Source organism: Pseudopipra pipra, chromosome 20, assembly GCF_036250125.1.
Source record: "Pseudopipra pipra isolate bDixPip1 chromosome 20, bDixPip1.hap1, whole genome shotgun sequence".
Lineage (NCBI taxonomy): Eukaryota > Metazoa > Chordata > Aves > Passeriformes > Pipridae > Pseudopipra > Pseudopipra pipra.
In genome coordinates this window covers 865725-1840804 of record NC_087568.1, presented here as the reverse complement: position 1 = coordinate 1840804, position 975080 = coordinate 865725, and the positions used below count along the sequence as shown (strand labels likewise).

General features: G+C 48.2%; 31 protein-coding genes, 6 long non-coding RNA genes and 1 other non-coding gene across 106 annotated transcripts; 17 read left to right on the top strand and 21 right to left on the bottom strand.

Annotated features, from left to right (window-relative positions):
• Nucleotides 1-3840: 3840 nt before the first annotated feature.
• LOC135424932 (carboxyl-terminal PDZ ligand of neuronal nitric oxide synthase protein-like) lies at nt 3841-33283 on the top strand. 2 transcript variants are annotated; one of them, XM_064676641.1, is made up of 11 exons: nt 3844-4165; nt 8020-8091; nt 25434-25526; nt 26212-26270; nt 27673-27781; nt 28158-28299; nt 28685-28845; nt 29864-30031; nt 30699-30876; nt 31116-31473; nt 31577-33283. In XM_064676641.1, exons 1-11 carry the CDS (start codon nt 4061-4063, stop codon nt 32049-32051), a joined length of 1920 nt encoding a protein of 639 aa, XP_064532711.1. In that variant the 5' UTR covers nt 3844-4060; the 3' UTR covers nt 32052-33283. The 2 variants fall into 2 exon arrangements, with proteins under 2 accessions (XP_064532712.1, XP_064532711.1); XM_064676642.1 differs by lacking the exon at nt 29864-30031 and having other exon boundaries at nt 3841-4165.
• A 13338-nt stretch (nt 33284-46621) lies between these two features.
• On the bottom strand, nt 46622-49154 carry NDUFA8 (NADH:ubiquinone oxidoreductase subunit A8). Its single transcript, XM_064676611.1, has 4 exons — nt 49023-49154; nt 48783-48946; nt 47332-47497; nt 46622-46861 (listed from the first exon to the last, which is right to left on the bottom strand). The coding sequence occupies exons 1-4, from the start codon at nt 49071-49073 to the stop codon at nt 46724-46726; spliced, it is 519 nt and encodes a 172-aa protein (XP_064532681.1). The 5' UTR covers nt 49074-49154; the 3' UTR covers nt 46622-46723.
• Nucleotides 49155-49167: 13 nt separating this feature from the next.
• MORN5 (MORN repeat containing 5) lies at nt 49168-63926 on the top strand. Of its 2 annotated transcripts, none has more exons than XM_064676612.1 (6): nt 49168-49269; nt 49754-49901; nt 50173-50284; nt 51163-51294; nt 62477-62594; nt 63819-63926. In XM_064676612.1, the coding sequence occupies exons 1-5, from the start codon at nt 49223-49225 to the stop codon at nt 62554-62556; spliced, it is 519 nt and encodes a 172-aa protein (XP_064532682.1). In that variant the 5' UTR covers nt 49168-49222; the 3' UTR covers nt 62557-62594; nt 63819-63926. The 2 variants fall into 2 exon arrangements, with proteins under 2 accessions (XP_064532682.1, XP_064532684.1); XM_064676614.1 differs by having other exon boundaries at nt 49208-49242.
• LHX6 (LIM homeobox 6) lies at nt 63190-80713 on the bottom strand. 6 transcript variants are annotated; one of them, XR_010435429.1, is made up of 11 exons: nt 80623-80713; nt 80004-80144; nt 79518-79700; nt 79320-79441; nt 73620-73840; nt 71200-71300; nt 71023-71118; nt 69253-69427; nt 68497-68592; nt 66167-66848; nt 63190-65912 (listed from the first exon to the last, which is right to left on the bottom strand). XR_010435429.1 is itself a non-coding variant. In XM_064676606.1 (10 exons), exons 1-10 carry the CDS (start codon nt 80695-80697, stop codon nt 66828-66830), a joined length of 1239 nt encoding a protein of 412 aa, XP_064532676.1. In that variant the 5' UTR covers nt 80698-80713; the 3' UTR covers nt 63190-66827. The 6 variants fall into 6 exon arrangements, 5 of the variants coding, with proteins under 5 accessions (XP_064532676.1, XP_064532675.1, XP_064532677.1 ...); XM_064676606.1 differs by having other exon boundaries at nt 63190-66848; nt 68489-68592; XM_064676605.1 differs by having other exon boundaries at nt 63190-66848.
• Nucleotides 80714-84097: 3384 nt separating this feature from the next.
• RBM18 (RNA binding motif protein 18) lies at nt 84098-95132 on the bottom strand. Of its 2 annotated transcripts, none has more exons than XM_064676603.1 (5): nt 95020-95132; nt 89140-89266; nt 87915-88001; nt 86070-86155; nt 84098-84711 (listed from the first exon to the last, which is right to left on the bottom strand). In XM_064676603.1, the coding sequence occupies exons 1-5, from the start codon at nt 95130-95132 to the stop codon at nt 84552-84554; spliced, it is 573 nt and encodes a 190-aa protein (XP_064532673.1). In that variant the 3' UTR covers nt 84098-84551. The 2 variants fall into 2 exon arrangements, with proteins under 2 accessions (XP_064532673.1, XP_064532674.1); XM_064676604.1 differs by lacking the exon at nt 95020-95132 and adding an exon at nt 92729-92850.
• Nucleotides 95133-95225: 93 nt separating this feature from the next.
• MRRF (mitochondrial ribosome recycling factor) lies at nt 95226-108313 on the top strand. The gene is made up of 7 exons (XM_064676602.1): nt 95226-95303; nt 96078-96276; nt 96507-96662; nt 97898-98016; nt 100770-100861; nt 106417-106576; nt 107806-108313. The coding sequence occupies exons 1-7, from the start codon at nt 95247-95249 to the stop codon at nt 107881-107883; spliced, it is 861 nt and encodes a 286-aa protein (XP_064532672.1). The 5' UTR covers nt 95226-95246; the 3' UTR covers nt 107884-108313.
• An 8963-nt stretch (nt 108314-117276) lies between these two features.
• Nucleotides 117277-128639, top strand: PTGS1 (prostaglandin-endoperoxide synthase 1). Its single transcript, XM_064676601.1, has 11 exons — nt 117277-117422; nt 122729-122845; nt 123003-123143; nt 123886-124029; nt 124338-124519; nt 124600-124683; nt 124994-125240; nt 125807-126093; nt 126806-126953; nt 127230-127605; nt 127683-128639. The coding sequence occupies exons 1-10, from the start codon at nt 117317-117319 to the stop codon at nt 127583-127585; spliced, it is 1812 nt and encodes a 603-aa protein (XP_064532671.1). The 5' UTR covers nt 117277-117316; the 3' UTR covers nt 127586-127605; nt 127683-128639.
• A 2651-nt stretch (nt 128640-131290) lies between these two features.
• PDCL (phosducin like) lies at nt 131291-135835 on the bottom strand. The gene is made up of 5 exons (XM_064676600.1): nt 135728-135835; nt 135337-135380; nt 134699-134885; nt 133896-134077; nt 131291-133024 (listed from the first exon to the last, which is right to left on the bottom strand). The coding sequence occupies exons 3-5, from the start codon at nt 134877-134879 to the stop codon at nt 132473-132475; spliced, it is 915 nt and encodes a 304-aa protein (XP_064532670.1). The 5' UTR covers nt 134880-134885; nt 135337-135380; nt 135728-135835; the 3' UTR covers nt 131291-132472.
• A 265-nt stretch (nt 135836-136100) lies between these two features.
• Nucleotides 136101-161527, bottom strand: RC3H2 (ring finger and CCCH-type domains 2). 3 transcript variants are annotated; one of them, XM_064676567.1, is made up of 21 exons: nt 161393-161527; nt 154802-155098; nt 153297-153414; nt 152608-152841; nt 151815-151990; nt 151433-151633; nt 150927-151059; nt 150560-150678; nt 150160-150272; nt 149293-149601; nt 148360-148574; nt 146999-147426; nt 146390-146560; nt 145110-145265; nt 144633-144846; nt 144384-144468; nt 143792-143873; nt 143258-143392; nt 142603-142710; nt 142062-142210; nt 136101-141449 (listed from the first exon to the last, which is right to left on the bottom strand). In XM_064676567.1, the coding sequence occupies exons 2-21, from the start codon at nt 155030-155032 to the stop codon at nt 141251-141253; spliced, it is 3576 nt and encodes a 1191-aa protein (XP_064532637.1). In that variant the 5' UTR covers nt 155033-155098; nt 161393-161527; the 3' UTR covers nt 136101-141250. The 3 variants fall into 3 exon arrangements, with proteins under 3 accessions (XP_064532637.1, XP_064532639.1, XP_064532638.1); XM_064676569.1 differs by having other exon boundaries at nt 142081-142210; XM_064676568.1 differs by lacking the exon at nt 161393-161527 and having other exon boundaries at nt 154802-155306.
• On the bottom strand, nt 151148-151263 carry LOC135425246 (small nucleolar RNA SNORD90). Its single transcript, XR_010435528.1, has one exon. It is a non-coding gene; the product is annotated as a small nucleolar RNA SNORD90 (small nucleolar RNA).
• A 328-nt stretch (nt 161528-161855) lies between the features above and the next one.
• RABGAP1 (RAB GTPase activating protein 1) lies at nt 161856-236495 on the top strand. Of its 4 annotated transcripts, XM_064676573.1 has the most exons (27): nt 161856-162226; nt 162769-162896; nt 179546-179747; nt 184959-185193; nt 185751-185955; nt 186570-186744; nt 187062-187219; nt 188484-188594; nt 189022-189088; nt 190047-190149; nt 191343-191512; nt 193689-193863; nt 194504-194597; nt 197703-197853; nt 219343-219456; nt 220023-220097; nt 222329-222454; nt 222813-222956; nt 224498-224539; nt 224879-225007; nt 227857-227949; nt 228933-229043; nt 231758-231862; nt 232337-232420; nt 233209-233280; nt 233771-233968; nt 234781-236495. In XM_064676573.1, exons 3-27 carry the CDS (start codon nt 179598-179600, stop codon nt 234901-234903), a joined length of 3210 nt encoding a protein of 1069 aa, XP_064532643.1. In that variant the 5' UTR covers nt 161856-162226; nt 162769-162896; nt 179546-179597; the 3' UTR covers nt 234904-236495. The 4 variants fall into 4 exon arrangements, with proteins under 4 accessions (XP_064532643.1, XP_064532641.1, XP_064532644.1 ...); XM_064676571.1 differs by lacking the exons at nt 161856-162226; nt 162769-162896 and adding an exon at nt 172794-172886; XM_064676572.1 differs by lacking the exons at nt 161856-162226; nt 162769-162896 and adding an exon at nt 176908-177011.
• Nucleotides 162271-165467, bottom strand: ZBTB6 (zinc finger and BTB domain containing 6). The gene has a single exon (XM_064676596.1). It carries the CDS (start codon nt 165316-165318, stop codon nt 164035-164037), a length of 1284 nt encoding a protein of 427 aa, XP_064532666.1. The 5' UTR covers nt 165319-165467; the 3' UTR covers nt 162271-164034.
• Nucleotides 165589-172813, bottom strand: ZBTB26 (zinc finger and BTB domain containing 26). The gene is made up of 3 exons (XM_064676587.1): nt 172726-172813; nt 172446-172508; nt 165589-171034 (listed from the first exon to the last, which is right to left on the bottom strand). The coding sequence occupies exon 3, from the start codon at nt 171022-171024 to the stop codon at nt 169708-169710; it is 1317 nt and encodes a 438-aa protein (XP_064532657.1). The 5' UTR covers nt 171025-171034; nt 172446-172508; nt 172726-172813; the 3' UTR covers nt 165589-169707.
• On the top strand, nt 202263-215496 carry GPR21 (G protein-coupled receptor 21). 2 transcript variants are annotated; one of them, XM_064676598.1, is made up of 2 exons: nt 202263-204338; nt 204741-215496. In XM_064676598.1, exon 2 carries the CDS (start codon nt 205053-205055, stop codon nt 206097-206099), a length of 1047 nt encoding a protein of 348 aa, XP_064532668.1. In that variant the 5' UTR covers nt 202263-204338; nt 204741-205052; the 3' UTR covers nt 206100-215496. The 2 variants fall into 2 exon arrangements, with proteins under 2 accessions (XP_064532668.1, XP_064532667.1); XM_064676597.1 differs by having other exon boundaries at nt 204685-215496.
• A 1950-nt stretch (nt 236496-238445) lies between the features above and the next one.
• Nucleotides 238446-304028, bottom strand: STRBP (spermatid perinuclear RNA binding protein). 13 transcript variants are annotated; one of them, XR_010435419.1, is made up of 20 exons: nt 303559-303671; nt 281434-281609; nt 279001-279218; nt 278096-278261; nt 276227-276371; nt 270760-270854; nt 270241-270336; nt 269425-269536; nt 268758-268855; nt 268218-268329; nt 267416-267508; nt 266328-266527; nt 264207-264365; nt 263303-263437; nt 262727-262867; nt 262066-262189; nt 260198-260242; nt 254016-254080; nt 248034-253738; nt 244717-247428 (listed from the first exon to the last, which is right to left on the bottom strand). XR_010435419.1 is itself a non-coding variant. In XM_064676583.1 (19 exons), exons 2-18 carry the CDS (start codon nt 281434-281436, stop codon nt 254058-254060), a joined length of 1965 nt encoding a protein of 654 aa, XP_064532653.1. In that variant the 5' UTR covers nt 281437-281609; nt 303559-303671; the 3' UTR covers nt 244717-253738; nt 254016-254057. The 13 variants fall into 13 exon arrangements, 11 of the variants coding, with proteins under 11 accessions (XP_064532645.1, XP_064532646.1, XP_064532647.1 ...); XR_010435420.1 differs by lacking the exon at nt 248034-253738 and having other exon boundaries at nt 244856-244982; nt 247375-247428; XM_064676583.1 differs by having other exon boundaries at nt 244717-253738.
• LOC135424919 (uncharacterized) lies at nt 239085-302728 on the top strand. 7 transcript variants are annotated; one of them, XR_010435427.1, is made up of 10 exons: nt 239089-239190; nt 248086-248195; nt 256926-257015; nt 269656-269807; nt 272639-272751; nt 280015-280175; nt 289933-290048; nt 290410-290641; nt 292701-299734; nt 301708-302728. It is a non-coding gene; the product is annotated as an uncharacterized LOC135424919 (long non-coding RNA). The 7 variants fall into 7 exon arrangements; XR_010435424.1 differs by having other exon boundaries at nt 239097-239190; nt 292701-292830; nt 293068-302728; XR_010435426.1 differs by having other exon boundaries at nt 239098-239190; nt 292701-292830; nt 299583-302728.
• Nucleotides 303851-359846, top strand: CRB2 (crumbs cell polarity complex component 2). Of its 8 annotated transcripts, none has more exons than XM_064676559.1 (15): nt 303851-303957; nt 304505-304648; nt 311193-311256; nt 335037-335735; nt 337840-338035; nt 338406-338545; nt 338832-339014; nt 339900-340013; nt 348776-349723; nt 350500-351056; nt 351335-351500; nt 351984-352845; nt 353801-353917; nt 354369-354495; nt 356380-357158. In XM_064676559.1, exons 4-15 carry the CDS (start codon nt 335216-335218, stop codon nt 356605-356607), a joined length of 4158 nt encoding a protein of 1385 aa, XP_064532629.1. In that variant the 5' UTR covers nt 303851-303957; nt 304505-304648; nt 311193-311256; nt 335037-335215; the 3' UTR covers nt 356608-357158. The 8 variants fall into 8 exon arrangements, with proteins under 8 accessions (XP_064532629.1, XP_064532627.1, XP_064532626.1 ...); XM_064676557.1 differs by lacking the exon at nt 303851-303957 and adding an exon at nt 303994-304082; XM_064676556.1 differs by lacking the exon at nt 303851-303957 and adding an exon at nt 304274-304415.
• A 337-nt stretch (nt 359847-360183) lies between these two features.
• Nucleotides 360184-513178, bottom strand: DENND1A (DENN domain containing 1A). Of its 6 annotated transcripts, XM_064676561.1 has the most exons (24): nt 513022-513178; nt 507013-507083; nt 483817-483860; nt 467700-467749; nt 464836-464955; nt 445389-445458; nt 444828-444908; nt 443505-443558; nt 439918-440028; nt 434306-434406; nt 429002-429047; nt 420405-420506; nt 414628-414753; nt 393488-393589; nt 392770-392857; nt 392197-392237; nt 390695-390766; nt 389604-389660; nt 384495-384626; nt 373620-373676; nt 370282-370370; nt 365901-366029; nt 363703-363964; nt 360184-363539 (listed from the first exon to the last, which is right to left on the bottom strand). In XM_064676561.1, the coding sequence occupies exons 1-24, from the start codon at nt 513036-513038 to the stop codon at nt 362253-362255; spliced, it is 3309 nt and encodes a 1102-aa protein (XP_064532631.1). In that variant the 5' UTR covers nt 513039-513178; the 3' UTR covers nt 360184-362252. The 6 variants fall into 6 exon arrangements, with proteins under 6 accessions (XP_064532631.1, XP_064532633.1, XP_064532632.1 ...); XM_064676563.1 differs by lacking the exon at nt 365901-366029; XM_064676562.1 differs by lacking the exon at nt 373620-373676.
• Nucleotides 513179-513557: 379 nt separating this feature from the next.
• On the top strand, nt 513558-561645 carry LHX2 (LIM homeobox 2). Of its 7 annotated transcripts, none has more exons than XM_064676591.1 (5): nt 513558-514115; nt 544504-544706; nt 545277-545659; nt 554014-554219; nt 560845-561645. In XM_064676591.1, exons 1-5 carry the CDS (start codon nt 514029-514031, stop codon nt 561130-561132), a joined length of 1167 nt encoding a protein of 388 aa, XP_064532661.1. In that variant the 5' UTR covers nt 513558-514028; the 3' UTR covers nt 561133-561645. The 7 variants fall into 7 exon arrangements, with proteins under 7 accessions (XP_064532661.1, XP_064532660.1, XP_064532664.1 ...); XM_064676590.1 differs by having other exon boundaries at nt 544501-544706; XM_064676594.1 differs by lacking the exon at nt 513558-514115 and adding an exon at nt 530153-530409.
• Nucleotides 536410-538842, bottom strand: LOC135424920 (uncharacterized). Its single transcript, XR_010435428.1, has 2 exons — nt 538520-538842; nt 536410-538000 (listed from the first exon to the last, which is right to left on the bottom strand). It is a non-coding gene; the product is annotated as an uncharacterized LOC135424920 (long non-coding RNA).
• Nucleotides 561646-597405: 35760 nt separating the features above from the next.
• Nucleotides 597406-599170, bottom strand: LOC135424890 (uncharacterized). The gene is made up of 2 exons (XR_010435416.1): nt 599044-599170; nt 597406-598588 (listed from the first exon to the last, which is right to left on the bottom strand). It is a non-coding gene; the product is annotated as an uncharacterized LOC135424890 (long non-coding RNA).
• Nucleotides 599171-627979: 28809 nt separating this feature from the next.
• LOC135424852 (uncharacterized) lies at nt 627980-629325 on the bottom strand. Its single transcript, XR_010435386.1, has 2 exons — nt 628849-629325; nt 627980-628170 (listed from the first exon to the last, which is right to left on the bottom strand). It is a non-coding gene; the product is annotated as an uncharacterized LOC135424852 (long non-coding RNA).
• Nucleotides 629326-652362: 23037 nt separating this feature from the next.
• On the bottom strand, nt 652363-656358 carry LOC135424908 (uncharacterized). Its single transcript, XR_010435418.1, has 2 exons — nt 656110-656358; nt 652363-654498 (listed from the first exon to the last, which is right to left on the bottom strand). It is a non-coding gene; the product is annotated as an uncharacterized LOC135424908 (long non-coding RNA).
• Nucleotides 655318-700860, top strand: NEK6 (NIMA related kinase 6). 2 transcript variants are annotated; one of them, XM_064676550.1, is made up of 10 exons: nt 655318-655502; nt 670782-670906; nt 679165-679305; nt 680255-680317; nt 680876-680986; nt 684256-684364; nt 685602-685709; nt 691978-692072; nt 695969-696082; nt 698824-700860. In XM_064676550.1, exons 2-10 carry the CDS (start codon nt 670814-670816, stop codon nt 698932-698934), a joined length of 945 nt encoding a protein of 314 aa, XP_064532620.1. In that variant the 5' UTR covers nt 655318-655502; nt 670782-670813; the 3' UTR covers nt 698935-700860. The 2 variants fall into 2 exon arrangements, with proteins under 2 accessions (XP_064532620.1, XP_064532619.1); XM_064676549.1 differs by having other exon boundaries at nt 655336-655502; nt 670785-670906.
• Nucleotides 700861-701734: 874 nt separating this feature from the next.
• On the bottom strand, nt 701735-721784 carry PSMB7 (proteasome 20S subunit beta 7). Its single transcript, XM_064676548.1, has 8 exons — nt 721660-721784; nt 721388-721481; nt 721172-721269; nt 720687-720827; nt 720038-720153; nt 713593-713651; nt 702514-702665; nt 701735-701894 (listed from the first exon to the last, which is right to left on the bottom strand). Exons 1-8 carry the CDS (start codon nt 721719-721721, stop codon nt 701783-701785), a joined length of 834 nt encoding a protein of 277 aa, XP_064532618.1. The 5' UTR covers nt 721722-721784; the 3' UTR covers nt 701735-701782.
• An 8985-nt stretch (nt 721785-730769) lies between these two features.
• ADGRD2 (adhesion G protein-coupled receptor D2) lies at nt 730770-755440 on the top strand. 2 transcript variants are annotated; one of them, XM_064676520.1, is made up of 25 exons: nt 730770-731856; nt 731943-732003; nt 732668-732898; nt 733050-733703; nt 734331-734429; nt 734919-735004; nt 735383-735664; nt 735966-736077; nt 736412-736546; nt 736829-736940; nt 737523-737628; nt 738134-738189; nt 739286-739412; nt 739524-739627; nt 740079-740181; nt 740467-740620; nt 741392-741525; nt 742145-742260; nt 743148-743268; nt 747314-747355; nt 747555-747608; nt 747933-748074; nt 748499-748557; nt 750538-750568; nt 753691-755440. In XM_064676520.1, the coding sequence occupies exons 1-25, from the start codon at nt 731800-731802 to the stop codon at nt 753696-753698; spliced, it is 3186 nt and encodes a 1061-aa protein (XP_064532590.1). In that variant the 5' UTR covers nt 730770-731799; the 3' UTR covers nt 753699-755440. The 2 variants fall into 2 exon arrangements, with proteins under 2 accessions (XP_064532590.1, XP_064532589.1); XM_064676519.1 differs by lacking the exons at nt 750538-750568; nt 753691-755440 and having other exon boundaries at nt 748499-748759.
• Nucleotides 755239-776095, bottom strand: NR5A1 (nuclear receptor subfamily 5 group A member 1). 2 transcript variants are annotated; one of them, XM_064676540.1, is made up of 7 exons: nt 775650-776095; nt 773553-773671; nt 772986-773127; nt 768528-769168; nt 761453-761572; nt 760665-760812; nt 755239-757161 (listed from the first exon to the last, which is right to left on the bottom strand). In XM_064676540.1, exons 2-7 carry the CDS (start codon nt 773652-773654, stop codon nt 756914-756916), a joined length of 1401 nt encoding a protein of 466 aa, XP_064532610.1. In that variant the 5' UTR covers nt 773655-773671; nt 775650-776095; the 3' UTR covers nt 755239-756913. The 2 variants fall into 2 exon arrangements, with proteins under 2 accessions (XP_064532610.1, XP_064532612.1); XM_064676542.1 differs by having other exon boundaries at nt 773553-773668.
• Nucleotides 776096-780707: 4612 nt separating this feature from the next.
• NR6A1 (nuclear receptor subfamily 6 group A member 1) lies at nt 780708-857640 on the bottom strand. Of its 5 annotated transcripts, XM_064676537.1 has the most exons (10): nt 857555-857640; nt 844755-844814; nt 800012-800242; nt 796848-796903; nt 794800-794957; nt 793733-793960; nt 793043-793297; nt 789624-789745; nt 787720-787872; nt 780708-786751 (listed from the first exon to the last, which is right to left on the bottom strand). In XM_064676537.1, the coding sequence occupies exons 1-10, from the start codon at nt 857619-857621 to the stop codon at nt 786663-786665; spliced, it is 1419 nt and encodes a 472-aa protein (XP_064532607.1). In that variant the 5' UTR covers nt 857622-857640; the 3' UTR covers nt 780708-786662. The 5 variants fall into 5 exon arrangements, with proteins under 5 accessions (XP_064532607.1, XP_064532606.1, XP_064532605.1 ...); XM_064676536.1 differs by lacking the exons at nt 844755-844814; nt 857555-857640 and adding an exon at nt 824345-824886 and having other exon boundaries at nt 793733-793957; XM_064676535.1 differs by lacking the exons at nt 844755-844814; nt 857555-857640 and adding an exon at nt 824345-824881.
• On the top strand, nt 807253-810317 carry LOC135424905 (uncharacterized). Its single transcript, XR_010435417.1, has 2 exons — nt 807253-808758; nt 809941-810317. It is a non-coding gene; the product is annotated as an uncharacterized LOC135424905 (long non-coding RNA).
• On the top strand, nt 830398-912619 carry SCAI (suppressor of cancer cell invasion). 6 transcript variants are annotated; one of them, XM_064676527.1, is made up of 18 exons: nt 873836-873914; nt 882463-882561; nt 884200-884331; nt 891172-891267; nt 891879-891965; nt 892515-892613; nt 892987-893083; nt 893833-893931; nt 894555-894707; nt 895521-895622; nt 896167-896268; nt 897315-897393; nt 899444-899543; nt 899985-900066; nt 904761-904833; nt 905382-905555; nt 905644-905744; nt 906841-912619. In XM_064676527.1, the coding sequence occupies exons 3-18, from the start codon at nt 884225-884227 to the stop codon at nt 906988-906990; spliced, it is 1701 nt and encodes a 566-aa protein (XP_064532597.1). In that variant the 5' UTR covers nt 873836-873914; nt 882463-882561; nt 884200-884224; the 3' UTR covers nt 906991-912619. The 6 variants fall into 6 exon arrangements, with proteins under 6 accessions (XP_064532595.1, XP_064532597.1, XP_064532593.1 ...); XM_064676522.1 differs by lacking the exon at nt 873836-873914 and adding an exon at nt 874346-874427; XM_064676528.1 differs by lacking the exon at nt 873836-873914 and adding an exon at nt 874535-874620.
• OLFML2A (olfactomedin like 2A) lies at nt 858410-865888 on the top strand. Its single transcript, XM_064676534.1, has 8 exons — nt 858410-858534; nt 862250-862513; nt 862663-862770; nt 862865-863050; nt 863253-863514; nt 863625-863855; nt 864017-864202; nt 864446-865888. The coding sequence occupies exons 1-8, from the start codon at nt 858469-858471 to the stop codon at nt 865045-865047; spliced, it is 1905 nt and encodes a 634-aa protein (XP_064532604.1). The 5' UTR covers nt 858410-858468; the 3' UTR covers nt 865048-865888.
• Nucleotides 872008-873734, bottom strand: RPL35 (ribosomal protein L35). The gene is made up of 4 exons (XM_064676547.1): nt 873603-873734; nt 873196-873332; nt 872848-872929; nt 872008-872196 (listed from the first exon to the last, which is right to left on the bottom strand). The coding sequence occupies exons 1-4, from the start codon at nt 873603-873605 to the stop codon at nt 872047-872049; spliced, it is 372 nt and encodes a 123-aa protein (XP_064532617.1). The 5' UTR covers nt 873606-873734; the 3' UTR covers nt 872008-872046.
• A 240-nt stretch (nt 912620-912859) lies between the features above and the next one.
• GOLGA1 (golgin A1) lies at nt 912860-930733 on the top strand. Of its 3 annotated transcripts, none has more exons than XM_064676529.1 (23): nt 912860-912964; nt 913332-913638; nt 915292-915382; nt 916718-916792; nt 917282-917379; nt 917855-917887; nt 918611-918739; nt 919011-919180; nt 919590-919701; nt 919824-919919; nt 920145-920270; nt 921422-921517; nt 921964-922059; nt 922309-922461; nt 922679-922774; nt 923485-923574; nt 924181-924283; nt 925118-925275; nt 925710-925871; nt 926354-926413; nt 926936-927106; nt 928018-928104; nt 928281-930733. In XM_064676529.1, the coding sequence occupies exons 2-23, from the start codon at nt 913504-913506 to the stop codon at nt 928359-928361; spliced, it is 2418 nt and encodes an 805-aa protein (XP_064532599.1). In that variant the 5' UTR covers nt 912860-912964; nt 913332-913503; the 3' UTR covers nt 928362-930733. The 3 variants fall into 3 exon arrangements, with proteins under 3 accessions (XP_064532599.1, XP_064532600.1, XP_064532601.1); XM_064676530.1 differs by lacking the exon at nt 912860-912964 and adding an exon at nt 912974-912990; XM_064676531.1 differs by lacking the exon at nt 912860-912964 and having other exon boundaries at nt 913163-913638; nt 925118-925236.
• A 681-nt stretch (nt 930734-931414) lies between these two features.
• Nucleotides 931415-934583, bottom strand: ARPC5L (actin related protein 2/3 complex subunit 5 like). The gene is made up of 4 exons (XM_064676546.1): nt 934378-934583; nt 934127-934199; nt 933665-933841; nt 931415-931971 (listed from the first exon to the last, which is right to left on the bottom strand). Exons 1-4 carry the CDS (start codon nt 934578-934580, stop codon nt 931909-931911), a joined length of 516 nt encoding a protein of 171 aa, XP_064532616.1. The 5' UTR covers nt 934581-934583; the 3' UTR covers nt 931415-931908.
• A 115-nt stretch (nt 934584-934698) lies between these two features.
• Nucleotides 934699-937753, bottom strand: PPP6C (protein phosphatase 6 catalytic subunit). Its single transcript, XM_064676545.1, has 7 exons — nt 937609-937753; nt 937401-937496; nt 937259-937324; nt 936861-937002; nt 936408-936487; nt 936075-936284; nt 934699-935474 (listed from the first exon to the last, which is right to left on the bottom strand). The coding sequence occupies exons 1-7, from the start codon at nt 937681-937683 to the stop codon at nt 935226-935228; spliced, it is 918 nt and encodes a 305-aa protein (XP_064532615.1). The 5' UTR covers nt 937684-937753; the 3' UTR covers nt 934699-935225.
• On the top strand, nt 937753-940160 carry RABEPK (Rab9 effector protein with kelch motifs). 2 transcript variants are annotated; one of them, XM_064676544.1, is made up of 7 exons: nt 937753-937858; nt 938057-938193; nt 938274-938426; nt 938514-938669; nt 938872-939021; nt 939184-939333; nt 939504-940160. In XM_064676544.1, exons 1-7 carry the CDS (start codon nt 937800-937802, stop codon nt 939782-939784), a joined length of 1086 nt encoding a protein of 361 aa, XP_064532614.1. In that variant the 5' UTR covers nt 937753-937799; the 3' UTR covers nt 939785-940160. The 2 variants fall into 2 exon arrangements, with proteins under 2 accessions (XP_064532614.1, XP_064532613.1); XM_064676543.1 differs by having other exon boundaries at nt 938508-938669.
• Nucleotides 940161-940612: 452 nt separating this feature from the next.
• On the bottom strand, nt 940613-944606 carry HSPA5 (heat shock protein family A (Hsp70) member 5). Its single transcript, XM_064676533.1, has 9 exons — nt 944475-944606; nt 944170-944307; nt 943785-944016; nt 943387-943524; nt 943015-943127; nt 942546-942936; nt 942020-942257; nt 941654-941821; nt 940613-941484 (listed from the first exon to the last, which is right to left on the bottom strand). The coding sequence occupies exons 1-9, from the start codon at nt 944582-944584 to the stop codon at nt 940925-940927; spliced, it is 2088 nt and encodes a 695-aa protein (XP_064532603.1). The 5' UTR covers nt 944585-944606; the 3' UTR covers nt 940613-940924.
• Nucleotides 944607-944843: 237 nt separating this feature from the next.
• Nucleotides 944844-974753, top strand: GAPVD1 (GTPase activating protein and VPS9 domains 1). Of its 4 annotated transcripts, XM_064676515.1 has the most exons (28): nt 944844-944860; nt 945372-945420; nt 950581-950795; nt 951157-952000; nt 953194-953280; nt 954486-954620; nt 954728-954917; nt 955828-955908; nt 956729-956889; nt 957659-957785; nt 958521-958646; nt 959453-959626; nt 959901-960041; nt 960641-960775; nt 961313-961432; nt 961887-961964; nt 962094-962467; nt 962978-963065; nt 963443-963523; nt 964174-964296; nt 964780-964909; nt 965303-965412; nt 966053-966212; nt 966675-966862; nt 968221-968434; nt 969005-969077; nt 970182-970379; nt 971072-974753. In XM_064676515.1, the coding sequence occupies exons 3-28, from the start codon at nt 950611-950613 to the stop codon at nt 971210-971212; spliced, it is 4464 nt and encodes a 1487-aa protein (XP_064532585.1). In that variant the 5' UTR covers nt 944844-944860; nt 945372-945420; nt 950581-950610; the 3' UTR covers nt 971213-974753. The 4 variants fall into 4 exon arrangements, with proteins under 4 accessions (XP_064532585.1, XP_064532586.1, XP_064532588.1 ...); XM_064676516.1 differs by lacking the exon at nt 944844-944860 and having other exon boundaries at nt 945235-945420; nt 959979-960041; XM_064676518.1 differs by lacking the exons at nt 944844-944860; nt 959901-960041 and having other exon boundaries at nt 945235-945420.
• Nucleotides 974754-975080: the final 327 nt, after the last annotated feature.

Sequence of the window (975080 nt, the reverse complement as noted above, 5' to 3'; positions counted from 1 at the left end):
TACATATGCAAACAAAACATTTGCTGCATATTTGGGGTGGGGGGGATTTGCATGATAGAAGATGATGAAAATATGCATAATTGTAGATGACATTTCTCATTCCCCAGTCCTGCTGCACAGCCCTTTGGAGCTGGCCATGCATGAAAGAGGCTGCAGTCCTGACGGGCAGATTGCCTGTGCCGAACCGCCGAGACATTAAGCTTCTGTTTGTTCTTGAGCAACACAAATCTGGTATAATCATCTCACCAAGCAGCCCCTCTGCTCGCAGAGGGCACGGACGATGCTAGCTGAGGGGGCTGAAACCACGAGTTCCACATGTCACTGCTGAGCTCACGTCACGTGATGGCTTCAGAGACTCAAGTAAAAATTTTGTTAGTGAGTTTTCTTGGTCTTCCTCAAATCCCCAATGCAGAGGGTAACAACACACAATTTCAGTCAACAGTAGCTAATTTATCTATTCTTGCCTTCACATTTCATCCCACGGCAGCATTTCTAGGAAGTCTGCTGGCGGGTTAGTACACCAGAGACTTTGCTCTAAAAACTGCACCAGCACAAGTAAGTATTAATAATGTTGATGAAGTTGCATGACAAACCCAGATCTCCTAGGATGGTAAAGCATGCACAGATCTCTCAGCTCTCACAAGGATGATATGGAAGTGCTTTCCTGTAACAGAGGTTTTGTCTGCCATTACTGGATGTCTGTCTGGTTGTTCTTGCTATGTCACATCTTATTTATCATTTAAAATCTTCGCAGCGCTGCTGTGCAGAAATAAGCGCTTAAAATGGTTAGAAGAAGGGAGGAAAATTCCTTGGCATCAAGACCAGGTCTCCTTTGGAAAGCTGAAAGCATACAGTGGATCTGCAGCAACTTTATCTGAGTTGTGAAGGTGGATTTGGAAAAATATGACATGATCTGACAGGAACAACAGCTCCCTTCCCTGTAAATCACCTGAGCAACTGATAAAGAACACCCTGCAGGACCACAGTTGAGGTCTCTTCAAAAAACAAAGAAGAGGGATTTACATGCAGAGTAAATGGCAGTGCAGGCAGAAGTGTGCACCCATGTGAGAGAAAGAGGAGGAAAGAAATCTTGGTAGCTGGTGCCTGAGAAAGAAAGCTGATCCAAACCTGTTCCCTGCAAAAACACTTGCAGCTCTGAGCCAAGAAGCTGTCTTGGTGCTTCACTCCTACTGTGTTCAGAGAAATGGGACTTTCTGTGAGTGCTTTGCACATCAAAGGAATAACTCCTCAGTACCTCCATGTGATGCAAACACCCACCATGGGGTTTGGCCAACTGCTCGGTCAAGAAGGGGTAATGCTACTCAGGGTTTGTTTATACTAAATCCGTGACGATGTCCTGTGTAACTGTTTCATTCCACATACTTGCCAGTTTTATTGTCCAGAAGAAAAGGCGTACAGATTTCTTACTTCCAGTGGAGTCAAAGAATTTTCTTTGACCAACAAACAAATTAAAAAGTTAACAGCTTTTTAAGTCTAGCAACCTTCAAACTCAATTCTCAAACACAGATCCAAACCATTAACCTTGGGAGAGTTCAGACCTATGAAAAGTTCACAGAAGTTCATGAACAGGGAATATTAAACACCTCCATTCAATTGTGATCTAACAGAGACTGGCATTTCAAGCTTTTTTAAATCACAGTTGCCTTCTTTTTCTCAGGATTCCCATGAGATGTTTCTTTCCTCCTACCCAAAGGATTTTGTAATCTGCGGGATACTGGAGAGCCCCAGGATGGGAATTAAAAGACCATTCTTGTTATTTCACCCTGTACTTTCTATCAGATTTTAAAATATAACTATCCCGAGCAAAGTCCATATGCTCCCACGTCTATAGGAATGCTCTTGTGGCAATGGGAGGGTAATGAGGAGAAACTCTGAGCAGCTCAGCACGATGGCAGGTTCATGCACGCCTCAGCTGAAATGAGTATTGCAGAATCAATGCAGAGACTCACCAGTAGTGGCTGTGTTAGGTTTTTCCCCTTATGAGTTGAGCTTTGCTGGCGTTAGCATCAAAGGCAGCATGAGCATAGGCTGACTGGGTGGCATCTCCTCCTCCTTGGGCTTAGGAGAACCAAAGACCTGAATCTTGCTCAATCAGTCCAAGGGCATTTGCACACAAAATCTAGGTTATTCATTCAGGTCAACAGATATTTTTTTAATCAAGAGATATGCAAGACAAGAAAAGCGCCATGAAACGTTCGAAGTATGCACTAAACATCAGCACAAAGACCACACAAAAAAATCACCAACAAAAAACTAAACCCATGCATCTGCAGGCGAGATGTGTATCTAGAGGAGCATCTTGGACAGAAACCAACTGATGTATTAACATACCTGAGACAAACCCCATATTGAGTTATGCTGCATAAAAGAGGGATTGGCATAAACATGTGAATATTTAAATGGCAATATAATGCAACATTTTAACTTGGAAGAAAAAAAGCCTGTCTGGAAACAGAAAACCTTAGCAAAGACAGAAGGCTGACCACAGAACTTTCACCAGCACCAGTGCCAGGAGGAGTTGCTAATACCACAAAATACTTGAACATGTAGGGTCACAGTCTGTGAACCAATATTAATTCTTGGAGCTTTTTCTCCCTCTCCTAATTATAAGTTTCTGGATTTTTGGCTCTTGCCCATCTCCCACTGACTTACAAGTACTCAGAAATGCCAAGAAGCTCAGGGTGATTACGCTCCTGAGATGGAGACAGGGACTTGTGCCGTGTCTGCCTGTGGCCAGAATTTTCTCTCTTGCTAATGTGAAAGCCACATAAAAGGCGATGTCCAACAACGTTCAAACCACCAGCTGGGGAGTTATATGACAAAAAGTTACAACTGATCACTCAAAAATTAATCTCGGGAAACCCAGATGAGATCCACTGGAGCCCATGCAACCCTCCACCCTTTGGATTCTACACAGTTCACATTTCTGATCATTTCTGTAAATGGAGTGTGGCTGTAATAACAGCCAGAAGACAAAACTTGGGTCCTGCCGTCACAGCTCTGCACATCCCTTCCCCATGCTGGTGCCCACTGAGAGGAATGTCACGCTCAGGCGTGTCAGTGGCCCAGAGTGGCATCTGTGAGGGCTCACCTGTGCCTGGCAGTGCCTTGCCACCGAGACAAAGCTGGAAGGAAAGAACACCCTGAGCACACAGGGTGCCACAGATCCTCAGAGTATATTGAGTCACGCAGCAGACATGGACATGACTGTGCGTCAGGCTTCGGAGAGAGGGCACGTGCTAATTACTAACAGGGCTGTAAGTCACATTAACACTGGACACACATAATGGGTTTAGGTGACCACTCACACAGGAGTGCTGTGATCCCAGATCGATGTGTATCTGCCTGTTTAGAGTTTCTAACATGGAAAATGTACATTTACAGCATGGGTTTGGCATTCTGTGCCCTCCGAGGGTCTGACATGGCATTGCTTCTCTGGTTCAAAGGGCACTGCCTGGCCAGGACATCCTGGACGTGTGGAGACAAACCCTCCATGACCAAACTTCAACCAGGTGCCTCAGGTGTGTTCAAACCCTTGTGAGGCCAGACCTCCCTTCCCGATTCGCAGGGCTCTGCTCCCTCCAGAGTGCCCGGGCAGCGCTCGGGGTGCCCCGCACCGACCGGAGCGACGGAGAGGGGTCTGGAGCATCGCTCTGAGGAGGGAGACTGCGGGAGCCGGGCCTGGTTAGCCTGGAGAAGAGAAGGCTGAGAGGGGGACACCACCGGAAAGAGCCTGGCACCATCCTCGTTACCTGCCTTCTGCAGCCGGTGCCTCGCGGAGCCCCGCGGCGGGGCCGGGGCGGGGCGGCCGGGCAGGGCCGGGCGGCTCCCGCCGCCCCCCGCATCACATGAGGGAACTTCGGGCCAATGGCGCCGCGGCGGGGCCGGGGCCCCGCTCGCTCCCGCGGACGCTCATTCAAAACGCGGCCGGGCTCGGGTGCCCGCAGCCCCGCACGGCGCCCCGGGCTCGGCGGGGCGGGCGCTGCCGGCCGCGATGCCCGGCGCGGCCGCGGGCTGAGGCGGCCGCCCGCCCGCCGCCATGCCGGTGAAGAACCGGTACAACCTGGTGGACGATGGCTGCGACTCCCGCGTCCCGCTGCACAACGAGGAGGCCTTCCAGCACGGCATCCACTTCCAGGCCAAGGTGAGCCCCAGGCGCGCTCCCCTCCCCAGCCCCCGGGGCGGGGGGCGCAGCGGGTCCCCCCGCCTGTCACAGCCCCGCGTCCCCCCGCGCTCGGGGGCTTTGGCAGCGGCCCCCCGGGCTCTCCTTTCTTTGCCTCTGGCAGCCAGCCCCGGGCTGGGGGTCCCCGCGGGCTGGGGGTCCCCGCGGGCTGGGGGTCCCCGCGGGCTGGGGGTCCCCGCGGGCTGGGGGTCCCCGCGGGCTGGGGGTCCGATGCTGTCCAGCACCCACCGGGGTGGCATCCACTGGCCACGGGCCCTTGGCCCCATGGCTCGAGGCCAGGCTCGCCGAGCCCCCCCAGCCCTGCCACGAGCTGTCTCTTCAGCTCTGGAAGTGCCCCTGGGCCAGGCAACCGTGGGCCAGGTCTAAGGGAGTCTAAAGAAAACAGCCATCAGCTTTGAAAGCCTTACACATTTAATTAGCACAATCAAACAGGTTCTTGCGCTTTTCCCAGTATTTTGTGAGCTGTGCAATCCTTAGGCACTGCCTCGTGCACCTCGTTTGGGAGCTGGTCTGGGATGACCCCTCCTGACAGCACCGTGGACACTGTGCCAGGTGCACGTCCCTGCCCGATCGGGTGCCTGTCCTGTCCCCCATCGGGCAGAACCCTCCTCCTGTCACAGTGGGGCAACAGCTCCCTATTCCCTTAGAAACCAGCAGACTGCTGTGTGCTGCTTAAATAATAGTGCCTTGCTCCATTTGACCCCTTCACTGCACAAAAAGCAGGGCGGGCAAGGTCTGCATCCTTCAGGCATCAGAAAGAAATACTGATATCCTCAGAAATTTCATATTGATTATGAGAAACAGCCTGGCAGCACAGCAGCACTCTCAGAGAGTGGCTCCATTGGAATTGGCATTCTGTAGACAGCACAGGGAACGGGTTTATAATTCAGCTGACAAGAAGAATTGCATTTTGCTGGAGCAACTCACAGGCTCCCTTCCCCTCTTTGCAGGTGGCCTAACACAGATTAGAAATGGAATTCACGCCTGCTGTCTCCTGAGCTGGAAAGAAGGGGCATATACATTCCAATAAAGCTTTGAAATACAGATTTTTGTGCCTTTTGGTTTTCCTACTAAAAGAGCTGTAAGATTTAAGCAGGATATGGGATGAATCTGAATAGACAGCTAATCACGTATTTTTTAAAAATTTCTCTTCCTCGGGGGGAGAAAAACAAATAATCTGTGATTTCTTGAGTTAAATTAACATTTGCTGGGCTGCACACTGTGCCAAGGAGAAAAAAAAAATCCTTATTTTGATTTTTAAAAGATGGGAAGCAACTGTACCTTTAACTGAGTGAAACTGGCTTCTTCAGATTGACAGCTGCAGGCATCCAGAGCTGGAGTGGATAACAGGCTGTTAGGATGTGTGGGTCTGGGATGGGGTTTGCACTGCCGTAGTAACTGAGCTTGCTTGGTTCTGCTCTATAGTCTGTCTCTTCCAATTAGGCTGCTCATTGTGGCCACATCAGTCAGCTGGGACGCTGACAATGACAAGGCTGCAGCTGGCTGCAGGTGTCCCTCACCAGGCAATCCTACTGACCACACTCACTCTCTAATCTCCACATTCCAAACTGCCTTACTTCCCCTGTAATCTTCAGGAGGTCAGTACTGGGAGCTGCTTCTGGAAAGGCGGCTGTTTGGGCAGAGCTTCACGTGCTGTTTCATGAGCTTCGTGGCTCTGTGTGGGAGCACAGGTACCCAAACTCTGCAGCAAGGCCAGAGCAGGGAGTTTGGGACAATCTCCTCTGGCTCAGCAGTCACCAGCTCTCCTCTTGCCCCAATAAATTTAGCAATTTAGCCTGCTCCCCACTGCAGCTCTGTTGTGGCAGACAAAAGGCCAGCTGGCTGCATGGAATTCCTCTGGATTACCTGTGACTGCACTGACAGCCATGGCAGAGCGGGGAAGGAGATCTGCACACCAAAGAGGCCACAGATCTGGAGCAATACAGCCCTGCTCTCCCCACCAGCCCAGAGGAAAGCCCTGGCTCTGATGCTCCCCTCCCTGCTGCCCTCAAGCTCTTGTGGTCTGAGTTTGGCTCTCCTGTGGTTTACCAAAGGCTATAGCTGAACTTAACTGCTCTTAAAAATGCCATTTTACAAAGGCATTTACAGAAGCAGCAGCAAAGCCAGATGACCTTTCAGATTGCTTGCAGTGTTTATTTCAAGGCAGGAGAAAGAGCAGTAAAGACTGAGCCAGGAGAGCTCATCTCTGAAAGCCCTTTTAAGTACACATTTTACAGGATAAAACCCATTGCAAGCTGCAAGTGTTACGGTGGAGAAATAAAACCAGAACTGTGTCAGTAACAGTGATAGCTATGGGGCTGCTCTTGGGGTATTATTTTGTCTCTGTTCATATGTATATTATCACCCTGAATGTTTGCAGGAGCCTCCTGATTAGCTGCTCCTCCTTCTCCTTTCCTCTCCGCAAGGAAACAACTTCCAAAAAAAAAACCCCTCAACTAAACCACACACTAAAAACCCGATGCAGCTCATAACCAAATGCTCCTGGGAGGCTCACTAAGCTTTGGGAACTGCCCTCTGCCCCCCCCCAACAGCAGAGATGGGCCTCACTGGGATCCTGCCAGTGCCAAGTCTAGCATCTGCCCCCGACTGCCAGGGCCACACCTGGCACACACTGGCATTAGTCATCGGGCCCTCATCCTCTCACTCAGATGACATTCTTCCTGTCCTCACCAGCGTGCCCCTGACATGCAGTGAACCAGACCACCTTACAGCCTGAGTGGCCTTTGCCTTTGCTCCCCACACATTGTGACTGCCCAGGATGCCACATATTTTCCTCACTCTCCAGCCTGAGCTGGCAGCTTTGTGCCTTCTCCACCTGGCAGCACAGGCAGCACTCCTGTGCCTCCGTGCCACATGTGCTGTCACCAGTCCCCCTGCGCAGCAGCAGCTGCCTCCTGCCAACAGGTGCACGAGCAGGTTCTGCTCTGGCACACAAGCATTACAACCCAGCACGAGGGCAGAGTACAGGCAGCACAGGAGCAGCGGGGAGCTGCCTGCAGGTCTTCCCTGACAACCCCTGGAGCATCTGCATCATAACTGCCATTCCACACAGGAGAACAGGCAACCAACTCACAGGAGGCTCTGAGTGTTCTGGTAGAGGTGGAGGTGCTGGGAACCCACCCACCATCTGCCACATCTCAGACCCCAGTAAGGGGCCGAGTTAGAACTGGAGCCTACACTGAGATGCTGACACTCAACACCAAGGGCAGCCCAGCCTTACCACTGGTTAGGACTGCAGCTCTTCTAAGCAGAGTTATAAACAGGGGTGTAGGACACAGATTTGGGCTTACCAAGATTCTGCAGGCAGCTGAACTGGTCCCACCAAGCAGGGACAGTGGTGTCCAGGGAGACACCTTCAGTCTGATGGTCCAGACTGAAAACTTAGGCCAGAATCACAAGCCTTTTCCAGGAAAGCTGTTTGCAACCTTCCAACTCTTACATGCCTTTAGGTCTGAGCCTTTTGAAAGCAGATGTAGCAGGGAAGAACAAAGGATGGACAGTCCCATTTTCAGACCCACAGGATTGTAACTCAATTAGCAGCAGACATTGCTCTGCAAAGCACTGGTAAAGGCACATCCAGAATCCAAATGAGGTCAGAGCCTCACACCCGACCTTAGAAATCCATGAACTCACTGACTTTGATAACATTATCCACAACACATATTCCTATCGTCTGCTGGGTCAAGAGACTCTAGCCAAGGAGGGACTAAATAAATGAGAGATGCTGTTTGTTTTGAAGAAACACCACTGACCTGTGCATTGCTGAACAGACATCTCACTGCTCTGTCTTTCAGTACATCGGCAGCTTGGACGTCCCCCGGCCCAACAGCCGTGTGGAGATTGTGGCAGCCATGAGGAGGATCCGGGTAAGTTCAAAAGAGCTGAGCCCATGTGGAATAAAGGGTTACATTCCATGGAGGGACTTGGTCACAGTGCATTCCCCCCAGCCCTTCTTATCTGCAGCTCAAATCTCAGCACAGTTTGTAACAAGCTTCTCCTGAAATTCCCAAGGCATCTTAAGATAGATCCATCCTCTACTTTGCAAAGGGATCAGTTAGCAAAACTCAAACATAAACCCCTCTTCTGTGCTGAGGAGGTATGGGGCTTCTCCTTGACCCTAAGAGATTTATTTATCCTGTATGGAGCTTTGTGTGTGTGAAAAATAAGCTGAACACAATCTGCTCCACAAAAGCACTTAAATTCATTGACAGTTCCAAATATACTGTGTTATTATATATTGACACATCGGTGGCCTGACAGATGTGATGGATGTAAATCCCATCTGACTAGACTTTGTGGATTCTGCTGCTCATGGAATAATTTGCTGCTCTTCCCATCCTCCAGTACAGTTTTACAGTTCTTGTTTCTCATCACCAAGCCTGTGCTCTTCCTCCTCTACCCCTTTGTTCTGCAGAGCAGGCTGTGAATGGTCACCAGATTTAGCTGTGATTAGCAGGGTGGGTAGCTCACATCTGCTTCGTGTATAACCAGTTCAAGTGCATCTCCCCCAAAAGGCAGTGCAGCTGCTGTGTCTGGCTGAAGTTTTGCAGGGGTCTTAATTCTGAGGCTGTTCATATGTCGCACATCAGCTGAAGCAGGTTTGAGACTCTTCCATTTAAAGCTTTGAAGGGATTATCCTATTTTCTCCCCTCCCCCCCCAGTGTTTAACCATCTAATTTTCCTTCAGAATAGTGCTTTTTAAACTTAGCCTGTAACTGGCTGGGGAGCTGATGTATTCATCTCCAGCCAAGCTCAGAAATGACATTCCCCTCCCTTTGCCTGCTCAGACTATTAGCACAGCTCTTGCTCAGAACACAGTGCAGCAGCAGTCTAAATTGCCTGGTTATTTATGGAACAGGTGAACATCTATAGGAAGCAAAGGCAGTAGGTGAAGACCACCAGGGCATTTTAGGTGCTGGCATAACTACTGACAGTTTTTCATCTGAATCAGTATTTATCATCAGATTTGACACTGCACTTCTGCTGATCTTTGACTGGATAACACCCTTGACAGAAAACCTTGAAAAAGCAAATCATATTTTAATATCACTTAAAAGAAAGTGTTGCATTCCATTTTCACACCTGCTGTTGCCACAATGGTACGTGGTTCAGAGCCTTGGGAGTGCAACAGCATGCTTGAGTGCTACGAGAGATACAAAACCCCACTCTGCATTCCTGGATGGCATCAGTTAATCTTATCACACAATATTTTTAAAGTAGGCATCCTGTATTCTGTTGTGGGTTTTTAATCTTGGAAGCCTGTTCCAAAAAGGGAGGGCCTTCCCTTTTCATGTGCACATTGTACAGCAGGATCTTATTCAGACACTTCCTGGCTGCTGAGCGGAAGATGCTCCTCTATTGAAGATAGTTAATTGGCACTGATCCTTAATTAGAGCATAAAGAATGAACTGGGAGGTCTTTGAAGAGAATTCTAGTGCACAGAGTACCCAACCTAGGAACTGAGGGAAGATGGGGTTTATTTATGTAGCGTTCATTTGCATGCAGAGGCCTTGCCTGTACTGGAGTTTTTTCCCATGGACTCTCAGCAGCACCAGTTGCAACTGGGAGGAAACGGTGGAAGAAGCTGTTGAGGGAAGTGAGTATTCTGCTGCCACGTTATTGTGAGTGGTGGTGCCTGTTTGCACTGCAAGCGTGAGTAAGGTCCCGCAGCCCTGCCAAGCGTTGGCAGGGGCACGTCGTGCTGGAGCTTTCATCCTTTGTGCACTCCAGTGTTCCACTGGAATTCTCTACTGGAGCGGAAGGGAAAAGTCGCACGGTACAAGCCCCAGCACAACATTCCCTGTGCTGCTCCCTGTGCCCTGTGACATGGGAGAGGCGGGAGCCAGCCCACAGCACAGCCAGGCTGTTACTCACCGCTGCTGCCACGCCGGGAGGGCCACAGGGAGGAGGATGAGGAGTCACAGCTCCCTTTTCCAGGCTGTGACAGAGCTGGTTACTCTAGTTACTCATCAGTAAATTGATACAAGCTCCAAAACTGCCTTCCCACTACAATGTCTCATTGCTGTGATGAAAAGCGCTTTTCCCAGGGAAAAGCCTCCAGCTACTGAGCACTCCAAGTGCCCTGAGAGGGCCATAAGGGGAGTAGCAACTCCAAATGCTAAAAGCCTTGTCCTGTGTTTTGTGCTGGGCTCTTCTACCAGTTGCACATGAATTATGCCAGGGAACTGGGGAGCAGTTCAGTGGGATTCTCCATGCATTAGAAAGCACTCTGCTTACAGAGTTCAGGACATTGCTCTCAGGGAGCCTCAAACAACACGTTTTAGCATTAGCCTGCTGAAATTGTGACCTGCTCTTTGGCAGTAGGTATTTAAGATGCACTCTCCTAGTAAAGCTTAAATCCATCTTCCAGGCTGAATGGATGCTTGTAGAATTGCTAGCAATACTCCATTAGTCACACATTAGATTCCCATTTCATAACAGACTGGAAAACCTTGTCTCATCATGTTCTATGTTTCCACTGGAGGGATGCAAATGCAATAGGTAGAACAGGGAAGCTGCTGTTCTTAGCTTCCCATTATGCAGAGCTAGACAACTTTAAGTTTGCTAATCCTCCCAATGGATTATTAGCTGCATACAGCTGCCATGTTGTTATTATACGATCAGAGTTCAAACTAATCCTTCTACCTCTTGCCCTGGCAGGGGAGGTGATGAAATGAGTTTGCTGCTTGGATAAGTACACTGTAGTCTGACAGGCATGTCAAGTGTCTGTTTAGCAGAGTCCAGTTCATCCTGCAGCTCCAAGCACCCAGGCAGGAATTCCTCCACCTCCCAGGGAGCAGCATCTGCTGCCTCCGGCTGCCCGAGGCCATCCAGGTCTGGGTGTCTGACAGCTCCTGCTCCTGTGCTCTGTCAGCGTCCTGGTGGAGCTGGCTTTCTGCTGGAGTGGATTCATCTGCAGGTATTTGAGCCTTCTCAGCACTCCAGGGAGCTTATGCACAAGGTTTTTCCTCCTGCACAAGTCAAGTGGTAGCTAATGCGAAGATGGGTTTCGTAAAACACAAAATGTTTCCTTGAAGCTCCTGAGGTTGCTCAAAAAAAATCTTAGTCTGGGAGACCAGGCTTTAAGTGCAAGGTTAATATCACCACATTATCCTGCATCCATTCCCCAGAGCCAGCACTGACCAGAGCAGAAAGTCAGCTGTTCCCTCCTAGGGCAACACTCCTCTCAGTCCAGCACTTCAGAGCCAGCCGAGCAGCCCCAGTGAAGTGCTGCTATTTTGAGTGGTGAGTTGTACAAGGACAGAGTGGGAGTAAGTGTCAAAGCCTGTCATCCCCACAGACAGCCTGCTGCAGCAATTCCCCAAGACACTCCATTTAAATACCTCTAAGGCACAGAATCAGTTTCCTTGGCATTTGCACTTACATATCTCTGAAGCCTAGAAATTTCAGTTCTGTTTGGAAGGTCTAGCTTGGACCTAAGCAGGTATTGACACTGAGAAAGGAGCCAGATGTTGGATTATTTAATCATTCCATAAGGGAACAGCCAACTGGTGCAGTGCCCATCCAAACACCAGGATGAACAAACAGGAGGCAGGCATCCAGACTACTGTTTCTTCTGTTACCTCCACATTTCTTGCACTTAATTTAATCAATAAGCCTTTTTCCCCAGAGGCCAGTGTGCCAGAGAAACAAACATTTATAATTCTCAACACAGGATATATCAGAAGTGCCTGAGTTCTCCTCGGTGTGAGAACTGGGTTCTCACTTCAGCCTCCCTCTTACCCTGATCACTCTTACTGCATCCATGCTTTAAGCAGAGCCTCAACACTCTGCAGTTTCTCCACATGGTATTTGAGTGAGGAAGTGCAATCTTGCCACACTGCAAGTCAGAGTGACTGCCAAATATCAACTGGTAGTGCTGAAGTGCGACATGACAGCAATTTAAATCAGGATGAGTAAGTTACAATCCTACAGTGCAAACTTGTGAAGCAGAGGCAGCAGAGACAGCCACACAGAACCTGCCTCTGCACTCCAGCAGCTCCCAGTCTGAGAGATGGGTTGGCTCACACAGCAGCTCACACTCAGAGCCCTGCCAGGCTGTAAATTGCAATGGTTCAGGAGCAAATGTGGATGTGATTTATCTGCTCTTGCTACAGAAGGAAAGGAAGCAGGTGGACAGCTGGCAGAGGGCAGGGCGACCGCCTTCAGCCCTCTCAGCTTAATTTATCACCGTGATAGAGATGTTTCACAGACCCATTAGTGAGATTGTTCTAGAACAGTTCCCTTAGCTTTCCCAGGCAGACAGCCTTCTCACTACACATATATAACTTGGTCCAAGACATCCTTGCCATACAGCCCTTCTCTTCTCCAGGCACCTGGTGCCCTGAGCAGGGGTGTGTCCCATTATCCAGCCCACCCACAAGACTGCTCAGCTCCAGGCACTGTGGTCTCAAAAATACCAGTTACTCCCAGCATCCCATCCACAACAGGCATCTGAGCCAGTTTAAGGTTTCTACCACACAAGATTAAGCTAATTGGGTTTACCTTTCCAGGCCCTGGCAAAATACAGCAAGTGTTTTCAGGGTGGTAATTAAGTGTTAATTGCAGCTAAGTTTAGCCCTAATGCCTCATTAGTTTGTTTTCCTCTATTTGTTACAGCTATAGCAGAGTCTCCTGCTCAAGGATGGGGATCAGGATGGGCTTCCCAGGAGGCAGGATTCCCACTGTGTGCTCTGAAGGTCCTACCTGAGCCTTGCCAGGCAGCCTCTTACCTGCTCCCATCCAAGAGCAGGGGATTGGGTGTGGAGCCAGAGACCCCTAGACCTCTAATTAGGCTCTCATTAGAATCTAGGCAGCAGCCCTGCAGAATATCTAGTGTGCCCACGCACACATTAGCCCATTTCCATGATCCAGCAGATTTTGCACCCATTCCTATTACACCTTCACTGGAGCCTTCCCCAGCCCAGCCCCCCTGGCAGGTTCTTTGCCCTCTCCCATGCCCGAGGGCTGGTTAGTGGGTTTAACTGGGACAGGGAGCCCTGGAACTGCCACATTCAGTGCACTGCTCTACTGGAAAGCTTGTTACTCTTCCACGCTGCAAACAGCCCCGAGTTTGGTTCCCACAGCCTGTTTGCTGGTCTTTAGGAAGATAAGGGACCTGACAGGGCTGCCACCCTACATTAAGTGATAAGAGACACATTTCAGGCCTTACCTTTGTGCAGCACAGGATGTTGCAGGAGGTGAGCCCTCTGGCAGAAGGTGTGGCAAGAATCCATTTCTCCAGGCAAAACAAGTGGCCTCAGCTTGAGCACCTCTCAGACCCTGCTCCTCACCCTGCTCCCATCCTGCTTGCAGGAAGGGATTCCTGCCCTGCCGCTGAGGTTTATAGCCACTCCCCTTTCCCAGTCTGCCCTGCAGCCCTAATTAGCCAAAACACCAGGCGGGACTCATCTCTCTGATGTCCCATGCCATGAAGGCCCAAGGTTGAGTTTGGAAGGGTGGGTGATGCAGGTGCAGCTCTTTAGGCCTCTCTACACGTGTCACCCAGTCCGTGGTCACCTTGGCAGGCTCAGGTGTGCTCTGTGCACATGTTGCTTTCCTGGCCTTACAGAAAGTGTCATTTCATAAACTGAAGAAATGGCTTTCAAAATGTAGAAGCTGCTTTTCTAGAAGAATCAAGTCTGCCCTGTTTCCGACTAACCCAATCTTGTTTTACCCATTATCTGCTGTTCCTATTATTGTAACACAAAGGGAAGAAGCTCTTAATGAGCTGGTTTTGCAGTGGCACCATGCACAGCGTTTCTAGGCAGCGTTGTGTGACTGCGGTGGAGAACTGACTGTGCTCTGCTTGTACATCTTGAGTGGGAGGACAGGAAAAAACACCTCAGATTACACAAGAATCCAGCCTTCTGCTCACTACCTGGGGGTCTTACTGTGTCATAGAGCTGCTCCACTGACTTACAAACTCCTGCAGATGTCCACCCTGCTCATCTCCAACCCTAAATCACCCCTGGACTTCTTGCCACAGAATAATTAGTCACCTTCTGTCACTTGTGAACTGAAACAAGTGGGGACTGGTCAAGCTGTGAATACAGGCCACTGTGACAAAAGACAGCTTAGGGCTTTTTCACTAGCCACATGCTATGACCCAGTTTTTGAGGAGTGGCCAGTGACTAGAGATGCTTCAGTTCTTCCAGCCTGTTCAGTGTATGATGGATAACAGATGGGTGGAGGGATCAGTCAGTGAAATGTGTCATCTCCAGGCAACGGCGACCTTTAGTGCCTTCCTCAGAGTGCTCAGAACTCCATGGCTTCTCCAGCGAGGGGGTGGAACAGGGAGGCACATTAATACTGTTTTGCATGAGAGTCATGGTGGATTGGAGTTCAGTTGAAGGCTAATAAAAGCAGCAGTTAAATAGATAAAAGCTAAATTAAAATGTTAGTGCTAAATAGAACAAGACAGATTTTTTGTCTAAGGCTGAATCTTGGCAATGGAGCAGGTACCTTTTAATTGTAAAATAAAGTGCCTTTACCAGAATTATCATTATATTACTGAAGCATTTAATTTCACTAGCTAAAATATCAGAGTATGAGATCTCTGCAAAGCTTTTATCTAGTTTGAAACAGAGAGGCTTTTTCACCAATTATGTTCCTGGTTGTAGAGTATTACAGAGATGAAATACAATGGCTTTCAAATTACATTGTGGTGGAGAACACTCAGCCACGACTCAAAGCTGCTGCTTTGTTGGTGTCTGAAAAAATGTAATTGAGATGGTAACCAGAGGGTAGCAAGGATATTGGATTGGCTTGGTAACGAGGAGGTGCCTCAGTCCGAGTGACAACTGCAGGGGCACAGAAGCTGGGGTTGCCTGTGGGGTGGAGCAGAGACCCTCCTTGCACAGCTAATACAAGTGCACAGGGGGATTTCCAGCAGAGCAGCGGGATGTGTTTCAGGAACACAACAGGATGGCCCATGAAGATGCAAACACTTAAACCTGTCCCATGGATAAATCCATCTACATGCAGGGAAAAATAAAAAAGAAATCAGCCTTTGGCTATGGTGTAACCTCATGCCTTGACTGAGCCTTTCTGGTCCTTAGGTTGAGTCTGTGCTGGACACAGCAGGAAGGCCAGACCCAGTGCCACAGCAATGGGTGCTCTTGTAGATGTTGTCTTGATTTTGTCCTTATGGATCAGTGTTCTGAGGAGATGGGACCCTGAGGGACCATGACCACAAAGCCAAATGCAGCCTATTAAAATAAGATTTGCTAACAATAGCTTGGTCCTACATTTGCTTTCTTGCTTCTGCTTTTGTTCTGTACTAAATGAGGCCTGAAGGCAAACAGAATCAGTGCCACTTAACATAATACTTTGACAAGCTACTTCATGTTTTGACCAAATTACTGTATGTTAAACCTGCAGAATGAAAGTCTTGAATGGGTCCCTGGAAGGAAGGATGCTTTGATGAGAGAGCAGGGATTTTTCAAAGGCATTATGGGATGGTTTTCCTTCTTTCTTGCAGCAGTGATTAAACATTCTTTAGATGTCCTTTCCCTGGGCCAGATGGGTTATTTGGACTAATTGGCAGCAGCCTGACAGTTTTCAGGACACCTGAGTCACTTCCCGCTTCCTCCATCCTTCTGTCACTGCTGCTGCAGAGATCCTGCCGTGAGTGGGTCTGCTGGGGGGGAGGATGTGGCCCTGTGCATTCCAGGGAGCATCACAGCCCAGGGCCCTGGATCACCTGCTCCCTGCACAGCCAGGTCCAGCGTACCCCCAGGAATCCTACCAAACCCTCTGAGCTCCAGGAGTTTCTTTCTAAAAATCAAATCCTTTTTGTCACATGAAGAAGAGCAGCAGGATGTGTTAAGATCAGAGGCAGTGTGATGGAGGACAGGGCAGTCACAGCTGCTCCAGGAGGGTATAAGGCACACAGGCACTCTTCAGGCACGTGGGAGAATTGGCCCAAATGCTGGTGTTTGCCACCTGTCGAGTACCCTGTGCCTACCACAGAGCCACATGCAGCACATGGAGCACTAAGGTTCAGTGATCCCAAACCATCATGGACCAGTTCAGTCCTGCTGCAGCCTGTGCTCCTGCTGCTAATGATTTGCAGGGCATCAACTTCCATCCCAGGCACACTTTCCTGTTTCCATGTTGCTGCCCCCCAGGGCAGTGCTGGTCTCCTGCTTGTCTCGCTTCCTTGCACCCAAGCTGGTGGCAGGAGCAGCTGTGAGCTGGGGCAGGGAGCACTCTTTGGAGTTAATCACTGACCTGTATGTGAGCAGTGCAGGTGCATTGATGTCCACAGCTTCACACCTTGCTGCTGACAGCACTGCTAGCCCATGGACACTGGAAATGGCACTGGGAACAGAGCAGGGGTCAGGAAAGTGGAACAAGCATCCGCCCCGAGGGTGGTTACTGCCAAGCAGGGGGACATCAGCGTTTCATAGCTGTATTTTCAGTGAGAAAAGGTGCATTCAGGTGGGTTCCCACTCTGTGTGTCTGCTTTTACAGCTGTCTGTAATGAGTTCTTCGTCTTTCTTTACCTGTCTGTGAAGTAGTTGCACACCCAGGTACTGGCCCCATCTGCTTGCCTCTGCCTGTGCCCCTGGCTGTGATGCTCTGGTACAGTTTTGATGATAAGACCTCTATAACAACAAGTACTGATACTGTAAAACCCTCTTTTTCCATAATTCCTGCTATCTAAACCCAAGCTCTTCTCTCATCACGATTCAGTAATCTCAGTAGCTCCCCTGAGGCTAATGGTGTCCTTGAACTGCTTAATATTCTGGAGTTTTGGAAATGACACAATTAGCATTGAATTTCCTTTCTCTTACAGTAGCAGTCTCGTTTCCAAGTTTGAGCAGGGCTTCATGGACAATTTGAGGAGAACCCAGAGACCTTCCTTTAGCAATTGCAGTTTTATTGGCACTCAATAATCTCTAACCAAGGCCCAATTGGTGAGAAGCAGCATGTCATCCATGCAGTGCTTGAATCTGCTCAGGGGTACACACCTGGGTAGTGCCAGCTGGGACTGCCAGGGGCAGCCTGGCAGGAGAAGGGTGAGCTCCCTTCTGTTTGTCTTCACTTTGCTGTATTCAGAAATGCACATGATACAAGAGCTCTTGGGCAGATTCCAAAAGCCATTTGTGCCCTGTGTGTTGTTCAGAACAACCAAGACTCTTTCTGAAGTCAATGGGAATTAAGAATTGTCTGCTTTAGAAAATCCCTCTTAATAGTTGCATCTGAGCCCTGGACCTGACTCTGCTGATTTTCCTAAGGAGGCAGGATCTTAGAGCACTGCTTGCCAAGTCTTCACTAACAGACCTTCCCCACACAGTCCCTGTGGCCTTACAGGGACCGACCCCCTCCGAGCTCAATGGCCTGTTCCTGGCTGGAATTGCTGTGCTGTTGCTGCTCTCACATGCAAACACATGCTTTCAGTGCAATGCTTGGAGGTCGACTGTAAGTCACTGGGCTTTCTGTAAGAAATGTTTTCTCAAGTGGAACTGTTGGAGATCGATAGTATTAACAGCTACACAGGAAAAGTCTCCTTGCCTGGGAATAAAGCAGATTATTTTGGTCCTTGACTGTCTCAGACCAGCACATAGCAAAGCTGTTCATGGAAGTTGCTGGCATTGAGGAGTGGAAAGGTTCAGCTGCACCCAGGGCTTGAACTAACAAAGAACTCTTTGCCATGAAGGAGAACAAAGCCTGATTGCACCTAGCAAAGGACTCATGGAGCCTGGCCTGCACAGAGCTCAGCATCCCCCATTTTCATTCTGGTCTAGTTTGTAATCGAGTGCTGGTTCTGAATGCAAATGGAGATCAAGTCTTCATTCTAGCTTGGATTTTGCTTGCTCAAAGATAAAGGTGCCAAGTCCAGCTTCCTGACTCTGCTGTGGATATGCAAAGAAAATGCTAATTTCCCTAGTAGGTGGCTAGGAGAAACCACAAGGCACAGAGCTGGTGGACAGCACACAAGATACAGATGGGGTGTAATAGCAGGTTTGGAAGCCAGGAGATGTTCCCTCCCTGCAGCACTTACCCAGAGCAGGTGTTAGTCATGCAGATGTAGCTTCTCCAGATTCTCAACAGCAAGCTGGATTCCTTCTTCTCCTTTGGATAAGTATCCACGCTGGGAGGACATGCTCAGCATCATCTCCTTCACATCCCAAGGTCTGGAGGCTTTAAGGAGGAGGCTGCAGAGCAGCACCAGGTGCTGGGAGTGGGGAACCACTGTAGGTCACACCTGGCCCTCCTGGGAGCAGGGGCTGGGTTGACTTGATTTTTGAGTTGAACATGTGGGACCTTCTCTCCTCAGACTTCTCCATCTTTACCTCACCTGCCTGCTCTGGGCCTCGGGAGCACCGACATTCCCTCTCCATCCCTGCACTCAGGTGGCTCCCAGCCTGCCTCTGCTGCCTCCGCTGTGCCGTCCTCCTTCACTTGGGCACCTGCACTAAAATAGCATCCTTACATAAACACAGTGTGTTGCATTATTTAGAGGCCTGAAACCCTGGCACCTGCCTTTGTCAGAGCCTCAGCATGGCCGTGGGATTAGGGTTTCTCCCTGTCTCTGTGCTGTGCCAGTGTGAGCCCCTACCAGGACCCCCATTAAGCCCCCACCCCACGCACTGCAGCCCCCGCAGCCTCACCGTGGTGGGTCCTGCCTGTCTCCCATGGCCATGGACTGCTCGTGGGCTGAACAGTGCTCTGCTTCCTCGAAGAACACCATCACAAACACACCTGTGGAGAGCCACAGAAGAAGAAAATTTGCTTTCAGTTTTCATTCTCTCTCCAAGCAAGCAATAAACACCAACTCCCAGAGACAGAGCAAAGCAGCCCTTTTAATCACCTGTCCCATCTCTCCCTCCTGCTTCTCTGAGAGCACCAGCTGCTCTTTTTCCTCTCTGGACAGCTTAGCCAAAATACCTGAAGTGATCCAGGACCATCTCCCCTGCTGTGGCCTGTCAGGCTCAGGGGGAGGGGTGGGTAGGAAGCGAATATACTACAGGGATTTTGGAGCAAGCAGCAGAAATCCTCAGTTCCCTCCTGCTCATGTCTTTGTAGGAGCAGTATCTGGTGGCCTGGCCTGGCCCTGCCAGCAAGGTGCTGAGTAGCTGTCACTTGGCAGAGAGTGGCTATAACCAGAACAACTGAATGAATGAAATAGAAAATTAACATTCTTGCTTTGTGAGTGAGAATCAGACACACAAAATGCTCCGGTACCTTCCCACAGCCATACAGGGGGTCTGGGGCTTTTCCATGAAGCTCTGAGCTTGCTGCAGAGTCCTGGCTCCTGCTCTTTAGAGCTTTGTTGTTTGAACATTGATGAGCAAGGTTTAAAGCAATCCAGTCTCCTACCTTGCTTCTTGGCCTACATATCAGTCTGGAGGACAACTAGGATATGAAACGTACTAAACGAGGACTTTCTCTTCAGGGCCTCATGACACCAGTGTTTATAGGGAAACAGAGAATTACTTGAAGGTATCACAGTGTATAACTGCAGTTTCACTTCTCAGGGTTATTTCAGGTGATTCTGACCTGCTTCTAATGAAATTAGCACTTTTTATCTGCAATAACCTAGCAGCTCCTTCAGGTAGGGACCATTTTCATGCTCATGTGCACTCTGCCTGGTACATGGACTCCATTGGGGTGGGGTCCCAAGACACTACTTCATTACTGAACCTAATTAATCATCCAAGACACTGCAGAGGGAAAAGGTAATTTGTTTTCTCCTGCAAAGTGAATAGAGGTAGGGAAGAAAATAAGCTTCCCTATGAGCTGGGGTTGGCCTGCCCTGGCCAAACAAGGACTGAAGGGCCATGTGTGGGAAAGCTCCCTATTAAACCTGGGGACAGCAGGGAGCTCCTGGAAGTGACAGTCACACAATGGTGCTTTTGTCAGAGAGGCACCAAAGGCCAGATGATGTCACCTTGTGCTGGGCTGTGAGGCTGCTTGTGCCTCTCAGGATGGAGCTCAGCAGCATTGCACTATCTCTTTAATAGGGAGGAGGCAATGAAAAGGCTGCTTTTATCCCACCCTTTTTTAAAGCAGACGGAGTAGCTTTGTTCTAGAACAGTCTACGGGTTTTCAGGGGTGGAAAAGACTAATTGCAGAGCCTCTGCTAGCCCTGGTCTCCCCACCAGCTCCCATCACCTGCAGGAGCCCTGCTCACCCCCATAAGTGTAACTCTGATCACTGTCTGCTCCACATCCTTTGGACTGGCTCAGAGGAATATCTGAACTCCAGCCACGTCCTTTGCCATCTCACTTTAGATGGAAAGATCAAGTTATCCTTAAAGGCTCTATGAGGCCTTAAAGGCAGTCTGAGACCTCCCAAGGGTAAGATCTATTGAAGATGAGGAGAAAGGAGATGAAGAGGAAGGCCTGTATTAACATATCCATCTGAATGCTGTGAAGCAGAATTCCTCAGATGGCAAAGGAGACCTGGATAAAAAACAGCTCTTTCCCCTCCTTCTCTTTACCTGACCAGCCAGGGCAGCATCCTCACAGCCCCTGCCCGAGCTCAGCCAGCACCACTGGCCACCCAGGGATCCTCTGTGATGGGCTGGGGTCACATTTCCTTGCTGCCCTTCCAGGGACTCCCAGAAACCCAGGAGGGCTGTGATAGCTCCTCAGCCCTCTCAGCTCGCTGCGTGGGCAGCAGTGTGCAGCATCTACAGAGGGTTTGCTGGATGGTGGAAGGAACTAATTTAAATGAGAAAAAGAGACTTTGGGTATGTTGCCAGCATTCTTCTTGCCTATTGTACTCCCCCTTCGGTTTCTGCTTTCCACTGAACAGTTTTATGTTTCCAAGGATCATAAATTCTCATTTTTCCACTGGGCAGGAGGTGCTCTCCTGGTCTGCAGCGCTTCCTGCGTCGCTTTTGTGTCCGTGTTGCCCAGTTACTGCAGCACAGCCCCAGACTATGCCTGGCCACATTCACAGCGGCCACGGCCCCAGGAGCGTGTGCTCCGACGGGCACGGGGAGTTCAGAGGATTCAGACAGGCATGGGGAGTTCAGAGGATTCAGACAGGCACATGCTTCCCCAGAGGGACAAAGGAAGGGCCATAACCCAGCGGTGTCCAGACGGAGCCGCGGGGAGGGCAGCGCTGACCGGTGACCGCAGCGGCTGTCCCGGGAAGGTGGGATGTGATGCTGAAGGAGGGATCAGAGGCTGGACCACAGCCTGCTGTCCAAATGGTGTGGGAACTGACACTGCTCCTTGTCAGCTCTGAGGCGACACACAGAGCTCAGCTAAGCTGTGCTGGCTGGGAGAAGAACTCTGGGGTTTTCTGTAGCATCAGTTCCACGGGCAGCACTCCCAGCACCCGCCGTTCAACCAGCAACTGAGCTAATGCCCTGTCCTCACCATCCTCACAGTGTCAGTCACTTTGAAATTAATCACATTCCTGAGCTTGAAATACTTGGATTTATCATTTTAGTTCCTAAGGTGGCCCTGTTATAGTCCTGGAGGTCGCACACCACAGTGGAGGGAAGGATGCCAGGCTGGGAGCAGGGACGGGGGTCCTGCCAGGGGGATGCTGTCGGGGGGCAGAGCCGAGCTCATTGCCACCTCCTCATTGCCATGCTCCCTGTGTCCGTCTGGCAGGCTGGGCTTGGGAAGGGGCCGGGACTGGTTATTGTTGAGGGGTTGTTTATGGACACATAGATCCTGCACCCTGCCAGGCCCGGCCGGGGCGAGGGGAGGCCGAGGGCAGGGCAGCAGGCTGAGGGCTGGCTGCAGAATTTATGGCTGCAGGAAGAAGTCGTCCATTTCCAAGCCTGTGGCATCTTCCTTTGGGCATGCAAATAAGTCAGTACCCAGCTGTGATTGGGAGCATTGACACACTTCTGTTTAAAAACCTGGAGAGCCTCTGCCTTGATTTCCCTTAATACAAGTTAAAACACCATTTGAACCATGGCCAGGAGCATGTTCTGGCCCTGCTGCTCCTTGTTAATGAGGAAGATGCATTTTTTGGAAGCAGAGTCTGCCCCCAAGACCTGCAAACTCTCTATTTTATGACAGTTTTCATTTGCATAATGAAGGCCCTGATACCTTCGGTAATTAATCACATTAAGAATTGCTTCCTTGAATAACTGTATTCATGCAGGTTGTTCCTAGTGCTGGAAACTGCACATGATTTCCAATGTGCATTAGCCCAACTTTCATCAGCAGATGGGAGCTGGTAACTGCATGTGTAATTTATATCTGCTTGGGTGGAATTATCCAATGAAATATGCATCACACGGCGCCATTAACATTTCTAGTCATACAGTCTTTAGCTCGTGGGTAAGTTAATATTACATGCCAACAGTGTCTGGGACCATATGAAAGGCAAGGACTTGAACATGGGGATTTAAAAGCAGAAATGGAAAGTATTCCAGGTCAGACATAGAAGATATAGAATTAATGACGCTGCTAAAATAAATGAGATTAATTGCCCTTTTTTGACCTGCATTTTTTTTTTATAAAGTCTCCCATCTTGCCTCCCTAGTTAAGAAAGCTGCCAGGCTGCTGAATTGCTGCCTGCAAGGGCAACTGCAGATCCTTTAGCATCCACAAAGCTTTCCCCCATAGGACAGCACGAGCAGCAGGGGAATAGCGATTGAATTGTGGAAGGCAGCAGAGATAAATGCTGCTGTGTGGGTTTGGATTGTCGGTAACCTTGACAAATCCGGGGGAAAAAAATCACGTCAATTCAATAGCAAGAAAAAAATCAGTGGCTACACTTCGCTTTGGTGACAGTGCCAGGTCAGCCAGGAGCCTCGTGCCGGGATGGAGGTTGGTTTGTGCATGACCATTTTATAGGAGAAAGTCTGCAGCCTTTGGGTGCGTTTTTCCATGTGCTTTTTTGTCCTTACATAAATCAGGGTTCATTAAAATACTGATTCCTGCTTGATAGGAAACAATTAAATGAGTGACGCTGTATCCCATCTGCCTCTTCTGTGGAGAGGTGGGGAGAGAGTCCAGCCCCAGCTCATGTGGGGCTCTGCCCATCCCTGCTCTGGGAGCACAGTGCTCTCACCCAGCTGGTGTTCCTGCTGCCTGTGCTGGGACATCCTACAGCTCCTGCTGCCTGAGGGGTTTCACCCTTCAGAAAGGATTTTGGGGCCCACTGAGTTTTAACTGTTTTGGGGCTGAGCTAATTCCGACCACAGCTGGGTCCCAAGCCCTCCTGTGCCCTGACCAGGTGCTCCCAGGAGGATTCAGCAGTGGCCACGAGCTGCGTGGAGTGAGAAGAACCAACAAACTCCTTCCTCACTGAGGATGCTGTGGCAAAGGGCCACAACCAGCTCACAGTGCTGTACAGCTCTGGCTGGAGCTGAACCCTGTACCTGTCCTGAAGCCAGGCTGGGGAGGTGCTGTGTGGGAGCTGGCTGGAGTTCCCTGGGATTAGAGCCTTGCCATCCCTCCTGGCAGCACCCGCAGATGCGCTGCCGCTGCTCCCAATTGTTCCTTTCTGTCCGAGAGAGAAAGAAAAAGCATCTCTGCAAAATCCAGGCTTGGACTTTGCTTAAAGCCTTTGAGTAAAGAGCCTTGTTTGAATGTAATTGCACCCCTGTTGCTACAATGGGAAAATACACTGTATTGCTCTTTCTTGGAAAGCTCAGCTAGTATTTTCCCAGCCATTTGTGTATAAAGAAAGATAAACAGCTCTCTAGCGGGCAGAACAGTCTATCCCGGGTTTATTGACATTCACGGAAGCAGGCAAGGAGAAACAGTTTGGTGAGTGCAGGGGAGGGGGAGCAGCTGGGCTGGGGGCACTGGGCACAAGGGGCTGTGTGGGTGGAGGGTGGGAGAAGCCCTCTCAGGTGCTGGCCATGGTGGGCCCATCTGCCTGGCCTCAGACCCGCGCACAGCACATCCCTGTGGGCCCCCCTGGCAGTCTGCAGGATGCCCTCACCACCTCACCCTTCCTCTCACTCCTCCCCATAAATAAAAAACGTGTATAGCAAATTTAGTTCCAGCTTCACACGCAATAGCGCTATAGATAGATTTTTAAAGAGCTTGTCTGAAAGTAATAATTCATGGGGAGATCAAAAGGCTGTGGTTTAATCCAGAGTCTGTCTGATACCATAAACCTTGCAGAGTGCTAACAATTCAATGAGCAGCATCAAAGGCCTGATACACATGAAAGCCACCCAATTTTCTGTCTGTAAGGCTTACAATGGGTGCTGAGGAGCTGGGAAGATCTGTGTCTTCCCTGCAGAGCTTGGGTGACAGAGCCACACACAGTCCTTCAACTTCAGCCTCCCAAAAGAGGTGCCTGGACTCTGTTAACACCTCAAGTGCTCCCTGCACCTCCACTGACTGTATAAAGAGATCAGAGTTCTAATTAGGTGTCTAATTACATGGCCTAGGTAGACTTCAGACTGCACTTGCTGCTTGGCGTCACCTTGTGCTCCACACCCAAAAATCACACGGGCTGTGTTAGTTCTCCAAAGTGACGTGACAAAGCAGTGGATTTCAGATAGGGAATGCAAAAAATATGGGGTATCAAAATGCTGTATTTGGAACTGAAAATAGTGCCTAAAATGGGGGCAGGAAGGATGAGTGCTGTAAACACCGGTCCCCAGAGTGGAAGGGCTCTGCCATGCTTCTGGCTGTCAGTTAAAGCAACATTTAAAAGCCAGTGTTTAATTTTTAACACAAATGGAGGTGAGCTCAGGCTGCAGACACCTGCAGGTGAGGAGCTGGGTTTTTCTCCAGAGATCCTGATCCCACAGAGGTTAATGTGATTATGCAAATGGCTGAGCTATAATTGCGTTACTGCCGCCCATCTGGCCCTCCCTGCAGCTCCTGAGCGATTTTATATTCCCCATGCACCGCAGCACTGACACACAAGGGATGCCATAAATCACTGCTTGGTGTTTGCTGGAAGTGCCACCTCCCCATCAGACCTCGGGAGCAGAATCCTGCTGGACCAGGCATGGCCAAAACACATCAGGAAAGTTCTTCCCAGATCCAAATTAAATGTAGTCCAGAGGATTGAGCTCTACTAGTCCTCTCCTAAGGGATGCTCCCGACAAAGCCAGGATCCTGCCCCACATTCCAGCTACAGCAGCATGTCCTTCCTGACATGGTTTTTCTTGGTAGAATAAAACAAATTCCCACCTCCCTCAGCAGCTGAAGTTAAACTAAACCCTGACATTTTCACCTAAGACACTGGCTACCACACACTGTCCCAGGTACCCCCCAATACTCTTTTAAACTTGGATTTTTCTTCTCACCAGTATGAATTCAAAGCCAAGAACATTAAGAAGAAGAAGGTGAGCATCATCGTGTCCGTGGACGGGGTGAAGGTGATCCTGCGCAAGAAGCAGAAGGTGAGGCTTCTCCAGCCCAGCCAGGGCCCTTGGGGCCAGGGCACCTGGGATGTTGGCTATGGCCACGTCTGAGTGTTACTGCTGCTCAGGGTAGTCACACTTCTAACCAAAACTGGCCTTCTCTTATAAACCACACAGAATTTTCACAAGAAAACACTACCGTTTCCATCCAACTAATAACAAAACCTTGCTGAAAAAAAGAGAGTGAAAATTACACCATGGGAAGAGGATTGGGTTTTTTCTATTAAAAAAAAATGCCAAGCTCTAAAGAAATACAGTTTCTTTTTGTTGCTAATACCAGTAAGCTTTTTCCATGATGCCTGGTCTGAGCACCCCTCAGCTCTTTGCCCAACTGAGCTTCCCACCGAGCAGCTGGATCCAGATCTCCTAAGCCCCAGCTCAGGGCCTTCTTCCCCAAAACATGGAACTCTTCTGCATATTTGATGCTATAAATTAATCTTAGGGACCATTTTCAGCCCTGAAGGCTGTGATCAGATATGATAAATGATCCAAAAAAATCCATTTCCATCCAAGATACTGTTAAAACAGCCACTGCTCATCTAGTCACGCTATAGCTTGGATTTTGGCTGGGGTCAAACACACCATTCCCCAGGTTTCCTACAGCATGGTGGAGTTTCACCTTTACCTGATTTACTGTAATTTTCTTTCTGCCCTCTTCTAACAGAGAAAGGAGTGGACCTGGGACGAGAGTAAGATGGTGGTGATGCACGACCCCGTGTACAGGTACGTGGCGGGGGATTCACACCAGGGAGGCCCAGTCAGCCCTGGGTGATGTGTGCCATCCTCCCACCTGCTGAGATACCTCCACCACGGCTTTCCAAAGGACCATCTAAAATTAACGAGGGTACAGAGTTACTGCCGATGGGGAATCCTTTTCATACAGTTTTGAGAGCGAGATGGACTGATCTCGCTTTGAAGCTGGCTCTGCTTTGAACAGGGTCACCCAGGTGACCCCCAGAGGTGCCTCAACCCGGATTACTCTCTGATTCTGCCTCTGAAGACAGGCCTCCCACAGTTTTCCTTCAGAGCATGGTTCTCTGTGTGCTCCTGAAGAAGGGCCTTACTCTCAGGTGTAAGTGCTTGCAGGGAATTAACCCTTATGGACGTGGTAAGAGAGCATTACTTTCCATAGTGCCTGCCATAGGTTCCTGAGGAATTTCAGAGACCACAAGCCCCATCTGGTGCCTCAGGAGCCCTCGGGGATGTGAAGGCAACCCCAGTGATGGAGTGTGGCCTGAGGACACAGTTAAGAGCACAGAGTGCTCCAGGCTGTTAGATCTGCCAATAAATAATTGTATCACAAGCACAGAACCCACAGGACTGGGATCCCCAACACTGGTTTTAGGGGTCAGAGCCCTTGGCAAGGAGATAAGGAGCAGAGGACATGCTGATGCATTATCCATGCCCACTTCTCACCTCTGACTTTCGTTAAAGATTATTACAGGATCTACAACAACTGCTCCAATTGCAAGTTCAACACCCAAAAAATTCCAGTGACAGAAAAGAGTAGAAGAAAAAGAACATTTCAAGAATCCCTTTGGTTTCTTCTCTGTTCAGAGCTGAACTCACTTGTCACGTTTTTACCCAATTAAATCAAACATATAAAAAAGTCTTCAAAAATGGTTTTGCAGCTCAGGGAAGAGTGTCAGCCTGAATATCAGAGAGAGAAATCCTCCGAGTGCACTCAGCATCCCTGGGACAGGCTTTTGTGCTGTGCCACCTGCCTGCTGCCCAGGGGGAACCTGTCAGGTCCCCAGGCTGGCTGCCCTGAGGGGCAGGACACTCATACAGGCGGTTCTGCCACGCTGCAGCCTGGGCAGGGGTTAATTGCTGGGGCTAAAAATAGCCACACGCTTTCCAAGACTATAGATTTTTTCACTTTCCCACAGCATCTTTAAAAAGCTTTTGCCTGCCTCAGAAACCAGAAGGTTTTCCATCAAGCCTGAAACACTCTCTAAATCCATCGCCTCCTGCCTTCAAAATTGCAGGAGGGGCTGTGCAGCAGCACCGCCTCGTTCCTCCAACCCTGGAGCCCACCCATCCTAGGTACCCACAGGAGATGAGGTGGTCTGGAGGGCAGAAAATCCCCTGGCTGTTTAATTCCCTTTGTCTCTCTCCTACCTAGAATCTTCTATGTCTCTCATGACTCGCAAGACCTGAAAATTTTCAGCTACATCGCGAGGGACGGCGCCAACAACTCCTTCAGGTGCAACGTCTTCAAATCCAAGAAGAAGGTAGGACACTCCCAGGGCTGCACCCAGGCCATCCCTGGGAAAGAGGTCTATGAGGGGCCTCACTCCTTCCCGTGCAGGAACCTAAATAGCTGCTGGGTTAGAGGGTGCAGATCCCTGGGGAGACACCAAGGCAGCGCCAGTGCTGGATGCCCCCAAAACAATGTGCCTGGTGCTCGTCCCCTCCTGCCCAGCCCGGGCAGCGGCGCAGTCCACACAGGGATAGGAACACCGAGATCCAGAGTGGGGAACTGGGAGCCCCCAGCACAGGAGGAGGCCCGGCAGCGTGGGGCAGGTTCCCGGGTGCCCCATGGGTGGCGGGGTGGTGGCGGTGGCAGCACGGCCACCCTGGGCTGAGCAGTGTGGGGTTGCTCCGCAGAGCCAGGCGATGCGCGTGGTGCGCACGGTGGGACAGGCCTTCGAGGTGTGCCACAAGCTGAGCCTGCAGCACGCCCTGCACAACGCCGACGGGCAGGCGGACGGGGCCAGCGACAAGTCAGCCGAGGAGCAGCCGCTGGAAGGTGACTCGTGGCTCCCCTGGGGCACGGGCAGACCCCCCACCCCTCAGCAGTGGGTGTGGGGGTGCTCTGGGGTGGGCAACTTCAGGGTCGCATGTCCCTCATGTGCTTCAGACCCCTTCAGGTAGGGGGCATGGGGAATCTGCCCTGCCTGCCCACTGGGCACTGGGGAGGTGGAGCCCCCTCATCCAGCAAGCTCAGGGTCTGCAGCCCCTCGGCTGCCCTGCTCCCTCCCTCCGGCCCCTTCACCGCATGCCAAGACTTGGAGCAATCCTGGCTGTTGTCCCTGAGCTTCCCTGAGCTCCCAGCCCTGCACGGGGCCCCAGCTCTTCCTGCGCTCCTGCACGGGCAAGGGGGGCTCGGGTTCATGTGTCCGTCTCGTTTGAAGTCCACCAGATAAAGGGCTCCAAGATCACGGATATGGACGAGGTTGGCATCGACACTGAGGGCATCTGTATGTCTGAGAGGGGACCCAGAGAGCTACCAGGTGCCAGGGGGGACCTTGGCATGCTGAAACCTGGGCAAGCCTCAAAGGATAAGAACGGCCAGGTAATGGGGGGGAGGGCTGGGGGACAGTCCTTGTGCTCTGCTGCTGCTGGGGTTCCTCCGCTCAGGGTCATTGTATCATGGCTTGATTTGGAGGCACTTTCATGGAGACCCCATTGCAGACCCCCTCTGGCTCCCTGCTCAGGACAGGCTGTTTAGCTCCCAGTTTTCCCACAGCAGGGCTGTGTCTCAGTGCTGGGGCAGGGCTTGAGGCGAAAGGCAGGAGTGGGGCCGCGGCGCATGGCTGAGCAGGCTTCAGACACAGCCCAGGGTGGATTTCTGTGCCCCCAGAGCTGCTCTGCAGCAGTTGCTTGTCCAACTCCCTCAGCAGCAATCCCCAGCTCCCCTCACCACCCAAGCCCAGGTTTCCCAACATCCCAAGGGGGCCCAACCCTGACAGCAAAGGTACCCAGGGCACATTCAGCACGAGCCTTAATGAGTGGCTGCTCCACAGAGCTCTGGGAGCACTTCCCAGGGGCCTGAATGGCATCGCTTCAGCTCACACAATCGTATGGCTCGCAGGGCCTGGCTGAAAACAGCTGCACTGACATGCACTCCATGGGATTCATTTGCGTGCCTGGAAAGGCCGGGATTTCCTGTGCATTCCTTCTGGCTCTGCCCAGGCAGGAGAGGGCAGGGGCAGGAAGGGCTGCAGGCACTGGCAAATGCTCCAGGCACCAGGGTACCGCCCAGCCTGGGCAGCCACATCACGGAAAGGTGGTGGGGTGTTTGGGTCACTTCCTGCTGTCTCCTCCCAAGGGGACCTGCCCTCCCCAGACATAGCCAATGCAGCCCTGCCAGCTCTCTGGGAGCAGGAGCCACTCCAAAACACACTGTCCTGGGGATCACACAGACATGCAGAGCCTGACACCGAGCCCAGGGCTGCCCCCTCAACATCCCCCTGAGTGCCAGGGGTGCAGGGGCCCCTCTGCTGCACTGGGGTCAGAGCTGTGGGGAACCACAATCCAAATCCCAGCCTGAGCTGGTCGATCCGCTCACCTGCCCATTTCTTTGTGCCCAGGATGCCGAGAACTGCTCCCTACACCTGGCCAGCTCCCAGCAGCTGCTCAGCCCGAGCAGCCCCTGCTCCTCAGCCTCCATCACCCCGCTGGCCTCCCAGCACTGCCTCCAGCTGCTCCAGCAGCAGCTCCTCCAGCAGCAGCAGCAGACACAGGTGGCTGTGGCCCAGGTACGCGCCCTGCCCTCCCCTCAGGGGGCACCAACACTTCTCTCCCTGCTCCAGCCTGGCCAGGCTGGGCTGACAGTAGGGCAGGTGGGAGCAGGCTGGGGCCCTGGCAGCACTGCTGGCAGCATTCCTTGTGGCACAGCTCACAGCAGGGTTTGCAGCTCCCCTCGCAGCATCGCTTGCAGTGCAACCCGCAGCCTTGCTTGTGGCATCCCGTGCAGCACCGCTTGCAGCACGGCTGAGCTCCCCCAGGCCCGGGGCTGGCTGCACGCACGACCTCACACCACTCCGAGAGCGTGGCAGGGCCCGGCAGAGCCCCCAGCTCCCATTTCACCCTGTTTCATCCCATTTTTGGATGGAAATCATCCCCCCTCGGTGACTCTTCCCCCAAACCAGCATCAGAGCGGGGAGCCCCGCGGCTGGGCACCTCCCCTGCTCGTTTCTCGTTAGCGGAGGGACAACAGACCCCACACACACACCCGGGGGTGCCGCTGGACCAGCTCGGGGGGGTCACCGGGGGTGGCGCGGCGGGGCCGGCAGGGGGCGCTGTGGCGCCGCCGCTCCGCCGGTCCCGGGGATGCTCCGGGGATGCTCCCGGGGATGCTCCGCCCGGCCCGGCCCGGCCCGCATCATCCCTTCCCTCCCCGCATCGCCCCGGCCCGGCCCGCAGGTGCAGCTGCTGAAGGACCAACTGGCGGCCGAGACGGCGGCGCGGATCGAGGCGCAGGCCCGGGTGCGGCAGCTCCTGCTGACCAACCGCGACCTGCTGCAGCACGTCTCGCTGCTGGTGCGGCAGCTCACGGTGCTGGAGGCCCGCGAGGAGCAGCGGGACGAGCACCGGCAGCCGGGTGAGCTCAGTGACCCCCCACACACACACTAAGGTTGTTTGGGTGCTGGGGTGCCCCCAGTTCTATCCCTCTGGACCATCTGCACACCCCTTGTGGTCACAGGGAGCAATTGGGGTCGTCCCAGTACCATCCCAGCAGGCTCTGGGTGGCTTTGGGGCATTTCTGCACCCCTCAGTCTAGGGGAGCAGCTGGGTTGGAGATCCCCAGTTTTCATGTGTCCCTTTGTCCATCTCTCACAGTTGACCGCTCCTTGCAAAACCTGTCCCTGGCCCAATCCCTCTCCCTGAACCTGAAGAACCACTACAGCCTGGACGTCCACCTGCCGTCCACCTCCACCCCCGCCAGCATCCTGGGCAGCCCCGTGGCCCCCGGCTCGCTGCCCACCCTGGGCCCCAGGGACTCCTACCTCAACCTCGTCAGCCTGGACAGGGGCAGCCACCGCTACAGCAGCAAGGAGGGGGACGAGTGCCTGGCGGTGCTGGAGGGGCAGGATGGGCTCAGCCGGCGCGTGGAGGGCTCCGAGGTCAGTGACTTCACTCTGCTCAACGGGAGCAGCCGGCAGAAGGTGGATGACGCAGACAGAGGGGACGAGGACAGGTAGGATGTGCCACCTCTGCGTCCCGCCAGCTGGCCTGGGAACACCCTGAGTGGTGCAGGTAAGTACTTGCCCATCACCTCCTCTCTCTCTTCACCTTCCCAGGCGCCAGCCGCCCATTCCCAAGCTCAACCCGCCACCGCCCATCCTACGCAAAAGGTCAAGCAAGACCTCCCCGAGCCTGGAGGTGGAGGTGAAGCCTGAGAGCACTGCCAGCCTGAGCCTGCCCAGTGCCAGCATCTCCAGCCTCACCAGCATCACTGCCAGCTCCCTCACCCTCTTGGACTCTGAGGCGAGGACTCCCGCCCGGAGCGCTGCCTCCAGCACGGAGCCCGGCCCTGCTGGGACGTGCCAACGCAGCCTGGGCAAGGACAGGACGGGAGAGAGCAGGCCAATGTCCCCCTTGGCCAGCATCCGTGACCCAGCAGCCAGCGAGGCCCTGGCCAAGGAGTTGGCAGCCCTGGGCAGCCCCACGGACAGCTCCCTGCCCTTCTCCCCTGTGGACGACACCTGCTTGCACATCAGCTTCTCCGAGGATGAGCTGGACACTGCCGTGGGGCCCAGCAGGGTCCTCTCTTAGTGGGACTGCAGTGGGTGGCAGCTGGTGGCAGCAGCCCCGGCAGCTCCGTCCACAACCCTATGCTGGGGTTGGGGGTCCCTGTGCCCAGGCTGCGAGGCAGGTCCCCTTGCTGTCCCCATCCCACACAACAGCTCCCCCCACCACCTATGGGGCCACCGCACAGGATGGGACCTGACCAGCCCTGCCCAGGTCTGCACCAGCTCGCACTGCCATCCACTGTCCTGTCCCTGCTCACACAGCCAGGGATGCTCCACGGCAGAAAATCCCTGGGAACTGAAGGGTGGAAGCCCTGGGCAGGGCACGGCACAGGGCTGGGAACACCCGCACACGAGGCTGTTCTGGTTCACCAGTTGCTGCCCTTGGTAGCCTGAGCAAGGCCATGTGGCACAGCCACAGTGTCACTCCCCTGCCCAGCTCCCCAAGGCGGGTCCCAGGCTGCCACCCCACTGCCACCATGCTGGTTCTCTCCAGAGCAGCCTGTGTCTACCAGTGCCACGCTGTGCCCAGCCCAGCTTTGGGGACAGCAGCCCCACCACTGTGCCCCCACACGGCGAAGCCACCACTGCCTCCCTCCACAGGTGCCTTTTCCCACTCTCCAGCACCCACTGCCCACATAGGCTGGGACCACCCCCTGAGGCCACAGATGGGTGCAGGGCTGGCCCTGGGAGCCTGTGGCAGTGGGGGGTGACCCCCAAGGAAGGGAAAGGGTGCATCCCATGTCTTGGGCTCTCGCTGGTGGCTGCAGGCAGGAGGCTGCTCCTTGCACTGGTTTAGGGTGTTACAGTGTGGTTTGGGTTTGTTCTGGGAAGTGTGACTGTCCTGGAAGGATTTAAGGTCTAAGGAAGAGTGTTGGGTGAAGGGCAGGTTTTGGGGAGGGAACAAGGGGATCCTTATCCACCTTGGCTGGTTGTGAGAGGGTGTTGGGAAAGTGTTGGAGAGTCGAGTTGGGAAGTGTCAAGCAGAAATGGAGACTTGGGGCAGCCACGCTGCCTGTCCCTGACACTGCTGCTCCCACAGGGAGATAGGGGTGACAGGACATGCACCCCAGAACCAGCCATGGCAGTGACAGGGCTGGGAGGGGGCTGGTGACGGGGCTGGGGGCTGTAAAGCTGGGCTGGGCTGTCCCGTAGTGCGGTAGTGACAGCCCGGCCCATCCGTAGGATGATGTGTCCGTTCACTGCGGTTCCGTAACAGACTTTTAAAGGAAAAAATAAAGGTGTCGGATTTGCAGAGCCAGTGCTGTGTCTCTGCCCCATGGGGCCCACGCAGAGGGAGTCCTGAGCCTGTGAGGTCAGACTCTGGACTGTACAGGTATTCCCAAAGAGGGAAGATCCCTGCTGGGAATGACGGTTGAGCCCCTGAGCTGCCAGCCAAGTCCCTACACCCTCCCCATCCTGCAACCCCAGTGCAGGTCCCAGCAGCCCCCTCTGCTCCCCCTGGCAGGGCCAGTGACAATGGGAGGTCCTGTGTCCCCACACATGCTACCACAGGGCAGAGGGATTCCATAGTCAGGGATGGGCCCATCTCCAGTGAACCCCTCCTGTCCCAGGCCCATCAGCACCCCCACGGGCTGCATGGCACCGACCACCACCTGCCACAGCTTCCATCAGGATGCCCTTTCTAGGCCCCATTTCTGCTCCCAAAATAAATCCTGGGCCCAGCACACAGGGTGAGTACAAGACGAGAGTAGGCAAATGGCAGGCAGGTGGAAAACTTGATGCAGGATGGGATGGGACCAGTGGCATACCAGGGTTCTGGGACACCCCAGAACCCTGTAGCCAGGACAGGCAAGAGAGCCCCTGCCCTCCTCAACATCCTCACCCTGCAGTGCGGGGAAGGGAACCCATGTGCGATTCAGCACTGAGGCTCTAGGACAGACCCTGAGATCCTCCCCCTGTGCAGGAGGGGGGACTCAACTGGAGGCACCCAGGACCTCTGGGGTCCCAGGGCTACTCTCCATCCCTCCACAGAGTGGGTACAGTCTCCAGCAGGACAGAGTGGGGAACAGGGAGCCCTTTCCCTGGGCCCACCGCAGACATCTGCCGGGGGGGCTGCCTGTGTGGGGAGGGGGCACTTCCAGCCCAGAGCCTTATTATGCTTCCTTCATGGGAAGAAACTTTTTCCTTTGCTGTCTGCTAAGCTGCTAGCAATCATCAGGCAGGCAGGTGGTAAAGATTCATATCCATCAAACAATGCCATTTAGTTTGTAACCTGTGACTAAATCTGGTGTTAGCTTTAATTTCAGAGTCTGCTTTAGGGCTCGCTTGTTAATCTCTATGCAAAGCAGATGAAATGAATATGCAGCATTTTGGATGTAATTGTACGGCTTCAATTCAGCACTATAATTTTCCAAACAGGATCTTGCAATCAAGCTTCTATTCATTAGTGTATAAACAATTTAGTTTCTCAGCTCTCCAGTATGCCAATCATCTCAATGGAGTGAGCATCTCCGACAGAAAGAGGAGGAAAGTTTCCTTTGTGTAACAGAGGTAAAAGTTGCTCCATACTTCAGACAATTCCTGCCCGGCAGATCCAGGCCATTCCCACAGAAGGGGGCAGTTCCTGGTGTCCCCACAACACTGACCAGCTGCAAACAGCACCCCAGGGAGTGATGTCCCAGTGATCTCCCAGCTCATGTAGCCCCAGGCCCCTCAGGAATTCTGCATGTGAGACCCCAGGATAAGGCTGCCTGGAAAGGTGAGACCATGCAGCAACACAGCACGTCCCAGTGATCCCTGGGGCTCCTTGAGTGCCCCACGACTCCAGAGACAGTCACCCCAGGCAAAGTCCCTTCCACATTCCCATCTCCCCACGCAGCGCCACAGGACAGGGCACAGGGGACACCCCACACCTGGGGCCAGTGGCAGCTCCTCCATGCAGGACAGGGCCAGGATCACACAGGGCTGGGAGTGGGGCAGGTTTTGATCTCAGGGGGGGCTCAGCACCCCCATGGCTGGTGCTTCCCTCAGTGGGGACCCGAGTGTCCCACACACACACCAGCACATCCAACACCCGCCGCATCCCCGTCCCTCCGCTGCCGCTGCCGCTCCCCGGAGGTGAGGAGGGACCAGCCCGGAGCCTCCACAAAGGGAAGCGCCGTCAGCGGAGCCGCTCAGCGCGGTCCCCGTTTCCAAATGAATATCGACAGCGCTAATTACAGGCCGCCATGCAGACAGCTTATTAGCTTGTCACAAAAAGACGGTATTGAACTCGGAGCCCGCGGTATTCACGGAGCGCAGCAAGACGCTCCCCAGACAGCACAGCGAACCAGGCAGGCGAACAACCTCCAGCAAAACTAATTACTTCCTGATTGTCTATGGCCACCCACTGGGTATAATAGTATAGACTAAATTTGGCATATACATAACTAAGCACTCGGCACCAATTTGGCGTACAATAATCATCCTCTGTGTTGCATAATTAAAATCTGATCACTTAGAATAATTATTTCATATTCCCAGTATCGGGTGAGGATTGCATAATGTGGCAGGAGCGTGTGCCGGGGAGTGGAACGATCCACTTCCACAGGAGTGAGCCCCCCAGGAAGGACTTTATGGCTCCAGGCAGGGCAAGAGACCCGACAGATCCGCTCGGCTCCGGCCGCCTCTGACAGTGCCAATGACCCTGTGATGGCCCAGCGCTGTCGGTCAGCACCAGCTGTGGAGGAGCTGGAGTCACCTAAACTAGCACTGAGCACAGCCCCAGTGGGGCAGGACTGTACCCGCCAGGACAGGCTGTCCCCGTGTCCCCACGCAAGCACTCTCCACATTGACCTTTCCAGGCTGGCCGCTGCCCCGCTGCCCGCCCGGCCGGGATGCTCATCGCCCGACCCCATTGTGCTCGCGCATCTGCTAAAGGCATTTGGAGAGACACGGCAATAAAAAATAAAAATCAAGTGGAACGTGTGTGTCTAATCCATTAACTTCCTCCGGCGGCTCCCCGGGGACCCGGCGAGGAGCAGAAAGAATACGTGGATATTGCACGCGCCCTGGCACCTTGTCCCCGGGCCAGCCCCGCCGCTGGCCACTGCCACGGGCTCATAAATCACCGCGGGCGACAGCGTTTCACAGCTCGCTTCCCAGCCAGGATATGGCCATTCCTGCTGATTACGCCGCCGGGCGCGCGGGGGAAGCTGCATCTCCCACTTCCAGGAAGGGAGGATCCGCAAGGAAAACGCATTGATAAAAAGAAGAACGAAATCAGCTTTGTTCACGTTGCGAATCTCCCATTGTTCCTGCTGCGGCCGTCAGCCCTCGCTGGAGAAAGTATTTCCTCAGCGATAAATCTCCTGGGCTCCTCACAGCCCTCGCCTTGGCACTGGATTCTCCTCAGCTTGTTTTGAAACAAAAAGCAGTTTTGGCCGCGGGCCCCCCGTGGGGTGCACTGGGCCATTCATGGTGTGACTTTGGGGAGTGAGGGACATCCCTGGGGCAAGGGACAGGGTCTGGTGCCCATCCCAGAGGTCTCTGACCTGTGTCCCCAGACAAGGGGACCTTCCCTGCCACTCCCAAAAGCTCCACTCCCATCCCGCAGAGCCCGTGTCCTCCCTGCCGGCACGGCACGAGCCGGGGAAAGTGAGTCTGACCGGGGCCACACTAATCCCAGTGCTGAAACGTGGAGCTGGCAGTGGCCAAGCACTTGGAATACAGGAGTCAGGCTGACAGTCATACAAGAAAAATAGATCAAGTTTCCAAGAAAATAGAGCTGAGCTGATCTGATTTTCATCAGCATCTTCAGCCGCCTTTCGGGAAGCCCCAGCCCACTCCTCATTCCTGCTCTCTGCTTTACAAACCACTTAATTCCTTGTTGCTTTGGAAACCCTCACAAAGACCCTCTGCATCCCCCAAAATAACGAGCAACAGATGCTGCTTTGACCTCAGCGACTTCCTGGAAACATACATTTGTCAAAATAAAAATAAAAAGATTAATGTGAGGAAGGCTTTTAAATTATAAGGAAACAGCAGACAGAGCTCGGCCGCGCACGCCGAGCCCTGGGACTGCAGAGAGAGCCCAGGATGGCCAGGGAGGGGCTGTGGGACCAGGGGTCCCTGTGCCCAGGGGGTTGGGGACTCAGAAGGACTGGGTCTGACAACACTGCCCACAGCCAGGTGACACCAGGAGCCAGCTCAGAATCTCCTCCTTCCCTCGTTTCTCAGTTTATAGGAGCAACCAGTCTCTTCTACAGAGCTTTAAACCCTCTCTGCCCGTCTTGTAGGGGAGGAGATGTGCAAACAACAGGTCACCAGGAACTTTAGGGTTACAAGCACTTGGGGCACCAGCAAGTTCCAACCTCCCTCTGGCTGCAGCTGCCTGGCACATCCCAGGGACAGAGCTCATGCACAGGCACTTGCCAACAGCACCTGTGATGCCCACAAAGGGACAAGGGCTCCTGCCAGGACTCATGACAGCCACACTGGTGTGTGACACAGCCAGACGCGAGGCACAACCCACCCCACCACAACCCTGCACCCACAGCACTCACCAGAACCACAGGCAGGGAGGCTCCGCAGGCTCCAAGAAAGGGAAGCCCCTTTTCCCTCACAGCTTTATAGAATCAGCCAAAAACGAGCTGCTGGGAAGGGCCTCCTTCTCCTTGGCCTGGTGGGAGGTGGGCTGGGTCATCCTGGGGGTTTGTGCACCTGGGGCAGGTGTGTCAGGGGCATGTTGGGCATCCCCATCCTCATCCTCATCTGACTCCTGGTTGCACCCAGGTTGCTGCTGTTGCACCACAAAGCCTGACAGTGGGACCCGAGGGACACCCCTCCCAGGAGGGTGTTCTCTCCCTGGGCACCCTGTCACCAGGATGGGGGTGCACCCACCTTGGTGAGGGGCTGCAGTGCCCAGGCTGCTGCTGCAGGATGGTGAGCAGTGGATGGTGCTGGGGCACTGTCCCCCTGCCCACGCTCTGGAGGTGACAGTGGCACAGGGGTCGGTACAGTCAGGCTGCCCCCGTGCCAGCACCCTGGGGTGTGTGGGGTCCTGCTGCACCGGGAATGCAAATCCTGACCCGGGCTGGGCCAGGGGCTCTGCCTCCCCCGGGATTCCTGTGGTAGCCATGACAACGCCCATATACATTTACATATCTATCCCGGGGACATCCAGAGCAATTGTTTCATGGGGGTTGTTTCCATCCCGCCACAAGACATGCCAGTGTTCCCACCTCACACCCATGGCCACTCCTGCACGTGGAACAAATCCTCTGTGCTGCCCCTTCCCTGGAGCCCCTGGTGCAGGGGCAACCCCTTCTCACCCGAGTCTGGGGAGAGAACCAAAAAAATTACTTTCCATCATGTCAATGAGAGCCAAGGAAGGGCCAGCGAGCTCAGTGGTGCAGGCAGGTGCGTGTGGGCACTGCCAGCCCCAGATGGCAGTGAAGCATGGGCACAGCCAGTCCTGCTGGCTTCCATGGCAGCAGCACATGCCGAGGACACTGGATGAGCCCTGGCCTCGGCCTCCTTCTGCCTCCTACACTGCTCACCCAGAGGTTCTGCCTCGCAGCTCCCAGCTGGCAGCACCTCAGCACTGCCAGGAGCCCGGGGTTAGTCACAAGCCAGGAAAGGCAGCTCGTGTGCTGAGTTACAGGGAGGAGAAGAGACACTAGAGGGGTGCACACAAAATAATTGCTGCCTTGCACAGAGCACCACATGGAGCTGTGCCCACAGCCCTGACACGGCCAGGAGCAGAGCAGCTCTGGCAGCCAGGAGTGAGGAGCCAAGCAATGTGCAGCTCCCCACTGCTGCTGGCTGCCTCTCTCCTGGCTCCTGGGTGCTCCAGGGGCACTGCAGCACGATGCCTGGCATCCCCTGAGAGCCTGGCATCCCCTGAGAGCCTGGCATCACCTGAGAGCCTGGCATCACCTGAGAGCCTGGCATCACCTGCAGCATGGCCACAGCTCCCAAAGGAATGGACAAGCACCACAGCTCCCCGTGCAGGCAGCAGAGCAGGTCCCACCTACACACACTGTCCGTGGGGCCGTGACCCACCGTGCTCACACCGTGGTCACCCCGGGTCTGCCGTGCTCTGCTCAGGCCCGTTGGGCTCCCCCTGCACTCCTGTGCCACAGCAGGACTTGTGTCACCTCTGGGAGCCCCTCAGGGGCACTCGGTGGCTGCTGCCCTCGCCCCACCTCCCAGCCCCAGGCACAAGTGCCATGTGTGTGGGGCTGATGGAGGGCTCAGAGCAGCCCTGTCCCAGCCCTGTCCCACCAGGATTCCAGACCCACCAGTTTCCTCTGCCCTTTCCACTGAACCAGCCCACAGAAAGTTTTATAAACTTGAGGAAACGCGAGTCAAAGCAGAAGGAGCCCAAAGCTGAGCCGCAGCGTGACCTCAGCAACCTCCCCCTTTGTCCAGCCCGGGACCTCACTATCATGTGTCAGCATTTGCTGAGTCCCCTCCTTCGGGGACACACCAGGCCCTTCCGCAGGAGCGGGGCCTCCCCTCAGCCCCCCTCCTCTAATGACTCTGTTATCTCTGGCACTCCCAGCCCCACTTCCCTCCACCACTGCAGGGGTGATGTCCTCCCAGGGCTGGCAGTCCTGGGGGAGCAGCATCCCAGCCCACACCTCCCAAACCCCTCATGGATGGATTCATCCCGCTGGGCTGGGCTTGGGATGGCACTCTCATCATGCTCAGTGGGGTTGGGATGAGGGTTTGATGGAGTAGCTGCAGGTCACAGCTGAAAGTAAAGTTCAGCTCTGCTAACAAACGCCCTCCTATGGATGCTACTCCCATCCCATCCCATCCCATCCCTGCTCCAGGCCTGATGGAAGAGAGGCAGAGCCTGGCAGAACAGGGCCCGAGGGAAGATGGAGCACAGTTTGCCGTCTGAAGCATGAACCTGCCCGGCTGATGTGAGGGCACTGACAGGCAGAGAGGGTTTGGTGCAAAGGAAGGAAATGGAAGAATTAAATCCACAGAACTTCCCTGCTTTTGTTCTCCCTCCCGCCCCCGCTCTTCTCCTTGGCCGCTTGCACTTCTTGCTGGATGTGTATGGCTTGATACTACCCAAGCAAGCTGGAAACAGGGTATATCAGCTGAAAGCAATTTACTTTGAAATCCAGCTGCCAGATTTTCCTTCATTTGTTTACTTTTAAATGCTTTTTTAAAAGCCAAAGTACACAAGGCAGCCAAATTGCTGACATGTGTGCCGGGCCGGTACCCCGCAAATGCTGCATTCTTTCATGTCCTCCTGGGCTCAAATCCACTCATGTTTATTTAAAATATGTAGAACACTTCAGCACTATTAAGGACCATGTTTTATAGTAAATGGAAAAAGATTTCCTCGCAGGCCGAAGGGAGAGGAAAAGAATCACTTCAATTCAGTTTTGTTCCGACAGCACTTTGCCTGCCCGCCGGGGCCCAGCCACCCACATCCCACCGACGGGCTCGGCCCAGCGCCAGGGCCTGGGAGCTGCTGGTGCTCTGGAAATGTTGGAGACAGGTGGACACGGGGCTCCAGCAGCACTGGTGGGGCTCAGCCTTTCTCCCCTCCCAGATCCACGGGGCAGTGGGCCTGCAATGAAAACAAAAACAAACACCAGGAGGGGGGGGCTTGGAGTCATCGAGGCTCTCCACAGCTCCAGGGTCTTGATTTAAAACAGGATTTCACCTGAAAACATGGATGCTAAAGCTACAGGTGAGAGACCAACCTGTGTGACCCCCAGCTGCAAACCCCAGGGAAAAGCAGGAGAGGAGGTGGCAGGAACAGGTTGGCAGGAACACCAGGATGGAGCAGATCCATCCACAGCAGAATGAGGCACTACAGGCCTATTCCAGATGACATGGAATGACACATCCTCTCAAAAGTAGGATGCAGATGGGAATGGATAGCAATACATATTTTCAGGTCAATAACAGCTAAAAGGGAAGTAGATGTTCAAATTCAGGATTTTTAAGTGCATTGTTAATGTGGGGGTTTTGGGAGGGAACAAAGTGGAAGAGGCATTTCCAGCTAATGCTGCCTTTCCTCAAACCACCCCTCTGTGGCTGACACAAGCTGAATTCTGTGGGGTAAGGTAAGGATGCACATCAGAAAGGGAAAATGTCAATAAACAGCAAATAAATCCTGCAGGCCCTTGTTGCTGTTCAAGCTGAAACAAACACAGAAGGGCAACACACAGAGAAAGGAGCAAGGAAGTGACATATTTTTAATCACATTATCTGCTATCAGCAACAGAGATGGACAGTGGCTCTATGAACATATTAGTGTGCCTCTCACAGACCTTCCTGAAGGAAAACACCACTGATGCAGCCAGAATCACTCTGTTTCCTAACAAAGAACACAAGAAAGCAGGGACACCTCTCATCTTCCATCCCTCAGCAAGGTCTCCAGGTGCCTCCCCAGTCAGAGAGCTGCCCACCAGCACACCCACAAAGGACAAGCTGGGCAGAATCTGCAGAGGAACATCCTTCAAACGTGCTGGGCTGAGTGGCAAGGGCAGGTGATGGCCATCCCCGTGTGTGGCTCCTGCTGCTCGCTCTGGGGAGGGAGAGCAGCGCTGGGCCTTAGGGCTGTGCCTGCCCTGGCCAGGCAGAGCTTCCCCCAAGACTCCTCTAAGGCCCTTCCCAAGGACAAAGACAGTAAACAAGCAGAGATCTGTGTTGGGTGGAACCATCCCATGGCAGAGGAGCCAGGGCAGAGAGGGAAGTGACAATGCCCCAAGGCCACACAATGAGATAGTGACAGGCAGGAAAGGGAAGCCGGGTTGCCTGTCCCCCGGGCAGGGCTGTACCCTCCAGTCCCCCTGCTCCTGCTCTGCCCCGCTCTGTCCCCTCTGCAACACGCTGGTGTTAAGAGACAGAAAACAAACACACGACAGCCTGTAAAAATAAAGAGCCCTGCAACTGGTAGTAAAGACTCCAGCAGCTGTAGGGAGCCAAAGGCTTCTTGGAGGGGGTTGGATGGAAGTCGAGTTTCCCTCCCTGCCGGTATTGTATTTCTTTCCTCTGCCAAAATGTGCTTCCTGAGCCTTGGGCAGAGCTCTCCGTGGCTGACCCTCACCTTCCTCTGTTTAGCCTGGAGCTCAGGCTGGCCACGAGCGCCTGGGGCCGCGCCTGGGGCCGGGCAGAGCCTCCCGCTGCGTGCACATGGCCCGGGTCAGCCCCACTGTCAGCGCCTTCCTGAGAGCCAGAGCCAAGTCGGGCCACACCTGAGCCCCGTCCCGCAGGAGCGGCCGGGCAGAGCCGGGACACAGAGCCCAGAGAGAGCCACGGGTGAGACAGGAGGGGTGGCAGGGGCAGAGGGTTGTGCTGGTGGGATCCATCCAGCCCTTTTCTCCCGGGCAAAGATGTGTCAGGTTCCCTCTCGGCACAGCGGCACCCGGGAGGCAGCGACAACAAAGCAGAGGTCAGACAGTGCTCTAACCAAGGGGGTAATTCTGGCTCCATTAAAATCCTCACTCCTGTTTGCCTGGAAGCAGAAGGCTGTGCTACTGCTTAAAAAGAGCTGAACCACCCTCAGGGTGACTCATAGCCCTTCACAGAGCTGCCATGCTGATTTTACAAATATTAGAGCAATGCCTCAGAGTCAGGGTTTTTGTATGGTTTAACATATCAACTTAGGAGCAGACCCATTGCTCTTTTATGGAGCTCCCCTTCCCTGTATTTTATTTCCTTTCTTGGTGCCAGAATTGTAGCCAAAGCTGAGCTTAACAAAGCAACAGGCATGGCCATTCTTCCCAGCCCTCATTTACCCTGGTGAGAAGGGAGAAATTAATTTAAACCCTATCAAAACTGCAGAAGCTGTTTTGGCATTTTGTGCTGCAGAGCACAGCGTGAACCAAACGCTCCCCTGCACCACCTGCACTCACCAAGCCCAGCCAAGAGCACAGGAACTCGCAGGTTGGAATCCTTTTGTTCAGGCATCTGCAACAGACAAACGTGATCTCAGGTGTTTCTCAGAAAACCACGAACAGAAGCACAGGGTTATGTTATTAAGACCATTCAGTGTGGTCATGTCTGATCCTAACAAAGAGAAATAATGTGCTTTTGGTAAGCACAGGTAAATACTGCAATTAAGCAGCTCCCCATCCTTGCCTGCCCCACACTGCCTACACTGCCCCCCCCAGCTCAGAACCACTGTTCTCTGCAGCACCAGCCCCATCTCTTTTCTGGATTCAGAGAAGCAAATACAATGTACACTGGGATTTTCCAACCACCTCCATCTACTTCAAGTCCACCTTAGCTTCCTCAAATCACATCAAATGTGATTGAGCTGATCAGAACGTTTTCAAACCATTTTTCTTCCTCTTCTCACTTCATACTCGAGAGTTTTTGTATGTAGGAAAAATCAATTTGCCACAATGTTCAAGTGAATTTTGTAGCAAAGACAAAAGATCTAATCAAGCTTCTATATTGAAGTAGCCTTTGGATTTTCACGATGGCAAAAATCTTCCCACAGATGCCCAAAATCAGCTCAGTGCAGCCACAAGAGGGAGTCTGAAATCTCCTGTTAATGCCCAGATGGATCCTGGCTTCTGAACTCTTCCAGTATAAGAGCACGCAACAAGCTTTGAAAGGATTGTACCATCCTGAGCTCCACATTTCTTCTCTAGCTTTACAGGAGTTTCCTTGCTCTGAAGGAAAAGGTTCTTTAAAATCATGAATCTTTGGTATAAAGATGCAGGTTTTTCTTTTCATATGAATGGGGTGGGGAAACACCTCTAGAACCAAACTGCAATCAAAGGCAGGGGACAAGGAGTGCACGAGTGGGTTTTGCCCTCACCAGTCTCAGTTTATAAATACTTCAAAGGCTTGTCCCACCCAAAGTGACACCTAGAAGTGTATTTTACAGCAGGGGTGATAACATGCATAATTTGATATGCAACAGAATTGTGGAACTTGCAGGGGAACTAAACAAACCCTGCACTTGCTCAGACCTATGGCTGTGAGCAGAGTGGGAGCTGCTGTGGGACTCACAGGTTTTCTTTGCTGGCAGTACCTTCTCCAGGGGTTTTTCCTTGAGATACGAGCAGAGTTGTTTGAGGTCAGGGCATGTCAAACTTCCAGATGTCTCGGAGGGACACTTTCTCCTCAGAAATGTGCTGTTGTGCTACTGCTGCACTAGAAAACACACACTCCCACCTTACTGAGATTAGAAATTACACTTGGTTTTCACTCCTCCCACCCATAATCTGAAAAAAAGGAGCGTGGTGGGGGCACTCTACCACGACCTTGGCTTCACGTTTTGTTAATTTGACACGTGATTAGAAGCTTTGGCAGAGCTGAGAGCCCTCAGCAAAACAAGTAACACTTCTCACAGCACCAGTGAAACATTTGTGTTGAATCTGTAGCGTCTGCTCTCCATCTGCCAAAAAATTGTCAAGACACATTCCTCAAAAATACTTTTATGGTCTTTACTCCATCTTGACATCCACTTGTTCTAGTTTCCAAGAAAACATTACTGCTCCAAAGGGGCATCTATGTTTGGGGATTTTGAGCAGAAATAGCTCCATACAGGCTGCATCGAAAGCACCACTAAAAACCTCTGGCAACACTTTCCTTTTGTAGAGATTTAGCCAAGAGATAAAGACTAGAAGCCATTATCTCAGCGAGGTTAATGAAGGAAGTGCTCACAGTGCAGCTGAATTCTACTTGACTTCATGACTTCATTGTCCTCCTCTGCTCATCTCTTTTGTACTTTCACCTGCCCAGTCCTGCTTCAAGCTGAAGAGGGGCTTTAGGCCAGCAGACAGTTAATTCTGACATTTAAGTCAGTGCATCAGTGCTGGATCCCCCACCTCTGACCCAGGAGGCTGTAGATTCAGCTGTCATGAAACAGATGAACAATCTAAAACCTTTGAGGCTGCAGCATAAATCACTACTATATTTTTTTTTTGCTTACAGTATTAGCCAACTTAAGGGTGGGGTTCCTAACAGGCTGTCTAAAAAGCTTGCCCCCCTATTTATGCACACCCTTCTTTTCAGAAGCAATTTAATGGGGAAAAAATACTCTTTAATTATGATTAGAGGCTGACTACTGGAATGCCCACACCTGTTTATTCAAAAGAAAATGTTTAGCAGTGCAAGGTTCATACATTTTGTTGACAATAGTATATTATTAGTGAAACATGGTAAGTAATATCTAAAACCTCTTTCTGTGAGGCTGCCTAACTGTTGGAGTGGGTCAGCAACCAAAGATCTGATGGGATACGTGTTAACATCCCGGAACAATTTATCCTCTGCTCTGCCAAACCTCATTTCACTCACTCAGCTGAATGTAATTAGACCCCAAGCTTGTCCTGAGTTCAGTCTCTGCAGAGAGGGGTTATCTTTCTTCAGCAAGACGCGGCTGCTCTGAGACGCTGGCAGTGACCTGAGAGGAGAAACTGCAAAGGGGCAACACCATCGAGCAGATTTAGACAAGGAGCTGCTAAGACAGCCTGATATGTACATTAAAATGCAAACATGTATACACTTGGAGCACCTGCTTTGAGTTTCAGTCAACGCACCCCAGCAGAGAGTAGCAAGAACCCACGAGCCACACAGTGCAGGAGCTATTTTTAGATAAATGTTATACAATTTTCCCTCCAGCTCCATGGATCAGAAACATATGCTGCAGCTACAGACCCATTACAGTTTAATCCTACCTCAAACAAGGAGATGTTAAATCTCCAGATCCCAATAACACCAGGCTACTCAAGGAGCAGGGCACTGTTCCGCTCTTTGCCGTGGCTCAGGTGACACAACCTGACCCAGAGCAAGTTAAACTGCACGTGGCTTTGGGAAAACAAGTTCACTGGATTTTTTCTGACCTTGTAATAATGTTTTTGCTATTGGGTAGAGGTGAATGAGAGACTAGATCCAATTCCTACGAAACATATCACTTTCAGATATCGCAGAAAAGATGTATTTTAAAAAGCTGATTGACTCCTCTATCAAAAAGAACATCATAATGGAACAACAGGAAGGATCTGCCCCAAACCCCTCAAGTCAGAGCCTTCAGTCAAGACAGAATACAAGCCACTTTCTTACAGGGAATCTGTGTCTGCTTCGTGGGACACAAGATCCTTTAGAAGGAAATTTTTCCTTCAAGGTGCTGAAAACAGAGAGTGTGATTTTTACAGTGTAGCAGCCTGGGTTGCCCCAGTAAAAAATAAAAGGTATGGAAGCCACTGACCTTGCTGCATGAGGAACGAGCAGCTGGCAAGTACAACAGGGATCTCTACGTCAGAAACAGCACTGACCTCATCCGACTAAACACGTGCTCCAAGACTGATTTCAGGTCAAATCCCTGCAGGAGTCCCTTGGCAAAATGCACAATTATCAGGTGCAGGACTAAAGGAAGACATTAACGACTTGTTTGTTCCCAGAGTTTCCTTGATGCAAGTGGCAATGTTCTCAGTAGGTAAATGAAGTCTCACACCAGTTTGTGATTGATGGGGACAGCAGTCAAAGACCTGGGCTACATCTGCACCCGTCATGGACAAACCTGTGTCACCACCAGCCCGCTGGCGTGACTGGTGCTCAGAGGGTCCCAGGGGCTGTGTGACTGCAGAGCCCTGTGCAAACAGGGAAATGCATTGTTCTCGTTGCTGTGAGGGTGAGTTTAAAGAACTCTGCTCAGCCATGTGATGGTTTGGGGCTCTTTAATCATTACTTATACCCAACGCACACCGGACAATTTACACGCGCAGCAACACATCTCTGCACCTGAGTCACAGCCTGCCCACTTCACCAGGACCAGAAAAAGAACCTGCTGCCAAAGCGAGAAGGCTTCAGCTCCCCTTCAACGGGTGGGTTTGGCTCTGGTCTGGGTCTAGAGTGATAGGGATTCTCAGGCAAAGGACGGTCTGTCTTCACCTTCGTAACCTGCAAAGGAAAGCAAAGGAATGAGACAACTTCCCACAGCATTTACCAGAAAAGTCACACTGAGTCAGAACTTAAAGAAGAACTACCAAGAAGTACCAAACAACACTAAGGACACATTGTTCAGCTGATTAGAGCTCCTGAGCACTTTTAAAAAAAGTGAGGGGAGGGGCACTTCACTCAAAATTACGGAGCAGCTCCACATGAGTGTGAGCTTCACTCCTGAAGGAAGAGTCTCCACACCAGGAAAAGCAAAAAGCAAGAGTGTCACTGTCTAAAAAAAGCACAAATCTTCTAGGAAAGCAACCCAGAAAAATGCTGACAGAGTCTGGACTCCATTAGGCCACAAACTTCCAGTGTTGAGTTCAGGAATCACCATCTGGCCAGGAGACGTTGGAGACCTGGTCTGGACAAGATGTCCATACGGAGGGAGAGAAGGATCTGACTATGAGACCAAAGAGGTATGAAGTTACCTTGGAGAGCTCTCCCAGATCAGGTCTCACCCAGCCCAGCTTGTCCAGCACACAGTTGTCAAAGGCTGCCTGTTGCTTCCTGCACCGCCGCAGCTCCAGCAGGTTGGTGTAGTCGATGCACGTCCAGTACTCGGTGAAGGGCTCTGCACAGTGGGCCTTGATCTTCCTGTGAGGGGCCACACACAGAAAACCCTCAGCACCTGTCACAGTTTTAATGCTCTTCTCTCTTACTCGCTCAAACCTCAACTTGTGGTAAAGTGTTTCTTGCAGTTCTGAGTTCTCGGGAACATTTAAATCTTCAGAGAAGTCAGTACTTGAAGCATTTAACAGAACTTGACACAAACACCTGTAAAATTCCTATCACTGTAGCTACAGCTAGTGGTAGCAATAACTTTAATGATATGTGGAGGGTATTCTGGCCGGGCAGATGTTCACAGCTCCTCCACAGGAGATCCTTGTTTTGCCAAACAACTCACTCACATGATACAATGCTCTAATGCTTCCAAATTATTTTGATATCTCAAGCTCAAGAAGCCATGCTTAGAACAGAGGTTTCTGATTACCAGCTGTTAGACTCGAGGTGGACACGCTTTGAGCTAATTAAATGTGGTCCTTTACTAGCAATACTGGCCCTGGATCTATATTTTTGGTCCATCTCCTTAAGATTTCACAGTAGTTCACCTGTGGAACAGGGAGGATAAACAACACAAGGCTCAGGTTGGATTCCTGGCTTTCATAACACGGCTGCAAGGTGCAGCAGCAGCAACCTCCCACCACTGCCCTGGGATCCCAACAAAAACCCAGACCACCTGCTCTGGAACAGAAGCCACAGGGCTTCACGTGAAAGGATAAAGTCATGTATAAATAGCAAGACAAAACAAGTGGCCTCTATCCCCTGGAGCTAAAGTTTAAGAAGCAAAAATAAAGGCTTTGAAGGCTGTGATAGTGCTGGCACTTTTAATTAGAATCACAGAATGGTTTGGGTTGGAAGGGACCTTAGAGACCATCCAGTCCCACCCCTGCCATGGGCAGGGACACCTTCCACTAGCCCAGGCTGCTCCAAGCCCCGTCCAACCTGGCCTGGGACACTTCCAGGGATGGGGCAGCAACAGCTTCTCTGGGCAACCCGTGCCAGGGCCTCCCCACCCTCACAGGGAGGAATTCCTTCCCAATATCCCATCTAACCCTGCCTTCTGGCAGTGGGAAGCCACTCCCCCTTGTCCTGTCACTAGCACCCCTTGTCACAAGTACCCCTCCAGCTCTCCTGGAGCCCCTTCAGGCAGCGAAACGCTGCACTAGGGTCACCCTAGAGCCCTCTCTTCTCCAGGTGAACACCCCCAGCTCTCCCAGCCTGTCTCAGAGCAGAAGGGCTCCAATACCGCAGCCGGACCAGGCAGGTCCCGCGGCCCCGGCCCCGCCAGGCCCGTGTGCCCCGGCGCGTCCCCGCTCACCTGAAGAAGTCGAGGGCGCACTGGTTGACCTGCCGTCCCTCCTTGAGGCACCTGCGCGGGTCCTTCTCCTCCCAGCGGCACAGCATGAACTCCTTGTTGGGCCGGTCGCACTGCGAGCCGTAGTGGTGCGCCGCGGCCTTCAGCACGGCCGAGCTCACCGCCACCTGCGGTGGGGGCAGAGCGGCCGTGAGGGGGGGGTGAAGCAAAGGGAGAGCAGGGCGGGGAAGGGACCGCACTCACCTCCTGCACATCGAGCTCCTCCAGCGAGGGCACCTGGACGGCCCCGGGCATGGCGGCTCTCCTTGAGCGCCCTCAGCGCCCGCCCGCACCGCGCATGCGCCGCGCGGGGCGGGGCCTCGAGAGGGCGGGGCCTCGCAGGGAGGCGGGGCCTTGGCGGCGGGGCCGTTGCCGTGGTGACGGGACGCGCCGCCGGGGCCGCCATGGAGCTGGTGGGGGATCGGTACCTGGGAGGGGTCGTGAGGGGCAGGTGGGAACGGGGAACAGGGACACGGGGGGACACGGGGGGACACGGGGGGAGCTGGAGGGGGTGGAGGGATCGGGGAAATGGGGGACAGGGAGGACGGGGGGGAGCTGAGGGGGGCAGGGGGAATCGGGGGACACGGGGGGTCCAGGGAGGATCGGGTGGACCGGGGAGCACGGGAGGACCGGGTGGGGACAGGGATCCCCGGGAAGAGGCGCAGGGGGATGCTGGGTCATGGGGACACGGGGGACCTGGCGGGGGCGCGTGGGACCGGGGAGGGGGTAGGTTGTGTCGGGGGGATCGGGAAGGGGCACGGGGAATATTGGGGACAGGTAGGACCGGAGGGACCAGAAAGGGGCAAGAGGGGGGTCAGGAGGGCCGGCCAGGGGCACGGGGACACAGAGGGCACGACGGGGGGCGCAGGGGGCAGGTGGGATCGGGGGGATCGGAAGGGAACAGCCCCCCTCCCCACCCGCCCCGTCTGTTCCAGGATGGAGGGATACGGCTTCTACAAGCTGCCGACGGGCACCGAGTACCGGGGAGCGCTGTGGGACGGGATGTTCCACGGCGAGGGAGAGCTGTTCTTCCCCAACGGCATCAGATACCGGGCGCTCTGGGACCGCGGGATCCCCACGCAGGTACCCCGGGCTGGGGGGGCTTCACCCCGAGGGGCCCCCGCTGTCGGGAGCGGCCCCGCTGCGGGGGAGATTTGGAGGTGAAATACGTGGATTTTCGAGCCAAGCCGATTTTTGGCTCCCTCGAGGTGTGAGGAGGCTGCTGGGCATCCCTCAGATACAGTTCCCAGCACTCCAAACCCAGGCTGAGCTGTGCTGGCCCTGCTGGGGCTCTACCGAGGAACCTGGCCCTGCTGTTCCCTCCATCCATCATATTTATTAACATGTTTTGCAGGGGAAATTCGTTTTTGCAGATGGTCTCGAATATGAAGAAAAAAACTGGCATTACTGCGATGGCTACGACAGAAGATTTTATACAGAAATCTGTTCTGGTTTCAAACCACCAGGTACTAAATTGCACTTTGCGATCCTGAGAGTCTGGAAGGAATTAAAGTAACAACTTTGCCTAAGAAAGATTAATTCGGCTACATGAGTAACATGGAGCAGAAAGGCTCTGGCTAATTTCATAGGAGGCTGCCAGAAGAATGTGGACACCACCTTCCACCAGCACAGCCCGGGATGCAGCATTGCATCCACAGCAGAGCTCTTGGAGTGATGACCAACAGGACAGGGCTTTATTTACAGCTTTTGATACCCTGATTAACCCTTGGACACATTTCACCCTCACTGCATAAGCAGTGTGCTTTTAATAACAGGAAAGTTGAGCAGAAGCAATTAGAATCCAGGATATCAAATAAAGTTTCAGTCATCTGCCCCTCGTAGCTTTTTAGTACATGCCAAGGCAGACATTTGTGTCCCGTCTATATTTTTGCTTTTATAATGTTATTTGTCTGTAGTCAAAAGGTGGAAAGATTTATAAGGAAACAAGTGGGTAAAATCTGTAACATAATACACACAATACTCTATACATAGAATATTTTAGTGATGACATGTAGTTCTGTGAGGCCAGCAAGTCTCTCCTGGCCCCAGTTTGGATTTTAGGGTTGTATTTGTAATGTCAGCTCAGTGGGGCTGAATCACAGGACTGTGAGTGAGGGAATCAAAGTGGCAGCTTCTTATCACACACTTTTTGGGTGTGCATTTTTCCATTTTTGTTTTCTCCGTCTGCAAAACTGTAAAAATGTTTTACAAAATTATTGTAAAATAACGGCATTGTTTTTATAGCAAAAGCCACGGAGATGTATTTGTTAGTTATCTTGATCAAAGGCTCAAATTTAAAAAACAACCCAAAAAACCAAAATCAACCCTTTTTTTTTTCCTTCAGGCATTCCTCAGCTTACAAATCTGGATCCTCCCAAAACAATCCCAGAAGGTTGTTACGACTGTGGTGATGGATTCTACAATCCTGAAACCAGAGTTGTTGTTGACTACAAATTCACATTTCTGAGAAATGCAGGTATGATTAACTTCTTTTACAAGGTAAAGTAAGATGATTTTATTTGTCCTATCTCCTAGGACTAAAGCTAAAACATAAACAACTCCATGATTTGGTTCTCTTATTACCGAGCTAAAATATCTTCTACTTATTTATTTTATCAGTGATTTATGCATCCCCAGAGTTGTATAAATCATATTTTGCAAAATTACAGTGAAGTATTCCCAAGCAGATACAAATAAATGTATTGTATTACCATTTGGTATGTTAATCTCAGAAAAATCTTCAGTCTCTTCTGTTATGATCTCAAGCAAGGGAGTGGTTGTGAGGGGCACACCATTGATCCTGAAAGCTAAAAAGCTCCATGCTGTGAACCAGCAAAGTGCTCAAGCATGTGCTTATCTCTACAAGTCCAATTTATTAAAATCAGTCTTAGTCTTACCTTCCTGAACAGGACACTTTCACTTTGGAGAGCTATGTTCTGAGCAGAGTCTGGCAAATACTGGGTCCCGTGGGTAAGTCCCCAAACTGAAAAGCCTTGGGGAAAATTCATTCTCATCAAGCCAAAAGAGAAACTTTTCAAATTAAAAAAAACACAGAAGATCCTCGAGCAGCTGACAATGGGATATCTCAAGAAACATAATCTGACCTGAAAAAAAACCACTTTGTGTTCTGGCTATTTAACCTTTGTATTTATCACCTTTTTAATGTAGAGGATTTTTAAATGAAAATGATTTCTGAAAGCAACCACCCACCTCGCTTTCCCCCCCAAAATGCCCAAATTGCAAAACCTGTTTTTTCAAAACCAGAACATTTCATTTTCAGCATGCCACAGTTTAACAGTTTTGTTGCTTGGAAACTCCATTTTTCAGCAAATTTACTATTTGTTGAGAAAAAAAAAAAATTCTGCCCTGCTCTACTTTCAAGAGCTTTTGTAAGTGTGCACTGTGATATTGGAGGAGGGAAGTGAGGGGGGGTTAAATGAATTGGAGATACCATCTGCTATAAAATATACCCTATGATACATGGCCTGTTTTATAAACGTTGAATAAAAACTGATCCAGATTATTACAAATGGCATTGATCCAAAATACTGGAATGCAGTGGGCCTACTGATGAGGAAGATAAGCAACATGCTTTCCAAAAACACAGGAACCTACACAGATTAGTACAGGGGGGAACGCCTTGGAATTCAATTTATTGTTTTTTAATCTGTTCTTTGAACTCATTGTCCTTTATGACATTTATCTCAAACCCTACAAATTATATCAATCAATATTGGCTCGGCAGCCCAGCACAGCGTGAGGCCTGACAGTCGTGGAGATGGGCTTTGTGTGGCCCTTCCAGCGAGAGCCTGTGCACAAAGTTAAAGTTGTTGATGTGAGTGTGAAGAAGGAATGTGTCATGTAGGCCAGACCCTTCCTCTCAAGAACATGAACACAATTGAAACACCCGGCACTTGTTCAACATCAGAGGAACTCTTCCCGCCCCAGGAGAGATGATTCAGGGCACAAGGCCACTGAAGTAAAGAGGAAAAAAAAAAAAATTAAAAAAAAAAAACAACCAGCTGTAAGCAGAAGAAACTGAGGAAGAGGCTGAGATGACAGGGAACAGATCCAGAACTACTCCATTATAGGTTGGGCAGGAAGGAGCAGGAAAACCTCCAGGCTTCCAGCCAAGTCTTGAAAGCATCAAAAGCAGATGGTAGGAAGCATTCAGGAAGTTCTTACAACAGCTTGACAGGTTTACCAAAATGACAGTATCTCCCTCAGCCCTGGCAGCGGGTTTGCAGAACACTCCAGGCCTCACCTTTCACCCCTATTATGAAGCAATTTCTAATTGTTTCTCGGCTGTTTGTGGAAGAGGCGAGGAACCCTTGGCACTGCCTCGCCTGCAGCCTGGCAGCATCCCGGTACCGCTCCGGAGGAGAAGAAAACAGGCGCCATTTGAAACTCCTGAGTTTGGTTCCAGCCCTTCTCTGTGGAGATGAGAGGATGTCGAGCACCGCAGAGCCCCCGATAAGTTTGGCAGGCCCTGCCTTTCCCCTACATGGAGGTCTGATCCTCATTTCCTCCAAGGGCTCTCACTGCTGCAGCAGAGCAAAGGCCCATCGTGAAAACATGATCAGCCCAGGGAACGAAATGACAGCAAGAGTTTTGTTGTACGTTTTTATCTAGCAAAGTCTTCCAAATTCTCATTACAGCCCTGCAGTTATTGCTCCGTCCCTAAACCTCTGTTTCCTCGGGGGTGCTCAGATTTCTCTTCGTTCTCCATGTGTTCTTCAAGCTTTTCTTTTTTTTCCAGCACTGCGAAGTAAGTTAGCAAAACTGAGCACATAAATAAGAATGGGAGTGCTCATTTGTAAGGAGATACCTTGTTTATTTTGAATAGATACTGGGGCCAGACTCCTGTTTCACTAGGAGTATTCCTTTTGCCTTTTTCCCCCCAGAAATAGGACTCCTGGCACCTTTATAAGGATTGGTCAATAGAAAGATGGGACGATTTCCCAATTTTTCAGCGAAAAGTAGAAACTACAAGATGTTGCTTTTAATGCAAAGCAGGGAGGTACAAGAAGAGCTGTGACAGTCAGGTTTTAGGACCCTCAATTATCAGAGAAGCCCAGAGCTTTCGAAGAGAAAATACCATCAAAAATAGGATTTTTTTTACACCGAGATGGAAAAGATCTCAGGAGATTGCCTGGGTCACCTCTCTTGATGAAAAGCAAAGATATTTCTGATGAAAATTGCCTTGCTTCTCCTGTGGCTCTCCCAAGGACAGGTTAAATAACATAAAACATGTTTTTTCCTCTTTCTAATATGAGAATATTTGTGCTACTACTTTCATATTCCATCTTCAGGTTTAATTCGTATGTGTTGGGTGCAGTCAATATTACCTGAAATATATTTGCATCTCTTCATATAAAATCAAGAGTAGAAATACACAAAATCTGCTTTTGCACTCAGTGCTCAGTCAGGGAACTGAATTAAGAGCAGGATTAGGCCCAGAAAAGCAGGACAAGTGTCTTAGTAAGAGGAGGGGGTTTGGTGTTGCTGCAGACCCCAACCAGTCAGCAATCAGCATTTCTACAAGCCTGAAAGTCTTGTGAAAAGCAACAGGAAAAATCCTTGAGAGAAATCTCCCACATTTAGATTTCTTTTTTTTTTTGTCCTGCAGCTCAGATCTGCCTTGCACCAAGTGCTTTTTGGGAAACGCAGACTTTGACTTCTCTGAAAAATGTAGTTGAGAAAGAGCCATAACCGCTCAATAATTGCTCAGGGTAATATTTCTGTACCTACCCTCCTGTACCCCAAACACATGCAGATGTTTGCGTGCTCTTTCTCATAAACTACTGGAGAATTGGGTGTGGGATGAGGACCTGGCAATTTTTCAGGCCTGGAGTATTTCTGGAAAAAAAGACAGCAAGTTTAAAACTTCAAGTCGACTGTGGTGCAGGAGAGAAGGTTTGACTGCACTGGGGGCTCACCCTCGGGGCTTTACCCCCTGTTCCTCTCTGGAACTGCCCCTTGTGCTGCTGCAGGGACAGGCTGAGCCCAGGCTGGGCCATTGCCTAAGAATGTACCAGTTCTTTAGGCAGATGCCCTGAGCAATGGAGGGGGAAGCCCCAGCAACACACACTCAGAGAGAATATAGTATTTTTGCTCGAATGAATTTAGCTTCCCATAGATTTAAATGTCTACTTATAACGCAGGGCCATTTAATCTTTTGTACATTTGTTTCTTTTTTATTTGACTTAAGATACTGAATTTAGATGAGGTTTAGTTCCTACATATTGAAACTCTTAAAAGCTCTTCAAATAATTGTTCTTTGGATACTTGTTAAGCTAAAGAAATCAGTTTTGATCGGCAGTAAAAGTTCATGCTATTTTAAGTGCAATGCTATAGCTATTTTCTGTTGTATATTTAATCATTTTGAATTATATGTCATGTAAAAGATTTTAGCTCTGGGGCATTTGCCAGATGGCTGATTCTGCATTTCACACAACAAAAGAAATAATGTTTGTGTAAAGCTCTTAAAAATAGTTGGTAATCAGTATATTCTACAACGAATAGGATCCAGACCTGTTTGGAAAAAAACCCCAGCTTTTGCAGAAATTAATTTAGAGGATTTGGTCTCTACCTCTGGGCTCTGAACAAAACAAATCGTGTCTATTGTTTGCTGATTTTGTAACATTTAACAAGTTAACTGGATTGTAAATTTTACTCATTTTTATGTTAAATGCCGTTTATTGCAATCCATTGATCTTTTTCTCTTTACTTTGACTGACAAACTTATTTCTGAAAGCAGGCTTTGTAAAGCAGAGAGCCAATACTGCTCTCCATTTACACAAGTAAAGCATCTGAAAGCGAGTAGCCCTTTGCTTTTCTTACAACAGCTGGAACGCTTGTCCTTTTTGCTGCTAATTCCTCTTTCTGGCCTCTTTGCTTCCTATTCCTGAAAAATACCACTGCAAAAAATATCTTCCCTCTCTGCCATGGCACTCAGCTTCTTCTCTGTGCCCACAAGGCTCTACACAATTCCCTACAAATTCGCCTTCTGATTTTGTCTCCTCCACCTCCCACGCACTTTTTCCTCTTGCATTCAGTCCCAGGACATAGTTTTTCGGCCACATTCACACAGTTCCAGTTTTTGGGTACTTGCTCTCCAGACTCGCTGCTTCCATGACAGAAAACTTGAGAAGGTCAGGGATTGTATTATAACTCTTTGATCTGATCTCCAAGTGTCACTTATCCACCTCTTTATATTTTTTTAGTGAGATAGGTTTTGTCCCAGTGTGAGAGCTCTGAACCTAAATAATCTCCAATTCTTACATAAATTAGTTTAAGAGCCAAATCTTAGAAGGAGGAGAGGCCAAACCCTAGCAAGCATCAAACAGGGACTGCTGAGGGGCAAGGCAAATGAATGAGCAGTGAAGATGGCAGAGGCATTTGAGTCTACCCCATTTAAAATGAAGATCCCAAACTCCTACAGGAAGTTGTGGATTTCTCTTTTTTTTTTCTTACTCTACCCTAAACACTTTTTTGAAATGTTGGACCAATTCTCCTACCCATCATATGCTCCTTTCACGTCTTTATTTATAGAAATGTGTTGGGATCAGGCATATTTTGAATGCAAAATTCATACTTCTTATGCCTTTCTCGATGTCAGAGTCTGCTCAGGTGACAGACAGAGATCCTTGGAGACTTCTCATCCGAGCAACCAAGAATATTTTTAGATTAAATTTGGCTTACATGTTTTAGTCTAAAACATCCTCCATTCAGCAAAATAGATTATGAACCAACGTGATTTATATTCAAGACTGGAGCCAGCAGTGATAATATTAACATATGCATCATGATGTAAGTTACTACGGCAATTTCAGTAGCTAGAGCTTTTGCAGATATATTGTTCCTTGTGGTTTCCTGCTCTTATCTTTTTGAAAACTGTGGAAGTTTCAGTTCCAAAGAGTGGCATGCCAAGAATAACACCTTTGTTTGGGTGCTAACTGTCCTATTGTGAATCCACTAAATAGCTTACACACAAGTCTTATAGGCACTTACATTCCACTATACAGTCCATGTGAAAACAAGTTTTACAAGAGATGGAAAGTTCATTTGGGGGCCATTTTGGAATGACAGTAATTAAAAGTAAATGGAAGGATGAGAATTTGTGGGTGGAAGCAAAGGTTAATTGAAAAACGCATTTTCCATTTTCTTGCCAGCCTTGCTGTTGGTGGGGTCAGGTGCAGTAAGGAAAGGGGTGGTAGGGACCCGGAGGGGGCAGTGGAAATGGAAGGGGTGTGCCAGGCAGAATCCATGGCTGAGATCCTATCACATGGGATTGGAATTGTGCAGTGGAAGAACACGATAAACTGCACCGCGGGTGATGGGAGGAGTCAGGGATGTGAAAGAATTCAGTGATATTGTTGTTTACAATGGGCTGCGTGTGCTTGGCCCTCTGCAAACAGAGGGGAAGCTCAGCTCCTGTTCGAGGATGGCCTGTTGTAAACACAGCCTGACAATCCATGGGCATGGAAAGCTGCTCTTCCCACAGGGCTGGTCCCCGGGATGCACTCCCTGCCCTGGGGGAGGCACAGACCAGGGAACGACTTCCCTCCTTGCTCACAGGGACTTTACCAGAAGCAAGAGAACAAAGGGACAATGCCCATCACGGCCCTTGGGCAGGGCAGGGAGCCAGGGATCTGAATTTTGGGGAGCACTGGGGAGTGCATCAGGCCTCCTGTGTAGGGTCAGCCTTTAAGACACCAGGATCACACACAGCTACAAAGACCTAACATAGACAGGGTTTTTAAGGTGTAGTTTTTTCCCTATGTAAGCCACTAAATGTTCTAATTCCAATACATCTTCTAGGTGGTTTCCTGGGAACACATTAAAGAGGACAAATCTAGAAGTTTACATGACAATACTGTCCTTGCTGACAGTCTCTGCTCTGCACCATGGCAGACACCTAAACATGCAGAGTCCTCAGAAGTCTCTCACAGCTGAGCTTTCCATAAGCAACACAGAAACACGATAGCTAGAAGCGAATAATTCTAAACTTTGCAATATGCATTTAATATAGCAAGATTAAACGCACCTAAATTACAGCGTGTTTGCAAGTCATCCCTTGGAAGCACCCTGAAGCAAGGCCACCCTGAATTTTCAGCTGTTTCTAATCCCAGCTGAGAGATAAATCTGGAGCGTGGTAGCTGGGGAAGTCTCTTCTGCCACTACTTTTAGACTGATCATTGAAAATTAGGCAAGTGGTTTCATTTTGGAGAGATGCTGAGCAGAAATCCACTGATCTGGGTGAGCTGCAGTTTGAGCTCACTGTGGAACACACCTAACAGGGGTTTTGACAGACCTGTTTGGACTTGGCTGGCATTTGGAGCTTTCCCTAAAGCCACCCGAAACAAGGCAGAAACTTGCCAGGTGAAGAAGAAATTTTGGAACAGGCTACTTATAGGAGCACGTTACAAACAACAGCTTTAGCTGGGTCTTATTTGCCTAAAGAGACCCTCTCCAAACTGACCTGTTGACTGTGTAGACAGTGTCCAACAGGAGATCAGGAGGACTTGCACCCCTGGTGAATCATCTACTGTGGGAGATGCTGTTTCTGGAGATCAGGTTCCTGCAAGGGTTGGCTCCATATGCCTCTGCCTGCTTAATGAAAACAGCCTGAATTAATCACAAAAATAAAAGAGAAGCTGTCCCAGTGTGGGCTGGCTGAGGATCTCACCCACGATATTCAAAATATATTCAGGGGGTGCTAGAAACTGATCTTATTTGTGGATGAGACACAAGGAAATAATTCAAGGGAATCAGTCAGTACTTACATATATTCCAACAGCTCATCCATTACAATCTCTCTCTGTCTCTCTTAGTTTCAAGATTTCAATAATATGCCAGGATAATAATAATTATATTTCATTGACTTTGGAAGAAAACATTGGTTAATGTTTACTAACTGCACAGGGATACACCAGATTGCAATGAAATGCTCAGACAAAGCTTTTTTCCTTTACCTTCAAACATCAACATGGTCCTGTTTCAGCAAAGTCTGTTCCATCAGTGTTTATTCTACTGAGGAAAATCTAAAAAAATGGATAAACTTTTTAAAGATAAATATGCAGACCCAAAATTCAACACACCGCATGAAGAACCCCATACTACCTAATTGTGCACAGGGTGATAATTTACCACTGATTAAAGAGTTTGTTTTTTTTTTCAAATCTTTTTTAAAAGGAAAATTACTTCTGAAGGTGAAGATGTGCTTAGACAATCATATTAACATATTCAAACAATTGCAATTTGCAAAATAGTAATTACAACTCACTATCCGGTAGCATTAATCAAACTTCAAGGTTTAATTCCATTTTAAATATTGATGAAATGTGATTCTCCAATCTAACCCTGGTGTTGCAGGGTTATGGAAGCAGCCAGTGACAGAAAAAGAGGAACGTGTAGTTAACAAGCAGCTGCCACAAAGAAGGATCGGCATCTGTGATTTAAATTGTTAGCTGCACAGTCAGGTAGAGTGTAAAAAGGGTAGTCAAGAGGCTGTTAAGTCCATTGCTGCCAATTACTAACAATCAGGGAGGAGCTTTAAGACTTGTTCAGTACAATAAACCCAGTTTGTCTTGTTTCAGGGGTTACTACTGAAGAGGTTGCAGCTGCACTGATTCAAATAGCCCTAAAACTACAGTAATTATCAACCAGTCTTCTTTAGTGTAGCAAAAGTATGTTTTACCATAGCTTAACTCTTTACATTCTAATATTTCCCTGCCTCCTCTCCCATAGCCAGCCCTGGAGCCATTCTCATCTCTGGGGCTGTGGTTCTTCTTGCTATGCTGGATCAATCCTTTCATTTCCCCTTACCTAGACCAAGGAGCAGTTGTACAGAACGCTGGGTTGGGTGGCAGTTCTAGGGATTTACTTCATATTGAGTCATTTTCATACACAAAGTTTCAATTCACTTCTTCCTTCAGTTTTACATCTGAATAAACTATATGCAAGTTAAGCAGGGCTATGAACACGGGTTTAATTTGCATGGGATCAGATCACTGCATGAACTGAGACATTTTGGGATAGTCCTGGAGAGGGTAAAATCCTTGGAGCTACTTGCCTTGCATGCTTTGCTCGGAGACCAGGAAAACCCAGAATGCAGAAGGAAACAACCTGGGCAAACCAAGGATAGGCTGGAAACCTGTGAGATGAAGCCAAGTTACATCTGCCTGCCTTTGTGCTTATCCCTGGGTGCTCAGCTGAGTGGGAGCTATTGATGGCTCCAGCAAAAGTCAGGCTGGTTACTTCTAGTGCTCAGGTGAGGCACATACACCCAGATACCACTGCTGATGAACAGCTTGGGTAACTTCTGCTTATTCCTTCACCAGGGCAGAAAAAGTTTAATTTTTCCTGCCATTATTACAAGCTCAGAAAAACTATTTTTATTTTTTTTTTCCAGCTAAAATCACAGAGCCACCCAGGCTGGACAATCTCTGCTTGCAGCCGGGGCTCACGTGACACTCGTTACTGTCTGGAACACCTAGTGCATAGAACAAAAGCCAGCACACTGATTATGGCTTGGGTGTTGTTTTTAAGAAAGCTTAAGGACCGCATTTGCACTCCTGTTGCAGCCCTCAGTGGAATCTGCCTCTCAGGACTGCGTAGTCTTTAAGCAAGATTCAGTGCTCATCTTTTTAATTCCCTTTTTAGCATATTTTTCCCCCTCTGTTTTCCCCTAGTTTATACCATTAACAGGGCATTTTATTATGGACCTAGGGATTTCTAGGTATAAAGAATAAAAAAGAGATCAGCGAAACACAGAGAGAGCTGAACTTGGCCATTCTACCCAAATTGTGACCATTTTCCAGTCATTAAAGCGCCCTGTGGCTGATCTGTGGGAACAATGACAGCCCCGGTGTGTCCTCAGCCCACTCATGGTCACTGGGGTGCTGCTCAAAGGTGGGCACTCCCCACCAAAGCCGAGCTTTGCAGGCCGGTGACCCTGAGTGGGAACCCAGGAGAGGGTCAGCAGGACACCAGCACTTTGTCTGGCCCCTGTGACTGTGAGCACAGAGCAAACTGGAGAGCAGGCTCCGAGGGAAACCTCCCTCCAGCCAGTGGCCCTTCGATCCGTGCTTGTCAGGGGTGGCACAGGAGCTTGGCACGTGCTTCCCTGCTTGTGCCAGGATGCCAAGGGAGCAGCCTGTGAGCAGCACCCGACAGGCAGCGAAGGAGGCGAGGCGTGTGCCCGCCTCACTCGGCCAGGAGTGAGAAAAAGGGGAGGGCAGCCTGAAAAAAAAAGGGAAGGAAAAAAAGGGAAGACAAAGCTGACTTGATTCAAACCCCTCCACAATCAATAAGATTAACCCCCAAGCTTGATGACTTGTGCAACGGACTGAATCTGTCACATACTTTACTTCTTAGATTAACACAACTGATTATTCAGTCAGTTCATTCCCGGGACCTTCCTACCTTTTGCATTTCAAATGCTCCTCTGTCACTTTAATGTAAAGGTACAACTCCACAATCAAAAGATCTCCCTGAAAATTCGACTCCTTACAGGGAACATGCTTTTTCTCCATCTCTTCTGACCTACCCGAGCAGGGTGCTCAGTGTGTGATTAAATGGGACTGTGCCTGACTGTGCCAAAGGATGGTCACAGCACAAGGTCACAGCTCCATCCTCCTCCCAGTCATCTATTCTTTCTTAAAATCTAGTCTGAGGCAGGTTAGAAACACACATCACAAGCACCTAGTATGGGTTTGTTAAGACAGTGGTAAACACAAGAAGCAGCTCGAATACATTTCACTTATATAAAAATAAATACAGATATTGTTTTAAGTAGTACTTTGATTTTTTTCCAAAGCTCTTTGAAGTTTGGTTTTCCTGGTTTACTACATAGATCTCCTTTCCCCTACACCAACACAAAAGAAATGGCTGCAGAACAGTTTCTGGAGACAAGACTGTTTAAATCCCTGGAATTAAGAAGCCACAACTTAACATTCACCAGGCTATTTTTTTGTAATCATACACAAAATTTCTATTCAAACTTTGCTGGGCAGTTATTTTTTTCCTACATTGTCTTTGCTTTTATTTTCTTTCCACACTGTCATTATGCTCTCAAAATAAATACGACAGACATGAATACTAACAAGGGACACAGAAGATGGTCTAAAATGTGTCTCTCAGCCACTACATCAGTTTATGGATACCTGCCACAACGTACATCTCAAAAACAGCATGGAAAGAGAAGCTGGAAGACAAGAACCTGGGGTTTTACTATAGATTTTTCTTTACCTTCATTTTTCATAAACTGACAAGCCACACAGGCACAGTATTTTAAAAAAAGGTCTATATTAACTTCTGATAGTTTCAACGCTTCTCCTGCATATTTTGCCCAAAACACAAAATATAAAATCTATACATGCAAATCTTATAGTTCACCCAAGCTAAGCTTTTCAAACATACAAATAATCAGTCCTTGCCACAGATCCAGTACCTCCTGCCTTGACAAATTTCCACACAACTGCACGCGATCTTTTAAACAAACAACAACAACAAAAAAGTGTTCTAAGAGACGACAACGGCTAAAAACGGATTTGCTTTTCAAAGGAAAAATTGCTTGTTTGAGCTGGACCCCAGCGCTGCAGAGAGCAGCTCTGACACGGGGATGTTTAGCGCTCTCTTTATCTCCCTTTCAGACGATGATGAGCATGAATGGATCACTCGGACCTGCCGGAAAGCTGGGGGTGGAAGAGCTGAGCACAAACCGAAACCATAAACCAGACCTTGCTAGACAATAAAATTCCAGCAAAGCAGGTAATCTGAGTCACAATAAATGCAATTTGTCCTCGTGGATTTGTCTCACCCTTTCCCTCGACAGGAATATAATCTTTCTGTCATCTCTGTCAGCACAAACAAAAATGGAAATAATCATTTAATCAGTCATGCTGAGCAAAAGCCATGGAAAAAAAGCCGACTGTACTCACAATAATATTCCTGAGAGGTGTGCAGTGTAGTATGTATAAACATTATTAAGCCTGAAAACAATTTGTTAAAAGGAGTGCCTCAGATTCGGTGTTGAAGTCATTCAAATCCATCTTAATCAACATTATTTTCCCAGATTTTAGTTAGCTGTCCTGGTGAATTCCTTTCCTCTCTTTTTGCTCAGTACTTTGATATTGATTGATCATTGTAATAATGTACACCAGAGGTATTCTTTAATGACTGGTTTGCTAACTAGGAAATTATATCCATTTACTACGAACGTTTGTTGAACTCTCCTGAAGCCAGAGTTTAACAAAATAATAAAAGAGGAAAACTGGGTGGGTTGCTGCTTGATTAGTAAGCCAGAAAGTATTTAAAAATAAAATAAAATGGAATTACATCATTTTCTGGATGTAAGTGCCAGCACTTCTACTTGCATTAACTTTATTTATTACACAAATAAGACATTTACAAAGCACAACATTAAAAGTATGTAACAAAACAGACATTGGTTTTACAAAAAAGTGCTTACAATTTAGTTTTACTTTTTTAAAATAAATATTAGTCTTGACTGTCCACTCATTCAGAGAAAAAATTTTTTAACCATTGTAGCCAAGACATGCAGAATTGCAACATGCTACAACAAAATGATTGGCAGATGAAATAAAACTGGTGTTTAGTTGGCATCCTACAGATAAATCACTGATAGTAGTGCAGGATTGGTTCCCACTCCCATCCCAACGAGTGAGTTGTGTAAGCACCTTTAGCTCAGGCATTGGGGTTAACCAGCATGAGCCAAAAAAAAATCACTGGTGATAAAACCTTAAACCATTCCACCTTCAGAGCCGAGCCGTATTAGTTACCTTATTAAACTGGAGTGAAGAGCCTTTCACTGGCTGTCCTCAGTGGGTTCTGTCTGCAAAAGGCTTTGTAAATAGCAACTGGAAAAGTTTAGTGCGTGGAGTCTGCATTGCTGCACCAGAACCCATCTGGCAATTACTGAATAAACTAAGAAAATGAGAATGACTTTAATTTTATTTTTTTTTTAATCCACAGACAGGAGATGAATGCAAATGACCTGAGATAAGGTTTGGTTCAGTGGCAACAGTCAGTGTGAAATATGTTGTGAAACAATGTATTGAATAAATTAGAAGATTTCTTACATTCTTGGTACAGTTGAGTATTTTCCATACACATAATTAGCTCTAAAACTGCACAAGCTGAATTGCTTCCAGTTTTTGCAAACAATTTGGGCTTAATATAAACAGAGCCTGATTTCTGAATTAGCAAAGCTGCTCCTGGCTACTTATGGGGGGAAGTGCCCCGAGCACAGTCTGTAGTGAGCCCACGTCCCTGGAGAGAAACACCTACACCCCCTCAACCCCTGCCTTGCGCTCCGGCCCTGCCGTGGGATCGGTGACAAACCCTGGGTTATACAGTACATTTCACAAGTGGGGTTTCTTTTGATCAAGTTGGTATTTAGCAGATACATATTTCATAGTTTTCCTTTCATTGCACCACCGAGACAGAAGAGAAACACATTGAATCCTTTTCTCCCTCCACGAAACAGTTGTGGAAATCTCAAGGACTGTGGGATGTCAGGGCAAGTTACAGCCTGAAGTCTCTCCTTCAGTCTTAAATGAAATAATGGCACTAATTCCACAACTAAATGGTCATTAGGATGCGTGAGCACAAATGGAGAACAAAGTTGGCCCCGATGACCCCCCCGACCCCCACCAGCATCTCAAGGCTGTTGCACATGAACCCAGCAACCACCTTAACCTGTGATCACAAACACTCACCAAGAGCCAACGAAGGGAACACCAGTCCTTCACTCATTGCTACGGGCAAGGACAAAAATTGCTGTGACTGGTGACTGTCCCCTCCCCGAGGGGACACCTCTGCAGTGCTGCTTCCAGTCAGGGCAGGCATGTGGCAGTGCCTTGTCACTGGGGATGTCACACGCTGGGAATGGTCGCTCGCACATCAGGAGGTGACAATAATATTTGCTAGACTTAATTCCCTCTCTGCTTTCAAAACTTGGGGATAGAGCTGCTGGCTGCAACTAGACAGATACTGGCCTAACTGTCCGAGGTAGTACCATCACTCTCTCTCAATACACACACACACAGAGCAGAGTGTGTGTGTACATATGCATGTGCTCCAACCAATATCAACGTGTGCTCGTACTCAGCTACTTCTCAAACCCAGAGACCTTGGTGGCCACCTCAGCAGACATCCACATCTCCACAGGCCATTCCCAGCCAGCCGGAGCCGCGTGCTTGGCCGCTGGTGTCACACGGAGTTCAGGGACATGGTCAGGAGAAGCCTTGCCATGTGTGCAACAGGGGCTGGCCGGAGCAGTGGGATGGACAGCTGCCCTCCGGCCGATGCTGGAGATGGATCCAGGATCTCCCAGAGAGGAAAACACGTGTATGCACAGTTCAACTTAAAAACAAGTTATGTAAGGGATGGGTTCCCGTCTCCTGCTCCTGGGGCACGGATGGGTCATTCCCCTCGCTGGCTGTGGCTTGTGGTGGGCTTTCACATTCTTGGACGCGCAGCCTCACGGACACTTAGCAGCAGGACAGGCCCGTGTGCTTGCGTGGAGACAGGTTTTGTTACAGACCTGCTCTTGGCTCGGTGCAAACTGAGAAGGGCTGGCAGAGGTCACTTGTTTACTTTTTGTTATTACCGTCAATGAAGGATCATTTTGGAGCCTTTTTCCTGATTCGGGGCCAGACTGCTGAGCATTTCCTTTGCTGTTGCCGTGAGCCCACCAGCAGCAGTTCTCCCGGGCTGCACCTTCATCCCAGGGCCTGGCAGGACCAGGAGCTGCACTCCAGCAAGGGAGAACAGGAGGGCAGAGGGAATCAGCGACGCTGCCAGATAGAGGAACACGCCACCACCTCGCTGTCCACTCGGCCAGTGACCGTTCCTGCTGGCCTTACTGTGGTCTTCACCTTTTTAACTGGTCTCCAGTTTCTACCTGGCTGTTTCCACTGATTGAACTTGGGTCCCCAGCAGGGCAGAACATTTCTACACCTTTGTGGTCACCTTCCATTGAACATTTCCCAGTCCCAGAGTATGGAGAGTCTGAGAGTTTTGTGTAGGTACACTCTGAAATCACCCATTTGTGATCCGATATGACTCCAAGGAAATAAAGTAGTTTGTTAATAAAGAACAAGAGTAAAAAACTTTAAAAAAAAATTTTAAAAAATGAAGATTTGGCAGATGGCTGTGAGAGGAGAGAAATATTCAGTGTTCTAAGAACAAGTCAGCAATCAAAAACTTCAGGGTGCTAAACCTGGCTCTGCCACCAACCCCCACAGTTCCTCTCCGTTTAGGACATCTCTGTTTCCCCTCCTATAAAATGGGGGGGAAAAACACTAAGATTTACTTACCTTTGAGTGATCAAAGGACATGTGATTCTAAAGCACTTTGAGGAGGAGGAAAAACTGCCTATTTCCAGCTGGCATCATGTTTTCCACTTAGTGGAGTCTCGGCTACCTGCGAGTTTGGCTCAGGAAGGTCTGTCTATGTATCGAGTTGCTGAGCCAAAAAGCCCATTTCAGATTTCACACATGCAAGTGGAAATAAGGAGGGATGTCCGGGAACCGCTTCACTGGTGCAAAAAGAGAATCAGGCCAAACCACGTAAATTCCTCCTTCCTTTATGTTCAGAGGTGATCACCGACCCCCCTGAGACTCAGCGTGTTCTGGGTTGTTCGTATTCCCATGGGTTTGGGAGCAAGATTTGCAAGCACAGTAGAGTCACTAGTTTTGACTGTGTCTGGCACTGCCTTGGAGAGACTCACGGTCATTCTACAAGTCCACAAGAAACAAGTGTCAAATGTAACTCTGCACTCAACACACACATACACAGAGTGTCGCTGGAGAAATCGGAGTGGGCGTGAGGTGCTGGTCAATGGGAAGAACTGGGAGTGCTGGATCTGAGCTTCTCCTCTGGGACTGATGCCGGTTGCCGTGGGCTGGACGCCGTGTCAGCGGCTGAGGGGCAGTGGTGCTGGTAGGGCCACGGGCAGGTGAGGAAGAGTCCGGGCAGTCAGTACTGAAAGAGGATGACCTGGGGACAGAAACGGGAGGGGAGCGTTAACTGCTTTTGGAGGCAGACAGCACTCACGGTGGCAATGTGCTTTCAGGGAGAACAGGACAGACATGGGCTCTGCTGTAGAAGCCACTTCCCCCCAGGAAAACCCCCTCTGGAAGCACTGTCTGCCCAGGAGCTGCCAGGGATGCAGGCACTGCACTGAGGAGCCCAGGCAGGAGGTAACGGGACTGTGGCAGCACAGCCTGCAGGAAAGGTGCCCCTCTGGGCACACCTTCAGCTGTGAAACCATACAAAACTGGGCAGCACACCAAAACCAGGATTTAACCAGTTTGTCCTGTGATACAGCAGCTACCAAGAAAGACAAAGACCATTACCAGTGGTCCTGACTCTATCCCCCTCCCTCGATAACCATCATAGGCTCCCCTCAAACCACTTCACCTCACTGCTCTGCAAATACAACCCCTGCCCTTGCCATTGGGCAAGGGAAGCAGCCACTGAGCTGGTCACAACTCAGATCTCACCAGCCACTGCACTGGGCACCCCGAGGGGAGGGTGGGGGGTGCCCCATGGGAGAAGGGAAACAGAGACTTAGCGTTTACAAGTGTTTTCCCAGGATCTCAGCTATCACTGCTTTTAAAAAATTTTGGATGTGGAAAAAAAAGCTGTTTCAGTTTTCAGCTCCATGTCCTGAGAACCCCATTCTGCAACAGCTGCAAGCAAGTAATTGCATTTAAATCAGGAGCTGCTTGCTGCAGTGGAGCTTCTCTGAATGACAGCACTGGGACTGTATAATATTTTCTGAAAACTCTCCAGCTCACTGTGCAAGTATCATGAAAAAATGGTAGCATTTAGACTGAAAAAGTAACTTTCCTGTTCCCCTGCTTGTGCTTGCTGAAACAGAGCTCAATAAGCTGCCACTGCTGCACTGAGTAGAGAGAGATCTGAAAAGAGAGATGCTGAGAACTTCTAACAGTAAAGACAAAAGCTAAAACCACTAAGAGTTGCCAAAGGCTCAGTGTTTCCTCAAAGGAAAGTCACTGAAACTGGAACTCTGAATAAAATCTTACAAGCCTAAGCATGTTTGAGAAGTCTTGCCCCCAATAAGCTGTGTATTGGATACTGGAAGCACTGCACAGAAAAATATCAACATGCAATATTGTTCCCTGGCCAGACATTGTGAAATAACATTCCTGCTTCAGATATTGTAACAGCCAGTTGTTTGGTTGGGTTTTTTTTAAGCAATACTTGCAATCCACAAGAAATGAATTTTTTTTGTTAACTCATGGAAAACTGGGAAGTTAGCACATGCTGACAGTCCCCCCTGCTCTGTTATCAACAGAGGAACGGAGCAGGACGGAGCTCAGGGCACACAGGAAGGGGAGAAACCAGAGAGAGGAGTCAGCAGGAGGACATGAGAATCCTTCAGGGAATGCAGCACTTCACAACAAGGAGGGGTGTTTAGTGAAGAACAAAGTGATGCCATTCTGACCAACAGTGGGTACATCAACTGAGGGCCACCAAGACTAAGGACAGACACATGGGAGGTCATGGAGAAGCAGTGGTGCTGACAGGAGACAGCAGTGGCAATGATGTTACACAAATCTTTGCTAAAATGGAGGGTTGGCCCCAGAGCCTGGAGCAGGGACTACAATTACCTTCTCACCCCTATTAGATAGTGGTCCTTCCATGTCTGCTTTGAGGTGCACTGGTGGAGCAGTGTAGGGAAGTCTACAGTGCACTTGTCCACACTGTACCTGACCTGTGGATGAGAAGAGGCTTCAGCCTCTGTTACTACAAACAACACAGGCCCTCCAGCTGGCACGGCCAGGGCTCCACCGGGAGCAGCTCGGGACACACATGGAGCAAGAGGTGCCCCATGGATCAGGCAGAGGCACAGCAGGAGCCCATAGGAGGGGAGAAGCCTCACAAGAGCCACGGAGCCAAAGCCTCCATCCTGGCATGACCAAAGCTGCCCACCACTCACAAATCATTCACCAGCACTTGGAATTGTTAAGGAAAGCAACTCTGCTGCTTGGAGAAGGAAGGAGAGCACTGAGCACCGAGCTCAACAGGGCACACTCACAGCTCTCCTCCATGACACAGAGAACTCATGGAGGGCCAAGGATCAGCCAGGTAAAACCCAGGCAGTGGCTCTTCTGAGGATGAGGTATGGAGGGGAAGAGCAGCAGCCCTCTCTCCCCTCCCTCTCTCATCTCAGCCTCCCACATTAACAGCCCTTCAGAAAACTCCAAAGGCAGAGTTCACCAAGCACAAGGAGGAGGAGTAGCAGCACAGGAGTGTTTCTGGCAGTGCTGTGCCGTGGTGCCACCGCCTGCTCCGGGGGAGCTCCCCCTGCCCTTCCCCGAGCCCTCCCGAGCCCCCCCAGTGCCGCAGCCCCGCCGGCCACTTCCACTCTTACTTTCTATGTATCCGTGCAGCGTCACCATCCGGGCCCGCTCGGGGCTGCTGAAGGGCGAGTAGTGGATGTCGTCGGAGAGCGAGGAGGGGATGCGGGACGGGGGCGCTCCCGAGGGCGGCACCGTGTGCTGGGGGGTGTGTTTTTTATGGCGGGCTCTGCAGTTTTGAAACCAAACCTGAAACAAAAGCAGCAAATGTTGCGTCAGCTCAGAGACAACTGGATTGAAGTGTGGTCCTTCACCGCAACCCCAGGGTGGGTGTCTGCTCCAAGCATTTAAAAAAAAAAAAGAAATAAAACTGAGAAATCTGCCCCTCACCAGCGTTTCACTGGTTTCCACAGCTTTATTTTACACCCACTAGAGCACAAGCTTTGTCCCTGCTCAACTCCCCTGCAAAGGATGGGAGCACCTTTCAAGGTCTTAAATCTTAGGCTGCAGCCCCAGCTCACCTGGGCTAAAAGCACAGCTGAGATCAGTTGGAGAAGAACAAGGGGAAACAAGACCAAGCAGAAGGTTAGATTAGGAGATGTTGTGACTTTAAGGATGATGAAAACAATATTGTTTTAATACACTTGTACCATATTCAAAAACCACATCAACAGAATATTAAAGCTGAGAAAGGAGGGTACTGTGGTGGGACAAAGCCCTAGTCCGTGTGAGCAGCAGGTATGAGCCCTCTGACCATATCTCAGTGCTTCTAATTAAAGGAATAGTTAGGGAATTACATCCTAGAGATAAAACATGCATGGAAGGGTTTTTTTATGCTGAGGAGGTGATTTGTTTCTTATGCTTTAATTTTTGAAAGATAGCTGGGAGTAAAAACCTTCTCCAAGGCTGAGTGAAGATCAGCTCTCTGAGGCTGAGCACACTGGACCACAGAGAAGGAAACAGTCATAAGCATTTGACAAATTGTTTCCTGTTTAAAGCGCCTTTGAAAAATATCCACATAAAAAAATCACCTGGTGTGCAGCCTGCTTGATCTTTAGCTAAATGAAGAATCTCAGTAATGGAGGCTCGAGCCAGATTTTCACACACAAAATTTAAATGTGTCATTGACAAAACAATTCCCGATGAAAGCTCCAAATTTATTTTCATCATTTGTGTTTTTTATTGTATGCAGAAAGTATGTCAGCAGAACATTAAAGTGATGAGTATAAATGTCACCGAGAGGCAAAGCTGGGCTGTCTGCAGGGATGATGAGCTGGGATTTGCATAGGGGACATTTCTCAGTCCCTACAGCATCACTTTCCCTCCCCTCCCGGCACAGGCGTGGGGACTTCCCTGCCACCACGTCCCCTGGGGCTGCAAAACCCCTTTTTCTTTAAACTTCTCAATCCCAAAGCCTCCTGAAGCTTGAGAACTTTGCCTGCTCATGGCAGGGACTGCTACTGACTGCCAGGGGAGCTCTGGTGCTGCCCGAGCCGGGGCAGAGCACAGAGCTCCGGGACACTGTGCTAATGGGCAGCTTTCCCACCTGGTGATTTATTGGGGCTGCACGGGGGTTTGTTTCATTGCATCCTAGGAGGGAAAAACAAATAGAAAACCCACGAGAGAGACAGAGGGAGGATGGTGCTGGCATTGCTACAGGAGCCAGTGATCCGACACGCTGGGGAGGCAGCACGAAGCTGCTGGATGCTGCATGTCGTGGGGTTGATGTGCAGGAGTGAGGGGCCACGGGGCTGTGAGCCCTGTCTAGTGCCAGCCTTTAGGTGCACCCTCCCTGCCCTGCTTGGGGCTGCTCGGCCAACAGTGCCCACCCAGCTGCCCCTCACCTGAATGACCCTCCGACTCAGCCCCGTCATGTCCGCCAGCTTCTGCAGCGTCTGTGCGTCGGGGTTGTTGTCCTGAGCAAACTGTGCCTGCATGACCTGTGGGAGAGAGGAGAGAGGGGCTCAGGATGAGGCTGGGGAGGCACAGCCCCTCCAGCCCCCCCGGCCCAGCCCCCCTACCTGCAGCTGCTCGGCGGTGAAGGAGGTGCGGGCTCTCTTGGCTGGCTTGGGCTGGCTGTCCTGCTCCGAGGGCACAGCCCCCTCCAGCGTGATCCCATTGCCTGCAGGAGGGAAGCCCATGAGCCACAGGTCAGAAACTCCCCTGCCCACCTGGCACCCCCACATGCAGCAGCTGCTCAACTGGGGGACAGCATGGCCAGTGGCATCACAGTGTGTGGCACCCACGGCATCCCCTCAACCAAGGGACAGCATGCCTGGCAGGGTGGGGCACCCACAGCATCCTTTGCTGCAAGTGGGATCAGAAAGAGCAGAGCCAGCACTACCCCTTGGGAGCTGCCCTGGACTACTGAGCCCCTCAGCACACTGGGAAGGAGACACCACCTCCCCTGAAGTGTTTACTGTTGAATTAAGAAAAATGCAGCAAGTGGTGGAAGCCACAGGGAATAAGGGACAGGAAGACAGCAGCAGGAAGAGGGATGTCAAGGTGGTGTGCGAGGGCAAGCAGTGATGTCCCACTGGCCCTGACTCGTGGTCACTACTTGGCCACATCCTCCAGGGAGCGGCTTGGAAGGGACCCTGTCTCTGCTGGGCTCACGGACATCCATCACTCCTGCCCTGTGCTGCTCCCTGTGACCCCATTTTCCTCCACCGGTGCTGCCTCCATGAGTCATTTCATTTGCTCAGAGAGTTTCAATGGGCTCTTTGCTCCTTTCTGCAGCTCCAAACCCTCCCAGCACCCTGATCTCCTCTTCCTCCTGGGTCCCTGAGCAGCAGAAGGAGTGACACTGTCCCCACAGCCTTGGGGTGCCCATGCCCTGAGCAGCAGCCACACTAAGGGGGACACACCAGGGGGACACTGACCTCCCACTTGCCAAGCACAGTGTCGGGGTGAGCCCACAGGGAGGGTGGCCAGAGCTGGGGTCCCTCGTTCCTCACTGGGGTCCCCCCTGCAACCCAGGCCATGCCTGTCTGCTCTCAGCAGTGTAGGTGAAGCACCAAGGAGGGATGGAGGAGGGAGGAAGGCTGAGCAGGGCTGGCGCTCACCCCACTCCCAGGATGCGCCTGCACAGCCCAGCGCTCGCTCCACAAGCTGGACCAGGCTGTGATTGTCTTGGCTTGAGTTGAAGGACTTTCTCATATAGTTTGACTTGTTCTTTTCGGATGATGAATGGGACTCTGACTTCAGCAACATCTGTTTATTTTTCTTGTATGTAAAACCTCATGTGCAGAAGAAATTGCTGGGTAATTGCTAGAGGGGGGAGCATGGCCCTCCAACTTCACAGCAACTGCAGCTCTCCAAAGTGATTCCACCCCTTTCTCAAAAGCAGGGGACACTTGGACAGAGGTACCCATACAGGGCACTCATCAGGTGCCTCAATGCTGCCCAACACCGTGGTGCTCAGCCCACACCAGCAGGCCCTTCCGAGCAGCAGAAAACCCACCATCCCAGCCCTCAGCTGGGGTAACAGCTCTGCGAGGCTCCCTAGTGCCAGATCCTGCTGTCCTCGCACCAAACTGCTCCTCCAGGCCACGTGGCATCTCCCTCTCCATCCCTGTTCCCACCGCCTCCCTCAAGCCTCCGCAGCAGCTGACCATATGGACCAACATGCCGTGAGCCACGTCCTGAGCCGGGACCCTCCCAGCCTGTCTGGGCACTCTGTTTTCATTCTCTTACTCAAACACAGTAAACAGAAACATGTTATTTTCACGTCAGGTTGTTAATGGTTTCCACATGCTGCATGGGCCGGGGCATGGCGTGTCACTGCCTGTGCCCACCATGCACTGAGGTACTTTCCAACACAGGACATGCCGCGGCACTGCCCGGCTTCTCTGTGCACTACACTGGACTAACCCCACAGATTTGTTCCTCCAAGCATCTCTGGCCATTGCCATGCAGGAGGATGGGGCTGGGCTCAAGGGGATGGGAGCTGTGGTGCCGTGTGACCTCAGTGTCACTGACCCGACTGGGACACTGGAGGCTGGCCGGCCATGGCGCGGCACAGCACCATCCAGCTGGGAGCAGCACGGCCCAGGATGGGCAGGGCGGGTGGAAAATGATGGGAAGGTTTTGTCGAATCGCCAATCCCACCTTCTAGATTTATGACTCACAGCCTCCAAGTCCCAGCAGCTTCCTCACACGCTGCACGCCGGGCTGTGTGGGACCAGGCACTCGTCCCCGGTACCACCCACGGCACGCAGGTCTGCCATGAGCCGCAGGTGCTGCCAGCACGTTGGCCACCCCCGTGAGCACTCTGCCAGCCCAGGGCCTTGTGCTCAAGCCACCCCATGGCCACCCATCACCCCTTTCTGGCAACAACACGACCAACCCCAATGCCCCGAGATGAGGGTCAGGGGAGGGGACAGTGACACCCTCATGGTCCCCGGGGCGAGGCCGTGACCGCAGTGCTGGGGGTCCGTACCGTTCTCTGCTGCTCTCTTGAGGTTCTCTATCATGGTGTCGTAGTGGATCCGGCACAGCACCTTCTCCTCCACCAGGCCGAACTCCTCGCCGGTGGAGAGCTGCCGCTTGCAGGAGAAGCAGGCGAAGCAGGCGAGGTGGTAGGCATTGCCCCGCGCTCGCCGCACCCAGTCGCTGGCGTAGATCTGCCTGCCACAGCGGGCACACTTCGTACCGAACCGGCTGCAGGGGGGAGAAGAGGCAGGTGAGGGCAGGCAGGGTGAAGGCAGGCAGGGTGAGGACAGGCAGGGTGATGCTGGGGCGCAGGCGCTGCTGCCGACCCCATCGCTCACCTTGAACCAGCCCGAATCCCACAGCATGGAGAGATACAACAAAACTGTCCCACGGGTGCCATTCCCCAGGGAGTGGTGTGGGCAGTGGTGTGGGCAGTGCTGTGGACAGCGGTGTGGGCAGCAGTGGGGTGTGACTCGCCACAGCCCTGCAGCACCAGACGCAGCCGAGGGGCTGAGGTGACGCAGCACCGTGAATCAGCTTCCAAGCCCGTGGGATTTTTCATTCTGATAACAGCTAGTGTGAGACTCGGATGGAAACTGTGTCAGAGCTGGTTCTCTCCCACTGCCATAAATCAAACCATGTGTGTTCTCCTCACACATACAGGCGCACGCATCTGGTTTTTCCTCCATCGAGGAGGTCTCATCGCTGCGAGAGGATGATGACTGTGCTGGAGTGAGCTATGCTGGAAGGTAGCTCAGCACAATGAAGAGACAACAAGACAGCCAGGATCCCTGCACCGTGTGATCGTGCGCTCCTGAAAACCTCCATTCCTGCCAGCATGCCAACGGCCAAGGGCGGGCAATTCACGGGGAGCAGCAGATGTGGCCCCCACGGCCCTGAACCCCCAGGCCAGTGCCTGCCAGGAGGAGCCAGGCACAGCCTTGGTTTGATTTCTGCATTTCAGTATTGCTGCTGCTTAAAAAAATAAATGCAATGAGCAGCAGCAAGAGCATCAGGGGAGAAAGGAGCCTGTCCTCTGCCACTGCAGAGCTGGTGCTGGCTCTGACACAGCCCCGACTGCAGCCACCGCGCTTCCCAGCACAGCCCCAGCACTGCCACTGCCACCTCAGGCTCCCCAGGGGCTCTCACCAGCCCCCACCACAGTAGGGAGTAGAGCCACTGCCAGCCCTGCCCGAGCAGCTCCTGAATCTCTCAGCACAGGCACAAAACACCAAGAAGAAACAACCACATCGAGCAACAGGAGAGACCCCGCACCACAAACCCCTCAATTCACTGTCCAGTGCGGCCCCAGGTGCTGTGGACGGGCAGTGACAGAGCCCAGGTCAGGCCACCACAACCAACACACTGCCTGTGCCCGACCCCACACTGCAGAGCTGCCGCCCACCGTGGGCTCAACAAGATGTAGAAAGACCGTCCTGTGCTGGAATTACTAATTGCAAAACTATTTGGGAGGAAACGAAGGGTCTAAATTTTTCAGCCTGACCATAGCTGACCAAAAAAGAAAAAAAAAAAGAAAGAGGACATTTCTGTGCTGAAATTATACAGAGACTTAGCTAAGAGACTTCACTAATTTACTTCAGATGGGAACATTGTAAACTGACTTCGTGCCAGCTCGTTTATATAAACGCACAAACAAAAGAACCATATTAATTTTTTATTTAGAAGTAAAGATCATTCCTGTAAATTGAATTACTTTGAACAATGTGCTATGTAAACAGTCGTACTTGCTGAGCAGTATCAAGCGAGGGGCAGTGCACCCAGCTAATGGCACGTGGTGATGGCTGCTCCCTGCTCGGATCCCAGCCTGTGCAGGGGGAGCACAGCACGGGGATGGGGAAAACTGGGCACTGCACAGGAAAGGTCACACACCCCCATCAGACACCAGCTGGGGTCTGGGGGAGATGCTCAGGAGGCCCCAGACCCACAGGATGGAGTCCCTGCTGGGGCCAGGCAGGACCCTTGGGTTGGTGGTGGTGCCCAGGGAGCGGAACAGGGGCTGCCAAAGGCGCAGGAGCTCGTGGGAACAAGGCAGCCAGTACAGTCAGGGACTGATGCCACTGTCTCCTACAGAGCCACAGCCCAACAGCACCCAGAGAGAGGCTGAGGCTCAGCAGCAACTGGGCATGGGGCTGCACAGGCTGCGGCACCGGCAACCGCTGATGCTGCGCCTGCAGCTCTTGGCCAACCCCCGTCTGCAGCACCACTGCAGCAGTTGGGCTGTACAGAAACCAGGGTGAGCTGGGGCCAGGCACAGCACCCACTGTCATCCCACACTGCCACCGCAGGGACCATCACCGTGGGACCGCTGCCGCCAGCACCACAGGAACGGGGAGGGAAATGCCTGAGAACACTGCCCCGACCCGTCACCGCCACAAATGAAGAGCTTCACCAGAACACCGGCATTAGTGCCCTGAGCTCACAGGGCAGCGAGAGCCCAAAGAATGAAGCACCAGGAAAGGGGCTCCGCATGGCCCCTGCCACCTGCCTGGCTGGGACAGGGACAGGGATGGTGGCAGGGCTGCACTGCAGCAAGAGACACAGAGCCAGAGGTTTTATCCAAGCCCAGCACTGTGGCACAGGCAGGAGCATCACCAACCCCTCCCAGACCATCGGCTCACACCCCGCGCGCGTGGTTTGTGGTCGGGTGAGCAGATGCTGATGGCTCTCCACAAAGGTTAACCCTGGGAGATGAGAGCTGACAACAACGTTTCCAGGAAAGACTCATCCCAGAGAGACTCATCCCAGAGAGACTCATCCCACCTCCCCCAGGGGCGGCCGCATCATCTGGGGAGTGGGAAGAGCAGAGGCGGGAGGACGCTCTGGTGTGTCCTGGCTCTCACACATCACTTGTCCCCAGGTGCCACAGCTCCCTGAGCCCTGCTGTCCATCCCTGCCTGTGGGGACAGGGCAAGGGACACCCAGCCCCAGGGCCGCTCACAGCTCCAAATATCTCCTGGTTCCACTCTGTAGGAAGCCCCAGACACAGCCCTCAGAGGCAGCTGCAGCTTCCAAACATCACCCCAATCTCCCAGCAGAGCAGCGGGTGCCTCAGCGAGCATCTTCATGCTGTGACACGGCAGTGCTCAAGCTGGAGCATTGATTGAGGTGATGGAGCCCACCCGAGCCACAGCCAGGCCAGTGACTCCATGCTCACACACCTGTGGGCTGCCCATCGAGATCACAGAGGGGGACAGCAGGAATCACACCGGGATCATGCCAGGCCTCGGGGTGACCGGAGCTGTGGGAGCTTGGCTATGAGCAGCCCCTGCATCACCCAGGAACACAATGTTCTGCTCAATGAGATCCAATTTTAATTTGGTTCTCCTCGAAGCACTAGAGCCTTGGACACCAAACGTAATTATTTGACAAGACACAGGAAACAGCAGCATTTGCTTAAAAATGCACGAGGCCACGGAGCCACAGCAGTGCCAGCACCTCTACACAGCCCCTCACGGGGACAGGGAAGCGAGGACAGAGCAGGCCTAAACATGCTCCCCGTGGGCAGTGGGGCTGTGACATGACAGCCCTGTGCCTGTCAGCCTCCATCCTCAGCGTCCCCCAACAGCACCAGTGTCAAAGCCAGCACCGGAGTGATAGAACATCCGTGTGCTCGTGCAGAGCATCCCTCTGCCCCTTCCATCTGCCTTGGCTCCAAACCACACGCATTAGGCTGGGGTTTCTGCTTTGCTTTAAAAAAAAACCCACACATTTCATCTACAGCAAACAATAAATACAATTTTTAAAATCCATCCCAAGGGTCGAGTTTGTTTCGCGCCAAGCGCTGAGTCCCACTGGCCGGAATCAACAAGATGCCGACCGGCATGTTCCCAGGGCCGGGCGGGTGCAGGAGGGAGCGGCCAACGAGCCGAGCTGGCCGAGGACAGCCGGGGAGATTTGCCCCGGCCCCTGCCCTGGTGAGCAGCCACGCACCGGCACCGACGGCGGCGGCTCAGCCCGGCGGGCTCCGCCGCGGGAGCGACCCCCGCCCGCTGCCCCCGACCACCGCATCGGGGCCGGCCCGGGGCTCGGCCGGGGGTCGCAGCCATCCCCGCGGGGCTGGGGCGAGCGAGGCAGATCCGCACCCGCCGGGCTCTGAGCGCCGCCGCTCAGATTCTCCAAAAAAAAAAAAAAAAAAAAAGAATCTCCCCAAATCCCCACTTTTTAGTGCAAAAGGCAAGTTGCGGAGCGCGGGCTGGGAGCCCCCGCGCCCCTCGAACGGTTGCCGCAGGAACCGGGAGCGTCCTGCGGCGGCTTCCGCGATTTTCGTTTTGTTTCCCTTTGGCCCGTCGATACCGACGCGCACAGCCCGGCTGCTCCCACCGAACGAGGGAATCGGGGCTGCTCAGACGGGGGGCTCGCGAAACAGATTAATTTTAACGCTGTTATTTGCCACATTTGCTCGAAGGTCATTTCGAGATCCCGGCGCTACTTTAAAACCGCCTTTGGAAAGATTCGCTTTCAAAAATAAACCAAAAATAAACCACACATCAACGGCACCAGAACGGTGATACATGAATGAAAACGCTTAAAGTGCCCCAAAACATCACCGTGGCCACGAGACCCCCTGAGCCTTTCTATGTGGAGTGGGGGACATTTCGGTGAAATCACCGAAAATTGCAGTTTAAAAATAATAACAATAACTAATAATAATAATAACAACAACAACCACCATCGGACAGGACGCGGAGCTCCGTGACTCCGGGACCGACCCGGCTCTCCGAGCCCCGCACCCCCGGTGGCACCGCACCAAGCCCGGCGGGGGCAGGGGTTGAGCTGCGGAAAATCGGGTATTTGCAGACCCTTTAATAAAAAGCACCGGAGGAATTTCCGAGGTGCCCCCCGAACTCTCCTGCCCGCTGCCGCCGGGGCAGCCCCGAGCTCCGCCGCGGCCGGAGGATGCTCCGAGCCCCCTGCGCCCCGCCGGGGTCATTCCCATTTCCTGCCCGCCATTCCCCTTCCTCTCGGGTCAAACAGCATTCCCTCATCCTGGTAGGATGGGGAAAGTCAGAGCGGGGGTTCCGATGTTTAGTTAAACCCTGGCGAGGAGCTCAAGAGACTCAATCCCCTCGTTCCACTCAAATTAGGGGAAAATTCGTGGGTTAAGGTTTAGAACAGAAAGACTGACGCAGACAAAACATCCTCCCTGCGGGACAGGCTGCTCCGGGGGTGCGGGTCCGGCCCGAGCCCCGGGACCGCAGCCGCCGCCCGTCGTTCGTTTCGGTTCCGTAACGCGCTCCCGCTGCGGACGCTCCGGCGATTGCGGGGCCGCAGCTCGGACAGGAGCTCCCCAAAGGCGCTGGGCACCGCAGGCCGGCAGCGCCAATTTACCCTCCGGCAAGAGCCGGGACGAGGCCATTCCATCCCATCCCCGTTTCCCCGCCGCGGGGACCATCCCCGCCACGCCGCACCCACGGAGCCGGGCGCTCCCGCCGCCGAGACGGGGAGCTCGGGGCGGCCCGCACAGCCACGGCCGGGGGGGCAGGAACCCCTCCGGAGGGTGGGCAACTGCACCCCAACCTCCCTTTCTGCCTCTCTTCCCGTGCCCCAAGGGTCGTCTCCCGCCCGGCTGCTCCGGGGAGCCCGGTGGCTTTTCCAAACCTTCCCCTCAGCAATGCCGGAGCGGCCCCGGCCCCGCGGCACCCGGCGGCGGCTGAGCCCCTCGGAGCGGCCCCGGCCCGGTCCCTACCTGAAGTAGTCCATCTTGCAGAAGATCTCCTTGTTCTTGATGTAGCAGCTGTGCTGCTGGCGCAGCGAGGTGCGGCACACGGAGCACTCCAGGCACCGGACGTGCCAGATGAGGTTGTTCACCTGCGGCAGAGAAGAGGCTGAGACCCAGGGCCACCCGCCGCCCCCCGCCGCCCCCGCCGCCCCCCGCCCCGCTCACCTTCAGCAGGTACCGGTCGAGGATCTCCAGCCCGCAGCTGGAACAGACGTTTTTGCCGGCCGACGGCGTGGAGGAGGAAGAGGATGGCGGGGAGCAGACGGACGGCGTGGACGGAGTGCTGGGCGCTGAGCGGGCGTCCTCCTTCTCCAGGGCGCCGGGCAGCGGCTCCCCGTCGGGCTGAGACTGCGGGCAGAGCCGCCGCGGGGCCGTCAGCCGGGGCCCCGCCGTTCCCCGCAGCCCCGAGCCGGAGCGTTCCGGCGGGTCCCCGAAGCTCTCGGCATCCCCGGCCCGGCGGGCACCCACAAACCCCTGACAACACTGGCCTGGAGGGTCCCGGCGGGAACCCCGTAATTCCCGACCCGACGCGTTCCCGCAGCCCCCGGCCCGGCGGATTCCCACCGCTCCCGGCATCCCCGGCCCAGTGCGACCCCGCATCCCCGGCCCGGCGGGTCCCGGCGAGTCGCCGCAGCCCCCGGCCCCGCTTACCATGGCGCGGGAGTGCGGATCGAGACAGCGGGCGCTCCCCTTGGGCAGCGGCTCCGGCGGCATCACCTTGATGGAGAGAGCGGGAGAGGGAGGCTGCGGCTCCATGCGCCGGGCGAGCGCGGGGCACCCTATATAAACCGCCTCAAAACAATAAATAAGAACTTTCTAGTGGCCATTTAAATCCTTTGCAACAAAAGCTGCGTCTCTTTAATGAAGCAATTTGAATGTGGATTGAATTCTCCCCCTGCCTGCACTTAACCCGGGCCTCTTGAAGTAATCGCTCGGTTCCCATGCGAGCCAAGGCGCTGAAAAACCCCCCAAACTACCTGCAATTAGAAATTGCCGTAAATGCCCGAGATAAGAGGTACCAGAGTGTCAATTCCGGCTGTCAATCAGGGAATCCATCAGGCCACCCAAAGAATTGCAAATTTGATTTTTTTAATGGTAGTAATTAAAAATCGAAATTCTTCCCCCTCTCCCTCCGCCGAGCACAAAACGCCCCAGAAAACGCCGGGATGGAAAAATCCACCCCTCCGGCGCGGGAGGCAGCGAGCGGCCCCAGCCCCGGCCCGGCCCCGGCCCCGCTCCCGGCCCCGACGGCAGCGGCGGCAGCGCTCACCTTGCCCGCCTGGGCGCCGGCCGGGGCGCGGCGGCCCGGGCCCCGGGGCTGCCCGCCCCCATGGCTCCGGTGCATGGGGCGGGCGCGCCCCGCTCCGCCCGCCGCCGCCGCGCTCCGTGCCCGCGGGCGGCGCGTCCCGCGGCCGCGGCAGGAAGGGCGGGGAGCCGGGCGGGGAACCGCGCCGGCCCCGCTCCCCCGCCGGGGGCGGCCGCGGGCCGGGCAGGAAGCGGCGCCCCCCCCGCCGCGCCCCGGGGGCCGCCCGCCCCGCCGGGCCCCGCTACCTGCGGCGGCGGCACCGCCCGCGGGCGCGGCGAGGAGGGCAGGGCAGGGAAGGGAAGGGCAGGGGGGACCCCCGGTCCGGCTCGTCCCGGTGCTGCCCCGCCGCTGCCCGCCCCGACGGGGCGCACGGCCCGGGACGGCCCCGCAGCCCCCCGCGGGTCGCGGCGGCGGGGATCGCGCCCACCGCCGCGGCGTCTGGCCGCCCGCCGCTGCCCGGGCTTCATTAGTAACCTGATAATTCCCCAGCAAAGCCCCGGCAGCGGTGCCACCGCCGGGTAATTGCAGGACGGTAACGTGAGCTGATGGCGGCCGGGGATGGATCCTCGCCGTTATTGATTGTGACAGCTAAATTGTTAACCGAGAAGGAAATCAGATGAAAGCCATTTTAGAATAAATACAAGGCATTAGGTTTAAACATCGAGGTTGCAGAAAAGCCTGAGAAACCCCCAGGAAACAGAGCCCAAGGCCCACCAGCTCGTCCTCCCATCTGTCCCCAGCTCCGCAGAGGCCGAGCATGGGGGGAACATGGACAAGTGCAGAGGCGGGATGCTGAGAAAGAACAATTTAAACCCCTCGTTCTCGCTGGCAGGGTCTCAATTAGCTCTGGCTGCTCCAGAAGAAACACGTAGGAGTTTTCATGGACACAGCCACGAAAGCTGTCTGTCCCCCTACGCAGAGCCGGTCGAGGCAGGGCCATGCAGGGTTTGTTTGCATTGCAGAGCAAGGTCGGGCTGTGATGGCCATGGCTCAGCACCACGGCCCAGCACCACCCAGCCCCACTCACACTTGTGCTGCTCATTAAAGACCAGGCTCTCTGGGCCCCACAGAGTCAGAAGAGGCTCAGGAACAGGGTGACTCCAGCCCAGCCTCGGCCATTCCCCAGCCTTGGGATCATCTCCTGGCCTCTGCAGGCAGCAGGTCTCCTGCCCTCACTGCTGAGACCGGGTAGATCTCCAATGTGCCCCTTGCACCAGGAGCAGGGCCTGGGCAGTGCCTGGGGAATGCAAAGCAGTGGATACAGGGTATCAGCACCAACTCCATCCCCACTCTTACCCCCATGTGCTCCCTCCACCAGTGCTGGAGCTCCTACAAAGCAGCAACGAGGTGGCAGTGTGTCAAACAGTAGCTCATACAGAATCCTAAAATTCGGGGTTGGGAATGTTCTGTGTTCCCACAGTGAAGGCATGATTCCATACCCATCCCGAGTGAGGGACTGTCACCACATGCACAAGAATAGCAGAAATACTGAGGAAAAGCCCATATTGTGAATATTGCCCTCGGTACCCCACCTTGCTCCCAGGGACCTGCTGGATACAGGGGAAGCAAGGACCCCCTCAGAGGACAGGACTATGTGCTGCAAGCAAGAAACAGCCCAATTCCTCTTCAGGGAAGCCGGGCACCAAGCCCCACTTTCCTGCCCACCACCAGCTGCCAACCTCCCTCCTTACAGCTCCAGATCCGGCTGCAGTGATGCCGCGCTCCCCGCTGCCCTTCAAACCTGTTTTATGATGGTTTCATGCCAACTCCCAGGTCTGATGCTCATGAAAACATGTTTCTGAGCATCTACCTCCTCTCAGCTCCAGGGTTAGGAACTCTCTGGATTTGCTGCAGGGCCGTGGGAAGCGCAGCATTCCCGGGAAGCGCCGGCAGCACCAGCGCCTGCCGGGCCGGCGGCAGCAGCAACGACCAACACAAACACTGACCTGCAATAAGGCTCCCCCAGGTCTGAGTCTGGCCGAGCTGCAGACAAGGCACTTCTGTTAGTGACAGTGGCAGTGCAAAAAAACAATTAAAATAAAAAAGACTGATGCCATTGTACCCGGGTTCTATCCGTGGACTTCGGCTGATGCCAAGCATTTACCACCCTCACTCACTTCCTGCTTGTGCCACCCTCGCTTTCCTGGAGGAAAACATGCATTTAAAATGTTTATTTAGGGCCGTGAGAATTTCAACAAATTGTATTTCAATACAAATAAATATCAAAGTATGTTTCTGATGGGAGCACAACTACACACCTGCTTTGAATCCAGGTATTTTCTAAATTCCTACTGGGAACAGACTTGAGAGCTGTTCTAAACAATATAGATACAGACCCAGAGAGCTACAAATGTTGGAGCACACAGGAACAAACACAGGCTGTTCACAGAGGAATGTAAACCGGTGTTCCTGACACTCAGAGGGGTACAAACTCCCAGGGATATGACTTTTCCCTTTAGTCAGGTACCCAAAAACTAGGAAGCAAACATTATCAGCATGAGACCTACTTCTGAACAATTAATCTTTCAACAGTCACTCCACCAGACACACACGGCTCCGCTCCAGGTGCTGGGTTGGGAAGCAGGAAGCGTGCTCTGCCTGGAGGGAGGTGTGCTGCTGAGGGAATACAAACCTCCCTGGGCTCTGCAGCTCCTCCCTGAGCAGCTCCTGCGTGCACAAACCGGGGCTCCTTAAAAACTGTCTCCCCCTTCTTGTTTGAGACCACCATTAACCAGACTGGGGAAGCAACTCCAGAGTGACTGACGAGGTCTGATGGGAGCAGGGAGAGCACACACTGGAAAATGAGATCAGTGTCACCTGGACCCCAGCACGTGTTCTCAGACATCCCCCTGGCACACGCACTCACAGCACTGTGTGCACAAAGGAAAATGTTTTTTTTTTCCTCAGACTTCTATTTTGCAGATATTTAGGGAGAATATGGGCAGCAGATCAGATCCAGAGCCATCCCTCAGACCTGTGGATTCAGCCCCTGGGGCAGGTAATCCCAGCTAACAGCAGAACCAGTTCACCACAAACACACCAAGAGGCAGCTGACCACCTTTACCAGCCAGTGGAAACCAAAGCTGGGCTGGATGGGGGGCAAACACTGAGGTCACAGGCTTGGCAGGTGTCTCAGAGGCTGCAGTTACTCTCATGTTGTCACATCTGGCTCAGGAGGAGCTACCACTGATGGGGATCACTGAACACAAACTCTGAAGCTCAGGGCACAGCACACCAGTGGTGTGTAAATACACCAATTCCTACACAGAGGCACACACCTACAGCCTAAATGACACTGAAAATACCAGTGCTGTGTCATTAGCCTAAGGGTATCACATCCTAAAGTTAACATTGTGAAGTCTGCAAATCAAAATGCGAAATCAACTGGCTCTGGTGCATATAAAATATTGCATGCACAGTCACTAGAAGTGTTGCAAAATCTATTTAAAATGAGTTTTATTGAGATGAAAAAGTTTTCCATGGTAACTACAGCACGTTAATCAAAACCAAGTGCTTCCCCTCCATTAAAACATGAACCGGAATACTTTTTGTTCAAAAATACTTAAAAAGTAATCAGTTAAATGGAGTATTTTTGGATGTGCTTTGCTCCGTACGCTGGTTACTGTTTCTAATCTGGCTAATGAATGCACGCTAACGAGAGGTTGTCTGCGTGTTCATCAGAGGCTTTGAGGGGAACCTACTTCTCTGAACAGCCTTCAGCTGTGAGCTGCTCTGGCAGGGGCTGCGGCCCCTCGGGTGGGCCAGGCTGTGGCTGGCCAGCCGTGCCCTGCTCAGGTGGCAGTGTCCTTCCCACCCTACAAAGTACAAAAGCACTGGAGCACTCCACGTATACAAAGCAGTGTTTCTTGCTACCATCACTCCCTCCTAAAGCATCATCTTCTGGATTTCCAGGCAGCTCTGGAGTAAGGAGTAGTCCTTTTCTTATCGGGTGGTTTGAAGTAAGAATAAACGGGTGCTGCGGGATATTCTGCGTCGGGGTTCTCTGCCATCATTTTCAGCTTGGCTTCAATGGCCTTTATTTTTGCACTGACACTGGAAAGAGAAAAAGCAGAAGAGAGATTGAGCTTGATTTTAGCATGAAATCAGACTACAGCAATCTAGAGATTTTGCTGACACACAAATACTCATCACACAAGGAGGGGCCAGGCAGCCCCACTGCTGCATCTCCAGCGAGGCAGGAACGCACTGCTCAGAGCCCACACTGCTGCACTTCAACACTCAGCACGGATTTGCTCCTCCAAGATACATCACAGCACCACAAAGTAACGGCCCCTGCACCTACTCAGCACTTTCTCGAGGACGCTGAGGCAAGAACACAACAAGGCTTCCTACTCCATGTGAAATGATGTCACTTCAGGAGCTCTGAGCATGTGCAGCAGAGCACAGCCCCGAGCAGGCTGCTGGGAACAGCACAGAAATGAAAGCCAGACTTCCTCCCAGCTACAGCCTGCTCGGGATGGGAAAACCCCAGACTCTAATTAGGTCAGGAAGAAACATTATTTCAGCGTTAGCAGGGTTTATCCCAAAGGGAGAAGCTATCCTAGGTTACACCCCAAATTCCTAGGACTTTTGTTATTCAGTATCCTCTGTTGGATATGGACCGAGCAATGTTCCCTTCCCCGCTGTGGCTTCTTGCACCATCCATCCTCACTAGAACAACCCCTTTGTGCCACTGATGCAGCTAGCAATCTGCATGACTCAAATCCCTCTGCTCCTTGCTTCCTAGCCTGTTACTTCTTAATTCCAAGCTCATTTTATCTGAAGGCTAATGCATTAATCTGGTCCTGGTTCCTTATAGGGTTCCACTGACACAACACAGAGGAAAACCACACACCCTCTCAGCCATACTGAGAATTAGCAAAGCAGCACTATGTGCTTTAGGTAAATGCAAGGGTTGGAATTTATCACATCCCACAGACAAAGACTTACAGCCCTAATACCAGCAAAAAGAAATAAGTTTTATGTTAAATACTACTTGTGACTTTGTTTTAATCTTCTGCCACTACAGTAGAAATTTCTGCTCATAAGCATTTTGCTGAAACAAATCAGTCCAGCACAAACCCCCTCACTGAAATCCACATGAAGTCCAAAGCATATTCTGGCCAAAGGAGCTGGAATGCTACACATTCCCAATACCTCTCCTCATCTCTTTTCCTTCCCACTGCCCAAGTAGCTTTGCATGTTGGAAAATAAACTTCCAGTCTAAAATGTCCCACATTAAATGAGTTACCTCACAGCAGCTGCCCTTCCAAAAAACAGCTCTTCTGCCACATTAGAATTTTAGCACAAACAACGCCAACAGCTCTAAATCTAAATCTTACTGAAATGGAAGAAGCTGGTTCCCTGCCAGCCCCACAGCTGGGTCACCTCTCACCCACCCCACCTCCTACCTTAGGTTGGACTGGGGCGGCTCCGTGCTGGACGACGGCTCCAGACTGATTGGAAGGATCTTCTCGTTTTTGTTGTGATCATATCTCTGCAAGGAAGAGAGCAGGGACTGAGCCAGCTGGAATCAGGAACAAAGAAACATTTCCCCACAGGTACACTTTAAAGCTGGGTTAACATCACCTCAGGGTTTGTAAAGCTTTGGCTAGGAAGGATTTGAGTGGCCAAGCACAGAAACAAAGCCCAACCACAATATTTGGTTTGTACCAGCAGGGAAGGTAGACTCTGACACCAGTTATGTGCGTTGTACTATGGATCCTTAAACCTTATCCTGTCACTTCTTGTTCCCCTCTACATAAGGCAGGAAGCAAAGATGGTAAATCTTAAGGTAACTACTGTTCTGCTTGCTCTGCTCTTCGTGTGCAGAGCCAGAAGGTGACCCAAGCACACGAGTGCATGGAATCAGGAGGGGCTGGGAGGAAAAAATAAAAAAGACCAGTTAGGAACCACCGCCTTTCTGGGGAAAGCAGCTTGTGAGTCTGTCATCTCTGTGGGCAACGGGCCTCCTGAACTATTTGCAGTGTTCTGCTTCCTTATTTCGCTTGGCACTGAGTCAGGTTTGGTTTTCAGCAGAGCTGCTCAAACCGACAGTGTCTGGTGAGCCTTGGCCACTCATCTCAAAACTCCCTGTCTTGTGCTGATCTTGTCTAAAACAAACACTTGTTACAATAAGCCCAAGTTTTGTGCTGTTAAATCTTTCCACGGAGGGATTAGAAAATGCCATGTGCACCAAAGTGATTATTTAGGCATGTTCCTCCCCAGACTCAGGCCAGCCAGGCCCAGAGCTGCCCAGCTCAGCTCCAGCTGAGCAGACACTCACTCCTCAAACTCCTTTTATGGCCTGATCATTCCCCAGGCATCCGGAAGCACGTGGCACTCCAGGAGCTACAGAAAATGGAGACAGGATTTGCACCAGCTTGGATGTGCTGACAAGAGCCCTTGAAGTCAATAATTAAAACAACATGGTTTCCTCCCATGAAGATACCTGGTTTGGTTTTTTAGCACCAAAACAGATGCACCAATACATTTGATAGGAGAGAGTAGAAAGCTGCTTGTAGGACAATCAACATGTGCTAAAAGGAAACTACCCAAAGGAACAGAGCAACAAACAGCTTCCCTCTGCCTCCCCCAAAATTGGTTTATCTGCAAAGAAATTTATTAAAAATGAACTGCTTTATCAAATATGAGATAGTAAATAACTGTAGGAGAAACAAGAATTAAAAAAAATTAAAACAAGGGTGTTCCAGAAGGTACTAAGTTAAAAACTTGATTGTTTATGTGACAGAGTGAGCAATAAAAGGATATTTAGCTTAGATGTGAAATGTTACTTTAAAGTCAAAACTAATTAAAGCTCCTGCCACGTAAGTGCTTTCAGAAGTGAAACAAAGTAACACAGTTACCGGTAATTGGGAATTTCCACACCTCTGCTATCCCAAAAGGGAGCTAAACCACAATGGGAAGGATTCAAACTTCCAGCCAATTACTCACGAAGTTTGGGAAGAGTGAAACATGGACATTTATAGAAGTAATGTGTTCACACTGCTCTGATCAGAAATCCCCTCACAAAGAACAGCAGGCTAAAGGGCCTGTCCTCACCCACAGCTAATCCAGCACAGTTTGGGTACAGAAGAGAAGCTGTACATTGTCAACATCAACTCCACAAGTTATTTCCTAGAACAGACTGAAATTGCCTTGCCAGTCCCATACACCTCTGATAAGAATTGTTCCTTAACGTTCAGTTTTTCAGTTTTGCACAGCAGAAGCAGTTCTTGCCTGCAGGAGCCGCTCACCTTGACCTGAGCGTGTGCCCACCGCACCACCAGCTTCTTGGAAAGGGCCAGCTTCCCATTGAGACACTGGATCGCCTTCTCTGCTTCCTGCACAGGAAGACAGCTCCATAAACAAACCAAGCCTGCAGTCAAAACCGACTCACGTGCACAGAGACTTTTTTCTTCGTTAACCAGCCCACTGTAAGTGCCTCTCACTGAGGGCAAAGAGAGTCTACCCCGTTGTGTCCCAGCCCAGGATACCTTTGGAAGACTCCAACATCTGAGTAAAGAGACTTAGCAGCATTACTGCTTTATCCTTCCACTCGTTTGGGGGGAGGAAATGGGGGAAATACAGCATTCAGAGGGAGGTTTATGCTACAGGAGAAAATACTGTGGCTCTTTACAGTGATTACATGTGTCTCATTAACACCTATCTATGCTCATTCCAGATCCTGCTCGTGGGCACTGGGGACATGATCCACTCAGTCCTGTTCTCAGCAGCTTTGGGACACTCCCATAAAACCTGACTCACAGCAGCTGAAGATTTATGTTGCAATGCTGCTCCACCTTGCTATGAATAATTTTCTAGAGGTAATCCAGAGTGTCAGGGGTCTTCTGACATCCTTGTCAGCAACTGAGGTCATACAGGACAAGCAACCTCCAAACATGCTCTTTTTCCTAACTTTTGGACAATTCCAGCAGAATTATGACAAAACAACTACAACTCTGATGTTGCTGGGGAGCATGACTTGAAATTTTGATTTGTAGTAAGAGTTAAAAGCCCAAATGAAGAGCTAAGGGCAGCTCACTCCAGGATGCTGCAGATGTGTCACGTTGTATAAGCTGGGGTTTGTGCTTTCATGAAGCCAAAATTAAAACCAGGAGGACTCCAGAGCAGTTCTGGATTTCAGGTGGTCTGGCAGGCTGGTTCAAGGTGTGGATCGTGTCCACAGTGCAACTCCATGAGCTCACTGCAAAAGTGGGCCAAAGAACTGCCCCTTTCTGAGAAGCATTAGAAAGCAGGAGTCAGGGAAGGACCACAGAGGAGAAAGGAAATCAGTATTTGTTACTTCCAAGAGCAGTCACAAAGTGGCTGTGACAGAGTGGAGCTGTCAGAGTCCATGGGTTTGGGCAGACAAGGTATTGAATTTATCCCTTCCTGCTGTAGCTCTAAATTAATATTTAAAAAAAAAAAAAAAAAAGGAGGGGAAAGAAACCATCAGAACTTTAGATAAAAGCAACTTACCTGTTTGGTTTCAAAGTTCACAAAACAGTAACCCCTTGGCTGTCCTTCCAGAGCACCAGACTTGTGAAAGAGAAAGTCAAATTGCTTTACTTTACCAAACTTCTGAAGGAGTTTCAGAAGGTGGTATCTGAAAGGGAGAGAAGACAGTCATGACACCTTTTATCACACTGAAAGTGAGGAGATCAAGAGGAATCCCCCAACACACACAGTTCACACTCGGTCACAGAAGCTGTTCAGCTGTGTCATACACATATTCCCAAATCCCTGCAGAGGGGGGTGCCCTGCACAGCACCCCTCCAGCATCCAGAGCTCTGAGTGGTGTTATCAGTGACTCTCCAAAACCCCAAGGCACAAAGCTGCCTCCCAGCAGAGCCAGCTGAAGGGCACACAGAACATCTATTAATAGCTGGCTTTTGGGCAATTATGCAATGGCTCCTGAGGGTCTGGGAGGGTTTTGCCTTCTGCCTCTCTAAATCACACCTACTTTGAAGCATAACCACCACGCCTCCCCCCCCAGCCCTGATGTAACCACCTGAAGCTCCATCCCCTGAATTCCTGTCGCAGCACAAGCATTCCAAGCCCACAGTCCACAGCACCTGAGTCCCTCAGGATCCTGCTATTCCTGCTGCCCTCCCACTCCCTGTACAAGCAGTGCCAGTCCCATCCCTTCCCTGTGCCAAGGAGTACCAGTGCACTGACAAGGACATGGCCAGGGCACACAGACAGGCAGCCACACTCGCCTGGCAGAGCTGGGGAAGCAGGAAGACAGAAGAATAAACAGAACAAACCAGGAATTGCCAGTACATCTCAAAAAAAAAAAAAAAAGGGTACCAGACAGCCCTCACTATCATCCAGGCTAAATCTGCCAGTGCTTCTGGCTCAGACAGCTTTTCAGTGACAGGCTCATGGAAGTCAGACACTTTTTTAGCCAATTATCTTCCTGCCATCCAGTGGGGATTGTGTGCTGTTTCCAATAAAACTGGGGAAAGCCAGGGTAAATCTGTCTGCTTAGTATCTAGTGCATGGAGCAACTTAAAACAAGGAGCACATTTGTTGTTTCGGCCACATCTGATCCTGAAAGTTCTTTGCAGCTTTTTTGGTTCCTTGGGACTGAAGTGTTTAACAACACTGGCTGACCTGGGAGGAAAGTTGCTACTTCACTGTCTGACCCCATCCCTGGCATTTAAGAGTTATTTAATTGTTTATTAAGGGTGTCTTAGTCAGGACTCACCTCCCAAGAGCTGTACAGAGTTTGTTAGACAGCCAAGTAGTCTAAGTCAAATTTTCAGTGTTTAAGGTAACACTCAGTGCTCTGAAAGCCTACCAGGATAACACCAAGTGCCCGTGGAGCACAGGCACTGGATGAAACCTCCCATGTCCAGACACGAATGCTCAGTAGTGGCCCAAGCCAGCCAAGTGCACCAGGCAACTCCAGGGACAGTCCAGATGGGAAGGGCAGACAGCATTTTTCCTAATAAAGCCTGATAGGATGTCTGAAAAGGGCTTTAGCCCTTTGTTAAGCTTCAGGAGCCAGGCAAGAAAGTTCCAGGAATGTGAGTCATCCCACAGGATGGGTCTCGGTGGACATTCAGGATGTGCACTTTTAAAGAGGTGAAGGTGCAGCGTGTGCACAGACGAGCAGCGCGGGAGGGCCGGGCTGTCTCCCAGGGGAGCACACACATTGGAACTGCTTATGGGAGGCTTCCTACATCCTTCGGAATACACATGAAGTGCATGGTCTTCCAAGAAGCCTAGGAACCCTCAGTCTGTGCTCAGAAGGCAAGGGGGACAGAAAAGAGCAGGAAAAAAAAAGGAGATGGTTACACAGCAGCCGAGTTTCGCTGCTCCACCTCAGGCTTCCAACACGCGGTTACAGATGGACACGTGAAAAAACCAACTTTAGAGATGTGATGTATAAAAAAACCCCCACATGTTGAACTTCCAGAGCCTCCAAAATATGGAAACACACCTCAGGTTCGCTTCTGTAAAAATACTGCTGAAAAAAGCCCTTGGAATTTCAGCGGGATGGAAATAAAGTCCCTATCACCAGAATGCTGTTCCCCTTCTGGCCATTACAGAGGCAGGGGAAGGGCAAGGAGGATTCTCCCTGTGTTCTGTTTAGCACCAACAAAACCCTGCAGCTGTCCTGCCAAAAGGGTTTTGTTTGTGGTTTGTTTTCTTCTGAGAATCTCTGCATTCAAATAACACTTTCTTAGCAGTGAGGTGGTAGTTGCTCCTTGAAAACAAACTTCATTAAGAGTCTAGAAGCAACTTATGTCATCTATTTTATTTAGATTGAAGAGGATGCAAATGCAATTTGCAATTGCAATTCTACAACTGCAGGTCACCTACTCTCCACGGAACAGCTCAGAGGTCTTGTACAACTAAATGTTTCAGGCTGTGACTATGATTTGCATTGCTAAAATATTGAGGGCATTAACAGTAACTTGACAAGCAGTTCTCCAGGACTTCAGTACTGAAGGAAGACCAGCCACGGAAAACCTGAAGCCTTAATAAAAAAAGAAGTGAGACCATGCAAAAAGCTTTGCTATGGCAACCCCGTGGGCTGTGCAGAGCCGGGGGGTGCTGGCACAGCCGTGGCCCCCCGCGGATCCCGCGGCCACCCTCCATCCCCACTTCCTGTCATCTGATATGGATGCGACACAAACCAGCAGCTCCCCCATTTCCCTTTCCTCCTCTCTTCCTCCTGGCACCCCCAGCGCTATTCAGACGCAGGCAAGGCTTCCTCCGAACAATGCTGTCCCGAGGAGCCCGCGCGGGGACCGGGCCACATGCGAAAGCCATTATTGCGAGGAATTCTGCCCCACTGGGACCCGGCGGGGGGCTGCAACAACAACTTGTGCACACATTGTTTTCTAGGTGAGACTCATCAAGATGGGATCCTCGACAAGCAGCACAGCGGCCCGAGGAAGTCGAACACCCGCTTATTTCACCCCCCGTGGCAAATGAATGGTCATTCAAAGGCTACGGGAAACCAGATAATAGGTGTGTGTGACCGGAGAGCTGAAAACGAAATCCCTGCCTGTCCCAAACGCTGTGAAGTCTCAGAGGGCTTTGCAAACAGGAATGGGCAGAGGAGGCACTTCTGCCCCACTTGCCACACAGAGACGTAACTAAACTATGTGTTTTGCCCCATGGGATGGGAGCATTAAGGGGTAATGGGATCAAAGAGCTGAGCCCCAGCACATCCCCTGCCCTGCTGTGCAGCTGGGGGACAAACACTGCACCAGGCAGTGCCCCCAGCGATGGTGAGGGGGATCTATGGTTTCCTTCCTCAGGACACCCAACCAGAACCAACCACCTGCTGCTCTTCTTGTGCACTGCCCTGGCAGATCCCACAGCAGGGATCACTCTGCCCTGGCAGATCCCACAGCAGGGATCACTCTGCCCTGGCAGATCCCACAGCAGGGATCACTCTGCCCTGGCAGATCCCACAGCAGGGATCACTCTGCCCTGGCAGATCCCACAGCAGGGATCACTCTGCCCTGGCAGACCCCACAGGGATTATTATTCAGCACCAGAAGTCCTATGTCACAAACAGCTGTGAGGTCCCCTGGTGCCAGCTGACCTCCTTCCAGCTGCTAAGAACACTCCCAGGAGACTCCTAATACCATCTCCTTCCACAGGCAGGCAGTCCTTTAAGGATGCTGGATAAAAGAAGTCACCCACAAACATCACCAGCAAGGAGCAATGCCCACCAGGAGACCCACCCTAACCCAGTGCACAGGGTATGTCAGCACTCCCAGCTGAGTCACAGTCGTCCAATAACCCCCCAAATAACCCCCCAAAACCCATCAGGTCCCAGGCTGTAATTTGTGGGCAGCCCTACATCTATAAATTCCTGTTCCTGCAGCTTGTGCTCCAACGTGTACCTTACCTTTTAACTCCCCAGCACTTGACTGCAGCTACAGTTTGCTCTTTAAATGGGAGCCTTGGATTGGTTCAAGACTTTCTGAACTCATTTCTGCTTGAGAGTGTCAAAACCACTTATTAAACTCTGCCAACAACTCAACCAACCTTACTCAGTCCTAAACAAACCCAGCACAGAAATAAAAAAGGCTACTCTCTTAAAAAACAGATAAAAGCAGCAAACGAAGAAACAGCCATTTATTTTTCAGGGGTGTGATTCAGTCATGTGAGCAGTAACCTCAACAAGGGTAACTGAGATGAGCAGCTATGAGCAGAGATGCAAACCCTCAGCATAAAGGGCAAGATGACTTACAGAAACTTACTGACCTCATATAGGACCACACAGTTTCTCTCTACACTGACAACGTGTTAAAAGGAACCTCCTCCTCTTTTATTCACAAGGAAATGGAGATATAATACATTTTTCAGGACAGAAGAGCCGTTTTTAAAGCAAAACCAAAAGCAGGGTCATAAAGCCTGAAATAAGCAACAAGCACTGTCACTCATCACCAGGCAAACTTGAAACATTTAGGAGCCTGGAAGCACTCAAGGTTTGAGGACCCTGGGGAATCAAACCACCAAACTCACTTCAGCCAGGTGATGAAAACAGTGAATTTTGCCATATAAAACTATCACTTGTCTGGCTGAAATTCAGAGGAACAACCTGGATCACCCTGGGAAGTGGAGGGCCCAATGCACTTACACCCACTGCTCCTACCCTCACACCAAACCAGCTCCTGAATCCTTGAGGACCCAGCAAACAACACCCTCAGGAATTCCTGTATCTAATTTTACATGGTCAGTGAATGTGGACAAACCAGAGTAATGGAGCTGGGAGTGGGATAAAAATGGTAATTAATGCAGAAACCTCCCAGAGCTGAATGGCTGAACAGCACAATGCATTAATGATCCCATTTAGGGGCTATTAGGGAACTGCTCTGCTCAGATGAACCACACTCAGAATAAAACCCCAGCACCTGCACACACACAAAAAGGACCAGGAAGGAAAAGTATTCCATGACAGACACACACAATAGTTAATCAAAAATGCTTGTTTCTCAGGAGTGTGTAAACCCCAAATTGTTTTGGTTTGTGTCTTTTTTTTCTTTTTAATACAACCTACTGATTTCTCAGCACACCATCCAAATATTGGACAGCACATTACATTCCCTTGGCAATTTAGCTGTTCAAATGTTGTGTTTGCTCAGGAGATAATTATCTGTAGCCTGGGGAAAACAAACTGCAGAGACACGTGTTTGGTTTGTGCAGTTACCCAGCACAGCAGCCACACCACTCCCACTCAGAAACGCTCCTCTGCTCAGCCCACATCCAACAAAACAAAACCAGGCCCCTGTGTGATCCAGGGCATATGAGATCTCCTCTGCCCACCCTCATTTCCCAACAAACCCCAACCACTCCAGGTTATGATTTCCAGGGCTGTGTCCTGTTTTACCATTGTTTGGCCACTGTCACCCTGAAAGTCTCTAACGTGATATTCCACCACTTCCCCAGTTTAGAGAACAAGGATATTTTCATCCCCTGGGCTCCCAGCCCGAGCAGTGCTCTGCTGTTTGCAGGGGTTAAGGACCTGCCTCTGAGCCCCTCTGGAGACACTTCAGACACATCCCCCCCACACGGGCTGCTCCTCAGTGCCGGGGGACTCGAGGACCGCTCCAGTGGGTGGCTGTCACCCCTTACAGGGGGCAGGGGCAGGAGCTGGGGGTGCTGTACCAGCCTGTGCTGCCTCCCGGGGCACCCAAACCGGGGGGGACGAGCCCCACGCCCCGCAGAGCCGCTGGCACCGGGGGCACGGCACTGCTGGGGCTGAGCCCCGGGGGCTGCAGGGCTGGGCAGGGCAGGGCCAGGCAGCGCACAGGTGGCCCGGGGCGCTGCGCTGCTGGCGGGGGGACACGGTCCCGTCCCTGGGGGCACCGGGGGGCGGTGACTCACTCGGTGATCTTGGGGTCGAGGTTGCCGATCCAGAGGCGGTGCCCGTCCTGCAGCGCGCCCTCGGACAGGATGGAGGCGTTCTCGAGGGGCAGCGCCTGGCGGCCCGGCTCCATGGCCGCGGGGGTCTGTCCGGGGTCTGTCCGGGGTCGGTCCGAGCGCCAGGCCCGTCCCGCTCTCGCCGCCGCCGCGGGGCCGCGCAGGCCTCACCCCGCCCTTGGCGCCGCTCTATGACGTCACGCGCGCACGCCGATGACGTCGGCCGGGACGCGCAGGGCCGCGCGACGGTGAGCGAGGCGGCGGCGCCCGCCCTCCTTCTCCCCTCCGCCGCCCCCGGTTGCCCATCGGCCCCCGGTTGATCCCCGCTCCCCCATCGATCCTCGGTTCCCAGCCCAGCCTTCCGCAGGGCCCCGGGGGCGGCCGGGCCGGGCCGGGTCGGGCCGGCGCGTCCCAAGGAGCGGGACAGACGTGGGCGGGGCCAGGCGCGGGGCGGGGCGCGTCCCCAGGGGCGGGGTCATGTGGAGGGGCGGGGTCCCGAGGGGGCGTGTCCTGCGCGCACGTGCAGGGAGCGGGAGCGGGGTCGGCATTCCCGGGACCCCCGCGCCGGGATCGGGGGGAGCAGGGTCCAGGGAGCCGGAGCGCACCGAGGGCCGGTCCCTCCGGTGGCCGCCACCGCCCCCGCGGGCACCGAGCCCCATCGGTGTTGGCGCGGCTGCAGGAACGCCCCGCAGCCCCGGGCAGCCGGAATAAATAAACCCCGTGAGTGCGGGGGAGCCGCGGGGTGTCAGACCTCGTGTGGCAGAAGTTTCAGCCCACACCCGGTACTGTACGAGCTGCTCCACCTCGGCAGCCGCGGGGTTTGTGCCAGAGGCCCGTGCCTGTCTGCACAGATGTGCAGAGCCCACACCATACCTGGCAGCCACCGAGCCCTTTCCACTGCAGATGCCCGGACCCAGTGCCCACGTCGCTGAGCTGTCACCTTGTGCCCATGAGTACCGCTAAGCCCTAAATCAGGTTGTTTTTAGCAGGCCCAGTAGTCCCCCTGCCTTTCTCTCTTCCAGGTGGGTCAGAGAGGAGCTGGGATGATGGCTCTGGCACTGAGGTGGCTCCGTCCTCTCCCGTCTCTGCTGCACCGTTCTTCCTTCCTGCTGACCAGGGGGCTGCCAGGGGCTCCTGTGGGCTGCCCTGCCCTGCTCCTGGAGGGCTGCAGGCAGTGTGGCCATCAGGTGCTGCTGAGCAGACAGCTGGCTACCAAAAAGGGTAAAAACAGCAGCTTTTTCCTGGTTTTGCAACCCCTCTCTCTATATATAATATATATGTATATATTTTGGCACATGTGCTCAAGTACTGGGCTTTTTAATCATTAAAAAGTACAGTTACTTTGGATTATCTTAGGCTCAGTTCTGAATTGAGTCTACTTTCTAATGCAGCAACTAACTGTTGCTGTCACAAATAGAAATTAATTTTTTTTCTTTTTGTGCAATCTGCAGCTAAAGGTAAAGGGCAGAGCCAAGCCAAAGTGAATATCAGTGCTGCCCTAGTTGAGGATATTATCAATTTGGAGGAGACCAATGAGGACATGCAGGCAGTCATAGAAGCTCTGAAAGAAGATTTCAGCAGGAACATCAGTGTTAGAACCTCACCAGGTTGGTAACTTCTTTGTGTGATGCTCTGTGGCCCGTAAATAAGGTTACAAATCCCAGTAATGGAGAACTCTGATTTTTTCAAAGTTGATTTTCTTTTTCTGGAGTTATTCACGGGGCACCCAGTTGCTGCAGCCTTGACATCCCAGCTAAAGGCTTTCTTCACCCTGAGCTTGACCAGGAAGAATCCATTTTGGCTAATAGCTTCCTGGAAATAGCTTTTGTAAGTGGGAGATGTCAAAAGTCTCTAACTGAACTGTTTGCAGATGTGATGGAGAAGCAGGTTGTCAGCTAATGGTGCAGTAGGGCAGGAAAAATCCAATTGCCATCAAATTAGCCTTTTGGAAATTGCCATCAGGCTGGTGTCTGGCATATACAAACTTTTTTTTGCTGTGCGTCTTTGTGGGCAGTGACCTGTACAAGCCTCGTTCACTTAGTGGATTTTGTGCTTTAGGAAGAAATGTGAATATATTTGACTAAGCCACAGTTACTCTATCGCTCTGAACCCACGCATTTGTGAGTGTATCAAGTTTCAGGGATAAAATTTAACATTAAACAATGACCAAATTTGAATCATTCACCACCCCAGCTCTGGCAGGGGCACTTCTGTCTTTAATGGAGTTGGAAAGCGTAGCTTGGTCTCTTAACTATTTATTTTAACCATAGGTATTTTTTTTAATTCCACTGATAAAGTACCTCCTGTCCCATGTGCCTTTTGGCCTGTTAACATTTTGCAGCAGAAACTAGAGAGCAGATTAAGAGTAGCTCAGGGAGAAACTGAATACCTTAAATTAGGCAGTGTACAACACCCCTCTGGGGACCTGGGGGAAAAAAAAGAGGGGTTTAAGAGAGCACTGCTAAGTTAAAGACAATATTTTTCTTGATTTTTACAGCCACGTTTTTATTTTCTTTAAATACTAAGGTTTAAAAAATAATTATTTCCTTTTCATTCTTAACAATCCTGCTTAGTTTTCCTATTCTAGTAGCAAAAACAAACACGAGTTTTGTTTTCATGTTTTTGTGCTTTAGAGCAGCTTTGAAATATTTAGCTTGTGAATACACAGGGGATGCCTGAACACAAACAGCACCTGAAGTCTGAATAAACACGTTTTTTTTCCTTTGTAACATCTATATTTTGCAAAGCAGGAGGGAAGTGGGACACTGCAGACGCATTTTTCTTCAGCACTGCTGCAAACTGCTGTATCATACTGAAAGTGCCTGTGTTTGGTTCTTTTGAGGGGCCCTGGATCACATAACTGTGGTGACCAAAGATGGGAAGTTTCCACTGAACCAGCTGGGGCAGATCTCACAGAAATCACCACAGCTCATGATAGTGAACATGACCAGTTTTCCAGAGGTAAGGAAGGACACGTGACTGAAGGCAGTGGGGATAATTACCAGGGGAACAAACAGGTTGATGCTGAGCAAAGGAACACTTAGACAAAATCAGTCAAACGTGGCAGGGCTGGGAGCTCTGGCTGGGCTGTGTCACTTTGTGCTGACACAGAACAGAAGGGGTATTTTGCTGCTGACAGTGATTCCCCAGCCCTGCCTGGCTCACAGAGCAGCTCACCTGCAGCTGTGAGGGGTCACAGGAGAGTTCCATGCTGGGATTGCTCTCAGGGCTGTATCCAGTGAGTGCCACACTGCAAGGGGTTTGCTCTGGGGGCTGCTTTCCTGTCAGGTGGATCTGCAGAGCAACACTAAGTCACAGGCAAGATTCCCTGTGCCCTGCCAGCCCTCCCCCTTTGCCATGTATTTATGGCACCCAGCAGTCCTGAGCCCACACACACACTCACCTGAGTGACAGACATGTCTCTGACACTGAGCCTGCCCTTTTGTGTTAATTCAGTTCCTTGTGAAGACGTGGCCAGGCACAGAACCAGCCGTGTAGCTGGAATTTGTGCTGGACACACCATCACCATCATCTGGAACTTGCTTACTTACCACCAGGGCTGGGGACACCTCTGACAGCTCGTGGGAGAAGCTGCTGATGGAGCTTGTGAGCTTCTGAGGAGCCTCCCTGGTGGGACTGAGCTGTGCTCAGTGTCACAGAGCTCGAGCTGGGCACTGCTGAGGTTGGTGAGCTCCTCCTTAGGCAGCGTCTGCTGGTCAGGACACAAATGAGGTGCTTTAAGTTATCTTCTGTGAGAAACAAGTTCCCTTAATTTTCTGCAGGAGCCTTAGACTTGCCCCTAAATGAGGCAGCAGTGCAAATCCCACCTGGGGATCAAGCCCTTGGGGTGCCCTGCAGCTCCCACAGGCAGAGCCAGGCAATGGGACCAGGAGCCAGCGCAGGGTCAGCGATTCATCTCACCCCACGTCTGGAGGTTTGCCAGGGCTTATCTCTATTTATTTTGCAAAGGCTTTCCCCTATTAATTAAGTCAGCAAAGTCTCAGAGGAGGTTAGTGTAAGGCACTTGATGCCTAAGTGTTTCTTAAAGTGTACAAAGGCTCTGGAGAACAGAGGCCCCTCATCAGCGAGTGCGCCGAGGTCCCGCAGAGCCGGCGCTGAGAGGGCCAGGGAAGGCACTCCATGACTTACCCCGTGTCAAACAGGACCTCAGGCTGAGAAATGGGCATGTGAGAAATTAAATATCCTCTGTATAGCATTGCCTGCATTTGCTTTCTGAGCCAAAGGACCACTTGTCACTTGGTCTAGAACTATTTCTCTCAGTACAGTTGCTTTATACCATAACTGTTCTGTGATAGACTGAACTCTTTAAAACCATTACAGACACAATTACTTGATGTCATCATTTACAGCATGTCGTCAGTACTTCATGACATTGAGAAGAAAATAAAAGTGCCTGAAGAGTGAGAAATAAAACAATCATAGAAAAGGGCTTGCAGGGCCAAAGTCTGTTTGCCCAAGATTTATAAAACTGAACAAGATGCTGGGTTTTTAGGTATTTTTTTTTTCATAGGCTGCAAGAGCAATATTACGATATTTCCCCTCCTTCCATCTCCTCCAATATCTGTGTTAAACAACACAGTTTTTACTGAGTGTTTCTTTCCACCGTCCCTTTTTATTCCTAACGTGCTGAGATCATTTTGGTTGCGTTTTCTCTGCCCTTGTAGTTTCAGAGGACAGCAGTTGTCTCTTACAGAACACCAGCAGAGCATTCATTAGGTTCAGTGATGTCACGTGTCAGGGACCTGAACAAATCTGCAGAGCTTTAGTTTGTGCCTCAGATGACAAAAGCTGAGCTTCACAAATACGGTTTGAATGACATAAACACTGCAGCAGCCTGGAGCTGAAGTTAATGATGGCAAAGAGGATCAGAAATAGCATCGTGCCTGGTAAGAAACACCACACAAGTGCCACAGGAACACAAACTCCTTGGGCTTGGCAATGTCAAGAAGAAAACGACCTGGCAGAGCCTCACAGGAGCTCTGGGCCAAACTCTGCTTTAACTCTGCCTGGCACTCTCTAGAGGCACAACCCGTGCCCTGGGATGGAGGTGAAGCCTTTTAATCACCTTGCAGTCACCAGGAAAACCTGCCACCCCACCTTTTAAGCAGAGCAGAGCATCAGCCAGTGGCAGGGGAGTTTTGAGAAGTTAATCCTCAGTAACGAGCTGTAAAATAAACACGGAGCTGGGCACGGGCGCTGTGTCTCAACCATCTGCTGCCACCCCGATGTCCTGTGGTCAGGTTGTAGTGCTGAAGTGGTTAAGTTTGTTAACGTTTCAGAGTTGGCACTGGCTGATTTCTAGTGGGAAACATTCAGCTGGAATTTTTAAATGCTCAGAATCTTTCATCTCCTTCGCCACAGTCAGGCTCTGCCTTGGGAATTTATTGCGGTTTCACTCTGCGTTGCCTCAAACCATTCGAATAGTTTCAAAGAAACAAAACAGTTTTCTTTTGTTGTTGCCTGCCTGCCTTCCCCTCTCCCCCCCGGTGCCCCCCTACCCCGATACGAGCGGCCGTAGTTTCCCATTCGGTTTGATCAAAGCTCTCTGCACCAATGTAACTTCCTGATCTTACTGGTAACAGAAGTAAATGTTTCCATGTTCCATGGAGATGGATTGCCAACTATTGACAGAGTTCTGGCATATGGGAATGATTATTTCCTAATTCCCTTTTACCTTTTGATCTGCTTTACAGAGCACAGCTGCAGCTATGAAGGCTATAAGGGAGAGTGGCATGAACCTGAACCCCGAGGTGGACGGGACGATGATTCGGGTGCCAGTTCCTAAGTGAGTATCACTGCCCGAGCTCATCACCACACGAGACAACACAGTAGGTTGCAGTGAGTGCCCTTCAGAGGGTAAACGTGCACGACTGCTGAATATCCTGATGCAGCTGCTTTCCAAATAGCTGTAAGTTCAGGTCTGGAAAAAAATCTGAGCCTCTGAAAGTGTCTGGTGGAACCTCTTCCAAGTGCCTGAGCTCTAAGTCATCACATCTTGGCATCTGGTGGTTGGTTTTGTTCTTCATCCTCCCCATGCAGAGAAATCTTGGTCCTTGCTGGCTGCAGCACTTTGCAGGAGAGCCAGAGGCTTTTGAACCTGTATTGCTTTAACTCAGGAGCTGATCCTTTAGTGCCCTGCTCTAAATTCCCAGAATTACACCAGCAAAGAGCAGCAGTAAGGCAGGAGTGAATTTAGTGAACCAGTAGTATTAGGGATGAGTAGCACCTTGGTGCAGAGAGCACTAAAAGGAAGTGCTGAAAGGGAGAGGCAGGAAATTTATAGCTTTGACTGAAAAATCTGCTCCCTCTTCTCATCTAATACACATTGTGTAACTGATGGCTGCATGGAAGTTTTGGTGTGGGGCTGATGGAAAAGCAGGCTGCCCCTGGCCAAGGCATGAGCATTGCTTCCCTCACCCATCACAGGTGTCTCCCAGCCCTTGGACAAGGCAGGAGGTGCCACTGCATCCATGCTTGAGTTTGTGATCAGGAGAAGCCATCCTGATGATCCCTTAGTGTGCTTTGGACTGCAGCATGCTGGGCTCTGCCTGGGAATGGGGGTCCTTTCAGGTGAAATTAGGGCTCCCAGCAGCTCCACTCGCTGGCACAGACAGCGCCTGTCACATGGGCACCAGGGTTGGGTGGCACAAGCAAAGCTCACAGGTTCCTGTGGGTGCTCAGACCTTATGGAACATCCAAATACTCTGGGCAGGTGTGGATGTAGATGAACTCACACCCTGGGGTAAAGACAAACAGCTCTCACTCAGGGAGTGCACAAACCCCTTGCACAAGCAGGTGACTTCTTGGTAAAGATGAACCAGGTATTTCTTATGCTTTAGATCTCCTTTAAAAAAATTCTATGGAATTTTACCCAGCATTTTCATCAGAGAAGTCTAATTGCAGCTTTCCGTTGCAGTCGGTGAGAGGCAATGACATTATCATTCTATTTGCTGATTTTCTTTCCCCGTGCTCCCTGCCCTTCCCCCATTCCTCAGGAGAGGAGGCAGAGGAGGAGGAGGGCACCATTATCTTCATAATTGCTGAGGCTCCCGGGTTGCTGCACAGTGGTTTGATTGTTAATGGGCACTTGGGTCATCCTTGAATACGAATTGCAGGGGAGGAAACTCCAAAACTGCAGATCCGGAGCTTTAACAAAATACTGTGTTTTTAAACAAATGTGTATGGTCTGTCACCATCTTCTGTGGAGCTGCAGAGCGAAAACAAGTCTTCTCTTCCCAGGGAAGCTCTGCCTGGTGTACTCCAGTGTTCCTCTGGTGTATCAGGGTTGCAGCTCCTGGTCACTTCCTGGCTGCTTGGGAGTTAAGGTTTTTTGGGAGCTGTGCCCTGTGGGTCTGCCCTCACTGGCACCTCTAGTCCCTTTTGGTCTCCAGTTACATGACTGGGTCTTTGGGAGTTTCATCCACTTACTGAAAAGACAAGCAGACAGTTCCAGCCTTTTAAAACCCCCTGTTGCAAAGAGGGGGCCAGAAACAATCAAATTCTGCAAGAGGCCTCTCTTTAATACTATATCCCTGAATTGCTTTTTAAAATTTTCTAGGTTTTTCATTATTTCCAACAGTTTATGAGAGGATATATGACAGACAGATGCAATAAAATTGCCAAAATTACGTCTGATATGGAAACTGAGCAAACACATCCAAAATTAAGAGATATTAATATTATTTCTGCAGAAATTGGTTCTTCCATGAAAAGAAGTCGCACTAAAAATAAAACCAAACCCAAAATGTCCTTACCTGTCATTAAAACCACTTCTCACTCTGACCTGTCAGCTGGACACACGTGTGTCGTATTTTGCCTTGTGCAGGTCCAGCTGTGCTCCAGAGTGTTTCAGCTGAGCATTTAAAAGTGGAGTTTGCTTCTCAGTATTTATTCTGTTAGTTTAGGTTTTGCACTGCCGTTTCAGCAGAAAAAATACACTCGTGTGGTTGGTGTTTACTTCTGCTGCCTGCCAGGATCCCTCTGCTCCCCGAGGCATTCGCCTGTTTCTGTGGCTAACGCTGCATAGGCAATATTTATTTGTATAAAAAGTAGCCTCCAGGGGTTTAAAAATAAAAATAAAAAAAGGAACCAGCCATGGGAACGTTTGTATTGGTTGATCTCTTGGCCGAATTTGACCTGACCTTGTGTCTTTTATGGTATTGCCTCATTTTTAGATTCATCTTTTTTGGACCCATTGTGTTACACTGGATATTGTTTGTAAATCAGTAATATTTTTACACATGTTTTACTGAAAGCCAGATGACTCATTTGAAAGTTTAATGACTCATTGTGAGCTTTTTTTTCCCTTTACCCTTTAAGAAATATGCAAAGATACCTATTATGGGGAGAAAGGACACAAAAAATCTCACTTGAAAACACACCAAGGCTGCTCCGAGCTGCACTCGCTCATCGTCAGGAGTCTGTCACTCGCTTTTTATTGAGCAATAAATGCTGCACCCTGTGTTTATCTGCAATTATGAATGCAGAGTGTTTAGTTAAGCCTGCTTTGCTTTAACTGATCCCTCTCCTTCACAGGAAATTCCTCATGTTTGAGATACAGAAATTGCTCTTACCCAGATAAACGTCTTGCGTTGAGACGAGCCCTGTCGAGCTCGCTGTGGGTCTGCTCTGCCGAGGGCTGCAGGGCTTGAACCACTGGAGCTGGGGGAGGCAGAAAAAAAAGATGTTACTCGTGGGATGGTGTGTGTTGTGACCCCCCCTGACATGTCATTCACCAGGCTTTGTCCTGGTCCCTGGGGGAACAGCAGGAATTGAGCCCGCTGCTCTGTGAGCTGCAGGAAGGGCATCAGAGGTGACAGATGGGGACCTTGTCCTCATTTCCCACTCTGGCACCCCTTCCCCAAGTTCACTTCACACTTTTTTTTAGCTTTTAGTGGGGTTAGGGATTACTAGTGGGGATTGGCTTATAGACAGAAAAGAAAACATACCTAAGAGCAGCTTAAAAGTCCCACATCTAGGGGCAGGATTAAACAACTGTCCTTAGAAACCATGGGCCTGGCTCGTGTTGATGGATTCCTTAACCAGAAACAGCATCTGCTTGGAAAAGCGTCCACTTCTGGCATTGTTGGTAGCATTGCTGAGAATTTACACACAGTCTGGCTGGAACATAAAACCCACTGAGAAACTCCCCGGCACTGCACGGTGATAAAAAGAAATTGGTGTTAATAAAGACAGACAAGGAGGCATGAAAGCTGTGACCCCGTGCCAAGAAGCAGAGGAAATCTGGCAGCGCTGCATAAACAAAAACATTTCCTTCAAGGCTCGGCAGCCCCGGGCAGGCGAGTGATACCCTCAGCTCAGCTCAGCTCAGCTCGTGAAAGCCGCGCTCGGCTCCCAGCGCTGAGCGGCTCCCCCGCCACCCAGCAGGAGATGGGAGAGATTTCCAGCTCCCCCCTCCAAGCTGAGCAGCCAGGATTGACTCCCCCCAAAAGCTGCCTGAGAATCTGACCTCCCGGGGACCTCTGCCTGTGAGCCAGCTTTGGTGGTTCCAAATGTGCTGCGGGAGCTCTGGCCGGGGAGGTCGAACACGAGAAGCGCTGGAGGCACTGATGGGATGTTGGGATGCAGGGAAACCACGAGGATCACAAGGATCCCTGCTCGCTCCTCAGCCTGTGCTGACCGGGAGCCTCCTGCCACATGTGATGAGTTAGGTCGGATCTCAGGGAAAGGTTCTTCCCCCAGAGGGTGGTTGGGCACTGACCAGGCTCCCCAGGGCAGTGGGCACAGCACCAGGGCTGCCAGAGCACAAGGAGTGTTTAGACAATGCTCTCAAGGGCAGGAGGGATTGTTGGGTTGTCCTGGGCAGGGTCAGGGGTTGAACTGATGGTCCTTGTGGGTCCCTTCCAACTCAGGATATTCTTTGATTCTGTGTGACATTCCCTGGCCATCTCCCAGGGAGGGGACAGGCATCAGGGTGCCCTGGGTGCCAGGGCTGGGATGCTGCTCTCTGGGTCTGTCAGCTTTCCTAGCCATCCCAAATTCCTGTAATTTCTTACTGATTCTGGGAAGCCTGTTCCCTCTGGCACCATGAAATAGAGATGGCTGGCAAGAGGCCAGTGCCTCTGCAGACATCTGCTGGAAGAGACCTGCCTGCAGGGAAGGGACCTGCTGGCCCAAGGGTCCCACTGTGCCCCCACAGCCTGCCCATAACACACACCCACTGTGGGGCAGAGCCCAGGCACCCCCACCCCACATTTCCTGAGCTCTCTGCAGGAAAAGTCTTAGCCCCAGTGTTTTGGTGACCCAGGCTGCTACAGCCAATTTCTAAATACTCCTGTGAAATGTTTATTTTGCAATATCTCCCTTGAGCTAGCAAGTCTCAGCAAGAGCACTGGGGTTTTTCTCTCTCCAGGCAGCCTGGAAACTCCAATAGCTGTGAAAATTATTAAAATATTATTGTTAAGCACTAGCAGTTGACAGCGATCAGCTGTAGGTGCTGGGGCATTACCAGAGCTGAGGGGACACCCCAGCCATTCCTGAGACTTCTTGATGGTCAGACCCTCTCACCACCTGCAGTTTTCAGTTTGGAATGGAAAATTCAGGCTTTTCTTGTGGCACCACAGCAATAACTGGCCCCATGTCAGGGGGAAGGTGGAGCTGAAGGTGGGCCAAGTTACCTGTGGCTGACCATGTCCAGCAGCATCCTCTTGTCCAACCAGGTGTTCACATCATCTTGGTGGGAAATCCTGGTCATGGTGAGCTGGAATAAAGTTGAGTGAAAGATAAACTCTGTAGCTTCCCAGTCCAGGCTTTTCAGTTGCAGAAAGACAAATCTGAGTTTCAGGAACTAAGGTTTTCTCCCAGCTTTGCAGGATTATGCTTTTCAGGATGACACTTTTCAGTTCCATCTTTCAAGTCTGGAGCTGGATTTTTCCTCTTTCCCACAGATGCTTTGGCAGCAGGAAATAAGGAAAGTCTGAACATTTCAGCATGACTTTCAGTCGCTGCAGCAACAACTATAAACCAAGTAAGATTCAGTCCAAGTTCCCCAGCTTAGGGCCAGGTTGGAAATTTTTCATTCTAGGCTCAAGACTTGCTGCCCTGGGGATGCTGTGCAGAGGTGGCTGTTTTTTCCAGGTGGACCAAAGCAGAATAAAAACGTGCCCTGAGCTGTTCAGTCCCTCTGCCCTGTGACACACAGGGCCTCCAAACAGAGCAAGGTCTGTCTAACACCAGCAGCTTTTGGGTGTCCCTGGCCAGGGCCTCACCATTCAGAGAGGATCACTCATTTACCCATAGTCCATCACAGAAAATAAATCTGGCTTTACCACACATGACACTGTTTTTCTTTTGGTGTTTTTCCTCTCCCTGTGTTTTTAGGGTCACCAGGGAGCACAGGGAGAACCTGGCCAAGCTGGCCAAGCAGGCCACCAACAAGTCCAAAGAGGCCCTGAGAAAGGTGCGAAGCAAAAGCATCAGCCAGGTAAAGAAGTCCAAGAGCAAAGTGTCAGAAGATACCATCTATCTGCTAGAAAAGCAGGTAATTTTCTTCCCTTCTGCCATATCTTGGTGTCTCAGAGCTCAATGGTGTGTTTGTCCCAGCCCTTGCTGACAAATCCCCATCACTGAGAACCCAGCGGGGGAATGGGCTGGTTTTGGAGTTGGTCAATGGCTGTTGTGTTTGCTTTTACTTTGTGAGATTGGGGACTTCAATCTCAAAGCCAAATTTATGATATGAACCATGGTAAGCTGACACAGGGGAAAAAACATTCCCCAAAAGCTTTTGCACTATGAGGGATTGTTGCACAAACCAGCTGAATTTGGGGAGCAAAACAATCCACGTCCATGCCTGTACCACCACTCACCCAGTGCCACTGCACACAGCGGGTGTTAATGAGGATTGTTTCAGTTGTTATTAATGAAAAAGCTAGCAAGATTATCTCTGTCCAGAGTTTTTGGCTCCAATTCAGGAAAATACTTAAGCACATGCCTAATTCCCTAAGAGCAGATGTCACTAAAGTCAATTACTTGGGCATAAACTCAGGCACAAGCCTAAGTGTTCTGCTGAATTGATGCCTCTGAAGGCAGGCCATTACTTCTTAGCTGTTTGTTTATTAACAGCTAAAGTTAGATACATTGCAAATGCTCTGGGACAGTTCTCTCTGTGCTCACAAAAATAAACATCGATATCCAGAGTGTTTGTGCAAGCAGGAAAAATGGCCATGCCATTGTAACCAAATCCTGTTGGGAAGCAGCTCTCCCAGAGCAGACAGATGGTTTTCTGCATTGGTAGAGGTAACATCTCCAGTGGAATTTTTTCTTGTACCCAAATTTTTCCTCATGAGGAAAGGTCATCATTAGACCTTGGGAGCAAGCAGAACCTAAACCTGTGAAACCAGTGCATACCCCCCATTGTGCTCCAGCCTTTACCTGCTCTTACTCAAGGGCCTGCAAATTTTGATCCCTTTTACATTCTTATTGTGTCCATCCCATGTTACCAGGAGAGCTGATCCCTGGGCAGGGCCTGGACAACCACCATTTTATTTCTTTTTACAAGAAACAAACAGATGGTTACTGGGTGTGTGTATTCCTGGCATGTACTAAGGCTCCTGCTGTTACCTGTGTGTTCTGATAGTGCTGCAGGAGGGAACAGCCCTCTCTTCTCTGGTGCCAGCACCAGCAGGTCTCTGCCCTGCCCTGAAGTCACTCCTTTCCCTCTAAACTCTAGCATCCCCTCACACAGGTCTGACTTGTATTGTCTTGCCACAGATCCAGCAAATGGCAGATGAGGCTGTCGCTGAGATGGACAAGCTGCTGGCAGCAAAGACCAAGGAGCTGCTTGGATAAACACCATCCCAATGGACACACTGCCCCTTGGGCAGGAATGGACTGCCACGTGCCCCAGCACTCATCCCTGCCTGGAGGCAGCAGCCTCAGGGATGAGCAGCTCTGTGCCTTGGCAGCTCCCATTGCCCATCTGGGCAGTGCTGGAGGGAGGGGGGAACTCTGCTCGCTGTTCATCCAGGTGGGAACAGAATTGGGTGAAATGAGAAATAAAACATCTGGAAGGAGGACTGGAGGCTGCTGGAAGGGCTCCCAGGGCAGCTGAGGAGGAAGGACTGCCCTGCTCACCTCACACCCCATTTTGTGCTCCTACACCACCAGCCCAGCAGGAGCCAGGAACACATGCAGGGGGAACCTGCTGCAAACCTCAGCACTTATTTTTTCTTGAAATAAAGTCAAAATGAGATGTGGAGGAGCAGCCTTGCAACAGCCAGGTCCTGGTTGGTGTGTTCTCTTGGGTTCCCGTGTCCCAGAGGAAGCATTTGCTCCACTGGGAAGGGGTGAGGGAGCTCAGCACTGGCTGTGCAGGGTGGGCAGGGGCTCTGTGGTACCCAAGGCAGAGAATTGAAACCAGTACTGTCAGCACAGCTGCTTTAGCCAGGACCGAGAAGACCAAAAGCCAACACAGGAACTTCCCAAAACCGGTATCTGCCCCCTCTGACCAGTTACAGAGGACCTGTGCGAGCCACTAGCACCACATCTGTGGGGTTGGAGGAGGTAGAAGCAGGACAAGGTCCTGAGCACATCACACAGCTCAGCTCCTCGCTGCCAGCAGGTATTTCCTGATGGCAGCAGACGGCCTTGGTGATGGCAGGAGCAGGAAGGTGGTGGCAGCCCCCCAGCCCTGCTCCCAAGGCATTCGGGTTCAAAGAGCGCCGAGTGCTCTGCACTCCTTAAATAAACAACTCCCAAAAAGTGAGTTTGTGTGCCGCAGGGAGGGGGAGGAGGATGAAGGATTTGCTCTGCTAGGGCCCCACATGTCAACAATTTCTCTGCTTTGTGTATTTTGGCCGAAGCCCTTACCATGATAAATGAATAAAGGAAGATGGCGAGCCCAGGGCGGTTCCTCGGCTCGGGAAATTGCTTTCAGCCGATTACTGGATTTCTTTTGACATTTATCAACTGGGCTTCTTTTGCCATTGTTGCAGCCTCAGCATCCCCGCAGCAGCCTGGCCCTGAAAGGTTTTCCTGATACCTGCCTGGGAGCAGCAGCTGCTGAGCTGGGAGCTCCACAAAGCCAGGGCAGGTGGAGAATTGCTCCTGCCCACGGGTGTTTCTCCAGCCTCTTCCCATTCTCCAGGCCCTTGAAGGGTGGTGATGGGCTGATGGAGGCAGGCACTGGAGCTTCAGGGGATCACTGTACAGAGGAATTTCCCAAATATTTACTGCTCTTCCTCACCCTGTAGCATCTCACTGCACCTCACAGGAAATAAAACCTGTGGTAAAACTGCTTTAGCACTGGGCTGGGGATGGAGCTGCCTGGATGGCTGGGGAGCCCACTTATTTGCATCCCCACCTCAGCCCTGTGCTCTGCATCAGCAAGGAGCAGCCACAGCACCCACAGATGCTGCTCTTAGCCCTGGTACCACCAAAGCAGGGCAAGCAACACTTGAGCCCAGGGAGCTGTGCCCCCCCAGCCCATCCTTGCTCCCCACAGAACCTTGCATTGCAGGACAAGCAGAAAAAAGCACCAGCCACAGCCCCAGCACCTTCCAACCACGCAGGACCACAGCAGCACCACCCAGGAGAAGAGAGGATGGGCACTCACCACCAGCTCGCTCACAGGGAAGCTCTGGACAGGTCCCACTTTCCCTTCACAGTGTAAATCACCTGCTGCTCCAAACACCAGGAGCTGCAGCACAAGGTCTGCCTGCTCCAAACACTCCTCCAGCAGCACCAGCAGGAACCTCTCACTTGGTTCCAGCCTAGATTGCACCCAGAGCTGATAAGGAGCTGCAGCTGATGCTGTTGGCGGTTGGGAAGGAGCTTCAGCTGTGCCAAATAACCCAGGAGGGGTAGGGACATGGGCCAGAAAGCAGCTGGGCTGGTGTAATGTGGGTCTGTGTCAGTGATGCCACACCGGCCACCACATGGTTTAGCCTCGGCCACAAATGCCGTGGGTGGTGCAGGACAGGGGGTGAGGGAAGGCCATGGCCAGGCCCCTCACTCTGCCCTGGGCTGTCCACACCTCTCTGTCCTCACCAGGAGCCCTCTCCCAACAGCATCTGTTGACATGAGGCACTGTTGTGTTCCCACCTGGCGGGTGCTGCCATGGCCTGGAAGGGTGGGGGTCCCTGGGGGGTCACACTCCCAGCACAAGGGGTACATTCCTGTGCACATCCCTGCTCAGGAGACACTGCACCCTCCCCAGGCTGCCACAGCCACACTCGGCACCACCAGGATGTTCCAGTCTGCTCCGAGCTGCTGGACAGGGACCAGGGCAGGCACCAGCCTCCCGCCAGCTCCTGGACTGGGCGGCCGCGGGGACACTCAAAACGCAGGCAAAGAGAAGGAAAAACTCCAAGGAAGCTGGAAGCTCTCGACATAGTTAAAAAACAACATTGCTCTTCAAAATAGATGTGATTGCGCTCCTTGTGAGTCATCGAGCAGAGACACCAAGATTGCTTTGTGCCAGGGACGAGCCGGGCGCTGATTGTGCCGCCCGGATTTGTATCCAACAGACCCTGGATGGCATGTCAGAGTTTACAGCGCGCATACATTTTCAACAGTGAGCTTTGCAAAATGTATCAATGTAATCTCTGCCTCCTATATTCCGTGTTGATTAGACACGATTTCTGGCTGGATTTTCAGAAAGCTCAAGTGCTTTTTTAATCACTACAGAAGCTCATTATTGCTTTCCAGTGACTCTTATGTCCTTCACTTCTCCTTTCAGATTAGAGTCTATAGTCAGATGAATATTGGATGATTTCATTACATACAAATGCAATCAACAGTTTTGCATAAATTTCTCCTCTTTTCTTGAGTTTCAATTGACCTCAGCACCCGTGGAGGCAGGCGCAATACACATGTAAATGAGCTGGCGTTGCTGCAAAGACACGGATGCGAGAAACAAGATAAACTGTCAGATAATATTCAGGATTTTTAAGAGATCAAAAAATACTTCCTCGTTCAGCCCAGCCGTAAAAATGGCACCTTCAGCTGCCGGGGAATTTGCTTTTGTTTTGCTGTGAGTCTGGCTGTGGACAAAGCCCAGGGGCAGCCCCGGCCGCTGAGCCGAGCAGAGCCGGGCTGGCCGGCAGCAGCATCGTGGGGATGGGAGCGGGGTGTCCGCGGGGTGCAAGTGGTGCTGGCATGGGACTTATGCCACAGGGAAGCTGCTGGAGAGGCCTTGGCTCCTCACCACACCAGGGAGGTGCCCACCCAGCCCAGCGCCCGCTGCAGAGCCGGGTTTGGTGGGTGAGCCCCGGCCAGTGGTGATACCAATGTTGGCACTGCCATCCCTGCTCCTGCTCTGCTGTGACCATCTCAACCGTGGGATGCTGAATTTGGACTCCCCCAGACTCCCATCTACTCCTGAGCAGTCCTGAGCACCAGCCCAGAGTGGGGGCATCTGCCAGGGCACAGGGCTGAGCCGGGGGCTGCCCTCCTCTCACTGCACTGCCACACACAGGGGAACCACGCGTTCCAAATATATTTAAGCTAACACTCCACATGAACAATCAGGCCCAATTTAAACAAACTATAATTAAAGATAAAGGACCTCTTGGTAGGGAAGTCAGGGGAAACTGTCAGCGGTTACTTTGGATTCGAAGCCCTTACCTTTAAAAGAATAATTTTTGTGCTAATGTGAGCAATCCAGCACTCCCACACTCGCCTTTGAGGGCTGGTGGGGAAAGAAACTCGTGGGTTTCTTTTGATGCCTTTACTTGCTAATCTTCTTAACAGATTTTTAATTAATGGGAACAGAGCACTTTGCAGCCGTGAAATCTATTGGTGTAATTGCCTGGTGGATTAGTCCCATTAACCACACAAATTACCTGTCTCCAGGTCGCCAGCCCCATCGGGGAGCTCCCCATGCTGGACACACTGAGCAGCCCCATTCTGAAGCAATTTTGATAAAATAAACTCTCTAATCAGGTAAATAATTCCATAAGGGAAATTGCTGCCTTCCCGCAGCCCCCCTCCAGCGGGACCTGGCTACTTTCAGGGGAATGCAACACGCCTCCAATTACAGACAAATCTCCAGCTCAGAGGCCGTTTGGGAGAAGCCCACGGCACACGGGACCCCCTCGAACCACAGCGGCCAAGGAATTAAGGCATTTAAGCTGTCAGCTGGAATCTGGCCCGGCCCCTGATTACCTGGGGGGACGTGCAGTGTATTTAGGTTCGTGTCCGTTGCAATTTCCTGGCCCCCAGCGTTGATCCCGAATGACTTGTGTCCGTGTCAGGTTCCTGCCCGGGGTCACTCCGACACGTGGCCCCAGGCCTGGGGACAGCAACCTTTGGGCAATTAAGGATGTCCAGGCCAGGCTGAGCCCCGAGGACTGGGGACGTGCAGCTGTCCCCAAGAGTTGCAGGGCGAGGGGGGCATCAGTGAGGCCACATGGCTGTGCTGGCTGCCATCACCCCTCGGGATGGAGGCCTGGATCTTGGGAGCCCTTCCCAGCCCTGTCTGTGGGTTTCCATGGCCCAGTGTAATTTTGGACCTGAACCTGATGGTCACTCCCACAGCTGCCCTTTGCTCAGCCCCTGAGATGAGGACGTGCTGCCCCAGGGATATCCGGACCCACACACGGTGGGCACAGCAGTGTGCAGGGCACCCACGTGCTGTCATATGGTGATGCACAGCCCCAACACCCTTCCCATTGCTTGGTGAAGGGCTGCCTAGTGCCCGGGGCTCTGCCAGACCCTCAGCCAGGATGGCTCCAAACCTGCTGCACCAGCCAGGGCATCTGCTCACCCTCTGCCTCGCACTGGGGAGCAGGGAGGAGAGTCCCTGCCACACCACGCTGTGAGCACGTGTGCTGGGGACAGCCTGGGAGGAAGTGACAGCAGTGACACGCTGGTGCCCAGTGCTGGTGGGGACAGCCACGTGGAGGGGTGGCCTTCAAGCATGCCCTGAAATGCTCAGGTGATCAGTCCCTGAGCCAGTCCCCTATCCCGGGATGGAGGAGCCCAAAGCTCGGTGGCACAGGGATACTCTTCCTGCTGCAAAGGGAGACCAAAACTCTCCCCCGTGTCTGCCCCCATGGCTTCTGGCAGAGGGTGATCCATGGGGCCACCCCAAACTGGAGGGGACGTGTAGGTGGCCGAGCAGCCCGTGGCCGGGGCAGCCCCGGCCGGGAGGGCCGGAGCGCAGGAGCCGCGGTGCTGGCGAGCACGGCCGGGGAACCCTACACCGCGGGTAATTGGCATCAGATGCTCCCTGACCTGCCGCATCCACCGGGAAGCTGGAAGCATTTATTTGTCTGAGCCGGCGGCTCTATCTGCGTGCGGGAGGCGTTGGCGGTGGCGGGGCCGGGCTCCGCGAGCCTAATGAGCCCGAGCTGAAGATGATGAATATGATTGCTGAAAGCGCTTTCCTGAGTCCTCCTTTCCTGGGGCTCAGGTTACGAGTTCCCAGACAGCCTGTCCAGCCCCGACTTTTCAGCTCTGATTTGTAGCCCCCCAAACTGTCTGTCAGCTCCCCGGGCCGGAGGAAGTGCTGGGTCCTCCGCCGCTGTGCCCGGCGGAGCTGGGGAAGGGGCCGCCTGCCCTGCTCGGCCACTGGGGACAGTTTCGCTCCCCAGGCTGCCTCCGCTGCTGCCCTGCTTGGCCCCGCGCCCCCACAGACCCTCTGAGCCCAGGGATGCCTCGTGCAGGGTCTCCAGCCACCAGCATCTGCTCTGCTCTTGTTCTGGACTAAGTTCCTGTGGCTGTCAGGGACCTTCCCCACAGGGACTTGTCACCTCTTAACCTTACAGCAGAAAAATGTGGGGTTCAGCTTCTGTGTTCTCTGCCCATCCCCTGCAGTCTATGGTCAGGGTTCCCCCACTGAGCCGCATCCCACCGAGGGGCTGCTCAGGGATGGACAAGGATGGGGTCATCAGCCCGGGGATGCTCCACGGTAATGCAGATCCCCTGGGATCAGGGGGACACACTATGGCCAGGCATGGCCACCCCCAGAGCACTGGACTGGGGGGTTGTGGGGTGCCCCTGCTTGGCTGTCCCCCACACATGAGGCTCAGGGTGGGTGGACTGCCTGAGCTGTTACTTTGCCCCCGTCTCACGGCTTTGGGACCACGGCACCAGGTGTTTCCACAGCACTGGGTGTTCCTATGGGATATCTCCATGACACCAGGTGTCTCCATGGCTCCAGAGCCCCTGGGAAAATGGGGGAAAGGATTTGGGGTATCGACCCACTCAGTCACTTATGTCCCTCTGTCCTGCTCCAGTGGCTTTGCAGATTCCGGAGGCAGCATCACTCCAAACCCAGTGGATGGGGGTCTCAGGGGTCCCGAGGGGAGATGGAGGACTGCCCAAGGAAGAGCAGCTCGGGAGCAGCGGCGCTTCGCGCCTCCCAGTGCCTCCCAGCGCCTCCCAGTGCCTCCCTGCGCCCGCCGCCGCGCTGCCATCGGCGGTGTTCTGCTGCCTCCCTTCGGGAGGACGCGCCGGCAGCACCGGCCGCTCCGCCGCGCCGTCCCTGCCTGGACCTGCACGTGGGGCCGTGGCAGGACAGGTCACGGAGGGCTTGGGTGCATCCCAGCACGGCTCCGAAATCGCCTTCCCCATCCTACCCTACACTGGAGCCGAAGCGCTGTGGCCATTCCCGCACCCATCCCGCATCTCTGACGCTGGCACATCCCCAGGGCAGCACCAAGAGCCCTGAAATGGCCAGAGCCAGAGTGGGGTCACGGTCACATCCCTGCACTGGGGAGAGAAAAAGGAAGCAGAACTCCAGCTGTGCCTCCGGAAGGAGGAGGGAAGCCGCGGGAGGAAAAGGGGCAAAGCCGCAGCCCTGGAGCCCGCAGCTGCTGCTGTGAAAAGCAGAAGAGCAGCGTGGGACTGGCACAGGCACAGCTGGGAGTGTGGCATGACAGGGGAAAACCTCTGGGCATCAGGAACTTCTCCAGCCACCACTAAAGAAGGTTTGGGGTTCTCAGGGTTGAAACCCTCCAGCTAGAACCCGACCACCCCAGGCTGCCACTGCCACAGGCCCATCTATCCTGTGCCACATTCCATCGGCAGCTGGTCAGCAAGGAGTGCTCCCAGGAGCCATGGCAAGGCCACACCCCAGAGGTATCCCTCAGCCCTGCATCCACCCAGTCCCAGGGAGGCCCGTGCTCTTCCCAAAGCCACTGCCAGTACCACTGCCTCACAAGAGCCTCCCTCACCCTTCTGAGGGGGTTCATCAGGTCGATGTCTGGTTGTCTGGTTTCTCCCACCTTTGCCCAGGACGTGGTGGTGAGGCACACGTGGGGCTTGGCAGCACCACACTGGAGCTCTCCTCACTACTCCAGCGTGGTGTCAGAGTGTTTGCTGGCCAGATCCAGTGCCCAGGTTGCTGAGCCAGTGGTCCCAGACGTGCCTCCATGTCCCAAGTGGCTCCAGCCTCACAAGATGTTTGTGAGACCACAGTCTCACAAAATGCCCAGGCAGCAGCACCACCCATCCTTGCACTGGCTGGGAACAGCAATTCATGTGGGGACCCAGGACTGGCTCCCAGTCTGGGACATGTGGTCAGACATCCTGGGCTGCGGCTCAGACAGAGTTGCAGGAGGTCTGTTGGCAGCTGGGGCTGGCACTGGGGAGTTCGGTAGCTGCTGGGTTAGAGCTGAGCAGCCCAGTGTGGCACTGAGTGCTGGAGTGAGGGGTCTGGGCACGGGGTGAGACACGAGGAGTGGTAGGGGTCTGCAGGACACCCTGCAGCTGGCAGCAGCCCCCTCCCTTGCCCAGCAGCGCGGGGACAGCCCCTCCACGGCAGCCCCTCGGCGGCCCCAGCGAGACAGCCGGCCCGGGCTGTTGCAACTGTTTCCCGTATTGTGCAAGAGAGTGATTATTAAAACCTGATGAGAGGGAACGGCAGTGAGCACGGGAGCGCTGCTGGAGAGGGACATCCCCAAGGGCTGCTGGGCTGGCCCGTGGGTGAGAGGGGTCAGGCCCTGCCAGGTCACACCTGCTGCGGTCAGACAGCATCGGGTGTTGGTGTGGGACAGGAGGAGGACACGCCAGAGCTGAGGCTGGTGGTGCCGCCTGAGGGGATGGAGGAGAAGCAGGCACGCCCACGGGAGGGAACCACTCTGCTCTCGGTGGGGCTGTGACACCATGGGCAGCCTGGCAGAGGGCAGGAGCAGCCCTGGCCCCAGCACACACCGACTGCACCAACTGCACACACACAGCAAAACCTGCCTTGCATTTCCAGCCATGTTCCTCAGTGGAAGGCAGGAGGTGTCCCCACCCTGTGTGAGCGCATCGAGAGCCCACTGAGATCATGTTTATGTCATGGCTGATGCTGGATCTGAGGCCCTTGTTCATTTTTGGACACCTGCAAAGGCTGCTTGCCTGTGGGGACACTCCCTCTCTGCTGCTGGAACCCCGTGCAGGAACCACGCAGGATCCACGGAGGAGCCGTGCGGGAACCGCGCACACCAGCCTGCCGGGGCTTCCTGCCGCTCTGCAAGGAGGGACAGCACAACCCGAGATAACCCCCACACACAGCCGGGCCTGTGCCGGGGTCTCTGCTGCTTCCGCAGTGCAGCACGAGAGAGGGTCAGCAGCCACAGGCCCTGAGCCCTGGGGGCCACCAGCTTGGGAACATCCCAGCAAGGTCTGCAGCCCACCATGCTCACACCACCCCAGCCCCATGCAGAACCTCTTCCAGCCCCACAGAACTCTTGTGGGGTGTCTTGTGCCTGCCTGGGCTCGACTGGCTGGATCCTGTCCCTGCTGCCAGGGGCTGGCGCTGGGAACAAAGCATCCAGGCAGGAAACACCCGGCGATGGTTTCACCGATAAACTCAGCTTTTCTGGCCACCGGCGGCTGAGGGCAGCCTGGCTCCTGGCACGACCGGGCGGCGCTGCCAGGGCAGCCTCTTGTGGCCACTCGGAGGAGTTGAGCCGGGCCCGGGGGATCAGGGGATGGGCATGGGGTCCCGGGGGACCTAGGGATCAGGGTTTGGTAATGGGGACGCAGGGGGACGTGGGAACAAGGGCGTGGGAATGCAGGGGCATGTGTGTACCAGAAGCTGGGTATGGAGATGCTCAGGGAGGGCAATGGGGGGACTTGGGGCTCCTGGGGGACCTCGGGGCACGGTTGGGGGGGGCACGGGTGGCCGCCGCAACCGGGGGGCGGGCGGTTGGGGCAGCCCCCCGGCGGGCCAGGCTGTCGGAGGCGGCCCCGTCCCGTCCCGTCGGGGGCGGGAGGCGGCGCGGCGGGGGCGGGGGCGGCGGGGCCGGGCCGGGCGCGACGGCGGGACGCGGCGGAGCTGCCTCTCGCCATGGGCGGTGGGTGCCGGGCCCCCCCGGCCGCGGGGCTGCGGCTGCTGCTCGCCCACGCCGTGCTGCTGCTCTGCGCCGCCGGGAGCGCCGCCGGCACCGGCTCCGGTACGCGGGGCGGCACCGCACCGGGAGGGAGGGAGGGAGGCGCGGGGAAGTCCGTACCGGTGGAGCTGCGACATCCCGCACCGGGGGGGATCCGGCCCCGGGGGATGCGGGGGGATCTAGTCCCGCAGGATCCAGTACTGGGGGTCCCGGGGACGCGGGGCGGGCGCTGCGGGACGGGGCCGCGCTCCGGCGGGTCCCGGGAGAGATCGCACCCGTAGCCCAGGGCTGGTCCTCGCCCGCCGGTGCCCGCGGGGCTGCGAGCAGGAGCCCCGAGCGGAGGGCAGGTAGGGTGGGCAGGGGCGGCTGGCGGGACCCCCCGCCCGGCTCAGGGTGCCCGCAGCGCCCGGAGCTGCAGGATTTGGCCCGTCACGCGTGGCTGGGAGCAAAACCGCCCGGGTAGAACAAACTTCCCCTCCACCTCCCGCAGCGGCCGCGCAGAGACCACACGCAGGGCCCGGAGGAGACATCGCTGGCCCGGGGCAGCCGGGGACGCACGACAGGGCTGGACCCTGGCCAAGACCGTGGCCACCCCGGGGCAGGCCCGCCACCGGGCTGAGGGACAGCAGCCGGCGGGTCCCTGCAGCCCTCCAGCCGGGACGGGGCTTCTCGAAAGAAAGGGGGACAATATCCATGCATGCTGGCAGTCAGGGCCTTTCCTGCTGTCCCCAAACGCACACCAGGTGAAACTGCAGCTGGGGGTGAGGATGCAGGGCTGGGAGCAGCAGGGATGGCTCCGGTGCCCCGAGCCATCCTTTGGTTCCCATGCCCATGTGCTGCAGAAGTTCACCATGTGCTGGCATGGCCACACTGGGCTCAGGTTGCCCACCTCAGGTGCACTCAGGGATGTCCAGGAGTAATGCTGCTTGTGGCAGGCACCCACGGAGCATGCTGTTAAACAAAACCCTTTCTTGAATCCCATTAGCTCCATCCCCAGCCCCTACAGTGCAGATTCCCCCAGGTCCTTAGCAGGGGTATTGACTCCAGTTCCTCTTCTGTGAAAAGATCTTCCTCCCTGGAGAAAAACGCCATCCCAGTGTGGAGCTTGAGGCACTGCTCAGATTTTACAGTTCCTTGCTAAAGGAAAGTTCTCAGCAAAACCAGCCCAGGCCCATGGGCTGCATCTCTCGAGGGACTCTGGTCGCCTGTGTTCAAATGGTGCTGATGGTGACCCTGTGTCCAGCACCCTGCCAGGGTCTACCCTCTGTGCTGGAGCAGCTGGTCCTGTGCAAAAGCAGTGATCCAGAGGGGCAGACTTCCCTGTTTTGGCAGCAAATGTGTCCAAAAGCGGAACATGACCCGGAGCTGCAGTGCTTAGAGGCCCTATGGCCATGGCCATGCAGAGGGGAGGCCGTGTCAGCTCTGCAGGAGACTCCAGGAGTCCACCCAGCAGGAGGTGGCAGGTCCAGCTGCTGGGGACAGCAGGGCTGGGTGATGCCAGTGTGGCCAAGCCACCCTGCAAAACCTCTGGCTTCTCAACCTCAGGCACAGGGGCAGAGCAGGAGCTGCAGGAGCCAGTGCTGGAGGAGGGGGCCGGTGCTGGGGAGGTGGCAGTCACCCCACTGAGGGGCACATTGGGCACATCTGTTGAAAGGAGTAACCCCATGGGATGGACCCGCCTGTCATCTGCTGAGCTGGACCGCAGGGACAGGCAAGGGACAGCCTCTGTGTGGCTCTTCCTCTCGCTTGGCCATCCCTCTGCATGGCTCTCATCTTCCCAAGAAGCCCCTCTGGGGATTGAGGACATCTGGGACCAGCACCTGTGTTTTCTGCTTGGCACAGGACAATGGCCTAGGGACACACTGGAGACCCACGTGCCTGAAGCAGCTGGGACAGATGCAGGCTGGAATGATGCAGCCCTGGAGCTGACTGCTGCACACCAGGATCAAAGCAAGTTTGACTACTTGGAGGAAAAAAAATACCTGGGATACATGAAAGGATGTCTCTCTTCCAAGCCTTAATTAGGGAGGGAGATATCTGATTGAGAAATTAGGGGAACTGCACCGTGCCCTGAGGTGCTGTCCGTAGAGTGTCTGGGCTCTGCTCCTCCCCAGCCTTGTGCCAGGAGGACCACAGCCCTAATCTAGCCCTTGGATCTGCTCTCCAAGACCAAATAACAGGATGTTGGGCTGAGGCTGGGATCTCCTGCTCACTTGGTGTTTGCTGCTCAGAGCTCTCCTCTTGACTTCTTGCTGGCTGCACCTTGGCTCTGAGCCACAGTGTTTGTTCTCTGTAGACTTTTCCTCTGGCTGAGTGGAGCCAGGCTGCTCCCATGGTGTTTTTCAGTTTTCCCTGCAGATATTGCCCTTGGCAGCTGGCTTGCCTTCAGGGGTGAAGTTTTGTACAAGTGTTTTTGCAAAGTAAACCTGACTGTCCTCTCCACAGCCATTCCACAGTTCAGCTGCGTCACTGCTGCCAAAGAGGAGCTGGGGCAGCACCCCAACATCAGCATCTACCTGAGCCCCAACCACAGGCCAGGTCTGGCATGGACCCTCCTGTCTGAGGGCAGTTGGGGATCTCTGGCAGAGCCTCTCTGGATTCATGCCTGTTTGCATAGCCCGTGGTCTGCGCCTCCTCCCAGCACATCCCCTCTGCAGCCGGGCTCCTGGAGCGTCACCCCGGGCTGCAGAGGGGAGGCAGCTGCCACACCGAGAGCCCTGGGGCTGCCACCCCTCCAGCCTGCCCCAGCCCATCCTCAGGGCCAACAGCCCTGCTCAGGTGCAGGGGGAGGATGGCTGAGCCCACGTGGTGCACAGCTGCGGCCCTGGCACGCTGTTCCTGCTGCTAACGGTGCTGCCAGAAGTGGATGCAGATGACGATCTGGCTGTGGTGCGTGTGCTGTGAGCGGTTCGTGGGCCTGAGAAAAACCTTGCTGGATGAGGAAAAACAAGTGCGTGAGCCTTTCATCATCCCCCGAGCCTGTGGCCGCGGGGCCATGTCCCATCGAGCAAGCCTGGCTCCATCCCGGCCATGATTCACCCCAAGTTGCTTTGGCTGCGGTTTGCAGAGCGGATGTTGTCCCCGAAATCTGGCATTTTTCAGCGGTGATGGAGCGTGTTCACCAGCTCTGCCGTCACGGAGGGGCCGTGCTCCACACAGAGACTGGCAGCAGCTTTCCCCATACCTGGAGCCTCCTGGCAGGGCCGGCGCAGGATTCCTGGCCGGGGTGGGGAGAGGCGGGAGCTGCTGCGGGAGGGAGGCTCCAGAAGGACGTGAGGGGGTTGCTGTCGCGGGCCAGGACACGCTCCATCCATCCCCTTCCCACCCTTCTGGCTGGAACATGCTGTTCCCACCCCACCTCCGGGACCCCGCGGCACTGACACTGCGCTGAACCGTGGGAGGAGGCGGCTCGGCCAAGCCCGGCATGCGGCCAAACCCACCTCGGAGGAGGGCTCGGCACGACCTGCCATCGAGCCCCGCACCGGGGAGATCCCCGGCAGGATGAACTTCTCCTGACTCCCCATATCAGCTGGAGAGACAGGGCACAACACGACCTGCTCCGCCAGAGCCTGCGGCCTGGAGCATCCTCCCAGCCCTGTGGCCTGGAGCATCCTCCCAGCCCTGCGGCCGCGGCACCTGTGGCAGCCCTGCAGCCCTGCAGGTTGCACGGGGCACGTCGAGGTTGCTCCTTGGGATGTTTGCAGGGTCTGCAGCAGAGCCATGTGCGAGGTACCAGCATGGGAATATCCTGAAGGATGCTGCAGATGCACTGCAACACCTCCCCCTTTCCAAAAATTCCCATCTTGCAAAAATCTGAACGGGTGGTCTGACCTTAATTTGTCTGAGATAAATAAGATCCTGCCTGCTGCCTCCCGTCTGGAGACATGAAAAGATCCAAGATGAAAGGGAGCCTGATGGAAGTGCTGGGAGCTGAGCACGTCTTTGCAAGCCGGCCCCTGTGCTGTGAGGGATTTGGGGCCACAGGGCTGAGCACAGCCCAGCAGAGCTGCTGGCTGAGCCCTGGGCTCCCAGGCAGCCCCTGCCCTGCCCCGAGCGTGTGGCTGCTGGAAGATTGAGCAATGTCACAAAATTAGCTTTATTTTTTAAAGATGTTAATTTTTAGCTTCAATTTCCTATGGAAAAAATGAGGTTTCTGTTCTGCATGCCCATACCTCCACCCCCTCCACCCCAGTGCTGGAACCTGTTCCCAAACTCCCAAAGAGTCTGAACCAGGTCTGGCAGGGGCCTGGTGAGCTCATGGACTATGCAGAGCAGCTGATGGACCCAGGAGACCTTCCTTCATCATCCAGGACACGATGGGCACACTGGGAGTGGCTCTTGGTCTTTTGTGGCACTCAGGGCGTGCTGCCCATCCTCCCCATTCCCCCAGCCAGTGGCTCTGGAGCTGCACACTGTGTTGGTGACACTCGTGTCCCCGAGTGCTGTGTATCCTGGTGGGGCTGGTGACCTCTGATGTGCTACAACACACTCAGCCACTTGGCTCTATGCACTTCTATCCTCCTGGCACAAAGGCTCCATCCTGGGTCTGTGGGAACCAACCCACCTCAGTGAGGCTGAGGATGCCACCAGTGAGGCTTTCAGGAGGCAGCTGTGGCAGAGGACATCCCAATTTCCACAGCATACCCTGGGCTGATGGAAGGCAGAGGGGTCTCCAGCCACCCCAGATTGTGTTGCTCTTTCTCCCCTGAGTTTTGCTGCTCTTGAAGGAGCTGTGGATGGTGGAGTTACAAGGACCTGCCTGCTCCAGGATGGATCAGAGGAGCTTGGCATGGATAGTGCCGAGCGCTGCCCCAGCGCAGGAGCTGCTCTGTGCCGGGGGGATCTCCCTGTCCCACGGGATCCTGCCGCCCTGGGACGGGCGGGAAGGGGCCCTTATCTCGTGTCTGCAGGCCGGGCACGAAGGTGGTGGAGGAAGGGCCGGGCGGGAGCCGGGAGTGAGGCCGGCGAGGCCCCTTCCATCCGCTCGGGGCGGAGGGGCCGCCTGCCAAAGCAAACCCTGCCCTGACAATGGTCGCTGTGGTGAACAGGGGTGTGTTTGCACGGCTTTATCCCTGCTGGGGCTCTAGGGGCACTGCAGCCCCCCAGGCACGAAGGTACAGCCCCGGGTGTGCAGGAGACTCCCGTGACAGGCAGCGCTGGGCTCCTGCAGCACGTTGTTGACACCAGAGCTGGGGGCTGGGCTCATGGAGGTGGCTGCACTAAAGCACCTCGTCTCCTGAGCTGCACCCAGCCCGGCTGGGTCCGAGGCGGTGTCTCTCTGTGAGGAGCAGGGAGCCACTGGATGCTGTGACAGGGTGGCTGGATGGTGATCTCTGTCTCTCTGTCTCTCTCTCTCTCTCTCCCTGCAGTGAATCCCTGTTGCTATTTCCCCTGCCTGCACCAAGGGGTGTGTGTGAGGGTCGGTCTGGCAGAATACGAGTGTGACTGCACCAGGACGGGATACTATGGGGTCAACTGCACCTCCCGTAAGTCCCCGTGGCCCAGATCTGGCACTGCTGGATCCCAGGGCAGCTCACTGTGCCCACAGCACTGCTCTCACCAACAGCAATGGTGTGGGTGGACCGGGGCTGTTAGTGGGCTTCATTAGTGGGGTGAGTGATTTGCCTGGTCTGTCTCCACCAGCTGAGTTCTGGACGCGCCTCCACAACCTGCTGAAGCCCAGTCCTGCCTTCTACCACTTCATCCTGACCCACTTCAAGTGGTTTTGGGACATTATCAACAGAACCTTCATCAGGGACACGCTCATGAGGCTCGTGCTGACAGGTGAGGGGTTGGAGAGGGTCTGGGGGTTCATCAGGACTCGAGGATGCCCCAGCACGGGCAGAGGTGTGGGTGGGGATGGCACGGCTGCAGTGATGCTGAGCAGCTCCTGTGGGCACGGTGGGCATCAGGCTGGAGTCACCTCACCAGGAGAGCCAGGGCATTGTCACCCTGTCACTCCATCATGCTGTCACACTGTCACTCAGCCCAGGGGGGCTGCCTGGACAGGCAGTGCTGGGGCTCAGGGGGTCCCCAGCCCTGTGCTGGGCTGCCAGCCAGCTGGAAAACACGAGCAGCTCTTGGCATGCTGCACTCCCCAGGCCAAGGGGCTCTCGTGCAGCTGCATGGAAAGCAGCCTGTGCAAATATGGCCTTTGTTACTCATGTCCCCACATTCATCACTTTGCATAAATATTTAGGTTCCAGCTCTTGGAGCCGTAGGGACACACTCGCAAGGCTCTGGCTGTTGGTTTCACCATTTCTATGGGTTTGTCATCTCATTCATCATCCAAAAATCCACTTAAAGCATTAGCACGGGCCCTCCTTTTCCCTGGGGAATTGCAGCCTTTAAAAGGCTCGGAGCAAATCCCAGGACGCCCTCGTGCCTCCGCTGCTGGTACCTTCCTGGTTTTTGGGGTGTCAGGGGAGGGCATCTGGCAGCACAGAGCGGGTGGGCAGGGGCCAGGGCAGAGGCTGTGGGGTGCTGCCCCACACCCCACAGTGGTGATCCCCCTCTCTCCTTTCAGTTCGTGCCAATCTCATCCCCAGCCCCCCCACTTTCAACTCCGACTACGGCTACATCAGCTGGGAGGCCTATGCCAACGTCAGCTACTACACCCGCGTCCTCCCGCCCGTGCCCGACGACTGCCCCACGCCCATGGGCACCAAAGGTATGCGCTGGCCTGGGGAACTGGCACCCTGAGGGTTTCCTACCCACCCATGGCCGAGCTTTCACTGCCGTGGACACATCTGCAAGGCACCACTGGCAGTGCCACGTCCTATCACTGTCCTGCCCAGGCTGGCCCTGTGGCAGGAGGAGCTTGATGGCATCTGAAACGTTGCTGGGACAGCTCAGGGCATGTCACAGCCTGTGTGAGAGGGCTGTGTCTCTGCAGACACCACCAGCAGCCCTGCAGACAGCACTGGTACCCAGCCAGGCCAACACTGGGCATCTGCCCTCAACCTCCATCCTTCACAGGGAAGCAGCAGCTCCCCGATCCCCAGCTCCTGGCAGAGAGGTTCCTGCTGCGGCAGAAGTTCGAGGCTGATCCCCGAGGCACCAACATGATGTTTGCCTTCTTCGCCCAGCACTTCACCCACCAGTTCTTCAAGACGTCTGGGAAGATGGGCCGTGGCTTCACCAAGGCGCTGGGGCACGGGGTGAGGGGATGTGGGAGGGAGGAGGGTGACGGGGCACAGGTGCCTCTCGGAGCAGCCTTGATGCCCTGCTCCCTCCTCAGGTGGACCTGGGACATCTCTACGGGGACAACCTGCAGCGGCAGCACCAGCTGCGACTCTTCAGGGACGGGAAACTGAAATTCCAGGTACCACCCAGCATGGCTGAAACGTGACCCAGGGCTGTGACCCAGGGCTGTTTGAAGCCCATGTCCCTCTGGCAGCTCCTGGGAGACCCCAGCCCTGACGCCCCATGTGGCTGCTGGCTGGGGGACAAACTTTGGGGTGTTACAGGTGTTCTGCAGTTGGGACTGTATGAGGAGCTGTTCCCATCCCACTCACTTCTTGCAGGGGAGCAGACATGGTGCCCTTAGGGAGGCAGCTCCTGGCTGGGCAAGCTTTCACCGGAGTGTTTTTCTCCCCTCTGCCCTTTCTCCCACCTCGTTCTTGTGTCCCCAGGTGGTGGATGGGGAGGTGTACCCCCCCGTGGTCACCGACGCTCCCGTTCACATGGTGTACCCGTCTGCCGTGCCCAAGGAGCAGCAGCTGGCCATGGGGCAGGAGGTGTTCGGGCTGCTGCCGGGGCTGTGCATGTATGGGACGCTCTGGCTGCGCGAGCACAACCGCGTGTGCGACGTGCTCAGGCGGGAACACCCCACCTGGGACGACGAGCAGCTCTTCCAGACGGCGCGGCTCATCCTCATCGGTGAGGGACGGCACTGCCACGGGCACGGGCACCACGGAGCTCTGTGTCCCACCTCCCTGGGCAAGCCCCAAGGCCCCAGTTTTGGCCAGTCTCTGAGGGTGGTGGCCAGGCTGCCTTGAGAAGTTCCTCCGGCATCCTTCTGGAGATCATTGACTTTGGCCCATTTAGCAAAAAGTTGGGTTTGGTCCATCAAAAATACTGATTTTTAAAAATTTTGTCATAATTTTGAATGATTTCTTTTAAACTTCCATTATAAATTTGCTTTTCATGTGTCATGAAAAGTCACTGCTGATCAAAATCCATAAAAAAGCCATGTCGCCACAGTATCTTTTAAAAATATATCCAGGTCAGCTCCCTCAGGAACCTTTCAGTTTTGTTAGACTGACCTTTGCTACTGAAGAACTAATTCACTGAAATATTCCCAACCAGCTCAACGAGCCCATAGTCAGAAGGGTCCCAGGAGGTGCTGGGTGCTGGGACGTGCTGCCATAGCACATGGGTAACATCTCAGGGTACAGAGCTGGTGGCTCCTGCTGCCACCAGCTGCTTCTTTTGTTCCTGCCCAGGGGAGACCATCAAGATCGTTGTTGAAGACTATGTCCAGCACCTCAGTGGGTACTACCTGAGCCTCAAGTTCGACCCTGAGCTGCTGTTTGGGTCACAGTTCCAGTACCGGAATCGCATCGCGGTGGAGTTCAACCAGCTCTACCACTGGCACGGGCTGATGCCCGACTCCTTCGTCATCCAGGGGGAAGAGTACAGCTACCAGCAGTTCCTCTACAACACCTCCATGCTCATGGACTACGGCGTGGAGGCACTGGTGGAGTCCTTCTCCAAGCAGGTAGCAGGAAGGGTAAGGACCTGCTCTCCCCTCCCTGGCAGTGCTGGGCTGTGACACCCCACAGGGACACTCGTGGTGCCCTGGAGGCGGTGCGACCGTCCCCGTTTGGCAGTGGGACACACACAGAGTCTGCCCAGGGCAGCACCTGATGAGCACATCAGGAGTCCTCCCCACGAGCACCGAGGCAAGGCTGGCCCTGGCAGCGCCGGTTGCTGCTCTTGGTGCTCTGTAGTAAACATCCCGGTGATGGACAGCCCGGAGCCTGAGGAAGGGGCGATCTCCCGGCCCGGAGCAACTGGGAGTGGAGCAGCTTGTCTGGCACTGTTCTTTGCTGCCATCGCATGGATGTTTTCTTCCAAGCCGCTGTGTCTCCATTCCTGACCCTCTTTTCTTGTGCAAAGCAGCGGGGCTGAGGCTGAGGCTCTGTCGGTGTCCCGATTCTCCCTGCAACTCCAGCCCTCTGTAACCTCTCTCCTCTTCCCAGGTCACTGGGTCCATCCAGGGCTTCTCCCACAGCATTCCCTGCCCTGGGAACAGGGCTGACTTACCCAAGCTGCTCTATAGCTGTTTTTTGCACTGTCCAGTGGTTCCCCCTCTTCTTCCTGCTGCAATGATGTGCTGCTCTCCATGACACATGGATAGTTTAGTGGGTGGCTCTCCTGGAGCGGATGCTGGTGCTGCCTTGTGCCTCACATGTGCTCCCCCTTGTGTTCTTGCCCTCCAGATCGGTGGGGGACAGACCATCAATGCCAATGTCTTGCATGTGGCCATTGGGGTCATCAAGGAATCCCGGCAGCTGAGGCTACAGCCCTTCAACGAGTATCGGAAGAGGTTTGGCATGAAGCCCTACAAGTCCTTCCAGGAGCTGACAGGTAGGGCTGAAGTGCTGCCTGGGGCTTTGCTGGGGCAGGGCAGGTGCCCTGTGCCCACAGGTGGGTACGAGACCACGAGCTGTCCCACTGCCACCGGGCTTTCCCTGCAGAGCAGCCGCTCCTGCCCATCCCAGCCTTGCCTGGGCGTGGCCCTCGCAGTGGGGCAGACTGGGCTGATGCCCAGTTTGCAGGGGTCCTTCCTCCTGTGGGCTGGATGACTGGTCCTTGCCAGGCTTGATTCCCTTGCTAAAGCACTCTGACGTTCCCTTGGGGCAGGAGAGGAAGAGAAGGCTGCGGAGCTGGAAGAGCTGTACGGAGACATTGATGCTCTGGAGTTTTATCCAGGCTTGCTGCTCGAGAAACCTCAACCCAATGGCATTTTTGGGGAAAGCATGGTGGAGATTGGAGCTCCATTTTCCCTGAAGGGGCTTTTTGGAAATCCCATCTGCTCCCCAGAGTACTGGAAACCCAGTACATTTGGTGGAGCCACTGGCTTTGAGATAGTGAAGACGGCGTCGCTCAAGAAGCTCGTGTGCCTCAACGTGAAGAGGTGCCCGTACGTGGCATTCCACGTGCCAGATGCTGTGGAACACGGCAGCCCTCGGGCTGGGGGACCATCTACAGAGCTCTAGCACCAGGATGACCCGCCCAGGTAGGGACTGTCCTTGCCCAGGCACCAGCTGAGCTGAGCTCCCGGCCTGGCGCTGAGTATCCCGTTCCTTCCTGCAGGGAACGGTGGGGACACAGGGACCTGCCCAGCCCTGTGCCGAGCAGGAGCAGGACAGGAGATGGTCCCATCCTGGATGTCCTCCACGCCAGCCATCGAGGAGAGGCTGCTCCCAGCTCTCTGAAAAGCTGGAGTGCCTCGGGAGTGTGGCTGCCCTGCTGTCCTCAGCAGACTCACATCTCTTGCCAGTGAATACCCTGCACAAAGCCAGCTTTGGGGTTCCCCAGGGGATGCTCTGGACTCCCCTGTGCTTCATCACCCTCCATCCCTGCTGCCTCCCAGCACCAGGCCACCAGCAGCCACTCTTCCACAGGGCCTCCCCACTCAGGACAGAGGAGTGCAGAGCCCTCACACTCCTCCCTCCTCTGCTGCACCTGGTTACGTGATGAGCTCCCTGATGGACAGGAAGGACACGGTGTAGGTGTTCCTGCTGCCCCAGCAGTGGCTGAGCTTGCAGTAGGAACCTGCCCTACTCTGCTTCTCCTGCATCCTCTGGACCGTCCACCCCAGCCTGTCCAGCACAGGGGCACAGCCGGGACACAGCCGGGAGAAGAAACCAAAGCAGTGTCTCTCCTGGAGGAGACCAGGGGAGAAGCATCAGATCGGACCTCCCAGACCTCCTGTGCCTCCAACACGCTGGCTTGGACCCTGGCACGTGCTGCTGGCTGCCCACCCGGGGCTGCTCGGAGCGAGATGCTGCCTCTGTGCACACCCAGCGATGGAGTCCCTTCCATCCCACCGTCATCCCACTTCCCTGCACTAACAGCCCAGCAAACACATCCTCACAGCACACAGAGCCTGCTGCTGTCCTGCTCCCTGCACGCAGACATCAGCCCTCGCCCAGCCCAGCCACGTGTTGCTGGCAGCCACTGTCACTGGCCTTGATCCCCATCAGATCCCAGGTCACCTCCAGGAAAACGGACATTTAAAGTAATAAATGATTTTAAAAACTCCTCTCACTTCTGGCTGTGCCAGGTCATTGCCGACTGCACATGAGGAATAAACGGAGTGAGCACCCTCCTTAGGAGATGCTTCTGTGGGGGTCTCTGAGCCCAAGTGTCCCCCACAGGTTTGAGCCACACTGCCCTCCAGCCACCCCCAGCCCTGCGCTGTCCTGATGCCACAGTTCAGGGTGTTTGGGTGATGGTCTCAGGCACGTGGTGGGATTGCTGGGATTGTCCCGTGCAGGGCCAGCAGTTGGACTTTGATGATCTCTGTGGGTCCCTTCCAAGTCAGGGTGTTCTGTGATTCTGTGGTGACACAGCACAAGGGCTTCTCGCTTCTTGCTCTCTTTAACCTTTCAGAAATGAGATAGTTTTACCAGGATACCATCTGAATTTTAGTTTCCTGACAGGACATGGGGAGGCAGAGAGGCTGACACAACCCACGAGGGCACAGTGGGCAGGTTCACCTGCTGTGTGCTCACCTGGGCTGGCCCTGCCCTGCCTGTGCCCTGCCCAGTCCTGGCACACAGAGACCCCAGTCCTGCTGCTTCCTCTCTGTCGTACAGGAGTGCTGAGCACCAAGCCAAGAGGAGGACACAGCCCCTTCCCACCCACACTGGATCCACCAGACGTGTGTGTGACCACCCTTCCCGAGCTGCTCCAGCCCCCAGCATCCCTCCCCGGCTGGAGACAGGCACGAGCTGGGCTGGTGTCAGTTAGACCACAAACATCCTGGGTTTGTTTGTGGCTATCACTGGCTGCCAGTGCTGCTTTGGGACCAACTGATAAGTGAGGAGAGCCCCTCAGGCACATGGGGAGCCTGGATGCTCTGCCACTAAGGAGGAACATTTCATGGGAACTCAGCTGAGCCAACACTGGCAAACCTGACACCTCTTCCAGCTGTGCCCCCAGTCCAGGACAGTGAAGCATCTCCCTCCTGCTGGCAGGGAAAGCTTTGAAATTGTTTCTTTGTAGGACCAACATGTACCATTCTCAGGCACAGCATCCAATACACTATTGAAATCTTCTCCAGGAGCCCAGGGACCCACAGCCCTGCACAGAGCTTCCCCCAGCCCAGCACTGCTGAGCCCTTGTGTTTTCTTCACTGCTTTTCCAGCCATGGCAGCTTGCAGAAATCACTCACATCCTCACCAGCTTGTCCATCACAACGTGCAGCCACATCCAAGGCAGGAGCCAGTGGTTTGTATCCATGGTGTTGTCTGTCAGCATCACTCAACCCCGGCAAGGGCTCCCTGTGCCCCCACATCCTCCTGTGTGCTCTGGGGTCTGCCACACATACCCTCTGTGTGAGCTCTGGGTAAACACAGCTCTTAGGACATCCTCTGAATTTTTAAACAAGTCTTCAGCAGCTTGCCAGCACCTGGAAGGATGTGGACAGAAGGATGGGGCTGCCTGGGTTTGTGCAGCAACAATGAAAACATCCATCTGGGGCTGTGTGGCCTCCAAGGCGATGATTCACTGAGCAGGGGGTGAACGGTCCAAAGGCTGAATGGAAAAGCTTTTTATCCCCTTGGAGGGAGTCGCTGGACTCCCCCAGTCTGCCCCAGCAGGCCTCTCTGTGCTGTGAGCCAGGTCAGTGACTGCATGGGAAACCTTGTGTGGACTTTCAGCAAGGGTGTATTTTGAACATTTTACAAAGATGAGAGGCCAAAAAAGATCAGTAAAAGCTTTTCTTTGCTAAATCTTGCACCCAGGCTGGCACCACGATCGAATGCCACGTTAAGCTCATCCCGGGGTTTCGTTCCTGCCCTTGCCAAGCAGCTGTCCATGATTCCTTGTGCACTCACACTCTGTGCCCAAATTCTGTTTGTGCTGGAACACAATTACCCGTGAGCAGCCCCAGGTGATCCCACGCTCCCCTCCCACAGTTACAGCTGCCTGTGAAACCCGTCATTCCCCGCGGCCTCCCTGCCATGAGCTGCTTTTTCCAAAACAGAACATCTCCCAGAGGCAACACAACCTACCTGGCAAGTGTTTTTTCCAACTCCTATTTATAGAACTTCTTGAAGATTTAGCTTCAAGAACAGGCAAAAGCAGCAGCAGCTTTTTTTCTCAGCTCAGCCCCCTCACTGCCATGTGACGTGCTCACAAATGAGCAGCAGGATTGTAGCACAGCTTCTCTCCCCTATATTCTTCCAGATCAAAGAGCAGTTGGATTCAGACCATTTTTCTTCTCCTTTTTGCTATCAGCACTGCAAACCACCTCTCCCATACCTGAGCACAGGAGGCTCCTCACCAGGAGTCACCTTGCTCCAGGCCCTGGGACACGGAGCAGCAGGAGAGGGTCTGATCCTGTCACAGTTTTGCTGCCATAGGGGTAAAAAAAAATAATCACTTTATAAAAATAGAACTTCAAAGCAACTCAAGCAGTCAGCTCTCCCCTGACCCCCTCTCCAAGCCAGGTTTTATGATGATGCTGAAATGCACAACAGACTTCACTGAATCTCATCCTGGATATAAGTTACAGCTACTCTGACTTTTTCCTGAAGTGTGCTGATACCCACACTCAGTGATTTAATTTCATATAACTTACATGGGGATTTTTTTCTGCAATTCTGAGATGAAAAGAAATAATCTCTCAGCACACTTAAAAACCTGGATTTCTGCCAGTTTCCTTAAAACAGCTACAATTTGTGCCAATTCAGTCATTTTTAATTACAGATTATTTATTTTTCTGCTCGTATTACTTTTAAAAACACAGTTCAAATAGACACAGTTACAAATTCTCCTTTTTCTAGCCCAAGAGCCATTCTTATTAAGATCCTACAATGATCCACAGACACATTTGCATTTCTTCCTGGTGTTCCAAAGTGCTTTACATAAAAATTGCAAGTAAATTTCATCATTAAACACAGCATTACACTGGGTCCTATATTTAAGTAATGACAGTCTACTTTTTACTACTGAAGGCAGACAGAAATGAACTTTAGCACTGATTTAGTAATTTTAGGGAGAGATGAAATTCTGAGGTTATTTAAGTCCTAATTCTGCATTTTGCCAACAAAATTCTTGCTGCTGCTCAGCACACACGTTGGAGCTCTTTGTAACAGTCTCTCTGAAGAGCCAGAGCTCATTTTCTGATGGAGTGACTACTGTGAACTCTAAGGACGAGTATTTTAAAACCCAAGAACATATTAAAAGCTGTAATTGCAAGATTTTCTCATTTAAGTCTCAGGGAAGGTTAAAGAAAGAAGAACTCTCTCCATCTGAAAAGCAATTTTCAGGATGAAGTCAGGGGATGTCGTTATTTTTAAGTGAGAAAGGAACAAATATTTGAGGCCAAGTGTTAGAACAAGGTACTTCCAAGAAGGAGACTGCAAATTGGCAGATGGGACCTTGCACTGTTAACTGGTAGCAGTTCAGCACCAGGTTATTAAGTCTTGAATTTTAAAAACTCCTCTATTTGCAGTCTCAGTTCTTGTCTTAGGGAGTTGGTGACCACATCTTGATCCAACTGGTATTTATATTACACTGGTTCAGGAAACCTGTAGGGACACTGACCACACACTGCTGATCTGAGAACAAAACGTTTAAAATAGATTTGGAGAAGGGAGATGACAACACACAACTTCCTAAACTTACTGAATCATGTTAAAACTTCATGGTAAGTAAAACACATTTGAATTGCATAGAAATGAGACTGTTTCAGCTGTACTTTACTGAATTAAGAAAATGAGAAAATGCTAGGAATTCCTTATGTTATTTTTAACAAGTCAAAGTGCAGGAGGGGGAGGAACACAAACCCACGCTATGGAAGGGAGAGAACAATCCCTAGCACAGAACATCCCACAGCACAGCTACACCTACGGGCCCTCGGCGTCAGCGCCTCAGTCTATTTCCAGATCACTGTCCTCACTGGAACATGCAGAAGGGTTATGTATAGAAGTCAGGAGCAGCAGGTCTTTTTCTGGCAGCAAACCACATTCCTGCAGAAAAGCCTCCAGGTCTACAGCAAAGAAATCTTCCCCGAGCTGGTCGGTGATGCGCACGAAGTTGCCGATGAGCTCCCCGGCCTTGTAGACCAGCAGGGCTGGCAGGGCATTGTTGGTGAAGCGGGTGCTGGCCCCGATGAGGGAACTCTTCACTCTGCAAAACTTCACCGTGGGGTACTCGGCAGCCAGGCAGATCATGCAGCCGTTCAGGGACTCGGCGCCAGGGATATCATCTTCATAAATATGGATCATGATCAGGGTGCTCTTGTGCTCTTTGTCCACCGTGTCCAAAAATGCTTCTCCGCTGGTGATCTCAAAGACCTGCTTGAACTGCTGCCCACTGTACAGCTGCTGCCTCATCTCCTCCATCCTCTGCTTCCTGTAGCGCTGCAGGAACTCCTCGTCGTCCTCGTCGTTGTGGATCATGTTGTACTCCTGTAAAGTCATCTAAGAACACACACAGAGATACGTGAAAACGATCTGCACCACGATGTGGGTCACTTATGTAATGAGAATGTAAATCAAGAGGATTAATGTGGGTCACTCATCTGTAATAACAGCAAAGTGCAACCCATGCAAGGCTCAAGCACCCTCTGTATTACACTCCATTCTGAGCTAATTAGAAACCATGTCCAGTGGGAACAGTGATTTCAGCCCTGGGCATTCCAGTTTCCACAAGCTGCACTAATAGCACAAGTGGCTGCTCTGTGCTCCCACTTTAATCCAGGTTAATGGTGCTTTCACCAAGCTGGGAGCGCTCATTTGGAAACTGTCCCTGACCTAAGAGGAGCTTCTTCCTCATTTAGCTCTCCAGTTAACATGTGGTGGCACCATCCTGTCTTTAGAACTGCAATGAACAGGATTTTATGCATTTCAGTCTGTTCATCTGCATCACTCAAGGTACAGGAGAGCAAAGCCAATCTGCATCACCTGACAGCAGAAACACTGTCTGCTAACTACTAACTTCTCTGACTAACACTCAGGGTTACTTCACAGCCCAGCTGATTAAAACCACTCTCTACCTCCAATGCCTTCGATCCTTGGAGCTCAAAGTTAAATTCCCAACATCCACTTACTAGATATGGAATCAACGAGGGCTCCTAAGCTCTTGCTTCAGGCAGGGGAGGCAGCATTCATAGGTTTGCTGTACCACTCTCCATGCTAATGAAGTTGACTTATTTGATCAACAGACCAGGGAAATCTGGGAAAAGGGTTTGGACTTCTTTGGTACTGCAGCTAAACCACTTATTTGTCAACACAGTCAAACGAGAATGTTAAACATTTTAAGTGGCACTTTAATTCCTTTGTGCCATGCTACCTTTCCATTGATTTTTTCCTGAAGCTCCTTCTGCTTCTGCTTATCAGCCTCATCATCTAAGTGAGACCTGCAGGTCATGGACAACTTCTTGATGAGCCGCTCCATCTCCCGGCGCTGCTCCTGCCGCTGCTCCGTCTCCAGCTGCTTAAACCTCCTCCAGTCATTGATGACTCCCTTGGGACCTGAGATTAAATGCGTGGGCATTTTGTATAAAAGGGTAACACACTTATATTTATCATCATTTAAAATCAAGTAATAATTTATAAATCAGCAGTAAAACAGTGCTCCTGTTGTAAACTTTTCGTAACCATGCAGAACACTGAAATGGAAGAAGTGATTTGCTATTTGCATGTCCTTGAGTTTGTATCTATTTTTTTTTAGTAAGAAGACTAAAGTTTATCTAACTAGGCTATTCTCATAATTGTTCCACAGATTAGTATCTGTGCCCTTGAAATAGAACCACGAGCCCTCAAGGCTTCCCCTATTGTTAACATGGCTTTCATCAGAACAAAAATAATGATTTATTATCAACCAAATTGTACAAATCAGCCTTGTATCAGCTTTCTATCCAAAGCCTGACTGCTTCAGATAAAATACTGAGGTATCTCAGAGGAGAAATCAAACATTACAATCAAGAACCAGCTATTAAAAATAAGGTTAGACAACAGCCAGGAAACGATCGCTCTCTGACCCAGATATGCAGAACACCAGGAGCTTCATTTCAAAAAATGAATTTTAGAATAACACATGAAATTTCCAACAAACAAAGCATTTACAGAACAAGTCCACTGATAGGATCATACCTGTGTTGACAGTGCTGACATCGGTGCTAACATCGCTGCTGAGCTCCACCTCTCCCACACTTTCAGGAATGTTGCTCTCCCCTTCTTTATCTTCCTTCTCACTGTCCTCATCCTCACCCTCACTACTGCTGTAATAGTACTGGAGCTTCTCACCAAGCAGTTTATCATCTGCAGTAGTCATTATGTCCTAAAAAATAAATTAACAAACCAGAGGATGCAGCTCTGATCAAACACGTGGCGTGAGATACCACCTTAAATGCATCATGATGATCCTTCACTTCCTCAGGGCAGTTTTTAGCCCCAGAACAGTTCACAGGCCACCATCCAACAGCCTTTGGTGGAGTCAGTCCCTTGGGTTAATTCTTAAGTCACAATTTCAAACTCACTTAAATTAAAACCTTTACAAACAGAACTGCTCTGAAGCTCACTAGTGAAAACACCTGACGTGTGTTCTCACTCATGGAGAATTAATTTTCTAACCGAGATTCAGGAGCCTTGTGAGCCTCCCTGGACAGCTCCACCAGCCTGATTCCCAGCTACTGACATTTAAATGCCCACTATTATTTGCATTATTTTAACAATTATTTACATGAGCTGAAAAACTACCAATTTAATTAAGCAAATTAAAACGTCCTGACCTGTATTCCTTTGCAGTCCTTCAGAGAGAAGCTTCTATCAAGACCTGGAAGGAGGAATATTAGCCAGATCAGCTGATTTGGGCTCACACTTCTCTGCAGGGCTCTCCTGCTCGCAGAAGCCAGCCCTGGGCGTGTGTGTGGCACAGACTCCGCTCAGCCCATGGACACAGCAGAGCTCCCGGGAGTTAAACCCAGCTCCAGCCGATCAGAGGGGGCAGATGGCCCGGGATTACCGGGATTACCCAGAGGGGCCGGGCCAGGGGCCGGTGACACCGCGGGCCCCGAGCGAAGCAGCCCCACAGCCCCGCCCGTCCCGGCCGCCCCTCGGACCCAAACCCGGCCGAGCCCCCCCGCTCTCCCCGGGCCCGGCCCGGCCCCGCCATCGCCTCACCCGCTCCCGCCGCCTTCCGGGGCCGCCGCGCGGGGCACGGCGGGAAAGGGGCGGGGACGGGAACGGGAACGGCCCCGGGAACCGCCCCGGGCACGGGAACGGCCCCGGGAACCGCCCCTGGCACGGGAACCGCCCCGGGAACCGCCCCTGGCACGGGAACGGCCCCGGGAACCGCCCCTGGCACGGGAACGGCCCCGGGAACCGCCCCGGCAATGGGCGGACCCAGCCCGGTACCGGGAACGCCCCCGGCCCCAGCCGGACCCTCTCGGTACCGCTCCCCCCGCCCGGGGAAAGGCCGGACCCCCCCCCACCCCAGCGGGACCAGACCCCCCGCTCGTCCCTCCCCGGCCCCGGCTGAAGACAAACAGCCCGGTTAAGGTGGACAAATAATTTTTATTCGTGCATGCAAATACATGTCAATACTGCAAACTTCTTCCATCGAGTCTCTCAAACACCGAACCGGGATGCTCTATCCGTGCCCAGCCAAAGCTACAACCTCTGCACGTCAGTGCTACAGCGACACACGGGCCCCGCCGGGGCCCCCCTACTCTAACACGAAGGGAAACATTACCAGTGGGAATCAAAACCGAAATAAACGGAATAGAATTTACTCCCCCATATATCCCCATTTCATTTTACAGATTTTTTTTTTCTTTAAATTATAGTTTTAAATAGAAGCTGAGAATGCGCCATAAAAATGAGCATTAAATCCATCGTAGCGATGGTGCCTGCTTTATACATGATGGGTGTACACCATCTTTTATTTCATTTACATTTCAATCGAACAATAGATTTGCAAAGAAAATGTCTAATACAGACGTAAAAATATTCACACTAGAGCTTCACAATCGGTTGTACAATTGACAAACAGGCCTCTTTTCCCAAACTTTCCAGCTAAGCAAATTTATAAAATGTAATCAATGCAACAAGAAAAAAAAATTTTCTTTAAAACTTCCAGGGAAAAGAATACGCAGTAAACAGTATCAATGCGACAGCAGATGCTGCAAGCTAACCACAATACTCTGGAGTGGCTGTACAGTGGGTATGTGCAGTACAAATCAAAGCCACGTGTGTTGTATCACAACTACTGTATAATGTACTTGTTTGCCCAGCTAAGAAAACGCATGCATTCCCATGCCTTGGGTAACGGAGATCTACTCTGGAGAAATCCAGGGGCTATGTGCAAATGACCTTGGCTTTTGGCAGTAAGAAACGCAGCCAGGCTCTGCTTTAGTTCAGCTTTTACAGCAAAGTCTCGAGTGATTAAAAGCTTCCACAAGCATCCGTAAATAACGGGGTGTAGGATTATGTTTGGGCATTGGGCACTTTGATTATTCAGATTTGTTTCATCTCATCGCTGACAGTTTTGGGGTTTTTTTTCCCCTTGTCCTGCTCCCCTGCCAGCAAAGAGATGCACGGGGATGACTACTGCCAAAGTCAGCTGTTCATTTATACTGGGAAATTGGGTCATTTAAAAAAGCACATTTATTGGGTTCTGCTTGCAGAAGAGGTCCCTCAATGAGAGGGAAATTCCTAATAGAGGGATTAAACTACAACATAAAAATGGACTTTTATATCCTATAGATCATCTGATCATTTCTCATTTTGTTACACTCTCAAATTCAACACCTTCCTTTAATAACAGTCTAATAATGAATGAAAAGTCTGTTCACAAATATGATCAAGGAGCTGCTGGCATACAGTGTTTATGTACAGCAACAGGTACAACTTGACAACTTGTGCTTTAAAAAAGCAAACAAAACCAATGTTTGGAACTATTCTGAGTTTAGATTTGAGTTATTTGAAGTGTTCTTTCCTCAGCTGTTTCTGACCACTGTGCATTATTTTGTACCTCATCCAGCCTAGTACACTATTATACAAGAACAGCATTCAGCTCTTGAGTACAGGAGAAATTAAAATTTCAATTGAGTTATCAAAGCACTAAAACCTTCCAAATTAGACTTCTACAGAGAGCTTAATAAAGAGCTTATTTAACATAATCAGCTGTGTACAACTTTTTTTTCCTAAATCAAATGCCAAACTTCAGTGTCCCTGTACTAGACTACCAAGAACCAACGCCAGTTTGCTTTGCAAAGAGTCTAACCTTGCCTTTGAAGGGTCTAGTATACATTCTACAATGCAAAATCTGCATAAACACTAAGATTCATTTCTTGTCACCTGTTTACAGGAACAAAATATCAGTAGCAGGGCAATCACTCTGCTCTAAGTATATGTTAAGAATGTACAGATAATTACTTTCTCACACAAGCATTCTCCCAGCACAAGCATTAGTCTCTGTTAAGACCTATGTGGGAAATGAGGCAAACCAAGGAATGAATCCAGGTAGTGAGGCAACACAATTAACTTAGATACTAATAATTCCTGTCTCTCTTGCATGTGAAATCCCTGCTGTACCCCTAATGGGGAAAAAAAAAATTAAACCAAACCAAAACAACCCAAAATGCTTGTCCAAGCAAAGCAAAAGAGCCAATCTCTCTCCCCGATCTGCTACGGGCCTTCTTTTCTGACAGCACAGGTAAGTCAGGCCAAAACCTAAATGGGCATCACTGCTATTAACACACACAGGGAAGTCACTCTATCTCAGTGTCAGAAAATAAGCCCTTCCACAGCCCAAAGGCACCTGATTTACAACTAACAACATGAATACATACTTGTTTGTAAAGGGTCAAGGGCTGAAACTTCAATAGAGAAGAAAGCCACAGCCAGGTGTTCCCACCTGCAGCTTCTTCTCCCTGTCAGGGCACTGGAGGGCATTAGTTTCATGGCAAAAACCACACAGTCACTGTTAAAACAGTAAGACAAAGCTGGCATGCTGTTAAACCCCCAAATAATTCTTTTGCCTGTCCTTCTACAGGTTAAAAAAATCAACTAAAAAACCCTGGCCTCAGTTCAGAACCAGCTTTCCACTTGAAGTGTATGGTCACCCTAGAGAACTGCTCTATCACGGGACCTCCTGCTGCAGACAAAAGTCTAGAGATACATTTGTTCTTAACTATGCCAAGAAGTTGGCAGGAATATGTCAGGCTTATGTCATTTCACTGGACAAACAGGCAAATGTGTGTAAGCAGCTTATCCCAACCCCCTCCAGCAGAGCACAACCAAGTTTTTAAAACTGCAATTTTAAAATTAAAAAGTTAAAGGTAAATACACAATCAATTTATGTAGTATATATTCACCCTCAGATCATGCTGAAGATGTTCTGTGGAGTTCTGGTGCACAGAGGGCTCTTTCCCTGAGGGCAAATAAGGACTTCTCAAACCTTTATATTTTCTCTATTTTTGTAACAAAATAGCAATTTAAAATTTAAAAATCTTTTAAAAAAATTACATCACCTTCAACATGGAAGATCTCACTGTTTAAATATCCATGAAAGAGACATACTTGTTTGCATATCTGTTTTGGAATTACATTGTACAGCAAATAATAGTATCTCAGAAGCATTTCAAAAGTAATATAAATTCGTATTTACAGAATGGTCTTGGTATAAAATATACAACAATCATATTTATGTCTAACATTCTAAGTTAAAGTTAACATCGATAGGAAATAAGTTAAGGTGGCAAAGGTGGTCTGGTTCTTGTATCCATTCACTTCACGTTGCGAGTGGAACGAAGCGTCAGTCTAACCCTACGATGAGGTGGCACTGGCTGGAGAAGGTACAGCAACAGCCAAAGGAAACTAAGAAAAGACTACTGGACTGCTTTTCTACATACATTCCTTGACACTGGAGTATTAAATAGATGTGTAAGATCTTCCATACTGACACCAGAATATCAAAACTAACCCTTGGATTTGCAGGTATATTTACAACATAATCATTTCATGGACAGGTTTGTTAGGAGAGATATCAAACACCAATATTTACTTAGTCTAATCAGTAACCCTCAGGGAAATGCCAACCCCCACCCCCCAGAAGCGTGCACAAAACAGTTATCAAAATCTTACCCGACCACATAGCTGTGATTTTGTAAAATAACAACTCAGACGACCAGTAACATGATCCTCTTTAAGCATTTTGCTAGCAGGAAAAGCCCTTACATGCAGTACACCTGGTGAAAGATCAGCTTGGCTTAAAATATTCCAGTACAATTTTCAGAGTAAACAACTTCACAGAAGTTAATAAAAACATAAAAAAATGTAAAACTTGTCACAAAGAAAAGTAAGAGGACAAACGAGAAGACAGTAACCATCAGGAGGGAGAGTCCTGCTTTAAAAAAAAAAAAAATTGGATTTTTAAGCTTCTCAAAAAAATATGCCCAGGGCTCTAGTTCATGTGTATTTATGAAATCCAATTTTCAGTTGACATGTCTAACATGATTCTCAGTCACCTCCTAACAGGGCATAAATTCATAGTTTTCAGTACTCTGAAGGTCAGATAATGCTATCTTATTGTATTTTCAAGGTCTTTGAAAATAAGTTGTCACTGAATAAGCAAAAATTAAACCTGAATACAAAATTATGATTAACAACATTTAACAAAGGTAATTACAACCGCCTTAAATTCCCAATATTTAGTTTAAATTAAAAACAAAACAGTACAAAAAACAGCAATACCATCTTGTTAGTCAGTGCAAACACTAGATACAGGGTTTTCAAAGGAAAGCCAAGAGCACCTGATACTTTTTGCCAAGTCATCTGGATCCTATAATCTCCAAGTTGAGAACTATTAATGAAAAAAAGAAAAAATATGAAAAAACCCAAAATCGCTGTTACATTAGTGCATAACCTCTCAAAATCGTTGCAAATTGTTTCACGTATAGCTTGGGGAAATCAATACCTACTACACTAGCTGGAGGACTTAGGCACTTGGTTTACTTCTGATAGCTTTACTTGGACAAGTAGCCTGTGTACGTGTATCTACAGCACTAGAGCAGAAATTGGGGGGAGGAATGGAAACCAAAACCTGCAGCAAAGCACTGCATCACAGACCTGCAAATAACAGTGCAAAGCTAATGGTGTGTTAACCCTGTAAAAGCCTCAAGTCCAAATCTCCACCTCTCAGCCTTCAAACAATGCTCCATGCAAAGTTCCACAACTAAGGAAAAAGCAGCTGCAACAAGACACAAGTTCTTCTCTCGTGAAACAAAACAGAGACAAATAAGTTAGTCTTCCTTTCACTAGATGTATCATCGTAGGATCCTGCTAGTTTAAATAACTGAGTTGTTAGTTTTCTACAGAAGCCATTTTCAACAAGAATGGCTCAGATACCGCACCGGATTGCTACAAACTCATAAAAAGCTGCTTTAAGCTTAAGTAAAACAATGTCCAAATTCCATTCATTTGTGGAAAGTGAACGCCTTACCCTAGTAAAGTAAGTTCTTTTTTTTCTTCAGAATGCTAATGCGAGAGGGGCTTGAAGTATCAAAGAGTCCACAGGAAATGCATGACCCCAATATTATTTTTTTTAAAAAAAATATACATTATATAATATATATTATATATATAAAAAGCTAGTGTAAATGCTTCCATGGTGTGGTCACAAGCTGGAAAGATGAATGCCTTTCAGCTGTTAACCATCCTGCCATTTGCAACAGGCTTTAAAAAGTCATTTTTATCCTCAGACATAATGTGAGCAGTTTTCAAAATGAGGCTGCCAACACTGACTGATGTGCTGATGGGCAGGCAGCTTGCATTGCTAACAGATGTTGTGATCGGCTGACTGAAGCAAGAAGTTACGGGCAGGATTGTTTTCTGCTCCTCCCTGAGGAGAAAAATAAGTTACACAAATATTAAACAAGTACATGCACAAGTATCCGGAACTGAATTGTGTGCATTAAATAAATACTGACATCGACTCATTTTTAGCAACAGGCTAAAGATCTTACTATGGAACGGTACGCTCGAGGTGTTAATGTAGTCTGCCTCAGTTTCAAAGGCTGCTTTACCCATTAAAGACTACAGAACATAGAAACCTAAAATAGTGTGTTTTAAAATCTACCTCTCCATGGAGATTTGTGCAAACAGTCCGACATTTAACCTTTTTGAAGTTTTTCTTAATTTCTGTTAACTATAAAAATATTTTGCATTTTTTGCTTACTGAATGTGAAAGGTATTTTGAACAGCTGTGACACGTTTCAGTGTGTACAATTACAACGATGCATACAAACAATAGTACCAGCCTGTGACTTTCAGGTTTGTGACCTAATTCTATTTCTGAACAGGTTCTTCTCACTTCACCAAGCATACACAATGCAGATGTCTAATCCGAGTCTGAGCAGGTATGTAGTTCATCCTTAAACAATCATGCTTCCACTATTCTGATGCTGCTGTTTGTCTAATACTGGCAGACACTGCTGTTTTGTCTAACACTCACAGAATCACAAGGTCTTCACCTAAACTTTGTCTCTTCTGTTCCATAGATTCTTTCTGGTGCTGCTTGAGCAGATGCCCGTTCTCTACAGTTGTTCCGTTGAGCAGCTGATCATCTTGGGAGCTAATCCCCAGCTGTATGTCCAGAATCTCCTACAAGAGAAAAGGAGGAATGCCCATCAATTCTGTCCCCATCAGCTTTACATTTTCCTATTATGTTCCACTACATTAAGCTGATGGAAATGGGAGTCTGGTCATAAAACTCCTTATTTTTATGTCATACTATTGGAATGCCTACCACATTTTACTGAAGGAAAAGCCAATTATTCCAAGATGGCTGTGAATGACAGGAGTAGTACAAACTGTGAGCTCATTTTAAATTCAGTAATATTAACTACCAGGTATTTGAGTGAGAAGTACAAGACCCCGAGTGTTAAAAATAAGGCAAATGTTTCATGTCACTGCAAGGACTAAAACCAAAAGGCTTTGCTTTCAACAGAAAGACTAATGAAAGGACCCAGCGACACACAGATTTTTGTACTCACTTCTATTTGTTCCCCTTGCCCATCAGGTTCGTCTGTATCAAGGGCTGACAGCTCCAATTCAATGTCTCGATCTGGCTTTGTGTCTGCACAGTCTTCAGTATAATCAGACTAAAACAAGAATTAATACATTCTGTAAATATCAAGTTGGGTTTTCACCTGCTTCACACAACACTGGAGTATTACAGTGAAAAAAGAAGATGCATTTCTAGGACACAACATTTGTACAATACAAACAAGCTAGTTAGACACAAGAGAGCTTCAGGCACAGACAACACAGGATACAAGGCTAAATGTAATCACAATAAAGTACCAGAACAGAGAGATAAAATGAACACTGAAGTAGAAATTTCAGTAGAGTCCATTGGCAAAATGTTTAGATCTATAACACACACAAATAGAAAAAAACCTAATTATTGCATGACAATTATTGTCTTATTCTTCCCACTTTGTAAATGGAAGCAGAAGCACAGCAGGTGCACCTGCCCAATCTCAGGGAAATACCTGAGTGCAACAACAGTGACTTAACTTGCACAGAACATGCTATAAACATTTGGGAGTGTTAAAACTAAGTTTTAACTCTTAGTTAAAATTCAGGCACTTCTGTATATACACAACCCCTCAAAGATTTGTTCATCCCAATTACCCCTTTCTTTACCTCACCATTCCTCAAATCAATTTCCTTGCTTAAAAGATTTAAGGTAAGACGACTGCCTTCATCGAGAGAATTCCACTTCTGTTGCATGGCCAGGGCATTGGCCTCTCTCTGAAGTAATAAGGAATTGCTTTTGGCCTGTGGAAAGAAAGGGATCAGTTACCAGCCACTACACTGAAACCACGGGTTGTCAAATGGCAAAACAAACCAGCTGACACAAGCACAGTTCCCCTGCTAGATGGGTAACGTGTGCCCTCAATGCACTGCATTTATTTTGTTCTGCATTTGCAGACATGCATCAGGCCCACCACCTTCTCCCCAGAATGGCCTTACTGATGTCAGTGGAACAGCTCACGTTAGCAGTCCTAAAGCAGCACACTAAGCATTGCAGGACTAGCTTCTAGTTTAACCCTAACTGATAATTTTGTCATTTGTACTATTTTCTATAGGCTACACTAAGAAAACTTATTTAAAACCACTTTACTAAACAATTTTATTTTAAATTAAAAACCATCATGGTATATCATCTTGTCTTACCTGCTGCAATTCAATACTCAGTAGATCTCCAGTGCTGGAATGCTTTCTGTGACCAGACAAATCTGTAACTATGAACCTGTCCCTTTAAGAGAAAGAAGGCAAAACTAGGAATTAAAAACAAGTCCTCTAAATCAAGGCCCCATAAACTTCATTAGTCTATCACTGTTAGATTTTTGGGCAGAAACTGTGTGACTAAGACAATGTGCTCTTCATCTTCACTGGGGCTCCCAATACCTCAAGGCATTGTATGAAGCAAACATCCTTATTTTATATACGGGTAAGATGTGGCAAGAAAACTACTCAAGATTTTGACATGACAGCTTGGCAGCACCTGACTCCAATACTTTTATTAGGCCTCTCAAGGGATAATAAAGCACAATTACTAGCAATGTAACTGCATTAAGTATTGAAGACTACACAACTTTTAACCTAGTTTTTCCAAGGCTTTATGCTGGTTAGGTAAAAGTTCTTTTACTTTAAAATTAAGAATGCCTATTAATAGACATTCCAGATTCCCCACACACACAGTGAGGATTTTGAAGAACTGCAAGCTACAGAAAATGCTTTTAAGAGAACAGAGAGGAGTTTGTACCGTTCTGCATAACGTGCTGATGAAGCAGAATCTGAGCCATAGGCACTCCATCTTGAGTCAACAGCATTGACATAAGGGACATAATCTGTAAAAAAATCAGGATACCATTCACTATTTTCTCTGTTCTGAAGTGGGGTATACAGGTATTTTAGTTCTCTGCATCTTCATAGCTGCAGTAAGCACGAGGAGGATGAAATGCTCACGATGTACACGAACAATGAATTGTTGTCACAAAGCCTGCACTTGTACCTGACACACTGATGGGCTTAGTAGCACTTCCTTGGGAAGCAGTGGCCTGGATGGGATCTGTGGTGTGGTAACCTGTGCGGGATGACCTGGAGATCGCACCCCACTTGGAGATGATGGGTCCGTCGCTGAACGGGATGATCGGATCCTCCTCCTTCGCCCTTCTCTGCGTCTCAAACAAGTGCACTCTCCTTTTAACATCCCCACTGTCCAAATCCTACACATTCAGGACACAGGAGAAACATGGACTCATTGAGGTTGTTCGGGTTCTTCAGTCAGCCGATAACTTTCCAATTATTGTTGCCTATCTACAAAACTGGGAAAACATATTCCAAACGGGCAAAAACTACTTTAAAATACTAATAATGGAAGCTACCAACTTAAAAACAAAACAAAAAAAAGGCTGGTTTAACCAAAGAGAAGACACTTCAGCATGTAAGGATCATCACACTAAGGAGAGAACATGCAGAAAACCCCTACCATCAGCACAGCATTGGAATTGGCAATCACATCCTTGGGCTCTGAGTCGATAGCATTTATACAAGAGCCAATAGTGCCACAAGACCACGGTGAATAGTGAGAGAGATGGTCTTCCTCAAATTTAGTTCCACTCAAATCACTGACACTCTCTGAGAACTACAGAAAAGGGAACAAATAAGCAATGAATAATAGAAACAGGGAATTCAGTTTTAAAATGAGAAGAGACATTTACTGCTATTTAATTAAATTATCTCAAAAGTCAATCAAGGAGTTCTAGCTGTATTCAAGACATGATTTGGGGACAACATAAGCTGTTTTGTCAAATTTTAAACCAGTGCCTCTGGCAGCTGTCAGAGGGCAAGCTTTGCCACACAAATAACTGCCAGGCCTGCCAAGATGAGAGACTGAAATCAGTGCCACTGTGTTACTGGCAGGTTTCTTTAGGCAAATACCCACACTAATTTAATTGAGAGGAAGCCATGCATTTTCCTTTCATGTGTTAGCAACTGGCAGATAGAAATATGACTGGGAACCCTCCAACCTGAATGAAAAGGACTAAACCCTGATGCATCTTGAATGCACCCATAAGGGACTTCAGGTACCCCTACCTTACATGGTATTTTCTGAATAATCAGTCTTAATACCTCAAATCTCATCAATGAAACTGGCAAACCACAGCTAAGACTGCTTGGCACAGTGGTTCTCAAACTAGTTTCTTGGATGCATCTAATTTACACAGATAGAAAAAATATCACAAGTTTGCTTTTTTCCCTTCAAAAGCACACTACTGCTATTTCTTGAGTTCCCATTCTTCTTTTCAGGACTTATCCCATAAGTACACAATGTTCTACCAATGCCTTTTGCCACTTGTAAGGGATATGCACTTTCTGGGACTTGACAAGCACTTACAGCTTGATTCAGGCTACTGATCAAGTCACAAAGCCATTTGGAGTATGAAAGGGAATGTTCTTTTTAATGGAAAGCAACTGTTGTTCCCTACACAAAAACCTGGAGGTTCACAAAGCTAGCTCAATAAAATTACATTTCCTTTAGTGAGGCTGAATTGAGTCACTTTACTTCTTGACCTTTTTACTGTAGTCATGTTTAGCGTCACCTTAATATCTAATAATGACCCATTCAATTTGATATTATTTTCCTTTTGCTAGAAGATCAATTTCATTTTAGGAACAGAGAGCAGGTGGAAAATCTTTTACTAGAAATATTAAATGGCACCTCTCAGAAACAGGAAGGGAAAATAAAGAAGGTCTTTGGCTTCCCACCTCTGTGCTGAAATCTACACTGAAGAGAGGAGAAGGTGGTGTTGGAGATGGTGTTGCCATGGGAAGGGTTGATGACACCAGAGGGGTTTTCTGTGTGTGGTACTGTGCCCACTGCTCCGGCTTCCGCCTCAGCTGCTCATCATAACCAGTCTTCAAGTGACCACAAGGCTCCTGGTAAGAACAAACATGGGACTGTATGTCCTACCACACTCTAAGGAGAAGACAAATACTTGCAAGGGACACACTCGGCCCCCCAGATTTCCTTGGGTCTGTGACCCTCCACTGGCATCACTTGGAGAATTTCACAAGAATCCGCAGGAGAGCCCAGCCCATGTGTGGCAACTCAAATCTTCAATATGCAATTAATTCAGGCAACATGCATGGGAATTAAAGAGGCAGAGGAGCTTTGGTCCTAATGCAGATTAGAGTGGTCAGTTTTACAAGCCCATTTTATTAAGGTTAAAAACAAAACAAGAACTTTGTCCGGGTCACATGTCTTGATCACTGTAACCCCAAATAAACGGGTCTATGCTAATTATTTACCAACCTCTCAGTAACGACCTTCAGAACCAAAACAATACACACCCTTCCTTCCTGGCTCTCACTTACCCTTGGTAAAGGCACAGTCCTCTGCTCGTTTGGAGGTTGACAAGCCACAGAGTAATACCCATCCAGAGAGTTGTACCTCTCCCGTAATGATGTCTGATAGACAGACGAGTGCATCACATCCATGGGAGGTAAGGAATTGCTCCTAATTATATCATCTCGTGGGTACATCTGTGGGCGCCAGATGCGCCTGCTGTCATAAACTGGAGCATACATTCCAGAGGGGACAGGAGGAACTGGTCCATACGGCTGCGGAGGAGGAGGTTGGTAAGGAGAATTCAGTCGATCTCGAGGGGGAAATGTACTGTAATGATCGGCATATGGCACGGAAGCAGGTGGGAGGGAGGACTCTGGAACGTTATTGGACCTCACAAAGCGAGGAACACAGGGAGCCACACCAGCTGGTACTGTTGGAGGTGGTGGATAATACCCTTAAAAATTGGAAAAAGGCATATTTAATGCAACCACGAACGACCCAAAGTTTTACACCTTCTAAAACTGTAAACAGTGTTGATGAGCACCTTTAGAGAACGAGGAGTCTCACTTTGCAAACCTGTTACTGACCCTACCACGCTTCTGTGAAACACAATTTCATGTATGACAACCACATTTGCAGATGCCCCTTCACCACCTGGACCCAGTTTGGAAGGTGGAGTTTATCTGCCATTATATACTGTCACTGAAAAGACAGGATCTTAAACACCTCTTTATATAGGGAGTTAAAATAGTTCTCTCTAAAATAAAAAGCTATATTGCTAAAAAAACCCATTTCCAAATTCCAAATGTAAAGAACCATTTCACACTTGAGTTTCTTCTTCCTTTTGAGAGGACTGAACATCTCTGCCTCTTGAGAGCTTGTGAATGACTTGATGCTGTAACACTTCATTGTTTGCTTAAATACAAACATGCACACTGTAATCTAAAAATGTAACTGGAATCTTTCAAATACATTTGAGCAAGCACAAAGTAGAAGCAATCTATGCCTCTGGCTTTGAATCGTGCCTGTGGATGCCCTCATGGATAGACCATGAGGTGAGCAAATCTAAATAAAAGCAGTTAAACACTAACAAAGGAAAAAGCAGATGAAACACTTTGAGGTTCAAGTTGTTCTGGATGCTGAGGTACAAGTTGCATAACATACAGTACACAAACCACCAACAACACTGGGAGCAAACTGCAGGTCCCTCACATACCCAACAATGAACAAGATTAACATTCCATTAGGTGAAGATTCAGATATTTAATAAACCAAAATAAAATGAAAAATAAATTGACAAAACCAAGGTAAAAGTTATTTCTCAGCATTCAGGCTTTTCCACAGAAAAATTCAGAGCTAATTTTGACTCAGTGCTCATCTCACTCACCTGTCTGTGGGTACTGTGGAACTTCATATGACAGCTGAGTCCTGGGATCTTGGAAATATTGAACATTGTCAGAATGTGGAGGGTAGACGGGAACTCTGGGAACAAACGGGCTGGATTTTGGAGGCACAGAATTCACTTCTGTTCCAATATTAGGAGGACCAGCTGAGGTAGCTGCTGCCTGGCTTACAGGAGTCTTGGGTGGAGAACCGATTTTACTGAAAAGGATTACCAAGAAATCATTAAGCAGATCTTCACTTATTTCTGTCAGCCACCTCTTCATGCACACTCCTATTTAACATGCAAATTTGGGCCCTGTTACTTCCTCTGGAAATTTGTTTTTCATACCCCAAACTGATGGTGCATCTTAGACTTTCTCCTAAGAAAACTCAGCAGTGGATGTAAAAGTTTTGGTGTGTACCCAGAAGTTTACATACCCTTTCTAAGTGTATTCTGGTAAAGACAAAGGCTTTGAAAAGCTGTTTAGAGACTAAGTCCTTCCTCCAGATGTATCTGACCGGTTTCAAGTGAAACCTCCAAAACTAGAAGGTTTCCAGGAACACAGTGCACCCTTCTTGGTGTCAGGAAATGTCCAATTTTAAGTGCTTTATTTCTACGTAATAACCCAGTAGTAACTAGGGATACCATGCTGAGAACAACTTAATAAGAGATAAAGGGAGAGATTTGCCATTTTGTCCATATTGCACAGGAGTACTCAATAACTGAAACAAGTGATGCTGGCTGTGACCACCTGAACCCACAGAATACCTGCACTGCAGTGCAAGATCTTACACAACTCTGCAGCCAGAGAGCACCAGCAAGGACTGCAAGCCAGGACCAGAATTCAGAATCTGCTGTTTGCCATCCACAGACTCCATGATAATCTGAATGCAAAGTGTTGTGTTTAATCATCTCGATGAAAAAAAAGTCACCTACTTTTCAGGGAGTGATTCTGTAGGAGACCCAGAAGCATTCTGGCCATTGGCTCCAGTCTTCCCTCCCTTCTTGGTGTTCTCCAGAGCCCTCAGGGAGGTGTCTGCACAGCGAGGGATCAGCTGGGGAACCCCACTTTCCAGATTAGCTATTCCATTAGTACTTGGCACCATCTTCCCTGTTGCTTCTGGGCTTCCTATGACAGAAATGACGTTCCCCGTTGAGGTTGAGACGGTGCTATTGACGCCAACTTTGTTGAGAAGGGGGAATGTTCTCACTGTTGCACTGATTTTTTTGTTCCTCAAGCGGTATCTGCAAACAAACACGTGTGCAAACACACAGCAGAGGTGAGTTAAAGTGCTCATTGTGAACTGTAACATATTTGTAAAACTAGCAAGAGGAAGGGACTGAGAAGAAAACGATACCAGAAAAATTACAGACTTATTTTCAACAATTGTAACCCAAAATCATCTCTCCCCTCAAAAGATCCATTCTGCTGTTCTTTGAAAATGCATTTGGGTGAAGACAGCTCTAAGAATGCAGATGTTGCATACTGTTCAATAACTAGTTCATGCCTTAATCAATTAAAATGTAATTAACACTCTCTCTCATAGGTGATATAGCCAATCCATGAGAGACACTCAGCCTAGACTCAATTTCAGGAAAGGAAATTTTACTTTACATGGGGTAAAATAAAAAATAAAACTGGAATTAGTTTCTATTCCTAATTTCATACAAAGAATTGTCACGTTAGGGATTCACAAATCCTTCCAAATGAATGAATGTATAGAAGAGACTGTTTTCAAATTCTATGGAGATTGCTTGGATTTGAATTAAAAAAAGAAAAAGGAAAAAGTTTCCCACACTCACTTTTCAAGCTCTTCCTGAGAATGAGCAAATGTACAGTTTGTTCCTCTTGGACACCCCCCTTGCTGTCGAAGGTCTCGGCACATACTTGTTTTGTATTTGCTATTTGGTTGTGGCTTTAAAGAAAAAATTCAAACCATAAGACACTCTTCTTACAATCTATCAGACATTCACATAAAAATAGGCTTAAAATACAGAAAATCTATCTCACTACAGCCAGCTCTGCTGCATTCCATACTCACAAATGTTAGGTTCTCAAAATCCCAAAGCAGTAAATAACAGGATCATCAATTATGCCACAGAAAAGGTCATAAATATTTCAAATCAACAGTAATTTTTCTAAAGTTGCATCTTTCAGTAAATGTGCTTTAAAACATATAATGCAATGATCCAATATAGTTACCTGTGGAGTTTCATGGCCTTTTCTGCTGTAATTCTGAATGAAATCCACCAGCCCATGGACCACGGTCTTGACAGCGACCATTGCATTTTCCAGCTGCTCCCATGTTGGAGAGGCTGCATCTGAAATTATTAAAAGGAGGGTTGTCACTCTGTCAATAACTCCAGTAGTATCACAAATAAGAGGCAACTCTCCTACTGCTTCACAGCACCAAGTCCTAGGACAGAACTCAGAGAGCCCTGAAGAAGAGTTTGTTACGGTAATTAATGGGAATTTTGAAACCAGGAATGGAGGTTATCGTCTTAATACTTTATTTTGCTAGATAATGAAAAATACCACAAGGAGAGTTTAAGAAGCTGAATTTGCATACCTGGATTTGGATCTATGTTTGCCAGGAGCTCTAAATGAGGCCTCAGCCTGTTTAAGTTTGCAGGATCCCCTGTGCGCTGCAAGACAATTGTCAATTCTTGTACACTCTTTGCAAAAGATTCTGGAGATTGGAGCTGAAAATAAAGGGAGCATTAGTGTGCTGCATCTTACAGCTGTGAACTACTAATCTTGAAAAGAAATTCACAACTCTGGTTCCTAACTGCAATATATAGTGTCTTCAGATGGCATATAGAGAGGATCAGTGGAGAGAAATTTTATTTCTCAACTCAGAATCTGCCCTATGCAGTTTCATCATAAGACACCAGAAAGGGAATTAAAGGACTTCATAGGAAGAATATGCTACAGTAGGGAAAACTTCAATCCAGTTTTAATTAATATCTGATATGACTAAGGACAAAAAGTTAATTCAAGGAATTGATTTTTATTATAACATTTAATAGTCAAATCTAATCCTACAAAGGCACTAAAATCGCCCCTTTGACAAACCTTGTCAATAATGGATTGCATGTGTGATTTATGTGCCAAGTCTCCATAAAGAAGGGAAGACCATTGTTCTGGTGATATCCGAAGTCCTGCTTCCATGGCAATGTGAACGATCTGGGCGTCGTGTTCCCTCCTCAGCGCCTCGTAACTCCGGAACTCCTCTTTCAGCTGCATCAGAGAAGAATCTTCATCCCTTTTAGTGACCTAATAAGTAGTAATAGTTAAAAGATCCCTCCTTTAACAATTGACTTTTCACTCTGCACTATTTTAATGTGCAGAAAGCGAATTTACAGAACATTTTACAGGTGACAGACACTAATCCTAGGCTGGGTTCTCTGGAGCTGCACTAGTTCACAGTAACAAACTCCAAATCCTGGTGTTTTACCTTAAAGCATGATGCTCTATACAGTAGCTGCACAACATGACCAATGCTCGTTTTGGAGGCCTGAGGAAATCTTGGTTCCAGCCTTTGCACAACAAAAAGGACCAGAACTTTTCTTGAGAGTGCAGAGCCATCTTCCAGTGCCAGTAAGACAAGTTTCAGTGCCTCCTCTTGCATAGCTTTAACACACAAAAAGGAGAGAAAGTTAAATATATTCCAGAAAACAGCAACACTATCATATATGAACAGATTAGCAGGAGCAACTGAATCATCTTGAACGGAATCCTTTATTACTTTTTATTTCACTAATCATAAGAAAAAAAGCTTTGGAAACTTTTAAAGAACATTGCTAGTTTAGAAGTAGTATTTAGAAGCACTCTAAGCACAGCAACTTAAGAGCTAAGACTAATTTTCAGTAATGAACACATCAGTAATGTAGCTTTTACACTTTTCTCCACTGTGCAGTCTTGCAGCCTTTTCCACTCATCAGTGCTACACCACGAAATTGTATAAACTAAATATGGGAACAGTACTGGAATGCTATCATCAGTTACTGGAATCAAGAGAGGACAACTTCCAGGTTAAAGAAAATTTCATTCTTGTTTCTATGCTTGCTTCAGTAGTGTTTTTAACTATGAATTTGCACTTTCTATCAGAGATATGTGATAATTAGAAATTTTAAGAGTATGCTGCAACTAAGATTGTACATCTTCAGCTGAAGAAATTTCAAAAAAAAATTTTTGTTAAGTAAAGGGACAGCTAAGTACAGTCTGCTGCAGATCTACAGGTACCTTACCTGGTCCTAGAAACTGGCACCCTCGTGCCCTGACAGCAGCCCAGAGATTGGCAGAAAGCTGCTGAGGATTTTGGTGCTGCAGGATGAGTTCTGTGACAGTTCTCTCCCCCAGGGACCGAGCTGCCCTCATGGCTCTGACCCGACCCTCCTCCTCCACCAGCTGACAGTTCACCAGTGTCACAAGTTTCCTCTGCATTGGACGGCTCAGTGCACTCTGGTTCAAGCTTGCAACACCTTCAGGAAAAGGGAGAAAAGGCCAACTATTGCTTCTGATCAAACTCATCTCAATAACACAAACAAAAATGTCTGACAGTGGATTTCTTTCTCTAGGACTTGGATACTAGTCACAGGCACCTTCCCTTCTCTTGGGCAACTCTGTGTAACTCATTATCAAAAAGAATTTTAATTAAAATCTTAAACTGACATCAAAGCCACCCTTTGGGGAAAGTTCAGCTTTAGTACAAAGTTAGCCCCAAGGCAATATTATTAAATAAAATAGAGTATTTTGTAAACTTAAAATAAAAAAACCACAAACAAGTGTCACAAGTGTGAATGAGCTTTCAAAGTCATAAGGGAAATTTTATTACGAAAATAAGAGGATTATCTCACTGACACTTACAATCAGTGTTGAAAACACAATGCTATTAAAAGTAAGGTACATCAAAATTCCACTGTCAGGAGAGACTCACCTTTTCCTCCACTTAATGGCTTCAAGTAGAGTGCCAAATCCTCAACACATTTCTTTGCTACTTCATAATGTTTGTTCTCTCCTACATTGCTCAACTTTACTGTCTGATGATCAGGTACCTAAAAAATATGCAAGGGGGAGGAGGGGGAGAAGAATGACATGCACCTGGGTGAGCTGTGTGATGTGCCTGCGAAGGTGCCACACTAATTACATAACACTGCAGGTGAGCACTGCCCCGAGCAGGGACACAGCTCCCAGCCCAGGCACCCACCCTGGCAGGAGCAGCAACTAAAAACACTCAGCACGAGGATGGGGGGGATCAAAGACGTGTTTTGTTAGTGCTCAACACGTTAGAAACAGAAATAGGAGAGAAAACAATAAGGTCTAATGAAAAGGCACTCAAAAGATGAACAACACAAGGTCTGAGAGGATGATCAGTGCACCAGATCAGCATGATTTGCTACAGACACACGAGGGAAGTCACAAGACAAAAATCAACTGGCGTGAAAATAATAAAGCAAAGTTAAAAAAAACCAATTTAAGCATCATTTGGGCACGCTGAAATCTTCTGAAAGAAGAACCAGGAAGCCTAACTTGGTGGAAAAAACTCAACCTAGAGTAACAAGGTCAGATAAGGAAAACAGAGGGAGTATTAGTCATAATACATTAATTGTCTGGAAGGCATTGCAAGAAGTTAGGAGACCAAGAAAATAAATATTGTAAGATCAAGGCAGTGATCTGACACAAAAAAAATGAAAGGAACACGTGAACTTGAGAAACAAACCCACTTTGACACAGTGTTATTACCAATAGCTGTGTCAAGGCATGTGATAGGGCATTAAAAAGCAAAGTAAAAAGCATCTTCTTACTGCATCACCGAGGTGCTGGAGTGAAAGCAACATGAAAAAGCACATGAATCAGCACAAGGGGAACAGACTTATTTAGTCTCCATAAAGCGCAGTACTGATTATATAATCACTGTTTTGCCACCGCTACGAGACAGCACAGGGAACATTCCTGGCCTGATTAGCCAGTGTCTGCAAACGCCACTCAAAAGCCCCATCATCAGGCATATTTTAAAAAAAATTACAAACACACACTGCTGGAACCTGGTTAAACAGCCACTTTCCAACATGTGACATGTAGAAAGGACATTTCCTGCAGGACTACGATGACCGAGTGCAATCTGCAGGTTCACTCTTCTTATGACAAGTGGGACACAAAACTGTCTGTTTCCCAATGGGGATTCTCCTCCAGCCACAGTTCAAGAGCCCTTTTAAATCAGAATTCAGGTTACAACTAGAACCTGTTTTCATTTTATGAGAAGATTGCCCTGAAAACGGTGTGGTTGCTTTTAGAGCACGTATGGCCTTCTAAATATTGCCAAGCTAAGTCTTACCGATTTTTGGGCTAAAACGAGGGGGAACAGATGACAACACGTATTGCAGCTGGCACACGAATGCTAACAACACAAAGTGGCACCACAAAGAGCTGCTTAACCCCTACCTGGGCTCCAACCAGCTGGAGGAGTGCAAAGTTGACAGGAAGCACGTCGATGTCGGTGTTGATGGCGGTCTGGTCGAAAGGACATGCCTTGCGATGGAGCTTGTTCAGGCAGGTCTTACACACGGTGTGAGAGCAGCCTAAGCTGATGGGTTTGTGCACATTCTCATCAAACTCGTTGTAGCAGATTGGGCAGGACAGAAATTCTGTCCACTGAGCTGCCTGCACAGGCATTGTGGAAGCTGGACACTTGTTTAGCAGGCTAGCAGACCATTATTTCACTGTACTATGTTTTGGCAGCTGTAAGTGAATAACAGAGTATTTAAAACATGCTTTCTGGCAATTTAGAATGATTTTTAATTAAAAAAAATAGCCCACAATTTCAGTGTTACACAGAATAAAACCAAATCCTTATGCTGAAGTACTCAAAAACCCCAACTCTGCGTTAGTTTAACAACTGTACCAAAAAAGGCTCATGAACTAAATTAATGCAGACTACCACAAAATGAACCTATTCACAATAAATGGCATTAAAGTTTGGTTTTGGGGGTTTTTTTTGGTGGAGTTAAAATCTTATTTTCATTTGAAGTAGAATGACATCTTCCTTCTGCAGATCTTATCCAGACTTAAAGAGACATCAAACTAAAACCAGCTTTGCTTTTTCTAAAACACATCTTCTCTTTCTGCAACAGACAAATAAATTAAAAATCATAAGGAAACTCTAAAAGAACAAGAGATTAATTTTTAGTTTTACGATTGAAAAATCTCTCTGTGCAATTGTGCCAAACAAATTCTTTATGTATTTCAAAGAAGATATGGATTTATAGAGATTGCTCTGAGACATGCCATCTTATATAACCCGTGTTCTTGGAAAAGGTGCCAGGCCTAAGGAGTTCATCGAAACCCAGAGCTCCACCTTGGTGTGGCACAGCCCCACCCTGGGCCACGATGTGCCACCGTGGTGACTCTCTGGGCAACCCACAGACCAGTTAGGTCACTTCAAGGCTAGGAACAAGCTTGTCCCAGCAGCTTGTTACAAATGCAAATAGAGAAATGTTTTAATTACGTGTTTAGCATTCTATTTTTTTCCTCTGATGACAGAAAAAAGGTAATTGTTCTGAGGAAGCCAAGATCTCCCCTCCGTGTTTGAATTCGGGAACTCCTTATTGCAATTCCATTGTTGGCTGTGCTATGGTTTAATTAATGCTAAAGTATCAGACCATTGAAATAATTACTAGAACATTAAATAGACTCTTATCTGTGGATGTATTTTATGTTAATTATGACCATCTGTTTAGAAATCCTATTTAGTACTATGAACATTCAGTGCCCTTTAAGTAACAGGATCCTTGTACAAGATGTCCTTATCTCAGCGAGCTTTGCAATATAATGCAGCGATTTTCCCCCCAGATGAATTCCCATAGTAAGTGTAAAACACACCAAACTGAAAGTTGAACCTGTCCCTTCAAAACCAAACTGCTGAGGTTAAACTTTCAACACAAGCCAGAATATTCACATGTATTGGACAAATCAGATTTTCATCCAGCTCCTAGGAAAGCACAACCAAAGCTCTCGCAGGGATGAACAAACACAGTCATCTTTAGCATGCTATTGCTACATGTCTTTTAACCAAGGAAATTCAAAAGCAAAACAAGTAAAAGCAAAACCAAAGAGTGAGCCAACATGCCTAGAGAGATTTTTTGATTCCTCTATAAAGAATCCCACCATTTCCTTTAGCACATCTGCTTCCCCATCAAAACAGCAAGACTAGAGAGGCACTGAACTGCAAAAACACTTTCCTCAAAGCTCTGTGCAGCGTTACCAGAAACATTAAGACACCAACACTGCTGCTGACCTAGGACTGATATTGCTGTTTCTTCGCCCATCTGACTGCAGGACACAGGTAACAGCACAAACCAGAGCACTCTGGGAAGTGTGTGACTGTCATGACTCATGGGGAAAAGTTTAGGAAGAGGCTGGCACAGGGAGAGCTCAACTGCTAGTATGTCACTAACGAGCTGCTAATAAACAGGCTCTATGTCTACACTGCTCATTAATTATCTCAAATGCAGGGATCTCTCTCTCTCCTACAGTACCCACGCTCTGTTTCCACAGGTACTTCAGAGACTCAGCACCTCTCTGTTTACAAGCATTTAAAATACACTTGTTTTCCTGACCAGCATAGAAATGAACACAACAGATTCTCCAAGCGTGCACCACCAGGTTTTAAAGACCTATCTCTGGGTGTTTAATCATCCCAAATGACAGATTCTACTAAGTATGTGTTGACCTTCAGATTTCTTGACAGGAAAAAAATCTAATTAAATCAGCAAACAGCTGGGAAAAGCTCTTGACTCCCCAAACTTCAGAAAGCAGCCATAGAGGGAGGAATCTCCATATTCTGTTGAGCTGCCAGCTCTCCTGCCATTCTTGCACCCCAGCGTGTTAGGAAAACAATCTCACATCTCCTAATTACTATGTCAACTTCTGCAAAAAGCATAAGCCAAATGTTTAATAGACTCTTGCTCCTTGTCAGAAACAATGTATTTCAGGGATGTCCTCTTGAAGAACAAATTGCTCCAGCCCTCTAAACTGAGCAAACACAAGGAGAGCAAGAAGAAGGTAAACTAGAAACCCCGTGGATTTTGTTTTTAACAGGCAGTACACTCTGTTAAAACAATTAACCTTGGTCTGTTCGCTCTGGCAGAAGTGCTCTCTATCTCTACACATACACAGGGCTTCTCTTCCCTGTCAAAGTAGAAGCACCCTGCAAAAAAAATGCCAAAGAAATGGCTGATACAGAATCTGGTCAAACACGCAAGGCAAACAGCCTGAAAAGACATGGCAGTTGCTACTTCAAAGATCATTACACAGTGAAGTTACAGTAAGTTTTACAGTATTACTATCAGAAGCAATGCTTCAGATGACAGAGAAATGGACAAGCCTAAGTTCAGACATTATGTAATGGTAAAAACCAGTACAGCCGAGTAATTCTGTGTTTCTAATGCAGTAGTATTTTCCCATTGCAGTAATGACTGCAATGGAGCAGAGTAACCATGATTTTCTCATTTTAGAACAGAATATGTGATGAAATTGGAAGGTGGGGTGGAAGGGAAGATAGGTGAAACCTCAAAACCTTCCTCAAACAACTGTACCACTTACAGATGATGGAAGTTGTAAGATTATTTTACAGTAACTTTCAGCCACTTAACCCCAAGACATTCTCTACAACTAATCTAAGTCACTGTGCTTACTCAACCCCCCTTTGGACATGATAAACAGAGTTTAATTCTGATTTCCTGAAGATACCAAGCCTAGGTGATCAGGGTGTTCTGTCAGTCTGTTCCTCTCCCACACTGCTCAGTCAGGGCATTTGCCAAAATGCGAGACAGGCAAGTTCCATCCCCTGTCAGAGGAAGGGCTGGAGGCTCAGCTGCCTTCCCACAGCTCTGCTCTGCTCTGGGCCCCTGTGGGCCACGGGCAAAGGGAACAGGAACAAGCAGAGCTTGGATACAAATGAGACATGGAATAACTCTGTCAGTGCTGAGCAAAGGGAAGTCTTCTCACAGATGAAGGAAGATCTCAGAAAACTTGTGAAATTATATGGCATTTTCACAACCAAGGTTCAATTGCAATCTCACTGTGGATTTAAGCCTAAATCTTAGAATTCAATTGATTTTTAATCACTGAATTTATTAAAGAGTCCTTGATATTGGCTTGCTCTTAATGCTAGAGATCACGGCATTTCCTTTTCTTTTTTAAAGTGATCTCCATTAGAGTTTTTCATTTATGCAGATTAATGGTCTGTTTGCACTGCAAAGAGGCAGCCTTTTCAAGTTTTCCTAAGTTTTGTATTTCTGAAAGCATTCTGACTGGATCAAAAACTTAAATGTCCATGTAATCAAATTATCAGTGTGAAAGTATTGGCTGGAAGGGCTAGAATATTTTATTAATGTCTAAAAAGTAGCTTCATTAAAGGCTTAAGAAAGGGCCATCCCCGTAACAGCTCTGCATCGTTCAGCTATGATGGCCTGAAATCAAAATAAATCCTCTTTAAAGAGCAGACTTGCTTATTTCCACACTCCATAATATCTGTCACATGTAAATCTCTTTGTATCAAGTGCAAATTCTATATATAACATCTTTAATGACCATTAAATACAGTATTTCAACGTGATGTTTTCACTGCACATTAATGCTACTGGGAGTATCCACAGCCCAATTCAAATCTCAGGAAAGTTACCAAGAGAAATTTTGGGGACATACTACAATTATAGAGTATCTCGAGCTGGAAGGGACACATAAGGATCATCAGGTCTAACTCTGCTTCTCTCAGGAGTACTTGACACTGAACCACATGACCAAGAGCATCATCCAGATGCCCCTTGAGCTCTGGCAGCCTTGGGGCTGTGCCCACTGCCCTGGGGAGCCTGGTCAGTGCCCAACCACCCTCTGGGGGAAGAACCTTTTCCTGAGATCCAACCTGAACTTCCCTGACAGAGCTTCAATCCTGTTGCTTGTGTCCTAAATATACATCTGAATATATACGTGTATCCAGACCACGTTTTGCCAAAATGCCTATGGGATGCTTCACTTGCTATCTGCGTTAAAAATCCGAGCTTAGATGCCCTCTGACTCCTTAAAATACGTGGCTGAAGAATAATTCCTGTGAACAGGGGTACAGTTGACTAATATAAATTTAAGCTCGTGGCTGCTCAGTGACTGCCAAAGTTCACTCAGTTCAGAGGTAACTCCCTCCAAACCAACCCCAAAGTCAGTGCATCCTCAGCACTTCACACCTGCTCCTCCCTGCTCAAGCCACCAGAAATCCTGTTAACAGACTTGAAAAGTTTCCTAAATACTTCTGTAATGCCACTGAAAGGTGTCACTGAAAGGGGAGTCTGTCCTTGCCACCAGCCCGACACCAATTCAGCTCCTGTAACAGTATTGACTTTTCAGGACTAACTGAAGGGCAAATAAATGAAAAATTTTCTTTGCCACCAAAATCAGCTGAACTCCCTCTGAATGCAGAGAAAGGGAATTTATTTCTAAGCAGATCTATTTTGACACAGTTACTTCACGAAGAGACATGCTGCAGAATTCCTGACTCTCCAGTTAATATTTTCACAGAATAAGGACTCCCATGTATGGTTCAGTTCCCCAAGCTTTTTGTTTTTTTAAAAACACGACCTCCATCCTTAAACTATATATCTTACAAGAGAGAAATTCTGTATTCTAACATTTTCCCAATAATTGTAATGAAATGCTAATTCCATTCTGAGATGTAGACAAGAAAACACAGGGCTCCATAGGAGCTGGGAAGCCTCTTTAAAGGTTGTACAGAATGGCTTAATATGCCCATGGATGTAATTTTTTTCCTTTCCTTATGGTTGTCCAGCCAGCAAGGAGACCCCTTCCAATTATCCCATTAAAGGTTTACAAAATATTACCAAATGAAATATATTACACTCCTAACAAATGCTACTCTTACCCTCTGAATATTTTAAGTATCTTATCTACTGTAAATCAACAAAGCCTTAAATAAATGAGATCAACACCTGAGACCAGGAGTTCACTTTGGGATATCTCAAGCACTGACACTAAAATCTGCTGGAATTTAATATTTTTGAGAGAAATGGCCACAACCTCGCACAAGACAGGAACACGAGTTAATAAGAAACCTTTTCTTGGGGAAAGCTACAGGAATTACAATTAAACCCAAACAACATGCAAAGTTTGCACCGAAGTGAACCAGGCCTGGATCAGAAATCATCCTGGTTGCCTGCCTAAACTTTGTCATTATTTTCTCTCATTCCAGCTCCACGGCATTCCCCTCTGAACCCTGAACTGAGCACTCATCACTCTCCCACCACACTCTGCCCTTGCTGTGCTTTGTGCTGACTTCTGCACTGAACTGGACACCTCGAGCATCAGCACAACCTACACACGCTTCTCCTGCTCAGTTGTTTGTTTTTTTTAAAACACTTGAAACGCGACTCGGTGCCTGCAGCCCTCGGGCCTGTCCTCCCCTACGACTGCCTTCCACCATTACCGCAAAGCTCAGCTCCGGGGGTACTGCACCTCGGAACACAGCCGGCACCGCTCGGCTCTCCCCGTGCCACGGACGGCTCAGCGCGGGCCGCCGGGGCTGCGGCCCCGAGGGGCTGGGGGGAGGCACCGGGAGCTGCCCCCCTGCCCGTCGGTGCCGTGAGTGCTCCCGCAGCCCCGGTGCCCCCGCAGGCCGCTGCCAGCAGCGCCCGGCCCCGATCCAGGCCCCGCTCCCGCACCGGGCCGGGCCCCCGCCGTCATTTCGGGGCCGCCACCAAATGGCTGCCGGTGTCCCCGGGCCGGCCCCGCGGCCTGCCGGGCCCCGCCGCCCGCCGACACCCCCGCGCTCCGCGGCGGGCGGGCCCGGCCCGGCCGCGCTCCCGCAGCGCCGGGAGGAGGCGGAGGAAGCACCGGGAGCGCGGCGGGAGGGAAGGGGGGGCGCGGGCGGGGCCCCGGCGGGTCAGCGCGTCCCCCGCGGCGGCCGCCGCCGCCCAGCCCAACCCAGCCCAGCCCAGCCCGGCCCGGCCGCTGCCGTGCCGTCCGTACCTGTTCGGCGGGGCGGGCGCGGGGCCGGCGGGCGCGGGGTCGGGGTCGGGGCCGGGCGGGGCCGCCTCAGGCGCCATGGGGCGCGCGCGCGGCCCGGCGGAGGCAGCGGCGCGAGCCCCGGCGGCGCCGCCTCATCGCGCTGACAGCGCCGCGCCGCCACGCCCCGCGCGCCGCTCTCGCGAGAGCCCGCGCGCGCACGTGACCGCGCCCGGCCAGGGAGGAACGGGGAGTTACCACAGAGACGGCGGCGCAGACGCGCCCCGTAGCGGAAGGGCCCCGCCGCCAGGGGGGAAGCGGCGGACATAGAGAGGGCGTGGCAAGAGCGCCGCCCGGCGCCGCCAGCGCCGCCTAGCGGCGCGCCTCCGTCAGCGTCGCCTCAGCCGCTCCGCGGCCGCTAGCGCCGGTTATTTGTTGTCCTATTTAATTTTTAATTAATAACTTTGCTATCGCTGGCGCTCAGGAGGATGAGAGGAGTGCAGGCGGGCTCTGGCGCACGTTGTTTGTCCTCGCCGAGGAGGCGGAGGCCGGGGCCGCTCCGGCCGGCGGGCCCAGGGCCGTGTGGGGAGCACCGGGGCTCTGGCTCCATCCCAGCACCCCCCGAAGCAACGTGAATGCACCTTCCTCCTTTGGGCACTGAGAGATCAACACTTTCTTAACCAAAGCGACAGTGCAGAGCTGCCATTCCAGAGGGGGAAGAGTTCATGGCACAAGTGGGTCACACAGACCCCTCTGAAGGGCAGAGAAACGTGTTACTAAATGACTCTCACTGGAACACCGTGTTCTGTTCACATCTTGTTTACTCACCATAGCAAAGCCAAAAGACTAAGTGTTAAGGTATGCACAGAATTGTTAACTTGGTTCAGAAGAAAGGAGATGTATTTCTGAAGCAATGCCTTGTTTGCATTTCATTTATTGTGTTATGACAGGACACATTACATGTACAGACAGGGGAGAGGAAACACCTTGAATGTGAATGTGTGCACAAGACCAGGGTTTGTTCACAAAGGTCACTGAGACACTGCAGCCACTGAACAGAACATGCTGGTGGCCTGTCACACAACACAACTCCCTCTCATGGTTACATGCACGACCAAAATAACTCGCAATCTGCTCCCACAGAAGATGCACCTCAAAAGATCAGCATCTGCTTCCCCTTTGGCACACAGGGAAGTGCCCACGAGGGAAATACCCACACGAACACCTGACCATGCCTGTAACAGGCAGTAACAGAAGAGTGCATGGCAGACATTGGACACACCCAGTCCCTCATGCAGCTGATCAGTAAAACCCCAAACAGTGGCTGGTGCACTCACAGACACAGAGGAGGAAAGTGAAACCTGTGAACTGACATTAAAAACTATTATCTTGGATTTTAGAACCAGCCAGATTCTGGAGTACTCAGGCCATATGTCTGGACTCAGAGCAAGAACTTGTAACAGCACTTCTGAAACTTGAAGGAAAGTGTGATACAGACAGGAGTAAGAACTACTGCTTTTTGCTAATTGTAAGTACCATTATCTCATATTAACAATTGAATTAACTCTTTATTTATATCACATTAAGTGGAAGAAACATGTACCAGTCAAAGACACATTCAGGATACAGACTCTGCATCACAGGGCTCTCAATGATCATAATGAAACCAAAATGAGCTTTGACAAAGCACAAACACACCTATGCAAACACACATCTTTACTGTGTTACCGTGTCACAGAATCAGAGTATGAGACCCCTATGTCTAAGCTGTTGCTAATTTTCAAAATTAATGTTAAAACTGTGGTTACGCAACAGCACACTGCTGAATTTCACATGAGTGTATGTATCTAACACCTGTAAAAAATGAGGGCAAATGTTACAACTCAGTAAACAGGACTAAACTTAATTGAAATTACTCAAATACAGGTGCAAAACACTGGTATGACAGAAAAAAAGCACTATTATAAGAAAGTTTATAAAAATTCAAAACTTAAACTAAAAGCAAGTCCTTCTCACGGGACTATCCAGTTACAAATGAACTGCAAGGCAATACTGTTTGTTTACTTCTCTTTTACCAATTCTCTATTTGCAAGAGGTGATTTGAAAGCTTCCTTGTAAGGAAGTTTTTGTTGTGTATCCTTTCTTAAACATCACAGACTTGGGCATGAAAACACACCTTCTTTCTGTTGAAAGATCTAGCAAAGTTTGGGCAAGGAAGGAGATGATTTCACCATAAATGATCCATGAACTGGATGGGACTGAATAAACACAAACATCCCCTTCCCTCAGCTGTTGTCACCAACACCATGGCTCAGGCTTCAGCTTATTGCAGTATCAGTAATAGTTTGACAGTCAGTGGTGCCTGCCCTTGAAACCAGGAATGTAAAACATCATTGGGGGGGGATCAGAATAATAGAAGAGAAGCATGAAATAATTTCCCATCATTTGCAGTTTACTTTCAATTAGGAAACACCTTTTTTTTTTTCACTGACAGCAACAGCAACCTTAAGTGAACAGCCAAGTTTGCTACCCCAAGGCCTGTCTTGGATCACCAGTCACCCGTTTGTGCTTCTCTCTATTACATGGGGATCTGGAGCTGGAATTGCATCTAGAATTTCACTAGCCAGGAGCTTTCTGTGGAGCCTGACTCCACAGCCACCCAGCTGTCAATCATAGTCTATTTTAACCTTTGTAATATTGTTCAGGTTTGGTTTTTCGCTGCTGCTCCTCCCATGAACAGAAGTCAAATGCTTTTTGAGAGCAGATTTGTGTTTGAAGTCCATGTCGCAGCAGTGGCACTTGTAGGGCCTGTCCCCGCTGTGGATGTTGAGGTGGTCCTGGAGTGTGCTCTTGGCAGTGAAAGTCTTCAGGCACACCATGCACTGGAAGGGCCGGATCCCCATGTGCCCCCGGATGTGTCTGTTGAGATTCTTCTTCTGCGTAAACGTTTTGCCGCACTGCAAACACAGGAAAAGTTTGTGCATTTTGAGATGTCTGAGATAGTTCTCGAGGTGCAGGAACCCCCTCGGACACTTGGGACACTGGTGCCGCCACGAGCTGCCAGAATCCTCCAGGCTCTGGAACCCATTTACCCCGCTAGAAGTTCCTTCTGGGTTGTCACTGACAAAAGCCTGGAAGTGATTTCCTGACATTTCTGTATTTCTGCTTTCAACTGTAGAGTTTATCAAAGAGTGCTGGGTTTCTGGGAAATACAAATTTGTTTTAGAGGAAGTGCAAGGCTGAGGAAAACGATCATTTTCTACATTCGCTACACTCACAGAATCCATTCTGAAGATACAGATTTCATCATCCTTATACCCGATTTCTACTGTTGATATTTCTGGGGATTTTGTGTCCTTCCTTTCTGACACCAAGCTCTGTGCCATGGGCCGTGGGCCATCCCCCTCCTCCTGCTTCACCGGGTATTCTTCATTCTCTGGGCTGTCTTCAGAGATCTCAATTATTTCACAGTCTTTATCTAAAGCCTCATCCCCATTCCTCAGTTCAGCATCTGAGGAGTGGCACCCCTCTGCAGCCTGGGCACAGCTCTCCATGGAAGCATCGATCTCCAAGTACTTGGACAAAGCCTCGGTGCACTTCTCCACGATGTGAACCATCTGCAGGTAACTCGCGGCCGTCAGGTACTTCAGCAGCTCCTTCTTCTTGACTTCCAGCGCGCCCGTGTAGCAGGACAGCAGCAGCTTCCTGCCCACCTCTGCGCTCTGCAGGATGGTGATCCGCACCTGCCGGGACTGGTTGAGCAGGAACTGGTCCCGCATGAAGGTGGAGCAAGCTGCGAAGATCACCTTGTGCCCCTGGAACTCCGTGTCGTTGATGTAGATGGACACGTCGCAGAAGAGGTTCTGCTGCCGCAGGAGGTTCATCTTCTGCAGCACGGCATCGCCCTGCTGCTCGAACTGGAAGTGCAGCACCTCCGAGTCCGCCGCCATGGCGGGACCCGCGGCCGCCGCCGGAGCGTCTCCCCGGGCCCTGCCCACCCGCGCCCGCTGTCCGGGGCTGAGGACCCGCTGTCCGGGGCTCAGGGCCCGCTGTCCGGGGCTCCCGGCCCGCCCGCCGCGCCCCGCTCACCGGCCGGTCCCCGCACCCCGCGCGATCCCCGCCGGTGCCGCAGCGCCCCGGAACCGCTTCCCCGCCCGCCCCTTCCGCCCGCCCGCCCCCGGCGCGCCGTGCCCGCGCTGGAAAGGAGAGGCGGCGGCACACAGAGTTAGCAGCACGTTTATTAGAAGACTTGGCACTGCTACAGCGGCTGCCGCCGGGGGACACCGCACCGGCACCGGGGCGCGCCTCGCCCCGCGGCCGGGAGAGGTAGCGACGCGTCGGCCCCCGTAAGGCATCCCGGGGGCGGCGGCCGGGGCTCCTCCTCGCCACCAGCCGGGACGTGCCGGGAGAACGGAGAACCGCCGCCCGGACGAGCTGCTGGCTGCTCCCCGGCCACGGGACACCGCCCGGCAGCCGCCGACCCGCCTGCTTTGGTTATCACACGTAGTGTAAGACTTTTGCCCAGTCACTGAAGAGGTAGCTAATGCTCAGTCCATCGATTATACAATCTCAAAGGAAAAACGTCCTTCCGTCCTGCCTTCTCACCCCTTGCCAAGTCAGGAGGCACCACTGTTTCCCCCTCTTTTTAAAAATCGACATTTAGCGTGACTTTAGAATTCTCTCAACAGTTTCGGTTTGTATCACATTTTGATTCTCCCTCCTCACTTTTACTCCTCCCAACGACTCCAGAACCAAAATCAGCCCCACAAAATTAATTTTTCAGTTATTTCAACAACAGTTCAGCGGCAGCTAAGTTTTGCCAAAAAGCCAGAGGAGAAAAAGACTGACACCTCAATTTTATCAGTAACTAACTTGCAAAACCTGTGTTCTAAAAGAAAAATAAATTAAGGAAACACTCGTCCCTGATCTATGCAGGAGGCTGTGCAGCTGCAGCGGGTGCTGCAGGAACACGTGCTACACAAGCTACAACCACTCAGAGAAGTGGTGAGCCCAAACCTCTGGCAAACCTAAGAGTTCTAAAAATTCCTTCTTCTATATAAAATAAATAAATAAAATGCCAACATAAAAAAAATCCTAATATATTGAGGAGTTATTAAAATATTTTTGTAATAGACTTCAGTTATTTTTAGGATATGCAGGAAGCTGTACAGCACATTAACTTGTGAGACTATCCACTTACCAGCAAATAGTATTCTACACAGTAACACACAGATTATGATAACTGCCATAGTCCTCATCTGAATATGCAGCATCAGTAGCAACAACCAATGGATCTAGTCTTTCACTACTCGGGACATTGCAATGAAGACAACATTTTACATACATGGACAATTAAGTTCATCTTCTATAACCGAGCTGCCTCTGCGTATTCCATTTATAGTAATTCTCACTCCATTTGAATCTGTAATTCAGAGAAGAAGCATTAGCCACATTTTTCTTTTCTAGTACCTCTTCTATACTTTTCACTTGTCTTTCCATATAGGGGCAAATCTTAGATGAACTCTACCACCAGTGCCCTTAGATCTCCAGTGTTTCTGGAGTCATGCAGCCATCTACTGCATAAATCTTTTGGTCTGCACCCTTTTGCCAGGCTGAAAGCACAGACCTTAGTAGAAGTCACTTTTCATCCAACAGATGTGTCCATTTTCATTGACCAACGTCTTCTGCACTTCTGCTTTTTCCAAATGACCACAGCAGCCTTTAACTGAACCACCAGCAGTCTTGGCCTTCTCAGACATTCAAATTGCCACAGCACAGGTGGATTAAAAACCTACATATCTTGCCCAAAAAATTTTTTGTTGTTTCTTAGGAAACCCCTTGTTTCTTCATATCAGCTTCAGATCACCCACAGCTACTTCAACAAGCTGTATTTTCCTTACAGTAATATAACAGCTTCATAAATCCACAAAAAACCAATACTTCCCAGATAGACAAAACTTTCAATACTGTCCATTTTGCTGCCACTTTCTAGCATTTGTACAGTTTTATTCCTTTCTCTGGCAGAAGACCATTTTCTTTTTCACGTCCATATTCGTACTGGGTTGGATTGTTCACTAGTACCTTCCAGGACATTGACCTGGCTCTGCAAGCTCCTGTTCTCCATGTCTATCTTCATTTTGACATTAGTGCTGTAACTTTTTCCATACAGTGAATAAGATTATCCAAATGTTTGAACAATACAGAAGATTCTGCCTGAAGGCAGAATGCAAGTGTCAGATGCAACTGTCACGGTCAAATTTAGCTCAAAACAATTCTGAAAGCAGGTGGCTTTAAGAGGAAAAACAGTTCTTCCCATGCAAACCTATTTTCTGCCCCAGGAACCTGAACAATAATTTTAAAAAGTTTCATATAGTTAGACTTTAGGCCTGAATATATTTGCTACAACTTGAAAGATGAATGCCCTGATGCCATTTCCATTGCTTACTTCATAGCTGTCCATGTAAGAGTTCATGTAACAGTCAAGTACAGTAGTTCAAGAACTCAATTGCAAAAACCGATTCACAGAATCACCTTCCTTTTCTACTTCAAAGTATGTGGATTTCTGAAAACTTTCTGCAACATCAACACGTTTTATCGTCCATCAGTGAACTGTCTGTGTAAGGAAATCCTGGCTTCTACACACACAGAACTGAAGAGCAAGACCAGCTTCTGATAATGACATACAAGATACGCTTTTTGCTCCAACACACCTTTGGTCATACCTGTTTAGCATTTTTAACCACACAATAGCAGCCTTTCACCCCCACCCCTCATTCAAACACACCGACAGTGCTACGTTTAGGTAGGAAGCATAATCTCAGCCTCGTGGCAAACCCTGTGGAAAAGAGCTGCATTGGAAGAAACAGTTATTCCAAACACAAACAGCAGTTCTCTGCCGAGGATCAGCCATTTGATAATTAGTCTATGCTACACTTCAGTGTCCTAAGAGTGCTGTTCTACTGGGAATGGTGTGCCTCAGATACATTAAGCTGCTTTCAGCCCGACTGGGATGCGGATAATTCCACGGCACTTTTGAGAAGCAATACAGTGTAATCCCAGAGTCCCAATGAACATGCCATTCCCGCTACATTGGATGTTTAAGGCGGTAATACAAGAGGTATTGCTGAGTACAGTCAATAGCTGATATATTAACCTACAGAAATTGTGCTACCTATACCTCATCCCAGGCTCTGTAAAACACTAATGGTTGTGAACTATGCAGGTCACTTCAAAAAATGTCAACAAAATCAAAAAACTTTATGTTGCTTAAGTTCTTATAGCAGGTATTTTTGTTTCAAGTTAACTGACATGTGGCCCTTATTAGACATCAAAGAGAGACATACAAGAACTAAGAGGGGGGGAAAAAAGGCAAAAAAAAAAAAGCATGGAGTTGTTATACACTGCAGCTTTAAAAACAGATTCTTTTCACAGTGTCAAAAAGCAGTATTTCTCCACTCCAGCTTTACTTTAAACCCAACAGCTGTTGTGGTTTGTGCTGCAAAACGTATGGAAGATGGATGATTTTTAGCTTTGAAGTGTTTAGCTTGTCTCAGTACATGCACTGGTGAGTGCCCTTTAAAAATCCCAGGTATGCCAGCATAAGAAATGGGTCATACTTGCACTCCAGGCACCAGCCTCTCACATTCCAGAGCTGCAGTTTATCCTCAGTTTGAACAGCTCTATGCAATGATCAGCTAACCCTGCCAAATCATTTAGGGTTTCATCTTTTCATAATGCATGTTGAGGTTAAAAACCCTGAGAGCTATTAAGAGAGCATTGATTGGCAGCAGAAGTTTCTTGAAATAAGTTTAGAAAGGGCAAAAAAGTGACACAAAAATACTTCATTTTAACTGTAGGAGTCTAGGGATAAGATCAGAGAAAGGTAATTTTAAGAGGTAAGTTTAAATTTAAGTATATGGAGTGTTTTCAGTTATCCAGTGCTTTCTTAAAAAAAAAAATCGGCTTCTCTCAGACTTGTCCTCCTTGCTCTTTCCTCCATCTGCCCAGACACAGAGAGGCCTCTAACTGTACAGCAGATGGTTTACTTGCAGCCCACAGCAACAGTCTTTCAAAAGGTGTTAGTCTTGAGTCTCCTAATCAGAGAGAAATGAAATAATTAACCCCATAATCCACAGTAGAGACACAGACAGAAACCTGAAGGAGGATTGCTATTCACAGAAAATATCAAGTAAGACTAAGGACGATGGATGAAGACCTGCCAGGTTTTGCAATCCAACCATCCCTAGCCTTTCGGGGCACACTACTAGTTTGGGAAAGAACCCAAACCAATGGTTTGCTCCTCTCAGTCATGATCCCTGCGCAGGGCAGGTTTTAATTGCTTAATTGACGCAGGTACTATCGTTTCTTAAACTGAGCACAGCCTGAGGCAGCTTCCCTGCATCCAGTACCTGGCTGGCATCAGCCTGCTGACAGACCTTACTGTCTGTAGCAGCGCTACACGTGAACGAATCGAAGTCCACCGTTATGTCTTGCACGTTCCTCTCATTGGCATTGTCAAAGCTATTTTTACCATGCAGCTGTTTAAGGTGTTTCCTCAAAACGGGTTTATGGGCGAAAACCATGTCACAGTAGTTACACTTATGGGGCTTGTCCCCACTGTGCAGGTTGAGGTGGTCCTGTAAGGAACATTTCTGAGAGAACGTTTTCCCACAGATCTTACATTGGAATGGTTTGATGCCTGCGTGCACTCTCATGTGCCGGTGGAGGTTGCCCTTCTGAGTGAATGTCTTGCCACAGAGCAGACACATAAATAGTTTATGCATCTTTAAGTGATTAGCATAGTTTTCCAGATGCCGAAATACTCTCGTGCACTTTGGACACTGGTGGTGCCACTGGAGGCCTTTGTCTATCCCTCGGTTGTTGGGCCCAAACATATCTTTAGAGGCCAGAACGATGTTATCGCTGCCGGCGTAGGAAAGGGCATAGTTGTGGAGGTGGTTTTGCTCTATTTCACTTGCTCTGTTTTCAACGGTGGAGTTGATAACAAAGTGTTGAGGCTCTGAGGAATGCAGGGCAGTTTGTTCGGAAGAAATAAACTGGTTCTGATCCTTCTTGTTCCTAACTTCTGTCACCTCCCCGATGGACTCCACCTTGATGATCTGAATATCGCTATCCTCCATGTCCATGCTGTCTTCTGAGGGCTGGATACAAGGCGAGTCTTGCTGCAGAGAGTCGTCATCTCCCTGATGTTCCTTCAGCTCCGAGGAGTCACTTTGCTGTTCGCACTCTTTGCTCTCCAGTGGCTGCTTCGGTTTGATGAACTTCCAGAGGGCCTGGGTACACCGCTCCACGATGTGGCTCATCTGCAGGAAGCTCGCAGCAGTCAGGTAGTTCACCAGCTCCATCTCGGGGAACTCCAGGATGCCACTGTAGCAGGAGAGAAGCAGCTGCCTCCCCACTTCCGAACTCTGCAGGATAGAGATTTTCACATCTCTGGAGTCGTTCAGCAAGAACTGATCTCTTAAAAAGGGAGAGCCAGCAGCAAAGACAATTTTATGCCCGTGAACTTCAACATCATCTATATGGACCACAACATCACAAAATTTGTTTTCTTCCCTCAGTTTGTTCATTTTCTGTAACATCGAATCTCCATAGTTGTCAAACTTGAAGTGAAGAATATCCGATCTTTCTGACATTTTGGCACACCTAAGGAAAAGTAGCAAGAAAAAAACAATAAGAACTTTTTAGTTTTCTAAAAGGCAGGTTAGAAAGATTTAAAGTAATAACATAAAGTGGGTGTTTCTCAGATGTTGTTTCCTAAATACACACTGAAGTCCGTTACAAGTAAAAAAAAAAAATCAAGTTTATATCTTGCCTTACAATAATTTTTACCTGTTTTTAATTTAATGAAGCCTGAATAAAAAGTAGAGGTGCTATGACAGAAATTCTCCTGAAGCAGTATCCTAAAGACTTGAGATGTTTACCACACTACTTGTCTGGAATTTAAAGGGAAGCCATGTATTTTTAGCAAGATTTTTAATACCCACAGCACCCATCAGTTTAGATTGTCTTCTGAGGTTTTCTGTAGGGGTTGGTTTGGGTTTTTTGAAGATCACAGGAAAAAATCTTCAGTATGACCCCTTCTAGGCTCCCTGTTTTCAATACCTGGGGAATAAGGGAGGTCTTATTTCTTGTCTTCTTCTTTGGAAGATCACTTCCCTAGGAAGTTTGTTCTTCTTTGATAGTACTGGGAATGAAGAACAGTCGATCTCCCATAAAACAAGTATCACTATTTTGTCTTTCAACAGTCCTTTTAAGAATTTATAAGACTACACTGATTCTTGATGAAACACTGTTAACACAACCCTGCCAGAGCACTGAGATTGCAGGAGGTGAAGAAATCAGAGGAGACTAAATGATGCAAGATTTGGCGAGATAAAATTACAAAACAAAGCAAAACTTACACCTCCCAACTATTACAAACACCACATAAAGCTCGAAAGGAAGCTTTGAAGTTTACAGATAAAAGCAGATACTGCTCTCTTAGGGCATGAAGTATCAGATGGGTGTGCACACAGGAATGGCATTGTGCCCAGTGAAATGCATGTATACACAAGACAAGGGTTCAAAGAAGAACCCAAAAAAGAACGTTTTTAGAAGCATCTTTCATTAATCAGAGTTGTTTCGGTTTGCAGCTGGTAACCAGACACAGCTATTGCAGCCACTCAGCCTGTCCCCAGACTGCAAGAGTCACATCGTGAGAAACTGAAGACTAAGAGGTTGTGACTTGTGCCTTGGCACACGTTCAGTTTCCACTACTACTGATCTCCAAGAGCATCCAACGAACCCCAAAGCCCCTTCCTCCTCGGGATGGTGGCAGCCCAAGGTTCGCTCCCGGCCGGGCGGGCAGGGCTCCCCGCTGGAAGCACGTGCTTCCTCGGCCTTCACCGACTGCGGCGGCACCGGCTGCTCACACGCACTTCCCGGTGACCGGGAAAGGGGTGTCCCAGCCCCGCTCGGCCGGGAGCCCGCGCAGCTTTCCCAAGCAATACCCAACCGCGATGCCCGCGCCGGGCCCGGCCCCGCGCAGGGAGGGAGAGACAGAAGGGGCAGGTACCTGTAGCGCCGGGCCGCGTCCCCGCGCTGGCACCCGCGGCCGCTCCGACCTCCGCCTACGGACCTAGAGAGGGGAGGAGACCCGCCGTGAGCCGCCGCCCCAGCGCCGGGCCGGGCCCGGCCGCCCGCCGCGCCCCCCGGGCGGCCCCGCGCCCCGCCGCGCCCCCGGCCGGGCCGGGCCGCCCTCCGAGCGCGGCCCGCGGGGGCAGCGGGGGCAGCGGGCCGCTCCGAGCCGCGCTCCGCGGCCGCCGCCCTCGCCCCGCCGGCCCGCCGGGACCTACAGGCGCCGCCGCAGCCCAGCACCGCGACTCGGAACCGCATTGTCCGCCCGCCGGAAGAGCCGCGCCCGGAAGCCCCGGCGGGGCCGCCCCTCCGCGCGGTCACGTGGGGCGGCGGCGGCCCAGGCCCGGCTCCGGCAGCGGCGGCGGCGGCGTTGGCCGGGGTAGGTGCGGTCGCGCTGCCGCGGGGCTCGCCCTGCCCGTGCCCCCGCCCGGCCCGCTCCGCTCCGCTCCCCCCCGCGGCGCTGCCGGCCGTGCGGGAGCTGGGACCCCTCCTGCGCCCCGGTACCGCCGGACCCTTCCTCGCCCCCCCCGGGCCGTGTCTCCCTCCAGGCGCGGTGTCTCCCCGTCCCCTCCGCCCGGCCGGGGCGGTGGCGGCGGGAGCGGGGCCGTGCGGCCGCCCCGGGTCCCGCAGGGCCTGGCCGAGCCCCGGGGCAGGCGGGGGGCGCCGGGCCCGGCCCGTGCTCTCCGACTCCCCGGCTGCGGGTGGGGCACAGGGGAGACCCGCCGCGACCCCTGTCAGCGCCCTCGGGACCCCGCCGAGCGCGTCCCCGGGCCGCCGGCTTCCCCCCGCGTCCGGTCCCGGGCTCCGCGGGGCTGACGCGGATGGACCGGCCGGGCTCCCGCATCCCCTCCCCGCGTCCCTGCTGGGTCGGTTGTTGCCTGTTGCTTCCAGGTGGATCCCAACATATGGCGTTTTATTGCGTGCAGGCATCTTTATTTGGTTCATGTACTGTAACCTCGGTGTTTCTCTCGGATTTTTTTTTTCCTTCCTGTTGTCAAGGACTTGTTTGTTTTGGTTAAAACATCCCCGGAAGATAATTTTTAAGGGCTGATTGTGTCAGTTAGGGGTGAAAATGAAATATGAAATATGTGCTAAGTTGGGTTAAAAACACTCATAAGCAAAAATGAAGTGGAAATCGAACTGCTGGAAGTAAACTTTGTGGTTTATGTCTGTGTAGTTTCGCCTGATAGAGGCATTTCGAGGGAGGGGGAGAAGGAGCAAAAGTACTCAGGGGAGGTTTGGAAAGAGGGAAAAGATCTTGTGAGAGATTTGGGGAGGGAAAAGATTGAATACAAGCTGTAGAATGAGTAGTGCATGCCTGTTATTCTTATAACATATGTGCATACACATATTGTTGTACAGATATGGCTTGAGCTCTGTTCCCTGTTTTGTGGTACTTAGAGGTTTTGTTAAAGCACAACTTGATGTTATTTCTGAGTCTTTTGGCTGCTTAGAAGACGTGTACCTGCAGGGACTGCCCACTGCTGATTGACTTGTGGAAACACTGGATTCTTTTTAAAGACCTCTACTTAACATTAAAAGGTCAAGGACCTGAGCAAACTTATTTTTGTGTACACAGTAAACAAATTAACAAATGGAGCTTGGCATAGGGATTTCCTTTCGTTTTCCAGCCCTAAGTGCAGGCAGTGTTTGTAGCACACACCGAATGTAGCTCCTTTTTTCTCAGCTCTTTCACAGCATATTTTAAAGCTCTCTGGTTGTCTGGTGAGCGTAACTCCCTGTTTGTGTTTGAATCCTAATGAGAGAGCAACTCCAGAAGCACATAGAGCATCATCCCTGGAGTTTGTGTAGCCTCTGGCTGCACTGCCTTTATCCCTGCCTTTATCCTGGCCTTCAGCCCGGGCTGTGTCCTGCCTGTCCCAGCTCCACAGGGCAGAGATGTGCCTGATGCTGGGGGAGCGTCAGCTGCAGTGTGAGGATGAACCAACTGTTCGTAGTCAATTCATTCCAGTGACATTCCTGTGCTGGGCCAGCTAAGGCAGTGTCAGCATTTCTTTTATAAACTGTGGTTTCCCAGGACCAGCCACACGTTTTTGGGATGGGGAATTTGCTTATTACAAGAGCCTAAAATTGCAGTTTTGTCCCCTGAGCAGATAGTTCAAATTAAGATTGAAAGCAAAATGTTGCTGGCAATAACTATGAACCTGTTAAGGATTGTTAACAAAGATTGCATTAGCTTAACTCTTGTGTCTTGTCTGGTGCCTGGTTTTGCATACAGTTCTCATGATTCATTCAGCTTCCTGAGATCTGTGAGGAGAGGGGTGAAACTGGACACAGTATTATCTCCAAATAACAGTATCTTTTTCTGGCTCTTGAAATTAGTGGGAACATCTCTGGCTTGTCAGCGTGTTGTAAAATGAGCAGAAAAGATAGAATTGTAGTTGTTATTTTTTGTTAATTACTCTTTAGTCATCCTAACTCCATATTTTCACATGCAGTATCCCTCTGGCTTTCCTGCTTCATTTTGAGTGCCAGGTAGTTCTTGTTGCATTTGGGAGTGTGTGCTGCACAGGGGAGGTGGGTAAAGATCAAACACGATTAAGCAGGCAAACCATGTGATAAGTGAGAAGAAAAAGGTCGCTAGTGATTGATCTTTCTCATGTGCTGGGTTTTTTCCCTGTGATAAAACACAGGTGGGGGGGGTGTGTGTGTGTGCAGGAAAAGTGCAGCCTCAGCTCCTTCCCCACGTGTGTGTCAGCGTGATGTCACTTCTGCTCTTACCTTTCTGCTGCTCAGACTGACACACCTGGCACGACCACCTGTAACCACAGCACTGTCCTGCAGCATTTTCCAGGCTTTTTCCAGGACTCACTGTGTATTTGTAAAACAAGTGTGCACTAGGTGAGTTGTGCAGGTAAAAAAAAAAATCAAAGGCTGTAAGGGCTCCAGGTCCTCCAGAATGCTGGATTCTTTGTCACAGCCCAGCTCTGCAAAGTGCACTGTGAAGCTTCTGAGCTCTGCCACAAATTCCACTGTTCACCCACACCAAGATGCTAATGATGAACACTTGGAAAGCAGATCTTTGTATGTTTAAATTGAACCATACTGGATTTATTGTTAGGCTGTGCATAAAGCCAGAGGAATAAAACAGAAAATACATTATATTTAGGTATTTCAGTCACCTCATGTCTTTGCTGCATGCCACCTCCTTGTTTTCCATGTTTTTTAATGTTTTATCGTGTTCTAATATTTTGGGGGCTAGAGAATATAAGTTTATTTTGCATACCAAGCTTTCTGACTTTGCTTCTCAAGGCAGCTTCTTGAATTATACTGTTCTTCAGTACTTTAGTTAATATTGCTGCATTGTTCTATATCTGGTGCATTCTTCATCAGATATACTGGAACTTTGTGAAGTCACTTCAGGAGCTGCAGCTGAAGTACAAAAGCTGAGAAATGGGGGGAAAAAAATCTCATTTCCTCCCTAGTTCGCATACCTGTTCTCATGTTTATTCTCTTTTCTGCCCTGGAAACCCAGAACTTAAGTATATTTTATGTTGTATTTCGCTGTAAATTCAGTGCTAAGGGTGCTACATGTGCTGTTGACTCAAAGGTCCAAGAAGTTCACGGGCAAAGCATTGATTTTTCCAGTCACCCTCTGGATTTTGCGTGGCTGTGGATGTTCTAAAGAGCAGAAAATGGGTGTCCTTTAGAAATGGAGTGAGAGCAGCCATAGTTAGGAGTGCCTTGCTTCACTTGGCACTCGTGTCTCAAGGTGGCATTAAAGCCTCAGTCTCTTACAGTAATGTTAAATGGAAGGTTTTCTTTGTTTTTATATATATTCTGTTTGCTTTAGGCTCTTTTAAATTCATTCTGGCAGTACTTACAAGGAAAGCTTTGGTCACAGGTTCCAGGTCAGGTGCCAAATATTTGGGAAAGGGTAGGAAAATAAAGGATAACTATTTTATAAATCTGTGTAACTAATTGAACTTTGATAGGCTTGTTTTCCAGTTGTTTGAGGTTTTAGCATGTGAATGAGGTCTTTGCTGTTCCTTCCTTGAACAGAGAGAGTGAGGGATTGTATAACAACAGTGGCGAAGGGGAATTGCACTGAGAATTAGAATTTTAAATCCAATTGAAAGCAGTGACCCAAGAGCCAGCTGTGTTGACTTTCTCGTTTGCAGATTTTCTAATAGCCTGTTGTGTGAGGAGAGGCCACAACACCCATTTAATTACACAGGTGAGCAACGAAAGAGGTTGGTAAAAATTCACCTCTTCGTGTGCATGTTACCCAGACACTCTGTCTCCCATGGAAGTGTACAGACACCTTCAGGCAAATACTGCATTATTGTGGTGTAGTTTTGTGTCAGGAGCTAAACTGTGCTGAATTGAAAAGCTCATATTTTATTTGTGTTGAAGCAAACTGAAGTGTTTCCTTGTAGGGGATAAGACTTTGGCTCCTTCTGAGGAATGTTAAAACTCGAGCTCTGTGCTTGGCTGGGGCCTTTCCTCTGCCTCTCTGAGAACAGAAAGCTTTGGTGCTGAGGTGAGTTGCTGTTACGACCTGCCCCAGAAAAAGGGAGGGGGATAACCCAGGTTTTTATCAATGGTTCCCTTGGGGTGGATTAGAGTGAAACTACACTGAATAATCGGTGTTTGAAAACATATACTGACAAGGTTTATTTTAACAATTCTGTATCAACAAGCATGCTAGCAGTTTGGGTGTTGTCATAAAACAATGCAACACAGGCCTGTATTTTAACGAGCCAGCCTAGGCTGGCCCATATTTTAACGAGCTCATAGGCTTTCTGGTGGGGATCCTGCCACTGATTCAGGTAAAATGATCCATGTGGTAATAATCTGTATGGAACAAAGTGATAGCAGGGAATGGAGGAAATAAAACCCATGCAAAGCAAAGTGTGGGGATATAGAAATTTTGGTTTACTTCAGGCAGAATTTTAAAACTGCTTTTGCATCTTGCCTATTTGAGCATTAATCCAGTGAACCTCTGTGGCTGATTCCAGCCCAGTCTGGTAATTGAGCTTTGCTTGCTGCTACACCACTAACAAACAAAAGCTTTGTACAGCTGTCTGCCCCATTGTCCCCTTTCCTGGGCTCTCCCACCTTATGTAATTTCAGTGAGACTTCTGCTCACTGTAAGGATGGCAAAGCTGGGCTCGTCGGGACCTTGTGCTGTTGCAATTCCATGTTGTGACACTGCTGAGGGTTAGGCTGGGCCAGCTGTGCCCGGGATCCTCGTGGGGTTTGTTTACCAGGCAGAACAAGGAGCCTGGGAAAGCACAGGGTGCTTGTTACTGAATTGAAGGCCATGGTGGTGAAAGGTGTCAGATTGAAAGACTTGGGAAATAGGTGAAATTAGCACTTCAAGACAGACACTGTGCCAAAATAAAGTGGTAAGTTGATGGCCTGGATGATATTTACTGCTGCTTGAGATCAAAGCCTGCTCTTCTACTCCTGCTGTCAGTGTGGCAGATGAGTTTGCTCTGTTTGAATGAAAACAGTAAAGCCAAAGGGGTATTTAGTGTTTGAAGCTTATTTTTAGTCTATGTTTCAAGATACTTGGCTCAGGTATTTTCAGAGATCTGTGTATTATATAGATGGAGCAATAGGGGGCTTCTATAGAAATGTTTTAATAGGAATTCTTTAAACAAAAGCATCTTTAAAAATAAGAACTCTGCCCTACCTTTAAGATACGTGTGAGTAATACCACATAGACATCTATCGCGAGTAAAACTTTTCAAAATGTCTAAACTTCTCAGCCAGTAATTCCCATCTTAAAATGTTTTTGCAAAGGATATATAAATACCTTAGATGCTTTTGAAAATGAAACCAAATAATCACAAGTGTGTTGTCATTCATGGACAAACCAGATTCATTCTTCCTCTTACTCTCTGCTTTGGCTGTCCAGTAAACATCTTTCAGGACCATGAAGTGGCTCAATTGGTAATCAGTTAAAAATAACCAGAGAGGGGAAAAAAATCATCCTTCTGGCAGACTTCATGTTGTATTAGTGTCTGGGGGAGAAGGGCATGGAGAGAAATGGAAGCAGGCTTTGCTATTCCTGGTGCATTGTTCCTGGTTCAGCCAGGAATGTGAGGAGCTGTGCCTGTGGCTCTGCCAGGGCTCTCCCTGGTTTGGCTGTGCTGTTGGAAGCCAGGTTGGATGGTGCTTCCAGGTTGGAAGGCAGAACTTGAGGCTGAAAAAGCACTTGAGCTTGGCCATGCTTAGGAGTTTCTAAAGACCCGAGCATTGTGATAAGGGTATATTTGGGTTTCTGGGAAATTTAATCGCCCATTTTTATCACAGCAGTCTGTTTTGAGCCATGGATTCTGGGAATCTGTGCTGTAGAGTTCAAGGTGTGCAGCTGAACTTCACCTTTTGTTCCTTTCTTCAAATGCCTCTCAGTGCCAGTTCCAGCTTTTTAAAATCCTCTGTTGGCTCTGCTTCTCAGTACTGATCCAGCCTACGCTGTTCTTCCTGCTTCTTGGAAGTCTTTGCTTTTATTGCTCCTTACAGTACAGAAGATTCAGCATAGATTCATAAAATGCTGTATGTCCCAAGGTTTTAGAGCATCCTTACCACAAAACATCAAGAGTTAGGTCAAACTGTCTTTTGGGGGAAAAGTGTGTGAGTGCAGCACACAGTGAGCTCTGATAGATAAAAAGTAGTTTTTGCGTGAACACGGGTGAAGGCAGATATTACCTGAAGAAAGTAAATGGATTTTATAGTCCTGGCCTTAATTGTCAGCAAGTGTAGTGTATGTTCCAAGGGCCTGGTTTGTGTGATGTGTAGAAAGCGGTGCCTGACATAACCGTGAAATACTGCACAAAGATTTATTAACTTCCTTGTGTGAGCTGTGGAAACCAGGGCTGTAGTAGCATGTGCTGCTCAGCAAAATGAAGGCAGGACTGGGAGTGCACACTGACAGAGGAGCTGGAACTTGGTCGTGCTGTCAGATGAGCTACTCTTTATAAATAGCCAGCAGATTTCTGAAAAGAAGCGTTTGAGCGTTTTAGGATGAAGTTTTATATAAGTATTTTTATGATTTTTGTTTTTCAGGAGTTTATAACATATTTAATCTCATTCATGAATCGAACTTCCTTTTTAAGTCATGGATGACAAGGCTTCTGTTGGAAAAATCAGTGTCTCTTCAGACTCGGTATCCACTCTTAACAGTGAAGATTTTGTCTTGGTTTCCAGGCAAGGGGATGAAACACCATCTACAAATAATGGTAGTGATGATGAAAAAACAGGACTGAAGGTAAGAATCAATAACCTGAGTTTGTTCCCTATTCTTCTAAATCAAACTAACCATAGAGAGCTTAAAGAGGGACTTCTTTATTGTGGAAAACTTGACAGAAGGGAGAACTTATTCCAGAATCAGTTTGGCCAGAGTCAGTTTCTGCATTGCTGATGTCAGAGGTGGTAATTAGGTTTTGAGTAAGAACTCTTTCCATCACTACCTGTGGGTTTTTCCCACTTTGCAGAATCCTGCATGAAGTGCTTAGGATGAAACACACTGACTGGCAAGAACTTGGAGCTGTGATTTTGTCACAGCTTTCAGGTAGAAAGCAGTATTAGCATACATTGATTTGAGCATATCTGTTAATTCAAAGTTTTCCCCAATGTGAAATGTTCTCTTTAAGACATGTAGAAGTGTAGTTATAACTAACAACTTGGCATGAATCAGAGAACACAAGCCTGTGTGGAAGGCTTGTGAGAACTGGAAGGGCACTGACATCTTCTCACTTGTAAAAGTGCTGTTCTGAGAAGAGACCCTTGTCACTCTCTACTTTTCTTGGTTTTGGTTTTTTTTTTGCTACTTAAAGGCGCTTTCCTCCCAATTTGCATTTCAGCAGTCTTTAAGCACAAGCAAGGTAATCACTCCAAATTCCATCATTTTAACATGTTGAAAACTGGATCCTTTCTAGAGTGAGTCAAGTTAGTGGGTTCTTTATGGGAGATGGACTGAGATATTCCACCATCACAAGAGACTGACATCTACAGCTGCATCTCGGTCTTTAAAGATGATCAGAAATCCCGTGTTCTGCCTGTTGGGCTGGGTGCTCCTCTTTTCCGTAGCAGCAGTTGTAACAGAGACTTTATTGAACATTTCTTGATACTTTTGTTCATCTTGCTTTTACCTCCCAGTGCTTTGTTTGTTTTCCTTACATTCCTTTGAGTCCTGGACAAGACATGCCACCATAGTGGCTCCTTTACATAGGACTCCAAGCTAATTCTGTTAGTTAGAGTCTCAAGACTGATCTTTTGCTTAATCAGGCAAAGATGTTCACTTATATTTTATGGTTATTGTAGAAGATGCCACTTCACATCATAGGATAGTCTAAAAAATTTGAGAATTTCTTAAACCATGAGCCTGGTGGTTTATGAAGCCCACTGAAAGGCTGTAGCCTTACACTTGTCTTTCTTGATGCTGCAAATACCAGCAGCACCAATATCAGTATCAGCATCACTACTTAAGAATTCAGATCAGTCTCATAGTGGTGCTTACCTTGAGAATGCTTCTGTGCATGTAATTACCCCCCAGAGCATCATCTGAGACCCCAGGAGACACACCCTGTCAGCCAGAGTCTCCAGCCTGTTATCCCCAAAGAAAATCTGGAAACATGAAATGCTGTAGTCTGCAACACTTCTTGCTCCACATGGGAACTATTGATATCACTGTGTGCCTCAGAGTGGTTTCTAAGTGCTGGCTGCAGGTGTGCTGTTTCTCTTGATGAGGAGAGAAGAACAGGAGCGCTGCTGCCTCCTGATCATCAACAATTGTAAAGTAAAGTTATGATGTTCCTGATTTGGCACCGAATTTCACAGAGCTTTGCAGGTCTTAAAGATAAGCTTCTTTATGAATTTGGTGCCAAGACTGAGCACAACCCTTGAACAAAGTGATTCACCTGGAGCCTTTCAGTATTGTGGTGTTGAGAGCTTGTGCTGTTGGGGATTGGCTGCAATCTGAGTGATTAATGGGAATTTCACACCTTAAACAAGCACTCAGTGCACAGTCTAAATTCTCCCACATGGGGACCTTCCTGTTAACCTCCTTCCTTCTGGTTAAGGAGCTGAAAACTTCTAGCAGAGGAAACAGGAAGACGTTTTAGCTGTTTTTCAGGACAGAAATTTTGGTGTTTTGGTGGTGTTCTACAAAAAAAAAAGATGTTCTGCCATAACAATGACTTTGGTTTTGGTATATTTTTTTTCTCAGCTTGCAAACAGTCACTTAGTAGCCAGTAAGTGGAGTAGGGAAGCTTGTCAGAGGTATGTTAAAAGTACTCTTACTGCAATATCTAAAAGTGTTTCAGTAGTATATGAAAAATTAATGTTAACAGTACAACACGAGAACTGAGGTTATGTATTTCATAGGAACAAATGAGATATTTTTTTTTTTCAGGCAGAAGCAATTGCTTTGGTACCTATAACTAAGTTAATTTGTATATGTCAAACCCATTTTCTTTGATGTGCCCTCTAAGAAAAGCAGGAAATGAGTTCAGGTTCCTCTTAGAGCAGGTGTCTCTTTTTGGTGTTCTGTTTCCTTAGAAGAGCAGTTTGAGGATGTTTCATTTGCTAATGAGCACAGTCTGAGGATGGTGCTGGAAGCTCAGGCTTATGTTTGCTGAGTGTGACAGGCTGTGCCATTTGTATATTAAGCCTAAGGCTTTCATTTCAAATTTTCTGATATGCTGTAGTTTTAAGTAATAATGCTGTGAAGTAACGTAAATTTTTGTTTGTTTTCTTTTTTCTTCCTCGAGTCCAGACAGAGAAATATTTCTTCTGATAACAGTCAGGGACCATATTTTTCTTCAGTTGGTCTTAATTTATAAATGTGTTTCTGCTTTTTGTCAGCGCTGAAATACTTGGTTCAGTTTAAAAAGGGGTTGTCAGTGATGGTTTTCCAGAAATACAATTTGCTAGCTGTCTCTGCTTTCCAGTATTGTTTCTGTGTCTGCTTTTGCCCCCTGGCAGTGGGACTGGACTGGGTTCAGGAAAGCTTTGCTTCTGCAGCACAGAGTAGAGCAGACGTTCTTGAACTACCCAGTGCAGCCAGACCTCTCCCAGCAGAGGCCCAGCACATGAGTCAGGAGAAGGGAATAAATTACAGCTCTGATAAATCCCCTGTTGTTCTAGAGGAAGTTTCCTACCTCCCAGTTAAAGGTTAAGTAAAATTAGTTTTAAATTTAGTGAGAAGTGGAGGCAGCTATGGTGGGGTCAATGGTTTCTTTGCTCTATCTCAAAAGAACTACGTGAAGCATTTCTTGGGGGCCCCTTGTTTATTCCCTTGTGCCCTCGGTTCTGCTGCCCCCTCTGTGCTGCCTCTGGGTTGCAGCAAGGTTTCAGACATGTTTACATCTTCCTGTGCCCTGCTCCCATGATAGAGTGAATTTTTATGGCTGCATAAGAGACTTCAGCTGACATGAAGTTGGTCTTAGTTTGTGTTTTAGGCCTTATTTTGCAGGCAGCGGGTTTGTTGCACTTGATTTTTGGGGCTGTGAGACCAGCAGGGCTCCTAAAGTCCAAAAGTGTACTTTCTGTGTATTCTAGAATTCTTTTTGAGGGTAGTCTGGGGTGACAAGGAAGACTTTCTTGGACAGATTATTTTAAATTGCTTTTTAAATGAAGGTTTTGATGATGAGGTTTTAGAATATCTATGAGATGGATTTTTTTCTTTTTACAGGCCATTTTCTGTCACACCATAAACAACTTGGATTTGTGTTTTACCTGTCACTACTATTTCTGAGAAATTTTATTTTCAAGATCATGTTTTATAGGGCAGTGTCTAGATATCCATACTGATTCATACTGTTCAAAATAATTCATACTGATTATTTTACCAAATACAGTAGATCACTCTTAATGGAACAGAACACTTTTCCTGTGCGTTTTATGTTAATACCATTACAACATTTAATTCTCACTGGGTATGAATTTTTCACCTTCCTTTCCCAAACCAAAGTCTGTTTAATGAGTGTGAGCAAAAATCAGATAAAGAGTTGTGCCAGAACGAATTTTAACTTCAGGTTTCACGGAGAACAAGTGCTGTAAACTAGAAGTTACAGTTTTTTAATATATAGGCTTTAAAGGGGCTGACAGGACATTATAATTCATTCATTATATTTTGTTGCAAAACACACGAACTTCATACATTAAAGTAACATGAGGCATCTTCCATCATCATCGTCTGTCTGATGAATGCTTGCAAAGACCTGAATAATAAACTTGATACTTAAAAGCTTTATGCCTTTGATGGCCCCATGCTTGTGCAAGGTTCTTCATTGTTTCCACAGTGAATCATGTAAATGAATATTAAAATTATTTGGATGAAAATGGAAATCTGTGGATTCCTGTAACTAGTTACAGGTCACAAACACTCCTGTGGGTGTACAGCTGAGTAAGGCAGTTCCTCTGTCCTGCTCCTGGCAGAGGGTCCCAGAGAGCACAGGAGTGTATTTTAATCCATACAAAAAAATGGACCAAGGGTTTCAAGAGTGTAAATGTCTTTGATTTGTTGTTGTTGTTGTTTAGGTTCTGCAGCAAAACAGTCACTAAGTTGTTACTTTTTGGGGTAATTTAGATTTTATTAGCTTGTGTGTAGCATCTTAGGTCAGTGATCTGACGGAGAGGTAAGGACATGGAAATGCTCTTAGGCTTGAGTTCTGGTGCCAACAGTAATAACCAGCAGCAGCTGAAGTGTTGGCATCAAGTACCTTTCACTGCTGGCATCTGGTGAAATGCTCTGTAAACTCCATTTCCATGCTTGACTTCTAAACTCTGTAGAGCACTGGTCACTTCCCTGTTAATTGCAGAGGAATGGACAAAGAGTTTCCTTAGATACAATATGTGAGAGTTTCCTGAAGTGAACGTTTTCATTCTCTTTCTACCCTAGGACCTGATTTCACACTGTTTAAGTTGCTTCCTGCTTTCATATTGCCTTCAATGAATGCAGTCAGGCTGCAGATGAGTGTTGGGAAGTAAACCAGTGCTGTTACTTCTCCTCAGCATGATGGCATAATCTTGTTCCAGGTTCTTCTCTTCCCATGAAACCTTGCTATCTTACCATGAGCCACACAATGTACTTAACTCTATTTGTCTCCTTCTGGTACTAATCTGAGAATTATTATAGCCCATACTGTGGGCATCTCTGAGTTTCTCTGTCATGAGCTGGTCTTTGTAGTTGGTGATTAAAGACTAGTTTGAAAGTAATCTCCTCACTTTTCCCAGTACTAGAAAATTCCTGCTTTGAGCTTGTTGATTTGCTAAAGCAGGGAGGATGCAATCCATGCTGGTGAGCACTTGCACACTGCAGTTTGTGTGTACGGCTGGAACTGGGTTATATTTGTTAACTGCTGCTTTGGTTGGTAGAAAAAAAAGCCATATAAATGACCCTGTGCCAGAAGGGGTGGTTTTTGTTGTTTGAACAGTCTTTTTTTTTTCGTGTCCCAACTCTGTGTGTGGCTCTCAGATCGTGGGGAATGGAAGCGAGCAGCAGCTGCGGCGGGAGCTCGAAGACGTGCTGATGGATCCACCCATGGAAGATCAGTCAAGTGACAGGGACCATGGAGAAGAAGTTAGAACTGATGGAGATGGGGAAGAACCTGTTGTCCTTGAAGCTTCAGCATCCTCCACCATTAACCCAGTGTCAGTGGCAGGACTCCAGAAACCAGAAATGAATTTGCCAGTGAAACCATCCCAAGGAGGTTAGAAAACAAAGGAATTGGCAGTGCCTGGTGTTATCTTATGAGCTTGTTTTCTTGTGAGGAAAGGGAGGAGAATTTAGGTACAGGTGTGTCCACCAACCATTGCCTGTCTGCCATTATAATCACCTAGTGCAGTAAATGCCTGGGTGTCTAAGGCAAGAGTTAACATATGTTGAACTGTCCTGTCTTCTGAAAACACCTGCTACACCAGCCTGAGAGGTGTGCAGAAATATTAAGCTTACTTGCCTGGCTGTATAAGATATTAGTCTGTTTAGCTCCTCTCTGCATCTTATTGCTTTAATGAAAATCAGTGCATTCTTGTGTATATTTATATTTAAATGGAGCCCTCTGAGGAGCTGGCTGTAGGCAACGGAGTTGCTCTCTGCCATCACTAGCTCACTTTCAGGCAGGCTTTTCCTGTGGTATTTTGTTCTGACCTGACTTCCCCGTGTTCCCTGGTCTCTTCTGTCATGGAGTTGGTGCTGAGTCGATCTCTGATACTTCACTTACGGGTGCCTCGTCTTGGTTCTCACTCTGAGCTTTGTGTCCCGCCCTAGACTGTGAGGACTTGAGCCCTTTCACCCCAGTGACAGATGAGGACAGCGTGGTGTTCAGCAAGCTCACCTACCTGGGCTGTGCCTCGGTGAACGCCCCGCGCAGCGAGGTGGAGGCCCTGCGGATGATGTCCATCCTCCGCAGCCAGTGCCAGATCTCCCTGGACGTGACGCTGTCCGTGCCCAACGTCTCGGAGGGCACAGTCAGGTACGGGGCTCACCCGGGGCTGGGCACTTCAGCTCAGTTCCTCTGGAGAGCAAACAAGCTGCTGGTTCACCTGGCAGGAGACATGAGCAACTCGGGGTTTCGGTTAGTGGGGAAAGTGGGTTTAAAGGAGATCTGGGAACAAGTGATGCTTTACATTGGTTTACTGAAGATGTTTGATGTCCAAGGCTCAGTATGAAATACTGGGCTGATCCAAGCTGTCCCCAAAGCCATAGAGGGAGTGGTTATTGAGAACAATTTGGAAGTAGCCTGGAAAGTAGTTTGTAGGAATGGAAAATGTCTGATACACAAGGCTTAACAGGGATGAGTCTATCCACTGCTGAATATTAGTGTAACATTTTGAAGACTAATCCCTGAAAACCATGGGGAAATTATTGGTGGAATTGTCTGTTGCATTGTACTTTTTTATGCTGTTCATTTTAAATATCATTATTGTGTTCAAGCTTTGCAGTAAATGACAACCAGGAGATAGTTTTTATGATGTACTTTCTGTAGTAGGTATGAAATTGTTAAAGCTTTCCAGTTAATATGTGGCTGAAATAATTCTTACAAAGGTGCAAGCTTGCCTTTTATTTCCCCTCTCTTTATTTTAACAGACTTTTAGATCCTCAGACAAACACAGAAATAGCAAACTATCCAATCTATAAAATCCTTTTCTGTGTACGAGGGCACGATGGGACCCCTGAAAGTGATTGCTTTGCTTTCACTGAAAGCCACTACAATGCAGAACTCTTCAGGATTCATGTCTTCCGATGTGAAATCCAAGAGGCTGTAAGTTCAAGTTCTTTGTCAAATGGTAATTATGTACATGTAAACTTTATTACTGAAATCAAATTGAAGCATTTCGGGCACTTTAGAAGTAATGTAATTCATCACTTTGGGCTTTCTTCTACCCAATTTAAGTTGATTATGATAGCCTCAGATATGAAATATGAGTGCGTGGGTTATAGTTTACCCTTCTATGAAGCGCAGAGAAACAGTTAATTAGATGGTAAAACTGAATTATTTTGGTACAATTTCCTCCCATTCTGTTCTCCAGTGGAGGCTCAGGTGGGTTTCAGCTGCTCCCTGTGCTGTGTTCCCTGCAGGTGAGCCGAATCCTGTACAGCTTTGCCACTGCCTTCCGGCGCTCTGCCAAACAGACCCCGCTCTCGGCCACTGCCACCCCCCAGACCCCCGACAGCGACATCTTCACCTTCTCCGTGTCCCTGGAAATCAAAGAAGACGATGGGAAGGGTTACTTCAGGTATGGATTCCTCATTTGTACAACATGTGGTTCTGTCGACAGTGAGTGAATGAAGAGTGTGAGCCTGAGGTGGTCCCTAAACTCCCTTTTCTGAAAGTTTCCTCTTCTAGTTTAAATGAATCCCAGACACAGGCAATTTTAGGAAGTAAAACAGTGATAACTCTCTGGACTGTTTAATCTTGGCCATTGAACTGAACCTGGTGCTACCTGCAACATGCTTTTTCTGTTTTGCTTTTTTCTGTGAAATCCTCTTCTATGCAATATCTTTCTAAGATGTGTTCAGCTGAATTGCTGCTGAAGCTGCAAATGCATCGTTGTGACTGAGCTCTCCCATCCAGAGTTGGGCACGTTTTCAGCCAGGTTTTCAAAGGTGCAGAGGCTGTGGGAATGCTGCAGGAGGCATAAGGGTGCATATTTTTAATAAAGTCTCATGAAAGAAGGCTATATGCTACCCTTATGTGTTTTATGTACCCATTTACAGTGTGCTGTAATTGCTGAAGTGTCTTTATTTCAGCACAGCCTGTCTGCCAAACACTCTGACTTGTTGAGCACGTTGGCTCCCAGCCACAGCTCCAGAGTTCCTTCTCTCCTTAGATTTACATCCAGCTCAAGATGTATTTATTAAATAAACAAATCACATTTAATAATCCAGTATTTATTCAGCACTCCAAAAGGCTGCTCAAGTGTTGAAACTGAAAAATTATTTAGCTCAGGGGCCAAAAAAGGTGCTGATGGTTCTTGGGCTTTTCTGAAAGGTGCTGATGGTTCAGTTCAAATAACAAATCCCATCAGTTTGACACTAATCCTTGGGTGACCCTTCCTGTGCAGACTCAAACTCACCTGGAAGTTGAGGGAATACTTCTCTCTAATGAAAAAGAAAGGGAAGTAAAGATTGGTGCACTCTTGGCTTGTCATGTGCCCCAGCAGTCACCTCCCTTGAGAGCAAGCAGTATAACAGATAATGCTGTTATATTATTACTTGGGGAATCAATATTTAGAAACTTGGTTCAAATGCTGCTGGAAGTCTCACAACACTGACCCCCACTATATAAAATCACAGTTTTTATTCTGAAAACTGAGTGTCCTCGGTTTTCACATCATTATATTGCCATTGCTTTCACATTACCTGTTGCAGTGTGCGAGGAAGGAAAGTGTTGGATGAGTGCTTTGGTGTAAGAAGTTGTCTTTACCAGTGTCTGATGCTTTGGTACATGCAAGGAATACAGATAAATGGGGTTTTTTTGACTTTCCTGGTGAATAACAGTGCAGTTCCCAAAGACAAGGACAGGCAATGCTTCAAACTGCGCCAGGGGATTGATAAGAAGATAGTGATTTACGTCCAACAGACAACTAATAAAGAGCTTGCTATTGAGAGGTAATTTCATCAGTTTTTAAACAATTCTTTATCTGTTTGATGTTTGTGTTCTTTCCTCTGAGGCAGTTGTTCTTTGGAGTCTCCATTTGTGTGATTTAATGCCACACCTCTCAAGTGTGGCAAACCAGAGGATGGAGTGGGATATACCTGTGTGGGCCAAAAGTCCTTGTGAAATGAAACTATGAAAGACAGGGCCTTGCACTTCATCTGATTCTAGTCTGTACTGCAGGGTAAATTCTGTGCAGAAAAAAAACCCACCCAAACCAAAGGAAGGGCAAGAGACGTGCTTGATGGTTTGTTGACATTTGTCAGTGGATTCATGGGCTGTTTGTGACGTGTCACAGTGATTATGCAGATAAGAAATGTTAATGGGTTGTTTATGAGTAAGTCTAGTTTTTAGTTTATTTTTTTTTGCCTGGCTTTGCAGATGTTTTGGCCTCCTCCTCAGCCGTGGGAAAGACGTCCGGAGTGGTGACATGCACCTCTTGGATTTGGTAAGGATCTCTTCTTAATAAAGTTCAGCAATCATTTTGGCTATGATTGTAATAGACAGAAATGATTTAGACACCTCTGCACACTTGTTGATGGGGATTGGTGCTGTGGGTCATGGTATTGAGGGTGAGGCTCTGGGCAGCTGGGTTGAGCCTCTGAAGAGTTAGAACATGACCTGATGCTTGGCCAAGGGAGTTGCCCAATTTTATAGTCAGTCATGACTGTTCTCAGTTAATGGCCTGAAAAAAGAAACATGGAGCCTTATTTTAGATGTGCTGAATATTAAAGAGCTGTGCTTTGAACATGAAAAGTTTTATAGCATACTTATCACTATAAAAATCGAGGCCTGAGAGGCTTCAAATGGAACACTGAGAATTAGTGGGTGCTTTGTTCTTATGACTCACTTTTCTATCTATAAAATAATGATAGAGATCATCTGACTTCACAAGTGTGAAGTGACAACAACCTTACCAGTATTTTGCAGTACATGCTTGTTACAATAGTGAGTACTCAAAAAGGTTCAATACTACATGAATAATTTTGCTTTTTACCAGGCTTTGGATTGCCCAGAAAAAAAGGTTCTTGGGAAGACAGACAAGCTGAACATTAGATAAAACACTGACTTGGTTCTGAATGGCTGAATAATGTGTTACTGGCTGTGATCTCACCTGCACCTGTGAGCTCTGTGGCCACCTCCCAAAGGAGCTATTGGTCTGCACATCTCTCTAGACAGATGTTCATACACGTACCTATAGAATAATTAGTACTAATTGGCCTTTTTGTTATCAGCAAGGAGACCAAGGGTTGCATGGGAAGCCTGTTCTTCAGAGATGATCTGTTGCAGACTCTGTCACAGGGACTTGTCCTTCCCTTGCCAGTGCAGTGGCTCTTTTATGGGGCTGAGACTTCATGATGTAGAGATAATTTCAGTAAAGATACATACACTTACCTTGTTTCCAGGAGTCCATGGGGAAGAGCTCTGATGGGAAATCCTACGTGATCACTGGGAGCTGGAATCAGAAATCTCCACACTTTCAGTTTGTAAATGAAGAAACACCAAAAGGTATGAACGTTGCCAGGGTTATCCCTAGGCAGGGAAATGACTTCCATAGTGGGCATGGGAGCAGTTCTCTTTTCCCTTAAGATGAATCCCACAAAAAGACTTTCACAGTGTGGGATGTATTCTTAGAAAGTAGGATGCCAAATGCCACATAAAAATCTAAAAAAAAAAAGACAACTAAACCCAGTGTTCAGTCATACCTTGTAAGCACTGTGTCCTAGCAGGAGGCTGTGCAGCTGTGGGCACAGGATGCAGGTGCTTTGTGCACCATGGGAGCTTTTTAAGAATCCCGTTGGGAATTGCACTAAACGACTCCTACAGATTTCTGCTTTGCTCAGTTCCCTGTGGTCAGTTCAGATTTTTCCAAACCCAGGTTTTTAATTAAAACAGAAGGATCCCTGTACCTGTGAAAATGAAAGTAAACCACTCCCAACTGTCATCCAAAAATAGCTGATGCTCCATTGCTCTCTCCAGTCCTGAAACAGATCTGTCATTGCTTCTTTTAAGATGTCAGCTGAATTATCATCTTTTCAATCTGTTGTCACAGTTTCATGCCAAGGGTTGGGGAAATTAATGGGAATTGACTGGGCAAAGTCATAAAAGTCAGCTGCTGGGCACAATCTGCTGCTGGATTGAATGTCATCCTGCCTGAAGGACACGATTTAGCAGTTCAGTACCAGAAGAGATCTCATAGGTCACTGAGCCTCCTTCTGGAGCATCAAACTGTGCAGTCAATTTTCAGAATGTCACAGCTGAGATGGTCTCAAATGCCTTTAATATCGTGGTACTTAACACTCAAGTAACTTCTAAAACCGAAAAAGAACTGAAGTGTCATTAGGCTGGATGGCAGGAGACCTGCACTGTGCAGTTGAGTGCAGAGACATGCACTTAAAATGTTTAATGAATGTTTTGGATACACTTCAGTGGGATTTGAAAAAGCAGAATTTTTATTCTCTTTAACAAGATCATTTTCTTGGCTTGAAGACTTCAGTTTCCTTATTCTCTAGTGGGTAGTGCATAGTCATCTGATTTCCCTGTTTTGAAACTTCTAAGGTTTTGAGATGTTTAAATTAGGGCAAAAATGAATTCTAAAAAAGAAAGTTTCCTTTGTTCTTTCATGTTACCAGGAAAGAGGCTATGGAATATTTTATTTGAAATATTTTTTTTAGCACTCTCACTTAATTTTCTCTCTCCAGATAAAGTGCTGTTCATGACCACAGCAGTGGATTTGGTGATAACTGAGGTGCAGGAACCCGTTCGGTTCATCCTGGAGACGAAAGTCAGGGTTTGTTCCCCTAATGAGAGGCTGTTCTGGCCCTTCAGCAAGAGGAGCTCCACTGAAAATTTTTTCTTAAAATTGAAACAGGTAATGCTTTAAAAAATAAAGAAACAGAATTGACAGTTAATGGGCTGTTTCTCCCTGTGGTTGGTAAAACCTTTACGAATGCAATGTTCATAATACCACATTTTGCTCCTGAATAAATGCTCTTCAATTTTAGAGCAGCTCTCCTTTCTCATGCTGATTGTTGCTGGCTATCTGCAGTTCCCATAAAGAGCTGGAAATAGCTTTTTTGATAGCTTTGATGAGGCTGCAAAGTTCCATAGAGGCTTATGGATTTTCCAGCCAAACCACAGAAATCAAAGGACCAGAGGATTTATCTGGGGCTGTGCTGAGAGGTGCTGACACAAGGGTAGAGTGGGGTGATTGTGTACAATTGAGGTGAAGAGAAAAGAAGTCTCTACTCTAATCCTTGTGACATCTGATACATCACTAAACTTATCATACAAATTGAGCATTTCTTTTTAGATTCTTTTTAGATGAGCAAACATCCATCTGAAATTCCAAAAGAAATTATTTTTGGTGAAAGTCTGTTTTCCCCTTCCACGTGGTTGGAAGCAGAGATTTCACACATACCCCAATTTTGCCCTGGGGGAAAAAAATCCAAGCAACTGCAAAACATTCCTAGAACTTGTTAAAAAAATTTACTGTTTTTTTCCAACTTACTTTTTTATGCTGTCTACTAAAAAGGGAAAGATTATTCCTGTCCAGGATATTCATAATAACAAGGCAGTAATTTAAAATAAGGCTGGTAAGCTGAAGGTCCAAGTCACTCAAGAGATGATACATTTGGAGTAGCTGCTGTTCTCCTCTTTTAGAAATTATTGTTCTGAAATTAAAGTCCTGTTTAAAGAAATGGAAATGTACAAAAGCAAATAACAATGAGGATGTACGTGCTCTCTCAAGGTTTAGTAATTTTGGGTGCAGCCCAAAAAAAAGCAATGTTGGAGTCTTGATTACTAGATAAGTGTTCTCTTTTAAAGAGGTTTTCAATTAAACAAGAGGCTTTTCTTCATTCTTTTTGCACTTGTCTTTGAGTGCTAGCAACGAATGGCATCTGGGTGGTAACAAAGATGAGGTTCACCAGGGATTCTGTTTTGTTTATGTCCTACTTTTTATGTAAAATATCAACACGCATTTTCAGACACTTTCCTTCAAAATTTAAGGTGGAAAAATTCTTCATGGATAAGCTCAGCCTATTTTTTAGAATATTTTGGAGGTGGAGCATGGAGATGTTGAGCATTTGAGGCTGTTGGGCTATAAATATTCTACAGCCTCCAAAAGGTGCCTTTTCTGTTTGGCAGTTTAAAGGAAGCTTATCTTGCTGAGCTAATTCTGTATCTTTTGTCTTACCAAATTCACAGGCATTGTGACTTATCTTAGCCAATCCTCTTTTTCCACAGGCACTGTCAGGTTATCCAACTTCCAGTGTTTACTAATGGAAGATTATCAAAATTCATAGTGGAAGCAACAAATATAGAATGTACTGCCTGATAAGCCTGGAAGGGAAACCTGTTTCTGTGGAGTCATGATTAGCCTATTAAAAATACAGCTGTGTAGAATTGGCTTATCTTACTTTGGCAGTGTTTCTTTATTCGGAAATGGTGAAAGCAGAGGGATTTTATTTGCTCAGATTACATGTAGTGATTTAGTCATTTTTAGTTTTGATGCATTTCTTTTCATTTTTAATGTTCCAAAGGATAAAATTGAGCACTGGGAGCTTAGTGTAGAGTGTAATTATAAATCTTATTTCCCTCTCTTCTTCACCTTCCCTTTTCTACTATCTATTTTTATTCATTTAGGGAAAAAAAAAGTTCTAAGTCCTTAAACTGCATTAAAATTTTAGAACCACTTGACAAAGAAAAGTCCTCCTTTAAAGGAAAGGAAGGTATGAAAGCATTGAAAATTGAGGAGAAACGGGGGTGGAGTTGCTTCATATGAAGGAACCTTCCTCTCTTGGAGCACAGATGCATTTATAGCTTTAAAAGTCTGTGCATTTGTGAGCAGTTCCTTTATGGCAGGACCACTGCCGGGCCTGCACCGTGCATTAAGTGTGGTGCACTCCCCTGTGTCAGCATTCCTCACTGCAGAATGGGATGGGAGTTGTTCCTCAGCTCTCCGTTCCAGACAGAGAAGGCAGAGCCTTAGGAAGTGATGTGGCACTTGTGTAGCTTTTCTCAGTGCAATGGAACTTGTTTCCCAGATCAAGCAGAAGGACAGGAAGAATAACTCGGACACGCTGTATGAAGTCGTGTGCCTGGAGAGCGAGTCCGAGAGGGAGAGGAGGAAAACCACGGCCAGCCCCTCCCTGCGCCTGCCCCAGTCGGGCTCCCAGGGCTCCATGATCCCTTCTCCCCCTGAGGACGATGAAGAGGAAGGTAAGAAGCAGACTGTGTGCTCTGTGGACTGGGAGAGAAAGGGCACATGGTAAATAACACAGTTATAAAACACGTCGAATCATTTCCAGTCAGAATCTGGCCTCCCGATGGGTTTTTATTTGCTTGAGTGCTCTGAGCAGTCAATAACCAGTACCCCAACATTCCTGGGGCAGCCTCTCCCTCCTCTGACACTTCTCTGTCTGTGCTTTTCCCAGCCCAGGCCCCAGTGTGATGATATATTTGGGACAATGTGAAAAGAGGCAGCTAAAAACTGGGGATTATCCTATAGCTTCTGCCCCTCCCTGAGCAGCTGTGAACAGATTTGAGAGTAAAAATGAGAAGTTGATATTATTTGGAAGTCTCAGCAGGCAGCATGTTTAGTGAAGAGGAGAGTTGGACAACTGTGATAGATAAAACTGTACCAGGACCTGCCCAGCTTGGAACTTAATGCATTTTCAAGACCTTTCCTCTGCTTTAGAAAAATTCTTTTAAACCAAAACGTGGACTAGTTCTGAGTATATAAACATGTGGCCCTACAGCTCCGAGCTGAGATGGGGATGACTTGGGTTTCTGCTTTTTCACTTTTCTGCCGGCCTTCCATGTGGCCTTGGCTGAAGTGTCCCCTCTGTTCTGTTGGCAGACAATGATGAACCACTCTTAAGTGGTTCTGGAGATGTTTCCAAAGAGTGCGCAGAAAAAATTCTTGAGACGTGGGGAGAGCTGCTGTCCAAGTGGTAAGTGGCAAAATCACATTCTGCAAGTTACAGTTCTGAATATTCTCGTTCTGTTTGCTCCTTCTTCTCGGAGTTTTTGTTGTTTCCAGAGGCCAGTTGAGACAAGACTAGGATGGATTTAGTCCTTTGTTCACCCTCACAACACCCCTTATTCTCTGGCTTCTTGTTTTCTGATTTCTTCACGGGATGTTTAAAGTATTTGAATTTTTGAGTGCATGCTTAATGTATAGAAATTCACTTATGCTGTGTCCTTAGGTGCTTCTGTCTTAAAATGAGTATTCTGCTTATCTGTGAGTTCCCTGGGATTTTGTCAAAGAAAAACCTAAACTAAGCAGTATAAAGAAAGTGTAGCTCTTCCTTTGTCTTTATTTTGCATAGTCACTCCCATTCCTCTTTGTAATTCCAGTGTAGTTCACAGCCAGTTTTTCTTGCAGCTGTCACATCTTAGTGACTGTAGCTTAAGAAAATGGGAGATCTGGACTTGGATAGCGAAGATGTTTTTCTTCCTTATCTAAAGGAAGGCTCCAGAGCCTGCCAAGAAGGAAGTACATGAGCTCTGCTGGTTTTTTCCCTGGAAAATGCCAGTGTACAAGAGGAGAGTTTCTTGACAGTCCAATTGCTAATGCAACACCGTCCTCCTTTGATGAGCGATCTTTTATTCATCTTGAAGTAGCCTGAGCTGTTCTGAAATGATGCTGATTGTTGCAAAATTCAGGTTTTTTGTTAGGTTTTATTTTTTTCCCCAGAACGGGGGATGACAGGGAACACGAGACTGAGCTCAAACAGGCTTCATTTTGACTCTGGCTTTACTTGTTGCCTTTTGCTTCCTAATGTTGGTGAGGAGCAGGGCAAAGGGAGTACAGCAAATAAAGGTCGAATGTGGTATTAGATTTATGAGTAGGACAGCAGGGATTAGATTTAAGGAGTAGGATGGTAGGGTCGTGCAGCTTGGATGAGGGAAAGTATCCATGTGACCACTTAGCAAGGAATCTCTTTAAATTAAAATTATAACAACTTTATTTTTTGCAATTACTACTTATTTGAATAAACACTTTTCCTTCCAGTTTGGTTTTGCACTAATTTGGTAAGAAAGTGGACATAGAAATGGACACATTTGTAAGGAGGGGAAAGCTGTGGTAAAATGATCCATGAGCCCTTTTCCCTCTCCTAGGCTTGGAGAAACATCTTTACCAGATGAGCTCTGTGCATCTGCTGCTGTGAGAAAGTTTCTTTCTACTTGAATTTTTTGTAATTCTTCCAAGGGCTCAAAGATAATTAAGCCACCTGACTCCCATTGGAAATGTTTTGGCAGCTCTAAGAGGATATGAAATGCTTCTGTGCTAATGCTGGCAACAACTTTAATATGTGTTAAAGGGCTTTCCTTCTTAACTAAAAATGTGTATTTGGAAGCAATGATCCCCCAGCTTTTAACATAAGAGGATTGAAAATCATAAAAATCAGAGTTTAGGAAGTTTCATGCTAGTTTTTTTAGAATTCTGTAATTAGATTTGTATAACAATTAAATATGCATTGTTATTTTGTGATTTCTAAAAAGTATTTGGCTGATATTTCATAACTGCTGAGTCACACAATTTTCTCATTTCAAAATAGTTTGGAAGGCTCCAGTAGTGTGTGGCTTTTAGTCTACAGCCTTCATGACTGTATTCATTGGAACTATTGTTGTGCTTACTTTGATCTGAGATTAGGGCAAAGCCATTTTAGAGGCCTCTACAAAAATGTTGATTATTTTGTATGTAACAATTATTTGATATAAATATATATTACAAAGGTATAATAAATGCTCTGTGAATGTATGTCTGTAGGTATGACTGTATATGGATATAACTACTATATTATTATTATTTTTGCAATGGTTGATTTCTTTTAGAGAAAGCAAAGTGAAGGAGGACATGATTGTCCTGGGCTCTGTGCAGTAAATGCTGATTTAAATGTCCACGTAGTTAGTCTCTAGATTACTGGGTCAGAACACTGTAGGCTGAAGAAAGGCAGCAAAGAGTCCCAGTCTGTGTCAAATTGTCATCCACAGACTGTTAGACTGTTACAAACATTATCCAATGACAGCTTTTTAGGAACATAATGCAATTGATGTGACACGAGTTCAGTTTTTTGCCTGGCTTTGTCTGTCAGTTCTCTTGATCATTTTACCCAGAAATTTGTTTTTTAGTAACTGCAGAAAAATGTTAATTTCTTTGATTTAAGGCCTGTGTCTTTTGGGAATTTTATGTATAAGCCACAAATGAGCTGTTCAGCTTAACTTGCTGTAAGTGCATAAATTATATGTAGGTTTAGTTTTTACAACTTTCAGAGCTGTAATTTATGAGCTGTCAGCGGTCTCGCTGGAAAGAGCTGTTTAGTTGGGACTGGCTTGTGCAGTGGAAGCTGCTCTAATGCAGGGATGTAGTTAGATAACTGTGTTAGGTGGTTTTTATAGCTCTGTCTGTCTTCTGTCCCTCCCTCACCTCAAAGGTTACCTGCCTGCTGGGGTGTGGGGTGTCGAGCAGTGGAGGCCTCTGCAAGCTACTGATCATTTTGGGGTAATTTGGAGTTGGAATTTACACTTTATGACCTCTGTCCTCCAGTTCTAGTATTTGATGGAGAGTTTTGGTTTGCTGAATGTATTATTATATATGTGTGGTGGTTTGAGACCCCCAGAAATCCAATTTCCAAGTTCAAGCCCCCCTCCCACAATTTTCCCCAGCGTGAGAAGGTTTTCAGGCAAAACACAACTACTCAGCATTGGGGGAAGGGGAAAATACTTACAAAGGTTTATTTACATACATATATATATAGGTAACAACTTAGCTATCTCTTCTACAATTAAATAATATATTTACATTAGATTAAATTTCTCTTTTTCTTCTTGAACTCTTGTTATATATGTGTATTACATTTAAATTTAATGGGAATCAAGAAAAGAGCTCGTGAAGTACTTCTCTGAGTACACGTTTATTTTTCCATAACTTGAATTTCACTTACTCTGGCAGCATCTGGGCTGCCACTTTGCCACTTGAACTTGCTGTCACTTGCCACGTGTGGTGTTTGCTCCTGGGTGGGTGGCAGTGACATCCTCCCCCCCTTCCCCAGGCACCTGAACCTGAGCGTGCGGCCCAAGACGCTGTCGGCGCTGGTGCGGAGCGGGGTCCCCGAGGCCCTGCGGGGAGAGGTGTGGCAGCTGCTGGCTGGGTGTCACAACAACGACCACCTCGTGGAGAAGTACCGCATCCTCATCACCAAGGTAGGAGGCTGCCAGCAGCTTTGGGCAGCTTGTTTTTTCCCCCCATATCTTAAAGAATGGCCAGACGGAGGTTTGGGGAGTGTGTGCCTTCCTAAGGGTTCCTGAGTGTGTCTGATAATAGGGGTTCAACAACAAAAACCCCAACAGGCAGAGCTGCTTGTGGCATTAGGCTGCTTTCATTTTAATAGGCCTACTTCTGTTTCCCTCGGACGAGTTCTGAGTTAGTTTGTAAAAAATAAGTGTCCTATTGATTGCTCTCATAATTGACAGAGGTTCATTTCCTTTGTTTGGCTTTTCTGAATGAAAGCTGAATTTTGCTGTATTGTCTTAATATTTATGCTAAAAGTCTGACATTAGTTGAAAATGCACCCTTTTTTGATAGAAGAAAAACCAGAATTTGGACATTTTTGCCCTAGACAGCAGTTTAATTCCTCATCTTGAATGCTGACCTCAGTAAGGTAGGAAAAGAAAGTAAGAATTGTATGTACAGACATAATCCAGTGTTTCTCAAAGTTCTAGAGTAACAAATGGGTCACAAAGTGAAATGTCACTGACTCGTTATCCAGAACACTGATGTGTTACTTTGGATTTGACCATTATTTGTATAACTACATTGGATTTTACTGCTTTCATCAAACATGCAAGTCTGGAAGGACTGTATTAGAAATTATTAATGATGCAGCTTTAGTACAAATATAACAGAAATTAATTATTCACCACTTAAAAAGCAAAACAACTGAATCAGCCTTTGTATATCTATATTCTGATGGCACAGATTCACAAGGAGCAATTAAAGACCTTAATTCTGAGGGCAGGAGGGCGTCTGAAATTAAACTTGGTTTCTGCTGGATTCATGCAGGAAGGATCCTACGTGATGTGAATGCATCAGATTAGCTAAAAATGTTCTGCCATAAGTACTTTCACATACTTAGTGAATACAGAAGAAACTTGATCTGAATCCCTTAATATTGGTGTATGCATTGTAGAGCTGTAACTTGGGTTTTATGGTGAATAAATCATATAAATAATGTGGAGGTTGAGTGCTGTGGCAAGGAGTGATCACAGTTACCCTGTTGTGTTATTTTAATTGCCTGGTGTGTGGTTGACAGCATCACTTGTTTCTCTGTTTCAGTGTTTTGGTATCAGAATGGAAAGGATGATGTCTTTGTGGCACAGTTGGTGACATGTACTGCTACTATCTTTGTCAGCTAGAAAGGAATAGTGTAACATTTCATTTTTAAACCTGTGAAACCTTTCCACTCATTTTCATTTGGCTGAGACAAAAAAAATAGCCTGGATTTCATGTGTTGGAAGCATCTCTAGAGTCCAAGTAAAAGGGAGAGTAGGCTGGTCCATTACTGTGTTCTGCAGCAAAAGGACTGGCTGTACCTGCAGTGGTCCTTCAGCATGGAAACTAATGAAGAAATTAAAGCAAATGGGTACTGACTGACCATTTTCAGGCCCTGCTGTAGTCACATGAGGTCTGTGGTGTATCACCAGCGTGCTGCCACAGTCAGCTCAAGGAAATGAAAATGAAGTTGCCTTCATCTGGAAGTGCCATATTAGCCCAGTGCCGTGGCTGTTGGTCTTGTTGTGACAACTGACAAATATGAAACAGTGACTTAAATATGGAAACAGGCTGGGACTGTTTCTGTAGAAGGCACAAAGGTTGGTGTCTGAGAGCACAAGTGTCTGTTTGGTTCCCAGTGGCACTGGGGTTTCTTCACTCTGCAGGCAGTGGAAGAAGGGTGAGGTTTCAAGTCACTGTGTGGAGGTGCTAAAGAGGAGAATAGGCAGGGAATGACAAGACTGTTTGTGAGGCTGATGAGAGCATGAATTCAGGATCCAGCAATATAACATTGCAGACCCTTTGGATATAGTATATGCCAACAGTATAAATTAATGCTGGACTGCACTTTGGCCTTAAATTTTTATTTTCATGCCTTTCTTGATATTTCATGCCTGTCGTGAAATTTGATAATTTTGGAGTTCTAATGTGACTAATTCTTACTGCTCTTAAAATAGCAGCTCAGTTACAGTCAATATGCAGCAATACTTAGGAGTAAATGTGTCTGGGAAAAAAATTGTTAATTTTGTGAAGACAAAGGTCCCTTATGTTACATTGCTTCACCATCCTCATAGTGCCTTGCATGTCCCTAATACCAGTTCCTCTCTGTCAAGCATGCAATTATTTGCATTACCATGCACTGAAGGTGGTTTATCTGAGAATAACTGCTGTGGGGTGGTGCAGGAGCACAACGAGCCGATGTGAAACCTCTGCCCTTTGGTGCAAGCAGGAGATGCAGAAAGCCTGTGTGAGTGCTCCTAATCCAGTGCCCCTTCCCTCTTAATGTTGACCTCTATTCCAGTAGCTGCACTTGATTTCTGCCAGGCTTTTCGTGACCCCACGCAGCAGCACAGTCCCAAATTAATAAGGATCTGTGTTGACAGCTGCTTCAGAACCTTCTGGCCTCTGCCAGGGATTTTTTTTCCCTTTGTGTGCAGGATGTTGGATGCAGCACCCCAGGATTCCTTCTGCTGGTTGCTTTCCTGTGCAGGCTCGGGGAATCTCTGGGTTTTTGCTTTCTTTTGCAAATTAACTGCTGCAAGGACAGTTGTTTGTGTACTGTTGAGATGTGGCCACTGAAGGAGTGGAAAGGAAATGTCTCCTGTTGTGTTCTACCAGTGGAGGCTGTGTCTGGGTCTCCTCTTGAATATGACTTAGAAATGGCATTGAACCCGTGCATCAAGGTGTGCTCCTTGCATTCAGTCATCATGGCAGCATTAATTAATGATTTGCTCTTTATTTCTTTGCCAAACACTGGCTGGGGTTTTGTTCTCTGCGCTTTTGTTATTGCGGTAATGGCGAAGTTTCACCGTTGCGGTGCTTCCACGAATCACTTTTGAGAATTTGCACACCATCTGTGTGCAATAATAAAGCTTTTAGCAACTCCAGATTGCTGTGCTCGTGGTGGGGAGTGTGGATGGAAGCCAGCCCAGTGAATTAAGGTCATGTCCCTACTGGGGACAGAAAGCAAGCTCTAGGTAAAACGATCTAGACAATCCCTGGGAGAGGCATCTGTTCCTGGTAGGACTTTGGCAATCGTGGTTATGGCTGTTAATCTTCAGGCTTCCAGCCACTGCAGGGTAGGAGAAGAGATGTGGAGACTCACTCCAGGCATTTATGGACACCTGCAGGAAAAATACTCCATGTTCTTGACAGTCATAGGTGGATGGAAAGTATTGTTGAGTAGAAAATGTGTAAAATGAGCCATGTGGGTTAAAAAAAGATAAGTAAACATGGTACAAAGCAAAAGAGACAACAGACACTTTTCAGACAAGGTTTTTTAAAAGGATTAGTACAAATACTGAATCTCTCAGTGGAGAAGTTCTTCATAATACCAACATTTTAAGAACCTGACATTTACAATATTGAGGAGAAAGTAAAAAGCTCTTGGATATAGGTCTGTGTGGGAGGAAATGTCGAAAGGAAAAAACCATGAACTGTTGTACCAGATAAATACACTATATTAAGAAATTACAACGTGAGAGGGACATCTTGTGGCACAAATAAAATAAAAAATAATAGTCCAGTGGCAGGAGGAGTATCCTGGAATGTTACCCCGGGGTCACCATTTCTGGTAGAAATTCCAGGCCTGGCAAGAGATTAATTTGTTCCAGTCTTTCTTACAGCAGGAGTCTTGCTACACACTTTCTCATCTTCCCACTTTTTTGTCTCCATGAGCAGAGGATTACAGAACACAGACGTTCTACCAAATATACTTGTCTGTCTTGGTGCAAATGATACTAGTTTTTAATGAAGAAATAGATTAAAATGTCACTACCATTATTTGACTGAATGTGTTGTCATCAGTAGCATAAAATGTGACAGAACTTTAGCTGTGGGTGGTTAACACTTATTTTCCTCTTGTATCACAATCTTATTTCCATATGTTCGTATAAATTAAAAAGAATAAATTTAATTTGCAGGAGTACAAAGGGCCACGATTGTGTACAATCAACCGAAATTAATCCTACCACGTGTCTGTGGATCTCGGTGTAGCCTTGTCAGTGTGTCTGAACCTCAAGATCCCGTGTTTGATTAGTTTTGATCACGTGGTGATAAAAGTTTAATTATCTTTTTCAAGCAGTAGTTTTCCCCAGAGTTGTCGCTGTAACTTTGACTGATTCCTTGAGTACCTGTTCACTGCCTTAGATGAGGCTGTGCTGTACCTCGGTGTAGAGTGGGAGAAGTCTCTCCAGTGCAGCAGTTTTCAGTCCCAGCAGACCTCAGCCAGTGCTTTCTGGAAGTGGTTCCTCTCAGTGGGCTGGTTGTGCCCCGGAGCAGAGCTGGGGTGGCAGGTGCTGACCCCCAGCCCAGTTACCTTCCAGTTGCACCTTACCCCCTTGGCCACTTTGGGCTGCTGGTGAGGGGTGATCAAGAGGAGGAACTTGAGGTGTTGCTGGTTTGGGTGTTTTAAACAAGCTGGAGTAAGTTGGCAACAGCACTGAACAGAGTTATTGCTCTCGGCTTCGGGGAAACAATGGAACGGCAGTTAAAGGGAAAACCAGACAGAAATACCTCTCAGCTGGGTGGGTGTTGAGCATGTACTTCTCATAAAAACCTGAACATCGGGCAGGTTTTGATTTCATGGTGCATCTTCTGTTTAAAAATTCCTGCAACCAGATGTTGTTTTGGTCAGGCTCACAATTTCCATTGCTACCTTGTTTTTATACATCTGAGATAGAAGGTTCAATGTATGTTGTTTTCCTGGGGATGTTTATGATGTGTCTATTCATGCCTAAGGATCCAGAAATACTATTTGAATCAATCGGTATGTAAATCATTCTCTGCTTTGGAAAGATAGGAGATCATTTCTCCAGCAGTAATTCAATCATAGCTTGTTTTTTGTAAAACCACAATGCCCTTGCCTAAATTTAATTCAAAGTTTATGTTTCCTAGCTACAGTTCTAGTACTTCAGTTGCCATGAGTAGAAACACCATAAATTGTGACAAAAATGAAGGACAAGAGTAAAGGGATCTTTTTGGAGTAAGGATGGGGTGGAAGCCCCAAGTTTTTGTTTTCAGGCTTTTGCACAAGATGAACTAAAAATCTGCCAAGTCATGCTGTTGTCCAGCACAGATTTTTGAACCAACACAAGTGTTTCATAAAATGGAGGGGTTTTTTGCTACTTACAGGTCAGGTACAATCCTGAGCATTGCAGCGTGGTTGCTTTGGCCACAATTAATTATTCATTAGGAATTGCACAGAATGACCAGTATTAGGCTTAGGTTAACCAAAACCTTGGGTTTGTTGGCATTGGTTGAATTCAGTGTGTGGACTTAGGCCTGTCAGGATGCCAGCTGCACACTTTGATGTGTGCCTAAATGATCTGGATTGCCAAAGAGCCTCACTCCAGTCTCTTACTGGTTTGATCTGATGGAAGATCAATTCCCACAGTGATGGGCCTGTCCTAAGCTGTGCCAGTGGGGCAGTTTGGTATCAGGGCAGAGAATGAGCTTCCAAATACCAAGGGAATGTGTTTTCCATCATGTCACCTGCATAAAACACTCTTGACAAACAACAAACAATACCCATCTCTTGTTATGCCTCTCTGCCTTCAAAGAGGTTTTCCTGGTTAAATAGTGTGATGGTGTTAGCTCATGGTGTGAACACAAGTTTAAGAGCTGTGCTGTGAATCTCTCACGTGTTTGCTGGCTGGAATGTCGTTGCTTTCTGGTTTGGTGTGGGGCGTCCTGGGGACTGTCAGGGACAGCAAGTCCTTTTGCGTTGTGTATGTGTGTGGAGGGAGGTGCCTGCCTACCTGGAGCTACATCTGGATTAACGGTGGGACACCATTCTCAGCTTTGCCCTTGGTGTCAGGTGTCTCCTAAACAACACACACCACGCCTAGCAAAGGCACGTTTATTCCAGAATAAGTATTTCCCCAAAAGGGCTGGGATGGAAAAGCCTTAAGTGACGACGAACCGCGTGAATTCACGCCCGTGGTGGGCGGTTGTCGCTGGCCGTGCAGAGGTGCCGGGAGGAGGAGCAGGGAGCATCCTCGGGTGTGTTGGTGCGTGTCCCTGCAGCGCCGGGGTGCGGGTGTGTGTGTGTGTGTGTGCCTGCAGTACTGGGGTGCGCGGGCAGGGCCGGGACCCGCGTGTTCTCCGGGCGCGGCGGGGTCGCTCCGGGTGATGCTCCCACCGCCATCCGCCGCTCGTGGGCCGGGCCCTCCGGGCGCCCCGTGAGCGGCCCCCGCCGTGCCGGGGCTGCGGCCGGCGCTGCCCCGCTCCCCTGGACGAGGGGCGGAGGGGCTGCGGCCCCGCTCCCCGCCGGGTCCCCGCCGCGCCGCGCCCTCCCCCGGCTCCCGCCGCCTCCCTCCCCTTCCTCCCGCCTCCCCGCCCCCGGCTCCGCATCGCCGCGGCCGGAGCACACGCCGCCCGCCCGAGGATGCTCCGCGCTTTTGTTCGCCCGCCGCAGGTAGGGCCGGGGCGGCGGGGCCGGGCCGGGCGGGGGGCGGCGGGGGCGGCGGGGCCGGGGCGGCGGCGGGGCCGGCAGAGGCGGCGAACAAAAGCGCCGTGCAAAATGGAGCCAGCGGAGAAGGGCTGGACCCCCGCCCTCCCCGCCGCGCATCCCCCCGCCCGCCTGCCGGGGCTCCGCGGGGGCGGCATCGCCTCCCGCTGCCGCCGGCGGGGCCCGGGCCCGGCGTGGGGAGGGGACCGGGGCTGGAGCGGGGCCGGCGGCGAGCGCTGGGCAGGGCGTGGGGAAGGAGCGGGGTGGCGGGGAGAGGCGGTTCTGTAAAACACTTTCCCCTTCTCTCTGTCAGCCTTTGGGAGGACTCTCGTCCTGACTCGCTGAAGGTTCCTCTCCCTCTTCCCCCAGCCCCTCGTCCCTGCTCGGCGCGGCAGCCCACCCGGGCGGGCACCAATATCAGCCCTCTCCCGTGCGCCGGGGAAGTTGCTGACATGCCTGCCGCCGGGTCCCGGTGCACCGGCAGCGGCGGGGAGCCGGATTTAAAGGGGAGTTGTGCTGCAGACAATGCACAGCAGCAGCATCTGGAGCAGCCCTGGGGACCGGAGCTCCGGTTTTGACATTGCTGCACGCACAGCACCAGCCGCAATGACAGCAGCTGCCTGGAGTGGCTGCAGGCAGCAGGCAGGAGCATGAAGTAGAGCGATCACTGCAGTGCTCAAGATGAACTCCTCTTTGGTTGGCAACCAGAGTGGCCGGCCCTTCTGTCTCCTGGCCATTAGCTATTTGGAGACCATCAATTTTTGCCTCCTGGAAGTGGTTATTATTGTGTTCCTCATGGTGCTGATTATTTCGGGCAACATTATTGTGATATTTGTCTTTCACTGTGCACCTCTGCTGAACCACCACACCACCAGCTACTTCATCCAGACTATGGCGTATGCTGACCTCCTGGTGGGCGTGAGCTGTCTGGTGCCTTCTTTGTCTCTGCTGCACTATCCTATTGTTTTGAGTGAGTCTTTGGTTTGCCAAATCTTTGGTTATGTGGTGTCAGTGCTGAAGAGCGTCTCCATGGCCTCCTTGGCCTGCATTAGCATTGACAGATACATCGCCATCACAAAGCCGCTGACCTACAACACGCTGGTTACCCCGTGGAGGCTGCGAATCTGCATCCTGACCATTTGGCTCTACTCCTGCCTGGTCTTCTTACCCTCCTTTCACTGGGGAAAGCCTGGATACCACGGGGACGTGTTCCAGTGGTGCGCCAATTCCTGGAACACCGACCCCTATTTCACCCTGTTCATTGTGGTGATGCTCTACGCCCCGGCCGCCTTCATCGTCTGCTTCACCTACTTCAACATCTTCCGCATCTGCCAGCAGCACACCAAGGAGATCAACGAGAGGCGGGTGCGCTTCAGCTCCCAGGATGGGGAGGCTGGGGAGGCACAGCCCTGCCCGGACAAGCGCTATGCCATGGTCCTGTTCCGCATCACCAGTGTCTTCTACATCCTGTGGTTGCCCTACATCATCTATTTCCTGCTGGAGAGCTCCAATGTCTATAGTAACCGCGTCGCGTCCTTCTTGACCACTTGGCTTGCCATTAGCAACAGTTTCTGCAACTGTGTCATTTACAGTCTCTCCAACAGTGTCTTTCAGAAGGGGCTGAAGCGCCTCTCGGGGGCCATCTGTGCCTCGTGCGCTAGACAGAGGGTAGCTAAGGACTCCTCTACCTCTAGGAGCAAAAGATCTTCCAATGGATGTCATGTCTAGGACGCCTGTCAGCTGGACTGGGAAGTGCAGGGACGATTCCGCAAGTTGCGAAATAAGTTAGATACGATTTTAAGATGTCCAGATTTGCAAAAAGGTTTCTGAGAAATGCTGCTGACATAGAAGAATCAGGAGCACATATCGTTGTGGTTTCACTTTAAAAAATGATTGCTGTGGAGGAGGCTGCGGAGTTTCACCTCCATATTCATTTTAAAGAATAAAGCTGTATCTTGACACTTACCTCTCCAGCTGGTGTGACTGAATGGAGTGGGTGTCTGAGAGCTTCGGCAAAATGTAGTCTTTCTTACAGCTTTACTGGGTTCTTTGGAAATTCGTGCTTCACATGTAAATGATAGAGCTGAAGTGGAAATGTCACAGTCTATGGTATATTACAGGGATTTTTTTAATATATGCCAAAGTATATTGACACAACGTTCCAGCGTCAGAACAGAAGGGGCCAAACAATTTGTTTTTCAGTGCTACCTAGACAGGACTTGTAGAACAGGAGTGAACAATGTGAACATTTCAGTGTGAACTCAGTTTTAATGAGCCGTGAGTGCAGCGATGTGATCTGAGCAGTCGTAGGCTTGGGGCTGATCTGGGTCCGTGCCCTGTTTCCCTGGTAGGATGCATGTTTGGATCAGAGTATGGCATCTGCGTTTTCCTGTTTGTTGTGAAGTAAGAAGAAAAACTTGGATCAGACCAAATTTAGCAGTTAAATAAAATGTGTTTTGATAAGCTATGAGAAAATACGTGTTGCTTTATGATACCAGAGTTGTGGCAGCCACTCAAAGATGATGCCAACATGTGAAAATTATTCTCAAACCAGTGGAGAAATGCCACGAGTTTGTATGTGGAAATTTTCTCAAGAACAACTTTAAAAATAACATGTCCCTTTTTTTTTTTTAATCTAAATTCTTCTGATATTTTACATACTAGAACTTAAGGGGAAAGGAAAGAAAACAATTGTCTTCTAAACAGCTAAGGGAACTATGTTGTAAATTTAACTGTAGTATTTGAGTTATTCATAAGTGCACAGAGCTAAATCAGAGACATTTTTCTTTAGCCTTCATGGGATTAAAGATGGTTCAAATATAGCAGGAGCTAAATCCTGTTGGCAAACGCATATCTAACTGGTCAGACAAAGGCAATATCTGAGAAACCAAATGTCATTGACCACATTGTTCGAGCTAGCCTAGATTAAATGTTTGGAGTACTGGAAAGCTGTTAAGAAGGCAGTGTGGCAGAATTGTTGAGTTTTTCTTAAAGAATATCCTTTTTACTGATGCCATTTTGGAAAATGCAAGTGAACCGAGTGTTCCTGTAATAGTGGGTTACAGTTGTATTGTCCTGTGTCTGCCTGTCCCTCCACCACACCTGCTCTGAGGGCAGGTTGTGCATCCCCTGTTTATCCCTCCGTGGTGCTGCGGGCTCAGGGAATTCCCTGAGCTGCTCTGGTACAGCTGGTGTGTGCTGTTAGTCACAGTGGGAACGAAGAAGGGTTAGGGAAAAGGAATTGGATCATTTTAGAATTGGGGTAATTCTCTTGGCCAGAGGGAAGACTGTGTTTTTTTTAAATGGTGTCAAGTTGTCTGTTGTTGCAGATCAAGATCATCTTTTCAGTGCTCTGCCCTGTCCCTCCAGCAAACACCCCCCTCTTCTCTGCTCTGCTGGGAGCCCTTTGCCCTGGAGGATCCCAGCCCACGTCTCTGCCCGTCACGTGCCAGGATTGCTGCAGTCCCTCTGCCCATCCACATTTGCACCAGAACAGTCTCGTGGGGCTGCCAGTGAGGAAACAGGGAAGAGCAGAGAGAGCAGGATGAAGCACTCCTGGCACAGCCTGTGCTTGTGAGCACTCAGTGCTGATGTACTTGGTTCCTCTCGGGGTGTGTACCTGTTCTGGGGAGGATGGGGCAGAACCACTGCTGCTGCTGCCCCGTTCCCTTGGGGACCCAGTGGCAAAGCATTTAACTTGTATCTTGATCTGCTCCCAACATGTTCCATCCCCAATCCAAACCTCTCCAGATAAACTTCCTCCTCAGTTCATCTGAAATGTGAAGAACACAGGTTGTGTAAACCCTGATGCCTTCCCATGGACATCTCCTGTTCTCCTCTGTAGTGAGGCAGAGTCTGGAGCACGGCTCGTGCCGGGTCCTCCAGACGTGGCAGAGGTGATTTGTTCTGCAGAGCCCTCGCAGTCTGAATGTTGGTTAGACACAGACAGCCGTGGGGGGAGTGCAGGGGTGTAGTGACTCATTTCTGAGTGGTATAATAAGCTCCCAGCACATCAGCTGGTAATTGTTCTCCAGCGGTTTGTGGGTATTATGGCACAGGTGGGCTTTGGGGAACAATTTAAGGGCTTTAGTCACTAATATCAAAGTGTGTGTGTGTGGTATTTTTGGAACAGCCTCTCAGGTAAACTCCCAATAGCTTTTCTCTGCTCTTCACCTTATCTAACATTTCCGAGTCTTTGAAGTGATGCAATGTATCATTGAAATAGCATTTGATTAAAACTTAATGGAAGAGAAGACTCTGCTGGGGCCTAAAACCCCAGAAATGGCAGTTTCAGGTTTAAGTGGAAGCAAAGATTTGCTTTTGGTTTTTTCCACGAATAGAGGGTTTAAATAGTATCATTGTGTGCTAGTTATGGAGAATTTGGAAAATGTTTAAAACGGGTAAGGGGTCTAAATCATGGCATAGAGGTTTAGCTGGAGCTGAAGCTCTGAGCCTGGAATTGTGCTTGGAGCACAGTGGCTGTTCCAGATGCAGATCCATGCCTGCAGCTGTTGCTGCTTTGCAGCTAAGGCTCAGTTCTACATTCCTGACAGCCAGGCTGTTTTCAGTTGCCTTACTCATCTCCAAGTCTTCCTCAGCTCAGATAATCTCTGGGAGAGGTGAAAATCAGAATCTGGAAGTCTCCAAGAGATGAGGATGGAGAGGAGTTGCAGCCAATTGGTGCATTCAAGTTTCATCCAGTGTTTGTACAGACACTTTTAATGTTGCCTCAGTAGCTTAGTTTTAGGTTCAAGTATTTCTCTTTTTGTCTGTGTTAATTTATTGATTTTTTTTATATATATAATTTAAATTACGAGGGTTTTTTTTTCCTCTAAGTTAATTTAATGTTGATGTAGGTTTGTTTGTGATTAGGTGTTTTAAGTATTCATAACATTAGAGTCTGTTGTCTTCATGGAATTGCAGGGGGTGACTCCTGTTCACTGTGCCAACTGGAAGAAATAATTTTGCCACACATTACCTTGTTTGCTCAGCAGCCCGTTGAACACCCTTTGTCATGCAGCTCACACGAGGCACAGGGGGGGATCCTTTTCCTCACGGTCTGTGCTAGGAATTGTCAGGCAGCAAACTTTGCATTTGGCTGGTTTTCCTCGTTGTACACATGAAACTAATCCTTCCCTGGCTCCCTTTGTGCCCGAGTGTGCCGGTGCTCGAGAGCACTGCACAGATAAATGCCACTCTGAGGAGAGTACAGAAATCAAATTACAGCCTCATGAAAATTGTGTTGTGATGTGATTAAATGAACTAATTTTGAAGTTCCATCTCAGACTATAAACTGATTTTTTTATTAGGGTTATCTGCCTCGCTCTCAAATTAAGCTGCTGGAAGGTTCAATTTGCAGGATGCAGTTCAGTAGCTTTTTTTAGTGCCATGGGAAGGATTTCAATACTCACAACTTCTCAGAAGGTGATAATTTGCTTCATCTAGAACACTTTATTTTTATTCTTTTTAAGGATTACTGGAAGTTTAAGTTGTGATTATTTTGTCATTTTCCAAATAGACTGGGAGAATATCTGTGAAATATTATTTTTTTATGATCTCAATCAAGTGACAGTATTTTTAAACTCAACACATATGTTTTGTGTGAAACAACAGTTTTGCTGTTATGCTACTGCTAGTTTTTTTTTTAATTAAATGTTACCAGTTTCTGCAGTCTTGATTTGTTGTTGGGGGTTTTGTACTTGTTTTTAAGCTTCTTATCGCTCAGAGTGTTTCTTCTGGTTGGAATTCTGACATGACTTAGAGTGCCAAGGGGGGCAATCTTGGATATTTGTCACAAGTCTTTAACAGGAAGAAAGTGGTACAAAGTACTAAGGCACGGAGAATTGCAGGAGAACGAGAATTCCCAAGCTGCACCCCTGTGGCATTGTCCCTGCCCTCTCATAGAAAGCTTTTAGGTGTAAGAATCCTAAATTTCAGCAGTTTGTTCGGAAAAAGGCACTTCCAAGGCCTGGGTGTGATGTGAGATGGAAACATTCAGTGTGCAAATTTAATGTGCAGATTTTTTTGCTGTTTATTGTGGTATTCCCAACTGCTGCAATGATCAAGGATGTAACTCCATGAGTCGGGAAGTCAGAAATATTTCAGTCTCATCTTACTTCACATCAGGGTTGGAAGTTGGCAGAACTTTTCCTAATTCAGGTCGATGCTTTAAAAAATATTTCTTAGGAACCAACCAGTGTGTGAGTGCAGGAATCTGCCTCGAGACATTACAAGCAGAAGACCCATTTAACATTTTTCTGATTACGTGATTCATCCATTGTGGGTAATTTTAGTTTAATAAGAGGAGGTGGTGGTTTTGGAGGGCTTTTGTTGTCGTTCTAACACATTTTTGGTTCTGAGTACTTGAAGCACCTGCTGAAACATTGGCCTGATTTGGCCCTTATTTTGTTTGGTTTAGAAATGTTTTTCTTCCCTTCTGTGACTTTGCAGAATACAATGACACATCCTTCCCGTGGTGTCATTCAAGATAACCTTGGATTTTAATCCACGTTTATCCAAACTTTAATATTCTTTGATATTCCTTACAAAATGAATACTGGAGTGTGTATGGGGCTGTGGTCAGGTCAGAGCATTGGGCCATCAGGTTTTACAGACTGTCTCCATGAAGGCAAGCAGCCCTTCTTTTAGGATGATGAAAACAACCCATTTTTCACTAGAGGTGTCCTCCTGGCTTGTAGAGGTCAATGTCTCAATTCCAGTTGTTTTTTCCCTTCCTGTCCGTGCATTGCAGAGATACCACTTCAAAAGACATTTCTGCAGTTAAATAAAGGCATTTAATACTAAAGTTATGTATGTAAAATGCCTCTGGAAGAGGACAGCACTTCAGAATTAAAATCCAATAAGTTTAGGACCAGGTGCAGTTGTATTTAGAGACAGAAACTGAAAGTTGTCGCCAGGGGAAACAAAGAAAGGAAACCCACTGGAGTTTGGTCAGAACAATGGGGTATTTAATTGGGGTCATTTTCTTTACAATGCACATTTCTTTAAAATGTGGAGTTTAACCTTCTTGCTTTTGCTTTGCTGCTCTCTGGAGGCAGCTCCTCTGAGCCTTGGGGCTGCTGCACCCACCACAACGGGATTCCCTGCAGGCCTGGGGTGGTGGATCAGCCCATCATTTGAGTTCAGGGAAAGTGGGGTAACGTCAGGCTCTGTCATCATTGTCTATCTGAGGTGTTCCAGCCCCAGGGAAAAAATCTGAATGGTATAGTTTGTTTACTTGGCTTTTCAGGGTTTTTTTTCCTGTGACATCATTTTCTAGACAAATGAAATGTTTGCTTACGGAGGCAGCTTTGCTGCTGGTTCTCCACGCAGTACTGAGCTCTGTCACCTCTCAGCTCTTACTCCCATTGCAGAGTTGAAAACAAGCCACAGGCTGTGTCTGCTCTACAGGCCTGTGGTGGTGGCTGCAGATGGAAGTGGTTGTGGCTCTCGCCCATATCCCATTTGCATCTCTTGAGCTTTAGCAGTTAATGAAAACGTTACCAGAAGTGATGTTCCTGTATCCTGATCCAGCTTTAATTACAGCCTCAGGTGTTCTCCAGCAATCTGTGCAGGCAGAACTGACCCTCTAGCTGGTGACTTTGTAGTTATTTCAACTGAGAAACAGAAGTTGTTATTAAGGAGTCATCTTTGTTTTGTCCTGAAGCTGTTTTGGAGGAGTGTCACAATCCCTGGGCTGATCAAAGGCTGTGCAGGCTCCGCTCCAGGAGAGACCAGGAGGCATCAGGTCACTGTGGGACTGACACCTGTGCACGGCTTGATAACCAGGAGCTTTATTTGCTGAGAAGTTTTTAGAAATGCTGAGTGGATGCACATTGCATTGGACTATATTTAGAATGTGGGTCGAGGTAGACAAACATGTTTTGAAGTTGGTGATCACGGGGAGGGCTCCACCTGGGCAGTACCTGTGTGAGGCACCTGAGGTGGAGCACAGGGTTGAAAGGGGGCAGGGAGTCCAAACTGCCTGTTCTGACTTCTTTCTAATTAGCAATTTGTAAGATGAGGATAGCAATTCTGTAATTCAAAGCTTTGGCTTCTCTCTGATGGTCATTACTGGAGATCCTGTCGTTAAAAGGTGAAATGAATTCAAGTGACTCCTCGGAAAGATGAACTCCAGTCTTGCTGTGCATGTGCCAGTCATTCTCAGCGTTACAGAGACCACGTGAGTCGAGCAATCAAATGCTTAATAAACCAAGTCATTACTTTTATGGTAAATTGAAAAAAGTTCTTCTGGGATTTCAGCTGTAAATGAATCCTTGAAAATCAATAATTAGATTAGTAAAGGATGACATTTTAATATGCTGGCAGGAATATAGAGGGATTTGTCAGGGGAAGCAAAACCAGACTTTGCACTAAAGTGGCTTAGGTATATTTATAGTGCTAGTGATTCTGTGTGTGTGTGTGGAATCTTTGGACTATTTTAATATAACGTAAGGCTTTGAGCTTTAGCTGACTCAAGTTGCTCGTTTTATGAAGTTACATTAGTACCACACTGTGAAGTATTTTTAAATATTAGCATTATTGAGTATTAAAAGTATTTCATAAAAACATTTTTTAAAACGTTTTCTGTAGATGCTGTCAAATGAATTGATGTTTAGTGTACAAAGAAGTAAAACCTGAGGGCTGTAAGGTACCTGTATGTTTCTGATCACCTCAGTTTTTGAGGGGTTGGGTATTTCTTGAGGTTGAATTGTCACTAAAACCTACTAAAAATAATGGTGCAGTTAATCCTTTCAGAGGACAGGAAGCAGCATTACCTCCAGCCATGCTTTTGAACTGTCTGAAAGGATTTGCAATCATGTGTATTGTCTTGACAGACCTGTGTCTTTAGAAATGCTGTACAGCACAGTCTTTTGCAGGTTCCTATGCTGATACATTTCTCTCCATATGTAACCTTTGAAATCCAGTTTCTATTGTAAGTCTAGCATGTAAACACTAGATTCAATTTTGTATTCCTCTAATGAATGCAACAGGATGGAAACGAGTTTGCAACTGCTAATGATGAGCTTTTTTACTGTTCTTAATACTCGTGGGTATGTCTTTTCTTCAGGGATTTCGAACTTGTATTCGTACCTTTTTTAATTGTTTTTTCACCGGCTGTTTACAGTTCCAGGCGAGCATGGGAGGCTGTGCGTGCATGTGCTTTTAGGTTGCTTTGCTGAACGAAACACAGTGGAGTGATCTCACTTTAAAACCTCTCTGTTGCCCAGAGAGGTTGTAGGTGCCCCGTCCCTGGAAGTGTCCCAGGCCAGGTTGGACGGGGCTGGGAGCAACCTGGGGTAGTGGAAGGTGTCCCTGCCCGTGGCAGGGGGTTGGAATGCGATGGGATTTAAGGTCCCTTCCAACCCAAACCGTTCCATGATTCTGTGATGCTCATTTTTCCTTGTGTCCCACCCGTCTCCTTGCGCCTTCCCAGTCCCTGGTACAGCAGAAGCCACCAGTTGTTTGGTGCATTCTGTGGAGATCTGACCTTTGTCAGAGGGTTGTTACAGGAGTTTTGGGAGACAGTCCAGCTCCTTCCACCAGTAGTGTTCCAACTGCTAGTTTTTCCCTGAGTGTCAGTGAGAGGGCCAAGAATAGATAAAATCACAGGTAAGAATGTGTATGTGTGTGTTTGTAAGAACCTTGTGCACCTTTTAATGCTGGAAATTGTTTTGTATTAGAAGATGAGAAAGAGCTGTGAGTGTGAAACCCCTGCTAGGAGGAACCACGGGAAAACATCCACCAAAGCAGATTAGAAAAGCAAACAGGTGAATTAGAGCCTGTCCAACCCTTAAGAGTCTCTAATGCTGGTTCAGTTCTGACACCGTGGGGACCATGGGGGTGTTGGGGGGCTCCTCCATGGTCCCTCCTCTCACTGGGTCTGCTCTGGTTTGTACCTGCACAGGAAGGGGGATGGTGAAGATGGGTGTTTTCATACAAGGCAGCTGAGGAAGAGTTATTGTTGTGGCTCCAGAATTGCCTATTTTGTGCCAACTCAGAACTGTTGTTAAAATACAGGGCAGAGGGGTTCTTCCACCCCGTCCTTTTAATAGACATTTCTGTAGCTGATTTTTCAACGAAGACTAATAATAAGAAAAACTACAGTTGAGCCAAAAATGACAAATGTTACTGATTTAAAATAATACTTGCTTATTTTTAATTATTAAATGGAACTAGATAAATCGGAAGCATGTAAATATCTGATTCTAAATCTTTGCATAACTATTTCCAAGAGGTAATTTTGCTATGAGCTATTAAAACTCAAAGAAATGTATTATTCCCTTTGAGGTGGTCTGTACCCCAGCTGTGTCATACATCTGTTGGCTTGTTCCCTTTTTGCTGTAGATGTACATATATATATATTTGTGTACTGTGCAGCTGTACAGTCACTGCCACATTGAATTGATTGTTTTAAACTAGGTATATATGTGTATTTTACATATGTGTGTACATGTCCCTCCAAACAAGCAATTGAACACGGCAGTAGCTGTACAGTCACAGAGTTTAGGGCTTTGTACAATATGTAATTTTAAGGATGTCAATGTGGTTCTTAGCGGATTTTATAAACACTTTTCTGAATCTGTTATCAGCACTTCCCATCCTAAGAGAAACTGCACATTTTTCAGTGATTGTTCCACTGGTTACATTTTTGTCTGCCATTTGTTCTGGATTGATGTAATCTTGATACTACTACAATTTCAAGGGCTGTTGACGCATTTCACATAGCCTAGGATTGCCTGTTCTCCAAATATATGGATCATGCATCAACAGTACTAAGTAGCCTTACTGTTTGCCTAAAAGCCTAGCTAATTTATTTAATATTCTCTCTTTAAAGAGAGGTCTCTGGAAGGGGTGGCATATTTTAGGATGCTCCTTCTCTTTAAAGGGAAACTCCGAATTGACTAGCAGTACTTGTTGATCAGTGATATTATTGTAGCCAAAGGATGCATGGGTGGTTTAATAGGAAGTTTTTGCTTCAAGTTCCTTGATGAAATGTAGTGTTCTACAGAGCTGTGTGAAGAGTGTAGTTTTTTATTCTGAAATGCACTTGTACACTTTATTTGAAAGGTCTGAATGGATCATAAATACATTTAAGAAATAAATGATACGTCACATGTTTTCACGTCTTGTCCCGGATGCCTTCTGTGTGTGTGTGCTGGTAAAGGTGTGTTCCTGGGGACTGGGGGGGGCTTTTCCCTCTTCTCTTGGTAGCTCTAAATAGCCTGGCCCGTGTGTAGGTGGCAGGAGCAGGCAGAGTTTGCAGCCTGCCTGTGTCTGTGCTGTGTCCATAGTGCTGGAGGGCACTGTGGGCAAACGCCGCGCTCGGATTTTCCTGTGGGAAACTGGAGCCCTAAAAGGAAACGAACGGAGCGAAAGGGCTGGATATCACAAGGGATTCACTTTTATTTTTAGAATTGCACTATATTGCCATATTTGGCCTGAAAGTATGCTGTATCAATGCACTATTGTGTCCAGTTGCAGTTGTCTAACCATTCCAAATTTGTCTAAATTATTCAGGTTTTTTTCCACAAATGCTGTTTATCTGTAAATGTTCTCAGTAAGTGCTGACTCCAGGTAACTCTTCCATTCTGTGGGCAGCATTCCTCGTGGGAAGTTAACAAGTACATTACTCTGAAAGTGGGGTTTGTGATACTTCCTTAAGGTCTCAGTAACAGGTGTAATTCCTCTTACCAAAACCACCTCCAGTGATCTGGGCGAACACAAATGCAGGAAATGCACTTTGTGTAAAAGTCAGTGTAAATATTGCCTAATGAAAGTAGTTTTGGGAATGCCATCAACCCACAAAATAGACCAGGTGACACAGTGTCCTGCCAACACTGAAAATAGCTATCAAAAGACCTTTTAATATTTTTGAATGTGCTTAAAACGTACAGATCTGCTCCAAATAACCGATCCCCATCGTGTAACATTACCCTTGCTGCTGCCCAGGAAATTTGCAGGGATTTGGCTCTTTCTGCTTGTTGGATGTGCTGGAAGCTGCCCCTGGTTTGGTGGCTCTGGGATGGCCTGGCCGTGCCTTGCAGCAACACACCACGTGCTGATCTGACCCTGGGCAAAGCAAGGAAAATTCCACTGATGGATCCAGTCTCCAGACCCTTCCCACAGTAATCTCTGCCCGTGTGACAGAATTCTTGCAAAGTCAGGGGAACCTTCCTAAGGAATAATTGCAATGTGGAAATGGATCCCATTGTGGCAAGAGTGAGAGTCAGGCACAGCTTGGGTTTGTGCTGGGTGTGTCAGATAACTCACCCAGTGAGCAGAATTCCACATTTGGAATCGTGCTGGGGGTTGGGGCAGGAGGAATCTAAAGTTTGGACCTCACCATTTTCCCCTTTTTATGCTGTTTTTGAAGCCATCCTGTGTCTAGGTGAAGGTTTTATACCCCATCCCATTTCTCCAGGAGCCTGGTGCACCAGGAGTTGATCTGTGGATGATGAGCCATTTCCAGCAGGCAACTCCCTCTGTTCTTTGGAGATCTCTTATTCCATTTTCTATCACCACAGATCTTGTCCCTTCAGCAATTCTTTGCTGCTGCTTCTTCATCCTCTTGGGTTTATGTGGGGGATTAGGAGGAATAAACCTGAGCTGCTGAAAACTGCAAGTAGATCAGCCCCGGGAAGAGGTTCTGGGAACTCCAGCTCTTCCATGGCTCTAATTGTGCCTTAAGCTACAGAAAAAGCTTCCAAAGTAACACAGTCTCACTGTGAAGATGTTGATCAAGTCTGTAACTGCATGATATGGTTTGCACATCCTGGGATGCTCCCAGGAAGATGGCAAAAATACAAGGAAAACATCTTTTAAGTGTGACAAGTTTAGGAGGTGGGAACTAATGTGCTTTTCTATACAGACTGACAGAATAGATGGGCTTTTCCCTGCTGGACTGTGTCCTGGTTTCCATAATTACTCACATAGTTTCTGTTTAAATCAGCTGGAGAGGAAGGTTTTGGTATAACTGCCCTAATACTTTACAGTGCAGCAAAGAGGGGGAGGAAAGGTATGTTCTGAGTCTGAGCATCTGCATTTTCCTGCTTTCCTTCAGAGCAGCAAACTGTCATGAGAATTTTAATCTTCACTACACTCGCCTGAGTTCTCATGGCTGGTTTCCATTCTGTTTTCTTTACTACTTTCTTTTTCTTCCTGTCATTCTTAGCTTTCTATTTTTCAATCCCAGTTTGTGAAGGGTGTGGGTTCAGAAGGGTTTCCTTCAGTTCCCAGTCCCCTGAAAGCATGAGAAATTGCCCATTGAGCCAATTCTCACAGCAAGGTATAAAAATAGGAGTAAAGAAAAGGTTACACAATGCTTGGATTGCAGCAGTTTGTACCAATGGGGAGATTTCAAAGCCACGGTTTTTGGAAAACATTTTTTAAACCTTATCATTTCCGTTGATTTTTCTCTCCCCAAGCTGTGCTTCAGCTGCAGGAACTTGAGTTACAGATTGCTGGAGGAATTGTGCTGAAACACAGGAGTCAAGTGCTGACCAAGTCACGCAAAGCCAGAGAGGCCACTAATTAGTTCTCTTTAGCCATAATGAGTGATTTGTTTGAGAAGCCTCTCTTAAGAGTTTCCAACCAGATGCTCTGGTCTCTGCTGTTAAATAAGTGGATTAAAAGGCAAGTGGATTTGAGGTTATTTTGCCATTGCAGCAGAACAGGTGACACTCGGGAAACCCCCTTGTGTGGTACCAGAGCTGCTGGCAGTGAGCAGCACCTGAGCTCCTGCAGAGAATTCACTGCAAGTCAGCCTTGCAAACTCTTCAGAAACTGAAAGTTACCACTAAGACTGTATTCACATGTTTAAAGTTTTCAGGATTGTTTCTGAGCATTGTCTTTTTCTCCTTGCAAAACATGCTGAAGCCAACAGCCAGCCATTAGTGTACTTGTCTTTGACTTAAAAGATAGATGTTTATGTGAAATTTATTGAGCACTGGATTTTGTTTGTTTCTGATTTCCTTTTAATGAGACAGACTCTTCAGCACGTTAATTATTATCAAATTGGAATGCTGAACAGTACTTTTGATATAATTTCCCAAACAATCTGGTAACTTGATTCTAATAGCAGCGTAATGCTCTCCTAATGAAATGTCTGTATTAAGCCCCAGAGAGGAGCATTAACCTTGGATTAAAATCAGAAGAGAAAATGAAGCACACTGTGGTAATTTTGTTGTTTGCAAAATCCTTTTGTGAGGAAAAAGAACTACAAGCTCTGTTGAATGATCTTCACACTGATTACATTGTGTACTTTTTTCCACTATCTTTTACTTCTAATCTTTTTCCATTTGCTACAGAAACGTGGGTTATTTGGGTAGAGTAAAACTTTTTCTGTTACTGTTCAGCTTTCCAAGTGTCCAAGGCATCTGAAACTGCTGGTGTCAGAGTGGTGTGGAGAACGAAGTTCCACCTTCCTCATGCTGAAATCCCTGCTCATGATTGTGTTTCACTGAGCAATACTTTCTGGGGCTCATGCTCAGATTTCTGTTTTCTGTAGTTAAATTCTGAGGAGGGGATGCAGAGTGGTTTCTGAGCTGAACCTCAGGGACAGGCTTTGTGGATAGCAGCTGCTTACAGTTGACTGTGACTCCCTGCAGTGGGGAGATAAAAGGAACGTGCCTGGGCAGCACTGGGGATCAGGAGTCTCCAGGGAAGGCTCTGCATTGCAGTGGCCTGGAACACGTGTGTGTGTGCGTGTGTGTGTGCGTGTGTGTGTGTGTGTGTGTGTCTGTGTGTGACCTGCCCCTCCCTGCCCCTTCCCAGATGTGTTTAGGTAACCAAGTCTATCCAGACTGTCATGTGGAGCTGCCAGCCTGCTCTGGTGGAGTAGGCTGTGTTTTGTTAAATTTAGAACAGTGCACAGAACCCAGTGCCAATCTTCCAACTCTCCGTCCTAGCATTTGTAATTTATATTCCTTTGATGTGTTTTAATTTACATATTGTGTTCTTTTTCTAACAGGAGTCTCCACAAGACAGTGCCATCACCCGAGACATCAATCGAACGTTCCCTGCTCATGATTATTTTAAAGATACTGGGGGGGATGGCCAGGACTCCCTGTACAAAATATGCAAGGTATTCTTTAAATTCTTCTGGGCTGGTTTTGGTAACTTGCATTCAACAGATGTGACTGGTAGCTGAAAAGAATGTGGATGTGTTACCATTGCCTGTCATGGAGACAGACTGGCCCTGGCTCACTCTGGTTTCTCACCATAGCTGGTGATGGTGCCACTCAGACAGGAGACATAAAGCCCTTCTGGATTCCTGAACACTGAAGTGTTTGGTGCAGAGACTTTCCATGATTCCAGACCTGTCAGCCTGGATCAAGCTGGACAAATTATGTAACTGGAGATAACTATGTACCTCCCATAAATGTTATAAAGCCACAGACATGCACTGAGGCTGCTTATTAACAGGAGGAGCTCGGCAGGAATGGACAGCTCACTGCATTCAGTTGGCTGGAGTTGTTTAGGCTTCCAGCACTCTTTTATATTCCTGGTCTTCTTCCTCTTCCTAATGTCCCTGTGGCACCTGTTTAGAGGTGAAAGTTTATGGAGCTGTGTTCAATGCAGTGTTTGTTCTGTTTTCTTTGTGTTTGTAGCCTGAGACAGATAGAAGTAAAGCCTTGATTCTTTTTTCAGGCCTACTCTGTCTACGATGAAGAGATTGGCTACTGCCAAGGCCAGTCGTTTCTTGCTGCTGTGCTGCTGTTACATGTAAGTGCTGGGGTTGCCCTCATTTGTTTCAAACTGAAGAATAATTATTGCTCCACTGTGCCTGGAACAAACTCCTGAACTAGTGGAGTTGCAGGACTCATATCCACTTGTGTGTTGGTCAGTAATAACGTGATTTTAGACAGCGAAGAGTGCATGGTTTAAAGCCTCCTGTGGTGTTTGTGAGGACTCTGGTCTGCAGTCAGTGTTCATTCCCTGAGTTCCTGTTCCAGGACCCCTTCCTTCAGGGCTGTACTCACGAGCACCAGTAGACATGGAATTTGTGTTTAAGACAGCGCTGTAAATGTTTTTGTTACAGGGTTTCAAGGTCAGATTTAAGCTTTTTAGAAGGTATTTTTACTGGAATCAGTCAGAAATATGGATGGTGATTGCCATGTCCTGTATACATGTATATATATACATATATATATGAGTGTAGGGCATTGAGGGGATGTCAGTCATAAGGTCTCAGTGCAGACTGTGCTGCCTGTGGGCTGTTTCCTGTAGGTCTTTGTGCTCCTTGGTTTCAGAGGTTAGGGAAGGATACAATAATATTTTAATATTTTTAAAAGAAACTATATTATGCTTTTTTAAACTTAATTGCTGTTGATAGAAGTGATCTCATCAGTGTAATAGCCTTTAATTGCTGGTGTGTTCAGAAGCTGGAGGGAGATTGATGGTTCCTGTGTGTCAGGAGCAAAAGTTTTAGATTCACTCACGCTTGGGAAATAGAGGATTAGAAATCTGTTCAAATTATTTATAGACTGCTCTGGTTTAAAGTAACGTCTGCTTTTTGTCAGTGTTTCTACTGCAAGGGGGAGCTGGAACTGCAGAGCTCCTAAGCCCAGTTGTGCTCTGAGGTTCCTTTTCCCAGCTGCTCTTCAGTGCCTGTTCTGCCACAGAGGGCTGAGCTGGGAGAGTTCTCTGCAGTTTGGTGGAAGGGGAGGTCTGGTCTTCAGGGGAGGACTTTCCATAGTGTTGTAAAGTCAGAGGAGGATATAGAAGAGATTGTAAACTCCATTCTTGTGAAACAAAAGCCAAGTGTTCAATGATAACAACCTTTTAGTTCTTCATAACTGTGATCTGCAATATTTACTTGACGAGCAATTAACTCTTAATTTCCTCGCTGAATCATCGAGAAGGGCAGCACTTCCTGATATGAGAATTGAACACTTTTATTGAAATAGATGTACTTTCTTTCAGCTTTTTCATTGTCATATGTCCATTTTTTTTAATATCCATTGCATTAGAGAGACTCACTGTCATGAGTGAACCATGTGTTATTCCAGAGTTCTCCCTTTAACAACAGTTGTGGCTTCTGGGATTCATATATGCATTTAAAAAAGCTAAATTTCAAATAAATTTCTTTTTCTTTGATTGTCTTTGAAGTCAGCCTTTGGAGTGTGGCTGTTGGGGAAAATAAATAATAAAAACAAATGTTGCAGAAAAGGAAATTAAGTTTCTGCGGGTCCTTCACTCCCAGTTTGGAATGTTTCAGCAAAGTTTTCAGTTTTAACAAACTCCATCTGCAGATTAATAATAGAATACTTGAAATGGATGTTCTGTCCTTTACAAGATCCAGGAACTGACCCAAAGTCAGACTTGTCTATGGAAATATGAAAACTGAATTTTGAGGGCAGGGAAAAATGTCAAAACACTGATGAGCTTTGAGTGTTTCTTTGGTTTTTGGCAGGAAAGGGACATTGAACCTTCCCAAACCAATGCTGAGTTGGGATAGGTGGAATTTCTATTGGCACTTACTGATCTCTCTTATTTGGGCCATCTAATAAATAAACACCAAATAAATAATGTCACTGAAAAAGGTAAATATAAAATTAAGAATAAGGAAAAGATCCTGTTTAACATCCTCTAGTAATACTGCTTCTGTCTTATTTATGTAGCTGACAGAGGGTTAGGTTGGTCAAAATCTGTAACATTCAGACCTGACATGATTTGGAACAAAGACACCAGGAAACTGCTTTGGTCTTGATGTCTGGAAGATGTATTTTTAGTGGAGTGATTGAGAGGTGGTTTATTCCACAGAATAAGACTGCAATGCCCTTGGCAACACTGAATGTCATTTTGTGTGTTAATATTCTTGTTTACCCTCAAACCGGATTAAAAAGTGGTGACAATTTATCCTTTCAGCAAGAGGGAGGAGAAGGGAGGTGCAGCCCAGGGAGCTGATAGGAGAGGTTTGAATGCTCTGTGCTAAATGATTTCCTCTCTCCCAGATGCCTGAGGAGCAAGCATTCAGTGTTCTGGTCAAAATCATGTTCGATTATGGACTCAGGGAACTTTTCAAACAGAACTTTGAAGATTTGCACTGCAAGTTCTATCAGCTGGAGCGCCTCATGCAGGTGGGGCTGGGGCCTGGGGGTGGGTGCTCAGAGCCTGCAAACCCCTGGGGCTTGTCTCAGACTGCAACAGTGCTGGTCACCTCACAGCAAGGGTGGAGAGGTGGCTCTGCTGGGTCAGCCAGCACTGGCTGGGTCTGCTGAGCCAAGTTACGATGTCCTGGTGGGCATCCACACCTGGACAAGCCTTTGGCATCCTTAGGAAGCCCCTTGGCATGTCAGGAATGGTGGGTGCAGAGCCCTGCCTTGCTGCACTGATTGTCACTCTCCCCGACTTTCCTCTGTAATTTGGGATTTCAGCTGCAGCTCTGAATAGTCTAAATTAACTGACTCTGTGTGTGTGTGTGTGTTTTATTCCCAGGAATACATTCCTGACCTGTATAACCACTTCCTGGACATCAGCCTGGAAGCACACATGTATGCTTCCCAGTGGTTCCTGACCCTCTTCACTGCAAAATTCCCTCTCTACATGGTCTTCCATATTATTGACTTGCTCCTGTGTGAGGTGTGTGTTATAACTGGAGACTTGCACAGCTCCCAGCTCCTGACAGTTTGTCACTATGTTCATGTCCTTGTTACTATCTGTTCTGTCAGAGCAAGGCAGGTGATATTTTTATGTAAAGTGTTATATTTCTGCAATGAAAGAAGTCCTCAACATTTCAAAGATTCAAATTAGGAGTCACTATCTATTTAAAATATTATAATCTCCTATTTCCTATAGCATTGCTGAATCTATGTGAGATGACTCTAAACAGTGCTCGTGGGATGAGAGTTAATTTAAAAATATGTGGATTCTTCTCTTGTTACAGTGTATTATACACAATGAGAACTTATTTTTTTCCTAGAATATTATTGCATGGAGGCCATTGGGTATAAAATTGCCCAGCTAACTTTCATGCTGGGCAACAAGCTTGGAGCTCTTTTTCCTGGGAAACTTGAAGTGTCTCTCTGTTTCACAGGATATATTTAGAGAGCAAAGTTCTTTACATGGAGATTTTGTCTGCAGTCATGTTTAGAACAGTGTATTTGGTGCTGTGCTGGTAAGCAGTGTAATTAGAGTCAGTGCTTATTAACATCAGTGAACAAATCCCATCTTGCACTGAAGCATCCTTGAGTTATTTAATGATTTGCTGGGTGACATTAAACATCCATTCTTCCTTGGATCTGCAGTTGTTCCTGTGAAGTGGCTTTTCCTTCACTGAAGGGTTCCAGCATTCATAAACCTCCTGGTCAGTGTTCCTGCCCTTTCTCTGTGTCTGCTGCTTGCTTTGTCCATGTGCCAGTGGAATAGGAAGCAGCAGATGGTATGGAGAAAATGAGTTCTGTTTGTTTAGAAACACATTTTCAGTTCATAAATAGTAAATGTGCTCATAGGGAAGTTTTAAGGGTTTTTTTAATCGTTGTAAAGTAATAGTGAAAGAATAATTAGGTGGGAAGAAGAAAGACAATCCTGAAATAAGATGAGCAAAGTGTCACAATTATCAAAGGGACCCCTGGAGAAGGTGTGTGCTGACTATGGGAACTGTTGGTGTTTAATTGGACTATGTCAATAAAGCACTGTAAGGAGTAGTGGCAAAGTAGATGCCGTGGGACTCGTCCTGGAGTGAGTCACTTTGTTTTTCATGACACAAATTGTCCCAGGTTTGGAAGATGAGAACTTGATGTGTTGGTGTATATATTGTTGCATTTGAATTGGTGTTTGCAGAAGTTGCTATATGAAAATTAAATTATCTTGAGCTGGCCAACTAGTCATTAAAAATAAATAAAGAGCACAACAGTGCCTTCATGGTTTCAGACTAATGAGGAGATAGTAAAACTGTGTTAATTGTTTTGCTCTCTGTAATGGCTCTCCAGTAAAGACACTTTCCCAGTTGTTTGCAAAGTCATTCTCTGGGCCTTTGATTTAAAAGAGCATCTGGTTACATGTGTATCCTGGTTTTCCTTTTCACAGAAACTAGACAAGCAACAAAACCCACCAAATAAATTCATACCCAGGCTTGTAAACACTGAGAAATTAATTTGTTTTGTCTTCCTTTTTTTTTCCAGGGAATAAGTGTTATCTTTAACGTTGCACTGGGATTATTAAAAGTGAGTATACAATGTTACTCTGTGGTTTATGAATCATCATGAAAACATTAAGAATATAAAAAATTAAGATGCTGTTTACAAAAATATGATGCTGTCTTTTAAGAAGCCAGCAACTCCCTGTGTTACACGTGCTGTGGTCTGGCACATCCTGTGCAGGACAGTGCTTTTTGGGGGGGGTGAATAGAAGGTTGCAGAAATAGAAACAAGCACTCTTTGCAGAAGGTTAAGAAGCAGTGATGTTTTGAGAGCTTTCCAAAACTCTTGCTGCTTTATTGTCTCTGGGAAATTCAGCAGTTGTACAGAACGGGCTTTTTCTGGTGTTTGTCTCCCTGTGTGCAGACCACCAAGGATGATTTGTTACTGACTGACTTCGAGGGGGCCCTCAAGTTCTTCCGGGTGCAGCTGCCCAAGCGGTACCGCTCCGAGGAGAACGCCAAGAAGCTGATGGAGCTGGCCTGCAACATGAAGGTGAGGGGTGCTGGCACTGCAGGCTCCTCTCTGGGGACACCTCCTGTGTCCAGCTGTAACCCAGCAGGTTAATTGGATATGGTTGCAGAGATTAGTTTTGAGTTGGATACACTGGTGTGGTTCAAAGTATCCCTTCTCCTTCAGATTCACCAGAGGAAATCTCTGCAGCATCAGCGTGGAATTACACAACTTCCACAGCATGTTAACATCCAAGGCAGCCTGGGATCCTGATCCTGGTGTAGTAGCAGTCTGGATACCAGTATTCTGCACAGAGTTCAAGCATATCTTTTATGAAACTACTGTAGAAATTACAGAATAGTCAAGACTAAAGCTGTTTTATCTCCTGACTCTAATTTAGCATTAGCCACAGATTAAATGTTGCACATGCATCTGGTTCAGATCCCTCAGGCACACGGTGTGACTCCTGGGGGTGGTCCTGTGCAGGGTTAAGAGCTGGACTCGATGATCCCTGTGGGCCTGTTCTGTCCAGCATATTCTCTCATTCTGTGATAATAAGTACATTTATCATTTATGTTCCCAAATAACAACTTGTTCCTCTTCCCACTCTGCCAAAATTCCCTGCATTCCCAGTGCTGTGTGAAGTGGCACAAGCAAACAGTCTCTGAGTGGACATGGCAAGGTTGTCCACAGCTTGTGGAGTGCTGTGAGGGTTGGGGGGATTAAAGGGGAGGTTATGGAGAAAGCACAGACAGCACTGCTGGGCTCAGCACAGGTGCTGGACACTTCTGTATCACATCTGATGGAAGTGCTGCACATATTGCTTTCCTTGACCTAATACATAAGTCCTTTGCTGTCAGTAGAAATCTCCAACTCTGTATCTGCAAGTGTTTTTTTGAGCAGAAAAGGGCCTGATGTCAAAATAAATAATTTATAGGAAGGGAGAAGTAGCCTGGCTAAGGCATTGTGATTAGAACAGCATTCTGCTGAAAGGAGGTCAGCAAAGGATCAGCTGGAGACAACACTAGATTCTTAAAGTCACTCATCATTGTTGCCATCAAATCATGGAATCACAGAGTGGTTTGGGTTGGAAGGGACCTTAAAACTCATGTCATTCCACCCCTGCCATGGGCAGGGACACCTTCCACTAGCCCAGGTTGCTCCAAGCCCCGTCCAACCTGGCCTTAGACACTTCCAGGGATGGGGCAGCTGCAGCTTCTCTGGGCAACAAATGTTAGCAGAGTTATATTAGCTGCCTCCTGTGCCCCTGAAAAACTGTGATGGGACTGCAGTGTCCATTTCTGCTTCCTCTGACTGTGCAAACCAAGAATCCTTCCCAGGGCAGGGATCCCTCCAGGCCTCCAGTGCCTGGAATTGGTGACAGTGGCAAATCTTCCCAGGTTCACCTGAAAAAGGCAAACACTCTTAATGCCCTTGGAAAAGAAGATGAAAATACAGTGGTGTGTCTGCCTTCCTGCTCTTGCATGGCTGGATGCCTGACTTGTCAAGATGTAACCTTTACACAGCTGGAGATTTGGGGTATGAAACCCAAAGACTTGGGCAGTGTTAGAGCAGAGGCAGAGCAGGGAGATAATCCACTCAAGGTTCTGCCTTCACTGTCAAGGAAGGGTTAATACTCTGGGTGGGTGTCTGGGGTGCTTAGTAAGAATAACTTCTGCAGTTGTGATGTGGTTGGAGCTGCTCCAGGCAAAGGGGGTGGCATCTCCAAAAGGGCCATCCTCGTCCCAAGGGCCGGGAGGTGCTTCTGGTCAGCCCTCACTAGAGGGAGCCTGGCCACCAGGTTTCTGCAGCTCCTCTCCAGGAAGGCTGTTAATGATAAAACCAGAGAGAAGAGAAGAGAAACCAAACACGTTTTCCATTCTCCCTGTCGTTTATGCATGTAAAATTGAGCCTGTTTCTCAGACAAGGGTTTTTTCAAGAGGAAACCATAGCCATTTATTTGGGTTACTGAAATAATACTAAAGGTTTAGTAGCAACTTTTAATGCCAGAGATTTCATTTAGATGCCCAGTGAGTGGGATGTGAAATGCTCACAGTGCTCTGGGCATGGTCCCTGTTCTGAACCATCGCAGCACATGGCCCAGGTGACACCAGGAAGGGTGCTGGGCAGGATCTGTTACAGCCTCCCTTGTGTTCCCTGGCCCTGTAGGACTTGAGCACTGGGCACAAAAAAATATTGAATTCAACATCACCTTTCTGTCCCTTCTCACAGAAGGGGAAACTGGGGCCCAAGAGAGTCCCTTTGCTGGTGTTGGTGTCCATGGGAGCCCAGGGCAGCATTCCAGCTGCCCAAACCCCAGAGCAGCACAGGACAGGGCTCACATGCCTCAGAGCTGTTGCTTGTGTAGACACCTCAGCAACCCAGGGCCTGGGCTGTTTTCTGCTGAGCTTGAGTGACACCAGCAGAGATGTCAGCTGAGCCTGCACTTGCCCTTTCAGCACTTGCAGTCTCATGTTAAAGTAAACCAAATACCTCTGTGTGATGGTAAATGTTACAGCTGAAAAAGCCTCTGCATCAGGCCAGTTCAGAAATTAAACCTGGCTCGTGGGGTTCTGTTCTGCTGAGCCACTGCAGTGTGTGGAGCAGCAGAGAGCTGGGCAGCACCAAGGGAGAGCTGGGGCAGGATGCTCTGGGTGCCTCTGGAAACCTTCCCTGTATTCCACAAAAGGATGAGAGGCAGAGATGCTGCTGTCATTGTGCTGAGTGGAATCGAGGTTCTGACCTGAGGGTTTGACACTCAGAGCTGGGGGAAGCCATGAGCTGTGTTTTGTAGAAGGCAACAGTTGCCTAAAGCTGGTATCATAACCCTGTGTGAATTGTGTTCTTTTACTGATGTTCTGGGCAGGAACTAATGGGCTGCTTTAATTTAGATTAGCCAGAAGAAGCTGAAGAAATATGAAAAGGAATATCATACCATGAGAGAGCAGCAAGCTCAACAGGAGGATCCTATAGAAAGATTTGAGGTAACATTTACCTTCTCCAGTCTGATTTAACAAACAGGAAATTCCTATTTTGCCTCCATTTTTTTTTTGAGCTCTTTTTGTTTGGTGACCAATTTGGATGCAACAGGGGAATTGGCTCCATGAAGGGAATCTTTCTCTGTACTGGCAGCATTAATCAGGATGGGGTTATTGTGAGCCTAGCTTTGTGCAAAAAAAGAATAGTATGAATTTATATTTGGGGTTGCAGAAGTGTTTCAGTAGAGCCTGTTTCTAGCACTTGTGTAACATGCCAACTGCACCAAAACCCATGAACAGAAAGGAAATGCCTAATTAATTCTAGCTCTGCCTTCCATGATTGCAATCCTGCCTTTACTCTTCTCCCTAGTTTCAAATGAGGTATGTTACAGTAAGTATATAATTTTATGAGTAGTTTACTTATCAAATAAATATAGGAAGAAATTACACATATAAAGTTATGTTTGTGTACACATACTACAATAACACACACAGACATATAAATTTATGTATTTTAATCAGAAAAGTTTTATGTAAACTATTTAGTATTTGTCTCTATGCTGGGAGTTGTAACAGGAGGGAGAAAATAGTGTTTTTCCCAGGATCCTCTTCTCTCACCTGTTTCCAGCATGCAAATTCTATTTTGAGCCAGGAAAAGCAGCACTTGCAGGAAGCGCCTGGCAAGGTATCGATGGCAGAATGATACCCCTCCCATTGCAGCCTTCAGAAACATTTCTGTAGCTCAACAAGTCATAGCTGAGCAGAGTTATTTATACCTGGTTTCTTCTCAAGGCTAATACTGTATTTATTTTATATGTATAGTATGATTAGCTAGTTCTGTCCTCAGGGAATGTCATGCAGGTAGAGTTGTCTTTGCATACTTCAGGATACCAGGCTGGCTTTTGTGTGTAAGCACAGTAGGCTTGGTGTTCTAGACACAAACATCTGGGAAGGCCTTTTTGTGGATCCCTGTTGTCTCTGTCCCCCAGAGGGAGAACCGGCGCCTGCAGGAGGCAAACATGAGGCTGGAGCAGGAGAACGACGACCTGGCACACGAGCTGGTGACCAGCAAGATCGCGCTGAGGAAGGACCTGGACAACGTAAGATGTGTCTGTGTGCTGTCTAGTGCAGACAAGGGCTAATTCCTTCTTGCTGCTCTCACTGGAGAGGAGATACATGGAGTAGTTTTTATTTGGGTGGGCCAGGATTCCTTCCTCCACATCCTTGTTGCACACTGATGATCAGGCCTGTGACACAGGACTGGTGGCTGAAATGCTGATGAGTGTGAAAAGCATTCTGAGTAATCTGAGGGAGAGGAGAGCTTCTGAGCCCGGACGTGGGTAGTTGCCTTCTTCTCTCTGTATGTTCAAAGAAAGTCTAGCAAGAGCTATGCCAAGTCTTTGAATTGTCACAGAGACAGTAACATGGATGCTGGATTCTCTTTTCCTGGGATTTTTATGAATATGATTTCACAGCAGACAGGCTTTGCAAAGTGCCTGATAAACTTGAAAGGCTGAGTCTGTCTGGCTTGGCATGGCTCAGGCTCTCAGGTACCTCAGGCAACTCTGAGAACACTGTTGTGGTTCCCATTTGGCTGGTTGGAATCCGCCCATGTGAACTCCCCCTCCTGGGCTCTTTCCACGTCAGGAGAGCTCTGAGGAGGAAACATCAGGTTCACTTTGGGTTACAGGAATTTTTTTTCAGCTTCCTGTCCCATTCCCTTCTCTACACATTCACGTTTGGGAGATTTTATTATTTTATTATTTTGGGAGATATGCTTATTCTCTTTTGACAGGACATGCAGAGGCAGAAAGGTGCTGGCATTTCTAGCACATGGCAGGCTGGAGCACATTTCGTGTGTCTGCTGGGGGAGGTGAGGGGAAGGGTTCAAGTGCTCGTGTTTTGCCATTCTTGTTCTGTACCAAGATAAGTGCATTTCTGAAATCTCAAAGGAAAATGACTTCTGAAAGTCATACAGTGCAGGAGTTGACAGGCTTTCAAATGTTCCTGTGTATCTGCCTCAGAGAATTTAAGGTTTCCCACGGCCTCCTGGAAACTTGCTGTTGGAATAATGTTCCTGTCCTAAATGTTGATGCCAGTGGGTGAATGTTGCTCTTGCTGAGATTTGGTTTATGACTGTCAGGTTTATTACAATTACTGCTCTTTGGTGTTAAGGTGTGTGAATCAGGAAGCAGCTTTTCACCACGCTTTGGTGTGTTCACCTCCTCCTGCCTGGGCTTTTCCCCTTCATTAGTGAGGCTTCCAGAAGGCTCTACAGGCTGCCCAGCACTGGCACTCAGGGAGTGGACTCCAGCAAAAAATGTCCTGAAGGAGCTTTTTCTACCAGTTTTTAACTGTTGTTTGTGGCTGCTTGAGCCTGTACGAGACACAGTTACACTTTTACATTGTTTTGTTTAAATGGAGAACTGGGAGGGGAACAAAATCAGACAAAACCTTTGATATGCTTCACTGGATATATGATAGTCTTGTCTTCAAAGATGGTAAATGATGTTTGGCAGCATTTGGGTTATCCCCAGGGAGGACATAGGTAGGTTTGATCCTACTTTAGGACCCTGATTAATTCTTTTAATTGGATCCTGAAATAAGTTTCTTTCTGCCAGCCCAATGTCCTGAAAGGGAAGTACCGAAGGACATTGTTTAACACACCTTTTCTAATGCCTTCATGGCATGTCTGAAATCTGCAACCTAAAAGATCAAAGCAAAGCATTTGAAAATACAAGAATTTCCTTAATATCCTTTCACTAGACCAGAAAATAGGCTTCATATTTCTGCTGTGGTTGGGCTCCCACATCCCAGTTTGCTTTAACTTTAAAACAGCTTAAAATCCATCTATAATGAAAAGATGTTCTCTTTGCCTTTGCCATCTGTTTTAAAGGATCAGCAGGACTTTTAAGGGACTAAAATTCACTTTTTGATTTTCTTCCTTTGAAGGGAATCGGTACAGCTACTTTCTGAAGATTTTATATATCAGTTGAGTTATTGATCTATTTTTATGTAGAATCCATACACCTATTGGGAAGTGCTGTGTTGTGTGTGTGAGACAGGAAGAGGTGTCTTAACTTTGCAGAGTTTTTAGTGGTTTATAAAGAGCCTGAAATTTTTCAATAACATATCTTTGTTCTTAAAAAACTGCAGTAGAAAGGGATTGTTGGTTTCTGGTGGGACATTTCTTTAAGGAGGCAGGAGAGAGGGGCCTGGCTCTTATGTTTGCCTTGGTAGCTCAGCTTTTTCATGCAGTATTTTCTGGGTGACATAAGAGATGTATGACATCCCTTGGTAGGTGCCATAGAATTCTGGGGGCTTTTTAAACCTTCTAGAGGCCTTTTTCATTAATTCTGTTTTCATTGCAAGGTTGAATGTTTGCAAATTGAACTTAGGTCTGAGCTGGTTGTTAGTCTTTTATCGATCTTGCACATTGTGAGCTGTGCTGTGCCCTTGGTTGTCTTCAAAATGTATTGGTCAACTTCCAGTCTGGATACAAAGAAAACACAACTTAATTCTGTTATTGGATTTCTTTGGAGCAATCCCTACTCCAGTTTTGCTAAAACTAATCACTGAATTCAAGAAGTGTTGGGGTGATGAAATGTAAGTGCTGTTCACTAATTTTGATTTGTTGATGCTTTGCCATTGCAATGGCAAACTTTTAGAAAAATAACTTTCAGAATAAAGTTGTACTGTTTTTAATAACAGTGAGCCAAACCTTAACAAGACTGACAGGGCTGCACTCTTGGCTCTGTGCTGGTGGAGGCACAGCAGGGAAGCCCCTCAGTGCTGCCTCCACTCTGTGTTCCAGGCAGAGGAGAAGGCAGATGCCCTGAATAAGGAACTGCTGATGACCAAACAGAAGCTGATTGATGCAGAGGAAGAAAAGAGGCGCCTGGAGGAAGAATCCGCTCAGGTTGGGGGCATTTCTGCCATTTCCACTGTTCTGTACAGTGCAGAAATGATAAAAATAACAAGTGACAAGTGTGGGAAGGGCTTAATGTTCCAAGTCATGTTTGTCCCTCTTCTGCGGTGTGAAGGACGTCAGCAGAGCAGGATTTGGCACTTCCCTGCCAGGTGCTTTGCAGGGTGGGAATTGTTCCCTCGGAATCACAAAGTCACAGGCTGTGCCAGGGATGCTGCACAGAGAGGCAGTGCAGGACTTCAGCTGGCAGCACTGTTCTAGTGCTTCCTTCCCTTCACCAGTCCACTGTTCTGTCAGTGATGGCCACCAAAGCCCAGCTTTCCCTTGCCTCTGTGGAGCTGAGCTGGGCCATTGCTCCCTGGTGTAGAGCAGAGCAGGGAGGTTAAGGAGGAGGAGGAAATACCACCTGGGTATTTTTCAGACTATAGCCATATAAACCCTTTATTTTCTTTTTCTTTCCTGCAGCTGAAGGAAATGTGTCGTAGGGAACTAGATAAGGCAGAGTCAGAGATCAAAAAGAACAGCTCTATTATTGGTGACTACAAACAGGTGAGTACAACCTCAGGGGGATGTGGTTTGCTATCAAAGTGCAAGACCTCCCCAGGTACTTTAGGAGATTTTGGGAAATCAGTGTGATCTGTGCCATGCATTTGAGGAGACATGGGAAGCCTGGGGTTGGTTGTGCCTTTTCTTTTGCTGAGGTGCTGGTGCTGGTGGTCAGTCCTGTCTGCCCCTGGTGTGGGTGTTTGTACTTGATCAGTCACCACAGCCTGACCTTGTTCAGATGGGCTCCTGTGGATCAAAGGTTCACCTCATCCACAAAAACTTCTCTCCCAGCTTTCCTTTTTCAATCAAATGGTAATAGCACCTAAGAAATAAAAAGAAGATGCCATTTTCCTTTCAAAGATTTCCTTTGGTTTTCAAGCTCCCCATCACAAGGTATCAAGGGAGCACATTCATGTATCTTTTTAGTGGGCCCATAACAGGTTTCAGGGAATGAATTAGGTTTATTACTACTCTGTCTTGATGGTTCTTTTATCCCAAAGGCAACAAAAAGAGCCATGTTATTCTTAACCTTTTCTGGTTCCTTTAGCAAGGCCAAACTGCTAATAACTTACATTGAAACTGCACCTTTTCCTGTGGGAATGGAAGAATAGGTAGAGAATGGGAATACGAACAATGGGACAACTTAATGCAGCATCCCAATTTTCCTGGCTTTCTAAGAGTCCTCAGACTATCCATGTTAATATTGCAGTAGCATTTATTTGTACTTTAGCATTCATTTGGGAGGAAATTTACATTTATAAATGGTCTGGTAACATAATTTTGCTTGTCAGATTTGTTCCCAGCTGAGTGAGCGACTGGAAAAGCAACAAACAGCAAATAAAGCTGAAATTGAGAAAATACGGGTAAGAGACCAGAGAGATGCACAGTCTCCAATGTTTCAGTCCCTTAGCAAAATCCTGCCAGCAAGCACACAATTTATTGCATTATTAAAATGGTGGCTGCAAGACAGTTCCTGTAGATAAAAGAGAAGATTACAAGGGGGAGGTCTGGGAGAAAGGATGAGTAGGTGTCATCCCTGTCCTGCTGTAGTGGTTACAGGATAATGTTGATGCTGGGCAATAATAACTGTCAATTTTTCTGAGGGGTCTTTTTTTTCTGGAAGAGATTCTCTGACTGTCTTTTACCTTAAAGTAACCTGGGGGTGGGACAAAGCCCGTTATTGTAGCCAAGTAACTCAGCAGTGTTTGCAGAGCCCACGAGGTGGGGGTGGCAGGAGTTCCTGCGTGGCTGTGCCTGCCCACAGGTTCCCATGAGCGATCCCTCTGGAGCAGAGGCAGGAAGAGGCTTTGATCACATGCCCAGCCCTTGGTTCACACCCAGGTGTTTGTTTAGCAAAAGGTGGATGACTGCGAGCACTGCCGGGAGTTCTTCAACAAGGAGGGCCGGGTGAAGGTGGCCAGCACTGCCAAGGACGGGTCAGACGAGGACACGGACGAGGAGAAGGAAACGCTGAAGAACCAGCTGAGGGAGATGGAGCTTGAGCTGGCCCAGACCAAACTGCAGCTTGTGGAGGCGGAATGTAAAATACAGGTAATGCTCTGGAGGTTCATTCTGTTGTCTGTACAGTGCGTCTGCATTCCTAGAAAAATGTGTGTGGGAATTGTGGAGGGATTGGAACAGAGCCTGTTGGTTGAAACTGTAACCTGCTATTTCCTGCCTGTGCTATTTAACCAAACACTGGGGCTGAAACTCGGTGTGTGCAGACAACATAATTGAAGTTGCACGAACTGTATTTACCAGCTCCTCCAACTTGCAGACATCTGCCTGTCTGCAGTGCAGCACTGACTGCCTGATCCTCTGCAACTGCTTGGAAGGGATCCAAGCTGTGACAGAGCACTGAATCACACACTCCTTTATCTCGCAATCAGTGTTAAATGAAGAGCTAACATGTGACAAATGTTAGACATGTTTCTTAAAACACGATTGGAAAGCACTCCAGGTACTTGAAGTATTTGTGTAAAACATGACAACGTTGTTCTTTTAGCCTAAAACTGGTGTGTCAGTGCTGCTTGTTCACAGAAAGGTAAAAATTAGTTTGTAGAAAGTCCACTTCCTGTGGGAGTAGCTCCTCCTCAGATGGGAGAGAATTAAAGGGTTTGGATGTACTGAAGAAAGGGGAATGTTTCACTAAGGGCAAGGACACAAGTCTTGTTTTGCTTTTCAAAGCTTTTTTTTTCCTCTCTTCATTGGCTTGTTGTGCTGCTTTTAACTTCTGTAAGACTGGTTTAACTTCTAAAAGTGGCCAAGAGGTTGTAGATGTCCTAGAGCCTTCTAAGTTTGACTCCTATAACTTTGTACTGTGAATGCATAACAAATTAATGAAATTACTCCTGTGTTTGCAGGACTTGGAGCACCATTTGGGTCTGGCCCTGAATGAAGTACAAGCTGCAAAGAAAACGTGGTTCAACAGAACAATAAGCTCTATAAAAACAGTGACTGGAGTCCAAGGAAAAGAGACTTGTTGAAAAGCAGTTCTGTCAAACACACCTTTTAACACAACACCTTTTGTTGCCTTCCTTGGCCAGATGTTTAATTCTGTGACATGAGAGGACCAGAATGTAAATAAAATAGAAACACAGCATGTCAGGATTTCAATAGGTCAGTGATAAAGAGGATGGAAACACAGGAGAGGTTTTATTGCTAGACATGGGATGTTCATACTACTGATATTTAACAGGTGATGTAGCTAGATTGAAGCTCTTCAGAGAAACACTCCATTCTGCGTCTGGCTGGAGGCTTTTCACAGACTAGGTACGAGAACTTACCAAACCCTAATTGTTAAGTTTACATATGATAGGTTTTTTTACAGTTATAACCTTTTTTAATATTTTATTTGAAAGGAAAAGTGTCACTAACGAAGTAAAAAAAAAAAAAAAAAGAAAAAAAAGGAAAAAAGGAAAAAATGCAACAAAAAAAGACAACTTTATCAAGAACTACATCAGTGCCAGAAAGCAGTCCCCAGAGGTAGGAAATGGAGAGTAGGAGGTGACATGTTTTGCTTTATGAATGGGGATGATTTCAGCATTCCTGTCGAGCAACCCCACTTTGTTTTAGTAGATGTAGCATCCATCTCTCTGTGTTTGGCATTTCTTTCTGTTACTAATCAATTCTATGCAACTCTGGGCTTTTTTGGCATGGGCAGCCAAACCAATCCCCCACCGCAGGCTGGGAGACTCGTGGAAGTGCTAGACAAGAATAATGCGAGTTCTTGGCGAATTTCCGTTCCACTCGTGTCGTGTTGTTCATCCACATATCAGCAGCGTTCCCCCACCCCACCAGGACTGCTAAGAGTGCTAATGATGTGGATGGGCTGACATGGAACCGAGTCTGTCTGGGGTTTGTCCGGTTTCTGTTCTGTTCCTGTTTGTTTGTTTTTACCCGGCTGTAGCAGGGCCTTCTGCGGAGCTCCCCCGGAGCCCCCAGGTTTTAGTTTTGCACATAGGTATGAATGGGACAAAGAAACAATAAACTGAGATATATATGAGGCAGAAATCACAGCGTGGGTGTAGCTGCGAGCATCTCTAGCTGTCACCTCTCTTCCCTGGCAGTTCCGAGGGGGGGTAGGTCGTTCTTCACGCTCGATGCAGTTGCACTAATAGGTGCTAAACGTGCTTGGAGTCCTTATTCCTTGGATTGTATTGAGTTCTCACCAGAAAGCTGTAGAATGGAGTTTTGCACCTTGTAATTTTTTAATTTATAATGGTTTGTGTTATGCTGAAGTATCTATTGCATCAGTGGATAAATTTTGTGTGCAGTGTGAGTATAAGCTGGTAACAATAAGAGGCACTGGTTTGTATATAAAGATATTTGGTTTATTTTGTATTTCTACCTTTTTCTTGTTTACTGTACTAATGCTAGCTAATGTACTCTGTAACTACGGGATAGAACATGCTATGTCCAAGCTTTTTTCCTTAACTGCATACATTATCCCTATTGTTTAATACCAAAAAAAAATACTGTAACTCCATCAATATTAGATGCGTGGACATTGTGGTAGCATAGTTGCAGTGTGTATACTTTACGAATTGAAATATAAACTAGTAAAATTGTATAACTATTCTGTTGTTTCATTTCATTTGAACAGGAAGTTAATTAAATATTTTGCAATATAAAACTAATTCTCTTCTTAAAGTAGAAGCAGTAGCATCTGCAGGCTTCTCCAAGACTGAAACTATAGTCATGCTGCAAAGGGCTTTGCTAAAAAAGACTGCATGTTCTGAGTGCTGCCAACACTGGTTTATATAATAAAATCTAGGGTTTGCTTTGAAAAAAGAAACTGCAAAATGACCTTGTGCAGCTTGAGACTTGTGACTCAGTATTTCTCAAACATGCCCAATTTAGAACATTTTTTTTTCCCATGGCCCTCCAAATTCTGCTTGAATCTGCAAAATAGATGTAGGCAAGCTCTGCTTATCTCCATCAGCACCACATTCCGTGGGGTCATGTGTGGTTCCCGTCATCCTCCCCAGGACTTTTAGCTGCACGACTGGAGGGTGCACTAATTGGGTCACGGGGCAGCTCAGCTCCCCAGCTCCGTGTTCTGCAGAGAGAACAAGGAGTAAAAATGCATTTTTGTCACCAAAACGACTAAAGGTGACTGGGGAAGCAGCCCTGCTCTAGGAGGCTGTTGTGGTGTCACCTTTCCAGCCCTACTTTTGCTTTAAGAGAATGGTTTCACGTGGCTGTGCGTGGTCTCTGCTGCTTTGTCTTTCCCAGAGGGGCATCCCTTGGTAAGGTCAGCTCTGCAATTTCTCTGTAATTACAACTTTTAATTAAAGTTTAAAGGTAAGTAGGGAGAGGAAGAGACAACCCAGAGCACTTCATTCACTTGTCTTCCTCAAAGGGACTGGGAAATAGTGTAAGGGTGTACTTTCCTCCAGAACTGAGGTACTTAGAGGGAGGGGAAAGCTGCTTTATTGTTCAGATTTCTTCCACTCTTTAAGTAAACATTACCTCCAAATTGCAGGCAGATATACTCCCCATTTTAATATGGATGTGGGACATACATAACTGCTTCCCAGCATTTCATCCGAAATATTTCACAGGCAGCTTCCAGCCATTGTGGATTATTTTGCATGCCTACCTGAAGGTTTTTGATGCACAGAATTACCAAGGTGTTTCACTCCATCTAAAATATCCACAACTAATCAAGAAAAATGGATCCTGTGCTGAGATGTGCATCTTTTGAAGCACAATTACATGGAATTACACAAGGAAGCAGGTCAGTTTTAAGATGAGGAAATTTGCAGATGTTCAAAACTATGAATAGGCAAGGTAAAAAACCAGGGCCATTGAGTCAGAGCTGCTGTGAAGCACAAGTGTTTTACAGCCCTGTAAGTGAAAAGAAATGAGTGTGTTTGGCAGGATTTTTGGCATTAATAAGATGGTTACTTGCTGGTAGTCAGTCACCCTTGAGCTCACATGTGCCTCTAAGCTGGGTTTGAGCACTGAACTGGGTTTAATCCCCTGTGCCCCCGGCTCCAGGCTCCAAATGCTTTGTGTGTTTGTGCTGTATCACTCAGTTCCGATGGGCTCAGTGTGGGAGATCCAGTGTTACAATCTCATTTGTGTTGCAGAACTTCTTGGCTGCTCAGGGTCCGCAGCTGGAAGTGGATATTCAGGATCTGTCAGAAAGTTTTACCTTTAAGCATTGCTGGTAAGCCGTCTGGAAATTTATATAACTACCTCCCTGACTTTTTTTTAGCTGCCCTTCTTATCCGTGGCAGTGATATAAAGTTCCTGTTATCAAGAGGAGGATTTCACTCCATCTGTTCAACAGCTTGGCTCGCATTCATCCAGCCTAACTTTAGACACTTTGGAGATGCCGAACGTTAAGAGCTTAATCCAGGGAGGTTTTCCAGCCCCGGGTGGGAGCAGGGACAACACTGCGGGTGGATCACCAGGGCTTGTGCCGGTGCCCTGATGGATCAGGGAACCTCGTGTGAGCCAGCAAACTCAACCGAGGGTCCTTCTAAACTAAATAAAGGAGCCACCACTGGACACACTAGGGATTGCTTTCTATTTTATTTTTTCCTCCTTTTTCCTCCTTTTTTTTTATTGTGTGGTATTTTTCCTTCTGTATTACCGAAGACAATCAAGGTCTCTGCGTACAAAAGCCTTCAGGGCTTTGCTAGACTTTACTGCTGCATGTCCTAATGACTTTGAGGAATGAGGGTTTGTTTTGCTGCGTTTTCAGCATGCTAATGAAGAGGGCAGTGGAATCCGGGGCTGAGGGCATTTTCTTAGGATACTGTGTCCACAGAGTTGCAGGGAGTACAGGGATGGCAGGACAAAGGGGCGAGCACGAGGGCCCTGCTCAGGAGCAAGGTTTTATGGCTGTAGCATTGAAGTCAAGTGTTCCCTCATGGTGCTCTAAGTTCTTCCTGAAGGGGGGTGAGTGGAACAGCGCTGACATTGAAGTGCGACATGCGTGTGACTGTCTCAGGCCGGTGTAGCCCGAAGAAACCACCCCAACCCCGGGCCTTCGCGAACCCCCGCCCGGCTCAGGGCGGCCGCCGCCTCAGCGCCCTCACGGCTCCGCCTCCCGCCCGGGGGCGGGGCGCGCGAGCCCTCGGCGAGGTCTGATAGGCTGGCGCGGTGATTGGCAGCAGGAACGGCCAATGGGAGCCGGTGGCACGGGAGCGGCACCCTTTGTTCGCTGTGAGGGCCGTGGGAGTCGAGGTGCGGCGCCATTTTGTTTGCTGTGAGGGCCGCGGAAAGGGCGCAGGCATGGGCTGACCGGCGGGAAGGAGGTGCGGAGCGGGGCACACTGCTGTCGGGCTGGAGGAGAGCAGAGGCTTTTGGGCGGGGCGGTGCCTCGTGAGGGGATCGCGGGGATCCTTACAAAGCTCTTCCAGAGTCTGTGGGTGTCAGGAAAGCGCCAGGGCCCTTGTGGAGAAGATGTGAAATTTTCCCTGGATTTGCACGGGATTTAAATTGCTTTGTCTGGTTTTCCCCCCTTGCAGACGCCCTCAGGCCCCTCAGGCTGAGGACGCTGGTGGGTTGTGCCCGTGCAGCAGCACCATTTCAGCAGGAGGTGGGTGATGTTCATGTCACCCTGTCACGGGTGCAGGTCTGTGCTGAGAGCTGAGCTGAGGACCCCCGAGCTGGAAAGCTTTGAAATGGGCTGTGAGGGCTAATAAAGTGGAGCTGTTTGATCTGTAATGTGGTGAGTGGCTGCCGTGGGCTGTTCCCCCCGTGGAGACCCTGCTTGATGAGAAGCCAGTCACACCACTGGCTGCTGGTTAAGGGAATTCACGGGCTCCTGCCTGGTACAGGCTCTGCTGAGTGCTGGTTGTGTTGCAATGCTGGGAGTACCGAAAGCTCAAATAAGGAAAAATAAACCCACTTCGGTAAATCTTAGAATCACTGAGGTCGTGCTTGGGCAGATGTGTAAAGGGATGCTATTTCTGTGCAGTAATTAGTGAGTGTAGAAAAAAATACAACTATAGTTTATAGGTTTACACACATAATGCATACAAATACAGAGGGTAAACACTGTTTTAAATAGAACTTTTTTGTTCTTGAAGTAACAGGAGAAGAATGTGGTTTATCTGATCTCCTCCTGAGGACTGCAGAAGCAGTTTGCTCACTAATTTTGTGAAATATCTTGTATTTTTAATTGAGTAATTGTTCTACTTGGTTTGGCCCAAATTGGCATAGATGAAATTGCCGCAGATGGCACTGTAAAAGTCCTGCACCCTGCAAGACTTCTAAAGAGCAGTGTTAAATAGCAGAAATAATCTTCATTGAACAAACTCTTAATGTGAAATTAAATGTTCTCTATACTTTTAGGGAGCTAAAATCTATTCCAATAACATTCAGCAGTTAGTTGATTCAAGTAATGAACTAACAAAGAATCTGTCAGGATGCCAAGTAGCATCCAGCCAGAAATGCCCAGCACTTGCAAAAACCTGTGTGTGTGAACCATCATTTCCTTTTAGCAAATCCAGAGTCTACAATCTGAGCGATTCCTGAAGTAATTACAAAACGAGAACGTTCCATTCTGTGAATCTGATCTGAAAGTTATGTCCTTGTGCAAAAACGATCTGCTGAGAGGAAGTGTAGTAAAATTGAAATGTGTTGGCAGTAAATATATGGGATGTGTTTCTAATACATGTTGAACTTGGCTTAAAGTACTGGTAAGTTTCTTATCCTCTCTTGGTTTACTAACATCGGTTGAGATATGAGGTGTGGCAAACTTCATAGCGAAAGTTTATCACATAATGGAAGTTTTTCAGAATACAGAAGTCTTATAGTGCATGTTGATTAAAATGTTAGCGCAAAAGTATTTTTTAATCAGCTTTAATGGCTTGAGTTACAGCTGGAGGTGATGTGACCTTAGTTGTTCTCTTGCTCTCTCATGATCTCACCTTAAAGGCCCTTGGTGTGTGGTTTAAGTGTGGCCATGGCGGTCACTGGAGGTGATGAGGATTCCAAGTGCAGGTTGTTTTATGGAGGGCAGCAGGCTGGGTCAGTTGTGGTGTCACAGAGGTCCACCTTCATCAACAGCTTGTGTGGCAGAAGCTGTGATTTTCAGGAAGGTGCTGCTGTGCTTCAGATGGAATGGCAGCCACTGTGGGCTCTGAGGCTCCAGAAGGTGCAGAAGTGATGAGAGACTTGCAGGCTGCCAGCTCTGAGCAGGAGCCCTCCCCATGCCGAGCACAGTTAGCGTGTGCCATGAAAACATCCAAGCTGTGTGTTTAAACTCCCTGCTGTGAGCGTCTGTTCATGCAGGGAGCTGTCACATCCAGGGGAAAGGGGAGCCCTGGAGCCACAGTCAGAAAAGCTGCGAGGGAGGGGACACTGGAATAACTCTTGATATGGGGTTTACTAATCTAGCTGGTCAGTTTATGCCCCGCAGGGAAAAGAAAACTGCTGTGCAGATTTTATTCGGTTACTGTGTCTGAGAAAAGGTAGAGAAGGACCCTCTGAGATGGGACAGTGCTGTGCCACTGTCAGCTGTCACAGTGTAAGCGAGGGGGGTGTACCGGTTCTTTGAAGAACACCCCAGCAAACCAACCTGGTTTTGGCACAGTTCTTGGCTGACAAGAAAAAAGGGAAGCAGCTTAATGCCTTCTGTGTCCTGAATGTTTATGCTCATTTAAAGAAGTGGTTTTACAGTAATTTAATACACACCAGAGAGAATGGGTGGGAAAGAGGAGGAGGATGAAGGCTGGTGACTTACAGAGCAATGTGTATCTGAGCTCTCTGCTTACCCAGGACATGGTAGGACTGCTGCATAATCCCCCAGGGAATCACTCGTGGAACAAGATCTTGTCTAGCATGGAGGGGGAAGGATGGTGTTTCTGTGTGATGACAACTGTGCATCTCCCTGAGGTGATTTTAGTGTGGTACAGTGCAAACCCACAGCCAGAGGGGCTGTGGGAGCCTGTGCAGACTGCTGTGAATTATGGATGCCGTGGCTGCTGCTGCAGACACGAACAGCAAACTAGAGCTGGGTGCCCCCAGCCTCAGAACTGCAGGAATAGCCTGGTTTCAGGGGCCACCACTTCCTCAGCAGCCTGGACTCTGAATGTCTTTAGAATTTACAGGTGCTGGTCATTTCTGTGGTTAGGACAGAGTGAGGAGGCCACTAATTAGTATAACTGACAAGTTCTAAATTCTATTCAAGTCATCATTCATTTGATCTCAGTGAGAACAGTTTAACGTACAGACAGAAGAAGTTGCACGTTTTCAACATGTAACAGCATCTTTCTCAAAATGACATTGTTCATTAAACCCAGGGTAAGTGACCTGTGCAGCTCAGACCCCTGTCCACGTGTCTGCTTTGTGCTGGATGCAGGAATCCTGTGGCTACCTCAAGACCTGCTGTATTGGCAGTATAGGAGTTTGTGTGGAACTGCTTTGCAGGGCAACATAATTGGATTTACTGAGCTGTAGTTTGTCATCTTGCCCTGGTTTAGCCTTCCCTCTTCTACTGTAATCCAAAGTTACACAGATTTTAAAAAAAAAAAAAAAACTCTTTGAATAAATCATAACCAGCAGAGAGCTGAGCCTGCCTTTACTGTGAGCAGGAAATGCCACCTTTGGTGTGTGCCACCAAGGGGATGAGGAAAGTGTTATTTGTGCAGGGTATGTGATCCTTTTTTTGAGATCCAGAGGCCTTTTTAGGTTTTTGCCCCATGTTGGTGCCTGGAGCAGAAAGGGCCTTTTGTTGTAACTGTAACAAGAATACACTCAGGCCTTTTACAGCTTTGCAAATAACTGTGCTGGAACATATAGCCCAAACTGAAGATGAATTTAGGGCCCTGAAAGCAGTGGCAGCTCCAGTTACTTTCAGTTGATTGTACCAAGGATTGGGGTCACAAAAGAGAAGGATAATTTACAGCTTAGCAAATGGGAAAGAAAAGAACTCTTTCTAGCTGACTTGCTGGAACTCAATCCTGCAGCAAACCCCCAAAGTCAGCACAATGTCGTGAGCGATTAAGTGAGGTGTCACTTCTGGCAGAAAGAGGGGTGCTGTTTTGGGCAGGTTTATAGATGCAGCAGTTGGAAGTTACAAGCTGGCTTGTTACTTAGACATCAGTCAATATATATTTTTTTCCTGCTTCCTGTGTAATCACTTTTCCAAGGTGATGTTGGTTGCAGCAAGGTAAACTGGGCATCCTGCTTGTTAAGCAGATGATTCCTTCTGCATGGATCCCTTCAGTGCCGTGCCAGCAAGGGATGGGGTTGGAGTGGTCAAGCAGTGTTGGGGAGGGCCTGAAAATGCTGCAGGAGCTTTCTGCTGCAGATTTCACTGTGTGCATTCATGTGCAGATTCCTAGTGAGAGGCACTGCAGGTTACCCAGAGAAAGTAGATGGATGTGGGTATATGTTGGTTTGGAGGGGTGAGGGGAGGTCAAGGGGCCACAGCTCACAGTTTCCCTGTTCTCCCAAGCAAGACACCCTGTCACTGCCTGGGCAAACTGAGCTTAGCTACAGCAGGGCAGGAGTAAAGCTGTGGGAGATGTCAGGCATTTTCACAGTGAACAAAGAAGGATGTGCCAACCTCCTTTATCAGTCCAGCCCCAGTATTGTGTGACTCCTGGGCATCACTCCCTTGTCAGCCCCTCTTCCATTCCTGCCAGGCCACAGAATGCCCGCCAGCTCCTGGAGTGGGCCCAGCTCGTTCCACTGACCAGCAGTTGCCAGGCTGCTGCTGAAGAGCTGTTGGCCTTCTCAGCACCTCCGAGATGATAATCCCAAGGGAGCTTTCGGAATGGCCTCTTGGTAAACCTGCTGACAGTAGGCATGTGCATAGGTTGGCATTATGCTGATACAGAAGGTAAAACTTCAGTTTCAGCCAAGTGTTAATGATGTTTTCTTAACTGCCTGTTCAATTCTTTGTGGATCTTACTTGCTAAATATTTGATACAGCTCTGAATTTTAAGAGGTGTGTTGGTCTCTCAGTTCTCTGTGCATAACTGACTTGTTTGCAGCACACCAGCAGACCGGGCTGGCTGCACACTGTCCTGTCGAGGGAGAGTCTCACACCAAGTCCTGGGCCAGTCATCTCTATGCTGAGCTGTGGGATTTCAGACATCTCATTTTATTAAAAGCATTCTCTGTTATAGTCATCTTACAACACTTTTTAATCCTTAAGTTTGATCTCTTCTAAATTTTATTAATGACCTCTGCACTCAGACTTTAATTCAGCATTTCAAGACTGGAAAATACACTTCTAAGAACAGTAAGAGTATATGTTAAATGTCTTTTCTAGCTTCCCTTCAAGAGTAAAACTGGGTTCTGTAACTCTAGACACTTGGACATACTTTGTATATTCCAGGATAAGAAAAAAGTTTGAGAGAACCTTACTTGTTCTTTGTACAGGGAGTTCATCTTTTTAGAAAATAGACATCCGGTGTTTCTAATTAGCTAAATACTAGGAATTGCCCAGGGTTTTTCCCTTCCTGGCTAATCTCATCACAGCCTTCTCTGGGCTTTTCTGTAACTGCTTCCAAGGCAAAGCCCAGAGGTAGTTGTGTGCAGCAGCCCTTGCACAGTTGCAGTCCTGTGTGCTCTGTTCACTCTCACCTCTGTGAAGGAATGCATTCTGCTTGGTCCAGCATAAATGTGTCTTCTGTTTACATCTCCATCTCTTCTAACACTGCAGCTTTCAGAAGCCTGTCTCCCCTTTCTGCTGAGCCTGTTACCTGACTCAGACTCAGGTTCATGGACCTCTGTGGTTTGGCTTCCCAGGCTTCAGAAATCCCTGAAAGCCAGTTCCCTCTCTGTAACCAAACCCCAACCCAATCATTAGGCCGTGATTCCTGTTTGCAGAGATAAGCCTTTATTGGAGCTATTGGAAGCAATGGGACATGGTTCTGGTTTCTATACAGAGAAGTCTGTAGCACTGGGTTACAATCAGTGGCAAATGACCCGAGGTTACAGTGCAGATCTGTTGTGTACAGTAGGAACAGTGGTGGCGTACAAACCACGGCACAGAAGCCAAATGAAGCCGAGTGGACGGTACAGCAGCACGGGAGGAAGCAGCTGAATGTACAGAGAGCATTCCCTTGACATTTGCAGGCTTTTTTGGCTAGTGAGTAGAGACAGCTCAATTTAAAATTCAGTGTGCAGTTATTTTTCTTCCCACTCAACTGCTTCCAAATTAAGAAGATTTGGATGTTCAGATCACATTTTTAATGCTATAAATAGCTACGGTTGTTGCCAAATTACTTTATTTGAAATTTCTTTATTTAGATCATAGTCAGGAATAGTTCAGTCATCATTGTTCTTTACTGATTACAAATTGGGAGAAAACTGAAGGATTTTCAAAGTGGTCTGTAATTAGACCACAAGGATCTCTTGTACTTCATTTGGAAGTTTAATTCTGGGTAACTTCTTTTGATAGAGATTTATTGGGAAGAAAGATTGAATTGTCTACCATATTACTCATTTGTGGAATTCATTCATAGTACTTAAGGTTTAGATAGTTTAAAGGTCATACTTCTTTGTATTCAATCCATATCCAATCTTAGTGTAAAAATAAACACTCCATCCTCTATGGATAAATAAATCCATCTGTTGGCTGCAGGTCAGACCTTTATTGGTGAAAGAGATTTAGAAAAATAGATCTTTTCTTTAACGTTTACTATGCTGACCCACAAAGGAAAAGTGAAATTCATTCAAGTCTAGAAACAGAAATACAGTACAAGTGATTTATAGAATTGCATTCCCTCTCTCTACAAACTTGCTGAGCATGAAACACTGCCCCAAAGCACTGCCTCTGTCTTTTCCTTGTCTTGGAGAAGGAATTGTCATCAGAGAAGTCACATCATACTGCACTGCCAGATTTCCTGTCAGAAGGGCTCTGCCTCCTGAGGAGTCTTTGCTTAGGAATTATTTAGATGGATGGATGGTGGTGGTTTGGGTTATACAAAGGTGATGATATTTTAACCCAAAGTAGCAGCAATTTTAATTGATTTGATTGATGGTGATTTTTGGTGGGTGAAAGCTCAACCATTAAAAAAAAAAAGCCTATGACTGGATTTGGAAAACGACAGCCTTTCCTCAAAATCTCCACTTCCAAGCCTGCTTCCCATCGATGTCCTCCTCAGCAAGGGGCTGGTACATTTGGCAGCACAGGTTTCATGCTCAACTTTGTCACTGAGAGCTAGACAGGACTTTAAAAAGCACACAGCCCACTGGGACTTGCTCTGCTGTAGTACTTCAGTGCTTTTGAGAGCCCCCACCCCAGCAGTGTTGCTCTCTGAGAAGTGCAAGTGTCCCAGCCTGGCTCTGGGGCAGCTGGAGGACGGTGACATTCCGCAGTGGAAGCAGTAGTTAAGCACCAGTTACTGGCCCCTGCAGAGGCTCAAGAGAACAGAATTGCTTCGCAGAGAGATGGTTGGCCTAAAAAGCTTAGTCAGTTGGATCAATAAATATTGACTTAGGGTTAGGATTAGAAATAAGACACTGCACCTTGGAACTGGAAGACAGAGTCAACTTCCTCCCTTTTCTGTCCAAGAGGAGACTGGCTCCAAAATGTTTGTCCTTAAGGACCTTTGTGATGCCTGACACGTAACTCACTAAGCGCGTGTGAATGTACCTGTCCCTTTGGCAGGGAACACTGAATGTATGACTGGACAAAGCTTTGAGGCTTTTTTCTGTGATTTTTTTTTTGTTTTAACCATCTGCTCTGTGTCATGTTGTCCCTGAAGGCGTGTTTACCCACTCCTAAATTATGCAGCATTGCCCAGAGAATGGCTCTGTAGTTGAACATGCTCTCTGCAGTACAGCCTCCCTTTTCCTCCAGTGGATGTGGATTTCCATGCGATAGATGTTATTAGAAAACTACACTTGTCTTTATCCTGTTATTTTTGAGCAGGGAAGCAGTGATATGAATTTGAAAACACAGGAAATAATCTGTACAGCAAATCAGAATTTTCATAATTAAATTCATATGATCACTAACTCTTCAAAAGCTGTACTGCTCTGAATGCTGTTCTCCAGCCCACCATTACTCTCCTTTGAGCAGTATCACTTTCCATCTGCTCAGAAACAGTTCTTTGTGGAAATAATGAAAGAAGAATAAATACTGCCTCTCCTACACTGACTCTGTGAGTTTACAGGACGCCCTTACAGAACTCCCTCAGTTCTGTTGGGAGTGCAGCAATACACACATTTTGGTATGCATAGATCAGTAAATTGTAGCAGTGCCAGCGTAAAACAAAACTCGCCAAGATGTCCTGTTCCTCTTAATTAAGCTTGATTTATATGTGCCTGTTGACTTAAGATGTGGTTAGTGTCCACTGCTGGGATGATGCAGTACCCTGAGTAACTTTGTATTGATTATGCTTACACAAGCTTGTGCTTTTCCAAGAACACAGAAATGGAGCACAAAGAAAATAAAGAAGTGTATCAGGTTGTTTCCATGGAACACTGTTAATCTATTCATAGCAGCTTTGAAGTATGAAGTTAAAACTTACCTTCTGCTCTACTCCCTTCGAAACAGATGAGTGCTATGATTAACTCCCCTTTAGCTTAAAAAATAGAAGTGGATAGAATGTCAAAATACGTTTTGCTGGTAAGATGAACCTACTTTGTCATAACTAGTTACACCAATATTGGTGACCTGGTACATTACAACAGGTAGTTGTGGGAGCAGTGCCTGCTCTCCCTTGTTGCCTTGCTCCTTTTTGTAAAGGCAGCTTGTCTAGAATACTCTGGGCACTCTAGAAATAACTAACTAGTATTCCTTTAGGGGGAAATTACTATTATTCCTTTCCCTCCCAAAATTCAGTTGGATGCTCTATACACTGCCTGCAGCTGCCTCCTTATTTTGGGTAGGGTTACATCAGGAAAAAGAATTTGATAATTGGATTTCTCGTGTTCCTCCTCTGGAAAACCTGCAATCCTGGACTCATTTCTGAACAGAAAAAAAAAAAATCACTATCAGCTTTTAGCTGTATGGATAGCTTAAACCTCTTATTTCTTACTAACTATTGAAAAAGCAATACCGTCTGCCCCTGCTTTTAGAACACTAAAGCTGCTGGTTTTCCACAGCAGACATAAACCACAGACTCTCTTAATGGACTTGGAAAAGGCAGTGCAACTTTCCCTCCAGCTTCCTATCTGTGATCTCTACCTGAGACTGGAGAAAGACGTTCTACTTCATGTTTCTCTCTCTCTCGCCGCAGTCTGTTCTGCCAGGACCAGCAGGGTTCAGAAATGGTGTGTTCGAGCAGGAGCTGCACCACACCTCCTGGACTGCAGAGCAGCATAAGGCAGCTGGAGCTTCTACATCCAGGTAAGAGGCAGGAATGAGGCTGAAGTTTAATCAGTTAAAAATGAATTGCGACTCTTACTCATTCCAGCTCCCCTGTACTAATGAGTGAAGGACAGCCAGTTACATTCAATTAATGCCTTTTAAAATTAAGTGTTATTTGTTCTAGTAGAGATAACAGTCCAGAGGTTTTCACAACATGCACTTCAGGCTGGTGAGAAAACATTTTGATGTTGTTTACTTACACAGCATAGAAGAGACTGTAGCTTTAATTATCTTATTGCCCCAAACCTTTAAAGTTAGAAATCAGATAAATTCAGTCTCTGTGGTTAAAATTTTTATATGCTCTTACATTCTTACAACTCTAATTTATCGGTAGATTATTAATTAAACATGGAAGAGTACTCTCCCCCTGAGAAGGCTTCAGTCTGTGCAAGAGTTTCTATAGACTAGGCTTGATGGGTTCTTTTCAAGTATTACTACTAAACTACCTGTGGTATAGTATATATGACCTTAAATTGTACAGAGTTAAGGCACCAAATACAAGATAAAACAACATCTAAATTCAGAGATCTGCTTTAGAACTGCACATCCCCACACACCACTTTTGGACATTCAGCTCCTCTTAAAAATCAAGGTAAAACACGTGGTCTGAATGTTTCATGCAGTCACAGGAATTGGAGAAAAACCTCACTTTATTTAAATCTTACTGTGCAATGACCTTTTCTCTTACCTAAGTCCTACCACTCACAGTGGAGCACTGCCTTGCCTGCACAGCATCAGACAGGCCTGGCAGAAAGAGCACCCTTTCTCCTAAGAGACCCTGGAGAGAGGAACAGGCAGATGTGTCCTACTTGTGCTTTTATGTTATCTCACACAGCAGTTACAAACCAACAAGTGAATCAGTCCCATTATTGTGAGCAGGATGGGAAGAAGGAAGATGTGTCAGGAGCTGTAGGATACCTGGACACAAATAAGTGTGGATTTAGATGACACAAATAAAGCTCAGGAGACATAACTCTGGAGTTAAGTAATGAAACAGCTTCATGGTAACAATTCTTTTAATGCCAAATACTTCACTAGTGGCTTATGTGGTTTGTGTTGCAAAGAAAGGGCAGGGGAACCTGCTGCCATGGTCCATAGGGCCAGGACTGCTGTGCCCAGTTTCTCCCATGAATTGCTCTACAATGACTTGAGCAGAATTTCCTCTGAGAGTGGAATGAACCCAATGAGCCCTTAGACAAGCTGTCTCCTGTTGTATAGACAGCAGATTCAACTACACTGTCCCTTTGCTTTGCTTTAAACAAGTCAATAAAGTGTCTCATTTTTCACTAGATTATTCAGCAGGAAGCCCGAGAGGGTCTGTGTGCTGAACACTGGAGCCGAGTTACTGTTTTTTGAGACAGAGCAGTCCTTCCTAACAGAGCTCCTCAGAGAGCCCAGCACAGAGCTCATTTTCATTCTTTTGATGCCAGAGAGGAGAGGTCTTAGGCAGCTTCACGACTGAGAACAACAGTCTGAACTTCATGTTTACACATCCCATCATGTATCCAAAGGAATCTGCAGCCACAGAGTTCTTGTGCTGTTTCCCAGAGCCACCGGAAATAGGAGCTGTTTTTGTAAGCTGCTTCTGTGACTTGGAACTCAGGGAAGCTGGGACATAGTTTTCCCTTGATTAAGTAACAGGCAGCTGTCTACTGAGAATTTAGCTAAAGGCGAGAAGTTCTAATACCGAGTGAGCATATCTTGGCACACCAAGCACAAGAGGAGAGGGAAACCTGCCATTTTGTCTGAGTAAAGACTGAAGTACTGTCTTGTCTGCCTGCTCTTCATCTGTACAGATCTGGAGAGATGTTCAGGAATCCCACCTCTAGACTGGCTCTCAGAAGTGCAGATGCAGAATTACAAATGAAGCGAGGGACACTTCATTTCAGGGAATTGGTGACTGAAAAGACAGGGACTGCCAGGCTCACTCTCCTGGGGCATTACTGGGACTGGATCAGGGATGGCACGTTAAAGCTGCTCACATTTATTGCTGTTGTGGAGATTAAGAAATGACAAGAGTTTGATGTTCCATAGCTGAACAGCCAACAAATAGGAGATTTTTTTTTCCTAGACTAGCTGAAAAATCTCCATGCACCTCCTCCTGCATTTTCTACTTCCTAATAATCCGAGGAACTTGTTGTCAGGGAAATTATTCTCAGTAGCTCAATGAAAGCAAAAAGCTTCAATTTTAGATTTGTGCACTTTTTCCCAATTAAGTTCTTTCAGGGGCTTGAGGGCACAGTCTTCTGTTGAGTATGACACACTTTAAATCTTTTTTTCCTACTAGAAGGCAAGTGTTCTCAAAGAAAGAATCCTTGTCTCCAGAGATCAGAGATCCTGGACTAGTTTTCAGATCTTTGTAAATGAGTAGAAATAGTCCCCTGGCACATGAATAAGTTGAAATATTTGTAGCAAAACTAGTTTCTTTGAAGTGCTTCATAGTCTGGTTAAAAGTTTTTAAGAATCTAGACACTCCTGTGTAACAGTTGCATCATTTGAGAGAATCAGCTATTTACTGGGATACCAGAAGGTGATCAGGAAGGGCAGGGCAGGAGGACAGAGTACAGAAGCAAAGGTATTTAACAGCAGAGAAAGTTGTGGCAGCATTTACAGCACATTAAATGGGAGCCATGACAATTGCTGAATCATCTAATTAGCTCACACTGGCTACATGACAGCAAATTAGACAGATTAGGAACCACCTACCCAGGCACTAAATTGCCTTTGTGAGGGTTGGATTGGGCACTGTGTCCAACAGAAATTGCTTGGGCAACCGAGGCCGCGTGTTCCACATTCCCTTCATGAGCATGGGCTGGCCTCCCTCCATCCACCTGGCACCACGCCCAGGAATAAGGTCACCATGTTCCAAGTCCTGAATATGTGCTTGGGGAAGACAGCAAGCACTGGCAGAGAGAGGACACGATGGCAGGAAGCATCACAGCCCATGCTTTGAGCCAGCCAAGCCCTCCAAACCAGTCTGGTTACTCCAAAACCTCCTCTAGTTAGAACGTGGCTGGAGGAATCTCCTGTGGCTGGCAAAGTAGGACTGAAGCAGACCCCTAAAGCTCACAGATGTTACTCCAAAGTCAATAGCAGTGCCATTCACCTCCAGCACAGATAACAGATCAAACAGGTCAGTTCCTTATTGTAAATCTCCAGCTTCTTTTAATCCTTTAAGTGCCAGACACCATCTCCCAAAATACACACGATCATCTGGTTAGCTAAAACTAGCGTTGAGGTGGGTAGTGTACAGGCACAGACTTTCCCTGCTCTCCTATTTATAGATGTACTAATTGAAAGGAACTTCTTCAGAATTCTTTTCCATGAACCAGAAATTCAAACTGTGAAATAACATTTGTGCTTCCCTGGGAAGGTGCTGGGGAATGGGCAGCGATCCTGGCAGCCGCACAGAGCACATGGACCCGGGGGCACGTGTTTGGCTGCTGGGCACACACAGAAGTACAAAGGAGCCCCAATGCAGACCTCCGACCTCACAGCAGAGGCACTTCAAACCACGCTGCTGTGAGGAGGCTTTTCAGAGGAAACCCACAAGCATTGTGCAAAAAAGAGTTTCTAGGTCTGCCTTGGCAAAACATGCTTGTTGCAACACTGATGAAGCAGATGTTACCCAAATTACTCATCAGATAATAGCCTGATACTTCAGTTAGGTTAAAACCTACTGATAGAATTTGGCTGCTCTCTCAAATGCCAGAGCATTAGGAGGCACTTACAAGCCTACTCTGTGACCCTTCAATACATGGGGCTGTTTTGCTCAGTGAGAGGGGTTCCCAGGCAATCCTGCACTCTTGGGTCTGATCTCTGATTCCAAGTGGCTGCAGAACCCAGGATTCAGGAGTCTTAAGTACCCTGTTTCACATGTCAGGAAAAGGTTCTCTCTGACTGCGAAGGGAGGCAGCACAGGCAAGGGGACATTTCAGACATAAGTACTGCATTACAAACAACACTGTTTTAGAGAAATTTAGAGAAAAAAGATCTAACAAAGAATTAAAAAAAACCAGCAGGAGAGTGGAATACTTAGGATTGCAAGAGTTAAAAGGATGATGGCAGAAAAACAGGGAAATTCAGTCAGAGCAATTCTGATGGAAAGAAACACAGATGGATTAAGCTGCCAAGCACAGTCCATGAAGAAGCAGATCAAATGAGAGTCGGCAAGATGTTTATTATCAGTCCTTGAACTGGACAGTGCTTGTCAGGCTGACAGCAGTTAGGAAAGGAATACTCAGGAGAAGTTCATTATAATGCACCTTAATGCATCTAAACTCCTGTCTGAAGGAGGCCCAGCAGCTGCTGCTCTGGGATCAGCTGCTGCTCTGGGATCAGCTGCTGCTCTGGGATCAGCACTGCCGGGCCGGGCGGGATGAAAAACGAGCCCAGTTTTAAGGGAGTGTCAGACCCAGCCCCGAGTTTGTACCTGGAAGATAACAGATGGAAACCTGCACCCCTGAGCGGGAAGGACGTTCTGATGGCTCATCAGCTGTCCTGCAAGTGTCAGTGAAGGGGGTTGTGCTGCCAGGGCCAGCCCCTGCAACAGCTCCTCAAGTTCAGTTCCCCAGGTGCCACCTGCGAGCTCAGGTTCCTGCCCACAGGAGCAGCAGCTCTTTATCAGCCTGTGAATTCTGTGCACATGTCCTGAGCTATGGATAACCTACACACACAGTCATTTAGTGAATCTGATGGCTCAGTATTAAAATCAAGCACAGTTTATATTTGCTCTTTAATTTTGATGCAGATAGTCTGTACCAAGTCTGCTTGATACTGTTATAAACTGTGATCAGTCACAGGGTTTTTTATGTTTTAATCACTGAATTGAGACCCTAAAATGCTGCTACATCGTCATCAACTTGCTCCCTTTTGCTTTTTTATTTTTTAAGCATTTTTATATAAAAAGAGTTGTTTCCAGCAACTTCAAGTTCTGCAAGTACTGCACTTCTGCAGTTCTGTACTATGCAACTTTGCATAACGCAAGGTTTAAAAGGCAAATAAAAAAAATAGTGTTTTAAAACTACACATATCATGTGCACCAATGGGTCATAATCCAAACCCATTTTAATCCAAGTAAAATGTGTTAAAACATTTACTACAGAACTGAAAACAATTATTTATGGATGGCTGTATCCTGATTTCCAGCTGTAGAAAACCACAGCTAAGCAAATGATTCCCGCAGAGATAAATCCCTGCCTGCCTGCCCTCCTCCCCTCCTCTGCACCCGCGGGAGGGAAGCAAACTTGCCTGCTTCCTGAATTAATTTGGCCTAATGTAATTTGATCTCTGCAGATTTTAACTGTAATATCATCAAAGTCCTTCCTTCTTAATTTGGAGTTTAGCTTGAATAGTTTAGGGAAATAATTTCTCTCGTTACCAGTTCGTTAGTGTCACCCATCCCACACCCCCAGAACCAAGGGGTGGCCTTCAGAGCCTGGCTTTGGTACCTACCCAGAGGTATCCCCAGGGATGCAGGGAATGCAGTGCCTGACAGAGCAGTATCAATACAGCTTTCTATGCTACACAAGAGAAAAATATTTGAAGGAGAACAGTCTGTTGATAAATCCAAACAATTTCTTAAAAGTGTTAGGTAATATTTTCTTTCTTAACTGGGGGTATTTAAATTGGGCTTGAGAAATACAAAGTTGGGATTCAGACCTATGTATTACCTCTTTAAACACCAAGTTAAACAAGACATAATAAAAACGCGCCATATACAAGATTGTCACAGATATATGAGATTCTTAGAAAAAAAGCAATAAAAATAGTCTTTAAGCTGAAAATAAAATCTCTTACCTTTTATATCAGGATCTCAGCTTACAGTCACTACATTTCTGCTTATTTTATACAAGTGCATATGGCTATGAAGGTCCGGAGAGAATGAGAATAAAGTGGAATTAACCTGCTGAAAACTGCTTAGAAGTCTTAAGCTGCAACATATAGATGTTCCAATACCATTTAAAAAAACATTCACCTTTCAATTATTGCTGATTGACAATCTCAAAGTATCAACATACAAATATTCAAGAGGAAAAAAACCTCAGTAAATTTAGAGCAGCAAAGTTTTTTGAACTGGATGTTTCCCAAATACTGTGTTTTCCTATCATTTGGTGATGGTTTTTAAGAGACACAAAAGCAATCCACTTGACTTTCCAGTTTAGGCCTACCCTTTTTGTGCCTCATATCAATGATGTGGGGAAGAGAGAGAGAGAAGATATCATTTAGTTACATTTTGGAAAAAAATATATATTCTGTTTTTTTCTTCTACCTTTTTGCTACATTTCATGTCTGCTGACATGCACAATGGTACAAAGCACTGCTGCTTCAGGAGGGACCATTGCACGGCTCTGTAGCAACTTGGATAGGAGACATGCAAATACAGCAGAGTATTAAAATTCAGAGGGTGGAAGCCCAGGCAGATGTCACTGCTTGAAGCAGCACTCGGCCCGGATTGTGCCTTGGTTTGGTGGTTGGTTTCCCCCCCCCGACACACCAGTCTTTCCCTTTCAGTGTAAAGAAATAACCAGAAGTATATACACATCTATTGCTATGTACCCAAAGAGAGGACTGTGGCTTGGACTAAGTATTGCTTTTTGTTACATGGAGCAAAGTTCAAGAAGTGAGAAAAACACTTTAAAAAAAAAAAAAAAAAAGAAAAAAAGGAAAAAAGCTCAGATTCCATGTCTGAAGTTGAGAAACCTCAAAAGGAGCCACGTTTTTTCTTGCTTTTAAGACATGTACAAAATGCCATTTGGAGCCACACAACCTGATGGTTCTAGAAGTCAGAGAAGAAATCTTGAGGGCCCAAGTGAATAATAAAAGGTGCGATGCTGAGAGGCTGGCAATAGGGACTGTCAATGAAAAAACCACCTACAGTGGGAGAAGAGCAGAGAAGCAAAAACCTCACGTTAATTGCTGAGACTGGCTGAGGCTAAAGCTCCATTTAAATTTCTCTGCTCTTTCAGCTGCAAGTGGAATTTTCATTGTAAAATGGGCACTTTGAATTCTTTGAAGGTATTGAAACATCTAACACTTCCAAGGTTACCACTTTCTAAACAAAGAACTGACAGCTCATTCATATTTTCAGTAAAGCAGAGAAATGTAAAATATGCAGCAAGGGGGCAAGTTTACAATGTGGTTAGTAACTCCCAACAAATGACAAAAAGTAAAAAATGACTTCTATAAATCGTCTGAAATGACTGCCATCATGTTGGAAAAGAGCATAGCGCCCTTCTTGTCTTTGAAATAAGAACAAGTTTTTGGCTTATGAATGTTCATGGTATAGAATTGGTTCGCAGAATATTTTGTTTGAAATTTTACAAAGCTGGGGATTCAGGAAAAAAAAAAAAAAGAAACTACAAACAGTTGCCAATTAGGGGAACTCCAAAAGGAGGGGGGGGGGGGAAGTGTGTGGAGGAAAGATTCCTTTAATGAATATTTGATTAACAAAAATGGGCTCTGATCAGCCATGCTTTTTCTGCTCCGTGATGGCTTCCTTTCATCCATAGGCCAGCAAACCAGATCAGTGATTTCTGAGCACCTCAATTTGGGTCCATCCCCAGGCCCTGCTCTGCTCCCCCTGCCGCGGGGGGACACGCCAGGCTCACCCCTCCTGGCCAGGAATCTACGTCTTATTAAAGTACCACCAGCACCAAGGGCGGGAGAGCTCCGGCAGAAGGAAACCCAGTGAAATGGAAACACATTCCTAAGCACAAATACTTAGCTTAAGAATAACAGCTGCAGTTAATTCCAAGGAAAGCAGCTTGTTCTGTAAGACACCCCTTATTCAGCTTTTCTAATATTTCTTTCCCTCTAAAGGGGGTGTGGGGGAGGAGGAACTTTACGTTGCTTTAAGCACTGGTTTTACACCCTTGTCACATACAAAGCTCCCCCTGCCTCAGCAGCAGAGTCTGTTAGAGAACAGGGGATAAAGGCAAATCTTTGGAAGAGCAGGAACTAAAGCCAGCCTATGGAAAAGCAACGGGTGAGGGCTGAGGAGAGAGTGCAACCAACAACGCTGCTGATTCGTGGGGTGATACCTTAATAAAGACCACTGGAATCCCTCATCAGAGCCCACAGCAGTCCACAATCCATGGAGACTCCAACCGTGGAGCTGGGGCCTGTCCTGGAATTTCAGACAGGTGCACACACTCCTCATGGAAAGGAGGATTCTTTGGGTTTGAGCACCGACTCTTAGAAAGTACTGGCCTATGGCTGAAGTGTGTCACTTTTCACAGCAGCACTCAACAAGAACTGGGACAATTAAATAGCAAGTTTTCATGGGGACCTTGTTGCTGCTTTAGATTCTTATAAATGTAAGGGGGAAAAGGAGAACCTTTGGTTTAATACACAATTGACAACTAAAATGCTTTCTGTAGAAATGGTGGATGGAAAATCAAGGGTGGGCAGACAATCTCAAAAGTGAAGAAGGCCACAAGAACAAGTGTGATTTTTTTTTTCTTTTTTTTCCTCTTTTTTTTGGTAAAAACAGAAAAGAAAGGAAAAGAAGCAGCTTTTGAGCTCTGAAGAACCTGATTGTAACATTAGTGTGTCCTTTCTCTGGGCAATACGGGCGTAACGTGTGTCCCTGGAATTGCATAACAAATCCTTCTGTGGGAACTTCCTTTGTTAATACTTGTTTCACAGAATGCAGCCTTATACAGAGACAGCCTAAGATTAATTCCCTTTGTTTTGTTTGTTTTTCAGCATTTTGTGTACGAGTGAAAAGTCTTCTTGGATAATTAAGACTGTGTCTAAAGTCACAGTTACAGTATGCTGATCTATAAGGAAACTCAGGTACTGATGCTTAACTATAAAAAATAAGATAAAACAATATTTTAACCCAGATTTTACTAAGTTTATTACACACCATAATATTTACAAAGTTAAATGTTAACTGTAAAGTTTCTATCATGTGGGTTTGTTTTTTTTTTTTTTTTTTAAATTTTTATTTTTGTTTTTTAAAGAACTATGCCCTGCATTTAATAACCCTACAGCAAGTACAGGTCATTAACTGAGTCTGTGTGACTGCATTAGGAAACAGGCAGTACTCTTGTGTTACAACAAAACAGTTTATTTGTGATCAGTGTTTTATATTCTATACATCCTTCACAAATTTAATTTTACATAATCGGATACTTCATTTAAAACGTAAGATTTAAGCTTCTAGTTCTTCCCTATAACAGAAGGCTGGTATAAGTTATTTGAAAATGAGGTAACATTTCACAGAACATTTTTTTCAAGTTTTAGAGAACTAAATTTGCATTTTGTTAAAATCAAAAAGTAGGAAAAAGATGTTTCTTTACAAATGACTTTGCTCAAGTATGTGTTCAAAGAAAACAGGATAAAAAGGCTTTTTTTTCTTCTAACATTCTGTACTGTACTGTGTTGTTCAATCAATAGGAATTAGCTTCTGCCATTTGCTAAAAGAATGAGTAGTGGGGAACGGGGTAAGTTGGGAATTTCATAACTGGTAACAGAACCATTCTCTTGGGTAAACCTACAGAGAGAAGAAAGGGAGAGGACTCCAAATAAGTTCAGCAATCCAAGAAAGTCAGATAAGAGCTTACAGTAGTGTTCTCATTAACCTTTTCCAGATCAGTCAGTCAATGGGATTTCAGGGTGCAGAGTCCCGTGAACAGTAACACTTCACCACTTTGCACTATTTCAGACAGATGGTTGGCTTAAAGTCTGCTTTTATTTTTGTCCTGGTGTTTGGTAAAATTAAAGGAAGTGATATTCTCAAGAGCAGAGTGTGTATTTGGACTTGAAGCTCTACTTCATGGTCTTTATGGTAATTAATCTCTACTAGCTCGTTCTGAGTTCATTTCACAGGCCAGTTGCAACTGCAGATATTCTAGACAGGCACTGCTGTGCATAAAATACAACTCACAGGGAAACTGTTCAGCAGTTTTGATCAGCTTCCAGATAGGTCAGCCAAAAATCAAGCACCTACAGTAAATTCTGCATCTGCTTCCTTATTCTGCATTCCCTCTCCTGTATTGAAGTGGCAAATCTGGAAAGATTAACATCTGCCTGATTTCATGATTATTTTAGAGTTCTTGTGGCCTCACAAACTTCTGCACAATTAAACGTTTGTTTGGTGTTTTAATCTTGCCTATTTAAATTCTAGTATTTAACCTATGTATCCATTTAGAAATCACAAAGCAGCAACAGCAGGTATTCCAGAGCACCAGATGATCAAAGTGAAGTTTCCCAACATGCAACAGCTTACAAAGGCAAAGAGACATGTTTACCTTACAGCCAAAAAGCATTATCCCAGAACTTTGCATCACAATCATAAGACATTAAGAACAGAAACTCTTTATGTGAAAAATGGGGGCATCCAATTCCACAACGCTTTGAAGTCAGTGGTATGTCACATATACACAGCTAAGTGCTTAAAATCCAGCTCCCAAAATAGGCAAAAAGAGGAAAAATCCCACAAAACAGAAGGAATGAATGAAAAAAGCAAGAAAAGCTGCAAGGAAATTTGGTAACAGTTGCATTCCTGTCTGCAGCAGGGAAAGGATTCCACATGTCACAGTGTGTCACTGCTTGTAAAAATACAGACATGCAGATGCCACTCATCCTGGTTATCCTCTGAGACTGTTGCTTGGAAAGAACCAAGGGGATTTTTTAAAAATCCATACCCTAAACTAAATTTCCTTTCATTTTTCCCTGAGGAAACATGTAGCTGTTCCTTGTGTGATGCACCACAAAGGACAACACTCCACGGGACAGCCCTGCTGCCAGCTGCCCTTCTGTCAGAGCACGTGGCCAGTCAGCAGGTCTAAAACTGGAGAGGTTTGCTCCAGTTTTGAGAGGAGAATTCCACACTGAGTGCAGCCCGTGGGCCCATCCTCCATCCCCTTTCAGTACAGAATTGGACCAGCTGGTCCCAGTCAGGCAAAACAAACACTTTCCATAAAGCAGCAGCATTCTTCCCTTCTTAGAGCTTGTACTGCTGTAAAAGTCATGAAACCAACATTTCAAAATATTCTGAACTTTTATAATAGTATCAGGGGAGTTGGCATTGCCCAAGTGACACAGATTTGGGAGGAATAAGCACTGCAAATGCTAAAAAGCCAAAGTGCAGGCCTTGAAAAGTGCTGGCCATTTGAGCAGCAGGCTGTGAGCAGTCCCTGCCATGGGACAGGCTGCTGGGACTGGTGCTGGGGGGCTCAGTTGTGTGTGCCAGGACATATCACTGACTCCAAACTGCTCTGCTCCCATTGCCACATAAACCTCATTCAAAGTAACCAAAAGGGCCGGTTAGAGGAATGCATTGTTAGTCCAGCGTCAAACAAGCCAGTGGGGAGGGAGAAGCCAAGTTAAGAAAAACCCTTCCATCACAGCTCTCTGGTCATCAGCTCATTTTACAATCTCCATGAAACCAGTGCTTTGCCAGCCTAATATCACACGTTTCATAGTAAAAAGCATTGTGGCAAATGACCATGTCCTGGCTGCCTTCAGTCTGATCACTAACAGTCCAAGCAACCCAAACCCATCCTGTTGTCCCAAGCAGTGGTGGTTTAGCCTGTGGGGGTGTATTTGCCCATAGCCTTCACAGAGTTGACAGCATTAAGGGAGATTTGTCCACAAGCCACTTACACTTGGGGACAAACATTTCACCAATGTTACTGTAATGCCACTTAGCTAAATGTGGGTCAGAGGTGCTGAAATAGGCCCTTCGGTAGTCTTTGAATGGAGCACGGGTTGGCTGTAAAAAGTAAGGGAACTACTTCCACTGGGTTCCAGTATAAAGGGAACAGGCAATTAGAACAAGCAGTCCTTCCACAGACCAGGCAAAGCAGAGGCAAAAAGCTACTCCAACCAAAAAAGAACCACAAGGTTATGGCATAAGAGTGTTTTGTCATGGTTTAAGAGCTTTAATCTCTCTGAGTTTCTCCTGGCCCTGGCCCCCGTGGACGGCCCCCCCCGTTGTGCCCGGGGTGTTACTGCCAGTGTGTACCTACCGTAGGCTGGCGCCGCTGTGCTGTACCCATACGGTGCTCCATAGCCTGCAGGGAAACACAGACAGGGGTCAGGCACACCTGCACCCTGCAGGGCACTGCAGCAAAGACAGACACCAACACCTGGAAGTGCTGTGGAAAGAACCAACATCCTGTGCAGTGGCCTGAAGAACAAGCTACTCTGGGACTTCCTCAAGCCTCAGCATCAGAGTTAAATTCCCTATTTCCTTTCCTCAGCATTTTCTTTTCAGCTGAATCCCTCAAGTCTGCACTGTCAGAGCACAGAGTTGGCATGACCCAGACGTCCCGTATTTGCTTATGTGCTTCCTAAAACACAAGTGCAGTCTATGCACAGAACAGTCATTTTCCTAAATTTTCATTATAAAGAGGGGAGTGCTGGATGCCTGTGACAAATGCCACATCCCCATTGGTAAAGCTCCTGTGAATTTTGCTTTCTCTGCCATTTCACGCAGACAAAGTTCCCCAGAGGACACCTGAACACCTCCACATAAACAGAGCAGGATCGTTTTCCCCCAGAGAGCAAAGTGTGACTCTGGAGCGGGACAAAAAGCAGCAGAGATAACACCAACATTGGTCACTACATCTCAGTGGTTCGTGGAGGCTCTACAGGGGTTTTTTCTGTTGAGATTGCTTGTGTCATCACAAAAAGCAAGAGATTTCTGACAAGAATAGAGGATGGAGAGAAATAATCTGTGAAGGCCAAGGCCAATAAAAGCTTAACTGCAGCAACTGGGAAATTAAACTTATTTCTGGAGTAATTCCACACTGGCAAGAAGCATGCCCCTGGCAGGTTAAAGTGTCTCATAAATGACTCCTCAGGCAGACAGACAGTTCCAAAAACAATGTTAACAGCCATTAAAAATGAATTACTGGTTTTTAATATTTAAAATGACATGACCATACAGGAACAATGAAGACGGCAGGCTGCTGACTGTGCCAGGAAGGAAGGCTCCCAAACAACAGGGCTGTGCTGTTGGCACACTGAGCTGCTGGAGGGTGTAATTAGTGCTCATGCTGTAATCTGAAAACCTGAGCATGAGGAATGTAAGTGTTATTTTCTGGAAGCTACTGGATTTGCTTTGACTAAGGCATCTTCAGCATCTCATTCTTACAAATCTGTGGTCCTTAAAACAAGTGAAAATAATGTCTGGATTCCCCTCCCTGTCATCTGCAAACCTTAGGCATGTTGTAGAGTCACAGAGAAAATGCACTTTGAAAAGTAAGGGGAAGGAGAAAGTGTCCGTTTTGTTAACTTTTTCTTGGTTGAATGTGAAATGGGAACGAGAAGCCTTTGGACTTCCAAAGCAGTTTCTTCTATCAGAACAATGCATGACTCCACATCAGCCAGAGTATGAACAGAAATTCCTTTATTTTTGGCCACCACAGAAGCTACTGATAGATGCTTCCAGGTGCAGTTCATTTAGAAAGTTTCTGGGAGCTCAGGGACTCTGGAGCCTCCCGACTTCATGTCCACAAGGGTTTCTTGGGAAGGCCACTCCTAATGCTAAACAGCACATGATCCAGGAGGTTCTTAGGTAGGAAGAGAGTTTTGGGAATTGTGCCATGGCAGTGAACTATGAAGAAGACAAATCATAAAATAATAAAGCCAGGAAAGGCATTATGCCCATAACTGTGCTCTGTGCACACCAAGCTTCAAGTTGTACACTCATTTTAAAGGACACGCACTGCCAGCTTTCCATCTCTTTGATTTATTTAGAGCCCCATGAATTCTGCCTTCTGCTTCATCTCAGATGATTAAAGAAATCACTTACACAGGTGACTGACACACATGAAAAAGAATGTCCTGGCAGACAAAAATCAAAGTATCAGCTCTGAGTGTGGTGCCTTACCTGGTGTTATGTATCCAGTAGCAGCAGCTGCCCCGACAAATGCCCCTCGTGTTAAAGCACCTCGTCCTCTGCCTCGAACAGCCTGGACTGCTGCAGAAACAGCTGTATTGACAACCCCTTTAGTCTGCCCAGAGTGACAAAAAATAGCAGTTCAGAGAGTGAAAGTGTTGCTGGAATACAAGGCCACCTGCATTAAATGACCCCTTTCAGAGAGCTCTTTAACATGCCAGATGTGCCAGGCTGGCTGGGCGCGGGCTGGAGCAGTCTGTGCTGGAGGCTGTGACTGACAGGAACACGGCAGGCCCCTTGCCCGGGCACTGACTGCAGAGCCCAGCAGTTCCCTCACCCACACCCCGTTATTTACCTCACATTTGGTCAGCACTGAACACCACTGGCTTCTGACCCTCTCTCTGCTGCTCCTCCCTGCTCTTTTCCCACCTCCTTACAAGCTTCCTCTCCTCAACCTACAGCACTGTCTTGGCTTCTGTCTTACCCTCCTGAACCCACTGCAGCAGGCCAGGATTTCACCCCAAAGACAAACAACCACCTCACAACAACACCAGCCTGTGTTAACCTTACTTTACTAGAATGTTGCCTCCTGTATCAAAAAACAATCCAGAGCTGGGATATCAGAGTCCAAAAAGCAAGTAACAATTCTTACCTGAGGAAGAATCTTCTTCTTCTTGTTGTTTGCTGCATTAGGCCCAGAAAACAGTTTTTCAAGTGCTGCTAATGCAGCACTTGCTTTTGCTACCTTCTTGTTTGGGCCTGCACCTCTGAACTTCTGCCCATCTACTTCTACCTGAAAATTGAGACATGAGTTTATGCCTAGTATTGATCTCTGGGAATACCATACTGCACCCACTGGGCTGAGGTGCCACCCACAGAGAACCTGAGGAGGAAAAAATCCTCTTGTGTTTTATGTGACAAATTTCCATTCATTCTAGATATGAAGCTGGTAAAGGATACCAGGGTTATCCTGGGAACTAGTGTATCCCATATATACTGGGAATCTGGAAACCACAAGTGCAATTCAGAGAGGAGCAGTATCTATTGGATACTGGATTTAGCCCATCCCCTGGAGCTTTCCTTGACAGGAATCCCGTGAGGCTCCCCTTGATTTCATCAATGCCTTACAGACCAACATCCTTGCCTGCACTATACCCTGAACTGCAGCAGCAAGGGGCTCTGACCCATGGTAATGAACCCCCCCCAACTGCAGCTCTGCTGCACTCACCTCCATCACAAAGCGCTTGTCGTGGCTCCCCCCGGTCTCAGAGATGAGCTCGTACTTGAGACCTCTTCTCTTTTCATTGAGCTCCATCACCGGGTTTTTGCCACTTGCTGTGAGTATGGGACCCTGAGTTCTTACCTAGAGAGACATTCAGGGTGTTACTTTAGAGCCTTTATCTCTTCAAAAGGCGGCCAAAGCTGCGCAGACCTGTATCCCAGGTAACACTGCCTGGCTGCAGCAAGACGTGCTGTGCTGGCAGAGCACGTGGGAAGTCTCTGAAGAAGGGCAGGAGGACAGACAATGGTGTCAAAGAAGTCACAGCTGTTTGTTGGCGAGGGCAGTGTCCTCATGGCCTGGTCTGGTGCCTGCACAACCTGAACTTGGAACTGCAACCCTGAGAGAATGCAGAGCTAAAGGTGGGGCCGGGGTGTCAAGTTCCTTGAAAGGGAAGGCTTTATCACCAGAGGACAGACTGGCCTTCCCAACCCTGCACACGTCTCTGCTCTGTCTAATTACGGCCTGGCACTGCCCAGCTCTGACTGAAGGAGTCTCATACCCCGAGTCACGTGTGTCAGCAGAAATATCTGTTACTGTCTGGAGAGCAAGGAAGGTAAAGCTGAGATCTCAGCACACCAGCGGATCAGCCTGCAATGGAATGCTCTCAGCCTCGGTTACAAACAGGGCAGTTGGGTTTAAAACACTCCCTTTCCCTGGAAATTTCTCAGTGGACTAAACATGTATGTGATTTGAGTTATCCATGATAACACACCCTCTGGAAATTAAGTGTCTCCCAAGTTAAAAAATTCACGTTTTAATATCTTGACAAGAACAGGAAAAAAACCCAGTAAAAAGCAAAAACCCAAAGCCCACATCTCTCTGTCACTTGTACCTTCCAGGCAATCCTCACCTCTAGGGTAGCAGAGGTGTCCGCTGTGGAATTTCCAGTATTATTGCTTGAGATTGAAGACGTAGTTTCATTTTTACCTTCAGTATCTGATTTTTCATCAGAACTCACACACTCCGCATCTGCATCAAAACCAGTGGGATACCCCATGGCTTGTAAAACCTACAACAGAGCCCCGGGAAATGAACTGTGACAGAGGCAGCGGACAGGAACAAATACAAAGCTGATCACAACACCAAAAAACATCCACCATACACTTAATACAAGCAGATTGCTTAGAATGGTAGTTTTCTCCTGTTTGAAATGGAGATAACCATTTCAATGGATATCAGTGGGGAATACAGTATCAATGGGGAAAATAATTCCAGGTTTCCAAAAGTGGAATCAACACAAACAAGAATTTTAGTCTCAAAGATAGCAATTACTCATGAGCATCATAAGTATCTCGAGAATTCCTTGTAAAATAAGAGATTAAAGACACTGTTTAAAAGCCCAGTCACACATGATGTTTCCCCTCTCTGTGTCTATGGACAGATCAGGAGATGGACTGTGGGGCAGACAAGGCAAACAGTCTTGTGAGTATTAAAACCTTGTACAAGATGGTACTTCTGGAGCTCAGTTCCTTCAAAAACATGCTCCACTAGCAAGGCCAGCCTCTCCCTTCACCAGCTTCCTGACCCAGCTGTGCAGAGCTACCAGACTAAAGGAATCTGAGAGGAACCTGAAGCTCTGCTGAGAATTTAGTCCCAAGAACAAAGTCTGCAAAAATCACTTTGTTCCAACCCTCAGCTGAGAACTGCACAGGTAACCCCAGGCTCAGCTCCCATGCCATCGGGGAACATCTGGCTGCATTTTCAGGGCTTCTACATTTTAAAGAGGTCAGATTAGAAAGTGAAATGGTCACATTATTCCCTCTTATAAGAGTGGGAAGGCAGGGCCTGGATCTGCTAGGAAAGGAAAGACAGAAAAACAGCAAGTCTCTACCACACCACCCATTTCCTCTTGGCTTGAATCGTGGATGTTTTGATGTGTAAATTTAGAGAAAATGGAGCTGGGTCGGCACCAGCACAGATCTGGCTGATGCAGAGAGGTTCAAGGGCAGAGCAGTCACAGATTTTCAGGGCAAGTGGGTTTTTTGGGCCTTTTTTTAACAATTGCAGGGAGGGAGGCAAAATAAAAAGAATAAGGCAGAAGGTCTGGAAGGACACACATGCAGAGAGCTACTTTTCCTGGAGGAACAACACATGCCCTCAGATACTTCTGGACACTTTGAACTTGAAAGCACATAGGACAATGGGATTTTGAAAACTGAAGTCAAAGGAAAGCAGAAAGTTGCCAGATGAAGCTTCTGAAAAGGAAATTCTTGTTCAAAACAAAACAAAGCACAGAACACAGATGGGCCTGTTCCTGTCAGAGCTGCAGTTCTGTTAACAGAGGTTTTTTCACAGAACCACTTAGGTTAGAAAAGACCTGTAAGATCATCGAATCCAACCATTGGTTACCCCAGCCCTGCCAAGCCCCCACTGAACCACGTCCCCAAGCACCACATGTGCGGGATGCTCACACTGGGTGTTCCAGTCTGCCACTGCTGTCATGTAGAGCACCCCCAAGAAGAACAGCAGGTTGACTTGTCCCAGAATGAGACCACAGTCCTAGTGGAAATTTGACTGGAGACCCATCATTTACATCCACTGCTCCTCCCAGTACACAAAGGTACTTTCAGACACTGAGGCCAGGAAACAACTCCATCTTTCCAGGTACTCACAAGCCAGGAATGGACAGAAGGAAGGGGAGAAAGAGGGAGCCACCAGCATGCTGTTTCCAAACCAACATAGGAAGGAATAGAACAGAACTCAACTGAATCCCCCCCATCCAGGACTTGACCACCACATTCAGTCCATTGCAACATGAGCTGACCTGCAGAGCCCTGGGAAGTTCTGCCCCCCGACAGCACAAAACCAGTGATGCTCTTTGAACCATGCCCAGCCATGTTTAAAGCACACAGGAAGCAGCTCAGCTTCATCCAATGTTTTTTAATTTTGAGGTTTCATATTACTAGTTCTATTCACATTTCATACTCTGTCCCAAGATCTGGGGTTAGCAGATTACTTGAGGCTGCCTTACCTTCACTGCCACATGGAGCTTGGCTGTTTTCTTAGAAGGTCCTGATGCTTCATAAGTCGTACCATCAACATCTACAGACATTGTGAAGACTGGGGCATGGACTGGACCAGACTGTGACAGCAGCTTATACTGAAGCCCTGGCCTGATTTGGTTCAGCCTCATCAGAGCATTCATGAGATCTATTGCTTTACTATCTAGTACTAGTACAAGATAGTAGAAAGGGTGGGGGAAGGAGGGGGAAGGAAAATGAACAAAACAAGATGAACAGAAAAATGAAACAGTTTGCATTTCAGTGCCTTCTGTTTGTATCAAGGAGCAAAACCACCCCTTGGCCTCTCAGAGGTTGAGGAGAGCCATAATGCTGTTAAGGCTTTAATAAGATTATTTATATCATTTAATATAAACTATAATATTTAATATAAACTATATTATTTAATAAGTCTAATTTGGGGTAGCAACTATAATTACCCGGTTTTTATATTAACACAACTCTTTTGCAGCTAGCTGTACTCTTCCTGGCTGCTGTAAAAGGAGTAACAAGTTTTATAGGTAGTGGGGAACAAGGTCCAGAGCTGGCACCCAGGTAGCACAATGCAAATGGCCCCCAGAAGGACTGGATCCCAGCAATGCCAAGAGACTTCCAGTCTGTGCCTATATGCAACATTAACGTTTTGTAGATCAAACATTTTATTTTTTTTTTGTGGGAGGTCTTGGGAGACCAGGAAGGGTAATAATGCAGAGTCCAATCTTCACTCAGCAAAGTCAGTGCAGTACTTTGAAAAACCCACAGTATTGGGACATTATCAATAAAAACCCTCAGCTGCTTGGACAACTTCAATTCTAGTGTAACTTGATGGGTAATCCCAGTTAAAAATGCAAATCATTCAGTTAGTAAAACATGTCAGGGGAAATTCAGATGCACAGTAAGAGATGTGTTTGACATTCCAAATGCAGGGTGATAGAGACAACATCTTTTTGTTCCAAAGACTTTTTCACATGCTCTACCACACCAACACAGAGAAGCTTTTAAAGCAGCTCCCCCTGTACAATAGATCTTTGAAAACAGAATGGAGAAGTGCTGCACTTACTTTTCCTCAGATTACGCTTCATCTTTTTATTTGGATCCTTGTCATCCCCGACACTGTCTTCAAAGGGTCTCTTCAGAGCAGACGAGCCTGTACCTGGGGTATAAAGTTCCTTGTAATATGGATATGCCATTAGAAAAACAACATTCCACAGCAGGAGTCTGATTAGTCCCACACGGTTCCTTGCTTGTTTATAGTGACAAGAGCTCATCCATCAGTCACAGCTCTCTTATTGCTGCACAGAAGCCAATATTGGTTTACTGCTCAGTGCACCAGGCCAGGCAGGATGTCTGTGGCCAATACCAGGTGGGAGACAAGCCCTGCAAACCTGCAGGGCTGTTTTCCACAGTTACTCTTAAGGCAAGAACTCCACCAGTATTGTTTTTACAAAAAATACAAGTGGAAATTTATTCTTATTAGATGTATATTGTTTTCTAGGAAGAATCCTTGGGTAATTCTTATTATGGACACTCATTATATGCTTCTGACAGTTTACAGTCTTTACTTCCAGCATAAGAATCAAACACTACTTCTGCTCTTTGGATGCCAAAGGCCTTCCTGGTTAAAGAAATTCATCAGCTATATTGTAGCAGTACCCCTACTCCTCTCTTGGTATTTATAGAGAACAGAAATTCCAGATTTTCTCCTAACTATGAAATATTTTTTAAAAAAAATCACCCCACATATAACACCAAGAAAAGCCTCTACTTCACATTCACAGCACATAACTCAGGAACTTCACCCATTCTAAATTAACCCCTAGTTTACTGCCCAATCAGTGATTTTTGGAACAAATGATACCTACCTTCTTTGTCAGTTACTGACCAGGAATATTTCTGAAATGACTTATTGGATGGGAGGGGATCCATTTCCAACACCTTATAGATCTGCCCAAAGGCTGATAGTCTGAGGGCATGCTGCAGGGGGAGAGGAGAAACAGGGGTTACATCCCAGCAGGACTGCACATCAGCTGGCCAAGTTTGTAGATAAGTCTCTAGACACAAACCCCCTCCTCTGAGGAGGCAGCTTCTCCAGCTGGGGAGAATGGCACTGTCCAAAAACGTGCAACTGGTTAATTCCTGGCACACAGGGTGCAGGGGCTCCTCCCTGAGGGGAGCCCACCCAGGGCTCTGTGCCACGGGCACCGAGGTGGGATGTGAGCAGGGCACAGGCATCTCACTGCCTGAGGGGACTCACACACTGAACTCCTGCACTCCTGAACTGGGGTTAACCTGGCCAGGGTAGCACCCCACAGGAACTGCCAGGACTGCCATGGAATAAGTTCCCCTGGCAGAGGAGAACTGAGCTGCTCTCCCTGCTGCAGTCCATCTGCAGGGTGTCCTACCTGGGCACTGTGTGTAATGGCTTCTTTTTGCTGCACTGTCATGTCAGACAAAGCGTCCGTGGGCTCGCGCTCGCAGGGGTCGTGCAGACCCGGCCCTCCTGGCGGGGAGAGAGAGGCAGAGGGATTACTGGGAGGAAAGAGAAGCAATATGGAAACAGGGGCTGACAGGGAATGCTGAAGGCTGGCACTGGCTGCTGCAGAGTGGGGAGCACACCTTCTCCAGCAGGGAGTCAGACCTCGTACAGAGCAAGCTGACCCTGAGGTTTTAATCCTTGCAGTACTGGCCAGAGAACTTAGCAGGGTAACGCTGCACGTGTGTGATAACATGAACTGAAAGCAGTAGGTTTAAAAATAAAAAAATCCAAATAATTTGGACAGCTACATAGTCTATTTATTTGTAACCTCTTAATGAGATCGGGGTTAATTTACACACGTTCCTTTCGTCCCCCATTAACCTCTCCTGCAGTGGCAGTACTCGTTCACACAGTGACCACCATGCAACCTCCTTTTTTTTTTTATTTTAATTTTACACAAGAAACCATTAGTTTCACTCCACAGCAGATTCAGAGTTCAAGGCAGGCATTTCTCATCTAATCCTACAGCAAGAGCTAAATTTAAAGCTGGCTGATCAACCCCTTGTGTTCCTGGAGTTCATTTGGCCCCTTACCGGGAAGCAGAATTCCAGATGCCAAACACTCCATGACTCGTCGCAACGCTTCCCCAGCGCCCAAAGGTCTATTACAAGTACCTATAGATTTTTCACATATAAGCTCGAGTGGCTAGAAGACATTAAATTACGATTAGTATGGACACAAGGGTAACTGTGACTGCAGTTAAATATGGAGGGGCAGAGGGGAAGAACATTCACATCAGGTGACTCATTTTTAATCCACTACAGGTCTAATGGACAGGCCCATCCCAGAGGAGGCCACATCCTCGTTCGTGGCACACGTCTTTGTCCCCTGCTCTGAGCTGCCTTCAGAGGACACCAACTGCTCTCTGCTGTCTGCCCAGGAAGTGGAAAAGGAGGAGCCTCTCGGGCCAGATCAGGTGAGTGTTCTCTGCCTCTCAGAGGGTTTTCAGAGAGAAACACCATCACCACTGACCTACAGAGTGTTCCTCTCTGGGCACGAGAGCAAACCTGCCCCTCTGGAAGGGTAAGAGCTGCTGGCAGGAGGGGCACTGTCATGGGAGCAGGGTTCTTTTGGAAAGCTAAGCAAGAGGGACTGAAGGCAATGAGTGGATTCTCTTGCAAATGCTCAGGGCTGCGTGAGGCCCACAGCAGTGTGTGTCCTTCCATGGCATCAGTACACGTGACAGACTGAAGGAATACTCTCCTTCGTTTCCCTACACAGGGAGAAAAGGGTAAGGGGTTTAAGGAGGAGTCTCATAGAGGACACTGCTCTCTCCAGTCCAGACATTGCTACAAGTCTCAGGAGATCTGAGACCTGACCTCGTGGCCTTCAGCTCTTTCTGTACTTACCCAGCCTTTCAGTGGTGCCCATGTGGGGACTCTGTTGCACAAATCCCGCAGAATACGAAGGACAATTACACATGATTTTAGTCCATTTGCCCTGGCCTAAAACAAACAAAATGATTCCAATACACCTGCAAAAGCCTGGCCTTCAATTTTGCTTTTCTTTTTAAATGCACAGAGTCCTGGGATAGATTTTTTTTTTTTAAAATTATTATTACTTAATGCTTAATCAGCTTCATGCAAAATAAAAACACTTCTATAAAAGTACAAGACTTGAATTTAGAGAGACATATAAAAAAAGGAAGCGAAATGTCAAGATTGCTTTTGTAGCCTCATGACAACTCTGGACCAGCTGGCTGTCTCCCTGCCACGTTCGCCCTCGCACGGTACAGCACTGGGGTCGGAATTCTAGACCTTTGCTCTAGGAGGGACTAGTCAGAAATTAAAGAGGCATTAAAATTAAAAGTGTCTCAAATTAAACCTCGTAAGGCTACAATAACAACAAGGTAAGAACAAATAGCCAACCTGAAACCATTTGGCGTGCCGCAGAGACGCCAAGGCCTCCAGGCATTTCTGCCTGTCCAATAAGTCCGGAGGATCTTTCATCGCAACATTATCTACTGGTAAAAATGGGATAAAAAGAGACAGATACAATTTGACCAAGGGGTTTCTGTCACAATACAAAAAGAGCGGCAGCATCTCAATGAGATAATAAGACTCCCAGAATTTTAAGTGCACTGTGTTATTTAATTTAAACAAGCCATTAAAAGGTAGTAAATGTGCACGTGTGCAACAGAAGCAAAGGCATTCACTCCTTGTAAAATAATAGTAATAATAAAGGTGGCCACTGCTACAGACAATCTGGGATCTTATTAAAAATGTAGAACACATTTCAGGGCAGAAAATAGCTATATAGCACTTTTTTTTTTTTTCTGTTGGGATGTATTGGGCTTTTTTTCTTCTTCTTTTCCTTCTTTGTGACTTTTATTCCACAAAGGTGGCACAGAATTTCAAAGCTCCTTTGGACAAGAGGAAGATATTCTCAGGGGGGTATAAAAAAAATTGTAATAGAAAGTGAAGTTACATCCATGCAATTGTTGAGAATTCCAGAGAAAAACATTGAATATATTTGAAATAGGATTGCATGGACAGTACTAGCCAGTATAATTCAGCAAAAGAAATACATGGGAAATGCTAGTACAATATTGTAGTTTGATTAGTCTTTCATATAACCAGAGCATATGAAAGAGTGAGAGAGTTTGGTAACTTCCACATCATGAATGGATTCGACAGGAAGTGCCCTCTTGTAAAAATCTGCCCAACAGCAACTGAAATCAACAGAGGAGATTCAAAGATGCATTTGAGAGACAAGACACTGGTATTTTCTGTGCAGGTTTACACTTTTTTCCCCCTTTTTTTCCCCTTTTTTTCTTTTTTTTATCCAGCTTGCAACAAACTGCCTTTAGCAGTCACATTTGAGTCTGTGTTAAGGGACATTATGCATCAGTCCCTTCTTCCCCATTTATTTATTTTAATCCTGAGGAGTTCATAGCATTCAGATTCTCTGGAAACTGTATAATTGACAGATTTTGTACATCTCTGAAATCAGATTACAAAGGTACTAGTTTTAGCTGACATGAGAACACCACACTGGAAGAACTAAATGAACCCATGACTCAACTAAAACCTTGAATATGTTATTTTTCTCTGAATACACCATTACTGTTGACTTAAAAATAAATATACTCTTTTTATTAGTCATAATGGTCTTTAGACACCCTTGCAGAACTGAATGAAATACAAAATCCATTTCAAATGGAAGACTCTGCTAGATAAGCCAAGTCCAGAAGACATTTAAAATACCAGGACAAGGTAGGAGAAAAAAGTACCATCAGTTTGTAGTTGAATTTATTAGTGACATCTTATTGGTGACATCTCCAAGTGCATTTTCAGGGGTTACTTTGAACAGTATTGGCTGCACGAGCAGTTGCACCTTTAATGTTAAAGCTGCCTCCCCTCCCATGCCCTTCCCTGGGAAGGTTGCTCTGGTAAAAGCACTTTATGTTATGATGGAAAAAAGAGCCCAGAGCCAAAAAAACCCCCACGAGTGTAAAACTGAACAGAACCAGTATCTTGTCTGACAGGTGATGGCTGCAGTTCACAGCTGCTGGCTCAAGTGCTATAAGCTTATTTTCTAACCCCTGTGAACTTCGCAGCAGATATTTGCATTGTTTGTTATTGCCCTCATCAACAGCATTCCAGGATTGGGATTAATCACTCCTCTTGTCTCTTTTCCAAATGAAGGCTGCAAAGTCTCAAAGCACTGGATTTCTTTGAGCACAAAAGGTCACTTTGGAACGCAAGATTTGTTTTTAAATTTCCTTTGCAATTTCGTTCTTTCCAGGAGTGACGTTTTGTGGCACGTGATTACTGAACATCCATCTGTGTATTTCTGTGAGGAAACTTCACTGGGACAATATAAACATCTGCTTAAAGCTCAAGTATTGTATCAAACAGGTACTGTCAATGAATGATCAGAATCTTATTTTAAAACGTTAGAAATGGCAAAGGTGACTGACTGCAAAATGATTAATTTTTTGCAATGAACTGGGACTCTAAGTGTTGTACCAGGCTTTGCTAAAGTGTGTTGCAGCCATTGACAAAGTAATTTAATTTTTCCTTTAACTTAAAAACAAATAGAGTAAGTGTCATCTGTCATTCAGGTGAACCAAAAACCTCCTAAGATTTGCTTCAACAAGTTAGAATCATACTTCTCTCTACAGGATTAAGGGTGTTTAGCAAGGTCTAATTTACAAATATCTTGGAGGATTTTGCCAATTGCCAGTTCAGTCCCAGTGTCCTGATGTTGCAGTCAGCCAACTTTTGGGTGCAAGATTCTATTAAACAGAAAGATGAAGAGAACAGGCAGTGAAGAGGGCGAGCGGCTTGCAGCGGGCTCCCTTCGGACCCCTCGGGAGAATGGCATGTTTCTTCATGCTCTGCCAGTCAGGAAAGTGAGACCCAATCGAAATTTCAAATGGGATTGCAAAGCTTTCCTTTTTCTCTTGTAGTTTTAACAATGGCAATGATCCAAGGAGTTTAATAAAGAGTAAGTTGTAAGGCCCTGACGTTAGCTCCCACTGTTTAGCGCAGAACCAATCCCTCGGGAATTCTCTCCCCACTGCTGGACACATTCTCTTCACACAGGAGCTGCCATCTCCAGTCCTTTGCAGCTGTACAAGGAGCCTCATCTTCTCTGGAGAGGGAAGGTCAAGCTCTGGGGCTTGTTGCCCCTCCAGAGGCATTGGCCCCGTGGGAGCCCCACTGGCCACGTGTGCCCGGCCAAGGGTGGCAGAGGCAGACGGGCCGGGCAGTCCTGCTCCAGGAGCAACAGGATCTCAGCCCCACTTTGGGAAACCAATTGTTTGTGATTACATCATTTTGTTGGTACTGTTGGTACGCTCAGTAACAACAACTGATTTGCAAGCTACAAGGTTCTGGTTTGGAAAGCCCAATTTATATTTGATGCTGTGACTAAAAACTCAGTTCCTTAAGGGGTTTAAAATTTAAACTGATGCAAAATGCAGGAATTTTAGGTGCTTGGCTTCTCAAGTCAACATGAGAAAGCAGAGCTTTATGGGTAGCTGTTTGTGAGAAACACTGAAATGCACACACACACTGGGCCACTATTTATTTTTGCTAACAAGCAGCAAAAACAAATAGGACAAACACCACATCTTAAACATGAACACTTCTCCAAAGAGGTGGGGACTGAAGAGAAATCCAGGAATGTTTTTCGATACATTCTGACATCAGGGCATGAAGGCACACACAGCATTCCTACAGAACAGATGGGAGCACTGGGACCGAGGGCCGTTGGCCTGACCTTGCCGTTGGTTAGAGGACAGATTAGTGCTAATCCCACCGACCGAAACCTTGGTCAGTGCCCCGCAGGCTCCGCGCCCGGAGCCGGCTCCATCTTACAGGGAAGATGAAAGGCAAGCTGAGCTGCATTTCGAGCTCCTTCATTCGAAAGAATGCAGGGGGGAAACTAAAAAGTTTGTAAAACTGCATAGGAAGTGTATTTACATTTGGCTGCCGTTGTTCAGGGGTACTGGAAAAACATGGCACTGCTTTGGAGATCAAGGTGTTTTCACCAGTTCCTCCAGTTATTTTCCCTTGATATTAGACATGAAACTTTTTTGGTCTGAATCTAAGTGAAAGTCACCTAAATGTGGTTGGAAGCATTATGAAAAAAAGTATCCCCTCCATTTTGGTTTACTCAGTGACATCTGCACAATGCTTCACACACCTTGAAAAGGAATATAAGTGTTCCCTTGTGATGAATCAGTGTCAAGGAACCTGGGCTTTAAAACAAGATCCATGACCCTGTTCCCTCTCTCATCAGCTGTACAGAATGACACACAGAACCACTCCAAGAGAAGTGATAAAACCAATTTAAGTTTAACAAAAAAATAGTAGAGAACTTTAAAAAATATTTTAGTATACTGAAAACAAAATAGAACACCTACATATTAAGTATGAGAAAGCATAAAAATTCCAATCCCCCTTCAGTCTGAGTTCAGAAGACCCTGGATGTCACTGCTGCAACAGCATCACTTTTTGCAAGAAAATACTTGGGCAGAAGCCTTTGTGCAAAATTGTATCCCCTTGTGGGAACCTCACAAAACCTTCCCCATCAGAATTCATTCTGCACTTTGTGCTCTCCCATCAACATGGATCAGCTGCAGCAGCTCCAGGGCTGATCTCAGCATCTTGTGGGAAGTTGAACAACTAAAGCAATATGCAGTTTATTTTTAATGGCCTTGTAAAGAGCGTGGTTACTAATTTGAGAATAAACAGCCAGTGCAATTAGGGGATCTTTGCCATTCATCTGTTCTGTAAGATTTTCTGCATTCAGCTGCTGCCAAAGTGTTCCATGTCTTTGGAAGGGGATCCTTCCTGCCATCGCCTCCAGCAGAGTGAGGAGCAACTGACCAACATTTCCCGGCCCGTCGGTAGTTCAGGTGGGAGAGGGAGGAAGCAAAGGACTCGTGGCAAGTCTAGAAATGGGAAGAGAGCGACAGGGAGTTCCCTAAGCCCACACGGGCCCAGCTGCCTCAGTTGTCATGACAGAGAGTGGCCAGTTGGTCAAAGGTCTGACATCATCCAGTGGCAAAGTTTCTAGGGATAGGTTTGGGAAGCGGAAGCAGAAATTACTGACAAGATTTAAAAAATACAACAGAGTATGGCTACGTTTGCTCTTCTCTACTGCTCTGGGTTTGTTTCCAACCTCTCTGGTCCTACCAGTGAACATTCCTGTCATGGAATTCCTGTCCAACACGGGCACGGAGTTGTGTCGGACATCACGCCGTAGGGGAGAAGGAATGGAAAGGACTAAGTGACAGTTTTCTAGATCTATTTTGCTCTAAGGACATGAGGTACAATGTTCAATTCAGAAGCAAAAGTGCTGTATCACAGCACCGTAACTTCAATTGTATCCCAGTTAGGAAAATTCCTAAAGCCAGAAACATACACATCATCAACCAATAAAAACTGAGGGCCAGGACGACACACTGGCGAGCTTTGCAGGAGAGGGTTTTTACATAAAAAGAGAAACATTTTTATGAGTTTTTCAAGAAACTACGAACCAATCCCACTTGACTGACTTAGTTTGCAAACAAGACTGTGCAGCACCAGGTGCTCAAGAATTAAATCGCAAGTGTAAAGAAAGGAGAACTGAGATCTGATTGTATGTCAAAGTTAACACTGTAGGAATATTGCTGGCCAATGAAAATTAGGCGTATTTACATGAAGATTAAGTGACTGGTGTCTTTTGAAGGCACAGGTAATGTGATCTATGGTGGCGATAGCCAGTCTAGTCAGTATGTGATGCACAGCTAAAAGCCTGCTTCCCAATTTAACCCTGTGCTGCACAGTCAGGGCATTTAGCTAGAACAGTCTGAAACCCAAGTTAAAACGCTCTGTGTACCTCCTTCCTTCTTCTCTGCTTCATCTCGGATGAGAGGGGACGTGAGTATCACCTTCAAAGTGAGCTTGGGCTCCTTTGTGTTACGGATAACAATAGCTGCCTCATTTACATGCTCCTCCACCAGATACTTCTCTTCTGTAAGTTTCTGAAAGTCACCAACAAAGATTTCAAGAATCTCCCAATCAGCTGGAAGACTGCAGAATCTCTGTGTGTCTCAGCTAGTGAGAAGCCCACAAGACACTGCAATAACAAATAAGGCCTTGCCTTCCTCATTAAAAACCATTTCAAACATTTCTTTTCTAGCCCATACTACAGCTGCCTTACCTTTCGCTCCATTAACATGCATTGTATCCGAGTTCTCTGCAGTGATCTCTGCAGGTCTCTGAGCAGTCCTTTGGGACTCTCTCAACCTCCAGAAGCACAGCGAGAGCCCCAGATGGCTCAGAGTCCTGCAGCCATCCCTTCTGCGTGCGAGTCTGGCTCACAGACCATACGGGCAGAACATGTATCTAATGTCTGTTCCGACTCCTTCCCCTGCTGCATCTGCTCTCCCGCAGCTCCTTTATTGTTGGGAGGAGAATGGCTGAGCATCTGCTCAGGATGAGCCTTCAAAGCAGCAAAGCAGAAGCTGCTGATGTCTCTGTACTGCACTTGCTCCTTTTGTCCACTAATGGGCCTAAACCCTCCTTCCCCCCCAGCACCTGATCCCTGTGCAGAACCTCTCCTGTCCTCCATGCCCAGACAGTTGTAGCGTTTCATGAGTCACAGCCTCATCTTTGCTGTAATCCCCACCATAATTCCCTCCAGGATCTTACCTGCCTGTCCCTTGAATTTATTCAGTCTTCACATCTTTTAATTACATCTACTCTCCTGTTTCATCTCACTGTTTTTGAAGCACACACTAACTTTTGTTCTCACTTTCAACCCTCCTCATTTCATGCCTCACTACAAACAAAATTTACTCTTTAATACTGAATACATCCCTATCATTTTCAAACAAGTAAAATGAACTCTTTACTTCTCAAAAGATCCTTTGCATTTTCAGCTATGGATAGGGCTCATCTGCAGGTACAACATTAGCTCATTAAAACAAGCCCTTTATGTGAGCAAATAAATGGTGAGAACAGCTGTCAAGAATGGTAAAACACAGGGAGAAAAGCAGATCAGGAGAAAAGCAGATCGAGTTTGGTTGTGGTTTGGAGAGGGGCACTTGCAGTGGAATACTTGGGCAGCTCCTTGGCACCAGTGTTTGTCAGTCTGGAAGCTGAACTGATTCCTCAGCCTCAAACTCGGTCACAAAGGCAGTCTCCCTAAACAAGCTGTAAGTGCTGCCTGCTGCATGCCAACAGCAGAATTAAATAGCCATAAGTAAAATGAATAGGAGCTCGTGATTAACAGGAGCCAAAGCGAGTGACCACCTGCAGTGCCATGTTCTCACCCCAGCAGCACAGAGGGGCTTCTGGGGGAACAGCCCCAGCCAAGCAGCTCCAGGGGGAACTGCAGGTTCAGGCAGGAGACAAGACAAGAGAAGGGACTGAGTGACCCACTGGAGCAGGGGAGGTTCTGGGGCTGCAGTTCAGTCACACTGAGCCCAGAGAGCCCGAATGTGCTGGGTTAGTCACACACACGAGGGTCACTGCCCTCAGGGCACTGACAGCACAGACAGGAGGAGGCAACAGCAGCAGGAAGATGTTCTGTTTTGTGAGCAAGTACTTCATGGCACCACATTAAACATGTCACACGCCCCAGATTTCGTCCTAGATTCAAACTATATTCCTTTATATCACTTGTCTGTCTTCCTGGAACAAATTGCAGCCTTTCCCCAGATACCCTTGGCAGTGCTACCAGGACTGCCCCAGATTAACTCACCTGAATTTGAGCTGGGAGATTGTCTTTAACAATACATAACAAGGTCTTTGTGGGTTTTTCTTTGCACATAAGAACCAGCTCCAGATCCATATCATCTTTTATCAGCAAGCCCTTTGCAACCAAGCCAATTCTCATCACACCACATAACGTCCGACCACCTTGATCCCTGGAAATGAAACAATTTGGGCTAATTAAAATGGCATTTTACTCTCCAGATGCAGTTTAGGAGAACCTTTAAGAGCCACAGTAAAGAACTTCCAAAGCAATGTAAAGACACTTTAGTTTTGAGTACTGAAAGACTGCAAAAAAAACCAGTTTTGCAGATTGGAATTGCTTAAAAACATGAAGAGAAATACAAGAAATGTTTCTCTGATAGGTCATCACCAGGCTCTTGTCTCATCCAGTTGTCTCCAAAGCATTTACTGCAGGCTTGGATTACTTTTTTTAAAACAAAAATCAGTGTTGGTGTGGGGCTGAGCTGCTGACTGGGATTAAACCACAACAGCACTGAGAGGTAATGGAGCCTTAGCAAAGTTAGACTCCTGGATTATAAAAACTTTTTTTGTGTATTAAACTGCATGAGCCCCCAAGCACGTGGCTGTGGATTTGCACTGCTGTGTTACAGGGACATATATTTGCTTAAAACTGCTGAAAGGTTTGTGTGCTAAATGCAACTTCCCAACACCACAGTAAAACAAACAAAGAAATGGAGAGCAACTGCTGCCCACACTGGGCTCATTGCCATTCCCTGCTCCCACCACAGAAAGTCCAAATATATCCCCTTCCTTCTATGAACCTTCACATGCAGCAGAACCAAGGAACACTGGGACTCTTATTTGGGAGGAAAGGAAGCGCTGAGAGCAGCACAGGGACACGCTGGGAGGGGAGGGGAGGGTGAGGCTCACTTGGCATTGCCTTCCACAGCTTCCTCCTTGGCTTCCACATCACCCTCACACTTGATAGACTTGTTCTTTTCATCCATCCAGTCAGAGACATGCTTAAGGGCACATTCTACTGTTGATACCATGTTCTGGACAGCTTCAAGTTCCTCTGGAGATGGATAAATGGTTGAGTGTTTCACCATTACGTGGCGGTCATCGTTAGCAAACGATCGGATCGATCTCTGTGGAGGAGTGGGAAACAGGAGGAAAAGAGAGCAATGTTGCTGGATTATCAATAGGACGCTGCCTGAATGGGAATCCCCCCTGGCAGGGGTAGTAATGTCTCTTAGGATAACCATGCAGAAGCAATTTCTTTATTTAAATAAACTCTAAAAAGAAAAAAGCAAACACCAGTGCAAAAAAAAATCAGCATTAAAGCAGTAAAACTTACTTTCATTGTTTTTCTCACTTTTCCCTGCCCTCCCCCACTAAGATTCTCTTGGAGAAGAGGGCATGGTCTGGCTGGCTGAGAGTATAACAGAATGCTGAAGCAGGAGAACACAAAACCCCTGGCTGCATTCCCTTTGACTTGCTTGGTTATTTACATTAACCTTTCAAAGTCAGTGAGAAATCACTTGGACTCTGATCTTGCTGAAGGACCTACATCTCATGGAGATACAGACTGTGAGCAACAGCACTGAGAGAAAGGGGGGCTGCCCTACCCTGGGATACTTGCAGGAGTTCAGGTGTTCTGAATTCCAGCAATCTCTGTTAGGCTGTGCCAGCCTTCAGCAGCTGGATAGCTCAGAGCAAAGGGGAGAGCCAGGGTCCTGATCCCAACCAGGAACCTCACACCAAGGCAGGGAATTTGGAACGTGAGCATCCCAGGGTGGGAGCAGACTGGGCAAAGCATGTGGAAAGGAGGGCAGGCAAGGAGAGAAGATTCCTATTTTGTAGAAGGTGTTAGTACTTTCCAAATAAAGTTTTTGCCTATTCTGGATGTGCTGAGTGCAGCCACCTCTCCTCTCTTTTTGCCAGGGACAACAGCAACACACCTTGGAACGGGCAGTCAGAGAGCCAGTCCCTCACGTGTGCTGCTGCTGCAGATGGAGTCACAGCAATACAGGGGCTGCAAGAGGCTCAGCAGCTGCACAGGGATTTACAAAGCCAGGAATGAAGATGAGCATAGAGAGAAACTGGTAAGGAGACTGAAATAATTTTTTTTTTTTAAATTTCAAATTAATACAGAGATGAGAGTGCTAATTAAAATTAAGTCTTGAGTGATACTGCTGAGGAAGGTGGACTTCAGTGGTTGGGTAGCCCGTGCTAGGAAGCTTTTGGTTTGTCACACACTCTCCAGGTGAGACTTCTTTGATCTAAGTAGTGCCCCAGACCAGCTGTGATCACAGCACACACCTCTGGCAAGAGCAGCAGTAAGTCTTGGTCTCTACAGACACATCAATCGCTGCTGAAAGCCTCCCAGACCTGGGAGTCACCAACCAAGAACCTCTGTTCCTCCTACACATTAAGCACCTTAATTAGGTTTGATTTTCACCCCAACTCCATGGGTTTGTAGCTGTACCCATTCCTAATAACACAAAGGGCCTTTAAAGGACCTCAGAGGCCTCTGGGCTGGATCCTCGTTAAGGAACTGTCCACATTTTCCTGGTTTATTCCACTCACTGAGTCCCTTCCATTGAAGGTCAGTGTGATGCCATTCCCTTCCTCACTCCTGTGCTCCCACCCAGATGGATAATTTGGGCAGTAACAGCAGTACATCCATCAGGGGCTGGTATTATCCCCTGTTCTTTGGAAGACTGCAAAACACTTCCAGGAGGTCCCTCTTGTGGTTATCCATAACATGGATACAGCAGGAGCTGCAGTTTAACAACTCATCCCACCATGTCTTATCTTACCATCCAGTACTCCACACTGGCACATCTTTACAAATTCACATCTCAGCCATTCCCAATGTGGAGCCAATCCCAGGCAGATGAGAGGTGACTCCTCACTTAACCAACATACACCAGGTATATCTGGCTAAACACATTTCATCTGCACAGAGCCACGTTCAGTCACACACAGGTATGAATAATAATGCTTTTGTGAGAAGAGGTGGAAGGGGATTGTCAGCATTTGGTGATGCAGTCTGCCAGTTCAAGGTCACTGATGCTGTTCGCTACAGCCTGCTAATGCCAGTTTTATTAGAAAACCTTATGAGCATCCCCTTGGTTTGTATTTAATAATTCATGTACTGCAGGCTCACAAGACAACTCTCTGGTTTTAAGAGGCTGACAATACATCAAACCTCACTTGCTTTGCTCCAAGCACGCAGCACCATCCCTCAGTTAGTGCAAGGTCAGAAAATCCCCTTCCTCGGGTTTGATCAGGCCCCATGCAAGACTGGCAGCAGAGAACACTTTTAATGCAGCCCTGTGAAAGACAACAAATACCTACCATGGTTTGTTAGTGTTTCAGCTCTCTCTCCCTCCCTTTCTCCTTTTCCCTCCTCCTCGGTGTCTTTGCTAAGCACTGTTTTGCCTGACAGAACCTCTTCATAAGCCTCTCAGTCCCTTGACAGCTCAAGAGTTCATACAGCCAAGATGCTCTGGGAGTCACTTTGTCTAATTCACCTGCAAAAAAGAGAGAAACAGCTTGAAAGCAGCAGCAAGGGCATGAGGATTCCAGAAGTGCTCGATGCAGCACATGGAGTCCAGCACTGCTCAGAGCACACAGGCTTTGAGATGGGAGCAGTCTGTGAGCCAGTTACTCCCCAGGCAGCAGCAGTCACTGGGGAAAGCAGCTCCCTGGGCTGTGCCCACACATGGAACGACTGTCCCATGCCAGAGCTGATCTCAGAGAGCTCTGTCAGCCACCTGACAATCCCAGTTCCTGGGATGAGGGCAGGAAATCCAGCACTGCAAACATGCTCCTTGTGATACCAGCTCAAGAAGTCTCTATTTTTATGTCACATGCATGTTAGCAATCAAACACACCATATTTAATTATCAAAAAGTAATTATCTTTTGAAATCCCCAGTGCAGCCCTCGATCCTGTGTCAGATGCTGCACAACAAGAACCAAGGCTTCAGGTGGCAATAACTGCAAGTTGTTATTTAAAGAAGGACAAGCACATTCTCCCAAACTGCAGACGTCAGACCTGCGAGCAGCTCAGCTGAAATCACCCACACCGCCTGTGCTGCCCGTACACTGCCTTTCCCAGCACTCAGCACGGAAAAGATCCTGTGAGAGCAGCCTTCTTGTACTAAACTGGGAAACAACCTCCAGCACTGGCAGCAGAAAGCTGCAAATAAATGCTCTGTGAGAGAGAAGAGCAGAAAAACAGAGCAGGTAATGTGAGAGAGGAAAGCATAAGCTCGCCGCACAGCAAGACACTCCAGTCCTTGCAGAAAATTCCTGTTTTCCTTTCACTGCACATACTGTTGCATCAGCTCTCCAGCAACGTTTTGAAGCAATTGCAAACCCAGTCAGTAAATCTGTGCAGCCTGACACACGCACTCAAACGTTTTCCTTTTCTCCCGTATGCCGACCCCCCTTCACCTGCAATATGTTGCATATTGTGTGTCAGAGAATCCTGACATTGTTAGAGATTAAAAGCATGCTTGGCAACAGCAGAGGGGTAGGTGAGATGACTTGAAAGCTGAGGAGATGCTTAGACTGTGGTGTGACGGAATAATTAAAATGTTGCATCCTGTAGAGATTTGAACTTAACAGGAGAAAAGGCAACAACAAATCCTACTTCCCTATTTGCCTAGTTTGGAAGGAATTAAGCAGGTTTACAGGACCAGCAGGTGCCTGGTAGTTGTTTGTATTGCACAGCCCTGAATTTCGGGTGCAGAATTGGGTACAACAAAAACCAGCCAGACAAGAACACTGTGCAGAGCCCTGCCTGCTCCAGCAGCTGCAGCTGCCAAGGAAGAAACCCCAGGAGAGTTAAGCGCAGTCATACTAAAAATACTTGGGAAAAGCAAGCTAATGAAAACCCCGACTGCCCCCACTGCTCATCACGGAGCTCTGTACCCACCAAGGTGTATTAACACTCCACCAAATTGCTTCCCAGAAGCAATCAGAGAAGGGGGTGTTCTTTCACAGAACCAGCCTCTTCTCTTAAGAGATCCTGAAAGCCAGGCAGGGGCAGCTGGGAGGGAAAATGAGCAAAGATCAGTGCTTTGGCACTATTTGTTCAGTGAGCTAGTCAAGCTTCTCCACACTCCACAGCCTTTCACCACCTCCACAACCAACCAGACTCTTTGCAAGGTCTTTTTGTTTTGCTAACAATAATAACAATAACAATAATAGTTTGAGTCAGCAGATAGAATACTAGAGAGACTTCTATGAGACATGTTTCTAGATCATCTATTTCAAATTATTCTCTCTCCACACTCAATTCCAGCTGTCTTCACCTACTCTTCTTCCCTGCCACTCCCACACTTCACCTTTTCTGTTGTTATCCTCTCTGGCAGCTGTAATTTGGCCATTCCAGGCAGAGAGAAGGGCACTGGAACGTGTTGCTGAGTTCAGCACATGCCCAGTGCAGTGTCTCTGAGGGAGCAGCACCAGCCTGGCCTCCCTCCCCAGCCTGCTGCAAGCTGTTGCTTATCAGCTCACACAGGGCTCTGGAAGCAGATGGGCAGAGAGAGCTGGCTGGGCAGATCCTGGTGCTCAGTAAGTGCTGAGCAGGCTCTTGTCCAGAGGGCAAGTCTGCAAGAGACACCACGAGCTCTGCACACAGACACTCCTCAGGGGGCAGTTCGGGATGTGCCCAGTGCTTTTCAGTGTTTGAAAATCCAGAACAGACCAAAAATAAGTGTTTCACAGCTATGATGGGGGTTAAGCTGCTGCTGGACTGATGAAGCACAAACACCCCCACCTCTCCATACCCTGCCTTAAGCAGGCAATAACCTGTTCTCTTGTTTTCAAGACAGGTTCAGTTTTCAGTGACAAGTAAAAGTTGTTGGATGAAGGTATTTATGAGTTTGGTTTCACCTGCCCTGGTTCTCAGCAGGGCATGGCTGAGGTCAGGGCACAGACAGCTGAACTACAAAGGGATCTTTATTATCAAATTCAGAAAGCTGGGAAAAAACCCTCTGAAAGTTGAGTTGAAGCTGATATATGATGTTTTCCCAGTCATTAACATCCTACAAATATTTCAGAAACGCACAGGAGTGAAACCCTACCCTAATTTAGTTCAGACTTTGAGAGAACATTTTCAACAAAAGCACTAAACAGGAGGGAGTTTACTATAAAAGTGTAGACACAATATACAGAACAAAGTACATCTGACAGCATGCAGAATTAAATTAAGGAAAACCAAAATCAAATCTGCTCCAACCATATGGACTAAGGCAGCACAACATAGCTCAGCACCAAATACATCAGAAAGCATTATGTGAAGTGAGCAGCAATTCCATAAATCCAACAGCCTCATTCCACTACCAGGCTAGAGCAGGTTATTTGTTCCTGCATCCTCAGGGAAGTTACAGCTGATGCCCAGCCTAAAAAGCACAGTGTTAAAACATGTGGCTGTCTTACCCAGAGGCTGCCACCCACACTTGCAAGGAAACTTCTACCCAAAGCTCCTTGCACCAACCCAGACCTTGGTGACCTTGAAAAAGTCCCTTTTCCTCTGCATCATGTGGCCCTGAAGTGTGAAACAAGAGTAAACAGTGGCTGTCTCCAAACCAGGTCACGGTGGAGCCGAGCGGAGTCTGCAGCGTGGTTTAAAATCACTGGGGATTTGACACGTTAGAAATGTTATTAAAACACCATGACAGTGTAGCAACAGTTCCATTAAACATGCCATCCTTCACAGAGGAAGTTTATGCTTTGGCACAAGACAAACGAAAAGAATTTCAGATGAGGCTTTTGTAGTAGGAGATATTCCTGCATCTGCAGCTGCATTCCCGAGGGACAGGCAGTTAAACAGCCAGGGGTGATGAATATGCTCAGCTGCCTTGGAGTGCCTGTGAACAGAGTGAAAAGGCAGCAGAAACAGGTACGTGCACTCCACGGGGACTGAAATACCAGAATCAGGGAGCCACGAGCTGCTGGAAAGGAGACATGAACTGTGTTTGGCATCCCAGTATCCCCCTGGAGCAGCACCTTGCACGGAAGGGTTACTGGTGCAACAGAGAAGAGGGAATTGGGGTCACTCCACACCAGTGCTCCAAACCCTCACTTCAGTCAGCTGCTGTTCAGGCTCCTGGCCAGGCCAAGTAGAACACCATGAAAATTGGTTTTTAATGCTCCATCAAGAAGGCACACGCTAACAATGTTCAACTGAAGCATTAAAAACACCCTCCACCCTCCTAATCTAGCCTGACACCAGTATCTGCCCAGTGTGCAGTGTGCACCACCCCACGAGCAGGCAGAGCTTGTATTAACAGAGCAGCAAGGTTGCTAATAACAAACCAATGAGTATCTAACAGAGCCTGAGGTGTATCAAACACAGTAATAGAAAAAACTGAAATTTATATCCTTTTTTATGACCTTCAAAAGTCAGAATGAGAGGCTCGCAACTTCAAATTGGAAGTTTATTTTAGCCTCTGCTTTGCATTCAGGAGACAGGTAATTTTTCGTCACACCACACAAAGTGCTGCTGAAAATATGTTGTGTTTTTTCTGCAGTATAATTTTATTGCTGGCCTTCTGCCAAGAGTCTTTCTGGCAGCATCTCCCACAGTTGGAAACTGTGTATCTGGGTCAGAAAAGACAAGCGGCTTTTCAGAACAGCTCAATACATTTGGCAGAGATGCTGATATTGTAATTGAACTCTTTCAGCAACTCTCTTTATGATGTACCCAGACACCAAACAAAACAAGATCTGCAGTGTTGATTAATGTCAAAATAACTGACAGAGAAATATCAAAATAGTTTTCCCTCATGTTAAAAGTATCAACAAACCGAGGGGAACAGATAAGAAATACAATTCACGAGGATTCAGAGAGGAGCACAGGGCAGAGAAATCTGCAAAGCAGGGCTGACCTGCTCCCTGTGCAGATATTCCCCAGTTAAAATCCCAGCTCCCTGTGCACTGCACAGAACTTCTCCTTCCCCACCACAGGAAGAGAAATCCTGGCCACTCTCAGCCCCAGCAGCACTCTGGAAAGCAGTGCTGCCCCAACACTGGGATACATATTTAATAAGGCTCAGACTGCTTCCAACAATATGCTCGGCATCCAATTTCACCTGGAGACTGTGTATTCATAGGAGTTTCATTATTTTCCATGTAATGCATTTCCTGGCAAAGTTGTGTCTGGGTTAGCCTTTAGAAGGCTGGAATTTTCCAGCCAAATGAATAATTACAAAGCAACACTACAGTTAAAAGCTGGAAAGGTACTTCCTCTGGCGAACTCTTACACTTCATACAACAAATACTTGAGTCTGGGGTTTCTCCTGCCTGTTCAGTTCTCACAACATCTCAAGGAAAGGCTCCTGTGCTCAGAGATCTCTTGGGAGCAGTCTCTGCCAGGCAGCCCCAACAGCCAGGTTTAAGTGCCAAAGACAGGGCAGGCACACACTTGATAAACAGATCTGGAACCTGGAACCATCAGAACTGAGGAACCAAAGTCACCTTCCAGGACCCAGAGCTCTGACAACTCTGACAGCACCGGGAGAGCAAAGCAGGTGCCCATTGTCAGTGTGGAGGAAGGGACTGGGAGAGCTCCTGGAGAGAATCCAGCTGTGCCAAGGCACAGATGGAGAACTGGGGGACCCTCAGGCCACAGATGCAACTGAAAAGGGGTGAACACGTGGACTCCCCTCCAACTGGGGAGTCAGGACTAGAAAACCAGCCAGAATAAATCACACTGGCACAGTAATTAAAGAAGCTGAAGAATCAAAGCCAAGCAATTGCTTAATCTAGATTAATGTATTAAGGTAAAAAGAAACAAGGATGTCAGGGTGTAGCTTGTATTTTTAGCTCCTGGAAAGAGGGTGAAGAAAAGATGGTCTAAGGGGAAATCATTACCAGCCTAACAGGAAGGTTAAAAAAGGAACAACAGAGGCACTGTGTGAGCACATACACAATCATCTGAAGAAGAAAATGCTCTATTTTAGATAGAATCACACCAGCCAGTCTCAGAAAGAAATACCATTAGTAGAAATAACTGCAGCTATTGAATTGTATAAGAAAGAATATAGTTTTAGAAAGAATATAAATCCTTCTCCCTTGGGATTTAACCTGCTGCAGACCACTGAGGACAGGAGGACACACCACCACGCTCACAGGGTGGTCTTCAGAGCACCAGAGGTATTTTTTACATAAATCTCCCTCCAGATTTTTATCTGCCTCTCAGTCCCTGACACCTGCACCAACCCCCAGCACTGCCAGGCTACAGAGGGTCTCCAAGGAAATCATTCTGAAGGTGCCTTCACCTCTTGGTGTGGGTGTCAGGATGCAAGGCTGACTAGAGACAGACCAAGTGCAGAAAGATTTAAGAACTGTCTGTTGACACTTAAATAACAAATTGACACATGAACAGTTTAATGTTTTTCCTGTTCAACCAGTCAGAAATATCCAAAACTGAATTGCCTGTAAATCTGAGCAGTACAGAAAACAAAACATCTTAAAGGGTGCATTCCTTGGCAGGTGTCTTGAAAAAAACAAAAAGTCACAGATTGGATAATAGATAAATAATGAATAGCAAAATATTCACGTGAGACAAGGCAGAAACCACCACTGGATTCTCAATATCTGTGAAATGCTAAACTCACTTCTGGCTTGTGACACCCTAACAAAGGCATTCCTGCTCTCCTGGCTAAATTGGACAATGGCAACCTGAAGCTACTTTGCAGTCATAATCTGACATCCACACTCAAAATCATTTGAAATTCCTAACCCAGGCTACATTCACTTACAGTTGAAGAATTAACTAAATTAATAACAGGATTACATTACACTGAAATGACACTCACCATCTGCAATGTCATTTTTCCAGAGAAAGAGCTGGTTTAAGCAAAATTCTGGATCTATGCCTGAAATGACATCACATTCTCCAAAAGAGAATCACAGTTCTACCTCCTCCACCACACAGTGCAGTCAGTGCCATGCTGGGCTCCTCACCATCCCAGCACTAAAGCTCTGCAGATCCCAGACTCCCAGAGACTCCCCACATCCCTGGCACTGGTGTCCACTGCCTTACCTGCCAGGCTCCCGCTGCTCCACAACCACCATGGGAAGCAGCCACAGTGTCCAAGAGACCAAGAACAGGGACATTCCTTCCCCAGCACCCTTTGGCTCCACCAAAATAGCTGCAGTGCCCCAGTTTCCTTGCTGCTGTGATTCATATCCCATAGAATATGGGATACTGCAGGTGGACCTGAGCTGCAGCCCAGCAGGGCTGGGTGAGGGAACAGCCAGCGAGGGGCCACTGCCACCAACAGGGGCTCCTACAGCTCCATGAGGCCATGGGCACACACGTGGGACAGGCTGGGAGTCAGGGCAGCCCCCAGGGTGGCAATAAGCAAAATGTAAAGAAGGAGACTGGAGAAGACACTGTCCTGCAGGAGCACTGGCCCTGCTTGTTTTGGTGGCTGCACTTTTCCTCAGTCCATGAGGCAGAGCCAAGCACGTTGGCTCTCCCAGCTGTTCCCTGCTCTGCAGCTCAGGCTAATGCACAGCCCAGGAATTAGGGAGATGGCAGAGAAAGGCAACATGGATCCTAAGCCTCTGCTTGTAAATAAAACAAATTGAGTAATTCTTACGAATGACACAATGCAAATAGGTCTTTGAGAGTCACATGTCCCCAGTGTTTACATGAGGTTTCAGTTTCAAAGCATTAAGACCTTTTTGAGAACAAATGCTCTGACTAAAATTTCAGCAGCCCTCGACAGTGAAATTTAAACAAGTTTCTCCCCAAGATTTCTTCCCCAACATCAATATATACAGACACTGTTTTCAGTACTGCAAACCCACACTGGCTGCTGTGCCCGGCTGCCTTCAGCCACTTTAAACATTCATGACTCTCCACTGAAATGCATTTTCTAGTATGTCTGTCTTGCTGCCTCAGTGACTTCTTTTTTTTTTTAATTAAAGAGAGAGGATTTAAAAGGATTTGGAAGGGAAGACCACTAGACTCTGTGAGTACTGTGCAAAAAGCTCTTGTGCTCCCAGGCAGTACGCATTCTCCATCAGACTTTTCCCATGTTTTGGTTCCACTGTGACTCCCAAACAAGTTCAGGGTAATTTTTCACTTCCTGACTAATTGGCTGTTTTGTCAACGAACACGTTTTCAAAGGTTCAGGGTTACTAAAAGCTGAAGGTTTTAAGTGGTTTTTCTTGCCATCTCTTGCCCATCCAACCATGTTTTTTGAAGTTTGATTCAATGTCACAACATGTAATGGCACAGAAAGGTCTGAAACAGAATCTGTAACTACGATCTGGGGCTGCTTGGGGAACAGAAGTGGCTCTTTTGAAACCTTCTCCAAACACAGCACAAGCCCCACGATGGCAGAGAAGGGGGGTCTCTCTAGGGAAGGGCACCCTGCCTGCCATCCATTTTCAGCCTCACAACACAATTATTTACTTCAAATGCACGATAACCCTACCAAAAGATTTGAATTAGGTTATTTAGGCATGAAAGGTAGCAACAATATCCATCAAAGCAAAACACAGCACACACCAGCGTGTGAGATGGCAGAGGAGGAACTGTCAGCCTCACATTTGTGACCCAGGTTATTTGTCTTGGACAAGACTTTGTAGTGGGAAGTCCTGGCTTGGGCAAGACGAAGAAAAAGAGCCACAGACATATTTAGAGATTTACAAAATTCATAACTAAAAACAAAAGTCCTATTGCCCTGGAAAACTATTGAGTCTAAAAATATTTTAAATGGGCTCAGTCCAGCATCCTCTTGCCTCAGCAGATCTCCAGTGCACGCCTGTGCTGTCAGATCTGCCAACTTCACTTGAAAAACTCATCTATTATTCCTCTCTCCAGTTCACACGGCACAGGACGGGGTTGGGAACGGAGAAAAAGGAACTTCAGCAGGGACCATCAGTGGTGGAAATGCTCAGTTTGAAGACCACAAGCCAGGCTGCAAAATTAATTTCTCGGTATAAGTTATATCTGTCATTCTTACCCTTAGGAACATCCCGAGTAATGACTTTTTTTGCTTGCTTATTTTTAATAGGATATTGAAATTTAAAAATTTAGCAAAATTGGGTGTCTGTAGCACTGTATTCTCCAGTATCTTTGGAGAACACAACTGTGCCAAGTAAGTGTTCCTGAACTTGAAAAGTTACACTTAATCTTTTCTTATCTTTCAAATTTCAAATAAAATCTGGGGGGGAGGGGGAAGAATAAATGTGCCAATCCCAGCTGGATGGCATTTTGAAGATCATGGACATAGCTTTGCTGCTTTGGCCTCTTCACATTTCCTGTAGAGCTGTGAATTAGTTTAATTTCTCTTTATAGATAATGTCATCTCCAGTGTGTCACCTGGAACAGCAGCAAAGACACTTCCAGCTCTTCCTTTGTTAAAGAAGCTCCCTCAGCCTTTGCATTCCCCACCATCTCCTTGGGATCGAGTCCCCAGCATCAGACCTTGCCCTCCTGTCAACATCGAGCAACAAATCTCTGAGCAGCAGCAGAAGATCCACATGAGCATCCTGGAGGCAGCACATGAGCCACAGGCCCCTGCTGCTCCGTGAGTGTGGGGAGGGGAAAACACCCCCGGGGTGGGAGGGGGTGCACAGCCCCCAGGAACGGGGGCAGACCCCAGGGAGCAAACAGCCTGACAGTCAGAGCAGCATTCAGCTCTCAGCTTGGCAGGGAGATCAATTCACAACAGCACAACTCTCTCCCCAAAGCTCCCTTCATACACTGGAGTCGCTAAAAGTAACACTTGAAATTACTGTCAGGGGAAAGGCTGGAGAAAAACAATCCAGGTTGGTTTATTTTGGGCCATTAACTGCAGTTTGTGTCTGGCCACTTCAGTTCCCCTGATAACGGGAAAGCTGCTGTTCCTCACAGCAGCACTGATGGGGTTATTTTACTTCTCTGAAGAAGTTGAACCTGGGAAGCCACAACCTGTCAGGGTGGGAGAGCACACGGTCCCAATGCAGAGGGCAGGACCAAACCCAGGATCAGAAACCAGCTGCCACAGACTGAGGGTGTTCTCGGGTGGGCAGGGGGAGAGAAACCCTTTCATCCCTCAGGGAGAAGTTATGAGGAACTGAGATTAGAGTGTAAATCCTTTTATTGCCTGTTTAGCCGCCTATGGAAATCTGTGTCCATGTCAACACCATCACCACCAACACGATCACTGAACTCTCTTGTCAGTGCAAAGAACCTGCCTGGTTTTCAGTCTAAAACTATACTTTTAGTAGCCTAAGAATGTCAGGTTATAATGCCACTAATATAGCTTATTCCACAGTTCAACCAAAATTCAACTCTATAACCTGAAAATTTTGTGTTAATGAGAAAAATTCTTCTTTAAAAAAATCCATAAATGCTTTGTGCACTGAAAGAGCACTTGGTTCTGCTGGTTTATGAGTTCTTCTCTTTGCACAGCTCCTCTGTTGTGGAAACAAAACTCTCTGTATTGGGCCTTCCCAGTGACATTTGCAGACTCCTACACTTGCTCCAACAGGAGGTTCAGAAAAGGTTCTTACTGGCCTCTAAAAGTTAGCTCATCATTAACTGACTGCAGAAATACACTAAAGAAAGCAACAACATAAAAGAACATTCTGGAAAAGGCTTGTTGCTTGTTTTTAGGGAAACAAAAAGTAATTAAACCTAGCTAAGACTTTTTCATTGAGCATTTTGCTCTAAAGCATTGAGAACTCACAGAACAGCAGAACCACCAGTGCAGAACTGTCAACACAGGCAAAGGCTGTCCCTGAAATTCAGTGGACAAATACTACCAGGCACTTTCATGCTTCACAGAGACAAAATCCAGAAGTTAAATTTAGAATGATGATTTCTGCAGGCACTCAGATGTTTCTGCTCTAAATTTTCGAGAAATTGCAAATTACAACTTGGCAGACTTTAAACTGACCCAGCATGTGTCTTGTGCAATCCAATCATGATCTGTCCTGTTACTCTGCAAAGCTTAGGGAAAAAACATCATGCCTTTGAACACATGATTTCAGACAACTGACAGAGACATTCCATCAGTCTCTTCCATTTTGATTACAGTAGCAAGTCCCAACATGCTTTTATTGGCAAAACAACCAAAATCAGCCCTTAGGTACACACACAAGAATTCCACACCACTTCAAACATCACTCTGCAATTGCTGTGATAGGTGTAAATGTTACACTCTTTGCATTTAGCAGAGACCCCAAGTGACTGTCCCCATGCCCCAGTAAAGCAGTGGCAGGACTTGGAAGAGCAGTTTGTCATTTACTACATACACCAAGCATCCTCTCCCCCCTTTTCAGCTTTCCACCCTTTCCTCAGGCTTCATTAGTTTCATTTGAGCAGACACTGCATTCCTGGCTGCTTTTGCTATTCCCCCTCTGTTGCAGGACACAGCCCTTCCCACAGGTCAGCCTGGCAAACTGTCACAGGGAACCTTCACACCAATTACCTGTGCATTCATGAGATTCAAATTAGCAATTCAATATCTGAATATGGGCTGGTTAAACTCTGGAATCTAATTCACAGTGTGTCCTCTTTTCAGGCATCACATTTTTTGAGCACTCTGCTCTTTTGAAAGTCAAACTGATGTGGGCTCAGGAACCTTGGTTTTTTTTTTCCAGAGAGGACAATGGAGCCCCTCTTCTGTCAGGCAGCAGAACACACACAGTCTGTTCTCGGGAAGAACAGGAGCCAGGAAGGACAAGAAGAACATTGCAGGACACCAGCAAGGGACCCGAGCCTTTCTGCAAGGTAAGGGGAAGCTTTGCAGCCCTGCTCAGTAAAGCAGCTCCTCAGCACTGAGCATCTCACTCTGCACACCAAATTCCACCATATGGTTTGGCTTTGAAGGAAAAAAACCACAGGCAGCTGCCTTTGCCACTTGGTTTTTCTAGAGCTTTAAGAGACATAGGAACAGGCTGTGGAGGATAAGGGAGTTCATTCTTCTCTCTCTCTCTCTCTCTCTTAACAAACAAACAAATTAACCAGTCAACCTCCCCAGCCTTCCCACTACATACTACATGGCCACCTAAACCACCCAAAACCAAATGGGAAGGATAGAGGGTCTGAGAGCATCTTTCTTACAAATCAGAAGAGACACTGGGAACTCCCAGATGACCAGGAGTGCACGTGCCTGAACCCCAATGACACCCCTCAAACAAGGTCTCTTCAGTCTGCTCCACACTAAGCTCCAGCCATCCAACAGCAGTTTATAAGTCCTGGGAGTTCATTCAGGATGGCTGCTTTGATCCTAGATCTTTTCAGGAGATTTTTCAAAGTTTGCTAGAGTATTTTCAGCTGGAAAGGACCCACAACAATCACCAACTGCAACACAAGAGGAGCACAAATAATGAAAGCAGAGCAGGGAAAAGGAAAGAGGGGAAGTACAGTAAATCCTGTACTCCTCAGCTCTCTGCCAGAATTCAGTTTTCTATAGGCTGTGCATGAGACTTGCTACTGTGCTGTGTGATGAGGGCAAAGGGAGCTCATTGAGCCAAGGTGCACCTGCTAAAACTGGCACTAAAACTACTGCAAGTGACTGGTGCCCAGCACAAACAGAAAGCCAGTCCTTGTTCCTCTGGCACAAGAGGACTCCTTCCTGCGAGTGCCACGTACAGCTCAGACATTTATAAGCAAAAGCAAAGACACTGGCCAAGGGATTTGTATTAAAATACAGATTACAGCTCACAGGGTGAGGGAAATGGCAAAGGGAGCAGTGAGTCCATGGCCAGCCAGGCTCTCCCCAAGCAGCCCTTCCTCTGAAGGAGCTGCAAGGAGACAGCCTGAGCCAACAGTTTCTACAGCAACTGCAGAAGCAGCAGTTCAGTGATACTCTGAGCCTGCAGTAACTGCAGAAGCGTCAGGAAATGGATACTCCAGAAGGAACCTGCCACAGTTTCACCTGGACTGCCTCCACCTCCCTGGGCAGTCCATTGATCCCAGCCAGCTGAGCTCCACTCTCTACTTGCCCATTCCTCTGCAAACACTTCTGAATCCTCTTTACCCTTGATGTCCTTTCAGTACACTTGCTCCTCTTCAGAATTTCATGGAATTTGACACAGGCATGAGAGAGAGTTTTGTAGACACGGTGCTGGAAGGATGAGTGTCCTCATCCCTCCGTGTGTGGGGCTGCTGCAACTCCTCAGGGAGGGTGGAATGCTGTTATGACAATGGCCCTGTGCTCGTGCTGCACCACTAAAAGCACCCTTGGAAGCATCTCAACAGGAACCAAAACAGAGGCTGGTTACCACCCAACTGCACAGAAAGAGCAGAGCCATTTGTAACAGGGTGACTTCAACACTGATGTGCAGAGGCCATATTAAGGAGCAAAATACTGCACCTATGCACTTGGTAAGTGTCTCAACTAAGAACTGTCACTCACTGAAGGATGTTTGGGGCAGGACATCTCTCATTACCCTTTTAAGAATCTGCTGTAGATTCTCAACAGTTCCACGTAAACTTCATCAGTTCCACACAAACACCCTTTTGCACGAGTTTTTCCTTAACTCTGCAGTTTTACTTTGTTTCACACAAACTTGGCACGAAGCTCAGACTCCTGACCCTCAGCAAGAAGTTAAACAACACTGCTCGTTTGTTTTTAGAAGGGTCAGGAAGTTTCCAGTTTCAGGCTCATCAGTGTTCCGGGTGGAGGGGAGCAACATGTACAGTCCCAGCTCAGGGACATTCAGTATTCAACCCCTCTGCAAAGAGCAGAGACCTGGCAAAGATGCACTTCCTAAACTGCTCTTTTTATTGGTTTATTACATGAGGCCACATCCACAAAACCAGATTTTTGGTCAAGAGTTCACTACTTATATAATACTGACTCCCAGCTACCTGCTTCAAACAATATCCTCTATCTCCTGGGCTAACAAAAGGAAAATGACTGAATTCCCTCAAAAGATAAAGCAGACTGCATGAAAATAGTGGAAAAGAATCTCATTCCCACACTAATGGTAGTAGAGAAGAAACATAAAGGCAAACATATTTTGTTTTTATCTTTGTGCCTTTTATCATGATTGTTTCAGATAGCACCATCACTATTGTGACAGTTATTTCTAAAACGTGAAGTACTATGAAATCTAAAGTGGAAAAGTGTCTTATAAGTTGTTAAAGCATCAGCATGCAAAGATGACTTCTGGATCAAATTTACTCCTTAGCAGGCTGGTTTTGAAGGAATAAACAGTACAGTTCCAGACAACCATCTTTTAGTACAAATTAATATTAAAAAGTCACTTATTTAGCAACTATGCACAGTGTCAGGTTCCACATAATCTGCTAAGACTAAAAAGTCAACCAAAATGTTTAAATTGTTGAAAATACCCCGGTTACAGGAGGTTCTTAAGCGGCTCCAAGGTGGGAGTCATGATTCTTTTCTCTTACACAAATTTAGACAACTGTGTTCTCTCTCCAGCCTCCTGGCCATCTGTAGAGATGAGGAGGTGTGTACAGATGTGGGCTCAGAGCAGAACAAGCTCCTTCTCTGAGCTCATATTTTTGGCAGTCACCAATTTCACCCTCACCCACCAGAAGCAGAGAAGTTATCAGTTTTGTCTCCCCCCCTTTCCCAGTATTTGCCTTTCTTCCTGGCTTTTCTAGAACACTTGTCACCATATTTACTGGAGTACAGTTATCACTGGTTTTAAAATAACAGTTTTTCTAAGACGGAGAAATATTTCAGGTCTTTATAGGGGAACTTCAGACACAAAGAAATTAAATTGTGCAGTAAATCAGCGGCAGAACCTGAAAAGGGGCCAAATGCTCCCCTAATCAATACTTGCAGGTTAATCACAGAGTTGCTCAGTGCCTGGTGTTGAAGGGGTTTACCCACTGGGCTTTTTAGCAGTTTCCAGTTTTGGAAGGAATGCTCCCAGTTCTCCTGGACACCCCATCCCCGTTACCCCTGTAGGCAGCACCGCATTTCAAGGCTGGTGCTGCTCTTTAAGGTCACCCAAATGGCACAGCTGATCACTTTAAAGGAACAGATTAAGTCTCTGTATGACTGAGGACTTGGAGAGCATGACTGGGTAACCAAAGAAGCCCTAATCTGTTTGCCAAGTCCAATTATCCAGACATGGAATCAAGAGATCATGAAGCATTAGGACACTGAATAACTGCTCACCAAACAGCTTCAGCTCTCTGGAAAGATGACAATCATAAGAGTCTCTGACATGGAAAAGAGGTCCTTCAAAGCAGAGGTGGGGAGAAATCAGGCCTTGAGCATTTATGTTTTCCTCTCATTTCATGCTGAGCTAAACCAGCTAAAGAGCAAAGGGGAAGAGACTGGGATTGGAAGTAGAAGAGTAGAAATCCAAATGTTCTGAATCTGTATATCTGTGCATTTACAAATTCCAGCAGATACCTGAGATTACATCTGGGATCTCGTTTCTCAGTTTAGCAAAGGTCTTTGAAGCAAATAAGATGAGCCCAAGCTCCTTCACTCCAGTGAGAGTCCAGGCAGCAGCTCCAATAGCTTCTCAGGTAGGATTTCAGCCTGGTTTACTTAAGGGAAAAAAAAATCTCCAGTTCTCACTGCACTTATTGTTCAGCAAAGCAACTGCAGAAGCCAAGAACTGAGGCCATACAAATTCTTCTTTTTCTTTGTTTCAGGGTGAGGAGTTACATAATAAGTAACATTCATCTAAAGTGTTGCCCATTAGCAGAAGACCCCACCTAAGCACATCTTTCCTGTCTTTATATACAAAGAAAAATTAGCCAGTCAGGTTTCTGGAATCCAGTGTAAAGTACAGCCCAACCTGAAATGTCTCTTTCTAATTTACTCTAAATCAGTCCAGGTGTGGCCCTGGGGTGCACAACTGCCACAATATATGGGGCTAAACACTTCCCACATTTTCATGGGTACCTTCTGTTCCTCAGTTTTCTCTACAAGCACGTTATAGTCTTCCATACTGTGCTTTATGGATTCCTTGCAACCCCTTCAAATGGCCTGCTTGGAGATCCATGTTCTCTCCTTGTCCTGTCACACCACAGCTTTCCAGTGGCTGTGTGTATTCTCTGGTACTTCACTCCCTGAAGTCACAGGCTGTGCACCTACAGCTGCCCTTTCTATTCCAGAGTCCTTTCCATATCCCCAAATTGTCACATTAGACATACAGCAATCAGGCAGAGCAGAGAAGGAAAAGTAGAAAGGCACTAAGTGCATGGAGGGTCAGGGAGCAAACCACAGGCCCCAGATGCAGAGAAAAAGAGCAAGTTGCCATATGCAAAGAGCTGCCCCTTCAGCACAAATTTATCAAAAACCAGGAATAAATGACTGATTTTTCTACTTGTCTTCAAACTGGAAAATGGATGTCTTCACCCAGACTGAGCATCAGTCACACACCTACCAGAACATCACAGAGCCTCCTCAGCTGGAAAAACCAGCCACGCAGGTTGGGCCACTGCCACCTCTCCCCACGTGGCCAGAGAATTAACACATAAACAGCTGTTCTGTGCATTCAACTTCAAAACTGATCAGATGTTAACACACAGTTACTCAGCAGATCCACTGATAACGTGTCAGTTGTTGTGCTTAATGAAAACCTGCACAGCCCAGTCCATGGATCCAACCCACACCAGGTGATCCCGCTGCTGCTCTGTCAGAAACACAGCACCAGCTGACACTGAGAGCCATGGGGCAGGCACCTCAAATGCTCCTGATTTTCTTTTTTAATATGAGCTGTAATTGGTTTTTTGAATGGGCCTATTTGTACTGTCCTAACCATAGGCTTTCACCCAGTCTCCAGGTGATGTGTTTGGTCCCTGTCTTGCTAAGCAGGCTGTAAAAAGACCTTTTAAATCAAACACCTCCTTTAGTCAGGCATATGCCAGCTGGCAAGCTTAAAACATCCCCTACATAATATTAGGCAATGAAATTCAGTGGAGTGCAGCATGGTGGCTCATTTCCTTGATGACTTTGGTACACTCTCCTTATGGAGAGAGATCATGTTTATGGAAAGGGTTAAATTGGTAACAGTGGCTGCTGCACCATAACAAAAAACAAAGCCTGCAGTAAGTAATGAAAATTTTTATGCTTCCTCCATGACTTACCACAATCCACTGTTACAGGAGCCCTTTCAAATATAGACTGAAAAAGGTGAATTGGTCCCACAGTACCACTGGAACCAGGTGAAGCCATTTCTTGGCAAACTCTCACTGGAAGCACTCGGAGCGCTGGATGCCCAGGAAGACCCTACTGGCAGTCTCAGCCCCCTCAGCCTGTGCAGGGCCAGTTTTGGCACAGCCTATTTGTGGCCTCCCACACACCTGGGGGCTCTTGGTGCCTTTCCAGAAGGCAGGTGCTGCCAGCTGAGAAGTGGGATTAGGGAAGATTTTGTTTGGGGTCATTCTCAACCCAGGCCAATAGCTCAGGAGAAACATCTCCCCATGGAACATCATCCCTGTGTCTCAGGGAACACTAAAGACTCCTGAGGGCCCAACGCTTGAGACGCTGTGCCAACACTCCAGTCTGCTGTGTGACAAGTCAAACAAGGAATGTGTTCAGTGAAAGTGTCTCCCCTCCCAAGAATCAGAAGGAAAAGAGAGAAGGAAAGGCCCTAAACTCAACCTGCCCTTTTCTGCTCCTACTGGGAGGGCAATTTCTGTGAGGCAGCACCAGTTTCTGACCACTGAATTCATTTACTGCCAAGCCAAGTGCCAAGTTCTGCCTCAATCACTATTTCACTTCAGAGTTTAAGGTCTAAAATCTTAATCAGCTCTGGTTTATAATATTTCTTCAAGTTCTGTGACATCTTGTGGCTACCCACAAGAAAGAATGTTCTTCCCAACCAGATATTCAAACATTTAATCTTTCAATACAGTCAAAGTAAATGCACAAAAAGAACAAGAAGCAGCAAAATTTAATTTACTGGGATAGCCATACATACCCCAAGTTTATTTTCTTTTTCAGCATACAATTAAGAGTAATTTAATTCCCCTACGTAGGCATTACATGAAAGAGAAACATTACTGTGAGAAGAGCTCAGTACTATTGGTACACAAACCTTACGACAGATAAATTAGACCTTAGGAAAACAGCATATAATTTACATTTTGTTATGTCAATCACCAGCAGCATCTTAAGGCTCTTAAACACCATGCCAAACCACAACATAAGGGAACTAATGTAAATCAACCCATGTGGCAGGATCACTTCAGTTTCCACAATCCAAGAGATCCCCTAAAATGGATTTCATCAGATTATTCCTCTTCAACATCCATTTACACCTTTAATTTGCCAGCACGTTATGACAGTCTTTTACTCCAAGAGCTACCAAGTTGTGCATAGTTCTAGAAAAACCAACAGTGTAAAACAAGGACATGAATTAATCCCTGGCCTTCCCTAGAGAAGCCAATGGGCAAATGTGCAGGTGGCCCAGAAAATCCCCCCTTGGATTAGTCCCAGAGATCTTGGGTTCAGCAGAGGGACAGAAAAGGACCGTGCTTTACATCCCTTCCCCAAGAGCAGAACAAATGACATACCCCGGGTTTGTTCTCTCCCACAGCACCTCGGCCACATTCCAGCTCTGCCCGGGAAATGTCAGGATGGGCTTTGCAAAGGAGAACTGTGAGCAAGGCAACAGCCCAACACAGCCCGAGGGTTCTCTGTCCTCTCCCATTCCAGGGTGTTTTACAGGGAGACCACCGGGAACAGGAGGTAATTTAGCTACGGAATAAAGCCCCAAAATCCAAAGAGCAACATGTTTACTCACTCCTATAATTCATAAGGATTCCTGTGCAGGTTTTTTGTTAAGGGACATGAATTGAGGTTTTCAGAGAAGTTCAATGGGAACACTGTCCCTCTGTGAGCTGGAACAGACACGAACTGGGACTGTTCTCTGTCATCAGTGCTCCGTGAAAAACTTGCACATAAGAAGGAAAAACGACACAAGTGCCAAGAAGGGCAGAAGTACAACTGAAAAAATATTGTCTCTGGCCTTGTAGCTTGTATCAATTATTGCTTTTAACAAAAGATTATCAGCAAATGTCAGGTAGGGCAGCTCAGGCTTCTACTTCCTTAAACATCGAGTACAAAGTTTCTGTTTATCAAATCACGCTGCAAGTGCAACAAACGTACTCAAACTCTGCTTTCCACAGAAAGGTTCAAGACTTAAATTTTTCTGCTCTTTCAATCTGTATCAGTTTTTCCTGTTGCTTTAAACAGGAATTTTCCTTTTGGTTTCATCCCTGCAGCACACTCAGCAGCAGTGCAATCTTCACTTGCCAACACTGCTGGGTTACAGCAAATCCAGGACACTACAGCAGCCAAGTGCTCCTCATGTGGGTGTTGTTAGCTCAGTCCTCCCTCCCCCAACCCCATAAAATGAGGTACAGACCCCAAAATGCCATGCTGAGCTCTGCTGTTGGCATGGTGAGAGACACCGTAAATCCAGGCTCCCCAGGAGCTGGAAGGGGGCCCAGGGAGGTGCTGACTGACCCTCAGCCACCAAAACCTCCTGGGTACCTCTCCCTCACCTGCCCCCAGTACTCCCCCTCACCCAGCCCAGTCTATAAAATACACCAACTGCCACAGTTCTACTGTTCCCATATTCACACTTACACACCTTGGCCCCTTGTAGGTGTCTGTGCATCACCCCAACCCAGGACAAACTCCTCTTCTCTGTATTAATACTCAAACATGCTCACCGGGGCTTTTTACACACTCAGAAGCTTGTTATCCAGCCAGAGCCTTTCCCTCTCCCCTCTTTCCAGCCATGGAGCTTCAAAGAGCTCTATTTACATGCCAAGTTACAAAGTTCAGCTGCTTCCAAAGCAACGTGGAAAAACTGCAGCTTTTATGATTCTACAGTGAGGTTTTTCACAACATGAAGCAGCTCCTTTGACTAGTTTTTTTTAATTTTTTTTTATTTCCAAACAAGATTTCACAGTTCAAACCCCCCAAAAAGTCTCAGTCCACCCACAGGCCTTTGAGGGCCTTCAAAAGAGAGCTCTGTGACCTCAAGCATCATGTACTGAATGAACATCCATGGAAAAGCTGCTTACAGGTCAGAAACAAGGCTCACCAAAATCCCCATATCCACTGGAGTTTAAACTGTTTCTCTCATGTTCAGGCCTGGCACAGCCTGCCTTATGCCATCTGCTGTTGTACCTTTCCATTTGCTTACTTTGTTCTCTTGCTTCTGAACCTCTGGTGTGGAATCAGTCACGTCTGAAATTCCATCAGGACAAACCACAAGGCTGGATTTGGTCACTTCTTCAGCACCATTCCTAAGAGTTACCCCTGGGGCTCCTCCAGCCCCCAACACAAGTATTTCTAGATGGAATCTTTCTCCACTTCCCCAAGGCATTAAGTCCTAGATTTCCACCCCGTATTTAGCCTGTCAACCACATGGAGCAAGAACTGGCACTTCATCAGCATCATCTTTGTGCAGAGATGTCAATATTGCCAATAGTTCAGCAATAACAACTAGGCTGGATGAACAGCCCAAGCAAATAAAACTCCTTTATAAAATCAGGACCAACAAAATCAGCAAGCCTAAGGATTCTGTTTGAACTAGAAATGCCAAAGCAGCACCAGACTGGCACCATCCGTGATGGGATTCTGAGAAACAGCAAACTGAAAACATCAAACCCTCACTGTTAGCAACCCTTATCCCCTCTTCTCCACAGCTCTCCCTTCATTCTACACCAACGTGAAGCAAAGGAAAACGACTGGAAAGTTTCAGAGAGAAGAAAATGCTACATGCCAAGAACTTCCAGAGGCAAGTCCAACTTCCTAAAAATGACCAGGAATTTAGTAGGAGCTACAGCCAGCTCCTGTCTGCTGACATGGATTTCTCCTTCCTCTCTGCACTGGCAGGAAATAACACACCCAGCTTTTCCACCTTTCTGATGGCCCATTGAAGAGGTGGCTGTTTAAATTCTTGGAAAACACTTTTGTGAGACACAGCCTTGTGCACGGGCAGGAATAGAGCAATGCAGCCTCTCCAGAGACACCACCAGGCCTTCCTCCCTTCCCATTCCAAAAGTTTTTATGGCCTCCCCTCCAAGTACAGACAGAACTGCTCCATCCTCCTTCCTTCCTTCCTTCCTTCCTCTCTGCCTCCAGTGCTGCTTCCTTTGGGTCTCAGAAATGGTTACCATATCTTTAAAAATCAAAGAAAACCAGACCAAGGTTTGCAAACAGTCCTTCCTTCTCCGTTCTTTCTAAGGATGTTTGAAAGTATTGTGCATGAATGGAAGAAACTATTTTCATTTTCTGTCTTTACCCTACAAGGCCAGGCTTCAAATGCTTGTTAGAACACCCAGCTATTTTAAATTAAGTTAAATAGCCCAGCTATTTTAATTAACGTACAGTTTCACAGACATTTTTTGGAACTGGAGATCTGAAATACCTGCTGTTCCTGACAAGAATCCCCACTTAAGTCTGTCTCTGCTTTAACCACACTTAGCATTTATGAGTTTCCAGGACAAAGTACGATAAAACTTCTAAAAACTGTTAATGAACTATAGGACACAGATAAAGGAAAAAAATAATTCAGACACATCCAGGACCCCCATGTTACAAATTTTCTCTTCTGCCATGCCCTGTGCAGGAGCTGTTTGGAATGTTCGCTCTCTTCTTTCTGTAAATCATATGGCACCATTTTCAGAGCCATGTAAATAAATAATAAGACATTTAGCCAGATAATGCATGTTTCTACTTTGACTCAAAACTCAAGTTCTGCTCTGCTCAGTAACCCGCGTGTCACTCCCTGGACATCCCTTTCACACTCTCACTTCCAGAAAAAAATAGCAGGTTAAAGATTACCAAACCCCAGTGCACGGCGAACGCGGAATGAACGAGGAAAAAAACCCAAACAAACCATGAACCAAAACACAGCCGGGTGTCCCCAACGCCGGGAGCCCGGGAGGGATGCTCCGACCGCGGGAGTGCCGGAGCATCCCCGTCCCACCACACCTGGGGCCGGCGGGACCGCCCGGGGACACCACCGGGGGACAGCACCGGGGGACAGCGCCCGGGGACAGTGCCCAGGGACAGCGCCCCGGCCCCGCCGCCGCCCGCGCGCCCCTGCACAGGTAACGCGCCCGGCACAGGTAACACCCCCCCAGGTAACGCGCCCGGCACAGGTAACACCCCTCCAGGTAACGCGCCCGGCACAGGTAACGCGCCCGGCACAGGTAACGCGCCCGGCACAGGTAGCGCGCCCCGCACACAGGTGCGCGCCCCTGGACAGGTAACGCGCCCCGCACAGGTAACCCCCCCCCGCACCGGTAACGCGCCCGCCGCCGGCGGAGGGGCCGCCCGCGCCCGGGGCCGCCGAGCCCTCGCCCCTCCGCCGCCCCCGCCCGCGGCCCCGCGCAGCCCCCCCGGCCCCCCCGCGCGCAGCAGCGCCCCCCGCTCCCGCGCCGCGTCCTGCCCTTGCCCGCTGCCCGCAGTGCCCGGTGCAGTGGGAGGAGCGGTGCCCGGGCACGGCCGCCCCGCCGCCCCGACCCCTCCCCGCCGCCCGCCCGCCTCACCCCGCTCGGCGGCGGCCCCGGCGCTGCCCCCCGGCCCCGGCGCGGCCCCGTCCCGGCTGCGCGGCCCCGTCCGGCTCCTCCGGCTCCGCAGCGCCGAGCGGGGCTGCGCACGTGACCGCGCCCCGCGCCCCCATAGGCTGCGGCTGCCGGGCAACGGCGCCCGCCCTTTCCCTGCACCTGAGCGCGCCCTGCGCCGCCGGCGTACGGGCCGCGCCAACTGCGCCAACGGCGCAGCGCCCGCCCGCGGCCCGCCCGGCCCCGCGGCGCTGCCGTAGGGCGGCCCGGCCCGGCCCGCGGCCCCCGCGCCCGCCGCTCCCCCCGCGCTCCCGCCCCCGCCGCGGCCCCGAGCGCTCCGCGGGCCCCACCTGGGAGCGCCGCTTGCGCAGAGCCCCCGGAGAGGTCGGTGTGTGTTACGGACTCTCCGTAGTGTCGTCAGCGCGGCCGCCGCACCTGAGGGCGCCCGCTGCGCAAACGGCGTAGCGCGAGCGTGGCGGGCGCTGGGAGCGCAGGGAGAGGGCGGGCAGGTGTGTGAGGGCAGGGCCGGCTGCGGGCGGCTCCGGGCGGCGGCACCGGCCCGGCCGTGGGTGCCCACAGCGCCGGCTGTCCCGGCCCCGCCGGCGGGGGGCCCGGCGGCTGAGGGGGTCCGGGCTGGGCCGGGGGCAGCGCCCGTGGGAGGGGGCCGGGGTGAGGGGGGCAGGGCCGCGGCCCCTCACACCGCGCTCGGCCTCGGTGGGTTTCGCATCCCGCCGTCGAACCCAAAGCACAGAAAGAGCGGGTTCCCGAGCTGAGCCCACGAACAGCGTTTCCATGTGGGCGGTTGTGCTCCGTGTGGAACCCTCAGCCATTGTCTGAACTGGGTAAAATCGAGGCAGCTTTGGGGTGTGCTCGGGCGGGTCGGGCTGCACAAGGGATGTGGGGTTCAATGATCTCCATCTTTCTCTTCTAGAAATCAAGACAGGTGGGTTCGAGAGAGCTTTCAGCTCCCTGGGATAATTCTTCCCAATCCCAGGACGTGGCTGTGGAGTTGAGGAGCTCCCAGCACTGGTGTCCATCAGGCTCCAGAGAAGCCCTGGCAAGGCAGAACCTTTAGGTATGAGGAGGAAGGGATGAGTCTGGTGTGTTATTTCATCTTTGGGTGTGCATTCCCTAGAACCTTTACAGAACTTCGTGTCCCTTCAACAATCCATGTGCTTCCACACTCAAATGGCCGATGCGTTCAAACGAGTACTTGAGAATTTCTGCCAGGTTTCCCAGGTTAAGTGCCTTTTCAAACCCAGCTCTCACCGTTCAGGTGCGTGGCAATCGTGTTTGGTATCACTTTTACACCTTTCAAAACTGATTTTGCATAGGCTGTGAAGATGAAAGACTGCTGACTGGGGAGCTCTGTTCCAAAATAATCAGCACACAACGTGCTGTGTGGAAGCAGCCCGTGAGGGAACTTTGGCCAAAGGCTGTAGGATCAGGAGATTTGTGTTGCTGAAGTGAAACAGTAACTTTCATTCAAAAATGAAAGTGATTTCAGCATTAGAGTGGAAGGAAAAGCACGTGTGCATTAATAACTTTACATGCAGTAAGAGGTCCAGCTTGTTCCAATTAAACTTATGTTTTGTGTACTCCTTTGCAAGGCTGTGGCTGAAGTGTCACCCTGGTTCTGAACAGTCAGAATAACTCTGCCTTTGTAACAGACTTTTATCTCATCGTGTTTGAGGATTGAAAGGAGAAACAAATATGAGGAATATCAGTTACTGCTTTCATGTCTTGAATTGAGAAATTTCAAAGCAGCGAATGAGTTTAGCCAAAATCTCCTGTGTGACCTTAAAATACCAGTGTGGGCCTTGAAAAGAGACAGAAGATAATAGATAGAAATCAAGGACTTGTCCAAGGACTTCACATGAGAATGTTTTTGTTTGAAATTAGTTACAGGAAATAGAAACACAGCACAAATATAGCCCCCAGGAAGGCAGCTGAGAGAGATGGTGGGATGGGAAGGGGCAGCTGTGAAATGAGTGGCTGTGCAGCACAGCTGGAAATGTAGTGAGGAGGGAAAACCTGCAGGAGATGGCACCTCAGGTAGTGAAGTTATTGCAGAGGTAAAAGAAAGATGTTTTCAGCTGTGGTCTGAGTGAAATCTTGAATTCTTCTGTTGAGTTCTCCCTTGGGCTAATGATTTGCCAAGGGCAAAAACACAGAGGAAAGGGGATTGATGGATTAATTTAGAATACAGGGGATTGAAAGAGCTTTGGCGCTGCAGTACAAGGATATAAATTTAACAAGGAAAAGAACATCTGAGGTTTGGAAAAAAGTTAACATCTGTCTTTAGGCTTCATGGAATAAAAAGGAAGAAAATTGAATTTATAGCTCTAAGTGTAGTCAATAAGAGATAGGGATTGAATTGTGCCAAAAGCACCATGAAATTAGAGACACCTTGATGAAAGTTCAAATAATTAACAATAATTGTGCTCTTTCTTGGTACAAAATACTGGCATAGAAAGAATTATTTTTTTGAATATATAACTATGGTGAAAATAATGTGTGTTTCCTACAGATTTTTTCACACAGATAGTTGAGTCATTATCATGTATTCTTGAGTGTTACCTGCATCCCTTGGACAAATGGGGGAGTCCCAGAGGCTGGAGAGGTGTGAGTGTGGAAAGGGGATTCACAGTTAAATTCTGAATACTGCACAGTGCCTTGTCCTGTCTCTTTGTGTCTCCTTACTGGCTAGATCAGGTCAGGATGGTCTGATTTAAGCACTATAGAGTGTTTATAATGGAATAAAACAGATCTGAGATGTCAGTGTGGAGACCAGGAGTAGTGGCTGAAGACTATTATTTCACTGATGGTTACTGACACATTAAATGTAGAATTATTTTGTAAAACAAACTTCTTTTCCTGGACTGATTTTCCTGCTTGTAGACCTCGTGCCAGATTGTGCTGTGTTTGCTAGATGTGATAAAGAACTTTGATTACCAATATTAAATAAAAGGCAGAGAGGCAAGTCAGGAGCTGTTATAAATGACCAACACATGAAAGCAGTTTTCCTGGGCACCAAATAACCCCCGAGAAGCAGGGGGACCCTTTCCAAATCTGTTGGCAGGTACCTTTTTAAGGTGGAGCGAGGCGGGCACTGCCTGCACAAGGGCAGCCCCCGGGGGGGCCCCTTAGTACCACATTAAGGACTAAATGGCTGTTAGCGGTGGGAACGGGGAAACCGAAACCGAAGTGAGCAAGGATGAAATGCAGCCGATCGCATTTCAAGTGGTTGGTATTGTTTACAGACAAGTGGGAATGCTCTCGTAGTGCCCGAGGGAAGAGGGATCTTTTCCTTGTGATAACTCAGAAATCTCTGTTTGAGACTCACCATTGTCCAGTGACCCAGTTCTTCACGGGTTTCGAATTCTGCCTTTAGACATGTGCTGAAGTTAATGGGATTTGTGCACAGATAGCTGAGGACAGACTTTGAATTGGAAAAAAATAACTGTATGAGCATGTCTTTAAAAAATCTTAGTAGAAAAAGCTGGCTTTGCGTGGGAAATTAGTCTCATAAGCTTGACAAGGACTTAAAATGAACAAATAATTGGAGAATTTGTAGTGGAACTTACTTGACTTTGCATCGTTCCCAGGTGTTGGAATTTGCCTTGGATTGTGTGCATTTGATCCCAGCTGTTGTTGGTTTCATTTCATTCTACCTTCATTTCTGTTTGGCCCAGGGCTTCTAGATGGTTAATCTGTGGCATGATAGGGGAAAGAGTTTTATCCTGAAAAGTGCTTACAAGATATGTATTCACTTTTATTCTAAGGTGTATCTTGGGCATAGAATGAGAGAATCAAGCAGAGGAGTATCCAGTGTAGAGGGTACCTAAAGATCGAGAATTAGTGCTGCAAAACAAAAGCTGACCTGGGTAAATCTGGCAGTCACTTGTGTGCATAACTCCTTACCAAGAGTTTTACACAGGGCTTGCTAATATCTGATACAATCCTGAATGATTGTTAGACTAGAGCAAAGGAGATAAAATGGTGCTAGAGGAAAATCAGACCCTAGGAGAGGAGGAATCACACCATGGAATGTCACACAGGGCTCTTCTGGCCCCAGAGGAGGCTTTGTGGGGAAACATTTCGGAGATCTTTTTAACGATAGGGACGAGGATGAGCTCAAAAAGCAAGCAAAACTGGAACCAAGGAAATGGGAAATACTTTCAGGTTATGACTAATGCAATTATTAGAGAAGCTACAGCAGGCACTGTGGTGGATTTAGCTTCAAATAAGAACAGAAGTTATGCCATGTGTGATTGATTCCAGGTTGGGTTACAATTTAGAAGTGCAATTAGTGAGTCATCTGTTACTTTATATCAATTATTAAAATCAACAAAGGTCTAGGTTAAAAAAGAGAGTGCATGCCTCAATATGTGCTGCTCTACTTGTTAATTTTCTGATTTCCCTTCTTTGTTTGATGTGTCTCAGCTGTGCAGAGCCGTGGCACAGAGTGTTCCTTCAGCCAGCCCGTGAATTGCTGTAGGGTGAGGCAGCCCTCACCTCACAGCCATCCCACACAGGCTTGGTTTGGGCAGAGCCAGCCCCAGGGCAGCTGTCTGGAGTGAGCCTGCAGGTCAGCAGTGCCTGAACCCTTTGTGAACACGGGGGCTTTAATCCCATTTTTGTAGGTTCTGTACAGGGCACAGTGAGACACAGCTGAGCTCTGGTGCAGACTGTGCTGCCCTCAGTGCACTGCTTGTGTTCTCACCCCGTCCCACAGCTGCTGAACGAGGAAAACTTTTCTTCTGGTGGCCATGACAAAACTCAGAGCAGGAGGCACAGCTCTGAGGGACAGTACTCCATGGGGGTACTGACCCAGTAGGAAGGCCTGGCAACAAGTAACATTGCCACCTTCAGGGAGCATTGAGTTACAGTTTCTAGTGAAGGTGAGGCCCCAGGTGGTCCTGTGGAGTCTCCTGCTCTGTAACATGGTATAAGGTGACATATCAACATGGGGTGTGATACATCATCTGGATGCAGCATTGCTCTTGTGAATGGAAGTGCTTTTGCCTGTTGTGCCCCTGGGAGTGGAGGACTGCAGCCTGTTGAGGGCATCTCTGCTGGGCAGGCTGTGCCAGAAGGGGCAGGAAGGAGGTTCTGGGGCTGTGCTGTCCCTGAGCACGGGGGTGGCAGTGTCATGGGAAGCATGTTCCACAGTGCAGTTCAGTGGCATGGATTGCAAAGATGAGCGTGGTCTGGAGGCCCTCTGGACTGTGTGAACAGACATCCAAAGCTGCACTGAACTTCACAGAAGTTCACTGTTTTCAGCCTTTATACTTTCTAATACAGATTTGAGATGTGATTCTGGGAGTGCTTAACCCTCCTGGTGGCTGTGGTTGGTGTGGTTTGCACTTACATGCCACTGGACATGCTGAACCAATCTGCAAATCAGCTGTTTTCCCATCTAGGGGCAGGATATGTTACATGGTTATCTCATATCAATGTAAGATCTCATATCAATATGAGATAAGTATTTTCGTTTATATCAGTGGCAAGTAGATAAATATTTGGGTCAATATGTATGTCCTTTCTAGAAAAACAGTGATACAGCTGTCAGGGTTATTGGTTTAGGGAAGAGCCTGATTGGACCAGATAAGGGATGACAAGAGTTTACTGCAGGTCCTTAGACAGATGTGTTAGGGTGGGTTTTTTTCCTTTGAAGTTTAGGATTGAAAAATTGCCATCCTTCCAAAGTAGAAACAACTTGGGTGGCCTTTTTATCACTAATAGGCAGAGCAACTAGGCAGGACTGTGACTGCACTGAAAAGAGGCTCTGTCACACAAGAGGTTTTCCAGGTCAAGATTAAAAGCAAAACAGTTCTCATCACATGAGCCTTTGTACTGCACCCATATTTTCTAAATGCTTTTGGCTTATCTTTAATGTTTATGCTGCTATCAAAAATAAACCCAGCTTCTCTCTCCACGGGTGTTGTATTTAGCATCAACAGTGAATAGGCTTTTTCATTCCTAAATGCTAATTTTCTTTCTGTTTTCAATCTGTTTCTGGTACAAAAAATTTTTGTTTTCAGTGGTTTTGGTTCCTTCCCTCTTTGGTTTTTGAACTGTATGATTTCTCCTTCCCATACCTTTTTCTGTCTAGGCAATCAGTATTTTTTTGATGGAAGCAGTGGCTAAGTGTCAGTCGATGACCCTTAGGCCTAGAACTTGAATCAGAGTTTGAGTGCAGCTGGCAGTACAGTCATAACAATTTAAAAACCTTTACCAAGACTAATTTTCATCAGCAGACAGTGGACAACTCTTGGGAACAATTGTAATTGTCTTGCTTTGAACTGTGGTCAGAAATCTGGTCTAAAAGTATTGCTATGATGAGAATTTTGGTTATAATGAAGTAGTTTTGTAACTTCATCAGAAACCTTGTGACACACAGCCAGAATTCAATGGCATTGGAAAACACTCCCAAGCTGTACCCTTGGGATCAAACACTGCCCTTGCTGAAGCTGGTGAGGTGTTTCCTGAATGCAGTGGTGCCCAAAAGCAGCAGTTCTGCCTCCTGCTTTGGTGTTCAGCCTTTCTGTCAGTTAACTTAAATAAATGTAAAAATTCCGTTAGATGCAAATGTTCAGAGTTATGACTTTTTATTTATCCTGCTTGCTCTTTGATGACTTAAATTATTTCAGCTCATCTGATTACTTATTTAAGGACTATTGATCCCAGAGTTTTTTTCTGGGAGTCCTTATGGGGTAGTGTGTCTCACAAACAGCATTTTAGGTGCCTGCAAATTCAGGCAAGCAGACAGGCTGCTGTAGTGTTGTAGTAACCAGGCAGGTGGCTTATTTTAGGCTAAGTTCTATGTGAAATATTTATGCACTCATTTAAATACTGAAGAGCTGGAGTTCATGCAGCCCAGCACAGCTCTGTGTCAGTCAGCAGTTGTGTCTCCTTGGTGGACAGCCCCACAACTGAGTCCTGAGGGCACTCAGCACTCAGGGCCCTTAGCTGGGGAGCCTGGAAGTGCAGGCACTGGGGCTGCAGTCCCCTGTCACTGTGGTTTGGGGTGGAACACAGTCACGTCTCAAAATTCTTCTGTGGTTCATCCTATGGAATGGGGGGTGCTGGGGGTTTCCTGAGGGTTTATAGAGCTTGCTTCATCATTTATATGTTTGAAGCCAGCATGGATTTGTTGTGGGTATCATTTAGTGTAACAAGGTTTTCTTATGTGCAACATTAAAGTATTTTTAAATCATTGGAAAATTTAAAATGTGCAAGTCAAAGGCAAAAGGAGATGTTCCAGTTTCCTCTCAGTTCTGCTGCATTGTGCATCTTGCATTAGTACCCAACCTGTGTTAGCACTCCTGCTGGATAACAATCTTCCAGGGTTATGCTGCTCCTTCCCTGAAGCACAGCTGCTCTTCCCAGGGGACAGGCACAATGCAGGCAAAGCTGCTCCTCTGTTCTCTGCTCACTAATTGATCTCTGGCTTGGCCACTTCCAGCAAGGTCACAGAATTGGCAGCTACAAAAAACACTGTTCTGTGGAAAATTTAAAGGGGAAGAGTAGAAGTACCCAGGATGGGATGGTTTGGGTTTTTTTTTAATTCCTAAACATTTTAATTTGTTGAATCTTCTGTTTTGCTTCTGCAGAGGTCTGAAACTTGGAAAGGACTGACACCAGAAGATTGTCCATCGTGACCTGTTCCTGCAATTTGTGAGTTGTGCCCTATCCTGGAAATTGCTCTTTTCTCACTTTGTAATTCTACTTCTGTTTTTACTAGAACAGGGCATGAGTATTCTTATTAAGATCTTGTAAAGGGAAAATGATTTCTAGGCAAGAACAGCATGATCTCCTCAGATTTCTTTCTTTGCAGAAGATTTGCCATGCTGGCCTTGAAAGGCATCCATGTGGCAAAAGTGCATGAAATCATACATGCTGCTCTCAGAGCTGGCTCTGGTTAATTCAGGTGCTTTACCACTTGAAAGGTGGTGGAGATGTGGGGTTAAAAAACCCCCAACAACAACCAAACCCAAGCTGCCAGTGTCCCGGTGCCAGGGTCTGTGCTGCTCATTAAGCACCGTGCCAGTCTCTGCCATTGTCACAGCCTTCCCTGCTGTGCTCAGCAGGAAGGGGACAGCCCTGCCCAGGGGGTCCACATCCCTCTGTTAGAGCTGGGTACCATCCTGCATGTGTCCAGGCTAGTGAAAACATGGGAGAACTGCAAATAAAAATCCATTAGCAAAGCTTAAGTGCTTAATTACTTGAAAAGCAGAAGAGTCTACAGGGTCTGGATAAAGGAAATGGGCCAAACTGCACGAAGGCAAGTCTGGAACACTGAGGGCAGAATGATGCTGTGCTGCATTAACAGGGGGTTCATGAATGGCCTGGCAGAGAGGGGAAGAGGGGTTTGGTTCACCTGGTGAGACTTGTGTGATCTAAAAATGCATGGAATGAACTGCATTAAGTCATAGCTGTTGTAGCATCTTTAAAGAATAAAATCTGCAGCTTCCTCGGCAGTGAGGGGCTGCACTGCACGTCCCCCAAAGCAGGTGTTCAGAGCACCTCCTGTGGAACACTGTTCATTCCCATGATCCAGATCACAGGGAGTAACACACACGGTGTTTGTAGCTGCTCTCAATAAGCTGGTAATTGAATTATCAGCTAAATACTGAAAGATTAGGCATGATGTCTTTGGGAGAGGGGTGTAGAAGCAAGCCTAATTTGATTATTGCAGCAAATCCATTTTATGTTCATTGAGAGTTGAAGCAAATAGTTGATGGTTCAGAACTTCTTATTCTCCTTCTTATAAAGAGCTCTGTGAGCGTTTGATGTTTTTAACTCTTGTGTGAGACTCGATGCCACAGAGAGGGAACAGAAAAAGGACGTGTTAAATTGTCACAAACCCCCGAGCTAATGAATTGATTTGACACTGTTTATTCTGCTAGAACTCAAGGCGATTAGCTGAATAAATGTTTAAGTTTGAATCTTTAATTTGTCTATAAATATGTCTAGTGGTTAATGAGGAGGCAAGGAATCGTGTGCAGAGTCACCTTGAGCGGGGAGCGGCGGGGCCGGGGCGGGGCCGGGGCCCGAGCGCTGCCCCCGCGTGGCAGCGGCCGCTCGGTGCCGGCCCCGGCTCCCCGCGCCCGGGGCAGGCGAGAACACGGCCCTTCCTCGGGCACAGTCACCCCGGGAGTGCCAGCAGCGCCCAGCACAGCCAACGGGTGGGACGCACCCGGGGCCGGCAGTGTCTGTGCTCGGTGAGAGGCTCGTTCGGTGTCTGCCCAGTGCCCGGGACAGAGCCAGGCTGAGGAGGAGGCAGGGGGGAGCTGGAAGGATGGCCCTTCTTGATGTCTGGCTGAGGAAATGGGTAAGGACAGACCAACCTGTCAAACTGACTCACAGGATTAATCATTTATCCACTGCCACTTCTCTAAATAGTTTGTCCTTATTTATGTATTATACACAACTAGGTGCTTAAAATGAAAGCTAGAAAATAGAAAACAAAAGCAAATGGAAAGAAGCGAGTGAAGTTAAGGACAGAACACAGAGTCTTTGTACTCTTGCATCATTTGTGTATGTGCTCATTCATTATAGATCCACTGTAGGTAACAGTGGCAGAATTTGATATCATGATTAATGTTGATTAATGATACAATGATTAAAGTTGGCTTTTGTTTCCAAGGGACCTTACAGCCTGATTATATGACATTATAAGAGTTGATTCATTTCTGTCCCTCACAAAAATGGTGGAGGTGTAAATATTGAACTAGAGTAGGAAAAACAGTCATAGTCATCAGAACAGTGAAAGTGCAGATCAGGTAAATGCCATACATTACAAAACCACTGATATGAAGGGCATTGTCTGTATTCTGTATTTAAACACTTGACATGAGATAAATTAGGTTTCATAGGTTTAAAGTACCTCTGGATTACATTATTCTTGAACAGCATTCAGCCTAAATAAAAGTACGGCAGGGTGTAGGAGAAAGTTTTTGCACACCAGCAACGTAAATGTTCTCTTTTGAGGGGGCAGTGGGATTTCTGAGGTGTGTGAGACAGGTCCTTGCAGTGAGAAGGGTGTGCAGCATGTCCTGGAATTCCACTGAACTGGAGAGAACCTGTCCTGGAGCACATTCCTGCCTGGTCCTGGGGAGGAAGTGCTACTGCACAGTGCTGGTTCTTCCCACCAGGGTTCCTGCATGCCCTCTGCTCCATGCATAATTCAGGTGCAATACATAATTGAAGGACTATAAAGCCACGCTTACTTTCATGTATTTAAATTACTTGATGAGCCAGAGATGGTTTTTGCCTTGTCTGTGCTTTTGCTTTGCCTTCCTGTGTAGTTTGTTGGAACAGTGAGGATCAGAGCCCAGTGAGTCAGCAGCTCCTGAGAACCACTACCAAGATGCTGTTCAGAACCAGCTGTCAGTATTATACTAGGAAAAAGTATAAGTATATAACAAAATCTAATTAATTTGCAGTATCAGATTTCACTTCCTCTGTTAGCAACATCTCCATAAAGTAAAGCCTTTTCAAAGGAGAAAACCCTAACTTCTGAAGGGTACAGATCTCACAGTAGCAGGAAAAAACTGCCTGGGATGGCCTAGACTATCATAATTCCTAGGAATGGTGTCTGTGTAGTACCTGAGTGTCTGTGATATGTTTTCTCATACAGGTCTGCAAAAAAGAGTGGCTTGCACATGGAATTAAAAGGGAAAAAAAAATCAGTCTGGCATCTTGAACTTTCTCACTGTTCCTTTCTGTTCTGGATTCCTTCTCTTTAGAGCAGTAGTTTGTGCCTGGATGACAGGATGGTATTTCCAGTATTTCCAGGGCTGTCATTGCTCTGTGTGGAAAGGATTGCTGAGGTGCTCTGGGCCTTTGTGTTTCAATCACTGGATGGGTAACATTTTATATGTTTAATCACCATCAAGCAGAGTTTGGATCTAAGCTATTTAGAGCAACTGTCTGTGCTATTGCAACCCACTCAGGGCCCTGAGGGAGAACTAAGAACAGAGAGAAGGCTCAGATTTCTTTGAGCAATTCAGTATTGCCCAATACTTTGGTTTGTTATGGCTGCTGGGTTATGGGATGGAGAAGTGTTGGGGTGATCTGTTCAGAGAACATGGTGTTAAAAGAGATCTGCTTAGAGATTCAGGAAAATGCTGCTGCTTTCTGCTCTGAGCACCAGAACTGTGAAACAAACATAACTTATGTTGAGCATGAGGCAGAGATCAATATCTGAAACCTTCTTCAGAAACAGAATTGAAAGCTAATGTCCTTCTACAGCTCGTGGCAGGAAGAGCCTCTTCTTTAGTTGAACATTTTACCATTTACAGCAATGTTAATAAAGAATCTCCTGGCAAAAAAAAAGACTAAATTGTAACATCTCCAAACCCTCTTTTTATAGGTAAGACAGTGTGTCCCTCAAAATCCATACTGCTCAGCTAAACCAGGCTAGGTTTGCTTTGCTAACCTCTGTGATGGGGACACACAGTCTTTGATAGTCCATATTAAACCTTTTCCATTTTATATTGATAACATTTAGTTCCTTCCACTTATGGGATATTCTTCTCTTCTGTACTTTCCCCATTTCCCCCCCCCAGAAACAAACAATCCAAAGCATCCCTTTGTCACTTGGCACCTCTGGAGAGCTCCACTGCTCAGAGTTTGCATGAATGCTCCTGCAGGCAGTGTAATTCCAGGGCTGATTCCCACCCCAGCCCTGGGTCTGCTGGGCCTGCTGCTGCAACCCTGCCCAGTTCAGGACCTGCCTTGTGACTCCCCAGCCCTCCCCTGGGGGCTGTCAGCCCCCCTGGCTCTGGGGTTATGTACCTGTGCTTATCCCAACCTGCAGTGATTGAGGCATTCTTCTGACAGGTCACTACAGGATTTCACAGCACGAGGATCTCCAGCAGAGGGGCTCTCACTTTATTCTTTTTTTCTGTTTCACACTTTGTTATGACACCTCCATCTGTTTGCTGTTCTGTGCTTGTATTGTTGCTGTGGAAAAGTAAAATGCAACCACATCTTTTCTTCTCTCTAATGACAGGACAGATGACATAAAATTTCCCTCAAAGCTTGCATTGTCTTGTGTTTTCAACTCACTGGACAGATGTCATTCAGGACTTACTCCCTCTCTCCATAGTTCTTCTGACCTTTGGCAATCTAATGACTGTCACAACCTGCTGACATGTGGAAGGACTGAGCTCCCTGGGAGCATGTTCTCCGTGGGCCTGAACCAAAAGCCTGCTGTAATTGCTGGCTGTCTTTAATTACTTTGGGCTTTGAGTCAGATGTAAGTGTAGAAGGCACATAGTAATTAGTGATCTCTCTGGCTGCTGCTGGCACTCATACCTGTTGTCCCATGAATAGCCCCTGAACTAGGATGAATCCACCTGCTTCTCTGCTCCTGCACTGTATTTCTCCATTAACTGATAGCTGCAGTTATGATCCAACATTGTCTAATGCAGTAAAAGCCTGAAATTGGGAAAATGTGCAGTCTGACAGGAAAATGTAAGCCTACCAACATGGTGCCTTGCTTCAGCCCCTCCCCTGCTTCGGGAGCAGTTGTGCTGTAGAGGAACAAGCTGGGGAGCACTGAGGAAATGCAGGTGAAAGGTCCAGGGTGCAGGAACTGAGAGACTGAGGCAGGTACAGAAAAAGCCCTCTGTGTACCCATGAATTTGCACTGCCTTGCCCTGCATCTCTGTTCCTCAGCAGCAGGGACTGATCATAGTGGTTCTGCACTGATGGAGAATTCTGAGCATTCTGTTTCCCAAAGAGGATCCTTAAAGACTGTTGTGTGGATTGGGGAATGTTTTCCTTTCCGTGTAGTGGCTGTAATTGTTTCTGAGCTGCCTTTACCTGAGCACTTGCCATTAGCTGAAGCACTGGCAGTGGCTCAGTGAGTCCTCCTGCTCATGGCAGCTGCTGGGGGAGCTCTGTGGCTGCGGTTGCAGGGCAGAGTGAAGGCCCAGCACGCCCTGGGGACTGTGCTGTGAGGAGCTGGGGAGCAGCAGGGCCCCCTGACCTGTGGCAGTGCAGCAGCATGGCTGGGCCTGCTCCCTGTGTGGGGCTGTGTGAGGGAGGGAAGGGTTTGTGGGGAGGGACAGGCGTGGCTGTTGTGTTTAGCATCCTTCTCTTTGCAAAGAACTCTGAGTTCTTCATGTCACGATTGGTTTTGTGCCTTGTTAACCGTGAGTCTCTCTGCCAGTGGGCACAATGACCGTGCTCTGTTGTGCTCAGCATTATCTCTGCTGTGGTTTGGTTTTCAGGATATGAGTTTGTTTTCCTCCCCATCTGATGGTGGCACAGTGGGGCACGATGGGGAGGGGTCGTTAAGGGCTGAGTCCGTAGATCTTTGTGCAGCAGTTGATGCTCAGTTGCCTGAGCTGCCAATCCATGCCATAGGCTGCTCCTGGAGCAGGGCCCTCTGGAAGGGCACTGCCCGAGGAAAGGTGCCGTGTTTCCTGTCTGTATTACCTTGAAAGGAGTACATTGCTCTTGCATTGCTACTGAGCAGCATAATTCAAAGCATTCTATGAAAAGTGTAATGGTCAGAGCAGACACCATAACAGCTCCATCAAATATTGATAAAGTAGGATTATTAATTAGAGCAGGGGTGTAGGATTAAAACGTCCCTCGAGTTGCATTCACCGTTTGATGCGAGAGTGTGGTTTTGTGGTCAGAGAGTGGGAGGCTCCAGATAGCTGGAATCTTTTCTTGTCATCTCTTCAGTGTGTTTGCTTAATGTCCTTCGTGGTTCAAGGGATATATAATGCTGTTGACCAGAGTTCACAGAATTCTGATATGCAGCTATGGTGGCACTGCTGGGACTGAACTTCACAGGGATCTCTCTGTTAGTGTAGCTTAGGCTGATTTGTAGCTCATAAAAAAGAAAAACACCTCTGAACCAGCTGATAATTTGCAGTCCTGTTGTCCTGGAGCCTCATTCTCCCTCAAAGAGCCGCATGTCTTTGTGAGAGGCTGAAAACACTGGATCTGTTCCGTGGAGCAGGGAACGTGTTCCTCTGGACCACTTGGCCCTCGTGTGCAGTGCAGGGATAACACTTTGCTTTCCATGGTGTGTGTAGTGCTGAACTAAACAGATATCAGAGCAGAGAATGAATTGAATTTCCAGTTACACAGCCCCTGTGTAAAACGGGGCTTTCAATGTCTCCCACTTGACAGGGACACTGCAGGTTAGCAAAGAGACTTCCTTTCAGAACAAAGGCCTGATCTGCATCACTAATAACAGCTGAGGTCATTAAAATAGAAAGAATTTCCCTTTGAATTTCCTCTGAACACTATCTGCATTCTCTGCCTCACTGGTGGTAGCTTTTTTTCCCCCACAGTTCTGGTCCATCAGGACAGTGCAGTAAGGATTTATTTTCCTCTCTGGGTTCTTCCCAGTTCCAATATTCTACCTAGCACAAATGGTTTAGACCTGTTACAATCATAGCAGTTCTGTAAATTCATTCTCCCATTCCTGTGCACAGAGAGTGTGTTCTTGGGTCCCTCAGTGTCTGCAGCAGCAGTTTAACATCCCTGTGTGCTCCAAGGCTTTTTTAGCTGATAAAACTCTCCAATCTAAATCTCATCTTCTCTTTTTCTTGTTTTCCCCCTTCCCCTTCAGAGTGTTTCCCTGCTCTCTCCAGAGCCATTAGATGCTCTGACTGTGCACTTCACGAGATCAATATGCTTTTGGTATTCAGTGGCATTATCATTCTGAGGCTGTAGGACTGGTATGTATTCATCCTATTAACATCTGCTCAGAATTCCCCACATCCCAGCCCCGCTCCCAGAGAACGACCGCGTTGTCCTTGCTCGGGCTCCGTGCGTGGATGTGACACCTGGCTTATTGTCACACAGATTCCATTTCCCTCCTCACTCTGCTATGACCTCATTTCACCCCTGGAAGCTCAGTTTGGGCTGGAGATGGATGGGTGAACTGGGGAGCATTGTGTCCTCTGCTGCCGTGGCAATTCCTGTGTGTTACTGCCTGAAGTTCTTTAGTCCCTGCATTGAAGGAGCCAGTTCTGCTCTAACGGGGAGATTCCATCAGCCCATGAGGATGTGCCTGTAATTGAAGCACCACCTCTGTAAAGCAAGAAAAAAAGACAAGAGTCTGCTGGGCAGACTGAGCAAATCACTGCCCTCATGGCTGCTGTGACAGGGCATTATGAATTTTAAAGTCATGGACAGAGGATGAACTGTGGCTGTGCCTTCAGTGGTAACTCCAGGGGATACTGGATAGTAGGAATACAAAGTGTCAGCCCTGTGGTTGTAACAGAATTGCCAGTAGGGTTAAGTTACCAGGGGAAGGAAAGCAGGACTTGGAGTTAAGTGTGTATCAGTGTGGAAGTTAATAGCCAGGAGGGGGATTCACTGTTTAAAACTCCTGGCTGAAGGTCACAACCTCTCAGTGAATGGCAAGAAACTGTTTCAAGGGGGAACACAATGTGTTGACATTCCTGGCTTTCTCCAGTGCCTTTTGGTTGCTTCTGCTTTCACATTCCTCCCAAAAGTTGGTTGCTATAAAAAGAGGTGCTGGATCATTGACATGCAATGTGCACTCTCAAAGATTACTGAAGTTTAACTCTGACTAACAAAATAAAATTAAATGTAATCATTTGCTCATTCGAGGTTTCAGGGAAATGGCTGTATGAGTCTGCAAGCTAAAAGAGGAAATGTTGTAACAGCCCGTGCAGGACTGTAAGTTGACATTTTACCTTTCTAAGTGAAATGAAGCTGTGAAGTCTCAGAAATACTGGGTACTGGTTTATCTCCATTGTCTGGCCTGAATCAAAGGAAATACAGAGACCAAGGGAACCTGTGTTTAACAAGCTCTACAGGGAGGCAGAAATGGAATTGAAGACATTTGCATTTAGTCTCATATAGGACAGGTGACAGTGGTTTGTCATTTTCTCAGAGCACACACACACACACACATCTAAAGAGATTTCCTTGCTTCTTGGGTTCTGTTTTCTCCAGTGTTTGCCAAACTGACTTCCTGGGAGGTGACACTGGCAGAAAGTCCCTCGGTTCAGAGTCATGCCTTAAAAAGGGGTAAGGATCAAATGGAGGTTAAATCTTCAGGCAAAGATTTTCTTTGACAATCACTGGCAGGCCCTGGTGAAGCTCCTGTGCCTCTCTCAAGGTGCAGGTCAGCAGAGCTAAAGATGTGGAGATCGATTCCCACCACGGAGTGAGGCTGGGTTGCTGCAGCTGCTCCGTGATTATGGGAAGCTCAGCCATCTGTACTTTGGCTTCCCTTCTGGTCCCAGAGACAACAAAGGGAATTTTCCCCCAGTCCTGTAATAGAGAAGGACCTAAAGCTGAGCTGGAGGCAAAAAGGTCCATCCTTTGCCCCAGGAGTGTAGCTAGGCTGGCATATGGAGTCCCTCCCAAAGCTAATGAGAATTACATTGTCAGGTTTGGGACTTCTGTCTCATAAAGCACTCAGGCATAATAAATGATGCTGACACACTGGCCTTGGCATGGAAAACATCTATAAATATACAGGATACTCCTGCTTCCTGGGATATATAAGGTTGGTTTAGATGCAGTGGAATTTCTTGGGGAGAAAATGGATAGTGTTCCAATAAGCTGTCAATTATGATTCCTTCCAGAAATGATACATATAGTTGGGGAATGGCAAGGCTGGATTGACATTAGACAGATGGTTTAAAGTATTATAACTCTTCTAGGTTTTTTTTCCCCGTAGTTCTTGGGAAGTTTCTGGATCCATCCACTTCAATATTTTGTATACAACCTCATAATAAGCCTTCATTTTTCTTTTTTTCCAAAGGCCATGGGGCAGATTTTTTTTTTTCTGACATATTGATGAGCTCCTGTGCACGTTCAGCACAGGGTGAGCAGAGCTGGAGATTCAAGCTTTTGTGTGGCAGATCAATATCCCCTCTGACAGAAGCCCAGCAGGAGCTCGGTTTGCCTGCTGTTGTGAGACATGAAGTAGAAAATGTGCATAAACCACACTGCCTAAGAGAAGTGCAGCAGAGCTTATCTCAGACCTTGTCTCTGGTCCAGCCCTTGTCTCTAGTCCAGTTCTGCAGGCAGAAGCAAACAAGATATTAATTTGGAGACCATGAGAGCAAGTTGTTGACACTTATGTGAAGACCTGTATTTGTCTCTCTCAGAGGTTTGTTAAGCAATCTGACAAATGGATGGTGATGGAAACACCAGGATTCAGCATCCCAGCAAAAAGAAGGGTCTGCCCACCTGGCAGCATGTGCTGTGGTGATCCCTGCCAGACCCTCTCATCCCTGGGAGAGCAGATCCAGCAACTTGTGCACACCCAGCTTAGGTAGGGCCTTTTTTCTGGGGCCTTTGTGAAGCAGGAACAATTGACTCACACAGGAGCTTCCATCTGTGAAATACTTTTAGCTTAAAAGTTAACTGTGGAGATGTTTGCTCCCCTCTGTAAGGGGCAGTGGTTGTGCTGATACTGGTGTGAAACATGGCCTGGAAAGGCACGAGTGGGTGAGCCCAAGGGATTGGCAGGAGCTGGGCAATACCCCAGCTCTGAGCCAGGAGGTGGAACACGGGACTGTTCCTGTGCAGTTGTCCCTTGCCTTCGTACCAACAAACGTGCCTGGTTAGTTACCTCATTAGGTTTGGAGGTAGTGGGAGTATTTATGTTCATTAAGGTGCAGCTGCACAAAAGTGAGCCCCACATCTTTGGCTTCTTGGAGAAAATTACTCATTCCTCAATATTTGGCACATTCACGGTCTGCATCCATTTTCCTTCCTGCCACCTACTGTGGTGAGAGTGTCCAGTTTTCCCAGAGGCCTCATTAGGAGCAGACTGTGTGTGAAGCCTGTGAGAGAAAGCAGAGGTTGCAGCTGGAAGGAAAATGAGGCAGAGCTTGCTGATTTATGCAGCATTCAGAGGTGCCATTTCCATGGCAGAGACAGATGTCAGGCACAGGACTTTGGGGCTGAACTCATCCTCAGAGCTCCCAGCTCACACGGTGCAGCTGGATGTGTTTGTTTGTCAGGTCCAGCATTCCCTGTTCTCCCACCCCCGTGTTTGGCCTCCACGGGATACAAACTTGCATGCTGAGGTTCCTTTGAGCCGGGCTGCACTGCAGGGCAGCCTCTTCAGCCTCTCTCCCTCTGGCTCTGGCTGCCGGTTCCTTTGGTCCTGGCTGAGCATTTGGCTCTTCCCCGGAAGCCTCGCAGGCGCCCTGGGCACGGCCTGGCTCCAGGGCTCCGGCAGTGCAGGCGTTTGCAGCAAACAGCTGCTAATTCAGCCCTTCCACGCTGGTTTGGGCTGGTGGAGAGAGAACTGCCCAGCGCTGCCCTCCAGTGGCTCCCCTGAGCTCACACTGACGAGCAATATTTACAAACATGTTGGGTCATTTGGGACAAAAACAGCAGCAAAAGGGCCCCTCGCAATGGTAAGCACGTCTTCAAAACACTCAGATCCTGGCAATGTATTGGGCACATCCTTCCTGCTATAACATTTTACTGCAGAAAACCTTGCCTGGGACCCTTTTTACGCTGTTTCAGCTTCTTCCTGTAGGCTGATCAACATTCCCATCTTCCCATCTGCCAGAGAGGCCCCTTGGAAGGGATTCACCTCCCCTGTATGCAGGGGAGGAGGATCAAAGGGGCGTGGAGCTGACCTGCAGCACACCAGGGGGATCTCACATAGATCAAAGGGTACATCCATGGTCAGAGCCTGGCTTCTGTGAGTTCCTTGGGAGATAACCCTGGCTTTTCCACAGCCTGCTCCCTGTGTGGGTTGTCTGTTGGAGAGGAAGGCACAGGTGCTGTGCACGTATTGGATATCCCTGTTAAGGTCTTTACAATTTGCTCTTTTTTGGGGAGGACCCATGCAATGAAGATCTCTGCACAAGCAGCCAGTATTGCAAGGCAGGGGAGGTGATTTCAGGCCCCAGGCAAACCTGTTTGAATTTGGTCTTTTCAAATCCTAGCCTTTGACCTCCCACAGTCTGCATGCAAAACTGGGAATTCTCTGAGCAATTGCTGGTGGTAGGATTAGAGAAAGTTCTGCTAAGATGTCATTTCTCTGCTGAAGTCGTTGTGGGACCTCCCTGCTCTGCCTTGCCAGGCCCGTTGTTCCACTGCCGTTGCCTGGGACAGACCATATGCTCAGCACTCTCATTTATCAGGCAGCATCATTTCCTTGCCAGCACTTCTGATTAGCAATGATAGGAAACTTAATTTACTGTGTCTAAAAAGCACAGCTAGGATGTCTCAAGACTGGAAATTTTGTGTGATTTTGCCAAGGTTTAACAGCAACTCTTTAGTTTTGACTCCCAGCCCGAGCTCTTGCTGGGCTGTGCCGCCGGGGTGTTGCAATAGGCCTTGCAGTGTTCCCTGGGCTGCTGGCTCGGCCCTGCAGCACCTCGGGATGTGTCCATCGCTCTGGATCCTCTTCCCAACTCTCCTGTGCTCACACGGGCCGGAGCTGCCTTCGGCGGTGCAGAAGGGACATCTAGTGGTGACCTGATGGGAGAGTGGGGACCGTGCGTGTTCGGGGCTTTGGGGATCAGTTTCGAGTTGGAGATTGGGCCCTGGGGAACCCTCAAGCATTAGATCACCAGACTGTACTTGAACTTTCAGGTCACAGAATTGGCCTTTGAGTCTGGAAACTTGAAACTCCAAAACCTGACATTTTTAAAAACAGGCACTTTTCAGCAGGCCTGGCACTTTTCAGCAGTGACTGAAAGCAGGAGTGAACTGAAGCAGTCAGGTTTTGCACACAGTTTTTGAGTGGAAGTTTTTTTTTTTACTAACTCACTTCCCAAGTCTGCAGCAACTGTTAGTATGGACTCTTGTGTATGATTGTGCCCAATGACCCTTGGAGGACAAAGCTGGGGCAAATAATCATGATTCTGATGCTGTTGGGTTGCATTGTTCAATGCAGTGCAGTAGATCTGTGTTCAGGGGTTCCAGAAGGAGGTGAGGAGGGAAGGTGAGGCTCTGTCCTCTGGGGCTGCTGCAGGTGCACGTGACAGGAGGTAGGAATGCCTTTATTCCTTCCACTGATATTTCCCAGCCTGTCACACGTCTCTAGTATCCAATCTGGAGTATTAGGATTATTTTAAGCCCTGTGGGAGAAAGATTGTGAAACTCATGCACGTGTACATTGTTCTTTGAATGCAAAGCACACACTTGCTGAGGTGCTTTCCTGCATGGTTCCCTCTGAGCTGTTTGTAGGCAGATGTATAGGACTGTTTCGTGACAAGTACACAAACCAATATAGAATAAGGAGACAGGAAGGTTCTGCTGAGCACCCCAGACCTACTTTCTCCTTTTCCCCTAATCCCCTTGCCCACTGCTGCCCCATTTCCATGGCATGCATTTCCGGCTTGCCAGGTTTCCTGCCCCGGGCTGAGAATAGAAGCCTTGCTGTTATGCTGTCCTTAAGTCTCTGGTAATGAGTGTTACACCAGGAAAGCAGCTGTGGCCTTTGCCTCTAGTTTTAATACTATTTTAAAGAGCAGATTATGGTGACGTGGGCCGGCAGCGATGCGGAGGTAGCACAAACCATGACCAGTTTGGGGAAGGCTTTAGCAAGGATGACTAAGGACTTGGAGCTTATGCTTTAGATAACAAATCCACCCAATTGTGCTCCTTTGGAAATGTAGTCAAGCCTAGCAAATTAGGGCCTTCACAGAGTTGCATTAGGGTCCTTTAATTGGACTAAGCTGGTTAATACCCACATTGGCTTTTGTATGCCCAGGGGTCCAGCACAGGAATGGTTTGCCATTTATGCTGGCAAATCTTGTAAAATTGCAACCATGAATGTTGAAAGAATTCAGTTCTAATGTCCTCACAGGCAGACACTGGGTTGATTATTATAAGGCAGTTGGATGTAGGTGTTTTGCCTTCCCTGAGTCTCGCTGGTGTGCCCCAAGTCAGGGCTCTGTCCAGGCTTTGGGGTGTTGCAGACCACAGGAACAGCAGAGCCTCAGCTCTGTGGGAGGACCTGCACCTTCCACCTATGGGGGTTTGTTACACTAATGCTGTTTTATGACAGCTGAGCATGTCCTTCCTGTAGTCCCAGGAGCCATAAATTCCCATGGATAGCTGTGTTTTCCAAGTGTTGTGAAGTGTTGCTCGGGTTGACTTCCAGCAGTGCCTGGCTCCAGCTGAGGGGGAACGATGGTTTGTTGAGTGTTAATTGTGCAGTGATTCATAGGTGTTTGCTGGGATTTGGAAAAGGTGAGTTGCTGGGAGCATAATCCACACAGGTGAGGCAAAAATATTCTGAGCAGAAAGACTGTGCACATGTCAGTGTTTGGTTATGTCCCCTGACAGCAAAAGGGGAGTCTGAGGAGACACAAATGAGCTCCAGATGGTTGTGGTGACGGGCAAGAAACTAATACTGAGCCTGATCTTGAGAAAACAGACTGAAGACACCAGAGATGAAAGTGGGGGCAGGGTGGTCCAGATAAGGTTGATAACACATGATACATCATCTTTGGAGCATTCTAAGGCAGCACAGTGAGATGAACCATTTGTTCCTGAACTGCAGAGTTTGGGTGGTGAAAAGGCTCTTGCTGTGGCTGTTCTGCTTCTGCACTGAAGGTAAAAACCCTGCAGTAACTTTCCCATTTCCCTGCACACATTCCACCAGCCTCTGCTGCCCTGCAGGGATACTGGAGAATACAAATTACTCACTGTAGGATTGCTCCTGTTTTCCTCATGTGCAGCCTGGCTCTGGCTGCACCAGTTCCTTGCCATCTTGCATACTTCTTGTTTAAACTAGGAATTTGTCTGACATCTTACCTGCCTTCTATTTTTAGCTGTCAGTGAAGGGTGAGGCAATGGACATAATTCTCATTACAGTTGGTTTAATCCAATTGTGATGTGGATTTAGAGGTACTTAGGAGGTCTCAGCTGAGTGTGGACTCTGTCCTTTTCCAGTTACTCTCAGGAAACAGTGCTCACTGATAACTTTTTCCACTTCTCAAACTAAACCCGTGCATCCAGCAGTGGTGGTGTGATTTGGTGCCTGTGTTATGCAGGTACCTGTGCTGATCTCTGTGACTGTTCCTTACCTGGGAAGAGGATTCCTGTACACGTTGTGAGTTCATCTGTCCTGTGGGATCATCATCTCATGCTGAGACAGCAGTAAAGACTAATGTGGGCTGGCCCTGCTTTTTGGGGTTAACAGAGTGCTTTTGTCTTATTTCTCTTTGAGCAAAGCAGCCTCTCTCAGAGAGCTGCGATCGATCCTCCTCTGGAATTTGTAAATATGGGCTGATACAGAACCTGCATCCTGCAAACAGCCCGTGTCCAGACAGCTCTGAGGTGCTCCCACGGCCGTGGGGGAGACACCAGGCGTGGTTTCTGTATTATACAGGGGCAGTTCAAAAGCAGATGAAAAAGCCCCACCCCAGTTTTGTTTCCGCCCAACCCCGTCCCGGTGCCCCGGGCCGATCCCGTCCGTGCGATCCAGGCAGCGTTTTCGCGGCGCTCCCGAGCACGAGGGCGGCTCGCGCTGCCGGGACTCTGTCCACGGGGTTGGTGCTGGTCCCAGTAAGGGTTAGGGCTGGTCCCGGTAAGGGGGAGTGCTGGTCCCAGTAAAGGTTAGTGCCGGTCCCAGCCCGGGTTGGTGCTGGTCCCAGCCCGGGTTAGTGCTGGTCCCAGTAAGGGTTGGTGCTGGTCCCAGTAAGGGTTGGTGCTGGTCCCAGTAAGGGTTGGTGCTGGTCCCAGTAAGGGTTGGTGCTGGTCCCAGTAAGGGTTGGTGCCGGTCCCAGCCCGGCATGGAGCGAGAGCCCGGCCTGGGCACAGTCCGCCCCCGCCCGTGATGTGGGCACAGCACGGGGCTGCTGCGTTCCGGCTCCTGTCTCTCCCCGGAGGGTCTCGGAACAGCCACCCTTAGGCTGTCATGGAATTAAAGAAAACTACCTCCGGGGCGTGCAATGCTGCTCTCCTGCTGCCACTTTTCCTCTTGTTTTGGGGTAAGTTTTTTTTGTCTTCTGTGCCTCATTCTTACCCAGCTGCTGTGCAGTAACTTTGGATCAAACCTGTGAACTGCCCTTGTATTGCAAAGATTGCTGAACAAATTGTCCCTCTCATAGATTTGAAGCCTGAAAACTTTTCTCTGGAAGATAAACAGGCATTTCATTCTAGATATGTTTTTCCTTCTATTTATTTCTTGTCTCCTTTCATCTTTCTCCCTGTGCACATTAGATGTATGCATTTATTCACAAGAGCTAAGAGTAATTAAGTATTCAAGTAATTAGGTATTCAGCTATTATAGTAAGCATTTTCTCCAAAGGAAAGGTCTGAATTTTTTGGTTGTGCCCATACAGAAGAAATACAGAGCTGTACTTCCATCCTGTGTGCTCTAGAAATACATCTGGGCACAAGAGCAGTGTACCCAGGGGAGTGCAGTGCCAGATACATCTGGGGCAAAATGTGGAGGGTGATCACAGTACCTGAGTGTTCCCACTTAGAAATTTTGAAGAAAGCAGATCCATCCTCAAACTGCAAGAAGTGATGAGGTAACAAAACACACTATTACACCGGTGGAAGGTTGTTTTGTTTTGTGGGTTTTTTCCACATTGAAGACTTTTTCTGTAGCCAAAGAATATCCTTGAGTATACTGGGATTTTTCAGGGTGCCAAGAACATGTCTTTGGGCTCCACTGTCACCCTTGTATACAATTTCTTATGCACCCTGAAAAACAGATTTCTCTTTTTCTTCTGGAATGGGTGCCTGGAGATCTGCTGGGCCTAGACATCTGTTTTAGTCATCTAGGGATTATAAGGTCATGTCAGGAACACATCGAGCCTTTTACTGGAAAGTGTGATTGGGGTTGAACTGGTCTCCTTGTCCTGTCCTCTGGCACTGCCAGGCAGGTACCTGTACAGACAAGTCTGGTTTGGATTCCACTGAGCCAGGACAGGGGTGACCCATGACATGAAGGAGTGGAGGTAAAACATGGAGAACACACAGAAAGTACTGTCAGATACATGCACCAAACTCTTCTCTTGGTGAACACGGCACTTGGCATTTTCCTGCATTAGTGGGTGATGTTTATGTGCTTTCTGAGAGTTGGAGAAAGTTTTCAGTTTTTCCTTTGATTTCCATTTTCCCTCTGTAGCCTCCCAAGATTTCCTTTGCTCTGACCGCCTCAGACTTTGAATATGAAAGCCAAAATATGTTGTGATTTTTGTCTGATTCATTTTCTTTCTCTTCCTTGTACCAGCTTCTTTGTCTGGTGTGTTTGCTCCAAGTGCCTGGAATTCCTCTGGCCACAGGGAAGCAGCAGGACTGTCTTTTGTATCTAGTAACCATAGCTACTGGTTTGGAGTGAGAAGCAGTTATGGTGGCTTTGTTGAGCAGGAGGAAGGCCCCTTGCAGGGCTGGGATGGCTCTGGGTGTGGCTGCCAGGGCCCTGCCCTGTTCCCCAGCTTTGTGCTCTTGGACCCCTGCACTCCTGGGGAAAGCTCTTCTCTGGAACAATGGGAATGGGGCCTTCCTCTGGAGTGCAGGTGGATGCTACATCTGGGGCCAGCAGAGCTCAAGGACAGTGGTCATTTTTATAGTCTTTCCTATTTTGCAAGAGGAATTCTGCCAGATTTTAACTGCAGTGAATGATGGTATTTATGTAGCACTTGTAGGTTTTTAAGGCCCTAAAGAAGGGTCTTTTCTTACCCTTATGGACCATATCACTACTTTTTTCTATTTCCAGTTGACTGAGTCTAAATGTCATTGAAGCAGAGAGTGCCCAGGTTACTTGTTAAAAAATTTTGAGGACATTCTGAATATCCAGTTGGCCTGTTGCAAGTTGTAACCATCAGCCCATCCTGCAGCCAGATCCACCATTTTTAAACCATCTCCAGTGGTTTAAAAAAAACCAGAGAAGCAGAGGGGCAGGCTCTGCCGGTGACTCCACTTTTGCTGCTCTCTGTGGAATGGGCACGACTGCTCCCAGCTAATTTGTTGTCTTGAGGAAATTCTGGAGGGCAGAAGGAGTGTCATCTCCTTCTATTCCCACAATTCCAGCCATCAGGAGGCTCGGAATTCACATACCTTTGGCCTGAAGATGCTCTGGAGGCCTGTTGAGGGAGAGCATGTGCAGCCAGACCCTTTTCCTGGCAGTTTGCTATCAGCTCTAATGCAGCTCTTGAGATTAGCTCAACACAGGGTCTGAGGCTCACTTCAAACCCTGGAAACAAACAAAACCAATCTTCCCAGCTGCTCTGGTCATTGTCAGGATATTTAAATAAGAGTTGGAAATTAAAGCCTGTGACTCAGTCTGGTTAACTGAATCCACAGGAAAGTCCCTGTCCCAGTGTTTGATCTGTGGAAATGGCTGAGAGATCAGAGAATGTGTGAAACATGAAGGTCAGCTTGGAGGAGTGTTTATTAAGGGAAAATACTGTGATGTCCTGAGCACAGGACATCAAAGAGTTACTGTGGCAATATATTCAGTGCTGTCATAAACCAGGGATTTATAGCCCCTGTCTTTGTCCCAGTTCTAGAAGCCTCATAATGGGAGTTACACCTCCAAATCTGCATGAGAACAGTGAACAGATAGTGAACATGAGCTAGCTGGCTTCTGTTCTGTGTTAACAATGAGTTCAATTCCCTGAAGGGGTATTTCTGATTAATGCTGTTAATGCCTTGGGCCATGGTGTTGGCACTGCTTGTCCCTGTGGATTGGTGCCCACTGTTTGGCACCTTCCAGTAATTCCCTGGGCAAGCTGGATGGGAGAGAGCCAGGAGTCAGCATCCTCCTTCTTTGAGGGGGGAAATATTCTGCACAATATTTCATGAGTGGAACCTGAGCCACATCTTCTCCTGTCTGTCTGAATGAAAGTGTAGGCCTAGACCTTCATAAATTCCATATAAATATTTTACACCAGTTGACTGTGTACAAAGCTCTGGCATGAAAAAGCTCTGTCACACCAAAAGCCTAGTGTACAAATGTGGTCTGGAATTTGGTTGGTAACAAAGCAAAACAACGTCAGAAGCTGTCTGGGAAGTGATGAATGCACAATATCTGTCTAAAACTGCCATCTGACCTGTGTGCAGGGGTGTCACGAGAGGTCTTCAAATTAGTATCCAAAGTGATAGTTGGCCGAGATACTGGGCCTGTGTGTTTAATCTCCCAGAACTCTACAGAAGACATCAAAGCCATGAAAAGTAAGGCTTTTTTTAAAGTGACTTTTCTGAAAGACGCTCTTGGCGTTGCTGGGATCCCTGGCATCCATTCACTCTGTATTGTTTTAGAAGGACTGCCTGCTGGTTGCCAACACTGCTTTTGGATTAGCTAATCTTTGTTTTCAGGGTTTGGGTTTTTTGGTTGGTGTGCCACACCTATCTCCACATAAATTGTCAGGTCTGATAAGCTGATAACCCGAGATGGTAAGGATGATGTTTAGCAGATATATCTGAGTGTCCTTTCTTCCTTTTAAAAAATGGGCAGGAAGAACTTGGCTCTGGGCCCCAGAGTCACGGAGTTACTCCATGAGCTGCTGAGGGCTGGTGATGGTGGGAAGCTGCTGCTGCTCAGGGCCATAGTGGATGTGATCAAACGTTGGTATTTTGGAAAGTTTCCCAACCCACATCCCATTTTCTGAGGCTCAATAGAAAAGCCTGCTGTTAAAGCAGCAGTCACAAGTGCTTGTTGCTGTGTTAACCAGGACAGGGAATGCAGGTTAGGGAGTGTTTGAGGTGAAATATCAGTTATTAGCAGTCGGGAGCTCGTCAGCAGTCTCAGAGTTTCAGGGCCTTGATTTCTGAGCAGGTGTTTTGCTGAGGTCTGAGAAGAAAGGGTTTAATCTCTATGTGTCAGGGAGGAAATGGGGCTTGTAAAGCCCTAGGGATGTGTAAAGCCACCTGAAGAGGCCTTATCCCCTCCCTGGACAGGTACAGGCAAGGTACTTCCCAGAGAAGGATTTGATTTTCTCCTGCCTTTCCCTTCCATAGCTGTCCTTCCTGACTGAGCAGGGCTGGGAAGAGAGAGGGTGAACATGAAGGCCTCTTGCCAGGCCTGTCCAGTTTTCTTTCCTGGTTGTGTGGATCCTGGGAACAGGCCAAAGTGTGAACCCTTTCACTAATCCTTTACACTGACCAGGATAGGGAAAGATCAGCAGAGGTCAGCAGGGATTTACTAATATAAGCACATGCCTTCCTGTTGTCATGGAGACCCAACTCTTGCCATTCCTTTATTCTGAGTTTATTTAGTGGTTGTGTTGCTCTGAATCCCCTCTGGTGGAGGGGTTCCCTCGTCCCCTTGGCCTCGGGCTGTGTGTGCAGGGGGAGATGTGCTGGGTGAGCAGCAGGAGCACGGGGAGACCTGCCCGGGGGGGCTTTGAGCACCCACAGCCTGGGCACTGGGAGACCCTGGAGCTCACTGTCACTGTGGTGCTCTGAGGATCCTGCTCTTCTCACCTCTTGGCTCTACACTGGGGTTTTTCAGTTGTTGTGGTGAGTAGGGCAGGTGAGATACCCCTGAAGGAAAGCCTCTTTCTACTCCAAGTGGATCTGCCTTGCCCAAGCTCACGCTAAGGTTTTGTGAGGCCAGAAAATAAAGTTCTGGTGTCCTGACTGTCCTGGGAGCTGTGTCTGTGACTCTGAGCAGAGGGGATGCCACAGTTCCATTTCTCACCCGGTGCAGGGCACGTGCATGAGCAGGGATTGGAGATGGGCACTGTCAGTAGGTACCCTCGCCTCTGCTTCAGATTTTTTTTTGACCTTCGGCGTGGAAACAAGGTAATCTCTGGGTTGATAACCCCCATGCTGCCACTTCCCCGTTGGAATTTTAAGTGGCCATTCAGACACCTTTAAGGTAGTTATCAATGCAGCACTGAGCAGCTTCCACGAGGTCAGGTGTGTGCCCAGCCTGAGGGCCATCCATCCTCTGCCAGAGTTACCCAAGACTTCGGAAAAACAAACCTGTGAAAAGCAAACCCCCAAACAGAAGGCAGTGAGTAATGCTAAAGCAGCATCTCTGGGCAGTGAAGTAATTACCCAACTTCTCATGAATTTCTGATTTCTCTTCTTGTGCTCAGAAAACTCACTGTTGCAACTGCCCTTTGATAAGATCATACACTGAAGGTCTAAAGTATAAGATTATCGAAGTCAGTTATTAAAACAGAGCCTGGTAATGCAGCTTGTTTGCCTTAAAGTGTTACAAAAGGTCACAAACCTCATGGTTTAGGAAAATCTTTGTCAGCTACCTTTAAAGTGTAAAACCAGACCTGTCCTGGCAGAGCTCAGTGAATGCTTTATATGGGACTCTGTTAGCCTTTGAAGTTCCTCCTAATCCACCCCTAAATGCCTGGAACGGGTTCTTCAAAGAAGCTGTAGCCTCCTCCAGTTTCATTTCAGAGTAGGGTTGCAGGATAGGATGACTCTAATATACTTTTAATGGTTTTTTCCCTTACAGACATCACTAATGCATATTTTTCTTGTGAAACATAAAGGAAAAATCCTGAATGTCATTGTTAATCCAGCAGCAACTGCTTTTGTGGAAAACTATAAACTCTTGTCATTCAGCAATTTCTTTGCCCCAGTTTTCACTGTGTTCATGAAACAGTGTAGTCTGGTCTGCAGCAAGAAAAGCTAATTTATTCATTTTTTTCTTATTAGCATTTGGTGCATATTCATGTTATTCAAATTTATATAATAATCTATTCCAAAATTGAGAGGAATTGTTGCATGTCCTTGGACTGATGGTTGAAAATAACAAAATCAGAGCTAAAATCTGTGCTCTTTCTCAAGCCAGAAGTTTAGCACTGCCACAGAAGGAGTATTAGGGTTAGAATACATTCACACAGGGGCCCGGTTTGCCCTTGGGAAATATTCCCTATTAGTACAGGCGACCTGGATACAGGGGAGTGTGTGATGGTCTTGGAGCTGTGCTGTTGATGCGCCTGAAACCTCCTCGGAGTGGGTCAAACACAACCTGGCTCCCTGCAGGGCCTGGTGGGGCTGTTGAAATGGGAATGTCTGTGCAGGTGGATGTGCTGCAGCTCCTTCCCAACGTGCCCCGCACTGGGGCTCCTTTTCCATGCCCAGCCCTGCTCCTGGGCCGTGCAAAGTGCAGGCTGGGGCGGGCACTCATTAAGCACACAAAGGCTCACAGCTCCTGCCTAGGAAAGCTCTTTTGCCAATAGTTTCCTGGGCTTCCTCTCTAATTGCCACAGAGATTCCAGGCAGATTCCGTCATCCTTGTTTTCTGCCTGACTGGGAATCTGAGAATAAAAGGGTTGATGGCAGAATAATGGGATTGCTGGACAGTGCAGTGCTCAGCAGCTCTCCCCAGCATCACATGAGAGGGGACGGCAGGGGTGGGCCATGGAGATGATGCTGGGAAGAGAAAGGGCTGCCCAAATCCCTGAGCACCCTCCCTCCCCCACAGCACGGCCTCTTAAAAGAAGACTTAGAAACTCGACGGTCTCTTGGTGGGAGGAATTTGGGGGAGGTCAGGGCAGGGGCAGGCTTTTGTAAACCCGAGTCTCCAATAAATCCCTTTCAGGCCCTGAAGTCGGTGCCTCCACCTTCAGGTACAAAGCGCTGAGGAGCTGCTGGAGCAGATTGATGGGAAGCCACTGACACAGACTGACTACTGGGGGTGTCGAAGGTGCACCAGAGCAAGGCAAACATGACCAAAATTGGGCTGGGGTAATGAGGCAGCAGTGAGAGAATGTGTAAGGTCAGCTGAGGAGCCGAGCTGTGGGGTGTGATCCTGGCACAGCCTTAGCAGGGAGCATGGCATGGAAAAACAACATTCCTCAGGGAGCAGTGACACAGCCAGGGGAGCTGGGGGTGCTGTGGGATACCTGCCTGCTCTGCCCCTGCAGCTCTGGGGGTCTCCCAGACCCCTCACTGCCTGGGTACATAGAGAAAGCAGCAGAAAGGGTGAAGAGCTGCAAAGACTTCTAGGGATGGCTTGACTTCCAATGCCAGGGAAGTCGGGATTGTCTCCCCAGGAGCAGTAGCAGTTTCTCAGTTTGCTCCTTCATGAGCTTCATCTCTGCTTTGAGGCTGATTTTCACAGGCATTTTCAAACATCTGCACTGTGGCCGTTTGCAGAGTTACTTCCAAGTTTGGATGTTTCCTAACACTTCTGCAGGAATCAGGCTGGGATATCTCTACTGCACAGCTTCTCTCTCATTTATCCTGGAATTGAGCAGAATGAAAACCTCTGATCTCAGAAAGCTGCAGTGGGATGAGGTGCTAATGACTGCTACCTTTGTGGAGGGAGAAGTTCTCCGTTTGCACTGCCTTGGTCCCTTTATACTATTTTTGGTTGGGTTTTGTCTTGCAAAGTACTTATTGTGTCATTGAGTCCAGGACATATATCCTAATTCTGATATCATGGCCACTATCTCCTGTCCCCTGGGCTGTCCTGCCCTTTGACCAATCTGCCCCTTGTTTCACAAAGTGAATTTAGAATTTCTTTTGGAAAAGAAATGAGGATTCCTCCTATTCTTCCATTCTGCTCCATTGAGAAATACCTACATTGAACACTTTTTTGTCTTTTTTTAATATCATGTATCCGGTGTAATCTCATTTGTATGAACTAAATTTGCAGTTCAGTGGGCATGTCCCATCGCATTTCTGGATGGTGGAGTTGCTTAATGGGGCAAGAGCCTTTTAAACACTCCCATTGTGGGGACAGCAGGGCCTTGTGGCTTGGTGTGAATTAACTGATCACATCCAAATGCTCCCAGATTTAGGGGAATCTGGTCTCAGCATTACTTCTAGCTATTAGACTGGTGTTTTGGCTCGGCAGGCACTAAGAGTTTGGATCTAAAATGCCATCAGTGAATCTCATCAGTCTCTGCTGTGCTTTGCTGTAACACCTAAAGATTTCCTGCTGTGTGAATATGCATGTCTAACATGGGGAGAGGTGAGGGCCAGTGGTATCAAACTGAGCAGCTTGATGGAATCAGAGACTGTGTGAAATGTGTCCCTTTGGAGTTTGGGTTGGATTATTTATGGGAGCATCTTCAAATCACTGGTGGATTAGCTGAGAAAAAATTGTAACCCCAGAAGGAGCCTCTGGGACATTCAGAGCCACAGCCAGTACCTCAGCCCATCCTGCCTCTCTGGATTTCCAGGCACCAGTGCTGTGCTCTGCCAGTGAAAGGGGTCATGGAATTTTACACGAAGTTAATCTTGTGAGTGGATTTAAGGTGATGCGTGTCACTGCTCTCAAAGTGACTCATGGATGAATAAGCACAAGTGAAATAGTTGGTTTGTGAGTGTCTCCTAAAAAAGCAGGTACCTACTCACACAACTTGGCAAGAAATTCCTGATTGCCACCAAACAAAGGCCTGTTATGTTGTCTGGTTTACAGTAAATGTTTGATTCTCCAATATCCTTCTCAGCTCATGGCTGGAACAGCCCCTTGGAGTGTGGAATGTAGGTGGGCAATCTCTGAGTTGTATGTGGTCATCAGCAGAACTTTTTTCTTTAGAGCTACAAATGCTGACTGACAAAAAGTCTTTTCTCAACAGGAACTTCATACTCAGAAAATGACAGTGGCTGTTCCTCATCCCCCTGTGAGAACGGTGGGAGCTGTCAGGATCTGGAAGAGGGTTACCAGTGCACCTGCCCCGTGGAGCCTGTAGCCTACGTGGGCAGAAATTGTGAACTCCTGTATGATGCTTGCACCAAACATGACTGTCCTGCCCACATGAGCTGCACCCCGACTCCAGGGCTCCTGGAGTACACGTGTGTGTGTGAGCCCGGGCCCACAGGTACCGCCTGTGACCACACCGACCAGTGTGAGAGCAGCCCTTGCACTGACCCCCGGTGGGAATGCGTGGACAGAGACGACGGGTACAGCTGTCGATGCCAACCGGGACCGAGCGGGGCCGGCTGCCACCCCGAGAGCGCCCGGTGCTCCAGCCAGCCCTGCCTCAACAACGGCACGTGTGTCGAGGGCACGGGGGGCTTCTCCTGCCTCTGCCCGCCCGGCTTCACCGGGGCCACCTGCGAGCACGACGTGGACGAGTGCGCCTCGGGGCCGTGCCGCAACGGCGCGATCTGCAGGGACGGCCCGGGCGAGTACAGCTGCTTCTGCGTGCCCGGCTACCAGGGCTACCGCTGCGAGATCGACATCGACGAGTGCGCGTCCCGGCCCTGCCGCCACAACGCCACCTGCCTCAACCACATGGACCACTACGAGTGCCGCTGCCCGCCCGGCTACACCGGTACGGGCTGGGAGGGCACGGGGACGGACAGGAGGGGCACACGGACGGATGGGGATGGGCATGGGGCACAGGGACAGACAGGAGGGGCACAGGGACAGACAGGAGGGGCACAGGGACAGATGGGGATAGGAGGGGGCACAGGGACAGACAGGAGGGGCACAGGGACAGATGGGGATAGGAGGGGGCACAGGGACAGACAGGAGGGGCACAGGGAGGGATGGGGATGGGAATGGGGCACAGGGACCAGGGACACAGGGACCACTCACCCACTGCCTGGGGCTGGGAACAGGGACACAGGCACTGCCCACCCACTGCCCAGGGTCAGGGCACATCTCCCTGCTCCTGCAGTTCCACAGTGGCCTCCTGCTTAGGTGTCCTGGGGTGTTGGTGACAGCCTGAGATGCTGTTGTTTTACAGCTGTGAGACTCCGTCTCTGCTGCACAACTTGTATTTCTGGAGTGTTTGGTGCTGCATGTGAAAAATGGTGTGTGGCTTGTTTTGGCTTCCAGGCAATAGTTGAGGCTTTGATTTCCATGGATGGTGTGGATGTTGAGAGACACGGATCCAAGAGTGGAAGTGGGTGGACTGTCTGAGACTTGAGTACTACATATAAAGTAGTGTAATTAGTTCTCAGAATGAAATTAAAGGAGATATACATAAACATCAGGAAATGGATATTACTGTTTACAGGTATAATTTATCTCTGCCTACCTGCCCTCTAGTTCTTTGTCCTGTCTAGCAGGATTTTTCCGAGGGAAGTAGTTGTTTTTTGGAATAAAGTGACTTTTAGTTGGAGATTTCCAATTCTTTCATGCCTGGCAAACGTGTATTTGGCACCTGACATAAGTATCTCTGTTTTATGCATCTGTGCTAATGTGGCTCAGGGAGGAATCCACACGTGGGGTTATCTGTGAGGGAGGCAGGGGGGCTCTCCTTCCCCCAGCCCTGCTTATCAGAGTGGAAGGGGCTGGAATGTGCCCACTCTGCCTGGTACCACCTCGCACATGAACTTTCTCAGCCTTCCTCCCATTCAGACTGGAGTGTTTAAGGAGTTGGGTTGCTGTGCAGGAATGCTGCTGATTACCAGTGGAATGAGAAGTTACAACATTGGGAATGCAGTCCCTGGTGCTGACTCACCCTCTGATAAAAATTAACAGAGATGAAGGAGAAAAAAGGCCGAGTTTCTGTGTGGGCCTTCAGGTTACTGGTGATTTTGTGTATCAAGTAAAATTCTGTCTTTGCAAGTCAGGTTCTTTTTTTATCTTTAGGCTGAATCCTCAGTTCAGGATTGTGGGATTCCCCTGCCAAGAAGTGATAAAATGACCCAGGCAGCTGGAGGATCTTGTGCTCCAGATTATTCTGATGTCAAATATGAGGCTTTGCCTTGGGAATTAGTGCTTCACCCAGAAGTTCCAGCACCATTGGCTGGCAAGACCATGTTGATCCTGGTGCTTGCAGCTGGAATTTGGGTGAAGGAAGTTTAGTGTGGGTATGGAGGGGGTTGAGGCAGCAGATTAGGGGGCCCACATTCCGCCAGGATTAGGATGGCCATGTCCACTCTGTGGGGAGCCTTTGCCAAGAAGGGCAGATTAGATGGATTGGCAGGTGCCACTGGAGTGAGGAAGGTTTGGAGGTGATGCCAGGCCACGGGCAACTCAGAGGTGGAATATAGTGTGATAAGATACCAAAGCAGGTGTCATAAACCTCACAAGAGCTGTGTGCAAGATCAAGATTTTATGGCTTACTCAGAAAATGGATGTTATTTGGGAAGTGCTGACTGATTGGCTGCTTCAGCAAACCTGAATGAGAGAGACTAAAGCTTTGCCAATACTGGAAACTAGTTTTAGTTTTGATGGAAGACTAAAGTCCAAAAGTCTAGACAAAATTATTTTGTTAGCAAATAAAAATCAAAGGTCCTTAGTTTGTAAGAATCACGTACTTTTCCTGAGCTCCCAAATATTCTATGACAAAATTAGAACAGATCACTCTGGTAGCCAGTTTGGGTTCATAACATGGTTCCTGTGACCCCATCTCACAATTCCAGGCAGCACAAATGCACGTTCCTGGATTTCTAACCCAGCCCTTTCTCTGTTTTGTGACTCAGGGGTGAACTGTGAGGCTGAAATAGATGAATGTGCTTCGGAGCCCTGCCAGAACGGGGCCCTGTGCAGTGACCACATTGGGTTCTACACCTGCACCTGTGCTCCAGGGTACCAGGGAATGCACTGTGAGGTGGATGTGGATGAGTGTGAGAGCCAGCCCTGCCAGCACAACGGCACCTGCCAGGACCTTGTGAACAGGTGAGGAACCAGGGATGGGTGGACAGTTAGACACCAGGGCAGAAATCTAGGGGGGAATTGGATTTAGTGTTTTGTACATCCCAGTGGCACTAACAGTGATTTGTTACTGGGAGAAGCTCCCTCCCAGCAGCAGAACTTGTGGAGTGTTTAAAGAAGGGAGGAACAGATACAAAAGGAAATGATTTGCAGAGCATGAACAGCAAAGGCAATGCTGAGAGCATACCTGTGTGTCTGAATTTACTTTTCCATGGGTAAGGTGTGAACACAACTGGGTTTGAGCCGTGCCAGCTGAGCTCCTTTTGCCCTTTCCTCACACAGGGCTTTGCAGTCCAAGGAAGAGCTGATGCCTTGCTGTGTTTGGTGCCCACAGGTACCACTGTGACTGCAGTGACACAGGCTTCGAGGGGGACCACTGTGAGCTGGACATCCTGGAGTGTGCCTCCAACCCCTGCCTCAACAGTGCCACGTGCCTGGAGGGCATCAACCACTACAGCTGTGCCTGCTGGCCAGGTGGGCACAGGGAGGGCCAGCGTGGGCTTCATTGCTGTGCTGAGGCAAAGAGTTAATGATCACACTGCACAGCCCGGGGCAGGGGGGCTGCTGGGCAAGGGGGCTGCTGGGCAGGGGGGCTGCTGGGCAGGGGGGCTGCTGGGCAGGGGGGCTGCTGGGCAAGGGGGCTGCTGGGCAGGGGGGCTGCACTGCTGCCCTTTGCAGACCAGCCCAAAAGGCAGCCCCGGGGTTTGGGAGGTGGGTTGCAGTGAAGCTGTGCCTGGTGCTGACACGGGTCTCCTGGCAGGTTACACGGGGCAGGACTGTGAGGAGGATGTGGATGAGTGTGAGACAGAGCCCTGTCACAACGGGGGCGAGTGCCTGGAGCGCTCCAACCCAGCCCACTACGGGACACAGCCCGACTTCCCCAGCACCTTCAGCCCCAGCCAGGCCGCGGGGTTCCTGTGCCGCTGCCAGCCGGGCTTCACAGGTGAGCTGCACAGGGAATGGCCACCCACACACTGCTGTGGGGTCTGAGGAGATGGCAGTGGGCAAATCTGTGACAAAAACCACTGGTACTTGGGAGAGGGTGGCAGCCTGATGCATCAGGAACACGCTGCTCTCCCTGCTGTGGGAGTGTAGTGCAGAATATACTGCAGAGGGCTGGGTGTCATTCTCTGCCCAAGCCTGTCTCCAGGCTGAGGCAGCAGCCTGTGCACTCCCCAGTGCTTCAGTGAACGCCCTCAGGCTGTGCAGGTGCCAGGGTGGTTTCCCTTTGTCAATCTCTCATGCATATGGCAGAATTCATCCCTGGGGGATATCTGTGAAGTTCCTCATCAGAGGAAGCTAATTCCCTGGAGTGTTTCCTTGATGAGACAGCTCTCATGACAGCAACTGTATAATCAGAGTGGGAGACAGGGGTTTCTTGATATTGTGCTCTTGGAGCTAGGAGCTTTGTGGATGTTCCACTGAAATATCACCCTTTCCCTGGATTATAGATATGTGTAAAAGGCTGGATTTAACAGCTGGGGAAATTCCCTGGTGGGAAAGCATAAACAGTAATACTTTGTCATTTTATGAGACAAAAATGAGTGTTTGGTCCACTATGGCACAAATGAGAATGGTTCAGAAGTTCTGACCTTGCCAGTGCTTGACACTGGAAAATCATTCCACACTTCATTTTCCCCCATTGTTTCAGTGGTGGTGCCTGTGTGCCACTGTCTGCAGGGACATCCTGCAGCTCAAGAAATTCTTTTGCATTTTCAAGTGACAGAAAAGAAGTGCAAAAAATGATGACTGCCATTGTCATTCAGATCCTTTCCCTCCCTGCTGCAGGAGTGCACCTCAGATGCCTCTTTGTGTTTCCACTTTCCAGGGGAGACCTGCTTTACCAACATTGATGAGTGTGAATCCCAGCCCTGCCAGAATGGAGGGCTCTGCCAGGACCTTGTGAACAGCTTCCTCTGTCACTGCCTGCCTGGTTATTCAGGTAACGCTGGGGAAGGGGGGGCTGCAGTCAGGTCCTTCTGTTTGGCTCATTCTGAGCTGCTGCACTGCTGCCTGGCTGCAGGATTCCAGCCTGGGCAGCTGGGCAGGGCTCCCATGGACTGTGGGAGTGGGATGTCTGCAGGCCAGGGCTCAAATGCCACGGGAAAGCTGTGTGATTGTGGGCAAATAACTTGATAGGCCATGGACTAGGTCTGGAGATCAACTATGAAATAGTCTAAGATCAGAGTATCTGGGACATCTGTATCCTGGAGTGAAAGTTCCCTGGGAGAACTGTGGGTTTTTCCAATGCACATATTGACCTGGTGAACAAAAGCAGCTTTAAAATAAAAAAGGGTGCTTAACATTCTAGTTGTCAGGAACTCCTGGTGTAGCAGATTGGCTCACCAGCACATAAACATCTGTAAAACATCTCCATTCCCCAACACCCCTGGATGATAAGAGCCAGCCATTTTTGGCTGAAGGCAGTAATCTGCTATGTTAGGAGGTCAAAAGGTCTTTGTGATGTGAGCAAAGGAAGCCTTCTCTGTTTACAAGGGGATGGGGAGTCTGGATTCTGACCCAAATGCCCTGCCTGACCCTAAGGGTTCAGTTTTCAGGTTGAGAACCTGAGGGACGGTGAATATTGCACGTCAGCTCTGTGGGGTGGTACTAAACCTCTTCTTAGTGTAAAATATTCCTTCTCAGTCCTCTGCATCTTGAAATTCCATATGTAAACTCTGTTTGGGCAATAGAAACCAAAGTAGTTTATAAGAAAGGTGATCCCCAGCATGGTCTGTATTTCTCTATTTGAGGTGAGGGCAACCTTTCCACAGTGTTACCAGGCTGCCATCTCGTGGGAAAGAGGAAAACTTGATGCCAGAAGAAAACCTTGTCCCTTAACTTGCAACAGCAGGTAGCAGCATTCCAGAGGCTGTCTCAGGCCTTTATTGCATGGGAAAGTTTTCTGTTTTCCTTCTGTGGTTGCAGTGGTTGAGCTGTGTTGGTTTAATCCTGCCCAGCTCTTTCCTGGGAAGGCCTATTACTTTCATTCCCAGAATCTAAAATCAGCTCCTAGTTAACACCTTCTGTAAGTGGGCTGAATTCTTTGTGGGGTTTTCTGGCCTATCCCATTTGCCAATTCAGGCCAGGCCAAGAAAAATTTGCTTTTGTAGATGAGGCCTTTGAAAAGAAGCTTTTACCTAAGCTCTTTATCGCTGCTTTCTCGGGCAGTTACAATGCTGTTCTTGTGAGCTGAGATCTTGTCCAGAAAGATGGTTTGAAGTTTATCCTTCTTGTCAGAATTCCCACTCACATCTGTGCCCTGTTCTCTTTTCCTCCTCCAGTGCCCCAGCACCCTCACAGAGCTCAGGATTTCATTGTGCTTTGCCAAGCTGCAGATCTGTTTAATCCATTCCAATTCTTAGTGTGCTCATGGGCAGAAAAGCTGACAGAAACATGGGATGATGGGCAAAGGAGCACTAGAGTTCATTCTGTTGCATCAAATTTGGGTTCATTAGTACTTGAAGGGGATTAGAAGCAGGTTGCTGTTCTGGATATTGCTCTTGGTAAAGGACTTTGTCTCAGCTGAGGTAGTTCTGACACATTAACACAGCGAAAGGCAGGAGCAGCCTGTGAGATCAGTGAGTGCGTGTGGAGGAGTGAAGCTGACAGGGAAATAATAGCAATTAATCTCCCCTCCTTTGTCAATTAATCCCAGTACAGTCATGCTGGGTAAACAGCTTATTACTTCATATTAGGATCACAGAACAACTTTGTGAAGCTTCCCATAATGTTTCTCTTCAAAACACATTTCTGTGGCAGCTTAGATCTGCCATGAACTTGGGCTTAAGCTGCCTCCGCTGATTAAAGTGAACTTGCTACTCTGATGAAGAATGCTTTCTTGGGGCAGCAGGGGTTCCTGCTCTGTGTTTGTGCCTTCAGTCTGAGGAATTTGGGGAGTGTTGGGATAACAATGCAAGTCAGGAGAAATTCTTTGCCAATTAACTGCCTCAGTGCTGTCTGAGGCTACGGCAGGCGGGGAGATGAGCCTTCTCTCTGAAAGGTGGTTGTTGCAAAAGCGGTGCCTCATTCCTCAGAGAAGGACATGACAGGTCCTGAAGAGTCTGTTCAGCACATAGTCTGTGCTTGAGCAGAGGATTTGTGTACCCTGAGAGGATGGAATGAATCAAAAGATTGCATGGGCACTAAATGAAGTGTGAAGGAGAGTGAATCTTGCATGGTCTTGGAAATTATGTCAACTGTGGTCAAGAGAAAAAGCATATTAGGAAAAGTCTGTCTTTTAGGGAAAAAAATGTCCAACAAAATGAATTCTTTATTCATAGGAACAGTTTCAGTCCATCATATCTTTACTAGGCAGTAGTTTAGGCCAGGACAGGGAAAAGGTCCCTCTATTTGACATGGGCAAAAATTGACATTTTTAACCTGCAAGAATGTAACCACAGAAGTGGAGTTTGGATCATCTACTCTTTAAAAAACTTCCAGATGGCCTCGTATTTGCACTCCTGCCAAAGCTGTGTTCAGGAAGGCAGTGTCCTGAGCCCAGCCCCAGTGAGGGGGACGAGCACAGCATTCCCAGAGCGTGGCATTCCCAGAGCACGGCATTCCCAGAGCACGGCATTCCCACCACTCACATCCCGCCCTGGCAGCGGCACCTTGTGATCATGGCACATTCTGAGCCTTTCTGCCCATGGCTGAGGCACAGGAGCACTTTGATGAGCACTGGGGTGCTGTGGTGTGACTGTGTCCTGGTGTAATTGGAGTGCTTATTGACCATCTGACTTTGTTCAGCCACCGTGTCTTTGTCTCCTTAAAGAAGTAGAAACCTTCTGTGCAGCAGCTATAAATGGTGACTCTGTGAGGGTGCCAGCCCAGATCAAATGGGCTTGAATTCCTGGGTCATGGGTCAAGAAATAAATGGGAGATGCTTCTTCCTTCTCACCACCTTTGGATAGATTTAATTTTTTTTGTGCAGGTATTTCTTGATGTCAGATTTGTTTTAGAGACATTGCCTCTACAGCAAGGGCAGCTAAAAGGTTAAGATAGTAAAGAGATTAGAGGCCTGTTCCCCCTTCAACCAAATCCCTTTCGGTAAATATAGCTGAAGGGAGCCAGGCAGCCCTGGGTGAGACTCCCCCGCTTCCCTCCCGTTCCACACGGCTTCTCCCTGCTGGATCCCAGCTCCATGGCAATCAGCCCCTCTGAGCAGAGTGTGCTGCAGCCAGAGCCTGCTGTGCAGGGCCAGGTGAGAGCAGGGGCCGTGCTGGGGGCCTGTGGGTGTGGAAATAGAGATGTGTGGGTGTACAGACCAAAATACGGGTCTTTTTTAGGGGATTTAATGTTTTCCAGTCTGCACAGTTGTTACATTTTGTTGTTGCAGTAGTGGCTGAATGGGCACAGCTGCCCATTTGTTTTCTCCTCAACAACAGAAGAGTCTCAGTGGCTATTTGAGATAGTGCTCCAAATGTGTGCTGGGACAGGTCTGGGCGTGCACAAGACCCAGATGTGGCTCTCTGAGGAGTTTTGACTCCAAACAAACACTCACTATATCCCTCCCACTTAAAATATCTCTAAAATTGACTGGCATGTTTGGATTGAGTGAAATTAAGGAACTGCAATAGCTACATGAGTTGTTGGAATGCTTTCTTTTAATATCTTAGTGATACTGCTAATGCAGATTCCAGACCTTGACATGTGGGAGTTTTGTTTGCTTGGACCTGACATGGATACTAACAGAGACTCCAAGTTTGGGGGAAAGCTCCCAGATAACATTTCTTTACAGAAACAGGAGACTTCTCTGGGTCCTTACAATGCAGAAGTACAATTCTGCCTCCAGGAATTTTATAATATGAAAGTAACTATATTAAAAAAAAACAACAACAGAACCCTAGAGGAAAAAAAGGAGACTGTAACAGCTACTTCGATAAGGTTGTTAATGAGGAAAAAGAGTTTTGATTCTGCAGTGCCATGTCTAAACCAGTACAGTCAGTTTAACACAGGGAATTTCCTTCCGTCCAGTTTGACTGCAGAGAAACAGATCGTGGTCATTAAAACCTGAGCCTTTTCTCTGTGATACACTGTGGAAATGCCTGTGCTCACAAATCCATGGAACAGGGCACAGGGAGGAGGAAAACTATGGGATGGTCCCGACTGAGTCAGTTCTGAACGTGCAGCAGGGCCCAGGTTCACTCTGCATTTGGAACTCTCCTTGTTCCTGTGGTTTAGATATTGCACAATGGTGGAAATGCAGCTTTTTGGCTTAGCCTATAAAAAGAAAAATCCATCTTTTGGCCTTGTTCATGGAATTTGGCAGATTCACCTGGGAGGCAGCGAGGGCCAGAGGTTGTGTCTTGGCTCTTTGCTCCGGAGCCGAGGCTGTGGGCACTGCAGGGCAGTGCTGGGAGCACACATTCCTGGTGTCAGCACGGCCAGGGGCCAGCTGGGAGGGTCAGGGCCGGGCTGGATTAGACCTGGCGCAGTGCAGGGCTCTGCTCCAGCCGCTGCTTCATCTCCAATCCCTTCTCGTCTGACGGGCAGCACCTCCACACGTCCTGCCCTGTCGGTCCAGCCTGTGTTGTGATCCCTCCCCCCATTCACCCCCATTTTTTCCCCTTTACTGTCACCAATGTCCACAAGGAGTCGGCCATGGAATCTGCGCTGATTGGCGTGATCCTGAAGGGAATTGTTCTGCTCGCAGGTAACAGCTCCGGGCAGGGCTCGCTGTGTCCTGCTCTGTGTGCCTGCCCGGGGCAGGGGGTGGGATGGGGCTCCGGGGGGGCTGGAGGCAGGAGGAGGAACAGGGATTGATTGGAAGGGAAGAATGTTTTGATTTTGAAGAGACCTAAAGTTTTGTTTTGGAAACTTCAGGGCAAGGAGTGTCCTTGTGGCAGGGGCCCAGCTCGGCCGTGCCCGGGCTGCAGCTCTGCCGGGGCCGTGCAGTACCCAGGGATCCATCCCGGGCTGCTCCCAGGCTGTGGGCTCCGGGGCGGTGCAGGCACACGGGTACCCCGGGCAGGTCCGTGCAACCTTAGCTGTGCTTTTTACAGGTGTCTTCGCAGCTTTCCTTTTCCCTTCCATGGTTTGGGGCTGCCTGTTTGAGGAGTAGTTTTTGCCCTTTGCCGACCCGTGCCCTTCCCCACCTCCTGGGGCAGAGAGCGGGCAGAGAGGGGTTGCCATGGAAATGGCAGTAATTGTGCAAATCTAATTGTGTCGGGGCCGTTTGTTGCGGCTAATTCTCTCTCTCTGCCCCCTCTCCCCCTCCTCTCCTTTTTTCTTTCGATAATAATAATACAGTCCCTAATTAGGATGCAGCAGGGAGAGGTCGTTAGGAATTCAGCTGCCTCCTGGAGCAGGCGAGGCGGTGCCGGCCGGGCAGCCCCGCTGAACCCCGTGTCTCAAGGAACAGACCTTGTCCTTCAAGGTTTTTTGGTATCTGGCAGCAAAATTAGGATATTTCCCTTCGTGTGTGCTTATTCTTTTAACATTTGATGTGTCTGTTGAGGTGTATGATTCTTACACTGCATACAATGAACCTCTGCTGATTAATGGCGGCCAGTAAATCACTCCATTCAGGGCTTTAATCCCACTTGCACCTAGGAACTGTTCCCACCACAGCGGGACCACTTGGAATGTGGGGAAGGATTTGGATTTGAATATACGGTGAAAGCTCAGCCACTTCTGAGGGTTTCTGACCCAGCCCCTGTGAGTTGTTGGCTTGGGACTGTTCCCTCAAACACTGGAATTAACTGGGATGTTTGGAATCCTTGTCTCCAGATAGCAGCCTTTTAAATACCACTTGTCTGATTTTCAGATAACAAGTTCCACTGGTTTGCTATTGTTAGTCTTTAACTAGATAAGGAACTCATTAAACACTTTAAAGTCTCCTAATGATGTAATGAAGCAGATTGGCAACATTGTTCTTACTAGTGATGGTTCAAACAACAATAAACATTCCAGCTAAGAAATTTAGAGGGAACACAGGGGACTACGGGAGAGTAACTTGCTTTTGTCAGACTGAGTTGTGCCCTCCCCTTTTATTTTTTCAAATATACCTAAAAAGGGATGCCTATCCTATACTTAGAGAAACAAATTGGTTTTGAACAACTTCTTAATATCTTCTTCCCAGTGTGTCTGCAAAGACACATCTGTCCATGTCTTGGAGAAGACTAGAATAATGGATATCCAGGAAATGATCTGTACTTTTGGAACCTGTAGTGCTGTAGCTCCAGTTAACTGTTCAGGAAGGGGTAACATTGACTTCCAGGAAAAGAATTGGTGTTAGCCACATTTTTCAAACTCTTGCACAGTCTCCTTTGTTATCAGTTTGTTTTAAAAACTGCTCTAAATTCAACTCTGGCACTGCCCTGGCTCCTAGGAGAGCAGGAATGCAGGAGGGGTTGTTTGGAGCTAGCCTGGGAAGGCTGGCTGTGTGCTGGCACAGACAGGGACAAAGATGATGCTGGTGGTTTTGGCTCTCGAGGAAGAGCTGCCCCTCTGCTGCTGAACATCTCCTGTGCCTGTTTGCAGGCCATGAGGTTGGGCAGCAGTGTGTACAGCTTCTGCTTTCCACCCCCTTCAAACAGATAATCTAAGAGCTCAGAGCAGCTGCATCCCATGGGAAAGCTGGGTGTTTAATTAGCCACCAGCCTGGGGTTGTGCACTCGCCCTGGGGACTAATTTGCCACCTGGTGTGGAGCACTCACCCCACAGGGGTGTGCTGGGGACAGCCCAGGCAGGTGGTGCTGCTGCTGCACAACCTGAGAGCTCCTGGGCAGGCTGGGAATGTGGAATGGCAAAACGGGCCTCTCCCCTCCTCCCAGCCCTCTCAGAAATGCAAAAATTCACGGCATCTCTCCTTTTGTTATCCAGACCAATGTTCTCTTCCCCTCCTTGCCCCGGTAAATATCAGCAGCTCTGATCTGAACCAGCAGCATCTCCAGGGGTTGGGACTGTACCAAACCTGTCTTTCCTTATTCAACAGCCTCTCCCCTAAATCTGACTGCAGACTTGCCTCCTGCAGTCTGGAGAGCCCTCCAAGAAACCCACTCCACGTAGTTCTACTGATTTGTCTCAGTTGCAATTGAAGTCTTTCTGTCTTCTCCCAAGATGGGATTTTTCCAGGCCCAGTGATGTCCCGTGTACTCCATTTATTCCCACACATTTCCTTGGCTTTGTGCTGCAATCTTCAGTCCCTGCTGTTTGCTTTACAGGTCAGCTCACAGCCTGGGCTCTATGTGCTGAGCAAGCCCAGCATTAACAGCCAGGGCAAAAGGGCTGTGCTGGGGTAGTGTCAGCAACTCTGAATCTGAGCTGAGCTCTTCTTCCAGGCAGATGATAGTGTCCAAATTCAGTGCTTTTCCACTGCAGAGCAGTTCTCTTCTAGCTCACATCAGTAGAGAGCAATGTCTCAGGATAATGTTGCCTGCAGAACAGCTCTGGCATAGCTGAGAAATGCTGAATTACTCCAGCCTTGCACTTCCCTTTCAGTGCTTCTCAGAGCTGCACAGTGTTGTGTCCCTACACTGGCACAAACAGTTTGGAGCTCTCCCCTCTCTGCAGAGCTCTCACTGGTACCAGCACCCTCACTGGGGCTGACAGAGGGAGCAGCTTGGACAGACAGCAGGGACTATCATGGGGGCAGTTCTGCCTGTGAGGGGACAAACCATCCCTGCAAATATTCAAGAAGCCTGTATCTTTGCTGAATTTTTATTTTTAATCACACATCAGGTCCAGCTCCAGTGCTCCCAATGCCCCATCTCCCCTCATCTCTCTCCCCCAGCCAACTCTGTAATCTCTTTGACGTGCACATTCTGTCTAGTGGTTTTTCTTTACAAATGTCCTTTGTGTTTTGATTCCCCTCCTTTGTGTGTGAATTCCTTCTTTTTCTTCCTGCTGCCCTGGTTGTGCTTGCTGGCTGGATCCGGGTGTAATGCTATTAGATTGGGATAATCCATGCTTGGTTTATCTGTGGGACTGTCTCTGAAGATTAGTGAAAACCAACGTTATGAGCTAGATAAAGTGAACTGCTTCAGAAGGGCTCTTCTGTCAGTCTGGGGGTGCTCAGGAAAATGACAGCAGATCTTCATTAACCAGATTTGGGGTAATGGCCTGTAATTTACTTGGGCCTCGTTGGGATCCACGTGCCTTGAGGAGGCAGAGCTGCAGTGCAGGACCTCCCCCAGCCTCCTTCTGCAGGACTGGGCAGAACTGAAGTCAGCTTAGTGCAAGCATGGCAGAGTGCCTGTGGAGCATGATTTGTCTGTTGTGTGATTAGGAATTCAGTTTGTTGAGTTTTACAACTGGTGGGTCATCTTGGAATTTGAATTTTTTAATCCGAGGCTTTCCAGTAACTTCCTATTTTAACACTGTCTGCAACACTGTGCCTGGAACATGCTCCAGTTAGATCTATAGAGTTAACTGGAGTTTCAACATACCAAATCTAGTAAGAAAAAAGCATAAAATCCTTGTCTGTGCTGTTTTGTTCCTTTAATCCCCTCTGCATGTTGACTCCCTGTGGTGGTTGAGCTTGGGAGAGCACAGCAGGCTGTGGGTGCTGTGGCTGCCAGGCCAGAGCTCTGGAAATAGCACCTGGGAGGACACAGAAGTTTGGTTTTCCTGCTCTCCCACCAGGAGCAGCGAGTGTGGGGCTCTTTGGTGGCTCTGGGAGCGCTGGGGGCTGTGCTGGGCTGGCTCTGGGAATGGTCTCAGTGCCTGCAGTGAGATCCTGTCTCTCTGTCTCTCCTGCAGGTGTGGAATGTGCTGTGAACATCAATGAGTGTGAGGAGGGGCCCTGCAAGAACGGAGCTGTCTGTGAGGATGGCATTGCTGACTATTTCTGCCACTGTGCCCCTGGCCAGGATGGCACTGTCTGGGGAGGGAAGAACTGCTCTGTGAAGCTCACTGGGTGCCAGACCCACGACTGCCAAAACGAGGCCTTGTGCATCCCCACCTACCAAGCCGAGAGCCACGGCCACCTGTGCCAGTGCCAGCCTGGCTTCTCTGATGCCACGTGCTCGACACCAACGACGTTTTCCTTTGCTTCCAGAGGGTATCTCCTCGTTGAGCTGCCCGGGGGCAATGAGAGTGGGAGGGCGGCAGGAGGAGAGCGGCTGCCCAGCGTGTCCCTGCGCTTCCGCACCACCCTGCCCAGCGCTGTGCTCTTTTACCGGGGCCACGGAGCAGAGTTCCTGTTCCTGGAGCTCTGGGAGGGTGTTCTGCACGCAGAGCTGAAGAGGGAGGATGTGGGGTACCCGCTGCTCCTGCAGGGGCCCAGAGTGGATGATGGCCAGTGGCACAGGGTGGAGGTTGTGGTGCACAGCGCCGTGGAGCTGAGGCTCTGGCATGACTCTTGTGAGGCAGGGGTGTGCCTGCAGAGCGCCCCTGTCCCACCTGGCACTGCCCGGAGCCCACGGGCCTTCTCCAGCCTCTATGTTGGAGGTGCTGAGGATTCAGTGGCCAACAACACACGGAGCCAGCAGGGCTTTGTGGGCTGCCTGGAAGACCTGCAGGTGGATGCAGAAGCCGTGCTGCCGGCGGATCTGCCGCTGGGAGAGTCGTCCGTGGTGCGGCCGGGCTGTGACCGCACAGAGTGGTGCCTCTCCCGGCCCTGCCTGCACGGGGGGCTCTGCGTGGACCTCTGGGCGACCTTCAGGTGTGACTGTGCCAGGCCTTACGGAGGCCCAGCTTGCTCACATGGTAAGTGCCACGGCATCCACACATGCCAGCTCCAGAGGTGCTAGAGAAGCATTGATGTCAGCTCTGGAAACAGTATTTTCTACTTGACCAGGGGCAAACTAAAGCAAAAGCTTCTATGAATAAAATTCTCCTTGATCCCTTTCCTGCTCCTGCAGGAATGACTGGCAGTTTTGTGGTGTGTGTTATTCCTGGTCGAGCCAGAGGCTCTGACTTGCCCTTTGTGACAGATCTGTGTGAGTGCAGGGCCAGGGAAGTTGTTTTACTGGGAAAAGTTTGTTTTGAGCTTCTGAGTTGAGGATGAATAGGAATGTATCTCTTTATACATAAACCACAAAATGTTAAAGGAAACTCTTTGACAATTTTGACTTAAAATTGTATCTTTAACTCAATACAAGCTCCTGAAAGGCTTGTACTAGTATTGTTCAAGTTTTTTGTTTCAATTCTGAGCATGTTACTGCTGTTACCAAGTTTACAAGTTTGAAGAGCAACTCTGTGGCTTACGAGTCCTTGAGTAAATCTGCTGGGTTGGCAAGGGCTCTGCTAGACTCTCGTGCTCCTTGGGTGCTTGAATTCCTGCCCTCCAGAGAAAGCTAGGACACATTCACCTACTTAGTTTCACCACACGTTTGGGGAGGAGCATCGTTACCCTGACACAGGTTGAAAACATTGAGAAGAAAGATTTGCCCCCATTCCTAAGGAGCTGCAGCTCAGAACATCCCTGTGCCAGCTGCATTCCCTCTGTCTCTGAGCTGATGGGTGTTTCTTTTCTCTTCCAGAGCGCCCAGCAGCCACCTTTGGCCTCGAGAACTCCACCAGCTTTGCCTCTTTCACCCTTTCTGACAGCCTTGGTGCAGACTTCAACATCTCCTTCTTCCTGCGGAGTCGGAAGCCCCACGGTTTGCTCCTGCAGATCAGGAACCAAACAGGCCCCAGCCTCACCATCTACCTGAGGGACGGCCAGCTGAGGGTGGAGGTGCCACCCGCGGACACTGTCACCTTTCCAGAGGATGTGGTTGATGGCAGGAGACATTTGGTAGCTCTGTCTTTCCAAGGAGGCACTGTTGGTGCTCAGCAGTGGGACACACACGTGGAGCTGGGACAGCTCGTGGCACAGCCTCTGCCAGCTGGTTCTGAAGTGTTTATTGGGGGCCACCCGGACCCAGACAGTGCTGAGCTGTGGGGGGGCTACTTCAAGGGCTGTTTGCAGGACATCCAACTCAACAACCACCAGATACAGTTTTTCCAGGCTGAGAACTACAGTGTGCTACAGGAACTCAATGGGACCCAGACTGCAAACCTTGTGAATGGCTGCATCTCCGATGACACCTGCAAGGTATGTGGTGTCTCTCGTTTGTCTCTGTGAGCACTTCTTTGCCAAATTGCTGGAGCTCCTGTAGGTCAGTGGTGGGCAAGGGGAGAAGCAGGGGCTCAGGAATTTCTTGTGCAGAGACCCTTGTGCTTCCTTCACTGCTGTTGAGTTGCTATTTCATTTCCCTTCTCTCTTAATTCAAATGCTGCTCATACTCATCTTTGTTGTCACAATTCTACCAAATTCTCTTCGACCTAGAGATGAATTATGCTGCCCCTAAATTCCCCCATTTTGTTTTTCAGTCTGAGCCATGTCAGAATGGTGGCAGATGCATTGTCACTTGGAATGATTTCCATTGCAGCTGTCCAGCAAATTTCACTGGGAAATTTTGTGAAGAGAGAGTCTGGTGTGAAAGTGACCCTTGTCCTGAAGCCACCACCTGCGTAGACGTTGTAGCAGGATATGTGTGTAAGTTCTGTTCTCCTGCTGGTGTGTTGGTAAAATCCCTGATGTTCCCTGGGTAGGATCAATGTTCCTTGTTTGTGCTGTTGAAATAAATACAAACACAGGCTGCAAAAACGAGTGGTGCCCAGGGCCACACTCCTGCAGCAGCATGGGCTCTGTGGGTTCGCCCCGGGTGGGACAGAGCACAGCTGGTTCTGTGCCTGTCACCTGCCCTGGCTCTGTCACTCTTCTGACTCAGGGGAATAGTGGGATTTTTGTGCAGTGAGACTGACGAGTAAAAATTACTACACAGAGCTGGATATTATTCCCAGAGGTGTGACTGTAAACAGGAAGAGCTTTAGGGATGCAGCAGCTCGGGCTGTAATCCTGCTCACACTAAGCTTACGAGGTTCTTAGGGAGGGAACTGCCAGGAGTGTGCCATTGGTCTGTCTCAGACATGACACTAACTGTCTCAAATCCCTCATGCTCTACCCCTTTATTTATAGGTCTGGCTAATGCAACATTTAATAGTAACTCTGCCATTGAATTTACCACCAACACATCAGTGACCCTGAGCAGCTTCCACATGGATTTCAGGACCAGGGATGAAGATGCTGTTTTGCTCTGGGCTGTGGAAGAGGTGGATTCCCTGCAGGTGGCCATCAGGAACTCCTCCCTGCTTGTGACCATCAGGAGTGGGAACAGCATCGAGGGTGTCACCTTCCAGAGCCCGCAGGCGGTCACGGACGGGGCCTGGCACTCCATCTCCGTGTCCATGGAGGAGCCGGCCGCGCCCTCCTCCCGCTGGCTGCTCCGGCTGGATGGGGCAGGGAACGTGACCCTGCAGGGCAGCGCCGGGAACTTGGACTTCCTCAAGAACAACGTGCTGGTCGTGCTGGCCGAGAACTTCACGGGCTGCCTGGGGCAGGTGCAGATCGGGGGGCTGTACCTGCCCTTCCCGGCCCCCCGGCCGTACCCCCAGCCCGAGCAGTTCCTGCAGGCCGGGGGTGGCCCCGTCCCGCTGGGCTGTGCCGGGGCCGACGTCTGTGCCTCCAGCCCCTGCCTGCACGGGGGCACCTGCCACGACCTGTTCGACGCCTTCCGCTGCGCCTGCAGTGCGGGCTGGGGGGGGTGGCGCTGCCAGGACAACCTGGACGACTGCCAGCCCAGCCCCTGCGTCCACGGGGACTGCAGGGATGCCGTGGCAGACTTCCAGTGCGAGTGCTTCCGGGGCTTCATCGGGAAGAGGTGTGACATCAACGTGGACGACTGTGTGCGGCACCAGTGCCTGAACGGGGCCACCTGTGTGGACGGGGTGTACGGCTACTCCTGCAAGTGCCCCCCCCAGTTCTCGGGGCCGCGCTGCGAGTAAGTGCTGGGGCTGCTCTGCTGAGGCTGCTCTGCTCTGCTGGGGCTGCTCTGCTGGGGCTGCTCTGCTGGGGCTGCTCTGCTCTGCTGGGGCTGCTCTGCTGGGGCTGCTCTGCTGGGGCTGCTCTGCTGGGGCTGCTGTGCTGGGGCTGCTCTGCTCTGCTGGGGCTGCTTTGCTCTGCTGGGGCTGCTCCGCTGCAGCAGCCCCAGAGAGATTGTGGTTTTACTTTGGGATGCTTGGGGAAAATTTTTCATTGCTGGTATCTGGTAGGCAAAGCACCTAAACTGTGCTGTCCAGATCCAAATCCTCACTGACGGGGCTCAGCCTTGTACAGGATAAGGATCCTTCCTTCTGGTGTGGGTTATCCCCATGCTGTGTTTCAGAGCTGTTTAAAGGGCAAGTTCTCTAGTTGTCACTTCCCTCTAGTGTTCCCCAAGAAGTCCATCTTCTCTGGGACTTGACTCCCCTCTGCCATATTCCTGTATTGATTTAAAAAACAAAACAACTTGTGCAGGTTCAAATGGAACATGGAGATGAATGCTCATATGGCTGAGCTTCAGTTATCTGACCCTCCCAGGTTGAATTTCCTGTTATTCCTGCTGTGTTCTGGTGCAGTTACCTGGTACTGGCATTATCCTTCCCAGGCCTGGCCGTGCTGCCATCGGGCATTCCAGCAGTATCCTGTCCCTGATTGTATTTCCATCAGCAAGAACAGGCAACTGAAAAAAGCCCTGGTACTGACACAGCTCCTGCATATTCTCTGGGCATGCTCCCAGTAATACTCTGATATTAAGGAAGATTTCTGAGACTCCTCCTCTCCACCTGTGTCAAAGTCCTTCCTAGAAACACCAGTGACTGTTCTTACGACCCTCTGCAGCCCTGTCCCCCTGAGCCCAGTACACCCTGCCCTTCCCCAGTCCTGGCTGCTCCAAAGGCTGTCCCTTCTCTCCACAGGTGGCCGTTCCCACCCCAGCAGTGTGGCAAGAACTTCACGTGTCTGAACGGCGGCCGGTGCGTCACGGAGAGCTGGGGAGCCAACTGCTCCTGCAGGCCCGGCTTCACCGGGAGGAAGTAAGTGCTGCTCTGGGGGGCTGCAGGGAGCCGGAGCTCTGGCTCCTCCTCGGGGGAGGGTCACAGGCCCCACCCTCTCCTATGTCCTTGTGCCTATCAAAGGGCTGCTCCTAAAGTGGGCACGAGCCGTTCCCTTGAGCAGAGGGAGCCCTGAGATCGTCCTGCTGCCAACACCAGGTTTTGCAGCAAGAACTGTGTCCAAGTAGTCCTTGTGCTTTGTGAGAACTCACTACCAGTGCTGGTGACCTGTGCTGGCCCCAGTGCCACAGAAACCACAGCAGGAGGGTTGGTGTGAAGGGGGGAAATGTCATGTTGTTGAACCCTGGAGAAAGCACCTGAAAAAGATATAACAGGCACTTTTCAAGTAAAGGAGGCTTTTTCAGGCTGTACGATCTTGTGTCCTGTGGCACAAGAATATAAGCGACAATTCTAACACCCTTTTCCTTTGCAGCTGTCAAATCAATATCAACGAGTGTGAGCCCAACCCGTGCCAGAACGGGGGCACGTGCCAGGACTCGGAGAACAGATACGAGTGTGTGTGCAGCGCCAGCTACACCGGCGAGCGCTGCGACATCAACGTAAGCACCGCGCTGCGCACTGAGCGGGAGGAGCCGGGCCCTTAAACATCGGGAGAGGGGAGGAGCCGGCCCGGGCCGTGGGCTGCGGGTGCTGGGGATCTGTCCCTGCACGGGGAGGGAGTCAGCTGGGACCAGAGAATCCTGAACTGGGAAATGGTTTTTTCCCTGCAGTGCTGCTGTGTGTTGGTCTCCAGCATACAAACAACTGCAGCAAACACTTCTCAGTGTCTGCACGTGCTGCCATAGGGCTTTTGGGGTTGTCTCTGCACATTTCCATAGATTTTACAACTCTTTGGACAGTAATCCAACTACTGCAGTTGGCCCAATTTCCTGGAGAATGGAATTTCAGTTGGCATTTGGTCTTGCATGAGAGTTACAAAGATCATCCGAGTAGCAATGGATGTGTTTGGAGCAGGGAAGTGGGATGAAGTGGGGCTAAAAGTGGTTCAGGTCCGAGTTCAAAGCCGTGTCCTGTCCCTGAGCCGCTGCCCCCAGGCCTGGCCCTGCTGTCCCTGTGTGTCTGATCCCAGTGTCCAGGGGGGCTGGGATCCTTCCTGCAGGGGGCTGGGACCCTCACCTTGCTTCCTCTCTGTACAGCTGTTGCATGGACAGGCCGCTTGTCTGGTAACCTGGGAATGTACTAACCCATCCTGCATGGAAAGGGCCGCGTGCCAGGCGGGGGTTGCTGCTGTTGCTGTTCCCGAGGGCTCTGTAACACGTGCCAAGGTCACCCTGACATTTCCAGTTTGCATGCACAGACTCCTTCAGGCATCTCCATCCCTTCTGTCCCAGGACACTTCTTGTGGATTCCTTTATTCATGTTCATCACCACCTTGCTTTTTGCAGAACTTCTTTCCTTCCCCTCTGGCCAGGCCGTGGTGGGCAGGGAGGGCACTGGGGCTGTTTGCCCTGGGGACAGCCAGAAGGGACAGGGTGGCAGCTGAGCTCTCCTGCTCTCTCCCCCTCCCACAGCAGCAGCACAAGGACAGGCAGGGGGTGCACTGCTGGGGCTGGACTAACCTGCATGCTCTGCAAAGCCAGAACTAACCCTGCACTGCACTCGGGTCTGGGCAGGCTCGGGGCATCAAACAGAACTTCAGGCATTTGGAAGGGGCAAAAGGACTTGCAGGTCCTCTGGGAATGTTTCTTCTGTGCTTTGTTGTGTGAGAACAAACTGAATGGCATCCAGAAGCTGTAACTAATCCAGCTGGAATTGTTTTGGTTTGCAAGGTGGCAGATACATTGTTAGCAATAAGAAATATTTCATATTTTTAGGCGTACTGTAATTTTAAAACTTTCTTTCATGACAGAAATTCCACAGTTGTTTTAGTTCTTTGTTGTTGTCTTCCATGCCATCCTTAATTCCACCAGAATCTAAAGAATTCTCATTTCTCTTCTCCGTATTTGGGCCTTTTATCATCTCCATCTCCCATACATGTCCTGACCTTTTTAACATCTTCCCCTTCCTGCTGCAAGTTTTCTTCAAGCCTCTTCCACAGTTTAACAGCCAAATCAATTTTCTGCCTTGCCATTAGATGCATAATTGAACTCTTTTTCCCCCGCTTGGGGAAATTTTTTGGGGTTACTGAAAATTTACATTGCTCTCCATTAACTTTATATTTTTTTGGCAACACTGGTCAGATCTTTGCCAGTGGCACCTGTGTATTTTAGTCTGATGTTGGTAAGGGGGCCCCTTTAAAGCCTCCCAATGTGGATGCTGAGTGTACTGGCATTTTCATCTTAAGGGGCTGTCCCAGTGTGAAAAAGTGCCTTATTTTTGCTTTTCTAAAAGTCTTTTTCCCTCTAACCTGACCGTTTGGGTCAGCTGTTGCAGTTATTGTAACCACTGGGGTTTCATTGTCTCTCCATTAATTTCTTTTACAGAAAGGGACTCCAGGTGCTCTCTTCCCCTCCCCACTAATTGAAGTAGCTGTCCCTGTAGCCTGTGGCTCTTTGCTGCTCCTCAGCATTGGGCTCATATTCATGATTCTCACGGCAAGGAAGAGGCGCCAGTCCGAGGGGACCTACAGCCCGAGCCAGCAGGAGGTGGCAGGAGCTCGGCTGGAGATGGACAGTGTGCTAAAGGTGCCACCCGAAGAGCGGCTAATTTAGGCCCTGCCGGGACAAGGAGATGCACCTGCAAGGTCTGCTCGGACCTTGAGCTCTTCCCAGCATTGCAGCAGCAGATCCACCCCATCCCAGTTTCCTTAAGGCCTGGGCACAACGACATGGACGTTCTGTACGAGGCAGCCGCTGCCTGAGGGAGCTGCCCCGGCTGGCCCGGCCACCCCGGGGCTCCCAGGGAGCCTCTGCCCCCCTTCCTGCCCAGCCCTGGGCACGGGGCAGGTGCTGGAGTTGCTCTGGCTCCATCCACTGCCAGGCAGGGGTGGCCCCATTCAAACTGCTTCCCAAGGCAGGGAGGAAGGAGCCCTGGGCAGGCTCAGCTCTGGGCCCCGCTCAGGAGCTGTGGGGAGGGGGCTCACGGCTGGTTTGTGGAACTGCTCCGCCTTTGCCAACAGCTGAGAAACACTCCCAACTCTTTCAGCTCAGGTGTGTGAGGTTATCAGTCTTCAACAGCAACAGCAGCTGTGACCTCCTGCCCTGTGACAGCCCCTGTGTTACAGGGAATCGTCAGGAATTACAGCAGTCCTTGTACAAATCCATGTGGGATGACGTGGTGCTGTTAGACATTCCCACGGTACCGTGCAGGGAAGGTGCAGGCAGCGCTCCGGGGCCTTGGGGCAGTGCTGGAGCTGCCACGTGCTGGACTCTGGGGGGGGGGGGGGGGATGGAGGGGAGAGGGGAGCAGGAAAAGGGTCACCAGCCTGCCCTGCATTCCTTGGGCAGGGGACAGGGAAGGGGGGAGCTCCTGGCCTGCAGAGCTGTCGGTGCTGCTGCAAGGGAGGTGCTGGGCCTGGGGCTGAGGGCGGTGAGAGGCCGTGAGGGGAAGCTCTGAGTAACTCCCTGTTCTACCACAGCAGCGAGTGTGGGCTCACCTCAGCCACTCCTCCGTGGTGGGAGCCGTGGGGGCGGCGGGGGCTGCCCTGCTCCTGGTGGTGTTGGCAGCCACGGCCATCGCCATGAAGAGGAGGAGAGCGACGCAGGGCACCTACAGCCCCAGCCGGCAGGAGAAGGACGGGGCTCGAGTGGAAATGTGGAACGTCATCAAGATGCCCCCGACAGAGCGGCTCATCTGAGCCCGGGTCACCACGGCCGAGTCTCCTGTGAGTCCCTGGGAGCTGCTGCAGCCCCTCTGTGTGTGCAGGACAGGCCTGGCTCCAAAGCTGCTCCCCCGCTGCGCCTGCTCCCACCGCAGTGATTGCTCGAGCTGCTCCTGCAGCTCATCCCACACACAGCGGGTTAAACTGCTGGGGCAGGAGCAGCAGGGGGAGGAAACGACCCTTTGTGGAGGGGCTGGGGAGGAGAGGGTGGGAGGGGACCCAGACCCAGGGACAGAAGCGGGTGCTGTCACAGCCAGGGCCCCTGGGCTCCCGCGGGCACCGGGGGTCGGAGCCACAGGGGCTGTCACTGCCCTGCAGGCAACAGAAAAAACACCCTACAAGTAAGTGAGGCAGGTCCAGTTAATGGGGATTGAACCACTGCATTCAGAAATAATGTGAATAATATGGTTGTTTCAAAAAACATGTGCCTGTGGCTCCTCTGCAAGGCTAAGCCAGGTGAGTGAGTGGTGGGAAATCCTTCCCAGAGCTGCTGCCCCTCCCTGTCTGGGCACTCCCTGGCTGTACATCCCACTGTGCTGGACAGGGCTGCTGGAGCTTTCCTTGAGACCAGACCAAACCACAGGAGTATCTGAAGTGCCTTTCTGAGCCTGAGTTGCCAGTTACAGTTTAACTTTGTGAAAGGAGGATATTTCTGTGTAGAACAACTGAGCATCAAGTAGTACCTGCTGGGTGAGGAGGGGAGAAGGAAATAGTTGTAGATCCTACCTCTGTGGACAGACAGTTTGGGCTTGTCAGTACAGGGGAGTGGTGCTTAGTGAGCCAAACTAGTGCCCTTTGACCCAACCAGGGTTGGTGTTGTAGTGACACAACATTCACCTTCCACTGCCCCGAGAAGGGCTTTGATTCTGTGGCTTCTCCTCTGCTTTAGCTGCTGAATGTGCTTTTCTTCTTCATATAAAACACGTGGCAGAGCCTGTGGCAGGAAATGCAGCAGAGCAGCACAGGTGAGGTCTGAAGTCAGTAGTGTTTCAGGATAATCACTGCAACTATCAATGAAGAATATTTTAGAACACAGTGTCTGCTTTTTAATCTCAAAAATACTGTTAGTAAGCAGGGTGGGAACCTGCCCACTGTAGCTCGTTGCCACCAGAAGAAAAGGCTGATTATTCTGGTACACTTCTGGGTTTATTTATTTTTTTTACTTTGACTGTAAATGTTTCTAGTTCCAAGCAAAGGGAAGAGCACAGAACTACTGACCAGGTGTGAATGTTTAAGAACAGGTGTATCTGCTAAGAACAGGTCTCTGCACTGAGGCAGCTGCTGAGAGAAGAATGAAAATGTTTGAAAATAGAAAAAAATGAATGAGTGGGAGATGATATTTTGTCTCTAAGCTCATGTTCCCTCTAAAACTGAGGAGGAGTTGAAAGAACAAGTGGTGATCCCACCCGGCTGTGTTTGGGAAGCAGCTGGATGTGGCAGTGCCAGAGATGCCCTGACTGCAGCTGGGGGCTGGGGCCTGCTTGGGTTTATGTACTGGCAGTGATGCTGCTGTCACTGCCCACGGGACTGGTTTGCTCTGTGCTTCCTGCAGCTCTGCTCAGGGAGCCCCAGCACCCTCTGAGAGCAGAGACAGGGCCCTGTGCCAGCCCCCTGGCAGTGGGATGTGGGGAGGGGGTGAGGGGGTGTCCCAGCAGTGTCTGTGCACAGGAAAACCAGGAGCAGGGTCTGAAAGAACTCCTGTTCCTCCAGGTGTTTTGGGAACACCAGCCCTGTGTTCTCAGAGCTCACTGAGCTACTGCAAGGACAGGGCACAAAGCCCAGCCCAGGCTCTGTCTGTGCCAGGCAGCAGCTCCTCAGGGCAGCAAAGCAGCTGCTTGGATTTCAAGCACCCAAAGCCAGTAGTAGCAAAGGTGTTAAAATCCTCTTGTCAGTGTCTTGAGCATTTCTGCAAAATAATTTATGGAGGGTTTGGGTTTTTTTCAATAATGAACTTTCTTTTGATATTTAATTTTTGAATATATTTTTTCACAAAATTGGACTTGCTGTAGTTAATGATCATGATCCTGATTTCTTTTGTAACTGTAAATTTTATAATTTGTATATAATTAGAATGTCCTTCAACAGAAATTTACAATAAAATTTGGTTAAAACCAGAGCTGGTTACGCTGAGTTGTGGCTGTTTTTCCCACAAACTCCAGAGAGGTTTGGTTTTCTTTTTTTTTTTTTTAAATAAACTTATTCCTAAGGGCAGCTAAAATAAGAGAAATGGTACCAAACACAAAGTGGGGACAGGAACATGGACAGAGTAGAGGATAATGTCTCTGATGAATAGTATCAGGAACACTTTTTATCCTGGATTTAGTGAAAACATCAAAAATCCTTCTACGTCAGACCTAGAGCTGGTTCCCAGCCTGGCCTGCTCTCCCAGACAAGCACTGTTAGGAATGAATCCTGTTAGGAATTCCTGAGTTTAAGTGAGACAAAACCCCCTCGATACTGCCCTAGGGAGAGTTTGATTTCTTTATTACAAGAAGCCCAAAAGTCTCCTGCTTGGAAACCCTGTTCCAGAAATGAGGAAAGTCCCAAACTCCTTGTCCTCAGAGAATCTCAGAGGTGCAAAATAAAGTGAGGGTGATAAATGCCATTTCAGTGCAATGTTAATTCTCTTCAGTGCCTCAAAACTGACTTAGAAAATGATCCAAGTGCTTGTCCAAAACTCAGTGGCATAGAATGATCCATAATATGGACAAAGTAACCAGAGATGGACATGAACTGCAGTGGGACTGAGTGGTTTTAAACATCTGTACTGGGCTTCCTCAGTGTCTGATCCCTGTGTGACATTAACAGTTCTAGCACAGAGCCTGTGAAGGCAGGACTGACTGTCCAGTGCCCATTCACGTCCACCAGGAGCCAGACAGTTTGATCATCCAGCTCACAGCAAAGGAGCTCTGAAATTCCACACTGAATTATAGAACATTCATAGTCTGAACTGTATAAAATAAAATGGAACTGTTATCTTAGACTTTAAATATTTTACTATGCAATACTAAACCCATCTGTCTTCCAACACAAAAAGAAAATACAAATCCGAGGGAATGGCTTGTCAGAGGAACAGCACTGTACACAAACAGAATATCCCTGGAATTCTGTGCTCTCTCCCAAGCCGGTGCCATTTCAGCTGTTGAGAATATTTTTCTTTTGTATTGCCCAGACCCGAATGCACAGACAGCCATTCCCATTCCCCAGAGTAAGAAAACTTCCAAGATTACATGAATAAAATAGATACACTGGAAATCAGGTAAAGCTTTACAAGGATTTCCCCACGTGTCCAAGGTGATTTCCTTTGGCCAAGGCTCCGTGGTGACGATTCCCTCTGTGAGTGACAGGTTTCCACCCCAGTGTCCCAGACCCAGCCCAGGACAGCACCTCTGCAGTGAGGCAGGAGGAGCAGAGACAGCCCCGCGGGGTGCTGGGGGTCTCCCCAGAACTCCACTGGTGCAGAGGGGGCTCCCAACACCCCGTGGGATGTGCCCTGTCCTTCCCTTTCCCTTTCCATGTCTCGGGAGCAGCACATGGAGGGTCCAGCCCGGGGGGCTGAGGGGTCCCAGCCCTGCAGGGCAAAGCTGGGGGTGTCCTGCTGCCCCCCTGGATCCCCCTCTGGGACACCCCCAGCACCACCTCCCACTGCACCTGGGGAGCTGGGAACTCTGGGACCCCCCATTCTGCCCTGTCTTTTTTTGTAATAATCAAGTAAGATATTGTTACATTCCATTCCTATACTGCCATTTATATTATTGACAGATAATATTAAGATACACATATATAAGAACTAGGATACTCTTTATGGCCTCTAATTTCTGATGTATTAAACAAAAACAAACTAAAAAAAAACCCCCAAAAACCAAAAAACAATTGCTGGTGTTTCCAGTTTCCAACAGAGACGCAGGACCAAACCCGAGCAGCTGCTCTGTGCTGTGGTTTTGAGGCACCAGGGCCTTGGGACAACTGTGCCCCTGCAAGGCCCAGAGTCAAAGCCCCATCCCACAGCACCTCCTAAAGAGTTTCTGGGTTCCAAGACAGGACAAAGCAGAGCCTGATGGATTAATTTAGTGCAGCCCACAACCCAGGTTTGTTTGCTGTACTTTGCCTGTGGAAACAAAATAATATTGTCTTTCTATGTGTAGTGCCAGAAAAAATGAGGGCCATTCCCAGAGGCAGGAATGAGCCCCAGCACAGTGTGTGCCATGTGCTAAGGACTCAAAACAGGGAAGGAGTATCTCCTGCATCAGTAGAACTGCCTGAAAAGCTGTGTGGAAAACCCAACCCAGCCCCTTCCCTTCCCGCTTTGGTCAGTGCAGGAATCCCGGGGTTTGTGGTGGGGAGGGAGGGAGCCGTGGCAGGGACGGGGACAACGGGGCACTCTGGGCAAACCCCCTCGTGTGTGAGTTGCAGCTCAGTGATGGTCCTGCAGCTGTCCTGGCTCAGCCTTCTGTAAAAGAAATGCTTGGTTTATGCTGGCTCAAAAAAACCAAAACCCCTCTGTCACTCCCAAAGGTTCACCAAGGCCATCGAGTGTCACTCAAAGGTTTCCCATCGCTTTCTGAGCTGTTCCACCTTACCTGGCGTGGGTGACACGTCCTGCTTGGTCTTTTTTAACAGATCTTCAAATGGATCTTTTGTCTCCTCAGACTTTGAGGACAGTAACACTGCCTCCAAGCCCTTGGCTGGCCTGGCAGGGAGCAGAGGGGGTTCATTGGCCAGGAGAGCCAGAGCCTGTTTGGGATCTACCTTGGTGCTGGCCTGGCCCACCTGTAACGTTGGGGGCTTGGGGGGCCCGCTGGGACACGCTGCCTGCAGGGAACTGGCTGCAGAAGGGCTCTGCAGGAGCAGGGAACCAGCTGCTGGCACAGCTGGAGCCTGGCTGAACAGGTTTGGCATGGACAGAGTTGACAGGTTGGGTTGAGGTCTCTGTGGTGGGTAGAAGCCACCGGGTGTTATGAAGCTGGAGCTGTAGGCGTGACCTAAGGAGGGGGTGAAGGAGCCCCTCGGGGGTCTGACCAGGGACACTGGAAGGGCTCCTGGCAGTGTCTGGGTGAATGGATTAGGGGATGCCTGTAGAAAAGGTGGTGGGGCTGGGGAAGGGTAGCCCAGGGGCTGGACAAATGGTGCAGCTGGAGGAGGCACAAAGTCACTTCCCCCCAGGCCAAAGGCAGCCGTGGGGGCCGGGCTGTGCAGGCTGGGGGGCCCTGGTGGGGCCCGGCCCTCCCAGCCCGCCGTTCGCAGCGGGTCCAGCAGGTCCAGCAGGAAGTCACTGTCCTTACCTGCACCTTCTGCCTGCACCTTGACAGGCTGGAGCATCTCGGCAGTGCTGCCAGCACCGGACAGCAGCTGAGATGGGTGAGGGCAGTAATTCCCAGACTGCTGGATTTCAGGCTCTAAGGACACGTGTCCTGCTCCAAAGGGCTCTGGGATAAGATCAGAGACCCGGCTGGGAGTGGGGAGGGTCTCCCCTGACCCCGCTGCAGTCTGGTGCTTGGACGCCCGGGGTGCTGGTGGTGGTGGCACTATCCCCAGTTCCGGAGTCTTTCTTCCCTGTGGCCTCGGAATGGTGATGTTCCCTTGAATGGCAGGATTGGATTCATCCTTCTCTGCGGGAGCCAGACCACTGTCCCTGCTCCGGGGTCTCCTGGTGACTGGGGGCACGTTTCCCAGGGTGCTCAGGGACCTTTCTGGTGAGCTCTGGGAATACTTGGTGGGAATGGCCATATCATCATGGCCCATACTCCACAGCTTGTTGTAGGGGTGGGACAGCTTCATGGTTGGCACAATCCTGCTCCTCTCGGACACACCCAAGTCCATTCTCTGCAAGAAAGCATCAGAAATGTAACTTTGACTGCCCAGAACACATATTATTATTATTATTATTATTATTACTACTACTACTAGGATCTACCCAACAACACAAAGAGGTTCCCCACGGGCTGAGGGAGGCTCAGCCTGAGCTGTGCAGCCCCAGCCCCCAGACCTGGTAGTCGAAGGTGCAGCGCTGCTCCGCCTCCTCCGCGGGCACCCGCAGGTCTTCCAGGCTCTTGGCTTGGCTCAGAGGCTGAGGCTGGGACTCCACCTCCAGGTTTGGGAAGATGTCCTGCAGGAGGTTGATGTCGGTGGCCGTGCTGGCGAGCAGGGGGCTGGGGGGCAGCGGCTCCCGGGGTCTCTCGGGGCTGCCCCGCTCCGGTTCCTCCCCATCGGCGCTGTCTGACTCCTTGAGGGCGCGGTACGGCTGGGGCCTGGCAGGGACAGACACACGGTGGAAAGGGCCATCTCTGAAATGTTTTTGTGATAAACACTATTCCTAAGGAGCTGGGTGAGTTACAGAAAGCTCCTGGTGCCCGATCCGGCCCCAAGAGCCCACACAGGGCAGGATGTGGGCAGTGCCCGCGGGCAGGGGGACATGCAGAGGGGCCCTGGCACCCGGGGTGTTCAGGCAGGCAAGGCCCGGTGGAAGTGCTCAGAGGGAAGCTGTGCTCATGCAGGTACAGCCAGGCTGGGCAGGGAGCTCTGGGGGCAGGGATAACAGGCTGCCAGCTCTCCATGCTCCCCTCAGGCCGGGCATGGCCTGTGTTTGCAGGCACTTCCAGCCTCCTGCTCTGAGCCAACTCAGCACACAACATAATTCAGTGTTTTCCTGCAATAATTGGGAACACTGTGCAGAGTTCCAATGATTTCACTGGTGTCATCTTATCAAGAAACAGCACAATCCATTATGGAGACACCTCCTTTACATTCCTAGCCCAGGCTGAGTTAGCAGGATGCTTCTCTTGCACAAACCTCAGCAAAAAAAATGAACCAGCACATTTGCATTTTGGTGTGTACAGAGAACAGCAGCACGATGTGCATCCAATTAATAACAGCAAGTGCCACACATGGCTGTGGGGATTGGCACTTGACTGGCAGTTGGTTGTACTGTGGCATTTAAACAAGCTTTCAATTAAAAGAAAATATTTGTGAGACCTGCAAAAACAGATCCTATGGAAGAACCCTCCTCCTCTTTCCATATTTTATCATAATGCATCTATATCATGCAAATTCCCAAAGAGCCCAGCTCACTGCACTCCCAGCACACACAGCAGGCACAGCCAACCCCAGGAGTGTGACACTGCAGGTACAAGGCAGACACTGATGGGACATGGCCTTGGGAAGGGGGATCTCAAACCCTGGTCGTGCCTTCAGTCTCACCTCCTGTGTGCTCTGCACTGAGTCACACTGCAACCCCCCTGAGCAACGTTCTGCAAACAGGACTGGCCTCCTCCACCCCAAACATGATAGGGGAACATTTTTGTGACCCTTTACTACTGAACCTCCCCATCCCACCCACCTACAGTCCCGTCCCTTCCCGTCAGCCTGCCCCTGCCCTCTGCAGCACACACTGGATGTCAGGACCTGCAGACCCCCTGTCACACTGGAGCCTCCTCCTCCAGCCTGGTCCAAGCAGCTGTGGCCAGCAGGCTCCAGCTGCTCCAGTGGGACCGGGATCCACCTCCCAGCTCCTGAACTGCCTGGCTCTGGCACCACATGGATTTCTGAGGCAGCGGCTCACAGTGCCCTGGAACCTCTTCTGCAGGTTCTGGTCAAGCCAGTGACTGCATTTGTTAAACTGTACCACAAGTTCCAGTTCAAAAGGTGGATACAAACAAACCCAACAAACCTCCTGCTCCCTGTGTAATTGTCAGACTGTACCCACTGCCCTGGGAGGACACATGCATGGGGAGTCCCCAGGGATGTGGGACCTGACAGACCAGAGGCTGGGATCAAACAGGTGACACTGGAGAAGGCTGGTTACTGCCCTGAACCAGGGCTCACAGGACAACCCAAACCCACTGGAACAAGGCTCACAGGACAACCCAAGATCACAGTAGCACCACACAAAGAAGAGTGGCAGAAGGCCTGGACAGGAGCACGAGCAGCACGTTGGAACAAAGGACAAATGGCAGGGGGACATCCCACAGAGCTCCAGTAGGCTGTGGGCTGCTGCAGTGGTTCATGCAGGAGGATGCTTTTGCATGCTGCTCAACATCAAAACAAACAAGCAGGAGAGACGCTGGACATTCACCAAGAGACCACAGGAGCATTCCCAAAATGCCAGTACAGGAGCAGGCACCCTGAGCAATGCAAAACCCACTGTTGGCAGCCGGCACGAGCACAACCAAAGAGTAAAGGATAGACCATTCGAAAGGAGCAGAGAAGAAAAAGTTTTCAGAGAAGCCAGAGACAGGATCCTCTTCCTGCTGAAACTCATCATCAGAGGAGTCCTCCGAGAGGAAGACAGTATAGTGTCGCATGGGCTTTACCAGGCTGGGGACAGGAAGAGAGAAGGCAGTTATGAAGTGCTCGCAGCTCCCGAGGAGAGAACCCGAGAGCTGGAGGCTCCAAACCCCCCTGAACTGGCTGCCTGCACTGCCCAGGGCTCACAGGGGCACAAACCACAGCTCTGCTACACAGGCCAGGGTGCCACGGGGTCGGGAAGGGCCCTGTGAGCTGCAGTCACAGCACAGTGCAGGGGTGTCACACAAACCCATCTCCCACCACATTCCCTGGGGTTGGGCATCTCCTTGTTCTTCAGACACACGGCTCGGAGCTCTGGTTGCAAGCAAACACCCATCACATCTCCCTGCTGCTGCACATACACTGGCATTAGCCTGGCACACACAGGAGTTGACTCCAGGTATCAGTTCCTACCTGTACCTGTTTTTCATACTAAAACTGCTTCACTCTAGAATAAAATCAAAACTGCCCAAGGATGGATATGAAACATCCAGTATACGTTTCTTTCCTCTCTGGTAAACTGAAAATCGTTTCTCCTTTCAGAAAAGAAGTTGGACACTGCCACTGCCACTGCATGTTTATTCACAATCAGGACAGAGCTAATTAATACAAGGTCTCTAACAGGTGGCAGTGGCTGCAGCTGATGGTGTTAAATCAGCCTGCCTTACTCCATGAAAGCTGGGGCACTGCTGTGTTTTACCCTCTCCTGCTGTAACAGGTATCCAGGGGAAGGGAGGGGAGGCCACTGCAGTGGGAACCACTGGTTTGAACATTTTTTTAATTTTTTTTTTTTCTTTTTAGAAAGTGACTATAATTAAAAAAAAAAAATCAATTTACATTAATAAAAGGCTCTACCTAAAATAAAGCAGAAAGCAAAGACACCTAATAAATACTCGTGTTTTGAACTCAGATACACATCTTTGTGTCTTAGGAGAGTAAGCTACCATTTAACATGAGTCCAGAAAACCTAATGTGATGTCCAGAAATCCAGAGTGACACTGAATTTCCACATATATATATATATATATGTATATATATACAGGAAAAGGGAGAGGGAAGGGGAAGAAGGAAAGGGGAAGAGGGAAAGGTGAAGTGGAAGGGAAAGGGGGAGGGAAAGGGAAAAGGGTAGGGGATAAGGGGAAGGGCCGTGTCCGTGCCCAGCGCAGGGTCCCCGCCCCGCACAGCCCGGGGTCCCTGTGGCGCTGCGGCGGTGACAGCGCTGACAGCGCCCGTAAATACCGTGTCAGAGCGGCGCCGGCACCGCCGCCACGGCGGGCTCCGCTTAATGAGGGAGATCTGCATCTCGGCAGCTTTTTTCATGTGTCAGGATGCATGGACAAATCAGCGGCACATCACGCTGGCCAAAAATGAAATGCTGACAAATGTAGATATTTCAAATTTAATTGACACCTAAATGTACTTGAGATAGAAAAAAAATACGTACAGAAAACGGGAGTGCAGGATATGGGAATTAATAAGGAGAATTCTGCGATAATTTTAAAGGATGTTTCAGTTATGGGAAAATTAAATTTGTGTATTTGATTACAGTGTTGCTCTTTCCTGAGGACAGGCATTATGGTACAAAGGGGTCTATGGACTTGACATTATCCTCCTAAAAAGGGCTCCCCAAATCTAAGGGAGAATAATTTTTTATTGGTATAGTTTTGTAAAGAACAGCCATACAGGAGCTCTAGGGAATTAAGGAATCTGTGCCTCTTAGTGAAATGCAGAGAATGAGGGATTTGGATGCATGGGCTTTTTCCTGCTGGTATGAAATAGGAGACTTGGGACTGAGGGGATTACCTGGGAACTCTTCCACCTGAACACAGCTCAGACCTACCCCTGGAATCCCTTCCTGCAGATCCTGAACACTATCAGAGCTCCTTGCTTGCAGTGAGGCCATGGAAAACCTTCCCATCCCCAGATGCTGTGTGGGGGAGCCCTGAGAGCCTGGTTACACCTGGAATTTAATGTGCCTCCCGAGCCTGCACCATCCAGCACAGCACCACTGACTCCATCCCAAATGCTGGTGATGCCCAGCACGGCCCTGCAGCCCGTTCTCCTGGACACAGGGACTGCAGCAGCTCCTGTGCCAGTGGCCAGGGCTGGGGCAGGGCCATAATGACCTGTCACAGCACCCCAGGGCCTCTGACACCCGCTAATTGGGAGCCCGACCCTCTGATTGCCCCGTTCCATTTCCTCCCGCTCCACAGGCCCTGGGAGCCAGCTGGGAGACATCCCAGAGCACTCTGGAGAGCCTATTCCACAGCTAATAGGAAATCTCACTGTGGTGTAAAAGGGAGCTCTCAGAAATCTGCCTGGCTGCTGAAAATGCGACACCTTATTTCTGTGACCAGCTCATTTGTGTTTAAGGAGGCACAGCCCAGTGTCAGGGCTGCCCTGGCTGGTAATGCAGCATTTCCTGAGCTCTCATCTGCAAACTCTTCCTGTTACCTTAGAGCTAGAAAAGCTTTTTAAAAATTATAAATTTTAGATTAAGGACAAATTTTTAAGAATCAAACATCACAAACCTTGAGTTATTGATACAATTCTAAAGAAATAAACTTTCTATTGAAATAGAAGAAAAAATCACTGACAATTCTGACTCTTCTAAACACACTGGTTTAACAACAGACATGAGACACAATCTTGGGTGTTCTTTGCAGTCACTGCTCCTGCCCCACTGTGCTTTAATTGATTAGAAAATGAGCACAGACACCCCCAAAACAATGCTTTCCTTTTATACATACTAAAAAAATTAACTCAGGTAACTAAAGATATAAATTTCCTCACCTCCAACGCTACCAGGTAACACAAGTGAAAATATATATTGTGGTGTATAAATAGTATGGTTAAAATTCATGTTTCTGTTAATTTGCGGTCTGATGGTGGCAGGATCTGAAGATGCACGTTAGCAGTGAGCCCCCTGGAATGGCAGCAGCTTTGGAACCCAAACTGCAGAACCCTCCAGAGGAACACACAGAAATGTGACACTGATTCAATTATCCTCCACCTCCATGCAGATCAAATAGTAAGGAAATGCTTTCAGTTTAAAAATCCCTGTCACCTCAGAGCAGGGCCAGCACGGGCCCCTTGCAGGCTCTGCATCTGTTCCACCAGAGGGCAACCAAATTCCACTGGAAAACGGCAAATAACTGCTGGAAAACGGCAAATAACTGCTGGAAAACGGCAAACGCTGAACAGAGACCACTCGGCTCAGGTAAGAGCCAGGGCATCTCCCCACCTGGAGAGGCTGGGAAAAGCTGCCCCTGCTCTTCACTCTGGGGGGTGAGGGACACCCAACCAAAAGGCACAGTCCTTAAGCTCCCCAGATTCCCAGCTGAGGGGTGGAACCTCCTTATTGGGACCCTTAAGAACTGCAGCTAATGCCAGGCTGTGCCCAGCAGAACTTGGTGCTGGGACCTTCAGCTCGCGAACAGCTGAGCAGCCACACCCCAGAGAACCAACAACTGCAGCTCCCAAGTGCACACGGTGCAGCCTCCCCTGTGTCTGTCACACACAGCTCTGTCCCCTGGGCTGTGCTGGCAAGTCCAATACACCCAGTCTCTGCTCAGGGTCTCCCTTGATGGCCCATTGCTAACTCCTCAGGCACCCACACAGTACTGGGTGCTCTGTAAAAAGTCCTGGTATATGTAACATCTGTGAAAGCAGCTGAAAAAGCCTCTCCAAGGTAACAGCACACACTGCTTGGACACACCAGACAGATGTTGGAGACCAACACGTTCTATCCAGGAGCACCTGGCTGCAGCAGCACAGCTGGTTTGGAATGTCACCCCTTTACTGTCACAGCTAAAGGGGTGATGAATTTGCTGGTACTGTGGCAGCCAGTGAAGCCCTCCCAGCCCTCAGCACAGAGCTCCTCACAGCCCTCCTGGTGCTGCCCTCTGCCAGCAGACACAGCCCTCTGTGCCATCACCCTGGAACAGGCAGGTCTGAACCTCCCAGGTACAGCCTGGCAAGGAGGCTGGGTCTGCAGGGCTGTGCCTGACCATGTCCTTCAAAGAAAAGTGCAAAACAAACCAACTCAGAGATGAACAAACCAACACCTGAGAATCTCACCGACCACGCTGATGCCACTGTGTGTGACCTGGCAAACCAGAATTTTCTCATAAGCAAACTTTGGTTTCTTGCCTTTTCACACTTCCTCTACAATGTTCCAAAAATTTTAAAAATCCCATTTTTTGTTAAGTTAAAAAATAACTTTGATCTGCAGTATTTTTCAATGCCTCCTTCAGTGAGTGCAGGGCAGCAAAGCACTTACTGTTCTGGGCTGGGAACCGACGTCCTGCGTCCCTCTACTGCGATGTTGCTCTTGGGTCTCTTGACAACATGAGGCCTTGGGGGGCGAACCTGTTACACACACAGAGACCTCTGATCAAACACTTCAGCTGATCCAACACCAGACACAAATCCCAAACACGGATCATTTTAATTATTATTTGTTGAGGGAGGAATTTTTTTTAAATTTTTTTTTAAATTTTTTAATTTTTTTTTTTTTGTATTTTTCTTCCCAGGCACATAAACCTCAAATTCTCCAGCCAGGAAAAAGCTATCAAATCGTGTGCAGTGCTCCTGCCCTGCACACCAGCATGCAGAAGGTAGCAGCAGCATTATTGCATTGAATTTTCATTTCAAAGGAAATGGTGCACAGCAGATATGATAGAGAAATCCAAGCTGTATTGCCACTATTTCTTAGGAAAAAGGGCTTATGAAAAGGTCAGATGTTAAGGTCTTGGAGATCAGTCCCCACACAAGGCTGCTCCTCTCTACAATAAAGACGGCTTAAGAATGTGAATTTATGGCAGGAATGGAAGGATTAAGTTTGTGGCAACTTCAACTGAACTTGCAACGTGGTGAAACATGGGGAAAAGAACAACAGAGCTAATTAGAGGAGCTGAGCTGTCAGAGCGCGGCAGAATGGCTCGGTGCCAACAAACAAAAGGAATGGGCTGGCAATCAGCAGGATCGATGAAGAATACTGCTTCATTAGGGCTGATAAAACAGGCAGAGACGAGAGAGGAGAGGGGGGAGAGAGGCAGGAGGGCCGGGGAGAGGGGAGCACCGCGGAGGAAGGGGGAAGGAGAGGGAGAAGGCAGCTGTTTAATTAAACGGGAGCTGGGAGCTGATGTGCAAAGCTGGGTGTCACCGGGCTGGGACACTTTCACCTCTGGGGGTGTGCTGGGAGCAGGGACACAGAGCACAGTTTGGGGTGGCCCCGGGGGCCACCGGCCCAGGGCAGAGTGGGGTGACGTGCCAAGGGGGATTTAGGGCATTGTTCAGGGGGAACTGCAGGAAAAGCCGGGAATCAACTCATTCCTTGCTGGATTTTGAGCCTCACATAGAAAAACAGGCAAGGTTAAATGCTTATCAAATGCAAAAGTATCAAAGAAATCCAATTACGTGAGCACACTGCCAAAAGAACAAAGGTAAACTCCCAGGGCAGAAGGGCTGAATGTGCTTATTACTGTCCCCATCAACATTAGGCATAATTATTATATTTTAACTTTTTCTAATTGAATAAAGTTTCCAAACAGCCACTGTTAGACCAAACAGATCTCCATTAATTATAAGCAACAACCCTCTCTCTTTCATAATACCACCACAGCTCATTTCCAAACCAGCAGAATGCAAAGAACATCTCTGTTCTGCTTCCTTAGCCTTTCTTTGGTGTGTGTTTTTGGCTTTATTATTAGCAGTGACTCATATTGCAAGCACCAGTGCCCATGGAGTCCTCCCTGCAGCAGTAAGAATTTCCCAGGAATTCTGCTCTTATGTGGCCCTAGTTGGAAGAGCAGAGGGACCTGGTGTCCTCCCTCAGTGCTTGTGCACAAGGCCAGGATCACTGACTTGCTGGTACCCACCTCTGGAATAGCTGCCAAGACTGAGAGAGGGGAAAAGCAGCTGCACAAAGTATTATTTACACACACACAAATGTGTTTCAACTATTAAAAGCCAAATAACAGTTCTGAACAACAACAAATTTATGTATATTTGGTACAAGCATATTTTTGGGAGTGATTATAATCATTTACATTTATCTTGAATTTCCTCTTGATGAATGAAGCCTTTCTGTTCCACTTATTGACACAGCCAGATGAATGCAACAGGAGCTTTCATTATTACATTTCCAACCTTTTATCAATCACATTGGGAGCAAAGACAGTTGAACCAAACACATCACAGGGAGGACTATTAATGCACTACAGCTGGGAGATTAAACAGTCTTAGCATGTAATAAATGTATAAATGTAATAAACCCGTGTCATAAATGACTCCATCTGAACAGCACTGCTCAGCAGCTCTGGTGCAGAGGAATCACAACATGCCCTCATACACCTGCCAGCCATGGAACACGAGGGCACTGAAGCACCACGGGAACCCCACGGAACAGGGAACGGCTGATCCCGGTGGAACAACCTGGGGGGTCTCCCACGGCAATCACATTTAACAGAACACACATAAACATAGTCAGTGCTCCTTTTTAAACACAGGAAACAGAAATCTTCAGAGCAAAAATCCATAGAAGTGACTCTGTTAAGCTGGACACCCAGAGTTAAGAAGGAGGAGAAGAAACACATGCTATTGAAATGTAACATAGGAACATGCACCAGAGATCAAAAGTTAAAACACACACCCAAGTGCACTTGTTAACCAGTTACCTGCTCATCCAAAACATATTTTAACAAGTTTTAGCAAGACTAGATTTGAAAACTTGCATCTCTCTCTTTCTTATGAACATGTGTGTATGTGTAAGGAAGCAAGAAGTAAGATGATTTGGGGGAATTATATTCATGAAGCTGAAGTCCTGAATAGACATAAATATCTTCCAAGGCTGTTGCAAAAACCAACACCCCTCCTAAACTGATACCTGTTGCCTGCCCTACTACAAAAAATAAAAATTTGGTGCAGATCCAGCAGAGTCTCCAGTTTTAAAGCCATCTGGCAGAGTTCATAGACAACAACTGTCCTACAGGGAGTGTTTTGGGGCAAAAACTGCTGAAATAAGGTATCCCTGCCTACTACAGGACAGGTACTGCACTGCCAGTAATTTCTGTGCAGTCCTTCCATGGCAGAGTCCCTTCCCCTGGCCAACCTGCCATGCCTGTTTTACACTGGAATGACTCAGTGTATGTCCTCCACAGCGTGGTACCAGTGTCCTACTGCCCAAACATCCACCTGCTTTCTTCAGCTCTACTCACACAGCTGTCCCATGGAGAAGAATTAAGCATCTCAAGGTAATTTAAAGCATAACTTGCAGAGAATATTTTCTCTTCAGACTTCTGCTTCCTTTCGTATTTGAGTTCAGTGCAAGTCTTCAAAAGCTCACTGGCTAAAAACTTCTGCCAGCCCAGCAGGGCTTTGTGGGTAAGCAATCCCCGCAGAGGTCAGAGGAGCCTGGCAGAGCAGCCCCGTTACCTGCAGAGCTGCAGGACTCCAGAGAGAAGCAGAGCCCCCGGGTGCCGGGCTGAGAGAGAGTCAGGAGCACAGCTCACACACGGCTTGTGCAGCTGGACAGTCCCAGGGCCAGGTTTAGTAGTGCTGGAGGAGGCAGCTCAGGCAGGGTTAAGCTGTGCAGGGAGACAAACCCCAGCTACTCACGGGCCGGGCCGAGCGCTGGATCCGGGGGGGCGGCGGCCGGGGCGGGCGGAGTCTGTGCTGCGGCGGCAAAGTGGAAACTGCATTAAAGTCACCTGCAGGGAACACTCCACCTCCTGGCACAGGCGGCACGAGCAGCTGACAGCACGGCCTTCACCTTCATACTCACCTCACGAAAGGCCCTTTTCCTTATTTGATTTTTCCAAAACAGTGGCAAATCCCATGACCTGAGACCTGCCACGACAGGACAGGTCCCCACGTCTGCTGCTGACGTGGGCTGCACACAGCTGCTGTCACACCAAAGGCAGCAGGAGCAGCACTCCAGACCAGTCAGCCAAAATTTACTGAGACAACAAAGATGCTCAAGGGGGATTCGTGGCCCTCGAGGTTCAAATGTTCTAGACTGCATTTATGCCAAGGGAGAGCAGGATACTCAAAAACGCTTTCACTAAAACCTCGAGTGGTTTTAGTGCTTGTGAAGGGTTATGGGAAAGGCCTCAAACCAGACATTTAAGAGCACGGGAAAAACTTTCCAGTTAAACTTTCCATACACTTGGGGGTGAGCATGTGCTCAGCTCCTGTCCTGGCTCGAGGTCGGAATGCACTGCCCAGATGACATGGCCTGGAACCCAAAACTACTTGTGCAAGTATCCCTTTAGCTCTGTGTAAGTGAAAATAAACACACTACAAATACCCAATGCATTTATATTACAACAAACTACTCCTTTGCAGGTGACAATACTTTCATATCCTTATCCTGTCACTGCATTATTTTTTCCAGCTGAGATTTAGATATAACACATGATTAAGCTTTCATCTCTGATCAAAAAATAATTCTATGTGTTTCCACAATAAAGACACATACAAATGCTGCTCTGGGAAAAGATTAAAGGTGTAGAAACTTTTGTGTCTCTTGGACTTCTAAACAGGCATCGTGTTAACTCTCAGAACTGTGACCCCAGTGCTTGTAACAACACAGGCAAATCCAACTCACACTCAGATTTATCTTACCCACTGAAGTGCTACCAGGAACACAGTTTGTTTTGAGGCCTCGGATGTATTGCACTTCTGAGCCCTGAAGAGATCTGAACAGAAGAGTGAGCCAAGCTGCACATTCCCAGGGCAATAGGATGGCTTGGATCAGTGCTGGGCAGCACAGAGCAGAGCAGGCAGGGGGCAGTGGGCACCACACCCTCGGTAACAGGGCTTCATTTCCAGCTTGCTCTCACTGTCTGCCACCACAACGGGACAGGCAAGCCTGTTCCAACTCTGTGCACTCCATATTTACTGGAAGAGCCACTGATTTGAAGTTAATTTGTTAATGCAGCAAAACACATTGTTTCTGAAAGGTCAGCAGGTGAAGCTGTGTTGGAACATCAACTTAATTACCTGGGCTGTGAGGAGGCTGGGCAGGAACCAGCACAGGGCTACAGTGCTAAAAGCTGTTAAATTGCTGCTCTAGGTACTGTCCTAAATGTGTGTACTCTTGTTTTCTGTGAAGGGGAGAAATGTCTAAATTAGCATTTCCTCACCAGTAGCTGTTTACCAGCATACCTTTTTCCTCTGGATATTTGCTTAATTGTCTTGTTCGAAATACTTCTAAAGCAACAGGACAGAAAATTTGCAGAAAGCCAATTTTATGGCTGCAGATCTGGCACTGGTTTACTAATTATCAGACAAGTGACTTAAGCTATGAGATGCTGGAAGAAGAAAAATCTTATATTCCTTTTTACACTATCAAAATACTACTTAAAAATTACAGATCCCACATCTCATAAAGTAGCTATTATATGCCCAGGGAACTTCCACAGCACAGCTATTTAGGTTTTTTATACTAAAGAAAACATTACAAAAAGATCATTTTTGGTCTGTGAGGTAACAGCTCGTGAGCAGAGCATTATCTCAAACTAATTGTGGATGTCTTTTGAGATTTTTTTTTAAAGTGGTATTCAAAACAGAGCCTTTGTGAGTACATTAGAGGTGCTGGTTCACGTGCAGCAACAAGTGCAGCCAGAGAGAAATGCATAAAGAAAACCCAACCAGATGAAAACTGGTTTGTCAGTACATGTAGACAGAAGCGTTTCTCAATTAGCAGTGAGGGGTGTTTCCAATGATTTCCAAAACAAAGCTTTTCTACATGAATATCCCACTTCCTTCTGAAATGCAGGGCTGGTTCAAAAGCTGCTGGAATGTTTTCAAGCCAATCAGACATGGGAGAGAGATGCCCTGTCCTGAATGTGCCCAGGCTCACACACATCAGGCTGCAAGAGACCTGCAGTGCTTTGGGACAATGTGCTGGACCTCAACTGAACACTCAATTAAAAACAAAAAAAGGGAGAAAATAACAACACTGAAAAATGTCTGGTACCTAAAAAGATTCAGTACAGAAAGCAGATGGAATCTACGAGGCAGCTGTTTTATTATCCATCCAGATCCCTGCACAGCACACTCTGCTTTTTACATACTCCCATATGTACAGCTCACAAACTGGGATGACAGGAACAGTGTCTGCTTTACAGCATATATTTTTAATTTACACTCTGAAATACTTCAACAGAAATCTGCTGGGTCCTGTGATAAAAATAATCTCCATGTTTTAAGGGATGCCTCATTCTTCAAGGCACATTTGTAGATTGGGAAGGTAGAACAAGTCTGGCAAAAATGTAGCAATGCCTAAAGCCAAAATCCTAAAACCACAGGTGTACTACTGTGGATTATTATTGTTGATAACTGATGCTATTCTAAAAACACATGGCTTAAATCATAAACTCCTGGGCTGTAGAGCTGAATGGTATCTTATTTCTTTTGTCTGCAATTACAGGAAAAAAAGAGAAGAATTTTGAGAATTCCATGGATATATTTTTCTCTGTGTGCTGAGGAGACTGGAACAGGCCATGCCCAAAGCAGCATGTGCTGTTCTGTGATGTAGATGGGAGGAATATTATGTAGGATTGGTTAACTTGTAATGGTGTCTGTGGTTTAAAGACCTGTCAAGACTTCTGATCTCTTCCCAGCCCCAGTGACAGGAAAGTTCCTGCCCTACGCAAACAAGCAGCAAACCCCACCAAAGGTGATACCAGCAAAACCTCAGACTGTGACCACTGAGTTCTCCTCTCCCCCTCTCTGTCTGCTGTGCAGTGAAAATCAGCCCTGACCTCCTCCCACCTGTATTGGTGGGAGTGCACTCAGCTCTTCTAAAAAATGTAAAATACCCCCTTAACCATTAAACTGATATCATTTGACACTTTGCAGTTTGAGGACTCCTGACATTTTCCAAAGGAGACGCCTGTCAACAGCCTCTTCTTTCCCTGGCACAGAGCCCAGGTGCTGCAGACCAGTCTGAGAGCCACTGCACACAGAGCTATGTGCAGGAGGGATCTCTCCCCACAACAAACAGATGCCTGCAGAACACAACACGCTTAGTTCAGTCACTCTGGTTCAAAGAAGCCTCACACACGTTGTTCCATTGTTGTGTGCAGCTGCCCCAGTCCTGCTGCAGACAGGTGCTACCCAGGCCATGGCAGGCCAGGGCTCTGATCCACTGGCACCTCCTGTCACATCCCTGCTCTTTGCTGGGCCTTCCTCTGGCAACCTGCTCCACAGTCACTGCTCTTTGGGCAAGGGATTCACTGCTTTAAACACACCCCCCAGTTCTGGGTTCTGAGAAGGTGTCACAGAAAAAACAAAGACATTCCTACCCCCAGAACAGCCTGTGAGTCCCGTTCTCTGACACAGAACACTGCAGCCCTTTCACTGCTCTCCTCGTCCCCTCGGGCAACCACTGGGGACTGGCTATAATTTCATGTTATTTCTTTAATATTCTCACACCTCTTTGCCCTTCATCCTTTGCACCAGATTTTTTCCTGGACCCTGCAGTAACAGCAGAGTCCTGCACTGACAATATCCACGCCTCAATCCTAGAGGGATAACTCAGGGAACACACTGGTATGTTCTGGTGCTAGACCAGAAAGAACACATCCTATGGACTCTCCATCTCACAGTGGCCTTACCCTGAAAGCAGCACAACCTTCACTTGTCCAGAAAGAGAATAAAATCCTGAATGTGACATGATGCACGATGGAAGGGCCAGGAAGGCAAACTCCCTTAACCCATTGAACCAGGCTCTGTCTGGATTACAGCAAACCAGCAAGGAGGGTTTTTATAGAACTGTTCACAGAGACAAAACACAGAAGAGTGTGAGAGAGAATCTCAAATGACTTCTACCAAAATGAGGCTCATTTTGCTGTGGCTTGTTTTCACTCTGTCTGTTTCTCAACATCCATGGACGGAGAGACATTGCAAAAAATCCCAGACCCACGGAATATATTTATCCCTGTGTTAAAGCCTATCCATCTACTACCTCAGCAGAGTTTAAAATCACAGCTAATAGGTTAACAACTGTTTTTCTTCTGCTTCAGATGAAGAATATCAGAAAGCTGGGGGAATATTCGGCTTCCCAATTTGTACCGACTGCTCAGAGCTACCTGCAATGTCTGTTTGACAGGACTGACATTTTGTACCGCTGTGAGATGGGAGAACGTGTGACATTTTTATTCCTGGTGGCGTACGCCCTTGTAATGATCAGCCCTGGTCGATGTGCTTACTGCAGCAGCCCCGAGCCCTGGAGAACAAACACGAGCCCGAGGTGCCAGCAGTTTGGCTGCCTTATTAAACACCACCAGGATTCTAACGAAGAGCAACTGCTGGAAAATCTCACTGTCAAATCCTCAAGGACATTGTCAACATGGAACTAACTACATATATTTTTCATTTAAAATACTGGAAAATCCAGCAACGCAATATGAAATATAAAGAAAAAAGCCACATTGTTTGTGCGTGTTTTCTTTTTTAACTGGTCATTTTGTCAGCTTTACACTGGCTTTCCGTGGGCCTGATGCTGGAATTCGAATGAAAGAGATCATGCAACCCACATGATTTAAAATGTTGGAAAATGGACATATTCCTTATTATCTCCTAACAGCTATTCCTCTCTAGCAAGCAGAATACTTGCACAGAATAAAAACCGACAAAAGAAGAGATGGTCTCTCATTTATCAGTTCTCTAAACAGGATGACTCTCTGCCTGGCTCAGCTTCCTCGCTCCCTGGGGCTGCCTGGCTGGGGGACACTGCCCTCACCCCCAGGGGACCTGGCTGCCCTGCCTGCACATGGCACTGCCAGCTCTGTGACTGTGCCACCAGCCCAGCTCTGGGCAGGGCCGACAGCCTGGCCCAGCCCGCAGCCACAGCAGGGTCAGCGGGTACAACCATCATATGTTTCTCATACTCTCTCCCTTTAATCTTCAGGTTTAATCCAGTGGCCCAGAGGTCAGTTCAGACAGTTCTGGCCTAACTGCATGTATCAGCTTCATAAGTAATACATAAGAAGCTTCTGGATGCTGATCTACATTGGTAGAAAAGCAAGTCACCCATAAGACACTCCGAGCTCTCCTCAGTTGTCAATCTAGGTGATTTGGTTAGCCTTGCATGTACTGATGTATTTATTTTATATGCATGTATTATTTATAAAGCACAACTCTTCTTCCACATGCCAGCAGTGATGGACCAAGATATTCTCTACAAGATATTTACGGGTTCCTCAGCATAACAGGACTAACAAGGAAGCTGCAGACATGTTACAGCTGCTATCCCTTGTCACAGAGCCCTGGGAGGTCGCTCCAGCAGTGTTCCCTGCACACATCCAGTGTTCCAGCAGCTGACACAGTGTACCCAGGGCAGTACATTTATTCTGAACATCCCTGTTTAGGCAGTGCCTGAAGTACCAAGACAGTTGGAAAAGCCATAGTCTAGAATGTGCTTTTCTGTGGATGAACACACCTGCTGGGTGCAGGGCTGGGGCCGCTGCAAAGCACGAATTCCTGCCCAGCCCGGGGCCATGCACGGCTGCAGCACTGAGGAGAACACAGCGCTGGGGGGCTCCTTAGAAAGCCCTGGGCAGAGGGAGCAGGAGAGGCAGGAGCCCCTGGGCAGGCTCTGCACCCTCCTGCCCCAGGATCGCCATTTCTGCCCACAGCAGAGTTCAATCCAATGCATTATTGTCTCGTCCACTGACACTGTTTTCACTCCCCTGCCTAAGAACACTGTCCCCCAGGAACCTGATGTGACATCTGAGTGGCCTCAAGCAGACATTAGGTGGACCAGTGCTTCTGGACCACACCATGTGCCTTTCTTGCAAGGTGACTCTTACTGAGCAACTGAATTCCCTCCTGAAAGGAACAGTCGAAGAAAGGAGTGGGAAGAAACGAGGGTAGAAGATATGCTTTCTGTAGACAAAAAAATTTTAAAGAACTAGGCTTATACTTTTGCTAAATCCATAAAGAACCAAATGGAGAGAGGGAGGAAACTCCACGTGGCTGCACAGAAAGGAACAGGGAGCCCACACTGCTCATCTGTGGGCAGAGGGGAAGGGAGGCTCCTGTTCCTAAGGAAGGCCCCACTATTGCCCAAGCAGCCCTGAGTGGCCAGGAGAGGAGGCTGCTCTGCAGCCAGAGCACACAGTTGCATGAATATTAGCAAATGAACTTGTTTTCCCCTTTCCCCTTTGGTTTCTACCTCAGTGGCACACAATGCCTGCTGTGATCCAGGGGAATCTGCTATTGTTCCGATGCACCTGGGTGTGAAGGGAGTCACAGGGTCTGGCAAGGGAGCCTTCCTCCCTTCCCTGCTTCATCCCTTTTACCCCGCAGATAATCCCTCCTCTGCTGCCTCTGGCCTCAGCCATCCAGTGCTGCATTCCTGGAATGTAGCTGGCTGCTGTTCTCCCATCTTCCCCCTGACCTCTTAATGCCATTTAATCTCCTGGAAGAAGAGCCCTGCCCTGCAAAGCAGAGCTGTTTGCTCTGTGTGTCCAAGTGCAGATCGTGAACAGGAAAAATGAACATGTTCATTTACAGCAAATGGGACCAAAACAGCCAAGAAGATGGCAGTTTCCATGTTATGGCCTGCAAAAGTTTAACAGCAGTCAGGATCAGGTGGGAAGAGAAGCTGGAGAAGCCTTTCCACAGTTAGACTAAAGCTGCTTTAGTACATGAGAGTACTTTCCTTTTGTTTCATAGTTATCTACATTACCCCCAGAGCACTGACTCTCTGTAGTTTGCATCAAGAGTGGAACAGGACTGAATCTCTTCACCAAAGACATACTTCAAGAGTCTTTTGTATGTTGTTAAGCTTTACCTTTTGGTGTAAAAATGGAATAAAATATCCTATTTGCTGGTAAATAAAAACAAGCCACAGAAACATAAACACAAACACTGCTAGGCTGACAAAAGACATTCCAATTATAACAGACACAATTAGAGAACTGCACAGAACTGGCAGGATCACTTGCTTCTAATGAAATGATTCCCTTTCCCAACAAGTGATGTTTCTGGCAGCCTATCATTTGCTGGTTTAATTTTACTAGATCAGTCGTGCTCCTGACTGTGGAAAGGCTCCAGAGGGAGAACGTTCCTAAGTGTAGGTTTGTTTTTAAAGCCCTGGGGCTCCCCCCATGTGCTCACACACCCTCTCACAGACTGGTGGGAAGACTGGGCACATCCTGTGTGATCCTGTGGGTCCTGCCAGAGGAGCCCCAACAGCTGCTTGTTTGACAGGGCACGTGTTCAGAACAGTCACAGCCTCTGTGTCGTGTTTATTCTCCAAACAGCTCAAAGACAACCCAGGCAGACGTGTGCACTCTACCTAAAGAGCTGGAGCGAGGTGTGGAAACGAGGAAACATCACCTGTGTTAGAGTGTCCCTCTGCCCAGTGCCTGCCCTGCCTGGCACACTGGGAAGGATCCCAAGGACAGCCCTGGCAGCTGAATGTGCACCATGTGCTCCGATGCTCTAAGTACATCTTGGCCAGTTTTTATGACAAAAACTAGAAGAAAGCAAGTAATAAGACATTTATGGAATCATTAAGGTTAGAAAAGACCTTCAAGACCATGAAGTCCAACCATCGACCCAGCACCACAAGGGATGTTTTCTGTAGCATTGGGTCTTCCATAACAATTAACCTTACTTTTCCCCAAAATAGAGAGCACTATTCAGTACTACGAACTATTCATTTGAATCTTGTCCTTGCCTTGAAAATTGTTCCCTGTTCTCCCCCCTCATTAAACCTTGAGTGGTCTGTGCAGTTCCTGCTACTTGTTGAGTACAGTTGGATTGCCCTGGAGTCCGTGGTGACAGCCCTGTGTTTGGTTGATCCAAGAGTCAACAGGAAAGGAACACCCTGGGGAAACCAAAAAGCACATAAAGGCACACCAAAGAAAAGCTGTGGTCCCACCCTCCCACTTGGTCTCCTGGTGTCTTACTAAGAACACTTTGTTTAAATCTTTAGGGCACTGCCCCAGGCTATCTGGCTAAAATCCTTCTTTTCACCATCAAGGAGAGCTTCCTCACAATGCCTGAGTATTACAGAGAGCACTATTAAAACAATTCCATGATAAAGAAGGCTCTCCAAGGATGCCAGGATGAGCCACGAGCTGGGGGATCTCACCCAGATAATTACCACTAAATTTTGGTGCACCATCAGCTGAGGTGCTGTGCCTCCAAAGGCATTTCAACATATTTTACTGATATTTTTTGTAGCCTCACAACTGCAGACACACAACTGTGTTTGGAAAGGCTGGAAAGCCACTCACTATAGGGTGAGAGATAATGAGTTAAAATTAAAGGTTGCTGCTGGCTCCCCAGCCCATCCCCCTTTAGCTAATCTGTCATGTAATGAAGAGAAGCCCCCAGCACAGGACAGCTCGCTGCCGGCTCACTTACAGCGAGCTGATTAAGAATGTTCAACCAACAGCAGCCCGCAGACCTTTCCGAGGAAAATAAATCGAGTGTATGCAAATGTGTTTGTCACTTTGACAGCACGTCTCAATTAGAGGCGCGGCGGGCGCGGAGCTGTCCCCGCTCCGCCGGCCGGGCTGACCCGCTGCCGCATCTCCAGCGCCCGTGCCAGCCCGGCACGGCCCGGCGGCGGGGACAATGGCCCGGCGGCGGGGACAATGGCCCGGCAGCGGGGACAATGGCCCGGCAGCGGGGACAATGGCCCGGCAGCTTTCATCCCGGGGACAATGGGCAGGCAGCTTTCATCCTGCGCCTCGCCGGGCTGCGAGCGCACAAACAGCCCCAGCGCCGACGCTGGCGGCTCTTTAATTGTTCCCACCTTCTGCATTCCAGGCAGCGTTACAAGTGACACTGAAATCGCTGCCTTTAATCACGAGGTAGAAGCCATCTCCCATTTAACCAGTAAATGCTGCTGCTTTTTTTTCCTCCCCAAAGCCTTAATCTATATTTCATAAACCCGAACATCTTTTCCTTTCCAATGGAAGTGGGGTTGCATTTTCGTTTGGCTCCGGGCTGCCGGAAGAGCAGAGCCGAGCCAGGACAAAGGCTGGGAGGGGGAGAGCCCTACAGCTGCTAAGTCACATCAGTTTGGGGAGCCCAACACTCAATGCAATGACAGCAATAAGCATTTGGCCAGCGAGCCTCTCACCACAGCCAGGGGCCGGCAGAGCTGATGTGTGTTTCTTTTGACACACAGAAAGGGATCATTAAAAAATTTGAAAGTGACTGTTAGGAAACCTCATGAATTTAAATTTGCACTTACCACTCAAATATATATTTCATTAATCTACCAAAATGTTTGAACCAGCCATCCCTCATAAAAATCTAAAAGAAAAACTGAAAATAAATTGTAATATTATCTGATTTCTGACTGCTTCAAATGAAATGTAACATGTCCCTGCTGGAGCTAGATGGCTGCATTCCTCCAGTAGCCCCAATTCCTCTCAACTGTATTGGCACAGAAAGTAAGGGAAAAATAAATCACTACTGCAAATACTTAATTGGAAGAGAATCTGCCTTACAAAAAGTCTTCAAGAACTTACATTTAGCACAGTGGTGAAAGTTCCGAAAGAAATAAATCTATTTCTAAAATGATACAGACAACACTGCTCTGAGCACTGATCATCTCATGTAGCCCTAATGCCTGAACAGTCAGTGTGGCCACTGGTTTCTATTCATAGGTATTTCTCTAAAAATCCCAATTTATAATGTTGTTTTACAACTGCTTGCAAATTACACTTTGCTTCCTTAGAAGAAATCAGCTATTCCTTCCTGTTTTCTGATCAGAACAGTGCAAAGAATAGATACAGGAAAAGAAAAGAGAACTCTAAACACAAATCATGTTATTTTTTGAGTCAGGCTACACTTAATAGGGGAACACTGGCAAACTGATAATAAATACTGTATGTTTTTCCATGAAAATCACAGAAACTACAACATTTTCTAAATAACTAGCTCTTAAAAACCCCACACAAACTCACTGTTTTGCAGACATATCAAAAGAAACATTACACGAGTAACTAATGTGAACAGCTCAGCTGTCAATACCGAATACAGAGTACACTAACAAGCTATTAATTGATTTTTCCATCTTAGTTCATCGCATTTAATTTTCAGAGACTGTTCAAATGCTTTAATAGTTGGATCTTCCATATTGACACTAATGATCTGGCAAGATAACAGAGGACATTTTAAAATCTACACCCTCAGTCCTGAGGGCTGTAGCTCTTTGCAAGCTGAAAGAACCACAAAATAGTTTATAAAATTGCTTTAATAATTATGCTTCACCCCCCATTCGCTTCGAATTTATTTTCCTCAAAATCATCGTATGAACAAAAGGAATCAAGAAACCCCAGAAAAATCAGGTTTTGGACTCTCATTTAAACAGATGCAGCAGAACTAAAGCTATGATACCATAATTGAGCGAGTGGAAATAATGAAACAATTGGCATCTTCGTTACTGGGATTTTTCTCTGAACTGGTTTTGCTGAGTCACACAATTTAAAGAGACCTGACACTGAGACCTACCTGCCCAAAATGTACTGTGATTGGTCTTCTGTCCTCTCTTAATTTAGGGTCCTTCTTCTCCCCCAGTGGTGAGGGTGCTGTCCTGGGCAGGGACTCCTCTGGCGCGGCCGAGCACCCGTTCTCAGCAATGTCCTGCGTGGTAGGAAAAGGTGAATAGCATGGCCAGGAACACTCTTGAGTGAGGGCAAGGTGCACAAAGGACACACTAGAGGAGAATGCTGACTAACAATTTGGATGTCAGGGGAGAAAAAACACCAAAGTACAGAAAAGAAAACATCATTAGAATAAAACATGTCATTGCAGTTCGGTCATCAGAGCTTGTACACAACCCCTCTCTCCTCCCAGTGCCAGTGGTGCAAACAGGGACAGTCAACAAAATGTCTGATCTGAACACGCAAAAGCCAGGAAATGCACGTGGAGGAAAAAACCATAGCTCAGATTTGCTATTTTAGCAGCAAATTCAACAGAAGCCCAGGAACAGGGTATTCTGCTTTTTGTAAAGCTAAATGAACACAGTAATTCCATTTACGTACTGCACAGAATTAGCCATAGCAGAACAATTACTGGTGGAAGTGGCAAGGAGAGATGGAACTCGGAGCTTAGTTAGCTTTCATTTCATCTTTGAGCCTGTGTGGACTGAATGTGCCTCCAGGAGAGCGTACAGCACCAACTGCTGCCTCACAGAAGGCTTTTGTGTTTGCTTTGACATCAGTCCTCTTCTCCAGAAGTGAGGTGACCCACCAGCCTAGGTTAGAGGACCTGGCAAGTGCAGGCACGGGGTACGTAACACGGGTTTTGAACAAGACAAAGGCCCGCAGACACCGGGAATCAGACAAGGAGCAAAGAGTTTGAAAGTGAGTTGAGACAGAGTCCGCAGCGCAGTGGGGCCCAAAGCTTTACATCTCTGCAACAATGCCAGGGAAATAATGGCGGGTAAATATCGAGAGGAGGCTGCACAGGCTGGGGCTCGGCAGGGCCGACCTAAGGGTGGCTGCTGACACCGGCAGCTTTGATTGCTGACCTCCGGCCCGGCCGGGCCCCGGCGCGCGCAGGTACAATAATGAGCCGTGTGGGCTGATGGCCAATTAGAAACGGTGCCTTTGGACACACACTGACCTAATGTGTTTAGGTCAAATGAAACAAAAAGCTCGATGGACTTTCTAAGGGGCTTTGTCTGCTCCACAGAGAAGCTGAGACCCCTCTTTAGATCCAGCTGGTAGAGCAGTGGTTCCCCAATATGAGCATAAGGATCGTGGGGAATTAACAACTTGCTAAGGTCAAACTGGAGAGAAAAACTTTTTCCTCCCCCCGCCCTCTGGCTCCACAATGGCACCTTGTCTTTAAAAAGTACAGCAAAGTCCACAGAATTAGTAACAAAGAGCCCCAAAACAATGCAATGACAAGAAATGTGTCTGTCAAACTCATCCTGCAGCTCCCAACAAGCCACCAAGGGGTCTGCTCAGTTCTGGACTCACAGAACCCATGGCAGCACCACAGACTGCAATGACATCACACACAAGCTTTATTCCCCCATTTCTGTGCAAGTGGAGCCATATGAAACGTGCCTCAAGCCCCAGAGCTGCCCAAGCCCTGGCACCCGACCTGCTCTGGGAAGGGCTGTGCCCAGCCCTGCAGAGGGGCCAGAGCGGGGGCTCCAACCAAGGGATGGACAGCTGGGTTATGTTTGAGTTACACAAACAGTGAAACATGATATTAAATGCCCCAAATAAGGGCTCCCAATAGCATAAAAATTATGAAATGTCAAAGCATCTGGAACTTCTACAACTGGAAAGGAAACAACAGTCCTTCAGCCCACTGGCAGACCTGGGATTGGCACCTGATTGGTATAAGCCAGCAAGACATTCCTGAAGTAGCTTAAATCATACATGTTATTCAGGATAACAACAAAAACCATGAGATCTCTCCCTCCCAAAAACTGGGAAAAAATGGAAGGTGAAAGTTACTCATTACTGGAACAAATTCTCCAGGAATACAAAAATCTAGCAATGTTTCAGTGACTTTTAACAGAATTAAGGATATTATTAAAACCAAAACCATCTTTTGTCTGAGGAAAGAAGATATTTTACAGATTAGCAGAAAAAAAGAATGACAGTGATCTATCACACTCCAAAATGATCTCCTGGACACCTCCACGAGAAGTGCTTCCCCCAACAACTGTCTATTCAGGTGAGATCTTTCCTACCTATTTATTTTAAAGGAGAAATTTCAGAGAAAGGGATATTCTGTTTAAATATGCATCAGCAATTTTTCCAGAGGACTTTTACAAACACTGCAAATGCTGGCTCTAGAGGAGCAAACCCCATTCTGAACGTGGAGAGGCACTGTCCTGGTGCAGGTTGCTCTGTAAAGCTCTACATGAGCTGTTCCTACAATACCAGCCCTTAGCCAGAGCCACACAGGGCTCTATGACTAAAATAATGTCGAATACAGTAATGCCAAGTGCCCAACCATTTATAGAAATTGTCTTAGCCAGAGCCCTCAGTAAGTTCCATTCTCCTGGCTGAAAGTTGAGGATGGTACCATTCATATTCCTCCTTCTTCCTAATTCTATGTAGTTAAGCTTCAAATGAGCCACTAACGGAGGGACTCGACCACCACGGTCCATTTGTGAGATGGAAAAAGGCAGCCTTTGCCAAAAAAAAAAAAAAGGGGGGGGGAAGAAAAAGAAAAAAAAAAAGAAAAAAAAAAAAGAAAAAAGAACTGTATCAGATATAAAATAAAGCTACCAGGCTGTATCTATTAACAATTATTTGCTCTCACTCATAAGAATCCTCTGAAACCGATTTCTGTTGCTTTGAAATACTGCACCACAAATGAACAAGGGATGGAAATGGAGCCCCATTCAATCTCCACTATCATATTAAAGAAGGACCTTACACACACCACAGTGACCTCTCAACAGGTCAATCCTGCATTCCTCATTTGCAATTCAAACCCAACACTGGAGCAGACCAAGGGCAAAATGGGCTCTTGATTATATTTAAGAGGTCACCATTGCTATGCAGAGTTGGAGGAAGCAGACCTCCAGCTTTATTGCATTTTTAAATTCTATCTTGTACAGAAGCTGCTCAGATTTGGCAGTGAAAACTGGAAAAGGGATGTTTATATTTGACTTTTCCTTACCAGGGGCCTGCATACTTTCTGTATTAATAATGGAAAATAGCATGTTAAAATGCAGTGGATAGTAAGTTCAGTTTAAAAATAACCTTAGGTTACCCTTAGAAGATGAAAGACTAGCATCCCAAATTTGGCAAAAATGAAGTACTTAATGATGCCAGAATGTCAAACAGTTAACACTTGCACATGCCAGTAAGTAAACACATGAGGAATACCATGTTCTCAGATGAAAATTGGGGAGGATGCTTTAACAGACTTGTGCATAATAGACCCATAATGGAGCAGCACAGACATTTAGATTAAAAATGAGGGTGACCAAAACAATTTTTGCTATTTTTATCACTTTCAAGAGAGCAATCCCTAATTTTAGAGTTACCTTGCTGGTGCATTCACATGGAGAAGAGGATGGGATAGAAAAGGACAGAATAATGAAGGAAGGGGAGGTAGAGCAGTGTGTGCCAACTACTCACAGCAATCTTTTAAGCTCTTGTGAAAGCCTACATTGAACAATCATGTCTCACCACCTCACTTACAGGAACACCACATAATAAGGAAGGTGAAACAAAACCGGGCCATTTAGTTGTAAATGTTCTGTGTGTTTTTTAAAAGGAAGCCAGTGGCTTGACAGACCAGGAGGACAACAACCTTAATAAAACAAAGCACTGACCGAATGAGGCTTTGCTCAGCCTCGCACACAAATGTCACACAACAGCACACAGTTCTATTAGCATTTAAAATACAGGAAAAAATCTGGTCCTGTTACACAGCTCCAACTGCTTCAGAAATGCACAGGAGAAGGCCAAACATTTTATTATTCATGAAGGTTATGTCCAGAAACGAAACACATGGAATGACATAAAAAAAAAAAAGCATATACAAGAAAACTGCTTCATGTTTCTATTATTCTCAAATTATACCTAAAGTGGTTGCACATAATGTAGTGCAATAAAATCAAATGGCATTAAAAGCATCTGAAGCAACTTTCTCTTGCTCCAGACTCTCCAGCAATGTGCTGGAATATTGAGAGGAGCAGCAGCTGCAGTGCACCCAGAGGTGACTCCTGCTCGAGCCCGCACAGCAATCCCTGGGCAGGAGCAGGGGGGCTCAGGGGCATTGGTGGCTGTGCCAGCAGGGCACCTGCAGCCCTGCCCCAACATGGGGGGCTAGAAAGGGAGAGGGGAATTCACAGAGATAGCACAGATTAAACCCACCCAAACTATCATGCAGCAAATGGAATAAAACTGTCCGAATGCTCTCAGCAAGTCAGCTGTCCTGTCTCCCCACAGGACTCTCATCCACAGAATAAACAGAATTACCCACCCATTCATAAGGTGAGTGGCAACTTCTGGCTTAAAAGGAGCAATAAGGATTGGATAACACATCCTTCAAACACAACTGAGCATTTTTGGAATTGTGCTCTTTACAAACAAACAAACAAACAGGGATTTGGAAAACAACAGTGTCAGTACTTTTTCCTGGGGTAATTCCAATTGGAAATGAACCCCAAATCTATCAACTCCTTCTGTCTGAACTCTGCAGGAGACTCTCCTGACACACAGGACCCCCCTTGCCAGTGGCAGACAGACAGGACACGGTGTTTGCTGACTGATCACTGTAAGAAGAACCCCAGCGAGCACAGAGTTCCCTGCCCGGCTGCAGGGAAGAGTCCCGGCTCTCCTGCACTCCCTGGCACAGTGCCCCAGCACGAGGGGCAGGAGTGGGCCCTCTCCAAACACAACACTGCATTTTCTGGCTTTTGTGGGTTGAAGTCAGAGCCTTAATGTACTTGAAGACAATTTTTTTTTGTCTGTGAATATTTATAACTGGGAAAAATCCGGGACAGCTGGTAATGCATTTTGAAGTGTGCTAACAACACTGTATCAAACAGCTTCCTATTGATCACATCGTGCTTTCAGTGGCTAAGCATTTCAGACGTGCTGCTTATACATTTGGAATAAGGACTTCAAGTACCTTTTGCTTCAAGCGGTTTTTCACTTCTTTTATTCCCATTTTCGCATGATCTTTTGCCTGCATGAAAAATTAATTTAAGTTAAAATCCCCTTCTATTTCCAGTGGTGACTAAGTTTGATTTTGGCTACTAAAGATGGCAACAAAAAATATAACAGGATACTGAAAACACATTAAAACAAACAGAAAGCTAAAAAGACCCCAAACAAATAAAACCCACCCCTGCTGCAAAAATTTTGTTTCCCTGTTTTGATGCATACACATCTTTCATCTTTTTGCATTCCACAGCATCAGTGTTCCCCTCTAAGTATTTTTCTTTGCTATAAACTCATATTCTCCAATATCAGCAGTGAGCCTGCAAACCCTCCCCTTGCAGTGCTCTGGATGCCAGTTTAGTAGAGCCATTCTCATCCTACTCATCTTTCTCAGGCTGCAGGAAGGCAGGAGAAAACCAAAGTCTGGCTAGTTATCTCGATGATTTATGTAGCATTATTTCCTAAAATTGAGCACATAAGAAATGCTCAGTTGTTTCTCCATTGTTTGATCTTGCAGAGTGGAGCTGGCAGCCACACACGACAGCACAGCAACACACCAGCTGTTTGTTAACAGGACTGAAAACATTGCCATTGAAAGAATAACTCAGTAAGCTGGAGTCTAAATGAGCAGGTATAAGAAATCTCTGGGGAAAATTAATTGACATTTAGAAAAGATGGAAACGATTTGGAAAATGAGAGGATTCCCTTCTTTCGATGAAGTGCAAGCAGGGAAACCTGAGGTAACAATGATTTCCAACAGAGCAATGATGAGATGGTAGAGCTGCTTAGCAGAGCACACAGGCACCATTTCCCAGAAAGAGTTCGGAGTAATAAATAGAATTTATCATCTATACTTTCAAAAGAAATCACAAGTTTCCATTCTCCTTTGCATTTCAAAATGACTTTTCCATTTCAATCTGAAATTTAGATGAATGTGTATTTTAAGTAATTTTGTGAGTCCAATAAAAATGCATGTAAGTGTTGAGTCTCATTGGGAAGGTTAAACCAGAATCGTAATTAGACTCTTATCTCAGTAGTAAGCCAGTACTCAATACTTACAAACTTATAGACAGTCTTCATGGCAGGGTTAGCCTTGGTCTTTACTGTGTTTAAAATGGCTCCACTTCCTTTCTATAATCACAGTAACAAGAGAAGAAATGTTATCAAAGCTCTTTAAAGCAAACAGCGACCCAAAATCCACCATTTGTAAAGTAACCAAGCATTAACTGTGCTTATTAGCAGAGCTGAGCATTCCAGTGGCAAAACTAAAGCAAAAGACACAAGTAAAAACACCTGAGTGTTTCTCTGGTTCTTCCCAACTCTGTTCAATCCAGCAGTTCCCTGAGGAAAAGGTGTCAGTGCCTCCCAAGAGCCCTCCTCTCACAGCTTGTCTCACAAACCCTCAGGGGTCCTGCTCACTCCACTAAAATCCTAAACAAGTTGAAGGCAAAAGTATCTTAACAAATGTCTGGGGTAGGAAATTCCCTTTCAGGAAAGCCTGTACAAGATCTTTTCTGTGTTGCCATTTTCCTTTCCCTCATCTCACAGTCCTGTTTATCACACACACACCGCCTTTTTAAGATCCAAGTAGTTGGTAAAGGGATAAACTGAGGGAAAATGAAACCTAACTACAGTCATAAACACTAATTCTAGAAAAGCTGAATTGCATGTGGTGAATATAATCAAAGTAATGAGGCAGTAATGCATCAGCCAGAATCACCTGTTTGTCTGGTCAGGGCTTTGTAGCCCTTCCACACACCGACACTGCTGGACAGCAAGAGCCAAGCAAGAAAACCTTGGCTAATTTTAGATTTTCTACTTTCAGTGCAAACTTATACTTCCAGAGATCAGGTTTGATTATGTGCAATCAGATGCAAGCAGCTTTAAGATTTACTACCTTTGTTACTTCATGACAATTAATCTTCAACAAAAATTATAAACTGTTGAATTTAATCACACTAGTTTTTATATTCACTCTCAGGCATTACCCTTTCTTATAATGTTAAAATTACCTGTCATCCTATGTATTTTTATATATATATGTATGTATATTTATTTACCTACCTAACCATACAATGGAATTTTTAAAAATTACTGCTACAAAATATGTGTAATTCAAACTCATCAAGATTATACTGAGCCCAGCACTTTGTGTAAGGAATATAATTCCATTCACAAGCAGGACAGGAGTAGATGGAGTGCTGCAACACTCGGTTCTGTCAGAAAAAATCCAAACAATCTTTTCTATTGACTCATACCCATAAACCTGAAATATTTTACTTTTCAATACACCACATTTTAGGCATTGAAAGCAGCTTTTAATATCCTCTACAACAACTTATTATTCTCTAAAAGTATTTACACTTTTAATTGATACATTTGGCACATTTATAATTTGGCAATAACCAGAGATGCAAACCCCACCCCAAACAGTGGTGCCCCCATTCAACACTTCACACCCTTGAGCTTTATCCAGAATTTTCGGTGTGACAGTGTTTCCCTCAGAGCTGCACGATGGCCAAGGAGAACTGAGGTGTCTGCTGGAAGGATCGTGTCCTTACCCTCACTGTGGAGAGCCACTGGTGGTACAGTTTGTCGCTACCTGGAGAGAATCACAGACACAAACAAACAAATTAACTCTCTGCAACAGGAAACAAGCTCAGAACGTGAAGTGCTGGCACTCAGTGGTTCTGGGAGCAGGGACAGAACAGGACACCCAGACTTCTCTTTCAGGGAGACACAACAACAAAATACTGAGGAGAGATTTACACTTTTCTATTTTCTGTGTTGTCTCAGACATTTGAGAACACTGGGATTTTTTAAAGATCACTAAGAAATATGAGGTGGTTCTGAGTAAAGCCAAGGGTTTTTCTCCACTGCAAGGACTCTTTTAGTTGTACTTTATTCAAGTGGTAAAGCTGAGGTTTTCTAAGACTGAACAAGCTTTATTCAAACTATAATACATTATTCTAAGTTCTTGACAGAGGAAAGAACAACAATTTAAGACACTTCAGGCTACCAGGATCACTGAGCCTCAGTTATTTACCAACAGCAGTGACCAATTACCTCCTGATGGCCCACAGTGGGTGGGTCAACAGCAGTGTCCCAAATTCCCTTAACAGCCCATTTCCTACCTGCGTATTCCCCCGCGTTGATCTCCTCCTCGAACACATCACTGAAGCCCTCCCCGGAGTTCAGCAGGTCCAGGCGCCCATCGATGAACTGCAGCAGGTGAAAGGAGAGCACAAACATCACCCACCCCAAAGGAGAGCACAAACATCACCCACCCCAAAGGAGAGCACAAACATCACCCACCCCAAAGGAGAGCACAAACATCACCCACCCCAAAGGAGAGCACAAACACATCATCCACCCCATTCCTCAGCTTTCCAGAAAGACTCCCTCCTGCATCAGCTGCAATAACCTCCGTGTTTATATAGGGCAGGGACTCGAGATAGAGTGAGAACACCACCAAAGCTGGCCAGATGTTTCCCACTGCCCAAGGTGTGCTGTGTCCCTACAAACCAGCAATGTGTGGCTACACAGCCATGTTTTCAGCTGCCCCCAAGCACTAATGCCATGTTTTACAGTAATGTGCTTTCTGTACCAAGTTTACAGCAGACAGGTTGGGTCTAGGTGTGCTCAGACCCCTTCAGTGGCAAAATCCATACACCTCTTCCAACACATAAAGCCTCCTCACTGGGTTTGAGAGAAGCCAGCAGGAAAGAACTGTGGTGCTGCACTACACCATTTTTCTTCCTTCTGTGGCTGACAGATCAAGGAATATAGAAACAGCCCTCCCCCCCACCTTGGACTGTCAGAGAGCCTGCAGCAGGGCAGAGGAGGCAGTACCTGCTTGAAGAGCTGGAGCTGGATGGCGTTCTGCAGGAACTGCCTCATGACGGCGGAGCGGTGGGACACGAAGGCCTCCTCACAGAACGTGATGGGCTCCCCCTGCAGAGGGCACAGCACCACACTGCAACAGCTCTGACTGAGCCACGGCCACCCACTGCCCCCACCTCACCCCTTCCCTCCAGAACACACCGGGAACCCAAACAGGCCCCTCCAAACACCCAGGGAACTGGACTTTATTGCCAGGTTCCAGCCACGGGACTGAACCACTGGAAATGGGCGAATGGTGTATTATCCAAATAAACCACAATGGCTTTATGCACATATTGCTGGTGAAGAACTTTCATCATCCAAAATGGTGATTTTACTTACTGTCCCCAAAATATGACACACAGTCACCTGAATTTTGTCTGTTCTGCTGATCTGCCTCAGCAGACCCAGCAAGAGCAGGTCAGGAATGTCCACTCTGTTCTCTCCAGTCCTGAAAGATTCCACTCATATTGAATGAGTGGAATTTCCCTTTTTCACAATCTTGTTGGCAGAAGACAGAAATTGTTTTGCAGCTCTACTTTTATACGATTTTAATGAGTTATGGTAATGCTGAAATCTGCTGTGCATCTGCCATAAGGGCACAAATTTCCTCCACACATCTACAAATACATAACAGAGCAAGCAATTATATTTATTGAATTAAAAATAAGAAAGTAACAAAGAATGACTAAATTATACTGATGTATAATTAATATGGAGGCTTTTTCATACTCATACTAAAATACATTTGGACTCTTCATCTGTTGAATATTCAAAATTAAGATTAGATAGGAAGAAATCTTAAAGCACCCCCTTTAAAAGGGTGGTATCATTCCATTTTGGAAAGCTTTAAATTACCAATCTCATTTATCACTGGCTGTGTAAAGTCAGGACAAGGCCATTAAAATGACTGAGGAAAAGGATCAGTTGCAAGTTTCTAGGCACAGGATAGGGCTCATTCAAAGAGGGAAGAAATCACTCCTTTAGGAGAGTGTCTGTCACCTTTCCATGGGCCACTGAATTTCCATGCTCTGCTCCCACAACACCCCCACTGCAGCTGGGGCACCATCGGAGTGCTAACACACTTCCTTCCCAAAGTACTAATGACTGAGTTTGTTCATTAGGTTGATTAGACCTTTTGACTTCTTAAGAGACAATTGGGGCTCAACTGCTGCGAGCTGACAGAGGAACTGTAATGCTCCAGGTGAGGCGTGAGCTGTGCAGCCCCCAGGGCATTAGTGCTGCCAGCCCCGCTGACCTCCCGGGGTGGGCATTAGTGCTGCCAGCCCCGCTGACCTCCAGGGTGGGCATTAGTGCTGCCAGCCCCGCTGACCTCCCGGGGTGGGCATTAGTGCTGCCAGCCCCGCTGACCTCCCGGGGTGGGCATTAGTGCTGCCAGCCCCGCTGACCTCCCGGGGTGGGCATTAGTGCTGCCAGCCCCGCTGACCTCCCGGGGTGGGCATTAGTGCTGCCAGCCCCGCTGACCTCCCGGGGTGGGCATTAGTGCTGCCAGCCCCGCTGACCTCCCCGGGTGGGCATTAGTGCTGCCAGCCCCGCTGACCTCCCCGGGTGGGCATTAGTGCTGCCAGCCCCGCTGACCTCCCGGGGTGGGCATTAGTGCTGCCAGCCCCGCTGACCTCCCCGGGTGGGCATTAGTGCTGCCAGCCCCGCTGACCTCCCGGGGTGGGCATTAGTGCTGCCAGCCCCGCTGACCTCCCGGGGTGGGCATTAGTGCTGCCAGCCCCGCTGACCTCCCCGGGTGGGCATTAGTGCTGCCAGCCCCGCTGACCTCCCGGGGTGGGCACGCTGCTCCAGCCCCAGCCCGCTGCACTACAAACACAGCCTGCACCACAGGCATTCCCTGACACATTTAGTGAGGTAACTGTACATTATAAAGCTAATCAGCTCTGCTTTTACTGGCAAATGGCATCACACACGAGGGGACACCTGTGGAACTGCAGATATGTTGTGGAATTTATGGTCTTGCTCACATGTAAAACAACTTGTTCTGATAAACCCATCAACTCCTAAACTTGTTGGCTCTAACAATTAGAATTTAGGCCTTGGTTCATCAACACCTTAAATATCCATTAATCCCCTCTCCAACTGTAAATGCCAAACAGAGGCTAAAACGTGGCACTGCAAAGCCTCTAAACGTGTGCACAATACAACTTGATTGGATCTATATAATGTAATATTACAGACCATTCCAGCAGATTTCAAGACTGGATAACAAAATTATTCTTAATACACAAATTTACACATTTAATCTGCCATCTTAACACGAGAGAAGTATCTTTAAATATGAGACTAAGATTTAAGACTCCCAGATGCATTGAAAAAATAGGTGTCTTTTTTATGCCTTTGCAAATCTCCCTTTATATGAATATTTTATATTCATCTGGCATAATGAAGTTCATCAGGGCACTGCTGCTATCTCATGACCCCTTAAAAAGCTGAGAAGTTCCAGCCCACATCTGATCTGTTGCCAGACCTATTTTTAAATTGGAATTGTGTTACATTCTAAAATAATGTTCAAGACTACTTAAGGCAGCAAGTGGAAAACAAAAGAAGTCCAGGACTTATTTCAGACTCTTCTGGAGTTTCAGGAAACCTGCTGTTATATTTTAGGAAGCCACAACACAAATTGAAAGAAAAAGGCCTGATTTTGATTAAGTCCACTGTGAAAAACTTCACCATGATCCCTCGTCTTTCAAGGAAATCACTTTTCCTCAGCTCGGTGGTTATGGCAGGAACTTTCAGAGTGAATATAAAGGACTAAAAATATGTGGGAGAGAAGACAGCTCTGATGAGAGAAGGACATGGAGGGGGACAGAGGCAAACACAAAGGATGCTTCTGGAAAGAGGCAGGAGCCAAGGTAACTCATGGGAATGTGAGTACTCCCACTCCTGCAGGAGTGCAGCTGGGAGGGCAGCAGGGGAGTGCTGCAGAGAACAGCCAGGTAATAAAGACAGGGGGCAAAGATGGGGCAAATTAGGTCAGCAGTGAGAGTCCCTCACACGAGCAAAGGTTTCACAAAACCTGATTATGTGGAAAAAAAAAACCAATGAAAAAATCACCAACCCCAACAACCCCAAGCTGAAGACTTTGTTTAGACAATCCTCAAAGTTGTGCCGTGGAAGAGAGAGATGATCTCTGTGCATTATCAGGGGCAGCATGTGGTGCAGGTAATGAATTATGAGCTGCTGTGTGCATGCCTTCATACACGTAGGTGCTCCTTCAAAGCCTCTCTAATAAACACACAAACCATTAGAGCTGCTCTGCAAATCAGCCACAGAATTAAAAGACGTGGGTGGAATTTAAAGGTGCAGAACAAGATGCCAATGTGACAGGGTACAAGCTGTAAGTCCAGTGTCACTGCACCACAGCAACCCCAAAGAACCAGCAAACCCATGGGCGTGCAAGGGGTTCTTGGAGCACTGGGTGTGCAAATAACCACGTCCTGTGCTCAAAGTGGTGAATGACAAAGGAAAGCCTGCAGGGATGTTCTAGGACTCATCAGCCTTAATTCCATCCAGACTTACAATGAAACCAAGCCAGGAGGATGACCCTACTGCTCTGGATCCATGTATCAGTCTCAGGTACACCAGCAACCAAAGGCTCCACAGCCTTTCCAGAGCTGGGACTGCAGTGCCATGGGAGGACTGGCCCATCACAGCTGAAGGAGGATCACCAGCCAGCCAGCAGCATTCCACAAAGGAAACCTGAAATGGGTGGCAGCTGCCTGATGGGACATTGGCTCGTCTGGATGTTCAGCACCGGAGAGCTCTCTGCATCCACCTCAGTCATAAGGGAATCCAGAAACCCTCTGCATTAAGCAAATGATACCAGAGCTTTATTAGCTCCTCAAGATGCTGCTCAGGAACAAAGAAATCATGTGCTCACAGATTTGACCACACGTCTTCTAAAGAAAACTACATTCAGACTCTGCTCAAAAAGACACTACCAGTTCTGATAAATCACTATTGCCAAGTGTAATCTTAAAAAGCATTTCAAATCCATGTATTTGCTCCTGCACACTGCACTGCCCAAACACTCACTGTCTCACCTAAGTGCCCATTTCCATTCCAGCCCCATTTCAGACAGTTTTTCCTGTTCCTCACCACAATACACAGCCTCTGGTAGAGACACAGCAAGAGTGAATATCCCTATATACAGCACCAAAAAAATGGGCCATTTCTCTGAATTCTCCACCCTTGCAGTTGCTGGTGAGTTGGTATTTCTAAACAGCTGTCATTCCCCTGCATGTGATCTGATAGCAGGTGATCCTGTAAGAACTTGTAAGAATATCACTGAAGGAGAACTAAAAGGGAGTGGCTGTGAGTCAGGTGACTCCCTGATGCCAATCACATCAATCACATCGACATCCCTTCCAAATGTCCCATCAACAAACACATTCCTGATCAAACCCCAAAGAAATGCAAAGTGTCCCCAGCAAGGACACAGATCTGTTCCTACAGCACTGAGGAGATCATCAATATTTATCAGTAGGCTGCCAATGAGGATGAAGCAATTTAAACACACAACTCAACTCTAAAAGTGAAATTATGACATGCAGCTATTCAGACTTCATCAAAACCTTTTTAACACTGTAATTAGAATTCTGTGGCCTCTGCTTCTTTCAGAACTCTAGTAATACAGGTATTATTCTAATGCAATGCACCATTAAGCTGTAATCAATTCCACAACATCCAAAAATCCTTCAGACCAAAAGAATTTAGGTGTGTTAAAATTACTATGAAACTTCTGTAGAAAAAATGCAGAATAAGATTTATTTGCATTAAAACATTGTAAGAAAACCAGTTCAGATACTGATGGATTCAGTGAAAGTTCAACATCACCTGTTTACACGTTATTTCAGATGGGAATATCCAACACCATTACAGAATCTGACCAAATTTGGACAAAACCGACTTCAAATGAAAGATGAAACTGCAAAAAATGTGTAACTGGGAAGAACTTACACCCCACAGCAATGGCTTTGCTTCTCCTTTCAAAGCCTGTTAGTTTATCAGGACACCTGACATTTTCATCTTACATCAGGAAAATGACACACTCACATTCACAAATAATGGAAGTACTTCACTGTAATGGAGCCAGGCAGCTTTCCAAGTGTTTCTGTGGCTAATTCCAGCCACTGCCTGCCCTGATTTCCTCCCCTCCATCAGCCAGACGCTTCCTATCCCTAAGCAACTGCTACAGCCCCGGAGCTGGAACTTCAGCAACAAGCCTGGCACATGAAGTGCAAAGGAGCCAGCAAGAAAGAGCTTGGGGGAAAGAGAAAAAAAATCACCATTTCACAGATCAAGAATAGAGGCATGAAAATAATAAGTAACTTGTACACGGTCACAAAAGTCTCTGGCAGAGCCAGGGAAAAGAACCGAAATTTCTTTAATCCCTGCTCAGTCCCTTAAATACAAGGCTATTCTTCCTCTTCCTACTTGATATTGTGTCAATGCAGGAGTGTAGGTGTTGAAAGACTAACAAAAGAAAAGTAATAGTATGGTATTATGAGCTGAGAAACCTAATCTTTATCAGATACAGCAAATCTCTATGATGCTGCCTGCACTGGGAACTCTCTCTTTGTCCTGAATATGCTTTAAATTACTGGTATAATGTGTACTGGATATTGTTCCACTCTTATATTTATTCCACAAAAACCCCTGTGGCCCGCATGCGATTTTATCATTAGCTGGCGAGGTAATTTCAGGCCTGGCTCTGCAATCATCCCATGAGCAGTGCTCCCGGCGAGGCCGGGACGTGCAGCATGCAAAGCAGCTGCCAATCCAGGGGCCCTTTTCTAGTTTAGCTATTGTGGAACATTAGTGCCAATACAGAAAAGGAGAAAAATTACAGGGCAATTCTTTATATGAGTTATTTTATACTATGACAAAATATAAAAGTGTGCTTGGAAAAACAACCTACAAGTATTGCTATTTTTGTTTCATTTATTAAAACTCAATAGAACACAAACTATTTTGTTAAAATAGGAAATAATATTCTGCAAAAGTGATAAGTCATTGGCCAAGATTTATGAATGATCAACATGCCTAAAGATCACATATGCTAATATTTTGCTTTCTTTTGATTTCTTAGATACATGTAAAAAGCCAAAACTGACCTAAACCAATGAAGCTCCCATGATTCATCCAAGTTAATATGATGAAAATATGGTTTTGTGCAAGGTGTATACGACAAGGCTATCCTCTGCAACACCTCACACCTTGCAGTTTTGATTCAAATCCTTTCAGAAATAAAGATAGAAACCCAAACATTCAGTGCAAGATCTGTGATCTGCCTCAGTCCCCCAGTGCCTCCCTGGTATGTTCACAAACAGAAAGTTGCATCCAGTGTGAGGATGGAAAGAGAATCAGATTGTTCCTTTCCCCACTTGCCCCACAGGTTTTGCTCAATGAAGGACAAAGGAGCCAAGGGGAATTGTTGTGTGTTCCTGCAAACCCTGACGCCAAGCTCTGCAGCACGTGGGACTGTGTTGGGTTTGGCCACGTGACTCCTCCAACTCCCATTCCATTGCTACACATTTCCAACATGGAAACCATGTGGAATTCCCCAACTCCCCTATGAGGGGGAAATGCCACCTAACCAGAGCCCTGTGCAGGGGAGCAGCTGGCTGGGAGCAGCAGCTCCCCGGCCCTGGAGCTGTTGTGGAGACCAGCGCGGGAGCGCTCGGAGCTGGAAGGGCAGGGCAGGGTCCGGCTGCACGGCCTCGTGTTCTCACAGGGAGCAGATGGCAGAGCCTCGCCAGCTCTGCCCCCTCCACACCCACTGCCCTCAGAGATCAGCTTCACCTTGTACAAGTGCTTCTCAGCTGCTCTGGAACCTCCTGCTTTCACCGAGGCAACGGAGCCGAACCTGCCAGCACTTCATCCAGAGAGCCCACACTGACGTCAGTCACATCCATGGCGTGCTCGTGAGGAGCACTGACAATTGACAAAACATTACCCAAATATTTGAAAAAACACTCATTTTGATGCTTCATTTTGGCAGTCAATTCAAGCTGCAGTCTTGGAAAAATGCACAGGAATTTCTGTGATTCACACGGTGAACGATTCCATCTTGGCTGGGGAGGTTTGAAGCTGTTCTAATTAGTAATAAAGTAAAACTTTCCCTACACACTCATAAGAATTGTTAATAATGATGTCTCTTATTGCAGTGACCTCACAGCTTTGAGACCCTATTTTCAGTGTCTTTGTGATTTTCAGCTGCACAAATACATGTTTTCTGCTCCAAACTCCTGTTTAGCTCTAAGGCTTCAGTCCCCATTAGCTCAGCATCCTGCCAGGAGCACCTTCAAGGGAACAGAGCTGACCAAAATGCACCAACTCAACTCCTCAACGATAAAATACGAGTTCCCAAACTTCAACAAGTTTAAACTCTAGAACGTAGTAAATACTGACCAATAATTGCTATAGCTCAGAGTCACCCTGAACACTTCATTAGCTCAGTTACTGCCTGCTCCATTGATTACTACAAGTAATGTTTCCATGTTTCCATTTTAGCAGCACAAAATTACATCACCCCAAATGCAGGAGCTGCTCATTTAAAGAATGAAACTTGCCTAACAGTGTGCTTAGTTCTGCTAGTGCAACACTTCACATTCAATAGCAATTTAAGCTCATTTTTCAGGATTAAACAAAATACTCCAAACTTTTTGCAAAATTTTCGTCACATACAAATCCTCACCTCCAACTCTATTGAGCATTGCATTTTCCACTGCTTGTCTTTCCACCCTCCATAAATCCTTTCAAAGCTTAGAGCCAGTTCCTAAGGTGCTGAAGGGTTAATGCTCCGCCCTGTGGTCACTGCACACAGCCAGTTTTGGGGAGGCAGGATTGCTGTCAGACACACAACCCGTGCAGGTGTGGGCAATAATTAAAGGCTTCAGCACATCTACCTGGGTGAAGTATTTTTGCCTCCTATTCCGAGGAGGAAGCCCTCTCTGTGGAGAGCAGAAGAGCTCATTAATGAGGCTAATTAGGTGTAAAGGGGGTAGAGTCTGGCATCAGCTGCAGCTTATAGAAGCTAATCATTAAGCCCTGTAATCTCTACCCCAGAACAGCAGATGATCATGTTCCTAGGTGACTGATGTTGCTAAGAAAATTTCCAGCACCTGAGTACCTGACCAAATACTTTTTGGGAGGCTAAAAATTCCCTTAACCCTCCACGTGCCAGACAGCACAGTCACATCCTTTCTTCACTCACCAATTTTCCAACAATGGGTATCCAATGAGACTTGAACTTGGCACGAGGCCCATAATGTGATTTATTTTAGAATTAAAAAAAAATAATAATCAGTGCCATCAAAAGCATCTGGAAAGGGAGGGCAGGAGATAAGGGCTGGTGGAGCAACATGCAAGAATAACACAGACAGGAGCAGTAATGCTTGAAAAAGAGTGACCACATACACTTCCTGAAGGTTTGTGAGTTTTCAGTGTAATGTCTTTGCATAAAGTAGTGAGGGTAGTTACAATACCACAGGGATGAAAGCCTTGTTAATAAATATGTAAAATAAGGATTTCATTGTACTTCACCTAATTTGAAATGAGAAAAAGGACATAATTTCCATGGAGAGAGAATACATGGAAGCAGAGCTCAATCTGGAACTTGTTTTGTAAAATGAATTGCAAGAATAGCAAACCACTGCAGCACCTCAACGGGAATGTTTGAGCTGATCAGGCAGAACAGACTTCACTGGCAAACTGCTACTGTCCTTTTATTTCCTCCCACTAAGCAGCAGATATGAATCAAAAATGTTTAGATTCAGTTCAAATTCAACAATAAATAGAATACTTTTTGTGTCCATGCTACCTGTGGGCTTGGAGACAGATTAAACAACCTGAGCTGCTCAGGGGTGGCTCTTGCTATAATCCAGGATACGGATGCACCCACCAGGATAAGCCACACTGGACTCCTCTCACCATCAACAGAAAAAACACCTCCAGCAACAACTAGCACCTTATCTTACAATACACAAGTCAGTCCAACTGGATGATAAAACTGCTTTGTAGCCAGCACATTATATTAATAATTCTGCAGATAAATAATAAAGCCAAAACCCCGTTGGGTAACAGAGGTTTGTACAAAAGCCCTGACTAAGCCCTTCCCCAGCACTGAGCACACTGTGCTTCAGCTTCCCCTGCTCTCCAGTGGCACCAGCACAAGGAGCTCTCAGGCAGCACAGAAGTGCTCAGTGCCAAAGGGGTGTTTGTGTGTCAAACAAACCCGAGCCCAGGCCTCTCCCAGAGATCTCTCCAACTGCCCCCAAACCAACACAAGCTTCCTCAGTGTCACTTGGTTGAGTGCCTGGCAGTATTACCCCCTCTCCTGCACAGAACAGCTCCTTGCCTGTTTTGAACCTTTGCTGTTACAAACCCCATTTGGTTGCCTGTGGTTGGTTATGCTGGAAGAGACAATGAGGGGCCATGCCTGATCCTCCTCCTCCAAACTGTCAGGGAGAGCTTTCCCTGTAACTAATGCCAAAAAATTGACTGCCATTCCCATTATCTTTGATATTGCAGTAACCAGACTGGACATTTTCTGGGGGAAACGTGCCATGTCTGTAAGCAGGGGTAAGTGTGGTCAGCAGTTGGGGTAGGTACATACAAGTGTCTGAGTTAACAGAGGGAAGGGCAAACCAGAACTGTATCACATCCCCATCAGTGGTAACCACCACTGTTTCCCTAAAGTCTAGCTCCTCACCATGACCATGCATGGCCCACAGCTGGTCTGCAGGGACAGGAGAGACTGTCCAAGGGGTGATGCCACGATGTGAGCACTGTTCCCCTGTTCTGAGCCATGCTCCATTGTTCCTTGGCCGTGTACACCCTTCATTTCAGTAATTAGCTGTCAGCACGGCCCGACAGCAACCTGGGCTTGTCTGCTTAAATCGTATTAATGAAATGCAACCCACTAAATGTCCTGGCTGCACATCTGTAATTGTGGTACACGGGGAGGCTGGGCAGGGGGCAAACTGCAGCTCCTCCACAAGGCACTGTGGTCAAGCACATTAATCCGGTATTTCTTAGGGATTTGACAACCAATTAATTCTGCAGAGCTTCCTATACAGCAATAAGAACCAATGATCCACCACCCAACAGGAAAAGCTGTGCCCAACATTTGTGAGCACAACCCCCTTGGAGGCAGAGACACAAGAACTCCAGGCTGCAGCCTTGCAAAAGTCCTTTCCGTACTTAAAGATTCAGCATCTGAATGTTGAAACCTAACTGTAGAACACTCAGTGTATCCACCACACCACGTAAGGAAAACCAAATAAACCCAAGAACCTTATCATACATGTAAGGTTTTGGAGTGATGTTCCTGAACAACACAAAATGCAGCTGATGACTCCTGGTTGTAAAGCGATGCTTGTCAGTCAAGCCACTGCCCCCTTTTCTGTTTCACCTTCTCCATCACCAAAGACTTTTACAAAGAACAGCGTTTGGACAAGATAAGAAATGAGAAAAACACATCATGGAATATCCTGTGGGTATATATATATATATATAGATATATAGTCTTTGGAAAACTTTCCCGTCAGTTCTGACTGCAAGATTGCTATTAACGTTTAATTAAAATTGAGCACAATAAGCTCTGACAAGATAATGGCTGGGAAACGTGGCTCTAGGGCAGAGTGAGGATATCTGGACTCTGGCTGCATGTGATGCGTTATTTTTGGTTGCATTTGGCAACTATTGAGATTTTTGAAACACAATTATAACGATCTACAGAAACTCACAGAAGAGAAAAGAACAGCCCTGCATTTCAGTTACCTCAGGATCTGTAACATATGCCAAAGGAGTAACAGATTTTTAGGGCCCCAGTACCATCCAGTCCTTCATGTTTCATTCATGTTCACATCCACACCAAAGAACACTCTTTTTCAACTAAAAAGCCCCTGCAAGCCCCTGCTAAACAATTAAATATTTTGTTACTTATCCATAAATAAAATTATTTCTTTTTTCCTACAGGTAGAAATTCTTTGACTATCATTTACCTCCACAGCTGAAGGCAACAATCACACAGGCCTGGAGCAGAAGTGGGGAGAAGCCCTGGGAATGACCCTGACGTAGGGAAATCCATGGCCCTGTGCTGGAGAGAGCTGGAAGCTCATTCTGAGAGAGCTGGGCTGCAATTTACTCCCCACGTAAAGGAGAACGTGATCAAGTGACATTTGCAGGAGAGCACATGCTCCAACATTAGCTTCAAATCCCCAAAGGAGGGGGCACAACATATGTATGTTCTTAAATTTTCCACCAAGCAGTTCTCCCCAGGCATTGGGAGCCACTGCTCCAAAACAACCCGGAGTTAGAGCTGCAGAGATACATTTGGGGAAAACATTTACACACTTCTTACAACTCAAAATTTATCTCCAGCATGAACTTCCTTGCCAAGTTACATATAAAATGTAACATACAAAATGTTACATATAAATACCATATAATGTTACATATAGGATGTTCTTTGTGTAATAAGAAAGCATCTTCAGATAAAAGTGTTGTTTATTTGTCATATATTCTTAGTTGAGAATATGTAATAAATTCTTGGTTGACAAACGGGGGATGAACTTTAAAGGCAAACTAATCACACATACAATTCTTACAAATTGCTCTCATTTTCACCATTAATCCTCTCTGAGATAAAAGGTTCTGGACATACAGACTTCAGCTGCTGCTTGGAGAGCTTCACCAAAATAATCCTTCAATATGTTTGCCTTTCATTGAGCAGCAGGAGTGAGCAAAGTACACATATCATCTACAGCTCCTGAAGTGTACTCAGAGCAAAGCCAAGGCACCTTCATTTGCACAGGACTTTCAAGAATCTAGTATTAGTCACTGTCTCTGAGAAATATTTAAAGCAGAATTCACGTAACATGTCAAAATAATGTAATGCTAATAACAAGTTTTATGCTTTAAGAATGAACAATATGTATGTGTGATATACACATAACAAACAGTTATGTGAGATCTACTGTAAAATATCTTATTACCCAAATCACCAAACTAAATACTGCACCAGAAATTATTCAAAAGAGAGCTACACTTGGACACAAGAGTAACCTTTAAGGAGTTAAAATGTCCTCAACTACAAGTCAAGTTGAAACTTATTTAATTAGGTTCTGTATTCGAAAAAAATGAAATAAATTCTTTCATTAACTAAACCAAACTCCCTTAAAGGCAACAATATGTTCCCTCTCTGTCAGGACAGAGCGCAATGAAATCTTTATTTTAATTGGGGTTAGCTAAGGGGCCATTTGGCTTCAGATGCTTTGTTTATCAGCCCTAAGCTTTACAGCTTAGCCAGGACTTGAAATATTAAATTACAGAATGATTTCACTAAATAAAATAAAATAAAAAAAAATACACTCTTCCAAGGGGTTTTAATAGAGATAATTTTAAATGTGCATTTTGAAAACTGGAAGTCTGAGTCAAAGATACCTCGAGAGAAACCCCTGATTTCCTTCAGCATTACTGGAAATGGGTCTCCTTCTTTAAAAGCCCCTCGTGCTGGTTCCTCATGCCAGCAGAGATGCAGCTGCACAACAAGGGCTCTCAGCACGGCCCTGACTGTGGGACCAAACCACCAACAAACTCAGGGCTGTGGTGTTCTCCAGACTTCCCCAGGAAAGCCCTGGAGCCCTGGACCTGCAAAGCTGGCAGCTGATCAACCCAATTTCACGGGAAAGCAAATGAATCCTTATTTGGGAGATGACACCTTTTCCTTTTTTCCTGTACTAAACTAATTTACAAATATCAGACGTCTCCAGTAATACAGTTACTGAAAATCCTCCGGAATCAGCGATTACAGGAAGGGACAGTGACAGGAACTGCACCAGATCACAGCCCCCTGCACTCCAAAGTGCAGCTGAAATTACCGAAATAATCCAGAAAAACTGCCTGCCTTATTGTGGGCATCAAGCTCAGGCTGGATTTTTTTGGATCAAATTTTGGATTTATTCCTTATTAAATCTCCAAGTGTTAGGAGTGTTCCTAAAACTAAAATAAAATGATAAAAAGAAGAAATAAGGAAAACTTCAAACCTGATTTCCACAAATAAAATATATATAATGGTATTTTCATATTCTTTCCCCCTGGGGATCACTGAAATGTGATGTGTCATACATTATTTAAGATAAAAACTACGCCCATAGTATTTTATTAAGCCCAGTTTAAGAATTTGATTTTATTTTAGAAACAAAACTTGGTCTTTCTTTTGTTTTGAGAAATAAAAGCATTGCCACCGAATCTGAAAGAATAAAGCTTAATTCACACAAAACACTGAAATCTGTGCTTCATCTTTATGCTACCTTAAAGAAAATATAACAATTCCAAATTAAATGTATTATTCATATATATTTTTAAATTTTTCTCTAGACAGCTCTGTGCATACCTTCTCTGTAGTGTTCCCTCGTGAGAACTACACTAAAATGAGCTGCTTCTGCAACTTCTCAGCAGGTATTTTGATTTGAGAGTAATCACAGTCTTCTCTACAATCTTCATACAATTTATGTCCTGATCATCTAACAAATAAGTAAAAGATTTAAACTGACATCAATATGTATACTTTTCTCTAACAATGCACACTAATTGCGTATCTCTAAATGAGAAAAACGTTTATTAAAAAAATAAATCTAGTGAATGTACCAACCATTGAATTCAAAGCAAAGACACCACATGTGTCTAAATAAATATCAAGGAAGTGTCAGAGGTAAATGAGGAGAGACCAGGTGAAGTGTGTGTGATGTGTTAATTGTATTCAAGAAAAATAATAGAGCAAGACAGAGAAGCTGAACTTCCAATTATCATAATGGTATCTACTTCACAACACATTTTCAAACTTGAAAGAGACATTTTAAACCATAGGAATTCTGAGCAGAATACCTCCAGCTGTGCTCTGCATAAATCTTGCACGCTGTACATACACAGTTTATTTAAATACCAAGTAAAGTTATGACTTACAAAATGCATATTTCAGTCACAATAGCATATCTGTCATTGCCAGAGCTGCTACTCACTGAATGAAAGGCACAGAAAACAATGAATTAAATTAGAAAGAGATAAGAAAGGACAGATTGTTTTCATGTGATGTTTTACCAGACTGGAGTAGCGTGTGTTTTAAAGAACAACACGTTTATCAGCCCTCTGCTGAGTTTACATTTTTGTGTCCCCCAAAATAGCAGGAAGAAGAAAAAAGTGGTCCTCAGTGTCCGACTAATGTTGCCTCTATGGCACTGTGGTCAGGAGCCAGAATTTCCCTTTCCCTGAGGCGCTGCCCACCCCAAACTCCAGGCTGTTTGGCAGCCCAGGTGCCCAGTTCTCTGCAGTGCAGGGCCCTGGTCCCATCCCCGTGTCCCGTCCTGGGGACAGGCAGCACCAGAGTGCCAGGGTGCCTCCCAAGGGAGCACAGCTCTGGGGGCAGCAGGGCTCCAGTGCTGGCTGCCAGGGCAGCAGCCACACTGCACTGTCAGCTGTGGTCACTCTGCCTTTGGCCCTGTCACATTCCAGAGTTTCCTGTTCCAGCTCTATCACCATCGATGCAAACCATTCCAAGTAACTGTGATTCACTGCCTGGCACCCGCCTGGTACTGTAACAGCATAGATTGTACACTCCAATTCACACACAATGTACAGTGTGCACACTGGAAGCCCCAAGTGGCATGACTTTTCTATTATGAAGGTCTATTTAGTTTGTTCATAACCTGATTAAATATTCTAATTTTTATCGTTATTTCATCAATATTGTCTGCTACTGAAATCTACTTTACAAATCATAGTACCACAATCTCTTCTACCATCTTCTGTCAAGGGAAGCAATCCTTTCTGTTCAGTTGTACAGCTGCTCACACTACTGAGAATGTACAGTTCACTCCTTCCCTACCTGCCTGAAAGGTCTTTTGGGTGGGGTTTTTAGTGGTTATATGTGTGTGTGTTGTTTGGGTTTTTTTTTTCTAATACCAGATACAACAGCTCATTTAAAAAACACACAGTCACTGAGTGCCTTACACAGCAGCTGAATTCAAGGGTGATGTTATTTTCTGCTTGGTGTTTGTTTATGTGCCTTGTTGTTCCCCTCCAAGTCCCCTGCGTTTTATTAGTTCAGGAAATATCTTCAAGTTCTCCTGCACGGAGGCATTTGCACGGTGCTTCACTGCTCACCGAGGCTGTGCTCCCTCAATTATAACCAAAGGATCGGGAGACTACGCAGTAAAAACACAGGCAAGAGTCAGGCTAAAACAAACAACCAAAGGCTTGAAATAAATTGAGGAGAAACAAAACCAAGCACATAAAATAGCAAACAAACCCCAAAACCAGGTGTGATAGGCACAGACAAATAACTGAATATCCAAATCCTCGCAGAGCAAAGCTGACGTACCACGAACTGCTCCTCACTGCTCAGCCTGCCCTGGTAATAGGGAGATTTAGAGGCTTTGGAACAAAGCTCCTTTTATTCTGCAGCACCACCACGGAAGATGCAGAGTGACCTGATCCAGGCTGATGGCTGAACACACAACTGCTGCAGGGGCTGCAAAGTTACACAACGAAACCCAAGACACTTCTCCTCAGCCTCGTCACGGGTGCCACAAACAGAGACCCCACAAACCTGCCTGTCAGCACCAGCAGGCCAACACTGCTGGTCTCAGGGCAGGCCAACACTGCTGATCTCAGGGCAGGCCAACACTGCTGGTCTCAGGGCAGGCCAACACTGCTGATCTCAGGGCAGGCCAACACTGCTGATCTCAGGGGAGGCCAACACTGCTGGTCTCAGGGCAGGCCAACACTGCTGGTCTCAGGGCAGGCCAACACTGCTGGTCTCAGGGCAGGCCAACACTGCTGGTCTCAGGGCAGGCCAACACTGCTGGTCTCAGGGCAGGCCGGGGGGTGCCAGCACCCACATCAGTGCCAAGGGACTTCACGTTGCAGCTGCTGCTGCTGCCAGTGCACGACAAGCTGCAGAGCTCCCCATCCCTGACTCCGGGCAATGTTCCTCCACCCAAGCACAAAACCGTTCCCATGATGGATTTGGGGGAGGTGTTTCAGGTTTTTTGTTTTGTTTAGGGTTCTGTTGGATTTTTACTGTAATATGTATGATGGGCAGGGAAGTTTGACTGCACCTTTCATGGCAGAAACGCTCCATTCAGCAGAGGGGCACATTTACTTTCTCAAATATTACTTTTCATTACCTTGCCTTCAGAACCTTGGGTTCCCCCCTCCCCTCAGTGTGGCACATGGAATTAGATAACACAGGATCTTATAACAGTTTGGAAATTACAAAACAATTCTATTTACTACATACCAGACTGCTCGAAGAGATTAAAGAGAGTGTCTTTTCAGTTTCATTAACATATGTATATCTCAACAGACTTAGACGTAGAATAATAAATGCATTTTGAAGAACAGTAAATGCTTGTTAGAAAAAGAGCATTTTTAAGGTTTAAAACAGCAAAAGCAGAAACTTGTCTAGAGCGACAATAAGGCTTAGAGAGGAAACAGCAAGAGGATTGAAACGAAAACAAACACCACACAGAAAACAAACAAAACTGTCTTTCCCCACTAAATCTTTTCCAGCCAGTGACTGAGAATTTGGGTTAGTATGGCTTCTAGAGCACTTCCCATAGATGGGAAAACATAACAATAGTTACAGGTGGCTTCTAAGGGAGGTTGTCAAAAACTTGGGTCTTCAAAATTCCACGAAACACAGAATTGTAGGAGTAGAAAATACTCCTCACGTTTCAGTTGCAGAATATACAGAAATTCATTTTATCTCCGTTTTTATCACAGAAACATCAGGTTTTACACACTGTCAGTGCCACTCTCATTGTCTACTCCAATCTGTTAGTAAAGTCATCAGGATGAGACTTAGAAATGACTGTCATTTAGGCACTCCTAGACTGTCTCAGGGATTTGAGAGCTCACACCACCTGAACAGGAAAATAGTAAAGATGGATGGGAGAAAACTCCTATTGCTCTACATCAGCACTGACTTTAAAAGGAACACAACAAAACTGCAAGCAAAACAAGAAGTTCCATTTAATAAGCTTCTGCTCACTGTTTCCCCAACAGCTCGGGGTTAATTTTGACAGGTCTGTGCACAAGTCATTTAAGCATTAGGGATCACCTTCCTCATATTTGCCATAGGTGGACAAACACTCCTGAAGCTCTGACCTATTGACACAGCTCTGGTGACAGGGAAGAATCTACAGTGTGTGCCTTTAAAATATACATGCAGGGAAAAAAAGCTATGCAGAAGATGGTTATGGAGAGGAAGGGGCTGGGATGTGGCAATTACTGGGAGTTGGAAACAACTATTTACTCTTCCACTGAATAACTTAAAAAAATAATTCACCATGGCAACAATCATACTTCATAGTAGATAAAGCACTGAATGCTACAAAGCCTTTGCAAAATGAATTATGCACCAGTGTGTAGCATGCACTTTCTTTATGTTACTGCACACATATTCCAACAAAATGTCCTTTTAGACTCATCTGGCATTTGCTTTTTCACTGCACCAAATACCATCTACTTTTCTGACTTCTGTCCCACTCTGATTTCATGGATCTGGAATTGTTGAAGGACTTTATTGTGTTCCATTCAAGAGATTGATATAAAATAATTAATGCATTAATTATTTCCTTAGGTTGAATCAAATGTTATATTGAAAAAGAAGAATTATTTCCTCTTATTCATAATGGCTTCTTCCCCCACCATTGCTCAAATTGCATCATATTCAGAGTAAATTTGTATCAAAGTCACAATTATGATGATTGGTAGTACATTGTCTTCTCTATTTAAAATCCAAAGATAAATTATCAGGCTTTGACAGGACAACAGAAGTTCAGCAGCATAAAGACACACATTCCTACACGCCGTGTAGCTCAGCCAAAGCAGTGTGAGAACTGCAGTCCACAACACACCTGGGAGGTTCAATAAGTACTTTCATACCAAGATCAGCCCTTCACAAATCAGCAAGTAATTCAGCCATGGAGGCACAGGACAAGGGGACAAGTAGAAAAGGACACCGACCCTGCCCCTGAGAGTTCCTGTTTGCCCTGAAGAGGATGCATCGAAGGTCTGAGGCTGCACCAGCCCCACCGACCCACACCCCCTGCTCTGGGTCAGTCCCACCCGGAGCTCACCTTTACTCACAGGTGTGAGGGGTTGTTCCTTCACAAACCCTGGGAAAGAACCCGAATGGAATGTGTGGAACCACTAGGTGTCAGCAGAAGAAAGTGCACGGCCACAGCTCCGAGCCCAAAAGCCGAGCCTGGCTTCCCAACATCACCCACCGGCTCAGGACTGCAAACCCCCTCCCACACAGCCAGCTCGGGGAGGTGACCTACTGCGGGAATGCAGGGTTTAGACGATGACAAAAACAGCAAGAAAATGGAAATTCGGAAATTTAAGTCATTCCCAGGAAGATCATTTGCCTCAATACAGCCCAGAAAACACCCCACTGCTGCCGTGTTTGGTTGGACTTAACAGCACCAGAGGTGTGTGGTGACTGCACTCACATCACACCCAACACATGCTCTGCTGTACTCAGCATCCAGCTTAATGCAGCTACAGAAAACACAGTAGGGAACAGCACTGAATTTTGTCAAGTAAATCTTATTATTAGACTTGCAAATTGTATTACCTGGATATGTTTTTCCACACAATTTCTAATTACCAAAGGCCTCAGAAAGTTGATGGCAACAGAAACTTCTCGCCAGTGTTCTGGTGTTTATGTCCATTACACAACCTTCTACCTCTGGAATAAAAGCCTCTGAATAGAATAAGAGTTCTTACTGTGCTCAAGTATAATAATGTGAATTTAAAGTCTGCTCTGTGACACATTCTGGACCTACACCGAATAATGAAAAATCAATTCACACCATTTATCCCAAAAAGTCAGCTCACACCAGTGAGATGGCCCATGAAATTAAACTGTCTTATGAAAGGAGGAAAAGCTGCTGCTTCTTTGAATTTATTTCCTAATTATCAGTGATATTAAATGAACAGTCAGATTCCTTGAGTTACAGGCCATGAAATGCAAAGAACCACATCATGTTTGGTATTGCTTATGCCCCATATTTACCCCATGTGAAGGTGACACATGAACACGAAACACTTGCAAATTTTCTTTATCTAAATCTAATACCAGAAGGTATAAACAGAAGCTAAATTTTTTGATTTACAAAAGGACTTAGGAAAGAAATCCCTGAAAATTTCCACTTCCTGATTACTAAATTGTATTTTATGACATATTTGTGCAGCTATGTTTACAGGTTGTCTTGGATAGAATGATAAGCAAACCAAACCATTTCTTCTACTTCCTCAGGTTAGCTGTCCCTCCAAGTTGCACTTTCTAGGGGTGTGCCACTGACAACTCATTTCAAACGTTCATCTTTAACATTCAGCCTTCAAAATACCAGATGGCATTTCCAGAACAGCAATTTAAATTTTTTATTTTCCTTCATAAATCCCTTAACTAGTTAATCTCACACACACACACATCCAGGCAAAGCATACACCAATATTCCCAGAGTTGCCTGGCAACTGCAGGGAGGAGCAGGGGAGCACAAGGAAGCCTGCGCGGACGAGGGAGCTGCTGTCTCCCGGCAGGGATAAAGGCGGCGCACGGCCAGGGTGCCTCACACGGCCAGGGTGCCTCACACGGCCCAGTTCCAAACACCTCCCCATCCCAAACACCTCCCCTCGTTCCACCTGAGATGCTCTGACAGCCCAGCTCTTACACCCAGACACACACACACACACAAGAGCCAAGACAATTTATTTTTTCCACACGCAGCGATTCCCCCTGTGCTGACCTCAGAAGTTATTTCTGAACCCTGAATATGAATTGTTGAAATGGTGCTTGTTTGATGGTGATAACTGGGCTGTTTAAAATTCAGGCTGAGCTATTTTCTCCTTCTGGCTTTAAAAATAACAAGTAAGACAAACTGTAGTACTGAAGACACTTCAGTAACTGAAACATCCTCAAGAAACACTATGCTTTTGGCCTCCAAATGCTTGAGGCTGAGAAAAGGAGGTATTAAGACAAAAGGATATTTTGTCCTCTACAGAGATCTTGTTAAGCAGCCACAGGTCTAAACAACAGTAGTTCAAACTGGGCCATGAATTGGGATTTACCAGTGCATTGGACTTGCACATGTGTGTGCTTCCCCTGCTTCAGAGAGAGGAACATAGAATATTCTGGAAATATTCTGGGGATCACTCTGCATTTAGGACATTTCATCCTCCATATTTCTGGGACATATCTCATGAATTACACATGGATGTTTTTCACTCTATTTACCCTGTCTATCAGCAAATGTACACACTTTAGAAGGACCCCCCTAAGCACACAGTATCAAAACCAGAGTGTCACAAAACATGTGGAAATACATTAATTTGGCAGGACAGGGTTGCATTGAAGACCATGAAGATACCTGCAGTAACCCAGGAACAGGTGCCTCCCTAGAAGCAAAACCAAGATCAAGCACAAAACGTCCTTCCCCCACTCCAATGGCACTAAACAAGAGATCAGCTCTGAACCAGGAGCAAGAGATTGAATTTCCCTAACAGACATTTACTGTCAATAGTTACAACTCCAGACATTCTTCATATTTCTGTAAAAAACACAATTTCTTTACTAATTATGTTCTTAAAATCCATGATTTCACAAATTTGCGTTTCACAGTTAAACATGCATTGTGTAAAAACTTTTATCTTTTGCTGCCTTTAAAAATAACACAATGAAGAGATGGGTTTTGCAGGGAGAGGTAAGCTTTGCACTAGCCTCTTTTGATCAATTTATACTTTTTTACCATCTCTTTTCTAACTTAACTGCATTCAAAACCAAACAACACCCATACCTTTCCATAAGCAGGTTTCTCCCCGTGAGAAGGATCATGCTTGCTGCAGCTCTTTCATTTTGGAGACTTGAACACTGTTTTCAGTACCAGGCAGCCAAAGAGCCACCATGCTGACCTTAGTAAAAGCAGGTTATGCTACACTTCAAATTGTTAGGTTCTTTCCTCCACCACAGCTGCAGATTTACATCTTATTCCTACTAATTGCCTACTTACAGGTTCAATTTTCAGGGCGTTTCTGTAGCTCCCAAAGAAAGCTGCTTGTGCTTTTAGAAACGCTCTTGCCACACCATCTCCAGTGGTTGTAGAGACTTTCTTCAATCTGTTCTTCAGTGCAGAAACCTGAAATCACACAGCAGGTCTAGATCACTCTCCTATCACAAACAAAGCGGAACACATTGGGGCACAGCTAAATGAAAAACGTGCTAACCACAGCAGCAGCTATGACAAAAGGCGACATTGTGAATTCAGAGTTGAATTTTTCAGTTCTAAAAGCATTACTTTTCAAGCTGTTTTGCCTCTCCAAGATACAATTGGATTCTATTCAGAAACCAATAGGACAATAAAAGCTTCATTGAACCTTCCCTCCTACTTAAAATCCGCTGCTAAGTACTGTTTTAAAGGTAGTCCATGAAGTTCTGTGTCATTTTTTATTAGAATCCATGAAAGAATTACAGATAAATTAATCAAACATCAGATTAATAAGAGAAACCGCTCTGCATAGCTGGGCCATCCATCACCACCAAGGTTAAGATCAAATTCAGGAGGTCTGAAAAAATTTGTTCGCCACAAGTCCAAGTTTTTTTTAAGGCTATATTCCCTTGTAGACTTAATGGAAAATAACCCCGTGAGAGCTGTATTTGAGGCTGGGGGGGTTCCCCCTCCAGCCGCTCTCCCACTGCCCCTCAGCAGCACTCGGGGAGCAAACATGCACAGCACACTTGTGGGCTCAGACAGGGAGATACAGACCCATGAGGAAAAGGCTCGAATTAGGAAAATTAATTTAATTTATTGCCAATTAATATACAGTCAGATAGCGAGAAACAAAGACAGAAACTCAGACACCTTCCTTCGCCGCCTGTTCCCAGCTCAGCTCCCTGCCCCGATCCCGCCTCCCCTCTGCCCACACCAGTCCCAACAGCTCCTCCCAGACGATCCTTCCCCCTCACACTCTTCCTCACCCTACCAGGGGGTGTTTTGCCTGTTTTCAGATTGTTTTGAAGTGGTTTGTCAAGGGCTGACCTGTGCCTGTCCCAGCCGCCCCTCAGAGCCCCTCATGGCCCCTCAGAGCCCATCATGGCTTCTCAGAGCCCCTCACGGCCCCTCAGAGCCCTTCAGGGCTTCTCAGAGCCCCTCATGGCCCCTCAGAGCCCCTCACGGCCCCTCAGAGCCCCTCATGGCCCCTCAGAGCCCTTCAGGGCTTCTCAGAGCCACTCAGAGCCCATCATGGCCCCTCAGGGCCCCTCAGAGCCTGCCATGGCTTCTCAGAGCCCCTCAGAGCCCCTCCCGGCCCCTCCAAGCCTGTCATAACCCCTCATGGCTTCTCAGAGCCCCTCACAGCCCCTTCAGAGCCCTTCAAGGCCCCTCACAGCCTGTCATAACCCCTCATGGCCCCTCACAGCCCCCTCCAAGTCCTTCATGGCCCCCACAGCCCCTCACAGGAGGCCTCAGCCCGTCCCTCCCTCAGCTGCTCCTGCGTGTCCCTATCCAGGGAGGGCAGAGTTGCCCCCTCATCTGGCTCCACTGGTGTGAAATACTGAACCCATGCTGGGCACTGCTTGTTTTCCTCTCAGAACTAGATGTTATCTTTGCACTTGTGTTTACCAAAACAGTTGCAAAGACATTTCCTTTTAAATATTCCGCAGATTCTGCTGTAGGAGGCATTTCATTACAGTTATTTAGTATAACAGAAATAACCAAGAGCGTGTCCAGCACTGTTTATAAATCGGAGTGCTGTGGCTTATGCCAATGATCCGTGCATTAGCGAGCCCACAAACCCACAGTAACACAACACGTGATACCAGATTTAGTCTCATATCCATAAAACAAGCTCACTCCTATTCACTGAGATAATGTCCCTCAAGCTCTGTAATTCTCTAAATGTAAAAGCTTCACCAGATTTTCAAACCTGAACAGCACACTTCATGTTCAAACGGGTCTGAACTTTTAGGGATGAAATATCCATTTATTTCCTATATTAACTTATGCAAAACCATTTAAAGGTAGTTCTTAAAAGTGCAATAAAATGTCCAGAGCTCTGAGTAACTTTTAAATCCATCTCAAACGTTGTTATAAAGGGTTTTCTTTAAACATTAATGTGAAGATACAGAACTTGCCATCTATATAGATGGCATCTATATAGATTGTTTTAAACAAACCAGAAGTTCAGAGGGCTGGTCACAGCCTTTCTGTGCTTCAGCTCCCCTGGCTGGTACAGAAGCACAATATTGACAGGTATTTTGATAATTCCTTGAACACTGTAGCATGTCTGTTTTATACATATGCAGGATTACTGCAATAGGTATGCCATAGTTTTTAACAAAAAAAAATGTTAACAGCAAGTTTAAAGAGACTAAAAAGCAACAAAAAAAACCCCTCATACTTTCTATGGAATAAATTAGTACATAACTCAAAGAAGATGATATGAGCAGAATTAGGGTTGTTTCCTGCCAAAAGAGGCAGTCATACTCAAAAAAACCTAAAAGACTGTGACCACTGAAAATGAGGATTATTTCTAGCCAAACAGACACATATACATGCAGTCTACCCTGAGAGTGTTTTTAAAGATTTTTATACTTCTGGCAGTTGAGGTTTAAAGGTCCGATTTCAACTCTCACCATGTTTCAGAATGCAATCTGTGCAATGCAGCAGAATGAAATGGTTCAGTAAAGGTGCTAGTGGAAATTCTTTTAATTAGGTCCAGGGCTTTTCAGTTGTCAACATGAATAAAGCAAGAAACCTTCTACTGCAAATGCAGTGTAAGAAATAAAAACGGATTCACCTTTAGGAAGATGGTTTGGCTACAGGGCTGTGGTTTGGTACTTCTGGCTGTCCTGGAAGCAGGACACTGATTTCCCTGAGCGAGAGCCAGGAACAGCAGCCTGTGGTGGGTGGTGAGGGACTGGACAGCAGGAGCTGCATGGCCACAGCACTGATGTCCCCAGGCCCCTGCAGTGTCCCCACACCCTGCCTGCCCTGCCCCAGGGCCCCACAGAACCACTGCACACCAACAGAGCCAGCCCGGCCTTCAGCCCTCGGAACGTGGAGCTCTGGCTACAACCACGACTAGAAGATGACACTTATTTGGAAATACATGAAAAATCCATAAAGGTTGCATAAAAAAGAAATAAATTACTACCCCCTCTTTGCTATTCGCTGCAACACAGACGGTGGTGTAGGAGACTTGTCAGCAGCAGATGCACTTATTGTAATCACAGTCCTTAATAAATCTCTTTTTTTTAATAATGACTATTTTAAAAGGAAAGTTGCTTCCCAGGGTGCTCTCATGCTGCCAGATTTTCAGCAACACATCAGAAGCAGAAGGTGAAGGAGGGACAGTTTTTCACATTTCAGACAGTGATCAGTAACACAGTAGTACACACCTTGATTTTCCTGGCCAGTTCAGGAAGCCTGACAGCCAACAGGTACTGCTGGGGCAAGTGGGGCAAAGAAACTTTATCTGACTGCTGGAACTGCCCCTGCAGCTCCTCTGACACAAATGCTAACTGGAAAGACTCTTGGGTAGCCTATGTTTGCTTGGATCCTAGGAATTAAAGAATAGCTCATTCTAGATTCTCAAGAACCAACAGTTTAGGTAGCAACATCACTGCCATGAAACTCAAGCACAGCACACTACCTGAAGCTCTACAAGAACCATTGGACTTCATTCACTTGATTTAAAAAGCTGATCAAGGAGGGGGGGAAATGGCTTTAGAAATTTTCCACTGGATTAATTACCTGATGGTGAATGCATCACACAGAAGATGTTTTTCCTCACTGCTGAATATAGATAGATTTAATTTAGCAAAGTAAATTTTGTCTATTCAGCAGTGCATGAATTGCTCACTGCTCACATTAAGTAGCAAAGCTGACATAGTAGTTTGACATAACAAGCATTTATGATCAGGAAACTCCTGAAGACATTTTTAGTTTCTCAGGTCATAAATGCATCTACTTAGACCAAGACCAGAGGGGAGACACACTCCCAAAATCTCCCCTTCCTCCCAGGGAAGCAAAAAAGGAAAGGAAAAAAAAAAGAAAGGAAAAAAAAAGTATAATGGATTGGCTTTAGAGTCTCCCTGCTGAGATGAACAACTTGATCCACTTACAGTTCCAAACACATGATGCATGAAAGAACTGACAGAAATTCAATTCTTGCACAGCAGAGCAGCTGCTCTCTAGTGGTCAAAGCCAACTCTGGAACAGTGTGAAGGGAGAGACCTGGAGGGGAAAACTGCCCCATCCAGGTACCTGAAACAATGCAGAGAGCCGGGGCCGACAGAAACCCTCACCCCAAACATTAATTACGCAGCGCACCACGACCCGAGTTAAAGCTTTGTTGTGAAAAATATTAATCCCAGCTGTATTTATATGGCACTTGTGAAAAAAACTACCCCACGTACGCTACTGGTGAGCCCTGCCAGTTAATTGAATTTGCTGGCAGCACTTCCTCTGCTCTGCTCTAAACATCCTCCCAGATAAAATGGAGCTTTTAAATAGACCTGTGGAAAACTGAATCAAGAAATTTGAACTAATAAAACACAACTCTCTACTGTTATAAAAGTGAAGTAAAAGTAAATAATGAAAGGAAGGAAGTCTCTTAAAATTTATTACATTCCAAAGCTTGAAGTTCTGTGTTTATTGCAGGAGTCTCTTCTGATGTTCTACAGTGCACCCACAACAGCTCCTTTAATGAAGTCTCATAAAATCTAATATAATACTTGATTGTTGACAAATCATATACATGTCTGAGGCCCCGTGCTCACTGTATGCAGACATTTCTTACATAATTCCATGAAATTTACAGGTCTGTCATTGCCGGGGTGTGGAGAATGGCACGAGCAGTGACCAGCTGGCACATTTGGATGCTGGGAGTGAAATCAAAACGAAAAACTATATAAAGCCAGAAAAATTCATGGAAGCAACTTTTATAGACTGAATGCTTGGTTAAAGCCAAATTGCTCCCAATCAAGATGGCCCTTTGCCTTCCTCCTGAGCTCCCTGTTCCTGCAGGATGGATCCCACTGTGGATCCCAGGGGAATGCTGGGGGGGCACTGCAGGAGGCACTGGGCAGTCACCATCCCTGGAGCTGCTCCTCAGACACACCACCTTAGACTGAGCTCCCTGAATACCAATTTTCTTTCCTAACTGCACATAGAAAGGTTCAGATCTCCCTGCCAGCACAATATTTCCATGGAGCAAAAGAAATCCAGATCTTCCCTGCCATGTTCTCCTAAACATTCACCCTCTGCCCTAAAAACAGCTTCTTACACTCTCACACACTTCTCTGCTCTTCCCCCTCAGCTTCTTCAGTGGAGATGATTCCAGCAGCAAGCGGGATGGCTTCGTGTCCCATCAAAGGGAAATGTCCCATTAAAGGGAAAGATCAAGTATTTATGCAACATTTCTATCAAATTATTAAAGAAAGCAAATAATTTACCAAGAAAAAGTGCAGATGAGAAAGAAATTAAATTCTGAATTCTAGCAGTGCGTGAAGTGAAGATGTAGGAATCCATTTCACACCATATCACAGGATATGAAATGCAAGAAGTTCTTCAAAGCTCACCTGGAAGCAGTCACAGGAACAAGCCCACCCAATTTCATTTGGAAACAAAAGTTATCTAACAATAATAGGATTTCTAGCTCCCGTGAGAACTGGCTAATTTTCATTAGGAGGCTTCAAAGCATGTCTGCAAATGTTCAAACAGACATTCCTGAACACCTGAGGGAAGAACTGAGGAGCAGCAGTTTGGCTCCATCTCTCCACACGTACCACGTCATTGGGGAGGCTCTGCAGGTCATCGAAAGGCGTTTCCAGGGTGTTGGTGTCCACGTTCAGAATCACCACATCCTCCAGGGCCATGCTTCGGACCTTCTACATGGGAGCAGAGCCAGGAAAAGGGAAGGACAATGTCAGTATGAGGAGCTGGTTAAATTTGATGCAGAACATCATGGCATTACAGCACTTCAAGCATTTTAAAAACAACCAACATTCCTGACTTTGCCATCATTTGTTTTACTCATTTGACAACGCTGAAAAATTAACCTTCAGTTGGCAGAGGGGAGTTCTTAACACCATGCACACTGAAATGTTTCAAACCAGAGAGCTTGGGGTTATTCAAGCAAAGATTTATTTCAAGCACCTCTACTAATGTTTGTCTTAACTCTGGTGTCCTGTTTGCACATTTAGCAGTCTCCAGCTGAGTCAGGATTTCAAGCACAGCTTTTCATATTTAGAAATTCATTTAAATAACAATAAAGGATGTCTTTTCTAGGAGTTAAGAGTTGTAGTAAGTTAGGGATGGGAAGTGGTTTCCAAATTCCAGGTTGAATTTTGGAACTCCAATAGAGACAAGTTTACAACTACATTTAAGTAAAATGGATACCACCAGAGGTTAATTAATTCCACCATATCCTGGTCAGCAAGTCTGAACTTTTTCTCCTGTTCCCATGAATTGAGGGAAAGAAAAGTCTCTAATCTAGTTTGAGGGTTAACATCATCTGTAACAGTCCATGGACACAGAAGAGAAAAGCAGAACCCACTTCTCAAAAGAAGGATCATTAATACCTGTAAGTGTCTAAAGGTATCGGTGATCTAAGCAAATTTAAACACTGTCAGACTTGATTTCCCTGCTTAAACAACAGCAAATGAATCACTGATACCAAACAGAGCAGCATTTAAATACTTAACACTTCTTGTACTAACAGGAGAATTGAATCTTTTTTTTTTTGACTGACTGAGCCCACACGTTTAAGGTCTCTTCAAATAAAGCTTTGAAAATTCAAAATCAGACAAAGTGGAATTATAGAATATGGTAATTGAGGCAATTTCCCAGTGACACTGTAAATAAACATTTAAGTACCTATATACCTACACACACAACCAAATGCAAGTTACTGGGGAGGAAAGTGAACAAAAACATACTCAATTTTTAATTAAGGTTTTGTGGGGTGGGGGGAATTGTTTCCCTTAAAAGAAAGGAACTAAAGTCCTAAAACAATGGCAAAGTTGAGCCTTAGGCAGCTAAATAATTACCCTCAGTTTTCAAGGCTCAGTCCTCTGTCTATAAAGCAAACTGCTGTGTACTTAGGGCTAAAAAAAAACAACCACCATAAAAACCACTTTGTAGACATTTAAGTTTAGGTCTTCATGAGACATTTCTTCAGCTTAAACAGAAGAATATTACATTTAATGCTTTCCATATAAAAGGCACCAGTACTGCAGGACAAACCAGGCACTTTGCCTTTCAGGAACCAAAGGTCACTCCGTTGGCTGCATCTGATAAACTCTAAAGCAATCCAGGAGCCTTGCTCCTTCTAGGAGTCCGGAAGCACCAGACAAACTGATTTGCTCCTTCCTGTTTCACAAAATTAAAAATCTCACTTATACTCAGAGGAGTCTAAAAACCTCCAACAAAAAGGCCTTGCAAAGTACTTAACCAAAGCCAGAAGCTTGTCAAACTCGAGTGCTGGCAGGACAAGACAGGAGGAATTCAAACCTCCTCCTGATTCCTGCCCAAGAAGCAGCACACGCGTGGTGAACGTGCCGGGGGGGTTTGTAACTGGGGACGAATCTGCACCTTCCCTTCAGCTGAATTTGGGGCTTTCTGAGCACAGAACAGGCTTGTGACACATGGATCAGCCAGGGAGCACAGCTCAGGGGGATGCAGCTCATGCTGCAGGGACTGGAAATGCTGCTGGTTGGATCATCCCCCACAGGGCCCAGAATAACTGTACTGAAACAGGGCTGATCCTAAACTCTGCTCTGCTGCACCTCTGCACCACAGAGAGCTCAGCCTTGCTTTAAAACTCCTCAATATTTGTACCAAGGCAGTGGATTTCCCTCGAGACAAACCCTCAGATTTAATAAAACACCAGAGACTAACTTGATTAATAGCATCTGTCTCGCAATGCATTTGAAAACAAGCAATTTTTTGAGGGTACAATTGTGGCTCATCCTAGAGAAACGCAGACTGACCAGTTCACCTTAATCCTTAGCTGGTTTTATCATCTCTCCTTTTACTATCATCTTTGATAAAAGTATTATCAGACAGTTATAAGGGCTTTTGTCAAATAATCACACGCTTCTTTGGCTAAACGTGGCACCCCTCAGCCCAACTGACAGGGAAATAACAGTATGTACTCTCAGGTTGGAATCTGAGTAAAAATTCCCATCATTCAGCTGCATTTCTCACATTAAATCCCACTGGACTCCATGAATCACAGCAACATGTAGATCATTTTTCACAAGTACAGTTTGTGTGTTGTCACAATTTTCTGGAAATTTGAAGGGACAGCCACAAGCCACACACGGCCCCCATCCATATTCCACAGCTTCCTGGAGAGCTAAACTAAATTTTACAAGTAAAGTGATACCTGTTCAACAGACTGGACTGTGTCCAGTATGTTTATATTTTGCTGAAAAAAACGTGGAAAAGCAAAGACCAAGAGGAAAGGTGACCATTAGAGTTTCCTACAGACCAGGGGTGTGCTGAGCCAAAAGGAGAGATTCAGTGAAAACGTGCATCACATCTCACTCCTGCAAACCTCTCTTAACCATCCCTGCCCAATTACTTGTAGCCATAATTAATCATCTAAAATCCATCTAAATCAAACTAACATCTACACCTGCCTTTTATTTTAAATGTCTCTTTTTAAAAGAGTGGAGAGGTATGGAAAGCTGGTTTAACAAGCACGCTGAACCCATTGTTTATGGCCTCTATAAACATGGCTTAGTAAGAATTACTGACTTAATCAGAGAGAACTTATCTCCTGGTGAAAAGAGCACTTTAAATTTCAGAAATGGCACCTTTACTGTGAAAATCTCTTAACTTTTCAAACAAACTCCAGGGGGCCTTAAACACCAGGTCCGTAAATAAGCGCAGTCAGGGCGCCTGTCCCGCTCCCAGGCAGCCAAACACTTGAAGTCATTTAAGTGTTTTATGTGAAAGTTCACAAAACCAGAGAAACTATATTCTAATAGAAGTATCAAGGGGTGCTCCTCTATCTCGCCCCCATCACAAGCTACCAGCAATATTCATCAATAACACCAACACCAGTTCGCACTAAATGTTATTTTATCACCACTGGCTACAGTTGGTGGGTTTTGCATTTTCTACCATAAAAAATCCCCAGTTAAACTTCTTTCAGGTGAACAATTTTATTGAATAGTTCAATTTAAAAAAAAAACCCAAACACAAAACCAAAAAACTCACAACAACCAAACACCACCACTACTCTCCTCCCCTCAAAAACCAGGTTTGTGTCACTTCATGGCCAAATTGGTGCCAAAACACAAACCAAGCTGATCATGAGGCTTCATAACCAGATACAAAAGTGATCAACATATTAAAGAATGTTGTAACTGTAAAGAGGTAACACACCTTCCACCAGTTCTTTTGGAAAGGCAACGCTGTTAACAAAAAACTAACATTCTAGCTTGCTTGTGCATTAGATTTGAAATTATTGTAAAAGCACGATTCACAAGAAGCCTAAAATCCATTTGCTTAATGACTTGTCTGTCCTCAGTTAATAGTTTCCATTTCTTTTCCTAAGGAAAACACCCCAACACTGCAGACAACAGAGTGTCAATCTGGCTGCCAGAAGCAGGAAAGGCAGCGGATATAAAATTTTATTATTTCATGCCCCAACAGCAGCCAGAAGGACTTAATGAAACCCTGCTCAGATTTACAACCTGAAATGGCTATTCAGCAGACAGCTCTGGGTAAGGGGATGTGCCCCCTGACCCCGGGGCCCTTTGATCCGGGCACAGCAGGTGGGCTCCCACCCCCCTGCCCATCTCCCACCTTCCGCCCGGGCACCCTGAGCCTGCACAGGTGATTCCCAGATCCTTATCACCAGCAGCTGCTGCCAACTGAGTGACAAACAGCACCAGGGCTGCACAGAGAGAACCTTCCTTCTGCCAGAGCTGCAGGGCTTGGCCTTCCCCAGCACTGCCCCTCCAACCCCCCCCACTGCAGCTCTGACTCAAACACAGTTCTTATTTCCATTTGTCCAATAACTGGATAAAGGAGAACTCCATAAATAATCTGCCATATTTTAAAATGCATTTTTATCAGTACTCCTGAAACCATGCACAGTGATATTGGTAGTATTTGTGAGTGACTAAACTGCATTTGGGGTTTTAAGGCCTGGATTTAAGTGTATCTATAACCCCTTCATTTAAACCCTGTGGAAGAGCTGCACTTCTTCACTCACAGGTAGAAAGGCATTGATTTACTAAGAATAAACGGTGGAAAAAGCTAATTACTACTTCTCACCCCAATCAAAAAATATAATTAACAATTAACACCACCAGTGGCAGATCCCAGTGGTCAGTGAATTCTCAGGGTGTGTTCTGAGGGGGGGGAGCCCATGGCAGGGCCAGGGCTGAGCCCAGACTGACAGAACTCGTGCTCAGGGCTCCTTAGCTCAGCCTCACACACACTAATTGGGCTCTGACTGGATCCCAAACAGAGCATCCTCACACCTCCCTGAGCCAGAGCAGAGAAACGTGCCAAAAAGCCCTTCCCAAGTGAGTGTTTGGGGTTCAGAGGGCCCAGCTTTCCACTCACGAGGCTGCACAAGGGAGAGAGAATCAACACCAGGTGAGAGCAGCCACCCTGTCCCACCACGTGGAACACTGCAGGGATTTTAGGGAACCTGTCTTTCCTAACAGGAACATCTTCACTGACACCAGGTTAAAATAAAACCCTACTCATATAGCTTTTATGATATACAGAGCTGTCCTCTTTGCTTAGGAAAAAGGTCAGGAAACCATTCTGAGCTGCAATGGGAGTTTCACACACACATTCATGCTGGACAACCTTGGAAGAGTTGCAGTTCTGGAGACCCAGAAAAAGCCCTTGAATGACTGGAGTATTAACAAAAAAAGGGTAAGAAATGCTTTTCTAATCCTTAACTGTAAATGCTGGGTTTGTGGCCCAACGGGGCAGGAAGAGGGATGGCTGATCCTGGCACAGTTCAGCTGCCAGAGCTCCCCATCTCCCAGCCCAACACAACCATCCCCACAGTCAATCAAAACCACATGTGCCCAAATTCCAGCAGGGAGTCCCCGGGGTCAAGGGCATTCCTCCTCCATCAGCACCATCCCACTAATAACCTTCCTACAGAAACAGTTGCTGAAACCATCGTTTACTCTGACAAAACGTAACGGGCTGCAGCCAGGTTTGACACCACTTCCAACACAAAGGTCAATTTAATAGAATTTGAAGACTAAAATAACCTACAGTACAGAGAGAGAAACCAACATTATGGGAGGGGTGTGTTCTTTTGATAGAGGTTCATTTTCCTATCTCATTATTTATCACTGCTAAGTACTTATCTTCCTCTAATATGAATTCAATTAGTTCTGTAAGCATGTTCCATTATTCATGTGATAGCTCCAGCCTTGCTTATCCAACAGCTTATAAACTTTTAGCCTTCTTTGAAGTCACTTTATGGATTGCTAAATGGAAATCTTATAAAGAATGACTAACTAGGTGATGATAGAAAAGCTGAAAAATAAGAGCACAAAACACAGCTCTGTATTTTCTACCAAGGTTTTCCCCCATAAATCAGTTGGAGCCCTCTGACCTATAACAGGAGATTATCTTATCTCACTGGAGAACATTTCAGTCACAGCAAATTAGATTTAACAGTCAATGGATATGCTTGATATTTTAATCATAAGAAAAATTTGTCATTTTCCATTAAAACAACTGCTCCTTCCACAGAGCCCCCGTGGAACACGGGAAACTGCAAACTAACTTTAGGGTACAAAACAGGTTGGGAAAACCCACTGAGCTGAGAGGGGTTATTTTCTTTAAAATCATTGACATTTTTGCTTCTTCCAGAGGCCCCATTCCAACACTGGGACAGCAAAACCCACAGAAACAACACTGAAGGTAGAACACGATTTTTTCCTGTACCCAAATCCCTTCTCCCCTTCACAGCACAGCTCTCCCTGTGCAAGCTTGGGCTGCCACCAACATTTACACCACGAGGACAGTCCTACAGTGGGAGCTGCTGGGCAGAGCCTGAGCCCAGACAAGGTGGGCTCTGCACAGGTACAGGGCCCACCTGCCTCAGCTGGAATGGAAGGCTGGGGAATTAACCCCTTATCCTGACACTGGAACATGGGGATTTACTCAGAACACTTTTAAAGTCCTATTTGCCGAAATTTCAGCATTTAAAAAAAAAGGAATACTGAATAATGGCAGTAGTTTGTAGTTCTAGTTTATAAAATTATTTTGGTATGGAAAAGATAATATTTTTTTTTTTTTTTAAAAATACAAAACTGCTATATCATGAGAAAAAAAATTGCTGTTGCTACTAGGATGTTATTCTAACAAATAAAACACAGAATTTTATATCTAAATGTGAAGGAAGGGACAAAGACAGTGAGCCTTGAGCATCAGAAACAGGCAGAGAGGTACCCAGGAACTGTCCAGCTCATGTGCCAAACATCACCCCTCCTTTGCCCAGGGCACAGAAATTCTGCAGCACTTGCCAGCAGCCAGATCCAAGAGCCACCGTGGGGTTTGATGTTATTTTCTGATGGAACAAGCAGAGTTGCTGCAGGATACAGTTCTATCTGTATTCAATTTATCCCTAAGAGCAGAGCAAACAGTTCGGTTTATTTATTTCATTTATTTGATAGGGCACTTGGAATAACTGTACTTTGCCAAAGCGTGTCTGTGTTCCAGAATCTCTGGCTATTCAGCAGCCAGACTGGATTTAGTACTAAACAGATTTTTTCACAAGTTACTAAAATGGATGAAAATTGGCTTCTCCAAGAACAACTCCTTTTTCTGAGTTTGTACAGATGGAGTTTGGAAGGCCCACAGAGCCCTGCAGTCTGAAACACAGAGACAAAGGAGGAGGCACTGGGTTTGTGGAGCAAGGCAGGAGTGAGACATCACCCAGAGTGACTCCGAGGTGGAATTCTTCATTGTTTTCCTGCATCCATTCCCAGGCCAACCACAGGCTCGTTGTGAGCACAGGTACCTGTGAGAGCTGACAGTGACAGCATGGAGATGTTACCCACCCTCTGCCAGGGCTGCTCCTTCCTTCACAGGACCACAACAACCACACAGTGATGGCCTGGCACAGACACGGGGCAGGAAGGTTCCTGATCAATAAGAAAAATACATTTCTTCCTAGATATCACCTCGCAGTATCCAAGGGGCATCCCTGATCACAAGCATATGATGTGCAAACAAATGTATGTGCTGCCCTTAAAATAATTGGTAACTCACTACCACGTCCTACTGCAATTCCATACTTTATTTAGCAATATAAAGGGCATAAAAAAAATCATCTGTGCCCAGGATGGTAAGGAAAAGAAAAAAGACATTCTGCACATTCAATCTTCTCATGAAAAAACTGACTTCTAAAATTACTTCACGTTAATGCTGGGAAAGGGGGGAGTTCCACAGCATCATTATTACACACATCTGCCCCAGTGCAAGAATATTTGATCAGTATTTCCAGAGAAATGACACAACACAAGAACAATTATCCCAGTAATTCACGTTCCTTTACGTGATGTAAACCCAGCTTTCCAAACTGTTCTGTATCCTGAACACAAGGGCTGAATTTCCGGGGATCTAAAACAGGGACACAAGTCAAATAACTTCCCAGGACACGTGCAGCTCCCACCAGTCCACCCCTGCTAATTTAGGAGCCCCCAGGAGGCAGGAACTGCCTCTTCCCCCCCAGCACACACTCCTGGTTCAGGCTGCCCGTGCAAGGGGCTCAGCCAACACGGACGAGCGTTCCCACCGGGACCTGCAGGAGCAGTTTGTGCTGTCCCCCAGACTCTGCTGAGGAAAGTCATCCACTGTTTCACCAGTCAAAAGCAAATGTGTTATTTCCACTTTTAGAGTTTTTAAAAAGTCACATGAAGTACTGGGAATTGTTTATAGGAGAAGCTTTCTGTGAGGGCTGGTTCCCTGCCAGCTTTGTGTTAACATTAACAGCAAGTTCCTTCTTTTCAGATCTTTCGAACATTAAAAAAATTACAATCTGTCTGCAAAAGCCTAAAAGAGAACTGTAACTGTCAACATTGTGGTTTAATATCGACTCTGCCTTCGTGATTCAGTCAAAGCAAGGCACTGAAGGGACTAAGTGGAGCCCCAGGATGGGGAGGGACACGTGGTGAGCTCGTCACCGCGCACAGAGGCTGCCCAGGGAGCAAACAGGGCTCCTGCAGTTCACCAGCCCCACGTGGGCTCAACTCCCTCAGCACACCCAGATTAACAGCATCAGTTCATTTTTAAGCATATGAATGAATGTATCATTGCTCGTGGAATCTGGCTCTAAATCATTACACTACTCACAGTTTCAGAAACGGTGAGAGAGACTTACCTCCATCAGACTCAAGTGTATCCCAATGAGGTAGGGCATGGGGGCACTGCAGAGAAGAAAAAAACCAGCTTTACATTCCCACAACACTAGAATCACACGTCAGACTTACAAAACTAGCTACAGGAAAACACTGTGACACTGGACTAGATTTTGCTTAAAAATTGATATATACATAGATATATAAACAAACCATGTGTGAACAAAATGTTATTCCTGATTTGAAAGACTGTTTTTACAATGCAATATCCTCTCAGGCCTGTAAGACTTTAATTTTTCTTGACAGAAGAATTTTCAAGTGCCTAAGTTCAGGCAGGTACCTAAGGATAGCATCTAAACATACCTCTAATAGTGGAGTCTTTTGTTAGATAAAACAAAAAAAATGTATTATTGCAATTTTAAAAACATACCCAGAGTTTTCTAAGAGCATTCTTTCAAAAAATGCTGTTGCAGTGTCAAGTGGCTAATTTAGTGTATATGCATCACCTGGTACTACAAGTTTTGAGTTCTTTGAATGAGTCCAGGCACATTTTTAAGCAATTCACTTTTAAGTATAAACCTCGACACGTTTACATTTATAAAAGAAAACACAAAAATTGCTTCTGAAGATTCTGCTAAACTCCAGAGTTCCCAGGACACACACTGATAGCAACATCCCCCTCAGAACACAAAACCTGGATACCCCCAGAGGCTCTCAGGCCCCAGTTCATCCCCCAGCACAGGTGATGCCTTTGCTGGGGACCAGAATGGAAGGTTCCAGGCAGACTGGTGTGCTGCCCAGGGACTGGGGCTCTGGGTCCAGCTTCCAACACTGAGCCATCAGAGCCATCAGGGAGGTGCCAGAGCTGCTAATTGCAAATATGGCACATCCTGCCTGCGAAACAGAGCAACACAGACAGACACAACTTCTAAAATAGAGCCTCCCTTCGCTTTGGATGCAGCAGCTCAACGAGCTCATTTTCAATTTCAGATGAAAAAATGAGAGAAATGTCACTGTACTGCCTTGGATTAAAATATCTCCCATATTGCTGCTCTGAGCTGGTGCCTACTGCTCAGTAAGAGCAGTGCAGTGCTGAAAAAAACCCTGAGACACCAGAGCAGCAAAATTCCTGCTCCTCCTTTTCCTGGAAAATACCTTAAAAATATATATTTACTGATAAGCATATTAATATTTATGTTGTTTATTTACACACCCCCTCAAACAGCCATTCTGTTGGATGCTCCACTGAGGTGGAAGCAGCCTCTGCATTAGACATTCTATATGAGACCCCTTTTTTTTCCTGTTTGAAGACATTAAACCCACGTAACTTCCAGAGCCCCTTCCCAGTTCCCTGGGGAACACTGGAACACATCCCTGCAGGAACTGCACGAGAACCCCCTGCCCTGCAGCCCCTTGTGACAGAGCCCAGAGGGACTGGTACAGCACAGACTGACCCCCAACCTTCTGATTCCTTGGGAATTCCAGGGGTGAGAAGCACAGCACACCCCCAAGCCCTTGGACAGGAACTCCCACCACACACCAGGACACTGCCCCGGGACACAAGGAGTGCTCAGCTGAGCAGAGCTCTGCTGGTCACTCTGCACCTTTGGTTTGTGGCAAACACCAGCTCTTCATTTCCAGTGGCCACAGTCCAGGAGCGAGAAAATTCCCGGGAATTTTCTCCCCGGGGAACAAGGGCGGGTTTGGCTGCAGCGCGTCCCGTGGGCTCTGCTGCCGCGGCTCCTCCGCACCCACACCAACGTGCTTCCAATTAGGAACCTCCAGGAGCTCGGCAGCTCCCGGCCCCTGAGCGCAGAGTCGCAACCTCGGCAGGAAGTCTGAAGCCTGCACGTCTCAGCCAGTGGAGGCATGGCAGCTGGAATGGAAGGAAGCAGGGGGAGTGCAGGACTCCAGCAACCCGGCCGGGCAGTGACGTCTCCAGCGCAGAGTCTGTCACCCAGCACAGCAACATCTGAGCCCGGGCAAGGGCTCTAACTGCATCACACCCATTTGTGAATCCTCCAGTTTATCAACAAAAGGACAATAACAATGTCTAAACCTTAAAACCAGGCACCTCCAGTAGGATTTTAATGAATTACAGACAAGATCTGGCTCCAGATATATGGATCAGCTTTGGATGCAAATTGTGGAGTGACAGACATTACATGTAAAGGCAGCACAGCACATAAAACAATTACAGGGACTGCAAAAATAACCTCAATAAAATATAATCTGGTAAAGAGCATAAATATTTCCAATAAAATCTACCAGGGAGATTCTATTCTTCTGTCAACTCTCATCGATCTGACTGAAAAGGAAACACACCTGGAAGTAAATGTTGAAGGTTCATGTCAGGCTTCATAAGTTGCTTTTATCACCATTTCTCTTTGCCATGAGTTAATCATGTGCCATTATTTAAATACCCTGTCACCATCCTGTGCAGGGGAAGGTGGTGTGTGTCCCCCTTCCCCACTCAGGGCACACTCAAATAGTTCTTCCTCACTGAGATTCACGTCCCAAGACACGGAACACTCACGCAGCTTTTAATATTTTATCAGGTTAGATGGTACTTCCAAGACTTTCAAGGGAAGTTCAGCGAGACACATCCCTTGTACAAAGGGAGAAACACCCGGCACAAGCTTTAATCCTTCGGGGAGCCCCGGCAGATTAAAGGCTGCCCTTCGGGCCAGGCCTTCCCACTGCCCGACACTTCATCAGTCCTGGGCCTTCTTACAGCCCCAGCTCCTAATGACTGCGGGTTGTTTGCTGGCAGCCCACAGCCATTAAGTGCCAAAGGCAGAAGTATCAATTCCTGCCCCGTCTCTGCTGCTCAAACAAAGTGCTGCGAGAGCCCCTGCAACAAAGAGAGGGGTCGTTCCTGCTCCGAGCTGCTTCCCAAGGCAAGCAGCCTTATTTACAGTCACAGGAGCTACAGAGGTAAATATCCAATCAGTAAAGTGGCACTGCCCAAGCATGAATGTGGATTTTGGGGACATAATGGCTGTAGAGTGCCCATTTATTACAGTTACATTTTTACAATTTCTTTAATTCATTTCCTTAGGCAAACGAGAGACCTCTTAATTATGCTCCCAAGAGGTGGGAAACTGCTAATTGGAAGAGAAGCAGGTGAAACAGAGGGCCATTTCTTCTTAAGTGAAAAAGCCCAGCCTTACAAAATACTGCAATTCACCAAAAACAGTAACGTAAAAGCCCAGGGATCTCCAAAAGCTTCCTATTTACAGCTACACAGGGACTGCACCATTTTGCTTCCTTGTTCCAGGAAAATGGGTGAGATCACATTCACTAAGTCCATGTCTTGATATTCAAACACTGACCTAAGGGGTGGCTCTCTCCCACCAGTGGCACCTCCCTCTCCAGGGCAGTCTCCTGATTTCTCCTGAGATCCCTCACTGAAATGCGACAGAATTCAACCCCAAATTTATTGGGGTGACTGATACCAGTCAGAAACTTGACTGCATAAATTGGAATGATGCAGAGAACACACAGGCCCAGAGCAGGAGAGCAGCTCCCAGAGCCTTCAGGGAGTGCCCGGGTGTGCCAGGCAGTGGCAGTGCCACCCAGAGCCCTCCGGGCTGCAATCTGTGCATCCAGTGGCAGTGTCACCACCAGTTTCTAGTCTCCTCCCCCCAGAATCTTTCCCTGGGCTGAAAACATATCAAAGAATGGTGCCTAACTAAAAAATCAAATTAAGGACAGCACTCCTCCTCTTGCTTCCCCTCCCACCCCCTGTCCTCAGCTAATCTGCAGGGCAGGGATCAGAGGAGTGAAGTCACTCCAGAGCCATGGATGTGGTGCTGCACCCCCAGCACTGACTCAGCAGCCCCAGCACAGAGCAGGGGGATTTGGGAGCATTTGGGAGCATTTTGGAAACACAACCTTCTGGCATCTCCAGCTCTGAGGGTGGGCACATCAGGCAGCAGTGCAGGGGAACAGAAATATTAAGCTTAAGAAAATCCAATCAAGAGGGAAATGGGAAGCAAAAGGCAAATAATCACAGGTGGAATACACTTTTTTCCAAAAACGTTCAGAGATCACGAGTGACACAGTCTATCCACCCTTCTGCGAGTTTCAAAAGAGAAGATTCAAAAGCATCACAGCACAGTCAGTAAAAGGGCACAGCCAACTGATCAACATGATATTCTGTATTCATAAGAACTGAAGAATTCTCATTGCTTTAAATTTTGTTCCCACCCCGGCTCTCCAAAATTCTTACGTCATATTTGCAAAGGAAATAACCAGGCAACAATTAAAATTAAATTAAACTCTTCTATTTTGAAGTATCTCAGGTCATTTCCCTCAAGAGGCAGACACCAGTAAGCAGAAATATTGCCTTAAAGCAGAGAGCAGGGAGCTGATTGCTCAGTCCTCCCAGGCAAAAATGACATCTGCAAGTTCACATGGTTACAAAATAGATGGACTCTATTTTGAGAAATATATTTATGGCACATAAACTGTTGCTAAATTGACTTGTTCAAACAATGACAGAGTGTGCAGCCACCTCTCCAATTAAAGCTCCTTGCTGGGGAAGGCAATCAGTTGTATTTGTGAGCAGGCAATGACACCCTGCCCCACAGCCACAGAGCCTGGAACCTCCCTGCTCCCAGGGCCTGCTCCCAGGGCCTGCTCCCTCCTTCCCTGGCCATGAGAGAACCCATCCAGTGGGGCCCAGGGACTTGTGGCTTCCCCTCCTGGGGTCCAGTGCCCAGGGTTTGCTTTCTGCCCTCCCAGGGCTCTGGGCTCAGCCTCTCTCCCAGGTGGATGGGTAACCAGTCTCCCAAGCCAAAGCCTCTGAAGGAGGTTTAACTTCTTGAGGAAGCCTGAGGTAAGGTCACTCATTCCCCTCAACGAGGTAAATATCATGTTCTAAACACACACTCATAATGAAAGATCACCACAGGAAAACAGGGTTTTTTTTAAGAGGTTTTTTTTTAAATAGTTTTTTTCCCACCCCCAACAGAGGTTCAGGAAAGCAGGAAAATGAGAAAAATGTATCCTGTTGGAGTCTTAATTCACACTGGAATATTTAACATGGACATGCTGAAAACAGAGTTTAATGACACAATATCTGAGTTGCAGCATTCCACAGCAACCACTCCTCCTATCAGACTGTTTCAACACACTGACAGGCAGTCACTTCTTGCCATAAATATTTGTACTTACTGGGTTGGTGCCTCCTTAATACACTGTATTTTTAGAGTAACAGTTGCATCATAAGAGCCCTCAGGACAGCCCACAGAAAGGTGAGCACTGCTGTGAGTCCCAGGGGTACACACACATCTATAACACAGACACCAAGGTGGCCTTACCAGCAGTAGTCCAGCAGATGTGGGGGCAGAACAGGAATGTAAACGTGCTGCCAGAACATCGGGTAGAGCATGGCTGCAGAGCCATGGATGCAGGCAGTTAACTGAAAAACACACCAAAACTGCATCAGAAACAGGCCAAGGCCCAAGGCTCCCACAGCAAAGTTAGACACAAAGTAAAGAATCCATTCTGCTTTCATAGCAACATGTTTCATTGGAAAATACAGAGCTGCTGTTAAAAACAAGGGGCTCGGGGGTGAACACGAGGGGTTTGTGGTGGTTCCCATCCAACTGACTTTGTGAACAGCTGAGAACATGATTCACTCAACAAACAAAACCTGCAAAGAACACCCAGTGTTCTGTAAAGCAACAGAAACGTGGAAATGAAAACTCAAAGGGGACTGAAGGAATAGTAGAGGCAAATCCCCAATCCTGGAAATTACCATCCATTAGATAGCATAAAAATGCACTGAAATTATAACACAAACTGAAAAACACATATCACACCAAACTCAGTGATTAAATCTTGATTATTTAAAAGGGGTTTTTGTCTAATGGCTCTTCATCTAATCATTTGATCCATTGAATTTCTCAGTTATATTGTTAAAAACACACACAGAAGAGTTTTGATGTGGGCAAGTACTGAAAGAGCAAAGGCAAGTGCCAGTGAAGCCATGGGGAGAATCCTCACAGAGGAAATTACTGCTCTCAACCCTATTCCAAACGATAATTATTAATTTGGAAGAGAAGATAAGCAGGATATTTGTCACATTCACCAAGGATATTAAAATGAGAAGGTGGTAATGCTCAGTAAGGAAATTCAGCAAAAGCTGTGGAGAAAGTACTGTAAGGAGAGGATCTGAACAGCCACATCCAAGCCACGGGCTCAGAGGTGACAGCAGGCACAGCCCCCCTGCCCTGCTGGGCAGTGCAGTGTCCCTTCCCCTGCACTCCTGCCCAGGATGCCCTGAGAACCTGCTCACAGGCACTGAGGGCACAGAGCCCAAGGGACTGAGGCCCCCGTGGTGGCCTGAAGGTGTCTGAGAGGAAACCAAGCACAGACATGTCGTGGCATTACTCCAAATTCAGTTAGATGTGGAGTAACCCTTAAAAAAGAAGAGATGACCCTCATTACTATTAATTAAGAGAGAGCAGTGAATTACAGAGCTCTCAAAGGGAACCCCTGGCTGGGGAGGGAAAGGGTGGATGAGCCAGTCCAGGACCTTCAGGCTCCGTGTCACAACCAGGGACAGTTTGGGGTCTGTTCTCTGCCACAGCCCCTCTGTGCAGCCTCTGCCAGCCCCAGCTCCTGGCTGTCCCACTGAATGCAGCTCACTGGGCAGGAGGGTGGGAGACAGCCCTGTATTTTATGTGTTACCCTTATGCCTCTGAACAACACAGCCAGCTTTTTACCTTCCAGAGGATCAAACTCTCCTATGACACAAAAATTTCTTCAGTACTTGGAAGAATTCAACATTCTTCAATTTCATCTACATTTTCAAAGAGTTTTAAGATTTGAGCATGGATTTCTTCTGCAAAGATCATATTTACTCTTCCCCAGTAGCCTCTGTTTATGCATTCACTAGTTCTAGTCCTCACTGTGACAGGTTTCAAGTTTTTTCATAAAAATGTAGCTCAAAGAGCTGTAGTTTCTTCAAGGGAGAATGTTATCACACAAAGACAAATTTCTGAAAAGAAAGTGTCATAACAAAAGAGTCCACAAAGTTCCAAAGCATCCCAGTGCTGATAACAAGTTTCCAGAAGTGAGAATATGCAAGAATTTAAACTAGATTTGAACCACCATCCCAAGGAAACTGTGCCTTTGGGAGCAGACAGGGCACAGCAAGTACCTGTTGAGTCTCTCTCAAAACAAGCTCTTTATCTGCAGGTGAAGGTTATTTAGTGGTCCATATGGGATGCAAATATTAGGATGTTGGGACACTACATTTAGAAGCTACAAAATCTAGAGTTTATTCTGGATTTATGACTCATGAAACACTCAAGATTTATCCCTACCCCATTATATTTCAACTTATCTTTACATTATTCCTACTGGAGAAGATGCTCCTCTCACAGATTAGATGAAAGGCACTGACTAGTTCCACAATGTGCAGCAGGAAAAAGGGGGAATGCTTTCCCACTGCAGTTTTCCATCTGTATTCCTGAATCTTTCACCAGCCACAATGCTCAGCACTGCAGAGCCCTGAGCAGAGCCTGCACCCCCTCTGGAGATGTCCTCCCACCCTGGGACAGGGCAGGAATTCAGGTCACACCCAACCACTGTCCCCAGCTCTAGCCTGGGGAGGGCTCAGGATCTGCTGGACACCTCCCTGGTCAGGGACTGCCATCCAGGGAAGAGGGCCTTTCCAGGGAGCAGGGCCTTTCCAGGGAGCAGGGCCTTTCCAGGGAACAGGCCTTCCCAATGAGGCAGCCTGAGAAACACCCAACTGCCCCAGCTCTGGGAATGCAGCACTGGAATCACATTAGTTCCACTGCCCCGGCTCGGAGCAGCTGCTGCTGGAGGGGAAAGGGGATCTCTGTGCAAGGGAGACACCAGGCACTGGGCACTCCTTGCAGTTTGACATTTAATACTCTGAAAGTCTTATTTGAGCAAATGAAACCAATGGGATTTTGTCAGCCACTGATGCAGAACCACCACGGGCCATTCCCGGTGCCTGTCCCTGCTCCTGGCACACACACTGCCCGGGCTCCCAGGGCAGGATGTGCCTCCCAAGGGGCAACACAAACACTGAGCAAAGACCCACCTTCTGCATGGCTGGAAGAGCTGCTTCTTTGGCATTATTTGGGGCTAAGAACAAAGCAGAAATCTGAGCTACACAAGAGTCAAGCAGTAAGAGCAGGGCAGTCACAAAGGGGGCGTGTGAAGGTCCAGACCTACAGGGACAGGAACAGAGGTGGGGCACCAGAGCTGGGCAAGCTCTGAGCTCTGGGGCATCCCAGGGACATGTGGTGAATCACACCCACCACAGTGTTGTTCCATTTCCTTACCCTCAGAGCCCTGAGGCTCCTCAGACCCCCACCAGGGAGGAGGAGGATGTATCAGAGCTTCCTGTGATGTGGGAGAAGTGGCAGGGGAAGCTCAGCTCCCAGGAACAACAGAGCATCCAGGGAGTCTTTGCTTTGCACTGACACTGCAGAGATAACAGGGAATGGGGCAAAGAAATCCCCCTCAGGGTGATGGAGCCAGACAGGAACATCCCTGAAATGGCCAAGCCAAAGGCTTTCCAGAGCTTCCCTTCCTACAGTGGGACACAGCCTGCTGCTGCCTCCAGCCAGGGAACACCCCTGGGGGTGGCAGGGCTGCAGTTCTGATGGAAAAGGGAATTCGGGATGCAAGGAGAGCTCCAGCCTCATTTTGCAGCAGCATGCTCCCACCAGCAGGGGGGCTGCTGCCAAGCACTGGGGGTTCATGCATTTTGGTTCATATCTGGCCTTTCCTGAGCAGTTAGATCACAGAATATGTAAGGAAATGTAACAGCAATAATTGTTTTAACATTTGGAGAAATTATTTGCATTTCCTTTTGTAGGAAAACAGAATAAAATCCAAGAAAACACCAATAATTCTTCTATGGGTTCAGTACACATGATTTATAAAACAGCTAATAAACACAGCCTCATTCTAAATCTCATTCAACTTAAGCATGTAAGGATGTTGAAAATCAAAATCTGAATTTGAGATGATGTATTGTAGCTCAGAATGCACCCCCCCATAAAAGCCTTTCCACCCAGGATGGTTTAACTCTCCCTCTCTTACCTGACACCAAATTCAAGCCCTAAGCACAAAGTGTGTCTCCCAAAGTTAGAACAAATGAACTGCAAACAGGTCCCTTCCACTCCCTCGCTGGAGAAGGGAGAACTCCAGACAAAGGAGGCAGCCCCCCCAGCCCCACCCACCCTGCTGCACTCGGAGGATTCTGGGTTTGGTTCCTTTCCAGTTACAAGGTCTTGGCTTCCGCTGAGCACAGTTTGAAATAAAATAATGCAGCTTGTTCCTACTGCTGGAACCCGCCGAGCAGGGAATCGCTGGCTCCGGCCCAGCCTTCAAACCTGTCTTACACTGTCACTCCAGGCTTGGAGCACTGCAGATATAAAGTTGTAAGCTAAGAACACACAGTATGAACACCCCTCCCTCCCCAGAACCAGACACGCTTTTATCTTGGACAGAGGCAAAAGGAAGAGAAATAGCAGAAAGATGGGGAAAAAAAACCCAGCCCCACTTGTGAACTGGCTCATTAAGGAAGGCAAAGTGACAGGTAAGTAATTCCTCTTCCCAGGCTCTGTCACAAAGGGAGAGATTAAACCAACCAACCACACAACCTCTGAAATGCTTTGGGCAGCCCTTCTCTTCTTCCCTCCTCTCTGATCATTTGCTGTTCTTTTCATTCTGCAGGTTGCTGAAATAAACACCTCTCCTTCATTTTATTCCATTACCTGGACGGATTTTTCCTTATTTTAGCAGCGATGACACAGAACACTTGGCAGATATAGAAGTTAAGATTTTGCAAGTTTTTTACAGTTTTAAACTTCATAATACTTAAATGCTTTCAGTTAAATGTGGGGTTGATTGTAAACATTATTAATAACTATTAATAGGTCCCAGAGGTTATTCTAATTCTCCTCCTTTCACTTACCCTTCAAAATGACACTGCAGTAGTTATTCTGAGATTGGGTATGAGGCCTTACTCTCTCTCACTTCCCTGCCCTGTGCTGACAGACCACCCTGCGTGGGTTTATGGACACCACTTCAGCCTTCTCGAGCACTGACAATTCCAGGGAGCAGTTCTAATCTCAGACACAAAGCAGGTCATGGCCATACAGTCAGAGCCTGGTTAATGCCACACGAGATGGAAATGGCAGCTCTGTCTTAGGCAGGGCCACTCAAGTGCTCAGTCCACAGCACTAGAAAGCAAAATTAGTTAAACCATCCTCGTCACTCACAAAGGACAGCAATCAATAGCCTTTTACAGAGCAAACACAACGACCACGGAGCATTTGCTTTTATAAGGAAAATCACAATCTTATTGACTGCTAAACCTTGAAATGCAGAACACCAAACTTTGAACTGAGCAGGCCTGTGCTCGTTTTGATCTCCAGCCATTTTCAGAAGAGAGTACTCCAGAATATTCAGCAGCTTTCATCTCTCAGACACTTGATGGAGCCTAAGTAGCACTAAGACTAAACCTTATCAAACACAACTGCAAAACTGTGGATTGTCAATGTACTCCAGCCCACTCCCCTGCTCCCTCCGGAGAAGGTCACTGTGACATCCATTTGACAGTGTCATTTATCTATTTTTTTTTCCTGTCAAGTAAATTATGAAAAAAGGACTTCACTATGGCATAAGCCTTTGTAGATTCACGTACCAAACAACCCCAAAAATTCCTGTATCCAAAAGACTCTTTCTCATTTGGACATCAGAGGCCAAGAGAAGTGCTGTAAAATGCTCACAGACAGGCACAGAACTGAGCTGAGGCTGCATAAGTGAGATTGAAAGGGGGACCTGGAGATAATCAGATCATTTCCAATACATGACTGCAAAAAAAAAAAAATTAAAGCTCCTGTGACTAGAAGAAACTCTTGTGCATTTTACTCACAGTGCTGAGCTTGCTGCAGCAGATGAGGATGCGGCGCTCGTACAGCATGCTGGCGTAGAGGTGCAGCATGTTGTTCACATCCACTGCCACAAAGTACTCTGTCAGGTTCCTCTGGGAAGAGAGAACAGAAGTTTTGATTCACCATATCACAAAACCAAGTGTCCTTAGTAAAAATAACCCAAAAAACCAAAAGGCAAACGGATTTCACTCTTCCGTTGTGCCACAGTTTCACTCCTGCATTGTCACTCCATGCCCAGGCCATCCCCTCACCCTGTGCTCGTGCTGCAGGGCACAGCTCGTGGGGCAGGACTGAACACTGCACATGTCTCCTAACAAACAGCACAATGTGATCCTGAGATCTTCACTATCAAAACCAGAAAGCAACTGGATCCCAGCGTGTTCTGCTCGCCTAGAACGAGGGGCTCCACAGGGCAAGGTAAAGAAAAAAGGATTTGTGGGTGCAGAGGGTATTTTCACTTCTTAAAACACAGAAATTAAAGAAAAGGGGCATTGTGGAGGAAAAGGTAATACACCCAGAAATGCTGAATTAGGGAATTTGTTTCCAAATAGCTTCTTACAGACACGAAAGGGTTGCTATATGATAAAGACAGCCTTATACAAAAAGCACATGTGAGAGCAAAATTAGATTAGTCATGAATTCAAGTGCAATCTTAATCATCCTTAAATAAAAAAGTGCAGAAAAGCAAAAAGCAAATATGATTTAGAAACTTAAAGAAGCTCAACAAAGCCTATTAGCACTTTTGACAGATCCAAGATACTTGGCCTGAGAAGTCTGCCAAGATGCTTCATACTGTGCAAAAATATGTTCCCCAGCTTGCCATCCAAACACAAAGAACTGAAGGGAAATTAAGCATTATATTTGGGAGACTTTGGGACCAGGATGTAGGGAGATAAAAACTGGGTTCATTATGGTTGGCTTCAAATATGTACAATAAAACAACCACCCAGGTCTTTGTTGCAGCAAAGCTGGAGCCACAGACAGGTACAGTCAAAGGAGAAAAAAAAAAGCCAACAGGTTTTGCCAAAAACCTATTAAACTATCATGTACTTTTTCTGTATTTCTCATCCCATCTGTGCTGATTAACATGATATTTTTGTCTAAACATAAGCTGTCTTCTCTACGGCTCCTCTTCCCCCTCTCACCCAGCCTTCCCCGACGCCAAAACACGGCGCGTGACGACACAGCTCCCGCACACTGGGGGAATTAAAACCATTTTTAAGGAGCCCTGAACTTCTGCTGCCACCCAAATCAGGGGCACGGCAGAAGGAGCACACAGCCCCTGCATCCTGCCTGGGGAGGATCTGTGCTCCACAGGGATGTGTGTGTGAGGCACCAGCACCCACTGCGAGAGGAAAACAGCCGTGGGACTGGACTCGCGATTGTTCCTCCACCGAGGGCACTGCGGTGGAGTGACACACAAATGTACCTTCAGATGGGAAGATTTGTGAGGTTTGAGTCCTGTCTGCTCTCAGAGATTTGCCAAGGACACCTGGGAAGCATGTGGGCTGCATGGAAATGTATTGGTACTGAGGAGCTCACGTGTTCCCTGGGAGCCGTATTTATGAGAAAGCTGTCAGCTCTGAAGCTCAAATTGGGCCTTACACATGTATTTTGAAAGACATGTCTCCTAAGTGACAAAACCATGAATGAGTTAAATAAATACAAATGAAAGCGTTCCAATTTGCAGGATAATGGTTGGGTATTTTGTATCCTAGGACTTAAACCTTCCTTGGGGCAGGAAAAAGTGGGGTTTTCAGACCAGATACAGGAACAGGTATCCCCACTCCTCAAAATTTACCAAGAGTGCCACAAAACTCCCTCATGCTCCTTTGGAAGTTTGTTCCTAGATCAGTCATCCATTTGATCATTTGCTATCTAATATCAATAAATGCACACTGAGTTTTGAGATTAAAAATCACAGACTTCTCTTCCACCATCATCTACTGAGGAAAAGGGACTCAGTGATACAAAAATACCCCAGAGTATGATCACCAAGAAAATGTCATCATTTCAGCCTGTTAATTTACCTGATACTTCTGAAACACAACAGCTGCTCCCAGGAAACTCAGTCTTGCACTGCATTTCCTGCAGTGACCCCGATCCATTTCTGAAGCCACAATGCATTTACATGTCCCTCACATGAAACTCATTAAACACAGGGATCTGACACCAAGTCAGATAATTCCAAGAGCCTTGTTAACATTCCAAACAGAGCTCTGTGCAGCTCTCCATTCATCATCACATCCAACTTCAAAGTTTGGCACTACTAAAACTTTTGCTAAATATGGGGTTCAAAACGTAATCACTGATAAGAGATGTTGAATTTTGAATAAATCAAGTCCATTGATTAAAATACATGAAGACTTAGGCTCCTTTAATGTCCTTGTATTATCAGGTTTTAATTCCACATGAAAGCAGCATTAACACCCAGATAAAAACCTCCTAAGAAATTATACAATATTCATTAGGTAAATATAAACATGAGAAATGCCTGAGAAATAGCAGAGAGTCAACTGCAGCTTCAGTTAGACCAGTGCACTTGATTTGTAGGATTTTGCTTTCTTACAATGAGCCCTTTCTTACAATGCCCCTTCTGATCTGGGCAGGGGCACAGACACACGTGTTGGCTCACGGGTCTGTCACCCCAATGAAATGTCCCTCTCCTGTTCCCAGAGGGGCCCTGGCTGTCCCCAGACCCTGCCCAGCCCACCTTGGCAGGGACAGCAGGACACCTGACAGCACCAGGCACCTCCAAGGCCCATCAGTGACTCTGTGAATTAGGGCAGGATTTGATAGCTGGTTTAGATTCAGGAACTGATTCTTGAATTACACCAGTGTATTTGTATTGGTACAAAAATAAAGCACTTCAGAAGAAAGAGCTCATCTATTAAATTCACTACAGGATCCGTGTCAGTAGAAGAGTCTGCAACACAGAGAAGCCATCAGCAGTGTTTTGAAAGAGAAACAAACAGCCCCAAATGCTATCTGCTATACAAATCATCCCCAAATGAGATGAAATGTCTTGATGATGCCTTCCCTTTCTTTCATGCCTCAGCTGAGGTATTTGATGCTCAGACCGACCACACAATGCTCCAGGAAGAAAACTGGGATGTCAGGCACAGGAATTTGGCTGAGACACAGAGGGAGCACATTAAAGAGCACTGAGGAGAGGCAAATGTCAGCATTGTGTTCCCCCAGCCCTGGCTGGAAAGCCCAGCCCTGCTGGAACACCTCAGACTTCGTGAGGCTCCAACAGTCTCCAGAGCAGTGGCTCTGAGGAGATCAGATGTGTGTGACATTTTCAGAAGCCAAACAGGTTGTTTTCCCTGGTCATCCTTCCCGAGGGGTCCCAGTGCAGGATCAGCAGATCTGCTGTTTCTGCCCATTTCCACATGGCCATTAGTACTTTGTCCTTCATGCAATTCAGCTTTTAATCACACGTGGAGATTGCCAGCTCCTAAAGCTCAGTATTCCACAGGATACAATCCATGACTACCAAACTAACATGTTATCTATGTGACATTAAATAGAAGCAGTAAAGTGCAGGGTCCTCTCAAATACTCACATTTTCAGGTATACTGGGAAGCTCTCTGGTGTCAGGCACAGTAAAGTAAGAGTGCTACAAAAAGAGCAAATATTGATTATTGCAATTCAGTGCCTCACGATCAGTCCATAACCTGAAACAGCAAGTGGGTCCAACAGCCACACTGAACACAGACACTATAAACACCATTTCTGCTTCTGATGTGTCACTGGTTTGGTCTGGTTGCAAAGATGCAATGCAGGAACAGCACACAGAGCTGTGTCACATGGAGGAACCTCACCCTGACCCCGAAACAGGCTCAGAAACAGCCAAAATAAAATGCAGGAACACACCACAGCTCACAGTCCCTGGGCTGCCTTTTTATATCCTTTCTTGCTTCACTGCCCATGAAATATCTGAGACAAGGGGAGACCAGCAGCATTCCTTGGAACCACTGGTATGAAAAAACCGGAATATCCCAACTGATCCCAGCCTTGGGAGATGGCTCCTTGTCACTCATCCTCTGAACAGAAATGCTGCTCACACAGAGGGAGCCCTGAGGGGACAGGGACAGCCCAGGGCCAGCTGGGGACCAGCAGGGCCACACCACTGCTCCTGTCCAGGAGAGGGGAGCAGGGGCAGCTCCTGCTGCCAGGTAGTCCTGTGGGAGCAGGAGCAGAGGAGATGGGAGGGGGGGAGTGTCCCTGTGAACTCCCCACAGGCAGGGGCAGCAACAGGCTCTGCAGGATGTCACCGTGCCTGGGACACAGGGGTGTGCTGCAAAAAGGAGCCTGAAGACAAAAACCCCAAAAGACTAAGTGCAATCCCATCAACAAAATCCCAAATCTGTTCTGTTGGTGTGCTTTGCTTAATTTTCTCACAAGATATAAAAATGAAATAAATTCTTTTTCATATGAGTTTTTTTCAGGGAGGGGGGAAGAGGAGAAGTAACCAGTAAATGTGATAAACAATGAATACTGCAAAGGCTGCTGTGACAGGTATGTGACTGTTCCCCCCCAGCCCTGTCCCCTTGCAGGACCCAGGAGCTGTGCAGGAGTGTGGGCAATAAATGTCCTGGTGCTGCTCTATGACCTCCCCCAGGTCACAGGGGATGGCAGAGATCTCCATGGGGAACACACACAACCTCCCTCCAACCAGAGAACAGCATTTCAGAGACATCTGAGGTTAGGGAGAGGCAAACAGAGGGCCCCGAATGTGAAAAGGGGAATTTCACAGCTCTGTGTCCTCACAGGGAAACAACATCTGTGTACAAGCTCCAGGACAGAGAATTGCTGTTGACATTCCTCTGTTATGACATGGAATGAATATTAAGCACCTTAGTTTCCATCTCCCCCCTTCACTTACCACTCCAAGATGAACAGAGGTTCCTGGCTCAGGGATGGTGAGTTTATGAAATGTTTCTAGGAGCTCACTCCTTTGACTATCCTGAAATAAGGAGGAAAAAAAAAAAGGAATGCTAAGTAGGCACTGGTGCAACCAGGTTAACTCCAGGGCAGAAGGGCCAGATGATGCCAGGTGGGTAAACCTGGCATTAGTAGGGTTAGTTCTACACCTCCTGCACCCGACAATAACCTTGGATCAGCCCCTGTCAGAACATGGGATTGCAGGACTGCTGAGCACAGGGCAGGGGGCAGCCCAGCACGGGCCACTGCAGGAACCCAGGGATTGTGGTGGAGCCACAGCCACACCCTCGGGCTTCATCTTTTCCCAAAAATAATTTAAATGCATATTTATTTTTCAGAGGCACTTCCCAAGCTGATGACCTTCTATGTCACTGCATCATAGGGATTAATAATTCACATGGTCAGCTCTCCTAGAAGCACCTCTTCAACCAGCTCGTTTCATCCTCTCGCCCCCATCTGATATTGGGCAGGGAAAAGGAGGGTCAGTATTTCAGAATAATACCTGTCCTTTTGCTGAATAATCTGCCAAGACATTGAGCAGCTTATAAAAGACTTCAAACCACGGGAGGTAACTGGAAAAAAAGAAAAAAAGAAAAAGCATACATTTAACTTGCTAAATCTCAGTTAATAAATCCAGGATCACCAGCCCTTATGCTACAGATGCATCCCAACGTGATGCTGCATAATTATCTGTCAGGAAAGCCACAGCAGACTTGCACTGGGAGGAGAGCTCTGCCAGGAGGCTGAGGGATCCCTCTCCTTGGAGGGCTGAGCTTTGGAGTTCACCCTTCCCCACTGCTGGGCACCACCCAGCCCCACAGCACCAGGGCTGCCCACCCTCCCCAACACACACAGTCCCACACGAGGTTTAACCCCAAAGATCTCTGTGCACTGATGTCCATGAGTGCTGGAACATACTGAATGTCAAATAACTCTTCTCCTGTACAGCTGCTGAGGGTCCTTGGAAAGCCAAGCCAGGCAGTTATTTTGGGTTTGAGTCCTCACACAAGTGGATTTTTTAAACTGTATAACCAGTATCTCAGGTTTTAATTGTTGTCAGATCTCATCCCATCACTGTGTTTAGCCTGGCCCTTACTTTGGTCAAACAGAAACTTCACCTTCACATTTGCACACAACTTCCAAAAGAAAAGAAGAAACAAGATTCAAAACATGCAGAAAAATCACAGCCTTTTCATTTGAATTACATCTCCACTGCACAAAGTAAGACAGAGAAGATGTTCCTTTCCACTACAGCTTTGGAGGGTTCTGTGCCCTGTTTTCATGGCACAGCTCTTTATTCCAACCCCTTTTCCCAGACCTGTGGGGGATTTCCCTGGGCTGCAGCGAATGCAAAGCCAGTGTGAGGCACTGCCTGATGCTGCTCTAACCACAGCTGCTTTCTGAAGCAAATGGGTTCTACTGTGATATAGTGAGACAGGATCTAAAGTTTTTATAAAATATGACTCCATCCTGACAGCTGTAAGGAATGGAGTGCCCCGTGCTCTGCTGGGCAGCTCTGGGTGATAAATGAGGTGAGAAGCTGTGTATGAGACAGACACAGGGACTGGCACTCCATCATTAGCCTTTGTTTGAAGCCTGCAAATGCTACTGTAAAATGTAAGTAGCTTATCAAAATATACTGATAAGCAACTTAACTTTTCATGTTATATGACAGTATTATCGTTTAAATTAATACGCTCCAAACATCTTTACAAAGTGTGTATTGGAATAGAGCAGAAAGACAGACAATTACCACTTTAAACAGCATTTAAGTTTGGCATTATATTGTAAACAATCCAGAAGGATTAGGTAGAAGATAAGTTTCTTTCTTTCTGTTTAGTTAAATAAACTTCAGCAGAGTTAAAAGCCATTACAAGGGTAACAAGAAATCCTCTCCAAACATATCTGCTAAGTAGAGATTAAGAACCTGGTAAACAAATCCGTGCAAGGCATCTATCAAAAGAGTTTGAGAAGACAGGAAACCAAGGAGGCAGAAAGCTCCCTGGCAGTGGGAAACCACAGCTGCTTCCAGGGAGGCACAATTAAAGTTCTTCTTAATCGCTCGGGGACCTTCTGGAAAACTACATTTACAAGTTGCTGCCAGCAGTGCCAGCGAGTGGGGAAGCTGCAGAGCTGCACTGGCAGAGCTGAAACGAGAACCTTTAAAGCTGCTCCTGTGTTTATGATGTATGTGCATCAAAGCAAAGAGGCAAAGCAGGTTCCCCAGGCTCTGAGGGTGACCATGGAGCAGGTCCTGGCAGCACAGGGACCCCCCCAGGGTCAGGGCTGGGCTGCTGCTCACACTGCTCTGCCCTGCCAGGGCCTGGGTGCACTGCTGTCACACTCCTTGGCCTTCCCTTGTCTCCTCACCAGTACCCTCTGATGAACCTCAGGTTGTCCTTTCTGTAACTTTAACTCTTCCTTGTTTTCCAGGTGATAGTTTAGCAGCTCAGCACTAACTGCTTCTTTTTCTATTTTGAGAATAACGTCTTGTTTTGAGGAGAGAAGTGTCACAGTCTGGGAGCTGAGGAAATGAGCTGGTATTTGAAGCAGAACTCAGCACCCCACAACACACAGGGATCTGTAAGGCTTCGCTCAAGAGAGGGGCAAGACAAGATAAAACAAACCCACCACAGAATTGTGGGAATTCTGTAGACAATCTCACTTCAGTTTTCACCTCCCCCATTGCCACGGCACTATTCAGGATCTCCCTCAGCCCAAAAGTTTTGGATACATTAGAAAGCTAATTTATCCTGCCACCTTCAATACTTTTACTTCATCACTTATTCCATGTGTTGACTACTCAATAGTGAAACAGTTCTGCTTTTATTAGACCAAACTGTGACCAGTTAAAGTTGAAAAAAAACTAAAAAAAAAAACCCCAAGCAATATAGTTATCTCGATTTGCTTCTAGATCTCTGCAAAAGGAAAAAAAAAAAAGATGTGAATTTTTCTTACAAAAAGCAAATCCTCAAGGCAGCCTTTAAACACCCCTCCAAAGAAAGAGAGGAGTTTATAACCCAAAACTTTCTGTGCCGCATGAACTTAAGTAGCACAACTGGTAGCACTACTGAAGATTTATGGCTTATGACTTGCTCATATTTAATTTGTAACCAAACACTTCCCCTTCCTCTTAGCTACCTCAGAAGTTTTGATTAACTCTTGTTTTCACAGGTCAGAGGTTAAGCAAAGGAAGGGAAGCTCTGCAGTGAAGTTGCCCAGAGCCCCGAGCACGGGACGCCCGCACAGCCCCCGCCAGCAGCACCAAACCAGCCCCAAACTGGGCTCCACTCACGGGCCTGAGGTTCAAAGACTCCAATGAGCATAAATCACACTGGGGTGGAAGAGTAAGCAAAAATAAAAGGGCAATCTGAATGCATTGGTTTTTAGCTTCACCCCCGTTCCCAGCTTCCTCACACGTGTACACATGGACAGCAACAGAAGTGCCCCAAGTCCTGGGAATCCAATCAAAGCCTCGGCAAACGGGGCTTCTCCAGGCTGAGGGACGGGCTCAGCACTGGGCTGGCCTGTGCTTGGAACCTTGGGCATGACACAGCTGGGGACAGCCCCAGGGGGACAGCCCCGGGGGGACAGCCCTGGGGGGACAGCCCAGGCTGAGACAGTCCTGCCTGAGCCATCCTAGGTGAGCCAGCCCAGGCTAAAGCAGCCCAGGTGAGCCAGCCCAGGTGAGCCAGCCCAGGTGAGCCAGCCCAGGTGAGCCAGCCCAGGTGCCCCAGCCCTGGCTGATGGAAGCAGGGCCAGGCACAGGCAGAGGCTCCCTGTGCTGCACCAGGTCTGCACAGACTCTCCTGCCCGGGCTGCACAGAGCCTCATTCACTGCCTCATGTCATCACCTTTTTAGTGCCCCCCTCAAAAGCTCAGAACACCATTGGTTACGTGTGTCACAGCAATCAGGGGCTGGCAGAGTGCTCAGACAGCAGTGCTGTGCTGCCCTGCAAACACAAAGGGGCAAGAACATGCAACAACTCTAAGAATAGCAGAGGGGAAATCTTTAAGAAACCATCAACACTGGCAGCCAGTGGAAAAGATGCCTTCCTCAGAAAAACCAGCTGTTTCTTCTCCAGTTCTGAGGCACTGCTAATGAAGAGAGGGTTTGATAAGCCATGTCCTTTCCTTGAATGCAAAAGTCCCACCATTATGACTTCTTTTGATATTTTTTGAGCGCTCATTAAGATGAAGGGGAGTCCCAAGCACAGCATGGACCTCTCAAATCCCTCAGTTATCCCACAGATACCATGTCCATGCCAGGGCAGGGAGGGGCAAACACACCGTGTGGAACCAGGAACTCAACTTCCTGCTGGAAGGGGAAATCCCCAGTGAAGTCAACCTAAAAAGAGAGGGATTTTTCAGTGTTACCTGCAGCAGGAAACAGCAGGAAACAGCAGGAAACCCAAGTGTGCAAGAACCTGTGAATGCTGAACTCACCAGAACAACTCTCATGGAACACTCCAGCCTTTGAGAACCTCATCAGCAGAAAGGCTCCGTGTCCCAGGGCAGCACCAGCACAGCCCAGTGGCAAGGGGGACCTTCTCAAATGATTGACGAAGATTTGCTAATTACCATAGCAACTGCTTATAAAACTAACTTTTAACATTGATGGCTCCACCATTCCATGTCCCTGGTGTGCTGACACCATGGAAGAGCAGAGCAAGCACTCCTGGAAAGGGCCCTGTGGTACCTCTGGTCTCCTCTGAACCTCTGAAGACAAGCAGCACCTCAGCTGTCCCAGCTCCTGTCCCAGCTCCTGGGCTGTGCACAGGCAGAGCTGCACTTCTGCACACCCATCCTCTGAAATTATTGTGACTCAGCAACTTGTCTGACACCAACACATTTCCTGCAGCATCCCCTCCTAGACTGAGTTGCAAGCACACATAACTTTTACTCCTTCCATTCACACAGATCAGAAGTGGAATTTTAACATGTATTTATTTATAACACATACTATATATATTTTGATAACAGCATAACCAACTGCCATCTCCCTTGCAAAACAGAACAGTCATTTCCATTTTACAGATGGGCACACTTCTCTGTGGTGACAGGCTTACAAAATCTGTCTGTATTAGCCAGGATTGGATTCAGGGAGCTCCCAAATCTTGACCTTTTGCTCAGTACAATATTCTGCAGTGGCCTAGAATACTCAGTTCTGTCAATAATGACCTTGGTTATTACATGAATGATAGTATTCATCATCACTCACTTCACTGACACCCTCCTGATTGACATAAGTGTGAGGAAGAGGAAATTCAGGCCAACCCTTCCAGTGCCCCTCACACAGCACTGCCACACACTGCAGCACTCAGGGGGCACCTCTGGGGACAGCCCCCCCTGGACTTGAGAGAACCAGCACAGAAAATACCTCAGACATCAGCCAGCCTTGGGGAGCAGTCATCCAAGACTTCTGGCATTTAGAGATAAAACTCTGCAATTCATCCTTAAAACCAGTGTTGCTTCTTTCCATCCTCCTGCACCTGGCAGCTAACAGTTCTCCTCCCAGACAGCATTATTCCTAATCATGGAATCATGTTCTGGCTTAAGCTAGTAATGGTGATTTGGGGTTCTGACAATGAACTAAGTTATGTTTGCCAGTCACGATGCTCTTCAGGGGTTCTATGCAGACGTGATTTTAAATAGCAAAAACACATCATCAAAACACTTCTTTCTTCCTTTCATTAAAAATACGAATTTCCCTTTTGAATTATTTTTAAATTCCACCTTAATTTTTAGCAATTAAGTTCAATTACTTATCTGCATATTTTAAAGCCAGTCCCTTCTCTCTGCTCAGGGATGACTCTCCACATGCTATTATTTTCCTTGCAGTAGTACACCACTACATTTTTTTTTCCCCACCTTCCTTTCCTTCCCCCACCCAATGTTTCCAGCATTTTTACAAAATGCAGTTGAAAGAACCAAGGCATCTCTAGGCTCCTTTGGGAATTTCCGTGGGCTAAATTCCCAGTTCAGCCATCCCTCTGTTCCACGTCCCCCCTGCACCTCATGGACCTCAGAGCATCGTTATTGTCTCTTCTGGACTCGTCTGGTGACACGTTCTCACACTCAGAGCTGAACCACACACAGACACCCCAAATCTCCATAGCAACACCTGTGCATGGTGATGAGATCCAGCCTTACCTTCCCCAGCCTCCTCTGAACATTAGCTTTTTATTTATTTCAGTTGTGTCTCTGCTTTACACCTCCCCCTGAGTGCCCCTGCCACCACAGAGAGCCAGCTGCACCCCTGCCTTTCCTCACTCCCACAGCAGCTCTTTGCTTTTTGCATTTTCTCCAATTTTGTTATAAACTTCTCTTTGTTTATTATCCTCCCATGATTCAGTTAAAGTTCTGTAGCTCAGGCATGTGACTCATGTACACATTTCAGAAGTATCAAACCCCACAGAAGTGGATCACACCTCATCTCACGGAGCATCTCGACATACAAAAGCCAACTGCAAGTGCTTACTGGGGTGACCTGCCACTGTCTGTTAACAATAAAAGTCAATTCAAACATTCCATTCCTGTTTTCCTACACAGTGTGATCATGTCTAAGCAGTCACAGCAAGTGTCCCTTGCACAAAGCCCCCCAGGTTCCCCAAATGCCCCTGTGAGCCCAGCCCTTCCCAAACAGCTCTGTGGCCCTGGAGCTGCAGCAGCCCCAGCCCACAGAGAGCCTGAGGGAGCTGGAGACCCCCAGCACCACACAGGGCCAGGGAACTGCAGCAGAGACACTGAAGATGGAACGATCCTATGGTCTAGTCAAGCTCAAAGTGCCCGGGCAGCTGGAGGTGCCCGTTCCAAGGGCGTCTGCTCGGGGCTGACACCTCCCTGGGACATGGCCAAGGCAGCTGGGGCTGAGTGGGACAGAGCTGGCACCCCTTCCCAGGGCCTTTGTGCTCACTCCAAAACCCTGGGGGAAAACAAGGGTCCAGAGCAGCTGTGGAATTTCTGTAAATGAAAGGAATTGAGAGGAGCTTGGCATGGCAGTGTGCAGGACCCTGCAGCACCCACGGGCACACACTGACCTCAGAGAAGGGGGAAACAACATCACTTCACGCTCTGAAAAATAAACAGTTGTTCCTTGGGCTTTCATTGAAAAACATTTTACACAAACCCAACCTGTTTCAAGAGCCTGCAGCACTGCACTTCAGCCTGGGGAGCAGGAATCCCACACCTTCTGGCTCACAGGCCCAGGTACCACCATCCTCTGCTCTGCACAAAGGAACTGTAAGTTCACAAGCATAACACCATTTAGAGTGGGCACAGCTTTAAGTACCCTCAACAGTCAAGCTTTCATCTTGTGAGTCACCAATCACTCTGACATTTTAGAAATTTATTTAATTTTATGATAGGCTATTTTGTGTTTAATTTATTTCAGAAGTATCCTTAGGCCCTGGTTGTTGCTGGACATACTGAAGGGCTTGGCAGTTTATAACAAGATTTATGAAATGCAACAAGATATCCTTGGAGTAAAAGAGTCAACAGTTGTGTTTCCCTTAACACCAACAGAAATACATTGGCCAATGGTTTTCCTTGGCCAGGGTAAAATGCTCTAAATAACAAATAAGAGGGTACAAAACAGCCTTAAACTGAGAAAAGTTACGGATGATACTGGCACTAAATTGCCTGGACTTAAAAAAATTGGTTATGAAGGAGTTAGAGCAGTTTGGCACATGAGGCTTGGTTTGAAAAAGCAGGATGTACCAGACAGCATGAGAGCCTAAAGATCCCCACTGAAGTGACAATACAGAGAGAGGATTCCAAAGGCTTAGCTTGTCAAGGAATCTCCCTTCTCAAACCACGTTTAAAAGCACACATGAAAGTGCTGGAAGAGAGAATTCTAGATGTGGCAGACAATCAGAGATCCCACTAGGTTTGAGACATCTGGCATCAGTTGAAATCCATCACATTTCATTTGGGGATCAAAGCCTGCTGTTAAGTCTATCACAGGTTGAAATAGTAGATCCTGAACAGCCTTTTCATCCCAATGCAAATTAACCCTTTTTCCTTGACCAGAGAAACAGCTCCTTTTCATTACTGACTCCAATCATATGTGCTTGTCAAGCTATGCCCTCTAGTCCTAAGTTTCAGCTGGAATTTCAGTAGAATGATGAAGTTTTTATTATAAATCAGAAGTGCTCCCTATCAGCACACGGGCCATGTGCTCCAGCACTGCTGCAGGGAGCTCCAAACCACTGCCCTGGGACAGTTTGTGTCACCACCTGGAACAGAGAAACTCCTGAAGGGAAGAAAAATGTTCCCAACCTGTGTGCTCAAGAGCCCCACTGCAAGGCTGGTGAGGAGCTGTGCTTGTGCTAAAGGGATTTGCTGCTCCTTTCAAAGCTGGAGCTGAGCATCAGGTGTGTGTTGTGACACCTGTGAGCGAGTTCTGGACACAGCAGTGATTCTGTGCATTTTGGAAAATGAACTCCAGAGAGCACTGGGGCAGGGCATGAGAATGTTTCAGTGCAAAAAGTGGAGGAGAAATCAATTACAGGTACCCCTCTTCTGGAATGTTCTCCACACCACTTGTGTTTCCTGTGGGCAAGAAACAAACCTAAGTGAACCAAGGGTTTTACAGTTCCCTCCACAGGGAGGGAACTTCACCACAGTGAAGAGACATTCACATGCTCAGAGGTGGCACACGTGCCTCCTAATAATAACAGGCAAAGTTGGTAGCAAGTCACAAAAGTTAAACTCAAACCCAACCAGAGTTGAAAGCACCAAGTGAGAAATTCCATTCAGGTGTAAGAATAAGCACATGAAACGACAGCACTCGACTCTTCACCTGCAGACATACCACTGATGAACCTCACACAGAATTCCTGAAAATGTGACACAGCAATTAAAGAAAAGGTCTCTGTGGCCCATTAACTGGCTAGAGAGCACAGTTTTGATTTACAAGGCTTATTGTCCAACATCAGTTTAAGCAAATGATTAAAATAGGAAATTGCCCACAATCATTTTATTCTCTGCACTCTCAAACACTAATAAACCCTAACCCACACTGAGCTGAGCTGCTGTGGGGAAATACCTGCACAGTGTGGAGCAAGACCTGTCCCCTCCCCAGGCTGTTCCAAACCTGGGGTTACAGTGAAGGGGCTCATTCCAGCTCCTGCACAGCCCAGGTAACTCTGCCCCTCGGAAGCCACTCGGAGCCTTCCCTCCCGTGCCTGCAGTGCCCGAGCCAGGGTTTCCATCGGGACAATGCTCAGCCGTTCCCCAGCAGCCTTTCCCGGCAGTTCCACCTCCCTGAGCAGCCCCGGCTCTCCAATTACCTCCCCTAACCCGAGGGCTCTGCGCGGCTCCGGAGGAAGCTGCCGTGTAATCTCGCTGGGAATGTTGTTCACATCTGTCAGCAGGGACAGGATGGCTCCCCCTGACAGATGCATTTGTAAGCCTTCAGCCGGCAGCCCAAAGTGATCCATTTGGGAAGAGAAGATCTATCCATTTAGTACTTTAACCGCTTCCTCCCTCGCCCCTGGTGCCAGGGAGGGGTTTTCCCCAAGGTGATGCGCTAATTCAGTTTGTATTAGCTCGAAAATGAAGTTTCCAAGCCAGTCAGCCAGGGCCAAAGGTAATAAAAAGTGACATGATTTAATTATTTCTGTTACAGTTGTTCAGCAACGAAAGAAGGCGCGACACGAAGCCCTAATTAATTAAGTAAAATCAGTTCCTGGTCAGAAGGCAAGCCCAGTGAAGAGGCTGGACTGAATGCAGCACTCTCAGCTTTACCCAATTCCACCAGTAGCAATACACTGGTATCACTAACACTTGACATTTTTTGTTGTGATCCTTCTCATCGATATTTTACAGAAGTGTTCTGACTTGCAGTGAAGATTAAAGCTTCAGCAAAATCTGCAATAAACTTCCTTTGACACACCTTCACTACTCTTTAAATTCACTAAAAGTCAGTGAAATTAGTATTCCCTGGATTGGTAATGCAGAGGGAGGAGGAGAAGGTATCTTGGGTCTCAGGCCTTTCAGGCCTGTAGTCAGCGTGAGTGTGAATCCACTCTGGAGCCTTCTCCCACTTCTACTGATTTCTCATTTTCCTGTAAATACCATGACCAACAAGATCTCTAAGGGTCTGTGCATAATTTACTGTCACCTTTGGAAAAAAACCACGAATCCTTTTACAATCCTAAGTATTCCCAGGAGAAGGTGGCAAACTGCACATAGAAAAAATTGCAGGGCCAGGACTGTTGGAACCCATGGAACTGCACAAACAAGTTCACAGATTTTCTTAAGGGTACAAACTTTAAAGACACAGAGGCCTACAAGTGTTGGGGATAACTGTAACCAGAGCAGGAATCCTGCTTGCCCAGCAGTGGGAGAGTCACAGCCCAGCTCTGGCAGCCGCTCACTCTGCAGAGCAACAATCCACTCCTGCAGGTCTGAGAGCTGAGAACACCCATGGCAAGGGAAGTTCCCCAAACCTGCTGCTGCATGCCTTGAAGTGTTTTCACCCTCAGGTTCCTCTCCCTGTCCTCCCAAGCCCGGGGTGAGCTGTCCCTGGCAGTGTGTGCAAGGGAATTGCGTGAGGAAGACGGCACTGCCAGCGCTGCACCTCGGCTCAGGACCAACAAAGCAAGGAAAAGCAAGGAGGGAACACAGTCACAGTTTCAATGCACGTTCCTCTGTCACAGAGCTGGAACCCAAGAGCTCCAATGCTTTCCCTGGTTACAGCAGTGCTGTGGAGGTGGCTGCCCTGGGCTGTGCAGCGGCAGTGACCCATCAGTGCAGGTTCCAGAGTGAGACTGGGAAGCATTTTTACTATTACACTGCTCATAATTCAAACTCTGTTTTGTGTCTGTCGTTATAGGTCATTGTTGGCCAGATGGAAAGTATTAAGGAAAAAGGATTGCAACTAAATCAATGGGCTGTAGTGTGCTGCCAAAAGGCCCCAGGGTAACTACAAGCAGATTTGCAGGCAGGCTCTGCTCGGCACAGCCCGGCTCTGGCACATCCTCTGCCCTCACTAACAGCAGGAGGGCTCGGGGCCAGCTGAGAGCAGCTACTGTGCCAAACAGACTGTGCAGGTCTTGCTGCTTGAATGCTCCCACAGAAAGGGGGAATCGATGGGGCTCTCTGTAAACAACTCCCTGTACTTTCTGGCTGCTGCTAACTCAGAAGTGGGATAACTTCAGCCCACTACAAAATTAATGCAAGGACACAGCTCAGCCCTGGTACCAAAATCAACGTGGAAACAATAAACATCAGTGCTGAGGGATAACACTTCAACTTCCAACTAAGAATAATGATGTGTATATACACATTCACAGAGAAACTCAAAATCAACATCTTTTCTCCAATTGCAAGCACCGTATGGGAACAATTAAAGAATGGCTGAACAGCAGCCAAATCAAGAATTCATATTCATATTCTTTCTAACCTCTGATTCACAAGTGGAAGGGTCTTAAATTTGGCTACTGAGAATTTGAATTTTTATATTTCTTTTTAATATCAATACTTCCCAGGAGATACCTTTTCTTTTGCACAGCTCATTGCTGCAGTTATCAATGAGCAGGTTCAGCTTAGCTAGGAAGCTCAGTGGGAAAAAATATCTTCCTAATATTACCCAACTAAGCTCTTCTGCATCCAGCATTGGAGTGCAGCCAGCCATGTCCGCAGACAAAACTTCAAGCTCGCTGGATGGACAGAAGTCATTTCTCTTTCTAGTGAATGGTAAGAGGAAAAAATGATAGAAACAAAGGGGAACTTCTGGTTCCTCATCTGCAGCAAAGATTCACAACCCCTCCTGCAGCCACGAGGCACTACTGTCTTATTTAAATCATTACTATCTTATTTAAAAATACGTGAGCAAGGGAAGATCCCAAGCCTTACAGGTTTTCTGAAGGAAGTTTCTAGAGGCCATGAAAAGGTTAATGGCAGACATGAAAACTGAAGGCAAGAAATGAGCAGATGTAATACAAAATTCTATTCTTCTTTTCCTGGAACTGTAGCTTGCAATAGCTCATCTCTATCTTGTAAAACTCGTAAGGACAATAAAGAAAAACCACAGGAAGTTTGGGAAAACTACACTGGAGACAGTGTATCAGGAAGAAGAAACACAAAGCAGATAGCTAAATTTAATTGATGTCAAGCTCCCTCTTCACTGGGTTCATCACTTTTCCACATATATTCTGACAAGCAACTGAAAAGAAAAGTCAGTGTCTGTTTAGGCAAATCAGCGGGGGTAAAAACCCTCAACTTCTGAGATGTAAACTGTTTTATAAACATGTCAAGTTAAGGCAGAATGCCTGCAGCACCCCCAGCCTCCGACACACGCACTCGGGGCGTTCTCACATTTTCTGAGCCACCTCAGCTCAGCTTCCTGTCACCCAGCACAGAGAGGGGCCTGCTTTGCTGCAGCTACAGCTTGGAGGGAACTCCAGTTTCTGGGGAAGGTCAGGCTCCAGCTCCAGGTCCTGCCTGTCCTCTCCTCTCCTCTTGGCAGGGCCCATGCAGAGCCCTGAGGGATCTGTGTCTGCAGCTCTCACTGACAGTCAGAGCAGCTGCTGAAGCCTCTGCTAAAAAATAGCAATAATAAAAAATCTATGAAGGCTGCAGACAGAGTCTCTACAGCAACATTTTTATTAGGTACTATTTTGTTGCAGTGTTGAATCAGAGAGATCCAATTTCTCATGATTTATACATGGATTTCGTGGCCTTTGCCAATGTCTAACAGAAGCAGTTTGCCATTTGCTTTCATCTCCAGAGCATTTTAAGCAGAACAGGGATTCCAGGGTCGATACACCTCAAGGACCAAACTGACTGTCCAAAAAGTGTTCCAGCCATTACCAAACATCTCTTGGAAGGCTTCAAAGTATCACATAGATACTTATGGAAGCAAAACATTGATTTCACTTATTACCATTTTATTCAACATACAACTATAGTAAATCCTCAGAAAATAAAGACCGGACTTCTTTCTTACTTAATTAGACAGTAATATTTTCTGTGTCTACACAGAAATCTGACAGTGAAAAGGGAAAGGAAAGAAACCAAGTAAAAGAGATATATAGAGAGAAAGGTGGAGGGATTTTTTTTGTTTGGGTTCTTTTTTATGGCTATCTCTGCCCAGGGGTTCTGTACAGTCACTGCTTGCAGCCTAAACTCATGACTACAACTTTAAGCTGGTAAAAGAAATTTTTCCTCTGCTGTAGGACAGCCCAGTTTCATCATCAGTTCTCTTCCTCTCCTTTAAAAGAAATGGATTATATGTAAACTTCTCTTAAACAGTAATTCTAAATTAAAATTCCATCATTGTATAAAAGCACTAATGTCACACAGGCTGCAGTGAACTAAGTGGAACTTTACCAAGGAAAAGCACCCACAATTTATTGCACTCAGCTTGCCAGAGCAAAAGTGCTTTGGGTGCACCCTCATGGCACGTGTCACTAATGGCAACTGGGTGTCCAACTGGCTCCTTGTCCCTCTTCGTGCTGGTTCCCTTCTCCACCTTCCAATTCACTCCAAAATAAAAGCAGCATAACTACTTTCTTAGCAGGCACAAAACAGTGTTCCTATTAATTTACTTTATATATGCAAAGGAAAAACAACAAAGCATGAAGCCACTGTAAATCAGGTAAGAATTTTTAGTTAACAAGAAGAATTCTGAGGCTCAGCCTCCCCATATATCAGAGTGCTACTAAATACATTCAACTCTTTGTCATCAAAGCCAGTACACTGCACAGAAGAACACTCCCATTACCACTGGTTCAAAGCATGTATCACAAATCTGTGCCTTTCAATGTTCCAAACTTTCCTCCAGATCCACTGAGAACGGGATGTCCTTCCTTATTCATCTGCAAATCCTCCTCTCAAACAACAGCCACAGAACATTTGAGAACAAAAACAAAGTATATCAACCTCTCTAATTTAAGTACTGAATAATTTCCATGGGTTATTACAGAATTTCTATAGGCTCAAGCTCTTGTTGAGCTGAATTACTCCAACCTGACTCACTACCATGAACCAAATGTTCCTGGTGTGTGCAGGAAGGCAGCAAAGGCAGCTCTGGAACAGTGGGTGGAATCCAATGAAATTCAGTTCAGTAGGAAGCCCAGGCTGAGGCTACAAACACCAGCACAAGGATTCAAAGAGGATGATAAAGATGAAGAAAAAGGCAAGAATCTCATTCCTCCAGAGGAAGAAGGTGGCTGTGAGGGGGAAGCAGCTTCCCATTCCTCCCCCCTCGTCCTCTCCATCCCTGGCAAACAGCAGCCAGGATTGGCTAATGGTGCCCTGTCCTTGGCAGAAGTGAGGTTCCTTCACCTTTGCACCTACTACTTTCTTCTTTAAAACAATCCCATGGATGACATTCCACCAGACACATCAGCCTTACACTTGTGGGAGATGAAGCCTTTGAGGATCACGCGAATCAAAACTTGGATGTTTGGGTGTTTTAACAGTGCAGGTTGTTCAAAGGATATTGAACCTGTGGGACCTCCCCCCACAGCTGAGAAACAGCAGAAAGTGTCATGGTGAATAACTGGTGCCTCTTACTCCAAAAGCACCGCTCAGGGCAGGTGAGCCTTCCTGCAGCCGGACACTGAGTGCCACCAGGGACCCAGCTGGGACACCCAGAACCCCCAAAAGGGGGAAACCTGGACAGAAACGAGTGCCCAGGGAGGAGGTTTTGTAAAGCTTAACCCCTTCAGAGCGGGGGGATGAGGTTTTTCAAAGCCTTCAACAACAATGTCAAAACTCCAAACTGTGTTCTCTGCCCCAAGGGTGAACACTCCCCTGTGATTTTGGCCAAACCAGTGCCAAGGGGATGATCCCAAAGCAGCCCCCAGCCCAGGCTGTCCGTTCTGTGCCCCGGGCAGTGCTGGGTGGGGCTCTGGCTGTCCCGGGCGGTTGGTGCCATGGCTCAGTGCCCTGCCAGTTGGCACTGCCGGGCCAGGAAGCTGTCAGTTCCAATCAGGGCTCGGCCCCGCAGCCCCATTAAAGGAGCCTTGCTGGGGAAGGGGCGGCCACTGTTTCCAAAGCATGGGAAAAAAAAAGAAAAAAAAAAAAAAGGAAAAAAAAGGGCTCTGCTTTCCTTAGATTTGAGCTGGCAACTTTCACTGACTGGAGTTTTCAAGGAGCTATGAATGAGCCTAACAAAGGAGTTCTGTGGCCAGTTTCTGGCTGAAATCCATGTCAACAGTTTTTAAGGTCACAGGTCACACTAACTAACATTTATTCCCAGCAGACCCCGCTCTAAACACAAGCTGTAAGTAGTACAAATTTGGAATTTTTCTGTAATCCCTTGAGATATTCCTGATCCTTCCACATGTTTCTGCTCAATTAAAAACAATTCTCACTTTGCACCACAAGAGAGGCCCCTGCTCAGAAATCTTATTCTGTCCTAAGAATAAATGGACAAAGACTGCAATCAAAGGGAAGGAAAGGGGGGAGGAGAGGAACTCACAACAAATCACACCAAAAACCTCAAATAACTCCATACAGAATCACATTCAGTTAGTTACATTTTCTGCCATCTGTCACAAACTATTATGGATTCATTTCTTTTTATCTTAGAAAAGGAGTGGTGCAGAGCTCAGCTATTTTGGCCGAGAGGGATTTCCACACAAATGTTTCTGCATTTCACTCGAGGAGAATGATTTCCAGTCTGGTACAAACCCTGAATACCCACTGAAACCTTCAAATTCAGTAACACTCAAATCACAGTTGCACATGGCTATGGGACCTTGTCAAGCTTGGCCCAGGAAGTTTGTGAACCAAAGCAAAGTGACGCAAAGTTGGTTTTGGTTTTGTTCCCTTTTGAAATAAAAGACCAGAGCTCTTTACTAAGTCCATAACTATCCATACTGTCCTCCCTACCAAAGCCCATGTGAAATGTGATGCAAAGTTAGATTAAAGCAAACCTCCAGAAACAATAAAATTCAGCCTCTTAATGCATATCCATTAGGATTTATTCCACTGGGGGCCAAAATCCTGAAATCTTTAAATAAAGTCTTAGAAAGAAAAAATCCCTGGCTGTGAATTTTTTTCTAATTCCCAAATTAGAGCTCGGAATCTGATGACTGGACATCAGCTCTCACCTCGCTGTGAGAGAATAATTTAAAAGCACATTTTAAGTTTTGTAACATGTTGAAAAAGGCAGCCTGGAATTCCAAGTTCCCCGGGAGATTCTGGTGTGTGCCACGAGAGCCTCTGGGTCTGTGACTCACCTGGGGATCAAATCCCAAACTCATGGAGGGTCTGTGACTTCTCTGGGCTCACAGCCCAAACCTCAGGGAGGTCTGTCACTCACCTGGGGTCACATCCCAACCCCCAGGAGGTCTGTCACTCACCTGGGGTCACTCCTCAGGTCCCCCAGGGGTGTGTGTGTGTGTGTCTGTATCTCACTTGGAGTCACACCCCAATCCCCTGGGGAGTCTGGGACTCACCTGGGGTCACATCCCAAACCCACCTGTGTCTGTGTCTCACCTGTGCTCCCTCATCCTCACCTGGCCGTACCTGTGCTCCCCACCCTCACCTGGCTGTACCTGTGCTCCCCCCCATCCTCACCTGGCCATACCTGTGCTCCCCAGTCTCACCTGGCCGTACCTGTGCTCCCCCCCCAGTCTCACCTGGCCATACCTGTGCTCCCCAGTCTCACCTGGCCGTACCTGTGCTCCCCAGTCTCACCTGGCCGTACCTGTGCTCCCCCCCCCACGCTCACCTGGCCGTACCTGTGCTCCCCACTCTCACCTGGCCGTACCTGTGCTCCCCACTCTCACCTGGCCGTACCTGTGCTCCCCACGCTCACCTGGCCATACCTGTTCCCCCCACTCTCACCTGGCCGTACCTGTTCCCCCCACTCTCACCTGGCCGTACCTGTGCTCCCCACTCTCACCTGGCCATACCTGTGCTCCCCACGCTCACCTGGCCGTACCTGTGCTCCCCCCCCAGTCTCACCTGGCCGTACCTGTGCTCCCCACGCTCACCTGGCCGTACCTGTGCTCCCCATCCTCACCTGGCCGTACCTGTGCTCCCCACTCTCACCTGGCCGTACCTGTGCTCCCCATCCTCACCTGGCCGTACCTGTGCTCCCCACTCTCACCTGGCCGTACCTGTGCTCCCCCCCACGCTCACCTGGCCGTACCTGTGCTCCCCATCCTCACCTGGCCGTACCTGTGCTCCCCCCCCAGTCTCACCTGGCCGTACCTGTGCTCCCCATCCTCACCTGGCCGTACCTGTGCTCCCCCCCCAGTCTCACCTGGCCGTACCTGTGCTCCCCATCCTCACCTGGCCGTACCTGTGCTCCCCACTCTCACCTGGCCGTACCTGTGCTCCCCACTCTCACCTGGCCGTACCTGTGCTCCCCATCCTCACCTGGCCGTACCTGTGCTCCCCATCCTCACCTGGCCGTACCTGTGCTCCCCGCGCCCTCTGGCGGTCGGGACGCGCCAGCGCAGCCGCTCCGGGTCAGCCGAGCTCGGGCCCCGCGGCCGCACCTTCAGCACAACCGGGAGAGGGAAGGGAAACGGAGGCAGAGGCAGATCCTGCATTAGGCAGAGCGGTTCTACAGGGAAGGAACCCACAGAACCCCCGGCAAACGCGGGTGTGAAGTTACCAGAGGCTTCCATCGATCTGTGCGAGGCCACTGCAGCAGGAACAGAAGTACGGGAGTACCTCGAAAGCAGGTTTCAGAGTAGTATTGGTTAAAATAGCCCAAAGAGCTCCCTGCCACATGGAATTGCTCCCTGCTGACCCCAGGATAACTGCACTGCCCTGCACCCCGAGAGGCGCCTCGCTGTGCTCGGCATCCACGGAAACAGCGCCGGGTCACTGCAGAGCTCACGGCCAGACCCTGACTTGTGGCCTTCCAGCACTGTGTCAGCTTTCAGCCCTGCTTCCAGAGCTCTGCAGGAACTTGGGAAAGCAGTGTCTGAGCGAAAAGAATTCCTCATAGCAAGGGATACTTGAAGTTTGCTGCCATCCAATCTGTAACTTAGAAACAAATAAACCAACATTCTTTTCATCCCCATTTGCCTTTTCATATCATTCTCACATTCTTCAGCAGGTTTTTCCCCATCCATTTTCCATGCACCATCCTTTAATCCATAAAGGACATTGAGAAGATTCACATCAATAATGGGATCTGCAGTTCTGGGAATAGAGGAAGTGAGTTCATGTGATGCTGATTTACACTCTTCATTATCCTCTAAAACTTGCATAAACTTGCATCAGTGACGAACTTTCTTTTTCTCATCAGCTTCCAGGAGAAAGAGGCAATAGCAGTGAGGTGAGGAGTCCCAGTTCATCCACTGTGTTGGTTTCTTTGGTTCTTAGTTGAGGCAGAAGACATTTAACCACAACAGAACAACTTCATTTCTTCTTGGCACTCACTCGGCAAAAGGGGGCTGACAGCACAGAACTCTGATCCAGGGGGGAGCAAGAAGGGACTCAGACTATCCCTCATTCAGATTGTCTTTTTAAAAGTCTATTTCTCCTTTCATTTGACATTAATCAGGAAAAGCTGCCTGCTGTAAGCTGACATTGCCCACGTGAGACTCAGGGAACCACTACCTGACTCTGCAGGGGAGCAGCCACAGGAGGAGCTGGGGAACACCCTCCTGTCTGCAGGACATTCCACACTGCTGGAATGCCAGAGCCAGTCACAGCTGAGATGTCCACTAGAGAAAAGAGGGAATGCAAGAATTCCTGAGCAAACCCCTGCCGCGCTGCCTCCCACTTGGGTAAGAACTCGGGGTGAGTTCACAACCATTCCTCCAAATATGAAGCTTCTCCAGTGGAGGCCCAGGGAGCAGATCCCTGCCACAGCACACTGCTGAAGTACAGCACATCAAACACCTGGGCACAGACATGACCTGTGTCCATCAACCCCAAATCCATGGCATTGCTGAAGGCACCCCTGGGAGGAAGGGTGTCCTTGCCCTTGGGAAGTGACCTGTATTTTGGAGTTCCTCCCAGGGGCACATTCAGTCACACACACACACACACACATGGTCCCACACTCAGCACTCCCAGCACAAAGAAGGTTCCTCTTGTCCTTACACTGGATTGTGCCCATGCAGAGCAAAGCAGAGACCCCCAGAGAGACGTGTACAACTGCTCCAGGGGAAGGGCCTCAGCTGGGACTGAGCCAGCAACTGTCCCATCACACCCTGGCTGTTCCCAGGGAACTCTGAGCTGGCTCTACCTGGGCCACAGCTCCCACATTTCCCACTCCTCGTGAACATACGAAAAGCAGAAAGCAGAAGACAGACAACTCTTAAATTCTTTTAAACCAAGGCAGATCAGATGCCCCGTGGAAACCTTCCCTGCACAGCAGTCCCTGATGGCACTGATGTATTGGTATCAACACTGATTTTACTGGCATCATTTCTTGCAGCAAATGTAAATAAAAAGTTATGGACTGTATTCCTACATGGCTGTGGGAGGTCATCAAAATCTCTTCTGATAGAGCCTGTTTGCCCATTTTCTGTGAAATGCATTGCTCCCAACTCCCCCTGATAGTCTTTATTATGCCAAACTTCACAAAGCCCTCAGTGGGACAGAGTAGAGCTCACACATCCAAACTCTGAGGCTGTGGAGAGCATCAGTGACATTCTCTCAGTTACCAACAGATGCTTTGTTAATAAAACTTGCATATACAAATGTCCACGAAATGTCTGAACCAGATCAGTTGTGACAGCTAAAGATAACAGCTGCCATCGTGCTGTGTCATATCAAATCACTGCACAGAGCCCCTCTTCCATGTTGTCAGCTCCAGAACGTTGACTACAAACAAACACAGTTATCTGCAGAGCAACTCCAAGTGCAAGAGATTTTGCACCACTCGTGCAGAAGAGCAGTGACTTTGAGGGCCAGATAGGAAAACAATTTGGAACAGCTGGAAATGATAATTGCAGTGGAACAGCAAAGCCAAACCCTGCTCCTGGAGTCAGCCAGAAGCCAAAGCACAGACCTACCTTAAGATACAGAAGCAGCTCTTGGCCCCAGAAGACAAGCGACAGAATCCAAACCTCTGCTTGCTGTCAATGTCTGTGAGCACAAATGTGAAGTTCTGCCCCACTTGGTTAACTGCATGGCTGGAACAGAGAGCAACAGGGAGTCAGTGCTGAGCTAACTCTGTCAAGCAGCAAGTCATTGAACCTGTAACATTTCCTCTTTCAGCAGAGTTCTGTTGAGAAATTAACTTTGAGAGCACGCACCCTCTAGAACCTTAAACGTGCTCCTTGTTTGATGAGGGACGAGGGGGGGGTTGTGGTTTGGGGTTTTTTCCATTTTTTTAAGTGTGGGAAGAAAACTAAAAATGCTAAATTTATCTTTAAATGAAAATTACTATCAACCATCTTCCACCAAGGGCACAAACCAACCCCACATTCTCTCAATATGACCCAAAATATTTCTAATGACGTGAAATGAACATTTATTTCAGGTTCTGTTCTGGGGCTTTTTAGGTTTACTGAGAACTGAGAAAAATGACTTACACTGACATGTGCAGCTTTACAAGTCACTTCTACCAACTGCAGCAAATATCCCATTAAATTCAAAGCCATTTAACTACCAGCCTCAGAATATTCTCTTCTGTGATGTCATATACAATGCAATAAACAATTTCTATGGGAGATTATACACTCAGTGCCAGGAGGAAACAAAAGAAAAACAGACTTTCTGAAGTAAAAGTTGGATCCAGATGGGAAAGATGTCATTGTCCAGCTTAGAAAAATCCTTCAGTGGATTCCAAAAAAGGAAGGGAAAACATGCAGTGATGAAGACGGACAGAAAGACAGATGTTTAAAGCATCTCAGTAGTCTGAAAATTAGCCAGTGGAAGTACAATCATCCTCCTGAAATCTAAATGTCAGCAGAGTAACCACTTCCATAAACCACACTGAGCTGCTGGGGATACCCAAAAATCCCTCACCGGTGGTGTGTTTTATCTGTAAAGCTTGGATGTAATGTTACTATGGTGATTTTAGTATGCTGTTTTAAAAGGGGATTATATGCTTAATTTTAACAAGGTTGAGAGCAGAGTGTGTGTGAGAAATAGCACTTGAGCTGACAATTAAAATTATGGAACAGGGGGAAACCATGTTTCATTACAGCGGGGAGAAGCTTGTTTATTAAACAACTGTGACGAGCTGGGGAGTTCCTCCAGAGCAAACCTAAGGAGTCCTGCATGGATGTGATCTGCAGAAACCAAATCTGGCCCCCAGGTCCTGCCCAAGGGTCGGTGCCAGTTCTTCCCAGGAAGGATAAACCTCCCAACGTGCACAGTGCCCTCCTCAGATCTGAACATCAACCCCTGGGACTCACAGCTCTGCTTCCAGAAGGGCAGGAGGCCCACTCAGAGCCTCACGGGCTGGAAGCACCATCAATCTCCTCTGACTGGGCAGACACCAGTCAGGGCTGGAGGGAAGGGGACAGAGGAACAGGGATATCTTGCCATGCCCCCTCTCCAGCTCTGTGTGACCAACACAGTCCTGGCAGGAGTGAGACTGAGGGGCAGCTCTGCCCTCCTGCAGCTGGGGAAGAGCCTCTGCCTTGATCCTGCCACCAAGGGAGCAGAAAACTCCTGCTCCAGTGCCTAAAGGACTGGGCAACAAGGCCCTGGGGATTGCTGCCCGCTGGCCTCAACAGACACAAAGAGAACCAACATGAAAGTGCCAACACTGGGCACTTGTACAGCCAGAAGAGCAGGAGCTGCCACAACCTTCACTTGGGGTGTCCTCTACCTTCTGCAGCACTGGAAGTCCACCCTGAATTTGAAATTATTAAGTATGTTATGGGTTACAATCTCTCCTTTACGTTCAAGGAGTTGGCTTACAGTCTTTCAGTGACAGTCTGTGATACTCAGACAAACAAGTGGATCCAGAAATGGGAATCACTTTTCATTATGTTCTCATTTGCACCCCATATGGGTTTTCAGTGTTCTTATCTTTCAAAATGTTATATTGCTGAGGAAAACCAAAAACAACAGAACAAACAAAACCCCTAGGTACAATAAATCTACACACAGGAAGCATAAATATTTCTAGTAGAAACATATACATGAGGAAAATATATATGAGTATTTCCCTGCTCCCTCCCCTTAGGAGAGGAAAGAGATGAGCAGCAAAAGAGTGATTCCAAATTCTAAAATGAGACAAACATTTCCAGCAGTCTAATCCCAGTCCAGGTCAATTTGCTCAGCCCAAACCATTCAGTGTCTCAGCTGACAAAGGAAAGGCATTCTGCCCAATTAAGTGATGCTCAGGATGATGTGAGCACTGGGGCATCCTTGCAAAATTTCAATTCTCGTTCCTTTCATGAAACCACCAAAAATAACTCACAGTAAAAGGAAAACTACAGAACTTGTAGAGTTTTCCAAATTACAACAATTAAATATTCTCAGATCTTCTGACACTCACTGTACGATCTCAGCCCCAAAGCACCGGCACTCCAGCAAGAGCACGAGGCCTTTAAATGCAAAGCATTTAATTCACTGCTCCACCCAAATTTTGGCAATGAAGAAATGAAACACATGAGCACACAAAGCTTTGATATTAATATGCACATTTGACAATTGCTACCCAAGCATTCTCAGCAGAAGTAACACCAAACACCCTCGTAGTGCTGCCACTGAACAAATCCAACTTTTAAGACTTCTTTTTTTTTGATGGTGCCCATAAAAACCCCAGGAAAAAGTGATTCTAGGACTGTAATTTGCACTCGGGTGCTCTGAGTCCCAGTCACACAGACAGAGCATTATGAATGGAATGGTTTTTATTTTCTACAGGGGTTTTATTGACAAGCTTATTTTCTTGTAAAGTTTGAAAAGCTAACAATACCTGTCCACATAGAAGGGGAAACAAAACTTGGTCAAAGTCTGTAGAACTTCCTGTGGAGAGAAAAAAAAAGAGATAATTTATACATCTATTGGGACCAATAAATCTAATATTAACCACATCACACAATTTCACAACTTTGCCCTGAAGAAACAAGAGACAGATGAAGAAATATGGGCTTTATCAATTACATGGAAGGAGTATCAGGCAGTCAATCATGTGAAATAATAAACATGATCAAACTTCATTAAAAATGAAAAATTAATCAAGATTCACACATGGGCAGGCAGCAGGAGCCATCCAGCAATTCTCCAAAGAGGAGGAGGAGGTTGGGTTGTTGAGTGTTAACACCTCTCTGGGGACAGTCCCTGCCCTGACCATATGGATCGGAGTGAATAACACCAAACCACATGGGCCTGGCCTGGCAGGACCACTTCTGCTGGCACAGCTTTTGACTGTTACCTAGGAACAGAGGTCTGGGGATTAGAGAACACTTCCTAACATCAGCAAGATAAATAACAAAAGAAGAAGCCAATAGGTCTCATAGCAGGAATGTTTAACGCTGCCTACTGCTATTAAAAAGAAAATCTGAGTGTTGAAACACTGGCTAAAATAATTAATTAATTAATCTGTATTAAAATTAATGCAGATTTTTAAACCCACAAACCATTTTCTACAAGTTGCAAAACAGCACCACAAACGGGGAAACCTTTAAGCACAGCCTTTGCAGGAGAGCAAAGAAAGGATGACTATGAAAAGTGAAAACACAATTAGCAGATAAATTAATAATTTTCAAATTTACAACATTAAATAGAGACAATCAGTAAAGAGGCAAACCCAGAAATGTTAGTCCCAAAACAGTTGTGTTCATAGACAAAAGCAATCCATTAGATAATTCTATAATATCCAAAATTTGAATTCTGCAACCCACAACCCCCCATTAAAGGTCTCCCAGTTTGCAGATCTTTCCTACAGCCAATTCATTGCTCATTCTCCTTCACACTTAAATATTTCAGGCCCTGAAGTGTAAATTCTATTTCTGCTTTCAGCTAAACAGGATAACCCTGAACAAACAACAACCCCCCTAATAAATTCAACCCTTTTCTGACCAGCAGCAATAAATTATCATCAATGACTAAATAGATGCTTCTCGCTTCATTTATTTCTAAACCAAACGCCACCGTTCCCAAATAAACTCCATCAATCTAATCACCCCTTCAGTGAAGCACAAAACATATTGACTCCCTTGCAGGAACATGTTCCTCCTGCATAATTCACAGCAGCCCAGCCTTAGCCCTGGTTTCAGGCTCAACTCCTCACTCTCTTCTTTGGAGGTTTCTTGACAACTAAAATGTGGCAAGTTCTGAAGGTTTCAGGCAGAAACAGATATGGAAACTTTGACTTCTTGACAGTTTATTGATAGATTATTTAACAACCTCCTGTTTTTAAAGAACAAGAAAGGGTCTATTGAAGAAAGCCGTGTAGAGCAGAGGCGTCCCCTGCTTTGAATCGCAGGGCAAACTTGGGCAGGAGTTATGTAGATTCAGAGGAAACTCTGCAGAAACCTGCATTTCGACCCAAAACAATGCCTTGAGAGCCAAGGTGTCATTAATGAGAGTGGGCTCCCCCACTGCAGAACTCAGTGCCTTCCCCAAGCTGAACAACTCCAACTGCTCACCCACAAAACCTGCACCCTGACCAGTTTTAACCCCTGCACAGTTGTCCTTCAGCACAGCTGAAATCTCACTGCACAAAGCGCTAAAAAACAAACAAAAAACCCTCAAAAGAATCCTGTGATCATCAAAATTATAACTGCAGGAGAGCAAAGTGCCTATATTTTTATTGTCCTCAAAATAATGACTGTGTATCTATTTTTTTAGAAACAAATGGTGTAGATGCATCAAATTCTGAAATAAAACAGCGTTAAAAGGTAACGAGCCATCAGTCACCTCAAAATGGCAGAATACATTCTCTCTGTTATTTTGATGATCTACATAATTCCTGTAACTGCAAGTAAACCCATTCCCACAATAAAACATCCAGTATCTCATCAGCACTGTGTTATTGGAGCAGTGCAAGACTTAAAACTTACTTTGCACTTGTTTCTTGATATTCCCAGTTTACTAAACACAGCAAATGAAATTTTCCCTTAAAGAGGCAATATATTGAATATACTGGATCTTTACCACTCTACACTGCCTTCTCTTTTAAAGAAAGATTTTACAGTGACATTATTGTCTGGCTTTTGTAATGTCACTGGACATAATCTGCCATTCATTATACACCAACACTTATCTGCCTGGATTCACAGCTGAAAAAATTGAGACTGGCACAGGTTAACCACAGGCTTATTTTTAAATTGTAACTCTTTAAAAAAATTTAAAACTCATATGCAGAATTAGTTTTTAATTAGCAAAACTGCTGATGTTCTGGATGTAAGAAGTACAATTACTGGGGAACTATCCCGTTTTTGCTCAAGCTGCAAGCTCGTTACTCTAAATATAATGCTGCTTTTTTTCTTTTTAATTCTTTAAATACCCCTCAGTTTGAAAGATAAGCAATACCTACATCATACACAACTTCCCACCCGACCTCTTTAGGTGGGTGGTTACTTATGACCTAGAAAAACCACCATTTCTTTATGATTTCCAACAAAACCCACCACAAGCCCAAACCCAGAATTGCTCCATGTCAGCACCTTATAATCTCTTTTATGTTTTTTTTTTACCCAGCACGAAACACAGAGGAAGCATCAACAGCCTGTTTTCTTATTTTATTCCCTCGTGCCTATTTTCTTAAAGAAACACGAATGCCTGTAAATGAAACCCCCCAAGCAGAAGAAGAGAAGCCCCCAACAATCCAGGCCGGGCAGCTGACGGGTGTGGAACCCCGGGAGCCCCAGCCGGGTCCCAGGGCACACCCGCCAGGCCTGGGGATCGATCCCCAAGGTTATCCTCTGCCCCACCCCTTTCCCTGCAGTTGGATCTGTCCCATCTAATGAGCAGCAATGCCTCCCCAGCAGGCAGTGCCCGCGCTGAGGGCAGGGCAGAGCCGTGTCCCGGGGGGATGGCTCAGGGCTGCAGGACAGGCACCACCTGGCTCCCCAGCCAGCCTTCCAGCTCCTTTCATAATCCGAGGGCTGCTGACATTAGAAACCCCACGTGGGGTTTCTAAAATCCTCCCCAATCAATACAGGCAGTACATAACTTATCACAGACAGCCCCGAGCTCATTGATTAAGTTTGGGTTCTGCAGCAAAGTTCCCCAAACAAACGAGGCCGTGCTCAGCCCTTTGTGTCACCCTGGAGCTCCTACACACCCAGGAGAGGGGCTGGGGAGCGTCTGGGAACACACACAACACACACTGGGCTTGTGTCCCAAACCATCTATTGACATGGAATCCTAGGAAAGCTCAACAATGCTGGAAAATGGGCATCTGCACTGCTGTATTTAATATGCAAGCTGTAGCTTAAATCCTGCTTATTTTTAAACCTTTCACCGTATGCTCCCACTTCCAAATCAGCAGAACAACTTCAGATTCTCTTAAATATCACTCTTTATTCCTCCTGTTCAAATGAACATCGAGAACAGATATCCCCTGTGCAGCTACAACTAAATAAAAGTGCCCTGATAAATGATGTGCAAACGGCTGGGCCGGAGAAGGGGCTGCTGCAAAGCATCTCCTCTTACAAAGACACACTAGACATGCACAGGGAACAGGAAGTGTAAGAGGAAGCTGGACAGAAAAGAAATTAAAATACAGGCAGAGATCTGTGAAAAACAAGGAATGATTAAGGCAAGACACTCAAATATGGATGTGAGTCAGAGCAGGGAAAGAACACACCACAAAGACCAACAGGTTGGGAACCTGTATTTGGAAGCCTATTGGGAAACCTGAGGAAAATCTGGATGAAATGGAAAAGCCTACCCAGAGTACAGACTGGGCCTGGAGCTGTGGATCATGGAGGGAGGGAAGGAAGCAACCCCCAAACCCCACAACTGCGTGTTACAGGAGAGGGGAGCACAGCAAAGAGCAGGAGTTTTCCATGGAGAGAGGAGGTGGCTCCGTGATGAAAAAGGTGGATGCTCGTTTATTCCCTCGGCCTTAAAGCAGAGGTGAAGCACAGCTGAGGCTGCTGAAAGTGAAACACTAAACAGAGAGGGTGGAAACACAGTTTTCATCTTATCCAGCTTGAAAGAGCATCTGAATCCAGGAAACAAGCATGGAACCCTCCCTCTTCCATGGAGCGACACCAAGAGAGTTCCCACATGCCAACAGAAGGATGGAGAATGGAGGAGAAACTGGAGAACAAGGACAGAGGGACAACCAGCCTGCTGGGATCTGGGAATGTAAGAACAGGGAACAGGATAGAGACTTGACCAGTGAGAAACTACAGGTGATTTTATTCCTCCTCTGAAAAACAACAAATTTAAACCCTACAAAAATGTTAATGTAGCATTAAAAAGTGCTAAGACATCAACTGAAGCAAAATATTGCCCAGTTAAATTTGGGTTGTACATTAATCTGTTTTATACCCATAGAATTGTAAACTGCTCTTAGATTGAATTCATCTTTTTGAATCATTTAAGCCAACAATTAATTAAATCATCACTGCAAGGGAATAACAGATTTAAGAATTCAAAAATGTTGTCAGTGCACCCAAATAACCAACTTAAACCTGACAACAATTCTGTGTAAAGCCCAAAGGGTGGTGAAAGCAAAGGGACAGAACCCTGCAGAACAGCCTCAGTTCTGTCGGCCGTGCAGGGCTGGTCAGACACTCCCAGACATTTTCCTAGGAAAGGGAACAGCTTTCTGCACAACAACCACCACCTCAATGGGATAACTTCAGACATTTCACAAAGCAACTGCTCAAAATTTTACTTGTAGAATATAAACAGAAGGAATCAATGCTGGCAAAGAAAATTCAACCTCTGTAACTCGCCCACAGCTCGGAGTGACAAACAGGGATCATTCCAGCTCCTGTTCTGAAGTTTAAACTTGGATTTGCATTTATTATTGGTGCCAGTTTATATTACCTCACATCAAATTTTCCCAAGGTTATTATTACAGAGCATTCTCACCAATTAAGAAATGCTGTGTAACCTGTAGTTGAAATCAGGAGGAGCATTTCAGCTCCAGGAGCCCATAAAATCCAATTTCCAAATTCTAAAGTCAGTGCCCTCCACAGAGGCTGGTGTCACACAGCCCCACCAAACCACTGAGATTCTGCACCTTGATGGAGAAAACAAAGATTTCTCTAAGTTTTAAAGCTTTCCCTAGTTTGGAAAAAACTGATACAACATGGATTCTTTTTAAAAAATCACTGCTTGTTTAAAATATTTATGTCAAATTTCACACTGCATTGATTTTGCAATAAAATCTTTTCACATCTTAGAGCACTACTGAGCATTACTGAGTTTTGCAATAGCCAAAATATTTTAAGAATTAATTTTAATCAGTTGTTTAAAAGAATGTTCTACCCCACTCAAAAAAAAAATCAGGGCATAATTTGCTTAATAGAATTACTTTAAATTACCTGAATTTAGTTTTATCTCTACTTTTCTAATTCTACTGGTATTCCAATACAACTTTATAGCACCAGATCATCCATTTGCTTTGTGTCCTGGAAATCCATCGGCTCTTTCTGAGCAATTCTAAAGCTTGAATTAGGGGAGGGTTTTTCTCCCAAAGTCTGATGGTCATCGGGGGAATGGGGCCAGTACAGAATAACATCATTTCACTGAAGGCAACCCAGTGTTCTCAGGAAAATGCAGGGGTTTAAAAACAAACACAGAACCCCAACACACGTATCCCCAACGCTGGAAACAGGAAGAGCAGGAGATAAATAACATTTCCTAAGCATACTGAGGCCTGCTAGCATTTAAATATTTTAAACGCACCAAATCTGTGCACAGATGGGCAACTTTCCTCCCCGCATTACCGGAAACATATTTCAAGAGAAAGCTCGAAAATCCCTGAATTTTTTAAACCTAATTGTGACTCTGTTTCTTAGACTTTCACAGCCCAAGGCCAAAGCTTTCCTGCCAGCAGCCCTTAGCTGTGCCCTGGCCCCGCACGGAGCGGCTCGGAGCGTCCCCGAGGTCTGGCCCTGTCCCCGCTCAGAGCGGCAGTGATATTCTGGGATTCCGTGCTAATGGGCCCGCGCTGAATCCCGGCCCCTCGGCTCCTCTGGGACACGGGCCTGGCAGATGTGAGAAAAACTGTGTCAGGGAAGGAGCTCCGCTTTTGCCTTAATGACAACTTCAACCTCTCAACTAATGGAACAAAAGAACGGCACCGACTGGTACTGTTCTCCAGCAGAGAGGAAAAAAAACCACAGAAAACCAAACACCCGAAAGTAAAGCTGAACTAAAATATTTAAGCGTTTTTTCAAAGAGATCTCCTCAATAAATGGCTTTAAAACAGCCCTTCAGTAAAATTGGAGATTTGGTTTTATTCTAAGAGAAATAAAAAATAAATAATCTACTAAATCTAAATAATCTACTGCTAAAAAATAAATAATCTACTGCTACTGTTGTAGGGATAATTGTCTTAAATAACAAAGAATTGAAAAATTATACAGACAGGCATAAAAAAACCCAGGTCCAATTATGTGCATAAACAGTGATCAGTTGGTGTAGGTAAGAAGTGTCAGTCTCAGAGAGCTAGAACACTGATTCAATTAAACATATCTTAAACATTTAGCGACTAAAAATGAGGAGTATTTTCACTTCCACATTTAGCAGAAATTAGGTGAGAACTATTAGCTGTGAAAAGATAATCACATCCTGCACACCCCCTAAGTCAACTGCACAGGTACACTGCCTCAAAAACAGAGCTTTAAATATATCCTTGGGTTTAACATTTGTTAAATATTATAATTCTGGCTTAAGATGGCTGGCCCTTTCAGCCCACTGCTCTATTCAGCTCGGAGCACATACCCACTTAATCAGCAATCATTGTTCTCTGAGGCAGGACTTTGTTGTCAAGACAAGCACTGAAACCTTTAAAATATTTCAGAACTGGCATAAGAAAAAAGTGATCTTTGTCAAACAAGGACAAATTTATGCAAATCTTTTATAAACATTCACAAACATTTATTTAGCTTTTGAAATGTTGGCCTCATTTGAGAGCATGAAAATGAGGGGGAAGTAGGAAGATGCAAAGGACAGCTTAGAGGCTGGCACACTACATAAATATTCAGAAGGAAGATTATAGGATTCATGTTAGGCTGTCTTAGGTTTCTCCAAAGTCCACATAGAATACCAAAGAACAAAACTAACGAGAAGTAGAGCAGATGTTAGACAATGCACCAGCCCTCTTTTCCACACTCACTTGGCTATACTTGGATGCTTTCATTTTTTCTTTCAATATGGTCAGGTCATTCAAGGATTCTCCTATAGACTCTGTATTGTGGCTGCAGCGCTATAAGCTGGACCTCTGTCAGCCTTCCAAAAGTTCCCAATGAAAAGGCATTATGCAAATTGTACCTCTCCTACTCTCTTTTCAGGAAAAAAGCCTCCAGTCTGCAGCCATCGGAGTATTGGGAGTCCCAGCCTTCATTTCTGTATGGCTGTGTTTGCCTTAGGGCCATGCTGCTTGTTTTGACAGTGGATCCCCCCAGATAGTTGGGATTAGTCGAGCTTGTTTAGATAAACTTGAAATCAAGGCCTTCTCTAGGTAGACAGCTAGATGTAGCTACTGAGTTTCCAGCTGCCTTCTGCTTTCATCCCAAAACAACTGCAGATTCACAGCAGAGATCACAGCCACAGGCTATGTCACATACATAAGTACGAAATTAAAGGCTGCTAAAAGAAGCCTTTGTAAGTCTTAGTGCTAAAATAAGGAATCTGTACTGCATAGTTTAAACAAATTATTGAAGAAGCACCACTAAAGGTCTGCACTGAGAGCTAACAAGACGTGCAGGGAAGAAGTGCCCTGTTTGCATCACTGGGCAAGGTCTTTGCTGATCTCTGCTGCCCCAGCCCTGCCCAGCCTCTCCAAAACACATGTGAGCAAACACTGCAAAGCAGAGGCTGCTAGAAAATGAGCTCTGTTAGCAAATACAAACTTCATGATCACAGCAGACTATTAGGACAGCACTGTTCCAATTAGATTTTCAGTCATACACACAACAAGATTTGATCTTTGCTACAATCAGATAATGCAAATCACAGGAATTCAGTCAAACAAATATAAGATGTTAAAAGAGAGGGGCCAGAGCTCCAAATCTAAATTAAATCCTGCAATCAAATCCTGCCCATGTGACTACTTTACACCTCTATCAATCTGCACTGTGGTTCAGCCCCAACAGGAGATTCAGTTTTCAGGGAGCACGAAAAAAAAATCCCACAAACAGTTTTGGCTTTTAAAGATGTAATCTCTTTTAGCTGGGTGCAAATTCTCATATTCACTTCTGCTGCATCCAGGCACAAGAGATGGGAAACTAAATCAAAGGAAAAATTAATCCCCAGGATGTTATAAATAAACAACCAAAAAAAACCCCAAACCAACAAAACCCAAAAGAAACAAACAAACAACTTCGTTCAACAAATAGTAAATGTCATTAAATATCAACTCCCGTCCCTTTCTCAAAGAAAGGATGTGCAGAAACTTGCATGTTGAAAACAGGTGAAAGTCAAGAGCAGAACTTTGTGGTTGAGAGGGCAAGGTAAGGATTTCACACCACGCTCGTGCACAGGAGCCCTTTGGAATCCCTGTGCTGCCACCTCCATAGTGCAGAAATTCCACCATCTCTCACTGTAAAATTGAGTAATTTCACTGACTAGCTCTTTTCTAGAAATTCAAAGCATTAAAAAGTGTGAGAGAGTAACATTAGACTTCAGTTTCTTCCTGCCCTGGTTACCAAAGACAATATTAGAGTGCATCCTGAATTCACTTGGCCATTCCATACCATAAATCCCCCCTCAGTGACCCTGAGCAGGAATGAGCTACAGACTGGGGCTCCAAACCAACACCTGAGCAAATGCATAATTCCTGAGGAGCACTGAGGAAACCAGTCCCTCAGGGCAGTGGGGCTTAGGGGAAAACACCCCCCCACTTCTGGAACTGTTACTAAAACTGAACTCAGACTGCCAAGGAAAATGCCCCTGGTACACAACCAGCTATCCTGGAGTTATCCAGTTCCAGAGGCAGGGACAGCCATGGGATCTGCCTTCTCCCAGGTGTCCAGCTGCTGGGAGCAGGACCCTCCTCACTGCTGGAGAACGTGCTGCTGAGGAGGAGCTTGGAAGCTGCCACTGCTGAAGGTCCCTCACTCCCTTCCCCAGGTGGGATCTGCGACAGAACCACCCAACATCCCAAAGGGGGCAACAGCTGCCCAGCTGTGAGCCTTGCCCGGCCCTGCCCCTCAGGCTGGGCAATCCCCACACCCTTCTGAGAGTTCCCCAGAGCAGGGAATTAAAGAGGATGAATGTGATGAGGACACTCCTGCCCCCAGGGCAAGGAGAACTTTTCCAACTGTTAAACTGTGCAGAGATGAGGTGAAGTCAGTGATCACCTCAGACAACTGAGGGTTATAACAGGACACAGCTCTTCAAATTTGTCAGTATTTTCACAACTTTCAGATTTCCAAATACAAGAATATGCTAGAGAAAAATGTGGTCAAAAACCTGAAAGCTAAAAAAACATTCATTAGCCTTGGGAAGTGCTTTTTACTGTAAGAAAAAGGAGCTGATATGCCCAAAGATGACTGAACTTAGAATCTGGAGTTTTCCAAGTATAAAGCAAAGAACTTTGGACTTCCCTGGTTTAACACTTTAGGGTAATTTCCAGCTTGTCTGTGTAAGATGCCACCAGCTTCACGCTGCTGTCCAGACACATGTGAAAGTTTGAGCATGTGAACACCAATTAGTGCCATCTATCAATCAACAACAAATCCTCTTTCAGGCTATTTTGCAACTATTCCTTTGAAAAATAAATGTAAAAAAGAACAAAGAATAATGGATGCAAAATAATTTGGAAAACTCAATTAAGGCATCATGCAAAGTAAATGCTTTGCACTATCTCTTTATGAAACAAGAGAACTTCCAAAACTCTTTTGCTACTGCCTGGCTTAACAAACCCAAGTAGAATATTACTGCCAAAGCATCTCCCATTTTAAAGAAACCCAGCTTTACTTGCAGTGAATATTTTATACTTTTATCAATAAATTTAAACAAAAGTGATAATGATTACTCACTTCAGGCCTGATCCCACAACCTTTACTCACACGAGCAGTCCCACAGGATTTTAATATGACCACCTCAGCGAACGAGGGTTGGCAGGACAGGTTGTAAATTATTCATATATTCACAGGTTTTTAAGACCAGAAGGGACCATTATGATCATCCAGTCTGACCTCTTGTATAACAAAGGCCATGTGACTGTATCCAGCACTATTTGCACGCACTGAACCATTTGTGGTAAAATCAAATTATGTTTATTGAACTCCCAATATCGATTTGAATTTTACATGAAAGAAAACTGAAATTGTTTAGAAAGTGCCTTGCACCCATTTCCTCACACTTGAACCTAATTACTGCTCCATTTCTATCCAGAATTTTTCTGATTGCTGGACACTGGTTTTTGACATGGTTTTCACAGAGAGTCCAACACTGCCTCAGGTGCTCTCAGGACTAACTTTTTTCAGGGGTACTTACACAGACTGATTTTGCTCTGCACAAATCCACTGCACTGAGTTTTGCAGCCAATCACCAAACAGCAGTAAAATAAACACAGAAAACCAGACAGAAATCTCCAGTGCTCCAGTGCTGTGTGAACTGCTCACCAAAGCCAGCTCCTGTGTCAAACACAGCTCCTGGCTCAGCTCCCTCACCATGGCAATACTGCACCAACCTCTCCTTCTTACAGTTATTAACTTCAGTTCTAAAATGCAACTGGGATGAACAGGCTATGGCAAAGGTTCTATTAAGATGCAAATCAGCTTTGCCCTGTAGTTCTCAAGGTTTGCAGCTCCATGGAGCACAGACACCCTGCACTGCACCCAGAACAGGACAGACACCCTGCTGCAGACACACACCCTGCTGCAGACACACACACAGCACACTTGGTTCTGCAGGTTTTATTCTAATTAAATTATACTAGAGAGGCGTAGAAAAGGCACAAATAGAAATACATAAGAAAAACTGACCTCTCACCTGTTTGGTCTAAAGAAAAGGTAATGAAAAAGCAACTTGTACCATGTGACAAGGATGCTTAAGAAAGAGCAAATGAGGAATAAATGAGGATTTTTCTTTACTTTCCTACATTAAAGAAAATACATCTGGTCTAAAAAAACCACTCTGAGTTCAGGAAGCCCTCAGCTCTGTAGTCAAAGCCCATGGTTTGGTGCTGTCCACCATTCTGTCCTCACGGGCTCCACTGCCTCCAGAAAGCTCCAGAGGCACAGCCCTGTCCCACCTGCCCTGGGGGGACAGGGGGAGCTCCTCACCTGTCCCTGGGCACCCAAAGGTGTCTGTTCCTGCTGCTGATTCACCCTCCTGGTGACACAGGGCAGTGGCCACACCTGTCCTACCCCATCCATCCTGGTTTATCTGGATTTCACTGGCAAAGCCCCCCTGTGCCAGTGCAGTGTGAGGGCTCTGCACACCCTGTGAGCAGCAAAGACTGCCCACCTGAGGAGCAAATGCTTCAGACATTTACTATTTACACTGCCTTGGGTTAATACAAAGTGGCTTTCACAACACCAGGACCACTTTTCTAGATTTTCTAAATCACTAATTACTCAACCTTTCCAACCCAACTTGTTCACTTGCTCCTTAAAGGACAGTCATTATTTTAAACTGCTCTCAAGGCAGGATTTATCACACAGTGTGTGCAGCCTGTAAGGCAAGGAGTTTATGCTCAGGATACTGCGTGCAATTCAGAAATATCCAACTGGATTATAATCATCCCTGTTCAAGCAACTCAGTCCCCTCAGAGCACCCAGACTTCTCAAGACGGGGGGTTTATGCTCCATTTGTGTAACTCCTCTCCAATCACACAGCTCTCAATGACACAAAGAAAGTGCTCTTTATTTTTCCCTGTGTGCAATGTTTGTACAATGCTCATAGACTTGGTACAAGAAAGACCATTAGTTTCTATATAAAGACTGCCATAAAAGTTTTACAGTTTATCTATAAATGTATAAAGATTGTTGGTTTCGTTATAAACTCTGTTTCAGTGCCAGTGGAAAGAAAAATTACCAGCAGAATAGAAGTAGCAATCTGCATAAGTACCAGCTTGCAAGCACACATACCTCAGTCATTCCTGGAGTAATTAACTGAGCATACAATAGTTCATCAAATTACAGACAAGCCATCATACCACTGAGAGCAGCTCACAAATGGGAACCATCACCACAGCACTTCTGATTTCCTTTCCAGATGAGCTATAAAGATTAAAACAGTCAGGGACCAAATGATGCACCACTCAAAAAAACAAAAAAAAAACCTGAAAAATATCCTGCCTTTGACAAGATTGAGCAACTCCTCCTACAGCTCTCGCTGATTGCTTTACTGTTTTCTATTTTTATATATTTACACAACAACTATTTGCTGTGACATTGTTTCTGACAGAAGTTTGTATCTTTGCTGCAAACTTCCCTGTACTTAAATTAATTGGCCCAGGAGAGCCAAGGCTATCTTGGCATTAATCTTCCAAACAGTGGACAGCCAAAATACACATGGTGATAAGGGTAAAGCAGCCAGGCCGTGGTTTGGTGTTTGCAATATTCCAGTAGTACAGGATCTCACCTAAAAAAACTGGCTTCATTAATAAAGTTTTGTCAGGAACCCAAACCAGAAAATACAGAAGTATTTCTCTATTTTTAAAAGGATACTTCTCCCTACAGTGACTGCATTTTATAAAGAAAAACTCAGTTCTCATCTGGTTTAAATTCAGATGTCATGCTAAAAAGCCAGCTCTGAAAAACTGTTGCTTATAATACCAGCAATTACTGATTTCATGCTAGGTACAACCACAAACACATAAATACACATTTTGTTCTTGAAAGCCATTATAAAACAGCCCAAGAAGTTAAACCACTCTTATTTTAAAAATGTATCTCAAGATTACTCCAGCCCCCTCCTGCCAGTCACAGGAGCCCCGTTTTACCCATTTCAAGTGGCCTGGAGCAATCATTAGCATTTTCTCCCCTTAGTAAGGCTCCTCAGTTACCTTGTCTATGACATTTTCTATAAAATATTCCCTTATACAGTTATTTAACAGATTTAAACCGTAGATGTCATTGTGGTCTGAACGTGTCAAAGACAACTTGAGGGAAAAAAATCAGGACACGCAGAATTCACTTTGTCAGTAATTACAATCAAAATTCCTGCAATGTGGCTGGCCTGCTCATTACTTCCTGACTTTGTATCAAACCCCTTATTTACATTTCAGATTACATTTTTCATGAAACAGTAAGATCTATCAGAGCTGAGAGGACTGAAATAATGAGGGAGAAATATTTTAATAAAACGTGTTGGGTCTGCATTACTTCCGTGTCAGAAAGAAAGGTTTCTTCTGTAGCCATGGATCATTTATTCTGTCTCTAAATGAGAAGCAAAAGATGAAACTGATGAACTTTTACTGCCCATTTGTCTTTAGCAGACAATTAAGACAGAAGATCAAAATGGATTATCATACCACGCAGACAACTGGCCCAACAGTAATACATCTCCGGGACCACAGATTTGTAACTCTCTTTTATCCCTCCCCTTTCTTCTTACTCCTTTTTCCTCTCTAAAGGCAATGCTGGCTTTGTGGCTCAAGGGGAGCCAAAAGGCTGGTCATCATTATTCAGTCACAGATGTCAATCTAACCTCCCTTTTTTCTCAGTTTCTAAAGCAGTGAGGCACAATAATTTGTGACAGATTCTTTTACTGTAAGGTACAAAGAACACACAGAATAAAACATCTAGCAGCAGCGAGGGTCTCTGATCAGATGTGCTGGTACATGGGAAATACAGTGTATGTAAAAACAAGCACTGAGAGTTTAGATGAATAAAAAAAAACTTGAGGTGTTTTTCCTTTTTTTTTTTTTTCCTCTTACTAATAAGTGCTTTACCTTGTGTTGATTTAACTCAAATATTCCTTCTGGATTAAATCATAAATGTTTGATTGCTAGAAACAACTTTTGCCTGCACTACCATGCAGATCATCTCTCTGCCTTGCATACAGAAACACATGGAGAAATCGAGGGGTCTGTACTGTGCATCTTGGGCTGCAGTGACTTGGCACTCTGACAATTTTTTTCTTCCAAAAAAACAATAAACCAGAAGCTTTAAGAAATAAACCTAACTGGCCTGATTTGCAACCTATATATTTCTCAGAGCTCCAAATTCATCAGTAAAAACATGGATGAAGCTCTTCCTCTCTGGTTTACTTAAATGTTCGCAGGCGATTTTTCAAATCCAGATCTGTCAGCTCTGGACATGTTCTCCTCTTCCAGAATGTCCAGTCACCAGGACCAGAAAATACTCCTGTGCATCAACAGGAAAAACATTTCTGAAATCTCCTCGAGGCTGAGGAGTTCAGCCTCCTCTCTTTTGCTTCCCCTTTAAGTTTGCATGTGCAAAATACGTGACAATGTAAGACCCCACCCCCAGAGCCACACAAACACAGCTCTGTGTGTTTTGGGGGTCTGACATCAGCCATCGGAAACTCTGACTGGGACTGGGTGAACATCTTAAGAATTTTTATGAGCCTGTGGCTCCTCTGAGTTTGATTCAGTCTTGCATATTCATGGCAATATTATACAAGTCTAATCATTTGCAGCAGAAGAAAGGGGGCTGTTAAGAATTTTATGAAGTCAATTGTATTACCAGGCTCTCCTGTAACACCTTGGTCATGGACATGAGTGACCATCCCAGCTCTGAAGGACCATCAGCTCACACCCAACTGACTGATCACTGCACAGGGTGCTGGAAAGAAGTCAGTCCTCAGGTAAACACAAACACAGGCATGTTTATTAACAAATCACAGACCTACAGTGGCAATGGGGCTGCAGTCCTCCACAAGGGTTAGTTCCATGCTGTACCCAAGTGCACAGGAAGTCCTAACAATGAACTACAGTGAAAAGCAGTTCAATAGCTGCTTTGAAAAAATATTACTGCTACTGCTACAAACCCACCCAGAAGGCCTGGTCAAGGTCCCCCTGCACAGAGTGATTATAGCCCAACATGAAAACGTTTGTCCTGGCCCTGGTGAGCCAGCACAGCTCACAATTTGTGAAATGCTTCAGTCTAAATGACACACAATTTCATGTGGCATGAATACATAACTAGAGGGAAAGGACCTGAGACAAAACAGCTGTGCTGACCCTAACCAGTTATCACCCAAAACAGGGACTGGTTGAGGCAGAAGTTACTGTTATATTAAACAGTTATACAATGCCATAAGTTCAGCACTTCCCAGGCATTGAGGTGCAGGAGCTCAGCTGGCACTGACACCCCAGTGCTGACCACCAGCACCCACAGGAACTCCAGTGGCCTTAAGACACCCCAGGAATAATCCCCCTCCCCAGGCTCCGACCCCAGCCCAGTCCACTCCTGAGAGACACAGGAGAGCACAGAAAACACAACGTAACCTGAAGTTGCTCGTTTCCGAGTCAGCCACAGACCCGGTGAAAAATCCCTAACCCCACCTGTGTTCCAACCAAATGATGAACCCCCGTGTGTCCCACCCACACATCTGGGGTCACACCATCCCTCTGAGCGGAGCAGGGGCTGCCTGAGCAGGCAGGAATTCCAAACATGCGCTGGAGTGCCAGGTGCCCAGTTAAACACAGCCATAAACCCTCACACAATGCCGAGAGCTCTGCCAAATGAACTGCGGCTCTGGCACCCAAAGGCAAAAAGGGAAATTTATTAATCAATTTTCCTGCCCGCTCTCAGGTTCCCTCGTAAACTCGGGGCTGTAAACCAACCTTCCGAGAGCCCAATTCTTCCCTTTGCTGCCTTCAGTGTAAAAATGTTTGTATCCTTCTGCTCCTAATTACAGCTTCTTTTTCTTTCTAAGAATGCATTTATCTCTTTCAGTAAAAAGAGCAGCAATAATATGTTGAACAACCCTGAAATAAATTTTGTCATGTAAAAAATTAATTACGCATTCCAAACCTGGTCACTGTAGCCCTCTGGGAATTGCCTCCGCACCTCAGGATCTGTAAATAATTGACAGATAATATTAATTGGCTTTGGATTAGTGAGCAAGCAGAGAATCACACATTAATATTTGATCAGAAGATGATAGCAACCCTGGCAGGGGATCCAAGGAGGGCAGCTGAGGCTGCTGTGTTGATAAGAGCAGGGAAGGACTTTTCAAGGCTCTCCCTTTACCCTCCTCCAGAAAGACAAAAAACTGTGCATAAAACACACACAAAACACGTGAAATCAAAAATGTCTGTGTGTACATACACACACATATATGTAAATATATATATTTATCTATACATTATTTTATAAGGGGAGCCCTGGTGCTGGACTGAACTCCAGGCTGTTACCTCGTGCAATATCTTTCTGGCTGTGATTTGCCAGCTGGGCTTGTCACCAGGAAATGGTTACCCAGGGCACTGAATTTGGGTTAAAATCACACCAGTTCTGCCAGCTCCAGACACTGCACTGGTTTATCTCCACAGACAGTTTTCAGTGATACCAGATTACAAATCTCTCAAAATTACTTCATGTTAAGGTGTGCTCCCCAGAAGACAAAAATATTTATCCAGAATTCGAAAGAGGCAATTAAGGCAGCCCTGGAAGCTCTCCATCAGGAAAACAAGTGTGAAACACTTCAGATTAGCAAGCATTCCAGACTGATGCAACGTCCTTATTCCTCTGGCTGTCAGAATAAATAATATGGTACTATTCCCTGAGAAGTTATCTTAAATTTAATTAGAGATGTTCATAAAACAACAGAATATCATGATTGAAATTATTTATACGACAACCTATTTAAAACAGACCTCTTCAAAGCCACGCGCTTTTCAAAGGGATACAGCGGAGAAGGCCACATTCCATTCCACAATTATTCCTTTTTTAATTACAAAAACCAAACCAAACACTCAGGCAAGAGTTTAAGACAGAGTGTAAAGCACTGGAACACCCAAGGTTATCCCCAGAGCCCCCGCCCGGGGTGTGGGACACTCTGCCCAGCCCTGCCCGTTCCGTGGCAGTGACACTGGGACACAGCCCCAGAGGGACTGCACGAGGCCACTGGGACACAGCCCCAGAGGGACTGCACGAGGCCACTGGGACACAGCCCCAGAGGGACTGCACGAGGCCACCCCCTGCTCAGCTGCAGGGGAGGGAGTCTGGCTGTGGCACCATCCCCTGGGGTCCCGGGTTCTCAGGGCAGGTCACCGAGGGATCCGTTCGGCCATCGCTGGTTCCGCTGCCAGCAGGTGCCAACTCCTTGTGAGGTGTGTTCCTTCTGCAGGACAAATCCAACAGCCTGGACCTTTATAAACCTCCCAGCTGAACGTTTTGCAGAGAATCAGGTGCTGAGTGTTAATGTTTCACCAGGGCACACAGACAGTCACGTGTACAGTGCATCACACTTTACATACACGTGTGAGCAAACCCTTCTACACAAACACAGCAAAGCAGAAACAAAGCAAGGGATCACCTTTTAAAGCCTTAGTTTGAAAATTCTTCAGTCTCTACACAGGTGAGTGAAGTGCCCAAACACATAGACAGATGTGCCCAGCTGTGCTGCCATGAGCACCCTCCGCACACAATTAGCAATGAAGGGACAGTCCAGCTTCACACCTCAGCACAGCAAGGGAGGAGCAGTGGAGAGAGGAAACTATGCAACTATTAAGTTTCATACTTTAAAATAATTTTCAAACTAATTATTTAAGGGTAAGATTTCAGGATTTCACAGGAAAAAAGTCCAAACAACGACTCAATCAAAGAAATAAATTTGTATTGCTGAAGAAACCCATAATGGTGTCTGGAATGTGATACCAACGTTCCCCCCCTTCTACTGATCCATTGCTCTCAAACTTAATACAAATATATATATACATGTACTGACACATATTTTATCATTTACCACTGTTTTAGAGAAATGAGGAACCAAATTTGACACAAATGCACAGTGTTTGCTCTAAACACATTCCTCCATAGATGGCAGGCCACATTGTCATTCTTGAAAGATCCAACAAAACAGATTAGTCACACAAAGTAACTCTGTGTGTGTGTAAACATGTATTTTTCCTGTTTTCTCAGCATCTTGAAGGCTCTTCTGTGTTCCAGGAGCTCCCTGGCACAAGGCACAAGGACAGGCTGCAGGACTCTGCTTGACCACATTTCTGGGAGCCCTGAAAGCCCCTTCCCAGATGACCCATCAGACAGGGGCTCTGTGCAGCTTTGTGGGGCTCCAGGATTCACCTGTGAGCACAGCAGGTACAGAGTATGGCAAACACATCCCTGCCAGTGCCTTTACTGTCTCACAGCCACGGGGGGCACTGCCCGGGGTGTCACAGGGCCATGGGTTGTGTCCAGCCTCAGGGGGGCCGACCCAGCCAGACCTGAGCCCCGCAGGGAAGGGCCCCACCTTTGGGGTGTGCCTGGCAGCCTCCCGGCCTCATCTTTGCACAAGGACTTTCTATTTAACACTGTGGCAGCTCCACCACTTCGGCTTTTAAATGGTCCGGGAATATTGACTAAACTTGCAGCATCTTTATTTGGAAAACACTACACAAGGGGAAAAGAAACTTCATCACATCTTACCATGGCTTTCATCCCCCACTCTTCGCTGGTAACCCAGTGTGCATGAGAAAGGTGTCCTCAACTGCACTGACCTACACATACACACACAGTAAAACTACATTTCAATTCTATGTGGGCATGACATGAAGTTCCAGGAAGCTGGAGCACCCTCACTACACCAAGAGGATTGACAGAAACCCATCCATTGAAATAGTGGCCCTCAAGACACCTGGCTATGGAATATAAAGATCTACAAACCAAACATTGCTATTACTCAGTATGGCCAGGCTCTGCCCTGAAAGGACAAGCACAGGGCACCCAATAATCCCAACAGACATGATATCTGAATCATTCTGAACAGGAGAAAATGGTCAGACCATCAAGGATACAGGTGGGTAGCTCAGCCAAGCACTCAGGATTCAGCTTTAATCAGCACCATTAGGATCAGGAAAAACTGCTTCAGCACCCGTGTGAAAATACTTGGGAAAGACACGAACAGAACTGTCAGCTCTGCCTGTAAAACTAAAGTAACTTGAGAACTTCAAACACTTTAACTCGCAGTAATTTGTTTTGCACAGCACATGCAAACAGTGAGATGCAGCTCCATTGTAGCTCCAGACAGCGAGAAAACCCTTTGCAACTCAAAACACAGGGAACACTGTTATTCCAGGTACTTAACAGGCTTTCGAGTGAAATGATGCAAAGTAAACACATGTAAAATACTTTTTTCAAGTTCAGAAGAGTGGAATCTATTTGCTGACACCAGAACAAGGGAAGAGCCAGACTGAAATGCTGCCCAGCCTCTTGCCCCACGACAGCAAAGCTCTGAGCAGTCACTGATAAGGTTACAGAGCTCTAAAGCTCAGCTGAGGGCAGGAGACCCTGCAAACCACGGCCAAACACAGTGCGAGTGAACCTCAGACAGGAAAAATCACAGGAATTATGGAGCTGCTTCTCAAACTAAACTTCTCCCAAACCCCAAAACAAGAACTCAGGTTGTGCCACAGGTAACCTAGTATCTCCTGTTTATCTTTCATTACACCTGATTTGGTAGTTCCAGCTCACAAAGACGACAAGATCCACACAGCTTGTGCCTAAAGCAACTGCTGACAAACAGTTATTAATCATATGGTGAAATACAGCACTGGAAGTCGTAAGTTACAAGTGTAAAGCAGTAAGAATACAAACAATAACACTCCAAATTAAAGCTAAAATACACCACCCCACCTGGAATCTCCCATTCTTACATGGGTGTAAGTGCAGTGAAATACATCTGTCACAAACTTAAACATAAACTGCTGGTACCAAGACAAACGTTGATTTTATTCCCATTGCTTACACTCAGGTTTAGAAAGGCTTTTAAACCAATGGCATGTCACACAAATGTCCTGAGATTCACTTCCCAACCTGACACACATCACTGGAAGCCTCTTCCCAGAGGATACAGCTCCACACAAAGCAGCTGCTGCCGTGAGATCTCAGTTGGCCACAGAGCTGGAGCTGCCCCAGCCCTTGTTCCTCAGCACAGACACCCTGGGAGAGCTGTTTGGAAAAGCACCTATGGAACAGATTCCGTGGCTGTTCCTGCAACACTTTCCTCTGCAATGATTTCAAGAGGGGCTTCCCAGGGAAGCGATGGAATCACTTCTCACACAACCCACGGGCGACTGAGCGTGGGGTTGTTCTGGAAGGGACAGCAGAGCAAGGCTTTGCTGCACCATTTCAGCAGCAGCTGAGTCCTGGTCAGGCATTTATAGGTTCTCTCCAAATGGGGAGCACAAAGCCCTGATCCCACAGGGGTGAGCACAGCTCTCACTGCCAACACACTCGGCGTTTCCCTCCAGGAGCAGAGATTCCACAGCACTCTGGGTGCATTGTGCACTGTATTGATTGCTCAACCACATTCAGGCTATTATTGTCAGTATTTCATTAAAAACGTGAATGTTTCCAAGTTCTAAAAGCTATTGCTGCCTCTCCCTGCACAATCTTGTCCAACAAAAAGCCAAATCCAGCCGAATATTGAAATTAGCTGTGAACTGTATAATCCCATTGTTCAATTTCATGGCATTTAAGACACTACCTTCCCCTCCTCACAAGTCTGGATGTTAATCCATGCTGGAACCTGATTTAATTTTCCAGATGACAGGATGGGAACATGCTACAATGGCATATTAGTATAACTATGCTGCTCTTTTACTCTCAACTTTTCTGACATCATAAAGTGAGTTTTGCCTTTAAAAGAGGCATGCTTGGTTACTTCCAAAAATAGCCCAGCTTGAACTGGTCTGTTATTTGAATTGTATGGAAATTATAAAACCAGGGAAGTTTTCAAAAAATTACCAGAAAATACTTCCCAGAGTTAACCATGCAAACCCAACACAAACTGACCTGCTCCTTTTGATAAAAGTCAGCCAACTTAATCCGTACTGGCTACACATCATTCAGATATACCAATCCCAAACTGGAAAATAGAGTGAAAATCACCTCATTTTTCCTCCCTAATTAAATGATTTACCTCATTCACTTCTTTAAGGTCCTTAGAGCTGTAGTCCCTCTAAAATGAACTGGAACTGAATTCAGAGTAATTTTAATTTCAACACCCGTTACCCATTCTCATACTTATGCAGCACAACAAAAAAGCAATGCAAACTCCTTTCCAAACCTCTGCCAACTCCCGGGTGTCCTGCACTCAGCACGGCCCAACACTCCTGCTTCCCCCAGACTGCTGCAGCCCGGGAAGCAGAGGCCATCCCGGAGTGGGGGAAGCAGGGGAGGAGGGGAAAAGGCAGGGGGTGGGTGGAGAAAATGCGGGAGAGAAAAAACCTACACACCCAGGACGGCAGACACGAAACCTCAGAACAAGACAAAATACGTAGGGAATAAAAAATTCCATTTTTATTTAATACACAGCTTTAAGACTTCAATCTTTTAATCTTTTCTTCTTAAAGAGCTCCTTATTTTGAAAGTGTACCAGTCAGAAAACGAGCCAGATGTAAAGAACATTCTCCACGAGTGCCTTGCACCCCCCCAAAGCCCCTCAGCAGCACAGTGTGTGAGTGCAGGGCCCGAGGCCCCAGCCAGCACAGCAGGGGCAGTGTCCAAGCCCACCCCATGGCAGGGCACCCTGACACCCAGCCCAGCTCCAGAGCCAGCCCGGGACAGGGCAGCAGGAAAGCAGAGCCTGCCCAGCTCCGGAGGGCTCTGTGACCCCCCAGCAGAGCTCAGTGACAGCCACACTGGGACAGAGCTGTACCCCAGGCACGGGCTGAGGGCAGAGAGAACAGAGCCCAGCTCTGCCCTCTCTCCTCACACAGCTCCAGGAGCCTGCCCCGAGAGCGCCACAAACCTCACTGGTGACGGGAAAACCCGACAGCTTCATCTGGAAATGAAATATAAGGTTTGTAATTCAGAGTTCAGTAAAGTGATGCAAAAGCAGGAAAGACTGAGAGCAAAGGCAACATAAAATATACATCATAGGAAACAGGAAGGAAGGGAGAAAACCAGAACAGATTAAGCAAATCACTATGATTTCCATAATTGCTTTTATATTATTAACACCTCGAGAACCAGAGGGGCAGTGAGGAGCAAAACTTTCCTAGACAGTGTTCAGCAACGTCTTATACGTATTTCTGAAAAATCCTTCCAAAGCAAAGCAGGTTAAACTACAACTTCCTCACAGATTTTTACTTAACCATGCACAGCTCTGCAGAATGAAGATGTGGAGAGGTAACAGCTCCAACAGCACAAGAATGGCACAAGCTTTAGAGTTGTGTCTGTGCACCTGAGCTGCCTGGTTTTCTGGTCCCCCTCCTCAGGGTTTCTGGTCCCCCTGTGACCCAGTCAGAGCAAGCCTCAGATATGAGACTTTCACAGCTTCCAGCAGCCAAGCCAGCTTCCCATCTAAAGGGGTCTTGGTTACATTCACTCCATAATCCTGCTAAAAAACTAAAGTACAGCAAGGGCAAAGCAGAAACAACACTCCCTTCTTGGATAAGAAGGCAGGGAAACCATTCACTGCCCTTCCCCACAAGAAGAGGCTGCTCTGGTTTCCTGGTCCCAAGTCCTCAGCAGGTATTTGGTGTCATGTCAAGCTCTGAAGTGCCCAGCCTGGCACACACACAGCATTGAGTCAGACCCTTGCACAGGGCACCAGCTTCCATCCTAACTGCTCTTAGTTACTCCCCTGAACCCTCCAGGTTTAATCAAAACGTTACCAATTCTTTCAGTGGAGGTTGTGAAACAGTTGTGTTGCAAGCACAGTGTTCAATATATGAAATACAACTGGGGAAACACCACTCTGTTAAATCTTTAATCTCTTTTGTTTCATCCATACCAGGATTCCAGCTTCTAAAAAATCAGTTGTATAATGGTACAGCTTCATTTAACTAACATTCTAAACTGTAAGAGTAAGGAGACATTTGAAAGCATAAGATGGTTTCAGTGACCAGCAAACTCTGAATTATTTCTTTACAAAGAGAGCAGAAAATTTTCAGTCCAGATTAATTTTTAAACTGTTGACACTGAAAGAACTAAAGCTGGAACCATCAGAAGGAGGTGCACAGGACAGAGCTAAAACTAAAAGGACAGAGATCAAAACCAGAAGACAAAAAGAGTCGTGATTTGGAGTCCTGTTTGTGACATGTTTCTCCCACCTTCACTGGAGGTGCTCAGCCCCCTTCCCTGCACTGGTTAATGACTCTGGTGGCACCTCAGGCCCACATTAAAGCACGCTTGATGAATCTTTTGAGTTTGCTTTACTCTGCACTTAGGGGGATATTTCTCTTCATAACCATCTGTTCTCCCACCACCAGAAATGCAGTGTTCCTGGCTAGCTAAGCCAAACTCCAGGAGTCCTGCAAGTAGCAAATTTTGAATGGATTATGTTTTTAATTCTTTTTTTCCCCCCCTATAATTCTAGTCAGCAAATCATACAGCAGCTAAAACTTGCAAAAAAATATAATTAGGTAAAATTGTATTTCAATGGTCAAGAAATGCACAAAGCCTGGCTTACAAAATGAAATACGAAGTGTCTTGAAACATTTTACAGGCTGCCTGTAATAATTATACAAAAGGGTTTAAATGTAGAAGTTGAATGGGAACACCTACTTTAATTAGGCTTTTTTTGGTTTTAATAATTTTTTTATTTATTTGTGTTTGATCAGTATGTTTTTTTCTCATAACCTTTTCACCACTCTATAAATTTAATAGAGATATGTTTCAAGTGCTCAGGCCATGCATACTGACTTTGTTTCTCTCCTGCCTCTTTGTATTTATATCCTGAGACAGCAGAGTTGCCTGGTGACAGTCCCCTCACTTGCACAGCAGCTGGCAAGCCCTCCTTGTCCTGGAAATATGAAAGAAACAGTTCTCTAATATTTCATGCTCTGACTAAAATGTGACAGTCTGGAGGTGCCAGTACCACACAGGGCACATGGGCAATCTTTCACAAGCTGAGATTTTTCTAAAGTCTCAGAGGCAAGAAAGGGAGAAAAATAAAAAGGCCTTCATCACATCTAGCTAACACACAGCAAAAATTAATCCTAATGAATTAATCCAGAGTAGTGCATCATCTGGAGTTGAACAACACCAGCCACAGGCAGGGATTGTCTGAATCTGCCAGTTTGACTCAGATTTCCAGAATGCAAACTCTCGAGTTGCACAAGATAAGACCAAAGCAACGAGAGCTTTGACAGTTTTACAAGAAACAGTCACCTCTTTAATATTTACAAGCCATGTATTTTGGATTGCTCCTGTTTGCCTACCTGCTGCCCAGGCTTGCTGCTCCTGAGTGGTCAAGCACGTGCAGCCCAAAACAATGGCTTTGAGCTCACTTTGTACAGCAGCAAAAAGAAGTTATATTTGATAATGTTAGAGTTTAGAGCCAACTGAATTAATACCTAACACTGGCATATTCAGGACCTTCATTTAAAAAAATCCTTATTCAATTAATTTCATGAGGAATTTTTATATAATGTCATATTTCCTACTTTCTTGTGTCAACCAGGTAATTTTTAATTTGGTTGTTGTTTTGAAGAAAACCAGGAATAGCAGCTTACTGTCATATTGCTTTTGAGCAAGACTGTGTTAAAAGGAACTGGTGTAAAACCACAACGTGGTCAGGGCAAACAATCAACTACATTACAAAACCTAAAGGAATTGCTAATGAAAACAAACAGTATTTTCCAAAACACCTCCAGGCTTTTCACTACTAGAAAATACTTTGAGTTTTATAAACATTTTCCAAACTACTTTATTTTCACTATTTTTGCTTTTAGTTTTAATGATAGTTTGGCCATTTAAATTTGGTAATAACCTGTATTTTCCACATATTAGAGAACATTTTACAACTGATTAACTTCTTTTTTTTTAATTTCTTTCCAAAATCCACCAACCATAACTTCAGATTATCAGACAAATACATAAAGTACTGCAGAAATACTCTCCTTTCTGTATGGACCACCACACATCCAGGTTTAATGTGAACTGACTGACAAAGCACATGGAACAAAGTGTTGTAGTCAACCACAAATTCTCCAAGTGTTGTAGTAAGGAAGGAATAACAACCCCCTTTTCTTGAGCAGCTGTGCCACTGCCCCAGCACCCAGAGAGCCCTTCCTCGCCCACAGGCACAGGGAGTGCTGCCCCTGAGCCTCCAGCCAGGGACCCTGGGGGTGTTCAGAGCCCTGAGCTCACTGATGCCCAGCTCTGGCAGTGCCAGCCTGTTTGCAGCTGGCACCCAGTTAAACAGCTCACAGAGTGGGCCCAGTGAGCTCACCCAGGGCTGCAGCACCACCCAGGCCCCGGGGAAGCCTCAAACTGAAGCACTACCCGAGAGGAGAGTTTGGGAGAACAGCAAAAGCATCCAACAGGCTCCCCTGCAAAAAGTTCCTGTGGGGTCAGATGTGCTGATGGCAGAAGCTGAACTTCTTGAACAGCATCAAAACTTAGTGGGGGTGAGGGGAAACAGGTCCTAAGGTGGCAAAATCCATCTCATGTAGCTGAAGTGATGAAAGGAAACCAAAATCCCAGAGTGTTCCGGGGCTCCCAAGGACTCCTCTCTCCTGGAATGAAGTTCCCCTGGCCAGCAGCAGGCACCCCCAGAGGGCTGGGGATCCCCACAGGTGCAGGACAGCCCAGCCCTGGCTGCAGTGCTGTCAGTGCTGCTCACAGAGCTCACTGGGTGCCCCTGGGATGCTGCAGCTACAGGAGGGGCTGGGAGAAAGCAAATTTACACATTTAAAGCAGTGCTGTGAGCTTGAAGGAAAATTTGTTTTATATAAAGAGAAGCTTGCTGATCTTCAGTGCAGCTAGACAGGAAATCTATCATCTCACTAAAACAATTTAAAGCATTTCTGCTACCGGGGAAAAGGCAAGGGTATCAAAAGGAATTTTAACCACAAAACAGCAAAGAATGTTTTCAGATATTTGATACTTCCAAGATACAGGAGAGCACATATCCAGCTACCAAAATGTCCCTGAGAGAGCAGGGAAAGCTCTCCTACAGACAGCAAGCCCTCAGAAGCAGCCTGTCCGAATCCCTGGGCAGGCTGGTGGGGCAGCACATCCCGGCAGGCACTTCCCTCGGGATGGCTGCAGTGCAGGAGCCCCACAGCTCCCACTGCTCCCACGGCGTGCCCAGCTCTGGGAATGGGACAGGGCAGCAGTTCCAACACACCTGACACACTGCAGTGAGCTCAGGGCTGTGCCAGCTCTGTCCCACAGGAGCACCCATGAGGAGCCCACGCTCCGTTCTTTAGCTCAGTCCATGTCTGACCAGCTTTCTGAGCTCTCTGCTCCCCAGCTGCTTTGTCCAGGGCTGAACCCACAGCTCTCTTGTGCTCTCACCAAGAGAATTCCAACTATCAACAGGTTGTTTCTAAAAACTCTCCTGCTTGACAAACCCTTATTTGCCCCATATCCAAACACGCATTTTGGAGCACAGACATGAACAACATTTCCTTGATGAAAACTGAACCCCCCTCACTGACTGCAGCACCACAGCACCAGCACTCCAACCCATCACTGTCCCACAGAGGCTCCACAGCCTTTTCTTAAGTGATCAAAGTAATGACAAAGTTCTCTCCATCTTTTTACACAAGCATATATGTTGAATTTTTAAACATGAAAGATTAAATTAGAAGTTACCCACACAAACACAACTCCTTTTAAAAGGGCTCAAAACACTGTATTTACATCTGCAAGTACTCACTTTATTACTACAACCTTTATAACAGAGCTTAGGTTTGCTTCAAACAAAACAGGGTTCTCAGTGATAGAGGCCCAAGAAAAAGCCCTGCATACAGTTAGTCTACAAAGAATTAACTGGATTAATTAGCAAGGGATTTGAGAAGCAGCTTGGAGCTAGAAAACCAAAACACTAAATTGTTTAAATACTTTGGCAATGGATCAAGGTTTCTAGGCAGCCCTATGTTCCATTCTCTCCTTTTTTTTTTTGCTCGGTGTTTTAACACATTTAACCTGACGAGGTACTTTTTCATGAGATATGAATGACACTGTCAAAATACCAAAAAAGAAGATGTGAATTAAAAAATGCCACAAGCTGTTAGCAATTCTGCCAACATGTATGAGCCCAGGCAACATTAATTAAAAATCAATAGCTTAGGACATAAATAGCTCTCATCCCTGTTATAGTATATCTCTAACATAACTCTTTATTAAAGCAAAAAAGGCAAAAAAAAAAGCCAGTGTCTCTGCTATTATACTGACTGAATTGACCACAACAAAGCAAAAGGAATAAGGCAAAAACCCTGAGCCAAGAGAGCCCTATGAGAAAGGGAGGACAGGCACATGAATGATTGGAATGCTTCAGCCCTGCACTATCATTAACACAGAACTGGCTGCAAACAGCCTCACTGCACATACTTGGGGAACAAGTTACCAGGAACAACATTCCGTGTTTTCAGGGCTAATATGAGTCTATACAAAGTCCTGCATGCCAAGGAAATGAGGATAACGTGCACATCTTTCTGTCAGCTACAGCTCATTAGCCAGTACTTTTATTATGCATCTCAACTAAAGACTGAAAAATTCTCTGATAATTATAAAATAAAGGTGAGAAAAGGCAGGAAATTGCACTCAACCTTCTTCTACTTCAGTGACACCACCTTCAAACTAAAGTTACACTAGAAGTCATCAAAGCTAAAAGATTTAAGCTACACAAGGAATAGATTGCAGTGGCAGAGCAGATCATAAAATTGTAGGACCCTTAGAGTGGAATTCTCAGGACAAAAAGGATTATTTTGACAGCCATGTTTGCAAAGTCAGCTCTCCCCAATGTCCTGAGCAGATCCCAGGTGCAGGAGCAGTCCCACCCAGCCCAGCACACGGGGCTGGGGCTGGACAGCAACCCCCCCTGGGACTGGCACCAGGGCAGCCAAGGCACCGGGAATGAAGGGTCGGAGCAGCAGGAGGCTGAATTTACCAACAGCTGCTATTGCAGATTGCTGCAGCTGCAGAGAAAACTTTTACAAGTACCAGTCTGAATACTGAGTATGAGTAGGACAGGAGCTTCACAAACCCCCATGCCAAGCAGAGCCCCATCTCTGGGCACAATCCCAGATTAATCAGGAGTTCACTCCTGTTAGGGGATGGAGCAGGAAGGACTCACCTGTCAGCTCTCAAATGAACACATTTCACCAGCTGCACGTGGAGTCCTCCCTTAGAGCTGTGCTTTGGGACACTCCTGCCCCTTCCCATTCCCTTGCCATAATCCCACCTCCCAAAGATTTATCCCAAAGATATATTCTTGCAGCACAAGAAACCCAAAGGTCCTGTTCACAGAGCACAGACACCAAGTGTCAGCACAGGGGAACGAACACCCCACTTCTCACAAGACCTTTTGGCCTAACTTTTCACTGAGCTACAGTCAGAAATTATGTCTTTCATTCTCAACTGTTCAAACTCCATCCCAGCCACTGCCAGCTTCAGTTAATCTTGTTTAAGGTGCACCAAATCCAAGGTTCTGTTGCCACATTCGATATAACACAATTCTTCACCTAGAAAGTTCATTATGCAATCTTAATTTTTAGTAGAAGTACATTAGAACACTAAACTGGTGCTATTTGAGTTCCTTTAAATGGAATAAATTGAAATGCCACTAAGTTTCCCCAATAATGCTTTATGTCACTGTAAAAATACAAACTGTCACTTTATTAATGTTTCAATCATCTTCTCCACTGAAGGGTCAGGAAAATAAAACAATTCAGAGACTTTGCTAAATCATGTCTCCCTTTTACCTTATCATCATAAATTAAACTGAGCAGGAGATGCACCAGCAATTTGTAAACTCTTTCAAAAGGACCTGATTTACATTTTTCTTCTATAAAGATGAAGATATCCCCCAACATGCTGCATTTGTGTTAAATATTAAATAAAGACACTTACACTACATACATGGCAGAAATGGAAGATATTTCTGATATGTGTTGGAATTACTTCTAGCAGTCTAATGCTGTTTATAACACTGGTGCAAATACTGCTACCAGTAAAGAAATAAACATTAAAAAGGTGTCCTTTAAGCTTCCCTTTAAGGCATCTCCCATAATCGTATAATTTGCTCTGGACATCATTAAAATGTAAAGTTAATGAGGATTCAGCTGAAAACAGAAGAAATGTAACCTATTTTCAGGCAAAACTTCTAACACTGCAATCAGAGGGAAAACCTCTTTGATGTCTCTTTGTCTCTTCTCATTAATTTTCTTTTGGTTTAAAAAAAACACAAAGGCTGTTTAAACTAAAAAATGCATAGAAGTTTAAACATGGTAATTATAGCCGAGCTGCAATGAGGTCATTAGGTTTTTAAAACTTTGAGATAAACAAAATTGAGATGTATGACTATTTTAAAACCATGTCAATACTCAATTTTAATTGTCCATGTGATTGATACACACTGCAGTGTAAGGATTCGGTTGGATACAGAATTGCTTCAAGATGATTTAGTGAAAGCCCCAATCCCATGGCCAGGGCAGAGCAAAGCAATGGAGAAAGGCACCAAAATGCAAAGCTGTAATTACTGTATTACTGGATGCCACTTTCAATATTTCTGAGGGGAACAAAACAGGCTCTGCCACCCGTGCAAGAGAGATGGCAAATGGGGAGATTCTGCTTCTCTTTGCCTCTGCAGGTCATGAGGGAATAAAACACTGAGCAAGTGACATCATTCCATTTACTCACCACACCTATTCCTGTTCCTGGACACTGCCAAGGTGCACACTAAGCTGTACACTTCTGGTTTAACATGGGAATTCTTTCCAGCAGAAAATCTCTATGAGAGGTATTTAATTACACAGCCCAGATGGAATCTGTGACATACTGTAGTGGCAGATACTTTTGGCAAATAAGATTATGATATACAAAAGGCCTTAAACCACACAGGACAAACATAATCTGACCTTTAGTGCAGAAGGACATTAATCACAATGGAACAGAAGATCTCAAGGATCTCCCAAGTATCTTACAGACAGAAATGAAGAGTAATTTACTGAAGAGGTGTAACAATGTAAGAATCAATTCACAAAAAGGCAATGTCACCACTGTTCATATTCACAGCTACATAGTTTCAAACTAAATGAGTCTTCAAAGGAAGTAAGCCTGGGGTTGAGTTAACACCTGTAGAATGCAATGGGAGTTGGGAGTGGGATTCCTTTCACCAACACTTCAAACCCCAGCACAGATTCGAAGCATGGAAATTCTTTTGGCTCCAGTGTCAAACCCAACAGCCAAGGTACCCCTGGAGTTCTTTTCCCCACTCCTTCCCCAGGTGCCTGCAGTGTCAATGCCATGGGGGCCAGACCCTCTGTGACACAGCAAACAGGACCCTCCACTCCTGCTCCTCATCTTTGAGCTTTGTACCCAGGTTATGATGTTCCACAAGGGACTTCCACACAGTCTGCTATTGTTTGACTATCTTCATCAAATCAGAAACCATCACTCTCCAACTCTTCCAGTCATGGAAGAGTTCACACAGAACTCTCCAGACTATAACCCATCCCAGACAATAGATTCTCACTATCAGCTGTCTCTTCCCACCCCTCCATCCAAGGTTATCATCCTCAATACTGAAGTTCAACCTCCTTGGTTTCTATCCCACTCCTCCATGAAATAAGTAATATTAAAAAGTGCATCAAAATCTGTTTCCATCTAAAAAAGATATAAAAATCATCTTCCCAAGAGCAAATAATCTGTCTGCATCTGGAATTTTGACAAATGGTTTACCAAAACTTGCTAGTCCCAGGACCAAAATGAAAATTGTCTCTGGTAGCACAAACGGTGGAGTTTGGGATTTGTTTTGATTTGGTTTGGGGTTTTGACAACCATTGCTGAAGTAAAACAAAAGCCTGGTATGAATTTTATACTTATTTGATAATAATCTAACCTCAAATCACCTCTAACTCTATTTCAACCTCAGAAAGAACCCAAAACCCAAACAAAAAAACACACCACACCAAAAAAAAACACAGAACAAAACCAACAAAAACCCACAAGAAAACCTGAGTATGTTGCTTTTTGTTCATGACAAAAATATCACAGCAAAGAGAAGCAGGGCAGTGCTGGCTCAGGCACTGACAGGCCTCCTTTGCAATGCCAGGTTACCTTCCCTCCTTGCAAGGGGCCCCCCAGAACAGAAGGAACCAGCAATAAAATAGATCCAGTTCATCTCCTGCCTCCCCAGGCTCCCCGTGGCCGTGCTGCTCTCAGGCACTGCTCTGTCAGGGCTCTGGAGCACTCTGCAGTGCTCGGGGAGAATTACCAACGCACACGGCAGCACACCAAAGGCACGCACACATTCCAAACTTCTATGGAAAACACCCCCAGGAAGCATCATCCAGCTGCGGATGGTCCCTCACTCCTGGGATGGCCCCTTCAACACTGGGCAAAACCCCCACCCAAACCCGCTGCTCTGAGATCTCCAGGGGGTCTGCTTTAAAGTCATTAGGACTTTGTTTCTTTTTCACCTGAATGCCACTCTAATTGAGAGTTCTCCGCAGAAATGTGTATCTGGGTAACTGCTGATTGCAGATGCACTGAGCTTTAATAGTTAACACTCATTAACGAGATTACCTGTTGTCATTAAGTGAGGACAAACAAAAACAAAACCACCTCGGAAATTTCGGTGACTGAGGATGAACTGACATTAAAATTAGTCCCTTAAATAAAGTCACACACCCCCCCCCTTTAACAGCAACTGCCTCCATCCCAAATACAATCTCTGCAGTTACAGCAGCCCTGCTCCTGGAGCAGCACCTTAACAGAGAGTTAACTGCAACAAGTCCTTCACCAAATTCTTAAATGCTTCAAGTGCTGAAATATAAATGTCTCACCAGTATTGGGTATTTAAATTGAGTCTCTCAAGAACTCTTTAAAAGGAACAACCACTCAAATTCATCTATAAATTCGAGGAAAACTCTAAGTATAGCTGGTGAAGGAAAATAATTTGTTAGAATCACTAGGAAAAAGTGTCCCTAAGAAAGTTTCAGTTTAGCAGTTAATTCCAACCTGCAGTTAAAAAGGCACTAGCTGTCAGTCAGTTTTCTCACCCAACTCTATCATGAAAAGAAAAACTGACAGATCACAGGAGCTTGCCTTTGTAAACCAATTCGGGAACTTTCATGCTTCTTATTTGTTAGGTTAAAGGTTAAATTGCTGACCTCTGCCCTCCTGCTTAGCAGCCTTTCCCTTTTTCTGTAAAGCTTTATTTTGGGGCTGTATTTACATGGATTAGTCTCTTTTCACGCTAAGAAGGAATCTGTTCACAGCCAAAGCCTTAGTTCTGGTTGTACAAAAAGCAGTCACAATTATTCAGCAGCAGACAATGACCATATTGTGGATTTACAAAAAAACCACCTCAGCCATGGCAAGTTCTGTCCTTGCTGCACAAAACAATAGAAGAAAAATCTTATCAAGCATTCAAGAGAAAGCAAACAAAGCAGGCCCACTGTGAACTTGATGAAGATGTCAAGCTCCTTTAAAAAAATATAAATCAACAAAAGAGTTTAAAGTCTTGTGAGTGAGACTTTCTGTGCCGAATTTTTCTGTCTAGTTAAACAGTGCCAGCATAGCAATATAGTGCAGATTAGTAAATACTTGTGAGATAGACAGGACTGTAGACAGAAGCACTTAAAGCGTGAAGCAGAAAGGCCAAACTGCTCTCTTCCCACAAAATAACTTAGAGCAGCAGCAGAACATGCAGTTAGAGCTCATATTAGCATTTTGGGGGGTTAGTAAATCAGGTATCATCAGATAAGAACATGCCTAAAAATGTGTTAGATAAAATTCACCATGGCTTGCAATATGACAGATTCTAATCTTTTTTTCATCAAGTGAGTTTCTCATCAAATTGAGTTCTGTATTTCATTTATACTGTAAAAACCAAACTGTGAACTGTCTTCCAACAAATCAGCTCAAACAGTGCTCTTGCCTTACCCAGACACTGCAGTCCCAGTAAGCTCTTTGTTAAAATCTTCCTCCTTGTTTGCACTGAGAAGCAAAGCAATCAAATGGAAACAGAAAAACAAAGCAGCATCTCAGGAGAATTAGAATTCCCAAATCCCACCTACCTACTTAGGTTTGGTTACTTTTCCAATCCTGCTTTAGGAAGTTTGGTGTAGCAACATGACACTGGAAAGATGGGACAGGGAAACTTGGGATTCCAGCCCATGTTCAACAGAAAGCCCTTATTTCATGGAAAGACACCTGAATTCTGCACTTCCTTTGTCATTCCTAAACCTTCAGCATGTTACTTATTTCTCAACACAGAATGGGCAGATTTGAACCAACAGCATGTTTTCACCTCCAAAAACAAATGTTGCCCTCAGAGCTGCAGGGGTAAGGTTTACAAACTTCTGAATGACCAACTCTTAACTTAATCCTGCTCCAGGAACTTTGCTTCTGTTCAGGAACATCCTCCATCTACCCGGGAGGAGCTGCCCTGCTCCCAACACACAGTCTGTGGCAGAGGGTAATGCCAAGGGGCAGCAGGATTGCCCTGGCAGAGACAGAGACCTGCCAGCTCTCTTACCTGTGCCAGTCCTGCCAGGGAAAGCACAGTGACAGCTGCAGAATAATCTCCAGCCCAGCACACGGTGACTGCTCCCAGCAGAGCTAAGGACTTCGATTAGTTTAAGTTATATATTTGTGATCTACTGGGAAGGGGGGGAGGGAGGGAAAGAGCTATTACAACCCAAGGCTAGAACATGAAAAGTAAAGAAGGAAGTACTTAAACTACTCACAAGCTTCTAGTAGGAACAAGATTAGTAGTACATGCTACTCTCAGAGCCAATTCAAATGCAAATTTCATCCTTTCACTCAAACAATGATAAACTACCTCAGAGTTAATAGTTTCCTTCTAAGATTCATCTCCCTTTTCAACTTAGTGGTATGTTTTCGAGAAAAGAAAGAAGCACATGGTGAGTCTTACAGCAAGACCCTTTAAATTCTGTCATAAAAGAAGTAGCATAAACTACATTTCCTTTCCTAATCCAGTGAACATTTGTTAAACTCTAACACACACTTTGTCCACACGGTCGCATTTAGGCTTCTAACTTACCACGGTTCTTAAAAAAATAAAACAAGAAAGAAATCCTTTAGCTGTACTAAACCATTTCAGCTTTTTCCTTGAACACACAGCAAGAATTTATGCTACACTCACAAAAAGATGAAAGATGAGGTCCTTGGAGAGAAAGGCCTTTTGGCACACTACATGGTAAAGCTACAGATTTGACATACTTTTATAATGTCTGCTTTGGCAAGAACACAAAAACCCCACACAAAAGCATGGTACGTCCTCCCAGACAGGGGTGTAGGGGGTGTCCTACTCTTGTGAGCATTTACTTTCAAATGCTCTCACTTCAGAGACTATTTTGATCGGTTACTTTAGACTAACAAATTCTCTTTTGCTACATGAACAGTTTGACAGTCAGACTACAATTCTCCTCACAGCCCCATCTAACAAGAGAGAATCTTTGGCTGGGGTCCAGCCAGAGCCTTAAATTTGTCACATCCTATTTCTGATGAATGATCTGCAGCAGTTTTAAGATCACAAAGTGCTTTGAAAGTTAAAAGAAAAATTTCACAAGTAGTAAGCTTTCACTTTCTTTAGAAGGGTATTTAAACAAAAACTGCTAGTAGATTCTTTCTACTTCTGCATCTCAAAAAAAGTCAAAACAATCTTTCAGCTGAGGTTAAAAAAATAGGAAACAGTTGCAATGCACTTGCCTACAACGTATCAAAAGGCTAGAACTGGATTTCCAGAAGTGCTCAAGTGCTTAAGCAGTTATCATTTGTAAAAGAAACAATCCAAGCTCTTTGTAATTTACTGCCTCCATTTCTGGGAAGTTTCACTGTTATGAGATGTCACGGCAAATACACAAATCACAGTGTCAGAAAACACTTTGATTCCTTCCTTTACACAAAGATTAAAAATATGAAAAGAGATCCAGGAAAAGAGCAGTATTTGACACAAAGCTTCTCTCTTGCTCTCGAATTATCCCCAGTAGGTAACAATTCCAGGGAGTGTGAGACCCCGCAGCAAAGGCACAGACTGACCATCAAAACTAATTCCTTTCACTATTGGTCAATATTTTCCCTAGAATATTTCATTTTTAAAATCAAACCATGACTATTTTTTTTTCCTGAAAGTAAGCGTGTGGGAGTTGGTGAGAAGCACCAGACTTGTAACTTCCTATCCCTGACATCCTTACACCTGACACACAGCACGGATTTCTCACTGGATAAATTCCATGTACTGTCACTGTAAAACACAGACTCTGCTCTTTCTATTCTGGTTTGCTGCTTCTCACTTGTGGTGAGAAGGCTCCCGGCTCGGGAGCAGCACATCCTGCAAAGAGGGAACACAGGAGGCCTGCAGGGATGAACAAGGAGCTCCTGGACAAACCAAACACAAACAGGCAGCGTGCAGAGGGTGGGAGCAGGGAAACCACACACACTGACTGAGCTTCAGCCAGCCAAGGGGAGCTCCCAGGTGCCACAGAAACCACAATCACCAGGCAAAGAAACGGTTTGGTATCCCCTTCTCCTAGGGAAACGCATTTTTAATAATGAATTTTCATCTTAACATTCCCAGTCACAGCTGCAGCTTTCTTGCTTCACAGCTCTCAAAACAAAGACATCCCGTTTACTTCAAGTGACTCAGTACAAAAAATCCATAAGTTTCCAAGTAAGATCTGTGAACCCAACAAAGAAAAGCACAAACACAGCCCTTAGATACAACTGAATGCCAGAATTGTAAAGCACACCAAAGACTTCACGTGCCAAAAACATACAATGCTGAGCAGAGATGAGCACCATTGCTAAACAATCCAGAGGGGAAAGGACAGCGAGACCACAGCAGGCTGATCCAGGGATCATTTCCTCTCTCAGTTCCCACATTTCAGTGTGGTTTGGCAGAGTCCTGCCTGGGTTGGAATAAAACAACGTTTGCCTTTTCAACGTCTTCGCTTGCAATGAAGTTCTTCTCTTTGTACCTCATACAAAGCATCTCCCAGATGATCCTGAAGTTTACCTTTCTAGAAATCAAACCTTAGGATCATTGGATAAGTCAGGTTGGAAAGGACCTCAGGAGGTCTCCAGTTCAATCTCCTGCCAAAGATGGGCCAGGTGTGAGGTCAGACCAGCTTGTTGAGGCTGTGAAGCAGTTGGGTCTTGAAAAGCTCCCAGGATGGGGATGCACAACCCTGCGAGTGCCCTGCTCTGATCCGTGACTCCTCCTGGTGAACACGCTCACTTGAATCAGCCTGTCACTGCACCTTGTCCTGCTGCCAGGCACCACTGTGGGGAGCCTGGATGTCCCCTCCCAGAGAACTCCTCACAGGTGTGGAAGCTGCTGCTCCATTCCCTGGAGCCTCCTCCTTCCCTGGACCCAGCCCAGCACTCGTCTCCTCACAGTGAAGTGCTCCAGCTCACCGTCCTCACGGCCCCCACTGAACTGGTGCCAGTTTGACATCTTCCTTGGAGCCCAGAACAGGTTTCTTCCTTCTGCAGTCGACTGTCTTGGTGACTGAGAACCTTCCACAGCCAGCCCTGGCCCAGCTGCCCAGGGCACTGGTGGAGTCCCCACCCCTGGGGGGATCCACAGGACGTGCAGACACAGGGCTTGGGCACACGGCCTTGGCACTGTCACGGTTATGGTTGGACTCAAAGATCTTAAAGGTCTTTTCCAATCTAAATAATTCTATATGACAGCAAATGGAAAATGCTGTTTTCATCCATTTCAACAGTTATGAACCAAACAACATTTAATGCAAGGCTGTGAATTCCATGAGCAGTAACGTGACCCGAATGCACAACTGTCCGTGGGGAGTTAGGAACACCAGACAGTGCCTCCCATTTCAGCAGGATGCAAGTGAACTGGGAAACATATTAAAGCTTTACATTCCAGCTGATATTCCACACTCCCATGGCAAACACCCTTTGCTACTTTCTCACTTTCCCTCTTGCAGTTCTCTCCCCATCCCACCAGGCTGGGGGAGCGAGTGGCTGCGTGGGGCTGAGCTGCCAGCTGGGGTTAGTCCATGACAGCTACCCAAGCTTGGAATCACAAAACAGAGCAAGTTGTACCATCCCACAAGCCACACAATCCCCCACACCAGGACAGTTACAGCTTTGGAGCAATTCATTCTCCTCGAGACCGGGTCAGAAGATTGATATCAGAATTAAGAGCATTTTAAGTACCAACAGCACTATTACACGAGACATGGACTTAAAAAAGAGTTGTCTTAGTTAATTTGGGGATTGATTAAATGGGGAGAAATAGTTTTTCAAACTTGCCTGATAATTTGCTCCTTATACACCTCTTATACATTTTGCTTTTCTTAACAGTAGCTGCTCCTGGCCATGTCCCACACATTCCCTGACTGCACAAAAATAAAACCTGATCCCTATTCCTGGGTTTCGGGCAAAGAACAGCCAGCCAAGAAGCAGAAGGAAGCTCTGTGGAGGTCTCTAGGTCTGCATTTCTGGAATGGTGATTTGTCTGGGACAGGGTACAGCTGTTAAGTACAGTTGACACTGCAGAGAATCAAACAATCTTCATTTGAAGCAAAATGACAAAGTATTTGGGGATACACAAATCTAAGGCTTCTGAGAATAAAGGGCACCTCTTAAATACAAAAATAATTGGTTGGGAAAAAATCTCTTAAAAGAATACCCAGAGAGAATGAATAACTTCAGAATACATGAGTTGCAAAAACAACTTTTAGAACTTTTTTTACTCCCTAAAAAGAATTTCTGAAGATTTTGCACCTAGAAGTACATCCAACAAACCTAAAAACACAACTAAGTGAAACTCCCACAGAATCAGTTGGTTTATAGAACAAAATGTATACTAAATTCTCCAATTAAAAACCTGTAAAGTAGTTTCCGTGCTTTTTAACCCACCTTCCCACAGCAGGGAATTAATCCCTCCAGGGGGATGCAAACAAACTTCAAAGAGAAGATTATACCCAGACACTAGTACTGTACAATGTAATGTTTATGGTCAAATTTGTTCCGATTTTCTGGCCCTAGAATCCAGGTCAGATGTGCAGAAACAAAGAGCAGTTATTAAAGGGCTCCTGCAGTTCCCTGGACTAGCTGGGATGGCACAGAGCAGGCCAGGCCTGCGCTCCAGCCCCAGCTCCCAGGGAGGCTCTGGCAGGCCAGGCCAGGGCTGCAGCTCCTGGACTTCTGTGCAGACAGAGCAGGAGAGAAGGGGCTTTCCAGCCACTGAGATATCAGAACTGTCTCTTGGTTCACTGCACCATATCTACAGCACCCATGGGATCACCCCAGAACTGACAAAAGAAATAGCACTTCAGCATATGCTGACTAATCATAACTGTTTAATGCTGACATCCCTCCTTTCTGTAGCATTCTAGAGACTGAACTGAATCCTGGGAAAATGAATTTCAGCCTTTGCTTTCCCTGTCTATTTGATCAAGTTCCTCAGGTTACACAAGAGCTCAGTCAAAAATTCACAATACCCTTAGGTGTTGGTTTCAGCAGTCACGGGACATCTCCAGCATAAACACTGGAATACTTGTCAAAAACCATATCAGAAAAAAACACCTGTATAATTATGGCAGGACAACAGTGTTTGGTAAAAACAGTTAACCAAATCACAAGCTGTGTCCATGTCTTATTTCCAGATAAAGTCACTTGATCAAAGAATTCTGGGAACAGATAAAAATAATTCTGTAGACAAGTAAGAAAGAGGAAGTAAAAATAAATTCCACACGAGATGTTTTAAGAGTATTTTTTTTATTTTTAACTACCCCTTTCTTACATGAGTAGCAAATACCAAGCTGAAAAAGCACTTTTTCAACCTAATGAAGAAAGTTATTTCTATTTTAAGAGACAAAAAAAAGGGCAAAACAGTCAAAGAAATTTGAAAATTGCCCACAATCAGGGACAGAGGCAAGAATTTCTCTTTATTAGTCCTAACTGTACAGGATTCCACAAAACCAGTGATTAGGATATCTCTAAGAGCTAGAAAAGCATAGTATTAAATATACTTCATGATCTCCCAAAACATGGTTCTTACCAACAGTTTCAACAATAAACAGGCAGAATGACAGTGCAAAGCAGTACCTTTCCCAAGGCAGCTGATTCCTGAGTGGGTCACTTCTGCATACACCTCAAAGGTAGTTTCTGGGTTTTGTCTGAAAGGAGAGAAAAGCACAGAGCACACTGAGAATGTGGTTTAAGTGCCCTTGCCATTGCACAGTCACTCTGGGAACACACAGGGAACAAGAGCCAGGGAAACCCCAGCCCTGATCTCACCTCAGAGAGAGGGGCTCACACACAGAGACAGGTTAGGCCAGTTCTTGCCCACAGCAGTACATTTTATCACATGTGCAACTTAGAAAAGCAAGTTCTTTTCACCTCACCTTATTTCCAAATGACAAATTAAATCACCTTTGTGCTAAACACAGGGATTTTTTCAGGAAAAAAAAAAATCCTGGATACTCTTTTCACCAAACTGAAACCAGTCACATTGTCCAACAAGGAACAAGCAACCCAGATTCACATTTTCATTACTGTGACCCTTGAGTTCAACTTCATGACATCTACTTGCCCAGGAAGAAGGAAAAATAAAGAAGCTGCAGCCAAGAGGAGGTGAAGTCATTTCATGCACACACCACTGAGAAAGTTAAGCAGCTGTATTTGGGGGGAAGACACTTCCCCTTCTTAATACCTGCCAAAATATTTCTATCTCTGTCAAAAAAAGGCCGAGCTGGACAATATTACAAATGCACAAGGTTTGGCCTCCTGAGACTCCAGGGCCTTGAATCCAGAAATTTGCCAGATGCAAGGAAATAAAATAGTCAAAACCAACACCAAACTGAGCTACAAAACATAAATAAAGCTTGAGGAAAGAGACATACTCTGGGCAAGAATTATAAATACACCGGTACTAAAAGTAAAAAGTTGATGATATTACTTCAAAACAAACAAACAAGCCATTCAGTGTATATTTTCGGTCCTTACTAATGTAACTCCATGAGTGATGCTCTGGAATTACATTTCACAATGTAATGAGGATGCAAAGGCAGCAGGTGATTAAATAAGAAAGAATATTTTGAGTTAGTCCCTGACTAACAATTTTAGCTACTCCAGAAATTTGTTATGAGATTAAAGAGAATCACACATTACACTGTAATTGTTAAGTTACTGAAATAAGGATTTTGCAGGTCTGAACATGTGACACTTTATTCTTAGACTTTCTGGTTAAAGTCAAGAATCAAAATTGCATAATTACTGCTCCAAATTTATGGCTGCATAGTGATAATGTTGTCTCCTATGTGTTAATGCAAACGATCTAACATTAGAAAATTGCTGAGGTATAATTAACTTGTGAATTTTGTAACTCCCTTACAGCTAAGGATGAAAATAATGACAAGACCCACAAATACATATGCTAGAATTCCTAACTGAACAGTGACCTAAAAAATTAAACTCATCTTACCCAACATCTGAAACCAAACAGATAAACATGGCGAGTTCAGCTTACTCCTCAGAGAATTTCTATTATTTTTAATCCTACTTTAACAGCAAAAGGGATTAAGGAAAACATTTCTAGCCATGCCCCAGGCCCATTTAGTCTAACTCAAGTGGCTCTAAGCCAAACCCCACACCTATTTAAACGACAGAAAAGCCCCCACTGCTTTCAGTAGCACAGGATCACACTCCTCAGTTTTACAGAGCACCTCTCAGGAGCAACAATGGTTCACAATTCAATTAATGGTAATTTAATTTGCCACCAGTTCCCAACTGATTTGTCTTAAGTAGCTGGATTTTTTTCTTTTTCAGAAAACTGCATTCGTAGGTTATGAGAAATCCAAAGTCAGCTGTTATTGTGCAACATAAACCAAACTTGCACAATTCTCGCTGTGCTACTCGAGTTGCTGCCCATAATCTGCTGCAAATACTGGGGTTTAGCCACATTCCAGCAATCATGGTACAGGATGAGGATGGAATGATACCCCATAGCCACAGAAATGTGTTTTTCCTTTCACACATACTGCTGGGCAGCCTTATCATACCCTCCTTGTCTAGGTCTTTATTTTTAGCACCCTGTTTCCTTAATTAAAAGTTTATGAATTTTATAATATTTTTACAGCTAATGGTTAAAATAACAAACACCCTTTTAGCATTATGTTAGAGCCCGTGTTCCAGTTCCTTAGTGAAAGCACTGTGTCACACAGCTGCCAGGAGCACAGACTACACCAAAACTTTCAGACAAAAAGACATTACATTTTGTATTTTAATTTTCCCTGACAAATGTCCATTGATTTCTATGAACAGTGAAACTGAGGTAGCTTTGCCAAGTGAGAAACTCGGTATTAAAGGCTGCATTCAACAACCAACACCTCAGTATGAGAATGAAGCCATTGTTGGACTGGGGATAGTTTATAACTTTGCAGTGGAATTAAGGAAACAAGTCACTGTGAGACTTCATACAGTTTGCAAATACAGCATAAACATGATCATAATGTGTATATTCTGCAGTCCACTTTTATGACTGTTAAACTGACCTGCAGACATCTAATGCCACCTGTGCCTGGCACTGAGACCTCAACCCCCTGCAACCCTCCACAGCAGCAGAGCCCTAAGCACACACACTGAGTTTTCTTTCCTCCCCAGAATCACTCACAGACCCTCAGTCACTTATCAAGTGAATATACAGATGCAATAAAAAAGAAAAAGCATAGGACACGTATGTACAAAAATACTTAATACCTCATTGTATTGGGTCTGCCTGAGATGGTCAACCCACCACACTCATTTATTTGAGAATTGGATAATTTCAGGAGGAAATGCAATACTCCTTTGTAAATAGAAATTTAGGAAGGAGTTGTATGAGGAAATAATGCTTCTGTGATAAATGCCACTTGTATGAATTACTTCAAATCTTGGACAGAAATAACTTCTAAGCAATCAATAAGAAATTCAATTTTAAGTTGAAGTAATATAATATTTCAAATAAAGTATTTATGTACCTTTTACTATGAAAAATTTTAGTTTTTACCAAACTGTAAGAGATTTATGCAGAATAAAATTAAACCAAGTCCTGCTCCGAAGCTGTATGATGGAAGCACATATCTTACATACCTACAGCCTATTTCAGTTCTGTCAGGAGCATTTTTTCCCAATGTAATAGCACTTATGACAGAAAGTATCATTCTACTTAAAAATTGAGGCATGAGAGGAGCCTGACACTGCCTGATAATTAGTTGTCTTGTAACAAGATTACTCGCTCAGCTCTCGCAGAAATAAAATTATTAGCAGAAATCTGTAATGGCTAATTCAATTCAGAGATTGCAACTGAAGCCTTGATTAACTTCCATGTATTTAACTTCTTCTGCCTGGTATTCCCTAGGCAGATAATATCCCATCTTAGTGTGTGGTAAACTTTCTGTTAAACATCTGAAAGCTTTCCCAGGTGTCCATGGGGTATCTCCTGTGTCAGCAGTGAGACACAAGCACCCCTGGAAAGGAACTGCCCAGCGTTGTCACAGGGGAGGAATCCTGCTGAACAGATTGCTACTGACACCTTATTTAAAACAAAGGAAGCAAGGATCCTTTCTGTCCTGGCAGGTGGAGTACAAAGGCTATGGAGCAGTGATACAGCAGGTTAATGAGGCTGCTATCCTATAGCCTATATCCTGTATCCTCCCTCCCTGGCTGGCACGAGCACTGGCACGGTCTGGGCCAGGCTCCTACACAGATTGACCCAGCTCTGTAACCCAACACCCAAACACTCACCGTACCTGCTTTCTCGCCTGCAGCTACACAGAAGCCAAGAGCTCACAGGACTGCTGGCAACTCCTTGATTTCTTTCACTTCAGTCTGATGCAGCCACTGATACTTTTCTCTGAGCAATCTCTCACTCAGATGACTCATTATTATGCACCCATCAGCAATCTCACTGACAGATATGCCCGGGTTCCCTGCACAGTCTATCACAGTGTGTGCAAGGGAGCCCGTGCCAGGAGTGTAATAACCCTCACAGTTATCAATCTACTGCAAGAAGCAAGAGATCTGAGGACTGGTTTTTTACTGGGGCTCCAGCACATATTGGTGACACCCCTAAAGGAGATGTCTCTCAGCACACCCAATTATCAAACAGTTTTCTCATTCACACTCCCAACGTGCCCCAATAAGGGAGCTACTTACCAACTTTAAAATCTTTGCTGGATTAAACATCCAGCTCAGAAAAGCAAACCAAAAAAGCCTCTTACTCAGACAGGCTCTCTCATTCTTAATATACTTCAAGACTGAAGTTTTGCCCTTACTCTAGTTGGGCACAGTGTTCTGTCCAAAATGGAAAAAAGCAATTTATTAAGTGTAGCTCAAGGCAAAGTTGCTTAATCATTCAACGGCCAAAATGCTTTCTCACAAAGTCCAAGAAGAATGAAAAGCAGTGTTATCTGGGGTTATCACCTGTGTTTTCCTGGTAACTGGGAAAGACATGGGTTTTATCTGCAATCTTGAAAGACAAGTTCACACTGAAGGAATTTGCACAGAAAAAGTCCTAAAGTCCACTGGCTGCACTAAACATTTCTAATGGCTACATCTCCTCCCTGACACCAGTTTCTGGTTGGAGTATCTCCCCTGCCTGATGGCATTCTCATTCAGCAAAGTCTACTCAAAGGCTGAATTCCAACTAGCAATCACAAACCCAAAGATGGTAAACACAGCTTATGAATTTGGTATGCACACAAAACCCCTCTGCCTTTAAAGTAAGTATCAACCTTTGAATAGATTTAAGAAAAGGTCATCCTAAGGAGTCATTCTGAATCATGAACTTGAAGCGATTCAAGCAAGGGTGACCACTGTGAGATCTGAAGGCACAGGTTAGAGATGCAGCCTGCTCTGCTGCCAAAAATACCAGCAGTCTTAGACCTGCACTTGACTGTAAGAGTTTCACTAGTTTCTAAAGCTTTGATTTCTTTGTAGCAACAGCTGAGAACACATATGCCAAAAAAGTGCAAAGCTAATGCCCACAGGAAGGCTTTCTGGAATCAACCAATTGCCTCAGTGCCATCATTATAAACACTCATTATCCACTTACATGTTCCTAAAACACCTGGCTGAACAAACACACGTGTATGTCTATCCAGCCGTGGGCTTGGGAACATGAAGATGTGTCATCACACAACCTATGTCCCCTCTAGTCCTGTATTCAAGTTAAACAAAAGAAGGGAAAAGTTAAAACTCCAGGTAACCTTGAAGATCACTGTGTTCAAGAAGGAAGAACAATTGCTCAACAGCACCTGCTGAAACTGTTGAATAAACCAGAACCTGACTGGGTCTCTCCCCTTTATCACCCTTTCACACACAGAGATGTCAGCACTCCCTGCTTGGTGATGGCTTCATTACACCTTTGCCTGTCTCGGAGGAACTGAATTTTCCTGGAATGGCATATGAATGAACTGAGACCTTTAACATGACAATACCAAACATACCAACAGGGCTTAACAATAAATCAACCACCAGTTTTTTGAAAACTAAAAAAACATTGAGAGCATGGATCTGCAGGCCCAACACATTCATCACTCGCACCACTCTTCTCCTTCCCCCAAGCCCCTCTGCCGATGCAGTCTGAAGGTCTCCCGGACAGACCGTGGTGCTTCCACGAGCGCACTCTGACCTGGCCAAAGAGCTCTGAGCTCCCCGGACCGCTCCCCGCCCCCGGACGCCGCCGGTGCCGGCCGTGGAGATGTTCCCAGCGCGGCACCCCCGCCCTGCCCAGGCCCGCAGCGATAACGCCGCGCTGCGCTCCCCGCCCGCCCCGCGGGCGGCGGTGCCGGGGTGGGTGTGAGGCACGGCCGGACCTCGCCCCTCCCGGGGCAGGGCCGGGGGTCCCGCCGGGGTCGGGCTCTCACGGCCCGTCCTGCCCGTCCCGGGGCGCCGCGGGCCGGGAGCGCTCTGCCCCTTCCCTGTCCCCCTCCTCGCCCTGCCCGGGGCCCGCGGGCTCGGCGGGGTCCCGCCCGCGCGGCCTCTCCCGGAGCGCAGGGAGGGCGGGGAAGTCAGTCCCCTTCTCGCTCTGCCGAGGGCCCGGAGCGGGGCCGCAGAGCCGCGGGGGGCACTCACTTGATCCTGGATCCCATGGTCTCCGGGGGGCCGCATAGACCCGTGTGGAGCGAGGCAGGGCCGGGGGCCGAGGGCCGCGCTCTGTCCGCCGCTCGCCCCTCACTCCATCCCGGCCCGCGCCGCGGCGCCCCGGCCGAGTCACGGCGCGGGGGCTGCCGGGAGCTGTAGTGCGGCGGGGCCGCGGCTGAGGGAGCGCCCGCGGGCTCCGCGCTCTGCTCGCCGTGCCGGGCGGCAGGAAAACGGGCAGCGGGCACAAAGTGGTGCACGGCGAGTCCCGCCTGAACGCGGGGAAGAACTTCTTCCCTGTTGGAGTGACCGCGCGCTGGGACAGATTGCCCAGAGCGGGTGCGGAGTCTGCCTCGCTGGGGATGTTCCAGAACCTTCTGGACGCAGTCCTGTGCCACGTGCGCCGGCATGGCCGTGCTGCAGCTGGGAGGTGGGACCAGCGGAGCCGCAGGTGCCCTTCCAGCCTGACCCATCCAGCGGCTCTGTGAGCGGGGGCGCCGGGGATCCGCGATGGCAGCACTGGGCGCTCCCCTCAGGGACATTTGGGCGGGAGCCCCGATCCCCTCAGGGAGGTTTAGGCAGGACGGGCCCGCTCCCCTCAGGGACATTTGGGCGGGAGCCCCGATCCCCTCAGGGAGGTTTAGGCAGGACGGGCCCGCTCCCCTCAGGGCTCCTCAGCGGCTGAAGGGCGCCCGGATGACCCGGGGCTGGGCAGGACTCGCCTCCCTGCCCACCAGTGGGACTGAGTCGTGAGGGACCCTCGGACAGGCCTTGCCAGCATATCCCGAGCCCAGGTATCGCCTCTCATGCGGTGCCCAGGGACTGCAGGAGCCAGAGGAAAAAGGTGCAGACAGGAGCAGTGAGCGCTGCCCTCACAGAGCTGCGACAGAACATTGTGCACTGCTGGGCACGGAGACCAGGAAAGACCTAGAAAGGATCACCAGCCCAAGCAAGGTCATAAAGGGGACTGGAGGCTACTCAGAAAGTGCAGGAGAGATGGAATGCAGTCTGCTGGAAACACGGCTCGCGTTGGCTCAGAAACCGCAGACAGACAGCTCGTGTTGGAGTTGGCCAACAAGAACAAACAGGTACCCAACAATTTTATTAAATATGTTTTACAAGAAGTTTTCAGGAAGGTTTGGAAAATTTCTAACATAATTTAGAAATTTCTAACTTTTTACAGTTGGGGGTGATCTGCAGTGGGGAATGAAAGACCTGGTAATTTGGCTTAAGAAGGCCTCTAAACTGCAAATCACTGTGGAAGCCAGGTGCTTGGCTGAGGAGTCTGGTCAGCTAGAAAGATGGGAGAGAGAGAGGATATCCTGTTTGAGATACTTTAGTATCCCATTTGCTCCCCAGAGAGGCTGGGTGGGAGAAATCATACCACCCTCGTTCAAGTAGTAAATATAAAACATGTTAAACATTTATGCAAGAAGTCCTGGAGGATTTGTTCACAGTTACAGTAAGTCGAAGAGATGTTTGGGCAGATGAGGAGGAGTGTTTCTAGCACTGGTTTGAGTACTCGGGATGAGGTGCTTCCACCCACAGCTCTGCCACGGGAGCTGGGTGTCAGCTCAGCCCTCGGCGTTCTGGAGCAGTGGTGGGGATGGACCTGTGCCCTGGCCTGAGTTACTGTTTGGTCTGGGCTGGTGTTCCCTGTCTCACACACCAGTACCCGCAGCCATGTGAAGGAGCTTTGTCACCGAAATTACTGTGTTCAGACCATGAGTATTGTAACTGAACCAATCAGTGCACTAGGGGTTATACCTATAATGGTCAAATGAAGGTAAGTTCATAAAAATGTCATTAAAATTGGTTACAAAAGCAAAAAAACCCCCATGGTCAGCAATGAGGAAAAAAATAGGGAAGCTGGTAAATACAATGCTGATGCAGTGTGAAATGACAACATTTTGGGAGTGGCTAAGAGAGTTTCTTAAATTTCATCACCCTTTTTGGAACAGGGATTGCCCTTAAATTTAAGAGGTAAAGCCACAGACTCACAGTTTTAGTTTTGCTCTGTTCTGTTTAGTGTGCATTTTAAGGATTTGGTAGATTTGGTAGATTCTGATATGAACAGATCTAGTGAATGTTTAATGTGGATAATGTAGTGTGCAAGAGTAGGAGGCTGGTTTATATTTGATGGTTTTTAGACTGGACATACTAAGGAATAAAGTGCTGGGTGATTCAAATGAGCAATTTAAATCCTCTCACAGAGTAAATGAGTGGTTAACAAGTATGCATTCGCCCCAGCATGGGGAAAAATAGGGTATAAAAGTTGGATTTCAAGATCTGGACTGGATAGCTGAGGTGGTGGATGAACTAACTGATAGTGGCTGATAACTAATAAATGCCAGGAAAAGTGGCTGCAAAATTAGTGTTTGGTAACTTCATTTAAATATGTCTCGGTGAAATATCTATTTTGTAGGTGACTGATCCTGGATCTTGTGCAGGTGTATGCCTGAACTTCTGAGCAGGAAGTGTTACAGGCACATGGGTTATGTGATAAGCATGAGACAGTCAGTCTGAAAACAATATGGTTGTGTGTTTCAAGAAGAGGATGACCTACCTCAAGCTCACAGTTAATAAAGAGGAGTTAGATTAATAAAAATAAATGGGAATGTGTATGGAAATTATAAGGTTCTGTCCTTGCTGCAGAAGATGCAGCAATGGGTCTGGCAACACGAGCATTGCAAATTCATTCTGTGGAAACTCCAGTTTAAAAGAGTGCCTAATAAAACAGATGTGAGCTTGTAAATCTGGTAATGCAAGGTCAGAGGAAACCAGAAAGGTGACAAGAGGATGAGTGTCCAGAATTTATTCTAGTTAAAGGATAAAGCAGACTCTCAATATGGAATTTGTATGTGCACTCCACTTTATTTTGTATATATGAAACAAGCAAAGTCAGATGTATTCCAGAATGCAGAGTACAGAACACAGCTTGTACTCTCCAAATGTCAATAATAAAATAGGAGCGTTCATTCAAAATTTCAACTAAATAGGTGCTGAATATTTAAATATTTATTCAAATCGTGAAAACTATTTTCTGTGCAAAAGCCGACGGGAAAACAAAAACGTTAAACACGATGTAGATGCTCCTGTTCAAGTGCAGGGAGTTCTCTCTATCTGCCTAATTTGTGTTCCAAGCTGTGGAGTGGTTTTTTTCCCCTGCTTTACCTGGTGTACTTATGTAAACAAGCAGCTCATTAGGTCCCCCCGGTCCCATTTTGTGCGCTGTGCTGCTGGTGCCCCTGTCTGCAGGGGGCCTGCTGGCCGGTGGTAATTGTGTCCCAGTGACAGGGCAGTGGGACAGCGAAGCCCCCGAGGACAGCCGAGGGTTCCAGCAGTGCCTGCTGGCCTGGCCTGGGCTGCACTGCCTCAGAATAGATGAGCTGATTAACTCTGAGTCGCCCTCCCAGAAGAGATGGAGCATTAATAGCAAACAAAAGGGAAGCAGAAGGGAAACTTCAGCCAGAAGAAAATAATCCAGGAATTAAAAGCTTGGTGAAAGCCTTAGAATGCTTCCAGATTGACCCGAAAGTCTTAGTTCAATACCACAGAAATAGAGGTCTGATACTGTGCACTCCAGGAAGGATTTGGGGAGTGTGGCTGAGCCCATATTTTCATCTGTAACACACCCCCAGCAGCCAATCTCCATGAGAACACAGTTACTGTTCCCTCTCCTGCGGTGACAGCCCTTCTGGAGCATCCTGTCACCTGAGTGTGCTGGGGAGATTGGCCCTGCTGCAGCTCAGCCACGGGGAGTGGCAGGGGGAAAATGCTGACTTTAGAGATCAATGGTAAAGCTTCAGCTAAAAGGTTATGCCTTGAAAGAGAATATCCTGCTACCTGACTCATATTGATTGTAATGTTCATGTGCGTCTTTCCTAATTTCTCAGTGGCTGAATATTAGGAAAATCTCTACCAATGTGTATAAACTGATGGAAAGCTTATTAAAGATATTTCCTAAATGTGAAGCAGAAATTACTCCATCAGCCTCAAGTTTGTAATTCTTGTGGTTATCAAACAATAAGCCTCATGAGTTACAGATCAGGTCATTGCAAACATTGCAAGTGTTCACATATGTTGCTTTAGAGAAAAGTCTGTTCTTAATGCTCCCAAACTGGGATTCACCAGGCATTGTTAGGATAGCTGGTTACCCTCAGAGACATTAATTTATGCCCTGAAACATGGGAGATGTTTAAATCAGCCTGTGTACCTACTTATATGGGTGAAATGGACTACAGTGACTTGTTTTCCATCACAAGTTGAGAAACAATAATCTGTAGTGGTAGTTGCACAGAGCGAAACCGATTTATGACAAATACAGAATAAAATAGAAAAACTGATCAAAAAAAAAGAAGAAAGAAAAAAAATCCAGTTATAAGGACATAACCAAAGAGTTAAATCAAAAGCATTCTGTCTCCCAAACTGGAGACTGGCAGATGTTTAAGGAAGAGTGTAAGAATGTGGATGCACTTAGAATTCTCTCCCAGCCTCCAATAAATTAATATATTTTCTCAGCCTCAAGTGCTGCTTCTGAGTAGCAGCTTTTGGGGGACTGAGCACTGGTCTCCACTTGGACACTGAGCCCAGCCACTGACCACAATTCCCTGTTGGCTGTCACCAAGCACCTCCCTGTTTTTGCTGTGCCTTAGCAGAGTTTCCAAAAGTACGTGTTCCATGATGTTGCCCAGCACAGAGGTGAGACTGAGCATCCTGTGTCCCCATCAGAGGGAACTTTGCTGCATTGCCATGACTTCTGAAGTACAGTGAATAGTGGCTTAGCAATGTTTTCCAGCAGTTCCCTCAGGATCTGGGGATGCATCTCGTCCGTTCCCATGGACTTGTGCACCTTCAGCTTCCTCAGATGGTCTCAACCTGATCTTCTCCCCCAGCAGCTGGTTCTTCACCCTCCAGTGCCTTTGCCTTCTGCCGGCTGGGCGGAGTGGCCGGAGCACGTGGGGCTGCAGGTGGAGGCAAGAAAGCCACTGCTTCCCTCAGATTTGGGCACGTCCTGGGCAGCCACGTCCCCCCCTCCTTCCTGAGAGGACCCACATTTGCCCCACTCTTCCTTTTACTGATGTACTTATAGAAGTTTTCCTTGTTGCCCTTGATGTCTCTGGCCAGATTTAATTCTCTCAGGGCTATAGCTTTCCTACCCTGATCCCTGGCTTTTCAGACAATTTCTCTGCATTCCTCTCAGGCTACCTGTCCTTGCTTCCACCCTCTGTAGGCTTCCTTTAAAAAGCTAAGTAAGCAGTAAAATACCTTCCCTTTCAAGTGTTTGAAGTACCATACACTGAATGACCTTTTCATTTTCCATTCACAAAGAAATAAGAAATAACTATTCTTATTTCTGATACCTGTGATTATACCAATAGCTGTAACTCAGGCCCATGAAATCCTTTAATATAATGAGCCATGCTGGAGAGTCATTCCCCTAAAGAAAAGAGCCCTGGATGATTGACCTGAAATGACCTCTTCATTTTTTAGTGAAAGGAGATCTAAATATGGCAAACATTTCTCTCAACAGATGACATCTTCCCCATCAGAATATCTTATGATTAACAAGAATTGGTTATTTAATTTTATGGGGAAACCAGCAAAATGGCCATGACAACTACTTATTCTTTGTCTTGAACTGTGCAGTGATTTTCCTGTCAGAATTTTTTTTCTCTTTCCTTATTTCCATTGTTTGCATAAGAGAGAAGCAGCCAATTCAGCATCAAGGGGTCAGGGCTTAGAGAAGTATTGTGGTAAGAGAGTGGGCACCCTTTGTTGGTTGTTACATATTTGGTGCAAGCAGGCACAGTTTTCATAGTCTCCTGCCAGCATCTTCCCCACAATCACTTTTATTCTCACCTGCTCTGTTTGCCTGTATCATGTAATCTTTTATCATTTCAGAAATTCTTCCTGTTATAAATGTCTTCAGCTTTTACCATCACCTTTGCCTCAGAGCACTCTCCAGCCAAGAACAGCAGTTTTTGTCTTGAAGACCCATATTTCATTATTGCCTTCAGCATGGCAACTTCACATTTTCTTCATAAAGAGACAATTACCTACCAAAGTAAAATTAAATTAGAACTGTATATGGCAATACATTTTGTAAGTGCATTTTTAAATTGAAGACGTTTTCTTTAACCATACTTTATCTGACATTTTCAAAATTTACACTCCAAGTTTTGAAGATTTCTATAGGTTGTCAAGTTCTTTTCTTACAGACAATTACTATAATATATCTGAAAATGTTACATTCTGTTTTAGCAGAAATGCATCCCTATTTCTAGCGATGCACGTTTGTCTTATATAGTTTGCATGCCTCCAAGTATCAATGTCCATCACTATTCAACTGGGACTGCTGGAAAAGAACAGGTTTTTATGAAGAAATGATTCTTATACATAAAACATAAATATGAATATTGGTAGCAACTAGTGAGGGTACTACATGTCCTTGGAAACAACCCGTGACTGGCTGCAAGGGAACCCTGTTTTGGTACCAGGTTTTTTCTGTACATCCTATGTCATGTTCAGGTCAAACCTTCCATGTGCCATATTCCTCACAGGTCAGCTTTGATTTGCTGAAGATGATGCAAATCCAAGTTTGAAGCCAGAAGCCCTCTGTAGAGCTTTCTGTATTAACTGCAGACCCGAGGGACTAAAACCCCCAAAGCACCTCGAGCTGGCCCATGAACACCCCCGTGTGTGGTACCCAAGGTACCAGAGGGGGACTAAAGGAAGAACACAGAGAAGGAGGGGAGGAAGGCTGTAGTGGAGCACTCCAATCTTCTGAAAAGCAGGAAATACCTGTCTTTGTGAGGCACAGCCAAGGGTCTGCAGCACTGGTCCTGACTGGTTTTGATACAGTTCTGCCTGGATGGGATTGGCTTTGCAGATTTATCCTCCCTGTCCTGCAGGCTGCCAGAGTTAACAGAACTCCTGTGTTTGTGCTACCTGATAATGTCTCACACATATTTCATTCTCCAAATTTTCACCCAAGCAGCTTTCAATTAGCACTAGGTAGGTAACAACAGTGGGTTACCCACTCAGTGATTTGCTTTCCTGGGTGGTTTGTGTGTCCCTCCTTGCATCCAGCAGAAATCCTCTGGCTGTAGCTCCTTGGAACGGCACAGCCTTCCCACACAAACACACTGCCTGGCTGGTTCTTGCTCTGAAGCTGTTGAAGACACTATTTCATGTGCCAATAAAAAAGAAGCAACTGACCTAAGTTCCTCTTCTCTGTTCCCCGTGCTGTGATGGCAGAGTGCTGACTGCACCGTTACTGCTCTATAAAGCAAAGGCAGGTTTGTCAGGCAAAATCTGTGATGGTGTGACTCCAGCCAGACAAAAAAAAAGCCCAGTATGAAAATAGTTATTCATATGTGCGATAGCCTTTGTCACAGAAAAGACAACCCTCCTGAGCTGAAAGGAATAAGATCACTGATGTAAATCAGACTGCTACATTCAAGTCCCTCTAAGTTACTAATGAGCCTGGAAGAACAAGGATACTTAGGAGAAATCCAGAACAGCAAGACGTAAGTTGTTGGAGCAGAGGGAAGTACTTACTTCAGATGATACTAAACTCTTGTACAGCAGTGCCTGGCTTAAGCTGCTGAACTCAGAGAGCATGAAAGGAAGGGAAGGAAAAAGAAAGAGGTAACAAAAGAAGTAAGAAAGGAAGGTGTGAACAAACGAATGAATGGACAAAAGAACAAGGAATTTATAAAACACAGCGTTTCTCACTTGGTAATGTTTGTTGTTTGAAACATGATTTTATATTTTGTTACACTCTTTTTAAAAATAAAAACAATAAAATCTTGTATGAAATGTTGGCGTAAGCTGTGTTATTTTCTCTGGGTTTTCCTTGTCTCACAGAGTTGATGGGATCCTAATTTCAGATTTCTCCTTCTTGAGTTTTCAGTAGCAATTACAACAACTTTTTTATATAAAATTAAAGCATGTTTTGAGCCGGGCTTCAAATATAATCACTCCAATCACCAGATATCAAAAGACCACTGGCAGTGTCAGCTTCACTGCCCTTCTAAGGGGGAATCTGCTTATCCTTTCTGCCATAGGATGGGGGAACATGATAACTATTGATGGCCCGCTACTTATTAAGCTGTCATCAGACAACATGTTGTCATAAGCTATTATTTTTAAATTGTTATTCAGAAAACATCAAATAGCACTTCTGTGATGTAAGGTGGTTGTTTTAACAATGAGAAAGTATGTGTTGATATCAAAACTGAGCTACCTAATGTTAAAATCAAGATTTAATTCATATGGCTATGTGGAAAACTGATCAAATATGCAAATTATTACAATCTTCAACAGCATAACAGTGATTAAATAGTAGGGGCCTGAGTCTTATGTAATTTATACTCATTTTATGTGAGTGTAATTCTGTATGATTGCTGAAGCATGCCATTCCAACGTACCTTTCTGGCCAGAGCTGGTTCTGGGCAGCCAGTAGCTGTTGGGAACTTCCAGCCAGCAAATGGAGCTGGTGGCCCCCCAGTTCCTGTCACTGGTTGCCCACTGATGGTCAGGAGGCATCAGCAATGCTGCCCTGATTGACACAAGGGTGAGTAAGTTCCAGGCCTGTCCACTCTTGTTTGTGCTCCCCTTTTGTCCCAGAAGGTCAGATGAGATGTGCCTCCTGTCCAGGACCTGGAGGGGGAAGAGCCCTGCTCATCTTATTAAAGAATTCAGGGCTTCCTGACCAATTTGGGGATTGTCTGTTTATTGTCATTTATTACTGTCTGTTGTTTACTTAATTTTTTTAAACATGTAGCAATCTTGGCAGACTGCAAGTTCACAGTACAGGAGAGCTTTCTTCTGGAAGCATAGGTATTGTTTCAGAAAAATAAGATTGCTACTTTATTTTTAGATGTTACTTTAATTAGATCTTTGATGCTAATGATTCCATTCCATATTGGGGGGTAGAAAAACCCCAAACATAAACCAAAGTGCACTTCCTTAAACCTTGTCACTCATTTTATACTTCTCAAAAAGCCAGTTTTATTTATGTAATTACTGCAACTGTATCAAGTTATAATGAGGTGATACCCTGAACTAGGAAATGCCAACCTATTCCCAATTCAGTGGAGACACTTTTAATAGTAAACTGCAGCAGGCAGGGTTGCAAGCCAGCAAATACATTTCCTTTCTCTAAAATGGGGGGAAGGTCCTGCTGGAAATGCTCTTTTGAATCTGGTTCTGACACTTTTGTGGTATAATTTAAAATTATAAGGTGGGGATACCAGAGTGCTCCTGTCCTGCTGCCTCCAAATGGAGCCGTCATTAAAGGGTTTGATTTGTTCTAGTCCCACAGTTAATGAAGGCTGGGTGGCATTTCAGCAGGGTTAGTGCTCCTGGGCCTTGCTATTAATTCCCCTGGAAGCACTTGCCTTTTTCTGGGCTTTCCAGTTAGTTCTGCAAGGATGTTAAAAATGTTTTGATACATATGTTAGTTGTTGTAATCGCAGAGCTATAAAGAACTAAGTCAAGAAAAGCCTCTCAAGTAATACACAGGAGTTAGTTTATAAAGTAAGTAAAGTTGAACCACTAAGTAATAGTGACCACAATATAATTAACTTCAACATCCTCAGGGGAGAGATTGTACAAAAAATGAGGAAGCTAGTTAAAAAGACCCTAAAGTCAGAAGTGAGGAAATTAAAATCCTTAGACTCAGCATGGAGGCTACTTGAGCAACCATAACAGTGTAACAGGAGGCAGCATAATCCCAAACAAAAAAGGAAGCTGACAAGCAAAAATGAGCCATAGGGCTATGGGAAGGTTCAACAAGTTTGTATAGTCAAAAATGTATTTTTCTGAAGGTAGAATTTTAACTTGTGAAGTCAAGGGGGATAAAATACAGTGGCTAAGACACAGTGGAGATTAGAAGGATGACAGAGGATTTGAGGAGCAGATAGCCTGACATGAAAACAAGATTTTCTCAAGTATTAAGAGGCAGCAAGCCTGCAAGAGATTTTATAAGTCCAGTGGGCTATTTGGTAGAAAAGTAAGAAAGCTAATGAGAATACAGAGGCACTGAAATGAAGGTAAATGACTTGTTTGCATTAGCATTTCCACATAGAATTTAGGGGAAAATAGATACACCAAATTTCCTCCTGTTATGTAATATAGAGGAGGTTTTGTCAAACACAGGAATTAAAAGATGTGCTGGAACAAATTCATAAATTAAATAAAAATAGGCTTCTAGGACTGGAAAGTAAATAAATAAATTCTAAGGGGATTTCAGAAGAAATTTCTGAACTACCACCAAGAATAGACAATCTGATTAAAATCAGTACCTATAGTAAAGTAGAGAGCATTTATCCTCTAAAAGGTGTGAAGGGTAGTTCTGGAAATGTCAGCACAGAGATCCATGTACATACCCAATAAAAACCAGTTTGTACAGTTGCCCATCCCCTAGGTTAGGATGATGTGATCAAAATTGAGACCCATCCTGAAAGAACCTGCTCTCCAGCCCCCCAGTATAACGACTTCCAACATATCTATGAAGCTGTTGAAATGTTTTCAAATGTACTTGTTTCCAACTAAAAATGGCTGCAGAGGAAGCAAGTAGGAGAACAGAAAATAAAGGGGTAGTAGGATACTAACTACCATTAACTACTGCACAGGTGAGGAGGAATGAGCCACCTCCCTCCTACCTGGAGCTGAGAAGGGTTTCCCCTGGAGAACATCCTGGGGATTGTGCCAGGGCTCACCATTTCTGGGGCCAGGCTGCAGGGTTAGCTGGGCTCCTGATGCAGTGTGGCATTCAGTGTTCTCCTGGGTGGCTGCAGAAGACACTGCTTTTCACAGTTAGGTTGCAGTTTAGAGATTAGATAATGCTCTCCTTGTAGAGTGAAATGTTTACAGAACCAGCAAAGTAGGTGGCAAAGTTCTGTGGTTTGTAAAGTGAACCTGTAAGAGACTGATGTTTTTGAGTCAGTGGTGATCTATAAGATAACCACAAACTGTTGGAAAGGAACCTAAGGATGGTATAAGGTGACCAGCAAAGACATGAATTTTCCCACCTTTGTGTTCTCTGTTGCACACTTCATCATGGGCCACAAAGCTCCTGAAGGACTTCAGGATCTTTGGATTTTGTCTGAGGGGAGGACTGTCTGTTTTGCAGTGTCAAAACTTGACACTGCTCGCTTAAATTTTAATTCCTTGTGCAAAGTGAAATCAGACTGGGTATTTACCTCTGTTAAAGGAAATTTTAGTAACTTATGAATCACGTTAGAAAGTGGTAATGGAAAAACCAGTAGTAAATCCAGTAGTTCATTGAAAAAAGCATAGCATATTCTGAAAAACATTTGGGGAAAGGGAGCGTGCAGTGTTTCTCAGGAAAGCACATGTTGCTCAAGTGTGTGTAATTAACGTTCCATAACTGAGAGGTCCTGGCACTCAAATTAATTCTATTCCTTTGTCAAGACTATAATCTGTTACATCATTACACTCAAAATTACATTCTGATACAGCTGAATATGTTTCTATTTGTGCAGAATCTCCCCTGTGTTACCTGCCTTGCTACCCTGTGTCAGAGTGGCTGTGGGTGTGCTGCTCCCTGCAGTCACTGCCTGGCCCCCAGCTGCTGCTGCACAGGGGCACAAACCCAGGGCCATGTGTCCGTCTGGGGAGGGGGTTCAAACCCAGAACTGACTTTGTGCTTGCACCCAGACCAGCACTCTGATGGTGAATACCTGCACTAGTCTGATCCATGCACAGCCCAGCCTGCTCTGTGAAAGCTGAGAGCTGCCATTCCAATGGCATCTGCCTTTATATTTGTCATTCAGAATTGTTGACTCAGTTCTAGATTTTGACATCTTGTCCTTGATTTCCCTGACCCTGTCTTTTCATGGTTCTTCAGTTGCATCTCTAATAATTTCTTCATTTATCCTTCATCCTGACATCACATCTCCAACTCTCTGAAGGTATTTAGCAAAGTTATATTTTTGCTGCCTTCTCCCCCTTCCAATCCAATCTTATTTTGATGTAATCTCATAGTCAAACACAGATTCACTATCATCCCTATGTTGCCAACTGTCAGATCCACTTATTTATTCCAAACCTGTCTTCTATTTGAACTGAAATCTCACTTTGTCTTCTTGAAATGTCTTCGTAGATATCTCACCATCATCTGCTGTTCAGAATGGGACTAAAGACAATTCCTCCCATCTTTCCTGCTCTGCAGGCTTTCCCTGTTCATTCCTTAACCACTGTGTACATACTGCATGTCATTCAGGTTCCTCACCAGGGATGGTCTGAAAATGCTCTGCTTTGAAAATGCATTTTACTTGAAGAACGTCCAAAACACTTTACATTAAAAACAAAACAAAACAAAACAAAGGCGATGACAAAGGATAGTTAAAGTATGGAGCAAGCAGAAGGTAGTACACTGAGAGGCCTGAATGTTGCAGCATCCTGGCTCCAGAAAGGTGCAGCAGGGGTGAAGGTGAGCCCCTGTCCTGCACTGGGACCCCCAGGCAGCACAGGGACTGCCCTGGCCAGGCCCACTCAGTGCTGAGCTCCTCTGCAGAGCTCCCCACACGGGGCAGTTAGTGCCACTCCCACTGGGGAAAGTTTTGAGAGACCTGCTGAAAGCCACTGGAATAAGATTCCCAGGTTAACTCTGCCCAGGCCACTCCACAGCTCCAGAGCCCTCGACCGTTTCCATGCAAGGCAGATTTTCACTGCACTCAGGAGGAGTTTCTGACTAATGAAGGATCAGGTCCATCCTTTGGGTAATTTTTTATCATTACCTGGTTCCTGTTCTGCCAGCCACTTTTCAGTCTGTATTTTTATTACCTTTTCTAGAAATTAGTAATAGTAATATTTACTACTTCTGTTAAGTGCTTATAGTTATATCAGTAAAAAACAGGTAATATTTAATTTCTGGAATTACCCACCTGCTACTGAACTAACAAAGCCCATATAAATCATTCCAAATGAGTGCCTTGAGAGACGTCAAGTCCCAAGTTAAACATTATAAATGCTGGAAAGATGCAGAACAGAAACTAAATGTAAGGTCCACCAGCCAGACTTTTTATTTAAAAGGTTATTATTCACAGATATCAAATCTCACTAGCATGAAAAAAATAGAGGGGAAAAGACTTGCTCAGTAGTCATTCAACCCTGGATTTGGGCTGTGAAACCTTGTTGTCCCATGATCACTGTCTTTTGATAAGGCCCAAATATGAACTATACCCAGAAAAACAGAAAGAAAGAAGAAAACTGAGCTGAAATTAGCCTTCTGCTCAGAGGGCACTGGGTTATCTTGTCTGATTCTTATCCAAAGATAATAAAAAATAAACTTAAAAATATGTGTAAGTCCCCGAGGTACTCGAGCTAGAGCATATTAACTGTTAAACATCCCTGTATGATTTGTAGTGACCACTGTTCAGTATGCAGTAGAAAGCATTAGCATTGTGAAATGTTAATTGGTTATGTTGTGATTCCAGGAGCAAGGCAGACATCCTTCCTGCTGATCAGCATTGTAAGCTGAATTATATTGCTTAAGTAAATGATTTAGACAAAGGACAGTAAGATTTGTAAAAAAGCAAAATGATTGATAAAATAGAGGGAGGGAAAACATAAAACCACAAAGCAATATCTTCCATTTAGGAACTGATGACTGTTCAGCAAATAACGAGCTGGTTCAGAGTGGCTGAAGCCAAGGGCCACTGCCTGTATGTTCTGCCTGCACTCCGTGCTGGCTCAGGGCAGACAAAAGCACAGCACACAAAACTGGTTTAAGAGGAATTGCTCCTTGCCATGTGAATTCCTGCTCACCAGTGATTTCTCCCAAATACTCCACTGGGGAAACTGAAATCATTAAACAAACAATTTAAAAGCTGAAGTAGAACGTGTTGATTGCTCCAGCTCGGCTCACCAGGCTGCTCAGACACAGGACTCCTTGCCAGGGTACCAACATATCTGGAAATAGGTGGAGTGCCCGGTTGGGCCCCTGTAATGAGGTGGGGAGGCCAGAAGTGGGAACTGGTGGAAGGACAATGGGTCCATGAACAGCTTCCGTTGCTAATCCAGGCATTGTCCCTGCCCCGTGGGGACAGCACAGGGCTGCAGTCAGCATCCTGTACTGGTGCAAGACATATTATTTAGCATATAGCATTTAACACAAGGCCAACTTCATTGCTCTGCTGTGAAACTAATAGTTCTAATAAGTTTGAAACCCAAGGGCTTCCCCTCTCTGAATTTCTGGGTTTCCTTCCCCTCTCCCCCTGTTTGTGCTCCCTGACCTGCTGGTGCTGAACCAAACAAAGGGTGTTCCTGGCGGTGCTTCCCGGAGTTCCTGCGTACCTGTGGCATTGCCTGCTGGCCTGAGCACGGGGCAGTGTGTGGGCAGCCAGCCCCGAGCGCTGTCCCAGGTGCCCGGTGTCCCCGCTGTCCCCTCGGAGCCGGGGCTGCGGGGCCAGGCTGGATTTAATGAGCGCGTCTTCACTGACAGATTCATTATTTGTGTTCGGTCGCTTCAAGTCAAAACTGATTAGTTACACTTACTGCAGCAAAGATTTAATGATTTTATTGTTTATCTTCAATTTATTTTGATTAACATCTCCGTTCTTTTCATTGCAAGTGCAATTAGGTGTAATATAACAGCGACTACTTTAATTTTGCTGAAATTAAGATGAATAAGTGACGGATTATGGCACTTTGTTTAACAAATAAATCATAGTTAAGAGGACTGTATTAGTAATAAATGAAAAAACAGGCAATCTAATTAAAATGCATGGAGCTGATTGTTCAAGTTTCCAGAAATGTAATGAATTTTCATTTTAGAAATCAACTAGATTTAGGTGTAGTACTTATTTATTGACAGTAAGATGACAGAACGGCACATTATTTTGTAAATCATCTTAATTTCTTTTGTTGTGTTGGTAGAAGGAAGTACAAGCAATGAAATGAAGACACACATTTAAAATTTTAGGAGCTAAGATCATTTTGTCAGAAAACACTGCAATTAAGGTATGGCTAAAAAAGAGACTGAGGGACTGGAATGAGGGGAAAACTCATTAGTTCAATTCTCACATGTTCAGACTTCAGCATTTTCTGCAACAGATGAATATTCTCCAGGTCCCAACCACAATTTTCTTTTAAGTTCATAAGATTCAATTCACTGCCACACAGCAAAAGCCTCAAGACATGTGAGATGGAAGAAAGAAGTAACAGGAAACTGAACTCGACAAACAGTGAGCAAATCAAGATTGCTCTGTAGGAGCACCCCCAAATCACGGGGCAGGGAGCAGGGCAGCAATCCCAGAGCCAGCTCACTGTGGGGGTCGGGTGGGCTTAGCTTCTGACTGAGGAGAACCGAGAGGAGAACGAGCCCTTCAGAGTCAGAAACTTTATCCCTCTGATGTTTAAAAGACCTTGTATTTGACAGGACAGCTTTGAAGGTAAAGCCCGAGCAGTCTCCAGCTGCAGGCTGTGGAGCAGCCACGCTGCTGCCTGGGTGCTCTCCCTGCCTGGGCTCAGCTCGCTGCCGGCAGCAGGACAGGGGACACGGGGGCACACTGGGCTGGGGCTGTGCCTGGGCTCAGGCAGGACAGGGGACACGGGGGCACACTGGGCTGGGGCTGTGCCTGGGCTCAGGCAGGACAGGGGACACGGGGGCACACTGGGCTGGGGCTGTGCCTGGGCTCAGGCAGGACAGGGGACACGGGGGCACACTGGGCTGGAGCTGTGCCTGTGCCTCGCCAGGCTCTCCCTGCAGAGCCTGCAGAGCCAGCTCCGCTCTGCACAGTGTCCATCACCCTCCCTCCCCATCCCACTGCTCTGGGGTGGCCAGCCTGGAAATTTGGCAGGACAAACGTGCACTGCCCTCTCTGGCTGCAGGGACAGCGGAGCCTTGAGCCAAGGTTGGCACTAAAGGTGGGCAGGATGGGGAGGGACCGCTCCCTTCTCCTTGATGTGCAGGACTCTGGGGGTTTTTTGGCTATAGGAGGATTCTATCCCGGGGATTAAGGTTAGAGAGGACTAAGACAGAGCAGTGCATGCTCTGTTAAGACCTCATTTTGATTTTTTTCCCCCTTTGTATTGGGGTTTGTGAGGGTGGGGGGTGGCAAGGAAGGGAGAGAGGAGGGAACAGAGAATGCAATTCCTCAGATCACAAAACCTGCAAGAGTACTTTGTTCTTCCTAAACTTTTAAACACTATTCACTGTTTCTCTCTTTAACTGCTTTAAAACATTTTTCGGATATTTGAGATAAGGCCAGTATTGAAAGAAGTACTTATTAGGATGTAGTAGCAATTTTGTGTTGAAAATTCGAGAATTTCAGTAGCAATGTAAATTTGTTCCAGCAAAGGGTCTGCCTCATAGCTTCAAAATGGACCTAAAATTGTATTTTAACCAATGTCTGCAAAAAAAGATAATTGAAGAACAATTCCTGTTGTATGGGTGCAGTGGGAGAAAATCACTGAAGCCAGCTTTATTAGTGTAAAATAAAGGGAAGGAGGAGGTGCAGTGAGCATCCTGCAAGGCCTCCTTTCTTTGTCCCTGATTATATTGATCACATTGCCTCATTACATTAGAACAGGTAGCTCTTCCTAATGTATAAAATAAATAAATAAATCTGGGTGCTTTTAAGAAGACAGATACCAACTTATTTACAAGTGTTGCTGCGTGTCACAATCCCCCTTCTAATACTGGTTTTCAGTATTTAATAAATAAATAGAGGGTAGGTATAGACAGAGCAATAGGGAGACGGAGAAGGAACGCTGCTAATGACCAAGGGAAGCTGTGAACAGCAGCCCTGCCCTGAGAGGAGCCCCCCTGATCAGCTGAGTGTCATGCAGGGGAGCCGGGGAGGCTGGGCAGGGTTGGGGAGCTGCAGCCTGGCAGCACCATTGGTTTGAAGGGGCCGTGATTGATTTGTCACCAGAGGCCCATTGGACTGGGCGAAAAGCCCTTCTGATCTCAGTGTCTCCCTGCCTCCTTCCCTGTGTGTCCCTGTCCTGCTCCCGGGTGGAGCTGGCACAGCAGCGGGCAGGGGGCTCAGGGTGGGGCTCACACAGCCAAGGGTTGAAGGTCACGGCTGCTGGAACTCTGTAAGGACTGGCAGGGGAGGTCCAGCTCATCCTACCGCTCACTTTCTGTCTTGCCTTTAGAGCTCCAGAGGTTTGCAAAGCCCCCAGTGCACATCCCCACGAATCCACCAGCACACCATTCCCCAAGCAGACACACAACCAAAGGCTCTCTGCTCTCTCCTTCCCTCTCCCTCTGTCTCTCACACACTCACGCACACACTCACGCACACACGCGCTCTCTCCCCACCCCTTCCACCTTCCTCTTATCTGTGCCTGGGAGAAACCTCTAGATCCACCAATATTAATTACAAAGGACAACGAAAGGTAAGAAGGCGTCAATTATCCCAAGGTGTCGTGATGTTATTTCCAGTCAATTGCAAATGTGTGAGGGGAAGATTTCGCCCCAGTGATTCCTGTCTGCCTGGCTGATGGGGACCGGAGCCGCTGCCCTCCCAGAACTGCTGCAGCTATGCCTTAAACCACACACTTTCCAGCAGGAGCCAGCAGCATGGGCCTTTCTGAATTCTCTTTTTATTTCATTCATTAAGGGCATTAGGCAAGTTGGAATTTGTATGAAAAGGATCCTATGGGAATACTGTCTCCAGGGTAGGTATTTTCATGACTTTCCACATCCTGGGGCTCTCTCTGTATCTCTTCTCTTTCTCTCTCTCTTCTGTTAGATGGAGCTTTAAAGGAGGCTGCCCTCATCTTCTACCTAATCTGGGGAAAGGAAATATTCTGAGCTGCATATATTGAGTGACAAAATATTTTATTTATTTTATAAAGTGGCAGTTACTAAGAAATTGTGCGACCTTTCCTGCTTAATTTTGTTAATGGGCTTTGTTATTATCATTATTATTTCTATTCCTGTTTCCAGGTTTTTCTCACACAAGAGTTTTTAATGGCAATTGCCTTCGTTATCCAAAAAGAAAGAGATAGCAGACTGGACAACAGCAAAATAATATTAATCAAACAAAGACAGAGTTTAAATTAAAAGGGCTGTTGTATTCTCATAAAAGCAGGACAACCTCAATACTCCAGCTCATTTCACTTGGCAAAAGAACGTGGCATCAGTTTTTTAACTTTAAAATAGTTTAATGAACACGAATGGAGAAATAATTTTTCTGTGTATTTAGCAGTCTATAAAGAAGAGAGAATGCTTTAACTTTGATCGCCACAATTAGTTCCCTGGGTATCTAGAGGGGAACAGGGCAGCCCTGGGAGCCTCAGTTCTTTAGATACAAAAGCATTTAGATCGCTTTAGAGCAGTTAATCCTGAGACTGGCTGGGGTCCCTTTTGTTTTCTAACTCCATTGTGGGTTTTGTGCAGTTTTTTCTATTCGCATGATTGACTGCCCAATGGATGCTAATTATCCAAATGTCGCTTCTGTCCTTTGAGTGACTTTCTATGTATTATGGGCAACTGTCATGCATTCTGTCATTCTATATCATATTACATGTATTATCATATGAAAATGGTACTCTGCATAAAGGAAGGTGTCTGAACCAGCAGATGCTGCAGATATTTAGAGGACTTGCCTAATTTGAATGGATTTTCTATAGAAAAATTGCTCAGAAAGCATATAGGGGAGAGTCAGAAATTGAAAGTTTATCAGGTAATTATTTTTGTCCTTTTGCTGTTTACATGATAATGTACAAAGCATTAACTGTCTCTGCTCCTGAAATCTGCAGCCACCTTCCTCCTCCCGAACCAGGCAACCCGTCTGTATTTATTAGAGTATGACAGCTTAAGCTAATTAAACTGATATCTGTCTAAAATAATAAACCCGGAAAGTTAGAATAAACATTATGATTATAAGCAGAAAAGGCAGCTATACAAATGTAGCATCAGTGTTATATTTTAATGATAAACTGAAATTCCTATATGAAAAACACTGGATGTGGAATTACGAATGATAATAAAGTTCTGCAAAGACATTTTTCACTGTAAATATTTTTTGCTTAGATCTTTATCTCTTTCCATGGTATGAATAAGGCAGAGGGCTAACACAGCTGTGAACTTGAATATTTTTTTATTTTATACATATGTGAACATGTATTTATAAAGGATATCAAGGGAAAGGTTTTTACTGCAATTTTTCCACTAAGATAAACTTAACACACCTCAGTGTAATGTGCATGCCAACACTTAACAGGAATGCAAGATTTATAACGATAGGGCTTTTTAAATTTGCACTCTGGGGTCCACTGAATCCATAGGCACATCCAGAGTCTCCTCTCCTAAAATGTGAGGCTGGTGTTTTATATTCGCCATAGCTATGAAATATTGTGGATATATAACCCTGAAATTCGGGATCCTGAGCTTCATCAGACCTGTGTGCAGTAAGTTCCCATTAATGGCCAAGCTAAATCATGGGAAGGACGTGCTTCAGGAGTAGCACAAAGATGCCATGGCAAGACTTGCTGTGCTGTGTGAGGGTGCTTTGAAATGTTCCATGATCAAATATACATGATCAAGCTGTGCTTGTTAGGGTGCGAGGGGCTCCGGCCGGTCAATGGCTATTGATCAGGCTGTTAAGTATTTGGTCACCAGTCTTTATATCCCAAAAGGTTCAGGGAAATGAACAGTGAAAAATTGCATCGGAGTCCACCTTTGTTTGAGATTGATGTATCAAAACAGAGTATTCATTTGCCAAAGCTGCTGGAAAAAATGTGTGGTAAATTGTGACAAGGGGACTCCAGGTACAGAGATTAGTATTTCCCTTTTTCTAATTACCTTTGTAAAATCGTACGTGCTAATTAAAAATGTAAAGACGGAGTCTTTGTAGAACATGAATAGTGAATTATTGATAAGAGCAGATTTACACAGCAAAAACAGAGGTACAATTGTAGCTTAGCAGTTGAGCTTTATATTTTTACTTATATTTTTCTCATGCCAAAAATTTTTTAACTGAAGTTGCAGGAAGAGTGATGCAGAAGAGTCCATGGGGTGGAAATGGAAATTTCTCTTACTCTTACAAAATAGCAAATTTTACTGGAATCAGTTACTATCTTTCAGTAATTGAATACATATTACTCCTCATGAAGAGTTCGAATTAAATGTGGTGGGGTTTTAAAATTATAATATCACTTGGCAAATATCTCAAATTATTTGAATAATAATTTTTTCTTCTTTCTTGAGATTTCTACTGTGTCTGTTTCTACAAGTCCATAATATATATTATTTATTATTTTAAAACTATCTATAAAGTTGGTTCCATAATTCAAAATATTACACATGTTTAAAGAGAGTGCTAATGTATAATTCTTGCAAAATCATACAAGGCATACTTTATTTGATTTCATCGTGCTGTCCGTTACATTCACAAGATCTTTCCTGAACACAGAAATCTCTGAAGAGGAACTTACCACACACTAAAGAAAACTACTGAACACAAAGAATTATTTCTGCAGATATTTGCCTCTAAGAAATGATAACATATGTCTGTGTCTGAATCTGCAAATAGAGAGATGGATACACACACATATGTTCATCCACACACACAGAGCCTCATACTGTGATATATCTTATCCATATTTATATAAACAAATTTACATACTGCATCTTTTGTAAATCTTCAACCCAGCAATCCGCATCTCGTGCCTCATCCTCAGATGGCAATTCCCTTAAAACGACTTCCTATTTTCCCCAATGAGAATCCCAGTGAAAGGAACCAGCCCCGGTGCGGTACAGAAAGTTTGCGGAGTGCAGGACGGGCACGGTGTCCCGGCTGGTGGGAAGCGCCCTGTGCCCTTGGCGTGTCTGACCCGGCTCTGAGCGAGCCCTGGAGCGCGGGCAGGGCACGGGGGCACCCGGGCAGCACAGCCCCCAGCCCCGGCAGCTTGGCAGTGAAGTCCTTTTCCTTCCCTGCCGCCGGGAGGTTTCCCCGTGCCCGGTCCCCTCTGCCTCCCCTCTGGTTCCCTCCCTCGCCCCGCTCCTCGCCCCGCTCCGCATCCCCGGCCGCCCCGCGCAGCTCGCTGCTCCCTACCTGCTCCGGCTGGGAAGGGGTGCCGCACGGCCAGGCGGTGGGCATTCGGGTAGTCCAGAGAAGGGCTCCGAGTGACAAAATATTGACTGCATTTGGTATTCACTTATGGAGGATGACGTTAGTGCCACAAAAATCCCTGTGATGTACAGGGAATAGTTAATTAATTAAAGGACCTGCTAATTGCTACTTGAGGTACTGTGCGGAGCTGATGAAGAGTGCTTGGTACGAGGTTAGGTTCTCAGTTTGGAGTGAACATTTTCATTTAAAAGATTTCTTTAAAGTACATCCTAATTTTTTTAATGTTTTTTCAGGTTACTGTATCTAGTTCAGACTCAAGTGTTCAATTGAGCTTCAATTAATTATAATATATAGTCGGGGTTCTTTAGCTGGGATAGATTGATGGAGAAGCTTTGTTTCATTTGGTGCAGGTGGCACTGTTTAATAAGCACAGGAGAGAGTGAATAATGTAGTGTTTGCAAAGAGAAATAAATGCAAAGTAGAGAGGTGCAATTAGATCAGCTCAGAGAAATAAAGGATAAATATTAAATGGTCAGATATCTCACAAATATCAAATAAAATAGTAATAAGTATCTCATTGAAAACTGCCATTTTAATTTATGAATATCTAACAGCACTGCTTTAAAATAAATCTAGTGAGCAAGTCTTCTGCCTTCGTTAGGCAGGCACGTTTCAGTGGCTGGAAAACACCCCACTGCTAATTTTCAAACTGTCCACATTATTTTTCTGATACTGAAGTATAAATAAGATTCTAAATTTAAAATATAAACACAAGGACTTCAAAAATTAATTTCTAAATTGTGTTATAAAATACATTAACCTTTGGCATTCTTTTCTTTAATTGGAGCTGTGTTGTGTTGGAGAAAAATTACCCCATGGAAAATTAATCTGGGAAAACTTGTAAATCATTATCAATAAGGTACCAGCCAATGAGAGGCTTCTCTGCATGCACCAAAGATAAAATAAAGTTGCAGAAGACTGCTGAAAAGGACAACCAAATTGTAGATGAAAAAAGTAAAAAAGCCCATGAAAATGAAGGTCTTCTAATTGTACACAAAAAACCCAAAACAAGTGTAAACTCCTGAAAATAACAAATAAAGGGGAAAAAAGGAGGAATGTTATTTGACTTAAAAAAAAAAAAAAAGAGGAGCTGGGTATCTGGTAGCTAAGAGGATAGTCCTGTAAGCTACTTAACAAAAGAATGTGAATGTATCAGACCTTTCAGCAACACTTCTGCATCTAAAAATTTCAGCTGTAGACAGATTTTCCACAGACGAGTCCCCCCTACTGCTAACCTCTTAAATATACCTATAAAATACAAAATGTTCCCAATCACCTCCAATAAAGGAAGCTTCCTTACGTTAAATGCATCGAATATTTGTGTTAGAAATCTGAAGTGCTTTCTGATGTGGTTAAATTCACAAAGAAATGTGGTTATAGAACAGAAAAGGAATGTATTGAGCACATCACCCTGAATATTTGCAGATGGATCTGGGGCTGGGGGAGTTTACTTATAAAATATGGAGTTAATCATATTCTCAGGCTCTGACCATTCAAAGGAGGCAATGCCATTGGAGCCTTTCCTCCCCAAACCTTGGGTTTGTTGTGGAGCCGTGCTTCCCAAATCCCCGGGACACCCAATCAGGGCGGGCTGGCAGCCCTCGCCATTGGTGGATGTGCAACTTGTAAAAGGTTTATGGGCAGTGTTTGCTGGGCTGCAGGAGGGTGCCCTGCTGGCAGCACCGAGCTGGGGCTGCAGGGAGGGGGCACGGGGCAGCCCCAGCCGCTGCCTCACCCACCCTGCTCGTGGCCATTTGGGCAAACGCTTTGCACCACAAGGAACACCTTCCCCAGCCTGGCTAAAAAAAAGATATTTAAAAAAATCTGTCCCTCTACATGAAAAACGTGTTCCTACAAAGGACCTTATCACACTTATTTGAGCTGTAACTGCAGAGCAAAAAGATTAGTCTGTAGTAAACCGATAAAAAAACATCATTAAGAAGCAGCGACACTACTAGATCCAAAAAGAGCCATTTTTGCAATCTTTGCCACATTCTGTGCGTGAGATTCACCAAATTCCTCATAATTCCCGCTCCGTATTTTGTAAACATGATTCTATTTACATTATTTACTCTGGTAGGTGCCTGTCAGGCAACCAGATCTAAGCACACCACCAAAAATGTGTGTTCCCCAAAATAAAACTCCAAAGTTGTCTTAAATGCACAGCTACTGACCTTCAGAGTCGTATTTTCTTTACCAATTCACTGTAATAAAAATGAACATTTTGTCATCACTTTGGGAAACTGTGCCAAACACCTTAAAACACATGTCACATGCCAACTTTACTTCATTTTTCTCCTCAGGGAATAGATACATCTGGAATCATAATCACAGATAAAAACCTTGACAAAATTGCACGTGAGCCCAGCCCTTCTCCCCAACACCTACCTTTTCATAACATTTAATACAATATTAATATCGGTTACTAAAAAGGCTTCCAACCTTTACATTTCTGACATAACATGTTCAAACCCATATTTCACACTTCTTGTTCTGTTTTAAGTTCAGTGGATTTAACAGGACTCTGGAGAGAAGATCATGTGGTTGAAGATTTCCCTCCCTCTTTGACACCCGTAGAGGCAGTTTTGGAATTGTTTAAATAGCTGTGGCTATATAAACTGGAATATGTGAGACATTGGACGTCTTATTTTCCCTCACATCTATACATCTGTGCATGTATTTTCCTCTGAAATCGATTGCTTGTTCCAGTGACAAACAATTTCAGCACAACATCTGGGCAAAACCCTCGGAATATTTTCCTTCTGAACTGTATTGTTCCTCTTTCCTGCGCTTTCCTGGTTTACCAGACAAATACAATTAGCTAGTATTATATAATAATATTATTTGGTCTTTTCTATCTGTGATTGACAGTTTTTCAAATCAAAATAAAACACATTCTTAGTCGATCATCTTCTTGAGAGTGCGCTCCTGTTTTAAGCTCGGTTTGCTTCTGAGACAGCCAGAGATCTTATTCCATCAGGGGTGGATGGTGGAATTATAGATCCAACAGATCCCACACTCTCTGAAAAATACTTGGCTTAATATTTAATAGCTAATTCCTGGGCAGATGTTTTTCCTGCATGCCTTTATCAAGCACTCATCAGCTGGTATTGCAGAGAAATGGCACTGGAGAACTTTGCAGATCTCCATTTATGATTGTGTTTGTAATTAATGCCATGCTGGAAGTACCTCGGGCACCTCACTGTATGGCTTTGTTCACGTCAGAATGGGGAGAGCAACCTCTTTTTGTTACATATTTAACAGCTTTGAAAGACATTTTTTTAAACAGCAAATGTACCAGACAGCTTTAAAGCAGAGGACATTAAATAGGGGGCCAATTATTCATTCAGCAGCTCTACGTGCATCAAAAACACGCATACCACCAAATTTTCCTGAGACAAACCACTTCAATTTCCCATGACTCAGACACCATTTCTGCACTAACTAGATAAGGATAGCAAGCATTTCAAAACAGAAAAAGATATAAAATATTTCTTGCCCTGGAATATGGAAAAAAATACTTAAAAAGATGTTCATTGACAATTAAGGGACAGCAATGGCGACAAGAAATGTCCTATTTTTAAACAGAACAATATTTCTTATTAAGGTAACTTCATTATTCTCTTTCACTTTAAAATGACCCAAAGTGTCCAACTCAGTCTGTAGAAGTGCAAGAAGTGATCCATGAAGAGCCACAATTCCCGGGACTGTTTCAGGCCAGTCCTGGAGCAGTGACTCTGAGGCTGCTGGTCTGTCTGCAGCGACTCGGGCAGGGCAGGAGCTGAGCTGAGCTCCACTTGCTGACGAGAAGCAAACTGTCTCACATTTTAGGAGAACAACATCATTGCCTATAAAAATGAAGAAGAGACAAAATAAATAAAACCGGTTAATGTTGTAGTTAACTTGCAAATCAAGTAAATCTGTTGGTACAGTATTTTCGAAATAAACGATAACAGCATCACACCAAACACACATTTCTGAACGTATACGCGCTCTGATTTTGATTTAATGGTATCTCAGCGTCAACTATTGCTTCCTTTGCTGGTACACACTTCCTGATGCCTACTGTGAAGGGTGCCCATATTTACAACTGAGTAAGATGATTAATTACACCTTGTCAATCACGGTGCATGAAGACATAACACCACAGCAGACAATGAAGAAGATGCCTGAAGCTACAATTACATTTTAATTCATAGTTTATTGTATGTTCCCATATATTGCAGTCTAATAACCGTAGGGGCATCGAAAACATATGAGATATCAATCACTCTGCCCCCTGGTCTTTCATGTTTATATTATTCCACAGCCTTTAAATTACCATAAGTAGTTACTTATTTTCTAAGCTTTCTTCTCTTCTTTCTTACCTTTTGCTTCCATTTATGTTTTATTCTTAGTACCTTTATCCAACAGCTATGAGTATTTGATAGAAGTTTGTAGCTCACTTAAAATCTGTAACAGACAACCTGAAACCCAGCAATTAGCAAAGACAGCTTAGACTTGTGTTCCTTTGTTGAAGGAGGCGTTGAATCTTTTGTTCTGATTTAGTCACGGTAGCTGGGTGGAAGCTGGTACCTCATTATGTGGTTGGTCTGTTTGTCTGGTAGGTAGCAGATGGTACTGGAGATGACGTTACCAAGAGAGGCAGGGTAGAGAAACTCAAGACCTGTGATTTGTTCACCTGTCACCTATAACAAAATACAGGTTAAAAGACTTTATTATTAGCTGCACCATTTTTCTAATGAAAAAGCTCTCGTTTCAAATGAGCCCGCGTCTCATTCCGAAGACGATTTTGCTCCAGCAATTTCTCTGTTGCTCATTATTCAAGAATATCCTGGATTTTATTCTGAACAATGTAAATGTCATTCAAGTGTCAGTGTGTACATTAGCAGCTTTATGTTTACATTCTGTTACTCTCCTTGTGTTTTGGTAGCAAGGGTTGGATGTCTTCTTGTGTTTGTATATCCATTAGGAAGGGAATCAGAGATAGCCTGTGAACTGGAGGTCATGCCATACTTTTTCAATGTGCTTTTGGTATCATTGGTTCCATCCACTGAGGCGATTCTGTAACATAAAATACTGTATTTTAATGCTGTTAAATATCTAAAATCTTTTTGATAATTAGCAGTGTCAGATAGAGTGTACGAATCCATGACCTTTCTTAACTGCAAAAAGTATGTAATCAATTCCGTGATGGGGAATTAATCTGGTATTAGAACATCTGAGGACAGTGCGGTGCAGAGCCGTGGGTGAGGATATGTACAGCAAATTGCTTGAGTGAAGCTAACCCGGCGGTGGGTCCGTGCTGTCCGGTGGGCAATGTCCCACGGCCTCACTGGAGCCAAACCTCCCAGCACCGGCGGGGGCGGGAAATGTCTCACAACTTTACAGAGGAAGGGAAAGATTATTTTATCAAGATAAATACCATACAGTGCCTCTAATTGTGCTAATTCTGATCTGAATTCAGACATGAACTTCCATTGTTTCCAAGGTCTGATTTTAGGACAGTCTTTGGATAGTTCCCACAGATGGGAAATTAGCTTGCAGTCTGTATGGTTTCTTGAGGGGTCTTGTGGCTATTTCATATGCATTTCTACAAGAGACACTTTGTTCTCCTCTGTGACATGCAAATGTCTTTAACTACTCAGAGCAATCTCAACAGAAAGATGATGAAAAGCCTCGATTATTGTAAGAACAGAACACATAAACCCAGCAAAGTTTGACTATAAACAGAGTAGTTCGGTTTTAGCAAGGATAGCCCCGACTGCACTGTACCTGTGAGAGGCAAATGGCTCTGCCAGAACACACCACCCGAGTGATGTAAGAGCTCCCATCACCATGAGGCAGCGAGTCTCATGATCTCAGTGTGCATTCACATTTACCTTCCGTTGTGCTACCTTTGTAACGTAATTAGAAGTGTGATATTTGACATCTTTAATACTAATTAGTCCTTCCTCACTACCCACCTCCTGGATAAATATTTAGACATCGTGTACAGTCTCCCTGAGTGCTCTTTGTCTTTTCTGGAGACTTTCTGAAGCTTCTCCTCTAGTTCAGAGACCTTCTTGGCCTGGTTTTCTTACAGTCTACTTGGAAACGAGAGATACGTGAGGCCCGAGTCTGTGGAAGGCTCCACGAACTGGGATGACTCAAATTATTATGTTCAAACGTTGAGTGTTCATCATGAGGAGGGTTGTTGGGCGCATTCAACTGGTCACGAATGTTTGGGGCGCCACGATCTCAGAGCGGGGCGAACTTTTGGCCGCTCCTCGTCCCTCGCTGTGTTCTGCCCCACGCGCTCTTTGTCACGCCCCGCTGCCACATCTCGCCGAGGGTCACCGGGTGACCGACGCCAACCTGGGCGCGGGGCCGAGGCCGCGGGGCCCGCGGGGCGCGGCAGTGCGGGGCCGGCGGGGCCGGGCGGGGCCGGTGCGGGGCCGGCGCGGGGCCAGCGCGGGGCCAGCCCCGGCCCCGAGCACATGCGGCGGGCCCGGGCGGGCGCAGCCAATGGCGGCGGGGCAGGACATGATGTCAGCGGGGCTGTAGAAAAGGCGCGGAGCCCCGCGCGGTGCCCGCGCCGCAGACGCGCCGCTCCAGCCCCGCCGCTCCAGCCCCGCCGCGGCTCCGGCCCCGCTCCCGCCCCGGCCCCCGCGGGCCGCGCCGCTTTAAGGAGAGAGGGGGGCCGCGAGCGCTCGTCCCATCTGGTGCCCGTCCAACTCTCCCTCCTTCCCCTTGGCTTTTTCTTTTCCCAATGAGCTCCACCGGGCTGGGGGAGGAGCGGGGGAAGGAGCAAACTTTGCCCCTGAGCTGCCGCCGCTGCCAGCCCTCTGGACTGTGAGCGCGTACGGTGGCACCCGCCCCAGCCTCCCTGCAGCACCAGCCTGCTCTCCGCCTGCTGCAGCCTCCCTCTCCCTCGCTTTGCTCCTCTAAATTTCGCACAGTACGATGTAGGGGGCTTATCGTTATTTTTTTTTCAATTATTATTTATTTCTCACCGAAGATGGTTTAATTTTTTTTTATATATTTCTATTATTTATTAATCCCTCCCAACCGTAAACCTGCCCAGCCTTCTGTCAGCTGGGCCAGAGCATAAAGCCTGGGACTGCACCTGGGGCAATGAGCCCTGCACTGAAGAAGCCTCCTAGAGGGATGTGCCGGGGCCGCGCAACAGACTAGATCCGAGCCCCGAAGCTCACAGCATCAGTTATCCCCTCTCCCTCAGCCCCTTCGCCCGCCTTTTCTGCGCCCCGTCCCCCTGAAAGCTCGGACCAGTGCCTGCGCCGCGCTCCGGAGAGCTCTGCCGGGGGAACAGCCCGGTGCCCGAGGACAGACGGGGCGGCCGTGCTAGATGCATGGGGGAGGGCTCCGGTTAATGCAAGTTCTGGGCTCCTGCAGGGACCCCGACAACTGTCAGCAGCAGCAGCAACTCGGGCCCTCCTCCTCTGCTTCCTCAGCGATGCTTTTCCACAGTCTTTCCGGCTCGGAGATGCACGGGGTCATCGACGAGATGGATCGGAGAACCAAAAGCGAAGCACCGGCCATCAGCTCGGCTATAGACAGGGGAGAGACGGAAACGGTAGGAGCCGAAGGAATGGGAGAGTCAGGCACCCCCCTAAACGTACCAAACCCCTCACAGATACGGCTTTTCCCCTAAAATAACAGATCGGGGGGAAACGTATGCAAAATGCTAAATCAGAAGAGATCTGAGCGTAAAGGCACCCCAAAAGATTAAATGAAACCGTGGGGAAAGGCATGAAACTGTTAATTATTAATAATATGCATAGTAATAGTAACGCTTGGGTGAAATGAACGGTACTGCTCTTGCGAGAAAACAGAAAGATAGACCAGCCTTTTGGTAGCGTCCAAGAACTCCTTCCCTTCCCCCAGCCTGTCCGGCCTTCCAAAGTTTTTAGGAAGAGGCGAAGTATGGCTTTATAACCATAACATTTTGGCCCAGCGAATTTTTTGTCTGCAAAATGGAAACACAAACAGCAGAGAATCCAGTTCTGTGTTATTTTTCAGGTAGGATGTCTACAGCGAGACAGTCTTTATAGCATTTATTTAAAAAAAACCCCAAAGCAAAACAACCCCGAGTGCCTTTCAGTTATTGTTTTTAAAAAATAATTTTAATATGTGGGTTTGTAAACATGGCAAACAGAACTGGAAGATATGTTTCAGGGAGACGGATGGATGCGATTTATTATAACTTTGCCACTTTTTACCTTCTGTCTGCTGCTGCACAGTGCTTGTATATTAATACATTTAGATAATAAAAGGATGCATCCGTCTAACCGGCGCTAAGCTGGCAGAGTGGGAGAGATTTCCGAAGTGTCTTAACTGATTCAACAATTCACGTATGCTTTTTTAAATTTTTTTTAATTTTTTTTTTTGTTAAGAAATAATTCTGAAGTGAAACGATCTCGCACGTTGGTTAAATGCTGTCTCGTAAGCTGATACGGGCATATGCAAGGAAGATCTGTTCTCGGGTTTTCGAACTCCATCAGTATGTGTTCTTTCTCTTAATGCTATGTGGAAATTTGCTTAAAGGTGGCAGTGAGAGTATTTAATCCTGAAATACTGGCTGGAACACAGCCTTTGTGCTATAAGGGTGGGACGTGATTTCTAATCTAAACGGTTTTGGTTTTCTTTGAAAAAGTTAATATTTCTCCATACAATTAAACAACATCGAATGATCTTTGTTGGAATAAATATTGTGACATGATAGCTTTATCTAACTATATATAATGTATACGCATACACGCGTGTACATAACAAATAGTGGGATGGAGTACTCGATCCTTGAATGCCATTTCTGAATCTCAGAATATTTTTGTTACTGGAAAAGCAAGGTAGAAAAAAAAATCGTTATTTCATTTAAAGTGGTTTTACAAGAAACTATTTTGGTTATAAAATGATCTCTACTCGGAGTTCGGTTAATGCCTTAAAGAAACAAGCTCCCGGTGGGTTCCCGTGACTAACAGCAGTGGAGTGCCAGGGTTTTATTTGTGTGGAGTTCTGCTAGTGGGAGCGGTGCGGTGCAAACGGGAGCGCTCGCAGCGACGGGATTTTGTGATTCCCGCAAGCAGGGGATGAAAGGACGGGTCTGGCATGTGCTGGAAGCGCAGCCCCGGCCCCTTTCCATTGCCCCCGAGATCCGCCTTTGCTTTTTGCTTTGCGCGAGGATTTAAGGCTCTAGAGGAGGTAAAAGCAAACAAACAACTTCTCCCCCGCCCCGAAGCAAAACAAACCGCGTGTTGGGCACAGCTGTAAGGAAATGTTTCGGGTTCTCTTGCACAAGAACGGATCTGCCGAGGGCTTCTGTGCAAAGCGGGTAAGAGTAGGTCGGGACCGAAGTGGAAAGCAGCGTCTGGCAAGGTCCGCCCCAAACCCTGCTGCACCGAGCCTCCTCTCCCGAACGCTGCTTTCAGGTGCCTGCTAAAATAAATAAGCGTGCTCCAATGGGTCCGATATTTCTCTCTCTTTCTTTTTCGGTAGAAGTTGACAGGATATGTATGAATTTGGGGGGGGGTTGAGGGTTTCGATTGGATTGCGATTTGACACTAAACTATTAAATTATATAGGGCTTACATTTAGTTTTATTGCTTCCAAGTTTATCCCAGCATAATCTAAAGTGCTCTGTTCGTTTTTTCCCGCTTTCTTTCCAACACGTTTCCCACTATTTCGTTTTCCCGGTAAAATATTCTGCACCTCGGATTTAGTAATGCTCGTCTCCTCCGCAGCTTTATTTACTGATCCCTTTAGCACTTTGGGTCACAGCAGATCGCGATCCGTGTTGTTTGGGACCAGCTTGCAGAGAGCTGTGTCTGCAGCACTGTGACTACTGGGGGTTTGATCGTAATTCATTCGGAATTTTATAGCTAGGAAAATACACACACAGACACGCTCCACATACACGCACTCACAGAGCATTAACTATGCAGACACTCTCGGTATATCCATAATAATAAATTTTGAAATTAACTATCTGCGATTTGCCCTACTCTGTGATTATTGCGCCTGTTTATTGAACAGCATCTTGTTTTGTGACTGGAAAATACAGCAGGAAAAAAAAAAAAAGTTCTGGGTCTGGTCCGGACGCCTCCCCTAAAACCCAGGGTGGTTTTCTGTTTGTCTCGCCCGCTTCCCCGCCTCCTCCCGGGAAGGTGGGATGCGGCGGGACCCTGGGGACCGGGCATGGGGCCGGTCGGGGCGGCGGGCGCGGAGCCCCCGCTCCTCTGGCAGCCCCTGCGAGGGAGAGCAGCGGCCCGGCCGGGCAGGGGGAGGGGGAGCCCAGCAGCTCTCAAGAGTTTCTCCCTCTCGCTAACGGTCTGTAATTGTTTTCCCCCAGCAGACCATGCCTTCCATCAGCAGTGACAGGGCTGCCCTGTGCGCCGGCTGCGGGGGGAAAATCTCCGACCGTTATTACCTCCTGGCTGTGGATAAACAGTGGCACATGCGCTGCCTGAAGTGCTGTGAATGTAAACTCAACCTGGAGTCCGAGCTCACCTGCTTCAGCAAGGACGGCAGCATCTACTGCAAGGAGGACTACTACAGGTACAGCTCGCCCTCGGCCACCAGCCGGGGAGGGGGCACTGCCCGCCGACCCCCCCGAGCACACCCCGTCCCGAGGAGACAGCGGAGGGGATCCGTGGGCACGCGTGGGGCAGGCTGTGGGCTCCTCAAACCTCCCCCTGCAGAGGGAGGCTCGCGGGAGGAGGAGTGCCGTGTTCCGGGAGGGGGCACGGCCCGGGCACAGCTCCCCCAGCCCGGCCGCGGTACCGGGGCCTCCCGTGCGGGGCCGGCGGAGCCGCTCCTCGCCCGCCCGCGCTGCTTCCTCCGGCCCGGGGGTGCGGGACGTTCGCGGGACGGGGGTCGGTGCCTCTTCCTGGTGGGATCTGGCGGGGCAGGAGCTGCCCTGCGAGGTGCAAACGGGACGGGGCGTCCCCGCGCTGCCGTCCCGAGGGCCCGCCCGGCTGGGCTCTGCAAACCGGCTTTGTGCCGCTGCCCCGGGCCAGGCGGCCCCCGGGCCTCGCAGCCCTCGGCCGCCCTCCGGGCACACCCGACCGAGGACGGGGTGGTGGCAACGTGCCTCTCACCGTCTCCTCTGGCCTTTCTGTTTTGCAGGAGGTTTTCGGTTCAGAGATGTGCAAGATGTCACCTGGGGATTTCTGCCTCCGAGATGGTCATGAGGGCCAGGGATTTGGTATATCACTTAAATTGCTTCACTTGCACCACTTGCAACAAGATGCTGACCACTGGCGATCACTTTGGCATGAAGGACAATCTGGTGTACTGCCGCCTCCATTTCGAGACTCTCATCCAGGGGGAGTACCAGGTGCATTTCAATCACTCGGATGTAGCCGCTGGGAAGGGCCCGGCTTTGGGAGCGGGCTCTGCCAACACTTTGGGACTGCCTTATTACAACGGCGTGGGGACTGTCCAGAAGGGGAGACCCAGGAAAAGGAAAAGCCCAGGGCCTGGAGCAGATCTGGCAGCCTACAATGCAGGTAAGAGACCCCCACCTTCCCCTAGAACAGTTCAAATGGTTTGTTTCTGTTCACTTCCAAAGGGGGATTTCCGTTTATTTTAGCTTAAACCGTTAATAATAGTTTAGCTGCAGCATAATTATTGAGATCAAGTGCTGTCAAACTGCAATTACAGAAGCTAATATGTTAGCATTTTTCACTTCAGCTGGAAATAAAATGTTTTGAAGCAAGGTCATCTGGTTAAGGGGGGGGGGAGAGAAGGGGGAATGTAGCCTGGAATAAAATCTGGAAACCAGAGATTTTAAGTTAGCACTTCGGAGAGCCGTGAATTTTCTTTAGTGGCTGCACTTAAAGGCTGCTGACGGGTGAATTGTTCTGCCCTGTGCTGAGCTCCTGCACCCTAAAGTTTTGGAAGGAGAGAGAGAGAGAGAGGGGAAGTGGCCGTTTCCTAAGGGCCTGGGGTGGGACGTGGCCGTGGTGCCGGGCTGGGGGTGCCCGGGCAGGGGCTGCGGGCAGCAGGTGTCTGGGGCAGCACGGAGCCCGCTCACACGGGGCACGCTCGGCTGGAGTTTTGTTTGTCAGACGTGACTGGGAGAAGAGTCGGGAGACTCGCAGCATCCCTTTTCCATCCCCTCGCTGCCCCGCGGCACAGCCGCTGCCCCTGAGCCGAGCCCAGCAGCGGGAGGGAGGGGAGCGGAGCTGGCAGCAGCCAGGGCTCTGTGTATCCAGCTGCAAACTTTCCGATGTGTTTCCTCGTTTAACCTCCCGGCCGCCACAGCACTGTAATTTTACAGGCAAAGGAATTCGAGCAGTCTCTTGCCCCCCCATCCCGCTCCCCCCCTTCCTCTCGCTCCGCTTCTCCGTGTAATGCCCACCAGAACTGCCCTCGCCGGGGCTTCCTGCGCTGCTCCTTGGATGCAACCGGAAAAACTGCTCGGACAGAACAAAATTCTTAGCTGTTGGTTTTACGAGAGGACTCGGAGGCGGGGGCGGGCTTCCCCCCAGAGCGGCGTTCCCGGGCCGGGGGCTCGGCCGTCCCGCCGGGCCCCGGGCACCCAGCTCGTTTCTCCCCTCCGTTCTGCGCCTCCGTGTCCTCTGCGCTCCTCCGCTCCTTCCAGCCTGTTTTCTTTTTAATCTGCCGCGTTCAGACGCGTCCCGTAGGGCGCAGATTTGCCTCCAACGTGTTTCTTTTTCCCGGAGAGGGCGTTCGGTGAAGGCCAAGCTTGCTGCGGGTGGTTCGGGGCCGCAGCTCTGCGCCCCGACAGCTGCGGGCTGCGCCGGCGGCCGCTCCGCCCGCGGGGAGGAGGAGGAGGAACGGGGGGAGGAAGGTGCGTGCGGGGCACCGAGAGGTGCAGGGGAGGTGAGAGGGGCTCGGGCTTCGCGCCGGGGGACGCGGCCCGGGATGGGGAGGCTGCGGGTGTTTTGCGCCTGAAGGGAGTAACAATAGCGACGGAATGGGGTGCTTTGCGCTGAAAATGGCAGGGAGAAAAGGCGCATCTCCAACCGGCAGACGCACCTCGGGAACGAAATTGCCAGCTATTATTGGTTTAACTAATTGCTGAATAATTTGGAAATAGTGCAAAAAGCAGCAGTAGTCCCAGTGGTGAAGGTTGATGAAAGGTGGATGTAGTGTTCTCGCGGGTAACAGTTCAGCTTTAAAACGTGCATCAAATATACGTCTTTCCCGTTTAAAAAGTCTCCTTTCCGAAGGGATTAGCTTTTAATTGTCCTTCCGCTGTCTCCCTGTGCAGGGCAGATGTTCAGATTCAAAGGACCTGTAAACCGAACCAGCAGCATCTGTCCTGGATGGGAGCACAGTCTGTGAAAGTCTTTCTGCTCCCTGACTTCCTAAATAAACCGCCTCTAACTGCATTTTGAAAAATTCGTTTACAAAATAATTGCCCTCCGATTTTTTGGTCTTTTAATCTTTGTTTAAAGCCTGCAACTGAAACTTAAGAGATCTTCCTTGAGTCACCTTTGGCTTTTCTGCTTAAGCTATTTATCTGCTTAACTATTTACTAGACCAATAATCGACTAATTTATGCAGTAATAAGTGCCATTGATCTTGGAAATCAGACCAGGTTGCCCGCTGATGTAAAATTTCACAAACAAGTAAATTGTTGCAAAGCCTTTAATTTTGTGCCTTTAAAGAGAAACCGTTTAAAAATGTGATAGTTTCTCTTTTTATTTTTAATGGAACTTGTCACTTCCTTCTCAGAAACTCACTAGAAATGCACAATGTTGTCCTCTGAGGGGATCTGCTCCTGGTAATTTGTGTAGAATACTTTGTGGAAATAAATCTACACCCAGAGGTGGTGGGAAAAGGGGGACCCGTAAACTTGGCAGAGTCGAGGCTGAAATTATCTCGTAAATTGCAGTAAATATTCATCTGCAACACGAATTGGACTGACTTTCCCCCCCTACTTAAACAAGACTTCGTTTGCAGGGGGTTGATGGGTTTAGATGTGGATAGAGCCTGACAAGTGGAAAATAGCTTAGAAGGATGCTGGAACTTCAAAAAGATTTCTTTTTCTTTCTTTCCTCCTCCCTTTTTTTTTTTTTTTAGTGTGTTCCTGTGATCATAATTTCTTCCTTCACTTGTTGGAATGGAGTTTGATGGGTTTTTTAGGTCAGTAAATCAATGGCTGAAAGCTTGCTGAACACAGAAGCACCTGTAAAGAATTCTGAATACTCCCTTTGTGAATTAGACCCCAAACCTCCCACAGCCCGCTGTTTTATTCATTTGTATCTAGTCCGGCTTTAAGACACTAAAATATCCCGGAAAATGACAGATGTATTGCGCAAACTTGGGGCACGACGAGCTGATAAAATACCCATAATCTGTACAAGTTCCTTCGCTCGCAGGAACGTGCCTCGTGCTGCGCCGAGGGGGTGCCCGAACAGCCCGGCTGGATGGAGCCCTCGGCCGGTGGGCGCCGGGGCTGGCGGTGCTTTTTGGCCCCTGGCTCTCGGGGAACCCCCGGGCCGCCTGGAGCTGACCCTCCCAACGGGCTGTGGCACGAGTGGGTTGGGTTTTTTTCCCTGACAAAAAAACGAAAAGCGTGGAAAGTTTTGAGGAGCGAATCTCTCCTCCTCGTTTCCCTTGGGACTAAAAGCTCAGAAGAAGCTTCCCTGTGACTCCAGGGGCAGAGCGAGCAGACGGGAGTCGCAGCCTAAAAAGGAATGTCTTGCAGAGATTTCCTAGGAAAAATAAGAATTTGCCCCTTTCCCTCTTCCTCTTTGCTTCTCCCCCTTCTCTCCCCCCGCCGCCCCTCCTGGTCACCCTTGGGGTCCCCGGGCGCATGTGGCCCCTCCCGGGGGGCTGGGGTCGGGGCTGGGGCAGGCAGGGGTTGGGGTCGGGCCGGGGTCGGGCCGGGCAGGGCTCCGGCCCCGCTCGCTGCCCGAGGGGCTCCCGGGGGCGCTGCCGCTGCCCGGGCGGGTGCGGGCCCGGGGCAGGGCCGGGGAGCGGAGCCGCAGCCCCTTCCCCGGCGGGGCGGGCGGGAGGAGCGCGGCTCGGCCGGGGCTGCCCGGGTTAATCGCGGCGCTCGGGGACTGACCGCGCACTCGCACCGGCCATTCAGCGCCATTCAGTTGGCTTAATTGAGGGGAAAAACCCTGGCGGCGGCTCCTCCCGCGGGGCCCGGGCCCGGCCGCCCCTGGCCGGCCCCTTTGTTCTCCCGGCCCGCAGCCCCGGCCCGGCCGCGCTGCCCCCGGGGGGCTCCGCGAACGGGGGGGCCCGGCCCTCCGGCAGCCCCGGGGGGCAGCGGGACGCGCGGCCCCTTTGTCCGAGGCTGCCGCGGAAGGCCGGAGGAAGAGGCTTCTAATCCCAGCTCTCCTCCTTCCTGGCCTTGTGATGCTCGGCCTGGGTGATAGTCGCTCCTTAAGACAGGCTTTATCTCCCCAGCAGCACTTCTGGAAATGTCAAGGCCGAGGCAGCGCTGTCGTGTCTGTTGCTCCATGGCTTGGCACAGGCACCCTCCTTTGAGCACTGCCAGGTGCCTCGGGAGCAGCCGCGGGAGCTCCTGCTCCCAGAGCCACAGCTTCACCCCTTTGCATCCCTGTGGGGAGCAGTTTGGGCATCTACCTTCTCCAAGCATCTTCTCCTTCCTCCAAGGGGAAGGACTGTCTCTGCTCCTGTCCCAAGTACCACTCTGAGGGCTCTGTCTCACTTCTGTCCCTTTGAGGATATGAGTAACACAAAGTCCTCTACACACTCCGACCAAACAAGGAATCTGGCTGCACCCCTGCCTGGTCTGGTTAATCACAAGTTCCCTCTCCAGGCAGCAGGAGGTTAAAACACCCCCTTGACTCCGATTACAGAAGGAAAGGGGTGTATGTTCCTGAGCCACTGAATATTGAGAGCTGATGCACACACCAAACGTGTCTCTTGTTTAATCATTCTTTGAGAATCAGGATTAGTTTGCTTTCTTTTGGTGTAAGCTAACATGTCAAACACAAGTTACTAAGAATAAAAGTTCCCCTGAAGGAAATTCCTCTTTCCCATCTTCTTCATGTGCCAAATCCTCAGAGACCTACTAACTACTGAGCACATGCTTTGAATCCCAAGGCACTGGGGGCTCTGGCCATGTGAGGGTGGAGAGTACTCCCAAATTCTCCTCCTCAGGCTTTGTCACAAAGGGACCAGCACATCCTGCTCTGTGTTGCTGTTACTTGGTTTAGGGAGGTGTTACACATTATCTGCAGAGGGTATTTTGGTCACCAATATCAAAATGAAATGTTTGGTGCACATCACAGTCCTGTGACCAGGTGGCCCTGTGGGGCTAAGGGGGGCTGTAAGTGCTGCCACTGCTGCACCAGCCCAGGGTGGGAGGGCCATGGCCTGGGTGTGGGGTCTAGGAAAAAGCACAGGGGTCTTAGAAATGTTCTAGGGTCAAAAAAGAGACTTGGCACTGACTCAGAATTAGTTTTATCACAAAATAAAAATGAGACGTTAGTTTAAGGCTCCTCTATTGAGCTGGAATTCTACCAATTGTATTTCTGAAATCCCAGCAGGAGCCCGAGATACTGCAATGGAATGGAAATGTTACACACAGATAGTTCAGCAATTCCTTTGGGGGATCCACAGGGACACCACAAAGGAACAGGGAAGATAGTGCCTGAAAACAGAGGGTTGCGTGAGGAGCATGTACAGTGTTGGTTTTACACCCTGATGCCTTTTGCAGAAACTCCTCAGCTCTTCAAATCTCCTCTCACCCCCTTGGCCCGCTCTGGGTGTCTGTGCCTGCACCGCCCGTGGACACTGCGGAGTCAGGGGGGATGCAGACAACATTAACCAGATAGAACAGACCTTCGAGGATGGTGCCAGGCCCCACAGCCAAATCCAGGGGGGGACTGGCACCAGCCAGGACTGTTTCTGTCATGTTGGATGATGCCTGGAAGCGAAACCACTTGCACAAGACAAGGAACAGCTCACGCCCTCTCACACTTCCAAAATCTGTTCTGTAACTTCCATCAGAGACAAGGACATTTTGCTAGCCCCAAATGGTATGTGGTTACTGTCAGTTTAATATTATTTTTACTGAGTAGATGAGGAGGTAAAATTACGAGAAATTCCAAGAGTAAATTGTTCATTGTCCTGTTGGGGCTTGATGAAAAGCTGACACCCTCATTCCGTTCTGGGAAGGTTTAGAATCACTTTTATACCCTTGGATTCTGAATGCATCTCATTCTCTATGGAACATGTTAAAATCCAAATGCTGGCAGCCCTAGGGTTAGTTTTGTTGCATATTAACAGGAACAGACCTCAGTCCTGCAGACAGTTATTCTGATGTATTTCCTCCTGCCTCTCTGCCTTGTTATTTCTGGGAGGGTTTGAAAACCTTTAAGATGACACACAAAGGCCTTTTCCATTACTAGTATCTAAAATTCTTCGAGGACATTTTAAAAACAAGCATGATTTGGTTTTACATTTCCATAGCAGACTTTTCGATGGGCATTATCATGTTATTCATCCTAGTACTCTTTCTATCAGGAATTGTAGCTCTGAAGGAGACTGGAGAACACAGGATGACTCCAACTGGGCAGCTGGATCTCAGTTCTCAGACCAGTGAAGGTTTTGCTGCATCCCACCCAGCTCTGTTACTGCTCCATGGTTACTATCTCCTTTCAGCACCCTGCACCTTTTAAATCCAGGTGCTCCCAGGCTTTCCATGCCGCAGGACAACGAGCAGAAATGCTCCTCGTTGCCAGAATTTGGCACAAGCTGCTGGGGTCTGGAAAGGATTTATCCCAATGTGTGCACATGCACGCACACCCCCCAGACCCCCAGGTTCCTGTAGGCAGGGCCATTGGCTTCAGCTGGATTTTAAATCCCAGAGTGCAGAAACACCCAGCAAAGTTGGAGCCTTCGGCCGCTCTGGGCGGGTCTGCTGAACAAACGTGCTTTGGGGCTTGGAGCTGCATTTCTGCTCCACACTGTGCCATATCTTTGGGGAAGGTTTTGAAAGGCTGAGGTTTGGAAAGCAGCTACTGTAGCTGCTGCAGACCTGCTGTTTAGGGAGTCCATGTGCATCTTGGCTTAGGACCGAGTGCATTTTATGTGCGTTTTCCAAACCTGTTTTTAATGCATGCCTTTCAGAACGTGGGTGTTTTTAGTAGGGCTGAGCCCCACTGATGGACAGCAGGAATTCAAACAGCACTATAAAGACATGTCCGTGAGATATACTCAGTTGTAACGAAACAGCAATAAATAATGGACAGTTGGAAACAAACCTGTTCGAGTGTTTAAGAAACTCACCAACAATTCATGTTTTAAAAGATCTTTTTCTCATTTTTTGCGTGCTGTGCAGTACAGAGATAGTAGTGATTTTTCATTACTTTTAACATAAAACTTGTAGGAAACAAGTAGGGAGTTGTAGATTTTGGAACAGGAAAAGCTAATTAATGACAGTTTGTCAGAGCTAATTTTCAGTTATATCCCTGATTTTTTTATTGGATTTAAGCTCAGTCCTTAATGTTATTTTAAGAGGTTTTCTATGGTTTACTTTATGCACAAATAAATGAGAAACTACTTTTGGTCTATGAGATTATTTTGCTTGGCATTCAACATTTAATACTCCTTGATAATTTTACAGTGTTCCTTGCTCGCAGACCTTCTTCACGGGCTTTATGGTTGGTTTCTGCAAGTGTATCCATCAGTGTCATTCCCTGATTCCAAAGGATATGACAGAAGTGATCAGTCAAACTTGTATTTGCAACAACTTTTTTTTTTTTTTAATGGAAATATAAACACATAACTAATTAAAAAGATATTTTTCATTTGGCATGCCAGTGAATATGTTGTATTAACAGCTTTATTTCTTTAGCTAGTCAGATTATAGTCATAATTTGCCACAAACTTTATTCTTTTATAGTGTTTCATTTAATAGTCTCTCTTGTACTCTACAGGGTTTAGTTTGATGGAGGAAATAATTATGATTTTAACTAGTCTGTTCCATTGAGATTCGAGTGGACTGCATTGCACAGCTCTCTGTGTGTTACAGTGCCATTTATAGTGATCCCCAGCACATTAAACCCTTCACGGAGTCGAGGACAGCTCCTGTCCTCCCACAGACAGGGCAGGAAAGGCTCTGTGGGGAGGGAGGGGAGGAAAAGGGAAACAGGCCTGACATTTTAAAAGCCACAGAGGGGCAGGGCAGGGTCCTTGCAGGCTGGTTGTTCAAGGGAAAGCCAGAGGATGAGAAATATGATCCAGAGGGGCCACAGGCCCAGGGCAGTGCCCTCCCTGTGCTGGCACTGCTGAGGCTCCTCCAGTGCTGGGGCAGTTCTGGGACCTCAGACAAGAGACATTGAGGGGCTGGAGCGTGTGCAGGGAAGGAACGGAGCTGGGAAGGGGCTGGAGCAGCAGGAGGGGCTGAGGGAGCTGGGGGGGCTCAGCCTGGAGAAAAGGAGGCTCAGGGGGGACATTCTCACTTCTCAGGTGGGGGTCAGGCTCTGCTCCCCCAGAACAAGGGACAGGACAAGAGGAAACGGCCTCAAGCTGTGCCAGGGGAGGTTTAGGTTGGATATTAGGAAAAATCTTTTCCCTAGAAGGCTTGTCCAGCCCTGGCACAGCTGCCCAGAGCACTGGTGGAGTCCCCATCCCTGGAGGGATTTGAAAGCCCTGTGGATGTGGCACTTGGGGACGTGGGTCAGTGGTGGCCTGGGCAGCACTGGGGGAACAGTTGGACGCAGTGACCCCAGAGGGCTTTTCCCACCCGAGCTGTGCCATGACCCTGTGAGATGGAGGGAGGGCGAGCAGGGCTGGTGCCAGCACAGCCCCGGGTGTTACTGCCATCGCTGCCCTCGGGTGAACTGCAAACAGTGCTGGGTGTGGAGCAGGACACTTACAGGCCTTTTCCTCTGGTTGCCCCAAGCTTTGAGCTGCAATGAGAACGATGGTGACCACCTGGACAGGGACCAGCAGTACCCCAGCAACCAGAAAACCAAGCGCATGAGGACGTCCTTCAAACACCACCAGCTGCGGACGATGAAGTCGTACTTCGCCATCAACCACAACCCCGACGCCAAGGACTTGAAACAGCTGGCTCAGAAAACTGGCCTCACCAAAAGAGTTCTTCAGGTAAGGACAGCAGTCTTTTATCTGGACAAGTGATCAAAATATCAATTTGACATTGAAATGCCACGGATTTTGCTGATTTTCAAGCTTCTCTTAGTCATTTGTACCTTCCGTGGGACTGCAGTTAAATCCTAGGGAGTGTGAGAAGAGTTAATTCTTTTCAGTTTCCCTAAACCAGATCCTTTGGGTTCTAATTTTTAATGAGAGTTGTGAAGGTTTGGGGCCCTGCTTGTTTTCCCGGAGTCACTTAATTCTGGTGCATGTTTTAGCTTTCAGTGTGCTGTGAGAAAAAGTGACTTATTTCAGTTAGTGTGTTCCCTGCAAATAGAGAGCTCTTAGTTTAGAAATTACTGTCAATGTTTACTTTTGTAAGAAATTAATCATCAGTTTGAATTTATTTTATCAGGACAAGAAGGGTAGCTTTTCTTTCTTAACTGAAGTGGACATAAATTTAATTTTTCAAAAATTAATTTTCTATTCATAGTTGATAACTCAGAATGAAAGGAGACGGCATTTTAAAAGTACTTGTTCTCTGAAAGCTGGATTTTTCTTGCTTCATGGATACACATTCCATTTGAGCTATTGTGGGAAGGAAAGGGGGGAATATTAGTTGGTTCAGCTGCATTTTAATTTATAGTTCTGATTCAAGAAGTCAATTTTAATGACCACTTATCCAAATACCTATACCTAAATAGGTGATAGAGATAAATTTGGGCATATAGGAGCCATGACATTCCAAGATCTATTGCTGAAAGTTTTAAGTGGATCTTAATTGTAGAAAAAAGGATTTGTGATCTTCCCAGAGCCAGGCAGGGCTGAGCCCCCTCTGGGACAGTCGTGGGCAGTGTGTGAGGGGAGGGCAGGGCAGGGGGTTGAGCTGCTGAGCAAAGCTGAATTCCCTGCAGAGATCCTGGGCCCTGCAGTGCTGGCCCCCAGCAGAGGGAGGAATCAGGGGTTTGTGGGCTCCCAGCCACACAACCAGTGCCAAACTGATCCTTCTCTTGGCTGTGTCCCCGAGCTGGAGTTGGTGGTGCTGTTTTCCTGAGGCTGGAGGAGCAGAGTCCTCTGGCAGGACCAGGGCACAGCCCAGTGGCTCTCCCAGCAGCTGTCCTTGTCCTCCATCCACACACATGGGGGGAGCAATTCACTGCATCTCTGTCTGTCCTTAGTTTGACCCTTCTCTTTGTTTTACCCTCCCAGTTTGGACACTCCAGTCATACCAGTTCTTTCTGTGCACTCACACCCCAATTACCTGCCACGTTTCACAGAGTGCATTAAGACATGAGATCAGTCTAGAAAGTGTCTTTCTCTAGTCTCATCTTTATGTTCCTTCTGCTTGCTCCACACTGACTTTGACTTCCACCTCTCTCTTCTCTTTTCACCTAATGGATCTGTCCTTCCACCTGTTTTTCCAAGATATCTTCTCTGCTTCTTTTTCAGAATGTATTTTCTAGTCTCCAAAATTGGAGTCCATGCCCATTACGCTTCCATTCCTCTTTGTGTTTCTTCATTGCTTCTGTTTCCATCTTAATCATGTCACATTTGGCAGTTTTAAGGTGCTTTGTGGTTCTTCTTTTTTTTGTGTGTTTTGTAGCAGACCCTTACAATTCCTCCAAACTTCAGTTGTCGTTTTGGTATTTGGTGTTTCACTCCTTTTACTGTCACAGTTGAATATATACATACTCCTGTATGTCTGGGCTCCTTTAGCTGCAGAGTGGTGGAAGGTAATAGCTGTTGGTGAGAATTGTACCCTGAGGATGATGCTGTTGGAGGCAATTCCAAAAAATGGCTTGGGGTGATACTTTGTCTGGTATCACTTGAGTTTTCCTGTCTGTTTATGAGCACTCCCTACTCACAGATGTTTTGTTTTAAAATTAATTTGGGCCATGAAAAAACAAACGTGTATTTCATATGTTTTAGAACCTTTGTGCCCTGTTGGTTTGTCTTTACCTGTGAGAGGCAATTTTTCAAACACTGAAGTTCACCTCCATGAATTTCAGGGTTGCTCTTTGCTGGGGAAAACTCACCACGGTCACTGAGACAGTGTCACTTGTTCACTCTTTTGAGCCAGAAAGGCTGGCAGTGCCCCTGTGTCCCTCACTGAACACAGGGGGATTCCCTGGCACTGCTGATCAAACAAGCACCATCAGCATCAGCCTGTGCCACCCCTGGAGCTGCCCGGGCTCCTGGCTGTAGGTGCCCGCTTGCAGGAGTCAGAACCCTTCCACGATCCCCAGCAGGGGTTGGTGGGCTGTTGGATCTCCTGTGTGCTCAGATCTCAGTTCAGCTCATGAAGGACCCTGGCTCTTTGGGTACCTTTAATGGAATATACTTGAATGGAAAATGCTGGGCAGCAGATCGAGAGAAACAGATTCCCTTGTTGTGAAACCAGTGCACTCCCTGAACACACCGAGTGAGCTCCTGGGGGTTTGGGAGCAGCTGTAGTGCCCTTGCCATAGAGACAGTCCCACAGGACAGGTCATGAGAGGCTCAGAGGTGAGCAGAGAAACGGAGCATGTTCCTAATGGTCTGGGATACCAGAGCTGGAAGACCTGACTGGTGTCCTTGCTTTATATACAATATTTCACCAGCTGCACATGTCCAGCAGTGGGATGGCCTGGAAAGGTAGCACTGCTCCTCAGAGTGCACTGCCTTCAGTGCCTTTGTGATGCACACTGTTGTCCCTGAGCAGCCACATTAGAATCACAGTAAGCCTATTTATGTTTTTAACACCTCTTTCTATTTAGTTTCCTTCCAGTTTAGGTTTATATTTGCAATTTAATTCGTATACCTCTCACTGCAGCTGGGGAACACAAGCCCTTTAGTGTAAGCTGTCCTTCATAATTAAAAGGACCAGCTAATTGTGAGCTAACTAACCTAATGGGCACAAATGCTGCTCTTTGGGGAGCTGATGTTTCTGTCCCTGAGTTTAGGAAGGGAAGGTGGAGGTGGATAGCCCCCAGGAGCTCTGGTTAGCTGGTTGCAGGTGCGTACCCCTTCTCTCCTCAGGAGTCTGCAGTGTGTTTATCCATGGTCAAAGCAATTTAGGAACATGAAGCATCTTTTTCCAGTGGGTGTCTTTATTCTCTGCTGAGTCACCCCCAGTACAGCTGCTCTCAAACTCTACACAGATCACTGTGGGCAGTTGCATTCTCTGCTTCAGTTTCCAGGAGCCAGCGAGTCCAAAATGTCCCCACCCAGTGTGGGGACCTGCACTGCCCTTGGGTGAGGGTTTGCTTTGGGCTGCAGACTTTTCCCAAGTCCCCACTCATTAAACATCCCTGGGTCCCCCTTTGACTGTGCAGTCACTAATTACAGCAATCACAGTGTGTGCAATGAGTGAGCACAGTGTGCTTTGAGGGGCCACATCCTCTACATTTTGTGTCTCCACTTACTAGTTAGTGAAATTCAGGGAACATGGATGTCTCCAGGTACTGTGGGAATGAGCAAAATTGTGTTTAAAAAATTGTGTCTAGCAGAGGCTGTTCATAGAGCTAATATGTAACAGAGGCAGCAATGGAGGTGTTACAAACCAGAAAATAAAGTCATCTGAGGTGATGATCTAATTCACTGCAGCAGCCAATTCCCTTGTAACACTTAGTGGGCTTATTTTCAATACTTCCCTATCATATGGAGATGTTCTTTTATTCCTATTTGACTTGGTGGAGACAAAGAATTGGCTGCACAGGTGGCTGAAGAGCCAGTGCAATATTTTCCCCTCAGTAAATATGACTGTGTGGGGAGTGGGGAGTGCCCAGCTCCAGCCCAGCCCTGCTCAGCCGAGTGTGGGAGCAGCAGTGCTGGGGCTCTGCAGCTGCTCTGAGCTTCCAGGGGCAGTTTGGGGCCGTGTTTTCCCGTCTGATTTGAAATAGCTCAGCCTTGTACTGATACAGTTGGACAGAAAACCACTAAATACTTCCCAGTGACTTTGTTTATTCCTCGGTCCCGAAGAGCAGATTCCCAATTGTGCAATTGCTGTGAGATGGGTCCTTCTGGAAGGATTCTTTCAGTTCAGTGTGTGTGGGTTGTTCTGTCTGTAATGCCCTCCCAGGTGCAGGGCCCTGCACTGCTGTGTCCAGCTGGAATAAAGGCCCAGGGCAGCAGGAGCAGCCCCACAGCCCAGGGAATAAGAGTTTCCATCTTTCACCATTCTCTAACATGAAGCCTTTGCTGAATGGTGTCATATCTTAAGCACATACCAGAATGTCAATATGGTGGTAACAATGTTATCCCTTTCTATCATAAGACAAGGTATTTTCAGAATTTAAATTAACAAGTAATTAGATGTGTTTTCAGTAATAATATGAATACTTATTATTAGTCAGTTTTAAAAAGCCTTATAATGATTAGCTGATTAACCCTGACAATATCTCAGTGAGGAAGGGAGTAAAAGCAGTCATATAATCTCTATATTTGAATAATACTTACAAGATTAGTGATATTTTCTGTGTCTAGCAGGAATTTCCACTATTAAAGAGACAATGACCCATGTCACACGTGGGGCTCCTGAAGGCTGGTCATTGGTAAGGGCAGCTGAGCTCAGGTTTTTGTATTTAATGGGAGATGAGGGGAACACAAACACTGAGAATCCCGGTCAGTTTACATCCTGCGTGTGTCAAATCCCAAACACAAAAGGTACCACAGAGCCTCTGGCCCTGCTGAGGTTGAGGAGCAGTGGGACATTTAGGAACAGTGTAAATACACAAAATAGTTCTGGTGCCTTCGACTACTTTACGTGCTTTAAACAAGACAATTGCTTTGTGAATAGGAATGAAAATGTGGCCCATATTTGGCATTACTGCATACAAAAATATGTGTACTTTTAATGAACATAGGTGTGTAGTTGTGCACAAGTAAGTGCACATGCCACCAGACCAGTGGTTTTGCCTGTTGTGTTTTAGTTATTGCACAGCTACACACACACAGCAACAGCAGCTGCCCCCAAACTCCTGTTCCACCTGCTCAGCTGTCATCCTCCATACAACTACCACAAGGTATTTTAAAGGATCAAACCCACATTACTTTGTGGAACAAGTATAAATTATCTCTCACTGAAAGGTAAAACATCCTATAAATATTCCAGTTCTGTTTTTTCCCATTGCTAACCACTTGGCGCTCGAGGCTTTGTGGCACCTCAGAGCCCCTTGACTGGGGAGAAAGCTCTCCAGAGAAGGAGTTGGAGTGCTCAGGAAGAGGAGTCTGTGGCTGGAGCATCCCTAGAGGAGAGGAAAGCCAGTCTGAGGTGCACCAGCGGGGCAGGTCCCCCAGCTCTGGCTGCAGCGAGCTGGCAGTGCCAGGGCTCCTCCGGCTGTGTCCGTGTGTCCCATGGCTCCCAGTGCTCCGGCCTGGAGCGGATCCACGGCAGGGCCCTCAGCCAGGGCCCAGCACCTCTGCAGGGCTGGGTTCCTCGGGAGCCCACACACTGCAGCTCCCTGGGCAGGCCAAGAGGAGCAGCCCAGTGCAGATCCCGTCCAGTGCAGATCCCGCACTCAGCCCGGCCCGGCTCCCAGGAGTGCAGAGGTGATGAGGCCCATGGATTTGGGATGGAAAGGCTCAGTCCCACCCCCAGAGCAGGTCAGCATGAGGATCAGCACCGAGTCCATGGCAAAGAATGTAACCACAACAGAGGCCTTGGATAAAAAAGCACAGTGGCATTGCACCCAGTTTGTAGCAGGAACATCACCTGGTGTCAACAAATACCATGTGGAACACAGGGCAGTTAATGACACTTTCAGATTTAGTCCCAGTCCTGTGCTTTCAGCAAGTTTCACAGTTTTATTTTATCTATTTTCGAAAAGGTCAGAAAATATTTTCTCTTTAAAAACTCCTGCAGACAGTGGAAAGCATTATTGGACCTAAACACTGGAACTTAACTGAGAAAGGTGAAGTAGCTTTTGTCCTTCACTCAGATAATAATCAAAGAATGCAAGAAGTAGAAACCTTGGAAAAAATTCTGTGTGTGGAGGTAATTCCTACGATAATGACAGTTTCTGATGCAATGTGGGTCTTTGATACCATTCAAGCCTCTTTTCCCAACATTATTCCAGTACTGAAAACATTTGAGAAGGGAAACTGGCATAGGAGAAGGGAGCTGAAGCATCTGAGAAAGAAGAGTAAGAGAAGAGTGAGGAAGAGAGCCAGTCCTCTTAGAAAAGGGGGAGGCAGCAGACCTGGAGACACAAGGAAGCTCCTGGGAGAGCAGGAAGGCAGGAGCTGTGGGATGAGCCCCCGGTGCTCCCAGTGGGAGATGGACTGAGATGTGAGGGGGCCCCAGCTCGTGGGTCCATATCCATCAGGTGCTTGTTGTCTCCTCACCCACACAGGTGGGACTGAGGGCCAGCAGGGCACATTTCTGAGCATCCTTTCACACAGCCAGCACAGCCAGACTGCCACCCTCTGTGCTCAGTCCCTCCTGTCCCAGGCAGACACTTCCCAGGGATTGCAGGAGAGGGAAGCAGGAATCCTTTGCGGGCAGAGGCCGCTTCTCATGACCAGGGCTACTCTTCTAACATGTCACCAGTAAAAACGTCTTTCCCGATTCCAGCACTGATGAATTTGTGAATGTGCTTTTGCTTTTTGAAACGCTGCAGCTCTTTAAATGCTACCCTGTCCTGTTGAACTGTTCCAGGTTTGGTTTCAAAACGCTCGAGCCAAATTCAGACGGAACCTCTTGCGTCAAGAGAACACAGGGGTGGATAAGACTTCAGACTCCACACTGCAAGCAGGGACCCCGTCAGGCCCTGCCTCAGAAATATCCAATGCCTCCATGAGTCCATCCAGCACTCCCACGACTCTCACGGACTTGACTAACCCCACGATGCCTACTGTGACCTCTGTCCTGACATCAGTGCCCGGCAGCCTTGAGGTTCACGAATCTCGAAGTCCTTCACAGACAACCCTTACAAACCTTTTCTGATGACTCTTTCTTAATAATTTCTTTAAAAAAGAAATTATTCTTAGCTGAAATTCCAAGTGTATTTTAATAGAGGCTTTGAGCAACTGACTAACCACAATTAGGATCTCTCCTAAAAAAAACAGAAGGAAGTGTAGTGTTCTGGTATTATGGAGTACGGACTGAAGAATAACTTGGAAGATCTATTGCAACACAACATTTGTGTAACTGTACAGTTTTGTGGACTGAGCAAGGGAAACAGCAATTAATTTAAGTTGGCTAAAGCTTCTGTATTTTCAAAGACTGCCATGTGCCTTATATACTGTTTTATCTACATTCTTTGGATTCCATGTCCACTTCTCTCTTTTTCTCTCTGTATATTTATGACCAGGGCAAAAATGTTAAAGAGTTTGTTACTTTGGATAGTCCTAAGCCTTTCATTGGTTGCTTTGTTGTTTTAGAATTTTAAGGTCGAAGTCTGTTCGAATACCAGAATTTGTAAAATCTAATCAGTAATAAAACCACTTATGGAAACTACTTGGTAATGGCTGCAGTTACATTTAACATTAGTGTCACAGTCGAGGTAGACTGAGTGGGTGTAAAAGGGTTAGAAAACTGCACTTCAAACACAATATCTGCCTAGGAAAAACCCTAAATGTGATGTACACGTTCCTCCCGTTCCTGGAGTGTATATGGTGAGAAATCCAGCTCGTGCAGCGGTCTGGGTACCTTCATGGTAGAGAAATAAATGTTAGTTGCAGGTAGAAGTTCTCAGATAATGCTGAAATTCAAACAGAAGAACGCTCCTGAGTTTGCTGTGTGGAACAAGCCTGACTTCAGCCAGGGGGAGGGAGCAGGAGGGGCCTGTCCCGTGTCACAGGGGAGGTGAGGGGGGTCCCCCAGCAGCGTGTCCCACTGCCCCTCCTGGACATGGACACTGGGAAGTCTTTTCCCAGGGGGGAAATGGCAGAAGGATTTCAGGTTATTTTAGAACATTGGTGAGCAAAGTCAAGGCAAAATGATGTTTTATGAAGTCACAGCCTTACATTTTTTGTAATGCTTTGAAGGAATCAAAAGCCAAGGAAGAATATGGTACTACTGGCACTAATGAAAGTGGTTACTCCTTTGATCATTATGGACCTTTCAGTACAATTGAACTCCTTCTCCCCGAAAATCTCTGCAGAATATAACTCATGTTTTGAGTTTTTTCCCTATTGTTTTTAAGGATGCTTTTCTGTAATTAAAGAAATACCTCAGCAAAGTTTAAACACGGATAAGAACGAGTCTACACCATGCTGTTGAGAGGTCTGGAGTGGTCCATAAGATGCAGATGGCTGTTCCTTTTCAGACCTGTTCCAATCAGTTATTTCAGTCAGATGTTGGGGTGTATGTGGCCAGCTCTCTCAGACTAATCCCTCATTCCCATTGGATCGGAATTACTAAAAGATTATTCCGAATAAACAGCAAGAGAGGTGCCAAGATTCGTGTTCTTTGCCCTTCTCAGGGCATTGAAGATGATTTCGCAGGCTGGACTCTCTGCTAACAATGTTTTGGTTTTAAAAGCGCCACATTTATTCCACTTTCTGAGCTGAAAATTTGCCATTCTTGTGCAAGCCAAATTCCTGTCGAGATCAGGGAGAGATTTCAGAGCATAAGGACTGTGGGATAGAATTGCTGACATAATTAGGTCATTTATTAACCTTTTTTGTACTTCAGCTTAAAAAGCCCCACAGGTGAGCTATGGGAAAAGCAAGGTAGTCCTCAAAAGATGAAAACTGGCTGGGATCTGTGAGAGGGATTAAGGTCTGGTCACCAAACCCGAGGGGCTGGCAGAGCCCTTTGAGTTTGTGCACAGTGATGAGACACTAGAAACGATCATTTGGGTTGAATTAATAACTGGTACAGGTTTGTCCAGGACATTTCCCCTCATAATCCAAGTGTCTAACAAGGACATTGTGCTGGTTGCTGGACTGTAACAGAGCACAGATCTGCCTTTCAAAGCTGGTCTGACCCGGAGATTCTGCTCTTTGTAACGTTTTGTTCGATGTCAATCACCTTGGAGGGTTTATTTTTTTTTTTACGTGCTTAGCTGGATCTTTTCTTGATTTCAAAGGCAGTTTTGGTCCACTGTTAAATGGTTACAGCCCGTGATTAAACCCCTGTGTGTTAACCTGTAAACAGTTTGACAAAGCTGACTCCTGAATCCTGAAGTGTTGCGGCAAATGTAGCGGAAAACAATTCCAGTGGTTCTCTCCCATTGTACTGCTATTATTTGTGGTCTTGTGTTTAACTACCTGAACCCACGTGGATGGAAGTACCTTTCCAATCAGTTCTCAATATTGCCTTTTCAGACACCTGACGTTCGTGGAGGGGAATATTCTTGTGTTAATCTCTTCTGAAACCTATACGAGACAATTGGAGCAATTGTCTGGTCTAATCAAATCAGGGATTTTGCATATAAATAAGAGACAATATTCTATGTAGGGTCTTTATGTAGGTGCATTAGGATTCACTCTGGCTCCGATGGCCTATGTTGTCCCCATGATTGTTTCAATCCTGTGGTATTGTTTGGTTGTTTAGAGCTTGTTGGTTTTGAATGCTGTACATTTTTTTACTACTGCAATCCTAATGTTTCTTCACATTCTTGTACAGTTCCACATTTGATGTATTAGTCTGAAATTCTGTTGAAAACATGAACAAAAATGGAAATGATATTTCTTTGGAAGTGTATTTTTACTGTATATCTAATTTGAACTAGTTGAACATACTTCTTTACATTTTGCATGATAGGTGTGTAGTTCATTTTTTAAATATGAAAGAGGCTTAAGAGTAACTTAGAACGAGAATATAATGAAACTATACAAATATGGAAATACATACAATGATTTGCTACTTTTTGACTCAAGAAACTTTTTGAAATACATTTTACCTAGTTTATTTAAGATAATGCAGATATTTTGTCTTTGAGTTCATAAATAATACAGAATATAAAAGGGGATTGCACACTAGAAACACTTTCAAGTCACCTTGGCAGTCACCACCACACTGGATTGTTCTTGTCAAAGAGAGACAAAGGACATTTGAATTTAAGAGCACTGAATAAATATATTCTGATCTACAACAGAGAGGGATGGGATTGCTGCAAATGATATGTAATCACAGCTTAAAATTTATTGACACTATTAATGGCTACATTTCATAACACTTATTTTTTATTCAAATTATCCAAGTTTGGGGAGAGAAGACCAAGGATCATTATACTAATGAAGAAGCCAAATGAGTGCCCTGGAAGCAAAAGTCAATTTATTGAATATACTATGGATGCAGAAAGTACCTCCAAGATATTTTGGTTTCCAAACTGTCTTTCCCTCTTGGCTGTTAAAACCCCCCACATAATTAGGCCACTTTCCTATCCCTGTTTGCTCTTTTTTGTCTGTTGGAAGGAAGCTTAGGCACCTCTAAGAACAATCTTCATCTAAAGGAAAAGGAGAAAGAAACACAACTCAAAACAAGGATCAGGCTTCACACTGAGGTGTGGCCATGGCAAAGCCACCCAGGTGCTCGGGGGAGTTCTGTGTGTCCCTGCTCATGGTCCCCACTTAGTGATGCCTGGAAGGAGAGATTTCAAACCAAAGCAGGTGAATTGTGGGGTTTTTGTTTCTAACTTCAGCAGGCCAGGGCTAATTACACCACTCTGTTTCTGTTCTTTAAAATGAAATTTGACATAAATTATCATTAGGAAGGGTCACAGCGTCAAAGACAGGGTGAAGAGATAAGCCCAGACTTTTGAAGAAGGACTTTTTTCCCCTTTTCTTGTCTTTCCATCTTTTTAACCCTGGTTTTCCTACATCATCTCGCTGCCCCAGCTCATGTCCCCGTGCTCAGGTGCTCCCTCTCTGCTGGCACAGAGTCACTGTGAGATGTTTTTCCTGCGGGTGGCTTTGCCTTTGTGCCACGAGCAGGAGGAACTGTGGGGCTGCACCCACCCGCTGTGTTTCTGTGCTCAAAGGGCAGCAGGTGTGAAAGGGCACTCATGGAAAGGGTGGATCTGCAGCTGGGCTCGCTGGCACTTGGGGCTGGTTTGTAGGGAGCTGCCCCTCTGCACTGGGGCTGAGCTGCCCCTCGAGCTGTCCCAGCCGTGCCCGGGTGTGTCCCTCTCCATGCTGAGGAGGGACAACCCAGCCCCAAAAATTATTTCCACTGAAGCAGCGAATGCTGCCAGGTCTGACAGACAGAAATGTGTGTTGCTGCCATTCCTGCTGCAGTTGTACTCTCCCCCAGCCTTCCACAGGAGTTAAACAGGGGCTTCTCTCACCGTTCCACCAGTGACACCAGAGCTGAGCTGGAGCAGGGCATGAATGGCATTTATCAATTTGACAATTCCCTTAATCAAGGACTAGATAAAAAGGTACACTGGGCATTTAATGGGTTTCTGATCTGATTAGTATGATGCTGGCAGCTCTTTCTGGCCTAACAACTGGATTTCTGTAGCAACTAAGGTCAGTAAATATTTTGGGCGTTCTGTTTTGAGCAAAGCACAGTACTTATAATATGCAACCTGCTGTCAGTAAATTCAGACCCTGCAGTATCACTAATGTACTAATGCATAACACTGTGCAAATTATCATTATTTCCAGAGAATGCCACTGCTGTGGAAGTTCTTCTTTTGATAAAAAAAGTCCCTGTAAAGGCACAGCTCAGCCTATGAATTACACAGCTTGTTTACATGCCACTATATCAATTTATTACATTGTAAAATCCAGCACTTAACAGGAAGTTGCATTTTTGCAACAACCTTTAGGAAAAAAAAGAAATAATTATGCTTTTCATTAAAGACAGAAACCTATTCTATCCCCTGCATAGTTCAGCCCAGTAGCTCCAGAAAAAAAAAAAGTAACAGCCAACCCAAGATGGATACAAATATTTGGGCAGTGTGATGTAACTCCATGGTGACCTGTTTAATTGATAAATCCCAGTGGTGCAGACCTGGGTCATCAGTGCTGGGGAGGCACAGTGGATCTGCAGCACTGCAACCACAGAAACAGCCACCTCTGCTTCTTGCAGTGACACAAAACCACCCGGGCCGCTCTCCATCCGTGGCACAGTCAGTACTGGGGATTTAATGTTCCTTTGTTCCTGTTCAGGAACAGGGAGAAGATCTAATGTTCCTAGAAGAGGGGTTTGATTTTCCAGGGGCACAGTGGTGCAATACAGAGCAGCAATGACCAGGAGCTCTAACTCATGGATTCTGGGTGCTGTCCAAAGCCTGCCCTGGACAGCTGGAGGTGATTCCTTCCTTGCATGGGGCTCAACCCCCAGTTCTCCCAGTGCTCTCCATGCACGGGTCTGGCAGCTCTTGCTGGCTGTCCTTGGTGACAGAAGGGAGCAGAGAGTCCCAGAGGGTTATTGATGTTCTCCCAGCTCTGCCCTGCTGAACTCTCCCGCTGAACTGGCAGCGGTGGCAGGGCCTGCACTCCCAACGCCTTGGCCGGGCAGTGCCTCTGCCCACCCAGTGCTCTGGAGCTCCACCTGAGCTGGCCACACCCTGCAAGGGCAGTTCAAAGCAGGTCCTTGCCTGACTGACCCCCCTGTTTAACCCTGGCCCGTGGGAAGTACAGCCATGGATCGGTGTGCACAGGTTTCAGCTCTTCTCCAGGTACAGCCTCCACCCACAGAAACTGTGTCCACCAGCTCTTTCTTCTGCATTCCCACGCCATTTCCGTGGCTTTCATCGGTCATTTTTTGCAGTCCTTCTTCTGGAAATGAAGACTAACAAAAGAAATACTCCATAGTATGGCTTTGCAGGCTGTGGTTGAGCAAGAAACTGATGCCAAGCCTCGGCCAAGTCTGGGAAAGGATTCTGGGAATGTAGGGCAGAGCAATTCCTGAAAGGCCAAGTCTCTCACCCACAGACAGATAAAAGGGTGAACAGACATCATTGCTTGGACCAAGTCCCCAGAGACATCTCACCTCTTGAACCCAGAGCATCTGAGAATTTGTTAATGGTCATATGAAACTTCATCGTTGCTTTTGTAATTATCCCAGACAGGGAGTTCCAGGTTTTTCACGCTGTGGATCCCGGAACACTTTCTGCTGGAGCACAGAGTGTGTCTGGTGGATTTAACCCTGCTGACCACGGACTTGCCTTTGTTAGTTCACATGCACAGATCCCTCAGAAGTAGCTCAAAAGCTTTTACATCCCCTTTTGTTGCTGTCTGATCTGGCCGTTTCTGAGCAGCCTGCAGACAAGTGTGAGCAGCCCGTGGACTCGGGAGATGAGATGTTTCATACCAGGAGCTTGCACTGCTCTTTGAACAGAGGCTCTTCCCTGCAGCACTGTCTGCAGTGCTCACTTTCATCTGGGCAGGGCTCGTAGGAGAGTCCTTGGAACGGGCTGCTGGCCTGGCCAGCTGCTGGTGCCTTTGGAGCTGATGTTATGCCGAAGGAAATCAGGCATGCGTGTTCCTACCACCTCGTTCAGTCAGTCCTAATTAATGCAGACCCAGTCTTTCTGCATTTCATACCCAGGCACTGACTCCCAACACCTCACCCAGCAGAAGTGAGGTGTCACACTGAGCGACAGCAGAAGTCACACTGCAGCCACTGTCACTGGTGCTACAGAAACAAGCCCAACCACCCACTCTCTGAGAGGCTTTTTAACGTAATGAAGGCCATTTGTGGCCTTCCTTTCTCTGTATGTCTTTTCCAGTTCTGCCCTATTGTGCCTACAGAATTCAGGAACCCATGTTAGATTAATATAAAAGCTGTACAATGCTCTTTTCTGTGATTCTTTACTCCTCAGCTCCCTGAGTGCAGGCAGTTCCTACTCATGTTTTGTGTTCATACTCTCTTTCTGTCTCTCTGTTTTGTCCCAGAGATTATAGATTGTGCACACCAACACCCACTGGCACTGACAGGATTCTCCAGAGTCCCTTCTGGCTGTTCCAGCACAAAAGAGGAGTCTCAGAAAAGACATTGGCAGCTATTTGTAGAATTACTTTCTCCCCACAAGACCCCTCCAGGTCCTGGGGGTCAGTGTTGGGAGTGAAAGGTGTGTCACTGCCCCTCACACGAGGGTCCCATCACTGTCAGCTGCCTCAGAACAGCCCCGAAGCTGGGCTGCTTTCACCAGATCTGCATAAAAATATAATCCACCCTAATTCCACAATTATACTGGGGGTGATGCCAGGCATTAAAGGGAAGAATGTGTTTCTGGCAGGGCTCCAGGTATTTCTGCCCTTTCTGTTGGTGCTGCTGGTTGGAGCAGAGGCCAGGGCAGGGCTGTGCCTCCTGCTCCCGCTGCAGCCGCCCCGTGGGCACAGGGAGGGTATCCAGGGTGACCTCATGGCACCTGGACAGAGAGCTCTGGAGTTCCTGAGGGAACAGTGCCAAACTGGAGCAAAATGCAAAGTGCAAGTCCTTACAGTGCCCGTGGGAGGCCGTGAGAGCACAGCCCTGAGCAGCTGGGTGTGAGCACCGTGTGTGCCTCCAGCCTCCTCTGGTGCTGCCTGACCCGGCCTGGGCTCTGCTGCCTCGGAGCACAGGAACCAGCAACTACTGCCCAGCCTTTGGGGGGTTTGCAGATGTGTGACAGCACACAAACCAATCCCACACAACAGACTGGAGGAATTTAGGGTGGAAGGTACTGAAGGAATCTCCGTTTTCCAGGAAGGAGATGCTGGATCATATATTGGGCACCTGCAGATGAGGAAGCACAGGCCTGTGCAGGAGGGCTGTGGGAAGCTGAGCACAGCCAGCACGGGCGAGGGAAAAGACACCAGGAGAGTGTCAGGGCTGCACCTTCCCTTCCACACCTGCAAACGTCCTGTCAGAGATCCGGAGGAGACAAACCCAGGCTGTTCCCCGTGCTGCCTTTGTGCCCCACACTGCTCTCTGCTGCTGTAAGCTGGCTGCCTGCACTGACTGGACTTCCCCAGCAGTGGATCTGCTGTTCCCTGTGAATAACTGACAGGGAGAGGTGTCACTGCACGAGCCTGGCTGAGCCCCCAGCCCCACAAAGCCTGGGACAGGAAGCTGTAAGGCCAATCTCTCCTTTTACAGAGTTTAATTTTGGGTATGTTTCTTATCTTGAGGAGTTACTGAACTGCTGGAAGTGACAAAACCAGATGCCATAAAATGCGAGGAAAATGCAGCTGGACTGAACCTCAAGTATTAACAAAGCCAATTCCCTTGACAGACACTAATCTTATACCTTCAAACCCAGGAAAGATTCAGTTAAACTCACAATCATTTTATAGTCTCTGCAGAACCATAGCAGCTTAGGGATCCTTTGTTATTCCTCCATAAAGAGGGAAGTTATAGTGAACGAGCCCTTCTTAAGTTGGGTGTTTTTAAATACTAACATTTATTGCTCTGCAGTTTCTCTTTATGTGTGCATAGAGAACAAGAAAACACCTCCCTGCACAGGCCTATTTTTAGAAACAATAAAAGAGCCCTCTGTTAATAACTGGTTACTCTTGCCATTTGCATAGCTGATGACTGTTAATGATCCAGGTAATGGATCAGTTAGGGAGGCTGGTGCAGGGAGTGCAGGGTGTGAGCAGGGCTGTCACAGCTCTGGGGATGCTCCCGTGGTGGAACACACTCAAACCTGCCCCCTTTGGGTCCCACATGCCATAAGTGCCCTCCCCACTTCTCCATTCCCTTGCAGGAATGGGCTGATGTGGCCCAGCTGCAGCAATTCCTTTGGATTAACACTGTCTCCAGATTCTCCCACTACTGAACAGAATCTTTCCCAGAGCTCCTGTTTGGGGCTTACAGAGGCACAGCACCTGGAATTCAGCTGATGCTCAGCCTTCCTAACAGTTCCTGAGAACATTTGGATATAGAGCAAGTAAATACCTAAATAACAACAGAGCCCCTGTGCTTTATTCCCCTTACTGCTTTTGGACACAGATCAAGACTAAAAGCACTGGTCTCCAACACCTAATTCTTGGGGTCTATTGGGTGCCTCCTGGTCGGCTCTGTGGAGCAGCCAAAGTGCATCAGCAGGTGCTGGCTGGCCCAGGAGGTCCCACCCCACAGCCCCCAGCCCCAGTGAGAGCCCCCAGCCAGGCAGGGCTTGGCCTGGGGCAGTGCAGGTGGAGCTGGCTGGGGAACCCCTGTGTCACCTTGCAGGGGTCCTGCAGGCAGAGCCAAAAATTTCCTCACCAGCCTAACCCAGCCAGAACCATCCCTCCCAGGTTCCAGCCCATACTAAACTCGGCTGCACATGATAGATTTTTAAAAAAAAAAAGTCTTTGCCCGTGTTTCCCAAAGCCCATCTCTGCTTCTGATCAGAGCCATGAATGAGAAATGAGTTTATGTGTTCTCGATGTGGCATCTGGACTGTCAAAGCACTGCATTAAGTTGGCCCCAAGTAAAGGTCTGAACTAGAAAAAATAACATAAAAGGATTGCCAGCATATCAGTTGTGTTGTTGCAGAGCTCAGGCACACATCTGTGTGTGGGAAACACAATACTCTTCTTGCAAGCTGAGCCCTGTGCATCTCACAGGATATTAATGCAGAAGTGGGAGAAATCCAATCTTAATCTTCCAGAGAGTGAAACACTGATACAACATGTCATGCCCTGTCATCACCTGTTGCTAAGGGTTGAGATATTCCCAGTGTCAGAAGGAGCCTGTGAATGAGGAGTGCATTTTGATGACTGCCGAGGAGGGGAGACTCTCAGGAACTGCTGGAAATTCTGCTATTTTATGGTGTATAAAATACACCTGACCTGAGGCAGCGGATCAGCAGAGGCAGCATGAGGTGCACGTACTGCAAACATCTCCTTTTGAGCTGCTGACACATTCAGCAGCTGCCAGTCAAGGAGGAGAGCTGATCCTCTCTGAACCAGACCTCCTCACAACCTATTGTTGCAAAGGCCTAAAACGTGGCTCCTTCTCCGGCGCTCCTTGGCCCAGATTGAACATCTCTTGCAGCCTCACGTTCTCCTTACACTCCTCTTTTCATCTTTTGTGTGCCTCTGTCTCCCTCCACCTGCCCCTCCCCAATGCCACCTGCTTGCCTCTCTGCCCCCAGCTGCTCTGTCCCTGTCCCCGTCCCTGCTCCCCGGGGAAGGCGGCACCGGCAGCGCCTTGTGCTGTCCCGGGTTCTCCCCCAGGGCTGGCTTGTTATTGCAACCGCAGCCTTCCCTTGCGTCACCACGAACAAAGCCGGGAGCAGAGGGAGCCCGGGAAGGAGGGAGCCCCAGCAGGCAGGGAGCCAGCACAGCAGCGAACCCAGGGACACGAGCCCAGGGGGAGACACTGGGCTCCAGGGACAGCCAGGGCCGGGCAGAGCAGCACCAGCCTGGAAGCAGCGACAGGTCTCTACACCAACAGAGGGAAACCTGTGGCACAGCAGAAGTCAGGGGCAGAGCCACAGCAGCCTTTTTCATAACCAAACATCCACCTTGCCATGGGGTCCCCTGACCCCTCTTGGCTCAGGGCAGAAAGGGGTCGGAGCAGGGCCTCACTCCATCCCCCTGGGGAGGAACAGGGACAGCCCCCTCTGCTCTGCAGGACCCTCCTGGCCATGGGAATGGCCCCATTTCTCTGAACAGCCACACCGGGGTCACCTCCCCCCAAACCACAGTGGCTTTGGCAGCCTCGTGGCACAGGAGAAAACACGAAGGGAGTTCGGGGTGTCACGGCAATAGAGAGGCTCCCAGGAGGCTCTGCCAGGCCCACCAGGCCTCCTGCAAAACTCCTGCAGTCTCTAAACTCCCAGCAATATTGAGCCACATCAAGGTTCAAGAGCCTCTCAGGCCTCCTGGTCAGTGAAACACAGTGAACAGAACGTGCTGTAAAGTCTCAGGTGCTGTCCCAGGAACAGTGACAGCTCAGAGCCCCTCATCTGGCCAGGGCCAACCAGACACAGCAGTGTGGGGTCAGCCCTGTCCTGGACACAGGGCTGCCAGCACAGCTGGGGAGCAGTTGGTGACATTATCAGTTGGTGACATTATCAGTTGGCAGCTATGAACATGGTTAAATTAAATTGCAATACCCCACACTGCCCAGTGCTCTCTGGTGAGCAGGACAGAACCCTGTCTATGAGATACTAAAACGTGGATTCGACAGGGAAGCAGGACACGTTTCCAGCAGGCAGCTCTGCTCTGAGGATTCCCTGAGCAGGAGAAAGGCAGGAGGTCCCCCCTTGCCCACAGCCCTGGTCCTGCACAGAGCGTGTAAACTCTGGACACGAGCAGCACATCCCCGTGTCTGTGGGCTCTGAGCAGAGCCCAGAGAACTGAAAGGCTCTGAGAAGTGGGGGCTCAGCAAGTCTCATTTAATTACGAGAGTGGTGCTGGCTCGGCTCAGCCCCACCCACATGCCATTTCACGCCTGATTTCTTCTCTGATTTCTTTGGGGAAAGAGAGGGAATTCGAGTGCATGTAATTTGGGTTAACAAGACGCATTATATGCAGCCTCATTCTTGTAAAAACTTTCACAGGGAAATCACCCAACCCATGGAGAGAAAAAATTCTCTCCTTATTGTAATTTTTCCAAGGCTAATCAAACTCTCACCATTATCCTATTGATCACAGGGAAGGTTTGATTTTCTACCGGTTGCCTAGTTAAGGTACAGTAGCTGTTGCTTGGCTTACTCCATGCTGTGAGTACAACAGAGATCAACCTTCCATTTCTATGCTCCTTTTTGTCCCTTTCCCAGATCCCTTTTCCTTCAAAGCTCACCTGCCTTTTGCTTTTGTGGTGCTCTACCTGCATTTCGCCTTCCCCCATATCCGTGGAGCAACAAAAGGTGAAAAGCTGGGTTTATACAATTAAAATTGTCGGAGTAAGAATGGGAAAAAGCAGAAATCCTGAAAACAGGAGGCGAAGGAAAAGTTAGAGGTGAGTGTGGCATCCCCCAGCAGCCCGGCCAAGCGGGCTCTGTGCCCGGTCCCTGTGGGTGTGAGGGGCACACACTGCCCAGCCCGGAGCAGCAGTGACAGCCCCGGGGGTGTGCCCAGAGTGGCACTGCTGGCCCTTGTTGGCCGTGCTTTGTGGCTGCCAGGGCTGTGTCCCTGTGTGAGGACAGGCTCCATCTCCCTGTCAAGGTGTGCCCTGTCCCTCTGGGAGCAGCGGCGCAGTGTCAGGAGCAGCACCGGGGAAAGGTGCAGGCCTTGCTTTGCCTGCCCGTCTGAGGGTTCTTTGGATGTGTTTTGTGTCCCTTCAAGTCACTTGGGAGTTTAGGAGAGCCAGAGAGAATAGCTTTTTCTGTCATTATTTGATAACCAATACAGTTCCCTTTGACCCTCTCCCCTCTTCCCAAAAAAGAAAGACCAGCTCAGCATTGTGTTATTTTTCAAAGCCTTTACAAATTAAGACAGTAACGTGGAAATCCTCGTTGGGTTTCAGTTCATACTTCCTCCCATGCTGGGCTGAAATGGGGATTCTTTTGTGATGGCTGTGCTGCTTATTTTTTTAAAACCTCCTGAATTTGGCACACTGCCCTACTTTATTTTCTTTCCATTCTCCACTGCTGCTCCCATTGGGAGGCTCATTCGCTTCTAATGCATGGTGTTATCTTTTGCAAGTTGAACTCTAAATCCCCGTGTTGTTTTTCCTTGCTTGTTATTCAGGTGCAGGGAATGTTAATGATGTCTCTTTGGCTGGCGGATGCTCTGGCTATGTGGCTTTAATTATTTTTATTAATGTGTTTTATAAAGTAAATTACAGATAAATGTAGATTTTAACTACAGCTTAGAGGTGGCACATCTGTGAGACTGCACAGGCTTTCATTTTGGGGGGAAAGGCACAGTAACAGCTTCCATAGCAGGGGGATGTTCACAGGTGTGACTGAGAGAAGCTTCACTTGAGCAAAAGCTCCCAAACTGAAAACTGGCACCTGATGCTCAGAGGGACAGGGAAGGGGAGAGGGGACAGAGCAGGACAGGCTGCCTGGCAGTGCTGGGCAGCCCCAGGAGGGCAGTGGAGGTGTCTGCAGGGGCAGTGCTGGGGCAGGAGGCTCTGTGAGGGCTCTGCATTGCAGGGCATCTCTCCAAAGCCCCCGTGGGCTCTGCCCAGCTCTCAGTGCCCGTCTGAGGTGGATGGCAGGACGAGAGGGGGACCTGCTGTGGTGGTGCCAGTGCAGCCCATGGCTCTGTGTCCCTGGGGTGTGTCCTGGCCCGGGGGCTCAGGGGGAGCTGGGCTGGGTGTGAGGACAGAGCTGCCATCCCCAGAGGGTGTCTGGGCTGAGCAGGGGGAAGGACAATTACTCATTGGCAAGGAGAGAGGCTGAATTTCTCCGAGTGCTCTGGACTGAACTTGGATTAGAGGATTTAGTAGAGGAAAATACATACTGGTGTCTGTAGTTTGCCTGTTGTTTTATTGACCCAGGAGTCCCATGTGAGCCATGCAGTAAGCAAGCAGTAAAATCATCCAACAATGCCTTGGAAACAGCTCTGTCTCTGAGCACTGCACCTCTCGGCACTGGCTGTGTTCAGAATGACTTCCTCCATCCCAGGAGTTGGTGTTACCTTGGACAACACACAGCCCTTGCCCAAAATAAATAATTAAAGCTGGCTGGTGCTCGAGTCATTGCTGCACTGAGAGGATGAGGCTGGAAAACAGGCTGATGGGTTTTACACTGGCAAAATCTCCGGGCTGTTCCTGCCCTCCTGAGCACTTGCCCTTCATTTCTATGCGAGAGACATTCTCGGTTTGGGGGATTCTTACCAGGAGCTTGTGAGAGAAATGTTGAAAAGGGATTTTTCCAGGTTGCCTTTCCCGTCTTCCTGCTGCACGAGCTGCAGGTGGTGGAGCTGCTGTTTCGGCATTTCTTCTTCAAAAGCTACATCACGTAATATCGCTGAGATCACAAGGAGACGAGGAGAAAAATGGCCCTATAGGATTTTTGTTAGAAAAGGATCCATCCATAAAAGATGAAAGGTTAAATTGCTTTTAGAAACACAGCAGCGTTTAAACAGGTGAGGATCCTCGGAAACGGAGTTTGGATTCAATAAAGTGGCCATGCAGAAGGGCAGGAGAAGGCCTTTCTTTGGAGGGAAATGTCACACTTTAGTGTTAATAAAATGTCTAGTGGTATAATAATAATAATGATAGCAATCAGGAGCCTTTATTTTTCACCTGGCAGGGCTGGTTCACGCGTGTTTTTTCAAAGCTACCTGCAATTCAGGAAAGAACAAAAAAAGAATCAGGCCTGCATTGACTGAAAAATATCAGAGTGGAAGAGAAGAGAGCCAGAGCGGCCCAGGACTCCTGAGTGTTGCTGGGGAGATGAAGAGTGCTGCTCCCAGGTGGCAGGACATTTTCTTCCTCAGCCTCTTAGATGTTGCCTCCTCACAGCTGTGTTGTAAAGACATCGCAGGAGATTTACAGCCCTGAAAGAACATACAATGAAAATGTCAAAAGGAAAAGGCAATTGCAAACAATAGTTTTGCTCTGGACTGGCCCCCTCGACGTGCTCCTGAGTGGTGATGTGGTGCAAAGGCAATGAGCACACAGCATTAGCTGCTCTTGCATCTCTTGGGTATTTGTCAGGTTTGATGTGGCAGAAGTTGGCGGAACAAAATTTGTTCCCCATCTGTGTGGAAATCACTTACAGCTTTCTGTGGGAAGAGAGGAGGAGCAGGAAGCATTGGTCTGTTAGGGGCAGACAGTGACACCAGAGAGACTAACACATAACACACTACAGGTCTGATTATTGATTGTCTGTACACACACAACCATAAAAATACCGCTTCTCTTGCTCGACCTCTTTTCCCCACTAACACTTCCAGTGCATGGCTCCATCACATCCCAGCTGATCTCTGTCTGCACCTTCAGTGGGACTGTCTCTCTTCCCTGGAAATACAACTCACCCCAAAATAAACACTCCCAGCCCTCTGTCAGGACAGGGCTCTGGTTTGGGTTGTGACCTGTCCCTGGCTGTGAGTGTGTCAGCCCTGTCCCTCCCCAAAGGACCTTGTTGGTCTGAGTTACTGGGGAGGGAGGGCAGCAGCCACAGCTCTGGGCTGGAGTGCAGCATCACCACTCTCTCAATGGCCTTTTCCCTTCTAAAAAGTACTCCTACTTGGGATATGAAAATGTGCAACTTTGGCAAGGCTATTACTTCTGTGTGGATGGGAATTAAATGCAGCATCCACCAAAACTGCAACTTTGTGTTAAATATATAGTGAAAAAACCTTGATTTTTATGATTGCACCCTTCAACTAAGCAATACTGTCTTTATTGAAGCTTATTAACTTGTGTGAATATTCTGGGGTCTGTCCTGCTGAGCCCATGTCTGACAGAAGCACCCATGGTTAATGCTGTGTGCTGACCCTTGCCAGGGCCCAGCCAAGGGCTCGATGGCAGAGCTGGGACTGAGCCCAGGGAGAGTGGCTTCCAAAGGCCATTGCTGAGAGGAGGAGCCCTGGTGTGCTCCAGCTGTGTCAGGCCAGCCCCCAGTGTGGTCTGGGCAGCACTCACAGATGCTCCCTGGGGTGTGTGACATGTCTGGCTGTGAGGAGCTGCCAGCCCTGCAGTGTCCAGATGTGTGGAGCTGATCCAGCACACCTGGAAAGACCAGGCTGATGCCCCACAGAGAACTAACAGGCTGCAGGGACTTTGCTGGTACAAACTCTCCTCTTTGCCTCGTGCAGCAGCCGCTGTGTCTGCTGCAGCATTAATATTTGTGCATTAATATTAACAGCAGCCAGGCTCGCCCTGGAGATCACACACTCCAGCCCCAGGAGCCGAGTCTCTTGAGCAGTGCCTGCAAGATGCAGCCACAGGCACTCACTCCAGCGTTTTCTTTAAGAGATTCCTCGACCGTGGATCTGCTGCTCATGCTGGCCCAGAGCGTGTGTTGATGGGGAAGGTGCCAGCTCTTGTCAGTCACTGGTGTTGTCATGAATTAGCAGGGGCCACACAGGGTACAGCCATACGTGTCAGCCTTGTGAATGAGCACTGGAGCAGGATGTGAAAATGTGAGGTCCTGCTAAGACAAAGTACCAGAGAGCAAAGGAGCTCCCCCGGCCCAGGGGCGGGTCCTGCTCATCCCGCATGTCCGAGGCACGAGCAGCCCTTCCCCGCAGCCCTGAGCCAGTTGCTGCAGCACTGCTCCTGCAGCAGCTGGGAACACGGCAGGCATTTGTGACAAACAGAGGGGTTGTGTACGTTGGGACAAATAAAGTCAGAGAGCCTGGTCACCGGGTGTCCCAGGTGCTGGGAGTGAACTCGCCCCTGTCTGTTTGCACGATAGAGCTGCTTCTGTCACACAGAGCTGCAGGCTCCGGGGCATGTTTTGGCCGGGTGCCCCAGAACACACAGCCCTTGTTGGGTTTTACAGCCAGTTAAACTCTAAATATGTTTCTGTGACAAGCTGACTCACCAGTCTCTTCCTCCCCTCCAGCTCTGCTTCTACCAACTTGCATGATTTTGTCACATGCCGTCAGACAATTTCTGATTTTACTTGAAGTCCAACTGCTGGACTCAAGGCACTGTGTGAGGAATTGTAGTTTGAACTTGAGATAGCAGGGGAAAAAGATCTCAGCACTTACTCTTACATTTAAATTCCTGATGTTTAGTGCTCTGAGTTACTCTTTTGGGGACTAGAGACTAAAGTGACTGCAAATGCATCAGTTTTAAAAGCACTTATTTGTAACAGTAAAAAGATCTCAGAGTTTGGTAGAAGTTGGGAACATCAGGGAAAGTCTAATGAGAAGAGAAGCCCTCCGCAGCCGCACGGGGAAGCGTGTGCTGCTCATCTCTCACCAGTCCCACCGTTGGAGGCACATCCTCGCTGCTGCAGTCTGAGGAGCAGAAGTGCATCGTTCACTGTGTGTCTCCAGCACAGCCTGGAGCTGCCTGAGTGCTCCTGCTGTTGATTCATCAGCAGTACACTTGGGAGAGCTCTGGACTTATCTTTTGCCAGGGTAACGTGTCTTTTTGACTAATTTTGATCCAGGACTTGGAAAAGAAAAACAACCCTGTGTCTGCCCAGATCTGTACTGCGCTACACATACAGTTATTTGTGTGTATGTGGGTCACAAATTCCTTTGCTTCCCAGTGTCCTCTGGCAGGCACATAGTGAAGTATGTGGAATAAATTTGCACCCCAAAATTAGAGGCCAGATTACTTCTTAGAAGAACATCAGGCAATTTTCACTCTGAAACTTGGATGGTGTGGAAATAAAAGGGAGCAGCAAGTAAGAAGTGTTTATGGTTTCTGAGCAAAAGGTGGTCTTGGCTTGGAAATTTCGTTGATGGAGATTTTTTACCGAATATCACAACTTTGTTCTGCCAAAGCCTGGGACAGCCAGCTTCAGCTGCAAGGCTCTGCTGGGCTTTTCCCTTCATCCTGTTTGGAGTGCTTCTGAACCCAGCCAGCACGCTGGGCAGGGGTCTGTCCCACGCAGGGAGGGCATCTCTCACACCCCGTGGCACATCCAGCCAGGGCTTAGCTAAACCCAGCATCTCATTGCCTTTATAGCCACTGGCAAAACCCCATTCTGGTTTCAGCTGGAGCTTCACTGCCTCTTCTCTTCCTCACTCTCACCAGCAGCTTCTCTGGGAACTGGAGAGGCTGAGGCAAATAACAGATACAAATCATGACCAAAGAAGAAATGATTGTCATTGCAAAAATGTATTTATTAATGATCTTCACATAATTCTCTGGGAGTGATATTCTGCAAGTCAGAATTGTGATAGATTTTCACCAAATGGGAATATTTCCCTCCAGAAATGTGTAGCATTAAAGGGAGTGAAGAAACTGAATGTGTTTCCTCCAGTCAGGAAAATGACGGATCAGGGACAAGAGACAATACATTAGTAAACAATATAAAAAATGTACATTTTGTCATTTTGTATTCCTGAGTTATTCTAAATCTGTGAATAAATCGAGAGCTTAAAGTCTCTGGAGCTGTTTTGAAGTCTCTTGCTTTCTATAAATATTGCATTTGCCTCAAGTAAGAATTTCTGACATGTATTAAAAAAATATACATTAGTAAAGCTTATAAAATAGATATTTGGAATGCTGTTATTGTTATTTTTTATTAAAAATACAGTTTAATGGAACAATTGAGATCTACTTCAAAGTGTCAAAATTATTTTTCATGCTTTTCCCCCGTGTTCTTTGAACTTTCTGGTTGAAGCTCTAATTTTCTGCTCTCTGATTCTGTCCCTGTTTGAAGCAGTCATTCCCCTGCACAGATATCACTCTCCACTTCCCTTACTGCTCCAGCGGGATCCTCATGTTGGGGTCTCTTGGCAGCTGGCCGTGATTAGCTGAGCTTGGAAGGTCAAGTCCAGTGTGGTCTGTGGACAGACGGGCAGTGTCACCTCTCCGGAGCAGACTGAGAACATCTCACAGCTGCTCCTGGTGTTCTAACGGGGGATTTCGGGGACAATCAGTGCCCAGAACATGGTGGTACCCTTGGTTAACCTCACCAGAGGGTGCAAGGAACGGTCTGTAACACACTGACTGCAAGGAGGGAATCCTGGAGTGTGATGGCACAGGAGAAAAAGCTCCAGCTTTTCCTGTTTGTGCAGCGTAAATGACCAGAGCAGGGGAGGCAGGAGGCTGCAGCAGACAAACCGGTGGGTTCGTGTGGGTGTTTTCTGCACTGTATGGCACCAGCCTGAACCACAGCAGCAATATCAAAGAGCTCCTCAACTTATTCATAATTAGCAGTGGGAATGCTCAGGCTTCGTTTTGTGCTCACAAAGGACCAGGGTCTGCGTCGAAGGGAACTGGAACTCTAATTAACTGCTTTCTAGAGCTTTCCTTTGTTGAGGTTTGCAGGCTCTGTGCTGCTCGGCTGGTGGAGGGAGCCCTGTCCCTTCCTCAGGACTCGGTGCCAGGACAGCCCGTGGGGCACAGGCAGTGCCGAGGTTCGCCCAGCGCTGGCAGGACCTCCTCTGCTTCCCACGGCATCCCTGGGACTCCCACCCTCCATGCAGGGCCCCCTCCAGCCCCGTGAGGGCAGGGGCTCCTCCACGGCCGCTGAGCCTCCCCACAGCCGCGGGGGCCCCAGCCCTGCCCTGGGGAAGGTGCCACGGGGTTCTGCATGTAGACAGGAGGGTTCTGGTTCGGACAGGCGGGTCCCACTGCCAAGGCAGCCCCAGGACAGCGACCATTCGCCCCACAGCCCCAGGACAGCGGCCGTTCCCCCCCAGGCTCCCACAGCCCCAGGACAGCGGCCGTTCCCCCCCAGGCTCCCAGAGCGGCTGCAGCAGGCGGCGCCTTTGGCGCCATTTCTGAGGGGGCACCGGGTGTGCGAGGCCGCCATGTTCCGATACACAGCGTTCCACAGAGTCTGGGGACCTGAGGGGCTGCCAGGAGGAAGCCGGGGCATTCCTCAGGTGCAAGGTGCTTTCGGTGAGCTGGTGACCTCTGCAAAGGGAGTGTTTTATCCTCAGAAATGGAGGAAATCCCAGAATTTGCTTGAGCACAGTGAGCCCAGGCCTGGACGCTAATGGCGGGAACCTCCCTGAGGCGGCAGCTCTGTGCTGTGTGTGCCCTGAGGGGAACGCCCGTCCCCATGGAGGGGAGGCCAGGTGGGGATGGCAGGAACCTCCCCAAGGAGCCGACATGCCCTGAGATGAGCACCCATCCCCATGGAGGGAAGGGAGGGCGGAGATGGCGGGAACATCCCTGAAGCACCCGTGTGCCCTGAGGCGAATGCCCACCACCGTGGAGGGAAGGGCAGACAGCGCTGTGGGGACTCTGTGGAGCACCAGGACTCCTGTGGGCACCACGAGAGGAATCATCACCCAGAAGACAACACCAGGTAAGGCTGGAGGGCAGACTGGCTAGAGGTGGGGGGGTTTTGTGGCTTGAAGCCATTTCCCCTCACGAGGGGGGCTCGTCCCTGTGTGGGGCAGGTGGAGCCATGGGGGCCTGGCTGGGGGTGCCCAGGCTCCTGGAACACAGGCTGGCAGGGACACGACCCTTTATTGACGGGGACAGTGGGGTTTGGTGTGTGTCACACCTGACCGTGGAGATCTGTGGGGCCAGAGAGGCAGCGGGAGCAGGGCTGTGGGCAGGGAGGGCTTTCACGTGGAGCAGAGTTCAGCTGTACCCCAGTGCTGATAAAACAAGGTTTTGTGGATGTCCTGTATCAGTGATTGCTCTGCATTTTGTCTTTCATGGCAAGGTGCTGGAGCTCCTTATTTCCCTCCTGCCTGGCGGTGTGAGGGGCCGGCGGTGCTGGAAGGGGCACGGAGGGGGAACAGGGCTGCACACACAGGCTGTGGGGAACAGCTGCACCAGCAGCAGCACAGCCCTGTGTCAAAACAGCCAGGCAGAGCCAGCATACGAAAAAAACCTGCATGGAGGTTTTCCTTCTCCCTTTCAAATGCCAGAGCAGCCTGGTGTGGGGCAGGGCTGGGGCCAGGCCCAGCAGGGTCAGCATTGCTCAGGTGTTGGGGGAGAGCAGGTTAAAGAAAGGATTAGTAATGTGCCACTCCTCTGAAATCAGGAGAGCTGGACAGCCTGTCAGGAGACTCAGTAAACCTCATTTTGATCAGGGGACTCCAGCATGCTGAATATCCACTTAATTTCTGATGCTTTGACACAACAAATCTGCACCAGAACATTGGCAAGGGGGAGGTTAGGTGCAGAGATGCTCTCTTCATGCATTTATGTGAACTGCATCATTATATTTTACTTAGTTTTTATCCACTGCCCACTTGAATTAGTGACAAAGGATTTCAATGCTGGGCATGCAAATTAAAGCAAGAGCTGGTATTGTTTTTTCAGATACCTGTCAGCTCCTCTTACTCAACCCAACAAGGACTGAATTTGAAAGCAGGGGAGCCAGGGCTGGAGTATTCCTGGCAGAATGATAGCTGACAGGCTCCTCACAGGCTCCAGAATCAGAGTCATGTCTGACACAGAGGAACATGTGTTGGCAACCTTGCTTGAGCCACGCTTCCAGAGCTGTAAAGAAACTGGAGCATTTCCAGGGGATGACAGAAAAGCTGCTGTTTCAGGGGAGAGCCAGAGGCCATGTCATTGTCATTCTTCTCTCCTCTGTTTGGCAATCTGCTCAGACTCCTTGCAAGAGCACCTGAGAGCATTTATGGGATAGGAGAAGTAATAAAAGTTAAAGTGATGGCCCAGTACTAGAAAGGAACTTATCAATGCAACATTTATGGCTCCAAAGGAGCTCATGCCCAGCATGGGCTCGTTGCCATTCTTTTTGGGGGCAGAGTAGTGCTGCTGGGGCACAGTCTGCGTGATGAAACACCACGGCGTGCAAGGAAAGATAACTTATTTATTTGTTCTTTGAGAATCTGGCTCTGGTGAACACTGGTGTCCCCTCCATGAGGTGCTTGTCATCCTGTGTGTACTGTGAGTGCCTAGTGAGTGCTGCCAGTGGTACTGCGACAGATGGAACAATCCTGCTTAGTACCAGTGATTCACAATGCTTTGCTTTGCTCAAGATGCATCTGGAAAGCTTCCCAGATTATACATCTGCCCCTTTGACACTGAAGCAGCAGTGCAAGTTGGAGGCCAGGAGGAACAGAAAACAGATTTAGTCCAGGCTGTTCTTTGGGGCAGGGATTGTCTGTCTCCATGCTTGGAAAGCAACTGGAGAGCTACCCCAGCCCAGAACAATTCCTAGAGCAGTTGCAGGAGAGCTGGGTGCCAACAAACTGCAAATGTGATTGGGGTATTGGAGAAAGCAAGAAGTTCCAGTACTGGAACTGAAGTTGAGGCTGTCCCGTCCCTGCAAGTGCTCAAGTCCAGGCTGGAGGGGGCTTGGAGCAGCCTGGTCTAATGGAAGGTGTCCCTGCTCACGCAGGGGGGTGGAATGAGATGGTTTTTAAGGTCCCTTCCAACCCCAGCCATTCTGGGATTACTATGATTATTTCATTCGTTTTGTTGCAATACAGTTTATAGGAATATGAATTTGTTTTCAAAGCAAGTTCAGCGCAGGAGCGGGGGCCTTGCCTGAGCCTTGCTTCTTAGGAAGGTGAGACCAGAAAAGTTCCTTCTTCTTCATTGTCCAGAGTTTTGACACAGAGCAACCTGCCCCATATTAACTTTTGCATTTCTCATCAAGATGCAACAGACTTTAAATAGCATGTGCATGACTGACTCTTTTTTTTTTCTCCTATGGAGGCTGATATACAAAGTACCTCAAGTGGCAGCTGTCACCCGTGAGGTGGCATTTTTCTTCACTGAGGCTGACAGCAGCTGTCCAGGAGAAGTATGAATGGAATGAGAATGACATCATGTTTATTCAGGAATGACATTCCCAGCCATGGATCAGTGTCAGCAATATTTTGATAAGTTTTAGAATGAGAAAACATTTCTTGAAATGTTCCCTGATTTATCCTTTGTAAAATACACAGCACATAAAATAATTGAAGAGATTGCAGCAGGACAAAGCAGGGCTTGCCTACTGTATGTTTGCAGGCAGTGTTTTATCGATGCTGGAGACAGTCCACAGTCACCAGGACTCAGAGCAGCTTTAACTCTTGCCAGCCCAACTGGTTCACTCCAGATGCTTTTCCCTCTGCTTTTCCTGGCCCAGTTTGGAACTGAGCACAGTGGATTTCATAGATGTCAAAGACAACGAGTAGCCATAAAGGAAGTCAGTGAGCCAGAGCAAAGGAGGTCTGGACTAGCTTTTAGGATTAGCTTTCAGGATACTGGGACAAAAATAAAACCAATTTGGCTTGGTTCCTTACAGTGCAACCAGTGGGACTGGTATCTTAAATATATATAGACGGTTTAATCAGGATTATCATGTGATGACTGATGAGGCTTTTTGTGCCTGACTGAGTTGGATGAAATCTGGTCTGCTGCTAGATGTTGTTCATCCTGAAGCCTAATGAAAAGTTTCATGCACTAAGGACACAACCCACTGGATTTGAACACCTGAGTCCCAAAGGTCTGAGGATCTGGTTGTTAGCTTTGTTGTAGTACTTCTTGTGAACTTTCTTACCTCAATGCTACAACTTTCCTCCCTCACTTTTTTTAGTGCCTGGGCTCCTTAATTACATTTTTGCTAACATGCACTCTTTGAGTTCTGGTCCTTTCTCAGGTCCAGCCACCCAGGCCACTCTCCCCAACCAGATTTCAAGCACTGTTTGAAATCTGGCTGGCAGAGCCATCCACATCAGGAGAGAGCCCAAAACAAGCCCTTGGCTGGAATTGCAGCACAAGCTGCTGCAGGCTTTGTTGTTGCTCTGTGACATCAGCTAAGAGCTGATTGTTATTGTTGTCAGTGGAGTGCAAAATCAGTCCTGAGGTACCCGCCTTTGCAGAGGTTCTGACTTGCCCTCTCATGCTTCCGACAGTCGGGCGCTGCTGTAAGTGCTGACAGGTCAAGGAGACAAATGTTTGTCTGAATTTTCATTCTGTCTGTAAAATTCGAAGATTTGTGTGTGTCTGCCTAGTAAGAGACATGAAGCAGAAGGACACGTGAGGATGACCCCACTGCAACCAATACTATAGCTGAGCTGAAAAGAAACACCCCCGGTGTGTGCCAGAGTCAGATGTGCAGCTGGGTGTTAACTTTGTACGTGTTCAGTTGTGATCTCCTCCTCGTTCTCTCTCTCACCTCCAGCCTTGGTTCTCTCATGGTATCAGATTCAACAGGGCTATATTTACGAGTTCAACAGAAGGGCTTATTTAAATATAAACTTTGGGAGTGACAGTGCACTGGCTCAATATGCAAGCAGATGAGTGCATGGAACTGGCTGGTGTGTGGAGAAGGGCGGGAGGAGGTCACCACGTGCCCTGCCAGCAGCCGGTGCAAAGAGCAGATGGGCACCTCACCCCCCCAGCCTGCTCTCTGAGCCAGTGGTGGCTGCAGCCAAGCTGCAAACACCTGCTCGAGATGATGGCAAATGTTGCAGTTCAGCAGAGGTGTCGCTCAGGTGAGAACTCGTGCGGTGCCTCAGAGCTGGGCGGGTCTGCAGGGGATCCCCTGACCGCTGGTGTGGAGCTGACCCAGCCCGCCCGGCAGCCGCTCTGCAGGACCTGCTCTGTGGGCAGCACCCCCGGTGACCACAGAGCTGCTGCCCAGCTCCGGGAGTGCCTTGTGCTGATGGCTTGCTGAGAGATGCCTGAAGGTTTGTGTGTCTGAGGGAGCTGCTTTCCTCCTGCCTCCCATTCTTTGCAGGGTGTCAGCTGCTGCAGTCAGGCTAGAGAGCAAACCATAAATAACCTACACAGGAGGAAACGTCTGAGCAAACGTTCCCCTGCAGCCCGACGAGGCTTATCAACCAACTGAACTGATTGTGGCTTCTGTTTTGTGGGGGGTTTCACACTAGTTTTTTAAATCTCGGATTTTTTTTTCTAAAAGGAGAAACATTTTCATGCATTGTCATTTACATTCACATATGAAATGCCTTTTTCTGACCCAAACCACACCATTATCATGAATTTGTTTTTAGTTTTGACAAAAGGAGGAGTTGTAATGCAGATACTTTTGCATCCATTAATTGATGATTGATTGTCAGAAAGTCCTGTGTTACACGTACACATGTTCTTTTTCCCATAGGAGAAAAAAGAACTATAAAGAAATATGCAGTGTTCATCTAATTTCCATTTCTAGATACACAGCTTGGGGAGGTGTTGGGAAAGAGCAAAAGCAGTGGCTAAAAGCTCTGGCTTGCTGATCACCAAGTTTGCAGAGTAAGAGGCTGTTTTTCTGGTTGTTGAATGACTCTTACACTAAATACAGAGGAAGCTGCTGTTTCATCTGCACGAGCTGTCCTGCTCTGGAAAACAGATCACTTAGTTGATCGCTGTACAACCACATGCTAAACATTCTAAACAATTTATGCATTTAAACTGTATGTTTCTCTCTCTCAAAACTTGCTACTCTGCAATGTTCCGCAGATCTTGTTTATAACACGTTCATCTAAAATTATCTCAGTGCACACAGCACCCTCCTATAGAACAGATGCTATGTAACCTGCAGTTCTGTTTTGATCTCAAATCGACGTGTTTAAGCTACTTGTGTGAATTATAAATTGAAACTAAACTAAGAAAATGAAATTGCGTTTTTTGCCGTGACACTTCCTCAGTTCAATAGTTCTATTCATTTTGGAGTGCCTTTCTGGTAAGATACTTGCAGTTGCTATTTAAGGTTTAACTGTTTTTGTATTTAAGGATCTTCTGGGTTATCTTAAAAAAAAAATCTCTAAAAACTAACCTTTCCTGGCAACATGACTGAACTTTTCCTGGGTATCTTCTCAGTTTGTTTTTTGCATCACTTCTGAATTTAGATGAGATTTATATACAAGACACATTTTCCTTTGTAATTAGCCTACTTATATATCTTCATGCATCTTGAAAGGATGGCTAAGTATCTCAGGAGATTAGCACTTGCATCCTGGGGCCTTTTCACAGCTAAATCACTGGTTATCATCCTCACATAATTATTCATACTTATTTACTATTTCTATTACAGTAATTCCTAGAGGAATGTCCCAGGTTGGGCCCGGTGTGTGAGGTGCTGTAGGTGCATGAGTGAGACACGTGGCTGTGCTGGCCTCCCTGCTGCTTTAGGAACCTGCCCTTAGTAGGGCTGTCTCATTTGGCAGAGGACAGAGGATGGCTGCCCGTTTGCCCCTGTGTAAATTCCTGCCTTCACAGGCCCAACAAGATGGTCTTTTCCCTGTTTAGGGACTCTGGAAAAGCGTTCTTCTGCACTGTTCTGGCATTGTAACTTGATTTTTGAAGCCCCAAAACATTTCAGTTTCTTAGGGTCTCATTTTTTGTAAGATGGAGTAAAACCGATTTCCCCTCCCAGAACATTCTGACTTCTAACAGAGCAGCATCTTTTCACTGCCCCTCTTAAAAATGTGTTTTGGACACTAATGTTTTTTCCTAAGAACACTTCACATTTCTATATAAGAATGAAGAGCTGAAGCCAGGATTGCTTCAAAGCAGAAGCTTGGGATCCACTTTGGCTTCAGTATTGCACCATGGGAAAGTCAGGGGCTACAAACACATAATCAAAGCAAGGGCAGTAACAAGCCCTGGACTGGGTTTCCCCCAAGGTTGAGGCATTGCAGACTCTTTGCCTCTTCAGGGCCCTGCAGGGTCCCAGAAGTGTCTGTTGTTCTCCAGCCTTCCCTGGGTTTATGAGAATAGTGTTTCCTGCCTCCTCATCCCTCCTGCACTGAGTAGACGTGGCAGCTCCTCACTGTGATCCTGACGTTGCTGGGGGTCATGCCTGCAGGTCTGTGGGAACAAGGGGGGTGAAGGTGAGGGAGGAGAGGGAGCACCTGGAGTCAAGGGGAAAACTGCAAAACCAAATAACGATGCTGTGGCCAGAACTGCCACCGGGTGTAAGGAAACCCAAGAACAAGGAGGCACCAGCAAGAGCCTGCTGGGGGCACACAGGTGGTGCAGACAGCCCGGGCAGCCAGGGTGTCAGCTGCCCCAGGGCTCCTGCCTCACCACGTGTGCTGCACGGCCAGGCCCCTGCCAGGTCACTGCTCACTCCAGAGGTGCAGCTCTGCCTCCCTGCAGCCCCAGGAGGCAGGAAAGCACTGGAGAGCAGGCCCCAGCTCTGCTGGTGGGAGTTCATTCCCAGCTCTGCTCCGGGGGCAGAGGGACTGCGTGAATGGAGTGGGGCTGGGGCAGCCGTGCTGAAAGGGATGGCCAGAGACTGCTGCTGCATCCAGCACAGAACTCCAGAAGGACCGTGGCTGGGTGAGCAGAATGTGCATTTTCCTGTTGGCTATTGTTTAATTAGGCTGCTGATGATGCTGACATTGTATGTATTTTCTTTGCTCTATCTCCTTTCCTTCTTTATTATTTCCTACTTTAGTTTGATGTTGTTGGTATATAAAATTTAAAGAGCTCTAAATTTTTTTAAAGGCCCCTAAAGGGAGCAGTGCTTTTTTGTGTTAAAGTCATTACATGAACACCTGTGAACTGTTGAGTTTAATTGGGCTACAGCTGTTGGGGAGCGAGGGGGGATTTATTGGTTTGATTGGCTGTCTTCAGATTGTGGTGTGTTGTCATGCACTGCCCTTCTAACTTGTCTCTTTAAACAGAAGCACATGTGCATATCAGGTGTTCCAGGGGACTGGGATCTGAGGGATGAGGCTGTCAGAGCAGAGTGGATGGCGTGGCCATGTGAGGACGCCAGGGCAGCCAGCAGAGAGCATGGGAAAGCTGTGTCAGCTGTGGGAGCAGCAGATGGCTGGGCTGGCCAGCCTGCTCTGCGGGGCTGGAGGGGCTGCCAAGCTCCCAGAGACATTTCTGAGCAGTGACTGATCGTGCCGCGGGGTTCCTGGGCAGGGCTGCAGAGGAAAAGATGCTTCCTAGTGTGAAAGTGAGGTCCTGTCTGGAACGTCACATGTCTGCATGGACAGCAGCAGGGGTCACATGAGAGCTGTCTCTAATAAGGAGGCAGCCAGTAGGAAAGCTGATAAACCAGGGCACCTCTGGGTGAAGAAGTCCCCGTGCTAAGAGCTGGATCTCGTGCACAACCAGCCAGTGACTCCAGCTCTGCAGAGTGCAGAGACTGCAGGTGTGCCCAGAGACAGGGAGCAGCCAGGAGGAAACCACCATGGTACCAGGCAGTACCACAGGCACAGCCTGCGCTCAGCTCAGCCTTCCCTGCAGAGCTTGGCCCAGCCAAGAGCACCCTGTCCTCCCCCTGAGGGGAGTGGGCTGGAGTGGGGAGGTGGTGCAGGGCAGGCTGAGCTCAGCTGTGCTCTGCCCAGGCTGCAGAGGAGGCCCTGCTGGTGTCCCGGTGCTGCAGGAGGCCGTGCAGTGCTCACCCCCCCGGGCAGCACCCTCGGTCCCGCCTGGCGCACGGCAGAGCCCTCCAGGCAGTCAGTGCTGCCCTGCCTGGGGGAGAGCTTCCCTCCTCAGCTGGAAGGGTTCCTGAGCTGACAGGGTGCTCTGCTGTCCCTACAGATCTCCTGTAACCTGCACCTTTGTGCCAGCGCCCAGAGCCTTGTGGGGCTCCGTGGGACCCCACTTACCAGTGCATGCCTCTGTTCTACTGTTCTGAGTCAGCTCCCTGTGTGCTGTGAAGGATATGGACAGAGATACCTCTGTTGTGCCTCAGGGTAGGGGGAAGGGTAAGAAAATTCCTTTTGATTCCTTTTTTTCTGTTGTTTTCACACCATTAGGAAATAATTAACCTCCTTAGTGAAAGCATGTCTCCTTTTCACCTGAGTAGGAAAACCTTAAAATATACATACAATATTTTTAACACTAAGCTTAAATTATGCAGTTGCTGCATTTTGATGATAAATATGCAGATGAGAAGATTTCTGCCTCTTTTATCTTGTGGTTCTAACTCTGTCTAAAAACAGATTGTCGCAGTCACCCTAATTCTGAGAAAAACAGCCTTTTGTGCATTGAAAAGCCAAAACAAGCAAGTCTGATGATCAGATCTTCTCTTCCTGGCTGGCATATGTCTGCCATGCTAGTGAAGGAATCACTTATTTCTCATGGTGATGGCAGTTGGTGCCATCAATTCCTGTCAGCTGGGGAAAGGGATGGGAAGCCAAATTCTTACACTGGTGATTAATTCTGGGAGCTCACATGAAGAAAGATGCTCTGAATACCACTGGAAAGCTCTGAGATTGCCCATTCTGCTGCAGTGCAGATATATTCTATACAGATGTGAATAGATGATTCCCGTCGTTCTGCATCCTGGGGAGAGCCCTGAGTGGAAATCCACTCACATGGGCTCTGTACTGCAGGTGTCCAGGACAGGCCAGCACAAGATGGGTGGGGTGCAGGTGCTGGGGAAGGCTGTAGAACTCCAGCAGCAGCAGATCTCGTTCTGCATTGTGTTTACCACCTTCCTTCAGTTTTGGAGGCCATTACCGCTTTTGGACACCTGTCAGATTAGCACCAAAAACACCACCAGACCTTACATTTAATCCATCAAGGAGAAGCTACAAGCTGGGACGTACCAGAACGTCCAGAGAAGATGGGCTGTGGTGGAGCCAGCTGGCCCCGAGTTACCGCTACAGAAAACCCCTGTAACCTCACGGTTTCCACGGGAGGCATTAAATCAAAGAAGTGTAAAACCAAGTAACATTGTCTGCAAGGATTGGGAAATTTTGTTCCCAGACACTGTAACTTCTCATCTGACCTGTACATATCCCACAGTCAAACATGAAGGGCTTTGGACTCTAATACCATCTGTGGGAATGTGATCCCTTGGCTAGTTTGCAGCTGTTCAGCACTCTCTCAAGACACACTGGACTTGCGAAGTTCAATTGAGCTAGGCAGTGAAAATAACTGTGAAGAGTTTTAATATTGATCCATGAAGGTTATGGTGTTCATAGGCAAATAAACACTCTTATGTTATGTTTTCTTGCACATAACATTCTTTTATTTTAGGCTGAGGAAAACTAGTGAGAAAGAACAGAAGGCAAGTCCCCATGACAGCACAGGGAGTGTGTCTGTGCACACACGTCTGTCAGTCTTTTGCAAATGGTCGCAGAAACTCTGCAAACAAAGTAGTTGTACACGGGAGAGTTCTTACAGTCGTACAGATGGAAAATAATGGGCACTTGTGGCTTGGGCTGCATAATCCGTACAGACTCACACCTTCAGACATCTGCAAATACATTTTCTGATCTCCTCAGAAGACCCCCCCATATCAGGCTGTTGGGTAATGAGGGTGAGTCAGCCACATTAGTGCTTCTATTCATCCTATTCCATTGTGCTTAAGCAGGCAATAGCTACTGGAATTGTACAGGCCATCTCTGCACCAACTCAATAGCACTGCTTATTTCTCCATCTCTTTTTAAAGCCTGTGCAAAAGTAAACCTGCTGGGGTTGTACATTGGTTTTCTTTTCACTCCATAAGCTGCTCCTTTCCCAAGGAGCACAGCACCTTGCTGCTAATCGGCTCATAGATACAGTATAAAGTAGAGCTGTAGGAGACTCTGTAGAGAATCTGCCATTAGTTTTTTCTGGCTTTCTAGTATTTTTTGATTAAAGAGTTCTGTCAGAAAAGCAGTGGTCCTGGGGGCATCCTTCCTCGAGGGCCTGTGAACAGTAATTCCTCTTCTTAGCACCCGGATCTGGTATCTCCTTTTCTGTATTGCAAGTCCTGCATGTTTAGCACATTACAAGTTCTGTTTGAATTCAATTGGTATTTCTGCAGCTGCATCATGTGATCATCAACATTAAAATGGTTGTTCTTGGATTAATAGTTCTTTCTCTACCTTTTGGACTGTAGCTTCCTTTTCCAGGAGGGGCAGGAAATCACATCCTGTGCTTTACATTGGCAGCTTTGGCTCCTTCCCAAAAGAGAGCAGAATTTACTGCTGCTGATGTTTGCGTCGAGGACACAAACTCCCCCCTTAAGGAGCATGTGATGTGTCTGCACAGCACAGCCTCTGCCTCTCCAAGTGGCTGCTTCTGAGCTACAATTCTCTGCTTTTCTAAAAAATCTGCTGTTGACACAAGCCTTTATCTCCACCATTGTGGATGGGATCGTTATCCTGTGCTTGTTTGACAGCCCAAGAGTGTGGTGTGAGAGAGCTCCTTTGCTGTTCCAAGGACTGCCTGAAGTAACTCTCTGCTCCAAATCAGGCCGGTGTTTTCTGTGCACATCTGTAACTGGCCTTGGAGCTGCACACCTTGTGTAGGTGGCATGAGGGGAGGAGGGACAGCACTGCTGGGGAACAGAGCGTGTGGGGCTGGGCAGAGAGGGCCTTGCTGGGTGCAGGGGGAAGCCATGGAAGGGCTCAGTCCCTGACAGGAGCCAGTGTCACAGCCCTGTCTGTGGTGCACACCTCTGTCACAGGGCCCCACTGGGAATGGGGAGGAGCTCTCCTTCACTGAATTCCCTGTGGAGCCACAGTTTGGGCTGTTTGTCATGTTGCAGTTTTAGACTGGGCTGGGGATTCTTGAAACTTGGAGTTCCAAACAGGGACCAAAGGGTTCTATTTTAACCAGAATTTAATTTTTAGCAACCCTTCACCTTGTATTTGCATTTTATCTTTAGTGACGCCAATGTTCATTTGATTAATTGTCCTCTGTATTTGGAACAATCAGCAATGGGATGGAGGGGCAGCAGAATAGACTGGAAGTCGTGATGACTTGGGTGTGTCAGCAGAGTAACAGCGAGCTAAGCCTTGTTCCCAGTGCTTTGGCCAATGAGTGGCCCTGTCTCTCTCTGACCTCAGTGGGTGGTTGCAAAATTTTTTGTGGTTTTCTCTGTCTAAATCTCTTTGACTCTTTGATTTTGACCTGAGATAGCCCCATTGCATCACGACACCCAGCACTGTCTTTGCCATGGACTGCTTTGGATGTGACACTCCAGTGCTCCAGTGGAGTGGGCTCCAAGGCTCACAGAAGTGTTTCTTAAACGTAGAAGAGTTGCAAGGCTGAGAAACCTAAAAATGAGGGTTTTGTGCCAGACCCTGTAAGGATCTACACCAAAAAGCTGTGCCCTTTGGAAGCAGAGCAGAGCACAGAGCACCACGAACAGCCAGGCTGTGGGATGCCGGGGTGTGCTTTAGTGAAACCTGCTGAAATGCAACAGGATAGAGAGGAAATGAAAGAGTTTGTACAAAATATAGGGGCAACATATGGCAGACTGGGGATGGGGAGACCTTGGAGAGCAGTTTGTGGCCGCAGAGATACTCAGCCTGTTTTACAGCACAGCTGCTCAGAACAAAAGGGTCTCTCTGGATCGCTCGTGTGTTAGCTAATGCTGGTGACAGGAAGTTTGGAAAATGTCTAAAATATTGCTCATTAAATGGGCAAGTGCAGTGCTCAGGTTCACAACATACTGATCAAATATGTTGGTCACAACGGACACGCTCGTGACATGTGTCAGCAATTTAAAGGAGCGGGTGCGAACAGGGAAACAGCAGAACCAGGGTAGCAAAAGGGAGCAATGTGTTGTTGGTTAAGGCTGCACAGCACCCTTTCAGGAGAAATTTGTCCAGTGTAAATCCATGGTATTGAAAAAGGCAGAGCAGAGACAGTGTGTATGGATGAGCTTTATGAATGGACCTCTGAGTACCTCAGTTTGGATTCTTGGAAAGTGGATCAATGAAAATGTTTTTTTTCTGGAGCTGAGGTTCACACTTGCAAGGAGCAGATGGTTATTGTGTGTCATGAGCAAGGTACACCCTGACTTTGGTGATCCCCAGATCTAGTGGAGTTACTGTAATTCAGCACTGATGGTTCACAGTGTATTGGTAAATTATATGAAACTGTAATCTGGGAAACAAGTTCTTGTGGTGAAAGGCTTTGCACATTCAAACCCAGGGTTCAGCAGGATTCACTGTATTTATACATGGAGGCTGAATTTGCTAAGGGGCATGAAATAGTATCATCAGGTGAGGAAAATATTTTCAGGAATGCTTCCAGGATTGTGAGTTTATTCTTTCCTGACATTCCTGAAGTAATTATGGTTGAAAGGAGTATTTGAGTCTGGGTACACAGCACTGCTGCTGCTTTGAGTGCACGAACAGCCCTACTACTGGGGAAAATGAACTTCTGAAATTGGGGTGAAAATGAAAGTTGTTTTGATGAGCTCTTTGTTACGGTCATACAAGGGAAGTGCCTCAAAGTTTGTCTTGGCCTGTGCAGCAGCATGGTAAAACCACTGCTGAGTCCTGCATTTGGGCATTACATAAAAACCTACCTATTTTCTATTATTCTCGAAGCAAGGAGTGTTTTGCCTTGTAGCTAATGGAGAAATGTAGAGCTTTCTGTAAAACTACCACAGCATTGCTGCCCTCGTACTCCTACAGATGCACAGCGGTTTTGGCCATCCCCCTCTGGATGTGGGACAGGCAGCCGCCCTCAGAGTCTTGGCTGAAATTTTGGCTCAGTGTGACCCCGAGGTTTTGCAGAACCCTGCACACAGCAGTGCCCATGGCTGTGACTCCAGCTCCTGGAAAGGACTCCTACTTAGAAAAATGATCAGCGTGTTATGAGTGAGGACTGCTCTACCCAGCCTGGCTTTGATCTTTGCTCAAGAACAGATTCAGGACAATACCAGGCTGAGCTAAACTACAAATGGCCACTTTGCTAGACAAAGATGATGGCTCGTGTGGAGCTTTGGCTACCGTGCACTTCATTTCTTTTCAGAGCCACGCAGCTAATATGTGAGAGCCATTTGCAAGATACTGCTGATTTACATAGTGCCCCCACCTTTCCTGCAGCCAGAACTGAAAAACCGAGATTGGCTGGAGGCTTACAGTGATGTTAGCAATGAATAATACATCATCTGCAATCTGGGCTCCTTTAGCCATGTTATTTGCAGGCTGCAGGTTTTTTTCTGGCTTAAGCAATATGTTTTTAGTGGATGTGTTGGAATCTTGTTTTGTCCCTTCTGTCATAGCTGTGCCTGGGATGTTTGGAACTGCACGTTAGCACCAGGAGCTGGTTTGCACAGTTGGCAGCCCAACGTTTACGGCTCGTCTTTGTGCAGTTGAGTGGTGGCACAGACACACACCGGGACGGTGACCGTGGGGAAGGCACAGTGGTGTCTGCTGTGTGCCAGCCCCGCGTCCCTGCCCTCCCGCTGGCCTTTTGCACCCTGGATTTCAGAGCCCGCGCAGGCTGCGGCGGTCAGTGTGGGTTTGGGCTGTGAGTTTGCCATCTAGTGGCTACTGGGTTTGGTAATAGAGTCCGAATCAGCCCCTGGTTGGTTCAGCCTGGCTGGTTCAGGCGCTCCTGCTGCTCTCGCTGGACTGGCGACAGTGGCAGTGAAAGCCGACAGCCACCTCCCTGGCTTCACCTGCTGCTGTGCTGGAGCAGCTCAAGGCTCCGCTCTCCTTCGGCTGAGCAGCTGCCTGACGTTTAAAGGTTCACTTAGAGGTGAAGCAGGCTGTCAGGCCAACAAGGTCCCGGGCTGGAGTCTGGAATTTGGAAGCATTTGTGTTCAGGTTCAGCCCTCCAGAGACAGGAGCCAGCTCCATACACAGCCCTGCTGTGCAAGGCTGACACACTGAGGCTCCTTCCAGGCAGCATCTCAGCCTGGCTGCACTTCCCTGAAGCAAAACCAAATCCCCCACACTGAACTCATTCAGCAGGTTATGGTTCAAGCCATTTTCCTCTGGTTTGACGTGGCTTTGTGAATGAGAGCAAAGCTGTTATGTTGCTGTCACTACCTAAGTCTCTCGCCCCAAGGAAATGCTTCTCAGGCTGATGCTCTGGTGTGTGCTCACGTGTGCACACAGGTGAGAAAGACCCTCTCCCCAGTTCCTTCTTAAGGGGCAGGTAACACACAATTGCTTATTTGAAGCAGCCTTTGCACTGTTGATGTCATCACACAGTGCAGTCTGTGTGCTTGGGTGGGAACAAGGAAGAGCACATGTGCAAAGAACAGATAGAATTTGGGTAGAAGAAAGAACAGCGTTGGAGTGATTGCCTCTGCCCCATTCCCCACTGGAGTTTACAGGAGTTGTGTTTGCTGTCCCAGGTACCTGAAGAGATGAGGTGCTGCTTTGTGCCTGACTTTCTCTTCCGTGGTCTCATGTCTAAATCAAAGCTTGCCTACAGGTGGTGATCGAGCCCAAAAAGGCTCATCACTTACCAAACAACCGTCTGCAGTTATTTGTTTGTCCTCTGTAGCCAGCTTAGTTACTTATTGATACCGAATGTTTGTCTCACCATGTTGTAATGAAAAGGAAGAGATAAAAGCCCCGTTCTTGCTTGAAGTGCCAAATTAGCTAAGAATGGTGACATTCTGCTACTGTTCTCATGTGCTCAGATAGAAAGGCTTAACCATTACTCTTTATACACTGGGGTAGCTTGTTACCCTGGGACGAGGCTGGTTCAAATGCTTGAACTGTGAGCCAGAAGCATTTGGAGTATTTACTAAGAGCTAAAATACAGGGGATGCTGCCTTGTTATTGGGCATCGCTCCAGGAGTCAGCATGAAGGAAACATTTCCCCCAGGGTGGCTGCAGTGGGGCCTAAAGCCAGCAGCAAGGCTGAGGGTTTGCTTTCAGGAATCTAGTCCTAAGGCACTTGTAGAACCTCCTGAAAGAACAAATGCCCGTGGTCTGCTGTGAGGCAGCGCGGGGTTAGTGGTGTGAGCGCAGAGGCAGCGCCTGCTCTGCCAGGAGCCTGTGGGCTGTGCTGCAGCCACTGCATCTCAGCATCTTTGGGGGCAGCAGGCAGGGGCTCTGGCAGCCTGGCTGCACAAGGTTCTAGTTTGGGTCCTGCTGAAGCTGGGGTTTAGAAGCCCGGGGATTCTGTGTGTGTGTGAGTGTGCCTCGTAAAGTGATGTCCGCAGACATTCTGAGCAGACCACAGCATTCTGATGGAAGCCACGGTTTGAATCAAAACCACCTCATTTCCTTCCCAGCCCCGTCTCCCCATCAGACTGGTCTGGATCCCATTAGAAATGTGTTAATCAGAGAAAAATGACATATGCCTCTATGCTGAGGTACATATAAATATAGTGTGACATTGAGAGACCCAATGCTCCATTCTTCAGCAGAAGGCCTGTGCTCCTGCTGTAAATTCAGGGAGATTTGAGATTCTCTTTAAATATAGGGACTCTGGTGTGTGTAATATCTGAAATATTTTCTTAGAGGTGGGAGAGAACTGTTGGTCAGGAAAAGATATGCTTCTGTTCCTCAGAGTCAAGGGTAGAGGCAGCAGTGAGAGCAGAAGGAAGGTTTGCTCTCTGACTTCACCTAACTATTCCTGAGGCAGAACTTGTTCTTATTCTTGGGACCAAGGTGCTCCAATCAGGCTGTGGTTGCTGGAAGAGGGCTCATTCTGTCATCTTGGTAGTGTGACTAAGTCCTGCAATATTTGGTGGCATGTTTTTTTAATCCAGATGCTGAAAGAAATAGCTTTTTGTGCAATTTGAGCTCTCATATTAGAAAAGATATTTCTAATCTTTGTGGGTTTGTGAGAATATTTTAAAACATGAAATGAAAGCCCAATGGATCAGAAACCAGAAAGCAAAGAAAGAGAAAACAAAGTATATGTCTCCTCTCCATCACATGGTTGGTGTGGGGAGGAAGAATGAGTCGTTATTTTTGTGGCTCATAAAAGTGGCCACGCACGCCGTGATTACCCCTTTCCAAGCCGCTGGTGCACACAGACAAAACCAGCTGCACTCAGCACTTGCCCGGGCTCTGTGGCACTGATCTGCCCTCCCCTGGGAGCCTAGGGACACTGGCAATTCCTTGGCAAGGGGTGGGAGAAGAGAGCGTGCCCAGGGCCCACTGGCTGTGGCACTTGTCCCTGGGCTGGAGCCAGAGGGACACCCCTGTCTGTGGAGCACCCCCCTGTGCCTGAGCCCCACGGGCTGCCCAGGCTCCTCTCTGCAGCCTCCTGCTCACCATGGCTAACCTACTTAGGAGGCAGGAACTTGGAAGAAATTCAAATGTTAAGTAGTTTAAGACTCGGGTCTCTCATTTTAATTACTTTGTGTTAGTCAAAATTACCTTGCCTTCTGAGGCAGATAAAATCTGAACAAAGGCAGATACATGGGAAGAGCAAGCTTTTAAAGTTAGAGTGCACGTCGTTTGTTCAGTATAAGCTCCCCCTGGAACTGAAAGATGGAAGAATCCTGCTGGGCTGGAAAGCACTGTAGTTCATCAGGAAAACTTCACAAACAGAGGTGGAGGCTTCGTACCTGCTCTGTTTGCAGCCAGGGGCAGAATGTTTTTCCGTCTCCTTGGGGTTTAGTGGTTCTATAAGCTGTGGATACCCCACCTTCCTGGCAAGGGACTCTGTTTATCAAGGCAGCAGGAATCCTTAGAGGACCCATTCTTGGACTTAGAGAAAGGTCCCAGCCAGCCCAGAGCTGAAACAGCATTTTAGGTCATAGTTTCCAGATTCATCAACTTCTGCTGTAATTCTTGGTGCTCACAGTTTTAATTTCTAAAATTCTGCCACTTCATGGTCTCCACCTCTGAGATCCATATTATCCCTGTTGTGCAATTAGTGTGGATCAGAGTTGAATCTATTTTTACTCTCTTGTTTTTCCCTTCAGTTTGTAATGCCTCTGGGAGTGAGTTCTGGGAAGAATCTGCTTTGGTTTTAAGCTGTATGGTGCCGCCTCCTCTTCCATTATCACTCTCTGGTTTCAATGGCCCCATTGTGCTGTCTGTACTGGCACTTTGTTTGCTTTGAAGTGTGGGTAAGAGGTTGCTCCGTCCCTCTAGTTTTATCCTGTCACTCACATCCCTGACCTTCTGCCCGGGAGCTCTTCGCCTGCGCGGCGGTTCCTCGTGCCCGCAGCCCGGACAGCCCCGCAGTGCCAGGCACACACCGCCCGGGGCTCCCGCACTGCCCGGGGGCTCCCGCACTGCCCGGGGCTCCCGCACTGCCCGGGGCTCCCGCACTGCCCGGGGGCTCCCGCACTGCCCGGGGGCTCCCGCACTGCCCGGGGCTCCCGCACCGCTGCGCCGGCCTGGCCTTGCTCTGCTCCTTCTGCCTTGGCCCAGAGGAGTCGGGGATCCCGTGCATCCCATGTTTTCAGTACTTTGGCGCATGAGGCTTTTTCCTCGGGAATTTTCAGCTTCTGCCACTGATCGAGAGACTCATGAAAAAAATTCTGATGATGCAAAAAATGCTGTAAAGCAGAATTGTTGTAATGCAATTCCTGACTGCATTAAACTCTTTCCATCCTGAGTTTCTCAGGCTTTATTGAATCCCCGCCAATTTCCTTCAGCTTTGTCTCATTTCCCTTCAAAGTTGGCTTTTCTCAGCTCCAAGATATTTGTGTTGCTGCCCTTTCTGCAGACCCTCATCTGCATTTCAAACCTGGTGAGAGATTCCCATCCCTGCATCTTAGGTATGTCTGTGGTCGTTTAGCACACCTGGCTCCCATCCAGCCCTTGGATGCAGGCTCGTCTCTGATCTGGCTGACCGAGCAAAGCAGCTGCTCTCCTCTGCTGTCCCCAGGAGCGCGGGCCCTTCCGTAAGAGTCCCGTTGTTGCCCAGATGAAGTGAAATCCCCCCTGGACCACACTGCTCGCCCTGTTGACAGACCTCCCAAGTGTTTTCCCCTTCCTTTCCTGTTCTTACCCAGCTGTCCCCGGTGCCGCTCGGTCCTGTCCCGCGCCGTGTCCCCGTGCAGCCCGGGCAGCCCGGGGCCGTGCTGGGCAGCGCCTGCGCGGGGACAGGCCGGGATGAGCTCCGTGCGCTCAGGCGCTTGGATGCGCCTCCGATGAATATTTAAGATCTCGACGTGAGCACTGGGCTAATGAATTGCAGTTCTAGCATTCGCTGCAGAAGTGTCACCAACATAATGGGGACAAAATTTGCTTAAAATTTGTTTTGAACGTCTGTGGCATTTTTCTCTTGATTTACTCAACTCTGGGTTTTTTTCTGCACCTTATTTACTTTGGACTGTGAAATGACACTAGTTATTTTAACTTTTTTTTTTGTCTTGAATAAATTTCATTTTACTATTCTGCAGACAGAATGATACCACAGACTGTTTGACTTACATCCAGAAGACATTATATTATTAATGCTTTCTAAAACTTTTGCTTTTTATTGGTTTTATTTCTACTAAAGCTTGGACTCAAAGCCTACAGCCACCGTTCACAAGTGGGGTATTAATTGTGACCCATGTGCACTGAGCAGAATGTGAGAGTGGGATTAGGGATGAATTAGCAGAATTTAAGAGTGGGGAGAGTTTTCAGTATGCTCCGAGTGCACAGATCCTGCAAAACTCTCATGGTGCTGATCTCTCTCTGATGTCTCCCTGGAAGAATTCCCCTCAGCCTGCCTTGAAGCACCATTCCCAAGCAGCATTCCCTAGTCAGATCCGTGCCCTGCACTCAGGTTTGGGATGGCAGCATCCCATCCCCCTGAAGTTGTCTTACAAAGCAGTTCTCCATGCAGCAGCGCTGGCCCACGTGATGGGTGAATCCAGGTCAGAGAGCATGGTCCCTTCACATCTGCTCCGTGCTCGCTGCTGACATTTTCATTCAGCCTGCCTGTACTGGGCAGCGATGGAGGTCTGTGAAGGGGGGACAGAAACATCTTTCTGCTGGGGGAGGACAATGGCAGGACCTCCCAGTAACTGCAGCTGTGTCGGGGCTCTGAATACAACGGGCCACTCTTGGCAGTGCTACTGAGGTCTGGCTCTTGGAAAGCAGCACTGTGATTCAGCTGTCACTCAGCTCCCAGCAAAGGGACCTTTGAAAAGGCGCCTCTGCTGCTCTCCTGGAGTAGCAAATATTTCCTAGGCCTGTGCTGCTGAATGGGAGAGATTGCCATTGTCCTCCTTCCCCTCTCAGGCTTGCTGGGCTTGCTCTAAATGGGCCTTTTGCAAGGGAACAATAAGCCCAGCGAAGGGTCCAGGTTGCACATGTCTGAGCAGTGAGAACACTCGAGCACTTTTTCATTGGCTCCTGTGATGTGAAAAGCTGTGCTGCCGACAGGGCAGGGGGTTTTCCAGCCACAGCTGTGGTTTGTTTTCTCTCTCAGGTTGTGCTGCTCTGGGTGTACATCTGCACGTTTCAACTAATTTCCTACAAAATATTTTCACCCCAAGATTTCATTTGGCCTCAGGATCTGTTTCCTTCAGCAGCTCGAGGTCTGATGTGTTTGCAGTGAAACCCAGCAGCCAGGTGGGACCTGAGTTCACATTGCTCTGCTCTGATAAACTTCAGCTTAGGCTTGGTAGAATAGCCCCAAACTTGTTTTGCCTCGTGGTTTTGTGGCAAAACCACACGCAGCTCTCTGATTCAAACCTGGCTGAAAAGCCGTGGCCTGGGCTGAGCTTCACAGTGAACTGTGGGGTTTGGGGTTGCTCCTCTGTAATCTGTATGGACAGAAAAGGTACGATTTCCTGCCTGGACCACAGAATACTTTCTAGCTTTCCTCTGTCTTATGAAACTTCCAGTGTCACAGAACAATGTGCTCCTGTTTGAATACGACTGACGTTATTCCTGCCCTCTTCCCTCCTCAGATGAAACAATGATTTTTGTGAGTACAGCATTGATTTGCAGGAGTGTTTAAGTATTCTGAAGCTTTTATTCATTGTGAAGGAGGACTAGGTCCTACCCAAGGAAGAAATGGGTTTGGTCTCCCATTGGCAGTGTTATGCTGTGCAGTGGAATACAATGAAAACCTATCACAGGGAGACAAATACGAACATGTCATGTTACAATCTTCTCACCTGAAAACCAGAAATAAAGCCATTATGATCTTTGGGTCCTTTCAAAAAATGTGGTTTAGTTTTTAAACCCCACCCACATGCCAAATATAGAATAATGTATTCAGTTGTTCCACCTGCAAATATTCCCTTTCTAAGGGGCCATAGAGCAATGACCTGCCTGAACACGCCTTGAGACCCAGGAACAGTGTTTGATGACTCACAGTGTTCCTGCTCCTCCAAAGTGTGGCTCCCACGATGTGCTTTGTTTCTGACAATGCCTCTGCAGATGCCTGAAGGATTAGAGAACTTTTCAGTATATGTAATCTCTGCTTACATCCTCCTGCAAATCAATGTCAGCTTTTATTTAAAAACACCATCAGAAAAATTAATTCTTAGTTCTTCTCGGACACTGTGTTCTGATTTTCCTCCTGTGCTAGTCTTACTCTAGTGCGATTTGCACTGGTGCTTTTCCCGATTTAGGCCTGTCTGAGTGAAAGGAGGATCAATGCTGCTTTGCAAAGTGGCTCAGACTGCAGCCTGGCCATGCTACCCATCAGCAGGAAGTTTGCAGAATTGAGGTGACCGCACCCTGGCTGTAAGTCCAGGGGTTCTGCACTGTGGCGTGTCCTCCAAATGCCAGTGAGGAAAATCTCTTTGGAAGTTTCTGCCTTGCTCATCCCATTTACTGAAACTAAATTTCAAGAAGCTAATCGGGCAGAGAGTGCAAAGGATGAAATGTTAGAAATCAAATTAATGAAGCTGAATCACCAATTTGTGACCTAGAAGACTATTAGGAGTGATCAGAATTAATTAACTCTCCTTTGCGATGCTTCAGAGGAAGCCGGCGATGGAGACAAAGGACGTGGATGGGATGTGACTACCTGGGCCGTGGGGCCGGGCAGCCAAGCTGTGCTGGCCCCAGCCGGGGCTCCAGTGGCCACTCGGGGAGCACAGCCAGCAGCAGCAGACAGGAGAGCTGCCACGGTCCCTTCCTGTGTCCTGCTCTTTCGTGGTGATTCAGGGACATGTGGTCGAAGCTGTGAAGCAGCAGCTGTCCTGTTCTCTGTGAGGGAAGCACAGGGGGTCTGAGGCTGATTTTTGGGGGGATTTTGAATTTTCTGGTGGAACGATACTGACAATTCCCAGGAAAGGTCTCAACACAGCTCCCATTCTATGAATTTACCTCTTTCACACAAGCTCTGCTTGCAGGTTGAGGTTGGAGGTATCCAACCAACTCATGAATGGGGCCACCTCGTGCTGCATCTCGGAAGCCTGGCAGCAACCACCAGGGGCAGAGAAACCACGACACAGGATCTCGCTGAGGTTTTGTGATTTGATCAAAACCAGGATTGAATCCTAAACTTTTCCAGGGAAAGATGATACATGTACCAAGATACAGCTTCTTTTCTTTCAAGGGTCAGAGTTTTAGACAGCTCTGGCTGGTAGTTGCCAAAATAAATTGGGCATTTGGGATACTCAGTAATACAAAATCAACTTCCAATTGAAGTGAATGTGAAAGGTGGTACCTACTTTTAGTAATTCTTGACAATTTTAGAGAAAGTGAGTATTTTTCTCTCCATTCTTTTTGGGGGCAGATATGGAGAAGGCAGATATCTAATCATAATTATTTTCACTAACCAGAACTGCAGTGTTTCTTCTCGCGTCGATAAATTCTTTTTATACTCCAAACTGCCTGTGGGAGGAAGAATTGGTGAAGGGATGGCTGCAGTGCCTTGAATAATGCATTGTTTCATAAATGGACTGTCCGATCAGGAAATAGTCCTCTGGATATGATCAACATCGACATTGCTGGCTGGACAACTTACAAAGGAGCATTTGGAAATTAATTTGATGATTATGAAAATGTCTTGGATCCTTTGCTGAAGGCTAAATAAACACAATTAAAATATTCTTAGTTTTCAATGTGCTTTGTTCAGTTCATTAAGTGTAACTAGAGCTTCCAGTTATCTGCATTTAGTTTTTCAAAAAATTGGAGAGTATTTTTAGAGCAATGTAAAGCTTATTGCTAATTACACCTGGGGGGAAATCTCATTAGATATTCATTTGCTTTCAGAGCTTAAAACAATTCTAATGAGCTGCATTAGTTGTGATAACACTGACTGACTCTCTCTTGTCTGCTCCCCCCGGCTTGTCTGAAGCAAACAAAGCCTCTGTGGAGCCTGGAACTCCGCAAATGTGACCTTGGCCATCCCGGGGCCAAGGGGGAGGGCAGTGTGCTCCAGAGGACGAAGGTTGGAGCTGGGAGTGGTGGCTGACCTTGCAGCCAGGACTCTGGGCAGGTGAGAGGTGCTGTGCTGTCCCTGGCTGCAGCTCTGGCAGTGCCAGCAGTGCCAGCCCCCCTTCCCAGCCTTTCCTGCCACTTTTGCTGGACTCACATGGAAAGGGTTTGGTGAGGCTGCACGAGGCAGCCAGGCAAGCACCTGCCAGAGGCCTGACCTACTTCCTTCCATAGAGAAGGAACCTTCCCCCAGGCCATGCCTGGCCAGGTGGGTGCAGCTGGGGCTGGGGAGCCCTTGGACTCAGAGGAATTCAGGAAAACCCAGAGGAGCAGCAGTTTCCTCTTGTCGTAGCTGCTGCTCGCAGGAGCCTGCAGAGCAGAGCTTTGTCAGCCAGATTGTCTGCCTGGGACAATGCCATGAAGAGCTTTCAGCTTGGTTCTCAGTCCTCTGCTCCACCAGCTGTCAGCAGAATTGCTGCTGTTCCACTCCTTATCCTGGAGACTGGAAGGGCTTCTGCTGAGGAGCTGTCTCTGCCTTGGATGACCTAAGCAGGGCCAGTGGCACGGCTCAAGCTGAAGGGAAGAGTTGCCCTGCCTTGCCTGGTGTGAAGAACATCGAAGTCAGGCAGATAGAGCAGAAGATAGAGCAGAACCATTTTTACTTCTCCCAGCAATGGTACATTTTTGATGAACTGGGCAGCTTGTGAGCAGTTCAGTCTTTGCACTGGACATAAAAATTATTTAGGGCTGATATTTTTATTACTCCCCACTAAGCCTCAACAATGACTCAAACCCAAGAACAACTCCTAAAATCAGTGTTGATGCTGCTCCTTTCCATTTTACAGACGTAGCACCTTTGTCCAGGGCACTGTGATCACACAGAGCATACAAACTGCAGCCACTCCCACGAGGTGCTGGAACTAGCCCATGCAACAGCGGGGATGTGTTTGAGTCAGCTCTTTCTAACCAAGCAAAACAACACAGTGGCCTGGGAGAATACCTGTTTGTGTGGCTCTGTGAGCAACAGAGGATATCCATCTCCTCGCGTGGCTGCAAAGGGGAAGCTGCCTGTGCACACAGATGTCTCCATAAATGGCGTGGCAGAAAGGTGACCGTGAGCCCAGACAGTCCTTGGAGACCAAGGAGATTCAATGGGGGTGCAAAGTGGCACATTGAGACAGGTTTAGTGCTGCCTCCAGGAGAGGCTATGACTTGAGGGGCCGGTAGTGGTGTGGGAATGATCACACACAGAGCAGGATATACGGGATTCTTTGGTAATTGGGGACATTTTGGCATTGGAGCTGGGCAGGGTGAGAACAAGCTGGCAGAGCCTGCACGTCAGCAGGAAGAAAAGGGCTGGCTGCAAAGACAGAAACTAATTTTGTTTTAATCTATTGGTTGAGGAGTAGAGAAAAGGCAAGTAGAAATATCATGCTTGGCTACTGGCAGAGAGAATACACCTGAGTCAGAGAGGAGCTGCCTGGACCAAAGTTGTAAGTAGAAAGGTGGAAACCAGACTTTATTCCTCAAAGGAAAAGAGAGCACAGAAAACGAAGCTTTCAGGGAGCTGGAGGGTGTGAAGTGGATGGTTGGTACCAAACCCCCTACTCTATGGCTGTCTTATTAAAGAGGTTAAAGGAACTGTGGGTCTAAATTGGAAAGGTTTTCACAGGCACTTCACAGAGCTGAAGTGTTTTGCAGGAGATTCCTCAAAGGTGGAAGGCGGACAGCCTCCCACCATTATTTAAGGAACGACCCAGATGTGCACCAGGGTCTTGCAGGGAAGTTCGTTTCCCTTCAGGTGAAGACAAGTCTTAGAAAATGTTTTAATAGATGAAAGGTGGCCTGTTGAGAAACGCACAGCTTGACCAAAGATAGCCAGTATGGTTTCCGGAAAGGACCTTTTCTGCCTCGCTAACTTTTGGAAATTTCTTTTTTTAGAACATACGCTCCTGTCGGCATAGACAAGAGGCTAAGCAGGAGTCAGGAGAGGCTTGGATCTTCAGACAGTGTTTGACAGGGTCCCGCGTCGGAGGTTAATGTCTAAAGGTGGGGAGTTGGAAAGGGGAAGAATTGGCTCACTGATTGAAAATTGGCCAGAGGACAGGAGCAGAGTGGGGAAAGGAGGCATAAATAGAAGCCTTTCAAGATGAAAGACAAGTTAATAAAGGAGCGTGTACTGTAGGAGACTGCACTGGCGGATCCTGGTCTTTCTGATAGTTACAGTGTATGAAAGACTTGGCTGAGGACATAGAAGGCAAGATTTCCTAGTTTGCAGATCACATCAGATTTGGGAGGAGTGGTGAATAATGAAGAATCCCAATGCAGGCAAAGTGGAGACCACTTCTAGGCTTTGATATGATGACAAACACAGACCCAGACAGAGCAAGGCATTTTACAGCAAAGTATTGGGTTACTGGTATCTAACTCCTTTTTAAAGAGTCTGGGATGATCATTGGTTTTAATACATCCCAGTAGACTTTGTTTCTTGCCGAGCTGCTGGAAGAGGCTCACCGAGAGCCCACTTGTGTACGTCGTAAATTTTATCTTCTCTTTTGGCTGGGGGTGGAACAACTGCACATGTTTGAAAGGGCAAAAGCATCTGAGTGGAAAAGGGCAGAAAGTAGGAATGAATGAAGGTTTAGAAGGAATATGCAGAGGTTCCTCAGTTCAGAATAGCTCAACGGTCTTGGAAAACAAACCAAATCCACCAATCCCACAAAATGTAGTAAAACTCATCTGCCTCAAACTCGCAGTGGCATCTTTCCAGGATGTCTCGTTCCTGCAGTGGTGAACAACAGCAGCCAAGATGAAGCCTTTTAGGAGGTAGATGATTATTCCTCAGTCCCACTGCACAGCTGGGAAGGTAATTCAGGTGTCTGCACAGAACCCAAGGGAGCCTGGTTGACCGTGAGGGAGCAGATCTGTCAACTGCTCTGTCTTAGTTCTCTTGACTTCAAAGCATTGATGATATTTTCCACTGTCTCAGGGTGGATACTGCAGTGGTGGAAGGAAGAGGTGTCTGTGCTAGTGCTTAAGTGAAGTTTCTCTAAGTCGGCTTCAGGTGTTTGGAAAGAACAAAGGGGAGTCTTGGAAACCAGGAGCTGTGAAGAAAGGCAGCCCCTTCAGCCAGGCTGAACATCCCCCCGTGCTCCTGCCAAGGCATGGACAGCCCGAGCCCCACCTGGGCTGGGGCCTCCTGGAGATTGCTGACATCACCTGGATAAAAGCACTGAGCCTGTGGGATGAGCCCGAGTTTAACTGTCTGAATATGGCACAGGGGCTCTTCTTGAGATGCTTCTGAGCTTCTCCCAAAATGTCTGTTTTGAAAGTTAAACCTCTGAGTGTTTTACATCAATAGTGAAAATGTCCTCACTGGGGATTTTCCCCAGACCTACTCCTCAGTGATTTATTTCTTGTCCTCCAACTAGGCTTGTGTAAATTCCTTAGGTTATTTTTTGGGTACTAATTAACCGTGCAGTAGAAATCATATTATACAACTGGTAATGAGCAAAATCTCAGACACACTCATACACCAACCAAACCTTGGCAAATTGTAATTAGCTCAGGATTTGATACTCTTATTCTGCATTTCATTTTTTTTTCCTGAGGAAAAAAAGCCTTACATAATGAGCTCTTTGAACCTAAATCAAACAACATTTTCAGTGGGGACAGGTAATGAAATGTTAGTCAAACCCATTGCAATGGGCAGATCAATCACTGCCTTGTAAGATGTGAAAAGGAACTCTGAGATAATGGTGGCAGAACGGCTCCCACTGCAAATCTTCCAGGCCAAGCCTTTGTGGGTCACACAGGTATGGAGTGGGGAGCTCTTTCTTTCAGTCCCAGAGCACTTGGAAAAGCGAGTTGCCACTTTGCTGAAAGCAGCGGGATTGAGACAAGAAAAGAGGCTTTCGCTTTTGGATCAAGCCAGCAAATTCTCTGTGCCAAGAGGGAACCTGGAATGAGTATTAAGTCTTGCAGGAATGCTGAGGGAACTGAATATGTGTTCTTGGCCTCATGGCAACAACAAGGGAGCGTATAAAGCAAACAGTTGTGAGCTACTGAGCTGAGCTGTTCACCAGGGAGATGAACGGTTTGCTGGAGCTCCACTTTCCACATTAGCATCGTACAACAGCCTCATCTATTAGCACAGTGTGCTCTCATGTCTGAGATGCTGCTGCAGCACTGAATCACTTCCCAAGGCACCAACTTTTTAGTTTCTCAGCAATAAGGCTTTTTGGAAAACAAAATATTGGTCCCCCAAGAAATTCTGGTATTTCAGAATTATTATTTTTTTTGGTCCTAAATTGTGATAAAAATCCAATGTTGAAATGCCACATTGGTCAAAAGATCTGAAATATTTCAGTTGGGGGAAAACCTGCAGAATAGCATTACCAAACGATTACCTATCTCTAATACTGAAGCATTTCTGTGCAATAATTTCCAAGTGTCAGAGATGATATATAACAATAAAGTATATAGGGATATAGACTTCAGAATGTAGGAACAAATTGTTCAGAAGTATTCCTATTTCAAGCTTTGTTGAGCTGCCCATGTTCCCAGGGAGCACTTCTGTTCCTGATGAAACAGCATTTCCTGGGTTTTGACGTGCGGTCAGAAGCACTCGGAGCATCCCTGCTCGAGGACGGGCACAGCTCTTGGCACCCAATTTATCTAATGTTTGTTTTTGCTTCAGCTGTAACCCTGCAAGTCTCTTACACTTGCTCTACCTTTAGCATTATCTCTCTCTGTTATTACTGCATGATTTGGAAATTAAATCCAGGCTGTGATCTTGTCATGCCTGTTGGAGGGCTTGCTTTGGGATTAGACAGTAGCACTGATGGGATCGACGGCTGTTTCAGTCAGCGTGGAGGTTCTCTTTACTGACAGGCACTTCTCACCTGTCACTGTGCTGCTTCATCTCCTCCAGCTCCACCAGGACACTTTATCTACCTCCCTGTCTGTCTATCTATCTGTCTCTCTACCCCTCGTGCTCTAACAGGACTGCTGAGCGTTCGTGCCTGCTGAGCCCACACCTTGGGTAACACCATCCATCACCTGCCTGATGAGCCTGGGCTCTGAATTCCTTGAAATACAGAAATGTGCTGCTGGTGATTTGTTTTTTCAAAGCATTTCCCTGGGATTCAGACCATTGTGGCTGAAGGCGCCTGTTCCCTGGGGATGGAAGGAGGAGCACAACCCCAAAGCACCCTCTGAGGAGGGGTTATATCTCTGCTTTCCTCCTTTCTTGGCCAGGGATCCTGGTGCAGGTTAATCCTTGAGCTGGGCAGCTTCACCCTTTGGATTTTATTGCCTGGTACACAATTTGCAAGCCAAATTGATTAGTGTTCACAAAGGCAAGAGCCCAAGTTGCTTGGCCTCTGCAACAGGCCTTCCCTGACATTCAGACAGCCTCGGGGCCTTTACTATCTTTCTAAACACTTTCCTTCTCTCCTGTAGAGCTGCCTTATTACAGCAATAAAAATAACAAGGTCCCTGCAGACCTCTTTATAAAGAACAATTTAGAGCCAGGAGTAAGTGTGAGGATTGGGATGAAAATAGGCTATCACAGTGCTAATGTGATATACAGGTACAATCCCTGTATTATATTGGTGCAGGGAAGTTGTGTGTCTTGGGAAGCAGGGACTCAGTGTGGGACTAGTCTGGGTGACTGCAGACAGACAGACACAGTGGGTTTGAAGGGTCTGTGACAGCCTAGAATGGCTGTGACGGGTTTGGAATGGTGCTGTTAATGGAATTCAAACACCAAACATCATATAAATCTGCCCCAGAACTACATTAATGTTTAGATATGTCAGATTGGAACAACGAGTACAAAATGACACCCTGGATCCCCTTCTATCCCCTCACTTCTGTGGGCATTTCCAAGTCCTTCTCATGGCCTCCGTCAGCAGCAGCAGGGTTGAAGAGAGATACAAAACAAAGGCAAGGAGGTAAAACCCCTCCAGACCCCCCCTCACACCTCAGATTTTGCTGTGGGTCTGCCCCTTTGGTCTGTGTTGTTTCAGATCTGTGAGGAGACACAGGCAAAAAGCAATGGCAGATCAGCTACTGAGCTTGCCCAGGGCAAAGCAGAGGGTTAAATGGCTTGCAGGGGGGGGCAAGAAAAGGTAATTGAAGCTTTTGCTGGTGGTCTGGAGAAAGAGGAGAGGAGAGTGGAGTGGTGTCCCTGATGGAAGCAGTGTCTGTGAACTGAGAACCTGCTGGTGGTGGAACTGCTATATTCTTCCAAAGGTCAAAAATCCCAACTGGAACATGGAGCAAAAGAATGTGCTCAGCTGCAGCAGGGGCAAGGCCAGCCACACCATGGAGACAAAAGGCAAGAACACTGCAGAAAAGGAAAGGATTTTATTCCCATCTCCTGCCTCATTTCAAATGAAGGCTAAAGAGGAAACTGGCTGGGATTCCGAAGGAGGATTTCAGGCACGTACATTGCATGCACTTCTGACAGGAGGGGAGCAGCTTGAAGGATGGCTTGTGTTACTGGCACGAGCACAATATTCCTGTATTATCTTTATTTTTTTTGCAAACACCCCATGTGCTTTGGAAGCACAGCGGCTCCAGACATCAGTGGGGTGGAGCAGGTAGAGTTATAAAGGCTTATTAATAAAAGGTTGCTGTATGAATCACAGCCACATGTTCCCCCCTCCTGCTCTCCACACAATTTTTTTATTTTTCGGTTGTTTCTCAGGGGAAGTGAGGTGTTCCTCTTTTTACGTGGATACTCTGAGTACCAGCTGCACGGCAGCTTTATCCTGTGACCCTTTCTTCCAGAGACAGTGCCTTCCAACAGCTCTCCGTGTGAAAGGCTCCTGCTCTGCCTGGCAGCTGGAGCAGTGAGTGCTCCCAGCACGGGAGCCCTGACAAGGGGGCTCTTCTGCTGCCTTCCACTGAGGTGTGCTAGATTCCAGTGTTTGCAGTGCGGCTCAGGAGAGCGGGCTGTGCCCAGCGCCGCCGGCTCGGGGACATCCCACCCGCCCGTGCTTTGACACGCAGCCAGAGACAGACCCAGGAAAACCCCGAACGGCTTTACTTGGAAACCTCATCAAATGGAAACGAAACTGCTTCTGCTCTGCCCGCACTCCCTGATAGCTGCAGAGGCTGGCCTGTCACTTCCTGCACCTACAGCAGGGCTTGGCTTAGCACTGCTTTGTGATGCAGGGAGAGACTGCACCCAGAACCACTGACATTCTGTATCCACGGCATTCCAAGCAAATCCCACTGTTGCAGCTGCCTGAACACAGGAGAGGATTGAATGCCTGTTGCTTTAATTTTCAAAGTAATGAGAAATCACAATCCAAACTGAGGAAATCAGAGCTGAAATGGCACTTTTCAAGGGGGCCTGTAACTCCTGGTGATCACAGCAGGAACTCTGGCCCCAGCACAACAGCCAGGGTCTCAAACAGAGCCTGGAGGTGTTGCACAACTTTGTCTTAAAAACACTGATGTGAAAAAGGTTATTTGTCACTCGCAATGGCTGAGGGAGAAAAATCAGACTACCTGGAGCAGATGCAGTTTGCTACTGTCTGGTGGGATCCATGGACCCACTGGGCCATGAGCCTGGTGAACACCTGGCCTGGAGACTCCTGTGGGGGTGGAGGAGAGAGCAGGAAGGGGGTGAAATGGGGCAGCAGAATAAGGATATGTCTGAAGACTTAGAGATATGGGTGTACATAATAGTGAAAAAGGCTTTTTGATATCTAACTTAGCTACCAGTTCTGGTAACAACATTGCAGATGTCTTAGAACAGAAGGTATGTTGTTCACAGTGTCCTGCTTGTGCTCTGATTGGAAAGTTTTGGGAGACACCTCCAGCTCAATGGGAAGAGGGCTTGCTCAGACCATCCTGTGTGAAAAAGCAGAGGCCCCTGTCTCACCCGGGACCCCCAGCAGCAGCCCCAGAAGTCAGGGCTGAGTTAGAGCCCTTCTTTCAGCAGCAGCCTTTGTGTCTCATGGCCCTCCTGCCCAGCAGTGCCCCGGGAGGCTGAAAGGTGGAGGTGAAGGGCTTGGCTGTGTGCACCGGGGCAACAGCTCTGCTGGTGCTGAGCTCTGCTGTGGCAGCAGGCTCTGCACTGCCCACTGCCCCTCTGCCACGGAGCAGATGGCACAGGGAATGGCCAGAGCTTCCACAGGCCCTGTTCTTCTGCTCCTGTCTCTGGCCAGGCACCTGGTCAGCTGAGCACAGGGGGAGGAGAGTCCTGATTTTGTTTGGCTTGCTGCTCCTCCATTTCACCCTCTTGTTTTTGTCCTGGCTCATTCCTTGGCTCCTCTAGGATGTAACTTGGCAGGAGCACAATGCCCAGTGCACTCACTTGGCAGCCCAGCTCCTGCTCCGTGGTTTGAGTGTTGCTAAATGGATGATGCAACTGACTTCTGAATCCAGGCCTCTCTTGCATATTAAGTTACTGCTGCCTCCTCAGTATGTTTTTCTGTACTATAGACAATTCCCTCTGGTCTTTCTTTCTGCTTTAGTGAGGATTATCTGCCCCATATAAAAAGCCTGTCAGAGCCATCCAACATTTGGGCAGGTCCCTAAGAAAGTTAAGGGCCCGCGGGGCCATGTTTAAGAAGTATAAAACAACGTCTTTCTGTGCTGTCCTCCTCAAACCCCCCTTCTGGTGCCCAGCTGATCGTGCTCATGGCAGTCAGCCCCCTCTCCCACTCCTCCTCAGCACGGCAGGAACACGCCAGGCTGTGTCCAGCAGCACCTCCTTTCTGCCTGCCTGGGCTGAGGGGGTGTCAGCGGGTGCCTGCCCTGGGCAGAGGGGCAGCCCCGAGCCCCCTGGCAGTCGCTCTCCTCCTCGAGCCGTGCGAGGCTTGCGCGCACGAGATTGCTGTAATATTGAGCAAGGTTTTCCAACACATGCTTTCCTCTGGCAAATCGCCACCCACAGCGCACTGTGCCAACATAACACTTTGACTTAAAGAGGGAAAACTGCCAGATAAATGTTTTAGTTGCAGGCCTGGTTCATTGTTGAATTCTAAAATCTTGGCGAAAGCCTTTGCCAGTGGATGGGGAAGCAGCCTTGCTGTTGATGCTGGTGAATAGGGACTAAAGCAAATGTGTTCAGGAATGACATTTGGTGGACATCACCCGCCAGCTAATTACGTTATGTTCCCTGTTTCTGCACCAAAGGCACGCAGAGCAGATCAGGAACAATGGAGTGAGAGACCCTTTAATTGTCCAGTGGTCAGCAAGCAACAGGATTTCTTGTGATTTTGAGATATAGATCAGCGGTCTGGGGGCTCTTTCTGAGCCCGCATTTTGCTTGCTCTGTGAGATGATAATGTTTCATGGTTAGGGGTATGTCCCTGGCACCAAGCAGCATTTCAACAGGGCAGAGCAGTGCTAGGCTAGGGGAAAATCTACGTTGCATTTGAATCCTTGGAACAAGGGTGGAGCCCAGCTCTGTTCCCTGCCACGCCTGGAACCCCTGCACTGGGGTATTGCCATTCCTGGGCTCTGTTAGCCATGGGCAGCCTCTCCAGCCACCCTGAACACACAGGAGCTGGTGTGAGCACCATCCAGGCACAGTGTCACCCAGCACATCCTTCCAAAACAAGAGGCATTCACACTCCTTTGCTTCCCTCTGCCTGGGTCTACGAGCACAGAGGTGTTAGGACAGTCTGTGCTAACCAGAGGATTGGCAAGACCCAGAGAACCAGAGGATGAGCAAAATGTCAAAGAGTTAAGCAACTGGAAGGAAAAGGCTGAACTTCCCTGTCAAAGCACCACTTGCAATAGAAAAAAAAACAAACTACAGTAATTGTTGGTTTCCTAAAGACACCCTTGTTTGCATGGCCTATATCTTCCAGGGTAGCCACCTACACAGCTTTTCTTCTCAGGGATCATTTATTTTGTTTTCAGATCATTGTCTACGCTAATTGTCTTAAACAAGAGTAACTTCCTTTCTCTTTATCCCCTAGTGGTCTTGATAGGTTTTAATTACCTTTAGGTGGTTCCCCGTGTAATTGCACATCAAGTTCATTAATGATCACAATATGTTCACCTAATAGGTTTCCATTAAAATCCAATGGGTTCCCATCAAAATGAGTTATGGGAACTGACAGAAAACTCACTAAAATCCCAGTGTCTTTAGTTACAGTGAATTAAACATTGTGACTATTAAGAAAGATAAAAAACAAATGCCAAGACAAAAAATCCATCTCACAAATTGATAAATTTGTATGTACAGAGTTTGCAGAAATGAGCAAAGGGCTCTTACTGCTTTGAGCCCAGCTAACAGTGAAGTTTTGCCACCCTGACCATATCACTAAAGTTTAGATAAATTGGCAGAAAACCAAAAGCTAACTTCATTCCAGTGCATTACGCTTTCGGAGGAACGGAGAAGTCTGAATCCCTTGCTGATCTCACTTCAGTCCTTGTCACTGCATCTGGAGGTTGAAGAGGGTATTAAACCCAGTGTGTTTAACAGCAGCAGTAACTGGCTGTTCTGCTCCTCGTGTTCCCTACACCCTCAGTCTGGGTGTGAAAGGGACCTAATCAGACCAATCCCTGCTCTTCTGAGGTGCAAACCCCAGTGCCAGACTGACCCGCCCCATCACTTTATTTTATGCCAGGACACAGAAAGAGCAGCTCAGACAGTTGTCCCAAACCTCACACTCCCTCTGAACGATCATCCTGGAAGATCAGCTTTTCCTTGCTTCCAAACAGGCCTCACTGCACAGGTTGTGCTCTGCCCTGCACGTGTGTTTGCAGCAGCTCTGCCCTGCTCCCTGTGAACCCACAGAGCACGTCTGCTGAGGAGCAGTGAGAGAGCACAGGGCTGGGTGTGCAGGGGGTCGTGCTGGGGGTGCTCAGGGAGTGCAGCCGAGTGGCAGCAGGTGAGAGAACAAAGGGCAAGGCCAGAGCAGATGGATGGAGCCATTCCCGGCCCTCCTTCCATCCCTGCACCTTCCACTGTGAGCAGATCCCCCTCTCTCACTTGCTTCATGCCCTCTCACTTCCCCATCTCTCTCCCAACTGCAGTGACCTCCTGAGGTCCTCCTGCTCTGCTCTCTTGACCCGATCTCTTCAGTGCCTGACAGCCCAGCTGCTGTCCAGGGCTGGCTGGAAAAGAGGGTTCATTCCTGCATCTTAACTGGGAATATCTCGAGGCTCTGAGGTGATGTCAGCCCCGGGGCTGTTTGTACCCTCTCATTCCACCTGGATGTTGAAGGCTAAGAGCATCTTTGAGCTGACAAAGTGCCCAGGACCAACCTTTTCCTCGGTACCTGAGCTGCCCCTGCAGTGTTGAGCCCTGCTGAGCAGCTCTGCTGGTCTGTACGGGCTTCTGCTACAGCAAGCAGGACTTCAGAGAAAAAATCAAACTGCTCTAAATTCCAGTAAGCAAATCTGTGACTCTTCATGGCAACTCCACATTATTCCCAGGTTGTTTGCTATTTTCTCTGTTCTTCCTTCCCTGCTGCCTTCATTATCACGCTGAATATCACCAGGGCAGCATGACAAGAATCTGGAGAGACACATTATTAGGACAGCCGTGTTCATACCTCTGAACTGCAGCGTTTGTTAACATTTCTGAGCTTGAAAAGGGGCGAGGATGGCAAAATCTGCTTCTCCAGATTAGAAAGATATATTTTAACAGCGTGTCTGAGCGAGATATAGGGCTTCTAAGGGGCTGATAGTGACCATTGAGGGCCCTCCCTGTTGCTCTGGCACACAGGAAGCCCCTTGGGGTGGAACTTGAGGCATTTGAGGCTGGGATGTGGACACTTTAATGGGACCTTATGTGAGCTGTCAGAGGACACCATTTGTGATGAGTTCAGCTTCCATTTTATTGCCAGGGCTGTTTTCTGCCTGGGGGTGTGAGTTTGCAGGAGGGCTGCCGTGGGTGCAGAGTGCAGCACCTGCTTGTGTGCAGGGACAGGTCTGCTCTAGGACCAGACTGCCCTGCTCTGGTCCTGGGGCACAAGCATCTGCATCACCCTGGGAGAAACAGGGCTTGGCAGAGGAAATCTGGGCATTACTTTTCCTCTTTGAATTCCCTGGTGTGCCCAAGTCAAGTGTGCAGAGCTGGCAGACACAGCTTTCCTTTGCTGTCCCAGGCAGGGCCAGGGCCCTTCAGGGCTGCCCAGGACCCTTAGCAGGAGACAGAAAGTGAACCGAGCTGGCTCCCTGCCACGGCAAAGCCTTTGTGACTGCTCCAGGCAGCTTCCTACAGCTCCCTTAGTGCCAAGAGGGGAACCAGAGGAAGTTCCTACAGACAGAAATGTGTTATTACTATTTCCTGTTATGAAAAGCCACCAAAGCAACAAATCTTAGTGGTTTCATTTATTTATCTCAAAATTAACTAAGAAACTTAGATTTTTTTCCTCACGTGTAATTAAATCGTGATTTTTCTCTGCAGTTGGTGGAGGTAATTTAGCATTTTAATTAGCTACAAAGACGTCTGACCTGAGAAAGAAACAAAAAATTGTTTTCTGGCACTTACAGGTAAATAAAGTAGTCCTCTTCTCCTCCTGCCACCCAACATTATTCAGTGCTGCTAAAAGGTACCAGAATGCCAGCCTTGGAGATGAACTCTTCCTCCTGGCCCAGAGCCCATGTCTGTTCCTGAGGAAGGGAGTGCTGGTGCTGAGGTTCCTGTGCCGTGCTGGCCCTATCTGGCTGTTCCACTCAGTCACATCTACAGAAGCCTCTGCAGGAGAAGGCAGTGAGTGGAGGACCCTGAGGGCAGCCTGAGGTTTGCAGAGCTGTCTTCTCCCCTCCTTGTCCTCGTTCCTTCTTTCCCTGTGCCCTTCCCTCATTCTCTGGCTGAAGATGTTTCAAGGCCATCCTGACTGCACTGGTCTCCAGTTGGTCATATTTTTTGTTGACTGGCCTTTTTTCTTCCCAGGAACACATGTGCTTGCTTTCTCTCCAACTCTGTCACTTTTTATTAACTCAAACAAAATTTAGGGAAACAAACACCTCTTTGGAAATACTTTCAGTAATTTGATATGATACTGTCTGAGAAATGCTGAAACCATCCAGGGCTCCAGGAGAGCAGACTGTGGTGGTGTCACGGGGAGTTTTACAGCACGTGCAGCTGGGCCACAGCTCCTGTTACAGCCTGTCCAGGCTGGTGTGTCCAGCCCTGCTCTGCTCCTTGCCCTGCAGGGTGGCTGTTCCAGCAGGGATGGGAAGGGCTGTGTGTCAGGGATGGGACAAGGCACATCACACAACTGCTTCCCAGCCTGGCTTCCTGGCAATCCCCATCCCATTCAGGTGAGCTCATCTCGTCTTGCAGGCAGTATTTTATACATTTGAAACTCCAGTTTGGGCCAGACAGTGAACAGCCCCCGCTGTCCTTGCCAAGGAGGAGGGAGATCTGTCCGAGCCGTGTGTGGAGCCCCAGCTCTGCTCCATTTGGTGTGACAGAGCTCAGGTGATGCCCAAGCTCAGATGGGAGATGTGGTTTGACACGGGAGTGCCAGAGCAGAGAGGAAAGATTCCGATTTCATATTAACAGTTCTTGGCAGGCTCCAGAGTCTTCAGCTTTTCATAGTTTGCAGAGGCTCCAAGAACAGAGGCAAACAAAGGGTGAAAAGTATTCCATTCATCCCGTGAACAGTGAGTTCAGGGACACCCCTTATTAACTGAGTCAAGTGCAGAGCTCGGGCTCCAACCCTGGGCAGGAATGCTCTCTTCTGAGACCTGCCTTCCTTGGATCTTTGAAAAGAAGAAGAATGCTTTCTGCATGTGAAAGCAGTAAGTGGGATGGAGCAAATGCAGGGACAATCCAGGGAAACTCTGCTTTCTTGTCAAATTGGGCAGAAGATGTAAGTTTGTACATACCAGAACTGAAAGGCACTTGCACTCCAGAAAACAGTTCATAAATCTCCTTGTGCTCCACACCCTCTCTATAAAGTCCACAGCAGAGAATCCCTTTTTCATTGCCAAAGGAGACACACGCCAAAGAAAAGTTTTAAGGAATCATTGCTACCTGCTGAATCTTCCATAACCTTTCCCCTTTCCAGTACTGGGGCAGTTTCCATTGCTGTGACAAGTCTTGCAGAGAGAACATGTTCTGCAAAGCAGCAATCCTGAGATTAACAAAAAAAGAGAGTCTTCTTTATACAGATTATCCTTTGAGTTCAGCTGAATTATTGTGTATGTCAAAAACCTCTCGGGGCAAGAAAAGCCTTTGGGCTCTCTCTAGCATGGTTTGCACCTCTGCCTCTGTCCCCGTGGCTGTGGGAGCTCGGACCTGGCTGTTGGGGGGTTCAGGAGGGATGACACCATGTGCTGCAGCAACACTTCCCATTGTTGTTGTGACATCCAGCAATACAAGAGCTTTGTTTGGCTTGAAAGGCACAGGTGCAAACTGATGGGGATTTCAAACCTTTGTGAGCAAAATACTTCTTCCTCTGCCAGCCTTGATATATCTGACGAGTTCCAGCCTTCAAAAGCAAAAGGCATCACCAGGCAGGAACTGTGCCCAGGCGCAGGAGAAGTGGCTCTGCTGAGCAGTGTTTGAGTGGAGTGATTTAGGGAATCTCTCTGTGTACAGCTGGTGAACTCTGGCTGAGGTTACAGAACTGCTGCGTGAATGTTTCAAAGTGTGTTGTTTCCACCAGTCACATATCTTTCAGATCAAGCATAATGGGGGTCCCTTACGTGTGAATAGGTCCCACTAATATGAGAAAAAGGAGGGTTGGAGCGCAGGCAATGGCTCAGATGATTCTGCCTGAGAGCTGCAGGGGCTGGAGAGCCAAATAGGATGTAATGCTGGGCTTGAAGGCAGCGGGATGAGAAGTTAAGGAAGAACTCAGACTCCCCCCTGCACAGAGGAAGCTGGTAGGGAACACAGCAAAGAGATTGTCCTCTCGAGTGTGTCCTTTACCACTCCAGGACCAGCCCCACTGAAGGATAACATTTGCATAGGAGAGGAAGAGAGAACTAAAGATACTTTTCTGTCCTTAGGAATGAAGAGCTATTTTCTGCTGTCTCCAAACACTGTTCCTCAAGCATGCCTCTTGATGGCTTTCAACAAGCCACTGAGTTATTTTACACACTTAAAAAGCATTCCTGAAAACCACTTTTCAGTTGCACACATCGTTTTTGAGTTGATGTAGTTTCTGCAGGCTCATGATAGGCTGCCACGGGCAGAGAGAGCTTCAAGTAGCAAGGTGTTGAAGGAGCAGACTGGCTTCTGTGAAGGAAACACAGTCCTTGAGGTACTTCAGCTCTGAAAGCTCTCTTGTCCAGTGGTAAGTACTGCTGGGAGTAATAGCATGTGCTCACAGGAAAGATTTTGCTGTGTTTCCACATGTCTGTGTAAATCCAGGTCCAACTGATAACAGAAGGGGAACACATTCCTTGGAATGAGCTCCCCAGGTGCAAATGGCAAAATCCAATCTGGGTGTTCCCGGGGTGGGTGACACTCACACAGAGTGAAGGTGAGCACGGACATCAGGGCTCCTGGGAGAGCTCCTCTCTGGAAAACAGACCCGTGGGATTGCTGCTGTGGGAGGGAACCAGAGGGTGAGAGTTCAGCTGGTCACCAGAGAATGACAGGGAATGAGCACTGTGCACAGGCAGGAGGGCAGGCAGGGCCATCCAGTGTGGGATGCCAGCTCTGGGAATGGGCCCTTCTCAGGGAGCAGCCTGCCCGTGCCAGAGCTGTGTCCTGCAGGGCTGTGTGGTGCCCACAGGGGCTGCCGTGCTCCCTGTGCCCCTCTGGCTGCAGCGCTGCCACCACACGGGGCTGGGCGAGGCTGGCACCGCCCCAGGGCTGGGCACACACAGGGGCCGGGCACCACAGCGCCGGTGCTCCAGAGCTGCACCCACAGGGCTGCTCCAGCCCCCACAGGGCTGCTCCAGCCCCCACAGAGCTGCTCCAGCCCCCACAGGGCAGCTCCAGCCCCCACAGGGCTGCTCCAGCCCTGCCCAGCGCTCCCGGCACCGAGCTCACTGTCACCGCAGCCACTGCAGCACAGACAAGCCCCACTAGAAATAATGCATAAAGGTTAATGAAATACTTGTAGCTATTTTAATGAGTGATTAATCTTTTATTACATACTGTTACACAGTCCAGCAGAGCAATAGGTTGCTTTTAATTGTAGCTTATCATTATCTATGGTAACTTCCACTGGTGTGCTGGTAACCATTTTGGACACATGCTGCTTATATATATAACAGGCCAACAAGTCCAATTCATTATTTATTAATGCCTTTTAAGCTGTGTAAAACTGGTACTGTAACATGAAGCATAATCAGGGCAGGTCTGCAAAGTATCCGTGATATTGCAGGACTGGCTGGGAATGCCTGAAAAGACAGCAGTGCTTGGCAGGGACTCACACAGCTGTCTGCAAGGGGAGTGTGAGCAGTGGGACTGGGGGTTTATGGCACTTTGGGAGATTGGGAGTGCTGCCATGCTTATATGGGAAGTGCCAGCTCAGCCCGGTGCCCAGATGAATTCCTAAATGAACAGCTGAACTGGGTCAGCCCTAACAGACAGTGGCCTTAAACTCCACCTGAGCCATCTGCCTTTGGCTCTGAGGGAGGTAGGACACTGGCCTGATGAACCTCTGCTCTGGTCACACACAGCTCTGAACCTGTGCCCAAACCTGCCAGTGCAACAAAGGAGTGTCTGTGGAGGCACTTCTGCAGCACTGAGCCCTGCAGGGTCTCTGGGAGGGCTGTGCTGCATGTTTCCCACTGCAGTGGCAGCTCAAGGGTGTGTGGGACAGGAGGAGCCCAACTCCACTGAGATAACTCAGGGACTGTCCCTTATGCTCGTGGTTGGGTGCAGGCTCCCCCCCTCCTGCTTTCAGCGGTGCCCCAGGTTTGCCTGGCAGCCCCTCTGGGTTTGCAAGGTCACCAGTGATGTGGACTTACACACAGCCTGGGGTTTGTGGGGCTGTTCTTGCAGTGCGACCACGCGTGTGCAGTTTTTAGGTCTCTGTGCACAGAGAGCAGCTTTTCTCGTCGTTTGCTCTGCTTCAGCAAGAGCTGGTGAAGAAACCTCGGAGCGTGAGTCACTGTCTCACTCTCTGGGCCTTGAAGTCACTTCTTAGAAAATGAAATGGGGAGGTACTGTTGCATCCCTCTGATAACTGTCTGCAAAGAGGCTGATGTGAGTAATGATCTAATTTTATCATCTTGTGGTTTGAAGAGGCATCAGGACTGGTTGCAGATCTGTAATTAGTGTCGGCTGGCAGAGGGTCTGTGACGCAGCCTCGCCAGTTCTGAGGCAAGATGGAAAACAGCCCATGAAGGGGACACTCAGCTCAGGGTGTTTATGGATCTGTCAGGCAAGTGCTGACACTGACTTCCCAGTTATTCTCCAGCTTTGGTGTGGCTGGAATTTGCCACATGGTCCTTAAGAGCATTGAAGAAATGACTCGGGGCAGGATTCACACCACCAGGATTACTTCCATGTGTTTGTTCCAAGCCCAGCTTCCGCTGCTTTGCAAGTCCCAAGGCGTTGTAGGGATGAGGATTCCTGTGGAGTGTGGGGTCCTTGTCCTGTCGAAGAGCCTGGAGACAGCGGAGTGAGGAACAAGGATACTGGAACCTGTAAAACCAAATTACAGCTCTGCCTCAGGAGCAGCCTTACCAACACGTTCCTTTTCCTTCAGACTCGTCCCAGGTCACACAACCCTTCTGCTTCTGCACCACTTTGAGGAGTGTATTTGTTACTAATCCCAGCTCAGCATGCATTTTTTTCCTTGTGTCATCCTGCAATTTACTGCTTTTGAGAAACCACGGACTGATGTGGTGCTGAGAACAAGGGCAACACCTTGGATGGCCAGAGTGTGCCAAGAAAAGGATCTCCTTTTGTTCTGGAGCCGGGGAGAAGGCAGCTCCAATTCAGCAGGCAAAGGACACTCTAGGTCTTAGAGAATAAAGTGCAAACCAAGATGTTGTTATTTCAGAATCATGGACCCAGTTCTGGACCTTGTCTGAGCATCTCCTGAGTCCTGGGATTGTTTCAGGAAGCCTTTCCTGTTAGTCCTGGGTCCCATCAAGCAGTTCTCAGTTCCCCCAAACATCTTTGTTTAATGTTTCACTAAATATCTGTGGATGGGTCTCATTTTTGTGCTGGAAGGTGCCACGTGGAGGGAAAAATAGAAATACACGGAGCAAATGGCCTCTCAAAGGTGCACCTACTGCTCTGCTCAGAGGGCTCAGGGTTGAGGTGCAAATGAGAAGCACCAGGGTCTCACCACCCCCTCCAAGTAACATTAAGTATCAATAATGGAAGTGCTTACAGATACCCTGTACAATTCAACCCTTATCTTTTATTTATAGCTGACAAAGCTCAGGGAAGGAAAAAATATCATCATACTTTAAATAATAGAAGATAGAGGTATTAAAACTACCCAGGCAGTTACAGTAGTTGCAGAAATGTCTCCCAGCAGACCCGAGTGTGCGTACACCGACTGCATTTTTAATTTTTAAAACATATTTCTTTCAAAATTATTCAGCAATACAAGAAAGCCACTTTTATGGGGTGATAAATTACTGTAATAAAGTGTCTTTTGTCCAAGCATACAGACAGAAAGCCATTGCAGGCAGCAGAGGCAGGCGTGAGCCCCCAGAGAGCCCAGACCCATAAGCAGAGGAGCATGTTGATTTGTCTCACATGTTTTTAATTATTTTTAAAGCATCCTATCTGGTTTTTAACTGCAATTTTGCTTTCAGTTAACATTTATACGAGGGTTTGATGTCTCTGTGAGTTTTGAATGCAGTACTAGACCTTTACACTGGTTCCAGAGAGCTCTGCTGCCCCTTCCCTGCAGCCCAAGCTAAACGACACGGTACCTGTCATTTACGTGCAATTAGAAATACTTTGATAAGATTTATATTCCTTTGAAACTTTAGAAACTTCTTGTAAGTGTTAACTGAACAAGGAATCATGAGTGATAATTAGGGGGCTGATGCAGCTCCCTTCAGGGCCGGGGTGTTTTATCACAGCCACATCCATCATTTCAGCCGGCTGCTGGATGATTACGGATGCAAGTGCAGTCCCTGGGTTCTCAGTGGACTGAGTGCCAGTGGACATGGGGCTGTTCTCTCCTCCCTCTGGACAGGAGTGTCACACTTGCACCCTTTGCTTCTCCATTGATCATCAGCATTGCTGTTTGGTAAACCTGAGGAGATTCCCTCTAACCCCACTCCTAAATACACCTATATCCCTGTTCTGCACGTAATTCTTGCCCCCAAAGCTATGGTGTTTGAACTTCACAGAATAAAGTACATTTAATTGGACCTATTATTTTCTTGCAGAGGCAAAGCCTTTCAGATCAGGCTTCAGCCTCTCTGTGCCAATGAAAATACACATGCCTAATTATTTCCATTTTTCAAAGAACCTCAAAGGCAGCTGATGAAAGGAATCTTTTGCAAAAGCTCACAGCAAACAGAGTGAAGTCACCTAATGTGCAGGGAGAGGAAGCAGTGATCTCCTCCTGTGTGCACGGGGCCCTGGGAGAGGGTGTCTGGAAAAGAACACTGTTGGGAAATGGTTGAATTCATGTCACCAAAGAGGCTTTTGGGGGGGTTAGAGCTTTAGGGGCATCAAGTCTTTTGGAATAGGACAAAATGTTTTACCCTGCTGCTGACACCTGTGCTCACAGCCCATTGCTCAGATTATTCAGGTGTGTTTCTTCCTCAATTTGAGAACAATTCTCTTCAACTGCAGTTTTTAATCTAACACCTTTGGCTTCACTGACCCTGTACTTTTCCTTCTCTAGGTGTCACATACACACAGTGAGCCAGAGCTTGCTGTTGCCCTGCAGAGCTCTCAGCTTAGGGCGCAGTATTGTTGTTGTCAGCAGAGGGTCAGTGTGACTGGTGGCTCTGCAGAGTTCTCCCTCTTCTCCCAGCAGTGCCCAGTGCAGCCCAGCAGCCCAGGACAGCCTCCCCAGGGCTGTTATCATCACTGCCATCTCTTGGCCTCTCCCATGTGCGTGAGCCAAGACTCCTTCCTGCTCTATTTGGGAGGTGCTGTGATCTGAAGGGTAGCACAAGTTTCCTCCACTTAACAGAGGCTGAAAACCACTCCCTATTATTTTTATCTTACTCAGCTTTTAACATGCTCCTGGTCCCTTGGAGCATGGCAGCACTGCTTCTGTCCTCTGCTGTGGGCAGAGCAGTGGCTTCCCCAGGGCAGCACACAGCCCTGCTCTGTGCCCGTAGCTGAGGTGGGCACAGGCTCCCCCCCCACAGGAGCTGATGGAGGGCAGAGAGGAGCACTTGGGGCTCTCCCTCTGCAGTGCTGAGCCCTGGATTCACTGCCCTGATGGGCCGTGACACTGTCACTGCTCACTGAGCTGGGAAATCTGGGCCAGCCTGGGGAGGCACGGCCGGGTCTGGGGGACTCACAGCCTGCCGGGCCAGGGAGCCCTGGGACAAGCGGCCACAGCAGGGGCAGGGAACCCCCAGCCAGGAGGATGGGAGGGAATGGGATCCCATGGAGTGCCAGGTGGCCGCCCAGCTCTGGAGGGAGAAGGGAGCAGGGGGAACTCATGGCCTCGTGCAGTTTTCATACAAAACAGAGGAAGAGCAGCCCCTGGCCAGCTCTCCACATACACCAGTTCACTGCTGGTGTTACCTGGAGCTGCTCCCCCTCTCTCTTTGGCTGTCAATGGAAGATTGATGCAGCTTGGAAGCTTTTGCCCTCCGTCCTTCAAGGACAGTGTTTATTATGAATTTATTACCCTCAGAGGGCTTGGTTTGGGCCTAGTCAAAGAGTTTCGTAACAACAGAACGCACTCAAATTGAAACAAAGGCCAAACTGATTTTTTGGTCAGCCTGCAATCATTTGCTCAACTTTTATTGACTTTGTCTTGACCATCAGAGAACTTTTCTTCCTCTGGACTTAAGCCCAGCTGGACTTAAGCACATGCTTAAAGCTAAATATGAGTTAAATTACTGTGCTGAATCAGGGCTTTTCTTCTTTCTGAGTTATTTTGCTGTGAATGCATTTTTGGTGCACATGAATATCAACTGAAGCTGTTATGCTAATAAAGTTGAACCTCCTGATTTTAATATTCTACATTTCTTTTCATTCTACATGGAGACGATGATGACTTCTTTTGTATCTGAGATTTACATGCAGTCCCATATTTTAACAGTGACACATAATTTACATGTGATTAGATCAAAGTATTTACTTCCACGAGTTTTAAAACAACAAAATTTGATATTGAATATGCCTATTTTCCACACCTTTTAAGTGAATACAGAATAGAAATAGCAGCTTGAAGCAGCAGAAATTTCAAGAGATCTGAGTTTAAGGAAGAGGTTTCACTGCACTCTCCTCCTTTCAACTGCTGCTGTCATGGCTGGGGAGTGAAAGTGGCAATGTTTGTAGAAATGTTTCATGAAATATTTCATAAGTGCAGTTTAAATTACTTTTTAAGTTGGGTAATCTGCCAAAGCTTTACATTGTTAACAGAGAAGGAGAAATTGCTGCAGAACTGACTAGAGTGCTTGGGAAATGGGAAAGCAATTCAGGCCGTGAGTTCACTGTGCTCCCCTCAGAGAGTGCATTCCAGAATCTCCCTGCCTGGAAGAGATTAGCATGGTTTCTGAGGTGCATGGGAAATGCAAGTACATCTGCATGGAGATGAACCCAGCCACCCTCCCATCCCAACCAGGGTCCACACTCCTTTGGCAGAAATTACTGCTGAGTGACAGATGTCTTGTGCTGCCCATCGCCAGTGAAATGCAACTGGGGAAATTCAGCACTTCTGAACCTGCTTTTTCTGATTCTCCGTGCTTGAACCCTCCGTCTGCCAGTGGGTGAATTGTCCTGATGGGTTGTGTCGAGTCCTCTGTGTGTGTTTCATTCCAATCTGGCTTGGTGAGTCCTGCAGGGCTCTCAGCTGGGAGCAGTGGGAGCAGTGGGAGCAGTGGGAGCAGCCCCTCAGGCACTCACAGCAGCACTGCTGGCCCCGGGGCTGCAGAGAGGACAGTGCCAGGGGCCTGTCCTGCAGCCCTCTGACGGATGGGAATGGTCTGGGCAGTTGCCTTGCAGGAGCAACCCTTCCCTCTCAGCCTGGCTCTCTTGGGGGGATCCCTGCGCCAGGTACTGGACACTGTGCAGAGCTGAGCTGGGCTGGGCTTGGATTTGAACTCTGAGCGAGCCCTAATTCGTCTGTCTCACAATTCCTCTCGTAACACAAGGGAATCATCTCTCTCCACTCTCTGCCCAGGCACGAGGAGCAGATAATTAATTCTCTGGGGTAGGGATGAGGCTCTGGGGAGGCTCCGGAGGCAGAGTCCTGCCCTTGGAGAAGCAGGAACAGCTGCACTGGCCCTCCTGGTTGGGGATTTTTTTTTCAGCTTACCCAGATAATAAGATCCTTTCTCCTCTTAACCTCTTACCTAGAGTGCAATTAGGGGTAAACTGAGCCGGCTGCTCTGTAAAGAAAGATGTGTCCTTAACCTGGTAAGAACAGCTCCTTAAATATTAAGCCAACGGTGGGAAGAGTGGTCTGAGTCTGTCTGAGCCAGGTGAGCAGGGGAGCCTGCGAGACTCACCTGGCTCAGTGTGAACACCACACAGTGCTTTGATGAGATTTCGTCTGCTGAACAGGCTCTGTGAAGCAACAGCTCGGTGAGATAAGTCCTGGGCAGAGCACAGTGCCCATCCCTCCCTGCAGCCCTGCTCCCAGAGCCCATCAGTGCTGCCCACGCTGGTCCCACAGCGCTGCCCTGCCCTGGCTGCTGGTGTGGGTGAGTGTGTGCCCCCCGTGCGTGTGCACAGTCATGCTGGGAACCAAACCCAGCAGTCTCTGGGGAGCTCTCGTGGGAGCAGGCACAGTTAAATGGATCACAGGACACTTTCCACCTCTATTATCTGATTTCCCCTGAATGCATTTGTTCAGGCTCTGCTACTGTTGTTTGGTGACAGCTGTGCTCACTGAACCATTTTCTAAAAGCAGAGCACATCCAGTTAACCACTTCACCTGGTACAGCAGGGTGAGGGTTGGGCTGGGGAGCTCCCCCGAGCTGCCTCTGTGGGAGTTACTGTGGGAGCACAGGGTAAGGCTGGGGCAGAGGGATCAGATGGACTTTTCAACGCCACCATTGCGGTGCTGTGGTCCTGGGGCTTTGCTGTGCAGGCCTTTTGTGTGTTTTCTTTCTTTCCCACAGGCAACTAGCAGACAAGATAAGCTGCTACTGCAGCAGATGACTTACATAAATGTTAATGAGCATCTAATGTGTACATAATTTTCCTGCAAAAGGTGATCAAAGGTAGGAGGGTTTTGACAGGCCTCATTCCAGGGAGCAAAGTGAGGCAATCTCAGGCCCAGGGGCCAGAGCTCAGCACTGGAAATGGTGCCTCCAAATGCAGCTGCATCCTGGTTCCATTCGCCTCTTTCAGGTTCCCTTTTTAATCTCTGCCTCAGCTGCCTTTCAAGTGAGCAGGATTTTTTTCCCCATGAAAGAAACATTACTCTCTCGGGCCCATTTTTCAGTGTGTTGCTGCTGGAGCAGCTTCAGCCGATTCCCATCTCCTGCTGCACCACCCACCTGCCCGATGCGTGAGGAGCAGCAGCACGTGGGCAGACCTGGGGACACGTGTCCCTGCTCGTGTCATCCTCGCCCTCCTGAGGCAGGTTGGGTGGCTGCAATGAAGCCCTTTGCTGTCAGACAGAGCACAGAGAGGATGTGGGACACATCCCTGAATTTCGTGAGGGAGTGAAGGTGTCTTCAGCACAGCATCCAGCTGTTCCACCGACCGTCACTGGTTTGTTGTTGGCAGTGTAGGCACGTCCAATGACTAGCAAGGCTTTGGATGCTGAGCTCCTTCAGCTCTCCTGGCACCTTGCAGGGCAAGGTTAATGCCTGGCTTGGCTGCTCTAAACCCTGGTGGTGCCGTGTCTGTTGTGCCTGACTCCTCCCTCCCACCAGTCTGCTCGAGACACGCTGTCTGCTCACTGAGCTTCAGTGACCCCCCTCTCTTCTGGGGGTCCCCCTTGTTCCTCAGCAGAGCTGAAACTTCCCGACACCCCCCTGTGGGAAGGCCAGAGCTGGGGGGCTCAGTTTGGTGGCATTTCAGCTCAGGGCTGCAGCCTCCAGTGCGACAAACGCCAGCTGGACTGATGTCTGTAAAGGCTCTACAGCACCATTAACTGAAAGCAGGGCTTTTCCTCCTGGTTTGCCGAGTCCTGCTCCCTGTAAGGGCAGGGGAAGGAAAGGGGACCCTGCTGAGCCCCAGCTGGGACAGCCCAAGCACTCCCTGTCCCCTGTGGACCCGCCAGACTGGGGCAGGAGGCCCTGAGTCACCCCGGCTGGTGCAGATGATTAGAGGGACACAAACGATTTAAACATCCCATTTCCCATTGCAAGACGTCCATGACCCTGTAAGGCAAGATCTGGGAGATTAATTATTGCAAATACTGTTGTCAGCAAATTATGCCTCTTTCTCTGTTGTCCCTGATCAGATCAGGATAATTACATTTACGCTTTGAAATGACTGCGGTAGTAATGAGGAGCTCTTGGTCTGCAGTTTGTTTGTGACAGGAAGCTGCCAGCCTGCACAATTGAAGTTTGCCTCGCTCTGCTTTGACATGCAGTGCACGTGGTAGCACTTCCCTTCCCAAACCAGGGCAGTGTAACTCATGGCATAGGTGCAAAAGCTGGTTTATGAGCTCATAACTCCCTTTATGGAACATTCTTTCAGGGTGGCTAAGAACTTGCCGGGTTGTGATCATTCCTACCAGTAAACTGGTATTCCTGGGATGTTCGCTGCAGGCTAATGTCAGAGGAACATTTCATCCCTCAAACAACAGCCTCTGCATGGTTCAAACACTTTTCTCTGTAGTGAAAAAAATAACAGAAAAAAAATGAAGCATTAGTCCTTTTTCTTAACAGAAATACTTGGAACATTTCCACTAAAAACATTCCCTAAGAAAATGAACACTTTCCTTCCAGCTCTCTGATAAGCACATTTTGCACAGACAATACTCCTCATTTCCTGTTCACTTTATGACCAGTCCTGGGTCTGACTCATTCCTGTCCATCCCACCTGGCCACTGTTTTCTGGTAAGAAAACAGGCCCATAGATGTGGGAGTGACCAGTTTTTCTCTCCAGAGGGCACGGGACTCTTGTTCTTGTCTGTGGTTGTATTTTCAAGTTTTTTATTGAAACACAAGTAGCCCTGAACAGCTCTGCTCTCCCAGGGGCTGATGGCTGACTGCAGAGGGACAATTGTGCTGTTTCTCTGCAGGTAGTGAGCAGACACCTTCCAGCTGGAGCAGGAAAGAGGATACAGGGGGGTGTGAGCTTGGGCAGCACAGTCATCTCTGCTGGTAGGTCTGAGTTCTGACAGGAGAACAGGAACGTGCGACTAGAGAGAAGGAGCTGCATGTGATAAAGGGCCAGGCCTGGGAGGAGGTGGCCACGCCGGGGGGTTTGGTGAGGACACAGCCCTTGCCGTGTCCTGCCTGCCGCAGCACCGCGCTGTGCTCCCGAGGGAGCAGGGCAGGGACGCACCTCCCACCCAGCTCGGGTTTGGAGGCGGCAGATTGGTTTGCCTCCTGGTGCTCCCTGGAGCAGTTCTGATGTGGCAGGCTGCCTCGTGCAAATGAGCCGAGCTGCAGCTGGGCAGCCCAAACAGGTCCCAGTTCCTCCCACAGCCCAGAGCTGGCTTGCAGGTGGCCTGTGCCGAGTGCCAGCCCGCTGGAAACTGCCACCAGGAACAGGGTGACAGCCGGAGCTCCCTGGACTGGCAGCAGTGGCTCAGTTCCCCGGCACTCGTTCCTCTGTTCCCAGCTCTGAACGAGCCCCTCTCGTTCCCAGCACTGTGACACTCTGGAGCCAGCTCCTCTCGTTCCCAGCACTGTGACATGCTGGAGCCAGCTCCTCCCGTTCCATCTCCTCTCGTTCCCAGCACTGTGACACTCTGGAGCCAGCTCCTCCCGTTCCAGCTCCTCTCGTTCCCAGCACTGTGACATATGCTGTCTTAATGCCTCCGGCAGAGTGGGATCAGCCTGGCTCTTTCAAAAGCCCTTTCATACAAAGGGCTGACATTTTCTGTGCTTTATTCTGGAGCTGGTTTGGGTTGTTAAAAATTATACCCAGTGGGTAGGAGCTGCCATACCTCCAATTGCTTTTGAGGCTACTCTGTATTTTACCTGTCTTTTTTATTTTATTTTATTTTGGTGTAAGGAGAGGGGAACATTGTTTTGAAACAAGTCTGTAACAGGACTGTAACAAGGCATTGCAATAGATCCAGAAATGTGCGAGTGGTAAATAAATACCTGTCTGAAGAACAAACCACCCCCGGCACCTCAAGGACAAGGCCTCCAACTGTTCAGTTATTCAGCCTGGATCATGGGCTCCAGTTGGAATTTCTGTTCCACCAGCTTAATTCTACACCATTTTTATACTGGCTTTTGAAAAATGTGTATTTATTCTCTCTCTGCCTTCCCCCATTAGCTGTAAATGCCCTTCAGGGGGTCACACTCTCAAGTGCACTTGTCTTTCTAGAGCTGTGCCCAGTGCTGCACTGGGACACTGGACCCAGAGAGAAGGCAGGAGGCAGGCCCAGGCTGGGCCTGAGTCCAAACAGTGGGGCCAGCAAACGTCTCCTGTTCTGTCTGAATGTCAGCACACAGACACAGGGACACACGCAGGACAGCCACCAATGCACTGCAGGGCTCGGGGCTCCTCTCCCAGCACCCCCTGGCAGTGCTGGATGTGCTGCCTGCCTGCTCCTGGGACCTTTGTCTGCTAAGGTTTTATTCTCTCACTTAGTGAGCAGCTCCTCTCCATGTCCCTTGCAGAGGGCTGGTGGGGGCATTTGCACAGCAGGGACAGAGAAAAGCAAGGCTGTGGGAGAAAAGTGCTGAAGGAACCCTCTGGCAAGTCAGGACAGGTGTCTTCCCAGGATTTCAAAGGGACACACTATTGGAGTAATGGTAGAAATACCCTGGCATTAGGGTAAACCACACTGGGCTGGGAAGTGGGGTGTGCATGAGGAGTGTGAATCATTCTTCCTGGGAAGTGGCATTGTTTGGGCCCTGTGACTCCGTGCTGGCCAGAGCACGAGGGCACAGCAGTGACTAATCTGCTCCTGCCCCTGTGCCTGTTCCGGGAACACGGTGCTGTGTCACAGTGGGGCTTTCACTTCTGCTCTGCACGACTGTTTCAGACTCTCTGATTCCATACATTGATCACAGATATTCCAGACAGCAGCTCTGCTCTTCTGGGGCCAGGGTGACATCAGCCACGGGCTGGTTCCTGGTGCCTAGCCTGGAAAAGCCTGTAAGCAGTGCTGGCCTGAGTGCCTGTGTGGGTGAGGGACAGCTTAGGCTGGGGAGGGAGTGATGGTGCTGACTCAGGGGACTTTGAAAATATCTTGTCCTAACCACTTAGGAAGGGAATGCTCTCAGAATTCAGTCAAATAAGTGCAGAGCTGCCCCACAGGGATGAGTCAAGGGGAATCTGGACTGCCCTAAGTGGTGAATGCTATTGTGGAGGACAGCACAGAGCAGCCTGGGGCTGTGCTGTGGGGCTGTCCCTGGCCTGTTCACCCACAGCCTCAGCTGAAAACACAGTCCTGTCCCCTCCCAGCACCTGTGCCAGGGACAGTGTCACAGGCTCCTCAAACTCCTGCCCTATAAGACACAATGAGGAGAACCCCCCTCGCCTGCTACCTACGGCACAAAGGCCCCCTCACTGTGTGTCCCTGGCACCACATCTCCTCCCAGTGTCCCTCTGTCTGGCTTGCAGGGAAGCATTCTGTCCCTGAGGGAAGGCAGCTCCTGTCATTAAGGGACTGAATCCTTGGTTTCCTCTTTGGCTAATTCTTGCATCAGCTCAGTCCCATGGGCCATGTAGAGGACCCGAAGCTAGAAAGGGTTGATTTGTCTTGTTCTTGCATTGTCTGATGGCTGTTGCCCATTTATACCCTGCTCTGGAGCTTTAGTGCATCCACTCCGGTCCATTAGATCACCCCACTGAAGTGGAGAAAATGAAACGTGTCCTTTCTTTGGCAGTGACTCTGTAAATAGTAGGAAAAGAGGAGAATTAGACCCTCCCCAGTAGGGAGATTGCTCTAACAATTATTTACTCTGAGCAGGCATATCTATATTAATTTGCTTTGGGTTCGCTTGATTTTCTTGATGAAGATTGCAGCAGACGAGCTTTGGAGGAGAGGGAATTGCTTAATTGCCGTTCAATACCGGGGGTACGTCCTGCCTTCCTGCACTTGTAGGGGTTTTTAATAGAAATACATAGTTTGGGATGAATGAAATAGGAATGGCAATGTGTGTGTGTCTGTGGGTATGTGGCCAAGCAGCATCCTCTGTTCCAGTGAGCTGGTGAGGGGGGCAGAGCTGCTCTGCTGTCCTACGTCTCCCTTTCACAGACATGTGAGTATGTGTTTGCAAGGCTCTTGTTGCAATTTCCTAGTGGACAGTAGGAAAGAAGTTATCACACACTGTGCAAAAGGAGGATTGTTTCTACCCGAAACAATCCACAGGGTTACAGCAGTTCAGCTGCATGTCTAAACACAACAGATCTTTGTGTCTCCCCTTTTGACCTGGCATATGGAAAACCTTAGGTGAAATATTTTCCAGTGACTCTTTGTGTTGAAGTGTGATTCTGTCATTACCCTCCTGAATTTCTGGGGTCCTGCCTTTTCTTTTCATCGTTCAGGTGCTGAGCATACAAATCAATAACTTGTTGTTGACCCCTTTGGGAAATTCAATAGCTATCAATGGGATTCGATGAGGGGTTTGCAGTGGTTTATTCTAACATTCAGTAAGACTTCAAAAGCATCTTTGCACTAAGCTTTAATTTCAGACTTTCCTTCCAACTTTGATTTTCACTGGTGAACAGCTGAAGTGGGGAGGTAAAGCAGGAGGCTGGGCTGGTCTCAGAGCCCTGTGTGCACACAGACACACTGGAGCAGTGCCCAGCCCAGCCCGGGTTCCAGGCTGTGACACAGCAGAGCGTGTGCAGGAGCTGTGTGTGGGGCTGGGGAGCCCTCAGCCCACGGCCCTGCAACTGGAGATGGGACACAGGTCCCTTTTTCCTCTCCTGGGTGGGAGCCCAGCTGCCCTCCTGGGGAACACAGGTGTCACTCAGCCCTGACTGGCACCACTGCTGGAGTGCTTCTGACTTGACTAAAAATAGGCAGTCTGGCAACGTCCAGAGGGACCCAGCTCTCCCCAGGTCTGTCATCAAGCTCCACAGAGCAAAGGGACACTTTTGATGGTAAATTCCAATGGAAAGAACTGTCTTAGCCTATGGGAATTTTCCCTTCAGCATCCAGGGAAACAGCTCCTGCCCCAGTCATGCCTGCCTTGCTCAGTAGGATGAGGATCTTGCAGAGCTTCCTTGTCTGGGACCTCATGGTAGCTCTTGCAGCCTCATTGTTAACACTGAGTGCAGCAGATGAGTGTTGGACCAGAGATCCCACTGTCCTGTGGATCAGGGATCCCACTGTCCCATGGACCAAAGATCCAGCTGTTCCATGGCCCTGGGGCTCTCCAGGGGGGTTGCCAGCACTTTCCTCAGTCTGTACAAGGCTGTGACTGAGCCTCCCTTGGTCCTGCCCCCACCCTAAGAGGTCAGCCTTGAAAAATGCCAAAATAGATGCTTCAAAACTTGATCCCAAGGTGACAGGTGTCTCAGAAATACCAAACTGAACCCCTTTAAGTTCATTTTGTCCTGTAAGCTGGAATGGACCAAGCTAATTTCAGCATTTTATAGTGTCATCTTCAGTTTAATACACAAATTACTTAATGTGGAGTTGTGACTGCAGGAACACACTGCTGTTTCCTGTCCTGGTCTTAGCAATATTGAATTTCCCCAGCCCTACCAGGACTCAGCTCCTCATGCCAATCACAGAGATTGGTCATTAAAAACGGGAGAGAAGAAAAAAAGGAGCTGTTCCTGTAAGCCCTGTGCTGCAGCTGATGGGAAAGGCAGGAAGGAGGAGATGGGCTTTGCTCCTAATCAGCCAGAGACACTGCACAGTGCAGAGACAAACCTCACTGAGCTGCAGACAGGCCTGAGCCACATCCCGGCTCCCAGGGAGCTGAGGCTGTACCTGGACCTGCCTCACCCCGCCAGGCTGTCCCTGCAGGAACGAGGTCTGTGCTCAGGAGCAATCCTGATGTTGTTGGCACATTCTCCCTCTCTCCCCACAGTTCTCCCACTCCCCAGGGTGGTTCCCCTGCCCCAGGCACCGGGACCTCTGCTCGGTGGAGCACAGGGGAGGTCAGGCACGGCAGTGAGGGAGACAGCACACTGACCCCGGCATGGGGGAGATGTTCTGGGTGGAGTTTAGGGAGAGCTTTTTGCTCTGTAGGCAGCAAGACAGCCCCGTGCCCTGTGCTGTGCCAGGATAGTGCCCAGGCTGCCAGGGGCTCGGGGAGGCTGCAGGGGCACGCTGGGCACACCGAGGGGCTGCGGGAAGGGCCACAGAGCAGCTCTACAGGAGCAGCAGAAACACTCAGCCTGGGGCCCCTAGAGCAGGTAGTGGGAGCACAGCAGGCACTGCTCCACTTTGACAAGCACAGGGAGTGATTAATGAGCCAGGGAAAACAGGGTGACACATGCAAATACTAGAGATCTACAGAGGAAATTCTGAGGATCAAGTCCACCTTTGTAAACAGAAATATCTCTATTATTGTGGAAGACAAGGAGGGAGCAGAGAAGCTCCGTGACTTCCCAGACAGCCTCTAATGATACTTTCTGCAGTTTGCATCAATCCAGATTAAGCTTTGGGCTGACACAGACAGCTCTTAACTAGGCTGTCCTCCAATGGAGTTGCGTGTTCCCCCGTGCCCCGCTCTCCCCGCTGCTGAGCTGGGCTCCACGCCTGACACAGAGGATCTGCACATCCCTTTGAGCAGCTCCCCTGCTCCCTGCTGGCCGTGCCAAACGAGCTCTGGTTTCAGTGCCATCAGGAGCTGCTCTGATGGGGACAGGCCGTGTGTGGCAGGAAGTGGGTTTGGTCTGTAACTTTAGTTGTTCCAGGCAGAAATTGGAGCAGCTCAGAGAACTGCTGAAGGAGGCATTCTTGGTCTCCCAGGATGCCTCTGCCAGTGTAAGGCCACTGACACTGCCAGCCCCTGAGAACAACTGCTTCAGTGTGGGCTGGGCCTTAAAAAGCACTCCAGATTTGGGAAGCAGCGTCAAGCAGAGCTGTGGTCAATGGGAAATGCCACTGTGGTGGCCTGGGATGGGGATGTGCTGAGCTGGGGCAGGATGAACGGTACAGAGGTTCCACCTCTGTGCTGAGAGCAGGGAATGGTCTCTGTCAGCCCTGACAAATGCACGTCAGGCTCTGCAGGAGCTGCAGGGGGCACAGACCAGCCCAGGTACTGCCCAGCTGGGCACCTGAGCCGTGCCCCAGGGGCACCGCTCACCACAACTGCTGCTGCCCAGCAGAGCACCAGGCACTGTGCTCTCCTGTGGAGAGAGACTCCATCAGCGCCTCCAAAGTAATTATTCCTCTGCTCTCCATCTGGGGAGGAAAGCCTTGATCTCCAGCACATGGTCACACACTGGAAACAGTTTCCTGCCAAAACAAACTTTTGAAAATTTCCCATGTTGCACGAGAGGGGAGAAGCTTTAGTATGAGCTTTCAGAGCTGCCTTGGAGTCCATTTCCTTTAGATAGCAAACACAGATTTGAATATCTGTACTTCAGTGTAAGTAGGGTTGATAATGGGGAAGCTCCTTGAGCCATACTGCTCCAGGGGACTCACCCACAGGCAGTCGTGGATTCATTTGCATCAACTCGAGTCTTCACCGGCGCCTGCTGCTCATACCAGTTGCCCCAGGGGTCTGTGGGGCCCTTTCCACCACAGCACAGTGCAAAAGCAGGACCTCAGGGGTCTGTGGGGCCCTTTCCACCACAGCACAGTGCAAAAGCAGGACCTCGGCACAGCCTGGTGAACATGGAGAACTGTTCTGGGGTAAATGGGGACACGGGGAGATGACTGAACATGTCATGTGTCAGTCAGGGAAGGCCATACCTGTAGCAGATGAGGGAACAAAGTAATTGACTTTTCCAGGCTCTGTTACCTGGAAACTTTCTCCCAGCTGGTGTGAGCCTGCAGGAACACACAAGTGTTGGTAATTGCGATCTGTTCCGTGCACATGCTGCTGAGGTGAAGCCTTCTACTTCTTGAGGAGGCACGAGCTTGGAAGGGTTCTGGGCTTGATTGTCATTCTAGACAAGTGTATCCTGACATCCTTTCCTTTTTACTATAAATCAGAAGCAAAATGAATAAATTAGTTATTGAAGTTCCTTGTGGGCTTCATTGATGCGATTGCAGGTGGAAAAGACAGGTAACATAACCAGAGGGAATTGGTGTCAAGGCTGCTCCTTACAGACCCAGATTATGTCACCAATCAGCTGGTGAAATAAAGAGATTTCCCGCGTATATTTAGTAAATCAACATGACAATGTCATATACAATCGGAGTTAATTAGGCAAACCCTCTTGCTGTGTAGAGCTTATCTCATGCCTTAGAGGTAGAGAGGCTTCCGTCACCACTGGGCTCTGCAAGTGTCAGGGGGAGCTGGTTGCAGCTTATGTTGAGAGGCACCTGCAGCCTCCCTCTCCTCCTCCTCCTCCTCCTCCTCCCTGGGTGCTGCTCAGAGCAGCCCCCTGACCTTGGGCTGGGCAGTCTCGTGCCACCAACCCCAAGAGTGCTGGGGCCTGGCCTGTAGCACTGGGTGCTGCTGTGAGGGGCCCTGCTGGGCTCTGATGTACAGGGGAGACAGGAATCACGTGCAAGGGAAGCCTTGCATTTCCCATTTCATCTCAGTGCTCCCTGTGTGTCCTTAGCCCGTGACCATGACCTGCTGTATTGCCAACAGCAATTGTGCCCCAACAGCACCCACCGTGGGGTGTTGTGACACACGTGACACTCACTGCTAGGGTCAGAGGGCCAGCAGTGCCAGTCACCCCTGCCCTGCTGGAGCTGCACACAGCTTCCTGGCACGGCTGGGGCCAAGGGCTTTGATCCCTGAAAGCCCCTCCTTGCCTCTGCTCCGGGCAGGAGAGGCTGAGCGTAGGGCAATGGAGGGCCTTGTCCAAGGTCAGCCCATGTCAGAGCCAGGAGCCCTCCACCATTTCCTCACTCTGACCGTGGGACTCCCATCTGGTTTGATTCAGCTGTCAACCCTGGAGCAGAGAGTGGCAGTAACAAAAGGCTTTTTCAGACATAATCCCACTAAACGGAGACAATCCTGTTATGTTTCCAGGCGACAGGAATTGAGACTTCAGTGCCAGAGTATGAGGACTCTGCCCTAAGGGCTTTGTTTCAGGACTTAATGTCAGGTGATCTCAGGGCCAGCCTGGTCTTTGTGCCCTAAAGCAGCACGGATTAAGCCCTAAACATGTATTTTTAAACTGAGCAAAGCCCAGGAGGTGTGATAGACAATCTGGGATGGGGAGGAAACACCAGACCAGCATCCCAGTAAGAGGAATTAGTCTGGCCAAGACAATGGCAGCCGTGAATCTCGGAGGGGCATGGCCTGACATGCCAGCTGAGGGCTGGGCTGCCCTCCCCATGCCAGCTACCCCAGCCTGCCAAAGTTCAAATGTCTGACAAGCATCACGCTGCAGCTCCTGTATTCCCAGCCCATGTGTCCCCGATCCCCAGCAGAGGCCAGTTAATACCCAATTAACAGGACTCTTTCTAATGAACTGAGCCTTAACCGCCAGCCACTCCATCCTTTAATCTCTCCCTGCCGGAGTGGAAGGGCTTGGCAGGTGTCACTTCAGGCTGGGGTGACAGGGCAGATCTGCCCTGCCAAAGCACAGCCCCTCCCCAAAACACCACTCCCCCCAGGGCAAAGAGCATCCCTGTTTCCATGGGCCCTGCAGCTCTGAGGAGTTCATCTCTCCCTGTCCTGGAGCCAGAACATGTTACTTCCCTGGCCAAGGCAGGTACCCCAGTTTTGCTCAGCTGACTGTCTTGGTCTGTCACACTCTCTGAAAGCTGTTCTGCTCCTGCCTGCCAGAGCCCCTTTTGGAGCCATGCTCAGTGTGAGGCCCCAGTGCCATGGCGTGTGCCCAGGCAGTCTCTTCGCTGCACTTGGTCCCCAAAGGCACGAGTCAGCAGCCTTGTGTAAGGCCCAGGGATGCAAGGAAAAGCAGACCTCACTCAGGAGATATGGCCACCCCAGAGCCCTCACCAAACAAACCAGGACCGGGTGTCTTCCGCTGTAATTTCTCAGAACAGAGGGAGCCACACAGCCCTGTGTCCCTTCAGCACCCCAGAGGGCTGGACCTGGCTGTAGGGAGCTTTAGGGGTGAGGTCAGGAGACGCTCTTTGGGAGCATCAGAGCGAGGGCTGCTTTGTTGTACAGGGACTGGTGTGCAAACCAGACTTTCTCCTCCATGTTCATTTCAAAAGCTGAAACCTGTGATATCATCCAAGCTGGAAAATCCCCTCCATGTGGTATTTCAGCTCCCCCAGCCTTATCTCCACGTGCAGAGGCAGTGGACATGCAGCACACATCCCAGCAGCCTTGGGCAGGGCAAAGCATGAAGATGCAGCACAGTGTGTGTGCTGTGGAATTTGGGTTTGGGGCCAGATGAGGCCACAGGGAAAGAAGGATCACATGAGTAGTAATTCCCAGTGGCTGGAGACATCCCACACTTCTCCTGTGCCTCTGGCTCAGTAGCAGCAGCAGCAGAAGCTGGTGGGGGGTTGTGCTGGAGCCAGTCCTGACCCGAGCACCTGCAGGGTGTCCCAAGCCCCACAAACAGCTCATGTCCAATGGGGAGCCTGGCAGAGGCAGTTCTTAGCACACAGAAGTGATGTTATAGCCCCCAAATCGTCATTAAAGGTGACACCATTGTCCACATGCTGGGCTAGCACAGGGCTTGCTTCAGGTCACTGTGCCAGTGGCTTGGATTTCATTTCCTGGTTGCAGATCTTGAGTTTCTGAGAAAGCAATGGGTGGGATGAGCCCCACACAGGTCTGAGCTTCGCTGTGATGAAAAATAAGGATTATCCAAGAAAGCACTTAGGCTGCATCCAGGCTCCCAGGATTTGACAGTCCCGTAGAAATGGCAATATTTACAGTTGTACCGGGGCTGTCAAGGACAGCAGCTGCTCACCTCTCCACAGACACTGTGGATGCTGCTGACTTCCCCCTCAGTGCTCCAGCTGTTTAACTGGTGTTTCTGGGGATGCCAGGAACTTCCAAGTCTGAGTGCAGGGGAGGGCTGAGCGTCCAGCAGATAATCCTGCAGCAGCATTGCATTCCCATGTTTCCTTCACCACAGATCTCAGCATCCTTCACATGGGATAGCACAGACTCCCTCTGTCCCGGGAAGGGCTGGGATGGCATTAGCCAAGATCACAGATGGGGGAAGCGAGACTGAGAGCAGGAATGCATTAAACACTGGCTTCTGTCTCTGTCAGGTGCCTGCAAGAAGCAGGGCCAAGAGGGCTTTGCTTAAAGCCCCAGAACAAATTGTTGGAGCAGATCTCAGACTCTGTGCCCCAGCCTTTGGCTGCCTTAGCCACAAAATAGCTCCATACACACAACTGGGACAGGAGACAGTGGGAGAAGAATACAGTCTTCTGGCCCCCATGGCTCCTCCAGATTTTGGGGGAATTACTGGCACGGCCCCAGACACTGCCACACAACCTGCTGGCACTCCTGGTGCTGGGACAGGCTCTGGCCTGGGCTGAATTTTGCCCATTGCCTTGCTAACACATGGAGCCAGGCAGCTCCTGCCATGTGACCCTGCTCTTCCCTAGCCGGGCACAGAAAGGTTTGAGCTATTCACTCTTTGTTCTCCAGAAGCCACTGGCCTAAAGCTGAGGAAGCAGACTGGATCCTAAGGGATCACTGAGGAGCAGTAGACAGGATCCTGTGGGATCTGTGCAAACATATTGCTGGAGCAGCTTGTGCAGCTCCCCCAGCTTGCAGCCAACAGTGTTGAACAGCAGAGCTGAGCGTGGAACAGCTTCCCTGCAGACCCCATTAGCCTGAGCTGGAATTGCCAACGTAAGGCGGGGCCCCGCAGCCCTGGAGAGAGGTTGGAGCTGGTCTGGGGCGTCCTGTCAGAGCTTCCCAAAGCAGGGGGGAGTGAGATTCAGTGAGCAATGACTGTGCCCTTTTTGCTCCTGGGCCACCGCTTGCCCGTTGCTCCCAAGCAAAGCCCCATTCCCTGCCCATGCTAGCAGGATTCCCTGAAGGAACAGGCTGCTCTGAGGGTGTCCTTCTGCCTTTGCTGGGGTGGGGCTTCTCTCTGCCTTAATTTTCTCCCAGGTGAATTTCTCCTGTGCCTCTAATTAAGCTCCTCTTTGGCTTAGGACTGTGGCCAGTCTGAGCAGTTGTAAATTACCCCATCCCCCAGACAGGCTTTGTCCGGCTCTCAACCCCCTAATTACTCTGCTCAGCCCCCAGAGAGGAGGGGTCTGCTGGAGGCAGACTGAGCAGAGAATATTAGGGGCGGCAGACCCTGCTTGGACAGCAGCCCTTGGAAAAGCGGCCCAGCACAAAGAGCTGCGGGCACACCCGAGCAGAGCCCTGTGCTGGTGTAAGGAATTAGAAACCCTTCCCTTGCTCCTCTGGGCTGTGGTCAGGAGTCCCCCCCACCACGTGTGTCACAGGCTGCTGCTCGCCCATGGCACAGTGTCCTGCCCAAGTGCTCTGCGCTGCTCTGATCCCAGGGAGGTGTGGATGCTGTCCCTGCCCGAGGCGGTGCCCAGCCGCTGGAAGCACCAGAATAGGTGGCTCCTGTTTGCTGTGGCTCCCCAGCAGCGCTTCAGGGAGCTCGCTGGGGCAGGACACCGTGAATGAGGGCAGTCGGCTGCTCTGGGAGAGTTTAGACACATTTATATAACACATATATCTCACAGCCTGTGAGATACAGTTCGTCCTTGGAAGGAGACACACGGCAAGTCACTGGCACTCTCCTCTGGAGCTCCTTCTCCAGCAGAGCTTGAGCAGCCCTTGCATGTTGTGTTTGGATTTGTTCACAGGAAGTATTTGGACAACACAGCAATTCTGTGTTTTCTGTTTTCCGATAAACAAACATGCACAGAAGAGTTGGGCTCATCCGCTGGGCTGTGTGGGACAAGGAGTGAACAAACTTGTCCAGCTGGGCTTGGGCAGAGAGGCACAGGGGACACTCCTGCTCTGGGACAGAGGGACAGGCCGCCCTGTCTGGCACTCACTGCCATGGGCAGAGGAAGGGGCACCTTTGGGCGCAGCAGTGTGTGTGCCCTGTCCCCCAGGGCAGGGCAGCTCCTCCGGGATCACTCTTTATGCAAAGATTAAAAGAAAAAATGCTCCTCTCTGAGCTCGCTGCTTTGTCTAAGTCTTGAATGATTTTCTGTCACTAGGTATCAAACTGCAGTTGAAAGGATTTCCCGTTGACATTTAGCAGTATTAAATTACAAAATAACCACAAGTCAGCCACTCAGTATGATATAAACAGTGGGATTTGACAGAGCTTTTTCTGGCCTTGGGGACCAATTTACTCTTTTTTACAGTCCCAACTCCAGTCATCCACTGGTAATGCACAGCGCCTTTTGGACACCACCTATTTGGAATTAGAGACACATATGGCAGAGTGTAATTACCTATTTACTCTGCTGCTGAATCAGCAAACTGAGGCTAGTTAACATTACAGCTCATAAGCCCCTTTCATAAACATGGGTGAGTGCTGGAACTGAGCAAAATTAATGCAAAAGAAAGAAAGAATTCCTCTCAAAAGGGGAGCCAAAAAAATCAGATGATTTAACAGGGAAAAAATGGACTCTCGATGCTTCCTGTGAGGAAGAAATCTGAGGAACCCCGGCCAGGCTTCTGGGAGGAGGGGCCTGGACCATCGCTTATTCCCACTGGTGTAAATCGGGAGTAGCTGTGGAAATGTCTTGCTGAAAGTCTAAAATAAACGAGAGGGAAATCAGGCACATTGGCCAGAGCTCCGGCTCAGCTCCCTGAGGAAACAGGCAGCTGGTCTGAGCTCTGGCTCTGCATCCTGCCACCCCTCGGGGTCCGGCTCCAGCCGGGCTGTGTGCTGGCCCCTGGGGCCGGGCTGCCACTCGCACTTGTTTGCACCGAGAAGGGATTTCGCCCCCTGTCCCCAGCTGTGACACCGGGGCTGGATGGGCACAGGACCCGAGCAGGGGCTGAACACTCCTGGCTCCTGGCTTGTCCTCTACACATCCCCCGTGCCCCTTTGCAGCCCTGCCTGCAGTTGAATACCCAGCACAAAGTGCTCCACAGCCTGTGCAGCTCAAACCTTTCCTGGGGAGCACATGGCAGAGCAGCCAAGGTGGGGAACGCTGCCCAGGCTGGAACGCTGCAGGGAGGGAGAGGCACCACCTGGCTGGGGAGGCACAGGGGCTTCCCCAGCCTGCAGCCACGGAGAGCCCCAGCCTGGGGCCCTGGAGAGCCTCTGGGGCCCTGGAGAGCCCCTGCAGCCACAGAGAGCCCCAGCCTGTGGTGCTCCACCCACAGAGACAACTCGGGTGGGATGGGGATGAAAGGCTTTACTTCCACCAGGTGCTCCCAGCAAGAAAAAGAAGCAGTGTCCTGCCCTCGGGGCACACACACACCAGCCAAGGGGAGTCTGTCCAGTGGGTGACTCGATCTCTCAGCCCCGTGTCTCAAGGGTGCTGGGGGCTGCTCTGTTCCTGTTGAGTGGTGTGGGGGGGAGACTCTGGGGGACCTCAGCACCTGTCCACTCTTGGCTGCAGAATCTGATGGCTTCTGTCATAATCCAGCCACTGGCACGTGGCTGTTGTGTCCCCAGCCTGGGGGGTGGGAGGTGCTCTGCACCAAGGACTCGGCCTCAACACGACCAGGGGCAGGGGAAGGAGGCAGCTTCCATTCCTCCCCAGATGTGCCAAAGAGGCAGAATAATAGCAGGAACCTAAGCTGCCAGCAGGAAAGTGAGAGACTCTTCTGGAAACCACCATCTAGAGCTGTAGGAACATGTTTCTCCTCCCACTGACTTTCAAAGCTTTGCAGTGATTAAGACACGTCCCTGCCAGGACTCCTCCATAAAGCTGCTGTTAGGTGGTTTCCCTGTGGGACAGGGTGAGGTACAGGACTTCCCAGTGATCTGAACTGAGATAGGAGAGGAGGTGCTGTCCCTGGCCCTATCCACAGCTGGGCCTTGCTCGTCTCTCTCATGGGGAGGTTTGTGGTCCTGGTTCAGGAAGCACCCACAAGCTGTGCTTTCACAGGAGGGTGGTGGCACGTTGCTACCCCTGGCCTAATTTGTGTCTCACCTGGCTCCTGCTACTCCAAAATGGAAAGGAGCCACTTTAATTTCCTCCCTGTACATTCAATTGACCGTGGTGACCAGTCACTGCCATTTACAGGAGGGAACTGAGTCCCTCAGCCTTTGTCCTGACAAACCATATGATGTGCACAGACAAGTTCCTGGCTCTACCCAGCACCTCAGTTTCTACAGCCATAAACTTGGGTCCATAATGAGCAGCTCCACTGCAGTGCTGCAGAGGCTGGTGTTTAAGTGGTGGTTTTAGGCACTCCAGGGAAAGGCACTGCTATGAGGGGAGTGTGGCATCCTGAGCAGGATCCTGCCCACTGCCCCGCTGAGCTCCTACAGCTGCACCCACTTGTGCTCTTGTCTTGTCATTGTCACCCTGCAAAAGGCTGGTCATCTCCTGTGAGGGTGTGTGGGGACCTGGGGCTGGACTCATCAGCTCTGGGCAGCCTGCACCAGCATCTCACTCGTGTCTGCAGCCTGGGGTGGGGAAACTGTTCGGTTTTCTTATTTTCCCTCATTTTTTGCTTTCCTTTTTTTTATTTGGTTTTTGTTTAAGAGGGGAGGAGAGAGAAGACAGAGAATGACAAGCACTCGGGAGGACAAGCTTTCTTCTGGGTGAGATGCTGCACAGTAGGAGCAACAAAAATGCCTTGGAGGTGAAACTGTTCCAGGGAATGTGACTGAAATGCCTGTCCCTCTCGCTGAGCTGAGGCCTCATTGGCCTCGGGACCACGTGCAAGAAGGGATTGTGCTGGCTGGATCTCTCCTGCCTAGTGTGTGTGCAAGACCAACCCCACTGTACATCTCCAGCTGTGGATGTGCCTTGTTTGGTACAAGCAGAAAATAACACAAAGTCCCTTTCCACCCCATCCTCCCTGCACAGGGAGTGTGTGGAGGAGGAGGAGGGTCAGACCACAAAGCTGGGCCGCAGGACTTGTATGTCCTTATTCTTCCCTCTGCTGTTATTCTCTCTGCTAGCATGGATTTTGTACTTGAAGCATTAGTTTCCCAATCTGTAAAACAGAGATGGAAACCAGAAGCCTTGCAGGAATATTTTACACACTTCAGATGGAGTTTGTCTCATCTGAATTCACATCTACCTGCCTCTTCCCCCCAGCCCTGTATCTTTTTCTTTCTCTGTGATTTCAGATAGAGTCCCATAAGTCATGTTCCAGGCCTAAATTAAATGACTGCTCAGAAGTCAAATCCCATCTGTGGCATGCCCTGTGACCTGGCAGTCTTCCTTTCCATCGCTTGGAGCTGGCAATGGCCCAGGGTCTCAGGGAAGTTCTGCAGAAGGATTGTCAGGCTCCTGGGATTTAGTTTAGATCAGTATTTCCATCCCCAAAACCTGTTTTGGGGGGAAAGGGAGAGAAGAAAGCAGTTTGAAGCAGAGCTTTAAATTGGCCATGTAAAGTCCATACACTTAAAATATGAAGCAATCTGTTTTAGATCTGAATTTGCTGGATCCTCCTAAAGGCTATGGAAACTTAACTACAAGAAGTCCTGTTTCTCCCACACTTGCTGTTCCTGGGTTCTGTGCTCTCTGAACACCCTTCCCTGTGTGCTGCTGCCGCTGCTACAGGGGAAGGGGCTGCAGTTTGATATCTTGGAGGTGTGAGAAGTCTGATTTTTATCTCAAGTGAGCATTTTTGCTTAATTTAATACCATCACTTTGAAGTGCCTGAGCACTGCACAAAATGTACCTAAAGAATGTGGAGGGACAGCAGTAAGGACAGGAAGCTGCTACAAAAGCAGCAGGAGATGTGATTGCAGCAGGGCAGGCTCAGGCTCTGGCCCCGCCACAGACAGGGTGCCAGCAGCTTCCCCGGGGAGGGAGACAGAGTTGGGACCCACTCCAGGACTTTTCCATGGGAATTCAGCAAGACCTATTTTCTGATGAAGCCGAAGTTGGCAGCACATGTAGCTGAGCCAAGGAGTTCACTCCAGAACATGGTGATTTTTATAAAGTCACAATTGCTGCTCTGTGCTAAATGAGTCATTTTAAAGTCAGTCCCTCATAAAACAATTGCTTCCCAGATCCTGCTCCCTCCTATACATCTCACCAGCACAGCACACTCTTATGGCACAAGCACCACCTTCGCTCATGTTGCTGCTCAACAGCCCCCCTTGTTCTCTGGTCCATCAGCAGGACCTCCGGCCGTGCACAATGCCAGGGAACAGCAGGCTGGGAGGGAGGGCCGGCACATCCCTCCTCCAGAGCCCAGTTACAGTGACAAGTGCCTTGGCGTGTGACACCGCCCCGCTGGGCACAACAGGCCCTGTTCCTGGGCTCGGGGGCCAGGCCGTGCCCTCCGGCCGTGCTGCCGGGCAGGGGTGGCCGGGGCTGCTGCTCTCAGCACGGACACTCATCTCACCGCTTTCTAGGCCACTGGCTCTGCATAAACTTTGGCAAACCGAAATCTGTGTTGGAGCCTCCTTCAACTGCCTGCCAAATTACATAAAATTATTTAAAATTGGCCACTGAGCTAAAAAGATGGGGGTGGAGGAGGTGGGGGAGATGACAGATGGATGGTGTGAACGCAGGAGCCTTGAGTCCTTAGGAAGCCAAGCTTAAAACATTCAGGAAACCGAGGAGGTCTCTGATCCATGAACCCCTTTGTTCCAAGGAACTAATCTACCCAAACCGACCGAGCTGCTGGAGTGCAGGACGTTCAGTTCACTTTGGTTGTTTGCTGTTTGCAGGATGGTTCAGTTGGCTTTGTTTGCTGTTTGAGGACGTGTGTGTCGAGGTGATGGCTGGAACAGGGCACGTCTGCATTATTGACTGCGGATCACAACCTTGTAAAACAGCGTCGTGTAAAACACACACTGTGAGCATTTGTAACCTGAACACAAACTGCCAAACACACGTTCACACCACTCTGGTATTTTGGTTTAATATGTATATATTTTCTTTTACAATTTGGACCTAATGAAAAACATGTGGTTTGTGCTGAGTAAAAGGAATAATAGGACTTTGTGCCGGCTGTGTCAGTCCCTGCTGGGCATTGCCGGCCGCCTGGGCTCTCTTGCTGGCTTGTGACTCCAGATACTGCGGAATGGCTGGAACACGTTCCTCATCCCCACCCAAACCTGAACACTGTGGTTTCCAAAAACGCTGTTGTCTTGGCAACCTTCCAGATCCTTTCTGGGCATTTAAAACTTGGCTGAAACTAGTGGAGCAAAAGCACGTTCCAAGTGTTTTCCCAGGCCTCTGGCACAACACCTGACTGTGACGCCGCTTTCTTCCCGATACTGGGTCGCTTCAGTTATCTTTGCTCTTCTTTCAGCAGCAGTGGCACCCCTGTGGTACCTCCTTGTTTCCTTCCTGTTTGAAAGAAAGCCCCAAATCCGCCCAGTATTTGCACCAGGGGCACGGAACCATTTTGTTCTGTGGTTATTCACATCTGAGGACTGCAAACAGCGAGGACAGCGACGCTTCACGGGCTCTCCAGAGAGCTGAGTCAGCACTTTCAACTTCCTGAGTGGTACAGACTTAAGAGGGCATGAAACAGGGCTGCTCTTTAGAAACGGCACAGAAACCCTACAAATGAAGAAAACCGCTCAAAGAAATGTAAATTTGAATGAGTGCCATTGAAACACACAGGAAAATCCTTCATTGTGAATGTAAATTTAAACAAAATCGTCTACCTCCTGCCTTCCCACACAAAGGAAACCTGCTGCCTCTTCCCTAGGAGAGTGTTTTACCAAGCTCATATGAAACTCTTTTTACAACATCCCTTTGTCTCTCTTGGAACCTGACCAAGAACTATAAGCCTTTAAAGAGAGCTTTTTGCTTGTTCAGGCCCAAGGGGAGTAGCTGGGTATAAATAATGGATCGGCCTCCTCTGTCTCCAGTGTTTCTGTTCTGCTGCTCCTCACAGACACAACCTGGGAAAGGTGTGGCGGTGCCTGCAGCAACAAGAGGGCAGTTCTGTGCTCTGCCTCCAAGGAGCTTGATGATAAAGTGAGGAACAGCTGACAGGACCAGGGCTGGTATGTGCAGCCCAGCGGACGTGACGCTCCAATTTTAGAAAACTACAGCTGGGGAGACTTGCTCTCTCGCTGGACCTTGCTGCTGTTTTCCATACAGGGAGCCTTGAGAGAGCAGTGTCTTATCTGTCCAGCCTGCTCAGCAGTAACAGCCCCTCATCCAGGCAGCTGGTGCTTAACAGTCAATACCTTTGGAGCATACACCTAGCCAGGGAAAAATGCTAGGGATTTGCAATACACAGCCAGGCAACATGAACTCCTTGTTTTTCCGAGGTGAACAGCTCTGCCACGTCATCCTGGAAAGCCACAGTTGTCCTTTGTTTTCAGTTTTGCCAGTTCTGCATTTTCCATCTCTCCTTGCATGTGTTGTAACCCCAGTGGTCCAAGCAGTCCTGCTTCCCACCCCCCCCACTCCCACCCAGCCCTGCCTTTCTTCTACTTTCATCATGTGCCTACTAAACTGTTAAAAACCACCTCCCCACCTTTCCTAACTGTTACCCTGAAATGTTCTCCTCCCCAGTGTCAGATTCTGCCTTCAATTGTCAAGTTTGGCACCGGCAGTTTGTCAGAACCCCAGTTCCCACCCATTGCTTCTCCACTGCCGTGGGTGTGAGGGAAGGAGGTAGGTGCTGTTCTATAGTCCCAAAAGGAAAGGCTGTATTTATCTCCTGGCAAGCAGAGTTAGGAACTCGAGTGAGAGTGTATATCTGCTCTCTCCTACTCCTCAGTTCCCTTCTTGGTCTCTCTGGGCAGATTAAGGCTTTTGTGCTGTTTTTACCAAGGTCAGCGATCTGTTCTTTTGTATTCACTGTTCTCCACTCAATTAGTTGAGGGCATTTAACATGGATTTTTCATATTTGCATCGCAAATTCTAAATGATCCATGGAAAGCAGCTGTTCAGAAACTTCTGAATTCACTATCCCCAGTGTGTCAGAGTAAAGAAACTTTGCCAGCCATTTGACTGGGGGCCTGTGTAGTCAGATGGGAAGCTGTCAGTCATTGTGGTCTGCATTGAAGAAATTATGTGATATTGTGGCATCTGGCTTCCATTTTACATTCCCTACAGCCTCTTCTTTACCTGACTTGCTATTTACTGGTAGCTGTGCTGGTTGATCAGTAGCTGCAGACCTGTGTAGCAGCATCTCCAAGGCCTTCCAGTCCTGGCAGTGTCCAGTGTCCTTCCACGTCTTCCTGCTGTGCATCCACCTGCCCCCCTCAGGGAGCAGCAACCCCAGCCCACAGCAGGCTGGCACCAGGCACGGGGCACACAGGCACAGGGTACAGCCAGAGACAACCTCCATGTGCCACACAGCTCTGCTGTCGTACACACCCGTGTGCCAACACCAAAACCACATGTCCAGAGCTCTGTCGGCCCTTCTGCATCCCCACCCCGTGTCCCTGTGGCCATTGCATTCCTTGCTGCAGGAACAGCTGGCTGAGGGCCAGAACCTGCTCTTGCTTTTTCCGCTCTTTCCTTCCTTCCCTCCTTCCTTCCTTCCTTCCTTCCTTCCCTCCTTGGGCTCGCTGGGTGTGACAGTCCGAGGGTTGTTTATTGCCTTTGTTTCCCCATCTAATCAGATCTCCTTCCCTGACATTATGCAGCTCAGCACAAGCACTCCAGGTGGGATGAATCCAGTTCAGTGCCCTGCTCCCACCCTCTGCTGCTCCTACCACTAATGAACTGCAAACAACCATGTTCCCCATGTTCAACCTTCACCCTGTCCAATGCATCCATAATCTAAATATAGGCCATAATTATTCCGCCGGCGTCTGTTGGCCCATTGACAGAACTGACAGTGGCAGAGGTCGAGAGACCCTTTGCACCTTTAATATATTCCCTTAACCATTTCCCTGCCACTGATTGTTGCAGTCTCCCTAACATTCAGTAAATGTCTGGGGTTTGTTCTTTGGCTGATCCAAATCTGTTCCTTAGTCTGTCTGGTTCCTGTACCACTGAATGCTGATTATTTTCTTCCCTCTAATTGGGACACTTTGTTTGTTTATATGGTTGTGCAATCAAAATGTGAACCCAGGATGCTCTTTTCCAGCTGATGACCTGCATCTCCCTGAGATGCAAATCCCAGTGCCTGAGAAAATGAGTGCAGGAATCGATCTCCTGGCCAATGCACTGTTTCCATGTTGGAAGCAGAGGCACTGACTTTCCATATTATTATTTTTATGGCCCTATGGAACAAACAGTTGAATATGGTGCTATGAGAGTGAATGGTGGGGGGAGAAGCTAATTTGTGCTGTAAGTAATTTGATCACAAATCATTTAGAGAATGTAAATTGTAGGGCAGAGATGTCACTCCAGGCAGGAGGTCGCCTGTGTCACCTGTCAGACAGTCCCCAGTGGCGATCATGAAAATTTCTTTGTGGGATTATTAATAAATAAACATAATGCTCTGCATTTCTGCAGCACCTTTCAGGGCAGGGACAGAAAGCACTTCAACATTAAGAACTACGCTCTGCAATTATTTTAACTTCCTTTCAAAATATTACTTTAAAGGTTAAATTTGTAATTTGTTTGAATGTTTGAGTGTTACCATCACAAAGTGGTATTAAATTTAAATGACACGATTTCCACCTCCACCTCAGCTCATGTTGAGGTAAAGTACAATCTCCATTTGACATCTTGATGAATTAAGTGAAGAGACAAGTCCTTAGTTCTGAGACATACGTTGTTTGCAGTGCTGTAGCTCTTGGAGAGCGTAACAGTGGTTGGGAGTCCCATGTGCTCCTACAATGGACAAAGTTTTTGCCCCACAGAATTTATAGTTCAGTTCAAAACAAAGAATGGCAGCAGAAGAGAAAGGAGGAGGTGGTTGGATGAGACTGTTTCGACCCCCTGTAAGTGTGGGACATCCCCCGTGGGACACGGGGCTGTGACCCAGGATTGCCGAGCTGCTGTTCAGTGTGTGCAGGGAGGTATTGCTGCTCCTCCGGAGGAGGGGCCTGGCTGTGCACCTCAGTGTGTGTGTCCCTGGGGCTGTTAACGGGCCACAGAGCACAGGGGCAGACAAAGCAAAGATGGAAGAAGAGCTGGGGGTGTTGTATGATCCCTGTGTGTTAGGCCACCAATAGTGCCGCAGTTTTCATTTGCATTCTTTTGTCCCTGTGGATCCATATGATTAGTCTGAAATGTAAAACTACCTGCAGCTTTCTCTGGGCAGGAGTCTCCTTTTGTCCTGTGTTTTTCGTACAATGCCAGGCACAGTTTGGGTCCTGACTCTTGAGTAGGACCCAAAAATCCTTCAGCGTTACCAATCAATACTGCTCCCGTTGAAGTTTACGGTAAAATTCATCCCACTTTCTGTAGGTGTGAAATGACACAGCATTGGTGCTACAAACCAACCTTTGGAGAGGAGGAGGAGAGCAAATCAGGAAAGAAAAGTATGACCCAGAATAGATTCCTCAGAAACTGTTCCCCGTGCGAGGGGCTGGGGTGGGAAGGTGCATGCCTGCAGCGTCTGGCAGGGTCACACTCGTAACATCTGGCTGTGAAAGCTGGAGAGCTCTGCCAGCTCCTTTGGAATAACAGCCCGAGCTCACGGAGACGGAGCGGAGCTGTGCATTCCTGCAGAACTCGCCCAGAACACTTGGAAGGGGTCACCAGCAGGAATGTCAGGGAAAATAGGGGAAGGGCCTAGGACTGTTAAAGCCAGAGCTGCTCAATCTGGCTTCAATTGCTCTTCTCCTTTTCTACTCTTCTCTATATTTCTTTCTTCTCTTCTCTGGCTGTGCAAGGGGAGGCATTTGAGCCTCACTAATGACCAGACACTGAATAAACAGGGGCCAGCTTGAGGCAGTTCATTAAGAGAATAGGGGAGACAGAGCAGTAAAGCTCATGCCTTGCTAACACAATAATGAAGTAGTTAGAAGGGTTTATCTTTACTCACAGCTTAACATATGGTTTGAGTTCCCACCTGAGCCCAGGCCCTGCTGATCCGTGCAGCTCCACGGCTCCGGCCCAGTGAGCCACATCCACAGCCTGCCCGGAGCAGTGAGAGGGAGGCAGTGGGGCTGAATGAAGGTGTTTCACAGCCCAGCACCAAGGGCAGGGTGAGCTGTGACCCCGGGGCTGTGGCAGCTCTGGGCTCACACAGCTGGAGCAGAGGGGCAGTTACAGCAAGGGAGCTGCAGCAAGGGAAGTGCAGGAGTCAATATTCATCCATATATTCATGATCTGTAGGCTCGGGTGCTGTGATGCTCATTAGCTAGGCATGACCTTAAAAACTGCAGTTGATTGAGAACACGGCAGCCCATCTGCTTGGCAACATGGGCTGCTGGGGGCCTCACCCCAGCACTGCCCCCTGCACTGCTGCTCTGCTCTTTGTCTGAATACAGAGCCGAGGGCACAGACTTCCCCTCCAAACCCTTTGCTGGGGCTGAGACAGGGCATTCCCAACTCTTCCTCTCCCAGGAGCACAGGGAGTGATATCTGTGTGTACAGGACACCGAGCTTACTCCATGTCCCAGCTCCAGCTCTGTGCAGAAAACTTCCTCCTTCTCCCTCTCGCCCCAAAATAAGCAGCAACCACAATCCTGGGTGCCTGGAAAACTCCATCTTCCACATGCCCCTGCACAGAGGTGACACCGTGAGCTCCCTGGGGTTGGGGTGCTGGCAGTACCCCCCAACAGCTCCACAGGGACGGCCTGCACGTAACAAGGACAATGCGCTGGGGCCAATGCCGAGGTGTTCCCTCCACTGGGGTGAAACACCTCTCCCAGCTGTCCTCTCTGTACAGCAGAGTGAGCAAATTCATGAATGAAAACTCACAGTTTCCTGCTCTGTGAGGAGGGGACAACAGGCCTCTTCCCCTTTTTCTGTACCGCCCCACCCTGGCTTCAAGTGACCAAAGAAATGAATGAGAACTGTCTTCTGCCACTTCATCATTTCAAGCACACAACCACCAGGGAAGAGGAAGCAGTGTTCAGTTTTCTGTCCATGTGAAAAATCCTTCTGCTCCTTCCTCCAGACACCTTCCTAAGCCTGTTTTTGAGCACCTCTTCTTCTTTAAAAGAAAACGTGTCTTTCTTCTAAGCAATTAAACTCTATAAAAAAGGCCATTTTCCCCATCATAGTTTCCCATCTCCCCTTTCCTGGATGGCAATCACATACTCCAGATCTCATGCTGGGGAGGATATTCTGCCACTGGTCACATCTGGTTCCCTGATGAGATCCGCAGGCGCGGGGCTGGAGCGCTGCCTGGCTCACGTGGCAGCCCTCGGTTGCCTTATCTTCCCCGAGCCCAGCGCTTTTTAACCCCCTGGGTTGTGTTTCTGCCCTCTCTGAGCACACTTATCAGTTAGAGACTAAACTGCTGCACGAACGCTCATGAGATCAGTCCACACATCTTAACCACGGTAAGAAAGAGGTGTTTCTGTGAGCAATCTGGCGGAGAGATTGCGCGCTGCCTTTCCCCTCGTTCCATGCTGGAATGCATTCCTGCAGCACTAATGCCTCCTCCGGGACCCCAGCCCTGCCGAAAGCCGAGCCTCGGGCTGCGGCCGCTCCACGGAGCTCAGCCCGCTCCAGGGATGTGAGGGGACACGCTGCTCTGCTGGGACAGGGGACCACAGCCTGCCTGCTCCAGCTGCTGCTGCCACGCTGACCCTCCTCAAACACAACCGTCCTCCTTTGAGGAAGAAGGTCATTTTTTGAGGGTTTTTTTGTTGCTTTTTTTCCCCCCATGAAAATACCTTCGAGCAGAGTCTGCTCAGTGTGTGCTATTAGGAATGGAAAATAAATAAGTCAATAGGCATATATTAAGTCAGTAGGGCCAGGAATTCATCGATAACAGACTGAGGATGAAGGATACAGTGACAGTTGCATTTAGCTCTCAGAATAAAGTAAATCAATCAAATTGACTGTATGTTGATTCAAAATCCTTAAAGATTTGGGTCAAGATCGTTCTAGTTTTCCCAAAACGGACTTGTTACTGGGAATCTTCATACCACAGGTAGTGCAGGAATGTTGCTGTTCAATCTCCTCAGCCCCCACGGACACTCTGTGCTGGCTCCCTGTGCCTGGCTCTGTTGGAACAATTCCCATGAAGTGGCCCCGCTGCCCTGGGTCAGTGCTACAGCGTGGGGCTGGGAACAGTGAGGAGGTGCTGGGTGCTCTTCAGCCACGTCAGTACTGGCCACGAATGCTTTAGAGGCATAAAAGACTATTTCTTCTTATTTTAGGTTAAAAATTAGGTTATTTAAAATACTGTTATTTATGTACTTCTCCATTCGTCGCAGGCCTGCAGTAACTACTGAGAACCCCTTTGGACAGTTGTATCAGTGGGATTTTAAGTCTTGTAGGTTAAACTGTACATCAACCCATCCTTGACCTGTATAAAATAATTAACTGATTAAATGGAATGGGTAGCAGGGTCTGTGAATGGTGCAACCCTCATTTAGATGGTGCATAAAATACGTTTCTTACACTTCAGGAGACTTGATCTCTGGCTGTTCTCACAGGGACAGAAACAAGAAAGAAATAAACATCTTCTGAAAGTTCTCACTTGAGGGGTTGTTTAGAAGAGAATTTCACACAGAACCACAGCACAGATATGAAAGAGAGTCTATTTCTGTCAAGACTTAATTGAGGAAATTTAATTTTCTTTCTTAACTGCATTGCTGTTGATAATTTAAATTAATTCTGTCTGGTCTGTCTAATTTAGCCATGAAAAACCATGATCTTGGAGCTGGGCACAAGAACGTAGCAGATTTTTAAAAACAGCTTTTCTGAATAGAAAGATGGTAACTTATGGCAGCCTAACAAAAGATATTTTTTGGTTATTGTTTTGATGTAAAGCACTTAAAATCTTCTACCTCAATCCACTGACATTCTCATTTTAAGAGAAAGAAATGCATTTTTGCAAATGGCACATCAACAGACCTTGGGAAAATCGAGTTTGGAGAAAAAAAAATTGAATTAATTTTGTTTCTCTAAGCGCTTTCCATGTTTCAGATTTTGCACTGATAGATTGATGATATGATTTGCTTTAAAACCAGGTGGCCTCTTAGTTTCCATCTGTTGTGTCTATTGCTCTGTCTCTAGTGAGAAGCACTGCAGAGCTGTGCAGGCATCTGCACCCCGGAGAGGAACTGTGCCATCAGAGAGGCTCTGGGAGAGAGAATCCACTTTTACAGTGTCTGAAAGGGGAGAAACTCCAGCCTCCGGACCCTGTTTGTGTTCACCCAAACTGAATCCACTGAATGTCCATCAGCTTGGTGTAAACAGCTTTACACCCAACCCAAAAGGCAGTGACATTTCCAGAAGGAATAGTTCAAATCTTCCCAAACCACCTGAATATCCCGCAGTTTCTGGTCTCTCTGGATGCTGGAGGTGGCACTGCTTTCGCAAGAATGTTTTCCTAAAAGTAGGAGTTTTGACAGATAAAAGCCATTTGAGTAAAGACCTGCCATGATGTTTCGGGTTCTGCAAAACACAGAATGACTTTGGAGCTTGAAGTACGTCAGTGGAGTCTGCTGGAAAAAGTGACTATTTGAACCGAAATGTCTCGGGCAGCAGGTTCCCCCCAGCTCTGGTGTGGGCGTAGGTGATGCAGTGAGTGGAGAGAGAGGCGGCAGCACTTCCCTGGAAGCTGCATGTTCGGGAACTGAACTCATCTTCAGGCACAGGGTGCGGACCGGGCCTTTCCTGCTGCTCCCGGGGAACGCACACAACAAACCCTCGGTGCTGCGGGGAAGGGCGTCACTGTGTCCCACTGTCTTCTCCAGACAGCTGCAGCACACCTGGAGGAATCTGGAAACACGGAGAGGCCCAGGCACGGGACACACGGGATGAAACCGCAGCCCCATCCCGGGTGCCTAGAGCTTTCCCCATCCCTGCTGGGATCGGCTCCACGCTCATTGCTTGGGGCACTTCAACCCGTCCGGCTTAGGGGACTGATTAAAAAAAAAAAAAAAAGGCATTAGAAAGTGTTCTCTTTAACTGGCAGAGGGCTGGTGGAAATGGTTCCAGAGGTGCACTCGTGCACCGCTCCAGCTCTCGCTGGCGGTAGCGCCGAGCTGTGCCAGCGCGGGGAGTTCCCCGCGAACATCCTGGCAGGAGTTTGACAGAACTGACACTTGTCCAGCCGGGACCGATCGCCCTCCTCCGCCGGGACCGCGGGGGAGCCTCGCTCCTTCCGCTTGTGTTTAATCACGTTCGCTTTCAGGTTTGTGTGCGCCTGTAAAAAAACCTGTTGAATTTCAAACTGAAATGCAGCTCGCCCCGAGCACCAGCGCCGCAGCCGCAAAGCACAGCGGTTTGGATTCAGGGTTTTCCATGCGAAGCGCTGGATGGATGTGGGGCCGGACCCGTTCAGGCCGGTTCCCGCAGGAACTCGGCGGTGCCTCTCCCGGCTGTCCCGCGATGCGGCCCCGGCGGGAGCGGGTCGCGGGGAGCCCCGCGGGCACCGCGCCGGCCCTCGGGGCGGGGGAGGCGCGGGGCAGCGCCGCGTTCCGGGGCAGGGAGCGCAGCGCGGCCGGGCCGGGCGGTGGGGCGGGAGGCGGCGGGGCCGGGCCGGGCCCCAGCGCCCCCCTTTTCCCCCGATGCCCCCCCGTTCCCCAGCGCCCCCCTGTCCCCCCGCGCTCGGGGTGCGGGGCCGGGTGCGGGGGGGTGTCAGGTGGTGCCGAGCGCGCACGCGCCGCCCCGCGCGCGCCCCCCGCGCGGCCCCCGCCCGGCCTGCGTGGCAGCGGCGGCGCGCGCGCCCGGGCGGGCGGCGCGTGCGCGGGAGCGCGGGGCGGGCGCGCGCCGAGAAGTTCCGTGCGGGACGCGGCGCCGCTCGCTCGGTCCGGAGGGGCTCCCGCACCCGGCACCGCCACCGCCCCGCACTGTGCGCCACCGCACCGCCACCGCCCCGCACCCGGCACCGCCACCGCTCCGCCACCGCCCCGCCGGGCCGCAGGTGAGCGCGCGGGCCCCGCTCCGCCGGGCCGGGCTGAGCCGGGGCTGTGCCCGCCGCGGGCCCCGGCGCCGCGCGGCCCCTCCGGGCAGCCCCGGCCGGGCCGGGCCGCGGGGCCGGGCGCGGTGGGCGGGGGAGGCCCGGGCGGGAGCGGGGGGCCCGGGCCGCGGGGCCCGCACGTGCCCGGGCGGCGGCGGGAAGGGCCGGGAACGGCCCCGCACCGCGCGGGTCGGCACCGCTCCCGCAGGACGGGGATCCGCCGGCCCGGCCGCTCGGGCAGAGTTAGGACCGCGATACGGACACGCATGTTGGCGCGGGCCGGTGTCGCTCGGAGGCTTTGGGGAGGTTTGGGGGGTTGGTTCCATTTTAGCCGCTCCGAGCACACGCGCCCCGGCCGAACCGTGCGCGGCCCCCGCCCCGCCGAGCTGCCCCCGCCGCCCGGCATGTGCCGGTCCCCGGTTCGTGAGGGTAACCAGGGTCCTCCTCGGGAGGACTCCGGGAGCTCCGGGGGCTGGCAGAGAGACCCGCGGGAGGCCCCGAGATCCTGCCCGGCTGCCTCCCGCAGGCGTTTCCTGAGCCCGCAGCTCCCGGCGGTCCCCTGGTCCCGTACCTGCTTCTGCCTCGAGAGGTGGGAACTGCGGGGTGACCCCAGCGCTGCGGGGATTGCACGCATGGCTCCGGAGAGAGCACATGGTAGAGCTGAACTAGGAAATACCATCTTTTCCTCCCCCAACATGTGCCTCCCTCCAAAGTGTGATTTATGCTTGTTTAGAGTAGCGGTGGATCTCTGAGCCCATCTGTTTGTCTGCCTGTTCACACACATGGAATCTCTCTGCCTATGGTGATTGCCTATGGCGTTATTGCAGGAGAAGTAGTTTGATAGGAAATATTGTAGCAATTACAAGTCCAGTGATGCGAGTTCCTGACACATTGTGACTGCCTTGCTGTCAGCTCTGTGTCTCCTTTAAAGTTCATTTTTGTGAATCACTGTAAGTAACCGTTTAACTTCTGCCGCATTTCTGCAGCTTTTGCGTTTGAGTCGTCTCCTGACATTGCGTCAAACTCTTTCCACTGTTATTTTTTGACTGTCGACGTTTTTTGTGACACTCGTATTCTGTTAAGCAACAACAAAAAAAGAAGGAACTCCTTTTAGATAAGGGTGTTGCTGCCCCTGTTTCCTCTGGCTCTGAGCCTTAGAGACCTAAAAAAAAGGGGCTGTGAGGAACTTTTGTTATGATGGAAAAAGAGCATTTTCTGTGGGAAGTGAGATTTCTAGACGGAGCGTGAGTGACTGCTGTCACCCCAAAGGAATTGTCAGAGCAGAGCCAACCTTTTGCTTTCCTAACACCTGTGATGTATAAGACGCTTCTGCTTGTTTCCTTTTCCCCTCCTTCCTCTGGAATTCTGTTTCTTGACAAATAGGTGTTTTATGAGAGAGAACAGACATAATTGGAATGTGAGTTTTAATGTACCTTTTCAAATTCTTCACTGTTCATTTTGTCGGGCAAAGAGCAGGTGAAGATGAATAACTTGGACTCCAAGCCCATACTGGGAAACAGGTTTTTTTGGTTGTACTTGCCTTCTGTGAGCCTGCCTGAAAAGTTTCGTGTCAATCTATAACACTGAAATGTACACTGAAAATGTTGAGCTTGCACTGGCTTTTCTCATTTCATGTGGTAATGGAGTCTGTACTGGAGAAAAGAGGGGGAGATTATTCTGAGATTTCTCCCGCCCTCTGCTTTTGGGCTTTATTCACTCCTACCTGTTGGCCTGAAGGCCTCTTGCAATGGCTTGAAAGAGTTTTTTGTGTACTGAATGAGCTGTTGCTTTCTCAGAGTAAAAAATAGTGCCCATATTTTTGTTTGTATAGGGATAGGGGCCAGAAATACCCGTGTGGGTTTTCCTCCTGCTCTACCCTCTTAGCTGTAAAATGGGGTGGTTACCAGCAAGTCCCCCTCCTGTGCACCTGCAGCCTTCCAGATGTGTAAAAGACTAATTAGTGGATGTATTTTAACATCTTCTCCTCCTTTACACGGTGCCAAATATATTTAACCTCAAGGCTCTGAGAAGTGTATCACAACAGCCCAGCTGGCAGTACAGACCAGCCCCCGTGACTGGGGCAGGAGGGAGAAATCAAATGTGTTCAGACCGAATTTAAAGCAGGAAAATGGACTGTCCTGGAGGAGCAGAGGAAGATTTCACAAATGAAATTACAGAAGTGGGAACCAGTGAGACCTCTGGGGCTTGTAGGGCTTTTACTCTGTCCTAAATGAAAGCCTGGTTGGGATCCAGTCCTTATGGAAAATGAATTTAACTGCCCAACTTGTGCTTCAGTTTTTGTCACTCTAATTCACTTTTCTTAGATATTCTTGTTGCAGAAGAGGTTATGATCTCATGGTGATCTCCAGTAAATGAGAACAGTAAGTGCATGGAACTTCATTTTACAAGTTGGGCTCATCTTCACCATTGAACGATCATCGTGTTTCTAATTGCAACTCCCACAGTTTTGCTACAACTCAACCCTTGTACAGACAGACAGTGCTCTTGGTTCTCTGGTTTGAGCACAGAATCGTGATTGAGGAAGTCAAGAGCAGCCATTCTGCCTGTGACACACACTCCTGCATTTGTGTGGTAAACTCACTTAACCAGTGTGTTTTCCCTTTGGTGGGGACACGGTGACTGACTCAGTGTACACCTCTCCAGGTACTGGGCTGTGCTGTGTGTGGCATTTGGCAAGAAAAGGATGACCCACTGTGGCCCTGGTTCCAGGACAGGCAGGAGGCTCCACGTGTCTGTGCTGCACTCCTGGACTGGACAGGACAGCCTTTCCCAGCACAAAAGAGTTAAAGATTGTCTAAAATGGGCAGAATGAACACTTTGTCCTGTTGAAGGCAGAGGCCTTGAAAATAGCTCTTTCTGTTGCTAGATGGTGTTAATGCTGTGTTTATTGTACTCACCCTGCCTTTGCAAAGCTTTTCGTGCCAGCACATGGCAGTGCTCAGCAAGCTCGTGGGCGTTTGCGTTGGTGGGTCTGTGAGTGCAGCAGATCAGTGCAGTTTGTCTGGGGCTGAGCAGAACACACAGCTGGGGTGTCGGTGCTGGGCAGCCCCGGGATGGCCGAGCTCGCCCCACACACTGGGGGCTCTTCCCAAGCTGTGTCCTTGCCTTTCCCAGAGGGGACTGGCACATGGAGGGATCGGAGGCTGCTGCAGTGCAGGGCTGGGCTGTGTGCTGGGGGAACCTGCTGGCCCCTTCCCTGCTGCTCCTGGGGCCGGGGAGTCTGTTGGCTGCAGAGCATGTTGGATGTGATGGCCTGGAATGGGTCCCTTCCACTCGTGGACTCCACGTTCACTGCAGAGCTGTGTCTCCAAAGGGAAACGGGGCAATAAGTACAGTCTCTAGGAGGCAGAAGAAGGGTGTGTTCAAACTGGGAGGTGATGTTGGTATTTTTCCTTTTGAAGAAAAAAACCCAGAAACCAAAACATTTGCATGCAAAATCTAGATTTAGGTCTTCAGCACTTTGAAGTCACAGTGTTTTTTTCCCAGCAGACTGGAATTGCTGCAGTGTGTCTAAATTACGTAGAAAATGGAGGTGTATAAAATATTTTTTAAAAATTTCCTTGCAGGTTTGGGGGTGTGTGTGTTCCTACAGCCAGGTTGGGAGCTGCTGTCTTTAGCTGGCTGAAATGTAGGACAGGGAGGACCCAGGAGGTTCTCTGTGTGGGACCAGGTGGCCGTTCTAGAGCTTGTAAGTGAAGTTTTGTTTAAAAACAGAAGAGCACAGGGAGTTATTTTTAATAGTGGATTGAATGCAGAAGTCTGTAATGCTGTCAGATCCTTTTTGTGGGTAAATAGGTCTTTTTCTATCTTGGCTTATTTTTTATATGCATATTGGATTGGATCAAGATTACTTCGAGTCCTAACCTGTGCTAAGTATTTCAGCATCTGGACTGGCTGTAAGCACCGCTGCTGTCCGGGCAGGAGCAGTCTCTTGGATTGCTTTTTAACATTTTAAAATATTTCAGAAAAAAGTATATTTTTTTATTCAGTTAAAAAGTACATGTGGTTTCCAGTGTTTAGTCTTGTGGCATGGCTTATTACATGGCATGATGCAATAAATTGCAAATAGTTTTATGGTGTCAGTGCAATTAAAGAAATTAAATTTCTAAATTGTTTACTTCAGCTCGGTGCTACTTTAAGTGTCTGCTCTCAGAGATTCCAGGCAGTGAACAGCTGCCTGTCGCAGATGGGAGAGAAAAAAACCTTCCCCTTAGCTTCTTACTCCTAAAAAGGTTTCCATATAAACCCAGTAGTAATGTAATACAACCTTTTAGTCAAATTTGAGTTTCCCGTTACACTTTAAGTGAAGCGACAGCGGAGTCGGATCTATTTGAAACCCGGTGGTGTAAGTGAATGCGACTCGAGGAATTTCGGGCTCCAAAGCATTCTTGAAAGCTCTCAGATGCTTGGTGAGCAGGCAGAAGGCATTATTTATTGCATCTCAAAAGGAAAAACGCCTTGCAGGTAGTGCAGGACTCCTTGTTGTGTGCTGTGTTTTGGGAAGGTCGGGTGGTGTTGTCTGTCCTGTGCTTGCGCTGTGTTTTACCCAAGGAAATCAGGTAGTTTAGAAGCTATCAAGGAAACAAGCAGCAAATCCACATCTTTAATGGAGTCCAGGTGCAATGAAGTCTGAAAAAGAGCAGGTTTGGGGCTGAGTGTTTTCTGCTGAGATCTCAATATGGCAGGAGTGGAGCTTGTGCACAGAACTGCACAAAGTTAAGTGTGAGATTGTGAATTAGATGTGCTGATTTATTGCTCCATGAGCTAATTCACCATGACAATTATAAAACTTATTAAAACAGTTATGACATGCCTGATCACAAAGTGCAGGAGTGGTAAGATCGCTCTTTCTAAATGAAAAAGTTGTTGCTGCTGGCATCCAGCTTTTCCCCTTATGGTGGTTTCCTATCTTTTTTTTTAACCCCTCTGGACTATTAACAGGCATTTTACAGTCCCAGGCATTTCTTAAAGTTTTTGTGCTTACTGGCTTTGGGTAACTTTGTTCTCCAGTTCTGGACTCCAACCTTTGTATTGTGCTTGCCATGATGAGTCAAAGGAGGTGTCAGCCCATCCCTGCCCTTGGACAGACCTCGGGCACCAACCCAATGCCTTTGCTTTTTAGGAAGGCAGTTTATTTTCTCATTTTCTCCCAGTGTTGGCTGGTTTGGGTGGCAGTGTGAAGCTGCTGTGCTGGCTCTGTCGGGGTGGCAGTGCTGTGCTCTGTGCTCAGGGCAGCGGGGTTTGTGGGGCTGCCCCTCCGCACGGGGTTTGTCTCGGTGGGGGGATTGTTTCTGTAACATCAGTTGGACGTTTTGTTGAAATGTTGTTTTTCCAGGTGTGCAGACGCTGCTGATGCTGTTCCAGAAAGCCCTTTGGGAAACGAGCCTCCTGGTTAGAGGGAAGGGACAGTTCCCAATCCCGTGTTAGCAGTGGCAGGGCAGGGTGGGAGTGTGTGAGCTCAGACCCCCGAACTGAAGAACCCAGGGGCAGTAAACCCGAGTGTGGCACTGCCAGAGAAAAGGGCAGAGCTCCCCCTCTGAGCAGGGGGTGATAAGCTCTTCCCCCAGGAGCGGCTGTCCTGTCAGCAGCATCCCCACAGCCACGGCAGCACTGCCAGCACACAGCCGAGGGACCCTCCCGAGGGGTCTCATTTCAGTGCATCCCCCCACCTTTGGGGCCCCAAAACCCCGGTTATTGGATGTGGTGGGACCCCCAGGATGGGCTGTGCTGTCCCCCTGGGGGAGGCTGTGGCCATGCTGCTGCTCCCCACACTGTGTGCAGTGAGTCGTGATCTCCTCCCCTGCTGAGGGGCATCGCAGGGGGCAGAACCCGCTGCTCAGGGCTGTGACCCTTCCCAGCCCAGCCTGCTGACAGAGCAGGTGCTGCTCCACACCCCGGGCAGGATTTGCAAGTGTTTCGTTTTGCAGAGCTCGGTGACAGATCCTGTTCTCGGGTTCCTTTTGTCCTGGGGCTCTGGGAAGCCCACTTGCTCCGCGGTGGGAAGTGTCCCCGGGCTGCTGAGAGCTCGTGGCGTGCCTGGAGTGGAGCTGGGAGGCCACAGTGACAGCACAGAGGGGCTGCATGGCTGGGATTGCTCCCTCCGAGGGGGCCCAGCCGTGCTCCCTTCCCACACAGCCCTGTCTCCTGCTCCGGTGGGGCAGGCAAACACAAGTTACAATATTTCCTCCTTCCTTAGAGCCAACTGTCCTCTTTGACTCGGGAGAGTAACTTTTTCCTTAACTCAGTGGTTTTTAAACTGTGGAATTGGAGATGAAAATTGCTGCAGATGGTGCAATAATTGGGGAATGTTGACCTGCAGCATGGATTGCAACTTCACAGTACATTCAATACAATCCTTCCAGGAATTTCACTTGAAGTGTCTTGTCCTGTTCTTAACCTTGTGGACACTTGTTGCTGCCATCCTGAAAAGGTGTGGGTTTTCTCCTCGTTGGAACATTTTGTTTCCTGCAAAGGAGCACTCTCAATGTCAGGCCTGGCTTGGAGGGTCTGTGGTGGCTCTGGTTCTCGAGGTGTATGTGTGTCATTACTGTGACAAGAGAAGGGGCTCAGGGTAGAATAGATATCAAACATGAACACAAACATCCCTTCCTCTTTCATTCATGGAGGTTCTGCTTCATTCTTTGTGCTGTTGGTGTTTCATCAGTTCTTCTGTCAGAGCTGTGAAAAAATGAGCCTTGAAAACGTAAAACTGCAACAAAAAACCCCAAACAACCTTCAAAAGGTTTTAAATATATATGAATGTATTCCAAGGAAGCAAATAAGTCACAACTGCGTGTCTGTGCTACCCTTTAATCAGTTGGGAAACCTAAGTGGTGACTCTCAGCTGTCAGCGTATTAAGAACCAGCCCTGCCTTTTGTGGAGTCTGTATATACTGAACTCAGGGCCGTGGAGTAAATATTCTTGCTGTGTTTTCATAATCATTCCACTTAGAGTAAGCGCTGCTTGGGTGGGTATTACAAACCTGTTAATCTTTATGGTATTTATAGGGTAATTTTTAACTCCCTTGAGCTCTTTACTTCCTTGTGGGTCAATTACTCAATTTATAACGTTCTGTCAGATGTAAGAACTTTACCATCCGAGGGTAAACAGTGCTGGGATGGTTCTCTACCTGTGTTTGCTCTCAGTTCTTTGTATGTTAAGGTATGCAATAACTTACTCTGTGACTAACTTGCTGGGATCTCCTTTAGTCCCCCTGGTTTGTGCTCTGAAGGGGCTGTGGTGACTCACTGTAGCAGGGCAGGTCCTCCCCGTGCCCATGGCCTGTGCCTGTGTGGTGAGACGGTGCCGGCCCCATCAGTGCCTGTGTGCTGACCAGGGCTGGGGGAGTCCCAAAGGCAGCTGGGGGGGAGAACAGAGCTGTCTTGGGAAGCAAAATCTACTTTTCCCAGCTCCCTCAAGGTGAATTCCTGTTCTAACAGCACAGGATCAGTGTGAGATCACTGTGGGGTCTTGGCAGTCAGGGGCAGGGAAAGAATGCAGGGTGGGCAGAGTAGAAGCCTTTTGTTTCCATGAGTAAGCTTTTGGGTTTTAATAATCTGATACTACTCAGTTTGTGCTTCAACATTGAAGCTTATTAGAGTAATAGAAGATTGTTATAGAGGGCAGAATACAGTGTGAAATGTGATTTGTCTCTTATAACTAAATGTGCAAACTCTGTATAATTTTCTTGAAAGGTTAATTCCCAGCTTCTCTTCAGAACATTCTGTGCAGGCCTTTCTGTAGGGAAAAAAAAATTGGACCCAATTTAAATAGACAAGTCTTGTGAATCCTGAAAGAATTTGGGCATTTAGCCCAGGAAAGGGAGAGTTCTCTGCAAGAACTTCATTAACCCTGTCTGTCATCAAAATAAGTAATAAAAGTAGCTCTCCAGACGTTATAAAGAACAGACCCTCTTTGTTTTACCCTGTGGTCTTGATCTGCAGGTACTGGTGAATCATTCTTGTTCTGAAAGGACAACTGTGCCCATGCAGGAGGGGAGATGGAGATGTTACCTACAGGGGTACAGAAGGGGGGGGATGAACTGAAGAGCTGCATTAATATTTGGAAAACTGGTGCTGTTAGTTCTGGATGCTCAGGAACGTGCAGGGAAGTGACTTTTATTTAGAAGCAATATTGATAATAGTCTTACTTAGCATATTTTGGGGTGGAAAAAACACAAACGTGTTTCCAACGTAGCTATTTTTGTCAGTAGGAAAACATGAAATCCTTTTACACCAGGAAGAGTTTGTGCTTCCGTTTGGCTGTTCCCTGCAGGATCCAGATGCTGTGCAAGCTCTTCCTGCAGTGCCAGCATCTGGTGCCTGCAAGGTCTGGGCAGGGTTTTATGGGGCGGCTTTGAAGTTGCCTTTGGATTTGGATCACATGGATCTTTGGATTGGCTGGGCTGCACAGTTCTCAGCATCATTTCCTCTTCCTTCTGATTATGGGAAATGTGAATACTTCAAGCTGTTGTCCTGATGTTTTGAAGTTGGGTGAATATGTCTGTATCTTGCTCCGTTCCTTTTCCCTGGATTTGGGAGGGATCTGGTGTCTATTAAAGACTCACATTATTGGCTGTAGGGAGAAGCTGCACGAGCAGAGTTGGTTACAGCAGGTTCATGGATTTTGAGCCCATCTGACACAGGCTTGCTCTTGTACTTTGATGTGCCTGAGCTTTCCTTCAACATTTGAGAAATTACAGCAATATTTCAGAGGTATCTTTGTGAGGTTTGCTTAATATTTCTCGAGTGCTTGGAATTGTGCTAACTAAAAGGTATTTATCCGTGCTGAGTGGTGGTGTTTCCAATCAGGTGTGTATATAAATATTTATAGAAAACTTTGTTAGGGTTTAAGGTCGTGTGTTTGTTAAACTTTCTGAGAACAGGCCGTGCTGAACAGATCCCACATTTGGGGTTTGGGGTTGTAGCAGCAGAGCTTGTTTAGATTTTTTTTTGTACTTTGGATGTTACATCTGATTTTATCTTAGTGGCTTGGGCTGGTCTGTTTGCCTGTGCTCCTGTGGGAGGTGGGTGGTTACAGAAGGTGTCTGACGGGAACAAGCTGTGGAAGTCGTTTGGAATCTTGGTTGTGTCTGGTAGAAACTTATTTTAGAGATTGGCTTAAACGGGAGGGTTTCACCAGAGCTTGGGAACAGCCAGACTGCCCAGCTGCTGGAGTTTGGACCTCCCTGTCCCAGGGTTCCTGGGTGCTGCAGGGAGCAGGGCCGGGGGTCACACGGGGTTGTCTGTGCCGGGGGCTGCGAGGAGCCAACCCCAGCCTGGAGTGGGGCTGCCAGGGCTGTACAGGGTGTGTGTCAGGGCTGCAGGGATGGGACCTATTTCAGTTATGAGTTAATGATGTGAAAATGTCTGGCAGTTTCTGTGAACATATACATTATGAATATATTCCCAGCCTATATTTAATCTTTCCTTCGTCAGAAACGAATGAATTCCAAGGAGGATAACAGAAATGTTCTTAAATAATTTGGCTTCGTGTTGGAAAGCTTTATTGCATTATAAATTAAAATGTGAGCATGCTGTTGCATGCTTGGTAAGCAATACAGTAAAATTCCAGGTAGATTTAGTATGTGTTTATTTTTAACACGTGTTTTGTTAGCAGCAGTGGTGGCCTGAGAGGTCTGTCTGCAATGGTTCAAAGGTTGTAAAAATGAATATAGTGAATCTTTCAGAGGGCTCAAAATTGCAACTAGGAGAATATAAATTAAGGTATGTTGGCTTCTTTATCTGAAACATATGTAAGTAAAAACTAGTTGGGGAAAAATGCAACCTGCTGTTGCTGTAGCGTGGCCATGGTATTATCTCTCTTCAAAGGACCTGTTGTCACTTCAAATGGTGCTGACTGCTGTCCATGCTCAGTTTTGGACGGGAATATGGATTTGGTGTTTACACCTCACACAAACATCACACATAAATATTTACATGTGATGTTGCACTAGGAAATTCCATGCAGTGAAATGAGAGGTAGGAGTAGTCCCATTAGGCTGGTGAGAAGGAACATTTACCTGATATCACACTGATTATTTAGTCATAAATATAAATCACCAAGTACTCCTGGCACTGATCCTGGGACTGTTTAATAGGAGCCCAGAGAAACCATCCCTTGTGACGGATGGATCGAGCTACAGAGCACCTGAAGGGTGTTCAGGAGACTTACCCAGACAGTTATGTCTTGATTTAGGACCAAGTTGTGGGGAGATAAAACTACAACACAGAAGAAATGCCTCCAAACAAAACCCAACTCTTAACTCAGATTAAAAATTTTAAATCCAGAATATTTTGGTTTTAAAGTAACCTGCATGCCCTCCTGGTTGGCAGTGAGAAATGGGCATTGGAACCATTCTCTCCAAAGGGTTGTATAAACTCCAGGAGCAGCTTCAGACAGCATGGTACATTGGGGAGGGGAGAATACTGTGCCACACCTTGCCATTTGCAGGCCATTTTACTCGATTTTCCCCCAAACTAGAAGACAGAGCATTAGGAATTATAACTGGCTTGTTCAGAATGGGAATATGGACCTGAGCTGGGTGTAGGGAGCGACTGGAAGCAGCGTGGGAAGTCTGACACAGATAGTTCATTATTGGCAGGAAGCATTTGTTTTATTGACAGCCATAGTGAGATGGCTCCAAATAGCTTTAAATAGTCGACTTAATGTCATTTTGCTTCTAGGGATGGAACAGTGAATTCCAGTGTCTGTCACAGCGTTTGTTCAATGACTATCAGTTGTTGACATGGTAGGAAAAAGCTCTGGGGCTTTTGAACCCGTTCAGTGCAGTGAGTTAAAAACCACAGCTGGGGTCCTTAGTACTTAAAAATACTGATAAAGAGAATTTAACTTTAAAACACAACTGTTGTTTGTGTGTTTGGTGACTGTGGCTTTTATTACTTTTTAGTACTTGATCCAGGGCCTGCCCTTTAAAGCTTCCCTGGTACTAAAGGTTGGGAAGTTGATTTCTGCCAGTTTTCAGTTGCCCTTTAGAGTTTGTCAATGAGCACGAGTAAAGTTGTACTAGATAATATAATAGATAATATAAACAAGTATATATTATATAATATATATAGTATAGTATATAATGTAAAAGAATGTAACGAGATGATATAAAATTGGTCATGGTTACTAAATCTAACAAAGTTGTGTAACTGTTGATCTTATGTGTTGGCTTTAACAGTCTGTTCACAGTTCCATGTATTTTATGCATTCCCAGGCTTTGCAGGTGTAACTCACACTGTGTAATGTCTCTGCCTGTGAGTATAGATACAGTTTCATCTTGATTCTAAGCTGAAAATTCTGAAGCTGTTTACTGGTGATTTATCTGCACTTTGTTTACCAGTTTGTGCTGTTAATTAACTGCTGAACAATTTTTTGCTGACTCCTATTCTTTAACTCTTTATTTATTTAAATTCTTCATATATATATTTATATAAATAAAAATTCTTTAAGTGTGCTCTTGCAGCATTCTCTCCTGTCTTGAGCATTTCAGTGCAGTTCCTCATGTCGTTTCCTTTAACATTCATATTCATATTCTTTCAGTGTTGGCAGGTGTGTATTTCACATTAACATGAGGGGTTTTTTGGATGTTAGACTGCTATTTGCTTATGGTAATTTCCAGTCATCATAAGGTGACTGTTGAGAGAGATGAGCGGAGAGGAAAAAAATTGTCAGGCATTTACAGTAAATACTCTCTGCTTTTGGAAACGCTGTCAGAAGTTTAATTGTTGGGTTCAAGTAAGTTTGTCATGTGCCAGACAGAATCAGTCTGCTGTAATGAACGGGTTACGCACTCCACCAGCAAAAAGGGAGAGTGAGAAACCAAGGGATGCTCAGGATTTCCTGTCACCTTGCACTGCAGAAGGAACGGGCTGGGCTTTTTAACCTAGCCTGTAATTAGGGTTTGCATGGAAGCATATATTACTGTGCTTGCTTTGCCAGAGCTCTTCAGTGTGATGGATGAGATTTAAAGGTTGATCTGACTAAATTGCAATGAGAATACTAACGACAAAGATATTTCTGTTGTGAACTATTCCTACCAGGCATCATGGCTGTGACAGGAATGGTGTAAGATAATGGACAATAAAAGTACTCGGAAATAGTACTCTCCTAGGACTGGGCTGCCTTCCCCACAGCACGTGCCCTGAACCACAGTGAGGATGTAATCATGAGCCAGGATCATCATTTAAATATATAGGTAATCTCCTGGAGTATCCTGGCAGATTTATTTTATGGGCAAGGAAGAGGAAGAATATTATTGGGCAGCAGAGAGGAAGAAAGTGTTTGTGCTGTGGTTGTGTTTATTTTGTAAAGCAGTTTGCTCTGCTCTGCCCCTGCGGAGCCTGCAGTGAGCAGGTCCTGGGGAGGGGGAGCTCCCGCTGGCAGCACATCCCTGCGGGTGGAGGAGCCACCGGGGAGCTCTGGGTGCACTGCTGGGGCTGTGTCACTGCTGGGTCTGTGTGTATGGTGAAAGGTGGGAATTTGTGCAGTACTTTAATGTACTTGATTGTGTTTAAACAACTTGTGGATTTCTGGAATTACATCAGTCTTACTGTTTTGTTTTGTTTTGTTTGTTTTATTTGTTTTGTTTTGTTTTGTTTTACGTGAGGAACCCAAACAGAGCTGCTTGGCTCCCCCTCTAAGTCCCTGTGTGGTGAGAGGGTATGAGAAGGGTATAGTAGCTGAGTGGAAAAGCACACACATATATGTGTGTGTGTGTGTGTGTGTGTGTGTGTGTGTGTGTGTGTGTGTGTGTGTGTGGTGGGCAGCAGCAGAGCTGAACGCTGGCACACAGAGCAGCTGGTGTGTCTTGCAGGAGGTGAAAAGTGCTGGTACAGAAAACGGTTGTAACACTGAGCACAAACTGCTGCTTTGCCGCCTGCTTGAGAGGTGCCCGGTCCTGTCATGTTGATTATACATCTGGGAGCAAATCACTTGGCCTGCAGTGCAGTTGGAGGCATCCCGAGACACATGGTGATACCCAGCCAGACTGGGCACAGCTGTTCCGCGAGGAGCGGCACCCGGGGCACGGGGCGGCTCAGACTGGATGCCAAGATGCTGATGAGGTTCTGCTCCTTAATGAGTGTCTCGTAACTAATGATCCTGGCCTTTGCTCCCGAGTGCCCTGGGCTGTGGTGCCCTGAGAATCCCACCTGTCAGGTACCTGCGAGGTACCAGGGGTGCGGGGGGTGGTTTGCGTTCTGCTGATGAGCGTCAGATGGACGGGGTGGGGGTGTGGGGACACTCAGGTACCCAGAGAGGAGCTGCAGCTTGGGATGTGGCAGGGCAGCTGGCTGCATGAGAGGGGTTTTGTTCTCCTTGGCTTTGGAAAAACCCCAGGTTACCTGGGAATGCTGCCACTGACTGCAGTAACAACTGTACCACAGAAGAGTGGCAGTCTTTGAGAGAAGAAGCTGCTCATCCCACAGGGGCTTTGGTCATGTTTCCCATGATGATGATCCTGTTCCTTTAGTGGCTTTTTGGAAAGACATGTAATCCTTCATGCCATTTTAAAAATGGTTTAATTTACAGTCAAGACTCAGTCTGAAAATGTTTGACACTGCAAAGCTTCGTAGGAAATTCAGAAGCAGGAATAAAGGAGCCTGTCCCCTGAGAAGGAAAAGTGCAGAGCTAGGACAATGTAAAGTAAAAATGTGCCCGTGCCAAGAGTGTACCTTGTACCTTTTTTGACACAACGAAGTGCCTTTGTGGTGTTTGGTGGCTGCTGTTTAAGCCCCTCTGTGAAGCCCCTTGCTGGGGATCCCCTTCCCCTCTGCCCTGGCTGTGCCAGCAGCCCAGAATAGCCAAGCTGCCAGCCCGGAGCAGGACACGCTGTCCTGGAGGTGTCAGGAGCTGTGTCATGTGAGCTGGGCTGGATCTCTTTTCAAAGCTGCTATTCTGTTCCTCCTCCTTCCTCTGCTTCCAGCTGGGCTGGGTTAGGGCTTTAAACAAACAGTGCCTGAACCCAAATCCTGCCCCGTTCCCCTACCCCTCGTGGCACGTGGGATCTCCTGAGCTGTCCAGGCCCCACAGGAAGGAATTGTACCTTGAGCTCCCTTGTGGAGAGTTATGGTTCTGTGAGGAACGTCCCAGACCTGTGGGTGATCAGGTGATTCAGGTTCCCATACTCAGAAGTAAATCCCTGTCCTTGTTTTGAGCTCCAGCCCTTTCTGAAGGCAGGACACAGTGGATACACAGTCAGATCCCTGTTCAACCACGGACACTTCACCCAGCACTGTCTGGACGTGCCTTTAATGGGGGCTGTGCATGGGAAGTGTCTGGATTCTGTGGAGCTCTATGGTGAGGTGCCTGTGGCCTGCAGGGTTTGCTCTGTGCCTGTGGACTTGGAAGAGAGAGAACATGTGGTACATTATCCCTTCAAGTAAACAGCCTTTCTCCAAATCTTGATTAATAACATAATTAAGATCATTCCAGCAATGTAATGTAAGGTAGGGATTTCATAGGACAATTCAACATTGATATTAAGAGATATAGTTTTATTTAAGTATTCACCTGGTTACTGATAAACCTACAGATGCTTGAGGCAGAAGGAATCTTAAAATGGAACTTCTTCACACTATCAGTGATTCTCCTTCTCCCACTGAAGTTTCATGGTACTAACTTTGGAAAACTTTTACCTGAGAGTAACTCATGTGCTCAGCTGTTTCTGTGCACCAGGAACAGCAGCTCCCACAGCCAATGAGCGTCTGTTAAAATGAAGATTCATTTGCTGAAGAAACAAGAACCTTTTTTCTGCCTTCCCCCCATACTGTGTGTGCCCGTGTTACAGTAGCTGGTGTTGGGAAGGATCTGCCAGAGATAAAGGCTTGTTTCACTGACAGCTGTTAAAAGGACTGAGCAGTACTTGCTACAGAAGTTGTTCTGCATCACAGAAACACCCCACTCCCACAAATATTTGAAATACCTTTGCATTTTAAATTAGGAGTTAGTCATTGCCCAAGTGCCAGACGTGCACTATTAATACACTAATCAGGTCAGTTGTGTTCTTTGCTGAGTGAATACTTGCCAAAACTCCTGAAACAAGGGTGGCTTTGCCCTGTTCTGCTCCGGCTCTGCCTTTGGGAGGGGTGTGAGTTACTGGGAGGGAGGGAGGGAGGGGAGGACTCTGCTGCTGCTGCCCTGAGCAACCCTGTGTAGGCAGGGGAAGAGTTTCTGGCAGTGATGAGACTTCTCTCTCCCCTTTGTGTTCCCTCCAGCAGAACTGTGAGGCAGAGTTTGGTATGATACCATGGAAGGGCAGCACAACCACCCACATCATCTAGGGGACCAGAACAACCCTCTGTGCAAGCTGCCAGGGCAGGAATTCCAGCATGACCCTCAGGTAAGTGTGTGTGTGCCTCCAGGCTTTCTCCTTCTGTGTTTTCTTCCCTTCCTTCTATAAAGGTCCACAGATTTATTAGCATTTAGCCTCCTTATTTTTACCCCCCTCCTATATTTCTAGTGCAGTTACAGCAGATTTAGGGTTTATCCAGTTTGGGATTCTGCCAGCCAGCCACAGCTTCCTGAACCCAGGTTTTTTGATGATAATAAGAGAAAAAGGAAATAGTTTGATTTTTTGCTTAGAGTAAGTATTTTTAAATCATCTTTATGAAAACATGCACTGTGTTGGCTTTCTCTTGTCTTTGATTCTTTGAAGAAAAGGCCAAAGTAAAGCAGATGATTGTGTAAATGAATAAATGTATTTTATCTCCTTTTATAGTTTAGTAATAAATGCCAAAGGGGTAATTACCAACAAAAAGCCCATCCTGCATGGGTCTGTAGGCTGTCTGAGAGTCTGGAATCCATCCCAATGCATTTTGTCTGTCCTGTTATAAAGTGTCACTGTGGCAGCTCATCTCTGCACGAGGGGGCTAAACCCAGGATGAACCTGCCTGCTGTGTGATGGTGACACTGGGATTTGGGGGCTGTGGCTGCTTGTGTTTTCCAGCCTGTTTGTGTGTTTACCAGAGTGATTCAGTGGTACCTGGGTGTTATTTTAAGGAGCAAACCAAAGGCATCCTGGCAGGGCTGTCAGGAAGCAGAGCCTTGTGCCTGTGGTGTGATGTTGCTGCAGGGAGGGGGCTGTGCCTGTGGATTTCTCATCCCCAACGTGCAGTGGGGCTGATCCAGGTTCCCCAAACGAGAGCTGGTTGTTGGGAAAGCTCTGACACTGCCCAGGGTGGGCTGTGCAAACACAGGGAGCTGCCTACACACAGAACACAACCGTGCCTGTATCCTGGGAAAGTACCCTGCAATGGAGCAAAGCCCCCTCTCCTAATGCAGCAATTTGTCATATTAAGTCATTTAATAATAATTGAATCCCCTTGATTAATCTCCTAGAATTAGCCAGTTGCATTTTGAGCAATTAGGGTTAATTACTGCCTCATTTGGCAGGATAGTGCCCCTGTAATTATTTCATGAACAAGATTAGGAAGTGTTCCTGTGCAGCAGATACGTTCATGGCATCTTGGAGCACATGTTAGAATTTGTAATGACATAGTTAAGTGTAATTAGTAGCTAATAATCTATGTTCTGCTGTGATGCTGATGCTGAGTGGGCTCATTTTGCTGTATGGTCATTGTTAGTGAGACCTCCCCCCAACTCTGGTAGTACCCAAGTTGTGTTAATGGAGGGCTCTATTAACTCTTCTGAGAATGAGCTCATTTGGAATTGGAACTGCAGGAAGACTTTCTTTGGCTTTGTTGTCAAAATAACATAAAAAAAGCTGAAGAACAGAAATATACAGTCCACTGGAGAACTGGAAAAATGCATATTACAAAATCATACTGTTTAGAGGGCAGGCTCCCTTCCAATGGGGGCATGATATGGGTGCTGATTACCTATTTCTGATTTGCCATTTTTCAGGAGTATAATTATATATAATTTTCAAATCTCTGGTACTTTTACCTGGAATAATCCAAAATGACATAATTTCTTTCCTCTGGAGATACAAGTATTGCAGCCATGCTGTGTAACAGCCTGTGGGAGGGAGGGAGCTTTGGGGAGATAAAATGGACCAAACTTGCCTCACCAGAACAGTCATGAATGGCAGCGAGAAAAACTTGAGCAGAAAATGCCAAAACTTGGAGTCTTGGACGAGGAGAGGGTCTGTGTGGAATTGCCCTCCCTTCCTTCCAATCCTCATATTCCAAACTGCTGTGTCAGTCCCCCAAAGAGCAGAGCAACAGTGTGTTCCTCTCCTACAAAATTTTCCTGTAATTGTGCTGCTTCCTAGAGCTTTTCCTTTTCCATTCTGACAGAGGGGTTATTTCTGCTTTGTGACTCTTCAGTACAGAGTGTGTCAGGCTTTTCTTTCTGCCTCTAACTGCTGTAGTTTAGTTAAGAAGATGAAACTTCTGAGTAATGCTGGATATTTACAAGTTTTGTATAATACAAAAATAAGCCCAAAAACATAAGAAAGGGCCCAATAAAATAACAGTTTTGGCCTCTGCCTCCCTTACCCCCCCAGTGTTAGCCCAAGGAAGCTGGTCAGCAAGAGGAGGAACATTTTCCAGCAATGTTCCAGAGTGAAAGTGTCAATTATAGGAGCCTCCAGATTACTGAGTGTTTACAGCAGTAAGGAATAAAAGATACTTAGGAGTAAATCAGTGATATAAAAATATGGAGCTATAATTTTTCACTTAGTTTTCATACTAAATGAACACTATAACTCACTTTTAAACAACCCTTTTATATACTCACAGCTTAGCAGCAGAGCTGCTAAGAGGTTATTTCTATTATTTCAAGCTGGTATTTCTCTCTTTCCTTATCATGCTCTAGTACAAATATCTGCTGGTAGGGACGACCAAACTTTGAAATTCAAGCCAAGTTCTTCAACAAACTTTAAATTCCAGGTACCAGGTGAGGTGAAGGATGTTTTATGATGACTGTGTAGTCTAGTTTTGAAGCTCAAATTGAAAAACCTGATGTATTCTTCAATAATTACTTGGCTACCTGTTTGAAGGGTAATCCATATTTTAAAAGTTTCCTCATCTCCTGTGAGCTTAGAAGTTCTTCCTTTAATCAATCTGTCCTAATGTGTTCTCATAAATTCACACTGGAATTTCAACCTCAAAGTATGCAAAATTCTTTTCAGGTAGGCATTATGGAACGGAGGCAGGTGTGCAATTTGGGACACACTAAAAAGGTTTGAAGCACTGATGCTGATAGTAAATCACTGCTTGTGAAATGTGTGTTGTACTGGAGGGGCTGAAGCCCCCCCAGTCCTGCTGCAGATGTCTTTTAAAGGTGAAATTAGTTACAGTAAATGTCATTCAGATGAAGGATGCACTTTAGAAGCAGGAAACCATTCCTTTAAAATTAATGATGCATTGCAAATATCAGAAAAAAAACTTATATCCAGCGTAAAGATAATTAAAATTCAGGTCAGAAGTGTATGACTTAGTCGGGCTAAATTTTTTAATGAGATTTCAGAAAATTAATTGGGCGAGTACGTTTTTCCTCTTCTAAAGAATGTTTCATTCCGTGGCTCTACAGGAGAGATGCTTTTATTGGCATCTGAAGATTGCAGTGTCTGACTTTTTAACTGTTGGTTAACCCATCTTTAACAATTTTTAGGCTGATTACAAGTAATCTAATCCTGACCTTGTAGCCATTTGAGCAGGCTGCTGACTGGTGCCTGCTTTCCACGTGCCAGTCAGCACTGAAACAACTGATTTGGGATGAATTAACACCAGCACTCCGGGTTTGTGTGGTGTGCAATTGGCAGGGAACGTTCCCCTTTTCCAGCTCATCCAGGCTGGGATTTCCCAGCACAGACCTGGCTCTGCACAGGCCACAGGTCAGGATTTCCTGATACTTTGGGATTTGTGCCCCAAATGAGGGGTTAGGGCTGCAGGCAGAGCTGCTCCCACAGTTCTCTTGGGCTGTTCAGGTTTTCCCCAGATCTTAAGGAACTACAAAGAGGTAAATTTATTGGCCAAACACTAATTGGTCTGGAGATTGAGAGTCTTTCTACAGAACAGGTTTTTCTTATTCTTCCTTATCCCAAAATACAAATTCTGAGCTGTACAACTACTCATGAACAGTAGAACAGAGAAATGTGTTCAGGGGTGTGTCCCACCTGCCTGAGCTTGGAGCAGGATTTGGAGGGAGTTGTATCCACTGTCCAGGTGTGAAACTCAGCCTGTTTGTGTTCCTCGTGCACAGCCTGTGCAGCTGCCTCTGGTGCCACTGGATTTTTTTAGTATTGCAAGACCTTACTAATTCTGTTTTGCAGAAAATCTTGTAATACCTCAAAATTTGAGGCTAAAAGCCTGGTAAACTTCTCCCTCAAGTACCGTGACAAGGGCTGCTGTTCCAGCTTTTGCCAGCTTTGGAATTTGTGCTCTGGCATCAGTGATTCCATCTCACAGAGCACATGTCTGCCAGAGGAGATGCCCAGAAGAGCTTGTTCTTGGAATAATCTCTGCCTTTCTGCTTAAAAATGAATGGCCTTTTTATTTGAATGAGGAATTAACTGACTTTGATCTTTGGCTTTTTTATTTTTTTTTTATGGAGCAGGAAAAGAATGAGACTTCATTGTGAGGATGAAAAGAACAGTCTTTGTCTCAAAACAATTTCTTCCCCTTCCTACATCTGCCCTGGGAACAGAAATGTGCAAACAGCCCCATTTTCATAGTGTCCAGTGGTTGGAGCTCTTTTGGTTTGGTTTTTTAATCCCCTTTTTTTTCTTTTTAATTTTTATTTTTTAATTCAAGCTCCATCACTGACCTTGAGACCTGATCTGCAGAGTTTTGACTTTGCTGCTCTCGTGCAGACCCGGGCCTGAATCTGTCCTGAAAATGAGAAAATGTGTTTTTGATGGACAGGTTTGAAGGTGGTGGTGGTGTCTAATTTTACACATAATTTATGTACATGAAAACTCTGAGTTTTACAGAAATAAGGATCGTGGGTTGTTTGAATGAATAGGGGTTGGTTCTTTGACAGCTTTATGAAGAACTGTAGTGGTTAATTGTAGAAGAGTGTGAAAACAGTGGGGTTCCCCATGTCAGAAGTTGTGAAATAAGTGAGATGTGCATAAGGCCAGATTATAGGGATGGTGTTCAGAGAAGGCAGATGTTTCTTAGGTATTCTTTGTGTCCTTACAACAGTTTTTGGCAGAGTTTCCTGCTTCCCTTTAACGCAGCAAAGCATAAGGGAAGGAAGGCTGAGTTAAAAGCTGAGGGGAAATGGGCTGTGATCAGTAGGAGCTTTTGGTGTGGTTGGTGTAACCTGAGGAGGGTTCCTGGTTTGTGCTGCAGTCAAACATCTTCTCCCTCTAGGAAAGCTCTGTTACTTTAATTAGGTCTGATAGGTTGTGATAGCAAATGCAAATCTGGGTCACTGCATATGTAAATATGCAGCTGCAGTGCTGGGGGTGCCAGAACAGTCAGCTGAGGTGTCCAGGCATCACCCAGCACCACCTCCATCCCCCCCAGCACCACCTCCAGCCCCCCCAGCACCACCTCCAGCCCCCCCAGCACCACCTCCAGCACCACCTCCAGCCCCCCCAGCACCACCTCCAGCACCACCTCCATCCCCCCCCAGCACCACCTCCATCCCCCCCCAGCACCACCTCCATCCCCCCCCAGCACCACCTCCATCCCCCCCAGCACCACCTCCATCCCCCCCCAGCACCACCTCCAGCCCCCCCAGCACCACCTCCAGCCCCCCCAGCACCACCTCCATCCTCCCAGCACCACCTCCAGCACCACCTCCAGCCCCCCCAGCACCACCTCCAGCCCCACCTCCAGCCCCCCCAGCAGCCCCTTCCCATCTTACTGAGATGGGCACTGATGAGTGTTCCTGTTCATCAGATCCCTGCAAAGAGAGATCACAGCCAGTTTAAATGGGGAAGGTGCAGGGACTGATTCCTTGGAACACTTGCTTGTCTGCTTTCATCCCATGTTGCCTTGCTCTGGTGTTCATTCAGTAAGTTAAAGGAGAATGTTTGTAACCAATAAAGCAGTGGGATTTTAGCATTCTGCTCTTTATCTGATGATCTGCAGGATACCTCTTCCCTCATCAGTGACAGGATGCTCCCAGTTCTTTGGATAGTGTGCACTGCCAAACTTGGAGAAACGATTCCTGAGTCTTTATTCTGGGATTTTTTTTCTTCTGTAAATTCAGTATTACTCCAAGCACAGCACAAGCACTGAGAGCTGACCCAAACTTTGGTTGCAGCCACTGGCTGGTGACTTGTTCCAGAGTGAAGGGGAGACTAAAGTGATGTTGGAGGGAAACACTCCCTGAGCTGTTTAAAGGAAACACTTGCTGGAGTGCCCTTCCCCTTTCTGTGCCACCTGCCTTCATGAATAGCTCAGTCCAACTCAGCCTGTCACCTCTGGGTGTTGTTGTTCAGGCCTTGGGTTGGGTTTGTGTTGTCTTTAGCCCAAAGAACTGAAACCCGTTTCTCCTGGCATGAGACTATTGGAATGCTCCTGGTGAGAGATGGAAAAACTTACCTGTGGCCTTGGCTTTCAAAAACAGTTCCTTGAAGTGTGGCTTCATTTGCAGAGGAAGGGGTTTCTCTTTTAGGGAACTTGAACTGAGGAAGCTGGTGACCATGACAGCCTGGAGTTATCTCCAGTGATGTGCCTGCTGAATGAACAGGCCTGGGCTGGGGTTGTGGGGTTGCATTTTGGTCTTTGCTGGAGCTCAGAACTGCCCGAGCTGTTGGGTTTGGCAGCAGCTCCCTCTCTTCCCAGAGCTCCATCCCCAGGCACTGCCCAAGGCTGGCACAGGGCAGGATGTGGGAGGGCAGGGCGAGCTCTGGCCGCAGCCAGCCTTGGGCTGCAGGAGATGAGGGGGAAGGTGACACCCAAACAAACCACCTGGTAGTCTTTCACTGTCTGGTGTGTGGTTTGTTCTGACCTCTGTATCGTCAGCATTTACCAAATGTAAGTGGGCGTTTTGAGTATGAATTTCCATTGTGGGCATTGCTCCTGTTTGTTGTGATAATGATGCTTTAGAGGTGACAGTTTCAAAACAGCTTGTCTTGATTAACTGATGCTTTTGTGGGTCAGAAATTACTATTTGGGGGATTTGATTGGTCAGTTTTCTTTAAAATGCTGAATTTTACAACTTTGTTCACTAAACCTTTGTCAAATAACTGTGATTGTAGTTCAGAGTAGCACAACACACCTTGAAATCTGAAGGCATTTTGAAATGCCTGATGGATGCTTTCTGTTGTTGTTGAGTAGTGTTCCATTTTATTTCTGTTGCAAAGAAAAGAAATCCAAACTTATTTACTCGTCAAAATAAACATACACTGGAAGAGACCCACACAATGTCTTGTATGTGGGGCTGACAAAAGATGCTGGACTGTTTTACCTGCATTTTAAATCTTAATTCCAGCCTCTCCCTCTGTGATGGGAAATGACAGTGGTGGGAATAGTCATCTCCTCAAACATCCAGCTCTCCCAGCCTGCTCTGGGACACTTGTGCTGGGATTGTCTGCTCAGGGCTGGGCTGGGGTGATGGCTCGTCCCTTGCCCACCCTCCCCTTGTGTTGGGTACTTCTCTTTTTGTGGTTTTTGATGCAAGCTGAAATGACTCAATGCTGAAGCTTTGGAAACGTTCTGCTTGGCACGTGTGGTAGTTCTGAGTAATTAATTTTCATCATTTCTTCTTTAAGCATTGTTTGGCAGTCGTGCTAATTGTGGAGGGGAGCGGGCTGGCTCTGGGGAGCGATCCCCAGTCCCTGCAGGCCCTGCTCCCTGCCTGGCTGTTTACCTGGCACTGCTGCAGGGCTGCGCCAGCTCCCGGGTGGCACAGGCAGGGAGAGCTGGAGAGGGGCTGTGGGACGAGGGAGAGCAGTGTGGGACTAATTAGTTCCTTACACACAAGGCAAGACTTTCATTCCCTTCTGGAAAAAGTCATCTGGCTTCAGCCTGTCCCTGGTAGCTCTGCAAGGTGTTGATGGTTTGGGGGCACACCGTGGTGAGTTTGGGGGCACACTGTGATGGGTTTGGGGGCACACTGTGATGGGTTTGGGGGCACACTGTGATGGGTTTGGGGGCACACCGTGATGGGTTTGGGGGCACACCATTCTGCAGAGGGACCAGCCCAGGTTCCACTGACCATCAGTAGGAGCAGGAGGTGTGCAGCCCAGGTTCCACTGTGACCATCAGTGGGAGCAGGAGGTGTGCAGCCCCTGTAGAGCAGAGGTGTGCAGCCCCCATGGGAGCAGAGGTGTGCAGCCCCCATGGGAGCAGAGGTGTGCAGCCCCTGTGGAGCAGAGGTGTGCAGCCCCTGTGGAGCAGAGGTGTGCAGCCCCTGTGGAGCAGAGGTGTGCAGCCCCTGTGGAGCAGAGGTGTGCAGCCCCTGTGGAGCAGAGGTGTGCAGCCCCTGTGGAGCAGAGGTGTGCAGCCCCTGTGGAGCAGAGGTGTGCAGCCCCTGTGGAGCAGAGGTGTGCAGCCCCTGTGGAGCAGAGGTGTGCAGCCCCTGTGGAGCAGAGGTGTGCAGCCCCTGTGGAGCAGAGGTGTGCAGCCCCTGTGGAGCAGAGGTGTGCAGCCCCTGTGGAGCAGAGGTGTGCAGCCCCTGTGGAGCAGAGGTGTGCAGCCCCTGAGCAGCCCCTGACCGTCCCTTGCCCCGCAGAGGCAGCTGACGGCGTTCCCGTACCGCTGCACCCTGGCAGACTTCCAGGTGGAGAAGAAGATCGGGCGAGGCCAGTTCAGTGAAGTCTACAGAGCAACGTGTCTGCTGGACAGAAAGCCTGTGGCGTTAAAGAAAGTGCAGGTGAGCACCTCAGTTCCCAGTCCTGCTGCTCGGAGCAGGATGGGGATGTTTTAAGGGCCCGCCCAGATCACTTGGAGCCAGAGAACTGCACTGCAGGGTCCTTGTCCCTCTGCTCCCTGGAGGGGCTTTCTGTTTCCAAACCACAATTATGTAGCAGTGGTGCAATTTCATGTTTATTTTAAATTTCACCTCTTTATAAAGTAAAAAGATTTTAAATTGAATATTTAAAGTTATTTACCAAGTGAGATTGTAGTTAAATGTGTGTGAAAGAAGGAGGCCCTCAGGCCTGTGGGGATCCTGCCATCGTGACACAGCTCAACATGGGAACACGGAGCACGAGAGGGAACAGTGCCTGAGCCTGCTCGTGGAGTTATAGAAGAATTTCTAAAAAACTTAGTTGCCAGCAGTGTAGATTTGTAACTTGACTGAAAGTATTGGGCAGTGTCCAGACTAGCATTTTGTTTGAGGAGATTTCCCTTTAATCCTTGAACAGACCCTGTAAACTCTCATTTCTAGTGACTTACTAGTGACTATTACAAAATGAATATTAATGCTCAATGTTATTGTTAGTTATCACAGAGAAATTAGTGGAGGCTGTATCTGTTAAAAAGGGAAAAGTAAACACTTTGTCTTTTATTTTCTGGATGAAATTAACAGTAACTAAAGCAACAAAAATCACGGCAGTAAATTCACAAACTACTGTCTTTATTTTCTGGGCTGCTTAGAGCATTGCCTACAGGTTCTAAAAATAGTTTTGCCCCAATGTTAGCCCTGTAGTGGTTTCAAAATAAAGAAAACATTGATCTTTATTTGATCTGGGGATTGTGTGAATGCTCATTACTGTAGAGGATATACAAATTGGGGAAGGAAAGACCAACTGCTTGTTAAAGTATAAAGTGCTTTTTTTGTTGTTGTTTCATTTTTATCTTCTGTGGTTTTGTCTTTGAAGATTTTTGAAATGATGGATGCCAAGGCTAGGCAAGATTGCATTAAGGAAATTGACCTCCTGAAGGTAAGGATTTTCATGACTTTTTCCAGGGTTTTTGTTGTTGTTGTTGTTTTGAGAAAATAATTGTTTTCAGGTTGGCAAATAAAGCTTATAAATATATAAGCTTATAGAAGCATAAATAATCAGAAAAATAAACTGGTGTATGCAATTTGTGCATTATTTTCCTCTGTCGGAGTTTTAGTGTAATTTTGTTCTTTTAAGGGGCAAAGAGACCCTGAGGGGTACTGTAATCAACATTTGGGGTTTGTTTATCTTTAATAGGGGAGAAAAAGCTCAGTTATTACTTAACAAGACTTCTTTCAGGACACAGTTTTTAAATGTTCTGCAAGTTTGCAATAGAAGGGGTTGTGTCACACTGTTGGGGTTGAGTTGCTCTTTACTCAAGACCCTTTCCTTATGCTGTGCTGGTGAGCACTGCTGTTTCTGGGGGTGTTTGTGTGTGGAGACTCAGAGCTGTGTGGCTGTCCCTCTGTGCTCACCGGGACAGCGGGGCTGGGTGTTGTGTCTGGAGCTGTCACTGCTCCAGCACTGTGAGTGTTCTTGCATTCCCTCCACCTGCAGCAACTGAACCACCCCAACATCATTAAGTATTTGGACTCTTTCATCGAAGACAACGAGCTGAACATTGTCCTGGAGCTGGCTGACGCAGGAGACCTCTCCCAGATGATTAAGGTAGGGATGTGTCCATGCCCAAGGTGCCACAGACATCCAGGACCAGGCACACGTGGGCTGGGGGCAGCACAGCTGGGCTAGGAACACTTTTGTTCTCTTCCTGCAGCTTTGCACACCCAGGGGGTGTTTCCAGACCTGAACCAGTGTCTGGGGGCATTTTAAATCCCCCAGGTGCCATTAACTCGTGGGCAGAGCTCAGAGGGGAGCGAGGGTCTGAGGTTTGGTGGGACATGTGCCTTTGGCAGGGTTGATTTACTCAGCCTGTGATTGATGGGGACAGTTAATTACTGTTGGGTTCAGTGTTCACATTGTCTGTCTGCCACTCTGAAGACATTCAAGGAAGTGTATTGACTTTCTATGCAATGGGGATTTGGGTTTGAGAAAATGTTTCAAGTACTTGTTCTTCTTTTATGTTGCTCTTAGGAATACTTGTATTGCTGCAAACCAGCTTTAGTTAAGCTGTTACCACCTGCTTTTATATTTTCTTTGACATGTTAATCTTTAGACATACATCCCTTGTGAGAACAGATGTGTTATATCATGTTTGTTAGCACTCTCAACCTTCTCTCCATGTTTTACCTGTTTTTTGCCATCATTATTCTGTAATTATCATAAATGAATGTTTGGAAAGTTCTCCTCCTCCTTGTTGTCACAGTTAAAATATCTTATTAACAGATTTGTTTTCTTTGCCAGCAGAGCCATGAGGCACTAGGCCAGGGGCTGTCAAACAAGTTACCACTCAGTCCATAGTCAACGGCTAAATTTGCAGGATCCGGGAAAATCTGCTCCGTCTCCCGGGAGAGCCCCGGGCGGGCGAGCTGGGAACAGGCAGTTGGCAGAGGTGCTGGGGAGAGCCCCAACATCCCAGAGCCAGGCTCAGCAGGGGAGGGTGGGAGGGATGTGTCCCAGCCCGAGGGGGGAGCGCTGGGGTGGGGGCAGAGCTGCCCCTGTGCCCCCGCAGAGCTCGCTGGGCTTGCAGCTCTCACTGTTCCCTCCTGCCTTCTGCTGCAGTTCACCCTTTGCCCTCCAGATCTGGAGAAACTTGCAGACCTTCTCAGGCCTTTTGTTGTTGTGGTTACAGGTGGGAAAAGAGGATTGTGAGAGCAGGAGCTGGGGCTGTGTGTGGCCATCCTGGGCTGTGCAAGAGTCTTGCTTGATTTTTAAGTCTCAGCTTGTAAAAAGTTTTACCTACAGAATCGTAACATTTCATGATATAAAATATTGCATTTTTTTGTCATCTGCAGTTTTTAGTTTAAAACATCCCTTACTGATAAATATGTTCATTTGTCTATTTGTCCTTTGACTATTTAATGTTTTTAAACTTGCTTTGTGTGTCATTATAACAGGAGTTACATTTTCCAAAGCATCATTGGTAGGTTCTTGGTTTGGTGCCTTGCCCAGCACTGGACTGTGCTGCCTGTCAGTGCTGCCTGGCTGCTCTGTGTTCTCTCTGTATTTCAGGCACGAAGAACATGCATTTGTTTTTTTCAAGGTCATAGAAATGAAGTGTTTCTATTGGTGCAAATCTGGGAATTCCATTTTTTTGGTTGTTTTTTTTTTTAAGAGGTAAAAAATGACCAAACCCTAAATCCAGGAGGGAACAAAAGCCTCCTTGTCAGTATAGCTCCAGTGCAGCAGTGGGGTTTGCAGTCACCCCCAGCCCTCCCCGGGGAGCTGCAGCTGATGGAGGATTTTCCCTGGAACAGCAGTGACAACACTGGAGGTGTGAGGGTGATAAAGCCAGGGCTGTCTCTGTCACGCCCCGGTGCCTGCATTATTTATGAGGATGTAGAGCTGCAGGAAAACCCACCTGAGAGTTGGGGCTTCCTTGTAAATGTCAGGCGAACCTTATTGGACATGACATTTAGAAAATTATCACTTGTGGTCTTGCATATCCACTCTTAAATACTTTATTGAGAATTAAATAATTTTATTGTGTATATAACACTTCCTCCCTCACCCTCTGTAATTCCCTGTGCTCTCTCTCAAGTTTTGGGTTGGAACTGTTGCAATCTGTCAGATTTGCTGCCTGGGGAATTGCACAGTCGTGCCCCTTCACAGCTGATCTGCAAAGGAAAATTTGCCATTCCTGGAGTCAAACACGAACCAGTAACAGCATTTCACATGAAATGGAAAATGTGACAACGGACATCAGATGTCAGTGCTGGGAGGGAAAAGCACGAGGTGCAGCAAAGGGCAGCAAACAGTTCCCTTCCTTTACTCTCCTGCAGATGGGAATTCTCACAGGGACAGTGCAGCAGGGCAGCTGTGTGAGCCAGGAGGGTGTGCAGCATTCCAGAGGCGTTATCCAGGGACACTGTGTGTGACAGAGCACAGGGATCAGTCTGGAACCTCTGGAGGGGTGTTCTGAGTGTGTTAGTGCTGTGGTGGAAGCATCCAACACAGGAGGGAGCCAGGAGCAGTCAGGGTCCAGCATCCAAAGCCTGCAGGTCTGGGCTGCCTTGGCAGAGCCCGTGCTCTGCTGGAGAGGAGGGAGCAGCTGAAGATCTGCAGTGTCTGCCCTTCACTGGGGTCTGCAGCTGGTCATTTATTCCTGTCACAAGTTGACAACGACTTCAGTGTTGCAGAGGTGCAGCACCACACTGTGCTGTGGCATTACAATTCCTGTGATTTTGGGAGGCTCAGGCAGCCAGAGGTCCATGGAACCTGTGCTGGGCACAGCCTAAACACCCACAAAAGGGCCTTTTTCCAGATCTGTGGCTCCTGATCAGGGTGTCTTTCTGCTCACTGGAGAGAGTGCAGTTCATTTAGTATTCCTATTATGCATAAAATAGAATATATTATTCTGCCTGATCACAGAAGAAACACAGATACTTTATTGATGCTCTGACCATCTTTTAAAAAAGGGAAGCAGATTTCCTTGTCCTTGTTAATAGATGATGCAAGAATGAATGTTTACAAGGGGTTTTTTAATGGTCTTTTGTTTCTTAAGGCAAAATATTTGAGACATTTGTTGTTTTGAGGCATTAAATATGTTTTACAAGGTAATTAAGGAGATTAATGCTAATCATAATTGTGTCCATTCAAAAATGTCAAACCTATTTAAGCATATTTTTCATAATAGTTGTTAATTAGTGAACTGCATCGAAGTTTCCATACAGGGAGGAGGAGTTGAAAGCTAATCAGAAGAAAAGTCTTGCAGGTACAGATCTGGAAGACATGAGCAACCTGCACCTGACTACCACAATTCCAGGAACGAGTCAAATATGTTGCTTTTTCACTGATCTTTTATTTGTTTCCTCCCGCAGTATTTTAAAAAGCAGAAACGGTTAATCCCGGAAAGGACGGTGTGGAAATATTTTGTGCAGTTATGCAGTGCAGTGGAACACATGCACTCCCGCAGGGTGATGCACAGAGGTAACATTAATTCAGTCTCTTTTCACTGAATAATGATATAATGTTCCAATTAGTAAGCGCCTGCATTCAAAAACAATTATGCTGATGTTCAGGCAGTGCATGTTTGGAGAGGCTGGAGCTGGAGATGGATCCCTCCTTCTGGCTCTGCCTCATTGTTAGAGGAGTCAGGCCGGAGTGAGCGTGGTATTAGGAAGATGAGCTGCTTTGTATTCCAGACACTGATATTAAGCAGAAGTGTCAAACTTGCCATTAGAAAAGTGTCAGAAATAAAATGCTGAGACTTCTGGATACAGTGAACTCTTAAGGAATAGTCTTCATTATATTAACTGTGACCTTAGAGAGTTGAGAAGAGTTTTCCTGTCTCGCAGGCTTTTCTGAAATATTAATACAAATATGTCCCACACTTTCATAACCTGTTCTCTATTTTCATTAATTATTTTTGAATTCCTTGTCTTAGAATGCCTCGTAACTTTGAGCTCTATCCAAAAATTACGTTGGTGCTTTCAGAGTCAGTGAAGTGCTTTGTGAAGGACTGGACTCAGGAAATGCAAATATCCCAAAGGGCACCAATCTCTGCTGCTTGTTATTTCCTTGCTCCTTTGAAGGAGTGAATTCTTCACTGTATTTTTCAGCAGTGTGATATCATTTTTGCTCCTTTATGCATCCCCTGATGCAGTTTATCAGTTGCACCTGAATTAGGTCTGTAATTGGTGGCTGAAATGTGGAGCCTCTTGCAGAGTCTGCTCTGACGTGAGGAGAGAGCCTCTAACTCAGTCCTGACATTCCTACTTGGGAAACTGGGGTTCTAGAGATTTCTGCACTCCATGAACCAACTGGGCTGCACAGAGCCCAGAATTTATGCACATGTGGAACAGTGATTAGCCTTTGCATGAGGGGATGGCGGTGGGCAGTACAGTTTCCTGTGGAAAATGAGCATTCCCAAAGAGAACCGGGCTTATTGCTTTGATTTCCAGCAGTTAGAGGTTGCCTCTGTTCTGTTGAGCTGTTTCCTACATTTTCCCTCATTGGTATTTCTCGTGTGCTGGGAAGTACACTCTGATTTTCGTGTCTGTGCAGAGCTTGAAGCCTTGGAAGATTCAGGCTATCAAAGCTCTAAAGGAACACGGTTCTGCTCGAGCCCCTTTGTACAGCGAGTGCTGCAGGCAATGCTTCTATTGCAGTATTAGAACCAAATAACCTTTTGTGGCTTTGACCTTTTACCTTTTTCTTCTTGCAGACATAAAACCAGCCAACGTGTTTATAACAGCCACAGGGGTGGTGAAGCTGGGAGATCTCGGATTAGGCCGGTTTTTTAGTTCTAAAACCACTGCAGCACATTCCTTAGGTAAGCTGGTACTTGTTAAGCAAGCCCTGCCGTGCAGTTGTCAGCTGTGATGTTCAAAAGCAGTGGTGTCTGTCCTCTGACGGTGACAGAAGTGGGATTCAGTGGATCCTGGATCTCCAGTGATGTGCATTCCAAATGCTCTTCATAGGCATTAATAGGTATCTTCTGTTTTAAAGCTTCGCTTGTTATTTTTTTCTGGAAGGTCTGGCCTGGTAAGCGTGTGATTTTTAGCAAATGTAACAAATGCAGCTTTTCCACTCTGAATATCCTGTTTGCCTGCACTGTGCTTGCTGGAATTAAATGTCACACCACCACCTTTTACAGCCCCTGACCGGGGCTGTCACTGTCTGAGGTGGGTGAGGTGTTCAAAGCCCTCGTGGTTCATCTGTTCCAAAAAGGGGCTGCACTTGAAATTCAGCTTAGGCTTTAAAGGTCCAAGCTTTCTTCATGTCTTTCACATAGGCTCAAAGTTGTCTCCCTCATTTTTACCATTAGCATTAATTCCAGTGCTACAGAAAATTCCATAGTATATACAGTTCATTGTTTAAGTATTTCCTAATTGTGTCTGTAACCTCTTAAGAGGTGATTTTCTATTTTTATTAATGGGTCCCAAAGGCTCTTCTGTGTTAGAGCACTGAGGGAACTTTGGCTTCTGGTGCAGTATTTAAGCTCTTTTACATTTACCTCTCTCAGTTGATTTTGGAGCACACGACATTTGTTTCACTCTGTTTTGTGCAGTTTCCTCCACTGAGTGTGAGTCTTGCTGATCCTCTCTTGGATGTGTACAAACCTCACTGATAATGCTGCCCAGAACACTGGGCTCCTCAGTGCTCAAGGAAGGAAGATTCCTGCCTTGCTTTGTGTGTGCTTAAAAAAATAGAAGCATTTCTACAGTTTACTGGCATAAAATAGGAGATTTCAGATTTCCCTTTGCATCAAAAGCTGTTCTAGGATATATCCCCACTGTGCTTAATAGATGAAAATAAATCCTTTTCACAGAAAGTTACAATCACATCATCCAAACAGGCCAAAATATGATCATGTCTAATTATATGATCTTATCTAGTTTGACTGCTGCACTTATTATATTAATAAGAATAAATTGGGGCTCGGAAACTGGCTGCACATGTAAGCCAAGCTTGTGACCTTTAGCAGGGCTGCTCTCTCTTAATTGAGAAAGCTCGAGTAGGGAGAGCTCAGCCCCTTGTGCCTTCCCTCACATCACGGTGCCCTGGAAACAGGTGACTGGGGTGCAGAGCACTGAGGGGGAGGCACTGAGGCTGGAGAGGGGTGGACACACCACCATTTCCAGAGATCCTGGAGCCACGTAAAAAAGAGCATTTTAACAGTCACGAAATTTGCAGACTTGAAGCTTCTTCCTTTATTTTTGGTAATTGGGCAGAGATGCAGGTTTTGCAGCAGCAGGAATGGGCTGGTCCTGGTTTTGGTGCAGTGAAGCCACTGTGTGGGTGCTGTGAGTGCTGAGCCCGGCAGTGCCCGGCCCAGGCCGCGGTGCCGAGCGGGCACTTCCCAGCCCACGTTGCCCCGGCAACCGCCCCGAGCCATCACTTCCCTGGCTGCTGACCCATGAATTCAATGTGCAGCTTATGCAAATATATTCATCTCATTTCTTCCCTTGGCCGTGTTTGCTCACATCAGGCTGGCACAAAGGGCATCAGGCAGCCCCGACCCGGCTGACAGGTGTAGTGGCGGCTCGGCAGCGCCGCGGCGGGAACGGGAGCCGTAATTAGAGCAAGGAACAGAATGAACGTCACATGAATTACCAGGCAGCAGATCATATTTGTCAGGAAGGATTGCATACATAAAAATTAAGTGACAGTACATGCCGGGGTAATGAAAGAAAAATGAAAGATTTGCCTGTACACAGCTCGTGAGACGCCGGCGAGCGCCGGGCTCCGAGCGCGCGGATCCGCCGGAGCAGCGCCGGGACGTGGGCAGGGAGAGCCCTGGCCCTGGGAAAACATCCACGGGCAGACCTGCCAGAGGGGAAGTGTGGACACCTCCAGCCTCCCCCGGTGTTGGGAGAGGCAGCAGGAAGCAGCTGGGGCGGGAGGTGTGCGGGGTTCCCAGGAGCCCCCTCGGCTGTGCTCTCCCTTTCCCCAGGGAGCAGGCAGGAGAGAGTTTTGCTCTTCCTGCACAAGCCTTGCCAGCAAATTCATGTTTTAAAGGTAGTGGGTGTAGCTAAGGTGAATTTTACTACTCCTTGTTACAATGTGGTGTCTTGCAGTCCTTCCTTCCCTAATTTTAGACTTGGGAAATCTTAACTTCAATAAATAAATACAGAGAATACAGTATTAGAATGGATAACTTTTTGAGAACTGGTATAAGGCCCATTTTTAGCCAAATAAACTTGGCATTATCTAAAGCTTCTGACTGGCTTTACATTTTGAAGAAACAAGAGAGGAAAAAAACAACAAAAAGAAAAAAACAAAAGAAACCAATTTTACACAGAATAGTCTTGTTTTGGAGCAGATGATTTATTATTTATTCTTGGACAAGAATGTACTTAGAGCAGATTTTCCTTTTGGGGGATGCACACAAGTCAAAGCTTCCCAGCTTAGAACATGCCAACAACCATGGATGGGGGTCCATGGGGTGTTACCCGGCCCTTCTGGATGGGAGGGGGTGCAGGGACTGACTGAAGAGCTCTCTCATAAATGGTCTATTTGCCTTTCCTTTTTTCTTTTTTTTCCTTTGCTTGCCAAGCCACTTTGCCATCTGAAACAAAATCCTGGGGCTTGGAAGGGCTGGTAGAAAAAATGGACACAAGAAATCCACAGAAAACGTCAACAGCCAATATTGTGGGGATTTTGAGGAGTTTTAGCCTTTTGATCTGAGCCTTGAGTAGAGTATTTGTGGAAAAAAAGGTAGATGCAGAATTTCTGCAGGTATGTTTACATACATATAAAAACCAACTAAACAAATAAACCCAAAACAACCGTGTGATTAAATACTAATAAGAAAAAAAAATAGAGAGCCTTAAGGCAACAGGTCTGGTAACAACAGCTGCAATATTATGCTCAAAATATTTATTGTTTTTTTCTAAGAAGAAGTAGATTTCATCTGCTTTTTTTGTTTGTTTGTTTTCTCCCTTGAAACAATTTGTGGGGGCGCCTCACACTGAGTTTTGAAGGAATTTAAAGTATATTTTAGTGCCTTTGACCACAGTTTCACTTTAGCTAATTCCCAAATTCTGCTTCTGGGAGAAGACCTGAGGCAGCTCAGAGCCTGTGGGAAACACTGTGTCCTGGTTTCAGTGTGAGTGTGAACCAGATTCCTTTTGGTTGTGCCCATGAGCAGCCAGGGCTGAGTTCCACAGGCAGCATGAGTCCTGGCTGAGCTGTGTTTGCACAGGGACATGACCTGGGGCAGCTGTGGTGCCTGTGCACACTGGGGGTGCAGCTGCACAGGTAGGGCTGTAATTCAGACTCTGTATGAGAGGGAAGGATTTGGAATTTTATGTCTGGAATAACTTTGCTGCCTTTGCCTCTGTGTTTTCCTGGTGAAATAAGAGACTGCTCCTGTTCTAACTGGGAATAATTAGCGTTTCCCTGCCGAGGAAGCTGCAGCTCTCCAGAGCTGTTTGTTGCTGTGGTGCTGTAGCTGCACCCGGGCAGTGTGGGGGGAGCAGGGATGCTCTGGCATCACTGAAGTGGCTCATGGTCAAGTGAAGGGTTTCAACTCTCAGGAGCAGAGCAGGAAGCTCCTTACTTAGCCATAACTTTCCCTATGGTTTGGCAACCTTTATGGCTTCAAAGGCATTGCTCTGCCACCTGGTGAGTGATACTGAATCGGAACAATATTTTGTGTTTCCAGCAGGGCAAATGCCAAAGAAAGTTTCTGATGAACAGTCTCTGATTAGACTGTTCCTGTCAAATTGACTAATGGGATGCAATGGTGAGCCCTGACTGATTGCACTGGAAGCCTTGTGCAGTTTTCTAGAAGAGGCTCATTACGGGAGATTCCCACGTAATGCTGGACAGGCCATAAAGAGAATTGGGCTTGTCAGTCTTTTATCATGACAGTTATTTAAAAATTAATGCATCAGTTTTGAAACGCAGAGCCCTGCTTGTTTGTACATTTGCTGCCAAGGCTCCAGTGATGGTAGGTAAATGTGGTGGGTGGACTCCAGGAGAGGAGCTCAGGCGTGGAGAGCTCGGGAGCCATGGATGTAGTGGAGCAGATTAATGCCCGGCCGGGAGGGAGGGCACTGAGCCGTGGCACAAACCCGTCCCTGCCGGCGTCCAGGGGGGCACAGGCTGATCTAAACCAGGCATTCTCTAGACCAGGCATTATCTAAAACGACAGTGGTGCTGCCCCAGCAGACCTGGCTGCCACAGCCTCAGAGCCCACCCGTTCCTGCTCCGGGGTGGTCACGCAGTGACCGGAATAACTGAGCCCGGGCGCGGCCCTGGCACCGGCACTGGGAGCAGGGGCACCTCGGGGCAGGGCTGGGGCTGCCCTGGTGCTGCCTCCTGTGCCCAGCTCCCAGAGCTCCTGGGGGTGGGAAGAGCAGCAGCACAGGGACGGTGCAGGCAGGGAAGTGTCTCACGCCAGTGCTCAGTGGAGGCTTCCAAAACTGTCCAAGAACTTCACTGAATGAGTCACTGCTGCTGCTGCAGCTGCATATTTTTAATCAGGAAGATGAATCAGTGCTGTCCCAGCCAAGTCAGTTCTTGCACAGAGATCTGGCAGCTGTGTGGGGGTTACTGTGCTGTCCATCGTGTGTGTCCTCGTGCACAGGGGAGAGAGCCGTGGAAAGGCTCGTTGGGCTCTTTGAGTGAGTCCTGTCTGCTCTGGGTGTCCTGTGAAGTCACTCTGTGGAGTCTATTAAAAATTATTAACAGAACTCTGGTCTCTTCCATACACAGGGGCCTTTCACTGGCAATTAAACCCAGCCAGATCTGGGACTGTGTCAGTCTGACTTGCTCCTCCTCAGCACGGAAACAAAATAATCTCCCTGTGTTATTTTTCCTTTGTTGTGGTTTGTATAGGATTTGCAAAAATGTAACTTCTCATTAGGGTACCTTCACAGTGAAAGGGGAGTAATTTCTTATTTAATGACCTGAAAGCATGAGCTGAGTTCACCATACAGGGCAGCTGATTGCTGAACATCTTGGGGGTCCAAATAAATGCCCAGCTCTGTGCTGGGTCACCTGTGCAGGTGGCAGGGGTTGGGTTTTGCCTCTCAAGGCTGTTGCTTTCTCCCCAGAACTCATTTATTTCCCACAGTTCAGATCCCTCCTCAGGAACGTTGGGGAAGGTGGTGGCTGTTCTTCCCCCTCCACCTCCAGCACTATCCTTCAGCTGCTTATTAGTCCTCCAGCTGTCTCAGTCAGCATTTCAAATGGAGAAATTGTAAACTGAATGTTACAGGCAAATTAAACATTTGCCATCTTGTGAGGGAAAGGTCTTTAATTAGGAGAAGGATACACTGGAATGCCAAAAGAAAAAAAAAATTGACAGGGGACGGACAAGCAGGGGAAGCAGGAGAAAAGAGCATATACAGTCCTTGGATGCTTTAATAAATGATGTATCTGAGGATTATTTGATGTAGTTGAGACTGCCAGGATGTCTTGTATTTTCAGTACCACAACTGAAACTTATTTAGGATTTAAAAAAGAACCTTTTTGAGGTAAGGAATTTATTAATAATTTCCTGTAACTTCTGTCCAAAATACTGCAGTAAATTTCTTTTGATAAAATACAGACTTGTGGAAGTAGCTGGAAATCCCCCAGCTTCTGACGTGACTGCAAGTTGGAGCAGGGTTTTAAAGTTTGGCATGATTATCTAGGTTTTTGCAGTAAGATTTGGCCCTGTGTGGAGCTGTTCCCTCCCCCCTGTGCTGCAGTTCCTGGTGACCCGTGCGAGGTCCAGGGAGCACCCGGGTTGTGTCCCAGAGTCGAGCTCTGGCTGAGCAGAGTCCTGGCATCCCCCCACACCTCAGTGCAGGCGTGACCCTGTCCCGTGGCTCTGTCCACCTGGGACACTCTGGAGGTTCTTGGGAGCCTGGAAGGGGAAGAAAACCTTTCTCAACCCTCAGAAATACCGCAGATATTTTCACTAACGTTCCCATCCTGTGGCTCTGTACCTGATGATACATCTGATCCTGTGCCTTTGACACCATGATCTGTCTCCACATTTCCATGCATCTCTTCCAATGAGCCCTTTGTGCCCCCTGACCCTTTGGTGAAGTGCCACAGTCCCTTTGTGAGACAATAACCTCGTCTGTCTGTCTGTTTTGCAGTGGGAACTCCCTACTACATGTCCCCGGAGCGAATACACGAGAACGGCTATAACTTCAAGTCTGACATCTGGTCCCTGGGCTGTTTGTTGTATGAGGCAAGTACCTTCTCCCTTCTTGCCCTGGGTTTGTCCTCCCCACACAGCACGGGGCAGTGCAGGGGCCAGGCTGACTGCAGGTACCTGTGGAGAAACCCAAGGCAAAGTTGTCTGGCTCGGTGTTGGCCTGTGCTGTCTGAGCACCAGCAAAGGGGCTGTGCCACCCTGCACAGCACCTGCACAAAGTTCATTTAGGTCACAGCAGATGCTGAGGATGCAGCCATGGAAAGCCAGTTCACTGCATCCCTCCTTCCTGCTGGGAGCAGAGCTCTGTCAGGGCAGCACAGTCACAGTGTCTCCAGAACACTGCATTTGTTTTGGAAATAGCAAATCCATTTGAATGTGAGCTACTGGTTTCTTAGAATCAATTCTGACCAATTGCAGTATTTTAATTCTGGGAGTTTTCAATGAAGAAAAATAGAGTTTTTATGTAATGTGAAATGAGGGTCTTTAACTATTAGACTATGGGTGGAAGTTTTTCTGATTGTACACTGTGTTACAGCTCAAGGCACAGACCCAGAGCAGACACCTTTGGATGAACTGCCCAGTGTGCAACTTGTTCTTTAAAGCTGTTACATGTATTTTGAAAATAAGTGCTATGATTTTATAACAGTGTTTTCAGTTTGTGATTTCATTTTTAGCAGGGAGCAAAGGGTATCGAACAGTCTTGTACTCATTTATAATCTAAATCTTTTTTTAAATGGATGCATCTTCAAATTCAAGTGAAAGTGCATGTCAACATTTAGAAAGCTTTTATCCCAGCCCAGAGAATTAAAAATCTCTGGGATATTTAATAATAAGAATATTGTTCACATCCTCTTTGGATAACAAATTATGTGAACTGGTGACATTTTGCTTCTCAGTACAACTTCTTGGAACCACATGGAATTAGGGAAATGTAGTTCTTTTTGTGAGCACATCAGATGTGACAAATACTCTGGCTAAGCCTGTACTTCAGCTGGTTGGTTAAACAAACATCCCAGGACAAGACAGTGTAAGAGTCAGTTTTCCCATAACATCGCTGTTCCCAGCGGGATTCAGAGCTTGCCACTGCTGGGTCCTTCTGGGAAGAGCATCCTCTCCCAGAGCTGAGTGTCTGTCCAGGGGGTGGGCACTGCCCTGGGTGTCACCCTGTCACAGTGCCCTGGGTGTCACCCTGTCACAGTGCCCTGGGTGCTGATGTGCTGCTGCAGGGGGTGACATCCCAGGGGTGTGAGCCTGGAGAGAGATGGGCTGGGAACCCAGGGAAGGAATCCATCAAACCCTGCTGAAGGCACTGAAGAGCCTGGGGGGCTCCACTCCAGCAGCACAGTGGGCCCAGTAACATTTATGGGCTGGAGTGGGGTCCAGAAACTGCTCGTGGTGACACCCGTCAGTGCCCAGAGCCGGGCACAGTGCCAGCGTTGGTAAATTGAGTGGCTTTGTGCTTGTCTTCAGATTCCCAGTGCCTCTAAGGAAAGAATTCAAGAGACTGAGTAATTCCCAAAGCAGCAGCATCTGCATTCCACTCAAAAGCTGGTATTTTTTTAATAAAGGGTGGTTTTGCTTGTAATGCTTCTAATGAGATGCTGCAGGCTGGGATGATCCAGTACAGGTGTGTGTACCTGGGTCTGCTGGTGGTGTTTGAAAAGGGATTTGGAGATTCAGCTGTGGGAACAGGGGAAGGAAGTCTGACCTCCCAGTAATTTCTTGTGCTGGGCCTAAGGGGGAGTTCCCAGTGTAGGCTCTGAGGTGAGGGTTGGCCTGGCCAGCTCTGCCAGGGGCAGTTGGGCCTCCAGCCCTCGAGTGCTGCTGCAGTGCCAGGGTGCTCCGAGTGCCTCCCGGGCTGAGCTCCTGGAGATGGGATTCCAGATTTATGCAGAGAGAAATATTTAGCGTTGTGCTAAGATATGTTTTTGTTGCAGGCAATATGGTCCCCTTATGGCACAGGAGTCTTGGTACTCCTTGTATTTCGAGAAGCTGAATTAATTGCACACTAAACATAATTCTCTGGTAGGAGTAGCAGTACTACAGGAACATCTGAGAGCTCTGGCGTGTGAAGTGGTTTTAAATTCCCTTCCTACGTAGGTAAGGCTTAACTTAGGGAACAGGAGCTGTGAGATCTTGCAGATTCCAAGGAGGACTTGACAGGTACCAATTCTGTGTTCAGTAGTTAAACAGCCACTTGACTTTTCAAACTTTCTAGAATTTTAAAAGTTAAACATGGGATTTGTGTGTCTTTGAAGGAGCTGTGTTTTATCTGCACTAATTTCTTGTAAGGAGAATGTTTTTCCATTTGGCTTAAGAAGTAAGGAAGGGGGATGCTTGTTTGGGTATGAGTCACTTCTGATATTTCTCCAGATAGATTGTGCAGATAAGCTGCAGAGATTTAATGTACAAATTGCCTTCAGAGACATGCGTGTCCACTGGAATCCACTTAGGGAACGTTGAGGGCTTTGGGACATGATGCCACATAGCACCACTTAACTTTGACATTGATAATCATACAGTGATTTTTATTAAATCTTATCAATATAGTAGTAACTGTCTTCATCCCTCACTTCCTGTAGATGTCTGTCAGCAAGATAACTTGGAGGGGATAAAAATAAGTTGTTAATTCCCAGAATGTAGCTACAAGCAATGACTTCAGCAGTTGTGGCAAGACAATCAATTTAGGCAGTAACAGGGATTCCCATCTCGAACCAGCCGTGCTGCGTGGTGGGTGTTTGCCAGGGGGATCTGCCTGGCCTGGGGTAATTGCTCTAATCAAAATGTCAGGAGCAAAGCCCAGTGTGGCATCACAAACTGCAGTTAGTGAGACCCTTGAGTGCCTGTGGTCATGGCCCTGCTCTGCTCAACACTGGGTGCCCTCTCTTTCCACTTTATTTCCCTGCATTTACCATCCCAAACCCCACAGTGTTTCCTTTTCAGTGTTTCCCTTCCATTCCTCCCCTTTGGCACATCACTGCTTAACTAGCCCTGGAATGAAAAGTGAGTGGGAATTGGAAAATCCCTCTCAACCTCACTGGCATTATTGATGTTTGTTTTGAGATCCTGGAGACCCTGTTTAACCCTTGCTTGCCTTCTGTGCTTTCCCCATTGCCCCCATTAGTGTTCTGCCTGGCCCAGCCCTGTGTGCTGGGCTCTCTGCGTTGTGCTCACCGATCGAGAGCAGTTTGCCATCAATCCTGATTGGAGAGGAGAGTCTCTAATTGGACTCTGTAATTTTTCTCCCACTGATTTGCCTGTTACTGACAGTAATGAAGCAGCAGTGATACTTCACCTCTTGCCTTCAGAACCTTCCAAATGCTCTCACCTGGTGCTGGGCTCCTTGGGAGCCCCTCAGGTCTGTAGGTTTATGAGGAGTAGCTTAGGTTACTACTGGTAGTAGTGGTGAGGAGGAAGAAACACAGTAACTTTAAATCCTTTAAAAGACAGGTTGATGATTTAAAGCAAGGGTAGTTTGTCCTGGTGTGTCCTGCACTGCTCAGCACTTGGAGGTGTGTTGATGGCACTGAGGTCCTGGTGGGACCCCCTGTCCCCACAGTGCCTCTGCCCAGCCACGTCCTGCTGTGGGAACCAGCCCAGACCCAGCAGCTCCAGCCCTGCCCTGATGGAAACCACTCATCTGTCACCAACTCCCTGGGAATGCATCAGTTGGGTTCTTACTGATGCTCTCAGTGGTCCAAGCATCCTATTTCTTGGTTTTTTCCCCTTGGGAAGCGAAGCAGTGCCTGGCACCAGCCCTGCCAGGGCTGCAGAGCTGTGGGATCCTGGAGCAGTGTGGGTGGGGGCAGGCTGGGAGCAGCAGCCTCCCCTCACTGGCAGAGAACAGAACTGGCTCTTGCAAACCGACAGCACTGAGGGCTCTCAAACACTTTGTGTTTCTGAAACGTCTTCTGGTTTTTCCTCTCCAGATGGCAGCTCTGCAGAGTCCCTTCTATGGAGATAAAATGAACCTGTTTTCTCTTTGCCAAAAGATAGAGCAATGTGACTACCCACCTCTTCCAGCTGAACATTATTCTGAAAAGGTAAATTGGGAGTGTGTTTTCAGGGGAATGGGATGGGGGTGCAGGGAAGTTCCTCCTGGCACGGGGAAAGGGAACCTGGGAGGAGAACCCCCCACATCCAGGGCAGAATGGGGGATGGCCTGGGGGTCCTGGGTACCTGGCTGAGGAAACAGCTGTTGTGATGTCTGAATATTGGCAAGCTAAATCGAGATAAAAAAAGGTTTCTTAATGTGGAGAATATTTTGGAACTGAAAGTCTGGGGTGCTGGCAGAAGCCAGCAGTGTGCCATGGGAAAGCCCTCTCCTTAGAACAGCATTCCATAAAACAGCACTGAAATGTTTGTTCATGAAGTCTTCAGTGTGTAATGAAGGGGGGAAGGATTCTTTTTAAGAAAAAGAGAAGAAAAGCCATTTAGTTTAATGCAATAAGCATCTCTACAGCAGCTGCACTGGGGCTTTTTAAGGTTGTGCATCTGAACGAGAGGGATGGGAGCAGCCACTGCAGCACAAACCCATGTCCCTGTGCCTGGTGACACTTCCCTGCAGCTGCAGACACGCCTTGGCTTTCCTCGGGGCCTTTTGAGAAGGGCTTTGCTTTTTTTCTCCCTTACCTCGACAAAGCAGCTGGTTTTCCTTACCTCCTCCTTCCTTACAGTTGCCTCCTATTTGGAAGGAAATGGGTAATGGAATTTTAAATGTTCACTGTATCCTGTGGGGCTTTTGTTTTACTCCCCCTCCGAGTCCCGAGGAGCGAGGCAGGATGCCTGGGAAATACCGTGTGCAGCCGGGAGCAGCCGGTCTGGTCTCCACCCTGGGAGGGGCCCCACGCTACACGTTGTGTTTTGCTTCGTTTTGACTTGCCAAGGATCTCATGCAAAACGATGCTTTGAGAACTAGTCTGTAAAAGTGCATTTCTGCCTTTCCCCCGAGCTGCTGGGGCAGCCCCGGCCCCGCGCGGTCCCTCTGCCGAGCTGCTGCAGCTCTTGCACTCAGGATATGCCTGCTGGCAGCAGGAATTAGTGTAAGCTGACAGATGTGTTTCCTGTCTGTACAATTACTGTCTGTTTGCTTCCCTCTGGCAGTGCTAAAGAGTGTGTGTAGTGCAGTGCTGGTGCGGGGTGAGGTTGGTTTGCAGCTCCAAGCGCCGGGTCCCAGAGAACTCGGCTCCAGATGGTTCCTGCACTATCCACGGGATGCTGGAGAGGCCGTGCCTGTGGCTGCAGCTCCTCTGTCCTGCTCAGGGAAACAGCAAACAGCTCCAGTCCTGTGAGGGTTAGAACAGGGCTGCACCGTCAGCAGCAGTGTGGTAGAGATTTGTAGATTGGTTCAGAGGAACAAGGCAGAGCGTTTGGGGCAGAACCCTGGCTCTCGTGGTGATTCCTCTTCTCTGTGGCCTTTTGTGGCTCACAGTCCAGATCCTCCTGTGAGCAACTATGTGCTGCTGGTAGCAGGAGGAGGAGCTGGGACTGTGGCCAGGACTGGTTTTCTATATTGGGAGCAGCTCTGCTGTAACTGGAGATGAGGGTTGGCAGTGCCATCAGGCTCAGCAGTGCTGTGGGTGCTGCTGAGATGCCTGTGAGGACAGAACTGCTCCAGTGCTGCACAGCTCCTGGCTGGGCCAATGGTCCTCATGGCACAGCCTTGGGCTGAGCTCTAAGCATTTTAATTTGTTGGTGGGAGTTTTGTGGTGATCTTGGCTGATGAGGGCTGTGTTAAATCTTCAGGGTCTCAGGGTTACAAAGGCAGCAGCATCCCTGCCCTCAGGTCAAAGAAAGTCACCAGGGAATGAGGCAAGGCCAGGCAGCGGGTTTGGGGTGGGAGCAAGGATGGGGCCTTGCTCCATCCAGAGCTGAAAACCTCAAGCACATTGAGTTAATGCAGCTGAAGCTGTGTGCTTGATAGCTGTATGGTCATGCTTTTAATTACTGCTAAAATAATTGGCACTGTGGCTACTGGGAGGATGTGAGAAGATCAGAGGCTCAAGGCTGTTTCTCCTGGTGCCTCGGGGGTACGAGCAGCTTTCAGTGTCTGTATAATTAAAAGCTACAATCTTTCATGTGCACAATAAAGAGGGCTGGGAGGTGGGGAGACTCCAGCCTTCTGCATTTTATTTATTAAACATAATCAGTGACCATTCTCTCTTCTTCACGAAGGTTTTAGGAAACACCAGGGTCTCACAGCCAGGTCCAACAGCTTAAGATGCTCAAGTGCTGGTCAGACTGGTTACACTCGAAGGCTTGGAGGGTTTGGTGCCAGGGTTGGTGTGGGAAGAGCAGAGCAGCTGTTGTACGGGGAGCTCAGCTCAGGCTCCCCCTTCCCTCAGAGGCCCCTTCCACTGGAAGGTCCCTCCCTGCCTGCTGCCTCAGGCACACTGTGGTAGTGATTTTGTTTTCCCTCCTTCATCCACACCCTGCCCATGCTACTGGTGCCTCCCTCCCTCCCTCTGCTGCTCCCCCAGCCCTGGGTGCACACGCTGGGTCCTCCCAGGTTGGGCCCCCCCGCTCCTCTGGGATGTAAGATGTGCTGGGGTGTGGGAGGATTTAAATCTTCAGTGAAGATTTGGTGGGAAAGGTTCTTCCTGCTCCGTCTGGAGGTGGGACACACACACGAGACAGACAGACATGTGCCTGCACCCTGCTCAGCATCTGCATGAAGAGGTTCCCAGCTCTGGCCTGGCCTGCAGAGCCCGACAGACGATCTGCAGCCTCTTCCAGTCCGAGAGCAGTGGATTCATTCCCCTTTGCCTCTTGTCCTGTCTTTCAGCTGCGGGAACTGGTCAGCATGTGCATATACCCCGACCCAGACCAGCGGCCCGACATCGGTTACGTGCACCAAATAGCCAAACAGATGCACGTGTGGACCTCGAGCACATGAGCGGCCGCGGCGCCAGCACAGCTCAGTCTTACTTGAATCCTTTTCTCCGCTGCCGGCGCCGGGTGCAGCTCACACAGGTGGGAGGGTGAGCACTCACAGCAGAGGCTCCATCATTTGCAGGTTATTTGACAAGGACTCTTACAGGTGGTCGTTGCTTTAACGTGAAGATTCTGTGAGGTATTGCAAGTGATTCTTTTATTTTTTATTTTTAAGGCCAATAACGTTACGGATGTAGATCATTTAAGGGTCCTTTCTTCAAACTGTCGTGTGTAATCTAGGATAGCCGATATTACCGAGGGCTCGGCCTTTGCCAGACCTTCTATCTTAACTGTAATGTGAAATATTGAAATAATTCCTTCAGTGAAATCACTTTATACTAATGTAAGAATTACCATAGATTTTGTGTAATTTGTATAACTGCTACTTTGCCTCTTCTGCAAATGGTTAATAGCAAATTCAGTTTTTACTTGGTGTATTTTAAAGCAGCCATTTATGTGTTTTTATTAATTCCCTCCTCTTCAGACTTAGAAACTGGGAAGGGTTGGGGGGTGGGGTTTCTTTTTTTTTTTTTTAATTGTAAACTTTGTGTATTTTGCTGATGCCTTTCTGTCAGAGATGAGTTAAACATGAACCTGGGGAAAAGAAGCCAAACATGCCAAGCAAACCCAAGCCAGCCTTGCTCCTGCAGAGAATTGCTCCTTACCCTCATTTTCCCTTTTGGAATGGCTCTTCTCAGCCTCCAGGTTCTTGTTTAAAACCAGTGTTGATCGAAGCCAGTTCGATTTTGGTGCAGAGACTTTTACACATTCAATAGTACATCGGGTACTATCAGTGGAACTTCAGCAGTGTTTTAAACACTTGGAAAATTTTTTTTAAATAAATGAAATGCTTTGTGTATGGAATTCTGCATAGGATCAGCCCCGTCCCTCAAACTGTGAAAGCTCATTACAGAATGTGAATGTCTATAAATCTCAACCTGATCTGAAGGAGTCATCGTCTCTAACTGCATGAAAATTGTCAACAGCTAAATTCATTCATTGAATCAATGATTTGTGTCATTACTGCCGATGGAAATATTCACTGCTTCAGGAACAGCCGTGGATTCACGTTCCAGTGTTTCCATTCCATGTGCCTGTCGGAGGAGCGGGGCTGTGCTCGGTGTTCCTGAGGAAACCCTCAGCCTGTGCTGCTCCAGCGCCGGCTCCGCCTGTGCCGGGGGCTCGTGCCGACTGTACCTTTGTGTGTGACACTTCAAATGCAGCCTGTGCCGCCTTTTGGGTTTTTTTTTTTTAAGGAAAGCTTACAATCCTTAATTGTTTTTGAACTAAGATTAGGGTTAGAGGGTTACATACATATATATGCTTTTAGTGGATTTTTTTAACCTAATTTGCTCTACTTGGAAAACCGCAGTGCCGTCTTCAGCTACTTCGTAGCAAATTTGGGAATGTTTTTATAGGGTACCAAGAAAAGCCGTTAATTGCTGTGAATAAGGTTGGCATCATTAATGCAAGGTGCCATTTTACTGGGGCTTCTCAGCAGAAAGCTGAGGGTACTGCTCTCAGGAGAGAGTCAGGACATTTAAATCATCGTGGAGGCACCAAATTGCTCCCACCATTCCCGTGCCAACCAGCTTGGTTAATTTATACCCAACCTCTCGAGCACTTGTCAGGTGTGACCTGAACCTGTCCCCTTGCACTGCAGCTTTCCTTGAGCCGGGGCTGCAGCTCCATGGCCAGAGGGAGGGTCGGGCTGGAAAAGGATCAGCAGCTTCCAGGGAAGCTCAGCTCACAGATGAGGATCTGGAGAAGTCTGGTCACTTTCTTGCTACATAAAATTTCTTAGTGCTTATAAGGAAATGTATTTCAAAAGGTAATTTTTTGCAATTGTGCATTTTTAGATAAATAAAAAAATTATTTCCAAAATAAACATCTTTGTTTAAAAAACTAAAAAGTGCAGTATTAAAGGAAATACAACCCCCCCCAAAAAACAGGCCTAAATATGTGTGAAACTGCTCCTACCAGCTGTGGGGTGTGTGTAGCTGCTTTTCCAGCAAATGGACGGATGGAGAGAGACTGTCACTTGTCCCAAGGGAAAACCACGAGAGTCTTTACCCTCTGAACTGTGGCATAGAGCTGGTTTTCCAGGATCTTTGTTGCAGGATGCCAAGGCTGGGGCCTGGCACCAGTTCACCTTTTGAAGCTGCCTGTCAATGCTGCACCTCCCCTTTTCACTTGAAAAATAATTCTGTAGGGGGTTCTTCTGGCTGGTTTTTTTCAGGATTGTGTAGTGCTGTACGAAACAGCCTGAAATCTCATTAACTCAAGTGGTACAAGCCCAGCATTTTAGGACAAAACAGGTGTAAATGGAGGTAAGTGACAAGACAGTCAAACTGAATGATGCTGGATCTGCCCTGTATCCTGTCTCTACCTACAGAAAATGGGGCAAGAATAACACAAATATCCCCTGATGCCCAGAGTTCCTTCCCTGCAGTGGGGTGGCAGGAGAGCAGTGCCTGTTGGAGGTCAAGGGCAGCAGTTCAGAACTACCACTGCTCATTGTTTTCATACCTTTTCCTGTTTCCATCAGGAAAAGAACATTCTATTAAATTAAAACTTGTCCAATGGGGCTTACACAGAGCAGCTTTACTCCTGCTGTTCTGCTCCTGGAGTGAGGTAACAAGGCAGGTTTTCTGCCCTGCCCTCACCCACGGAGCTCTCAGAGCCCCAGCCCTGCAGGATGGAGCTCTGCTGCTCGAGCCTCCCCTTGGACAGAGCAGGAAGGAGCACCAGGCACAGACAGGGAGGGGGCAGAGCCTCTTTATTGGGCCGGACAGAGCCACAGCCGGAGCTCAGGACGTGTCCATGGTCTGCACGGTCTCGTCCAGCACCTCGAGCTCCAGGTGAGCCACGTTCTCTGTGAGAACAGCAGTCGTTCCCTTTGCACACTTGTACCTGCCAAACCTGGGAAAGAAATGGGGGAAAATTAGTCTGGAAGATGATACATGGGAAAACTTGCATTTAAATTTTACAGAATCACAGCATCACACAGAATATGCTGAGCTGGAAGGGACCCACAAGGTCCAACCCTTAGCCCTGCACAGGACCATCCCCAAGAGTCACACCATGTGCCTGAGAGTTTTAGAACTGATCACCTTTAGAAGTTGCCTATAAAAGTCCAAAATAAGTAAAGGAACTGTGCCTACTGCAAAGTCTAAGCTGACTGCACTAACTGACAAAGTTTCAGATAAACCAGCAATTTTAGAAAACTGTGATTCCAAAAAAAAAAATAAAATTGCCACATAACTGTAAAGGTCTTTACAGAAATCAGTGGTCTGGGCAGCAAAGACAAAACTCCATTACTTCCTCAAACTGCCCACAACTCAAGAGTCTGGTAAAACTGTGGCAGGGAAGAACTTCCCCTGTTCTCTGCACGTGCCTCTGCCAGCCTGTGTTCAGCTGCAGGAGCAGCCACCCATTGGTTCTGTTCAGCTGCAACCCACCCACAGGTCAGAGATCTCTCTGGCAAAAGTGGGACTGGCTGTGCAGAGCAGGGATCACACACAGCCTCAGGGTCACTCACCTGTCCCCCTTCTTGTTGGCCACGTCGTAGGGCCGGATGAAGTCCAGCTTGTTCTTGCTGATGACACAGATGTCGACGTTGCTGCCGGAGCCCAGGTCGTTGTAGATCCCGGCTGCGATGGCGTCTCTCACCAGCTGCTTGGCCTCCTCCTCCTGCAACAGTGCAGAGGCTGTCACTGCCCAGGGCTGGCAACTCCACATCACCAAAGTGCCACAGGGCGTGAACAGGGGGACTATCCAGGGACAACCCTTTACCCTGCCCATGCTCCACCACCCCCGGATGGATCAGACTTGATAAAGACAGTCTAGGAAGCAAAACTCAGATTTATTTTTTTTTTTTTTAATCTTAATGAATGGAGAAAATAAATTTTACCATTTTTAACTTCCAGGCTTTTGTGCACGTGTACGTTCCAGCTGCCTGTCTTGTGTGACAGCTGCACACACATTAGAGTCACTGGAGTTCAGGTACAAGGCTTCCCCGGGTCAGGGCTATTTCATCAGCCTTTATAGCACCAAATATAGCACCATTTTGCAGCCTGGCTTGGTTTGCAAAATTCATCTGCTCATCCTAACAGGAGCTTTGGGATGGAGCAGCTCTGCTCTGCACGGAGCTGAGCTGGAGACCAGCTGTAATTCCAGTCCTGAGCACAAATGCAGAGAATTCACAGAAACCTGCTGAAAACACTGGTCAAACAAAGTACTGCTGTCAAAATACTGCAATTAGTTTTTACTATTTAAGTGAAAAAGTGAAGCTTTGCTACTGTAATGGATGTGACTGAAACAGTTCCTATTTAGACCTGAAACAGCCTGAACCAGAGTGCAACAGAGCCCACACTACACAAAGGACATTCACAGAAGTGTTTTTTACATGGAAACATTTCAGGTTCATCTAACTACCCCTCAGAATATCACACCAGATCTCTGATCATCACATTCTCACCACCACCACAAAACCACGCCTGGTATTGCTGTGAGGCATCAGGAATAGTGTTGGTGGCACTGACAGCCTTCCCGACTCATTCCAGTGGCACTGGCTCCCTCTGCAGCTCCCAGCGAGGGCACGTCCTGCCCCTCAGCTGCACTGAGCCTGTCCCTGTGCCCGTGAGCTGGCAGTGCCACCGTGCCAGGACAGCAGGCTGTGCCCACGGAGACACAGACGTGCACACACACACTGGGCTCCCAGCAGCCTCTCCAGCCCAAAGCAGTGCCTGTGAGACCATTCCTTCTCTCAAGGGTGTGTAAGGAACTGACTGCAAACTCTGCCTGCTCCACTACAGCAATAATAAACCAGGAGCACATCCCTGCACCCGGGGGTTTGGGCCTGTTCTGCCCCAGGTTGTGCAGCAGGCACGGGACAGGAGCAGGACACGGCCTGCAGTGAACAACAGAAACAGCTGCAATTCCTACTTCACTGCCAGTTCCACCATTACTCTTTATAAAATAAAAAAAAAATAAATTATGCTTCCTACTAAGCTGACTAGAACAATACAGCCATGCTGTAAAAATAATTCCTGAACATTTTCTTCAGTGTTTTTGGCAATAAAACCATGATAAGCAAAGTAATTCCTCACTCAACTGATAAAAGACTGATTTGTTGCAGACCAAGGGTATTTTAGTACTATAGTGCAAGTAAATAAAATGAACCAAAGAAGTATGCATAGATCTGTTTTAAAAATTAAGTGGTAGCAAAACCAGAATAATTTTAAGCTACATGAGTGTTAGTGTAAGAAAAGCAGTTTAGGAATACTACAGCAAATTGGGGGAGGTCTGTTCTATTCTTCCTTTTAATTTCATCTTTTTAAGACAACACTTTAAATCTCACAGACTCTTCTAATTTAAAATTTATTTGCTTTTAAAAATGTACTCTATCAACCTACTGTTATAAAAATAATTCTAAAAATACTCATTAAAGTTCAATCAGCAGAGCCGAGCTGTAAGTGCACTGAGGCAGCCACTGCACAGACACCCCAGGCTGGAACCTCAGCTCCTGCACTGCCACAGTGCAGCCCAGTCTGTGAACCTGCAGGAATTGTCATTTTAGAAAACTCTGCCTCAGTGCTGTTTCCTGCTCTTCTTTTTACAATTTAGAAAGCTGGCCAGGACAGCCACAAGAAAAATCCTGCATGGAGTTCAGCAAGGGCTGCTGTTTCCAGTCACAAAATAGGGGGCCAGCAGGAAACTGCTGACACAGCCTGAAGTACAGGGGCCTCAATGAGCCACTGTAATAATTAATCTTAAAAAACCCTAAAAGTTCAGAGTATATAAAAGGAGCACTTCCTGCTTTATGGTTGCAAAGACCAAGCTAACTGGGAATATCCTCCTGTGGGGCCCAGAGTGCTCCTTAAATGAGATTACAGCGAGTGATGAACTGTAGGGGCAGCGAGCAGTGACAAGCAGCACTTTATGGAGCGATCTGTCTGTCCCCATCACACCCACAATGTGTCCCTGGACTCCAATGTGCAGCTCCATTTACCTCGCCTGACAAATGGGCAGCGCTTGGGAAAGGCAGCGAGGTCCAGCTCCATGGTAATGGTCACCACAGCTGTGCTGGGGAACAGACCCCAGTTCATTACACTGACCACGAACGGAGCCTCCAAAGGGTGCCTGAGGAATAGGGCAGTAAAGGCTAAAATAAATAACTCAGCATGGAAGGCTAATCTGAAACGGTGTTTGATAAATTATTTATAACACAGACAATTGTCTGCATTTAATATTGGCGCTACTGGTAGCGTCTTTAAAAGATGATTTATGTGTTGTAATGCCATTAAGCTTTATATGGGCCCACTGCTGGCTATAAAGTCTGCTGAGATTTAGAGAATGAGTTTTAAACTGTCACTGCAACATCACAGCAGATAGAGCCTGTATTAAATCTTTACTTTAAACCTGTTATCTGGAGAGTTGCAGTTTGCAGACACTCAGGGCTGATGGATTACCTCTCACAGCTGCTCTGCCGCCAGTCCCACACAGCACCCAGGAGCAACTTTTACACATTATTCTTGTATATGACTTGAACCAAGTTCCTCTTCTCACTTAAGCAATTTCCAGACTTCAAGTGCTACTGGAGGAAAAAAGAGACTTTCCTACAGGAGATGAGGGTATTTCTACACTACATTAATACTGTCTTTACTAATAGCCTGTAAACAAGTTTATCATTATGCTCCAGCAGCAAAGGGAGCAGCTGGAAGGGCTTTGGGAACATTATTTCTGCAACATTTTGTAGCTCCACAAGCAAGTTAAACAGGAAATGCCTTTTTCAGATTTAAAAACTCTAGAAATTATTTTTTTTCCTAATTCTTACCAAAACAAAATGAATCCCTTCTGCAGGTCACCAGGATGCTGTCAGAGATGCAATACACACAGTGCAGTTCTCCAACAGCAATTCTTAGAAGAATTTAAAATGCAGTGCACTATCAATATTTGTATGACATGAATATAAGCAGGCAATTATTTTTGTAAAAATAAACAAATGCAAATACTTATCACAACAGTCCTTTACAACAATGAAATATGCTCAAATTATATAATATAAAAAGTTGATCCTACTTAAAGTGATAATCCCCAAGAATCCTGTGGGAAGAGAAGGGAAGGAAAAAAAAAATCACAAGCTTCAGGAAGGACAATGATAATAAAAAAATAAATCCATAAAGGAGTGTTGGGAATTTGGAGGTAGGAAAGCAATACCTCCTGAAGGACAAAATCACCTCCAGAAGCATAATTAGACTTTGGGAGAGCCATCAGCAGAGTACAGGGTGTGAGAGGCTGTGTGGGGGCTGTGGGGTGGAGATCAGCCCATAGCTGTGAGAGGTGCTCAGGTCTGCTCTAAGTCCAGAGAGAACCAATCTGAGAAGTACTTTGTGTTCCTTGTAAGGGGAGGCTGGAAGGCTCCAGCAGTCAGAATGGATTTGGCTGGACTGTGCTGGAAACGGGCTGTGACCTTCAAACCACTCAGAATTACAAGTCTTCCCCCAAAAAGTGTGCATTCCCAGGGCTGCCTCAGAAGCAAGGAATGACATTCCTTGTCTCTTATTTCTTGGTTTTCCATATTAGACCTATGCATTTTACGTCAGCTTCATTGTGACTAAAGCCTCAGTAAATGTTTATTTTTCTAACCATTTTCTAGTAAGAACTTTCCAAACAAACTGCTCTCTAGTCCCTAATTATTATTCTCAGAGACAACAGTTTTTTTCCCTGTTCCAAGGAAGCTGCCTGTGAGCCCAGGCTCATCCCCACCCCCTCTCTGATATCATACACCAGTATAATAAACCACGTTAATATTTCATACCAGGGTGAAATATGCTGGAGTATCAATTCAACATCTGCTGTCTTTAGGGTACTGGCATCCCGCAGAGACACTTTCAATTTGTAATTGAGTTCTATACTGAATTAATCAGCAGTTTATCTTTTTTAGTAAAATAATGTCTTCCCCACTAACCTGGATTTACATTAACAATTTATGTCAAATTACCTGCCAAGGCAAGGAACTTATATGATTCGGAACTACTATTCAATAACATTAGTTGCTGTATGTCATTCCCTACGTGGGGATTAGTACAATCCATATTTCCAATGGCACAGAATTAAATTACAAGCTCCTCTCACAACTATGAAATTTCTTTTAATACTGTTCCCACACTCTGAACTAAGAATGAATAGGAAAACTCATTTAATCCATCACCTCTTGCATATGGGTGAAGTTCATGGGTTTTTAGGGAACAGATTCTCAAAATGAGAACTCTCTCAGCAGTACCAGAGCTGTAAATCTCCCCTGGCACTGGGAGAGCCCCAGTTTGCTGTTCCCTGAGCTGCCCTACAGTCACACACCGACCCTCACCCCCGGGTATGCAAACCCTGCAAGAGACTACAGTGACAATTACCTGATATTACTGCATATAAACAAATTAATAGCAAGCAGTAACACATCTGATTTCGAATAAAGCAAATCTCTGCTCATATGACTATTGCTTTACCTCTGACAAAAGGATGGAAGGGAATGAAGGTCAACATTTTATTTGGAAAGGAAGCCTTGGGCTTTCTGGTAATTTATCCTCCCTAATACACCAAAATGCTCCATAAAGCCCGGGCTGGCTCCCAGCTCTGCCTCATCCCCATTCCCTCACAGCAATTGCCCTCGGCCTGGCCGGCCCTCGCTGCGGGAGCAGCGCTCGGGCTCTGTGCCATGTGAAATATTTTCCAGTACATTTTGCCTGTGTTCTGCACTTATGGGAGATACACAAACTGGAACAATTTAAACTGGAACACCTGCTCCTGAGAAATGCATCAAAAATAATTACCTGTCCTCCCCCTACCCTGTGCAGTGAAATGATCTCTTAACACAGAGCCCTGCTTCTGGCCAGCTTGTCTACATTATTATGGACAAAGTTTAAGTGTTACTTTCATAAAGGTGAAGAAATTGTTGCTCTTTGTCATGCAGCAAGGCCCAATTTACACGGAGGCAACATTTGTTTCCCTCAATACAGTCTGCACACAGCACACTGGAAGGCGGCACTGCTGGGTACCACTGGTAACACACTGGTACCTGGGCAGCGTCCCACAAACTGGGCTTTGATCCATTCAGAGGGGACACCTCCAAATACCTCACCTGTAATCCCAGCCACTCCACAGCACACCTAGCTGGCACACTCCAGATCAGCCCATGTTTCCTGTTTAATACCAGTTCCACAAAGGAAATCAATCCAGGGCACAATTCTGTGAAAGAAGATGAAAACTGTACAAACTGTCCAACGTGTCAGGCAGAAACCAGGTTACCAGAGGATAATTGTTATCTAACCTAAGAATAAGAAGCAGGTACGATAAGCCTTTATTTTCTGGCTGACTGTATGCACTAACACCTGGTATTTACCCATGAAAATCCGTGTCTGCAGGAGACACTAACACAGCTATGTCAGGAGAGCTGCAAAGTGCAGCGCCACGAGCTCTGGCAGCACGGAGTGGAGATATGCCACTAACAGGCTCAGTTCCTGTCACGGGTAATGAAACACCCAAGGCACACAAACACAAAGTCCTGCTTTCTGTTCACCCAGTCAGATTTCCCCCCCACATTTACTTAAATCTCCGTGTCTGACACCAGCAGGGGTTCGAGTATCTCAGGCAGGCTCTCCAGCCTAACTCCCCTAGTCTGGTTGATCTCATTGTCTGCAGGAGCTGAGCCCGAGGTCCCGCAGAGTCATTAAGGGGTGTCAGCTGGCGGGACCGGCTCAGTCCCACACCTGAGCCCGAGGGGCGCAGCCACCCTGATCTCCATCGCTAATGAACACGGGCTCATCTGCAGCCTGTCACCGCCCAGCCCCCCGCACACGCCAACACCGCCGAGACAACTATTGTCGAGGATTAGAGAGTTTCCACAGATTCCAAAAATAGCTCACTATTCCTGCCGTGGTTAATAAACAAAAACAATTCCACCATATTGAGGGACAGTGGGGAATGTGAGCACAGGAACGTTTTAAGGATCTATGTGTCAGCTGCTTAGAAATGGAAGAAAGTGACATGTTTTCATAATATTTTGTATGTGCCTGATGCATTTTTTAGTGAAATAAGAGGTACACAGTGAAAGCTGCATTCGGGCTACTTTGCACTTCGGTACAGCAAAGATCCCAGAGCACGTGGAGCATCCAGAGGAAAGGCTTCTCTGTGCCTCAGCTGCTTCACTCAGGGATAGGGGGATACTCACAAGTACCTCAAAAATCACTTCTCCCAAACCTGCCTGCCAACCTGCTCACCAGACTGCTCCCAACCCACGCTGGCCCCAAACAGGGGAGCAGAGTCATCACTGCAGAAAGGCCACCAAAGCAAACCCGGCCAACAGGGGAAGGAAGACACCCCTCCAGTGGGACAGCAAGCTGCAGGTTTGGGGACAGCACAGCTGCTGCAGGGGAGAGAGCTGTGTTCCATGTGGAACACACTCAGAACAGTCTCCTCTGCTTTTCATCTGTTCATACCCTCCAGGGTATTTTTGTTTTCATTCAGTAACACTTGATTTCCTGCCACACTTCAGAAACGGTACAATAAATGACTGTAAATATCATCTCACATATTTGTAGTGATCTGTCCTAGAAATAATTATTAACTATCTGCCAGACTATCTCCTTTCATTTTTTTCCACCTATTCTATGCTCCTGAACTCATTACTCCAAGATTTACTTCCTTTTCCTTGCAATAGCTCTGCTTTCTGTGGCTTCTACTGGTCCTCATCCTTTTGGAGCCTCTTTTTATTAAACCTGGCTTTTTTGATGAAATACAGAAAAGAAATGAAGTTACAAGCAGCCTATTTCCTTGCTTAAACAAGAAGGCTACAACACAGCTCCACTGTGGATCAAGTAATTCTTCTACAGACAAAAAGCTTCTACTTTTCAAACACCAGAAATCAAATACCAGAATAAAATATATCCCCTCTCCCCATCTCCTGAGGAATTCAAGAACCAGAGGATAGATAAACCCAGAATTCCAGCACTTAATTCTGTAGACACTTTTTTCCCCAGACCATGATGGTTTCCATATCCAGTATTTCTTTGTTATTGTTTAACACCAGAAGGCACAAACGCATTTGCAAAATGACTGTGAGGTTTAAAAACCACGTGGCGACTCTATTGGAAGAAAAATTGGCTGCAATGAAAGATCTGAGCTCAAAACACTCCATTAGATGTGCTGTTCTTCCACTTATGTTTTTTAAAGCAGATCTATAGCTGCCCACATGACAGATTAATATTGTTCCACAGTAGTTAGGTGCTTGGCATTACATTTTTGAAGCATCTACAGGCCTTGAGGGCTGAAAGTGTTCCCCTGCTCAGCGATCTATAATGGCTCCTCCAGAGGCCAGCACTGGCTCCCCAGCGAGCCCTGCCTCCATAAATCAGCTGCACAAGTGGCACTGGGGGCGTCCCCTCGGAGGGGTGGGGGTGAGGATCATCTCCCAGCACCACAGCCAGGGAAAGGACCATCACAGTTGGCACTGACAAAGCATGTGCTACTTAAATCTGAAGACACACTAAGTCTATGGAAAAAAACACATCCTGCTGGTGTTAGCATGCCTCAGGCACTGGGAGAAGCTTCAGCAACTCATCTTCAAAAGGCAGAGAGCCAGGGCTCTAGAAACCTGCAAAAATTGGCTAAGCCTGCAGTCTTTTTTTTATTTTTTTTTTTAGTTTTTTTTTTTTTTTTTTAGTTGAGCATCTTCAAAGTCTACAATTCTAACTGTAGGGCACAGCAGCTGCCACTGCAGATTTGATCCTCTCAGCTTTTGGCAGCTCTCAACTTGAAATTCTAGCAAAAGAATTTTTCAAGTTGCTATTATTGCCTGTCATGGATTTATAAATATTGTGCACTATCTGCTGTGGCATGGCTCTCCTGGGACACCAGTGCATGCCAAAAGCATAACAGAATGAAAAACAGTTCCTATTCTTCAAATAAATGCTAATTTTTTTTTAACTGTGCTCACACGATGCGTTTGGTGATCAGCTTCAATAGTACAGAATATATATCAGAGGCAAAAAAGCTGATTGTCTTTTCCAGTAGTATTCAGCTGCTACTTTCATTAAGCTTGTTTAATTACATTCCAGATGCTAATTTGCAAGTTGATACCAGAGGGTGCAGGACAGTTTGCCTTTGAATCATTTTTCTGTGATGTGATGGTCTTGAAGCACACCACTACCCTCCAGTAGCCCTAGGAAGATATTCTGACAATTAGTGCAAGAGAAAGGAGCATTGATCTTGACAGAAAAATAATAATTTTCTACCTATTTTATTAAATTAATCTCCAGGAATTTTAAGTTTATTTTCAATGCAATTTCATAGGAAGTTTTATGTAAAATACACATGGTATACTTCAGATTTAATTTGGATTTACTTCAATAGAAATATTTGTTATTTTGTTAATTTACTGTAAAAAACCCCATATCTGACTTAAAAGGTAAATATTAAGCTGGCAGCCATAACAGAGTATGAGGAAGTGTTTAAGAGTACAACTGAGCTTTAGCACCTGAAACTTTGCTGGCTTGGTTAATACACTTCCTGAATTGCTATTAGATAGATATCAGATTATCCAGGAAAACCAAAGGAAGAGTTAAGATACATGTGAGTCTCAAAATCTAAATATCTATTTCAACAAATTGGTAGGCTGCATTTCTGCATGCTTGTTATAACAGTGACTATCTGCTGCCACTTATGGTTGTGTGTGAAGACAGTTTAATGAGGATGACCTTTCTAAATAGGAAAATTTGGAGATTTACCAATTTTTGGTGCCTTTTTCGGTTGCTCTTACACAGAAAATGACTTAAAATACAAGCTTGAAAACTAGCTGAGAATCAGATGAAAATGTGAGTTGCACAGCACAGCTCTTTGCCACTCGTATCTCTGAAAGAGGACTGTTGTGCTGTAGCTGTTGATTCCCGGGATCTGCAGTCCATGTTTTCAGTGAACAGCACACACACCAAGTGCACAGTCACCCAGGAGGCTGGAAAAGGAGACTGCCATTCTTCCAGCAGCGTGAGGGGAGAGGGGAAAACAGAGAGCCTTCCTCTCTGGAGTGGCTCTATCAGCCATCTGCTGTGACGCTCCCTCCCGAAGACACTCGAGTGCCTACTAAAAGTATTCCAGTATTTCTGGTAACATTTATAAATACACTGAGGACCAGAAGCCCAGAGTCTTCAGATACCACCCAAAACACCGTGGTAACACAGGAACCCTGATCCTCCTGTGTGTCCAGAACTTTGCACACCTACAGCTACTGCACAGGTACTGACAGGAGAGGAGCCAGGGCCAGGGGGAGTTGGAAAACTGCTTCTCACCAACACTTCAGCAATTAACTAATGCAAACTTCTCAAAACAAGGTGGGTTTTTTTTTTAAATCAACTGGTATTAGACACGGTGCCTCATCAGGACAGGTGACAGGGCACAAGAGATCACTTTACATTTTAATCTATCAGCTTTATAGAGAGGAACTCAGTGGACTGACGGGACCATCACCCCAAAACACAGTGCACTTGAAGGGGAGGAACTGACCCACAGCAGCTGCAGAACAAAAATGAGGAACATCTAAAGACCTCAGCTAATGCAAATAAACTTCTTCCTTTTCCACATTACTCAGGGATACTGGAGAGCTGCAAGATTTATCTGCATTTTAGACTGAAATGATTGTGACTGTTAGTGTTACAAGTAATTTTTAATGGGTTCAATTTTCAATTTTGTGTTCGATTCTCATTTCTCCTTTACTGTGGAATTATTAATCAATTGGAATGAGAAGAAGTGTTCGCAGAGAGTCTGAAGAGATTAATGTGGTTTAAGAGGGCTTGACATTACTGAGGCATTTTACAAAATAGAGTTACAGAAAGCCCTGTAATTGCTTTGGGGTTATTTTCATCAATAGTGGGTCTGGAGACAACTGGATTTTCAGGGTTTAGTTTAGGAGCACTGAACATGGTGTAACCAAGTGTAAGGAAATACTACAGAAAATACAAAAATAATGCACTGCATCCATTTGTAACTGAATAGCTTGTTCTGATCTTATGACACTCAGATTTTAGCTCTCCTGAATGATTCTAACAACCAATCAAACATTTTTCAATTTTTATCAGTATCAGCAGCAAAACACAAACCCCATAACCTTAAGAGTCTTCTGATAATCAGCTTTCAACAGATGTTAAATTGCAGACATTAGTTCTGAACACACCAAATCAACCAGGATTGTTTCATGTACTACTTGAACACTTTTTGTAGCATTCTCTTTTCAAGACTGAGAGAGAAGGACTGATGGATAAAAAAACAGCAATACTGACTGTGCAAGGGTTGGTAAATTCCTGAAGTCAACTATAACCAGTAAGTTGTAGGTCTTTAAAGCTTTCATCTACATTAAAAGCACACGTTTTTCCATATAGAAATATAGCTTCTTGCAAATTTATTTTATCCATCAATTTTTACAACTTTACAGTAAGCTGGCACTAGTATATTTTAAGTGCAGCAAAACTAGAGCAGTTTTAACTTCTTTAAAGCTTCAAACCTCTTAAATTCTTGTGATCACAGGGATTACTGAGGGAAGAAACACTGAGATTTAAAACCCCAAGATTCTTACCTCCATGTCGGGTTTGTACTTATCCTCGAACACTGCCATGGCTGCCAGTGATCCAGAACCTGTGGGGACAACACCAGGACACTCCTTTAGCCAGTGGAGTTACACAGGGGATTTTTTTAGAGAAAAGTCTAACCCATTCCAGCAGCACAGAGCAGAGTGAAGCCCAGCTCAGCTCACCACACGCTCGGAGTGTCTGTGCTAAGGCCAGCACCCAACTGAAGCCCAGAGGTGCAGCTTGTGTGCACACACTTGGCACGGTCCTGTCCTGAGAGCCCTTTCCTTCAGTTTGAACATCAGATATGAAGATGAGGTTAATGGAATCCCTGCTCCAGTGCTCCTGCCCTGCTCCCGTGCCTGCCCTCGTGAGAGGGGATGTGGGAATGAGGAGATGGCTCCGACCCTGGCACTGTCACCCTACACGTGGGGTGGGTGACCCAGCCATGGGAGCAGGGCAGGGGCTGCTGCCACCAGCTTATTTCCCCCAGCAACTTGGAAGCAGTCTGTTGTGCATTTACTCTGTGCCATTATTTTTACATTGAACAATAACAGATGAACAAAGTGACAGAGATGAAACCATGAGTTTAATGTTCCTTCTCCAGAAGGGACGAGGTGCAAGTGCAGTGATGGAACAGGAGCCACCTCTGCCCAAAGCACTGGGACTGCAGGGTTATAAATGGGCTTTCCATGAAATAATACAAAAAGCAGGGTGATACTATCTGAAACTGTAAACTTGCTTTGTTCAGAAAGAGTGAGCCTTCAGGAAGATTATCTTGTCTGTCTGTGGCCCTACCCATATTTCAGAGAACACTACTTTTGGGGAGTGAATAAAGTTACCTGCAATTTTTTACTCCAATTAGAAGATTTTTTGGCATTTATTACTTTTTAACTTGTTTTGCATACTGCTATCTGTTTAGCTGGGTCACAGAGAAAGCCATATTTCCTATTTAAAATGATTTGTGTATATCGCTTGACCACCTCAATGGTTTAGTGAAAGCAAAAGGCAGCGATTAAACAGTTTCAAATGAGGTGTCCTGCTGATTTTATCAAGTCTGCTGAATGTATAATGAAAAAGGAGAAGCTGACAGTGACACTGTTGAGAAAATACAGACTACCTTAGCTGAACCATTTAAGGAGGTCCAATTATAGATCAAATTTAAAGGGTTGAAACAGCAGATTTACAGACACAAATCAATGAACATGGTAATCCCGATGAATATGACAGATATTCCTGTTACAGAATATTGCTGTGGTTGAGGATCATTACCTTTACAGTACCAAATACATCACATCTAAAAGCAGTAGGACACTCTAAGTGTGTACTTGTATTACAGGCAATGACTATTCATTTACACCTTGGAGCAATACACAACTCCATTTTTTAAATGCTGAAACTGGGAATAAAACAGATTTTTAAGCAGAAATGAACTGCTGATACAAACAGCTGATATCACAGAGCAAATCACAAATAAAAGGAATTTTACTGATCCTTCAAACAAGGTCAAAATAAGGTGGGGGCCAAAACAAATACAGGACCTGAACCATAAAATAATAATTCTTCTGGAATGACATAGGAACATTTCTAATGAGGAAAAAAGTATCTGAGCTATGGTCTCAAACCAAGCCCACATTCTTGCTACACCCAGATGAGGGCCTACTATGAGCAGAACGGAAATCCTCAAAGCTGGGAAACAATCCTGCCCTTGGAGAAGGGTTATTTGACAAAATTAGAGTGCAAAGACTAAAAAATATGCAAGAATGAAATACAAAAGGTATAAATGCACAATTTGACTGAAATTAATACATTAGCTACTGAGCTAAGAAAAAGTGGTCTTAATTTCTTAAAAATTCTACTGACATGTAAAAATTATTGATAACACATGGCTCAGGCTGGATTAATTCCTCCAGCTCCTTTTTAAAAGAAGCAAAAAAAGCTCCTTCCCAAAAGAAGCAATGGGCAGGAACTCAGCAGATTTAAGGGAAAAAGAAAAACTAAAAAGGCAGGGGAATCTTACGTTACAGCACATGAAATCCTTTATACATAAAGAATTACACTTAATTATTTATCCCACTATGTTACCAAGACACAATAAATGCCAAATCCAGTATCAGCTTTAAATAACTAAATACAGACAGTCCTACAATGTAAATTTTCAAAGAGTTGTTGAAAGTCTTAACTTAATTAAACCTACATGTAGACATTTACATCTGAAAACCCAGATCCTAAGGAGGTTCTAACAGAACAGGAAGTAAAGCTGGAAAAGCTGAATAGACTCGTTTGCTTTTTTCTCTGGTGCTTATAAATCCCAAACATAAGCTTTATAAGCTTGCAGTTAAAAACTGCCTTAGCAAAAGCCTCCCAGCACAGCAAAGCATTCTCTGACAGAACAGATTTTATCTTAACCAGCACAGTGAAAATTCTTCACTGTTCCCAGCACCAGATGTAAGCCCGGGGTGTTCACAGCGATGGACAAACACTTCCCAGGGTCTCCACCAAGGCAAACCATGTGCTGTTTGCCCACAGTGATGGGAACTGCAGTGGGAAATCCTGCTGGCACACAGACATCCACCTGTGGCACAGGAGCCCTGCTGGGGATGGGCACAGCCCCTGGCACACAGGAATGCACAGCAGCCAAGGACAGTCACTGCCCAGCGGGGCTGAGACCCCACTGCCCCATCACACCGACTGCCCTCTCCTTGGCAAACCCCACACACCATCCACACAACCCCACAATGTTCCAAGTACTTCAACTGCCTTGTGAAAGCTGCATTGTAACAGGAGAGCAGGCAATAAAATCTGGGAACTTAAGTAAACACTGCAATAAGGTTTTCTTATTGCAGTTCCTATAAAAACACAGAAAACTTGGATATTAAGGGTCTATGGAGAACTTGTTTGTATGTGTGGAAACAGCTGCTCTCTTGTCCGTGCACTTGCACAATAATTCATTTTTAACAAGCATGCTTTGCCTTTATGTAGAAACAAGCTTCACAATTCCCAAACATAATGTCTGGAGAAAGATAAAATCCAAACACAGCAAAACACCATCCATTAATTAGGGATGGATTTCCCACCTCATACACACAATAACTGATTTAAGTCACTGCCAGTTCGGACTCAGCCCTCCAAAGGAGCAGCAGTTCAGCCTCAAATCTGCCAGAACCTTCAGGAAAGCTGTGCAGTAACGTGTCATTAAACAGTGTCTCTACCTGAGCCCAGATTCGAGAGACACCAAACCAGGTGTTTATCTTAGCCAAGATTTCAAACTGAAGTCAACACACAGCCAATGCAGAAATAGGAAATTTCCTTTGTTGGACTTTTTTTTTTTTTTTCACATGTTTAAAGTATCTCTCTCTCTGCTGTGCGTGAGCAGTAAGAATTAAAACAAAGAATAATTGGTAAAGTTATCATTTATTTCTATTATATAACATTCAGGGAAAAAACTCTTTCAGCTGGATCTTTAAAACCCATTAACTGCTAGGAATGGTTACATTTAATACCCTTGGAAACACAACCATCAAAAAAAAGATGTCATTTCAATTCCAAAGAAATTTTTTTGCATACATTTTCAGTAAGCTGCACTTTAGAAACAAATATGCAGGAAGTATTAATCTAGTATTTAAATATATAAAAATATTGACTGCCAAGTAAATTCTAAAGAACTATAGAAGCTGAGAGGTAAAGCTCTACTCTGAGACAAATGCCTTTCAGTCGGGTGACTGGCATGAAGCAGGTGAGTTATGAGACCATAAGAGAATTTATTGTTTTCTTAAGTAGCATTGGTCATTTCCTGAATTTTCACAACAAAGTTATTAAGTTTCCTGGGTGCAATTGTAATAAATTCACTTTAAAAATACTGTCTGGTCCTCACTTGAGCAGTTGTACCACTTCAGTAGTGATTTAAAGTGAAAGATAATTATTGATACATAGCAAAAAAATCCAGCTGACAATAATTTTCACTGTGTTTTGTAACTGCAGGAGCTTTTCTAAAACAGATGAACTGGATCTTTTTAGCAGAACCTTCACTGAAGACAAGTTCTTATTGCTAAGTACAGTCCATTTCCTCACCCAAGGACCTGTTTGCTACCCCACCTGCCACACTGGAGGATGTGCAGAGCCTTGAGAGAGCAACATTTAGCACTTCCTAATCCATCACTGCCAGGGCTCCCTGACAGGGCATTTATTCACACACACTCATTGTTATTCAATTTGCTGTTCATCCCAGGTAAAAATTCCGTGATCTCCGCAGCCCCACGGACTGGGATCATTTTTCAGCCGGATCCTGGCTGGGGGCTGGCTCCCAGCAGTGGGAGTGCTTGCTCTGCAGCACGACACTGCCAGTGCATGAAGAGCTGATTTATGAATATGAAGCACCACTGGCACCAGGGGAGCAGCTCCAGCCACCAGAGACTCCTGAACACTCCGCCTGCTTCCGAAAGCTCAACTACACACTCCAAGTGCTTTAATTTTATGCATGCATTTCATTATAAGTCTTGGCCAGAAGCTTTCCTAGACAAGCCAAGCCATCAGACAATCTTGCATCGTTTGCTGAAATCCAATTTTGTCCTTTGTCAGCATAAACAGTTTAATTTGATGTTCTCACTCCTGAGTAAGCACTGAGTACCTTTTAAATTTCCCTTGCAAGGCAGGACACCACTCTGTCCATCCACAGACAAACTCCAGCACACCAAAATAAAATCCAACCTCTCAATCTCCTTTCCTATTTAATACTGAATTTCCAGAAGCTAACTGGCCAAAAATACCTACCCTGATTTAAACAAACTGCCTTTAGAACACTCAGGGAAAAAAACAACAATGGAGCAGGCTAGATAAGACTGAAATACAATTCCAACTGCTGTCTATGATTTGACTTTTGATAGAATTGAAACAGCAGAAAAACTATCTTTTGTCTATATGCATAAGTTAATAAAAAATTAGCTTATGCATATAAATTATCTCCTAGTCACTGGAGGAAGTATCAGTGCACCATGAGTGGGAAGGTAAAGGACAGTGATGCTGCGAAGGGCTTTGTCTGACAGTGTGACCAAAAGGAATGCGTAAGCACCAGCCAGGCCTGGTACTGCCAACAGCAAATCAAAGTTTAAGCTACAAGGAAATTAATCCATTGATATGCTACTTCCTACTCGTTTGAACTTAGCCTGCTCCTATGTTATTTTTGTGGAGGGAAAGAGGAGCAGCCAGGATGCTCAGAAAGGCCACTCCGGTACTAAAGCAGGAAGGTCACCGTGTGCCCGGGGAAGGCGTGGCTGGCTCCAGGGAAGGCGCGGCAGCTCCCGGTACAGCTGGGCTGTGCAGCCCGTGGTGCCGGGAGCGGGGCCGGTCCGTGGATGCGAATCCAGGGGAGAATCCCGCACAATGCCGGCACGTGACCGCGCGGGCCGTTCCCGGGGCAGCGGCGCCATCCCGCGGCCTCCCGCCGCCACTGCAGCGCTAATTGCACCGGGTCATCAACCGGGGCTCATCACACGGGCACCACTGCAGCGCTAATTGCACCGGGTCATCAACCGGGGCTATCACACGGGCACCACTGCAGCGCTAATTGCACCGGGTCATCAACCGGGGCTCATCACACGGGCACCACTGCAGCGCTAATTGCACCGGGTCATCAACCGGGGCTATCACACGGGCACCACTGCAGCGCTAATTGCACCGGGTGATCACAGCTCATCACACGGGCACCACTGCAGCGCTAATTGCACCGGGTGATCACAGCTCATCACACGGGCACCACTGCAGCGCTAATTGCACCGGGTGGTCACAGCTCATCACACGGGCACCACTGCAGCAGCGCCAACAGCCCGCGGAGAAACACACCCCTCACCCCTCCAGGAGAACCCTACCGAGGTGTTTGATGCAGAGGTGCCAACCAGGCACAGAAAAAACTAACGAAAATCTACGAATTTACGTCTTCCCATCGCAGAACCAGCATAAAAGCTGTCCCAGGCATGGGCTGAATCCAATTTACTAATCTGACACACTGCAACTTCAGATCAGTTTTCTGATATGTTTATTCAGACTCTACATCACACTTCCATGGCTCTACCAGAAACAAGCTTCCCTTTAAAACTGCCTGAGGCTTCCAAACGAAACACAAGTTCCTCAAGTGAAATTTATAAGAACCACAAGTCAGGACTACATGCAAGCCACACTTCTGAGGAATTTTTTTCATTCAGCAAGTTTTTGGGAATCCCACAATTCTCACATGGGGAACACACAGCAAAGCTCCTAACACCAGCTTTTCAGCAGCTGAGAGTTAAACAGTATTCCAGCCCATGTTTGTAAAGAAACAGACCAGTGCACCCACTTCATAAACGCAGGTACAATTTCATCTTTGAAGTCTGAGGCCCGTACAGCTCTCAGCAAACAACGGAGTTCAAATAAAAGCACTTTAAAGAACAGTTTGAAGTGTTCCCCCGTGCTGTCACTCACCCATGGTGACGTAGGGCAGCTTGTCTGTGGATCCGTGGGGGTGGATGCTGTACAGGTGAGGGCCTGTCACGTCCACTCCCCCCAAAACCAGGGCAGCGCCGATGTAGCCTTGGTACCTGGGAGCAAGGTTTGTCTGTGAGTCTGAAACCCCACAATACAGCTGTGGTTCTATTTAACACAACACAGGCACTGGAGAACTGTCCCACAACTACCCAGTGTAGCTCTGTACTACACAGGCTACTTCTACCAGCTGGGAGCAATAAATTAAGAAATTTAGAAAAATACAGTTTATTCCAGTGTCCAGCAGACATTCTGAGGCAGTGATTCTACTGCAAGTCACATAAAACTCCCAGTTTTACAAGCCTGCACATTACAGTATTACTGGCCCAGCCATCTCACCAAAGGTACACAACAGTTCTTCATGGGTGTGATCAACATCCTATTAAATTAATACTGCACCACGGCACAACTATAGTACCAATTCTCTAAAACTTTGATTTCTCTTCCACCTCAGTTCAAAAGCCTATGAAGCAAAGAGCAATTACAAAGTCTCATTATTAAAGGTAAGGAAGCTGAGGGAGGATGCTCCTTAAGCATTACTTAGTGGTTTTAACAGCACTGTTAACAAACAAGAAGCCCACTCAGTTACCTGAACAGCATCTGCTTGAGCATCCTGTTGGCCGTGACAACCCTTGGAAGTCGTCCTGTGGACAGGGAGTGGAGCTCCAGGTTGGAGGAGATCAGCTGAGTTGTCATCTCAGTGTCTGCAGCTGTTCCAGCACCACAGCAACTGAAAAGCATTGGGAGCAAGTCAGGAAAGGGTGGGGAGGGCAAGAGAGGCAAAAGCCTCTATGCTTTATGCAACAAATAGAAAATTTTCTCTTTGTAAAATTGAGGAAATTAAGTTCTCATACAGTCAGTATTTTCAGAGCATGAAACAAGACAGCCTGCTAAGAGTAAATAGAAAACCACAAATCCTCAAGCCTTGCTAATAAATTATCGTTTTCAAGCACATCTTTATATTTGGTGTCAGCAAAGGACAGAGCTAAAAACCCCAGTACCATTACCAACACCATCACACAGTAATGGACACAAATAACTATTTATTACACAATGAACACTATCAACACTTACTAGATATTGGGGGAAATGAAGTGTATTTTTGAACAGTTCTTGTCAGCAACAACCATCCCCTCGGTTGCTCTCGTATCCGCTCCGAGGACGATGCCATCCTAGAGGAAGGGAGAATTATTCCCGCTCTCCACAGGGCCGTTCCCGGGGGCAGCGGGGGTGACTCAGCAGCAGCGGCCGAGGCCTCTGCGGGCCCGGCCTCGCCCCCGCCCGCCTCACCTTGAACACGATGCCGGCGATAGTGGTGCCCGTCTTGCGCGGCGCGGGCACCCGCAGCCCCTTCTGGGCGAGCTCGGCCTCCAGGAGCGAGTTCCTGCAACACAGCGGAGTGAGGCGGCCGGAGGGTCCCCCGCGCTCCCCCGGCCCGGGCCCGGGCCCGCTCCCCCGGCCCCGCTCCCCCCGCAGCCCAGGCCGGCCCCGCTCCCCCCGCAGCCCAGGCCGGCCCCGCTCCCCCCGCAGCCCAGGCCGGCCCCGCTCCCCCCGGGCCTCACCGCGCGCAGTTGTCGAAGCTGAAGCCGCCGGCGGGCGCGCTCAGCACGGACACGGCCGCCATGTTCCCGGCAGGGACGGGCGCGGCTCGAGCACTTCCGGGGCAGCGCCGCCCGCCCGCCCCGCCCGCGGCGCGAAATGGCGGCGGGGCCGGGGGGCCAAGGGGCGGTGCGGGCATGGAGGGCTGGGGGCGGCTGTCGGGAATGGGGGAGTCATAAAGGCTGGAGGAGACCCCTGAGATCATCCAGTCCAGCACTGCCACTGTAACCCCCAAAGCACTGCCCCCCATCACCCAGCGCCACCTCCGGACGTCTCGAACACCCCCGGGGTGGCAGTTCCAGTGTCTGAGCACCCAAACAGCGAAAACATTTGTCCAACATCTAATCTGGGTCTGCCCTGTCTCAGCCTCTCTGTAAAGGTCTAATGTATCCATAGAGAACAGAACTTCTGGCTACATCCGCAGAAAGGTTGTGCAAGGCAGACAGGTAGTGAGAATTCTCTGAAATCTACCACATATCTAATGTGCCTTCTAGGTGTGTAAGTGCCTGAAATTAAAAAAACCCGTTGATTAAAATAAGGTAATTTTTTTTTTTGTTCCACACATTAGATGTTAATTACATGGGGCTCTTTCTCTTGCAGAACAACACAACGTGAGTAGCTCCTTGGCTTCTTGCCTAAAGGAAACTTTCTCCAAGTATATAAGTATTTTACCAAGGAAGTGTCTTCCTTCTCGAGGCAGTTCGTGCTTGGAACACGGTGTTATTGCAGTAGGTGCCATTGCTGAGAGGAGCTCCTGTTTTCATTCCAAGAGGAATGGTGGCTCCTACACCAGCAGTGGCTCAGCCGTGGAGCAGCTCCCTCTGAACAGTGCCCAGAAAGCAGGTGGCCCAAAACCAAAACTGGGGTCCCGTGTGTCCCCCCAAATCTGCATCCCTGCAGTGACCCTCCAAATTATTGAAAAATGAGTTTCCTCCACCAGGGTGCTCTTCAGGTGAAAGTAAACAAACAAAAGTGGTGGGGTGGGCAAAGCTACTGGGCGATGTCTGCTTTTCCCTCCAATGCTCAAAAATACTTGCCAATGTGAGAGAACAAAAACAGCCACGGGGAAGAAAACCAAACCCCAGCCTCTTTCTTGACTGTGCCAATCTTGCAGAAAAAAGCTACCAGACCACAAAAGACCATCTTTAAGATAAACACACAGAGAACCTGCACTCTGCACCCTGTTCTCCCCTTCTTTCAACCCTTGGGTAACTGCAATCCCATGTTCTTGTACACCAGTAAGGCTGGGAAGCTGTCTGAGAGACAAAATATCCTGCTGCCAGATGCTCTTTTTTCATTCTAACACAGTTGTTTTTCTCTTCACTTGATAAAGTTAAAATAAACAGTCTCTGGGGTGACTTACAGGCGTCAAAATTGGATTGGCATACAAACTGTAGAGCAGTTGGTGGTGGGGAGTCTGGGGAAAAGGAAACAGCAGGTTTTAGCTAGAGGGGACAACAGCTTTATTTCCCTCTTGGTCCTTGACAACTAAGCAGATGTCCTGCAGTTATTGTTTTACCTTCTAGTAATATAGAGCCTTTCCAGATCCTCCCAGGTACGCGACTGGCTCTCTTGCAGATGTGCAGGTACATCTCTTCCCTGGTTCAAAGCCACCTGAGTGCACCACTAGCTCCATCTATTGCTGGTTAATGGCTGGCTGGGAGTCAGACAAGACCTTGTTTCTCCCTCTCAGCTTTATAGGATACCTTTTTCCAGTCCCGTTTATGTGGATGGTCATAAGATTTTCTCTGATCATCTGACATGGGCTTTTTTCCACAGCTGCTGTGCTGTGAACTTTGTTCCTGGGTGATGCCCTTTGCTGTAGACATGGGTGTCACCTTTGTGTCCTCCAGCTGTGCACCCCGCAGCCCTGCAAGGGACAAGTTTTTATCAGAGCTGGCCGGAGGCAACACAAGCTGTCCAGAAGCTGAAAACACTTACATTGCTTCTGAACCCTCATCATGGCTGTGTCTGGTGCTTATTCCAACATATTCCTATGTTGGAATACAGTGCATATTCCTAGTTCCCAAACTAGCCAGCAACTCCTGTAATGTCCCAAGGTGAACTTGTGTTAGGAGTGGAGCCAGGCAGAGATAATCACTGAACTGGAGAATAAATGCACCATGTGTCTCTCCTGTTCCAAACCACTCTAATTTCAAACATCTTGCCTCAACAACGATCTGTTAACAAGCTGCAAGCCAAGAATCTGTCAGAGAATTTAAATACAATTCTGACAAGATCAGAACTAGATAGACTCAAACTTTACCAACCTGTGGCTAAACCAAAGCTAATCGAGTAGGTGTTTGCCCAGGTCAGGACAGAAGGGGATCTCACTGGGATCTTCTTCATTGCAACTGAAACTTCCAAAAGTAGGAGATTTATTTGAGATATTTAAATTCTTTAGAGGAAATAGAGTTGACTTCAGTCCAAGAGCGTGCCTTCATTGCTCTGAAAACTGAAAGAAGAGGTTGAAGCTGGGAGCAGACAAGTAGTGCAGGCAAGGGTATGGTGCACTGAGATGTAAAGCAAGTTCCCAAGAGTTTCTGAAAGAACCATTTTATGAATGGGAAAAGTTGCTGGCAAAGGTGTAAATGTAGGAATAGTCTGTGTCCCTCCAAGGGAGGGGATAAATGAAGCACCTGGGGAGCCCTTTTCTTGCTTTCAGGCAAATTATAAGGGGCTGGAAATTCAAGAGGGCCAGCGCTGATCTTGTGCTGTTTCTAGCATTATGATGCTCCAGTCACTGTGGCACTATCTCTTGTCAATGCTGTTTAGAAGTCCCTGAATTTCTGGTGGCCTTTGACAATTACAAAGGTCCTTCTGTTAGTAGTGTTGGAATCCACTTTCCAGCTTTATTTAGGTTCTGGCAGAACAAGCTGGGGAAACCTCACGAGTTGGAAGAGGAGGAAGAGAGTTTCAGGTATGAAGAGGTGTCTGTGCTGTTCTCAGAGGTGCTGCTGTGTGTCAGTAAAAGGGATGTGAAGTGGGGAGTCCATTCAGACTGGGAATGTGCACTGGAACTGACTGAACCCCAAAACTGCAGAGGCACCCAGGGCTCAGCCGGACACAACGTGCTTCCTCTTTCTTAGCGTCTATGTTCCTGTAAGTCGATGTGAAACTGCTTATGCTGGTTGTTTGTAGACCCTCCTGCCTTGTGACTGGCATGATTGAATCCAGTAAAGAGATGGTTTCTGTACTGCCAGGTTCCTGCAGTGAAAACTTGGGCCATCTGCTCGCTGGTCTGTTGCGTTTGCAGTCGCGTGGTGCTGCCGCGCTGGCTGCAGCTCTGCTGTTGTGCAACAGCCACGGATGGAAAGCTTTATCCTTTAATGGGAAAAATGGGAAAGACAGATGCAATCTGGCTCTAATATTATTCTTGTACTTTTTCCTCTCATCTCTCAGGAGCTCTCTCACTGCTGCCTTTCCTCACTCTGTCTGAGCACCAGAGCCCCTCTTTCTCCTTGATAAAGCAGACACAGTCACTGTCCCCCAAAGCGAGCTCCCTGCCTCAGGGTGTTCCTCAGATCTCCAGAGGATATAAAGCATCTCTCCATGATGTTTGTGACCTGAGCCCATGCACATCAACACCTCACAGGAATGACAGTTTGTGGAGTTTTTGCTAGCTGTGATTCCAGGTTCGAGGAGACGCACAGTGGATGTCTGGTTAAACCACCAAAACACCTTTATTGGAACACTATGGAAAAAAGAGAGATTTAGTGTTTCAAAGAGGATCAGCACCAAATGCCCTGTCTTGCTGGTAGGAGGATGGGAGATTTAGGAGTAGTTAGGAACTTGAGATAAAAAAAAAAACACCAAAAAGATGAATAATAAAGGCAGCTCCTGTTTTTTCTATTAAGTTTCTAGGCTACACAGATTGGTTATAAATGATGGCACTAAATAACCAGCCGTGCCCAAGCTCCCTGAAAGGCTCTGTAATATCAGCAGCTGATGTCCCACTGTGCAGGGACACAATTGGGTCTGTTCCTCCAGACAATACACCTGTCACTGGAAACAGAAAGCTGGCAATTAGCGGGGAGGCTCTGTGTTGGGCTTTCATCCCAGACAATGAGAAGGGCCTGGAAGAGTGAGATTAAGGCTGGCATGTCCACATGAGATTGTTGAAACAAACCTCACTGAGACTTGGGGGCATTTAAGAAGCAAAAACAAGAAAATAAAACCCTGGTTAAATCTAACTCTACAAAAAAGTCTAGAAAGCAAAATAGCACTGGAACAGGATCCTTTGCCTTAGAAATATAAGTCTGGAGTTGTGGAGGAAACTTTCTTCTCAGCTGTCTTTTCAATGTATCATAGAAAATTAAACCAGGTGGGGTTCTGTGCACCAAAACTGCAGTGGGAGTTCTGCTCAGCCAGGGCCAGGACTAAGCAGCAGCCTCCACAGAATAGATTTTTGACCTAACTAATGCAAGTTCTGTGCCCTGGGCTATTCTCCATAAGTGGCACTCTGACTGTTTAAAAGTCTCCCAAATTGCCGACCCTACAAAGGCCCTGAAAGCAGTGCAGCAGCACGGGCAGTGTCAGCTGCTTCTTGTACCAGCCCTGAGCCTGGCAGGGAGCAGCTGCCCACCTCAGCCATTGCAGAGTGAGCTGTTAGGAGGAACTAATTTGGTCAGCAAGTATCAAACTTTTTTTGTGTTGGTACAGGAGTTCTACCAACACGCAGGAATCAGGGAAGCCAGAGGAAAATTAGGCAAATCTTTTCCTTACTATCAATTCCATCTCCCCAGGCATGTGACTTTGGATTGCCTCATGGCAGAGTAGTGTCTGTGTGTCGTCAGTGGTTGAGCCCACGCTGTGCTTTGAGCAGGGCACAAAGCACAGGCAGAGCCACCCCCTGCAAAGCCCCTGCACGGCCCCTGCTCGTGGGTGGCTGAGGTGTGGGTGCTGTGCTGGAGGGAGGTCACACCACTGCTGACAGGGGCACGGGAGGGTGAGCACTGCAGGCAGAATTGTGCTTTTTCTGTGCAAGGAGGTGACCTGGTACAGGCAGGCTCTTGACCTGCATGTTGGGTCACTCTGGCCCCTTGGGGAGGTATTGCTCTGCCTGCCTGTCACCTCATGCCCTCTCCCCTCGGCTTTCTGGGGGGAAATATCCCTGACCTACCAGGCTTTTGATGTGAAGCCTGTACCATCAGGAAGTTTGGTCAACCCTGATGTGACAGGCTTGAAAGGTGAGGGGGAGAGGAAACTAAGAGAACTAGACAAATAGTGGCATTGCCAAACGTGCAGATGCCTAGCCATAAAATCACATCAGCTCAGGCTTTCAGTGTGCAGAGTGAGGAACTTGTTTGGATACCTGAAGAATTAGCTTGAGCACATGTCTTCTATGTCCCTTCCTGCAGAGCTGTGAACGGGAAATGGCATCTGCCATCCAAAGTCCAGCCTGTGCACTTGATGACTCCCACTTCTCTGGTCAGTGGTTGCTGTGCAGCTACAGACCAGTCTGCTGGGCAGGGTGTGTGTGGAGGTCAGGTGGTGACACTGTGCCTTTGTCCAGAGGAGCTGGAAGAGTTGTCTAGATTTTTCCAGACACTGCTGCTTCTGATAACTCGCTCCATGTGAGAGTGTTAATGTGTGTTAACAGCTTGCTTGGAGTGACAGGGATGGGATGTCCTGCACTGACAGCTCCCTGTCAGCAGGAACAGCAGGAAGTTGTGCCATGACCAGAGCACTGCAGTGCAGGGTTAATTGCTGCTGGAGCACTGATGAATCTTCTTTTGGGAGAGCTGGCCTGAAGGTCCCACAGGAGCAGAAACCAACAGCCTTTCAGCCAGCTGGACTCCATGGGACAGCAGTGACTGCTTCATTCTTCTTTCTGAATAGTAAATAGTTGGGCAGTCAAATATGGTTTATTAGGATGAAGACTCCATGCTTTCAGTTCCTTGCCTTGCAGAAACAAAGAGAAACATCCATATGCAGATAAATAAAGGGCCCATGGGAGCTCTGAACTGCACTGCTGGTACCAGTGTGAGGCATCAGCACCAAACAGCAGCTTGTGAAACATTCAGATGTGTGGAAGTGTAACATAACTGAGATACAGCAGTTATGTGACACACTTGCACAGCCCCAGTACTGGGGAGGGAGGTAAAAGTCTGCTTCTCTTCTACTGGTGCCTTCTGAGCCAGCACTTGTCAAAGCCTGCCTTGGCTCAGAACCAATTCTAATGCAAAGTTTGGGTGACATAAACTCTGTGAGGGGGAACTGGAACATCTGTTTTGAGCAGTAAAAAGTGTGGGGAAAAAAGGCTGGAGGAGAATAACACCTCCAGCTGGACTAAGGGATTGCTGTTTTGAAGCACAGCTCTGCAAGGGACAGGCCTTCCCACGAGCGGGTGATCCCTGACACACACCAGGCTTTGTTCCATTTCTCAGTGCATCTTGCTCAGACACATGGCTTTCTACTCCACTTGGCAAATATTTGATTTATAAAGATTAACATGTTGCTTGCCCATGTGCTGGGAAGCTCTTCCAAGGGTTGTGTGAAAGATGTGCCTTAAGGGTGGCAGCTCAGGGTTTACTCACTGTTAAGGGTAACACTCCTTAAAATGCACCTGAGCTGATTTTTTAAATTGCCTGCGTGTAAACAGAACTGCAACCCACTCCAAACCAGGCTAACCCAGAGTGACAGCATCACCCAAACAGTGCTACACAACTTGCCCTCTGCTCAGCTGCTTGTTAGAGAGATTTACCAGCATTAAAAGTGCATTGGGATTTTGCCATCTAACCATCCCGAGGTCATGTCTGCCTGCCAAGGTCTTCATGCACTGGATGGAGACCTCTTAACTCTAGGAACTCTGTTCTTTCTCATTTATTTTGAGATGTGTGAGTGGAGGTGACTCTGGGGACCGCAGTTGCCCTGAGGAGACAGCTGACTGGTTGGATGGGAATTACTGCCGATACCACGAGGAACTGCCAGCACTGGTGGTGACGACTCTGCTCCGTGGCAAGGAGCAAACATACAGCAGTGCCCACATGCGCAAGGAAACCCTCTGGAGAGCTGGGAAGTCTAAAGGAATTGTCTCTCAGGCCAGGCACAGCACCCACTTTCTGGATTGTGCTCTTTGGGGCCTTTTCAGTGTGATTTTTGGTGAGAGCACAATGAGATGCCAGCCATTGGCTCCACTTGCTGGCTGTGACCTTTTCTTTGAAATGCCAGTGACGCTTTCTTGCCATGGTCTCTAGAGCTGTTCCTGATGCCAGCCAAAGCATCACGTCTTATTTGAAAGCCCAGGATGTAATTATGGAAGTTAGTTCAGATTTAAATCCAAAGAACTTGTGTAGGTGAGCCTGGAGACTTGGGTCTCAATGCAGTGATCATAGGAACTTTCTCTTCACCTTTCTGCATGTACACAGAGGAAGGTTTATTTGTACATACAGAAAACAGTAGTGGGGCCTGGGAGCTGGATGCTATTTCTAATGCTACCAGAAAACTGCATTTTGTGCTGTTACAAAAGATGATTCATTCTGTCTAAGACACAGGCACAAGGAACGTACTTTACTGTCTGCTGGGAAATGCTAATTCTCATTAAACCTAATCCAGTACTAAGTTTGAAATAATTTTGTACTTTCCTTCCAAAGATGCTTGGTATAAACTTGGGCTCTGCCTCGTGCCATTTGTTCCCTCCACTGCTGAGGGAAGCAGGATCCAGTTTTGGCCAAAGCAGGGGGTACAGAGCCCTCTCCTGTGCTGCCATGCTGTCCACAGGCCTTTGGCACTCCATGCTGCGCTGTCCAGGAGTGCCAAGCTGTTTCCCAGCTGGCAGTGGTGACTAAGCAGCCCAGAGCAGCTGCCTCCAAGGTCCATTATTCTGTGGGAGATTTATTGCCGAGAGCAGAGGCGTTGGGATGGGATAATTGCCTTCATTCCCAGGCGAAGACCCTGAAGAACAAAGGACAGTTGCTGGTGAATCCATAGTGTGATTCAAGCATTCTCTGGGAGGGGAGCAGTGGGAACTGTGTTCCTGTTGCTGTAGCAAAAGTGAGTGGGCTTTAACTGAAAGAGCAGCTCTGCCCTGTGAGGTGGGGAGCACCACAGCCCACGGGGGTGACCCGGACCCTCCAGCCTTGGCATCCTTCCCGGGGTGCTGCGGGCCCTGGGGCAGGGAAGCTCTGGAACACTGAAGCTGCTCAGCGAGGACATTACACCAGGGACACACTGGACATCTCCTGACCTGTCCCTCTTCCCCTGCCCTCTGGGCTCTGTGGGGCTCCTGCTGCTGTGCCGATCCCTGGTAACTCCTCCGCGCCCTGACTTCTTTTCCAAGACCATGTGCCACATTTCCTGGGAAGCTTTATTGGACACTTCCATGGAGCGGTGACTGCCTGGGAAGCAGATCCCGGTGCTGCTGGGGAGGGTTGTGAGTGCTTTGCTGTTAGTCGGGGCGCAGGCGTCGGGAGCGGGGTGGGCTGGAGGGGCGTCCCGGGGTGGGATGCGGGACGCGGGGACAGTGCGGGATGCGGGTGCGGTGACGTGCGGGGTGGGGGTGCCCCAGCCCCGCACCGCCCTGGAGACTCGGTGTCGCCGTCCCGCCGCCCAGCCCAGCCCAGCCCCGCCGGGCCCGCGGGGGCGGCGGGGCGGGCCCGGGGCGGGGAACGGCGGCGGCTTTTGGGAGCGCCAGACCCGGAGCAGAGCGGAGCCGGGCGGGCTGTGGGTGCGGAGCGGGGCGCGGGATGCTATGCGGGATGCAGGATGCTGTGCGGGATGCAGGATGCTGTGCGGGATGCAGGATGCTGTGCGGGGCGCGGGATGCTGTGCAGGATGCAGGATGCTGTGCGGGATGCAGGATGCTGTGCGGGATGCAGGATGCTGTGCGGGGCGCGGGATGCTGTGCGGGATGCAGGATGCTGTGCGGGATGCAGGATGCTGTGCGGGACGCAGGATGCTGTGCGGGATGCGGAGCCGCGGTCCCGCTCTCGGTCTCTCCAGCCCCCGGGGCTGCTCTCCGCCGCCCCCCCGGGCTCTGCGCTGCCCCGCGGCCGCACCGGGGCTCGGCCCTCCCGGGCTCCCCAGGGCAGTGCCAGACCCGGGCTGCGCTGGGTCACCGGGCACACCCCGCTGGGTCACTGGGCACGCCCCGCTGCCCTAATTTTCCTACTCAAACCGGTTTCCAGGTTTCCTCTGATCCGTCTTGATGGCCCTCCCTGGGGAAGTGCAGACCTGGGGCTGCAGGTGCCGGGCTGAGGAGCCGGAGGTTGGCGGTGCCGTGTCTCCGTCTCTCACCCGTCAGAGAGGGTCCTGGAGCCGTGTTCAGTGTTTCCAAAGTCACTGCTGAACTTTGGAAGACTTTGTGAACGCAGAGCCCGGGCTGCAGCCCTGATCTCCTCAGTCCCTTAGCAGCAAAGTGCTTCAGTGTGCTTTTACTGCGCACGTGGGAGAGCCCTGCTGAGAGCAGAGATCACTCCGGGCTGCGGCGCCACTGCCCAGAGACAGCTTTAGAGCTTGTTTGCATTGCCAGTTTCCATCTTTGTGTCTTTATGTACCCTCATCTGTGACTTTACTAGGTTTTTTACTGCCATAGCTCAGGGTTCCCTCCCCCTGGGGCAGAGATGGGGTGGTGGGAGCTCACTGCCAAGCCCTGGCCCTGGGCAGCTCTCCAGGACGGCTCCATGGTGCTGGGCTGTGTGTCTGGGCTCATGGAGGCTGGACTTACTGCTCTGCAGGGTCTGTTCTGGTGCTCTGGTCACGCAGGTTTTAAAAGCGACAAGAAAAACTGCCAGTGATGCAACACCATTTAATGATGCCATTTATGGTGGCTTTTTTATTTGGTTAATGCAGATGAAGAGCCTCTGTGAACTTGCCTGTTCATAAATATCACACATCTGTATGCTTTATGCTTAATTATTTTGTATCCTGCAAACAAATGTTAAACTGAGACCTTGCATTCTTCAAGAAGAACTGGGAATTCTTTGGATGGGATACTACCCAGGACAGGTATTTCAGAGGGAGTTGTCTTCTCTTTTTTGATTCAAGCCTTTCTGAGGAAAGCAGCTTTGTCTGGGAACTGCCTTTCTGCAGAATGCTTCTGTCTCTGCGATGCATCTCCAGTAATATTTTGTTTATTCCAGCAAAGAGTGAAAGCTTTCCACATGGTCAACATGTTCAGGAGAGATCTGAGACTTGATTCCTGGTTCTTCAGCTTTCTGGTGAGTTTTACAGTAATTTTTATAATTTCAGTATTTGAGATAGTATTAATGTTTCTGTGAATGTTACAACTCACCCTCTCCACCAGGTCAGTCTGTCCAGGAGTCTCCTTGCCTTTGCGGCCCTTGCCAAGAACCAGACTTCTAAAGGTTAGTGTTTTTATCAGCATTCTATGTGTTTACAAGCAACATCCAGCACAAAGAAATAAAAGGTGTCCAGTGGCAGAACAGAAAAAGAAACTTTTTCTGTTTCCCTGCTTTGTGCCTGAAATGCTGTTTGCAGAGCTGAGTATTTGCCAGGCTGTTTGCTCAGCTGCTGCTCCGTGTGCCACTGCAACTGCAAACAAAACAGGTTATTTTGTGCCTGCAAATTGCATCTGCAAGTGCAGAAGCTGGGAGGAGCTGGGAATTGGGGATAAAATGAGAAAATTAGTTTGTTCATAACTGCTTTAAACAAGCTTCCCTGAGGGCCATCCCTGGGCAAACCACAGTGAGCTTTTCCTTTGGGCTGAGCTCGGCATGGTTTGTGTGTCCCACAGGAGGGGGCCCTGCTCCAGCCCTGGGCCAGGGGGCTGCTTTGGGAGCAGGCTCTGAGCTGTCCCTCAGTTTAGGTCCAATATAGTCTGAGCTTGTCTGTCCCACTGAACGGCCCAAGGGCTGGATGGGAAGATGAGCTCCTGCCATCAGCTCCTCCAGGATGCACCAGGCAGTGTTTGTAACTGCCTGGGGATGCTGTGAGAGACTGACCCCGTGTGTGGCATGAAGGTGGCTTGGAGAGGCTTCCTGTTTCCCCACATTATGTGTCTTTCTTCAGGTTTTGCTCCTGTCACGATTGAGACCTCAAGACACACATACGAGTATGTGGCCACTGCCTTGGACTGGTGGCATGCTGACAGGTACTGTGAGCAGCACTTTGCTCAGCTGCTCTTTGAACCCCAGCACAGTGAGCAAGATTCCTTCAGCAAACTGCTGCAGTCCCACCACATCACAGGTTCTGTCTGGCTGAAGGAAAGGGATGGTGTCCTGCACAAACCAAAGAGGAGACGTGAGTATAAGTGGATATGGGCTATTTGGACACTTGTTTCTTTACTGCTGGATTCAGAAAAATCAGACTGGAAAAGTTTTCACTTGTTTTCTACTGTGACTTTATTGGCCCTCGCTTCTTCCCTCATGCTGACTGAAATGTCTCCTTCTAGGAGGCCACAGCGTACCAGTCCTGGTGTTCAGAGACAAAACAGACACAAAGTACGTGAAGGTGCTCTCTGACTTCCCAGCCCTGCCTGCTGTCACAGCCTGTGCCCACCTGCAGTGGGACACCAGGACCCAGGAGATCGCCACCATCTTCTCCTACGCTGTGCCAGCTTTCATCAACGAGTTCCAGCTCCGGGGCTTCATGGACGAGGAAGGCTTTGTGCGTTTTGCTCTCATAGTCCATGGGCACCATTCCCCGTACCTGCCCGTGTTCCATGCCGATGGACAGTGGCATCACTTCTGCGTGACCTGGCAGCAGGAAAACGGGACCTGGGCCATCTATGCTGATGGGAAAAGGAGGGCATCTGCCAGTGGTTTGTGTGCTGCAGGACCAGCTGCCCCCCAAGCCATCTACGGCCAGGGGACCTTCATCATTGGGCAGGACCAAGATTCCCTGGGGGGCACCTTCAGGGCGAAGGAGTCCTTCAGTGGGAACATCACTGACTTACACATCTGGCAGAAAGTCCTCAGCACGGAGCAGATTGAGAAGGTTCGGTCGTGCTGGGTCACAGAGCAGGACCTTGTGTTTGGGTGGAGCTCAAACGCGCTGGAGCTGGAGAGCTCTGTTCAGACAGTGACCACCCAGCTTCTCTGCCCAGGTGAGACTCACTACCCTCACTCAGCACACAGGGACAGTCCGAGAAACCAGTCCCATCCTTAGAGAGGGAATTTGGTGCAGTTGGTAGAATGATACTTCTCCTTGGGGAAAAAAAGCAGCAGCACATTAAGAGCTGGGCTGGATGTGTACAGTTTACAAGTTGTACTTGAAGTCACAGTCATCACAAAACCCTTGGTCACTGGAGAGCCCTGCAGTGCCCCTGGCACAGACAGCTGCTCAGATGTCCTGAGCTAATAATGGGATTCCTCTTCTACTTCCTTGGCAGGGATGTTTTTCCCCAGGGTTTGCAGCCAGTGCTTCATTGCTCTGCTGGGAGGGAGGAATTGGGCTCTCAGCCAGGCTGGGGGGACAATACTGATCAGTCACGAACTCAGGACCTGGCACTGCCCTCTCCCAGTTCCCTCTGGAGAGGGGGTACCAGCTGGGAGCAATTTCTGAGCCCAGTCCCGGCTCTGCTCTGCTCTGGTTCTGAGCCCACCTAAGGAGCAGCCCACAGTGTCTGTCATACTGGGCTTTGTGGATTGCTGCAGGATATTGCTGTGGATACCTGCTGGGGATGGCATGTCCCTGGGAGACCTGGCCCTTCTGACTGTGTGTGTTTCCACAGGGCCTGTCGAGGAGTGCCGAGTTTTGGAAGTTGGCAGCAGTGGATTCAGTTATGCATCTTGTTTGCAGACTTTGCCTTTCATCTGTCAATACAGAAAGGGTACAGCATCTGTTAGTTATTTATTCCACCGCACGCACTCCTGGAGGTCCAGGCTGGGGTGATGCCCAGGGTTGGGAAGGCCTCATGACTGCTCTGAAGGGATGACATGCAAACCCTGCTGTAGTTGGGACTTTGCTCCAGTTGCCTGTGCTCTGACAGGAGGTTTTGCTATTCCCCAGCTGAGCAGTGGTTTTACACATTCCATGGCTTCTGGATGCAGTGCTGTAGAGTGCCTCCCAACCCAGACATCTCCAGACTCCTTGGCTGGGGGAATATGGGGGAAGGCAGAAAAAGGAGTGTCAAACTGTCTGTCCAGATGGGATCTGGTGCTAGAAATAAAATACAGCTGTGAAGTCTCCTTGTCCTGCCTGTCCTGCAGACATAGCCACCATCTGAGGACCATTCCCCAGGCTTTGAACATGGCATGTGTTAACCACACTGCTGGACAGCACGGCAATGGTTTTGCTTCTGGTTCTGTTTTGTTCTCAGATGCATACTGGCAACTGAAAAGAGCCCAGCTGGAGTCCAGCCACTCACTTGTCAGCCATGTGAACACGCTTGCAGCGAGGTCTGCGGTGAGTCCTGCAGCCCCAGCAGTGGCAGGTGACACCCAGAGCAGGGAGAAGCTGTTGGGGTGGACGTGCTGGCACCTGCTGCTGTTTGAGGTCACTTTGCCAGCAGTTGTGCCTGTGACCTTTTCTGATCTGCTGTTGGAGATTGTGACCAGTACAGCTGTAACTCATGCTGTGAGCAAACAAGCAAAGTGTTGCTTCAGGTGACTTGTCCCGCCGAGGCTGGGAGCCTGGACAAGGGATCCCTTCCCCAGGATATGCCTGGCTGGCCAGACGGGTGTTCTGGCACCAGCAAGGGCATGAAGGGAATTGCCAAGGCACAGCTGATGGTCAGGCAGAGTCAGGGCTCTGCACTGAACTAAACCATCTTTTCCATGGCAGGTTCCTGACAGCGTCTTCACGAGTGGTGTCCAAGACATGAACCTCTCTGTGGCTCTTGGTGCTCTTGATGCCTTGGCAACGGTTCTGAGGGAAGGAGAAATGTCCACGCTGGAGCCCTCTGACCTCCTGGAAGTGCTTCAATTGCTAAAGCAAGTTTCAGATGTGGAAGTGCAGGAGGGAGATGACCTGGAGATGTTGGAGCAGTTGGGCCAGTATTACATGGAAGTGACTGAGTTAATCCTGGAAGAGCAGAATACTGGGACGTGGTCGTCGGTCAGCCAGGTAATGGTGTCACCAGCAATCTGAATGCCATGTGCTTATTTAGTGATTTATTTCCATGTTGGTTTAAGGGCTTTTTATAAAGACTAGCAAATTTCTGTCATTGCCAGCCTTGTCTCTTTGCTGAAAGAACTGGGAACATCCTGTAGGGAAGAAATCACAGAAGAGCAAAGCCAAAGCCTTGAGTCCCAGTTTCTCTTTTTTTCTGCCAAGGACCAAACATTTAAGAAAACCCTTGTGAGCTGTGGGAAGGGAGAGCTGGCAGTGCAGGTGCTGGTTTCCATTGCTCTCTCTCTGTGTGCAGGTTGTCAGAGGGCCCATGGCTGTTGTTGAGCTCTGTGACAGAATGGTGTCACTCTTAGTCCCACTGCTGACTGCAGAGAGGACAAGGATCACAGTCCAGCACAGGAATATTGGTGAGTGGCACTGCTAGAGCTGGGGGGTATCTCACCAGGACCCAGATCAGTCACCCTGTCTGGTTCCCAGTCCAAGTCCACTCCTCCTCTGGCTCATCTGTTACTAACTCTACAGCCTGCTCCCCATTTCCCTGTGCAGAGTGGCACAGTGTGGGGGCACCTCTCACATGGGAGAAGCTGAGCCCAGATGCACATGGTTTGCACTGAAAGGGACCTGTCTGCTGTCGCTGTGGGTCTTGGCTGGGGTTGTAGTGTCCTGGTGGTACTTTGCTGTAGCAGTAGCTCTGGAGGAAGGCTGAACCCTGTTTCAGCACCTGATTTTACCCCTGCCCAGGGATGGAGGTGAGGGAGCTGGAGCTGAGTGGGCAGGAGCTGAGTGATGAGTCATACGTGGTCCAGACTGTCGAGAAGGGCAGGCATGACTTCATCGAGGTTCCTGCAGAAGAAATGCAAAGACTGAAAGCCAGAGGTTGGTTATGACACCTGAGCTTCCCTGGGTCTCCCCTTGGGACTTCTGCAGCACCTTCCTTAATGGCACAAACTGTTTGCCCTGACATGTGGTCTGGAGAAGTGTGGGGAGGGGAAGCCCTTGGTGACAGGGAGATGGGCTGTGGGGGAGAGATTATCTACAGCCTCTCTACAGACACGGCTTGGAGCTGAGGGTGTTCTGGCCTCCAGTATCACCCCCAGATTAGGGCAGTGGTGCCCAGAGCTGTGTGCCTTTCCCTGCCCCCATGCTCTGTCCCTCCAGGTCTCCGCAGGGTCACGATGAAGAACCTGTGGTTTGGCTACGGGGCCCTGCAGCACTGCCTGTCTGGCACTGCTGTGTCCCAGCACGTGGCTGCTTCTGACGGGGGATACAAGTGAGTGGAACACACCCCCTGCGCCCCAGGGCTGTCCTCGGCAGCACGGCAGAGCTCATTTCTAAGTCTGCATTGAGTCTCTGAGTCCCTCGATTTTGGGGTCACCTCCACCCTGACCCACCCCAGCTCTGGTGCTGCCTGTGTGTCGGGGTGCACCATCGTGTCTCCTGTGTGCCTCTGGTTCCCCTGGGGCGACCAGCTCTGCTGGGATGGCTGGGCACTGCTGCAGGGTCCCCTCTGGCTGGGGCAGAAGGCGTCTCTGGAGGTGGTGGCGCTCCCGGAGCGGCGGGAGCTCCGAACACTAGGTGGGGATGGCCACCCGCACATCCCCGCACATCCCCGCGCACCGGCGCCTCCAGCTGTGCCCGGCTGAACCGCCCGGGATGCTGCAGTGCCTGTCCGCGGGGTCACCTCCCGCGCCGGGGGGGTTCTGTGTGCCGGGTGTCCCAAGGGACACTGTGCCCCGTGCCCAGGCGGCACTGACGCTCTCCAGCAGTGATCTGTCCTGTGGGAGGTGAGATCCCATTTGCTCAGCACGCCCTGTGCTTCCCGTGCCTGTGAGCGGCATCCTTTCCCTGGCAGGTACGTGAGCACTGCGGTGGGCACTGCTGTCATCTCATCCACGCTGCTCTGCAACTACCAGGAGATCAGCACGTCCGTGCGCTACCGCCTGCGGCACCGAGCGCAGGTACCGGGGAGGGGCTGTGCTCCCCCCACCTCCAGCACCCTGTCTGGGTACCCCGGGGAGGGGCTGTGCTCCCCCCACCTCCAGCACCCTGTCTGGGTACCCCGGGGAGGGGCTGTGCTCCCCCCACCTCCAGCACCCTGTCTGGGTACCCCGGGGAGGGGCTGTGCTCCCCCCGACGTCCAGCACCCTGTCTGGGTACCCCAGAGAGGGGCTGTGCTCCCCAGCCATCTCCAGCACCGTGTCTGGGTACCCCGGGGAGGGGCTGTTCTCCCCAGCCACCTCCCAGCAGCCTGACCCGGCTGTTCCCAGCCATGGCTCAGCACCCCAGAGCTTTGGGACTTCGGGGTGTCCCATGCCCAGGGCTCTTCCCCTGACTCCTGTGTCCCTGGGGAGGAGTTTGTTCTGTGCTGGCAGAGCCTGTTACAGCCCAGTGAGTGAACTGCACCCATCTGTGTGCAGCCACATCTGTGTGGCTGTGTGACCTCTCTCCCCTCTCTGCCTGCAGGACCTGCCTGATATGCTGGTGTGGCCCATCTGTGCCTTCTGGAACTTCAGCCTCAGGTGCCTTGTTTCAGTTTGGGTTCCCAGATTTATGAGATTTTATTTCCACTGGAAAACCAAACACCACAATATAAATGTAATGGTAAGAGTAGGGATCTGGAATTCTTTGCCTCCTTTGCACGCTGACATCCTCTGTCTGCTGGAGCAAAGTGCTCCCCTGGGAAGGTTTCCTTTGGGGAAGTCACTCACAAGAGAGTGACCTCTAATGAGGTATCTATAACTAAAATGGAAAGCCCTAGTTAATTATGATGGTTGCCTGTGACAAAGAAGAGTTGGTCCAAGATATATGGCCCAAAGACACGCAGGACTCCCAGCCTCATAAATCCTGCCTGGCACTGGGATGTGTTTTTGCTGAATGTCACCACAGTGAGAACACTGAGGCTGTGATATATTATGGGTTGGTGATTAAGTCATTCAAGAGCAAAAAACCTCCTTACGGTCCCAGACTTGTAACAGGCATGGATCAGTTTGGGGAGGGTGGGAAGAGGGTGTTTTTGGAAGCAGCTGGTTACTGTCCAAACGGTCCCACCAGCGCTGCCCTGACCCTGACCTTCCCGTGGTACTGGGGAGGCTCAGAGGGGCAGTGCTGCCAGTGGGGACAGAGCTGCCTGCTGCAGCTGTGGTCCCTGCCCCAGAAATTCAGATGTGGATCTTTGCTGATGACTTGGACAGGCTGGCTTGTCCTGAGGACCCAGAGACCAGTGGCACCGCACAGGGTTTGTGGCAGGCTGGGCTGGTGGACGTGGTCAGACATGCCTGGCCCAGGGATCCTCTCAGTGAATGGGCTGTACAGGGAGCTCTTCCCAGAGCTGTGCAATTACTGGATTCTGTTTGAAGCTGTGGTGGCTGAACTCTGCTTTTTAATGCACAAATTGACACTAGATCTATTTTCCTTTGCGCGCCCGCTGGATAAGGCAAAGCTGCTGAGACACAGGATGAGCCAAAGGGAAGTTCATATTGAGACCTGTCTCTGATACCCTCATCTTCCTCCTTTCAACACTCCTTCTTCTGGGAGAATGAAATTCCCTTCATGCCTTGGCCCTCTGTGGCAGTGGGTGGTAATTTCCGTGTGTTCTCTCTGGTTTTGCTGCGTTAGCCCAGATGCTGGTGGGATGTGGTCCACAGCTGGCTGCTCTGTGGTGACGTCTCTCCAGGACTCCACTGCCTGTTTTTGCAACCACACCACGAATTTTGCCATCCTGCTGCAGGTGTATGAGCTGCAGGTATGTGAGGAGCCTTTCTCTGCCACCCTGTGGGGTGGATGCCAGGACTGAGAGCAGTCTGGTTAATTCAGATGGGGCTTTGTGCCTTCTGTTGTTTCATGGCTGGAGCAGATGACCGCCAAGGAGGAGTTCACACTGCAGACCTTGACTTTTATTGGATGTGGAGTTTCCTTCTGTGCCTTGATAGTCACCTTCATTTTGTTCTTGGTGGTTCGGTAAGAAAAGTCTGGGCACTTGTAGCCATCTCTGTATTTTCTGCTTGGTATTTTACTTCAGAACCTTTGTCAGGGGAGTGGTTGGAGAGGGGGTGCAGCCCTGATTGTTTCTGTGGAGATGCTCATGTGAGCTGTGCACACACCTGGGTGCTCGTGGCAAGATTTTTATCCGTGACTAACAATGTTTACCATAAAAGCTGCTCTGCTAGAATTAATTTTTATAAAATAAATGAAGCAAAGACTGTTTCTTTTATTGCCAACCATTCTGTGTCACTTGGTTAGCACGGGGATCTGCCTTGTGAGCACAGCAGTGGCTCCCTCCAGTCTTTGCAGTGAGTGGCAGAGAGATCACGGGTCACCTGGGCAGGTCTGCACAGCCCAGCGAGGGCAGGGAGGACGTGGGCACCCCTTTGTCTGGCTGCAGCTCAGGGCTGCCCTTCTCCTTCCTCAGTGTCCCCAAGAGTGAACGGACAACAGTGCACAAGAACCTGATCTTTGCATTGGCTGCAGGAGAAGCTCTGCTCATGTTAAGTGAGTTGGCCAAGAGCAACCAGGTGAGCTCAGCAGGAGTGTCCTGTTCCACCAGCAGGGCCAGGCCTGCTCCAGCACCACTGTCAGAGCAAACAGAAGCGTAAACCCTTTCATTAATTACCTGTAACTGGCACCTAGAACTGTGTCTCTGTGTTTATATATACACTGTGCAATCCCTCAGGAAATTCACCGCTTTTCTGACACTTCGTTTCTGACCAAAAAATCCTTCTGGAAATTTAAGTAGTTATAGAACAGCAGCACACAGTTCTGTCCCCTTCTGAGTCCTCTGCCGTGTGATTTCTCTCCAGGTGCTGTGTTTCATGGTCACTGCCTTCCTGCACTTCTTTTTCATGGCAGCCTTCTCATGGATGCTGGTAGAGGGGCTTCTCCTCTGGAGCAAGGTGGTAGCAGTCAACATGAGTGAAGACAGGAGAATGAAGTTCTACTACGTGACAGGCTGGGGTATCTGCACACTCCTCTGCCTTGGGTCCTCAGGAAAATGTTCTTTTTCTTTGTCTATTGAAAGTTTTAATAGGAGAGATTCCCAAATCTTTGCTTTTGTTTAATATGAGAGCTGGGTGCCACTGCTCTGCAGAGGCTCTCTTGAGTTATGTGTCAAATTGCCAGTCTTAGAGTACAAGTTAAACAGCATTTCTGTTATTTTTCTAAATACAAGAGTTGAACACAAAAAAAAGGAAGGGCAGATTTATGGTATATTCTTGTTCTTGGAGAGCATCTCTACTGTCTGCTAGTAATTAAAATATAAATACCTTCCTGACTTACCACCCTTTAATCTGAGGGAGCCCTTTAGGGACATAGAATTCATTTGAACAAGCTGACTTTTGTATCACAGGAGCCTCTGAAGGTCCATGCTCCTCACAGAGCACACGCCTCGTTGGGCACTGGGCAACCACTTCAAGTATTTTGGATTGTTTTATGTCTTTGATTGTCCATTTTGTTAAAAAAGCAATCCAAAGAGTAAATTGCTTTGGTCAGGACTCAGGACTTGGAATGCTTTATACCTCAGAGAATGATGCTGACAGCTTGTAAATCCGGCCCTGCAGAGCCAGGACAGATTTCAGCTGCAGGGAATTGATGTTGCTCGTGGGGTTTTGGAGGCTCCTGCTGGAGCGTGTCTGGTCACGGGGGCTTTGAAGCAACTGTCTGGTGCACAGTGCCCTGTGTGGAGCATCTCTGCTTTTCCTGGGGTTTAACCTGTGGTTTTTTCTGCAGGTCTTCCAGTCCTTATTGTGGGGGTGACCCTTGCAACTTCCTTTAACAAGTATGTGGCAGCAAACCACTGCTGGCTGAACATGCAGACCAACGTCATCTGGGCCTTCGTGGGTCCTGTGCTCTTCATCCTGGCTGTGAGTGCCAAACCCTGCTGGGAAGGGGTGATTCCTTTGGGTCTGGTTCTAGAAAAGCATTGCAGAGATAGGGGTGTCAGCACCTGCTCAGGGGTGTAGCTCACAGGGCTTGTGCCTGCTGCTTCCATAGGAAAAATGTTGTTATGCTTTATACAGACTTTCAAAACACAAATAAATCTCTTTAATCAAAGCAACTTTTTGATAGGAAAAAGTGCTTGAAGAAAATTTTGCTGACCAGTTCTTGTGTTGGCTGTTCAGTTAGGAATGCAGATAAATGTGTAGGCTGACTGTGACATTGCCTTAGCTAGAGGTCTGATTTAATTATGAGAACATCTAAATCCTTGAAGTAGTGTCAATACCTTTATACAAAACATAGCAGAGAAAAGGGCAGTGTTTAGGAGATCCTGAATAGACACTTAACAGGGAAGACATTCCGTAGGAAAAGTTTCAGGATAAGTTTTCTAGATTTCATACGTGTTTAAATAGCTCTGTGAAGTCTTTGGTTCACTGCCTTCTTGGTACTGATACTTTTCTCCCCGAGTTCTGACACTAACTCCCAGCAGAAAATGTCTCCCCTGCTGGAGCTGAGCCCCTGTGTGCAATGGCTCCTCCCTGGCAGGTGAACACCTTCGTGCTGCTCCGGGTGGTGACGGTGACAGTGTCCAGTGCTCGCAGGAGGTCAAAGATGCTGACACCCAACAGCAGCCTGGAGAGCCAGATCGGAGCACAGATATGGTGAGCAGGGAAGGGGCTGCTCTGGCTGTGAAATATCTGAGGCAGTGATAGATATACGGAAGAAATTCTTCCCTGTGAGGGTGGTGAGGCCCTGGCCCAGATTGCCCAGAGAAGCTTGGCCAAGTGAAAGACTGAGTTGTGGGAGTCAGGGCAGAAGGGATTCCCTCCCCCAGGGTAGCTGTGCCTCACCCAGAGGCAGTTTGGCTGCTCTAATGCCTGTGCCACTGAGCAGCCCAGCCAGCACCTTCTGCCTCAGAAATCCGGTGCTGGACTCCATCTGCACTCACACTCCTAAACCTCACCCCTCTGGGATGGGAGACCCTTGGCAGTGCAAGCCTGGGACTTGGTGGGTTGAAAGTAAGGCTGGTGGGGGTTACACACAGAGGGAATTGGGCAGTGCAGACTTCTGTAATCAGTCAATATTGAGAAACCTCTAAAAAACTGCTGCTTGAGTGATTCCTTTATCATCCCCTGTGAATCTTTATTGTTGTTTGCTGGCGCCGGATACCCCTGCTAGACACGCATTGTTCCCCTGTAGCATAAATAAATTTTCCCAAATTTACAGAACCACAAAGATAGAGCATTGCTGGAGGGCAGGGTGACATCCATATACAAATAAAACAAATACAGAAGCTCGCCTTGTAGCAGAAATCGGGGGGGAAATAGCTGTTTCCTCATGGCAAATGATGTCAAAGAGCTCCCTTCTTGCTAACTTGCAGTGATAAAACAAAAGGAGGGGGGCATGCTAGGGGCTGGGAGATGAAATGTTTGGTTTTTCCCATCTTAACTTATTTTCTTTGCAAAGGAATTTGGTCCATAGCTACTGTCTTGTTAGTGTTTCATCTCTGAAATGTGCCCGGGTAACCCTGAGCTCTTCCTCCTGCCAGGGCCACGGCCAAGCCCGTCCTGGTGCTGCTGCCCGTGCTGGGGCTGACCTGGGTGTGTGGGGTCCTCGTCCACCTCAGCATCATTTGGGCCTATGTCTTCATCGTGCTGAACTCTCTCCAGGTGAGTCCTCACCAGGTGGATTCCCAGCTCACAGCCAAGCAGGTACCTGCAGTTTCTTGTGCTTCAGTGGACTTACCTGGCCTCGTAGCCACGGGCAATTGTCAGCTCTGAAGCCAGCCCAGCCTTCCAAGCCTCTGTGCTATTTTGTCTGAGGAAACTCAGTTCACCCTCCCAAGACATGAAATACCACTCTGGACACCTTGTTCATCTAGTGGCCCTTCAGCACCAGTCTCTGCAGCATCCTACTGATGCCACAGCTTTCCAGTTCAAATGTTGTTTCTCCTGTTGTTTCTTCTTTCTGACACCAGCGTGGCTTCAAAATGGCAGTTACAAACCAACATGCTCACAGGGAGCTTCATTAGAGTTTTTATTTGCCCTTTAATGGGTAATTAAAATGATACCTGTGCACTCAGATGGAGCAGACACCCCTCCTGCTGTTTGCCTCTGTCCTGCAGGACAGGCATGGGCTGTGGGTGCCACCATCCCTGTTAGAGCAGGGCTGTTTGTGGAGAGGGTCTCAAAGGTCATGTCCAGCCACAGTGTGCTTGGCTGCAGCTTAGATGGTGTGTGCTCTGGGAGGGGTGTTTCCCATCTGGCTCCTGTGCAGACGTGCTGAGAGGTCATGGCCCCAGAATGGTAGGGGCAGAGCCATCTTCCCTTCCCCTGGAGCTCAGCTTTACTGCAGGGAGACCAGGCAAGAACTGAGACTCAAGGACTGGAAATCTTTGCCCCTGAAGTCCGTGCTGTCTGCAGCCACGCAGCCACTCACCTGGGATGCTCCCAGTGCTCAGTGGAGCTGCACTGGATGTGGTGGGAGGCAGGAGTGTTCGGTGGAACAGAGATGTGGGCTGGTGATCAGAACCTCACATGGGGCATTTGCAAGTGTGGGGGCTGTTTCTAGCTCTGACTTGCAAGACCTTGGGTGAGTCATGTCATCTCCTTCTGCCTCTTTATTCCTTTTTTGGTAGCATCACCTGGCTGCGTTTTCAAGGCTCTTTGCTTCTCTCTGTCATATTTCAGAGTCATGTTGTTAATAAGTTTATGTTAATAGGGAATTCTGTGGGGCAGCAAGTAACCCTGGTGCATAAAGCAACACTTAATATTTACTTCTGAGTTTACTGTTTTCATCAAAAGACTTTAAAGCTTTAGCCAGCCTGTGTGTGGTTAAGAGAGCAAAGCAAACTGTGTAAGTCCCAGCAGCCAGGAGCACTCAGTTCTGCTCTGAGCTAAGACTGTTCCCAGGACCTCGGGATAGCTAAAACTCATGGTGGCAAAAAGTCCTGGAACATGTGCTTGTCACCTACTATTCAAAGCATCTGCAGAAGCTTTGCAAAGCTCGAGAGAAGGCAGCTGTAGATGGAGCTAGAGAAACACTGAACACTGATTAACACAACCAAACACCACTGCTCCCAGCACGGTCCCGAGGGGAACATGGAGCTCTCTGCAGGCAGATACTGGCAGCAGGGATCCAGCCAGCAGGGAACACAGACGGGCTCAGTCCCACCCCCGGGGCTAAGGCTATGCCTGCATCAGTAGTGCCCGAGGGTCACTCCTGTCTCTGGGCACTGGGTGTTCAGGGTCCCCTGCCCAGTGCTTGATGACAAATCCTACTCCAGGGCATCAAAGTCAAGAGAGCAACTGGGCACTACTCTCCAAACCACTGGGATCCAAAGAGTTTTCCACCCGTGTCCGTGTTTTTCCCTTGGACTCCATAGGAATTGGCTCCTGCTCAGGGAGCAGCCGAGCTCACAGTGCTTCCCTCTGGCACACTTGGCCGGTCCCAGCGCAGCACTGGCCAGCTCTGCAGGGGTGAATCCAGGCGTTATCACCACGTGCACAAGTTGGGTGGTTGCTCAGGGATGCTCTGCCTGTGGCTGGCACTGCTCCAGGGCCGGGTGCTGCTCGCGCACATCCGTCGGTGCTGGGATGGGTGTTCCAAGGCCAGAGCAGGGCTGCCTCTCCACATCTCCCCTCCTAAGGATATCAGAAGGGTGGCAGGAGGCCTGTGCTAATGGTAGTTTGAATATAGCATCAGTTCTCCGTGCCTCCTCATGCCATGCTTGGGTTGTTGAGCAGGAGAACTCCAGGCTCAGTGCTGTGTGGACAGGCACAACTCTGCTGTGCTCCTTTGCCTCTGTCCCTTCATTACCAAGTTCAGGGCAATCTGCAGATTACCCCAGAGGAGAAATGCTAGTGGGAAGCTGCAGAGTTAAAGCCATTTCAGCCCCCTTGCTCACTGTCTTATGGATCCCTCGGAATTCCCTTTTGGACCAGTGTGTTTCTTCACTCGAGTCCTGAGAATCTGCTGCTGGGGTTGGTTGTTTGTTTGTTTTCTGTTTGTCTGTCTTCAAGGCTATTCTGTGCGTCCACACCAGACATGACAGCTCCTTCTCCAGCCAGGCAGTGCAGGAATCCAGCCAGGGACTGAGCAGCAACAGGGAGCCAGTGGTGCTGTGCCAGAGGGGGCTGCAGTGGCTGTCCCGAGGCTGGGACCAGCCCCATTTGGGAGGTGGGAGCACCAGCACCCTGCCAAGCACCCAGTGCTGTTAAACAGTGTTGGTAAAACCTGTCAGCTCCACTGGGCACTTGGAGAGCGGGAAGGATGGTCCTGAGGCTGGCTGAGGGCAGGGGCTCACAGGCAGCTCACCAGGGAGGGTGGAGCAGGCAGTGGGGTTGTGCCCAGCTGGGTGTGTGGAGAGACAGGACGTGGCTGCTGGACAGACGGACACCAGGCAGGAGCATCCATCCTGCTCTGAGGGTCCCAGCACGTGCTGTGCCTTCGCCACAGGGCCAGGGCATGGTGGGCCTTGCTGGGAGAGGACAGCAGGCGGGTGGAAGTGTGGATGGGAGCAGAGGTAGGAGAGGGCTCCTCCAGAGCCGCGTCTCCGCTCCCGCCGCTGCAGCTGGGCCTCCTCTCCTTCCTCACTCTCCTCCCAGCCGACCTCTCCGCTCCCCCCTCCCCACGCTCATCCAGAATGATTCTTTCAAGGAAGACCTGCCTTGGCAGCCTGGCCAGAAATCTGGTCTGGGGGAGTGACCAGCATTGCTGGCTGAAGGACAGGTCACGGCACGGTGCCAGGGGGCTGCTACCATTGCGCCTGCCAAGAGCTCGCAGATGAGAGCAAGGCTCATTGAAGACAAGATGAATTGCATCTCTTGCTGCAGCTGATTTATCTAGCTGCGATAACAAAACACCCCACAGATATAACATAAATCTGGTGGGCTAGATAGGGCTGCTTTAAGGCCAAAATCGCTGGTCTGGAGCTGTAATTAGCCCCAGGCTGTGGCCCCCAGGCAGTGCTCACTCCAGCCCTGGCCTGGGTGCTTTCCCTGAGCACATCCTGCCCTGGGTCCAGACTGGGCCGAGCGTGTCATTGTTTGCTGGTCCTCGGTGTGTGAGAGGCACCACTGCTTTGGTGAGCAGGGAGGGTGGCTGGGACTGTGCTGCCATAGCCCTGTTGTGCCAGAGGGAAGGATTGTCCAGACTGGGCCTGAGCAAAACCTCTGGGTCCATCCTCACGGGGTTTGGGTCAGAGGATCCGTCTCATGCTGTGGTCTGTCAGTGCATGGGACAGAGGAACCATCCCATCATCCTGCACATGGTCTGTGGGAGGCTGGCTAAAGCCCCCCAGGGTCAGTGCTTGGCAGAAAGGGAGGGCTGCTTCCCAGATTTCAGTTCTCCTAGCAATTAATTCCCGGTGGTTTCTGTTTCTGAGAACAGGAGGTGTTTCCTGGGGGATTTCACATGCATGAGTGAATGGGAGTGTGGGAGAGCTTCGGGCTTGGGAAGTGGAGTGCCTGGTGAGAGATGCCCACTCCCCCCAGATGAAACGGGGGGAGGAGAAGGAAGAGGGGGTGGGGAAGGGACTGTCTCTGCTTTGGACCCTCTGTGAAGAGCCCGGTCTCAAGTGTGAAAGGCTGCCCCTGGCTGTGTTGTGCCCACCGTCTGTGCCAGTCTCACCCGTTCCAGTGCTCACCAAACCCATTTCCGCCACTGAAGGAGCACAAACCAGCTCTGACCCTTCCTCTGCTCTCTCCTTTCCAGGGCCTGTACATATTCCTGGTCTACGCAATCTATAACAGTGAGGTAAGAGATGCCCCTGGCTGGGTTCATCACAGCAACAGTTAATTAGCAGTTCACAGGTAGCTGGGTTTGTAGGAGTTGCAACAGGCAGCCCCAACTGTGCTTCTGGAACAGTGGCTGCTTTTTCTCCATGACTTGCTAGAGAATCTCTTGCTGTGATAGAGCTGCTCTGGCCCTCTCTAATGTCCTTGCTCTGCCCCAGGTGAGGAATGCCATCCAGAGGATGAAGGACAAGAAGAAGGCCCTCTCGTTCACAGTAAGTTGGAAGGAATCCCTGCTGCCCCTTCATCCATTGGGCACTCACTGGAGAAGGGTCCAGCTGTGTCTCTGGTCTGGTTTGAGGAGATTATGTTGGAAATAAGTCTTTTTTCTAACTTTTGTCTCCCTTCTTTGCAGTCCTGTTGGACAGCACAGACCCAAAGATAATCTATCCCAATTAGGCAGCAGCCTGCTGTGCCAGGGCAGGGTGGGAGCCAAAGTCCACAGTGCTGATGAAATCGATCTTTAAAGTTGGATCTGGATCTAGTGAAGACTCATGTTACAGTTTTCACTGTCCTGTGTCTCTTCCCTGTGATTACAGAACTGCTCTCATCCCATCAACTACTTATCAAGTCCAAGAAATACGACCTCCTGGGAGACAGGGAAGATGGGTCCTGCAGCTGAGAGTGCCCTGCCGAGCCCTGTGCAGAAAGCCCCTCCAGTGAAGAACATCACCAACAGAGGTGGGAGCATTGCTGTCACTGTTAGCCCAGGCTGTGTGATGACAGGCAGTAAAATGTTATTCCCAAGGCTTGAATTTCAGTGCCCGTTCACCTGGCACTGTGTTAACTCGTTTGCACTCTGTGTCCACATGAGCACTCGGCTCTGGTGCTGCTGCTGCTGAAGGTGGGGGGCTTGTCAGCAGGTTAGGCAGCCCTGCATTCTCCTGAGGCAAAAATCCGTGTTTGTGTCTTACAATGAATTTTCTGCAGAAGGACAGGCAAAGGTGGCAGTAGGAAATAGGGGGTTTAGCTTTGGGGGAAATGTGTTTTGTACTCTCCAACCAGTTTGTGGGTGCAATGGTACAGATAACTTGCTTGGTGCCTGTAAAGCATGAATATTTCTATTCTCTGGTCTCCAAACTCATTGTGCTGCTTCACCCTGTAGGAAATTTTGGAGCCAAAATTCCCATGGGAATTTCATCAATTATGTCACCTGAGAGACCGGTATGTAACGTCTGTTACCCTTCCACCTTCACCCTCAGACAGAGCACAGCAGTTCTGTGGGGATGCCCCCTGAGCTGGGGCTGGCCTGGGCAGGGACAGGCAGTGGGGACAGCAGGGGAGGGCACATTTCCAAGGGCAGGAGAGGAGGCAGCCCCAGAACAGCCGATTTCCAAGGCAAGGGCTCAGCCCTGAGCTGATGGGGAACCAGGGGGTGGTTATTGCAGGGCTGTGCAGCAACAGAAGGTGCCAGTGAATTTGAATCATGAAGCACCAAACTGAGGTTGGCATGGATCAAGGCAGGAGACTTTTCCCAGGGACAGCAAATTAAATCAGGCAGCAGGAGCTTGCTGTCCCTGCCCTGGGCAAGTTGCTTCTGTCCCAGGAGGGCAGGCTGGGTTGTGCTGCCTGCAGAGGGATGGAGAGCTCAACAAGGCATGGCCTAAAGCAGGAAACAATTTAAATTTGGCTACTGTACTGCCACTTCCATCTCCCACTATTGAAATGATCATCAGTCCTTGTGCACTTGACATACAAGTGCTGTAATTTCCTCAGAATAAAATCCAACACTACTTTCATGAGTCTCTCACTGAAGGATCTCTCTTTCCCTCTCTAATATTTATCCTTTGAAAACCTGTGTCACATAGACAGCTCTTATTTATCCAATAGATAATACTTCTATAGCTGGCATATCATTTTGAAGCCACTCAATAAAATCCATATTTCCATCTCTCATGATTTATATTGTGGTTAATGCTGTTCCTCCCCGTGTGCTGAACAACACCAGGACTTGGAAGCAGGTGATGCTTTTCCCAGCCAGCCAGGTGCTGGCTGTGTGAACTGGGGCCAGGGCTAAGCTCCTGGCACCAGATGTGAGATGTGGGACGCAGGGATTAGCCCAGGGGCCCGAGTTCCCTAAGGCAGGGGCATTAGGAGACAGCAGATCTCCTAAATGCCAAGGCCGTGGCATTTCTGAGCAGGCAAAGACAGAAAGTGCTTCCCACCATGTGAGGGTCACCGAGGGCTTTGCTGTATCTTTGCTGCATAAACATGTTTTTAATGTGCTTGTTTCCTTTTTGCCTACCGTGGGTGCAGCCGGGGCTGAGGCTGTGCCGGTGCCAGTGTCGGTGCCACGGCAGCTCCCGGTGCCCCTGCGGGGTCGGTGTGAGCCCCTGGTGCTGGGCTGGCACTGGGAGGGTCCGTCCCGGCCCCAGCCCCACCGCAGGGGTGGTGGGCACACTTGTGCCCTGCGTGGTGCCACCCCGTGCTGGCTGGGGGCTGCTTTCTGCCTGCACAGGGGCTGCTGTCGGTGCTCGTCACTTATATAAGCCAGGGCTGTTTTCCCTGCTCCCCAGCTCAGTGAGTCATGGCACTCGCTGGAGGAGCGGCGGATTCAGAATGTCACTGGCAGCTGCACAATAGTTTGGATGAAGAGAAGCAGCTACTTAAAAACGTTTGAAAACACTTAAAATGACAAAACACTGAGCGAGTGAAGATACAAACACAGACGAGATGTTCTTCGTGTTTCAGCTTTTTTAAATGTTGTTTGGTGATATTTGTTGTTGTTGGACTGGGAATAGGAATTTCACATCTCCCAGAGCATTAACCAGCCCCTAAGCACAGACTGTGCAGGCTCTTTCCACCACAGCACTGAGGGACAGAGCTTCCCTCTCCTCCTTTCCTGGATTCTCCTGTGGTCTCCAGGATGCTGTCCAACCTGGTGGGTCACCACAGGGCTGGAAGGGTCCCTAGAGTGGGTGTGTGGAGCGGGGTGCCAGCTCACGGCTGCTGAGAGGCGCAGCTCTGCCAGGGGCCCTTCCCTCGGGGCAGGGATGAAGGCTCTGGTTCCCAGCCTGGTGGTGGCTCAGGGGTGGGACAGTGCTGGGGAGCCCTGCCTGGCCCCAGGGCGTGTGGTGAGGGGTGACCAGCAGCAAAGCAGTCAGACCTGCACCTTCTGCTAACACATGTTCTCCCCTCTTTCAGGCCGTAGAGCTGACAGCATTCAAATCCTCAGGTAACATTTGCCTACATCATTTTCCGTCATTTTTGTTACTGCTGATGCTGGGTTGTGTGGTGGAGGGCTGCCCAGAGAGTAGCTGGTTTCTGCTCAGGCTTCAAGAATCATTTTATTTCCAAACTGCCCTGGTGGGTCCTGTCCTGGCCAGGCTGGTGGGATATCTGAACAGATGAGGGAGAGGGGGGGGAATATGGAGCCCCAGCAGCTCTGCCAGTGGCACTGCCTGTCCCGGCAGCACTGGTGGCTCAGCTGAGGGTGCCTGTCTCTGGGCACCCCCCTGGTTTCTCCCCATGTCTCTGCACCTTTCTTGCTGCCCATCTGGGCCAGCTCTCACTGCCCACTGGCTCCCTGGGCTCCTCTGTGCCAGCAGAGCTGTGGGTCACAGGCATGGACAGGCATCAGAGGGGCAGGGGGGACCTGCAGGTACCTGATGCTGAGCTCTCTGCCTGCACCACCCAGCACAGCTCCTTGGGGTGCAGCAGGGACCTGCCCTTGCTGCTGGGCAGGGACGGGGCTGCTTCCAGGGGTGGCAGCAGCTCTTTGCTGCCCTGGGGTATTTTAAACCAGCGGCTGTGGCAGAAAGTGCTGGTGGGTCCTGGGAGTGCCATGATCCCAAAGAAGGGAAGCCAGGGAAGGTGGGGTGTTCAGACAGAGCTGGATTTATGAGCTTAAAAGCAACCATTTAGCATCTTCTGTTTCAGGTTGTAGAAAGGCCAATGTCACCATGGAGGTGGGTAAAATTAAAACCAGAAATCCCTCCTAAGCCCCAGACCTCTGCTCGACAGCAGCACTGGGGAGAGGCCAGCCAGCCACAGCTCCCTGCTCCCTCCTCGGCTTCCCAGCCTGGCTTTGGGCAAATCTGCAGCTCCTCAAGAGACAAATGGAGCATATTTAGCTTTATTTTCTTTACCAACAGCTGCTGGGCACTCCCAGTGCTGCCAGTGCAGCCTCTGGATGGGGCCCCTCAGGCAGACAGAGCAGTGAGGAATGATCATATTTTTTCTGCATTGTGATATTTTCTTTTGTCAAGGGAAGCAGTGCATTAGCAGGTTTCTGATTTTGATCCACATGAAGTGTTTAAGCAGGGCATCCTCAGACTATTTTCGAGACGATGCCACCCAGAAGCAGTGCAGCTTTCCTCCTCCCAGTGGACACATGAGAAAGGCAGAAATGTGGCACCCAGGAGTAAATGTGCCGCAGCATGCGCAGGGAGTGCTGTGCAGGGAGTGCTGTGCAGGGAGTGCTGTGCAGGGAGTGCTGTGCACGCCCACCCCCACCAGCCCCCGAGCGGCTGCTCCCCCTGGCCCCAGGGCCAAGGTACCCGTGGCTGGGCAGTCCTTCAGCCCGGGGTGAAGGAGAAGATCTTGAACCAGAAGAGCTCTCCTCTGTGCACTCGTGCAGTGGAGCCGTGTGCGGCGCAGCGCCGGTGCCGGCCCCGCTCCGGGCTCAGCCACAAGTGCTTCCAGCCATTACAGCAGATAATAAAAGGCCATAGCACCCAGCTGCAGGGGTGCCTGGGGGACTCCAGGGCAGCTCAGCCTCTGCCTTCACAGCTTGTTCACAGAGCAAGGTGCTGTGGAGATCTTGGGTAAGAGATGCCAGGGTCAGCAAATCCAAAAACAAGACCTTGCTGATGAACAGGGACAGATCATTTCAGCTCAGACATCATCCCCTCTTCTAGTTGTTGTCTCCCAAATTGTTTAATGAAAAGAGACATATTTTCCTCAGGTATCTTTATTTCAAAGTTGCCAGCCCACTCTGATGAAAATGGTGCTGCCAGCAGCAGATCCTCTGGCAGAGCCAGCTGCCCCTCAGGGCAGTGGGGAGAGCTGGGGACAGTCCATGGGTGTGCTCACAATCTCCCAGGGAAGTTGTGCTGGATCTGGACTGGGGTGCAGCTCTTGTCTACTCCAGGGCCTCAGCCATGCTCCTCTAGAGCTGTGGGCATGGCACTGACTGCCAGCTCAAGAGATGGCCAGTGGGTCCATGGGGAGGTAGGAGATGAGGAAGAGGGTGGATAAAACCCAGGTAAATCCCATGCTAATTTCAGAACCAGAGAAATGGGGAGTTTTGCAGCGTGGTTGGGGCCAGAGGCAGGCATGGGGTCTCCCCTTCCCAGTATCTGGGCACCCCCCACGAGGGCTCAGCTCATAGAGTATTTTCAGTAACAAGCTCCAGCCCAGCTGTACAGAGCTGCCCTGTGCAGCGAGTGCTGCTGCCTTCATTGCACCCTTTTTGTGAGCAGGGGCTGGCTGGGGGGGCTCACATATTTGCACAAACAATAAGCCCCATCTTCCTTGTCTTGGCAAACAAGGGCTCCAAGAGGCTTCCACATCCTCCATCTCCTCAAGTGATGGCTGCTTTGTTTCCCCACGATAATTTCATTATTCTGTTTGAATACGTTTATATGTTGCTAAGCCACACATAGCAACGTGGATCTTGTCTCCACGGCCCAGCCTTCCTCTGATCGATACTGAGTAATTCTGCAACTCTCGCTGTATTGCGTTAAAAAAGATTGGTTTCAGAATATAAGGAATTTATGAGTCTTTGGGATTCAAAGCCAGGCAAACGCCTGAGTGTCGTGGGGAGAAGCACAGGGCCCCCCTGTGCCGCCCCTGCTGGGCTGCCCTGTGGTGGGATCACTGCTGGTGCCACGGTCCTTCCCGATGGGCAGCGGGTCCCTTGTGGAGGAGGTGCAGCCTGTCTGCCATCGGCGTTTCCTGCCATGGCAGTGCTGGTATTTCCATTGAATCCCATTTAAAGCTCATCCTCCCATGCTTTCAGCAGCGGGTGCTGTGCTCAGGCTGGTGACTGAGCAGGGAAGGTTTCTCCTACAGCCATGGCCCTGTACATGGCTGCTGCTTTGGCTCCCTGCCCTAAGGACCGTGTTACAGAGACCCCAAAGGGGCAGGGGGGGCTCTGGGATGGCAGAGCTCTGCCAGTGACAGGCTGTGCCAGACCAGTGCCACCTCCACCCGCTGCTCTGTCCTGAGGCAGGTTTGGGCTGTGCTTTCTGCCCCTGTGCTGTGGGACCCCGCTCATGCTCCCACTGCCCTGGGAGGGACCCCTGCCCTCCCCCTGCTGCCAACACAGCTGAGACTGTCTCTCTTTTGCTTTAGGTTTCTGAGAAGTTTCTGGGTGACAAGCCTACAACACTGAGGGTTTTCCAACAGTTGGGAAGGACGGCAGGTTGGAGGAACTGGCTTCCCCGGAGGGCTGTCCTTGTTACCTGCACTTCTCCCCAGCAGCATGTGCAGGTGAAACCAAGGCAGGACTGGGGTACTGTGGGGTCTCGTGGGGTTTCGTCTGCTGCTGCTGATGGCTCTGCTCCTCTCCTGGGTGTGCAGCCAACAGCAGGGACTTGTGCTGGGGGTCCCTGTGGCTCATGCAGCCTCTGCCGGGGCAGCCAAGGCTGGCCTGGGGAGTGCCCCATGTCACTGTCACCACTGGCAGCACTGGCAGCGTGGTTGTGTGCACTTGTTGCTGCTTCTAACAGAGCTCATTTAGCCTGGGCACCTGGAGCAGTGGGGTGGGAACAAGCCCAGCTGTGCCCGTGGCAGCCATGCCCATGCTCCGTGCCAGCGAGGACGGCTGCCTTCCCCAGCCCCACTGCCAGCCCAGCACATCACTGCGCCAGGGCAGGGCTGGGGACAGGCTGCATAAGAAGCACATGCACTAGGGAAGCCAGCAGCTGGCTCCAGGCCTTTTCTAAACCAGCTGACATCAATAGCATCTTCTGCTGTTTATGACAAAAATCCTCTCCCTGCTCTTGCCTGGGCTCCTGCCCGAGCTCCTGCCTGGCTGGTGTGGCCCCTCCCAGCTGGGTTCTGTTTTCCCTCCCTGTTCTCCTGTTACCTCTGTAGTGTTTAGAGCACAGACAACGTGGTGGGTTTTTGCTGATTATGATGACAGTAAATGCTGATTTTAAAGGCAACCTTCTCTCCCTGTTGCACTGTGTCCAAGGGAAGGGGCTCATGCAGTGGCTCTGTGCAGCTGAGCACAGCAAAGGGGTTTGGCTGCAGTGCAAGGACCAGGGCACTGCCCACTCCCCTGTGCCCTGCCCTGTGTTCCCCGTGTTCCCTGATCCCAGCACAGCGTGTGCTGCCCAGCCTGTGTTTACGTGTTGGGCTCTGCAGCCCTCGAGCTGCCCTTTGCTGGGCAGGAGGTGGGATTGGTGTGTGGATGTCACTTGGCTGGAGTCAGCCAAGCACCTCCAGCTGCCAGAGTCGGGGAGGGGTGGGCCTTGGGGCACCCCCAGCACCGAAATCTTACAGACAGTCACCACATCTATGTCAGAGGCTGTGGCAGAGCTCTGTGCTTTGCCATGGCTTTGCTCCCTGCCATGGTGTGTGCCACGCCAGGGGCCATGGTAACCACCAAGAGCTACATGAGCAATCCAAGTCTAAGATAATTGCTAAGATAAATGTTGCCATTTGTTAGCTCACTTGAAAAGCACGCTCAGAGTCACTATGGCAGTTCCCTGCAGCACTTTTTACCAGACCTTGAGGCACCGATGCCTTGAATCCCGCAGCCACAGTGGCCCCGGGCCCACAAAGACAGGCAGCACCCTAGGAGTGGGCACCAGGAGCCAAGCACTGCTCCTCTGCCCATGGGGAGCTGGGGAAACACCAACAGGAGGGGTAGAAAGACAGTCAAAAAAGACGAAGTTTGTGTTTTTAAATGAACTGCAAAATTTATTACAGTGGTTTGCTCCTGACAAGGAAGTTGGTAACCTTCTGCCTGGGAAGGAAAGGGGAGTAGTGGGGAAGGGGAGGATAGAGAGGGAGAAAAGGATGTGAGAGACAGAGAGAGAGAGACACTTAAGGACACTTTTCATTTTCTGAAAATAAAACATCTTTACCTCCCAAACCATTTTCTCCAGTTCTTTAAGTTCACAAAAAGAAGAAGGTGAAACCAAACCACAGACTTCAGGAGGAAAATGCACAAAGGTGTTAAAGCAGAGACAAACATACTCTTCTGCATCTAACAAGCTTCACAAACCACGCGGCTCCGGGTGCAGCCTCTGTGGCTCCTCAAGGCACCGGCTCTGCAGAGCCACGGCGGGTGACGGCCCCTGGGACAGGGAGACCCCCCCGCCCTGGGGACAGGGAGACCCCCCGCCCTGGGGACAGGGAGACCCCCCACCCTGGGGAGCAAACCTGGCCAGCCCCTGCCGTGCGGGAGGAGCCCACGGAGCCAGGGTCGGGCCGGGGCAGGGGCTGCCTGGTGGGGCAGAGGAGAGGAGAGGAGACAAGAGCATGGCTGAGATGGAGAGAAAGCAGCAGTCAGAGTCCAGCATGTCCCAGTTCGGGGGGCTGCGGCCCCCAGTGCTCCCAGTCCTGTCCCATGATGGGAGAGGAACAGAGAGCTCTTTGCCTGTGTCTTCGCCACAGCATTTGCTGTCCCCTGGGGACACGGCAGACCACAGGAGGGGGTGTGGGGGCCCAACACGAAGTGCAGGAAAATCCTTATTCCTCCCTGCCCATGTACTTGGACCAGTAAATGCAGGGAGGGGGCTGCAGAGCTCGCCAAGCTTCCCCAGGCTCCTGGGCACGTGCCTGCACCTCCCTCCTGCCCGGCTGCTCTGCCACCGTCAGCTGGGGCAGGACAGAGCTGTGCTGCCCAAGAGCTGGGCTCCGGGCACTGCGGCTGCCACGGCCTGCAAAGCCACAACTGCTGCCTCCAGCACCAGCAGGCACTGGGAAAACGAACCTCAGCTGAGGACTCAGCACTGCCCACCCCTGCCTGCCCTCGCTTTCCCGGGGCAGTGGTGGGACACAGCATGTGCACCTTGGGGTCACAGGACTGAATAGGGCCAACCCCTCCAGCCCAGCCCCAGCGCTCTGTGTGGCTCCTCCGTGTGCTCCCCCAATGCCTGGAGACGCCCCAAGCACTACAAAACCACAGCCTGGAGGGGGTTCACCTCACCTCTCCCCTGCCCTGTGCACGACGGGCCCTGAGACATGGGGCAGGGCTGGGAAGGTGAAGAAACAGCTGGTAGGGATAGCAGGAGAGGAGCAGAAATAGGAGAAAAGCCGGGACAGGCTTTCCCCTTCCTTGGTGCTGCTGAGTCAGGTCTGTAAGTGGCAGGCTCAGGCACCAGGCGTGCAGTGGAGCTGGGGCAGCGCGGCCGACGGGGCAGCTCAGCAGCCGAGCCCACGGCCCTGCAGCCTCAACCATCCTTGCTGTGTGTTAAACCACCTGGGACGTTTCCAATAGCAGAGGTTAAATAGCATCACTGAGGAAGGCAGGGTGGAAGGCAGCCAGCCCCGGGCACCAGTCCTGCCCCTGCTGCGCCAGCGGCGGCTCTGGGGCTGCGCCGGGTCGTGCTGGCGGCCACGCTCAAGTCCGCTTGGCATGGAGCATCTCGATGAGGAGGTTGTTGCAGGGCACCTCCCCGCTCAGGTGCTTGTGGTACAGGTACTCCTCTGCCTGCATGCTCAGCGCCCGGACCTCCGCCAGCCACAGCAGCAGCTGGCGGAACTTGTCCGTGGAGTGGGGGTAGTGGCACACCGTGTACTCCAGCAGCGCCGCGTTGGCCTTCTCCTGGGCATCCTTAGCCAGCGTGTGGTTCTCCAGGTACTTCACATCTGCAAGGAGGAGGAGGAGGATGAAATGGTGCCAAGCTCATGTGTCTGCCCCACCCACGCCGTGCTGTGCTGGGGTGAGCCAGGAGGGACCCATGCTCCTGGGTCAATGCTCCTCATGCAGGAAAACACAGTGCAGGAAGAGTCTCGTGCCCCATCCCTGTCCCACCATGGACTCCCTGTCTCTGCTCTGCCTCCCAAGTCTCCCCTGATGCTGAAGACAGATTCCAAACCCCCTGGCAGCAGGACTGGTGTCCCCCTGCCCTCACTGCCCAGGAAGAGGCAAAGCCAGAAGGTGCTGCCAGCTGTGTTCGCCCACTGGGAGCCGCTGCCATCAGCCCCCTTTAATTCCTGAAGGTCAAGGAAGCGGCTGAATTAATTCCCCGATAAACCTGGTCTTTCCAATGTGGCAACCAGGCTCACCAGCCTAGAAACCCTAATCCTCCACGCCTCACCAGGGCTGCAGCAGCTTCCCATAATCCCACTGCCAGCTCTGCTGCCAGCAGGGTGGGAAGCAGCACAGCAGGCAGTGGCACCAAGGTGCAGGCAGGGTCTGGCAGCAAGAGGCTGCTGCAGTCCTGAAGGCAGAGCTGCAGGAGCTGGGGCAGGCACAGCCACAGGGAAGGGGTGGTCTCCTGTGACTGCGGAGACAACCTGTGACTGTAACCCAGAGGGCTGAGCAACATGTGGGAGGGCAGACTGCAGTGCTGGTGACGGAGTTGTCTGAGTAGGAGGGAGCAGATGGGACCCCCGCACCACTGGGTGGGGGTGTCTCTGGCCCCCTCCCACTACCTGGCCCCGCAGGGCTCCCTCGAAAGGACCACGGCACCCAAGGCTGCTGCAGCCCAGCAAAGCCAGGAGCCCCAAGGGGCAGGGGCTGGGGAGCAGAGGTGCAGCTGGGGGGAGTGCAGAGCCCCCAGGGAGCAGAGGCAGAGCCAGGGGGACTGTGAGCCCCCAGGGAGCCCCAGGCTCCGGCCATGTCCACAGCCAGGACAGGCACTGTGGGTGCAGGCACAAAGGGCACAGGTTGTGCCAGGATGCACTTTATCAGATCACCCTTCCCTTTTCACTGGGCGGCACATTTGCTCCTATTGTCTCCTCCTATCCGGGTTCTTGTTACGAAATCTCTTTATCTGCATAAGGTTATTGTGCATGTCATTAAAAAAAAAAGAAGTTATATTGATAAATGTCAAATCTATCCCCTGAGTTGGCTCAACAATAGCTAGTTCTACTCGATGAACTCACCTGGTTCTCTGAAAGACCCTATTCACTGTTTAATTGAATATTTGAATAATCTTTTCATTCCTGCAAGGAATAAAGAATGTTGTCCAAATAACATTGACTCACTTCATTTAGAGACACTGCAGCAGTTGCAAAGACTGTCCTGTGACAAAGCCTCCCATCACACATACAGATATGCCTGGGATTATTTCTATGCCCTCAAGTGTTCTTCCTATTCACAGCTCCTTTTGTTTGGGAGAAGCTGCTGATAAATTGCAAACGCTTAAGGGAATGTGGGCTATAAAAGCCTCTCTTCCTCCCCTCCCCAAGAGTAGCTGCTTCATGAATGTAAGTCATGAAATCGAATGATAGGTCAATCCATTAAGGCTCTATTAAGCCCTTCTGTAGAACAAAGCTAACCTGTGCCGTCCTCATAAATATTGCTATTTTGAGAAGCCCTAATTTTAATTAAATCTCTTTACCTGCTCAGGAGAGAAATCTATTTAGAACTCAAATGGCAGCTCTTGTGAGCAGGGCTTGGCTTTGACTGCGCTGTGGCAGAGTGGTAAATGTGGAAATTCTCTTGTTAAAGGCAATTACATCCTGCACATAATACACAGTCCCGTCCTCTACAGCTGAGCCTGCGAAGGGCAAATTACTCCAAGTGAGCTCTGCAATATGGAGAGAAAAAGTTGCATTTGGGGCAAAATGATGTATGGGAAAACACAGCTATTGGATTCCACACCCTCCCTGAAAGCCACTGCTCCAGGGAAGCCATGGGGGTGGACGCTGTTCCTGCTCGCTGTGCCGTGCCAAGGGGGCGAGAGGGGACACAGGCAGCACGGTGGGGACACAGCTCTGCTGGTGCTGAACCTTCAGGGCAGTGGCCGAGGAAGGTCCCGGCTCGGAGCCCCCCCAGCTCCTTCATTTCCCAGCCCGGGCACTGTTTGTCCCCCACCTTATCACTGTTCGAGCAGTGAATTATCGCATCTTGTTTCTCTGGATTTCAAAACAGCTCCAGAGGAAAAGAAAGCTGAGGGAGGAGATGCCGCAGGTGCAGAACGGGATGGCAGCGTGGCTCCCGCCCCTGGTCCCTAGATAGGACCTCATGGATGGAGAAGTGCAAGCACAGACTAAGGCACTGGGGCAGGGATGGGCTGGGATAGGAACAAGAACAGAGATGGAAACAGGTCTGTCACAAGCTGGGCTCACCATCCCGGCACCAGCACTCGGACGCTGCAGGGACCCCAGCTTCCCTGGGGAGATGCCAGTTCCTGTCCCGTCCGGTGGGTGCAGGCATCAGCCACTGAGCAGGTGTGGGAAGGGAGGCAGCTGCAGTGGCAGGGCCGTGAGCCAGGAGTGCGGCAGCCACAGGAGCCCCTCACGGGCCTCATGCCGGGACAGGAGATCTGCCACCGAGGGGAAGGTGCCAGCACCTGTAATGATGGCAGCTGGGCACCCTTGGGGTCCCTGTGGGGCTCAGCACCACCCACAGCTGCACTGCCCTGCCAAAGGCTGAGATCCCTCCCATGGGACTACCCTGGGCACCCCTGCCTCGGGGAGAAGCCTGCAGGGAATGGAGGCACATCCCCAGCTGCAGTGTATGTGGAGATGCTCCCTGCAGTGTGGGCAGGATGGCCAGGGTGGGAGGGGGGTGGGAGTGGGGCCAGAGTGTGGCAGGAGCAGCGTTGGAGCAGGGCAGGATCAGAGCTGAGCCGCTGTGCCACCCCAGGGAGGTTTCAGGCTCTGCCAACAGCGCCTGCAGCTCGGTGTTATTTAGTCTGGGTGAGGTGGGAGTGTGTGAACCCACCGCCTGGGCCCGGCCACGGGCTCCAGGCTGAGCCTAATCAGGAGCACACGAGCCCGTCCCAGCGCGGCGCTCGGGCCCTGTGACGCAAATCCCGGGAGATACGGCGGGCCCGGCCCGCTGCCGCCGCTGTCAACACAACTGTTTTGCCACAGCCATATCAGCAGTTGTGTCCCTGCCTGGCCTGATGGGCAAGTGACCAAAACAGGCCCCACTTGGACAACAGGATGGCAGTGTCCCCTGCAGCTGGAGCAGAGCCCAGCCCGTGGCAGGAGACATTTCGGATCCGAGGGGGAAAAACAGGTCCCAACCGTGGCTCCTGGTGCCTCATTAAAAGCCCCTTCATCACACAGCCAAACCCTGGGCTGTGTGTGCTCCCTCCTGCTCTGCTCCCACCCCTCAGGACCCTGCCCCCAGCATGGCCATCCCCCCTGAGAGTGGCTGCCCCTCGTCCCAGTGCCCCCGCAGCAGTGCTCACCAAGGCTGAAGAGGATGAGGAACTTGAGGCAGACGAATTCATGCCGGTCCACCTGGAGCGAGTGCAAGTGCAGGACGAGCTCCTGCGCCCGCAGCACCAGCGTGTTGAGGATGGAGCCGGCCTGGGCTGAGATGGTTGACATGTCCACCTGCGGGGATTGGGACGGCGTCAGCTTTGGCAGCCCCAGTCCCACATAACCTGCTGCAGGAAACCCCACACAGAGCAAGAGCTGGGAACCAACTGGGAACTGGCCCTGAGTGCCCACTGAGAATGAGGGGTGTCAAAGAAAAGGCCAATGGGTGAAACGGGAACCTCATTTCAAACAGGCGGGCCCTTCATGGGGTGCTGACATTGTAGGCACCCCATCTCCAAAAGCCACCCCTAGGGAAGGAAGGGGCCCCTCTTCACATCCTACCTCTGAGAGTATGGGTAGGGCTGGTGATCTTTCCATACAAAATATATTTTTCCAGAACCGGGAGCTGCGTGGTGGGATGGGATGGGATGGGATGGGATGGGATGGGATGGGATGGGATGGGATGGGATGGGATGGGATGGGATGGGATGGGATGGGGTGGGGTGGGGTGGGGTGGGGTGGGACGGGACAGGACGGGACGGGACAGGATGGGATGGGATGGGACCTTCTGCACAAGCAGACCCATAGCGTAGCAAACCACCCCACGTGCCCTATGCCTGGTTGGCCACACTGGGCCAGAAGTGAGAAAAAAGTCTCCCCGTGCCCGCAGCCAGCCCCCACCCCTGCAGAGCACAGTCCCTGGGCCATTGCTCACCTCCTGGCCGGTGACCAGCAGCACACTGTGCTCCTTGCCGTGCTGCAGCTGCCGGTAGACGTGGTCAAACACCAGCAGCTCACTCCAGCAGTTCTGCAGCAGCTTCATCTGGTCACCCACCTGAAAGGGAGCGGGAGCAGAATGGCTGAGACCCACCACACTGCACTGCACAGCACCCACCCAGCACCTGGCACACATTCCATGGCAGGGGGGCCCCTTGGATGAGCAGGGAGAGCTGGAGCTGCATCCCAGAAAGGGGGACCCTGAGCTGGAGGGGAGGAGAGGGGCAGGTGGCTGTGCAGAGCTGGCTTCAAAGCAGCTCAGTGTGTTTCAGTGGCACTTGCTGGCTCTTATCAGCACTGGTTTTCCCCCACCAGGCACAACCTCCCCAAACTGCACACAAATTTTAACAAAATGACTGCAGGAGGGGTGTGCAGCGGCTGCACAAAGGGCCTGTGTGTCCAGGCAGTCCCTCTGGATACTTTTAAACGAAAGCAGACCGTGCCCATGCTCGCCTCCCCGCGGGGATGGCGGCTCTGGGGGGGCAGCAGTGCCGTGGGGGAGCGGGGGCATCGCTGTGCCCTGCAGCTGCCAGCCCAGCCCCTGCCCACGCACCAACACGCGTGGTCACGTGCACACTGACACTCGTGCTGTGTGTACCTGCAGGCACAGGCCAAAGGAACACCTGAGGCTGCCCCTGCGAGGAGCTCGAGCCAGGACACAAGCAGTAAGGGTCCCCAGAGGTCCTGCAGGGTGCCAGGGACTGCAGGCAGCACCACTGACTGGCAGGACAAGCTGCCAGAGCCAACGGCTGCATTTGGCAGATCTAAGAGCTCTGCCAGGCCCCTGTACCCAGAGTTGTGTCAGAACATGGGGCACACTCCTGCCCCGGCACGGGGAGCTCAGCTGCCTTCCCACCACCCTGCTGAAAACCACCATGAGTCACCAGCTTCATCCCCTCAGCACTGCTCTTCTCCAGACCTCAACTCCTTTCCACAGGGAACTGAACTCCTGTCCTGCCTGGACCCCCCCTCTCCTGCAGGGCTGGTGTAGGGAAAGGGCTGGGATTAAGGTACTACCTCCCTGCGGAGCAAATCCAGTGCCAGCAGCTGAGCTCTGCAGGGCCATTGTGCTCCCCCTTTAATAGAGGGAAGACAGATGCAGCATCACAGGGCTGGATAATGCCCTCGTTTTGCTGAAGAGGCTGCAATAAACCGGCACTGGGAGATTGCAAAAGGAATAGAAGCCAGATGAGAAAGAGCTTTATGGTCTCAGAGCCTCAGAGCCGGCGCGAGCCGCGAGCCGCCGGGATTTGTCTCTCAAGTGCAGTGGGTGGTCAGAGCGGGTCCTGCGGCAGCACGGGGAGGGGATGGGGTGGGAAGGCAGCGAGGTGGGGCTGCAGCACCCACTCCTGCCCAGCACTGCAGGGAGGGCAGGGGGCACAGGGGGCTGCTGCCCCATCGCCCAGGCCAGCCAAGGAGCCGTGGTCTGTGGCCCAGCAGCTCAGGCTGTGAGGCTCCTGTTCAGCAGCTGAACAAAGGCCTGGGGAAAAGCTCATTCTGCACCAAAACAGAGCAGAGATTTTCTGCATCCGTGGTGACCTCTGCCCCAAGGCTCGTGGCCCTGGCAGGGCGCTGGGGTCCCGGTGCACAGCTCCCTGCCAGCCCAGCTGCACGCTCCCGCACCGTGCCGAGCGCCTCCGCTCCGGCTGAGCCGGGGCGTTGTTTTGGAAGCTCCTTCCTGTGCCTCATTCCTGAGCGAGATGAGCTCCAGAAGGGACAGACAGAAGGTTTCGCCTCGAGAAAAGTTCTAAAAAAATTTAGCTTTTCCAAAAGAAAGCACTTCGACAATTTTGAAATCTTTTCTTCCTTCAAAAATTGCTGATCGGCTCCTGCCAAACTCTGCGGGGGGGTTCTGCTCCCCCCCTGCAGCCCCTCAGCAGCACATGTCACCCTGTGTGGCTGCTGCATGGCTGCTCCCTTGCCAGCACACCCCTGTGCCGCGGTGCTCCCTGGGAGCGTCGCAGTGCACCAGAGCCACACGGCCGTGGCGTGGGGGGTGAGGGGGGGGGGGGGCACGACAGGGTGGGCTGGGGGCTCAGTGCGCCAGTCAGGGCTGGGGGCCATAGAGAGGTCCCCAGCACCAAGCTGGGGGTCCCTGTGCCCCAGGCTGGGTGGCAGCAGGCAGGGCCCACGGCCCCGCTCTGGCCTGTGGCTCTGCTGCAGGGGGTCTGGCTGGGGGTCACCTGGCTGTCCCCCACCCTGGCCTGGCCTCCCGGAGCAGAGGGCTGCTAATGGAGGGGCACTCAGAGGCAATCAATCCTCGTGGTGAGGCGGCAGCACACACACACTCCCCGTTAAAAGTTAAGCAAAGGATCTTCCTCTTTTAATGTCAAGGCTTTTCCACGGAGTGCTTTATCAAGGGCCTAATGCAAGCTGTCTTTGAGAGGCAACTTTTACCTTTTTTTTAAAGCAAGTATTTATAACCCATTCACAAAACACGCAGCAAACGCACCCCCCACCTCATGCTGAGAGAGCAATCCCCTGTCACCGGGAATTCTGATGGGCTGTGACCTACAGAAAATGCAATTCCCTGTGGGAAAGGGTCTAGGATGGTGCCAGAGGGGAGGGAGGGTGTGCAGAGTCAGGGGTGATGCTGCCCAGGCAAGGGCTGCAGGATCTGCATGTGGGTGTAGTTTTAAACTCCTACAACCCTCCTTGTGGGTTCACAGGTGTGAGGTGAGGAAGCCCCTGGGAGTGTTGGGGCTCCCAAAACGTTCCCAGGCCATGTGGGGACAGTGCAGCCCCACTGTGCTCACTGTTCCCTGCACAGCTGGCTCAGGGCATCCCCCACCTTGGGTGCCACTGCTGCCCTCCAGCATCTCTGTTAGGAAGCAGAGTGAGCACCAGAAGTTCTGCTTTGACAGGAAGCCCTGAGTGGGTCCCAGGACATCAATCCCCAGACACAGGCACGAGGAGTGCTCCGATGCCCCCGACCTGCCTCCTGCCCACAGATGCTCTCCAGGCCTCCACCCAGATCTCAGGTGCAGGATTTGTCCCACAACCCTCACACAGGTGCAGGACACACGTCAGTGCCCCGAGCCCCAGCAATTACTGGGTGTGAGCAGGACCCAACACCTCAGCTACCGAGAAGTGAGAAAGTGAATTAATGTCCACCAGCCACCTGCAATGGAAACCTCACACAAGCCCAAGGTGTTAATGGTGAATGCATGTCCCCATCCCCCTGCCCAGATACCACCACGATGGGCAGCTTAAAGCAAAAACCATCAAAACCAGTGCAGCAAGACCAGAATCTCGTCTCCCTGCTGGCTCCCATGCTGCTGTGGCCCAGGCTGCACGAGCACCATGGCTCTGCAGGCAGGGCTGTGCTGGCCAGGACACCACAGGAAGGGGAAGCGTCACTTTTCCCCCAGTGCATGGGATGCTAAACATTGCTGCAGCATCCATGACCAGAAGGAGATTTTAAATCTGCCAAAAACGGTCTGGCCATTGGCCAGGAGATGGGGTCAAGATGACCCACACATGCTAAAGGCAGAGAAGCAACTGACTGCGAATAGGCTTCGTAGTGGCTCTGAGATCTCTGACGAGGACGGAGGGAGAGCAGCCCAGCAGACAGACCCAGCAACCTCAGGGACCCCTTGGTCTGTGGGAATGGTGCTGCCCTCAGCATCCCCCCATCACTGGGGCTTGCCTGTGGGTGGGAGGGCAGTTTGCCCCAGCCCCGTGGCACGAAGGGGCCAAGGAGGAGGTCAGCATCATCCCACCACCCTGTGGCTGTGCCGTGCCCCTCTAGCAGCACAGGGACCCTCTGTACACCCAGCCCAGCCTGGCCTTCGGGCTGAAACCGTGGCAATTTGTTTAACATTCCTGGCTGCTCATCCCAATCTAAAGGTCACTGCAACCCTGTGTGCACAATATTGATATGTAGGTATGGCAGTGACACCTATATAAACCAGGCTGTGCAAGACATGTGCATAAACCACTCCAAAACCAGACACAGTGTGAGTGTACAAGAGCACATATATGTGTGCGTGCACATCTCTCTGTCTGTCTCTCTCCACATATATATATAAAAAAATTACATCTGAAAGGACAAAGTTGCCTGAGACTCACGACCCAACAAAATATATTTCACCCCCGGCCCATATTTTTCTTCCTGAAGAGATGCTGCAAATCTTCCCTCAGTCCTGACACATCTCATCTAGACTCAGTTAAAGTTCGTATTTATGGGCGTCAGCGCTGACCTCTTCCACCTCCGCCCGCGCGGCCTCGCGCCGCGGCTGCCTGGCCGGCCCTCGATAAACAAGCGGGCCCCCAAATCCCCCTCTGCCGCACAGCGTTATTAGTCTTGCCTCCGAAGGCCAGCGCAGTCCGTAATTCTCCTCCTGGTGACACGAGATGAGCGCCGCGACATCAGTCTCCCGGCGGATTGGCATGGGGACCCTCGTTTGTCAGTGGCAGACTGACAGAATTACTGGCCCTTAAATGAAACGATATATCTGGGAAGTTAAATCTGTTTTCAATCTGACTGCCCCGCGCCTGCGGGCGGACGTGGCGTGTGAGCCGATGTCAAGAGGCCATTTAGCCCATGGCCCCCTCCTCCCCCGGGCGCAGCGGCGGAGCCGAGGGGCCTCTCCCCAACATCTCCCAGCCCAGCCACCCCGTCAGGAGGAGAGGGCAAAGCACCCAGTCTGCCCTTCACCAGACTGCTGGGCCAGGAATGAGAATGGGAACAAGACTGGCCAGCTCCAGGAAAACCTGCTCCCACTCTCCTTGGGCAGGGACCAAAGGCTCATCCTGGCCAGGCATGAGCCAGCAGGTCCCCATGTCCCTGAGAGTTTTCTCCTTCCTCTCCAGGCCCCCTCAGAGGCCCTGGATCGAAGCCAGCTATCTATCTGCAGACAGTCCTGTGGAAGCACATGAGTGCTGGGAGGGTTCAGGCAGGGCATGGCATGATGGGGTCATCAGCCTGCACCCCCCCTTCTCACCTGCCTGCACCCCCTGTGTGTGATGTGAGCCCTGCACGGTGCCTGGAGCAATATCCCAGCACAGTGCCCTTCCAGCCTGGATCCCTGCACTGGCCTCGGCCAACAGCCCATCCCTGCTGGGGTTGGGCGCCCTCACTTTCACACAGACCTTCCCAGGGGATGGAGAGGGCTGCTGGCATCCCTGCTCTGAGGAACCCCAAGCACCCAGCAGGGACTGCCTGCAGCAGTGGCCATCGATCTCAGAGATTGCCATGTCCCTCTGTGCTGGCTTTAGGGCACAGCCATAAACCCTGAACTGGCAGGAGTTCGTTTACTGCCCCAGCAGCCGTTTGCCCGTGTGCCTGCAGGAGCAGGGACTCGAGATCTCAAACCTACTCCTTCCCACCGGCTGCTCTCTCCAGGGAGAAGCCACCACCCTGCACCAGGGAGTTTGCACCGTGCTGGGGGGGCAGAGGGCAGCCCCAGCACCAGCCTGGGGGACCTGGGCACCTCCACTCTGTGCTGGGGTTTGGACCTGCCCCATTGTGCCGCAGAGTCAGCGCAGGGAAGGGAGCCAAGGACGGCGACACTGCGTTCCCCCGCTGGAGCCAGAGTGGGACGAGGTGTCCTGGAGTCCCTGGCCCTGCAAAGTGCTGGGAATGCACTCCACAATCACCATGTGGATGAAGGCAAAATGCACGAGCCCCTGAGATGGCAGAGACGGATGCGGATCCCAGCTGAGCTCCCATCCCTGAGCACCGAACCCCATGTCCTGGGCATGGCAGGGGACATGACCCGCTCCTGGCAGGACACAGCTGCCCCTGCCCAGGTGAGACCTCTGGCACTGCCATCCCCCCCAGAGCCCAACGGTGGGAGGAGCACCCACCAACAAGGATTCACACAGAAACAGCCTATTTTGGTGGCACAATCAGGCTAACAATGGAGTTACAAGGCTACACAGCAATACAGCCGGGAACTGAATTTACACTGTTTACAATATCTCCTGGAAAACAACAACCACCCTGTTCCCAAAATCCAGGCTGGACACTGATATGATTGAAACGAGCCCAACCCACCCCCACAATGCCGTTTCCTGACACTGTTCTGGCAGCTGGGGACTATTTTGAGCTGTGAGGCTTGGCCACACTCAGCCCCGTGGCGCCCCTGGCACCATGGCACAGGGAAGAGCCTGGTCCTGTCCCACAGCACCATCCCCACAGCCCCACAGGAAGAAGGTGATTTTGGCCAGAGTCAGGCAGCAGAGCCTCACACTGAAAGCACTAGAAGGCACCCATGTCTCTCAGATGCCTCGGGACGTGGCTCTCTGGGTTTTGGCCACGACACAAATTTTCTTTCCCATTTTTGCACCAGTTTGGGAACTTGGTCAGTGCAGGACATGAATGGAAAATGTCTGAAAGCCTGGCAAGGTGTGCAGGATGGCAGAGGCTGCCCCAGCCCTGCTAGGCTGGGTCCAGTAAATGTTCAGGGGCATTTGCTAAGTGGGTGTCCCGGCAGGATGGGGCTCAGCTGCACGTCCCCCAGCCAAGCACACTCATGGGCTGCCAGCAGCAGATACGGTTCCCGAGTGGGCTCGGTGGTGTCCCTGCCCCAGCCAGCCCTGCCCCGGCTGCCTGGCGCTAATAGGACCCACCTGACCACATCGATTTTCCTCCTAAAGGCAGAGGAGAGAATTGTCTCAACTATAATTCCTCAACGTTACATTTTTCAATTATATCTTGAGCTTGACACCGCAGTCACTCTGCCGGCGATTGCCTCCACACCTGCCCCTGCCGTGATGAATCTGAAATCATTAGCCCCACGCGACAGTGGGAATCGCTCCGGCACCGCAGCTGGGCCCCGGTGCCTCCAGCCCTGCCGTGCAGGGAGCCGGGAGTGGGACGGGGATGTGCCAGCAGATCTGCTGTGACAGCACCAGGCTTGTGCCCACGGGTGTCACCCTGCCCTCGCAGCATCTCCGCCTCGGTCCTGCCCACAGCAGCACCCCATCCTCACGGCATGGCAGCCTCAGTCCTGCCTGCCCCCCATCGCCCGCCCAGAGCAGCTCCCTCCCCGCTGCCGGGCTCCTACCTCCAGCTCCTTGAAGAAGATGCAGCTCCGTGCCCACTCCACGATGGAGAAGAGGGTCTGGTCGGCCATCTTGCACATGAGGCCGAAGGTGCTGAGCTTCTCGTGCCGGCCCTTGCCCTGCTCTTGCTGCAGGCAGGCCAGTATCCGTGCCTTCACCTGGGCCTCGTCAGGCTCCAGCTGCAGCAGCTTCAGGATGACCTCGGGGATGTCGGGGGGAGAGCTGCTGGGGTAGGTCTCTGGGTACACGTAGGCGGGCACGGACTCGTGCACGTTTGTGTAGTGGTCGGGGTACTCAGACTTGATGGTGCGGTTGGGGAAGGAGGGGTAGTGGTATCCGGGGAGCGGCGCGTGGCCGGGCACAGTCACTCCCAGGGAGGGCGTCCCGTAGGGGCTGCGCTCGTAGTCGACGGGCGTCAGGGCAGCGGGGTTGGGCGGCAGCGTCTTGGACATGGCGTGGATGCTGTGGATGGTGGAGGACAGGCTGTAGTCGCTCTGCACCGGGGACATGATCTGAGGCACCGTCTCCAGCTTGAAGCCATTGGCACGGATCAGAGCTTTCTTCTGCTGCTTTAAGGCACGGTCCCGCTTGTACATGGGGCCAAACTTGTTCCTCCCTCCGCGCATCCGGTCTGCACGGACAGCTGGGGACAGAGAGAGGGCAGAGGCTGCAGAGAATCCTCACAGAGGAAGACCAGGTCTTCCACACGGCACAGAGAAAAAGGGGGGGTGGGGACACACACGGCTTGATGGTGAAAAGGGTTTGTGGGGCACCAGGAAGACCTTCCCACAAAGTGGACAGCAGGTTGTGCCACTCAGCCCAGCTGATGTTACTCTCAGAGCCTCTGGGAATTGCAGAAAAGGAAAAGACATTTGGCTTTAACTATAAAACAAGGTGGGGGATAAAGCGGATTCCATCCCCCATGAACTGAGAGGAGAGCCCTTGAAGCCTGAGCAGACGAGGGGGTTTGACGTCCACTTTCGTTTTAACAACTCCTGACGCTGGACCAGCCCTGAGATTTCCTTGTTTCTGCAGAGCCTGGGACCCCACAGCCCCCTCAGGACCCTGGTTCCCTGCATCCAGGATGCATGTGCTGCTTTTCTGCAAATCTCTCCCTCTTTCTCGAACAGCATGGCCGGCAGGTCCCAGTGGGTGCACTTCACCCTGGCCTTGGGCAGGAGGCTGCCAGCCCTGTGGGTACAGCCTCGCCGAGGGGCTGTGCTGGAGCATCCCGCTGGCACAGTCACTCCGAGGACCCATCGCAGTGCCCTGGCTGCAGCAAAGCAGATGTTCCCCTTGAACACTGAAAGAAACCCACGAATATGTCAACAATCAAGGGAGCAGGTGCTTCTCTGCAGCAGGAGCCTGTCCCTCTGCACTGCCTTGCTGTGCTCCCAGGGGCTGCTGCCCTGACATACCCCTTGGAAGAGCCTCAGGTCGCTGGAAGCCGGGAGCTGGGAGCTGGACGGCAGCGCAGAGGGACAGAGGAGTGAGCCAGCGAGAGCAGCTCGCAGGCTGAGCATCAAAGGCAAAATACCCTCCGCTAGTTCGTGTTCCTGCTGACAGCCAGCGGGTCTCGCTTTGTGTCTCAGCTGTTACCTCTGCCTCTCTTTCGCCTACTTATCCTGGGGCGCGCAGCCAGCCCCCCCGGAGAGCCCGAGCACCTCCCCAGTGCTCCCCAGGCAGGCTGGAAAGGCGGTCGGGAGCAGCAGCATTTCCAGGATGAGCAGGAATGTGCTCCCAGGAGAGCCGCCCTGGCTTCCTCCCTCATTCTTTATTCATGAAAACAGCATCTCGCTGGGAGCGGGCAGCCAGCGGCAGCCTCTGAAGAGAGGGGTGCTGTGGCCCCCGCCCCTGAGAGCCTCCCCCCACACCTCTGGGCAGCAGAGAGCTGCCCCGGGGCAGTTCCTGACTTGGGGGCATGAGGGAGGTGCCCCAGCCAGCACTGTGCACACCCAAGCCGGGGTGTCCTGTGGGCAGGCACGGCTGGCAGCCCGAGCTGGCACAGGCAGGCCTGGCAGCCCCAGCCACACATCCCAGAGCCAGAGCACACCGAAAGCCCAAATCTCACACCCACTCAAAGTGATGTGTTTCCACCACTGCTTGAGGTCGGGCCCAGCAATGCCCAGGAACTGCATCCCAAAGGGATCCCATGGCCCTGGGCAAGGGTGCACAGGCAGAGACCCCCCTGGTGCTGCCTGCACCCCCCCCACAGCACAAGGTGCTCACAGTCCAGTCTCACAAACCCTCTGCAGGCAGCCGCATACACCTCCTCCCCTCTCCCAGCAAGAACACAAAGGGAGAAGAGGCCTTTTAATTCCCTTCTGCTCTGCTTTTCCTGCCATTTGTGCCACACTTGGGATCAAGAACAACTTGCCATTTGCTGTGTCCCAGTTGGCAGCTAGGAAGGAAACGATGTGCCCCGACCTCCAGGGCAAGAGGGCCCAAGTGGAGCCACCCAGGAAGAGTCTTCACCCCCAGCACCCCCCAAAACCCTCTCCAGGTGACCCCCAAGCCACACACCCACGTGGCAGCAGGAGGGGTCTTCAGCACCCTGCAGGCCCCAGTTCCCACTGCCACTGCCTCGCCTGCCCTCACCCCCATGCAGCCCTCAGCTAGGGCAGGCTGCTGGCCAGGCTCTGCCTCTCCTTGCCCAGGCAGGGGCATGGAGGGTGCCCAGGCTGGTGCCCGTGGGCTGAGCAGGGCTGTGGGCAGCCTTGGGCCAGGGCTGTGCTGCTCCCGGGCTGGGCTTCCCTACGGCCTCCCTTCAGGCACTTTGAGGGGGGCCTGTGTCAACACTGCCCCCAAAATCGATCACCTCGGGCTTGCTCTTGTTCTATGGAGCTGGAGACTCACCTCCAATGCATCACCTCGGATGCCTTGCCCCAAAATACTAGGAGCTGAGAAGTGATCCCTGTTTTTTACCACAAAAGAGATGACTCCATAGAAATATCACCCTCCGCTGGGTGATCCCCCTGACTGCCCAGCTCAGCTAAGGGACCAACAGCAAGAAAAGAAACAAATAAAGGCTGTTTGAGACAGCCCTGGGACCAAAGGACCTCCACAGTGAGCAAGACAAAAACTGCTGGAAAGGATAAAAAGCCATGCCTGTCTCCCTCGGGCACCCCAAGCACTGACCCTGCCCACTGTCCCAGGGCCCCCAGCCCCTGCTCAGCACCCAAATCCCCCTGAGACATCGATCAAAGCTGCCAGAGCATGTACGGAGTGATTTAGGTCACCAGTAACTCCAGCCCGGGGAGGAGAGTGAAATTGGGATCTGTTTTGGAAGCCAGCCCACGCCGGGAGTTTGCTGGGGCTGATTTTGCAGCTCTATGTTGTGTCTTATTCCTGTGCCGCTGCTCGCAGGCTCCCATCCCGCTCCCGGAGCGAGCGGCCGCCCGGAGAGAACACGGAGGACTTTCCGATAAACCGCGCTGTGCCCCGCGCAGGGGGCCCGGGCAGCGAGGGACTGAGCCCGGCCAGCGAGAGACTGAGCCCGGCCAGCGAGAGACTGAGCCCGGCCAGCGAGAGACTGAGCCCGGCCAGCGAGAGACTGAGCCCGGCCAGCGAGAGACTGAGCCCGGCCAGCGAGAGACTGAGCCCGGCCAGCGAGGGGCTGAGCCCGGCCAGCGAGGGGCTGAGCCCGGCCGGCGAGGGGCTCAGTTCGGTTTCCCCCCGCTGCAAAACACAAACGATTTCAGGGGCGAAGAGCTGGGGGGGCGGCTGACTCTGGGGTGGGGGGGCTCCTTCTGTCTCTGCGTTTGCTCTGCCATCCCGTGCGAACGACCTGTCCCCCAAATATATTTCGTTGCCGCTTGCTGAGCGCTGCAGAAGCCACAACACGCGACTCGTGGCTGTCGGAGCCCGACTCTGATGCCGGGATCGACTGCGCCGACAGGAGAGAGGTGGCGGCTGTGGGGCTGGAATTGCCCCCTCGAGGGTCAGAAATCCGTTATATTAAATGTCACCGAGAGGAAAAATATAATTCGTGGTGGGTCTGCGGCAGTTTTATGGCGAGCCCTATCATTTTTAACGTTTTCCTTAAGTCTCGGCTTCTGGAATTATGTGCTTAAGGAAAACAATAATTTATTTGCTATTTCTCAACCTTCCTGCCAGCAAAAAAAAAAAAAATCCTGGAAAGTTGAAGCCGTAGCAGCCAAAACCCCGGGGAAAAAAAACTCAAACAAAACGAAACAAGGAAAAGCAGGAGGCGACGCGAAAAAACGAATTTTTTCTTAACTTCGAAAGGAAAAACGGAATCGAAGCGGCGACGGGAATGACCGGCCCGGGGAGGCGGCGGCAGCGGGGACAGCGCGACCAGTCCCGGGAACCGCACAGTCCCTCACAGCCCCTCGCAGTCCCCACACAGTCCCGGACAGTCCCCGACAGTCCCGCACAGTCCCCGCACAGCTCCTGGCCCCGCCGCCGCCCCCCGCCCCGCCGTGCCCGCCCGTCCCTACCTTCCAGGCGCATCCCCACGGTGAGGCACTTCTGGAAGCGGCAGTAGGGGCAGCGCTTGCGCTGGGTCTTGTCGATCTTGCAGCTCTGGCTCTCGGTGCAGGTGTAGTGCTTGTTGTTCTGCACCGTGCGCTTGAAGAAGCCCTGCGGCGGCGGACGGCGGCATTGCGGGAGGCATCGGCACCGGCATCCCGGCGTCCCGGCGTCAGCGCCCCGTTCCCTCCACCCGCCTCCGACGGAGGGTCCCGCCGCCCCCGCCGCTGTCGGGGCTCCCGTCGCTGCTCCTCTCCCGCCGCCGGGCGCGAATCCGCCGCTAACGAAAACGGGCGAGAGCAGCCCCGCGGCCGGTCCCGCTGCCCCGGCCCCTGCAGAGCCACGTCCCCGCTCCCTACAGAGCCCCTGCCCCCTTTCCCCCGCGCAGCGCTTCCCGCACAGCCCCGGCCCCGCTTCCCCGGCCCCGCATTCTCGGCCCCCACAGCCCCAGCTCCGCACAGCCCCAGCCGCGTTTCCCCGGCCCCGCACAGCCCCGGCCCCGCAGCCCCGGCCCCACACGCCCCGGCCGATCCTACCTTGCAGCTCTCGCAGGTGAGCAGCCCGTAGTGGTACCCGGAGACCTTGTCCCCGCAGACCGGACAGAGCTCGTCCAGGTCCTCATCATAGGAATAGTCCATCCCCTCCAGCGGCCCTGCTGCGGGACGAGCCACGGTCAGAGGGACGGGACGGGACGGGAAGGGGACGGGCGGCGGCCCCAGCCCCGGCTCTGGGTGAGGAGCAGGAGCGGGCGCAGCGGAGACCGAGCTGCAGGTGCGGGAGCCGGAGCTCTTTATAGCGCCTGGAAGAGCATCTCCATGTTGGTGCGGGCTCACGGCCAGCCCCCCGGGGCTGGGGAACCTCCTCTGGGAGAGCGGGCGGCTCGCGGCGGCGGGGACGGGGCGGGGGCGGAGGGACCCGCCGGCCCGGGGACCGGGGACGCGGCGGCCGGCCTGGGGAGCGGCTCGGCCAGGCCTCGGCAGCACCGGGGATCCCCCCAGGGACGGGCAGGGGCCACCGCTCTGCGAGAAGGGGCACAAGACCCTCCTTGCTCCCCTGCATCATCTGTGGGGAACAACAAGCCCCCCAGCCTCCCCGGATATCCGGCCTGAGAGTGGCACAATCCACTGGGAACTGGGGCACAATTAACCGTGTCTGAGCATGAGCCTGCTCTGCTCGGTGCACATCCCTGGACCCCTGGCTTTGTCAGAACTACCCGTTACCCTACACCAGCCGGCCCTGCCAGCCCAGGGAGAGCTGCGTGGGGAGCACCAGGATGTGCAGCAGCTCCTGACACCTCCTCTGGGGCCACTACTAAGGAGATGACAGTTCAGACCTAGCACCAGCCACCCCACCTGGAGCACCCACTGCTAACAGCATCCTGGTCTGCCTGTCAGACAGCAGGGATCAATTCAATGCTTAGGGATTCTTAATGAAATGTTCCATGACGGCTGCAGAGCAGCACAGGAGCACCCTGGCTATGGGCATGTCCTGTTTATCAGGACGCTCCCAGGCCACACGCCACAGCCCAGGCACTTCACCATAGGGAGCTCGAGGCATGGAGCTGAGCCCTTCCCACAGGAGCCTGCTGCCAGCACAGCCCTTGGGCAGTGGCACAGGAGGGCACGAGGCTGTGGGTGTCTGGAGCTCTGGACGACCGAGGGCTGTGCTGCCGGCAGTGCCCTGCAAAGGGGAGCCATGGCTCATGGCCCCACATGGCTGATCCCGCACAGCTGATCCCGCACGGCTCGTCCTGCAGGACTCATCCCACTCATCTCATCCTGCCTGGCTCATCCCCCCGCTTGCCCCACGCATCAGCTGCCGCCCGCGGGTGCGGCGTGTAGGAAGCAGCACTGGCAGGGAGAGCGGCAAACAGGAAACGGGCTCGGCGCAGCATCGCTCCAGAGCCCTCAGGACTGGAGCCTGGGCTAAGAATAGGAGCAGAGCAGCCCACGGTGCGGGTCGGCAGCCATACGGCCGGGAATGAGCACTGCCACCACCAGCAGAGCCCCTTGGCCATGGCCCCCACACTCGCCATGAGCTCCCAGGGGAGCTGCTGGGCAGCCATGGAGCAGGGCCTGCCATCCGGGAAGACAAACCCAGGAGGGGCTGTGGGTTGGGAGAAGAACTGAGCAAACACTGCGAGGAACAAAAGCAAAAGCAACTCGGAGCCGAAGGCTCTGATCCCTGCCAGTGTGGGCTGGAGGGGGATGTTGGCTCAGCCAGCATCGAGAGTTGAGGGGTCCCGGACACCTCCCACGCTTCCTCCAGGGTGTGGGGGCTGCCTGTGCTCCCATGGGCAACACCCAATCCTTGGGTGACCAGAGCCCCCAGTACCGCTGGCTGGCCTCCCCTCAGCAGCCGGATCTGTCATTTCTGGGCAGCAGTGTGGCTGAGGGGCCAAGGCGATGGTGAGGCCTCGCCCTGCTGCCCGTGGTCTGCAGAGCCGCCATCCCCACACCCGCTGGCGGGGAAGGGGCGGGAAGCGGAGGCCCACACTCGGCTCTCGCTTCCTCACCAAGCCCTACCGTGTCCCCAGCTCTGGCCTTGGCTGCCACCGTGACAGGGAATGGCGGCAGTGGCTGGGAGAAGGGCGGGATGGGCGACCGTGGTTCCCCCCACGGACTCGTACTCACCGTGAGGCGGCTGCACGGCTGCTGCGTGTGGGGCCGGCGGGCGGGAGAGCCTCGCTCGGCCACCGGCCAGGAGCTGCGACCCGAGGAGCCTCCGTGGGGTGTGGGCACTGCTGCCCTGTCCGAGGCAGGCTGGGGGATTTATGGGACCTGTGTCTGCCGGGAAGGTGTCGGGGCTCTGGCTGTGCACACACCGCCCCGAGCAGGACACCGGCCAATCTCCTCCCCATGGGGGCCAGGCTCAGATGGGATGGACCCACTTTGGTGCCTTATTGGCTTCTGTGGCCACGTGACCGTGCTGAAAAACATCATAATTAAGCTACAGAACGCTGCCCATAAACTAGCATTAGAAAGTGACAGCGAAGATAAGTGGGACCCCCACAGCAGATAACACGCCCCGGGAGGGAGACCCTGCAGGGAGCAGGGGGCACCAGCGGGCGGCAGGGAGTACACCAGCACCCACAGACACCCTAATTTACAGCCCAGAGTGGGAGGGAGGGGGACGAGGGCATGGGGCAAGACACCTCTGGGAGGAACGTGAGCCCACTTCACCCACCCGGGACTGGGGCACAGCCCGGCCTCCTGGCCAAGGGAGGTCTCCTCTGCAGGGGAGGGTGGGAGGAGGCTCCTCCACACTCAGGGCCCCACTCCTGGGTCCCCGGGGCTCACTGCGCCCATGGCCAGCGACTCTGCTTGTGCCAGAACAGCACTGGCAGAAAGGCAGCGTCCCTGGGCCTAGGCAGCCAAGCTCTGGCTGTGTTTGCCATATCCGATTCTCCATGTTCCTTCACTGGGCATGGTCCTACCCATGGGCACCGTGCCAGCTACAGGGCCTGGGTCCCAGCCACCCCGTGAAACATGGGATTGGCAGTGCTGGGGCAGGAGGCTGCATAAGAGACCCCCCTATCCCAGCAGAGCAGGGATCCACCCCCACAGCCGGCCCTGCGCTCCAGCCGTCCATCACCACCGTGTCTTCCCACATGTTTGTGCAGTGTCCTCCCTGCTTTGTCCCAGTGACGACAACCCCAGGAAGGAGTGGCTGCCGCGGCCTCGAGCCCCACACCAGCACAGCGAGGGCTGTGCCACAGCTCTGCTCTGGCCAGGTGGCTGCTGGCAACCCGGGCGGCACAGCAGGGCCCACAGTCCTGGGCTCAGGGGTCAGCGAAAGGCTGGTCCCCTCCCTCTGTCAGCGCAGCCCTGACGTGGAGCAGCAGTGACGTGCCCTGCAGTGTACCCACGTCGAGTCGGGGGAGCAGAGAGCCCCTGGTGCTGCGGGGAGAGGAGTAGGAGCATGGGCTGCGCAGCCCTGCTTGTTTTTTCCTTGCATTGCAGCTGAAGAGAGGAGAAAAACTAATGAAAACAGAGCTCTGGAAGAAGCGCCAGGCCCAGAGCGGCTTCCGCCCTGATCCCCAGCAATTATCAGCCACATGCCAGATGTTCCGACGCGATGCCAATGTCAGAGAAAATAAATCTGTGGCAGGTTCAAGGTCCCTGCCGGGCCGGCACGCAGCGGCTCACGGCTCAGCGGCCTGCGAGGCGGGACGGGGCTGTGGGGCGGCCGCAGCCGCTTCCTCCTGCCAGGCATTGTTCCCCCGGGAAGCCCCGGCCTCACACCGGCCACTTGCTATTTTTGCAGCAAGGTGCTTTCGGGGGTAAATACGTCCCTGCCGGCCTTGGGCACTTTCCTCTGCGCTGGCCCTGGCCAAGGCTGTGGCCCAGCTCCTGCAGTATGGCCACGGTCAGGGCCAGCACATGGGCCGCGGTGCAGCCCGGCGGGTCCCGGCTGGTGGCAGGAGGGTGGGTCTAGAAGGTTGAGCTGCAGCGGCCACACAGGCACTGGGTAGAGCTGCCTCCCTGCAGCCTCAGGGGTCCCTGGGGACAGGGAGGAGGTGCAGATGGGCGACATTTTGGGGGTCATAGCACCCAGGAGGGACGGACGAGGGGGCTTGTGGCTTCCAGCCACACAGGACATGTTGGGGAGGGGAAGTTCAGGGCTGGGGATAGGCCCCAAAGTTGCTGCCCTGTCACAGTGTTGTCACATCCAAGGGAGCAGCACAGCCTCTGTCTTGTGCCACCGACAGGCCCAAGCACCGGCACATCTGTCACCAAAGCCCTGGCTGTTGGTTTGGTGACTTCGCTGCTCCACGTCCTCCCAGCATGGCCCCGGCACAGCTGGAGCTGTGGATCCACACCACCCGCTGCGGGCCACGGCGTGCTTTGGCTCCTTGCTGGTGCGTAGCCTTGATGCTCAGCAAAGCATATCTCCTGCTTGGATTTTATCTCCATCCACTCAGTTTATCGGCGCAGGGCAGCCCTCCTGCCTGCGCCACGTTCCCGGAGCGTGCCTGCAGCAGGTGTGGCCAGCACTACTGTTTGCCAAACCCCACTGCCTGCCCGCAGTCCCTGACTCCGGGGCCGTGCCGATAATTCGCGCGCGGTGAGGACGCAGCGATAGCGCTCCCGATGACATTACCTTGTCCCCGCATTCCTGCGGTGCCACACACCTGGCGTGGGGCGCGGGCGCCCGGCACGTGGCGGCGGGTGCAGATGCTGCGCGGGCAGCGCTGGGAAGCGCTGGTGGTCTCCTCCCGAGGGGACTCATTGACATATCAGTCACATAGTTCTGCATAATTGGGACTTGGATGCAGCCTCTCTTTATGTTTCCTCTTGGCAGTTGCCAACAACATGAAGCACTCCTGGGTCAAAATGACAGCCTTTTGTTTACTATTCCTGCTTATGTGCCTCATTTTCTTCAAGGATAAGAGCTCTTTATAGGAATCTTTATTGTGATGAGGTTAGCAGAGAGAAAGATTTCTTTCCAGCTTTCTCTCTCTTTCACAGCTGATTAGCAGGGTCAGCCCACAAGGACAGCAATGTGGAGCACAGATCCAGCACTTGCCTCGGGGTCCCTCCAGCCACGAGCCACATCCTCTCCAGCACAGTCCTAACCTGCAGACCCCTCAGCACCCAGACCCACACAGGGTGCCCAGGCCCTCCTGTGGCACCATTCCCCTCCGCCTTGTGGGGGCTGCAGGGAGGGGATCCACCACCCCAGCAAAGGTACCACAAAACCCAACTGCCCCCTAGAGCTTGTGCAGGAGCTTACCGGGAGCACACACCTCCTCTCCATGCTGTTACCAGCCCAGTTGTGGTGACATGTCTTTCATCTGACCTCTGCAGCGGTGACCAACCCCGTCAGAAGCACCTGCACTTGGCAAACCGAGATGTGAGAGACTTGTGATGGTCCAGCCAATGGTGACCCACCAGTCTGCTGCACTCAGCAGTCTGGTTTTCAGGTCTAAACTCCAAAAGGACAGCAACCAGGCAAGAGATGAGATGTGGGAACAGTTGGTGACAAGATGGAGGGAAGCTCATGGATTAGATACGGGCAGGGATGGACATCAATGGAAAACCTTCCCCAACCCTGGAAGGGGCCTCACAGGACCAGCCCAGCAGATCCTTCACCATTGCTGGGCTGACCCCAACACTGCAGGGAGGTGACCCAGCTGACCCCACAGCCCTGTCCCAGCTAGTACCCACGGGGTGACACTCCTGGGAACAGCCACTCTTGTCAAGAGGAAAGCAACTTACCCTTGAAAGTTACTTTGCGAAGGTCAAGAGTGGGACTGTGACAGAGCAGCCTGACAAACGCATCTCCCAAAGTCCTTGGGCCCGATAATGTATGTCCCGTGCAATGTTGACACTAGTGATCCACCAAAGATCAGGTTAACAAGTTTGACGTTAGTGACAGTGTGATTTGTTTCGCGCTGGCTCTGAATTCATAGAGCCGCTGGCCTTCGGTGATAAACTATTGCACCGCGTGCACGAGGCTGTGGCAGTTGTCACCCGCTGGAGCACCGAGATGAAAAGGAAGCAGAGCTCTAATCAAAATACAGTGGTCAGTAGGGGTTGAGCTGAAAATTAAAATGTGCTGGTACTTTTCCCACTCCAGCCCTCCTTTCCAGGCAGCCCCTCATGCCAGAGTGAGGGGAAAAGCCGCCTTGTCACCTCTGCGCAGCTCCAGCTTGGTTTGAAAGTGAGGACAAACCCATCACCCCACGTGCATGGAGCATCCTCTGCCACCTCCCAGGGAGCCCCTCCACTGCTGACCTTCAGGGCCCCCTCACGGGGGATAAATCCCGGGTGGCACCGTGTCAAAGCCGCTGGAGCTGCTCCGCCGAGGGGAATGCTGTCAGCAAGGAAAACGAACACAATGAGAGGGCAGGAGCCTTGAGAGCGCTCGGCAGAGGAGCGGGGCAGCGGCTCGTGGCAGGACCGGGGGAGCGGGGCCGGCTGCTCACTTGGAGCTGCCTTTGCAGTAGCACAACTCCTGAGTGTGCTCCCAGGCACAGGAGTGTGAATGTGGAAAGTGCTGCTCAGGCTTTTAACACACCCCCCTCAGCAACACCAGGGATTGCTAAATGATTCCTGCAGTTCCTCTCTCCGGAGGGTGCTGGCCAAGCATCTCTGGTGCATTTGCTTCTTTGGATTACTCCTCCTCCTCCTGCTGCCAGTGCAAACCCTCCTCCTGCTGCACCCCGTGGTGACAGTGACCCTCTGCATGTTCTGGCCATCCCCCAGTTTGGAACCCCCTGGTGACAGCAGTGCTGTGGCTGTGCCACGTGTGCAGTGATTGAACGGAGAAAACCCATCCTCCTGCCTTCTCCTCCTGGAACCCAACCAGGAGATGGGACCACCACACACCCATTGCTTGGCAGGGCCCAGAGACTGTGCAAACCTTCACTCTTTGCATTGTCTCTGTTCCTGTCACCGCCAAGGCACAGGGTCCCCCCAGACAACCCTGCTCTCAGCAGAGGCCACTGCCAGTCCATGTTGCAGCTGCTCTGGGCAGGGCTTGTGCCCTCATGCCAGTCCCAGTTGCATCAACAGCACTGAGGCCTTCCCCAGATCTGCAGATGATTCCAGGGCAGCAGCAGGCAGGGCAGTGCCGTGGCTGCCACCCAGACCAGCGCTGGGCTCCCACACCCTGAGGGTGCCCCTACCCCAAGAGAGAGCCGTTGCCAAAGGGGGAATATGCAAGGGACCAGCAGACGCCAGCGCTGCAGAACAATTCACATTTATTAGTTCATACAGCTAAACACTCGCTAAACATGCATTCAACACTTATTGGTCACATTTCCACAGGTAGTCAAGTCCCAGAGCAGAGCAGCGGAGCAGGGGCAGGTCGGGCTGGCGTGGACGGTGCCACGGCGCGCCCGGACACGCCGGCACAGACATTCATTTGGTCATAGCAGTGACGAGGGGCAGCTCCCGGGCACAGCACGGGGCCCGCTCCCCCTCGGGCCGCGGGGCCAGGGCGGCACCGGCTGGACACGCTGTCCTGCCCCAGCCCTGAGTGTGCCAATGTTCACCGTGTGTCATGCCGAGGCAACATCCTGCTTCCCTGATTTACACAAGGGATTGTGGGAAAAATGAATGGGAGAAACCATCACTTGGGACATCAGCAGAAGGACCTGACAACCGGGACCAACCCTCCCGGAATCATCCCACAAGCCAGCGAGGGGCCGACACAAGCACACACAGCAAACCGGACCCGCTGCCTCCCCAGGCTGCCCGGGACGGACACGCAAGGAGCTGTGAGGGCCCAGGACACAAACACACCCTCTGCACCAGGACTGAGCTGGAACCAGGCCCGTGGCTTGATGGGCACCAACAAAAACCAAACTAACATGAGCCACGACCTCCCCAGGAGGGACACCCACAAGGAGGGAGTCACAATTTCAGCCATCACAGCCCCTGTTCCTCGCTGGCAACAGACACTGACAGTGTTTAGTTTTTCACACAATCCCTTTGCGATGATAAACAGGATGTCACACGAGGTAGTTTAGTTATGGAAATTGAGTCAATAATGTTATCAACTATTACAAGACATTTTATAAATTGAAAGAAAACAATGAATCACAAAAGGCTTTGTTAAGGTTGATCGTCATCTGGTTTCAATTTCTGTTTCTTTTTGCCCTTGGAGGCTTTTCTTCCACTGAACCATGTTGCTTCTTTCATGGACTTGTCAGAGGCAGCTTACAGGAGCTATTTATAATCTTTAAGTTTTTTTCCAAGGGGAAGACACTGCCTAGATTGGCCTCCCCTGCCTTCTGTGGGCCCATTTAAGCTCCAATTTGCGGATCCTGGCTGAGGGTGTTGGGAGGGGAGTTTCAGCCCTGCAAACTTTCAATGCCTTTGGTTCAGTGCTGGCCCTGCCCATGGCTGGACAGGCTGTTAGGTACTGGTGGATTAGAGCTGCTATGGGTGTCCATTCTCAAACAGTCTGACTTTGACTACAACCTTCTGACCATGGTGAGAAAGTTGTACTGAGGAAAATTAAGATGCTGTAATTCATAAGCAACAAACAGAGTACAGAGCCCTGGGACTGGCTGCCAGGGACACAATGAGAAATTCCCATTTCCCCTTTTCCACAAGCACTCAAACACATTTAACACCAAAGGCAGAAGGATGAGGTAATGCAGAAATAGAGACAAACCTCCCCCAGACCCAGGAGCTGATGTGCTGGCAGCACCACACACCTTTGGGGTGCTTGCCCATAGGACCACACCTGAGCCTTCAGCAGGCAAACTTCCCACAGCCAAACCTAAAGCTTTTCCTCCAAAATCTCCATATGGGGCTTTGGTCAGCTCTCAGACAAGTCACGAAAGAAGCAACTGTTGCAACATCAAAACTAGGGTTTCTCTGGGTCACATTTTAAATACTTATCCCTGAGCTTCTGTGTATTGAAACAACACACCGTGAACCCAGAGAAACGCCACAGCTTGACACTGACAGCTATGCATTTCCCTCCATTTACACATCATCTACAACTTAAAAATTAGTTTCATACTTAAACTAGTTCCCCAAGTTTCCCCCTTTCTCCTGCCTTTCACGTGGCAGGGATGATTGCCGCTTATTATCCTGAGAAATAACAACATTTTCACAGACACCGAGCTTCATAGCTTCAAATCAAAACCAAGAAGGAAGAAAGAACGAGTGGGAAATAGCACATTCACAGGAGAATCTTTTTTTTTTTCCTTTTTTAACTTTTAAAAAATGTAGTAAAGGTAAAAGAATTCAAGTTTTTTTAAAAAAAGTTGGTTTGAAGGACAAGACTTAAACTGCTTAACCTGAGGTGGCTGTGGGTCTGTGCAGAAACCTGAAGAGCCAGGGCAGATCCTGCCACGTGTGGCACAGGAGGGACAGCAGCCAGTGGCACTTGAGCCTTTGTAGGGTGGTGACACGGCCACCCAGGCCTCCCTTGGCAAGCAAGAGCAGCCAGGAGCCCTGTTCACACCACTGGGACCCCTCACTCTCAAAGCAACACCCCAGCACTGGGAACACGGGTGTTACTGGGGCAGCAGCTCACCTGCACTGGCTGGTGATCCCACTGACCATGGCTCACCCCGGGAGCGCCGCGTTCCCCCCGCGCTCTGTGTGCGACGGGAGATGGCAAAAGGTTTAAGAATTAAAGCTCCAGATTTAAGAGTTACAGAGGAGTCCAGAGCTGCTCTCTGATGACCCAAAGCACACGGTGCCTCTGCAGAGCGTGGTGGGCATGAGAGGAGAAAGATGGAGGCCACTGGCAAATTCACAACTGAACAGTATCTGATGCACGTGCAAAGCAGAGGAGAGTGAGCTCCCACCGCAGCAGTTCTGCCGTGCCCAGAGCCCAGCAGTTTTGGGGTACCCAGCACCTCCAAGCATCCTGGCTGCCCCTCATCCCCTGCCCCCCTGCAGGGCTGGGCATGTTGAGGACAAGGACTCGCTACCCAGCAGGAGCCTGAGCTCAAGTGGAAGAAAACTCAGGCACCTTCCAAAAGCTGTTGTTGAGGCCCCGGGGTCTCACACTCCCCCCATCAGCCAGTGGCAGCAGGTCCTGCTCCACTCCTGGCATGGGGACACCTACAAACTGCACAACAGCAGCGAGGACCCCTCAGCACCAACCCTCCGAGAACGTGAGCCCGAGAGCTTCAGATTTATGTCCCAAATCTCTGCTCGGATTAAAAGTAACTCTTCAGCTTTCCATCTGCACAGACGCTTCGAAGGAGAGGAGGGGGTCAGCCAGCCAATTTATCTTTCAAATCGGGGATAAAAATTGACTTGTCATGGCAGAAAATTCTACCAAAGACTATTATTGTTGATTGATTCCTCTATGACAGAAGGTCAGATAAGCAAGAGCAGATAGATACCTAAGATAATGAACTTCCCCCTACTAGCATTAAGCACAAATAAAATATGAGTCCCTGTAAACCGAATGTTACGTGAAGAATGGAACAAAAATTCCAACCTTTCCAGGGTGTCCTTCAAACCAAATTCACAAATACATCTAGCGACTGACCTAATGTCTCTACATCTCTAGCTACACTCCTACCTTCTCATAATACCTGAGTTTGCAATGCAACACATTCACTTTACCCTGTTTAAAAAATACAAGTCGTTAGAGGACTTGGTGCAGAAGATATCAGGAATGACTGTCCAGTGATTCTGTTCTGTTTGCTGCTTCCTTACCTGTCAGTTCAGGAAGGATTTTCTACTCCCTACAGCAAATGAGTACTTGGGAACGGATACTGCTGCCAATCAACCTTTGGAAAATTTGCTTTCTACAACAGAAAGTAGAACATTCATGTCCGTTCATCATCATAACTGAATTTAGGTTTTTTGTTGTTGTTGGTACAGCATTAGTCTTGGGAGGCTATTTTGGAAAACCACAGATTACCCAATAGATTATTTTGTTGGATAGCTGGCAATAAGATGACTGTTTTTATGTACACTAATTAAAACACTTATTCATCAACAGATAATAATTCAGTAACTGTAGAATAAAATTACTCCTATGCAATTTTAACAATTCCTTGAGTGTATAAAACAACAAGCCAGAAATAACCCGTAATAAAAAGATCATATCAAGCTATTCAGAAATTAAAAGCTGAGAAATACTTTCTAACTTACAAACAGGTACACTACAATCTTCCCCTGTACACGTGAGGTATAGGCTGTATGCAGAAGGCTTTCCTGAGAATACACGTGTGTCTCATTGTACTGTCAAAGTAAATGAGATTTACGGAACCACCTTTGGGTGTGAAGCTCCATCGAGCTGAGCTGCTGCTGGGCCCAGCAGCTGTTACCCGTAACATCCTGTTTAAATAATGAAAAATGAGCAGCTATGGACTTTTAGAAAAGGGAAACCGTCGAGCTGGAAGATGCCCAAGCGGGGTGCCCAGCCAGCAGCGGGGCCCTGGCGCGGGGTGAGCGCGGCCTGACCAGGACGTGCCAAGGCAGCGGGTCACCGTGTGCCAAGGGCTGCAACCCAGGGAGCACCCGCTGGGCCAGGGAGAGGGAGGGAGGGGAAGACGACTTTGGTGAGTGGGATTTTTCTCCTGTTCACCACCACATTCATCCACAGCAGCTGCAGCCCCCGGGCTGTGCTCGCCCTGTGCCACGCTGTCAGCGGGGCAACGCGAAAAGGGAGCGACTCGTCCCTCCAGCCTGAAGGGTCAAAGGCTGTTTCCCCAGATATTTTAAATCAGTATTCAAACAATTGTTGATGAACCATCTTGCTACACGAATGTCAGATCTACATCTAAGGAGACAGGGAGGGAAATCTAGCCAGGACTGTCTAGGAGACTGACTGAGTCTTTGAACATTAATTTCTACTGCAGGAGATGAGAACAAGAGCATCTCATCCAACCTCCCCACCACGAGCAGGAAGCCATGAGATCACTCATGAGAATGCCCAAGTTAAGCTGAACACCAGCACTCAGCAATCACTCCATCAACTAATCAGTTGCCATCAAACCAGTTCTCCATCTGGAGGGGGGGGAGCTTGCGAGATAGAAAATCCAAGCCTTGCAATATCTAGGACAGAGCAGGTCACCAAGGACTGCAGTAATGTTGTTTTTCCTGAGATTCCACAAGCAGCAGAATAGTCCTGGCAGGATGAAACTATGGAACACACATTCCCTGAGTCCAGCAGAGAAAGCCATGCCAGACGACACTGGAGTCCCTCACCCCATTACACAGGTCACATTTAAGCACAGGGTACATGAACTGCTCCCAGAAATGGGGATTGCTGCACTGCAGAAGCCTCAAGAGTCAGGTACCACCTCAGATGAACACAATAAGGAGGGCAATCCTGACTCTTCTCTAAGTAGGTTTTTCCTGCTTTTGTGAATCTAAAATGGATGTTAAGGAAGTGAAGAGAAAGTACTTGCAGTTCTCTAGCAACAAGAGCACCTTTGTGTAATGCCAGGAGCTTGCTATGAACTGCAGGAACAAAATTTCAGTGGAATTGGAACATACTGTGGGAATAGTGAGAGGGCAGCTGGCCAGGAGGGACTGGGGCAGACCCCTGCCCACAGCTCCCCAGAGGGGGACAGGGGCAGCAAGCCCCTCACAGTTCCAGACACTGCCATCCCACTGGGAAACCTGCGTCTGGAAACTGCCAGGGGAAAAGAAACCAGCTGCACAGACAGACTTCTCCTTCTCCGCTCCCTGCCTTTTTAAAATTAAATTTAAAGAAAAAAGCTTGGCACTTCTCTATTACCCACTTCTCCAAAGTCGTCCCTTTGGGATACTAACAGCTCTGTCGATGCGGTGAGGCCGTTTGCTCTCTACGACAAATGCTTCTGGATATAAATCATGGAAAGAGCAGTGCATGAACAGCATCTTCTCCTTGAGGTAGTCTTAGTCATCTCGGTCCCCAGCCTCAAATACAAAAGAACTAACCCTAACAAACACTGTAACATTAAACATCTTCACATTCTGTAAACCGCTGGAGAATGCATCTGCTGCATTCCTACAGAACCATGTGCATCGTGTTGAAGATCATACATTCAACTCTGTCGTGAAATAAATATATAGGAAAAAGAGTAAAAAAACAAAAACAAACAAAAAAGACTCTTGCTACAAGGGCAGGGACGCCCCTGCCCCATCTCCTGCCTGGATGGCGTTTGCCCCTCTCCCGGGGTGAGCCAGCTCACAGCGTAAGGCACCGGCCGGGGCCAGCTGGGCTCACTCTTTGCTCACACTCGTCTTGCAGGAATGTAGAACAGCCTTAAAAAGGAGAGGCAGCTGCTCCAGGGGGACATTCACCATTTTTCCTGGTAAGAAAGAAACCAGAATTAGCAGCCACTCCTGAATCAGATTTCAGAGACACCTAAGCCAGCAGTGCTGGAGATGGTTTTACCTTGAACCTCTCAGAGAAACAGTTAATCATCCTACAGCTACATTAGACATTTGATATTCATTTGGACACAATGTGATTTATTATTTACTGAATAGAAAGCAAAATAAACGGGCAAAGTCAGATCAAAATGATTTGTCCACAATGGAGCAGTATTTATAGAAAGTGGGAAGGACTAAATCCCATCTCTCCTCAAACCCCCTTGTTGGTCTCCATGAGTAAATTACGAGAGCTACTCTGAGATTATTATCTAGTTCGTTATGACGGAGTAGGATAAAGCATATGGAGCCTTGACACGGGGAGGCAACTATCCCTCCTTTGCCATAACATTCAGGAACAAACAGTTTTAGTAACACCAGACCTTGGAGATCTAATTAGTGACAACTGCAGTTGAGGATTCACCTGCGGATTTCTGAGGTCCAAATGAGCTGAGGGGTTACACTGCAGGTCTGCCCACTGCTCTGATCCCCTTCTCCTTAATTCAGCAGCATTTCAGGGATCTCTCTAGTTCTTATGAGATCTACTCAAACCAGGATTACACCCATTTGAGACAAAATGCCTCTGAGTTGGGATTGAAAGAAAGAAAAGGAGAACCTGACCAAAGTACTTAAAGGGTGTCAGGTCAGAGCCAGGCATATCTTCTGGAGCAGGAAGGAGCCCTGTGCCCACCATCATCACCAGGACACCTTGCCAGTTGCTGCTCTGGCTGGGTGAGCTTGAGCCAATGCCTTAAAGGCGGGCAAGAAGCTCTGACAGCAAAAGGTCCTACACAAACATCCTCCACCAAAGTCAACAAGAATTTCACCGTTATAAATTAATTTTCTTTTAAAAGCACATTTCATAACTTGCACATGATCCTGGTGGGAGAAGAGCTCAGGAAGTTACCTGCAATATATCGTATCTCTGGCAAACACATCATTAAATCCGGGAAGCGGTTTGGCTGGTGTGGGTATTTGTACTCCGTGAAGTCCTGGCAAACGTACCAGTACCGCTTATTCAGCTGCTCCAGTTGGGATGCATTGGTCAGCCCCCTGATGTCTGGAAGGAACACAATACAGCAATGAAAACATGACAAAAATACCCCAGAAGAGCAGCAGCCTCGCACTTACTGCCTCTTCCTCAGGACAGACTGCTTTCTGTCACTCTAAGCTGGGTCACTGCTTCAGAGAGTGGCTTCCAGCACCCAGTTACACCAATACTAAAATTCCCAACTCCCCTCCTGCCATGCCTGCATCGTGGATCTTTACATGCATGTCTGGATACAGGATTTCCCTCCACAAAGGGGGAAGAGAACAGCTAATGTCCTAAGCTGCTCACCTGCAGCTCAACGAATGCTCTCAGAGATAACAGCTCCAGCAACCTGAAATGCCTGCCTGGCACAACGTGGCCGTGTGTCAGGGTTCAGTCCTCACAGCAGCTCAGTGTAACACCTCCTCAGGCAGGAACACGCTGCTTTTAGCTGTACCATCTTGGCTGAGGACAGTGCTCAGCTCTATAATTCAAGGTATCACCCCATCTCTTTCCTCATCTGCTTATGAATTATGTCACAAGAGCTTTACAAACTTGTCAACTTCTTATTTTTGAATTTAGCTTTGGCCATGTCAGGCAACACACACAAAGGACAAACAGATGGGCAAGAAGGGTCACTGGCACCGTGACCAACAGTGTGGGCACCCTGCTGGGGCCTGGGGAGGACCCTGCACAGCAAGGGAGCTTGCAGGCCCTCGGAGCAGGCTCGGAACTGTGGGACCATCTGACGGAAGAGGCATTCATCTACTGCCCAAAAGCTGACTTTTAAAAATAAGTCTCAGGTATTTCACTTAAAAAATTGCAAACTTCAACTAAAAATAAAAGAAGACAGGAAGTTAATGAAAATACATTTTGGAAAACAATGGAGACAGCTCGAGAAGTGCATTATCCAGTGTCAGGAAACTGCCCAGGGAAGCAAACCGGAACCTCAGCCCGGCACAGATTGAAGTGTCAGCACTATCTCCTGCTGGAAATGAGTGGGGGAGGAGGGAGCCTGCAGCACATTTTTACAGACTGTGACTATCTTTCACAGTACAAAATACTTTGGGGACATTTATTTCCAAAATTACAAACACCATCTATTGAGCATTTGCCTCTGCATGGATTTTGAAATGCCCAGGGTCTTGAAGTAGCCAGGACTACCAGCTTTAGTGTGCTGCTTAATCAGCAGATTTACAGCCCTTTCCTAGGCTGAATTCATGGCCTGCACATAAATACTTCATCCCTGATCACCTTTCACTGTGAAGAGTCAGATTTAGGTACTGAACCTAAAATGCAGGAATCCAGCTAAGTGATCTAAGGATATCCTTGAGGTAAATGTTTTAAAGAGTCAGAAAAGCTCTAAAAAAGGGAGTACTGGTTTTACAAATTCACCCTTTAAAGTACAAAAATGAACAAATACATTTTCTAGCTGTGAATCTTTAGAAGGTTGTTATGCAAGTAGTCATCATTTACTTCAGAAAAAAAGCCATGCAAATTAACTGGTTTTAAAGTTTAGGCATTAACTAAACAGTCACCTAAAGCAGTAATATTTTCAGATGACACGTCTGCTGCCTATGTTTAAAGGCAATAAAAACTTCATCCCATTCCAGGTTTCTCCACGTGGGTACCCAAGCATCCCATGTGTGAGCACGAATGGCTCAGACACACTGAGCGTTCAGGTTTGAGCCTCTTCCTGGCTCCTGGACCCTTCCTCCCATTTCCCACCAGGGAAGCAATGACTGCTCAGACTGTTTCAGAGTCCCTCTCTGCAGACTCACCCTGATTGAGGAAGTTGATGGCTTTCATACAGGCGTACTCCTCGTTGCTGACCTTCAGCTGGTTAAATTTGCGAAAGAGGTAGATCAAGCGCTCCATCACCTCCATCCCCTCTTCACTGAATCTGCAGGACAGAGACCACACATCAGCACATGCAGCACGTGGACCGTACCATAAAGGCAAGAAGCTTTTTGAAGTATTCACAGATTTTAACATCTTGCAAGAGAATTAAAAAAAATTGCCATCAAAACTGCCCAAAGTCTGTTGGCATTATTAAATTAAAGTAGAAGGAGGAAAATGTCTCAGTTACAAACTTAGAACCATAGAATCACTGAATGGTTTGGGTTGGAAGGGATCTCAAAGATCATCTCATTCCATCCCCCTGCCATAGGCAGGGACACCTTCTACTAGACTGTGTTACTCAGAGCCCCATCCAGCATGGTCACACTAGGGATGGGAAGTCCACAGACTTGATTGATACAGATATTTATAGCAAAAAAACATCTCTTGGTGATTCAGTTCACCACCAGCCTGCTTTGACAGTGGAGATGGTTTGATGGAGCCAGGAATCTGCAGCAGAGCCAGTGACAGAGGTGGATAGGACAGGGGACTCTGATGCACGGGGAATGCAAATCTCCCAAAAGTCTCCTGGGAAATTGCCTGATGGAGATTTTCTGGTTGCACAACCAGGTCCTCCTGCTGAAGGGGGTGACAAGCCTCTTCAGGAGTAAATACCCCACGTGTGCACCATGACTAAGCCATGGGGTAAGGACCAGGCTGGAGCAGAGCAGGAGGGTGTGGAGGGCTGTCTGCAGGTACCTCCAGACCATCCGACACCCGCTCAGGACCAGAACGGCCTCTCAGGAACACATCTCACAGCAATACCCCCGGCTTCAAAGAAACCACATATTAAAAAGTGCTCAGAAGTGGGACAGAAGTGTTTCGGGAAGCTTCAGCGTCCTCTGGCATTGTGAAGCACAAAGCACAAGAGCACAGCCAGCAAGCCATCTCTGAATAGAACAGAAATAGAACCTTTTTCACTGAATAATACCTTATTTTGGCATGTGTGTTTGTTTACTTCAAAGTTATTTGTAAAATGCATGGTGGAGTTTAACCTCTGCAAAGTGAAAACAAGCTGTCTGAACTCCAGGTCACTTCTTCAAGAAAGTAATATTGTAAGTGATGAAAGCCTTGTCGGCTAATCTAAAGTTGTACAAGTTTTCTTGCTCTCCAGTTGACATTAAAAATCTTGCAGGTGCAAGATTGCAAAGCTCAAGAAGTTAATGAGCACAAAGACCACTCAGTCGTCTGTTGGGTTTAATTGTTTTTAGAGCATGTACATTTTTACCAGCCACTCATCACTCCATAAATCCAGGAGAGCTCTTCTCTCATTCCTTCAGTTGAACTGTCTTACTTTCTGCACATACTTTCCTCCCCCCTTTCAAACAAAGCTATTCTGTTTTTCACAGCCCTATTTCTTCTCGAGGACTGACTCCTCCACACTTTTCCTTGCAGTTTACACCAGGCGAGTTTCTGGCTGGGAGTTATCGGGATCAGCTGGGGAGGAGAGGGAAGGGAAGCACTATCAGGAGTGCTGGGGGAGGTCAGGAGTCTATTCATTTCATATTCATCTTCAGAAAAACAGCACAATAAAAGAAAACATTTGATCTAGCAGGCTAACAGAACATTTAGCCAGTTGTTAGAAGCGATTAAAACACAGGGGCTGGGGAGCTCATCCTATGCCTTTGTTTGTCACCTACGCATTAGCATTGCTCTTGTCATTTTGTTAAGAGCAGAAATTAACCCTGAAGTGCCAGACTATCCCTGCTCAGAGAGATTTCTCCAACCATCTCTGAAGTTTGCTTTGCAGTCATTACGGATCAATGTCGGAGGAACCAGGGGCTCTCTGAACGCATTGGACACCTCTCCGAAAGAGCCCCTCTCAAATCTGAAGGGACTGGCTTTTTCACAACTGCTTTGGATAGGGAGCTATCCCACTGCTGCTGGCAGACAGTGAAGCTATGGCTGGAGGACCATGAAGACAGGAGTGAGGGAGCCACACAGCTCGAGACCCCTCATCTATGCAACTTCCTGCTAAATGGCTTTTTGGGTGTGCATTCTCCCAGGTTACTAATGACAATTAATAATACTTGAAAAGCTAAATCAGAAGAGACTGCAGAAGCATTCCTCTCCCAAGAACACCTATTTTCATCCATGTGCACAGATCTTCTCTGAAGGACCTTTGAGGCGACCAGCTCTGAATTGCCGGTTTCTGCAGGGCGAGGATTCCTCCTTTGTCTCGCTGTCTTAGCCCTCACTTGTATTTATCACAAACCCAAAATGAAAGAAACACTTCCCTCGTGAGGCTCTGACCAGGACAGCAGGAACAAAAGGACAGCTGAATGCAGGACCAAGTGTCATTGTGGTTTTCTATGACCCTCACTGCTCCTTGCAGAAGCAGCACCAGATGCACGATGAATGGCCGGGCAGAACAGCGGCGTGGAGGAACCTGCCCCAGGAAATGAGACACCTGGGGCCAGCTCTCCACTCCACTGTGGTCTCAGCCCACCAGTGCCTCTGGTTGTCACAACAGAAGCACAAAGGTATCTCAAAGAGCTGTGAGGCAATGGCTGAGGAGCACAACAGTGTTGTAAATCCCTGCTCATCAGACATCGGATCCCCGGTGACTCCGGCAGCACCGCCAAGCCCAGCAAGGGCAGAGCACACGAGGCAGGTGTTTAAAGGGAGAGTAGGCAGCAGTTTCCCTAAATCCTACCTATTCTGACAGAATATTGTGAGACTGTGACTCTACTACCAAAAGGAGAATGTGTCTGGCACCAAGACTACAAAACAAAACATCCAAACCAAAAAAACAACACCCTGACCAAAATGATAAATGAAAGGCAAGTTCCCCAGAGCATCAGATAGTCTGTACCATGGAAAAAGAGAGCTAAGTTGCAACATTTTTAAATTTATGTAATCAAAACAACGAAAAAGCAATTAATAATGAACACTTTGATAATACAGATAACCAGCTTTGTGAACAGCCTTTCCACTGGCCCAATGGGTTTTTAAATAAACTTTCTTTCAGGTATCTCAGGGTTACCAAAAGTGTTGGTTAGTTTTACTCTCCTCATAAAAAGGTGCTTTGTAGGGCTGTGCTGGAGGACAACAGCATTGCTAAGGGAAATTCAAAGAGCACCATGCTGCACACCATGGCAGAAGGTGTGATCCAGCACTGACTAACCATGGTGTGCTTTCTAAGCCTGGAACAACTGTTCCCTAAAAATCAGAAAAGGAAAACAGGTGCAGACGAAGTGACAAGAGAGATGGTCACAGAGCACCTGACCACTGTCCTTCCCACGGCTCCTCCATCTCTAGATCTCACTGCCTTACCCGTGGGCTCAGCCTGACATCTCACCTGTGCAGCTCATCGTCAGAGGGAGAGTACTTGGAGGTGACATCTGCCAGGTCACCGAAGATCTGCTTGCTGTAAACAGTCAGGGAGGAGAGCAGGATCAGCTCCTGCCACGTAGAGCTGAGCAGGCAGGTATAGTCCTTGATGGAGAGTTCGCAGAAGAACGGCAGCTTCTTGATCCAAGCAATCTGCCTGAAAAGCAATTCATCCGCCAGACGACACAACAATGCAAACAGCTCTGCCTGGGTCACTTTATACCTGCAGGCACAGTTAAAACGAAGGCAAAAAACATTAAAAACATTGAATGACATCACCTGATGAGGCACTTGAAAACAAGGCAAACACACAGGAATTTGTGTTCAAGTGGCCAATGTGCCAGTGCCCAGGGTGTCACCTGGTGATGGGAGCCAGGATGGTGAGAACCCACCCTGCCCAACTGGGGGCTATGAGGGGATCCCCCCCCAACCCCAGGGGTCACCCAACTCACCAGCACCCAGCCTGGCCAGGCCACATAGCCTGGAACCCCATCCCAGGTCCATGCACCCCAGCTCCAGCACCAGGCAAGGGTACAGGATACCCATGGCATGGGGTCTGGTTTGCTGCCTGCACTGTGCAGCTGCAATTTCTCCCAGGGCACCTGTGGCCCCACGTCCCAGCAGGAACACCCAGCCCCGGTGCCAGGTACACACTGACCCGTCCTCGATGAGCATCGGCGTCCCCAGTGGCTCCAGGTCCTCGGCAGACACCAGCTGGTTGATCAGACTGTGAGACTGGGGGTCCAGGCTGCGCGTCTGGGGGGGCACCAGGGCCGAGTGAGCAGAGTAGCTAAAAAGGTGCGGGAGGTACTGGTAGTGCGTGGACACCGGCGTGCCGATGTACTGATCCCTGAGTGCGGCGAACCCGTTCAGCTCCACAGACCTACTGGAAAAGGAACAGCTCTTCAGTATACCCCAGAAATTCCACTTGACTCATTACAACGTTGCATCCAGTTCTTTCAGAAATGCTAATAAAAACAGGGAAAGCAAACAGAATGGGAAATGCCTTTGTATTAAACCCTGCCTTGGAAATAACTGAGTGTGCAGATCAGAAGCCACGCGCTGGCTGCACGTTGAGCCCAGCCAGGCACTGGTTAATGGAGATCTGGGAGCTGCTGCTGAGCTGCCATTCAGGGAGCAAAGCAGAAACCTACCTGTGCACAGCTTTTCCAGCCCAGCTTTCTGAAAGGGCCAGAATTTGGGATTGTACATTAAGTACTTCCACAGCCAGTGAACACAAACGTGGCCATGCTTAAGATGCAGCTGAAAGCAGATGGGATCAGGTCTGAGATTCTCACTGCATCAGGAGGCTTGCACTCACAGTAAGTGACTTTAATATTAAACACCACCAATTATTAATCTAAATGGAGTCTTTTATTTTCAAAATCTGAGCACAGTGCAGAAAAAGAGTTTATGCAGAGTGAGCAGTGAAAGGTAATCAAGTACCCATGATCTGCAGAAAGTATGATCAACACAAATTGAGATACATTTAAAATTTAACTCGAGTGCCTTTTTTTCATCTGCTCACAAGCATCTCACCTCCCAGTTCAATTCTTTTCAATCCAGTCCTGTCAGTCATAAAACATAGAGAGGTAGTTGGACCTGCTATGCCCAGTTTACACAGAGATGCACTTGTGTGTTTTTCCTACACTGACCCCAAGTATCACTCAGGGAAAGACAACCAAGATTCCTCTAACACCAAATTCTTCCAGAGGTCATTCCCACCTTGAAGATGGCGTAGAAACAGGTGAAGGCTGGTTGCTCTCAGAAACTCCATTTCCAGGGGAACTATGGTCACTGTCTCCGTTGTTGCTCCATGACATGTTTGCCTCTCCCTCAAATTCTTGCCCAGACATAATTCTCTCAATCTCTTCCTCTGATATCTGTCAGATATAGGACATGATGGTTACTTTGGCTGAGAACAGAAAGGCAGAGCCTCTCTCTGCCTGTGAACACCTTGACTGTTCACTCACATCCAACAGGGCTGACCCCCTCCACCCCTCCTGCAGGCACCACATCCTTCCTTTGCATTTAACAACATACATGAAAACTATTTACAGCCAGTCGTGGTGACCCCCAGTTCCTGCAGTACCATTCAAGTGATGGTAATGCAGCAGACAGGAATGGACACGTGAAAAGATGATGTCAGATGGACACTGTAAATCAGCCACTGTCACACCGTGAAAAACCTGGGAGTAATTGAGGCCAGTGCATCAGGAACATCACTCAGGACTGGCAGAGGGAAAGAAACAGAAGGTGGGGCAGGCTCTGGTTTGATAAAGCAATTGAGAGAAGCAAGGTGACACATATAAAATCAGCAAGAACATTTACAGGGAACCACAGTTCTCTATTTTTCCCCAGCTAAGAACCAGTTGCCACCTGAAGTAGTAATCAAGCATCTGATACTTAAAACAAGTATTAGAGAATAGCATATATGAAGTTAAAATGGATTAAAAAAATTTTAAAATCGAATTCACTGAAATACAAAGTTTCAAAAGAGTGCTGGACATGCTCCTGGAGGAATGTTGCACCAGTAGTGGGGAAAATGCAACATAAAAGTTCTGAGGCTTTTTTTTCCTATTCTGTGCATGTCCCTTAGTGAGGCTGTCACAAACCATTAGAAGACCTCAAGTCAACATGTGACAAGAAAGCACAGTGAACTCTGAACATCATTTTCAAGAGCCAAACGTTGCTCAGACAGTTTATTCCACTCTTGCAGAAGAACTCGGTGGGTTCACTTGGGTACAGGACCTGGAGAGTGCAGTACCTAAACAGTCTCAGCCCAGGAAATGGAGGTGACAGCAGAACCTCTGGTCCAGCAGGGACAGAACACAAACACCTCAGAGGAGCAAGGGCCCACTCTGGTGAGCAAAGGCTGCTGGTGTAGTGCAGCTGCACTCCTCAGAGAGAAGTGAAAACTGTTACCTGGCCAGAAATGAAATGTTTGTTGTTCTTCAACAGACTAAAACAGGCTTTTAAAACCAGTAACTAGTGCTGTTATAAACGTGATGCTTGCAAACAGCAAGGAGGATTTTTGTTGTTAGAGGTAGGCTCTCCCTGGTGCTGACCCCAGGCACGGCTGCACCGTGCAGCTCTCCCCACAGAGCCACTCACTGCGCAGCCTTCCCACTGTTTGGGTTTGGTCTTTCCCAGGCACTCAGACTCACAGAAAATGCTTTCAGTGTTATTTCTGTTTTGTTAAAATAAACAGTAAACTTTTAAAAGCCCCCTTTTCCAGAAGTGAGCTGGAAATGGCCATCATTTCTCACGCGCGCGGCACAAGCTGCTGTGCTGAATTACCTCGCGCTTTACAAGGCATCTCTGGACAAGCTGCACCATCAATCAGAGAGACATTTACTGGTGCCCCGCTTGCTACAACTGAAGGGATTGCAGCAGGCAGCCGGAGATTTACTGGGAGCCATGGAGGGACAGACGTCCTTGTGCAGCTCGCAGAGGACAGGGCGCCGTGAGGCTGCTCAGGGGTGCACGTGACGCCCTGGGACCGCGCCGGGTCCCCCCGGCACAGGCACCACCAAGCTCTATTTACAGATCTACAGTTCACACGCATTTCTAACACTTGTGGAGAGTCAAAGCCTGCCAGGCCGGCAGAAGGCAGGGGCAGGGATGACAGAGGCTCAACAAAACAGCCACAGCCCCATCCCAGGCCGAGCTGCTGCCACGGTGCAAGCCCAGCACCACAGTCTGAGCCGTGTGCCACGACCAGGAGGGCAGAAGCTGAAGGGGACCGGGGAGAGACAGCCAGACATGCTCACCTGGACAGGTCCAATGCTTTTGTTTCTGCCTCCTGGCATGCCATCCTCTCTGATTGCTGGAAGAAACAACCAAACCTTGGTGAGGAACACTACTTTGGGTATTCCAGACGTACATAAGAAGGTATCTACTTACTTTGAAAAAAAATCTTTCTACCTTAAAAGGTTCATTTTTTTCATCAAAGAAGTTTACGGAGAAACCTCCAGTGCTTTCCAGGGCACAGGAAACCTTGAGCAGCACACACCATGTTCCTCACCCCAAAGGGCACAGACACATCGATGGGGCTACAAGCATTCCTCAGGTACTTGAGTTTCTTCATGTGATCCTTGAGTGACAGGTGATGAAGGAATAGCAATCCTTTATCCCAATTAATTCCAGCATAATTCCACAGAGAAGTGGCACATGGCAAGGAACCCTACTTCACCCCTGCATATAACCCAACCAATGACCAGACTGCTGGAAAATGAGATGTGAAGGCCAGCACGTCTCACTCCACTGCCCACAGCCCTGTGAGCCACCACGAGCCAGAACCTGGAGAGACACCGAGCAGCACTGCCACCAACACAGAGACAAAGCACTTCACTGGTGACTGCTGACCCTGCTGTCACTTCAGAGGGTCACACCTCCTACAGCCACTACAGAAAATGGAGGGGAGACGTTTGACCCTGTCAGTCTCTTGCAAAGCCATCATTTAAAATTCAAGGTACCAGGCTGAGCTGTGCAGTTCCATTTCAGAAGGGTAGTCCTGTTTCTCAGTACAGCAGCTGCATTTTTAAGGCTCTTTAAACAACTTCCAGGGAGTTTTAGTGAAGTCTAATTAAAGGGATTATCCTGGAGCAGCTTCTCTACCTTCCTCCTCCCTCTGCTTTCCTCTGCAGTGACAGAGCAGCTCTGCAGCAGCACAGCACTCGAGGACAGCCCTGCTCATGTGCCTCCCCTCCCGGGCTGGGTCCCCCGTTTATCAGGTCCCAATCTCTTTCCCAGCACGACCTGGCCAGACTTGGCAGGAGGCTCTCCCCAGCTGCACGGTGACCTTGTGGCTGCATGGCCTCACCCTGCTTGGCACTCGGGGCTGCAGGAGGCCCTCCCAGAGCAGAAAATGACACAGAATTTAAGGAAAAACTTCCGCCCCAGAAGAGCCACGCTGCTGCTTGGTTCTGGATACCCTCAGCTCAAACTCTCCTCAGTGCCTCAGGGCTGTGCCTGCAGCTCAGGGAGTGCACACAGGGCAGAGATGTACACTCCCTGCACTGGGACCTGAACTGCACCTTCCCAAACCCCAACCACCTACCCAAGCGAGACACAGCACTCGAGGAAAGGTCCTGGTGACTGACAACTGCACCAGCCCAGGACCAGCAGCACAGGGATCCCCACAGGCCCTTCCACCACCACTTCATGGGACCAGCAATAGTTTTAATTCTTCTGACAGAAACTCCATTCCCTCCATGTAACAGCAAGTATTTTCATTTCAAACACCAGGTAACACTCATTTAAGCACACTGAAGGAGCCACAAACACAGGATATAAACCAGCTTTGATTACCTTTGAAATCACACAAATCTCTTACGATATCGCAAGAAATTAATTTTAACAAATAAGGCTGTTTATTTCCTGTGGAAGCCCTTCACAAAAACCACCAGTTTCTCATTAAACAAAAAAAAAAAGAGTGATGTAAAAAAAGCTGTTGTGGTTAGCTGTTACCCCCTTTAGGTTTTTTTAACTTAATGGAACTACAGAATCAGTTTCCCATTTCTGGGGGAATTTCTCTCATTTTCCAAGATATTTCACTGCTAATTGTGACTCAGAAGCTTCTCAGCTTCTTCACCGGTGGGGACTGAATTTCATGCAGTGTTTGGGTAAGGAAGGAGGAGGAAACAAGGCAAGGCAGGGAAGAGGAGGGAAGCAGGACAGGCGGCTCTTGGCGCCGGCAGGTGGCGCTGCGGCCCCGCGGGTCACCCAAAACGGGGGTCCTGGGCCCCCCGGACCCCAACCCACCCCTGACCCCAGAAAAGGGGGTCCTGGGCCCCCCCGGACCCCAACCCACCCCTGACCCCAAAAAAGGGGGTCCTGGGCCCCCCCGGACCCCAACCCACCCCTGACCCCGAAAAAGGGGGTCCTGGGACCCCCGGACCCCAACCCACCCCTGACACCACCTGCCCCACCAACCCACCCCCTGACCACCGTGGGCCTGAGGCCAGTTCTCCATCTCGGCCCCTAATGCATTTTCTAAGGAAGATCCTGGTGGATTTGCAGGGGATTTATGGAAGTTTCAGTGCCTCTGACAGAAGGCTTTTGCATGAGTGATGGCCTGGAGGCATCAACAACCACATCTAAAACCATAAGGTGACACTTCTGTTTGGCAGGAGAAAGGGGGTCCCTCCACCACCCCACTGCACTGCCAGGGTGAGCACCAGCAGCCCCCACTTCTGCCATCAAACCAAGAAATCCCTGCTTTTAATGGGTACCAGCAATTCCAGAGGTTAAACAGACAAAAGATGGAAGAGCAGAGACATGACATTGAAAACAACCCCAGTCTATTCATTATTACTAATTTCTGAGCTGTTTCAGACTTTCCATCCTGAAGATGGTACCACAGCATTCCGTCACCTCTGCACACGTGGGGACCAAGAGCTGGCTGTTCCTAACCCAGCACACACCTGGTTTAACCAGGTCAGTGAAGACCCTAACACTTTACCCCTGGGCAGCAGCTGTGAGTCTAAGCTCTCACTGCAGCAAACAGGTAAAGTCTGGCCCAGATCTCTTGGGATTTTAAATGCCTGCTTAAACGCTTTCATTCTTGCCACGTTAGCAGATTGAAGCATAGAAATAGTGACCACTTCGCTCAGGGTAAGCAGTGCAAGGATAGATCTGTCAGGAAGGAACTATTACCTTCCCTAAATCATATAGATCAGTTCTCCAAATATTTATTCACGGTTTCAATTTACACAGATTGTGGCTCAAACACAGTAATGAAGTAGTTCAGAATTTTGTATCTGTGCACAATTTTTAATCCGTGCACGATTTTGCTGAAGTTTCATTTTTCCTCGTCAAAGAGTTTTAGAGGCAGAATTGCAACACAAAATGGCAGCTGAGGGAGGGGCAGCACGCGCTGCTAACACTGGCCCCAGTCTGTACCTCCACCCACCAAAGGCCCTGTTCTCGTTACCTTTCCGGTTCATTCCCATCTGGAGGCATTTGAGCAGCCGGCAGTACTGGCACCTGTTGCGCTGTTTGCGTGACATGACGCAGTTCTTGTCCCGGCTGCATCTGTAGACCCTCTTGTTGCAGATGCTCCGTTTGAAGAAGCCCTTGCAGCCCTCGCAGGAGATGATCCCATAGTGCAGCCCCGTCGCCCTGTCCCCGCAGATCAGGCAGGTTCGCTGATCCACCCGCTCATCTGCAAGGCAAGAGCAAAGACTGAGTGGACAAAACAGCATCCCCGAGGGATCACAAACTCTCCTGAGGGGATGGGGAAGGCTCGGCACGCCGCGGCCTGCCCGGACTGACACCTGTGAGGCCAAGCATGGCACCAGCTCACCCAGAAACCTGGATGGGAAAAAGGGTCTAAGGTGTCCCATCCTCAGCAGCACAGACCAGAGTGTGTAAATACAGGAACTGTGCTGGGCACACACCAGTGACTGCGAAATCCTGTCACACCTCACATGTTCTGGGGGCAAGCACCTCCGGGCTTCAAACAGCCCCACAGCACAAGTCACTGCCCAGAACCAGAGAACACCATTACAGAAGCCATTGCACAGTCAAGCCACAGTGATGTGATTTTACTCATCCTTTTCCAGATCTCTGGAAGACCTTTGGACAACAAGAAATGTAAATTGCAGGGCTCCCCACAACAGGAGCTGTCACATTAAATTCAGAATTTTAAGACTAACACTGCCTGTGAGAGAGTGCAGGGACGATGCTCGGTTCAGCGAGATCTCCAGACATAGATATCAAACAGAAAGGAAAAAGTAAATGATTGCAAAGACACCAGGTAGTTAACCCAGAATCTTCATCACCTTGTCTTGCATAGGAAGGCCTAAACTTTGGTTCACACCAACAGCCATCTAGCTTAAAATAATGCCAGCAAGTTGCACCAGAAGCTTTTCTTCTAGCAGATGTTTCACACTCAGCACTTTAACCCCTCTCATGCCAGGCCAAGCTGCCTCCAACCCCCATCCTGCATTTTAATCCATTAATATCCCAACAGCTGCAAACAGAGCTGCACTGCATAGGTGGGGCTATTCCAGCAAACCTGCAGTATTCCAGGACTCTCCACGGAGTGGCTTTCCCAAATGTGAAACAGGCATTACCAAGATGATTGGATCCCTCTGCCCCAGCAAGGCAGAGGCACCAAGGAACAGAAAGGAACCACACTGCTGTCTCTCACTCAGTCATGCATTTCCTAGGGATGCTGGTTGAACCAGATTGTTTCCAGTGTTTCTTGGCTTAAAGGCGGGACGGTGCCTCTGCCAGCGGGCAGAAATGCCCACAGCTGAAGCAGGACCTGGGAGGTGGCACTGGGAGTGAATGGAGAAGCTCAGACTGGGCAGACACACAACTGCACAAATCCACATCGTGTCTGGAGTGCTGCCCACACCCTCTGTTCCCCTTTGGATACAGACCTTGAAAAACCCCAACCTCAGGACAGCGCTGGCTCGTGAAGATGAGCTGGGTCAACCTCACTTCAGCACTGGCTTTCCTCACTTAGATTTGGCATGGGAGTTTCCTGAGACAAAGGTGTTTATCTACAGGACGGATTTTTGGAGCAGCAGGAGGTAGGAGTCACAGCAAAGTCCTGTCCAGCCTTGATAAAGCCTAAGCAAGCTGACAGACCAGGGTGTAGCTTCTTACTATTGCAGAATATGTGAATGCAACAGAAATTAATAAGCCCAATGTATTGGGATCAGAAATGAAACCAGTATTCAGTTACACAAGCCAAGTAAAAATCTAAAGCAGCTGTTCCTACTCACAAGCAGCTTTCTCCAGAGCTTAAACCTAGCAGAAACCAGAACCAATCTGTGTTAATCTCTAAAAGGTTTGCTATGCACAGTATACACATTTGCACTGTTCTGCAAATTTCACTGTTATAAAACCTTAAAATAGAAGGATGAACAAAGGAAACACAAACTTTAACTGAAGAAATGTCCCTGGTTCACACCAAAACATTCCCAGTTCTACAGGACAGACCACCTCAGGTATGTGCTGAGCCCAAAGGAATGTGGGTGCATTTCAGGAGTGGGGCTATCTGAGCATCTCTGAAGGGAGGTAGCTAAACATGACTTTGTAGTCACCACGTGCATAATCTCCACCTTCAGCAATCTGATAAACGAGGGGAGGGGGCTGGGGATTAGCCAGGACACAGGAGTCCTCTATCTGCAGGGTTTAGCTCAGCCTCAGCTTAACTCCTGGCCCTCCCCCTGCTCCCACAGCAGTGCCATAAATCCCGGGGTCAGCAGCAATGCCGTGCCACGGCCGGGCAGGACGAGGGCCTGTGGCAAGCACGGCTTGCACAGCGGGGCAGGCAGGGAGCGCATGGACGCGGCAGCACCGGGCACAGCGCCGGGCACAGCGCCGGGCACAGCGCCGGGCACAGCGCCGGGCACAGCGCCGGGCACAGCGCCGGGGGCTCGCTCCTCACCGGAGCAGCCCATGGAGGCTCATTTCCAGGCACAGCTTTTTTTGTTGTGGGAAGAATAGGGCCGTCACCCGGCCAACGTGGGAAGCCCGGATGATTAAAGCGAGGGGGAACCAGAATCCTTCCCTCGCCGTCCCCATCTCCCGGAGCAGGGCGAGGCGAGGTGCTGGGAATGGCCCCATCGCCACAGGAACTGCACGTGCCTCCCGCACAAACTGTTCCTTGGCTGTGTTTCCAGATTAAAATCTGCCGTAGAGCAGCGTCACTCACCGTGAACAAAGGCACAGACCCCAGGGACCACGGAGGTGTCCTCGCTCCCCGCAAACTGACGCTCCAACGGAACCGGGAGATGAAAAATGATGGCCTAAACCAAGTCTTAGGGGTTTACATGTTTAAAAAATCCTGCAGGGACCATGGCCAGGCCCACATCGTTCCCCTGTGCCCACCAGTTTGCTGCTCCTGACCTTTGCTTGTTTTCACCCTACTTAATGCAGTGCCTGGTGCAGGCAAAGGGCGGGAGAGCCAGGGCAGAACCACAGCAAACTTCCCAGAAATGGTAAAGCGCGGGCAAATCTGAAGCAGTTTTGCATTGGGGGTGCTCTGAACTCCCTTAACCCTGAAATTTCATTAGAATATCAAAACACATACTAAGGATAGTCATTTTTAAGTGAATAAGCCCGCCTTCCTTTCTGGCTCTGTCACCTCTCATCTCGCTCATTCCTCCAGTTTCAGAAGCTACACAAGACAAGGCAGATTACGAAACAAAGTATTTGAGATGAAATTTTTTTCAAATACCTTGCACATGTTTTATTTCAGAGAGAGAGCTGAGGAAGCTGTCCCCTGCCCCCCTCCCCAATTTTCCTGATGGGTCTTACATTTAACAAACTCATACACGGGATATTCTGGCTTTGTTCTCCCAACCCATTGTAGCAGGGGCCACTAAATCAAACAGTTGCTGCTACGACAAAAGCACTCACAAAAATCTCAACCTCATCTTGAACCCTGAAGATTTTTATGGCTACTCCCTCGCTAGCCCCTCCCCGAAGCCACATTAAAGGATGTATTGTTTTCAGAGGTCATGGTAGGTTTCATACCACATACAATGTAAATTCTCCAAGAATATGATGATGTTACACAAGAGTCACAGAAGATGGAAGAGAAGGAGGAGGAATCTCCTCTTTTCTATATTTAATAAAGCAAACAGTAGAAGCAATACACTTATTTTTCAAAAGACTTGCTTTTCCCCTCAGCAAAATGAACAATCTTGATAATTCTTAAAAGAAAATTGCTATGCATTTCCAAAAGGAAATACCTTCAAATCCTGCTGAAACACATGGCAAAGGCACATAGAGAAAGCACCAGGGCACATGAATGAGATTGTAAAATACACAGCAAATAAATTAAAGTATGGGGACACACCCTCAGCTCCCAAGCAAGCCCGTGTCACCACTCCTACCTCTGTCACTCCTGAGGGCAAACACCCCGAGCAGGTGAAGGGAAGCACCTTCAGTGTTCGGCCGCATTCCAGGAGGGGACCAGGTGTGGCTGCATCTCAGCAGTTCCCCAGGCTGCGAGGGGATCACCCCATCCCTGGAGACCCAGCTTAAAACAGCCACTACAGCTCCCTGCAGGATTTACCTTGGAAATCAGGCAGCATGTTGGTGCAGCTGGCTTGTGAGATTCTCCATATCGGTGCTTTAGGATGGAGGAGAAACAAAGACTTTATTTCCCAGAGTGAGGCCAAAAGTGAAGGCACAGTCCCTCACCCAAACCCCAGGACAGACGGTGCTGGGATTTGGTCTGGCTGGAAAGCAAGAGGAGGCCAAGCTGCTGCTAGCAAAACATCCCATTTATACAACAGAATGTGATTTACAGCTAAGAAAATCTTTTGTCACTGAAAAAAAAGATTACAGGCAACACTCAGCACTGCAATTCATTAATATATTTAACATCTTTTCAACTGTGTACCAGTTAGTTGCTTCTTGATTAACTGACCCTATCACACCCCCCTGCAGCACCCTTTAGCTGGGTTTAAATCTCAAGCTGCTAAATACCAGCTGTTTGGGGAGGGAGGGCAGAGGGGGAGATCTCACACATGTGTTACTTAAATCCCAACAGCATCTCGCTCCCCTCTCGCCTCTGATGATGACTCAAACACAAACAGATGTGTTATGTGTTGGGGTTTCTTTCTCCCCTTATTTTTCCTAACGATTTTTTTCATTGTCAATTTTTATTTCAAGAAAACCATCCTGTGAAAAGCAAGCCCCAGAAGTGGAGGAACTCCCCCCTCGCTGCAGAGCAGTTGCATTGTCCAAACAAGCCCACCCCCAAACCAGGCGCCTTTGCTTCAGGGGCCTTTTTTTTTTTTTTTTTAACTTACAATCGATGAACACAGGGATTAAATTTTCTGTGTGCCAGCCCCTGCTCGGGACAGCAGCGAGCTCGGCAAGCAGTGGGCTGGGGCATCCCACTCGTGCTCCCCACCGACCCCGCACACGGGGGTCCCAGCCCCACGCTGGAGGCGGGAGAAGGCACCCGCGTCCTGCCTGGCCAGCCCGGCTCAAAGAGCAGATTGTGCTGCCCCGGATCAGGCCGGCCTTGGCGAGAGATGAATAGAATTAACCCTCTCTGAACTAAAACAAAAACATTTGTGTGCCCAGCTGGGAGAAAGGTTAATTTAAATGGACAAGCCTCCTGAAAAAAAAAAAAAAAAAAAAAAGGAGGAGAAAGAAAGAGGCGGCCTGCAACCTTATTCTCTGTACTGTAAAATGATGTTCTCCTCACAGAGAGTCGCATTTTAAAAAGCAGCGAGTGAGCACTGGAAAGAAAAGAGGAGAAACGCTGCACCAGAGGAATGGCCAGTGCATCTCACTCTGCTCTTGCTTTCCAGTAATGAAACCCCAAACTCGCAGTCTTATTCCCTCCTAACTCTGTTTCTGCCCAAGAAAAGTTCAGTCAAAAGAAAACCCTCATAAAAACCTAGAAATCATCAGCTGCTCTTTTTCGGGTCGGTATAAATCAAGAGCGGGCAGCTGATGAAACCCATCACCCTTCCCCGGCCTGGGACCCATCTCCATTTGCATATCAAAACCTCATCTGTGAAATGCAACTTCTCCCGGGCAGGGGAGCCCCGGCCGTGCTCCCTCACCCCGACACCCACCCCCGCGCCCCACGGCGCCCGGCGGGGCTGGGAGCGGCCGGGGGACCCTCACCCCGCTCCATTGTGCGGGATGGGGAGAGGATGGATGCCTCGCTCCAGCCAGTTGTTGCACAAAGAGTTTGGAACAAAAGCCAGCGCACCAGAACGAGCCCGATGGCCGGGACGGCAGCCGGGGACAGGCACGAGGGTCCGGCCGCGCTGCCCCCCTCACAGACCCGCTCCCGGCTTAGGTCGCTCTCCCGAGTGATCAACTTTCTCTAATCCAATTTAAGAAAAATAAAGCTCCGTGCGCGGTCCCTGCCCTCGCTCCGGCGCGGCTGCAAATCCGAATTAACGTCTGAATTAGACCATTAATTTTTTTAATTGATACATTATAAAGCAATAATATGAAGAACTGACTTACCTGCCTAAAACCAATTCTCTTGCCCCTAATGAAGCTGTCTAGATGTGCAACCACCGAGAGCGATGCAGAATTAAGAAAACCTGAGCCTAAACCCACCCCCAGCAGTCCGGGCTGAGGGAGCAGGGCCTGGGCACAACTGGAATAGTGACTTCTCCAACGTGTGCTGCCAAACACACCATGTTCTCTCCTGAAATATTTCATCCTCACTCTGAAGAGGAGCTTTTCACTCACAGGGGGTAAAAAAAGGCTGCAAATACCGGGGGGCAGCGACGGTCCCGGGAGAGCCGGGCGGGCGCTATCGAGCGCCTCCGTGACCCCGATACTATCAATAATTAACGATACTAAAAAAAGCTCCTCCAGATGGTCGGAGGGATTAGGAAGTTTAAAATATAAACAAAGTAAGCCACAAAACAAACTAATGCCCTCCCCTTTTCTTTTTAATTGCATAATCCCGTTCGCAGCCCGGGGCCGCTCTGCCCGGCCCCGCGCCCCGGGAGCCGGGAAAAAGGCAGCGAAAGGGGAAAGCCGGCACGGCTCCTTCTCCCCCGCGGGTCCGGACGGTCCCGACCCGCACGCTCCGAGCCCCGCCGGCCGCGCCGCTGGGACGGGGCGGCCCCGGGCCGGTAGCGCCGGGGGGCGGCGGCCCTGGGCCCGCGCAGCCTCCGCGGCACCGCCCGGACAAAGGCCCGGCCCCGCTCACCTTCCATGCAGGTCGAGTCCCGCTTCATCCCCGGCCGGCTCTAGGGCCGCCTCATGGCGGCGGCGGCCGGGCAGCCCCGCTCGGCCATCGCCGCCGCCGCGGGCCGCCCTATGCTAACGACGTGATGTCAGCGCCGCCCCCGCCGCCCCGGCCCGCGGGGGGGCCGGGCCGACACACCGACCGACCGACAGACACACCGACCGACCGACCGACTGACAGACAGACAGACAGACCGACTGACTGACAGACTGACTGACCGACCCACAGACTGACACACCGACCGACTGCCTGACTGACACACCGACCGACCCACAGACTAACACATCAACAGACCGACTGACAGAGAGACCTACAGACCGACTGACAGACAGACCGACCCACAGACTGCCAGACCTGACCGCCTGACAGACCAACTGATCAACCATCTGATGGACAGACTGATCAACAGACCAACTAACCACTCAACTGAGCGACAGACCGACTGACCGACCGACTGACTGACCAACCACTGCCCCCGCCACAGGCACAGCCCAGGCAGTAGCCACCAGCTGTTGGACACTGGCCATCACCACCAACCACTGGCCATTGACCACCAGCCATCACCACTGGCCATCAGCCACCAGCCATTGGCCACCGCCATAAGCCACCAGCTGTCCCCACTGGCCACCAGTCCCAAGCCAGAGTGTGGCCACCACTTTGCATAGTCCTTCCACCAACTTCCAGGGCAGTCAAGAGAACTGCCCACTGCGGTATGAAACAGGTACCACTGACACACATCCCCCAGCAAAATGAGGGATCCCCAGTGTGAAAATACAGGTTGCCCAGAGAAGCTGTGGCTGCCCCATCCCTGGAAGTGTTCAAGGCCAGGTTGGACAGGGCTTGGAGCAACCTGATCTAGTGGAAGGTGTCCTGGCCCATGGCAGAGGGTATAATGAGATGGTCTTTAATGTCACTTCCACCCCAAACCGTTCTGGATTCTGTAACTCTATAAAAATTATTTCTTTATACTAATAACAACTCTTGGCCAAAACCTGATGTTTAGTTTTTAATCACAAGTGAAAAGCGAACTTGAGATCAATGGGTTTGACAACTCAGCAGACACAGGCAGCACCAGCCAACAGGCACAGCCACTCTCAGGCCAGTGTGGGCCAGATAGCACCATGCTGCTCTTGAGCAAACCCCTTCCCATGCCCACGCCTGGCAGAGCACTCCCAGGGCACAACCAGAGCTGCTGTGAACATGGAGTGGGCTACAGTGCAGTTCACCTGTCCTTAGGGCTGCAGACATGAGGTGCCTGATAAACTGTCCTGGTGCTCAGCTGTATTTGACCAAGCCCAAACAAATGCTCAACACAATGTGGCATTTAAGGGAATGCCCAAAAGCATTTCTGCTGATGCCCAATCCAACCTGTCCTCCAGATGTCTGGATGTCTCAAAACTGGCTCTCCTCAGAAGCCACAGTCTGCTCTGTTCCTCATCCTGAGGACTGCGGGGTTTAAATGCGCTCTCAGAAATGGCTGACTTAGAATAAACAAGGCGCAGAGGCAACAAAAGAGGTCATATTTCACTTCTTCCCGAGCCTGAAATCTTATTGCTTTCTGGTGACATCCAGCAATGCAAATAACCTCGTGTGCATGCAGGGCAGAGCTCAGTGGCATCCTCCTGGCAGCCCAGGCGCCCTGCTCTGGCTGACACCACCTGGGCAGGGGTCTGGCCACACGGTCTCAGAGGTCCCTGCCAACCCCGAACCCAACCTCAACCCTTCCGTGATTCTCTCTACTCCTAATCCTGTTCTAACCCAGCATTTCTGCACAGCAGGTGCACTTGCAGAAGCAAGCTGTTGCCAGCCCGCCCTGCACCGGCCCAGTCTCTGGTTTGCTGATGCTGTAAATCCGTGCAGTTGCTGTGTGGGTCCGTGACACGCTCCTTGGACTGACCTCTCCTCTTCACCGTGGCAGTTCCCGGGGCTGGGCCGTGCGAGGAGCCGGTGCCGTGCCCTCGCAGCGCATGGCCAAGGTAAGCCGGGCCTGGCTGCACTATTGACACAGCTGTTTGCAATTGTGCTGCTCCCAACGCTCTGCATTCTTCATCCCATGTGAGCCCTCCGCTGGCTCCCGGCACCCCTCGGAGAAGTGTGACCAGAATGCAGAGCGCTTATTTTGTAACGCTGCGGTGTGATGTGGACACAGAGGGCTGAAATAAAGCAACTTAATCTCAGGATAACACAAAGTTGCTCCCACAAACTGCTGTTGGGGCTCAAAACAGAGATACACCAAAAAAACAAAAACAAAAACAAAAACAAAAAAACCCCAAACAACCAAAAAACCCCTCCTAATTCTGAAATTGCAATTATAAGACAAAACCTGGCTGGGAAAAGGGATGATTGCCCTAACAACCCAAATCTTCCAAATTACTCAAACTTGCATTAAATACACATCACAGTTTGTCCATAATAAATCCCCAAGGGCAGAAAATAATTGCAGAGATCTGGAACTATTCTCTAAAATCAGAGGCCAAGAGAAAGGAAAGATGAATTCCCTCATCTGACCCAAACAGCCTTGCAGCAAGTCTGGGCGAAGGAAAAAGAGAGTGGCTGGTTCTTATTTTGGCCTGAATCAGCCAATTCCCATGCCAGATGGAAAAAGCTGATGCTACCGTAACCAACATCTAAAATTTTAGAATGACACCAATTCATAACAGTAAAAGCCAAAACCATTGCCCAAAAATGGGCAAATGGCACTGCTGCCTGCAAGGAATTCATTGTCATGATTTAAAGCCATGAGGGATGGACATGGGAAGCAAGAGGAGGTGCTGCCTCTCTCCCCAGGCATGTGCCACGAGGCTGCCCTTCCAAAGAGAAGGAATTCTTAAGACATGTGACGGTTTCAGAAATACAGAGCTAAACTGGAGTCACAAGCCAGAGCCAAAATTGGTTGAACAGTGCCAGGCCAGACCAGTGCAGGTCTCTCAAGACACTTTCTGCCAGTACCATCACTCACCACAGCCAATCCCAAAAAGCTTTGATGAAAACCCCAAATTTGGGCAGAGCAGGGCTGGCAGAGCCACGTGGCCCCAGGACAGGGGCAGCCCTTCCTCACTCTTGCTCTCCCACCCACAGCCACAGTTTCATAATTCCCAGGGCTCCAGCGAGGCTTTGCCCATTTTCATGACAATCGGGGCTCTGTTGTGTCCCTGCAGTCTGAGCCATCGGCCCCTTTGTGGCACGAACAAAGTCCGGGCTGTGGATAACAAAACCCAGCACATCTCGGCACTGAAGGCAACAAACCCCGAGCTGCCCCACACCACCGAGCTGGCCACGGACCAAACTACAACAACGAAGTGGATTTGATTTCAAGCAGCAAATAGATCCTAAGGAAATACTCAACTCCTGGCTTTGTTTTCATTTTATCAACAAATGGTGCCACTGGCAGCACCTCTGCCGTGCGACACCAACGGCCTGAGCCCGTGCGGTTCGGCAGGCGCAGGAACGGCCCCGTGCCAGGGAACAAGACCCCTGCACCAGAACCAACCTGGTTTGCAAATGTAGCTGAATAAATTATATAAATTCTGATGAACACATCTCAGCAGCCTCAGTACTGCGGACGTTACCGCTTCCAGCCACTGCAGTGAGAGGACTGGTTGCAGGTAAACACAGCACGTACTTTCCCCCAAAAATCTATTCCCCTCTCCCTATGTATGCAGGTATTTCAGAGAAAATTAATAAAAAAAAAATATAAAATTTCTTAGAGAAGCTGTGGAAGGAACTGCATGGAATGATAATAAATATCCACCTGACGTCCTGTGATAATGGTTTAACAACAGATCGGGTAATTCCTCTGCTCCCCAGCATTAAACGCACCAGGAGCGTGGAGTTAATAATTCTGCTGAAGGTGGTCACTTGGTGCACATAAAATTAAGCAATTTCCTCCTTCTTGCTAGTTTGATAGGCCACTGTGTAAATAGAATCCTCTTATCAGTTTCCAGAGTTATCTGTTTTTTATATTTTTATTTGCCTGGCTACCGAATTTGCCGTCCCAGTCTATTGAGCGTTTGCAAGAAGAGTTTCATTGCACCTCCCTTGGTGGGTGACAAACACCAGAGAGAGCTCTGTGTAACAGAGGAAAAGGCAGGGGGAGGTTAAGGGCTCCTCAGAGAGGTCGCCTTCAGAGGAAAAAAGGAAAACAAATGGGATTGTAGGCATGGGAAGTATATGGTTTTACTGCCTTAGCAGGAAAGTACAAGAAAGGAGAATTGCAAAGGGAGAAGCTTTACATTTCTATGAGCAGGCAATTGAGCTCCATTCCCTTCCTATGGGATGACTCCATCCATTCTGGGAGCATATCTCCTGTAACTCCCAGTAACCAAATCAGGTCACACAATGTCAGATCATTCTGGAAAACATGGGGAAGTCCTTGGGCTGGGTTCCCATTGCAAATGTCAGCCCTGCAGTTGCATTATACTTTGAAGATAAACTTTCAGAGATCTACCCAGACAGGACCTTCCAGCCTTTGCCTGAATTTGAGCAGGAAGAGGATGATGGTGAAATAACTGAGGACTCTGATGAAGATTTTATACAACCGTGTAGAAAATACCTAAAATCAGATGAGAGACCAGTGCATAGAAAATAATCTAATGATATGGACCTGAAATTTATTGTAAAAACTGTTATTTATAAGTGTTCCTGGAATATTATTATCAGAACCAAGCGCTGCATAACCAGGGCAACAGTGGGCCCAGGGCAGGATCCGACCCTCACACCCCCATCCTCCTGTGGTCAGTTCTTTCTCCCACAGGCTGAACTGCAGGCACAGAATCCATCAAGCAAACACTGGGTGCAGCAGCAGGGCTTTGTCCCAGCATATCCCACCCACAGAACCAGTGCACCCATCAACAGCGTGGGCACAAATGAGCCAAAAGCTTTTCATCCCAAACCTGGGAAGAAAATTATGTTTAGCAGGATGCAGGAAATGAGGAGAGGCCCATAGGGCAGGAGGCAGAGAGTATCTCCTGGGTTTGAAGAGGCAGAAAAAGTTTTGTGCATTAAAGTGATAAACTGAAAAGCCAAAAGATGATTTTACGGCTGACTTAGACAAACTGGATTCACACAGCTACAGCAGCCTGCTGCAGTTGCTGATGTTTTTAATAATATCAACAACAGACCAACTTTGTTATTATAAGTGTAATTATTATAGTTCTCAGCACTATTTACAAATCGCAGTTTGGTGCTGAGCAGCAATTTTTTGTATACCCAGGGAAAAACAAACAAACAAACAGTGAGGATGTTTCCTCAAATTTCAGGTCAGATGGCAAAACAAAGAGGAAAAAACCTTCAGAACTACAGATGTAGATCCTGTACCTGCACCAACACATTGCTGTGACCACAGAGGCTCAGGAGCTGCTTTGGATCATTAGGAGCTAGAGCAAGTCCTGTTTGGGAACAACCTGGCTGCTCCATGCCTCTCATGTACCGTGCGTGGAATGCAGAGGTGGCACCTCATTACTCTGTGGAGAGATGTGGGGGACGTGGGGGAATGGGGCTGCGATGCCAAGCACAGGGAGAGCATCCTTGGTGTGGCAGGGCTGTCACCAGGCACAGAGAAACGCCTGGATTCTATGGAAAGGGAGAAAACATCGACAATCCTCACCCTTGGGCTTCCCAGCAGGTTTAACACGTGCTGTGCTGAAGGGTTCCTGTGGGCTCGCAGGAGATGAGCCCCCAGCCCCGACCCCCGGGCAGGGCTCAGCCCCTCCACACCCGCTGCCCCTTCCCCGGGCGATGGTGCCGCGGCAGGGCCAGCGCTGCCCCCGCAGGCCGGACAGGCTGGACAGGCTGGACAGGAGCTGGACAGGAGCTGGACAGGAGCTGGACAGGAGAGGGCAGCATCCGACCGGCGGACACGGCCGGGCCGCGGGGACCCCGGAGCGCCGCCACCACAGCCACGGACCCGCGGAACGGGCTGGGCTGGAAGGGACCCACGAGGATCACCCAGTGCAAGTCTTGGCCCTGCACAGACACCCCGAGAGTCCCCCCGGACCGGGCACGCCGCGGATCGGGCTCGGCAGAGCCGAGCACAGTCCATACGAACCCGCATTTCAGCACCAGCTCCGGCCTCAGCTTTGGGGCGAGAGCCCTCCTGGCCCCAGCACTGCCCGAACAGCTCTGCAGCATCCTCACCTCCGGGGTGCCAAGACACAAATGGGTCCTGCTCATGGGCTGGCACCTTGGTTTTATTTTTACTGCAATTAGCTCCCCTGTCATTAGAAGTAGGTATTTAAGATGTCCTTTTTTCCCCCCCAATCTTCTTTGAGTATTCCATTTAACTTGTCAAAGTTTGTAATCCTTTTTTTTTTTTTTTAACAAGAAAAGGAAAAGCTGATCAGAAAAGTCCTTCCAGAATTTACAAACACGGGAATAAAATTATGGAGGAACCATCTGGTATACCCTGACAATACCCCCAGACTTCCCCTTTGTTCCCAGGTAGTTGGCCAAGAATACATCCATGCAGAAAACAGCATATTGCACTCAAAAAAACCTCCATCACCCCAACTCTCAGCTTCTGTAAGAACCCCTGCCAACACCTCAGCTTGGAGACTGACTGATTTACCACCTAAAACATATCTCACCGTAACCCCCTACAAACCACAATTACTTCTTGAGATGTTGGCAAGTTGAAATAAAATTGTGAAATGTCAAAATCTACGGAAAATATATTTGTTAGAATGGCAAGGGCAACTGAGGGAAGAGAAAGTGGCATGGGACAACAGGGCAGGAGAAATCCCACACTCAACAAATTCTTACGTAAATTCAGTTTCCTTTCTAGAGGGCTTCAAAGCAGAAAGGAAAGGCAACCAGCACAGCAAGGTGGCCCAGTGACACACCTGGGCCTGTTTTAGGGGGAGGAGGGTCCATGATTTGTCATCCCCTTTCGCTGTCCAGCCACAATGTGAAAGGCCCAGCTCAAAGCTGCAGTGGTGGCTCCTCAAGAAAAATGCTTTCATAATTTTGTTACTGCTATTGCAGATGTGAGGGAAATGTTGCCATGAGCTACACAGGTTGTCCTGGCTGCAAAGTCAATTCCTTGTGTGCACAGCAGGTCCTGTGATTTCAGCACAACACGGCACAGGAGGACAGTGCTTGGGAAGTTAAATCTTTGTATTCAGTCCACTCCTCTGGAGGAGCCTGGAAATCTGGGCACTTCTGCTCTGCTCCCCCCTCCTACTAATATTGCTCCCACTTCTGAACGAGGTAAGAGCTGAATCCTGAAAAAATACCTTTTACCTCCCTGTATTCCTTCTGCTAAACCTGATCCTCATCCTTTCCTTCTGATAAACTAGATAATTCACACATCACCTCTACCAGCTGCTCCTAGGCCCAGATACCACCCACCCCAGACAGCACGAGGTCCCAAATTAAGATGTACGTGACTCAAAGAAGAGCCAATTTTATTAGACTAACACCAGAGGAAGAAAATCTTCCATCTTCCTGTCGTTCCTGAAGCCTCACAGGACAAACTATTCCCATGCCTGCTCCTGACAGGGAGCGAGCCTGCCCCAGTGCAGGGACTGCTGCTTTGGGTGTAAAGGCTGAATCCAACATGCAGTATTTAAGACAATTAGGTTTTCAAAGAAACTACACTAAACATTTCTTTCATGTGTAATCAAATTATGTTAAAGCAAACCTCATAATTTAAACCATTCCATTGGTCAGCTCCTATTTGTTTTCCCTGCACCCTCATTTTTGCTCCAGATCTGTCACATTACATTAACACCTTTCCTACTCACTGCCTACAGAAATAACAGCCTTCGACATGCCTGCACAATCCATTTGTCCTGCTCTAATTACTTTTTGACATAGCCTCTTCTGCTGTTATCTTGCCTTTTCTGACCTCTGTCTGTATTAAAGCCATTTAAAACAATCTTTAAACTCGGTATCTATTGTGATGTGTCTTATATGATACTGCTGGAGTATCAGTCAGCAACATTTTGTAAATCAAATATTTAAATCTATGGTAATAAGATAATGTACTTGAGCTGGAAAGCTACTGCATGGTGGTAACAGCTACAACTGGCTGCTCACAACACAAGCCCCCAGGACTGCAGCACATTTTCAGGATGGAATTCCTATAGTCATAAACCTGTTCTACGTAGGGAAGCTGCTCAAAGATAAACAGGGTCTTCTGTGTACTATGGAATTTCCTTTAATTTCACAAATGGGGAGGAAAGCAGGAGAAACTGAGAAAAGTGGTCATCCTGCACAAACAAACCCAAACAACCTCCAGACAGACTGAGCAGACAGGAAGAGGAGCAGGCAGGGTGCACCAACAATGCAGCCCATGACAAATCACACTCTTCTCCAAACCCAGAGAAGAAACCATGAATCTCTAATCCCAGTATCCCTCTGTTTTCATCAAGCCCATTCAAAAACTGTGCCCTCATTTTCTTTTGTGGTGATTCACAGATGATGAACCTCTAATTACCAGCTACTTCCCTGGCTGAAGCAGCAGAGGATCTACTCTGTGCCAAGTGTCTGCTTTGGAGTCAAGAACTTATTCCACATGGTGGAACTAATTTTTTGGATATCAAGTTGATCCCAATGTACACACGTCTCACTATACAGTCTAACTACATCTTCACATGCTATTTTCCACATGATCCAGCCTCATGCTAACTTAATTGGTAGCTAGTCAATATTTTACTCACATTAGAAGAGACTTCTCAAACCTACATTTGCTCTGGTTCATTTACAGGGTAATTATCCAGTTCACACCAAGTCTGGTCTTCTAGATCCAGCCAGTGCAGACACAGGCACAGCTCTGCTGGGAAAACACAGCTCTATACTTTGTCTTCCAGATGACAGCACTATAAAACCAACGGGGGACAAAACCAGAGTCAATTAAAATACATTAAATGCAATGCAACAATTCTATGATTTGTCATACAGATTTTATTTCTTTGAATTCCTCTAACTGTGTCCTCAGGACATTAAATCCCATGAATGCTGTGTAAAGCTCTTCTCACAACACTTTCCTATGCTCATTTTTATTTTCCCCTTTTTCTTTCCTGTCAGCAGCCCTGACCACAAACCTCGGCCTCATTAAGGCATCTCAACAGAGAAGGGACTCGTGGATCCAGGACCAGAGCAGTCTGCTGGAAAAGCAGGAGTGTGAGATGCTGCTGTGCTGGAGCACAGCTGATGGAATGGCTTTTCAGCAATACTGACCTTGCAGGACATCTAGTAGCAGGAGTGGGTCATGCTGAAACATTGATTACTGAAACAGTGAGTACACAGGGGACCAAAACCAACAGACACCAGACCTGGAACCGAGGCCGTAGATATTTCCAAATTTCATGCCTCATAAGTGAAGAGGCTCCAAGCTCCTCTGTACAGTGGCATGGAACAGCATCTCCAGAGCAGCCGCAGGCAAAGTCAGGGACTTAATTCCTTGTGCAGGAACCTCGTGCTAGGAGGACACCCACATTAGGACTGTGATTAGTTCTTAACAGATGCCTCTAAATTGCCTGCTGGAGGAAGCCACCTTTCCCCGTGACTGATGCTGGCCCCCGAATTAGGGGGGTTGATTTCCCCTCATTAAGCCTGTCCTGAGCTGCTCTCTGCGGGAACAACCGGCCTCACCACGGCTCCCACCGCAGCTCCAGAGAAACACTGGAACCTCGTGGGACCCCCGCCACCGCCCTGGCTTTCCTGGCTTTGGGAGTGTGAGGATGGCACATCAGCTGAACCAAAGGAGCTCTCCCCGTTCCTCTCAGAGCGCTCTGTGCGTGCTGGACAGACAGACAGACAGACAGAGCTCCCTTCCCGGCTCTCCCGGCCTCGCTGGCTGCCGACCATTTCCATAAATCCTCCCACAATGCAGCGCAGCGGGTTTAGCCGGAGGGATCCTCCGCAGCACGGGGTGCTGTGAGAAATGTGAGATGGTTGTAGAGGAAACATGTAAGATTCGGATTTGAAATTAAAATGATCTGCCCCAACAACAGCGCCTGGATTTCTACATTAAATTTTTGACATTCCAATGGTATGATATGTTCGTGTTGCTCACCCAGGATAATCCCACACGATTTTTAGAAGTTAAAAATTAAAATCTGCAGTAGGGTTTTTATCATATATCTTGGAAACAAGGCAAATAGAAAACTCCCAGTGCTCACCACCAGGCATCTTATCAGCAGAAACTATGGGGCTCTTTGTGCTGTGTTGTGATGACTTTGCAGCACACGTACTCCTGAAAACAGCCCTTGCTACTCACAGGAGACACCCTCGATGCTCAGATCCACAGATCTCACGGCGAGGTGCCACATCGGGTGTCAGAACAGCCTAAATCACATCCAGCAAGTTCCTATGCCAAATTTAGCAAACTGTGCTCAAACTACGTCTACAGGAGCTATTGTAAGATGTTAGATAAGGGCCACACCGGGATTACATACAGTCAATATTTGGTTAAATCAGGAATTACACTTATAAGTTCCGGAGATACAAATGTCACTTAACAAAACAGAACATAAATAGCCACAGGGCAGTAACCCTCTTCTTTGAAGCAAAAGAGACATCCAGCTTTTCCTGTGTGAGTCTCGCCGAGGCCTAATTACATTATCGCTTGTTATTTGTAACAAAATATAAACATTTCCCTCATGCCCCCAGACCACAGTCACAGAGGAACCCCTGCACCCCCACGTCAGTATATACTGTCATGTAGGATATAAAGCACTCTGACCTAGTCTCATCCACCCACTAGATTGCTCCAAAGTTTTCCTTGCACGTATTCTCTGCAAGTCCAGGGAGAAGCTGCTTTCTGCACTGGCAATACAGCGAGCAGGGTGACAGTCTAACATGGTGTCCTGCTGAGATCCAAGAATAGCAATGCCTTAAAAGGCAGCGATGTTGAGATCACAAGGAAAAGAGAATTAGGGCACAGCTGTGGAGTTCTGTAGGCTAAAACATAGACTCAATATGTCAGAGAAAATTAAATCACAGAGCTACATGTAATTTCTAGTCTCATTTGGAACTTCGCTGTAGCTGTGCAGAATTTGTGCTCGGGTCATACATGTGAGTCGCTGTGTTTCTGCACACAGCAATAAAACATGAAGTTAATTTAAAAAGAGAAAACAAAGGAGTTATATGCAGCAGTAACAGAAACATCTATGTTTGAAGGATGTGTACATGCTATTGCAGCTCACCCACAGTTCCGTGGGCAGCTCTGGAGGACAGAGCAGCAAAGCCCTAGCCCCACCTGTGACACCAGCAGAGCTCACAGCCTCACCTGCACACAAAACAAAGACAAACTGACCCAACACACACAACAGATCTGAAAAACACCTGCTTTCCTGTGATCCTCAGACAAGGGAAAGGGACCCTTCCTCAAAAATGAAGGTACCAAAACTGATAACAAACTTTTGCATAGGCTTTCCTCTCAAAGAAGTGGTTACATTTTACAGAATGATATCTATATATAAATTTTCCAGTATTTCTTATCCTTGAAGCCCAGTACCAGCTTCTCCTCTGAAAGCATTCAATATCCACACAATGCAGTCCATTATCCTCTGCCAATATCTACTATTGCAATCTGAGTCCAACTAATGAATTTTTTGGGATATCAGGGTTTGTGCCTTGAGCTGGGAGGTTGGTGCCTTATATCCAGTGTCTTCTCCCCAGCTCCAGAGAAACCTCTGAAAGTCACTGTGGCAGAGACCAGCACAGCTGTTAGATGGTAAGAACTGTGGATTCCTTGGGAGTCCCTGGATAAACAGCTGGCCTTTGGGCAGAGCAGGACAGGCTGGACCCAGGGAGCAGCTGAGCAGTGTCTCACCTGCATGAGTCCAGGCTTTACCAGAGCAGCAGACTGAAATTACCTCTTTAAAAGGCTCTAAAGGCCAGGGACAGATAAGACAGAAGATGGAGGAGATAAAAGAAGATGCTAACAAGGGAGCAAGAGACTGATTGGGGTGAGGATTAGATGGCCAGGCTTTCCTAAATCACTGGTACTTGAGCACTGTGGTGGTACAGAACAGCAAGAAAACAGAGGTAGGAAGTTGCAGTAATTACCTGTGTTGAGCTAAGTGTGTTTCCTGTGGAGCTCACAGAGCATGGCTGATCTGTTGGTATCAGCCATCCTTTGTCCCTAAGGAGGTAAATTAGACCTCTGATTTGTATATGAAAGTTCAATAACTCTTAATGGTTATGCTTGACTGCAGACAGAGCTGTGGACTAACATCTCCAGGAGTCAATTCCTATGAAGGGGTAATACATGGAGAGATTTCACAAAGTGAGAGAGTTCAGCAGCCAACAGCCAGGGAGAAGTGAAAACAAGCCAGGGAGGGATGTGCAGGGGCAGCACAGGGAGTGTCTGGCAGGGCAACGGGGCTCAGCAGGATGGGACCTGTTGACCCCTCGACCCCATCTAGCAGGTGGCATCCCTGCCCGTGGCAATGAGGTTGGAATTAGATGATCTTTAAGGTCCCTTCCAACCCAAGCTGCTCTATGATTCTATGACCCACCTCCTACTGCTGGAGTTCCAGAGCAGTGTGCACATGGCACTGCTCCAGAGGAGGAGGAATGCACCGTGATAGCCATCACATGGGGAAGGAGATAACCCAGGAGTGCAGGAGATGAGCAGAAGGGGTGTGTGAATTCAGTCTGCAGTGACGGAGGAGAGGAGCTCTTCTGGAAACTGCCAATACTGGGAAGGGTTAACAGGGCAGTCCCCGAGGACGGGCGCTGCACGCAGGGGCACACGTGCACTCCACGATTTAATTAACAGAGAAAACGCCAAACGTTGGAGACGAATTTCTTTTCCCGAGCAGGACTATGTATTACCTACTTTAAGCACAGCCCGGTTCATGCATATGCAATGTTCTCCACAAACACCGCACGTGGTGCGGGAAACAATCCCGTAAATGAGGATGCGAAAGGAGGTCACTAATTCTCTCGGAATATCTCCGGGATGCAGGCGCGGCGGCCCCGCACGCGATCCGTGCCCACCGCGGGGTCCCGGCGCTGCCCGCCCGGCTGTGCCAGCGCCGCCCGCCCTGACCCACTTTCCCGCAGCATTTCTGCATAGCGACAGAGGTCCGAGCAGGACAAGTGTCACCTCCCAGCCCACGGGATTCTCCGTTCCCTACTGCTTCCACTGCAAGGATGTGCCCAGCATTTACACGCAGGCACACGCGAGCACTCGGCACTGCACACAAATGTAAGTAAACACAGAAGTGCCAGGAAGAGAAGGAATCACAACAACAAAATCCCGTTCTTGTTTGCAGAATATTCCTCTGAAGTAGGCACAGGGCTATGACAGCGGCTACATGAATATCCATCTCATGGATCCTCCCTGGCAGTTCCATTCCGGCCAAAGCTCTTTTAAAGGGACTTTGCTCATTTCTGGCTGGTCTGAGCATTCCTGTTGCCCCGAACCAATCCTGCCCTTTCCCTTCCACCAAAAGGAATCCTAATGTACTGAGCCACCCAGAAAATTACAATTCCTTCATTACCCCCAGCCAAAGCTCTGACACTGTGAGGAAATGCATTTTCCCACTCCAAGCCCCTCACACCTCTCGTACTGTCCTATTTCCTACTCTCTCAGTCCCTGTGGAATTACAGTGTATTGACTGCAGATGCACTGGCAGTTCTGATGTCATCTCAAGGCTTTTTCTTTTTTATTTTTTTTCTAGGTGAAGCATCTATATTTCCTCTGTTCTGAAATTTTGTGCTGAAACTATAACAAGCCAAAAATCTCTTCAATGGGAAATTTCACAAGCAGAGGATTATGACTTCAGCTCCAGAATAAGCAGCAGGAGCAGATGGAACTCTTCAGAAACAATGATTCCATTTTCATGCAAATTTCCTTAGTAGTTAAAAAAAGACAAGGAAGAAAAAAAACCACCAAGATATCAGAATGGTTTCTAAATGGAAGGTTTTTGAATGATGCTAAAAGCAAAGGGCTGGTAGCTCTCCACAATCCCAAGCATTTTAGCAGCAGCCAGTGGAAAAAAAAAAAAAACCATGACAAACTAAACCCAGACTCCATCCCCTCTCAGAGTCAGGATAAGGGAAAATGGAGTGAGAGTGTATTTTAGGTTTTATGATTTTCAACATCGTCGGTTTTGTGCTAATGCACACTTCAGAGCTAATTCTTATGCTCTTCAGGAGCACAGGCTTCATTCATGAAGCAGCATGACAAAAATTCTTTATCCACTTGATGACTACAGAAGGTGACAGGCAGCGAGGCGCAGCAGCCACGGGGACCCTGTCGGAGTGCTAACCTGCAGCGCTGCTCCTCGAGCACAGCGCTCCCCTGATTGCAGCAGCACACACATGCATTTTTCATAGCCCAAATGTGGAAACCCAGCCAATTCTTTTGTTATTAATACTGGCAGCATACCCTAAACAACAAATAATGCACAGAGTTAGCAGACCCCATTTCTGGCTCTTCTACTGACTTCTTACTCAGTTTTGGTCTTGTGCCTTCCTTTTGCCCTTGTGTTTACTCCTCAAGTGAGACAATTCAAGCTATTCCCTCGCTCCCAGAGTGGTGAGGACAACAGGCTTTGCACACCACGGAGTGGGACTGCCTCTGTGCCACACCACAGAACCAACCACTGTCCTGCTGCACACACAGAACACACAGTCATGGTAGGAACTGGAACTCTTCAGAAGGCCCAGGGAATTCTGCTTTTACAGGCTGCTCCTTTAAACTGAGGTTTTAAAGCCGAGAGGGAACGACATGCACAGAGGAGTGGGGATGCAACCAGCTGCTGTTTGTCTCTGCCTCCCCTGCCCGTTGGACCAGGGGAATGCTGCAGCCAGGTCTCTCTCCTGTGCAGCATCCGGGTGCCAGCACAGAGCTGCTGCCACTGGGCAGCTCCGGCCCCAGCGACGGTTCCTTTGGATCACCCTCTCCAAATCCAACTGTCCTTCCTGGCACAGTCTTTCCCTGATGCTGCTCCTGATGTTTTGCAATGAGGTTTCATAATTGCCTATCAATTCTATCAAACAATTCTATCAAACAATTTCTATCTCACTCGGTTTCACATTGATTTTTTAAATCAGTTTTATCCTGCCTTTTCCATGCAAAAGCAATATAAAGTTGGTTTCAAATAAGGCTACAAAGAGTGTTACAGGCTTCTGAGCCATGTGTTCAATACCAAGAATACTTCTGTTTAATCCCATTCTACCTACACTTATCCCTTTCATCATGTCGCTGGCCAAATCTTTTCACTTTGAATTTGCTCTCAAACTGAATCTCCTTCCTTCCTCATCTAGTTAGATGGATTTAAGCAATGGCAGCTACTGAAAGGACAGAGCACAGACAAAATAACCTCAAAAATGGGCTCAACAAGCTCTTCCTTGCTTACTTCTGAGCAGAAGGATGTAAAGAAACAATTTCCTCGGTTAATCCTTCTTTGACCCAAATTAACTTTTTCCAAACTATTTTCTTAAATAATTTGTTTTACAGTCTTGCCTGAATAAACTCGGCAATAGACATGTCTCAGTTGCCCAAGGAAAGGCAGAGAACAGCAGTGGGGAGGGATAAGAAGATAATTTGGCTGGTCCAACCAGTGCAGTGCCGCATGTTAGGGTGGTGGAAGAGGGAAGGTTCAGATTAACACTCTGGATTTCTCTTTATTTCTCAATAAAGATGACATAGGGGGAGAAGAAGACACATATCCTATCCTTTAACCCCCCACATGTTCACATGCTGGGCTTTGAGGTATGAAGAGAAACAAGACCCATCTGGCCCAGGTCTCTCCTGTCTGGGTCAGCACATTGAATCTGAGCAAACTCACTGGAAGGTTCTTCTTTCCTCCTCCCCCTGACTGCAGGACGAAAACTGCCAGAAAGACTCAAGAATAACTGGGAGAAGCACAAGGGAGCACCAGCATTGCCTCTCCTTTAGCTGCCTCAACAGACCTCCATTGCTTTTCCCTTTTGACTTGGGTAAATTTTATGCAGCAAAATCTAACACCAAGCTGGTGACAGTACTGTAAAATGTCTGAAGGGCTGAAAACTGGGTCGACCCCCACCTCCTGCCCCCAGCCCCATCACCTCTGACAGGGTCCTGCAGGGCCCAGCTCTGGCTCGCAGGAGCAGCCGTGGCACAACGGCCGCAGTGCCCTTGCCTGGGGAACTTGTTTGCCACGGCTGCTCCAGCACTTCACTTCCCAATAGGAAATGATGTTTTCCATAGACTTAGTGAAACACGGCTCTAATTTAGTAATTGCAGTGTACATCCAACTGAACAGGACCTGGTGTTTGGAGAATGAGAGCAACAGAACTAGGACGAGCCTCAAAACACTCAAGCGACTCAGCCATTTGAAGATCACCTCTGATGTGGGGACAGAAAGAGGCACCTGGAGACTGGCATGTGGTTGTGTTTATACACTGTGCCAAAACACTGTTCCCTTTTCTAGACCCTAACATTTCATATTGAGGACTTTTATATTATTTCTGCAAATATTAAAATGGGATCCGCAGCCATTCAGATGCCTTGTAAAGCCCATATGACCCTCAAACACCCTCTTAAGGTTTCATCTTTTATCTTTCATAAACAGGATCAGAGATGATGTGTGGTTTTGAGTCAGAAGCACATTCATAACCCAGCAAGCACCAGAAAGTGTATTTTAACAGCAGCATCAACTACATTTCAGTAGAATCACTAAAATCCCCAAGTGACTTGAGAAGTGAAAGATAATCTTTGAAAGAGGAGTCAGAGGAAGCTGTCTGGGAACTGGAAAAGTTACCAGACTGGTGATTACGGGCAGAATGGACAGCAGATATGAGTTATCTCCTTCACACTCATGACAAGGAGGTGGGAACCTCTTCATCCCCATCAATAGCAGCTGCATGGCTCTGATATGAGCCTGGGTCACTATTAAAGCAGCATGTCAAGCTTTTTTTTTCTTTTTCTTTCCAAACTGCTTCCTTTTGGACGAGCTCCATGTAACTGTCATTTGCTTTCTCATTTCATTTTCATTTTCCATCTATGCATTCATCCAGCCCTTGAGGGGGAATTCTACAGAAATCCCTGTCAAGAATGCCCACAAGGGCCTTCTGACCCACCCCCTCACTGCTCTGCATCCCTGCCAGTGACATCACGGCACGTCCAAAAAACTCAACAAGCCCAAGTTCATTTTGACCAGCAAAAGGGCAGGAACCGCTGGGACACTTTCCCTTCCTCCGTCACCTGTGGCTGCCCCAGTGTGTGTGTGCTGTCCCAGGGCACTGGGGCTGCTGGGCCACCAAAGCAGAGGAACCCAGAACCACCAGTAAGAGCTACTGAAAGCATTTAACAACAGCAAAACACATGTAGTGCTAAAAAGAACCTGCCCTATGGCGCAGGACTGTAGGTTGGAAGGGACCTCAGGAGCCACCCAGTCCAACCTCCCCTCCAAGGAGGGTGTCCAATGCTTTGATCTGCCCATGTCAAAATGTTCTCAGAGAAGAAAGAAAGGTCAGTGACTGAAAACAATGAGAGAAAGGTGACTAAGAAACCTGGAAGAGATTGAGGTGAGAAAATAGAACATGGACATTACTTCTCCACACTTCTCAGCCTCGGGTTCCCTCTGAAAACACTTGACAAAAGCAAAGTTAGTGTACCTCTGTGTGATTCTGGACACATCCCAGTGTCTTGTTTCACTGTTCCAGCATCGTTAGAGGATACAAACAAGTTCGTGGGAGCAGCTTTGAGCTTTGTCAGTCTCAAACCACCGAAACTAGCAAGGTAGTGGAGTTCATTCATCCTCAGGTGGCCTCATTGAGAACGTGCTTAAAGGCGTTTTATTTCTGTCCTGCCAAACAAACGGCAGTGTCCTTCTTGCTGTGCTAGAAAGTGGAAGGGAAACAAAACCGTGTGGAAAATCCCCTCGGTGTTACATGTGGTTCGGGGCAGCTTTGCCCACGGGTTTGGGGGGGTCGTCCAGCCGCTCCAGAGGGGATACCCGCGGGGTTTTCCAGCACCCCCGCGTTCCTCGAAGGCGCTGGAGCCGCTCTGTGACACATCTGAGGAGTCTTTAAGTGCGACCACGAAGCGGCCTCGCGCCGTTGCCCGGCCTTGCCCGTAACCCAGTTTCCTGGTGGCCCGGAACGCCCGGGCATAACCCGGCCGGGGCTCGGGAGCTGGCGGAACCAGGCCCCGCCGCCGCCCGCCGGGCCGGCTGACAGCCCCGCGGCGGGGCCGCCGGGCGGGGCCGGGGCGGGGCCGGGCCCGTGGAGGGGCCGGGCGGGCACGCGGGGCCCCGCGCGGTGCGGGGGGCGCGGGGCAGGTGTGGGGCTTTGGCCCCTCAGCCCGGCCCCTCGGCCCGGCCCCGAACGGCCCCGGCCCCTCCGCCGGCCCCGAACGGCCCCGGCCCCGCGCCCGCCGGGGGGGCGGGACGGGCCCTCCGGGGCGCGCGCGCGGCCCAATCAGGAGCCGGCCCCGCGCCCGCGCGGCCAATGGGCGCGGCGGCGGCGCGCACGTGACAGGGCGCGCGGCCGCCCGTCAGCGGGCGCTATAAAGCGGGGCGGGGGCGCGGGCGCGGCGGCCGCGGGGGCTCGGCGGGTCCGGCCGCGTTCCCGCCCCGCCCGCACCGCGACGGGGCCGCCGCTCCGCCTCGGCAGCCGCCGGGCCGCCCGCAACTTGGGGGAGAGCCAGCCCAGCGCCGAGCCGTGCCCGGGAGCGCCCCGCCAGGTAAGGCGTTAATCCGAGTGCCGCCGGGCCGGGGGGAGCCGCCGGGGGGGCGGGGGTCGCGCTGCGCCCCGACCCGCCGCCGGGGCTTTTTTTTTTTATTATTTATATTTTATTCTTCCAGTCCCATTTCTGCACGTGCTCCTTTGTTCTCCAACAGAAGCGCTTTTTTTTTTTTATATGTGTACACAGATATATATGTTCTATCCGCTAATGTAACGCAGCTGGAGCAGCCGCTCCCCGCCGGTACCGGGGGAGGGGGGAACGGGCAGCACCCCCTTTTATTCCCTCCTCCCCCGGTGAAGAAGCAGAAACTCGAGCGATTCCGCGGCGCCGAAGTTGCTCGCGGGTGCGGGTCGGTAACCAGACACGCGTGTCGCCCGAGGGCTGGCGGGGAGGAACTGAGCCAGACGGGGACACAAAGGAGGGGGGCAGCCCCAGACACGCCGTCCCCGCCCCGCGGCGGCAGCGCCCGCACCGCCGAGCCCCGGGCGGGGACGGCGAGAGGGAGACGAGCCCCCGGACCCCCTTTTGTCTGGCCCCGGTGGCACCTGCGGGGGCGAGCGCTCGGCCGCCCCGCCCGCGGACACTATCGCGACCGGCGACAGCTTAGCGACAGTTGTGGTGGTGGGAGAGGGCTGAGACAGCCCCGGTGTCGGGGGTCTCGTTCTGTGGCCGCGCGGGGCTTGATTCCATCAGCCTCACGTTAATTACCAAAACCACTCAAAATACAAAAAAACTGCAATAAAATGAGCCCCCACGTGCAGTATTCCTCCAATTCTTGCTCTGTCATACCCGATATTTTTCTTATCATAACTTGTTCTAAAAGAAATTTAACACATTTGCTCTCAGACTGTCGGCAGTGATTAACTGTGACGCTTGCAATGGACTCTGTATACAACATCTAGAAGAAATCTAACGTCTTTGCCCCTCCAGACCATCTGCAGTGATTTACTGTGACGCTCACAATAGGCTCTGTACAAGATATCTAAAAGAAATTTGACTTGTTTTCCCCCCAGACCCTCTGCAGCGATTAGCTGTGACACTTGGGCTCTGTGCACGATAAAAGGTGGTCAGTGTACACTTAAAAATCTGGCATTGTCTAAGAAAATAATTTTCATAAACTTTTCCTATCGTTTTCTCAGCAAAAACAGCCCATTATGAAAGCTCTGAGTAGAATTCCTCCACAAGTTCAGAAAGTTGAGAAGGGGATGATTTACCCTCCTTGTTTTGTCCAGGAATGCGAGATAGCAGATTTTAAGAGTTAATAAGTATTAAAAGCCACGAGGAGCATTAAAAGTGTGTTTCCAAGCGGTGTGCTCCCCGCAGCCGCGGCGCAGAGCAGCCGGGCAGCGCCTGCAGCTCCACGCAGAGCAGAGGTTATTCACATGGCTGTTCGAGAAACTCCATTCATATCTCTGACTACCTGGATTTGAATAGAAACCAGACAGCAATTCTTTGGTCCCAGCCACTATTCGCCCCGCTGGACAATAGAGATTTGTTAGCACACAGGCACAAGCCCTGGGACACAAAGCTGGAGGCAGCAGAGATAGGGGCTTCACTGCACAGGAAATTACAGCTTTTGATGCACTGTTGGCAGGTCTGTCGGTTCAGAACAGCAACATGCCTGTGCCATGTTTAAGAGCTCCTGACTGCCATTTTTAACCACCTAGAATGTCATAAAAGCTTTATTGTCGCAGTACATAAAATCATGAAGTCCATATGGTTACTTTTCAGCTGCCCCGGGTCTGGAAGGCAGAAGTATGATCTGGCTGGAGAATTTAATTTGGGGAGTGTGGGGAGGGGGAAATTAAAAGAATTTGAGGACTAGAAAACCTCAAAGTGTTTATAAAAGCAGAGATTTGTTACCGAGGCAGCTGATGTCTAGCTTGAGATGGGGTGGTGGTCTAATAGATTTGTTTTAGTGGTGGCTTGTAAGAGGATGAGGCTGGACAGCTGATTTCATCCTAAAAGGTTCAGTAAATTTACTCCATGCAGCTCCAGCACCAGCTGTGGAGGAGGACATCGCTCAGTTGTGTCAACTTGGCAAACACCAAAATAAATAAGAAAACCCAAAGCGCTCAGTGTCTGGTACCTCCCATTTCCCCTGCTTTCCCCCCAGTCTGGAGTTAAAATGAGAACTGCTCGGAGACTGGGCTTTAATCCGCTGATTGGAGCCAATGAGCAGAAATTATTGAGATTAGAAACCCAACCAGCGGGTTTTATTAGCTGAGAAGCCAACCCCTCGCTGTGCGCGGCGCCGCGGCCGGGGCAATCCTCACCCAAGGAGCAGGAGGCTTGGGGCTGGTCCTCCTCTTTTTTTTTTGTATTTTTCCATAAATCGTCCCTCCTCTACCACCTTAGTGCGACATAAAACACCTGGACCCATGGGATTTTAAGACTCTTAGAATTCTCCCAGGCACACAGTGTCAGGGTGTCTCTAGGTGGGAGCGTTGCTGTGACCGCAGTGGGAATGGGATGACTTGGCTCTTCTTCACCCGGGAAAAACAATGAAAGTGAGAGTTGTATATTGCATTTGGGAAATGTGTGTGTTTGTTATGAGCAGCAGAGACACAAAGCATCATAGAATACAGAAACAAATGCTGGGCTGTTTGCGTCCATATTAAGCACGTTTGAAAAGGGGAAGAATTTTAAAGTGAGGAAGGTCCATTTTCCAGGGTGTGTGGGAGACACCTGGGAAGAGCGGTGCTGATGCTCTGCACCAGCCCTAGAGACAGATGATGGACTTGCTTCCACTGCTCCTTTGAGCAATGTAGGACAAAAAAAGGCTGGATGACTAAACCAACACACTGTTAAAAAAGGTGCTACTTGTATGATTAACAAACACCCGCTCATGTGAGGGGCTAGCTCATAGAATTTTCAGCTGCTATATCAGAACATTAGAAATACAAATATGAATGTAAATACTTTTCACAGGAGTCAGTTTTGTCTGAGCAATTATATAATTTCCTTGAATTCTCCTCCTGATGGAGTACAATGGCTTGGGTGTATTACTTCTCAGTAAAACTTAGGTGATAAGAATCAGGCTAGATTACAATCAAGCTATTTTGATTTTACTTTCTTGCTGGTACTGACAAACCCACAAGGACCTAGCTAAAATAAGCCTTTGGACAAAAATATTATTATTTTAAATAAATGTAAGGATATCGATGGCTTTATCTACAAAGCACTTTTAGATGAAATTCCACAGTATTCTTAAAATACAGCAACTTTTCTGTTACCTGTAAGACTGCTAATTCACCTAGATGCTGATTTTAAAACCTACCCCTTGAAAGTGCTGCCTAAAAAAAAAATGTGCTGAAAAGTTAAATTCTGTCCTTGCAATTGCATTGTAAGAGTTTGCGTACCTGTTAAGGAGATAGTTTTGAATGGAAACCAGAACATTATAGGTTGGCAAAAAGAACTGCCTAATCAAAACAGCCACAAGAGGAATGTCTGGGCATAACCTGCCCCTGACAACATCCACAGACTCAGCCTGGACATGGGAATAATCCCATCAGGCACATAAGAAAAGGATGTTGATGGCTCTTCTTATGTGGTCAGGGTTTATTTAAACTGCACATAGAAATAACAGATAATTCCAAAGTCAGTTTTCTCAACTCCAGTTATGGCTGTTCCAAGGGAAAGCTTAAAAAGCCTGGACCACTAACAGCCTTGGAAGTTGCAGTGTATAATCCCGCCAGTAAAATACAGTATTGCATTACAGGGTTGGTTGCCAATAAAAATGTGTCAGGTATGCTGAGATCTCACAATAGACTTGGCAATTTAACAAAAAATGTGGAATCCTAAGAATTTCATTTTATCTTAATAATAGCCAGCAGATGCTGTAATCGTTTCAAACCCACAGCATTGATTAATGGCACTCAACAGTTTCAAATGTTAAGAACTCAAAAGACAACAATTGGGTGTTTTGATGTTAAGGGTAACATGGAAGCATGTGTTTCCCTAAGAAGCACCATGGACATACAGCCTGGTGACATCACCTTTTCAAACAGACTTCAGTCATTCCTGCTCTCCCTGTTCTGCCCGAGAGTAGCTCAAACCATCTGCAGCTGCCCTGAGCTGTAACACAAAGAAATGAACCCAACTGCCAGGAATGACTGGGTAAAACTGCACATTTCCATGTGCCGACTGCTGCATCTCAACCCCAAGAACCCTCCTGCATTGGCAGTTAATTGTGCCACCTAAACACACACGCGCGCGAATGAATATTGCGGGAGACCTGGGAACGGGAATTCTGCCGCCCCGTAGCAGGTCCCTTTCCACCATTCCTACTTTGGGATCCTACCCAGTTTGGGTTACTCAGACCTGTGGTTAACCCGTGTTTCCCTCGGAAAGGCCAGACAGTCTGGGCTGCGATGCCAAGCTGTGATTAAGGGCAGGGGAACGCGGTGGGCGGGCTGGATGGGCACGCGGAGCGGGAACGTGCCCGCCCAGGGCGCTGCCCTCGGCTCACACGAGGCTGCTCTGCAGCACAGCTCCAGCTGCTCTGGCACACGGGTGACAGGGGCCGTGTGCTCTGGTGTGGCTCCAGCCCAGGCACGGTGAGCCCCGTGGTGACACAGCCACTGCCTGTCCAGTACAGGCACATTGAAACGGAACGGGGCCAGCAAGCCATAGGTTATCCATGTTATCCATCCCAAACATTCCAGCAACACAGGGACTGATTCTTAACTTGCTAACCTAAATCAGTTTATAGTTTTCTTGAAAAACACCTTGTAATATGAGCGTTCGAGGCTTTCCTACTTCGTTTCTTTTGGGCTTTGACCATAATTATTTTAGCACAAGAGTGCACATCCCTCTCCTCTGGTGTGCCATCCGCAGTGCCTCTGTAAATAACGCTGCACCTCGAGCCTGGTGTCATGACCAGAAAGGATCCGTCTGGGCTATGAGCAGAGGTGGTCAGGGTTTCACCACACTCTGCAGTTCCCAGTCTCCCATATTTACATTTCCAGCTGCACGCACGCAGTGCCCCAGAGTGGCAGCAGCTCCATTTACATAACCAGAGCTGGGTACCCGGGGGCTCGTGCTGAGCTGAGCCCCCCAGTCCGGGCAGGGAGAGCTCCCACCTCGGCAGAGAACGCTGGACCTGCACAGGAGAGGCTGGGGGGAGTCCAACAGGGCGTTACAGAGTGTGGGTATGCGGGGACATAAAACCCTCCCCTGGAACTGGGCATAATGAATGGCTCTTGGTAGTCAGATTTATTTCTTTAGGTGGAGCCTCAAATTCAGATTTTTAAGATGATCAACACGTTTGCAGACAAGGTTCACCTTAAAAAGATTCCTAGTTATAAAACAGAATGCGTTCAAGTTTGCCATATATTTTTTTTCTGCTAAAGATTTAAATATCATGTGGCTTTAGCTTTCTTTCTGTTCACTGAATATCAAGGTCAATTAGGAATGATGTCTGGCTAGTACTCTCAGAGCAGATTAGACAGTTGCATCAAAAACTAGGACCATGTATAGGTCATCTGTTACTGTGACCTAGATTTCTGAGAATCTGTTCAATTTGTTTTATTGAAAATGTGGTCCTCTCTCAGTTCTGTTTCTCATAGCAAACCTCTCTGTAATAGCAAAAAATAGCTTTATTAGATACTTACAGACATTGCTTACTACTTCTGCTAAGACACAAAGAAAATCAAATCCATGCAGCAGACCTGTGCCTGTCATCCATTTAATTTTAAAATAACTTAAGGTTCTGAAAGGCTTATGCCTTATAATCTAAAGCATTTGGTCCACATGCCAAATACTAAGCAATCTGAAATACATAATAGCTTAGCTGCAGCTTTGTTTGCCCTATTTAATTCATTTTTTACCCTCAGTAACCAGTGGGTAGATGCAATATTTCCACAGTCTACTTTGGAAAAGAAGAACATACAGAAATATTTGAGTGAGCCTGTTTTGTTTGTGTCTGTGTGAGCTTTGTGGTGCCCAGGGAGGAGAGCTGGTGTGGATTGCCCAGATCCAGACGTCCCTCCCAGCCCCACCTGTTTACTGAGGATAAGGATGGTGCCATCTGAATCCTGACACTTTACAGCACATCCACCTATGCCTGCTGGGTTGTCATTCTGAAACCACATAAAAGCAGATTTCCATTTGGAACATTTTATGACAAATTTCCTCTCACAGCTCTTAATTGTTCCGGTAGAAACCAATTACTGGAACAGAGATTGTGCAAACCCCCCTCTATTTGGTGTAAGTATTGGGAGAGGGAAGGGCAGAAGGTGCATCTTAAAATATTAGAAACTATTTCCAAACACCAATGAGTTCAGTGCTAAAACTCTAAAAAATATTGAAGTGATTGCAGAACCCACAATCCAAAGACCAGACCTGGGCATTATCATCATCCTCGGTCTCTGTGGCTCATCATGTTGGGGTACAGAGCACATCTGGAACACTTGTGCTCTCATGACACCCCAGGACGAAAGGCTGGTAATACGATCAAACAGCAGGAGAAAGGACACCAAAAAAAAAAACAAAGAAAAAATGCCAACAGATTGAGATTCACAAATTAAAATCTGCAGTACATCCCTCCCTCATACATCGTACTTAGGAAATCTGTTCCCATTTTTTCAAAATTCTAAAGCCAGTTCTACCAACTCATCTGAATTTTATACTACTTTCATATTCAAACTTTTATGTGCATCTCACAGCACACTGGGACCAATTTATTTTATAGGCAAGATAAAACCCGGCAATATTTGGGTGACGTTATCCAAAGATCATTCTTCTAAATGAACATAAGTACATTTTCTCCTTTTTGTTTCACATGATGGCTGCATTTAAATAGGCTAAATGTATAATTCAGAGAAGAATGGCTGAGTCCTGCTCACCTGGGGGTCATATCCACATCCATCCAATATTTAAAAGCACACAAAAGCAAAGAAATTAAATATATAAGAGGCGGGGGAGGAAGTCTTTCTTCCAACAGAATATTTGCCTGGTAACCAGATAGAAAAGACTGCCTCTTTTTTTTTCCCCCAAATCACAGTTAGTTGTTCTACAAGAGTCTTTGAAGACACTTCTATTTTAAATTTTAACACCTGAAGAACATTTAAAGATGTGCTGCTCTGGCTGAGCCGCACACAGAGCAATGGGAGGGAAGTCCCACAGAAACATGGTTGAAACTCTGAAGCCAGTGCTGTGTGATCAAGGCACATTCAGATCATTTGTAAACAAGGCTGAATGAATTTGGTGTGAAAATGGGAACAAACAGCAACGAGACACAGTGGAAATCCATCCATCTGGGGATGGGACCACGTGCAGGGCGTGACAATGTGTTTCCCTGACAGCACAGAGCACAGACATCGAGGCTTGGTGGCACCTGCCGTGGCTGGATGGGAGTGACCACAGCCAGGAGATGGGAGCCAGGATCCTGCAGAGGTTCAGGGAGATCAGCACTTGTTCTGTGTGGCACCCGTTCAGCTCACGAGGAAGACACGCTCGTGGAAAGAATAATGCTGGGAAGGGATGAGAAATCTCATAACCTCTGGGAGGAGGAGGAGGATGGAGAGGATGGATCCTCACCTGTTTTTTTCCTGCTCATTACAATGTCATTGTAATGTCATTTTCTTTGCTTCAGTTATTTACAGTTATTGGAAGTTATTGCACTGAGTGTATCATGAAATGGAGTCTGACAAGATGGCAACGTAAAACTGACCTGGAGGTGCCACACTGCCAAAACTGAGCCAAAAAGTGAGATTCTACAGGTTTTTCTTTTGAGGAGAACTCCAAATCTTGAAGTCTAACAGATGAGAATTGCTGGATTATAAAGCTGAAAAACAGGAACTAATTATCTTCAAAGGGACAGTAACCCACGAATCAGGAGAAGACATTATGATTATGAAAAGTAAATCCTTCATTGGATTGCTCTCCATCCATACAACTTCCCAAGCAGATAAGCTAAGCTTTATCCACCTGGAATTGCTAATATTTCAAACAGTGAATTAAACATAAAAGTCCCAGTTAGCATATGAAAAAAAAAAAAATCTGTATTTTTGTAGTGTTGTACATGATCCCCTGTATGAACTTGGGATTCTATTAGAGTCATGTCCCCGGTCTGGAGTCCCAGGAAACCATCTCTGAAACATCCTGCTCAGGAATGGGCCTTCCCTTATGCAGCAGGGATCATACTTTAGTATATAGTCTTTAGAGATCAACCCATAGAAACAAACCAAACACCTCCAATTTCTCTCCCCATTACTCTGTGGTGTATTTTCCCTGTTTGCCCACTGCATGTGCAGGTTCTGGGCGTCTTCAGTATCTCACCCGGGAGAACTGAAATGGTGCCTGTAAAACACACCCCAGGGGTGAGCCCACCCAGCGCGGGCACTGCCTCACCCAACCAAAGGAGACCTTAATGCCAAAGCCATTCTCATCTCCAGCTACATTTACACATCTCAGAAGCAATAACAAGGGCATCACTCTGACCTTAGGGACCAGCAGGAGAACCCACGGTGCTTCCTGCCCTCCCTGCCCTGGCAGAGACTGGCTAAGTCCAGCTCCTTCCAACCTCAGCACAACAGGGCAATTCCCTGCAAAAGAAGAACTAATTTTTGTGAAGACTGTCAGACTGATGACTCTGCCAGCAATCTCCAAAATGCTAAAAGGCAGAAAACAATCTGGGTAACAGAATCATCTGCAGTTAGGATCATCTCTCTCCTTCCCGAAACCGAGGCACAGGAACTATGCCTGAATTCACAGCTGATGGGAAATCTTTTGATCTTCACAGACACAGAGTTACCAGCCAAGAACAGTGAGCACAGGAGGATCTTCTGAAGAAGCACTTATCCTAAATTCAAACCACCACAATGAATGTAACGTGGCCTGGGTGTGGAGCAGTGCAGTACTGCAGTGATGGAGAACTGTGAGCATGTTTAATACAGAAGAGACAATGTTATTTATATCTCCCAAAGCTGCTTACCCAGTGTCAGATGTGCCAGGGCATAGTGCAACTGCAGGAATCCATCAGGAGGACACCTGAGATTCCTCTCCATTAAAAGTGATGGATCTAACACAGCCAATCATCTTCATGGCAACAAATGTTCTCTTAAAAGACGGGATAAAAGTTCACAGGGAAGCTGTGCAAATTCATGAAGAGAAAAAGGCATTCCTGGTGACTGAAGGCACAGAAGCCTGTCTCCAGAAGTCTCTGCGTGCTGAAAAACGTCTGGAAGACAGGAGATGATTAGCAGGAAATGTGTGAGCTTCTCCTCCTTGTATCCTTCTCCAGACATCCATTAGCCACTGGTTTGACTGTATTTTAAGAGTCAGAACTGCTTTATTGATTGCAGCCAACAGCTGCAATTCAAAAGTAGTCCCAAACATCAAGGTAGTTTTTCCCAACAAAGACAATTTCTGAAGTTGTGTGAAATGGGATGGTGACACCGTTACTGAGACATCGGGGCCGAGGTCAGTTCTGTTCCCTGCAGCTGCAGGTACAAACAGCTCACAAATGCAGCCTCCTCCAAACCCATCCCTGATGGGTCTGCTCAGAACAACATCCCTTCACCACCCTTGGGGTGCTGGGAAGCTCTTACAGTCCTGAAGAAGCTCCTTATCCCCTCGCCAGCCCACCCAGCTGAGACTGCACTCAGCCTTCAGGAAATGTGGTGTAGAGGCAGACAGGGCTCGAGTCATTGTGTGTCCCATCCCTTCCCTTGCACAGAAACAATTCTGGAGACAGGACAGCGAGCTGGAGTCTAATCCAGGGTGATCACTGCTGAGTAAGTAGGTCAGCAAGGAAGCTCCTGCCCATGGTCGTGTCTTCCAGCCCCCACCGCCCTTCTCACCACAAGCAAATGTGACAAACACTTCCTTTAGCAGGTTACAGGAGATGGAGGGTTTGATTCTGAGGGCTTGCATGTGTGTTCTAGAGAGATAAAACAAGTTGTGCTTAAAAAATACAACTATTTCACCATTTTAATGGCTCAGAAAGAGTTCAGTAAGGCGCTTAAAAAAATACATGGCATCTCATTACTCAGCCTGGGTTGTCAGGTTGCAAATGCTGACTAGCTCACTCACAAATGCCTTATTTTAAAATATTATCATGTTTGGCAAAACCAAAATAATTTTGCTTTTCTGCTAAAATGACTTGCTGAGCCTTAGTCTAATATTTTTCAAGAATAAAGAGTGTCTAGTATAATTTTGTTGCAAAATCACATCCCTGTAGGTCAAAAAAGTTTCCCAGTCCTTCATATGCTCTTGAAACAGAAGTTCATACCTCGAGTTTCTGAAGAGCCATTTTTCCCTGCTAACACCTACTGCCAAGGTTCTTCTTCCCCCCTGTGAAGACAGACCCATTCCCAAGCCCAGGGCAGGGTTGCTGTGCTCTGACTGGCTCATTTGTGCAGGTAAAGATATTAACAGACAGGACAGAACTCCTGAGCCTTCGCTGTTTCACCTCAGAGAACTCTATTTTACTGGTGACAGTCTTTCTGATTATTTAATTACTCTTCACTCATCCTCTCAGAAACCTGTTCAGCTCAGAGATGTCTTTAGGGCAGCCTGTGCCAGAACTGGATAAAGTATCATTTCAGCAATTTCAGGAGAACTAAATGCAGATGCACCAGCCTCTGTTCCTGTTCAATATTTCATTGTTTGCACAGTAGTAAGACTCAGATTGTGCACACACATGCAGTTAATTATCTCCATGGCAAGTACTGCTTCATGCAGCCGAGTCCTTTATCCTCACACATGGTCTGTATTCCTTGTTCCCAAACATGTAACTTTGCATTTGACTGTACTAAAGCATTCATTTACACTTGATTTATCTAGAGATCCAAATTTGTGTCACTTTTCTGTCTAAAAAAAACCCCAAATCTGCTAAAATGGGATACTCCATTTCTCCCAGGCCAGTAACCTCGATGCTTTAGGACGTGGCCAACAGTCACTGCAAGGCTGCGCCAACTGGATCAAGTTCCCACTTGGAATTGCACTGAGACCTCCCTGTTTGTCATTTGTTAATCCTTTTAACATTTGCCACAGCAAATTTGTATCATACCAGTTTAAATTGTCATTTGGTATTAAGTCAAACACCTTACAGAAGTCTAGGGTATGATGCATCCACAAGCAAGCTTGTCAACTCAGAATGAGATCAAAAGAACTTGATAAGTCCTCCATAAATCACTGGAAACTGGTATTAACAGCATTTCTCTCAGGTCCCAGAAGAGCTCTGCATTTATTTTCTCTATGATCACCACCACAGCACTATGTCCTAAAGGGGCAAATAGAACAGACTGGAAACTTTGTGCCCTGATTTCCTGTAGTCCCAAGACTTGTCAACTGTCAGACCAAGGAATTTTTGGACAGTTAAAAATAATCTCCTGTGCTAATTGTAGAAGACTGCTGAATCTGAAGTGTTTGGCCATGGCATTGCTACTTAAACACCCGAATTTCAATGAAACAGCAATAACTAAAATTACTGCCAGCAGTTCCATCCTTGTGTCTCCCCAGGGTGTATTTGTGTGCTTACCCTGATGAAGTCATTTACCTTGATAAAGAAAACACATTTTTATATTACAGTTAAAGCTTGTTCCAGGACAAAGCAAATGTGCTTGCACATGGCATTTACATGGATGCTCCAGGCAGGCAGTGAGACACTGTCATGTGCTGAGCAGAGTCTTGGCCCCAATTTCCATCCCTGGGGTCACACACCTCCCTTGTGAGAGTCACAGCTACAGCACAGGGGGTGGGAGAGAAAGGGAAGCTGCTTTACTACCAGATGCATATGTTAAATTTATTTAGTGATACTTCAGGGCAGTGCTGCTGGGATTCCTGCCCTGCTATAAATAAAAGCCTTATTGTGAGGAGCTAATAGAATGATTGAATTAGGGTGTAAGAATTGTTCAGGCGCCGTAAATACCCAGAGCACCAGAAACATCCACAAAATTAACTAAATCCTGTCCTCATACTCGAGTTACCAGGTTTAACCTCTGTGTTTCAGGGTTTGTATGCAGATTTTGAGGAAACCATTTTCTTTGTACAGAAATCCACTCTCTCTACTGTAAGTTGAAAGAAAACCCCGCATGCTCTGAATGTACAATATTTTCATTGTAAAGCTCTAGGCAGCAGTCACTGCCTCCCTGACTGGTGCCATTACACTGGTGAGCTCACAGGGATCCCAGTTTACAAGGCATTCCACGCACAGAACTAACAGAGTCGGGCTTTGAGGGACCCCTGCCCCATGGCCCCCTGCCTCCAGCATCTGGAGAGGGTGTCAGCTCCACCTAATGCTGTTTTCCTGACAGAAAATAATAATTAAGCAATAACAATAGAGGTGGCAGCTGTCAGCTCCGGGCTGGTTTTGGTGCTTCCTAAGCAAAAGAAGCCTGAGAGGAAGGTATGTTAAGGTTCAGTGCAGACTGTAACTTTTGGAGTGTGCCTTGCACATATTGCCCACTTAGTGTTTCCAGAGAACTGTTTTATCATTTCGGAATCTGTCCAAAAATCCAGCTTGATGGAGAGCTTTGAACTTTGCAAGGGGGAAGGAGTGTACAGCCAGGATATAGAAATAACATGTACAGTTTGTTTTTAACGTTCAGAAGAAATTCAAGCTCTAAAATCACGAAACGAGAAGATGAAAGTTACCGCCTCGAAGGTCAGTGGAGGTATAAAAGAAGGAAGAAGTAGTGAACTGAGAAAAAAGCCTCTCTCACAATGTAGTTTAAATATAAACACACTGTTTTGGTTTGTTAAAACCAAAATTTCATGCTTCACTTGAACTCAGTTTCCTTGATTTATGTTATACCCACCACATGTAGTCACCCTCCGCTCTGGGACACTCCTGAGGCTTAACACTCAAGGCTGAGCACTGCTTGTGATTAATTCAAATTGTCTTTGTTCTTTCCACCAGCTCCTACTCCAAAAGACGGCAAGAAAAAGGTGAGACTAATTTTCGGAGAATTCTTTTGATTTTCAGTATCAGTTGATGTTTAATGATACCATTAAAATCAATCAGTTTAAGTGCAGACTACAGCCTGTATTCCTGGAGCGAGATTGCTTCAAGTACTTTATGAGACAATACACTTACTGTTAAGTTACATGTATTAGCTCAGGATATTCAGAGAGACACTTATCATCCCTACAACAAGAGAAAATACTCCAAATTTAAAGCAACTCTCCGGAATTTAAGCTGTAAATTATCCCCATGGACTCTGTAGGCTCCACTTCAGTCACAGTAAATTTATTTCAGATACAGCAGCAAATTTAATTTTTAACAAACAAACTGCAAATAATTCTTCTTTCAAACCATGCAAGCCAGGTGGAAAAGGTGGAGATAATTAGATCCAATATAGAGACTTAAAGAGAATAAATCCCATTTTCCTCTTTTCAGGGGAAAGAAGAGAGGGGACGGGAGCTGTAGAAATACAGAGACAGAGATTATGCACTCCGTTAAGAAGTAGGTCCCCTGCTCTCACTTCTGTTGGTTTAAAGTTATAGGTGCCCCCATAACTTTATTATTTTTTAAGTGAACTTTATAAAGGAATCTGAATCAGTATAAACACCCTTAGTTGCAGCTATTGAGAATATGAATATCCACAGGAGGAAAGGCTTTTCCACAACTGCAATTCTGATACATTCAAAGCTGTTTTAAGGAACACTAAGTCAACTCAGCATCCATAACCAGTGTTACACTTCTGCAATTCATTAGTCCTTGTGGTTCCATTTCGTAATTAAAATACTTTGCAGTTTAAGACTTTACAGTAAAGAATGTGCAGTCCTCAGCAGTGTTTCCACTGCCAGTCTATGGAAAACATATGCATGGAAAATATGTACAGTGCATGTATACAGCCATCTTTGGATAGCTTCAGTGAACATTCAACGCTGTCGGTGAGTTTGAGAACTAGAAAAAACCATCGACCGTTGACTGTACCTTGAGGTTTATCACAAACCCTCTGTTGAATGGAAAGCCTGAACCTTCAGAGATTTCACATGTGGTTGCCATTAACAGGTCATGATTTACAGATTATATTAAGAGCTACGGAGGTTGAGTTTTTCCAGTTCTACTTTCTCTAAAAGTGAATTGGTGCATAAGAAATGTTTGTTTTCTCTTAAAAAAAAATCAAAACTTTATACTAGAGCAGAATTTCCACAGAACAGAGCATGAGAGCAGTGGAAGGTTTTGTATGGGCAGCACAAAAGCAGGAACATATCCGCACCATATGGTACACTTGGAAACAAATCTGAGCGCGGTGTATGTTCAAAATAGCAGAATACAGGCCAGATCAGGAGGGAAACCTCGTTTCCATTTGGGCTGGCAACTTGAGCTTCGCTGGAAAAAGCTTTGGAATGTCAGTTCATGTGCTCGCAGGAACCTGCGCTCGATTTCAGCAGCTGCTCACCGGGAACGCCGGGCAGGGACGGCTCCCTCCCGGCTCCCTCCCGGCTCCCGGCTCCCTCCCGGCCGGGCCCAGCTGCTCCCGCGGCTCCGGCTGTCGCTTCCCAGCCAGGCAAGCAAGGAAACACCCTTCCTTTGAAAGGAACGGAAAGCCAAGGACTGGGGCACCTCAGTGGTACCTACGTGGAACCTTCTCCACCCCAGCTGGGGGATCAGGGGTAGGACTGTGGGCTCTGAGAGCCTGTGCCTTCGGAGGGTGCCGGCACTTGTTTTGCCCCCACGGCACTGCAGGACCCATGAAACACCAAAAGGATGTGCCAGGGAATGTTGTCTTGAGCTGCTCTAGGAGATCTTGTAACATCCATCCTTCTGCTTCTGTATACAGTCACAGATGGGCAGGATTAACAAAGGAGATACCTGTCTGAGGCCCAAGAGAAAGCACAGGCTGTTGAAACTTAAGGCTGTTCCCTCCTAGCACACCTGGCATCTTCATGTGCGTCTATCAAATGACCAAGGGGCATCAAACAGGCCTTTGTGTCAGTAGAAGGGGGTGCAGCTGGTAGTCACCTCCACCATCAGAGCCTTCCTGCCATCCAGGAGGTCTGACAAATCCTGAACCACGCAGAGTTCAGCATCTGAAGCAGCTGCTCGAAGTGATGAACCACTTGTCAAGAGCAGTGGGTACCTCAGGAATGGTGGTGGGGTGGTGGTTCTTTCAACAGCCAAGCAGCAGCCTCAGGGAGGACATGACAAATGCTCTCAAGCAGGATGTCTCATGCTGGTGTACTGTGAATACTCCTGGGATGAGGCCCAGCCCTCACGGAGTTAGAAAACATTGTGCTTCTAAAGAATTCTCAAAAAATAATTAAAATGCAAGAATAGGGAAAGTTCAGTGAATGTGCCATTTTCAAGCCCTTGGTGTATGCACAGTTGAGAACCATAAACTTCAAACCAGGTGTTCCCAGCTGCAAAAATCTGTAGTAAAGTGGATCAACCAAGCAAAAATAATCACCTTTACAAAAAAAAAAGGGCGATTTACGTTACTTTTAAGGTAGTTTCTCAAGAAGATTCTACTACTCTCCCAGTCAAAGTGTGCTTGCCAGAGCCACCAAGACTCTGAGGAGCCCTGAAATAACTGTATGTCCCGAGGTCAAGATGACTGCAAAGGGACTGTTCCCTGTGACAACACCCTCCCAGCAGAGCAGCATCTTCAGCACCTCATGGCTGCAATCAACATTCATTGCTGTCGGTGGGTTTTCATTTCTATCAACTCACTGATCAATGAATGCAAACTGCGGACCAGCCAGCCAAGGACCAGCCTCCTACAGCCAAGGACCAGCCTCCTACAGCCAAGGACCAGCCTCCTACAGCCAAGGCCATGCAGGCTCGTATGGCCTGGGCAGTTTTCTGTCAAGAAAAGCAACAGTTTTGCCAAAGAAGTGCTTATATCCAAGTTCTGCCTCCCAAAACCATGTAAGGCAGGTCTAGGGCTGCGCCATTATCCCACCAGAGAGGTTCAGGACATGTCATCCAGCTCCTTCATGAGCAAGTATGAGTGCTAAAAGCATTATATAACTTAAGAACTGCACAGGGATTTTTAAAGGGGCAGAACAGGTGAGGAACTAACTCAATTTTACCTGGTTATAGGAAATGAAACTTCCTCCTAAGTGAGCCCAGCTATGGAACAGCACTGGGTCCTACAAAGTGACCAGTGAGATGAGAAAGGACTGAGGCTGTGGGGCTTTGGACTGACAGGGCAGGAATGGGACAGAGCAAGGCAGAAAATAGCCACTGATTTAAGGTGCTGCTGCAGAGAACATTCTCCATGGCTGGGGTGGGCAGGGCCAGCTTTGATTACAGTGGAAGGGTTCAGGAGCTGGGGCTGACTGCCTGGGGCAGGCAGGGACCCTCCTGCCCTGCAGCCGTGCAGGGAGGAGCACACACATCTGTCTGCAGGACAGACAGAACTGACACTGCCTTGAGACAGAAGAGCAACCTCTCAAGCTGCCCTCCAAGTATTTTTTAATGACTGGCATGACATAGCTGTGCCCAGGAATGCCACTGTGGCTGGGCTGTGCGATGCAGTAAAGGCAGGAGGCCCCTGGGTTGCCCCCACACTCTGAGCAGGGGCCACTCAGACCAGGGATGGTGGACCCCTTCTGCTCAGCATTGGATCACTCAATTCCCTGTGCAGTAAAGGGTCCAAGCACTTCTCTTATGCCTTGTTTCCTCCTCCAGTTGTTTACAGGCTTATTGTGAAGCAGCCTGTTGAGGCACGCTATGCTGATATCCCACAGGAGCCATCTCCCTCAGCTCGCTGTACAGTTCAAGTCAGAACAACTCACTAATGACTTTTAAACTCCAGTTTGGTGAATATTCAAAATAAATCTGTCTGCTTGTTCTGCTAAAAGACTTGAACTTGTTCAATCTTACGCAGGAACAACTCCACCGAGTTCAACAGTTACACACTCACAGACTGAACTTTGCAAAAGTGGAGCTTTAGGAAAAAAATCTCCCCTCTCCCTGAGCCTGACAGTGAAGGGCTCTGTTCAGTCACCCAAAGGGAGCACTTCCACCGACACCCTGGGTAAGTGTGGTGCTTTGATAGAGGGAATTTACTACAGGAATGTAACAGTGAGCAGCCCAGAAGCACGGCTGCCAAATTGTTTTAACATTATCAAAACGAGGATGACTCATTTTTTATGCAGTTTGACATTTTGCCTTTGAAATCTCAGATTTTTCAGCATGCTTGGCAGGCTCCCTCGGAAGTGAGAGTGCACAATTTGGATTTTTTCCAGCGACATCTTACACGATGTACAAGAAAGTACTTGTGCGTTATTTTAAACAGACATTTCAGCCAACTGGTTTCCCCCACATACACTTTTATGAAAGTACAAAATACAGAAGTCCCGACAGAGGTGTTCATCTCTACTGCAAGGACATGTGAAAATAATTCACTCCAATTACTCCAAGACATTTCAGACAAACAGGGAAAACTACAGCAAAGGGGCCATCACCCTGTTTGCCAATGCACAACAAGCCAAAGGCTTCAGCAGACACTCCACAGATCTTAAAGACTCTGGATGCACAAATAAGCTTAAGAATTCATTTTCCTACTCTGCTTTAAAAAAGTCCTCAGGATTTTTATTTTTTTTTCTTTAATCATGTTTGGTAATGAGACAGCAAGGGAAAAAAACTTACTAAGAGAAGACAGGTTAGCAGACATGCTCAGAATGTTTTTAAATCCATGCTTGGGAAGTTTTAGATGTTTGTGGCACCAACTGTTCACTCCCTACCAGAGCCACCCCCCCACAGATCCACCTGCCCTGGAGCACATCAGGGTGATACTGAGCACCAGCTCGTTCAGTGCTGCCAATGCAGACATGGGACAGCTGGGGCTGGAGAGGTCTGGGATCTGCCCCAGCAGGAATTGCCAGGGCTCATCTCTCCATCCTGGAGGCTCCAGCAGGCCTTCCAGCACTTCAGGGACCCCGCTGCCCACCGGGTGCCCACCAGCACCGACGGGGGGATCGAAAGACAGGGAGACATCAAAAGAACTCAAGGAGCTCGGTTTATTTAGTTTATCAAAAGTTTATATAAAGATCTTCATAGGGAACAGATGTTTGACAAGCATTTTTCAGTTTAGCAAAAGATAACACATGAAAGCTGTGGCTAGACAAACTCAGAGCAGCAATAACATACAGTTGTTTAAGGGGAAAAGAAGGTCATTCAGTTCATATTGGACAGCTTTGCTCTTAGTATTGGCAGATACATTCTGCTGGGAGAATACTGTGGAAAATTCAGTTTTGTTTTAATTCCCTTTAATGCAGGAGAGGCCTGGATGCAGTAAATCTGAGCTATGTCAGCCACAAAGGCTCAATAGAATATTAGCCAATATATCAATATAAACTACACATCTCTAAATGACAAATTATTGTACATATGCATGTGGAATTATCTGTTTCCACATAAAAATGATCAACGGCATGAAAACCTGGCTAGATGCCTACAAAGGTGTGTTTTATTAATCAACAGGCAAATAACTGCAGAGACATTTACAACTGGGAGCCTGCCATACCTGCATTCCACACAGCTGTTCTCATGGCAAAGGAGAACAGCTCCACATATTCCCACTGTAGGGGAACCACAGTTCTCCCAAGTTCCCCAACAGAAGTGCAAGTCCACCAGCACGATGGCAAGTGGGAGGGACAATGTCCTGGCTCTGGAGGGCTTTTAGCAGCTTGAACATCTGAGCTTTATTTCTGAGATGAGCTGTCTGTTTGAAATTGCAGATTTGAAAAATCCACAGGGTTCCCAAACAGTGAGATGAGAAGCTGCCCTGAGTGAGGGGTTTGCAGAGGCTCAACCCTCTGTTAAGGACACGGTTTCCCAGTCCCACCAGTCTGACAAGGGCCTGTTGCCATCTAGTGGATTCCATGGACTGGTCCCTCTGCACAGCAAAGGCCACTAGATGGAGCGTTAAGAAGGAATTCTGAATTCCTGTTTTTCAGGTGTCCAGCAGCTCAGATTTTCAAAGTCTCAGAAAGTTACAGGCCCAGAATTACCATGAAATTGCAGAGGATTCCACCAACTGCTCTCAGTTCCATGAGACATTCCAGGCTCTACCTTTCCAAGTTTAATACTGAAACACCACAGATAATACTTCCCTGTCAACAGAATTTACCATCACCTCAGGGGTTTATATCCCTCACATACAAGCATCTACTTCATTGAGATACCTCTGGTGACAAAGGATCTTACACAACCTGCATTCTGCTGGTGGAAATAATCACATACAGACCTGGTCTGTGCTACTTTTATGAAAAATACTTCATCAGCTCTCAGCTATGGGGAAACTCCACTTCCATGAGTAAGCATTAGCTCTAAAACTTCTCGAAGCTACTATGGAGTATCAGTTCACATCTCTGGATTATCTCAGAATGAGAAATTCCACCTTATCATGTGGCAAGAAAAGGGGTACTTACTGCCCATGGAGTTCATAGGGAGGACAGGAGAGGAGGAACTCATCTGCTCCACATCTGTAGCTAATGGGAAAGTGAAAATGAGAAAGATGTGATGTGCATGTTACCAAGAAGTTTTTATTTTGAAAACTTTCATTTACACTTAAATTGAATATGCTTGTCTTTGGTCACCTGAGGAAGCTGCTTTAGAAGCAGGTAGTTTTTAACAGCATCAGCCTTCCCTCTTTCAAGATAATGTCTATCTCATCCATGTTATCTATAGATGCACTTTTCCAAGCATTTGTACTGGTAATCTGTAATTTGTGATGGTTTGAGAGTGTCAATTCAGAACAACTTCCAGCACAAAAATTCTGGATTACATCAGCTTTAAACTGCATTCAGACCATTACTGTGGAATGAAAAGACATGATGATCTCCCATCTGTGTCCAGTGCACTTTTAAAAGATTCCAGATAGGAAGAGAGATCCTCTTCCAAAGGGAGGCAAAATGATGGTATTTGATCTGGAGCAGCATCAAAAACAAGTGTTTTTAAACACAAGACACTCCAACAGCTGAAAGAAGAAACAGAACTTCCTGCCTGTGTTTGCCAATGAAAAACCCCGAAGTCAGAATGTGATCCAAACCAAATGCCAGATGCCCTCTGTGTTTTGGGAAGGATCCACCTTTCCAGGACCCAAACCAGGAAAGACCTATCTTCCAGTAACAGGGTCAGCTTTAACCCAAGATTAGGTAAACCAAAGATACATTCTTTGGGGCTTGATCTCTGTGAAAAGACCCCAGCCCCTCTCAGCACATCACCACAAACACCGAAGTCAAGCAGATCAGTCTCCCTCTTCATCACTTTGGTGCTGGCAGATCCCACATAATTATATACTCTCTAACTCCTGTTTAGCTTTAAGACCCAGTAAATGCACAGTACAAGTTACATTCCTAACCACAGAACACAGCCCCAGAAGTACAACTCCAGCCCACAGCCAGGCTGTGCTGCCAGCCCAAATCCTGCCTTTCACATTCCTGCAATTCCCATTTCTCTGGCAGGAGGCAGTTCCCCGAGGATCACTGTTTACACTGAAAAGTGCAAAGTTCTGCTCTAATTAGGCAAACCACAAACAAATGTAAACACTTCAGCAGACCATTTTTACAGAACGTGAGAGCAGACACAGCACCACAGTGACTTAATCCTCCTGCCGTGCCTTCCCACCTCTCCGAGCGCCTCACCGAGGAGCCTCCTCGGAGTAGCTGCTCACAGCACCAGCCACAGCCCAGAGCAGCAACAAACACAGCCACAGATTTATTCAGCAATGCCCTGGGTCGTTCCTGTCCTATTCCCCAGTGAATTACCAAGGCATTTACTGCCTAGAACATCCACACATTCATTTATCATCTCGCTGTGTTCAGAAAGCTGCACGTGATGCTGCCTGCACCTTCCAACAGGCACAATCCAGAGGACACTGCACAGGCCTGTGGTGTGCTCAGAGGAAAAAACGATTTTGCATCTTCCCATTTGCCACCTTAGTCTCTCTAATGTGGGAATTGCTGACCCTCCAAAGGAGCCAGCAGCTCACACACTATACCTGTGTTTATAAGTTAAAAAGGACTCTTTATATGCAGCACAGCCATTTCAGATCCCTGGGAAGAGTTTTGTACTCTTCCCTATTGGAAGCTACATGTGCTTTCACGTCCAGCCAAATTAAGCCAACAAATAAGCACAGTTTAAAGTTACTTTTAATCTTCTGTGAGTGGCAAGATTTAGCCAGTGCAGATTCAGCACTGAGCACAACTCAGCTTTCAGAAAGGTTGAAGGCCCAGCTCAGCAGATGGTCACTCAGGGGTTACCTGCTGCTCTGGCACACAGAGGTCACTGCCCAGCACGGGGGACAGATGGCACAGGGCAGGCACTGAGAACCCATTGTGTGAGCAACAGTCACTCGGGAGAAAGCTACACCTGCCAACATCTGGAATAGTTTATCAAGTATCATTCAAAAAGCAACTAAATATTGCATGTGCCTTCTGAAGAGAGCTTTCTGAGCGGGGTTTGGAGAAGGACAGTGCAAATTCTTTTAAGTCCTTTAGTTTTAGATTGTTCATGTTATAGGCTGCCAATAACAAAGTGTGACTATTTCCCAGCTCTGCTTGGGAAGGATAATTTCAGTTCATGCTTGAAATTATGTATTTTAACTATTTCTAATATGTTCACCAAGGCGGACACCGCGGTCACCACAGCCCGGCTGCCCAGGTTGGAAGGCAGAATTCCCTCAGTGTCCTGCCCAGTGCTGCTGGGAACCTGGTGATGCCACACCCGGGGCACGGAACATGGCACAGCTCTGGGATCGAAGAGTAGCAACACCTCCACTTCTGTTCCTGTGTTACTGGCAGATGGTATTTATAATGTATTAATCTCAAAATCACACTTGGATTTTTTTGTAAGTGTACAAAAGCACAACTAATTATCCTACACCTGGCCTTGGATAGGAGCATTTAAAAATTTCTCTCAATATTAAAAGAATTCAAACAGCTCTTTATGAAACATGGCAATGCTGATTTTGCTCTCTTATCCATAACTCCCTCCCCTCCAGCCCTTTTTACCTTCATAATGACATGCAACACATTAAACTCCTAAAATCAATTCAGCTAAGGAAGAGGAGATATGGATTAACAACCAGCTAAGATTTTGAAACTGGTTTGCTCTAAAAGATGAAAAGGACAAAAGTCTGCTCAGCTATGAAGAGCAGCTGCTGCCAATACAAGTATTTACCCCCTGACCCCTCCTCTGCCCACTCAGTGAACAGTGCCAATTGTTTTCCTGTATTATACACTGTTTACAAGCCCTGAGTGGCATGAAAGGAATTAATAATTCAGCTCATGGAGCTGATGACCTTTATTGGGGTACCCCTATTTGCTGAGTAGGAATCAGAGCAAAAAGCTCCCTTGAAGCCACAGGGTTTCTTTAAGAGTTTTTCACTTTACAGCCTAATTGGCCACCATAACATAAATCAATTATTTCTCCTGTTTTAAGCAACAATGCTACCTATTCTCAACCACTCGATTTCTAACTTCTCTTGTATCAAGCCAGGCCTTGTTCTTTGACTTTTACAATGGTCTGGTAAACACACTGGCAAGGCCAGCCTGGAGAGCTTCGCAGGACCAGGAACATTTGGGAACCCCAGCAAAAAGAGGTTATGCTATTTTGAACTTCTCTTGACCTTTGCCTGCCCTTGTCCCTGGTTATGCTAATTGAAGGGGTATATGGGCTACTCCCAGAAATGAACTTAGCCTGAACCTGTGACACAGCATTGGACTTTGAAGATGAGTTTGGCACCCCCTCCCCAAAGGCTGTCACCTCACGTACAGGAAGGGACAGCAGGTCAAACACAGTACCCTGAGCACTGCAGGGAGACCCCAGGTGAGAGTGAGCAGAACGTGCTGACCCAGTGAGTCACATCTTCCCCCGTGCCCAGGCAGCTGCCAGGGACCAATGGCATGGATCCACGTGGCAAACCCACAGCTGTGCTTGTGGGGCTGCAGACAGAAGGTCATGGCACAGCCTCCACAGGCACAGGGTATTGCAGGTGTGACTGTCATATCCCACAGGAGGCACTCAGTGCTCCTCTCAACCTCCTGGCTCTCAGACCAGCACATGATGGGCTGTCACCACCACAAGCACATCCTGACTCACTGTGAGGTTCTCCAGGACCCCAGGTCACCCTGCCGAGCTGCTCCCCAGCCTGTACCATTCCATGGGGTTATTGCATTCCAGATGCAGGACTTGGTGTTTGTCTCTGTTTAACTTTGAAGTTTCAATCAACCCTTTCCTTCAGGTTATCAAGGTCCTCCTGAACAGCAGCTGTGCCCTCATCGTGGTGTCATCTGCAAGTGTGACGAGTGTGTCCATCCCATCATCCCCGTGGTTGATGAAATTGCTAAATAGTATTGGCCCTAATACTGACTCCCAAGGACAACCACAGCATAACAGGCCACCAGTTAGTGCTTGGACCCTTGTCTGCCACCCTTTGAACAAAACAGCCCAGTTTATCACCCAGTTTGTCTACAAGGATGATATGGCAGAGACTGTGTCAAAAGCCTTGCCTAAAGCTAAAGTTAGTGCCAAAATTACTGTCTCCTCATTCATGGATCCAGTCATTTCACTGCAGTAGGAATGAGGCTGGTCAGGTATGATCTTCCCTTGGTAAAACCACAGTGACTGTTCCCAATTACCCTCCTATTCTTCAAGTGCCTGGAAGGGTCTTTTGGGAGGATTTGCTCCATACCCTTCCCACTGAAGGAATGAGACAAGGATGACCAGCCTGCAGTTCCCCAGAGCAGCTACTACTGAGCAGAGCTGAGTTAAAGGTGATTCATTGTCCCTTATCAGCTCAATTTTACTATACAGAGACATTCCTCCCCTTTCCCCTACATTGGGTAGAGCTTGCCTTACCTCGACACTGAAAACACACACTGTTTGCAGAAAGAAGTGGGAAGTAAGGTCATTGTGATAAATATTTTTACTCATTTTCCTTCACACAGAAAACAATCCCAGTTCCTGCTTACCAACAAAACTGAAAGGAAACCTACACAGAGTTGAATGTTCCATGAACCTGCACTGCGTTCCTCAATAAACACTCTACAGACATTGTTATTTTAAATGCCTGTTTACATTCCAGTAAAATTCTGTCAGCATGGTATCTGATTTATTGATGCCATCAAAAGTCACAGGATTCCTGACGTGCCTCCTGAGGCACAAAAATCAAAGCAGAAAGGAGCTGCACGTTGCTGTGGTATCAGCATTACCCCATATGGGATGGGATGGGTTTCCAGAAGCTGCCTGTGTTTTCTGAGGCAGAGCACAGTGTGCCCTTCTGGAAAGCTGGTGCTTCCCTGGGAGATTTAGCAGGCTCTGCTCCTGGGAAAAATGGGGTGGTGTGGATGGAAGTGCCAGCCCTCGGTAACAGCAAGGTGCATCAGGGCAGCTCATTCCTCTAAAGGGGGATCATACACATTTTCATCTTATTTTACACTTTCAGGCTACCAAAAGAGCAAAGTTTATACACAGTCAAGCAGCAAAGCTTTTTAGAAAAACGATGATGATGAAAAGAGCCTCGAGGCATGTCCTAAAATAAAAGTGATCATCTGTTTCAAATCCAATGCCTCTCAGCATGCAGTGCCCTATCCCACAGGCTTTGTCCCTGGGCATAAAATTTTGCATCTTCTCTTTGCATCTACTTCTTGGAGTATGTTTTGGTTGACCAGGATATTGCCCACCAGGCAGCCCAGCCTACTCCAATACTGGAAGATCAATTGCATAATCATTCTGTAAATCTGGGGAAATTCTTTATTGACTTTTTGATCACTGATAAAGTGTTGGCCAACACAAGGCATATTACTGTAGCAAAATCCATCTAGAGTCCACTAGAGATACCTTCATTAAAAAAACAGAATTGTCTGATATTATACAAGAGATGATATTTTTTTAAGAGTTAATATCAACCCAGATTAATATTCATCTACTGATAGTTAATAGCACATTATGATATACAGAATATGCCAGAAATCATGTTGCAAATTACTCAGTGTTCTCAGGGGCGAGTTGTTCCAAACCCCAACCAGTGCACCAGACTGGAAACACCCCTGTGACTGGACCTTTTCCCCACAGCACAGGTAACGTGCCCGTTTGATCCAGCAGCCAGTGCAGGAATGGCACTGACTCCCTGGGATCCTGGAGAAGCACCGACATGTGAGCAGTCTGAAAGCAGCTGTTTGCCCTAACCTCGAGGTTAATTAATTTCACAGCATTTATCTCCCAATTTTAATTAGTGGAGCTAATATTACAGCTCCTGACTGTAATGGACTTGAGCTGCACTCTGCCAGGACCTGGCTGGCTGCACCAGCCCTGGGATCAGGAGGCTGGGCAGTACTTAGGGAGTGAACTGTGCTCTGAGGATCACGACAGAAGCCTTGCATATGAAAAATAGGTACAAGCACTACACATTGGAACAAGCTTCCTCATTGTTACCACATGTACACAGAAGCACTGCATCATCCAAATCAACCACTGGCTGTATAATTAACATTAAATCAGCACTAGAGGGAAAAGCTTCCCAGCTGCCTGGTGCAATGTGCTCCTGCCATGTTCAGCCATGGCACAGGATGGGCAGTGGCAGCACATGCTCACTGTCACATCAAACCTACTGCTGGCATTTGGGATTTAAACCTGCGAGTCCTGTGGTTCAGCACACGGGAGGGACGTGTTAGAATATGAAATCCTCTGAAATAAATCAATCCCCAGAGCCACGGCTCTTCCTGCACGTCGTACAAGGACCAAGGCACAAGGTGAGCACTCAGAGTGTCAGTGTGGGAACAGTGGTGGGTGTTACTCTCCCATTTTTGTGAGGTCTTCATTTCCCACAGGCCACCTGGAAGTGGTTGTGGCTCATGCCAATGGCTGCAATACCTGACCAGTCCTTCAGGCTCCAGGTTTCGTTACATTATTGGTTCCAGTGTCCTGCTCGTGAAATCCAGAGACCCACAGCCTCACCCAGCACTTCCCTCAGCCCCACCAACACCAGGATCCTGGGTTTTGTTGGAGTGAAAGGCTTACTTACATTAAGCATTGGGCCTCCCAGGGACAGGGATTACAAACGGGCAGGAATCAAGGGAAATTGGATTCTTTCTCCCCACCTACCTCTCTGCCTCCTGTCTCCCATGTTTGCAAACCGTATTAGCTCCTGCTGCTTGCAATTCCAGAAACACTTCCCTTTCTCTTCGGGGCTCATTCCAGCCACATCTGCCTACTGCTATAATCTCATTTTGCAGGACACCACATCTCGTAGTAGCTTTTAATTCTGGTAACACATCTAAGCGTCTTAAAAAGCACATCAGAAACTGTTTGACAGAAAATGTTCATCAGGACAGAAGCACCATTCCTAGCACTTGGATATTTGTGGATATTTGTCTCCACTTATACTGGGAAATCACCTTAAATACAGGAGAAATATCTGCATTTTTAAAGAGGAGGCTCCTAATCTTTTCAAGGGGAAATTCAATCTGGATTGAATTTAGTATATACTGCTGCTCTGAAGAGCAATCTGAAATCTTAATTCACATTTAATCTAACTTAAAAAAATAATACAGGACTTCATGTTTTGCTGATTTTCACAAAAAGGCAGCAAACACAAATGTTGCCTCTTTTAATCTCGGGTTTTAAGACGTATGATTACAAGTTTTACAATTCCAAAATAATTGTTACATACATTGCTAAGGGAAATCTATTCTTTCTTTTCAAGCTGCTCCCCACTGGTGCTCCACAGATGGCCACGTTCTGCTTGGGCAGTGGTGGGTAGGGCTGGTGACCCAGCACCCCCTGCACCCCCACCCAGCCACACCTGAAACATCTCAGAAAAAATCACCCCAGTGTGATCTGCTGCCTCGTGGACTAAACAAGATGAGAAAGGCTGTGGCACTGCCATTTATTTTGCCATAATTGTGGCATTTCTTACGCAGCAATATCTGTAGAGGTTTCCCCAGAAAAAAACAAAGCTACAAACAACTCTCTTGTTCCAATTTATAGAATCTTGCTAGATTATTTTCTAGTATTTCTTATTTGAATTCAAATTATTTTAATTTCAATGTATTTGAATTTCAGATTATTATTTGAATTCAAATAACCCCTGTCCACATGCTACAATAAAATATTCCACAGATATTGACAACTACTGTTTACTTATTATTGGGTAACCTATATATCTATATATATATATATATGTATCTATACATATATTTGTTAGCATAAATCAAAGATGAAAAAAGAGGCCAAACACCCAGAGGTGCAATTCTTTCCCAGCACCAGTTTGCAAGAGAAGCTGTTTCCAACTTATGTTGTTTCATGAAGAAAAAGTAAAATTTTAAAATTCTGATCCTCTAGATAAAAACATGCTGCAGCTGGACCTGCCACATCAGAACAGAGAGGTTTGGGAACAGGAAACAAACCCTTCACCTGCCAGCTACAGAAAGGTAAAGAAAAAGTATCTCAAAACAAACCAGCTCAGCATTACTGGGAACAAAATCTTCAGTGCAGGCTGGAGCTGCTGATACAACGTGAGCTGTTGTCTGCCCAGTTTGCCTCTTCCAGAGGACGAGTCCTTTCCACTGAGGAAAGTTCCCACTTGTGAGTAAGGACGAACACAACCCTTTCCTTCTGTGCAGGAGGGGACATTTCTGGCAGTGCCTGTTTCCCACATTGTGTGATTGATTACGCTCTCCCCCTTAGAAGAGTTGATTGGTTTCCTGGTGCCAGGAAAATGATTGATGAATATTTCAGGCCATGGGCCTCTCTTCCTGCTGGGTGTCCTTTTCACATGTCTCCAATGGGCCTGGGGATTTTTTTCAAGACTAGGAAGTGTCATTTTTATGGATATCACCCTGTGATAGGGACAGTTCACTGAGCAGAGGCCCCGTGTAAATCCCAGTGAAATACTAAAGGTCAACTCAAGTGTTAAGGTGATGGACTCAATCAGCACGTACCAGGTAAGCAGGAGAACAGCACTGGGCAAAGAAAAGCTTCACAAGGCAGCAAAACAGGAGGCAATGAGCAGCCACACCCTGAGCTTGCTACTGCAAACTGGCAGCAGCAAACTGGTACCCAACACTGGCATCTTTCCTCAGTTTCCTTCAATTTTGTAAAACACCACAAGTAAGGTAAATTTGCAGGTAAAAAAATTTGCTTGTGACCCACAGAAAGGGCATTTCCTTACTGCTGTTGATAAAACAGGCAGAGGATGTGGAGTCTCCTGGCAAAGAGCACACACAGGACATCTGAAGCAACGATATACTTAGGAATAATTCCTTCTAAGTATTGCCAAAAAACATAGAACTACAGCTGTAAGAGTGAATGAAGAGATTTTTGGAGGACAAGATGGTGTTTGGCAGAACTTTCAGAGACTCAAAGTTCTTTTACAGATTTTTACTACAGCCACAACAGCCATCATTTAATCACTTGGCTTCAGGATCTGAGGGCTCCAAAGCAATTCCCACAGGTAAACCCTGGGCTTCTCAGAGCTGGGGGGTTTTACCCAACAAGAGAATTTTGAGATTTAGTCCCCAGGTCTTCACAGTTCCAGATTATGTTTCCATAAAAACTATTTAAGGTTTCTATCACGTTTCAGCTGAGAGGTATTTCCAGACAAGGACATCACAGCAGTTTGCAGTCAGCTTGGCACGAGAGCCATGATAAATTTTTCCTGTTTTTTTTTTTTTTTTTCCTGATGTGTTCATGAAGGGAAAATGGGTTTAAAAACAATTAATCTTTCACACTGACCAGACATTTCTCTAAGTTTAAATTTCACCACCCCTACAAGCCCATAGCTGGGATGGTTAAGCAACGGGAGGCAGAGATGTAACTTGTGCTCTCTGAAGGACGTGGGGTCCACCCTGAGCAAATGAAACCTCCTTATCGAAGCACTGGAGGAGAACTCAGATACTCCAGGCATATACTGCTTTCAAGATAAGTTATGGGCAATCATTTACCAATAAAGAACTTCACTGAAGCCTCTCTGTGGTGCATTTCCTCTTTCTAACAAAACCTGTACAGAATCATTTTTATCAACATATAAAATCTGTAAGTCTTCTAATTATGTAATTAGAACTGTAATAATTAAGACCAAAGCTAAACCTCGAAGGGTCCCCTTGTCCCCCAACTTCCCTTTCTCAATTAACTCTGCACAGTGATAACCACTCTGGCTTAAAGGCTAAAAAAAGGACAGGATCAAAAGGCTGGTTTAATACAGCTGGAGGGGAAGAATGCATTTCAGCTCCCCAGCAGCCATCTGATGAAACCCTGGGCCAATTCTCTATGTAAATGACTTAATTAGAATTACCAGATTACACTGCTGAAGGCTTTATTTAAATAGGCAGTTTATCAACAGGATAAACTGTGCTCCCATTCTCACAGAATGCTGGGGTAAATGCATCTGTTCAAAGCTCGACCACATAGGAGCTGAACGGTAATTCAATAAAACCACTGGCACATTTTCCCCACCAAAAAAAGAGATACCACAAAGGATTTGCCAGAGGCAGGGCAGAAAGACAGCTATTGCTTCCCAGCAATCACCAAATAGCCTCCTAGATGAGAAAGTTCCCTCATTTTCTGTAACACAGCATCTTTATACTGTTTTATAGCAAAGCAGGGAAAAAATCCTGTTGCTGCAGTGTCACATCACACACTGCATCTGCTCAGCATCCAGCAGTCCTGGGCTCAGCACAAAAAGGCATGCATAAACCCATCTTCCTGATTAATGATCTACAGAAGACATCAATACCAAATTCCAACTTTACACCAAGAGGTATTTTTCCATCTTACCATCAAATCAAACAAAGGAATTAAGTTCTTCCTAAACCACAAGTCTTTCATTTCCCATCACAGACCTGAGTTCAGAATTCAATTTATTATTTTCCATTATTATTATTTACAATAGCAAGGGCTATCCACATTCAACAAGCTAACGCTGAGCTGAAATAACACTGTAGCTTCTTGTTTATTCAGAGACATTTGACTTCAGCAGCATTGCCATCCGACAACTCCATTTGTTTTTCTTCCTAAATCTTCAAAGAAATGTTTATAGCAAGACCCAACTATATCAATGAAATAGTCTTTGTTAAGCAAAGGCTTATCTCATCAGATGCAAAGCAACCAAGCCTAAAGAACCACTAAAAATGTCAGTGAAGTTTGGGAGCGCTGTGGAAAACGGAAGGGATGCAGGCAAAGGGATTTTTCTTTGAAAACCTTACATTCTTTGTGCTCTGACAACCTTCCTTTTCTCTCTGGTATGAAGTTCATCCAGATCAGTAATCTGCCTATCTGAAACTCTGATAATTTTAAAGGAACACAAAATTCAAGTTGTTTCCTGATAAATCTGTCTTCTGTGACCACACTACACAACAAAGTATCTAAAGTTACCTTATTCTAGATAACCTGCCTTATCCCTATTTTAGCTAAAACAAAAAATAACTAAAACTGTGTAAAAGCCATCACGTTTCACTCACAGAGGAAAAACGTGCCAACTGAAGCTATAGGGAATCTGCTCTTAAATGAGACCCTGTTGAGAAATAATTGCTACTACTGCAGGAAAAATGAACACCTTAATGTAATTACTTTAAAAAAAATTGGTTTTGCTCGTTGCCATCAATTTGCTCAATGACAAAATATGTTTCTTACATGGAAGGGGAGGTACTCAAATTGGCAAGGGAAAAATCATCATCTCATATTCTGAGAACGTCAAGTGCCCCCTCAAATAACGAGGCTGCAATTGCCCGTAACTGCTGAAATAAACCCACGTCATTTGAAAGTTATCCCGAGGCTTCTCTCACTGAAGACACCAATAAACTTGCAGCAGTTTACTCTGGGTTAACACAGAAGCCACGTGCAGAGCTTAAGTTCATTAATGATTTTAACATAGCCACCAAGAATACAACCCGACTTTTACATCTCTGTCCTGTGTACCTGTGTTTGCATCGTACAATTTTAACTGCTTTCACTAAGATGCTAGAGGTATCAGAAGTGCCAGTAATTTTCCTTAGAAAGAGGAAATGTTAAGAATCTTCATTTGTCATTACCATTTGCAGGTATTTTATAAGCCCATGAATTAACAACCCAGTCTTTTCTGCTCCTCCCCTGGCCGCCCAAGGCTTTAGAAAGACTGAAGGTCAAGCAGTGTCTCAACACTGCGCCAGTATTTCACATTTTTGAAGGCAAAGTAGTAAAAGGTTGTCACATTATCCATTCAAAAGACTAACTGCAGCCACAGGTACGTCTGTCACATGAAACAGCTACACGAGACATGCAAGGAACTCTTAGAACTAATCTGATTAATCAAAAGAGATTCCCCCAAAATCCCACCGAGAAAAATAGCAAATGCAGACAAAGTATTAATATCGTTGGACTCTTAGGGACACCAAAGCAACAACATTTCACAAATTAAGCCACAAAGTTCAAAAAGTATTAAGGATGTATTAAAGTATTAAAAGCGTTATTAAAGTATCTAAGGGTATTAAGTGTCTTTCATCCAAGTGGACATCTAATTAAGCGAGGAGGAATAAAGTGTTTCCAGGGACACAACTCAGAATTACACATCAGGGTGGTTACAGAAATGCCCGTTTCTGCAGTTCCCGCACTGCGTGTGTTTTGGTACCGCCTGTATCTCAAACCGAGGATGCTGCCTGATAAAAAGCCTCTTTTGTCTGAGCAAACCCTTTGTAGAGAACCCGAGTACCTTAAGATGGTAAAATGCAATTGTAAACCATAAAAATTGGCAGGGACATTCAAGTGCAGATGCGGCATCTGCATAAGGGAAGTGTAAAAGGGTCCCAAATGGTGCCTATAAACCCCGGGCCGGGACCGGCTCACAGGGGCGAGGGAAACACCCCCGGGGGCTGGACCGGGACAGCGCGCGGGCTGGACCGGGACACCCGCCCGGAGCGACCGGGCAGCGGCCCCGCGCCCCGCACACCCCGCGGCACCGCGCGTTCGGAGGGGGAAAACGCGATTTTTGCGAAGCGAGTTAAATTCGCAGCAGCGTCCGAGGGGACCCGAGCCCCGCGTGCCCCGCGCCCGCCCCGCAGCGCCCCGAGCGGGTCCCGCCGGCCCGGCCCGCGGGGGCAGCGGGGCAGGGCGGGCAGCGGCCCTTTGTTGTGCCCCGCGGCCGCGGAAAGTTGCGGCCGCCGGGACGCCCCGACCTCCGGCACCCCCTCGTGCAGCTCAGCCCCGGCCCCGCCGCCCCCGCCCCGGCCCGCCCGAGCCCCCGCGCTCCACTCACCGGTGCGGGGCGGCCCCTTGCTGGCGGCGCGGGGCTCCGGCAGCTCGGCGGGCGGCTCCAGCTCCATGGCGGCGCCGGGGCCGCGCCGGGCCGGGCCGGGGCGCGGCGGGTCTCAGCGGCCCCGGCGGCCGCGCTGCCCCATGGCCGCCCGGGCGCTGCTGACAGCCAGGGCCGCGCCGCGCTCGGCCGGGCCGGCCCGCCCCGCTCCGCCCCCCCGCGGCACCACGGGAGCCGTAGTCCGAGCGCCGCCCGCGGGGAGCCCGGCCCCGCCCCGGGCTCCGAGCCCCGGCCCCCCCGCGACCCTGCACCGGGACCGGCGCGGCGCCAGGGGGCACCCGCCGGCCGAGCCCCGAGCACTGCCCGCGGCACCGGGCACGGGGAGAGGGGAAACCGGGCACGGGGAGAGGGGAAACCGGGCACGGGGCACCGAGAGAGGGGAAACCAGCACCGGGCACGGGGAGAGGGGAAACCGGCACCGGCACTGCGAGAGAGGAAACCAGGCACCGGGCACGGGGAGAGGGGAACCGGCACTGGGAGAGGGGAAATGGGGCATCGGCCACCGCGAGAGGGGAAACGGGCACCCGGCATGAGGAGAGGGGAAACCGGGCACCGGCACTAGGCACCGGGGAAAGGGGTAACCGGGCAGCTCCAGCGAGGGTCCGGCCCGGCTCGCCCGGGAGCACCGGGCACCCCGGTACATGAGAGCCCGGGCGGTCCCGGGGCGGGCACGGCCGGCTCCGCCCGGGGGGGACGCACCGCCCTCGCCGCCGCGGCGCCGCTGCTGGGGCCGGTGCCGCCGCCGGGACGGGGCGGGACGGACGGGCGGGCGGGACGGGCGGCTCCTCCCCGCCGCCGGGCCGGGCCGGGCCGGGCGGAGCGGGCGCTCGGTGCGGGCGGTCGCCGCCGCTCTCGCCATGCGGGCGCTGCTGCTCCCCGCGCTCCTGCTCCCCGCGCTGGCCGCGGCGCGCGGCACCGCCACGGTAAGGACGGACCGCACCGGCACCCACGGGGGTCGGGACCGGGATGGCGACCACGGCCAGGGGGTCCCGGCCGCCCTGCCCGGCGGTGCTGGGAGCGGACGGGGGCAGGTCCGGTGTCCCCGGCGGTGCCCGGCGGGTCGGGGGGTCCCGGGAGGGGCCGGGTGCGGTGCCGGTGCTCCCCTCGCGGTGCGGGTTCGGCGCGGGGCATGGCCCGGGCGGGGGGCGCGCTCGCGGGGTTGGGAGGTGCCCAAGCCCCGGCGCTGCGGCGATGGGCGCTGCAATGAGCGACTCCGTGCCAGAGAGAATAGCCCGGACAAGCCTTCCCCCGCGGGGGTGAGGCGCGGGAGCGGGAAGCGGGGGGAGCCAGCCTCTCCCGTGGATTCAGGAGCCCTCGTTTCCAGCTGGAACCTGTCTCCAGCGGGGTCAGTGGCCTCGGGGGCCGGAGCAGGGACACCGGGATCCAGCCCAGAGGGATGGTGCTGGGCGCAGCTACTGCCAGGGTCACCAAAATGTTAAAAATACAGAATTTTCCAAGACATTTGGTGGAATAGGACGATAGCACAGCTGTTGTCAGCAGCACTTGGCTGGGAACAGATATCCAAAGCCTGGAATGCCCTGCACTGGGTTCCCGGCGGGGTGCCAGGGTTGATGCTGCCCGAAGGACTCTGGGATCTGCAGCCCACGGACCCACAGGGTGCTGTCGCCTCCTCCACGCCTCCCTCCCCGCAGGTGCTGCCTGCTGTGCTCGGAGGTGTTTTCTCCACTCTTGCCGTTGGATGAGATCCCTTCAGTGGGCATGTGTGTGCCACACAAGTGCTTGGCATGGCCATGTCCCCGTGACCAACACGGGACGCCCGAGCAGTGCCAGCCCAGGGCCTGGCTGCCATCAGCCACGGCCCAGCCCTGCCAGCACCGCTCTGCCTCGGCTGCAGGATGTGTTTGACACCTTGTGCCAAGCCTGGGAGGAGGAGGAAGAGGAGGGTGACATGGTTTCCCTCCCATGACGGGGACATGCCTTCCAGCAGCTGTGCCAGAGGCGTGCGGCGCAGCAGCTTATCAACACAGCGTGTTTTCCTCCCAGACGAGTCCTCTGGCAGCAGCCAAAGGAGAGCTTAAAAGCTGGCCAAGGGTCATTGTCAAAGGTCCTGCTTTCTCCAAATAATGTCACAAACTTAGTGCTCACATCGATGCTCTTGCAGGAGGTTTCAGAAACTGGGAAAATTACCCAGCTCGTAAAGCTGGGAGTGTGGAAACCCTCAGCAAAGTGCAGGGACACTCTCCCACACCAGCCATGGCTGTCCAGCCCCTGTGGATCTGGGACCCACTCCAGAGGATGGGCGGCACCCACCTCCTGCAGCCTGGGCTGGGGTCTGCAGTGAGCGGGGGGATCCAGGGAAAGAACCACCAGAGCCCCCGTGGGGCTGTAGCAGCCCTCACACGGGTTTCTCAGGGAGCCGTTGGATTCCCACCCGGAGCAGGCAGTGCAGCACAGGCTGCCTTGTGCCTCCACATCCAGACCCACCTGTCCAGTGTTCATGTGTATGGCAGGTGTGGGCTGTGCCCTGCCAAGCTGGGCACAGCCAGGCACAGGCTGACAGAGGGCACCCACGGCAGGTGACCCTTGCAGAGGCTCCCCACGTCAGAGCCTGGTTTTTAATATTTCCTTGTTTATGAGTTTTTCTGTATAAATAGAACATGTGGTTCCTGTTTAAGGAGCTGGTAAAAGGCAGAACAAGGTTTAGTGTTACGGCCCCACGTGAAGGCGGGCGGCTGCCCCGGCTGTGGAGCAGTGAGGCACACACAGGGCTGGAACTGGGGGGTCCCTGGGAAGGGCTTGGCCCTTCGTGCCATGGGGGAGGCTCTGTGTGCCGGACACCCCCTCACCGTGCAGTGTCACAGCTGCTGTGGCTGCTCCGGGCACGTTTGTTGCTCTGGGCACCCGCCTGTTTGTGCCTCACCCCAGTGGGACATGCAGGGCCTGTGTGCCACTCGTGCCTCCCACCACAGCGTGCCAGGGCCGTGGGAGGGGACCCACAGCCCACAGTCACCTGCTCCTTTGGGAAAGAGCTGCCAGCCCAGGCAGCTGCAGCCCTGCCCTGCAGAAGGTGCTGAGGGTGGGTGGGATTGCAGTGTGTGCCTGGGTGTGGGGCTGTGCTGCGGTGGTGGAACCTTCACTGGTGCTTGGGTGTTGGTGGGAATAGGGGACCCTGGCTAGGAATTGAGGTGGGACTCCCATGAGGCACCCTGGGACCTTGAGTGGGGTTCCCACAGGGATGTGTGTGCACACCAGGACCTCGTGCAGCTCTGTGTCCTGGACAGACACTGCTCATGGCCGGCACAGCTGCCCAGCTCAGGCCTGGGGAGCTGCCCGGCTCTGTGAGGAGGGGCCGGCAGCTTGTGGCCGGGCTGTGAATCCTCCTGCCTGTTTGCACAAGCGCCAGCATGGCCATGGGGAGGTCAGGGGGCCCGGAGAGGTGTGAGCCTATCGACTTGGTGTTTGGGGAGGGGGTCCCTGCCCTGCTCCCTGCTGAGAGCTTGATTAGATCCTCCTCAATTTACAGCCCTTTGCCCCCCCCCAGTGTTTTCCTTCAGCCAGCAGGACCTGGTTTCCCTTTGAATGAAAGAGGGTTTTTTGAAATGCAAAATGCGTGAGGTTTTGCAGCCCTTCAGGAAGAGAAGGAAGCCCCTGGCCCATGTGGGCTATGGGGAGCCTGGGGTCTGTGCTGCACGGGCAGTGCTCAGGGAGAGCTGCTGCCCCGGTGCCACCAGCCTGTCATCCCAGTCGGGCTCTGAAGGGAGGGTGCCTGTGTGGCCATGGGTGCTGCCTGCAGGCAGGACATGGACCCCGTGGGCCTCTGCCCTTTCCCACGCCGCACTGTGCTCCGCTGTGGTCTGGGGAAGACCGGGAGCCAGAGCTCAACTTGTTTCCCAGCTCTGCCACCATTCTGTTTCCCAGGATGAGTCAGAGTCCCTGTGGGCAGAGCCCTGTCCCTCCAGGGTCACTGCACTGCCTGTCGCTGTTGTCCCACCCTCCCGGGTGCTTGGAGCAGGCGCATCCCTGCACAGGGGCACCCAGCACAGCTCCTGCCAGCCCAGGCATCCCACAGGGTGCACAGCCAGTGGTGGGGGGCTCGGGGGGCTCGGCTCCCTTGTTCCTGAGCACAGCAGGACTAGGGGAGAACTGGGCTAAACCGGCTGAGAAGCACCCTGGCTCATAGCGTGAGTCAGGGCCATGTGTGGAAACAACAGAGTCCTTGAGCATGTGCCTGGGGCCATTGCCGGAGTCTGGAGGGGCCGAGCTCACCCTGAGGTGGCTGCAATGTCACCATGAACAAGGAACCCTGTGTGGGCTGGAGGCCGTGGGCGTGGGGGCACAGAGGCACTGCTGGGTCTTACCACCGTCCCTGCTCACTCGGATCTTGCTGGAGGCTGGGAAACAGCCACAGAAGTGGGCCTGGATTGCCTGGCCCACAAAACGCTCTGGTGGCCATAGGGACAAGCAGCCGCCTGGGCTTTGTCACTGTCAGCCCGGGTGCAGAGCGGCGAGACACCGTGCTCTGGGCCAGACTCTGCCCCATGCTCACTGGGGCACGACCAGGAGCCCCTGGGGTGGTGGGAGAACTCTGGGCAGGCAAAAGAGAGGAGGAGGGCTGTGATGGCTTGCTGGGGTCAGCGGTGCCCTGGTGGGACACCAGGCTCACCACGAGTCCCACAGGTGCTGGGTGACACGGACCAGGTCAGGATGACCTCGGAGGGCTCCGACTGCCGCTGCAAGTGCATCCTGCGGCCGCTGAGCAAGGACGCCTGCAGCCGCGTCAGGAACGGCAGCGCGCGCGTGGAGGATTTCTACACGGTGGAGACGGTGAGCTCGGGGGCCGACTGCAAGTGCTCCTGCACTGCGCCCCCCTCCTCGCTGAACCCCTGTGAGAACGAGTGGAAGATGGAGAAGCTGAAGAAGCAGGCGCCTGAGCTCTTCAAGGTACCTGAGGCATGGTGGGACTGGGGGCCAGACGCACTGCACAGCCCTGCCCTGTGCCCACTCCTGTGCCCTGTGCCTCACCCCCACACTGTGCTCCTGCCCCATGTCTCAGCCCTGCCCTGTGGCCCATCCCTGCTCTTCCTCTGCAGCTGCAGTCCATGGTGGACCTGCTGGAGGGAACGCTGTACAGCATGGACCTGATGAAGGTGCACTCCTACATCAGCAAGGTGGTGGCCCAGATGAACACACTGGAGGAGGTGAGCTCTGGCAGCACCATCCCTGCAGTGCTCCCTGCTGAACTGCTCAGGACTTTCTGGGGGTGCCGTGGTTCCAGCCTCTCCTCTCCTGCAGACCATCAAGACTAACCTGAGCAGGGAGAACGACTTTATGAAGGAGAGTGTCCTGCACCTCACCAACCAGATGAAACGCTACGAGAACTACTCCGACATCATGCTCAGCATCAAGAAGGAGATCTCCAACCTGGGTTACCAGCTGCTGCAGAAGGACGCGGCTGCTGTCCCCGAGAGCAAGGCACAGGTACCCCGAGCCACAGGTACCCCAGGGCCCGGCCCTGCACAGGCACAGCCGGTGCTGCCAGGCAGAGCTGAGCTCCCCCAGGCTTGTGAGAGGTGCACCCCTGGCAGCCAGGGGCTGGTGCCTGTGCCCACTGCCTGGCTCGGTGGCAGCAGGGAAGTGGAGGGATGGGAGGGGAGGGGGTCTGACAGGCTGTGCCCCCCAGGACACGGCAGGCGGCCGAGAGAAGGAGGCGGGGCGGTACCCCAGCACCCGCAAGGCACTGGGGGACAAGGCGGCCCCCCGAGCGCCCAAGGAGAAGCCACTGAAGCCTGAGAAGCCCAAAAAGGAGAACACCAAGGCCAGGGCAGGGTCCCAGCCCACAGCCAAGCCCAAGCCCCTGGCGCACCAGCAGACCGTGGTCCGAGGCATCACATACTACAAGGTGGGGCAGGCGGGAGCGGCGGAGGGGCCGGCCGGCAGCCGCGGTGAGTCCCGGCGTGGGGCACAGGGGGGGCATGGGAGCACCCTCCCACCGAGGCAGAGGGCCTGGGGCTGCCCCTGCAAATGCACTGACTCCCAGCTTGTCCCCCCACAGAGAGCCCTGCAAGGGGGCCAGCTGTGCTGGAGCAGCAGGAGGAGAGGGGCCCCCCAGCCCCCCCAGCTGAGGGGACCCCAGCCCAGGCTGTTGCACAGACAGAGACCACCGTGCCCAACACCACGGCTGTGCCCAGCACTGCCCCGGCCCCCCGCAGCACCACCCGCAGCCCCCCCAGCCCCCTTGGGCAGGGGGATGACAGCACTGGGGACCCCGAAACACCAAACAGAGGTGGGTGAGTGGGGGGCAGCTGGGAGAGGGCACCCGGCCTGGCAGTCCCAGTGCCCGTGGCCAGGCCAGGCCAGCAATAGCCATGCCATGGGGAAGGAGGAGGAGGCAGCTGCCTGGGGCAGGGATAAGCCCTCCTTCTTCTCCTCCTCCACGGTACCCAGTGAAGGAGGTGGAGTGCGAAGGCACCATCGAGTCGGTGGAGCCTCCCATGGAGCACCACAGCTACGGGCGCAACGAGGGGGCCTGGATGAAGGACCCGGCAGCCAAGGATGACCGTATCTATGTCACCAACTACTACTATGGGAACAGCCTGGTGGAGTTCAGGAGCCTCGAGAACTTCAAGCAGGGTGAGGGTCAGCAGCCGAGTGGGTGCAGGGGCCTCAGCTCCTCCTGGGTGAGTGCCCAGTGCCGTGTGACACTGGCTGTGCCAGCCCTGGGGCGGTGGGCAGCTCATGGGGACCTGCACTGGGGAGCACCCACAGGGCAGTGAGGGGGACACAAGTCCTCTGCCACTGCCAGCACACTCGGGCCATTGTGCATGGGACCCCAGTGCTGCAGCGGGTCCCAGCGCCTCTCCCACCCCCTCACAGGCCGCTGGAGCAACCTCTACAAGCTGCCCTACAACTGGATTGGCACCGGGCATGTGGTGTACCGGGGGGCCTTCTACTACAACCGTGCCTTCACCAAGAACATCATCAAGTATGACCTGAAGGAGCGGTACGTGGCGGGCTGGGCGCTGCTCCACGACGTGGTGTATGAGGACACAACACCCTGGAAGTGGAGGGGCCACTCAGACATTGACTTTGCTGTGGATGAGAGCGGGCTCTGGGTTATCTACCCCTCTGTGGACTACGACTACTCGCAGCAGGAGGTGATCGTGCTGAGCCGACTCGACCCCGGGGACCTCTCGGTGCGCAAGGAAACCACCTGGAAGACGGGGCTGAAGCGCAACACCTACGGGAACTGCTTCATCATCTGCGGCATCCTCTACGCTGTAGACACCTACAGCCAGAAGGAAGGGCAGATCTCCTACGCCTTTGACACGCACACGAACACGGAGGCAGAGCTCCGACTGCCCTTCCTCAACCACTACTCCTTCACCACGCAGGTCGACTACAACCCTAAGGAGAAGGTGCTCTACGCCTGGGACAACGGCCATCAGATGACATACGGGCTCCACTTCGTGGTCTGAGCGCCCGGGGGTTCCCATCCGCCCTCCTGCACCCACCCTCTGCTGTGCCTGGCTGGGGCACCCTGACGCAGCCTGGGCCTGGCACCCCCACCCCAGCTGGACCAGGGCTGTGGCGACAGCCCGGCTTCCACCCCAACCCCCTCCCCATCCTCTGTGCCTGTCAGCTGCCCCGTGCCCACTGCACTGCGGGGCAGGGAGTGCATGTGAGCACAGCCCCCAGCAGACACCCCCACGACAACGTGGCCCCCGGGACCACGGCAGCTCGGCTGGCATCGCCTTCCTGGGGAACAGAGAGAAGCCCAGCCCCACGTCCCTCCGGCACCACTGGCACCACGACAGCACCCACCCCATACCACTGCACTGAGCACCCACTGCACTGCCCCCAGCCGAGCCCCCTCCCCGCACACCCACCGGGACCCCGCGTGCCGGCACCGCAGCTGCCAGTGGCGACAGCCCCGTGCCCTGGCCTGCACCCGGCCCCACGAGGCGGGCAGGGCCCCTGGCTGCCAGGCATGAGCAACAGGTGCCGGTTGCTATTTTAGGAAATGTGGTTAAGATGCCCTTGCTTTTGCCGCTCATTAGCTTGTTATTTAAACGCATTCACTGGAGCTGTATGAGGCCCCTTCGGGCAGCGGGTGCAGAGGAGCCAGCCTGCAGCACCGGGGTGTCCTGCCTGCACACCTGCCTGCACACCTGCCTGCACACCTGCCTGCAGCAAGCCCTGGGCAGGGGAGCCCGTGGCCCTCTCGCTCTCCAGGTGAGGCAGGACAAGGGGCTGCGGGCGCTTGGCTTGGTTTTGGTCATTTTAGACGTGAACGGTATTAAAACATAACATGTGAAAGCGGCTGCATGTGCTATCGTTTGTCCTCAGGCTGGGCAGGGAGGAGCGGGCAGGGCAGGCGCTCGCCAGCCCCATCCCTCACTGTCCCTGTCCCTCGCCATCCCTGTCCCTCACTGTCCTGTCCCACGGCCAGGAGTGCCCAGGGGTTGCTGTCACATGTGGCATGTTCACTGCACTCCTGGCAGGCACAGCTCCCCACGCCGATCCCAGAGGGACACCCCACATCCCCCCGGCAGCACCGGCACGATGCCACGGCAGCACAGTGGCAGGCAGGTCTCAGACCAGACCCGGGGCAGCAAACGCTGCTCTGTCCTGGGGTAAAGGGGATTTGGCATCGCCCAGCCTGAGCTGCAGCCCGAGAGCCGCCGGGAGCCGAGCCCCGCTGCTGGAGAGCGGAGCAGCTGAGCGTGGGTACGGGGGAGCAGCTGCCCCGGCGCTGCTGCAGAACTTGGCAAGCGCGGAGCTGCCGGGGGGCTCGGGGTGAGAGCAGCCCCCGCGCCCGGCGCCCTCCCGCCCCCGTCCGTGCCTGCGAGGGCAGCCCGCCTGGGCCCCGCCGAGCCCCGCACGGCTGGGGCCGTGGGGCTGCGCCCGGCTCTCGGTGCCGCGGAGCCAGGCGGTGTCCCAGGAGGCGGAAATGTTTTCCCCTGCAAAGACCTGAAGCCGGTGCCAGGCGTGGGCAGCCTGGCACCCCCTTCCCTGGACCCACGCTGCTCCCAGGTGCTGCTCTGGCTCACGGCGGCCCCAGCAGCCCCCGCCCTGCCTCGGCCCGAACCCCGCACCAGCGCTGCGCTGCTCCCCTCGCTTGGCCGCGAGTCCTCGCCACAGAAAGGAACCGGCCGACTTTTCCCCCCGGGCTGGGTCCCTGCCAGGCTTTTATCTAGCGATCCCCAGCAAATCCCTGTCCAAACAATACGGATTTCTGACATTTTTTTGTGGTAAAGTAAACTCCCAGCACATCTCTAATTCCAGGGCTTTGTTGTTCTTCCGCAGGGGCTGCCGTGGCTCCGTGCTGCGCAGGGCTGGGCTGCGGTCGCCCCTCTGTCCCCTCGGTCAGAAAACATGGGAAGGGGGGAATGAAACCTGCGTGGTCAGAGGACTACCTTGTGTTGGGTCGTTTGGGCTGCCGCGGGGAGCTTCAACCCCAGCAGCCCTTTGCGAGCTGATCCTTGTCCTGGCACCCGTCCCCGATGCCTGGTCCTGGTCTCTGGTCCCGGGGCCTTTTCCTGGTGCAAGTTGCAGTCTCAGGCAGGACAAGGCAGGCTGGGGAGCATGGGGGTCCCCAAGCAGTACACAGTGGGGACATGTGGGTGGGGGCAGGATGGGCTCCCACCGCGACGGGCGCTGCTGACTTCCAGACATTCCTCCTGTGCGTGGCCGGCACCACCTCGGCTCATAACGTGATTAAAAGATTAAAATCTCTCAGTTCAGCAGCAAGCAGCAAATGAAGCTTGAGACAGGGATGTTGGGGGGCTGTGGTGCCCAAGGGCCCCGTGACAGCAATGTGGTGCCTGGGAAGGGCAGCCGAGGCCGTCTGGGCAGGTGGCTCTGGTGCCGCAGCCCTCAGTCCCAAAATCCCCTCCCGCGGGCACGGCTGCCCTCGGTGCAGCCAGGCAGTGAGCCCTGATCCCCCCCCGCCTCCTTCTCAGTTACTGGCTGGGCTGGTTTGTTTGTGGTGGTTTTGCCTCATTCCTGGCCCCGCTGCCCAGGCTGGCGTCCTGCTCTCCCCATGGTGCCCCAGCACAGAACTGCCTCGGGGCTGAGGTGAGCCAGGGGTGGCCAGTCTTTGGGTGAGCAGGATGTACAGTGAGCAGGGCACAGTGCCAGGGACTTCCTGGCCAGAGCCTGTCCATGGCTGCAGCCTGTTGGCACCCACTGGGGGTGCACCAAAACCTGAGTCCTTGTCCCACCCCAGGAGCTGCCTCCACCCGGATCCCACAGCTGTCCAGGCACAGCCAGGCTTCAGGACCAGGGGCTCAGCAGAGAGCTGTGCCTGGGACATGGTGCCCAGCCACACCAGCAGCCTCTTGGCAGAGCCCAGCAGTCCCCAGGTCCTCCATGGGGAGCAGGAGGCTCAGTCCCAGTGCCACAGCCCTCAAGCTGTGCCCCCACCCATTGGCCGCCTGTGCTGGGACATGTGCCACATCGCTGGTGCCACCAGGGGCCCTGCTCAGTGTCTGGAGAGCTGCAGGGTGATGCAGGGATGTGAGGTGATGTGGAGCCACAGGTGCCAAGGCTGACAACCCTGGGCAGCTGTGGGAAAGGGCTGGGCAGCGGGTGGTGGGTGGTGGCGGTGGCCGGAGGGAAGGGAGGGGACCCACGGGCCTTGGCGGTGCCGCCGCTGACTCACTCACCAGTGGAAACAGAAATCTGTTCCCAGGCTTGCTGCTGCCAGCTCCAAAGCACCCCAGCCCCTGGCACAGCAGCCCCTCGGGGTGGCAGGGGGCACCTGCAAACACCCCTTCCCCAGCAGCACCCAGGGCACAGCAAGGCAGGAGGAGAGGGCTGCCCACAGGCCACTCTCGTGGCCAGGTTCTGCTCAGCCCGACGCAGGGGCTTTCTTCATCTCCCTGCAGATGCACAGCTGGGCTGGCTGGGGGCCAGGAGCCCCAGCACACATCAGCCCCTGTCCCAGGGAGCCCCAGGGTCACCTTTGCCTGGGAGCCCCCGGGACAGTGGGTGCAGGGCCCTGAAGTGCAGCACTTGCATCCAGACACTGCCTGTATTCATGGAGCAGCAGGGCCAGGGCAGTGTGGGGGCCAGTCCTGCCCCAGCCTGGCCAACAAAACGGGCATTCAGGGCCAGGCGCGGGCGGCTGCCCCAGGCAGACCTGGGCCATCTGTGCCGCCGGCAGGACGTGGCATTTCCCCACCCTGGGCACTCACAACGTGGGGCTTGTGGTCACCAGATGTGCCAGACGCTGCTCACACGCAGCCGTGCAGAGCCAGCTCTTCCTGGCACGTGGAGGGCAGTGGGCAGCGCGGCAGGGCATGGCCAAGGGCACCAGGACGTGCCCAGGGTGGTTGCTCCCAAGCTCCCTGCACTGCACAGCACCTTGTGTGTCCATATCCTGTCTCCACACATCCTGCTGCATGCAGAAATGGGGTCACCCCCCGTGGGAGCACTCAGGACAGTGGGAGCACTCAGGACAGCGGCTCAGGGCTGTCCCGGCAGAGGGAGGTGACAGGAGCAGTGACAGGAGCAATGCCAGGAGCATTAGAAGAGCTGGGGTTTGTGTCCATCACAGCAAACACCAGCCAAAGGAGGTGGGGCCCGAGCTTCCCTCAGCAATGCTAAGTTTATGGTTGAACAGTCTTGAGGGTCTTTTCCAACCTAAATGACTGATTCCATGACTCGAATCTCCCTCTGCAGGTCCCCCATTCCCTCAGCCCCTGCCCCAGCTGCAGAACGGGGTCCAGGAGCGGGAGCTGCCAGCTCCCACGGACACCATCCACTCGGGGCTGTGCCCGCTGTGCCGGGCAGGAACATCTGGTGCTGCTGAACGTGTTCCAGGGCACAGGGCCAGGGCTCCCCCCCAGCGGCACCAGCCCCGGGCCATGCCCCGCAGCCAGCCAGCAGCTGTGCCTCTGCCCTCCTCCCCGCCCGGGAAATTATTTATTTGCTGAAGAATGGCTTTTCCCAGGAAGCTGCTCCAGGGCTGAGGGACATCTTCAGTTACGAGGAACAAATAAACAGTGTGAGCCTCCGAGGCCCCGACGCTCTGCAAACACTGGTGCTAAACCCAGGGCCGGCACTGGCAGCTGTGCGGGGTCAGCGCTGGGGAGCAGGGGGTCCCCCAGGACAGGGCTTCAGGAAACCCACCCTACACCCCCCCAGCACCCTGCCAGAGGGGGACAGGGGCCACACTGCCAGCAGTGACACAGAGCCAGCACAGCACTGGGGTGTTCTGGGGAGTGTGTGGCCCTTTGCTGAGGGTTCTGCCACTGGGCACTCCTCACTTTGGGGACCAGCAAGGCTGAAGAGCCTACGCTCAGCCACGACAGCAGCAGCTTATGCCAGGGAGCTGGGGCAGCACAGCCATCCTCTGGGGCTGGCTGGTAAAGTGGGAACCAGCACAGACCACTGGAAACACGGCCAGGACAGGCTCTGCCTTGCACTCACAGCAGGAACAAGTGTCTTCACCTGTGCCCTGGAGGGAGCTCATCACTTCACCTGCGTGTCCACTCAGTCAGTGTGTTGTTCCCGGTCACTTAAAGGGCTCTTGTCTGTGGGATGTGTCCCGTAACAGCACAGGGCCCTTCTGATGGAAGGGCTGGACTGGTTGGTTTTGCCATCTGGCTACGGGTGGATGGAGTAATTCAGCCCCAGGATTTAGTGCCAGAACCTGTTCACCTCCTCAAATGCCTGCTGGGGGCTGTGCACAAAGCCTGAGCTGTTCTCCCGTAGTGGCTCCCACTTCAGCACGGGATGGCTCAGGGATTTTCAGTGCCTGCTAATTAGTTGGGGGTTCTTCTCCATTTTTGTCCCTCCCCCCCGTTACTGGTTGGCACTCAGTGATCTGTACTGCGACTGGATCCTGGAGACAGCAGATCCTCTGCTCCCGTGGCTGGGGTGGAAGGTGACACCTGGAGCACACCCTGACTGTCACCGGACTCTGAGGTGCACAGTGCACAGTGCACAGTTCGTGCTGTGTTTGCTTTGCCATGTCGGGAATGGTGGCAGAGCCACCTGGCTGCCAGAGCAGCACAGGGCACACACCTCTCCAAAGAGAAGCCCAAACACAGCCGAGCATGATCTGGCAGAAGCCACCTGCCCCAGCCTGCCCCATTCCCAGCACAGGGGACCAGCCTCTCTCCTGTCTCCTTTGGGCATCAGGCTCCTGGGGCAGAAATGTGAGATCGGGGATCCTCACAGGGGTGTGCTCCTGATTCTGGGGGGCCACACGAGCTGGGCCAGCAGCTTGTGCTTCTCCTGGAGCAGCTCAGGGCTGGCCACAGCAGGATACACAGAGATGGTAACACAAAGCCATTTGTAACCCTGCCTGCTTTCCTGGGAATACTGCATGAGCCAAGGAGCCAGTTCCCACACGCAGCACGCTGTCCTACGGCACGCTCTGGCAGCCTGGGCCCAGGACTGTGCCAGGCCAGGTCCCCTTCGCTGCCAGACACGTCCCATCTCACCCCGAGCTCCCAACAAAGCCCTGGCACAGCCCTGGTGACATCATGGAGCTGCCACTCCTCACGATGCCGCCATGTAGGGAAAATTCCCTGAACCACAGGCAATTAAGCCTCTCTCGACAAAAGTTGCTTGAGGCTTAAAAATCCTTCATTGAGTGAGCAGAATTAAGATCTTTTCCCCAGGCAGAATCTGGATCCCATCTAGGAACTCCCTAATGGGTAGGGAATTTTTCACGTTCGAATGCGTTGGCCGCACTAACACAAACCATGAGTGCTGAGCCCTCACGCTCCAGCAGCACCGCGGAACTCTCCCTCACAGCAGAACCAAAAAAGGCCTTTGGAACTGCAACCCCATCTTGAGTCCCAAAGAACTCCTTAGGGGACAAAGTCAGAGCATTTAACCCTTGCTGTGCTTTGCAGGTGGAAGTGTGGAACTGTGAGGCCAGGGATGCCCTGGGAGTTCAGAGATGCCACTCTTGGAGCTCAGTGTTCTGAGCTTACCTGCCCTCATCAGTGTCCACATCCAGAGAGAGCACCTGGGCTGAAACTACTGCCCCCAGGGGGGCTCTTGGGGGCTACAGTGAGTTGGCCAGAGATCCCAATCAAGTGCTGACAGAATCCTTCAGGTTCCATGAAGACCTCTAAAGCCCCTCAGCAAATTCATTCATTTCTGATGACACTTAAACACTGGCACATGACAGAACTTTAAATATTTGCTCTTAAGCTACTGAAGTGATATTGACTGACTGCAAACATCTGTGAAAAACTTCCACTCTAAATCAATCTCAGATTAAATTATTTTTACATGCCGAGTTGAACGAACCTCACAGATCTGTACCCACTGCCTGCTCCACAAAGAGGAAAATAAACTGCCAGCTCTGTATTTTGTAGCAGTCAAACACACGTCCTGTGAATCCTCCCATGTCCCTCCACAAAGCTGATGACCTCTTTACCCACCAGTACCAAAATAACCACCAGTGACACTTGCAAAGCAAACTCCATTTAATGAGCCCCCAGCCCTGGCTATGCCTTGATCGCGTATTTCCGGGCCGGGTACAGACGTTCCTTCCGCTGCTGCTTCTTGGTCTTGAGGTTCTCCTCGTGCTTGTTGAGCCGGCGCCGCATGGCCCGGGTCTTCTTGGGCCGCAGGTCCAGGGGTTTGTACTTCTTGCCCTGTTTGCAAAGACACACAACAGTCAAGTTCAGACACTGCTCTCAGAGCCGAGCTCCTGCCAGAGCACCACTGTTTAAACCTCTTTCCCTTGGCACCATCATCCCAGTCTGGAGGTTTGAGAGACCTTCTCTCTGCTGGGAAACAAGAGCTGATTATAACTTTTGCAGCAGTTGTACCAGCTTTGACTCAAGTTCAAGCAATGCTTCATCTTAAGTCCCAGTTACCCAACACCTCTTGGAAAGTTCTTTTTTTTTCCTGCCCTATTTGATGTCATTTAAACCCCAAGAAATAATATTCTAAGAACTTCTTGAGTGAAAAAGCTCCTTGGCCACCTGAAACATGAATTTAAATTTAGATTAAAAGAGTATCTGCATTTGTGCAAAGTGCACCTCCCAGGAAGTTCATCACACTCCAAAGGGATGCTGCCAGGAGACTCTCCTGGCAAAAGCAGACTCACACACAACTTACAGAATTCTTGCAATAATACTTAAAAAGGAACCATGATGAGAGAACTTTAAAACTGAACATAAATGAGCGTTTCTCACTGAGTTTTAATCTTAAGTAGCAACCTAGAAAACCAGTTCCTTCCACAAACCGCAATTGAGAACAATAAGAGAGAAAAGGCCAGTGTAGAAGGTGTTTGTCCCCACCTTGTAGAACTTCCTCAAGTTCTCCTTCTGGGTCTGGTTGATGACAGTCAACACTCTGGCGATGGATTTACGCACCACGCGGCTGCAGGAGGGACAGAGTCACGTCTGAGGACACGGATCAGCCCAGTGCACAGGAATTGTGTGTGCTCTGACCGCCAACCTGCCCCGCACCAGTTACAGCGAACACCAACACCTCCCGGCTCACCCCCGCTGCACCCCCTCCGAGCAGAGACGGGTCGGCTTCCAGCCCTACAGAGCCGCTCCTCTTCCCCGCCGTTTGTACCTTCCCAGCACAGGGGCTGACAGCTCCCAGACCCGGCTCAGCCCCGTGTCTCCCGGCCCACTCACATCTTGGAGAGCTTGGACGCGGCCCCGCCGGTCACTTTGGCCACGCGCAGCTGCGACAGCTCCACCTTCAGATCGTCCAACTGCTTCAGCAGCTCCTCCTTCTTCTTCCCGCGCAGGTCTCGGGCCTTGATCTTGGCCTGCGGGAAAAACCGTCAGTGCCCCCGGCCGCCCCGGCGGGATGGGCCGGGCTGCCGGACCCTGTTCCCGGTGGGATGCGGGCAGATCCACGGTGCCGGTTCCCGGTAGTCCGCCATTCCTGGCCCCCGTTCCCGGCGGATGCCGGTGGATCCCCGTTCCCGGCCCCCGTTCCCAGTGGATTCCCGGTAAATGCCCGCTCCCCGTTCCCGTTCCCCGCTCCCGGCGGATGCCGGTGGATTCCCAGTGGATCCCGCTCCCGGCTCTCTCACCATGGCGGCGGCGCGCGGCGCGGGCCGGAAGGACGGAAGCCGCTCAGGGACAGGGGCGGTGCCGCGGCCGGGCCGTACCAAGGCGTGGCCGGGCGGGGGGAGCAGCCCGCGCGCCTCGTTCCCCCCGCGGGCCACGCGGTGGAACCGGCCGAGGCGCTGACAGCGAGCGCGGGAGGCGGCGGCGGCCCCGGGCGCTGCGGCCCCGCGGGAGCGGCGCCGAGCCGGCCCCGAGCTGCAGCTGCCGCCGCCGCCGCCCTCTCCCGGCCGCCGGAGCCCTGGCGGAGCGCAGCCGGTGTTCCTGCGCTGGCCGAGGTGCGGCACTCTCACACCGGCAGCGGTGGGGACGTGACGGCGGGCGGGGCGGGAGCGGTCGCCGCGACGGAGCGGGGCAGGATCAGGATCAGAGGCAGAGGCAAGGCCGTGCGCGCAGGCGGCTGCGCAGCACACACACACACAGACACACACACAGACACACACGGACAGACAGCCGGACAGCCGGTGCCGGTGCCCGCGGTGTCGCCGCCGTTTCCAAGCAGCCGCCGCGCCTCACCGGCCGCGCGCGGGAGGGCGAGGCCTCGCGATTGACGGCGGGCGTGGCCAATCAGAGGGCCGGCTCGCCGCCAGCCCGGGCGCTCGGCCAATCGGCGCGCGCGGGGGCGGGGCCGGCCGGCGCGGACCGGCGTGAGGCGGCAGCCGCGCTCCCCGAGCCTCGGCGGCGGCGGCGCTGCGGCCGCGCCCGCACCGGCACCGGCAGCGGCAGCCGCGGGGGCGGACGGTGAGCGGGGCCGCCCGGCAGCGCCTGCCCCGCTCCGGCCCGGCCTCCAGGTGCGGGGGGCGGAGCGGCGGCACAGGCGGGCGCGGGGCGCGGGCGGGGCGGCGGCGGCGGGGGCGGGCGGTAGCAGCGGCGGCGGCTGCGGGCGCCTCGGGGCAGGCCTAGCGGCGGCGCCCCCTCACCGCGGTGTCGCCCCCGCAGAGTCCCGGGCCCGGCGGAGCAGCCCCGCCGCGAGCGGGAGCACAGGTAAGGCGGCAGGTGCGGGCGGGGCTGCGCGGAGCATCCCCGGCGGGTCCGCGCCCGGTGCCGCGGTGCGGGGCAGGGGCTGCGGGGCCCGGGGGCTGCGCGGGGCCGTGCGCCCCCGCTGCCTCCGCCGCTAACGGAGAGCAGGAACGCGATGTGACACGTCTAATGCTTAGGCCCGGATTGGCGGCGTAGCTGAAATAATTCCCCGAACGACCCCCTCTTTATTAACTTCTGCGTTCCCCGCGCTCCCCTCCCGCTCGCTCCGGGCGAGGCTGGAGCTGTTGAGCCTGCCTGTGACAGGTACCTGCATCCAGCGTCTGCAAACGAATCCGGTGGGACGGAACAGTGCAGGATTTTACAGGGGCAGTCCGTGCAGTGCTGGATACCCAAATTGCAGGTTTGATGGAGTCATCGGGGGTTTGTTCTGATTTTAAACTTTTATTGCGGCAGGTCCCTCTCCACCAAATTCTTTTTTTGTACGGAGAAACGCTGTGGACAATAGGTGACGTGAGATGCCCTTGGGGACAGAAGCTGGATGGTTGTTATGTTGTGTCATCCCCCCAAATTTCTTGCCCTGTTAAAATGTCCATAACCAAAGGCTGTCGCAGGTAAAATGTTCAGGATCAAGACTGCATGTTTGCAGCTCTGGGTCCGATCTCCCACCACAGAACAGGACTTGTTATTGTCCAAGTCTGAATTGCTCTTTTTTCATTTAATAACCAGGCTCCAAGCTTCCACACCTAAGCTGCGTCTTGGCTAAGCAATTCTAGTCCTCCAACCTGCAAAATGGGTCCCTTAATGTAAAAAATCTGTAGATTTTGCACAAGCTGTGCAAACACAACCTGTAATTCATGGCATCTTGTCCAAGCTAATGCAAAGCAGCGCTGTGGGACCATATGATGACTAAAATGTGAGTGTGCCTCCCAGCATGTGTGTGCTTCCCACTGCTCCTGCGAGCAGCAGGGCTGCCGGGCGGGTGGCAGCCTTTGGAAGTCGGGGAAGATCATCCTGGTGTGGATGTTGCTGTGGGAGTTTGCAGTGCAGTCCCTGCCCAGTGTCTCTCACCTCACCTGAACCCGTGGCGTGGCGGTTGTGCCGTCCCCAGCCCAGGCTGTCAAGGGAGCAATTCAGGAGCCTGACTGTCGGTCGTGTGTGTAGAGAAAAGATCCTTCGTTTTCAAAGTCAGTCTCTTTTAAGATGTTTAGATAAACTGGACCACAATTTATGTTGATTGAAAGAAACAGTCACTTCACTAGGAGCAGAGCGTAATTCTGAGCTGCCAAAGCACTACAGCCAGTGCACACAAACGTGATGGCCAGGTTCCTTACTGCGGGAAATAGAAAAAGCATTCATGGAAGCTGGATGGAGAGAAGAAATATTTTATTGTGCTGCAAAGGAGATTGTGATCATTGTTTTATTTCGAAATAAAAGTATAGTGCAGCATCAAAATTCAATTGGCAATCCAGGTTCCTTACAAACGTGGGGGATTTTAACACAAAGATGTCTAGTTGGACTTAGCTCTATGTGTAAGAATGATACTGTGTTCTGTGCTCATTATGCTCTGTTGAGAAATTTGATCTACAAGTGATAAAGATGCTGAAAGTGCTTTCCAGTGGGAGGAACACATTGCCTGTATTGTTATTAATTTCTGTGTCCCTGTTTTATTTCATGGAGGCAAGTAATAAAAATGGAGTGTAACCATTCAGAACATCGAGAAGCTTCTAACCCGAGTCAGTTCTGCATTGAAATCAGATGGTGGTGTCCACAGTGTAGCACTGGGAGCACAGATTTGGGGAGGTGGGAGCTGGGGTTGCAGCTCTCCCTCGCTGCTGCCAGTGCTGTTCCTGTCACATGCTGCGGCTGCACAGTCCCCTGCTCGCACTGCAGCTGCCTCTCTGCCGTGTGCCACTCACATCTCCCCTCTCCTTGCATCACTTTTATTCTGGTTTAGCTCTGTTGGCTTTAAATGGAGTTGTTGATGATCTGCTGCGGCACAGATGGATAATGGGAATTCATTGGATCATCTGGACACGTTACTTTGTTGGCTTATCTTTTATTCTGCGTGGTGTGCTTTGGGCAAGGAAGAGCTCTGGTGTGAAGGTCTGTTCTGAGGTGGTCTTACTGCCTAAAGAGCTGAAATGTAACTGATCTTAAACAAAAAACCTCCAAGGCCCCCCTGCCAGCCTCCAAAGCACACTACAGCTCTTGGAGTCTGACCAGAAAAACCTGGGTGTTGATGGCTTTTTTCACAGAACTTTTTGCAGTCCTCATTTTTTCATAAAAGTGTTCTTTTGGAGCAATCCTTGTAGAAGGAATTTTCCTTGGTGTCCTTGCATAAGAACATTCTGCAGGCTTGGCTTTTGTAGCTGACCTGCTCTCCTTTAGCACAAAAGCTCTGTTCTGGATGTGTAGTTTTTAAACAGGCTGGAAACAGAGGTATGGAATGGGGTATGTGTTGCAGCAGGAGGAAACAGTTCAAAGGAATGGACCAAATTGTATGTGGGAGCTGCACAGAGGGTCAAATTGAGGTCTGGTTCTGTAAAATATGTAAGGAAGTTGCCAACACAAATATTACCTTGCAGTTTACATGTGCTGAGAGAACGCAGCACAGCCCTGCAGCAGGGATGGAACAGAGTAACCATCAATCTGGATCCCCGAGGATGTCAGTCAGGAAAGGAAGTGTGTGGTGCCAGAAAGCCTGGATGGAACTGCAGGTTTAGAGGACTCGTTGTTTGAAGTATTTTTAATTATTGCTATTAATATAATGGAACACAGACTGGAAGCTGAATTTTTTAAATATAATTAAAGCAGAAGTCAGCAGAGGGATTTCTCTGCTGTGAGACAGAGGCACGGTCCAGCAGCAGTCCCTGCTCAGGAGGCTGAATTCCCAGAGTGATGATACTCTCCATGCAATTCCCAACCTTGCTGGCAGCTCCTGCCATACACTGGTTTGGAGGGAAGAAGTGAACTGAAGGGATCAGAAGGCTTTCCCAAGCTTGTCCTGCGTTCTCCTTTGTCGGAGTACGATTCCAGTTGGAAGGCAGCCATTGGCACCTTGGCCAAGGATGGGAACAGGCTGCAGAGTGTGGCGAGAGCTGCCCTCCAGATCGGGCACTGGTCTCAGCTCCATCTGGGCCAGCCAGTAAATCATTGGCTCGCTGGAAAGGAGCCTCTCCGTCACGTTGCTGTACAGTGCAGCTTGATGTTTGCTGTTCCATTTTGAATTAATGAATTAAATTCTTCGATAGTGAATCAAAGAGTTAAAACATCAGTCGTTGGAGGAAAGAAAGAAGAAAATCTTTCTTGCAACTGGGATGCTTTTCAGGAACTTGGCTGCTCGGGAGGCGAGAGGCATGTGCTTTTCCGCCCTGCTCTGGGTGATGGCTTAGTTCAAGGGGGCCCAGATTTGGCTCAGTCAACAGTTGTGTTGGCGTCTTGCCACCAAATGTGCATAAAATGGAGCTGACTGCAATTCCCTCCTCACTCCAACATGGAGGGGCAGCCGGAGAGACCCGAGGCCTGCGGTGCCGTGCCGTGGGTTGGCTTGGCTGTGAGGGCTACCCTGGGATGTGTGATCCCTGCAGCACAAGCTGTTGCACTGTGACTGGATCCTTGCTTTTGAGTCCCAGGGTTGTATTTTGGTCTCTTGTCATAACTAATGCATTTCAGACCTGCTTGTGCCTGTGCTCCCAAAATCTCTCTCCCTTCTCACAGTGGCTTACGTGCTTTTGTGCTTTTCCAGCTGTATGAGGTTCATCTCTCATTTGCAGACTCTCCCTATGGTTCTGTGGCTTATGTGCATTACCACAAAATCAAGATAAAACGAAACTGGCATTTTAGCTGCTTCGAGAACATTGTGTGTAAATAAACCACTAAATAGTTCAACCTGTGAAATGTAAATACACACAGCTCACTGCCACAGCTGATGGTGTTTTTCTGTCTCCCTTCTACCCTCCCACCCTGCCAAGAGTGGGCCAGCCTGATGTTCTTTTTTCTCTTGCTCTTTCATACAATGCAAATGACTGCTAAGTACCATGTAGGTGGTATGCAGGCACCACGACAGATTCATGATTTGAATTTGGATAAAAGGAAATACTTGCATCCTCTTCCACATTGCTTCTGCACCATCTTTTGGAGATTCCTGGGCTCCAATGACCCAGAAATTCTGCCTCGGTCTGACTTTGAGCTTGAGCCCATTTTTAGTAGCGAACTGGTGAAGTCAGTAGAAGAGCAGAGGCCCAACTGTGATGACATTTTTAGCCTGTGCCCTTTGTTCATCCTATACACAAAAGGTCGTGAACTGCAGTGAAAAAGGGATCACAGAGGGCGCAGAATGGACAAAAGTGGAACAAATTACCAGTGGCAGAAACATAAAGAAGAGAAGCGAAAGTTTTGTGTTCTGAAGGTGATTGAAGAAGGCCACGTGCATCCCGTGGTGAGATCATGTCTCTTGTATTCAAAGTGAGTCTGCCCAGAGTGAATTCAGAGTCTGCTGGTGAGGTGTGGCTTCCATGATCTCAATGTAGGAGGCAGGAAGGGACTACACGGTTTCCATGGTGTGATGTTAATGAGCTCCGTGTTTCTCTGGGAGAAAAGATGCCAAAGCTGCAGTTCTGGTTACAGACAGGTGTGCTTTAAGCAATAAAGGGACTTTTAAAGACATGCGAAACAAATGAAAAGCCTGATTCTGTAGACAAAGCACTGAGAAGTGTTTGCAGATCTTCTCATCTTCGATGTGCTAAGGAAGGAAATACATCTTCATGTGAAAGTGGCGAACTTTCGGTTTGCAGTAATAAAATGTGTGTAACTTGTATAAGCCCTTTTCCTTGTGCACTCCATGTGTGCCCCAGAGCAGTGAGCAGAGCTGGGACACAAACACACTGCTTGTTCTCTGAGCTCGCCCTGGGCATCGCTGTCCCCTGGGACTGAGCCCTGCCAGAGCCCAGGTGTGGGCTCAGCCTGCTCCCAGATGCTTCCTGCAGCATCCAGCAAGCTGCTGGAAGAGGAGCTGGGTGCATCTGGGAGAGCTGCAGCCACTGCAGTGCAGACATGCCCCGAGGTGAACAGTGTTTGGGATGAGGAATGTCCATGTTCGGTTCCAAATTTTACTAAAAACCTTAAAATAATAAAGAAATCCTTTTCCCCTGCCATGTATTTTATGAAAAAATGGTTTGATGTATAACTGCTCATTGCCATTTCCTCTGGAGGCCTGACTCCAACAGGCTGTGAGGTTGTTGGTGCGTGTCTGGGGGAATTGCTATTTATTTATCTCAGTGTTTCTTGGGTAGAACTGAGTGGTGTCTCAGGAACTTCAGGACAGTGGCTCTCAATGGAGAATTAGGTATTCTGACGAGAGGAGTGAATTTGGGCTCTAATGAATTTTGTGTTGTCTGAGGCTCTGTCAGGACTAGCACTCTGAGCAGATCACATGGAAACACACAGATGGTTTTCCCAAAACGTGCAGTATAGCTTTGAAAGAAAACATGAGACAAGTGTGCCAGTCTGTAGAAGAAAAGGAGAGGCAAATAGAGAGCCAAGGTATATATCCTGCTTGATGACAGTAAGATCAGCTGGTTTTTGGAAGAGATTTGAGAAGTGATGGTTCCAGGCTTTGGGTATCAGTGATGAAGAGCTTCATTTTATCTGTGTTGTTAATTTGCGGATAAGAAATAGATACCAGCTGGGTGTCTGGCTTTGTATCACGTCCCCTTTTGGCAGTGATGCTGTGGGAGATGTGTCAGGATGAAAAGTGGAAAAAGAGCTGGTCTCTGACTCGAGGTTTGACAGCTTTAAAATCCTGATAGACTGGAACGTGTTTTCCACCGTTGGTTTCTGTGGAGAGCAGAGAAGTTTGGGGAGAATCCTGTATCAACAAGATGTACAAAGTGTGTTTGGTTTTGGTTTTTAGTACCACTTGCATCTCTAAGTGAGGAGTGGGAAGCATTTGAAAACCAGTCAAGATCCCACAGCTGAGCAGAAGTAATGCTTAAAGAGGCAGGTGAATTGTACAAGTGCTCTGTCAAGAGGTCAAGATGCCATGTCCAGCCAACTCTGCTGTGCAGCTCTGGAAAACTGCTCCTGGTTCTGTCTGTCTTCACTTTTATCTAGAGCTTGTACCCTGCTGACATCTGCCCAAGCACTGTGCCCTACAGTCACAGCGAATCCTCGGTGCCCCGAGGTTTTATTTGCTTGTACGTGTCAGGTGTGAAGTTATGACCCCCCTCTTCTACCAGGGAGCTCAGTGGTGGGTTACAGTGATCCTGGCTCTGTAATAAATCTAAAAGGATGTGCCTGTAATACACTTATTTAACTATCCATGCTGGACTTGCATTGTCAGCTTGATTTTCCTGAACCAGAGCGTTCCTTCGCCGCTCACAAAGCCTGCCTTGCTTTGCAGGCCTGAGTCCTGGGGTAGGGCCAGTGGGGAGTGCATACCATTGACTTCAGCACTTTTTCCCTTCCAGCTAAGCCTGGAAAACCTTAGCCAAGAGACGGCAAACCACAGGGAAGTGGAGAGTGTGTGATGTAAGTGACATCTGACTTTAAAAATATTGGCCAGCACCATGAAACCTCCGTCCTGCCCCGTGCCCTCCTCCCGCTGCCCTTCGGCTCCAGCTGCCTTGGACAGTCGTGCCATCCTCTGGGATGTCTCTAAAGCTCTGCTACCCAGGGTGCTGCAACGGGGTGAATTTGTAAAATGTATTAATGTACTGCACTTAGCAAACCTAGAATCTTGTGTTCTGAGAGTGCGTTGGAAGAACCTGGCATGCCAAATGTGGGACTTGGACAGCACAATTTTTCTGCCTTGTATGGCCTGAGGAGTTGTTAAAATCTTTGAGAGAATAATAAGTTCTGCTGGAATTCACCATTTTCTGACTTATTTTAAGTCTTTTAAACCAATATTTCAGTGTCTCCTTTTGCAGACTCTGGAGATAATTTTTTTTAACATGTGCTACTTAAGAAAAATTGTCATGCAAAACAGCTGAACAGTTTCTTTTGCATGAAAAAAGCAAAAAGCTTCAAACACAGAACAAAAAATAAAGTAGGTGATATTCCTGGTATAGCTGGGCTGTCAGAACTGGGAGAACTGTCTCTTTTGCAGACAAGGAGCACAGATCCATGGGGATAACTTCAAGTGTCAAAGGGAAGGAGAGGTCCACGTGGTTGTACTCCTGGCTGCATTTTATTTATATTGTTCATTTGGAGCTGAGCAGTCCCTGAGGAAAGGGCGATGTCAGGAGCTATATTCCTCCCTTTGCTGTGCCCACTTGCTGTTCTAATAATAATTCTCCCTCCTGTCTGTACTGCTGCTGCATTACAACACAGTCCTTAGTGCAGGGAGCACCTCCTCCTCTCCCGAGCTGCTCCTGATAGTGGCTCTTCCTTTGTACACCACCAAATACCACCCCCTCCGGAGCATGATAAGCCAAAACCAGTGCATGAGATACCTAATTTTATTTTCTTTCTCTGTCAGCTGGAAAAGCCAGTTTTGCCTATTTTTCCTGCCTTCTGATACTTTTCAGATTTGCAGGCTATGGATTTTCTAGTGTGTCTTCTGTTGATTGCATACATGGCCTCTTCACAGTGGGTCTGGTGGACCTCCTCCACGTGCGAACTGCTCGTTTAAAAAAACAGACAAAACCCAAGTTGGTTTTACTTGCCTGTGTCAGGGCTAACACTCGTTCTGTTGGCCAGTGTTGGCAGTGGTTGGGGAGTGTAACTTAAGGGTAACATAAAATAAAATCTGCTTTGCCATGAGATTAAAGGACAGACACACAGACTGTATGAAACATGCTTTGCCATTTAAAGCAAGCTCCTGAATTTTTGCAAATGTGTCTGAAGCTGCTCTGGAGTGCCTGGATTACCACGCGGAGTGCGCAGAACCCACGGCCTCGCCGCAGGATTTAGGTCACCCTTGCTGAGGAGCACACAGGTCCCAGGGTATTGTCCTCTTCCTGGAATTCCTGAATCACCTCCTGGCTACTTCTGACCTCTGGTTTTTAGGTCTCGCTGTTCACTTCCATCTCATTCGTTGGTGCTTTGAGTACTCGGTGTTTGTTCCGTGCTGTGTGAATGTGGGTGTTCGCAGGTTTTGGGCACAGGCTCGTGGTTTGCAGTGTTCATGTCCTGCTTGCCTGGCTCATGCCAAAGCTTGTGACATCTGGGTGGCATGTTTTGGACTCTGCCACCCATATTGCAGTTACCTGACAATACAGAGATACTTCCTACCTTTTTCTGGAGCTCCTTGACAAGTGGTTTGTGCAGTGTCCCCCTGGCCTTGCCCTGGTGCTCTGGCTGTCACGTGAGTGTGTAAAAACAAAGGGATGGGTGCTGCATCTTGTCCAAACTGGGAAATCAGGGGACTGCTTGGTTGGCAGGATGGCCCCCTAATTTGTCCCAAATGCTGGGGGGAAACTACCAATTTCTCCTCTCTTTGGTAGGCATGAAGTGTTTGTTCAGGGAAGTATTTCTGAAGCCTCTTTGGTTATTGTGAAGGTTTTTTGTGACAATTGCTGAAATTGGGTACTTCCCAATGGGTGGAAGGAGTTAGCTTTGCCATTTCCTGGCTTCAGTTGGGATATGTAGGTAATTATTTGTGCAAATGGTATCCAAACTGAGTTGCTGCACAAAGGGAAACTTGTTGCTTAAAAAAGCACCCACTAGAACCGCTAGAGAAGCTGCTGAAAGTAAAAGCTCTTGCATGTGCCCAGTTAGAGGTGTGTTTATCTTGCACTAAAATCCTGAGCACAGAAGAGCTGAAGACCTGGCAGCCATTTCCAGAGGAGATGTTTTGTTGCTGCTGCTGTGAAATCTGTAGCTCATCTTTGGATGCTCAAAAGGGTAATTTGATATCTGTATGTTTGGAGTAAGGTTTTAAACACCACTCTGCCTCTATAGGCTTTCCTATTCCCTTACTTACTCAGTACTAGGATTATCTACATTATATCTTAGTTTTTTGTTCGGATGATATGATGTTTTGCTCATATGAACAGTATAAATGTATCTGCAGGTATAATTGTGGGCAGTGCAAGCCATGGAATTAAACAGTCTTGAGGAAACAGAGAGGAAGGAGAGGGCATTTTTTAGCATTCTGTCTGAATGTTTGTTGTGTTTTAGCAATAGGAACTAGTGAGCTACAGTTTTCAGCAGTTACAGAAGAAAATGAAATAAGAGAACTGAGGCTGGTCTCTCTAAATGTGGGTGCAGGATAAACACCTCTGCAGAAGGCAAATTTGGAGAGGATTTCTTTGTCCAAGTGTGAAACCCAAGTGCTGTTTGTGCTACAGTCCTTTTGTTGGCAATTTTGTGTTTGTGAAAAAGGTCCTCAGAGTTATTTTATTTTATGACTCTTGTACCACTGTTATTTTTAATTTTGCTCCGTTAACTAGTGCATTGTGCAATAATTACTCCCCTGCTTTGATTCTCAGCCATTATTTTTAATGAGTCTCGAGAAGAGAAACCTGTGGGAGAACTGCATGCTCTGTGTTACATCCCCATGGAACTGAACGTGCATCTCATCTGGATGAGTTCACAGCAGCCCTTGATTTTTGAGTAACATGGATATTTTCTTCTTCATAGGATTGAGTTTGCTCTAAAAGAAATCATGTCATCAGGAGGAGCTGAAGATGATATTCCTCAAGCAGAGAGGAAAACAGTGACAGACTTTTGCTACTTATTGGATAAGTCTAAGCAGCTCTTCAATGGCTTAAGGTTAGTGCATCTTTGACAGTATTCTTTCAGAAGAGCCTTGGAGCACACACTTCAGTATGTGATGCTGAAGTCAGTTGCACAATGAACATTTTGAACTCAAACCCAGTAAGTCTGTTTGGGAGAGAACAATGCACTATGTATGGGTAGTTTGGGACCATGCGTAAGAATGTCTGTAGGAGTAGAGGTTCCAGTTAATAGTAAACTAGGAGTTGGAAATTCCCTGAAATGGATAGAATTTGTACTGAAATGTTGTGTATGAAGTGCACAATTAAGGACTAGGTGTGGCTGTGTACAATCAACAGCATGCAAGTCCAAACCACCACAGCCTCTGTGCCAAGAAAAAAGGGATGAGGAGGATTGGCTTAGGTGGGAGGAAAGGAGAAGATGGAATATTTTTTGGAAAGAAATCTAGGACGTGATAGACAGAAACATTCAAACCATACCCTGTATGTGTCTGGTGAAAGAAATGCTTAAACTGAACTGTGGAGAAAAGTAAAAGCTACATTTATCTACAAAGGATTTCTCACAACAACTAGAAAGTCTGGCTGGTTTGTCTGCAGGCAAAAAAGAGTAAAGGGAGTTCAAGGAAAGTCGTTCAGGTTTGGACAGTGATGTAGACAATCCTGTTTTGTCAATATATGCTGAGTTAAACATTATGTATTCGGGAGCTGGTTTATTTCTAAGCTTTACTGTAGAGTCTCTTAAGCAACATGAGTTTGAGCTCATATCTGGTTGGCAGTGCAGCCTCTTACTGGTCTCTGAGTAATCCTGTATGTTTGGGCCCATATAGCTTGCTGTTAGTCAAACACAGATGGTTAGCAAAGATGTTTTTAATTCCTCCGCCCCCTGCTATTGATAATCCTTTCATGTGCTTTAGGAGTTGATTACCAAATCCAAAACAAACAGTTTGTGCTCCAAAATCTGAATGGTGAATGGGCAGTAGAGACAGGGAGTTCTTGGTGACTGCATTCGACACCCCGTGAAAGAGAGTCTGAAGCAAAAGGACTGAGATCTTGAGGCCAGGATTTCCAGGACCATATATGACATTACATTGGCTTTCTGGTATTCCTTTGTACTCTTCAGTGACTCAGGCCAAAATTTCAAGCAAGCTCCATCACAGAATCATGGAATATTCTGAGTTGGAATGGACGCACAAGGATCATCGAGACCGTTGTCTGTCTCCATGATAGAGCTTGCTTGAAATTTTGGCCCGAGTCCCTGAAGAGTACAAATGAATCCAGTTCATGTGTGGCTGTGTGTTGCTCAGTTCAAATCAGAGAGGTGGCAGAGTACCTCCAGCCTGTCTGTCTCTTCTCTGAGCATGGAAGGAGTTAGTGCTCGTATCAGACTTCCAGATGAGAGATGTAGTTTCTGTGTGTATCTGTGGTACTTTGCCAAAAAGAAAGCTTCTTGTCCAGCTAGATGAAAAGAAAATGGAAAATACCTTTAGATGATATATGGCCAATAAAAATAGAGAGATGGCCTTCAGCAGGCAGTTGTGCTGTCTGAAAATAAGAACATTCTCGAATGGGAGCCTGCCTCTGTCCTTACTGTAACCTGGCACAGTTAATGTTCTTCTTGTACTGAACTTGATCACCATTTCACCTCTAAGACCTGTGATTGCCAAGGGCATAATGACTGGATAAAGCAACATTATAATTCTCAGGTATCTCATCTGTTAGTGCTTGTTCTCTGGGGAGTTCACCTGAAAATAACTTGGCAAGCATCCCAATTCTTAGTCTGGTTGCTTGCTTTTCCCTCCAGCATAATAAATGCATCTGATACATTTCTGCCACCTTCTGTTTTGAAGATGATGATGGCCTTTGCTGCTGTGTTTTATGCCATTCTCTTGTCCCTACCACATTTTGTAGAAAAGAAGTGACGGGGGAGGGAGAGGAGAGCAATGATTTCCTTCCCAAAACCTCCTCTGGGCACTTCAGCTACAGGGAGCTGAGCCTATGGCTGTGTTGGCAGCTGCTTAGCTGTTGCTGCTGCCAAAAATTGCAAGGGCTCAGCCTGCCACGTCTTTGTTTCAGTAGCATTTCCTTCCTCTCTTCCCAATACAGATGCCAAATACAGCATTTGAGGAAAACATATGATGGTCTGCCAAGGTTGCTGCTCGAAAGTGTACTTTGTGCTCGTGCTCCTGGTGATACCATCTCCAGTGGCCATGCCTGCAGTAGTGCAGAGGGGACATTGTCTTTCTAGCATCTGTACCCTGGGCTACAAGTTAGAAAAAACTGCTAGTGAAGTATGTTCCAATGGCTCTCTTTTCTGCTTTCCCCACTCCCACTTGCTTTTTTCTTGGAAAAAGGCTGGAAAGAGGGAGGGTGTTAGGAAGCAGTTTTTCACGGTGTCCTGTCACTGGTATTATTTTCTTTTTAATGTTAAAAAGTGCTTAAGTGTGTTCAGTATCACAGAGGAGCTTGAAATTTTAAGAAATTAGAAGACTTTTCACAACCACATTTTAGTGAAGTGATCATCCCCTGTACTGGGCACTGCTGAGGCACCTCGAGTCCTTTGTCCAGTTCTGGCCCCTCACTGCACTTCAAGAAGGACATTTAGGTGCTGGGGCATGTCCAGAGACGGGAACAGAGCTGGGAAGGGTTTAGAGAGGAGCAGGTGAGGGAGCTGGGGGGGCTCAGCCTGGAGAAAAGGAGGCTCAGGGGGGACCTTCTGGCTCTGCAACTCCCTGACAGGAGGGGGGAGCCGGGGGGGGTCGGGCTATGCTCCCAGGGAACAAGGGACAGGAGGAGAGGGAATGGCCTCAAATTGTGGCAGGGGAGGTTCAAGTTGGACATCAGGAAGAATTTCTCCCTGGAAAGGGTGGTCAGGCCTTGGCAGGGGCTGCCCAGGGAGGTTTGGAGTGCCCATCCCTGCAGGTGTCCAAGGAAGGCCTGGCTGTGGCACTCAGTGCTCTGGGCTGGGGGACAGGGTGGGCATCAGGCACAGGTCAGACTCGATGATCTCAGAGCTCTTTTCCAACCTTAATGATTGTGGGATTCAGGGTTACAGTGTGTATTTTGTAGCACCAGGTATTTTGTAGATTTCTAGTAAGATGCAAGTATGGAACCTTAGTTTTGTTCCACACTGCTGTTGCTTTAGAAACAACAGGAGCCTCTTTAGCCTCAGGTAGTGCTGCAGGAGTACCTGCTGTGGTCCTGGGAAGGGAGTGGCTTCTCCCACCAACTGCACTGGTGTGGCAGGTTATGGGGAGTGCCCTGGTGTGGTCGTGCCTTTGTGGGTTATTAGAGTCTGTGGGGAAGCTACACCACTGTTATCCTGCTGCTGCTCAGTTCTGGGAACAGGAGCTTGTAATTACTACAAGCCCATGAACATAAAAGGAAATTGTCTTTTTTATCACCTGTCAAAACTGTGAATGTATTTAAAGCTTTGAATATTAAACTTGCAGTTATTGTAACCTCCCTCTTTGAAGCATACTGCTGAGTCTCCAGGACTTTCTCAACTTCTTTACATCTCTGGAAGTTGTCCCTGTGTGACAACTTCCATGTGGTGCTGGCCAAGCACACCTCAGCACCTTTAATTGGGTTTCAGCCAGTATTATCTGGCTTCTGCCAGCAGCATGGCTGAAATGAACTACTGACAGAGAATTAATTATGAGCACATAAGTAGTGCTGGTCTTTGCTGAGACAAGGAGTACAGCAAGAATTCGATAAAATTCTGGACTGTCTGTGGAATTTATCCACCAGCCACTCTAGTGCAGCAAGGGAACCAGTTTTCCCAATGTGGGAAACCCATCCTTTTAGAGCATCTGAGTTTTAGTCTTCATGTCCTGTTCAGAATGCCTTAAAAGCCAAAAAACTGGAAACGGTTTCCACTTGTTGGAGGCTATTGCACTGTCCTAAATCAAGACATTTCCACTCTCTCCTCTGCATCTGGATTCCTTTGGCTGTCCCTTCCTCCCTCCTGCAGTGGTGTCCAGCCTGAGTGTGTGCCCCAGCACTGCCTGTTCTGAACCAGCAGCCTGGGCTGGGCACACTCCGCAGGAACCTGAGCCTGCTGTCTTTGTCTCTCCATAGTGTTCTGGTGTCCTTCTGTAGATCTGGAAGCAGTGAGATAAAGACCCATAATATAGGTCTTTAGTTCTGAAGTTGGGTGTATAATTGCTTCTGGGTCATGTATTCCCTGTCTCCATCGGTGAGAGGATCTGTGTTAATAACCCACTGTGCAGTCGAGCCAGGCTTTAGGGTTCTTTTGAGGTGTTTCTCCTCTGGTCCTATTAAAAAACCTGCACTATATGTCCTCTTTTGCCTATGCATCTGTTTTCTCACAGCCAAATTTCTTGGTACATGGGAGCAATGTGTGATGTTGAGCACACAGAGCAGTAAATGGATGGCAGGAAGGGCAGCTCCTGTCTGCGAGAAGCTGTGGTGAAACCACGGTAATGTATTGTCATAAATGAAGTTTTATTACAGCCATGTCAGAATACTATCAAAAGAACAAGTGCTACTGTCTGTTTCCATGGAGATCTTTCCCGTTCCCTGGGGAGCCGAGGAATCCGTGGTATTGTGCAGCTATGCCAGCTGCAATTAGGCGAGCACGCTGCTTGAGGAATATCCGTGTGGACACCCAGCAGCGGCCCTGGACAGCAGTGGCCAAACACATGGACACTGTGCTAACAGAGGCTTCTTAAAATGACACTAATTTTCAGATACTCAGATCTAACACAGCAGTGAGTTGGACTGGGCTTTACAAGACTGTTTAGGCTAGGAGGAAGGTATGGAATTGGGGTGACAGGTGAGGTATAGAGAGTGTATTAATTATCTGACTGATGAGGATAGATGCATGAGCATGATCAGAACATAGGTACCTGCTTATTTCTTAATGGCTGCACATACCTACTTCTCGATGTCTGAGAGAAGGGCATTTTCTTGTTCCCATATGTTAGACCTTTGCTCAAATGTCCTGAGCAACTTGGCCTGGAAAGCTCAATTTACTACTGGTAGAGTTTTTTGAGTCAGCTTCCTAATTCAGTCATTCTATAAGTTAGTGCTGGGGAACTTTGATTTGTATAATTTTTTTTAAAATGATCCATTTTAGCATTGTTCTGTATTTGTATTCACTTTTTATTTTTGCTTTTTAACATTAAATCCTGTGGATGTGCTACTTAAATTAAAGCTACCTCTTGCTATATCAAAGCCTCCAGTGTATCTTGGGCATTTGTTGGACAGTGCCTTAACTTCTTTTGTTTAGCTAAAATGTTTACATCTATTACAAGACAAAGTGGTGCATCATTCCTTGCAGTGAACGCTGTAGATTTGCATGTGTTTGTATCAAGCTGTATCTGGATGATCCTGGTGCCCTGAAGCCATGTGTTTATATTCCTGTTCACTCTTGGCTACACCAGTGTATGTGCCAGGATGTTGAGCAGCCAATTGCAAGTTTGAGGGGATTTTTTTTTTTTTTTAAATTTGGTAAAATCTTGCACAATTTCCTTGGCATCTTCCTGCATCTTCCAGCACCAAGTCCTGGAATGTTTTTCCAGGCTGGTAACAGATTAATTTTTCATGTAGTAGCTACACTAGGTCCCTTCAAGCTGTGTGGGAAGTACAGTTGGCTGACGAGCAAAGGAATATTAATTTCCTTTCCTACCTTGGGTGCTGTTAAAGCAATTACAATGAGCAGAAACATGCCAGGATGCTCTGAAATCGTGTATACTGCTCTGCTTCTCTGACTCCTTCAGAGGACATGGCAAGGTTTCCTAAAGGTGGTGGTTCCCTCAGTCTCCACCCTTCGGGCTTGGAAGTGGAATGTGCTGCTTTTCTGCCTGTGTGCTGAAGGTGGTACATTAACCAGCACAGTGATTTGAGAGAGCATTCCCTGGTGAAATCAGTCTTGAATCAAATGAAAGATTATGCTGTCTTGGAAAAGCTATTCCACTTCTACTTGTAGAGTTGTGCACCTTCTTTGAATCAGCTTCAGTGTATATTTGTAGGCAAGATGTGCTCAGTGAGACTGAGGGGTTTGGTGTCCTCTGTTGCACTTGTTCCAAGATTCAAGTCACTCCCAGGTGACAACCCTCTGTGAGGATTGAGAGCACAAACCTTTAGAGCCAAAATCCTTAGGAATACATCATAGTTATGGAGTGGAAACACACCACAGTGTGGAAATCCAGTGGAGATATGAAAGCAGAATTGAACTAGGTTGGCTAATTCACAGCACTGGAGACTGGTATGAAAACACCAGAAAGTCTCATGTTGTGACATGTCACTAACTATGAGTTAGAGGGTGACAAATATTGTGGTGGTGATGTAATGTGACCTGGCGAGTGTTCACTGTGAACATCCATGTGCTGGCCTGACCTGGTGACATTTGGACAGTGGATTTGTTGGTGATGTTATAAGCTCTGTTTCTGAAACACAGCAAACAGCCTCATCCTTTTAAAAAAGATTATTTCCTTAATGAGTTGCAAGAAATATTATGATGATGCACAAGTCTAAATGAACTAATTTCTATTAGATTATTCTGCTTGCTCTTGCGAGAGGGTTTTTTTTACTGTGGTATTTTAAGAGTCCAATTTAGCTTTCTGTACACATAACCATAAAATTACTTCTCTTTTAGCAAGACTGTAAGATGTTTTAGATCCCCTGTGGCATGTAGAAACATGGTTGTTTCCTATTTGGAATGATTCTCAGAACAACAGGTTCTGAGAAACTCCAGGAATCATGGTTCTTGTAGTTTTGGGTGCAGGCAGAATTCTAAAGTACTGCAAGTCAATCCTGAACAAAGCTGCTCTGACTTGGACAGAAACAGGCTGCTGTCACATTGGGCTGACTGGAATGTGCTCCCTTACTCTGCCTTTGTCACTGTCTCTTGCAGAGATTTACCTCAGTACGGGCAGAAGCAGTGGCAGTCCTATTTTGGGCGAACGTTTGATGTTTACACCAAACTCTGGAAGTTCCAACAGCAGCATCGGTAAGGGAATGTTGTAGGCAGATGAGTTGTGTGGGTTTCAGCACAGCTTTAATCTCTGGTATGCCCAGGGCCCCAGCTAAGATTGAGATTTCACTGTGCTGTTCAAGCATGGAGGGAACAGCCGCTTCCTGCAGTGCTCACAGTCAATGAATTAAAATGTTGCAGAGTTTTCAGTGTGGCTTTTTTAACAAACCCTTTTGCTCTACCTGAATGTGTGGTGCTTTAATGTCTTACTGAGGAGATGATGGATTCTGCAGAGCAGAACCCATCTGGAATGGTGTGAAGCCTCTTGCTGCAGCGTGGGCTCTGATCCTTCACACCTTCCTCTGGCTGCGTAGTCTGAGCGTTCTCCCGGGAAGTTGTGACCTTTTGTTGTGTGTATTTTGTGCATCACACTTTTGTCTGGTTCTCGCAAGTTAATGCAAGATAAATGGTCCTTGTTCTGGGGGGTGTGTGCTGTGCTGTTGGCTCTGTAGGGGCTGCTACTGGGAATGCTGCACCAGGAACGAGAGCTGAATTTGGCCCTGCAATGGCTCTTTGTCTTGTCTGGTGGGATGTTCTGGGAAATTTGGGAATGCCTTTTAATCTTTCTTTTCTCTCTTGCAAAATAGACAAGTATTGGACAATCGGTATGGGTTGAAGAGGTGGCAAATTGGGGAAATTGCTTCCAAGATTGGGCAGCTCTATTACCATTATTAGTAAGTAAGCACAGAAGAGGATTCAGTGGGGAATGCAGGGTTAGTGCAGTTCCCTGCCAAATGTCTGGATGCTCTGTCAGGAGGAATCAGTGATTGGGCTGAGTCACGATGCCCGTTTCTGAATGAGGGCCCTGGGGACTGCATGGGGCTGCAGGGAAGGGTACCTGTGAGCCTGGTACCACATTGCTGCTCACACTGATACTGCCTGAGGACTTATCTCCTGCCACCAAAGTGTCTTCCATGCGTGCTGCATTGGACTGTCCTGCAAAAGTGTGATTTACAAGTTTGGGAGCTTAGTGTTCCTTTAAACTTTCCAATGAACCCATCACCTGTCCATATGGGTGCAAGGTGGGCAGCTTTGATTGTTATCTGAAATGGCATCCAAGCTCTGAAATCTGGCTTCCCAGAATGAGAGTCTGGCTTTCAGATGATGTTACTTGAGGAAGGAGTTTTGCTGTGGATGCACAAGCGGGTTGAGGGGGCAGGAAGGGAGGGTTTGGCTTGGATTTCCATCTGAGGCAGTGAGCTAATCTGATTCTTCCTCTGCAGCCTGCGCACCTCAGAAACCAGCTATCTCAATGAGGCTTTCTCCTTCTACTCAGCAATTAGGCAGAGGTCATACTACTCCCAAGTCAACAAAGAGGACAGGTACGTCTGAATGGATGCCCTTGTTTTTTCAAGACTAGAATAGTGCATGGAAGCAGCAAAGAGCCATAAACTGTAAGGTTTGAAGAGCCAACCATGATATCTGACCCCCATGCCTTTCTCACAGAAGGAAACTGTGGAGAAGGGGGAGGCTGTGGCTTTCTTAGATACTTTTTATGTCCCTGTACCCAATTTTAAAGAAACCTCTAAGCAGCCAGGAAGCTATTGATCACGATATGAATTCAGTCAGAACTCTTAATCTGCAAGTGTTCAGCCTTGCTCTGGTCTCAAACTCCTCCTCTCCTTTACCCCAGTACCTACCTCTGTTCTATTTTATTCTCAAATTTGGCTGTCATGTTTTTGTTGTTGTGTTTAGGCCTGAATTGGTGGTTAAGAAGCTGCGTTACTATGCAAGGTTTATAGTGGTTTGTCTCCTGCTCAACAAAATGGATGTTGTAAAGGACCTTGTAAAGGTACGTTAAAATAAGGTTAAAGGTGCTGAGGGGTGGGAGGTTGCTGATCCTCACTTTTCTAGTCTGACATCCTACATAGCGAACATCTTCTGTGATTCAGACATTTAGTAATGACACTTTAAGCTCAAATGATTTGACAGCATTGTTTGAACATGAAGTAAAAATATTCCAACAGCTGCAGCCTAGACGGGGAGGTGCCCTGTAGCTGCAGCAAAGGAACACCAAGCTGCTCCCCACAGCATATGCTTCCAGCCCCTCCGACAACCTTGCTGCAAGCAGCTCCTGGTCTTGACAGTTTTGTGTAGGTTGCATTGCTTTCTCTGTGTCTGAGCTCCCTTGAACTGCTAGCTTAGCTTAGCAGCAGCTGAAACAGCCACACCATTCCCTTTTCAATGTATTTAAAGTCACTTGTAAGCTGAAATTTGAGTCCTTGGCATCCGTAGCTTATGGTAATAACCAGTGACAGAGCTGCTTGTGAGTGGGATAGTTAACTCCAGATATTCTTTGCATTTGGACCTACTTAAAAGACAATTTGCATTGCCAGAACTGAGTGCAACGTTGGCATTCTGTCTGCTGAAAGAGCGCGTTTTGGCTGGCATGTTAGTCAGAAGTGTGCTGCATATGTTCTCAAGGAATTTATTTGTTATTCTTAAAGGCCAGCACAGCTAACCAAATGCAAAGTTACTGCCTGCCTGTTAGACTGTTGGTTTAAGAAGTGACTGTGTCTGTCTTTCAACTGTCTGCATCAGGAGCTGTCAGATGAAATCGAGGACTACACTCACCGTTTTAATACTGAAGATCAGGTGGAGTGGAACCTGGTTCTTCAGGAAGTGGCAGCATTTATTGAGGTGAGAATACCATTTCCTTATAGTTGTTTATTCAAAAGTAAGATTTTCTGTCTTGTTCACCGAAGTGGTGCTGTATCACCACCTCTGAGGTAAGCAGGGGCAGGGACAGTGTGCCTGCCCCATTTACTCACTGGTGTGTTCAATGCCACAGCCCTTAACACGAGTATTTCAGTATTGCCAGAAGGGGTGGCAGCATCACCATTCCCTCACCTCCTTTGCTATTCATTTCTAGGAAGGCAAACTAAAATAGGGCAGAGTTATTCTGAATGAGGGAATATTTAGTTTATTCTGTGTGACTCTGTAAGGTTGTTGATGCTATTTGATTCCTCAGGTATAGAGAAGCTGGAGCAGAGTCCATGTCATTGGAGGCAGCATGCTTGTCTATTTGCTGTACTTTCATGTGCTTGTACCATGTATTTTTGCAGTCCCTAAGAACTTTGCCTTTCTGTGGGGGAAGGCATTACCCTGTAGCCTGCATGCAAATATACAAACATGTGTACAGCAAAGTAATTTAGAAAATCTGCCTCAGTTATGAAATGTTCTGTAAGTGACGAGACCTTTGGACTTTTCTCTGACTGCAGATGTTTTCTGAATTCCTGATTTATTCTGGTTGCTTTTTTTAGGCAGACCCTGTCATGGTTTTAAATGATGACAACACCATTGTAATCACCTCTAACAGGCTTTCTGAGACAGGAGCTCCGTTGCTGGAGCAGGGGATGATAGTGGGACAGCTTGCTCTTGCAGATGCGCTCATTATTGGGAACTGCAACAACCAGGTAAAAGAAATTCTGGAGACTTGGGTTTACATCTTTGGAGTTCCCCCTTGGCAACCTTTCTGATCATTCAACAGCAAATCCAATAGAGGAGAACTTTAAAATATTTTTATTGTGATGTTTGCAATGGCATCAAGAAGAAGCGGTTCTCAGAAATAGGAGCTAAAAATGAAATGTGAGCTATTAGACCTGTGGTACTGACCTCTTACTGCTTATATTCATCATGTCAATTAAGTTGATACAATTGATTTTCATATATTGGATTGTTCTTAACATTCAAGCATGAGAGACCTCTGAGATATATCTTGAAAAAGCTTGACTTAAGCTTTCACATGACATACTCCGGTTTGTTGCAACTTCAGTGGCAACAGGAAGAGGTTTTCAAAAGACATTTGAAGTCTTTCTTTTTACATGATGATAGTGAGGTTGTACAAACTTCATGACTTCTCTCTGAGCTTTTTTTTCAGGTAAGCAAGGGAGTTGCATCTAAACTGCACTTTGTGTATCTTTATCACATTTTGTCTGAATTTATAGTCCATAGCCATTTCAGCACTTGATTTGTAAGCAGCCTGGAAAAGTCTGTAATTTGGAAGCAGGGGTCTGCACTGCAGTGACCTGCCTGGGTAGACTTTATCCTCAATGAGCTTTTCCAGAAGTCCTTCACAGCTCTTTGGAGATTCAAAGAGGGCTCTGACAGATTCCTGAGAAAGAGAGAATGGTCTGTCTGGTATGCAGTGGAGTCTCTTACCTGGATGATTCCAGAGGAATGCTGTTTAATGTGTATCTGTCAGAATGAACTGTGTGACTCTCTTGCAGGTGAAGTTCAGTGAGTTGACAGTGGACATGTTCCGCATGCTGCAAGCGCTGGAGAGGGAACCCATGAACTTGGCTTCACAAATGAACAAACCTGGAATGCAGGTAAGTTCCACTTCAGTGACAAACCTGGCAACAGATCTTAACTGGTTCTTTAATTTCTTTTATTTTAAATAGTATACTCCTTCAGTATTGTCACTGTGCAGAGCAGGTTAGTGAAAATGGTGTAACCTACTGGAAGTTAGTGAAGAGCAGCTCAAACCTGGACTCATCAGGTTGCTAAGTCATCTGAAAGTTAATATCCCCTGCTGAGAAAGCATAAAAATATTTTAGCTGGGGGCATAAGGAAATACGAAGAATTTAATTTATTTATTTGAGATGAAGAGTGATTTTTGTCACTCTTTTCTTGGACGATGCTTTAGAGAGTAAGAAAGATTTAGGTAACAAGTTTAAATGGGGCATACTACAAAGCTGTGCATCTTGCTTTACTGTGTAACAGGAAATGCACCGTGGGCAGACCATTTGTGTAGGAAATGTGTTGGAGATGAACATTCTAATAAGTAGAAATTTGGAGGGTTTTGAAACTGCTTTGATAATATATGGTTTTGGGGGTTTTTTGAGTAGTGTTTTTGTTTGTTTGTTTTAACAGGAATCGACAGAGAAACCAGCAAGGCGGGAAAACCCCCATAAATATCTCCTTTATAAACCAACTTTTAGCCAGCTATACACATTTTTAGCAGCATCATTTAAGGTTTGTGAAATTGGTGAATTTATTTGTAAGAAAAATATCCAGGATAGTTTGTGACACTGAATAAAATGTGGATCTGCACTGATCTGGAGAACAGAAAAATCTTAAAAGTGTTCTTTTACTTCATGTCATGTCAAACATAATCCAAAGTCAGGGAAGTACCTCAGGAAATGGTTGCTCTTCAGCACGGTACAGCTGCTATATCTCCAGTCCTGTATCCCATTCAAATTGTATCCTGCACAAGCTGTAGTTTTATCTGCCTGTCTTATTTTCTTACCCCCTGCTGTCCTCCAAGCCAGTCATCTATACATTTGTAGATTTTTTTTTAATACAGTTGCTGCACTTATTTTAATTTATTGAAGTTCCTGGGCTCATTATGCTTAATGCTGACTGTACAAGTCCACAACTTAGGATTTAGTAGTAAAACCAAAACATGAATCCTATAAAGAAACAAGTTCCAGTTTGTCTCAAGGAACAGCTGGTGAGGTGCAGGAAGTGCATCCTTACTTCTTAGAATTTTGTGTGCCTGAATGCTAAGCCTTTGGCAGAAATTAAAAGTATCTGTTCCCTCATGCAAACAGCCCATTAGAAAGGTGGAAAATAGATTTCTTTTAGAGGTCTGTACAGAAACCTGGGTGTGTTGTGCTTGTTGGCCAGCTGAGAAGGGCCAAGGGGAAAAGACAGATGTTGCAGACTCTGGGGTATTTGGAAACAAACCCTCCTTTGTGAATTGTTTGGGAGTTAGGGTCTGTTTGGATCTTGGGAGCTTTTAATTTCCATATCTTAGAAAGCCTCAGATCTGGCTAGATAGTAAGAGTCTATGTGGAAGCAGATGCTTTTTCAGTGCAGCTTGGACCTCTGATATCAGCCTAGAGGTCTGTGTGGAGAAAAGTTACGGACACATCACTGGGTGACCCTTTGGTCTGTGTACTGCCCTGGTGGGCAGAAGTAGCACAGTGATAATGACAATGTATTTATGAAGGTGATGGTTGAATATTAAAATAACCTTGACCTTTCTTCCCTTGCCACTCTCCTTGTCTGGGTTTCAGGAGCTGCCTGCAAACAGTGTGCTGCTGATTTACCTGTCTGCCACGGGCGTGTTCCCATCAGGTCGTTCGGATAGTGAAGGTACAATAAAGGAATGCTCCCTGTCATGAACAGGGCTTGAATTCTCTTTATGTTCCAGGACAAGTGACCGAGAAAGATGTCACAAAGCTCCTTTCAAAGACAAGTCAATTTGATTCTCCTGTCTGCTTAGTAAGATAGCCTTTTTTTTTTCCACAAACAATAATTAATTCTTTGTGTTTTAATTAATGTGCATTAACCTGAGAACTTTTCAAAGGACACATCCAGTTTTTGATGCATCTGAAGTATTAAAAGCTTCCCTAATTTTGAAGACCACATGGCTCAGTTGATGCATCAGTGCAAAGTTCATAAAATGGCTCAGTGGCACTTTGTGATTCTTTCCATCCCCAGCACCAGGAGATGGGGGGTGAAAGGGCTGAAGCGGCTGCAGGGACTGGTCTATTTGCACGCTCGTTAACCTGACAATTCAAGCCCTTCTCATGATTTCGACAGTTCCCCTCACCTCATCCTCCTGTTCTTTGCAATCTAGCAGAATATTTGGATGCAGCTGCAATGTAAAAGCTGAAAACTGGTTAGCTAAAGTAAACACAGTCCAAAGATCTGTTTATGTAATTCAAGAAAAAAATCCAAATACCTTTTTAACATCCTAAATATTGTACAAACCTCATCTGTTTGAGACTTGCATTCCTTTATAAGATGCATGCCTTGTCCTCCCTGGTGCATGATTTATAGAGCTCTCAAAATGCTAAAAGAAAAAAAATCCCTGTCAGCTTTGGGTTGTGGCAGTGATTTTTTTAAATGCTTTTAACATTTTACTTCTTGCTGCAACTTGGTGGTAGGTTCTAACTGAAGCTTGTTCTCCAAGGCCTGTGGTATGTCCACCTCACTGCATGTGTTGTTTCAGCTTAAGACCTTGTGGTAGAAGCATCCAGGCTCAGTCACCTGAGGAGCTGCACAGTCAGAGTGCAGCTTTCCTTCAGTGCATCCCATCACAACTGCAATCTTTTAATAAGGTGGTGTGGTCTGCCCAGAGTTCTGCCTTATTAAAAGGGAGAGCAGCTGCAAGTTGCACTGTCCATTGCCTGCAAGCAGCTTGTGTTTGGCAGACCACGTGAGATGTTTGTAACTGTGCTAAATTAATGTCTGTTCTGTTCCTGATTTTGTATCCCCAAAGCTTCCCTTAAAATGGAAAGGTGCCTTGTATCCAAACCTGAAAAAATTGCATTTGGTGGCCAAATAGGGGTCAACCAGCTCTGCAAATGTATAACAGAATGAGGAAACCCTAATACTTTATTTTACTAATGTTAGTGACATTTCATATCCATACCAATGGCAGAAATATATCTTGATATCTTGTAGGATGTGATATTTTTTGTAGCCATTGCTTTCATCTTTGCTCTCCATCAGACAGTCAGGGGGTAGCTCAGTTGTGCAAACTTAGCAGAATACTTCTTTAGCTTACCACAGGAACACATGTTCAGGGTGTGTGCATGTGCAAATTGTGAATTCTGACTTTGAAATCTTAAAACACAAACCTTTGCTGCAGATTTGAAATCTGGTTAAGTCTGTTTTGTCCTTTTGTCATTCTCTGAGCTCTCTCTTCTTCCCTTTGCAGTGTTATAACTGCAGGTGATAATAATATATCCATTATTTTTTATTAATTTAGCTTTATTTTTTTATCAAATTCTGAATCTGGAATATGCAAACTCATACAGTAATTTTACAGAGGTATTGATTTCCCTGTTTCAAGTGTGTAATGGGTTTTAATCTTTTTGCTCTATAGTTTAACAAAAGCCAATATCTGGATCTTTTGTATTATGTTTGTGGATAAATAATGAATAATTAAATTAGAAGTTATGAAGTTGCATTGCTTGCTTCTATTTGATAGATGCTGAAATTGCTAAGAGAGTATAAATGGAATATGTAGTTAGTGAAGGCTCCACATTCCCCTCTCCCCTCCTTACAACTGCAGTAGTTCAGATTCCTTCAGTTTTCTGAGATTTGTTGTTGCTTTCTCCCTTCCATATAATTGTTAAATCTCTCAGGGGTGAGTTGCCCCTGCTGATTTGAGCTTCCTTTTTCCCCTGTGTAGGTCCATATGACTTTGGGGGTGTTCTGACAAACAGTAACCGGGACATTATCAATGGGGACGCGATCCACAAGCGAAACCAGTCGTACAAGGAGATGCACTGGTAAGTGGCACAGTGGGACACCTGGGAGTTCAGAAAAATTTGTCTTCAATAGAGAAAAAGGCATCAAAGCCTCTGGAATTCAAACTCCTCAGTGCAGGACATCATAGTGGAGATTGGCTTGAGGTCGAACACTTAGAAATGAATGTTTAAATGATGATTTAAACACTTCAAAAGTATTGCTGTGACTTAATGTAAGTTCTTAATTACTGGCAAACTTCAGATTAATGATGGATGGTTTCTCAAGAAGATAAACATCTCTTGAACTAGTAACAAGTCCCATAGCCCATATTATAGAGAATACCAAGTGAGTTGTGCAGTTACTCCCTGAGGATGAATCCGAGGCCTGGGGCATGGGGAATCTGCTTGGTTTTTATCTGGATGTGGGCAGCTGTGTGGCTGAGCAATTCTAGTGCTCTGTGAGGCGTCCCTTTCTCTTTCCAGCCTCCACCCTGGAGATCTCTACCCTTTCACCAGAAAGCCTCTGTTCATCATCGTGGACTCTTCCAACAGCGTCGCCTATAAGGTAAGACCCTTGGAGGCAGCTCCTCATGTGGTAGGATACAGTGCCAACCCCTAGTTAGCTTACACTTTTAACAGGCTATTTTTTTAAACAGTTTGTATTCAGTCTTTCTTTTCTTTTGAGGTTGTGCATGCTAGTCAGGATCTGACCCTATGAATAGGAACAAGAAGGAGAAGCACATGAACAGCCGCTCATTGGAAAGTAATAAATCCTCCTGGAGGGAAAAAAGGTTCAAGATTTCCAAGGTCTCTGGTGGGAGGTTTATTTTTGTTTTATACCAAAGACAAATCTCGGTGTGTGTGCATGGGGGAGGGAGATAACTAATGTGCTTTTCTTTTTTCCAGTCATCCAACACTCAGTTGCTTTTAAGCAACAGAAAGGAGTCAAAGCATTGAGCCTGATCTTATAAAACACAGGGTGTCTGTGTCTGAACCAAGGAAGTAACAAGACTCAAATTAGCATCCAGTGTTACTGTAGAGTGGTATTTGCTTGGACACTGAGCCTCCTTCCTAGGGTGCTCTGGACTTACAGTAGAATTGCTCCATGCTAAATCACCTCCGGGAATCTGCAATTCGGGTAATACAGAAGCAGGCATTGCACTCGTAGTGGCCAGTTGAATCTGCAGAGCATTACACATTTATTTCATTCATGAATGGGGTAATAAGAATGTGCTATATCTGGGGAAAGTGCCACTTCTTCTGTCTTCCTTTTTATAGCTCCATTATGTGCAGTGAGGAAAGGGAACACCCACAGCTGTGTTTCGGAGGAGGAACAGGGACGTCTAGTGGCCAGAGGAACTTGTGCCCTGTTCGGTGTCCACAGTCTGTGCTGTTTGTTTGAAAGGCATTTGTTGGCCAAGGAGAGGTACTAAATAAGTGGTCAGTGTGATTTGGGATAGTTCTGTACTGAGCCAGGGAGCTCCTGCCTGACACTCAAATCTGGCCTCTCCATTGGGTCTTTGCTTTGTTGGACTGTAATGTATCTCAGAGGGCTTTTTAAACATCACTGCATTTAAGTTCACCACACTAGGTTTCAAAGCAAATCTGCTTTTTTTTAAATTCCCTTCTCCATTTAAAGGGAGGGAAACACAATTGGAATGATTTACTTGTCTTTCTGAGAAAATGAGCGTTTGGTAGGGATTTATTTTCCTTTGCTCTTTCCTGACATTCATTCCAAGTATAACATCAGGAGGGTTGGTTTTGTTTCAGGGGAAGAAGTGTGGCTCAGGTTTGGTTTTTTGGTTTGGTTTTTTTACCCCCTTCCTCTCTAATAGAATTGCTGAAAAATGTCAAGTGGATCAACTCTGTAAGAGAGTAAGGGATTCCTGTTCATCCTTAATTCAGATACAGACCGGGGTTCTGTGGACATCTTCAAGCTGTTTGGGGTGATGGATTTCCACACATAGATTTGCAGCTCTTGTGAGAATAACTGTCAAGTGTTTACAGTAGAATTTTCTCTTTGTATTACATTTAAATTTGAGAATTAATTTTTCTTTTGATTTTGTGGGCACACAGTAAGCAAAGCTGTAACCTCCACTGAGGTTCTTTTTCTTGTCCTGCAGTAGTGCAAAACCCACCAGTGCTCAGTCTGTTCAGCACACAAAGCAGCTGGGGGAGAGCAGTCCAGCTCTGCCTGTGTGGAAGGAGCAGAGAAATGGGACTTTTGGAAGTACTTCAGGACAGGATTATGGAAGTGGCTGCTAGGAGCTCTGACCCAGATCAGAACCGTGTGGGCACAACTGTGAGGAATCTAAGAAGAAATACGTTCAGCATTTCAGAAATGACATTCCACTTCCTCATCTCTTGCCCCTGAACGTAGGCAGGCAGGTGTGTGGGGACAGGTTTAGGTGTCTTGTTCTGTTTTCCACTGAAGGGACATGGCAGAGCTCTCAGTGTCAGTGTTTCCTAGCCCTGGCACACTCCTCCTGTCACTGTGCTGTGCCTGCTGGGGTCCTTGTCCCCACAGTGCCCTGACAGGGCTGGCGTGTGACTGTCCCTGGGTGGGCTGGGAGGGGCTCTGTAGGCTCGAGTGCTGGCACGAACAAAGAGGGTCTGTGCAACTGTGTGAGAAGCTGAAATCAGTACTGCCTTTTTTCCACATGGCTGCCCTGATCTTTCCTGATAGGACAGGAGCTATCCTGACATTTAAATGTCACTGCTGGCAGTACCAGCAGGAACAGCAACTGCTCACACATCTTCTTCTGCAGCCCGTTCCTGCTCTCCTGCACGCATCCCTGTCCTCCCCCCCTCTCTGCAGGGCTGAAATGGTGATGACTGAAAGTCAGTCCTGCCAGGAAGTGACTTGCCAGTTTGTCAAATCAGCGGCACTTGAACAGCTTCCTCCCTGTATATTTAGCTGAAAGTGGAAGATAACTGCAAATCGAGCATGTCTACTGAAAGCCGTGAATTTTTTTTAACACTTCCATTTAAATATAGATGGCTGTGTGTTCTTGAAGGTTACCACTGCATATGTGGATGAAATAATATTTTTAGATCAATATCATCCTGTAGCTGTGGTTTTCTAGGATCACGCATCATGGTCAGATGCAAAGTCTTAAAATCAAACCAAACCAAACCCAAACCTACAGCCAGTGAGAATGCAAGGCCTTTGTCAGTGATGTGGTACAAATACTCAGCTTAGCAAAGCCTACATGTGAAGTGACTTCTTTTGGGGAGTTCTTTTTTCAAAAGAGATGTACATGCATTGTCAAAAGCAGCAGTGCTTCTGTGGGAAACTTGAGTGCTGAAGTAAAAAAACAGAGTCAGTTTTGAAACAAAGTATGGATTGCCCTTATTGGAGTCATCCATGCACTGAAAGGTAGGGCATTCCTTATCCAGAGCTGCTGTCAACACCTGGACTGCAGGGCAGGTTTTCCTGGTGCACCTTTGGCCCTCTGCTCCCAGCCATGGCTGTAAATGCTCCGGTTCCTTTGTTCCATGTATCCCACAGCTCTTTCCTGGGGAAATCAGGAGCGGGGTGGTGGTGAGTGAATCCTGGTGTTCACCTGGGCTCTGGTAGGCAGTAGTGTCTGGGCAGGAGCTGTGGCCTGGCAGGCAGTGTCTCCTGGCTGTGTGGGTGTAGTGGGTGGCAGGAGCTCCTACCTTCCACAGGGCACGTCTGGGTCAGGCCGTGGAGTTTCCCCCCTGTGCAGGACTCACTGGCTGGGTTGGCTTCACCTGCTGGGACAGAGTCCAGAGTGCTCCCAGATACTGCAGGGAGTGATACCTTGCCTGAGATACCCAAGTGACCTGGGTTTGCTGTTGGCGCTGTTCAGCTGCAGTGTTGCTGCTCCTGGTGGCAGCTCTGCTTTGGTCTGTAACTGAGTGATACAAGATGGAATTAAACATCAATCTGCTCGTGAAAACTGAGCATACATGTTACTGGAGAAGGTGAAACCTGCCAGTGTGTGTCCAGTAGAAACCAGCAGGTCTGGGGTGACTCCTGGAGTTGGAAATGTTTCTTTGTAGTTCAGTTTCACCAATTCCTGGGCTGGCCTGGAGTTACTGTCTACAAGAGAAGAGTCTTTGTTTCTTCATTAGAGACCAAACCTTGGTATCCAGCATTATCAATCTTCTTTGGGCTCCTAATGAACTCAGAAGGTTTTTAGGACTAGTCAGCACTCTGCCAAAGATGGGACATGTTTTATTTTGATTAGACTAGATTACTGTCTTTAGTATTTAGCAGATTAGATTAAATTAATTCTGTAAAACTAATTTAACTGAAATATACTGCCTGGAAGGGAAAGTTCCATTTGAATTACACAGAGGCCAGAAGGAATTAAAAAACTAGCTTTTTGAGGATTCTACACAAGCAAATACTTGTGGTATTGTATGTCTTACAGTCATAACCTGACAGTTTTAAGACTGTACTCTGCAGACGTATGTGTGGCACTCGTGTGCTCTGGATGCAATGGTTTGAGTCTGTGCTCTGAGAGGGTGCAGACACAATCACATCTTTTATGGCTTTGCAAGCCTGCATGGTTAAGGGAGCTGTTCTGGTGACAGCTAATGAGGTTATGTAAATGATTTTTGGCATTTTTTCCCTTTGTGATAATGATTTACCACCAGACAGATATGCAGTAGGACTGTTATCAGGTAAATGTTGCTGAAACTGGACAATGGTGGTGCTTGAGGTTCTGGAGAAATCCTTGTGCAATGGGACTTAGGCAATATTTAAGGTGCTGGTGCAGGGGGCATGAAATGAGTATTGTAAAATGAGGTTCAGTACAGCAGATATCAAGGTTATGACATACTTGTTTTAAAGGAAGCTTCTTTTAAAACTCTTCTCCTCTGGGCTTTCCTGTTTCATTAGATTTAGAAAGAAAAGGGGAAAGAAATGACTTTGACTGGACAGTTCAGTTGGTATTGAGGGAAGATGCAAGAGCTGTTTTGACCTGAAAGCCAATGGCTTTCACTGCAGAACATGATTTTTTTTCAAGTAACGTATTAGTACTGAATATTTCCATGAAATCAGTATCTGCCATCAGTACCAGTGAAATGAGAGAATTGTAATTCCTTTAAAATGTAGTGGGTTATATTCCTTCTATGTGTGATCTCATTGACCTTGTCAGGCTCACTGCCAATGCTGAGCTGTGCAAGGGGCATTAGTGTCTCTGTCATTAATAGGATTTGTACCCTGCTGAATATTCAAGGCAAGCAAAGTGACCATCAATACTTCAAAACTCTTATCTGTTACAGAATTTCACAAACTTATTTGGACAGCCATTGGTGTGCTTGCTTTCTCCAACAGCATATCCAAAAGCATTACAAGGTATGTGCAGTATTGCATTTCCCAAGAAGTTGCAGTTGCATCATGTGTCTATCCCAAACAAATAGAACTTGGATTCCTCAGGAAAAGACACCTTTTCACTACTATGTAACCTGTAAATCAGATTGATAGTCGCTGCAGTAATATGATAAAGTTTATTTACTGTTTATGGTAAATAATTTATTCTAACACTGATGGTATTTCTACAATAAGCTCCAACAAGTGGTAGGAGCAAAGCCTCTCCTACACAGAGACCGAGTAAATTGCCATCCCAGTGCAGGATGATGGTTTTAGCACTTTGGGCAGCTTTGTTAGTCCCAGAAAGAGAGCAGAGACAGTTAAGGTGTCTTGGTGTTAATGCACGTCCCCAGCAAGGCTTTATTGCCAGTCCCTGATCAGATCTGCAGGAGAGAAGGTGTAACTAACCCAGAGGAGTAGCTCCTCTGTTACAGAATTTAGCGGGTGAGTGACTTCATTCTGTGGCAGGGACAGCGTTTCTGTTTCATGTGCCAAATGTATCTCTTTGTCTATTGATTTATTTTTCCTTTTAGATCAGTCTCAGCGGGGTAGCCTCTTCACACTCTTTCTGAACAATCCTTTAATGGCATTCCTGTTTGTCTCTGGATTATCAAGCATGCGCAGAGGATTGTGGGAGAAGTGTCAGGATTACCTTAGGAAAATCAACCGGGATATTGCCCAGCTGCTGACCCACTCCCGGTCCATAGGTATGGCCTCAGCATGCACAGCTGAACCTTTTGTAAGGCTTTGGTTTTTAAGCCTTTCTAAACTGAGCTTTCCTTGCCTTCTCTACAGACCAGTCCTTTCTTCAGTTTTTTGGGGATGAATTTCTTCGCCTGCTTCTCACAAGATTTATCTTCTGTTCAGCTACAATGAGGATGCACAAAATCTTCCGGGTATGGAGGGATATCTGTGCCTTTGTGGGAAGGACAGTCCAGTGCATGTAAAACTGCGCTGGCTCAGGGTGGAGGGGGCTGAGGGCTGAGCACATCCCTGTGGCTTCAGAAAGATGACTGATGCTCACATGCTAATTCCTACAGCTTGCACTGAGGCTGTGCCTTTGTGTCTCTCCAAAGGCACAAAGCCTTTGACTTGCTGGAGCCTTGGTCCTGCACAGAAGTTGCAGCAGACACACTCCAGTTCATTTATGTCACTCTGAACAGCTGTGTCTGCTAGAAAAATACATCTTAATAGGTCGAGATTATTATTTCTACACAACTAAAAAGGTGTAGAACAAGAATATAAGACGAAGTGGGGAGGAGTGGGATGTTACTGCTGAATGTGTTCTAATGTGAATGGGTTTTGAAAGGTGTTTGAAGTGTAAATGAATAAGCTCAACAGGAAGATGCATTTTTCCTCCTGGTTGGTTAAAGCTGTGCCAACAGTGAAGTCTGCTTCTGGATCTGCACCATTTTATGTATGTGACTGTTGGCATATAAACTGCCTGCTCCATTTTAAACACTGCAGGAAGAAATGGGAGTTGAGCACAGAAAGGGGCAGTATTCACTTGTGGAACTGCAGACATCCAGCAGCTCTCTCAGCCTAAGTCAGCTACCTGGGCCACTCTGATATTGGGGAAAAGAAATGTGTCTGTGTTAGTGTAGAGAGATTTGCCCCCAGTGTCTTAGATACTTGTTTTAGGATGAGATAAATCTCCCACTGGAGATGCTTACATGTGTGTAATTTCAAGAAATGAACTCCAGCCTGATAGGTAAGCACATATGAAGTCTCTTTGTCTTTTTTTTAGTCTTTTTTTTCTCTTTTTTTTTTTTTTTTTTTTGCAAAGCTTCTGTGAACATACCAATAACCATCTCAGATTGTTGTGGGTATTTGTATTGCCACTATAATGGAAACAGAAAACTGAAAATTCTAGAACATTTTCTCTCTCTACCATACTGAACAGATAGTGTGAAATTGGCCTTTTGCAATCTTCTTTGTAAAGGCTGTGAAAGAAACAAGTGTCTGATTCTCTCTGTTTTCACTGTTATCTAGCAGGAGACTCGAAATTATCCCGAATCTTACCCTCAGCTGCCAAGAGATGAAACGGTGGAGAACCCTCACCTCCAAAAGCACATTTTGGAGCTGGCTTCCATACTGGATGTTAGGAATGTTTTCCTGGAAAACACCCTCGATGACTATTAAAAGAAACTGTCTTATTGCAAAGGGGTTTCCCTGGCCACAGATTTTGAATGGTGCAGTTTTATAATGTGAAAATCATAAAAGGAAGTACTTGATTTTATTTTTAAATTTAGGACCATTATTTTAAAAAGTAATAATAAACAGCTGTTAGTTGAGCTGTTCCATTCTGTATGGGGTCAATTTTATAAGCAGAAGTTTTCATGTCTTTTAAATGTTAAACTAAAGAATCACTAGAGGTTTATTTCTGGTCTTGTGGCTGTCAACCACATTTCCAACAGCTGATCCTAAGCATAGAAGTATTATTGGTTACCTTTAGCCCACATTTGTGGAAATCCTTTATTTTTATACAATTTTAAGAAATTGGAAAGAAAAAAATCAACAGAAAAACCAATATTTTATCCCCAAAGAGTTTGGATTTGAAATGGTAAAGATGGAACCACACAGTGCAAACCAACAATAGCAATAACAGAGTCCTTCATAACAAATATATTTTTTCAGTCTTAGGCAAGTGAGGAGACAAAACTGTGGACAATTAAGTTGCATTTGGAGCAGTGGCTTTCAAGTGAAGTTGTAAAGATACTTAATGCTCCCTGTAAATTGGACACAGCAGTTTTCCATATGAACTGTGTCCTGCTGGCCAAGGACCTGGTTGGGCAGGTGGTCAAGTTACAGATGCCCAAGGCTGGCCCCCACCTCTTACTGTCCTGTGGGTCATCTTGCCATTTGTGTTGCTGCCACAGGAGGACAGGGAATTCTTCATTTTGAGATACTATGTAGAAATTCTGACATTTCCAGGAGGTGTTACCCCTCCTTTCCCTGCGTGGGTGGAATGTGTGGCTCCCACAGTGTGAGCACTCCCTGAAAGGAGCTGAAAGGACGTCCTGTACAGTGCTGAGTACAAGCCCTTCCCATCACTTGTGTATCCAACCCTGCTGTGCTGGATCCCCGTGCCCCAGGAGAGGTGCTGATGTTCCCCTTGCAGGTTAAACCAAGTGGGAGCTGCCATAACCCCGTGGATGTTTTGCATGTCCCCCACTGCAGCTCAGTCCTGCCCTGGAACCAGGAGAACCGAGGGGCTGTAACTGTGGCAGCACCGTGGGCTCCCCAGCCCGTACCCTCGGTGTGGGGGTGTGGAGGAGGACAGTGGCCCCTGGGGAGGTGCTGGCTGGGGAAGGCTGTTCTGGCTGCTGGGAACAGTGCTGGCTGGCTCATTTGGGACTGTACTGCTGCCCTGCAGGTAGAGGAGCTCTGGCAGCTCCTGGCAGGGCAGGTGTGAGCAAGAAGGAAATGGAGATACTTTAAGCTATTAAATAAAAAAGTTTATTGTCACTGTTCCATGGTCTGCTAGAAAAGAAGTGGAAGGACAAGTCTGATCAGTGCTTTTTGTTGAAGCCCAGCCATGCCTCTGTGTTTAGGTAAAAACAAAGCAGAACTTGCTGACTGCCATGGTATCCTGGCAGGCCTTTGTGCAGTGCCATCACCCAAGGTGTGGTCTAGTCAGCCACAACAGCACTGGTGGATCCATTCAGCTGAGGGCACAGGATGGAACAGCAGGAATGGCTGGAGTGTAGCTGGGGAGTTTGCATGAAGGTTCTCTGTAGCTGGGCTGAAGCTTGCACCATCTATTCTTTATTTCCCAAGTGTACAAAATCCTGTGAATGCTCGTGTTTGTCCTAAGCAGTCTTGAAGCTGGTACCTTGAGCCCCCCCAACTTGGTGCTGCCCTTTGGACTCTGGCAGGACTTCATTTCCTGGGCTGTGGAGTTTGTTTTAACGAGTGTGTGTTTGTGTGTGTGCATGTGTGTTCTCGGCGTTTGTGTGTGTATGTACAGTACACATACATCTACTGGCTGGTGTAAATTGTAAATATGTATATATGTATAGGTACTTGTATATGTATTAAAAAGAATGAACCACTACAATGTCTATATACAAAATTTATATATACACACATACGCCATTTTGGGTGGATTCCACAAGGTGCTGCAGATCATTTTTGGTTGTAGTAAAGGTTATGGCTCTTTGCCATTGTGATTTGCTGTTTCCAGGGACTTACCCTTGGACCTTGAGGTAATTCATGACTGATTTGAGGTACAAGAGCCCTTAGTTAGCCACGGGAATGGGTACTCCTGTATGTATTAGTGGTAAGATTCATGTATTAACTGTGAAGCTGATCTCTGCCTTCCTGCCTGGTAGGAGGTCCCCAGTTACTAAAACATGGGATTGTATGTGGAAGCTGAAGGTACAGGAAGCCTTTAATGCAGCAGGGAGTGAGAGGTGGGTTATCTGTTGCCCTGCCTGCTGTTCCTCCCCCAGCAGTGTTCAGCTTGCATGGAAAAAGGGAACTGAGTTTTCCCCAGCTCACTGCCTTCCAACCAAATGCTTTTGCTTTGCTTTAGCTTTTGCTTTTATGAAGCTGTTCTCATTTTGGTTCCATCTATGTGGAAAACAGTATGCTGTTTCCAAGCATAGGAATGATGATGATGATTCCAGTCGTGTGGGCTGGTGAACCTCTGGGACGTTGCTTGTGAACTGACTGGGAAAGCCCTGGGTTCCCACCTTCATTTTAGCCAGGCTGAAGTGGGGAGTCCTTGCTTGTGACCTGAGAGGCTTCTACTCCAGTTTGCAGCCCTTCAAGGAGGTTCTGTTTGCTTGTTGCCAAGGTAGATCTCATCAGAGGAAAATGCACTTTTTTAAAAAAACTGAACTTTTAAAAAGCCCTGAAGAAGGTGGAATGTAGGAGGAGAATGTAGTCCTTGAAAATTAGTTCAGAAGTTGTACTTATCAGCAAAGACTTTCCAAGTCAAAAATTCATTCTCGAGGTTCCTCATTCTCCTCTTACCTGCTGATCTTTGTTAGAAGGTCAGTGCTGGCAGGGACATTCAAAGATAGAGGTTTCACTCCTGTTGTGTTGGGAGGAGTACGGAATTGTACTGTGTAAGCAAAGGGCTCTTACCCTCTGCCTGCTCTAGCTGTAGCTAGGATGAGTGTCTGGTCTTGGATTTTGAGCCAGCCCCCTCCCTTCCCGCCCAAAGCAACTGCAACCAAGATGAAAATGTTGATATTTTCCCCTCCAAGTAAAAGCTTGTCTTGTTTGAACTAAGTCATTCTAAACTCGTGCTACTGTGTGCTCTGTGCTATGGTCGTAGGTACCTCGGTGTATGCTTGTGTGTACTGAAGAAAATCTGGTTTCTGTATCTCGCAGTCCTCAGTGTGGAAGCGAAGCAAAGACTGAACCATTTTTAAGTGAGAAGAGAACAAATCCTTTTCTTCTCAGGCCTGCTGCCTTCCCTCTTGTCTCGCTCTCCCTTTCTCCATGTATCTTTATTGCTCATATTAACGGAGAAGACTTGCCAGCACCAGGCAATGCCAAATTAAAGGGGTAAATTCTGCATGTAATACATTGAGAGGAGAAGGTGAACTGGACCAACTGTGTCCTTATGGGACTGCTCCTGCCTGGCTCCCTACTCCCTGCATGTGGTGTGCTCAGATGAATCCTGCTCCCACAGTAGGCACCTGCTCAAATTGTTTGTGCTCCTGCTCAAATTGGCTTTGAACATCCTGCAAAGTTACTGCTGTTGCCTTTTTTCGCCCTTTGACTTCTCAAAATAACAGTGACAGGGGAATGCAGGGTTATGAGTCTTTAATGCTCTGGTTTTTATTTGCTGTTGGGATGTGATGTGTCATTTTGCTTCGTGCACAAGCTAAATGGAGCACTAACTTCCATGAGCTGTGCAAACGGGACTTGCTCCCTGGAGTGCTTTCTTGAGAAGTTCCAGGACATTTCTTTGAGTAGTTTGTCAAAATAATGTCTGTCAAGTCACGACTGACTAAACCTCTCAAGACTGTTCCCCAGGGAGATGTGCAGAGATGTCTTTTAAGGATCACAGGAAATAGACGGGGGCAACAGGAAATTAGGTTCCAAATAATCATCTTCAAAGGCTACAACTTGAGTAGCTCTGGTCAGGCTTCTCCCCTAAGGATGGGGTGGAAGTGCTGCTCCAAGATCCATCCCTGGCATGAGCTGGGAAGCATCTCCCCTGCCCCGCCACCTCCTGTGTACTGTAACCGTGCTGTGCTGCAAGTCTGCTCCTTCCAGGAAGCTAAAAATCTTGGCATCTGTCTGAACAACTGTTTTGTCTTGAGGCTTCTTTTGTAAAAGCTTTCTCTGTGTTCAGTTCCTCAGTCAGTGTCCGAGTGCAGCTCAGTGGGGCAGCAGCAGCTGAGCCTCGCTCACCCAGTGGTGCCGGGGCTGCTCCTGGGGCTGAGGGAGCTCTGTAGACAGGAACAGTTGTGTGAACAAGGGAAAAATCTAGTCTAGAGAGCTGAAAGCTGCTCTGTGCACCTCGGTAAGGTCAGGCTCTCCAGAGCAGATTATATACTCCCGAGAGGGCTCTCTTACATTGGTAATATCTGACTTTTAAAGCAATACTGTTCTGTGACCAGATGTATTGCAAGTCCTTTGAGGATCTGGGTGTCCACTAGTGAAGCAGGGGAGGAACATATCAGACATGTAACTGCTTTAGATTTAGGAATGCCAGTCAGCCGTGTTTTGTTTTCCCCTCTAAACCATTACTTTGCCAAGACAGAGGAGATCTAATTCGAGGCCTGTGAATCTGACTGACCTTTTTGGGGATTAAGGACTGTCTCTGAATTCTGCCCAGATGCACCCATAGATGTTTTATTCCCATTGGGAGCAGACCCCAGCACAGCTCCCTGGCCTGCAGGAGCCCCAGAGCAGAGCAGACCTCACCAGCCCTGTACCAGCAGCTGTTCCTTCCAGAATAAACCCTGCTGGGAGGATCTGCCCCATTGACTTCGCAGGTCGCTTTCAGCACGTGTTTATCATCGTTTCTCCGTTTAAGGGGTTTGTAGGGAGCAGGATTCCGCCTCATGCAGGCTGAAAAGCACAAGTTGCTTCTGCCCTGGGCAAGACCCGGTGAGAAGGACGAGGGGAGCACAGGTGGGAGTGTCTGGGAGCGTTCTGGGAATGCAGAGGGACCGTGCCTCGGGCAGCACAGCTGCAGAGGTACAGTGTTTTGCCTCTCTGAGAATCAGATTATTTATTACCAAAAGTAATTTTATAGTGAATTGGTTTAAAGTTATTTTACAGCTGTGTGCCTGTATATCGTATTTTGGTAAAAACAGATATTTTCCTTGAAATATATAGAGATATATAAATAAACTTTTTTTGGAGCAAATGGACTTTTTTGCAAGGGATGTGTAATCGCCAAAGCAGCGTGATGCCAGAAGCGACTCTGCCGTTGTTCTGGGTGTCTGTGGAGGGAAGCAGCGTGTTTGTGTTACCGCCGGACCCTGCGGGAGGAGGAAGAGCCGCACCTGGGACCTGCCGTTTCTCGCTGTCCGAGCCGACGCCCCCGGTCCGGGCGGGTCACAGACCGAGCGCCGCCCCGCGTCCTCGCCGCCGCCTCTCCGCCTTTCCAGAGACTTTGGAGCAGATTCCCGTTCGCTTTTGTCCCCGCCGCGCCGGGGCCGCTCCCGCCCGGCGCTCGCGGTTGTGCCGTGTCCGAGCCGTTCGCTGTCCCTGTGCCGGGGCTCGGCGGCCCCTCCCCGCCCCTGTCCCGGCCCCGCCGAAGGACTGTGCTGTCAATAAACTGTGGAAAACGCTCGTACCGAGCCGCCTCGTCCGCTCCGCCGCGGGACAGCGGGAGGGCAGGAGGGAGGAGGGAGGAGAAGGGCTGAGGGAGGAGCCGGGCCGAGGCTGAGGGAGGAGCGGGGCCGAGGGAGGAGCGGGATTGAGGGAGGAGCGGAGCCGGGGCTGAGGGAGGAGCGGGGCTGAGGGAGGAGCGGAGCCGGGGCTGAGGGAGGAGCGGGATTGAGGGAGGAGCGGAGCCGGGGCTGAGGGAGGAGCGGGGCCGGGGCTGAGGGAGGAGCGGGGCCGGCGCCGCTTCCGCCCCGCGCGGCGCTTCCGGGTCGGCGGTGCCCGGGGAGCGGCGGGGCCGGGCCGGCCATGGGCGGTGAGGGGCCGTGAGGGGCTGTAAGGGTGAGGGTGAGGGTCCGGGTCCGGGTCCGGGCTGGGGGCGGGTGAGCAGCAGGGACGGGCCCTCGGTGCCCAGAGCGGAGCGGCCGCCACGGGCCGAGCGGCCGGGCCGGGCCGGGCCTCCCGGGCGGGTGGCGGGGGCCGGGCTGAGGAGACCCGCCCGCTCCCCCCGGCGCTGTCACCGTTTGGGGCCGTTGGTTTGGGGCTTTAACGGGTTCTGCGCCGCGTGACCCGATTTTTTAACGTATTGTAACAGATGCGATGTTAAAGGGCGTTCAGTTTCCTTTAAATGACTCGTGCGGGTGGGATTTTTAGTGTGGAACCCATTTCTGCTTGATTTGCAGGTACTGTCAGGCCGTGAGGGCTTTAATGGAACTAGAAACGCAGTAAACCAGTGGATGAGGCGCAGAATTAAATCTCAGCATCTGGAAGCTTTAAACAGAGTGCCAGTGTATTAAAGGGTGGAGGTCGTGGGTTTCCAAGGGACCTGGATATTTCAGCACTGTAAGCAGTAAAATGTTTGCCAAACTGAAGAAGAAGATCGCGGAGGAGGCAGCGGTTGCCCCCAGGCCGGGAGGGACTGCCCGGATCCCCAGGTCTGTCAGCAAGGAGTCCATCACGTCGGTGGGAGCAGACTCGGGAGACGACTTTGTGAGTTACACCTTGCTTTGAAATCGGATTTCTCTGGCAGCTTTTCTAATACGGCCCTGCAGACAACCGTTTTAGCTCTAGTGTGTGAGACTTACTGTGGTGTCTTTGTAAGTGCACCTCTTAATGCATAAGTCATTAGCTTGGATGAACTTAAACACTGAAGAGAAAATGTTTGTATGTGAACCACAGTAGTTGTCATGAGGCTTCTATTCCTATGTAAACGTGAGTTATAAAGTTGTTTCAATACAGAACATTGATAAACAGACACAAAATATTGAATGAAGCTGTAGTTATGCATAAGATACCTATTTATAAAATTAATTACTGAAACATAGAATCCCAGAAGGGTTTGGATTGGAAGGGACCTTAAAGACCATCCAGTTCCACCCTCTACCATGGGCAGGGACACCTTCCACTATCCCAGGTTGCTCCAAGCCCTGTCCAACCTGGCCTTGGACACTTTCAGGGATGGGGCAGCCACAGCTTCTCTTTCAGTAGGAAAACAAGCTAGATCTGGCCAACTTTCATCTTGCCATGGATTTGGGTTTACCTCTTGGCTTCCTGGGACTGTTCCTACCTGAGACACTGTGTGTGTCTCTGCCAAAAACCTTGGGTGCGGTTTCGTTGCACTCAAAACTGTTGTAGTTCCTCTCTTTCATTATAAAACGTTGTTTAAACAAGTGGTGAAGTTCCAGGAGTGTATGGGTTAAATGAAACCCTGGAATGCTCTGGCACCTCTGCCCTGGACGGCTGGCTGTCACATTTTTGAAAGCCTGGATTAAGGCAGTGTCACCCCAGTGCTGGAGCCAGCAGGACCCACTGCAGAGCCAGCAGCAGGACTCTGTTTGCTGTCTGCAAAGTCAAGAAGTTATTTACACAGTTGAGCTCCAACTCAGTTTTTCTGAAGCTCAGCTGAAATTCCAGTTCTGTTAAGCAGAAAGTGGGAGCTTCTAATGTTTAAATACATTCTATAATGGAAATGCATTAGTCTTCTGTTTTGCTCAGTGTTTTTTTAGCACTTAACACATTCTCATGTAGAAATTCCCTTCGCCACCCTGTGACTTTAGAAACAGAAAACAAATAATGGCGGTGGCTGAAGTCTTGAGTGGTTTTCAGAAAACCTCCAAGAATTAGTTGTTTATCAATATTCATTTAACTGCTCTTAATATTGATTTTTATGGAGCAAAAGACGCCCCAGGAATCATCAGTCGGTTATGCAGCGGGGTTTTTGTGGACAGGCTGCTGCCTCAGGGCTGCAGTGAGCTTATCCCTCCTGAAAACCATTGCTGCTTCTTTTCTCATTACCTTGATTTTCAGGAGTCTCACTTGACCCTTCCTGGTGCCTGTGCTGCAGAGCCTGGTTTCCATTCCCCGTCTCCTCAGTGCCAGTGTGAACACACAGTTCCCAGCCCCAGCTCCCTCCCCAAGCTCTGTGCTCCAGGAGCAGCCAGCCTGGCACAGCCCACTGTTTAAGCCCTCGCTGTTTTTCTCCTTCACCATTTTTTACATGTTCTGCTGTGCTAGTACAACTTTCCCCTTTATGTGAAAAACAAGTGTCATTCCTAGGTGGGAGAGTGATTGTTGTCCCAGAGTTAGTGTGTGGCATGATTGCTTTTTCTGAGTAAGTTACATGACTGTTGCTGTTCTCCCAAGGCTTCTGATGGAAGCAGCTCCAGAGAGGATCTTTCATCCCAGTTGTTCAGAAGAAATGAACAAATAAGAAAACTGGAGGTGAAGCTGTCTGGTATGTGTCCTGATACATACAAAACCTTGTTACTGCAGAAAATATTTTCCTTTGAGTTTAAGTGGTTTAGTTTATTAAAAATACATGGGTTTAGGGTTCTTTGAAAATTGATTTGTGCCAACCCTGTTGATTGACATCTAGGGAGCATCCAGTATTACTAATTTTGTATGAGGATGACTGGCTCTGCTGATTTCATAACACATTTATGTGATTCCTTGGAACAGCTGGGATAGCTTTCTGCCCCATGTTTCAAATAGTGTCTGTCCCCACTTTTATTTTTCATGTGTATGCAATGGTTTGTTTCTCAGAGTGTGAGCTTTTTGATGCTGACAGTAACACAGTGCCATCCTTAAAGAAGTGTGCTTGAAAATGAAGAAAAAGCAAAGAATTCAACATAAAACAGTCTTGAGGCTTTTTTCTTTCTAATTCCTTGTTCTGCAAAGCTGTAGTGAAGACTTGGCACTGACACTGCATCCCTGTTGTAGGGAGGGGACCAGAGACCATGCTGAACTGTGTTACACTGCTGCTTCCCAAAGCTCATGGAAGGCCTGGGAAAAGAGGGAAAGGTTACAATCAGCTCAGGATTATTTTAATTTGTTCTGGAGACTTACCAGGCTCCAGTTCAAGAAAATATAGGATTCAGAAATGATTTCATGCTGAATTTGAAAGGCTGAAGTGCTCACCTGCTTGCACAAGGTAAACTTAAAAGTGGTTGAGGCTTAGCAAGAGAGAGGAAGGCTCTGATGTCAAGAGTTTTGTGCAAGCAGCCCAAGCAGTGAGTGAATCCTCCTTTCCATTGCACAGAAGCTTCTCCAGGGTGTGTGTGTACTTTATTTAGGTGTTTATTCCCTGCCTCCCATGTCAGTTGTGCTAGGTGAGTGTGAGGGCAGTGAGGGCAGTGCAGTCAGGGCTCAGCCTCGAGGTGCTGTGGGACTGGAACAATGAGCACAGGGGTGCAATGTCCATGAATTGCCCCTTCCTTGCACCCTCCAATGCCAGAGACCTTTCCTGAACAGCAGTAAATAGATCACTGTTCTGCAATGAAGTAAAAACTGGGGGCAGTTGTTCATTCTCTGGTTCTGCCCTTGTCTGTGTGACTGACACCCCCGGGACAGGCCCTCCTGTCTGTGCCAACCCTGTGGACAGTACAGAACTGTTTGCTTGTGTTCATTGTTGTGGTCACCCAAGTTTTCCTCAGCAGGAATGATTTTCTGATTGAGAAAATCATTGTCATTTTGCCACTCATCCTTTTTTCTTTCTTTCCCCCTCCCCCCCAAAATGTCCTTTCCCAATGTCTGTCCATTCCTGGTCCGTGCTTCTCCTTCCTCACCCAAGATTATGCTGATCAGATCCGAAACTTGCAGAAGATAAAAGAGAAGCTTGAAAATGCGTTAGAAAAGCATCAGGATTGTACGTACTTCTTTTCCTTTTTGTTTAGTTCTTTTAAAGTTGAAAATTGCTGTGGTTGGAAGGAAAGGGGTTTGGTGCACAGGTGTGTTAATCATTTCCTTTCAGACTGTGCACCTCTGTACTCTGTAGAATTAGGACATGGGTTTTTACCTTATTTACAGTGCAAAAAGGAGCAGTAGTGTCTTGAACAAAGTTGTTATTATACTCCTTTTGCCAAATTTGGGGCTAACGTTCAGGAGAGACCTTTCAGAAAGCCACAGCTTTGTTTTAATCCAGCAAGGAGCAGTATTCCTGTCTCCTGTTAGCTTTGGCTTCTGGCCAGCGTGCAAGCAGCGTGAAGTAATGAGTGGCACAGCGTTAGTGCTGGAGTCAGGATGGGGCTAATTACTTGCAGAACAAGCTCTTTAAAGTTATTTATAACTTACAGAAAACTGAGAAGCAGTTTTAAAAGATGAGTTTTTAATATAGCTGGTGGTTCTCTGTTGATAGCCTCCATGAGGAAGTTTCAGGAGCAGAATGAAGCTCACCAGGCCAGTCGAGCCAAGATGGCTGAAGGAATGGCTTTGGCCTTGGAACAAAAGGACAAGGTAACAGCTTGAGCATGACTTTTGGCTCTCATGACCCTGATGTTTTAAGCAGGTGTTGCCATTAATTAAAATAATTGTTCAGCACTGTGTGTGTGAGTGTGCCAGCACTGAGGGAAGGAGGGAGCACTGAGTTCCATGCCAGAGCTGCTCTGACTGTTCTGACTGGTTTTAACAAGAGCCCACAAAAATTCCTAATGAAAGGTTAAGCTTGTGCTTTGATAAGATTAGTTGCAATAGACCTGTTGTCACTTTTATTTTACTTGCTTAAAGCTTACCTATTCAGGTAGCAAAAATGATTCCTCAGCCTTCAGCTACAAAGCACTGGCTCTTACTGTTGTTTTGCTGGTTTTTGTTTAATCGTTACCACAGCTTAGTATCTGCGAACAATACACGTTTTTTTTAAACCATAATTAAACATCCTTGAAAGTCTACAAATTGAATTTGATTTCTTTTTTCTTCTTTCTTTCTTGTTCAGGAGTGGATGGAAAAACTGGGTCAAGTTGAAAAGGTAATTAACCTCTGAGTTTTTTTGGGGGGGTTTAGTGTGTCTCTGTGTGTGTATTTGTAAACACCAGCCTGCACACTCCCATCTCTATTGGAACTCAACTCTGTTCAGCCCTTTTTATTATTTGATCTTTGTTCAGTGGAAGAAGCCAATCATTTGCTTTTGTTACCAGCCCCAATGCTTCAGGAGGTATTTCTGAAGTTACTTTTCAGTGGGGAAGTAAAGAATGTTGTGATGGGAAAGTTGTCCTGTAAGATGGAACGGTAGTTTCCTTTGTTACAGAGGAGGCAGCTGGGATGCAGAATGAGGTAGAGACTTTGTCTGAGGTCTTCCAGTGGGTCATCTGTTTCATAAAATAACTGAAATTGTTTGGTAGGGATTTTTTTAATACAAGATTTCAGTCTTGTAGTTGTTCCAAATGTTTAGCTTAGTCTGATTATGAAGACATTAAACATGCTACTATTTTTGTCCATTTTTGAGAGTTCAGTGTCAGTGATCAATGTTGGTGTTGTAATGAATTCAAATTTCTCTTTGTATGTTCCTGAAGTTTGGTGGTTTGCACTGTGCCATGAATGTGGAGGGATTTCCAGTTCTACACGTAGCACCATCAGAGCCTTAAGGCTGCAAGACAAGATTCCTTTCCCAGAGAGTTTAACTAAACTCCTGTTGGCTTGACATGAGAACACAGATATTCTTGTATTCCTTTTGTTTTTGTTTATTTATCAGGAAAAAAAAATGCTCCAAATGCAGTTACAAGAAGTGAGGGAGCAGAGTTTGAACCTTTTCCAAAAACGAGATGAGATCGATGAACTGGAGGGCTTTCAGCAGCAGGAAATTGCCAAAGTTAAACACATGGTAAGAATATTTCAAGCTTTGTTTTCTTTCCTAACATTTTTACTAGAATACCAAATTAGTGGTAGTTCTGCATGCACTTTTTTAGCCTTTATGCTTGTACTGCCTTGGTCAGTGTCAAAATTCTGACAGTGGGTACTGAATATGATATTACAGAGTTTATTATTTAATTCAGCTCATAACTTAGTAAAAAAGGCAAGTTTCAGTGAAAAGGTTTGTCAGTATTACTGGTCAGCATTACCTGTATTGCCAAAGATAACCTTGTAATATTCAGCTTTTGAAGAAGGAAGAGTCTCTGGGCAGAGCAGAGCAGGAGCTCGAGGCGTGTGCTCGGGAGCTGACCTGCACCAAGGCAGAGCTGCAGGAGGCCAGGAGCGAGGCCTCGAGCCTGAGGAAGGATCTGCAGGAGCTGCAGCAGCAGTTCTTGGAGCTGGAGGCACAGAGGTAGGGAGCTGCTCTGTCAGGGGAGCTGCTCTGTCAGAGGAGCAGTGGCTGCGTTTCCCCTGTATTTTTACTTCGTACCCAGTTCTGTCTTTTTGGAAGAGTTTCTGTATGTAGTGAGTTGACTGAATCATTGCCTTTGCTGTGCCCATGGGGATGTAAATGCCAAGCCAATGATAGGAATACTTGTTTAGGGTTTTGTAAATTTCTTATGATTCCTTTTTTCATATAGATTGAATGCTTAATTGTCACTTTTTTTGGATAATGTATAATCAAGCAGTGGTTGATGGTGGCTGGTTTTAGGACAAAATTTTATTGTTGCTTAGTCCATTTTCATAAGCAGCAGAATTATCTGCTAAAGATTATTTTTCTGAAACAGTGTGTCACTTTTTTTTATTCTTTTTCTGTGAAGAGATGAACTAATGACTGCTGAGACAAATGCAGAAAATAAGATCACTGCTCTGGAGTTAAGAGAACAGGAGCTACAAACTGTCATTCAGCAGCTTTCTGTAGACTTGCAAAATGTAAGTTTGAGCTAAGTGAGATTTGATTCAAAGAGCTCCTTTCTGCAGAAGTTAGATTAGATATCAGTTATGTGGTGTTGGAAATTTAAGTTTCAAAATAAGTAATTTCTCACAATTTTTAGGCTCGAGTTGCTGGTTCTGGTTGTGAGAAGAGACTGGAAGTGTTACAGGCAGAGCATGAATCTCTGAAGGTGGAATATGAGCAGCACAAGCAAAAGGTGAAGTGCTTTCAGATGCATCTGCTGTTGCTCGTGTAAAGGTGCACACTTGGGTAATGTACCCCTTTGTGTAGCTGGAAATTTGCCATCTAGAAGGTATTTTAGAGTCATATGGTCTTTTCAAATAGGACTTTCCTTTCTAATGGCACTTCTGAAAGTCAAAGCACAATGGATTAGCTGAAAGCTTCATGACAGAAAAGGTTCTGTGACTTCTCGTTCTCACAGATGACTTTTGAATTTGCTGAGAGAAATAAATTTACTGAACAGCTGCAGGAAAAAGTGTCTTCCCTGGAAAAAAAGCTAGAAAGGAACCTCTCAGGAGATGAACATGTGCAGGAGCTGCTCAAAGAGGTAATTATACAGTTATAGACTGCTTAGAAGTGCAATCTTAGTGACATTTATTTTTTAAGGACATGCATTACTTCTCACCCATGGAAAGAATAGCTGATGATGTCATGCAGGCACATTTGTCCCTTCAGTGTGTTTTGGCACTTTGTCAGTGCTGGGCAGAACATGTGGGAGGCTACAGTGAGCCTGTCTGTGTAGATCCTGCACAGATGTCTGTGTTGGCCTTTCTGCATTGTCTGTTTGGGCAATGCATCTGGCTGCTTAGAGGGAAAAGAGCAGCTTTTTAGCATCCCCACAGGAGATGGGACAATTTGGGAGTTTTTTTTGGTTAATCCTGGCAAGAACAGTGAATGCTTTTCCTTGTTGTTTGGTAAGGCAGTGGGACAGGGAGGGGAACTGTTTGCATGTAGGTGTGCAAACAGAAGCTTGTATATTGAAAACCTGAGCCTCAGAAGTGCTAAGAAACAGCTGAAACCAGAAACTTTGCTGTGGTTAGTGCCCTTTCTCTCATTGCTTCTCCATGTCTTCCTCAGGCAGTGATGTTCCTACTCAGAACTGGCCTGGAACAATGTTTCCCCAGCTGGGTCTTGGGGAGGCAAGGGAATGTTTGCTCTTCCTTGGTCAGGCCTACAGTCACATCACCTTGGTGTTGCTGTGATAAAAGAACTTGGCTTAGTAAACTAGGGCCAGTTTAAAGTCCATGTAGAGGTACTAAAACCTTTTTGAAAGGAACTGCCATAATGAGGAAATGTTTTTTGTAGTTTTGTTTGTGTATTTGCTGTGATGCAGGAGAAATTAAGCTTCATAAAAGATTTTTTTTTAATCCCTTAATCTTGGCCTGGATTACAAAATGATGACCAAGCTGTTGGTTAAGGCTTACATCTGAATTGTGGCAGGATGCCAGGGAATTTCCCATTCTTAATATAAATGATGTTATCCTCAGGGCAACAGGATCTATGGAGGCCCTATGCCATAGCATCAAACAAACTTGCTGGTTCCCAAGAGCAAAGCTGTATTGCACATCAAAATTCCTGCTCCGTTCTAGTTTGACCTTATTAATGAAACAAAAAGAAAAATTTTAATTTAAAAAAATCCTCAAACCTAATCTCTTTGTCCATTCTTCCTCCTGTTCTTCACATCAATGTAATCTTCAGAAAGCTGCTCTTGAGCAGAGACTGGATGAGACCAGGCAGCAGGTAGTGACAGACAGAACACATCATACCAGGGCTCTGAACCGATTGGAAACACAGGTGAGGAGTTTCTAATTTCACTACAAATTCCAACTGTTTTCATCCTCTTTGTGCCCTGTCCCTCCTCCCCTCGCTGTGCTGGTGCTCTCAGCCATCGTGAGCCTGCATGTCACATCTAGTCTTGAAAGGAAAGTGTAATTGCTCAGTGTCTCTGGTCACCTCCCCACCTTCAGTGCTGGAGAGGGGCCTAAAGGTGGTGGCAGTAGAGATTTTGTGCAGATCCTCCCTGTCCTAAGAAACAAATAGCTGAAGTGCAAGCAGTGCTGGGGGTAGTGCTGTGGAGTTTTTAAAACCAGCATGTGTCAAGTAGGCAGCCTCTCTGATCTCTGTGGTTTCGTGGGTTCAGTGTTTACCTTCCCCTCCTGGGTCATCCTGTATTATGCACATTTTTTTATAATAATATAGATGCCAATGGATAAGGAATTTATTGTATGGTGTTATTTTAGAATAAAGAACTGGAACAAAAACTACAGATTGCAACAGAAGCATTGAAAAAGAGCAAAGAAGCAGCTGCTGAGCAGGATCTGAAGATCCAGAAGCTGGTGAGTATCCTGCATGTTTCACTGACCAGGAGCAGATAATCTTCAGCATCCCCAGAGACTTTCACTTCCGTTTGTTTTGTTGCTCAAATGTTTTCTTGCTCTTTGTCTCCTGAACTCCTGTCAGTGAGTACATGACACTGCTGCCAAAGGAATAATATTCCTCAGTTGGAGTCTCATGGAATGGTGTCTGATCTTGTCAGAGCATCAAAATAACATTTTATTAATGCAGTGTTCTTTATTTCTTATAAGCAAACTGATCTAAAGCATGAAAGAAGTCAACTGCAGCAACAGATTTCAAGTGAGAAACATCAGTATGATCAGAAAGTTACTGGGCTGGAGTCTCAGATTGCTGCTCTTGAAAAAGCTTGGGAGTTGGATAAAACAGCGACTCAGCACAGGATTGTAAGTGCAGAAACTATCCAGGGTGCCATGGGAGTCTTCACAAAATGGTTTCAACACTGCTTGTAGAACTTTCTTGTCATCTGAATGTTCTTATCCAGCACACCTGGCATTATAATAGATCTCATACTTTGGGGAACTAAACATTTGATGTGTTTAAATGTTTGAACAAAGCATTAGAACAATTGTACTGAGTATTTAAGCAATCTTTATTTTGCAGAGCCAGTTGGAAAAAGAAAATGGAAATCTTAACAGAAGCAGAGAAGAGTATGAGAGTTCTTTAAAACAACAAGAGTCTGAACTGGACAGGCTGAAGGTGAGGGCTGAACTGGGCAGTGACATTGGCTCGTGCAGAGCGGAGGTGGGGAACAGGGAACAGCACAGTGTTACATTCGGTGCTTGAAGGCCCATTACATTCAGGTTACGGGTACTTGGGGCTGCAAATCATCTTTGGTACTCCATAGAAACGTGTTTGAGAAGCATTACAAAGGGCTGACCCTTTTCTGAACCAGAATGCTTGGGTCTGCCTAAATCAGGCAGAAATAATGCAATCCCGTACTGTCAGGCGTGAAGAGCTTGGAAATCCTGTTAGCAGGGATGAATACAGAATGGTTCAACATCAAATTCCACTCATAGTGTTCAAAGCAAAAAGTTAAACACTTAAATTGGTCTGGTATTTACATCTTACCCAATTTTGACTGTAATTTCAGATTGTTGAAAGTTTTCTGTAGCTACTCTTGGATGTTCAATCAGAATAAAGATCAGTTGTAGCAAGGAGCTGCTTCTTTGTAATAGAGACTTCAAGCTGAAAGACCTTTTAAGCATTGGGTTTGTTTGGCTCTTACATCGGTTCTGTATTGCTCTTGCACGTGCAGATAGCAGCAGTCAGTAAAACAAAACTAACTCTCATTTGGAAATTGTGTCAGAACCCTCATAAATCTAGTCCTAATCAACTGGGGTTTAAAGATGAAAGACTTGACTTGATTTTAGTTGTCTCACATAACCTTTGTTACTTCTGGTTTGCAGGATGAGTTGAGCAGTAGAGAGACTGTCAGTGTGGAAATTGCCAAAGCATTGGAAGAAACAAGGAAACAGAGAGAGGAATTACAGCAGGAGGTTGGTTAATACTGGCAGTCTGAAATGTATTTGGGAGCTCCCCACCTTTCACAGAAAGAAACCTATTCATTCTGGTTTGTTCCCTTCAGTGCCTGTATCACATCTGGGTCCCTCTGGAGCACAGCAGGTGTAAAATTGTGCACTTCCTCTTAGGGAGGAGCTTGTATCCAGTAACCAAATGTCAATTCTAAGTAGTCTTGTTTTGCTCTTCCTGCATAAAAAACAGTGGATAATGTGAGCTTGTGTTTGCTTAAGGTAGGAACTGCCAACTGAGCAAGTTTGACTGAAGTTAGTCCCATCTTTTGGTTTCTTTATTCTTCTGGTACAGATGTAGGTCTGGGCTTGCAGGGGTAGAAGGGGTTTAAGGCCATCTCCAGGTTTGCTCGGTGGCTTTTGCAGCTGCCACCTGCTGCCTGTGACAGTCTGTGATGGTGGCACAGGGTTCATCAGAAGCCAAGTGTGGTTTAGCTCTCCCAGTATTAACTGTTACTGAGGTCAGCATTGTGGAGGTGGTGCCTGCTGAGCCTCTGAGGTATGTTGAAATCTTTCAATGCCCTCCTCCTGTTTTAGATCTTTAATGACTTTGTTTCTTTGTCCACTTTGAAGGTTTCACATCTGAATGCTCTAATAAAGGAGAAGGACCAACTGATTGATGAAAAATGTGATCTGCTGCTAAAACAGAAGGAAGAACTAAACCAACTCAGTCAAGGTTAGACCAAACAAGTCTCCTGTATCCCAGACAGCTCTGTCTAAGGACAGTCTCTAGTGCTGGCCTTGCCTGGTAGATTGTAATATTTCTGGATTTCTCCTCCATATTTAATCTGTTAGAACTTTCAAAATGGTTTATCCTTTGATAAAAATTAGAAAGTCTCTCTTCTGTGTCCTTAAAAACAAAACCACTTTTTGAAATTAAATTCTTATGTTTACACACCATAAAATCACAAATCTTCTATACTTTTTGTTAATTTTTGTTTTGCACAAAACATGAAATGAAGGCTATAGATTAAAAACTTATGCTTCTTTGCACCAGTTTAAAAATTGTGCTTGCTTGATAAAGAGCAGCTGCAAACTGATACTCCACAGTCATTCTAAAAATTTAGTGCAGTCATCTCATTCAGTTCCTAGTCCCACTGGTTTTGTATGTTGCCAGTATTTGGAAAGGGAATAGAACTTGTGGCCTCTTGTTGCCCTGTTCCCCTGGGGAGCTGTGTGTCTGTGGCCATGTGTCCCCACAGCTCAGCCCCAAGTGATCCTGTGCAGTCACAGCACAAGTCACACAGACTGTTGATGGGGGTCTTTTAATTGATAATTATGTTATTATGTATTAAAGTCATGTATATGTACAAATGTATATGTATAAAGTTTGGCTGCTCCTTTGCAAAAACGTATGTGACTTAAATTCCCCTCTTTTTCTATCTTCATGACAGAGCAAGGAAGAAGATCAGGGTTTATTTTCTCTGTAATTTGCTTTGTTTAAGAAAATGGATTAGAAACTCCCATTGGATGTGGAACACTGATGCTAAGCAGGTCTCTCTGTTCTCAGATCACGAAGCTGCCTTGCTGCAGGTGAACCAGTTGCAGTCTGACATAGAAACAAGTCAGAACCAAGCAGTGGAGAAAGAGGAAACGGCAAGAAAGGAAATTGAGGAGCTGAAGTTGCAGGTACAGGAGTGCCTGTTGGCCAGAGAACATGAGAAAGATGTGAGTGCAGTTGCAAATCCATTCTGTCAGACTTCCAGGGAAACAGGCAGGTGTGCAAGAGCCCCCCAGTTCTGTCCTGCCTGGTGACACATTCTGGGAGCTGTTTGCTCAGGACCTGCAACACCAGCAGTGTAGAACATCTTTTTTTGTTGTTCCCTATCTTCCTAAAGAAGGCTGTCCTGTCAGATCTGTGGCTGACTTATGAAAGACAACTCCTTACTTTATTTGACTCCTAAAACATCTTGAGAAAACCATTATGAGACCAATGAGACAGAGACACAGAAGTAATAAGTTGTAGCCAACTAGATTGCCACTAATGCTTTCTGGTTTAAAAAGCATCCACCACCACCCTCCAAAAACAACAACCAAAAAGAAGTCTGGCTTTCTCCCTAGGCAGTGTTTGTGGGCTGATTAGGAACTGTTTATTTTTACAGGTTTTAGAACTGGAGGAGTCAACGAGGGCCTTGAACAATGAGCATTTCCCTTCTCCAGAAAATTGTGTGGTGGAACAGAATGGAGAGGTGGCAGCTGCAGATGTCATTCAACTTCAGAAGGATAACAGAGAGCTGGAACAGCAAGTTGCTGAGAAAAACAAGGTGAACTGAAACAGCAGAAACAGCTGGTAGTCTTTCCCCTTTTAATTAGGAAGCCCAGTAATTGGTGCTGTCCATGCTGCAGTGTTAAAAAGACAGGCATGTCCAATTTGAATCCAGTGTGCTATGAGTAAATGTTTTTCCTCTGATTTGTACAAGGATCTACCAACCATGGATAAAAACTGTGGTGAGAGCTGTATGAATCCTTACCTTGAAGGAAAGATGCACCAAATTATACTACCTACAGCTTTCCTGCAGAGCCCTTTTGTGTGAATTCAGTTCATTCTGCAGTGCTGTCCCGTGAAAGCCCGAGTGTTGTGCCTGCTGCTGTGGGCCACTGGCAAGGCATGCAGGTTGCTTCTTCAGAGCTGTCAGCATTGGCTAATGATTGTTTCATTCATTACTCATTTGTTGTGGGTTTTTCCAGATATCTGGGGGTCCTGACAATGAATACTGTGTTAAACTGTCCTTTGCTGTGCTTACAGATGATAAAGCAGCTGCAGCAAAGAATGACAGAACTCAAGAAAACCCTTCAGAAAGAGCTGGTAAGGGTTGTGGTTTTTCAGTCTCATCAGCTGGCACTTGCTGACAGGTCCTTGTACTGTCGTTGCAAAAGCTTGACCGCTAACTCCCCTTTAATTCCTCATGCAGGTTTTCCTCTCCAAGAAAAAAAAAATCTATTTGAAAAAAACAGAGGTTTTAAAATTGTTATTTTTGTTCTGAGCTTGAAAATTGTTTTGAAGAAAGCCCAGGTTTGAAAGGCTCAGAGCATGTCAGTGACAGGAGAAAATTACCAGGGGATAGTTTCTAGCACGGAGACAGTTCTGTGGTGGTTTGGGTGATGTACACATAACACAGCAAACAGCTCCTGCCCTGGAGTGCAGGGAGAGCTGGAGACACTTCTCTGCTGTGACCCCGTGAAGGATGAGAAGCTGTTGATGCCCAGGTTGTACCCAGCTCTGAATACAACCCTCTGTTAGATATCCTGAACTCAGATCCCCTCTCAGTGCCAAGTGGACAGTCTACAGTATATTTCTCTTTTTCTGGTTTTCTTTTTTTGTTTGTAGAAAATCAGGCCTGACAGTGAGGTACCTGAGCTACGTGAGAAAGCAAATTCTGAAGTGCCTAATGCTTCTGTGACTGTCACCAACAACTCGGATTTGAACGACTCGAGGGAGATAAACTTTGAATACCTTAAACATGTTGTACTAAAATTCATGTCCTGCCGGGAGTCTGAGGTAAGGGTGTCACTTACCTTCTCTTTCTATGCCTGTCTTTCTCTAGAAATTGCTGCTAAGGACACTTTATGCCAATTCCATAATTTTACACTTAAAAAGTGTACAATGGGGGACAATGAAACAAAATGGCTAACAGCAATGTGTTTGGAAGTACAGATTATTATGAACCACCTGAAAGGGAAATGTAAATTTTTAAGAGGTAGTTACACCTGGATGTTAAAGATCTGCATCTACAAGAGATTCCTTCTGCATTGCTCTGAAAAGCATATGGATTATGTAATTAAAATGACTGTACATTGAAGAAGGAAAAAAAAAAACCAAGAAAAAAGAACATATACCACTTGCTGTTGGTCTGTAAGAAGTAATTCCTTGTGCATTTGGAGCTCCCTCCTGTTTTACAGTGTGTCAAAAGAGCCAACAACAGTTAATTGCAAGTCAGTGGGTAAGGTCAGAAAATAATCCTACAGCTTCATGATATCCTGAGTGCTTGACTGCTACCCACTGCTCTGTGTGCCCCATTTAGAGTATTACCAATATGGAGTGAATGTACCTCAGGGTGTATTTGAAATTATAGGATTCTCTCCTGCCTACATTCTGGTTTGATCAACTTTTCAAAGCTTAAAAAGCCAGGAGCCACAGGAGCCAGGCTGCTTCTCTGTTCTGACTAACTAGGCTCCCCACTTGTCTTCTTTCTCCAAAACATGCAAACAATTGTTAAAGAACAGAAAGCCAGGAAACACAGACTGAAGAAGTAAGATACAGGCCATCCCAGTCCATTGGAATTGGGGATAATGGGAGGCTGCTGGTCTGCTGAAATCTGTGATAGACCTACAGAAATCTGTGCTGCACCACAGCCCAGAGTGCAGAGCCCGAGAGCATCATAAGCAACACACCCCTGTGGTTTCTTTCAGGCATTCCATCTCATTAAAGCTGTGTCTGTGTTACTGAATTTCTCACAAGAGGAAGAAAACATGCTCAAAGAAACTTTGGAGTACAAGGTAAGAGTTCTGTGCCATGTGTAGTCTCCATGGGAAGACTTGGTCTAGAGTCTGCAGCATTCTGATTTATAAATAGTTCTTTCCATCAAATGATGGGGACATGGCTGTGTGTTTTATTGTTTCACATGTGTGAAGTGTGAGCCCAGTGTGGTGTGTGTTGTGCTTTTGTGTCCTAGATGTCCTGGTTTGGGTCAAAGCCATCTCCTAAAGGCAGCATCCGGCCGTCTATCTCGAGCCCAAGGACTCTGTGGCCTTAAGGGAACCTGAAGGTGGGGTCAGCATCCAGGCACTTCTTTCTGTGAAAAGAACGCTGAACACACTGCTCCAGGTGTGTCTTAATCACTGTCATTGCAGTATTTTGTACGAGAACTTCTGGCTCTGTTTACAAAACTAATGCTGTGCAAGGAGACATTTTCACTGCAGACTGCCACACCTCTGGACTGCATTCAGGGACCGTCCCGGTGTCTGTGATGGGAGCCAGCTCCTTGTGCTCACCAGTCCTGTGTTCTTGGCTCCAAAGGGTAATGACAGCCTCACTGACCACGGTGCTGTGGGATGGTGATTCCAGCTGCTGTTCCAGGGTGCTGGAGTGGAGTGACTCCAGGCACAGAAAAGCTGCTTGTGTGGCTGTGGGAAGCCAGCAAGGAAAAAACGTGTTGGCAGAACTGTGTTGAGTGTGTGATGGTTTGCAAAGCCTTTCACGGGACAGGAGCAGGAGCTTTAACCAAAAAAGAACTCTGCCTTGCCTTCTTATACTGACATAACTAATGGTTGGCATTTTTTCATATCACTGTGTAATTTAAGGTGCACATATCCTGGCTTGCAGCCCTCAAGGCTGCATGTTGATGATGATTATTTAATTTGAGAGCACAACTTTAGAGTTGTCTGATTTTACTTTTCTTAAAGAAAAATAATATTTAAAATGGTCTTAATTCTAGTACCTAATCCTCAGTCGCCTTTAAAACTAATCCATTAGCCTGTTCCATGGGTTGTTAGCAGTGGGAAGAAGGGGTAGGAAGCTATTTTAAATTTTTAAAGCTAAAGTCTAGGTATTGTAAATCCACATTGAAAAATAGCTTTTATTTAAAAAAAAAATAAAAAATCTAGTGACAAAGGGTGAAGAATATTGGTACTAAACACTTTATTTTTTTTTTCTTCCAAGTCTGCTAGCAACAAGTCTTCATAACCAGGATCTGCCTCTTTGGTTGTGGTTTTCTGTACTTCAAATACTGATGCTTAGAAACTGTTATCAACATGTTAACTGTGTCCTGACTACATGGTAAAAGAAATGCTGCTCACGAGGGTTTTGAGCGCAAAATTCAACTCTTAGTGAACAAATCTTGGTTCCAGCAGCTTGTTTTCCTAGTAAAACCATAGGGAAAGGGGACCAAGGTGGCACATGCCTCACTATGGAAGCAACATTTTGCCCATAGACACTATTGCAAAATCTGGATCCAAATGGGAAGCAGCAGTAAGTCTGACTTCTTAAAAATGAGACCTATTTCCAAAAAACTACACGAGTATGGAATTCAGTGAGCAGGCTGCAATTCTGGGAATTCTCTTAGAAGGAGGTTCATGTTACTAACAATACTTCTATTAAATATATTCAGGATGCTTCAGCCTGTTCTCCAGTGGAGATGCAGTCACTGTTGAGGTGTTAACTTTGCTGACAGGGCTCTGCCTGACCGTGGAGTGGCTGTGGAGATGCAGAGTTGGAGGTGCAGCAGGTGAGCTGATCCTGCCTCTGTGCACACCTGTGCTGTGCCCGAGGGGAAACCTCCTTCAGGGGACGTCAGTCAGCAGAGAGGGGAATGTGCTGTGTCCAGATGATCCAGAGCCCAGCTGGCCTCCCAGGCAGCCACATCCCTGGAGCTGTTACCAAGTACTCCCAGGAGCTGTTACCTGGGTACAGGTGACACTCCTCAGCTTAGATTTATCTGAAGTTAAGAAAACCAACAGGATCTTTTGGTACACTAAAGCTTGTCCCAACAGTCTTTAGTAACTGGATCCATGGCACTTCCAGAGGATAGAACAGTTCATGGAATGTTTCAGCTCTGCTCTACTGTGAAAATAGACAATCAAAAAGTAGATTTATCTCAAGTCTTTCTACTGAGACACAGCAGGGTGGAGTAACCCTGTTTGTTTTGAGAAGATTTTATTCTCTGAGGTCTTTTTCTTTCAAATGTCCCTTTGCCCTGCCCTGTTTCTGTGGGACCAGGGGTCAGGACTCCCTGGCTCAGGTTGATGCCTGCTGAATGACTAATGGGTTTATGTTGATCTTGGCTTGAAAGGTTACTGAACAATAAGGAATGCAGGACAGGCAGCCTGGAATAGAGTGACAAAATCCTAGGTTATATATTCACTAACAACTTCAATTTCAGATCCCAAAGCTCGTACAGGATCAACTTACCATAAACTAGTTCTTCAGTGTTGAATTTTCATTAGATATCAGAGCAAGACTGGTGTGTATACTTGTATTAAAAAGCTAATGCACTTTCCCTTGTCTCAGAACAGTGGTTATACATAATCCTTTCTATGGCCATTGGATTTCTTCTATGCTGTAAATATGGATTATATGATGAGACACTATGAAATTTGTGGTGCAATACATTTTGGATCAAAACCCTAATCTTGACTTCTTTCTCTTTATAGTTCTGGTTATCTCCCCTGGGATTCTATAGCCATTTAAAATAGAATTTTAAAGCATGACCCTTTCCAGGGTAAGGATGGGTGTCCCAGCTGTGCCACCAGGGCCTGTCTCCCAGGGAGCTGTGCCAGCAAGGAGATGGAGTGCTGCTGCCTCCAAAATCCCCTCTCACCAGGAACAGCTGCTGCTGCACTTTGAGCAGCTGATGGAAACAGGACTGGGTGGGGCACGGCCTCCCCAGCAGCTGCTCCCTGGTGCCAAAGGGCAGGAGCCCTGCCCAGGGGGATGTGGCTCCTGCCCCGGCACAGCCACGGCTTGAGGAGTGGTTTCCTTCTGTCTGGGCAAAGCACCAGACCTCTGATGCAAAGGACACACTAAAACATCAAGTTCTGGAGTATCTTCTTGACTTTCTAGCATGGACAAAAATATAGAAGTCTAACCCAGGGTGATGATGTGTTCTATTCACTGCATCTCAGAAGTCTTGATTGGAACAGCTACGTGTGGTCTCACTCCCTACATCCTGGATTTGAGAACAAATTCTGTAAAGGAGCTGGAGTTAGGAGCAGTCATGCAAAGGTGGACACTTAGCTTGGACTTGGTTATTGCTGGCCTGCTTTGGAATAAGTGTCAGACATATGGTTTAGCTAAAAATAAATTAACTCATGTGATCCAAGAACTTTATTGATGCAGCAGGCACTTCACTTTACATTAAACCAACCCAGAGTCCAACCAAGGCCTTCTCTCCCATGTACAAACCCACCATTCCAACACCCCCTTCTCCCACCACCAGCTGCAGGATCTGGCTGGCCTGGACACAGCTACCTCAGAACTAAGCAGGACAGGGGATCGTGTATCACCACACCTGGATAAAGCAGCATCTGAAACACCTGTTCACTTACAGTAATAGGAGGCAGGACTGTGCCTTCCCTCTGCCTGTTAAAGAAGGGAGCGGGAGAATGTCGTGGCTCCTGGATGTGATAGTCGGAATATGCAGGAATACCTTTACTCTTCCCCCACCTTTAAGGTTAAAAGCATTCCAAGAGGAGGTTACTGTAGGATTTCAGTAGATTGTAATCTCTATAGATGGACCAGTGTTGTTTCAGCTCATTCCTTCTGAGTCCAAACCTGACCGTCGTCTCTGTCCAAGTTAACAGTCTTTAAACAGTCTTTCTTGCTGTAAGAACTCTTACTATGGAGCCCAGTCCTCCTACTGCCAGTGCCTGTGGGAAAGGAGAGAGGTTACAGAGTCACTGCATCCCACACAGAACAAACATTTGAGTGTTTAGCCACGGAAAATGTCATTCTCCAAAATCTAACCATCTTTTGGATCTCAAGGACACCAGTGCTGCACATCACTGAAGCAGAACGTCTCACCCGCCGTGTCCCTGAGTGGGAGAGGAGGAGGAAGGGCTCATTTCAGTTTAATTTGTGTCTCTCAGTGTAAATGACATTTCCTTCTGAAGTCTAGAAGATGGAGGTGATTATGAAAAAATAAATATTAAAGCTGACTGCTGAAAATGGGGTGTTTACTTTGCAGCTACAATTCCAACAGAGCCCAGGGGTATCACGGTGTATGGAACCAGAGCAGGGATGAGCAGTATGAGACAGGGGAACAGATGACTGGATGAATGCAAAGCACCCCCTCAGAGCAGAACCTGCAGGTGCTGCAGGCACATAAATGTTCTGAGCTGCCAGACCCGCCACAGCCCTTTTCCAGAGGACAGACTGGTACTACCACCGAGCTGACTCCGCTCTGAGCAAGCCACACGTCCTACTAGTAGCACCACATGAGAACACAAGGCTGTAAACCCTGCCCAGCCTACTCAGCCCTGCCTTGCTCCTTTCACAACGGAGAGGATGAGCTGCCTTACGTGTGCCCACACGCTCTGAGCACCGTCACTGCTCCCGTCAGGGCGTGTTGTGTCACCTCCCACGCCGGGAGCACCCACCCACAGTTACCTGAAAATACCCCGGTGGAAACAACAGGGAAAAAAGAAAAGAACAAAAAGCAAGCAGAAACATGTTCTTTGCTGTCCTGAGAAATCCCCTCCTCCCTTGTCAAGGCTCTGCAAAGCTGGTGGCAGCTGCCAATAGCTGGAGTCACACTACACCAGCTCTGCATTTACCACCACGGGAAAAAGCCCTGCACCTTGTGAAATGACACCGTGTTTGCAGCAGCTGCCCTGCCCAGGGAGGGCATTCCCAGGGATCAGTTTTCCTGGGAGGAGCACTGATACCCTGGGCTGCAGCTAAAACCCCTGCAGTGGGGAAGAGTTCACTTGGATTCCTGCCCAGGGGCAGTGGCACCCAGCAGCTGCTCCTGGGATGTGCCTCAACCTGGAATGTGCCCCATCCCACCACAGAGAGGGAAGAAGGTCCCACAGTCAGCTGCTGAACACATCCCACGTTCCCCATCTCACATTCCAAAGAAACAGAAGAGGCCCACTCTGGACCCCAATGGAATCTTTTTGGAGACCTCAAAAGCCTCTCCTGGGCAAACCAAACGGTTTTGCTAAATGCTGTGACTCAGACAATGAAAACTATCAGATCTGAGGCAGGCTGGGCCCCCCGGGCCGAACACTCACTGCAGAGGCAGCTGCTGCAGCTGCTCCATCCATCCAGACACATCCCCACTCCCTCCCTTCTCCTCTGGAGCCGCTGCAGGCGTCGGGCGCCGAAGGCAGCGCGGGGCCTCCTCCAGCACACACTGCCCTGTGCCCGTGGCCAAGGGCAGGGTTTAAATACAGGCAAAGGCTTTGTGAGTCCAGGCTCAGAGACTAAAGATAAAAGGAAACACTGTGCTCCTCAGGGATGAGGCCCTGCCTGCACCTGATTCTCTGGCAGGGGCCCTCCCAAAACCACTGACCAGGGGCCTGCGAGTGTGACTGAGCCAAGAGTGCCCTGAACACCTACCTTTTCGTGCCACTGAAGTAATATTGCACTGCTGTTTTCTGCTGGCTTTTCAAATCCTTTATAAATGTACTTCATTAACAAGTCAACACCATTTCTGTCTAAGGAATTCACCGCTTGTTCTATTTCACTGCTTTTAAAAGATGTGAGGACTTTAAGCATCGTTCCCTGGGCCTGCTCCTGAGAAGACAGGGAAAGGAAAGGAATGTGAGAACCACAAGAGCTGGGAGCAATTCCAAGACTCGTGTTTGAGAAGGGGTAGCCACGTTCCAGGCTAGGCTATTTCTGTAGGTGATCAGTTGAGCAGTCCTGGGGTTAAAGGAGGAGGAAGGGGAGAACGCCCGGGCGTCACCCGTGTGAAGACACAGCCCGTCACCGCGGCAGCTCATCAAGCACCGCGGGAGCTGATCAGCCCTCCGGGGTGACACCGTCACCTCCCAGCTCCCGACCCCCCGGCCCCGTTACCTTCATCGCCTGGTTCCTGGTGTTGCCGGGGTTGCTGCGGATGGCGGTGTGGAAGGCTCGGAGCGCCTCCCCTGTGCGGGGGGTCAAGGACTCAAACCCTCGGTACGGGGCAGAGCCACGGCCGCGGGGGTCGCTCGGGGGGCCGGGCCGGGCCCGGGCGCGCTCCCGCCCCGCACGGGTGCTCGTGGCCGGTCCCCGCCTCCGCCCCCCGGGGCTCCCCGGGACCCCCGGCCCCCCGTCCCAAAGGATATTGCCTGAGCAGCGCCTCCACCTCGGGGCTCGCATCGGGCTCGGCCGCCGCCGCCTCCTCGGGCTCCTCCACGAAGCGGTTCTCGTCGTACTGGTCGATGTCGAGGCGGCGGAAGCGGGAGGAGAGGGTGCTCCGCGCCATCCCCGCCCGGGACGGGCACCGGGGCCGGACGGGCTCGGGGAGCAGGAACAGGAACAGCATCATCGCGGCCCCGGCGGAAGCGGAACCCGCGCTCCGCCCCGGCGGGCAGGGACGGGGCAGCGGGGCAGGGACGGGGGCGGCACCGACGCGCGGCTTTATTAATGACACAAAAGAGCCTGGAAAAAATCCGAACGATGACTTTAATGTACAAATCCCGTCGCTGCAGCAGGTTCGCGGGTTTAACCGGAATCCCGAGGAAAACGGAACAGACCGGGAACGGGGAACAGCCCTTCGACCGCTTTATTGGGATCCACGTAACACTCGGACAAGGCCCCGGCACGGGCAGCCCCGGCCCCGCCGCACGCCGGGCACGGACTTTGCTGCTGAAATTTCTTAAAACTTACCAAAACAAAAAGCTGAACAAGAGACGGGCCCGAGCAGCTCCTGGAGCGCGGGGTTAAAGGAATCAGTTCATCTAACCCAGGACTACATGCAGTAGTACAAATTTCAAGGACATATTACAAATACTCTGAAATTAATCTAGGGGAGGGGGAAAAAAAACTTGCTACAGACACCATAATACACAATAAATTTAGATAATTTAAAAATAAAAAAGGCAAGAGGCAGCATTTCAGCAGCAAAGTGCTCAATAAAAAGTATATTGTAAAGGGGCAGGACAGGGAGAGGAGAGAGCAGGCGGGCGAGGGCTCAGAGGAAGTAGGGCGTGGTTGTCCGGGGAGGAATGACACGCTCTGAATCTGGAACTGCACGGAATAACTTTGGTTCTCTTGTATTTACATCTTTGAAGACCATGATGGAGGCGATGTTCCCGCAGCGGTAGCAGTAGTTGGGTGCTGACCATACCGTGACCAGCTTCTCATCAAACATGAACTTGTAGCCTTCGTGGACGAGCTGGTGTGCTCTGCAGATCAGCTTCAGGTTGTTGATGTGGACAAACTGCAAGGGAAGGGGGGAGGTCAGTGTGCCCTGAGCCGCCCTGCCCACGCAGGGTCCTGCTCCAGCCCTGGCACAGCAGAGAACAGCACAGCACTTGGAGACCTGAGCAGTGAGGAAACCTGGGCTGTGAGGAACACCATGCAATCTGGGCAGCAGCCACAATGCCAGGGCTGTGCCGTCCCCAGGCTCGATCCTTCCTGAACATGCTGTGCCAGGGCAGAGCCTGGCAAGGCCAGCGTGACAGAGCCCTGAAGAGTCTATTCACTGCTCTCCAAAGAAACAAAATTAACTCAAGAATTGTTACAAAAAATGGTATTTTTCTGTTAAATCCTTCGGAAAGCATTCCACACAAAGCCCAGGGGTGCACCAGTGAGCCTCACCACATTACACTTTTCAAAAGCAAGGTCAGTGTTAGCACACCTGACAGTTGTTTTTGTGCTTTTAGGTTCAAATGGCTCATTTTTTCCAGCTCGTGCAGGCAAAGCTTCCCCACCAGCAGGACCTGCTGTCAGAGGTGTGACAGGGGAGCTCATGGCCTGGCAGTGCCTTGGTCCACTCCAACCCCCCTGGGCTCTGCAGGCACCTCCCCAGCACAGTTACCTCGTTGGTGACCTTGGCCCCGAAGAGCCACCCTGCCCCACGGGGGCTGATAGCCCACGTGTCCACGTCCTCGGGGTCCGACCACACCAGGTCACAGAAGGCGCCTTTGTGGGGGATCTCCTGGTTCCGCTCGATGGTCCGGATCTGATCCAGGGTCTTGATGTCTGGGGAGAGGCCGCCGTGCACGCACAGGATCTGCTCGTCTATCAACTGCAGGGAAACCACCCGTGTACAGGCACTCAGCACTCGCCCAGCCCAGCCCCGGGCAGGCCCCAGCCCCACAGCTCCCCCCAGACCCTCTGCTCCCCATTCCCAGGTGGTGTCTGCACTTACAGCTGCGATGGTGAGCATGTCAAACACTTTGGTGCAGTATCTCCAGGCATTGGCGTTCCCGTATTTGGTTTGGCACTCGTCTGTGAGAGAGAATGTGGGATTTCATGGATCAGAGAGGCAGAGCAAACACTGAGAGCACAACTTGTGAACTCAGTGTGTCACAGGAGCCCCACACTGGGTCCTGCTGCTGGACAGGACCAGCACCAGGAGGGGCTGAGATCTGCCTCTGACTCAGTCTCTGTCTCTAAAATTGAATGTGGCACCAAAAACCGAACAGCAACCCTGCATGCCAGAGGGCAGAGCAACGAGATGTGCCTTAAACACATTCCAAACACAGCCACAGCCACATGAACGAATGAGAACACCCGAGTTCACTGAGCCCCGTCCCCCCAGCAGAGCCATGGGCACTCACAGGGCTGTCAGGGCAGAGGTGCCCCAGGCATGGGCACTCACCATAGAACCCGTACACCTGGGTGATCTGCCTGCTCTCGTGGTTGCCCCTCAGCAGCGTGATGCGGTCGGGCCACTTCGCCTTGAGAGCCAGCAGGTACGTGAAGGTCTCCAGGCTGTAATAGCCCCGATCTACAAAGTCCCCCTGGGGGCAGAGACACCGTACATGGAGCAGCAGTCCCACAGCAGAGCACACAGGGACACAGCCCCCCGAGCGCTGCAGGGAGCCAGGATGTGCTGGGTGCCTGGGACCGGCTCTGTGGGCACAGGCAGTGCCGGGTGTGACCCCGGCCCCGGCACGGCGGGAGCTGCGCCGGTCCCGCTGCTCCGGCGGCACAACCCCCGGGTGGGGTCCGGGACCCCGCCGAGCCCCACGGGCAGGGCCGGCCCGCCGCACGTACCATGAAGATGTAGTTGGTGTCGGGGACCTGCCCACCGGTCCGGAACAGCTCGCACAGGTCATAGAACTGCGGGGGGAGACACGCGTGAGGGGGCACCGCACCGGCCCGGCGCTGCACCGGGGGCGGCCCGGCCCGGCGTTACCTGCCCGTGGATGTCCCCGCAGACGGTGACGGGCGTGGAGACGGGCTGGACGTTGGACTCCTCCAGCAGCAGGTCACACACATAGTCACAGAGGCGCTGCAGGAGCGAGCGGGGCAGGGTCGGGGTCAGCGCCGGTACCGCCGGCCCCGCCCACCCCGTCCCGCCCGGGTCGGCCTGGGCCGGCCCGGCCCCTTGGCCGCGGGCGCACCTTGAGGTCGTTCTCGGGCAGGTACTTGCAGAGCCGCGCGATCTCCACGTACTTGTCCAGGTCCAGCGGCGCCATCTTGGCTCGGGGCTCGGGCCGGAAGCGGGGCCGCCACTTCCGGCCAGCGGCGCGCGCCGCCGGCGCAAGCGGAAGCACGGGGCACTTCCGGCGGCACTTCCGGGCCGGGAGCGGCGATGGCGCCGCGGGCGCTGCTGGAGCTGCCGCCGGGGGGGCGGCCCCAGGCCGGGCGGTGGTGAGCGGGACAGCGGGGACGGGACAGCGGGGGGACCCGGGCCGGGCGGTGGTGAGCGGAACAGCAGGACGGGGAGGGGGACAGCTGTGGGACCCGGGCCGAACGGTGGTGAGCGGGACAGCGGGGACGGGAGCATGGATAGCGCGGGGGCCCCGCGGCCCGGCCCGGCCCTGTGTGAGCGCCGCCGTCGCCCCGCAGGTACCGGCTGAGCCCGCTCGGGGAGCGGCCCCGCGCCCGGGTGGGACTCGGCTGCCTCGCCTTGCCCGGCCGCGTCCTCCTGCTGGGCGGCGCCGATCCCGCCGGCGCCTTCGCGGACGCGCATTTCGTGGAGCTGGGTGAGGGCCGGGGCTGGGCAGGGGGCGGGCGGGGCGCCTCGGGGCCCCGGGCCCGATCCGACCCCTCTCCCCGCCCGCAGCCCCGCTCCGCTGGGTCCCCGCCGGCTGGCGCGGGCTGCGGCCGCGCTACGAGCACGCCACGTTCCTGCCCGGCCCCGGCCCCCCGCGCCTCTGGGTGTTCGGTGGCGCCCACCCCGCCGGGAACCGCAGCTGCGTCCAGGTGCTGGACCCCGGTGAGTGCCCGGGAGCGGGGCGGGGGAGCGAGGCCGGGCGTTCCCTTTCCCGTTGTTCCGTTAATCCAATGTCTCAAGCAGAAACAGGCACGTGGGAGAGCCCCGCGGTGAAGGGATCGCCGCCGCAGCCCCGCACATTCCACACGTCCTCGGCCGCCGTCGGGGCCCGGCTGTTCGTGTTCGGAGGCGGGCACAGGGGCGCGGAGCCGGTGCGGGACCAGCGGCTGCACGTGTTCGACACAGGTACCTGTGCCGGGCCCCGCCGGGGTCTGAGCCTCACCGGGCGGCTGCTCCCTCTGCTGACGGACTCTGGCCCGCTTCAGGCGCTGGGAATTCAGACGCTGCTCCAGGCACTTCCTCGGGAAGCCTTGGTGGGGCTTTGGGGTCTCTGATCTGTGGAGCTTCCAGAGTTTCCTTCCTGATACATCTGTGCTCACGTTTTTAGCCACCCTGACCTGGTCCCAGCCAGACACTCGTGGTGACCCCCCCTCCCCTCGCCATGGCCACGCCGTGGTTGCAGTTGGGACCAAGCTCTTCATCCACGGGGGTTTGGCTGGAGATGTTTTTTACAACGACCTGTTCTGCATCGACACAAGTGAGTGTGGGTACCTTGTGGGATGTGCTTAGACTTTGGGGGACCTTGCTCTTCAAAAATACCGGCTCTCAAATGCCTGAAATATCCCTCTCTGTTTAAATCAGCAGAGCTGGTGGGGTTTGTGTAATGCACAGCCATGGGTGTGTTCTCTTCCTGCACCAGGTGACATGAGGTGGGTGAAGGTCCCGGCCACTGGTGACGTCCCCGGGGGACGAGCATCCCACTCCTCGGCAGCGTTCAGGGAGCACGTGTACATTTTTGGTGGGATAGGCCCAGAAGGGACCCTGGATACCACGTACAAGTATCACACAGGTAGGGGCTGCTCTCAGCCAGTGCCAGCTGGGGAGCACGGTACCTGCCCAGGCCCTGGGCCTTCCCCTGGGGTCACACTGCAGGACTAAACGCTCGAGGCTGTGGTAATGAACAGTGTCACTGTCCCCATATGTGACAGCTGAAGCTGTGACTGTGTCTTTGCACTGCAGGGAGGCAGCAGTGGACGCTCCTGCAGTTTGAGTCCCCCATGCCTGCTGGGAGGCTGGACCACGCCATGTGTGTCATTCCCTGGCAGGCTGGGACACAGGGGGACAGGGGAGCCACCACAGCTGGGACAGAGGCACCTGTGCCAGCAGGGGACAGTGCTGGGCCCCTCCAGCAGGGCCAGAGCAGCACTGAAGACACGGTTGTGCATCTGCTGTTGGTGTTTGGGGGGATGGACACGCAGGGGCAGCTGCATGGGGACTGCCTGGTCACCCTCCTCGAGTAGTGGGGCTGTGCCCCCACAGCACCAGCATTTCCTACAGCTGGAGAGTCCCCTGGGGTTGATTTTGCCCCCAGACACCCCTGAGGGACAGGGGCTCTGCCTGCACAGGGTCTTGCTGGCTGAGGCCTTTCAACCCCAGGCCAGGGAACTTGCCAAGGGCCAGTGGCTTTAAGGCACTACTGGAGCTGGCACTACAAAAGCTCCCTCTGGACTCAGTTCAATGTCTTATCTAATCCCATGGATGGGATAAGGATCACAGTTAAAATAAAAAGACAAAATTCCAATTAGATTTTTTTTATAAGGTGTAGACTACTTTTCAGTCTTCAGAAAACTGGTCTGTTTCATGTGAGACTTTAATAAAGCTCTTGAGAAGTTTTAATACTGCAAGAAAGTGTGCTTGTAGTTAAGCCAACCTCCCCCCTCACTACTGCAGGTCAAGGGTTCTGATGGATAACCTCTGGATAACTCCCTCCCCCAGCTCAAGGAAAGCTGCCCCTTTGGCAGTTACTCAGGCTGGATTCCCCCTTCCTTATCAGGATGTTACATCATACAACTGCAGTGAGGGCAAAGTCCACCAGCTCCCTTCAGAAACAGGGAGTCCCAGCTCAGTCCAGCTCAACAGATGCCCAACTCCTGCTTTCAAACCTCCCAACTCTTTTCCTTTCCAGCTTTATCCACTCTAAACTCAGGGCTGTGCAGGAAGACTCACCCCCAGGTACAGCTGCTCCCCTTTCCATGATCCCATGAGTGGTACCTTGAGGGGTGAGCTGCATCCATCCCTCAGGGTTAATGCAGCTCCTGGGCAATGGAAATCACAGAACTAGAGCAGAGTCCAGTGTAAATAACAAATTTATTGTGGTCACTCCAGGTAGAAAAGCTCTACACCAAGTTCACATGACCAAGTTGTTAAATAGAATGTTCCACTGCCAATACTTCTAAACCCACATTTACACTCCCCCCCTGCTCCCTCCCCGGACATCGAGCGACTGCTAACGAAAAGCAGGATACAGCCACGTCGGGCTAGCGGTTCCAGCTCCACTCTCGAGTGAAGATTCAGAGTTACATTCCAAATTAAGAGTTCAATATTTTAAACAATGTTCCTGAGTCCAATATATACACACACCACATTCGGAGACGCCGTATCTACAACTCGTCCTTCTCTGCCGCCTCCTCCTCCCCGGGGGGAGGCCCCGCGCTGCCGTACAGCTTGCTGACGATGGGCTGCACCACCTCCTCCAGCTCCTTCTTCTGGGCCTTGAAGTCTTCGATGTCTCCATCCTGATGGCTCTCCAGCCACTCGATCTTTTCCTCCACTGCCTTCTCTATAGTCTCCTTGTCCTCAGAGGACAGCTTCCCACCCAGCTTCTCCTTGTCCCCGATCTGGTTCTTCAGGGAATAGGCATAGCTTTCCAGCTCATTCCGGGCATCGATGCGTTCCTTGAGCTTCTTGTCCTCCTCAGCAAACTTCTCAGCGTCGTTCACCATCCTCTCGATCTCCTCGGGCGTCAGCCGGTTCTGGTCGTTGGTGATGGTGATCTTGTTCTTGTTCCCGGTGCCCTTGTCCTCGGCCGTGACCCGGAGGATCCCATTCACATCTATTTCGAAGGTGACCTCGATCTGGGGGACACCACGGGGGGCAGGAGGGATCCCCGTGAGATCGAACGTTCCCAGGAGATGGTTGTCCTTGGTGAGGGGACGCTCACCTGGAAGACACAAGGAGATGGTTACTGTCCTAGCTGTAGTTTGTACTTTGTGAAACCAGGAGCCAACTTCCATCTACAGAATATCTACAGCCTTTGTGACAAGACAGCAGCAAGAATAAGAACCCTACAGACTCCAGCACTCCTGTGGGCCACCACAAGTGACACCCACCTTCATAGACCTTGATGGTCACAGTTGGCTGGTTGTCAGAAGCTGTGGAGAAGATCTGGGACTTCTTTGTGGGAACAACAGTGTTTCTTGGGATCAGCTTGGTCATGACACCTCCGACAGTCTCAATGCCAAGTGTCAGGGGACAGACATCGAGCAGCACCAAGTCACCTGGAACAGATCAAGGACAAGAGTGTGACACCACTTCAACTGGAAACACAACATCCCAACACTCCAGAGAGGATCCTGAAGCCTAAAGGGCACAGAACTCCAGGGACTGGAAGAGACCTAGGTTCTGCTGCATTTGCCTGTCAATGCCCAGCACCCACTCTTCAGTCAACACTGAGGTGACAGTGAAGGTGTCATTACCTGTGTCCTGGTCTCCAGAGAGCACTCCAGCCTGGACAGCTGCTCCATAGGCTACAGCCTCATCTGGGTTAATGCCACGAGAAGGTTCCTTCCCATTGAAGAACTCTTTAACGAGCTGCTGGATTTTGGGGATGCGAGTTGATCCACCAACAAGGACAATCTCATCAATATCAGACTTCTTCAGGTCAGAATCTTCCAGAACTTTCTGAACAGGCTTCATTGTGGAACGGAACAGGTCCTGTGGAGACAAAACCCACACAACTGTGAGACTGGATTGTCAACACGTCCAGTTTCCCCATTGTGCCGCTCTGGGGTACAAAGGACAACCACTGCAGAGGAGGGACACACTGGCTCATGAGCAGCCTTGGTGAGGCCCCAGCTCCGTGGCAGGGAGCAGCTGCCTGCTGTTCTGTGCAAGCAGGAGTTATTTATACCCCAAAGTGCAATGTCACAGCATGAGACACTGCACATTCCCAAGTCCCCAGCCCAGCGCTGAGGCCACGTAACTTTATCTTTCTAAACTTACCATGTTCAGCTCCTCGAACTTGGCTCGGGTGAGCGTCTCTGAGAAATCCTCTCCCTCAAAGAAGGACTCTATTTCAATCCTGGCCTGGTGCTGAGATGACAGTGCTCGCTTGGCCTTCTCCACCTCCCTCCTCAGCTTCTGCACAGCTCTGTTGTCCTTCCTGACATCTTTGCCAGTTTTCTTCTTGTAGAGTTTGATGAAATGCTCCATAACACGCTGGTCAAAGTCTTCTCCACCCAGGTGAGTGTCACCATTGGTAGCCACAACTTCAAAGACTCCATTGTCGATTGTGAGGAGGGAGACATCAAAAGTGCCACCACCCAGGTCGAACACAAGGATGTTCTTCTCTCCCTCCCTCTTGTCCAGTCCGTAGGCAATGGCAGCAGCTGTTCTGTACAGGGAACGGCCTGTCAGGGCTGGGGGTGCCAGCCCAGCCCTCCCCAGGGGCAGGACAGGGGTGGGTACTCACGGCTCGTTGATGATGCGCATCACGTTGAGCCCCGCGATGGTCCCGGCATCCTTGGTCGCCTGGCGCTGGGCGTCGTTGAAGTAGGCTGGCACTGTCACCACTGCGTGGGTCACCTGGGCAGGGAGGGAAAGACACAGATCTCTTAGAGACAGGACAGAAAACCACAGTCTGTACAGAGCACCAGCTGCCCAGAGCAGTGCTGGTCCCACTTTCTTTACATAGAGGTGAAGACCCATTCAACAGGGCTGCCTGAGGGGCCTGCAGTTCTGAGTGGGGTTCAGGATGTCATGGGTAGCCCTGACTCAACCCACCCATCTCCCCTTTCCTAAAGCTGCTGCTCTAAGTTGGTACTAGCAGCTCCCATGCACTCACTTTCTTCCCCAGGTAAGCCTCTGCAGTTTCCTTCATCTTTGTCAGGACCATCGCAGAAATTTCTTCAGGAGCAAATGTTTTTGTCTGTCCCCCTCCAACATCGACCTGAATGTGGGGTTTGGCTTTCTTCTCAACCACCTGAGGAGAACAATGGATACTGTCTCATTCAATCCTTCATACAATTGTTCCCACTTGTTCCAGTGGTTTCTTCTCTCTAAGAACCACACAAAGTCTCTGTGACAGATGTAACTTAAGGGCAGTTATCACCAGGAACTGTTGTTCCTCCCAGGAAGGCTGGGGAAACCCAGGGCTGCTCAGAAGGGCACCGTGAGTCAGATGCCTCTTCTGACTGGGACTGTAGGTCCTCCCCGATCCCCCCCTTCACACTCGGGGCCCACCTTGAAGGGCAGGTACTTGATGTCCTGCTGCACAGAGGGGTCGTTCCAGGTGCGGCCGATGAGCCGCTTGGCATCAAACACGGTGTTCTCGGGGTTAGACGTGAGCTGGTTCTTGGCAGCATCGCCGATCAGACGCTCTCCCTCGGGGGTGAACGCCACGTAGGACGGCGTGATGCGGTTCCCCTGGTCGTTGGCGATGATTTCCACGCGCCCGTTCTTGAAGACGCCCACGCTGGGGGTGGGGGGGAGCGGAACCGTCAGGCGGCGCCGGGGCCTGCACATCCCTCCCGCCGCCCTTCCCCTCCTCCCGCAGCCTCTTCCCCGCACACCCCGGGGCCCACAGGCCCTGACCCCCCGCCCCGGCACTGCCCCAGTCCCCACGCACCAGGAGTAGGTGGTGCCCAGGTCGATGCCCACCACCGTGCCCACGTCCTCCTTCTTCTCCTCCTCGTCCGCCCTGGCGGCGCCCAGCGCCAGCAGCACCAGCAGCAGGAGCCTCATCGCGACCGCTCTGTGCGCCCACCTGCGGGGTCACAGCGCCGGTTACACAACGGAGCGCCACGTGCGCCCCTCCCCGCGCCGCAACCGCCCGCCCTCCCCGTGCGGAACCGCCGCCGCCCTCCATCCCCGCCCGCCCTTTCCGTGCTCAGAACCGCCGCCCCGGCCCGGCCCGGCCCGCGCCGCCCTTACCGTGCCCGGCCCTCACAGTCCAGCCGCCGCACCCCGATCGTCGCTGCGCCGCCAGGCCGCGCCGCCCGCCCTTTTATACCCTCCGTTACCCCTTCGTGGAGCCTCCCCATTGGCCGCCGCGCCCTCGCTGGAGCCCCTCCATTGGCCGGCTGCTACTAAGCTGGCCTCTCGCGATTGGCGAGCGCCGCGGGGCCGCTCTGCCGTGCCCGGCGCGCCCCCCTCGTGCCGCCCCATTGGTTCCACCCGGCGGCCCCGCCAGGGGAAGCGTGAGCCAAGCGGAGCGTCCCCATTGGCTGGGCGGGACCACGGCCGGGGGGGGGGGGGCACTTCTGGAAGTTTCCATGGTTACCGGGGGGGGGCGCCGCCGCCTCCCGGGGGCACCGGGGGTACGGGGGGGTACCGAGGATACGGGGGTTACTGGGGGTATCAGGGGTTACTGGGGGACACGGTGGGGCCCCGCCCGGGGGAGATGCGGTGAGGTCGGCGCCGGGCCGGTGTCACGGCCGGGCCCTGCGGGGTCTCCTATCGGAGCCCCCCGGAGACACGTGTGTGCCCAGAACCCCCGGAGACACCGGGGCCGGTCCCGGGCAGCCCCGCCCGTCCCGCCGGTGCCGGCAGGTCGCGAGCTCCCGCCGTGTCGCGACACCGCGCCCCGCACGCGCAGGCCGGGCCGGGCGGAGCGGGGGTGTCTCGGCCCCGCCCGGCCCGGCCCCGGCACTACAAGTCCCAGCAGCCCCGCGGCCGCGTGCGCAGAGCCGCGCCCGGCCGGGCCGCAGCGGGGCCGGGCAGGGCTCGGGCCGCCGAGAGACCGCCCCGGGGCGCGGGACAGCGGGAGGAGGAGCGGCGGGAGCGGGAGGAGGAAGGCCCGGGGCCTGACAAACCCTCTGCTTCTTCCAGGGCAGCGAGAGGGAAGGCGGGCGGCCGAGCGGAGACGGAGCCGAGCAGGGTATGTCGGAGGGGGGTATCGCGATAGGGCGCCCGGGGGGCGCGGGGAGCGGCGCGGGGGCGGCGGCAGAAGTTGCCGGTGGGGTTCGCTCGGGGGTTGTCTGTGCCCTGCAGCCCCTGCCGGGGGGCCCGGGGGTCGCGGCTCGGGGGGTTCGGGCGCCGGGTCCCTCGGCAGCGCGGCCTCGCTGCTCCGGCTGCCGGTCCTGCCCGGCTCCTCCACGGCTTTTGTGCTGGGCAGGTCCAACACTTGAAACTTGACGAGTGCGGTGACTTCCCTTTTTGGTTGCTCGCAGACCCCCAACGCCGGAGAGCTCCGTCCAGGCACTATCAGGCTTTTTTCTTGCAAAGTCATGATCCCGCGCTCCTGAGAGCTGTCGGGATGGAGCTCTCGGAGCGGGCATGTGACACTACACTTACTGATAGGTAAAATGCTATTTTGGTGGACGATGCAGTTGACTCACAAGTAGAGGCTGCAGTTTGGAGAGGATGGAGGGCGAGTGGCACGGGCGGTACGTGAAATCTGAAACATTCTGTAAAAGTGGCAGGATGGTGGCTACAGGAAAGAGACTTTTACATTGCTGCTGCCGTGGAGGGTCCCAAAATATTCAAGATACTCCACACAGCGGTTTTGGTGTGAGACTTGTCAGGTCCTGGAGAATATACTCTCCTCGGTAGCAGCTGCCCTCCCTGGTGGCCCCTGGATGGGATGTTTCACTGTGGGGAAGGGAGCCGCTCTCGGGAGAACGGGCTGGGAACAGGTTGGTTTTGTCAGTTTGAGCTGCTGCGAGTTCTGCACTTGTTCCGACTGAAAGTTTATTAATGTGACCCTTACCTAAAGGGAGCTCCTCTTTACAGCATCACAAGCAACTGCAGTAGATTTTAGTCTGATTATGTGCTTTTATTGATTTTATGCAGTGCAGTAATGCCATAATAGATAGTTTAGTAGCCAGCTGATCCTGTGCATTACTGATCAAGTTCTGTTTTGGGGCAAGGGAAGCAAGGTGCTCCTTGCCTGCACATGGACAGTATGTCCAGTGCTGGCTGAGAGCAGCCTCTGGGCAGGAGCAAACTTCAGGGGTGAGTTTCTTACTAATGTCAATTAGACAGTGGAACTGCATTTTGCATTTAACACGTGTGTTTTAGATGGTGGGTGTTGTAACCTGAGAGTTCAGCAGATGAGCCCTAGGTCATGGTGAACCATCCTACCCCAAAAAGGGCTCTTTTAGCTCGACTGTGGCAGACAGGCTGATAGCTTGTATAAAGAAATGGGGCTTGTTAGTTGCTACTATAAATATTAATGAGAAAAGAGATACTTCATCAGGGCTGAATTAGCTTGGAAGCTATTCAGGCTTGCTTAGGAGTTATTTTTCAGTAAGAAGGAGTGATTTCAGTTGTGCCTTGCCCTGCCCTGCCTACGTTAGATCTGCCCAAACTTGCTCTGGAAGTTGTCTTGTGTAGTGAGACTCAGGAGGAGCAACTAACCCTGAGCAGGAAATGCTGGAGTAGGAAGAAGAATCTGGTGTACCAGCAGTATTTACCACTTTACTTAATCTCTTTTCTGTCAGGTGAATCACAGACATACTCAATAGGGATGTGGCTCATTCCTGCATGTCACAGGACAAACCTACAGACTTTTTAAGATGGAATTCAGCACCTAAAGATTCAATGTCATGTTTTCCAGGACTTTTAAGAGTAGGAAGGAATCTGTGTCCTGTGTTCATCAAAGGATAGACTGCCTCAGGTTCTGAACAAATTTGTGCTGCCAGCAGGGCAAGGCATCTTGGATACTGTCAGGTCATGCAGTCTTTGTTGTTGATATGTGGAGCACCATGAAGAGAAATTGTTTGAGTTGTTGTGCCAAGCAGCTCTTACTGTGTCACAGTTATTAGTAGGTTCCTGAGAAGTCTTGAAATAACTGACAGAAAATGGGAATGTTTTCGTATCAACATGTAATTTCAGGATTGAAAAATAATCTGCAGGTAGCAGGAGATATTTAATATCTGTTGTTTCTTCAGCCACAGCAGGCTGTTGGATGTCTAAATATCCTAAACTGTCTCCTTTACACAGCCACATGCAGATACCTGCTGTTCCAGGTGTGGAGCGTGGCACTCAGAAACCAGGTTGCTGGATAATTACGGACACCTTTTTGTTTATGAGGAGCTGATAAGGTAATCTGACAAACAGTGCTCTGGAATTGGCAGGGATAGGAGCTGTTGGTGCTCACTCTGCTCCAGCACTGCCTCTGTGGTGTGTTACCAACCACTGACTGGGGCTGAGTGCCCCTAAAGCCTTGTCCCCAGTGCTGGCCTGGAGTGAACCTCGTGCAGCCGCTGTCCTGTCGTACTGTTTAAAGGGAAGAGGTTTTTGGGGAGGAGCAGTGTGTGTCAGTAGGTGTGTTAGTGGTGCAGTAGTTTCTCCTTTCAGGACAGGCTGTGTTAGTAATACCAGGATCTGAAGAGAGGAAAAGCACATGTGTCTTGCTCGACTGGGTTTTTCGGGTTTCCTTTCCTGAGCTCTCCTGAAGCACCGTGTGTGTTAAACTTCACATCTCTGCTGTTCTCAGGTGTCTGAGAGACCTCAGGTGAAGACAAAGTTCTTGCTGTGCTTGTGTGGCTTCAGAATAATTCATTTAGAAACTGGTGAAAGGCAGTGACAAGATGTTCCTCTCCATGGAGGTGGATCTCAGCAGCAATCCTGGGAGTCAAGTCAGTTGGATTTTTATGGAGGTTACAAAGGCAGGGAAGCTGCTGATCCCCTTTTCTTGTACATAGGGTGGAAGCTGCTGTGGTGCAGTTGTCTTCCTGTGGATTTTCACAGTTCCTGACAAAGCAGTGGTACACAGTAACCTGCTGTGGCTCAGTTCTGAATCAATTCTCCTCTTGCTTTCGTTATTTCTGCTGTTGTACGGCGGAGGCAGATAACACAGACACATGGGCAGTGCCAACTGATAGGAGGTTCTTAGGTAGTCACAAGACCAGTATATTTAGAAGTGCAGTTGCAGCCAATGGTGCTCTTCAGAGCCCCAATTTGGGCCTGAAGTTCATGGTGACAATTTAAAATCAAAAATCAGAGTGCACAGCAGTGGGCAATGTCCCACAGCCACTCAGGACCCAGTGTGTGGGTAAGGGTCTGTTGTGAGGAGGTGCCCAGGTCCTGTGCTGGGTGCTCACTTCACTTTCCAAGTGGGTGTGAGGCCCATTCTGTCAGGTTTTTTTCAGGTGGCATCACAAATGTTTACTACTGTGTTTGCAAGCAGTAACAAGTTTATTGCTGATTTTTTTGTGAGCCTTTAAATTCTGAGACAAAAAATAAATTTGTTGCAAGAAGTTGTTATTTGTTTCTCAAAGAACTTTGGCAGTAACAGCAATGTTTCTTTTTCTAATCATTTCTCTCAGACTGTCCTAGTTAAAAGTATCTGAATTAGCACATCCTTCAGGTTCCTGTTGTACTCTCATCTTTGGGTGCATCAGCTGTAACCACTGGTTAGAGTTGCTGGGTTTTTGGGGGGCTTTTGAGTTTGTTGGTTTTTTTTTTTTTTTTGAGAGCTTTTTATACTCAATTGTCTGTATATGCTAGGAATGATCTTTACACCACTAGGTGTAATAAATACTGCAAATTTTTGTACATAAAGACTTGTGACAGCTTCTCTGTTTGTCTCTGCCTGGGTTCTGGTTGTGAGGTTAAAACTATAGATGAAAGAATTTAATTACACAAGGAGCAGTGATGGTTGTCAGTGCACCAGGTTATCAGGCTGAAAAAACCCCAACAAACGGGAAACCTGTGCCTAATTAGGGAGCTAATCTGTGTTCCTACTGTTCAGCAAGGATCACCTCCTGCTATGCTGAACAGTGAACCACAGATCTTTGAAACACTAAAAGGGGAGAGCACTGAGCCAGCACATGGTACATTATTTGTAGTTTCTCAAGCATGGACTGAATTGTGAAGCAAGGCCTGTCCAGAGTCACTGCAGGTTGTGAGAAGTAAGTTTTTATTTTAACTGTAGTATGGCTTTGAAGGGTTCCTCAGCAGAGCCCTCTGACATTTATCCATTACTGATACATCCTACAGGTAGCTGTTGCAGATGATGCACTTTTCCTTCCTAAATTATCTGGTGTGGCTGTGGGTTCTGGTGGGGAAGACATACAACAGTTAATCATCAATTGCATGACCTGCATGATTGTATCCCTTCCCTCATCAGCATTAATGCAGTTGATGTTTTTTCCTCCCATAGAGTTTATTTTTAGATGGATTTGCTCCTGGAATGTGTCTTGACTGGCGTGGTACTCTGCTAATCGAGATGTTCTCTAATTGTGAAGTTGAAGATGATGTTAGGTTCAGACAGAACAGTAGTTTGTGCGGATTTTAGCCCCTAATGTGCTATGAAAGACCACGGTTGTTTCAGTTTTTCTCTCTTTAAAACAGCACTTTTGGACCATGGCCCAGAGAAGTATTCTTCTGAATTGAAATATTTGAGGAATTTTTTTTGAATGAATTCTACTGTTGAGCAAAGTCTCCAGACTTATTTCCAGTTTCTGCCTCATCTGGGTATTGATACTCCTTGGGGTTTGTTTTTTTTGCCTTTTTTTTTAAATTAGTAATTTATTTTTTTAGCAGAACAGAGCAATACTGGGAGGGTGGTGCTTCTGATGCACCAACAGGTGAGAGAGGTAGCTGCCCAGAGATTACAACATCCAGGTCCTTGGGGAGTGTTGTGTTACGTGGATGGGCTTTAGGATGAAGGAGTAAAGGCAGAAATCTTTATGCCTGTTCCCCAGACAGTGAGTGGGAATGGGGCTGGTCTTCATCTCCCTGAGTTTGTGTCACCCGAGATGAAGTAAGAGCCACATCTGTGCAGGTGATGGCCAGATTCCCCTCTCGTGTGCTGGACTGTGGTCAGGAGTTGGGCAGTGCTGTGCTCCTGTCCCAGATCACCAGTGCCAGCTGAAAACACCCTTTGCTTCTCTGCAAGTGTCCCTGCTGTGCTGACAGAACAAGGGTTAATGGCAGTTAGGAAACCTTGCATTTAGAAAGAGTGACTCAGTCACGAGTGCTGGGCTGGGGGTCTGAGGGAGGGGGCACAGAGCAGGATTTGCTGCCCGGTGTGGAGGCTGGCAGGGCTCGTTCCCTGCCGTGGGACTCACGTGTGGTTCTCTGTGCTCAGTGGGTGCTGTGTCACCCCTGGCTGCCCACCATGGTGAAGCTGGACATCCACACGCTGGCTCACCACCTGAAGCAGGAGCGGCTCTACGTGACGGCGGAGAAGCAGCTGATCCAGCGGCTCAACGCCGACGTGCTGAAGACGGCGGAGAAGCTCTACCGGACAGCCTGGATCTCCAAACAGCAGCGCATCAACCTGGACAGGCTCATCATCACCAGGTGACTGCACTGCTGGGGCTGGCACGGCAGCCAGCGGATTCTTCACGCTTAGAATCTGGAGTCCTTTGCTGTACTAACCATAAACATAGTGAGGTTTTAAATCAAACATCAGCAAGGGAATCTTACACACATGAAAGTTACTTGTTGGCCATTTAGACAACTTTTTTTTAATACCTGTGTTTGTTTTGCTTTTGTTCGGGGGAATAAACTCTCCTGAATTTGCAGATGACTTGTAGTAACTACCTGGAAAGTCTCTTTTCCTTGGTGGCTGTCTGGTTAATAGTTTGACCACGTGGCATCTTTTAGGAAGATCTTGTTTACTTAAGAGTTACTTAAACTGTTTCAATGTTTTTCTTTAAAGTGCTGAAGCTTCTCCTGCTGAATGTTGCCAACATGCAAAAATCTTGGAGGACACACAGTTTGTGGATGGATATAAGCAGCTGGGATTTCAGGAGACTGCTTACGGAGAATTCCTGAACAGACTGAGAGAGAACCCAAGGCTTATTGCATCCTGCCTGGTTGCTGGAGAGAAGCTCAACCAGGACAACACTCAGAGTGTCATTCACACAGTCTTTACCTCCATTTATGGCAACTGCATCATGCAGGAGGATGAGAGTTACCTGCTCCAGGTCCTCCGTTACCTGATTGAGTTTGAACTCAAGGAGAGCGACAACCCCCGGCGGCTGCTCCGACGAGGCACCTGTGCCTTCAGCATCTTGTTCAAACTCTTCTCTGAAGGACTCTTCTCTGCAAAACTTTTTCTTACTGCAACCTTACATGAGCCAATCATGCAGCTTCTGGTTGAAGATGAAGACCACCTGGAAACCGATGCAAACAAGTTAATTGAGAGATTCTCCCCAGTACAGCAGGAAAAGTTATTTGGAGAGAAAGGCACAGAAAAGTTCAAGCAAAGAGTCCAAGAGATGGTTGACTCCAACGAGGCCAAGCTGGTGACTTTGGTCAACAAATTCATTGGCTATCTCAAACAAAACACTTACTGTTTTCCCCACAGCTTGAGGTGGATTGTGTCGCAGATGTACAAAACGCTGTCGTGTGTGGACAGGCTGGAGGTTGGGGAGGTCAGAGCCATGTGCACAGATCTTCTTCTGGCCTGTTTCATCTGCCCTGCAATCGTTAACCCAGAGCAATATGGGATCATTTCTGATGCTCCTATAAATGAGGTGGCAAGATTTAATCTGATGCAGGTATGATTCATGTTAAAGCAGTCTTAAAATTATACATATGAGAAATGTTCTTGGCCTTTTTTTTCCCACCAGAACTGATGCTGCTGCAGTAAAGGTACTGTCTCTCTTACTTATAAGAGGAATGGCAACAAAATATTTGTGTTAATTGTTGCTGAGAAGTCAGGCTTTGTCTGTTTGCTTAAAATACTGGCTTGAAGCAACTGACAGCATGTATTCCTCTATCCCTTGGAAGAGTTGCAAATGTCCTGTATAAAAGCTGGTATAAGGGATGGAAGCTAAAGCATAAAAATGACTAAAACATGAATTCTGGAATGTGTGTAAATGTGTGTTGCACTGTTCCTGCTAATGTTAAATGTTGTGCCAGGTATTGCAAAAAATAGTGGAATATTTTGCTGAAACCCCCTTGTTGTCTGGCAGTAATGCCCAGTGTTTCTGGTGGGCAGCTCTCCTGTGCCATCAGCCCTCAGAGCACTCCCCAGCCCTCATGACCAGGTTTTGTCTCTGTGCAAATACTTGGCCAGTTTAATGATGGTAGGTGGAGGTGTTGTCTGAAGGTGTTGAGCAACACTCCTCTGACTGAGGATGTTCCCCACAGGAGGAACAAAACCTGCTTTTTAACGTTGTCTGTAAACTGGGCAGGGAGTGACTCTCACAGCATAATCGTTGTGGTGTGTTTTACACAGTGCTCTTCTGAAACCCATTAGCAATCCTCTCCTGTGCCACTGCTCGGGTGCTGCAGCAGAGCTTGCAGTTGGCAACTCTTTAAATTGAGGGTTGTTTTGCAGTTGGAGATTAATAAGGGATATGTGCTCTGAAATCAGGGTTAGCCCTCTTGCTATTTTTTCCTCAGTAAACTATATGCAGGCTTTGAAAACCTCTAGGTTTAAGATGACCTAGATTCAACTCTCAATTGTGACGTGTTGTAAAAACAAAACATGCTTTGTTCCTGGGAGGGGGTAGTATGGATGCTCACAGCACATTTTCTGTTAAATGCAATGACTGCTTTTTTTCTAAAGCTTCTTGCTTTTTTTCTGCCCTGAAAGCAAGCACAAGACTGTTCACTCAGAAGTATTTCTTGGAGTATTAGTTGAAAAAGGATTTAGAATGGAGGAGGTTTTTTTGAGTATTTTTTGTAGCTGGGTCCATCATGTTGTTTTCAAAGGCTTATTCTTTGTACTTCTTTTTCATTTCAGGTTGGGAGGCTCCTGCAGCAGCTGGCAATGACGGGCTCTGAGGAGGGAGATCCACGTACCAAGAGCAGCCTTGCTAAATTTGACAAAGTAAGAATCCAGACTAAAAAAACCCTGAGACTCAGTGGATACATCATCATCCTTCTGCAGTCTCCTTTTTCAGACATTACAAAGGACTTACTAAGTGTTTAACTTCCAAGTTACATGTACTGAAAAGCAGATTGAATCCTGCACAAAGCTGGGGAAAAAAACCCTTGAGCTCTGGAATTAAGCATTGGGGATTCTTGCTTCTACTCTGACCTAACACTTCTTAAAAGAAGATACAAAACAAGAAATTAAAGCAAATTACATTTTAGACTGTGCACAGGAAGTGTCCAAGGCCAGATTGGACGGGGCTTGGAGCGACCTGGTCTAGTGGAAGGTGTCCCTGTCCATGGCAGGGGGGTGGGACTGAATGGTCTTTCAGGTCCTCCCAGCCCAAACTGTTCTGTGATTTTATGATTTCATGAAATGCTAAATTACTGTCTGTGGCTTTTCAACTGAACCTAAACAAAACACTTTGATCTGAAGACAGCTTTAGTGTGAAGTCTGGTTTAACACCAAAGAATTTGTTAGTGCAAGTAACTTCTGTTCCTTTTTTTTTTTTTTGCATAGTTGTGCTTTTTTGTTCGGCTTTTCCATTTTAGTATTAATCTTCTGAGAGTTGGACTCTTGTGTGCCCCTCCCAACTCAGCATATTCTGTGGTTCTGTGATTCATACCCATACAGCAGTTACCTTCATCAGAGCAACAGTGAAACTTATGGCCTTTGTTGTACTGTCAGATGTTTAAAAACATTTTGATATACTTGTGTAATTTCCAAGTTTTTGCTAATTCTGATTGTTACACAGTCATACCACAAAGCTACACATTTATTTTAAAACTAACAGTCCATCAAATCAGAAACTGATATTGTGTGTTGCTTCCTTGTTTCACTTTTGGTCTGTGCTCAGCAGATCCTTCGGGAAGGGGCAGTTTAATTGCCATAAAACAGTTTAATTTTTTAAAAAAGTTTTAAGAGGACACATAAGTAACACTTTTGAATGCAGAAAAAAATGAAGGTAATGCTATAACTGTCTACATGCTTTCCTTGCTTGTTCTTCAGGGGTTTTAATGATATCTGCTACTCTATCATAGGATTTCAAAAGTAGGAAGCAGAACTTAACATCATTCTGTAAAGTACTTAACTCCTGTCATAAATTTCTTTCCAAACCCCAGAAGTGGTCTCTCATTTGCAGTCTCTTGCTCTCCCTGCAGAGCTGTGTTGCTGCTTTCCTGGATGTGGTCATCGACGGGCGCGCGGTGGAGACGCCTCCGATGTCTGCTGTCAACCTGCTGGAGGGGCTGAGCAGGACCGTGGTGTACATGACATACAGCCAGCTGACCACTCTGGTAATGCCTCACCTTCTTGAAAAGAAGTAGTGTAAACTCGTGCCCATATGTGCCCACAAACCAGGCTGGTCTCTTACAGTTCTTACACACTAATTGTAAATGTTTAGGTTGGCTTTATGCGCAACGTGATGTCAAGCGATCAGCTTAAGGAAGATCGGATGGCTTTGGAAAACTTGCTGGCAAACTTACCCCAGAACAAGCCAGGGAAAAGCAGCAGCCTTGAAATGACTCCATATAACACCCCCCAGCTTTCTCCTGCGACCACTCCAGCCAACAAAAAAAACCGGTTACCGATAGGTAAGGGCAGCGAGCGGAGTCTCGTGTGCTTCTGTACCGTGGGACAGTTCTGGGCCATTGTCTCAGGCATCTCCTGGGGCTACTCTTTGCCTACACCTTCAGTTCTTACTTTTTCTGTGTAGGTAGTGAAGAATTTTCTTTAGCATAGAAAGCCAGGTAACTTCCTTACCTTGTGATGGAAGTAGGGTGGGTGAGCTTCATCCTCCGGGTTGAACTTGAGAAAAGCAGTGTAGTGGTTGGTGGTCATAATGGTAGTGGCTGACAGTGATAATAAAGGCAAAGTTTAAAGAGGGGAAGCAGATCTGGGAGGGAAGATTGCTTAAGAAAGCGTTAAGATGGAAGCAGAGTTGTTTAATTAGTGGGATAGAGTAAGTTAAACATAAAGAGAGCAAATGGGGAGGAGATGAACAAGCAGGAGCAGGACTTTCAGAGTATGTACCAAGAAGAGAAGCTTTCTCCTTTCTCCATTCCTTGTCTACTCTAATTCCAACTGTCAGTATTCTGGAATGCAATTTTATGTTGGTTGGCTTTTGTTTTTTGAATAGGATTTCTGGGTCTTGAATTTTTCCTTATCAATAATACTTTATTTTAAGATAGGAAGTGTGGTACTCTTAGTCAGTAACTATTTATGTGATAATTAATCAGTCAGTGATCATTCCTGTGATTATGACCACATGGGATAGTTTTGTTTGAGAGGTTTGGTGTTGGTGTGTAAAAGGATGAAAATATGCAGAGCCTGATAAGTGGCAAAAAACCCCCACAAAACCACTCCCAAGACAAACCTGTCCCATGTTGTTTTAACTCTGCTTCTGAATGGCTCTGGCACAGCAGCATTTATTTTATGGTATAAAATAGCTTTTGCTCAAAGTTTTTATTTCTTTTGTTTCATTTTAATGCTTCCGAAATCCAGGACAGCAATTGGCAGCCATTACTGCCTGGGACACCTCTGCCACCAATCTGTCAGCTCACATAACTCTAGTAACCCCTTTTGGTGGGTAATGCCCTCTTTCCATTCTTCTCTCTGAAACTTTGCCCTGTGTCACCACTCAAGCATGTCTTTGGGTTACTCTGGCAATCGGTTCCCTTTTCAGATTTCTTCATTGATTTCTGTGTGAAACTCACTTTGTGTTCGTGTGGTTTTTGAAAACCCTTCCTGTGCCTTTGTGTGATAATCAGATTTTGGCTGTGACTTCTGCACACTTGCCTTGTTTTCCCCAGATCAAATAAAGAAATAATTGGTGTCATGCTGCCATACTTAGAAGTCTTAATTCCATGTGGGCGTTTTTGCTTCCATGGAGCCAAACGTGGGAATCTGAGGCCGGTTGAAAAGATTAATAGAGTCAGAAAATAATCAGAGTGAGCCACTCGATGCTCTATTGTATGTTTGTGTTTGAGACACCTGTTAGAATTAGATTTCCAATTTTTTAGGTGAAAAAAACCTTCTAAACAAATTAATCAGAGTTTTAAGCCACAGAAACCTAGACCTTTTTTGTTGGTAACAAACTTAATTTTCTCATTTAACATATTAAAGGTCTTTCTGTGATTGGAATACGCTGAATTTGTGTAGACAAACAGGACAGAGTGTACCTTGTTTCTCTACTTCTTTTTTGTTGAAAGCTTCCTTCATCAATACTCAAATTTAAACACCAGTTCCATATCCCAAAGTTTAATAAGACTTTGATTTTGTAAATTTATTTTGTATGTATTACTAATTGAAACACTATAGTTCTGTATTTCCATTGTATTGTCCTTTTTTCCTCTTTAAACAAGGAAAAACTTTCTAATATTGACATTTCAAAATATTTTCTTAGCAACTCGTAGCAGAAGTAGATCAAATATTTTGATGGATCAGCATGGAGATCACGAAGGATCCTCCCAGGAAACTATCCCAGAAGTTCAGCCAGAAGAAGTGCTGGTGATTTCTCTGGGGACAGGTCCACAGATTACTCCAGGAATGATGTCAGAAAATGAGGTATCCAGACACGATGACATCTCAGATATTTTGAACAGTGCAGCCTCTGTCTTCTCAGTAGCAGAACAATGAGGTTGTAACACTTAAGTTTTGGTAGTAATTGGAATTAAAATCCTTACTTTATGTTACTGAACTTGGGGCTTTTAGCTTTCAAATTGCTCTTTGTTAGGTGGTTTTTTCCCCCTCACTTAAGATGTTTAAGAGCAAACCTGAGCTATTTTTGTTGAGCCTGAAGAAACTGATGCAAGTGCCCTGTCCCTTGGATCAAGGGACACAGGTGAATGGCAGAACTGGAGCACTGATGCCAATGTTTTTGGCAGCTCAGACTTGAAAGGCAGAGGCCCAGCTTGTTGTGAGGGCAGAGCTGTGCTATCAGTGCCATCAGTGCCTGCAGAGTGTTCTTAGGGCAGGGCTGCAGTTACTGCCTTTTCTTTCTCCAGCTGCAGCACAGCTGCTGCTTCCAGATTTGCTGCCTTGCCTGGAGGTTGGGATTATCTCCTTTGGCAGCCTCGTGGAGAGCAGTTTCCATGTTACACTGGTCTGTGGGGTGCTGAGGGAGCCTGGCTCCATTATCAGGACATACCTGATGTTCACAGCGTGGTATCTTGCATTGTCCCCAGGCCCTGACTTGGGACATTGCTGCCCTTTTTCAGATAGAACATTAGAAACTTGATTGTGACGCTGACAATACAAGAACATGCCTCCAATATTTTATTTACTATTTAGTTACCTATTTTAAGGAAGTCTTGTTTCTTTCCCCACTCTCCAGGTCTTAAACATGCAGCTTGCAGATGGCGGGCAAGATGTCCCCATTGACGAAAACAAACTCCATGGTAAACCTGATAAAACCTTGCGCTTTTCCCTCTGCAGTGATAATCTGGAAGGAATATCTGAAGGTGAAGGGCTGCTTAAGTCTTGAAGAAGTTTTGTTGCTCTGTTTTTTGGGTGTTTTCCCCCTTAACTCTAAAAGGAAGGTGTGTTAGATGCAGCATCTCATCTTTGCCGTTCTGAAGGCCATGTAATGTGAGAGCCTGTCTTTTCTCTTAGTTGTTCAGAGAAAAAAGCCTGCAGCTATATTTTGACCTACAAAGGCATAACCAAGTCTGAGAATTAGGAAGAGGAAAACCTAAGTGTGTTTAGAAAGACAAAACGGAGGGATTTTTTTTTTTTTTTGAAACTTAAATGTAATACTAGTTATTAAGATAATCTAATTTAGCTCTTAACTTGGGCTTCTCAGACTTATTTTTCACCATGTTTTAATAAACTGTTACATATCTCAGAATAATTTCTGGATTCTGGACAACTCCTTTTTATGAACCTCAGACACAGCAAAGCACAGGTGTCTGTGGGATGGGAGAGGTTTGGGCAGATCAGTCCTGCATTATTGTGTATAACTTCCATAACTTAGTTTTTGCTCTCTGTCTCCTCAAAACAAGGAAAACAAATTCATGGAGAAGTTAATGGCAAAGACTTTATTGACTTTTTAGTTGCAGCAAAGTACAGTAGTGATGAGATTCAGTATTTTGTATAATTTCTTCTAGTTTTTCTAGTGAATCGTGTCCTGCAATGTTAATGCTGTATATTTGGCACTGTTATTCAAATCAGATTTAGAGTAAAATCTGTTCTCACAGGTCCTTCCAATCGCTCCAACTCGGTGTCCTCGCTGGATTTGGAAGGGGAGTCGGTGTCGGAGCTCGGCGCGGGCCCCTCCGGGAGCAACGGCGTGGAGGCTCTGCAGCTCCTGGAGCACGAACAAGGCAGGTGCCAGCTCTCACACAGCCTGAGGAGCTGGAGATGGCAAAGCCAAAGTCCTGCGGAAAGAGGTGGCAAAATGCACTAATTCAGGAAGAAAAAAGTAGATGTTTTGCTTTCGTGATCACTCTTGCATTTGTTTGTGGTTTGGTTTGGTTTTTCCCAAGAAATATTTCTTGTAGTCTGTTGTTAGGAAAAGGAAATCACATGGAATTTTGAGGCTTAAGTCCTTTGTAGGAAACTGCTTGTAAAGTTTTGCTTGATGTCAAGCTTTTCCCTTCAGGAGTAGGGTGATCTGGATTGGAGTAGGTTAAAAGCATCTGGATAGTTTCCTGTTTAATATACATTTGTCAAACACTGAACAGGTTTCCCAAAGAGATTGTGGTGTCTCCAGCCTGGAGATATGACTGGACATGACCATGAGCAATCTGCTGTCACTGATCAGGGCAGGGGGTTTGGGCTGGATTGGGCTCTAGAGGCCTCAGCTTTTCTGTGGTTAGTTCTTCTACAGGAATTGTATCAGTTTCTTTATAGCACTACATTTCATTTATTTTGTCTGTTGATTTAGTCAATAGGTCACCATGTTTACTTCCAGATTTTTCTTCTTACATCTCAAATGTGTTTTCAGACAGCATCTCTTGAATAGTGTAGTAGTGCTTTACAGGCCTCACTTTAAACCACTGCCTTTCCTGACAGAATTAGAGGGTTGGTTGGTTGGAGTTTTTTTCCTAGAATGCACTCTTCCAGGTTTTCAGTCTGAAGTAATTGGAGAAGCCTTTCAGAGAGCTGAGAACTGTTTATTTCCCCACAGCCACAACTCAGGATAATCTGGATGACAAGCTCCGTAAGTTTGAAATCCGTGATATGATGGGTTTGACTGATGACAGAGATATATCAGAAACTGTGAGCGAAACCTGGAGCACAGATGTCTTGGGAAGTGACTTCGACCCCAACATGGACGAGGACCGGCTGCAGGAGATCGCAGGTAACCGGTGCTGCACCGGGTACGTTCTCGTGCTTCGCTCGCTCTGGGACCGCGAGGCTGCCCAGCCTCCTCCTCCCCTCCTCAGCAGGCTGTGCCCACGGAGCAAACTGCAGCTTTCCTGTAGGAGGATTTTGTGTGCATGACCTGGATTGTATTCAGTTGCTCATTTCTTTTCACCGTTGTGTTTCCTGGTGGCTTTGTTAAGGACACTTTTCTCTCTAGAGCTGTCTCCAGAGCCCAGCTCTAGCCATACGCTTCGGCTTTACTTTTGCAGGTGCAGCTGCAGAGAACATGCTAGGCAGCTTGCTGTGTTTGCCAGGTTCAGGATCCGTGTTGCTTGATCCCTGCACAGGTTCAACCATATCAGAAACCACAAGTGAGGCGTGGAGTGTGGAAGTATTACCGAGTGATTCAGGTCAGAATTGGGCAGTTTTTGCTTATTTCTTTAGCATGATTCTAAGACTCTTCCAGAGGCATATAATGCAGAACAACGGCCTCTTCTTTCTTCAAGAAATTATTGTCCTAGGATTAAGTTAGTGTTTATGAATACTTCCAGGATTAAAAGCACAAATCCTTCCTAGGCAGAGAGAAGATGGAAAGCATTGGGAGAGACTTACTGTTACTTAAGAAATTCTTAAGGGCTGAAGGGGAAGAGAAGGGTTTGCAAAGCAAACTTGCACTTGCTTTCCTTCCCTGTGAAACTGAGTAGGGGCCGTACAGTTCACTGTGGTCAGTGAAGATGTGACTGTATCCTGTTGTGTCTAAGAAATACAACACTTAAAACAGTAAACACTCCTTAGCATTCCTGTGCAGACAGAGCATTGCTGTCTGTGCAGAGTCCTGCCTTCTGTATCAAAGAATATAAGAAAACTCTTGCTGAAGTGGTTGAGTTACCTTAGAACTCGATACACTGAACCAACACCCCCGCATTCCTTCTGCATGTGAATGTTAAGGGAGCCTGGCATTGAGGAGTGATACTTTCTCTCTCTGCTCTCCATTGTCTCCTTTTTGTAGAGGCTCCAGACTTAAAACAGGAGGAAAGACTCCAAGAACTGGAGAGCTGTTCTGGGCTGGGCAGCACGTCTGATGACACAGATGTGAGGGAGGTCAGCTCTCGACCCAGCACTCCAGGACTCAGCGTTGTGTCAGGTGTGTTCAGCTGTCCCTGAAAACACACTGCTCTATCAGAGCACTCACCCTGTTGCATGTGCTTTAGTTATACCTCACTTCACTCATAAAATAACTTCCTGCACTCATTCAGGAATTTTCAAAGCAGTGATTCTTTGTTCATCTCACAGGAGAAATAAAAAAGGCAGCAGAGTGGTGAATACTCTGTGCTGCAATAGCAGTGGTTGGCAGAGAGTTGATTTGGAAGCAACTCTTGCGTTTAGTTTTATTATCACAACTTTTTTTATTTAAGTAAATCAGCATATCTCTAGTTTTTCATTTTCTGCCAAGTATATAACAGTGAAGTATCCTTCTAATGCCCCTTGTCAGAGTGTATTCATGGCAGTGGTAAAATGTAGACCAGAAATTGTTATTTTGGGAGTAGAGAAACTCCGTGTGTCTGTGGGTACTACTGTGAGTTAAGACTTGATTATTGCAGTGTTCACCAAACATTTGTACACCCTCAGGATTTTGCTTCCTTGCTCTCTGAAAGACTATTATGGATGCTTCTTTCGTAAGGTATTAGTGCAACATCTGAAGATATTCCCAACAAGATTGAGGATCTCAGATCTGAATGTAGCTCTGACTTCGGGGGAAAAGATTCTGTGACAAGTCCCGATATGGATGAAACAGCCCATGGTAAGTTACTTACCCAGAGTCTCTGATAAGCACAAATGATACTTAGAGTCCTTAAATGGTACAGTTTTCCTGATTTCAAAGTTCTGGTGACTAAGCTTAACATTTTCCTTATGTGCCAGCAGTGTATTTGTTTGACAAAGAGACTTTAGTAGTTTTCAGTACTAGAGCTTGAGTACTGGGTCTAAGATCACCTTTCCCTAATTTGGTTTGATTAAATTGACTGTCCTCTTGTCCTTTTGGAATTGGGCCCCTCCTCAAGATTTCCCCACTATTTGTGATGTGATTCTTTGATCATTTCAATGTACTACAGAGATCTTTCCATACAAGAATATCTTTACAAATATTTTGCAGTTTAAGTTTTGTAACCTGCTGTTGCTGGGCACTGTTTCTCCAGTGTCCCTCACGTTGGAGGCAGTTTTGGTACAGTGCTAACTTTGTTCTCTCTGTATTTCAGGAGCCAGTCAGTTGACATCTCCACCTTCTCAGACAGATTCTTTGCTTGCATTGTTTGACCCTCTGTCCTCAAATGAGGGTGAGTTGTAAAGAGTAAGCTTTTTTATTTTTAAAAATAGGCATTTTCAATACTTCTATGTAAATACCACGTAATTTGGAAGAATCTTGAAAGAAATGTGTGTGGCTTCTTTTATGCTTATGACCACAGGCGTGTCAGCTGTAGTAAGGCCTAAAGTGCACTATGCAAGACCCTCTCACCCACCTCCGGATCCCCCCATCCTGGAAGGAGCTGTGGGAGGTAACGAGGCCCGACTGCCAAACTTTGGGTCTCACGCTCTGATTCCAACCGACCTGGAAGCCTTCAAGCAGAGACATTCCTACCCGGAGAGGCTGGTCCGCAGCCGCAGCTCAGACATAGTGTCGTCGGTCCGGAGGCCCATGAGCGATCCCGGCTGGAACAGACGTCCTGGGAACGAGGACAGGGAGCTGTCCATGGCCTCCAGCAGCGCTGGAGCAGCTGTGCTGGCAGCCACGTCTCAGTCATCGTCTTCATCTCCCAGTAAGGACTCCTCCAGGGGAGAGGTGAGGCTTCTGTTTATCATTTTATTTTTTTCTGTCGTGCCCACTTTAACTATGCATCCATGCCAGAGAGTTGGCATTAAATGTGTTTAGCCAAGGAGTTACAGCACACTTTTGTTACCCTTTAAACATTGCCCAGTAATGTTTTATAAGCTAAAGCTGAAGATGTCCAGAGTGGCTTAAATGGATCTGGCTTCTCTTAAGTTTACTGGATGAACTTTATTGGATTTAGTGGCACTTCAGAAATAAATTCATTGTAATGGTAAACTGCTGCAACAGCCTAAGAAGTAATTTTCTTTAAAAAAGAAATAAGTGAAATCTAAGGTTCTTCATGACTTTGGGTTTGCATTTGCAGGCTGTCCTCTTCAGGAGGGATATTTCTGATTTTATGTGCTCCCTGTGCTCTGCTGTAGTTCTGTTTTTACAGTCAGTGTAGCAGAGCCTGATGTGGAGAAATTTTCTCTTTACACTTGATTTGGTAAATGCTCAGATGTAGACTCTGCCCTTCTGCAGATTGAGGAACGAAAAGACAGCGATGATGAGAAGTCTGACAGGAACAAGCCCTGGTGGAGGAAACGTTTTGCGTCTGCCATGCCCAAAGGTGGGAGCACGTCTGTCAGGTTTTGGTACTTCAGTCAGGGTGCATGCTGCCTTTATTATGTCCTTAGTCACTTTAATGGCTAAATTAAAGTATAATTAAATATGTCAATAAAAATAGGAAGCTACCTGACTCCCTTGGATAGTAGTTCTCTAGAGTGTGTTGTACCTGCAAGGCAAAACTGTTCTGCCTGGGTGTCTGGTAAAGGTGGAGCTTACTATAGATGATGGCAGTGCAGTTCTGCTCCACCCTGTGGATAAGCTTATGCTTTTATTGAAGTTTATTTGATGAAAATCTTCTGCATTAGCCACTTCCTTAAAGTTTCTACAACTTGGCCATTATCTCAGGATAGTCTTTGATGAGGTACCTTGTGTTTTCAGCTCCTATTCCATTTAGAAAGAAAGAAAAACAAGAGAAAGACAAAGATGACATGGTGCCTGACAGATACGCAACACTTCAAGGTATGTGAATAATCTTATCATAGTAATTTTCTCTCAGAACATGCCTTCTGGAGTTCCAGAGTGCCCACCAGGTAGCTGTTGACAGACAAGTATGTGCTGCTGTAGTTGATGTTCACAACTGGCATTTTGAATAAGAAAATGGATAAAGACTTCTTGACTTGAAGACTGTTTTTAAGTTGTCAGGCGTCTGTCAGTGCAGACAGTGGAATATTAACTCAAGTCCTCACTTTTTACCCCCCCCCCCCATTACAGAGCTCAAATCCTTGTCACAGCTGAGCTGTAAGGATGGCTGCACACACAGTCCTGTAATAGTTACTTAAATGCTAAATTAAACATGATTTGAACTTGGGTGTTTCGTTTTTTGTTTGCCTAATCATTTCTAGAAGTCTTCAAATATCCCAGAACCATTTGTGTATGCAGTATAAACATGCTGAGGATCTGCTTTTTATGTTCCTTTTCATTGTACTGTTTTTTTCTGGTTTGCTTCAGACTTTATAAATATATTTGAATTGGGGCTTCATGGAATACAAGCAGCTCTTTGTTTGATGTGGCTAAAAACAGAGTCCAAATGTGTAGGTCTGAGTTTTTGTATTTGCTTTCAGTTGGCACAACACCAGGGTGACTCCTGTTGTTTTTTGTGGTTCTTTCAGATGATCCCAACCCAAGGCTCAGTGCACAGGCACAAGCTGCTGAGGACATTCTGGACAAATACAGGAATGCCATCAAGAGAACCAGTCCCAGTGAAGGAGCCATAGTGAACTATGACAGTGCAGGTGAGAGCCTGGCTTTTGGAATCATCACCAACATAGTTTCTCTTCCTTAAAGATAAAAACACTTCAGTATTCTAGACCAGTGGTAGTATTACCAGCTGAACAAGGTGAGCTCTAAACTGGGAGTGTTTTCTCAAATAATCTGTGGGACAGTCCCACAGAGGCTGGGAATTACATCAGTATTCCCAAGGACCTCTCTTTCATATTACCATTGAGGGGGCTGGTTGTTGATAGCACATCTCCTAACAGTTTTTTCTTTTGTTTTGTTTTAATGGGCACTAAGGAAGTATATTGCCTTACAAAAGTGATGCTGTTTTTTCTTAGCAACTTGTAGATTGTATGTTTTTATATGCTTTTTTCACTTATCCAGAATAAGCTGATTTATTTGCGGTCTTCATTTTCGACCTGACCTTAGAATAACAAGCAGAAAATTGGACTGGTTTCTTCCTCTGACTCTTCAAGTGTAATGTTTTTCTGTTGCCACAGAGGCTCTTGGGGATGGTGAGAGCATGCACGACTCCCCGCGGGACGAGGCCTTGCAGAACATGTCTGCAGACGATCTCCCAGACTCTGCAAGTCAAGTAGCACAGCCACAAAGTTCTGCTTTCTCCTATAGGTAAATACATTGGCAGGTTTCATCTTACCCACAAAGTGGAATTAAAAGCTGAACCTGTGAGTTTGGTTCCCACAAGAATCCTAATATGGATCAGTTGTAAACTTTGATGTACTTTTAGTTTTAAGCATCTCAAACTGTCGTATTTCCACTGATGAAGGAGGGATGTTGTAACCTGAGAGGACAGAGCAGTTCAGTGTTTAGGAAAATTTCTTTGAAAATGGTCTGGGTGCTATATCAAAAGAACCGATATTATTAAGTCTTGGCATTTTTGGTATATTAAAATGATACTAAATAACTTTTAGGCACTATTAAATAAAAAAGGAAATAATAACTTCTTGTTGAAGAAGCAGGCCTCACAGCAACTGTGTTAAGAAAATATTTTTCCTCTTTAAGGGATGCAAAGAAGAAATTGAGATTGGCTCTTTGTTCAGCAGATTCTGTTGCCTTCCCGATGCTGACCCACTCAACACGGAATGGTCTCCCAGACCACACAGACCCCGAAGGTAAAGGTTCTTTGTGTTGTGTGTATCTCTTCTTGTCCCCCATCTAATGACACTTGTGCTGCACCATTTGTGGTCACTTCTCTTTGCTACGGACTTAGAAGGCACAGGCTGCCTTTTGTCCCCAGAATGGTTTTGTTCTTGCTTCACAAACCTGTCATCTAAATCTGGTCTATTTTTTTTTTTTAAATGAAGTACCATGGATGTGCAGGTAGAGCCTGAAGCTATAGAATATACTCCCCAAATACATGTGCTGTTGGGAATTGTGCTACTTGAATGACTTAACTATGTCTTATAAGACTTAACATAAGTCTTTATGTTGCTTTACTATATATGTGTTGTGTTGTGTCCCTCCGTTCGTTCTAGGTTTATTTGCAAACAGGTGAATTTGAATTTGTTACCTTATCTGGTCCTCTTCATGTTTCAGAATGATTCTAAATACTAGCTAAGATGATGATATGATAACTTATCCCCTGATATCTGAAAAATTCAAGAAAGCTTATTAGACTGTTCTAAAATAACATTTATTGCCTCACGTACAGAAATTTTGTTTTAAATCATTAACGTTTCCCACATTCAGAACCAGTTTATTTTCATCATGCCTGTTTCTTCTCCTTAACAATTTTTCTTTGTTCTTTATCAGATAATGAAATTGTGTGCTTCTTGAAAGTTCAGCTGGCTGAAGCCATCAACCTCCAGGACAAGAACCTGATGGCGCAGCTGCAGGAGACGATGCGCTGCGTGAGCCGCTTCGACAACAGGACCTGTCGGAAGCTGCTGGCCTCCATTGCAGAGGACTATAGGTAGCTTGTTAGTTAATAACAGCTTCCCAAATCCATATATTTATTCACTAGCACATTGGGAACATCCCTTTTGTTTTAAATTGTACTTCACCAAACCAGGCTCTTAAACCTCTGCTTCCCCACAAAACAGTGAAATTGTCTCAGCTGTCTGTGAATGGCTTAAAAAAGCTTGGGCCTTAAGTCGGTCCAGGTAGTAATAAACTCAGGTTAAATCAATTTGTGGGTAGTATTCAGCAATAACACACACAAAATGCTGTTTGGAATTTGCTTTAGTCTGGCATTCCTGAGTGCTGCCAGGGCAGTGAACTCACAGAAATCTGTGTGAGGTGAACTTCCAAAGTCACACATTGTTCTGCTTTATAAGCAACAGGTTGAAGATTCCACCTGCACTACAGCTTAGCAGCTTGTAAAGCTATTAGCCTCTATCTCTGTTACCAGTCTGATGTAGTCTCTTTATTTTAGGAAAAGAGCTCCATATATTGCTTATTTGACTCGCTGTCGCCAAGGCCTGCAGACGACACAGGCGCACCTGGAAAGGCTCTTGCAGAGAGTTCTACGAGATAAAGAAGTGGCCAACAGATACTTCACTACAGTATGTGTGAGGTTACTGCTGGAGAGCAAAGAAAAGAAAATAAGGGAATTTATTCAAGGTAAGATTAATGCGGACTGGAATGTTTATATTCCTTTACTTCTAATTTAGATGCTGGCTTGGGTTAACGTTTTAAAATACAACTTTCGATCTGAGGAGAAGATTCCTAAAATGATTTTAATTTCAGCTGGTGAATTAATGGCTCAAATAGACAGATTACTGTGACTTTGCTATATGTTGTGGCAGCTAAGCCATGGTAACTGTCTGCATTTTTCACGGGCTGAGAGAATGAAGGTAATTTATCCTCACTTGGCCTAAGTTATGCTAAATCATATTATCTAGTATCTGCCCCGTGGAAGAAGCATGAATGCTGTTAATTGTTTTAGATCTACTGATAAATGGTATATGAAGTTGCAGCATTCAATTCTTAGTCTGGAACCTGTGGTTGCCTCTTAGAAGATATGGGGGATAGTAGTAGTGTGAATCAAATGAATCAAAGATTTAAAAATACCACAGCATATGGGACAGCACCACCAGGAAGACAACTCTCTAAACAGAACCACTTACAACAAACTATTTCTGTGCTCTCTAGGCACATGTCTGACTTAATGGAGCACATAAGGAATTTGGAGTCAGTCCTTGCTCCTGGAGCATTTGGGTACTGTGTATTAAATGTGCCTGGATAGGCTGGAATTAATCTGAGATCTTGCATTTACTGAGACGAAAGTATTTGTAATAAGGTTCAGTGACCCAGGAAGGAGTTAAAGCCCTTTCACTGGACAGAAAGGAGACAGCTATTTCTGGATGATCTAAAAGAGCCACTGGCAGCCGTGGCATTGAGGCTGCTGGCAGCTGTGAGTGGCAGCTGTCTCTGGGGCAGGGTGCTGTAAATGTGAAGCTGATGAATGGGCAGTGATTTGGTCACGCTGCATTCACTGGGCTGCATCACTTGGTCTGTGTTTTGTACATAAACATGAATGTTGCATCTGTGTATACTTAATAAGGGTAGTGGGAAATGGGACACGTGGGTTTTCACATCTGCCCCAGCTCCCCCTTCTGACAGCTTTGTATGTGCTGGTTTTTGCCAGTGCCTGTCCCAGGGATTGTTGTGGGTGTTGTCTCTGTGGGTGGCTGGGAAGAAGCTTAAGAACTGGTGCTACAGAGGGAGTGATTAACACAGTATTGAGTATTTTGACCATATGCTTTGTTAAATGTGTTCTATATGGTTTTCCTCTAATGCCTCCATTTATTTCAAGTGTTTCTGCTTGTATTTTCCTTACTGGGATGTGGGCAAAACAGCCTGACTGCGGGCTGGCAGGAAGTCTGATGTAGATTCTGGGCTCTTCCTGCCAGAAAGCCCTATCAGAATTAATACTTTTTACTTAAGAGAATGTTCTTTCTCTTCTTCCCTTGTATCAGATTTCCAGAAGCTCACAGCAGCAGATGATAAAACAGCCCAAGTTGAGGATTTCCTTCAGTTCCTGTACGGGGCTATGGCTCAGGATGCCATATGGCAGAATGCCAGTGAGGAACAGCTTCAGGATGCACAATTAGCCATCGAGCGCAGTGTGATGAATCGCATTTTCAAACTCGCCTTCTACCCTAATCAGGATGGAGATATTCTGCGTGACCAGTAAGTTAATGGAATTCCAAGTACTTGGTTTCTCTTTTGCAGTTGGTGCAGATGGAAGCTGTGCAACCTTCCTGTGACAGACTTGTCTTTGCCAGCCAGGCCACACAAACCCATGTTTCTGTTCAGAACATTTTGGTAAAGAACAGGGAAGTGCTTTAGCACTGTGTGCAAACGTGTTTGCAACAAACTGCTAGAACAGAATAAAGTTGTAAATGTAATAATGACTTGGGATACAGTTGGGTCTGCAAGTGTATGTGCTGAGAGAATGATCAAAATCTGCCTCAGGACTCCTTCCATTTCCTGGTTTGGTGCAGTATTTTCCATGCATTTGGGGTTTTTGTTTCTGTGTTTTAGAACAGATGCTGTTGGAATGCTCTAAGAGCTACTTGGTTGTACAGCACAATCCTCTGCACGCTCACTGACCTGGTATCCATCAGCTGTAGGGCCACCATGACTATGTACAGTCCTGAAGATATCCCTTGTAGTATCAAATTTAAAACAAGTGGGAAGCCCCAGGGGACTGCAGGCTGGCTGCTGCTAACTTTTCACTCATGTTTTTTGTGTTTTCAGGGTCCTTCACGAGCACATACAGAGGTTATCCAAAGTAGTGACTGCAAACCACAAGGCCCTTCAGATACCTGAGGTAACAACTCCTTCACTTCTGTACGTGTGTCAAGGTGCTTGGTTTTAATTAAGTTTGGGATGGGGAGGGAATTGTTCTGTTTTACACTTAGAAGTGGTGCTTTTCTGTCTGTGACAGCTGAGATATCCTGCAGGAAAAGCATGCTGTACCCATGCCTTAGTGTCTTCCCTTGACTGATCCTTCTAAATTCAGGTTTTTTCCTCATTTTACCACCTCTGTCCTGATACCAAGATTTAAGAACCAATGGTACACTGCACTAAGGTGCAGTGACTTTCTGATAATTTGCTTCAAAAGAGAAGATTTGAATCCTTTATGCTTCTGCTGTGATTCTCCTGCCATGGCTGTGGTTTACAGCTGTCAAGTTAACTTTCTGAACCAGCCAGAATTAACAAAACCTTGCAGCTCTGAATTTACCCAGCGCTTTTGCTTTTCTCATGCCTAATAGGATAACTAAAAGCAGGTTAGTAGGCTCAAGGAGTCTGTCAGGGCTGGATGTCTGCAGCTGCCTGGCTCTCAGTTCAGCACTCAAAGTGTGTGACTCTAAACAGTGTCACAAAGCTGCTGGTGAGGAACAGAGGCCCTGCAACTCTGCCTTCGTCTGGAACAGGGTCCTGAGCAAGTCATGGAGAAGTACAGGCTCATTGTGGGAGTTGCACACAGAATACTGGCTCCTTCTATTGTTTTTTTTAATGACACCTCAGGAAGCCACCTCCACTGTGAGTGTAGTGGAGCCATTTCAGTCACAGACTCACAGAATGGGTTGGGTGGGAAGGGACAGACCATAAAGCCCATCTTGTTCTACCCCTTGTCATGGGCAGGGACACCTTCCACTAGACCAGGTTGCTCCAAACTCTGTCCAACCTGGCCTTGGACACTTCCAGGGATGGGGCAGCCACAGCTTCTCTGGGCAACCTGTGCCAGGGCCTCCCCACCCTCACAGGGAGGAATTTCTTGCATATATCCAACCTGCATCTGCCCTCTTTCGCTTTGAACTCCTCTTACCTTAAGGCTTCCCTTTTTTCCAGAGCCTGTGAGTCTCTGGGGCTGTGGTGCACAGCAGTAACTTGGACAGACAGGAGCTGGCAGTGTGTTGGTTTTCCACAGGTGTATCTCCGGGAGGCACCGTGGCCGTCGGCACAGTCCGAGATCCGCACGATAAGTGCTTACAAAACCCCCCGGGACAAGGTGCAGTGTATCCTGAGGATGTGCTCCACCATCATGAACCTGCTCAGCCTGGCCAACGAGGATTCAGTACCTGGGGCAGATGATTTTGTTCCTGTTTTGGTTTTTGTCCTGATAAAGGTGAGTTCTTTTGCAGAGGTCACAAACCCCAGCTAATTCTTGTAATTAACAAGCACATTTGGGAGGAGAAATAATCCCTGTGGGTAATGGGGAGCAGGCCAGGCTCAAGCCCAGATCTGATTCAGCAGGCTGGAATGGGAATCAAAAATGTGGTCACAGTTACCATTTTTGAATCCAAACAAACTTTGCATTTGGAACCAAGGAAATTGGGGTGCAGATTTTGTGTGGGGAATGGAGTTTGTGTGAGATATGTCCACCAGCATCTGTCATCTGTGCCTGCTTCATGCTGTCCTCTCAGGACCAAGATCCACACTAGGACTGACTTGTGTTGCTGGTCTTTTTGGCATGAGTGGAGAATGGTCTGTCACATGTCAGACACCAAAACAACAGGCTTTACACGTGCTGAGGTCCTGATGACCTTCATAGATTCTGCCAGCGTTCCCCTTCTTTCTCTTGGCCTGCTAGTCATTTTTCCTTGATGGGAAAAAGGCTCTTTTCATCGAGCCTGATGTCTTCTGAGCGTGTGAGATGGGGCTGGTCAGGATGAGCAGTGCCTGCCCTGGAGATTGTTACCTGCTGTGCAGTATCAGGATCACTGCACGGAGGGAATTGGGGTTCTTTCTGTATCTTGCAGTGTTTGATGTCGAGCTTTGCAAACAAACTGTGAGTATCTCTCTCTTCTCCAACCCCAGGCAAACCCCCCTTGCCTGCTGTCCACTGTGCAGTACATCAGTAGTTTCTATGCCAACTGCTTGTCTGGAGAGGAGTCGTACTGGTGGATGCAGTTCACGGCAGCCGTGGAGTTCATCAAAACCATCGATGATCGCAAGTAACTCGCCCAGCACACGCATGGGCAGACTGTGAGCAGGAGAGGAGCGTCTGAGAATGTACAACAGCTGCAAAAGCTGAAGAAAAGACTTTCCTTGTATAATACTGTACAGAATTGAGGCATTTTAAAACACACCTTTACTAATCTAATTAATTTAACAGATTTTCCTCTTCTCTTTCGGTTGCGTTTTTCTCCCCTCTAGATACTGGCACTGCAAAAGGGACCACAGTTTTCAGGTATTTTGGAATCTCAAAACATGCAGAAAATATTTCATGCTTTCTCCACCACCCCTCTTGCTGAATTCTTCCTCACGTGAATAGTTCATTTGATTTCTAACAGAAAACTGAAACAAGAGGAATCAGGGCAGCCACACAGTAAACTTTCTAGTTGAATACACCTTTTATTAAGAAAACACCAGCCACACTGAAAGTTTGTAGTAGCTGACATCAGTTATCGATTATATTTCACCTAAATTTAAAATCTGAGAGGACAATGTAAATATTATATAACTATATTTAATGCATTGCAAGTTTCTTTGGACTCATTATCCTTCGAATAAAAAGCAAAAGCCTCTCTGACCTCTAACAGGTTGTGTTTTGGTGATGGAAGGACTTCCTAGAAAGGCTAAGGTTTAAAAGGGCAAACTGAACTATTTATTAAAATGTAATTAAGGTTACTGAAATTTCTAAAACTGGAATTTTTAATAGGGCTTATTAGCTAGCTGAACACTTCTTGGCTAGGGCATTAGGGTGTTACAGAGGTTTGGGTATATAGAGGAGAGCGACTGTAAGTTACAATAGAGAAGTCTAATATAAAAAAGGAGAAATAAAATACCTTACTGTAATATTTTTTCTGATCTATTGTGTATACTGTACAAACCCCAAACAGAGATCCTTAACAGAACCTTGGGCTGTAATATATATTTTGATTAGTGACATTAAATACATATGCCAGGGGGTTCAGTGAATGTTTTTACTAAATGTTCTTCGTGTTGTCTGCTATGCAGCAGTGCAAGTTTTACTGTTCATATAAAATATTTTAAAATAATATAACACTGTTCTTTATGAAACATATCATGGCATCAGTTCAGGGTGTTTTATAGATTTCTCACCCCGCCTTTCCCTTAAACTGACAGTTACCAGGTTCAAGAGGTTTTTATGCACACCACCACGTGTGTTTGTCACAACTGAAGTGGTCTGGGGCATGGCCAGTGCGTGTTGGCTCTTTATAAGCACTCGCTGTCCTTTTTCAGCTTGAATACAGTGAAAAAGGACATCAAGCATTGAACTTTTTCATGTCAGTATTATTTCTTGCTCTTTCCAGAGTGTTCATTGCACTTCTGACAGAGGGATGTGGTAAGGTTTGGTGTCTGTGAGTGGTAAAGAAAACAAAATCTTTCTCACAGTCTTTTCAAAACACTATTGGTTGATTTTGTGTGTGTGCATTTTGATGATTAAAACCTGTAAGCAACTAGTACTTGGGAAAATCATGTGGTTAATTGGAATTAGAGCAAAGTATTGAGTGCATGATTTGGCTGTGCTACTTGTCAAGGCATAATTAAAGAAACTTACTTTCTTAGACTCAGATAGAACTCAGCAGTTTTGCCAAACTAATCACAGATGAGAAGTTGGGATGGTAACTTTTTTCTTTTATAGTCTTTCTCCTCTATTAGAGACTCGACTGTGTGGAGGAGCAATACTCAATCGAAACAGAATTCTTCTGATCTGCCTTACTGTGGTGACTCAGTCTGTGTAGCACTGCAATATTCTGGTTATTTTGCCTTGATGGGTTTTTGGTGCTGAACACGTAACTCAATACTGCAAGCACAGCCCTAACCAATAACACTCAGCAGCAAAGCACAAACATGCCCTCAAAGATATGCCCAGATCATATCGAAAAGCAATATAAATCCATTTATACTGAAGTGTCCTGTAATATGTAATTATTACTTGAATATCCAAGACATTAAGACCGAAGTGTGAAAGTTCTCTTAGTCTTGCAGTTTGGGTGTTGGTTGAGGAGAGTATTTGTAGGATCCTTAAAGAGGGCACAAGGACACTGGAGCTGGTGTTCACCCTGCACATTGCCTCTTTGCTGACCTGGACGCAGGGTTGGGTCAGGCCCATTGCGTCTTTCAGGTTTGCTCTCCCTTATGGAAGAGGCAAGAACCATTTTCTCCACAGCTTTTATCACTTTATTTCTCTGCATAAAAAAATATTTAAAAGAACTGGTGTCTTTTTTTAATTGTTATTTAGTTATTTTAAAACCAATAAGTTTCAGTGAGCCCCAGGTGAGCTGACAGTTTTTGTAGCAAGATGGTCCTTTGCTTCTTTTTTTTCCAACCTACTCTGAAGGTCCTTTATATAGTCTTGATAGGTGTAGTTAGAGAATTAGGCTTTCCAAAGAATTAAAAGCCTGCCTGTAATGTCCTTTTACTGTTTTCCCCGGTGTCCTGTAATGTTTTGTTTTAAAATGCTGAATTCCATGTCTAGGAAGTGGTGGTGTTAGGTTTGGTGTGCAATAGTGAAGGTGAAAAGACAGTGCATAAAGGACCAAAAGTACCAGAACTGCTGCCAAAAGATGCCAACCAGCCACGGGCCTGTTGCTGTAATCTCGGTGCTTTCTGTGAATTAAACTTCTTCAGCCACTGGAGGAGGAATGGGACATTTTGGGGAGAGGGAGGGGGAGAGGTTGTTGGTAACAGGTCCCAGCTGGGGACAGTTGTTGTCAGTGCCGGTTGTTGGCACGTCGTGAGGAACTGCCACGTGAAATGATGGCATGTCTGTGCCTGGGAATGCTACAGACGTGCTGGTTTCCTTTTTGAGTAGAGGAGGGAAAGAAAGGGCTGGGGTTTTCATCCCTAGGAGATTCCTTTGTGCTCCTGAGATTTCTCTTTAAAGCCTTTTTAAATCCTCTTTAAGGAGAATCAGAATGTCTCTGGCCTACCAAGGATTTGAGTTTAAAAGTTTTTGTTTTGAAGACCTTTTACTACCAAATGCTGAATGTAACTGCCATAAATTTCAGGAAAAAAAGCCACGAACATGATGCTGTTTCCTGTGGATGAGTCTGGTGAGCACAGTGTTGGTTCGCATTGCTTGAAAACGTTCTTGTTCTGTTAAGCCAAATTCTCAGAGAATTGGAGAACTCACTGCCATGGGAATGGGGAGGGGTGAAGAGGGTGGGAGAGGGGGCAGAGCTGTGTGTTGGCATGAGTGAGTCACGGTGTGCTGGGAGAGCTGGAGCAGCAGGAAGGCAGTGGGGACGGAGGGGGAAGGATGCTCGTGTGTGAGTACAGCTGGGGACGTGGTTGAGCCTGTACTACTTGAGAATTAACCTCTGCTAAGTTAGTAGTGTGTGTTCTGTACCTTTTAATTGTGCTTTACCTCTATTGAAAAGCTTTGTACTGCCTCTCCTCTTTGGTAAAGCCTTTATAAATCTAAATTAACGAGCTTGCACAATCTTGTATACAGGAACCCCATCTTGTCTCTTAACGTGATTATTAATGTATTATTCTGTAAAAACTGATTAAAAGGAGAGCAGTTTAACCACCTGGCTTTGACGTTTCTGCCTTGTTCCAGTGCCATCACCAGTTCTGCTGGGGATGGCAGTGCAAGTGTGAGCAGCTTCCCACTAACTCTGTGAGGTTTCCCGTTGGGGATCGCTGCTCTGCTCCATCCTCACACCTCTCAGGGAAGGGACAGTGGCAAAAAAGAACCAAAATCCAGTTAAAGGGAAAGGAAACATTGCTGCATTGACTGCTTAACACAGAGCTCTTCAGATATTATTTTAAATCCTGTGGCTTGGGCTGTTCTAAGAGCTTGAGAGGAAAGAAGTGACTCTGCCTGTGGCAGGGCCATGCCCATCCCTCTGCT

Excerpts from the sequence above, each read along its gene's own strand:
- LOC135424932 (XM_064676641.1), top strand. The coding sequence starts at position 4,061 with ATGCCGGTGAAGAACCGGTACAACCTGGTGGACGATGGCTGCGACTCC. Across the intron at positions 8,092-25,433 it reads CAGCCATGAGGAGGATCCGG|TATGAATTCAAAGCCAAGAA; the intron begins GTAAGTTCAAAA and ends TCTTCTCACCAG. Across the intron at positions 31,474-31,576 it reads GACAGAGGGGACGAGGACAG|GCGCCAGCCGCCCATTCCCA; the intron begins GTAGGATGTGCC and ends TCACCTTCCCAG.
- NDUFA8 (XM_064676611.1), bottom strand. The coding sequence starts at position 49,073 with ATGCCCGGGGCCGTCCAGGTGCCCTCGCTGGAGGAGCTCGATGTGCAG. Across the intron at positions 48,947-49,022 it reads AGGAGCTCGATGTGCAGGAG|GTGGCGGTGAGCTCGGCCGT; the intron begins GTGAGTGCGGTC and ends CCCCCACCGCAG. Across the intron at positions 47,498-48,782 it reads TGCGCCCTCGACTTCTTCAG|GAAGATCAAGGCCCACTGTG; the intron begins GTGAGCGGGGAC and ends GGCCCCTCACAG.
- MORN5 (XM_064676612.1), top strand. The coding sequence starts at position 49,223 with ATGGAGCTGGTGGGGGATCGGTACCTGGGAGGGGTCGTGAGGGGCAG. Across the intron at positions 50,285-51,162 it reads TTCTGGTTTCAAACCACCAG|GCATTCCTCAGCTTACAAAT; the intron begins GTACTAAATTGC and ends TTTTTCCTTCAG. Across the intron at positions 51,295-62,476 it reads CACATTTCTGAGAAATGCAG|ACGATGATGAGCATGAATGG; the intron begins GTATGATTAACT and ends TCTCCCTTTCAG.
- LHX6 (XM_064676605.1), bottom strand. The coding sequence starts at position 80,697 with ATGCACCGGAGCCATGGGGGCGGGCAGCCCCGGGGCCCGGGCCGCCGC. Across the intron at positions 79,442-79,517 it reads TCGACCGGTACCTGCTGAAG|GTGAACAACCTCATCTGGCA; the intron begins GTGAGCGGGGCG and ends TCTCTGCCGCAG. Across the intron at positions 66,849-68,496 it reads AGGACCACTATCTAATAGGG|GTCATCCTCTTTCAGTACTG; the intron begins GTGAGAAGGTAA and ends TTCTGTCCCCAG.
- RBM18 (XM_064676603.1), bottom strand. The coding sequence starts at position 95,132 with ATGGAGCCGGGCCGCCAGGCGCTGCCCCTCGAGAACGCCTCCATCCTG. Across the intron at positions 86,156-87,914 it reads GGGCACACGCTCAGGTCAAG|AGATATGATCACAACAAAAA; the intron begins GTGAGCGGCTCC and ends TCTTCCTTGCAG. Across the intron at positions 84,712-86,069 it reads CCGCCCCAGTCCAACCTAAG|TGTCAGTGCAAAAATAAAGG; the intron begins GTAGGAGGTGGG and ends TTCTCTTTCCAG.
- MRRF (XM_064676602.1), top strand. The coding sequence starts at position 95,247 with ATGACGTCACGCGCGCACGCCGATGACGTCGGCCGGGACGCGCAGGGC. Across the intron at positions 95,304-96,077 it reads ACGCGCAGGGCCGCGCGACG|GTGGGTCAGAGAGGAGCTGG; the intron begins GTGAGCGAGGCG and ends TCTCTCTTCCAG. Across the intron at positions 106,577-107,805 it reads TCTATCTGCTAGAAAAGCAG|ATCCAGCAAATGGCAGATGA; the intron begins GTAATTTTCTTC and ends GTCTTGCCACAG.
- PTGS1 (XM_064676601.1), top strand. The coding sequence starts at position 117,317 with ATGGGCGGTGGGTGCCGGGCCCCCCCGGCCGCGGGGCTGCGGCTGCTG. Across the intron at positions 123,144-123,885 it reads CATGAGGCTCGTGCTGACAG|TTCGTGCCAATCTCATCCCC; the intron begins GTGAGGGGTTGG and ends CTCTCCTTTCAG. Across the intron at positions 126,094-126,805 it reads CCAAGCAGGTAGCAGGAAGG|ATCGGTGGGGGACAGACCAT; the intron begins GTAAGGACCTGC and ends CTTGCCCTCCAG.
- PDCL (XM_064676600.1), bottom strand. The coding sequence starts at position 134,879 with ATGACTACTGCAGATGATAAACTGCTTGGTGAGAAGCTCCAGTACTAT. Across the intron at positions 134,078-134,698 it reads TGTCAGCACTGTCAACACAG|GTCCCAAGGGAGTCATCAAT; the intron begins GTATGATCCTAT and ends ATTTAATCTCAG. Across the intron at positions 133,025-133,895 it reads AGGAAAAAATCAATGGAAAG|ATGACTTTACAGGAGTACAA; the intron begins GTAGCATGGCAC and ends GTGTGTTCTTAG.
- RC3H2 (XM_064676567.1), bottom strand. The coding sequence starts at position 155,032 with ATGCCTGTGCAGGCAGCTCAGTGGACAGAATTTCTGTCCTGCCCAATC. Across the intron at positions 144,847-145,109 it reads ATTCCAATGCTGTGCTGATG|GATTTGGACAGTGGGGATGT; the intron begins GTAGGGGTTTTC and ends CTGAATGTGTAG. Across the intron at positions 144,469-144,632 it reads TAAGCCCATCAGTGTGTCAG|ATTATGTCCCTTATGTCAAT; the intron begins GTACAAGTGCAG and ends ATTTTTTTACAG.
- ZBTB6 (XM_064676596.1), bottom strand. The coding sequence starts at position 165,318 with ATGGCGGCGGACTCGGAGGTGCTGCACTTCCAGTTCGAGCAGCAGGGC.
- ZBTB26 (XM_064676587.1), bottom strand. The coding sequence starts at position 171,024 with ATGTCAGAAAGATCGGATATTCTTCACTTCAAGTTTGACAACTATGGA.
- RABGAP1 (XM_064676573.1), top strand. The coding sequence starts at position 179,598 with ATGGATGACAAGGCTTCTGTTGGAAAAATCAGTGTCTCTTCAGACTCG. Across the intron at positions 186,745-187,061 it reads GATGTGAAATCCAAGAGGCT|GTGAGCCGAATCCTGTACAG; the intron begins GTAAGTTCAAGT and ends TGTTCCCTGCAG. Across the intron at positions 188,595-189,021 it reads AAAGAGCTTGCTATTGAGAG|ATGTTTTGGCCTCCTCCTCA; the intron begins GTAATTTCATCA and ends CTGGCTTTGCAG.
- GPR21 (XM_064676598.1), top strand. The coding sequence starts at position 205,053 with ATGAACTCCTCTTTGGTTGGCAACCAGAGTGGCCGGCCCTTCTGTCTC.
- STRBP (XM_064676575.1), bottom strand. Across the intron at positions 276,372-278,095 it reads ATCTCCCAGCTCAAATTCAG|AAACTTACAGAAGAGAAGTA; the intron begins GTGAGTTAATCT and ends GGTGACTTTCAG. Across the intron at positions 244,983-260,197 it reads CACAGCGGCGCCAGCCTACG|CCAAAAAAGCCTGCAAATGT; the intron begins GTAGGTACACAC and ends TCTACTCACTAG.
- CRB2 (XM_064676553.1), top strand. The coding sequence starts at position 326,441 with ATGGAATTAAAGAAAACTACCTCCGGGGCGTGCAATGCTGCTCTCCTG. Across the intron at positions 340,014-348,775 it reads CTGCCTGCCTGGTTATTCAG|GTGTGGAATGTGCTGTGAAC; the intron begins GTAACGCTGGGG and ends TCTCTCCTGCAG. Across the intron at positions 351,057-351,334 it reads TCTCCGATGACACCTGCAAG|TCTGAGCCATGTCAGAATGG; the intron begins GTATGTGGTGTC and ends TTTGTTTTTCAG.
- DENND1A (XM_064676561.1), bottom strand. Across the intron at positions 392,858-393,487 it reads AGCTCCAGCTCTTCAAGCAG|TTCATCGATGGGCGCCTGGA; the intron begins GTACTGCCTCCT and ends CACCTGCTGCAG. Across the intron at positions 363,540-363,702 it reads GCTGCACCTTCGACTACCAG|AGAATGGACTTGGGTGTGTC; the intron begins GTCTGGGGGCTG and ends GCTTTCTTGCAG.
- LHX2 (XM_064676588.1), top strand. The coding sequence starts at position 541,501 with ATGCATGGGGGAGGGCTCCGGTTAATGCAAGTTCTGGGCTCCTGCAGG. Across the intron at positions 544,707-545,276 it reads TGCAAGGAGGACTACTACAG|GAGGTTTTCGGTTCAGAGAT; the intron begins GTACAGCTCGCC and ends TCTGTTTTGCAG. Across the intron at positions 545,660-554,013 it reads TCTGGCAGCCTACAATGCAG|CTTTGAGCTGCAATGAGAAC; the intron begins GTAAGAGACCCC and ends GGTTGCCCCAAG.
- NEK6 (XM_064676550.1), top strand. The coding sequence starts at position 670,814 with ATGGAAGGGCAGCACAACCACCCACATCATCTAGGGGACCAGAACAAC. Across the intron at positions 670,907-679,164 it reads AATTCCAGCATGACCCTCAG|AGGCAGCTGACGGCGTTCCC; the intron begins GTAAGTGTGTGT and ends CTTGCCCCGCAG. Across the intron at positions 680,987-684,255 it reads ACCTCTCCCAGATGATTAAG|TATTTTAAAAAGCAGAAACG; the intron begins GTAGGGATGTGT and ends TTCCTCCCGCAG.
- PSMB7 (XM_064676548.1), bottom strand. The coding sequence starts at position 721,721 with ATGGCGGCCGTGTCCGTGCTGAGCGCGCCCGCCGGCGGCTTCAGCTTC. Across the intron at positions 720,154-720,686 it reads CTCAAGCAGATGCTGTTCAG|GTACCAAGGCTACATCGGCG; the intron begins GTAACTGAGTGG and ends CCTTGCTCCCAG. Across the intron at positions 702,666-713,592 it reads AGTACAAACCCGACATGGAG|GAGGAGGAGGCCAAGCAGCT; the intron begins GTAAGAATCTTG and ends GCACTGTTGCAG.
- ADGRD2 (XM_064676519.1), top strand. The coding sequence starts at position 731,800 with ATGGTCAACATGTTCAGGAGAGATCTGAGACTTGATTCCTGGTTCTTC. Across the intron at positions 732,004-732,667 it reads CAAGAACCAGACTTCTAAAG|GTTTTGCTCCTGTCACGATT; the intron begins GTTAGTGTTTTT and ends GTCTTTCTTCAG. Across the intron at positions 736,547-736,828 it reads GCAAAGACTGAAAGCCAGAG|GTCTCCGCAGGGTCACGATG; the intron begins GTTGGTTATGAC and ends CTGTCCCTCCAG.
- NR5A1 (XM_064676540.1), bottom strand. The coding sequence starts at position 773,654 with ATGGACTATTCCTATGATGAGGACCTGGACGAGCTCTGTCCGGTCTGC. Across the intron at positions 773,128-773,552 it reads TCACCTGCGAGAGCTGCAAG|GGCTTCTTCAAGCGCACGGT; the intron begins GTAGGATCGGCC and ends CCGCCGCCGCAG. Across the intron at positions 760,813-761,452 it reads TGCTGGTCACCGGCCAGGAG|GTGGACATGTCAACCATCTC; the intron begins GTGAGCAATGGC and ends CAATCCCCGCAG.
- NR6A1 (XM_064676535.1), bottom strand. The coding sequence starts at position 824,486 with ATGAATGAACTCCACTACCTTGCTAGTTTCGGTGGTTTGAGACTGACA. Across the intron at positions 793,961-794,799 it reads GTTTCTACGCCATCTTCAAG|TAGGTCTGTGGAGCTGAACG; the intron begins GTGGGAATGACC and ends TTCCTTTTCCAG. Across the intron at positions 786,752-787,719 it reads AGAGATACGATATATTGCAG|GAAAAATGGTGAATGTCCCC; the intron begins GTAACTTCCTGA and ends CTTTCTTACCAG.
- OLFML2A (XM_064676534.1), top strand. The coding sequence starts at position 858,469 with ATGCGGGCGCTGCTGCTCCCCGCGCTCCTGCTCCCCGCGCTGGCCGCG. Across the intron at positions 862,771-862,864 it reads AGATGAACACACTGGAGGAG|ACCATCAAGACTAACCTGAG; the intron begins GTGAGCTCTGGC and ends CCTCTCCTGCAG. Across the intron at positions 863,515-863,624 it reads GGGGCCGGCCGGCAGCCGCG|AGAGCCCTGCAAGGGGGCCA; the intron begins GTGAGTCCCGGC and ends GTCCCCCCACAG.
- RPL35 (XM_064676547.1), bottom strand. Across the intron at positions 872,930-873,195 it reads GCGTCCAAGCTCTCCAAGAT|CCGCGTGGTGCGTAAATCCA; the intron begins GTGAGTGGGCCG and ends TCCCTCCTGCAG. Across the intron at positions 872,197-872,847 it reads ACTTGAGGAAGTTCTACAAG|GGCAAGAAGTACAAACCCCT; the intron begins GTGGGGACAAAC and ends CTTTGCAAACAG.
- SCAI (XM_064676525.1), top strand. The coding sequence starts at position 884,225 with ATGTCATCAGGAGGAGCTGAAGATGATATTCCTCAAGCAGAGAGGAAA. Across the intron at positions 899,544-899,984 it reads TCGTACAAGGAGATGCACTG|CCTCCACCCTGGAGATCTCT; the intron begins GTAAGTGGCACA and ends TTCTCTTTCCAG. Across the intron at positions 905,745-906,840 it reads GGATGCACAAAATCTTCCGG|CAGGAGACTCGAAATTATCC; the intron begins GTATGGAGGGAT and ends ACTGTTATCTAG.
- GOLGA1 (XM_064676529.1), top strand. The coding sequence starts at position 913,504 with ATGTTTGCCAAACTGAAGAAGAAGATCGCGGAGGAGGCAGCGGTTGCC. Across the intron at positions 922,775-923,484 it reads CTGAACTGGACAGGCTGAAG|GATGAGTTGAGCAGTAGAGA; the intron begins GTGAGGGCTGAA and ends TCTGGTTTGCAG. Across the intron at positions 923,575-924,180 it reads GAGAGGAATTACAGCAGGAG|GTTTCACATCTGAATGCTCT; the intron begins GTTGGTTAATAC and ends TCCACTTTGAAG.
- ARPC5L (XM_064676546.1), bottom strand. The coding sequence starts at position 934,580 with ATGATGCTGTTCCTGTTCCTGCTCCCCGAGCCCGTCCGGCCCCGGTGC. Across the intron at positions 934,200-934,377 it reads GTGGAGGCGCTGCTCAGGCA|AGGGGAGGCGCTCCGAGCCT; the intron begins ATATCCTTTGGG and ends GACCCCCCGCAC. Across the intron at positions 931,972-933,664 it reads TACTTCAGTGGCACGAAAAG|GCACTGGCAGTAGGAGGACT; the intron begins GTAGGTGTTCAG and ends CCTTTCCCACAG.
- PPP6C (XM_064676545.1), bottom strand. The coding sequence starts at position 937,683 with ATGGCGCCGCTGGACCTGGACAAGTACGTGGAGATCGCGCGGCTCTGC. Across the intron at positions 937,325-937,400 it reads GCGGGGACATCCACGGGCAG|TTCTATGACCTGTGCGAGCT; the intron begins GTAACGCCGGGC and ends CTCCCCCCGCAG. Across the intron at positions 936,488-936,860 it reads CCAGGTGTACGGGTTCTATG|ACGAGTGCCAAACCAAATAC; the intron begins GTGAGTGCCCAT and ends TCTCTCTCACAG.
- RABEPK (XM_064676543.1), top strand. The coding sequence starts at position 937,800 with ATGGCGCCGCGGGCGCTGCTGGAGCTGCCGCCGGGGGGGCGGCCCCAG. Across the intron at positions 938,194-938,273 it reads CGCGCATTTCGTGGAGCTGG|CCCCGCTCCGCTGGGTCCCC; the intron begins GTGAGGGCCGGG and ends CCCCGCCCGCAG. Across the intron at positions 938,670-938,871 it reads GCTGCACGTGTTCGACACAG|CCACCCTGACCTGGTCCCAG; the intron begins GTACCTGTGCCG and ends TCACGTTTTTAG.
- HSPA5 (XM_064676533.1), bottom strand. The coding sequence starts at position 944,584 with ATGGGGAGGCTCCACGAAGGGGTAACGGAGGGTATAAAAGGGCGGGCG. Across the intron at positions 943,525-943,784 it reads TCAAGTACCTGCCCTTCAAG|GTGGTTGAGAAGAAAGCCAA; the intron begins GTGGGCCCCGAG and ends TGTTCTCCTCAG. Across the intron at positions 942,258-942,545 it reads AGTTCGAGGAGCTGAACATG|GACCTGTTCCGTTCCACAAT; the intron begins GTAAGTTTAGAA and ends TTGTCTCCACAG.
- GAPVD1 (XM_064676515.1), top strand. The coding sequence starts at position 950,611 with ATGGTGAAGCTGGACATCCACACGCTGGCTCACCACCTGAAGCAGGAG. Across the intron at positions 958,647-959,452 it reads GCTCCTGGAGCACGAACAAG|CCACAACTCAGGATAATCTG; the intron begins GCAGGTGCCAGC and ends ATTTCCCCACAG. Across the intron at positions 963,066-963,442 it reads TGCGTCTGCCATGCCCAAAG|CTCCTATTCCATTTAGAAAG; the intron begins GTGGGAGCACGT and ends TTGTGTTTTCAG.